Raw genomic sequence first — 1,153,433 nt, 5'->3', positions numbered from 1 at the left:
AGAATCGGAACCGGAAGAAGAATCGGAACCGGATGAAGAAATAGAACCGGTGGGGGAAATAATAAAACGGTTAAGTAAAAGAAAATCCTCAACCAACCGACCAAGGTTAATTATGGTCAATGGTGTTTCCGCCAAGGAAGCAAAATATTGGGAGGATTACCAATTCTTCGATGAATCGGATTCCGACGAGAATTCTGATGATGTTATAGAAATTACCCCAACTGAATTTAAAAATGGCAAAATAAAATAATAAGGGAAAGGGCATAAAAATAGAGAAATCTAATTCCAACCCCGATGAACTTTATATGTATCGTCAACCCCCGAAGTCTTTAAGTTGTAACAATGACCCGGGAACCTCTAAACCACCAGGTTTTTCTTAACCAATGTGGATAACGACGGCTCGTATTAGGGGAACATCATATATCCCTAGAAACTTGGCAAAACGAACCAAAACCAAAGAAGAAGAAACAAGCGAGTCGGAATAAGATAGTTGTATTCGTGTGGTGTAATATAAGTAATATAGTGTACTTATGCTTTATGATATATGTAAAAATTGCTTGTATTAATAAGTATTTTTTTTATGAATCTAACTCTTGTCTATTTTACAGTATAAAAACACAAAATGGATAGACAACCCAATATTTTAAGAGACCTACCCGGAGACATGATTGATGAAATCTTGTCTAGAGTCGGTCAGAATTCTTCGCACAACTATTTAAGGCGAGATCAGTTTGTAAGACATTCGAAGAACGTTCCAAGAATGCCTTGGTTTATAAAAGGCTTTTGTTCGAAAGATGGGGGATATCACATTGGAAAATCCATAAGTTACGATGTGTTTACTTTGACGCATATATTGCGGGGAACCCAAATGCTATTTTACGCAATGGGTTAAGAAATTATTTTGACTCAATATATCCGAATATTGGACTTCGTGATTTAGAAAAAGCAGCTAACATGCAACATAAAGAAGCATGTTATGCTTACAGATTAGTAATGTTCGCTTCTCACCAAAGTGAGAACAAGAACATCGGGCTACAACTATTAAACAAAACGTTCCCACAAGTGACGGAGTCGGTAATTGGGGTAAGAAATGAGGTTTTTAGATTGTTACGGGACTGTTGGACATTACGTAACCCTCGTCCCTTTGACGATGTTACAACAAGCTGTCTTATCAACGGCCATAACGGTTATATTCCACAAGACCAAGGATGGGAAGTAGTCCTAGTAAAACCAGAATGCATGACTTGTTTCTGGACGTATGAATTACGTGTCTTTATTGCCTTTGCTGAACGACTTGTGTACTAGCTAGAATTATCTTCACAACTATCTTGTATCAAAGTTATTGTGTGCTATATTTCATGCTTTATGTAAAATAAGCGGTATTGTAAGTTTGTAAAATATTGTATAAAAGTTTGAACGCGAAATATTATTATAATCAGTTTTTCATATAGAATTGTAGTAGTTGAATTGTATATTAGCTACTAAGTATGAACTTAACGGGTCGGTACTACCCGAATTTAAACTTATAAAACGCTAACATGAAGAAAAAGCTTTTATAAATGAGTTCATATTATGCTACGAAATACTATTAACTACTCTTAATATTCTGTATGATTAACTTGTTCCATTTGACTATTTTCAAGGAAATGGCACCGACTACTTGACACATCGTGAATATGAATGAAGAGGAATTCCGTACTTTTCTAGCTTCAAACATAGCAGCAGTACAGGCTGCGCTGCATACCAACAATAACCTTGGATCTAGCAGTACAGGAAATCGTGTAGGATGCACCTACAAAGAATTCACTGCCTGCAAACCTTTGGAATTTGATGGAACCGAAGGACCGATCGGATTGAAATGGTGGACCGAGAAGGTCGAATCAATGTTTGCCATAAGTAAGTGTACTGAAGAGGACAAAGTGAAGTACGCTACGCATACCTTCACAGGTTCTGCGTTAACATGGTGGAATACCTATCTAGAGCAAGTGGGACAAGACGATGCCTACGCACTACCGTGGTCAGCATTCAAGAACTTGATGAACGAGAAGTACCGTTCCAGAACCGAGGTCAATAAGCTCAAGACAGAACTTAGAGGGTTACGAACCCAAGGATTTGATATTACCACGTACAAAAGACGATTCACAGAATTGTGCCTATTGTGTCCGGGAGCATTCGAAGATGAGGAAGAGAAGATCGACGCGTTTGTGAAAGGATTACCGGAAAGAATCCAAGAAGATATAAGTTCACACGAGCCCGCCTCCATACAACAGGCATGTAGAATGGCTCACAAACTAGTGAACCAGATTGAAGAAAGAATTAAAATTAAAGAACAGACTGCTGAAGAGGCCAATGTGAAGCAAGTCAAAAGAAAGTGGGAGGAAAACGGTGATAAGAATCACCAATACAACAACAACAGCAATTACAACAATAATCGCAACAATTATCCCAACAATCGTAACATCAATCGCAACTACAACAAACGGCCCAACAACAACAACAACAACAACAACAACAACAACAGCAACTACAACAATCATCCCAACAACAATAATAACCGCAACAACAACAATCAGAAGCAGCTATGCCAATGGTGTGAAAAGTATCACTCGGGGTTCTGCACCAAATTTTGCAACAAGTGTAAAAGAAATGGTCATAGCGCGGCGAAGTGTGAGGTCTATGGACCAGGGGTTAATAGAACGAAAGGAACAAATGGTGTCGGAACGCGTAATGGCGGAGCAAGTAGTGTCGGAGCAAGTTATGCCAATGTAGTTTGTTATAAATGTGGAAAACCGGGCCACATTATTAGAAATTGCCCAAACCAGGAGAACACGAATGGACAAGGCCGCGGAAGAGTTTTCAATATTAATGCGGCAGAGGCGCAGGAAGACCCGGAGCTTGTTACGGGTACGTTTCTTATTGACAATAAATCTGCTTACGTTTTATTTGATTCGGGTGCGAATAGAAGCTATATGAGTAGAGATTTTTGTGCTAAATTAAGTTGTCCATTGACGCCTTTGGATAGTAAATTTTTACTCGAATTAGCAAATGGTAAATTAATTTCAGCAGATAATATATGTCGGAATCGAGAAATTAAACTGGTTAGCGAAACATTTAAGATTGATTTGATACCAGTAGAGTTAGGGAGTTTTGATGTGATAATCGGTATAGACTGGTTGAAAGAAGTGAAAGCAGAGATCGTTTGTTACAAAAATGCAATTCGCATGATACGAGAAAAAGGTAAAGCCTTAATGGTGTACGGAGAAAATGGCAACACGAAGCTACATCTTATTAGTAATTTGAAGGCACAAAAACTAATAAGAAAAGGTTGCTATGCTGTTCTAGCACACGTCGAGAAAGTACAAACTGAAAAAAAGAGCATCAATGATGTTCCCATTGCAAAAGAATTTCCCGATGTATTTTCGAAAGAATTACCGGGATTACCCCCACATCGATCCGTTGAATTTCAAATAGATCTTGTACCAGGAGCTGCACCAATAGCTCGTGCTCCTTACAGACTCGCACCCAGCGAGATGAAAGAACTACAAAGCCAATTACAAGAACTTTTAGAGCGTGGTTTCATTCGACCAAGCACATCACCGTGGGGAGCTCCTGTTTTGGTTGTCAAGAAGAAAGATGGTACATTCAGGTTGTGTATTGACTACCGAGAGTTGAACAAACTTACCATCAAGAACCGCTACCCACTACCGAGAATCGATGACTTATTTGATCAACTACAAGGCTCGTCTGTTTATTCAAAGATTGACTTACGTTCCGGGTATCATCAAATGCGGGTGAAACAAGATGATATTCCAAAGACTGCTTTCAGAACACGTTACGGTCATTACGAGTTTATGGTCATGCCGTTTGGTTTAACTAATGCACCAGCTGTGTTCATGGACCTTATGAACCGAGTGTGTGGACCATACCTTGACAAGTTTGTCATTGTTTTCATTGATGACATACTTATTTACTCAAAGAATGACCAAGAACACGGTGAACATTTGAGAAAGGTGTTAGAAGTATTGAGGAAGGAAGAATTGTACGCTAAGTTTTCAAAGTGTGCATTTTGGTTGGAAGAAGTTCAATTCCTCGGTCACATAGTGAACAAAGAAGGTATTAAGGTGGATCCGGCAAAGATAGAAACTGTTGAAAAGTGGGAAACCCCGAAAACTCCGAAACACATACGCCAGTTTTTAGGACTAGCTGGTTACTACAGAAGGTTCATCCAAGACTTTTCTAGAATAGCAAAACCCTTGACTGCATTAACGCATAAAGGGAAGAAATTTGAATGGAATGATGAACAAGAGAAAGCGTTTCAGTTATTGAAGAAAAAGCTAACTACGGCACCTATATTGTCATTGCCTGAAGGGAATGATGATTTTGTGATTTATTGTGATGCATCAAAGCAAGGTCTCGGTTGTGTATTAATGCAACGAACGAAGGTGATTGCTTATGCGTCTAGACAATTGAAGATTCATGAACAAAATTATACGACGCATGATTTGGAATTAGGCGCGGTTGTTTTTGCATTAAAGACTTGGAGGCACTACTTATATGGGGTCAAAAGTATTATATATACCGACCATAAAAGTCTTCAACACATATTTAATCAGAAACAACTGAATATGAGGCAGCGTAGGTGGATTGAATTATTGAATGATTACGACTTTGAGATTCATTGCCACCCGGGGAAGGCAAATGTGGTAGCCGATGCCTTGAGCAGGAAGGACAGAGAACCCATTCGAGTAAAATCTATGAATATAATGATTCATAATAACATTACTACTCAAATAAAGGAGGCACAACAAGGAGTTTTAAAAGAGGGAAATTTAAAGGATGAAATACCCAAATGATCGGAGAAGCATCTTAATATTCGGGAAGACGGAACCCGGTATAGGGCTGAAAGGATTTGGGTATCAAAATTTGGAGATATGAGAGAAATGGTACTTAGAGAAGCTCATAAAACCAGATACTCAATACATCCTGGAACGGGGAAGATGTACAAGGATCTCAAGAAACATTTTTGGTGGCCGGGTATGAAAGCCGATGTTGCTAAATACGTAGGAGAATGTTTGACGTGTTCTAAGGTCAAAGCTGAGCATCCGAAACCATCAGGTCTACTTCAACAACCCGAAATCCCGGAATGAAAATGGGAAAACATTACCATGGATTTCATCACTAAATTGCCAAGGACTGCAAGTGGTTTTGATACTATTTGGGTAATAGTTGATCATCTCACCAAATCAGCACACTTCCTACCAATAAGAGAAGATGACAAGATGGAGAAGTTAGCACGACTGTATTTGAAGGAAGTCGTCTCCAGACATGGAATACCAATCTCTATTATCTCTGATAGGGATGGCAGATTTATTTCAAGATTCTGGCAGACATTACAGCAAGCATTAGGAACTCGTCTAGACATGAGTACTGCCTATCATCCACAAACTGATGGGCAGAGCGAAAGGACGATACAAACGCTTGAAGACATGCTACGAGCATGTGTTATTGATTTCGGAAACAGTTGGGATCGACATCTACCGTTAGCAGAATTTTCCTACAACAACAGCTACCATTCAAGCATTGAGATGGCGCCATTTGAAGCACTTTATGGTAGAAAGTGCAGGTCTCCGATTTGTTGGAGTGAAGTGGGGGATAGACAGATTACGGGTCCAGAGATTATACAAGAAACTACCGAGAAGATCATCCAAATTCAACAACGGTTGAAAACCGCCCAAAGTCGACAAAAGAGCTACGCTGACATTAAAAGAAAAGATATAGAATTTGAAATTGGAGAGATGGTCATGCTTAAGGTTGCACCTTGGAAAGGTGTTGTTCGATTTGGTAAACGAGAGAAATTAAATCCAAGGTATATTGGACCATTCAAGATTATTGATCGTGTCGGACCAGTAGCTTACCGACTTGAGTTACCTCAACAACTCGCGCCTGTACATAACACTTTCCACGTCTCGAATTTGAAGAAATGTTTTGCTAAAGAAGATCTCACTATTCCGTTAGATGAAATCCAAATCAACTAAAAACTTCAATTCATCGAAGAACCCGTCGAAATAATGGATCGTGAGGTTAAAAGACTTAAGCAAAACAAGATACCAATTGTTAAGGTTCGATAGAATGCTCGTAGAGGACCCGAGTTCACCTGGGAGCATGAAGATCAGATGAAGAAGAAATACCCGCATCTATTTCCAGAAGATTCGTCAACACCTTCAACAGCTTAAAATTTCGGGACGAAATTTATTTAACGGGTAGGTACTGTAGTGACCTGAACTTTTCCATGTTTATATATATTAATTGAGATTGATATTTACATGATTAAATGTTTCCAACATGTTAAGCAATCAAACTTGTTAAGACTTGATTAATTGAAATATGTTTCATATAGACAATTGACCACCCAAGTTGACCGGCGATTCACGAACGTTAAAACTTGTAAAAACGACATGACGATATATATATGGATATACATATGGTTAACATGAGATTATGATAAGTAAGTATCTCCATAAGTATATTAACAATGAGTTATATACATATAAACAAGACTACTAACTTAAGGATTTCGAAACGAGACATATATGTAACGATTATCGTTGTAACGACATTTAAATGTATATATATCATATTAAGATATATTAATATATCATAATATCATGATAATATAATAATTTAACATCTCATTAGATATAATAAACAATGGGTTAACAACATTAATTGAGATCGTTAACTTAAAGGTTTCAAAACAACACTTACATGTAACGACTAACGATGACTTAACGACTCAGTTAAAATGTATATACATGTAGTGTATTTAGATGTATTAAAATACTTTTGGAAGAATTCAAGACATATATCAAAACACTCATACTTAACGAAAATGGTTACAGTTACTTTCCCATTCTTTTCTTTCATCAAGAATTCTAGTCGTATTCTTACCCGTATTATACACAGCTTCAAAACGTACTTACTATGGGTATATACCAATAGGAACTAGCATGGGATTCCACTCTTGATTATGTCATGTATGACTAATCAATTTTAACTTCTACCATGAGCTAGTCAACTAACTAGAACTCCTTTTAACCCCACTCACCACTCACCAATTACCACTCATCATTCACTCCATTTCACTTCCAATTCTCTTTCTAATTCTCTCTCAACACACACACACACACTATAATGAACGTATTTTTCCAGTAGTTAATCATCATCTTCATCAAAAATCACTTCAAGAATCAAGCTATAATCATCATAGGAAGAACACTTCAAGAACACTTCAAAAATCCCTTCAAGTTTACTAATTTACTTCCAAGCTTTCTAATCCATTCCAAGTAATCATCTAAGATCAAGAAACCTTTGTTATATACAGTAGGTTATCTTTCTTATTCAAGGTAATATTCATATTCAAACTTTGATTCAATTTCTATAACTATAAACTATCTTAATTCGAGTAAAAATCTTACTTGAACTTGTTTTTGTGTCATGATCCTACTTCAAGAACTTTCAAGCCATCCAAGATCCTTTGAAGCTAGATCATTTCTTGTCACTTCCAGTAGGTTTACCTACTAAACTTGAGGTAGTAATGATGTTCATAACATCATTCGATTCATATATATAAAACTATCTTATTCGAAGGTTTAAACTCGTAATCACTAGAACATAGTTTAGTTAATTCTAAACTTGTTCGCAAACAAAAGTTAATCCTTCTAACTTGACTTTTAAAATTAACTAAACACATGTTCTATATCTATATGATATGCTGACTTAATGATTTAAAACCTGGAAACACGAAAAACACCGTAAAATCGGATTTACGCCGTCGTAGTAACACCGCGGGCTGTTTTGGGTTAGTTAATTAAAAACTATGATAAACTTTGATTTAAAAGTTGTGATTCTGAGAAAATGATTTTTATCATGAACATGAAACTATATCCAAAAATTATGGTTAAACTCAAAGTGGAAGTATGTTTTCTAAAATGGTCATCTAGACGTCGTTCTTTCGACTGAAATGACTACCTTTACAAAAAAACGACTTGTAACTTATTTTTCCGACTATAAACCTATACTTTTTCTGTTTAGATTCATAAAATAGAGTTCAATATGAAACCATAGCAATTTGATTCACTCAAAACGAATTCAAAATGAAGAAGTTATGGGTAAAACAAGATTGGATAATTTTTCTCATTTTAGCTACGTGAAAATTGGTAACAAATCTATTCCAACCATAACTTAATCAACTTGTATTGTATATTATGTAATCTTGAGATACCATAGACACGTATACAATGTTTTGACCTATCATGTCGACACATCTATATATATTTCGGAACAACCATAGACACTCTAAATGTGAATGTTGGAGTTAGCTATACAGGGTTGAGGTTGATTCCAAAATATGTATAGTTTGAGTTGTGATCAATACTGAGATACGTATACACTGGGTCGTGAATTGATTCAAGATAATATTTATCGATTTATTTCTGTATATCTAACTATGGACAACTAGTTGTAGGTTACTAACGAGGACAGCTAACTTAATAAACTTAAAACATCAAAATATATTAAAAGTGTTATAAATATATTTTGAACGTACTTTGATATATATGTATATATTGTTATAGGTTCGTGAATCAACCAGTGGCCAAGTCTTACTTCCCGACGAAGTAAAAATCTGTGAAAGTGAGTTATAGTCCCACCTTTAAAATCTAATATTTTGGGATGAGAATACATGCAGGTTTTATAAATGATTTACAAAATAGACACAAGTACGTGAAACTACATTCTATGGTTGAATTATCAAAATCGAATATGCCCCTTTTTATTAAGTCTGGTAATCTAAGAATTAGGGAACAGACACCCTAATTGACGCGAATCCTAAAGATAGATCAATTGGGCCTAACAAACCCCATCTAAAGTACCGGATGCTTTAGTACTTCGAAATTTATATCATATCCGAAGGGTGTACCGGAATGATGGGGATATTCTTATATATGCATCTTGTTAATGTCGGTTACCAGGTGTTCACCATATGAATGATTTTTATCTCTATGTATGGGATGTGTATTGAGATATGAAATCTTGTGGTCTATTGTTACGATTTGATATATATAGGTTAAACCTATAACTCACCAACAATTTTGTTGACGTTTTAAGCATGTTTATTCTCAGGTGATTATTAAGAGCTTCCGCTGTCGCATACTTAAATAAGGACGAGATTTGGAGTCCATGCTTGTATGATATTGTGTAAAAACTGCATTCAAGAAACTTATTTTGTTGTAACATATTTATATTGTAAACCATTAAGTAATGGTCGTGTGTAAACAGGATATTTTAGATTATCATTATTTGATAATCTACGTAAAGCTTTTTAAACCTTTATTGATGAAATAAAGGTTATGGTTTGTTTTAAAATGAATGCAGTCTTTGAAAAACGTCTCATATAGAGGTCAAAACCTCGCAACGAAATCAATTAATATGGAACGTTTTTAATCATTAAGAACGGGACATTTCAAAAAGGGACCTTTCAAACGCGTTATAGTTTTGTAATAACGTTTTTTGTTGTCTATTTTGTGTGAAAACGAGAAGATCGGACAAAAAGGGACCTTTTAAACGCGTTATAGTTTTGCAACGTTTTTAGTTGTTAATTTTGAGTGAAAACGAGAAAATCGGACCAAAAGGGACCTTTTAAACGCGTTCTAGTTTTGCAACAACGTTTTTCGTTGTTTATTTGGAGTGAAAACGAGAAGATCGGACAAAAAGGGAAGTTTTAAATGCGTTATAGTTTTGCAACAACGTTTTTCATTGTTTATTTTGAGTGAAAACGAGAAGATCGAACAAAAAGGGACCTTTCAAACGCGTTATAGTTTTGCTATAACGTTTTTCGTTGTTTATTTTTTGTGAAAACGAGAAGATAGAACAAAAAGGGACCTTTTAAACGCGTTATAGTTTTGCAACAACGTTTTTCGTTGTTAATTTTGAGTGAAAACGAGAAGATCGGACAAAAAGGGACCTTTTAAACGCGTTATAGTTTTGCAACAACGGTTTTCGTTGTTTATTTTGAGTGAAAACGAGAAGATCGGACAAAAAGGGACCTTTCAAACACGTTATAGTTTTGCAATAACGTTTTTCGTTGTTTATATTGAGTGAAAACGAGAAGATCGGACAAAAAGGGACCTTTTAAACGCGTTATAGTTTTACAACAACGTTTTTTGTTGTTAATTTTGAGTGAAAACGAGAAAATCGGACAAAAAAGGACCTTTTAAACACGTTATAGTTTTGTAACAACGTTTTCGTTGTTTATTTGGAATGAAAACGAGAAGATGGGACAAAAAGTGACCTTTTAAACGCGTTATGTTTTTACAACAACGTTTTTCGCTGTTTATTTTGAGTGAAAACGAGAAGATCGAACAAAAAGGGACCTTTTAAACGCGTTATAGTTTTGCAACAACGTTTTTCGTTGTTTATTTTGAGTGAAAACGAGAAGATCGGACAAAAAGGGACGTTTCAAACGCGTTATAGTCTTGCAAAAACGTTTTTCGTTGTTTATTTTGAGTGAAAACGAGAAGGTCGGACAAAAAGGGACGTTTCAAACGCGTTATAGTTTTGCAACAACGTTTTTCATTGTTTATTTTGAGTGAAAACGAGAAGATCGGACAAAAAGGAACGTTTTAAACGCGTTATAGTTTGGCAACAACGTTTTTCATTGTTTATTTGGAGTGAAAATGAGAAGATCGGACAAAAAGGAACCTTTTAAACGCGTTATAGTTTTGCAACAACGTTTTTCGTTGTTTATTTTGAGTGAAAACGAGAAGATCGGACAAAAAGGGACGTTTTAAACGCTTTATAGTTTTGCAACAACGTTTTTCGTCGCTTATTTTGTGTGAAAATGAGAAGATCGGACAGAAAGGGATCTTTTAAACGCGTTATAGTTTTGCAACAACGTTTTTCGTTGTTTATTTGGAATGAAAACGAGAAGATCGGACAAAAAGGGACCTTTCAAACGCGTTAAAGTTTTGCAATAAGGTTTTTCGTTGTTTATTTTGTGTGAAAACGAGAAGATCGACATAAAGGGACCTTTTAAACGCGTTATAGTTTTGCAACAACGTTTTTCGTTGTTAATTTTGAGTGAAAACGAGAAAATCGGTCAAAATGGGACCTTTTAAACGCGTTATAGTTTTGCAACAACGTTTTTCGTTGTTTATTTGGAGTGAAAATGAGAAGATCGAACAAAAAGGGACCTTTTTAACGCGTTATATTTTTGCAACAACGTTTTTCGTTGTTTATTTTGAGTGAAAACGAGAAAAATCGAACAAAAAAGGACCTTTTAAACACGTTATAGTTTTTCAACAACGTTTTTCGTTGTTTATTTGGAATGAAAACGAGAAGATCGGACAAAAAGGGACCTTTCAAACGCGTTAAAGTTTTGCAATAAGGTTTTTCGTTGTTTATTTTGTGTGAAAACGAGAAGATCAGACATAAAGGGACCTTTTAAACGCGTTATAGTTTTGCAACAACGTTTTTCGTTGTTAATTTTGAGTGAAAACGAGAAAATCGGTCAAAATGGGACCTTTTAAACGCGTTATAGTTTTGCAACAACGTTTTTCGTTGTTTATTTGGAGTGAAAATGAGAAGATCGAACAAAAAGGGACCTTTTTAACGCGTTATATTTTTGCAACAACGTTTTTCGTTGTTTATTTTGAGTGAAAACGAGAAGATCGGACAAAAAGGGACGTTTTAAACGTTTTTCGTTGTTTATTTTGAGTGAAAACGAGAAGATCGGACAAAAAGGGACCTTTTAAACGTGTTATAGTTTTGCAACAAAGTTTTTCGTTGTTAATTTTGAGTGAAAACGAGAAGATCGGACAAAAAGGGACCTTTTAAACGCGTTATAGTTTTGCAACAACGTTTTTCGTTGTTTATTTTGAGTGAAAACGAGAAGATCGGACAAAAAAGGACCTTTCAAACGCGTTATAGTTTTGCAATAACGTTTTTCGTTGTTTATTTTGTGTGAAAACGAGAAGATCGCACAAAAAGGGACTTTTTAAACGCGTTATAGTTTTGCAACAAAGTTTTTCGTTGTTAATTTTGAGTGAAAACGAGAAGATCGGACAAAAAGGGACCTTTTAAACGTGTTATAGTTTTGCAACAACGTTTTTTGTTGTTTATTTTGAGTGAAAACGAGAAGATCGGATAAAAAGGGACCTTTCAAACGCGTTATAGTTTTGCAATGACGTTTTTCGTGGTTTATTTTGTGTGAAAACGAGAAGATCGGACAAAAAGGGACCTTTTTAACGCGTTATATTTTTGCAACAACGTTTTTCGTTGTTTATTTTGAGTGAAAACGAGAAGATCGGACAAAAAGGGACCTTTTAAACGCGTTATAGTCTTGCAACAACGTTTTTCGTTGTTTATTTTTAGTGAAAACGAGAAGATCGGACAAAAAGGGACGTTTTAAACGCGTTATAGTTTTGTAACAACGTTTTTCGTTGTTAATTTTGATTGAAAACGAGAAAATCGGACAAAAAGGGACCTTTTAAACGCGTTCTAGTTTTGCAACAACGTTTTTCGTTGTTTATTTGGAGTGAAAATGAGAAGATCGGACAAAAAGGGACATTTTAAACGCGTTATATTTTTGCAACAACGTTTTCCGTTGTTTATTTTGAGTGAAAACGAGAAGATCGGACAAAAAGGGACCTTCTAAACGCGTTATAGTTTTGCAACAACGTTTTTCGTTGTTTATTTTGAGTGAAAACGAGAAGATCGGATAAAAAGGGAAGTTTTAAACGCATTATAGTTTTGCAACAACGTTTTCGTTATTTATTTTGAGTGAAAACGAGAAGATCGAACAAAAAGGGACCTTTTTAACGCGTTATATTTTTGCAACAACGTTTTTCGTTGTTTATTTTGAGTGAAAACGAGAAGATCGGACAAAAAGGGACCTTTTAAACGCGTTATAGTTTTGCAACAACGTTTTTCGTTGTTTATTTTTAGTGAAAACGAGAAGATCGGACAAAAAGGGACGTTTTAAACGTTTTTCGTTGTTTATTTTGAGTGAAAACGAGAAGATCGGACAAAAAGGGACCTTTTAAACGCGTTATAGTTTTGCAACAAAGTTTTTCGTTGTTAATTTTGAGTGAAAACGAGAAGATCGGACAAAAAGGGACCTTTTAAACGCGTTATAGTTTTGCAACAACGTTTTTCGTTGTTTATTTTGAGTGAAAACGAGAAGATCGGACAAAAAGGGACCTTTCAAACGCGTTATAGTTTTGCAATAACGTTTTTCGTTGTTTATTTTGTGTGAAAACGAGAAGATCGCACAAAAAGGGACCTTTTAAACGTGTTATAGTTTTGCAACAAAGTTTTTCGTTGTTAATTTTGAGTGAAAACGAGAAGATCGGACAAAAAGGGACCTTTTAAACGCGTTATAGTTTTGCAACAACGTTTTTTGTTGTTTATTTTGAGTGAAAAAAAGAAGATCGGATAAAAAGGGACCTTTCAAACGCGTTATAGTTTTGCAATGACGTTTTTCGTTGTTTATTTTGTGTGAAAACGAGAAGATCGGACAAAAAGGGACCTTTTTAACGCGTTATATTTTTGCAACAACGTTTTTCGTTGTTTATTTTGAGTGAAAACGAGAAGATCGGACAAAAAGGGACCTTTTAAACGCGTTATAGTTTTGCAACAACGTTTTTCATTGTTTATTTTGAGTGAAAACGAGAAGATCGAACAAAAAGGGACCTTTCAAATGCGTTATAGTTTTGCAATAACGTTTTTCGTTGTTTATTTTTTGTGAAAACGAGAAGATAGAACAAAAAGGGACCTTTTAAACGCGTTATACTTTTGCAACAACGTTTTTCGTTGTTAATTTTGAGTGAAAACGAGAAAATCGGACAAAAAGGGACCTTTTAAACGCGATATAGTTTTGCAACAACGGTTTTCGTTGTTTATTTTGAGTGAAAACGAGAAGATCGGACAAAAAGGGACCTTTCAAACACGTTATAGTTTTGCAATAACGTTTTTCGTTGTTTATATTGAGTGAAAACGAGAAGATCGGACAAAAAGGGACCTTTTAAACGCGTTATAGTTTTACAACAAGGTTTTTCGTTGTTAATTTTGAGTGAAAACGAGAAAATCGGACAAAAAAGGACCTTTTAAACACGTTATAGTTTTGCAACAACGTTTTCGTTGTTTATTTGGAATGAAAACGAGAAGATGGGACAAAAAGTGACCTTTTAAACGTGTTATGTTTTTACAACAACGTTTTTCGCTGTTTATTTTGAGTGAAAACGAGAAGATCGAACAAAAAGGGACCTTTTAAACGCGTTATAGTTTTGCAACAACGTTTTTCGTTGTTTATTTTGAGTGAAAACGAGAAGATCGGACAAAAAGGGACGTTTCAAACGCGTTATAGTCTTGCAACAACGTTTTTCGTTGTTTATTTTGAGTGAAAACGAGAAGGTCGGACAAAAAGGGACGTTTCAAACGCGTTATAGTTTTGCAACAACGTTTTTCGTTGTTTATTTTGAGTGAAAACGAGAAGATCGGACAAAAAGGGACGTTTTAAACGCGTTATAGTTTGGCAACAACGTTTTTCGTTGTTTATTTGGAGTGAAAATGAGAAGATCGGACAAAAAGGGACCTTTTAAACGCGTTATAGTTTTGCAACAACGTTTTTCGTTGTTTATTTTGAGTGAAAACGAGAAGATCGGACAAAAAGGGACGTTTTAAACGCTTTATAGTTTTGCAACAACGTTTTTCGTTGTTTATTTTGTGTGAAAACGAGAAGATCGGACAGAAAGGGACCTTTTAAACGTGTTATAGTTTTGCAACAACGTTTTTCGTTGTTTATTTTGAGTGAAAACGAGAAGATTGGACAAAAAGGGACCTTTTAAACGCGTTATAGTTTTGCAACAACGTTTTTCGTTGTTAATTTTGAGTGAAAACGAGAAAAATCGAACAAAAAAGGACCTTTTAAACACGTTATAGTTTTTCAACAACGTTTTTCGTTGTTTATTTGGAATGAAAACGAGAAGATCGGACAAAAAGGGACCTTTCAAACGCGTTAAAGTTTTGCAATAAGGTTTTTCGTTGTTTATTTTGTGTGAAAACGAGAAGATCAGACATAAAGGGACCTTTTAAACGCGTTATAGTTTTGCAACAACGTTTTTCGTTGTTAATTTTGAGTGAAAACGAGAAAATCGGACAAAATGGGACCTTTTAAACGCGTTATAGTTCTGCAACAATGTTTTTCGTTGTTTATTTGGAGTGAAAATCAGAAGATCGAGCAAAAAGGGACCTTTTTAACGCGTTATATTTTTGCAACAACGTTTTTCGTTGTTTATTTTGAGTGAAAACGAGAAGATCGGACAAACAGGGACCTTTTAAACGTTTTTCATTGTTTATTTTGAGTGAAAACGAGAAGATCGGACAAAAAGGGACCTTTTAAACGCGTTAAAGTTTTGCAACAAAGTTTTTCGTTGTTAATTTTGAGTGAAAACGAGAAGATCGGACAAAAAGGGACCTTTTAAACGCGTTATAGTTTTGCAACAACGTTTTTCGTTGTTTATTTTGAGTGAAAACGAGAAGATCGGACAAAAAGGGACCTTTCAAACGCGTTATAGTTTTACAATAACGTTTTTCGTTGTTTATTTTGTGTGAAAACGAGAAGATCGCACAAAAAGGGACCTTTTAAACGCGTTATAGTTTTGCAACAAAGTTTTTCGTTGTTAATTTTGAGTGAAAACGAGAAGATCGGACAAAAAGGGACCTTTTAAACGCGTTATAGTTTTGCAACAACGTTTTTTGTTGTTTATTTTGAGTGAAAACGAGAAGATCGGATAAAAAGGGACCTTTCAAACGCGTTATAGTTTTGCAATGACGTTTTTCGTTGTTTATTTTGTGTGAAAACGAGAAGATCGGACAAAAAGGGACCTTTTTAACGCGTTATATTTTTGCAACAACGTTTTTTGTTGTTTATTTTGAGTGAAAACGAGAAGATCGGACAAAAAGGGACCTTTTAAACGCGTTATAGTTTTGCAACAACGTTTTTCGTTGTTTATTTTTAGTGAAAACGAGAAGATCGGACAAAAAGGGACGTTTTAAACGCGTTATAGTTTTGTAACAACGTTTTTCGTTGTTAATTTTGATTGAAAACGAGAAAATCGGACAAAAAGGGACCTTTTAAACGCGTTCTAGTTTTGCAACAATGTTTTTCGTTGTTTGTTTTGAGTGAAAACGAGAAGATCGGATAAAAAGGGACGTTTTAAACGTATTATACTTTTGCAACAACGTTTTCGTTGTTTATTTTGAGTGAAAACGAGAAGATCGAACAAAAAGGGACCTTTTAAACGCGTTATAATTTTGCAACGACGTGTTTCGTTGTTTATTTGGAGTGAAAATGAGAATATCGGACAAAAAGGGACCTTTTAAACGCGTTATATTTTTGAAACAACGTTTTTCGTTGTTAATTTTGAGTGAAAACGAGAAGATCGGACAAAAAGGGACGTTTTAAACGCGTTATAGTTTTGCAACAACGTTTTTCGTTGTTTATTTTGAGTGAAAACGAGAAGATCGGACAAAAAGGGAAGTTTTAAATGCGTTATAGTTTTGCAACAACGTTTTTCATTGTTTATTTTGAGTGAAAACGAGAAGATCGAACAAAAAGGGACCTTTCAAACGCATTATAGTTTTGCAATAACGTTTTTCGTTGTTTATTTTGTGTGAAAACGAGAAGATAGAACAAAAAGGGACCTTTTAAACGCGTTATAGTTTTGCAACAACGTTTTTCGTTGTTAATTTTGAGTGAGAACGAGAAGATCGGACAAAAAGGGACCTTTTAAACGCGTTATAGTTTTGCAACAACGTTTTTCGTTGTTTATTTTAAGTGAAAGCGAGAAGATCGGACAAAAAGGGACCTTTCAAACACGTTATAGTTTTGCAATAACGTTTTTCGATGTTTATATTGTGTGAAAACGAGAAGATCGGATAAAAAGGGACCTTTTAAACTTGTTATAGTTTTGCAACAACGTTTTTCTTAGGTAATTTTGAGTGAAAACGAGAAAATCGGACAAAAAAGGACCTTTTAAACATGTTATAGTTTTACAACAACGTTTTCGTTGTTTATTTGGAATGAAAACGAGAAGATGGGACAAAAAGTGACCTTTTAAACGCGTTATGTTTTTACAACAACGTTTTTCGCTGTTTATTTTGAGTGAAAACGAGAAGATCGAACAAAAATGGACCTTTTAAACGCGTTATAGTTTTGCAACAACGTTTTTCGTTGTTTATTTTAAGTGAAAACGAGAAGATCGGACAAAAAGGGACGTTTCAAACGCGTTATAGTTTTGCAACAACGTTTTTTGTTGTTTATTTTAAGTGAAAACGAGAAGGTTGGACAAAAAGGGACGTTTCAAACGCGTTATAGTTTTGCAACAACGTTTTTCGTTGTTTATTTTGAGTGAAAACGAGAAGATCGGACAAAAAGGGACCTTTTAAACGCGTTATAGTTTTGCAACAACGTTTTTCGTTGTTTATTTGGAGTGAAAATGAGAAGATCGGACAAAAAGGGACATTTTAAACGCGTTATATTTTTGCAACAACGTTTTCCGTTATTTATTTTGAGTGAAAACGAGAAGATCGGACAAAAAGGGACCTTATAAACGCGTTATAGTTTTGCAACAATGTTTTTCGTTGTTTGTTTTGAGTGAAAACGAGAAGATCGGATAAAAAGGGACGTTTTAAACGCATTATACTTTTGCAACAACGTTTTCGTTGTTTATTTTGAGTGAAAACGAGAAGATCGAACAAAAAGGGACCTTTTAAACGCGTTATAATTTTGCAACGACGTGTTTCGTTGTTTATTTGGAGTGAAAATGAGAATATCGGACAAAAAGGGACCTTTTAAACGCGTTATATTTTTGAAACAACGTTTTTCGTTGTTAATTTTGAGTGAAAACGAGAAGATCGGACAAAAAGGGACGTTTTAAACGCGTTATAGTTTTGCAACAACGTTTTTCGTTGTTTATTTTGAGTGAAAACGAGAAGATCGGACAAAAAGGGAAGTTTTAAATGCGTTATAGTTTTGCAACAACGTTTTTCATTGTTTATTTTGAGTGAAAACGAGAAGATCGAACAAAAAGGGACCTTTCAAACGCATTATAGTTTTGCAATAACGTTTTTTGTTGTTTATTTTGTGTGAAAACGAGAAGATAGAACAAAAAGGGACCTTTTAAACGCGTTATAGTTTTGCAACAACGTTTTTCGTTGTTAATTTTGAGTGAGAACGAGAAGATCGGACAAAAAGGGACCTTTTAAACGCGTTATAGTTTTGCAACAACGTTTTTCGTTGTTTATTTTAAGTGAAAGCGAGAAGATCGGACAAAAAGGGACCTTTCAAACACGTTATAGTTTTGCAATAACGTTTTTCGATGTTTATATTGTGTGAAAACGAGAAGATCGGATAAAAAGGGACCTTTTAAACTTGTTATAGTTTTGCAACAACGTTTTTCTTAGGTAATTTTGAGTGAAAACGAGAAAATCGGACAAAAAAGGACCTTTTAAACATGTTATAGTTTTACAACAACGTTTTCGTTGTTTATTTGGAATGAAAACGAGAAGATGGGACAAAAAGTGACCTTTTAAACGCGTTATGTTTTTACAACAACGTTTTTCGCTGTTTATTTTGAGTGAAAACGAGAAGATCGAACAAAAATGGACCTTTTAAACGCGTTATAGTTTTGCAACAACGTTTTTCGTTGTTTATTTTGAGTGAAAACGAGAAGATCGGACAAAAAGGCACGTTTCAAACGCGTTATAGTTTTGCAACAACGTTTTTTGTTGTTTATTTTAAGTGAAAACGAGAAGGTTGGACAAAAAGGGACGTTTCAAACGCGTTATAGTTTTGCAACAACGTTTTTCGTTGTTTATTTTGAGTGAAAACGAGAAGATCGGACAAAAAGGGACCTTTTAAACGCGTTATAGTTTTGCAACAACGTTTTTCGTTGTTTATTTGGAGTGAAAATGAGAAGATCGGACAAAAAGGAACTTTTAAACGCGTTATAGTTTTGCAACAACGTTTTTCGTTGTTTATTTTGAGTGAAAACGAGAAGATCGGACAGAAAGGGACGTTTTAAACGCTTTATAGTTTTGCAACAACGTTTTTCGTTGTTTATTTTGTGTGAAAACGAGAAGATCGGACAGAAAGGGACCTTTTAAACGCGTTATAGTTTTGCAACAACGTTTTTCGTTGTTTATTTTGAGTGAAAACGAGAAGATTGGACAAAAAAGGACCTTTTAAACGCGTTATAGTTTTGCAACAACGTTTTTCGTTGTTTATTTTGAGTGAAAACGAGAAGATCGGACCAAAAGGGACGTTTTAAACGCGTTATAGTTTTGCAACAACGTTTTTCGTTGTTTATTTTGAGTGAAAACGAGAAGATTGGACAAAAAGGGACGTTTTAAACGCGTTATAGTTTTGCAACAACGTTTTTCATTGTTAATTTTGTGTGAAAACGAGAAAATCGAACAAAAAAGGACCTTTTAAACACGTTATAGTTTTTCAACAACGTTTTTCGTTGTTTTTTTGGAATGAAAACGAGAAGATCGGACAAAAAGGCACCTTTCAAACGCGTTAAAGTTTTGCAATAAGGTTTTTCGTTGTTTATTTTGTGTGAAAACGAGAAGATCAGACATAAAGGGACCTTTTAAACGCGTTATAGTTTTGCAACAACGTTTTTAGTTGTTAATTTTGAGTGAAAACGAGAAAATCGGACAAAATGGGACCTTTTAAATGCGTTATAGTTTTGCAACAACGTTTTTCGTTATTTATTTGGAGTGAAAATGAGAAGATCGAACAAAAAGGGACCTTTTTAACGCGTTATATTTTTGCAACAACGTTTTTCGTTATTAATTTTGAGTGAAAACGAGAAAATCGGACAAAAAAGGACCTTTTAAACACGTTATAGTTTTGCAACAACGTTTTCGTTGTTTATTTGGAATGAAAACGAGAAGATGGGACAAACAGTGACCTTTTATACGCGTTATGTTTTTACAACAACGTTTTTCGCTGTTTATTTTGAGTGAAAACGAGAAGATCGAACAAAAAGGGACCTTTTAAACGCGTTATAGTTTTGCAACAACGTTTTTCGTTGTTTATTTTGAGTGAAAAAGAGAAGATCGGACAAAAAGGGACGTTTCAAACGCGTTATAGTTTTGCAACAACGTTTTTCGTTGTTTATTTTGAGTGAAAACGAGAAGGTCGGACAAAAAGGGACGTTTCAAACGCGTTATAGTTTTGCTACAACTTTTTTCGTTGTTTATTTTGAGTGAAAACGAGAAGATTGAACAAAAAGGGACGTTTTAAACGCGTTATAGTTTTGCAACAACGTTTTTCGTTGTTTATTTGGAGTGAAAATGAGAAGATCGGACAAAAAGGGACCTTTTTAACGCGTTATATTTTTGCAACAACGTTTTTCGTTGTTTATTTTGAGTAAAAACGAGAAGATAGAACAAAAAGGGACTTTTCAAACGCTTTATAGTTTTGCAATAAGGTTTTTCGTTGTTTATTTTGTGTGAAAACGAGAAGATAGAACAAAAAGGGACCTTTTAAACGCGTTATAGTTTTGCAACAACGTTTTTCGTTATTAATTTTGAGTGAAAACGAGAAGATCGGACAAAAAGGGACCTTTTAAACGCGTTATAGTTTTGCAACAACGTTTTTCGTTGTTAATTTTGAGTGAAAACGAGAAGATCGGACAAAAAGGGACATTTTAAATGCGTTATAGTTTTGCAACAACGTTTTTCTTTGTTTATTTTGAGTGAAAACGTGAAGATCGGACAAAAAGGGACCTTTCAAACACGTTATAGTTTTGCAATAACGTTTTTCGTTGTTTATTTTGTGTGAAAACGAGAAGATCGGACAAAAAGGGACCTTTTAAACGCGTTATAGTTTTGCAACAACGTTTTTCGTTGTTAATTTTGAGTGAAAACGAGAAAAATTGAACAAAAAAGGACCTTTTAAACACGTTATAGTTTTTCAACAACGTTTTTCGTTGTTTATTTGGAATGAAAACGAGAAGATCGGACAAAAAGGGACCTTTCAAACGCGTTAAAGTTTTGCAATAAGGTTTTTCGTTGTTTATTTTGTGTGAAAACGAGAAGATCAGACATAAAGGGACCTTTTAAACGCGTTATATTTTTGCAACAACGTTTTTCGTTGTTAATTTTGAGTGAAAACGAGAAAATCGGACAAAATGGGACCTTTTAAACACGTTATAGTTTTGCAACAACGTTTTTCGTTGTTTATTTGGAGTGAAAATGAGAAGATCGAACAAAAAGGGACCTTTTTAACGCGTTATATTTTTGCAACAACGTTTTTCGTTGTTTATTTTGAGTGAAAAAGAGAAGATCGGACAAAAAGGGACCTTTTAAACACGTTATAGTTTTGCAACAACGTTTTTCGTTGTTTATTTTTAGTGAAAACGGGAAGATCGGACAAAAAGGGACATTTTAAACGTTTTTCGTTGTTTATTTTGAGTGAAAACGAGAAGATCGGACAAAAAGGGACCTTTTAAACGCGTTATAGTTTTGCAACAAAGTTTTTCGTTGTTAATTTTGAGTGAAAACGAGAAGATCGGACAAAAAGGGACCTTTTAAACGCGTTATAGTTTTGCAACAACGTTTCGTTGTTTATTTTGAGTGAAAACAAGAAGATCGGACAAAAAGGGACCTTTCAAACGCGTTATAGTTTTGCAATAACGTTTTTCGTTGTTTATTTTGTGTGAAAACGAGAAGATCGGACAAAAAGGGACCTTTTAAACGCGTTATAGTTTTGCAACAACGTTTTTCGTTGTTAATTTTTATGTGAAAATGAGAAGATCGGACAAAAAGGGACCTTTCAAACGCGTTATAGTTTTGCAATAACGTTTTTTGTTGTTTATTTTGTGTGAAAACAAGAAGATCGGACAAAAAGGGACGCTTTAAACGCGTTATAGTTTTGCAACAACGTTTTCGTTGTTTATTTTGAGTGAAAACGAGAAGATCGAACAAAAAGGGACCTTTTAAACGCGTTATAGTTTTGCAACGACGTTTTTCGTTGTTTATTTGGAGTGAAAATGTGAAGATCGGACAAAAAGGGACCTTTTAAACGCGTTATATTTTTGCAACAACGTTTTTCGTTGTTAATTTTGAGTGAAAACGAGAAGATCGGACAAAAAGGGTCTTTTTAAACGCGTTATAGTTTTGCAACAACGTTTTTCGTTGTTTATTTTGAGTGAAAACGAGAAGATCGGACAAAAAGGGACCTTTTAAACGCGTTATAGTTTTGCAACAACGTTTTTCGTTGTTAATTTGTGTGAAAACGAGAAAATCGGACAAAAATGGACCTTTTAAACGCGTTCTAGTTTTGCAACAACGTTTTTCGTTGTTTATTTGGAGTGAAAACGAGAAGATCGAAAAAAAGGGACGTTTTAAATGCGTTATAGTTTTGCAACAACGTTTTTCATTGTTTATTTTGAGTGAAAACGAGAAGATCGAACAAAAAGAGACCTTTCAAACGCGTTATAGTTTTGCAATAACGTTTTTCGTTGTTTATTTTTTGTGAAAACGAGAAGATAGAACAAAAAGGGACCTTTTAAACGCATTATAGTTTTGCAACAACGTTTTTCGTTGTTAATTTTGAGTGAAAAATAGAAGATCGGACAAAAAGAGACCTTTTAAACGCGTTATAGTTTTGCAACAACGTTTTTCGTTGTTTATTTTGAGTGAAAACGAGAAGATCGGACAAAAAGGGACCTTTCAAACACGTTATAGTTTTGTAATAACGTTTTTCGTTGTTTATATTAAGTGAAAACGAGAAGATCGGACAAAAAGGGACCTTTTTAACGCGTTATAGTTTTGCAACAACGTTTTTCGTTGTTAATTTTGAGTGAAAACGAGAAAATCGAACAAAAAAGGACCTTTTAAACACGTTATAGTTTTGCAACAACGTTTTCGTTGTTTATTTGGAATGAAAACGAGAAGATGGGACAAAAAGTGACCTTTTAAACGCGTTATGTTTTTACAACAACGTTTTTCGCTATTTATTTTGAGTGAAAATGAGAAGATCGAACAAAAAGGGACCTTTTAAACGCGTTATAGTTTTGCAACAACGTTTTTCGTTGTTTATTTTGAGTGAAAACGTGAAGATCGGACAAAAAGGGACGTTTCAAACGCGTTATAGTTTTGCAACAACGTTTTTCGTTGTTTATTTTGAGTGAAAATGAGAAGATCGAACAAAAAGGGACGTTTCAAACGCGTTATAGTTTTGCAACAAAGTTTTTCGTTATTTATTTTGAGTGAAAACGAGAAGATCGGACAAAAAGGGACGTTTTAAACGCGTTATAGTTTGGCAACAACGTTTTTCGTTGTTTATTTGGAGTGAAAATGAGAAGATCGGACAAAAAGGGACCTTTTAAACGCGTTATAGTTTTGCAACAACGTTTTTCGTTGTTTATTTTGAGTTAAAACGAGAAGATCGGACAAAAAGGGACGTTTTAAACGCTTTATAGTTTTGCAACAACGTTTTTCGTTGTTTATTTTGTGTGAAAACGAAAAGATCGGACAGAAAGGGACCTTTTAAACGCGTTATAGTTTTGCAACAACGTTTTTCGTTGTTTATTTTGAGTGAAAACGAGAAGATTGGACAAAAAGGGACCTTTTAAACGCGTTATAGTTTTGCAACAACGTTTTTCGTTGTTAATTTTGAGTGAAAACGAGAAAAATCGAACAAAAAGGACCTTTTAAACACGTTATAGTTTTTCAACAACGTTTTTCGTTGTTTATTTGGAATGAAAACGAAGAGATCGGACAAAAAGGGACCTTTCAAACGCGTTAAAGTTTTGCAATAAGATTTTTCGTTGTTTATTTTGTGTGAAAACGAGAAGATCAGACATAAAGGGACCTTTTAAACGTGTTATAGTTTTGCAACAACGTTTTTCGTTGTTAATTTTGAGTGAAAACGAGAAAATCGGACAAAATGGGACCTTTTAAACGCGTTATAGTTTTGCAACAACGTTTTTCGTTGTTTATTTTGAGTGAAAACGAGAAGATCGGACAAAAAGGGACCTTTTAAACGCGTTATAGTTTTGCAACAACATTTTTCGTTGTTTATTTTTAGTGTAACGAGAAGATCGGACAAAAAGGGACGTTTTAAACGTTTTTCGTTGTTTATTTTGAGTGAAAACGAGAAGATCGGACAAAAAGGGACCTTTTAAACGCGTTATAGTTTTGCAACAAAGCTTTTCGTTGTTACTTTTGAGTGAAAACGAGAAGATCGGACAAAAAGGGACCTTTTAAACGCGTTATAGTTTTGCAACAACGTTTTTCGTTGTTTATTTTGAGTGAAAACGAGAAGATCGGACAAAAAGTGACCTTTCAAACGCGTTATAGTTTTGCAATAACGTTTTTCGTTGTTTATTTTGTGTGAAAACGAAAAGATCGCACAAAAAGGGACCTTTTAAACGCGTTATAGTTTTGCAACAACGTTTTTCGTTGTTAATTTTTATGTGAAAATGAGAAGATCGGACAAAAAGGGACCTTTCAAACGCGTCATAGTTTTGCAATAATGTTTTTTGTTGTTTATTTTGTGTGAAAACGAGAAGATCGGACAAAAAGGGACGTTTTAAACGCGTTATAGTTTTGCAAGAACGTTTTTCGTTGTTTATTTTGAGTGAAAACGAGAAGATCGAACAAAAAGGGACCTTTTAAACGCGTTGTAGTTTTGCAACAACGTTTTTCGTTGTTAATTTTGAGTGAAAATGAGAAGATCGGACAAAAAGGGACCTTTCAAACGCGTTATAGTTTTGCAATAACGTTTTTTGTTGTTTATTTTGTGTGAAAACAAGAAGATCGGACAAAAAGGGACCTTTTAAACGCGTTATAGTTTTGCAACAACGTTTTTCGTTGTTAATTTTGTGTGAAAACGAGAAAATCGGACAAAAATTGACCTTTTAAACGCGTTCTAGTTTTGCAACAACGTTTTTCGTTGTTTATTTGGAGTGAATACGAGAAGATCGGACAAAAAGGGACGTTTTAAACGCGTAATATTTTGCAACAACGTTTTTCGTTGTTTATTTTGAGTGAAAACGAGAAGATCGAACAAAAAGGGACCTTTCAAACGCGTTATAGTTTTGCAATAACGTTTTTCGTTGTTTATTTTGAGTGAAAACGAGAAAATCGGACAAAAAGAGAAGTTTTAAATGCGTTATAGTTTTGCAACAACGTTTTTCATTGTTTATTTTGAGTGAAAACGAGAAGATCGAACAAAAAGGGACCTTTCAAACGCGTTATAGTTTTGCAATAACGTTTTTCGTTGTTTATTTTTTGTGAAAACGAGAAGATAGAACAAAAAGGGACCTTTTAAACGCGTTATAGTTTTGCAACAACGTTTTTCGTTGTTAATTTTGAGTGAAAACGAGAAGATCGGACAAAAAGGGACCTTTTAAAAGCGTTATAGTTTTGCAGCAACGTTTTTCGTTGTTTATTTTGAATGAAAACGAGAAGATCGGACAAAAAGGGACGTTTTAAACGCTTTATAGTTTTGCAACAACGTTTTTCGTTGTTTATATTGTGTGAAAACGAGAAGATCGGACAGAAAGGGACCTTTTAAACGCGTTATAGTTTTGCAACAACGTTTTTCGTTGTTTATTTTGAGTGAAAACGAGAAGATTGGACAAAAAGGGACCTTTTAAACGCGTTATAGTTTTGCAACAAAGTTTTTCGTTGTTAATTTTGAGTGAAAACGAGAAAAATCGAACAAAAAAGGACCTTTTAAACACGTTATAGTTTTTCAACAACGTTTTTCGTTGTTTATTTGGAATGAAAACGAGAAGATCGAACAAAAAGGGATCTTTCAAACGCGTTAAAGTTTTGCAATAAGGTTTTTCGTTGTTTATTTTGTGTGAAAACGAGAAGATCAGACATAAAGGGACCTTTTAAACGCGTTATAGTTTTGCAACAACGTTTTTCGTTGTTAATTTGGAGTGAAAACGAGAAAATCGGACAAAATGGGACCTTTTAAACGCGTTATAGTTTTGCAACAACGTTTTTCGTTGTTTATTTGGAGTGAAAATGAGAAGATCGAACAAAAAGGGACCTTTTTAACGCGTTATATTTTTGCAACAATGTTTTTCGTTGTTTATTTAGAGTGAAAACGAGAAGATCGGACAAAAAGGGACCTTTTAAACGCGTTATAGTTTTGCAACAACGTTTTTCGTTGTTTATTTTTAGTGAAAACGAGAAGATCGGACAAAAAGGGACGTTTTAAACGTTTTTCGTTGTTTATTTTGAGTGAAAACGAGAAGATCGGACAAAAAGGGACCTTTTAAACGCGTTATAGTTTTGCAACAAAGTTTTTCGTTGTTAATTTTGAGTGAAAACGAGAAGATCGGACAAAAGGGACCTTTTAAACGCGTTATAGTTTTGCAACAACGTTTTTCGTTGTTTATTTTGAGTGAAAACGAGAAGATCGGACAAAAAGGGACCTTTCAAACGCGTAATAGTTTTGCAATAACGTTTTTCGTTGTTTATTTTGTGTGAAAACGAGAAAAATCGAACAAAAAAGGACCTTTTAAACACGTTATAGTTTTTCAACAACGTTTTTCGTTGTTTATTTGAAATGAAAACGAAGAGATCGGACAAAAAGGGACCTTTCAAACGCGTTAAAGTTTTGCAATAAGGTTTTTCATTGTTTATTTTGTGTGAAAACGAGAAGATCAGACATAAAGGGACCTTTTAAACGCGTTATAGTTTTGCAACAAAGTTTTTCGTTGTTAATTTTGAGTGAAAACGAGAAAATCGGACAAAATGGGACCTTTTAAACGCGTTATAGTTTTGCAACAACGTTTTTCGTTGTTTATTTGGAGTGAAAATGAGAAGATCGATCAAAAAGGGACCTTTTTAACGAGTTATATTTTTGCAACAACGTTTTTCGTTGTTTATTTTGAGTGAAAACGAGAAGATCGGACAAAAAGGGACCTTTTAAACGCGTTATAGTTTTGCAACAACGTTTTTCGTTGTTTATTTGGAGTGAAAATGAGAATATCGGACAAAAAGGGACATTTTAAACGCGTTATATTTTTGCAACAACGTTTTCCGTTATTTATTTTGAGTGAAAACGAGAAGATCGGACAAAAAGGGACCTTATAAACGCGTTATAGTTTTGCAACAATGTTTTTCGTTGTTTGTTTTGAGTGAAAACGAGAAGATCGGATAAAAAGGGACGTTTTAAACGCATTATACTTTTGCAACAACGTTTTCGTTGTTTATTTTGAGTGAAAACGAGAAGATCGAACAAAAAGGGACCTTTTAAACGCGTTATAATTTTGCAACGACGTGTTTCGTTGTTTATTTGGAGTGAAAATGAGAATATCGGACAAAAAGGGACCTTTTAAACGCGTTATATTTTTGAAACAACGTTTTTCGTTGTTAATTTTGAGTGAAAACGAGAAGATCGGACAAAAAGGGACGTTTTAAACGCGTTATAGTTTTGCAACAACGTTTTTCGTTGTTTATTTTGAGTGAAAACGAGAAGATCGGACAAAAAGGGAAGTTTTAAATGCGTTATAGTTTTGCAACAACGTTTTTCATTGTTTATTTTGAGTGAAAACGAGAAGATCGAACAAAAAGGGACCTTTCAAACGCATTATAGTTTTGCAATAACGTTTTTCGTTGTTTATTTTGTGTGAAAACGAGAAGATAGAACAAAAAGGGACCTTTTAAACGCGTTATAGTTTTGCAACAACGTTTTTCGTTGTTAATTTTGAGTGAGAACGAGAAGATCGGACAAAAAGGGACCTTTTAAACGCGTTATAGTTTTGCAACAACGTTTTTCGTTGTTTATTTTAAGTGAAAGCGAGAAGATCGGACAAAAAGGGACCTTTCAAACACGTTATAGTTTTGCAATAACGTTTTTCGATGTTTATATTGTGTGAAAACGAGAAGATCGGATAAAAAGGGATCTTTTAAACTTGTTATAGTTTTGCAACAACGTTTTTCTTAGGTAATTTTGAGTGAAAACGAGAAAATCGGACAAAAAAGGACCTTTTAAACATGTTATAGTTTTACAACAACGTTTTCGTTGTTTATTTGGAATGAAAACGAGAAGATGGGACAAAAAGTGACCTTTTAAACGCGTTATAGTTTTGCAACAACGTTTTTCGTTGTTTATTTTGAGTGAAAACGAGAAGATCGGACAAAAAGGCACGTTTCAAACGCGTTATAGTTTTGCAACAACGTTTTTTGTTGTTTATTTTAAGTGAAAACGAGAAGGTTGGACAAAAAGGGACGTTTCAAACGCGTTATAGTTTTGCAACAACGTTTTTCGTTGTTTATTTTGAGTGAAAACGAGAAGATCGGACAAAAAGGGACCTTTTAAACGCGTTATAGTTTTGCAACAACGTTTTTCGTTGTTTATTTGGAGTGAAAATGAGAAGATCGGACAAAAAGGAACTTTTAAACGCGTTATAGTTTTGCAACAACGTTTTTCGTTGTTTATTTTGAGTGAAAACGAGAAGATCGGACAGAAAGGGACGTTTTAAACGCTTTATAGTTTTGCAACAACGTTTTTCGTTGTTTATTTTGTGTGAAAACGAGAAGATCGGACAGAAAGGGACCTTTTAAACGCGTTATAGTTTTGCAACAACGTTTTTCGTTGTTTATTTTGAGTGAAAACGAGAAGATTGGACAAAAAAGGACCTTTTAAACGCGTTATAGTTTTGCAACAACGTTTTTCGTTGTTTATTTTGAGTGAAAACGAGAAGATCGGACCAAAAGGGACGTTTTAAACGCGTTATAGTTTTGCAACAACGTTTTTCGTTGTTTATTTTGAGTGAAAACGAGAAGATTGGACAAAAAGGGACGTTTTAAACGCGTTATAGTTTTGCAACAACGTTTTTCATTGTTAATTTTGTGTGAAAACGAGAAAATCGAACAAAAAAGGACCTTTTAAACACGTTATAGTTTTTCAACAACGTTTTTCGTTGTTTTTTTGGAATGAAAACGAGAAGATCGGACAAAAAGGCACCTTTCAAACGCGTTAAAGTTTTGCAATAAGGTTTTTCGTTGTTTATTTTGTGTGAAAACGAGAAGATCAGACATAAAGGGACCTTTTAAACGCGTTATAGTTTTGCAACAACGTTTTTAGTTGTTAATTTTGAGTGAAAACGAGAAAATCGGACAAAATGGGACCTTTTAAATGCGTTATAGTTTTGCAACAACGTTTTTCGTTATTTATTTGGAGTGAAAATGAGAAGATCGAACAAAAAGGGACCTTTTTAACGCGTTATATTTTTGCAACAACGTTTTTCGTTATTAATTTTGAGTGAAAACGAGAAAATCGGACAAAAAAGGACCTTTTAAACACGTTATAGTTTTGCAACAACGTTTTCGTTGTTTATTTGGAATGAAAACGAGAAGATGGGACAAACAGTGACCTTTTATACGCGTTATGTTTTTACAACAACGTTTTTCGCTGTTTATTTTGAGTGAAAACGAGAAGATCGAACAAAAAGGGACCTTTTAAACGCGTTATAGTTTTGCAACAACGTTTTTCGTTGTTTATTTTGAGTGAAAAAGAGAAGATCGGACAAAAAGGGACGTTTCAAACGCGTTATAGTTTTGCAACAACGTTTTTCGTTGTTTATTTTGAGTGAAAACGAGAAGGTCGGACAAAAAGGGACGTTTCAAACGCGTTATAGTTTTGCTACAACTTTTTTCGTTGTTTATTTTGAGTGAAAACGAGAAGATTGAACAAAAAGGGACGTTTTAAACGCGTTATAGTTTTGCAACAACGTTTTTCGTTGTTTATTTGGAGTGAAAATGAGAAGATCGGACAAAAAGGGACCTTTTTAACGCGTTATATTTTTGCAACAACGTTTTTCGTTGTTTATTTTGAGTAAAAACGAGAAGATAGAACAAAAAGGGACTTTTCAAACGCTTTATAGTTTTGCAATAAGGTTTTTCGTTGTTTATTTTGTGTGAAAACGAGAAGATAGAACAAAAAGGGACCTTTTAAACGCGTTATAGTTTTGCAACAACGTTTTTCGTTATTAATTTTGAGTGAAAACGAGAAGATCGGACAAAAAGGGACCTTTTAAACGCGTTATAGTTTTGCAACAACGTTTTTCGTTGTTAATTTTGAGTGAAAACGAGAAGATCGGACAAAAAGGGACATTTTAAATGCGTTATAGTTTTGCAACAACGTTTTTCTTTGTTTATTTTGAGTGAAAACGTGAAGATCGGACAAAAAGGGACCTTTCAAACACGTTATAGTTTTGCAATAACGTTTTTCGTTGTTTATTTTGTGTGAAAACGAGAAGATCGGACAAAAAGGGACCTTTTAAACGCGTTATAGTTTTGCAACAACGTTTTTCGTTGTTAATTTTGAGTGAAAACGAGAAAAATTGAACAAAAAAGGACCTTTTAAACACGTTATAGTTTTTCAACAACGTTTTTCGTTGTTTATTTGGAATGAAAACGAGAAGATCGGACAAAAAGGGACCTTTCAAACGCGTTAAAGTTTTGCAATAAGGTTTTTCGTTGTTTATTTTGTGTGAAAACGAGAAGATCAGACATAAAGGGACCTTTTAAACGCGTTATATTTTTGCAACAACGTTTTTCGTTGTTAATTTTGAGTGAAAACGAGAAAATCGGACAAAATGGGACCTTTTAAACACGTTATAGTTTTGCAACAACGTTTTTCGTTGTTTATTTGGAGTGAAAATGAGAAGATCGAACAAAAAGGGACCTTTTTAACGCGTTATATTTTTGCAACAACGTTTTTCGTTGTTTATTTTGAGTGAAAAAGAGAAGATCGGACAAAAAGGGACCTTTTAAACACGTTATAGTTTTGCAACAACGTTTTTCGTTGTTTATTTTTAGTGAAAACGGGAAGATCGGACAAAAAGGGACATTTTAAACGTTTTTCGTTGTTTATTTTGAGTGAAAACGAGAAGATCGGACAAAAAGGGACCTTTTAAACGCGTTATAGTTTTGCAACAAAGTTTTTCGTTGTTAATTTTGAGTGAAAACGAGAAGATCGGACAAAAAGGGACCTTTTAAACGCGTTATAGTTTTGCAACAACGTTTTTCGTTGTTAATTTGGAGTGAAAACGAGAAAATCGGACAAAATGGGACCTTTTAAACGCGTTATAGTTTTGCAACAACGTTTTTCGTTGTTTATTTGGAGTGAAAATGAGAAGATCGAACAAAAAGGGACCTTTTTAACGCGTTATATTTTTGCAACAATGTTTTTCGTTGTTTATTTAGAGTGAAAACGAGAAGATCGGACAAAAAGGGACCTTTTAAACGCGTTATAGTTTTGCAACAACGTTTTTCGTTGTTTATTTTTAGTGAAAACGAGAAGATCGGACAAAAAGGGACGTTTTAAACGTTTTTCGTTGTTTATTTTGAGTGAAAACGAGAAGATCGGACAAAAAGGGACCTTTTAAACGCGTTATAGTTTTGCAACAAAGTTTTTCGTTGTTAATTTTGAGTGAAAACGAGAAGATCGGACAAAAGGGACCTTTTAAACGCGTTATAGTTTTGCAACAACGTTTTTCGTTGTTTATTTTGAGTGAAAACGAGAAGATCGGACAAAAAGGGACCTTTCAAACGCGTAATAGTTTTGCAATAACGTTTTTCGTTGTTTATTTTGTGTGAAAACGAGAAAAATCGAACAAAAAAGGACCTTTTAAACACGTTATAGTTTTTCAACAACGTTTTTCGTTGTTTATTTGAAATGAAAACGAAGAGATCGGACAAAAAGGGACCTTTCAAACGCGTTAAAGTTTTGCAATAAGGTTTTTCATTGTTTATTTTGTGTGAAAACGAGAAGATCAGACATAAAGGGACCTTTTAAACGCGTTATAGTTTTGCAACAAAGTTTTTCGTTGTTAATTTTGAGTGAAAACGAGAAAATCGGACAAAATGGGACCTTTTAAACGCGTTATAGTTTTGCAACAACGTTTTTCGTTGTTTATTTGGAGTGAAAATGAGAAGATCGATCAAAAAGGGACCTTTTTAACGAGTTATATTTTTGCAACAACGTTTTTCGTTGTTTATTTTGAGTGAAAACGAGAAGATCGGACAAAAAGGGACCTTTTTAACGCGTTATAGTTTTGCAACAACGTTTTTCGTTGTTTATTTGGAGTGAAAATGAGAATATCGGACAAAAAGGGACATTTTAAACGCGTTATATTTTTGCAACAACGTTTTCCGTTATTTATTTTGAGTGAAAACGAGAAGATCGGACAAAAAGGGACCTTATAAACGCGTTATAGTTTTGCAACAATGTTTTTCGTTGTTTGTTTTGAGTGAAAACGAGAAGATCGGATAAAAAGGGACGTTTTAAACGCATTATACTTTTGCAACAACGTTTTCGTTGTTTATTTTGAGTGAAAACGAGAAGATCGAACAAAAAGGGACCTTTTAAACGCGTTATAATTTTGCAACGACGTGTTTCGTTGTTTATTTGGAGTGAAAATGAGAATATCGGACAAAAAGGGACCTTTTAAACGCGTTATATTTTTGAAACAACGTTTTTCGTTGTTAATTTTGAGTGAAAACGAGAAGATCGGACAAAAAGGGACGTTTTAAACGCGTTATAGTTTTGCAACAACGTTTTTCGTTGTTTATTTTGAGTGAAAACGAGAAGATCGGACAAAAAGGGAAGTTTTAAATGCGTTATAGTTTTGCAACAACGTTTTTCATTGTTTATTTTGAGTGAAAACGAGAAGATCGAACAAAAAGGGACCTTTCAAACGCATTATAGTTTTGCAATAACGTTTTTCGTTGTTTATTTTGTGTGAAAACGAGAAGATAGAACAAAAAGGGACCTTTTAAACGCGTTATAGTTTTGCAACAACGTTTTTCGTTGTTAATTTTGAGTGAGAACGAGAAGATCGGACAAAAAGGGACCTTTTAAACGCGTTATAGTTTTGCAACAACGTTTTTCGTTGTTTATTTTAAGTGAAAGCGAGAAGATCGGACAAAAAGGGACCTTTCAAACACGTTATAGTTTTGCAATAACGTTTTTCGATGTTTATATTGTGTGAAAACGAGAAGATCGGATAAAAAGGGATCTTTTAAACTTGTTATAGTTTTGCAACAACGTTTTTCTTAGGTAATTTTGAGTGAAAACGAGAAAATCGGACAAAAAAGGACCTTTTAAACATGTTATAGTTTTACAACAACGTTTTCGTTGTTTATTTGGAATGAAAACGAGAAGATGGGACAAAAAGTGACCTTTTAAACGCGTTATAGTTTTGCAACAACGTTTTTCGTTGTTTATTTTGAGTGAAAACGAGAAGATCGGACAAAAAGGCACGTTTCAAACGCGTTATAGTTTTGCAACAACGTTTTTTGTTGTTTATTTTAAGTGAAAACGAGAAGGTTGGACAAAAAGGGACGTTTCAAACGCGTTATAGTTTTGCAACAACGTTTTTCGTTGTTTATTTTGAGTGAAAACGAGAAGATCGGACAAAAAGGGACCTTTTAAACGCGTTATAGTTTTGCAACAACGTTTTTCGTTGTTTATTTGGAGTGAAAATGAGAAGATCGGACAAAAAGGAACTTTTAAACGCGTTATAGTTTTGCAACAACGTTTTTCGTTGTTTATTTTGAGTGAAAACGAGAAGATCGGACAGAAAGGGACGTTTTAAACGCTTTATAGTTTTGCAACAACGTTTTTCGTTGTTTATTTTGTGTGAAAACGAGAAGATCGGACAGAAAGGGACCTTTTAAACGCGTTATAGTTTTGCAACAACGTTTTTCGTTGTTTATTTTGAGTGAAAACGAGAAGATTGGACAAAAAAGGACCTTTTAAACGCGTTATAGTTTTGCAACAACGTTTTTCGTTGTTTATTTTGAGTGAAAACGAGAAGATCGGACCAAAAGGGACGTTTTAAACGCGTTATAGTTTTGCAACAACGTTTTTCGTTGTTTATTTTGAGTGAAAACGAGAAGATTGGACAAAAAGGGACGTTTTAAACGCGTTATAGTTTTGCAACAACGTTTTTCATTGTTAATTTTGTGTGAAAACGAGAAAATCGAACAAAAAAGGACCTTTTAAACACGTTATAGTTTTTCAACAACGTTTTTCGTTGTTTTTTTGGAATGAAAACGAGAAGATCGGACAAAAAGGCACCTTTCAAACGCGTTAAAGTTTTGCAATAAGGTTTTTCGTTGTTTATTTTGTGTGAAAACGAGAAGATCAGACATAAAGGGACCTTTTAAACGCGTTATAGTTTTGCAACAACGTTTTTAGTTGTTAATTTTTAGTGAAAACGAGAAAATCGGACAAAATGGGACCTTTTAAATGCGTTATAGTTTTGCAACAACGTTTTTCGTTATTTATTTGGAGTGAAAATGAGAAGATCGAACAAAAAGGGACCTTTTTAACGCGTTATATTTTTGCAACAACGTTTTTCGTTATTAATTTTGAGTGAAAACGAGAAAATCGGACAAAAAAGGACCTTTTAAACACGTTATAGTTTTGCAACAACGTTTTCGTTGTTTATTTGGAATGAAAACGAGAAGATGGGACAAACAGTGACCTTTTATACGCGTTATGTTTTTACAACAACGTTTTTCGCTGTTTATTTTGAGTGAAAACGAGAAGATCGAACAAAAAGGGACCTTTTAAACGCGTTATAGTTTTGCAACAACGTTTTTCGTTGTTTATTTTGAGTGAAAAAGAGAAGATCGGACAAAAAGGGACGTTTCAAACGCGTTATAGTTTTGCAACAACGTTTTTCGTTGTTTATTTTGAGTGAAAACGAGAAGGTCGGACAAAAAGGGACGTTTCAAACGCGTTATAGTTTTGCTACAACTTTTTTCGTTGTTTATTTTGAGTGAAAACGAGAAGATTGAACAAAAAGGGACGTTTTAAACGCGTTATAGTTTTGCAACAACGTTTTTCGTTGTTTATTTGGAGTGAAAATGAGAAGATCGGACAAAAAGGGACCTTTTTAACGCGTTATATTTTTGCAACAACGTTTTTCGTTGTTTATTTTGAGTAAAAACGAGAAGATAGAACAAAAAGGGACTTTTCAAACGCTTTATAGTTTTGCAATAAGGTTTTTCGTTGTTTATTTTGTGTGAAAACGAGAAGATAGAACAAAAAGGGACCTTTTAAACGCGTTATAGTTTTGCAACAACGTTTTTCGTTATTAATTTTGAGTGAAAACGAGAAGATCGGACAAAAAGGGACCTTTTAAACGCGTTATAGTTTTGCAACAACGTTTTTCGTTGTTAATTTTGAGTGAAAACGAGAAGATCGGACAAAAAGGGACATTTTAAATGCGTTATAGTTTTGCAACAACGTTTTTCTTTGTTTATTTTGAGTGAAAACGTGAAGATCGGACAAAAAGGGACCTTTCAAACACGTTATAGTTTTGCAATAACGTTTTTCGTTGTTTATTTTGTGTGAAAACGAGAAGATCGGACAAAAAGGGACCTTTTAAACGCGTTATAGTTTTGCAACAACGTTTTTCGTTGTTAATTTTGAGTGAAAACGAGAAAAATTGAACAAAAAAGGACCTTTTAAACACGTTATAGTTTTTCAACAACGTTTTTCGTTGTTTATTTGGAATGAAAACGAGAAGATCGGACAAAAAGGGACCTTTCAAACGCGTTAAAGTTTTGCAATAAGGTTTTTCGTTGTTTATTTTGTGTGAAAACGAGAAGATCAGACATAAAGGGACCTTTTAAACGCGTTATATTTTTGCAACAACGTTTTTCGTTGTTAATTTTGAGTGAAAACGAGAAAATCGGACAAAATGGGACCTTTTAAACACGTTATAGTTTTGCAACAACGTTTTTCGTTGTTTATTTGGAGTGAAAATGAGAAGATCGAACAAAAAGGGACCTTTTTAACGCGTTATATTTTTGCAACAACGTTTTTCGTTGTTTATTTTGAGTGAAAAAGAGAAGATCGGACAAAAAGGGACCTTTTAAACACGTTATAGTTTTGCAACAACGTTTTTCGTTGTTTATTTTTAGTGAAAACGGGAAGATCGGACAAAAAGGGACATTTTAAACGTTTTTCGTTGTTTATTTTGAGTGAAAACGAGAAGATCGGACAAAAAGGGACCTTTTAAACGCGTTATAGTTTTGCAACAAAGTTTTTCGTTGTTAATTTTGAGTGAAAACGAGAAGATCGGACAAAAAGGGACCTTTTAAACGCGTTATAGTTTTGCAACAACGTTTCGTTGTTTATTTTGAGTGAAAACAAGAAGATCGGACAAAAAGGGACCTTTCAAACGCGTTATAGTTTTGCAATAACGTTTTTCGTTGTTTATTTTGTGTGAAAACGAGAAGATCGGACAAAAAGGGACCTTTTAAACGCGTTATAGTTTTGCAACAACGTTTTTCGTTGTTAATTTTTATGTGAAAATGAGAAGATCGGACAAAAAGGGACCTTTCAAACGCGTTATAGTTTTGCAATAACGTTTTTTGTTGTTTATTTTGTGTGAAAACAAGAAGATCGGACAAAAAGGGACGCTTTAAACGCGTTATAGTTTTGCAACAACGTTTTCGTTGTTTATTTTGAGTGAAAACGAGAAGATCGAACAAAAAGGGACCTTTTAAACGCGTTATAGTTTTGCAACGACGTTTTTCGTTGTTTATTTGGAGTGAAAATGTGAAGATCGGACAAAAAGGGACCTTTTAAACGCGTTATATTTTTGCAACAACGTTTTTCGTTGTTAATTTTGAGTGAAAACGAGAAGATCGGACAAAAAGGGTCTTTTTAAACGCGTTATAGTTTTGCAACAACGTTTTTCGTTGTTTATTTTGAGTGAAAACGAGAAGATCGGACAAAAAGGGACCTTTTAAACGCGTTATAGTTTTGCAACAACGTTTTTCGTTGTTAATTTGTGTGAAAACGAGAAAATCGGACAAAAATGGACCTTTTAAACGCGTTCTAGTTTTGCAACAACGTTTTTCGTTGTTTATTTGGAGTGAAAATGAGAAGATCGAAAAAAAGGGACGTTTTAAATGCGTTATAGTTTTGCAACAACGTTTTTCATTGTTTATTTTGAGTGAAAACGAGAAGATCGAACAAAAAGAGACCTTTCAAACGCGTTATAGTTTTGCAATAACGTTTTTCGTTGTTTATTTTTTGTGAAAACGAGAAGATAGAACAAAAAGGGACCTTTTAAACGCATTATAGTTTTGCAACAACGTTTTTCGTTGTTAATTTTGAGTGAAAACGAGAAGATCGGACAAAAAGAGACCTTTTAAACGCGTTATAGTTTTGCAACAACGTTTTTCGTTGTTTATTTTGAGTGAAAACGAGAAGATCGGACAAAAAGGGACCTTTCAAACACGTTATAGTTTTGTAATAACGTTTTTCGTTGTTTATATTAAGTGAAAACGAGAAGATCGGACAAAAAGGGACCTTTTTAACGCGTTATAGTTTTGCAACAACGTTTTTCGTTGTTAATTTTGAGTGAAAACGAGAAAATCGAACAAAAAAGGACCTTTTAAACACGTTATAGTTTTGCAACAACGTTTTCGTTGTTTATTTGGAATGAAAACGAGAAGATGGGACAAAAAGTGACCTTTTAAACGCGTTATGTTTTTACAACAACGTTTTTCGCTATTTATTTTGAGTGAAAATGAGAAGATCGAACAAAAAGGGACCTTTTAAACGAGTTATAGTTTTGCAACAACGTTTTTCGTTGTTTATTTTGAGTGAAAACGTGAAGATCGGACAAAAAGGGACGTTTCAAACGCGTTATAGTTTTGCAACAACGTTTTTCGTTGTTTATTTTGAGTGAAAATGAGAAGATCGAACAAAAAGGGACGTTTCAAACGCGTTATAGTTTTGCAACAAAGTTTTTCGTTATTTATTTTGAGTGAAAACGAGAAGATCGGACAAAAAGGGACGTTTTAAACGCGTTATAGTTTGGCAACAACGTTTTTCGTTGTTTATTTGGAGTGAAAATGAGAAGATCGGACAAAAAGGGACCTTTTAAACGCGTTATAGTTTTGCAACAACGTTTTTCGTTGTTTATTTTGAGTTAAAACGAGAAGATCGGACAAAAAGGGACGTTTTAAACGCTTTATAGTTTTGCAACAACGTTTTTCGTTGTTTATTTTGTGTGAAAACGAAAAGATCGGACAGAAAGGGACCTTTTAAACGCGTTATAGTTTTGCAACAACGTTTTTCGTTGTTTATTTTGAGTGAAAACGAGAAGATTGGACAAAAAGGGACCTTTTAAACGCGTTATAGTTTTGCAACAACGTTTTTCGTTGTTAATTTTGAGTGAAAACGAGAAAAATCGAACAAAAAGGACCTTTTAAACACGTTATAGTTTTTCAACAACGTTTTTCGTTGTTTATTTGGAATGAAAACGAAGAGATCGGACAAAAAGGGACCTTTCAAACGCGTTAAAGTTTTGCAATAAGGTTTTTCGTTGTTTATTTTGTGTGAAAACGAGAAGATCAGACATAAAGGGACCTTTTAAACGTGTTATAGTTTTGCAACAACGTTTTTCGTTGTTAATTTTGAGTGAAAACGAGAAAATCGGACAAAATGGGACCTTTTAAACGCGTTATAGTTTTGCAACAACGTTTTTCGTTGTTTATTTTGAGTGAAAACGAGAAGATCGGACAAAAAGGGATCTTTTAAACGCGTTATAGTTTTGCAACAACATTTTTCGTTGTTTATTTTTAGTGTAACGAGAAGATCGGACAAAAAGGGACGTTTTAAACGTTTTTCGTTGTTTATTTTGAGTGAAAACGAGAAGATCGGACAAAAAGGGACCTTTTAAACGCGTTATAGTTTTGCAACAAAGCTTTTCGTTGTTACTTTTGAGTGAAAACGAGAAGATCGGACAAAAAGGGACCTTTTAAACGCGTTATAGTTTTGCAACAACGTTTTTCGTTGTTTATTTTGAGTGAAAACGAGAAGATCGGACAAAAAGTGACCTTTCAAACGCGTTATAGTTTTGCAATAACGTTTTTCGTTGTTTATTTTGTGTGAAAACGAAAAGATCGCACAAAAAGGGACCTTTTAAACGCGTTATAGTTTTGCAACAACGTTTTTCGTTGTTAATTTTTATGTGAAAATGAGAAGATCGGACAAAAAGGGACCTTTCAAACGCGTCATAGTTTTGCAATAATGTTTTTTGTTGTTTATTTTGTGTGAAAACGAGAAGATCGGACAAAAAGGGACGTTTTAAACGCGTTATAGTTTTGCAAGAACGTTTTTCGTTGTTTATTTTGAGTGAAAACGAGAAGATCGAACAAAAAGGGACCTTTTAAACGCGTTGTAGTTTTGCAACAACGTTTTTCGTTGTTAATTTTGAGTGAAAATGAGAAGATCGGACAAAAAGGGACCTTTCAAACGCGTTATAGTTTTGCAATAACGTTTTTTGTTGTTTATTTTGTGTGAAAACAAGAAGATCGGACAAAAAGGGACCTTTTAAACGCGTTATAGTTTTGCAACAACGTTTTTCGTTGTTAATTTTGTGTGAAAACGAGAAAATCGGACAAAAATTGACCTTTTAAACGCGTTCTAGTTTTGCAACAACGTTTTTCGTTGTTTATTTGGAGTGAATACGAGAAGATCGGACAAAAAGGGACGTTTTAAACGCGTTATAGTTTTGCAACAACGTTTTTCGTTGTTTATTTTGAGTGAAAACGAGAAGATCGAACAAAAATGGACCTTTCAAACGCGTTATAGTTTTGCAATAACGTTTTTCGTTGTTTATTTTGAGTGAAAACGAGAAAATCGGACAAAAAGAGAAGTTTTAAATGCGTTATAGTTTTGCAACAACGTTTTTCATTGTTTATTTTGAGTGAAAACGAGAAGATCGAACAAAAAGGGACCTTTCAAACGCGTTATAGTTTTGCAATAACGTTTTTCGTTGTTTATTTTTTGTGAAAACGAGAAGATAGAACAAAAAGGGACCTTTTAAACGCGTTATAGTTTTGCAACAACGTTTTTCGTTGTTAATTTTGAGTGAAAACGAGAAGATCGGACAAAAAGGGACCTTTTAAAAGCGTTATAGTTTTGCAGCAACGTTTTTCGTTGTTTATTTTGAATGAAAACGAGAAGATCGGACAAAAAGGGACGTTTTAAACGCTTTATAGTTTTGCAACAACGTTTTTCGTTGTTTATATTGTGTGAAAACGAGAAGATCGGACAGAAAGGGACCTTTTAAACGCGTTATAGTTTTGCAACAACGTTTTTCGTTGTTTATTTTGAGTGAAAACGAGAAGATTGGACAAAAAGGGACCTTTTAAACGCGTTATAGTTTTGCAACAAAGTTTTTCGTTGTTAATTTTGAGTGAAAACGAGAAAAATCGAACAAAAAAGGACCTTTTAAACACGTTATAGTTTTTCAACAACGTTTTTCGTTGTTTATTTGGAATGAAAACGAGAAGATCGGACAAAAAGGGATCTTTCAAACGCGTTAAAGTTTTGCAATAAGGTTTTTCGTTGTTTATTTTGTGTGAAAACGAGAAGATCAGACATAAAGGGACCTTTTAAACGCGTTATAGTTTTGCAACAACGTTTTTCGTTGTTAATTTGGAGTGAAAACGAGAAAATCGGACAAAATGGGACCTTTTAAACGCGTTATAGTTTTGCAACAACGTTTTTCGTTGTTTATTTGGAGTGAAAATGAGAAGATCGAACAAAAAGGGACCTTTTTAACGCGTTATATTTTTGCAACAATGTTTTTCGTTGTTTATTTAGAGTGAAAACGAGAAGATCGGACAAAAAGGGACCTTTTAAACGCGTTATAGTTTTGCAACAACGTTTTTCGTTGTTTATTTTTAGTGAAAACGAGAAGATCGGACAAAAAGGGACGTTTTAAACGTTTTTCGTTGTTTATTTTGAGTGAAAACGAGAAGATCGGACAAAAAGGGACCTTTTAAACGCGTTATAGTTTTGCAACAAAGTTTTTCGTTGTTAATTTTGAGTGAAAACGAGAAGATCGGACAAAAGGGACCTTTTAAACGCGTTATAGTTTTGCAACAACGTTTTTCGTTGTTTATTTTGAGTGAAAACGAGAAGATCGGACAAAAAGGGACCTTTCAAACGCGTAATAGTTTTGCAATAACGTTTTTCGTTGTTTATTTTGTGTGAAAACGAGAAAAATCGAACAAAAAAGGACCTTTTAAACACGTTATAGTTTTTCAACAACGTTTTTCGTTGTTTATTTGGAATGAAAACGAAGAGATCGGACAAAAAGGGACCTTTCAAACGCGTTAAAGTTTTGCAATAAGGTTTTTCATTGTTTATTTTGTGTGAAAACGAGAAGATCAGACATAAAGGGACCTTTTAAACGCGTTATAGTTTTGCAACAAAGTTTTTCGTTGTTAATTTTGAGTGAAAACGAGAAAATCGGACAAAATGGGACCTTTTAAACGCGTTATAGTTTTGCAACAACGTTTTTCGTTGTTTATTTGGAGTGAAAATGAGAAGATCGATCAAAAAGGGACCTTTTTAACGAGTTATATTTTTGCAACAACGTTTTTCGTTGTTTATTTTGAGTGAAAACGAGAAGATCGGACAAAAAGGGACCTTTTAAACGCGTTATAGTTTTGCAACAACGTTTTTCGTTGTTTATTTTTAGTGTAAACGAGAAGATCGGACAAAAAGGGACGTTTTAAACGTTTTTCGTTGTTTATTTTGAGTGAAAACGAGAAGATCGGACAAAAAGGGACCTTTTAAACGCGTTATAGTTTTGCAACAAAGTTTTTCGTTGTTAATTTTGAGTGAAAACGAGAAGATCGTACAAAAAGGGACCTTTTAAACGCGTTATAGTTTTGCAACAACGTTTTTCGTTGTTTATTTTTAGTGAAAACGAGAAGATCAGACAAAAAGGGACGTTTTAAACGTTTTTCGTTGTTTATTTTGAGTGAAAACGAGAAGATCGGACAAAAAGGGACCTTTTAAACGCGTTATAGTTTTGCAACAAAGTTTTTCGTTGTTAATTTTGAGTGAAAACGAGAAGATCGGACAAAAAGGGACCATTTAAACGCGTTATAGTTTTGCAACAACGTTTTTCGTTGTTTATTTGGAATGAAAACGAAGAGATCGGACAAAAAGGGACCTTTCAAACGCGTTAAAGTTTTGCAATAAGGTTTTTCGTTGTTTATTTTGTGTGAAAACGAGAAGAACAGACATAAAGGGACCTTTTAAACGCGTTATAGTTTTGCAACAATTTTTTTCGTTGTTAATTTTGAGTGAAAACGAGAAAATCGGACAAAATGGGACCTTTTAAACGCGTTATAGTTTTGCAACAACGTTTTTCGTTGTTTATTTGGAGTGAAAATGAGAAGATCGAACAAAAAGGGACCTTTTTAACGCGTTATATTTTTGCAACAATGTTTTTCGTTGTTTATTTTGAGTGAAAACGAGAAGATCGGACAAAAAGGGACCTTTTTAACGCGTTATAGTTTTGCAACAACGTTTTTCGTTGTTTATTTTTAGTGTAAACGAGAAGATCGGACAAAAAGGGACGTTTTAAACGTTTTTCGTTATTTATTTTGAGTGAAAACGAGAAGATCGGACAAAAAGGGACCTTTTAAACGCGTTATAGTTTTGCAACAAAGTTTTTCGTTGTTAATTTTGAGTGAAAACGAGAAGATCGGACAAAAAGGGACCTTTTAAACGCGTTATAGTTTTGCAACAACATTTTTCGTTGTTTATTTTGAGTGAAAACGAGAAGATCGGACAAAAAGGGACCTTTCAAACGCGTTATAGTTTTGCAATAACGTTTTTCGTTGTTTATTTTGTGTGAAAACGAAAAGATCGCACAAAAAGGGACCTTTTAAACGCGTTATAGTTTTGCAACAACGTTTTTCGTTGTTAATTTTTATGTGAAAATGAGAAGATCGGACAAAAAGGGACCTTTCAAACGCGTCATAGTTTTGCAATAACGTTTATTGTTGTTTATTTTGTGTGAAAACGAGAAGATCGGACAAAAAGGGACGTTTTAAACGCGTTATAGTTTTGCAACAACGTTTTTCGTTGTTTATTTTGAGTGAAAACGAGAAGATCGAACAAAAAGGGACCTTTTAAACGCGTTGTAGTTTTGCAACAACGTTTTTCGTTGTTAATTTTGAGTGAAAATGAGAAGATCGGACAAAAAGGGACCTTTCAAACGCGTTATAGTTTTGCAATAACGTTTTTTGTTGTTTATTTTGTGTGAAAACGAGAAGATCGGACAAAAAGGGACCTTTTAAACGCGTTATAGTTTTGCAACAACGTTTTTCGTTGTTAATTTTGAGTGAAAACGAGAAAATCGGACAAAAACTGACCTTTTAAACGCGTTCTAGTTTTGCGACAACGTTTTTCGTTGTTTATTTGGAGTGAATACGAGAAGCTCGGACAAAAAGGGACGTTTTAAACGCGTTATAGTCTTGCAACAACGTTTTTCGTAGTTTATTTTGAGTGAAAACGAGAAGATCGAACAAAAAGGGACCTTTCAAACGCGTTATAGTTTTGCAATAACGTTTTTCGTTGTTTATTTTGAGTGAAAACGAGAAAATCGGACAAAAAGTGAAGTTTTAAATGCGTTATAGTTTTGCAACAACGTTTTTCATTGTTTATTTTGAGTGAAAACGAGAAGATCGAACAAAAAGGGACCTTTCAAACGCGTCATAGTTTTGCAATAACGTTTTTCGTAGTTTATTTTTTGTGAAAACGAGAAGATAGAACAAAAAGGGACCTTTTAAACGCGTTATAGTTTTGCAACAACGTTTTTCGTTGTTAATTTTGAGTGAAAACGAGAAGATCGGACAAAAAGGGACCTTTTAAACGCGTTATAGTTTTGCAGCAACGTTTTTCGTTGTTTATTTTGAATGAAAACGAGAAGATCGGAGAAAAAGGGACGTTTTAAACGCTTTATAGTTTTGCAACAACGTTTTTCGTTGTTTATTTTGTGTGAAAACGAGAAGATCGGACAGAAAGGGACCTTTTAAACGCGTTATAGTTTTGCAACAACGTTTTTCGTTGTTTATTTTGAGTGAAAACGAGAAGATTGGACAAAAAGGGACCTTTTAAACGCGTTATAGTTTTGCAACAACGTTTTTCGTTGTTAATTTTGAGTGAAAACGAGAAAATCGGACAAAATGGGACCTTTTAAACGCGTTATAGTTTTGCAACAACGTTTTTCGTTGTTTATTTGGAGTGAAAATGAGAAGATCGAACAAAAAGGGACCTTTTTAACGCGTTATATTTTTGCAACAATGTTTTTCGTTGTTTATTTAGAGTGAAAACGAGAAGATCGGACAAAAAGGGACCTTTTAAACGCGTTATAGTTTTGCAACAACGTTTTTCGTTGTTTATTTATAGTGAAAACGAGAAGATCGGACAAAAAGGGACGTTTTAAACGTTTTTCGTTGTTTATTTTGAGTGAAAACGAGAAGATCGGACAAAAAGGGACCTTTTAAACGCGTTATAGTTTTGCAACAAAGTTTTTCGTTGTTAATTTTGAGTGAAAACGAGAAGATCGGACAAACAGGGACCTTTTAAACGCGTTATAGTTTTGCAACAACGTTTTTCGTTGTTTATTTTGAGTGAAAACGAGAAGATCGGACAAAAAGGGACCTTTCAAACGCGTTATAGTTTTGCAATAACGTTTTTCGTTGTTTATTTTGTGTGAAAACGAGAAGATCGCACAAAAAGAGACCTTTTAAACGCGTTATAGTTTTGCAACAACGTTTTTCGTTGTTAATTTTTATGTGAAAATGAGAAGATCGGACAAAAAGGGACCTTTCAAACGCGTTATAGTTTTGCAATAACGTTTTTTGTTGTTTATTTTGTGTGAAAACGAGAAGATCGGACAAAAAGGGACGTTTTAAACGCGTTGTAGTTTTGCAACAACGTTTTCGTTGTTTATTTTGAGTGAAAACGAGAAGATCGAACAAAAAGGGTCATTTTAAACGCGTTATAGTTTTGCAATGACGTTTTTCGTTATTTATTTGGAGTGAAAATGAGAAGATCGGACAAAAAGGGACCTTTTAAACGCGTTATATTTTTGCAACAACGTTTTTCGTTGTTAATTTTGAGTGAAAACGAGAAGATCGGACAAAAAGGGACGTTTTAAACGCGTTATAGTTTTGCAACAACTTTTTTCGTTGTTTATTTTGAGTGAAAACGAGAAGATCGAACAAAAAGAGACCTTTTAAACGCGTTATAGTTTTGCAACAACGTTTTTCGTTGTTAATTTTGAGTGAACATGAGAAGATCGGACAAAAAGGGACCTTTCAAACGCGTTATAGTTTTGCAATAACGTTTTTTGTTGTTTATTTTGTGTGAAAACGAGAAGATCGGACAAAAAGGGACCTTTTAAACGCGTTATAATTTTGCAACAACGTTTTTCGTTGTTAATTTTGAGTGAAAACGAGAAAATCGGACAAAAAGGGACCTTTTAAACGCATTCTAGTTTTGCAACAACGTTTTTCGTTGTTTATTTTGAGTTAAAACGAGAAGATCGGACAAAAAGGGACCTTTTAAACGCGTTATAGTTTTGCAACAACATTTTTCGTTGTTTATTTTGAGTGAAAACGAGAAGATCGGACAAAAAGGGACCTTTCAAACGCGTTATAGTTTTGCAATAACGTTTTTCGTTGTTTATTTTGTGTGAAAACGAAAAGATCGCACAAAAAGGGACCTTTTAAACGCGTTATAGTTTTGCAACAACGTTTTTCGTTGTTAATTTTTATGTGAAAATGAGAAGATCGGACAAAAAGGGACCTTTCAAACGCGTCATAGTTTTGCAATAACGTTTATTGTTGTTTATTTTGTGTGAAAACGAGAAGATCGGACAAAAAGGGACGTTTTAAACGCGTTATAGTTTTGCAACAACGTTTTTCGTTGTTTATTTTGAGTGAAAACGAGAAGATCGAACAAAAAGGGACCTTTTAAACGCGTTGTAGTTTTGCAACAACGTTTTTCGTTGTTAATTTTGAGTGAAAATGAGAAGATCGGACAAAAAGGGACCTTTCAAACGCGTTATAGTTTTGCAATAACGTTTTTTGTTGTTTATTTTGTGTGAAAACGAGAAGATCGGACAAAAAGGGACCTTTTAAACGCGTTATAGTTTTGCAACAACGTTTTTCGTTGTTAATTTTGAGTGAAAACGAGAAAATCGGACAAAAACTGACCTTTCAAACGCGTTCTAGTTTTGCGACAACGTTTTTCGTTGTTTATTTGGAGTGAATACGAGAAGCTCGGACAAAAAGGGACGTTTTAAACGCGTTATAGTCTTGCAACAACGTTTTTCGTTGTTTATTTTGAGTGAAAACGAGAAGATCGAACAAAAAGGGACCTTTCAAATGCGTTATAGTTTTGCAATAACGTTTTTCGTTGTTTATTTTGAGTGAAAACGAGAAAATCGGACAAAAAGTGAAGTTTTAAATGCGTTATAGTTTTGCAACAACGTTTTTCATTGTTTATTTTGAGTGAAAACGAGAAGATCGAACAAAAAGGGACCTTTCAAACGCGTCATAGTTTTGCAATAACGTTTTTCGTAGTTTATTTTTTGTGAAAACGAGAAGATAGAACAAAAAGGGACCTTTTAAACGCGTTATAGTTTTGCAACAACGTTTTTCGTTGTTAATTTTGAGTGAAAACGAGAAGATCGGACAAAAAGGGACCTTTTAAACGCGTTATAGTTTTGCAGCAACGTTTTTCGTTGTTTATTTTGAATGAAAACGAGAAGATCGGAGAAAAAGGGACGTTTTAAACGCTTTATAGTTTTGCAACAACGTTTTTCGTTGTTTATTTTGTGTGAAAACGAGAAGATCGGACAGAAAGGGACCTTTTAAACGCGTTATAGTTTTGCAACAACGTTTTTCGTTGTTTATTTTGAGTGAAAACGAGAAGATTGGACAAAAAGGGACCTTTTAAACGCGTTATAGTTTTGCAACAACGTTTTTCGTTGTTAATTTTGAGTGAAAACGAGAAAAATCGAACAAAAAAGGACCTTTTAAACACGTTATAATTTTTCAACAACGTTTTTCGTTGTTTATTTGGAATGAAAACGAGAAGATCGGACAAAAAGGGATCTTTCAAACGCGTTAAAGTTTTGCAATAAGGTTTTTCGTTGTTTATTTTGTGTGAAAACGAGAAGATCAGACATAAAGGGACCTTTTAAACGCGTTATAGTTTTGCAACAACGTTTTTCGTTGTTAATTTTGAGTGAAAACGAGAAAATCGGACAAAATGGGACCTTTTAAACGCGTTATAGTTTTGCAACAACGTTTTTCGTTGTTTATTTGGAGTGAAAATGAGAAGATCGAACAAAAAGGGACCTTTTTAACGCGTTATATTTTTGCAACAATGTTTTTCGTTGTTTATTTAGAGTGAAAACGAGAAGACCGGACAAAAAGGGACCTTTTAAACGCGTTATAGTTTTGCAACAACGTTTTTCGTTGTTTATTTATAGTGAAAACGAGAAGATCGGACAAAAAGGGACGTTTTAAACGTTTTTCGTTGTTTATTTTGAGTGAAAACGAGAAGATCGGACAAAAAGGGACCTTTTAAACGCGTTATAGTTTTGCAACAAAGTTTTTCGTTGTTAATTTTGAGTGAAAACGAGAAGATCGGACAAACAGGGACCTTTTAAACGCGTTATAGTTTTGCAACAACGTTTTTCGTTGTTTATTTTGAGTGAAAACGAGAAGATCGGACAAAAAGGGACCTTTCAAACGCGTTATAGTTTTGCAATAACGTTTTTCGTTGTTTATTTTGTGTGAAAACGAGAAGATCGCACAAAAAGAGACCTTTTAAACGCGTTATAGTTTTGCAACAACGTTTTTCGTTGTTAATTTTTATGTGAAAATGAGAAGATCGGACAAAAAGGGACCTTTCAAACGCGTTATAGTTTTGCAATAACGTTTTTTGTTGTTTATTTTGTGTGAAAACGAGAAGATCGGACAAAAAGGGAAGTTTTAAACGCGTTGTAGTTTTGCAACAACGTTTTCGTTGTTTATTTTGAGTGAAAACGAGAAGATCGAACAAAAAGGGTCATTTTAAACGCGTTATAGTTTTGCAATGACGTTTTTCGTTATTTATTTGGAGTGAAAATGAGAAGATCGGACAAAAAGGGACCTTTTAAACGCGTTATATTTTTGCAACAACGTTTTTCGTTGTTAATTTTGAGTGAAAACGAGAAGATCGGACAAAAAGGGACGTTTTAAACGCGTTATAGTTTTGCAACAACTTTTTTCGTTGTTTATTTTGAGTGAAAACGAGAAGATCGAACAAAAAGAGACCTTTTAAACGCGTTATAGTTTTGCAACAACGTTTTTCGTTGTTAATTTTGAGTGAACATGAGAAGATCGGACAAAAAGGGACCTTTCAAACGCGTTATAGTTTTGCAATAACGTTTTTTGTTGTTTATTTTGTGTGAAAACGAGAAGATCGGACAAAAAGGGACCTTTTAAACGCGTTATAATTTTGCAACAACGTTTTTCGTTGTTAATTTTGAGTGAAAACGAGAAAATCGGACAAAAAGGGACCTTTTAAACGCGTTCTAGTTTTGCAACAACGTTTTTCGTTGTTTATTTGGGGTGAAAATGAGAAGATCAAACAAAAAGGGACCTTTTAAACGCGTTATATTTTTGCAACAACGTTTTTCGTTGTTTATTTTGAGTGAAAACGAGAAGTTCGGACAAAATGGGACCTTCTAAACGCGTTATAGTTTTGCAACAATGTTTTTCGTTGTTTATTTTTAGTGAAAACGAGAAGATCGGACAAAAAGGGACGTTTTAAACGCGTTATAGTTTTGCTTCAACGTTTTCGTTGTTTATTTGGAGTGAAAATGAGAAGATCGGACAAAAAGGGACGTTTTAAACGCGTTATAGTTTTGCAACAACGTTTTTCGTTGTTTATTTTGAGTGAAAACGAGAAGATCGGACAAAAAGGGACGTTTTAAATGCGTTATAGTTTTGTAACAACGTTTTCGTTGTTTATTTTGAGTGAAAACGAGAAGATCGAACAAAAAGGGACCTTTCAAACGCGTTATAGTTTTGCAATAACGTTTTTCGTTGTTTATTTTGTGTGAAAACGAGAAGATAGAACAAAAAGGGACCTTTTAAACGCGTTATAGTTTTGCAACAACGTTTTTCGTTGTTAATTTTGAGTGAAAACGAGAAGATCGGACAAAAAGGGAACTTTTAAACGCGTTATAGTTTTGCAACAACGTTTTTAGTTGTTAATTTTGAGTGAAAACGAGAAGATCGGACAAAAAGGGACATTTTAAATGCGTTATAGTTTTGCAACAACGTTTTTCTTTGTTTATTTTGAGTGAAAACATTAAGATCGGACAAAAAGGGACCTTTCAAACACGTTATAGTTTTGCAATAACGTTTTTCGTTGTTTATTTTGTGTGAAAACGAGAAGATCGGACAAAAAGGGACCTTTTAAACGCGTTATAGTTTTGCAACAACGTTTTTCGTTGTTAATTTTGAGTGAAAACGAGAAAATCGAACAAAAAAGGACCTTTTAAACACGTTATAGTTTTTCAACAACGTTTTTCGTTGTTTATTTGGAATGAAAACGAGAAGATAGGACAAAAAGGGACCTTTTAAACGCGTTAAAGTTTTGCAACAACCTTTTTCGTTGTTTGTTTGGAGTGAAAATGAGAAGATCGGACAAAAAGGGACCTTTTTAACGCGTTATATTTTTGCAGCAACGTTTTTCGTTGTTTATTTTGAGTGAAAACGAGAAGATCAGACAAAAAGGGACCTTTTAAACGCGTTATAGTTTTGCAACAACGTTTTTCGTTTTTTTTTTTAGTGAAAACGAGAAGATCGGACAAAAAGGGACCTTTTTAAACGCCTTATAGTTTTGCAACAACGTTTTTCGTTGTTTATTTAGAGTGAAAACGAGAAGATCGGACAAAAAAGGACCTATTAAACGCGTTATAGTTTTGCAACAAAGTTTTTCGTTGTTTATTTTGTGTGAAAACGAGAAGAACAGACATAAAGGGACCTTTTAAACGCGTTATAGTTTTGCAACAATTTTTTTCGTTGTTAATTTTGAGTGAAAACGAGAAAATCGGACAAAATGGGACCTTTTAAACGCGTTATAGTTTTGCAACAACGTTTTTCGTTGTTTATTTGGAGTGAAAATGAGAAGATCGAACAAAAAGGGACCTTTTTAACGCGTTATAGTTTTGCAACAACGTTTTTCGTTGTTTATTTTTAGTGTAAACGAGAAGATCGGACAAAAAGGGACGTTTTAAACGTTTTTCGTTATTTATTTTGAGTGAAAACGAGAAGATCGGACAAAAAGGGACCTTTTAAACGCGTTATAGTTTTGCAACAAAGTTTTTCGTTGTTAATTTTGAGTGAAAACGAGAAGATCGGACAAAAAGGGACCTTTTAAACGCGTTATAGTTTTGCAACAACATTTTTCGTTGTTTATTTTGAGTGAAAACGAGAAGATCGGACAAAAAGGGACCTTTCAAACGCGTTATAGTTTTGCAATAACGTTTTTCGTTGTTTATTTTGTGTGAAAACGAAAAGATCGCACAAAAAGGGACCTTTTAAACGCGTTATAGTTTTGCAACAACGTTTTTCGTTGTTAATTTTTATGTGAAAATGAGAAGATCGGACAAAAAGGGACCTTTCAAACGCGTCATAGTTTTGCAATAACGTTTATTGTTGTTTATTTTGTGTGAAAACGAGAAGATCGGACAAAAAGGGACGTTTTAAACGCGTTATAGTTTTGCAACAACGTTTTTCGTTGTTTATTTTGAGTGAAAACGAGAAGATCGAACAAAAAGGGACCTTTTAAACGCGTTGTAGTTTTGCAACAACGTTTTTCGTTGTTAATTTTGAGTGAAAATGAGAAGATCGGACAAAAAGGGACCTTTCAAACGCGTTATAGTTTTGCAATAACGTTTTTTGTTGTTTATTTTGTGTGAAAACGAGAAGATCGGACAAAAAGGGACCTTTTAAACGCGTTATAGTTTTGCAACAACGTTTTTCGTTGTTAATTTTGAGTGAAAACGAGAAAATCGGACAAAAACTGACCTTTTAAACGCGTTCTAGTTTTGCGACAACGTTTTTCGTTGTTTATTTGGAGTGAATACGAGAAGCTCGGACAAAAAGGGACGTTTTAAACGCGTTATAGTCTTGCAACAACGTTTTTCGTTGTTTATTTTGAGTGAAAACGAGAAGATCGAACAAAAAGGGACCTTTCAAACGCGTTATAGTTTTGCAATAACGTTTTTCGTTGTTTATTTTGAGTGAAAACGAGAAAATCGGACAAAAAGTGAAGTTTTAAATGCGTTATAGTTTTGCAACAACGTTTTTCATTGTTTATTTTGAGTGAAAACGAGAAGATCGAACAAAAAGGGACCTTTCAAACGCGTCATAGTTTTGCAATAACGTTTTTCGTAGTTTATTTTTTGTGAAAACGAGAAGATAGAACAAAAAGGGACCTTTTAAACGCGTTATAGTTTTGCAACAACGTTTTTCGTTGTTAATTTTGAGTGAAAACGAGAAGATCGGACAAAAAGGGACCTTTTAAACGCGTTATAGTTTTGCAGCAACGTTTTTCGTTGTTTATTTTGAATGAAAACGAGAAGATCGGAGAAAAAGGGACGTTTTAAACGCTTTATAGTTTTGCAACAACGTTTTTCGTTGTTTATTTTGTGTGAAAACGAGAAGATCGGACAGAAAGGGACCTTTTAAACGCGTTATAGTTTTGCAACAACGTTTTTCGTTGTTTATTTTGAGTGAAAACGAGAAGATTGGACAAAAAGGGACCTTTTAAACGCGTTATAGTTTTGCAACAACGTTTTTCGTTGTTAATTTTGAGTGAAAACGAGAAAAATCGAACAAAAAAGGACCTTTTAAACACGTTATAATTTTTCAACAACGTTTTTCGTTGTTTATTTGGAATGAAAACGAGAAGATCGGACAAAAAGGGATCTTTCAAACGCGTTAAAGTTTTGCAATAAGGTTTTTCGTTGTTTATTTTGTGTGAAAACGAGAAGATCAGACATAAAGGGACCTTTTAAACGCGTTATAGTTTTGCAACAACGTTTTTCGTTGTTAATTTTGAGTGAAAACGAGAAAATCGGACAAAATGGGACCTTTTAAACGCGTTATAGTTTTGCAACAACGTTTTTCGTTGTTTATTTGGAGTGAAAATGAGAAGATCGAACAAAAAGGGACCTTTTTAACGCGTTATATTTTTGCAACAATGTTTTTCGTTGTTTATTTAGAGTGAAAACGAGAAGATCGGACAAAAAGGGACCTTTTAAACGCGTTATAGTTTTGCAACAACGTTTTTCGTTGTTTATTTATAGTGAAAACGAGAAGATCGGACAAAAAGGGACGTTTTAAACGTTTTTCGTTGTTTATTTTGAGTGAAAACGAGAAGATCGGACAAAAAGGGACCTTTTAAACGCGTTATAGTTTTGCAACAAAGTTTTTCGTTGTTAATTTTGAGTGAAAACGAGAAGATCGGACAAACAGGGACCTTTTAAACGCGTTATAGTTTTGCAACAACGTTTTTCGTTGTTTATTTTGAGTGAAAACGAGAAGATCGGACAAAAAGGGACCTTTCAAACGCGTTATAGTTTTGCAATAACGTTTTTCGTTGTTTATTTTGTGTGAAAACGAGAAGATCGCACAAAAAGAGACCTTTTAAACGCGTTATAGTTTTGCAACAACGTTTTTCGTTGTTAATTTTTATGTGAAAATGAGAAGATCGGACAAAAAGGGACCTTTCAAACGCGTTATAGTTTTGCAATAACGTTTTTTGTTGTTTATTTTGTGTGAAAACGAGAAGATCGGACAAAAAGGGACGTTTTAAACGCGTTGTAGTTTTGCAACAACGTTTTCGTTGTTTATTTTGAGTGAAAACGAGAAGATCGAACAAAAAGGGTCATTTTAAACGCGTTATAGTTTTGCAATGACGTTTTTCGTTATTTATTTGGAGTGAAAATGAGAAGATCGGACAAAAAGGGACCTTTTAAACGCGTTATATTTTTGCAACAACGTTTTTCGTTGTTAATTTTGAGTGAAAACGAGAAGATCGGACAAAAAGGGACGTTTTAAACGCGTTATAGTTTTGCAACAACTTTTTTCGTTGTTTATTTTGAGTGAAAACGAGAAGATCGAACAAAAAGAGACCTTTTAAACGCGTTATAGTTTTGCAACAACGTTTTTCGTTGTTAATTTTGAGTGAACATGAGAAGATCGGACAAAAAGGGACCTTTCAAACGCGTTATAGTTTTGCAATAACGTTTTTTGTTGTTTATTTTGTGTGAAAACGAGAAGATCGGACAAAAAGGGACCTTTTAAACGCGTTATAATTTTGCAACAACGTTTTTCGTTGTTAATTTTGAGTGAAAACGAGAAAATCGGACAAAAAGGGACCTTTTAAACGCATTCTAGTTTTGCAACAACGTTTTTCGTTGTTTATTTTGAGTTAAAACGAGAAGATCGGACAAAAAGGGACCTTTTAAACGCGTTATAGTTTTGCAACAACATTTTTCGTTGTTTATTTTGAGTGAAAACGAGAAGATCGGACAAAAAGGGACCTTTCAAACGCGTTATAGTTTTGCAATAACGTTTTTCGTTGTTTATTTTGTGTGAAAACGAAAAGATCGCACAAAAAGGGACCTTTTAAACGCGTTATAGTTTTGCAACAACGTTTTTCGTTGTTAATTTTTATGTGAAAATGAGAAGATCGGACAAAAAGGGACCTTTCAAACGCGTCATAGTTTTGCAATAACGTTTATTGTTGTTTATTTTGTGTGAAAACGAGAAGATCGGACAAAAAGGGACGTTTTAAACGCGTTATAGTTTTGCAACAACGTTTTTCGTTGTTTATTTTGAGTGAAAACGAGAAGATCGAACAAAAAGGGACCTTTTAAACGCGTTGTAGTTTTGCAACAACGTTTTTCGTTGTTAATTTTGAGTGAAAATGAGAAGATCGGACAAAAAGGGACCTTTCAAACGCGTTATAGTTTTGCAATAACGTTTTTTGTTGTTTATTTTGTGTGAAAACGAGAAGATCGGACAAAAAGGGACCTTTTAAACGCGTTATAGTTTTGCAACAACGTTTTTCGTTGTTAATTTTGAGTGAAAACGAGAAAATCGGACAAAAACTGACCTTTTAAACGCGTTCTAGTTTTGCGACAACGTTTTTCGTTGTTTATTTGGAGTGAATACGAGAAGCTCGGACAAAAAGGGACGTTTTAAACGCGTTATAGTCTTGCAACAACGTTTTTCGTTGTTTATTTTGAGTGAAAACGAGAAGATCGAACAAAAAGGGACCTTTCAAACGCGTTATAGTTTTGCAATAACGTTTTTCGTTGTTTATTTTGAGTGAAAACGAGAAAATCGGACAAAAAGTGAAGTTTTAAATGCGTTATAGTTTTGCAACAACGTTTTTCATTGTTTATTTTGAGTGAAAACGAGAAGATCGAACAAAAAGGGACCTTTCAAACGCGTCATAGTTTTGCAATAACGTTTTTCGTAGTTTATTTTTTGTGAAAACGAGAAGATAGAACAAAAAGGGACCTTTTAAACGCGTTATAGTTTTGCAACAACGTTTTTCGTTGTTAATTTTGAGTGAAAACGAGAAGATCGGACAAAAAGGGACCTTTTAAACGCGTTATAGTTTTGCAGCAACGTTTTTCGTTGTTTATTTTGAATGAAAACGAGAAGATCGGAGAAAAAGGGACGTTTTAAACGCTTTATAGTTTTGCAACAACGTTTTTCGTTGTTTATTTTGTGTGAAAACGAGAAGATCGGACAGAAAGGGACCTTTTAAACGCGTTATAGTTTTGCAACAACGTTTTTCGTTGTTTATTTTGAGTGAAAACGAGAAGATTGGACAAAAAGGGACCTTTTAAACGCGTTATAGTTTTGCAACAAAGTTTTTCGTTGTTAATTTTGAGTGAAAACGAGAAAAATCGAACAAAAAAGGACCTTTTAAACACGTTATAGTTTTTCAACAACGTTTTTCGTTGTTTATTTGGAATGAAAACGAGAAGATCGGACAAAAAGGGATCTTTCAAACGCGTTAAAGTTTTGCAATAAGGTTTTTCGTTGTTTATTTTGTGTGAAAACGAGAAGATCAGACATAAAGGGACCTTTTAAACGCGTTATAGTTTTGCAACAACGTTTTTCGTTGTTAATTTGGAGTGAAAACGAGAAAATCGGACAAAATGGGACCTTTTAAACGCGTTATAGTTTTGCAACAACGTTTTTCGTTGTTTATTTGGAGTGAAAATGAGAAGATCGAACAAAAAGGGACCTTTTTAACGCGTTATATTTTTGCAACAATGTTTTTCGTTGTTTATTTAGAGTGAAAACGAGAAGATCGGACAAAAAGGGACCTTTTAAACGCGTTATAGTTTTGCAACAACGTTTTTCGTTGTTTATTTATAGTGAAAACGAGAAGATCGGACAAAAAGGGACGTTTTAAACGTTTTTCGTTGTTTATTTTGAGTGAAAACGAGAAGATCGGACAAAAAGGGACCTTTTAAACGCGTTATAGTTTTGCAACAAAGTTTTTCGTTGTTAATTTTGAGTGAAAACGAGAAGATCGGACAAACAGGGACCTTTTAAACGCGTTATAGTTTTGCAACAACGTTTTTCGTTGTTTATTTTGAGTGAAAACGAGAAGATCGGACAAAAAGGGACCTTTCAAACGCGTTATAGTTTTGCAATAACGTTTTTCGTTGTTTATTTTGTGTGAAAACGAGAAGATCGCACAAAAAGAGACCTTTTAAACGCGTTATAGTTTTGCAACAACGTTTTTCGTTGTTAATTTTTATGTGAAAATGAGAAGATCGGACAAAAAGGGACCTTTCAAACGCGTTATAGTTTTGCAATAACGTTTTTTGTTGTTTATTTTGTGTGAAAACGAGAAGATCGGACAAAAAGGGAAGTTTTAAACGCGTTGTAGTTTTGCAACAACGTTTTCGTTGTTTATTTTGAGTGAAAACGAGAAGATCGAACAAAAAGGGTCATTTTAAACGCGTTATAGTTTTGCAATGACGTTTTTCGTTATTTATTTGGAGTGAAAATGAGAAGATCGGACAAAAAGGGACCTTTTAAACGCGTTATATTTTTGCAACAACGTTTTTCGTTGTTAATTTTGAGTGAAAACGAGAAGATCGGACAAAAAGGGACGTTTTAAACGCGTTATAGTTTTGCAACAACTTTTTTCGTTGTTTATTTTGAGTGAAAACGAGAAGATCGAACAAAAAGAGACCTTTTAAACGCGTTATAGTTTTGCAACAACGTTTTTCGTTGTTAATTTTGAGTGAACATGAGAAGATCGGACAAAAAGGGACCTTTCAAACGCGTTATAGTTTTGCAATAACGTTTTTTGTTGTTTATTTTGTGTGAAAACGAGAAGATCGGACAAAAAGGGACCTTTTAAACGCGTTATAATTTTGCAACAACGTTTTTCGTTGTTAATTTTGAGTGAAAACGAGAAAATCGGACAAAAAGGGACCTTTTAAACGCGTTCTAGTTTTGCAACAACGTTTTTCGTTGTTTATTTGGGGTGAAAATGAGAAGATCGGACAAAAAGGGACCTTTTAAACGCGTTATATTTTTGCAACAACGTTTTTCGTTGTTTATTTTGAGTGAAAACGAGAAGTTCGGACAAAATGGGACCTTCTAAACGCGTTATAGTTTTGCAACAATGTTTTTCGTTGTTTATTTTTAGTGAAAACGAGAAGATCGGACAAAAAGGGACGTTTTAAACGCGTTATAGTTTTGCTTCAACGTTTTCGTTGTTTATTTGGAGTGAAAATGAGAAGATCGGACAAAAAGGGACGTTTTAAACGCGTTATAGTTTTGCAACAACGTTTTTCGTTGTTTATTTTGAGTGAAAACGAGAAGATCGGACAAAAAGGGACGTTTTAAATGCGTTATAGTTTTGTAACAACGTTTTCGTTGTTTATTTTGAGTGAAAACGAGAAGATCGAACAAAAAGGGACCTTTCAAACGCGTTATAGTTTTGCAATAACGTTTTTCGTTGTTTATTTTGTGTGAAAACGAGAAGATAGAACAAAAAGGGACCTTTTAAACGCGTTATAGTTTTGCAACAACGTTTTTCGTTGTTAATTTTGAGTGAAAACGAGAAGATCGGACAAAAAGGGAACTTTTAAACGCGTTATAGTTTTGCAACAACGTTTTTCGTTGTTTATTTTGAGTTAAAACGAGAAGATCGGACAAAAAGGGACCTTTTAAACGCGTTATAGTTTTGCAACAACATTTTTCGTTGTTTATTTTGAGTGAAAACGAGAAGATCGGACAAAAAGGGACCTTTCAAACGCGTTATAGTTTTGCAATAACGTTTTTCGTTGTTTATTTTGTGTGAAAACGAAAAGATCGCACAAAAAGGGACCTTTTAAACGCGTTATAGTTTTGCAACAACGTTTTTCGTTGTTAATTTTTATGTGAAAATGAGAAGATCGGACAAAAAGGGACCTTTCAAACGCGTCATAGTTTTGCAATAACGTTTATTGTTGTTTATTTTGTGTGAAAACGAGAAGATCGGACAAAAAGGGACGTTTTAAACGCGTTATAGTTTTGCAACAACGTTTTTCGTTGTTTATTTTGAGTGAAAACGAGAAGATCGAACAAAAAGGGACCTTTTAAACGCGTTGTAGTTTTGCAACAACGTTTTTCGTTGTTAATTTTGAGTGAAAATGAGAAGATCGGACAAAAAGGGACCTTTCAAACGCGTTATAGTTTTGCAATAACGTTTTTTGTTGTTTATTTTGTGTGAAAACGAGAAGATCGGACAAAAAGGGACCTTTTAAACGCGTTATAGTTTTGCAACAACGTTTTTCGTTGTTAATTTTGAGTGAAAACGAGAAAATCGGACAAAAACTGACCTTTCAAACGCGTTCTAGTTTTGCGACAACGTTTTTCGTTGTTTATTTGGAGTGAATACGAGAAGCTCGGACAAAAAGGGACGTTTTAAACGCGTTATAGTCTTGCAACAACGTTTTTCGTTGTTTATTTTGAGTGAAAACGAGAAGATCGAACAAAAAGGGACCTTTCAAATGCGTTATAGTTTTGCAATAACGTTTTTCGTTGTTTATTTTGAGTGAAAACGAGAAAATCGGACAAAAAGTGAAGTTTTAAATGCGTTATAGTTTTGCAACAACGTTTTTCATTGTTTATTTTGAGTGAAAACGAGAAGATCGAACAAAAAGGGACCTTTCAAACGCGTCATAGTTTTGCAATAACGTTTTTCGTAGTTTATTTTTTGTGAAAACGAGAAGATAGAACAAAAAGGGACCTTTTAAACGCGTTATAGTTTTGCAACAACGTTTTTCGTTGTTAATTTTGAGTGAAAACGAGAAGATCGGACAAAAAGGGACCTTTTAAACGCGTTATAGTTTTGCAGCAACGTTTTTCGTTGTTTATTTTGAATGAAAACGAGAAGATCGGAGAAAAAGGGACGTTTTAAACGCTTTATAGTTTTGCAACAACGTTTTTCGTTGTTTATTTTGTGTGAAAACGAGAAGATCGGACAGAAAGGGACCTTTTAAACGCGTTATAGTTTTGCAACAACGTTTTTCGTTGTTTATTTTGAGTGAAAACGAGAAGATTGGACAAAAAGGGACCTTTTAAACGCGTTATAGTTTTGCAACAACGTTTTTCGTTGTTAATTTTGAGTGAAAACGAGAAAAATCGAACAAAAAAGGACCTTTTAAACACGTTATAATTTTTCAACAACGTTTTTCGTTGTTTATTTGGAATGAAAACGAGAAGATCGGACAAAAAGGGATCTTTCAAACGCGTTAAAGTTTTGCAATAAGGTTTTTCGTTGTTTATTTTGTGTGAAAACGAGAAGATCAGACATAAAGGGACCTTTTAAACGCGTTATAGTTTTGCAACAACGTTTTTCGTTGTTAATTTTGAGTGAAAACGAGAAAATCGGACAAAATGGGACCTTTTAAACGCGTTATAGTTTTGCAACAACGTTTTTCGTTGTTTATTTGGAGTGAAAATGAGAAGATCGAACAAAAAGGGACCTTTTTAACGCGTTATATTTTTGCAACAATGTTTTTCGTTGTTTATTTAGAGTGAAAACGAGAAGACCGGACAAAAAGGGACCTTTTAAACGCGTTATAGTTTTGCAACAACGTTTTTCGTTGTTTATTTATAGTGAAAACGAGAAGATCGGACAAAAAGGGACGTTTTAAACGTTTTTCGTTGTTTATTTTGAGTGAAAACGAGAAGATCGGACAAAAAGGGACCTTTTAAACGCGTTATAGTTTTGCAACAAAGTTTTTCGTTGTTAATTTTGAGTGAAAACGAGAAGATCGGACAAACAGGGACCTTTTAAACGCGTTATAGTTTTGCAACAACGTTTTTCGTTGTTTATTTTGAGTGAAAACGAGAAGATCGGACAAAAAGGGACCTTTCAAACGCGTTATAGTTTTGCAATAACGTTTTTCGTTGTTTATTTTGTGTGAAAACGAGAAGATCGCACAAAAAGAGACCTTTTAAACGCGTTATAGTTTTGCAACAACGTTTTTCGTTGTTAATTTTTATGTGAAAATGAGAAGATCGGACAAAAAGGGACCTTTCAAACGCGTTATAGTTTTGCAATAACGTTTTTTGTTGTTTATTTTGTGTGAAAACGAGAAGATCGGACAAAAAGGGAAGTTTTAAACGCGTTGTAGTTTTGCAACAACGTTTTCGTTGTTTATTTTGAGTGAAAACGAGAAGATCGAACAAAAAGGGTCATTTTAAACGCGTTATAGTTTTGCAATGACGTTTTTCGTTATTTATTTGGAGTGAAAATGAGAAGATCGGACAAAAAGGGACCTTTTAAACGCGTTATATTTTTGCAACAACGTTTTTCGTTGTTAATTTTGAGTGAAAACGAGAAGATCGGACAAAAAGGGACGTTTTAAACGCGTTATAGTTTTGCAACAACTTTTTTCGTTGTTTATTTTGAGTGAAAACGAGAAGATCGAACAAAAAGAGACCTTTTAAACGCGTTATAGTTTTGCAACAACATTTTTCGTTGTTAATTTTGAGTGAACATGAGAAGATCGGACAAAAAGGGACCTTTCAAACGCGTTATAGTTTTGCAATAACGTTTTTTGTTGTTTATTTTGTGTGAAAACGAGAAGATCGGACAAAAAGGGACCTTTTAAACGCGTTATAATTTTGCAACAACGTTTTTCGTTGTTAATTTTGAGTGAAAACGAGAAAATCGGACAAAAAGGGACCTTTTAAACGCGTTCTAGTTTTGCAACAACGTTTTTCGTTGTTTATTTGGGGTGAAAATGAGAAGATCAAACAAAAAGGGACCTTTTAAACGCGTTATATTTTTGCAACAACGTTTTTCGTTGTTTATTTTGAGTGAAAACGAGAAGTTCGGACAAAATGGGACCTTCTAAACGCGTTATAGTTTTGCAACAATGTTTTTCGTTGTTTATTTTTAGTGAAAACGAGAAGATCGGACAAAAAGGGACGTTTTAAACGCGTTATAGTTTTGCTTCAACGTTTTCGTTGTTTATTTGGAGTGAAAATGAGAAGATCGGACAAAAAGGGACGTTTTAAACGCGTTATAGTTTTGCAACAACGTTTTTCGTTGTTTATTTTGAGTGAAAACGAGAAGATCGGACAAAAAGGGACGTTTTAAATGCGTTATAGTTTTGTAACAACGTTTTCGTTGTTTATTTTGAGTGAAAACGAGAAGATCGAACAAAAAGGGACCTTTCAAACGCGTTATAGTTTTGCAATAACGTTTTTCGTTGTTTATTTTGTGTGAAAACGAGAAGATAGAACAAAAAGGGACCTTTTAAACGCGTTATAGTTTTGCAACAACGTTTTTCGTTGTTAATTTTGAGTGAAAACGAGAAGATCGGACAAAAAGGGAACTTTTAAACGCGTTATAGTTTTGCAACAACGTTTTTAGTTGTTAATTTTGAGTGAAAACGAGAAGATCGGACAAAAAGGGACATTTTAAATGCGTTATAGTTTTGCAACAACGTTTTTCTTTGTTTATTTTGAGTGAAAACATTAAGATCGGACAAAAAGGGACCTTTCAAACACGTTATAGTTTTGCAATAACGTTTTTCGTTGTTTATTTTGTGTGAAAACGAGAAGATCGGACAAAAAGGGACCTTTTAAACGCGTTATAGTTTTGCAACAACGTTTTTCGTTGTTAATTTTGAGTGAAAACGAGAAAATCGAACAAAAAAGGACCTTTTAAACACGTTATAGTTTTTCAACAACGTTTTTCGTTGTTTATTTGGAATGAAAACGAGAAGATAGGACAAAAAGGGACCTTTTAAACGCGTTAAAGTTTTGCAACAACCTTTTTCGTTGTTTGTTTGGAGTGAAAATGAGAAGATCGGACAAAAAGGGACCTTTTTAACGCGTTATATTTTTGCAGCAACGTTTTTCGTTGTTTATTTTGAGTGAAAACGAGAAGATCAGACAAAAAGGGACCTTTTAAACGCGTTATAGTTTTGCAACAACGTTTTTCGTTTTTTTTTTTTAGTGAAAACGAGAAGATCGGACAAAAAGGGACCTTTTTAAACGCCTTATAGTTTTGCAACAACGTTTTTCGTTGTTTATTTAGAGTGAAAACGAGAAGATCGGACAAAAAAGGACCTTTTAAACGCGTTATAGTTTTGCAACAAAGTTTTTCGTTGTTAATTTTGAGTGAAAACGAGAAGATCGGACAAAAAGGGACCTTCTAAACGCGTTATAGTTTTGCAACAACATTTTTCGTTGTTTATTTTGAGTGAAAACGAGAAGATCAGACAAAAAGGGACCTTTCAAACGCGTTATAGTTTTGTAATAACGTTTTTCGTTGTTTATTTTGTGTGAAAACGAGAAGATCGGACAAAAAGTTACCTTTCAAACGCGTTATAGTTTTACAATAACGTTTTTTGTTGTTTATTTTGTGTGAAAACGAGAAGATCGGACAAAAAGGGACCTTCTAAACGCGTTATAGTTTTGTAACAACGTTTTTCGTTGTTAATTTTGAGTGAAAACGAGAAAATCGGACAAAAAGGGACCTTTTAAACGCGTTCAAAACAACGTTTTTCGTTGTTTATTTGGAGTGAAAATGAGAAGATCGGACAAAAAGGGACCTTTTAAACGCGTTATATTTTTGCAACAACGTTTTTCGTTGTTTATTTTAAGTGAAAACGAGAAGATCGGACAAAAAAGGACCTTCTAAACGCGTTATAGTTTTGCAACAATGTTTTTCGTTGTTTATTTTTAGTGAAAACGAGAAGATCGGACAAAAAGGGACGTTTTAAACGCGTTATAGTTTTGCAACAACGTTTTCGTTGTTTATTTTGAGTGAAAACGAGAAGATCAAACAAAAAGGGACCTTTTAAACGCGTTATAGTTTTGCAACGACGTTTTTCGTTGCTTATTTGGAATGAAAATGAAAAGATCGGACAAAAAGGGACCTTTTAAACGCGTTATATTTTTGCAACAACGTTTTTCGTTGTTTATTTTTAGTGAAAACGAGAAGATCGGACAAAAAGGGACGTTTTAAACGTTTTTCGTTGTTTATTTTGAGTGAAAACGAGAAGATCGGACAAAAAGGGACCTTTTAAACGCGTTATAGTTTTGCAACAAAGTTTTTCGTTGTTAATTTTGAGTGAAAACGAGAAGATCGGACAAAAGGGACCTTTTAAACGCGTTATAGTTTTGCAACAACGTTTTTCGTTGTTTATTTTGAGTGAAAACGAGAAGATCGGACAAAAAGGGACCTTTCAAACGCGTAATAGTTTTGCAATAACGTTTTTCGTTGTTTATTTTGTGTGAAAACGAGAAAAATCGAACAAAAAAGGACCTTTTAAACACGTTATAGTTTTTCAACAACGTTTTTCGTTGTTTATTTGGAATGAAAACGAAGAGATCGGACAAAAAGGGACCTTTCAAACGCGTTAAAGTTTTGCAATAAGGTTTTTCATTGTTTATTTTGTGTGAAAACGAGAAGATCAGACATAAAGGGACCTTTTAAACGCGTTATAGTTTTGCAACAAAGTTTTTCGTTGTTAATTTTGAGTGAAAACGAGAAAATCGGACAAAATGGGACCTTTTAAACGCGTTATAGTTTTGCAACAACGTTTTTCGTTGTTTATTTGGAGTGAAAATGAGAAGATCGATCAAAAAGGGACCTTTTTAACGAGTTATATTTTTGCAACAACGTTTTTCGTTGTTTATTTTGAGTGAAAACGAGAAGATCGGACAAAAAGGGACCTTTTAAACGCGTTATAGTTTTGCAACAACGTTTTTCGTTGTTTATTTTTAGTGTAAACGAGAAGATCGGACAAAAAGGGACGTTTTAAACGTTTTTCGTTGTTTATTTTGAGTGAAAACGAGAAGATCGGACAAAAAGGGACCTTTTAAACGCGTTATAGTTTTGCAACAAAGTTTTTCGTTGTTAATTTTGAGTGAAAACGAGAAGATCGTACAAAAAGGGACCTTTTAAACGCGTTATAGTTTTGCAACAACGTTTTTCGTTGTTTATTTTTAGTGAAAACGAGAAGATCGGACAAAAAGGGACGTTTTAAACGTTTTTCGTTGTTTATTTTGAGTGAAAACGAGAAGATCGGACAAAAAGGGACCTTTTAAACGCGTTATAGTTTTGCAACAAAGTTTTTCGTTGTTAATTTTGAGTGAAAACGAGAAGATCGGACAAAAAGGGACCATTTAAACGCGTTATAGTTTTGCAACAACGTTTTTCGTTGTTTATTTGGAATGAAAACGAAGAGATCGGACAAAAAGGGACCTTTCAAACGCGTTAAAGTTTTGCAATAAGGTTTTTCGTTGTTTATTTTGTGTGAAAACGAGAAGAACAGACATAAAGGGACCTTTTAAACGCGTTATAGTTTTGCAACAATTTTTTTCGTTGTTAATTTTGAGTGAAAACGAGAAAATCGGACAAAATGGGACCTTTTAAACGCGTTATAGTTTTGCAACAACGTTTTTCGTTGTTTATTTGGAGTGAAAATGAGAAGATCGAACAAAAAGGGACCTTTTTAACGCGTTATATTTTTGCAACAACGTTTTTCGTTGTTTATTTTGAGTGAAAACGAGAAGATCGGACAAAAAGGGACCTTTTTAACGCGTTATAGTTTTGCAACAACGTTTTTCGTTGTTTATTTTTAGTGTAAACGAGAAGATCGGACAAAAAGGGACGTTTTAAACGTTTTTCGTTATTTATTTTGAGTGAAAACGAGAAGATCGGACAAAAAGGGACCTTTTAAACGCGTTATAGTTTTGCAACAAAGTTTTTCGTTGTTAATTTTGAGTGAAAACGAGAAGATCGGACAAAAAGGGACCTTTTAAACGCGTTATAGTTTTGCAACAACATTTTTCGTTGTTTATTTTGAGTGAAAACGAGAAGATCGGACAAAAAGGGACCTTTCAAACGCGTTATAGTTTTGCAATAACGTTTTTCGTTGTTTATTTTGTGTGAAAACGAAAAGATCGCACAAAAAGGGACCTTTTAAACGCGTTATAGTTTTGCAACAACGTTTTTCGTTGTTAATTTTTATGTGAAAATGAGAAGATCGGACAAAAAGGGACCTTTCAAACGCGTCATAGTTTTGCAATAACGTTTATTGTTGTTTATTTTGTGTGAAAACGAGAAGATCGGACAAAAAGGGACGTTTTAAACGCGTTATAGTTTTGCAACAACGTTTTTCGTTGTTTATTTTGAGTGAAAACGAGAAGATCGAACAAAAAGGGACCTTTTAAACGCGTTGTAGTTTTGCAACAACGTTTTTCGTTGTTAATTTTGAGTGAAAATGAGAAGATCGGACAAAAAGGGACCTTTCAAACGCGTTATAGTTTTGCAATAACGTTTTTTGTTGTTTATTTTGTGTGAAAACGAGAAGATCGGACAAAAAGGGACCTTTTAAACGCGTTATAGTTTTGCAACAACGTTTTTCGTTGTTAATTTTGAGTGAAAACGAGAAAATCGGACAAAAACTGACCTTTTAAACGCGTTCTAGTTTTGCGACAACGTTTTTCGTTGTTTATTTGGAGTGAATACGAGAAGCTCGGACAAAAAGGGACGTTTTAAACGCGTTATAGTCTTGCAACAACGTTTTTCGTTGTTTATTTTGAGTGAAAACGAGAAGATCGAACAAAAAGGGACCTTTCAAACGCGTTATAGTTTTGCAATAACGTTTTTCGTTGTTTATTTTGAGTGAAAACGAGAAAATCGGACAAAAAGTGAAGTTTTAAATGCGTTATAGTTTTGCAACAACGTTTTTCATTGTTTATTTTGAGTGAAAACGAGAAGATCGAACAAAAAGGGACCTTTCAAACGCATCATAGTTTTGCAATAACGTTTTTCGTAGTTTATTTTTTGTGAAAACGAGAAGATAGAACAAAAAGGGACCTTTTAAACGCGTTATAGTTTTGCAACAACGTTTTTCGTTGTTAATTTTGAGTGAAAACGAGAAGATCGGACAAAAAGGGACCTTTTAAACGCGTTATAGTTTTGCAGCAACGTTTTTCGTTGTTTATTTTGAATGAAAACGAGAAGATCGGAGAAAAAGGGACGTTTTAAACGCTTTATAGTTTTGCAACAACGTTTTTCGTTGTTTATTTTGTGTGAAAACGAGAAGATCGGACAGAAAGGGACCTTTTAAACGCGTTATAGTTTTGCAACAACGTTTTTCGTTGTTTATTTTGAGTGAAAACGAGAAGATTGGACAAAAAGGGACCTTTTAAACGCGTTATAGTTTTGCAACAACGTTTTTCGTTGTTAATTTTGAGTGAAAACGAGAAAAATCGAACAAAAAAGGACCTTTTAAACACGTTATAATTTTTCAACAACGTTTTTCGTTGTTTATTTGGAATGAAAACGAGAAGATCGGACAAAAAGGGATCTTTCAAACGCGTTAAAGTTTTGCAATAAGGTTTTTCGTTGTTTATTTTGTGTGAAAACGAGAAGATCAGACATAAAGGGACCTTTTAAACGCGTTATAGTTTTGCAACAACGTTTTTCGTTGTTAATTTTGAGTGAAAACGAGAAAATCGGACAAAATGGGACCTTTTAAACGCGTTATAGTTTTGCAACAACGTTTTTCGTTGTTTATTTGGAGTGAAAATGAGAAGATCGAACAAAAAGGGACCTTTTTAACGCGTTATATTTTTGCAACAATGTTTTTCGTTGTTTATTTAGAGTGAAAACGAGAAGATCGGACAAAAAGGGACCTTTTAAACGCGTTATAGTTTTGCAACAACGTTTTTCGTTGTTTATTTATAGTGAAAACGAGAAGATCGGACAAAAAGGGACGTTTTAAACGTTTTTCGTTGTTTATTTTGAGTGAAAACGAGAAGATCGGACAAAAAGGGACCTTTTAAACGCGTTATAGTTTTGCAACAAAGTTTTTCGTTGTTAATTTTGAGTGAAAACGAGAAGATCGGACAAACAGGGACCTTTTAAACGCGTTATAGTTTTGCAACAACGTTTTTCGTTGTTTATTTTGAGTGAAAACGAGAAGATCGGACAAAAAGGGACCTTTCAAACGCGTTATAGTTTTGCAATAACGTTTTTCGTTGTTTATTTTGTGTGAAAACGAGAAGATCGCACAAAAAGAGACCTTTTAAACGCGTTATAGTTTTGCAACAACGTTTTTCGTTGTTAATTTTTATGTGAAAATGAGAAGATCGGACAAAAAGGGACCTTTCAAACGCGTTATAGTTTTGCAATAACGTTTTTTGTTGTTTATTTTGTGTGAAAACGAGAAGATCGGACAAAAAGGGACGTTTTAAACGCGTTGTAGTTTTGCAACAACGTTTTCGTTGTTTATTTTGAGTGAAAACGAGAAGATCGAACAAAAAGGGTCATTTTAAACGCGTTATAGTTTTGCAATGACGTTTTTCGTTATTTATTTGGAGTGAAAATGAGAAGATCGGACAAAAAGGGACCTTTTAAACGCGTTATATTTTTGCAACAACGTTTTTCGTTGTTAATTTTGAGTGAAAACGAGAAGATCGGACAAAAAGGGACGTTTTAAACGCGTTATAGTTTTGCAACAACTTTTTTCGTTGTTTATTTTGAGTGAAAACGAGAAGATCGAACAAAAAGAGACCTTTTAAACGCGTTATAGTTTTGCAACAACGTTTTTCGTTGTTAATTTTGAGTGAACATGAGAAGATCGGACAAAAAGGGACCTTTCAAACGCGTTATAGTTTTGCAATAACGTTTTTTGTTGTTTATTTTGTGTGAAAACGAGAAGATCGGACAAAAAGGGACCTTTTAAACGCGTTATAATTTTGCAACAACGTTTTTCGTTGTTAATTTTGAGTGAAAACGAGAAAATCGGACAAAAAGGGACCTTTTAAACGCATTCTAGTTTTGCAACAACGTTTTTCGTTGTTTATTTTGAGTTAAAACGAGAAGATCGGACAAAAAGGGACCTTTTAAACGCGTTATAGTTTTGCAACAACATTTTTCGTTGTTTATTTTGAGTGAAAACGAGAAGATCGGACAAAAAGGGACCTTTCAAACGCGTTATAGTTTTGCAATAACGTTTTTCGTTGTTTATTTTGTGTGAAAACGAAAAGATCGCACAAAAAGGGACCTTTTAAACGCGTTATAGTTTTGCAACAACGTTTTTCGTTGTTAATTTTTATGTGAAAATGAGAAGATCGGACAAAAAGGGACCTTTCAAACGCGTCATAGTTTTGCAATAACGTTTATTGTTGTTTATTTTGTGTGAAAACGAGAAGATCGGACAAAAAGGGACGTTTTAAACGCGTTATAGTTTTGCAACAACGTTTTTCGTTGTTTATTTTGAGTGAAAACGAGAAGATCGAACAAAAAGGGACCTTTTAAACGCGTTGTAGTTTTGCAACAACGTTTTTCGTTGTTAATTTTGAGTGAAAATGAGAAGATCGGACAAAAAGGGACCTTTCAAACGCGTTATAGTTTTGCAATAACGTTTTTTGTTGTTTATTTTGTGTGAAAACGAGAAGATCGGACAAAAAGGGACCTTTTAAACGCGTTATAGTTTTGCAACAACGTTTTTCGTTGTTAATTTTGAGTGAAAACGAGAAAATCGGACAAAAACTGACCTTTTAAACGCGTTCTAGTTTTGCGACAACGTTTTTCGTTGTTTATTTGGAGTGAATACGAGAAGCTCGGACAAAAAGGGACGTTTTAAACGCGTTATAGTCTTGCAACAACGTTTTTCGTTGTTTATTTTGAGTGAAAACGAGAAGATCGAACAAAAAGGGACCTTTCAAACGCGTTATAGTTTTGCAATAACGTTTTTCGTTGTTTATTTTGAGTGAAAACGAGAAAATCGGACAAAAAGTGAAGTTTTAAATGCGTTATAGTTTTGCAACAACGTTTTTCATTGTTTATTTTGAGTGAAAACGAGAAGATCGAACAAAAAGGGACCTTTCAAACGCGTCATAGTTTTGCAATAACGTTTTTCGTAGTTTATTTTTTGTGAAAACGAGAAGATAGAACAAAAAGGGACCTTTTAAACGCGTTATAGTTTTGCAACAACGTTTTTCGTTGTTAATTTTGAGTGAAAACGAGAAGATCGGACAAAAAGGGACCTTTTAAACGCGTTATAGTTTTGCAGCAACGTTTTTCGTTGTTTATTTTGAATGAAAACGAGAAGATCGGAGAAAAAGGGACGTTTTAAACGCTTTATAGTTTTGCAACAACGTTTTTCGTTGTTTATTTTGTGTGAAAACGAGAAGATCGGACAGAAAGGGACCTTTTAAACGCGTTATAGTTTTGCAACAACGTTTTTCGTTGTTTATTTTGAGTGAAAACGAGAAGATTGGACAAAAAGGGACCTTTTAAACGCGTTATAGTTTTGCAACAACGTTTTTCGTTGTTAATTTTGAGTGAAAACGAGAAAAATCGAACAAAAAAGGACCTTTTAAACACGTTATAATTTTTCAACAACGTTTTTCGTTGTTTATTTGGAATGAAAACGAGAAGATCGGACAAAAAGGGATCTTTCAAACGCGTTAAAGTTTTGCAATAAGGTTTTTCGTTGTTTATTTTGTGTGAAAACGAGAAGATCAGACATAAAGGGACCTTTTAAACGCGTCATAGTTTTGCAACAACGTTTTTCGTTGTTAATTTTGAGTGAAAACGAGAAAATCGGACAAAATGGGACCTTTTAAACGCGTTATAGTTTTGCAACAACGTTTTTCGTTGTTTATTTGGAGTGAAAATGAGAAGATCGAACAAAAAGGGACCTTTTTAACGCGTTATATTTTTGCAACAATGTTTTTCGTTGTTTATTTAGAGTGAAAACGAGAAGATCGGACAAAAAGGGACCTTTTAAACGCGTTATAGTTTTGCAACAACGTTTTTCGTTGTTTATTTATAGTGAAAACGAGAAGATCGGACAAAAAGGGACGTTTTAAACGTTTTTCGTTGTTTATTTTGAGTGAAAACGAGAAGATCGGACAAAAAGGGACCTTTTAAACGCGTTATAGTTTTGCAACAAAGTTTTTCGTTGTTAATTTTGAGTGAAAACGAGAAGATCGGACAAACAGGGACCTTTTAAACGCGTTATAGTTTTGCAACAACGTTTTTCGTTGTTTATTTTGAGTGAAAACGAGAAGATCGGACAAAAAGGGACCTTTCAAACGCGTTATAGTTTTGCAATAACGTTTTTCGTTGTTTATTTTGTGTGAAAACGAGAAGATCGCACAAAAAGAGACCTTTTAAACGCGTTATAGTTTTGCAACAACGTTTTTCGTTGTTAATTTTTATGTGAAAATGAGAAGATCGGACAAAAAGGGACCTTTCAAACGCGTTATAGTTTTGCAATAACGTTTTTTGTTGTTTATTTTGTGTGAAAACGAGAAGATCGGACAAAAAGGGAAGTTTTAAACGCGTTGTAGTTTTGCAACAACGTTTTCGTTGTTTATTTTGAGTGAAAACGAGAAGATCGAACAAAAAGGGTCATTTTAAACGCGTTATAGTTTTGCAATGACGTTTTTCGTTATTTATTTGGAGTGAAAATGAGAAGATCGGACAAAAAGGGACCTTTTAAACGCGTTATATTTTTGCAACAACGTTTTTCGTTGTTAATTTTGAGTGAAAACGAGAAGATCGGACAAAAAGGGACGTTTTAAACGCGTTATAGTTTTGCAACAACTTTTTTCGTTGTTTATTTTGAGTGAAAACGAGAAGATCGAACAAAAAGAGACCTTTTAAACGCGTTATAGTTTTGCAACAACGTTTTTCGTTGTTAATTTTGAGTGAACATGAGAAGATCGGACAAAAAGGGACCTTTCAAACGCGTTATAGTTTTGCAATAACGTTTTTTGTTGTTTATTTTGTGTGAAAACGAGAAGATCGGACAAAAAGGGACCTTTTAAACGCGTTATAATTTTGCAACAACGTTTTTCGTTGTTAATTTTGAGTGAAAACGAGAAAATCGGACAAAAAGGGACCTTTTAAACGCGTTCTAGTTTTGCAACAACGTTTTTCGTTGTTTATTTGGGGTGAAAATGAGAAGATCGGACAAAAAGGGACCTTTTAAACGCGTTATATTTTTGCAACAACGTTTTTCGTTGTTTATTTTGAGTGAAAACGAGAAGTTCGGACAAAATGGGACCTTCTAAACGCGTTATAGTTTTCAACAATGTTTTTCGTTGTTTATTTTTAGTGAAAACGAGAAGATCGGACAAAAAGGGACGTTTTAAACGCGTTATAGTTTTGCTTCAACGTTTTCGTTGTTTATTTGGAGTGAAAATGAGAAGATCGGACAAAAAGGGACGTTTTAAACGCGTTATAGTTTTGCAACAACGTTTTTCGTTGTTTATTTTGAGTGAAAACGAGAAGATCGGACAAAAAGGGACGTTTTAAATGCGTTATAGTTTTGTAACAACGTTTTCGTTGTTTATTTTGAGTGAAAACGAGAAGATCGAACAAAAAGGGACCTTTCAAACGCGTTATAGTTTTGCAATAACGTTTTTCGTTGTTTATTTTGTGTGAAAACGAGAAGATAGAACAAAAAGGGACCTTTTAAACGCGTTATAGTTTTGCAACAACGTTTTTCGTTGTTAATTTTGAGTGAAAACGAGAAGATCGGACAAAAAGGGAACTTTTAAACGCGTTATAGTTTTGCAACAACGTTTTTAGTTGTTAATTTTGAGTGAAAACGAGAAGATCGGACAAAAAGGGACATTTTAAATGCGTTATAGTTTTGCAACAACGTTTTTCTTTGTTTATTTTGAGTGAAAACATTAAGATCGGACAAAAAGGGACCTTTCAAACACGTTATAGTTTTGCAATAACGTTTTTCGTTGTTTATTTTGTGTGAAAACGAGAAAATCGGACAAAAAGGGACCTTTTAAACGCGTTATAGTTTTGCAACAACGTTTTTCGTTGTTAATTTTGAGTGAAAACGAGAAAATCGAACAAAAAAGGACCTTTTAAACACGTTATAGTTTTTCAACAACGTTTTTCGTTGTTTATTTGGAATGAAAACGAGAAGATAGGACAAAAAGGGACCTTTTAAACGCGTTAAAGTTTTGCAACAACCTTTTTCGTTGTTTGTTTGGAGTGAAAATGAGAAGATCGGACAAAAAGGGACCTTTTTAACGCGTTATATTTTTGCAGCAACGTTTTTCGTTGTTTATTTTGAGTGAAAACGAGAAGATCAGACAAAAAGGGACCTTTTAAACGCGTTATAGTTTTGCAACAACGTTTTTCGTTTTTTTTTTTTAGTGAAAACGAGAAGATCGGACAAAAAGGGACCTTTTTAAACGCCTTATAGTTTTGCAACAATGTTTTTCGTTGTTTATTTAGAGTGAAAACGAGAAGATCGGACAAAAAAGGACCTTTTAAACGCGTTATAGTTTTGCAACAAAGTTTTTCGTTGTTAATTTTGAGTGAAAACGAGAAGATCGGACAAAAAGGGACCTTCTAAACGCGTTATAGTTTTGCAACAACATTTTTCGTTGTTTATTTTGAGTGAAAACGAGAAGATCGGACAAAAAGGGACCTTTCAAACGCGTTATAGTTTTGTAATAACGTTTTTCGTTGTTTATTTTGTGTGAAAACGAGAAGATCGGACAAAAAGTTACCTTTCAAACGCGTTATAGTTTTACAATAACGTTTTTTGTTGTTTATTTTGTGTGAAAACGAGAAGATCGGACAAAAAGGGACCTTCTATACGCGTTATAGTTTTGTAACAACGTTTTTCGTTGTTAATTTTGAGTGAAAACGAGAAAATCGGACAAAAAGGGACCTTTTAAACGCGTTCAAAACAACGTTTTTCGTTGTTTATTTGGAGTGAAAATGAGAAGATCGGACAAAAAGGGACCTTTTAAACGCGTTATATTTTTGCAACAACGTTTTTCGTTGTTTATTTTAAGTGAAAACGAGAAGATCGGACAAAAAAGGACCTTCTAAACGCGTTATAGTTTTGCAACAATGTTTTTCGTTGTTTATTTTTAGTGAAAACGAGAAGATCGGACAAAAAGGGACGTTTTAAACGCGTTATAGTTTTGCAACAACGTTTTTGTTGTTTATTTTGAGTGAAAACGAGAAGATCAAACAAAAAGGGACCTTTTAAACGCGTTATAGTTTTGCAACGACGTTTTTCGTTGCTTATTTGGAATGAAAATGAAAAGATCGGACAAAAAGGGACCTTTTAAACGCGTTATATTTTTGCAACAACGTTTTTCGTTGTTAATTTTGAGTGAAAACGAGAAGATCGGACAAAAAGGGACGTTTTAAACGCGTTATAGTTTTGCAACAACGTTTTTCGTTGTTTATTTTGAGTGAAAACGAGAAGATCGGACAAAAAGGGAAGTTTTAAATGCGTTATTGTTTTGCAACAACGTTTTTCGTTGTTTATTTTGAGTGAAAATGAGAAGATCGAACAAAAAGGGACCTTTCAAACGCGTAATAGTTTTGCAATAACGTTTTTCGTTGTTTATTTTGTATGAAAACGAGAAGATAGAACAAAAGGGACCTTTTAAACGCGTTATAGTTTTGCAACAACGTTTTTCGTTGTTAATTTTGAGTGAAAACGAGAAGATCGGACAAAAAGGGACCTTTTAAATGCGTTATAGTTTTGCAACAACGTTTTTCGTTGTTTATTTTGAGTGAAAACGAGAAGATCGGACAAAAAGGGAAGTTTTAAATGCGTTATAGTTTTGCAACAACGTTTTTCATTATTTATTTTGAGTGAAAACGAGAAGATCGAACAAAAAGAGACCTTTCAAACGCGTTATAGTTTTGCAATAACGTTTTTCGTTGTTTATTTTTTGTGAAAACGAGAAGATAGAACAAAAAGGGACCTTTTAAACGCGCTATAGTTTTGCAACAACGTTTTTCGTTGTTTATTTTGAGTGAAAACGAGAAAATCGGACAAAAAGGGACCTTTTAAACGCGTTCTAGTTTTGTAACAACGTTTTTCGTTGTTTATTTGGAGTGAAAACGAGAAGATCAGACAAAAAGGGACGTTTTAAATGCGTTATAGTTTTGCAACAACGTTTTTCATTGTTTATTTTGAGTGAAAACGAGAAGATCGAACAAAAAGAGACCTTTCAAACGCGTTATAGTTTTGCAATAACGTTTTTCGTTGTTTATTTTTTGTGAAAATGAGAAGATAGAACAAAAAGGGACCTTTTAAACGCATTATAGTTTTGCAACAACGTTTTTCGTTGTTAATTTTGAGTGAAAACGAGAAGATCGGACAAAAAGGGACCTTTTAAACGCGTTATAGTTTTGCAACAACGTTTTTCGTTGTTTATTTTGAGTGAAAACGAGAAGATCGGACAAAAAGGGACCTTTTAAACGCGCTATAGTTTTGCAACAACGTTTTTCGTTGTTAATTTTGAGTGAAAACGAGAAAATCGAACAAAAAAGGACCTTTTAAACACGTTATAGTTTTGCAACAACGTTTTCGTTGTTTTTTGGAATGAAAACGAGAAGATGGGACAAAAAGTGACCTTTTAAACGCGTTATGTTTTTACAACAACGATTTTCGCTATTTATTTTGAGTGAAAATGAGAAGATCGAACAAAAAGGGACCTTTTAAACGCGTTATAGTTTTGCAACAACGTTTTTCGTTGTTTATTTTGAGTGAAAACGAGAAGATCGGACAAAAAGGGACGTTTCAAACGCGTTATAGTTTTGCAACAACGTTTTTCGTTGTTTATTATGAGTGAAAACGAGAAGGTCGGACAAAAAGGGACGTTTCAAACGAGTTATAGTTTTGCAACAACGTTTTTCGTTGTTTATTTTTAGTGAAAACGAGAAGATCGGACAAAAAGGGACCTTTCAAACGCGTCATAGTTTTGCAATAACGTTTTTTGTTGTTTATTTTGTGTGAAAACGAGAAGATCGGACAAAAAGGGACGTTTTAAACGCGTTATAGTTTTGCAACAACGTTTTTCGTTGTTTATTTTGAGTGAAAACGAGAAGATCGAACAAAAAGGGACCTTTTAAACGCGTTGTAGTTTTGCAACAACGTTTTTCGTTGTTAATTTTGAGTGAAAATGAGAAGATCGGACAAAAAGGGACCTTTCAAACGCGTTATAGTTTTGCAATAACGTTTTTTGTTGTTTATTTTGTGTGAAAACGAGAAGATCGGACAAAAAGGGACCTTTTAAACGCGTTATAGTTTTGCAACAACGTTTTTCGTTGTTAATTTTGAGTGAAAACGAGAAAATCGGACAAAAAGGGACCTTTTAAACGCGTTCTAGTTTTGCAACAACGTTTTTCGTTGTTTATTTGGAGTGAATACGAGAAGATCGGACAAAAAGGACGTTTTAAACGCGTTATAGTTTTGCAACAACGTTTTTCGTTGTTTATTTTGAGTGAAAACGAGAAGATCGAACAAAAAGGGACCTTTCAAACGCGTTATAGTTTTGCAATAACGTTTTTCGTTGTTTATTTTGAGTGAAAACGAGAAAATCGGACAAAAAGGGAAGTTTTAAATGCGTTATAGTTTTGCAACAACGTTTTTCATTGTTTATTTTGAGTGAAAACGAGAAGATCGAACAAAAAGGGACCTTTCAAACGCGTTATAGTTTTACAATAACGTTTTTCGTTTCTTATTTTTTGTGAAAACGAGAAGATAGAACAAAAAGGGACCTTTTAAACGCGTTATATTTTTGCAACAACGTTTTTCGTTGTTAATTTTGAGTGAAAACGAGAAGATCGGACAAAAAGGGACCTTTTAAACGCGTTATAGTTTTGCAGCAACGTTTTTCGTTGTTTATTTTGAATGAAAACGAGAAGATCGGACAAAAAGGGACGTTTTATACGCTTTATAGTTTTGCAACAACGTTTTTCGTTGTTTATTTTGTGTGAAAACGAGAAGATCGGACAGAAAGGGACCTTTTAAACGCGTTATAGTTTTGCAACAACGTTTTTCGTTGTTTATTTTGAGTGAAAACGAGAAGATTGGACAAAAAGGGACCTTTTAAACGCGTTATAGTTTTGCAACAACGTTTTTCGTTGTTAATTTTGAGTGAAAACGAGAAAATCGGACAAAATGGGACCTTTTAAACGCGTTATAGTTTTGCAACAACGTTTTTCGTTGTTTATTTGGAGTGAAAATGAGAAGATCGAACAAAAAGGGACCTTTTTAACGCGTTATATTTTTACAACAATGTTTTTCGTTGTTTATTTAGAGTGAAAACGAGAAGATCGGACAAAAAGGGACCTTTTAAACGCGTTATAGTTTTGCAACAACGTTTTTCGTTGTTTATTTATAGTGAAAACGAGAAGATCGGACAAAAAGGGACGTTTTAAACGTTTTTCGTTGTTTATTTTGAGTGAAAACGAGAAGATCGGACAAAAAGGGACCTTTTAAACGCGTTATAGTTTTGCAACAAAGTTTTTCGTTGTTAATTTTGAGTGAAAACGAGAAGATCGGACAAACAGGGACCTTTTAAACGCGTTATAGTTTTGCAACAACGTTTTTCGTTGTTTATTTTGAGTGAAAACGAGAAGATCGGACAAAAAGGGACCTTTCAAACGCGTTATAGTTTTGCAATAACGTTTTTCGTTGTTTATTTTGTGTGAAAACGAGAAGATCGCACAAAAAGAGACCTTTTAAACGCGTTATAGTTTTGCAACAACGTTTTTCGTTGTTAATTTTTATGTGAAAATGAGAAGATCGGACAAAAAGGGACCTTTCAAACGCGTTATAGTTTTGCAATAACGTTTTTTGTTGTTTATTTTGTGTGAAAACGAGAAGATCGGACAAAAAGGGAAGTTTTAAACGCGTTGTAGTTTTGCAACAACGTTTTCGTTGTTTATTTTGAGTGAAAACGAGAAGATCGAACAAAAAGGGTCATTTTAAACGCGTTATAGTTTTGCAATGACGTTTTTCGTTATTTATTTGGAGTGAAAATGAGAAGATCGGACAAAAAGGGACCTTTTAAACGCGTTATATTTTTGCAACAACGTTTTTCGTTGTTAATTTTGAGTGAAAACGAGAAGATCGGACAAAAAGGGACGTTTTAAACGCGTTATAGTTTTGCAACAACTTTTTTCGTTGTTTATTTTGAGTGAAAACGAGAAGATCGAACAAAAAGAGACCTTTTAAACGCGTTATAGTTTTGCAACAACGTTTTTCGTTGTTAATTTTGAGTGAACATGAGAAGATCGGACAAAAAGGGACCTTTCAAACGCGTTATAGTTTTGCAATAACGTTTTTTGTTGTTTATTTTGTGTGAAAACGAGAAGATCGGACAAAAAAGGGACCTTTTAAACGCGTTATAATTTTGCAACAACGTTTTTCGTTGTTAATTTTGAGTGAAAACGAGAAAATCGGACAAAAAGGGACCTTTTAAACGCGTTCTAGTTTTGCAACAACGTTTTTCGTTGTTTATTTGGGGTGAAAATGAGAAGATCGGACAAAAAGGGACCTTTTAAACGCGTTATATTTTTGCAACAACGTTTTTCGTTGTTTATTTTGAGTGAAAACGAGAAGTTCGGACAAAATGGGACCTTCTAAACGCGTTATAGTTTTGCAACAATGTTTTTCGTTGTTTATTTTTAGTGAAAACGAGAAGATCGGACAAAAAGGGACGTTTTAAACGCGTTATAGTTTTGCTTCAACGTTTTCGTTGTTTATTTGGAGTGAAAATGAGAAGATCGGACAAAAAGGGACGTTTTAAAGGCGTTATAGTTTTGCAACAACGTTTTTCGTTGTTTATTTTGAGTGAAAACGAGAAGATCGGACAAAAAAGGACGTTTTAAATGCGTTATAGTTTTGTAACAACGTTTTCGTTGTTTATTTTGAGTGAAAACGAGAAGATCGAACAAAAAGGGACCTTTCAAACGCGTTATAGTTTTGCAATAACGTTTTTCGTTGTTTATTTTGTGTGAAAACGAGAAGATAGAACAAAAAGGGACCTTTTAAACGCGTTATAGTTTTGCAACAACGTTTTTCGTTGTTAATTTTGAGTGAAAACGAGAAGATCGGACAAAAAGGGAACTTTTAAACGCGTTATAGTTTTGCAACAACGTTTTTAGTTGTTAATTTTGAGTGAAAACGAGAAGATCGGACAAAAAGGGACATTTTAAATGCGTTATAGTTTTGCAACAACGTTTTTCTTTGTTTATTTTGAGTGAAAACATTAAGATCGGACAAAAAGGGACCTTTCAAACAAGTTATAGTTTTGCAATAAAGTTTTTCGTTGTTTATTTTGTGTGAAAACGAGAAAATCGGACAAAAAGGGACCTTTTAAACGCGTTATAGTTTTGCAACAACGTTTTTCGTTGTTAATTTTGAGTGAAAACGAGAAAATCGAACAAAAAAGGACCTTTTAAACACGTTATAGTTTTTCAACAACGTTTTTCGTTGTTTATTTGGAATGAAAACGAGAAGATAGGACAAAAAGGGACCTTTTAAACGCGTTAAAGTTTTGCAACAACCTTTTTCGTTGTTTGTTTGGAGTGAAAATGAGAAGATCGGACAAAAAGGGACCTTTTTAACGCGTTATATTTTTGCAGCAACGTTTTTCGTTGTTTATTTTGAGTGAAAACGAGAAGATCAGACAAAAAGGGACCTTTTAAACGCGTTATAGTTTTGCAACAACGTTTTTCGTTTTTTTTTTTTAGTGAAAACGAGAAGATCGGACAAAAAGGGACCTTTTTAAACGCCTTATAGTTTTGCAACAACGTTTTTCGTTGTTTATTTAGAGTGAAAACGAGAAGATCGGACAAAAAAGGACCTTTTAAACGCGTTATAGTTTTGCAACAAAGTTTTTCGTTGTTAATTTTGAGTGAAAACGAGAAGATCGGACAAAAAGGGACCTTCTAAACGCGTTATAGTTTTGCAACAACATTTTTCGTTGTTTATTTTGAGTGAAAACGAGAAGATCGGACAAAAAGGGACCTTTCAAACGCGTTATAGTTTTGTAATAACGTTTTTCGTTGTTTATTTTGTGTGAAAACGAGAAGATCGGACAAAAAGTTACCTTTCAAACGCGTTATAGTTTTACAATAACGTTTTTTGTTGTTTATTTTGTGTGAAAACGAGAAGATCGGACAAAAAGGGACCTTCTAAACGCGTTATAGTTTTGTAACAACGTTTTTCGTTGTTAATTTTGAGTGAAAACGAGAAAATCGGACAAAAAGGGACCTTTTAAACGCGTTCAAAACAACGTTTTTCGTTATTTATTTGGAGTGAAAATGAGAAGATCGGACAAAAAGGGACCTTTTAAACGCGTTATATTTTTGCAACAACGTTTTTCGTTGTTTATTTTAAGTGAAAACGAGAAGATCGGACAAAAAAGGACCTTCTAAACGCGTTATAGTTTTGCAACAATGTTTTTCGTTGTTAATTTTGAGTGAAAACGAGAAGATCGGACAAAAAGGGACGTTTTAAACGCGTTATAGTTTTGCAACAACGTTTTCGTTGTTTATTTTGAGTGAAAACGAGAAGATCAAACAAAAAGGGACCTTTTAAACGCGTTATAGTTTTGCAACGACGTTTTTCGTTGCTTATTTGGAATGAAAATGAAAAGATCGGACAAAAAGGGACCTTTTAAACGCGTTATATTTTTGCAACAACGTTTTTCGTAGTTAATTTTGAGTGAAAACGAGAAGATCGGACAAAAAGGGACGTTTTAAACGCGTTATAGTTTTGCAACAACGTTTTTCGTTGTTTATTTTGAGTGAAAACGAGAAGATCGGACAAAAAGGGAAGTTTTAAATGCGTTATTGTTTTGCAACAACGTTTTTCGTTGTTTATTTTGAGTGAAAATGAGAAGATCGAACAAAAAGGGACCTTTCAAACGCGTAATAGTTTTGCAATAACGTTTTTCGTTGTTTATTTTGTATGAAAACGAGAAGATAGAACAAAAGGGACCTTTTAAACGCGTTATAGTTTTGCAACAACGTTTTTCGTTGTTAATTTTGAGTGAAAACGAGAAGATCGGACAAAAAGGGACCTTTTAAATGCGTTATAGTTTTGCAACAACGTTTTTCGTTGTTTATTTTGAGTGAAAACGAGAAGATCGGACAAAAAGGGAAGTTTTAAATGCGTTATAGTTTTGCAACAACGTTTTTCATTGTTTATTTTGAGTGAAAACGAGAAGATCGAACAAAAAGAGACCTTTCAAACGCGTTATAGTTTTGCAATAACGTTTTTCGTTGTTTATTTTTTGTGAAAACGAGAAGATAGAACAAAAAGGGACCTTTTAAACGCGCTATAGTTTTGCAACAACGTTTTTCGTTGTTTATTTTGAGTGAAAACGAGAAAATCGGACAAAAAGGGACCTTTTAAACGCGTTCTAGTTTTGTAACAACGTTTTTCGTTGTTTATTTGGAGTGAAAACGAGAAGATCAGACAAAAAGGGACGTTTTAAATGCGTTATAGTTTTGCAACAACGTTTTTCATTGTTTATTTTGAGTGAAAACGAGAAGATCGAACAAAAAGAGACCTTTAAAACGCGTTATAGTTTTGCAATAACGTTTTTCGTTGTTTATTTTTTGTGAAAATGAGAAGATAGAACAAAAAGGGACCTTTTAAACGCATTATAGTTTTGCAACAACGTTTTTCGTTGTTAATTTTGAGTGAAAACGAGAAGATCGGACAAAAAGGGACCTTTTAAACGCGTTATAGTTTTGCAACAACGTTTTTCGTTGTTTATTTTGAGTGAAAACGAGAAGATCGGACAAAAAGGGACCTTTTAAACGCGCTATAGTTTTGCAACAACGTTTTTCGTTGTTAATTTTGAGTGAAAACGAGAAAATCGAACAAAAAAGGACCTTTTAAACACGTTATAGTTTTGCAACAACGTTTTCGTTGTTTTTTGGAATGAAAACGAGAAGATGGGACAAAAAGTGACCTTTTAAACGCGTTATGTTTTTACAACAACGATTTTCGCTATTTATTTTGAGTGAAAATGAGAAGATCGAACAAAAAGGGACCTTTTAAACGCGTTATAGTTTTGCAACAACGTTTTTCGTTGTTTATTTTGAGTGAAAACGAGAAGATCGGACAAAAAGGGACGTTTCAAACGCGTTATAGTTTTGCAACAACGTTTTTCGTTGTTTATTATGAGTGAAAACGAGAAGGTCGGACAAAAAGGGACGTTTCAAACGAGTTATAGTTTTGCAACAACGTTTTTCGTTGTTTATTTTTAGTGAAAACGAGAAGATCGGACAAAAAGGGACCTTTCAAACGCGTCATAGTTTTGCAATAACGTTTTTTGTTGTTTATTTTGTGTGAAAACGAGAAGATCGGACAAAAAGGGACGTTTTAAACGCGTTATAGTTTTGCAACAACGTTTTTCGTTGTTTATTTTGAGTGAAAACGAGAAGATCGAACAAAAAGGGACCTTTTAAACGCGTTGTAGTTTTGCAACAACGTTTTTCGTTGTTAATTTTGAGTGAAAATGAGAAGATCGGACAAAAAGGGACCTTTCAAACGCGTTATAGTTTTGCAATAACGTTTTTTGTTGTTTATTTTGTGTGAAAACGAGAAGATCGGACAAAAAGGGACCTTTTAAACGCGTTATAGTTTTGCAACAACGTTTTTCGTTGTTAATTTTGAGTGAAAACGAGAAAATCGGACAAAAAGGGACCTTTTAAACGCGTTCTAGTTTTGCAACAACGTTTTTCGTTGTTTATTTGGAGTGAATACGAGAAGATCGGACAAAAAGGACGTTTTAAACGCGTTATAGTTTTGCAACAACGTTTTTCGTTGTTTATTTTGAGTGAAAACGAGAAGATCGAACAAAAAGGGACCTTTCAAACGCGTTATAGTTTTGCAATAACGTTTTTCGTTGTTTATTTTGAGTGAAAACGAGAAAATCGGACAAAAAGGGAAGTTTTAAATGCGTTATAGTTTTGCAACAACGTTTTTCATTGTTTATTTTGAGTGAAAACGAGAAGATCGAACAAAAAGGGACCTTTCAAACGCGTTATAGTTTTACAATAACGTTTTTCGTTTCTTATTTTTTGTGAAAACGAGAAGATAGAATAAAAAGGGACCTTTTAAACGCGTTATATTTTTGCAACAACGTTTTTCGTTGTTAATTTTGAGTGAAAACGAGAAGATCGGACAAAAAGGGACCTTTTAAACGCGTTATAGTTTTGCAGCAACGTTTTTCGTTGTTTATTTTGAATGAAAACGAGAAGATCGGACAAAAAGGGACGTTTTATACGCTTTATAGTTTTGCAACAACGTTTTTCGTTGTTTATTTTGTGTGAAAACGAGAAGATCGGACAGAAAGGGACCTTTTAAACGCGTTATAGTTTTGCAACAACGTTTTTCGTTGTTTATTTTGAGTGAAAACGAGAAGATTGGACAAAAAGGGACCTTTTAAACGCGTTATAGTTTTGCAACAACGTTTTTCGTTGTTAATTTTGAGTGAAAACGAGAAAAATCGAACAAAAAAGGACCTTTTAAACACGTTATAGTTTTTCAACAACGTTTTTCGTTGTTTATTTGGAATGAAAACGAGAAGATCGGACAAAAAGGGATCTTTCAAACGCGTTAAAGTTTTGTAATAAGGTTTTTCGTTGTTTATTTTGTGTGAAAACGAGAAGATCAGACATAAAGGGACCTTTTAAACGCGTTATAGTTTTGCAACAACGTTTTTCGTTGTTAATTTTGAGTGAAAACGAGAAAATCGGACAAAATGGGACCTTTTAAACGCGTTATAGTTTTGCAACAACGTTTTTCATTGTTTATTTGGAGTGAAAATGAGAAGATCGAACAAAAAGGGACCTTTTTAACGCGTTATATTTTTGCAACAATGTTTTTCGTTGTTTATTTAGAGTGAAAACGAGAAGATCGGACGAAAAGGGACCTTTTAAACGCGTTATAGTTTTGCAACAACGTTTTTCGTTGTTTATTTTTAGTGAAAACGAGAAGATCGGACAAAAAGGGACGTTTTAAACGTTTTTCGTTGTTTATTTTGAGTGAAAACGAGAAGATCGGACAAAAAGGGACCTTTTAAACGCGTTATAGTTTTGCAACAAAGTTTTTCGTTGTTAATTTTGAGTGAAAACGAGAAGATCGGACAAAAAGGGACCTTTCAAACGCGTTATAGTTTTGCAATAACGTTTTTCGTTGTTTATTTTGTGTGAAAACGAGAAGATCGCACAAAAAGGGACCTTTTAAACGCGTTATAGTTTTTCAACAACGTTTTTCGTTGTTAATTTTTATGTGAAAATGAGAAGATCGGACAAAAAGGGACCTTTCAAACGCGTTATAGTTTTGCAATAACGTTTTTTATTGTTTATTTTGTGTGAAAACGAGAAGATCGGACAAAAAGGGACGTTTTAAACGCGTTATAGTTTTGCAACAACGTTTTCGTTGTTTATTTTGAGTGAAAACGAGAAGATCGAACAAAAAGGGACCTTTTAAACGCGTTATAGTTTTGCAACGACGTTTTTCGTTATTTATTTGGAGTGAAAATGAGAAGATCGGACAAAAAGGGACCTTTTAAACGCGTTATATTTTTGCAACAACGTTTTTCGTTGTTAATTTTGAGTGAAAACGAGAAGATCGGACAAAAAGGGACGTTTTAAACGCGTTATAGTTTTGCAACACGTTTTTCGTTGTTTATTTTGAGTGAAAACGAGAAGATCGAACAAAAAGAGACCTTTTAAACGCGTTATAGTTTTGCAACAACGTTTTTCGTTGTTAATTTTGAGTGAAAATGAGAAGATCGGACAAAAAGGGACCTTTCAAACGCGTTATAGTTTTGCAATAACGTTTTTTGTTGTTTATTTTGTGTGAAAACGAGAAGATCGGACAAAAAGGGACCTTTTAAACGCGTTATAATTTTGTAACAACGTTTTTCGTTGTTAATTTTGAGTGAAAACGAGAAAATCGGACAAAAAGGGACCTTTTAAACGCGTTCTAGTTTTGGAGTGAAAATGAGAAGATCGGACAAAAAGGGACCTTTTAAACGCGTTATATTTTTGCAACAACGTTTTTCGTTGTTTATTTTGAGTGAAAACGAGAAGATCGGACAAAATGGGACCTTCTAAACGCGTAATAGTTTTGCAACAATGTTTTTCGTTCTTTATTTTTAGTGAAAACGAGAAGATCGGACAAAAAGGGACGTTTTAAACGCGTTATAGTTTTGCTTCAACGTTTTCGTTGTTTATTTGGAGTGAAAATGAGAAGATCGGACAAAAAGGGACGTTTTAAACGCGTTATAGTTTTGCAACAACGTTTTTCGTTGTTTATTTTGAGTGAAAACGAGAAGATCGGACAAAAAGGGACGTTTTAAATGCGTTATATTTTTGTAACAACGTTTTCGTTGTTTATTTTGAGTGAAAACGAGAAGATCGAACAAAAAGGGACCTTTCAAACGCGTTATAGTTTTGCAATAACGTTTTTCGTTGTTTATTTTGTGTGAAAACGAGAAGATAGAACAAAAAGAGACCATTTAAACGCGTTATAGTTTTGCAACAACGTTTTTCGTTGTTAATTTTGAGTGAAAACGAGAAGATCGGACAAAAAGGGAACTTTTAAACGCGTTATAGTTTTGCAACAACGTTTTTAGTTGTTAATTTTGAGTGAAAACGAGAAGATCGGACAAAAAGGGACATTTTAAATGCGTTATAGTTTTGCAACAACGTTTTTCTTTGTTTATTTTGAGTGAAAACCTGAAGATCGGACAAAAAGGGACCTTTCAAACACGTTATAGTTTTGCAATAACGTTTTTCGTTGTTTATTTTGTGTGAAAACGACAAGATCGGACAAAAAGGGACCTTTTAAACGCGTTATAGTTTTGCAACAACGTTTTTCGTTGTTATTTTTGAGTGAAAACAAGAAAATCGAACAAAAAAGGACCTTTTAAACACGTTATAGTTTTTCAACAACGTTTTTCGTTGTTTATTTGGAATGAAAACGAGAAGATCGGACAAAAAGGGACCTTTTAAACGCGTCAAAGTTTTGCAACAACCTTTTTCGTTGTTTATTTGGAGTGAAAATGAGAAGATCGGACAAAAAGGGACTTTTTTAACGCGTTATATTTTTGCAACAACGTTTTTCGTTGTTTATTTTGAGTGAAAACGAGAAGATCAGACAAAAAGGGACCTTTTAAACGCGTTATAGTTTTGCAACAACGTTTTTCGTTGTTTATTTTGAGTGAAAACGAGAAGATCGAACAAAAAAGGACCTTTCAAACGAGTTATAGCTTTGCAATAACGTTTTTCGTTGTTTATTTTGAGTGAAAACGAGAAAATCGGACAAAAAGGGAAGTTTTAAATGCGTTATAGTTTTGCAACAACGTTTTTCATTGTTTATTTTGAGTGAAAACGAGAAGATCGAACAAAAAGGGACCTTTCAAACGCGTTATAGTTTTGCAATAACGTTTTCCGTTGTTTATTTTTTGTGAAAACGAGAAGATAGAACAAAAAGGGACCTTTTAAACGCGTTATAGTTTTGCAACAACGTTTTTCGTTGTTAATTTTGAGTGAAAACGAGAAGATCGGACAAAAAGGGACCTTTTAAACGCGTTATAGTTTTGCAGCAACGTTTTTCGTTGTTTATTTTGAATGAAAACGAGAAGATCGGACAAAAAGGGACGTTTTAAACGCTTTATAGTTTTGCAACAACGTTTTTCGTTGTTTATTTTGTGTGAAAACGAGAAGATCGGACAGAAAGGGACCTTTTAAACGCGTTATAGTTTTGCAACAACGTTTTTCGTTGTTTATTTTGAGTGAAAACGAGAAGATTGGACAAAAAGGGACCTTTTAAACGCGTTATAGTTTTGCAACAACGTTTTTCGTTGTTAATTTTGAGTGAAAACGAGAAAAATCGAACAAAAAAGGACCTTTTAAACACGTTATAGTTTTTCAACAACGTTTTTCGTTGTTTATTTGGAATGAAAACGAGAAGACCGGACAAAAAGGGATCTTTCAAACGCGTTAAAGTTTTGCAATAAGGTTTTTCGTTGTTTATTTTGTGTGAAAACGAGAAGATCAGACATAAAGGGACCTTTTAAACGCGTTATAGTTTTGCAACAACGTTTTTCGTTGTTAATTTTGAGTGAAAACGAGAAAATCGGACAAAATGGGACCTTTTAAACGCGTTATAGTTTTGCAACAACGTTTTTCGTTGTTTATTTGGAGTGAAAATGAGAAGATCGAACAAAAAGGGACCTTTTTAACGCGTTATATTTTTGCAACAATGTTTTTCGTTGTTTATTTAGAGTGAAAACGAGAAGATCGGACAAAAAAGGACCTTTTAAACGCGTTATAGTTTTGCAACAACGTTTTTCGTTGTTTATTTTTAGTGAAAACGAGAAGATCGGACAAAAAGGGACGTTTTAAACGTTTTTCGTTGTTTATTTTGAGTGAAAACGAGAAGATCGGACAAAAAGGGACCTTTTAAACGCGTTATAGTTTTGCAACAAAGTTTTTCGTTGTTAATTTTGAGTGAAAACGAGAAGATCGGACAAAAAGGGACCTTTTAAACGCGTTATAGTTTTGCAACAACGTTTTTCGTTGTTTATTTTGAGTGAAAACGAGAAGATCGGACAAAAAGGGACCTTTCAAACGCGTTATAGTTTTGCAATAACGTTTTTCGTTGTTTATTTTGTGTGAAAACGAGAAGATCGCACAAAAAGGGACCTTTTAAACGCCTTATAGTTTTGCAACAACGTTTTTCGTTGTTAATTTTTATGTGAAAATGAGAAGATCGGACAAAAAGGAACCTTTCAAACGCGTTATAGTTTTGCAATAACGTTTTTTGTTGTTTATTTTGTGTGAAAACGAGAAGATCGGACAAAAAGGGACGTTTTAAACGCGTTGTAGTTTTGCAACAACGTTTTTCGTTGTTAATTTTGAGTGAAAATGAGAAGATCGGACAAAAAGGGACCTTTCAAACGCGTTATAGTTTTGCAATAACGTTTTTTGTTTTTTATTTTGTGTGAAAACGAGAAGATCGGACAAAAAGGGACCTTTTAAACGCGTTATAGTTTTGCAACAACGTTTTTCGTTGTTAATTTTGAGTGAAAACGAGAAAATCGGACAAATAGGGACCGTTTAAACGCGTTCTAGTTTTGCAACAACGTTTTTCGTTGTTTATTTGGAGTGAATACGAGAAGATCGGACAAAAAGGGACGTTTTAAACGCGTTATAGTTTTGCAACAACGTTTTTCGTTGTTTATTTTGAGTGAAAACGAGAAGATCGAACAAAAAGGGACCTTTCAAACGCGTTATAGTTTTGCAATAACGTTTTTCGTTGTTTATTTTGAGTGAAAACGAGAAAATCGGACAAAAAGGGAAGTTTTAAATGCGTTATAGTTTTGCAACAACGTTTTTCATTGTTTATTTTGAGTGAAAACGAGAAGATCGAACAAAAAGGGACCTTTCAAACGCGTTATAGTTTTGCAATAACGTTTTTCGTTGTTTATTTTTTGTGAAAACGAGAAGATAGAACAAAAAGGGACCTTTTAAACGCGTTATATTTTTGCAACAACGTTTTTCGTTGTTAATTTTGAGTGAAAACGAGAAGATCGGACAAAAAGGGACCTTTTAAACGCGTTATAGTTTTGCAGCAACGTTTTTCGTTGTTTATTTTGAATGAAAACGAGAAGATCGGACAAAAAGGGACGTTTTATACGCTTTATAGTTTTGCAACAACGTTTTTCGTTGTTTATTTTGTGTGAAAACGAGAAGATCGAACAGAAAGGGACCTTTTAAACGCGTTATAGTTTTGCAACAACGTTTTTCGTTGTTTATTTTGAGTGAAAACGAGAAGATCAGACATAAAGGGACCTTTTAAACGCGTTATAGTTTTGCAACAACGTTTTTCGTTGTTAATTTTGAGTGAAAACGAGAAAAATCGAACAAAAAAGGACCTTTTAAACACGTTATAGTTTTGCAACAACGTTTTTCGTTGTTTATTTGGAGTGAAAATGAGAAGATCGAACAAAAAGGGACCTTTTTAACGCGTTATATTTTTGCAACAATGTTTTTCGTTGTTTATTTAGAGTGAAAACGAGAAGATCGGACAAAAAGGGACCTTTTAAACGCGTTATAGTTTTGCAACAACGTTTTTCGTTGTTTATTTTTAGTGAAAACGAGAAGATCGGACAAAAAGGGACGTTTTAAACGTTTTTCGTTGTTTATTTTGAGTGAAAACGAGAAGATCGGACAAAAAGGGACCTTTTAAACGCGTTATAGTTTTGCAACAAAGTTTTTCGTTGTTAATTTTGAGTGAAAACGAGAAGATCGGACAAAAAGGGACCTTTTAAACGCGTTATAGTTTTGCAACATCGTTTTTCGTTGTTTATTTTGAGTGAAAACGAGAAGATCGGACAAAAAGGGACCTTTCAAACGCGTTATAGTTTTGCAATAACGTTTTTCGTTGTTTATTTTGTGTGAAAACGAGAAGATCGCACAAAAAGGGACCTTTTAAACGCGTTATAGTTTTGCAACAACGTTTTTCGTTGTTAATTTTTATGTGAAAACGAGAAGATCGGACAAAAAGGGACCTTTCAAACGCGTTATAGTTTTGCAATAACGTTTTTTGTTGTTTATTTTGTGTGAAAACGAGAAGATCGGACAAAAAGGGACGTTTTAAACGCGTTGTAGTTTTGCAACAACGTTTTTCGTTGTTAATTTTGAGTGAAAATGAGAAGATCGGACAAAAAGGGACCTTTCAAACGCGTTATAGTTTTGCAATAACGTTTTTTGTTGTTTATTTTGTGTGAAAACGAGAAGATCGGACAAAAAGGGACCTTTTAAACGCGTTATAGTTTTGCAACAACGTTTTTCGTTGTTAATTTTGAGTGAAAACGAGAAAATCGGACAAAAAGGGACCTTTTAAACGCGTTCTAGTTTTGCAACAACGTTTTTCGTTGTTTATTTGGAGTGAATACGAGAAGATCGGACAAAAAGGGACGTTTTAAACGCGTTATAGTTTTGCAACAACGTTTTTCGTTGTTTATTTTGAGTGAAAACGAGAAGATCGAACAAAAAGGGACCTTTCAAACGCGTTATAGTTTTGCAATAACGTTTTTCGTTGTTTATTTTGAGTGAAAACGAGAAAATCGGACAAAAAGGGAAGTTTTAAATGCGTTATAGTTTTGCAACAACGTTTTTCATTGTTTATTTTGAGTGAAAACGAGAAGATCGAACAAAAAGGGACCTTTCAAACGCGTTATAGTTTTGCAATAACGTTTTTCGTTGTTTATTTTTTTGTGAAAACGAGAAGATAGAACAAAAAGGGACCTTTTAAACGCGTTATATTTTTGCAACAACGTTTTTCGTTGTTAATTTTGAGTGAAAACGAGAAGATCGGACAAAAAGGGACCTTTTAAACGCGTTATAGTTTTGCAGCAACGTTTTTCGTTGTTTATTTTGAATGAAAACGAGAAGATCGGACAAAAAGGGACGTTTTATACGCTTTATAGTTTTGCAACAACGTTTTTCGTTGTTTATTTTGTGTGAAAACGAGAAGATCGGACAGAAAGGGACCTTTTAAACGCGTTATAGTTTTGCAACAACGTTTTTCGTTGTTTATTTTGAGTGAAAACGAGAAGATTGGACAAAAAGAGACCTTTTAAACGCGTTATAGTTTTGCAACAACGTTTTTCGTTGTTAATTTTGAGTGAAAACGAGAAAAATCGAACAAAAAAGGACCTTTTAAACACGTTATAGTTTTTCAACAACGTTTTTCGTTGTTTATTTGGAATGAAAACGAGAAGATCGGACAAAAAGGGATCTTTCAAACGCGTTAAAGTTTTGTAATAAGGTTTTTCGTTGTTTATTTTGTGTGAAAACGAGAAGATCAGACATAAAGGGACCTTTTAAACGCGTTATAGTTTTGCAACAACGTTTTTCGTTGTTAATTTTGAGTGAAAACGAGAAAATCGGACAAAATGGGACCTTTTAAACGCGTTATAGTTTTGCAACAACGTTTTTCGTTGTTTATTTGGAGTGAAAATGAGAAGATCGAACAAAAAGGGACCTTTTTAACGCGTTATATTTTTGCAACAATGTTTTTCGTTGTTTATTTAGAGTGAAAACGAGAAGATCGGACGAAAAGGGACCTTTTAAACGCGTTATAGTTTTGCAACAACGTTTTTCGTTGTTTATTTTTAGTGAAAACGAGAAGATCGGACAAAAAGGGACGTTTTAAACGTTTTTCGTTGTTTATTTTGAGTGAAAACGAGAAGATCGGACAAAAAGGGACCTTTTAAACGCGTTATAGTTTTGCAATAAAGTTTTTCGTTGTTAATTTTGAGTGAAAACGAGAAGATCAGACAAAAAGGGACCTTTCAAACGCGTTATAGTTTTGCAATAACGTTTTTCGTTGTTTATTTTGTGTGAAAACGAGAAGATCGCACAAAAAGGGACCTTTTAAACGCGTTATAGTTTTGCAACAACGTTTTTCGTTGTTAATTTTTATGTGAAAATGAGAAGATCGGACAAAAAGGGACCTTTCAAACGCGTTATAGTTTTGCAATAGCGTTTTTTGTTGTTTATTTTGTGTGAAAACGAGAAGATCGGACAAAAAGGGACGTTTTAAACGCGTTATAGTTTTGCAACAATGTTTTCGTTGTTTATTTTGAGTGAAAACGAGAAGATCGAACAAAAAGGGACCTTTTAAACGCGTTTTAGTTTTGCAACGACGTTTTTCGTTATTTATTTGGAGTGAAAATGAGAAGATCGGACAAAAAGGGACCTTTTAAACGCGTTATATTTTTGCAACAACGTTTTTCGTTGTTAATTTTGAGTGAAAACGAGAAGATCGGACAAAAAGGGACGTTTTAAACGCGTTATAGTTTTGCAACACGTTTTTCGTTGTTTATTTTGAGTGAAAACGAGAAGATCGAACAAAAAGAGACCTTTTAAACGCGTTATAGTTTTGCAACAACGTTTTTCGTTGTTAATTTTGAGTGAAAATGAGAAGATCGGACAAAAAGGGACCTTTCAAACGCGTTATAGTTTTGCAATAACGTTTTTTGTTGTTTATTTTGTGTGAAAACGAGAAGATCGGACAAAAAGGGACCTTTTAAACGCGTTATAGTTTTGCAACAACGTTTTTCGTTGTTAATTTTGAGTGAAAACGAGAAAATCGGACAAATAGGGACCTTTTAAACGCGTTCTAGTTTTGCAACAACGTTTTTCGTTGTTTATTTGGAGTGAATACGAGAAGATCGGACAAAAAGGGACGTTTTAAACGCGTTATAGTTTTGCAACAACGTTTTTCGTTGTTTATTTTGAGTGAAAACGAGAAGATCGAACAAAAAGGGACCTTTCAAACGCGTTATAGTTTTGCAATAACGTTTTTCGTTGTTTATTTTGAGTGAAAACGAGAAAATCGGACAAAAAGGGAAGTTTTAAATGCGTTATAGTTTTGCAACAACGTTTTTCATTGTTTATTTTGAGTGAAAACGAGAAGATCGAACAAAAAGGGACCTTTCAAACGCGTTATAGTTTTGCAATAACGTTTTTCGTTGTTTATTTTTTGTGAAAACGAGAAGATAGAACAAAAAGGGACCTTTTAAACGCGTTATATTTTTGCAACAACGTTTTTCGTTGTTAATTTTGAGTGAAAACGAGAAGATCGGACAAAAAGGGACCTTTTAAACGCGTTATAGTTTTGCAGCAACGTTTTTCGTTGTTTATTTTGAATGAAAACGAGAAGATCGGACAAAAAGGGACGTTTTATACGCTTTATAGTTTTGCAACAACGTTTTTCGTTGTTTATTTTGTGTGAAAACGAGAAGATCGAACAGAAAGGGACCTTTTAAACGCGTTATAGTTTTGCAACAACGTTTTTCGTTGTTTATTTTGAGTGAAAACGAGAAGATCAGACATAAAGGGACCTTTTAAACGCGTTATAGTTTTGCAACAACGTTTTTCGTTGTTAATTTTGAGTGAAAACGAGAAAAATCGAACAAAAAAGGACCTTTTAAACACGTTATAGTTTTGCAACAACGTTTTTCGTTGTTTATTTGGAGTGAAAATGAGAAGATCGAACAAAAAGGGACCTTTTTAACGCGTTATATTTTTGCAACAATGTTTTTCGTTGTTTATTTAGAGTGAAAACGAGAAGATCGGACAAAAAGGGACCTTTTAAACGCGTTATAGTTTTGCAACAACGTTTTTCGTTGTTTATTTTTAGTGAAAACGAGAAGATCGGACAAAAAGGGACGTTTTAAACGTTTTTCGTTGTTTATTTTGAGTGAAAATGTAACGACCCGCACTTTTTCGATCGTTCTATACTTATAAGATTGATATTTACATAAATTAAACATTACCAACTTGATAAGCAATCCAAATTGTCGAGATTTATATTTCCGAAAAGAGTTTTACACAACGTTCGACCGTCTAGTTTGACCGATGATATCACGAACTATACAATATATGATAATTATACGTTTGTGTATATAAATGTATATATACATATTTAACATGATTAATAAATGTTTTAATATCTCATTTTGTATTAATAACAACAAGTTATATGTGTATTTTGAAACTACTAACTTAAGTTTTCAAAACGATAACTATACGTAACGTTATTTGACATAAATACTTAAGACTTATAATGTTTATACATATATCGTATAAGTAATGTATTTAATCACTTTTAAGAACTTAAATACATAAAATCATATAAGTGTATTCACAAAAGATAGCTATATTTGAATCCTCATTTCATTTTTCACAAAATTTCTATACGTATACCTAGAGTATTTGTACTCGTATCATACCTAGCTCCTATACGTATTTACTAATAGTAAATACACATCAAAATCACCACCTAACCAGCCATTATTCATGCCATGAGGGTAAGGTAATTACTTTTGGAAGCTTATTGACTAATTACATAAGATAACAAACTAAATTTTGTCCATGTCTACCTTAAGAACACGTTTTTAAGGAGCCTCATGTATCATCACTTTGATTCAACTTTCTCTTCCATTTTTCTAGCAAAACACACACTCTTCCATAACCCTAAAACCCCTTAATCATCTCAGCTCACATCTATGAAGATCTAGCTTCAAAAACCATACTAAAACACCATAAGAAAATCATACAAAAACACTTCAAGAAAACCTTCCAAGAACACCAACTTACTTCCAATCTTTCATCCACCTCTAGCACCCTTTTGATTCTAGCTTCTTACTTCTCTTTTACAGCAACTTCATCCAAGGAACTTGAGGTAGAATATATGTTCATAACCTTATTCGATTCATATATATATAGCTATCATATTTTGTGGTATACAAGTTTAACAACAAGAACATAGTTTGAATGTTTTCAAACTTGTTTGCAAACTAAATAGATCCTTCTAACTTAACTTTTAAAATACTTCAAGACCTGTAATATAACTTATGTATATGCTAATTTAACAAGGTAAAACTTGGTTTTTCAAAGTATAAGTATTTTTAGAAAAATGGTCATTAAATGATTTTGTTGTAACGAAAATGATTAACTTCATAAGTTTCACTAAAGTTTGACCTATGCCGTGTGATTTTGAATACAAACTAAGGTATTTACAGTTCATAGTCTTAAAGAGGGACTCGATCCAAGGAGATGGCAAGTTGAATCAACGAAAACGGACTTGTAACGAAGAAACTATGACCGAAACAAAATTGGTTATCCAAGGCTTAAATGACTTCGGGATTCATTGGAAAAATTTACATAAAATCACATACTTCTAAGATAACATGATATTTTATATATATGTACTTATAATTCAATTTTATATGGTTCAGGATCACCCGTAAACAACACGAGAAGATTAATCATAAGATCCCATGATTGTACGCAACACGTCATTTGACAACACCGGTACCATGGGTCAAGATTAATCTCGACCAATACATTTATGATGGGGTTTTACGGGAGTTTTATTTATTTCGTTGGGGGTTGTATTTATTCATTGCGGGTATATTAAACATCTAAAAATGAACCATTAAAAATTGAATTGCTAACCTCGGACTGCTAACTTTCGGACTAAGGAAATATTCAAAGTATTAAAAGTATAACAAGTATATATATATAACGTTTGTTTAAAATGAAAACATATTGATATATTATATATGGATAGGTTCGTGATATCAACCGGAAGACCGAGTCAAATTATTTATATCATCAAGACAAAAGTGAGTATATAGTCCCACTTTTAACTCTAAATATTTCGGGATGAGAATACATGTATTTTATGTTTTACGATATGGACACAAGTAACTGAAAAATATGTTCTACGTTGAGTTGTACCACTGGCATACTTCCCTGTAGCTTGGTAACTAATATTTACAGCGGTATTGTAAACGCGAATCCTGTTGATAGATCTATCGGGCCTGACAACCCCAACCGGACTGGACGACCAGTATTCAACGGTTGCACAGTACTTCGTTTTGTGACTACACTTGGTACGGTGTAGTAAGATTTCATATTAAAGGGAATATGCGACGTGAAAATGTTAAGTATGGTTACCGAGTGCTCAACCACTTAGAATACTTTTATTAAACTGTTTATATACGAAATCTTGTGGTCTATATATATATTGCTGCCGGCACTAAACCTATATCTCACCAACTTTATGTTGACCTTTTAAAACATGTCTATTCTCAGGAGATTACTAAAGCTTCCGCTGCATTATGTTGGATCTAAGCAGGATCTTGCGTACGCATGTTTGTGTCAAAAATAAAACTGCATATCCGAGATGTTGTACTGTAAAATATGCTAGAAACCGTGTTGTTATTATCATTTGTAAAGTTTGTAAGTCGAAGATTATCGCTAAACGATAATCATCTTTTTATTGTCTAAAGCTTGTAACAAAAATAACGGTTGTGGTTTGTAATGTATAATATATGCAGTTTCTTTTAAAAATGTCGCATATAGAGGTCAATACCTCGCAATGAAATCATACGTTATCTAACACGTTCTTATGGTTAAGGACGGGTTATGACATGTGGTATCAGAGCGGTGGTCTTAGCGAACCAGGTTTGCATTAGTGTGTCTAAACCGATAAGTCGTTACGATACATTAGTAAGTCTGGACTTTGACCGGGTTTGATTTTAAAAAAAAAAAAAAAAACCATTGCTTATCACTGTTGGTTAAAAATTCATATGTAAATATTATGTAAGTACTAATGGGTTAGTTGTTGTGTGATAGATGTCGGGCTCGAAACTTATTATCACATTCAGCGACTCCGAATCAGAATCTTCAGATTGTGTTTCAGTCATTAACATATCCGATGACGAAAATGGTATTTTTGGGGAAGACTCACAATTTCCAGATGAACCAACTATAGAAATATCGGAAAGTGAACCCGAGGAGGAAAGTGAACCCGAAGAGGAAAGTGAACCCGAAGAAGAAAGTGAACCCGAGGAAGAAATACTAGAAATTACGAAAGAAAAATTCGATCAAGGAAAGAAACGAAAAGCGAATGAATTAGAAAATTCAAATCCCGAACTTAGTGAGAATGACGTAGCACCAATTCCACTCAACACTACCACCCCTATTCCCGCTACTCCTATTAGTGCTATCCCCGCATCTAGTTCTTCGGCTCCTCAGCCAAAACGTAGGCAGACAGCTAGGATAAGCGTTAGGCCATTCATTGGAACTAAACGCCCTAGAAAATAGACCGAACGATGCACTGCCGTATTAAGCCATGGAATCATATAATGTTTTGTATAATATTATTAGTGTGGTTTGCTTAAAGTTTGATGTAAGATAAGCATATGTAAAATAGCGAAGTATGAAATGCAATAATTTTCCATGGTTAAGTATTATTTAGATTGTAGTAATTGATTCTGTACTAAGCTATTAAGTATGAACATTAACGGGTAGGTACTACCCAAGATATAATTATAAAACGCTAATAAGAAGAAAAGGCTTTTATAATAATACCTGGTTCATATTATTAACAAGCTATAAATGTACTATAAATACATACTACATCTATAATAATCCATGTGAATAATTATTTTCTTTCATTAGGTAATGGCGCGATTGAACCGAATGACGGAACAAGAAGTCGAGAACTTCATCAACCAGCGAGTCAACGATAGAATGCTATGGGTCGAAGCTGCAAGAGCTACTGCAGTTAATCCAAATCCTCGTGTAGGATGCTCCTACAAGACGTTTCAAGCTTGCAAACCTTCATCATTCAGTGGAACGGAAGGACCTATCGGTTTAACCCGATGGATAGAAAAGATGGAGACGGTGTTCAAAATCAGCGGTTGTGATGAAAAAGACATGACCAAGTATGCATCGTGCACTTTACAAGATAGTGCACTCACATGGTGGAAGAATTATGTGAAGGCGGTAGGAGGAGATGTAGCTTATGATACTCCATGGGAAGAATTCAAAGCAATGATAATCACCGAGTATTGTCCAAGGAATGAGGTTATTAAGTTAGAAGATGAGTTACGAAGTTTGAAGGTGGTTGGTACTGAAATCACCAACTACAATCAGCGATTCATGGAATTAGTTTTACTATGTCCTGAATTGGTTCCAACCGAAGCACGGAAGATTGAAATGTACAAAGGTGGTTTGCCCAAAAAGGTCAAGGCAAACGTTACAGCATCGAAACCTAAGACAATTCATGAAGCTATAACCATGGCGAATGAGTTAATGGATCAGGTCATCCTGGATAAGAAAGCATCCAATACTGATGTGAAGGTATCAGGTAACAAAAGAAAGTGGAATGGAAATTATGATCGAGGTAACCAACAACAATCTTTTAAGAAACAAGAAACCATACAAGGTGCAGGTGGTGGTTCAAGCTTTGGTTATAAAGGACAAAGTCCTTTATGCAACCGTTGTCACAAACATCACTTTGGTTACTGTAGTGTGTTGTGCACCAAATGCAATCGACAGGGACATCTTGCTGAAGATTGTAAGGCTCTCGTTACAAATGCAAATGGTAACAAGACTCCTGCCACCAACGCAAATAGAACTGCTTTGGCTAACATTACTTGTTTTGGGTGTGGAAAACAAGGTCATTATAAGAGCCAGTGCCTGAATCAGAATGGCGGACCTGCACGTGGAAGAGCGTTTGTTATTAATGCTAGAGAGGCACGAGAAGACCCGGAACTTGTTACGGGTACGTTTACCATTAATAACTTATCAGCATCTATTTTATTTGATACTGGCGCCGATAGAAGTTACGTGTGTATAAATTTTTACACTAAATTGAATTGTTCATCATTACCTCTAGATGCTAAGTACTTGATTGAGTTAGCTAATGGTAAGCTAATTAAAGCCGATAAAATTTGTCGTGATTGTGAAATAAATCTAGCCGGAGAAACATTTAAAATCGACTTAATACCCGTAGAATTAGGAGGTTTTGATGTAATAGTCGGCATGGACTGGATGTCCAAAATAGGAGCGGAAGTTGTTTGTGCCAAGAAGGCAATTCGTATTCCTGGTAAGGATAAAATACCGGTGATGATTTATGGAGAGAAGGGTAATTCAAAGCTAAAACTCATTAGCTGTTTGAAAGCCAAGAAGTGTTTAGAAAAGGGATGTTACGCTATTTTAGCACATGTTAATAAAGTCGAAAAGAAAGAAAAGTGCATCAACGACGTGCCTGTGGCAAGAGATTTTCCTGAAGTTTTTCCGGAAGAATTGCCGGGATTACCTCCATTTAGATCGGTAGAATTTCAAATAGATTTAGTACCAGGAGCTGCACCAGTGGCTCGTGCTCCATATAGACTTGCACCGTCCGAGTTAAAAGAACTTCAAAGTCAGTTAAAAGAATTACTGGACCGTGGATTCATACGACCGAGTACTTCACCGTGGGGAGCTCCAATTTTGTTTGTTAAGAAGAAAGATGGATCTTTTAGGATGTGTATAGACTATCGTGAATTAAATAAGTTAACTATCAAGAATCGGTATCCACTACCGAGAATTGATGACTTATTTGATCAATTGCAAGGATCATGTATTTATTCAAAAATCGACTTAAGATCGGGCTATCATCAACTACGCGTCAAAGAAGAGGACATTCCGAAAACTGCTTTTCGGACACGTTATGGTCATTACGAATTTTTGGTCATGCCGTTTGGATTGACAAATGCGCCAGCTGTATTCATGGACCTCATGAATCGAGTTTGTAGTCCGTATTTAGATAAGTTTGTTATCGTTTTCATTGATGATATTCTTATCTATTCCAAGAGTGAGCAAGAGCATGAAGAGCATTTAAGGTTGATATTGGAGTTGTTAAGAAAAGAACAGCTATATGCTAAATTTTCTAAGTGTGCTTTTTGGTTGAAAGAAGTGCAATTTCTTGGCCACGTTGTTAATAGCGAAGGAATTCAGGTTGATCCAGCAAAAACTGAAGCTATTGAAAAATGGGAGACTCCTAAGACACCAACACAGATACGCCAATTTTTGGGTTTAGCCGGTTATTATAGAAGGTTTATTCAAGATTTTTCCCGAATAGCTAAGCCGTTGACAGCGTTAACACAAAAAGGGAAGAAATATGAATGGACCTCGGAGCAGGAGAACGCATTTCAAATACTGAAGAAGAAGTTAACTACGGCGCCTATTTTATCGTTACCAGAAGGGAACGATGATTTTGAAATATATTGTGACGCTTCGCGACAAGGTTTTGGTTGTGTTCTTATGCAACGGAAGAAAGTTATTGCATTCGCATCCCGACAATTGAAGATTCACGAGCGAAATTATACGACGCATGATCTAGAATTGGGAGCAGTCGTGTTTGCATTGAAGATGTGGAGACACTACTTGTATGGGGTTAAATTCACTGTGTTTACTGATCATAAAAGCCTTCAACATATTTTTGATCAGAAACAATTGAACATGAGGCAACGTAGGTGGGTCGAGTTAATAAACGACTATGATTGTGAAATTCGTTATCATCCCGGGAAGGCAAACGTGGTGGCTGATGCTTTAAGCAGAAAAGAACGAGAACCAATTCGAGTACGAGCGATGAACATAAAAATTCGCATGAATCTCAACTCACAAATCAAAGAAGTTCAACGAGAAGCACTTACTAAAGAAAATATAGGAAATGAAATAATGAAGAAGTATGAGAAGCAACTCGTTATGCGGGAAGATGGAATTCGATATTTTGCAAATCGTATTTGGGTACCGAAGTTGGGTGGATTAAGGAAGTTGATATTGAACGAGGCACATAAGACAAGATATTCGATACATCCTGGAGTTGGAAAGATGTACCAAGATCTTAAGACGCATTATTGGTGGCCTAATTTAAAGACAGACGTAGCAACATATGTTGGGGAGTGTTTAACTTGTTCCAAAGTCAAAGCAGAACACCAAAAGCCGTCAGGGTTACTTCAACAACCAGAAATCCCAGAATGGAAATGGGATGGTATTACCATGGATTTCATCACGAAGTTACCAAAGACTGCCTGGGGATACGACACCATTTGGGTGATTGTTGATCGTCTCACCAAGTCTGCACATTTCTTGCCTATAAAGGAAACGGATAGAATGGAGAAACTATTACGATTGTATATAAAGGAAGTTGTTTCAAGGCATGGAATACCTATTTCCATTATATCCGATCGTGATAGTAGATTTACCTCAAAGTTTTGGCAATCACTACAGGAGGCACTAGGAACTCGGTTGGATATGAGTACCGCATATCATCCACAAACCGATGGACAGAGTGAGAGAACGATTCAGACTCTCGAAGACATGCTCAGGGCATGTGTGATCGATTTTGGAAACGGATGGGATAAATATCTACCGTTAGCAGAATTCTCGTATAATAATAGTTATCATGCGAGCATTAGAGCTGCGCCATTCGAAGCATTGTATGGAAGGAAGTGTAGATCTCCTATCTGTTGGAATGAAGTAGGAGATCGACATTTAACTGGTCCCGAAATCATACATGAAACTACTGAAAAGATAGTACAAATCAAGGAGAGATTGAAAACAGCCCGTAGTCGCCAAAAGAGCTACGCCGATGTCCGAAGGAAACCATTAGAGTTTCAGATCGGTGACATGGTTATGCTAAAGGTGTCACCTTGGAAAGGTGTAATACGTTTCGGTAAAAGAGGTAAACTGAACCCAAGATATGTAGGCCCGTTCAAGATCATCGAACGCATTGGACCGGTAGCTTATCGACTCGAGTTACCACAACAACTCGCCGGAGTACATAATACCTTTCACGTCTCAAACCTTAAGAAGTGTCTTGCAAAGGAAGACCTCACCATTCCTCTTGAAGAAATCCATGTCGACGAGAAACTACAATTCGTCGAAGAACCAATCGAAATCATGGACCGTGAAGTTAAACAGCTCAAACAGAGCAATATACCGATTGTTAAGGTTCGTTGGAATGCTAGAAGAGGTCCCGAGTTTACTTGGGAACGAGAGGATCAGATGAAGCAAAAGTATCCACACTTGTTTCTCGATGACGCAAAATAGGTACAATTTTAAAATTTCGGGACGAAATTTATTTAACGGGGAGGTAATGTAACGACCCGCACTTTTTCGATCGTTCTATACTTATAAGATTGATATTTACATAAATTAAACATTACCAACTTGATAAGCAATCCAAATTGTCGAGATTTATATTTCCGAAAAGAGTTTTACACAACGTTCGACCGTCTAGTTTGACCGATGATATCACGAACTATACAATATATGATAATTATACGTTTGTGTATATAAATGTATATATACATATTTAACATGATTAATAAATGTTTTAATATCTCATTTTGTATTAATAACAACAAGTTATATGTGTATTTTGAAACTACTAACTTAAGTTTTCAAAACGATAACTATACGTAACGTTATTTGACATAAATACTTAAGACTTATAATGTTTATACATATATCGTATAAGTAATGTATTTAATCACTTTTAAGAACTTAAATACATAAAATCATATAAGTGTATTCACAAAAGATAGCTATATTTGAATCCTCATTTCATTTTTCACAAAATTTCTATACGTATACCTAGAGTATTTGTACTCGTATCATACCTAGCTCCTATACGTATTTACTAATAGTAAATACACATCAAAATCACCACCTAACCAGCCATTATTCATGCCATGAGGGTAAGGTAATTACTTTTGGAAGCTTATTGACTAATTACATAAGATAACAAACTAAATTTTGTCCATGTCTACCTTAAGAACACGTTTTTAAGGAGCCTCATGTATCATCACTTTGATTCAACTTTCTCTTCCATTTTTCTAGCAAAACACACACTCTTCCATAACCCTAAAACCCCTTAATCATCTCAGCTCACATCTATGAAGATCTAGCTTCAAAAACCATACTAAAACACCATAAGAAAATCATACAAAAACACTTCAAGAAAACCTTCCAAGAACACCAACTTACTTCCAATCTTTCATCCACCTCTAGCACCCTTTTGATTCTAGCTTCTTACTTCTCTTTTACAGCAACTTCATCCAAGGAACTTGAGGTAGAATATATGTTCATAACCTTATTCGATTCATATATATATAGCTATCATATTTTGTGGTATACAAGTTTAACAACAAGAACATAGTTTGAATGTTTTCAAACTTGTTTGCAAACTAAATAGATCCTTCTAACTTAACTTTTAAAATACTTCAAGACCTGTAATATAACTTATGTATATGCTAATTTAACAAGGTAAAACTTGGTTTTTCAAAGTATAAGTATTTTTAGAAAAATGGTCATTAAATGATTTTGTTGTAACGAAAATGATTAACTTCATAAGTTTCACTAAAGTTTGACCTATGCCGTGTGATTTTGAATACAAACTAAGGTATTTACAGTTCATAGTCTTAAAGAGGGACTCGATCCAAGGAGATGGCAAGTTGAATCAACGAAAACGGACTTGTAACGAAGAAACTATGACCGAAACAAAATTGGTTATCCAAGGCTTAAATGACTTCGGGATTCATTGGAAAAATTTACATAAAATCACATACTTCTAAGATAACATGATATTTTATATATATGTACTTATAATTCAATTTTATATGGTTCAGGATCACCCGTAAACAACACGAGAAGATTAATCATAAGATCCCATGATTGTACGCAACACGTCATTTGACAACACCGGTACCATGGGTCAAGATTAATCTCGACCAATACATTTATGATGGGGTTTTACGGGAGTTTTATTTATTTCGTTGGGGGTTGTATTTATTCATTGCGGGTATATTAAACATCTAAAAATGAACCATTAAAAATTGAATTGCTAACCTCGGACTGCTAACTTTCGGACTAAGGAAATATTCAAAGTATTAAAAGTATAACAAGTATATATATATAACGTTTGTTTAAAATGAAAACATATTGATATATTATATATGGATAGGTTCGTGATATCAACCGGAAGACCGAGTCAAATTATTTATATCATCAAGACAAAAGTGAGTATATAGTCCCACTTTTAACTCTAAATATTTCGGGATGAGAATACATGTATTTTATGTTTTACGATATGGACACAAGTAACTGAAAAATATGTTCTACGTTGAGTTGTACCACTGGCATACTTCCCTGTAGCTTGGTAACTAATATTTACAGCGGTATTGTAAACGCGAATCCTGTTGATAGATCTATCGGGCCTGACAACCCCAACCGGACTGGACGACCAGTATTCAACGGTTGCACAGTACTTCGTTTTGTGACTACACTTGGTACGGTGTAGTAAGATTTCATATTAAAGGGAATATGCGACGTGAAAATGTTAAGTATGGTTACCGAGTGCTCAACCACTTAGAATACTTTTATTAAACTGTTTATATACGAAATCTTGTGGTCTATATATATATTGCTGCCGGCACTAAACCTATATCTCACCAACTTTATGTTGACCTTTTAAAACATGTCTATTCTCAGGAGATTACTAAAGCTTCCGCTGCATTATGTTGGATCTAAGCAGGATCTTGCGTACGCATGTTTGTGTCAAAAATAAAACTGCATATCCGAGATGTTGTACTGTAAAATATGCTAGAAACCGTGTTGTTATTATCATTTGTAAAGTTTGTAAGTCGAAGATTATCGCTAAACGATAATCATCTTTTTATTGTCTAAAGCTTGTAACAAAAATAACGGTTGTGGTTTGTAATGTATAATATATGCAGTTTCTTTTAAAAATGTCGCATATAGAGGTCAATACCTCGCAATGAAATCATACGTTATCTAACACGTTCTTATGGTTAAGGACGGGTTATGACAGAAAACGAGAACATCGGACAAAAAGGGACCTTTTAAACGCGTTATAGTTTTGCAACAAAGTTTTTCGTTGTTAATTTTGAGTGAAAACGAGAAGATCGGACAAAAAGGGACCTTTTAAACGCGTTATAGTTTTGCAACATCGTTTTTCGTTGTTTATTTTGAGTGAAAACGAGAAGATCGGACAAAAAGGGACCTTTCAAACGCGTTATAGTTTTGCAATAACGTTTTTCGTTGTTTATTTTGTGTGAAAACGAGAAGATCGCACAAAAAGGGACCTTTTAAACGCGTTATAGTTTTGCAACAACGTTTTTCGTTGTTAATTTTTATGTGAAAATGAGAAGATCGGACAAAAAGGGACCTTTCAAACGCGTTATAGTTTTGCAATAACGTTTTTTGTTGTTTATTTTGTGTGAAAACGAGAAGATCGGACAAAAAGGGACGTTTTAAACGCGTTGTAGTTTTGCAACAACGTTTTTCGTTGTTAATTTTGAGTGAAAATGAGAAGATCGGACAAAAAGGGACCTTTCAAACGCGTTATAGTTTTGCAATAACGTTTTTTGTTGTTTATTTTGTGTGAAAACGAGAAGATCGGACAAAAAGGGACCTTTTAAACGCGTTATAGTTTTGCAACAACGTTTTTCGTTGTTAATTTTGAGTGAAAACGAGAAAATCGGACAAAAAGGGACCTTTTAAACGCGTTCTAGTTTTGCAACAACGTTTTTCGTTGTTTATTTGGAGTGAATACGAGAAGATCGGACAAAAAGGGACGTTTTAAACGCGTTATAGTTTTGCAACAACGTTTTTCGTTGTTTATTTTGAGTGAAAACGAGAAGATCGAACAAAAAGGGACCTTTCAAACGCGTTATAGTTTTGCAATAACGTTTTTCTTTGTTTATTTTGAGTGAAAACGAGAAAATCGGACAAAAAGGGAAGTTTTAAATGCGTTATAGTTTTGCAACAACGTTTTTCATTGTTTATTTTGAGTGAAAACGAGAAGATCGAACAAAAAGGGACCTTTCAAACGCGTTATAGTTTTGCAATAACGTTTTTCGTTGTTTATTTTTTTGTGAAAACGAGAAGATAGAACAAAAAGGGACCTTTTAAACGCGTTATATTTTTGCAACAACGTTTTTCGTTGTTAATTTTGAGTGAAAACGAGAAGATCGGACAAAAAGGGATCTTTTAAACGCGTTATAGTTTTGCAGCAACGTTTTTCGTTGTTTATTTTGAATGAAAACGAGAAGATCGGACAAAAAGGGACGTTTTATACGCTTTATAGTTTTGCAACAACGTTTTTCGTTGTTTATTTTGTGTGAAAACGAGAAGATCGGACAGAAAGGGACCTTTTAAATGCGTTATAGTTTTGCAACAACGTTTTTCGTTGTTTATTTTGAGTGAAAACGAGAAGATTGGACAAAAAGAGACCTTTTAAACGCGTTATAGTTTTGCAACAACGTTTTTCGTTGTTAATTTTGAGTGAAAACGAGAAAAATCGAACAAAAAAGGACCTTTTAAACACGTTATAGTTTTTCAACAACGTTTTTCGTTGTTTATTTGGAATGAAAACGAGAAGATCGGACAAAAAGGGATCTTTCAAACGCGTTAAAGTTTTGTAATAAGGTTTTTCGTTGTTTATTTTGTGTGAAAACGAGAAGATCAGACATAAAGGGACCTTTTAAACGCGTTATAGTTTTGCAACAACGTTTTTCGTTGTTAATTTTGAGTGAAAACGAGAAAATCGGACAAAATGGGACCTTTTAAACGCGTAATAGTTTTGCAACAACGTTTTTCGTTGTTTATTTGGAGTGAAAATGAGAAGATCGAACAAAAAGGGACCTTTTTAACGCGTTATATTTTTGCAACAATGTTTTTCGTTGTTTATTTAGAGTGAAAACGAGAAGATCGGACGAAAAGGGACCTTTTAAACGCGTTATAGTTTTGCAACAACGTTTTTCGTTGTTTATTTTTAGTGAAAACGAGAAGATCGGACAAAAAGGGACGTTTTAAACGTTTTTCGTTGTTTATTTTGAGTGAAAACGAGAAGATCGGACAAAAAGGGACCTTTTAAACGCGTTATAGTTTTGCAATAAAGTTTTTCGTTGTTAATTTTGAGTGAAAACGAGAAGATCAGACAAAAAGGGACCTTTCAAACGCGTTATAGTTTTGCAATAACGTTTTTCGTTGTTTATTTTGTGTGAAAACGAGAAGATCGCACAAAAAGGGACCTTTTAAACGCGTTATAGTTTTGCAACAACGTTTTTCGTTGTTAATTTTTATGTGAAAATGAGAAGATCGGACAAAAAGGGACCTTTCAAACGCGTTATAGTTTTGCAATAGCGTTTTTTGTTGTTTATTTTGTGTGAAAACGAGAAGATCGGACAAAAAGGGACGTTTTAAACGCGTTATAGTTTTGCAACAATGTTTTCGTTGTTTATTTTGAGTGAAAACGAGAAGATCGAACAAAAAGGGACCTTTTAAACGCGTTTTAGTTTTGCAACGACGTTTTTCGTTATTTATTTGGAGTGAAAATGAGAAGATCGGACAAAAAGGGACCTTTTAAACGCGTTATATTTTTGCAACAACGTTTTTCGTTGTTAATTTTGAGTGAAAACGAGAAGATCGGACAAAAAGGGACGTTTTAAACGCGTTATAGTTTTGCAACACGTTTTTCATTGTTTATTTTGAGTGAAAACGAGAAGATCGAACAAAAAGAGACCTTTTAAACGCGTTATAGTTTTGCAACAACGTTTTTCGTTGTTAATTTTGAGTGAAAATGAGAAGATCGGACAAAAAGGGACCTTTCAAACGCGTTATAGTTTTGCAATAACGTTTTTTGTTGTTTATTTTGTGTGAAAACGAGAAGATCGGACAAAAAGGGACCTTTTAAACGCGTTATAATTTTGCAACAACGTTTTTCGTTGTTAATTTTGAGTGAAAACGAGAAAATCGGACAAAAAGGGATCTTTTAAACGCGTTCTAGTTTTCCAACAACGTTTTTCGTTGTTTATTTGGGGTGAAAATGAGAAGATCGGACAAAAAGGGACCTTTTAAACGCGTTATATTTTTGCAACAACGTTTTTCGTTGTTTATTTTGAGTGAAAACGAGAAGATCGGACAAAATGGGACCTTCTAAACGCGTTATAGTTTTGCAACAATGTTTTTCGTTGTTTATTTTTAGTGAAAACGAGAAGATCGGACAAAAAGGGACGTTTTAAACGCGTTATAGTTTTGCTTCAACGTTTTCGTTGTTTATTTGGAGTGAAAATGAGAAGATCGGACAAAAAGGGACGTTTTAAACGCGTTATAGTTTTGCAACAACGTTTTTCGTTGTTTATTTTGAGTGAAAACGAGAAGATCGGACAAAAAGGGACGTTTTAAATGCGTTATATTTTTGTAACAACGTTTTCGTTGTTTATTTTGAGTGAAAACGAGAAGATCGAACAAAAAGGGACCTTTCAAACGCGTTATAGTTTTGCAATAACGTTTTTCGTTGTTTATTTTGTGTGAAAACGAGAAGATAGAACAAAAAGAGACCATTTAAACGCGTTATAGTTTTGCAACAACGTTTTTCGTTGTTAATTTTGAGTGAAAACGAGAAGATCGGACAAAAAGGGAACTTTTAAACGCGTTATAGTTTTGCAACACGTTTTTAGTTGTTAATTTTGAGTGAAAACGAGAAGATCGGACAAAAAGGGACATTTTAAATGCGTTATAGTTTTGCAACAACGTTTTTGTTTGTTTATTTTGAGTGAAAACCTGAAGATCGGACAAAAAGGGACCTTTCAAACACGTTATAGTTTTGCAATAACGTTTTTCGTTGTTTATTTTGTGTGAAAACGACAAGATCGGACAAAAAGGGACCTTTTAAACGAGTTATAGTTTTGCAACAACGTTTTTCGTTGTTAATTTTGAGTGAAAACAAGAAAATCGAACAAAAAAGGACCTTTTAAACACGTTATAGTTTTTCAACAACGTTTTTCGTTGTTTATTTGGAATGAAAACGAGAAGATCGGATAAAAAGGGACCTTTTAAACGCGTTAAAGTTTTGCAACAACCTTTTTCGTTGTTTATTTGGAGTGAAAATGAGAAGATCGGACAAAAAGGGACCTTTTTAACGCGTTATATTTTTGCAACAACGTTTTTCGTTGTTTATTTTGAGTGAAAACGAGAAGATCAGACAAAAAGGGACCTTTTAAACGCGTTATAGTTTTGCAACAACGTTTTTCGTTGTTTATTTTGAGTGAAAACGAGAAGATCGAACAAAAAATGACCTTTCAAACGCGTTATAGTTTTGCAATAACGTTTTTCGTTGTTTATTTTGAGTGAAAACGAGAAAATCGGACAAAAAGGGAAGTTTTAAATGCGTTATAGTTTTGCAACAACGTTTTTCATTGTTTATTTTGAGTGAAAACGAGAAGATCGAACAAAAAGGGACCTTTCAAACGCGTTATAGTTTTGCAATAACGTTTTTCGTTGTTTATTTTTTGTGAAAACGAGAAGATAGAACAAAAAGGGACCTTTTAAACGCGTTATAGTTTTGCAACAACGTTTTTCGTTGTTAATTTTGAGTGAAAACGAGAAGATCGGACAAAAAGGGACCTTTTAAACGCGTTATAGTTTTGCAGCAACGCTTTTCGTTGTTTATTTTGAATGAAAACGAGAAGATCGGACAAAAAGGGACGTTTTAAACGCTTTATAGTTTTGCAACAACGTTTTTCGTTGTTTATTTTGTGTGAAAACGAGAAGATCGGACAGAAAGGGACCTTTTAAACGCGTTATAGTTTTGCAACAACGTTTTTCGTTGTTTATTTTGAGTGAAAACGAGAAGATTGGACAAAAAGGGACCTTTTAAACGCGTTATAGTTTTGCAACAACGTTTTTCGTAGTTAATTTTGAGTGAAAACGAGAAAAATCGAACAAAAAAGGACCTTTTAAACACGTTATAGTTTTTCAACAACGTTTTTCGTTGTTTATTTGGAATGAAAACGAGAAGATCGGACAAAAAGGGATCTTTCAAACGCGTTAAAGTTTTGTAATAAGGTTTTTCGTTGTTTATTTTGTGTGAAAACGAGAAGATCAGACATAAAGGGACCTTTTAAACGCGTTATAGTTTTGCAACAACGTTTTTCGTTGTTTATTTGGAGTGAAAATGAGAAGATCGAACAAAAAGGGACCTTTTTAACGCGTTATATTTTTGCAACAATGTTTTTCGTTGTTTATTTAGAGTGAAAACGAGAAGATCGGACAAAAAGGGACCTTTTAAACGCGTTATAGTTTTGCAACAATGTTTTTCGTTGTTTATTTTTAGTGAAAACGAGAAGATAGGACAAAAAGGGACGTTTTAAACGTTTTTCGTTGTTTATTTTGAGTGAAAACGAGAAGATCGGACAAAAAGGGACCTTTTAAACGCGTTATAGTTTTGCAACAAAGTTTTTCGTTGTTAATTTTGAGTGAAAACGAGAAGATCGGACAAAAAGGAACCTTTTAAACGCGTTATAGTTTTGCAACAACGTTTTTCGTTGTTTATTTTGAGTGAAAACGAGAAGATCGGACAAAAAGAGACCTTTCAAACGCGTTATAGTTTTGCAATAACGTTTTTCGTTGTTTATTTTGTGTGAAAACGAAAAGATCGCACAAAAAGGGACCTTTTAAACGCGTTATAGTTTTGCAACAACGTTTTTCGTTGTTAATTTTTATGTGAAAATGAGAAGATCGGACAAAAAGGGACCTTTCAAACGCGTTATAGTTTTGCAATAACGTTTTTTGTTGTTTATTTTGTGTGAAAACGAGAAGATCGGACAAAAAGGGACGTTTTAAACGCGTTATAGTTTTGCAACAACGTTTTCGTTGTTTATTTTGAGTGAAAACGAGAAGATCGAACAAAAAGGGACCTTTTAAACGCGTTATAGTTTTGCAACGACGTTTTTCGTTATTTATTTGGAGTGAAAATGAGAAGATCGGACAAAAGGGACCTTTTAAACGCGTTATATTTTTGCAACAACGTTTTTCGTTGTTAATTTTGAGTGAAAACGAGAAGATCGGACAAAAAGGGACGTTTTAAACGCGTTATGGTTTTGCAACACGTTTTTCGTTGTTTATTTTGAGTGAAAACGAGAAGATCGAACAAAAAGAGACCTTTTAAACGCGTTATAGTTTTGCAACAACGTTTTTCGTTGTTAATTTTGAGTGAAAATGAGAAGATCGGACAAAAAGGGACCTTTCAAACGCGTTATAGTTTTGCAATAACGTTTTTTGTTGTTTATTTTGTGTGAAAACGAGAAGATCGGACAAAAAGGGACCTTTTAAATGCGTTATAATTTTGCAACAACGTTTTTCGTTGTTAATTTTGAGTGAAAACGAGAAAATCGGACAAAAAGGGACCTTTTAAACGCGTTCTAGTTTTGCAACAACGTTTTTCGTTGTTTATTTGGGGTGAAAATGAGAAGATCGGACAAAAAGGGACCTTTTAAACGCGTTATATTTTTGCAACAACGTTTTTCGTTGTTTATTTTGAGTGAAAACGAGAAGATCGGACAAAATGGGACCTTCTAAACGCGTTATAGTTTTGCAACAATGTTTTTCGTTGTTTAGTTTTGGTGAAAACGAGAAGATCGGACAAAAAGGGACGTTTTAAACGCGTTATAGTTTTGCTTCAACGTTTTCGTTGTTTATTTGGAGTGAAAATGAGAAGATCGGACAAAAAGGGACGTTTTAAACGCGTTATAGTTTTGCAACAACGTTTTTCGTTGTTTATTTTGAGTGAAAACGAGAAGATCGGACAAAAAGGGACGTTTTAAATGCGTTATATTTTTGTAACAACGTTTTCGTTGTTTATTTTGAGTGAAAACGAGAAGATCGAACAAAAAGGGACCTTTCAAACGCGTTATAGTTTTGCAATAACGTTTTTCGTTGTTTATTTTGTGTGAAAATGAGAAGATAGAACAAAAAGGGACCTTTTAAACGCGTTATAGTTTTGGAACAACGTTTTTCGTTGTTAATTTTGAGTGAAAACGAGAAGATCGGACAAAAAGGGAACTTTTAAACGCGTTATAGTGTTGCAACAACGTTTTTAGTTGTTAATTTTGAGTGAAAACGAGAAGATCGGACAAAAAGGGACATTTTAAATGCGTTATAGTTTTGCAACAACGTTTTTCTTTGTTTATTTTGAGTGAAAACCTGAAGATCGGACAAAAAGGGACCTTTCAAACACGTTATAGTTTTGCAATAACGTTTTTCGTTGTTTATTTTGTGTGAAAACGACAAGATCGGACAAAAAGGGACCTTTTAAACGCGTTATAGTTTTGCAACAACGTTTTTTGTTATTAATTTTGAGTGAAAACAAGAAAATCGAACAAAAAAGGACCTTTTAAACACGTTATAGTTTTTCAACAACGTTTTTCGTTGTTTATTTGGAATGAAAACGAGAAGATCGGACAAAAAGGGACCTTTTTAACGCGTTATATTTTTGCAACAACGTTTTTCGTTGTTTATTTTGAGTGAAAACGAGAAGATCAGACAAAAAGGGACCTTTTAAACGCGTTATAGTTTTGCAACAACGTTTTTCGTTGTTTTTTTTAGTGAAAACGAGAAGATCGGACAAAAAGGGACCTTTTTAAACGCCTTATAGTTTTGCAACAACGTTTTTCGTTGTTTATTTTGAGTGAAAACGAGAAGATCGGACAAAAAAGGACCTTTTAAACGCGTTATAGTTTTGCAACAAAGTTTTTCGTTGTTAATTTTGAGTGAAAACGAGAAGATCGGACAAAAAGGGACCTTCTAAACGCGTTATAGTTTTGCAACAACATTTTTCGTTGTTTATTTTGAGTGAAAACGAGAAGATCGGACAAAAAGGGACCTTTCAAACGCGTTATAGTTTTGTAATAACGTTTTTCGTTGTTTATTTTGTGTGAAAACGAGAAGATCGAACAAAAAGTTACCTTTCAAACGCGTTATAGTTTTGCAATAACGTTTTTTGTTGTTTATTTTGTGTGAAAACGAGAAGATCGGACAAAAAGGGACCTTTTAAACGCGTTATAGTTTTGTAACAACGTTTTTCGTTGTTAATTTTGAGTGAAAACGAGAAAATCGGACAAAAAGGGACCTTTTAAACGCGTTCTAGTTTTGCAACAACGTTTTTCGTTGTTTATTTGGAGTGAAAATGAGAAGATCGGACAAAAAGGGACCTTTTAAACGCGTTATATTTTTGCAACAACGTTTTTCGTTGTTTATTTTAAGTGAAAACGAGAAGATCGGACAAAAAGGGACCTTCTAAACGCGTTATAGTTTTGCAACAATGTTTTTCGTTGTTTATTTTTAGTGAAAACGAGAAGATCGGACAAAAAGGGACGTTTTAAACGCGTTATAGTTTTGCAACAACGTTTTCGTTGTTTATTTTGAGTGAAAACGACAAGATCGAACAAAAAGGGACCTTTTAAACGCGTTATAGTTTTGCAACGACGTTTTTCGTTGTTTATTTGGAATGAAAATGAGAAGATCGGACAAAAAGGGACCTTTTAAACGCGTTATATTTTTGCAACAACGTTTTTCGTTGTTTATTTTGAGTGAAAACGAGAAGATCGAACAAAAAGAGACCTTTTAAACGCGTTATAATTTTGCAACAACGTTTTTCGTTGTTAATTTTGAGTGAAAATGAGAAGATCGGACAAAAAGGGACCTTTCAAACGCGTTATAGTTTTGCAATAACGTATTTTGTTGTTTATTTTGTGTGAAAACGAGAAGATCGGACAAAAAGGAACCTTTTAAACGCGTTATAATTTTGCAACAACGTTTTTCGTTGTTAATTTTGAGTGAAAACGAGAAAATCGGACAAAAAGGGACCTTTTAAACGCGTTCTAGTTTTGCAACAACGTTTTTCGTTGTTTATTTGGGGTGAAAATGAGAAGATCGGACAAAAAGGGACCTTTTAAACGCGTTATATTTTTGCAACAACGTTTTTCGTTGTTTATTTTGAGTGAAAACGAGAAGATCGGACAAAATGGGACCTTCTAAACGCGTTATAGTTTTGCAACAATGTTTTTCGTTGTTTAGTTTTAGTGAAAACGAGAAGATCGGACAAAAAAGGACGTTTTAAACGCGTTATAGTTTTGCTTCAACGTTTTCGTTGTTTATTTGGAGTGAAAATGAGAAGATCGGACAAAAAGGGACATTTTAAACGCGTTATAGTTTTGCAACATCGTTTTTCGTTGTTTATTTTGAGTGAAAACGAGAAGATCGGACAAAAAAGGACGTTTTAAATGTGTTATATTTTTGTAACAACGTTTTCGTTGTTTATTTTGAGTGAAAACGAGAAGATCGAACAAAAAGGGACCTTTCAAACGTGTTATAGTTTTGCAATAACGTTTTTCGTTGTTTATTTTGTGTGAAAACGAGAAGATAGAACAAAAAGGGACCTTTTAAACGCGTTATAGTTTTGCAACAACGTTTTTCGTTGTTAATTTTGAGTGAAAACGAGAAGATCGGACAAAAAGGGAACTTTTAAACGCGTTATAGTTTTGCAACAACGTTTTTAGTTGTTAATTTTGAGTGAAAACGAGAAGATCGGACAAAAAGGGACATTTTAAATGCGTTATAGTTTTGCAACAACGTTTTTCTTTGTTTATTTTGAGTGAAAACCTGAAGATCGGACAAAAAGGGACCTTTCAAACACGTTATAGTTTTGCAATAACGTTTTTCGTTGTTTATTTTGTGTGAAAACGACAAGATCGGACAAAAATGGACCTTTTAAACGCGTTATAGTTTTGCAACAACGTTTTTTGTTATTAATTTTGAGTGAAAACAAGAAAATCGAACAAAAAAGGACCTTTTAAACACGTTATAGTTTTTCAACAACGTTTTTCGTTGTTTATTTGGAATGAAAACGAGAAGATCGGACAAAAAGGGACCTTTTAAACGCGTTAAAGTTTTGCAACAACCTTTTTCGTTGTTTATTTGGAGTGAAAATGAGAAGATCGGACAAAAAGGGACCTTTTTAACGCGTTATATTTTTGCAACAACGTTTTTCGTTGTTTATTTTGAGTGAAAACGAGAAGATCAGACAAAAAGGGACCTTTTAAACGCGTTATAGTTTTGCAACAACGTTTTTCGTTGTTTTTTTTAGTGAAAACGAAAAGATCGGACAAAAAGGGACCTTTTTAAACGCCTTATAGTTTTGCAACAACGTTTTTCGTTGTTTATTTTGAGTGAAAACGAGAAGATCGGACAAAAAAGGACCTTTTAAACGCGTTATAGTTTTGCAACAAAGTTTTTCGTTGTTAATTTTGAGTGAAAACGAGAAGATCGGACAAAAAGGGACCTTCTAAAAGCGTTATAGTTTTGCAACAACATTTTTCGTTGTTTATTTTAAGTGAAAACGAGAAGATCGGACAAAAAGGGACCTTTCAAACGCGTTATAGTTTTGTAATAACGTTTTTCGTTGTTTATTTTGTGTGAAAACGAGAAGATCGAACAAAAAGTTACCTTTCAAACACGTTATAGTTTTGCAATAACGTTTTTTGTTGTTTATTTTGTGTGAAAACGAGAAGATCGGACAAAAAGGGACCTTTTAAACGCGTTATAGTTTTGTAACAACGTTTTTCGTTGTTAATTTTGAGTGAAAACGAGAAAATCGGACAAAAAGGGACCTTTTAAACGCGTTCTAGTTTTGCAACAACGTTTTTCGTTGTTTATTTGGAGTGAAAATGAGAAGATCGGACAAAAAGGGACCTTTTAAACGCGTTATATTTTTGCAACAACGTTTTTCGTTGTTTATTTTAAGTGAAAACGAGAAGATCGGACAAAAAGGGACCTTCTAAACGCGTTATAGTTTTGCAACAATGTTTTTCGTTGTTTATTTTTAGTGAAAACGAGAAGATCGGACAAAAAGGGACGTTTTAAACGCGTTATAGTTTTGCAACAACGTTTTCGTTGTTTATTTTGAGTGAAAACGACAAGATCGAACAAAAAGGGACCTTTTAAACGCGTTATAGTTTTGCAACGACGTTTTTCGTTGTTTATGTGGAATGAAAATGAGAAGATCGGACAAAAAGGGACCTTTTAAACGCGTTATATTTTTGCAACAACGTTTTTCGTTGTTTATTTTGAGTGAAAACGAGAAGATCGAACAAAAAGAGACCTTTTAAACGCGTTATAGTTTTGCAACAACGTTTTTCGTTGTTAATTTTGAGTGAAAATGAGAAGATCGGACAAAAAGGGACCTTTCAAACGCGTTATAGTTTTGCAATAACGTTTTTTGTTGTTTATTTTGTGTGAAAACGAGAAGATCGGACAAAAAGGAACCTTTTAAACGCGTTATAATTTTGCAACAACGTTTTTCGTTGTTAATTTTGAGTGAAAACGAGAAAATCGGACAAAAAGGGACCTTTTAAACGCGTTATAGTTTTGCAACAACGTTTTTCGTTGTTTATTTGGGGTGAAAATGAGAAGATCGGACAAAAAGGGACCTTTTAAACGCGTTATATTTTTGCAACAACGTTTTTCGTTGTTTATTTTGAGTGAAAACGAGAAGATCGGACAAAATGGGACCTTCTAAACGCGTTATAGTTTTGCAACAATGTTTTTCGTTGTTTAGTTTTAGTGAAAACGAGAAGATCGGACAAAAAAGGACGTTTTAAACGCGTTAAAGTTTTGCTTCAACGTTTTCGTTGTTTATTTGGAGTGAAAATGAGAAGATCGGACAAAAAGGGACGTTTTAAACGCGTTATAGTTTTGCAACAACGTTTTTCGTTGTTTATTTTGAGTGAAAACGAGAAGATCGGACAAAAAGGGACGTTTTAAATGCGTTATAGTTTTGCAACAAGGTTTTTCTTTGTTTATTTTGAGTGAAAACCTGAAGATCGGACAAAAAGGGACCTTTCAAACACGTTATAGTTTTGCAATAACGTTTTTCGTTGTTTATTTTGTGTGAAAACGACAAGATCGGACAAAAAGGGACCTTTTAAACGCGTTATAGTTTTGCAACAACGTTTTTCGTTGTTAATTTTTAGTGAAAACAAGAAAATCGAACAAAAAAGGACCTTTTAAACACGTTATAGTTTTTCAACAACGTTTTTCGTTGTTTATTTGGAATGAAAACGAGAAAATCGGACAAAAAGGGTCCTTTTAAACGCGTTAAAGTTTTGCAACAACCTTTTTCGTTGTTTATTTGGAGTGAAAATGAGAAGATCGGACAAAAAGGGACCTTTTTAACGCGTTATATTTTTGCAACAACGTTTTTCGTTGTTTATTTTGAGTGAAAACGAGAAGATCAGACAAAAAGGGACCTTTTAAACGCGTTATAGTTTTGCAACAACGTTTTTCGTTGTTTTTTTTAGTGAAAACGAGAAGATCGGACAAAAAGGGACCTTTTTAAACGCCTTATAGTTTTGCAACAACGTTTTTCGTTGTTTATTTTGAGTGAAAACGAGAAGATCGGACAAAAAAGGACCTTTTAAACGCGTTATTGTTTTGCAACAAAGTTTTTCGTTGTTAATTTTGAGTGAAAACGAGAAGATCGGACAAAAAGGGACCTTCTAAACGCGTTATAGTTTTGCAACAACATTTTTCGTTGTTTATTTTGAGTGAAAACGAGAAGATCGGACAAAAAGGGACCTTTCAAACGCGTTATAGTTTTGTAATAACGTTTTTCGTTGTTAATTTTGTGTGAAAACGAGAAGATCGGACAAAAAGTTACCTTTCAAACGCGTTATAGTTTTGCAATAACGTTTTTTGTTGTTTATTTTTTGTGAAAACGAGAACATCGGACAAAAAGGGACCTTTTAAACGCGTTATAGTTTTGTAACAACGTTTTTCGTTGTTAATTTTGAGTGAAAACGAGAAAATCGGACAAAAAGGGACCTTCTAAACGCGTTCTAGTTTTGCAACAACGTTTTTCGTTGTTTATTTGGAGTGAAAATGAAAAGATCGGACAAAAAGGGACCTTTTAAACGCGTTATATTTTTGCAACAACGTTTTTCGTTGTTTATTTTAAGTGAAAACGAGAAGATCGGACAAAAAGGGACCTTCTAAACGCGTTATAGTTTTGCAACAATGTTTTTCTTTTGTTTATTTGGAATGAAAATGAGAAGATCGGACAAAAAGGGACCTTTTAAACGCGTTATATTTTTGCAACAACGTTTTTCGTTGTTAATTTTGAGTGAAAACGAGAAGATCGGACAAAAAGGGACGTTTTAAACGCGTTATAGTTTTGCAACAACGTTTTTCGTTGTTTATTTTGAGTGAAAACGAGAAGATCGGACAAAAAGGGAAGTTTTAAATGCGTTATAGTTTTGCAACAACGTTTTTCGTTGTTTATTTTGAGTGAAAATGAGAAGATCGAACAAAAAGGGACCTTTCAAACGCGTAATAGTTTTGCAACAACGTTTTTCGTTGTTTATTTTGAGTGAAAACGACAAGATCGAACAAAAAGGGACCTTTTAAACGCGTTATAGTTTTGCAACGACGTTTTTCTTTTGTTTATTTGGAATGAAAATGAGAAGATCGGACAAAAAGGGACCTTTTAAACGCGTTATATTTTTGCAACAACGTTTTTCGTTGTTAATTTTGAGTGAAAACGAGAAGATCGGACAAAAAGGGACGTTTTAAACGCGTTATAGTTTTGCAACAACGTTTTTCGTTGTTTATTTTGAGTGAAAACGAGAAGATCGGACAAAAAGGGAAGTTTTAAATGCGTTATAGTTTTGCAACAACGTTTTTCGTTGTTTATTTTGAGTGAAAATGAGAAGATCGAACAAAAAGGGACCTTTCAAACGCGTAATAGTTTTGCAACAACGTTTTTCGTTGTTTATTTTGAGTGAAAATGAGAAGATCGAACAAAAAGGGACCTTTCAAACGCGTAATAGTTTTGCAATAACGTTTTTCGTTGTTTATTTTGTATGAAAACGAGAAGATAGAACAAAAAGGGACCTTTTAAACGCGTTATAGTTTTGCAACAACGTTTTTCGTTGTTAATTTTGAGTGAAAACGAGAAAATCGGACAAAAAGGGACCTTTTAAACGCGTTCTAGTTTTGCAACAACGTTTTTCGTTGTTTATTTGGAGTGAAAATGAGAAGATCGGACAAAAAGGGACCTTTTAAACGCGTTATATTTTTGCAACAACGTTTTTCGTTGTTTATTTTAAGTGAAAACGAGAAGATCGGACAAAAAGGGACCTTCTAAACGCGTTATAGTTTTGCAACAATGTTTTTCGTTGTTTATTTTTAGTGAAAACGAGAAGATCGGACAAAAAGGGACGTTTTAAACGCGTTATAGTTTTGCAACAACGTTTTCGTTGTTTATTTTGAGTGAAAACGACAAGATCGAACAAAAAGGGACCTTTTAAACGCGTTATAGTTTTGCAACGACGTTTTTCGTTGTTTATTTGGAATGAAAATGAGAAGATCGGACAAAAAGGGACCTTTTAAACGCGTTATATTTTTGCAACAACGTTTTTCGTTGTTTATTTTGAGTGAAAACGAGAAGATCGAACAAAAAGAGACCTTTTAAACGCGTTATAGTTTTGCAACAACGTTTTTCGTTGTTAATTTTGAGTGAAAATGAGAAGATCGGACAAAAAGGGACCTTTCAAACGCGTTATAGTTTTGCAATAACGTATTTTGTTGTTTATTTTGTGTGAAAACGAGAAGATCGGACAAAAAGGAACCTTTTAAACGCGTTATAATTTTGCAACAACGTTTTTCGTTGTTAATTTTGAGTGAAAACGAGAAAATCGGACAAAAAGGGACCTTTTAAACGCGTTCTAGTTTTGCAACAACGTTTTTCGTTGTTTATTTGGGGTGAAAATGAGAAGATCGGACAAAAAGGGACCTTTTAAACGCGTTATATTTTTGCAACAACGTTTTTCGTTGTTTATTTTGAGTGAAAATGAGAAGATCGGACAAAAAGGGACGTTTTAAACGCGTTATAGTTTTGCAACATCGTTTTTCGTTGTTTATTTTGAGTGAAAACGAGAAGATCGGACAAAAAAGGACGTTTTAAATGCGTTATATTTTTGTAACAACGTTTTCGTTGTTTATTTTGAGTGAAAACGAGAAGATCGAACAAAAAGGGACCTTTCAAACGTGTTATAGTTTTGCAATAACGTTTTTCGTTGTTTATTTTGTGTGAAAACGAGAAGATAGAACAAAAAGGGACCTTTTAAACGCGTTATAGTTTTGCAACAACGTTTTTCGTTGTTAATTTTGAGTGAAAACAAGAAAATCGAACAAAAAAGGACCTTTTAAACACGTTATAGTTTTTCAACAACGTTTTTCGTTGTTTATTTGGAATGAAAACGAGAAAATCGGACAAAAAGGGTCCTTTTAAACGCGTTAAAGTTTTGCAACAACCTTTTTCGTTGTTTATTTGGAGTGAAAATGAGAAGATCGGACAAAAAGGGACCTTTTTAACGCGTTATATTTTTGCAACAACGTTTTTCGTTGTTTATTTTGAGTGAAAACGAGAAGATCAGACAAAAAGGGACCTTTTAAACGCGTTATAGTTTTGCAACAACGTTTTTCGTTGTTTTTTTTAGTGAAAACGAGAAGATCGGACAAAAAGGGACCTTTTTAAACGCCTTATAGTTTTGCAACAACGTTTTTCGTTGTTTATTTTGAGTGAAAACGAGAAGATCGGACAAAAAAGGACCTTTTAAACGCGTTATTGTTTTGCAACAAAGTTTTTCGTTGTTAATTTTGAGTGAAAACGAGAAGATCGGACAAAAAGGGACCTTCTAAAAGCGTTATAGTTTTGCAACAACATTTTTCGTTGTTTATTTTGAGTGAAAACGAGAAGATCGGACAAAAAGGGACCTTTCAAACGCGTTATAGTTTTGTAATAACGTTTTTCGTTGTTTATTTTGTGTGAAAACGAGAAGATCGAACAAAAAGTTACCTTTCAAACGCGTTATAGTTTTGCAATAACGTTTTTTGTTGTTTATTTTGTGTGAAAACGAGAAGATCGGACAAAAATGGACCTTTTAAACGCGTTATAGTTTTGTAACAACGTTTTTCGTTGTTAATTTTGAGTGAAAACGAGAAAATCGGACAAAAAGGGACCTTTTAAACGCGTTCTAGTTTTGCAACAACGTTTTTCGTTGTTTATTTGGGGTGAAAATGAGAAGATCGGACAAAAAGGGACCTTTTAAACGCGTTATATTTTTGCAACAACGTTTTTCGTTGTTTATTTTGAGTGAAAACGAGAAGATCGGACAAAATGGGACCTTCTAAACGCGTTATAGTTTTGCAACAATGTTTTTCGTTGTTTAGTTTTAGTGAAAAGGAGAAGATCGGACAAAAAAGGACGTTTTAAACGCGTTATAGTTTTGCTTCAACGTTTTCGTTGTTTATTTGGAGTGAAAATGAGAAGATCGGACAAAAAGGGACGTTTTAAACGCGTTATAGTTTTGCAACATCGTTTTTCGTTGTTTATTTTGAGTGAAAACGAGAAGATCGGACAAAAAAGGACGTTTTAAATGCGTTATATTTTTGTAACAACGTTTTCATTGTTTATTTTGAGTGAAAACGAGAAGATCGAACAAAAAGGGACCTTTCAAACGTGTTATAGTTTTGCAATAACGTTTTTCGTTGTTTATTTTGTGTGAAAACGAGAAGATAGAACAAAAAGGGACCTTTTAAACGCGTTATAGTTTTGCAACAACGTTTTTCGTTGTTAATTTTGAGTGAAAACGAGAAGATCGGACAAAAAGGGAACTTTTAAACGCGTTATAGTTTTGCAACAACGTTTTTAGTTGTTAATTTTGAGTGAAAACGAGAAGATCGGACAAAAAGGGACATTTTAAATGCGTTATAGTTTTGCAACAACGTTTTTCTTTGTTTATTTTGAGTGAAAACCTGAAGATCGGACAAAAAGGGACCTTTCAAACACGTTATAGTTTTGCAATAACGTTTTTCGTTGTTTATTTTGTGTGAAAACGACAAGATCGGACAAAAAGGGACCTTTTAAACGCGTTATAGTTTTGCAACAACGTTTTTTGTTATTAATTTTGAGTGAAAACAAGAAAATCGAACAAAAAAGGACCTTTTAAACACGTTATAGTTTTTCAACAACGTTTTTCGTTGTTTATTTGGAATGAAAACGAGAAGATCGGACAAAAAGGGACCTTTTAAACGCGTTAAAGTTTTGCAACAACCTTTTTCGTTGTTTATTTGGAGTGAAAATGAGAAGATCGGACAAAAAGGGACTTTTTTAACGCGTTATATTTTTGCAACAACGTTTTTCGTTGTTTATTTTGAGTGAAAACGAGAAGATCAGACAAAAAGGGACCTTTTAAACGCGTTATAGTTTTGCAACAACGTTTTTCGTTGTTTTTTTTAGTGAAAACGAAAAGATCGGACAAAAAGGGACCTTTTTAAACGCCTTATAGTTTTGCAACAACGTTTTTCGTTGTTTATTTTGAGTGAAAACGAGAAGATCGGACAAAAAAGGACCTTTTAAACGCGTTATAGTTTTGCAACAAAGTTTTTCGTTGTTAATTTTGAGTGAAAACGAGAAGATCGGACAAAAAGGGACCTTCTAAACGCGTTATAGTTTTGCAACAACATTTTTCGTTGTTTATTTTAAGTGAAAACGAGAAGATCGGACAAAAAGGGACCTTTCAAACGCGTTATAGTTTTGTAATAACGTTTTTCGTTGTTTATTTTGTGTGAAAACGAGAAGATCGAACAAAAAGTTACCTTTCAAACGCGTTATAGTTTTGCAATAACGTTTTTTGTTGTTTATTTTGTGTGAAAACGAGAAGATCGGACAAAAAGGGACCTTTTAAACGCGTTATAGTTTTGTAACAACGTTTTTCGTTGTTAATTTTGAGTGAAAACGAGAAAATCGGACAAAAAGGGACCTTTTAAACGCGTTCTAGTTTTGCAACAACGTTTTTCGTTGTTTATTTGGAGTGAAAATGAGAAGATCGGACAAAAAGGGACCTTTTAAACGCGTTATATTTTTGCAACAACGTTTTTCGTTGTTTATTTTAAGTGAAAACGAGAAGATCGGACAAAAAGGGACCTTCTAAACGCGTTATAGTTTTGCAACAATGTTTTTCGTTGTTTATTTTTAGTGAAAACGAGAAGATCGGACAAAAAGGGACGTTTTAAACGCGTTATAGTTTTGCAACAACGTTTTCGTTGTTTATTTTGAGTGAAAACGACAAGATCGAACAAAAAGGGACCTTTTAAACGCGTTATAGTTTTGCAACGACGTTTTTCGTTGTTTATTTGGAATGAAAATGAGAAGATCGGACAAAAAGGGACCTTTTAAACGCGTTATATTTTTGCAACAACGTTTTTCGTTGTTTATTTTGAGTGAAAACGAGAAGATCGAACAAAAAGAGACCTTTTAAACGCGTTATAGTTTTGCAACAACGTTTTTCGTTGTTAATTTTGAGTGAAAATGAGAAGATCGGACAAAAAGGGACCTTTCAAACGCGTTATAGTTTTGCAATAACGTTTTTTGTTGTTTATTTTGTGTGAAAACGAGAAGATCGGACAAAAAGGAACCTTTTAAACGCGTTATAATTTTGCAACAACGTTTTTCGTTGTTAATTTTGAGTGAAAACGAGAAAATCGGACAAAAAGGGACCTTTTAAACGCGTTATAGTTTTGCAACAATGTTTTTCGTTGTTTATTTGGGGTGAAAATGAGAAGATCGGACAAAAAGGGACCTTTTAAACGCGTTATATTTTTGCAACAACGTTTTTCGTTGTTTATTTTGAGTGAAAACGAGAAGATCGGACAAAATGGGACCTTCTAAACGCGTTATAGTTTTGCAACAATGTTTTTCGTTGTTTAGTTTTAGTGAAAACGAGAAGATCGGACAAAAAAGGACGTTTTAAACGCGTTAAAGTTTTGCTTCAACGTTTTCGTTGTTTATTTGGAGTGAAAATGAGAAGATCGGACAAAAAGGGACGTTTTAAACGCGTTATAGTTTTGCAACAACGTTTTTCGCTGTTTATTTTGAGTGAAAACGAGAAGATCGGACAAAAAGGGACGTTTTAAATGCGTTATATTTTTGTAACAACGTTTTCGTTGTTTATTTTGAGTGAAAACGAGAAGATCGAACAAAAAGGGACCTTTCAAACGCGTTATAGTTTTGCAATAACGTTTTTCGTTGTTTATTTTGTGTGAAAACGAGAAGATAGAACAAAAAGGGACCTTTTAAACGCGTTATAGTTTTGCAACAACGTTTTTCGTTGTTAATTTTGAGTGAAAACGAGAAGATCGGACAAAAAGGGAACTTTTAAACGCGTTATAGTTTTGCAACAACGTTTTTAGTTGTTAATTTTGAGTGAAAACGAGAAGATCGGACAAAAAGGGACATTTTAAATGCGTTATAGTTTTGCAACAAGGTTTTTCTTTGTTTATTTTGAGTGAAAACCTGAAGATCGGACAAAAAGGGACCTTTCAAACACGTTATAGTTTTGCAATAACGTTTTTCATTGTTTATTTTGTGTGAAAACGACAAGATCGGACAAAAAGGGACCTTTTAAACGCGTTATAGTTTTGCAACAACGTTTTTCGTTGTTAATTTTGAGTGAAAACAAGAAAATCGAACAAAAAAGGACCTTTTAAACACGTTATAGTTTTTCAACAACGTTTTTCGTTGTTTATTTGGAATGAAAACGAGAAAATCGGACAAAAAGGGTCCTTTTAAACGCGTTAAAGTTTTGCAACAACCTTTTTCGTTGTTTATTTGGAGTGAAAATGAGAAGATCGGACAAAAAGGGACCTTTTTAACGCGTTATATTTTTGCAACAACGTTTTTCGTTGTTTATTTTGAGTGAAAACGAGAAGATCAGACAAAAAGGGACCTTTTAAACGCGTTATAGTTTTGCAACAACGTTTTTCGTTGTTTTTTTTAGTGAAAACGAGAAGATCGGACAAAAAGGGACCTTTTTAAACGCCTTATAGTTTTGCAACAACGTTTTTCGTTGTTTATTTTGAGTGAAAACGAGAAGATCGGACAAAAAAGGACCTTTTAAACGCGTTATTGTTTTGCAACAAAGTTTTTCGTTGTTAATTTTGAGTGAAAACGAGAAGATCGGACAAAAAGGGACCTTCTAAACGCGTTATAGTTTTGCAACAACATTTTTCGTTGTTTATTTTGAGTGAAAACGAGAAGATCGGACAAAAAGGGACCTTTCAAACGCGTTATAGTTTTGTAATAACGTTTTTCGTTGTTTATTTTGTGTGAAAACGAGAAGATCGAACAAAAAGTTACCTTTCAAACGCGTTATAGTTTTGCAATAACGTTTTTTGTTGTTTATTTTGTGTGAAAACGAGAAGATCGGACAAAAAGGGACCTTTTAAACGCGTTATAGTTTTGTAACAACGTTTTTCGTTGTTAATTTTGAGTGAAAACGAGAAAATCGGACAAAAAGGGACCTTTTAAACGCGTTCTAGTTTTGCAACAACGTTTTTCGTTGTTTATTTGGGGTGAAAATGAGAAGATCGGACAAAAAGGGACCTTTTAAACGCGTTATATTTTTGCAACAACGTTTTTCGTTGTTTATTTTGAGTGAAAACGAGAAGATCGGACAAAATGGGACCTTCTAAACGCGTTATAGTTTTGCAACAATGTTTTTCGTTGTTTAGTTTTAGTGAAAACGAGAAGATCGGACAAAAAAGGACGTTTTAAACGCGTTATAGTTTTGCTTCAACGTTTTCGTTGTTTATTTGGAGTGAAAATGAGAAGATCGGACAAAAAGGGACGTTTTAAACGCGTTATAGTTTTGCAACATCGTTTTTCGTTGTTTATTTTGAGTGAAAACGAGAAGATCGGACAAAAAGGGACATTTTAAAAGCGTTATAGTTTTGCAACAACGTTTTTCTTTGTTTATTTTGAGTGAAAACCTGAAGATCGGACAAAAAGGGACCTTTCAAACACGTTATAGTTTTGCAATAACGTTTTTCGTTGTTTATTTTGTGTGAAAACGAGAAGATAGAACAAAAAGGGACCTTTTAAACGCGTTATAGTTTTGCAACAACGTTTTTCGTTGTTAATTTTGAGTGAAAACGAGAAGATCGGACAAAAAGGGAACTTTTAAACGCGTTATAGTTTTGCAACAACGTTTTTAGTTGTTAATTTTGAGTGAAAACGAGAAGATCGGACAAAAAGGGACATTTTAAAAGCGTTATAGTTTTGCAACAACGTTTTTCTTTGTTTATTTTGAGTGAAAACCTGAAGATCGGACAAAAAGGGACCTTTCAAACACGTTATAGTTTTGCAATAACGTTTTTCGTTGTTTATTTTGTGTGAAAACGACAAGATCGGACAAAAAGGGACCTTTTAAACGCGTTATAGTTTTGCAACAACGTTTTTTGTTATTAATTTTGAGTGAAAACAAGAAAATCGAACAAAAAAGGACCTTTTAAACACGTTATAGTTTTTCAACAACGTTTTTCGTTGTTTATTTGGAATGAAAACGAGAAGATCGGACAAAAAGGGACCTTTTAAACGCGTTAAAGTTTTGCAACAACCTTTTTCGTTGTTTATTTGGAGTGAAAATGAGAAGATCGGACAAAAAGGGACCTTTTTAACGCGTTATATTTTTGCAACAACGTTTTTCGTTGTTTATTTTGAGTGAAAACGAGAAGATCAGACAAAAAGGGACCTTTTAAACGCGTTATAGTTTTGCAACAACGTTTTTCGTTGTTTTTTTTAGTGAAAACGAAAAGATCGGACAAAAAGGGACCTTTTTAAACGCCTTATAGTCTTGCAACAACGTTTTTCGTTGTTTATTTTGAGTGAAAACGAGAAGATCGGACAAAAAAGGACCTTTTAAACGCGTTATAGTTTTGCAACAAAGTTTTTCGTTGTTAATTTTGAGTGAAAACGAGAAGATCGGACAAAAAGGGACCTTCTAAACGCGTTATAGTTTTGCAACAACATTTTTCGTTGTTTATTTTAAGTGAAAACGAGAAGATCGGACAAAAAGGGACCTTTCAAACGCGTTATAGTTTTGTAATAACGTTTTTCGTTGTTTATTTTGTGTGAAAACGAGAAGATCGAACAAAAAGTTACCTTTCAAACGCGTTATAGTTTTGCAATAACGTTTTTTGTTGTTTATTTTGTGTGAAAACGAGAAGATCGGACAAAAAGGGACCTTTTAAACGCGTTATAGTTTTGTAACAACGTTTTTCGTTGTTAATTTTGAGTGAAAACGAGAAAATCGGACAAAAAGGGACCTTTTAAACGCGTTCTAGTTTTGCAACAACGTTTTTCGTTGTTTATTTGGAGTGAAAATGAGAAGATCGGACAAAAAGGGACCTTTTAAACGCGTTATATTTTTGCAACAACGTTTTTCGTTGTTTATTTTAAGTGAAAACGAGAAGATCGGACAAAAAGGGACCTTCTAAACGCGTTATAGTTTTGCAACAATGTTTTTCGTTGTTTATTTTTAGTGAAAACGAGAAGATCGGACAAAAAGGGACGTTTTAAACGCGTTATAGTTTTGCAACAACGTTTTCGTTGTTTATTTTGAGTGAAAACGACAAGATCGAACAAAAAGGGACCTTTTAAACGCGTTATAGTTTTGCAACGACGTTTTTCGTTGTTTATTTGGAATGAAAATGAGAAGATCGGACAAAAAGGGACCTTTTAAACGCGTTATATTTTTGCAACAACGTTTTTCGTTGTTTATTTTGAGTGAAAACGAGAAGATCGAACAAAAAGAGACCTTTTAAACGCGTTATAGTTTTGCAACAACGTTTTTCGTTGTTAATTTTGAGTGAAAATGAGAAGATCGGACAAAAAGGGACCTTTCAAACGCGTTATAGTTTTGCAATAACGTTTTTTGTTGTTTATTTTGTGTGAAAACGAGAAGATCGGACAAAAAGGAACCTTTTAAACGCGTTATAATTTTGCAACAACGTTTTTCGTTGTTAATTTTGAGTGAAAACGAGAAAATCGGACAAAAAGGGACCTTTTAAACGCGTTATAGTTTTGCAACAACGTTTTTCGTTGTTTATTTGGGGTGAAAATGAGAAGATCGGACAAAAAGGGACCTTTTAAACGCGTTATATTTTTGCAACAACGTTTTTCGTTGTTTATTTTGAGTGAAAACGAGAAGATCGGACAAAATGGGACCTTCTAAACGCGTTATAGTTTTGCAACAATGTTTTTCGTTGTTTAGTTTTAGTGAAAACGAGAAGATCGGACAAAAAAGGACGTTTTAAACGCGTTAAAGTTTTGCTTCAACGTTTTCGTTGTTTATTTGGAGTGAAAATGAGAAGATCGGACAAAAAGGGACGTTTTAAACGCGTTATAGTTTTGCAACAACGTTTTTCGTTGTTTATTTTGAGTGAAAACGAGAAGATCGGACAAAAAGGGAACTTTTAAACGCGTTATAGTTTTGCAACAACGTTTTTAGTTGTTAATTTTGAGTGAAAACGAGAAGATCGGACAAAAAGGGACATTTTAAATGCGTTATAGTTTTGCAACAACGTTTTTCTTTGTTTATTTTGAGTGAAAACCTGAAGATCGGACAAAAAGGGACCTTTCAAACACGTTATAGTTTTGCAATAACGTTTTTCGTTGTTTATTTTGTGTGAAAACGACAAGATCGGACAAAAAGGGACCTTTTAAACGCGTTATAGTTTTGCAACAACGTTTTTTGTTATTAATTTTGAGTGAAAACAAGAAAATCGAACAAAAAAGGACCTTTTAAACACGTTATAGTTTTTCAACAACGTTTTTCGTTGTTTATTTGGAATGAAAACGAGAAGATCGGACAAAAAGGGACCTTTTAAACGCGTTAAAGTTTTGCAACAACCTTTTTCGTTGTTTATTTGGATTGAAAATGAGAAGATCGGACAAAAAGGGACCTTTTTAACGCGTTATATTTTTGCAACAACGTTTTTCGTTGTTTATTTTGAGTGAAAACGAGAAGATCAGACAAAAAGGGACCTTTTAAACGCGTTATAGTTTTGCAACAACGTTTTTCGTTGTTTTTTTTAGTGAAAACGAAAAGATCGGACAAAAAGGGACCTTTTTAAACGCCTTATAGTCTTGCAACAACGTTTTTCGTTGTTTATTTTGAGTGAAAACGAGAAGATCGGACAAAAAAGGACCTTTTAAACGCGTTATAGTTTTGCAACAAAGTTTTTCGTTGTTAATTTTGAGTGAAAACGAGAAGATCGGACAAAAAGGGACCTTCTAAACGCGTTATAGTTTTGCAACAACATTTTTCGTTGTTTATTTTAAGTGAAAACGAGAAGATCGGACAAAAAGGGACCTTTCAAACGCGTTATAGTTTTGTAATAACGTTTTTCGTTGTTTATTTTGTGTGAAAACGAGAAGATCGAACAAAAAGTTACCTTTCAAACGCGTTATAGTTTTGCAATAACGTTTTTTGTTGTTTATTTTGTGTGAAAACGAGAAGATCGGACAAAAAGGGACCTTTTAAACGCGTTATAGTTTTGTAACAACGTTTTTCGTTGTTAATTTTGAGTGAAAACGAGAAAATCGGACAAAAAGGGACCTTTTAAACGCGTTCTAGTTTTGCAACAACGTTTTTCGTTGTTTATTTGGAGTGAAAATGAGAAGATCGGACAAAAAGGGACCTTTTAAACGCGTTATATTTTTGCAACAACGTTTTTCGTTGTTTATTTTAAGTGAAAACGAGAAGATCGGACAAAAAGGGACCTTCTAAACGCGTTATAGTTTTGCAACAATGTTTTTCGTTGTTTATTTTTAGTGAAAACGAGAAGATCGGACAAAAAGGGACGTTTTAAACGCGTTATAGTTTTGCAACAACGTTTTCGTTGTTTATTTTGAGTGAAAACGACAAGATCGAACAAAAAGGGACCTTTTAAACGCGTTATAGTTTTGCAACGACGTTTTTCGTTGTTTATTTGGAATGAAAATGAGAAGATCGGACAAAAAGGGACCTTTTAAACGCGTTATATTTTTGCAACAACGTTTTTCGTTGTTTATTTTGAGTGAAAACGAGAAGATCGAACAAAAAGAGACCTTTTAAACGCGTTATAGTTTTGCAACAACGTTTTTCGTTGTTAATTTTGAGTGAAAATGAGAAGATCGGACAAAAAGGGACCTTTCAAACGCGTTATAGTTTTGCAATAACGTTTTTTGTTGTTTATTTTGTGTGAAAACGAGAAGATCGGACAAAAAGGAACCTTTTAAACGCGTTATAATTTTGCAACAACGTTTTTCGTTGTTAATTTTGAGTGAAAACGAGAAAATCAGACAAAAAGGGACCTTTTAAACGCGTTATAGTTTTGCAACAACGTTTTTCGTTGTTTATTTGGGGTGAAAATGAGAAGATCGGACAAAAAGGGACCTTTTAAACGCGTTATATTTTTGCAACAACGTTTTTCGTTGTTTATTTTGAGTGAAAACGAGAAGATCGGACAAAATGGGACCTTCTAAACGCGTTATAGTTTTGCAACAATGTTTTTCGTTGTTTAGTTTTAGTGAAAACGAGAAGATCGGACAAAAAAGGACGTTTTAAACGCGTTAAAGTTTTGCTTCAACGTTTTCGTTGTTTATTTGGAGTGAAAATGAGAAGATCGGACAAAAAGGGACGTTTTAAACGCGTTATAGTTTTGCAACAACGTTTTTCGCTGTTTATTTTGAGTGAAAACGAGAAGATCGGACAAAAAGGGACGTTTTAAATGCGTTATATTTTTGTAACAACGTTTTCGTTGTTTATTTTGAGTGAAAACGAGAAGATCGAACAAAAAGGGACCTTTCAAACGCGTTATAGTTTTGCAATAACGTTTTTCGTTGTTTATTTTGTGTGAAAACGAGAAGATAGAACAAAAAGGGACCTTTTAAACGCGTTATAGTTTTGCAACAACGTTTTTCGTTGTTAATTTTGAGTGAAAACGAGAAGATCGGACAAAAAGGGAACTTTTAAACGCGTTATAGTTTTGCAACAACGTTTTTAGTTGTTAATTTTGAGTGAAAACGAGAAGATCGGACAAAAAGGGACATTTTAAATGCGTTATAGTTTTGCAACAAGGTTTTTCTTTGTTTATTTTGAGTGAAAACCTGAAGATCGGACAAAAAGGGACCTTTCAAACACGTTATAGTTTTGCAATAACGTTTTTCATTGTTTATTTTGTGTGAAAACGACAAGATCGGACAAAAAGGGACCTTTTAAACGCGTTATAGTTTTGCAACAACGTTTTTCGTTGTTAATTTTGAGTGAAAACAAGAAAATCGAACAAAAAAGGACCTTTTAAACACGTTATAGTTTTTCAACAACGTTTTTCGTTGTTTATTTGGAATGAAAACGAGAAAATCGGACAAAAAGGGTCCTTTTAAACGCGTTAAAGTTTTGCAACAACCTTTTTCGTTGTTTATTTGGAGTGAAAATGAGAAGATCGGACAAAAAGGGACCTTTTTAACGCGTTATATTTTTGCAACAACGTTTTTCGTTGTTTATTTTGAGTGAAAACGAGAAGATCAGACAAAAAGGGACCTTTTAAACGCGTTATAGTTTTGCAACAACGTTTTTCGTTGTTTTTTTTAGTGAAAACGAGAAGATCGGACAAAAAGGGACCTTTTTAAACGCCTTATAGTTTTGCAACAACGTTTTTCGTTGTTTATTTTGAGTGAAAACGAGAAGATCGGACAAAAAAGGACCTTTTAAACGCGTTATTGTTTTGCAACAAAGTTTTTCGTTGTTAATTTTGAGTGAAAACGAGAAGATCGGACAAAAAGGGACCTTCTAAACGCGTTATAGTTTTGCAACAACATTTTTCGTTGTTTATTTTGAGTGAAAACGAGAAGATCGGACAAAAAGGGACCTTTCAAACGCGTTATAGTTTTGTAATAACGTTTTTCGTTGTTTATTTTGTGTGAAAACGAGAAGATCGAACAAAAAGTTACCTTTCAAACGCGTTATAGTTTTGCAATAACGTTTTTTGTTGTTTATTTTGTGTGAAAACGAGAAGATCGGACAAAAAGGGACCTTTTAAACGCGTTATAGTTTTGTAACAACGTTTTTCGTTGTTAATTTTGAGTGAAAACGAGAAAATCGGACAAAAAGGGACCTTTTAAACGCGTTCTAGTTTTGCAACAACGTTTTTCGTTGTTTATTTGGGGTGAAAATGAGAAGATCGGACAAAAAGGGACCTTTTAAACGCGTTATATTTTTGCAACAACGTTTTTCGTTGTTTATTTTGAGTGAAAACGAGAAGATCGGACAAAATGGGACCTTCTAAACGCGTTATAGTTTTGCAACAATGTTTTTCGTTGTTTAGTTTTAGTGAAAACGAGAAGATCAGACAAAAAAGGACGTTTTAAACGCGTTATAGTTTTGCTTCAACGTTTTCGTTGTTTATTTGGAGTGAAAATGAGAAGATCGGACAAAAAGGGACGTTTTAAACGCGTTATAGTTTTGCAACATCGTTTTTCGTTGTTTATTTTGAGTGAAAACGAGAAGATCGGACAAAAAAGGACGTTTTAAATGCGTTATATTTTTGTAACAACGTTTTCGTTGTTTATTTTGAGTGAAAACGAGAAGATCGAACAAAAAGGGACCTTTCAAACGTGTTATAGTTTTGCAATAACGTTTTTCGTTGTTTATTTTGTGTGAAAACGAGAAGATAGAACAAAAAGGGACCTTTTAAACGCGTTATAGTTTTGCAACAACGTTTTTCGTTGTTAATTTTGAGTGAAAACGAGAAGATCGGACAAAAAGGGAACTTTTAAACGCGTTATAGTTTTGCAACAACGTTTTTAGTTGTTAATTTTGAGTGAAAACGAGAAGATCGGACAAAAAGGGACATTTTAAAAGCGTTATAGTTTTGCAACAACGTTTTTCTTTGTTTATTTTGAGTGAAAACCTGAAGATCGGACAAAAAGGGACCTTTCAAACACGTTATAGTTTTGCAATAACGTTTTTCGTTGTTTATTTTGTGTGAAAACGACAAGATCGGACAAAAAGGGACCTTTTAAACGCGTTATAGTTTTGCAACAACGTTTTTTGTTATTAATTTTGAGTGAAAACAAGAAAATCGAACAAAAAAGGACCTTTTAAACACGTTATAGTTTTTCAACAACGTTTTTCGTTGTTTATTTGGAATGAAAACGAGAAGATCGGACAAAAAGGGACCTTTTAAACGCGTTAAAGTTTTGCAACAACCTTTTTCGTTGTTTATTTGGAGTGAAAATGAGAAGATCGGACAAAAAGGGACCTTTTTAACGCGTTATATTTTTGCAACAACGTTTTTCGTTGTTTATTTTGAGTGAAAACGAGAAGATCAGACAAAAAGGGACCTTTTAAACGCGTTATAGTTTTGCAACAACGTTTTTCGTTGTTTTTTTAGTGAAAACGAAAAGATCGGACAAAAAGGGACCTTTTTAAACGCCTTATAGTCTTGCAACAACGTTTTTCGTTGTTTATTTTGAGTGAAAACGAGAAGATCGGACAAAAAAGGACCTTTTAAACGCGTTATAGTTTTGCAACAAAGTTTTTCGTTGTTAATTTTGAGTGAAAACGAGAAGATCGGACAAAAAGGGACCTTCTAAACGCGTTATAGTTTTGCAACAACATTTTTCGTTGTTTATTTTAAGTGAAAACGAGAAGATCGGACAAAAAGGGACCTTTCAAACGCGTTATAGTTTTGTAATAACGTTTTTCGTTGTTTATTTTGTGTGAAAACGAGAAGATCGAACAAAAAGTTACCTTTCAAACGCGTTATAGTTTTGCAATAACGTTTTTTGTTGTTTATTTTGTGTGAAAACGAGAAGATCGGACAAAAAGGGACCTTTTAAACGCGTTATAGTTTTGTAACAACGTTTTTCGTTGTTAATTTTGAGTGAAAACGAGAAAATCGGACAAAAAGGGACCTTTTAAACGCGTTCTAGTTTTGCAACAACGTTTTTCGTTGTTTATTTGGAGTGAAAATGAGAAGATCGGACAAAAAGGGACCTTTTAAACGCGTTATATTTTTGCAACAACGTTTTTCGTTGTTTATTTTAAGTGAAAACGAGAAGATCGGACAAAAAGGGACCTTCTAAACGCGTTATAGTTTTGCAACAATGTTTTTCGTTGTTTATTTTTAGTGAAAACGAGAAGATCGGACAAAAAGGGACGTTTTAAACGCGTTATAGTTTTGCAACAACGTTTTCGTTGTTTATTTTGAGTGAAAACGACAAGATCGAACAAAAAGGGACCTTTTAAACGCGTTATAGTTTTGCAACGACGTTTTTCGTTGTTTATTTGGAATGAAAATGAGAAGATCGGACAAAAAGGGACCTTTTAAACGCGTTATATTTTTGCAACAACGTTTTTCGTTGTTTATTTTGAGTGAAAACGAGAAGATCGAACAAAAAGAGACCTTTTAAACGCGTTATAGTTTTGCAACAACGTTTTTCGTTGTTAATTTTGAGTGAAAATGAGAAGATCGGACAAAAAGGGACCTTTCAAACGCGTTATAGTTTTGCAATAACGTTTTTTGTTGTTTATTTTGTGTGAAAACGAGAAGATCGGACAAAAAGGAACCTTTTAAACGCGTTATAATTTCGCAACAACGTTTTTCGTTGTTAATTTTGAGTGAAAACGAGAAAATCGGACAAAAAGGGACCTTTTAAACGCGTTATAGTTTTGCAACAACGTTTTTCGTTGTTTATTTGGGGTGAAAATGAGAAGATCGGACAAAAAGGGACCTTTTAAACGCGTTATATTTTTGCAACAACGTTTTTCGTTGTTTATTTTGAGTGAAAACGAGAAGATCGGACAAAATGGGACCTTCTAAACGCGTTATAGTTTTGCAACAATGTTTTTCGTTGTTTAGTTTTAGTGAAAACGAGAAGATCGGACAAAAAAGGACGTTTTAAACGCGTTAAAGTTTTGCTTCAACGTTTTCGTTGTTTATTTGGAGTGAAAATGAGAAGATCGGACAAAAAGGGACGTTTTAAACGCGTTATAGTTTTGCAACAACGTTTTTCGTTGTTTATTTTGAGTGAAAACGAGAAGATCGGACAAAAAGGGAACTTTTAAACGCGTTATAGTTTTGCAACAACGTTTTTAGTTGTTAATTTTGAGTGAAAACGAGAAGATCGGACAAAAAGGGACATTTTAAATGCGTTATAGTTTTGCAACAACGTTTTTCTTTGTTTATTTTGAGTGAAAACCTGAAGATCGGACAAAAAGGGACCTTTCAAACACGTTATAGTTTTGCAATAACGTTTTTCGTTGTTTATTTTGTGTGAAAACGACAAGATCGGACAAAAAGGGACCTTTTAAACGCGTTATAGTTTTGCAACAACGTTTTTTGTTATTAATTTTGAGTGAAAACAAGAAAATCGAACAAAAAAGGACCTTTTAAACACGTTATAGTTTTTCAACAACGTTTTTCGTTGTTTATTTGGAATGAAAACGAGAAGATCGGACAAAAAGGGACCTTTTAAACGCGTTAAAGTTTTGCAACAACCTTTTTCGTTGTTTATTTGGATTGAAAATGAGAAGATCGGACAAAAAGGGACCTTTTTAACGCGTTATATTTTTGCAACAACGTTTTTCGTTGTTTATTTTGAGTGAAAACGAGAAGATCAGACAAAAAGGGACCTTTTAAACGCGTTATAGTTTTGCAACAACGTTTTTCGTTGTTTTTTTTAGTGAAAACGAAAAGATCGGACAAAAAGGGACCTTTTTAAACGCCTTATAGTCTTGCAACAACGTTTTTCGTTGTTTATTTTGAGTGAAAACGAGAAGATCGGACAAAAAAGGACCTTTTAAACGCGTTATAGTTTTGCAACAAAGTTTTTCGTTGTTAATTTTGAGTGAAAACGAGAAGATCGGACAAAAAGGGACCTTCTAAACGCGTTATAGTTTTGCAACAACATTTTTCGTTGTTTATTTTAAGTGAAAACGAGAAGATCGGACAAAAAGGGACCTTTCAAACGCGTTATAGTTTTGTAATAACGTTTTTCGTTGTTTATTTTGTGTGAAAACGAGAAGATCGAACAAAAATTTACCTTTCAAACGCGTTATAGTTTTGCAATAACGTTTTTTGTTGTTTATTTTGTGTGAAAACGAGAAGATCGGACAAAAAGGGACCTTTTAAACGCGTTATAGTTTTGTAACAACGTTTTTCGTTGTTAATTTTGAGTGAAAACGAGAAAATCGGACAAAAAGGGACCTTTTAAACGCGTTCTAGTTTTGCAACAACGTTTTTCGTTGTTTATTTGGAGTGAAAATGAGAAGATCGGACAAAAAGGGACCTTTTAAACGCGTTATATTTTTGCAACAACGTTTTTCGTTGTTTATTTTAAGTGAAAACGAGAAGATCGGACAAAAAGGGACCTTCTAAACGCGTTATAGTTTTGCAACAATGTTTTTCGTTGTTTATTTTTAGTGAAAACGAGAAGATCGGACAAAAAGGGACGTTTTAAACGTGTTATAGTTTTGCAACAACGTTTTCGTTGTTTATTTTGAGTGAAAACGACAAGATCGAACAAAAAGGGACCTTTTAAACGCGTTATAGTTTTGCAACGACGTTTTTCGTTGTTTATTTGGAATGAAAATGAGAAGATCGGACAAAAAGGGACCTTTTAAACGCGTTATATTTTTGCAACAACGTTTTTCGTTGTTTATTTTGAGTGAAAACGAGAAGATCGAACAAAAAGAGACCTTTTAAATGCGTTATAGTTTTACAACAACGTTTTTCGTTGTTAATTTTGAGTGAAAATGAGAAGATCGGACAAAAAGGGACCTTTCAAACGCGTTATAGTTTTGCAATAACGTTTTTTGTTGTTTATTTTGTGTGAAAACGAGAAGATCGGACAAAAAGGAACCTTTTAAACGCGTTATAATTTTGCAACAACGTTTTTCGTTGTTAATTTTGAGTGAAAACGAGAAAATCAGACAAAAAGGGACCTTTTAAACGCGTTATAGTTTTGCAACAACGTTTTTCGTTGTTTATTTGGGGTGAAAATGAGAAGATCGGACAAAAAGGGACCTTTTAAACGCGTTATATTTTTGCAACAACGTTTTTCGTTGTTTATTTTGAGTGAAAACGAGAAGATCGGACAAAATGGGACCTTCTAAACGCGTTATAGTTTTGCAACAATGTTTTTCGTTGTTTAGTTTTAGTGAAAACGAGAAGATCGGACAAAAAAGGACGTTTTAAACGCGTTAAAGTTTTGCTTCAACGTTTTCGTTGTTTATTTGGAGTGAAAATGAGAAGATCGGACAAAAAGGGACGTTTTAAACGCGTTATAGTTTTGCAACAACGTTTTTCGTTGTTTATTTTGAGTGAAAACGAGAAGATCGGACAAAAAGGGACGTTTTAAATGCGTTATATTTTTGTAACAACGTTTTCGTTGTTTATTTTGAGTGAAAACGAGAAGATCGAACAAAAAGGGACCTTTCAAACGCGTTATAGTTTTGCAATAACGTTTTTCGTTGTTTATTTTGTGTGAAAACGAGAAGATAGAACAAAAAGGGACCTTTTAAACGCGTTATAGTTTTGCAACAACGTTTTTCGTTGTTAATTTTGAGTGAAAACGAGAAGATCGGACAAAAAGGGAACTTTTAAACGCGTTATAGTTTTGCAACAACGTTTTTAGTTGTTAATTTTGAGTGAAAACGAGAAGATCGGACAAAAAGGGACATTTTAAATGCGTTATAGTTTTGCAACAAGGTTTTTCTTTGTTTATTTTGAGTGAAAACCTGAAGATCGGACAAAAAGGGACCTTTCAAACACGTTATAGTTTTGCAATAACGTTTTTCGTTGTTTATTTTGTGTGAAAACGACAAGATCGGACAAAAAGGGACCTTTTAAACGCGTTATAGTTTTGCAACAACGTTTTTCGTTGTTAATTTTGAGTGAAAACAAGAAAATCGAACAAAAAAGGACCTTTTAAACACGTTATAGTTTTTCAACAACGTTTTTCGTTGTTTATTTGGAATGAAAACGAGAAAATCGGACAAAAAGGGTCCTTTTAAACGCGTTAAAGTTTTGCAACAACCTTTTTCGTTGTTTATTTGGAGTGAAAATGAGAAGATCGGACAAAAAGGGACCTTTTTAACGCGTTATATTTTTGCAACAACGTTTTTCGTTGTTTATTTTGAGTGAAAACGAGAAGATCAGACAAAAAGGGACCTTTTAAACGCGTTATAGTTTTGCAACAACGTTTTTCGTTGTTTTTTTTAGTGAAAACGAGAAGATCGGACAAAAAGGGACCTTTTTAAACGCCTTATAGTTTTGCAACAACGTTTTTCGTTGTTTATTTTGAGTGAAAACGAGAAGATCGGACAAAAAAGGACCTTTTAAACGCGTTATTGTTTTGCAACAAAGTTTTTCGTTGTTAATTTTGAGTGAAAACGAGAAGATCGGACAAAAAGGGACCTTCTAAACGCGTTATAGTTTTGCAACAACATTTTTCGTTGTTTATTTTGAGTGAAAACGAGAAGATCGGACAAAAAGGGACCTTTCAAACGCGTTATAGTTTTGTAATAACGTTTTTCGTTGTTAATTTTGTGTGAAAACGAGAAGATCGGACAAAAAGTTACCTTTCAAACGCGTTATAGTTTTGCAATAACGTTTTTTGTTGTTTATTTTTTGTGAAAACGAGAACATCGGACAAAAAGGGACCTTTTAAACGCGTTATAGTTTTGTAACAACGTTTTTCGTTGTTAATTTTGAGTGAAAACGAGAAAATCGGACAAAAAGGGACCTTCTAAACGCGTTCTAGTTTTGCAACAACGTTTTTCGTTGTTTATTTGGAGTGAAAATGAAAAGATCGGACAAAAAGGGACCTTTTAAACGCGTTATATTTTTGCAACAACGTTTTTCGTTGTTTATTTTAAGTGAAAACGAGAAGATCGGACAAAAAGGGACCTTCTAAACGCGTTATAGTTTTGCAACAATGTTTTTCGTTGTTTATTTTTAGTGAAAACGAGAAGATCGGACAAAAAGGGACGTTTTAAACGCGTTATAGTTTTGCAACAACGTTTTCGTTGTTTATTTTGAGTGAAAACGACAAGATCGAACAAAAAGGGACCTTTTAAACGCGTTATAGTTTTGCAACGACGTTTTTCTTTTGTTTATTTGGAATGAAAATTAGAAGATCGGACAAAAAGGGACCTTTTAAACGCGTTATATTTTTGCAACAACGTTTTTCGTTGTTAATTTTGAGTGAAAACGAGAAGATCGGACAAAAAGGGACGTTTTAAACGCGTTATAGTTTTGCAACAACGTTTTTCGTTGTTTATTTTGAGTGAAAACGAGAAGATCGGACAAAAAGGGAAGTTTTAAATGCGTTATAGTTTTGCAACAACGTTTTTCGTTGTTTATTTTGAGTGAAAATGAGAAGATCGGACAAAAAGGGACCTTTCAAACGCGTAATAGTTTTGCAACAACGTTTTTCGTTGTTTATTTTGAGTGAAAATGAGAAGATCGAACAAAAAGGGACCTTTCAAACGCGTAATAGTTTTGCAATAACGTTTTTCGTTGTTTATTTTGTATGAAAACGAGAAGATAGAACAAAAAGGGACCTTTTAAACGCGTTATAGTTTTGCAACAACGTTTTTCGTTGTTAATTTTGAGTGAAAACGAGAAAATCGGACAAAAAGGGACCTTTTAAACGCGTTCTAGTTTTGCAACAACGTTTTTCGTTGTTTATTTGGAGTGAAAATGAGAAGATCGGACAAAAAGGGACCTTTTAAACGCGTTATATTTTTGCAACAACGTTTTTCGTTGTTTATTTTAAGTGAAAACGAGAAGATCGGACAAAAAGGGACCTTCTAAACGCGTTATAGTTTTGCAACAATGTTTTTCGTTGTTTATTTTTAGTGAAAACGAGAAGATCGGACAAAAAGGGACGTTTTAAACGCGTTATAGTTTTGCAACAACGTTTTCGTTGTTTATTTTGAGTGAAAACGACAAGATCGAACAAAAAGGGACCTTTTAAACGCGTTATAGTTTTGCAACGACGTTTTTCGTTGTTTATTTGGAATGAAAATGAGAAGATCGGACAAAAAGGGACCTTTTAAACGCGTTATATTTTTGCAACAACGTTTTTCGTTGTTTATTTTGAGTGAAAACGAGAAGATCGAACAAAAAGAGACCTTTTAAACGCGTTATAGTTTTGCAACAACGTTTTTCGTTGTTAATTTTGAGTGAAAATGAGAAGATCGGACAAAAAGGGACCTTTCAAACGCGTTATAGTTTTGCAATAACGTATTTTGTTGTTTATTTTGTGTGAAAACGAGAAGATCGGACAAAAAGGAACCTTTTAAACGCGTTATAATTTTGCAACAACGTTTTTCGTTGTTAATTTTGAGTGAAAACGAGAAAATCGGACAAAAAGGGACCTTTTAAACGCGTTCTAGTTTTGCAACAACGTTTTTCGTTGTTTATTTGGGGTGAAAATGAGAAGATCGGACAAAAAGGGACCTTTTAAACGCGTTATATTTTTGCAACAACGTTTTTCGTTGTTTATTTTGAGTGAAAACGAGAAGATCGGACAAAATGGGACCTTCTAAACGCGTTATAGTTTTGCAACAATGTTTTTCGTTGTTTAGTTTTAGTGAAAACGAGAAGATCGGACAAAAAAGGACGTTTTAAACGCGTTATAGTTTTGCTTCAACGTTTTCGTTGTTTATTTGGAGTGAAAATGAGAAGATCGGACAAAAAGGGACGTTTTAAACGCGTTATAGTTTTGCAACATCGTTTTTCGTTGTTTATTTTGAGTGAAAACGAGAAGATCGGACAAAAAAGGACGTTTTAAATGCGTTATATTTTTGTAACAACGTTTTCGTTGTTTATTTTGAGTGAAAACGAGAAGATCGAACAAAAAGGGACCTTTCAAACGTGTTATAGTTTTGCAATAACGTTTTTCGTTGTTTATTTTGTGTGAAAACGAGAAGATAGAACAAAAAGGGACCTTTTAAACGCGTTATAGTTTTGCAACAACGTTTTTCGTTGTTAATTTTGAGTGAAAACGAGAAGATCGGACAAAAAGGGAACTTTTAAACGCGTTATAGTTTTGCAACAACGTTTTTAGTTGTTAATTTTGAGTGAAAACGAGAAGATCGGACAAAAAGGGACATTTTAAATGCGTTATAGTTTTGCAACAACGTTTTTCTTTGTTTATTTTGAGTGAAAACCTGAAGATCGGACAAAAAGGGACCTTTCAAACACGTTATAGTTTTGCAATAACGTTTTTCGTTGTTTATTTTGTGTGAAAACGACAAGATCGGACAAAAAGGGACCTTTTAAACGCGTTATAGTTTTGCAACAACGTTTTTTGTTATTAATTTTGAGTGAAAACAAGAAAATTGAACAAAAAAGGACCTTTTAAACACGTTATAGTTTTTCAACAACGTTTTTCGTTGTTTATTTGGAATGAAAACGAGAAGATCGGACAAAAAGGGACCTTTTAAACGCGTTAAAGTTTTGCAATAACCTTTTTCGTTGTTTATTTGGAGTGAAAATGAGAAGATCGGACAAAAAGGGACCTTTTTAACGCGTTATATTTTTGCAACAACGTTTTTCGTTGTTTATTTTGAGTGAAAACGAGAAGATCAGACAAAAAGGGACCTTTTAAACGCGTTATAGTTTTGCAACAACGTTTTTCGTTGTTTTTTTAGTGAAAACGAAAAGATCGGACAAAAAGGGACCTTTTTAAACGCCTTATAGTTTTGCAACAACGTTTTTCGTTGTTTATTTTGAGTGAAAACGAGAAGATCGGACAAAAAAGGACCTTTTAAACGCGTTATAGTTTTGCAACAAAGTTTTTCGTTGTTAATTTTGAGTGAAAACGAGAAGATCGGACAAAAAGGGACCTTCTAAACGCGTTATAGTTTTGCAACAACATTTTTCGTTGTTTATTTTAAGTGAAAACGAGAAGATCGGACAAAAAGGGACCTTTCAAACGCGTTATAGTTTTGTAATAACGTTTTTCGTTGTTTATTTTGTGTGAAAACGAGAAGATCGAACAAAAAGTTACCTTTCAAACGCGTTATAGTTTTGCAATAACGTTTTTTGTTGTTTATTTTGTGTGAAAACGAGAAGATCGGACAAAAAGGGACCTTTTAAACGCGTTATAGTTTTGTAACAACGTTTTTCGTTGTTAATTTTGAGTGAAAACGAGAAAATCGGACAAAAAGGGACCTTTTAAACGCGTTCTAGTTTTGCAACAACGTTTTTCGTTGTTTATTTGGAGTGAAAATGAGAAGATCGGACAAAAAGGGACCTTTTAAACGCGTTATATTTTTGCAACAACGTTTTTCGTTGTTTATTTTAAGTGAAAACGAGAAGATCGGACAAAAAGGGACCTTCTAAACGCGTTATAGTTTTGCAACAACATTTTTCGTTGTTTATTTTGAGTGAAAACGAGAAGATCGGACAAAAAGGGACCTTTCAAACGCGTTATAGTTTTGTAATAACGTTTTTCGTTGTTAATTTTGTGTGAAAACGAGAAGATCGGACAAAAAGTTACCTTTCAAACGCGTTATAGTTTTGCAATAACGTTTTTTGTTGTTTATTTTTTGTGAAAACGAGAACATCGGACAAAAAGGGACCTTTTAAACGCGTTATAGTTTTGTAACAACGTTTTTCGTTGTTAATTTTGAGTGAAAACGAGAAAATCGGACAAAAAGGGACCTTCTAAACGCGTTCTAGTTTTGCAACAACGTTTTTCGTTGTTTATTTGGAGAGAAAATGAAAAGATCGGACAAAAAGGGACCTTTTAAACGCGTTATATTTTTGCAACAACGTTTTTCGTTGTTTATTTTAAGTGAAAACGAGAAGATCGGACAAAAAGGGACCTTCTAAACGCGTTATAGTTTTGCAACAATGTTTTTCGTTGTTTATTTTTAGTGAAAACGAGAAGATCGGACAAAAAGGGACGTTTTAAACGCGTTATAGTTTTGCAACAACGTTTTCGTTGTTTATTTTGAGTGAAAACGACAAGATCGAACAAAAAGGGACCTTTTAAACGCGTTATAGTTTTGCAACGACGTTTTTCTTTTGTTTATTTGGAATGAAAATGAGAAGATCGGACAAAAAGGGACCTTTTAAACGCGTTATATTTTTGCAACAACGTTTTTCGTTGTTAATTTTGAGTGAAAACGAGAAGATCGGACAAAAAGGGACGTTTTAAACGCGTTATAGTTTTGCAACAACGTTTTTCGTTGTTTATTTTGAGTGAAAACGAGAAGATCGGACAAAAAGGGAAGTTTTAAATGCGTTATAGTTTTGCAACAACGTTTTTCGTTGTTTATTTTGAGTGAAAATGAGAAGATCGAACAAAAAGGGACCTTTCAAACGCGTAATAGTTTTGCAACAACGTTTTTCGTTGTTTATTTTGAGTGAAAATGAGAAGATCGAACAAAAAGGGACCTTTCAAACGCGTAATAGTTTTGCAATAACGTTTTTCGTTGTTTATTTTGTATGAAAACGAGAAGATAGAACAAAAAGGGACCTTTTAAACGCGTTATAGTTTTGCAACAACGTTTTTCGTTGTTAATTTTGAGTGAAAACGAGAAGATCGGACAAAAAGGGACCTTTTAAATGCGTTATAGTTTTGCAACAACGTTTTTCGTTGTCTATTTTGAGTAAAAACGAGAAGATCGGACAAAAAGGGACCTTTTAAACGCGTTATAGTTTTGCAACAACGTTTTTCGTTGTTAATTTTGAGTGAAAACGAGAAAATCGGACAAAAAGGACCTTTTAAACACGTTATAGTTTTGCAACAACGTTTTCGTTGTTTATTTGGAAAGAAAACGAGAAGATCGGACAAAAAAGGGACCTTTCAAACACGTTATAGTTTTGCAATAACGTTTTTCGTTGTTTATTTTGTGTGAAAATGAGAAGATCGGACAAAAAGGGACCTTTTAAACGCGTTATAGTTTTGCAACAACGTTTTTCGTTGTTTATTTTGAGTGAAAACGAGAAGATCGGACAAAAAAGGACCTTTCAAATGCGTTATAGTTTTGCAATAAAGTTTTCGTTGTTTATTTTGGGTGAAAACTAGAAGATCGGACAAAAAGGGACCTTTTAAACGTGTTATAGTTTTGCAACAATGTTTTTCGTTGTTAATTTTGAGTGAAAACGAGAAGATCGGACAAAAAGGGACCTTTCAAACGCGTTAAAGTTTTGTAATAAGGTTTTTCGTTGTTTATTTTGTGTGAAAACGAGAAGATCGGACATAAAGGGACCTTTTAACGCGTTATACTTTTGCAACAACGTTTTTCGTTGTTAATTTTGAGTGAAAACGAGAAAATCGGACAAAAAGGGACCTTTTAAACGCGTTATAGTTTTGTAACAACGTTTTTCGTTGTTTATTTAGAGTGAAAATGAGAAGATCAGGCAAAAAGGGACCTTTTAAACGCGTTATATTTTTGCAACAACGTTTTTCGTTGTTTATTTTGAGTGAAACGAGAAGATCGGAAAAAGGGACCTTTTAAACGCGTTATCGTTTTGCAACAACGTTTTTCGTTTTTTATTTTGAGTGAAAACGAGAAGATCGGACAAAAAGGGACGTTTTAAACGCGTTATAGTTTTGCAACAACGTTTTTCGTTGTTTATTTTGAGTGAAAACGAGAAAATCGGACAAAAAAGGACCTTTTAAAAACGTTATAGTTTTGCAACAACGTTTTTCGTTGTTTATTTTGAGTGAAAACGAGAAGATCGGACAAAAAGGGACCTTTTAAACGCGTTATAGTTTTGCAACAACGTTTTTCGTTGTTTATTTTGAGTGAAAACGAGAAGATCGGACATAAAGGGACCTTTTAAACGCGTTATACTTTTGCAACAACTTTTTTCGTTGTTAATTTTGAGTGAAAACGAGAAAATCGGACAAAAAGGGACCTTTTAAACGCGTTATAGTTTTGCAACAACGTTTTTCGTTGTTTATTTGGAGTGAAAATGAGAAGATCAGGCAAAAAGGGACCTTTTAAACGCGTTATATTTTTGCAACAACGTTTTTCGTTGTTTATTTTGAGTGAAAACGAGAAGATCGGAAAAAGGGACCTTTTAAACGCGTTATAGTTTTGCAACAACGTTTTTCGTTGTTTATTTTGAGTGAAAACGAGAAGATCGGACAAAAAGGGACGTTTTAAACGCGTTATAGTTTTGCAACAACGTTTTTCGTTGTTTATTTTGAGTGAAAACGAGAAGATCGGACAAAAAGGGACCTTTTAAACGCGTTATAGTTTTGCAACAACGTTTTTCGTTGTTTATTTTGAGTGAAACCGAGAAGATTGGACAAAAAGGGACCTTTTAAACGCATTATAGTTTTGCAACAACGTTTTTCGTTGTTTATTTTGAGTGAAAACGAGAAGATCGGACCAAAAGGGACGTTTTAAACACGTTATAGTTTTGCAACAACGTTTTTCGTTGTTTATTTTGAGTGAAAACGAGAAGATCGGACAAAAGGGACGTTTTAAACGCGTTATAGCTTTGCAACAACGTTTTTCATTGTTAATTTTGAGTGAAAACGAGAAGATCGGACAAAAAGGGACGTTTTAAACGCGTTATAGTTTTGCAACAACGTTTTTCGTTGTTTATTTTGAGTGAAAACGAGAAGATCGGACAAAAAGGGACGTTTTAAATGCGTTATATTTTTGCAACAACGTTTTTCGTTGTTTATTTTGAGTGAAAACGAGAAGATCGAACAAAAAGGGACCTTTCAAACGCGTTATAGTTTTGCAATAACATTTTTCGTTGTTTATTTTGTGTGAAAACGAGAAGATAGAACAAAAAGGGACCTTTTAAACGCGTTATAGTTTTGCAATAAAGTTTTGCAATAAGGTTTTTCGTTGTTTATTTTGTGTGAAAACGAGAAGATCAGACATAAAGGGACCTTTTAAACGCGTTATAGTTTTGCAACAACGTTTTTCGTTGTTAATTTTGAGTGAAAACGAGAAAATCGGACAAAAAGTGACCTTTTAAACGCGTTATAGTTTTGCAACAATGTTTTTCGTTGTTTATTTTTAGTGAAAACGAGAAGATCTGACAAAAAAGGACGTTTTAAACGCGTTATAATTTTGCAACAACGTTTTCGTTGTTTATTTTGAGTGAAAACGAGAAGATCGAACAAAAAGGGACCTTTTAAACGCGTTATTGTTTTGCAACGACGTTTTTCGTTGTTTATTTGGAGTGAAAATGAGAAGATCGGACAAAAAGGGACGTTTTAAACGCGTTATATTTTTGCAACAACGTTTTTCGTTGTTAATTTTGAGTGAAAACGAGAAGATCGGACAAAAAGGGACGTTTTAAACGCGTTATAGTTTTGCAACAACGTTTTCGTTGTTTATTTTGAGTGAAAACGAGAAGATCGAACAAAAAGGGACCTTTTAAACGCGTTATAGTTTTGCAACAACGTTTTTCGTTGTTTATTTTGAGTGAAAATGAGAAGATCTTACAAAAAGGGACCTTTCAAACGCGTTATAGTTTTGCAATAACGTTTTTTGTTGTTTATTTTGTGAGAAAACGAGAAGATCGGACAAAAAGGACCTTTTAAACGCGTTATAGTTTTGCAACAACGTTTTTCGTTGTTAATTTTGAGTGAAAACGAGAAAATCGGACAAAAAGGGACCTTTTAAACGCGTTCTAGTTTTGCAACAACGTTTTTCGTTGTTTATTTGGAGTGAAAATGAGAAGATCGAACAAAAAGGGACCTTTTAAACGCGTTATATTTTTGCAACAACGTTTTTCGTTGTTTATTTTGAGTGAAAACGAGAAGATCGGACAACAAGGGACCTTTCAAACGCGTTAAAGTTTTGCAATAAGGTTTTTCGTTTTTTATTTTGTGTGAAAACGAGAAGATCAGACATAAAGGGACCTTTTAAACGCGTTATAGTTTTGCAACAACGTTTTTCGTTGCTAATTTTGAGTGAAAACGAGAAAATCGGACAAAATGGGACCTTTTAAACGCGTTATAGTTTTGCAACAACGTTTTTCGTTGTTTATTTGGTGTGAAAATGAGAAGATCGGACAAAAAAGGACCTTTTTAACGCGTTATATTTTTGCAACATCGTTTTTCGTTGTTTATTTTGTGTGAAAACGAGAAGATCGGACAAAAAGGGACCTTTTAAACGCGTTATAGTTTTGCCACAACGTTTTTCGTTGTTTATTTTGAGTGAAAACGAGAAGATCGGACATAAAGGGACCTTTTAAACGCGTTATACTTTTGCAACAACGTTTTTCGTTGTTAATTTTGAGTGCAAACGAGAAAATCGGACAAAAAGGGACCTTTTAAACGCGTTATAGTTTTGCAACAACGTTTTTCGTTGTTTATTTGGAGTGAAAATGAGAAGATCAGGCAAAAAGGGACCTTTTAAACGCGTTATATTTTTGCAACAACGTTTTTCGTTGTTTATTTTGAGTGAAAACGAGAAGATCGGAAAAAAGGGACCTTTTAAACGCGTTATAGTTTTGCAACAACGTTTTTCGTTGTTTATTTTGAGTGAAAACGAGAAGATCGGACAAAAAGGGACGTTTTAAACGCGTTATAGTTTTGCAACAACGTTTTTCGTTGTTTATTTTGAGTGAAAACGAGAAGATCGGACAAAAAGGGACCTTTTAAACGAGTTATAGTTTTGCAACAACGTTTTTCGTTGTTTATTTTGAGTGAAACCGAGAAGATTGGACAAAAAGGGACCTTTTAAACGCATTATAGTTTTGCAACAACGTTTTTCGTTGTTTATTTTGAGTGAAAACGAGAAGATCGGACCAAAAGGGACGTTTTAAACACGTTATAGTTTTGTAACAACGTTTTTCGTTGTTTATTTTGAGTGAAAACGAGAAGATCGGACAAAAAGGGACGTTTTAAACGCGTTATAGCTTTGCAACAACGTTTTTCATTGTTAATTTTGAGTGAAAACGAGAAGATCGGACAAAAAGGGACGTTTTAAACGCGTTATAGTTTTGCAACAACGTTTTTCGTTGTTTATTTTGAGTGAAAACGAGAAGATCGGACAAAAAGGGACGTTTTAAATGCGTTATAGTTTTGCAACAACGTTTTTCGTTGTTTATTTTGAGTGAAAACGAGAAGATCGAACAAAAAGGGACCTTTCAAACGCGTTATAGTTTTGCAATAACATTTTTCATTGTTTATTTTGTGTGAAAACGAGAAGATAGAAAAAAAGGGACCTTTTAAACGCGTTATAGTTTTGCAACAACGTTTTTCGTTGTTAATTTTGAGTAAAAACGAGAAGATCGGACAAAAAAGGACCTTTTAAACGCGTTATAGATTTGCAACAACGTTTTCGTTGTTTATTTGGAATGAAAACGAGAAGATCGGACAAAAAGGGACCTTTCAAACGCGTTAAAGTTTTGCAATAAGGTTTTTCGTTGTTTATTTTGTGTGAAAACGAGAAGATCAGACATAAAGGGACCTTTTAAACGCGTTATAGTTTTGCAACAACGTTTTTCGTTGTTAATTTTGAGTGAAAACGAGAAAATCGGACAAAAAGTGACCTTTTAAACGCGTTATAATTTTGCAACAATGTTTTTCGTTGTTTATTTTTAGTGAAAACGAGAAGATTGGACAAAAAGGGACGTTTTAAACGCGTTATAGTTTTGCAACAACGTTTTCGTTGTTTATTTTGAGTGAAAACGAGAAGATCGAACAAAAAGGGACCTTTTAAACGCGTTATAGTTTTGCAACGACGTTTTTCGTTGTTTATTTGGAGTGAAAATGAGAAGATCGGACAAAAAGGGACGTTTTAAACGCGTTATATTTTTGCAACAACGTTTTTCGTTGTTAATTTTGAGTGAAAACGAGAAGATCGGACAAAAAGGGACGTTTTAAACGCGTTATAGTTTTGCAACAACGTTTTTCGTTGTTTATTTTGAGTGAAAACGAGAAGATCGAACAAAAAGGGACCTTTTAAACGCGTTATAGTTTTGCAACAACGTTTTTCGTTGTTAATTTTGAGTGAAAATGAGAAGATCGGACAAAAAGGGACCTTTCAAACGCGTTATAGTTTTGCAATAACGTTTTTTGTTTTTTATTTTGTGTGAAAACGAGAAGATCGGACAAAAAAGGACCTTTTAAACGCGTTATAGTTTTGCAACAACGTTTTTCGTTGTTAATTTTGAGTGAAAACGAGAAAATCGGACAAAAAGGGACCTTTTAAACGCGTTCTAGTTTTGCAACAACGTTTTTCGTTGTTTATTTGGAGTGAAAATGAGAAGATCGGACAAAAAGGGTCGGACAAAAAGGGACCTTTTAAACGCGTTATATTTTTGCAACAACGTTTTTCGTTGTTTATTTTGAGTGAAAACGAGAAGATCGGACAACAAGGGACCTTTCAAACGCGTTAAAGTTTTGCAATAAGGTTTTTCGTTGTTTATTTTGTGTGAAAACGAGAAGATCAGACATAAATGGACCTTTTAAACGCGTTATAGTTTTGCAACAACGTTTTTCGTTGCTAATTTTGAGTGAAAACGAGAAAATCGGACAAAATGGGACCTTTTAAACGCGTTATAGTTTTGCAACAACGTTTTTCGTTGTTTATTTGGTGTGAAAATGAGAAGATCGGACAAAAAGGGACCTTTTTAACGCGTTATATTTTTGCAACATCGTTTTTCGTTGTTTATTTTGTGTGAAAACGAGAAGATCGGACAAAAAGGGACCTTTTAAACGCGTTATAGTTTTGCCACAACGTTTTTCGTTGTTTATTTTTAGTGAAAAGAGAAGATCGGACAAAAAGGGACGTTTTAAACGCGTTATAGTTTTGCAACAACGTTTTTCGTTTTTTATTTTGAGTGAAAACGAGAAGATCGGACAAAAAGGGACCTTTTAAACGCGTTATAGTTTTGCAACAAAGTTTTTCGTTGTTAATTTTGAGTGAAAACGAGAAGATCGGACAAAAAGGGACCTTTTAAACGCGTTATAGTTTTGCAACAACATTTTTCATTGTTAATTTTGAGTGAAAAATGAGAAGATCGGACAAAAAGGGACCTTTCAAACGCGTTATAGTTTTGCAATAACGTTTTTTGTTGTTTATTTTGTGTGAAATCGAGAAGATCGGACAAAAAGGGACCTTTTAAACGCGTTATAGTTTTGCAACAACGTTTTTTGTTGTTTATTTGGAGTGAAAATGAGAAGATCGGACAAAAAGGGACCTTTTTAAAGCGTTATATTTTTGCAACAACGTTTTTCGTTGTTTATTTTAAGTGAAAACGAGAAGATCGGACAAAAAGGGACCTTTTAAACGCGTTATAGTTTTGCAACAACGTTTTTCGTTGTTTATTTTTAGTGAAAACGAGAAGATCGGACAAAAAGGGACGTTTTAAACGCGTTATAGTTTTGCAACAACGTTTTTCGTTGTTTATTTTGAGTGAAAACGAGAAGATCGGACAAAAATGGACCTTTCAAACGCGTTATAGTTTTGCAATAAAGTTTTTCGTTTTTTATTTTGTGTGAAAACGGGAAGATCGGACAAAAAGGGACCTTTCAAACGCGTTATAGTTTTGCAATAACGTTTTTTGTTGTTTATTTTGTGTGAAAACGAGAAGATCGGACAAAAAGGGACCTTTTAAATGCGTTATAGTTTTGTGACAACGTTTTTTGTTGTTAATTTTGAGTGAAAACGAGAAAATCGGACAAAAAGGGACCTTTTAAACGCGTTATATTTTTGCAACAACGTTTTTCGTTGTTTATTTTAAGTGAAAACGAGAAGATCGGACAAAAAAGGACCTTCTAAATGCGTTATAGTTTTGCAACAATGTTTTTCGTTGTTTATTTTTAGTGAAAACAGAAGATCGGACAAAAAGGGACGTTTTAAAAACGTTATAGTTTTGCAACAACGTTTTCGTCGTTTATTTTGAGTGAAAACGAGAAGATCGAACAAAAAGGGACCTTTTAAACGCGTTATAGTTTTGCAACGACGTTTTTCGTTGTTTATTTGAAGTGAAAATGAGAAGATCGGACAAAAATGGACCTTTTAAACGCGTTATATTTTTGCAACAACGTTTTTCGTTGTCAATTTTGAGTGAAAACGAGAAGATCGGACAAAAAGGGACGTTTTAAACGCGTTATAGTTTTGCAACAACGTTTTTCGTTGTTTATTTTGAGTGAAAACGAGAAGATCAGACAAAAAGGGAAGTTTTAAATGCGTTATAGTTTTGCAACAACGTTTTTCGTTGTTTATTTTGAGTGAAAATGAGAAGATCGAACAAAAAGGACCTTTCAAACGCGTAATAGTTTTGCAATAACGTTTTTCGTTGTTTATTTTGTATGAAAACGAGAAGATAGAACAAAAAGGGACCTTTTAAACGCGTTATAGTTTTGCAACAACGTTTTTCGTTGTTAATTTTGAGTGAAAACGAGAAGATCGGACAAAAAGGGACTTTTTAAATGCGTTATAGTTTTGCAACAACGTTTTTCGTTGTTAATTTTGAGTGAAAATGAGAAGATCGGACAAAAAGGGACCTTTCAAACGCGTTATAGTTTTGCAATAACGTTTTTTGTTGTTTATTTTGTGTGAAAACGAGAAGATCGGACAAAAAAGGACCTTTTAAACTCGTTATAGTTTTGCAACAACGTTTTTCGTTGTTAATTTTGAGTGAAAACGAGAAAATCGGACAAAAAGGGACCTTTTAAACGCGTTCTAGTTTTGCAACAACGTTTTTCGTTGTTTATTTGGAGTGAAAATGAGAAGATCGGACAAAAAGGGACCTTTTAAACGCGTTATATTTTTGCAACAACGTTTTTCGTTGTTTATTTTGAGTGAAAACGAGAAGATCGGACAACAAGGGACCTTTCAAACGCGTTAAAGTTTTGCAATAAGGTTTTTCGTTGTTTATTTTGTGTGAAAAACAGAAGATCAGACATAAATGGACCTTTTAAACGCGTTATAGTTTTGCAACAACGTTTTTCGTTGCTAATTTTGAGTGAAAACGAGAAAATCGGACAAAATGGGACCTTTTAAACGCGTTATAGTTTTGCAACAACGTTTTTCGTTGTTTATTTGGTGTGAAAATGAGAAGATCGGACAAAAAGGGACCTTTTTAACGCGTTATATTTTTGCAACATCGTTTTTCGTTGTTTATTTTGTGTGAAAACGAGAAGATCGGACAAAAAGGGACCTTTTAAACGCGTTATAGTTTTGCCACAACGTTTTTCGTTGTTTATTTTTAGTGAAAACGAGAAGATCGGACAAAAAGGGACGTTTTAAACGCGTTATAGTTTTGCAACAACGTTTTTCGTTTTTTATTTTGAGTGAAAACGAGAAGATCGGAAAAAAGGGACCTTTTAAACGCGTTATAGTTTTGCAACAAAGTTTTTCGTTGTTAATTTTGAGTGAAAACGAGAAGATCGGACAAAAAGGGACCTTTTAAACGCGTTATAGTTTTGCAACAACGTTTTTCGTTGTTTATTTTGAGTGAAAACGAGAAGATCGGACAAAAAGGGACCTTTCAAACGCGTTATAGTTTTGCAATAACGTTTTTCGTTCTTTATTTTGTGTGAAAACGAGAAGATCGAACAAAAAGGGACATTTTAAACGCGTTATAGTTTTGCAACAACATTTTTCATTGTTAATTTTGAGTGAAAAATGAGAAGATCGGACAAAAAGGGACCTTTCAAACGTGTTATAGTTTTGCAATAACGTTTTTTGTTGTTTATTTTGTGTGAAAACGAGAAGATCGGACAAAAAGGGACCTTTTAAACGCGTTATAGTTTTGCAACAACGTTTTTCGTTGTTTATTTGGAGTGAAAATGAGAAGATCGGACAAAAAGGGACCTTTTTAACGCGTTATATTTTTGTAACAACGTTTTTCGTTGTTTATTTTAAGTGAAAACGAGAAGATCGGACAAAAAGGGACCTTTTAAACGCGTTATTGTTTTGCAACAACGTTTTTCGTTGTTTATTTTTAGAAAACGAGAAGATCGGACAAAAAGGGACGTTTTAAACGCGTTATAGTTTTGCAACAACGTTTTTCGTTGTTTATTTTGAGTGAAAATGAGAAGATCGGACAAAAATGGACATTTCAAACGCGTTATAGTTTTGCAATAAAGTTTTTCGTTTTTTATTTTGTGTGAAAACGGGAAGATCGGACAAAAAGGGACCTTTCAAACGCGTTATAGTTTTGCAATAACGTTTTTTGTTGTTTATTTTGTGTGAAAACGAGAAGATCGGACAAAGAGGGACCTTTTAAATGCGTTATAGTTTTGTGACAACGTTTTTCGTTGTTAATTTTGAGTGAAAACGAGAAAATCGGACAAAAAGGGACCTTTTAAACGCGTTCTAGTTTTGCAACAACGTTTTTCGTTGTTTATTTGGAGTGAAAATGAGAAGATCGGACAAAAAGGGACCTTTTAAACGCGTTATATTTTTGCAACAACGTTTTTCGTTGTTTATTTTAAGTGAAAACGAGAAGATCGGAAAAAAAAGGACCTTCTAAATGCGTTATAGTTTTGCAACAATGTTTTTCGTTGTTTATTTTTAGTGAAAACAGAAGATCGGACAAAAAGGGACGTTTTAAAAGCGTTATAGTTTTGCAACAACGTTTTCGTCGTTTATTTTGAGTGAAAACGAGAAGATCGAACAAAAAGGGACCTTTTAAACGCGTTATAGTTTTGCAACGACGTTTTTCGTTGTTTATTTGAAGTGAAAATGAGAAGATCGGACAAAAAGGGACCTTTTAAACGCGTTATATTTTTGCAACAACGTTTTTCGTTGTCAATTTTGAGTGAAAACGAGAAGATCGGACAAAAAGGGACGTTTTAAACGCGTTATAGTTTTGCAACAACGTTTTTCGTTGTTTATTTTGAGTGAAAACGAGAAGATCAGACAAAAAGGAAGTTTTAAATGCGTTATAGTTTTGCAACAACGTTTTTCGTTGTTTATTTTGAGTGAAAATGAGAAGATCGAACAAAAAGGACCTTTCAAACGCGTAATAGTTTTGCAATAACGTTTTTCGTTGTTTATTTTGTATGAAAACGAGAAGATAGAACAAAAAGGGACCTTTTAAACGCGTTATAGTTTTGCAACAACGTTTTTCGTTGTTAATTTTGAGTGAAAACGAGAAGATCGGACAAAAAGGGACTTTTTAAATGCGTTATAGTTTTGCAACAACGTTTTTCGTTATTTATTTTGAGTAAAAACGAGAAGATCGGACAAAAAGGGACCATTCTAACACATTATAGTTTTGCAATAACGTTTTTCGTTGTTTATTGTGTGTGAAAACGAGAAGATCGGACAAAAAGGGACCTTTTAAACGCGTTATAGTTTTGCAACAACGTTTTTCGTTGTTAATTTTGAGTGAAAACGAAAAAATCGGACAAAAAAGGACCTTTTAAACACGTTATAGTTTTGCAACAACGTTTTCGTTGTTTATTTGGAATGAAAACGAGAAGATCGGACAAAAAAGGGACCTTTCAAACACGTTATAGTTTTGCAATAACGTTTTTCGTTGTTTATTTTGTGTGAAAATGAGAAGATCGGACAAAAAGGGACCTTTTAAACGCGTTATAGTTTTGCAAAAACGTTTTTCGTTGTTTATTTTGAGTGAAAACGAGAAGATCGGACAAAAAGGGACCTTTCAAATGCGTTATAGTTTTGCAATAACGTTTTCGTTGTTAATTTTGAGTGAAAACGAGAAGATCGGACAAAAAGGGACGTTTTAAACGCGTTATAGTTTTGCAACAACGTTTTTCGTTGTTTATTTTGAGTGAAAACGAGAAGATCAGACAAAAAGGGAAGTTTTAAATGCGTTATAGTTTTGCAACAACGTTTTTCGTTGTTTATTTTGAGTGAAAATGAGAAGATCGAACAAAAAGGACCTTTCAAACGCGTAATAGTTTTGCAATAACGTTTTTCGTTGTTTATTTTGTATGAAAACGAGAAGATAGAACAAAAAGGGACCTTTTAAACGCGTTATAGTTTTGCAACAACGTTTTTCGTTGTTAATTTTGAGTGAAAACGAGAAGATCAGACAAAAAGGGACTTTTTAAATGCGTTATAGTTTTGCAACAACGTTTTTCGTTATTTATTTTGAGTAAAAACGAGAAGATCGGACAAAAAGGGACCATTCAAACACATTATAGTTTTGCAATAACGTTTTTCGTTGTTTATTGTGTGTGAAAACGAGAAGATCGGACAAAAAGGGACCTTTTAAACGCGTTATAGTTTTGCAACAACGTTTTTCGTTGTTAATTTTGAGTTACAACGAGTAGATCGGACAAAAAGGGACCTTTCAAACGCGTTAAAGTTTTGTAATAAGGTTTTTCGTTGTTTATTTTGTGTGAAAACGAGAAGATCGGACATAAAGGGACCTTTTAAAAGCGTTATAGTTTTGCAACAACGTTTTTCGTTGTTAATTTTGAGTGAAAACGAGAAAATCGGACAAAAAGGAACCTTTTAAACGCGTTCTAGTTTTGCAACAACGTTTTTCGTTGTTTATTTGGAGTGAAAATGAGAAGATCGGACAAAAAGGGACGTTTTAAACGCGTTATAGTTTTGCAACAACGTTTTTCGTTGTTTATTTTGAGTGAAAACGAGAAGATCGGACAAAAAGGGACCTTTTAAACGCGTTATAGTTTTGCAACAAAGTTTTTCGTTGTTAATTTTGAGTGAAAACGAGAAGATCGGACAAAAAGGGACCTTTTAAACGCGTTATAGTTTTGTAACAACGTTTTTCGTTGTTTATTTTGAGTGAAAACGAGAAGATCGGACAAAAAGGGACATTTTAAAAATGTTATAGTTTTGCAACAACGTTTTTCGCTGTTTATTTTGAGTGAAAACGAGAAGATCGGACAAAAAGGGACCTTTTAAACGCGTTATAGTTTTGCAACAACGTTTTTCGTTGTTAATTTTGAGTGAAAACGAGAAAATCGGACAAAAAGGGACCTTTTAAACGCGTTATAGTTTTGCAACAACGTTTTTCGTTGTTTATTTGGAGTGAAAATGAGAAGATCAGGCAAAAAGGGACCTTTTAAACGCGTTATATTTTTGCAACAACGTTTTTCGTTGTTTATTTTGAGTGAAAACGAGAAGATCGGAAAAAGGGACCTTTTAAATGCGTTATAGTTTTGCAACAACGTTTTTCGTTGTTTATTTTGAGTGAAAACGAGAAGATCGGACAAAAAGGGACGTTTTAAACGCGTTATAGTTTTGCAACAACGTTTTTCGTTGTTTATTTTGAGTGAAAACGAGAAGATCGGACAAAAAGGGACCTTTCAAACGCGTTATAGTTTTGCAATAACGTTTTTCGTTGTTTATTTTGTGTGAAAACGAGAAGATAGAACAAAAAGGGACCTTTTAAACGCATTATAGTTTTGCAACAACGTTTTTTGTTGTTAATTTTGAGTGAAAACGAGAAGATCGGACAAAAAGGGACCTTTTAAACGCGTTATAGTTTTGCAACAACGTTTTTCGTTGTTAATTTTGTGTGAAAACGAGAAGATCGGACAAAAAGGGACCTTTTAAATGCATTATAGTTTTGCAACAACGTTTTTCTTTGTTTATTTTGAGTGAAAACGAGAAGATCGGACAAAAGGGACTTTTCAAACACGTTATAGTTTTGCAATAACGTTTTTCGTTGTTTATTTTGTGTGAAAACGAGAAGATCGGACAAAAAGGGACCTTTTAAACGCGTTATAGTTTTGCAACAACGTTTTTCGTTGTGAATTTTGAGTGAAAACGAGAAAATCGGACAAAAAAGGACCTTTTAAACACGTTATAGTTTTGCAACAACATTTTCGTTGTTTATTTGGAATGAAAACGAGAAGATCGGACAAAAAGGGACCTTTCAAATGCGTTGTGTGAAAATGAGAAGATCAGACATAAGGGGACCTTTTAAACGCGTTATAGTTTTGCAAGAACGTTTTTCGTTGTTAATTTTGAGTGAAAACGAGAAAATCGGACAAAAAGTGACCTTTTAAACGCATTATAGTTTTGCAACAATGTTTTTCGTTGTTTATTTTTAGTGAAAACGAGAAGATCGGACAAAAAGGGACGTTTTAAACGCGTTATAGTTTTGCAACAACGTTTTCATTGTTTATTTTGAGTGAAAACGAGAAGATCGGACAAAAAGGGACCTTTTAAACGCATTATAGTTTTGCAACGACGTTTTTCGTTGTTTATTTGGAGTGAAAATGAGAAGATCGGACAAAAAGGGACGTTTTAAACGCGTTATATTTTTGCAACAACGTTTTTCGTTGTTAATTTTGAGTGAAAACGAGAAGATCGGACAAAAAGGGACGTTTTAAACGCGTTATAGTTTTGTAACAACGTTTTTCGTTGTTTATTTTGAGTGAAAACGAGAAGATCGAACAAAAAGGGACCTTTTAAACGCGTTATAGTTTTGCAACAACGTTTTTCGTTGTTAATTTTGAGTGAAAATGAGAAGATCGGACAAAAAGGGACCTTTCAAACGCGTTATGGTTTTGCAATAACGTTTTTTGTTGTTTATTTTGTGTGAAAACGAGAAGATTGGACAAAAAGGGACCTTTTAAACGCGTTATAGTTTTGCAACAACGTTTTTCGTTGTTAATTTTGAGTGAAAACGAGAAAATCGGACAAAAAGGACCTTTTAAACGCGTTCTAGTTTTGCAACAACGTTTTTCGTTGTTTATTTGGAGTGAAAATGAGAAGATCGGACAAAAAGGGACCTTTTAAACGCGTTATATTTTTGCAACAACGTTTTTCGTTGTTTATTTTGAGTGAAAACGAGAAGATCGGACAAAAAGGGACCTTTCAAACGCGTTAAAGTTTTGCAATAAGGTTTTTCGTTGTTTATTTTGTGTGAAAACGAGAAGATCAAACATAAAGGGACCTTTTAAACGCGTTATAGTTTTGCAACAACGTTTTTCGTTGTTAATTTTGAGTGAAAACGAGAAAATCGGACAAAATGGGACCTTTTAAACGCGTTATAGTTTTGCAATAACGTTTTTCGTTGTTTATTTGGAGTGAAAATGAGAAGATCGGACAAAAAAGGACCTTTTTAACGCGTTATATTTTTGCAACAACGTTTTTCGTTGTTTATTTTGAGTGAAAACGAGAAGATCGGACAAAAAGGGACCTTTTAAACGCGTTATAGTTTTGCAACAACGTTTTTCGTTGTTTATTTTTAGTGAAAACGAGAAGATCGGACAAAAAGGGACGTTTTAAACGCGTTATAGTTTTGCAACAACGTTTTTCGTTGTTTATTTTGAGTGAAAACGAGAAGATCGGACAAAAAGGGATGTTTTAAACGCATTATAGTTTTGCAACAAAGTTTTTCGTTGTTAATTTTGAGTGAAAAAGAGAAGATCGGACAAAAAGGGACCTTTTAAACGCGTTATAGTTTTGCAACAACGTTTTTCGTTGTTTATTTTGAGTGAAAACGAGAAGATCGGACAAAAAGGGACCTTTCAAACGCGTTATAGTTTTGCAATAACGTTTTTCGTTGTTTATTTTGTGTGAAAACGAGAAGATCGGACAAAAAGGGACTTTTTAAACGCGTTATAGTTTTGCAACAACATTTTTCGTTGTTAATTAATGGTGTATCCTATCGTATACACAAATAAAAGGCATAATGGTTGCATAAAAGTAGCATCAAGAAGGCTGGAAACAACAGTTCTGTAGAGTTATCCGTCCAGCGTTCTCCTCTGTACATGCTGCTCCGTCATGCGTAAGCCCTGAAGGCCGCTTAGCGCGTAAGCCCTGGCCGGAGAACGCCACCTTCAGCATAAATTTCGGATCACGAATAACAGAACGTATCATCATTTGACACGTGTCCCCGAGAAATCTGGTGGATCTGACACTATAAATAGACCCCTTGGGTCGTCATTTTACAGGATTCAGATATTCTGACAACTTTGAGAGCTGAGACTCTATTTCTCTTTCTCTCTCTACTTTCTCTCACTAGAAGTCATCCGGCTAGCACTCTTACGCTCTACGGACGACAGATTGATTAAGCCACCCCACAAGTTTTTACACTTGTGAACCGGGTCTGCAGGGATTATTTCCCGAGGGTAAAAATCAATCGGCAACACTCCGCCCTCCTAAAGCTAGATTACTTCTAGTATCTTGTTGGCACACTAAGCCTTACCTCATAAGGAAATAGGTGTTAACAATGGCGCTATCCACTAATGCAAAGAACACACGAAACGGAAAAGGAACAAAAACAACTGAAGCTCCATTTGTACTTGAAGCAGTCAACAATCCATCAACTGATGACATGATAACTGTGGAAGATGTACCCGTTCAGCCACTAGATGGTACAATTGAAGAAACAGTTGCTGAAACTGCAGAAAGACTTAAACATTTGGCAACTAATTCGGATAAAAGGCCAGTAATCGAAGAAGCGACAGCTAAAAGTGCAGAAAGACTTTCAAATTTTGTTACTAATACAGAGCGACGACCATTGATGCAACCACGGCGATGTCCATCATTTATACCTCTTCGGCGGATGGCGGATGGCAGAGACAAGCAAATAATGAAGAGGTAATCTATATCAAAATACAAGTTATCCAGGCTACTCGACAAGCTGGGCAGTCTTATTGATGATTCTGGGGATGATAATGAAATGTCCCGTTCTTATTGATTAAAAACGTTCCATATTAATTGATTTCGTTGCGAGGTTTTGCCCTCTATATGAGACATTTTTCAAAGACTGCATTCATTTTTAAAACAAACCATAACCTTTATTTCATAGATAAAGGTTTTAAAAAGCTTTACGTAGATTATCAGATAATGATAATCTAAAATATCCTGTTTACACACGACCATTACATAATGGTTTACAATACAAATATGTTACAACAAAATAAGTTTCTTGAATGCAGTTTTTACACAATATCATACAAGCATGGACTCCAAATCTCGTCCTTATTTAAGTATGCGACAGCGGAAGCTCTTAATAATCACCTGAGAATAAACATGCTTAAAACGTCAACAAAAATGTTGGTGAGTTATAGGTTTAACCTATATATATCAAATCATAATAATAGACCACAAGATTTCATATTTCAATACACATCCCATACATAGAGATAAAAATCATTCATATGGTGAACACCTGGTAACCGACATTAACAAGATGCATATATAAGAATATCTCCATCATTCCGGGACACCCTTCGGATATGATATAAATTTCGAAGTACTAAAGCATCCGGTACTTTGGATGGGGTTTGTTAGGCCCAATAGATCTATCTTTAGGATTCGCGTCAATTAGGGTGTCTGTTCCCTAATTCTTAGATTACCAGACTTAATAAAAAGGGGCATATTCGATTTCGATAATTCAACCATAGAATGTAGTTTCACGTACTTGTGTCTATTTTGTAAATCATTTATAAAACCTGCATGTATTCTCATCCCAAAAATATTAGATTTTTAAAAGTGGGACTATAACTCACTTTCACAGATTTTTACTTCATCGGGAAGTAAGACTTGGCCACTGGTTGATTCACGAACCTATAACAATATATACATATATATCAAAGTATGTTCAAAATATATTTACAACACTTTTAATATATTTTGATGTTTTAAGTTTATTAAGTCAGCTATCCTCGTTAGTAACCTACAACTAGTTGTCCACAGTTAGATGTACAGAAATAAATCGATAAATATTATCTTGAATCAATCCACGACCCAGTGTATACGTATCTCAGTATTGATCACAACTCAAACTATATATATTTTGGAATCAACCTCAACCCTGTATAGCTAACTCCAACATTCACATATAGAGTGTCTATGGTTGTTCCGAAATATATATAGATGTGTCGACATGATAGGTCGAAACATTGTATACGTGTCTATGGTATCTCAAGATTACATAATATACAATACAAGTTGATTAAGTTATGGTTGGAATAGATTTGTTACCAATTTTCACGTAGCTAAAATGAGAAAAATTATCCAATCTTGTTTTACCCATAACTTCTTCATTTTAAATCCGTTTTGAGTGAATCAAATTGCTATGGTTTCATATTGAACTCTATTTTATGAATCTAAACAGAAAAGTATAGGTTTATAGTCGGAAAAATAAGTTACAAGTCGTTTTTGTAAAGGTAGTCATTTCAGTCGAAAGAACGACGTCTAGATGACCATTTTAGAAAACATACTTCCACTTTGAGTTTAATCATAATTTTTGGATATAGTTTCATGTTCATAATAAAAATCATTTTCTCAGAATAACAACTTTTAAATCAAAGTTTATCATAGTTTTTAATTATCTAACCCAAAACAGCCCGTGGTGTTACTACGACGGCGTAAATCCGGTTTTACGGTGTTTTTCGTGTTTCCAGGTTTTAAATCATTAAGTTAGCATATCATATAGATATAGAACATGTGTTTAGTTGATTTTAAAAGTCAAGTTAGAAGGATTAACTTTTGTTTGCGAACAAGTTTAGAATTAACTAAACTATGTTCTAGTGATTACATGTTTAAACCTTCGAATAAGATAGCTTTATATGTATGAATCGAATGATGTTATGAACATCATTACTACCTTAATTTCCTTGGATAAACCTACTGGAAAAGAGAAAAATGGATCTAGCTTCAATGGATCCTTGGATGGCTCGAAGTTCTTGAAGCAGAATCATGACACGAAAACAAGTTCAAGTAAGATCATCACTTGAAATAAGATTGTTATAGTTATAGAAATTGAACCAAAGTTTGAATATGATTATTACCTTGTATTAGAATGATAACCTACTGTAAGAAACAAAGATTTCTTGAGGTTGGATGATCACCTTACAAGATTGGAAGTGAGCTAGCAAACTTGAAAGTATTCTTGATTTTATGAAACTAGAACTTTTGGAATTTATGAAGAACACTTAGAACTTGAAGATAGAACTTGAGAGAGATCAATTAGATGAAGAAAATTGAAGAATGAAAGTGTTTGTAGGTGTTTTTGGTCGTTGGTGTATGGATTAGATATAAAGGATATGTAATTTTGTTTTCATGTAAATAAGTCATGAATGATTACTCATATTTTTGTAATTTTATGAGATATTTCATGCTAGTTGCCAAATGATGGTTCCCACATGTGTTAGGTGACTCACATGGGCTGCTAAGAGCTGATCATTGGAGTGTATATACCAATAGTACATACATCTAAAAGCTGTGTATTGTACGAGTACGAATACGGGTGCATACGAGTAGAATTGTTGATGAAACTGAACGAGGATGTAATTGTAAGCATTTTTGTTAAGTAGAAGTATTTTGATAAGTGTATTGAAGTCTCTCAAAAGTGTATAAATACATATTAAAACACTACATGTATATACATTTTAACTGAGTCGTTAAGTCATCGTTAGTCGTTACATGTAAGTGTTGTTTTGAAACCTTTAGGTTAACGATCTTGTTAAATGTTGTTAACCCAATGTTTATAATATCAAATGAGATTTTAAATTATTATATTATCATGATATTATCATGTATGAATATCTCTTAATATGATATATATACATTAAATGTCTTTACAACGATAATCGTTACATATATGTCTCGTTTAAAAATCATTAAGTTAGTAGTCTTGTTTTTACATATGTAGTTCATTGTTAATATACTTTATGATATGTTTTCTTATCATAGTATCATGTTAACTATATATATATCCATTTATATGTCATCATATAGTCTTTACAAGTTTTAACGTTCGTGAATCACCGATCAACTTGGGTGGTCAATTGTCTATATGAAACATATTTCAATTAATCAAGTCTTAACAAGTTTGATTGCTTAACATGTTGGAAACATTTAACCATGTAAATATCAATCTCAATTAATATATATAAACATGGAAAAGTTCGGGTCACTACAGTACCTACCCGTTAAATAAATTTCGTCCCGAAATTTTAAGCTGTTGAAGGTGTTGACGAATCTTCTGGAAATAGATGCGGGTATTTCTTCTTCATCTGATCTTCACGCTCCCAGGTGAACTCGGGTCCTCTACGAGCATTCCATCGAACCTTAACAATTGGTATCTTGTTTTGCTTAAGTCTTTTAACCTCACGATCCATTATTTCGATGGGTTCTTCGATGAATTGAAGTTTTTCGTTGATTTGGATTTCATCTAACGGAATAGTGAGATCTTCTTTAGCAAAACATTTCTTTAAATTCGAGACGTGGAAAGTGTTATGTACAGCCGCGAGTTGTTGAGGTAACTCTAGTCGGTAAGCTACTGGTCCGACACGATCAATAATCTTGAATGGTCCAATATACCTTGGATTTAATTTCCCTCGTTTACCAAATCGAACAACGCCTTTCCAAGGTGCAACTTTAAGCATGACCATCTCTCCAATTTCAAATTCTATATCTTTTCTTTTAATGTCAGCGTAGCTCTTTTGTCGACTTTGGGCGGTTTTCAACCGTTGTTGAATTTGGATGATCTTCTCGGTAGTTTCTTGTATAATCTCCGGACCCGTAATCTGTCTATCCCCCACTTCACTCCAACAAATCGGAGACCTGCACTTTCTACCATAAAGTGCTTCAAACGGCGCCATCTCAATGCTTGAATGGTAGCTGTTGTTGTAGGAAAATTCTGCTAACGGTAGATGTCAATCCCAACTGTTTCCGAAATCAATAACACATGCTCGTAGCATGTCTTCAAGCGTTTGTATCGTCCTTTCGCTCTGCCCATCAGTTTGTGGATGATAGGCAGTACTCATGTCTAGACGAGTTCCTAATGCTTGCTGTAATGTCTGCCAGAATCTTGAAATAAATCTGCCATCCCTATCAAAGATAATAGAGATTGGTATTCCATGTCTGGAGACGACTTCCTTCAAATACAGCCGTGCTAACTTCTCCATCTTATCATCTTCTCTTATTGGCAGGAAGTGTGCTGATTTGGTGAGACGATCAACTATTACCCAAATAGTATCAAAACCACTTGCAGTCCTTGGCAATTTAGTGATGAAATCCATGGTAATGTTTTCCCATTTCCATTCTGGGATTTCGGGTTGTTGAAGTAGACCTGATGGTTTTTGATGCTCAGCTTTGACCTTAGAACACGTCAAACATTCTCCTACGTATTTAGCAACATCGGCTTTCATACCCGGCCACCAAAAATGTTTCTTGAGATCCTTGTACATCTTCCCCGTTCCAGGATGTATTGAGTATCTGGTTTTATGAGCTTCTCTAAGTACCATTTCTCTCATATCTCCAAATTTTGGTACCCAAATCCTTTCAGCCCTATACCGGGTTCCGTCTTCCCGAATATTAAGATGCTTCTCCGATCCTTTAGGTATTTCATCCTTTAAATTTCCCTCTTTTAAAACTCCTTGTTGCGCCTCCTTTATTTGAGTAGTAAGGTTATTATGAATCATTATATTCATAGATTTTACTCGAATGGGTTCTCTGTCCTTCCTGCTCAAGGCATCGGCTACCACATTTGCCTTCCCCGGGTGGTAACGAATCTCAAAGTCGTAATCATTCAACAATTCAATCCACCTACGCTGCCTCATATTCAGTTGTTTCTGATTAAATATGTGTTGAAGACTTTTCTGGTCAGTATATATAATACTTTTGACCCCATATAAGTAGTGCCTCCAAGTCTTTAATGCAAAAACAACCGCGCCTAATTCCAAATCATGCGTCGTATAATTTTGTTCGTGAATCTTCAATTGTCTAGACGCATAAGCAATCACCTTCATTCGTTGCATTAATACACAACCGAGACCTTGCTTTGATGCGTCACAATAAATCACAAAATCATCATTCCCTTCAGGCAATGACAATATAGGTGCCGTAGTTAGCTTTTTCTTCAATAATTGAAACGCTTTCTCTTGTTCATCATTCCATTCAAATTTCTTCCCTTTATGCGTTAATGCAGTCAAGGGTTTTGCTATTCTGGAAAAGTCTTGGATGAACCTTCTGTAGTAACCAGCTAGTCCTAAAAACTGGCGTATGTGTTTCGGAGTTTTCGGGGTTTCCCACTTTTTAACAGTTTCTATCTTTGCCGGATCCACCTTAATACCTTCTTTGTTCACTATGTGACCGAGGAATTGAACTTCTTCCAACCAAAATGCACACTTTGAAAACTTAGCGTACAATTCTTCCTTCCTCAATACTTCTAACACCTTTCTCAAATGTTCACCGTGTTCTTGGTCATTCTTTGAGTAAATAAGTATGTCATCAATGAAAACAATGACAAACTTGTCAAGGTATGGTCCACACACTCGGTTCATAAGGTCCATGAACACAGCTGGTGCATTAGTTAAACCAAACGGCATGACCATAAACTCGTAATGACCGTAACGTGTTCTGAAAGCAGTCTTTTGAATATCATCTTCTTTCACCCGCATTTGATGATACCCGGAACGTAAGTCAATCTTTGAATAAACAGACGAGCCTTGTAGTTGATCAAATAAGTCGTCGATTCTCGGTAGTGGGTAGCGGTTCTTGATGGTAAGTTTGTTCAACTCTCGGTAGTCGATACACAACCTGAATGTACCATCTTTCTTCTTGACAAACAAAACAGGAGCTCCCCACGGTGATGTGCTTGGTCGAATGAAACCACGCTCTAAAAGTTCTTGTAATTGGCTTTGCAGTTCTTTCATCTCGCTGGGTGCGAGTCTGTAAGGAGCACGAGCTATTGGTGCAGCTCCTGGTACAAGATCTATTTGAAATTCAACGGATCGATGTGGGGGTAATCCCGGTAATTCTTTCGGAAATACATCGGGAAATTCTTTTGCGATGGGAACATCATTGATGCTCTTTTCTTCAGTTTGTACTTTCTCGACGTGTGCTAGAACAGCATAGCAACCTTTTCTTATTAGTTTTTGTGCCTTCAAATTACTAATAAGATGTAGCTTCGTGTTGCCCTTTTCTCCGTACACCATTAAGGGTTTTCCTTTTTCTCGTATAATGCGAATTGCATTTTTGTAACAAACGATCTCTGCTTTCACTTCTTTCAACCAGTCCATACCGATTATCACATCAAAACTCCTTAACTCTACTGGTATCAAATCAATCTTAAATGTTTCGCTAACCAGTTTAATTTCTCGATTCCGACATATATTATCTGCTGAAATTAATTTACCATTTGCTAATTCGAGTAAAAATTTACTATCCAAAGGCGTCAATGGACAACTTAATTTAGCACAAAAATCTCTACTCATATAGCTTCTATCCGCACCCGAATCAAATAAAACGTAAGCAGATTTATTGTCAATAAGAAACGTACCCGTAACAAGCTCCGGGTCTTCCTGTGCCTCTGCCACATTAATATTGAAAACTCTTCCGTGGCCTTGTCCATTCGTGTTCTCCTGGTTCGGGCAATTTCTAATAATGTGGTCCGGTTTTCCACATTTATAACAAACTACATTGGCATAACTTGCTCCGACACTACTTGCTCCGCCATTACTCGTTCCGACACCATTTGTTCCTTTCGTTCTGTTAACCCCTGGTCCGTAGACATCACACTTCGCCGCGCTATGACCATTTCTTTTACACTTGTTGCAAAATTTGGTGCAGAACCCCGAGTGATACTTTTCACACCTTTGGCATAGCGGCTTCTGATTGTTGTTGTTGTTGCGGTTATTATTGTTGTTAAGATGATTGTTGTGGTTGCTGTTGTTGTTGTTGTTGTTGTTTGGCCGTTTGTTGTAGTTGCGATTGATGTTGCGATTGTTAGGATAGTTGTTGCGATTATTGTTATAATTGCTGTTGTTGTTGTATTGGTGATTCTTATCACCGTTTTCCTCCCACTTTCTTTTGACTTGCTTCACATTGGCCTCTTCAGCAGTCTGTTCTTTAATTCTTTCTTCAATCTGGTTCACTAGTTTGTGAGCCATTCTACATGCCTGTTGTATGGAGGCGGGCTCGTGTGAACTTATATCTTCTTGGATTCTTTCCGGTAATCCTTTCACAAACGCGTCGATCTTCTCTTCCTCATCTTCGAATGCTCCCGGACACAATAGGCACAATTATGTGAATCGTCTTTCGTACGTGGTAATATCAAATCCTTGGGTTCGTAACCCTCTAAGTTCTGTCTTGAGCTTATTGACCTCGGTTCTGGGACGGTACTTCTCGTTCATCAAGTGCTTGAATGCTGACCACGGTAGTGCGTACGCATCGTCTTGTCCCACTTGCTCTAGATAGGTATTCCACCATGTTAACGCAGAACCTGTGAAGGTATGCGTAGCGTACTTCACTTTGTCCTCTTCAGTACACTTACTTATGGCAAACACCGATTCAACCTTCTCGGTCCACCGTTTCAATCCGATCGGTCCTTCGGTTCCATCAAATTCCAAAGGTTTGCAGGCAGTGAATTCTTTGTAGGTGCATCCTACACGATTTCCTGTAATGCTAGATCCAAGGTTATTGTTGGTATGTAGCGCAGCCTGTACTGCGGCTATGTTTGAAGCTAGAAAAGTACGGAATTCCTCTTCATTCATATTCACGGTGTGTCGAGTAGTCGGTGCCATTTCCTTCAAAATAGTTAAATGGAACAAGTTAATCATACAGAATATTAAGAGTAGTTAATAGTATTTCGTAGCATAATATGAACTCATTTATAAAAGCTTTTTCTTCATATTAGCGTTTTATAAGTTTAAATTCGGGTAGTACCTACCCGTTAAGTTCATACTTAGTAGCTAATATACAATTCAACTACTACAATTCTATATGAAAAACTGATTATAATAATATTTCGCGTTCAAACTTTTATACAATATTTTACAAACTTACAATACCGCTTATTTTACATAAAGCATGAAATATAGCACACAATAACTTTGATACAAGATAGTTGTGAAGATAATTCTAGCTAGTACACAAGTCGTTCAGCAAAGGCAATAAAGACACGTAATTCATAAGTCCAGAAACAAGTCATGCATTCTGGTTTTACTAGGACTACTTCCCATCCTTGGTCTTGTGCAACATAACCGTTATGGCCGTTGATAAGACAGCGTGTTGTAACGTCGTCAAAGGGACGAGGGTTACGTAATGTCCAACAGTCCCGTAATAATCTAAAAACCTCATTTCTTACCCCAATTACCGACTTCGTCACTTGTGGAAACGTTTTGTTTAATAGTTGTAGCCCGATGTTCTTGTTCTCACTTTGGTGAGAAGCGAACATTACTAATCCGTAAGCATAACATGCTTCTTTATGTTGCATGTTAGCCGCTTTTTCTAAATCACGAAGTCCAATATTCGGATATATTGAGTCAAAATAATTTCTTAACCCGTTGCGTAAAATAGCATTTGGGTTCCCCGCAATATATGCGTCAAAGTAAACACATCGTAACTTATGGGTTTCCCAATGTGATATCCCCCATCTTTCAAACGAAAGTCTCTTATAAACCAAGACATTCTTGGAACGTTCTTCAAATGTCTTACAAACTGATCTCGCCTTAAATAGTTCTGCCGAAGAATTCTGGCCGACTCTAGACAAGATTTCATCAATCATGTCTCCGGGTAGGTCTCTTAAAATATTGGGTTGTCTATCCATTTTGTGTTTTTAAACTGTAAAATAGACAAGAGTTAGATTCATAAAAAAATACTTATTAATACAAGCAATTTTTACATATATCATAAAGCATAAGAACACTATATTACATATATTACACCACACGAATACAACTATCTTATTCCGACTCGCTCGTTTCTTCTTCTTCGGTTTTGGTTCGTTTTGCCAAGTTTCTAGGGATATATGATGTTCCCCTAATACGAGCCGTCGTTGTCCACATTGGTTTAGAAAAACCTGGTGGTTTAGAGGTTCCCGGGTCATTGTTACAACTTAAGGACTTCGGGCGTTGACGATACATATAAAGTTCATCGGGGTTGGAATTAGATTTCTCTATTTTTATGCCCTTTCCCTTATTATTTTCTTTTGCCTTTTTAAATTCAGTTGGGGTAATTTCTATAACATCATCGGAATTCTCGTCGGAATCCGATTCATCGGAGAATTGGTAATCCTCCCAATATTTTGCTTCCTTGGCGGAAACACCATTGACCATAATTAACCTTGGTCGGTTGGTTGAGGATTTTCTTTTACTTAACCGTTTTATTATTTCCCCCACCGGTTCTATTTCTTCATCCGGTTCCGATTCTTCTTCCGGTTCCGATTCTTCTTCCGGTTCCGACTCTTCTTCCGGTTCCTCTTCGGGAACTTGTGAATCAGTCCACGAATTATTCCAATTTACATTTGACTCTTCATTATTATTAGGTGAGTCAATGGGACTTGTTCTAGAGGTAGACATCTATCACATAATATCAAACGCGTTAAGAGATTAATATATCACATAATATTCACATGTTAAAAATATATAGTTTCCAACAAAATTTGTTAAGCAATCATTTTTCAAATAAACACGGTCAAAGTCCAGACTCACTAATGCATCCTAACAAACTCGATAAGACACACTAATGCAAAATTCTGGTTCTCTAAGACCAACGCTCGGATACCAACTGAAATGTCCCGTTCTTATTGATTAAAAACGTTCCATATTAATTGATTTCGTTGCGAGGTTTTGACCTCTATATGAGACATTTTTCAAAGACTGCATTCATTTTTAAAACAAACCATAACCTTTATTTCATAGATAAAGGTTTTAAAAAGCTTTACGTAGATTATCAGATAATGATAATCTAAAATATCCTGTTTACACACGACCATTACATAATGGTTTACAATACAAATATGTTACAACAAAATAAGTTTCTTGAATGCAGTTTTTACACAATATCATACAAGCATGGACTCCAAATCTCGTCCTTATTTAAGTATGCGACAGCGGAAGCTCTTAATAATCACCTGAGAATAAACATGCTTAAAACGTCAACAAAAATGTTGGTGAGTTATAGGTTTAACCTATATATATCAAATCATAATAATAGACCACAAGATTTCATATTTCAATACACATCCCATACATAGAGATAAAAATCATTCATATGGTGAACACCTGGTAACCGACATTAACAAGATGCATATATAAGAATATCCCCATCATTCCGGGACACCCTTCGGATATGATATAAATTTCGAAGTACTAAAGCATCCGGTACTTTGGATGGGGTTTGTTAGGCCCAATAGATCTATCTTTAGGATTCGCGTCAATTAGGGTGTCTGTTCCCTAATTCTTAGATTACCAGACTTAATAAAAAGGGGCATATTCGATTTTGATAATTCAACCATAGAATGTAGTTTCACGTACTTGTGTCTATTTTGTAAATCATTTATAAAACCTGCATGTATTCTCATCCCAAAAATATTAGATTTTTAAAAGTGGGACTATAACTCACTTTCACAGATTTTTACTTCGTCGGGAAGTAAGACTTGGCCACTGGTTGATTCACGAACCTATAACAATATATACATATATATCAAAGTATGTTCAAAATATATTTACAACACTTTTAATATATTTTGATGTTTTAAGTTTATTAAGTCAGCTATCCTCGTTAGTAACCTACAACTAGTTGTCCACAGTTAGATGTACAGAAATAAATCGATAAATATTATCTTGAATCAATCCACGACCCAGTGTATACGTATCTCAGTATTGATCACAACTCAAACTATATATATTTTGGAATCAACCTCAACCCTGTATAGCTAACTCCAACATTCACATATAGAGTGTCTATGGTTGTTCCGAAATATATATAGATGTGTCGACATGATAGGTCGAAACATTGTATACGTGTCTATGGTATCTCAAGATTACATAATATACAATACAAGTTGATTAAGTTATGGTTGGAATAGATTTATTACCAATTTTCACGTAGCTAAAATGAGAAAAATTATCCAATCTTGTTTTACCCATAACTTCTTCATTTTAAATCCGTTTTGAGTGAATCAAATTGCTATGGTTTCATATTGAACTCTATTTTATGAATCTAAACAGAAAAGTATAGGTTTATAGTCGGAAAAATAAGTTACAAGTCGTTTTTGTAAAGGTAGTCATTTCAGTCGAAAGAACGACGTCTAGATGACCATTTTAGAAAACATACTTCCACTTTGAGTTTAATCATAATTTTTGGATATAGTTTCATGTTCATAATAAAAATCATTTTCTCAGAATAACAACTTTTAAATCAAAGTTTATCATAGTTTTTAATTAACTAACCCAAAACAGCCCGTGGTGTTACTACGACGGCGTAAATCCGGTTTTACGGTGTTTTTCGTGTTTCCAGGTTTTAAATCATTAAGTTAGCATATCATATAGATATAGAACATGTGTTTAGTTGATTTTAAAAGTCAAGTTAGAAGGATTAACTTTTGTTTGCGAACAAGTTTAGAATTAACTAAACTATGTTCTAGTGATTACAAGTTTAAACCTTCGAATAAGATAGCTTTATATGTATGAATCGAATGATGTTATGAACATCATTACTACCTTAATTTCCTTGGATAAACCTACTGGAAAAGAGAAAAATGGATCTAGCTTCAATGGATCCTTGGATGGCTCGAAGTTCTTGAAGCAGAATCATGACACGAAAACAAGTTCAAGTAAGATCATCACTTGAAATAAGATTGTTATAGTTATAGAAATTGAACCAAAGTTTGAATATGATTATTACCTTGTATTAGAATGATAACCTACTGTAAGAAACAAAGATTTCTTGAGGTTGGATGATCACCTTACAAGATTGGAAGTGAGCTAGCAAACTTGAAAGTATTCTTGATTTTATGAAACTAGAACTTTTGGAATTTATGAAGAACACTTAGAACTTGAAGATAGAACTTGAGAGAGATCAATTAGATGAAGAAAATTGAAGAATGAAAGTGTTTGTAGGTGTTTTTGGTCGTTGGTGTATGGATTAGATATAAAGGATATGTAATTTTGTTTTCATGTAAATAAGTCATGAATGATTACTCATATTTTTGTAATTTTATGAGATATTTCATGCTAGTTGCCAAATGATGGTTCCCACATGTGTTAGGTGACTCACATGGGCTGCTAAGAGCTGATCATTGGAGTGTATATACCAATAGTACATACATCTAAAAGCTGTGTATTGTACGAGTACGAATACGGGTGCATACGAGTAGAATTGTTGATGAAACTGAACGAGGATGTAATTGTAAGCATTTTTGTTAAGTAGAAGTATTTTGATAAGTGTATTGAAGTCTCTCAAAAGTGTATAAATACATATTAAAACACTACATGTATATACATTTTAACTGAGTCGTTAAGTCATCGTTAGTCGTTACATGTAAGTGTTGTTTTGAAACCTTTAGGTTAACGATCTTGTTAAATGTTGTTAACCCAATGTTTATAATATCAAATGAGATTTTAAATTATTATATTATCATGATATTATCATGTATGAATATCTCTTAATATGATATATATACATTAAATGTCTTTACAACGATAATCGTTACATATATGTCTCGTTTAAAAATCATTAAGTTAGTAGTCTTGTTTTTACATATGTAGTTCATTGTTAATATACTTTATGATATGTTTTCTTATCATAGTATCATGTTAACTATATATATATCCATTTATATGTCATCATATAGTCTTTACAAGTTTTAACGTTCGTGAATCACCGATCAACTTGGGTGGTCAATTGTCTATATGAAACATATTTCAATTAATCAAGTCTTAACAAGTTTGATTGCTTAACATGTTGGAAACATTTAACCATGTAAATATCAATCTCAATTAATATATATAAACATGGAAAAGTTCGGGTCACTACAGATAACGACCTGAGCTATGATAATAATGACTCTGATGATGAAACTGACAAAGATGAGTTCATGTCAGAGAAGCAGGCAGTGTTGCTTTTGAATGACATTCTTAAGCAGACAGCTCCGGCAAAGTATAAGCAACGTTTAGCGCAGCCCGCCATCCGTGATGTGGCCGTGGACAATTTCTTTGCCCTCATTACTGGAGAGCAAGCCACCAAGCCACCGGCCATGGCAGAATCTACACAGTGTTTCATTGATCGAATTGCTAATTATCCATTGCCCAGAAATCTTGCTATACCAGCAATTGGAGTTTATGATGGCACAACGGATCCGGAAGATTTTCTGACTATGTTTGAAGGTGTTATGAGGTTGCAGCATTGGGAGGATGAAACTGCGTGCCATATGTTTCCTATGGTATTGCAGAAAATGGCACGCGAATGGTTTGCTAGTTTGCCGCCAAGGAGTATTACCAGTTTTCTTGATTTGAGAGCAAAATTTGTGATGCAATACCAAAATCTACGGAGCTGTACTCTGACACATCTTGACGCACACGAGATCACAATGCATCATAACGAAACTTTGAGCAATTTTATGAAGCGTTATACACTTGAAGCACAGAAGATTTCTGATTGTCCAGAATCACAGCTTGTGTCTAGCTTCATTTTCTGTCTGGACTAGCGACGGTTTAGTGCACTTGTTCATGCAGTACGGTATGACTTGCCAAAAACATTGCATCAAGCGTTGGAGGTTGCACAGAGGCATGTTCGAGCTGGTGAGCGTGGGTTGAACAAGTTTGATACTGGCAGTAGTAGCAAGCCGCACAACGGAGGATGGTATTTTGACAGAAATCAGAGAAGGAATGACAATTCAAATGGAGGATGGAGAGGAAACAATCACCCTAATGATTTTCACCACAACAGAAAGCCAATAGAAAGGCACCCGTTGATTATGGCGCTTACCAAAACTCTGAAAGAGATCCTCTTCACTGAACCAATTCGGACCACTTTCAATGCTCCAGCACCTATGGAAGAAAGGGAGGGTCCAAAGAGTGAGTTGTGGTGCGATTTCCATTAGGCATGGGGCCATGATACGGATAATTGCAAATCTTTGATGAGGGAAATCATAGCGAAAATCAAGGTAGGAGAATTGAATCATTTGTTGCCTGGCAAACAGTACAGGAGGAATGATCCTCGCAGGAAATTTGCGTGGCAAAGGAATGATGGTAACAGAGGATGCCGTGGAGAGAACCGAAGAGAGCAGCATGGCAGAAGAGATAATCAGAACCAACCGCAGTACGGAGACTGGGTCACAGAGCGTGAGACAACTCAAGAAGTTATAATTAGGATGGTTTGGATCAACGACAGTTATTATGCAGAAGGAGAATCATCAAATAGCAATTTGGACAGCTGGAGATATGCTCCAATCATCTTTCAGCCAATTCATAATTGGGCGTTGTCCGTTCAGCCAGTGATCATTTTAGCAGAGATAGCCAATAAGTTTGTCAATTGTATCTACACAGATACGGGAAGTGAAGCTGACATCATTTACTGGCATTGCTTGAAGACTTTTTCAAGGCATGTGCAGGACAGAGCTAGGCAAACGAGATTGAAAGTTTCTGTATTAACGGGAGCACCGGTAAATGCCATGGGGCAGATTCGTTTGGAAGTTGTTATGGGCACATTCCCATTGTTAAGAACAGAAACAATTGATTTCACAATCATAGATGGAAATTCTCGGTTTAACGTCCTTTTTGGAAGGACAGCGTTGGCTAAATTCGGAGCAATAACATAGACAGCTCATGCAGAGATCAGGTTCCCAACTCCTAACGGAGTAGCCGCCATACATTCACAGTATGTGGCACCGGCTAGGGAGAGATCCACATTTGTGAACTTACCAAAAGGCAACGTAAACTGGAGAAAGCATGATCGGTTGTTTAGTGATGATGAAGTTCAGGAGTTTTTCATTCCATAATCAAGTGTGTAGGCCGGATAGCGTTGGGCGCTCGGCGTATGAAGAACAAATCTCAGCATGTTATCAAGAACAAAAGTTTACTATCAAGAGCAGTTTTTTAGCATTTTTATGAAGACATTGCCTTTTACAATCATTGTATTCATGCCAAGATACACATGTTTGGCATTTGAAGAACATATTTTCGCATTATATGAAGAGCAACGTTTATCAATTTACTGTGAACCATTGTGGTTATTTTACAGTGCATATGTTAGCAATTGCATACATTAAACATTCATGGCGTACTAATTAGGCTTGATCCACCTAAATTCGTCATCAATCGTTTATGTACTGCACAGTACCGAACAATAAATTTTATATTTTTCTTAAACAAAGTGCTGCCCGTGACAAATGTAAAACATTACATTTATAACCTGCCCACGGAAGGAGTGTATTTTTAAAATACCTCCGATGGCGGAAGCTTTTGTGCCGGCCAGTAAAGGCACAAGGGATTGGCTAGAAAACGTTTAAGTTTTACTAGAACGCACCGAGGCATGATACAAAACTCAGATACTTGTCATGACAAACATTATAAAAAACTTACTTCACAGAACGAAGTTCTATATTTTATGTATGCAGGCAAATAATTAACAATTCTTCCTCATATACTTTATGACGGAAGGCGTAAGACGGAGAGTTTATTGATTTGTAATCATTCTTCTAAAACACTTTCTATTCTTCCTCATATACTTTATGACGGAAAACGTTAAACATAATTTAGACATCATGTTAATTTAGCAAAACTTAATACTATAGGGCGTCTACATATGAATTACCTTATACACTTTTCAAAATGATTTGCTCAATTATACACTGTACAATTGTGTATAGAAATTTTATGCTCAGGTGCATAATCGATTGGTTTTAAAGTGTTAAGCATTAAAATATTTGCAACAAGCATGTAAACACACATAGTCATCACAATAAAGTCAGTATATATATATATATAATGTCAAAATCAGATGGAAAATTATTACAAAACATTGTTTGATATTTTTACAAAGATCAATCAAACTGCACGCTAAGCACATCTTGAGCAGATGAATCTTCTTTGCTGCATACTTCGTCAAAAACGTTTATCTTCAAATTTATCAATTGGTTCTTGGCCTCATCAACTTTTTCTTGAGTACCAGGGGGCATAAGTTTGGCAATAGCAGCAGAAGGGGTTTGGTTGGGAACAAGGCGTTTGAACAGCTTGCCGGTCACATCAGCAATAGCATGGGCGCAGGCAGCATCAACATAATCATTGTAGGGATTCCCTACAAGATTGGATCCAAGCACCTTAGCTATCAGACCTGGTACACCCTTCTTAAGCTCAGCAAAATTGCCCTCGCCTTTCTCCGCCCTCTGGAGAAGCTCAGCAGACTTTTCTCTCTCTGCATTCAGCTGTTTCTCCAGCTCACCAACTTTCACCTGTTCCTCTTCCAATCTCTTCTTCTCAGCATCCCTTTCCCCTTGCAGAATAGCAGCAACATCTTGAGCACTTTTTAGCTCAACTTCTTTAGCCTTTATTATTTTCTGTGCATCACTTAAGGCACGCTCAGCATCAGCAGCTCTTTTGCGAGCATTTGCACCTTCAGTTATGTCCTTACGGGTTAAAGCAAGAATAGACTCTTGATGCTCCTGCAGTTGCAGCACAGAGTCCAGGTGGTTGGTTAGCAGTACATGAGCTGCCATAGTTGATTCCCTGAGTTGCTCAGAACGGAGAGCAGTGAATTGGGGTTTCAGCTCAGGAATAACACAACCCTGTACAACACAAAATTTTTTGAGTAAATTCAGGCAACTCACATCAATAACTTACAAGCATATACATGTAGATGGTCTTATCATTCATACCTGAAGAAGAGTTGCAAATTCTTTATCCTTAGTGGCAGGGTTTGCAATAATGGCCTGCAAAGCCCTCACATGAGCAGGAAGAGTTGGCTCTTGAACATTGGAGGAGGTGACAGCAGGGTTAGTGATATTATGAAGAGGAGAATCATAAGCAGAGTTGCCTTCCGGCCTATATTCATGAAATTCAGATTCATAGAAGGGAGTAAAGTTTGGGTCAGGCATTTTCAGGCCCTTCTCTCCTTCACTTTCAAGATTCCCCTCCGGCCTCCGGTCACCGCCCTCCGTAGCCTTCCCTTGGCTATCATCCGACTCTGCTAAAATTACTAACAAAAACAAATTAGCATTATGAACAAACATAACAGTTATAAGCAAAAACATGTGCATTTTTAAGAAAGAGCAAAATGAACATACTTCTCCTACGTTTCTGCTTATTACCCTCCTCTGTACTCTTCGCCCTTTTAGAGCCTATGCCCTTCTTTCTTGTCTTTTGGGTTGGAGGAGGAGTAGGGTTAGTTTCACCCGTGATGTCAACTGATGCCGATGTTTGCTGATCGGCGGTGGTGGTATCATCCGTTGTCCGCTCAGTGTCTGTATGTTCAGACCCGGATTTGCTGTCTGAGCTGCTCACAGCAATTTCTTTCCCCTTTTCGGCATCAGCAGCAGCTTTAGTTTCAGCTACAATTCTCTCTGCCTCTAGCTCTTCAGCAGTTTTGTCACGAGCAGTGACCTCTACATCATCATCAAGATCAGCGGATAAAAGAGCATAGCGAACCTGCATCACGGAGTTGCCTGCAAAAGTTACACATGAATAGCAATATAAGTACACATGACAAATAGTAGACACAAATCTATATATATATATATATATATATATATATATATATATATATATATATATATATATATAATAGGATGATCATATCACATCCTACCCTGTTTTTTCCGACGAAGTACTGGCACAGAAATGCTCGGCCATTCTTGGCTCACTTTGCACAGCACAAGAATTCCCTCATACCTTTCGTATGATCTGGGTGGAAGACGGAGTCCTTTCAAACTATTTACTATCTGCTGTTCTGCGGGATAAATCTTAACACCCTTTCCTATGCCAGCATCAATAGCACCCCACTCCCGGACAACGGAGTATTCCTCTGGAATAACAGTTTCATCAACAAAGAAAAATGGACTTTTCCAGTCCTTCAAGTTTGAAACTCTATTTAGACCAACAAAATGATTATTTTTCTTACTATCAATAGTAAGCCAGCAATCGCTAATTGTGCGGATTCTAAATAAAGAGATAAAAACATTAATGCGAGGCTTTATATTAATAGCATTGCAATACATTTCAAAAAGTATGATTTTTTGAAGGCCATGGGGATGCATCTGACTAAGACAGGCACCATAATATCTAAGAAGGCGAAGAAGAAAGTTAGTAAGGGGAACACGGAGGTTGCCGTGGGTAATTTGTAAAGCGTATAAAGTAATTTTCCCCTCAGGAGGGTTGTCAGCAGTTTGTCCGATAGTGGGAAGAACAGGGTTGTATTGATTGAGATGGCGAAAGGCAATCTTTAAGCCATCTAAATATTCACTGGTTAATGATGAAGCCATCGTGCTAACTTCTGGAATGTTAGCGGTAGTTGATGAAGAAGGCTTGGCGTGCTCTTGGCCAGTACTCCATGAAGAAGCCATGATAATACAGTAAAAGATATCAACAAGAAGAAAATAGCAGTAAGATGAAGTGTACTGACCTTGGAAGACGGTAAACCTTAAAAAGTTGAATATTGAAGAAGGCGATGAAGATTTGGGGGAGAAATATGTTTTTTAGATCTTAGCAAAAGTAAAAAAGTGATGGTAACAGGGTTATGACGGTTTTTATAGGATTTCATCGATGCAATTTTTATGGCCACGATTAAGACACGTGTATGGGTGAGTTTAAACGAAGGGTACGAAATAGCACTTTTTACAGCTGGAGGCGCGTGGACGATCTCAGCCGTAAAAAATTAATCATAACAGCGTCAGTAAAACTCGTCTGCATTTAATGCCTAAAATGTTTTCCCCGATGCAAGTGGGCAATGAACAGGCTGGTTTGGCATGCGTTTTTCAAAAGTTTAACGACTTAATCATTCTTCAAATGCTTAAGTCATTAAACTGGGGGGACTTAATGGTGTATCCTATCGTATACACACATAAAAGGTATAATGGTTGCATAAAAGTAGCATCAAGATGGCTGGAAACAACAGTTCTGTAGAGTTATCCGTCCAGCGTTCTCCTCTGTACAGGCTGCTCCGTCATGCGTAAGCCGTGAAGGCCGCCTAGCGCGTAAGCCCTGGTCGGAGAACGCCACCTTCAGCATAAATTTCGGATCACGAATAACAGAACGTATCATCATTTGACACGTGTCCCCGAGCAATCTGGTGGATCTGAAACTATAAATAGACCCCTTGGGTCGTCATTTTACAGGATTCAGATATTCTGACAACTTTGAGAGCTGAGACTTCATTTCTCTTTCTCTCTCTACTTTCTCTCACTAGAAGTCATCCGGCTAGCACTCTTACGCTCTACGGATGACAGATTGATTAAGCCACCCCACAAGTTTCTACACTTGTGAACCGGGTCTGCAGGGATTATTTCCCGAGGGTAAAAATCAATCGGCAACACTCCGCCCTCCTAAAGCTAGATTACTTCTAGTATCTTGTTGGCACACTAAGCCTTACCTCATAAGGAAATACATATGACGTCATTTGAACAACCGAACAATGAAAACTCATGATACTGTATTTTGTAGTAAAAATACATATGACGTCATTTGAACAACCGAACAATGCAGGGTTGGCCTCGGATTCACGAACCTCTATCATTTGTGTACTTATTAATATACATAATTGTAATCGAATAAGTTTATATATATATATATATATATATATATATATATATATATATATATATATATATATATATATATATATATATATATATCTAATTTTATTTGTTATATCCTTTTATATATCTTGTAGTTATTTAGGATTTATTCTTCTAAATTTCATTAAAAACATATTCTTTATTTATATAAATCATAGCTTAACTTATATGTTATATATATTTATTTTATATTTATATCATTACAATAATTAATAACTATACTTTTAGTTATCTTGATACCTATATATATATTTATATACACATGTGTTTAGTATTATATTTAAAAATCGATATTGTATAAGTATTTTAAATGTTAGCCTATTTGATATATAGTTATATGGAATATTATCTTAATTATAGTGATTGTAAAAAATATCTTTTATGAAACTAATATTTATTTGTTAAAATGATAGTTTTTATAATAATAATAAGTTATTAATAATAATAATAATAATAATAATAATAATAATAATAATAATAATAATAATAATAATAACTTTATTAATAATGATAATACTAATAATAATAATAATGATATTGTTGATAATGATACTTATGTTAATGATAATATTACTAAAAAGTGATACTAATACTAGTATTAGTGAAAATAATAATAAGTTGTGTTATTTTCGTAGTAACAATAATAATAATAATAATCATATTCGTAATATTAATAAAAATCATACTTTATATTAATAATAATAATAATACTTTTAATTCATAACAATATTACATAACAATAACTAAAATTATAATACTAGTGATCATATCATCAATTTTAACCTAATCATAATTTATAATAACAATATCAATAACAACAACAACAATAATAATAATAATAATAATAATAATAATAATAATAATAATAATAATAATAATAATAATAATAATAATAATAATAATAATAATGAAATTGAAAATTTAAAAGTGTATACCCTCTTTTAAAGCTTTTCCAAAAATATTTGCCCATGACGGGACTCGAACCCGCGACCTCTCGCATGCCCGACACACAATCAAACCACTCGGCTGTACATGTTTATCTGATTTAAAAATGATCCAAATATATAAAAGAACCTGTATAACTCCTGTCTCCTTTATCGTGTTCTTCATCTTTCCACGACCAGGAATTCAATCAAACTCGAAACACTTAAATTCCTAGTTTGGTTTATGACTTGAATTAAGACAGAAATATTCGTTTGTTGCTGAACTGATTAAGCAAAACACATAATTTAAATCAAACAGACTGCACAGCAGTCGTGAACACGAAAGAAGAAAATAAATATGGTTTTTGAGTTCAAGATCATTTTAGACAAACATTATAAAATGAAATAGGTTTCAATTCATTCGTTGAAACTACTGGAATCATGAATTCAACTTAATGCTTCACAGAAAATTCGAATTTGAGTGATGAACACAGATTTGACTTTTTGTACCTAAGTTTTGACTCAAAAATTCCAATTCGATACATCAAATTGAGACCTGAAACTTCTCAAAAAGTTCGGACATATGATTCCTAACTTAACTGCTATAATTGAAGGATTTTCTTGTGCCCGAGAGACATAATAAATTAATGTGGCTTACATGTTGTGATCCAAGTCGGGTCATACCCAATAACAAGCTATCAACACTTTATGTATTTGTTTTGACAATCGGATCATTAAAGCAAATACACGACACTTGAATTTTAGAAATTGGTTTTCTAAAATAAATGCTAGATATAATTATTTGGATAATTATAAGTTACTACATGTTGTATATTATTTATATAGGTTATAAATAATATAAAGTGTATGTAACATATGTGTGTTGCATTTTATTTTATAAAAGGCTTATAAAATAAAATACTTACAACTAAATGCATGTATGTTTTATAAATATGTAATAAAATATAAAATAAATGGAAGGGGTGGGGGCCATTTTTTTGAAGGCTCCTAGGTGCCAACCACCCTTCCTTGATTACTCCATATAATTATGACTAATACACATGCATTGGTGCAACTTTTAACACACTCTTTGACTCTAGCATTTTGAAAATAATACTTGCAATTTCCTCTCCTTTCTCCTCCCCTTTTTGGCCGAAATTTTGGAGCTTCTTCAAGGGATTCTTGGTTGATTTTTGCAAGTAATTAAGTGTCTAAAATCCTAACCAAGTCTTGGGTGTTGATTATTGCTTGTGGGTATCAAAGATTTGAGGCTTCAAGTTAGAAGTTTTCTTCATCTACATCATCTTCTTCATCCTAGTTCTTCACCTCCATTTTGGAGTAGGTATAAACATCTAACTAGCTCTATTTACATTTAAGTGTATTTTCAAGACTAGATCTTTAATGGATTTCAAATTTAAAAGGGTTAAACTTTACATGCATAAACTTGAAATTGCTTCCGCTTTATATATACATATACACACGAATTTATATGTAACAAAATGGGTTTGTGACTTTGTTTATGTATTGAAATCCATCAATGGTATCTAGAGCCAAAGTCTTGTTAATATGCTTCTTGTTTTTGGCTAGTAAACTCACTTTCTTTACAATCTACCAACATGCATGAAAGTAGAATGTAAAAATATTGAGTTTTGGTGGGTGTATGGTGATGGCCGAAATATTTGGTCCCAAAAATGGGTTTGGAATTTCAAGTTTTGGCCATGTTTGATGTTATGTTGTTGTTCACAATCGAGCCTAGGCCATGTGTTTGTTTGGTTGATTGATTTGGTGATTATTCATGGGTGTAATATTCATTCATATGGCTTGTAATTATTTTGTAATTTTGGTTTGTAAAAGTTGTAATTAATCTTGTATTTTGTATGTAATTTGTTCTATTTTGGTTTGTAAAATAGAATAGGTTGTTATTTCATTTTCTAGAAAAATTGTATTAGGATATGATTTTGTAAAATGAAAGTGAAGATTCATGAAGAAGATTACAAGATGAAGTTTTGAAGATTACAAGATTAAGTGGGAGATTTTGGTAAAATCTCTTACTTTGGTTTAACCCCTTAGGTGACATTTGTTTATTGGCTAAACAAATGTCTACCAAAATGGCTCTTGATTGTGAACACTTTGCTATGCATGTTTGTGTATGTTTGTATGTTTGGTTGCTACAAGATCATCACATGATTACACTTGCATAATACATTATAAAATGGTTATAATAAAACATAACAAAATGACACTAATAATTGGTTATTAGACTTGAATAAAATGGTTTATTTAAAAAGGTAATGAAATGGTTAAAACTAGTAATTGGTTACTAAAAGGCACATGAAAATGGGTTTTTCATAAACATACTACACACCAAATGCATGTTGGTGTATAGCACTTTGTTTTCTAAACTAGAATGTAGAAAACCTAAAATCCCTTTACTAATACAAGATAAACAAGTTAAACGCCATCCTTTTGTGGAAACACTTAGACATATTAGGAATCTCATGATGGGATAAAGGTCACCTAACCGTCATGAGTGAACTAATATGAATAAAGTACACTTTGCATGCTTGTGGGATAAAGGTCACCTAACCACTTGTATGTTAAGTCTACATGTCTACACAAGTAGGACGACTTGATTTGGGAATCATGAACTTAGGGTCACCGAAGCATGAGGAACAAATAGGCGTTGATGGGATTAATATGCCATGCAAAAGGATTGCATGATCCCATAACTTAGAAGTTGCAAAAGGATTGCAATTGTCATTATGACTACCTAGCTAAATCAAATGACGGGATAAAGGTCACCTAACCGAAATTTGATTTACCGTTGGATTCTAATATTTAATAAAACAAATTAAAAGGGTATTGTTTATTAAATCCAAATCGATACTTAAAAGAACTTTGTTGAATTTTGTAGATGGCCGCTAATAACAACAACAACATGAACAACGCACCACTTAACTTTAACAACCTATCGTTACGGTCTCTCCTCGAGAAAGACAAACTCAACCATACAAATTTTATGGATTGGTTCCGCAATCTTCGGATTGTCCTCAAACAAGAGGATAAAATGTATGTGCTTGAGGACCCCATTCCCGACCAACCGGATGAGAGTGATGTGGAGGCAATGGCCTCTTACGATAAGTATTGCCACGACTCCCTTCAAGTCTCATGCTTAATGCTTGGGACTATGATACCCGAACTCCAAAAGGATTTCGAGCATCATAGCGCTTACGACATGATAACACAATTGAAGGAGATGTTTCTCCAACAAGCACGTGTTGAGCGTTTCGAAACGGTTCGGGCGCTTCATGCTTGTCGTATGGACGAATCCCAATCGGTTTCATCTTATGTACTTAAGATGAAAAGCCTTATCGATCGTGCTAACCGTCTCAACCTTAACATATCTAATGAGTTAGCCACCGATCTTATCCTTAACTCCCTATCAAAGAGGTTTGATCAATTTGTAATTAATTACAACATGAATGGGATGGATAAGAGCATAGGTGAGCTTCATGGTATGCTTAGGACGGCGGAAACAAGCATGGGTAAAAGAGCTTTACCCGTGTTAGCAATCGATCAAGGTGGGTCTAAAGGTAACACCTCTAAGCCAAAGGTGGCTAAGAGAAAAGGACCCGTCCATCAAGGCAAAGGGAAGGGGAAGATGGTTACCCCAACCATCAACAAGGCCAAGAAGCAAAAGGTAGCCGAGAAGGCAAACCCCAAGGAAGACCCATGTTTCGGTTGCGGTGAGATGGGTCATTGGAAACGAAACTGTCCGGTCTATCTTAAAGAGTTGAAGGACAAGAGGGATGCAGGGCAAACCTCAGGTAATATATATATGGTATATATAGAGCTTAGTATTACTTCTTCTAATACATGGGTATTAGACACGGGATGTGGAACTCATATTTGCAATTCTTTGCAGGGGTTCAAAAGAAGTGATCATAAAGCGGGAACATCAAGTCTCTATATGGGCAATGGTGCAAAGGTGCATGTTAAAGCTCAAGGAGAATTTGTTTTGAAGCTTCCAAGTGGATTGGAGCTTATTTTAGAAAATGTTTTGTATGCACCGGATTTATGTCGAAACATTATTTCTATTTCTCGCTTAAGACAATGTGGTTTCAATGTTAATTTTATTGATAATGATATCCATTTTTCTAAAGATGATATATTCTATTTCAAGGCTACGCCTTCAAATGGAATTTATGAATTGGTTCATGATGATGCATCATCTAATAGCTCAATATACCATACTAGCACCAAGAAACTCAAAAGGGATTTGAGTGATTCCTATTTATGGCATTGTCGCCTTGGACAAATAAACAAGAACCGAATGCATACACTTCAAAGGAATGGACTTTTGAAATCAAATGAAATGGATTCGTTTGATGTATGTGAATCTTGTTTACAAGGCAAGATGACTAAAGCACCTTTCAAAGGCACTCATGAAAGGGCTAAAGATTTATTGGGTTTAATACATTCGGATGTATGTGGACCCTTTAAACCCATAACTAGGAATGGTGAAAGATACTTTGTTACTTTCATTGATGACTTTAGTCGTTTCGGATATGTCTATTTACTAAGACACAAGGACGAAACGTTTAAAGCATTCAAAGAATATCAAAACGAAGTACAAAATCAACTCAATAGGACAATCAAGGTACTTCGTACCGATAGAGGAGGTGAATACCTAAGCGATGCCTTCCAAGATCATCTTAGGAGTTGTGGGATCATCTCACAACTTACTCCACCCGGAACACCCCAACTTAATGGAGTATCCGAAAGGAGGAACCGAACCCTAATGGATATGGTTCGATCTATGATGGCTAGAAGCTCGTTACCTCTATCATTTTGGGGTTATTGTCTAAGCTCCGCGGCTCGTATTTTAAATATGGCCCCAACCAAGAAAGTGGAACGAACTCCTCATGAGATGTGGTTTGGAAAACCTCCTTCTCTTTCATACTTGAAAGTATGGGGATGTGAAGCTTATCCTAAGCGTTATGTAGCAAATAAGCTACATGCTCGATCCACAAAGTGTATCTTCATAGGATATCCCAAAGATGACATGGGATATTACTTCTATGATCCATCCGAGCAAACGGTATTTGTAGCTCGGAAAGCGGAATTCCTTGAAACCAAGTTCCTTATGGAAGGTGATGGTGAAAGAAAAATAGATCTTGTAGAGGTACAAGATCAAGCCGATGATACACAATTGGTTGACACTAGCACTCAACATGAGGATGCTGAAAATGATCAAGTGGATGATCAAGGTACACAAGACGTTCGAAGATCTAGTAGGATTAGTAATCCTCCCGAGAGATATGGGTTTCTCGTGGATGGTTGCTATACGGTTGATTTGGATGAACCGACAAACTACAAAGATGCTTTATCAAGGATAGATAAAGATAAATGGCAGGAAGCCATGAACGCCGAGATGCAATCCATGTATGAAAACCAAGTTTGGGAACTTGTTGAGCAACCTCCTAGCTCTAAGCTAGTTGATTGCAAGTGGATTTTCAAGATGAAAACCGACATACATGGAAACTTGGATACATACAAAGCTAGACTTGTAGCAAAGGGTTTCACTCAAACTCAAGGGGTTGACTATGATGAGACCTTCTCGCCTGTGGCAATGCTAAAGTCTATTAGGATATTATTTGCCATCGCTGCTCATTATGATTACAAAATTTGGCAAATGGATGTCAAAACCGCTTTCCTAAATGGATATCTTGAGGAAGATGTCTATATGGCACAGCCCGAAGGTTTTGTCGATCCGAAAAATCCTAAAAAAGTATGCAAGTTAAAGAAATCAATCTATGGGTTGAAACAAGCATCGAGAATGTGGAATCATCGTTTTAATGAAGAGGCAAAGAAATTTGGCTTTATTAAAAATGGTGATGAAGCTTGTGTATACAAGAAGGCTAGTGGGAGCTCCATAATGTTCCTTGTGCTATATGTGGATGACGTATTATTATTTGGGAATGATATAACCACAATGCAAGAGGTCAAAACTTGGTTAAAAAGTTGCTTCTCCATTAAGGATCTTGGAGAAGCACAATATATATTGGGGATTGGAATCTATAGGAATAGATCCAAGAGATTGATAGGCTTAAGTCAAAGTACATACATTGATAAGGTCTTGAAAAGGTTCAAGATGGAAAACTCTAAGAAAGGTTTGGTACCTATTCAAAGAGGAACCGTTCTCAGTTCATCTCAGTGTCCTACCACGAAAGATGAACAAGAGAGAATGAAGAAAGTCCCATACGCATCTGCTATTGGGTCTATCATGTATGCAATGATATGTACTAGACCGGATGTGTCATGCGCTCTAAGCTTGACAAGTAGATACCAGAATAACCCAGGAAATAGTCATTGGACTGCGGTTAAATGTATATTGAAATACCTTAGAAGGACTAAGGATATGTTTCTAATATATGGGTCTGGTGAGGAGGAACTCGTTGTAAAAGGTTACGTGGACGCGAGTTTCCAAACTGATCGAGATGACTCTCGGTCACAATCCGGTTATGTATTCATGTTAAATGGTGGTGCGGTCTCTTGGAAGAGTGCGAAACAGGAAGTTGTTGCGTTATCCACTACAGAGTCGGAGTACATTGCCGCCTCATTGGCAGCTCAGGAAGCTGCATGGATGAAGAAATTCATCGACGACTTAGGAGTGGTCCCTTCCATTCAGGACCCTCTTGAGATCTTTTGTGACAACGAGGGTGCGATTGCTCAAATCAAGGAACCTCGTGCTCATCAAAAGACTCGTCACATTGAGCGGAGATTCAACTACATTAGGGATGAGGTTGAAAAGGGAAAGATATGTATTCACAAAGTTCACACAGATCAAAATGTTGCGGATCCACTCACGAAGCTTTTACATGGGCCAAAACATGAGGGACATGTTTGTGCATTAGGGCTTCGACATTCTAGTGATTGGAATTGATCTACTTTATGTATTGTAACGGAACGAATTAGTTCAAACTCATTAATATAATTATGGTATTAATTTAAATTATGAGTCATGTTCCAATTTAGCATATTTTATCCATGAATAAATTATTATTCTAAATTCCGTAGTTGATCACATTTGTGGGAACAAGTGTGAGGTCTAGACTATTATGAACTTGGATTGGTTAACATTCAAATGGTGAATGTAGGGCAAGGTTGCAACCAAGGTTCATAGATATTTGTGGGACACAAATATTGGAAGACCCGCTCTCAAGATTACTATATGGAACCTTTGTGGTTGATCACATGTAATCTTGAGTAAAGGAGAATATCATTATATCCTCTGACCTGAGACACATATTGGGTTCAGATATTCACCGAATATTGTGCCTTGATTCTTTCCTTCGCTATTCTGAAACATGGTAGTACATAAGGGAGGTTTCAGGTATGGTACGAAGTGTAATGTCTAGGACGTATGTAGTCAAGATGGAATTTGTCCCTCTTATTCGTTGAGAGTCAGATGTCTAAGGCCTGACAAAGTTAAATCTATAAGAGAGTGATCATTCTATGTCTCTTGGATTTAACATGACATCTAGGGCAAAAGGATATATTGAAAGATTCACCTAAATCATATTCGAAATGGAAACTCGAAAGGGATGATGTTATTGAATGGCACTAAGTCATAACATGTTGGGGGTGATGGACGGTCGTTAGGTGGTATCTGTCACTTGCATTAATTCCTTATGTTTCTCGTGCAAGTGGGAGATTGAAGGATTTTCTTGTGCCCGAGAGACATAATAAATTAATGTGGCTTACATGTTGTGATCCAAGTCGGGTCATACCCAATAACAAGCTATCAACACTTTATGTATTTGTTTTGACAATCGGATCATTAAAGCAAATACACGACACTTGAATTTTAGAAATTGGTTTTCTAAAATAAATGCTAGATATAATTATTTGGATAATTATAAGTTACTACATGTTGTATATTATTTATATAGGTTATAAATAATATAAAGTGTATGTAACATATGTGTGTTGCATTTTATTTTATAAAAGGCTTATAAAATAAAATACTTACAACTAAATGCATGTATGTTTTATAAATATGTAATAAAATATAAAATAAATGGAAGGGGTGGGGGCCATTTGTTTGAAGGCTCCTAGGTGCCAACCACCCTTCCTTGATTACTCCATATAATTATGACTAATACACATGCATTGGTGCAACTTTTAACACACTCTTTGACTCTAGCATTTTGAAAATAATACTTGCAATTTCCTCTCCTTTCTCCTCCCCTTTTTGGCCGAAATTTTGGAGCTTCTTCAAGGGATTCTTGGTTGATTTTTGCAAGTAATTAAGTGTCTAAAATCCTAACCAAGTCTTGGGTGTTGATTATTGCTTGTGGGTATCAAAGATTTGAGGCTTCAAGTTAGAAGTTTTCTTCATCTACATCATCTTCTTCATCCTAGTTCTTCACCTCCATTTTGGAGTAGGTATAAACATCTAACTAGCTCTATTTACATTTAAGTGTATTTTCAAGACTAGATCTTTAATGGATTTCAAATTTAAAAGGGTTAAACTTTACATGCATAAACTTGAAATTGCTTCCGCTTTATATATACATATACACACGAATTTATATGTAACAAAATGGGTTTGTGACTTTGTTTATGTATTGAAATCCATCAATAATAGATTTTGAAGTTTATTTACCAATCAATTTATGAGTAAAAAGTTCACTTACAGAGGTGTCGACTTGTTAAAAGAAAAAAAATGTTTCTGACTCCTGCTTAATTCGCGATATTGGTTGATAATTGATAAATGAAATTGAAGAACTTAAATGATTTAATGTAAAGATTTATGAGAGGATCGAATGGTTCGTTGGGTTGTTGATAATTGACAAAAAATATATCACGAGCAGAATAAGGGGAGGGGGCAGGAACAAAATAATAAATCTGATTGGAGTGGTAGAATTCCCGTAATTTATGCCTTTTATTTTATCCATTTCATATTTAATTAATATTACTAATTAATAATTATATCAATAATAATAATTATCTTTATAATATTAATACAAATTTCCTATTGGTATATAACCGCGTATCTATATGTATCTGTATATATCTACATCCGTATATCGAATTTACATTTGTATCATAATTATTTAAAGAAACATAATAATATAATCATTAATCATTAATATTAATTTTATTAATAAAAAAGAAACTAATAATAATAATAAAATTAACGATAATAATAATATTAATAACAATACTTGTACATCTCTAGTTTCATATATTATATATCTTAATAATACAAATATTAATATTAATATTAACGTTTATAATGCACGTTAGGTTAATAGTATAACTTTTACATTTTTATCATACACCTAATAATAAATATGTACAGAAATCATATGTTATATTTATAGATTAATAATAACTTAATTATTTATGTCTTATTATCTCCAATTAGTATATATACATCCATTTATAATAATATATATATATATATATATATATATATATATATATATATATATATATATATATATATATATATATACATATTTATTTACAAACAATTGTTCGTGAATCGTCGGGAATAGTCATGGTTAAATGCTTGTGTGGAAACAGTTCAAAAATTTTGAGACTCAACATTACAGACTTTGCTTATCGTGTCGAAATCAAATAAGATTCAAGTTTAAATTTGGTCGAAAATTCCCGGTTCATCACAATCGCCAAGCTTGAAAGATTTCATCTTGTTATGTCTTTTCTTGAGACGGCTCGGGAATGGAATGGGTGTTTTTTCAGTAGGTTTAGGTGATGACTCAATGACTACTACCGAACGGGTATTAGTTAGTTTCTTCTCCTTAGAAGAAACTGAAGGTTGGCTATGTGCCACCTTTGAGTCATTTTTAGGACAACCTAGAGAATCGATACGTTGATTTAGCTGGCTTATTTGATTTCCAAGACTACTCAAGTGATTAGTCATGACTAAGTCAGCTGCATCTTGTCTTGCTGTGATCATGTTGATGATACGCAGTAGGACATCGTCTGGACTTATCTCTGGTGTGGATGAGCTAGAATCTTATCAGAGTAGACAACAGAGTCCTCACATTTGGCCTCGTATACCTTGGCCGGATGTGGGTCAGTACAATTCTGGCATAATTGCACTTGAGACACATGTTGCGGGAGTTTCTTTAGCTCTCCAACTTCTTTGGTGAGTTTTTCTATTTGGTCCGAGAGAAATTTGATGGTTTTATTTTCGATAGGATCGGAGGCAGAAAGCGGTGTTGCTGATGAAATGTGCTCTTCAGTGTTCCAATCGTGATGGTGCATAGTCATCTCCTCGATCAATCTCCAGGCCTCGTCAGCAGTCAATTTCATGAAGTTACCTTGAGAAACAGCATCAAGAGTAGACTTGTGGTTCTGATTCAGACCTTTGTAGAAGGTCAAAATCTGATCAGAGCTCTCAAGATGGTGGTTCGGGCATCTTCGAAGCAAGTGTTTGAATCTTTCCCATGCAGTGTAGAGTGATTCATCGCATACTTGTTGAAAGTTTACGATATCATTCCTAAGTCTGATTTATTTTGATGGGAGAAAGTACTTGATTAAGAAAGTTGTTGACATTTCCTCCCATGAGGTGATAGAGTTGGGTTCTAATACCTCGAACCAGGCTTTTGCATGAAGAGTTAAGGAATAGGGGAATAGATATAGACGAACTACATCTTGTTTAACCCCGTTTTGCTTATATGAGTTGGATAAGGAAAGGAATCTATCTAGGTGAGAGTTGGGATCATCAATTGGTAAGCCATGGAACTGGCAATGGTTGTGAATGAGTTGTATGATGCTATGCTTAAGCACAAAAGACGCTCCGTTAACCTCTGGATAGAGTATCGGTCCTCCTCGTCCTTCTAATGAGGGTTTAGTAATGTCAGCGAGAGTGATGCGTGCGGCCATCATCGAACTATCGGCATGTAAGTGTAGATCTCATCGGATGGGTACAATGTATGATATCGGATAGAAGAAAGGATGTGTCGGAAGAATTCTTAGCGGTCTAAGTAGGTTAAACCATCCTAAAGGTTCACTAATAAGGAAGTCCATTTTAAACTTTTTAATTAATCTAAACTAAGCTAGTTTTATCTAACCTAACTACGGTAAACTAGTAACTTCTAACAAAGCTAGTCTAAGTTAAAAGGTTCTCTTAAAAACTAACCAATCTAAACAGGCTCCAAATCGTACTACCGCTCCTCGGCAGCGGCGCCAAAACTTAAATACTCCTATGATATGCTCAAATCGGACAGAAGAAGTTGATTGTTTAATTTATATATATTCTGGGCCTAAATCTATTATTCCTTCCTATGGGTTAGCAAGGGCAAATATGACCTAGCGTCGTTCCTTGAGCGGTCGAATTTGAAACAGAGCTTATTCAGATAATTTAGTAATTAAGATTAGGTTTGTACATAATTTGGTATCCAAGACTAATGGCCAGGTACACCTTGTATGGAGAGGCAGGATCCTTTTGGTCCCAATAAGTTGGCGAATGTTCGGAAAATCCAACAACCAAGTCCAACCGGTTTATACTAGATACCACTTTATCCAGAATATCAAATTGTGTAAAGGCAATAGTTGGTTGATTTGATTTATAATTGTATTTAAAATACTAAAGAAATATGATTAAAATAAGCTAGCTAGCATGCAACAGCTAAGGACAGAGAAGACGTGGTTCACCATGATTTAAGATAACGTAGTGTCGAGATGATTATGAGACACTCCTTATATAGATATACCTTGGTGTGAACACTAGATTCCCTACTAAGCGGTTTCCCGATTAGCATGTCACGAGGAACTAGGCTTTGAAGATTCTGATCGGATGGACTATACTCAACTCCTGACGCTTTATCTTGTTGGAGCATCCCACCTAATTGTTGGTATTGGAATTAATATTAGCTGCCATAGCAGCTGCTATCCCTTCAGAATTTAAACGTTGCATACGAGCTTCGTTGGACTCACGGGGAGGCATGATCTTCAAAACAGAATAACACAGCCGTTAGTACTAAGAATAATACTAGTGTTATAAAGGAATGATCGAACACGAAAAGATTAACCATTAAAATAATAGTCAATGAACACTATGAGTAATAACATGATAGTTATGATAGTTATAGAAATAGCCACCACATGCGTACATACTTTATGATAAAATTCATACAATATACATAGCACCTAAAATACATGAACTATATTACGCATATAATATAATATGCCAAGAGTCACAACATCAGAATAAAAGCATGATAATGATAACCAGATGTTATAAAAGAAATAACCATCCATACATAAATGAAAATATCCCATAACAAAATCCTCTGCAAAACGCCGTGCATCGCCCAAAAATGAATGTATAAAAAGACAATAAGTCTATGAAATAAAGTAATCACTCATGAGCATCACATCACGTCTGCTTGGAGCGGGTGTGATAAGCTGGGCCGGTATGAGGCTCTACAGGAGTCTCATACTTCCTCAACTTTCCTTTCACCTCCTCCAACTCTGTCTTAAGACCACGAACCACGCTCTCAAGAGCCTCGAACTTAGCGTCCACCTCATGGTTACGCTTACGAATCCCAAACTCAAGACCATTCTTGAAGCTAATAAACCCATCTATAGTAGCTTGAATCTCATCAAGTCGCTCCACATGCGGTAAAACACGTATGCAGTCACTTAGCGCATCAATACGAGTTTCCGACATGTATGCCCTGGTCATGTGAGTAACGGTAGCCATGTAGTAGTTAACCGCATCGTTCATGCGAGGCTGCCTAGCACGACGACGGGCGGCAGACGGGGAAACAGGAGCAGGAACGGAACTGTTGCTTGAAGTCGACATCTGCAAACTGCAAAACCACATACCACATACAAAATGGAAATAACATAAGCAATACTTATAATTATTCCACATATGAAATGAAATGCATAATAATGCTATATCAAGAAAGGCGGGCTGTAGACTAGACTCTAATGTACCCTAAAAACTACGGGTTAACCACATTATGACCGCCTAGTTCCCTACAACCAGAGCTCTGATACCAACTGTGATGGCCCTGTCAAGTACCCTTAACAGCTCCGTCACTTGGTCCCATAGCTTGATCAAACTTTAAATGAATTTATTAAACAACATTGCATTCTTTATTCAAAAAGTTTCCCAAAAAGGAAATTTAGTCAAAATAAGTTGTTCTAAACAAACTCAACTTATTAAAATAACCAAAGTTGACATAAAACACTGTCAACCAAATACCCACAATTTAATAATCCAAAAGAGAATGCAAGTTCAATGTTTTATAAAATGTTTAACAAAATCTGCCTCCTCCAGCTCCGTCTTAAGACCAGGAACCACGCTCTCAAGAGCCTCGAACTTAGCGTCTACCTCACAGTTACGCTTATGAATCCCAAATTCAAGACCATTCTTGAAGCTAATAAACCCATCTATAGTAGCTTGAATCTCATCAAGTCGCTCCACATGCGGTAAAACACGCATGCAGTCACTTAGCACATCAATACGAGTCTCCGACGTGTATGCCCTGGTCATGTGAGTAACATTAGCCATGTAGTAGTTAATCGCATCGTTCATGCGAGGCTGCCTAGCACGACGACGGGCGGCAGACGGGGAAACAGGAGCAGGAACGGAACTGTTGCATGAAGTCGACATCTGCAAACTGCAAAACCACATACCACATACAAAATGGAAATAACATAAGCAATACTTATAATTATTCCTCATATGAAATGAAATGAAATGCATAATAATGCTATATCAAGAAAGGCGGGCTGTAGACTAGACTCTAATGTACCCTAAAAACTACGGGTTAACCACATTATGACAGCCTAGTTCCCTACAACCAGAGCTCTGATACCAACTGTGATGGCCCCGTCAAGTAACCTTAACAGCTCCGTCATTTGGTCCCACAGCTTGATCGAACTTTAAATGAATTTATTAAACAACATTGCATTCTTTATTCAAAAAGTTTCCCAAAAAGGAAATTTACTCAAAATAATTAGTTCTAAACAAACTCAACTTATTAAAATAACCAAAGTTGACATAAACAGTGTCAACCAAATACCCACAATTTAATAATCCAAAAGAGAATGCAAGTTCAATGTTTCATAAAATGTTTAACAAAATCTGCCCAAATGCATGCAGGCACTCTAACACAGCGGAAGCCCATATAATCAAGTACCTGTGAAAACATGCAAGTAAACTATCAACAAAAATGTTGAGTGAATTATAAATTTAAATAAACGTATAAACTTTAGACCACAAGATTTAAAAGGTTAGAAAACATAAAGTATTATCCCATTATATATGAGTCACCTGGTAACCACTTAACCATTTCCATACCCTTACCAAACACAATATATACACTGAACATGTGTATCTTTAAATAATAACGAAGTACTAATACATTCCGATTATAAATTGCTAGCGCGACTAGCTCGAAATGGGGCTGTCAAGCCCGATAGTTCTATCCATAGTATTCGCGTTCACCAGTAGAAACCAGTGATTACAGTTACCAGACTAGGGAATATTTCGTTCAACTCCTAATGCATAATTTAGATTTAATTGCCACTTGTGTCTAAACGTAAAATAAAATGCATGTAATCACAGCCCAAAAATACTTTAAATAGTATGAAAAACGGGACTATAACTCACCTTAACGCAAATAAAGTAAAATCAAAGAAACGTGAACAGCACGAAGTAAAGTGATCAAGAAGGATCACAACGCCGTCCTATAAATAAAGCAGGTCGATATAAATAACTAACTTAGGTCAAGTCTTAGTATGATAGCTATAGTACTTGTTGCAAGTAAACATAGAACAACACTCAGTATGTTTCGGTATGATCAGGACATCTTATAACACATACTTTCTAGTTTTAGAAAGTTTCTATTTTTAGCAGGTTTCTATTTTTGGAAATTTCTATTTTTGGAAAGTTTCTATATTTGGAAGTTTCTATTTTAGGAAAGTTTCTATTTTAGGAGAGTTTCCATATTTGGAAAGTTGCTATTTTTGGAAAGTTTATAACTTAGGAAAGTTTCCTTAATTAGAAAATTCAACAAAGCCATCTGAAAGTGAAAGTCAACCGAAAGTCAACTCAAAAGTAAACCTAGGTCAAACTTAGTCAACATTGAATTTTAAAGTGTAAATTATATTAATAATATAAGTTATAATGTTATTTACAGTCATATATGTATAATTATGTCATATCATAAGTTTAATTAAATTAAAATGAATTATTAAAGTTAACATAAGTTTAAATGATATAATTAATATAACATAAGTATTTAATTAAATAATTAAATATTAATCATAACATAAGTATTATTAATTAATAATAAATTTTTAATCATGTCATAAGTATTATTAATTAATAATGAATTATTAATCATATCATAAGTATTTAAGTATAATTATTAAATCATAAGTATTTAAATATTTAATTATAATTAAATAATAACTAAGCCTTATAATAATTAAATAATTAATTAATCCTTGTTACAAGTCTTACTATAATAATCTCATCACATAAGTTTATTACTTATCATAAGTATTTTTCATTAATAATAAAAGTATTATTAATCATAAGTTTAATTAAAAGTTTAATTAAATCATAAGTAATTATTAAATGATATATATATATATATATATATATATATATATATATATATATATATATATATATATATATATATATATATATATATATATATATATATATATATATCATAAGTCTTAAATTAAAATAATTACTTTTATATCATAAGTAAATAATGAAAATAATTATTTATATCATAAGACTTATTTCATAACCATAAATTTTAATTAAAAGTTCATCGGGTCATAACTTGAGCCCCGGGTGTCGGTTTTCGGCGAGTCTTATATATATCCTCACCTAACCAAACCACCTGACACATTAGTGCACTCAAAAACACCCCAAGAACAGCCCCCAAGTCGTGACCAACAGCCATATAATCCATTCAAAAACTTGTTTTAGTCATACTGCGTGATCCGTGGCTCGGATTTCGATGATCCAAACATCAATGTTCATCCAATCATTAATTCTAATACAATAGTACACCCTAGAGACTCCAAAAGTGGTCACAAAGTCGGACCAAACCTGAACACATTCGTTTTTATATTTTAATTCCATGAAAACACCATTTTAATCATAACTTAAGTTCCGGGAATCGAAATAACATGAATCCGGAGTCTAAAATCAATGTCTTGATGAGAGGAACTCATATCAACACTTTAATTTAACAAAAAAAACATCAGTTTAGTTTACTGAAATGATTAATTAGTCCGCTGTCCAATTTTAATCAAACCGAAAACATGCAATAACGAGTGATTCTATGCATACAATCAATAATTCAACAACACACAAGCACTATACTATCATAATAATTATAAAAAATAGAAAAATTAAGTAAAAATCAAAAAGCTAGGGTTAGGGTTTATACCCTAATCAATAATCTAGTGGTATGATCGTATAGAGAAGAACGAGAGGAGCGCGAAGATGATGAAAGCCCTAATTCTTTAGCTTGAAAAATAATATGAAGATGATGATGATTCTTGGTGTTGGGTGACGGCCAAGGGAGAACAAGGATAGGACGAAAAATATTAGAGAGAAAATTGGGTTTGCTAAAATGAAATGTGAAATTGAAATGAAATGTAAAAATAACAAAATCAAGGCATTCCTCCCTACAAGGGGTTCGGACGATTTGGGTGAGGGGTGGGCCCCTTAGTGGGCCACTTTGATGTTTTGATAAATTTCTTTTAGCTCGAACGCCCGATCGAAGCTCGAAACGCGAAAACGCTACTACGCGATTGATTATTCGGAGAGATAACATATACGCGATAAATAAAATATATAAACACTATATATATTCATGTGATATAAAAATATCATATTTAAAATATTTTGGATTTAAAAATTCCCAAAAGTCTGACCGTTGGTTTGAAAACCGAAAAGATTCGCCGGATAGAAATCCACGACACGTAGAAACGTACGTTTTAAAATATGAATACAAATATTCACATAACACATAATAATTAATATATTATTACTAACATAATAATATAGGTCATAGAAATGACGTGACACGAATAACAATTAACGGACGTTAAATAATAAACGGTAAACCAGCTTGAAGATAATCAGAATAATATAAGTCTAGAATCTTTTTGGAAATACCATCCAATGTCTTGGGATCTTCATAACCAACCCCCTCCCCCTATCACCATGAATTTTTTCCAGTCCATTCATAAAGATTGTTTGCTTTGAAAGTTCTGTGTTAATGATAGCCTTTGATTGCTCTGTTCGATAGAGTTTTTCCTTATATCGAACAAGTTGAGCTTTCATTTGAAGAGCGTCTTTATTGAATAGTGAAATTTCTACTTTCTTTTTAATTAGGATTTCTTCCAATTGAACAATTTTTTCTTGTTTAACTTGGAAATCGTGGGTTCATGTTGTTCTTTTAGGTCGGAAAGATATTTTTCTAAGAATTGAACTTTCTTCACAAGACGTTCGGATTTCAAATGATAATCCGTTCATTTAATTTGATCGGAAGAATTAACTTCTTAAGTTCTTCCAACTCAGTGTCCATGGAGCTGAGTTGGGTTCCCAAACGATTCACTTCTGATTGTGAATTAGATGATAAAGAAGATTTAGTCTCATTTTGTTTGATTTTATGTTTTAAAGCGTTGTTTTCAGTTTTCAGACCTTTAACTTCTGTAGTGATCGAGACTAAATTCTTCATCAATGTGTTTTGCATGTTCACAAAATCGTTTGGCATTTCAGTAAATTTTACCTTATCATCATCAGATATTGAGTCAAAGTTCTCCATTGCTTCCTTAGATTTGATAAGCTTGGTCACCTTGCAGACATTGGCATGTTCCTCCTCGGATTCTGAATCATCCGACCAATTGAACCAAGTATCATCAACGAGTTTCAGCTCTCCCCAGTTTCTATAACCTTTGCCATCAACATTTTCTCCTTTGCCATCAATATTTTCTTCTTGTAGTAAGTTGCATCCTTCTTCTTAGGCATTTTTCCTTCACGGGAGAAATGACCAGCTTTGCCACAATTATAGCAGATTGATTCATCCTTCTTGTAATCTTCAGAATGTTGAGGTTTTGAGAAATTAGTTTTCTTGTAGTAGGAGGAAGAAGATGAATTCTTGCATTGGTTTCTTGATCTTCCTTTAAACTTGTACATGTTCAAAGCTTTGGTAAACATAGCAGCCATCTTTACTAGTTCAAAGTGAGAATTATCAACATCCGAAAGGTTAAGCCCTTCAGAATCAGTTGATTCTTCAACAAGAACTTTCTTTGATAAGCTTTTGGAAGTAGTGTAAGATTTTCTCTTCTTCTTAACAATGATGGCAAGTGGATCACCCGGAGAAGACTCTTTCCTTTCATCTTGAAGTTTAGACACGACTGGCTGATAATGCATAAGGACTCCAACTAGCTCATGAATATTCAGCTTATCAATATCCTTGGTAGATCAAATGATGGTTTTCATAAGGAAAATAATCAGAATTGAGCTTTTTGAGAAACTTCATGTTGATCTCAGCATTCATTTTTGTAATCTTGCACCTTTTCAACCCCGCATTTTTGGTCACACATTTTGTGGTGCATATGTCCCCTCCCATTGGACCTATAGAGTGTAGGGACTTCCCTACACTCTATAGGGTTTTTGGGTATCCTTGAGAAGTTCTTTAGGTTCCTACTTAAAATCTTCATAAAGTCCTAGGGCCTTATTCAGCTTAGTGACATCAGACATGTCATAACCTTCTTGTTGTCTTTTGATCTATCTCATATGTCTTTAGTAGTAGTGTTGCTATCAACATTCTCAAAAAACTCATACGGGATGGCTTGTAATGGTGTATCCTATCGTATACACGCATTAAGGCACAATATTTGCATGAAAATAGCATCAGGAACACTGAGAACAATGGTTTTGTGAAACTGTCCGTCAAACATTCTCCGCTGTACTGGCTGCTTCCGTCATACATAAAACCTGAAGGCCACCTAGCACTTAAGCCCTGGACGGAGAGCGTCACATTCAGCGTAAACTTCGGATCACGAGTAACAGAACGTATCAACTTTTGACACGTGTCCCCGAACAATCCGATGGATCTGTCACTATAAATAGACCCATTGGGTCGTCATTTTACACAGTCAGACATCCTGACAATTTGTGAGCAAAGACTTCACCTTTCTCTCTCACATAGTACTTTCTCTCACTAGAAGTCATCCTGCTAACAGCTAAATGCTAAACGGACAACAGATTGATTAAGCCACCCACAGATTTCCAGATCTGTGTGCCGGGTCTGCAGGGATTATTTCCCAAGGGTAAAAATCAATCGGCAACACTCTCCCATCTTTAGCTAGATCACTTCTAGTGTTGTGCTAACACACTAAGCCTTACCTCATAAGGAAATAGGTGTTAACAATGGCGCCATCCGTTATTAAGACGAATCATCTCACCAACACTGATAAAGAAGGCGAGGGTAACGAATTGGTACCCATAGAAGTAGGCATGATACATCCATGGAAAGCTGGACAACGGAGGAAGGCAGAAGTGTTAGAAGATTGGGAAGAGCAATTAATATCATTTCCTTCTATGTTCAACACAAATCCATCTGATGGTCCAGTGGTTATAGAAGCACGAGTTGCTAATTGCTTAATACGCAATATTTATACTGACACAGGAGCTGGAGCAGACATTATGTATGAGCATTGCTTCATACAGCTTCCCAAAGATGTGCAAGAAAAAATGAAAGAAAAATATGTGCCGTTAGCAAGTTTTACAAGTGACCCGTCTTGGTCTGAAGGAAGTATTCTGCTTGAAGTAACCTTGGGCAAGTCACCCTTAAGACGCACAGCCAACATTGAGTTCCTTGTAGTTAAAGCAAATTCACAATACAATATAATTTTGGGAAGAACTGCTTTAATGACGTTTGGGGCTGTAACATCAACTGTGCATGGCATGATTAAGTTTCCAACGCCAGGCAGAATAGCAACATTGTATACAAAATGGCAGAAGTTAATTGAGTGTTCTCAAGTAATAAAAGAAATAATTAAGCCAATAATACATGATGATGGGTCAATTTCGCCAAATCCACAGTTTCCATATCAAAAAATCATAAATGGGCATACGTTATCTACGGCATGTAAAGAAAATTATACAACATCTTGGCAACAAATTTAGACGTTTTTGCATGGCAACCGTCTGATATGACCGGTGTCTCAAGGGAAGTGGCAGAACATATGTTAAATGTGAATCCTAACATGCATCATGTTTGTCAAAAGAAACGAGGCATGGCGCCAGAAAGAAGCAAATTCCTCCGTGATGAGGTACGAAGTTTGGTAGATGCTGGGATCTTGCGAGAGGTAAAATATCAGACATGGGTGGCCAATCCAGTCATGGTTAAGAAGCCGGATAACTCATGACGGATGTATGTGGATTTCACAGATATCAATAAAGCATGCCCAAAGGATAATTATCCCTTACCTGAAATCGGTTGGAAGGTTGAATCATTGGCAGGATATCGATTTAAATATTTCTTAGATGCAGCTATGGGGTATCATCAAATACCTATGGCTTTAAAAGATGAAGACAAAATGGCTTTTCACATGACGGAAGGCATATTCTGTTACATGAAAATGCCTTTTGGACTGAAAAATGCAGGAGCAACATATCAACGACTTATTGATATGGCTTTTAAGGATCAAATTGGGCGAAATCTGGAAGCGTATGTAGATGATATTGTTATAAAAAGTCATACTGAAGAAAAGATGTTACGAGATATACAAGAGACTTTTGCATCTTTGCAAAAAATCAACATGAAATTAAATCCCAAGAAGTGTACGTTTGGTGTGGAGGAAGGAAAAATTTTAGGTCATATAGTTACAGAACGGGGTATTAAAGCTAAAGCTAATCCTAAGAAAATTCAAGCAATTGAAGACATGAAATCGCCGGTCAGCAAGAAAGACGTTCAAAGATTGCATGGGTGTTTACCAGCATTAACAAGATTTCTGTCTAAAGCAGCTGAAAAGTTGCTTCCATTCATGAAGGTGTTAAAAGGCTGTTTAAATAAAAAAGATTTTGTATGGACGGCGGAAGCCAAAAATGCATTCCAAGAGGTCAAGCAGTTGTTGAAAATGTTACCAACATTAACAGCACCAAAAGAAGGGGAGACCTTAATTTTATATTTAGCTATCTCAAAAGAAGCAATTAGTTCTGTCTTAATCGCAGAACGGAACGGTGTGCAAATGCCTATATATTTTGTTAGTAAAGTATTGCAGCTCAGTGAAACGAATTATCTACCACTTCATCGCATGGTTTATGCCCTTGTGCATACTGCACGGCGTTTACGAAGGTATTTTCAAGGTCATCCTATCTTGGTGTTAACAGATCAACCGTTGAAGCAAATACTCTGGCGTCCGGAATCATCTGACCGTCTAGCAAAATGGGCCATTGAGTTGGGGGAATATGAAATCAATTTTGCTCCCCGGAATGCAGTTAAAGGACAAATTTTGGCAGATTTTCTCCTGGAAACAAATGAAAAAGTGGAATACGACAATAAAATGGCACCACAACAGTGTGACGACCCGGAAAATTTCGACAAATTTTAATCCAAACTCTCGATACGATTTAATAATTTTTACTCGATAATCAAAGTTTATAAGGTTAAAGTCTCAAAAATTTTGAACTATTTTCACATATGCATTTTACCCTTCGACCGCTTTCGATGATTCACGAACAATTGTTTGTAAATAAATATATTTATATATATATATATATATATGTATATATATATATATATATATATATATATAATAAATTGAAATAATAAAATACAAAGTTAATTATTAGAACTACATAAGTAAAATAATATACAAAATAGTTAAATTGATATTAGAATGGATATAAACATAATTATATATATATATATATATATATATATATATATATATATATATATATATATATTATCATATTGTAATATATATAATGTGTAGATATTATATATTTAATAAATGTTATTATATAATATATTATGTAATTATTAAATACTAGTACATAACTAATAATAAAAACTGCAAGTTAAAATATAAATGTTATAACAAATATTATTATTACTACCTTTATTATTACTATAAATATTAATACCAATAGTATCATTAATATTAATTAGTATTATTATATATATATATATAATAAATTGAAATAATAAAATACAAAGTTAATTATTAGAACTACATAAGTAAAATAATATACAAAATAGTTAAATTGATATTAGAATGGATATATACATAATTTATATATATATATATATATATATATATATATATATATATATATATATATATATATATATATTATCATATTGTAATATATATAATGTGTAGATATTATATATTTAATAAATGTTATTATATAATATATTATGTAATTATTAAATACTAGTACATAACTAATTATAAAAACTGCAAGTTAAAATATAAATGTTATAACAAATATTATTATTACTACCTTTATTATTACTATAAATATTAATACCAATAGTATCATTAATATTAATTAGTATTATTATTAATATTATTAGTAATATTATTATTATCAATTATTAATTATTAAACCTAATGAAATTATCATTATTGTTATCAGTAATATCATTATATTATTATAATCAGTATTTTTAAATGTATTATTATTATCTTATAAATAATAACATGATTATTATTAATATGATTATTATTAATATTACTAAAATATTTATATTGTTTACAGAAAAGAAAAGAAAGATATGTACGAATCAGTTTCATATTACCATCAACTGTATAGATTTTTGTTTACTATCCCTGAATTGGTTACGAATAGAATTGAATCACAGATAAACAACAAAATCTGTTAGAATCAAAATTAGATATAATCATTCAGTAAGATACAAAGATTGTTAGATATTAATTAGATTGAGAATCAAATTTTGTTGTGTATCAACATCACTTTTATTTTTATATTATTCTATCCGTCCTTCTTATCTGCAATTTGTACCATCGAATTTTCACTTCAGTAAGACAATCGAGTAACTACAAATTTAGTTGAAGGTCTTACTTAGCTTTTATTTCTTTCTGTTCCAGATTGATTCTTCTGGTCGACTACTTCCAATAAGACAATCGACTGCTTACTCAGCTTTTATTATTATTATTATTATTATTATTATTATTATTATTATTATTATTATTATTATTATTATTATTATTATTATTATTATTATTATTATTATTATTATTATTATCATTATTATTAATATCATTATTATTAATATCATTATTATTATTATCATTATCATTATCATTATTATTATTATTATTATTATTATTATAATAATAATTATTAGTATTATTATTACTAATGTAAGTATTATTTAAGTATTATTTATCATTTATTATTATTATTATGATGATTATAGTTACAATATTGATTATTAGTATTATTATTATTAAGTATTATGGATATTATCGTTATTATTATTATTATCATCATTATTATTATTATTATTATTTATTATTATTATTATTAATATTTTTATTAAAATTATCATTATTATTATTTTTATCATTATTATTATTAGTATTAACATTATTATTAATATTTTTATCATTTTTAATATTATTACTATCATTATTATTAGTTTTACCATTATTATTATTACAACTATATTATTATTATCAATATTACTATAAATATTATTATTATTATTACAATAAAAGTAGTTATATAAAAATATACTTAATAAAACTATATTTTATAAATTATTTATTTAAAGTATATAAAATAAATATATTTGAGTTAATAATGAAACACATGAATTACTAAAATAATATTTATATTAATAATAATACATAAATTTATTCGACTTCAATTATATGTGTTAATATATATATATATATATATATATATATATATATATATATATATATATATATATATATATATATATATATATATATATATATATATATATATATAGGTTCGTGAATCTGAGACCAACCCTACACTTGTTCAATGCCGTCGTATGCATATTTTTACTACAAAATATCGTATTGTGAGTTCATTTGATTCCCTTTTACTCTTTATATTTTTGGGATTGAGAATACATGCGCTGCTTTTTACAACTGCTTTATTAAATGCTTTTGAAATATATTTTTGAACTACGAATACATGAAATGCTTTTATAAATGTTTGACGAGATAGACATAAGCAAAACATTTCTCGAATGAATTATTATGCAGACAGAAGTTCTGTGGATTATTATTGAATTATGTGGACATGATAATTGCCACCAATTGATGTAAATATTTTTCCCCTGATTATTATTGCTTGGTAACCTAAGAATTAGAAACGGGTATGGCCCTAATTCACGCGAATCCTAAAGGTAGCTACCGGGTTTAACACCCCCACCCAGAATGTTCACTAGACGGAAGAGCTAGTGGGCGTGGTGTTTAGTACTTCGAAGTTATATATTATATAGACAAGATATTCTGTTTTGGGGATATTATTGAAGAGCATTATATGTTAAGGTCGGTTACCAAGCCAAGCAATGAATGCAAAGTGAATGTTATGTATCGAGATAATAATTTTATACACAGGTTATGTGTATGTTTTTTTGTGCACAAGATATGTGTACGGTTATTAAAAATCACGAGGCAACCTACGGGGGAGAAAAGGATACGAACCTACTCTGCCAAGAATTATGAAAACTAGTTTTGTACATGAGATATGTGTACTGTATTTAAATCTTGTGGTCTATTAAAATGATGAATTTTATTGTTTATGATAAACCTATGAACTCACCAACCTTTTGGTTGACACTTTTAAAACATGTTTATTCTCAGGTCTGAAAGAAATCTTCCGCTGTGCATTTGTTCATTTTTAAAGATATTACATGGAGTCGTTCATGGCATATAGAGGTCAGTACCTCGCAATGGGACCAGCTGTTGAAGGCTTCGTCCAGTGGATTAGGACGGGTCACTACAAACAGCATGTGTGGGAATTATACACTGATGGCGCCTCCAGTGAAGAGGGAACAGGTACAGGGCTGGTTTTAGCAATTCCAGATGGAGAGGAGTATACTTATGCATTGAAATTTTATTTTTATGCGTCCAACAACGAAGCAGAATACGAGGCATTACTCTCCGGCTTACGCATAGCAGCGGAAATGGGCATAACAAATTTACGAGCATATGCTGATTCTCAAATTGTGGTCCAATGGGTTAATGGAACGTTTGATGCACAAGATACATCAATGAGGCAATATGTAAAGTTGGTGGAGACAATTTCAAAGAAATTTGATAACCTTGAAGTCGTGCAAATCCCTCGAAATAAGAATAAAAAGGCTGACGTCTTAAGAAAACTGGCCACTTTAACCTTTGATCATTTGCACAAACGAGTGTTGGTTGAAGAGCTTAAAGAAAAATCAATACATGAAAAACCAATTATGGCAATAGTTGAAGGTACCAAGGAAACTTAGATGACGCCATATTTGAGGTATTTGCATGACGAAAGCCAGAAGAATAAGAGTAACGACACCAATGTATGAAGTGATTAATGGTGTTCTTTATCGAAATCTTACAATGGTCCATTGTTAAGATGTTTAACCAATGATGAAGCATTGAAGGTAGTCAAAGAAATGCATGAAGGAGTTTGTTCTCAACACTCCGGCTTCTGTACTGTGGCATCACGGATTATGAGGCAAGGATATTTTTGGCCTTCCCTTTATATGTTGCAGAGATCATAAAAACATGTGAGAATTGTCAGAGGCATGGTACAGTACAGCGTCTCCCAAAGTATGACTTGATACCAGTGTCATTCGCTTGGCCGTTCTATAAGTGGGCGATAGATATTGTGGGACCATTCAATAGAAGTACTGGCAATGCTAAGTTCTTGGTGGTAGCAATTGATTTTTTTCACAAAATCGGTTGAAGCAAAGGCTTTAGCAAAGATTACAGGAGAAAATGTCAAGAAGTTTGTGTGGCATGATATAGTGTGCCGTTATGGGATTCCAAATGAAATAGTCAGTGACAATGGCAAACAATTTGCAGAGAATCCATTTCGAAGCTGGTGTGAAGAGCTAGGAATAAAGCAAACTTTACATCTGTTACTCATCCTCAAGCGAATGGACAGGTGGAGGTTACCAACAAAGAAATTGTTGCTGGCATTAAAGCACGGTTAGGATTATGTCAAACTGGTTGGGTGGACGAATTGCCAAATGTGCTATGGGCACACCGGACAACTCCAAAGAGGATCACGGGGGAAACACCCTTCAGTCTGGTATATGGTACAGAAGTAGTAATACCAGCTGAAATATGTATCCCAACACAACGCATTATGGCATTTAATGTTGAAGCTAATTCTGAAGCATTAAGGGACCATCACAATTTGTTGGAGGAAAGGCATATGATGGTCGCTATCCGGCAAGCAGATCACAAGCATAAAATGGCAAAATATTATAACAAGAAAGTAAAGCATACCCAATTTGCAGTTGGTGATCTGGTGCTACGGGATAATGAGGCAAGCAGATAAATCAAATTTGGAAAGTTAGCACCAAAATGGGAAGGACCTTATAAGGTCACAAAAGTAAATCAGAACGGATCATACATGCTTGCTGCGCCGTCCGGCGAGCAATACGAAAGAGCTTGGAATGCAATGAATTTAAAGAAATTTTATGCATAGTACTATATGCATGGGCAGCTTGATCACCTGTCAAATGCATGAGATGTAGTCATAAATGTAAAATTTTTTTATAAATATGAATAATAGCAATTATTCTTATGGCAATATTTTTTCATAATTTTTATTCGGCCAAGGATTTTTTTAGCCCAGGTGTCACATATATGTGTGTCATCCCTACCTGCAGAAAGAAAGATAACCTTTCGGTGGTAGAAGTACAATCATACTTAAAATGGTTGTATCGATAGTGAGTCATGTAGAACTCACTAAAACATTGAAGCATTAAAGCGAATCTACAAAAATGTCATGACACAAAAGTTATATACACAAGCTACAAAGCAAAACGGATAACGGATAATAGCGTCCTGCAAGATATTTGAAGGAAAAAATAGTTCACAACTTTTCCTCATGAGTTTCATGACGGAAAGCGTATAATGGAAAATATAAATCCAATGTATGAAAGCATAATGGTTGCAAAGTAACATATTCATATTACATGCATTTTTCTCTCTGAAAGTGTTAAAAGCTTCAGACATTTTACTAGTAATTATAGCAAAAACAATATTAGAAGATATACAAATCATATATAAACATAATATTTCATTCATTTTGTGGGGTGTAATTCAGTACATCATCTATAGTTACATCCGGATGTTTACAAAGATTGTCAAGATCAGAAAATCTCATATTTTCTATTGAAGCACCAGCTGCATCAGCCTCTAAGATAGCATTTTCATTAATCTTTGATGTGATCACCTCAGGCAGAGGATTTGGAAGTTCTGGTAGTTTTCTCTTCATAAAATTGAAAAATTTTAATCGTTCAGCAGATTTCGCAAGGCGGACAAACTCACGGATCCTGTGAGATAATGTCTGGCAGTTAAAAATACGGTTAACAAAGGCAGGAATCCCAGCAATTATACGTCTTTCATTCTCTTCTTTGGCTTTAAGTTGTTCTTTCATAGCATTATTCTCCTTTACCAATTCTTCAATCCGGCTTAAGTGCTGATTTTCTCTGAAAGATAGTTCTTCACTTGTTTACTATACTCTGACCTTTGTGTGTTACAGTGTTCATAATGCCTCTTCATCATATCATAATCTCTCTTTAAAGATGTAGCTACTTGTTCTAGCTTGGTTATTTTCCCTTTTTCAACTGATAGTTCCTTCTTGGTGGTAATTTCATGGCTTTGTAACTCAGATAGGCGTTGAAGATCATTAAATCCAGAAGCAATGTTAAGAATAATACTTTGCGCCTTAACTTTCTTAGCATCTGCATCAGAAAGGCTGATGAAAAATTGGGCAAGTGAAGGACATACCATGGCATTCAAAAAGTTCATAAAGTCCTCGTAAGAGTGTGGTGGTCCCTTTAGAAAGGAGGAAAGTGTATTTGTATCAAGGTTAGGAAGCATAATTTGTCTTTGAGAAGAACTAGTGTCGGTTCTTGTTGAGCGGATGGCGGAGCGTTTTGACCAGTTCTTCTTCTCTTGGCAGAGGGCGGAAGAGTTACTAGTGTAGTGCCTTGGTGGGATGCAGTAGCTGTTGGAGATAAAGGGAAATTGTTATTTATAAATGAGTTCCAATACGATTCACAAGATTTCAATGGTGGCATTGAAGGTATTTCATATGCCCGAGAGACATATTACATTTATGTGGCTAATATGTTATGATCCAAGTCGGGTCATACCCAATAACAAACTTACCTACACCTTATACGTATTTGATCTTAACGATTGGATCATTAAACAAATACGCGACACTTGGATTTTAGAAAATCGGGTTTCTAAAAAAAATTATCACTTGAGATAAATTATTTAGATAATTTATATATGATATGGATTTAGTTATTTATAGGTTTAAATAACTATATTGTGTTATGTTTTATAAATGGTTTATATGAATATGAAAGTAGCATAAATATATATATGGTTTTTTACAAGTTTTATAAAAATTGCTAAATTTTATATAAACACAACAAGAGTGGCAGATTTGGGACTCCAAGAGAGCCCACCCATGCTCACTTTTGTTGCTTTCAACATAGCACAATTACATAGATGCATGCCTCTTGACCAAAGACTTAAGGAACACATGCATACACATTCTCTCAAAAGAAAAACAAACAAGAAAAATCAGCTTACTGCAGCCATTTTCTGTCGTGAGTTTTGAGCAGCAAAAAGGGGTTCATTTCTTATTTTGCAAGCGTCATTAAATCCTAACTAAAGGCTAGGGTGTTGGTGTCAAGTTTGGGGTATAATCTCTTGAGGTTTCATTGTTTTGAGGCTTCATTCATCATCATTCTTGGAGCTTGCTGCTGTCCAGAATATAGGGTGCAAAAGGAGTGGGTTTCAAGCTTCGTTTGTTAACTCATTAAGGTTCTAAAGCCTAACCAAAACAAGGGTGTATTGGTGCATAATTTCTTCAACCTTATCATCCTTTTGTTCTTTAAACTCACCCTCAATTAACTTGAGGAGGTATTACTTTCTTCCTTTTTGTTATATGTATATATATGTAAGCATTTATCTAAGACTTGATATTATCATGAAATTTAACTTAATAGCTTAACATATTAACATGAACTTTACATAATGCTTCCGCTTGTTTTAACTACATTAAATTGGTTTAATGATCAAGTTAACTATAAGAACATGTTGTTTATGAAACTTGTTAAATTCCATCAATGGTATCAGAGCTGAGGTCTATGGATTATGCTTCGTATATTGTCTTTAAACCCACTATATTTGCATTCTAAGTGCATGCATGAAAATGGAATACAAAATTTTTTGGGTTTGGGAGGGTTGTTAAGGTTGGCCGATTTCTAAGGAGTTCCAAAAGGGTTTGGAACTTGCAAATTGGTCATATTTGGTTGTATGTTGTTGTTCAAAATCTAGCCAAGACCTTGTGTTTGAATGGATATTTGTTTGGTTGATTTATTATTTTGATATGGTTGTAATATTCATTCATTTTGGTTTGTAATATTAATTATTCAATTGGTTTGTAATATTATTCATTTAGTCATGGAATTTGTTTTATATTTGGCATGTAAAATAGATTAGGTTGTATTTTCTTTTTTTAGAGAAAAATGTATTAGGATATATTTTGTAAAAATGAAGATACAAGAAGGTGACAATGATGAACACAAGGAAGGATGCAAGATTAAGTAGGAGATCTTGAAATCTCCTACTTTGTGTTATAACACCTTTACCGGTGGCATTTATTTTCGGCTAAACAAATGTCTACCAAAATGGCTTGATTGTGAACATCTTTGTTTTGCATACATGGTTGTTTATTGTGCTTGTATGTTTGGTTGCTACAAGAATATCACATGTTAACAACAAGAAAAATGACAATTTAATTGGTTAAATTAGACATTATTAAAGACATGCAAAACGACAATTTAAATGGTTAAATTGAAATGGCATAAGGACATTAATAAATGTTTATTAAGAACACTATAAGGATCACATATATAAAATGGTTTATATCAAGTAATTGGCTTAATTACAAGACATGAAAATGGTTTTTCATATGTACCATACACTAAATGCATGTTGGTGTATGGCATAAAAGTTTTCTTAAACTAGAAATAATGAAAACTTAATATCCCTTATTAACAAGGCAAACAAGTTAAACGCCATCCTTTTGTGTGACACTTAAAAATATTAGGGAACTCATAATGGGATAAAGGTCACCTAACCGTTATGAGCAAACTAATATGATTAGGGTGAATTTCGCACACTTGTGGGATAAAGGTCACCTAACCACTTGTATGTTAAATTTACACGTTTACATAAGTAGGACGACTTGATTTGGGAATCATGAACTTAGGGTCACCGAAGCATGAGGAACAAATAGGCATTGATGGAATAAATATGCCATGCAAAAGGATTGCAATTGTCATATAATGACTACCTAGTTAAATTAAATGATGGGATAAAGGTCACCTAACCGAAATTTGGTTTACCGTTGGATTCTAAAATTTAATAAATATCAATTGGATTTAAAGGGTATTGATTGTTAAATTAAAATTGATACTTAAACAACTTTGTTAAATTTTGTAGATGGCCGCCAATAACAACAACATTCCAAACGCACCAATCAACTTTAACAACCTATCGTTGAGGTCAATCCTCGAAAAGGAAAAACTCAACCATACAAACTTCATGGATTGGTTTTGCAATCTAAGAATTGTCCTCAAACTTGAGGATAGGGCGTATGTGTTGGAAGACCCCATTCCCGATCAACCGAACGAGGATGATACGGAAGGCATGGCTTATTGGGAGAAATATTGCACCGATTTGGTGCAAGTTTCTTGCCTCATGCTTGGGACTATGATACCAGAACTCCAAAAGGATTTCGAGCATCATGGTGCATATGACATGATCACACAATTGAAGGAGATGTTCCTTCAACAAGCTCATGTCAAGCGCTTCGAAATGGTTCGGGCACTTTATGCATGTCGGATGGACGACTCCCAATCCGTTTCATCTTATGTCCTTAAGATGAAAAGCCTAATTGATCGAGCAAATCGTCTAAACTGCAACGTGTCTAATGAATTAGCCACGGACCTTATCCTTAATTCATTGTCAAAGAGGTTTGACAAATTTGTAATGAATTACAACATGAATGTATGGGATAAGAGCATTGGCGAATTACATGCCATGCTTAAGATGGCCGAAGCGAGCATGGGTAAAAGGGCTTCACCCATGTTTATGATCAATGAAGGCGGGTCCAAAAACAATAACACTTCTAAGCCAAAGACCTAAGAGGAAAGGACCCGCCTACCAAGGCAAGGGCAAGGGAAAGGGGAAGATGGTTACCCCAACCAACAAGAAGCAAAAGGTTGCCGGTAAAGCTAACCTCAAGGAAGATCCGTGCTTTGGTTGCGGTGAAATGGGTCACTGGAAACGCAACTGCCCGGTCTACCTCAAGGAGTTGAAAGAAAAGAGGGATGCAGGACAAACCTCAGGTAATGTATATATGGTATACATTGAGCTTAGTATTACTTCTTCTAATACATGAGTATTAGACACAGGATGTGGAACTCATATTTGCAATTCTTTGCAGGGGTTCATAAGAAGTAATCAAGATGCGGGAACAACAAGTCTCTTCATGGGTAATGGAGCAAGGGTGCAAGTGAAAGCTCAAGGAGACTTTGTTTTGAAGCTTACAAGTGGTTTGGAGCTTATTTTGAAAAATGTTTTGTATGTACCCGATTTATCTCGAAACATTATTTCTGTATCCCGTTTGAAACAATGTGGTTTTAATCTTAATTTCATTAATGATGATATCCATGTTTCTTTAAATAATGTGTTCTATTTCAAGGCTTCGCTTCAAATGGTATTTATGAATTGGTTCATGATGACACATCATACAATAGCTCAATGTTCCATGCAAACACCAAGAAACTCAAAAGGGATTTGAGTGATTCCTACTTATGGCATTGTCGCCTTGGTCACATAAACAAGAATCGAATGCATACACTTCAAAAGAATGGACTTTTGAAATCAAATGAACTGGACTCATTTGATGTATGTGAATCTTTTTTACAAGGCAAAATGACTAAAGCACCTTTCAAAGGGACCTATGAAAGGGCTAAAGACTTATTGGGATTAATACATTCGGATGTATGTGGACCCTTTAAGCCTATGACTAGGAAAGGTGAAAGATACTTCGTTACTTTCATTGATGACTTCAGTCGTTTCGGATATGTCTACTTGTTAAGACACAAGGACGAAACTTTTGAAGCATTCAAAGAATATCAAAACGAAGTACAAAATCAACTAAACAAGACAATCAAGGTACTTCGTACCGATAGAGGAGGTGAATACCTAAGCGATGCTTTCCAAGATCATCTTAGAAGTTGTGGGATTATCTCGCAACTTACTCCACCCGGGACACCACAGCTTAATGGTGTATCCGAAAGGAGGAACCGAACCCTAATGGATATGGTTCGATCTATGATGGCTAGAAGCTCGTTACCTCTATCATTTTGGGGTTATTGTCTATGCTCCGCGGCTCGTATTTTAAATATGGCCCCAACCAAGAAAGTGGAAAGAACTCCTCATGAGATGTGGTTTGGAAAACCTCCATCTCTATCATACTTAAAGGTATGGGGATGTGAAGCTTATCCTAAGCGTTACGTCCCTAATAAGTTGAATGCTCGATCCACGAAGTGTATCTTCATAGGATATCCCAAGGATGATATGGGATATTATTTCTATGATCCATCCGAGCAGAATGTATTTGTTGCTCGGAAGGCTGAATTCCTTGAAACTAAGTTCCTAATGGAAGGTAATAGTGAAAGGAAGATAGATCTTGAAGAGGTTCAAGATCAAGTAGATGATACACAATTGGTTAACACTAGCACTCAACATGAAAATGTTGAGAATGATTGAATGGATGATCAAAGTGTACAAGACATTCACAGATCTGGTAGGATTAGTAATTGAAATGTCCCGTTCTTATTGATTAAAAACGTTCCATATTAATTGATTTCGTTGCGAGGTTTTGACCTCTATATGAAACGTTTTTCAAAGACTGCATTCATTTTTAAAACAAACCATAACCTTTATTTCATAGATAAAGGTTTTAAAAAGCTTTACGTAGATTATCAAATAATGATAATCTAAAATATCCTGTTTACACACGACCATTACATAATGGTTTACAATACAAATATGTTACAACAAAATAAGTTTCTTGAATGCAGTTTTTACACAATATCATACAAGCATGGACTCCAAATCTCGTCCTTATTTAAGTATGCGACAGCGGAAGCTCTTAATAATCACCTGAGAATAAACATGCTTAAAACGTCAACAAAAATGTTGGTGAGTTATAGGTTTAACCTATATATATCAAATCATAATAATAGACCACAAGATTTCATATTTCAATACACATCCCATACATAGAGATAAAAATCATTCATATGGTGAACACCTGGTAACCGACATTAACAAGATGCATATATAAGAATATCCCCATCATTCCGGGACACCCTTCGGATATGATATAAATTTCGAAGTACTAAAGCATCCGGTACTTTGGATGGGGTTTGTTAAGCCCAATAGATCTATCTTTAGGATTCGCGTCAATTAGGGTGTCTGTTCCCTAATTCTTAGATTACCAGACTTAATAAAAAGGGGCATATTCGATTTCGATAATTCAACCATAGAACATAGTTTCATGTACTTGTGTCTATTTTGTAAATCATTTATAAAACCTGCATGTATTCTCATCCCAAAAATATTAGATTTTAAAAGTGGGACTATAACTCACTTTCACAGATTTTTACTTCGTCGGGAAGTAAGACTTGGCCACTGTTGATTCACGAACCTATAACAATATATACATATATATTAAAGTATGTTCAAAATATATTTACAACACTTTTAATATATTTTGATGTTTTAAGTTTATTAAGTCAGCTGTCCTCGTTAGTAACCTATAACTAGTTGTCCACAGTTAGATGTACAGAAATAAATCGATAAATATTATCTTGAATCAATCCACGACCCAGTGTATACGTATCTCAGTATTGATCACAACTCAAACTATATATATTTTGGAATCAACCTCAACCCTGTATAGCTAACTCCAACATTCACATATAGAGTGTCTATGGTTGTTCCGAAATATATATAGATGTGTCGACATGATAGGTCGAAACATTGTATACGTGTCTATGGTATCTCAAGATTACATAATATATACAATACAAGTTGATTAAGTTATGGTTGGAATAGATTTGTTACCAATTTTCACGTAGCTAAAATGAGAAAAATTATCCAATCTTGTTTTACCCATAACTTCTTCATTTTAAATCCGTTTTGAGTGAATCAAATTCCTATGATTTCATATTGAACTCTATTTTATGAATCTAAACAGAAAAAGTATAGGTTTATAGTCGGAAAAATAAGTTACAAGTCGTTTTTGTAAAGGTAGTCATTTCAGTCGAAAGAACGACGTCTAGATGACCATTTTAGAAAACATACTTCCACTTTGAGTTTAACCATAATTTTTGGATATAGTTTCATGTTCATAATAAAAATCATTTTCTTAGAATAACAACTTTTAAATCAAAGTTTATCATAGTTTTTAATTAACTAACCCAAAACAGCCCGCGGTGTTACTACGACGGCGTAAATCCGGTTTTACGGTGTTTTTCGTGTTTCCAGGTTTTAAATCATTAAGTTAGCATATCATATAGATATAGAACATGTGTTTAGTTGATTTTAAAAGTCAAGTTAGAAGGATTAACTTTTGTTTGCGAACAAGTTTAGAATTAACTAAACTATGTTCTAGTGATTACAAGTTTAAACCTTCGAATAAGATAGCTTTATATGTATGAATCGAATGATGTTATGAACATCATTACTACCTTAATTTCCTTGGATAAACCTACTGGAAAAGAGAAAAATGGATCTAGCTTCAATGGATCCTTGGATGGCTCGAAGTTCTTGAAGCAGAATCATGACACGAAAACAAGTTCAAGTAAGATCATCACTTGAAATAAGATTGTTATAGTTATAGAAATTGAACCAAAGTTTGAATATGATTATTACCTTGTATTAGAATGATAACCTACTGTAAGAAACAAAGATTTCTTGAGGTTGGATGATCACCTTACAAGATTGGAAGTGAGCTAGCAAACTTGAAAGTATTCTTGATTTTATGAAACTAGAACTTTTGGAATTTATGAAGAACACTTAGAACTTGAAGATAGAACTTGAGAGAGATCAATTAGATGAAGAAAATTGAAGAATTAAAGTGTTTGTAGGTGTTTTTGGTCGTTGGTGTATGGATTAGATATAAAGGATATGTAATTTTGTTTTCATGTAAATAAGTCATGAATGATTACTCATATTTTTGTAATTTTATGAGATATTTCATGCTAGTTGCCAAATGATGGTTCCCACATGTGTTAGGTGACTCACATGGGCTGCTAAGAGCTGATCATTGGAGTGTATATACCAATAGTACATACATCTAAAAGCTGTGTATTGTACGAGTACGAATACGGGTGCATACGAGTAGAATTGTTGATGAAACTGAACGAGGATGTAATTGTAAGCATTTTTGTTAAGTAGAATTATTTTGATAAGTGTATTGAAGTCTTTCAAAAGTGTATAAATACATATTAAAACACTACATGTATATACATTTTAACTGAGTCGTTAAGTCATCGTTAGTCGTTACATGTAAGTGTTGTTTTGAAACCTTTAGGTTAACGATCTTGTTAAATGTTGTTAACCCAATGTTTATAATATCAAATGAGATTTTAAATTATTATATTATCATGATATTATCATGTATGAATATCTCTTAATATGATATATATACATTAAATGTCTTTACAACGATAATCGTTACATATATGTCTCGTTTAAAAATCATTAAGTTAGTAGTCTTGTTTTTACATATGTAGTTCATTGTTAATATACTTAATGATATGTTTACTTATCATAGTATCATGTTAACTATATATATATCCATATATATGTCATCATATAGTTTTTACAAGTTTTAACGTTCGTGAATCACCGATCAACTTGGGTGGTCAATTGTCTATATGAAACATATTTCAATTAATCAAGTCTTAACAAGTTTGATTGCTTAACATGTTGGAAACATTTAATCATGTAAATATCAATCTCAATTAATATATATAAACATGGAAAAGTTCGGGTCACTACAGTACCTACCCGTTAAATAAATTTCGTCCCGAAATTTTAAGCTGTTGAAGGTGTTGACGAATCTTCTGGAAATAGATGCGGGTATTTCTTCTTCATCTGATCTTCACGCTCCCAGGTGAACTCGGGTCCTCTACGAGCATTCCATCGAACCTTAACAATTGGTATCTTGTTTTGCTTAAGTCTTTTAACCTCACGATCCATTATTTCGACGGGTTCTTCGATGAATTGAAGTTTTTCGTTGATTTGAATTTCATCTAACGGAATAGTGAGATCTTCTTTAGCAAAACATTTCTTCAAATTCGAGACGTGGAAAGTGTTATGTACAGCCGCGAGTTGTTGAGGTAACTCAAGTCGGTAAGCTACTGGTCCGACACGATCAATAATCTTGAATGGTCCAATATACCTTGGATTTAATTTTCCTCGTTTACCAAATCGAACAACGCCTTTCCAAGGTGCAACTTTAAGCATGACCATCTCTCCAATTTCAAATTCTATATCTTTTCTTTTAATGTCAGCGTAGCTCTTTTGTCGACTTTGGGCGGTTTTCAATCGTTGTTGAATTTGGATGATCTTCTCGGTAGTTTCTTGTATAATCTCTGGACCCGTAATCTGTCTATCCCCCACTTCACTCCAACAAATCGGAGACCTGCACTTTCTACCATAAAGTGCTTCAAACGGCGCCATCTCAATGCTTGAATGGTAGCTGTTGTTGTAGGAAAATTCTGCTAACGGTAGATGTCGATCCCAACTGTTTCCGAAATCAATAACACATGCTCGTAGCATGTCTTCAAGCGTTTGTATCGTCCTTTCGCTCTGCCCATCAGTTTGTGGATGATAGGCAGTACTCATGTCTAGACGAGTTCCTAATGCTTGCTGTAATGTCTGCCAGAATCTTGAAATAAATCTGCCATCCCTATCAGAGATAATAGAGATTGCTATTCCATGTCTGGAGACGACTTCCTTCAAATACAGTCGTGCTAACTTCTCCATCTTGTCATCTTCTCTTATTGGTAGGAAGTGTGCTGATTTGGTGAGACGATCAACTATTACCCAAATAGTATCAAAACCACTTACAGTCCTTGGCAATTTAGTGATGAAATCCATGGTAATATTTTCCCATTTCCATTCCGGGATTTCGGGTTGTTGAAGTAGACCTGATGGTTTCTGATGCTCAGCTTTGACCTTAGAACACGTCAAACATTCTCCTACGTATTTAGCAACATCGGCTTTCATACCCGGCCACCAAAAATGTTTCTTGAGATCCTTGTACATCTTCCCCGTTCCAGGATGTATTGAGTATCTGGTTTTATGAGCTTCTCTAAGTACCATTTCTCTCATATCTCCAAATTTTGGTACCCAAATCCTTTCAGCCCTATACCGGGTTCCGTCTTCCCGAATATTAAGATGCTTCTCCGATCCTTTGGGTATTTCATCCTTTAAATTTTCCTCTTTTAAAAATCCTTGTTGCGCCTCCTTTATTTGAGTAGTAATGTTATTATGAATCATTATATTCATAGATTTTACTCGAATGGGTTCTCTGTCCTTCCTGCTCAAGGCATCGGCTACCACATTTGCCTTCCCCGGGTGGTAACGAATCTCAAAGTCGTAATCATTCAATAATTCAATCCACCTACGCTGCCTCATATTCAGTTGTTTCTGATTAAATATGTGTTGAAGACTTTTGTGGTCGGTATATATAATACTTTTGACCCCATATAAGTAGTGCCTCCAAGTCTTTAATGCAAAAACAACTGCGCCTAATTCCAAATCATGCGTCGTATAATTTTGTTCGTGAATCTTCAATTGTCTAGACGCATAAGCAATCACCTTCGTTCGTTGCATTAATACACAACCGAGACCTTGCTTTGATGCATCACAATAAATCACAAAATCATCATTCCCTTCAGGCAATGACAATATAGGTGCCGTAGTTAGCTTTTTCTTCAATAACTGAAATGCTTTCTCTTGTTCATCATTCCATTCAAATTTCTTCCCTTTATGCGTTAATGCAGTCAAGGGTTTTGCTATTCTGGAAAAGTCTTGGATGAACCTTCGGTAGTAACCAGCTAGTCCTAAAAACTGGCGTATGTGTTTCGGAGTTTTCGGGGTTTCCCACTTTTCAACAGTTTCTATCTTTGCCGGATCCACCTTAATACCTTCTTTGTTCACTATGTGACCGAGGAATTGAACTTCTTCCAACCAAAATGCACACTTTGAAAACTTAGCATACAATTCTTCCTTCCTCAATACTTCTAACACCTTTCTCAAATGTTCACCGTGTTCTTGGTCATTCTTTGAGTAAATAAGTATGTCATCAATGAAAACAATGACAAACTTGTCAAGGTATGGTCCACACACTCGGTTCATAAGGTCCATGAACACAGCTGGTGCATTAGTTAAACCAAACGGCATGACCATAAACTCGTAATGACCGTAACGTGTTCTGAAAGCAGTCTTTGGAATATCATCTTCTTTCACCCGCATTTGATGATACCCGGAACGTAAGTCAATCTTTGAATAAACAGACGAGCCTTGTAGTTGATCAAATAAGTCATCGATTCTCGGTAGTGGGTAGCGGTTCTTGATGGTAAGTTTGTTCAACTCTCGGTAGTCGATACACAACCTGAATGTACCATCTTTCTTCTTGACAAACAAAACAGGAGCTCCCCACGGTGATGTGCTTGGTCGAATGAAACCACGCTCTAAAAGTTCTTGTAATTGGCTTTGCAGTTCTTTCATCTCGCTGGGTGCGAGTCTGTAAGGAGCACGAGCTATTGGTGCAGCTCCTGGTACAAGATCTATTTGAAATTCAACGGATCGATGTGGGGGTAATCCCGGTAATTCTTTCGGAAATACATCGGGAAATTCTTTTGCAATGGGAACATCATTGATGCTCTTTTCTTCAGTTTGTACTTTCTCGACGTGTGCTAGAACAGCATAGCAACCTTTTCTTATTAGTTTTTGTGCCTTCAAATTACTAATAAGATGTAGCTTCGTGTTGCCCTTTTCTCCGTACACCATTAAGGGTTTTCCTTTTTCTCGTATAATGCGAATTGCATTTTTGTAACAAACGATCTCCGCTTTCACTTCTTTCAACCAGTCCATACCGATTATCACATCAAAACTCCCTAACTCTACTGGTATCAAATCAATCTTAAATGTTTCGCTAACCAGTTTAATTTCTCGATTCCGACATATATTATCTGCTGAAATTAATTTACCATTTGCTAATTCGAGTAAAAATTTACTATCCAAAGGCGTCAATGGACAACTTAATTTAGCACAAAAATCTCTACTCATATAGCTTCTATCCGCACCCGAATCAAATAAAACGTAAGCAGATTTATTGTCAATAAGAAACGTACCCGTAACAAGCTCCGGGTCTTCCTGTGCCTCTACCGCATTAATATTGAAAACTCTTCCACGGCCTTGTCCATTCGTGTTCTCCTGGTTCGGGCAATTTCTAATAATGTGGCCTGGTTTTCCACATTTATAACAAACTACATTGGCATAACTTGCTCCGACACTACTTGCTCCGCCATTACTCGTTCCGACACCATTTGTTCCTTTCGTTCTATTAACCCCTGGTCCGTAGACCTCACACTTCGCCGCGCTATGACCATTTCTTTTACACTTGTTGCAAAATTTGGTGCAGAACCCCGAGTGATTCTTTTCACACCTTTGGCATAGCTGCTTCTGATTGTTGTTGTTGTTGCGGTTATTATTGTTGTTGGGATGATTGTTGTAGTTGCTGTTGTTGTTGTTGTTGTTGTTGTTGTTGTTGTTGGGCCGTTTGTTGTAGTTGCGATTGATGTTGCGATTGTTGTTGTAATTGCTGTTGTTGTTGTATTGGTGATTCTTATCACCGTTTTCCTCCCACTTTCTTTTGACTTGCTTCACATTGGCCTCTTCAGCAGTCTGTTCTTTAATTCTTTCTTCAATCTGGTTCACTAGTTTGTGAGCCATTCTACATGCCTGTTGTATGGAGGCGGGCTCGTGTGAACTTATATCTTCTTGGATTCTTTCCGGTAATCCTTTCACAAACGCGTCGATCTTCTCTTCCTCATCTTCGAATGCTCCCGGGCACAATAGGCACAATTCTGTGAATCGTCTTTTGTACGTGGTAATATCAAATCCTTGGGTTCGTAACCCTCTAAGTTCTGTCTTGAGCTTATTGACCTCGGTTCTGGGACGGTACTTCTCGTTCATCAAGTGCTTGAATGCTGACGACGGTAGTGCGTACGCATCATCTTGTCCCACTTGCTCTAGATAGGTATTCCACCATGTTAACGCAGAACCTGTGAAGGTATGCGTAGCGTACTTCACTTTGTCCTCTTCAGTACACTTACTTATGGCAAACATCGATTCAACCTTCTCGGTCCACCGTTTCAATCCGATCGGTCCTTCGGTTCCATCAAATTCCAAAGGTTTGCAGGCAGTGAATTCTTTGTAGGTGCATCCTACACGATTTCCTGTACTGCTAGATCCAAGGTTATTGTTGGTATGTAGCGCAGCCTGTACTGCGGCTATGTTTGAAGCTAGAAAAGTACGGAATTCCTCTTCATTCATATTCACGGTGTGTCGAGTAGTCGGTGCCATTTCCTTCAAAATAGTTAAATGGAACAAGTTAATCATACAGAATATTAAGAGTAGTTAATAGTATTTCGTAGCATAATATGAACTCATTTATAAAAGCTTTTTCTTCATATTAGCGTTTTATAAGTTTAAATTCGGGTAGTACCTACCCGTTAAGTTCATACTTAGTAGCTAATATACAATTCAACTACTACAATTCTATATGAAAAACTGATTGTAATAATATTTCGCGTTCAAACTTTTATACAATATTTTACAAACTTACAATACCGCTTATTTTACATAAAGCATGAAATATAGCACACAATAACTTTGATACAAGATAGTTGTGAAGACAATTCTAGCTAGTACACAAGTCGTTCGGCAAAGGCAATAAAGACACGTAATTCATACGTCCAGAAACAAGTCATGCATTCTGGTTTTACTAGGACTACTTCCCATCCTTGGTCTTGTGCAACATAACCGTTATGGCCGTTGATAAGACAGCGTGTTGTAACGTCATCAAAGGGACGAGGGTTACGTAATGTCCAACAGTCCCGTAATAATCTAAAAACCTCATTTCTTACCCCAATTACCGACTCCGTCACTTGTGGAAACGTTTTGTTTAATAGTTGTAGCCCGATGTTCTTGTTCTCACTTTGGTGAGAAGCGAACATTACTAATCCGTAAGCATAACATGCTTCTTTATGTTGCATGTTAGCCGCTTTTTCTAAATCACGAAGTCCAATATTCGGATATATTGAGTCAAAATAATTTCTTAACCCGTTGCGTAAAATAGCATTTGGGTTCCCCGCAATATATGCGTCAAAGTAAACACATCGTAACTTATGGGTTTCCCAATGTGATATCCCCCATCTTTCAAACGAAAGTCTCTTATAAACCAAGACATTCTTGGAACGTTCTTCGAATGTCTTACAAACTGATCTCGCCTTAAATAGTTGTGCCGAAGAATTCTGGCCGACTCTAGACAAGATTTCATCAATCATGTCTCCGGGTAGGTCTCTTAAAATATTGGGTTGTCTATCCATTTTGTGTTTTTTAAACTGTAAAATAGACAAGAGTTAGTTTCATAAAAAAATACTTATTAATACAAGCAATTTTTACATATATCATAAAGCATAAGAACACTATATTACATATATTACACCACACGAATACAACTATCTTATTCCGACTCGCTCGTTTCTTCTTCTTCGGTTTTGGTTCGTTTTGCCAAGTTTCTAGGGATATATGATGTTCCCCTAATACGAGCCGTCGTTGTCCACATTGGTTTAGAAAAACCTGGTGGTTTAGAGGTTCCCGGGTCATTGTTACAACTTAAGGACTTCGGGGGTTGACGATACATATAAAGTTCATCGGGGTTGGAATTAGATTTCTCTATTTTTATGCCCTTTCCCTTATTATTTTCTTTTGCCTTTTTAAATTCAGTTGGGGTAATTTCTATAACATCATCGGAATTCTCGTCGGAATCCGATTCATCGGAGAATTGGTAATCCTCCCAATATTTTGCTTCCTTGGCGGAAACACCATTGACCATAATTAACCTTGGTCGGTTGGTTGAGGATTTTCTTTTACTTAACCGTTTTAATACTTCCCCCACCGGTTCTATTTCTTCATCCGGTTCCGATTCTTCTTCCGGTTCCGACTCTTCTTCCGGTTCCTCTTCGGGAACTTGTGAATCAGTCCACGAATCATTCCAATTTACATTTGACTCTTCATTATTATTAGGTGAGTCAATGGGACTTGTTCTAGAGGTAGACATCTATCACATAATATCAAACGCGTTAAGAGATTAATATATCACATAATATTCACATGTTAAAAATATATAGTTTCCAACAAAATTTGTTAAGCAATCATTTTTCAAGTAAACACGGTCGAAGTCCAGACTCACTAATGCATCCTAACAAACTCGATAAGACACACTAATGCAAAATTCTGGTTCTCTAAGACCAATGCTCGGATACCAACTGAAATGTCCCGTTCTTATTGATTAAAAACGTTCCATATTAATTGATTTCGTTGCGAGGTTTTGACCTCTATATGAGACGTTTTTCAAAGACTGCATTCATTTTTAAAACAAACCATAACCTTTATTTCATAGATAAAGGTTTTAAAAAGCTTTACGTAGATTATCAAATAATGATAATCTAAAATATCCTGTTTACACACGACCATTACATAATGGTTTACAATACAAATATGTTACAACAAAATAAGTTTCTTGAATGCAGTTTTTACACAATATCATACAAGCATGGACTCCAAATCTCGTCCTTATTTAAGTATGCGACAGCGGAAGCTCTTAATAATCACCTGAGAATAAACATGCTTAAAACGTCAACAAAAATGTTGGTGAGTTATAGGTTTAACCTATATATATCAAATCATAATAATAGACCACAAGATTTCATATTTCAATACACATCCCATACATAGAGATAAAAATCATTCATATGGTGAACACCTGGTAACCGACATTAACAAGATGCATATATAAGAATATCCCCATCATTCCGGGACACCCTTTGGATATGATATAAATTTCGAAGTACTAAAGCATCCGGTACTTTGGATGGGGTTTGTTAAGCCCAATAGATCTATCTTTAGGATTCGCGTCAATTAGGGTGTCTGTTCCCTAATTCTTAGATTACAAGACTTAATAAAAAGGGGCATATTCGATTTCGATAATTCAACCATAGAACATAGTTTCATGTACTTGTGTCTATTTTGTAAATCATTTATAAAACCTGCATGTATTCTCATCCCAAAAATATTAGATTTTAAAAGTGGGACTATAACTCACTTTCACAGATTTTTACTTCGTCGGGAAGTAAGACTTGGCCACTGTTGATTCACGAACCTATAACAATATATACATATATATTAAAGTATGTTCAAAATATATTTACAACACTTTTAATATATTTTGATGTTTTAAGTTTATTAAGTCAGCTGTCCTCGTTAGTAACCTATAACTAGTTGTCCACAGTTAGATGTACAGAAATAAATCGATAAATATTATCTTGAATCAATCCACGACCCAGTGTATACGTATCTCAGTATTGATCACAACTCAAACTATATATATTTTGGAATCAACCTCAACCCTGTATAGCTAACTCCAACATTCACATATAGAGTGTCTATGGTTGTTCCGAAATATATATAGATGTGTCGACATGATAGGTCGAAACATTGTATACGTGTCTATGGTATCTCAAGATTACATAATATACAATACAAGTTGATTAAGTTATGGTTGGAATAGATTTGTTACCAATTTTCACGTAGCTAAAATGAGAAAAATTATCCAATCTTGTTTTACCCATAACTTCTTCATTTTAAATCCGTTTTGAGTGAATCAAATTGCTATGATTTCATATTGAACTCTATTTTATGAATCTAAACAGAAAAAGTATAGGTTTATAGTCGGAAAAATAAGTTACAAGTCGTTTTTGTAAAGGTAGTCATTTCAGTCGAAAGAACGACGTCTAGATGACCATTTTAGAAAACATACTTCCACTTTGAGTTTAACCATAATTTTTGGATATAGTTTCATGTTCATAATAAAAATCATTTTCTTAGAATAACAACTTTTAAATCAAAGTTTATCATAGTTTTTAATTAACTAACCCAAAACAGCCCGCGGTGTTACTACGACGGCGTAAATCCGGTTTTACGGTGTTTTTCGTGTTTCCAGGTTTTAAATCATTAAGTTAGCATATCATATAGATATAGAACATGTGTTTAGTTGATTTTAAAAGTCAAGTTAGAAGGATTAACTTTTGTTTGCGAACAAGTTTAGAATTAACTAAACTATGTTCTAGTGATTACAAGTTTAAACCTTCGAATAAGATAGCTTTATATGTATGAATCGAATGATGTTATGAACATCATTACTACCTTAATTTCCTTGGATAAACCTAATGGAAAAGAGAAAAATGGATCTAGCTTCAATGGATCCTTGGATGGCTCGAAGTTCTTGAAGCAGAATCATGACACGAAAACAAGTTCAAGTAAGATCATCACTTGAAATAAGATTGTTATAGTTATAGAAATTGAACCAAAGTTTGAATATGATTATTACCTTGTATTAGAATGATAACCTACTGTAAGAAACAAAGATTTCTTGAGGTTGGATGATCACCTTACAAGATTGGAAGTGAGCTAGCAAACTTGAAAGTATTCTTGATTTTATGAAACTAGAACTTTTGGAATTTATGAAGAACACTTAGAACTTGAAGATAGAACTTGAGAGAGATCAATTAGATGAAGAAAATTGAAGAATTAAAGTGTTTGTAGGTGTTTTTGGTCGTTGGTGTATGGATTAGATATAAAGGATATGTAATTTTGTTTTCATGTAAATAAGTCATGAATGATTACTCATATTTTTGTAATTTTATGAGATATTTCATGCTAGTTGCCAAATGATGGTTCCCACATGTGTTAGGTGACTCACATGGGCTGCTAAGAGCTGATCATTGGAGTGTATATACCAATAGTACATACATCTAAAAGCTGTGTATTGTACGAGTACGAATACGGGTGCATACGAGTAGAATTGTTGATGAAACTGAACGAGGATGTAATTGTAAGCATTTTTGTTAAGTAGAATTATTTTGATAAGTGTATTGAAGTCTTTCAAAAGTGTATAAATACATATTAAAACACTACATGTATATACATTTTAACTGAGTCGTTAAGTCATCGTTAGTTGTTACATGTAAGTGTTGTTTTGAAACCTTTAGGTTAACGATCTTGTTAAATGTTGTTAACCCAATGTTTATAATATCAAATGAGATTTTAAATTATTATATTATCATGATATTATCATGTATAAATATCTCTTAATATGATATATATACATTAAATGTCTTTACAACGATAATCGTTACATATATGTCTCGTTTAAAAATCATTAAGTTAGTAGTCTTGTTTTTACATATGTAGTTCATTGTTAATATACTTAATGATATGTTTACTTATCATAGTATCATGTTAACTATATATATATCCATATATATGTCATCATATAGTTTTTACAAGTTTTAACGTTCGTGAATCACCGATCAACTTGGGTGGTCAATTGTCTATATGAAACATATTTCAATTAATCAAGTCTTAACAAGTTTGATTGCTTAACATGTTGGAAACATTTAATCATGTAAATATCAATCTCAATTAATATATATAAACATGGAAAAGTTCGGGTCACTACAGTAATCCTCCTGAGAGATATGGGTTTCTCATGGACGGTTGCTATGTGGTTGATTTGGATGAACCAACAAACTACCAAGATGCTTTATCAAGGACTGATAAAGATAAATGGCAGGAAGCCATGAACGCTGAAATGCAATCCATGTATGACAACCAAGTTTGGGAACTTGTTGAACAACCTACTGGCTCAAGGCTAGTTGATTGTAAATTGCTTTTCAAAATGAAAACCGACATACATGGAAACTTGGATACATATAAAGCTAGACTTGTAGTAAAAGGTTTCACTCAAACTCAAGGGGTTGACTATGATGAAACTTTTTTGCCTGTGGCAATGCTAAAGTCTATTAGGATATTACTTGCCATTGCTGCTCATTATGATTATGAAATATGGCAAATATATGTCAAGACCGCTTTCCTAAATGGACATCTTGAGGAAGATGTCTATATGGTTCAGCCTGAAGGTTTTGTTGATCCGAAATATCCTAAAAAGGTATGCAAGTTAAAGAAGTCAATCTACGGATTGAAACAAGCATCTAGAATGTGGAATCATCATTTTAATGAGGAGGCCAAGAAATTCGGCTTCATTAAAAAAGGTGATGAAGCTTGTGTATACAAGAAAGCTAGTGGGAGCACAATCATGTTCCTTATACTATATGTGGATGATATATTGTTATTTGAAAATGATATTCCGGCAATGCAACGTGTTAAAACTTGGCTAAGTAAATGCTTCTCCATTAAGGATCTTGGAGAAGCACAATACGTTTTGGGGATTGGGATCTATAGGGATAGATCCAAGAAACTGATAGGTTTGAATCAAAGTACATACATTGAAAAGATCTTGAAAAGGTTCAAGATGGACAACTCTAAGAAAGGTTTGGTACCTATTTGAAACATCCCAACCCGTACTCCGTACGATTGATTTTTTTTTTATATTTAAAATATGATACACATTTACGCGCCAATTAAATATGTAACCCATTCCACACGATTCGTCAAAACATATTACGAGTTTAATGTTTACAAAAAGGCAAAAAGGCCTATTAACGAATGTGATACAAGTTTGACCAACAACAAATGATAGTTTATAACCCAAATGACTCTCGAGCATGGTTTGGGGCTAAACTACCCAAAATGTTCGGCCACTTCAAAAGCTATCCCAAAAGCACCCCCTGTCAACATAAACGGGAGACAACTAATCCAACCATATGCCCTTACCCTTATCCAAGCCGGAACCTATAAAATGGTAAACAACGAGAGGGTAAACAAGGCTTAGTGAGTGCAACAATTATACATACATATATATAACCTACTTACTTGCAAAGACTTACCAAGTCCGCATACATACTAGTTATACAATTAGCATACCCTTCACATGTATAACGCTAAGTACCACGATAACAAGACTAGTATAACAATAGCATGTAACACAACAATACAATATGCTAAACACAAATATAACGATGATGTTCACAACATCCATAGTACTCGAGATCTTAAGGCTAGCCCAACGAATGGTATCGTCAACATCGAACTTAAACCCCATTCGCCTACATTAATGTGGTATCGTCAACACCGAACTTTAAACCCACATATGAGGTATCATCAACATTGAACTTTAAACCCTCATCAACTCACTACAATAGTCGTATGGCATCGTCAACATCGAACTTTAATTCCATCCGTGAGGTATCGTCAATAACGAACTTTAAACCCTCATCACAACACAATATACTCAAGTGTATGGTATCGTCAACAACGAACTTTAAACCCACACCCCACAAGTAAATAAATTATATACATACACATATAATTATTCCACTCACCTTGTCACAAGGATGATGATTTACCACTTCCGAGCTTCAACGCAATGTACCTAAATCATTAAGTGCACATTCAATTTCACAACTAGTGGGATTAACCACAATACTCCCACTTGAGCATTTAATGTCCCAATTTGTATTCAATGACTCCACTACTCACAACCGCCCATAAATTGCCAAGACTCGACTCTAATCACTAAGACTAGTGAATTAAAGTCTATTAACTTCAATTAACACAAAACTTAGGGTAATCCATACCCATTTCATCCCATTAGGTCAACTAGTACATTTTGACCCATTTTAACTCACTTAAACTCACAATCAAGTCAAACGTACCCATTAACCCTTCTTTCATAAATCTTAAAGTGCATTAGTGACTAACAACACCAATTGACACTTACAACCTCAAATCACAAGGCCAAAACCCTAGATTATGGCTATTAGGGTTTAATTACTACAACATAACCCAAACTCACCCATTTTACCCTCAAATGGGTCATACAAATCACTAGTACCCAAAACCCTAGTCATTAACCAATAAAAACTCAAACTTAGAGTTAGAACTTACCGAGACTATCAACGCGTAGCTAGAGACACAAGGAACAACTTTAAATCTCGCTCCTAGGTTTGATTCACAAATCTCCAACTTCAAATCTCAAGATCAAGCTAGGTGGGTTTTGTGTTTTGGGAGAGAAATAGGAAAGAAAATGGAAATGAAAATGAAATAAATGGATGTGTGGTGGAGAGTAAATGCTCCCACCAGATTTACATGTCAAATTACCATTTTGTCCCTCAAAGTCATTTAATTTAAGCTAAAACCGGAATCAGAACTGCAGGACTGTCGCGGCGCGACCTTAATCGTCGCGGCGCGACACATAAAGTGAAAAAATACCCTTCTTAAGCCAACTTCTGATCCCAATTTGCTTGTTATGCCGTGGCGCGGACCCAATTGTCACGGCGCCGCCCAAGACTAGAACTGGACATCTCGGCCAACTTATACACTTTTCGATTTTATTTGATTCGCACACTTAAAACCCGTTTCCTACATTCGCCTAAACTTCAACAATAGTCTCATAAGACTTAACGCTATCATAGCCCATGTATACACTTGTAGGCACACACATTATCAAGTATATATATATATATATATATATATATATATATATATATATATATATATATATATATATACATATCTACTCATATATCTATACAATTACGCATAATCTAGCGAGTTACAACGTACAAATGTGAAGGTATTTCGTATGCCCAAGAGACATATTAAATTAACGTGGCCACTATGTTATGATCCAAGTCGGGTCATACCCAATAACAAGCTTACCAACACTTTATATGTATTTATTTTAACGGTTGGATTGTTAAATGAATACGCGACACTTGAACTTTAGAAAATTGGTTTTCTAAATTATAATCACTTGAGATAAATTATTTGGATAATTTATATATGATGTAGATTTAATTATTTATAGTTTTAAATAATTATGTTGTGTTATATTTTATAAAATGGTTTATAAAATTATTGCAAGTAACAAATACATGTGTATTTTATACAAGTTTTATAAAATTATTACTAGTTTTATAAAATTAAATCTTGTTATAAAATATAAAAGAGTGGGCAGTTTTTTGGGACTCCTAGGAGACAACCCATGCTCATTTTGGAACTTCCAACACATACACAACTTCATAGGTGAAATGTCCCGTTCTTATTGATTAAAAACGTTCCATATTAATTGATTTCGTTGCGAGGTTTTGACCTCTATATGAGACGTTTTTCAAAGACTGCATTCATTTTTAAAACAAACCATAACCTTTATTTCATAAATAAAGGTTTAAAAAGCTTTACGTAGATTATCAAATAATGATAATCTAAAATATCCTGTTTACACACGACCATTACATAATGGTTTACAATACAAATATGTTACATCGAAATCAGTTTCTTGAATGCAGTTTTTACACAATATCATACAAACATGGACTCCAAATCTTGTCCTTATTTTAGTATGCAACAGCGGAAGCTCTTAATATTCACCTGAGAATAAACATGCTTTAAACGTCAACAAAAATATTGGTGAGTTATAGGTTTAACCTATATATATCAAATCGTAACAATAGACCACAAGATTTCATATTTCAATACACATCCCATACATAGAGATAAAAATCATTCATATGGTGAACACCTGGTAACCGACATTAACAAGATGCATATATAAGAATATCCCCATCATTCCGGGACACCCTTCGGATATGATATAAATTTCGAAGTACTAAAGCATCCGGTACTTTGGATGGGGTTTGTTAGGCCCAATAGATCTATCTTTAGGATTCGCGTCAATTAGGGTGTCTATTCCCTAATTCTTAGATTACCAGACTTAATAAAAAGGGGCATATTCGATTTCGATAATTCAACCATAGAATGTAGTTTCACGTACTTGTGTCTATTTTGTAAATCATTTATAAAACCTGCATGTATTCTCATCCCAAAAATATTAGATTTTAAAAGTGGGACTATAACTCACTTTCACAGATTTTTACTTCGTCGGGAAGTAAGACTTGGCCACTGGTTGATTCACGAACCTATAACAATATATACATATATATCAAAGTATGTTCAAAATATATTTACAACACTTTTAATATATTTTGATGTTTTAAGTTTATTAAGTCAGCTGTCCTCGTTAGTAACCTACAACTAGTTGTCCACAGTTAGATGTACAGAAATAAATCGATAAATATTATCTTGAATCAATCCACGACCCAGTGTATACGTATCTCAGTATTGATCACAACTCAAACTATATATATTTTGGAATCAACCTCAACCCTGTATAGCTAACTCCAACATTCACATATAGAGTGTCTATGGTTGTTCCGAAATATATATAGATGTGTCGACATGATAGGTCGAAACATTGTATACGTGTCTATGGTATCTCAAGATTACATAATATATAATACAAGTTGATTAAGTTATGGTTGGAATAGATTTGTTACCAATTTTCACGTAGCTAAAATGAGAAAAATTATCCAATCTTGTTTTACCCATAACTTCTTCATTTTAAATCCGTTTTGAGTGAATCAAATTGCTATGGTTTCATATTGAACTCTATTTTATGAATCTAAACAAAAAAAGTATAGGTTTCTAGTTAGAAAAATAAGTTACAAGTCGTTTTTGTAAAGGTAGTCATTTCAGTCGAAAGAACGACGTCTAGATGACCATTTTAGAAAACATACTTCCACTTTGAGTTTAACCATAATTTTTGGATATAGTTTCATGTTCATAATAAAAATCATTTTCTCAGAATAACAACTTTTAAATCAAAGTTTATCATAGTTTTTAATTAACTAACCCAAAACAGCCCGCGGTGTTACTACGACGGCGTAAATCCGGTTTTACGGTGTTTTTCGTGTTTCCAGGTTTTAAATCATTAAGTTAGCATATCATATAGATATAGAACATGTGTTTAGTTGATTTTAAAAGTCAAGTTAGAAGGATTAACTTTTGTTTGCGAACAAGTTTAGAATTAACTAAACTATGTTCTAGTGATTACAAGTTTAAACCTTCGAATAAGATAGCTTTATATGTATGAATCGAATGATGTTATGAACATCATTACTACCTTAAGTTCCTTGGATAAACCTACTGGAAAAGAAAAAAATGGATCTAGCTTCAATGGATCCTTGGATGGCTCGAAGTTCTTGAAGCAGAATCATGACACGAAAACAAGTTCAAGTAAGATCATCACTTGAAATAAGATTGTTATAGTTATAGAAATTGAACCAAAGTTTGAATATGATTATTACCTTGTATTAGAATGATAACCTACTGTAAGAAATAAAGATTTCTTGAGGTTGGATGATCACCTTACAAGATTGGAAGTGAGCTAGCAAACTTGAAAGTATTCTTGATTTTATGAAACTAGAATTTTTGGAATTTATGAAGAACACTTAGAACTTGATTATAGAACTTGAGAGAGATCAATTAGATGAAGAAAATTGAAGAATGAAAGTTTTTGTAGGTGTTTTTGGTCGTTGGTGTATGGATTAGATATAAAGGATATGTAATTTTGTTTTCATGTAAATAAGTCATGAATGATTACTCATATTTTTGTAATTTTATGAGATATTTCATGCTAGTTGCCAAATGATGGTTCCCACATGTGTTAGGTGACTCACATGGGCTGCTAAGAGCTGATCATTAGAGTGTATATACCAATAGTACATACATCTAAAAGCTGTGTATTGTACGAGTACGAATACGGGTGCATACGAGTAGAATTGTTGATGAAACTGAACGAGGATGTAATTGTAAGCATTTTTGTTAAGTAGAAGTATTTTGATAAGTGTATTGAAGTCTTTCAAAAGTGTATAAATACATATTACAACACTACATGTATATACATTTTAACTGAGTCGTTAAGTCATCGTTAGTCGTTACATGTAAGTGTTGTTTTGAAACCTTTAGGTTAACGATCTTGTTAAATGTTGTTAACCCAATGTTTATAATATCAAATGAGATTTTAAATTATTATATTATCATGATATTATCATGTATGAATATCTCTTAATATGATATATATATACATTATATGTCTTTACAACGATAATCGTTACATATATGTCTCGTTTAAAAATCATTAAGTTAGTAGTCTTGTTTTTACATATGTAGTTCATTGTTAATATACTTAATGATATGTTTACTTATCATAGTATCATGTTAACTATATATATATCCATATATATGTCATCATATAGTTTTTACAAGTTTTAACGTTCGTGAATCACCGGTCAACTTGGGTGGTCAATTGTCTATATGAAACATATTTCAATTAATCAAGTCTTAACAAGTTTGATTGCTTAACATGTTGGAAACATTTAATCATGTAAATATCAATCTCAATTAATATATATAAACATGGAAAAGTTCGGGTCACTACAGTACCTACCCGTTAAATAAATTTCGTCCCGAAATTTTAAGTTGTTGAAGGTGTTGACGAATCTTCTGGAAATAGATGCGGGTATTTCTTCTTCATCTGATCTTCACGCTCCCAAGTGAACTCGGGTCCTCTACGAGCATTCCATCGAACCTTAACAATTGGTATCTTGTTTTGCTTAAGTCTTTTAACCTCACGATCCATTATTTCGACGGGTTCTTCGATGAATTGAAGTTTTTCGTTGATTTGGATTTCATCTAATGGAATAGTGAGATCTTCTTTAGCAAAACATTTCTTTAAATTCGAGACGTGGAAAGTGTTATGTACAGCCGCGAGTTGTTGAGGTAACTCTAGTCGGTAAGCTACTGGTCCGATACGATCAATAATCTTGAATGGTCCAATATACCTTGGATTTAATTTCCCTCGTTTACCAAATCGAACAACGCCTTTCCAAGGTGCAACTTTAAGCATGACCATCTCTCCAATTTCAAATTCTATATCTTTTCTTTTAATGTCAGCGTAGCTCTTTTGTCGACTTTGGGCGGTTTTCAACCGTTGTTGAATTTGGATGATCTTCTCGGTAGTTTCTTGTATAATCTCTGGACCCGTAATCTGTCTATCCCCCACTTCACTCCAACAAATCGGAGACCTGCACTTTCTACCATAAAGTGCTTCAAACGGCGCCATCTCAATGCTTGAATGGTAGCTGTTGTTGTAGGAAAATTCTGCTAACGGTAGATGTCGATCCCAACTGTTTCCGAAATCAATAACACATGCTCGTAGCATGTCTTCAAGCGTTTGTATCGTCCTTTCGCTCTGCCCATCAGTTTGTGGATGATAGGCAGTACTCATGTCTAGACGAGTTCCTAATGCTTGCTGTAATGTCTGCCAGAATCTTGAAATAAATCTGCCATCCCTATCAGAGATAATAGAGATTGGTATTCCATGTCTGGAGACGACTTCCTTCAAATACAGTCGTGCTAACTTCTCCATCTTGTCATCTTCTCTTATTGGTAGGAAGTGTGCTGATTTGGTGAGACGATCAACTATTACCAAAATAGTATCAAAACCACTTGCAGTCCTTGGCAATTTAGTGATGAAATCCATGGTAATGTTTTCCCATTTCCATTACGGGATTTCGGGTTGTTGAAGTAGACCTGATGGTTTCTGATGCTCAGCTTTGACCTTAGAACACGTCAAACATTCTCCTACGTATTTAGCAACATCGGCTTTCATACCCGGCCACCAAAAATGTTTCTTGAGATCCTTGTACATCTTCCCCGTGCCAGGATGTATTGAGTATCTGGTTTTATGAGCTTCTCTAAGTACCATTTCTCTCATATCTCCAAATTTTGGTACCCAAATCCTTTCAGCCCTATACCGGGTTCCGTCTTCCCGAATATTAAGATGCTTCTCCGATCCTTTGGGTATTTCATCCTTTAAATTTCCCTCTTTTAAAACTCCTTGTTGCGCCTCCTTTATTTGAGTAGTAATGTTATTATGAATCATTATATTCATATATTTTACTCGAATGGGTTCTCTGTCCTTCCTGCTCAAGGCATCGGTGTAAAGACCCGTCCTAATCTATCCGGACGAAGTCCATATCGATTATAAACAATTCCCAACAGTTGATTACATCGCGAGGTACTTGACCTCTATTTGATACATTTTACAAACATTGCAATCGTTTTTAAAAGACAAACTTTCATTTACATCGACAGTTGACAGACATGCATACCATTTCATAATATATCCAAATATAATTAACTTAATAATAATCTTGATGAACTCGATGATTCGAATGCAACGTCATTTGAAATATGCCATGAATGACTCCAAGTAATATCTATAAAATTAGCAAATGCACAGCGGAAGATTTCTTTCGTACCTGAGAATAAACATGCTTTCAAGTGTCAACCAAAAGGTTGGTGAGTTCATTAGTTTAACATAAATCATCATTTCATAATTTTAATAGACCACAAGATTTCATATTTCCATTTCTCATAAACATACGTCCCATGCATAGAGACAAAAATATCATTCATATGGATTGAACACCTGGTAACCGACATTCACAATATGCATATAAGAATATCCCCATCATTCCGGGATCCTCCATCGGACATGATATAAATTTCGAAGTACTAAAGCATCCGGTACTTTGGATGGGGCTTGTTGGGCCCGATAGATCTATCTTTAGGATTCGCGTCAATTAGGGTGTCTGTTCCCTAATTCTTAGATTACCAGACTATAAAGGGGCATATTCGGTTTAATAATTCACCCATAGAATGTAGTTTCGATTACTTGTGTCTATTTCGTAAAACAATTATAAAAGCAGCGCATGTATTCTCAGTCCCAAAAATATATATTGCAAAAGCATTTAAAAAGGGGATAATGAAACTCACCTAATGTATTTTGTAGTAAAAATACATATGACTATATTGAACAATGCAGGTTTGGCCTCGAATTCATGAACCTATATCATTTATATTTATATGACATATGACTATAATAATAATAATAATAATAATAATAATAATAATAATAATAATAATAATAATAATAATAATAATAATAATAATAATAATAATAATAATAATAATAATAATAATCACTACCTCAGAGGATAAGCTTTAAGAAAAATAATGTCACCGCAGGACTCGAACCCTCGACCTCTCGCTAAAGGCAAGCACTCCAAACCACTCCTCTGCTCCTTATTTTTCTGACTCAAATTGCAGGCCATATATATTTAACCCGTTTATACTTCATTTCGGCCCAATACTCCAACAAACACGACCCAACAGTTCAAAAGCCCAAATTCAACTAAACCAAGACACTCCGTCCAACAAACAATTCCATAGATAGTTCGGCCAAATGAAACTTCGTGGACTTTGGTGGGAAACTCGAACGATAAAAAAAATAATAATAATAATACGCAAGTACTCCTCATCATCATCCTAAAAACTAGTATCCTCTAATTCATCACATCATTATTTCATGTGCTGTATATATTTTTTTTTTTTATATACTTGTGACCCTCCAATTTATGTATTATAAAAAAAATAAAATGGCTCAACATCTTCAAGTGGTGTTTGTTTATTACAACTTGTCAGTGGAAAAATGCAATAATCGAAGGAAAAAGAAGAGACAACGGATAGTGGGTTGGTAGTCTTATTTCTCATTTTTTTTTTTTTGTATTCTTTAATCAATTTGTAACAATGGTCGACAATAATACCAACTCCAATCAATAACGTCACTTGAAGTAGTTTAAGAGTCACACAAGTTGGTTTATATAATAGACATATAGCAACGAGTTTTTGGTTCCGTATCTCCTTCATTCCTTTTGTTATTCGAGTAAAAAAATAGTAGTAGCTATAATGGTTTTGTTTCTGGGTTTATGTTGATCCGTACAGTGGTGATAAAAGTGGATGTTGTGGAGGTTTGAAGGTGGTTCATGTGGTGATTTAAGATGATGGTTTATCGAGCAAGAAGAAAAAAAATATAGTGATCCAAAAGAGTTTGTTTTTGGTCCAAAAGAGAACAAAAGAGATGGTTGTTTGAACGAGTTTGTAATAGAGTGGAAGGGAAACAAGAAAGAAAGCATAGTTGGTGATTGTCGATGGTACCTGGTGGTGTTTCTTGGCGGCTTAGGGTGATGGGTTGCGGACTGAAACCGTTGTAGTAGTACTCTTGTAAAGAAGTCGTAAATGGTGGTGATTGAGGGTGTTATCCGATAGTGTTATAGGTTGATCAATATATTGGAGTAGCAGCAGACTAGATTAGAAGGTGACGGTTTATTATGAACTAAGAAGGAAATGAGAAGTAAAGAAAGAGAGCAAGATGGGTTAGTTGAAATATGAAGATGACAAATTGTGTGATTGTGTCGACCCATTGTGCTATTCAATCATTTTATTCCAAGCTGGGGTCGACAGAATATAATCAGTAACATGGGATAAAGAAGAAAAAAATTAAACCAGATAGAGATGGTTAACTTAATTTGGATATATCTATTTTAGAATTGGAATCTTAGTACAGAATTGGAGAAAAGAAACAAAACTTGATAAAATTGGATAGTGATATCATACTGAACGTGTACTAGTTTGATGTATATATTTTGAATTCAGCAGATAATAAAGTAGATCAGATGTTGACATTGAACACAATACGATTCTTTATTTGTTTATATATATGAAATTAATACTAAAGAATATTAATATAGATTAATAATAATCATTTATATTTATAATACTAAGGATAATAATAAAAGAATTAATAGTAGTAATGATATCATAATAACACTAGTGATAGAATTAATTATAGCAATAATGATATTAATAACAATAATAATAATAAGAATAATAATCATAACATAACAATTACATTTAATATGTTAACATTTCATATTATTAATTATGTACATTTATGTTATAGATTTAACATATTTGAATATTTAATATCTATATATTTTATATTTGTTACAATATATTAATACTCATTAATAGAAATCATATATAGCTTTATGATAATACCATATATACATATATATATATATTTTTGTTTTAATAGTGACTTAATTATTCTAATTATTATGTTACATTCTTAATTCCACTTGATCAAAGTATACCTTATTAATTCTAAGATGTTTATATATATATATACTTTTATTATATTTATATATTTACATATTTATTTACACGCAATTGTTCGTGAATCGTCGGGCATAGTCAATGATCAAATAAATTCATAAAAACAGTTCAAAATTTCTGAGACTCAATAATATAGACTTTGCTTATCGTGTCGAACCCATATAGGATTCAAGTTTAAATTTGGTCAGAAATTCCCGGGTCATCACAGTACCTACCCGTTAAAGAAATTTCGTCCCGAAATTTGTTTGAGGTCGTCATAGCTAACAATAATTATGTTTTCCTGGTGAATATGAACTGATAAATAAAGTTTTATCATTATTGAATAATACAGATGGAATAATTCAATTATTCGAAGAGCACGAATGAAGTTATCACGAAAGAATGAAATGAAGAAATAGAGTTTCGTCTCAGCTTTTGACATAACCAGGGTTGAATTTAGAAAGTAAGGTGAGTCTTAACTTTTGACGTTGTCAGAATTGAATTCCGGAATTCAAGGGATTAAAGAAAATCTTTAAAATCTATAAGATTTGATTCGTCGGCGAATAAAGAATTTAAGATCTCTATATTTAAATACGGTGATCTGCCTCGATTACTCTGTCTGATATTGCCATTATAAATTAAGCTCTTCCGTTCCATTATTCTCACCATTCTCATACTCTCTACCTTAATTCATACATCCAAAAGATTGTGGAAATGCTTAATCCAGTTCTGATCCTTGTCTTCATCCTTATTATCGCAACAATCATTCTCCTTTTCCAACTTTCACCGGAGAAATCTGCTTTCTTCTACTTCGCACTTGGGATTATAGTGTTTTTAATCCTCCCGTGTCTTTATGTTGCGATAAACATTGATATACACTGTTTGTAATTTCTACGTTGTTGTTGGGTTTTATATCTTCCCTTATATTTTGATGTCCCCATTTCTGTTTCCTATAATCATTGTCATCCACAGTTAATACTCCCTCCTATTTGCTGCGATTTATACTCCAATTTCTATTTCAGAGCTTTGTCTCTTCGTTTCTTCTTCTGGCGATTTGGCATCTCTTGTAATGGTCCAGAATTTCGCAGATATAAGTTTCAGAATGAACATTGTTAATGTTCTAAATAAGAAAGAACGTAATAGCATAATTTGATTTGTCAAATTACCAGATTCACTGTGAATAGAACTATCAAGAATATACTTTCTTGATATGTTCAGAAGTTAAGCAGAATGACAGAGTTATGTGACATGGCACATGATGACGTTATGATTTGTGAATCATCACGTTCCATTAGAAACTCAGCATGACTTACTGTAATATAATCACATTGATCAAGTGTCATTATATTATACTAACTCATGCATCAATTCCCAACATTACTTCAATAACATTCATATTTTAAGCTCGAAAGTTTACAGAATATAGAAACTAACAGTTTCTATATGATGTAATACTGATAGCACGAAGAGATTAATGATTTCAGATAAGAATAGTTATAAAAATATCTCCAGAAATATGGAGGATATTTATAATGAAAAATACGATAATATCTCAGAATTTCTAAGATCAGCGGATGATAGAAACTATTGTCTGCAAGGGTTTAAAGTAAGGAGCAAGATTTTCACTAAAGACTTTAGCAGACATTGAATCATTTGGATTCTTTGAAGTCAAACTTATTCTTTGTGATTTGTCCACGGCTTTCTTCATAGTTTCGCATAATCTGCTTTTCGGTACTAAATTTTCTATTGAGTGTTTCCAATACAATGATACACAGGAAGCACGAAGAGGTATATAATTTCGGACGAGAATATTCATGAAAATATCCTCAGAAATATCGAAGATATTGATGATGATATTTTGAAATTTCTAAGTTCGATGGTTGATAGATAAAGATTTTCCGCAAGATTTTAATATGAGTACAGAGCAAGATATTCGTTGAAGGTTTCATTGAATTCAGAATTATCTGGATTCTTTGAATATATGGTATGGTTCTTGTATTTGTCCTTGGTCTCCTTCGTGGTTAGCTCAATCCGTTTTCCAGTTCCAACCTTTCTGAGTTTTTTTTTTTTTTTTAATACTATTCCTTATCATCAAACTTCCGATGATTAAGGGCGTTTATAGTTGTCTATGGTTTCTGCTGCTTCATTCAACTTTTTTCAACATTCAGATTATTGATTTGTGACTGAGTGCTTTTCAGAATTTCAGAATGAGAGATCATAATTCTAAGCAATAAATGTCATACGTATAACTGTTGATGTAGATATGCTGTGAGTTTTCAAAGTACTGATTGCTGATTCCCGGTAATGGGTATGGCAGTTCTTGTTACAAGATGTGGATGAGTATATGATAGGGTTTCAATGAATGAATATAATGATTTGTCAGAGAGATTTAAGTCAAGAAACAACGAGGTTGCTGGTACGTCTGCTGGTAATATGGTGGAATATAAAAGAATTCTTCAGTATTAAAAGGTTAATCGTATATATCAGGATTTATAGTAAGGTTACTTCGAATGAAAAGTCGAAGTTGAATTGCTGAAGCTGTGACAAAATTGGCTAATTTGGAAAGGAGTTGCAAAGTTATTTTCGGTGATAACAACGCCAAAGGAGCTAGCACAGATATGTGTTAAACGTTTATACAGGTTCTGAGAATTTTTTAGGTGCATAACTATATGCGTAAATCTTTTCTTCTGTAGATGGAGTGCGGTTGATTCATTCTCCCGATTGAGGTGTTTTCAAGAATCATGAAAGGTTTGAACGCTGATTGTAATCGTCAAGATACAAATGAAGTTTAAGATGAAATCAAGTGGCAAACTTGAAGAATTGTTTAGTTTCATATGTTATAGTCAATATTTTAATTCATTTTAATTGTCCAATGTTATTAGTCCACAGGCGATAGTCCACAGTTGACAGTCCAATAATTCATATTTATATATAATTTAATATATAATATTCGAATTAATTAATACGTAGCGTGACCCGTGTACATGTCTCAGACTCGATCACAACTCAAAGTATATATATTATTATAGAATCAACCTCAACCCTGTATAGAGAACTCGCTCATTACTGCATATAGAGTGCCTATGGTGATTCCAAATAATATATATAGATGCGTCGATATGATATGTCAAAATCTTGTATACGTGTCCCGATATTTAAAGTGCGTAAAATAAATAACAGAAATTAAATGACGATAAATAAAGTTCGTAAAGTAATTAACAGAAATTAAATGATGATAAATAAAATTGCGAGAATGTAAATTGCGATAATTAAATTGCGATAATTAAAATGTAATCAGTTAGCTAAGAACAATTAGCTAGGAACAGTTAGCGTGGATTCTTAACAAAATTTCTCATAGTTTATTTGTTTGTTTCTAACAAATTTTATTTTTATCCAATGTTTTCTTCATTATGCCACTTGTCAGATTCTGATAGGTCAAAATCCAAATATGAAATTGAATGAAAATGGTTATTCTGTGATGAACGAATTCGTATAGCTGTGGTTGCAAGTAGGATAGTAAATGACTGTTGAATCAGATTCGAAGAATGTACAGTGTAACTTATTAATGCGAAATCTAAATATTCCTCGGGTATTACCTACCCGTTAAAATATTTTCACCATTAACCGTTTGTACAATAAAAATTTTAATTACAATCTTTATGAAAACATATATACATATATATTTTCTTCAGAAGTAATTATGGATTTAATGAGATAATATGATATTAATCTCATTTGGTTTAACGTCCGAACTAGAATACATAATCTCTAAAACATTAGAGATTACATAATCGCCATGAAGAACGAAGATAATTGATGTAGAACGATACGTAGAACGATGTTTATACACGAGGTATATGATGAGATGTTGAGTCATGGATTGTTGATGGTATTGATGTTGTTGGTGCTGTTGTTGAAGCTGGTACGTTTTGCACCATATGTTCCAAAGCTACAACTCGAACGCGAAGCTCGTTGACTTATTACTCCAGGATGATTGTCGGTCAGAACGAGAGGATGAATAAGGTTCAGAATTGTTGATAGAATATAATCTTGTCGAGTTACCCTGAAAATGAGACTGAAAATGGTGTCTCGAACAGGTTCGCCGGTAAGCGTTTCAGGTTCATTGTCAAGAGGTGAATTCGGTTGGTGGAAGGGATTACCTTCTGCGCGTTTCCATTAATTAAGTCAACTACGATCCCATCAGATGAATTGATAATGGCTGATTGGTTGATTCATGCCGATGACGCTGTTTTCGGAGCTTAGGTGAACATCCATGTAGGAATAGCTGTCGGAATAACTATCGGAATAGCTATCGGAATCTGAGGGACTCGAACTGGTTGCAGGATTCATCTCGTACGATCAGATGAAGGATTTTCGATAAGAAATAGATTATGGGATGTAGATTAGTACCCTGCAATACCTAATTTACATATGCATATATAATACTAAAATCCCATAAGTTACGAAGGAATATACAGAAGTTGTCAGGAAAAGTTACAGTAACAGATACGCTAAGATATGAAGTAGCAGATACGCTAAGATATGAGTTTTATCTATACACTATTCATGCAGTCAATGCAGTAAAATGTGTCTAGACTAAGAATGATAAGTAAGTGATTCTCTAAGAATGATAAGCAGGTAATTTTTGACACAAAATGATAAGCAAAACTTTTGATATGCAGACACGGTCGAAGTCCAGACTCAATAATGCATCCTAACAACTTATCAGTTAGACACACTAATGCAGACATGGTTCGCTAAGACCACCGCTCTGATACCAACTGTAAAGACCCGTCCTAATCTATCCGGACGAAGTCCATATCGATTATAAACAATTCCCAACAGTTGATTACATCGCGAGGTACTTGACCTCTATTTGATACATTTTACAAACATTGCAATCGTTTTTAAAAGACAAACTTTCATTTACATCGACAGTTGACAGACATGCATACCATTTCATAATATATCCAAATATAATTAACTTAATAATAATCTTGATGAACTCGATGATTCGAATGCAACGTCATTTGAAATATGCCATGAATGACTCCAAGTAATATCTATAAAATTAGCAAATGCACAGCGGAAGATTTCTTTCGTACCTGAGAATAAACATGCTTTCAAGTGTCAACCAAAAGGTTGGTGAGTTCATTAGTTTAACATAAATCATCATTTCATAATTTTAATAGACCACAAGATTTCATATTTCCATTTCTCATAAACATACGTCCCATGCATAGAGACAAAAATATCATTCATATGGATTGAACACCTGGTAACCGACATTCACAATATGCATATAAGAATATCCCCATCATTCCGGGATCCTCCATCGGACATGATATAAATTTCGAAGTACTAAAGCATCCGGTACTTTGGATGGGGCTTGTTGGGCCCGATAGATCTATCTTTAGGATTCGCGTCAATTAGGGTGTCTGTTCCCTAATTCTTAGATTACCAGACTATAAAGGGGCATATTCGGTTTAATAATTCACCCATAGAATGTAGTTTCGATTACTTGTGTCTATTTCGTAAAACAATTATAAAAGCAGCGCATGTATTCTCAGTCCCAAAAATATATATTGCAAAAGCATTTAAAAAGGGGATAATGAAACTCACCTAATGTATTTTGTAGTAAAAATACATATGACTATATTGAACAATGCAGGTTTGGCCTCGAATTCATGAACCTATATCATTTATATTTATATGACATATGACTATAATAATAATAATAATAATAATAATAATAATAATAATAATAATAATAATAATAATAATAATAATAATAATAATAATAATAATAATAATAATAATCACTACCTCAGAGGATAAGCTTTAAGAAAAATAATGTCACCGCAGGACTCGAACCCTCGACCTCTCGCTAAAGGCAAGCACTCCAAACCACTCCTCTGCTCCTTATTTTTCTGACTCAAATTGCAGGCCATATATATTTAACCCGTTTATACTTCATTTCGGCCCAATACTCCAACAAACACGACCCAACAGTTCAAAAGCCCAAATTCAACTAAACCAAGACACTCCGTCCAACAAACAATTCCATAGATAGTTCGGCCAAATGAAACTTCGTGGACTTTGGTGGGAAACTCGAACGATAAAAAAAATAATAATAATAATACGCAAGTACTCCTCATCATCATCCTAAAAACTAGTATCCTCTAATTCATCACATCATTATTTCATGTGCTGTATATATTTTTTTTTTTATATACTTGTGACCCTCCAATTTATGTATTATAAAAAAAATAAAATGGCTCAACATCTTCAAGTGGTGTTTGTTTATTACAACTTGTCAGTGGAAAAATGCAATAATCGAAGGAAAAAGAAGAGACAACGGATAGTGGGTTGGTAGTCTTATTTCTCATTTTTTTTTTTTGTATTCTTTAATCAATTTGTAACAATGGTCGACAATAATACCAACTCCAATCAATAACGTCACTTGAAGTAGTTTAAGAGTCACACAAGTTGGTTTATATAATAGACATATAGCAACGAGTTTTTGGTTCCGTATCTCCTTCATTCCTTTTGTTATTCGAGTAAAAAAATAGTAGTAGCTATAATGGTTTTGTTTCTGGGTTTATGTTGATCCGTACAGTGGTGATAAAAGTGGATGTTGTGGAGGTTTGAAGGTGGTTCATGTGGTGATTTAAGATGATGGTTTATCGAGCAAGAAGAAAAAAAATATAGTGATCCAAAAGAGTTTGTTTTTGGTCCAAAAGAGAACAAAAGAGATGGTTGTTTGAACGAGTTTGTAATAGAGTGGAAGGGAAACAAGAAAGAAAGCATAGTTGGTGATTGTCGATGGTACCTGGTGGTGTTTCTTGGCGGCTTAGGGTGATGGGTTGCGGACTGAAACCGTTGTAGTAGTACTCTTGTAAAGAAGTCGTAAATGGTGGTGATTGAGGGTGTTATCCGATAGTGTTATAGGTTGATCAATATATTGGAGTAGCAGCAGACTAGATTAGAAGGTGACGGTTTATTATGAACTAAGAAGGAAATGAGAAGTAAAGAAAGAGAGCAAGATGGGTTAGTTGAAATATGAAGATGACAAATTGTGTGATTGTGTCGACCCATTGTGCTATTCAATCATTTTATTCCAAGCTGGGGTCGACAGAATATAATCAGTAACATGGGATAAAGAAGAAAAAAATTAAACCAGATAGAGATGGTTAACTTAATTTGGATATATCTATTTTAGAATTGGAATCTTAGTACAGAATTGGAGAAAAGAAACAAAACTTGATAAAATTGGATAGTGATATCATACTGAACGTGTACTAGTTTGATGTATATATTTTGAATTCAGCAGATAATAAAGTAGATCAGATGTTGACATTGAACACAATACGATTCTTTATTTGTTTATATATATGAAATTAATACTAAAGAATATTAATATAGATTAATAATAATCATTTATATTTATAATACTAAGGATAATAATAAAAGAATTAATAGTAGTAATGATATCATAATAACACTAGTGATAGAATTAATTATAGCAATAATGATATTAATAACAATAATAATAATAAGAATAATAATCATAACATAACAATTACATTTAATATGTTAACATTTCATATTATTAATTATGTACATTTATGTTATAGATTTAACATATTTGAATATTTAATATCTATATATTTTATATTTGTTACAATATATTAATACTCATTAATAGAAATCATATATAGCTTTATGATAATACCATATATACATATATATATATATTTTTGTTTTAATAGTGACTTAATTATTCTAATTATTATGTTACATTCTTAATTCCACTTGATCAAAGTATACCTTATTAATTCTAAGATGTTTATATATATATATATATACTTTTATTATATTTATATATTTACATATTTATTTACACGCAATTGTTCGTGAATCGTCGGGCATAGTCAATGATCAAATAAATTCATAAAAACAGTTCAAAATTTCTGAGACTCAATAATATAGACTTTGCTTATCGTGTCGAACCCATATAGGATTCAAGTTTAAATTTGGTCAGAAATTCCCGGGTCATCACAATCGGCTACCACATTTGCCTTCCCCGGGTGGTAACGAATCTCAAAGTCGTAATCATTCAATAATTCAATCCACCTACGCTGCCTCATATTCAGTTGTTTCTGATTAAATATGTGTTGAAGACTTTTGTGGTCGGTATATATAATACTTTTGACCCCATATAAGTAGTGCCTCCAAGTCTTTAATGCAAAAACAACCGCGCCTAATTCCAAATCATGCGTCGTATAATTTTGTTCGTGAATCTTCAATTGTCTAGACGCATAAGCAATCACCTTCGTTCGTTGCATTAATACACAACCGAGACCTTGCTTTGATGCATCACAATAAATCACAAAATCATCATTCCCTTCAGGCAATGACAATATAGGTGCCGTAGTTAGCTTTTTCTTCAATAACTGAAACGCTTTCTCTTGTTCATCATTCCATTCAAATTTCTTCCCTTTATGCGTTAATGCAGTCAAGGGTTTTGCTATTCTGGAAAAGTCTTGGATGAACCTTCTGTAGTAACCAGCTAGTCCTAAAAACTGGCGTATGTGTTTCGGAGTTTTCGGGGTTTCCCACTTTTCAACAGTTTCTATCTTTGCCGGATCCACCTTAATACCTTCTTTGTTCACTATGTGACCGAGGAATTGAACTTCTTCCAACCAAAATGCACACTTTGAAAACTTAGCGTACAATTCTTCCTTTCTCAATACTTCTAACACCTTTCTCAAATGTTCACCGTGTTCTTGGTCATTCTTTGAGTAAATAAGTATGTCATCAATGAAAACAATGACAAACTTGTCAAGGTATGGTCCACACACTCGGTTCATAAGGTCCATGAACACAGCTGGTGCATTAGTTAAACCAAACGGCATGACCATAAACTCGTAATGACCATAACGTGTTCTGAAAGCAGTCTTTGGAATATCATCTTCTTTCACCCGCATTTGATGATACCCGGAACGTAAGTCAATCTTTGAATAAACAGACGAGCCTTGTAGTTGATCAAATAAGTCGTCGATTCTCGGTAGTGGGTAGCGGTTCTTGATGGTAAGTTTGTTCAACTCTCGGTAGTCGATACACAATCTGAATGTACCATCTTTCTTCTTGACAAACAAAACAGGAGCTCCCCACGGTGATGTGCTTGGTCGAATGAAACCACGCTCTAAAAGTTCTTGTAATTGGCTTTGCAGTTCTTTCATCTCGCTGGGTGCGAGTCTGTAAGGAGCACGAGCTATTGGTGCAGCTCCTGGTACAAGATCTATTTGAAATTCAACGGATCGATGTGGGGGTAATCCCGGTAATTCTTTCGGAAATACATCGGGAAATTCTTTTGCAATGGGAACATCATTGATGCTCTTTTCTTCAGTTTGTACTTTCTCGACGTGTGCTAGAACAGCATAGCAACCTTTTCTTATTAGTTTTTGTGCCTTCAAATTACTAATAAGATGTAGCTTCGTGTTGCCCTTTTCTCCGTACACCATTAAGGGTTTTCCTTTTTGTCGTATAATGCGAATTGCATTTTTGTAACAAACGATCTCCGCTTTCACTTCTTTCAACCAGTCCATACCGATTATCACATCAAAACTCCCTAACTCTACTGGTATCAAATCAATCTTAAATGTTTCGCTAACCAGTTTAATTTCTCGATTCCGACATATATTATCTGCTGAAATTAATTTACCATTTGCTAATTCGAGTAAAAATTTACTATCCAAAGGCGTCAATGGACAACTTAATTTAGCACAAAAATCTCTACTCATATAGCTTCTATCCGCACCCGAATCAAATAAAACGTAAGCAGATTTATTGTCAATAAGAAACGTACCCGTAACAAGCTCCGGGTCTTCCTGTGCCTCTGCCGCATTAATATTGAAAACTCTTCCATGGCCTTGTCCATTCGTGTTCTCCTGGTTCGGGCAATTTCTAATAATGTGGCCCGGTTTTCCACATTTATAACAAACTACATTGGCATAGCTTGCTCCGACACTACTTGCTCCGCCATTACTCGTTCCGACACCATTTGTTCCTTTCGTTCTATTAACCCCTGGTCCGTAGACCTCACACTTCACCGCGCTATGACCATTTCTTTTACACTTGTTGCAAAATTTGGTGCAGAACCCCGAGTGATACTTTTCACACCTTTGGCATAGCTGCTTCTGATTGTTGTTGTTGTTGCGGTTATTATTATTGTTGGGATGATTATTGTAGTTGCTGTTATTGTTGTTGTTGTTGTTGTTGGGCTGTTTGTTGTAGTTGCGATTGATGTTGCGATTGTTGGGATAATTGTTGCGATTATTGTTGTATTTGCTGTTGTTGTTGTATTGGTGATTCTTATCACCGTTTTCCTCCCACTTTCTTTTGACTTGCTTCACATTGGCCTCTTCAGCAGTCTGTTCTTTAATTCTTTCTTCAATCTGGTTCACGAGTTTGTGAGCCATTCTACATGCCTGTTGTATGGAGGCGGGCTCGTGTGAACTTATATCTTCTTGGATTCTTTCCGGTAATCCTTTCACAAACGCGTCGATCTTCTCTTCCTCATCTTCGAATGCTCCCGGACACAATAGGCACAATTCTATGAATCGTCTTTCGTACGTGGTAATATCAAATCCTTGGGTTCGTAACCCTCTTAGTTCTGTCTTGAGCTTATTGACCTCGGTTCTGGGACGGTACTTCTCGTTCATCAAGTGCTTGAATGCTGACCACGGTAGTGCGTACGCATCGTCTTGTCCCACTTGCTCTAGATAGGTATTCCACCATGTTAACGCAGAACCTGTGAAGGTATGCGTAGCGTACTTTACTTTGTCCTCTTCAGTACACTTACTTATGGCAAACACCGATTCGACCTTCTCGGTCCACCGTTTCAATCCGATCGGTCCTTCGGTTCCATCAAATTCCAAAGGTTTGCAGGCAGTGAATTCTTTGTAGGTGCATCCTACACGATTTCCTGTACTGCTAGATCCAAGGTTATTGTTGGTATGTAGCGCAGCCTGTACTGCGGCTATGTTTGAAGCTAGAAAAGTACGGAATTCCTCTTCATTCATATTTACGGTGTGTCGAGTAGTCGGTGCCATTTCCTTCAAAATAGTTAAATGGAACAAGTTAATCATACAGAATATTAAGAGTAGTTAATAGTATTTCGTAGCATAATATGAACTCATTTATAAAAGCTTTTTCTTCATATTAGCGTTTTATAAGTTTAAATTCGGGTAGTACCTACCCGTTAAGTTCATACTTAGTAGCTAATATACAATTCAACTACTACAATTCTATATGAAAAACTGATTATAATAATATTTCGCGTTCAAACTTTTATACAATATTTTACAAACTTACAATACCGCTTATTTTACATAAAGCATGAAATATAGCACACAATAACTTTGATACAAGATAGTTGTGAAGACAATTCTAGCTAGTACACAAGTCGTTCAGCAAAGGCAATAAAGACACGTAATTCATACGTCCAGAAACAAGTCATGCATTCTGGTTTTACTAGGACTACTTCCCATCCTTGGTCTTGTGCAACATAACCGTTATGGCCGTTGATAAGACAGCGTGTTGTAACGTCATCAAAGGGACGAGGGTTACGTAATGACCAACAGTCTCGTAATAACCTAAAAACCTCATTTCTTACCCCAATTACCGACTCCGTCACTTGTGGGAACGTTTTGTTTAATAGTTGTAGCCCGATGTTCTTGTTCTCACTTTGGTGAGAAGCGAACATTACTAACCCGTAAGCATAACATGCTTCTTTATGTTGCATGTTAGCCGCTTTTTCTAAATCACGAAGTCCTATATTCGGATATACTGAGTCAAAATAATTTCTTAACCCGTTGCGTAAAATAGCATTTGGGTTCCCCGCAATATATGCGTCAAAGTAAACACATCGTAACTTATGGATTTCCCAATGTGATATTCCCCATCTTCCGAACGAAAGCCTTTTATAAACCAAGGCATTCTTGGAACGTTCTTTGAATGTCTTACAACCTGATCTCGCCTTAAATAGTTGTGCCGAAGAATTCTGGCCGACTCTAGACAAGATTTCATCAATCATGTCTCCGGGTAGGTCTCTTAAAATATTGGGTTGTCTATCCATTTTGTGTTTTTAAACTGTAAAATAGACAAGAGTTAGATTCATAAAAAAATACTTATTAATACAAGCAATTTTTACATATATCATAAAGCATAAGAACACTATATTACATATATTACACCACACGAATACAACTATCTTATTCCGACTCGCTCGTTTCTTCTTCTTCGGTTTTGGTTCGTTTTGCCAAGACTAGAACTGGACATCTCGGCCAACTTATACACTTTTCGATTTTATTTGATTCGCACACTTAAAACCCGTTTCCTACATTCGCCTAAACTTCAACAATAGTCTCATAAGACTTAACGCTATCAAAGCCCATGTATACACTTGTAGGCACACACATTATCAAGTATATATATATATATATATACATATCTACTCATATATCTATACAATTACGCATAATCTAGCGAGTTACAACGTACAAATGTGAAGGTATTTCGTATGCCCAAGAGACATATTAAATTAACGTGGCCACTATGTTATGATCCAAGTCGGGTCATACCCAATAACAAGCTTACCAACACTTTATATGTATTTATTTTAACGGTTGGATTGTTAAATGAATACGCGACACTTGAACTTTAGAAAATTGGTTTTCTAAATTATAATCACTTGAGATAAATTATTTGGATAATTTATATATGATGTAGATTTAATTATTTATAGTTTTAAATAATTATGTTGTGTTATATTTTATAAAATGGTTTATAAAATTATTACAAGTAACAAATACATGTGTATTTTATACAAGTTTTATAAAATTATTACTAGTTTTATAAAATTAAATCTTGTTATAAAATATAAAAGAGTGGGCAGTTTTTTGGGACTCCTAGGAGACAACCCATGCTCATTTTGGAACTTCCAACACATACACAACTTCATAGGTGAAATGTCCCGTTCTTATTGATTAAAAACGTTCCATATTAATTGATTTCGTTGCGAGGTTTTGACCTCTATATGAGACGTTTTTCAAAGACTGCATTCATTTTTAAAACAAACCATAACCTTTATTTCATAAATAAAGGTTTAAAAAGCTTTACGTAGATTATCAAATAATGATAATCTAAAATATCCTGTTTACACACGACCATTACATAATGGTTTACAATACAAATATGTTACATCGAAATCAGTTTCTTGAATGCAGTTTTTACACAATATCATACAAACATGGACTCCAAATCTTGTCCTTATTTTAGTATGCAACAGCGGAAGCTCTTAATATTCACCTGAGAATAAACATGCTTTAAACGTCAACAAAAATATTGGTGAGTTATAGGTTTAACCTATATATATCAAATCGTAACAATAGACCACAAGATTTCATATTTCAATACACATCCCATACATAGAGATAAAAATCATTCATATGGTGAACACCTGGTAACCGACATTAACAAGATGCATATATAAGAATATCCCCATCATTCCGGGACACCCTTCGGATATGATATAAATTTCGAAGTACTAAAGCATCCGGTACTTTGGATGGGGTTTGTTAGGCCCAATAGATCTATCTTTAGGATTCGCGTCAATTAGGGTGTCTATTCCCTAATTCTTAGATTACCAGACTTAATAAAAAGGGGCATATTCGATTTCGATAATTCAACCATAGAATGTAGTTTCACGTACTTGTGTCTATTTTGTAAATCATTTATAAAACCTGCATGTATTCTCATCCCAAAAATATTAGATTTTAAAAGTGGGACTATAACTCACTTTCACAGATTTTTACTTCGTCGGGAAGTAAGACTTGGCCACTGGTTGATTCACGAACCTATAACAATATATACATATATATCAAAGTATGTTCAAAATATATTTACAACACTTTTAATATATTTTGATGTTTTAAGTTTATTAAGTCAGCTGTCCTCGTTAGTAACCTACAACTAGTTGTCCACAGTTAGATGTACAGAAATAAATCGATAAATATTATCTTGAATCAATCCACGACCCAGTGTATACGTATCTCAGTATTGATCACAACTCAAACTATATATATTTTGGAATCAACCTCAACCCTGTATAGCTAACTCCAACATTCACATATAGAGTGTCTATGGTTGTTCCGAAATATATATAGATGTGTCGACATGATAGGTCGAAACATTGTATACATGTCTATGGTATCTCAAGATTACATAATATATAATACAAGTTGATTAAGTTATGGTTGGAATAGATTTGTTACCAATTTTCACGTAGCTAAAATGAGAAAAATTATCCAATCTTGTTTTACCCATAACTTCTTCATTTTAAATCCGTTTTGAGTGAATCAAATTGCTATGGTTTCATATTGAACTCTATTTTATGAATCTACACAAAAAAAGTATAGGTTTCTAGTTAGAAAAATAAGTTACAAGTCATTTTTGTAAAGGTAGTCATTTCAGTCGAAAGAACGACGTCTAGATGACCATTTTATAAAACATACTTCCACTTTGAGTTTAACCATAATTTTTGGATATAGTTTCATGTTCATAATAAAAATCATTTTCTCAGAATAACAACTTTTAAATCAAAGTTTATCATAGTTTTTAATTAACTAACCCAAAACAGCCCGCGGTGTTACTACGACGGCGTAAATCCGGTTTTACGGTGTTTTTCGTGTTTCCAGGTTTTAAATCATTAAGTTAGCATATCATATAGATATAGAACATGTGTTTAGTTGATTTTAAAAGTCAAGTTAGAAGGATTAACTTTTGTTTGCGAACAAGTTTAGAATTAACTAAACTATGTTCTAGTGATTACAAGTTTAAACCTTCGAATAAGATAGCTTTATATGTATGAATCGAATGATGTTATGAACATCATTACTACCTTAAGTTCCTTGGATAAACCTACTGGAAAAGAAAAAAATGGATCTAGCTTCAATGGATCCTTGGATGGCTCGAAGTTCTTGAAGCAGAATCATGACACGAAAACAAGTTCAAGTAAGATCATCACTTGAAATAAGATTGTTATAGTTATAGAAATTGAACCAAAGTTTGAATATGATTATTACCTTGTATTAGAATGATAACCTACTGTAAGAAACAAAGATTTCTTGAGGTTGGATGATCACCTTACAAGATTGGAAGTGAGCTAGCAAACTTGAAAGTATTCTTGATTTTATGTAACTAGAACTTGTAGAATATATGAAGAACACTTAGAACTTGAAGATAGAACTTGAGAGAGATCAATTAGATGAAGAAAATTGAAGAATGAAAGTGTTTGTAGGTGTTTTTGGTCGTTGGTGTATGGATTAGATATAAAGGATATGTAATTTTGTTTTCATGTAAATAAGTCATGAATGATTACTCATATTTTTGTAATTTTATGAGATATTTCTTGCTAGTTGCCAAATGATGGTTCCCACATGTGTTAGGTGACTCACATGGGCTGCTAAGAGCTGATCATTGGAGTGTATATACCAATAGTACATACATCTAAAAGCTGTGTATTGTACGAGTACGAATACGGGTGCATACGAGTAGAATTGTTGATGAAACTGAACGAGGATGTAATTGTAAGCATTTTTGTTAAGTAGAAGTATTTTGATAAGTGTATTGAAGTCTTTCAAAAGTGTATAAATACATATTACAACACTACATGTATATACATTTTAACTGAGTCGTTAAGTCATCGTTAGTCGTTACATGTAAGTGTTGTTTTGAAACCTTTAGGTTAACGATCTTGTTAAATGTTGTTAACCCAATGTTTATAATATCAATTGAGATTTTAAATTATTATATTATCATGATATTATCATGTATGAATATCTCTTAATATGATATATATACATTATATGTCTTTACAACGATAATCGTTACATATATGTCTCGTTTAAAAATCATTAAGTTAGTAGTCTTGTTTTTACATATGTAGTTCATTGTTAATATACTTAATGATATGTTTACTTATCATAGTATCATGTTAACTATATATATATCCATATATATGTCATCATATAGTTTTTACAAGTTTTAACGTTCGTGAATCACCGGTCAACTTGGGTGGTCAATTGTCTATATGAAACATATTTCAATTAATCAAGTCTTAACAAGTTTGATTGCTTAACATGTTGGAAACATTTAATCATGTAAATATCAATCTCAATTAATATATATAAACATGGAAAAGTTCGGGTCACTACAATAGGTGCGTGCTATATACTTGTACCTAGGCTTGACCACTTCTTTCAAGTGAGATAATAGATCAAAAGAGCTTGTAAACTGCACAGAATTCTGCTGGAAATGTGCTGAAGGCCGTGGCCTTTTATTGACCAAAGGGAGTTCTAAATTTGGTTTTTACAAGCTCATTTCTAGTGTCATTTAAATCCTAACTAATTACAAAGGTGTTGGGGTTATTGCTTGTGGGTATTACTTGCTTGAGGCTTCAAGTTAGAAGCTCTATAGTTCATCATCTTCATCATCATCTTGCACTTGGAAACAACCCTCAACTAGCTTGAGGAGGTATATATATCTTCTCCTCTTGTTCTTATATGTAAGTATATATTCTAGACTTGATATTAACATGGAATTTAACTTAATGGCTTAACATATAACACGAACTTATCATTTTGCTTCCGCTTGCTTTAACACTACTACGAATTGGTTTTGTAATTATGTTAACTATAAGAACATGTTTTATGAACTTGTTAAATTCCATCAAAATGATTAAGTATGTACCTTTCAATATGTACGGGAAACGGGGTGTTACAACTCTCCCCCACTTGAATCGGAGCGTGTCCTCGCGATCCAAGCCGCATGACAAGAAGGGAGATAAACCAACACAAACTCTTCGGGCTCCCAAGTAAACTCGGAACCTTTACTACGGCGCCATTAAACTTTAAAAGTCCTAACCTCTTTATGTCTCATCCTTTTGACCTTCTCATCAAGTATGGCAATCGGTTCCTCGATATACTCTAACTTATTATTTAGCTCAATCTCGTCTAATGGCACCCAAGACGAATCATCCGCAAGACACTTACGGAGATGAGAAACATGAAATGTATTATGGATCCCCGCAAGCTCTTCGGGTAATTCCAAACAATACGCGACTTCACCAACACGAGCTAAAACCTTGAATGGTCCAATAAACCGAGGAGCTAACTTTCCTCGTTTCCGGAATCGAATAATACCTTTCCATGGCGAAACCTTAAGCATCACCATGTCACCTTCTTGAAATTCGATCGTTCGTCTACGTTTGTCGGCATACGACTTTTGCCTATCTTGAGCCTTTTTCAAATGTTCTCGAATCACATCAATCTTACTATTCGTCTCTAAAACCAAATCGGTACTCCCGATTTCCTTTTATCCCACTTCACCCCAACAAATCAGGGTTCGACATCTACGCCCATAAAGCATCTCATAAGGTGGCATCCCGATACTAGTATGATAACTATTATTGTACGAGAATTCCACTAAAGGTAAGTGCTCATCCCAACTACCACCAAAATAGATAATACACGCCCGTAACATATCCTCCAAAGTTTGATTCGTACGTTCGGTTTGACCGTCCGTTTGAGGATGATACGCCGTGCTCAATTTCAATTGCGTACCCATATCTTCATGAAACTTTTCCCAAAATCGAGATGTAAAACGGGTATCTCGATCCAAAATAATAGATATAGGGACACTGTGTCTTGAGATGACTTCCTTGATAAATAACTTAGCCAAGGTCTCCGACAATATCGCTTCCTTAATGGGAAGAAACAAAGCACTTTTCGTCAATCGATCAACTATAACCCAAATCGAATCAAATTGGGTTCTCACCGTTTTAGGTAACTTTGTGATGAAATCCATGGTAATGTGCTCCCATTTCCATTTCGGGATTTCTAACGGTTGTAACTTACCATACGGCTTTTGGTGCTCGGCCTTAACTTGCAAACACGTGACACATAGCTCAACATACTTCACAACATCACGTTTCATGCCCGGCCACCAATAATCTTTCGTTAAATCAAGATACATTTTCGTTGCACCCGGATGAATGGAATACTTTGACTTATGTGCTTCATCAAGTAGCACTTGTCGATAATCCCCCATCTTCGGCACCCACACTCTTCCTTGAAAAGACAAAGACCCCGCGAGCCCATAGTAATGAACTCCGATTGTCCCACAATTCGCTCCGCATGCTTGTTGTGAATGTAAGCCTCTATTTGAATCATACCAAGTTTCTCAAGAAAATTGTTAGTAATAATCATACGTAACAATCCCAATCGTAACACCGGGTGATGACTCTTTCGACTTAACGCATCCGCGACCACATTCGCCTTGCCCGGATGATAAAGTATCTCACAATCGTAGTCTTTTACCACATCCATCCACCTACATTGACGATAATTCAAATCTCGTTGATTAAAGAGATGTTTCAAACTCTTATGATCCGAATAAATCGTACACTTGACACCATACAAGTAATGGCGCCAAATTTTTAACGCATGCACAACCGCCGCCAACTCAAGATCATGAGTCGGATATCTCGTCTCGTGTTCCTTTAATTGTCGAGAGGCATAAGCGATGACTTTACCTCTTTGCATTAGAACACACCCGAGTCCATTTAACGAGGCATCACAATAAACCGTCATGTCTTCCACCCCTTCCGGCAAAACCAACACCGGAGCTTGACATAACTTCTCTTTTAACAATTGAAAAGCAATTTCTTGCTTGTTCTCCCAAACAAACCTCACGTTCTTCCTCGTCAATTTCGTCAATGAAGAGGCGATCTTAGAAAAGTCTTGGATAAACCGACGATAATAACCGGCCAATCCGAGAAAACTTAGGACCTCCGTAGGCGTAGTCGGTTGTCTCCAACTTTTCACCGTCTCTATCTTCCCCGGATCTACTTGGATACCCTCCTTGTTCACAATATGACCAAGGAATTGAACTTCCCTTAGCCAAAATTCACATTTGGAGAACTTCGCATACAACTTCTCCTTCCGCAATGTATTCAATACTTCACGCAAATGACGTTCTTGTTCGTTCATACTCTTCGAATAAACAAGTATGTCGTCAATGAACACAATTACCGACTTGTCCAACATAGGTTGGCATACTCGGTTCATTAGATCCATGAATGCCGCCGGTGCATTCGTAAGACCAAAAGGCATAACTACAAACTCAAAATGCCCATAACGCGTTCGAAAAGCCGTTTTCTCAATATCTTCCTCACGGACCCGCATTTGGTGATAGCCGGACCATAGGTCGATCTTAGAGAAATACGTCGCACCTTGGAGTTGGTCAAACAAATCGTCAATCCGAGGCAACGGATAACGATTCTTGATTGTCACTTTATTCAACTCCCGGTAATCAATGCACATCCGCATACTACCATCCTTCTTTTTCACGAATAAAACCGGAGCGCCCCATGGCGAAGCACTCGGTCGAATAAAACCCTTCTCAAGCAACTCTTGGGTTTGATTTAACAACTCTTGCATTTCTGTTGGTGCTAAACGATAAGGAGTTTTAGCAATGGGGGTAGCTCCCGGAACCAACTCAATACGAAATTCAACTTGTCTTTCCGCCGGAACACCCGGTAACTCATCCGGAAAAACGTCTTCGAATTCACTAACCACCGGAATTTCACGAATGGGCGGTAACTCGTCACGAGTATCAACAATGTGGGCAAGAAAAGCCATGCCACCACTAACAAGAAAACGACGTGCCCGTGCAAAAGTGCATATCGGCACAAGTCTTCTTCGTTTATCACCGTGAATAATCAACTCTCCCCCACTTGGGGTCTTCACACGTATAAACTTTTCATGGCATGCAATATCGTCTCTATTTCGATCGAGCCAATCTATACCAACAACGATATCAAAATCGCCTAAAGTCATAGGGATAAGATCAATTTTAAAGTTTTCGGCACCGAAGACAATGTCACAATTCTTACACACATAAACCACTAGCACCGTCTTGCCGTCCGCTATTTCGACTTCTACCGGACGACTTAACTTAGCCAACGGTCTATCAAGTTTAGGCACAAATTTTGGGGACACAAACGGCAAATTTGCACCGCTATCAAAAAGAATCCTTGCCGGATTGGAATTAACCAAGAAAGTACCTGAGACAACTTCGTTGGATTGCTTGGCTTCGTCGTTAGTCATCAAATAGTTTCGCCCTCGAGCCGTACCCGCCGCCTTCTCTAGCCTTTTAGCATTATCGTTGTTCAAATCGGGACACTCTGACTTTCGGTGTCCTTCTTTGTTGTAATTAAAACAAGTGAGCTTGGTTGTTAAATTTGGCTTCGGACAATCTCGAGCCATATGTCCACGTACCCCACAATTGTAGCAAGTAGGGAAAAAGTTCCCAAAACCACCGGTAGCGCCCTTCTTCACACTATTGACACTTTCGGAACCCTTTTTGTTCTTGTTCTTTTTATTTGAAAAATTCGAATGACTCGAACCTTCAAACTTTATTTTTGAAAAAGTGAAATTGCTTTTTCTTGGAACCTCCGGTTCAAAACCCCGAGCCAACTCGTATAGCTCTTCAAAAGTCTTAGCCATTCCCTGACTAATCTTACCCTTGAACTCGTCGTTCAAAGTACGGTAGAAATCTTTCATTAACTTGTGATCGTCACCAACATATTCCGGGCAAAAGCGAGTCTTTGCCAAAAAGGTAGATTTGAGAGTAACCAAGTCCATTGAACCTTGTTGCAAATGATGCAACTCGTCCGGGATTCTATCAAGGTCGGAAGAAGTTCGGTATTCTTGGAAGAATTCCTTCTTAAACTCCTCCCATGTCAAGCTCATGCATTGCTCCTCACCGTATAAATTGATTTTATCGTCCCACCACAACTTGCCTTCCTCATGTAGCATGCTAGACCCATATCTCGTCTTCTTCTAGGGAGGACATTCCGCGGTATGGAAAGCTCTCTCGATATCGGAAATCTAACAAGTGCTTTTCAATGGATCCCTCACCCCTTAAACATCGGAGGTTGTGTTTCCTGGAAGTTTTTGTAGTGGAAATCCTGTCTTCCTTCACCTCCTTCACCACGAGGATAAATGTTTCTATCAAGCCACCTCTATTGCGGCTTTCATTCGATCGTTGACCTTTTCGGTCACTTGTCCATCGACCGACTCTTGGAAGACCTTTCGGACATCATCAAGAAAATCCTTCTTTAACTTTTTAAAGATGGCCTCAACCTTGGCCGTGAGTTCAACATCCTCACTTGTACCACCGTTATCATTATCGTGTCCATTTCTCGTCTTCATTCTATAAAACGGAAAAGATTAAACGAAGAACGAAAAGACATAACATGTAAGTATATACATGTACACCACACTACTCCATCTCGCTCGAAAATTGTCGTACATTACTTGTTTGACACGATTTGCACCCGTAACAACGGTAGCTAATCGTTGTTACGCGAGCACGTCGCATTAACTCGCTAGTACAACGTCTGTCTTGTTTGATGATTGCTAAACACAATACAAAACAATTAGCACAAGGTTAGTTCACATAAACCAAGGCACTAACAATTCCCGATTAGACCCAAAGTCCTACAAGTCCCGCATAAAGCGCTCACACAATTGTAGTGACCCGAACTTTTCCATGTTTATATATATTAATTGAGATTGATATTTACATGATTAAATGTTTCCAACATGTTAAGAAATCAAACTTGTTAAGACTTGATTAATTGAAATATGTTTCATATAGACAATTGACCACCCAAGTTGACCGGTGATTCACGAACGTTAAAACTTGTAAAAACTATACGATGACATATATATGGTTATATATATAGTTAACATGTTTTTATTATAAGTATGTATCTCATTAGGTATTTTAACAATGAGTTATATACATAAAAATGAGACTATTAATTTAAGAAACTCGAAAACGATATATATAACGATTATCGTTATAACAACGTCTTACTAGGTACATATGAATCATATTAAGGTATTGATACACTTGGTTAATTATGTTAAATGATAAGTAAATATATTATTAAGTGTATTAACAATGAAATACATATGTAAAAATAAGACTATTAACTTAATGATTTCGAAACGAGACATATATGTAACGATTATCGTTGTAACGACATTTAACTGTATATACATCATACTAAGATATATTATATATCATAATATCATGATAATATAATAATTTAACATCTCATTTGTTATAATAAACAATGGGTTAACAATATTCAACAAGATCGTTAACCTAAAGGTTTCAAAACAACATTTACATATAACGACTAACGATGACTTAACGACTCAGTTAAAATGTATATACATGTAGTGTTTTAATATGTATTCATACACTTTTGAAAGACTTCAAGACACTTATCAAACTACTTCTACTTAACAAAAATGCTTACAATTACATCCTCGTTCAGTTTCATCAACAATTCTACTCGTATGCACCCGTATTCGTACTCGTACAATACACAGCTTTTAGATGTATGTACTATTGGTATATACACTTCAATGATCAGCTCTTAGCAGCCCATGTGAGTCACCTAACACATGTGGGAACCATCATTTGGCAACTAGCATGAAATATCTCATAAAATTACAAAAATATGAGTAATCATTCATGACTTATTTACATGAAAACAAAATTACATATCCTTTATATCTAATCCATACACCAACGACCAAAAACACCTACAAACACTTTCATTCTTCAATTTTCTTCATCTAATTGATCTCTCTCAAGTTCTATCTTCAAGTTCTAAGTGTTCTTCATATATTCTACAAGTTCTAGTTACATAAAAGCAAGAATACTTTCAAGTTTGCTAGCTCACTTCCAATCTTGTAAGGTGATCATCCAACCTCAAGAAATCTTTGTTTCTTACAGTAGGTTATCATTCTAATACAAGGTAATAATCATATTCAAACTTTGGTTCAATTTCTATAACTATAACAATCTTATTTCAAGTGATGATCTTACTTGAACTTGTTTTCGTGTCATGATTCTGCTTCAAGAACTTCGAGCCATCCAAGGATCCGTTGAAGCTAGATCCATTTTTCTCTTTTCCAGTAGGTTTATCCAAGGAACGTAAGGTAGTAATGATGTTCATAACATCATTCGATTCATACATATAAAGCTATCTTATTCGAAGTTTTAAACTTGTAATCACTAGAACATAGTTTAGTTAATTCTAAACTTGTTCGCAAACAAAAGTTAATCCTTCTAACTTGACTTTTAAAATCAACTAAACACATGTTCTATATCTATATGATATGCTAACTTAATGATTTAAAACCTAGAAACACGAAAAACATCGTAAAACCGGATTTACGCCGTCGTAGTAACACCGAGGGCTGTTTTGGGTTAGTTAATTAAAAACTATGATAAACTTTGATTTAAAAGTTGTTATTCTGAGAAAATTATTTTTATTATGAACATGAAACTATATCCAAAAATTATGGTTAAACTCAAAGTGGAAGTATGTTTTCTAAAATGGTCATCTAGACGTCGTTCTTTCGACTGAAATGACTACCTTTACAAAAACGACTTGTAACTTATTTTTCCGACTATAAACCTATACTTTTTTGTTTAGATTCATAAAACAGAGTTCAATATGAAACCATAGCAATTTGATTCACTCAAAACGGATTTAAAATGAAGAAGTTATGGGTAAAACAAGATTGGATAATTTTTCTCATTTTAGCTACGTGAAAATTGGTAACAAATCTATTCCAACCATAACTTAATCAACTTGTATTGTATATTATGTAATCTTGAGATACCATAGACACGTATACAATGTTTCGACCTATCATGTCGACACATCTATATATATTTCGGAACAACCATAGACACTCTATATGTGAATGTTGGAGTTAGCTACACAGGGTTGAGGTTGATTCCAAAATATATATAGTTTGAGTTGTGATCAATACTGAGATACGTATACACTGGGTCGTGGATTGATTCAAGATAATATTTATCGATTTATTTCTGTACATCTAACTGTGGACAACTAGTTGTAGGTTACTAACGAGGACAGCTGACTTAATAAACTTAAAACATCAAAATATATTAAAAGTGTTGTAAATATATTTTGAACATACTTTGATATATATGTATATATTGTTATAGGTTCGTGAATCAACCAGTGGCCAAGTCTTACTTCCCGACGAAGTAAAAATCTGTGAAAGTGAGTTATAGTCCCACTTTTAAAATCTAATATTTTTGGGATTAGAATACATGCAGGTTTTATAAATGATTTACAAAATAGACACAAGTACGTGAAACTACATTCTATGGTTGAATTATCGAAATCGAATATGCCCCTTTTTATTAAGTCTGGTAATCTAAGAATTAGGGAACAGACACCCTAATTGACGCGAATCCTAAAGATAGATCTATTGGGCCTAACAAACCCCATCCAAAGTACCGGATGCTTTAGTACTTCGAAATTTATATCATATCCGAAGGGTGTCCGGGAATGATGGGGATATTCTTATATATGCATCTTGTTAATGTCGGTTACCAGGTGTTCACCATATGAATGATTTTTATCTCTATGTATGGGATGTGTATTGAAATATGAAATCTTGTGGTCTATTGTTACGATTTGATATATATAGGTTAAACCTATAACTCACCAACATTTTTGTTGACGTTTAAAGCATGTTTATTCTCAGGTGAATATTAAGAGCTTCCGCTGTTGCATACTAAAATAAGGACAAGATTTGGAGTCCATGTTTGTATGATATTGTGTAAAAACTGCATTCAAGAAACTGATTTCGATGTAACATAATTGTATTGTAAACCATTATGTAATGGTCGTGTGTAAACAGGATATTTTAGATTATCATTATTTGATAATCTACGTAAAGCTTTTTAAACCTTTATTTATGAAATAAAGGTTATGGTTTGTTTTAAAAATGAATGCAGTCTTTGAAAAACGTCTCATATAGAGGTCAAAACCTCGCAACGAAATCAATTAATATGGAACGTTTTTAATCAATAAGAACGGGACATTTCAGTTGGTATCCGAGCGTTGGTCTTAGAGAACCAGAATTTTTCATTAGTGTGTCTTATCGAGTTTGTTAGGATGCATTAGTGAGTCTGGACTTCGACCGTGTTTTCTTTAAAAATGATTGCTTAACATGTGAATATTATGTGATATATTAATCTCTTAACGCGTTTGATATTATGTGATAGATGTCTACCTCTAGAACACGTCCCATTGACTCACCTAATAATAATGAAGAGTCAAATGTAAATTGGAATGATTCGTGGACTGATTCACAAGTTCCCGAAGAGGAACCGGAAGAAGAGTCGGAACCGGAAGAAGAATCGGAACCGGAAGAAGAATCGGAACCGGATGAAGAAATAGAACCGGTGGGGGAAATAAGAAAACGGTTAAGTAAAAGAAAATCCTCAACCAACCGACCAAGGTTAATTATGGTCAATGGTGTTTCCTCCAAGGAAGCAAAATATTGGGAGGATTACCAATTCTCCGATGAATCGGATTCCGACGAGAATTCCGATGATGTTATAGAAATTACCCCAACTGAATTTAAAAAGGCAAAAGAAAATAATAAGGGAAAGGGCATAAAAATAGAGAAATCTAATTCCAACCCCGATGAACTTTATATGTATCATCAACGCCCGAAGTCCTTAAGTTGTAACAATGACCCGGGAACCTCTAAACCACCAGGTTTTTCTAAACCAATGTGGACAACGACGGCTCGTATTAGGGGAACATCATATATCCCTAGAAACTTGGCAAAACGAACCAAAACCGAAGAAGAAGAAACGAGCGAGTCGGAATAAGATAGTTGTATTCGTGTGGTGTAATATATGTAATATAGTGTTCTTATGCTTTATGATATATGTAAAAATTGCTTGTATTAATAAGTATTTTTTTATGAATCTAACTCTTGTCTATTTTACAGTTTAAAAACACAAAATGGATAGACAACCCAATATTTTAAGAGACCTACCCGGAGACATGATTGATGAAATCTTGTCTAGAGTCGGCCAGAATTCCTCGGCACAACTATTTAATGCGAGATCAGTTTGTAAGACATTCGAAGAACGTTCCAAGAATGTCTTGGTTTATAAGAGACTTTCGTTTGAAAGATGGGGGATATCACATTGGGAAACCCATAAGTTACGATGTGTTTACTTTGATGCATATATTGCGGGGAATCCAAATGCTATTTTACGCAACGGGTTAAGAAATTATTTTGACTTAATATATCCGAATATTGGACTTCGTGATTTAGAAAAAGCGGCTAACATGCAACATAAAGAAGCATGTTATGCTTACGGATTAGTAATGTTCGCTTCTCACCAAAGTGAGAACAAGAACATCGGGCTACAACTATTAAACAAAACGTTTCCACAAGTGACGGAGTCGGTAATTGGGGTAAGAAATGAGGTTTTTAGATTATTACGGGACTGTTGGACATTACGTAACCCTCGTCCCTTTGACGACGTTACAACACGCTGTCTTATCAACGGCCATAACGGTTATGTTGCACAAGACCAAGGATGGGAAGTAGTCCTAGTAAAACCAGAATGCATGACTTGTTTCTGGACGTATGAATTACGTGTCTTTATTGCCTTTGCTGAACGACTTGTGTACTAGCTAGAATTATCTTCACAACTATCTTGTATCAAAGTTATTGTGTACTATATTTCATGCTTTATGTAAAATAAGCGGTATTGTAAGTTTGTAAAATATTGTATAAAAGTTTGAACGCGAAATATTATTATAATCAGTTTTTCATATAGAATTGTAGTAGTTGAATTGTATATTAGCTACTAAGTATGAACTTAACGGGTAGGTACTACCCGAATTTAAACTTATAAAACGCTAATATGAAGAAAAAGCTTTTATAAATGAGTTCATATTATGCTACGAAATACTATTAACTACTCTTAATATTCTGTATGATTAACTTGTTCCATTTAACTATTTTGAAGTAAATGGCACCGACTACTCGACACACCGTGAATATGAATGAAGAGGAATTCCGTACTTTTCTAGCTTCAAACATAGCCGCAGTACAGGCTGCGCTACATACCAACAATAACCTTGGATCTAGCAGTACAGGAAATCGTGTAGGATGCACCTACAAAGAATTCACTGCCTGCAAACCTTTGGAATTTGATGGAACCGAAGGACCGATCGGATTGAAACGGTGGACCGAGAAGGTCGAATCGGTGTTTGCCATAAGTAAGTGTACTAAAGAGGACAAAGTAAAGTACGCTATGCATACCTTCACAGGTTCTGCGTTAACATGGTGGAATACCTATCTAGAGAAAGTGGGACAAGACGATGCGTACGCACTACCGTGGTCAGCATTCAAGCACTTGATGAACGAGAAGTACCGTCCCAGAACCGAGGTCAATAAGCTCAAGACAGAACTTAGAGGGTTACGAACCCAAGGATTTGATATTACCACGTACGAAAGACGATTCACAGAATTGTGCCTATTGTGTCCGGGAGCATTCGAAGATGAGGAAGAGAAGATCGACGCGTTTGTGAAAGGATTACCGGAAAGAATCCAAGAAGATATAAGTTCACACGAGCCCGCCTCCATACAACAGGCATGTAGAATGGCTCACAAACTCGTGAACCAAATTGAAGAAAGAATTAAAGAACAGACTGCTGAAGAGGCCAATGTGAAGTAAGTCAAAAGAAAGTGGGAGGAAAACGGTGATAAGAATCACCAATACAACAACAACAGCAATTACAACAATAATCGCAACAATTATCCCAACAATCGCAACATCAATCGCAACTACAACAAACGGCCCAACAACAACAACAACAGCAACTACAACAATCATCCCAACAACAATAATAACCGCAACAACAACAACAATCAGAAGCAGCTATGCCAAAGGTGTGAAAAGAATCACTCGGGGTTCTGCACCAAATTTTGCAACAAGTGTAAAAGAAATGGTCATAGCGCGGCGAAGTGTGAGGTCTACGGACCAGGGGTTAATAGAACGAAAGGAACAAATGGTGTCAGAACGAGTAATGGCGGAGCAAGTAGTGTCGGAGCAAGTTATGCCAATGTAGTTTGTTATAAATGTGGAAAACCGGGCCACATTATTAGAAATTGCCCGAACCAGGAGAACACGAATGGACAAGGCCGTGGAAGAGTTTTCAATATTAATGCGGCAGAGGCACAGGAAGACCCGGAGCTTGTTACGGGTACGTTTCTTATTGACAATAAATCTGCTTACGTTTTATTTGATTCGGGTGCGGATAGAAGCTATATGAGTAGAGATTTTTGTGCTAAATTAAGTTGTCCATTGACGCCTTTGGATAGTAAATTTTTACTCGAATTAGCAAATGGTAAATTAATTTTAGCAGATAATATATGTCGGAATCGAGAAATTAAACTGGTTAGCGAAACATTTAAGATTGATTTGATACCAGTAGAGTTAGGGAGTTTTGATGTGATAATCGGTATGGACTGGTTGAAAGAAGTGAAAGCGGAGATCGTTTGTTACAAAAATGCAATTCGCATTATACGAGAAAAAGGAAAACCCTTAATGGTGTACGGAGAAAAGGGCAACACGAAGCTACATCTTATTAGTAATTTGAAGGCACAAAAACTAATAAGAAAAGGTTGCTATGCTGTTCTAGCACACGTCGAGAAAGTACAAACTGAAGAAAAGAGCATCAATGATGTTCCCGTCGCAAAAGAATTTCCTGATGTATTTCCGAAAGAATTACCGGGATTACCCCCACATCGATCCGTTGAATTTCAAATAGATCTTGTACCAGGAGCTGCACCAATAGCTCGTGCTCCTTACAGACTCGCACCCAGCGAGATGAAAGAACTACAAAGCCAATTACAAGAACTTTTAGAGCGTGGTTTCATTCGACCAAGCACATCACCGTGGGGAGCTCCTGTTTTGTTTGTCAAGAAGAAAGATGGTACATTCAGGTTGTGTATCGACTACCGAGAGTTGAACAAACTTACCATCAAGAACCGCTACCCACTACCGAGAATCAATGACTTATTTGATCAACTACAAGGCTCGTCTGTTTATTCAAAGATTGACTTACGTTCCGGGTATCATCAAATGCGGGTGAAAGAAGATGATATTCCAAAGACTGCTTTCAGAACACGTTACGGTCATTACGAGTTTATGGTCATGCCGTTTGGTTTAACTAATGCACCAGCTGTGTTCATGGACCTTATGAACCGAGTGTGTGGACCATACCTTGACAAGTTTGTCATTGTTTTCATTGATGACATACTTATTTACTCAAAGAATGACCAAGAACACGGTGAACATTTGAGAAAGGTGTTAGAAGTATTGAGGAAGGAAGAATTGTACGCTAAGTTTTCAAAGTGTGCATTTTGGTTGGAAGAAGTTCAATTCCTCGGTCACATAGTGAACAAAGAAGGTATTAAGGTGGATCCGGCAAAGATAGAAACTGTTGAAAAGTGGGAAACCCCGAAAACTCCGAAACACATACGCCAGTTTTTAGGACTAGCTGGTTACTACAGAAGGTTCATCCAAGACTTTTCCAGAATAGCAAAACCCTTGACTGCATTAACGCATAAAGGGAAGAAATTTGAATGGAATGATGAACAAGAGAAAGCGTTTCAGTTATTGAAGAAAAAGCTAACTACGGCACCTATATTGTCATTGCCTGAAGGGAATGATGATTTTGTGATTTATTGTGATGCATCAAAGCAAGGTCTCGGTTGTGTATTAATGCAACGAACGAAGGTGATTGCTTATGCGTCTAGACAATTGAAGATTCACGAACAAAATTATACGACGCATGATTTGGAATTAGGCGCGGTTGTTTTTGCATTAAAGACTTGGAGGCACTACTTATATGGGGTCAAAAGTATTATATATACCGACCACAAAAGTCTTCAACACATATTTAATCAGAAACAACTGAATATGAGGCAGCGTAGGTGGATTGAATTATTGAATGATTACGACTTTGAGATTCGTTACCACCCGGGGAAGGCAAATGTGGTAGCCGATGCCTTGAGCAGGAAGGACAGAGAACCCATTCGAGTAAAATCTATGAATATAATGATTCATAATAACATTACTACTCAAATAAAGGAGGCGCAACAAGGAGTTTTAAAAGAGGGAAATTTAAAGGATGAAATACCCAAAGGATCGGAGAAGCATCTTAATATTCGGGAAGACGGAACCCGGTATAGGGCTGAAAGGATTTGGGTACCAAAATTTGGAGATATGAGAGAAATGGTACTTAGAGAAGCTCATAAAACCAGATACTCAATACATCCTGGAACGGGGAAGATGTACAAGGATCTCAAGAAACATTTTTGGTGGCCGGGTATGAAAGCCGATGTTGCTAAATACGTAGGAGAATGTTTGACGTGTTCTAAGGTCAAAGCTGAGCATCAGAAACCATCAGGTCTACTTCAACAACCCGAAATCCCGGAATGGAAATGGGAAAACATTACCATGGATTTCATCACTAAATTGCCAAGGACTGCAAGTGGTTTTGATACTATTTGGGTAATAGTTGACCGTCTCACCAAATCAGCACACTTCTTGCCAATAAGAGAAGATGACAAGATGGAGAAGTTAGCACGACTGTATTTGAAGGAAGTCATCTCCAGACATGGAATACCAATCTCTATTATCTCTGATAGGGATGGCAGATTTATTTCAAGATTCTGGCAGACATTACAGCAAGCATTAGGAACTCGTCTAGACATGAGTACTGCCTATCATCCACAAACTGATGGGCAGAGCGAAAGGACGATACAAACGCTTGAAGACATGCTACGAGCATGTGTTATTGATTTCGGAAACAGTTGGGATCGACATCTACCGTTAGCAGAATTTTCCTACAACAACAGCTACCATTCAAACATTGAGATGGCGCCGTTTGAAGCACTTTATGGTAGAAAGTGCAGGTCTCCGATTTGTTGGAGTGAAGTGGGGGATAGACAGATTACGGGTCCGGAGATTATACAAGAAACTACCGAGAAGATCATCCAAATTCAACAACGGTTGAAAACTGCCCAAAGACGACAAAAGAGCTACGCTGACATTAAAAGAAAAGATATAGAATTTGAAATTGGAGAGATGGTCATGCTTAAAGTTGCACCTTGGAAAGGCGTTGTTCGATTTGGTAAACGAGGGAAATTAAATCCAAGGTATATTGGACCATTCAAGATTATTGATCGTATCGGACCAGTAGCTTACCGACTAGAGTTACCTCAACAACTCGCGGCTGTACATAACACTTTCCACGTCTCGAATTTAAAGAAATGTTTTGCTAAAGAAGATCTCACTATTCCGTTAGATGAAATCCAAATCAACGAAAAACTTCAATTCATCGAAGAATCCGTCGAAATAATGGATCGTGAGGTTAAAAGACTTAAGCAAAACAAGATACCAATTGTTTAGGTTTGATGGAATGCTCGTAGAGGACCCGAGTTCACCTGGGAGCGTGAAGATCAGATGAAGAAGAAATACCCGCATCTATTTCCAGAAGATTCGTCAATACCTTCAACAGCTTAAAATTTCGGGACGAAATTTATTTAACGGGTAGGTACTGTAGTGACCCGAACTTTTCCATGTTTATATATATTAATTGAGATTGATATTTACATGATTAAATGTTTCCAACATGTTAAGCAATCAAACTTGTTAAGACTTGATTAATTGAAATATGTTTCATATAGACAATTGACCACCCAAGTTGACCGGTGATTCACGAACGTTAAAACTTGTAAAAACTATACGATGACATATATATGGTTATATATATAGTTAACATGTTTTTATTATAAGTATGTATCTCATTAGGTATTTTAACAATGAGTTATATACATAAAAATGAGACTATTAATTTAAGAAACTCGAAAACGATATATATAACGATTATCGTTATAACAACGTCTTACTAGGTACATATGAATCATATTAAGGTATTGATACACTTGGTTAATTATGTTAAATGATAAGTAAATATATTATTAAGTGTATTAACAATGAAATACATATGTAAAAATAAGACTACTAACTTAATGATTTCTAAACGAGACATATATGTAACGATTATCGTTGTAACGACATTTAACTGTATATACATCATACTAAGATATATTATATATCATAATATCATGATAATATAATAATTTAACATCTCATTTGTTATAATAAATAATGGGTTAACAATATTCAACAAGATCGTTAACCTAAAGGTTTCAAAACAACATTTACATATAATCCATACACCAACGACCAAAAACACCTACAAACACTTTCATTCTTCAATTTTCTTCATCTAATTGATCTCTCTCAAGTTCTATCTTCAAGTTCTAAGTGTTCTTCATATATTCTACAAGTTCTAGTTACATAAAAGCAAGAATACTTTCAAGTTTGCTAGCTCACTTCCAATCTTGTAAGGTGATCATCCAACCTCAAGAAATCTTTGTTTCTTACAGTAGGTTATCATTCTAATACAAGGTAATAATCATATTCAAACGTTGGTTCAATTTCTATAACTATAACAATCTTATTTCAAGTGATGATCTTACTTGAACTTGTTTTCGTGTCATGATTCTGCTTCAAGAACTTCGAGCCATCCAAGGATCCGTTGAATCTAGATCCATTTTTCTCTTTTCCAGTAGGTTTATCCAAGGAACTTAAGGTAGTAATGATGTTCATAACATCATTCGATTCATACATATAAAGCTATCTTATTCGAAGTTTTAAACTTGTAATCACTAGAACATAGTTTAGTTAATTCTAAACTTGTTCGCAAACAAAAGTTAATCCTTCTAACTTGACTTTTAAAATCAACTAAACACATGTTCTATATCTATATGATATGCTAACTTAATGATTTAAAACCTAGAAACACGAAAAACATCGTAAAACCGGATTTACGCCGTCGTAGTAACACCGCGGGCTGTTTTGGGTTAGTTAATTAAAAACTATGATAAACTTTGATTTAAAAGTTGTTATTATGAGAAAATTATTTTTATTATGAACATGAAACTATATCCAAAAATTATGGTTAAACTCAAAGTGGAAGTATGTTTTCTAAAATGGTCATCTAGACGTCGTTCTTTCGACTGAAATGACTACCTTTACAAAAACGACTTGTAACTTATTTTTCCGACTATAAACCTATACTTTTTCTGTTTAGATTCATAAAATAGAGTTCAATATGAAACCATAGCAATTTGATTCACTCAAAACGGATTTAAAATGAAGAAGTTATGGGTAAAACAAGATTGGATAATTTTTCTCATTTTAGCTACGTGAAAATTGGTAACAAATCTATTCCAACCATAACTTAATCAACTTGTATTGTATATTATGTAATCTTGAGATACCATAGACACGTATACAATGTTTCGACCTATCATGTCGACACATCTATATATATTTCGGAACAACCATAGACACTCTATATGTGAATGTTGGAGTTAGCTACACAGGGTTGAGGTTGATTCCAAAATATATATAGTTTGAGTTGTGATCAATACTGAGATACGTATACACTGGGTCGTGGATTGATTCAAGATAATATTTATCGATTTATTTCTGTACATCTAACTGTGGACAACTAGTTGTAGGTTACTAACGAGGACAGCTGACTTAATAAACTTAAAACATCAAAATATATTAAAAGTGTTGTAAATATATTTTGAACATACTTTGATATATATGTATATATTGTTATAGGTTCGTGAATCAACCAGTGGCCAAGTCTTACTTCCCGACGAAGTAAAAATCTGTGAAAGTGAGTTATAGTCCCACTTTTAAAATCTAATATTTTTGGGATGAGAATACATGCAGGTTTTATAAATGATTTACAAAATAGACACAAGTACGTGAAACTACATTCTATGGTTGAATTATCGAAATCGAATATGCCCCTTTTTATTAAGTCTGGTAATCTAAGAATTAGGGAACAGACACCCTAATTGACGCGAATCCTAAAGATAGATCTATTGGGCCTAACAAACCCCATCCAAAGTACCGGATGCTTTAGTACTTCGAAATTTATATCATATCCGAAGGGTGTCCCGGAATGATGGGGATATTCTTATATATGCATCTTGTTAATGTCGGTTACCAGGTGTTCACCATATGAATGATTTTTATCTCTATGTATGGGATGTGTATTGAAATATGAAATCTTGTGGTCTATTGTTACGATTTGATATATATAGGTTAAACCTATAACTCACCAACATTTTTGTTGACGTTTAAAGCATGTTTATTCTCAGGTGAATATTAAGAGCTTCCGCTGTTGCATACTAAAATAAGGACAAGATTTGGAGTCCATGTTTGTATGATATTGTGTAAAAACTGCATTCAAGAAACTGATTTCGATGTAACATAATTGTATTGTAAACCATTATGTAATGGTCGTGTGTAAACAGGATATTTTAGATTATCATTATTTGATAATCTACGTAAAGCTTTTTAAACCTTTATTTATGAAATAAAGGTTATGGTTTGTTTTAAAAATGAATGCAGTCTTTGAAAAACGTCTCATATAGAGGTCAAAACCTCGCAACGAAATCAATTAATATGGAACGTTTTTAATCAATAAGAACGGGACATTTCAACAATAAAGCCCAAGTCTAGGCACCTATCTCAAGTCGCCTAAATTCCTTAGACCATGCTCTGATACCACTTGGAACATCCCAAACCGTACTCCGTACGGTTGATTTTTTTTATATTTAAAATATGATACACATTTACGCTCCAATTAAATATGTAACCCATTCCACACGATTCGTCAAAACATATTACGAGTTTAATGTTTACAAAAAGGCACAAAGGCCTATTAAAGAATGTGATACAAGTTTGACCAACAACAAATGATAGTTTATAACCCAAACGACTCTCGAGCATGGTTTGGGGCTAAACTACCCAAAATCTTCGGCCACTTCAAAAGCTATCCCAAAAGCACCCCCTGTCAACATAAATGGGAGACAACTAATCCAACCGTATGCCCTTACCCTTGTCCAAGCCGGAACCTATAAAATGGTAAACAACGAGAGGGTAAGCAAGGCTTAGTGAGTGCAACAATTATACATACATATATATAACCTACTTACTTGCAAACACTTACCAAGTCCGCATACATACTAGTTACACAATTAGCATACCCTTCACATGTATAATGCTAAGTACCACGATAACAAGACTAGTATAACAATAGCATGTAACACAACAATACAATATGCTAAACACAAATATAACGATGATGTTCACAACATCCATAGTACTCGAGATCTTAAGGCTAGCCCAACGAATGGTATCGTCAACATTGAACTTAAACCCCATTCGCCTACATTAATGTGGTATCGTCAACACCGAACTTTAAACCAACATATGAGGTATCGTCAACATCGAACTTTAAACCCTCATCAACTCACTACAATAGTCGTATGGCATCGTCAACATCGAACTTTAATTCCATCCGTGAGGTATCGTCAACAACGAACTTTAAACCCTCATCACAAGACAATATACTCTAGTGTATGGTATCGTCAACAACGAACTTTATTCCACTCACCTTGTCACAAGGATGATGATTTAGCACTTCCGAGCTTCAACGCAATGTACCTAAATCATTAAGTGCACATTCAATTTCACAACTAGTGGGATTAACCACAATACTCCCACTTGAGCATTTAATGTCCCAATTTGCATTCAATGACTCCACTACTCACAACCGCCCATAAATGGCCAAGACTCGACTCTAATCACTAAGACTAGTGAATTAAAGTCTATTAACTTCAATTACCACAAAACTTAGGGTAATCCATACCCATTTCATCCCATTAGGTCAATTAGTACATTTTGACCCATTTTAACTCACTTAAACTAACAATCAAGTCAAACGTACCCATTAACCCTTCTTTCATAAATCTTAAAGTGCATTAGTGACTAACAACACCAATTGACACTTACAACCTCAAATCACAAGGCCAAACCACTAGATTATGGCTATTAGGGTTTAATTACAACAACATAACCCAAACTCACCCATTTTACCCTCAAATGGGTCATACAAATCACTAGTACCCAAAACCCTAGTCATTAACCAATAAAAACTCAAACTTAGAGTTAGAACTTACCGAGACTATCAACGCGTAGCTAGAGACATAAGGAACAACTTTAAATCTCGCTCCTAGGTTTGATTCACAAATCTCCAACTTCAAATCTCAAGATCAAGCTAGGTGGGTTTTGTGTTTTGGGAGAGAAATAGGAAAGAAAATGGAAATGGAAATGAAATAAATGGGTGTGTGGTGGAGAGTTAATGCTCCCACCAGATTTACATGTCAAATTACCATTTTGTCCCTCAAAGTCATTTAATTTAAGCTAAAACCGGAATCAGAACTGCAGGACTGTCGCGGCGCGACCTTAATCGTCGCGGCGCGACACATAAAAGGAAAATATACCCTTCTTAAGCCAACTTCTGATCCCAATTTGCTTGTTATGCCGCGGCGCGGACCCAATTGTCGCGGCGCGGCCCAAGACTAGAACTGGACATCTCGGCCAACTTATACACTTTTCGATTTTATTTGATTCGCACACTTAAAACCCGCTTCCTACATTCGCCTAAACTTCAACAATAGTCTCATAAGACTTAACGCTATCAAAGCCCATGTATACACTTGTAGGCGCACACATTATCAAGTATATATATATATATATATATATATATATATATATATATATATATATATATATATATATATATATATATATATATACATATCTACTCATATATCTATACAATTACGCATAATCTAACGAGTTACAAAGTACAAATGATTAAGTATGTACCTTTCGATATGTACGGGAAAACGGGGTATTACACTATTCAAAGAGGAACGCTTCTCAGTTCATCTCAGTGCCCTACCATGAAAGATGAACGGGAGAGAATGAAGAAAGTCCCATATGCTTCTGCCATTGGGTCAATCATGTATGCAATGATATGCACTAGACCGGATGTATCATGCGCTCTTAGCCTGACAAGTAGATACCAGAATAACCCAGGAAACAGTCATTGGATTGCTGTCAAAAGTATATTGAAATACCTTAGGAGGACTAATGATATGTTTCTAATATATGGGTCTGGTGAGGAGGAACTCGCAGTAAAAGGTTACGTGGATGCGAGTTTCCAAACTGATCGAGATGATTCTCGATCACAATCTGGTTATGTATTCACATTAAATGGAGGTGCAGTCTCTTGGAAGAGTTCAAAACATGTAACAACCCAACTTTTTCCGTTACTTTAGTTAACTGTCCGTTAGTTAGTTAATGGAACTTACGTGAAATTTTTTTTTTGTATTTAAAGAAATTAAATGCGTATTTGATCCTTAGTGGATTACTTGAATTAATATGTTATATTAATTAGTAAACTTAATTCGGTTGACGATTTAACTAGAAACGACACGATTAAAGTTAATCGCCTAGAAAATTTTTCAGTTAACGGAACTCAGAAAAACGATAGAATAATTATTATTAATAATTATTGAACTTACGAAAGAAATTTAATTTATTATTTAATTAATGAATTAAACACGGTGATTTTGTTTCAACGACTAGTTAATGTTCCGGAGATTCGGTACGGTTAACGGCACTCGAAACGAACCACGCGCGAACGAGCTTTTACACAAAACGAGTCCGAGACCCGAGCCCGAGGACACATGTGAAATGTCCCGTTCTTATTGATTAAAAACGTTCCATATTAATTGATTTCGTTGCGAGGTTTTGACCTCTATATGAGACGTTTTTCAAAGACTGCATTCATTTTAAAACAAACCATAACCTTTATTTCATCAATAAAGGTTTAAAAAGCTTTACGTAGATTATCAAATAATGATAATCTAAAATATCCTGTTTACACACGACCATTACATAATGGTTTACAATACAAATATGTTACAACAAAATAAGTTTCTTGAATGCAGTTTTTACACAATATCATACAAACATGGACTCCAAATCTCGTCCTTATTTAAGTATGCTACAGCGGGAGCTCTTAATAATCACCTGAGAATAAACATGCTTAAAACGTCAATAAAAATGTTGGTGAATTATAGGTTTAACCTATATATATCAAATCATAATAATAGACCACAAGATTTCATATTTCAATACACATCCCATACATAGAGATAAAAATCATTCATATGGTGAACACCTGGTAACCGACATTAACAAGGTGCATATATAAGAATATCCCCATCATTCCGGGACACCCTTCGGATATGATATAAATTTCGAAGTACTAAAGCATCCGGTACTTTGGATGGGGTTTGTTAGGCCCAATAGATCTATCTTTAGGATTCGCGTCAATTAGGGTGTCTGTTCCCTAATTCTTAGATTACCAGACTTAATAAAAAGGGGCATATTCGATTTCGATAATTCAACCATAGAATGTAGTTTCACGTACTTGTGTCTATTTTGTAAATCATTTATAAAACCTGCATGTATTCTCATCCCAAAAATATTAGATTTTAAAAGTGGGACTATAACTCACTTTCACAGATTTTTACTTCGTCGGGAAGTAAGACTTGGCCACTGGTTGATTCACGAACCTATAACAATATATACATATATCAAAGTATGTTCAAAATATATTTACAACACTTTTAATATATTTTGATGTTTTAAGTTTATTAAGTCAGCTGTCCTCGTTAGTAACCTACAACTAGTTGTCCACAGTTAGATATACAGAAATAAATCGATAAATATTATCTTGAATCAATCCACGACCCAGTGTATACGTATCTCAGTATTGATCACAACTCAAACTATATATATTTTGGAATCAACCTCAACCCTGTATAGCTAACTCCAACATTCACATATAGAGTGTCTATGGTTGTTCAGAAATATATATAGATGTGTCGACATGATAGGTCGAAACATTGTATACGTGTCTATGGTATCTCAAGATTACATAATATACAATACAAGTTGATTAAGTTATGGTTGGAATAGATTTGTTACCAATTTTCACGTAGCTAAAATGAGAAAAATTATCCAATCTTATTTTACCCATAACTTCTTCATTTTAAATCCGTTTTGAGTGAATCAAATTGCTATGGTTTCATATTGAACTCTATTTTATGAATCTAAACAGAAAAAGTATAGGTTTATAGTCGTAAAAATAAGTTACAAGTCGTTTTTGTAAAGGTAGTCATTTCAGTCGAAAGAACGACGTCTAGATGACCATTTTAGACAACATACTTCCACTTTGAGTTTAACCATAATTTTTGGATATAGTTTCAGGTTCATAATAAAAATCATTTTCTCAGAATAACAACTTTTAAAACAAAGTTTATCATAGTTTTTAATTAACTAACCCAAAACAGCCCGCGGTGTTACTACGACGGCGTAAATCCGGTTTTACGGTGTTTTTCGTGTCTCCAGGTTTTAAATCATTAAGTTAGCATATCATATAGATATAGAACATGTGTTTAGTTGATTTTAAAAGTCAAGTTAGAAAGATTAACTTTTGTTTGCGAACAAGTTTAGAATTAACTAAACTATGTTCTAGTGATTACAAGTTTAAACCTTCGAATAAGATAGCTTTATATGTATGAATTTAATGATGTTATGAACATCATTACTACCTTAAGTTCCTTGGATAAACCTACTGGAAAAGAGAAAAATGAATTTAGCTTCAACGGATCCTTGGATGGCTCGAAGTTCTTGAAGCAGAATCAAGACACGAAAACAAGTTCAAGTAAGATCATCACTTGAAATAAGATTGTTATAGTTATAGAAATTGAACCAAAGTTTGAATATGATTATTACCTTGTATTAGAATGATAACCTACTGTAAGAAACAAAGATTTCTTGAGGTTGGATGATCACCTTACAAGATTGGAAGTGAGCTAGCAAACTTGAAAGTATTCTTGATTTTATGTAACTAGAACTTGTAGAATATATGAAGAACACTTAGAACTTGAAGATAGAACTTGAGAGAGATCAATTAGATGAAGAAAATTGAAGAATGAAAGTGTTTGTAGGTGTTTTTGGTCGTTGGTGTATGGATTAGATATAAAGGATATGTAATTTTGTTTTCATGTAAATAAGTCATGAATGATTACTCATATTTTTGTAAGTTTATGAGATATTTCATGCTAGTTGCCAAATGATGGTTCCCACATGTGTTAGGTGACTCACATGGGCTGTTAAGAGCTGATCATTGGAGTGTATATACCAATAGTACATACATCTAAAAGCTGTGTATTGTACGAGTACGAATACGGGTGCATACGAGTAGAATTGTTGATGAAACTGAACGAGGATGTAATTGTAAGCATTTTTGTTAAGTAGAAGTATTTTGATAAGTGTATTGAAGTCTTTCAAAAGTGTATAAATACATATTAAAACACTACATGTATATACATTTTAACTGAGTCGTTAAGTCATCGTTAGTCGTTACATGTAAGTGTTGTTTTTAAACCTTTAGGTTAACGATCTTGTTAAATGTTTTTAACCCAATGTTTATAATATCAAATGAGATTTTAAATTATTATATTATCATGATATTATCATGTGTGAATATCTCTTAATATGATATATATACATTTAATGTCTTTACAACGATAATCGTTACATATATGTCTCGTTTAAAAATCATTAAGTTAGTAGTCTTGTTTTTACATATGTAGTTCATTGTTAATATACTTAATGATATGTTTACTTATCATAGTATCATGTTAACTATATATATATCCATATATATGTCATCATATAGTTTTTACAAGTTTTAACGTTCGTGAATCACCGGTCAACTTGGGTGGTCAATTGTCTATATGAAACATATTTCAATTAATCAAGTCTTAACAAGTTTGATTGCTTAACATGTTGGAAACATTTAATCATGTAAATATCAATCTCAATTAATATATATAAACATGGAAAAGTTCGGGTCACTACAGTACCTACCCGTTAAATAAATTTCGTCCCGAAATTTTAAGATGTTGAAGGTGTTGACGAATCTTCTGGAAATAGATGCGGGTATTTCTTCTTCATCTGATCTTCACACTCCCAGGTGAACTCGGGTCCTCTACAAGCATTCCATCGAACCTTAACAATTGGTATCTTGTTTTGCTTAAGTCTTTTAACCTAACGATCCATTATTTCGACGGGTTCTTCGATGAATTGAAGTTTTTCGTTGATTTGGATTTCATCTAACGGAATAGTGAGATCTTCTTTAGCAAGACATTTCTTCAAATTCGAGACGTGGAAAGTGTTATGTACAGCCGCGAGTTGTTGAGGTAACTCAAGTCGGTAAGCTACTGGTCCGACATGATCAATAATCTTGAATGGTCCAATATACCTTGGATTTAATTTCCCTCGTTTACCAAATCGAAAAACGCCTTTCCAAGGTGCAACTTTAAGCATGACCATCTCTCCAATTTCAAATTCTATATCTTTTCTTTTAATGTCAGCGTAGCTCTTTTGTCGACTTTGGGCGGTTTTCAACCGTTGTTGAATTTGGATGATCTTCTCGGTAGTTTCTTGTATAATCTCCGGACCCGTAATCTATCTATCCCCCACTTCACTCTAACAAATCGGAGACCTGCACTTTCTACCATAAAGTGCTTCAAACGGCGCCATCTCAATGCTTGAATGGTAGCTATTGTTGTAGGAAAATTCTGCTAACGGTAGATGTCGATCCCAACTGTTTCTGAAATCAATAACACATGCTCGTAGCATGTCTTCAAGTGTTTGTATTGTCCTTTCGCTCTGCCCATCAGTTTGTGGATGATAGGCAGTACTCATGTCTAGACGAGTTCCTAATGCTTGCTGTAATGTCTGCCAGAATCTTGAAATAAATCTGCCATCCCTATCAGAGATAATAGAGATTGGTATTCCATGTCTGGAGACGACTTCCTTCAAATACAGTCGTGCTAACTTCTCCATCTTGTCATCTTCTCTTATTGGCAGGAAGTGTGCTGATTTGGTGAGACGATCAACTATTACCCAAATAGTATCAAAACCACTTGCAGTCCTTGGCAATTTAGTGATGAAATCCATGGTAATGTTTTCCCATTTCTATTCTAGGATTTCGGGTTGTTGAAGTAGACCTGATGGTTTCTGATGCTCAGCTTTGACCTTAGAACACGTCAAACATTCTCCTACGTATTTAGCAACATCGGCTTTCATACCCGGCCACCAAAAATGTTTCTTGAGATCCTTGTACATCTTCCCCGTTCCATGATGTATTGAGTATCTGGTTTTTTGAGCTTCTCTAAGTACCATTTCTCTCATATCTCCAAATTTTGGTACCCAAATCCTTTCAGCCCTATACCGGGTTTCGTCTTCCCGAATATTAAGATGCTTCTCCGATCCTTTGGGTATTTCATCCTTTAAATTTCCCTCTTTTAAAACTCCTTGTTGTGCCTCCTTTATTTGAGTAGTAATGTTATTATGAATCATTATATTCATAGATTTTACTCGAATGGGTTCTCTGTCCTTCCTACTCAAGGCATCGGCTACCACATTTGCCTTCCCCGGGTGGTAACGAATCTCAAAGTCGTAATCATTCAATAATTCAATCCACCTACGCTGCCTCATATTCAGTTGTTTCTGATTAAATATGTGTTGAAGACTTTTGTGGTCGGTATATATAATACTTTTGACCCCATATAAGTAGTGCCTCCAAGTCTTTAATGCAAAAACAACCGCGCCTAATTCCAAATCATGCGTCGTATAATTTTGTTCGTGAATCTTCAATTGTCTAGACGCATAAGCAATCACCTTCGTTCGTTGCATTAATACACAACCGAGACCTTGCTTTGATGCATCACAATATATCACAAAATCATCATTCCCTTCAGGCAATGACAATATAGGTGCCGTAGTTAGCTTTTTCTTCAATAACTGAAACGCTTTCTCTTGTTCATCATTCCATTCAAATTTCTTCCCTTTATGCGTTAATGCAGTCAAGGGTTTTGCTATTCTGGAAAAGTCTTGGATGAACCTTCTGTAGTAACCAGCTAGTCCTAAAAACTGGCGTATGTGTTTCGGAGTTTTTGGGGTTTCCCACTTTTCAACAGTTTCTATCTTTGCCGGATCCACCGTAATACCTTCTTTGTTCACTATGTGACCGAGGAATTGAACTTCTTCCAACCAAAATGCACACTTTGAAAACTTAGCGTACAATTCTTCCTTCCTCAATACTTCTAACACCTTTCTCAAATGTTCACCGTGTTCTTGGTCATTCTTTGAGTAAATAAGTATGTCATCAATGAAAACAATGACAAACTTGTCAAGGTATGGTCCACACACTCGGTTCATATGGTCCATGAACACAGCTGGTGCATTAGTTAAACCAAACGGCATGACCATAAACTCGTAATGACCGTAACGTGTTCTGAAAGCAGTCTTTGGAATATCATCTTCTTTCACCCGCATTTGATGATACCCGGAACGAAAGTCAATCTTTGAATAAACAGACGAGCCTTGTAGTTGATCAAATAAGTCGTCGATTCTCGGTAGTGGGTAGCGGTTCTTGATGGTAAGTTTGTTCAACTCTCGGTAGTCGATACACAACCTGAATGTACCATCTTTCTTCTTGACAAACAAAACAGGAGCTCCCCACGGTGATGTGCTTGGTCGAATGAACCCACGCTCTAAAAGTTCTTGTAATTGGCTTTACAGTTCTTTCATCTCGCTGGGTGCGAGTCTGTAAGGAGCACGAGCTATTGGTGCAGCTCCTGGTACAAGATCTATTTGAAATTCAACGGATCGATGTGGGGGTAATCCCGGTAATTCTTTCGGAAATACATCGGGAAATTCTTTTGCAATGGGAACATCATTGATGCTCTTTTCTTTAGTTTGTACTTTCTCGACGTGTGCTAGAACAGCATAGCAACCTTTTCTTATTAGTTTTTGTGCCTTCAAATTACTAATAAGATGTAGCTTCGTGTTGCCCTTTTCTCCGTACACCATTAAGGGTTTTCCTTTTTCTCGTATAATGCGAATTGCATTTTTGTAACAAACGATCTCTGCTTTCACTTCTTTCAACCAGTCCATACCGATTATCACATCAAAACTCCCTAACTCTACTGGTATCAAATCAATCTTAAATGTTTCGCTAACCAGTTTAATTTCTCGATTTCGACATATATTATCTGCTGAAATTAATTTACCATTTGCTAATTCGAGTAAAAATTTACTATCCAAAGGCGTAAATGGACAACTTAATTTAGCACAAAAATCTCTACTCATATAGCTTCTATCCGCACCCGAATCAAATAAAACGTAAGCAGATTTATTGTCAATAAGAAACGTACCCGTAACAAGCTCCGGGTCTTCCTGTGCCTCTGCCGCATTAATATTGAAAACTCTTCCGCGGCCTTGTCCATTCGTGTTCTCTTGGTTCGGGCAATTTCTAATAATGTGGCCATATTTTCCACATTTATAACAAACTACATTGGCATAACTTGCTCCGACACTACTTGCTCCGCCATTACTCGTTCCGACACCATTTATTCCTTTCGTTCTATTAACCCCTGGTCCGTAGACCTCACACTTCGCCACGCTATGACCATTTCTTTTACACTTGTTGCAAAATTTGGTGCAGAACCCCGAGTGATACTTTTCACACCTTTGTCATAACTGCTTCTGATTGTTGTTGTTGATGCGGTTATTATTGTTGTTGGGATGATTGTTGTAGTTGCTGCTGTTGTTGTTGTTGTTGTTGTTGTTGTTGTTGTTTTTGTTGTTGGGCCGTTTGTTGTAGTTGCGATTGATGTTGCGATTGCTGGGATAATTGTTGCGATTATTGTTGTAATTGCTTTTGTTGTTGTATTGGTGATTCTTATCACCATTTTCCTCCCACTTTCTTTTGACTTGCTTCACATTGGTCTCTTCAGCAGTCTGTTCTTTAATTCTTTCTTCAATCTGGTTCACTAGTTTGTGAGCCATTCTACATGCCTGTTGTATGGAGGCGGGCTCGTGTGAACTTATATCTTCTTGGATTCTTTCCGGTAATCCTTTCACAAACGCGTCGATCTTCTCTTCCTCATCTTCGAATGCTCCCGGACACAATAGGCACAATTTTGTGAATCGTCTTTCGTACGTGGTAATATCAAATCCTTGGGTTCGTAACCCTCTAAGTTCTGTCTTGAGCTTATTGACCTCGTTTCTGGGACGGTACTTCTCGTTCATCAAGTGCTTGAATGCTGACCACGGTAGTGCGTACGCATCGTCTTGTCCCACTTGCTCTAGATAGGTATTCCACCATGTTAACGCAGAACCTGTGAAGGTATGCGTAGCGTACTTTACTTTGTCCTCTTCAGTACACTTACTTATGGCAAACACCGATTCAACCTTCTCGGTCCACCGTTTCAATCCGATCGGTCCTTCAGTTCCATCAAATTCCAAAGGTTTGCAGGCAGTGAATTCTTTGTAGGTGCATCCTACACGATTTCCTGTACTGCTAGATCCAAGGTTATTGTTGGTATGTAGCGCAGCCTGTACTGCGGCTATGTTTGAAGCTAGAAAAGTACGGAATTCCTCTTCATTCATATTCACGGTGTGTCGAGTAGTCGGTGCCATTTCCTTCAAAATAGTCAAATGGAACAAGTTAATCATACAGAATATTAAGAGTAGTTAATAGTATTTCGTAGCATAATATGAACTCATTTATAAAAGCTTTTTCTTCATATTAGAGTTTTATAAGTTTAAATTCGGGTAGTACCTACCCGTTAAGTTCATACTTAGTAGCTAATATACAATTCAACTACTACAATTCTATATGAAAAACTGATTATAATAATATTTCGCTTTCAAACTTTTACACAATATTTTACAAACTTACAATACCGCTTATTTTACATATAGCATGAAATATAGCACACAATAAATTTGATACAAGATGGTTGTGAAGATAATTCTAGCTAGTACACAAGTCGTTCAGCAAAGGCAATAAAGACACGTAATTCATACGTCCAGAAACAAGTCATGCATTCTGGTTTTACTAGGATTACTTCCCATCCTTGGTCTTGTGGAACATAACCGTTATGGCCGTTGATAAGACATCGTGTTGTAACGTCGTCAAAGGGACGAGGGTTACGTAATGTCCAACAGTCCCGTAACAATCTAAAAACCTCATTTCTTACCCCAATTACTGACTCCGTCACTTGTGGGAACGTTTTATTTAATAGTTGTAGCCCGATGTTCTTGTTCTCACTTTGGTGAGAAGCGAACATTACTAATCCGTAAGCATAACATGCTTCTTTATGTTGCATGTTAGCCGCTTTTTCTAAATCACGAAGTCCAATATTCGGATATATTGAGTCAAAATAATTTCTTAACCCATTGCGTAAAATAGCATTTGGGTTCCCCGCAATATATGCGTCAAAGTAAACACATTGTAACTTATGGATTTCCCAATGTGATATCCCCCCATCTTTCGAACGAAAGCCTTTTATAAACCAAGGCATTCTTGGAACGTTCTTCGAATGTCTTACAAACTGATCTCGCCTTAAATAGTTGTGCCAAAGAATTCTGACCGACTCTAGACAAGATTTCATCAATCATGTCTCCGGGTAGGTCTCTTAAAATATTGGGTTGTCTATCCATTTTGTTTTTTTATACTGTAAAATAGACAAGAGTTAGATTCATAAAAAAAAATACTTATTAATACAAGCAATTTTTACATATATCATAAAGCATAAGCACACTATATTACTTATATTACACCACACGAATACAACTATCTTATTCCGACTCGCTTGTTTCTTCTTCTTCGGTTTTGGTTCGTTTTGCCAAGTTTCTAGGGATATATGATGTTCCCCTAATACGAGCCGTCGTTATCCACATTGGTTTAGAAAAACCTGGTGGTTTAGAGGTTCCCGGGTCATTGTTACAACTTAAGGACTTCGGGGGTTGACGATACATATAAAGTTCATCGGGGTTGGAATTAGATTTCTCTATTTTTATGCCCTTTCCCTTATTATTTTCTTTTGCCTTTTTAAATTCAGTTGGGGTAATTTCTATAACATCATCGGAATTCTCGTCGAAATCTGATTCATCGGAGAATTGGTAATCCTCCCAATATTTTGCTTCCTTGGCGGAAACACCATTGACCATAATTAACCTTGGTCAGTTGGTTGAGGATTTTATTTTACTTAACCATTTTATTATTTCCCCCACCGGTTCTATTTCTTCATCCGGTTCCGATTCTTCTTCCGGTTCCGATTCTTCTTCCGGTTCCGACTCTTCTTCCGGTTCCTCTTCGGGAACTTGTGAATCAGTCCATGAATCATTCCAATTTACATTTGACTCTTCATTATTATTAGGTGAGTCAATGGGACTTGTTCTAGAGGTAGACATCTATCACATAATATCAAACGCGTTAAGAGATTAATATATCACATAATATTCAAATGTTAAAAATATATAGTTTCCAACAAAATTTGTTAAGCAATCATTTTTCAAGTAAACACGGTCGAAGTCCAGACTCACTAATGCATCCTAACAAACTCGAAAAGACACACTAATGCAAAATTTTGGTTCTCTAAGACCAACACTCGGATACCAACTGAAATGTCCCGTTCTTATTGATTAAAAACGTTCCATATTAATTGATTTCGTTGCGAGGTTTTGACCTCTATATGAGACGTTTTTCAAAGACTGCATTCATTTTAAAACAAACCATAACCTTTATTTCATCAATAATGGTTTAAAAAGCTTTACGTAGACTATCAAATAATGATAATCTAAAATATCCTGTTTACACACGACCATTACATAATGGTTTACAATACAAATATGTTACAACAAAATAAGTTTCTTGAATGCAGTTTTTACACAATATCATACAAGCATGGACTCCAAATCTCGTCCTTATTTAAGTATGCGACAGCGGAAGCTCTTAATAATCACCTGAGAATAAACATGCTTAAAACGTCAATAAAAATGTTGGTGAGTTATAGGTTTAACCTATATATATCAAATCATAATAATAGACCACAAGATTTCATATTTCAATACACATCCCATACATAGAGATAAAAATCATTCATATGGTGAACACCTGGTAACCGACATTAACAAGGTGCATATATAAGAATATCCCCATCATTCCGGGACACCCTTCGGATATGATATAAATTTCGAAGTACTAAAGCATCCGGTACTTTGGATGGGGTTTGTTAGGCCCAATAGATCTATCTTTAGGATTCGCATCAATTAGGGTGTCTGTTCCCTAATTCTTAGATTACCAGACTTAATAAAAAGGGGCATATTCGATTTCGATAATTCAACCATAGAATGTAGTTTCACGTACTTGTGTCTATTTTGTAAATCATTTATAAAACCTGCATGTATTCTCATCCCAAAAATATTAGATTTTAAAAGTGGGACTATAACTCACTTTCACAGATTTTTACTTCGTCGGGAAGTAAGACTTGGCCACTGGTTGATTCACGAACCTATAAAAATATATACATATATCAAAGTATGTTCAAAATATATTTACAACACTTTTAATATATTTTGATGTTTTAAGTTTATTAAGTCAGCTGTCCTCGTTAGTAACCTACAACTAGTTGTCCACAGTTAGATATACAGAAATAAATCGATAAATATTATCTTGAATCAATCCACGACCCAGTGTATACGTATCTCAGTATTGATCACAACTCAAACTATATATATTTTGGAATCAACCTCAACCCTGTATAGCTAACTCCAACATTCACATATAGAGTGTCTATGGTTGTTCCGAAATATATATAGATGTGTCGACATGATAGGTCGAAACATTGTATACGTGTCTATGGTATCTCAAGATTACATAATATAAAATACAAGTTGATTAAGTTATGGTTGGAATAGATTTGTTACCAATTTTCACGTAGCTAAAATGAGAAAAATTATCCAATCTTATTTTACCCATAACTTCTTCATTTTAAATCCGTTTTGAGTGAATCAAATTGCTATGGTTTCAAATTGAACTCTATTTTATGAATCTAAACAGAAAAAGTATAGGTTTATAGTCGGAAAAATAAGTTACAAGTCGTTTTTGTAAAGGTAGTCATTTCAGTCGAAAGAACGACGTCTAGATGACCATTTTAGACAACATACTTCCACTTTGAGTTTAACCATAATTTTTGGATATAGTTTCATATTCATAATAAAAATCATTTTCTCAGAATAACAACTTTTAAAACAAAGTTTATCATAGTTTTTAATTAACTAACCCAAAACAGCCCGCGGTGTTACTACGACGGCGTAAATCCAGTTTTACGGTGTTTTTCGTGTCTCCAGGTTTTAAATCATTAAGTTAGCATATCATATAGATATAGAACATGTGTTTAGTTGATTTTAAAAGTCAAGTTAGAAGGATTAACTTTTGTTTGCGAACAAGTTTAGAATTAACTAAACTATGTTCTAGTGATTACAAGTTTAAACCTTCGAATAAGATAGCTTTATATGTATGAATCGAATGATGTTATGAACATCATTACTACCTTAAGTTCCTTGGATAAACCTACTGGAAAAGAGAAAAATGGATTTAGCTTCAACAGATCCTTGGATGGCTCGACGTTCTTGATGCAGAATCATGACACGAAAACAAGTTCAAGTAAGATCATCACTTGAAATAAGATTGTTATAGTTATAGAAATTGAACCAAAGTTTAAATATGATTATTACCTTGTATTAGAATGATAACCTACTATAAGAAACAAAGATTTCTTGAGGTTGGATGATCACCTTACAAGATTGGAAGTGAGCTAGCAAACTTGAAAGTATTCTTGATTTTATGTAACTAGAACTTGTAGAATATATGAAGAACACTTAGAACTTGAAGATAGAACTTGAGAGAGATCAATTAGATGAAGAAAATTGAAGAATGAAAGTGTTTGTAGGTGTTTTTAGTCGTTGGTGTATGGATTAGATATAAAGGATATGTAATTTTGTTTTCATGTAAATAAGTCATGAATGATTAATCATATTTTTGTAAGTTTATGAGATATTTCATGCTAGTTGCCAAATGATGGTTCCCACATGTGTTAGGTGACTCACATGGGCTGCTAAGAGCTGATCATTGGAGTGTATATACCAATAGTACATACATCTAAAAGCTGTGTATTGTACGAGTACGAATACGGGTGCATACGAGTAGAATTGTTGATGAAACTGAACGAGGATGTAATTGTAAGCATTTTTGTTAAGTAGAAGTATTTTGATAAGTGTATTGAAGTCTTTCAAAAGTGTATAAATACATATTAAAACACTACATGTATATACATTTTAACTGAGTCGTTAAGTCATCGTTAGTCGTTACATGTAAGTGTTGTTTTTAAACCTTTAGGTTAACGATCTTGTTAAATGTTGTTAATCCAATGTTTATAATATCAAATGAGATTTTAAATTATTATATTATCATGATATTATCATGTATGAATATCTCTTAATATGATATATATACATTAAATGTCTTTACAACGATAATCGTTACATATTGTCTCGTTTAAAAATCATTAAGTTAGTAGTCTTGTTTTTACATATGTAGTTCATTGTTAATATACTTAATGATATGTTTACTTATCATAGTATCATGTTAACTATATATATATCCATATATATGTCATCATATAGTTTTTACAAGTTTTAACGTTCGTGAATCACCGGTCAACTTGGGTGGTCAATTGTCTATATGAAACATATTTCAATTAATCAAGTCTTAACAAGTTTGATTGCTTAACATGTTGGAAACATTTAATCATGTAAATATCAATCTCAATTAATATATATAAACATGGAAAAGTTCGGGTCACTACAACATGGCCGTGACCTCATACATCATATCCTAAAATATCTCATATTAGTCAAAAGAAGGTGGCCATTATATCTTAAAATATCTTATATTAGTCAAAATAAGGTGGCCATTATATCATAAAATATCTTATATTAGTCAAAAAGAGGAGGCCATTAGTAGGTAATCCCATAATTTTTTTTTTAGACATGTGCATCACCTTTTACATGTAAAACTAGTAATCAGAAAATAAAGAGTCAAATGGTGTATCATATCTCATGAATACTCACCATCATCGATCATCTTTTCTTCAAGAACACCCTCGATGATTGCTTGATCGTTAAATTGATCGCATATCCGTGTTCCTCTCGACGAGCCCTACGTATCTATACCAACAATTGTATGATTAGGGTAAGATCTAAAAACTCTATTTTTCCAGATTTAATTGTTTATCATATGATTTAGATGTTCTATTGCTCAATTGGTTGAGTTTGTACATGTATTTAGTCGTTATATTGTCCGAATTACGAGTTAGGGTTTAATCACGAATTGTATTTCTATGCTACTGATTTTGTGACTTTGTTTTCTATAATTGAAAAGTGTTTATATGGATAGCTATCGAAAAACTACTGATTTTAGGCTTTGGATTCGCTTGATTTCGTTTCCGGATGATCAAGTTATGTCCATTTGAAATTAACGTTGTGTTTTTGTTGTGTAATCAGAAATCTGGTTTTGATAGACCACGAATTGGCTTGTGAAACTTATACCACTGGAAATATAATTTAAAAACACACACTTTAGACTAGGATATCATGTCGTTTGCTCATGTGAAACCCGAGTTATGCTTGAATTAGTGTAAAAGTAGTTTTATACAGCACTTGCATGAAAACGACCTTGTATAATAAGATGTGTTAACTTCTGTGATTAAATCTTTGCATATTTGAAATCTACTCAAAAAGTACTTCATATTTCATGTAGATATCATAGGCTAATTTGATGGAATTTAACAAGTTTCAAAACAACATATTCATGAAGTTTACACAATCATAAAACCAATTTTAAGATAGTTAATACGAGCGAAGCATTAATAGAACAAGTATGTTTGTAAAGCCATTTGTAAAATTCCATGTTAATATCAAGTCATGAACTCATGCTTACATATAAAACAAGTAAAAGAAGAAGTTTATACCTCCTCAATGAGTGAGAAATGAGCTGAATTGGACATCAGAAATGTTGATGAAGATGATGCAAAATGAGCTTCTAACTTGAAGCCTCAAGTGTGTTATACCCCAAGCAATTAACCCAACACTCTTGCCTTTAGTTAGGATTTCTTTGACACTTGAATTAAGCTTGCAAAATAAATTAAAACCCCACCTTTGAGTCCCTAAAGCTCACGTGAAACAGCCACAGCAGAATTCCGTTTTGCAGTTTTTTTTACAAGCATCAAAGTGTAGTTTCACTTGAGAGAATAAGTATTACTTTGGTCCAAGAGTTACACATGCATATATGGACTTGTGTAGTCTTAAAAGTAACAAGAATAAGCATGGGTGTGCCTTCTTGGAGTCCCAAAATCTGCACACATTAGTTTATTTAATAACAAGATTTACAACTTATAAACAAGTTTATAAATACATGAACTTGTTATTAAATACCATGCACTTGTTAATTTATTTACATTTTATAAACCATTTTATAAAATATAACACAACATAATTATTTAAACCTATAAATAATTATATCCATATCATATATAAATTATCCAAATAATTTATCTTAAGTGATTATATTTTAGAAAACCCATTTTCTAAAATCCAAGTGTCGCGTATTTATTTAACGATCCATTCGTTAAAGATTAAATACATATAAGGTGTCGTTAAGCTTGTTATTGGGTATGACCTGACTTGGATCATAACATGTTAGCCACATTAATTTAATATGTCTCTCGGGCATACGAAATACCTTCAATCTCCCACTTGCACGAGAATCATAAGAAATTAATGCAAGTGATGGATACCACCTAACGACCGTCCATCACCCCCAACATGTTATGACTTTGTGCCATTCAATAACATCATCCCTTTCGAGTTCCCATCTCGAATATGAATAGGTGAATCTTTCATTATTTCCTTTCGTCCTATATGTCATGTTAAATCCAAGAGACACAGAGTGATCACTCTCTTCTAGATTTAACTTTATCAGGCCTTAGACATCTGACTCTCAACGAATAAGAGGGACAAATTCCATCTTGACTACATACGTCCTTAATATATACCTTGCATTATACCTGAGCTCCTCCTTATGAACTACCATATTTCAGAATAGCGAAGGAAAGAGTCAAGGCACAATACTTGGTAGATATCTGAATCCAATATGTATCTCAGGTCAGAGGATACAATGATATTCGCCTTTACTCAAGATTACATGTGATCAACCACAAAGGCTCCATTTAGTAAATCTTGAGGGCGGGTCTTCCAATATTTGTATCCCACAAATATCTATGAACCTTGGTTGCAACCTTGCCCCACATTCATCCCGTGAATGTAAACCAATCCAAGTTCATAATAGTCTAAACCTCACACTTGTTCCCACAAATGTGATCGACTACGGAATTTAGAATAATTGCTTATTCATGGATAAAATATGCAAAATAGGAACTTAACTCAAAATAAATTAAACCATAATTATATTAATGAGTTTGAACAATTTCGTTCCGTTACAATACTTAAAACAGATCATGACCAATCACTAGAATATCGAAGCCCTAATGCACAAACATGTCCTGCATGTTTTGATCCATGTAAGAGCTTCATGAGAGGATCCGCTATATTAAGATCTGTGTGAACTTTGCGAATACATATCTTTCCCTTTTCAACTTCATCCCTTATGTAGTTGAATCTCCGCTCAATGTGACGGGTCTTTTGATGAGCACGAGGTTCCTTGATTTGAGCAATCGCACCCTCGTTGTCACAAAAGATCTCAAGAGGGTCCTGAATGGAAGGGACTACCCCTAAGTCGTCGATGAATTTATTCATCCATGCAGCTTCCTGAGCTGCCAATGATGCGGCGATGTACTCCGACTCTGTAGTGGATAGAGCAACAACATCCTGTTTTGAACTCTTCCAAGAGACCGCACCTCCATTTAATGTGAAGACATAACTGGATTGTGATCGAGAATCATCACGATCAGTTTGGAAACTCGCGTCAACGTAACCTTTTACAGCGAGTTCCTCCTCACCAGACCCATATATCAGAAACATATCCTTAGTCCTCCTAAGGTATTCAATATACTTTTAACAGCAATCCAATGACTGTTTCCTGGGTTATTCTGGTATCTACTGGTCAGGCTAAGAGCGCATGACACATCCGGTCTAGTGCATATCATTGCATACATGATTGACCCAATGGCAGAAGCATATGGGACTTTCTTCATTCTCTCCTGTTCATCTTTCGTGGTGGGGCACTGAGATGAACTGAGAAGTGTTCCCTTTTGAATAGGTACCAAACCTTTCTTAGAGTTCTCCATCTTGAACCTTTTCAAGATCTTTTCAATGTATGCACTTTGATTTAAACCTATCAGTTTCTTGGATCTATCCCTGTAGATCCCAATCCCCAAAACGTATTGTGCTTCTCCAAGATCCTTAATGGAGAAGCATTTGCTTAACCAAGTTTTAACACCTTGCATTGCTGGAATATCATTTCCAAATAACAATATATCATCCACATATAGTACAAGGAACATGATAGTGCTCCCACTAGCTTTCTTGTATACACAAGCTTCATCACCATTTTTAATGAAGCCAAATTTCTTGGCCTCCTCATTAAAATGATGATTCCACATTCTAGATGCTTGTTTCAATCCGTAGATTGACTTCTTTAACTTGCATACCTTTTTAGGATATTTCGGATCAACAAAACCCTCAGGCTGAACCATATAGACATCTTCCTCAAGATGTCCGTTTAGGAAGGTGGTCTTGACATCCATCTGCCATATTTCATAATCATAATGAGCAGCAATGTCAAGTAATATCCTAATAGACTTTAGCATCGCCACAGGCGAAAAAGTTTCATCATAGTCAACCCCTTGAGTTTGAGTGAAACCTTTTGCTACAAGTCTAGCTTTATATGTATCCAAGTTTTCATGTATGTCGGTTTTCATTTTGAACAGCCATTTACAATCAACTAGCCTAGAGCCAGGAAGTGGCACAACAAGTTCCCAAACTTGGTTGTCATACATGGATTGCATCTCAGCGTTCATGGCTTCCTGCCATTTATCTTTATCAATCCTTGATAAAGCATCTTGGTAGTTTATTGGTTCATCCAAATCAACCACATAGCAACCATCCATGAGAAACCCATATCTCTCAGGAGGATTGCTAATCCTACCAGATCTGCGAACGTCTTGTGTATTTTGATCATCCATCTGATCACTCTCAACATTTTCATGTTGAGTGCTAGTGTCAGCCAATTGTGTATCATCTACTTGATCTTGAACCTCTTCAAGATCTATCTTCCTTTCACTATTTCCTTCCATTAGGAACTTAGTTTCAAGGAATTCCGCCTTTCGAGCAACAAATACATTTTGCTCGGTTGGATCATAGAAATAGTATCCCATATCATCCTTGGGATATCCTATGAAGATACACTTCGTGGATCGAGCATTCAACTTATTAGGGACGTAACGCTTAGGATAAGCTTCACATCCCCATACCTTTAAGTATGATATAGATGGAGGTTTTCCAAACTACATCTCATGAGGTGTTCGTTCCACTTTCTTGGTTGGGGCCATATTTAAAATACGAGCCGCGGAGCATAGACAATAACCCCAAAATGATAGAGGTAACGAGCTTCTAGCCATCATAGATCGAACCATATCCATTAGGGTTCGGTTCCTCCTTTCGGAAACTCCATTAAGTTGTGGTGTCCCGGGTGGAGTAAGTTGCGAGATAATCCCACAACTTCTAAGATGATCTTGGAAAGCATCGCTTAGGTATTCACCTCCTCTATCGGTACGAAGTACCTTGATTGTCTTATTGAGTTGATTTTGTACTTCGCTTTGATATTCTTTGAATGCTTCAAAAGTTTCGTCCTTATGTCTTAACAAGTAGACATATCCAAAACGACTGAAGTCATCAATGAAAGTAACGAAGTATCTTTCACCATTCCTAGCTATGGGCTTAAAGGGTCCACATACATCCGAATGTATTAATCCCAATAAGTCCTTAGCCCTTTCATAGGTCCCTTTGAAAGGTGCTTTAGTCATTTTGCCTTGTAAACAAGATTCACACACATCAAATGTAGTGACCCGAACTTTTCCATGTTTATATATATTAATTGAGATTGATATTTACATGATTAAATGTTTCCAACATGTTAAGCAATCAAACTTGTTAAGACTTGATTAATTGAAATATGTTTCATATAGACAATTGACCACCCAAGTTGACCGGTGATTCACGAACGTTAAAACTTGTAAAAACTATATGATGACATATATATGGATATATATATAGTTAAAATGATACTATGATAAGTAAACATATCATTAAGTATATTTACAATGAACTACATATGTAAAAACAAGACTACTAACTTAATGATTTTTAAACGAGACATATATGTAACGATTATCGTTGTAAAGACATTTAATGTATATATATCATATTAAGAGATATTCATACATGATAATATCATGATAATATAATAATTTAAAATCTCATTTGATATTATAAACATTGGGTTAACAACATTTAACAAGATCGTTAACCTAAAGGTTTCAAAACAACACTTACATATAACGACTAACGATGACTTAACGACTCAGTTAAAATGTATATACATGTAGTGTTTTAATATGTATTTATACACTTTTGAAAGACTTCAATACACTTATCAAAATACTTCTACTTAACAAAAATGCTTACAATTACATCCTCGTTCAGTTTCATCAACAATTCTACTCGTATGCACCCGTATTCGTACTCGTACAATACACAGCTTTTAGATGTATGTACTATTGGTATATACACTCCAATGATCAGCTCTTAGCAGCCCATGTGAGTCACCTAACACATGTGGGAACCATCATTTGGCAACTAGCAAGAAATATCTCATAAAATTACAAAAATATGAGTAATCATTCATGACTTATTTACATGAAAACAAAATTACATATCCTTTATATCTAATCCATACACCAACGACCAAAAACACCTACAAACACTTTCATTCTTCAATTTTCTTCATCTAATTGATCTCTCTCAAGTTCTATCTTCAAGTTCTAAGTGTTCTTCATATATTCTACAAGTTCTAGTTACATAAAATCAAGAATACTTTCAAGTTTGCTAGCTCACTTCCAATCTTGTAAGGTGATCATCCAACCTCAAGAAATCTTTGTTTCTTACAGTAGGTTATCATTCTAATACAAGGTAATAATCATATTCAAACTTTGGTTCAATTTCTATAACTATAACAATCTTATTTCAAGTGATGATCTTACTTGAACTTGTTTTCGTGTCATGATTCTGCTTCAAGAACTTCGAGCCATCCAAGGATCCGTTGAAGCTAGATCCATTTTTCTCTTTTCCAGTAGGTTTATCCAAGGAACTTAAGGTAGTAATGATGTTCATAACATCATTCGATTCATACATATAAAGCTATCTTATTCGAAGGTTTAAACTTGTAATCACTAGAACATAGTTTAGTTAATTCTAAACTTGTTCGCAAATAAAAGTTAATCCTTCTAACTTGACTTTTAAAATCAACTAAACACATGTTCTATATCTATATGATATGCTAACTTAATGATTTAAAACCTGGAAACACGAAAAACACCGTAAAACCAGATTTACGCCGTCGTAGTAACACCGCGGGCTGTTTTGGGTTAGTTAATTAAAAACTATGATAAACTTTGATTTAAAAGTTGTTATTCTGAGAAAATTATTTTTATTATGAACATGAAACTATATCCAAAAATTATGGTTAAACTCAAAGTGGAAGTATGTTTTCTAAAATGGTCATCTAGACGTCGTTCTTTCGACTGAAATGACTACCTTTACAAAAATGACTTGTAACTTATTTTTCCGACTATAAACCTATACTTTTTCTGTTTAGATTCATAAAATAGAGTTCAATATGAAACCATAGCAATTTGATTCACTCAAAACGGATTTAAAATGAAGAAGTTATGGGTAAAACAAGATTGGATAATTTTTCTCATTTTAGCTACGTGAAAATTGGTAACAAATCTATTCCAACCATAACTTAATCAACTTGTATTGTATATTATGTAATCTTGAGATACCATAGACACGTATACAATGTTTCGACCTATCATGTCGACACATCTATATATATTTCGGAACAACCATAGACACTCTATATGTGAATGTTGGAGTTAGCTATACAGGGTTGAGGTTGATTCCAAAATATATATAGTTTGAGTTGTGATCAATACTGAGATACGTATACACTGGGTCGTGGATTGATTCAAGATAATATTTATCGATTTATTTCTGTACATCTAACTGTGGACAACTAGTTGTAGGTTACTAACGAGGACAGCTGACTTAATAAACTTAAAACATCAAAATATATTAAAAGTTTTGTAAATATATTTTGAACATACTTTGATATATATGTATATATTGTTATAGGTTCGTGAATCAACCAGTGGCCAAGTCTTACTTCCCGACGAAGTAAAAATCTGTGAAAGTGAGTTATAGTCCCACTTTTAAAATCTAATATTTTTGGGATGAGAATACATGCAGGTTTTATAAATGATTTACAAAATAGACACAAGTACGTGAAACTACATTCTATGGTTGAATTATCGAAATCGAATATGCCCTTTTTTATTAAGTCTGGTAATCTAAGAATTAGGGAACAGACACCCTAATTGACGCGAATCCTAAAGATAGATCTATTGGGCCTAACAAACCCCATCCAAAGTACCGGATGCTTTAGTACTTCGAAATTTATATCATATCCGAAGGGTGTCCCGGAATGATGGGGATATTCTTATATATGCATCTTGTTAATGTCGGTTACCAGGTGTTCACCATATGAATGATTTTTATCTCTATGTATGGGATGTGTATTGAAATATGAAATCTTGTGGTCTATTATTATGATTTGATATATATAGGTTAAACCTATAACTCACCAACATTTTTGTTGACGTTTAAAGCATGTTTATTCTCAGGTGAATATTAAGAGCTTCCGCTGTTGCATACTAAAATGAGGACAAGATTTGGAGTCCATGTTTGTATGATATTGTGTAAAAACTGCATTCAAGAAACTGATTTCGATGTAACATATTTGTATTGTAAACCATTATGTAATGGTCGTGTGTAAACAGGATATTTTAGATTATCATTATTTGATAATCTACGTAAAGCTTTTTAAACCTTTATTTATGAAATAAAGGTTATGGTTTGTTTTAAAAATGAATGCAGTCTTTGAAAAACGTCTCATATAGAGGTCAAAACCTCGCAACGAAATCAATTAATATGGAACGTTTTTAATCAATAAGAACGGGACATTTCAGTTGGTATCCGAGCGTTGGTCTTAGAGAACCAGAATTTTGTATTAGTGTGTCTTATCGAGTTTGTTAGGATGCATTAGTGAGTCTGGACTTCGACCGTGTTTACTTGAAAAATGATTGCTTAATAAATTTTGTTGGAAACTATATATTTTTAACATGTGAATATTATGTGATATATTAATCTCTTAACGCGTTTGATATTATGTGATAGATGTCTACCTCTAGAACAAGTCCCATTGACTCACCTAATAATAATGAAGAGTCAAATGTAAATTGGAATGATTCGTGGACTGATTCACAAGTTCCCGAAGAGGAACCGGAAGAAGAGTCGGAACCGGAAGAAGAATCGGAACCGGAAGAAGAATCGGAACCGGATGAAGAAATAGAACCGGTGGGGGAAATAATAAAACGGTTAAGTAAAAGAAAATTCTCAACCAACCGACCAAGGTTAATTATGGTCAATGGTGTTTCCGCCAAGGAAGCAAAATATTGGGAGGATTACCAATTCTCCGATGAATCGGATTCCGACGAGAATTCCGATGATGTTATAGAAATTACCCCAACTGAATTTAAAAAGGCAAAAGAAAATAATAAGGGAAAGTGCATAAAAATAGAGAAATCTAATTCCAACCCCGATGAACTTTATATGTATCGTCAACGCCCGAAGTCCTTAAGTTGTAACAATGACCCGGGAACCTCTAAACCACCAGGTTTTTCTAAACCAATGTGGATCACGACGGCTCGTATTAGGGGAACATCATATATCCCTAGAAACTTGGCAAAACGAACCAAAACCGAAGAAGAAGAAACAAGCGAGTCGGAATAAGATAGTTGTATTCGTGTGGTGTAATATATGTAATATAGTGTGCTTATGCTTTATGATATATGTAAAAATTGCTTGTATTAATAAGTATATTTTTTTTTATGAATCTAACTCTTGTCTATTTTACAGTATAAAAACACAAAATGGATAGACAACCCAATATTTTAAGAGACCTACCCGGAGATATGATTGATGAAATCTTGTCTAGAGTCGGCCAGAATTCTTCGGCACAACTATTTAAGGCGAGATCAGTTTGTAAGACATTCGAAGAACGTTCCAAGAATGTCTTGGTTTATAAGAGACTTTCGTTTGAAAGATGGGGGATATCACATTGGGAAACCCATAAGTTACGATGTGTTTACTTTGACGCATATATTGCGGGGAACCCAAATGCTATTTTACGCAACGGGTTAAGAAATTATTTTGACTCAATATATCCGAATATTGGACTTCGTGATTTAGAAAAAGCGGCTAACATGCAACATAAAGAAGCATGTTATGCTTACGGATTAGTAATGTTCGCTTCTCACCAAAGTGAGAACAAGAACATCGGGCTACAACTATTAAACAAAACGTTTCCACAAGTGACGGAGTCGGTAATTGGGGTAAGAAATGAGGTTTTTAGATTATTACGGGACTGTTGGACATTACGTAACCCTCATCCCTTTGATGACGTTACAACACGCTGTCTTATCAACGGCCATAACGGTTATGTTGCACAAGACCAAGGATGGGAAGTAGTCCTAGTAAAACCAGAATGCATGACTTGTTTCTGGACGTATGAATTACGTGTCTTTATTGCCTTTGCTGAACGACTTGTGTACTAGCTAGAATTGTCTTCACAACTATCTTGTATCAAAGTTATTGTGTGCTATATTTCATGCTTTATGTAAAATAAGCGGTATTGTAAGTTTGTAAAATATTGTATAAAAGTTTGAACGCGAAATGTTATTATAATCAGTTTTTCATATAGAATTGTAGTAGTTGAATTGTATATTAGCTACTAAGTATGAACTTAACGGGTAGGTACTACCCGAATTTAAACTTATAAAACGCTAATATGAAGAAAAAGCTTTTATAAATGAGTTCATATTATGCTACGAAATACTATTAACTACTCTTAATATTCTGTATGATTAACTTGTTCCATTTAACTATTTTGAAGGAAATGGCACCGACTACTCGACACACCGTGAATATGAATGAAGAGGAATTCCGTACTTTTCTAGCTTCAAACATAGCCGCAGTACAGACTGCGCTACATACCAACAATAACCTTGGATCTAGCAGTACAGGAAATCGTGTAGGATGCACCTACAAAGAATTCACTGCCTGCAAACCTTTGGAATTTGATGGAACCGAAGGACCGATCGGATTGAAACGGTGGACCGAGAAGGTCGAATCGGTGTTTGCCATAAGTAAGTGTACTGAAGAGGACAAAGTAAAGTACACTGCGCATACCTTCACAGGTTCTGCGTTAACATGGTGGAATACCTATCTAGAGCAAGTGGGACAAGACGATGCGTACGCACTACCGTGGTCAGCATTCAAGCACTTGATGAACGAGAAGTACCGTCCCAGAACCGAGGTCAATAAGCTCAAGACAGAACTTAGAGGGTTACGAACCCAAGGATTTGATATTACCACGTACGAAAGACGATTCACAGAATTGTGCCTATTGTGTCCGGGAGCATTCGAAGATGAGGAAGAGAAGATCGACGCATTTGTGAAAGGATTACCGGAAAGAATCCAAGAAGATATAAGTTCACACGAGCCCGCCTCCATACAACAGGCATGTAGAATGGCTCACAAACTCGTGAACCAGATTGAAGAAAGAATTAAAGAACAGACTGCTAAAGAGGCCAATGTGAAGCAAGTTAAAAGAAAGTGGGAGGAAAACGGTGATAAGAATCACCAATACAACAACAACAGCAATTACAACAATAATCGCAACAATTATCCCAACAATCGCAACATCAATCGCAACTACAACAAACGGCCCAACAACAACAACAATAATAACAACAGCAACTACAACAATCATCCCAACAACAATAATAACCGCAACAACAACAACAATCAGAAGCAGCTATGCCAAAGGTGTGAAAAGAATCACTCGGGGTTCTGCACCAAATTTTGCAACAAGTGTAAAAGAAATGGTCATAGCGCGGCGAAGTGTGAGGTCTACGGACCAGGGGTTAATAGAACGAAAGGAACAAATGGTGTCGGAACGAGTAATGGCGGAGCAAGTAGTGTCGGAGCAAGTTATGCCAATGTAGTTTGTTATAAATGTGGAAAACCGGGCCACATTATTAGAAATTGCCCGAACCAGGAGAACACGAATGGACAAGGCCGTGGAAGAGTTTTCAATATTAATGCGGCAGAGGCACAGGAAGACCCGGAGCTTGTTACGGGTACGTTTCTTATTGACAATAAATCTGCTTACGTTTTATTTGATTCGGGTGCGGATAGAAGCTATATGAGTAGAGATTTTTGTGCTAAATTAAGTTGTCCATTGACGCCTTTGGATAGTAAATTTTTACTCGAATTAGCAAATGGTAAATTAATTTCAGCAGATAATATATGTCGGAATCGAGAAATTAAACTGGTTAGCGAAACATTTAAGATTGATTTGATACCAGTAGAGTTAGGGAGTTTTGATGTGATAATCGGTATGGACTGGTTGAAAGAAGTGAAAGCAGAGATCGTCTGTTACAAAAATGCAATTCGCATTATACGAGAAAAAGGAAAACCCTTAATGGTGTACGGTGAAAAGGGCAACACGAAGCTACATCTTATTAGTAATTTGAAGGCACAAAAACTAATAAGAAAAGGTTGCTATGCTGTTCTAGCACACGTCGAGAAAGTACAAACTGAAGAAAAGAGCATCAATGATGTTCCCGTCGCAAAAGAATTTCCTGATGTATTTCCGAAAGAATTACCGGGATTACCCCCACATCGATCCGTTGAATTTCAAATAGATCTTGTACCAGGAGCTGCACCAATAGCTCGTGCTCCTTACAGACTCGCACCCAGCGAGATGAAAGAACTACAAAGCCAATTACAAGAACTTTTAGAGCGTGGTTTCATTCGACCAAGCACATCACCGTGGGGAGCTCCTGTTTTGTTTGTCAAGAAGAAAGATGGTACATTCAGGTTGTGTATCGACTACCGAGAGTTGAACAAACTTACCATCAAGAACCGCTACCCACTACCGAGAATCGATGACTTATTTGATCAACTACAAGGCTCGTCTGTTTATTCAAAGATTGACTTACGTTCCGGGTATCATCAAATGCGGGTGAAAGAAGATGATATTCCAAAGACTGCTTTCAGAACACGTTACGGTCATTACGAGTTTATGGTCATGCCGTTTGGTTTAACTAATGCACCAGCTGTGTTCATGGACCTTATGAACCGAGTGTGTGGACCATACCTTGACAAGTTTGTCATTGTTTTCATTGATGACATACTTATTTACTCAAAGAATGACCAAGAACACGGTGAACATTTGAGAAAGGTGTTAGAAGTATTGAGGAAGGAAGAATTGTACGCTAAGTTTTCAAAGTGTGCATTTTGGTTGGAAGAAGTTCAATTCCTCGGTCACATAGTGAACAAAGAAGGTATTAAGGTGGATCCGGCAAAGATAGAAACTGTTGAAAAGTGGGAAACCCCGAAAACTCCGAAACACATACGCCAGTTTTTAGGACTAGCTGGTTACTACAGAAGGTTCATCCAAGACTTTTCCAGAATAGCAAAACCCTTGACTGCATTAACGCATAAAGGGAAGAAATTTGAATGGAATGATGAACAAGAGAAAGCGTTTCAGTTATTGAAGAAAAAGCTAACTACGGCACCTATATTGTCATTGCCTGAAGGGAATGATGATTTTGTGATTTATTGTGATGCATCAAAGCAAGGTCTCGGTTGTGTATTAATGCAACGAACGAAGGTGATTGCTTATGCGTCTAGACAATTGAAGATTCACGAACAAAATTATACGACGCATGATTTGGAATTAGGCGCGGTTGTTTTTGCATTAAAGACTTGGAGGCACTACTTATATGGGGTCAAAAGTATTATATATACCGACCACAAAAGTCTTCAACACATATTTAATCAGAAACAACTGAATATGAGGCAGCGTAGGTGGATTGAATTGTTGAATGATTACGACTTTGAGATTCGTTACCACCCGGGGAAGGCAAATGTGGTAGCCGATGCCTTGAGCAGGAAGGACAGAGAACCCATTCGAGTAAAATCTATGAATATAATGATTCATAATAACCTTACTACTCAAATAAAGGAGGCGCAACAAGGAGTTTTAAAAGAGGGAAATTTAAAGGATGAAATACCCAAGGGATCGGAGAAGCATCTTAATATTCGGGAAGACGGAACCCGGTATAGGGCTGAAAGGATTTGGGTACCAAAATTTGGAGATATGAGAGAAATGGTACTTAGAGAAGCTCATAAAACCAGATACTCAATACATCCTGGAACGGGGAAGATGTACAAGGATCTCAAGAAACATTTTTGGTGGCCGGGTATGAAAGCCGATGTTGCTAAATACGTAGGAGAATGTTTGACGTGTTCTAAGGTCAAAGCTGAGCATCAGAAACCATCAGGTCTACTTCAACAACCCGAAATCCCGGAATGGAAAGGGGAAAACATTACCATGGATTTCATCACTAAATTGCCAAGGACTGCAAGTGGTTTTGATACTATTTGGGTAATAGTTGACCGTCTCACCAAATCAGCACACTTCTTGCCAATAAGAGAAGATGACAAGATGGAGAAGTTAGCACGACTGTATTTGAAGGAAGTCATCTCCAGACATGGAATACCAATCTCTATTATCTCTGATAGGGATGGCAGATTTATTTCAAGATTCTGGCAGACATTACAGCAAGCATTAGGAACTCGTCTAGACATGAGTACTGCCTATCATCCACAAACTGATGGGCAGAGCGAAAGGACGATACAAACGCTTGAAGACATGCTACGAGCATGTGTTATTGATTTCGGAAACAGTTGGGATCGACATCTACCGTTAGCAGAATTTTCCTACAACAACAGCTACCATTCAAGCATTGAGATGGCGCCGTTTGAAGCACTTTATGGTAGAAAGTGCAGGTCTCCGATTTGTTGGAGTGAAGTGGGGGATAGACAGATTACGGGTCCGGAGATTATACAAGAAACTACCGAGAAGATCATCCAAATTCAACAACGGTTGAAAACCGCCCAAAGTCGACAAAAGAGCTACGCTGACATTAAAAGAAAAGATATAGAATTTGAAATTGGAGAGATGGTCATGCTTAAAGTTGCACCTTGGAAAGGCGTTGTTCGATTTGGTAAACGAGGGAAATTAAATCCAAGGTATATTGGACCATTCAAGATTATTGATCGTGTCGGACCAGTAGCTTACCGACTAGAGTTACCTCAACAACTCGCGGCTGTACATAACACTTTCCACGTCTCGAATTTAAAGAAATGTTTTGCTAAAGAAGATCTCACTATTCCGTTAGATGAAATCCAAATCAACGAAAAACTTCAATTCATCGAAGAACCCGTCGAAATAATGGATCGTGAGGTTAAAAGACTTAAGCAAAACAAGATACCAATTGTTAAGGTTTGATGGAATGCTCGTAGAGGACCCGAGTTCCCCTGGGAGCGTGAAGATCAGATGAAGAAGAAATACCCGCATCTATTTCCAGAAGATTCGTCAACACCTTCAACAGCTTAAAATTTCGGGACGAAATTTATTTAACGGGTAGGTACTGTAGTGACCCGAACTTTTCCATGTTTATATATATTAATTGAGATTGATATTTACATGATTAAATGTTTCCAACATGTTAAGCAATCAAACTTGTTAAGACTTGATTAATTGAAATATGTTTCATATAGACAATTGACCACCCAAGTTGACCGGTGATTCACGAACGTTAAAACTTGTAAAAACTATATGATGACATATATATGGATATATATATAGTTAAAATGATACTATGATAAGTAAACATATCATTAAGTATATTTACAATGAACTACATATGTAAAAACAAGACTACTAACTTAATGATTTTTAAACGAGACATATATGTAACGATTATCGTTGTAAAGACATTTAATGTATATATATCATATTAAGAGATATTCATACATGATAATATCATGATAATATAATAATTTAAAATCTCATTTGATATTATAAACATTGGGTTAACAACATTTAACAAGATCGTTAACCTAAAGGTTTCAAAACAACACTTACATATAACGACTAACGATGACTTAACGACTCAGTTAAAATGTATATACATGTAGTGTTTTAATATGTATTTATACACTTTTGAAAGACTTCAATACACTTATCAAAATACTTCTACTTAACAAAAATGCTTACAATTACATCCTCGTTCAGTTTCATCAACAATTCTACTCGTATGCACCCGTATTCGTACTCGTACAATACACAGCTTTTAGATGTATGTACTATTGGTATATACACTCCAATGATCAGCTCTTAGCAGCCCATGTGAGTCACCTAACAGATGTGGGAACCATCATTTGGCAACTAGCAAGAAATATCTCATAAAATTACAAAAATATGAGTAATCATTCATGACTTATTTACATGAAAACAAAATTACATATCCTTTATATCTAATCCATACACCAACGACCAAAAACACCTACAAACACTTTCATTCTTCAATTTTCTTCATCTAATTGATCTCTCTCAAGTTCTATCTTCAAGTTCTAAGTGTTCTTCATATATTCTACAAGTTCTAGTTACATAAAATCAAGAATACTTTCAAGTTTGCTAGCTCACTTCCAATCTTGTAAGGTGATCATCCAACCTCAAGAAATCTTTGTTTCTTACAGTAGGTTATCATTCTAATACAAGGTAATAATCATATTCAAACTTTGGTTCAATTTCTATAACTATAACAATCTTATTTCAAGTGATGATCTTACTTGAACTTGTTTTCGTGTCATGATTCTGCTTCAAGAACTTCGAGCCATCCAAGGATCCGTTGAAGCTAGATCCATTTTTCTCTTTTCCAGTAGGTTTATCCAAGGAACTTAAGGTAGTAATGATGTTCATAACATCATTCGATTCATACATATAAAGCTATCTTATTCGAAGGTTTAAACTTGTAATCACTAGAACATAGTTTAGTTAATTCTAAACTTGTTCGCAAATAAAAGTTAATCCTTCTAACTTGACTTTTAAAATCAACTAAACACATGTTCTATATCTATATGATATGCTAACTTAATGATTTAAAACCTGGAAACACGAAAAACACCGTAAAACCAGATTTACGCCGTCGTAGTAACACCGCGGGCTGTTTTGGGTTAGTTAATTAAAAACTATGATAAACTTTGATTTAAAAGTTGTTATTCTGAGAAAATGATTTTTATTATGAACATGAAACTATATCCAAAAATTATGGTTAAACTCAAAGTGGAAGTATGTTTTCTAAAATGGTCATCTAGACGTCGTTCTTTCGACTGAAATGACTACCTTTACAAAAACGACTTGTAACTTATTTTTCCGACTATAAACCTATACTTTTTCTGTTTAGATTCATAAAATAGAGTTCAATATGAAACCATAGCAATTTGATTCACTCAAAACGGATTTAAAATGAAGAAGTTATGGGTAAAACAAGATTGGATAATTTTTCTCATTTTAGCTACGTGAAAATTGGTAACAAATCTATTCCAACCATAACTTAATCAACTTGTATTGTATATTATGTAATCTTGAGATACCATAGACACGTATACAATGTTTCGACCTATCATGTCGACACATCTATATATATTTCGGAACAACCATAGACACTCTATATGTGAATGTTGGAGTTAGCTATACAGGGTTGAGGTTGATTCCAAAATATATATAGTTTGAGTTGTGATCAATACTGAGATACGTATACACTGGGTCGTGGATTGATTCAAGATAATATTTATCGATTTATTTCTGTACATCTAACTGTGGACAACTAGTTGTAGGTTACTAACGAGGACAGCTGACTTAATAAACTTAAAACATCAAAATATATTAAAAGTTTTGTAAATATATTTTGAACATACTTTGATATATATGTATATATTGTTATAGGTTCGTGAATCAACCAGTGGCCAAGTCTTACTTCCCGACGAAGTAAAAATCTGTGAAAGTGAGTTATAGTCCCACTTTTAAAATCTAATATTTTTGGGATGAGAATACATGCAGGTTTTATAAATGATTTACAAAATAGACACAAGTACGTGAAACTACATTCTATGGTTGAATTATCGAAATCGAATATGCCCTTTTTTATTAAGTCTGGTAATCTAAGAATTAGGGAACAGACACCCTAATTGACGCGAATCCTAAAGATAGATCTATTGGGCCTAACAAACCCCATCCAAAGTACCGGATGCTTTAGTACTTCGAAATTTATATCATATCCGAAGGGTGTCCCGGAATGATGGGGATATTCTTATATATGCATCTTGTTAATGTCGGTTACCAGGTGTTCACCATATGAATGATTTTTATCTCTATGTATGGGATGTGTATTGAAATATGAAATCTTGTGGTCTATTATTATGATTTGATATATATAGGTTAAACCTATAACTCACCAACATTTTTGTTGACGTTTAAAGCATGTTTATTCTCAGGTGAATATTAAGAGCTTCCGCTGTTGCATACTAAAATGAGGACAAGATTTGGAGTCCATGTTTGTATGATATTGTGTAAAAACTGCATTCAAGAAACTGATTTCGATGTAACATATTTGTATTGTAAACCATTATGTAATGGTCGTGTGTAAACAGGATATTTTAGATTATCATTATTTGATAATCTACGTAAAGCTTTTTAAACCTTTATTTATGAAATAAAGGTTATGGTTTGTTTTAAAAATGAATGCAGTCTTTGAAAAACGTCTCATATAGAGGTCAAAACCTCGCAACGAAATCAATTAATATGGAACGTTTTTAATCAATAAGAACGGGACATTTCAGTTGGTATCCGAGCGTTGGTCTTAGAGAACCAGAATTTTGTATTAGTGTGTCTTATCGAGTTTGTTAGGATGCATTAGTGAGTCTGGACTTCGACCGTGTTTACTTGAAAAATGATTGCTTAATAAATTTTGTTGGAAACTATATATTTTTAACATGTGAATATTATGTGATATATTAATCTCTTAACGCGTTTGATATTATGTGATAGATGTCTACCTCTAGAACAAGTCCCATTGACTCACCTAATAATAATGAAGAGTCAAATGTAAATTGGAATGATTCGTGGACTGATTCACAAGTTCCCGAAGAGGAACCGGAAGAAGAGTCGGAACCGGAAGAAGAATCGGAACCGGAAGAAGAATCGGAACCGGATGAAGAAATAGAACCGGTGGGGGAAATAATAAAACGGTTAAGGTAGACTTGATGTTCCCATTTGCTTGCTACTTCTTTTGAACCCCTGCAAAGAATTGCAAATGTGAGTTCCACATCCAGTGTCTAATACCCATGTATTAGAAGAAGTAATACTAAGCTCTATATATACCATATATATGTTACCTGAGGATTGCCCCGCATCCCTCTTTTCCTTCAACTCCTTAAGGTAGACCGGGCAATTGCGTTTCCAGTGACCCATTTCACCACAACCGAAGCACGGGTCTTCCTTGGGGTTTGCTTGTCCGGCAACCTTTTGCTTCTTGTTCTTGTTTTTGGTTGGGGTAACCATCCTCCCCTTTCCCTTGCCTTGATGGGCGGGTCCTTTCCTCTTAGCCGCCTTTGGCTTAGAGGTGTTGTTACCTTTGGACCCACCATCATTGATCATTAGTACGGGTGAAGTCCTCTTACCCATGCTAGTTTCCGCCGTCCTGAGCATGCCATGAAGTTCGCCAATGGTCTTATCCATCCCATTCATATTGTAATTAATTACAAATTGGTCAAACCTCTTTGACAAGGAGTTTAGGATAAGATCGGTGGCTAGCTCATTAGATATGTTGAGGTTAAGACGGTTTGCGCGATCAATGAGGCTTTTCATTTTGAGGACATAAGATGAAACGGATTGGGAGTCATCCATACGACATGCATGAGGCGCTCGAACGGTCTCGAAGCACTCGACACGTGCTTGTTGAAGGAACATCTCCTTCAATTGCGTGATCATGTCGTATGTAGTATGATGCTCGAAATCCTTTTGGAGTTTGGGTATCATAGTCCCAAGCATTAGGCAAGCGACTTGCACCGAATCGGCGCAATACTTATCCCAATAAGCTATGCCTTCCGTATCATCCTCGTCTGGTTGATCGGGAATGGGGTCTTCCAACACATACGCCTTATCCTCAAGTTTGAGGACAATCCTAAGATTGCGGAACCAATCCATAAAGTTCGTATGGTTGAGTTTGTCTTTCTCGAGGAGAGACCTTAACAATAGGTTGTTCAAGTTAATAGGTGCATTTTGCATGTTGTTATTGGCGGCCATCTACAAAATTTAACAAAGTTCATTTATGTATCGATTTTAAATCTAATAAACAATACACTTTTAAATTTTAATTGACTTATTAAATATTAGAATCCAACGGTAAATCAAATTTTGGTTAGGTGACCTTTATCCCGTTATTTGATTTAGCTAGGTAGTCATTTATATGACAATTGCAATCCTTTTGCAACTTCTAAATTATGGGATCATGCAATCCTTTTGCATGGCATATTCATCCCATCAACGCCTATTTGTTCCTCATGCTTCGGTGACCCTAAGTTCATGATTCCCAAATCAAGTCGTCCTACTTGTGTAAACGTGTAAATTTAACATCCAAGTGGTTAGGTGACCTTTATCCCACAAGTGTGCGAAATTTACCTCAATCATATTAGTTTGTTTATAACGGTTAGGTGACCTTTATCCCATTATGAGTTCCCTAATATTTTTAAGTGTCACACAAAAGGATGGCGTTTAACTTGTTTGCTTTGTTGATTAAGGGATTTTAAGTTTTCATTAATTCTAGTTTGAGAAAACATTTATGCCATACACCAACATGCATTTAGTGTATGGTTCATTTGAAATCCATTTTCAAGTCTTGTAATTAAGGCAATTACATGATATAAACCATTTTATATGTGTGAATCTTTTAGTGTTCTTAATAACCATTTATTAATGTCCTTTTGCCATTTCAATTTAACCGATTAAATTGTAGTTTGGTAAATGTCATGTTGTTTATAATTTAACCAATTAAATTTTAGTTTTGCTTGTTGTTAACTTGTGTGATAACTTGTTGTAGTAACATACACAATCCACAATCATACAAGAAATAAAACAACCACGCATGCAAAACAAATGTGTTCACAATCAAGCCAATTTGGTAGACATTTGTTTAGCCGAAAACAAATGTCACCGATAAAGGGTTATATAACGACCCTCATTTTTCCATTCTATATTTTTCCAATATTAAATGCCCAAACAATATAATCAAAACTTAATGATTAAACTTTAATCAACAATTGTTAAGTATTAAGAGTTAGAAAACATATTAATTAACTTTGTGCAATAATTGACAAGTTAATAAAAGATGAAAATAATAAACTGTTAGTCGACACTCACTGCTAATTAAAATTTATGCATTTATGTAATATTATAACTGATAACCTATAAGTAATAAATAAAAATTGACATTTATATAAATAATAAAACAATTGAGAACTAAATATATACAAGTCATGAATTAGTAAAAAGAAAATAATACTTATCATGTAGTAAATGTAAAAAATAATAATAGTAATAATAGTAATAATAATGAGACTAAAGAATCTTAAACAATTACATCCTTATGTTGACTAAAAATTAAAATAATACATATATAAACTAGTACCACCTATTGTTGACTAAAAATTATAAAATAAAATAAAATCATTAATTAGAACATCCTTATGTTGACTAACACTCTAATACTTGCACTATATAAACTCCTAGTTTCTCATTCACAAATCACACCAAAATCCTCTCTCAAAAACAATCTCTCCCTCTCCCTCTCTTGTGGTATTCGGATCTTCAAGCTTGTTCTTCGTGTTCTTCAAGAATCTTCAAGGAGTTCTTCAAGATTTTCAAGGCTTTGATCTTCCATCTTCATCGTGTTCATCTTTTCTTTGTTAATTATCTTGAATCTTCAAAGGTATAACATAAACCCTAAACTATTTACATAAACTTTAATCTTTGTTAATTCATATTCATATTATAAACTTGTTATCCATAAACACACCTAGATTTATATATACATATATACATGTAAAAAAAAATATATATATATTTTTATATATACATATACATATTAAAACCTTAAACCCTAATACTACTTATACTAGTACTTAACATGTATATACTATTACTATTACTAGCACCTATAACCTACTACTTATATTGTAGCACACAAACATTTTGGGATATGTATTAGAGATGTATAGATCTTCGAACTTTCTTGACGAATGGTTTCTACGAGATTCTAGGCAGAGGGTTTGGACTTCCGATTTAAAGGGTCCTATGGCTCAAGCCCCTAGATCTAAATTAGCCATTCGAAGGGAAAGGGGTGATTGGAAGCTTATCTAATACGGCAAGTATCCTAAAATGGAAACACTCATAAAAGTAGAAACTCTCTAGTCATAGAAACTTAGTAAAATAAGAAACTTTCTAAAAATAGAAACTTTATAAAAATAGTAACTTACTAGGAATAGAAACTTAGTAAAACAAACTATACTTAAACACATACTTAAACTTAAACATGGGCAAAACACTTAACTACTCTTAAATGTCAATAGGTTGACTTTCCTGCTCACTCGTTCAACTCTCTATTCTGAGGAATAACTCTCTCTCTACTTACTAAGGTGAATTCATAGCCCCACTCTTTATTGCTAGCAAACTTATTTAATTTATTTTGGGTGAGACACATGCTGCTTTTACTATTTACAATTTAGACACAAGTACCAACTACTAAAACTATGCTATACCCGGCTATGTCCGACTAAGTCCCTACAGTGATATTTTTAAGTGCTGCGGCATGCTTATTTATTGGGGGTAGGCCTATCGGGAGTAACGTCCCCGATACATTTGACTCAGTCTTTGTATTACTTGATAATGAAATTTAAACCGACAAGGACAGACACAACTTGTCATGGGGCAAACTTGAACGTTTAGTCTAAATATCACGCACTGGCATAACTTTTTGATCCTGCGGGAGATCAACCTTACAAATTAAATCTTGTGGTCTAAAACAAACGGTCAAACTTATTTGTTAAACCTATGAACTTCACTCAACCTTTTGGTTGACACTTTAGCATGTTTTGTCTCAGGTGCTGTTTGATTCAAGCTCTTATACTTACTGCTTATGTGATGCTACTTGGACATAGGATCAAGAGATATCGCATTTATTACTTCTGCATGTGAACATTTCCATTATTGTTACTCCTATCATTGTAACTACGTTTCATTTTCCGCTGCGTGCTCAATAAAGTTTGTTTTATCATTTAGTATTGTTCTCGTATATTATAATATGTTGGTTGATTTGATATTAAGTCACATTTCACCCAGGCCCTAACTGGGGGTGTGACAGATTGGTATCAGAGCAAACCAGGCTGTTATAGAGAACCAGGATTGCATTTTTATGTGTGCCTTACTTGTTAGCTAGGGTGCCTTAGCAATCTAGGAAACTATAACCTTTCCTGCCTTGGACTTAAAGCACTTAGGATTGTCGTATAATCTTACCAATTATGCTTTAATAAACTTGACTCAAAGATTCTAATCAAGGTCTCTTTCCTAATGATAGGATGTCAAGCTCAAGCGTTAACAAGTCCAACAAAGCAACTCACAACCCTACCACCGAAGTAGGTGTTGGACACTCTTCAACTTCGAGACCAGTTCGAAGTCCTCTTTATAGTCCTACTTCACCACCACTGAATTATAGCCCGAATACTATTTTAGATTCACATGGGTCTCCTCAATACTACCCAACTCCGAGAACCCAAGATAAGGGAAAACGGCATGAAGAAGTTGGTCCATCAAGGAAGAGAGCCCGATCTCCTTTTTATGATGGTCCTAAGTATGAAATCATGAGATTACGAAACGATACCGAGAGAAACATTGGAGGTCTACTTCGCCACATGGAAAGAGTGGATCGTCGAATGAAGAAACTTATGAAAGAAAACGTCGAGCTAAGAAAGGAGTTGCTGATGCTAAAGTGCGAGGAAGAACGAAACACTCGCTGGGGAAAGCAATCACTTGCTTACCTCAAGGAGGATGTTGATGTCCGAATGAAAATGGAGAAAGGTCGAGTCGACGAACAACTTGCCATAAGAGAGTACAACACTAATGCCTTAAACAGTCGTGTTACCAACCTTTATGACAACTTCGAGTATCTCTATGAGAAACAAAAGTCGAAAAATGAGAAAGTTGAGGAGTTTATGAAGAAGGTTGGAGACGAAATATGAAGACTACTTCAATCTTAATATTTCCTAGTTATTTTTCCTATTTTCCATCTATGTAAAGGCTGTGCCTTAAACAATTTCTATTTCCGAATCGTGTAATAAAGGCTTATTTAATGCCTCGTTCTAATAATATAAAGTGTTTTATTAATATCATGCGATATCAATACTTTAGTTTATTCATACTTGTGATTACTCAAACTTATAACTTGTTAAACTTATCAAACATATGTTCACTTTTATGTAGTGACATCATGGTTCGTCCAGCTGCACCTACCGTTAACAACGTTGTGTTAACTACTGAGCAATTCCAACAGTTACTCGCTGCTGCCCAAGGCAACGCCCAAGCTAATCATGCTAATACTCAACCAAAACCTTGTTCCTACAAGGACTTTACAAACTGTCACCCTCCCGCTTTTAAGGGAAACGAAGAAGCTGTCGAACTAGTTCGTTGGTTCGAAAAGATGGAATCTATTTTCCGTATTTGCAACTGTGGTGATGATGATCGAGTAAAGTATGCCACTAGCTCGTTGGGTAGTAATGCTTTAACTTGGTGGACTGCTTATGCCAAGTCCGTAGGAATTGATAATGCTAATGCAATTCCATGGGACGAACTCAAAAGTATGATGGTCAACAAATTCTGCCCAAGGAGTCAAGTTCAGAAGCTTGAAGCTGAGTTCTGGGATCTCAGGGTCAAGGGTACTGACATTGAGAATTATACCAATCGTTATCTGGAGCTTTCTACTCTATGTCCTGAAATGTTTCCTACTGAAGCTAGAAGAATTGAGCGGTATATTGAAGGTCTTCCCGAGGATGTTCAAGGGAATGTTATTGCTGCTGAGAAGGTTACTTTGGATGCTGTGATTCTCATGGCACAAAATCTCATGTTGGCCAAGAGAAGAAGGGCGTCGGCCAATAAGCAAGTTGAAACCAAGGGTAATGATGGTAAGAGGAAGTTTGAGCCGTCTCAAGGTTCAAATCAGAATGTTAGTAAAAAGCTTATGGATAGTACAAGTACGAATTATAAGGGCACTTATCCTTTTTGTGTTCGTTGTGAAAGGCATCACCCGGGGCAGTGCACTGCCACTTGTTCGTTGTGTAAGAAAGTGGGACACGTAGCTAAGACGTGTAGGACTCCTCCAAAGAATAAATCTATTGTTCCTGCCAAAGCTCCTCCTACTTGTTATACTTGTGGGGAAAAGGGACACATTAGTCCAAATTGCCCTAAGAAGAGAGATAATCCTGCTACTGGAGCCAATACTACTGCTGCAAAGGGTCGTGCATTTGTTATTACTGCTGCTGAAGCCCGAGATGAAGATGAGGTCATCACGGGTACGTATCTCGTCAATAATTGCTACGCAACTATTTTATTCGATACTGGTGCCGACCGAAGTTACGTATCTAATGAATTTTGTACCCTATTTACTGAAAAGCCTCAACCCTTAGAAACTAAACGATTAGTAGAAGTAGCCAATGGAAAGATCATGAAAGTTGATAAAATTTATAAAAACTGCAACCTAATCTTAGCCAGCAAAGAATTTAAGATAGACCTTTTGCCGGTCGAGCTAGGAAGTTTCGATGTCATAGTTGGAATGGATTGGTTACGTCCATTAAGAGCTGCGATCATGTGTTACGATAAAACCGTTCATGTTCCATTAGGAAATGGAGAGACTCTTATTATCCAAGGTGAAAAGAGTGGTTCCAATCTCAATATTATCTCCTGTATTAAAACCCGCAAATACCTTATGAAAGGTTATCCAGCTATTCTAGCCCACGTTAATCTGATTGAATCGAAAGAGAAGCGAATTGAAGATGTACCAGTAGTTAAAGACTTTCCCGATGTGTTTCCCGAAGATCTTCCGGGTATTCCACCTCCTCGACAAGTTGAATTCCAAATTGATTTAACTCCTGGTGCTGCTCCTGTTGCTAAAGCACCATACCGTTTAGCACCTTCCGAAATGAAGGAATTATCCAACCAACTCCAAGAACTATTGGATAAAGGTTTCATTCGTCCAAGCTCGTCCCCTTGGGGAGCTCCTATTCTGTTTGTTAAAAAGAAGGATGGTACATTAAGGATGTGCATTGATTACCGCGAACTTAACAAGCTTACTATCAAGAACCGTTATCCGTTGCCACGTATTGATGATCTATTTGACCAACTTCAAGGGTCAAGTGTTTATTCAAAGATTGATTTAAGATCCGGTTATCACCAACTCAAGGTCAAGGAATCCGATATTCCTAAGACTGCTTTTCGCACTCGTTATGGGCACTATGAATTCTGTGTCATGCCTTTTGGTTTAACTAATGCTCCTGCCGTGTTCATGGACCTCATGAATCGTGTTTGTAAACCGTATCTTGACAAATTTGTCATCGTATTCATTGACGACATCTTGATCTATTCGAAGAATGAGAAAGAGCATGAGCAACATTTGCGCATGATTCTTGAACTCTTACGAAAGGAACAACTTTATGCTAAATTTTCTAAGTGCGAGTTTTGGCTCAAAACCGTACAATTTCTCGGACATGTTGTTGATTGAAACGGAATACATGTCGATCCAGCTAAGATTACTGCTATTCAGAACTGGGAGATACCAAAGACTGCAAAGCATATTCGTCAATTTTTGGGACTTGCCGGTTACTATCGAAGGTTTATAAAAGATTTTTCTCTCATTGCCAAACCTCTTACAAAGCTGACTCAAAAAGGGAAGAAATTTGAGTGGTCCGAAGAACAGGAATCTGCTTTCAAGATTCTGAAGGAGAAGTTGACCACAGCCCCGATTCTTTCTTTACCTGAAGGTACCGACGACTTTTTTGTTTACTGCGATGCCTCAAAGCATGGCTTTGGTTGTGTTTTAATGCAACGAGAGAAGGTTATCGCCTATGCATCTAGACAGTTGAAGAAACATGAAGTAAACTATACCACACATGACCTAGAGTTAGGTGCCGTGGTATTTGCATTAAAGATATGGAGACATTATCTCTATGGTAATCACTTTACGGTGTACACTGACCATAAAAGTCTTCGACACATCTTTGATCAAAAACAGCTGAATATGAGGCAAAGTCGATGGCTCGAGACATTGAACGATTATTATTGTGAGCTGAAATATCATCCTGGCAAGGCGAATGTAGTTGCCGATGCCCTTAGTCGAAAAGACGATATTAAACGTGTTCGTGCTTTAAACCTAAAAATCAAATCGAATCTTATTTCACGAATCTGTGAAGCTCAATTGGAAGCTATTAGACCGACACTTATCGAAGGTGAAGGACCTATTGGTTTTGAGAACCAACTTCAAGTGAAAGCTAATGGTACACGGTACTTTGGCAATAGAATCTGGGTTCCTCGTTTTGGTAATCTTCGCGAACTAGTCTTGGATGAAGCACATAAGACTAGATATTCTATCCATCCCGGTTCCAGTAAGATGTATCACGATGTGAAGGAATTCTACTGGTGGCCTAACATGAAAGCCGATATTGCTACTTATGTTAGTAAGTGTCTCACTTGTTTGAAAGTCAAGGCCGAACATCAAAAGCCTTCTGGTCTGTTGACACAACCCGACATTCCGCAGTGGAAGTGGGAAGGTATCACTATGGACTTCGTTACTAAGTTACCTAAGACTTCGAACGGTAACGATACTATTTGGGTCGTAGTTGATCGTCTTACTAAATCTGCACATTTCATACCGATCAAGGAAACTGACAAGATGGAGAGATTAGCACAGCTTTATATTAAAGAAATCGTCTCACGTCATGGTGTTCCTATCTCGATCATTTCTGATCGCGATAGTCGATTTGTTTCTAGATTTTGGAAAACTTTACAATCTGCTCTTGGAACTCAACTCGACATGAGTACAGCTTATCATCCGCAAACCGATGGTCAAAGTGAACGAACCATTCAAACTATGGAGGATATGCTACGTGCTTGTGCAATCGATTTCGGCAAAGGATGGGATAGACATCTACCTTTGGTTGAATTTTCTTATAATAACAGTTATCACTCCAGCATTAAGGCTGCACCTTTTGAAGCTTTATATGGACGGAAGTGTAGATCCCCTTTGTGTTGGGATGAACTTGAGGACAGACATTTAACTGGTCCTGAAATTATTCACGAAACTACCGAAAAGATCGTTCAAATCAAGCAACGTTTAGAAACTGCCCGTAGCCGACAGAAAAGCTATGCCAATAAGAAACGAAAAGACATCGAATACCAAGTTGGAGATAAAGTCATGTTGAAAGTATCCCCTTGGAAAGGTGTTGTCCGCTTCGGTAAGCGAAGTAAACTCAGTCCACGATATGTTGGACCATTCACAATCACTGAAAGAGTCGGTCCCGTGGCATACCGATTAGAACTGCCAACCGAACTTAGTCAAGTACATGATGTGTTTCATGTCTCAAATCTTAAACGGTGTCTTGCCGATGACACACTCGTTATTCCTCTGGATGATGTCCGCATTGATGAGCAAATGCACTTCGTTGAAGAACCTATAGAAATCATGGAAGGAGAGGTCAAACAAACGCGTAAAAGCAATATACCTATCGTTAAAGTCCGGTGGAATTCGCGTAGAGGCCCCGAATATACCTGGGAACGCAAAGACCATATGAAACGGAAATATCCCCATCTCTTCTCAACTGCTGATGCAAACGAGAAAACTACCTAAAAACTTCGGGACGAAGTTTTCAATAACGGGGAGGTACTATAACGACCCTCATTTTTCCATTCTATATTTTTCCAATATTAAATGCCCAAACAATATAATCAAAACTTAATGATTAAACTTTAATCAACAATTGTTAAGTATTAAGAGTTAGAAAACATATTAATTAACTTTGTGCAATAATTGACAAGTTAATAAAAGATGAAAATAATAAACTGTTAGTCGACACTCACTGCTAATTAAAATTTATGCATTTATGTAATATTATAACTGATAACCTATAAGTAATAAATAAAAATTGACATTTATATAAATAATAAAACAATTGAGAACTAAATATATACAAGTCATGAATTAGTAAAAAGAAAATAATACTTATCATGTAGTAAATGTAAAAAATAATAATAGTAATAATAGTAATAATAATGAGACTAAAGAATCTTAAACAATTACATCCTTATGTTGACTAAAAATTAAAATAATACATATATAAACTAGTACCACCTATTGTTGACTAAAAATTATAAAATAAAATAAAATCATTAATTAGAACATCCTTATGTTGACTAACACTCTAATACTTGCACTATATAAACTCCTAGTTTCTCATTCACAAATCACACCAAAATCCTCTCTCAAAAACAATCTCTCCCTCTCCCTCTCTTGTGGTATTCGGATCTTCAAGCTTGTTCTTCGTGTTCTTCAAGAATCTTCAAGGAGTTCTTCAAGATTTTCAAGGCTTTGATCTTCCATCTTCATCGTGTTCATCTTTTCTTTGTTAATTATCTTGAATCTTCAAAGGTATAACATAAACCCTAAACTATTTACATAAACTTTAATCTTTGTTAATTCATATTCATATTATAAACTTGTTATCCATAAACACACCTAGATTTATATATACATATATACATGTAAAAAAAAATATATATATATTTTTATATATACATATACATATTAAAACCATAAACCCTAATACTACTTATACTAGTACTTAACATGTATATACTATTACTATTACTAGCACCTATAACCTACTACTTATATTGTAGCACACAAACATTTTGGGATATGTATTAGAGATGTATAGATCTTCGAACTTTCTTGACGAATGGTTTCTACGAGATTCTAGGCAGAGGGTTTGGACTTCCGATTTAAAGGGTCCTATGGCTCAAGCCCCTAGATCTAAATTAGCCATTCGAAGGGAAAGGGGTGATTGGAAGCTTATCTAATACGGCAAGTATCCTAAAATGGAAACACTCATAAAAGTAGAAACTCTCTAGTCATAGAAACTTAGTAAAATAAGAAACTTTCTAAAAATAGAAACTTTATAAAAATAGTAACTTACTATGAATAGAAACTTAGTAAAACAAACTATACTTAAACACATACTTAAACTTAAACATGGGCAAAACACTTAACTACTCTTAAATGTCAATAGGTTGACTTTCCTGCTCACTCGTTCAACTCTCTATTCTGAGGAATAACTCTCTCTCTACTTACTAAGGTGAATTCATAGCCCCACTCTTTATTGCTAGCAAACTTATTTAATTTATTTTGGGTGAGACACATGCTGCTTTTACTATTTACAATTTAGACACAAGTACCAACTGCTAAAACTATGCTATACCCGGCTATGTCCGACTAAGTCCCTACAGTGATATTTTTAAGTGCTGCGGCATGCTTATTTATTGGGGGTAGGCCTATCGGGAGTAACGTCCCCGATACATTTGACTCAGTCTTTGTATTACTTGATAATGAAATTTAAACCGACAAGGACAGACACAACTTGTCATGGGGCAAACTTGAACGTTTAGTCTAAATATCACGCACTGGCATAACTTTTTGATCCTGCGGGAGATCAACCTTACAAATTAAATCTTGTGGTCTAAAACAAACGGTCAAACTTATTTGTTAAACCTATGAACTTCACTCAACCTTTTGGTTGACACTTTAGCATGTTTTGTCTCAGGTGCTGTTTGATTCAAGCTCTTATACTTACTGCTTATGTGATGCTACTTGGACATAGGATCAAGAGATATCGCATTTATTACTTCTGCATGTGAACATTTCCATTATTGTTACTCCTATCATTGTAACTACGTTTCATTTTCCGCTGCGTGCTCAATAAAGTTTGTTTTATCATTTAGTATTGTTCTCGTATATTATAATATGTTGGTTGATTTGATATTAAGTCACATTTCACTCAGGCCCTAACTGGGGGTGTGACAGGTTATAACACAAAGTAAGAGGTTTTAACCTCCCACTTAACCTTGCATCCACATGCTTCTTGTGTTCTTCCTTGTGATCTTCATGCATTTTCATCTTGTTACAAAATATATCCTAATACATTTTGTCTAGAAAATGAAAATACAACCTAATCTATTTTACATACCAAATATAAAATAAATTACATACCCAAATGAATGAATATTACAACCAAATGTATGAATTAATTATTACATACCAAATGAATAAATACAAATCATTCAAACACACTTGCATTCAATCAAAAGGTCAAGGCATTGATTGTGAACACTACATACAACAAATATGACCAATTTGCAAGTTCCAAACCCTCTTGGAAACTCTTTCAAATTCGGCCAAACTCACAAACCCACCCAAACCCGAACATTTTTACATTCCATATTCATGCATGTACATGGAATGCAAATATAGTGGGTTTAAGGACAATATAAGAAGCATAATCCATAGACTTCGGCTCTAGATACCATTGATGGAATTTAACAAGTTTCAAAACAACATATTCATGAAGTTTACACAATCATAAAACCAATTTTAAGATAGTTAATACGAGCGGAAGCATTAATAGAACAAGTATGTTTGTAATGCCATTTGTAAAATTCCATGTTAGTATCAAGTCATGAACTCATGCTTATATATAAAACAAGTAAAAGAAGAAGTTTATACCTCCTCAATGAGTGAGAAATGAGCTGAATTGGACAGCAGAAATGTTGATGAAGATGATACAAAATGAGCTTCTAACTTGAAGCCTCAAGTGTGTTATACCCCAAGCAATTAACCCAACACTCTTGCCTTTAGTTAGGATTTCTTTGACACTTGAATTAAGCTTGCAAAATAAATTAAAACCCCACCTTTGAGTCCCTAAAGCTCACGTGAAACAGCCACAGCAGAATTCTGTTTTGCAGTTTTTTTTACAAGCATCAAAGTGTAGTTTCACTTGAGAGAATAAGTATTACTTTGGTCCAAGAGTTACACATGCATATATGAACTTGTGTAGTCTTAAAAGTAACAAGAATAAGCATGGGTGTGCCTTCTTGGAGTCCCAAAATCTGCACACATTAGTTTATTTAATAACAAGATTTACAACTTATAAACAAGTTTATAAATACATGAACTTGTTATTAAATACCATGCACTTATTAATTTATTTACATTTTATAAACCATTTTATAAAATATAACACAACATAATTATTTAAACCTATAAATAATTATATCCTTATCATATATAAATTATCCAAATAATTTATCTCAAGTGATTATATTTTAGAAAACCCATTTTCTAAAATCCAAGTGTCGCGTATTTATTTAACGATCCATTCGTTAAAGATTAAATACATATAAGGTGTCGTTAAGCTTGTTATTGGGTATGACCCGACTTGGATCATAACATGTTAGCCATATTAATTTAATATGTCTCTCGGGCATACGAAATACCTTCATAATTGTATCCAGATCTTTGGATAATCGCGTGCCAATGTGACTAGCGAGACTAGAATCGAATCTGTAAATTGCTCCCTGTTTTATACTCTGAGGATTGTGTTTATTGAATGAGCATGTAAGCTTCTGGAATATGAATTTTAACATGATATGTGACTTATTTTTTTTTATGTCAATCTCTGAAACCTTATACATTGGGCACAATAGAGCCATACTTTATGTAAATTCTGATTGAGCTGAAAAAACCGAATATTCAAATTGCATGAATAAACTGTACAAATTGGCTAAACCAAAATTGCTCGATTTTTGATATGTGTTAGTTTAACTTGTTTCTGAACTATGTCCACTGGTCTTGTATCAATTGCATGTTCCTAACTCCGGTTATAGCCGAAACCAAATCAGTGCGCGGTCAGAAACTGACTTGGTGAACCCCAAATGTACCCCTTCTGATTTCTGACTTTTAATTATTGTATGAGACCCTAGCTGGACTTTTTGGAATTGATTTTAAGTATATTTACGATCTGGAGTTTTCCATGTTTGCATGAATTATGTACCATGAGATAATATGCTAAGTATGCTACGTGTTCATGAATTTTGTGCACAACGATAAACTGAAATTGTGAAAATGATTATTCATGACCTGAAACGTGTTGTTTGACTTAGGTTTGACATGTTGACCCATATTTGACATGAACCAACTGATGTTGACTTTAGTTGACTACTTTGACCAAGTTTGACTTTCGGTTTGACTTCGGTTGACTTTGTTTGACTTGCATGAATTAGTTGACTGTATGTTGACTTCTACTTTGAAACGCGTCGAGTCGAGCAATAAGACAACTTATACTATGAAACCACATTTTTTTAGGACATATTTATTGACCAACCTATATACGTATACTTAGGTTGCATTACTCGGCTATAAACCGTACAAGTAAATTGTCCACTTTTCATTCCGAGCTTTATTCAAGGTGAGTCTACTGTCCCGCTTTTTACACGTTTTTAGGGATGAGAATACACGCTGTTATACTTACATTATCAAATGCTTTTTGTATTGACACGAGTACTATATCTGCATATTGAGTTTGTACACAAAGCCTCTAGCTTAAATACTTTAAATACCATCGGTGTAGGCACAATTTAGATGGCCGGATCCGTTAGGTTGATAACCTCACCCGCTATAAAAACTGTGGTGTATTTACATTGAACATAATACATTCGTATAAGTGTATAACATTTTTATGAGGTAAAGGCGGGTATAGTGGATTCTATACTCGGGTCATTGCTAGTATTCAGGTGCTCATAGATTTTGCAAACGTTTCGCAACTTGGAGTTGTAGTTGTAAAATCTCGTGGTCAAGGAACTTAAACTATTTTCTGATAACTGTTTTTAGATACTATACAACGTTATTTAAAATTGTGGTTTACGAAAAAATGAAATAAAACTTGACATGGTATTGTCTACGAATATTTGAAACTTGACATGGTATTGTCTACAAATGATTGAAACTTGACATGGTAGTGTGAACAAACTTTTGAAATGGGACACAGAGTTGTCTACAAACTTTTAACATTGAACCTTGGTGGTTTTCCACTAATAACCGTTTTCGAAATGTATTTCTTAAACATACTGTATTGTTTACCTAAAACCTGTAGATTCACTCAACATTGTTGTTGATCCATTTTGCGTGTTTTATTCTCAGGTATTAATTGCTTCTGCTGTAGAATATTGCTGTCACGTAGGAGTCAAGCCAAGCACTGGGACCAGAGTTAACATTCCGTTAAAGGGATTTTTGACGGGGTGTTACATTTGGTATTAGAGCTTTGGCTATAGGGAACTAGGATACATTAGTGTGTTTAACCGTAGGACGCATTAGTGAAGTCTAGTCTATAGCCGTGTGTCTTGGACGACTTTTATGCACCGTACTTACACTGTATGTGTCACTATGCTACATGTAGAGCTACACATTACATCACGTACATATACACCTTACACTCATATGATATGGAATTGAACTGAACACCATACTACAAAACACATACGTACACGTGACGCGAGATTTAACTAAATTAAGTTGATTACGCCATCTTGAACTTATGGAGTGATGTCGAATGGAAATGTGAGATAGCGTAATGTAATGACCGGGATTACATTACGGTAACTCATATAGAAGTTCCGACACCGCAAAATAAGGAATTGGGAGCGAGTCAAGTAGGTTACTTGGATAAACAACGTTTAGAACAAACCGTGTAATCTCAAATGCAAGTAGAAACTTACACTATGCGAACTAATTGTTATTATAACTTATAAGTAACTTGTAATCATGACACAACTCTTCACTGCTCGACGCCGTCCGTTCCCACCGACCACTACTTGTCACAACAAAGACACTACTTGGACACACTCGTCATCTTATACCACTACCCAGTACTATTTATCACTGCTAACTACTACTCAACACCGCCTCCCACTACTAGTCGCGACCGATCACTACTTCTCACTGCTTATCATTTTTGATCCACCGACATCTTACTGCAATTATTGCACCGATTATATATAGACTAATCCTATCGCTATCATACTTATTATATTAGATTTTGTCTGGTATATTTCCTAACTTTCCTCCGTAAATTAAGGAAATCTTTTTGCTATATACACGTATTCAAGGAGACGAATATATCATCCAACATTCAATTCCTATCAAACCCTATTCCAAACACATAATATGGATTTCTTATCTGATTCCTCGAACTCCATGGACAGCGTAACCGGAACGAATGAACCTATTAGCCATCATCTTTTCTGGATGAATTAGGGGTGAGTTCGTAGTCGACTTAATCAATGGAGGCGAGAAGAAGGTGATCCCTTCCACCAACCGAATTCACCTATTGGCGAAGAACCTGAACCACTTACCGGCAAACCAGTTCGGAATACTATTTTCACCCTCATTTCCAGAATATCCCGTCATGAATATATAATATCTAGAATTCTAGATCTTATTCATCCACTCGTCCGAACTGCCAATCATCCCGGAATAGTGGAAGAAGTCAACGAGCTTCGCGCTCGAGTAGTGGCTCTGGAGAATATGGTGCAAAATCTAAGAGCATCAGCAGCACCAGCAGCATAACCAGCACCACCAGTACCATCAACATCACCACCAACAGCATCAGCTTCACCAACAACAACATCCGCATCTCACACCTCAACATCACACTTGGTACTTCGGATATCAACATCATACGCCCCATAGATACCAAGGAATATCATTAATTATGAGTTAAGATGTATTGACTCATTCTTCCTTGAAAAAAAAATTATATATGTATACTTTATATAAATATATGGTTTGGAACAATAATAAATCTTTTCGTACTAATCTATTACGTGTGAATCTTAACTAGTATGTGCTACTTGGTTAAATCATATCATTAATATACTATGATGTACATCCTTCGTTAATGACGTAACAATCATTAATCACTGCTTCAACACAATAAACTCCATTTCATAATAAACTAAGTGTATTATTCAAATACATGTTTGATTTTTCACTTCTATTTTCGATGTACTCGAAACTTTCTAGAAAACATTATTCGTGCCTTGTAAATTTCACTAGAACTCCACGAGCATCAATATCATATACCGAGGTATATCAATAAACAATGAACGATGAAGTATTGATTCATAACTTCATTAGCGAAATATTTCGCGACAATTATGAAATCTCTAAGGCTTTGGAGATTATCTTCAACCGTAAATCAAATGAGTTTAATATTATATTAACTCATTAAATCCATGATTACATCTGAAGAATATATACGAATATATATCTTCATAAAGATTGTAATTAAAAACCCTTCTTTAGAAACTGTAAATTGTAAAAATATTTAACGGGTAGGTAAAACCCGAGAAATATTTATATCTCACATTAATATGTTACATTATACATTCTTTAAATTATGATTCAATAATCAGTAACTATAGTAATTACACTCACAAGATATGTGTATCCGTTCACTAAAGAACAACTACTACATATTCTGATTTTCACGTATCGGAATCTAAGTAAAGCTTTAGCACGTGTTATCTTCCTAAAGATCACTACATTCATGAATTATATTCATTTGTATTCCATGATGAATTATCACATCAAACCATCGAAATTATCATTCATTACTTTTGAAATCAACAACGCCTATTCGTCAACCATTAGATCCGTTAACGATTACAATCAGCGTTTAATCATCTAAAAATAAAATCTCTTGAAACCATCTCGGATTGATAACCAACGATTCAGATTCATTAACCTTGAGAATGCTGACGAAGCAGCAAAAGCTATAGATGGTCTTAATGGCCAAAAGTTTGATGATAAAGAATAACGTATTGAAAAAGATCAGATTTGGAACTGAAAAACGGATTGAGCTAACCATGAAGGAGACCAAGGACAAATACAAGGACCAAACCTTATATCCAAAGAATCCAGGTAATTCTGGATCCGATGATATCTTTAGAGAATATCTTGCTCCGAAGTCATGCTGAATTTCTAATGGAAGATGATGATTCACAGACCTTACAATCATCATGAACCTTACATAACTCTTTTATTCTCTTTAACTACTAAACATATCAAGGAAATATATTTCTTGATGATTCAGTCTTTTTCGAATATTCTGGTAATTTGACAAATCAAATCGTGCTATTACCTTTCCTTTCTACCTTGTATATTATGTGAAAGGACCCGTTCATATACATTATAAACGATTCACAATAGTTGATTACATTGCGAGGTATTTGACCTCTATATGATACATTTTACAAACATTGCATTCGTTTTTAAAAGACAATCTTTCTTTACATCAAAAATTGACAGGCATGCATACCATTTCATAATATCCACTATCCAACTATAAATTGATTTAATAATAATTTTTGATGAACTCAATGACTCGAATGTAACGTTCTTCGAAATATGCTATGAAAGACTCCAAGTAATATCTTTAAAATGAGCAAATGCACAGCGGAAGATTTCTTTAACACCTGAGAATAAACATGCTTTAAAGTGTCAACCAAAAGGTTGGTGAGTTCATTAGTTTATCATAATCATTTATTTCCATCATTTTAATAGACCACAAGAATTTCATTTCCAGTTCTCATAAATATACGTCCCATGCATAGAGACAAAAAAATAATCATTCATATGGTGAACACCTGGTAACCGACATTAACTAGATACATATAAGAATATCCCCTATCATTCCGGGATCCTCCTTCGGACATGATATAATTTCGAAGTACTAAAGCATCCGGTACTTTGGATGGGGTTTGTTAGGCCCAATAGATCTATCTTTAGAGTTCGCGTCAATTAGGGTGTCTTTTCCCTAATTCTTAGATTACCAGACTTAATAAAAAGGGCATATTCGGTTTAATAATCCAACCATAGAATGTAGTTTCGATTACTTGTGTCTATTTTGTAAAACAGTTATAAAAGCAGCGCATGTATTCTCAGTCCCAAAAATATATATTGCAAAAGCATTTAAAAAGGGATTAATGAAACTCACACATATAAATATTGTAAAACAGTTATTAAAGCATTTGCATGTATTCTCAGCCCAAAAATGTAAAGAGTAAAAAGGGCAAATGAAACTCACGCATATAAATATTGTAAAACAGTTAATAAAGCATTTGCATGTATTCTCAGCTCAAAAATGTAATGAGTAAAAAGGGAATCAAATGAAACTCACCATACTGTATTTCGTAGTAAAAATACATATAACATCATTGAACAAGTGTAAGGTTGGCCTTGGATTCACGAACCTAAATTATTCATATATATAGTTATGTATTTGTCAATATTTGTCTAATACATTAAGTTAAGTCATAGTGTACCACAACCCTAATGCTCGAGTCTAATATGCAAAGGTCGACAAACTTAGTTTGACTCAAAATGATTTACAAAATTTAAAACTGATTATTATATAATTTTAAATATCGTCGTTTTATATTTTTAAAAATATTTATAAAAGATTTAATAGAGTAAATTATATAATTCATTTATTAATAAATACAATTTTATATTAAAGTATACTTTTATATATCTTAAGTATTAAAATTTATAAAGTGCACTTAGTATCATAAAAATATTATGATAGATTCTATTGAGGTAATTACATAATTTGTATTACACAATTTTTTTTTTATTTGATAAAATAGCATTGATAATAATAATAAGTAACTGTCGTGTTATTTTGTAATAATAATTATTATTATTTTATTAATAAAAATCAATATTTATATTTACTAAAAAATGATATTATGGTAAAATGATAATTATAATTATGATATCTTTAATATTTACGATACTTTTAATAATAATACTAGTAATGATAAAAATAATAAGAACGATAATTTTATCTACATCAATAACTTTAAATTTCATCATGATACTCATACTCATTATTTCCCAATTACATTTGTTGATAGTTCTTAAATCGTCTTTTATATCGCGTTCATTTTAATGATAATAATAGTAATCATAATAATTAAATGTTAGTGTTACTAGTTTTAATTATAATACTAATAATAATAATTGTCATGATAATAATAATACTAATAATCTATTTTAACGATAATAATAATAATAATACTAATTATAACTTTTAATGATAATAAATGAGTAATAATAAAAATAACAATTTCTAAGGATGATACTTTTTACAGATAATGATAATAATAATGATAATAATAATAATAATAATAATAATAATAATAATAATAATAATAATAATAATAATATTTAAATAAAATTTAGAACGACGATAATGACGACGATAATAATAATCATTTTTACACAATTTCAAATGGCTATAACTTCTAATTCGTTCATCGGAACGATTTGACATCTAAAGGAAAAGTTCTTAATTTTTCGCTAGCTTTCCAACGACATGCATATCTTATATCTTATCTCATCCCTAGTATAACAACCTTTAAGATTCAACATAACCTATCTAAGAGCAATATCAAATATACAAGCATGCACAATCCTATTTTCTCGAGCACTAGTCAGGGATACACTATTAGTATATAAAAATTAAATTAGGAGTACTCACTTATCAATATTGAGATTCAATATTGCAGGAAAGGTACGTAAACACAACGGAGACGATAAACACTAGATTGGCCTCATGAGCATACCCAATGATTCATACCCATAACCTCCATAGCTATAACCCATAATTTCCTTAGCCATATCCTACTCATAAAACCCGTTTTGAAAATAGCTTGTTCATGACCTCGTCGTAATATTTTATGTATATCTAATAATAATAATAATACTCCTAACCATAAGATTAATATTAATATTAATCTTAATAATAATAATAATAATAATAATAATAATAATAATATTTATAATTATATAAATATATGTATGTGAGAGAGAAATGGTTCGAGAGAATAAGTGAAATGCATCAACAACCGAAAATCGTTGAACTTTATACAAATTTTGGCCTACCACATCTCATAGATCTTAGACAGCTGGTAACCACTTTTTTTCTTTTCTTTTTTTTTTTTTTTTTTTTGCCGACACTTCTTTTACCAAGTATAAACACATGTTACGTAATGTAATCTGATATATTAAAATATATATTATATTTAATCTTTAGAATTAATTAAATATTATATTATATTTACGTGCGTGGTAAAAATATAATTTTTACAAAAATGACACGGACGTGGTCTCACGACTCATGTACCACTTTCGATTTTTCGGGCGCACTTTCGTACGTTTAGAAAACTAGCCTTTTACGTTACGTGACGTGTACCTTTTACAAAAATTAGACTTACTTATCAATAATTTATCTTTATAAAAATATCACTTATAAAATTTAGCGTTGTGGTCATTTATTTTATAAAATCAAAGTCTCGTTTCTTATCAAAATATTTTATTTTAAATTAAACATTTTGTGACATGTACCTTTATTAATAGGTAGACTTAAATTAATTAAAAACTAACCCACTCAAGATGTAACTTAATCTTTTGAGTGTTTTGGTCATTTCCTTTTATAAATCGACGTCTCGTTATATAACAAAATATATATTTAATCTTATTAGTTTGAATCAAAACGTTTTATGACTAAAATAAAATATATGTACATTTAAAATTTATAAACTTATACATAATACATATGTTTGAAATATTTATTTAATAATATAATATTTCACTTTTCAAAATTAATTATATTTCAAAGACCAATATATATATATATATATAACATTAAAATCGTGTGAATACAAGATATTGTTATATCACCTAACGGTTATGCTCGAAAACTTAATCTGATATAACTTATTTATGCGCCAACCCTTACTTTAATTTCTCAAAGGCTCTAGTTAAAATATCTAATTATAAATCGAATCAATGAACAAGGGTTACTATCTTTTACCTAACTAATATATCTAATATACATAATCACTTTCTATATACGTTGCAAGTTATCAACCAAGTGTTATGAAATTCAACCCTCCACCAACCTTTGACTAATCCTCGATAAGAACACTGTCGTTCTTGCATGCGTATCATTTCACTAAATTTCCGAATACCGTTAAAAATGTAATAGTCTCTTAAATCATAGTGGACCTTACGACGGAGACTCGTGATCATAATTCAATGTATCTGATAATTCAATCATTTGATACCATCTTTTAATCTCGTCGATAAACTTACATCGAACAAATACGTTCGTATAAAGTATTATTAATTCAATACCTTGATAACATTTCTAAATTCATAAAATAGATCTCATAGCTTATATTCATATCAACTAATCCGTTCAATGTTTTATAATATATGTCAATCTAATAAGCACACATGTATATATACATAAATATTTATTTACACATAATTGTTCGTGAATCGTTTGGCATGGTCAAAGGGTATTTAATTAAATGAATATAATTTCAAAACTTTCGAGACTCAATCATTATAGATTTGCTTATTGTGTCGGATATATATAAAGGTTAAAGTTTAAATTTGTTCGGAAATCTCCGGGTCATCACAGTACCTACCCGTTAAAAGAAATTTCGTCCCGAAATTTGATTGAGATCGTCATGGCTAACAGTAAGAGTGTTTTCATGACGTATATGAACTGATAATTAGGGTTTTATCATCATTGATTAATATAGATAAAATGATTTGTTTTTGTGAAGAGCACGAATGAAGCTATCACTTAAGAGTGAAAATGAATAAAAGTAAGTTTGACTTAACCGGTGTCGTAGTCAAGATTGATTTCCTGAATTTAAGGAATTTAGAAGAAATCTTCATATTAAGATTTGATTCTTCGGTAATTAAGGAGATTCAGATCTTCTTTGATTAAACGCGATAATCTGCTTCGATTGCTCTGTCGAAAATTTTCCTATAAATCCACCCTCTCCATTTCCTTACAACTCACACCTTCTATTCTTTCTTCCTCAATTCTTACTTTAAAGTATTCGTTAATATGCTCCATCCCATCCTGATCCTTGATATCCTCTTACCTTGCATATGTGTCATTCTTCTTTTTAATCTGCCACCAGAAGAATCTATTTACTTCTACTATACTCTTGGATTTATAGTGTTTCTAGTTCTCTCATGTCTTTACATTGCTATATGCATCGATATATACGGGTTGTAATTCCCGGGTTGTTGTTAGATTTTACACCTTCCCTTATATTTCGATGTCCCTGCTTCTGTCTTCTATAGTCATCGTCATCCATAGTTAATGCTCTCTTCTATTTGCTGCGGTTTATACCCCGAATTTCTATTTCGGAGCTTTGTCCTTTCGTTTCTTCTTCTTGCGATTAAATAGCTCTCGTAATGGTCCGAAATTCGTATGTATGGATTTCAGAAGGAATATAGTAATTGTTCTAAGAAGGAAAGGGCAATGGTAAATCCTGATTTGTTAAATTACCATAATACCCTGGAAAAGACCGAATCATCAAGAAATAGTTCCTTGATATGTTTAGAGATTAAGTAGAATGTAAGAGTCGTGTAAATGGTACATGATGACGGTATGTTCTGTGAATCCTCACGTCCATTAGAAACTCAGCATGAATTACTGTAATATAATGACGTTGATCAAGTGTCATTATATTATACTAACCCATGCATCAGTTCCCAACACTACTTCAAAAACATTCATATTTGAATTTTTCAGAATTTAGAAACTAACACGGTTTCTTTTATGTTGCAGATATTACGGAGAGATAAATGATCTCATATAAGAATAGTTGTGATAATATTTCCAGAAATATGGAGAATATGTATAATGGAAGATACGAAGATACCTTATAATATTTAAGGTAAGATGATGATGAAGAATATCTGTCTGTGAAGGTTTATAATAAGGAGTAAGGTGTTTGCTAACGAGTTCAGCAGGCACTGAATCATTTGGATCCTTTGAAAGCAGGTTCAGTCCTTGTGATTTATCCACAGCCTCCTTCATACTTTGCTCAATTTGTTTTCCAGTTCCAAATATTCTCTTTTTCTGAGCTTTACCAACTCACTATCTTCTATCATCAAACTTTTGGCCGTTCAGACCATCTACCATTTTTATGTTTCCTCTGCATTTAATGCTATAATATCTAAATCACTGATTATCAATCTGAGGTGTATTCAGAAGAATTGTGTTTTAGATGATTAAACGATGGTGATAATAAGGTGGAATATGAAAGGTTTTCCAGTAATAATGACGAAAGGGCAACGTATTTATCGGAGTTATAATAAGACTGATCCGGCTGAGAAGTCAAAGTTGACTTGTTGGAGCTGTGACAAAATTGGCTAATTTGAAAAGGAATCGAAATGTTGTTTTTGCTAATAAATGCTAAAGAATTTGACGTGGGCACGGGTTAACTATGACTTTGGTTTCGAGAGCTTTTCAGGTACAAATCTTCGGATAATGTGTGGTTGGATCATCATCTCGATTGTTCATTATTTGAAGTGTCTTCCGGAATTTAGAAGGGTTTTAAATGCAGATTGTCATAGTCAATATCCAGATGGTGAAATCTTCCTGAATCTCGAATGATTTTCATATTCCTCTAAGTGTTACGATTAAAAGTGATGTTCTATCACAGTTTTGAAGTCAAAGTATAGCTTTAAAAAAAAATATAAGGATCTAAGAGTGATGATTTCGGTTGTATCTCGAGTTGAATTCTGAAATTCCCAAAATCAGAATATGTAATTAGATTCGAATGAATATGATTGTTTTGATTTCTATAGAAGAATGTATATTGGTATAGTTGATGATTTTCGAATCAGAATTGAAGAACGTAACATATTAATTGTGATTTTATATATCTCTCGGGTATTACCTACCCGTTAAAAATTTTCACAAATAATATTTTGAACAAGAATTTTTTTTTTTTTTTTATAATCTTTATGAAAATATATGTGGGTATATTTTCTTCAAATGTAATACAGATTCAATGAGTTTACATCATACCAAGCTCATTTGATTTTTCGACTTGAATTAGAAAGGAATTTTCTCTAAAACATTAGAGATTACATAATCTTCACGGAGTATTTCACTAATGCAATCAATACTTTAATATTTATTTTTATTGATATTCCTCAGTGAATGATGTTGACGCTGGGATAATTCTTGCGAACTTTGCAATGTACGATTGATGTTTTCTAGGAAGTTTCGAGTGCATCGAAGATGAAAGTGTATAATCAAACATGTTATTGAATGATACACTTGATTTATTATGAAATAAAATTCATTGAGTTGAAGCAGAGATTGTGGTTAACAATGATTAAATTGTTAACGAAGAATGTACATCATAGCATATTAGTAATATGAATTAACCGGATAGTTAAGTTCCATACATAATAGCTTAGTACAGAAAGATTTATTATGGTTAAAATTTTTTTATAAATATATAGCATATACATATAAATTCTTCGGAGGAATTGAGTTAATACTTCATAACTCGTTGATACAATATACTCATTATTAATTCGTAATGGTTTCCCACAGTGATTCTTGAACTGGCGGGGCTTGTGAGGTTGGAGGTGCTGACGATTCTAACAATATTGACAGCACTGACTGTGTTGGTGAGGCTAAGGGTACTGCTGATGCTGTTGGTAAAACAAGTCTAGCTTGTACTTTACGCACCCTTCTTATCAGGGCTTCTACTCTTCCTTTTTATCATTTCTGTCCACTCATCTGATTTATGGTTAAAGCTGAAGTATATAATCCTTATGTCTTTAGAGATTACATAATCACCGCAGAATGTTTCTCCGATGAAGTTATGAATCAATACTTCATCATTTGTTGTTGTTAGTACTCCTTGGTATTTATGGTGCGTGTGACATTGATATCCGAGGTACAGATTGGGATATTGAGGTGTGAGATGTGGATGTGATTGTTGGTGGTGGTAATGACCCTGTTGATGTTAATAATGGTGGTTGATGTTGATGCCGGTGATGTTGCTGGTGCTTTTAGTATTGAGGCTTGTGATGTGGATGTTACTGGCGGTACTGGTTACGATGCTGGTGCTGCTGATGGTGTTTGTAACCTTCGCACCATATTCTCCAAAGCCACTACCCGAGCGCGAAGCTCGTTGACTTCTTTTATTACACCGGGATGGTCAGCAGTTCGGACGAGCGGATAGATATAATTTAGAATTTGGTGTAGTATATAATCGTGACGAGATACTCTGGAGATGAGAGAGAAAATGGTTTCTCGAACAGGTTCGCCGGTAAGTGCCTCAGATTCATCACCAAGAGGGCAATTTGGTGGATGGAAGGGATCACCTTCTTCTTGTCGCCAATGATTGAGGAGGCTGCGAACTGTAACGACCCGCACTTTTTTGATCGTTCTATACTTATAAGATTAATATTTACATAAATTAAACCTTACCAACATGATAAGCAATCCAAATTGTCGAGATTTATATTTTCGAAAAGAGTTTACACAACGTTTGACCGTCTAGTTTGACCGATGATATCACGAACTATATAACATATGATAATTATACGTTTGTGTATATATATGTATATATACATATTTAACATGATCTAAGAATGTTTTAATATCTCATTTTGTATTAATAACAATAAGTTATAAGTATATTTTAAAACTACTAACTTAAGTTTTCAAAACGATAACTATACGTAATGTTTTTCGACGTAAATACTTATAACCTATATTACTTATACATGCATCGTATAGATATGTATTTTATCACTTTTAAAGGGCTTACATACATAAAACAATATAAGTATATTTACAAAAGATAGCTATATTTGAATCCTCGTTCCGTTTCCTCAAAGATTTCTATACGTATACCTAGAGTATATGTACCCGTATCATACGTAGCTTCTAGATGTATTTACTATTGGTATATACCAATAAAAATCTGCTCCTTAGCAGCCTTAAATGATTAAGAAACATGTGGAACCAACCATTTGTCAAGTAGCATGAATTATTTAGCAAGAAAACAAAGTTAGGTATTTTTTTTTCCTTTATAACCTAAAAACGTTTTTATGCATGCACACCATTTCTTCACCCCATTTTCTCATACTTACACTTCCATTTCTCTCTCAAAATACTCTTAACTTCATACTTGATCATCTCCAAGCATTTTCCCCATCATTTAGCTTCAAAAACCTTACTTAATCACCATAAGAAAACCATACAAAAACACTTCAAGAAATCCTTCCAAGAACACAAACTTACTTCCAATCTTTCATCCAATTCCATCACCCTTTTGGTTCTAGCTTTTTACTCCTCTTTTACAGCAACCTTGTCCAAGGAACTTGAGGTAGAATCTATGTTCATAACCTTATTCGATTCATATATATATAGCTATCTTATTTTGTGGTATAAAATTTTAACAACAAGAACATAGTTTAAATGTTTTCAAACTTGTTTGCAAACTAAATAGATCCTTCTAACTTAACTTTTAAAATACTTCAAGACCTGTAATATATCATAAATATATGCTAATTTAACAAGGTATAACTTGGTTTTTCAAAGAACACCTTAAAAACTGAATTTACGACGTCGGAGTGCAACCGGGGGCTGTTTTGGGTTGGATAATTAAAAACCATCTTAAACTTTGAATTGGAGGTTTATTTTCTGGAAAAATGATTTTTACTATGAATATGATAACACATAAAAATTTCATGATTTAACTCAAAGTATAAGTATTTTTAGAAAAATAATCATTTAAGGTTGTTTACATGATGGAAAATGATTAACTTCATAAGTTTCACTAAAGTTTGACCTATGACCTGTGATTTCGATTACAAACTAAGGTATTTACAGTTCATAGTCTTAAAGAGGGACTCGATCCAAGGAAGTGACAAGTTGAATCAACGAAAACGGAGTTGTAACGAAGAAACTATGACCAAAACGAGATCGGATATCTAAGACTTGTTTAACTTCGGGATTAATTGGGAAAAATTAAATAAAATCACATATTTCTAAGATAACATGATATTTTATATACATGTACTTATAATTCAATTTTATATGGTTCAGGATCACCCGCAAACAACACGAGAAGATTAATCATAAGATCCCATGTTTGTACGCAACACGTCATTTGACAACACCGGTACTTTATGTACGCAACACGTCATTTGACAACACCGGTACCGTGGGTCAAGATTAATCTCGACCAATACATATACGATGGGGTTTTATTTATTTCGTTAGGGGGTTTTATTTATTTCATTGCGGGTATATTAAACATCTAAAAATGAACCATTAAAATTGAATTACTAACAACGAACTGCTAACTACGGACTAAGGAATTATTCAAAGTATTAAAAGTATAACAAGTATATATATGTAACGTTTGTTTAAAAAGAAAAGTTATTGATATATTATATATGGATAGGTTCGTGATATCAACCGGAAGACCGAGTCAAAATATATATATCATCAAGACAAGAGTGAGTATATAGTCCCACTTTTAAACTCTAAATATTTCGGGATGAGAATACATGTATTTTATGTTTTACGATATGGACACAAGTAACTGAAAAATATATTTTACGTTGAGTTGTACCACTGGCATACTTCCCTGTAGCTTGGTAACTAATATTTACAGCGGTATTGTAAACGCGAATCCTGTTGGTAGATCTATCGGGCCTGACAACCCCAACCGGACTGGACGACCAGTATTCAACGGTTGCACAGTACTTCGTTTTGTGACTACACTTGGTACGGTGTAGTAAGATTTCATATTAAAGGGAATATGCGACGTGAAAATGTTAAGTATGGTTACCAAGTGCTCAACCACTTAGAATATTTTTATTAAACTGTTTATATACGAAATCTTGTGGTCTATATATATATTGCTGCCGGCATTAAACCTATATCTCACCAACTTTATGTTGACCTTTTTAAAACATGTCTATTCTCAGGTGATTTCTAAAGCTTCCGCTGCATCATGTTGAATCTAAGCAGGATCTTGCGTACGCATATTTGTGTCAAAAATAAGACTGCATATCCAAGAACTTGTGTTGTAAAATATGCTAGAAATCGGGTTGTTATTATCATTTGTAAAGTTTGTAAGTCGAAGATTATCGCTAAACGATAATCATCTTTATTTTGTCCAAAGCTTGTATCAAAAATAAGGATCATGGTTTGTAATGTATAATATATGCAGTTTTTCTTTAAAAAAATGTCGCATATAGAGGTCAATACCTCGCAATGAAATCATACGTTATCTAACACGTTCTTATGGTTAAGGACGGGTTATGACATGTGGTATCAGAGCGGTGGTCTTAACGAACCAGGTTTGCATTAGTGTGTCTAACCGAGAAGTCGTTAGGATACATTAGTAAAGTCTGGACTTTGACCGGGTCTGATTTTAAAAAAAAAAAAAAAAAAAAAAAAACCATTGCTTATCACTGTTGGTTAAAATTTATGTGTAAATATTATGAAAGTACTAATGGGTTAGTTGTTGTGTGATAGATGTCGGGCTCGAAACTTATTATCACATTCAGCGACTCCGAATCAGAACCTTCAGATTGTGTTTCAGTCATTAACATATCCGATGACGAAAGTGGTATTTTTGGGGAAGACTCACAATTTCCGGATGAACCAACTATAGAAATACCGGAAAGTGAACCCGAGGAGGAAAGTGAACCCGAGGAGGAAAGTGAACCCGAGGAGGAAAGTGAACCCGAGGAAGAAATACAGGAAATTACAAAAGACGAGTTCGAACTAGGAAAGAAACGAAAGGCTAATGAATTAGAAAATTCAAATCCCGAGTTTAGTAAGGATGATGTGGCACCAACTCCACTAGACACTACCACCCCTATTCCCGCTATTCCTATTCGTTCTATCCCGGCATCCAGTTCTTTAGTCCCACAGCCAAAATATAGACAGACAGCCAGGATAAGCGTTAAGCGATTCTTTGAACCTAAACGTCCTAGAAAATAGACCAAACGATGCGCTGCCGTATTAAACCATGGGATCATATAATGTTTTGTATAATATTATTAGTGTGGTTTGTTTAATGTTCGATGTAAGATAAGCATATGTAAAATAGTGAAGTGTGAAATGCAATAATTTTCCATGGTTAAGTATTATTTAGATGGTAGTAATTGATTCTGTACTAAGCTATTAAGTATGGACATTAACGGGTAGGTACTACCCTAGATATAATTATAAAACGCTAATAAGAAGAAAAGGCTTTTATAATAATACCTGGTTCATATTATTAATAAGCTATAATGTACTGTAAATATACACTACATCTATAATATTCCATGTGAATAATTATTTTCTTTTCATTCTTATAGAAGAATATGGCGCGATTGAACCGAATGACGGAACAAGAAATCCATGAACTCATCAATCAGCGAGTGAACGACAGAATGTTATGGGTCGAGGCTGCAAGAGGTGCTGCAGTTAACCCAAATCCTCGTGTGGGGTGCACTTACAAAACTTTTCAAGCTTGCAAGCCCTCATCATTCAGTGGAACAGAAGGACCGATCGGTTTAACCCGGTGGATAGAAAAGATGGAGACTGTGTTTAAAATCAGTGGTTGTGTTGAAAAGGACATGACCAAGTATGCATCGTGCACTTTACAAGATAGTGCACTCACGTGGTGGAAAAATTATGTGAAGGCTGTAGGAGGAGATGTAGCTTATGATACTCCGTGGGAAGAATTCAAAACAATGTTAATCAACGAATATTGTCCAAGGAACGAGGTTAGGAAGTTGGAAGATGAGTTACGAAGTCTGAAGGTTATTGGTACTGAAATCACCAACTACAATCAGCGATTCATGGAATTAGTTTTGCTATGTCCTGAATTGGTTCCAACCGAAGAACGGAAGATTGAAATGTACAAAGATGGTTTGCCCAAAAAGGTCAAGGCAAATGTTACAGCATCGAAACCTAAGACAATTCATGAAGCTATAACCATGGCAAACGAGCTAATGGATCAGGTCATCATGGATAAGAAAGTATCCAATACTGATGTGAATGTATCAGGTAACAAAAGAAAGTGGAATGGAAATTATGATCGAGGTAACCAACAACAATCTTTTAAGAAACAAGAAAACACGCAAGGTGCGGGTAGTGGTTTAAGCTTTGGTTATAAAGGACAAAATCCTTTATGCAACCGATGCCACAAACATCACTCTGGTTACTGTAATGTGGTATGCAACAAATGTAATCGAAAGGGTCATCTTGCTGAAGATTGTAGGGCTCTCGTTACAAATACAAATGGTACCAAGACTCCTGCCACCAATGCAAATAGAACTGCTTTGGCTACCATTACTTGTTTTGGGTGTGGAAAACAAGGTCACTATAAGAGCCAGTGCCCGAATCCAGAGAAGAATATCGGACCTGCACGTGGGAGAGCATTTGTTATTAATGCTAGAGAGGCATGTGAAGACCCGGAGCTTGTTACGGGTACATTTACCATTAATAACTTATCCGCATCTATTATATTTGATACTGGTGCTGATAGAAGTTATGTGTGTAGAGACTTTCACGCTAAATTGAATTGTTCATCATTACCTCTAGATGCTAAGTACATGATTGAGTTAGCTAATGGTAAACTAATTAAAGCCGATAAAATTTGCCGTGATTGTAAAATAAATTTAGCCGGAGAAACATTTAAGATTGATTTGATACCCGTAGAATTAGGAAGTTTTGATGTAATAATCGGCATGGACTGGATGTCCAAAATAGGAGCTGAAGTTGTGTGCGCCAAGAAGGCAATTCGCATTCCTCGTAAGGATAAAACGCCAGTAATGATTTATGGAGAGAAGGGTAAATCAAAGCTAAAACTCATTAGTTATTTGAAAGCTCAAAAGTGCTTGAAGAAAGGGTGCTATGCTATCTTAGCACATGTTAATAAAGTCGAAAAGAAAGAAAAAGAGAAGTGCATCAATGACGTGCCTGTGGCAAGAGATTTTCCTGAAGTATTTCCGGAAGAGTTGCCGGGATTACCTCCATTTAGATCTGTAGAATTTCAAATAGATCTTGTACCAGGAGCTGCACCGGTTGCTCGTGCACCATATAGACTTGCACCGTCCGAGTTAAAAGAACTTCAAAGTCAGTTAAAAGAATTACTGGACCGTGGATTCATACGACCGAGTACTTCGCCGTGGGGAGCTCCAATTTTGTTTGTTAAGAAGAAAGATGGATCTTTTAGGATGTGTATAGACTATCGTGAATTAAATAAGTTAACTATCAAGAATCGGTATCCACTACCGAGAATTGATGACTTATTTGATCAATTGCAAGGATCATGTGTTTATTCAAAAATCGACTTAAGATCGGGCTATCATCAACTACGCGTCAAAGAAGAGGACATTCCGAAAACTGCTTTTCGGACACGTTATGGTCATTACGAATTTTTGGTCATGCCGTTTGGATTGACAAATGCGCCAGCTGTATTCATGGACCTCATGAATCGAGTTTGTAGTCCGTATTTAGATAAGTTTGTTATCGTTTTCATTGATGATATTCTTATCTATTCCAAGAGTGAGCAAGAGCATGAAGAGCATTTAAGGTTGATATTGGAGTTGTTAAGAAAAGAACAGCTATATGCTAAATTTTCTAAGTGTGCTTTTTGGTTGAAAGAAGTGCAATTTCTTGGCCATGTTGTTAATAGCGAAGGAATTCAGGTTGATCCAGCAAAAACTGAAGCTATTGAAAAATGGGAGACTCCTAAGACACCAACACAGATACGCCAATTTTTGGGTTTAGCCGGTTATTATAGAAGGTTTATTCAAGATTTTTCCCGAATAGCTAAGCCGTTGACAGCGTTAACGCAAAAAGGGAAGAAATATGAATGGACCTCGGAGCAGGAGAACGCATTTCAAATACTGAAGAAGAAGTTAACTACGGCGCCTATTTTATCGTTACCAGAAGGGAACGATGATTTTGAAATATATTGTGACGCTTCGCGACAAGGTTTTGGTTGCGTTCTTATGCAACGGAAGAAAGTTATTGCATACGCATCCCGACAATTAAAGATTCACGAGCGGAATTATACGACGCATGATCTAGAACTGGGAGCAGTCGTGTTTGCATTGAAGATATGGAGACACTACTTGTATGGGGTTAAATGCACTGTGTTTACTGATCATAAAAGCCTTCAACATATTTTCGATCAAAAACAGCTGAACATGAGGCAACGTAGGTGGGTCGAGCTGATAAACGACTATGATTGTGAAATTCGTTATCATCCCGGGAAGGCGAACGTGGTGGCCGATGCTCTAAGCAGAAAGGAACGAGAACCAATTCGAGTACGAGCGATGAACATAAAAATTCGCATGAATCTCAACTCACAAATCAAAGAAGTTCAACGAGAAGCACTTACTAAAGAAAACATAAGAAATGAAATAATGAAGAAGTATGAGAAGCAACTCGTTATACGGGAAGACGGAATTCGATATTTTGCAAACCATATTTGGGTACCGAAGTTGGGTGGATTAAGGAAGTTGATATTGAATGAGGCACATAAGACAAGATACTCGATACATCCTGGAGTTGGAAAGATGTATCAAGATCTTAAGACGCATTATTGGTGGCCTAATTTAAAGACAGACGTTGCAACATATGTTGGGGAGTGTTTAACTTGTTCCAAAGTCAAAGCAGAACACCAAAAGCCGTCAGGATTACTTCAACAACCAGAAATCCCAGAATGGAAATGGGACGGTATTACCATGGATTTCATCACGAAGTTACCAAAGACTGCCTGGGGATATGACACTATTTGGGTAATTGTTGATCGTCTTACCAAATCTGCACATTTCTTGCCTATAAAGGAAATGGATAGAATGGAGAAATTATTACGATTATATATAAAGGAAATAGTTTCAAGGCATGGAATACCTATTTCCATTATATCTGATCGTGATAGTAGATTTACCTCAAAGTTCTGGCAATCACTACAGGAGGCACTAGGAACTCGTTTGGATATGAGTACCGCATATCATCTGCAAACCGACGGGCAGAGTGAAAGAACAATTCAGACTCTTGAAGACATGCTCAGGGCATGTGTGATCGATTTTGGAAACGGATGGGATAAATATCTACCGTTAGCAGAATTCTCGTATAATAATAGTTTTCATGCGAGCATTGGAGCTGCACCATTCGAAGCATTGTATGGAAGGAAGTGTAGATCTCCTATCTGTTGGAATGAAGTAGGAGATCGACAATTAACGGGTCCCGAGATCATACACGAAACGACTGAGAAGATTGTACAAATCAAGGAGAGATTGAAAACAGCCCGTAGTCGCCAAAAGAGCTACGCCGATGTTCGAAGGAAACCATTAGAGTTTCAGATCGGTGACATGGTTATGTTAAAAGTGTCACCATGGAAAGGTGTAATACATTTCGGCAAAAGGGGTAAACTGAACCCAAGGTACGTAGGCCCGTTCAAGATTATTGAACGCATTGGACCGGTAGCTTATCGACTCGAGTTACCGCAACAACTCGCCGGAGTACATAATACCTTTCACATCTCGAACCTTAAGAAGTGTCTTGCAAAGGAAGATCTCACCATTCCTCTTGAAGAAATCCATGTCGATGAGAAACTACAATTCATCGAAGAACCAATCGAAATCATGGACCGTGAAGTTAAACAGCTCAAGCAGAGCAACATACCGATCGTTAAGGTTCGTTGGAATGCTCGAAGAGGTCCTGAGTTTACTTGGGAACGAGAGGATCAGATGAAACAAAAGTATCCACACTTGTTTCTCGATGACGCAAAATAGGTACAATTTTAAAATTTCGGGACGAAATTTATTTAACGGGGAGGTAATGTAACGACCCGCACTTTTTTGATCGTTCTATACTTATAAGATTAATATTTACATAAATTAAACCTTACCAACATGATAAGCAATCCAAATTGTCGAGATTTATATTTTCGAAAAGAGTTTACACAACGTTTGACCGTCTAGTTTGACCGATGATATCACGAACTATATAACATATGATAATTATACGTTTGTGTATATATATGTATATATACATATTTAACATGATCTAAGAATGTTTTAATATCTCATTTTGTATTAATAACAATAAGTTATAAGTATATTTTAAAACTACTAACTTAAGTTTTCAAAACGATAACTATACGTAATGTTTTTCGACGTAAATACTTATAACCTATATTACTTATACATGCATCGTATAGATATGTATTTTATCACTTTTAAAGGGCTTACATACATAAAACAATATAAGTATATTTACAAAAGATAGCTATATTTGAATCCTCGTTCCGTTTCCTCAAAGATTTCTATACGTATACCTAGAGTATATGTACCCGTATCATACGTAGCTTCTAGATGTATTTACTATTGGTATATACCAATAAAAATCTGCTCCTTAGCAGCCTTAAATGATTAAGAAACATGTGGAACCAACCATTTGTCAAGTAGCATGAATTATTTAGCAAGAAAACAAAGTTAGGTATTTTTTTTTCCTTTATAACCTAAAAACGTTTTTATGCATGCACACCATTTCTTCACCCCATTTTCTCATACTTACACTTCCATTTCTCTCTCAAAATACTCTTAACTTCATACTTGATCATCTCCAAGCATTTTCCCCATCATTTAGCTTCAAAAACCTTACTTAATCACCATAAGAAAACCATACAAAAACACTTCAAGAAATCCTTCCAAGAACACAAACTTACTTCCAATCTTTCATCCAATTCCATCACCCTTTTGGTTCTAGCTTTTTACTCCTCTTTTACAGCAACCTTGTCCAAGGAACTTGAGGTAGAATCTATGTTCATAACCTTATTCGATTCATATATATATAGCTATCTTATTTTGTGGTATAAAATTTTAACAACAAGAACATAGTTTAAATGTTTTCAAACTTGTTTGCAAACTAAATAGATCCTTCTAACTTAACTTTTAAAATACTTCAAGACCTGTAATATATCATAAATATATGCTAATTTAACAAGGTATAACTTGGTTTTTCAAAGAACACCTTAAAAACTGAATTTACGACGTCGGAGTGCAACCGGGGGCTGTTTTGGGTTGGATAATTAAAAACCATCTTAAACTTTGAATTGGAGGTTTATTTTCTGGAAAAATGATTTTTACTATGAATATGATAACACATAAAAATTTCATGATTTAACTCAAAGTATAAGTATTTTTAGAAAAATAATCATTTAAGGTTGTTTACATGATGGAAAATGATTAACTTCATAAGTTTCACTAAAGTTTGACCTATGACCTGTGATTTCGATTACAAACTAAGGTATTTACAGTTCATAGTCTTAAAGAGGGACTCGATCCAAGGAAGTGACAAGTTGAATCAACGAAAACGGAGTTGTAACGAAGAAACTATGACCAAAACGAGATCGGATATCTAAGACTTGTTTAACTTCGGGATTAATTGGGAAAAATTAAATAAAATCACATATTTCTAAGATAACATGATATTTTATATATATGTACTTATAATTCAATTTTATATGGTTCAGGATCACCCGCAAACAACACGAGAAGATTAATCATAAGATCCCATGTTTGTACGCAACACGTCATTTGACAACACCGGTACTTTATGTACGCAACACGTCATTTGACAACACCGGTACCGTGGGTCAAGATTAATCTCGACCAATACATATACGATGGGGTTTTATTTATTTCGTTAGGGGGTTTTATTTATTTCATTGCGGGTATATTAAACATCTAAAAATGAACCATTAAAATTGAATTACTAACAACGAACTGCTAACTACGGACTAAGGAATTATTCAAAGTATTAAAAGTATAACAAGTATATATATGTAACGTTTGTTTAAAAAGAAAAGTTATTGATATATTATATATGGATAGGTTCGTGATATCAACCGGAAGACCGAGTCAAAATATATATATCATCAAGACAAGAGTGAGTATATAGTCCCACTTTTAAACTCTAAATATTTCGGGATGAGAATACATGTATTTTATGTTTTACGATATGGACACAAGTAACTGAAAAATATATTTTACGTTGAGTTGTACCACTGGCATACTTCCCTGTAGCTTGGTAACTAATATTTACAGCGGTATTGTAAACGCGAATCCTGTTGGTAGATCTATCGGGCCTGACAACCCCAACCGGACTGGACGACCAGTATTCAACGGTTGCACAGTACTTCGTTTTGTGACTACACTTGGTACGGTGTAGTAAGATTTCATATTAAAGGGAATATGCGACGTGAAAATGTTAAGTATGGTTACCAAGTGCTCAACCACTTAGAATATTTTTATTAAACTGTTTATATACGAAATCTTGTGGTCTATATATATATTGCTGCCGGCATTAAACCTATATCTCACCAACTTTATGTTGACCTTTTTAAAACATGTCTATTCTCAGGTGATTTCTAAAGCTTCTGCTGCATCATGTTGAATCTAAGCAGGATCTTGCGTACGCATATTTGTGTCAAAAATAAGACTGCATATCCAAGAACTTGTGTTGTAAAATATGCTAGAAATCGGGTTGTTATTATCATTTGTAAAGTTTGTAAGTCGAAGATTATCGCTAAACGATAATCATCTTTATTTTGTCCAAAGCTTGTATCAAAAATAAGGATCATGGTTTGTAATGTATAATATATGCAGTTTTTCTTTAAAAAAATGTCGCATATAGAGGTCAATACCTCGCAATGAAATCATACGTTATCTAACACGTTCTTATGGTTAAGGACGGGTTATGACACGAACCCATCCCCATTTCATCCAGAATAGATGATGGCTGATTGGTTGATCCATTCCGGTCACACTGTTGTCAGAGCTCGAATGAAACTCCATATCGGAAAAGCTGTCGTACTCTGAGGAATTTGAACTGGTTGAGGGATCCATCTCGTATGATCAAAGGAATGAATTTTTGATATGAAATAGATTATAGGAGTTAGGTTTGGTATTCTTCAATACATAGTTTACATATGTATATATATTACCAAAATTCCATAAATTACGGAGGAAAAGATGTCAGTCAAAGTTCACAATAACAGATGTGCCAGGATAAGATTTTGTCTATACACTATTATGCAATAAACGCAAGAAAACGCGTATAGATTTAAGAATGATAAGCAGGTAATTTCCTACAGATGATAAGTAGATGATTTTTAACACGAAATGATAAGCAAAACTTTTGATATGCATACACGGTCGAAGTCCAGACTCACTAATGCATCCTAACGACTTATCAGTTAGACACACTAATGCAGACCTGGTTCGCTAAGACCACCGCTCTGATACCAACTGAAAGGACCCGTTCATATACATTATAAACGATTCACAATAGTTGATTACATTGCGAGGTATTTGACCTCTATATGATACATTTTACAAACATTGCATTCGTTTTTAAAAGACAATCTTTCTTTACATCAAAAATTGACAGGCATGCATACCATTTCATAATATCCACTATCCAACTATAAATTGATTTAATAATAATTTTTGATGAACTCAATGACTCGAATGTAACGTTCTTCGAAATATGCTATGAAAGACTCCAAGTAATATCTTTAAAATGAGCAAATGCACAGCGGAAGATTTCTTTAACACCTGAGAATAAACATGCTTTAAAGTGTCAACCAAAAGGTTGGTGAGTTCATTAGTTTATCATAATCATTTATTTCCATCATTTTAATAGACCACAAGAATTTCATTTCCAGTTCTCATAAATATACGTCCCATGCATAGAGACAAAAAAATAATCATTCATATGGTGAACACCTGGTAACCGACATTAACTAGATACATATAAGAATATCCCCTATCATTCCGGGATCCTCCTTCGGACATGATATAATTTCGAAGTACTAAAGCATCCGGTACTTTGGATGGGGTTTGTTAGGCCCAATAGATCTATCTTTAGAGTTCGCGTCAATTAGGGTGTCTGTTCCCTAATTCTTAGATTACCAGACTTAATAAAAAGGGCATATTCGGTTTAATAATCCAACCATAGAATGTAGTTTCGATTACTTGTGTCTATTTCGTAAAACAGTTATAAAAGCAGCGCATGTATTCTCAGTCCCAAAAATATATATTGCAAAAGCATTTAAAAAGGGATTAATGAAACTCACACATATAAATATTGTAAAACAGTTATTAAAGCATTTGCATGTATTCTCAGCCCAAAAATGTAAAGAGTAAAAAGGGCAAATGAAACTCACGCATATAAATATTGTAAAACAGTTAATAAAGCATTTGCATGTATTCTCAGCTCAAAAATGTAATGAGTAAAAAGGGAATCAAATGAAACTCACCATACAGTATTTCGTAGTAAAAATACATATAACATCATTGAACAAGTGTAAGGTTGGCCTTGGATTCACGAACCTAAATTATTCATATATATAGTTATGTATTTGTCAATATTTGTCTAATACATTAAGTTAAGTCATAGTGTACCACAACCCTAATGATCGAGTCTAATATGCAAAGGTCGACAAACTTAGTTTGACTCAAAATGATTTACAAAATTTAAAAATGATTATTATATAATTTTAAATATCGTCGTTTTATATTTTTAAAAATATTTATAAAAGATTTAATAGAGTAAATTATATAATTCATTTATTAATAAATACAATTTTATATTAAAGTATACTTTTATATATCTTAAGTATTAAAATTTATAAAGTGCACTTAGTATCATAAAAATATTATGATAGATTCTATTGAGGTAATTACATAATTTGTATTACACATTTTTTTTTATTTGATAAAATAGCATTGATAATAATAATAAGTAACTCTCGTGTTATTTTGTAATAATAATTATTATTATTTTATTAATAAAAATCAATATTTATATTTACTAAAAAAATGATATTATGGTAAAATGATAATTATAATTATGATATCTTTAATATTTACGATACTTTTAATAATAATACTAGTAATGATAAAAATAATAAGAACGATAATTTTATCTACATCAATAACTTTAAATTTCATCATGATACTCATACTCATTATTTCCCAATTACATTTTTTGATAGTTCTTAAATCGTCTTTTATATCGCGTTCATTTTAATGATAATAATAGTAATCATAATAATTAAATGTTAGTGTTACTAGTTTTAATTATAATACTAATAATAATAATTGTCATGATAATAATAATACTAATAATCTATTTTAACGATAATAATAATAATAATACTAATTATAACTTTTAATGATAATAAATGAGTAATAATAAAAATAACAATTTCTAAGGATGATACTTTTTACAGATAATGATAATAATAATGATAATAATAATAATAATAATAATAATAATAATAATAATAATAATAATAATAATAATAATAATAATATTTAAATAAAATTTAGAACGACGATAATGACGACGATAATAATAATCATTTTTACACAATTTCAAATGGCTATAACTTCTAATTCGTTCATCGGAACGATTCGACATCTAAAGGAAAAGTTCTTAATTTTTCGCTAGCTTTCCAACGACATGCATATCTTATATCTTATCTCATCCCTAGTATAACAACCTTTAAGATTCAACATAACCTATCTAAGAGCAATATCAAATATACAAGCATGCACAATCCTATTTTCTCGAGCACTAGTCAGGGATACACTATTAGTATATAAAAATTAAATTAGGAGTACTCACTTATCAATATTGAGATTCAATATTGCAGGAAAGGTACGTAAACACAACGGAGACGATAAACACTAGATTGGTCTCATGAGCATACCCAATGATTCATACCCATAACCTCCATAGCTATAACCCATAATTTCCTTTGCCATATCCTACTCATAAAACTCGTTTTGAAAATAGCTTGTTCATGACCTCGTCGTAATATTTTATGTATATCTAATAATAATAATAATACTCCTAACCATAAGATTAATATTAATATTAATCTTAATAATAATAATAATAATAATAATAATATTTATAATTATATAAATATATGTATGTGAGAGAGAAATGGTTCGAGAGAATAAGTGAAATGCATCAACAACCGAAAATCGTTGAACTTTATACAAATTTTGGCCTACCACATCTCATAGATCTTAGACAGCTGGTAACCACTTTTTTTCTTTTTTTTTTTTTTTTTTTTTTTTTTTTTTTTTTTTATGCCGACACTTCTTTTACCAAGTATAAACACATGTTACGTAATGTAATTTGTTATATTAAAATATATATTATATTTAATCTTTAGAATTAATTAAATATTATATTATATTTACGTGCGTGGTAAAAATATAATTTTTACAAAAATGACACGGACGTGGTCTCACGACTCATGTACCACTTTCGATTTTTCGGGCGCACTTTCGTACGTTTAGAAAACTAGCCTTTTACGTTACGTGACGTGTACCTTTTACAAAAATTAGACTTACTTATCAATAATTTATCTTTATAAAAATATCACTTATAAAATTTAGCGTTGTGGTCATTTATTTTATAAAATCAAAGTCTCGTTTCTTATCAAAATATTTTATTTTAAATTAAACGTTTTGTGACATGTACCTTTATTAATAGGTAGACTTAAATTAATTAAAAACTAACCCACTCAAGATGTAACTTAATCTTTTGAGTGTTTTGGTCATTTCCTTTTATAAATCGACGTCTCGTTATATAACAAAATATATATTTAATCTTATTAGTTTGAATCAAAACATTTTATGACTAAAATAAAATATATGTACATTTAAAATTTATAAACTTATACATAATACATATGTTTGAAATATTTATTTAATAATATAATATTTCACTTTTCAAAATTAATTATATTTCAAAGACCAATATATATATATATATATATATATAACATTAAAATCGTGTGAATACAAGATATTGTTATATCACCTAACGGTTATGCTCGAAAACTTAATCTGATATAACTTATTTATGCGCCAACCCTTACTTTAATTTCTCAAAGGCTCTAGTTAAAATATCTAATTATAAATCGAATCAATGAACAAGGGTTACTATCTTTTACCTAACTAATATATCTAATATACATAATCACGTTCTATATACGTTGCAAGTTATCAACCAAGTGTTATGAAATTCAACCCTCCACCAACCTTTGACTAATCCTCGATAAGAACACTGTCGTTCTTGCATGCGTATCATTTCACTAAATTTCCGAATACCGTTAAAAATGTAATAGTCTCTTAAATCATAGTGGACCTTACGACGGAGACTCGTGATCATAATTCAATGTATCTGATAATTCAATCATTTGATACTATCTTTTAATCTAGTCGATAAACTTACATCGAACAAATACGTTCGTATAAAGTATTATTAATTCAATACCTTGATAACATTTCTAAATTCATAAAATAGATCTCATAGCTTATATTCATATCAACTAATCCGTTCAATGTTTTATAATATATGTCAATCTAATAAGCACACATGTATATATACATAAATATTTATTTACACATAATTGTTCGTGAATCGTTTGGCATGGTCAAAGGGTATTTAATTAAATGAATATAATTTCAAAACTTTCGAGACTCAATCATTATAGATTTGCTTATCGTGTCGGATATATATAAAGGTTAAAGTTTAAATTTGTTCGGAAATCTCAGGGTCATCACATTATGATCATTCGAAACTCCATACCTACGAATTCTGGACCATTACTTGCTTGATTTAAAGTCGAGAAGAGAAATCAAGGTGAAAACGGATACTATGACGATGAACAGCGAATGTTTCTGCATCATCATCGGCTATTGATCCGTATTATTTGACCATGTATAGAAGAACAAGTTGAAGATCTTCTTGGATAAAAAGCATGAGTCTTCGAAAAATAGGTCAGAATATAAAATATAGCAAACATGGAAGATCATAAACCATTTATATCAATAAGTATTGAAAAATAGAGGAGTGGTAGAATTAAAAATACTGTCACCCCTAGAGCATTATAGAAGAACAGAGATTCTTCTGGTGGTAGACTAAAAAGAAGAATGACTGTATACACAGTCAAAATAGTAACGAAAATCAAGAGCGGATGAAGCATCTTCACAAAATTTTCGAAAATAGAATCTTGAAAGTAAGAAGATTGAGGTTGAGAAAATAAGGCCGCATAGATGATTAATGTATATCAGAACTTTTTACCATAGCAACGCGTCAGCCGATTAAGATAATCATATTAAATTAAAAAGAAAAGGATTCTAATTTCCTTAATTACCGGGATTCAAATCTCACAGATTTCAAACGATTATATTCAAATCCCTTGAATTTAGGAGAATCAATAGTGATTACATCGAAAAGTCAAGGCGGACAACTATTACTTCAATACATCCATTAGTGACATATTCAGTCGTATTTTTAGACTTAACCGAATCATTTCATTCATATTCTTGATGATAAGAAATTCTATACACTTAACTGGTATTCATTACGAAATCGAACAGACCTTAGAAATCCATCCGTATAGAGATCTCGAAAGATTAAATAATCTTATCATATTATTTGACGAAACAATCGTATATGACCAAATTCTTTTATTAAAAGAATCTATGAAGGCTTATGTCTGGAAAGACAAACTATTCAAGCCAAGTATGAACTTTATTTTTTAAACTTCGTTATAGAATTCAAGTTCACGTTGAAACGTGGATTTCTAATGATACGAAAATATTTTATTTTCATCAATAACTGCCATCATCCAAATTTCGGGACGAAATTTCAATAACGGTGAGGTAATGTAACAACCCAACTTTTTCCGTTACTTTAGTTAACTGTCCGTTAGTTAGTTAATGGAACTTACGTGATTTTTTTTTTGTATTTAAAGAAATTAAATGCGTACTTGATCCTTAGTGGATTACTTGAATTAATATGTTATATTAATTAGTAAACTTAATTCGGTTGATGAATTAAACTAGAAACGACACGATTAAAGTTAATCGCCTAGAAAACTTTTCAGTTAACGGAACTCAGAAAAACGATAGAATAATTATTGTTAATAATTATTGAACTTACGAAAGAAATTTAATTTATTATTTACTTAATGAATTAAACACGGTGATTTTGTTTCAATGACTAGTTAATGTTCCGGAGATTCGGTACGGTTAACGGCACTCGAAACGAACCACGCGCGAACGAGCTTTTACACAAAACGAGTCCGAGACCCGAGCCCGAGGCCACATGGCCGTGACCTCATACATCATATCCTAAAATATCTCATATTAGTCAAAAGAAGGTGGCCATTATATCTTAAAATATCTTATATTAGTCAAAAGAAGGTGGCCATTATATCATAAAATATCTTATATTAGTCAAAAAGAGGAGGCCATTAGTAGGTAATCCCATAATTTTTTTTTTAGACATGTGCATCACCTTTTACATGTAAAACTAGTAATCAGAAAATAAAGAGTTAAATGGTGCATCATATCTCATGAATACTCACCATCATCGATCATCTTTTCTTCAAGAACACCCTCGATGTTTGCTTGATCGTTAAATTGATCGCATATCCGTGTTCCTCTCGACGATCCCTACGTATCTATACCAACAATTGTATGATTAGGGTAAGATCTAAAAACTCTATTTTTCCAGATTTAATTGTTTATCATATGATTTAGATGTTCTATTGCTCAATTGGTCGCGTTTGTACATGTATTTAGTCGTTATATTGTCCGAATTACGAGTTAGGGTTTAATCACGATTTGTATTTCTATGCTAATGATTTTGTGACTTTGTTTTCTATAATTGAAAAGTTTTTATATGGATAGCTATTGAAAAACTATTGATTTTAGGCTTTGGATTCGCTTGATTTCGTTTCCGGATGATCAAGTTATGTCCATTTGAAATTAACGTTGTGTTTTTGTTGTGTAATCAGAAATCTGGGTTTGATAGACCACGAATTGGCTTGTGAAACTTATACCACTGGAAATATAATTTAAAAACACACACTTTAGACTAGGATATCATGTCGTTTGCTCATGTGAAACCCGAGTTATGCTTGAATTAGTGTAAAAGTAGTTTTATACAGCACTTGCATGAAAACGACCTTGTATAATAAGATGTGTTAACTTCTGTGATTAAATCTTTTCATATTTGAAATCTACTCAAAAAGTACTTCATCTTTCATGTAGATATCATAGGCTAATTGTATCTAGATCTTTGGATAATCGCGTGCCAATGTGACTAGCGAGACTAGAATCGAATCTGTAAATTGCTCCCTGTTTTATACTCTGAGGATTGTGTTTATTGAATGAGCATGTAAGCTTCTGGAATATGAATTTTAACATGATATGTGACTTATTTTTAGTTTATGTCAATCTCTGAAACCTTATGCATTGGGCACAATAGAGCCATACTTTATGTAAATTCTGATTGAGCTGAAAAACCTAATATTCAACTTGCATGAATAAATTGTACAAATTGGCTAAACCAAAATTGCTCGATTTTTGATATGTGTTAGTTTAACTTGTTTTTGAACTATTTCCACTGGTATTGTATCAATTGCATGTTCCTAACTCCGGTTATAGCCAAAACCAAATCAGTGCGCGGTCAGAAACTGACTTGGTGAACCCCAAATGTACCCCTTCTGATTTCTGACTTTTAATTATCGTATGAGACCCTAGCCGGACTTTTTGGAATCAATTTTAAGTATATTTACGATCTGGAGTTTTCCATGTTTGCATGAATTATGTTCCATGAGATAATATGCTAAGTATGCTACGTGTTCATGAATTTTGTGCACAACGATAAACTGAAATTGTGAAAATGATTATTCATGACCTGAAACGTGTTGTTTGACTTAGGTTTGACATGTTGACCCATATTTGACATGAACCAACTGATGTTGACTTTAGTTGACTACTTTGACCAAGTTTGACTTTCGGTTTAACTTCGGTTGACTTTGTTTGACTTGCATGAATTAGTTGACTGTATGTTGACTTCTACTTTGAAACGCGTCGAGTCGGGCAATAAGACAACTTATACTATGAAACCACATTTGTTTAGGACATATTTATTGACCAACCTATATACGTATACTTAGGTTGCATTACTCGGCTATAAACCGTACAAGTAAATTGTCCACTTTTCATTCCGAGCTTTATTCAAGGTGAGTCTACAGTCTCGCTTTTTACACGTTTTCAGGGATGACAATACACGCTGTTATACTTACATTATCAAATGGTTTTTGTATTGACACAAGTACTATATCTGCATATTGAGTTTGTACACAAAGCCTCTATCTTGAATACTTTAAATACCATCGGTGTAGGCACAATTTAGATGGACGGATCCGATAGGTTGACAACCTCACCCGCTATAAAAACTGTGGTGCATTTACTTTGAACATAATACATTCGTACAAATGTATAACATTTTTATGAGGTAAAGGCGGGTATAGTGGATTCTATACTCTGGTCATTGCTAGTATTCAGGTGCTCATAGACTATGCAAACGTTTCGCAACTTGGAGTTGTACTTGTAAAATCTCATGGTCAAGGAACTTAAACTATTTTCTGATAACTGTTTTTAGATACTATACAACGTTATTTAAAATTGTGGTTTACGAACAAATGAAATAAAACTTGACATGGTATTGTCTACGAATATTTGAAACTTGACATGGTATTGTCTACAAATGATTGAAACTTGACATGGTAGTGTCAACAAACTTTTGAAATGGGACACAGAGTTGTCTACAAACTTTTAACATTGAACCTTGGTGGTCTTCCACTAATAACCGTTTTCGAAATGTATTTCTTAAACATATTGTATTGTTTACCTAAAACCTGTAGATTCACTCAACATTGTTGTTGATCCATTTTAAGTGTTTTATTCTCAGGTATTAATTGCTTCCGCTGTAGAATATTGCTGTCACGTAGAAGTCAAGCCAAGCACTGGGACCAGAGTTAACATTCCGTTAAAGGGATTTTTGACGGGGTGTTACAAAACAGGATGTTGTTGCTTTATACATTACAGAGTCGGAGTACATCGCTGCCTCATTGGCAGCTCAGGAAGCTGCATGGATGAAGAAATTCATCAACGATTTAGGAGTTGTCCCTTCCATTCAGGACCTTCTTGAGATCTTTTGTGACAACGAGGGTGCGATTGCTCAAATCAAGGAACCTCGTGCTCACCAAAAGACCCGTCACATTGAGCGGAGATTCAACTACATAAGGGATGAAGTTGAAAAGGGAAAGATATGTATTCGCAAAGTTCACACAGATCTTAATATAGCGGATCCTCTCACGAAACTCTTACATGGAGCAAAACATGCAGGACATGTTTGTGCGTTAGGGCTTCGATATTCTAGTGATTGGTCATGATCTGTTTTAAGTATTGTAACGGAACGAAATTGTTCAAACTCATAAATATAATTATGGTATTAATTTATTTTGAGTCAAGTTCCTATTTTGCATATTTTATCCATGAATAAGTAATTATTCTAAATTCCGTAGTCGATTACATTTGTGGGAACAAGTGTGAGGTTTAGACTATTATGAACTTGAATTGGTATACATTCACGGGTTGAATGTGGTGCAAGGTTGCAACCAAGGTTCATAGATATTTGTGGGATACAAATATTGGAAGACCCGCCCTCAAGATTTGCTAAATGGAGCCTTTGTGGTTGATCACATGTAATCTTGAGTAAAGGTGAATATCATTGTATCCTCTGACCTGAGATACATATTGGGTTCGGATATTTACCAAGTATCGTGCCTTGATTCTTTCCTTCGCTATTCTGAAATATGGTAGTTCATAAGGAAGAGCTCAGGTATAATGCAAGGTATATATTTAGGACATATGTAGTCAAGATGGAATTTGTCCCTCTTATTCGTTGAGAGTCAGATGTCTAAGGCCTGATAAAGTTAAATCTAGAAGAGAGTGATCACTCTGTGTCTCTTGGATTAACATGACATCTAGGACAAAAGGAAATAATGAAAAGATTCACCTATTCATATTCGAGATGGGAACTCGAAAGGGATGATGTTATTGAATGGCACAAAGTCATAACATTTTGGGGGTGATGGACGGTCGTTAGGTGGTATCCATCACTTGTATTAATTTCTTATGTTTCTCGTGCAAGTGGGAGATTGAAGGTATTTCATATGCCCGAGAGACATATTAAATTTATGTGGCTAATATGTTATGATCCAAGTCGGGTCATACCCAATAACAAACTTACCTACACCTTATAGGTATTTGATCTTAATGATTGGATCATTAAACAAATACGCGACACTTGGATTTTAGAAAATCGGGTTTCTAAAAAAATTATCACTTGAGATAAATTATTTGGATAATTTATATATGATATGGATTTAGTTATTTATAGGTTTAAATAACTATATTGTGTTATGTTTTATAAATGGTTTATATGAATATGAAAGTAGCATAAATATATATATGGTTTTTTACAAGTTTTATAAAAATTGCTACATTTTATATAAACACAACAAGAGTGGCAGATTTGGGACTCCAAGAGAGCCCACCCATGCTCACTTTTGTTGCTTTCAACATAGCATAATTACATAGATGCATGCCTCTTGACCAAAGACTTAAGGAACACATGCATACACATTCTCTCAAGTGAAAAACAAACAAGAAAAATCACCTTATTGCAGCCATTTTCTGTCATGAGTTTTAAGCAGCAAAAAGGGGTTCATTTCTTATTTTGCAAGCTTGTTTTCAAGTGTCATTAAATCCTAACTAAAGGCTAGGGTGTTGGTGTCAAGTTTGGGGTATAATCTCTTGAGGTTTCATTGTTTTGAGGCTTCATTCATCATCATTCTTGGAGCTTGCTGTTGTCCAGAATATAGGGTGCAAAAGGAGTGGGTTTCAAGCTTAGTTTGTTAACTCATTAAGGTTCTAAAGCCTAACCAAAACAAGGGTGTATTGGTGCACAGTTTCTTCAACCTTATCATCCTTTTGTTCTTTAAACTCACCCTCAATTAACTTGAGGGGGTATTACTTTCTTTCTTCTTGTTATATGTATATATATGTAAGCATTTATCCAAGACTTGATATTATCATGGAATTTAACTTAATAGCTTAACATGTTAACATGAACTTTACATAATGCTTCCGCTTGTTTTAACTACATTAAATTGGTTTAATGATCAAGTTAACTATAAGAACATGTTGTTTATGAAACTTGTTAAATTCCATCAGGCATAATGTATAAAGAGGGGTTTGAATTATAAAAACCACTAGTACTAGGCCTAAAAGAAAACAAATTCAGGTTTTGGTCTAGTATTTTACATAATTTAGTCCTATCATTCTCATTACCCGAGGCACGACATTCTCTAGAAGCAATTCAGTTCATACCTATGTCCGTTTCTTCATCTTCTTCTTCTTCCTCCTCCCTTGCACCACCCTTTTCAGGAATGGGAGTGTTATCAATGGTTTTTTGGGTGGTAAACTTAAGTTGTGAATAAATTGATGATCGCATGGCGGTAAGCGGAGTAATTTCTGCAAAATTTTGAAGTCACGGTGATTAGTTGGGTAAATAAAAAGAAGCATGTTATAAAGCATATGTAGCAAAAATAAGCACTTACTCTTTCTCCCAGCAAGAACGCAGGCAAAACCTTGAGAAATATCCCAATCCTGGCTTACAGATGTCAATGATAACATATTTTCTTCATACTTGACATCGTTAATTTTTTCAGACTTCAACTTTTTGAGCAGAACATTCTCTTTGTTGTTTAACCGTGGAAATGTAATTGATACTGGATGAATGTGTTAACGCCAAACTAGAACAGATGAGTACTCGTTATCAATTAAATCTTCATTTATAAAGATAAAAGAAGCATGCCAATCATGGGCAGGATGATCAAGTACAGGTCTTAGAAATCCATCAATCTTGTTGAAAGTAAACCACCCCTTTTCGTGAGAGGTTATACGTACCAAGGAGCAAAAAATCCGAATAGATGGCACTATATTACTCGCATGGCAATACATTTCAAAAATGAGAATTTTTCGAATAGCTGTTGGTTCGAATTGACCAACAGCAACCCCATAAAACTTAGAGACCTCTAAGAAGAATGGTGTAAACGGTAGTCACAAACAATAATTGAGGAACGTATGACCGTAGACGGCAACCTTGCCCGGAGGGGGTAAGCAGGCCCTAGCATTAATTGCAGGAATTATTGGATCAAAACCAGCTAATCTAGGAAAGTATCGCAGCAGCAGAGACAAATATTTGTCGTTCACTCTACTATGAATAGTTGTAATGTCATGTATTGTCGCATTAAAGCTTTAATGTAACAGGAAGTAAAGAGGGTATTGATGGTAAATGATGAAGACTGTAGAAAAAAGCTGTGCAAGTGAAAAATTGATTAGGGTTTTTGGTGGTTAAAAAGGGAAAAGGTATAACAGATGTGATCCGTGGTGATTTTGGGGGTTTTATTTTCAACCACACACGTGTATGGACACGATTAAAAGGTGAGTACTGTCATAACCCGTCCTTAACCATAAGAACGTGTTAGATAACGTATGATTTCATTGCGAGGTATTGACCTCTATATGCGACATTTTTTTAAAGAAAAACTGCATATATTATACATTACAAACCATGATCCTTATTTTTGATACAAGCTTTGGACAAAATAAAGATGATTATCGTTTAGCGATAATCTTCGACTTACAAACTTTACAAATGATAATAACAACCCGATTTCTAGCATATTTTACAACACAAGTTCTTGGATATGCAGTCTTATTTTTGACACAAATATACGTACGCAAGATCCTGCTTAGATTCAACATGATGCAGCGGAAGCTTCTAATTATCACCTGAGAATAGACATGTTTAAAACGTCAACATAAAGTTGGTGAGATATAGGTTTAATGCCGGCAGCGATATAAATATAGACCACAAGATTTCATATATAAACATTTTAATAAAAATATTCTAAGTGGTTGAGCACTTGGTAACCATACTTAACATTTAATCACGTCGCATATTCCCTTTATTATGAAATCTTACTACACCGTACCAAGTGTAGTCACGAAACGAAGTACTGTGCAACCGTTGAATACTGGTCGTCCAGTCCGGTTGGGGTTGTCAGGCCCGATAGATCTATCAACAGGATTCGCGTTTACAATACCGCTGTAAATATTAGTTACCAAGCTACAGGGAAGTATGCCAGTGGTACAACTCAACGTAGAATATATTTTTCAGTTACTTGTGTCCATAACGTAAAACATAAAATACATGTATTCTCATCCCGAAATATTTAGAGTTTAAAAGTGGGACTATATACTCACTGTTGTCTTGAAGATATATATAATTTGACTTGGTCTCCGGTTGATATCACGAACCTATCCATATATAGTTTATCAATATATTTCTATTTTAAACAATCGTCACATATATATACTTTTTATACTTTTAATAGTTTTAATAATTTCTTAGTCCGTAGTTAGCAGTCCGATGTTAGTAATTCAATTTTAATGGTTCATTTTTAGGTGTTTAATAAACCCCCAATGAAATAAATAAAAACCCCCATCGTATATGTATTGGTCGAGATTAATCTTGACCCATGGTACCGGTGTTGTCAAATGACGTGTTGCGTACATAAAGTACCGGTGTTGTCAAATGACGTGTTGCGTACAATCATGGGATCTTATGATTAATCTTCTCGTATTGTTTACGGGTGATCCTGAACCATATAAAATTAAATTATGAGTACATATATATAAAATATCATGTTATTTTAAAAAGATGTGATTTATTTAATTTTCTCCAATTATTTTAGTAGCCAAACTAGTCTTAGATATCCGATCTCGTTTTGGTCATAGTTTCTTCGTTACAACTCCGTTTTCGTTGATTCAACTTGCCACTTCCTTGGATCGAGTCCCTCTTTAAGACTATGAACTGTAAATACCTTAGTTTGTATTCAAAATCACAGGTCATAGGTCAAACTTTAGTGAAACTTATGAAGTTAATCATTTTCCATCATGTAAACAACCTTAAATGATTATTTTTCTAAAAATACTTATACTTTGAGTTAAATCATGAAATTTTTATGTGTTATCATATTCATAGTAAAAATCATTTTTCCAGAAAATAAACCTCCAATTCAAAGTTTAAGATGGTTTTTAATTATCCAACCCAAAACAGCCCCCGGTTGCACTCCGACGTCATAAAAACAGTTTTTAAGGTGTTCTTTGAAAAACCAAGTTATACCTTGTTAAATTAGCATATTTTTAAGTTATATTACAGGTCTTGAAGTATTTTAAAAGTTAAGTTAGAAGGATCTATTTAGTTTGCGAACAAGTTTGAAATCATTCAAACTATGTTCTAGTTTATAAACTCTTATATATATAGCTATAAATATATGAATTGAAAAAGAGTTGAAGTAGAGTTTTTACCTCAAGTTTAAAATGTAAAGTTGCTGGAAAGAAGTAGTAAAATAAAAGTTGAGAGAGTTCTTGCAAGTGTGTGTGAAAATTGAAAGTAAAATTTGGAAAATGAATGTGTAAAAATGAGTTAGAAATGGTGCTTATTTATAGGCTTGAAAATTTGGTTTTTAGTGAAAATATCTAAGATAAGTTAAAATTTATTATGTCATGAATGACATATTATTCCAATAATTGAAGATTTCTATTGGTATATACCAATAGTAAATACTTCTAGAAGCTGTGTATAGTACCCTAGATATACGTATAGGATTATTGAGGAAACGGAACGAGAATTCAAATATAACTATCTTTTGTAAATATACTTATATTGTTTTATGTATAAAATCCCTTTAAAAATGATTAAATACATTACTTATACGATATATGTATAAACATTATAAATCATCAGTATTTATGTCAAATAACGTTACGTATGGTTATTGTTTTGAAAACTTAAGTTAGTAGTTTCAAAATATACTTATGACTTTTTGTTATTAATACAAAATGAGATATTAAAACATCCTGAGATCATGTTAAATATGTATGTATAATTATCATATATTGTATAGTTCGTGATATCATCGGTCAAACTAGACGGTCAAACGTTGTGTAAAACTCTTTTCAAAAACATAAATCTTAACAATTTGGATTGCTTATCATGTTGGTAAGGTTTAATTTATATAAATATTAATCTTGTAAGTATAGAACGATCGAAAAAGTGCGGGTCATTACAAGTACATCGAAATTCCTTTTTACAGCTAGAGGCGCGTGGGGTATTGTAGCCATGCAAAAAGCAATCATCACAATGTCAGTAAAAATCTATCTGCAATTAATGCCTGTAACGTTTTTCCCAATGCAAATGGCAAATGTGAAGACTAGTTTGTCATGCGTTAGCAGAAGTTTAACAACTTAATCCTTTTTCAAATGCTTAAGTCCTTAAACTGGGGGGACTTAAATGTGTATTCTATCATATACACGCATAAAGGCACAATATTCGCATGAAAATAGCATCAGGAACACTGAGAACAATGGTTTTGTGAAACTATCCATCAAGCGTTCTCCGCTGTACAGGTTGCTTCCGTCATGCATAAAACCTGAAGGCCGCCTAGCGCTTAAGCCCTGGACGGAGAGCGCCACATTCAGCGTAAACTTCGGATCACGAATAACAGAACGTATCAACATCTGACATGTGTCCCCGAACAATCCGGTGGATCTGTCACTATAAATAGACCCCTTGGGTCATCATTTTACACAGTCAGACATCCTGACAATTTGTGAGCAGAGACTTCACCTTTCTCTCTCACATAGTACTTTCTCTCACTAGAAGTCATCCGGCTAACAGCTAAACGCTAAACGGACAACAGATTGATTATGTCACCCCACAGATTTCCAGATCTGTGTGCCGGGTCTGCAGGGATTATTTTCCAAGGGTAAAAATCAATCGGCAACACTCTCCCATCTTTAGCTAGATCACTTCTAGTGTTGTGCTAACACACTAAGCCTTACCTCATAAGGAAATAGGTGTTAACAGCTTGCATGATGACATTTTTGGCCTCAATATCACCCCGAGCTCTCTCACGTTTCTCTCTAAAAAGTTCATAGACTGGTATTGGTAGACTGGTTTCTGGATGAAATTCAGTAACTGGTCTTCTTTCAAAGAAGCCCAAATATACTTTGCCTTTTCACCCTTGTCGTCTATGTACTGAATGATACGACGGAGCCACTGGTTATACTTGCCATCAAACTATACATGAGGTTTGGAATCTGATCCAAAAATCAAAGTATCTTGAGTAGACATCTTGACAAAATCTGAGGTAGACTCGGTAATGATTCGGTAAATCATAAAATCCAAGATTCTTATTCAAAATCTAACAAAATATCAGATTCTAGTTCAATACTGTAGCAGATTCGGGGTCTTTATCTATTTCGGTACTGTAACAAGTTCAATATATCAGATTCTGCAACAGATTCTGATAAAAAGTAACAAGAATCTCACACAGATTTGGTAAGTGCAGGATTTGAAGTCTTAAAATACTTAAACCCTAAAATATATCAAGTATATTTGAGATTCGATTTGATATCTGATTCGGTAATCAAATTCTGTAATTCTTATAAAGAATCACAAACCATATGAAATCTATTGCTTAACACTTGAATTGAATTCGGTAACTGTTGAGTCCCCAAAATAATTAAGGATTTAATTATGACAAAACAGAATTTATTTGCACTAAAATGTTATGTGCAGCCAACACAAGTTTGTTTATGTATAGATAGTAGATATTACTGTGTCGAGTGTTTATTTTGCTGCTTAGTCTACCAGCACAAGATAGATGGTATTCTTCAATCAAGCACAGGATGTATACTCAGCAATTCAAGAATATCAAGTGTCTCAGCAATGAAGAACCAGCACAGCTGGAATGCAGCTTACTACACAAGACAGCTATGCTTCATTACAAACATAGTGGTTTTCTGAGTGGTCTACATCAATTGTACAATTCAATAGAAGTCAAAGAGAAAGTTGAACAGGAAAAGACACGCATCGGCTGCTGATAAGTGACGTTACAAGACCACGTGGGAATGTAGAAGTTTAACGCATGTGCAGACATGTGCTATACTTTGTCAATGCCTAGGGAGCACAACATTCTATTTGTTTAAACGAATAGTGGTGCCATACCAAATTGGGGTGTTCCCGCAAATAGCTACCAAAGAGAAAAGAAGAGAGCACGCTCTCTGATGCAGTTATCCCCACAAGTACAAACATCCTATGTACCAGTGGCCAATAGAACCATTACACGGTTAATAGGACTACTATAAATTGTTGTATCCACTATTGTAACAACTAGTGGTGTGGGTTTGATTATTTAGAGTCCAAAACGTGTAATAGCTTTAAGTTATCCTCATAGCTATAATCTAGGTAAATCTGTATCAACCAACTATCATTCCGCCAAGGATAGTTGTAATTTTTTGTGATTTAATCAATAAAGAATAAACCATTGAAAACTTACATGTAACTCTATTTAATTTACATGCTTGAATACTAAACTGTGTTTAATTGGCAAGTTAATTAAAAGAAATTGTATTCACCCCCCCTAATAATACTCCTGTTGTTAATCAAGGGACCAACAACTGGTATCAGAGCTTCAATCTTGATAATTTAATATCTTGGATCTGAATTCTCTCATGGCTGCATATTCAAATACAGCTTACCTTGAAAATGCTCATCCAATAAACCACCCAAATTTGATGAAGATGAGTATGAAACTTGGAAGGCAAGGTTCATGCTTCACCTGGAGTCTATTGACCCACTCATGTCTGGTATTGTCACAGATGGTCCATTTATCCCAACTGAGACTATTGGTAGTATACCAGCTATTGCTGACACTCCTGCCATTCCTGGCAGAGAGGTTATTCTCACTCCAGCAAAATGGGATGCTGAGGATAAACGTCGTGTTGGACTTGACCCTAAGATCAGAACACTGTTAGTTATTACATTACCTAACCACTTGTTCAAACTGATTAAGGGAAAACTGAATGCTAAGCTTATGTTAGACTATCTAGATGTTACTTATGAAGGTATGGATGAGGTTAGGCAGAACAAGATTATTGCTTTGAAAAGAGAGTATGAAATGTTCTTTGTCTATAAGAATGAGACCCTTAAGCAAATCTTCATTAGGTTTAACTCCTTAGTTGCTGACCTTCTTACTTTGAAAATCACATATACTGATTTTGAACATGTTAACACCTATTTCCTTATGAGGTAAGGCTTAATGTGTTAGCACAATACTAGAAGTGATCTAGCTAAAGGTGGGGGAGTGTTGCCGATTGATTTTTACCCTTGGGAAATAATCCCTGCAGACCCGATACACAGATCTGGAAATCTGTGGGGTGGCTTAATCAATATGTTTTCCGTTTAGCGTTTAACTGTTAGCCGGATGACTTCTAGTGAGAGAAAGTACTATGTGAGAGAGAAAGGTGAAGTCTCTGCTCACAAGTTGTCAGAATGTCTGAATGTGTAAAATGACGACCCAAGGGGTCTATTTATAGTGACAGATCCACCGGATTGTTCGGGGACACGTATCAGATGATGATACGTTCTGTTATTTGTGATCCGAAGTTTACGCTGACTGTGGCGCTCTCCGTCCAGGGCTTAAGCGCTAGGCGGCCTTCAGGGCTTATGCATGACGGGAGTATCCTGCACAGTGGAGAACGCTTGACGGACAGTTTCACAAAACCATTGTTCTCAGTATTCCTGATGCTATTTTCATGCGAATATTGTGCCTTTATGCGTGTATATGATAGGATACACCATTAAGTCCCCCCAGTTTAATGACTTAAGCATTTAAAAAAGGATTAAGTTGTTAAACTTCTGCCAACGCATGCGAAACTAGTCTTCACATTTGCCATTTGCATCGGGAAAAACGTTACAGGCATTAATTGCAGACGAAATTTACTGACGCTGTGATGATTAATTTTAAATGGTTGAGAATCTCCACATGCCTCCAGCTGTAAAAAGTGTTACTTCATACCCTACATTTAAACTTGCCCGTACACGTGTCGCAATCGTGTCCATAAAAATTGCATCGATGAACTCCTATATAAACCGTCATAACACTTTTACCTTCATTTTTTACCTTTGCAAGATCCAAAAAGCACATTTCTTCCCAAATCTTCATCGCTTTCTTCAACCTTCAACTCTTTAAGATTTATCGTCTTCCAAGGTCAGTTACACTTCATCTTACTGCTATTTCTTTCCTGTTGATATCTTTTTACTTTATTATCATGGCTTCTGCACCGAGTACTGGCCAAGAACACGTTGAGGTTTCTTCTCCAGAAACCACTGATCCACCTGAGGTTAGCACAATGGCATCATCATTAACGTCGAGCCATTTGGACGGCTTGAAGATTGCTTTTCGCCATCTTAATCAATACAACCCTGTTCTTCCTACCAACAGGCAAACTGCCAACGATCCTCCTGCTAGAAAAATTTCTTTATATGCTTTACAAATTACTCACAAGAATCTCCGTGTTCCGCTTACTACATTTCTCCTTCACATCCTTAGATACTATAAACCCTGCCTTGGCCAAATACATCCCTATGGTCTTCAAAAAATTATCCTGTTTGAAATGTACTGCAATGCCATCAACATTAAACCTCACCTTAAGGTTTTTATTTCTCTGTTTAGAATTCGTACGATTAGCCAGTGTTGGCTTACTATTGACAATAAACGAAATTCACATTTTTTTGGTGCTAATAAAGTGTCAAACTTAAAAGATTGGAAGAGTCCTTTTTTCTTTGTTGACGAGACAGTAATTCCGGAAGAGTATTCCGTTGTCCGGAAATGGAAGCCATTAGATGCTGGTGTGGGAAAGGGTGTTAAGATAACCAATGCAGAGAGACAAATAGTGGATCGTCTGAAAGATCTCTACCTTCCGCCCAGATCATATGAAAAGTATGAGGGAATTCTTGTGTTGTGCAGAGTAAGCCATGAATGGCCAACTACTTCTGTGCCAGTACTCCGTCAGAAAAACAATGGTAGGATGTGATATGATCATCCTAATGTACATAAATGTCTGTCTACTTTATGTTATTGTTGCTTATATTGCTATTTTTGCCATTGTGTAATTTTTGCAGCAAACACCGAAATGCTTGTTCAGTCAGCTCTGTTATCCCTCGATCTTGAGAATGATGTGGTTATCACTACCCGTGATAAGACACCTGCCGAACTGGAGGTAGAGAGGATTGCAGCTGAGACTGAGGAAGAAAGCAATAATAGCAGTTCTGACAGTGAGTTCGACTCTGAACGGACAACGGAGGACACCACCACTGAGCAGCAAACAACAGGCTCGGTGGACATTACCGGTGAGACGCTCCCCACTCCTCCTCCAGTTAAAAAGACACGCAAGAAGAGCATAAGCTCTAAGAGGGCAAAAAACACTGAGGGAAGCCCAAAGCTGAAACGTAGAAGAAGTATGCCCATTTTCCCCTTTTTTGATACTGCATATATCTTTGCTTATAACTGCTATGTTTGCTAATTTATTTATGTTAGTAATTTTAGCAGATTCTCATGATAACCAAGAAAAAGCTGCTGAAGGTGGTGAGCGGAGGTCGGAGGAGAATCTTGAAAGCCAAGGAGATAAAGTTCTGAAAACTCCTGAGCAGAACTTTACTCTTTTTGATGAAGCTGAATTCCATGAGCAGAGGTCGGAAGATGACACCTCCTATTATTGTCCTCCCCCTAGCACCACCATCCCTCAAGTCACATCATCAAACGTTCAAGAGCCATCAATTCCTGCTCATCTAACCGCCCTGCAGGCGTTTATTAATAATCCTGCTACTAAGTGTGTAGATTTCGCTACACTTCCGCATGTATAAATGAAAAAACAATTTGTATGCACGTGCTTGCACATGAATTATTGATATTGACCATAACATTCTTCTATTACAGGGTTGTGCTCCTCCTGAGCTAAACCCCTACTTTGCTGCTCTCCATTCAGAACAACTTAGGCAATCAACTAATGTTGCTGCTGTGTTACTGATGAGCCATCTGAAAGCCTCTCTGCAACTGCAGACACATTAAGAGTCTATTCTTGAGATAGCCCATTCTAAAAGGGTTGAAGGTACAAATGCTCGCAAAAGAGCTGTTGATGCTGAACGTGCTTTATTTGATGTTCAGAATGTGCTAAAGGCTAAAGAAGTTGAGCTAGAAAGTGCTCAAGATGCTTTGAAAGCTAAAGAAGCTGAGCTAAAGAGTGCTCAATATGTTACTGTGGTTTTGCGAGAGGAGAAAGAAAGAATGGTGGAAGCTGAGAAGAAGAAGGTTGAGGAAGAGAAGCTGAAGGCTAGCGAGCTGGAGAGTCAACTGAATGCCTTTAAATTAGAGCTGAACGCTGAGAAGGAAAAGGCTGCTGAACTACTCCGGAGGGCAGAGGCAGGGGAGGGTAATTTTGCTGAACTGAAGAAAGGGATACCTGGCATAATAGCTAAGGTTCTTGGATCTCAACTTGTTGGGAATCCTTATAATGATTATGTTGATGCCACGATTGCTCATTCCATTTCTGATGTAACTGATAAAATTACCAAGCGCCTTGCCCCAAACCAGCCTCTCCCTCCTGCTATTGCTAACTTGATGCGCCCTGGAACTTTGGAGAGGGTTAATGAGGCAAGAGACAAACTAACAAGCCTTAAGATTAACGTTTTCGATGACGTGTGCAACAGGGAAGAATCGTCCGCTAAGGACATTCTTGATGTTAACTATTCTTAAATTCTGTAACCATTGCTGAACAACGTCTGTAATAAATTTTCTGCTTTCTACGTTACAAATATATGCCACGTTTGTGATGATGCCTGTTTTTATGCTTATTTCGAATATTTTGATATTTTTTGCTAAAATAAATCTGCTACGCACTAAGCATATTCAAAATTTTCCATGTATAATTGCATGCTGCTTAACTTAGTAAGACACACTGAAAAGTGTTTGAGGTAACTCTTTTGTGGATGCTTCGTTTTGTTAACTTCTGCTGAATGAACAACATATCAAATATTGAAAATTCACTTTGCAAACATTATGCCTTCAAACAATTAGTAGGACCTTTGAAGTCCACTATATGCTTTCCGTCATTAAATTAATGAGGAATATGAAGTATTTTTGAAGAGTAGTTATGAATTAGTAACCTGTCCGTCATACGCCTTCCGTCATAAAGTATATGAGGAAGAATTGTGAAATATTTTTGCCTTTATAAAATATAGAAACTTCTTTCGTTCTGTGAAGTAAGTTTTTTTATAATATTTGTCATGACAAGTATCTGGTTTTTGTATTTTGCCTCGGTGCGTTCTAGTAAAATTTTAACGTTTTCTAGCCGATCCCTTGTGCCTTTTTGCTGGCCGGCACAAAAACTTCCGCCATCGGAGGTATAAAAATACTCTCCTTCTGTGGGCAGGATATAAATGCAATGTTTTACATTTGTCACAGACAACACTTTGCATAAGAAAAATATAAAATTTTATTGATCAATACTGTGCAGTACATAAACAATTTATGACGAATTTAGGTGGATCAAGCCTAATTAGTACATCATGAACGTTTAATGTATGCAATTGTTAACATAGGCACTGTAAAATAACCACAATGGTTTACAGTAAATTGATAAACTTTGTTCTTCAGAAAATGCTAACAAACTGGTCTTCACATGCCAAGCGCCCAGCGCTGTCCTGCTTGAAAATTTGATCATGGTATGAAAAATTCCTGAACTTCATCCTCTATGAACAACCGATTACGCCTTCTCTGATTTGTTCTGGCATCTGGAAAATTTGCAAATGTGGAACGTTTCCTAGTTGGTGCCACATACTGTGAATGTATGGCAGCTACTCCATTAGGAGTTGGGAATGTGATTTCTGCATGAGCAGTTGATGAAATTGCTCCAAATTTAGCCAACGCCGTCCTTCCAAAAAGGACATTGAATCGAGAATTGCCATCCAAAATAGTGAAATCGATTGTTTCAGTTCTTAGTAATGGGAATGTTCCCATAACAACCTCCAAACGAATTCGTCCCATGGCGTTTACCGGTCCTCCCGTCAATCCTGAAACCTTCAAACTCGTCCGCCTAGCTCTATCCTGCACATGCCTTGGAAAAGTCTTCAAATAATGCCAATAATTGATATCAGCTTCACTACTAGTATCCGTATAGATACGATTGATGAACTTGTTTGCAATTTCTGCTGAAATGACCACTGGCTGAACGGACAAGGCCCAATTTTGATTTGGTTGAAAAATGATTGGAGCATATCTCCAGCTATCAACATTGTTATCTGACTGCTCACCGTCCTCATAGTGAATACCATTTAACCACACCATTTTGATTACAACATCTGGAGTTGGCTCACGCTCCGTGATCCGGTCTCCATACTGGTTTCTGTTATCCCTTCCGCCTTGCTCTTCCCTTCTTCTGTTCTCACCCCGACGACCTCTTCCACCATCATTCTTCTGCCATCCAAATTTCCTACGAGGATCATTTCTCCTATATTGTTTTCCTGCCAATAAGTGGTTTAACTCTCCTGCTTTGATCTTTGTGATGATTTCTCTCATCAGAGATTTACAGTTATCTGTATCATGACCCCATGCCTCATGAAAGTCACACCATAGTTCATTTTTAGACCCTCTCTTTCCTTCATGGGTGCTGGAGGATTGAAAGTAGTCCGGATTGGCTCAGTGAAAAGAAACTCTTTTGGAGTTTTAGTCAGCGCCATTATCAACGGATGCCTCTCTATTGGCCTTCTGTTGTGATGAAAATCATTGGGATGATTATTGCCTCTTCATCCACTATTGTAATTGTCATTCCTCCTCTGATTTCTATCAAAGTACCGCCCTCCGTTGTGCGGTTTGCTACTGCTGCTTCCATCAAACTTTCTTAGTCCTCGCTCACCAGCTCGAACATGTTTTTGTGCAACTTTCAACGCCTGATGCAGAGTTTTTGGCAAGTCATACCTTAATGTATGAACAAGTACACTAAACCTTCGCTGATCCAAACAGAAAATGAAACCGAACATTAGCTGTGACTCTCGACAATCAGGTATCTTTTGTGCTTCAAGCGTGTATCGCTTCATGAAATTACTCAAGGACTCATTATGATGCATCGTTATCTCATGTGCATCAAGATGAATCAAAGTGCAGCTACGAAGATTTTGATATTGCATAACAAACTTCGCTCGAAGATCCAAGTAACTTGTAATATTCCTTGATGGTAAGCTTGCAAACCATTCCCTTGCCATTTTCTGCAACACCATTGGAAACATATGACAAGCTACCTCGTCATCCCAATGCTGTAACCTCATCGCACCCTCAAACATAGTAAGAAAATCTTCAGGATCCGTTGTACCATCATAAACTCCAATTGCCGGTATGCCAAGATTTCTAGGCAACGGATAGTTAGCAATTCGATCAATCAAACATTGAGTAGATTCTGCCGTAGCTGGTGGCTTTGTAGCTTGCTCTCCAGTAATTAGTAAGAAAAAATTATCCACAGCCACAGCACGGACGGCAGGCTGCGCTAAACGTTGCTTATATTTTGCCGGAGCAATCTGCTTAAGGATATCATTTAAAAGCAACACTGCCTGCTTCTCAGACATGAACTCATCTTTATCATCAATCTCATCATCAGAATCATTATTAATATAGCTCAAGTTATTATCATCCTCAGAGGCATCAATAAGACTGCCCAGTTTGTCAAGTAGTCTGGATAACCTGTACTTTGATATAGATTGCCTTTTCATGATTGCCTTGTCTTTGCCATCCGCCATTCGTCGAGAAGGTATGAATGATGGACATCGCCATGGTTGCATCAATGGTCGCCTCTCTGGATTAGTAACAAGATTTGGAAGCCTTTCTACACTTTTGGTTGTTGTGTCTTCAATTACTGGCCTTTTCTCTGAATTAGTTGCCAAACGCTTAAGCCTTTCTGCAGTTTCAACAACTGTTTCTTCAATCATACCGTCCGGTGGCGGAACAGGTACATCTTCTACAGTTATCATGTCTTCAGTTAATGGATTGTTGACTGCTTCAAGTACATTTATGAATGGAGCTTCAGTTGTTTTTGTTCCTTTTCCATTTCGCGTGTTCTTTGCATTAGTAGATGGCGCCATTGTTAACACCTATTTCCTTATGAGGTAAGGCTTAGTGTGTTAGCACAATACTAGAAGTGATCTAGCTAAAGGTGGGGGAGTGTTGCCGATTGATTTTTACCCTTGGGAAATAATGCCTGCAGACCCGGTACACAGATTTGGAAATCTGTGGGGTGGCTTAATCAATCTGTTGTCCGTTTAGCGTTTAGCTGTTAGCCGGATGACTTCTAGTGAGAGAAAGTACTATGTGAGAGAGAAAGGTGAAGTCTCTGCTCACAAGTTGTCAAAATGTCTGAATGTGTAAAATGACGACCCAAGGGTCTATTTATAGTGACAGATCCACCGGATTGTTCAGGGACACGTGTCATATGATGATACGTTCTGTTATTTGTGATCTGAAGTTTATGCTGAATGTGGCGCTCTCCGTCCAGGGCTTAAGCGCTAGGTGACCTTCAGGGCTTATGCATGACGGGAGCAGCCTGCACAGCGGAGAACGCTTGACGGATAGTTTCACAAAACCATTGTTCTCAGTGTTCCTGATGCTATTTTCATGCGAATATTGTGCCTTTATGCGTGTATATGATAGGATATACCATTAGAACAAGTAAACAAATTCATTGACTCATTGTCTGATAAATGAAAACCAATGACTGACCCTCTAAGAACCACCCAGACTTTAAAGAACTTTAACATGTCTTCCCTCTATGGTACACTTTGGAACCATGAGAAGGCAGAAGCTAAACTTGAACTAAACTTGAAAGAAAACTTTAAGTCTGCCCCCACTACTTCAAAATCTTCTAAAACAGATGATACTGCTCTTATTGCTGTTGCTAAAAAGAAAGCTCAAAAGGCTTTATTGGTTCAAAAGTTGACAGTAGAAGAAGAGTCAGCTGAAGATGAGGTGGATAGTGGTACCGGGTCTGAAGAAAGTAGTGATGATGAAGATGATGTGGAAGGTTTTGCTGAAGGTATGGCTTTGCTGGCTAGGAAGTTCAAAAGGTTTAATAGTAATAGAACCAGCAAGTCATACAAAGGGAGTAAGAAACTAAGTGCTAGGTATAGCAGCAAATTGGTCAAAAGTCCTAAATCTGAGTGTTACAATTGTGGGAAGGTTGGACATTTTTCTACTGAATGCATGTCCAGGAAACCTTCTGTCTCACATTCTAACTCTTTCTCAAAAGTTGACAAGTACAAGAACAAGTACAAAGCTATGAAAGCTCAGATGAAGGAAAGTGCAAAGGCTGATAAGAAGGGAAAGAAGCCAGAAAAGGTTCTAGTTGCTGAGCATCATGATTGGGATGAAACCCGCTCTTCTTCATCTTCTGACAGTGATACTGATGATGATGGTGCTGGTTATGCTTCTGGTAAAAAGCTGTGTTTGATGGCCAAGGAGGTCAATGAGTCTGATGAGGATGATAATGGTAGTACGTTTATGGCTGATATGAGGGAAGCTGATCTAAAAAAGGATTCACCTCAATGAAAATCTGAGATAATGTATAAGGTTGATAATTTTCGAACTTATACTGATGATGAAAAAGCTGAAATGTTTGACTACCTAAGAGTTGATCTATGCAGAGGCAGTAAACGTGAAGAAGTTTTAAAATCTGATAACAAATCTTTAAATGAAAAACTTAAAGGCAAAAACGATGAAATTAAAATCTTGAAAGATGAAATTTCAAAACTTCAAAAACAAAATGTTGCTTTAAAGTCTCTTCACGTTGAGGCAGTAGAGGTCAAGAACTAGCTAAACGATCTCAAAAATATTATTACTTCCTGATGTACATCTGCTCAACGCACAGCAAAATGTGTGAATGAGCAGGTGCATGTCCAAGTTGAAGCATTCTTTGCTGGTGACTATGCTGCTGCTGCTCTTGCAGAAGTTACTTACATGGACCCCATTCTCGAAACTGATCCTGAAGCTGTCTTGTCAAATACTTTTGCCATGATAGTTAAGGGTAAAAAGGTCTTAACAAATAAGTTTATCAGACCTACAGAGACCCCACTACCTTCCATGAAAGAAATCTTGGAGGATGAAGTAAAAACCAAGGAAACCAGTACTTCAATTGATGAAACTACTGATCCCTCAAGCATTTACTACATGACTCTAAAGGAAAGATGCATTAAAAGGGAAATCACTAAAAATAACCAAAGAAAGTCAAAAACAATTGATTCCCCTTCATGTTCAAATTCCACCAATGCTGAGCCAGCTGATGAAAATTGTACTGGTCAACCAGTAGCTGCTGACAAGCCAGCAAAACGCAATACTGGCAAGTCAAAGGCAGCAATCAAGATCCACATGAATCATCCGACATCAGCTGACGGGCCAGTAAATTCCCACACTGGCTCGTCGAACAACAAAGGCAAAGCAGTATACCATGATTATGGTACTGGTTCTAAAAGGAAAGCTGCCCTTAAGGGAAAAGCTAAAGTGAAACAAATAGTGGAATCATGTGCTGAGTCATCTATCACTGAGATAATGACTGTCAAGCTTGACCAGCTCATAGGTACTATATCTGAAAGTAGACCCGATCTTAGTGTACCCATTTACTCAGTGTATGACCAGTCATCGATACCAAATGTGAGAAAATGCTACAAGTGTGGCAGCAAGTTTCACTTAGCCAACCGGTGTACTCTAACCCTAACCCTATCTACTGCTGCCTCTTCAAGCAAACCAGCAGACAGGAAGAGATCATCAAAGATGACCCTTCCAGAACCCATACTTGGATGGGTTCCCAAAAAGAACTAATCTCTTAGTTACTGTACAGGGCATTCAAAATAAGCAAATCTGGTATCTCGATAGTGGTTGTTCGAGACATATGACCAGATGTAAGTCCCTGCTGATAGACTATCAAGAAAAGGATGGTCCAATTGCATCATATGGAGATAATTCATTGTGTTACACAAAGGGTTTTGGTACTTTAACAAGTAGGAATGTTACATTTTCAAATGTAGCATATGTTGTTGGGCTTAAATATAATCTACTCAGTATAAGCCAACTGACAAGCAAAAGTAAGATAGTCCAGTTCAGAAGGAAGATTGGCAATATTTTTGATAAGACAGGGAAGCCACTGTTGACAGCAAAAAGGCATGAGAACATGTATCAAATTGATATGAACACAGCAGTCACAACAACGGATACTTGTTTTTATTCAAAGGCAGCAGACAACCTTAAGTGGTTATGGCACAAGAGACTCTCACATCTCAACTTCAAAGATATTCATAAGTTATCTAGTAAAATTTTGGTGTCTGGGCTACCCACAATGTCTTATGTAAAGGACAGATTGTGTCCTGATTGTGAAAAAAGGAAGCATCACCATGCCTCATTCAAGTCAAAGCAGATTACATCTGTTGAGAAACCATTTCACCTACTTCATATGGATCTTTTTGGTCCTGTTAATATAGCCAGCTGTAGTGGGAAGAAGTATACACTGGTGATTGTTGATGAATATTCCAGATACACTTGGGTATTCTTTTTGAAGCAAAAGAGTGAAGCTGCTGATGAAATCATCAATTTTATCAAAAGAATGGAACTACTAAATGGGCAACTGGTGAAGCAGCTTAGAAGTGATCATGGTACAGAATTCAGAAATGCTACTTTAGAAGAATTTTGTGCTGACAAAGGTATTTCACAGAACTTTTCTGCTGTGAGAACACCTCAACAGAATGGTTTTGCAGAAAGAAGAAACAGAACTCTCATTGAAGCAACAAGATTTATGTTGGCTGAGTCTGGGCTGAAAAATTCATATGGGGCAGAAGCTGTGAACACTGCATGTTTTACCCAGAATAGATCTTTAATAGTGAAAAGACATCAGAAAACTGCCTATGAAGTTCTCAAAGGCAGAAGACCCTCAATTTCATTTCTTCATGTATTTGGCACTCCCTGTTTCATTCTAAACAATAGGGATCAGCTAGGTAAGTTTGATGCTAAGGCTGATAAAGGTATATTTCTTGGATATTCCAACATGTAAAAGGCATATAGGGTTTTCAATAAAAGAAGGGGTTGTTTTGAAGAATCTATTAATGTTACATTTGATGAAACTGCCCCAACTTCATCTTCTGGTCAAGAAGATGGGGAGTTACTGTTTGAAGAGCCAACTCAGCAAGCTCTAGATAATGAAGAAGAACCAGCAGCAAATCCCTTACCAATCCATGTTGCTGGGTTCTCTGATAATGAGATGGAACACTCTGTTCCATCTGTGTCTAAACCAGGTGGACCTACTGGCTCTACTAAGGTTTTACAACTTGAGCATAGGTCTACTGGTTCTGAAGGATCTTAAGCTGGTACTAGTTACATTTATAATGAACAGATGTCTCCCACTGCTGCTCATTCCTCTGAGCCAGCTGATGATCATGATGTTGTGGAAGCTCACCTGTTCATAACACTAGATGGACAAAGGAGCATCTAATTGAATAAGTTATTGGTAATCTGGCAAGTGGTATTAAAACAAGAAGACATGCAACCAGCAACTTTTGTATGCATGTAAACTTTGTGTCTACCATTGAAGCTACATGTCCTGATGAAACAATCAAAGATCTAAGCTGGGCAGGAGCTATGCAAGAAGAGATCTCCCAGTTTGATAGGAATAAGATTTGGACATTGGTACCTCAACCTGATGATGAAACAAAAAAGATCATTGGTACCAAGTGGGTTTTCAAAAACAAGATGGATGAAGATGGACCGTGATCAGAAACAAAGCTAGATTGGTAGCTCAGGGTTTCAAACAGGAAGAAGGATTGGATTATGGAGATACATATGCACCAGTGGCTAGGATGGAAGCTATCAGATTGTTCTTGGCATATGCTGCTAAGATGAACTTTAGGGTATTCCAGATGGATGTTAAATCTGCATTTCTAAATGGGAAGCTGCAAGAAGAAGTTAATGTCAAACAGCCTCCTGGTTTTGCAAACAGTAAATATTCGAACCATGTCTACAAGCTAGACAAAGCTCTTTATGGCCTCAAACATGCACCAAGAGCATGGTATGAGACACTTCATGTGTATCTCACTAGTATAGGTTTTAAAGTTGGAACAATTGATACCACTCTATTCTCAAAAGAGATAGATGGTGATCTCTTGCTGGTACACATATATGTGGATGATATTATTTATGGTTCTAAAAATGAGAAACATTGTCAAGATTTTTCAAAACTTCGTCTAAGACATATGAAATGAGTTTACAAAGAGATCGGCAATACTTTCTTGGGTTGCAGATTAAACAACTTGATGATGGAATTTTTATAAGTCAAGATAAATATATCAAAGATATGTTAAAGAAATTTGGTCTGACCTGTTTAAAAGATATAGGGACCCCAATGGCAGCATCCATTAAAATATATGCTGATCCCAATGGTGAACCAGTCAATATCACTGAATATAGAGGTATGATTGGATCCCTACTTTATTTTACAGCCAGCAGACTAGATACTATGTTTTCCACATGTCTCTGTGCCAAATATCAAGCTAATCCTAAAGAGACACTTGCTAGCAGTAAAAAGGATATTTAGGTATCTGAAAGGTACTGCTAAACGTGGTCTTTGGTATCCCAAAGACCAGGATTTTGAGCTAACTGGGTATTCAGATGCTGACTTTGCAGGGTATAAGATAGACAGGAAAAGTACTACTGGTGGTTGCCAGTTACTGGATGGTAGGCTAGTCAGCTGGACGAGCAAAAAGCAAAATACTGTGTCCACATCTACTGATGAGGCAGAATATGTTTTTGCTGGTAGTTGTAATGTTCAAGTACTATGGATGCAAAGCCAGCTGAAGGACTATGGTGTTCATGTTACAAAAACTCCAATCTACTATGACAACACAAGTACTATTGCTATTACCAACAATCCTATGATGCATTCAAAAACTAAGCACCTTGACGTTCGATATCATTTCATAAGGGATGATGTTCAAAAAGGAGATGTGGAGCTACATTTTATTTCAACAGACCAGCAGTTAGCAGATCTCTTCACAAAGCCCTTAGATGAGAAACGTTTTAACTATCTCATCTCTGAGCTGGGTATGCTTGAACTCTAAAATAAAAGACAACTTTGTTGGTGTGCTGGTTCTACAACATGTAGGACAAACCAGTAAGCTACAACTTTCACTTAATGCCTACATGTCAAATAATCAGTACAACAAGGTCTTTTATATCTTGGTTATTCAATGTTTAAAACGAAATAATAAATAGCTCACAATACTTAAATGATACCTTAAATTTAAAACTCATTTACTCCCAATGATTTAAAAATTAATTTCATACCATATTAAATGTCACAAAGTATTTTTGTATTTATTACAAAATTTATCTTATGGTTTTTAACTTCATTTTGAATTGAAAACTGTTGCATTTAATGCTTAATGGGAGGTATGAGTGTTCAATTCGATTAAACATCATGTCAACAGTCCGTGTCCCCTCAAAAACGTGACAGTCTGTCACATTTGCCCACGCGCCTGCAAATGACAGTTGCCATTTTCTCTCTCCTGCACTTTTCCACCAATCCGAAAGGTTAAATAAGGCTATCCCTTTCACATAATAACCTTCAGTTATTAACTCTTTGATTTACCTTTCTAAAACACACTCTTCTCTTTCTAAATTCACAAATCTTTAAATCTTTCACACATCCATCTTCAACAATTTCATCAATGGTAGACCAAGAACAACAACATCCACAATCACCACCTACAAAAAACCAACCGGAGGAACAATAACCAGAGCAACAATAACCAGAACAACAACCTCCACCGGTCATCGAGGAACAAGTTGTAGAGGGTCTACTGTTCAATCTTCACCCCAACCTGATCAGGGCTGCTAATGCACCAGATCATGCACTGATTCACCTATCAAGAGGTAATGCTGCTCATGCCCTGTCCATTCCCAAATCCAAAGCCAACATGGGCTATGAAATGTTGATCAATTATATACGGCAATCACCTCTGGCTAAAACTATTATAGGTGTACCTTCACGTTTATATCCAGCCTGCTTACCTAGATTTTGGTATACTGCTACCACTGCCACCACTCCACAGAACATTCCATGTATTCGTGACATGGTTACAGAAACCCTAACCTGCTCCATCACAGTTAATGCCATCCGACTAGCCCTTCACCTGCCTGCTGGACCATTTGTTCCTTCACCTGCCAGTGATGAGTTTAGAAGGGAGGTACTGGAAATTATTGGGTCCACTCAACCAGTAGCTCATACGCCTTTGAGAAAGCATATGCCACCTCTATGGTATTATTTCTTTGGGTTGCTGACTCAGTGTATCAGCTAGAAATCAGGGAGTTTTGACCAGTGCTCAGATTTTGAGCTCAAGATTGGTCACGGGTTACTCTTTAATCGTAACATTGATTATGCCGGGGAAATTTACTTGAGGCTAAGGGAGGTGGTGATTGCACCAAAACGAACACATCTAATCCCCTTTCCAAGGTTCTTGAGCCTTGTTTTTGAAAATGAGCTGGGTGAAGCTTACCAGCAGATTGCTGATGAATCATTCGACATGCCTCTAAAACAAGGGGGAATGCCAAAAGATGCTCCTGCAGCTCCATATACTGGTTTGACACCAGGCAAGATGGAGTATCTTGCTACTCGAGGTAGAGTAAACCAAACGACTGCCTCTGGTGTTGCACCAGCTGAGGGGGAGGGACCTCAGCGCAAGCCAGCTGTGAAAAGGAAGAAGCCAGCTACCTCAACTAGTACAGCCACCTTCTCACATACTGGTAAAGCAGTAGTTGTATTAGAATCTAGTGCTCTCTGATCATAAAGAACAGCCCTAGTCTTATATATTGACTACCCACTTCTAGTATTGGAATCCGTTGCTTAACTATTTCTTGGTAACAGGCAAATCCAAACGAGCTAAAGCTGGCTCCAAGCAAACCAAAGGGAAGATTGCCCCAGTCTCAACTGTTGCTTTTAAAAAGAAAGCTGTTATGGAACCTGGTGCGTCTCTAGACCAAATAGCAGAAATATCTAACTTAATTAAAATTATTTTAACTACTGACTTGAAAAATGAAAGTGAAGTTAGAGGCACAACCTTAGCTCCCAAGCTGACTGGTTTTAAAACTAGTGTTAAGAAGAGTAGCAACCCATACTCTTCTATCCAGGCACTTTCACATTTTTCAAAATTATCCTTCAAAAAATATCCTCTACTGACTGTACAACCAGCAGAGAACATAACTTACCCCTAAAGCAGACTTAAGCTGGTTCCTCATCGTGTTGAATTAGCTCAGGCCACTGCACATCCTAAATGTTACTTGGATCATGCTAAGAGTCTCACTCTTACATCATTACTAGCCAGAACTCTTACACTATCTGGGTCAACATGTGTTGCCAATGAGTCAGTAGAGTCACAACTGTACTTACAGACACCTAACTCTGTCTCAATCGAAGGGTTGACGAAATCACCAGTCTGTCCCCAGAGACCAACACCAGATGCAATTATTGAGTCAAATTTATTTGGTTTTACAGTTGTTAACATAAAATGTTCTTTTGTTTCAGTTCTTAGCAGGGTAGATGAACAGGCAGAGGGGGAGCAAGAAAAAGATGTTGTTTCTACGGATGAGCTCTCTGTTTCTACTACTGGTGTTGGTACTACTGATTTGTCTACTGGTGGTGCTGATACTAGTACTGTTGTCTCTACTGCTACTGGCTCTACTGGAGACATTGTGGCTGCTAGTTCCACTGTTCTTACTGTGAATGAGGAGCTAGCTACTGCTGATATTTCTACTACTCCTCCTACTGTCTCTGGTATTGCTACTTCAACCACTAATTCTGAGGTGGTTGATGAGATGATAATGGAACCTCCTCAAGTACTAGAAAAGGTTAATGATAACATTGTTAAGGAGGTTCTTGATGTTGATTCTGCTGCCACTACCACTGTTACTCCTCCAACTGCTTCTACTGAGGAGATTATTACAAGTGATAACCAAGATGACGTGGTGCTTACTGATGAGCTTATCGCAGAAAATGCTACCTATTCTGCACATGTCACTGGCTCTACGGAATCTACTTTGGATGCTGGTACCTCTGCCACTGCAACTACTGATTCTTCTCAAGCTACTGCTTCTGCTGAGAAGAAACCATATGTGTGCCAGGTACCAGATCCTGATGAAGTTGTACCTAACTTCATCTATAGGGGGCATCTATCTCTCCTAGAGTTTACTTGCTGGTAGATCAGCTGACTATTGATCCTCAAAGTGCCTTGGTATCAGCCACCAAATTACCTAGAGAAGAGCTGACTGAACTGTTGTCTCAGCTTGATCGACCAGCAAGTGAAGAGGTATATGAGAGGCTGGCCACTTTACAACAGGTTAATGAGCAGCCATACTACCACTTCTTTAGTATGGCTCCAGCTGCTTCTACATGGCCTGGTACATGGAGGCCTCTCAAGTTCATCAGAGATTCAACTACTGGTAAGTATATCATGCAAAACATACCTGATTCGCCAGTACCTTCTGATTCATCAGCTTCTTCCTCATCATCTTCTTCATCTAATGGTGATGCTAATAAAGGTACTGGTAAGGACGAGCCAGTCATTCATGATAATGTGACTGGCTCCAAAGGCAAACCAGTGGATCTTAATGATGATGCTGATAATGATGCTGACAAGGATACCAGTGGTTCTAAACATTCGGGTGAAGGTAAAAATGATGGTGATCATGGTGATGAGTCAGATTCTGACCTTCCACCTCCACCACCCCATGGAGGTAATCCTATTGTCGCTGCTAGTGATAGCCCCTCAACCTGTAGCTTTGATCCTACTGAGGTGGCTGTCATCTCCACACTAGCTGTTTATCGTACAGTAGCCAGAATCACACCAGATCTACAAAGGACCATCCGCACTACTCTTGTTGATAGAAATACTGAAGCCATACGCAGAGCTGGGGAGGTTACAACTTCATCTATTGAAGCCCATCTCAAACCAGTGTGTGCTTTTGCTGATCTTGCGGTGGAAACCATTGTCAAACACCATGAAGAGGTTGAGGATCTTAAGAGGTGAATCATCTTTCATAATGAGTATGCTGATCATATTGCCCATCTTCAAGCTGATTTAGATGCTGCTAATCACAGAATTCTTTTTCTTAATGAGGAAAATAGGGTATTGGAAGAGAGATTTGATTCACACGAACAGCAAATGGCTACTATGATTCCTGCCTCAGCTTATGTTCAAATGGTGGAGGTAATGCAATGAATGGCTGCTCTTCAAGCTGACGTTAGAGCTGACGTCCAATAAATGGCCATGGGTGTTGCTAGGAATGAAGTTCGAACTTCAAACCTATGCCTCAGACAATATGGGGTGGATCCTGTGGGCATCTATCTCCTGCTGATACTGACTAAAACAGATTTGCTTATTCTGTTCCTGAATCTGATAGTGACCTTGATGCACAAGTCTCCCCAGCTCCTGCTTCTATCCCTGCTGATGACAAAAAGGGGGAGAAGAAATCTAAAAAGTATAGAAATAGAAAACAATCTGAGGGGGAGCATGAGCATGAAAAGGCTCCAAAACAGCAACGGAGGGATGGTGATGATGGTGGTGATGGTACTGGTCAAGGTACTGGCACGAATCCCAACAATGCTCATACTGAAGCAGGTGTTCAGGAAGCTGGTGAATCTCAACCCAGTGTGTCTGCCACATCTGTAGATGATATTGGTTCTGGCAGTAAGCCCAATGATGTGTCTGAACTAGCTATAGCTGAATCATTTACTATCTCTCAAACTATTGAATGAAAAATGAAAAGAAAACTAGAGAGGCATCAGAAGAGATAGCAGGAACTAGATGCTGCTTTCAACACTAAATTTGAGGCATATCGTACTCTGAAACGACACAAAATTGAGCATATACGATCTATCGATCCTAAAAAGCGTGAAATTCATGATGAACTACTCAGCATTGAAGAACATAAAAGGGCTGCTTTAAAAAGAAATGCTAAGTTCATGGTGAAATTTGATAGAAAGAAAGCAAAGTTGTATGCTAAGCTAGCAGACATAATTAAGAAGATGATACCTGAATAGATGAAATATTACTTAGCTTCTACTGAGTCAGGAGGACTTAGAGCTGATGTTTTCATGAAATGGGTAGATGCAATATTAGAAAATAGCCAATCCTCTCGACCAGCATCTTCTGCTCAGCCAGCTACACAACAACAGCCAACAAAAATCATAAACCTTGATGATGATGATGATGATGATATTCAGGGGGAGCACTTAGCAATTGTTCCCTATCTGCCTCCACAAGAACCAGTATCAACACAAGAACCATCAGCTGAACCCATGTCAATCGATAAACAAATGGTAAAATCTGCTCCTAGGGACAACCAACCCCTAATGAAAGGACCCCTATTTGAGGCAGCTGATGAAGATACTGTTGCAGTTGTGCCAGGTGATACTAATCAGTCAGCTAGTACTGAAGACACAGTAAGGAGTGCTGTGATTGAAGACCCAGCCAGTAGTGTGTTGCTGGGTGTATCAAGTACTGAAGACCCAGCCAAGGTGGCTGAGCTGGGTGCTAAACAAGAAACTGATACTGTTAATCCTGCTAATTTCACAATATGGGGAAGAGGAGATAATCTATTTGTTCAATCACCTATCTCTCCCGGGACTCTCACGTATTTTGACAGAACACAGGATGAACGTATTAATTAGTACTCAGTAAGTTCTTCTGGCATAGCAGAATCAATCATGTATCCTCCATCTTCTCCAAAATTTCATGATAAACATACAACTTGGGAAGATGATTCAGTTGTACGAGGTGAGCCAGATCTAAGAAGGATGAATCCAGATGAAAGAGAGGCTTACAGGCTAGAGATCACTGTACCTGAATTGCTTGAGCAAAGATAAGCAGCTATTTTCGAAAGGATACGCCAAATTTGTGATGACCCGAAAATTTCCGACCAAATTTAAACCTAATCTTTATATGATTTCGATACGATAAGCAAAGTTTGTAAAATTGAGTCTCAAAATTTTTGAACTATTTATATAGATTCAGTTAACCTTTGACTAGTCCCGATGATTCACGAACAATTATGTGTAATTAAAAATGTAAAATAATAATAATTACGTATTATTAAAATGAATATATATATGATTCTTATTAATAATTATATGGTAATATATATAAAAAATGTATAAATATTAAATAGTTAACATCTGTTACCATATAATATTAATAAATAAATGTAATTACAAGTTAGAATATGATTGTGATAATATTATGATTAGTTTTATTATTATTGATATCAACATCGATATTATTAATATTATTAGATAAGAATGGAAACATGTAACTTGTTATATCTTCATTATTGTTAGATATTATTAATATTAGAATATATAAGATTTAATATTCATTATGATATAAAATACAATATATAAATATATTACATAATCTATAATATGTAATAGTTATATATTAAGAATATTTGTTATAATAATATTGTTAGTATTTTTAATAATAATATCAATACTAGTATTATTAATATTATTATTTAAAAAATATAATAAAATATATAGATATATATAAAATTTTGATATGAATATGTTATTCATTATTATTAATATCATTATTATCAATAATAAGATTAATAAAACTAATAAGATTATTATTATCATTACTACTAATCATTTTTAAACTAAATAAAAATCATCATTTTTTGTTATTATTAATATCATCATATTATTACTACTCTTATTATTATTATTGTTAATATTATTACTAATTAGATCCATTATTATTATTTTTAGTGTTTGTACTATAATTAATAATATTATTAGAATTATTATTTATAATATAAATTTAATAATTATTAATATTTATTAAAATAATATATAAAATCATAAAACTACAAAATCAGTTTTTATTTCATTATCTGAGTTTGATTTTTTATCTCTGTCTGATTTAATCGACGACTTTAATCAGTAAATTACAACCCTTAATGAATCCGTGATATAGCATAAATCCATTCAATTGTACTCTATTAATTCCAGCTACAAAGTAAAAGAAAGATCAAACAAAAATTCTAATAAATGAAAAAGTTTACCTCTGTTCGTGTCAAATTTTTCCAACAGCTCGAGTCTGTTTTAATTTTCAAAACCTATAATTTCAGTTGTGTTAGGAATCTTTTAAACAAACTATCTGTAAAATTTCATACCCCAATTCCTAATATCAATTACAAATTTTGAAGTCAAAGGTGTTTTTCTAAAAAGTCAAAATATGTGTTCATCTCCAAATTCGTAGTCGTTTTAAGAATTCTGTTGAAATTGAAGACCCATAAAGATTCTAGGCAGGTTTTAAAACACATTTCATTTAGGAATCATGAACTAAAACGTGCTCGAATTCAAAGTTCAATATTTTGTTTTAAAAAAAAAATACGCGACAGCAGGTATCTGTGTTTCTTTTTATTTTTATTTTTTATTTTCGTTTTCAAATAATTCCAAACACTTTAATTAACTCGTTTCTGTTTTATTTATAAATCTTAAAATCAATTACATATCCTGCTGTTGCTATGATAAATGTTTCTGGGTCGGTTTGATTAAAGGGAGAAGAAGAAATTAAACAGGTTTTAAGAAATAAAAAGAGTATTAAATCAGAAAAACGAAACTAGTTGGATGATCATGGGTGTTTATGTAATAGCGTGAGGTTGCGAGTTCGATCCCAACTTGGTGCAGTTTTTTTTAAAGGATTTATAAAGGTAGATTTCATTTTTTTTTTATTATTATCATTATCACAATTATTATTATTATTATAATTATTATTATTATTATTATTATTATTATTATTATTATTATTATTATTATTATTATTATTATTATTATTATTATTATTATTATTTTTATTAATTATTGTTGATAATTTAATTATCATAATTATTAATTTAAGTAGTACGTATTATTATTATTTTGATGTTAGTTACAATTATGATTATTATAATTATTATTAGTATTATAATTAATAAGATTATATTTACAAATATGAATTGCAATATTATTAATGTCATTACTAATATCACAGTTATATTACAAGTATTAAAGACGTATTACCATTAGCATTTTTATAAGTATTATTAATGTTATTATTAATCTTATCATTTAAGTATTATTCTTATTATGATTATGATTATTAATGTTATTATCATTTTTATATCATTTATAAATATTAGTATTGATTAATCTATTATATTTAATATTATTATTATCAATAAACTTTTCATTTAAAAACTATTATTATCATTATTAATAGATTCATTATTAAAACTATCATTAATATTATTAATAGAATCATTAACACTATTATCATTATTATTGTTAACACCTATTTCCTTATGAGGTAAGGCTTAGTGCGTCAACAAGATACTAGAAGTAATCTAGCTTTAGGAGGGCGGAGTGTTGCCGATTGATTTTTACCCTCGGGAAATAATCCCTGCAGACCCGGTTCACAAGTATAGAAACTTGTGGGGTGGCTTAATCAATCTGTCGTCCGTAGAGCGTAAGAGTGCTAGCCGGATGACTTCTAGTGAGAGAAAGTAGAGAGAGAAAGAGAAGTGAAGTCTCAGCTCTCAAAGTTGTCAGAATATCTGAACTGTGTAAAATGACGACCCAAGGGGTCTATTTATAGTGTCAGATCCACCAGATTACTTGGGGACACGTGTCAGATGATGATACGTTCTGTTACTCGTGATCCGAAATTTATGCTGAAGTTGGCGTTCTCCGGCCAGGGCTTACACGCTAGGCGGCCTTCAGGGCTTACGCATGACGGAGCAGCCTGTACAGCGGAGAACGCTGGACGGATAACTCCACAAAACTGTCGTTCTCCGGCCAGGGCTTACACGCTAGGCGGCCTTCAGGGCTTACGCATGACGGAGCAGCCTGTAGACCATTAAGTCCCCCCAGTTTAATGACTTAAGCATTTGAAGAATGATTAAGTCGTTAAACTTTTGAAAATGCATGGCAAACCAGCCTGTTCATTGCCCACTTGCATCGGGGAAAACATTTTAGGCATTAAATGCAGACGAGTTTTACTGACGCTGTTATGATTAATTTTTTACGGCTGAGATCATCCACGCGCCTCCAGCTGTAAAAAGTGTTATTTCGTACCCTTCATTTAAACTCACCCCTACACGTGTCTTAATCGTGGCCATAAAAATTGCATCGATGAAATCCTATAAAAACCGTCATAACCCTGTTACCATCACTTTTTTACTTTTGCCAAGATCTAAAAAGCATATTTCTCCCCCAAATCTTCATCGCCTTCTTCAATCTTCAACTTTTTAAGGTTTACCGTCTTCCAAGGTCAGTACACTTCATCTTACTGCTATTTTCTTCTTGTTGATATCTTTTACTGTTTTATCATGGCTTCTACACGGAGTACTGGCCAAGAGCACGCTAAGCCTTCTTCGTCAAATACCGCTGACATCTCAGAAGTTAGCACGATGGCTTCATCATTGACAAATGAATATTTAGATGGCTTAAAGATTGCCTTCCGCCATCTCAATCAATACAACCCTGTTCTTCCCACCAATAGACAAACTGCTGACAACCCTCCTGAGGGGAAAATTACTTTATACGCCTTACAAATTACCCACGGCAACCTCCGTGTTCCCCTTATTAACTTTCTTCTTCGCCTTCTTAGATATTATAAGGCCTGTCTTAGTCAAATGCATCCCCACGGCCTTCAAAAAATTATCCTTTTTGAAATGTACTGCAATGCTATTAATATAAAGCCTCGCATTAAAGTTTTTATCTCTTTGTTTAGAATTCGCACAATTAGTGATTGCTGGCTTACTATTGATAGTAAGAAAAATAACCATTTTGTTGGTCCAAATAGAGTTTCAAATTTGAAGGACTGGAAAAGTCCATTTTTCTTTGTTGATGAGACCGTTATTCCGGAAGAGTACTACGTTGTCCGGGAATGGGGTGCTATTGATGCTGGTATAGGAAAGGGCGTTAAGATTTCTCCCTCAGCGCAGCGGATAGTAAATAGCTTGAAAGAGCTCCGTCTTCCGCCCAGATCATACGAAAGGTATGAGGGAATTCTTGTGCTGTGCAAAGTGAGTCAAGAATGGCCAAGCAATTCTGTGCCAGTATTTCGTGAGAAAAACCAGGGTAGGATGTGATATGATCATCCTATTATATATATAGATTTGTGTCTATTGTTTGTCATGTTTACTTATATTGCTGTTTATGTGTAATTTTTGCAGCCAACTCCGTGATGCAGATTCGCTCTGCTCTTTTATCCGCTGATCTTGATGATGATGTAGAGGTCACTGCTCGTGACAAAACTGCTAAAGAACTAGAGGCGGAGAGAGTTGCAGCTGAAACTAAAGCTGCTGCTGATGCTGCTGCTGCTGCTGAAAAGACGAAAGAAATTGCTATGAGCAGCTCAATCAGTGAATCCGAGTCTGATCATACAGGCACTGAGCGGACAGCGGATGATACCACCACCGCCGATCAATAAACATCGGGGTCAGTTGACATCACAGGTGAAACTAACCCCACTCCTCCTCCAACCTAAAAGACAAGAAAGAAGAGCATAGGCTCAAAAAGGGCGAAGAGTACAGAGGAGGGCAAAAAGCAGAAACGCAGGAGAAGTATGTCCATTATGTGCTTTCTGGAAAATGCATTGAAATAGCCCGTTATGTTTGTTCATAATGCTAATTTGTTCTTGTTAGTGATTTTAGCAGAGTCGGATGATAGCCAAGGGAAGGCCACGGAGGGCAGTGAACGAAGGTCGGAGGAGATCCTTGAAAGTGAAGGAGAGAAGGGCCTGAAAACGCCTGACCCAAACTTTACTCCATTCGATGAATCTGAGTTTCATGAAGATAGGCTGGAAGGTAACTCTGCTTATTATTCTCCTCCTCCTAATATCACTAACCCAGCTGTAAGAATCCGAAACTAATCATCCGGACGATGTCCATATTGATTACAAATGAGTTACAACAGTTGATAACATCGCGAGGTACTTGACCTCTATATGATACATTTTACAAACGTTGCATTTAAAAGGCAATCTATCATTACATCAAAAATTGATATGTTCGTCTAATATTTCACAATATCCAAATGACCTAATCTGTCGTTTACTTAATAATAGTCTTTAATGATCTTCAATGACTCGAATGCAACGTTCTTGTATCATGGCTTAAATGGTCCCAACTAGTATCCTTAATATGAGCTAATGCACAGCGGAAGACTTAATTCGTACCTGAGAATAACATGCTTTAAAATGTCAACATAAAGTTGGTGAGATATATAGGTTTGATGCTAGCAGCGTTATAACAATCCATGGACCACAAGATTTAAAGTTTATACATAATACACTCCTCGTGTATGAAAAGACGTTGAGCACTTGGTAACCATACTTAACTAAAAGCCACAGCAGCATACTCTTAAATAAACCCTACACCGTACCAAAGTGTAGTAACGAAACGAAGTACTGTGCAACCGTTAAATGCTGGTCGTCCAGCCCGGTTGGGGATGTCAGCCCGATAGATCTATCAACAGGATTCGCGTTTACGCTCCTCACGTAATTAGCAGTTACCAAGTATAAAGAGATATGCCATGGTACAACTCAACGTAGAATTTATTTTTGATCACTTGTGTCCATAACGTAAATCATTTATAAAAACAGCGCATGTATTCTCAGCCCAAAAATATTTAGAGTTTAAAAGGGACTATATACTCACCTAATGTATTTTGTAGTAAAAATACATATAACACCATTTGTAACTTATAAGGTTGGACTTCGATTCACGAACCTAATTAATTATATATATTTATATATTGGTTAACATCTATTTAACAAATAAAGTCAATTTACAGTGTACCTCAATCCTAATGCTCGAGACTAAAATGTAAAAGTTAATAAAAATCGGTTTAACTTAAAATGATTTTCAAAAATTTTATGCATGATTAAATATAGTTAAATATCGTCAAAATTCATTTAGTAAATAATATAACTTATTTATTGTTAAATAAACTTTATTTAAAAAATACCAAAATGATAAATTACTAAATAATAATTTCATTAAAATAATATTTCTAATAAATATATTAATAATAATAATTTAACAGTTTTATTGATCAAATATAATAATTTGATAATTTTTAATAAAAATATTATTTGTTTTAATAATGATAATCATAATCATAATAATAATAATATTAATATTTTCATTAAAAAAAATAATACTTTTGTTAAAAATTATAACTTTTATGTTAATAATAATAAGAATTATAAGTTGACAATAATAATGATCAAATGGTAATTTAATAGTTTTTGGATTAAAATATTAAATGTTTTTAGATAATAATAATCATAATAATATTTTGATAATAATAAATAATAATAATAATCAAATAATAATGACGATTTTAATGACGACGTAAAAATAAAAATATTCATTTTTAAAAATTTGTACAGAAGTTCAATTGGCTATAACTTTAAATCCGTCCGTCGAATCCATTTGACATCTAAATGAAAAGTTTATAGTTTTTCGCCACCTTTCCAAAAACATATAATTCATATATCTTATCTTAACCGCAGGAGTAGCTAATTCAGATTCTATCCTAATGTATATTTTGACAAAAATAAGTAAATAAACATGCTTGATCCTAAATTCTCGAGCACTAGTCAGGGACACACTAAAAGTAAATAAAAATTAAGTTTAGAGTGCTCACGTATCAATATTGCGATTCAATATTGTAGGATAGATATATAAACACTCCGAAGGCGATAAATTTTAGTTTAGCTCACGAGCAAAACCCCCGATCCATATCCATAATCTCCTTAGCTACAACCCATAATTTCCTTAATTCTATCCATCTCTTGAAATTAGTTTTGGAACACTTGGACAGAGCCCCGTCATAGTAATTTTTTGTATAATAATACTAATAATATTACTTTTAATCCCACTATTAGGATAATCATAATCATATTGATTTTGATAATAGAAATCATAATATAATTATGAATATGATTAATAATAGAAATAAATAATATGGAGTAATGTTATCTGTTCTCTGATTGCCTACGGAGTAATATATTTAAATTGTTTAAGGATAAACCGAGTGCACAAAACGTTGGGCTTTTATAGACTCATTCTGGACCCACTAATTTCAAAATTTCAAAGTGATAATAAAAAATAAAAATAAAAAAAAATATATGAACCGCAATTTGCGGCAAACAACATGGACACGTAAAAAAGAAAACAACTTAACCTTACATGTTTAGATTTTTATAATATATTTAATTTATTAAATATTATATTATATTTACATTTATGGTAAAAATATAATTTTTACTAAAATGACACGGTCGTGGTCTCACGACTTATGTACCACTTTCGGTTTTTCGGGCGCACTTTCGTACGTTTAGAAAACTAGCCTTTTACGTTACGTGACGTGTACCTTTATCAATAACTAGACTTAAATTAATTAAAAACTAACCCACTCAAAGTGTAACTTAATCTTTTGAGTGTTGTGGTCATTTACTTGTATAAATCAAAATCTAGTTATTTTCCAAAGTATGTTTTTAAATCGAAAACGTTTGAAATATATTTAGTCGTTTTGTAAAATACACAAATATATATTTAGTAAATACATTTTATTTAACTATTTATTTTTAGTAAAAACACGGACCGTTATCATTTGAAATTTGTCAAAAGGTTCTAGAAGAATTCCGACTTTTAAGAAAACATTAAATCTTTTATTTTATTAAAATGACTCGTTAATAGTTGACAAAAATAGTTTCAAATATTTATAAAATCTTAATATCTTTTACTCTCGCCGATGAATATAGTATTCTTATATCGAAACCTAATATTGTATATCTAATACTTTGTTATCGTTTACTATAAATAATTATATAACACATATACACATAAATGTTCGTGAATCGTCAGGCTTGGTCAAAGGGTAACTGATTATCCAAATATAGATTTCAGACTTTCTAGACTCAACATTAGGGTTTTTGCTTATCGTGTCGAAAACATATAGGGTTTAAGGTTTAAATTTGGTCGGAAATTTCCGGGTCGTTACAGTACCCACCCGTTAAAGAAATTTCGTCCCCGAAATTTGGTAGAGGTTGTCATAAATAACAATAGGAATGTTTTCATGACGAATATGAGGTAATAATAGAGTTTTATCATTATTGGAAGATATGGATAAAACGATTCGATCATGTGAAGCGTACGAGTGAAGCTATCACAAAAGAGTGAAATGGGTAAATATGAAATTGTTTTAACCGATGATGTAGTTATGATTGATTTCTAGAATTTACGGAAAGAAAGTCTTCGTAATAGAATCTAGTTCTGCGGTGATTTAGGAAATCAAAATATTCTTTGATTAATGCAATAATCTGTTCTGATTTCTCTGTCAGATATATTGCTATAAATCCACCCCCTTCGTTTTCCTTATTCTCCACACCTTTTATTCTTTCTTCCTCTACTCATTCTTAATATGCTCCATCCAATCCTGATTATTATTATACTTCTAACCTTCATATCTTTCATTCTTCTTTTTCATTTGCCGCCAGAAGAATCTATTCACTTTTATGATTTCCTTGGAATTATAATGTTTCTTATTCTCCCGTGTCTTTACGTCGCAATACGTATTGATATACACGGTTTGTAGTTTCTGAGTGATTATTGGGTTTTATATCTTCCCTTATACTTCGATGTCCTTGCTTTTGTTTTCTATAATCATTATCATCCACAGTTAATACTCTCTTCCATTTGCTGCGATTTATACTCCAATTTCTATTTCGGAGCTTCATTCTTTTTCTTTTCCTCCTTTTCAACTAAGCATCTTTTGTAATGGTCCGGAATTCGTAGGTATGAAATTTGGAATGAACATAGCTAATGCTCTCAGAAAGGAATGGTAATGACACGATTTTGGTTTGTCAAATTACCAGAATATTCTGGAAAAGATCGAATTATCAAGAAATATTTTCTTGATATTTTTAGAATTTATATAGAATGTAAGAGCCGTGTAACATGTCACATGATGATAGTACTGTGAATCATCACATTCCATTAGAAACTTAACATGACTTACTGTAATATAATGAAGTTGATCAAGTTTCATTATATTATACTAATTCATGCATCAGTTCGCAACACTGCTTCTGAACATTCCTATTTTAAACTCGGGGGTTTCAGAATTTAGAAACTAACACAGTTTCTTTTATATTGTAACGCAGATGTTACGGAGTGATAAATGATTTCAGATAAAGATAGTTGTGAAAATGTCTCCAACAATATGGAGAATATGTATAACGGAAGATATGAAGATATCTTATAATATCTAAGATAAGATGTTGATGAAGAATATCATCTGAAAAAGGTTTAGAATAAGGAGTAGGGTTCTTACTAACGATTTCAGCAGGCACTGAATCGTTTGGATTCTTTGAAGTCGGGTTTAGTTTTCATGATTTGTCCACGGTCTCCTTCATACTTTGCTCAATCCGTTTTTCAGTTTCAACACTTCTCTTTTTTTTTCTGGGTTTTTCCAACATGCTGTACTTCATCGTAAACTTTTGACTATTAAGGTCGTTTATGGTTTTTGCTGCTTCATCAGCATTTCAAGAACTACTTCATAGTCCAGGATGTTTTTCAGAAACTTCACATTCGAAATATATAATTCTTAGGGATAGACGTTTTCGGTATAACTGGGAGAATTTCTACAAGATTTTCAAAATACTGATTGCGGATTTCGCCAAAGAGATAACGAGTTGCTGGTACGTCTGCTGATGATGTTGTGAAATATAAAAGGTTCTCCGGTAATGACGACGAAAGGACAAGGTATAAATATTGAGATTATAATAGGAGTAGTCTCACTGAGAAGTCGAAGTGGAGCTGTGACATAATTAGCTTCCTGAAAAGAAATTGTAGGGTTGTTTTTGCGAATAAATGGCAAAGGATTCAACACGATATGTGTTAAACTATAAATTTGGATTCGAAAGTTTTTCAGGTGCATAAATCTTTCTTCCGTAGACGAGGTGCGGCTGGTTCAACTTCTCGATCGAGGTGTTTTCAAGAATCATGAAAAGATTTGAACGAAGATTATGATTGTCGAGATACAATGAGGTTTAGAATGAAATCAAGTGGCAAACTTGAAGAATTGTTTAGTTTCATATGTTATAATCAACATTTTAATTCATTTAATTGTCCAAAGTTAGCAGTCCAATAGTCCGATTGTCCAATGGTCCAATAATTTCATATATAAATTAAATATATAATATTCGAATTAATTAATACGTATCGTTACCCGTGTACCGGTCTCAGTGTCGATCACAACTCAAAGTATATATATATTTTGGAATCAACTCCGACCCTGTATAGCCAACTCCCACCTTCACATATAGAGTGTCTATGGTTGTTCCGAAATATATATATAGATGGGTCAATATGATAAGTCGAAACCTTGTATACGTGTCCCGTTATATAAAGTGCGTAAAATAAATAAATATATATCATGACCCATTATACAACGTGTTGTCTCAGAATTAATCCGACGTATTGTTGCACATGTGTCCCGACAGTATGTACAGTGTAGAAATTAAAATTGCGAGAATGTAAATTGCGATAAATTAAATGTTAATCAGTTAGCTGGGAACAGTTAGCCGGAACAGTTAGCGTGTAATCCTATCACAATTTCAATTAATTAATTCGTTTGTTTCTAACACTTTTTATTTTTGTCCAATGTTTTCTTCGTTATGCCACTTGTTGGATTCTGATAGGTCAAAATCCAAATATGAAATTTGAATGAAAATGGTTATTCTGAGGTGAGCGGATGCGAATATCGGTGGTTGTAAGTAGGATAATAGATAATCGTTGAATCAGATTCGAAGAATGTACAGTGTAACTTATTAATGTGAATTCTAAATATTCCTCGGGTACTACCCACCCGTTAAAATATTTTCATCATTAACAGTTTGTACAAAAGAATTTTTAATTACAATCTTTATGAAAATATACTTGCATATATATTTTCATCGGATGTAATCATGGATTTAATGAGTCAATAAGATATTAAACTCATTTGATTTATCGTTAATACTAGAATACATAATCTCTAAAACATTAGAGATTACTTAGTCACCATATTGAACGAAGGTAATGGGGTAGAATGGTATATAAATCGAAGATATTCGATGTAGAACGATATGTAGAACAGAAATAAAATGAATAGGGCGATACGTAGTACGGTGATTATACTCAAGGTGTAATTTGTGACGTTGAGATTTATGACGTGGTTGTGGTTTGAGGGTGATAAGGATACCATTGACGTTGATGATAGTGATGCTGTTGATGGTGCTGGTACTGGAGATTGCGATGTTGATGTTACTGGAGGTACTGGTTATGCTGCCGGTGCTGCCGCTGGTGTTTGTAACCTTCGCACCAAGTTCTCCAAAACCATTACTCGAGCACGTAGTTCGTTAACTTCTTATATTATGTCGGGATGATTGACCATTGAAACGAGCGGGTGAGTAAGATTAGAAATATGGGATAGTATATAATTGTGACGAGATACTCAGAAAAGAAAAGAGAAAATGGTTTCTCGAACAGGTTTGTCGGTAAGCGTTTCGGGTTCATTGCCAAAAGGACAATTTGATGAATGGAAAGAATCTTCAATATGAAATGATTTTTGCATGTCGGATAATATTCTAACTATATAGAATATCTATATATATGATACTAAAGATTTCGTAGACTTCATGGGAATTTACAGCATATGTCAGGCAAGTCTAAGATACGCTAAGATATGAATTTATCAGATATGCTAAGATATGAATTTCGTCTATACACTATCGATGCACTAAATGCAGTAAGACGTGTCTAGACTTAAGAATGATAAGCAGGAAATTTTCCTAAGGATGATAAGCAGATAGTTTCCGACTAGAAATGATAAGCAAAACTTTTTGACATGCAGGCACGGTCGAAGTCCAGACTCACTAATGTATCCTAACAATTTACCAGTTAGACACACTAATGCAGACCTGGTTCACTAAGACCAACGCTCTGATACCAACTGTAAGAATCCGAAACTAATCATCCGGACGATGTCCATATTGATTACAAACGAGTTACAACAGTTGATAACATCGCGAGGTACTTGACCTCTATATGATACATTTTACAAACGTTGCATTTAAAAGGCAATCTATCATTACATCAAAAATTGATATGTTCGTCTAATATTTCACAATATCCAAATGACCTAATCTGTCGTTTACTTAATAATAGTCTTTAATGATCTTCAATGACTCGAATGCAACGTTCTTGTATCATGGCTTAAATGGTCCCAACTAGTATCCTTAATATGAGCTAATGCACAGCGGAAGACTTAATTCGTACCTGAGAATAACATGCTTTAAAATGTCAACATAAAGTTGGTGAGATATATAGGTTTGATGCTAGCAGCGTTATAACAATCCATGGACCACAAGATTTAAAGTTTATACATAATACACTCCTCGTGTATGAAAAGACGTTGAGCACTTGGTAACCATACTTAACTAAAAGCCACAGCAGCATACTCTTAAATAAACCCTACACCGTACCAAAGTGTAGTAACGAAACGAAGTACTGTGCAACCGTTAAATGCTGGTCGTCTAGCCCGGTTGGGGATGTCAGCCCGATAGATCTATCAACAGGATTCGCGTTTACGCTCCTCACGTAATTAGCAGTTACCAAGTATAAAGAGATATGCCATGGTACAACTCAACGTAGAATTTATTTTTGATCACTTGTGTCCATAACGTAAATCATTTATAAAAACAGCGCATGTATTCTCAGCCCAAAAATATTTAGAGTTTAAAAGGGACTATATACTCACCTAATGTATTTTGTAGTAAAAATACATATAACACCATTTGTAACTTATAAGGTTGGCCTTCGATTCACGAACCTAATTAATTATATATATTTATATATTGGTTAACATCTATTTAACAAATAAAGTCAATTTACAGTGTACCTCAATCCTAATGCTCGAGACTAAAATGTAAAAGTTAATAAAAATCGGTTTAACTTAAAATGATTTTCAAAAATTTTATGCATGATTAAATATAGTTAAATATCGTCAAAATTCATTTAGTAAATAATATAACTTATTTATTGTTAAATAAACTTTATTTAAAAAATACCAAAATGATAAATTACTAAATAATAATTTCATTAAAATAATATTTCTAATAAATATATTAATAACAATAATTTAACAGTTTTATTGATCAAATATAATAATTTGATAATTTTTAATAAAAATATTATTTGTTTTAATAATGATAATCATAATCATAATAATAATAATATTAATATTTTCATTAAAAAAAATAATACTTTTGTTAAAAATTATAACTTTTATGTTAATAATAATAAGAATTATAAGTTGACAATAATAATGATCAAATGGTAATTTAATAGTTTTTGGATTAAAATATTAAATGTTTTTAGATAATAATAATCATAATAATATTTTGATAATAATAAATAATAATAATAATCAAATAATAATAACGATTTTAACGACGACGTAAAAATAAAAATATTCATTTTTAAAAATTTGTACAGAAGTTCAATTGGCTATAACTTTAAATCCGTCCGTCGAATCCATTTGACATCTAAATGAAAAGTTTATATTTTTTCGCCACCTTTCCAAAAACATATAATTCATATATCTTATCTTAACCGCAGGAGTAGCTAATTCAGATTCTATCCTAATGTATATTTTGACAAAAATAAGTAAATAAACATGCTTGATCTTAAATTCTCGAGCACTAGTCAGGGACACACTAAAAGTAAATAAAAATTAAGTTTAGAGTGCTCACGTATCAATATTGCGATTCAATATTGTAGGATAGATATATAAACACTCCGAAGGCGATAAATTTTAGTTTAGCTCACGAGCAAAACCCCCGATCCATATCCATAATCTCCTTAGCTACAACCCATAATTTCCTTAATTCTATCCATCTCTTGAAATTAGTTTTGGAACACTTGGACAGTGAAATGTCCCGTTCTTATTGATTAAAAACGTTCCATATTAATTGATTTCGTTGCGAGGTTTTGACCTCTATATGAGACGTTTTTCAAAGACTGCATTCATTTTTAAACAAACCATAACCTTTATTTCATCAATAAAGGTTTAAAAAGCTTTACGTAGATTATCAAATAATGATAATCTAAAATATCCTGTTTACACACGACCATTACATAATGGTTTACAATACAAATATGTTACAACAAAATAAGTTTCTTGAATGCAGTTTTTACACAATATCATACAAGCATGGACTCCAAATCTTGTCCTTATTTAAGTATGCGACAGCGGAAGCTCTTAATAATCACCTGAGAATAAACATGCTTAAAACGTCAACAAAAATGTTGGTGAGTTATAGGTTTAACCTATATATATCAAATCGTAACAATAGACCACAAGATTTCATATTTCAATACACATCCCATACATAGAGATAAAAATCATTCATATGGTGAACACCTGGTAACCGACAATAACAAGATGCATATATAAGAATATCCCCATCATTCCGGGACACCCTTCGGATATGATATAAATTTCGAAGTACTAAAGCATCCGGTACTTTGGATGGGGTTTGTTAGGCCCAATAGATCTATCTTTAGGATTCGCGTCAATTAGGGTGTCTGTTCCCTAATTCTTAGATTACCAGACTTAATAAAAAGGGGCATATTCGATTTCGATAATTCAACCATAGAATGTAGTTTCACGTACTTGTGTCTATTTTGTAAATCATTTATAAAACCTGCATGTATTCTCATCCCAAAAATATTAGATTTTAAAAGTGGGACTATAACTCACTTTCACAGATTTTTACTTCGTCGGGAAGTAAGACTTGGCCACTGGTTGATTCACGAACCTATAACAATATATACATATATATCAAAGTATGTTCAAAATATATTTACAACACTTTTAATATATTTTGATGTTTTAAGTTTATTAAGTCAGCTGTCCTCGTTAGTAACCTACAACTAGTTGTCCACAGTTAGATGTACAGAAATAAATCGATAAATATTATCTTGAATCAATCCACGACCCAGTGTATACGTATCTCAGTATTGATCACAACTCAAACTATATATATTTTGGAATCAACCTCAACCCTGTATAGCTAACTCCAACATTCACATATAGAGTGTCTATGGTTGTTCCGAAATATATATAGATGTGTCGACATGATAGGTCGAAACATTGTATACGTGTCTATGGTATCTCAAGATTACATAATATATAATACAAGTTGATTAAGTTATGGTTGGAATAGATTTGTTACCAATTTTCACGTAGCTAAAATGAGAAAAATTATCCAATCTTGTTTTACCCATAACTTCTTCATTTTAAATCCGTTTTGAGTGAATCAAATTGCTATGGTTTCATATTGAACTCTATTTTATGAATCTAAACAAAAAAAGTATAGGTTTCTAGTCGGAAAAATAAGTTACAAGTCGTTTTTGTAAAGGTAGTCATTTCAGTCGAAAGAACGACGTCTAGATGACCATTTTAGAAAACATACTTCCACTTTGAGTTTAACCATAATTTTTGGATATAGTTTCATGTTCATAATAAAAATCATTTTCTCAGAATAACAACTTTTAAATCAAAGTTTATCATAGTTTTTAATTAACTAACCCAAAACAGCCCGCGGTGTTACTACGACGGCGTAAATCCGGTTTTACGGTGTTTTTCGTGAAGGATTTTCTTGTGCCCGAGAGACATAATAAATTAATGTGGCTTACATGTTATGATCCAAGTCGGGTCATACCCAATAACAAGCCGACAACACCTTATGAGTATTTGTTTTAATGAATGGATCTTTAAAATAAATACTAGACACTTAGACTTTAGAAATTGGTTTTCTAAAGATAATATGCTTGAAATAATTATTTGGATAATTATAAATGTAAGTTTTATAATTAAACTTATTTGTGTGTAATGATTTTATAAAGTGGTTATAAAATTAAATATGTATGTACTAGTAACATACATGTGTGTATATATATAATTATAAGTGGCTTATAATTTATATATATAAGTGCAAGTAATATATATATGTGCACTTACATATTATAAATGGTTATAAAATAATGTAATGTACATGTATATTTAAAAGAGTGCAAGTATTAGTTGAATAAACTAGCAACAAATTCAAAATGGGGTTTGAATTCAAATTATGGAAAAGAAAAACAAAAAAAAAAAAAAAAAAAAAAAAAAAGGGGGACAAGGGTGAACGGTTTTGGCAAGCCCAAGACACTCCACCCCATGCTTGTTTTGCTTCCATAAGTTACTTGCTAGGTTCATTGCACTTGTACAACATACACACATAGTTTACTTACATTTTGAACAAAAAAAAACCCTCTCTTCCTACACTACTTGGGCAGCCACTTTTAGGGCAAGAAGAAGGGTTCATCAAGCTTGTTTTTCTTACAATCTTGTGTCTCAAATCCTAACCAAGAAGAAGGGTGTTGGTTGCTAAGGCTTGTGGGTATACAAGGCTTGAGGTTTCAAGTTAGAATCTTGCCATTTTCATCACCATCTTCATCTTTACATAACCTCCTAACTTGGAGTAGGTATATCTCCATGAACTAGCTCTTTTACTTTTGTAAGCATATATTCTTGACTTGATATATTTTGGGATTCAAGTTTAAATGGTTAAACTTTGTAAAGATTAATTTGTTAAAAATGCTTCCGCTTACTTGTTATAAAATCGATTTTGTCACACACACATATAAGGATATGGAAACTTGGTAATCTTTTGAATCCCAACAATGGTATCTAGAGCCAAAGTCATAGAAATATGCTTCTTGTATTTGGCTTGTAAACCCATTTTCTTTACAATCTAGTAACATGCATGAAACTAGAAAGTAAAAATTTTGGGTTTTTGGATGGGGGTTTATTTTGGCCGAATTTAAGGGGTTCCAAATGGGTTTTGGAGCTTCAAGTTTGGCCAAGATTTGTTGTTATTTTGGTTCACAATCATGCCTTGGCCTTGTGGTTGGATTTGTGTGTGATTTGGTTGTGTTTTGATGTTTGTAAATTCATTAATTTGGTTTGTAATAATCTTGTAATTTTTGGTGATGTAATTTATTTTATTTGGTATGTAAAATAGATTATGTTGTAATTTCCTTTTCTAGAAAAAATGTATTAGGTTATATATTTTGTAAAAAGAAAAGTGAAGATTCAAGAAGATTACAAGATGGAGCATAAGGATGCAAGAGTTAGTGGGAGATTTGTTAATCTCCTACTTTGTGATTTTAACCCTTTAGGTAACACTTGTTTTTGGCTAAACAAGTGTTTACCACTTTGGCATGATTGTGGACTCCTTTTGCATGCTTGTATGATTTTGTGTATGTGTTTGGTTGCTACAATATATCATGAAACAAACTTGCAAAAATGACATTATAATTGGTTATAATTAAAAACAACATAAGACACTAATAAATGGTTATTAGGAACTAGATAAAATGAGCATATAAAATGGTTTATATCAAGTAAAATTGGTTATTTTACTAATGACATGAAATGGGTTTTTCATAATGTACCATACATCAAATGCATGTTGGTGTATGAAAAAGGTTTTCTTAAAACTAGAATTTAGGAAGACTTAAAAAAATCCCTTAACTTATAAAACAAGGTAAACAAGTTAAACGCCATCCTATTGTGAAACACTTGAACATAGTAGTGAACTCATAATGGGATAAAGGTCACCTAACCGTTATGAGCAAACTAATATGGTTAAGGTAAGATTCACATGCTTGTGGGATAAAGGTCACCTAACCACTTGTATGTTAATTGTACATGTTTGCACAAGTAGGACAACTTGATTTGGGAATCATGAACTTAGGGTCACCGAAGCATGAGGAACAGATAGGCGTTGATGGGATTAATATGCCATGCAAAAGGATTGCATGATCCCATAACTTAGAAGTTGCAAAAGGATTGCAATTGTCATTATGACTACCTAGCTAAATCAAATGACGGGATAAAGGTCACCTAACCGAAATTTGATTTACCGTTGGATTCTAATATTTAATAAAACAAATTAAAAGGGTATTGTTTATTAAATCCAAATCGATACTTAAAAGAACTTTGTTGAATTTTGTAGATGGCCGCTAATAACAACAACAACATGAACAACGCACCACTTAACTTTAACAACCTATCGTTACGGTCTCTCCTCGAGAAAGACAAACTCAACCATACAAATTTTATGGATTGGTTCCGCAATCTTCGGATTGTCCTCAAACAAGAGGATAAAATGTATGTGCTTGAGGACCCCATTCCCGACCAACCGGATGAGAGTGATGTGGAGGCAATGGCCTCTTACGATAAGTATTGCCACGACTCCCTTCAAGTCTCATGCTTAATGCTTGGGACTATGATACCCGAACTCCAAAAGGATTTCGAGCATCATAGCGCTTACGACATGATAACACAATTGAAGGAGATGTTTCTCCAACAAGCACGTGTTGAGCGTTTCGAAACGGTTCGGGCGCTTCATGCTTGTCGTATGGACGAATCCCAATCGGTTTCATCTTATGTACTTAAGATGAAAAGCCTTATCGATCGTGCTAACCGTCTCAACCTTAACATATCTAATGAGTTAGCCACCGATCTTATCCTTAACTCCCTATCAAAGAGGTTTGATCAATTTGTAATTAATTACAACATGAATGGGATGGATAAGAGCATAGGTGAGCTTCATGGTATGCTTAGGACGGCGGAAACAAGCATGGGTAAAAGAGCTTTACCCGTGTTAGCAATCGATCAAGGTGGGTCTAAAGGTAACACCTCTAAGCCAAAGGTGGCTAAGAGAAAAGGACCCGTCCATCAAGGCAAAGGGAAGGGGAAGATGGTTACCCCAACCATCAACAAGGCCAAGAAACAAAAGGTAGCCGAGAAGGCAAACCCCAAGGAAGACCCATGTTTCGGTTGCGGTGAGATGGGTCATTGGAAACGAAACTGTCCGGTCTATCTTAAAGAGTTGAAGGACAAGAGGGATGCAGGGCAAACCTCAGGTAATATATATATGGTATATATAGAGCTTAGTATTACTTCTTCTAATACATGGGTATTAGACACGGGATGTGGAACTCATATTTGCAATTCTTTGCAGGGGTTCAAAAGAAGTGATCATAAAGCGGGAACATCAAGTCTCTATATGGGCAATGGTGCAAAGGTGCATGTTAAAGCTCAAGGAGAATTTGTTTTGAAGCTTCCAAGTGGATTGGAGCTTATTTTAGAAAATGTTTTGTATGCACCGGATTTATGTCGAAACATTATTTCTATTTCTCGCTTAAGACAATGTGGTTTCAATGTTAATTTTATTGATAATGATATCCATTTTTCTAAAGATGATATATTCTATTTCAAGGCTACGCCTTCAAATGGAATTTATGAATTGGTTCATGATGATGCATCATCTAATAGCTCAATATACCATACTAGCACCAAGAAACTCAAAAGGGATTTGAGTGATTCCTATTTATGGCATTGTCGCCTTGGACATATAAACAAGAACCGAATGCATACACTTCAAAGGAATGGACTTTTGAAATCAAATGAAATGGATTCGTTTGATGTATGTGAATCTTGTTTACAAGGCAAGATGACTAAAGCACCTTTCAAAGGCACTCATGAAAGGGCTAAAGATTTATTGGGTTTAATACATTCGGATGTATGTGGACCCTTTAAACCCATAACTAGGAATGGTGAAAGATACTTTGTTACTTTCATTGATGACTTTAGTCGTTTCGGATATGTCTATTTACTAAGACACAAGGACGAAACGTTTAAAGCATTCAAAGAATATCAAAACGAAGTACAAAATCAACTCAATAGGACAATCAAGGTACTTCGTACCGATAGAGGAGGTGAATACCTAAGCGATGCCTTCCAAGATCATCTTAGGAGTTGTGGGATCATCTCACAACTTACTCCACCCGGAACACCCCAACTTAATGGAGTATCCGAAAGGAGGAACCGAACCCTAATGGATATGGTTCGATCTATGATGGCTAGAAGCTCGTTACCTCTATCATTTTGGGGTTATTGTCTAAGCTCCGCGGCTCGTATTTTAAATATGGCCCCAACCAAGAAAGTGGAACGAACTCCTCATGAGATGTGGTTTGGAAAACCTCCTTCTCTTTCATACTTGAAAGTATGGGGATGTGAAGCTTATCCTAAGCGTTATGTAGCAAATAAGCTACATGCTCGATCCACAAAGTGTATCTTCATAGGATATCCCAAAGATGACATGGGATATTACTTCTATGATCCATCCGAGCAAACGGTATTTGTAGCTCGGAAAGCGGAATTCCTTGAAACCAAGTTCCTTATGGAAGGTGATGGTGAAAGAAAAATAGATCTTGTAGAGGTACAAGATCAAGCCGATGATACACAATTGGTTGACACTAGCACTCAACATGAGGATGCTGAAAATGATCAAGTGGATGATCAAGGTACACAAGACGTTCGAAGATCTAGTAGGATTAGTAATCCTCCCGAGAGATATGAGTTTCTCGTGGATGGTTGCTATACGGTTGATTTGGATGAACCGACAAACTACAAAGATGCTTTATCAAGGATAGATAAAGATAAATGGCAGGAAGCCATGAACGCCGAGATGCAATCCATGTATGAAAACCAAGTTTGGGAACTTGTTGAGCAACCTCCTAGCTCTAAGCTAGTTGATTGCAAGTGGATTTTCAAGATGAAAACCGACATACATGGAAACTTGGATACATACAAAGCTAGACTTGTAGCAAAGGGTTTCACTCAAACTCAAGGGGTTGACTATGATGAGACCTTCTCGCCTGTGGCAATGCTAAAGTCTATTAGGATATTATTTGCCATCGCTGCTCATTATGATTACGAAATTTGGCAAATGGATGTCAAAACCGCTTTCCTAAATGGATATCTTGAGGAAGATGTCTATATGGCACAGCCCGAAGGTTTTGTCGATCCGAAAAATCCTAAAAAAGTATGCAAGTTAAAGAAATCAATCTATGGGTTGAAACAAGCATCGAGAATGTGGAATCATCGTTTTAATGAAGAGGCAAAGAAATTTGGCTTTATTAAAAATGGTGATGAAGCTTGTGTATACAAGAAGGCTAGTGGGAGCTCCATAATGTTCCTTGTGCTATATGTGGATGACGTATTATTATTTGGGAATGATATAACCACAATGCAAGAGGTCAAAACTTGGTTAAAAAGTTGCTTCTCCATTAAGGATCTTGGAGAAGCACAATATATATTGGGGATTGGAATCTATAGGAATAGATCCAAGAGATTGATAGGCTTAAGTCAAAGTACATACATTGATAAGGTCTTGAAAAGGTTCAAGATGGAAAACTCTAAGAAAGGTTTGGTACCTATTCAAAGAGGAACCGTTCTCAGTTCATCTCAGTGTCCTACCACGAAAGATGAACAAGAGAGAATGAAGAAAGTCCCATACGCATCTGCTATTGGGTCTATCATGTATGCAATGATATGTACTAGACCGGATGTGTCATGCGCTCTAAGCTTGACAAGTAGATACCAGAATAACCCAGGAAATAGTCATTGGACTGCGGTTAAATGTATATTGAAATACCTTAGAAGGACTAAGGATATGTTTCTAATATATGGGTCTGGTGAGGAGGAACTCGTTGTAAAAGGTTACGTGGACGCGAGTTTCCAAACTGATCGAGATGACTCTCGGTCACAATCCGGTTATGTATTCATGTTAAATGGTGGTGCGGTCTCTTGGAAGAGTGCGAAACAGGAAGTTGTTGCGTTATCCACTACAGAGTCGGAGTACATTGCCGCCTCATTGGCAGCTCAGGAAGCTGCATGGATGAAGAAATTCATCGACGACTTAGGAGTGGTCCCTTCCATTCAGGACCCTCTTGAGATCTTTTGTGACAACGAGGGTGCGATTGCTCAAATCAAGGAACCTCGTGCTCATCAAAAGACTCGTCACATTGAGCGGAGATTCAACTACATTAGGGATGAGGTTGAAAAGGGAAAGATATGTATTCACAAAGTTCACACAGATCAAAATGTTGCGGATCCACTCACGAAGCTTTTACATGGGCCAAAACATGAGGGACATGTTTGTGCATTAGGGCTTCGACATTCTAGTGATTGGAATTGATCTACTTTATGTATTGTAACGGAACGAATTAGTTCAAACTCATTAATATAATTATGGTATTAATTTAAATTATGAGTCATGTTCCAATTTAGCATATTTTATCCATGAATAAATTATTATTCTAAATTCCGTAGTTGATCACATTTGTGGGAACAAGTGTGAGGTCTAGACTATTATGAACTTGGATTGGTTAACATTCAAATGGTGAATGTAGGGCACGGTTGCAACCAAGGTTCATAGATATTTGTGGGACACAAATATTGGAAGACCCGCTCTCAAGATTACTATATGGAACCTTTGTGGTTGATCACATGTAATCTTGAGTAAAGGAGAATATCATTATATCCTCTGACCTGAGACACATATTGGGTTCAGATATTCACCGAATATTGTGCCTTGATTCTTTCCTTCGCTATTCTGAAACATGGTAGTACATAAGGGAGGTTTCAGGTATGGTACGAAGTGTAATGTCTAGGACGTATGTAGTCAAGATGGAATTTGTCCCTCTTATTCGTTGAGAGTCAGATGTCTAAGGCCTGACAAAGTTAAATCTATAAGAGAGTGATCATTCTATGTCTCTTGGATTTAACATGACATCTAGGGCAAAAGGATATATTGAAAGATTCACCTAAATCATATTCGAAATGGAAACTCGAAAGGGATGATGTTATTGAATGGCACTAAGTCATAACATGTTGGGGGTGATGGACGGTCGTTAGGTGGTATCTGTCACTTGCATTAATTCCTTATGTTTCTCGTGCAAGTGGGAGATTGAAGGATTTTCTTGTGCCCGAGAGACATAATAAATTAATGTGGCTTACATGTTATGATCCAAGTCGGGTCATACCCAATAACAAGCCGACAACACCTTATGAGTATTTGTTTTAATGAATGGATCTTTAAAATAAATACTAGACACTTAGACTTTAGAAATTGGTTTTCTAAAGATAATATGCTTGAAATAATTATTTGGATAATTATAAATGTAAGTTTTATAATTAAACTTATTTGTGTGTAATGATTTTATAAAGTGGTTATAAAATTAAATATGTATGTACTAGTAACATACATGTGTGTATATATATAATTATAAGTGGCTTATAATTTATATATATAAGTGCAAGTAATATATATATGTGCACTTACATATTATAAATGGTTATAAAATAATGTAATGTACATGTATATTTAAAAGAGTGCAAGTATTAGTTGAATAAACTAGCAACAAATTCAAAATGGGGTTTGAATTCAAATTATGGAAAAGAAAAACAAAAAAAAAAAAAAAAAAAAAAAAAAGGGGGACAAGGGTGAACGGTTTTGGCAAGCCCAAGACACTCCACCCCATGCTTGTTTTGCTTCCATAAGTTACTTGCTAGGTTCATTGCACTTGTACAACATACACACATAGTTTACTTACATTTTGAACAAAAAAAAACCCTCTCTTCCTACACTACTTGGGCAGCCACTTTTAGGGCAAGAAGAAGGGTTCATCAAGCTTGTTTTTCTTACAATCTTGTGTCTCAAATCCTAACCAAGAAGAAGGGTGTTGGTTGCTAAGGCTTGTGGGTATACAAGGCTTGAGGTTTCAAGTTAGAATCTTGCCATTTTCATCACCATCTTCATCTTTACATAACCTCCTAACTTGGAGTAGGTATATCTCCATGAACTAGCTCTTTTACTTTTGTAAGCATATATTCTTGACTTGATATATTTTGGGATTCAAGTTTAAATGGTTAAACTTTGTAAAGATTAATTTGTTAAAAATGCTTCCGCTTACTTGTTATAAAATCGATTTTGTCACACACACATATAAGGATATGGAAACTTGGTAATCTTTTGAATCCCAACATTTCGTGTTTCCAGGTTTTAAATCATTAAGTTAGCATATCATATAGATATATAACATGTGTTTAGTTGATTTTAAAAGTCAAGTTAGAAGGATTAACTTTTGTTTGCGAACAAGTTTAGAATTAACTAAACTATGTTCTAGTGATTACAAGTTTAAACCTTCGAATAAGATAGCTTTATATGTATGAATCGAATGATGTTATGAACATCATTACTACCTTAAGTTCCTTGGATGAACCTACTGGAAAAGAGAAAAATGGATCTAGCTTCAATGGATCCTTGGATGGCTCAAAGTTCTTGAAGCAAAATCATGACACGAAAACAAGTTCAAGTAAGATCATCACTTGAAATAAGATTGTTATAGTTATAGAAATTGAACCAAAGTTTGAATATGATTATTACCTTGTATTAGAATGATAACCTACTGTAAGAAACAAAGATTTCTTGAGGTTGGATGATCACCTTACAAGATTGGAAGTGAGCTAGCAAACTTGAAAGTATTCTTGATTTTATGAAACTAGAACTTTTGAAATTTATGAAGAACACTTAGAACTTGAAGATAGAACTTGAGAGAGTTCAATTAGATGAAGAAAATTGAAGAATGAAAGTGTTTGTAGGTGTTTTTGGTCGTTGGTGTATGGATTAGATATAAAGGATATGTAATTTTGTTTTCATGTAAATAAGTCATGAATGATTACTCATATTTTTGTAATCTTATGAGATATTTCATGCTAGTTGCCAAATGATGGTTTCCACATGTGTTAGGTGACTCACATGGGCTGCTAAGAGCTGATCATTGGAGTGTATATACCAATAGTACATACATCTAAAAGCTGTGTATTGTACGATTACGAATACGGGTGCATACGAGTAGAATTGTTGATGAAACTGAACGAGAATGTAATTGTAAGCATTTTTGTTAAGTAGAAGTATTTTGATAAGTGTATTGAAGTCTTTCAAAAGTGTATAAATACATATTAAAACACTACATGTATATACATTTTAACTGAGTCGTTAAGTCATCGTTAGTCGTTACATGTAAGTGTTGTTTTGAAACCTTTAGGTTAACGATCTTGTTAAATGTTGTTAACCCAATGTTTATAATTTCAAAAGAGATTATAAATTATTATATTATCATGATATTATGATGTACGAATATCTCTTAATATGATATATATACATTAAATGTCGTTACAACGATAAACGTTACATATATGTCTCGTTTCAAAATCATTAAGTTAGTAGTCTTGTTTTTACATATGTAGTTCATTGTTAATATAATTAATGATATGTTTACTTATCATAATATCATGTTAACTATATATATAACCATATATATGTCATCATATAGTTTTTTTTTACAAGTTTTAACGTTCGTGAATCACCGGTCAACTTGGGTGGTCAATTGTCTATATGAAACCTATTTCAATTAATCAAGTCTTAACAAGTTTGATTGCTTAACATGTTGGAAACATTTAATCATGTAAACATCAATCTCAATTAATATATATAAACATGGAAAAGTTCGGGTCACTACAGTACCTACCCGTTAAATAAATTTCGTCCCGAAATTTTAAGCTGTTGAAGGTGTTGACGAATCTTCTGGAAATAGATGCGGGTATTTCTTCTTCATCTGATCTTCACGCTCCCAGGTGAACTCGGGTCCTCTACGAGCATTCCATCGAACCTTAACAATTGGTATCTTGTTTTGCTTAAGTCTTTTAACCTCACGATCCATTATTTCGACGGGTTCTTCGATGAATTGGAGTTTTTCGTTGATTTGGATTTCATCTAACGGAATAGTGAGATCTTCTTTAACAAAACATTTCTTCAAATTCGAGACGTGGAAAGTGTTATGTACAGCCGCGAGTTGTTGAGGTAACTCAAGTCGGTAAGCTACTGGTCCGACACGATCAATAATCTTGAATGGTCCAATATACCTTGGATTTAATTTCCCTCGTTTACCAAATCGAACAACGCCTTTCCAAGGTGAAACTTTAAGCATGACCATCTCTCCAATTTCAAATTCTATATTTTTTCTTTTAATGTCAGCGTAGCTCTTTTGTCGACTTTGGGCGGTTTTCAACCGTTGTTGAATTTGGATGATCTTCTCGGTAGTTTCTTGTATAATCTCCGGACCCGTAATCTGTCTATCCCCCACCTCACTCCAACAAATCGGAGACCTGCACTTTCTACCATAAAGTGCTTCAAACGGCGCCATCTCAATGCTTGAATGGTAGCTGTTGTTGTAGGAAAATTCTGCTAACGGTAGATGTCGATCCCAACTGTTTCCGAAATCAATAACACATGCTCGTAGCATGTCTTCAAGCGTTTGTATCGTCCTTTCGCTCTGCCCATCAGTTTGTGGATGATAGGCAGTACTCATGTCTAGACGAGTTCCTAATGCTTGCTGTAATGTCTGCCAGAATCTTGAAATAAATCTGCCATCCCTATCAGAGATAATAGAGATTGGTATTCCATGTCTGGAGACGACTTCCTTCAAATACAGTCGTGCTAACTTCTCCATCTTGTCATCTTCTCTTATTGGTAGGAAGTGTGCTGATTTGGTGAGACGATCAACTATTACCCAAATAGTATCAAAACCACTTGCAGTCCTTGGCAATTTAGTGATGAAATCCATGGTAATGTTTTCCCATTTCCATTCCGGGATTTCGGGTTGTTGAAGTAGACCTGATGGTTTCTGATGCTCAGCTTTGACCTTAGAACACGTCAAACATTCTCCTACGTATTTAGCAACATCGGCTTTCATACCCGGCCACCAAAAATGTTTCTTGAGATCCTTGTACATCTTCCCCGTTCCAGGATGTATTGAGTATCTGGTTTTATGAGCTTCTCTAAGTACCATTTCTCTCATATCTCCAAATTTTGGTACCCAAATCCTTTCAGCCCTATACCGGGTTCCGTCTTCCCGAATATTAAGATGCTTCTCCGATCCTTTGGGTATTTCATCCTTTAAATTTCCCTCTTTTAAAACTCCTTGTTGCGCCTCCTTTATTTGAGTAGTAATGTTATTATGAATCATTATATTCATAGATTTTACTCGAATGGTTTCTCTATCCTTCCTGCTCAAGGCATCGGCTACCACATTTGCCTTCCCCGGGTGGTAACGAATCTCAAAATCGTAATCATTCAATAATTCAATCCACCTACGCTGCCTCATATTCAGTTGTTTCTGATTAAATATGTGTTGAAGACTTTTGTGGTCGGTATATATAATACTTTTGACCCCATATAAGTAGTGCCTCCAAGTCTTTAATGCAAAAACAACCGCGCCTAATTCCAAATCATGCGTCGTATAATTTTGTTCGTGAATCTTCAATTGTCTAGACGCATAAGCAATCACCTTCGTTCGTTGCATTAATACACAACCGAGACCTTGCTTTGATGCGTCACAATAAATCACAAAATCATCATTCCCTTCAGGCAATGACAATATAGGTGCCGTAGTTAGCTTTTTCTTCAATAACTGAAACGCTTTCTCTTGTTCATCATTCCATTCAAATTTCTTCCCTTTATGCGTTAATGCAGTCAAGGGTTTTGCTATTCTGGAAAAGTCTTGGATGAACCTTCTGTAGTAACCAGCTAGTCCTAAAAACTGGCGTATGTGTTTCGGAGTCTTCGGGGTTTCCCACTTTTCAACAGTTTCTATCTTTGCCGGATCCACCTTAATACCTTCTTTGTTCACTATGTGACCGAGGAATTGAACTTCTTCCAACCAAAATGCACACTTTGAAAACTTAGCGTACAATTCTTCCTTCCTCAATACTTCTAACACCTTTCTCAAATGTTCACCGTGTTCTTGGTCATTCTTTGAGTAAATAAGTATGTCATCAATGAAAACAATGACAAACTTGTCAAGGTATGGTCCACACACTCGGTTCATAAGGTCCATGAACACAGCTGGTGCATTAGTTAAACCAAACGGCATGACCATAAACTCGTAATGACCGTAACGTGTTCTGAAAGCAGTCTTTGGAATATCATCTTCTTTCACCCGTATTTGATGATACCCGGAACGTAAGTCAATCTTTGAATAAACAGACGAGCCTTGTAGTTGATCAAATAAGTCGTCGATTCTCGGTAGTGGGTAGCGGTTCTTGATGGTAAGTTTGTTCAACTCTCGGTAGTCGATACACAACCTGAATGTACCATCTTTCTTCTTGACAAACAAAACAGGAGCTCCCCACGGTGATGTGCTTGGTCGAATGAAACCACGCTCTAAAAGTTCTTGTAATTGGCTTTGCAGTTCTTTCATCTCGCTGGGTGCGAGTCTGTAAGGAGCACGAGCTATTGGTGCAGCTCCTGGTACAAGATCTATTTGAAATTCAACGGATCGATGTGGGGGTAATCCCGGTAATTCTTTCGGAAATACATCGGGAAATTCTTTTGCAATGGGAACATCATTGATGCTCTTTTCTTCAGTTTGTACTTTCTCGACGTGTGCTAGAACAGCATAGCAACCTTTTCTTATTAGTTTTTGTGCCTTCAAATTACTAATAAGATGTAGCTTCGTGTTGCCCTTTTCTCCGTACACCATTAAGGGTTTTCCTTTTTCTCGTATAATGCGAATTGCATTTTTGTAACAAACGATCTCCGCTTTCACTTCTTTCAACCAGTCCATACCGATTATCACATCAAAACTCCCTAACTCTACTGGTATCAAATCAATCTTAAATGTTTCGCTAACCAGTTTAATTTCTCGATTCCGACATATATTATCTGCTGAAATTAATTTACCATTTGCTAATTCGAGTAAAAATTTACTATCCAAAGGCGTCAATGGACAACTTAATTTAGCACAAAAATCTCTACTCATATAGCTTCTATCCGCACCCGAATCAAATAAAACGTAAGCAGATTTATTGTCAATAAGAAACGTACCCGTAACAAGCTCCGGGTCTTCCTGTGCCTCTACCGCATTAATATTGAAAACTCTTCCACGGCCTTGTCCATTCGTGTTCTCCTGGTTCGGGCAATTTCTAATAATGTGGCCTGGTTTTCCACATTTATAACAAACTACATTGGCATAACTTGCTCCGACACTACTTGCTCCGCCATTACTCGTTCCGACACCATTTGTTCCTTTCGTTCTATTAACCCCTGGTCCGTAGACCTCACACTTCGCCGCGCTATGACCATTTCTTTTACACTTGTTGCAAAATTTGGTGCAGAACCCCGAGTGATTCTTTTCACACCTTTGGCATAGTTGCTTCTGATTGTTGTTGTTGTTGCGGTTATTATTGTTGTTGGGATGATTGTTGTAGTTGTTGTTGTTGTTGTTGTTGGGCCGTTTGTTGTAGTTGTGATTGATGTTGCGATTGTTGGGATAATTGTTGCGATTATTGTTGTAATTGCTGTTGTTGTTGTATTGGTGATTCTTATCACCGTTTTCCTCCCACTTTCTTTTGACTTGCTTCACATTGGCCTCTTCAGCAGTCTGTTCTTTAATTCTTTCTTCAATCTGGTTCACTAGTTTGTGAGCCATTCTACATGCCTGTTGTATGGAGGCGGGCTCGTGTGAACTTATATCTTCTTGGATTCTTTCCGGTAATCCTTTCACAAACGCGTCGATCTTCTCTTCCTCATCTTCGAATGCTCCCGGACACAATAGGCACAATTCTATGAATCGTCTTTCGTACGTGGTAATATCAAATCCTTGGGTTCGTAACCCTCTAAGTTCTGTCTTGAGCTTATTGACCTCGGTTCTGGGACGGTACTTCTCGTTCATCAAGTGCTTGAATGCTGACCACGGTAGTGCGTACGCATCATCTTGTCCCACTTGCTCTAGATAGGTATTCCACCATGTTAACGCAGAACCTGTGAAGGTATGCGTAGCGTACTTCACTTTGTCCTCTTCAGTACACTTACTTATGGCAAACACCGATTCAATCTTCTCGGTCCACCGTTTCAATCCGATCGGTCCTTCGGTTCCATCAAATTCCAAAGGTTTGCAGGCAGTGAATTCTTTGTAGGTGCATCCTACACGATTTCCTGTACTGCTAGATCCAAGGTTATTGTTGGTATGTAGCGCAGCCTGTACTGCGGCTATGTTTGAAGCTAGAAAAGTACGGAATTCCTCTTCATTCATATTCACGGTGTGTCGAGTAGTCGGTGCCATTTCCTTCAAAATAGTTAAATGGAACAAGTTAATCATACAGAATATTAAGAGTAGTTAATAGTATTTCGTAGCATAATATGAACTCATTTATAAAAGCTTTTTCTTCATATTAGCGTTTTATAAGTTTAAATTCGGGTAGTACCTACCCGTTAAGTTCATACTTAGTAGCTAATATACAATTCAACTACTACAATTCTATATGAAAAACTGATTATAATAACATTTCGCGTTCAAACTTTTATACAATATTTTACAAACTTACAATACCGCTTATTTTACATAAAGCATGAAATATAGCACACAATAACTTTGATACAAGATAGTTGTGAAGACAATTCTAGCTAGTACACAAGTCGTTCAGCAAAGGCAATAAAGACACGTAATTCATACGTCCAGAAACAAGTCATGCATTCTGGTTTTACTAGGACTACTTCCCATCCTTGGTCTTGTGCAACATAACCGTTATGGCCGTTGATAAGACAGCGTGTTGTAACGTCATCAAAGGGACGAGGGTTACGTAATGTCCAACAGTCCCGTAATAATCTAAAAACCTCATTTCTTACCCCAATTACCGACTCCGTCACTTGTGGAAACGTTTTGTTTAATAGTTGTAGCCCGATGTTCTTGTTCTCACTTTGGTGAGAAGCGAACATTACTAATCCGTAAGCATAACATGCTTCTTTATGTTGCATGTTAGCCGCTTTTTCTAAATCACGAAGTCCAATATTCAGATATATTGAGTCAAAATAATTTCTTAACCCGTTGCGTAAAATAGCATTTGGGTTCCCCGCAATATATGCGTCAAAGTAAACACATCGTAACTTATGGGTTTCCCAATGTGATATCCCCCATCTTTCAAACGAAAGTCTCTTATAAACCAAGACATTCTTGGAACGTTCTTCGAATGTCTTACAAACTGATCTCGCCTTAAATAGTTGTGCCGAAGAATTCTGGCCGACTCTAGACAAGATTTCATCAATCATGTCTCCGGGTAGGTCTCTTAAAATATTGGGTTGTCTATCCATTTTGTGTTTTTAAACTGTAAAATAGACAAGAGTTAGATTCATAAAAAAAATACTTATTAATACAAGCAATTTTTACATATATCATAAAGCATAAGAACACTATATTCCATATATTACACCACACGAATACAACTATCTTATTCCGACTCGCTCGTTTCTTCTTCTTCGGTTTTGGTTCGTTTTGCCAAGTTTCTAGGGATATATGATGTTCCCCTAATACGAGCCGTCGTTGTCCACATTGGTTTAGAAAAACCTGGTGGTTTAGAGGTTCCCGGGTCATTGTTACAACTTAAGGACTTCGGGGGTTGACGATACATATAAAGTTCATCGGGGTTGGAATTAGATTTCTCTATTTTTATGCCCTTTCCCTTATTATTTTCTTTTGCCTTTTTAAATTCAGTTGGGGTAATTTCTATAACATCATCGGAATTCTCGTCGGAATCCGATTCATCGGAGAATTGGTAATCCTCCCAATATTTTGCTTCCTTGGCGGAAACACCATTGACCATAATTAACTTTGGTCGGTTGGTTGAGGATTTTCTTTTACTTAACCGTTTTATTATTTCCCCCACCGGTTCTATTTCTTCATCCGGTTCCGATTCTTCTTCCGGTTCCGATTCTTCTTCCGGTTCCGACTCTTCTTCCGGTTCCTCTTCGGGAACTTGTGAATCAGTCCACAAATCATTCCAATTTACATTTGACTCTTCATTATTATTAGGTGAGTCAATGGGACTTGTTCTAGAGGTAGACATCTATCACATAATATCAAACACGTTAAGAGATTAATATATCACATAATATTCATATGTTAAAAATATATAGTTTCCAACAAAAATGTTAAGCAATCATTTTTAAAGAAAACACGGTCGAAGTCCAGACTCACTAATGCATCCTAACAAACTCGATAAGACACACTAATGCAAATTTTCTGGTTCTCTAAGACCAACGCTCTGATACCAACTGAAATGTCCCGTTCTTATTGATTAAAAACGTTCCATATTAATTGATTTCGTTGCGAGGTTTTGACCTCTATATGAGACGTTTTTCAAAGACTGCATTCATTTTTAAACAAACCATAACCTTTATTTCATCAATAAAGGTTTAAAAAGCTTTACGTAGATTATCAAATAATGATAATCTAAAATATCCTGTTTACACACGACCATTACATAATGGTTTACAATACAAATATGTTACAACAAAATAAGTTTCTTGAATGCAGTTTTTACACAATATCATACAAGCATGGACTCCAAATCTTGTCCTTATTTAAGTATGCGACAGCGGAAGCTCTTAATAATCACCTGAGAATAAACATGCTTAAAACGTCAACAAAAATGTTGGTGAGTTATAGGTTTAACCTATATATATCAAATCGTAACAATAGACCACAAGATTTCATATTTCAATACACATCCCATACATAGAGATAAAAATCATTCATATGGTGAACACCTGGTAACCGACAATAACAAGATGCATATATAAGAATATCCCCATCATTCCGGGACACCCTTCGGATATGATATAAATTTCGAAGTACTAAAGCATCCGGTACTTTGGATGGGGTTTGTTAGGCCCAATAGATCTATCTTTAGGATTCGCGTCAATTAGGGTGTCTGTTCCCTAATTCTTAGATTACCAGACTTAATAAAAAGGGGCATATTCGATTTCGATAATTCAACCATAGAATGTAGTTTCACATACTTGTGTCTATTTTGTAAATCATTTATAAAACCTGCATGTATTCTCATCCCAAAAATATTAGATTTTAAAAGTGGGACTATAACTCACTTTCACAGATTTTTACTTCGTCGGGAAGTAAGACTTGGCCACTGGTTGATTCACGAACCTATAACAATATATACATATATATCAAAGTATGTTCAAAATATATTTACAACACTTTTAATATATTTTGATGTTTTAAGTTTATTAAGTCAGCTGTCCTCGTTAGTAACCTACAACTAGTTGTCCACAGTTAGATGTACAGAAATAAATCGATAAATATTATCTTGAATCAATCCACGACCCAGTGTATACGTATCTCAGTATTGATCACAACTCAAACTATATATATTTTGGAATCAACCTCAACCCTGTATAGCTAACTCCAACATTCACATATAGAGTGTCTATGGTTGTTCCGAAATATATATAGATGTGTCGACATGATAGGTCGAAACATTGTATACGTGTCTATGGTATCTCAAGATTACATAATATATAATACAAGTTGATTAAGTTATGGTTGGAATAGATTTGTTACCAATTTTCACGTAGCTAAAATGAGAAAAATTATCCAATCTTGTTTTACCCATAACTTCTTCATTTTAAATCCGTTTTGAGTGAATCAAATTGCTATGGTTTCATATTGAACTCTATTTTATGAATCTAAACAAAAAAAGTATAGGTTTCTAGTCGGAAAAATAAGTTACAAGTCGTTTTTGTAAAGGTAGTCATTTCAGTCGAAAGAACGACGTCTAGATGACCATTTTAGAAAACATACTTCCACTTTGAGTTTAACCATAATTTTTGGATATAGTTTCATGTTCATAATAAAAATCATTTTCTCAGAATAACAACTTTTAAATCAAAGTTTATCATAGTTTTTAATTAACTAACCCAAAACAGCCCGCGGTGTTACTACGACGGCGTAAATCCGGTTTTACGGTGTTTTTCGTGTTTTCAGGTTTTAAATCATTAAGTTAGCATATCATATAGATATAGAACATGTGTTTAGTTGATTTTAAAAGTCAAGTTAGAAGGATTAACTTTTGTTTGCGAACAAGTTTAGAATTAACTAAACTATGTTCTAGTGATTACAAGTTTAAACCTTCGAATAAGATAGCTTTATATGTATGAATCGAATGATGTTATGAACATCATTACTACCTTAAGTTCCTTGGATGAACCTACTGGAAAAGAGAAAAATGGATCTAGCTTCAATGGATCCTTGGATGGCTCAAAGTTCTTGAAGCAAAATCATGACACGAAAACAAGTTCAAGTAAGATCATCACTTGAAATAAGATTGTTATAGTTATAGAAATTGAACCAAAGTTTGAATATGATTATTACCTTGTATTAGAATGATAACCTACTGTAAGAAACAAAGATTTCTTGAGGTTGGATGATCACCTTACAAGATTGGAAGTGAGCTAGCAAACTTGAAAGTATTCTTGATTTTATGAAACTAGAACTTTTGAAATTTATGAAGAACACTTAGAACTTGAAGATAGAACTTGAGAGAGTTCAATTAGATGAAGAAAATTGAAGAATGAAAGTGTTTGTAGGTGTTTTTGGTCGTTGGTGTATGGATTAGATATAAAGGATATGTAATTTTGTTTTCATGTAAATAAGTCATGAATGATTACTCATATTTTTGTAATCTTATGAGATATTTCATGCTAGTTGCCAAATGATGGTTTCCACATGTGTTAGGTGACTCACATGGGCTGCTAAGAGCTGATCATTGGAGTGTATATACCAATAGTACATACATCTAAAAGCTGTGTATTGTACGATTACGAATACGGGTGCATACGAGTAGAATTGTTGATGAAACTGAACGAGAATGTAATTGTAAGCATTTTTGTTAAGTAGAAGTATTTTGATAAGTGTATTGAAGTCTTTCAAAAGTGTATAAATACATATTAAAACACTACATGTATATACATTTTAACTGAGTCGTTAAGTCATCGTTAGTCGTTACATGTAAGTGTTGTTTTGAAACCTTTAGGTTAACGATCTTGTTAAATGTTGTTAACCCAATGTTTATAATTTCAAAAGAGATTATAAATTATTATATTATCATGATATTATGATGTACGAATATCTCTTAATATGATATATATACATTAAATGTCGTTACAACGATAAACGTTACATATATGTCTCGTTTCAAAATCATTAAGTTAGTAGTCTTGTTTTTACATATGTAGTTCATTGTTAATATAATTAATGATATGTTTACTTATCATAATATCATGTTAACTATATATATAACCATATATATGTCATCATATAGTTTTTTTTTACAAGTTTTAACGTTCGTGAATCACCGGTCAACTTGGGTGGTCAATTGTCTATATGAAACCTATTTCAATTAATCAAGTCTTAACAAGTTTGATTGCTTAACATGTTGGAAACATTTAATCATGTAAACATCAATCTCAATTAATATATATAAACATGGAAAAGTTCGGGTCACTACAGACAGAGCCCCGTCATAGTAATTTTTTGTATAATAATACTAATAATATTACTTTTAATCCCACTATTAGGATAATAATAATCATATTGATTTTGATAATAGAAATCATAATATAATTATGAATATGATTAATAATAGAAATAAATAATATGGAGTAATGTTATCTGTTCTCTGATTGCCTACGGAGTAATATATTTAAATTGTTTAAGGATAAACCGAGTGCACAAAACGTTGGGCTTTTATAGACTCATTCTGGACCCACTAATTTCAAAATTTCAAAGTGATAATAAAAAAAAAAATAAAAAAAAAATATATGAACCGCAATTTGCGGCAAACAACATGGACACGTAAAAAAGAAAACAACTTAACCTTACATGTTTAGATTTTTATAATATATTTAATTTATTAAATATTATATTATATTTACATTTATGGTAAAAATATAATTTTTACTAAAATGACACGGTCGTGGTCTCACGACTTATGTACCACTTTCGGTTTTTCGGGCGCACTTTCGTACGTTTAGAAAACTAGCCTTTTACGTTACGTGACGTGTACCTTTATCAATAACTAGACTTAAATTAATTAAAAACTAACCCACTCAAAGTGTAACTTAATCTTTTGAGTGTTGTGGTCATTTACTTGTATAAATCAAAATCTAGTTATTTTCCAAAGTATGTTTTTAAATCGAAAACGTTTGAAATATATTTAGTCGTTTTGTAAAATACACAAATATATATTTAGTAAATACATTTTATTTAACTATTTATTTTTAGTAAAAACACGGACCGTTATCATTTGAAATTTGTCAAAAGGTTCTAGAAGAATTCCGACTTTTAAGAAAACATTAAAACTTTTATTTTATTAAAATGACTCGTTAATAGTTTGACAAAAACAGTTTCAAATATTTATAAAATCTTAATATCTTTTACTCTCGCCGATGAATATAGTATTCTTATATCGAAACCTAATATTGTATATCTAATACTTTGTTATCGTTTACTATAAATAATTATATAACACATATACACATAAATGTTCGTGAATCGTCAGGCTTGGTCAAAGGGTAACTGATTATCCAAATATAGATTTCAGACTTTCTAGACTCAACATTAGGGTTTTTGCTTATCGTGTCAGAAACATATAGGGTTTAAGGTTTAAATTTGGTCGGAAATTTCCGGGTCGTTACACCAGCTATCACATCCTCCAATGAGCAAGAGCCAACTCTTCCTGCTCATGTGAAGGCATTGCAGGCCATCATTGCAAACCCTGCCACTAAGGATAAAGAATTTGCAACTCTTCTTCAGGTATAAATGATAAGACCTGCTGCATGTATACGTTTGTAACCTATTGATGTGAGTTGCCTGAAATTACTCATAAAATTTTTTCTTGTACAGGGTTGTGTTATCCCTGAGCTGAAACCCCAATTCACCGCTCTCCATTCTGATCAACTCAGGGAATCAACTATGGCAGCTCATGTACTGCTAACCAATCATCTGGACTCTGTGCTGCAACTGCAGAAGCATCAAGAGTCTATTCTTGCTATAGCCCGTAAAGACATAGCTGAAGGTGCAAATGCTCGTAAAAGAGCTGCTGATATTGAGCGTGCCTTAAGTGATGCGCAAAAAATAATAAAGGCTAAAGAAGTTGAGCTAAAAAGTGCTCAAGATGCTGCTGTTGTTCTGCAAGGGAAAAGGGATGCTGAGAAGAAAAGAGTTGAAGAGGAGCAGGTGAAAGTGGGTAAGCTGGAGAAGCAGCTGAATGCAGAGAGAGAAAAGTCTGCTGAGCTTAAGAAGGGTATACCAGGTCTGATAGCTAAGGTGCTTGGATCCAGTCTTGTAGGGGATCCCTACAATTATTATGTTGATGCTGCCTGCACCCATGCTATTGCTGATGTGACTGGCAAGCTGTTTAAATGCCTTGCTCCCAACCAGACCCCTTCAGCTGCTATTGCCAAACTTATGCCTCCTGGTACTCAGGAAAAGGTTGATGAGACTAAAGACAAATTGATAAATTTGAAGATAAACGTTTATGATGAAGTATGCAGCAAAGAAGATTCATCTGCTCAAGATTTGCTTAGCGTGCAGTTTGATTGATTTTTGTAAAATTGTTAAACAATGTTTTGTAATAAATTTCCTTCTGACCTTGACAATATATACATACTGACTTTATTGTGATCACTACGTGTGTTTACATGCTTGTTGCAAATATTTTGATGCTTAATGCTTTAAAACCAATCGATTATGCACCTGAGCATAAAATTTCTATACACAATTGTGCAGTGTATAATTGAGCAAATCATTTTGAAAAGTGTATAAGGTAATTCATATGTAGACGCCTTGCAATATTAAGTTTTGCTAAATGAATATGATGTCTGAATTCTGTTACACGCTTTCCGTCATAAAATTAATGAGGAAGAATTATGAAGTGTTTTAGAAGAATGATTACAAATCAATAGACTCTCCGTCTTACGCCTTCCGTCATAAAGTATATGTGGAAGAATTGTTAATTATTTTGCCTTCATACATAAAATATAGAACTTCGTTCTGTGAAGTAAGTTTTTTATAATGTTTGTCATGACAAGTATCTGAGTTTTGTATCATGCCTCGGTGCGTTCTAGTAAAACTTAAACGTTTTCTAGCCGATCCCTTGTGCCTTTACTGGCCGGTACAAAAGCTTCCGCCATCGGAGGTATTTTTTAAAAATACACTCCTTCTGTGGGCAGGTTATAAATGTAATGTTTTACATTTGTCACGGACAGCACTTTGTTTAAGAAAAATATATAATTTATTGTTCGGTACTGTGCAGTACATAAACGATTGATGACGAATTTAGGTGGATCAAGCCTAATTAGTACGCCATGAATGTTTAATGTATGCAATTGCTAACATATGCACTGTAAAATAACCACAATGGTTCACAGTAAATTGATAAATGTTGCTCTTTATATAATGCGAAAATATGTTCTTCAAATGCCAAACATGTGTATTTTGGCATGAATACAATGATTGTAAAAGGCTATGTCTTCATAAAAATGCTAAAAACTGCTTTGATAATAAACTTTCGTTCTTGATAACATGCTGAGATTTGCTTCTTCACACGCCGAGCGCCCAGCGGCATCCGGCCTACACACTTGATTATGGAATGAAAAACTCCTGAACTTCATCATCACTAAACAACCGATCATGCTTTCTCCAGTTTACGTTGCCTTTTGGTAAGTTCACAAATGTGGATCTCTCCCTAGCCGGTGCCACATACTGTGAATGTATGGCGGCTACTCCGTTAGGAGTTGGGAACCTGATCTATGCATGAGTTGTCGATGTTATTGCTCCGAATTTAGCCAACGCTGCCCTTCCAAAAAGGACGTTAAACCGAGAATTTCCATCTATGATTGTGAAATCAATTGTTTCTGTTTTCATCAATGGGAATGTGCCCATAACAACTTCCAAACGAATCTGCCCTATGGCATTTATCGGTACTCCCGTTAATCCAAAAACTTTCAACTTCGTTTGTCTGGCTCTGCTCTGCAAATGCCTTGGAAAAGTCTTCAAGCAATGCCAGTAAATGATGTCAGCTTCACTTCCCGTATCTGTGTAGATACAGTTGACAAACTTATTTGCTATTACTGCTGAAATGATCACTGGTTCGACGGACAACGCCCAATTCTGAATTGGCTGAAAGATAATTGGAGCATATCTTCAGCTGTCCAAATTGCTGTTTGTTGATTCACCTTCTTCATAATGACTGTCATTGATCCAAACCATCCTAATTACAACTTCTGAAGTTGTCTCGCGCTCTGTGATCAGGTCTCCGTACTGCGGTTGGTTCCGATTATCTCTTCCGCCATGATGCTCTCTTCTGTTCTCTCCACGGCGTCCTCTGTTACCATCATTCCTTTGCCACGCAAATTTCCTGCGGGGATCATTCCTCCTGTACTGTTTGCCAGGCAACAAATGATTCAGTTCTCCTGCCTTGATTTTCGATATGATTTCTCTCATCAAAGATTTGCAATTGTCTGTATCATGGCCCCAAGCCTCATGGAAATCACACCACAACTCACTCTTTGGACCCTCCCTTTCCTCCATAGGTGCTGGAGCATTGAAAGTGGTCCGAATTGGTTCAGTGAAAAGGATTTCCTTCGGAGTTTTGGTAAGCGCCATGATCAACGGGTGCCTTTCTATTGGCCTTCTGTTCTGGTGAAAATCATTAGGGTGATTGTTTCCTCTCCATCCTCCATTTGAATTGTCATTCCTTCTCTGATTTCTGTCAAAATACCGTCCTCCGTTGTGCGGCTTGCTACTACTGCCAGTATCAAACTTGTTCAACCCACACTCACCAGCTCGAACATGCCTCTGTGCAACCTCCAACGCTTGATGCAATGTTTTTGGCAAGTCATACCGTAATGCATGAACAAGTGCACTAAACTGTCGCTGGTCCAAACAGAAAATGAAACCAGATACAAGCTGTGATTCTGGACAATCAGGAATCTTCTGTGGTTCAAGTGTATAACGCTTCATAAAATTGCTCAAAGATTCGTTATGATGCATTGTGATCTCGTGTGCATCAAGATGTGTCAGAGTACAGCTCCGTAGATTTTAGTATTGCATCACAAATTTTGCTCTCAAATCAAGAAAACTGGTAATACTCCTTGGCGGCAAACTAGCAAACCATTCGCGTGCCATTTTCTGCAATACCATAGGAAACATATGGCACGCAGTTTCATCCTCCCAATGCTGCAACCTCGTAACACCATCAAACATAGTCAGAAAATCTTCCGGATCCGTTGTGCCATCATAAACTCTAATTGTTGGTATAGTAAGATTTCTGGGCAATGGATAATTAGCAATTCGATCAATGAAACACTGTGTAGATTCTGCCATGGCCGGTGGCTTGGTGGCTTGCTCTCTAGTAATGAGGGCAAAGAAATTGTCCACGGCCACAGTACGGACGGCGGGCTGTGCTAAGCGTTGCTTATATTTTACCGGAGCTGTCTGCTTAAGAATGTCATTCAAAAGCAACACTGCCTCCTTCTCTGACATGAACTCATCTTTGGCAGTTTCATCATCAGAGTCATTATTATCATAGCTCAGGTCGTTATCATCCCCAGAATCATCAATAAGACTGCCCAGCTTGTCGAGTAGCCTGGATAACTTGTATTTTGATATAGATTGCCTTTTCATTATTTGCTTGTCTCTGCCATCCGCCATCCGCCGAAGAGGTATAAATGATGGACATCGCCGTGGTTGCATCAATGGTCGTCGCTCTGTATTAGTAACAAAATTTGAAAGTCTTTCTGTACTTTTAGCTGTCGCTTCTTCGATTACTGGCCTTTTCTCCGAATTAGTTGCCAAATGTTTAAGCCTTTCTGCAGTTTCAGCAACTGTTTCTTCAATCGTACCATCTAGTGGCTGAACGGGTACATCTTCAACAGTTATCATGTCATCAGTTGATGGATTGTTGACTGCTTCAAGTACAAATGGAGCTTCAGTTGTTTTTGTTCCTTTTCCGTTTCGTGTGTTCTTTGCATTAGTGGATGGCACCATTGTTAACACCTATTTCCTTATGAGGTCAACAAGATACTAGAAGATACTAGAAGTGCCGATTGATACTAGAAGTAATCTAGTTTTAGGAGGGCGGAGTGTTGCCAATTGATTTTTACCCTCGGGAAATAATCGCTGCAGACCCGGTTCACAAGTATAGAAACTTGTGGGTTGGCTTAATCAATCTGTCGTCTGTAGAGTGTAAGAGTGCTAGCCGGATGACTTCTAGTGAAAGAAAGTAGAGAGAGAAAGAGAAGTGAAGTCTCAGCTCTCAAAGTTGTCAGAATATCTGAACTGTGTAAAATGACGACCCAAGGGGTCTATTTATAGTGTCAGATCCACCAGATTACTTGGGGACACGTGTCAGATGATGATACGTTCTATTACTCGTGATCCAAAATTTATGCTGAAGGTGGCGTTCTCCGGCCAGGGCTTACACGCTAGGCGGCCTTCAGGGCTTACGCATGACGGAGCAGCCTGTACAGCGGAGAATGCTGGACGGATAACTCCACAAAACTGTTGTTTCCAGCCTTCCTTATGCTACTTTTATGCAACCATTATGCCTTTTATGCGTGTATACGATAGGATACACCATTAATTATTAATACTAGTATTATCATTTTATCACTACTAATATTATATTAGCATTATTATAATTACTATTTTTAACAAACAAATGATATATATATATATATATATATATATATATATATATATATATATATATATATATATATATATATATATATATATATATATATATATATATACATATATATATATTAAAAATATATCTAATACATATAACATAACGAAAATTAATATTTTTATCTAACAAAATGAACACAATAAGCATATATATATATATATATATATATATATATATATATATATATATATATATATATATATATATTAAAAATATATCTAATACATATAACATAACGAAAATTAATATTTTTATCTAACAAAATGAACACAATAAACACACACACATATATATATATATATATATATATATATATATATATATATATATATATATATATATATATATATATAATTGTTCGATTACAACTATGTATATTAATAAATATACAAATGATATAGGTTCGTGAATCCGAGGCCAATCCTGCATTGTTCAGTATCGTCGTATGAATATTTTTACTACAAAATATTGTATTGTGAGTTTCATTTGCTCCCTTTTTAAATGCTTTTGCAATATATATTTTTGGGACTGAGAATACATGTGCTGTTTTATAAATAACTGACAAAATAGACACAAGTAATTGAAACTACATTCTATGGTTGGATTATCGAAATCGAATATGCCCCTTTTCAGCTTGGTAGCCTAAGAATTAGGGAAATGGCCCCTAATTGATGCGAATCCTAAAGATAGATCTATGGACCTTGACATGTCCCATTCTGGTTACGAATGCTTTAGTACTTCGACTATCATGTCCGATGAGAGTCCCGGAATGATGGGGATATTCTATATGCATCATGCTAGTTCGGTTATCAAGCGTTCACCATATGAATGATTTTTATCTCTATGCCGTGCGAAATGCCTGATATGAGATTAAGTTTATGAGAAATGGAAATGAAAATCTTGTGATCTATTATATAATTGCAAATGATTGATTATGATAAACTAATGAACTCACCAACCTTTTGGTTGACACTTTAAAGCATGTTTATTCTCAGGTATTAAAGAAATCTTCCGCTGGGCATTTGCTCATTTTAGAGATATTACTTGGAGTCATTCAATTCATGGCATATTTCAAAAGGCGTTGCATTCAAGTCGTTGAGTTCAATAAAGATTATTATTAAGTAAATGACAGATTAGGTCAATTATAGTTTGGATATTATTAAATGGTACGAATACCTGTCAACTTTCGATGTAATAAAAGGTTGTCTTTTGAAAACGAATGCAATGTTTGTAAAATGTATCATATAGAGGTCAAATACCTCGCGATGAAATCAACTATTGTGAATCATTTATAATGTATATGAACAGGGCATTTCAAACTTAGATTGATGCATCATCTACTTGATCAGCCATTCTATATCACTGCGCTGACCTATGGCATTGAAATTGGTGTGTATCTAAATAAAAGTGGTCAAAGGCTACATACTAATGAAGAAAAAGCTCAATTTCATGAGGCTCGACAACTAGGAATGGATCTAAGGCAATATCGTGATGCCCTTAGAACTGTTGAGGGCAGGAAGATGACTGAAACAGCAAAATCCGTGAACATTACTGCCGATGACTATCTCTTGGGTCTAGAAGTTGAAAGGCAAAGAAGGGAGGATGCTGATGCAGAATTTGCTGAGAGGCTAAGGCTTCAGGAAGAAGAAGCTAAGTTGGCTGCCGATAGAAAGCAAGAGGCTGAGTCCCTCAAATTAGCCAAAGCTATTGTTAAGGAAGAGGATAAAGCTTTTGATGAACTGGAAGTTGCTGAGAAAGCACCTGCTACTGCCCCTATAGAAACTGAACGAACAATAGAGCTATCTAATCACTATTATAGGAGCAAGTATGGTGATGTGCTGACCAGGAGATCAAATTCCAGCAAGATCATCAAAGTGCACAGAGGCACAAAAAGAGCTTTCAGTATCAGCAGGGAAAATAACATTCAAGAGAGGGTAGACTACACTGAATTAAGAACCTTCAGATTCAGTGAATGGATGGAGATATTGGAGTACTTCATTGGTAAGGGTAAAAGTGGTATTAAAGATACACTGAAGCCTGAACTCTAAGAGCTCTTTAACAAAGCAACAAAATTTGGGAATGCACCAGTAGTGAATGTAGAAGAAGTACTTTCTCAAAAGCCTAAAGAAAAAAATCTACTGGTGAAGGCCTACACAGAAGAGATCCCATCATTCTACCCCCTCATGTTCCAGTTTATGACCCTGCTGAGCTACCTATCCTATTTCCTGAAGCCTGGGCTTCCTGGAAAGTGAAAGAAGAAGAGTTATCTGGTGATGAACTAGAAAAAGATAAAGATATAGACAGATAGCCTTCTAGTGCTCAAATTGTATCTTTTGTTACTTCATTATGAAGTTTTGTAATTACTGTATATACTCTGTTGTAGTGAAAATGAAATGAGTAAATCTTCAAAATCATATCAAATTATAAGATATAGATAACTCAGTAAAAGATCCCAAAACAAATTTAAAGAGGGACAAATTTAATTCCTATTTTTCATTAGGTCCCTTAGTGATGGCTTTAGTGTTGGGATTTAACAAGTTTCATGATACTTAAAACCATTTAAGAACCAATTAAAAGCGGAAGCATGTAATTACCATTTTAAATCATGTTAATCTTTAACCAATTAAAGTTAAATCCCAATTAGGATCAAGTTGAGAAATAAGCTTACAAACTACAAGCAAGAATAAGATGTTATACCTATTCCAAGCTAGTTGAAAGTGATGAAGATGATGATGTTGAATGGAGCTTCAAATGGATGAAACCTCAAGTTGTTATACCCCAAGCTTATCACCAACACCTTGTACTTTGGTTAGGATTTATTTACACTTGAATTTAGCTTCCAAAAACCAAATTAAGAACCCCTTTTTCTCCCTAATACCCCACGTTTTTTTCAGCAGAATTGGAGGAGAAGAATGCAGTTTTTTTTTGATTACTTTTGATGTGTATGTGCAAGAGTGTCTTGGAATAATTCAAGTCTTGCATGTTATAGAAGTATGGCCCTTGTAATTGACCAAGAAAAGGGATCTTAGCATGTGTACAAGAGTCCCAATGCCACTTCCATTCAAGTATTATTAATTAAGTTTTATAAAATGGGAGGATTAAATTTTATAAAACTTTTATAATACTTCCATATATATATTTGTTATGTACATTTATATTTTTATAAAACCAAACTTTATAAAATGTATCATAACAAAATCAATTTATTTACCTATAAATAATTTAAACTCTTGTTATATATATAAATTAATCCATAATTTATATATATATATACACATCAAGTAATATTTCAGAAAACCATTTTTCTTGAAGTTCAAGTGTCGCGTATTTGATCAATGAACCAATCGTTAAAATCAAAGACGAATAAGGTGTCGGTAAGTTTGTTATTGGGTATGACCCGACTTGGATCATAATATATTAGCCACATTAATTAAATATGTCTCTCGGGCATACGAAATACCTTCAATCTCCCACTTGCACGAGAAACATAAGAAATTAATGCAAGTGATGGATACAGCCTAACACACCGTCCATCACCCCTAATATGTTATGACTTTGTGCCATTCAATAACATCATCCCTTTCGAGTTCCCATCTCGAATATGATTAGGTGAATCTTTCATTATTTCCTTTCGTCCTAGATGTCATGTTAAATCCAAGAGATACAGAGTAATCACTCTCTTATAGATTTAACTTTTCAGGCCTTAGACATCTGACTCTCAACGAATAAGAGGGACAAATTCCATCTTGACTACATACGTCCTAGATATACACTTTGCAATATACCTGAGTTCTTCCTTATGTACTACCATGTTTCAGAATAGCGAAGGAAGGAATCAAGGCACAGTACTAGGTGAATATCCGAACCCAATATGTATCTCAGGTCAGAGGATACAATGATATTCGCCTTTACTCAAGATTACATGTGATCAACCACAAAGGCTCTATACAGTAATTCTTGAGAGCGGGTCTTCCAATATTTGTGTCCCACAAATATCTATGAACCTTGGTAGCAACCTTGCCCCACATTCACCATTTGAATGTTAACCAATCCAAGTTCATAATAGTCTAGACCTCACACTTGTTCCCATAAATGTGATCAACTACGGAATTTAGAATAATGGTTTATTCATGGATAAAATATGCAAAATTGGAACATGACTCATAAATAAATTAATACCATAATTATATTAATGAGCTTGAACTAATTCGTTCCGTTACAATACATAAATAGATCAATTCCAATCACTAGAATATCGAAGCCCTAATGCACAAACATGTCCCTCATGTTTTGGCCCATGTAAAAGCTTCGTGAGTGGATCCGCAACATTATGATCTGTATGAACTTTGCGAATACATATCTTTCCTTTTTCAACTTCATCCCTTATGTAGTTGAATCTCCGCTCAATGTGACGAGTCTTTTGATGGGCACGAGGTTCCTTGATTTGAGCAATCGCACCCTCGTTGTCACAAAAGATCTCAAGAGGGTCCTGAATGGAAGGGACCACTCCTAAGTCGTCGATGAATTTCTTCATCCATGCAGCTTCTTGAGCTGCCAGTGAGGCGGCAATGTACTCCGACTCTGTAGTGGATAACGCAACAACCTCCTGTTTCGAGCTCTTCCAAGAGACCGCACCACCATTTAACATGAAGACATAACCGGATTGTGATCGAGAGTCATCTCGATCAGTTTGGAAACTCGCGTCCACGTAACCTTTTACAGCGAGTTCCTCCTCACCAGACCCATATATTAGAAACATATCCTTAGTTCTCCTAAGGTATTTCAATATACTTTTAACAGCAATCCAATGACTGTTTCCTGGGTTGTTCTGGTATCTACTTGTCAAGCTTAGAGCGCATGACACATCCGGTCTAGTACATATCATTGCATACATGATAGACCCAATAGCAGATGCGTATGGGACTTTCTTCATTCTCTCTTGTTCATCTTTCGTGGTAGGACACTGAGATGAACTGAGAACGGTTCCCTTTTGAATAGGTACCAAACCTCTCTTAGAGTTTTCCATCTTGAACCTTTTCAAGATTTTATCAATGTATGTACTTTGACTTAAACCTATCAATCTCTTGGATCTATTCCTATAGATCCCTATCCCCAAAATGTATTGTGCATCTCCAAGATCCTTAATGGAGAAGCAACTCTTTAGCCAAGTTTTGACTCCTTGCATTGTGGTAATATCATTCCCAAATAATAATATATCATCCACATATAGTACAAGGAATATGATAGTGCTCCCACTAGCTTTCTTATATACACAAGCTTCATCACCATTTTTAATGAAGCCAAATTTCTCGGCTTCCTCATTAAAACGATGATTCCACATTCTCGATGCTTGTTTCAATCCGTAGATTGACTTCTTTAACTTGCATACACTTTTAGGATATTTTGGATCAACAAAACCTTCAGGCTGGACCATATAGACATCTTCCATAAGATATCCATTTAGGAAAGCGGTTTTGACATCCATTTGCCATATTTCATAGTCGTAGTGAGCAGCAATGGCAAATAATATCCTAATAGACTTTAGCATTGCCACAGGCGAGAAAGTTTCATCATAATCAACCCCTTGAGTTTGAGTGAAACCTTTTGCAACAAGTCTAGCTTTATATGTATCCAAGTTTCCATGTATGTCGGTTTTCTTCTTGAAAAGCCACTTGCAATCAACTAGCTTAAAGCTAGGAGGTTGCTCAACAAGTTCCCAAACTTGGTTTTCATACATGGATTGCATCTCGGCGTTCATGGCTTCCTGCCATTTATCTTTATCAATCCTTGATAAAGCATCTTTGTAGTTTGTCGGTTCATCCAAATCAACCGTATAGCAACCTTCCACGAGAAACCCATATCTCTCGGGAGGATTACTAATCCTACTAGATCTTCGAACGTCTTGTGTACCTTGATCATCTATTTGATCATTTTCAACATCCTCATGTTGAGTACTAGTGTCAACCAATTGTGTATCATCGGCTTGATCTTGTACCTCTACAAGATCTATCTTCCTTTCACCATCACCTTCCATAAGGAACTTGGTTTCAAGGAATTCCGCTTTCCGAGCAACAAATACGGTTTGCTCGGATGGATCATAGAAGTAATATCCCATGTCATCTTTGGGATATCCTATGAAGATACACTTTGTGGATCGAGTATGTAGCTTATTTGCTACATAACGCTTAGGATAAGCTTCACATCCCCATACTTTCAAGTATGAAAGAGAAGGAGGTTTTCCAAACCACATCTCATGAGGAGTTCGTTCCACCTTCTTGGTTGGGGCCATATTTAAAATACGAGCCGCGGAGCTTAGACAATAACCCCAAAATGATAGAGGCAACGAGCTTCTTGCCATCATAGATCGAACCATATCCATTAGGGTTCGGTTCCTCCTTTCGGAAACTCCATTAAGTTGGGGTGTTCCGGGTGGAGTAAGTTGTGAGATAATCCCACAACTCCTAAGATGATCTTGGAAGGCATCGCTTAGGTATTCACCTCCTCTATCGGTACGTAGTACCTTAATTGTCTTATTGAGTTGATTTTGTACTTCGTTTTGATATTCTTTGAATGCTTCAAACGTTTCGTCCTTGTGTCTTAATAAGTAGACATATCCGAAACGACTAAAGTCATCAATGAAAGTAACAAAGTATCTTTCACCTTTCCTAGTCATGGGTTTAAAGGGTCCACATACATCCGAATGTATTAATCCCAATAAATCTTTAGCCCTTTCATAGGTCCCTTTGAAAGGTGCTTTAGTCATCTTGCCTTGCAAACAAGATTCACATACTTCAAACGAATCCATTTCATTTGATTTCAAAAGTCCATTCTTTTGAAGTGTATGTATTCGGTTCTTGTTTATGTGACCAAGGCGACAATGCCATAAGTAGGAATCACTCAAATCCTTTTTGAGTTTCTTGGTGCTTGTATGGTACATTGAGCTACTAGATGATGTGTCATCATGAACCAATTCATAAATTCCATTTGAAGGCGAAGCCTTGAAATAGAATACATTATCTTTAGAAACATGAATATCATCATCAATAAAATTAACAACGTAACCACATTGTTTTAAGCGAGAAATAGAAATAATGTTTCTACACAAATCCGGAGCATACAAAACATTTTCTAAAATAAGTTCCAATCCACTTGGAAGCTTCAAAATAAAATCTCCTTGAGCTTTAACATGCACCTTTGCACCATTGCCCATATAGAGACTTGATGTTCCCGCCTTATGATCACTTCTTTTGAACCCCTGCAAAGAATTGCAAATATGAGTTCCACATCCAGTGTCTAATACCCATGTATTAGAAGAAATAATACTTAGCTCTATATATACCATATATATATTACCTGAGGTTTGCCCTGCATCCCTCTTGTCCTTCAACTCCTTAAGGTAGACCGGACAGTTTCGTTTCCAATGACCCATCTCACCGCAACCGAAACATGGGTCTTCTTTGGGGTTTGCCTTCTCGGCTACCTTTTGCTTCTTAGCCTTGTTGATGGTTGGGGTAACCATCTTCCCTTTCCCTTTGCCTTGATGGGCGGGTCCTTTTCTCTTGGCCACCTTTGGCTTAGAGGTGTTACCTTTTGACCCACCTTGATCGATTGCTAACACGGGTAAAGCCCTTTTACCCATGCTAGTTTCCGCCGTTCTAAGCATACCGTGAAGCTCACCTATGCTCTTATCCATCCCATTCATATTGTAATTAATTACAAATTGATCAAACCTTTTTGATAGGGAGTTAAGGATAAGATCGGTGGCTAACTCATTTGATATGTTTAGGTTAAGACGGTTAGCACGATCGATAAGGCTTTTCATCTTAAGTACATAAGATGAAACCGATTGGGTATCATCTATACGACAAGCATGTAGCGCCCGAACCGTTTCGAAGCGCTCGACACGCGCTTGTTGGAGGAACATCTCCTTCAATTGCGTTATCATGTCGTATGCACTATGATGTTCGAAATCCTTTTGGAGTTCGGGTATCATAGTCCCAAGCATTAAGCATGAGACTTGAAGGGAGTCGTGGCAATACTTATCGTAAGAGGCCATTGCCTCCACATCATTCTCATTCGGTTGATCGGGAATGGGGTCTTCAAGCACATACATTTTATCCTCTTGTTTGAGGACAATCCGAAGATTGCGGAACCAATCCATAAAGTTTGTATGGTTGAGTTTGTCTTTCTCGAGGAGAGACCGCAACGATAGGTTGTTTAGGTTAAGTGGTGCGTTTGGAATGTTGTTGTTGTTATTGGCGGCCATCTACAAAATTAACAAAGTTCGTTTAAGTATCGATTTTAATTTAACATTCAATACCCTTTTAAATTTTAATTGACTTATTAAATATTAGAATCCAACGGTAAATCAAATTTCGGTTAGGTGACCTTTATCCCGTTATTTGATTTAGCTAGGTAGTCATTTTATGACAATTGCAATCCTTTTGCAACTTCTAAGTTATGGGATCATGCAATCCTTTTGCATGGCATATTTATCCCATCAACGCCTATTTGTTCATCATGCTTCGGTGACCCTAAGTTCATGATTCCCAAATCAAGTCGTCCTACTTGTGTAAACATGTAGACTTAACATACAAGTGGTTAGGTGACCTTTATCCCAAATGTATGCGAAGTGTACTTTATTCATATTAGTTCGCTCATGACGGTTAGGTGACCTTTATCCCATCAAGAGTTTCCTAATACGTCTAAGTGTTTCCACAAAAAGGAAGGCGTTTAACTTGTTTGCCTTGTAAGTAAGGGATTTTGAGTTTTCGTTAATTCTAGTTTGAGAAAACTTTTATACCATACACCAACATGCATTTAGTGCATGGTACTTATGAAAAACCATTTTCATGTCTTGTAATTAAGCCAATTACTTAATATAAACCATTTTATATTTATGATCCTTATCATGTCCTTAATAACCGTTTTTTAATTTAACCATTTAAATTGACGTTTTTGCATGTCGTTAATAATGTCAATTTTAACCAATTTAAATTGCCATTTTAGTTTGTTGTTAACTTGTGTGATTAACTTGTAGCATACAAACATACAATCCACATAATCATACAAAACAACCACGCATGCAAAATCATATGTTCACAATCAAGCCATTTTTGGTAGACATTTGTTTAGCCGAAAACAAATGCCACCGGTTAAGGGTAATAACACAAAGTAGGAGGTTTTAACCTCCCACTTAATCTTGCATCCAAATGCTTCTTCAAGTCTTCATCATCTTCATCATTTTACAAAATATATCCTAATACATTTTGTCTAGAAAATGAAAATACAACCTAATCTATTTTACATACCAAATATAAAATAAATTACATAACCAAAATAATAAATATTACAACCAAATGAATAATTATTACATGCCTTTTGAATGAATGATAATACATACCAAATGAATCATAAATCAACCAAACAAACATTCATTCAACCACAAGGTCTTGGCTATGATTGTGAACATCAAAATATCACCAAATATTTACCAAATGGCAAACCCAAAACCATTTTGGAACACCCATAAATTCGGCCAAAAGACCAACCCACCCAAATCCATTAATTTTTGCATTTTATTATCATGCATGTACATAAAATGCAAAGTTATGGTGAGTTCAAAAACCATCTCGAAGCATATTTCAACAACTTCGGCTCTAGATACCATTGTTGGGATTTAACAAGTTTCATGATACTTAAAACCATTTAAGAACCAATTAAAAGCGGAAGCATGTAATTACCATTTTAAATCATGTTAATCTTTAACCAATTAAAGTTAAATCCCAATTAGGATCAAGTTGAGAAATAAGCTTACAAACTACAAGCAAGAATAAGATGTTATACCTATTCCAAGCTAGTTGAAAGTGATGAAGATGATGATGTTGAATGGAGCTTCAAATGGATGAAACCTCAAGTTGTTATACCCCAAGCTTATCACCAACACCTTGTACTTTGGTTAGGATTTATTTACACTTGAATTTAGCTTCCAAAAACCAAATTAAGAACCCCTTTTTCTCCCTAATACCCCACGTTTTTTTCAGCAGAATTGGAGGAGAAGAATGCAGTTTTTTTTTGATTACTTTTGATGTGTATGTGCAAGAGTGTCTTGGAATAATTCAAGTCTTGCATGTTATAGAAGTATGGCCCTTGTAATTGACCAAGAAAAGGGATCTTAGCATGTGTACAAGAGTCCCAATGCCACTTCCATTCAAGTATTATTAATTAAGTTTTATAAAATGGGAGGATTAAATTTTATAAAACTTTTATAATACTTCCATATATATATTTGTTATGTACATTTATATTTTTATAAAACCAAACTTTATAAAATGTATGATAACAAAATCAATTTATTTACCTATAAATAATTTAAACTCTTGTTATATATATAAATTAATCCATAATTTATATATATATATACACATCAAGTAATATTTCAGAAAACCATTTTTCTTGAAGTTCAAGTGTCGCGTATTTGATCAATGAACCAATCGTTAAAATCAAAGACGAATAAGGTGTCGGTAAGTTTGTTATTGGGTATGACCCGACTTGGATCATAATATATTAGCCACATTAATTAAATATGTCTCTCGGGCATACGAAATACCTTCATTTAGTGTTTTCTCTATATGTCATAGATTTTGTCATCATCAAATAGGGGGAGATTGTTGAGTCCCCAAAATAATTAAGGATTTAATTATGACAAAACAGAATTTATTTGCACTAAAATGTTATGTGCAGCTAGCACAAGTTTGTTTATGTATAGACAGCAGATATTGCTGTGTCGAGTGTTTAGTTTGCTGCTTAGTCTACCAGCACAAGATAGACGGTATTCTTCAATCAAGCATAGGATGTATACTCAGCAGTTCAAGAATATCAAGTGTCTCAGCAATGAAGAACCAGCACAGCTGGAATGCAGCTTACTACACAAGACAGCTATGCTCCATTACAAGCATAGTGGTTTCTTGAGTAGTCTATATCAATTGCACTATTCAACAGAAGTCAAAGACAAAGTTGAACAGGAAAGGACACGCGTCGACGGCTGACAAGTGACCTTACAAGACCACGTGGGAATGTAGAAGTTTAACGCATGTGCAGACATGTGCTATACTTTGTCAATGCCTAGGGAACACAACATTCTATTTGTTTAAACGAATTGTGATGACCCGTCCAAATCCATTTGGATGAATACATCATTCATCAATTTCACAGTGAGGTACTGACCTCTACATAATACGTTTTGTAAGCATTGCATTCTTTTGAAAAGGCACACCATAATTGAATATCAATTTCCAAGGTTTTTGACGTTTGATGATTTCTGCATATAGACAATCACCGTAAATAATAGTTTACAGTACGACATCCGTTGATAATGCAGTCAAAATAAGATACATGGTGATGATTTTGTGAATGCAACGTTTTCTCGAATAAAGCATGTATGACTCCATGCACATATCTTGTATCACATATAAGCAAACAGCGGAAGACTTCTAGGAACCTGAGAATAAACATGCTTAAAAGTGTCAACACAAAGGTTGGTGAGTTCATAGTTTTAATGTTGCGCATAATCTGTATGTAAAGGTGGATCACAAGATTTCAGTTGTTTCATCCAGAAACGTTTGTCAAAATATTCTACGAAATTGAGCACCCTGGTAACTAAACTTTAACGTTATAATAAGTACCCCTGTTTTAACATACATGCAACCAACATGTACAATACACGCAATCCAACGTGTATTAAACTCAAATATCATACGTCTGCTTTATAGTTCAGGCTAGGTTTCTATACCTAGAATAGATGGGGATGTCAAGCCCTATGGATACATATACAACTACTCGTGCCCACCAGTTCTTATAATCGACAGTTACTAGTTACCAAAGCTAAGGGATTTTCTGTTCAATCTCGGTGTAGAATTTAGTATGTACTTGTATCCATTGCGTTTAAAATAAAGTGCATGTATTCTCAGCCCAAAAATATAGATTGCAAAAGCAATTAAAAATGGAGCAAATGAAACTCACCTTAGCAGCACATAAGGTCATTCACCGAAATGTGACCGAAACTCGGAATGCAAAATAACCGTAGATCTCAACCTAGAGAACATATGTTGGTCAATACATGTCTAACAAGCTAGGTCGGGTCATAGTGTATCACAATCCTAATGCTCGAGACCGACATGCAAAAGTTAACAAAAGTCATCTCAAATGTCAACCTGACCCAATATGATCTTTAAATCTATACATGTTTATTAACATAATATAAGTCTTGATAATTGAACGAATTTATAGTTTATCATACTCAAAATATTATTTATTTCAGGAGTTATATTATATTTCACATAGTTTTCCAATACTTGTAAAATTAGATTATAGTGTTTATAAAGCTTTAAAACATGACAAGACAGTCAACTTTGACAATTGATCAACAAAACAAAACGTGCCTTATATAGAAATTCATTTACTCGATTAGTAATATATAAAAATCCCATTTATCAATCTCATAGACAAGTTGTTTAAATATTAATTTACATTTTCAAACTCAATTTCAATTAACGTTAACCATAATTTAGTTGACCATATCTTTTAATCCGTTTATCGAAATCACGCGATTTCTAAATGAAAAGTTACTAATTTTTTGCCAGCTTTTCAATAACATGCATATCATATACCTTATATCAGTAGTATATGTATTAAACTCGTGATTCATCGTAAAACTATCTAACGACGAAATTTAGCTTACAAGCATGTATAAACATATATACTCGAGCACTAGACATGGATACACTATTAATATATAAAAGATAAGATATGAATGCTCACGTATCAATATTGTGATTCAATATTGTAGGAAAGTACGTAGACGTAACGGAGATGATAAACACTAGTTTGACTCACGAGCAATACTCCCGAACCATACCCATAACATCCATAACTATAACCCATAATTTCCTTAGCTCTATCCCACTCGAAAAAACATGTTTGAAATAACTTGTACATGACCTCGTCGTAGTATTTTATGTATAATACTAATAATAATATCAATATTAATATTACTAATAATAATAAATAAGATTAATAATAATAATAATAATAATAATAATAATAATAATAATAATAATAATAATAATAATAATAATAATAATAATAATAATATAAGTAATAAATATAATACAGAGTAATATAGAAGTTGTGACAACCCGGAAATTTCCGACCAAATTTAAACTTTAATCTTTATATATTCCCGACACGATAAGCAAAGTTTGTAAGTTGAATATCAAGAATTTTAAACTGTGTTCATACACTCATTTAACCTCAACCAAATTCCAATGATTCACGAACCATTATATGAACGAACATGATTATATATGTATATGTGTATATATTATAACGTGAAAACATTAACAAAGTATTAGACGTATAATACTTTATATAAACGTATTTGTTTCAAAATATATTCGAATAGTTATCAATGGAATTAAAAGATGATATCAAATGATTGAATTATTATATACATTGAATTATAATTACGAGTCTCTGTTAAGAGGTCCACTATGATTTGAGAAATATATTCTTTTCAACGGTATTCGGAATAATTGGTAAAGTGATTTATTAGAAGGAACAAAAGTGTCAATTAACGGGAACTAGACAAGGGTTAGTGGAGATTCCCATTTGATTTTTCAATTTATGCTTTACAATAATTGTTTCGTGACTTTTGATAAGATAAACTATTAAATTGTATATTAATTAACGTGGAAGTAAAATTGTAGAATATAGATAACTTAGAAGATGGATATCGACAAGTTAAGTAAAATGATTTTATATGTTTATCTAAGCTTTAGACATTATATCACGTTGCACCAACAAACGTTAAAAACTTGAAATCTATTAAAAGTATATTTAATCTTACTTTTCTAAAACATTTTTATGATATAACAGCTTCTTCTATTTTAACCTTTTAATAAAATGATTATTTTATATATTTAGTTTTAGAAAAACAAAGTTTATTTGATTTAAATGTATAAAAACATTTCAATTTAAAAAGAACTTTATTAATTAGGACGTTTTATAAGATAATTTGTAAATGACTTTTGAAGAATTTAAATAAAGTTTATATTATAAATTACAAGTAGATAAAGCGTTTCAAAAATGTAAACGTGATTGATATAATATTTTTCTACTATCTAAACGATTCCAAAATAAACTTTAAAAATATAATTCGTTTTGAAAAATTAAATATTGTATTATTACATATTTCAATATGAACAAATATATATTTTAAATAAGGATATATATATATATATATATATATATATATATATATATATATATATAAATATTATACAAGTGACAAAATATAATATTTTAACAGATGATTTAAAATGATACATTTTAATAAACTACGAGACTCTGATTTATAGAAGCAAATGACCACAACGCTCATTTTATAGGTTACATTTATTATAAGGTAAAATTTTTATGAGTAAGGTCAAAGTATTAATTAGTGTACATGTCGCGTAATGTAAAAGGCTAGTTTTCTAAACGTACGAAAGTGCCTCGAAAAACCGAAAGTGATACATGAGTCGAGTGACAACGTCCAAGTCATTTGAGTAAAAATTACATTTTTACCATGAGCAAAAATATAATATAATATATAAGTAATTATATAAATTAAATATAATATATATATATATATATATAATAATAATAATAAAAAGTGTCGGCATCCTTTCAATCGTGCATGTGAGCTGGAAATAGGAGCCATGCGATCACATGGCCTCCCCTCACATTAACCATGCGATCGCATGGTGGCTAGGATCAGAAAACTTGTTTAAAGCTTGCGAGTTCGGGTCAGTTTTACACACACACACATATTCCTCTATATCTCTCTATCTAAGATATATACTCCATATATTATTTAGTTTATTTAAAATTATTATTATTATTATTATCAAGTTATTATTATTATTATTATTAGTATTATTATTAGTATTATACATAAAATACTACGACAAGAGGTATGTGTGAGTTATTTCAAAACACGTTTTGTGAGCGGGATAGGGCTAAGGAAATTATGGGTTATAGCTATGGAGGTGATGGGTAATGTTCATGGGTATGCTCGTGAGGTCAATCTAGTGTTTATCGTCTCCGTTGCGTCTACGTACCTTTCCTGCAATATTGAATCTCAATATTGATACTTGAGTACTCATAATTTAATTTTTACATACTAATAGTGTATCCCTGACTAGTGCTCGAGAATATAGGATTATGCATGCTTGTACTTTTGATATTGTCATTAGATAGGATATGTTGAATCCTGAATTAGTTACGTATGCGGTTGAGATAAGGTATAAGTTATGCATGTCATTGGAAAGCTAGCGAAAAATTAAAAACTTTTCATTTAGATATCGAATGGTTTCGATGAACGGATTTGAAGTTATAGTCAATCGAATTTTTGTATTGTTATTAAAAATGATTATTATTATCGTAGTTATTATCGTCGATCTAGTTTTATCTTATTATTATTATTATTATTATTATTATTATTATTATTATTATTATTATTATTATTATTACCTTTATCAATAAAAGGATTTATCATTACAAATTGTTATTTTTATTATTATTACTATCGTTATTATCGTTAAAGTTATAATTATTATTATTATTATTATTATCTAATTATTATTATTATTATTATTATTATTATTATTATTATTATTATTATTATTATTATTATTATTATTATCATTTTTAATATATATATCATTATTTAAAAATGGTTATTTTTATTGTTATTATTATTATTATATTATCATTAAAATAATTATTAGTATTATCGTTAATAATGTCATAGTAATTATCATTATTAGTATTATTATAATTAAAAACTAATATTAGTCACACCTAATTATTTTGATTACTATTATTATCATTAATATGAAAACGATATAAAAGACGATTAAAAGCTATTAAACGAAACGATTAGGAAATAATGAGTATGAGTATCATGATGAAATTAAAATATTATAAGATATTGATTTAGATAAAATTATCGTTCTTATTATTTTATTAATATTATTATTAAAAGTATCGTTAGTATTAAAACTATCATTTTAACAAAAAATATCATTTTAAATGAAATGTCATTGTTATTATAAAATATCGTTATTATTAACATTTTAAATAAAATTATTATTTTAAATTTAATATTAAAAAGTATCGTAAATATTAAAGTTATTATAATTAGAATTATCATTTTATCATAATATCATTTTTTTAGTGAATATAAATATTGATATTTTTATTAATAGAATAATAATAATTATTATTACAAAATAATATAACTTTTACTTATTATTATTATCAATGTTATTTTATCAAATAAATATGTAATACCAATAATATATATACCTTAATAAAACCTATCATAATATTTTTATGATATTAAATGAACTTTATAAATTTTATTACTTAAAATATATAAAAGTATATTTTTATATGAAATTTTATTTATTAATAAATGAATAATATTATTCACTCTAATAAATCTTTTAAAAATATTTAAAAATATAAAACGACGATATTTAAACTATATAATAATCATGTATAGATTTTGGAAATCATTTTGAGTCAAATTGACTTTTGTTGACTAATGAACTCAATTTTAATTGTGGTCTATTAAAATGATGGAAATAATTGATTATGATAAACTAATGAACTCACTAACCTTTTGGTTGACATTTTAAAGCATGTTTATTCTCAGGTATTAAAGAAATCTTCAGCTGTGCATTTGCTCATTTTAAAGAGATTACTTGGAGTCTTTCATGGCATATTTTGAAGAACGTTGCATTCAAGTCATTGAGTTCATCAAAGATTATTATTAAGTTAATTTATAGTTGGATAGTGGATATTATGAAATGGTATGCATGCCTGTCAATTTTCGATGTAAAGAAAGTTTGTCTTTTAAAAACGAATGCAATGTTTGTAAAATGTATCATATAAAGGTCCAATACCTCGCGACGAAATCAACTATTGTGAATCGTTTATAATGTATATGAACGGGTCCTTTCAGAAGTTGCCTGACCCAGCCTGCCATTCGATCGCATGGGTTCTCAGGCATAAGGCCATGCGATCGCATGGTCCTTCTGTCCAGCTCACACTCGTTTGTTATTTAGTTTGTCGACATAATATTATAATTATATATAATATATATGATTTATATTAATTAATTATATATTATATTATATTCTCGTGCATAGTTGATTTGTAATTTTTGTTCCGATGACTCGTACGTTGCTACTCGACTTATGTCCCGGGTTCGGTTTTTCGAACGTCACTTCGTATGCTTTAATAACTTGCATTCTACATTTCGTGACTCGTACCTTTGTCAAAATATAGACTTACATCATCAATAACTATATTACCTGAATTGTATCTTGTACGTTCGAGTGTTTTGGTCATTTGCTTCTTTAAATTACCTTCTCGTTATTTATTAAAATACATTTAATAATATATTAAGTTTTTATAACAAATCGTTTTAAATCTAAGTTTATATTATATTTTATCACGTTATAAAACATATATATTATCATTCAGAAATGTATAATCGGTACGTTTGAATGTGTTAGTTATTTACGTCTCCAAATCTTCGTATTTAACTTTGTCTAATCATAATCTAATGTCAAACGAATGTGTTCTCGTTGTTTACTAAATAAATTTGAAACCTCATATGTATCCTTATATTAAAAGTTAATAATATTTTTATTAATCTTAAAGTTTTTAAACACGTTTTGCATAACATATTTTATTACTTAGATATTTATCTGAAACAAATAAATATAACGTTATATGTTTAATATTTCGTTAATGTTTCTAAATCATAATGTATTTCATTATTTTCATATCAATTAAGTCATTTAATGTTTTATTAACATTTCTTAATTTATTATACACACACACACACACACACACACACACACACATATATATATATATATATATATATATATATATATATATATATATATACATTTAATGTTCGTGAATCGTCGAGAGTAATCGAAGGGTAACTGAATATATATACCAGTAGTTCAAAAGTTTTGAGATTCAACCTTACAGACTTTTCTTATCGTATCGAAAACATTAATCATTTAAAGATTAAGTTTAAATTTGGTCAGAAATTTCCGGGTCATCACAGTACCTACCCGTTAAAGAAATTTCGTCCCGAAATTTGATCGAGGTCGTCATGGCTAACAATAAGAATGTTTTCATGACGAATATGAGTTGAAAATTAGAGTTTTATTACCATTGAGTAATATAGATAAACATTTCGAATATGTGAAGAGTACGAGTGAAGCTGTCACAAAAGTTTGAGATATAGATTTAACTTTTTACGTAGTCACGGTGGATTTCCGGATTTCAAGGAATTTAAAGATAATCCATGAAATCTATAAATGATTTGATTCTTCGGTAATCAAGGAAATTATGATCCTCTTTGATTAAATGAGGTAATCTGCCTCAATTGCTATGTCTGATATTTCGCTATAAATTGACCTCTTCCGTTCCATTATTTTCTCCACCTCTATACTTTCTTCCTTAATTCATACTTCCAAATGCTTAATCCAGTTCTGATTCTTGATATTTTCTTGGCTATCGTATCCTTCATTCTTCTGTTTCATCTGCCACCGGAGGAATTTATTTTCTTCTACTATTACCTTAGGGTTATAATGTTTTTAATTCTTCTGTGTCTTTACGTTGCAATATGTATTGATATGCTTGGTTTGTAATTTAGGTGTTGTTGTCGGGCTTTATATTTTCCTTTATATTTCGGATTTCCATGCTTTTGTTTCTTCTTTCCGACTTCAAGTCAAGCGAATAATGGTCCAGAATTCGTAGGTATGGAGTTTTGAATGATCATAATATACAAAGTAGAAAGGAAAGGTAATAGCACGATTTGATTTGTCAAATTACCAAAATATCCGAAAAAGACCGAATCATCAAGAAAAATATTTTCTTGATATGTTTATAGGTTAAATAGAATGAAAGAGTTATGTAACATGGTTTATGATGAGGGTATGATCTGTGAACCTTTATCACGTTCCATTAGAAACTCAGCATGACTTACTGTAATATAATCAAGTTGATCAAGTATCATTATATTATACTAACTCATGCTTCAATTTCCAACACTACTTCGAAAACATTCATATTTTAAATTAGAATTTTTCAGAATTTAGAAACTAAAACAGTTTCCTTTATGATATAACACAGATAGTGCGAAGAGATAAATGATTTCAGATAAGAATAGTTATGAAAATATCTTTAGAAATATCGACGATATTTATAATTAAAAATACGATGATATCTTAAAATTTTTAATATCGAAGGATGAATAAGAAGATTTGTCCGTAAAGGTTTAGAGTCAGGAGAAAGGTATTCGTTAAGGACTTCAGCAGATACTGAATCATTTGGATTCTTTGAAGGCAAGTTTAGTCTTTGGGATTTGTCCACAGCCTCCTTCATGGTTTGCTCAATCCGTTTTCCAGTTCCAACTTTTCTGAGCTTTGCCAACTTTTATCATCAAACCTTTGACTGTTAAGGTCGTTTACAGTTTTTGCTGCTTCATTCAGTTTTTTTTTTTTTTTTTAACATTCAGAGTATTGATTCGTAGACTGTGTGCTTTTCAGAATTTCAGAATGGAAGATCATAATTCTAAGAAATAAATGTTATATGTAGACATATAACTGTTGATGTAGAAATGCCGCGTGATTCCAAATAATGATTGCTGATTCCCGGTAATTGGTATGGCAATTCTCGTTACAAGATGCGGATTAGTATATGATAGGGTTTTAATGAACAACTATAATGGTTTTTTGGAGAGACTTAAGCCAATGAGTAATGAAGTTGCTGGTAAGTTTACTGCTAATGTGGTAGAATATAAAAGGTTCCCCGGTAACGACGACGAAAGAGCAAACATGTATATTAAAGTTATAATGAGGCTTATTCGAATGAAAAATCGAAGTTGATTTGCTGGAGGTGTGACAAAACTGGCTACTTGGAAAAGGAATTGCAAAGTTATTTTCGGTAATAATAATGTCAAAGGATCTAGCATAGTTTTGAATTCAAAGTATGGTTTTGTAAGATGTGAAAATCTAATAGTGATATCTTCTGTTAAATCTTGACTCGGATTCTGATCTGTCAAAAATCAGAATGTGTAATCGAATTTGTAAGAAAATGGTGGTTGTGATTCTTATGGAAGAATGTATATCGCTGTGAATGTAGTGAGTATAGTTAATGATTCTTGAATCAAAATTGAATAATGTACAGTGTAACATATTAATTGTGAACTTATATATTTCCAGGGTATTACCTACCCGTTAAAAATTTCACAAGTAATGTTTTGTACAGAAGAATCTTGAAACGACCCGTCCTAATCCATAAGGATGAATACAATAACATATGGATACATTGCGAGGTATTTGACCTCTATATGATAAATTTTACAAACATGGCATTCGTTTTTAAAAGACAAACTTTCTTTACATCGAAAGTTGACAGACATGCATACCATTTCATAATATCCAAACTATAAATGACCTAATCTGCCATTTACTTAATAATAATCTTTATCGAACTCAACGACTTGAATGCAACGTCTTTTGAAATATGTCATGAATGACTCCAAGTAATATCTTTAAAATGAGTAAATGCACAGCGGAAGATTTCTTTCAAACCTGAGAATAAACATGCTTTAAAGTGTTAACCAAAAGGTTGGTGAATTCATTAGTTTATCATAATCTCATATCAGGCATTTCGCACGGCATAGAGATAAAAATCATTCATATGGTGAACGCTTGATAACCGAACTAACAGGATGCATATAGAATATCCCCATCATTCCGGGACTCTCATCGGACATGATAATCGAAGTACTAAAGCATTCATAATGTGACAACCCGGAAAGTTCCGACCAGATTTAAACTTTAATCTTTATATATTCCCGACACGATAAGCAAAGTTTGTAAGTTGAATCTCAAGAATTTTAAACGGTGTTCATACATTCATTTAACCTCGACCAAATTACGACGATTCACGAACTATTATTTAATTGGATATGAATATGTATAGGTATATGTATATATAACAGTTTGAGAATGTTAACAAAATATTAAATGTATAATACTTTAAATGAACGTATTTGTTTCAATATGATTAGCGATGGAATTAGAAGATAATATCAAATGATTGATTTATCAGATACATTGAATTACGATTACGAGTCTCTGTAAGGAGGTCCACTTTGATTTGGAAAACATTTCTTTTAACGGTATTCGGAATAATTGGTAAAGTGATTTTTTAGAAAGAACAAAAGTGTCAATTAACGGGAACTAGACAAGGGTTAGTGGAGATTCCTGTTTGATTTTTAATTTATGCTGTACAATAATTGTCTCGTGACTTTTGATAAGTTAAACTATTAAACTTATATATTAATTAACATGGAAGTAAAATTGTAGAATATAGATAACTTAGAAGATGGATATTGACAAGTTAAATAGATCGACATTTTACATTAAGATAATTACTTACGTTTGATTTTTCCTTTAGACTTAATCCTACGAGTCATGATTAAAATGGAAATTAAAACCTTGAACCCTGATATGATTCATATATGATTTTACTTTCTTAAACGAAAACATCTTTTCGATATAATAGACTTTTATTATTAAAAACGTCTTATGACATAACAACTTCTACTATTATAACTTTTGTAATAAAATGAATTTTGAATATAAAATAATTTGGTTATTAAAATGTTTTATGAACGATTATATATAAATGAACTATATCAGTTTTAAACTTTAAAAATCCAAATGTTACGAAATAGTAATTCTTAACATTTAAAAGATTTCTAAATATATAAGTTTTGAATGACATTAGTTTTGAAAAACTATATTAAGTAAATAGTTCAAATTTATATTCTGAAATGAAAATAAAAATATATATAACTTAGTCATAAAACGTCCTGATTTAAAATAATATATTTTGATAAACAACGAGTCACTGATTTATAGAAGTAAATGACCACGACGCTCAAATTTTATAAGATACATTTTCATAAAGTAAATTTTTGATAAATAAGTCAAATTATTATTAAAGGTACACGTCGCGTAACGTAAAAGGCTAGTTTTCTAAACGTACGAAAGTGCGCTCGAAAAACCGAAAGTGGTACATGAGTCATGAGATCACGTCCGTGTCATTTTAGTAAAAGTTACATTTTTACTACGCACGTAAATATAATATAATATTTAATTAATTCTAAAGATTTAATATTTATATAAATATAAAATATAAAGTATCAACTTTTTCGTTGGTATGCAATAATGTAAATGAGGTGGTTAGGTGGGAGATATCCTTTAAAACGCTCGATATGTGGTTCATTTTTCTCACAAATTCGATCTTTCTTCTTTATATACTCTGTATTATAATTATATTATTATTATTATTATTATTATTATTATTATTATTATTATTATTATTATTATTATTATTATTATTAATATTAATCTTATTATTATTAGTACTAGTATTATTAGGAGCGATATTACTAGTATTGTACATAAAATACTACGACAAGGGGTACGCGTGAGCTATTTCAAAACATGTTTTGGGAGCGGGATAGAGCTAAGGAAATTATAGGTTATAGCTATGGAGATGATGGGTATGGTTCATGGGTATGCTCATGAGGGCAATTTAGTGTTTATCATCTATGTTGCTTCTACGTACCTTTCCTGCAATATTGAATCTCAATATTGATACGTGAGTACTCGTAAATAAATTTTTACATATTAATAGTGTATCCCTGACTAGTGCTCGAGTATTTAGGATTATGCATGCTTGTACTTTAGATATTGCCCTTAGTTAGGTTATGTTGAATCACGAATTAGTTACACCTGCGGTTGAGATAAGGTATAAGATATGCATGTCGTTGAAAAGCTAGCGAAAAATTAAGAACTTTTCCTTTAGATGTCGAATGGTTTCGATGAACGGATTAGAAGTTATAGTCAATTGAATTTTTGATATTATTATTAAAAATGATTATTATTATCGTCGTTACTATCGTCGTTCTAGTTTTTATCAAATTATTATTATTATTATTATTATTATTATTATTATTATTATTATTATTATTATTATTATTATTATTATTATTATTATTATTATTATTATTATTATTATCATTATCATTATTAACATATATATCACTATTTAAAAATGGTTATTGTTATTGTTATTATTATTATTATTATCATTAAAATAGTTAGCAGTATTATTAATAATATCATAGTAATTATCATTATTAGTATTATTGTAATTAAAACTAATATTAGTAACACTTAATTCTTTTTAGTACTATTATTATTAGTATTATGAACACAATATAAAAGACGATTAAAAGCTATTAAACGAAACGATTAGGAAATAATGAGCATGAGTATCATGAAGAAATTAAAATATTATAAGATATTGATATTTTATTAATAGAATAATAATTATTATTACAAAATAATACAACTTTTACTTATTATTATTATAGATATTATTTTATCAAATAAATATGTGATACAAACATATTTTACTACGTGTAATAAAATTACTTTAATAATACCTATCATATTATCTTTATGATATTAAATGAACTTTATAAATTTTATTACTTATGATATATATAAGTATATTTTATATAAAGTTTTATTTATTAATAAATGAATTATATTATTTACTCTAATAAATCTTTTAAAAATATTTAAAAATATAAAACGACGATATTTAAACTATATAATAATCATGTATAAATTTTGGAAATCATTCTAAGTCAAATTAACTTTTGTTGACTTTTGTATTTTTACTAGGAAATACAATAGGTGAGTTTCATTTTCCTTTTTACTGTAGCGACCCCGACAAATCGTCAAGTGACGGCGTCGACTACGTAGGTCCCATTACATGGTCATAAGTCTTTAAGACAACGTTTGACCAAAATATGTCGCATTCATTTCAATGTAAAAGGGTGTTTCAAGTTTACAAAAAGAATTTCGACGGCTAGTTACATTACAATGTTAAACGTACAATTGAAACCTATGCGACACAATTTAAAAGTATCCAAAAAGATGCTCCAAATATGCATGTATACTCGACATCCAAGCAAGTATCAAAAGAGTGCGGAAGCATGTATCACTTAAGCATTCAAAACCTGAGAAAAACATAGAAGAATCTGTCAACGAAAACGTTGGTGAAATCATAGGTTTAGTAAATGAGTATGTAAGTAAAATAAGTTGAACCACAAGTTATAGTATAAGTCGATTTTCCGAATCGTTTGAATTCCATAAGTATTGTTGTTTACCGAGCACCTAATTATCAAAGCTTAACCGTATCATTTACCTCAGCATAAAAGTGTTAGAACATACACCGTACCAGAATATATTTCATTCGCTTAACGGTAGCGAACCGTCCGAATGAGGGTTAGTCAAACCCGTATGGATCCACACAACATAGTCTCGCTTACACCATCTGATGTAATTAATGATAATTGAATTGAGGATTTTCGTTCAAACTCGTCCGTATCCTTGTATTCGTATTCGTGGTCGATGTATAAAAGTATGAAAAGTATATATACATATGAAATGTATATAAGTATGTAACGTATAAGTTTCTCAGCCCATGATTTAAAAATATAAAAGTTGTTGAAAAAGTGGGACTATGATCTCACCTCGAGTGCACGAGTATAAAAGTACTTCACAAGGTAAACGTGTGTATGAAAGTTGCTTAGCCTTGACCTAAACAAGTAAGTTGTATCAATTTACCGGTTACGACACAAGGTCGGGTGAAATGTGCTCAATTAGTCCTATGGCTCGTTACGACTCGATTATGTAGCATGTGAATCAAATTGTCAAGTTTCATGCAAGATACAAGTACAGAAACAAGTTAGGAAGGTTGCATAATCATTTGGTTAAGTTTGACAAAAAGTCAAACTTTGGTCGGTCAAAGTCAACGAAAGTCAACACGTTCGGGTCGGGTCCCGAACTATTTTTCTGAGGTTTTTATTCATATATAAGCATGTTAGAACAAATCTCATGTGAATCGGAGGTCTAGAACGGGCCAAACATTTTTCACATTTGGGACAAGGAGGTCAGAACCTGGCCCCCTTATATGTCGCGCCGCGACAGCAAAGGCCGGGTGCTGGTGCCTGGCCAATCCCAAATGTTCAAGTCTCAATCCAAAACCTTTTTGTGCATAAAACACAAACCGCTAACACTTAGGACTCGCACCTTATATCGTTGGAAAGCTCTTTTGACGTAGAATGCAACTAAACACAATTCATCAATCAAAAAACCTCATTTGTAACAACCGAGTTTTCAAACCAAGTGATCATTCAAGGTCCATTTTCAAAGTTTCAGGTTCTTGAAATGCATTTCATGATTCGGGAATCCAATCCACACATATGATATGCCGTTTCGAAGGTAATTACTCATGCAATACAACTAAACACTTACTAACAACATTTCATGGCATCCAAAGTATCTAAAGTTCATTTCAATTCATCAAACCCTAATCAAAATTTACAAAAATCACAAATCATGTATTTGAAGTTTTCTTAATCAACCTACGCATCAAAACGAAGCTAGTGATACTAGTAACACAATTAAAACATGAACTTTAACAATTTAACAACATTTAATCTTCCAAAATCAAAGATTAAGCAAACCCAATTTCAAGTGTTCAAACTAGTTACTCAAATCAACAAATCGAACAAACAAAACATATATTCATGTTATACACGAGCCATAGACACTAATTAACACTTTTATAATTCAAAAACATCAAGAACACAAAATCTAGTGATTTTAGAAAGTTACCCAAATGAGATGAAATTGGTATCAAGTCGAAGAGGATGAAGAGAGGATTCCAAATATGTAATTTGTTTTGATGTTAGCCTCCAAATCCGAAATTAGATGATGAATCTTGTTTGAGTTCTTGAGAGGAAAAATGGAAGTATGAAAAGAGAGAAAGGGAGAAAATGAGAGGAGGAGGTTGAAGGTTTGACTAGTTGACCTAGTCAAATCTTTGGCCTCTTTGCAAGTTTAGTCCCTCTAGTTCGGGTGCGGGTGCGTGAATTAACCAAACGAATTATTTTGAATTACACGAGAGTACGAGAGATGTTATAATCCAATAACGAAAATATTTTAAGAATGTTAGCTAATGGAGGATACGAATCGAGATACTGAGGATATTATTAAAAAAAAAAAGACGGGCGTTAAAATAATTTAATGGAAAAATGCGGGATGTTACATTACCCAAACCTTAAAAGAAATTTCGTCCCGAAATTTTGTTGGAAGCAATATTCGTGGTTTCTTACTCGAGACCTAGTGTTGTCAATGCTGTGAATAAGTGAAGATACGTCCTCGGACATTCCCACAAATTTTGACAGTCGAGATCTCAGTTTGTATTAAGACTTGGTTTTACGATCCACAATTTCAACCAGTTTCCCATGAAGGGGAGTTTGCCATCAATAGTAAGTTTATCTAGGAGAGTAGCACGTTCCTGTTCCGTAGGACACGTCTCTAAGTTTGTTGCATGGAACGTAGGGTAAACGGAAACTTAATTGAGTCGAAAGTTCTAAACGGTAGGAGCGGTTCCAATACGCCCCGAGGTTTCAAAAGGATTAATATATCGCGATTTTAACTTTCCCTGATTCCCGAAACGGATTACACCTTCCCAAGGTGCGAGTTCTCAATATTACACGGTTACTGGCTTAGGATTCGAGAGGTTTACGTCGAATATCGGTATAGCCCTTTTGGCGACAACGAGTCGTCTTGAGTCCTTCTCGGACTTGTACGATCTCAACTGTTATTTCTTGAATGAGTTCGGATCCGGTGATTTGCTTGCCACATGCTTTGGTCCAACGAATAGGGGTATGGCATTTGCGGTCATATAGGGTTTCGGAAGTGCGGCGTTAATACACGAATGGTTACTGTTGTGTGAGAGGAGACAACTAAAGGCAACAATACATGTTTGTAACATGTCTTTCCAAGATGTGAAACGTACGTTTGTTTGGTCCGTTGGTTGTGGATGATACATGGTACTCATGTTTAAATGTGTCTCTAAGGCTTCTTGTAACACTAGAAGTGAAACGAGTATTGTGATCCGAGATAGTCGACAATGGTACACCGTGTTGGAATAGAATTAAGATATGTTTGAACAAGCTAGTTAGGGTTTGAAAACGTTCGTTGGAACAAGTTCCTTACCGGCTACAGAGAACATTTTTTTTTTTTCAGGGCTATTCACCCTCGTGGTGAATACTAGTAATATATGATGAGTTTCTCTCTCCATTGAGAAAGTATATAAAAGGTTTCCTTATACAAAAGTACAAGCAAAAGGACAGGAGTGGAATGAGAACCTAGAATAGGATGAGCTCACATCCTGAGGTAGCCATATCACGCATCTAGTGGTCAAATGTTGAGACCTGGGGGGAAAACGAGATAGAACACATAGTTGTATAGTTCGGGGTTGAGTAGTAGTTGTCCGTATCAGGAGCATGAGAACGATAAGTCAAAGAGAAAGGAAGTATCCTTGGATTGTGTGTTATCTTTGTAGTGACCCGAACTTTTCCATGTTTATATATATTAATTGAGATTGATATTTACATGATTAAATGTTTCCAACATGTTAAGCAATCAAACTTATTAAGACTTGATTAATTGAAATATGTTTCATATAGACAATTGACCACCCAAGTTGACCGGTGATTCACGAACGTTAAAACTTGTAAAAACTATATGATTACATATATATGGATATATATATATAGTTAACATGATACTATGATAAGTAAACATATCATTAAGTATATTAACAATGAACTACATATGTAAAAACAAGACTACTAACTTAATGATTTTTAAACGAGACATATATGTAACGATTATCGTTGTAAAGACATTTAATGTATATATATCATATTAAGAGATATTCATACATGATAATATCATGATAATATAATAATTTAAAATCTCATTTGATATTATAAACATTGGGTTAACAACATTTAACAAGATCGTTAACCTAAAGGTTTCAAAACAACACTTACATGTAACGACTAACGATGACTTAACGACTCAGTTAAAATGTATATACATGTAGTGTTTTAATATGTATTTATACACTTTTGAAAGACTTCAATACACTTATCAAAATACTTCTACTTAACAAAAATCCTTACAATTACATCCTCGTTAAGTTTCATCAACAATTCTACTCGTATGCACCCGTATTCGTACTCATACAATACACAGCTTTTAGATGTATGTACTATTGGTATATACACTCCAATGATCAGCTCTTAGAAGCCCATGTGAGTCACCTAATACATGTGGGAATCATCATTTGGCAACTAGCATGAAATATCTCATAAAATTACAAAAATATGAGTAATCATTCATGACTTATTTACATGAAAACAAAATTACATATCCTTTATATCTAATCCATACACCAACGACCAAAAACACCTAAAAACACTTTCATTCTTCAATTTTCTTCATCTAATTGATCTCTCTCAAGTTCTATCTTCAAGTTCTAAGTGTTCTTCATATATTCTACAAGTTCTAGTTACATAAAATCAAGAATACTTTCAAGTTTGCTAGCTCACTTCCAATCTTGTAAGGTGATCATCCAACCTCAAGAAATCTTTATTTCTTAGAGTAGGTTATCATTCTAATACAAGGTAATAATCATATTCAAACTTTGGTTCAATTTCTATAACTATAACAATCTTATTTCAAGTGATGATCTTACTTGAACTTGTTTTCGTGTCATGATTCTGCTTCAAGAACTTCGAGCCATCCAAGGATCCGTTGAAGCTAGATCCATTTTTCACTTTTCCAGTAGGTTTATCCAAGGAACTTAAGGTAGTAATGATGTTCATAACATCATTCGATTCATACATATAAAGCTATCTTATTCGAAGGTTTAAACTTGTAATCACTAGAACATAGTTTAGTTAATTTTAAACTTGTTCGCAAACAAATGTTAATCCTTCTAACTTGACTTTTAAAATCAACTAAACACATGATCTATATCTATATGATATGCTAACTTAATGATTTAAAACCTGGAGACACGAAAAACACCGTAAAACCGGATTTACGCCGTCGTAGTAACACCACGGGCTGTTTTGGGTTAGTTAATTAAAAACTATGATAAACTTTGATTTAAAAGTTGTTATTCTGAGAAAATTATTTTTATTATGAACATGAAACTATATCCCAAAATTATGGTTAAACTCAAAGTGGAAGTATGTTTTCTAAAATGGTCATCTAGAGGTCGTTCTTTCGACTGAAATGACTACCTTTACAAAAACGACTTGTAACTTATTTTTCTGACTATAAACCTATACTTTTTCTATTTAGATTCATAAAATAGAGTTCAATATGAAACCATAGCAATTTGATTCACTCAAAACGGATTTAAAATGAAGAAGTTATGGGTAAAACAAGATTGGATAATTTTTCTCATTTTAGCTACGTGAAAATTGGTAACAAATCTATTCCAACCATAACTTAATCAACTTGTTTTGTATATTATGTAATCTTGAGATACCATAGACACGTATACAATGTTTCGACCTATCATGTCGACACATCTATATATATTTCGGAACAACCATAGACACTCTATATGTGAATGTTGGAGTTAGCTATACAGGGTTGAGGTTGATTCCAAAATATATATAGTTTGAGTTGTGATCAATACTGAGATACGTATACACTGGGTCGTGGATTGATTCAAGATAATATTTATCGATTTATTTCTGTACATCTAACTGTGGACAACTAGTTGTAGGTTACTAACGAGGACAGCTGACTTAATAAACTTAAAACATCAAAATATATTAAAAGTGTTGTAAATATATTTTGAACATACTTTGATATATATGTATATATTGTTATAGGTTCGTGAATCAACAGTGGCCAAGTCTTACTTCCCGACGAAGTAAAAATCTGTGAAAGTGAGTTATAGTCCCACTTTTAAAATCTAATATTTTTGGGATGAGAATACATGCAGGTTTTATAAATGATTTACAAAATAGACACAAGTACGTGAAACTACATTCCATGGTTGAATTATCGAAATCGAATATGCCCCTTTTTATTAAGTCTGGTAATCTAAGAATTAGGGAACAGACACCCTAATTGACGCGAATCCTAAAGATAGATCTATTGGGCCTAACAAACCCCATCCAAAGTACCGGATGCTTTAGTACTTCGAAATTTATATCATATCCGAAGGGTGTCCCGGAATGATGGGGATATTCTTATATATGCATCTTGTTATTGTCGGTTACCAGGTGTTCACCATATGAATGATTTTTATCTCTATGTATGGGATGTGTTTTGAAATATGAAATCTTGTGGTCTATTGTTACGATTTGATATATATAGGTTAAACCTATAACTCACCAACATTTTTGTTGACGTTTAAAGCATGTTTATTCTCAGGTGAATATTAAGAGCTTCCGCTGTTGCATACTAAAATAAGGACAAGATTTGGAGTCCATGTTTGTATGATATTGTGTAAAAACTGCATTCAAGAAACTGATTTCGATGTAACATATTTGTATTGTAAACCATTATGTAATGGTCGTGTGTAAACAGGATATTTTAGATTATCATTATTTGATAATCTACGTAAAGCTTTTTAAACCTTTATTTATGAAATAAAGGTTATGGTTTGTTTTAAAAATGAATGCAGTCTTTGAAAAACGTCTCATATAGAGGTCAAAACCTCGCAACGAAATCAATTAATATGGAACGTTTTTAATCAATAAGAACGGGACATTTCAGTTGGTATCCGAGCGTTGGTCTTAGAGAACCAGAATTTTGCATTAGTGTGTCTTATCGAGTTTGTTAGGATGCATTAGTGAGTCTGGACTTCGACCGTGTTTACTTGAAAAATGATTGCTTAACAAATTTTGTTGGAAACTATATATTTTTAACATGTGAATATTATGTGATATATTAATCTCTTAACGCGTTTGATATTATGTGATAGATGTCTACCTCTAGAACAAGTCCCATTGACTCACCTAATAATAATGAAGAGTCAAATGTAAATTGGAATGATTCGTGGACTGATTCACAAGTTCCCGAAGAGGAACTGGAAGAAGAGTCGGAACCGGAAGAAGAATCGAAACCGGAAGAAGAATCGGAACCGGATGAAGAAATAGAACCGGTGGGGAAAATAATAAAACGGTTAAGTAAAAGAAAATCCTCAACCAACCGACCAAGGTTAATTATGGTCAACGGTGTTTCCGCCAAGGAAGTAAAATATTGGGAGGATTACCAATTCTCCGATGAATCGGATTCCGACGAGAATTCCGATGATGTTATAGAAATTACCCCAACTGAATTTAAAAAGGCAAAAGAAAATAATAAGGGAAAGGGCATAAAAATAGAGAAATCTAATTCCAACCCCGATGAACTTTATATGTATCGTCAACCCCCGAAGTCCTTAAGTTGTAACAATGACCCGGGAACCTCTAAACCACCAGGTTTTTCTAAACCAATGTGGAAAACGACGGCTCGTATTAGGGGAACATCATATATCCCTAGAAACTTGGCAAAACGAACCAAAACCGAAGAAGAAGAAACAAGCGAGTCGGAATAAGATAGTTGTATTCGTGTGGTGTAATCTATGTAATATAGTGTGCTTATGCTTTATGATATATGTAAAAATTGCTTGTATTAATAAGTATTTTTTTTTATGAATCTAACTCTTGTCTATTTTACAGTATAAAAACACAAAATGGATAGACAACCCAATATTTTAAGAGACCTACCCGGAGACATGATTGATGAAATCTTGTCTAGAGTCGGTCAGAATTCTTCGGCACAACTATTTAAGGCGAGATCAGTTTGTAAGACATTCGAAGAACGTTCCAAGAATGCCTTGGTTTATAAAAGGCTTTCGTTCGAAAGATGGGGGATATCACATTGGGAAATCCATAAGTTACGATGTGTTTACTTTGACGCATATATTGCGGGGAACCCAAATGCTATTTTACGCAATGGGTTAAGAAATTATTTTGACTCAATATATCCGAATATTGGACTTCGTGATTTAGAAAAAGCGGCTAACATGCAACATAAAGAAGCATGTTATGCTTACGGATTAGTAATGTTCGCTTCTCACCAAAGTGAGAACAAGAACATCTGGCTACAACTATTAAACAAAACGTTCCCACAAGTGACGGAGTCGGTAATTGGGGTAAGAAATGAGGTTTTTAGATTGTTACGGGACTGTTGGACATTACGTAACCCTCGTCCCTTTGACGATGTTACAACACGATGTCTTATCAACGGCCATAACGGTTATGTTCCACAAGACCAAGGATGGGAAGTAATCATAGTAAAACCAGAATGCATGACTTGTTTCTGGACGTATGAATTACGTGTCTTTATTGCCTTTGCTGAACGACTTGTGTACTAGCTAGAATTATCTTCACAACCATCTTGTATCAAATTTATTGTGTGCTATATTTCATACTATATGTAAAATAAGCGGTATTGTAAGTTTGTAAAATATTGTGTAAAAGTTTGAACGCGAAATATTATTATAATCAGTTTTTCATATAGAATTGTAGTAGTTGAATTGTATATTAGCTACTAAGTATGAACTTAACGGGTAGGTACTACCCGAATTTAAACTTATAAAACGCTAATATGAAGAAAAAGCTTTTATAAATGAGTTCATATTATGCTACGAAATACTATTAACTACTCTTAATATTCTGTATGATTAACTTGTTCCATTTGACTATTTTGAAGGAAATGGCACCGACTACTCGACACACCGTGAATATGAATGAAGAGGAATTCCGTACTTTTCTAGCTTCAAACATAGCCGCAGTATAGGCTGCGCTACATACCAACAATAACCTTGGATCTAGCAGTACAGGAAATCGTGTAGGATGCACCTACAAAGAATACACTGCCTGCAAACCTTTGGAATTTGATGGAACCGAAGGACCGATCGGATTGAAACGGTGGACCGAGAAGGTTGAATCGGTGTTTGCCATAAGTAAGTGTACTGAAGAGGACAAAGTGAAGTACGCTACGCATACCTTTACAGGTTCTGCGTTAACATGGTGGAATACCTATCTAGAGCAAGTGGGACAAGATGATGCGTACGCACTACCGTGGTCAGCATTCAAGCACTTGATGAACGAGAAGTACCGTCCCAGAACCGAGGTCAATAAGCTCAAGACAGAACTTAGAGGGTTACGAACCCAAGGATTTGATATTACCACGTACGAAAGACGATTCACAGAATTGTGCCTATTGTGTCCGGGAGCATTCGAAGATGAGGAAGAGAAGATCGACGCGTTTGTGAAAGGATTACCGGAAAGAATCCAAGAAGATATAAGTTCACACGAGCCCGCCTCCATACAACAGGCATGTAGAATGGCTCACAAACTAGTGAACCAGATTGAAGAAAGAATTAAAGAACAGACTGCTGAAGAGGCCAATGTGAAGCAAGTCAAAAGAAAGTGGGAGGAAAACGGTGATAAGAATCACCAATACAACAACAACAGCAATTACAACAATAATCGCAACAATTATCCCAACAATCGCAACATCAATCGCAACTACAACAAACGGCCCAACAATAACAACAACAACAACAGCAACTACAACAATCATCCCAACAACAATAATAACCGCAACAACAACAACAATCAGAAGCAGCTATGCCAAAGGTGTGAAAAGAATCACTCGGGGTTCTGCACCAAATTTTGCAACAAGTGTAAAAGAAATGGTCATAGCGCGGCGAAGTGTGAGGTCTACGGACCAGGGGTTAATAGAACGAAATGAACAAATGGTGTCGGAACGAGTAATGGCGGAGCAAGTAGTGTCGGAGCAAGTTATGCCAATGTAGTTTGTTATAAATGTGGAAAACCAGGCCACATTATTAGAAATTGCCCGAACCAGGAGAACACGAATGGACAAGGCCGTGGAAGAGTTTTCGATATTAATGCGGTAGAGGCACAGGAAGACCCGGAGCTTGTTACGGGTACGTTTCTTATTGACAATAAATCTGCTTACGTTTTATTTGATTCGGGTGCGGATAGAAGCTATATGAGTAGAGATTTTTGTGCTAAATTAAGTTGTCCATTGACGCCTTTGGATAGTAAATTTTTACTCGAATTAGCAAATGGTAAATTAATTTCAGCAGATAATATATGTCGGAATCGAGAAATTAAACTGGTTAGCGAAACATTTAAGATTGATTTGATACCAGTAGAGTTAGGGAGTTTTGATGTGATAATCGGTATGGACTGGTTGAAAGAAGTGAAAGCGGAGATCGTTTGTTACAAAAATGCAATTCGCATTATACGAGAAAAAGGAAAACCCTTAATGGTGTACGGAGAAAAGGGCAACACGAAGCTACATCTTATTAGTAATTTGAAGGCACAAAAACTAATAAGAAAAGGTTGCTATGCTGTTCTAGCACACGTCGAGAAAGTACAAACTGAAGAAAAGAGCATCAATGATGTTCCCATTGCAAAAGAATTTCCCGATGTATTTCCGAAAGAATTACCTGGATTACCCCCACATCGATCCGTTGAATTTCAAATAGATCTTGTACCAGGAGCTGCACCAATAGCTCGTGCTCCTTACAGACTCGCACCCAGCGAGATGAAAGAACTGCAAAGCCAATTACAAGAACTTTTAGAGCGTGGTTTCATTCGACCAAGCACATCACCGTGGGGAGCTCCTGTTTTGTTTGTCAAGAAGAAAGATGGTACATTCAGGTTGTGTATCGACTACCGAGAGTTGAACAAACTTACCATCAAGAACTGCTACCCACTACCGAGAATCGACGACTTATTTGATCAACTACAAGGCTCGTCTGTTTATTCAAAGATTGACTTACGTTCCGGGTATCATCAAATGCGGGTGAAAGAAGATGATATTCCAAAGACTGCTTTCAGAACACGTTACGGTCATTACGAGTTTATGGTCATGCCGTTTGGTTTAACTAATGCACCAGCTGTGTTCATGCACCTTATGAACCGAGTGTGTGGACCATACCTTGACAAGTTTGTCATTGTTTTCATTGATGACATACTTATTTACTCAAAGAATGACCAAGAACATGGTGAACATTTGAGAAAGGTGTTAGAAGTATTGAGGAAGGAAGAATTGTACGCTAAGTTTTCAAAGTGTGCATTTTGGTTGGAAGAAGTTCAATTCCTCGGTCACATAGTGAACAAAGAAGGTATTAAGGTGGATCCGGCAAAGATAGAAACTGTTGAAAAGTGGGAAACCCCGAAAACTCCGAAACACATACGCCAGTTTTTAGGACTAGCTGGTTACTACAGAAGGTTCATCCAAGACTTTTCCTGAATAGCAAAACCCTTGACTGCATTAACGCATAAAGGGAAGAAATTTGAATGGAATGATGAACAAGAGAAAGCGTTTCAGTTATTGAAGAAAAAGCTAACTACGGCACCTATATTGTCATTGCCTGAAGGGAATGATGATTTTGTGATTTATTGTGATGCATCAAAGCAAGGTCTCGGTTGTGTATTAATGCAACGAACGAAGGTGATTGCTTATGCGTCTAGACAATTGAAGATTCACGAACAAAATTATACGATGCATGATTTGGAATTAGGCGCGGTTGTTTTTGCATTAAAGACTTGGAGGCACTACTTATATGGGGTCAAAAGTATTATATATACCGACCACAAAAGTCTTCAACACATATTTAATCAGAAACAACTGAATATGAGGCAGCGTAGGTGGATTGAATTATTGAATGATTACGACTTTGAGATTCGTTACCACCCGGGGAAGGCAAATGTGGTAGCCGATGCCTTGAGCAGGAAGGACAGAGAACCCATTCGAGTAAAATCTATGAATATAATGATTCATAATAACATTACTACTCAAATAAAGGAGGCGCAACAAGGAGTTTTAAAAGAGGGAAATTTAAAGGATGAAATACCCAAAGGATCGGAGAAGCATCTTAATATTCGGGAAGACGGAACCCGGTATAGGGCTGAAAGGATTTGGGTACCAAAATTTGGAGATATGAGAGAAATGGTACTTAGAGAAGCTCATAAAACCAGATACTCAATACATCCTGGAACGGGGAAGATGTACAAGGATCTCAAGAAACATTTTTGGTGGCCGGGTATGAAAGCCGATGTTGCTAAATACGTAGGAGAATGTTTGACGTGTTCTAAGGTCAAAGCTGAGCATCAGAAACCATCAGGTCTACTTCAACAACCCGAAATCCCGGAATGGAAATGGGAAAACATTACCATGGATTTCATCACTAAATTGCCAAGGACTGCAAGTGGTTTTGATACTATTTGGGTAATAGTTGATCGTCTCACCAAATCAGCACACTTCCTACCAATAAGAGAAGATGACAAGATGGAGAAGTTAGCACGACTGTATTTGAAGGAAGTCGTCTCCAGACATGGAATACCAATCTCTATTATCTCTGATAGGGATGGCAGATTTATTTCAAGATTCTGGCAGACATTACAGCAAGCATTAGGAACTCGTCTAGACATGAGTACTGCCTATCATCCACAAACTGATGGGCAGAGCGAAAGGATGATACAAACGCTTGAAGACATGCTACGAGCATGTATTATTGATTTCGGAAACAGTTGGGATCGACATCTACCGTTAGCAGAATTTTCCTACAACAACAGCTACCATTCAAGCATTGAGATGGCGCCGTTTGAAGCACTTTATGGTAGAAAGTGCAGGTCTCCGATTTGTTGGAGTGAAGTGGGGGATAGACAGATTACGGGTCCGGAGATTATACAAGAAACTACCGAGAAGATCATCCAAATTCAACAACGGTTGAAAACCGCCCAAAGTCGACAAAAGAGCTACGCTGACATTAAAAGAAAAGATATAGAATTTGAAATTAGAGAGATGGTCATGCTTAAAGTTGCACCTTGGAAAGGCGTTGTTCGATTTGGTAAACGAGGGAAATTAAATCCAAGGTATATTGGACCATTCAAGATTATTGATCGTGTCGGACCAGTAGCTTACCGACTTGAGTTACCTCAACAACTCGCGGCTGTACATAACACTTTCCACGTCTCGAATTTGAAGAAATGTTTTGCTAAAGAAGATCTCACTATTCCGTTAGATGAAATCCAAATCAACGAAAAACTTCAATTCATCGAAGAACCCGTCGAAATAATGGATCGTGAGGTTAAAAGACTTAAGCAAAACAAGATACCAATTGTTAAGGTTTGATGGAATGCTCGTAGAGGACCCGAGTTCACCTGGGAGTGTGAAGATCAGATGAAGAAGAAATACCCGCATCTATTTCCAGAAGATTCGTCAACACCTTCAACAACTTAAAATTTCGGGACGAAATTTATTTAACGGGTAGGTACTGTAGTGACCCGAACTTTTCCATGTTTATATATATTAATTGAGATTGATATTTACATGATTAAATGTTTCCAACATGTTAAGCAATCAAACTTATTAAGACTTGATTAATTGAAATATGTTTCATATAGACAATTGACCACCCAAGTTGACCGGTGATTCACGAACGTTAAAACTTGTAAAAACTATATGATTACATATATATGGATATATATATATAGTTAACATGATACTATGATAAGTAAACATATCATTAAGTATATTAACAATGAACTACATATGTAAAAACAAGACTACTAACTTAATGATTTTTAAACGAGACATATATGTAACGATTATCGTTGTAAAGACATTTAATGTATATATATCATATTAAGAGATATTCATACATGATAATATCATGATAATATAATAATTTAAAATCTCATTTGATATTATAAACATTGGGTTAACAACATTTAACAAGATCGTTAACCTAAAGGTTTCAAAACAACACTTACATGTAACGACTAACGATGACTTAACGACTCAGTTAAAATGTATATACATGTAGTGTTTTAATATGTATTTATACACTTTTGAAAGACTTCAATACACTTATCAAAATACTTCTACTTAACAAAAATGCTTACAATTACATCCTCGTTAAGTTTCATCAACAATTCTACTCGTATGCACCCGTATTCGTACTCATACAATACACAGCTTTTAGATGTATGTACTATTGGTATATACACTCCAATGATCAGCTCTTAGAAGCCCATGTGAGTCACCTAATACATGTGGGAATCATCATTTGGCAACTAGCATGAAATATCTCATAAAATTACAAAAATATGAGTAATCATTCATGACTTATTTACATGAAAACAAAATTACATATCCTTTATATCTAATCCATACACCAACGACCAAAAACACCTAAAAACACTTTCATTCTTCAATTTTCTTCATCTAATTGATCTCTCTCAAGTTCTATCTTCAAGTTCTAAGTGTTCTTCATATATTCTACAAGTTCTAGTTACATAAAATCAAGAATACTTTCAAGTTTGCTAGCTCACTTCCAATCTTGTAAGGTGATCATCCAACCTCAAGAAATCTTTATTTCTTAGAGTAGGTTATCATTCTAATACAAGGTAATAATCATATTCAAACTTTGGTTCAATTTCTATAACTATAACAATCTTATTTCAAGTGATGATCTTACTTGAACTTGTTTTCGTGTCATGATTCTGCTTCAAGAACTTCGAGCCATCCAAGGATCCGTTGAAGCTAGATCCATTTTTCACTTTTCCAGTAGGTTTATCCAAGGAACTTAAGGTAGTAATGATGTTCATAACATCATTCGATTCATACATATAAAGCTATCTTATTCGAAGGTTTAAACTTGTAATCACTAGAACATAGTTTAGTTAATTTTAAACTTGTTCGCAAACAAATGTTAATCCTTCTAACTTGACTTTTAAAATCAACTAAACACATGATCTATATCTATATGATATGCTAACTTAATGATTTAAAACCTGGAGACACGAAAAACACCGTAAAACCGGATTTACGCCGTCGTAGTAACACCGCGGGCTGTTTTGGGTTAGTTAATTAAAAACTATGATAAACTTTGATTTAAAAGTTGTTATTCTGAGAAAATTATTTTTATTATGAACATGAAACTATATCCCAAAATTATGGTTAAACTCAAAGTGGAAGTATGTTTTCTAAAATGGTCATCTAGAGGTCGTTCTTTCGACTGAAATGACTACCTTTACAAAAACGACTTGTAACTTATTTTTCTGACTATAAACCTATACTTTTTCTATTTAGATTCATAAAATAGAGTTCAATATGAAACCATAGCAATTTGATTCACTCAAAACGGATTTAAAATGAAGAAGTTATGGGTAAAACAAGATTGGATAATTTTTCTCATTTTAGCTACGTGAAAATTGGTAACAAATCTATTCCAACCATAACTTAATCAACTTGTTTTGTATATTATGTAATCTTGAGATACCATAGACACGTATACAATGTTTCGACCTATCATGTCGACACATCTATATATATTTCGGAACAACCATAGACACTCTATATGTGAATGTTGGAGTTAGCTATACAGGGTTGAGGTTGATTCCAAAATATATATAGTTTGAGTTGTGATCAATACTGAGATACGTATACACTGGGTCGTGGATTGATTCAAGATAATATTTATCGATTTATTTCTGTACATCTAACTGTGGACAACTAGTTGTAGGTTACTAACGAGGACAGCTGACTTAATAAACTTAAAACATCAAAATATATTAAAAGTGTTGTAAATATATTTTGAACATACTTTGATATATATGTATATATTGTTATAGGTTCGTGAATCAACCAGTGGCCAAGTCTTACTTCCCGACGAAGTAAAAATCTGTGAAAGTGAGTTATAGTCCCACTTTTAAAATCTAATATTTTTGGGATGAGAATACATGCAGGTTTTATAAATGATTTACAAAATAGACACAAGTACGTGAAACTACATTCTATGGTTGAATTATCGAAATCGAATATGCCCCTTTTTATTAAGTCTGGTAATCTAAGAATTAGGGAACAGACACCCTAATTGACGCGAATCCTAAAGATAGATCTATTGGGCCTAACAAACCCCATCCAAAGTACCGGATGCTTTAGTACTTCGAAATTTATATCATATCCGAAGGGTGTCCCGGAATGTTGGGGATATTCTTATATATGCATCTTGTTATTGTCGGTTACCAGGTGTTCACCATATGAATGATTTTTATCTCTATGTATGGGATGTGTTTTGAAATATGAAATCTTGTGGTCTATTGTTACGATTTGATATATATAGGTTAAACCTATAACTCACCAACATTTTTGTTGACGTTTAAAGCATGTTTATTCTCAGGTGAATATTAAGAGCTTCCGCTGTTGCATACTAAAATAAGGACAAGATTTGGAGTCCATGTTTGTATGATATTGTGTAAAAACTGCATTCAAGAAACTGATTTCGATGTAACATATTTGTATTGTAAACCATTATGTAATGGTCGTGTGTAAACAGGATATTTTAGATTATCATTATTTGATAATCTACGTAAAGCTTTTTAAACCTTTATTTATGAAATAAAGGTTATGGTTTGTTTTAAAAATGAATGCAGTCTTTGAAAAACGTCTCATATAGAGGTCAAAACCTCGCAACGAAATCAATTAATATGGAACGTTTTTAATCAATAAGAACGGGACATTTCAATCTTGGGTCCCAGTAATATCAGACGGTCATAGTGAAATAACAGTGTTATGTAACGTGGTACGTGGTGATGAGAAGATTGATCGGATCCATAATTAAGTATTCCAATCGTTCGTGCAAAAATAACGAATTTCAGTTACGTCGATTTTTGAGTCGAGAGAGTATGCCTTTCGGCGTTCAAGTAGAAATATTTCCATATTTAAGTTCCATCTGGCGCTATACGAATTTAGCTAGTAATGTTGGTGTGAAAAATCACGCTTATGGTCCGGGCACGGAGAGGTTTAAATTTCCAACTTAATGAGTTATCGAGGGTAAAGGACGAGCATCACGAGAAAAAGTCGGAAATGAACTTTCGGTAAGGATCTAAGATCTTACGAACACAAGTCAGAGTTGTGAGGGTTTCTCGATTACGTGTGGCTTCGATTGCGAGATTTATTGTAATACCCTGACCACTAACAACATGGTCTAGAAATTGGACTTTGTTTAACCAAAGTTCACACTTGGAGATTTTGGTATAGAGTTGCTCTTTCCTCAAGAGTTCGAGCGTAAGGCAAAGATGTTGTTCGTTTTTTTCTTTGCTTGAATTGAATAGGTTAGAACATCACATATGAATATGATGACAGATCTGTCTACCCATCAGGTCCATCAGGCCCATGAATACGGAGGAAGCCTTTGTTAAACTGAACGACACTATAAGAAATTCATAACTATCGTAACGAATTTTGAAAACCATTTTGGAGATAACCGGAATGGGGGTCGATTTTGGAATACACACGGAATTCTTATGATTGATCAAGAGGTCATCGGTACGGGAAAGAGAATATCGGTTCTTAACCGAAAATTATTTAGTTCACGATAATCTATACAAAGAAGAAAATAGGTTTTGAATAGGTTTTGAGTCCCATAGTTCTATAGGTGTCAAGTCAAAATTCAAATTCTCCACCCCAAAAAGTTTAACGTAATAGTTTTCCGTCGGTCACCTGCATGGCATAGGTAGTGTCTAGGGGATATGGTGGTGTGCAAAGAGTACGAGTCAAGGCCTTGGTTATAAAACGTCTAACGGTACCCGAATTGAATAAACATGAAATATAAGGTTGTTGAGAAGAAACGTACCCGTGACTAGTTGTCATCTCGGGCTCCCTCGGTGTTAATGTTAAAATTTCGGCCGCGTGCATTGGGGTTGGTCTCCTTCTCTGGGCACGCATTCTTAAAATGACCCAGTTGGCCACATTCGAAACAAACGCCCGACCGGTGTGCATTGGGCGCCTTTTGGGCGACGGGGGCGACGCTCCTACAATCGTTGGCCGTATGACCACTTCCTTGGCACCGGTGGCAAGTTAACTTACCACATTCACCATAATGACGGTTGCGGCATTTGTTGCAAAATGGTTTGCTACATTCGCTATAATGATGTTTGTGGCACTTGTTGCAAGAAGGTAGACTTCCGGCATAGCCTTTCTTGTCGTTGGAGGTGAAAGGCTTCTTGGCGGGGTTGTTGTTGTAGTTGCTCAATTCGGGGGCTTCCCATTTTCTTTTGTTGCCACCCAACTTATCCTCGGCTTTATATGCCGACACCTCAATTTCGTCCACCGTTTCAATCAATTGGCGGGCCATATTCAAAGCCTCTTGGTGATTAGCGGGTTTGGATGACATTACTCCTTGTTTGATGCTCTTAGGAAGACCATCCATGTACAGCTCAACCCTTAGAGACTCGGTACTCACGAGATTTGGGCACATCAAGGCTAGCTCAGAAAATCGTTGATTATAGGCCTTTAGGTCATTCCCGACCGCTTTTAAAGTTCTTAGCTCGTGTTCAAGCTTGCGGGTCTCTTCGCGCGGGAAGTATTCGGTGATCATCTTTCCTCTTAAGTCGACCCAAGAGAGAGCGTGGGCTTCGTGGATACCCACCGATTGTACATACGTATTCCACCATGTGAGAGCGATACCGGCGAAGGTGTGAGTGGAAAATCTGACCTTGTCTTGGTCCCGACAACCGCTTATGCTAAAGACGGCTTCTGTTTGCTCAAACCATCGGGTGAGCACGACCGGTCCCCCGGTTCCATCAAAAGTGTGAGGTTTGCACCCCATGAAGTTCTTATAGGAGCACCCTTCATTTGAATTACCGGCTCCATTGTTGTTGTTGTTGTGATTGTTGTTATTGTTATTGTTGTTGGAAGAGTGACCGGCCATGGCCGCATCCACGGCGGTGGCTATCATTCGTTGTATAGCTTGTTCGGGAGTTTCGGGAGGAGCTCGTCGACGAGCCATTGTTCCTTCAAAACACAAGAATATCGTTGGTTAGTATTCTCAATAATACTAACCGTGATATGGAATAAGGATAGAGAGACAATTTTTGCTTGACTCGCCTTAAATTCTTTATGTCATAACGTCAGAACGTCCATGTGAATCACCGTAATATAATCCCGGAAATTATATTACCCTGATTTACATGTGCATTTAACATTACATCATAAAGTCAAGGTGGCGCGTCAACAAAATTTATCAACGTAAGATCAAGATCGAATACGAGTTAGATATGATGGAAGAGTTCGAGTATAATGCACAAATAGTCAAGTAATTCCTACTCCAGTCTATATGCCGGTTGTAGTCTAGATTCACCTATGTACCCTATGACTCGGGGTGGACACAAATGAACTCTAAATCCCTACAACCAATGCTCTGATACCACTTGTAGCGACCCCGACAAATCGTCAAGTGACGGCGTCAACTACGTAGGTCCCATTACATGGTCATAAGTCTTTAAGACAACGTTTGACCAAAATATGTCGCATTCATTTCAATGTAAAAGGGTGTTTCAAGTTTACAAAAAGAAGTTCGACGGCTAGTTACATTAAAATGTTAAACGTACAATTGAAACCTATGCGACACAATTTAAAAGTAGCCAAAAAGATGCTCCAAATATGCATGTATACTCGACATCCAAGCAAGTATCAAAAGAGTGCGGAAGCATGTATCACTTAAGCATTCAAAACTTGAGAAAAACATAGAAGAATCTGTCAACGAAAATGTTGGTGAAATCATAGGTTTAGTAAATGAGTATGTAAGTAAAATAAGTTGAACCACAAGTTATAGTATAAGTCAATTTTCCGAATCGTTTGAATTCCATAAGTATTGTTGTTTACCGAGCACCCAATTATCAAAGCTTAACCGTATCATTTACCTCAGCATAAAAGTGTTAGAACATACACCGTACCAGAATATATTTCATTCGCTTAACGGTAGCGAACCGTCCGAATGAGGGTTAGTCAAACCCGTATGGATCCACACAACATAGTCTCGCTTACACCATCTGATGTAATTAATGATAATTGAATTGAGGATTTTCGTTCAAACTCGTCCGTATCCTTGTATTCGTATTCGTGTTCGATGTATAAAAGTATGAAAAGTATATATACATATGAAATGTATATAAGTATGTAACGTATAAGTTTCTCAGCCCACGATTTAAAAATATAAAATTTGTTGAAAAAGTGGGACTATGATCTCACCTCGAGTGCACGAGTATAAAAGTACTTCACAAGGTAAACGTGTGTATGAAAGTTGCTTAGCCTTGACCTAAACAAGTAAGTTGTATCAATTTACCGGTTACGACACAAGGTCGGGTGAAATGTGCTCAATTAGTCCTATGGCTCGTTACGACTCGATTATGTAGCATGTGAATCAAATTGTCAAGTCTCATGCAAGATACAAGTACAGAAACAAGTTAGGAAATTTGCATAATCATTTGGTTAAGTTTGACAAAAAGTCAAACTTTGGTCGGTCAAAGTCAACGAAAGTCAACACGTTCGGGTCGGGTCCCGAACTATTTTTCTGAGGTTTTTATTCATATATAAGCATGTTAGAACAAATCTCATGTGAATCGGAGGTCTAGAACGGGCCAAACATTTTTCACATTTGGGACAAGGAGGTCAGAACCTGGCCCCCTTATATGTCGCGCCGCGACAGGAAAGGGCCGCGCCGCGGCAAAGGCCGGGTGCTGGTGCCTGGCCAGTCCCAAATGTTCAAGTCTCAATCCAAAACCTTTTTGTGCATAAAACACAAACCGCTAACACTTAGGACTCGCACCTTATATCGTTGGAAAGCTCTTTTGACGTAGAATGCAACTAATCACAATTCATCAATCAAAAAACCTCATTTGTAACAACCGAGTTTTCAAACCAAGTGATCATTCAAGGTCCATTTTCAAAGTTTCAAGTTCTTGAAATGCATTTCATGATTCGGGAATCCAATCCACACATATGATATGCCGTTTCGAAGGTAATTACTCATGCAATACAACTAAACACTTACTAACAACATTTCATGGCATCCAAAGTATCAAAAGTTCATTTCAAGTTCATCAAACCCTAATCAAAATTTACAAAAATCACAAATCATGTATTTGAAGTTTTCTTAATCAACCTACGCATCAAAACGAAGCTAGTGATACTAGTAACACAATTAAAACATGAACTTTAACAATTTAACAACATTTAATCTTCCAAAATCAAAGATTAAGCAAACCCAATTTCAAGTGTTCAAACTAGTTACTCAAATCAACAAATCGAACAAACAAAACATATATTCATGTTATACACGAGCCATAGACACTAATTAACACTTTTATAATTCAAAAACATCAAGAACACAAAATCTAGTGATTTTAGAAAGTTACCCAAATGAGATGAAATTGGTATCAAGTCGAAGAGGATGAAGAGAGGATTCCAAATATGTAATTTGTTTTGATGTTAGCCTCCAAATCCGAAATTAGATGATGAATCTTGTTTGAGTTCTTGAGAGGAAAAATGGAAGTATGAAAAGAGAGAAAGGGAGAAAATGAGAGGAGGAGGTTGAAGGTTTGACTAGTTGACCTAGTCAAATCTTTGGCCTCTTTGCAAGTTTAGTCCCTCTAGTTCGGGTGCGGGTGCGTGAATTAACCAAACGAATTATTTTGAATTACACGAGAGTACGAGAGATGTTATAATCCAATAACGAAAATATTTTAAGAATGTTAGCTAATGGAGGATACGAATCGAGATACTGAGGATATTATTAAAAAAAAAAGACGGGCGTTAAAATAATTTAATGGAAAAATGCGGGATGTTACATTTACCCTTTATATTTTTGGGCTGAGAATACATGCCCAATTTTTATAAATGTTTTACGAAATAGACACAAGTAATTGAAACTACATTATATGGGTGAATGATCGAAGCCGAATATGTCCCTTTTGCTTGGTAACCTAAGAATTAGTAAACCGATCTACTAATTGACGCGAATCCTAAAGATAGATCTATTGGGCCTAACGAACCCCATCCAAAGTACTGGATGATTTAGTACTTCGAATTTGTTTTTATCATGTCCGAAGGATTTCCCGGAATGATAGGGGATATTCTTATATGCATCTTGTTAATGTCTGTTACCAGGTGTTCACCATATGAATGATTTTTTGTCTCTATGCATGGGACGTATATTTATGAGAACTGAAAATGAAATTCTTGTGGTCTATTAAAATGATGAAAATGAATGATTATGATAAATTAATGAACTCACCAACCTTTTGGTTGACACTTTAAAGCATGTTTATTCTCAGGTATCAAAGAAATCTTCCGCTGTGCATTAGCTCATTTTAAAGATATTACTTGGAATCATTCATGGCATATTTCAAAAGACGTTGCATTCAAGTCATTGAGTTCAGTAAAGATTATGATTAAGTAAATGACAGATTAGATCATTTATAGATAGATGTTATAAAATAGTATGCATGCCTGTCAACTTTCGATGTAATGAAAGTTTGTCTTTTAAAACGAATGCAATGCTTGTAAAATGTATCATATAGAGGTCAAATACCTCGCAATGTAATCAGATGTTATTGTATTCGTTCTTATGGATTAGGACGGGTCTTTACATGTGGTATCAGAGCGGTGGTCTTAGCGAACCAGGTCTTTTATTAGTGTGTCTAACTGATAGTTGTTTAGATGCATTAGTGAGTATGGATTTTGACCGTGTCTGCATGTCAAAAGTTTTGCATATCATTTCTAGTCAGAAATCATCTGCTTATCATCCTTAGAAAATTACTTGCTTATCATTCTAAGTCTAGACATGTCTTACTGCCTCTATTGCATAGACAGTGTATAGATAAATTCATATCTTAGCGTATCTGTTATTGTTACCTTTGCATGACAGCTTCCGTAGATTCCTCCTTAACTTATGGGATTTTAGTATTATATATGCATATGTAAACTATGTATTGCAGGGTACTAATCTATATCCTATAATCTATTTCTTATTGAAAATCCTTCATCTGATCGTACGAGATGAATCCCTCAACTAGTTCGAGTCCCTCAGATTCTGATAGCTATTCCGATAGTTATTCCGACATGGATATTCACCTAAGCTCCGAAAGCAGCGTCACCAGAATGAATCAACCAATCAGCCATCCCCAATTCATCTGATGGGTTCGTAGCCTCCTCAATCATTGGAGACAAGAAGAAGGTGATCCCTTCCATCCACCACATTGCCCTCTTGACGAAGAACCTGAAGCACTTACCGGCGAACCTGTTAGAAATACCATTTTCTCTCTCATTTCCAGAGTATCTCGTCACGATTATATATTACATCAAATTCTAGATTTTATTTATCCGCTCGTCCGAACCGACAATCACCCCGGTATAATAGAAGAAGTCAATGAGCTTCGCGCTCTGGTAATGGCTTTGGAGAATATGGTGCAAAGATTACAAACACCAGCAGCAGCACCAGCAGCATAACCAGTACCACCATCATCAACGCCAACAGTACCATTACCACCTCCAACCACAACCACGTCGTAACCCTCAACTTCACAATCTGTCCCACGAGCATCAACATCATACGCACCATAGATACCAAGGAATACCAACAACAATAACTGACGAAGTATTAATTCATAACTTCATTAGAGAAACATACCGCGGCGATTATGTAATCTCTAAAGTCTTAGAGATTATCTAATCTGGCCCTAACCATAAAGCAGTTAAGCGAACCAAAATGATAGAAGGAATAATAGAAACCCTGACAAAAATGGTGTGTCATTAACAAGCTAAACTTGTTTTACCAACAGCATCAACAGTACCGTTAGCGTCACCAGCATCGTCAGTACAGTCAACATCAGAATCAACAACACCTATAACATTACAAACTCCGTCAGTTCAAGAATCACTGTGGACATCATTACGAATCAATAACGCGTATATTGTATAAACGAGTTATGAAGAATTAACTTATTCCCTCTGAAGAAATTATATGTATATTTTATATATATATATATATTTTGAATTAAAAATAAATCTTTCCGTACTAAGCTATTGTGTGTGAATCTTAACTACTCGGTTAATTCATATTACAAATATGCAATAATGTACGTCCCTCGCCCGTTACTTAACCATCATTAACTACAATCTCTATCTCAATTCAACAAATTCCAATTCCTAATAAATCAAGTATATATTTGATTTTACACTTCATCATTGATGTAACCGAAACTTTTCAGATAACATCATTCATACCTTGCGAAGTTCACAAGAATTCCACGAACACCAACATCATTCACTGAGTAAATATCAATGAAAATGAATAATGAAGTATTGATTCATAATTTCATTTACGTTGAAGTGATAATCTACGAAGATTACGAAATTTCTAAAGTTTTTGGGATTATTCATTTCTAGTACTAGCTGAAAATCAAATGAGCTTAATATGATATTAACTCATTAAATTTGTAATACATCTGAAGAAAATATACACATATATTCCTAGAACTGTAATAAAATTCTCTGTACAAAACATTAATTGTGAATATTTTTAACGGGTAGGTAACACCCGAGAGATATATAAGTTCACAAATAATATGTTACATTCTCCGAATCTGATTCAGCAAATCATCCATTATACTCCCTTCTTTTACAATAATATACATTATTTCATAAAAAATCAAAACAACCATACTCATTCAAGTTCAATTACATATTTTAATTTTAAAATCGCAGAATTCAATTCAAGATATAACCGGTATCATCACTCCTAGATTCCTACATCTATCAAAACCATACGTTGAATTCAAAATTGTGATAGAACATCACTTTTATTCGTAACACTCAGAAGGATATTAGAATCATTCAAGATTCATAACAATTTCATCATTTGGATATTGACAATGACAATCTGCATTTAAAACCCTTCGAAATTCCTAAAGACATTTCAAATAGTGAACAATTGAGATGATGATCCAACCACATGTTACCCACAGTCATGTACTTGAAAAACTCTCGAAACCAAAGTCATAGTTCAACACATATATGTGTCAAATCCTTTGACATTTATTAGCAAAAATGACTTTTCAATTCCTTTCCAAAGTAGTCAGTTTTGTCACAGCTCCAGCAAGTCAACTTCGACTCTTCATTCGACACAACCTTATTGAAATGTCCCGTTCTTATTGATTAAAAACGTTCCATATTAATTGATTTCGTTGCGAGGTTTTGACCTCTATATGAGACGTTTTTCAAAGACTGCATTCATTTTAAAACAAAACATAACCTTTATTTCATCAATAAAGGTTTAAAAAGCTTTACGTAGATTATCAAATAATGATAATCTAAAATATCATGTTTACACACGACCATTACATAATGGTTTACAATACAAATATGTTACAACAAAATAAGTTTCTTGAATGCAGTTTTTACACAATATCATACAAGCATGGACTCCAAATCTCGTCCTTATTTAAGTATGCGACAGCGGAAGCTCTTAATAATCACCTGAGAATAAACATGCTTAAAACGTCAACAAAAATGTTGGTGAGTTATAGGTTTAACCTATATATATCAAATCATAATAATAGACCACAAGATTTCATATTTCAATACACATCCCATACATAGAGATAAAAGTCATTCATATGGTGAACACCTGGTAACCGACATTAACAAGATGCATATATAAGAATATCTCCATCATTCCGGGACACCCTTCGGATATGATATAAATTTCGAAGTACTAAAGCATCCGGTACTTTGGATGGGGTTTGTTAGGCCCAATAGATCTATCTTTAGGATTCGCGTCAATTAGGGTGCCTGTTCCCTAATTCTTAGATTACCAGACTTAATAAAAAGGGGCATATTCGATTTCGATAATTCAACCATAGAATGTAGTTTCACGTACTTGTGTCTATTTTGTAAATCATTTATAAAACCTGCATGTATTCCCATCCCAAAAATATTAGATTTTAAAAGTGGGACTATAACTCACTTTCACAGATTTTTACTTCGTCGAGAAGTAAGACTTGGCCACTGTTGATTCATGAACCTATAACAATATATACATATATATTAAAGTATGTTCAAAATATATTTACAACACTTTTAATATATTTTGATGTTTTAAGTTTATTAAGTCAGCTGTCCTCGTTAGTAACCTACAACTAGTTGTCCACAGTTAGATGTACAGAAATAAATCGATAAATATTATCTTGAATCAATCCACGACCCAGTGTATACGTATCTCAGTATTAATCACAACTCAAACTATATATATTTTGGAATCAACCTCAACCCTGTATAGCTAACTCCAACATTCACATATAGAGTGTCTATGGTTGTTCTGAAATATATATAGATGTGTCGACATGATAGGTCGAAACATTGTATACGTGTCTATGGTATCTCAAGATTACATAATATACAATACAAGTTGATTAAGTTATGGTTGGAATAGATTTGTTACCAATTTTCACGTAGCTAAAATGAGAAAAATTATCCAATCTTGTTTTACCCATAACTTCTTCATTTTAAATCCGTTTTGAGTGAATCAAACTGCTATGGTTTCATATTGAACTCTATTTTATGAATCTAAACAGAAAAAGTATAGGTTTATTGTCAGAAAAATAAGTTACAAGTTGTTTTTGTAAAGGTAGTCATTTCAGTCGAAAGAACGACGTCTAGATGACCATTTTAGAAAACATACTTCCACTTTGAGTTTAACCATAATTTTTGGAAATAGTTTCATGTTCATAATAAAAATCATTTTCTTAGAATAACAACTTTTGAATCAAAGTTTATCATAGTTTTTAATTAACTAACCCAAAACAGCCCGCGGTGTCTCTACGACGGCGTAAATCCGGTTTTACGGTGTTTATCGTGTTTCCAGGTTTTAAATCATTAAGTTAGCATATCATATAGATATAGAACATGTGTTTAGTTAATTTTAAAAGTCAAGTTAGAAGGATTAACTTTTGTTTGCGAACAAATTTAGAATTAACTAAACTATGTTCTAGTGATTACGAGTTTAAACCTTCGAATAAGATAGTTTTATATATATGAATCGAATGATGTTATGAACATCATTACTACCTCAAGTTTAGTAGGTAAACCTACTGGAAGTGACAAGAAATGATCTAGCTTCAAAGGATCTTGGATGGCTTGAAAGTTCTTGAAGTAGGATCATGACACAAAAACAAGTTCAAGTAAGATTTTTACTTGAATTAAGATAGTTTATAGTTATAGAAATTGAATCAAAGTTTGAATATGAATATTACCTTGAATAAGAAAGATAACCTACTGTATATAACAAAGGTTTCTTGATCTTAGATGATTACTTGGAATGGATTAGAAAGCTTGGAAGTAAATTAGTAAACTTGAAGGGATTTTTGAAGTGTTCTTGAAGTGTTCTTCCTATGATGATTATAGCTTGATTCTTGAAGTGATTTTTGATGAAGATGATGATTAACTACTGGAAAAATACGTTCATAATAGTGTGGGTGTGTTGAGAGAGAATTAGAAAGAGAATTGGAAGTGAAATGGAGTGAATGATGAGTGGTAATTGGTGAGTGGTGAGTGGGGTTAAAAGGAGTTCTAGTTAGTTGACTAGCTCATGGTAGAAGTTAAAATTGATTAGTCATACATGAAATAATCAAGAGTGGAATCCCATGCTAGTTCCTATTGGTATATACTCATAGTAAGTACGTTTTGAAGCTGTGTATAATACGGGTAAGAATACGACTAGAATTCTTGATGAAAGAAAAGAATGGGAAAGTAACTGTAACCATTTTCGTTAAGTATGAGTGTTTTGATATATGTCTTGAAGTCTTCAAAAAGTATTTTAATACATCTAAATACACTACATGTATATACATTTTAACTGAGTCGTTAAGTCATCGTTAGTCGTTACATGTAAGTGTTGTTTTGAAACCTTTAAGTTAACGATCTCAATTAATGTTGTTAACCCATTGTTTATTATATCTAATGAGATGTTAAATTATTATATTATCATGATATTATGATATATTAATATATCTTAATATGATATATATACATTTAAATGTCGTTACAACGATAATCGTTACATATATGTCTCGTTTCGAAATCCCTAAGTTAATAGTCTTGTTTATATGTATATAACTCATTGTTAATATACTTATGGAGATACTTACTTATCATAATCTCATGTTAACCATATGTATATCCATATATATATCGTCATGTCATTTTTACAAGTTTTAACGTTCGTGAATCGCCGGTCAACTTGGGTGGTCAATTGTCTATATGAAACATATTTCAATTAATCAAGTCTTAACAAGTTTGATTGCTTAACATGTTGGAAACATTTAATCATGTAAATATCAATCTCAATTAATATATATAAACATGGAAAAGTTCGGGTCACTACAGTACCTACCCGTTAAATAAATTTCGTCCTGAAATTTTAAGCTGTTGAAGGTGTTGACGAATCTTCTGGAAATAGATGCGGGTATTTCTTCTTCATCTGATCTTCACGCTCCCAGGTGAACTCGGGTCCTCTACGAGCATTCCATCGAACCTTAACAATTGGTATCTTGTTTTGCTTAAGTCTTTTAACCTCACGATCCATTATTTCGACGGGTTCTTCGATGAATTGAAGTTTTTTGTTGATTTGGATTTCATCTAACGGAATAGTGAGATCTTCTTTAGCAAAACATTTCTTCAAATTCGAGACGTGGAAAGTGTTATGTACAGCCGCGAGTTGTTGAGGTAACTCAAGTCGGTAAGCTACTGGTCCGACACGATCAATAATCTTGAATGGTCCAATATACCTTGGATTTAATTTCCCTCGTTTACCAAATCGAACAACGCCTTTCCAAGGTGCAACTTTAAGCATGACCATCTCTCCAATTTCAAATTCCATATCTTTTCTTTTAATGTCAGCGTAGCTCTTTTGTCGACTTTGGGCGGTTTTCAACCGTTGTTGAATTTGGATGATCTTCTCGGTAGTTTCTTGTATAATGTCCGGACCCGTAATTTGTCTATCCCCCACTTCACTCCAACAAATCGGAGACCTGCACTTTCTACCATAAAGTGCTTCAAACGGCGCCATCTCAATGCTTGAATGGTAGCTGTTGTTGTAGGAAAATTCTGCTAACGGTAGATGTCGATCCCAACTGTTTCCAAAATCAATAACACATGCTCGTAACATGTCTTCAAGCGTTTGTATCATCCTTTTGCTCTGCCCATCAGTTTGTGGATGATAGGCAGTACTCATGTCTAGACGAGTTCCTAATGCTTGCTGTAATGTCTGCCAGAATCTTGAAATAAATCTACCATCCCTATCAGAGATAATAGAGATTGGTATTCCATGTCTGGAGACGACTTCCTTCAAATACAGTCGTGCTAACTTCTCCATCTTGTCATCTTCTCTTATTGGTATGAAGTGTGCTGATTTGGTGAGACGATCAACTATTACCCAAATAGTATCAAAACCACTTGCAGTCCTTGGCAATTTAGTGATGAAATCCATGGTAATGTTTTCCCATTTCCATTCCGGGATTTCGGGTTGTTGAAGTAGACCTGATGGTTTCTGATGCTCAGCTTTGACCTTAGAACACATCAAACATTCTCCTACGTATTTAGCAACATCGGCTTTCATACCCGGCCACCAAAAATGTTTCTTGAGATCCTTGTACATCTTCCCCATTCCAGGATGTATTGAGTATCTGGTTTTATGAGCTTCTCTAAGTACCATTTCTCTCATATCTCCAAATTTTGGTACCCAAATCCTTTCAGCCCTATACCGGGTTCCGTCTTCCCGAATATTAAGATGCTTCTCCGATCCTTTGGGTATTTCATCCTTTAAATTTCCCTCTTTTAAAACTCCTTGTTGCGCCTCCTTTATTTGAGTAGTAATGTTATTATGAATCATTATATTCATAGATTTTACTCGAATGGGTTCTCTGTCCTTCCTGCTCAAGGCATCGGCTACCACATTTGCCTTCCCCGGGTGGTAACGAATCTCAAAGTCGTAATCATTCAATAATTCAATCCACCTACGCTGCCTCATATTCAGTTGTTTCTGATTAAATATGTGTTGAAGACTTTTGTGGTCGGTATATATAATACTTTTGACCCCATATAAGTAGTGCCTCCAAGTCTTTAATGCAAAAACAACCGCGCCTAATTCCAAATCATGCGTCGTATAATTTTGTTCGTGAATCTTCAATTGTCTAGACGCATAAGCAATCACCTTCGTTCGTTGCATTAATACACAACCGAGACCTTGCTTTGATGCATCACAATAAATCACAAAATCATCATTCCCTTCAGGCAATGACAATATAGGTGCCGTAGTTAGTTTTTTCTTCAATAACTGATACGCTTTCTCTTGTTCATCATTCCATTCAAATTTCTTCCCTTTATGCGTTAATGCAGTCAAGGGTTTTGCTATTCTGGAAAAGTCTTGGATGAACCTTCTGTAGTAACCAGCTAGTCCTAAAAACTGGCGTATGTGTTTTGGAGTTTTCGGGGTTTCCCACTTTTCAACAGTTTCTATCTTTGCCGGATCCACCTTAATACCTTCTTTGTTCACTATGTGACCGAGGAATTGAACTTCTTCCAACCAAAATGCACACTTTGAAAACTTAGCATACAATTCTTCCTTCCTCAATACTTCTAACACCTTTCTCAAATGTTCACCGTGTTCTTGGTCATTCTTTGAGTAAATAAGTATGTCATCAATGAAAACAATGACAAACTTGTCAAGGTATGGTCCACACACTCGGTTCATAAGGTTCATGAACACAACTGGTGCATTAGTTAAACCAAATGGCATGACCATAAACTCGTAATGACCGTAACGTGTTCTGAAAGCAGTCTTTGGAATATCATCTTCTTTCACCCACATTTGATGATACCCGGAACGTAAGTCAATCTTTGAATAAATAGACGAGCCTTGTAGTTGATCAAATAAGTCGTCAATTCTCGGTAGTGGGTAGCGGTTCTTGATGGTAAGTTTGTTCAACTCTCGGTAGTCGATACACAACCTGAATGTACCATCTTTCTTCTTGACAAACAAAACAGGAGCTCCCCACGGTGATGTGCTTGGTCGAATGAAATCACGCTCTAAAAGTTCTTGTAATTGGCTTTGCAGTTCTTTCATCTCGCTGGGTGCGAGTCTGTAAGGAGCACGAGCTATTGGTGCAGCTCCTGGTACAAGATCTATTTGAAATTCAACGGATCGATGTGGGAGTAATCCGGGTAATTCTTTCGGAAATACATCGGGAAATTATTTTGTGACGGGAACATCATTGATGCTCTTTTCTTCAGTTTGTACTTTCTCGATGTGTGCTAGAACAGCATAGCAACCTTTTCTTATTAGTTTTTGTGCCTTCAAATTACTAATAAGATGTAGCTTCGTGTTGCCCTTTTCTCCGTACACCATTAAGGGTTTTCCTTTTTCTCGTATAATGCGAATTGCATTTTTGTAACAAACGATCTCTGCTTTCACTTCTTTCAACCAGTCCATACCGATTATCACATCAAAACTCCCTAACTCTACTGGTATCAAGTCAATCTTAAATGTTTCGCTAACCAGTTTAATTTCTCGATTCCGACATATATTATCTGCTGAAATTAATTTACCATTTGCTAATTCGAGTAAAAATTTACTATCCAAAGGCGTCAATGGACAACTTAATTTAGCACAAAAATCTCTACTCATATAGCTTCTATCCGCACCTGAATCAAATAAAACGTAAGCAAATTTATTGTCAATAAGAAACGTACCCGTAACAAGCTCCGGGTCTTCCTGTGCCTCTGCTGCATTAATATTGAAAACTCTTCCGCGGCCTTGTCCATTCGTGTTCTCCTGGTTCGGACAATTTCTAATAATGTGGCCCGGTTTTCCACATTTATAACAAACTACATTGGCATAACTTGCTCCGACACTACTTGCTCCGCCATTACTCGTTCCGACACTATTTGTTCCTTTCGTTCTATTAACCCCTGGTCCGTAGACCTCACACTTCGCCGCGCTATGACCATTTCTTTTACACTTGTTGCAAAATTTGGTGCAGAACCCCGAGTGATACTTTTCACACCTTTGGCATAGCTGCTTCTGATTGTTGTTGTTGTTGCGGTTATTATTGTTGTTGGGATAATTGTTGTAGTTGCTGTTGTTGTTGTTGTTGTTGTTGTTGTTGTTGTTGTTAGGCCGTTTGTTGTAGTTGCGATTGATGTGCGATTGTTGGGATAATTGTTGCGATTATTGTTGTAATTGCTGTTGTTGTTGTATTGGTGATTCTTATCACCGTTTTCCTCCCACTTTCTTTTGACTTGCTTCACATTGGCCTCTTCAGCAGTCTGTTCTTTAATTCTTTCTTCAATCTGGTTCACTAGTTTGTGAGCCATTCTACATGCCTGTTGTATGGAGGCGGGCTCGTGTGAACTTATATCTTCTTGGATTCTTTTCGGTAATCCTTTCACAAATGCGTCGATCTTCTCTTCCTCATCTTCGAATGCTCCCGGACACAATAGGCACAATTCTGTGAATCGTCTTTCGTACGTGGTAATATCAAATCCTTGGGTTCGTAACCCTCTAAGTTCTGTCTTGAGCTTATTGACCTCGGTTCTGGGACGGTACTTCTCGTTCATCAAGTGCTTGAATGCTGACCACGGTAGTGCGTACGCATCGTCTTGTCCCACTTGCTCTAGATAGGTATTCCACCATGTTAACGCAGAACCTGTGAAGGTATGCGTAGTGTACTTTACTTTGTCCTCTTCAGTACACTTACTTATGGCAAACACCTATTCGACCTTCTCGGTCCACCGTTTCAATCCGATCGGTCCTTCGGTTCCATCAAATTCCAAAGGTTTGCAGGCAGTGAATTCTTTGTAGGTGCATCCTACACGATTTCCTGTACTGCTAGATCCAAGGTTATTGTTGGTATGTAGCGCAGCCTGTACTGCGGCTATGTTTGAAGCTAGAAAAGTACAGAATTCCTCTTCATTCATATTCACGGTGTGTCGAGTAGTCGATGCCATTTCCTTCAAAATAGTCAAATGGAACAAGTTAATCATACAGAATATTAAGAGTAGTTAATAGTATTTCGTAGCATAATATGAACTCATTTATAAAAGCTTTTTCTTCATATTAGCGTTTTATAAATTTAAATTCGGGTAGTACCTACCCGTTAAGTTCATACTTAGTAGCTAATATACAATTCAACTACTACAATTCTATATGAAAAACTGATTATAATAATATTTTGCGTTCAAACTTTTATACAATATTTTACAAACTTACAATACCGCTTATTTTACATAAAGCATGAAATATAGCACACAATAACTTTGATACAAGATAGTTGTGAGGTAATTCTAGCTAGTACACAAGTCGTTCAGCAAAGGCAATAAAGACACGTAATTCATACGTCCAGAAACAAGTCATGCATTCTGGTTTTACTAGGACTACTTCCCATCCTTGGTCTTGTGGAACATAACCGTTATGGCCGTTGATAAGACAGCGTGTTGTAACGTCGTCAAAGGGACGAGGGTTATGTAATGTCCAACAGTCCCGTAACAATCTAAAAACCTCATTTCTTACCCCAATTACCGACTCCGTCACTTGTGGGAACGTTTTGTTTAATAGTTGTAGGCCGATGTTCTTGTTCTCACTTTGGTGAGAAGCGAACATTACTAATCCGTAAGCATAACATGCTTCTTTATGTTGCATGTTAGCCGCTTTTTCTAAATCATGAAGTCCAATATTCGGATATATTGAATCAAAATTATTTCTTAACCCATTGCGTAAAATAGCATTTGGGTTCCCCGCAATATATGCGTCAAAGTAAACACATCGTAACTTATGGATTTCCCAATGTGATATCCCCCATCTTTCGAACGAAAGCCTTTTATAAACCAAGGCATTCTTGGAACGTTCTTCGAATGTCTTACAAACTGATCTCGCCTTAAATAGTTGTGCCGAAGAATTCTGACCGACTCTAGACAAGATTTCATCAATCATGTCTCCGGGTAGGTCTCTTAAAATATTGGGTTGTCTATCCATTTTTTGTTTTTATACTGTAAAATAGACAAGAGTTAGATTCATAAAAAAATACTTATTAATACAAGCAATTTTTACATATATCATAAAGCATAAGCAGACTATATTACTTATATTACACCACACGAATACAACTATCTTATTCCGACTCGCTTGTTTCTTCTTCTTCGGTTTTGGTTCGTTTTGCCAAGTTTCTAGGGATATATGATGTTCCCCTAATACGAGCCGTCGTTATCCACATTGGTTTAGAAAAACCTGGTGGTTTAGAGGTTCCCGGGTCATTGTTACAACTTAAGGACTTCGGGGGTTGACGATACATATAAAGTTCATCGGGGTTGGAATTAGATTTCTCTATTTTTATGCCCTTTCCCTTATTATTTTCTTTTGCCTTTTTAAATTCAGTTGGGGTAATTTCTATAACATCATCGGAATTCTCGTCGGAATCTGATTCATCGGAGAATTGGTAATCCTCCCAATATTTTGCTTCCTTGGCGGAAACACCATTGACCATAATTAACCTTGGTCAGTTGGTTGAGGATTTTCTTTTACTTAACCATTTTATTATTTCCCCCACCGGTTCTATTTCTTCATCCGGTTCCGATTCTTCTTCTGGTTCCGATTCTTCTTCCGGTTCCGATTCTTCTTCTGGTTCCGACTCTTCTTCCGGTTCCTCTTCGGGAACTTGTGAATCAGTCCATGAATCATTCCAATTTACATTTGACTCTTCATTATTATTAGGTGAGTCAATGAGACTTGTTCTAGAGGTAGACATCTATCACATAATATCAAACGCGTTAAGAGATTAATATATCACATAATATTCACATGTTAAAAATATATAGTTTCCAACAAAATTTGTTAAGCAATCATTTTTCAAGTAAACACGGTCGAAGTCCAGACTCACTAATGCATCCTAACAAATTCGATAAGACACACTAATGCAAAATTCTGGTTCTCTAAGACCAACGCTCAGATACCAACTGAAATGTCCCGTTCTTATTGATTAAAAACGTTCCATATTAATTGATTTCGTTGCGAGGTTTTGACCTCTATATGAGACGTTTTTCAAAGACTGCATTCATTTTAAAACAAACCATAACCTTTATTTCATCAATAAAGGTTTAAAAAGCTTTACGTAGATTATCAAATAATGATAATCTAAAATATCCTGTTTACACACGACCATTACATAATGGTTTTCAATACAAATATGTTACAACAAAATAAGTTTCTTGAATGCAGTTTTTACACAATATCATACAAGCATGGACTCCAAATCTCGTCCTTATTTAAGTATGCGACAGCGGAAGCTCTTAATAATCACCTGAGAATAAACATGCTTAAAACGTCAACAAAAATGTTGGTGAGTTATAGGTTTAACCTATATATATCAAATCATAATAATAGACCACAAGATTTCATATTTCAATACACATCCCATACATAGAGATAAAAGTCATTCATATGGTGAACACCTGGTAACCGACATTAACAAGATGCATATATAAGAATATCCCCATCATTCAGGGACACCCTTCGGATATGATATAAATTTTGAAGTACTAAAGCATCCGGTACTTTGAATGGGGTTTGTTAGGCCCAATAGATCTATCTTTAGGATTCGCGTCAATTAGGGTGTCTGTTCCCTAATTCTTAGATTACCAGACTTAATAAAAAGGGGCATATTCGATTTCGATAATTCAACCATAGAATGTAGTTTCACGTACTTGTATCTATTTTGTAAATCATTTATAAAACCTGCATGTATTCTCATCCCAAAAATATTAGATTTTAAAAGTGGGACTATAACTCACTTTCACAGATTTTTACTTCATCGAGAAGTAAGACTTGGCCACTGTTGATTCACGAACATATAAAAATATATACATATATATTAAAGTATGTTCAAAATATATTTACAACACTTTTAATATATTTTGATGTTTTAAGTTTATTAAGTCAGCTGTCCTCGTTAGTAACCTACAACTAGTTGTCCACAGTTAGATGTACAGAAATAAATCGATAAATATTATCTTGAATCAATCCACGACCCAGTGTATACGTATCTCAGTATTGATCACAACTCAAACTATATATATTTTGGAATCAACCTCAACCCTGTATAGCTAACTCCAACATTCACATATAGAGTGTCTATGGTTGTTCCGAAATATATATAGATGTGTCGACATGATAGGTCGAAACATTGTATACGTGTCTATGGTATCTCAAGATTACATAATATACAATACAAGTTGATTAAGTTATGGTTGGAATAGATTTGTTACCAATTTTCACGTAGCTAAAATGAGAAAAATTATCCAATCTTGTTTTACCCATAACTTCTTCATTTTAAATCCGTTTTGAGTGAATCAAATTGCTATGGTTTCATATTGAACTCTATTTTATGAATCTAAACAGAAAAAGTATAGGTTTATTGTCAGAAAAATAAGTTACAAGTCGTTTTTGTAAAGGTAGTCATTTCAGTCGAAAGAACGACGTCTAGATGACCATTTTAGAAAACATACTTCCACTTTGAGTTTAACCATAATTTTTGGATATAGTTTCATGTTCATAATAAAAATCATTTTCTCAGAATAACAACTTTTAAATCAAAGTTTATAATAGTTTTTAATTAACTAACCCAAAACAGCCCGCGGTGTCTCTACGACGGCGTAAATCCGGTTTTACGGTATTTTTTGTGTTTCCAGGTTTTAAATCATTAAGTTAGCATATCATATAGATATAGAACATGTGTTTAGTTAATTTTAAAAGTCAAGTTAGAAGGATTAACTTTTGTTTGCGAACAAATTTAGAATTAACTAAACTATGTTCTAGTGATTACGAGTTTAAACCTTCGAATAAGATAGTTTTATATATATGAATCGAATGATGTTATGAACATCATTACTACCTCAAGTTTAGTAGTTAAACCTACTGGAAGTGATAAGAAATGATCTAGCTTCAAAGGATCTTGGATGGCTTGAAAGTTCTTGAAGTAGGATCATGACACAAAAACAAGTTCAAGTAAGATTTTTACTTGAATTAAGATAGTTTATAGTTATAGAAATTGAATCAAAGTTTGAATATGAATATTACCTTGAATAAGAAAGATAACCTACTGTATATAACAAAGGTTTCTTGATCTTAGATGATTACTTGGAATGGATTAGAAAGCTTGGAAGTAAATTAGTAAACTTGAAGGGATTTTTGAAGTGTTCTTGAAGTGTTCTTCCTATGATGATTATAGCTTGATTCTTGAAGTGATTTTTGATGAAGATGATGATTAACTACTGGAAAAATACGTTCATAATAGTGTGGGTGTGTTGAGAGAGAATTAGAAAGAGAATTGGAAGTGAAATGGAGTGAATGATGAGTGGTAATTGGTGAGTGGTGAGTGGGGTTAAAAGGAGTTCTAGTTAGTTGACTAGCTCATGGTAGAAGTTAAAATTGATTAGTCATACATGACATAATCAAGAGTGGAATCCCATGCTAGTTCCTATTGGTATATACTCATAGTAAGTACGTTTTGAAGCTGTGTATAATACGGGTAAGAATACGACTAGAATTCTTGATGAAAGAAAAGAATGGGAAAGTAAATGTAACCATTTTCGTTAAGTATGAGTGTTTTGATATATGTCTTGAAGTCTTCAAAAAGTATTTTAATACATCTAAATACACTACATGTATATACATTTTAACTGAGTCGTTAAGTCATCGTTAGTCGTTACATGTAAGTGTTGTTTTGAAACCTTTAAGTTAACGATCTCAATTAATGTTGTTAACCCATTGTTTATTATATCTAATGAGATGTTATATTATTATATTATCATGATATTATGATATATTAATATATCTTAATATGATATATATATACATTTAAATGTCGTTACAACGATAATCGTTACATATATGTCTCGTTTCGAAATCCCTAAGTTAGTAGTCTTGTTTATATGTATATAACTCATTGTTAATATACTTATGGAGATACTTACTTATCATAATCTCATGTTAACCATATGTATATCCATATATATATTGTCATGTCATTTTTACAAGTTTTAACGTTCGTGAATCGCCGGTCAACTTGGGTGGTCAATTGTCTATATGAAACATATTTCAATTAATCAAGTCTTAACAAGTTTGATTGCTTAACATGTTGGAAACATTTAATCATGTAAATATCAATCTCAATTAATATATATAAACATGGAAAAGTTCGGGTCACTACACTTATTATAACCCTGATATATATGCGTGCTCTTTTATTGTTACTGGGAACCTTTCATATTCCACCACATTAGCAATAAACTTATTCACAACTTCACTGATCTTGGGCATTCCGAAGAATCATTATATTTATCGAAACCTCATCATTTACTCATTCGCATCTTGTAACGAGAATTGCTATACGAATCATCGGGAATTAGCAATCAGTATTTTGAAATCTCGCAGCATGTCTACACCAACAGTTATATGTGTACATATAACGTCTATCTCCTGGACTTACATACTTGAATGTGAAGTTTCTGAAAAACACCCTGAAGTGCGGAATAGTTCTCGAAATGTTGATGAAGCAGCAAAAACTATAAAACGACCATAACAGTAAAAAGTTTGATGATAATGAATAGTGTGCTGGCAAAGCGCAGAAAAAGAGAAGTTTTGGAACTGGAAAACGGATTGAGCAAAGTATGAAGGAGGCTGTGGACAAATCACAAAGACTGAACCTGCCTTCAAAGAATCCAAATGATTCAGTATCTGCTGAAGTCATTAACAAATACCTTGCTCCTGACTCTAAACCCTTGCGGACAATATTCTTTATCATCCTCTGATATTAGAAATCCTAAGATATCATCATATCTTTCATTATAAATATCCTCCATATTTCTGAAGATATTTTCTTAATTTTTCTTATTTGAAATCATTTACCTCTTCACGCTATCTGTATTACATCATAAAAGAAACTATTTTAGTTTCTAAATTCTGAAACATTCAAGTTTAAAATAGGAATATTTTGAAGTAGTGTTGGAAATGAAGCATGAATTAGTATAATATAATGACACTTGATCAACGTGATTATATTACAGTAAGTCATGCTGAGTTTCAAAATGGAACGTGATGATTCACAGATCATAACATCATCATGTGCCATGTTATACGACTCTTGTATTCTATTTGACCTCTAAAATATCAAGAAAATATTTCTTGATGATTCGGCCTTTTCCAAGGTATTCTGTTAATTTGACAAGTCAAGATCGTGCCATCACAATTTTCTTCCTAGAACATTAACAATGTTCATTCCGAACTTCATATCTGTGAATTCTGGACCATTACAAGCAGTGCTTAATCGCAAGAAGAATAAATGAAAGGACAAAACTCCGAAATAGAAATTGGGGTATAAATTGCAGCAAATAAAAGAGAGCATTAACTGTGAATGACAATGATTATAGAAAACAGAAGCAGAGACTTTGAAATATAAGGGAACATATAAAGCCAACGACAAACCAGAAATTATAAACTATATATATCGATGCATATAGCAATATAAAGACACGGGAGAACTAGAAACACTATAAACCCAAGAATATAGAAGAAGTAAATTGATTTTTCCGGCGGTAGATGAAAAAGAAGAATGATCGATATAAAAGTTAGAAGTATATCGAGAATCAGAACTGGATGGAGCATATTGATGAATACTTTAAAATATGAGTTGAGGGGGAAAAAATAGAAGGTGATGAAACATGACTAGAAACTTAGAAATCAACAGATTTAACTCACACAATAGCAGAATAAGTGAATCAAACCCTGTAGTGAATAGGTTAAGTTTTTTTTTTGGATTAATTTAGTCAAACCACAACTAAATCAAGTGTGATTAGATCAACACCTAGAGCTATTATTCACCAACTGGGTGATTTGGACTGAGAGAGAATCGGAGGAGCCCACCAGATCTGAATGTGTGTAACAAATGAGAGGCTTAACCTAAAATGAAGAACATAAGACTTTATATACCCCTACTGTTGACTCACCCGTACGATTCATTCATCACACGTACGAGATGGCTTCATCAGCCGTACGGGTGATCACTTACTCGTGTCTTCTCATTTAGGTTGTAATTGTGACTTAGCTCAGCATCAATTGTGCGTATGCACCTGTCAGCCGTACTAGTGAGGCTTCACTCGTACGTCTGACTAAGTCTAACATAGTCAAACATCTAAATCTCGTTCCTGCAGTTCCTGTAACCACATACAAAAATGGATAGGATAATAACGAGCAATCATGGTGGCCTGTAAACTGTTGTACCTGCAATGGACGTGGGTAGATGTTTAGGGACTTGCATAAAATGCATCAACAGAAGGTGTGAGTTGTAAGGAAACGAAGGAGATGAATTTATAAGAAAATATCTGACAGAACAATCAAAATGGATGATCGCATTTAAAGCGGATCCTAATTTCCTTAATCAAATCCTATTACGAAGATTTTCTCCAAATCTCTTGAACTTGGAAATCAATCATATCTACGGCAAAAGATATGACGAATCTATACCTACTCATTCCACTCTTTTGGTAATAGCTTCACTCGTACTCTTCACAAAATCAAATGGTTTTATCTATATTACTCATTGATGATAAAACCCTAATCTTCAGCATATATGCATCATGAAACATACTTATTGTCAGCCATGACCATCCCAATCAAATTTTGGGACGAAATTTCTTTAACGGGTAGGTACTGTGACAACCCGGAAAGTTCCGACCAAATTTAAACTTTAATCTTTATATATTCCCGACACGATAAGCAAAGTTTGTAAGTTGAATCTCAAGAATTTTAAACGGTGTTCATACATTCATTTAACCTCGACCAAATTACGACGATTCACGAACTATTATTTAATTGGATATGAATATGTATAGGTATATGTATATATAACAGTTTGAGAATGTTAACAAAATATTAAACGTATAATACTTTAAATGAATGTATTTGTTTCAATATGATTAGCGATGGAATTAGAATATAATATCAAATGATTGATTTATCAGATACATTGAATTACGATTACGAGTCTCTGTAAGGAGGTCCACTTTGATTTGGAAAACATTTCTTTTAACGGTATTCAGAATAATTGGTAAAGTGATTTTTTAGAAAGAACAAAAGTGTCAATTAACAGAAACTAGACAAGGGTTAGTGGAGATTACTATTTGATTTTTAATTTATGCTGTACAATAATTGTCTCGTGACTTTTGATAAGTTAAACTATTAAACTTATATATTAATTAACATGGAAGTAAAATTGTAGAATATAGATAACTTAGAAGATGGATATTGACAAGTTAAATAGATCGACATTTTACATTAAGATAATTCCTTACGTTTGATTTTTCCTTTAGACTTAATCCTACGAGTCATGATTAAAATGGAAATTAAAACCTTGAACCCTGATATGATTCATATATGATTTTACTTTCTTAAACGAAAACGTCTTTTCGATATAATAGACTTTTATTATTAAAAACGTCTTATGACATAACAAATTCTACTATTATAGCTTTTGTAATAAAATGATTTTTGAATATAAAATAATTTGGTTATTAAAATGTTTTATGAACGATTATATATAAATGAACTATATCAATTTTAAACTTTAAAAATCCAAATGTTACGAAATAGTAATTCTTAACATTTAAAAGATTTCTAAATATATAAGTTTTGAATGACATTAGTTTTGAAAAACTATATTAAGTAAATAGTTCAAATTTATATTCTGAAATGAAAATAAAAATATGTATAACTTAGTCACAAAACGTCCTGATTTAAAATAATATATTTTGATAAACAATGAGTCACTGATTTATAGAAGTAAATGACCACGACGCTCAAATTTTATAACATACATTTTCATAAAGTAAATTTTTGATAAATAAGTCAAATTATTATTAAAGGTACACGTCGCGTAACGTAAAAGGCTAGTTTTCTAAACGTACGAAAGTGCGCTTGAAAAACCGAAAGTGGTACATGAGTCGTGAGATCACGTCCGTGTCATTTTAGTAAAAGTTACATTTTTACTACGCACATAAATATAATACAATATTTAATTAATTCTAAAGATTTAATATTTATATAAATATAAAATATAAAGTATCAAATTTTTCGTTGGTATGCAATAATGTAAATGAGGTGGTTAGGTGGGAGATATCCTTTAAAAAGCTCGATATGTGGTTCATTTTTCTCACACATTCGATCTTTCTTCTTTATATACTCTGTTTTATAATTATATTATTATTATTATTATTATTATTATTATTATTATTATTATTATTATTAATATTAATATTATTAATATTAATCTTATTATTATTAGTACTAGTATTATTAGGAGCGATATTACCAGTATTGTACATAAAATACTACGACAAGGGGTACGCGCGAGCTATTTCAAAACATGTTTTGGAGACGGGATAGAGCTAAGAAAATTATGGGTTATAGCTATGGAGATGATGGGTATGGTTCTTGGGTATGCTCATGAGGGCAATTTAGTGTTTATCGTCTCTGTTGCGTCTACGTACCTTTCCTGCAATATTGAATCTCAATATTAATACGTGAGTACTCGTAAATAAATTTTTACATATTAATAGTGTATCCCTGACTAGTGCTTGAGTATTTAGGATTATGCATGCTTGTACTTTTGATATTGCCCTTAGTTAGGTTATGTTGAATCACGAATTAGTTACACCTGCGGTTGAGATAAGGTATAAGATATGCATGTCGTTGGAAAGCTAGCGAAAAATTAAGAACTTTTCCTTTAGATGTCGAATGGTTTCGATGAACGGATTAGAAGTTATAGTCAATTGAATTTTTGATATTATTATTAAAAATGATTATTATTATCGTCGTTACTATCGTCGTTCTAGTTTTTATCAAATTATTATTATTATTATTATTATTATTATTATTATTATTATTATTATTATTATTATTATTATTATTATTATCATTATTAACATATATATCACTATTTAAAAATGGTTATTGTTATTGTTATTATTATTATTATTATTATCATTAAAATAGTTAGTAGTATTATTAATAATATCATAGTAATTATCATTATTAGTATTATTGTAATTAAAACTAATATTAGTAACGCCTAATTCTTTTTAGTACTATTATTATTAGTATTATGAACACAATATAAAAGACGATTAAAAGCTATTAAACGAAACGATTAGGAAATAATGAGTATGAGTATCATGAAGAAATTAAAATATTATAAGATATTGATATTTTATTAATAGAATAATAATTATTATTACAAAATAATACAACTTTTTCTTATTATTATTATAGATATTATTTTATCAAATAAATATGTGATACAAACATATTTTACTACGTGTAATAAAATCACTTTAATAATACCTATCATATTATCTTTATGATATTAAATGAACTTTATAAATTTTATTACTTATGATATATATAAGTATATTTTATATAAAGTTTTATTTATTAATAAATGAATTATATTATTTACTCTAATAAATCTTTTAAAAATATTTAAAAATATAAAACGACGATATTTAAACTATATAATAATCATGTATAAATTTTGGAAATCATTCTAAGTCAAATTGACTTTTGTTGACTTTTGCATTTTAGTCTCGAGCATTAGGATTGTGGTACACTATGACTTGACCTAATTTGTTAGACAAATATTGACCAACACACACACACACACACACACACACACACACACACACACACATATATATATATATATATATATATATATATATATATATATATATATATATATATATATATATATATATATATATATATATATATATATAATTAATTAATTTAGGTTCGTGAATCCGAGGCCAACCTTGCACTTGTTCAATGACGTTATATGTATTTTTACTAGGAAATACAATAGGTGAGTTTCATTTGCCTTTTTACCCTTTATATTTTTGGGCTGAGAATACATGCGCAATTTTTATAAATGTTTTACGAAATAGACACAAGTAATTGAAACTATATTATATGGGTGAATGATCGAAGCTGAATATGCCCCTTTTGCTTGGTAACCTAAGAATTAGTAAACCGATCTACTAATTGACGCGAATCCTAAAGATAGATCTATTGGGCTTAACGAACCCCATCCAAAGTACCGGATACTTTAGTACTTCGAATTCGTTTTTATCATGTCCGAAGGATTTTCCGGAATGATATGGGATATTCTTATATGCATCTTGTTAATGTCGGTTACCAGGTGTTCACCATATGAATGATTTTTTGTCTCTATGCATGGGACGTATATTTATGAGAACTGAAAATGAAATTCTCGTGGTCTATTAAAATGATGAAAATGAATGATTATGATAAACTAATGAACTCACCAACCTTTTGGTTGACACTTTAAAGCATGTTTATTCTCAGGTATCAAAGAAATCTTCCGCTGTGCATTAGCTCATTTTAATATCTCTTGGAATCATTCATGGCATATTTCAAAAGACGTTGCATTCAAGTCATTGAGTTCAGTAAAGATTATGATTAAGTAACTGATAGATTAGATCATTTATAGATAGATGTTATAAAATAGTATGCATGCCTGTCAACTTTCGATGTAATGAAAGTTTGTCTTTTAAAACGAATGCAATGCTTGTAAAATGTATCATATAGAGGTCAAATACCTCGCGATGTAATAAGATGTTATTGTATTCGTTCTTATGGATTAGAACGGGTCTTTACATGTAACCTAAATGGGACGTGTCAAGGTCCATAGATCTATCTTTAAGATTCGCGTCAATTAGGGGCCATTTCCCTAATTCTTAGGCTACCTAGCTAAAAAGGGGCATATTCGATTTCGATAATCCAACCATAGAATGTAGTTTCGATTACTTGTGTCTATTTCGTCAATCATTTATAAAAGCAGTGCATGTATTCTCAGTCCCAAAAATATATATTGCAAAAGCATTTAAAAAGGGAGCAAATGAAACTCACAATACTGTATTTCGTAGTAAAAATACATATGACGTCATTGAACAAGTGCAAGGTTGGCCTCGGATTCACGAACCTATATTAATTATATATATTTATATGTTGGTCAATATCTGTCTAACAATTTAGGTCAGGTCATAGTGTATCACAATCCTAATGCTCGAGATCGACATGCAAAAGATAACAAAAGTCAATTTGACCGAAAATGATTTCCAAAATTTATACATGTTTATTATATAATTTAAATATAGTCGTCTTATATATTTAAATATATTTATTAGATTAAATAATAAAAGTCATTTATTAATTTATATTAAAGTTTTTATATAATAAAATATACTTTTTATATATATTAAATGATAAAATTTATAAAGTTCATTTAATTATCATAAAGATATAATGATAGGTATTATTAATGTAATTATATTAAATGTAGTACAATATCTTTGTATCACATATTTACTTGATAAAATAATATCGATAGTAAAGTTGTATTATTTTGTAATAATAATTATTATTATTCTACTAATAGAAATAACAATATTTATATTTACTAAAAAAGTATATTATGATAAAATGATAATTTTTATTAATAATAATACTAAAATGATAATAATATTGATATTTTATAATAACAATGATATTTCTACTAAAAATAATAATTTTAGTAAAAATGATAGTTTTAATATTTTTAATAATAATAATAGTGATAAAAATAATGAAAATGATATTTTTATCTAAATCAATAACTTACAATATTCTTATTTCATCATGATACTTTTACTCATTATTTTCTAATCGATTCGTTTAATAGTTTTTAATCCTCTTTTATATCGCATTCATAATAATGATAATAATTGAAATCATAATAATTAGATAAATACTAATATTAGTTTTAATGATAATGATACTAATAAGTAAATAATAATGATGATAATGTTAATAAATTTTTTTGATAATAATAACAATATTAATAATAATAACAATAACGATTTTTAAATAATGATACATATATTAATAATGATAATATTAATAATAATAAAAATAATGATAATACTAATTATTAGGTAATAATAATAATAACGACGATAATAACGACGATAGTAATAATAATTATTTTAACAATAATACAAAAATTCAGTTGACTATAACTTCTAATCTGTTCATCGAAACCATTCGAGTTCTAAATGAAAAGTTCTTAATTTTTCGCTAGCTTTCCAACGACATGCATATCATATACCCTATCTCAGTAGAATATGTATCTAATTCAGGATTCAACATAACCTATCTAACGACAATATCAAACGTACAAGCATGCATAATCCTATATACTCGAGTACTACTCAGGGATACACATTTATATATAAAAGTTAAGTTATGAGTGCTCACGTATCAATATTGAGATTCAATATTGCAGGAAAGTACGTAGATATAACGGAGATGATAAATGCTAGTTTGACTTCACGAGCATACCCCTGAACGATACCCATAACCTCCAAAGCAATAATCCATAATTTCCTTAGCCCTATCCTACTCGAAAACCAGTTTTAAAAACTCGTTTTAGATCACTCGAGCAGCACTCCGTCGTAGTATTTTATGTATATTTGTATAATAATAATAATAATAATAATAATAATAATAATAATAATAATAATATTATTAATAATAATAATAAATAATCATATAAATAATACGTAGTATGTGATATGTTTGATCAAATGATAGAAGTGAAATATATAGGAAAATTTCCCACGTGCAAACAACATTCAAGTCTCTTTCAAACTTTGTTTTTTTTTTAAACACGCCACTTAATTCCATGATCCGTGATTTGTTGTTTTTCTTTTTAACCCGTGTTTTCACGAACTGGTATTTTATACTCCGTACCAATAATTAATGATATAAAAAAATCATATAAAAGTTTATATTTTAAGATAACATCAAAATATTTATTTTTGTCATGATAGCAGAGAAACTAGTCGTAAAAAGTGTACCCATGTCTAAAACAATTTATACGTTTGTTTAAAGAAAACTGACCACTCAAAATGAAATATATAAAATTTATAGTTCATATAAATAAAAGATGATTATATTTTTAATACACTTAAAGTTTTTAAAATTAGTTACTAACCCCAGTCCCATTAAAATGTGACGACCCGGGAATTTCTGACCAAATTTAAACTTAATCTTTATATGTTTCCGACACAATAAGCAAAGTCTGTAATGTTGAGTTTCAAAAACTTTGAAATTATATTTCATGTATTTAATTACCCTGCGACTATTCCCAACGATTCACGAACCATTATATTTGAATTGATGTGCATATGTAATTTTATGACATATTAATAATAATTAAAGACGTTAACAAGTATTAGATGTATAATACTTTACATGAACGTATTTGTTCCAATATATGTAATAAATACATAAAAGTGGATATTTAAAACATAAAGTATACATAGTAGTTTGAATATATATAACTATTATTATATGTATTGTTAAAATGAATGAATATTAAGTATACATAACATATATTATAAAACTAGTAAATATTACATAATTAATAAAATGTAATATTAATATATGTAAATATAAGTTAAAATATAGTTATTATGTTAATAAAGTTATTATTACTATTATTATTTTCATTAGTATTTTTATTATTGCTAATTATAATATCAATATTATTAATATAATTAATTATTAATATTAATTAAACATAATAAAAAAAAGTAAATTGTACAATTTGTTAGATATCACAATCTAACTGTGATTAATTTTGTTTCTGCCTGTTACAAATTGCAATCAATCCCAGACAGAATCCAAATTCAGTTAGCTATACATATCACTTTTCATTTATTTTATTATTTTCCCTCTTGTACAATTAATTGATCCTGTGATTATCATTCTACTACAAACAACCAATTAACACTTGATATTAGAAGAGTCATTGAGTTCTTTCATCATCATTCTTAATTAAAGCAAATTCCTCTCTTGTCCGATAACCACCATCTCTTATCCTAGAACCATGATCACCACCATCAACCTCACAAACTACTAACACTCTTAAACTCTTATTGAGAAACTATTGACTAAACCCATTTATTTTGATACTCGACAGATACAACCCAATACCATCGGCCACCTACAACATCAAACCACCACCATCTCCTTCACCTCTCTCTATATCTCTCACTTCTTCGTGAAACATCATGAACCTCCATCATCCTCAACCACGCTACCTTGAACCACCATGTATGTTGTCGTATATATTTCCATTTCAATACTATGATATCGAGATGATTTTACTACTGTTACTCTTCCTGTTCGAACGAAACTTCACACAACCGCCACCCCTTTAAACCTTTAATACGAACACAACTGTTTTTTGTTACCATCAAACTACCACTCAACCACCATGGAATCACCACTCCAACTCGCCACCTTCACCCTTTGATCAACCACCTTTTCTTTTATTTTGATCATCGCCCAAAACAGCACCTTAGGAAGAGATGAGAAAGATGATAACAACGAGTAGAATGATGAGGAGCTTTTATGATACTTATGATTTATTTATACAAAGAATTGTTTCCAAAAACTTTATGCTATAATTATGTTTTATGAAAAGGGATGTGGGGAATATGATATCATGATAATGATATAAGGTATCACAAGGAATACAGTAGTGGTGAACTAATCGATTTGTAATCTGAATCTTAAACGTGGTAGTGGGCTCGTTAAAAATTAAAATGATTAAGTGGGCTGCCATAATTCAATTATTTTACTTGGGCCAAGAAGTCAGTTGGGCTGCTACTACAACCCTACGCTATGTACCTGTCATTGTTGCTGCTACGCGTACGATATACTTAAGTATCATAATGACATAAGAACAATGATGATGATAATGATCGCATGTTTATGTGTTGATGAAGATAATACAAACGTAATAATGATTCTGTGATGAGATGAGGTGATGATTATGGGTTATGATGTTAATGACGAATGATGATAGTATTTGATAACTAATTATGATTCGTGTAATATGAAAACGGAAGAAATGAAATCGATAATGATTATGATGATGAATAATGGTGATGACGAGATGACATGGTGATTATGATAAAGAAGATGATGATTTGATAATAATGGTTTACTATTACTCGATGCTACAGTTCTGGGTATTGAAGAAGAAGATGAATAAGAAAAACGGGTTATATTTATATGAGGGTACTAGATATTCAGAAAGACAGACGTAGAGTGGATGGTTGGATGATTGGTCGGCGAGCGAGAGGTCGTGGGTTCAAGTCCCGTCGTGGGCAGTTAATTTTTTTTAAGCCTATTTTGAGGTAGTTACTTATCATTATTATTTTTATTATTATCATTATTATTATTATTATTATTATTATTATTATTATTATTATTATTATTATTATTATTATTATTATTATTATTATTATTATTATTATTATTAATATTATTTTTATGAATATGATTAGTATTATTATTATTATTGATATTATTAGAATTATTATTATTATCATTATTATTATGAAGATAAGTATTATTATTACTATTAACATTATCATCATATAAGTATTATTATTATCATGACTATTAAAATTATCATTTTTAAAACTATCATTAATATCAGTATTTTTATTATTTATTAATATTACTATTAAAATTAATATTTTTATTATCACTATTATTATTTCTATCATTATTATTAGTATTAATATTATTAACAATATTTTTATCATTTTTAATACTTTTACCATTATTATTACAACTATATTATTATTATTATTATTATTATTATTATTATTATTATTATTATTATTATTATTATTATTATTATTATTATTATTATTATCAATATTACCATTAATATTATTAATATTACAATAAAAGTTAGTTATATAAAAATATACTTAAGAAAACTACATTTTATAAATTATTTATTTAAAGTATATAAACTAAATATATTTAAGTTAATAAAGAAACACATGAATTACTAAAAATAATTGTTATATTAATAATAATACATAAATTTATTTGACTTCAATTATATGTGTTAATATATATATATATATATATATATATATATATATATATATATATATATATATATATATATACACATGATATAGGTTCGTGAATCCGAGGCCAACCCTACATTTGTTAAATGCCATCATATGTACTTTTTACTACAAAATACAGTAGGGTGAGTTCATTTGATTCCCTTTTACTCTTTACATTTTTGGGACTGAGAATACATGCGCTACTTTTACAACTGCTTTATTAAATGCTTTTGAAATACATTTTGAACTGCGAATACATGAAATGCTTTTATAAATGTTTGACGAGATGGACACAAGAAAAACATTCCTCGAATGAATTATTATGCAGACAGAAGTTCTGCGGATTATTATTGAATTATGTGGACATGATAATTGCCACCATTGAATTATGTGGACATGATAATTTCCACCGTTGAATTATGTGGACATGATAATTGTCACCGTTGAATTATGTGGATATGATAATTGCCACCATTGAATTATGTGGACATGATAATTGCCACCAATTGATATGAATGTTATGTATGTATCGAGAGAATGATTTTTATACACAGGTTATGTGTATTAGTTTTTGTGCACGAAATATGTGTACGGTTACTAAGATTTATGAAAAATGATTTCGTACACGAGAAAGGTGTACTGTATTTAAAAGATATCGCATGTACATTACAGGTGGGTATAGGATTCGGGCCCATTTGTAGCATGCAGCATTTAAATCTTGTGGTCTATCAAAATGATGAATTTTATTGTTTTATGATAAACCTATGAACTCACCAACCTTTTGGATGAAACTTTAAAGCATGTTTATTCTCAGGTATGAAAGAAATCTTCTGCTTTGCATTTGCTCGTATTAGAGATATTACTTGGAGTCATTCATGACATATTTCAAAAAGAGGTTGCATTCGAGTCGTCGAGTTCATCAAGATTATTATTAAAGTCAATTATAGTTGGATATATTATGAAATGGTATGCATGCCTGTCAACTTTAGATGAAATGAAAGTTTGTCTTTCAAAAACGAATGCAATGTTTGTAAAATGTATCATATAGAGGTCAATACCTCGCGATGTAACCAAATGTAATGTACTCGTCCTGATGGATTAAGACGGGTCATTTCAGTTGGTATCAGAGCGGTGGTGTTAGCGAACCAGGTCTTGCATTAGGGTGTCTAACTGATAGTTTTTTTAGATGCATTAGTGAGTCTGGACTTCGACCGTGTCTGCATGTCAAAAGTTTTGCTTATCATTTCTAGTCAAAAATCATCTTCTTATCATCCTTAGGAAATTATATGCTTATCATTCTTAGTCTGGACATGTCTTACTGCCTCTATTGCATAGACAGTGTATAGATAAATTCATATCTTAGCGTATCTGTTAGTGTTACCTTTGCCTGACAGCTTTCGTAGATTCCTCCGTAACTTATGGGATTTTAGTATTATATATGCATATGTAAATTATGTATTGCAGGGTACTAATCTACATCCTATAATCTATTTCTTATCGAAAATCCTGTATCTAATCATACGAGATGAATTCCTCAACCAGTTCGAGTCCCTCAGATTTCGATAGCTATTTCGATAGTTATTTCGACAGCTATTCTGACATGGATATTCACCTAAGCTCCGAAAGCGCTGTCACCAGAATGAATCAATCAATTAGCCATCCCCAATTCATCTGATGAGTTCGTATTTGACTTAATCAACGGAAACGAGAAGAAGGCAATTCCTTTCCACCAACCAAATTTCCCTTTTGGCGAAGAACCTGAAGCACTTACCGGCGAATCTATTCGAAACACCAGTTTCACCCTCATTTCCAGGGTATCTCGACACGATTATATTCTATTCACAATTCTAAACCTTATTCATCCACTCGTTCCGACTAATAATCAACCCGGAATAATAGAAGAAGTCAACGAGCTTCGTGCTCGAGTAATCAATTTGGAGAATATGGTGCAAAACGTACCAGCTTCAACAACATCACCAGTATCAACAGTACCACCAGCACCAGTAGTCTCAACATCACATACCTCAACATCACAATCTATACCCCGAGCATAATCTTCATTCTACATGGCGATTATGTAATCTCTAATGTTTTAGAGATTATGTATTCTAGTTCTAACGGTAAATCAAATGAGTTTAATATTATATTGACTCATTAAATCCATGATTACATCTGAAGAAAATATATATGTATATATGTTTTCATAAAGATTGTAATTTAAAATTCTTTCGTACAAACTGTTAATGATGAAAATATTTTAACGGGTAGGTAATACCCTGGGAATATTTACTTTTCACCTTAGTAAGTGAAGCGTCCCATTCATATCGAATATAAACGTCACGTACTCATTGGTGTCATTGCGAGGTATTGACCTCTATATGTGACATTTTTCAAAATCTGCATACGTTTTTATAATACAAACCATAACCTTTATTATAATCGAAGGTTCAAACAGCATAATAATGATTATCGTTTAGTGATAATATTAGTTTTACAAACTTTACATTTGATAATAACAATACGATTTCCAACATATTTCACATTACAAATCTTCCGATATGCAGTTTTATTTTTAACACAAATATGCACACTCCAAATCTTGCTTAAATTCGGCATAATGCAGCGGAAGCTTTTAATTATCACCTGAGAATAAACATGCTTAAAATGTCAACATAAAGTTGGTGAGATATAGGTTTAATGCTAGCAGCGGTATAAATATAGACCACAAGATTTCATATACACAAACGTTTTAATAAAAATATTCTAAGTGGTTGAGCACTTGATAACCATACTTAACATTTAATCAACGTCGCATATTCCCTTTATTATGAAATCTCACTACACCGTACCAAGTATAGTTACCGAAACGAAGTACTGTGCAACCGTTGAATACTGCTCGTCCAGTTCGGTTGGGGTTGTCAGGCCCGATATATCTATCAACAGGATTCGCGTTTACAATATCTCATGTAAATAGTAGTTACCAAGTTACAGGGAAGTATGCCAATGGTACAACTCAACGTAGAATATATATATTTTTTTATCACTTGTGTCCATAACGTAAATCATAAAATGCATGTATTCTCATCCCGAAATATTTAGAGTTTAAAAGTGGGACTATATACTCACTTTTGTCTTGAAGATATACGACTTGGTCTCTGATAGATATCACGAACCTAACCATATATAACATATCAACATGTTTTCTTTTCAAATAATCGTTACATGTATACTTATAATACTTTTAATATCTAATTGTCCGTAGTTAGCAGTCCGAGATTAGTGGTCCACAATTAGTTGTTCAATAAAATAAATAAAGACCCCATCGTATTCGTATTGATCGGAATTAATCTAGACCCATGGTACCATGTTGTCAAATGACGTGTTGCGTACATAAAGTATCGTGTTGTCAAATGACGTGTTGCATACAATCATGAGGTCTTATGATTAATCTTCTCGTGTTGTTTACGGGTGGTCCTGAAATATGTAGAATTAAATCATGAGTAAATATATATGAAATATCATATTAATTAGCAAAGATATGATTAGTTTAGTTTTACTCCAATTAATTTCGTAGCTAAACTAGCTTCGGATACCCAATTTTGTTTTAGCTGTAGTTTCTTCAATATAACTCCGTTTTTTGTTGGTTCAACTTGCCACTTCCTTGGATCGAGTCATTATTTATGAATATGAACTGTAAATACCTTAGTTTGCATTCGAAATCACATGTTATAGGTTAAACTTTGGTGAATCTTATGAAAGTGATCATTTCCGTTGTAAAAACAACATCTAGATGATCATTTTTACAAAAATACTTACACTTTGAGTTACACCATGAGATTTTTATATATTAACATATTCATAAGAAATATCATTTTTCCAGAATATAAAATTCCAATTCAAAGTTTAAGATGGTTTTTAATTATCCAACCCAAAACAGCCCCCGGTTGCACTCCGACGACGTAGATTCAGTTTTAAGGTGTTCTTTGTAAAATCAAGTTGTATCTTGTTAAGTTAGCATATCATTATGATATATTACAGGTCTTGAAGTGTTTTAAAAGTCAAGTTAGAAGGATCTATTTAGTTTGCGAATAAGTTTGAAATCATTCAAACTATGTTCTTGTTGTTATATATATTCGTAGTAAGATAGTCATATATGAATTGAACAAGATGATGAACCAAGGTTATACCTCAAGTATGATGAAGAAAGTTACTGAATAAACAAGATATGAACTTGTTCTTGATGACTTGGAAGATTAAGAAGTGAAATCATGAAAAGAAACAAAGGTTGTAAGTAAGTTTATATCTTGATTTAAGATAAATAACTTACATGAATTGAATCAAAGTTTAAACATAGTTTTACCTTGATTATGAAGCTAAAAGATGGTGAAAATGCTTGGAGATGATCAAGTATGATGTTAGGAGTATTTTGAGAGAGAATTTGGAGTGTAATTATGAGAAAATTGAATGGAAAAATGGGGTGAAATCATAAAAACGAATTTACTTGTTATATAGAAAAAAAAATCCTTAAGTTTGTTTTTTTAGCTCATTAGTCATACAAGTTGATAAATAATGGTTCCACATGTTTTTGACTCTAAGATGGCTGCTAAGAATGAATGATTAAAGGTGTATATACCAACAGTAAATTGAAACAACCCAACCCGTACTCCGTACGATAAATATTATTTTTTTTAAAATATAATACACATTTACGCGCCAATTAAATATGTAACCCATTCCACACGATTCGTCAAAACATACTACAAGTTTAATGTTTACAAAAAGGCACAAAGGCCATTAACGAATGTGATACAAGTTTGACCAACAACAAATGATAGTTTATAATCCAAACGACACTCGAGCATGGTTTGGGGCTAAACTACCCAAAACGTTCGGCCACTTCAAAAGCTATCCCAAAGCATCCCCTGTCAACACAAACGGGAGACAACTAATCCAACCGTATGCCCTTACCCTTGTCCAAGCCGGAACCTATAAAATGGTAAACAACGAGAGGGTAAGCAATGCTTAGTGAGTGCAACAATTATACATACATATATATAACCTATCCATTTGCAATCACAATACCAAATACCTCATACGAACTTGTAACTCAAATAGCATGTCAACATACCCGTAACACTAACAAGTCGTACCTTACCACACCACTTCATTAGCATATACTCAACTCAATATATTTTATATGCTAAACAAACAACAATCTCAATATGGTTAACCAATAACGCTATGGTGCTACCGGCTCGTGGTTCACACCATACGCTCGAGTCATACTCTTTTATAGTGCTACCGGCTCGTGGTTCACACTCGATGCTACCGGCTCGTGGTTCACATCTTAGTTTATAGTGATACCGGCTCGTGGTTCACACTCGATGCTACCTGCTCGTGGTTCACATCTTAGTTTATAGTGCTACCGGCTCGTGGTTCACACTCGATGCTACCAGCTCGTGGTTCACATCTTATCCCACACATGTTATGGCACTACCGGCACGTGGTTTATACCATAACATTCACAAATAAACATGCCATATACATGAACGCATAATTATTCCACTCACCTTGTCACAAGGATGATGATTTAGCACTTCCGAGCTTCAATGCAATGTACCTAAATCATTATGTGCACATTCAATTCCACAACTAGTGGGATTAAGAACAATACTCCCACTTGAGCATTTAATGACCCAAATTGCATTAAATGACTCAACTACTCACAACCGCCCATACAGGGCCAAGACTCGACTTTAATCACTAAGACTAGTGAATTAAAGTCTATTAACTTCAATTAACACAAAACTTAGGGTAATCCATACCCATTTCATCCCATTAGGTCAACTAGTACATTTTGACCCATTTTATCTCACTTAAACTCACAATTAAGTCAAACTTACCCATTAACCCTTCTTTCATAAATCTTAAAGTGCATTAGTGACTAACAACACCAATTGACACTTACAACCTCAAATCACAAGGTCAAAACCCTAGATTGTGGCTATTAGGGTTTAATTACAACAACATAACCCAACCTCACCCATTTTACCCTCAAATGGGTCATACAAATCTCCAGTAACCCAAACCCTAGCCATTTACCAATTAAAACTTAAAACATAAAGTTAGAACTTACCAAGACTATCTTCTTGTAGCTAGTAACAAGGAGAACAACTTTAAATCTCGCTCCTAGGTTTGATTCACAAATCTCCAACTCCAAATCTCAAGATTAAACTAAGTAGGTTTTGTATTTTGGGAGAGAAATAGGAAAGAAAAAGGAAAAGGAAATGAAATAAATGAATATGTGGTGGAGAGTTAATGCTCCCATCAGATCCACAAGTCAATTTACCATTTTGCCCCTTGAAAACCCTTAAAATGAGCTAAATCCGACACCAGTTCAGCAGAACTATCGCGGCGCGACCTTACTCGTCGCGGCGCGACACATAAAGGGAAATTAGACCCTTCTTAAACCAACTTCTGATCCAAATTTTCTTGTTATGCCGCGGCGCGGAAGGCTAGAACTGGACAGCTCGACCAACTTAAACACTTTTCGATTTTATTTAATTTGTTCATTCCAAACTCGCTTCCTATATTCACCTAGCCTTCACAATAGTCTCACAAGACTTAATGCTAACCAAACCCATGATTAAACTTATACTTGCCCACATTATCAAGTATACATACATAATTAAACTTTTTGCCTGGTGTGAAAGCGATATGACTGGTGTTCCACTTCATATTGCGGAACACAGGCTTAATTTGAACCCGGCTCTAAAACCCATAGTGCAAAAGCGAAGGGGCATGGCCCCAGATCGCGTAAAATGGTTGTGTGAAGAAGTAACAAAATTGGTAAGAGCCGGAATTTTGCGTGAAGTCCAATACCAATCCTGGATTGCGAATCCAGTATTGGTGAAAAAACCTGATAGTTCTTGGAGAATGTGTATTGATTACAAAGATTTGAATAAAGCGTGCCCCAAGGATAATTATCCGCTTCCAGAAATTGATTTAAAAGTTGAATCTTTACATGCTTTTCCATATAAATGTTTTCTGGATGCGGCAAGAGGATATCATCAGATTCCTATGGCTCAAGAAGACGCTGATAAAACCGTATTTCATACGGGCAAAGGCATATATTGCTATATAATGATGCCTTTCGGTTTAATCAATGCGGGTGCAACATATCAACGGTTGATTGATACCGCATTTGATAAACAAATAGGGCGTAATCTTGAAGCTTATGTAGATGATTTAGTCATCAAAAGTGCAAAACAAGAGCGAATCATTAAAGATATGCGCGAAACATTTGACAGACAGCGAAAAATAAACATGAAGCTTAATCCGCTAAAATGTAGTTTTGGCGAAACTGAAGGAAAATTTTTGGGATATCTTGTTACAGAGCAAGGTATTCAAGCTAATCCGAAAAAGATCGCGGCTATAGAAAATATGAAAGCGCCAAAACGGTCAAAGAAGTGCAAAGTTTGACGGGAAAACTAGCCGCATTAACGCGCTTCTTGTCTAAAGCTTCCGAAAGGCAGTTGCCATTTTTCAAAACTCTGAAAGGGTGCTTGAAGCAAAAGAATTTTGTTTGCTCCAGCGAGGCAGAATCTGCGTTTCAGGAGATGAAAACATTGTTAAAAACTTTGCCTACACTAACAGCGCCGGTTCATGGCGAAACTCTTTATCTTTATATTTCAGTAGCAAACGAAGCTTTTGGCTCAGTTTTGATTGCGGAAAGGGACAAAATACAAAAGCCAGTGTATTTTGTTAGTAAAGCTCTTACGGGGAGTGAAATAAACTATGCGCCGATTGAAAAGTTTGTGTATGCGCTCATTTTAACAACGAGAAGGCTACGAAGATATTTTTAAGGGCATCCCGTGCATGTATTAACTAATTTACCAATCAGGCAAGTCTTAACAAAGCCAGAGATATCTGGTAGACTCGCATTATGGGCGGTAGAATTAGGTGCTTATCAAATATCTTACCTTTCGCGTAGCGCGGAAAAAGGGCAAGGTATGGCGGATTATCTCGCTGAACTGTCTGGAGAGTTGGAGGTGATTAATGAGCGAACCGCAATAAAACCTGAACACGGTGAAACTTGGGATTTATTTACTGATGGTGCTTCGTGTGCAGAAGGTGCAGGTGCGGGTTTAGTTTTGGCAAGTTCAAGCGGTGAAGAGCATACTTATGTTCTGCGATTTAATTTTGACTTAACAAACAATGAAGCAGAGTATGAGGCATTGCTTGCAGGTTTAAATATTGCACGAAAAATGAATGTTGTTAAGTTGCGTGCATTTACGGATTCGCAGTTAGTAGCGAATCAGTTTAATGGATCTTTTGATGCGCATGATCCCTCTATGCAAAAGTACTTGCAATTGTTGTAAGAAATGGCAATGCGATTTGAGCATTTCGAACTCGCGCAAGTGCCAAGAAGCCAAAACAAAAAGGCGGATGCGTTGAGTAAATTGGCTGCGTTGACGTTCTCGCACTTTCAAAAACAAGTATGGGTTGAGGAATTACCAAGTAAATCAATAGATAGTGACTTAATGGTTGCATCTGTTAAAGAAGAACAGCAAACTTGGATGGATCCAATTTTACAATATATCCGCAGTGATATTCTGCCAGATGATGGTCGCGAAGCCCGTTTAGTAAGAGAGCGAGCACCGATGTATATCATCCAAGATGATATCTTATATCGCAAATCATATTGCGGGCCAATGATGCGTTGTGTCGGTCCAATCGAGGCAGAAATGATTATAGAAGAAGTGCATAATGGTACTTGTGCACTGCATTCAGGCTACAAAACTATCGCAGCAAAAATTATGCGAATGGGATACTTTTGGCCATCCCTATACCGCGATGTAGCAAAAATTGTTAAACGCTGTAAAAGCTGCCAAAGGCATGCTCCGTAGAATCGAATGCCGCGGCATGATATGATTCTTGTTAATTCACCATGGCCGTTTAATAAATGGGCTATTGATATTGTAGGGCCATTTCTTGCAGGTCCTGGAAATGTTAAATTCCTGATTGTCGCGATTGATTACTTTACCAAATGGGTTGAAGCTAAGGCGGTTCGCACTATTACTGGTGTGCAAGTGCGAAATTTTGTATGGGAATACATTGTTTGCCGATTTGGCATTCCGCGAGAATTGGTTAGCGATAATGGTGCTCAAATAGCGAAAGATCCTTTTAAGACATGGTGCACTGATTTAAATATTATACAAAAGTTTACGTCAGTGGCACACCCGCAAGCCAATGGCTGTGTGAAGTAACCAACCGCGATATTGTGAGTGGTATTAAAAAGAGGTTATGCGAAAGGCGAACTGGTTGGGTAGATGAATTACCCAATGTGTTATGGGCACATCGCACTACTTTCAAAAAGAGTACAGGAGAAACACCTTTTAGTTTGGTATATGGTTCTGAGGCAGTAATCCCCGCAGAAATTCTGGTACCAACGCATCGAATTGCTAACTTTGATGGCGAAGCAAATGATGTTGCGTTGAGCGAAAATCTAAATTTCATAGAAGAGCGGAGATTAATGGCTGCTATTAGAGAAGCGAATAATAAGCAGCAAATTGCTAAGTATTATAACAAAAGAGTGTGTGCTTTGTCTTTCGATATAGGTGAATGGATGCTGCGAAACAATGAAGCAAGCAGAGCAGAAAAGCTTGGCAAGTTGGGTCCTAATTGGGAAGGCCCTTATCAAATTGTGGCAATTAATGCCGCAGGCTCATATAAGCTCGCAGATATGGAAGGGCGAGTTTTACCTAATGCGTGGCATGCTGTTTTGTTAAAGCGATATTATGCGTAGTTTTGCGAAAAATATCAAAGATATATGTGCAAAGTGTGACATTGGATTCAAGGCATATGGCTGATATGCTTATTAGGTGTTTTTGTTTTTTATTTTTCTTGCAAGTCTTGATTACGCTTGTAGGAATTTTAAAAATAAGCACTCGTAAAAATATGCGAAAAGCTTATTTGTGAAATACGAATAGTTATGAAATGTTTTAAAGATTGTTTCATAATGATTATAGTATTTCGCAGTGTTTAAATAGCAAAGTGATGAAATTGCCCACTTTTGCATACGAATTATTGCGAAAGGAATTTTATATCCTAAGTGTTTGATTTTGCCAATGCTTAGATGCTTCGCAACGTTAATTAACTGCATAAGGATCGTTTCGGCGGACTTATAAGATTCATAACGTATAAGCATATACGCATACAGATTGTTTCGCAAAAGTACGCATTTATTATGTGCACAATAATATATGTTGGAAATTGCAAAGGACAAGTTTGTGTTATGAATGTTGATAATGAAAGCGCTATAAAAATAGAAGTACTTGCAAAAATATGAAATAGCGAAATTTTATTAATAATGTCGCAGAGGCAGCTGCGTGCTGTTATACAAAGTGCGTACTAATCCTTGGTTAAGTCAAGCTTGATGATGTCATATGCAGTGACATCTTCTTGCTCACTTATTGCGGTTATCTTGGGGAGGGGAATTTCAGCTATGCCCTGCTGAACAACCGCGTATGCTGATTTCGCGTCTTCCAGTGAGCAAAGGCGATCAGCTAATGCAGATGGTAGTGGGTCTGGCAGTGGGCAGCGAATAGCAATCTCATCCATAAATTCAACCCTCTCGCATAGCCTTAATGCGGCGGCAAATGTTGAAAAATTTACACAAACAGGCTTGGAATTGAGAATCTTTCTAGCCAGTTCAGGGAGATGTTGGCGAACCTTGGTGAACTCAAGTTCCGCAGAGGCTTTAGCAGCAAGAGCGCTGTCTCGCTCTGTTGTTAGTTTCGTCACATTCTCTGACAGTGCTTTAATGGTGTCCTGCAGTTGGTTTTCTTTCTCAGTCGCAGTAGCAACCTGTTGTTTCAAGTCATCAATGATGGTTTTTACTGCGGTTAGCTCATGAGAAAGATTAGCACAGCATTTTTCGCTGTCTTCAGCTTTGATCTTCTCAGCATTATACTTTAGTTGTTCAGCTTCAAGAACATTGAAAAATTGTTCTTGACGGCATATAACGTCATATGCTGAATTGAAGCACATGTAAAAATTTTGAACAAAACTATTATGCGCGTCCAGCGCAGAGAGTTTAGAGAACTCACGGCGAAGCTCGCCGGGGATTGCTAACTTCATCTGTTGGCGCTGATCCATAGCAGCAGCAGATGAAGCACAAGTATATCCTGCTAAACCATCAATCCGCACTCCATAAGATTCAGGTGGAGTGCGGAACAGTTCGATGATTTGATCAAGAGTGTTCGGGCTTACAAAGAAAGGATCACCAGAAGAATCGCCTGCAAAATAACATCGTTGGTTAGTTGGTGAAATAAAACTAATGTATATTTTACGTATGCAATAACAATACGCAATATACCAGTTTGCTGGTCCCCTTCGTGTTCCGATATAACTGGATTGTCGTGAGGGGGGTCTCCTGTTGTTTATGTTTTTTGCTTTGCGAAGACGGCGGTGTTTGTAACGGCCGCTTGGTAGAGCTCGGCTTTGTATAGGGAGATTTGGAGGTTAAATCGACGATTGGAATGGGTTGCTTTTCTTTTGATGATGACAATTTAGCTTCCGGGCTTGTTAATAGTTTCGTGATCAAGGTTTTTGGATCAGCCTTCCTATCTAACTCGTAATCTTTATTTTAAATTAAAGAAGAGCTGCAAGTAATGGTTAAAATGATAAAGATTGACTGACGAGTTGAGAAATTTTCTGATACTTTGGAAAATGAGTAGTGAATTTGTGATTTCAGGTCACAATATATATAGGCGACGGGGTTAATTATGTTAATTATCTATTGAGATAATTCAAACGGTAACATTGACTGTTATAACGGTAACAAAGATAATGCGAAATATGTTTCAATGCGAATAGTGGTCAGATCAAACTGCGAATTTTTAGAGTTTATCATGATGCATTTGTTTCGCAATATGTATCATAATAAACTAGGGGGACTTGATCATATACATAGCATTGTATATGTATATTTTATTGGCTGAAGGCCAAAGGAAAAACTACGCGAATTATAATGCAAAGTTGTGGAATGTTCACTGAAAGTAAGTTCAGTGGTTATGTTTTCGCATTAATGCAAGACCGCGGTTTAATCCGCTGAGTTTCCGCGGATAGTTAAATAACTCGCAGACCGCGGATATTTCGATTCCTATAAATAGAGAGCTTGGCCTCTCATTTATAGGTTATTGGTTCTCTGCCATTTTGCCTAAGCCTTTGTAATTTCCACTTGTGATCTTGCCCAAGGGATTTTTACACCGCGCAAAGGTGAATTAAGCTAATTAACAATCAAGACCGGGTCGGGGTGGTTGATCACTTGATAGTTAAAGTGAAAGACGATCATCGGGGCCCAAAATAATCATCAAACATTCTATCCTCCATTACAATCTTATTGCACTCAATCCGTAATTAAGTAACATCATTAATTAAGGATTGATCAAATGAAAACGGTTATTCTGTGGTGTAAAGATTCATATATCGGTGAATGTAAACAGGGTAATAGATGATCATTGAATCAGATTTGAAGAATGTACAGTGTAACTTATTAATGTGAAATCTAAATATTCCTCGGGTATTACCTACCCGTTAAAATATTTTCACCATTAACAGTTTGTACGAAAGAATTTTTAATTACAATCTTTGTGAAAATATACTTACATATATATTTTCTTCAGATGTAATCATGGATTTAATGAGTTAATATGATATTAATCTCATTTGATTTACCGTTAGAACTAGAATACATAATCTCTAAAACATTAGAGATTACATGATCGCCATGAAGAACGAAGATAATTGATGTAGAACGATACGTAGAACGATGATTATACTTGAGGTACAGAATGAGATGTTGAGGCATGTGATGTTGAAACTTAGGTTGTTGGTGGTACTATTGGTACCAGTGATGCTGCTGAAGCTGGTACATTTTGCATCATATTTTTCAAGACTATAACTCGAACGCGAAGCTCGTTGACTTCTGCTATTACTTCCGGATAATAGTCGGTAGGAACAAGCGAATAAATAAGGTTTAGAATCTGAGTTATGATATAGTCGTGGCGAGATACTCTGGAAATGAGAGAAAAAAATGGTGTTTCGAACAGGTTTGTCGGTAAGTACTTCAGGTTCTTCGCCAAAAGGTGAATTCGGTTGGTGGAAAGGATCTCCTTCTTCGCGTCTCCATTGGTTAAGTCGACTACGAACCCATCAGATAAATTGGGGATGGCTGATTGGTTGATTCATTCTAGTGACATTGTCTTCAGAGCTCGAGTGAAAATCCATATCGGAATCTGTGGGAATTGAACTAGTGGTGAGTTCCATTGCGTACGAGTGAATAAAGGGATTTTTCGATATGAAAAGATTTTCAGATATCGGATGATATTCTAATTACATAGAATATCTATGTATAATACAGAAGATTCCGTAGATTACGGAGAGAATTAAGGAAACGTGTCAGACAAGATATAATGTGATGGGATATGAATTTGTCTGTACACCGTCTATGCAATAATTGCAATAAGACGCGTCGAGACTGAAAATGATAAGTAGATATTTTTTTTTTGACTAATGGTGGTAAGAAAACACTTTTAACATGCAGCCCAGGTTCAATTCTAGACTCATTAATATAACCTAACAACTACTAGGTCGAAGTCCAGACTTACTAATGCATCCTAACAACTATCAGTTAGACACACTAATGCAAGACTTAGTTCGCTAAGACCACCGCTCTGATACCACATGAAACGACACGTCCTTATCCACCTGGACGAAGTCATCAACATTTGGTCCCATTGCGATGATCGACTCCAAGTAATGTCCTTAAAATGAGCAAATGCACAGCGGAAGACTTAATTAGTACCTGAGAATAAACATGCTTAAAAGTGTCAACCAAAAGGTTGGTGAGTTCATAGGTTTATCATAATAATCATTTCAATATATTAATAGACCACAAGATTTCATAATCATAAACATAATACACTCGCAAGTGTATGTAAAGCATTCTAAGTGGTTGAGCACTTGGTAACCATACTTAACATAATCAACGTTACATATTCCCTTTATTATGAAATCTCTCTACACTGTACCAAGTGTAGTCACGAAAAGAAGTACTATGCAACCGTTGAATACTGGTCGTCCAGTCCGGTTGGGGTTGTCAGGCCCGATAGATCTATCAACAGGATTCGCGTTTACAATACCCATGTAAATAGTAGTTACCAAGCTACAGGGAAATATGCCTGGTGGTACAACTCAACGTAGAATGTATTTTAAGTACTTGTGTCTATTGTGACAACTCAAAAATTTCCAATCAAATTTAAACTTTATCTTTATATTATTTCGACACGATAAGCAAAGTTTGTTAAGTTAAATCTCAAGAATTTTAAATTGTGTTCATACATTCATTATAACCTCGACCAAATTCAGATGATTCACGAACCGTTATATATAAATAAATATGTATATATATGTATATATATATATATATATTATAACTTGAGAATATTAATAAAGTATTAAACGTATAATACTTTATATGATCGTATTTGTTTCAATATGTTTATCGATGGAATTAGAAGATAATATCAAATTGTTGATTTATCAGATACATTATGATATGATTACGGGTCTATGTTATGAGGTCCACTGTGATTTAAGAAATCTATTCTTTTTGACAACATTCGGAAAATGGTAAAGTGATTTATAAGTAAGAACGTGAAGTGTAAATAACTTAGATGTTGGATATCGACAAGTTAAGTAACTCGACATTTTTCATTAAGATGATTTCATACGTTTATTTAACCTTTGAACTTTATCCCATGCTTCACCAACAAACTGTAATTTAAAAACTTGAAACCTATTATGAATATATATGATTCTACTTTTTTAAAACATTTTATGATATAACGATTTCCATTATTTTAACCTTTAAACAAAATGATTCTTAAAAATATATCTGGTTTTAGAAAACAAAATTATTATATTTATTTGATTTAGTTTCAAACGTACAAAAACATTTTCAGTTTAAAAAGAACTTTATTATTAAAACGTATATAACTTTTATAAATATCTAGAACCACTTTTGACAACTCATTACTTAACCAGTATGATAAAGATAACGATATTTATATTTTATTTTATTAAATATATATAACGATTTAAATTAATATTATATATATTTATACGCGTATTATACGTACATAGTTTTATACTTTTACTATACTTAAACTTTACCTTTACTTTATTTTTTCTTTACTTTAACTTTAATAATTCACTTTAATAATTCATACTTTAATAATTCACTTTAATAATTCATACTTTAATAATTCACTTTAATAATTCATACTTTAATAATTCACTTTAATAATTCATACTTTAATAATTCACTTTAATAATTCAAAAATCTATTATAAATAGAATTCAATAGGTTTCATTATTTCATAGAAACTTGAAAATATTTTTCTCTAAACTCTCTCAATCGATTTACATATATATATTTACTCCATATTATTTCAAGATATTATTAGTATACATAAAATATTACGTCAGAATGCTGTCCGAGTGATTTCGAAATTGTTTTTCGAGTGGGATTGGATTAAGGAAATTATGGGTTATAGCTATGGAGGTGATTGGTATAGTTCATGGGTATGCTCGTGAGGTCAATATAGTGTTTATCATCTTCGTTGCGTCTACGTACCTTTCCTGCAATATTGAATCTCAATATTGATACGTGAGTACTCATAATTTAACTTTTACATACTAATAGTGTATCCCTGACTAGTGCTCGAGTATATAGGATTATGCATGTTTGTACTTTTGATATTGCCTTTAGTTAGGTTATGTTGAATCCTGAATTAGTTATATATGCGACTGAGATAAGGTATAAGATATGCATGTCGTTGGAAAGCTAGCGAAAAATTAAGAACTTTTCATTTAGATATCGAATGATTTCGATGAACGGATTTGAAGTTATAGTCCATCGAATTTTTGTATTATTATTAAAAATGATTATTATTATCGTCGTTATTATCGTCGTTCCAGTTTTATCTTATTATTATTATTATTATCTTTATCAATAAAAGGATTTATCATTAAAAATTGTTATTTTTTTTATTATTACTATCGTTATTATCGTTAAAGTTATAATTAGTATTATTATTATTATCCAATTACTATTATTATTATTATTATTATTATTATTATTATTATTATTATTATTATTATTATTATTGGTATTATTATTATTATTATCATTATTAATATATATATATTTATTTAAAAATGGTTATTGTTATTGTTATTATTATTATTACTATATTATCATTAAGATAATTATTAGTATTATCGTTAATAATGTTATAGTAACTATCATTATTAATATTAGTGTAATTAAAACAAATATTTGTAACACCTAATTATTTTGATTACTATTATTATCATTATTACGAACACGATATAAAAGATGATTAAAAGCTATTAAACGAAACGATTAGGAAATAATGGGTAAGAGTATCATGATGAAATTAAAATATTATAAGATATTGATTTAGATAAAATTATCGTTCTTATTATTTTTATCATTACTATTATTATTAAAATTATCGTTAGTATTAAAACTATCATTTTAACAAAAATTATCATTTTAATAGAAATGTCATTGTTACTATAAATATCATTATCATTATTATTTTAAATAGAATTATTATTTTAAAGATAATATTAAAAATTATCGTAAATATTAAAGTTATCATAATTAGAATTATCGTTTTATCATAATGTCATCTTAGTAATTATAAATATTGATATTTTTATAATAATAATTATTATTACAAAATAATACAACTTTTACTTACTATCATTATAGATATTATTTTATCAAATAAATATTTGATACAAACATATTTTATTACGTGTAATAACTTACTTTAATAATACGTATCATATTATCTTTATAATATTAAATAAACCCTATAAATTTTATTACTTAATATATATAAAAGTATATTTTATTATATAAATATAATATAAAATTTTATTTATTAATAAATAAATTATATTATTTACTCTAATAAATCTTTTAAAAATATTTAAAAATATAAAACGACGATATTTAAACTATATATTAATCATGTATAAATTTTTGGAAATTATTTTGAGTCAAATTTACTTTAGTTGACTTTTGCATATTAGTCTCGAGCATTAGGATTGTGGTACACTATGACTTGACCTAATTTGTTAGACAAATATTGACCAACACATAAATATATATAATTAATTTAGGTTCGTGAATCCGAGGCCAACCTTGCACTTGTTCAATGACGTTATATGTATTTTTACTACGAAATACAGTATGGTGAGTTTCATTTGCCTTTTTACCCTTTATATTTTTGGGACTGAGAATACATGCGCTTTTATAAATGTTTGACGAAATAGACACAAGTAATTGAAACTACATTCTATGGTTGAATTATCGAAATCGAATATTCCCTTTTTTATTAAAGTCTGGTAATCTAAGAATTAGGGAACAGACACCCTAATTGACGCGAATCCTAAAGATAGATCTATTGGGCCTAACAAACCCCATCCAAAGTACCGGATGCTTTAGTACTTCGAAATTATATCATGACCGAAGGAGGATCCCGGAATGATAGGGGATATTCTTATATGTATCTAGTTAATGTCGGTTACCAGGTGTTCACCATATGAATGATTATTTTTTGTCTCTATGCATGGGACGTATATTTATGAGAACTGGAAATGAAATTCTTGTGGTCTATTAAAATGATGGAAATAAATGATTATGATAAACTAATGAACTCACCAACCTTTTGGTTGACACTTTAAAGCATGTTTATTCTCAGGTGCTAAAGAAATCTTCCGCTGTGCATTTGCTCATTTTAAAGATATTACTTGGAGTCTTTCATAGCATATTTCGAAGAACGTTGCATTCGAGTCATTGAGTTCATCAAAGATTATTATTAAATCAATTTATAGTTGGATAGTGGATATTATGAAATGGTATGCATGCCTGTCAATTTTTGATGTAAAGAAAGATTGTCTTTTAAAAACGAATGCAATGTTTGTAAAATGTATCATATATAGGTCAAATACTTCGCAATGTAATCAACTATTGTGAATCGTTTATAATGTATATGAACGGGTCCTTTCAGTTGGTATCAGAGCGGTGGTCTTAGCAAACTAGGTCTGCATTAGTGTGTCTAACTGATAAGTCGTTAGGATGCATTAGTGAGTCTGGACTTCGACCGTATCTGCATGTCAAAAGTTTTGCTTATCATTTCTAGTCGGAAATCATCTGCTTATCATCCATAGGAAATTACCTGCTTATCATTATTAGTCTAGACACGTCTTGCTAAATTAATTGCATGAGTAGTGTATAGACAAACTTCATATCTTAGCGTATCTGCTAAATCATATCTTATCGTATCTGTTACTTTAAACTTTACCTGACATACCCCGCAAATTCCTCCGTAATCTATGAAATCTTTTGATCTCTATATATAGATATCCTATGTAAATAGAATACCACCCGATAGCCGAAAAATCATTTTTATATCGAAAATCCTTTATCCAATCGTACGAAATGGAATTTGTCATCAGTTCAAGTCACTCGGATTCCGAAATGGAATTTCACTCAAGCTCCGAAAGCAGTGTGACCGGAATGGATCAACCAATCAGTCATCACCTATTCTGGATGAATTGGGGATGGGTTCGTAGCCTCCTCAATCATTAGAAACAAGAAGAAAGCGATCCTTTCCATCCACCACATTGCCCTCTTGGCGAAGAACCTGAAGCACTTACCGGCGAACCTATTCGAGACACCATTTTCTCTCTCATTTCCAGGGTATCTCGTCACGATTATATACTACATCAAATTCTAGATTTTATTTATCCGCTCATTCCGACCGACAATCATCCTGGAATAATAGAAGAAGTCAACGAACTTCGCGCTCGGGTAGTGGCTTTGGAGAATATGGTGCAGAGATTACAAACACCAGCAGCAGCACCAGCAACATAACTAGTACCACCATCATCAACGCCAACAGTACCATTACCACCTCCAACCACAACCGCGTTGTAAACCTCAACTTCACAATCTGTCCCACGAGCATCAACGTCATACGCACCATAGATACCAAGGAGTACCAATAACAATAACTGACGAAGTATTAATTCATAACTTCATTGGAGAAACATTCCGCTGCGATTATATAATCTCTAAAGTCTTAGAGATTATCTAATCTAGCCCTAACCATAAATCAGTTAAGCGAACCAAAATGATAGAAAGAAGAGTAGAAACCCTGATAAAAATGGTGTGTGATTAACAAGTTAAACTTGTTTTACCAACAGCATCAACAGTACCGTCAACGTCACCAGCATCGTCAGTACAGTCAACATCAGAATCAACAACACCTATAACATCACAAACTCCGTCAGTTCAAGAATCACTGTGGACATCATTACGAATCAATAACGTGTATATTGTATCAACAAGTTATGAAGAATTAACTCATTCCCTCTGAAGAAATTATATATATATTTTATATATATATATATTTTTTGAAATAAAAAATAAATCTTTCCGTGCTAAGCTATTGTGTGTGAATCTTAACTACTCAGTTAATTCATATTACAAATATGCAATAATGTACGTCCCTCACCCGCGACTTAACCATTGTTAACTACAATCTCTGTCTCAATTCAACAAATTCCAATTCCTAATAAATCAAGTATATATTTGATTTTACACTTCATCATTGATGTAACCGAAACTTTTCAGAGAACATCATTCGTACTTTGCGAAGTTCACAAGAATTTAACGAAAACCAACATCACATCTCAACAAATAACGAAGTATTGATTCATAATTTCAATATTATTGAAGAAATACTTATGTAACCTCTAAACCTTCAAGGAATTATTCAATTCTAGTTCCAACTGTAAATTGAATGAGTTTAATTTAGTATTAACTCATTAAAATCTATGTTACATCTGAGGAGAATATATACATATATATTTTCATAAAGACTGTAATAAAATTCTTATGTACAAAATATTAATTGTGAAAATTTCTTAACGGGTAGGTAATACCCGAGAGATATATATAAATTCACAATTAATATGTTACATTCTTCGAATCAGATTAAGCAAAATATCAATTATACTTCCTACTTTCACAATAATATACATTCTTTCATAGAAATCAAAACAACCATACTCAATCAAACCCAATTACGTATTCTGATTTTAAAATCTCAGAATTCAATTCGAGATATAACCAGTACCATTACTTTTAGATTCCTACATCTTTCAAAGCTATACTTTGACTTAAAAAGTGTGTTAGAACATCAAATGTATACAAACGATTACAATCTATGTTCAAACCCTTCAAAAATCTCTGAAGACACTTCAAATAATGAGCAATCGAGATGATGATCCAACCACATATTACCCACAGTTATGTACTTAAAAAGCTCTCGAAACCAAAGTCATAATTCAACACATATCTTTGTCAGATCTTTTGGCATTTATTAGCAAAAATAACCTTGCAATTCCTTTGCAAAGTAGCAAATTATATCACAGCTCCAGCAAGACAACTTCGATTTTTTCATTCGGAGTAGCCTTATCATAATTTTGATATATGTGATTACCCTTTTGTTACCGGAGAACCTTTCATATTCCACCACATTAGCAATAAACTTACCAACAACTTCACTGATCTTGGGCATTCCGAAGAATCTTTATATTTATCGAAACCTCATCATTTACTCATCTGCCTCTTGTAACGAGAATTGTCATACGAATCATTGGGAGTTAGCAATCAGTATTTTAAAATCTCACAGCATGTTGACGCCAACAATTATACATAACGTCTATTTCCAAGGCTTACATACTTCGAATGTGAAGTTTCTGAAAAACACTCTGAACCGCGAACTAGTTCTCGAAATGCTGATGAAGCAACAAAAACTGTAAACGACCTTAGCAGTAAAAAGTTTGATGATAAAGATTAGTGTATTAACAAAGCTCAGAAATAGAGAAGTTTTGGAACTGGAAAACGGATTGAGCAAAGTATGAAGGAGGCTGTGGACAAATCACAAAGACTGAACCTGCCTTCAAAGAATCCAAATGATTCAGTGTATGCTGAAGTCATTAACGAATACCTTGCTCCTGACACTAAACCCTTACAGACAATTACAGACAATATTCTTCATCATCCTCTGATATTAGAAATTCTAATATATCATCGTATCTTTCATTATAAATATCCTCCATATTTCTGAAGATATTTCCATAACTATTCTTATCTGGAATCATTTATCTCTTTTCGCTATCTATATTACATCAAAAAGGAAACTGTTTAGTTCCTATACTCTGTAAACCTTTGAGTTTAAAATATGAATGTTTTTGAAGTAGTGTTGGAAACTGAAGCATGAGTTAGTATAATATAATGACACTTGATCAACGTGATTATATTACAGTAATTCATGCTGAGTTTCTAAATGGAACGTGATGATTCACAGATCATAACATCATCATGTGCCATGTTATACGACTCTTGTATGAAGAGGAGTAACCGGAGGAGGAAATAGAACCGGTGGGGGAAATAATAAAATGGTTAAGTAAAAGAAAATCCTCAACCAACCGACCAAGGTTAATTATGGTCAATGGTGTTTCCGTCAAGGAAGCAAAATATTGGGAGGATTACCAATTCTCCGATGAATCGGATTCCGATGAGAATTCCGATGATGTTATAGAAATTACCCCAACTTAATTTAAAAAGGCAAAAGAAAATAATAAGGGAAAGGGCATAAAAATAGAGAAATCTAATTCCAACCCCGATGAACTTTATATGTATCGTCAACCCCCGAAGCCCTTAAGTTGTAACAATGACCCGGGAACCTCTAAACCACCAGGTTTTTCTAAACCATTGTGGAAAATGACAGCTCGTATTAGGGGAGCATCATATATCCCTAGAAACTTGGCAAAACGAACCAAAACCAAAGAAGAAGAAACGAGCGAGTCGGAATAAGATAGTTGTATTCGTGTGGTGTAATATATGTAATATAGTGTGCTTATGCTTTATGATATATGTAAAAATTGCTTGTATTAATAAGTATTTTTTTTTATGAATCTAACTCTTGTCTATTTTACAGTATAAAAAAACAAAATTGATAGACAACCCAATATTTTAAGAGACCTACCCGGAGACATGATTGATGAAATCTTGTCTAGAGTCGGTCAGAATTCTTCGGCACAACTATTTACGGCGAAATCAGTTTGTAAGACATTCGAAGAACGTTTCAAGAATGTCTTGGTTTATAAGAGACTTTCGTTTGAAAGATGGGGGATATCATAGTGGGAAACCCCAAAAACTCTGAAGCATATACGTCAATTTTTAGGATTGGCTGGTTACTACAGAAGATTCATCCAAGATTTCTCCAAAATAGCAAAACCCTTGACTGCATTAACGCATAAAGGGAAGAAATTTGAATGGAAGGATGAACAAGAGAAGGTGTTTCAATTATTGAAGAAAAAGCTAACTACGGCACCTATATTGTCATTGCCTGAAGGGAATGATGATTTTGTGATTTATTGTGACGCATCAAAGCAAGGTCTCGGTTGTGTATTAATGCAACGGACGAAGGTGATTGCTTATGCGTCTAGACAATTGAAGATTCACGAGCAAAATTATACGACGCATGATTTGGAATTAGGCGCGGTTATTTTTGCATTAAAGACTTGGAGGCACTACTTATATGGGGTCAAAAGTATTATATATACCGACCACAAAAGTCTTCAACACATATTTAATCAGAAACAACTGAATATGAGGCAGCGTAGGTGGATTGAATTGTTTAATGATTACGACTTTGAGATTCGTTACCACCCGGGGAAGGCAAATGTGGTAGCCGACGCCTTGAGCAGGAAGGACATAGAACCCATTCGAGTAAAATCTATGAATATAATGATTCACAATAACTTTACTACTCAAATAAAGGAGGCGCAACAAGGAGTTTTAAAAGAGGGAAATTTAAAGGATGAAATACCCAAAGGATCGGAGAAGCATCTTAATATTCGGGAAGACGGAACCCGGTATAGGGCTGAAAGGATTTGGGTACCAAAATTTGGAGATATGAGAGAAATGGTACTTAGAGAAGCACATAAAACCAGATACTCAATACATCCTGGAACAGGGAAGATGTACAAGGATCTCAAGAAACATTTTTGGTGGCCGAGTATGAAAGCCGATGTTGCTAAATACGTAGGAGAATGTTTGACGTGTTCTAAGGTCAAAGCTGAACATCAGAAACCATCAGGTCTACTACAACAACCTGAAATCCCGGAATGGAAATGGGAAAACATTACCATGGATTTCATTACTAAATTGCCAAGGACTGCAAGTGGTTATGATACTATTTGGGTAATAGTTGATCGTCTCACCAAGTCAGCACACTTCCTGCCAATAAGAGAAGATGACAAGATGGAGAAGTTAGCACGACTGTATTTGAAGGAAGTCGTCTCTAGACATGGAATACCAATCTCTATTATCTATGATAGGGATGGCAGATTTATTTCAAGATTCTGGCAGACATTACAGCAAGCATTGGGAACTCGTTAGACATGAGTACTGCCTATCATCCACAAACTGATGGGTAGAGCGAAAGGATGATACAAACGCTTGAAGACATGCTACGAGCTTGTGTTATTGATTTCGGAAACAGTTGGGATCGACATCTACCGTTAGCAGAATTTTCCTACAACAACAGCTACCATTCAAGCATTGAGATGGCGCCGTTTGAAGCACTTTATGGTAGAAAGTGCAGGTCTCTGATTTGTTGGAGTGAAGTGGGGGATAGACAGATTACGGGTCCGGAGATAAAACAAGAAACTACCGAGAAAATCATCCAAATTCAACAAAGATTGAAAACCGCCCAGAGTCGACAAAAGAGCTACGCGGACAGTAAAAGAAAAGATATAGAGTTTGAAATTGGAGAAATGGTCATGCTTAAGGTTTCACCTTGGAAAGGCGTTGTTCGATTTGGTAAACGGGGGAAACTAAATCCAAGGTACATTGGACCATTCAAGATTATAGATCGTGTCGGACCAGTAGCTTACCAACTGGAGCTACCTCAACAACTCGCGACTGTACATAACACTTTCCACGTCTCGAATTTGAAGAAATGTTTTGCTAAAGAAGATCTCACTATTCCGTTAGATGAAATCCAAATCAATGAAAAACTTCAATTTATTGAAGAACCCGTCGAAATAATGGATCGTGAGGTTAAGAGACTTAAACAAAACAAGATACCGATTGTTAAGGTTCGATGGAATGCTTGTAGAGGACCCGAGTTCACCTGGGAGCGTGAAGATCAGATGAAGAAGAAATACCCGCATTTATTTCCAGAAGATACATCAACACCTCCAACTGCTTAAAATTTCGGGACGGAATTTATTTAACGGGTAGGTACTGTAGTGACCCGAACTTTTCCATGTTTATATATATATTAAATGAAATTGTTATTTACATGATTAAGTGTTTCCAACATGTTAAGCAATCAAACTTGTTAAGACTTGATTAATTGAAATAGGTTTCATATAGACAATTGACCACCCAAGTTGACCGGTGATTCACGAACGTTAAAACTTGTAAAAACTATACGATGACATATATATGGTTATATATATAGTTAACATGATTTTATTATAAGTATGTATCTCATTAGGTATTTTAACAATGAGTTATATACATAAAAATGAGACTATTAATTTAAGAAACTCGAAAACGATATATATAACGATTATCGTTATAACAACGTCTTACTAGGTACATATTGTGATGACCCGGAAATTTCCGATCAAATTTAAACTTTAATCTTTATAAGTTCCCGACGCGATAAGCAAAATCTGTAATGTTGAGTCTCAAAAGTTTTGAAATCTATATTCATGTAATCAATTACCCTTTGACTGTGCTCGACGATTCACGAACAATTAATTGTAAGTAGATATGTGTGAATATATATATATATATATATATATATATATATATATATATATATATATATATATATATATATATTGAATATATATTTGGTGATTTCGAATTTATTTAGTAAATGACAGTAACACTCACTTACCATCCGATCGATATTAAATAAACTAAATTCAAACTTATGAGAGTATAAAAATTAACGTTAGTCTGTAATTAGGTTAAGTAAAAGCTAGACTTATAAAAAAAATATTTTCACAATATTAATTTGAATATTAACACTCCGTACATACTAAATGAAATTAAAAACAAATATTGGACGAAGCTTTTTGATCAGGTTATAAACATTTAAGGATCGAAACAAACAAGTGAGTTTAATTTAAATATGGTATTCCTCCGAAGATTTTTATTCTCTAGTAATTTACAACATAGCATGAAATCCAGCCTGTGAAATAAATTTAATCAATTATTCTTGACGACTAACTATACAAGAACACGTTTTTGTTGAAATTTATATTATAATGTTATTGTTAAAGTAAGATTAGATACATAAATCATTCACAACACATACATAACGAAACCCACTAACACGAATTTTTGGATTTGCTCTTTCTTTTTTCTTTATCATGGACCTACACAAACAAACGCATCTTTCTCTTTGTGCTTGCATGTTGATAGAATACAAACCCCAAGTAGGGTTACATGAGGCTGCTAACTATTCGTGGATTACTGTATAATCAATAAATCAATTGAATTATTATTATTATTATATATTATCATTATATTTTTTATGATTTATTGTTAGATTACTTGTACATACATACTCATATCTTACAAAATCACAGATTCATCAAACATATCAATTGTGTACTACTACTCCCATCCAGCTTCTACTTCTATTCCTTGCTCGACCAAAACAGGCTACGTTGTAGCCACACACCACCATAGCCAAACACCGTCACCTTAATATCTTCTTAAACCACCTCACGGCCACCATCACAATCGACCATCAAATAGAACCTATATTTATTATGTACTTGCTTGACTCACCATTTAAACCTATTTACATTAAAGGTTGCACTTATGTTTCCTATTCTTCTTGCCAACATCGACCACAAACAGTCACCACAATCGAGCTTCCAAAATCACCGTGAACCACCATGATATTCGCCATCCACAACCACCACAACACCATCTCTCTCCCTCCATTGATTGTAAACATAAATCGTCACCTTCTATTTTCTGTTTTGGATTAACCCCAACGCCACCTTCTTTGAAACCCACTCGACTATCCTCTTCTTTCTCTGTTCGAGAACAAACCCACCAAGGAATCCTTTTTCCTACTGCCCATTTCTGAGCTTGAACCGAATAACTATTGCTACTACATCTGCTACTTGTCTTCGTTATTGTTACAGCCCGTTATTTTTCTGTTTTCTGGATTAACCGAATATCTTAAATCACTCCAATCTCCTCACAAATTGCTGCTATATTTTTGTTACTGCTCGTTTCCTGATTCTGATACAATAAACGATGGGAGATGGATGAGGCAACCGTAAAAAAATAATGATATGTAATCCAACTATTGCATGCCTTTTAATTTATTACTACAACTTGATAGAATAATTAATATTGGAAAATGGTTAGTGGGGTGCCGTATAAATGCTTCTATTTGTCTTTGTGAATGACACCAACCATTATGACAAGGAACCTCACTTTATTAATTATTAGTACATGGTCGACAAAATGAATTGGTATAGGGACGTTATGATAGGTACACATTGTTACTGCAATTGTCTTTGGTCGAGCTTCATGTGGTACCCAAACAGCCACACATATATTTTATTTTGGACAGAGAATTTAATTTCAATTGCAGGCCATTAACTTGTGTTATTGGGCTGTAAGAATGCTTTGGGCCGTGAGCATGTTTGTGTTTTGGGCCGAGAGCTAGATTAAGTTTTTTTTTTGTCGGGCTGCTATAGTTCCTATTGTAACAGCCCATTTGAGGTAGACAATACTCGCTTGCTATTTGAAACGATGATGAGCGATGATGTCTATTATAATGATAATCATGGTGATTAAAATTTATGATACATGATGAAAATATGATTAGATTAGGTGATGATAAAAGCTTGATGATAATGGATGATAATGAGATATGATTATGATGAAAAGTATTGGGTATTGTGAAGAAGAAGAAGAGGAAAAACAGACATAAATGAATGGTTAAGGTTGTTATTGGGTTAGCGGGATATCGCGGCTTCAAATCCGGACTTGGGTATTTTATTTAAAGGGCTACTTCCGTGAGGCTCGTGAATCCGAGGCCAACCCTACACTTGTTAAATGTTGACATATGTATTTTTACTACAAAATACAGTATGGTGAGTTCATTTGATTCCCTTTTACTCTTTACATTTTTGGGGCTGAGAATACATGCAAATGTTTTATTAACTGTTTTACAATAATTAGAAGCGTGAGTTCATTTGCTCCCTTTTTACTCATTACATTTTTGGGCTGAGAATACATGCAAATGCTTTATTAACTGTTTTACAATACTTATATGCGTGAGTTTCATTAATCCCTTTTTAAATGTTTTTGCAATATATATTTTTGGGACTGAGAATACATGCGCTGTTTTTATAACGGTTTTACGAAATAGACACAAGTAATTGAAACTACATTATATGGTTGAATGATCGAAATCGAATATGCCCCTTTTTATTAAGTCTGGTAATCTAAGAATTAGGGAACAGACACCCTAATTGACGCGAACTCTAAAGATAGATCTATCGGGCCCAACAAGCCCCATCCAAAGTACCAGATGCTTTAGTACTTCGAAATTTATATCATGTCCGAAGGAGGATCCCGGAATGATGGGGATATTCTCATATACATATTGTGAATGTCGGTTACCAGGTGTTCAATCCATATGAATGATATTTTTGTCTCTATGCATGGGACGTATGTTTATGAGAAATGGAAATATGAAATCTTGTGGTCTATTAAAATTATGAAATGATTATTTATGCTAAACTAATAAACTCACCAACCTTTTGGTTGACACTTTAAAGCATGTTTATTCTCAGGTACGAAAGAAATCTTCCGCTGTGCATTTGCTCATTCTAGAAATATTACTTGGAGTCATTCATGGTCTATTTCAAAAGATGTTGCATTCGATTCATTGAATTTATCAAGATTATTATTAAGTCAAATATAGTTAGATATATTATGAAATGGTATGCATAATGTCAACTTTCGATGTAATGAAAGATTGTCTTTTAGCGAACCGGGTCTTGCATTAGTGTGTCTAACTGATAGTCGTTAGGATGCATTAGTGAGTCTGGACTTCGACCGTGTCTGCATGTCAAAAGTTTTGCTTATCATTTCGTGTCGAAAATTACCCGCTTATCATTCTTAGAGAATCACTTGCTTATCATCCTTAGTCTAGACACATCTTATTGCATTGATTGCATGATTAGTGTATAGACAAAATTCATATCTTAACATATCTGCTACTTCATATCTTAGCGTATCTGTTACTGTAACTTTGCCTGACAACTTCCGTAGATTCCCCCGTAACTTATGGGATTGTAGTATTATATATGCATATGTAAATTATGTATTACAGGGTACTAATCTACATCCTATAATCTATTTCTTATTGAAAATCCTTCATCTGATCGTACGAGATGAATCCTGCAACCAGTTCGAGTCCCTCAGATTCCAATAGCTATTCCGATAGTTATTCCGATAGCTCTTCCGACATAGATGTTCACCTAAGCTCCGAAAACAGCGTCATCGGCATGAATCAACCAATCAGCCATTATCAATTCATCTGATGGGTTCGTAGTTGACTTAATTAATGGAAACACGCAGGAGGCAATCCCTTCCACCAACCGAATTCACCTCTTGACAATGAACCTGAAGCGTTTACCGGCGAACCTGTTCGAGACACCATTTTTCAGTCTCATTTTCGGGGTAACTTGACAAGATTATATTCTAACCACAATTCTGAACCTTATTCATCCGCTCGTTCCGACCGACAATCATCCTGAAGTAATAAGTCAACGAACTTCGCGCTCGAATAATCAATTCGGAGAATATGGTGCAAAATGTACCAGCTTCAGCAACATCACCGGCACCAACAATACCATCAATAAGAGCACCAATACCATCAACAATCCATGGCTCAATGTCTCATTCGGTACCTCGAATATAATCATCATACTACGTATCGTTCTACACCAATCATTTTCGTTCTTCATGGCGATTATGTAGTCTCTAAAGATTTAGGGATTATTCATTCTAATTCTAAAAAAAATAAAAAAAAATAAAAATTGAGTTTAATATCATATTAACTCATTAAATCCATGATTACATCTGAAGAAAATATATATGTACATATGTTTTCATAAGGATTGTAATTAAAAATTCTTTTGTACAAAGTGTTAATGGTGAAAATATTTTAACGGGTAGGTAATACCCGAGGAATATTCAGATTTCACGTTAATAAGTTACACTGTACATTTTTCCAATCTGTTTCAACAGTCATATACTATCCTACTTACATCCACCGATATACGTATCCGTTCACCAAAGAATAACCATATTCATTCAATTTCATATTTGGATTTTGATTTATCAGAATCCAACAAGTGGCATAATGAAGAAAACATTTGACAAAATAAAATTTGTTAGAAACAAAAAAATTAACTATGAGACATTTTGTTAAGAATCCACGCTAACTGTTCCTAGCTAATTGTTCCTAGCTAACAGATTACATTTTATTTATCGCAATTTAATTATCGCAATTTATATTCTCGCAATTTTATTTATCGCCATTTAATTTCTGTTATTTACTTTACGCACTTTATCATTCGTCATTTAAATTTCTGTTATTTATTTTACGCACTTTAAATATCGGGACACGTATACAAGGTTTTGACATATCATATCGACGCATCTATATATATTATTTGGAATCACCATAGACACTCTATATGCAGTAATGATCGAGTTCTCTATACAGGGTTGAGGTTGATTCTATAATAATATATATACTATGAGTTGTGATCGAGTCTGAGACGTATACGGGTCACGACACGTATTAATTAATTCGAATGTTATATATTAAACTATATATGAATTATTGGGCTGTCAACTGTGAACTATCGACTGTGGACTAATAACATTGGACAATTAAAATGAATTAAAATATTGAGTATAATATATGAAACTAAATGAAAGGACCCGTCCTAATCCATCCGGACGAAGTCATCAACATTTGGTTCCTTTGCGATGATCGACTCCAAGTATTGTCCTTAACATGAGCAAATGCACAGCGGAAGACTTAATTCGTACCTGAGAATAACATGCTTTAAAACGTCAACGTAAAGTTGGTGAGATATAGGTTTGATGCTAGCAGCGTTATAACTATGGATCTCAAAATTTCATATACATACATAATACACTCGCAAGTGTATGGAAAAGTCGTTGAGCACTTGGTAACCATACTTAACATTTAAATCACAGCAGCATATTCTTAAATAAACCCTACACCGTACCAAGTGTAGTAACGAAATGAAGTACTGTGCAACCGTTTAAAACTGGTCGTCCAGCCCGGTTGGGGTTGTCAGGCCCGATAGATCTATCAACAGGATTCGCGTTTACGCTCCTCACGTAAATATTAGCTACCAAGTATAAAGAGATATGCCATGGTACAACTCAACGTAGATTTTATTTTTAATCACTTGTGTCCATAACGTAAATCATTTATAAAAACAGCGCATGTATTCTCAGCCCAAAAATATTTAAAGTTTAAAAGGGAACTATATACTCACCATACTGTATTTTGTAGTAAAAATACATATAACATCATTGATCAAGTATAAGGTTGGCCTCGGATTCACGAACCTATATCATTTGTGTATTATTAATCAAAGTAACATTAATAGTGGTAAAAATAGTAATAATCATAATACTTAATATTACCAAATGAAAATAACAATGTTAAAAAAATTTATTAATGATAATAATAAGGATATCGTAAAAATATTAATTTTATTGTTAATGATAGTTATAATAATGACTTTTAGTAATTACGTAATAATAATACTCCTTATAATATAAATAATAATACTTATAATGGTAATTATAATACTAATTTTAATTATAATATTAGTAATAACAATAATACTACTTATTAATTATAAAATGATATAAGTATAAATTTTAATGAAGATTAAAATAATTTATAGTGTGATAGTAATAAATATTTCCCAATTTAACAATAATAATAGTAATCACAGTAATTTTTAATTATTAATAATAAATAATAACTGATATTTTTATTAGTATTAATATTATTAACTATAATATTAGTTATAAATAACAATTTCTAATAATATCAATAATAATAATAATAATAATAATAATAATAATAATAAGTTGTTAAGTGAATTACCTTTAAAAAAAAAAACTCAAAAATATACAAAAACTGTCCAAGCCGGGACTTGAACCCGAGACCCCTCGCTAAACGACACTCCCTCTAAACCATTGAGCTGCTGCTGTTTATCTGACAAATACCCCTATTGATTTATATTTACCCCGTATTATTATAGTTTCCTTTTTCACCTTCTTCAATTTCCCATCGACCAAGACCAGTTAATCATAACAGAAGCATTAAAATTTAATTAAGATTGATAAATGGAATTGCATCGTTTATTGTAATCGATCCTGGTTGTCAAAAAAAAAAAAAATAAACAGCAACAACATAGTTGCTGCTGCTGCTGTTCGACGGATGAAGGAAAAAAAATATTTTGGCTTTTGATTTTTAAGAACGTTTTAATCCAAACTTTCTAAACGAAAAATCTTTTAAAACATTTCTGTAATCTTTATCAAACCTCGACTTTACTCAATTCATAACACACAATTCGAATTTTCATGAAGAACACTGTTTGACTTTTGTAAACCCAAACTTTGACTTCCAAAATTCGAGAGCGTTATGAGGAATTGGAAGTTTAGGCTTTGCAAATAGTTCGAATGAATCAATTATAACAAATCTGCATTACCGTATTTTGAAAATAATTTATGAAACCGAGTTTTTGATTGTTGAGTCCGTGAACAGGGGTAGAGGCTGCGTCCCTTCCCTTTTCTGTTTAGAATTTGATAAAGTAAAACAGATGAGAGTGATTTTTGACAGTGAGTAACGATGATTAATTTAACGTGTCCAAAACTTGGGTTAAAGTCTTTGATTTATAGCAAAGTGATCGACAGATGTAGTACAGGAAACAAGAAAAATAGCAGAAAAAGATAAAATGTCGATTGTGATGGGCATCTGCTAGATTTAATTGGGATTTTATAAATTATACATAAATAAATATACATATATAATAATAATACAGTTAATATTACACATAAATTACTAGCAAGTAATAATATAATTATTAATAATTAATAATAATAATAATATCAAAATACATAAATTACGATATTAATAATAATATTATAATTATAATGATAACATTGGTTTTGATAATGATACAATAAATTAGATGTATCAAATTTTATATTTATGTATTATACAAGATAATATAGATAACACTGTTATTAATATTAAATACATATACTAATAATAGTAGTGAAAGTAATAATAATATTAGTAAAGGTATCAAATTAAATTTCATATTTATATAATATCTGTAATAATATAACTAATATTGCTATAAATTAGTGATTCTAATTTTTGTATTAATAAAGATAATAAAAGTCATAATAATATTACTATAACTACTATATTTTAACTTATAGATAATGTATTAGTATTAATATTTAATATTTATATATATGTAATATATATGTATCTTTTATGTATAGAATTCATATATACATCTATATACATTTATATATATATATATATATATATATATATATATATATATATACACACACACAAGGGTTCGTGAATCATCAGGACGGTCAAAGGGTAATTGATTACATAATAAAGATTTCAAACTTTCTGGACTCAACATTACAGATTTTGCTTATCGTGACGAAAACATATAAAGATTAAGGTTTAAATTTGGTCGGAAATTTCCGGGTCGTTACAGTACCCACCCGTTAAAGAAATTTCGTCCCCGAAATTTGGTAGAGGTTGTCATAAATAACAATAGGAATGTTTTCATGACGAATATGAGGTAATAATAGAGTTTTATCATTATTGGAAGATATAGATAAAACGATTCGATCATGTGAAGCGCACGAGTGAAGTTGTCACAAAAGAATGAAATGAGTGAATATGGAATTGGTTTAACCAATGACGTGATTAGGATTGATTTCCAGAATTTAAGGGATTTAAAGAAAATCTTATGTATAAGATTTGGTTCTTCGACAATTTCGGAAACAGGATCTGCTTTGATTTAATGCGGTAATCTGTTTCGATTTCTTTGTCGGATATTTTACTATAAATCCACCTTCTTCCTTTCATTACTTCCATACCTCACATCTCCTATTCTTCCTCCTCTAATTCATACCTTAAGGTATTCTTTAAAATGCTTCATCCCGTTCTGATTTTTGGTATACTTCTAACTTTCATATCTTTCATTCTTCTCTTTTATCTACCGCCAGAAGAATCTATTCACTTTTATCCTTTCCTTGGAATTATAATGTTTTTAATACTCCCGTGTCTTTACGTTGCATTACGTATTGATATACACGGTTTGTAACTTCGGGATTGTTATCGGCCTTTGTATTCTTCATTATTCTTCAAAGCCTCATGCTTTCGTTTTCTCCTCCCGACTTCGAGTCAAGCGAGTTTTGGTCCGAAATTTGCAGGTATGAAATTTGAAATGAACATAGCTAATGTTCTCAGAAAGAATTGGAAATGGCACGATTTTATTTTGTCAAATCATCAGAATATCCTGTGAAAGACCGAATCATCAAGAATAATATTTTCTTGATATATTTAGAGATTAGATGGAATGTAAGAGCCGTGTAACATGGCACATGATGATGGTACTGTGAATCATCATATTCCATTAGAAACTTAACATGGCTTACTATAATATAATGAAGTTGATCAAGTTTCATTATACTATACTAATTCATGTATCAGTTCCTAACACTGCTTCAGAACATTCCTATTTTAAACTCGAAAGTTTTAGAACTTAGAAACTAACACAGTTTCCTTGGTATTGTAACGCAGAAATTACGGAAGAATAAATGATCTCATATAGGAATAGTTGTGAAAATATCTCCAGAAATATTGAGGATATTTACAATGAAAGACATAATGATATCGATGGATAACGAGGAAGATTTGTCTGTGAAGGTTTATAATAAGGAATAGGGTTCTTACTAACGATTTTAGCAGGCACTGAATCGTTTGGATTCTTTGAAAGTGGGTTCAGCCCTTGTGATTTATCCACAGCCTCTTTCATATTTTGCTCAATCCGTCTTACGGTTTCAATCCTTCTATTTTCTTAGCTTTACCACCATACCATTCTTTATCATCAATCTTTTGATTGTTAAAGTCGTTTACAGTTTTTGCTGCTTCATCAGCTTTTCAAGAACTACTTCATAGTTTAGGGTGTTTTTCAGAAGCTTCACATTCGAAATATGAAATTCTTAGGGATAAACATTTGCGATATAACTGGGAGAATTTCTACGAGATTTTCAAAATACTGGTTGCGGATTTCACCAGAAAAATAACGAGTTGCTGGTACATCTGCTGATGATGTTGTGAAATATAAAAGGTCCTCCGGTAATGACGGCGAAAGGACAAGATATAAATATCGAGGTTATAATAGGAGTAGTCTCACTGAGAAGTCAAAGTGGAGCTGTGACAAAATTAGCTTTTTTGAAAAGGGATTGTAGGATTGTTTTTGCTAATAAATGGCAAAGGTTTCAACACGGTATGTGTTAAACTATAAATTTAGGTTTCGAGGGTTTTTCGGGTGCATAACTGTATGCATGAATCTTTCTTCCATAGACGAGGTGCAGCTGGTTTAACTTCTCGATCGAGGTGTTTTCAAGAATCATGATAGGTTTGAACGCGGGTTGTAATCATCAAGATACAAATGAGGTTTAAGATGAAATCAAGTGGCAAACTTGAAGATTAGTTTTAGTTTCATATGTTATAATCAATCTTTTAATTCATTTTAATTATCCAAAGTTAGCAGTCCAATAGTCCGATTGTCCAATAGTCCAATGAATTCATATATAAATTAAATATATAATATTCGAATTAATTAATACGTATCGTGACCCGTGTACCGGTCTCAGTGTCGATCACAACTTAAACCATATATATATTTTGGAATCAACTCCAACCCTGTATAGCCAACTCCCACCTTCACGTATAGAGTGTCTGCGGTTGTTCCGAAATATATATATAGATGGGTTGATATGATAAGTCGAAACCTTGCATACGTGTCCCGTTAATTAAAGTGCGTAAAATAAATAAATATATATCATGACCCATTATACAACGTGTTGTCTCAGAATTAATCCGATGTATTGTTGTACATGTGTCCCGACAGTATGTACAGTGCAGAAATTAAAATTGCGAGAATGTAAATTGCGATAAATTAAATGTTAGCCGGGAACAGTTAGCTAGGAACAGTTAGCGTGGATTCCTAACAATATTTTAATTTAATTATTTCGTCTGTTTCTAACAAATTTTATTTTGTCCAATGTTTTCTTCTTTATGCCACTTGTTGGATTTCGATAGGTCAAAATCCGAATATGAAATTTGAATGAAAATGGTTATTCCAGGGTGAGCGGATATGAATATCAGTGGTTGTAAGTAGGATAATAAATGATCGTTGAATCAGATTCGAAGAATGTACAGTGTAACTTGTTAATGTGAATTTTAAATATTCCTTGGGTACTACCCACCCGTTAAAATATTTTCATCATTAACAGTTTGTACGAAAGAATTTTTAATTACAATCTTTATGAAAATATACTTGCATATATATTTTCTTCAGATGTAATTATGGATTTAATGAGTCAATAAGATTTTATACTCATTTGATTTATTGTTAGCACTTGATTATATGATCTCTAAAACTTTAGAGATTACATAATTGCCATGTCGGACGAAGATAAATGAGGTAGAACAATACGTAGAACGAAATTAATCGATGTAGAATGATATGTATAACAAGAAGTATACTTGAAGTACAGATGATGATATTGAAGCGTATGATGTTGATATCCGAGGTACAGATAGTGACGTTGAGATTTATGACGTGATTGTGGTTGGGGTGATAAGAGTATTGTCGGCATTGATGATGGTGGTACAGTTTATGCTGCTGGTGCTGCTGCTGGTGTTTGTAACCTCCGCACCAGATTTTTCCAAAGTTATTACTCGAGCACGTAGTTCGTTAACTTCTTATATTATGTCGAGATGATTGACGATTGAAACGAGCGGGTGAGTAAGATTCAAATATAGGATAATATATAATCGTGATAGGATACTCTAGAAATGAGAGGGTAAATAGTTTCTCGAACAGGTTCGCCGGTAAGTGCTTTCAGGTTCATCGCCAAAAGGGCAATTTGAGAAGAATCTTTGATGTGAAATGATCTTCGAACATAGGATGATATTCTAACTTCATAGAATATCTATATATATATATATATATATATATATATATATATATATATATATATATATATATATATATATATATATATATATATATATATATATATATATATATATATATATAACACTAAAGATTTCGTAGACTACAGAAGAACCTACGGCATTTGTCAGGCAGGTCTATAGATGCGATAAGATATGAATTTTTTTTTTTTTTTTTTTTTGTCTATACACTATCGATGCACTAAATGCAGTAAGACGTGTCTAGACTAAAGAATGATAAGCAGACAATTCCCTAAGGATGATAAGCAGATGGTTTCCGACTAGAAATGATAAGCAAAACTTTTTGGCAGGTAGACACGGTCAAAGTCCAGACTCACTAATGTATCCTAACAACTACCAGTTAGACACACTAATGCAAGGCCTGGTTCGCTATGACCAACGCTCTGATACCAACTGAAAGGACCCGTCCTAATCCATCCGGACGAAGTCATCAACATTTGGTTCCTTTGCGATGATCGACTCCAAGTATTGTCCTTAACATGAGCAAATGCACAGCGGAAGACTTAATTCGTACCTGAGAATAACATGCTTTAAAACGTCAACGTAAAGTTGGTGAGATATAGGTTTGATGCTAGCAGCGTTATAACTATGGATCTCAAAATTTCATATACATACATAATACACTCGCAAGTGTATGAAAAAGTCGTTGAGCACTTGGTAACCATACTTAACATTTAAATCACAGCAGCATATTCTTAAATAAACCCTACACCGTACCAAGTGTAGTAACGAAACGAAGTACTGTGCGACCATTTAAAACTGGTCGTCCAGCCCGGTTGGGGTTGTCAGGCCCGATAGATCTATCAACAGGATTCGCGTTTACGCTCCTCACGTAAATATTAGCTACCAAGTATAAAGAGATATGCCATGGTACAACTCAACGTAGATTTTATTTTTGATCACTTGTGTCCATAACGTAAATCATTTATAAAAACAGCGCATGTATTCTCAGCCCAAAAATATTTAAAGTTTAAAAGGGAACTATATACTCACCATACTGTATTTTGTAGCAAAAATACATATAACATCATTGATCAAGTATAAGGTTGGCCTCGGATTCACGAACCTATATCATTTGTGTATTATTAATCAAAGTAACATTAATAGTGGTAAAAATAGTAATAATCATAATACTTAATATTACCAAATGAAAATAACAATGTTAAAAAAATTTATTAATGATAATAATAAGGATATCGTAAAAATATTAATTTTATTGTTAATGATAGTTATAATAATGACTTTTAGTAATTACGTAATAATAATACTCCTTATAATATAAATAATAATACTTATAATGGTAATTATAATACTAATTTTAATTATAATATTAGTAATAACAATAATACTACTTATTAATTATAAAATGATATAAGTATAAATTTTAATGAAGATTAAAATAATTTATAGTGTGATAGTAATAAATATTTCCCAATTTAACAATAATAATAGTAATCACAGTAATTTTTAATTATTAATAATAAATAATAACTGATATTTTTATTAGTATTAATATTATTAACTATAATATTAGTTATAAATAACAATTTCTAATAATATCAATAATAATAATAATAATAATAATAATAATAATAAGTTGTTAAGTGAATTACCTTTAAAAAAAAAAACTCAAAAATATACAAAAACTGTCCAAGCCGGGACTTGAACCCGAGACCCCTCGCTAAACGACACTCCCTCTAAACCATTGAGCTGCTGCTGTTTATCTGACCAATACCCCTATTGATTTATATTTACCCCGTATTATTATAGTTTCCTTTTTCACCTTCTTCAATTTCCCATCGACCAAGACCAGTTAATCATAACAGAAGCATTAAAATTTAATTAAGATTGATAAATGGAATTGCATCGTTTATTGTAATCGATCCTGGTTGTCAAAAAAAAAAAATAAACAGCAACAACATAGTTGCTGCTGCTGCTGTTCAACGGATGAAGGAAAAAAAATATTTTGGCTTTTGATTTTTAAGAATGTTTTAATCCAAACTTTCTAAACGAAAAATCTTTTAAAACGTTTCTGTAATCTTTATCAAACCTCGACTTTACTCAATTCATAACACACAATTTGAATTTTCATGAAGAACACTGTTTGACTTTTGTAAACCCAAACTTTGACTTCCAAAATTCGAGAGCGTTATGAGGAATTGGAAGTTTAGGCTTTGCAGATAGTTCGAATGAATCAATTCTAACAACTCTGCATTACCGTATTTTGAAAATAATTTATGAAACCGAGTTTTTGATTGTTGAGTCCGTGAACAGGGGTAGAGGCTGCGTCCCTTCCCTTTTCTGTTTAGAATTTGATAAAGTAAAACAGATGAGAGTGATTTTTGACAGTGAGTAACGATGATTAATTGAACGTGCCCAAAACTTGGGTTAAAGTCTTTGATTTATAGCAAAGTGATCGACAGATGTAGTACAGGAAACAAGAAAAATAGCAGAAAAAGATAAAATGTCGATTGTGATGGGCATCTGCTAGATTTAATTGGGATTTTATAAATTATACATAAATAAATATACATATATAATAATAATACAGTTAATATTACACATAAATTACTAGCAAGTAATAATATAATTATTAATAATTAATGATAATAATAATATCAAAATACATAAATTACGATATTAATAATAATATTATAATTATAATGATAACATTGGTTTTGATAATGATACAATAAATTAGATGTATCAAATTTTATATTTATGTATTATACAAGATAATATAGATAACACTGTTATTAATATTAAATACATATACTAATAATAGTAGTGAAAGTAATAATAATATTAGTAAAGGTATCAAATTAAATTTCATATTTATATAATATCTGTAATAGTATAACTAATATTGCTATAAATTAGTGATTCTAATTTTTGTATTAATAAAGATAATAAAAGTCATAATAATATTACTATAACTACTATATTTTAACTTATAGATAATGTATTAGTATTAATATTTAATATTTATATATATGTAATATATATGTATCTTTTATGTATAGAATTCATATATACATCTATATACATATACATATATATATATATATATATATATATATATATATATATATATATATATATATATATATATATATATATATATATATATATATATATATATATATATATATATATATGTATATATATATTTACACACAAGGGTTCGTAAATCATCAGGACGGTCTGTGATGACCCGGAAATTTCCGATCAAATTTAAACTTTAATCTTTATATATAACTGACACGATAAGCAAAATCTGTAATGTTGAGTCTCGAAAGTTTTGAAACTATATTTCTGTAATCAAATATCCTTTGACCATGCCAAACGATTCACGAACAATTATGTGTAAATAAATATATATATATACATATACATATGTCTGATTTTAAATTGAGTTATATTAATGAAACATTGAACGGATTAGTTATTATGAATATAAGATATGAGATTTATTTTATGAACCTGGAAGTACTATCAAGGTATTGAATAGATAATACTTTACATGAATGTATTTGTTCGATGTAAGTTTATCGACGAGATTAAAAGATAATATCAAATGATTGAATTATCAGATACATTGAATTATGATTAAGAATATCTGTTATGAGGTCCACTTTGAATTAGGTAACCCTTATTATTAACCGTATTCGGAAAATGGTAAAGAGAGTTATAAGTAAAGACAAATGTGTCAATTAACGGGAACTAGCCAAATGTTAGTGGAGTTTTCTGTTCGACTTTCTATATAAACGTTAACTAGTTAACCTTCCTATTATTTAGAGTGAAAGTGAAACTTTGGGAATATAGTTATATTATTTAGAAAGTTTAAGGAAAACAAACTAAACGTTGACGCATAAGGAAATTATTTTTTTTTTAAAGTATAAACGTTATAGGATATAATATTATAAACGATCTTCAAATATACTTTGAAATATAATTAAAATCTAAATATTTTATTAATGTATTTCAAACCTATATATTATAAATATATTTTAATTTAGTCAAAAGACGTTTTGGTTTAAGTTAATGTTATTAAATATACTTCGATAACTAACGAGGGTATGAATTATAAAAGTAATTGACCAAAACACTCACAAGATTAAGTTACACTCTGAGTGGGTTAGTTTTTAATTAATTGAAGTCTAGTTATTAATAAAGGTACATGTCACAATATGTTTAATTTAAAATAAAATATTTTGACAAACAACGAGACTTGGATTTATAGAAGGAAATGACCACAACGCTCAACTTTATAAGTTATATTTTTATAAAGGTAATTTATTGTTATATAAGTCTAATTTTTGTAAAAGGTACACGTCACGTAATATAAAGGGCTAGTTTTCTAAACGTACGAAAGTGCGCCCGAAAAACGGAAAGTGGTACATGAGTCGTGAGACCACGACCGTGTCATTTTTGTAAAAATTATATTTTTACCATACTCGTAAATATAATATATTATATAAATAATTATATAGATTAATTAATTAATTAATTATAATAATAAATAAGTGGTGTCGGTAGAGTAAAACAAGTGTGTGTGCTGCTGAGCTACATCATGCGACATCATGATCTTTTCAAATATCTCGCATGATCTTTGCAAATAGAAACGAGGTACTAGTAGTCTATATAAAGCAACTTGTCTCAGTTCATTATATTACACACATATCAAAATCAATATCCCTCTGCAATTATATTTATATTATCAATATTAATATTATTATTATTATTAATCATATTATTATTATTATTAGGATTACTATTATTATTATTACACATAAAATATTACGACGAGGTCATGAGCGGGTCATTTCAAGACAAGTTTTATAAATAGGATAAGGCTAAGGAAATTATGGGTTATGGCTAAGGAGGTTATGGGTATGGATCAGGAGTATAGTTCGTGAGGTCAATTTAGTGTTTGTCATCTCCGTTGCGTCTACGTACCTTTCCTACAATATTGAACCTCAATATTGATACGTGAGCACTCATAACTTAACTTTTATTTATCAATAGTGTATCCCTGACTAGTGCTCGAGAAAATAGAATTATGCATGCTTGTATATTTGATATTGCCCCTAAATAGGTTATGTTGAATCTTAAAGGTTGTTATACTAGGGATGAGATAAGATATAAGATATGCATGTCGTTGGAAAGCTAGCGAAAAACTAAGAACTTTTCCTTTAGGTACCGAATGATTTTGACGGATGGATTAGAAGTTATCGTCAAATGAATTTTTGTATTATTATTAAAAATGATTATTATTATCGTCGTTATAATCGTCGTCATAACTATTATCTAATTATTATTATTATTAATATTATCATTATCTATAAGAAGTAGTATCATTAAAAATTGTTATTTTATTATTATTACTATCGTTAAAGTTATACTACTATTATCATTAAAATTATTATATTTAATATTAAAAATATCATCTTTACAAAAATCATTATTTTAATAGGAGTATCATTATTAATATAGAATTTCATTAGTAATAAGAATTATCATATTGTTATAATACCATTTTCGTAAATATAAATATTGTTATTATTGTTAGTAGAATAATAATAATTATCAATACAAAATAATACAACTTACTTATTATTATTATCAATATTATTTTATCAAACAAAACTGTAATACAAATTATATAAATACCTTAATAAAACCTATCATAACGGTTTATGATATTCAATGAACTTTATAAAGTTTATTATCTAAGATATATAAAAGTATATTTTATTATATAAATTTTAATATAAATTTTATTTATTATTTACTCTATTAAATCTTTTAAAAATATTTAAAAATATAAAACGACGATATTTAAAATATATAATAATCATGTATAAATTTTGGAAATCATTTTGAGTTAATTTGATTTTTGTCGACTTTTACATATTAGTCTCGAGCATTAGGATTGTGGTACACTATGACATAACCTAAATTGTTAGACAAATATTGATCAACATATAAATATATATATAATTAATATAGGTTCGTGAATACGAGGTCAACCCTACACTTGCTCAATGATGTTATATGTATTTTTACTACAAAATACAGTATGGTGAGTTTCATTTGCCTTTTTACCCTTTATATTTTTGGGCTGAGAATACATGCGCAACTTTTATAACTGTTTTACGAAATTGACACAAGTACGTGAAACTATATTTTATGGTTGGATTATCGAAGTCGAATATGCCCCTTTTTATTAAGTCTGGTAATCTAAGAATTAGGGAACAGACACCCTAATTGACGCGAATCCTAAAGATAGATCTATTGGGCCTAACAAACCCCATCCAAAGTACCGGATGCTTTAGTACTTCGAAATTTATATCATGTCCGAAGGAGGATCCCGGAATGATAGGGGATATTCTTATATGTATCTAGTTAATGTCGGTTACCAGGTGTTCACCATATGAATGATTATTTTTATCTCTATGCATGGGACGTATATTTAAGAGAACTGGAAATGAAATTCTTGTGGTCTATAAAAATGATGAAAATAAATGATTATGATAAACTAATGAACTCACCAACCTTTTGGTTGACACTTGAAAGCATGTTTATTCTCAGGTTTGAAAGAGATCTTCCGCTGTGCATTAGCTGATTTTAAAGATATTACTTGGAGTCATTCATGACATATTTCAAAAAACGTTGCATTCCAGTCGTTGAAGTTCATTAAAGATTATATTTAAGTAGATGACAGATTAGGTCATTTATAGTTTGGATACTATGAAATGGTATGCATGCCTGTCAACTTTCGATGTAAATGAAAGCTTTTCTTTTAAAACGAATGCAATGTTTGTAAAATGTATCATATAGAGGTCAAATACCTCGCGATGTAATCATATGTTATTGTATTCGTCCTTATGGATTGGGACGGGTCATCTCATGTGGTATCAGAGCGGTGGTCTTAGCGAACCAGGTCTTGCATTAGTGTGTCTAACTGATAGTTGTTTAGATGCATTAGTGAGTCTGGACTTCGACCGTGTCTGCATGTCAAAAGTTTTGCTTATCATTTAGTCGGAAATCATCTACCTACCATCCTTAGGAAATTACCTGATTATCATTCTTTAGTCTATACGCGTTTTCTTGCATTTATTGCATAATAGTGTATAGACGAAATCTTATCCTGGCATATCTGTTACTGTGAACTTTGACTGACATCTTTCAAAGTTTCTTCCGTAATTTATGGGATTTTGATAATATATATACATATGTAAATTATGTATTGAAGAATATCAAATCTAATTCCTATAATCTATTTCATAACAAAATTCTTTCCCTAATCATACAAGATGGATCCCTCAACCAGTTCGAACTCCTCAGATTTCGATAGCTATGTCGATATGGATTTCCATTCGAGCTCCGAAAACAGTGTGACCGGAATAGATCAACCAATCAGTCATCATCTATTCTGGATGAAATGGGGATGGGTTCGTAGCCTCCTCAATTATTGGAGACAAGAAGAAGGTGATCCTTTCCATCCACCACATTACCCTCTTGGCGATGAAACTGATGCACTTACCGGAGAACCTGTTCGTGAAACCATTTTCTCTCTCATTTCCAGAGTATCTCGTCACGATTATATACTACATCAAATTCTAGATTTTATTTATCCGCTCGTCCCAACCAACAATCATCCCGGTATACTAGCAGAAGTTAACGAACTTCGTGCTCGTGTGACTGCTTTGGAGCTTATGGTGCAAGGATTACAAACACCATCAGCAGCACCAGCAGCATAATCAGTACCGCCAGTAACATCAACATCGCAAGCCTCAATACCCTAAGCACCAGCAGCATCACCGGCATCAACAACACCACCATCAACAACAGGATCATTACCACCACCAACAATCACATATGCATCACACACCTCAATATCCCAATCTATATATATGATATCAACGTCACACGCACCAAAGATACCAAGGAGTACCAACAACAACAAATGATGAAGTATTGATTCATAACTTCATCGGAGAAACATTCTGTGGTGATTATGTAATCTCTAAAGTTTTAGAGATTATCTATCTCAGCCTTAACCAAAAACTAGATGAGTGGACAGAGATGATAGAGAGAAGAACCGAAACCCTAACAAGACTAGTGCGTAAGGTACAAGCTAGACTTGTTTTACCAACAACATCAGCAGTACCAATAGCCTCACCAACACAGTCAAATGCTGTCAACATAGTGAGAATCGTCAACACCTCCAACCTCACATGCTTCGCCAGTTCAAGAATCACTGTGGAAATCATTACGAATTAATAACGAGTATATTATATCAACGAGTTATGAAGTATTAACTCAGTTCCTCCAAAGAATTTATATGTATATCCTATATATATATATATATATATATATAAAAAAAAAAAAAAAAATTTAACCATAATAAATCTTTCTGTACTAAGCTATTATGTATGGAACTCAACTATCCGGTTAATTCATATTACTAATATGCTATGATGTACATTATTCGTTAACAATTTCATCATTGTTAACCACAATCTCTGCTTCAATTCAATGAATTCCGTCTCATAATAAGTCAAGTGTATCATTCAATAACATGTTTGATTTTACACTTTCATCTTCGATGCACTCGAAACTTTCTAGAAAACATCAATCGTACTTTGCGAAGTTCGCAAGAATTCTTCAAGCGTCAACATCCTTCACTGAAGAATATCAATAAGAATAAATATTGAAGTATTGACTACATTAGTGAAATACTCCGCAAAGATTATGAAATCTCTAATGTTTTAGAAAAAAAAAAATTCATTTCTAATTCAATCTGAAAATCAAATGAGCTTAGTATGATTTAAACTCATTGAATCTGTATTACATCTGAAGAAAATATATTCACATATATTTTCATAAGGACTGTAATGAAAATTCTTATTCAAAACATTATTTGTGAATTTTTTTTAACGGGTAGGTAATACCCGAGAGATGTCTAAATTCACAATTAATATGTTACATTCTTTGAATCTGATTCAGCAATCACCAACTGTATTCACTACTCTCTCAACAATATACATTCTTTCGTAAAAATCAAAATAACTATTCTCATCCAAATTTGATTACATATTCTAATTTTGACAAATCAAAAAAAAATCCAAGTCAAGATTTAACAGAAGACATCACTCTTAGAATTCCTACATCTATCAAAGTCATACTTTGAATTCAAAACTGTGACAGAACATCACTTTTATTTGTAACACTCAGAAATAGATGAAATTCATTCGGGAATCAGGACGATTTTATCATTTGGATATTGACTATGACAATCTGCATTTAAAACCCTTCGAAATCCTGGAAGACACTTCAAACATTGAACAATCGAGATGATGATCCAACCACACATTATCCGAAGTCTTGTACCTGAAAAGCTCTCGAAACCAAAGTCGTAGTTTAACACGTACCCTCGTCGAATTCTTTAGCATTTATTAGCAAAAACAACACTTCGATTTCTTTTCAAAGTAGCCAATTTTGTCACAGCTCCTGCAAGTCAATTTCGATTTCTCAGTCGGACTAGTCTTATTATAACCCCGATAGATATGTTGCTCTTTCGTCATTATTACTGGGGAACCTTTCATATTCCACCATATTACCACCAGCGTTTAATCATCTGAAACACGATTCTTCTGAACCCACCTCGGATTGATAACCAGAGATTCAGATATTATAGCATTAAATGCAGAGGAAACATAAAAATGGTAGAAGGTTTAAACGGTCAAAATTTTGATGATAAAAGATAGTGAGTTGGTAAAGCTCAGAAAAAGAAAGGATTTGGTACTGAAAAACGGATTGAGCAAAGTATGAGGGAAGCCGTGGACAAATCATATAGACTGAATCTGCCTTCAAAGGATCTAAATGATTCAGTGCCTGCTGAACTCGTTAGCAAACACCTTACTTCTTATTCTAAACCTTCACAGACAGATATTCTTCATCATCATCATATCTTAAATATTATAAGATATCTTCGTATCTTCCATTATACATATTCTCCATATTTCTGGAAATATCATCACAACTATTCTTATCAAGTATCATTTATCTCTCCGTAATATCTGCAAAATAAAAGAGACTGTGTTAGTTTCTAAATTCTGTAAAATTCGAATATGAATGTTTTTGAAGTAGTGTTGGGAACTGATGCATGAGTTAGTATAATATAATGACACTTGATCAACGTCATTATATTACAGTAATTCATGCTGAGTTTCTAATGGACGTGATGATTCACAGGACATACCGTCATCATGTGTCATTTACACGACTCTTACATTCTATCTAACCTCTAAATATATCAAGAAAATATTTCTTGATGATTCGGCCTTTTTCAGGATATTCTGGTAATTTGACAAATCAAGATATTACCCTTTCAAATTCTAACTTAGAACAATTACTATGTTCATTCTGAAATCCATACCTACGAATTCTGGACCATTACAAGAGCTATTTAATCGCAAGAAGAAGAAACGAAAGGACAAAGCTCCGAAATAGAAACTGGGGTATAAACCGCAGCAAATAGAAGAGAACATTAACTGTGGATGACAATGATTATAGAAGACAGAAGCAGGAACATCGAAGTATAAGGGAAGATATAAAACCCAACAACCACCCGTAAATTATAAACCGTATATGTCAATGCATATAGCAACGTAAAGACACGGGAGAACTAAAAACACTATAAACCCTAGAGTATAGTAAAAGTAAATAGATTCTTCTGTTGGCAGATTAAAAAGAAGAATGACAGATATGAACGTTAAAAGGATATCAAAGATCAGAATGGGATGGAGCATATTAATGAATACTTTAAAGTATGAATTGAGGAAGAAAGAATAGAAGGTGTGAGTTGTAAGGAAACGAAGGGGGTGGATTTATAGATAGAGCAATCAAAGCAGATTATCGCATATAACCAAAGAGGATCCTAATCTCCTTAATTACCGACGAATCAAATCTTATTATGGAGATCTTCTTCTAAATTCCTTAAATTTCGGAAATCAATCTTGACTACGCCACCTGTTAGGTCAAACCTGCATTTATTCATTTTCACTCTTAGGTGATAGCTTCATTCGTGCTCTTCACAAAAACAAATCGTTTTATCTATATCACTCAATTATGATAAAACTCTATTATCGATTCATATTCGTCATGAAAACATTTTATTAGTTAGCCATGACGACCTCGATCAAATTTCGGGACGAAATTTCTTTTAACGGGTAGGTAATGTGATGACCCGGAAATTTCCGATCAAATTTAAACTTTAATCTTTATATATAACTGACACGATAAGCAAAATCTGTAATGTTGAGTCTCGAAAGTTTTGAAACTATATTTCTGTAATCAAATATCCTTTGACCATGCCAAACGATTCACGAACAATTATGTGTAAATAAATATATATATATACATATACATATGTCTGATTTTAAATTGAGTTATATTAATGAAACATTGAACGGATTAGTTATTATGAATATAAGATATGAGATTTATTTTATGAACCTGGAAGTACTATCAAGGTATTGAATAGATAATACTTTACATGAATGTATTTGTTCGATGTAAGTTTATCGACGAGATTAAAAGATAATATCAAATGATTGAATTATCAGATACATTGAATTATGATTAAGAATATCTGTTATGAGGTCCACTTTGAATTAGGTAACCCTTATTATTAACCGTATTCGGAAAATGGTAAAGAGAGTTATAAGTAAAGACAAATGTGTCAATTAACGGGAACTAGCCAAATGTTAGTGGAGTTTTCTGTTCGACTTTCTATATAAACGTTAACTAGTTAACCTTCCTATTATTTAGAGTGAAAGTGAAACTTTGGGAATATAGTTATATTATTTAGAAAGTTTAAGGAAAACAAACTAAACGTTGACGCATAAGGAAATTATTTTTTTTTTAAAGTATAAACGTTATAGGATATAATATTATAAACGATCTTCAAATATACTTTGAAATATAATTAAAATCTAAATATTTTATTAATGTATTTCAAACCTATATATTATAAATATATTTTAATTTAGTCAAAAGACGTTTTGGTTTAAGTTAATGTTATTAAATATACTTCGATAACTAACGAGGGTATGAATTATAAAAGTAATTGACCAAAACACTCACAAGATTAAGTTACACTCTGAGTGGGTTAGTTTTTAATTAATTGAAGTCTAGTTATTAATAAAGGTACATGTCACAATATGTTTAATTTAAAATAAAATATTTTGACAAACAACGAGACTTGGATTTATAGAAGGAAATGACCACAACGCTCAACTTTATAAGTTATATTTTTATAAAGGTAATTTATTGTTATATAAGTCTAATTTTTGTAAAAGGTACACGTCACGTAATATAAAGGGCTAGTTTTCTAAACGTACGAAAGTGCGCCCGAAAAACGGAAAGTGGTACATGAGTCGTGAGACCACGACCGTGTCATTTTTGTAAAAATTATATTTTTACCATACTCGTAAATATAATATATTATATAAATAATTATATAGATTAATTAATTAATTAATTATAATAATAAATAAGTGGTGTCGGTAGAGTAAAACAAGTGTGTGTGCTGCTGAGCTACATCATGCGACATCATGATCTTTTCAAATATCTCGCATGATCTTTGCAAATAGAAACGAGGTACTAGTAGTCTATATAAAGCAACTTGTCTCAGTTCATTATATTACACACATATCAAAATCAATATCCCTCTGCAATTATATTTATATTATCAATATTAATATTATTATTATTATTAATCATATTATTATTATTATTAGGATTACTATTATTATTATTACACATAAAATATTACGACGAGGTCATGAGCGGGTCATTTCAAGACAAGTTTTATAAATAGGATAAGGCTAAGGAAATTATGGGTTATGGCTAAGGAGGTTATGGGTATGGATCAGGAGTATAGTTCGTGAGGTCAATTTAGTGTTTGTCATCTCCGTTGCGTCTACGTACCTTTCCTACAATATTGAACCTCAATATTGATACGTGAGCACTCATAACTTAACTTTTATTTATCAATAGTGTATCCCTGACTAGTGCTCGAGAAAATAGAATTATGCATGCTTGTATATTTGATATTGCCCCTAAATAGGTTATGTTGAATCTTAAAGGTTGTTATACTAGGGATGAGATAAGATATAAGATATGCATGTCGTTGGAAAGCTAGCGAAAAACTAAGAACTTTTCCTTTAGGTACCGAATGATTTTGACGGATGGATTAGAAGTTATCGTCAAATGAATTTTTGTATTATTATTAAAAATGATTATTATTATCGTCGTTATAATCGTCGTCATAACTATTATCTAATTATTATTATTATTAATATTATCATTATCTATAAGAAGTAGTATCATTAAAAATTGTTATTTTATTATTATTACTATCGTTAAAGTTATACTACTATTATCATTAAAATTATTATATTTAATATTAAAAATATCATCTTTACAAAAATCATTATTTTAATAGGAGTATCATTATTAATATAGAATTTCATTAGTAATAAGAATTATCATATTGTTATAATACCATTTTCGTAAATATAAATATTGTTATTATTGTTAGTAGAATAATAATAATTATCAATACAAAATAATACAACTTACTTATTATTATTATCAATATTATTTTATCAAACAAAACTGTAATACAAATTATATAAATACCTTAATAAAACCTATCATAACGGTTTATGATATTCAATGAACTTTATAAAGTTTATTATCTAAGATATATAAAAGTATATTTTATTATATAAATTTTAATATAAATTTTATTTATTATTTACTCTATTAAATCTTTTAAAAATATTTAAAAATATAAAACGACGATATTTAAAATATATAATAATCATGTATAAATTTTGGAAATCATTTTGAGTTAATTTGATTTTTGTCGACTTTTACATATTAGTCTCGAGCATTAGGATTGTGGTACACTATGACATAACCTAAATTGTTAGACAAATATTGATCAACATATAAATATATATATAATTAATATAGGTTCGTGAATACGAGGTCAACCCTACACTTGCTCAATGATGTTATATGTATTTTTACTACAAAATACAGTATGGTGAGTTTCATTTGCCTTTTTACCCTTTATATTTTTGGGCTGAGAATACATGCGCAACTTTTATAACTGTTTTACGAAATTGACACAAGTACGTGAAACTATATTTTATGGTTGGATTATCGAAGTCGAATATGCCCCTTTTTATTAAGTCTGGTAATCTAAGAATTAGGGAACAGACACCCTAATTGACGCGAATCCTAAAGATAGATCTATTGGGCCTAACAAACCCCATCCAAAGTACCGGATGCTTTAGTACTTCGAAATTTATATCATGTCCGAAGGAGGATCCCGGAATGATAGGGGATATTCTTATATGTATCTAGTTAATGTCGGTTACCAGGTGTTCACCATATGAATGATTATTTTTATCTCTATGCATGGGACGTATATTTAAGAGAACTGGAAATGAAATTCTTGTGGTCTATAAAAATGATGAAAATAAATGATTATGATAAACTAATGAACTCACCAACCTTTTGGTTGACACTTGAAAGCATGTTTATTCTCAGGTTTGAAAGAGATCTTCCGCTGTGCATTAGCTGATTTTAAAGATATTACTTGGAGTCATTCATGACATATTTCAAAAAACGTTGCATTCCAGTCGTTGAAGTTCATTAAAGATTATATTTAAGTAGATGACAGATTAGGTCATTTATAGTTTGGATACTATGAAATGGTATGCATGCCTGTCAACTTTCGATGTAAATGAAAGCTTTTCTTTTAAAACGAATGCAATGTTTGTAAAATGTATCATATAGAGGTCAAATACCTCGCGATGTAATCATATGTTATTGTATTCGTCCTTATGGATTGGGACGGGTCATCTCACGGTCAAAGGGTAATTGATTACATAATAAAGATTTCAAACTTTCTGGACTCAACATTACAGATTTTGCTTATCGTGACGAAAACATATAAAGATTAAGGTTTAAATTTGGTCGGAAATTTCCGGGTCGTTACACTAAACAATTCTTCAAGTTGCCACTTGATTTCCTCTTAAACATCATTTGTATCTTCACGATTATATTCTGCGTTCAAACCTTTCATGATTCTTGAAAACACCTCAATCGAGAGGATGAACCAACCGCACCTCATCTACGGAAGAAAAGATTGATGCATATAATCATGCACCTGAAAACACTCAGAACCTGAGTAAACGTTTAACACATATCTGAGCTAATTTCTTTAGTGTTATTATTACCCAAAATAACTTGGTAATTCCCTCCAAAGTAGCAAATTTTGTCACTGCTCCAGCAAGTCAACTTCGACTTTTCATTTGAAACAACCTTATTATAACCTTGATATATATGCATGCTCATTTATTGTTACCGGAGAATCTTTTATTTTCCACCATACTACGATCAGCGTTTAATCATCTAAAAACACAATTCTCCTGAAACCACCTCGGATTGATAACCGATGATTCAGATATCGTAGCATTAAATGCAGAGGAAACAGAAAAATGGTAGATGGTCTAAACGGCCAAAAGTTTGATGATAAAGAAAGGAGTGCTAGGAACGCTCGATAGAAAATTGGAACTGAAAAACAGATTGAGCTAACCACGAAGGAGACCAAGGACAAATACAAGGACTATACCCTATATTCAAAGAATCCATATAATTCTGGATCCGTTGAAATCTTTAGAGAATATCTTGCTCCGAAGTCATGTTAAAATCTTGCGGAAAAATCTTTCTCCAGCAACCATCGAATTTAGAAATTCCAAAATATCATCATCAATATCTTCGATATTTCTGAGGATATTTTCATAAATATTCTCGTCCGAAATTATATACCTCCTCGTGCTTCCTGTGTGTCATTATATTGGAAACATTCAATAGAAAATTTAGTACCGAAAAACAGATTATGCGAAACTAGGAAGAAAGCCGTGGACAAATCACAAAGAATAAGTTTGACTTTAAAGAACCCTGATGATTCTGTTTCTGATGAAGTCTTTAGTGAATATCTTGCTCCTTATTTATTCTAAATCCTTGCGAAAGGATTTTCTTCATCAACATTCGATCTCAGAAATTCTGAAAATATCATCATAAATATCTTTGATATTTCCGAGTATATTTTCATAATAATTCTTATCTGAAATCATTAATCTCTTCGTGCTATCAGTGTTACATCATATAGAAACTGTTAGTTTCTATATTCTGTAAACTTTCGAGTTTAAAATACGAATGTTTTGAAGTAGTGTTGGGAACTGATGCATGAGTTAGTATAATATAATGACACTTGATCAACGTGATTATATTACAGTAAGTCATGCTGAGTTTCTAAATGGGACATGATGATTCACAGATTATAACGTCATCATGTGCCATGTTACACGACTCTTACATTTTATCTGATATATAAACATACCAAGAACATATTTTCTTAATAGTTCTATCTTTCCCGAATATTCTGGTAATTTGACGAATCAAGATCGTGTTATTACCATTTCTTTCTTAAAACATTAACTACGTTCATTTCGAAATTCATATCTATGAATTCTGGACCGTTGCTCGCTTTAATAGAGGTCGAGAGGATAATAAAAAGTCAAAGAAATTCAAAATATTAGAGAAAATATAAAGCCCAATGACAACACCAAAATTACAAACCCTGGATATCAGTACATATAGCAATATAAAGACACGGGAGGATTATAAATACAATAATCCCTAGAGCATAATAGAAATAAACAAATTCTTCAGGTGGGAGTTGGAAAAGAAGAACGATCATTGCGATAGTCAGAATAAGAATAAGGATTAGAACCGGATTAAGCATTATTATAATCCTTTGGATATATGAACTGAGAAAGAAGGTATAGAAGTGGTGGAAACTAATGGAACGGAAAAGGTAAATTTATAATGGAAATATCAGACAGAGTAATCGAGGCAGATCATCGTATTTAATTATAGAGATCTTAATTTTCTTACTCGCCGAAGAATCAAATCTTTTAGATTTTGAAGATTTTCTTTAAATCCCTTGAATTTCGGAATTCAACCAAGATAACGTCGAAAGTTAAGACGCACCTTATTTTCTAAATTCAAACGTTACTACGTCAAAAGTAAGACGAATCTTAAATTTCTCATTTCGCTCTTTTGTAATCACTTCATTCATACGCTTCGAATAATCGAATTGTTTTATCCACACAAAAAAAAACCCAATGATGATAAAAATCTATTTATCAACTCATATTCGTCATGAAAACATTTTTATTATTAGCCATGACCACCTCATTTAAATTTCGGGACGAAATTTCTTTAACGGGTAGGTACTGTGATGACCCGGAAATTTCTGATCAAATTTAAACTTTAATCTTTATATGTTCCCGACACGATAAGCAAAATCTGTAATGTTGAGTCTCAAAAGTTTTGAAATCTATATTCATGTAATCAATTACCCTTTGACTCTGCTCGACGATTCACGAACAATTAATTGTAAGTAGATATGTGTGAATATATATATATATATATATATATATATATATATATATATATATATATATATATATATATATATATATTGAATATATATTTGGTGATTTCGAATTTATTTAGTAAATGACAGTAACACTCACTTACCATCTGATCGATATTAAATAAACTAAATTCAAACTTATGAGAGTATAAAAATTAACATTAGTCTGTAATTAGGTTAAGTAAAAGCTAGACTTATAAAAAAAATATTTTCACATTATTAATTTGAATATTAACATTCCGTACATACTAAATGAAATTAAAAACAAATATTGGACGAAGCTTTTTGATCAGGTTATAAACATTTAAGGATCGAAACAAACAAGTGAGTTTAATTTAAATATGGTATTCCTCCGAAGATTTTTATTCTCTAGTAATTTACAACATAGCACGAAATCCAGCCTGTGAAATAAATTTAATCAATTATTCTTGACGACTAACTATACAAGAACACGTTTTTGTTGAAATTTATATTATAATGTTATTGTTAAAGTAAGATTAGATACATAAATCATTCACAACACATACATAACGAAACCCACTAACACGAATTTTTGGATTTGCTCTTTCTTTTTTCTTTATCATGGACCTACACAAACAAACGCATCTTTCTCTTTGTGCTTGCATGTTGATAGAATACAAACCCCAAGTAGGGTCACATGAGGCTGCTAACTATTCGTGGATTACTGTATAATCAATAAATCAATTGAATTATTATTATTATTATATATTATCATTATATTATTATGATTTATTGTTAGATTACTTGTACATACATACTCATATCTTACAAAATCACAGATTCATCAAACATATCAATTGTGTACTACTACTCCCATCCAGCTTCTACTTCTATTCCTTGCTCGACCAAAACAGGCTACGTTGTAGCCACACACCACCATAGCCAAACACCGTCACCTTAATATCTTCTTAAACCACCTCACGGCCACCATCACAATCGACCATCAAATAGAACCTATATTTATTATGTACTTGCTTGACTCACCATTTAAACCTATTTACATTAAAGGTTGCACTTATGTTTCCTATTCTTCTTGCCAACATCGACCACAAACAGTCACCACAATCGAGCTTCCAAAATCACCGTGAACCACCATGATATCCGCCATCCACAACCACCACAACACCATCTCTCTCCCTCCATTGATTGTAAACATAAATCGTCACCTTCTATTTTCTGTTTTGGATTAACCCCAACACCACCTTCTTTGAAACCCACTCGACTATCCTCTTCTTTCTCTGTTCGAGAACAAACCCACCAACGAATCCTTTTTCCTACTGCACGTTTCTGAGCTTGAACCGGATAACTATTGCTACTACATCTGCTACTTGTCTTCGTTATTGTTACAGCCCGTTATTTTTCTGTTTTCTGGATTAACCGAATATCTTAAATCACTCCAATCTCCTCACAAATTGCTGCTATATTTTTGTTACTGCTCGTTTCCTGATTCTGATACAATAAACGATGGGAGATGGATGAGGCAACCGTAAAAAATAATGATATGTAATCCAACTATTGCATGCCTTTTAATTTATTACTACAACTTGATAGAATAATTAATATTGGAAAATGGTTAGTGGGGTGCCGTATAAATGCTTCTATTTGTCTTTATGAATGACACCAACCATTATGACAAGGAACCTCACTTTATTAATTATTAGTACATGGTCGAAAAAATGAATTGGTATAGGGACGTTATGATAGGTACACGTTGTTACTGCAATTGTCTTTGGTCGAGCTTCATGTGGTACCCAAACAGCCACACATATATTTTATTTTGGGCAGAGAATTTAATTTCAATTGCGGGCCATTAACTTGTGTTATTGGGCTGTAAGAATGCTTTGGGCCGTGAGCATGTTTGTGTTTTGGGCCGAGAGCTAGATTAAGTTTTTTTTTTGTCGGGCTGCTATAGTTCCTATTGAAACAGCCCATTTGAGGTAGACAATACTCGCTTGCTATTTGAAACGATGATGAGCGATGATGTCTATTATAATGATAATCATGGTGATTAAAATTTATGATACATGATGAAAAGATGATTAGATTAGGTGATGATAAAAGCTTGATGATAATGGATGATAATGAGATATGATTATGATGAAAAGTTTTGGGTATTGTGAAGAAGAAGAAGAGGAAAAACAGACATAGATGAATGGTTAAGGTTGTTATTGGGTTTGCGGGATATCGCGGGTTCAAATCCGGACTTGGGTATTTTATTTAAAGGGCTACTTCTGTGAGGTTCGTGAATCCGAGGCCAACCCTACACTTGTTAAATGTTGACATATGTATTTTTACTACAAAATACAGTATGGTGAGTTCATTTGATTCCCTTTTACTCTTTACATTTTTGGGGCTGAGAATACATGCAAATGTTTTATTAACTGTTTTACAATAATTAGAAGCGTGAGTTCATTTGCTCCCTTTTTACTCATTACATTTTTGGGCTGAGAATACATGCAAATGCTTTATTAACTGTTTTACAATACTTATATGCGTGAGTTTCATTAATCCCTTTTTAAATGTTTTTGCAATATATATTTTTGGGACTGAGAATACAAGCGCTGTTTTTATAACGGTTTTACGAAATAGACACAAGTAATTGAAACTACATTATATGGTTGAATGATCGAAATCGAATATGCCCCTTTTTATTAAGTCTGGTAATCTAAGAATTAGGGAACAGACACCCTAATTGACGCGAACTCTAAAGATAGATATATCGGGCCCAACAAGCCCCATCCAAAGTACCGGATGCTTTAGTACTTCAAAATTTATATCATGTCCGAAGGAGGATCCCGGAATGATGGGGATATTCTTATATACATATTGTGAATGTCGGTTACCAGGTGTTCAATCCATATGAATGATATTTTGTCTCTATGCATGGGACGTATGTTTATGAGAAATGGAAATATGAAATCTTGTGGTCTATTAAAATTATGAAATGATTATTTATGCTAAACTAATAAACTCACCAACCTTTTGGTTGACACTTTAAAGCATGTTTATTCTCAGGTACGAAAGAAATCTTCCGCTGTGCATTTGCTCATTCTAGAAATATTACTTGGAGTCATTCATGGTCTATTTCAAAAGATGTTGCATTCGATTCATTGAATTTATCAAGATTATTATTAAGTCAAATATAGTTAGATATATTATGAAATGGTATGCATAATGTCAACTTTCGATGTAATGAAAGATTGTCTTTTAGAAACGAATGCAATGTTTGTAAAATGTATCATATAGAGGTCAAGTACCTCGCGATGTAATCAACTGTTGTGAATCGTTTATAATCAATATGGACTTAGTCCGGATGGATTAGGACGGGTCCTTTCACATATGAATCATATTAAGATATTGATACACTTGGTTAATTATGTTAAATGATAAGTAAATATATTATTAAGTGTATTAACAATGAAATACATATGTAAAAATAAGACTACTAACTTAATGATTTCAAAACGAGACATATATGTAACGATTATCGTTGTAACGGCATTTAACTGTATATATATCATACTAAGATATATTATATATCATAATATCATGATAATATAACAATTTAACATCTAATTTGTTATAATAAACAATGGGTTAACAACATTCAACAAGATCGTTAACCTAAAGGTTTCAAAACAACATTTACATGTAACGACTAACGATGACTTAACGACTCAGTTAAAATGTATATACATGTAGTGTTTTAATATGTATTCATACACTTTTGAAAGACTTCAAGACACTTATCAAAATACTTCTACTTAACTTAAATGCTTACAATTACATCCTCGTTCAGTTTCATCAACAATTCTACTCGTATGCACCCGTATTCGTTCTCGTACAATACACAGCTTTTAGATGTATGTACTATTGGTATATACACTCCAATGATCAGCTCTTAGCAGCCCATGTGAGTCACCTAACACATTTGGGAACCATCATTTGGCAACTAGCATGAAATATCTCATAAAATTACAAAAATATGAGTAATCATTCATGACTTATTTACATGAAAACAAAATTACATATCCTTTATATCTAATCCATACACCAAAGACCAAAAACACCTACAAACACTTTTATTCTTCAATTTTCTTCATCTAATTGATCTCTCTCAAGTTCTATCTTCAAGTTCTAAGTGTTCTTCATAAATTCCAAAAGTTCTAGTTTCATAAAATCAAAAATACTTCCAAGATTGCAAGTTTACTTCCAAGTTTTCTAAATCCATTCCAAGTAATCATCCAAGATCAAGAAACCTTTGTTACTTACAGTAGGTTATCTTTCTAATACAAGGTAATAATCATATTCAAACTTTAATTCAATTTCTATAACTATAACAATCTTATTTCGAGTGGAAATCTTACTTGAAATTGTTTTCGTGTCATGATTCTGCTTCAAGAACTTTCAAGCCATCCAAGGATCCTTTGAAGCTAGATCTATTTTTCTCATTTCCAGTAGGTTTATCCAAGGAACTTGAGGTAGTAATGATGTTCATAACATCATTCGATTCATACATATAAAGCTATCTTATTCGAAGGTTTAAACTTGTAATCACTAGAACATAGTTTAGTTAATTCTAAACTTGTTCGCAAATAAAAGTTAATCCTTCTAACTTGACTTTTAAAATCAACTAAACACATGTTCTATATCTATATGATATGCTAACTTAAAGATTTAAAACCTGGAAACACGAAAAACACCGTAAAACTGGATTTACACCGTCGTAGTAACACCGCGGGCTGTTTTGGGTTAGTTAATTAAAAACTATGATAAACTTTGATTTAAAAGTTGTTATTTTGAGAAAATAATTTTTATTATGAACATGAAACTATACCCAAAAATTATGGTTAAACTCAAAGTGGAAGTATGTTTTCTAAAATGGTCATCTAGACGTCGTTCTTTCGACTGAAATGACTACCTTTACAAAAACGACTTGTAACTTATTTTTCCGACTATAAACCTATACTTTTTCTGTTTAGATTCATAAAATAGAGTTCAATATAAAACCATAGCAATTTGATTCACTCAAAACGGATTTAAAACGAAGAAGTTATGGGTAAAACAAGATTGCATAATTTTTCTCATTTTAGCTACGTGAAAATTGGTAACAAATCTATTCCAACCATAACTTAATCAACTTGTATTGTATATTATGTAATCTTGAGATACCATAGACACGTATACAATGTTTTGACCTATCATGTCGACACATCTATATATATTTTGGAACAACCATAGACACTCTATATGTGAATGTTGGAGTTAGCTATACAGGGTTGAGGTTGATTCCAAAATATATATAGTTTGAGTTGTGATCAATACTGAGATACGTATACACTGGGTCGTGGATTGATTCAAGATAATATTTATCGATTTATTTCTGTACATCTAACTGTGGACAACTAGTTGTAGGTTACTAACGAGGACAGCTGACTTAATAAACTTAAAACATCAAAATATATTAAAAGTGTTGTAAATATATTTTGAACATACTTTGATATATATGTATATATTGTTATAGGTTCGTGAATCAACCAGTGGCCAAGTCTTACTTCCCGACGAAGTAAAAATCTGTGAAAGTGAGTTATAGTCCCACTTTTAAAATCTAATATTTTTGGGATGAGAATACATGCAGGTTTTTTAAATGATTTACAAAATAGACACAAGTACGTGAAACTACATTCTATGGTTGAATTATCGAAATCGAATATGCCCCTTTTTATTAAGTCTGGTAATCTAAGAATTAGGGAACAGACAACCTAATTGACGCGAATCCTAAAGATAGATCTATTGGGCCTAACAAACCCCATCCAAAGTACCGGATGCTTTAGTACTTCGAAATTTATATCATATCCGAAGGGTGTCCCGGAATGATGGGGATATTCTTATATATTCATCTTGTTAATGTCGGTTACCAGGTGTTCACCATATGAATGATTTTTATCTCTATGTATGGGATGTGTATTGAAATATGAAATCTTGTGGTCTATTGTTACGATTTGATATATATAGGTTAAACCTATAACTCACCAACATTTTTGTTGACGTTTAAAGCATGTTTATTCTCAGGTGAATACTAAGAGCTTCCGCTGTTGCATACTAAAATAAGGACAAGATTTGGAGTCCATGTTTGTATGATATTGTGTAAAAACTGCATTCAAGAAACTGATTTCGATGTAACATATTTGTATTGTAAACCATTATGTAATGGTCGTGTGTAAACAGGATATTTTAGATTATCATTATTTGATAATCTACGTAAAGCTTTTTAAACCTTTATTTATGAAATAAAGGTTATGGTTTGTTTTAAAAATGAATGCAGTCTTTGAAAAACGTCTCATATAGAGGTCAAAACCTCGCAACGAAATCAATTAATATGGAACGTTTTTAATCAATAAGAACGGGACATTTCAGTTATTACCTATAATCATCATAAAAACAATTCCTCAAGAACACATCAAGAACACTTTCAAGTTTCCTAATCCATTCCAAGCAATCATCTAAGATCAAGAAACCTTTGTTATTTATAGTAGGTTATCTTTCTAAATCAAGGTAATATTCATATTCAAGCTTTGATTCAATTTCTATAACTATAACTGTGATGACCCGGAAATTTCCGATCAAATTTAAACTTTAATCTTTGTATGTTTCTGACACGATAAGCAAAATCTGTAATGTTGAGTCTTGAAAGTTTTGAAATCTATATTCATGTAATCAATTACCCTTTGACCATGCCTGACGATTCACGAACATTTATGTGTATATAGATATGTATATATAATATATACTTATTAATTGAAAACGTTAAGATATTAGATGTATAATACTTTACATAAACGTGTTTGTTTCAATATTTGTTCAATATAGTTATTGACGGAATTAAAAGATAATATCATATGATTGAATTATCAGATACATTGAATTATGATTACGAGTCTCTGTTACGAGGCCCGCGTTAATTTGAGAAATCGTTTCTTTTTAACGGTATTCGGAATAAATGGTAAAGTGATTTTCAAATGAGAACAAAGAATCACTTATCTAGTGTCAGACATGAGTTAATGGAGAATTGAATTTCATAATACTTGATTGATCTATTTTCAAACGTGCGAAAACGTTTTTCGATATAATAAAACTTATTTATTAAAATGTCTTTTTTTATATAACGTAAGTTGGGATATTGGTTATTAGATATATACATAATTAATATGATATATATTGTAATTTATAAATATTAAAGATTCAATAAGTTATATAATTGATAGTACTATATTTGTAATATTAATATCATTACCATTAATTTCACTATTAGTATCAATATTGGTATCAATAATATTATTATATAAAGTATATATGAAATTTGACATAAGTTATTATATTATCAAAATTATTAATATTATTATTATCAACAATAGTATGATAAGCAGTATTATTAGTATAAATAAACCTACTATTATTATCATTTTATTTTGATTATTATTAGTAAACTTATTAAAGTTATAAATTTTATGATTCTTAATAATACTACTAATAATTATTATCAATACAATTATTATTATTATTGATATTATTATCATTATTATTATTTTTATTATCAATATTATATTTATTTGTATTGTTATTAGATTTTATTATTAATATTATCATTAAGAACTATTATTATTATTATTATTATTAATTATTTTTATCATTAAAATTTTTATATTATTATTTATCATTTATTATACTTGTCTATTAACAATAATAATATTATTATTAGTAATATTATTAACTATATTGGTATTTCTAGTACTTCTATTATTATTAAGCAGTATTATTATTTATTATTACTAATATATCTTGTAATTATTATATAATTTAAAAAAAAATAGAAAAAGGATACCAGTTTGTTACACATAGCCATCGAGACTGTATCTGATTTTGTTTCCTGTCGGATGTTGTTACAAGTCTATTTCAATCACAATAATCATTCAGTATATCTGTACATCCACAATTGAGAGAGAACTAAAACAAATAAATTTAGAAAAACAAGTCGTGCTCTGTTCTTGGTTCAATTTAACAAAAGCTCGATTTCAAGTGAATTCTCAAAATCTAATAATGCAGTGTCGTTAGGAATGATCTAATCAAACTATCTGTAAGTTTTCAATCCTCAATTCTTTCTATTAATCTCTAATTTGAGAGTCAAAGTTTTGGGTTTTAAAAGTCAACTAAGTGTTCTTGAATCAAATTCGAGTTTGTTTTGATATCTCCAGTTAATTTGATGATCCATAAAGATTATAGGAATGATTTGCAACACAATTCATGTTGTAATCATAACCTATAACACTCTTAATCTAAAAATCAATTTTTGAGTTCTTGAGTTCTTCACAGTAATATACACTAACGTAAATTCGAAATAAATTTCAAAAACTAAAAATGCAGAGTTGTTAGGAATCATTTACTTAAACTTCCTGCAAAATCTCAAGTTCCAATTCTTAATAACGAATTCGAATTTGCGAGTCAAAGTTAAATTGTCAAAAGTCAACTATTTTGTTCTTGGAGAAATTAAAGCTTGTTTTGATGTTTTAAGTTCAATTGACGATTTCAATAGTTTTTAGGAAAGATTTGAAACATATTTCATGTTGTAAAGATTGTCCAAAACGAACTCAAAATTGAAAACATTTTTTTTTAAATGAGTTACGAGCTTCAGCAGTAACTTTTTTTTCAGTTTTTTATGAATTTTTTAAATACAAGAACACTTTTATTTTTTTTTGTTTCATGTTGTTTACAAGTCATAAATGAAAACCCGAATGCGTTATTTTGATTTTTTGAAGTTCCATGGTTGAATTGATTTAAGGTAGAAGATGATTCAAGTTGAAATAGATATTAGACATATATATTTGGGTTGCATAATAAATAAGAAAGACATGAATGGCAGAATTGTTAAGGGTGTTAGTGGGTGAGCGAGAGGTCTCGGGTTCAAATCCGGTTCGGGACATATTTTTTTTAGAAAGGCTTTTGAAGGTAGATTTCATTACCAAAAACTATTATTATTATTATTATTATTATTATTATTATTATTATTATTATTATTATTATTATTATTATTATTATTATTATTATTGTTATTGTTACTAAAATTATAATCTTTATCATTATCATTATTACTAATATATGTATTATTACTATTATTATGATTAGGATTATTATTATTATTATTATCAAAATAACACAAGCTATTATTATTATTATTATTATTATTATTATTATTATTATTATTATTATTATTATTATTATTATTATTATTATTATTATTATTATTATTATTATTATTATTATTATTATTATTATTATTATTATTATTAGTATTAGTATTAGTATTAGTATCATTATGTACTTATTAGTATTATTAGAATCATTATTAACATATGTACTATCATTATTATCATTATCATTCTTATTATTAGTATTATCATCATTAATAAAGTTATTATTAGTAGACTATTATTAGTAAAATCATTAATATCAAAACTATCATTTTTAACAAATAGATATTTGGTACATAAAACCTACTTATTATATATACTACAACTATATTAATAATCTATATAACTATATACAAGACATATTAACATTTCTTATATAAATACCGACATACAACAAATTCGATATTTTTAATATAATACTAAATATATACATAGATATATTAATATAACTAAATGTATAGATTCTAATCATTTTAAATATATATACAATAAATATATATAACGTATACTTAAAGATATAATATAAGTATATATTTTTAAATGGAATTTAATATACATTATATAAACTACAAACACATATTAATATATAATTAATAAAGGAAATTATGTGATTTCCATTATATGTTTTAATAGATATACAATTGATATAGGTTCGTGAATCCGAAGCCAACCCTGCATTGTTCAGTTGTTTAATGTCGTTATATGTATTTTTACTACAAAATACATTAGGTGAGTTTCATTACTCCCTTTTTAATTGCTTTTGCATTATATATTTTTGGGCTGAGAATACATGCGCTGTTTTTTATAAATGTTTTACGAAATAGACACAAGTAATCGAAACTACATTCTATGGTTGAATTATTGAAATCGAATATGCCCCTTATTATTAAGTCTGGTAATCTAAGAATTAGGGAACAGACACCCTAATTGACGCGAACTCTAAAGATAGATCTATTGGGCCTAACAAACCCCATCCAATGTACCGGATGCTTTAGTACTTCGAAATTTATATCATGTCCGAAGGAGGATCCCGGAATGATGGGGATATTCTTATATGCATATTGTTAATGTCGGTTACCTGGAGTTCAATCCATATGAATGATATTTTTGTCTCTATGCATGGGACGTATGTTTAGGAGAAATAGAAATATGAAATCTTGTGGTCTATTAAAATTATGAAATGATGATTTATGTTAAACTAATGAACTCACCAACCTTTTGGTTGACACTTTAAAGCATGTTTATTCTCAGGTACGAAAGAAATCTTCCGCTGTGCATTTGCTCATCTTAGAGATATTACTTGGAGTCATTCATGACATATTTCAAAAGACATTGCATTCGAGTCGTTGAGTTCATCAAGATTATTATTAAGTCAATTATAGTAAGATATATTACGAAATGGTATGCATGTTGTCAACTTTCGATGTAATGAAAGATTGTCTTTTCAAAAACGAATGCAATGTTTGTAAAATGTATCATATAGAGGTCAAGTACCTCGCGATGTAATCAACTGTTGTAAATCATTTATAATCGATATGGACTTCGTCCGAATGGATTAGGACGGGTCTCTACAGTTGGTATCAGAGTGGTGGTCTTAGCAAACCAGGTCTGCATTAGTGTGTCTAACTGATAAGTCGTTAGAATGCATTAGTGAGTCTGGACTTTGACCGTGTCTGCATGTCAAAAGTTTTCCTTATCATTTAATGTTGAAAATTATTTGCTTATCATCCTTAAAGTCTAGACACATCTTACTGCCTCTATTGCATAGACAGTGTATAGATAAGTTCATATCTTAGCGTATCTGTTATTGTTACCTTTGCCTGACAGCTTCCGTAGATTCCTCCGTAATTTATGGGATTTTAGTATTATATATGCATATGTAAATTATGTATTGCATGGTACTAATCTACATCCTATAATCCATTTCTTTTCGAAAATCCTTTATCTGATCGTACGAGATGAATCCCTCAAGCAGTTCGAATTCCTCGGATTCCGACAGCTATTCTGATATGGAGTTTCACCTATCAGCGTCACCGAAATGAATCAATCAATCAGTCATCCCCAATTCATCTGATGGGTTCGTAGTCGACTTAATCAATGGAGACGCGAAGAAGGCGATCCCTTCTATCAAACGAATTCACCTCTTGACAATGAACCTGAAGCGTTTACCGGCGAACCTGTTCGAGACACCATTTTCTCTCTCATTTCCAGAGTGTCTCGTCACGATCATATACTATCTCAGATTCTAAACCTCATTCATCCTCTCGTTTGAACTGACAATCATCTTAGTATAATAGAAGAAGTCAACGAGCTTCACGCCCGAGTTGTAGCCTTGGAAAAGATAGTGCAAAATTTACCAGCTTCAGCAACATCACCGGCATCAACAGTACCATCAATAACAGTACCAGTACCATCAACAATCCATGCCTCAACATCTCACTCTGTACCTCAAGTATAATCATCGTTCTACGTATCGTTCTACATCAATTATCTTCGTTCTTCATGGCGATCAAGTAATCTCTAATGATTTGGAGATTATATATTCTTGTTCTAACGGTACATCAAATGAGTTTAATATCATATTAACTCATTAAATCCATGATTACATATGAATAAAATATATATGTATATATGTTTTCATAAAGATTGTAATTAAAAATTCTTTTGTGCAAACTGTTAATGGTGAAAATATTTTAACGGGCAGGTAATACCCGAGGAATATTTAGATTTCACATTAATAAATTACATTGTACATTCTTCAAAACTGATTCAATAGTCATTTACTATCCTACTTACAACCACCGATATACGTATCCGTTCACCACAGAATAACCATATTCATCCAAAATCATATTGGGATTTTGATTTATCAGAATTCAACAAGTGGCATAATGAAGAAAACATTGGACAAAATAAAACTTGTTAGAAACAAACAATTTAATTATGAGAAGAATTTTTTTAAGAATCCACGCTAACTGTTCCTAGCTAACTGGTTACATTTTATTTATTGCAATTAATTATCGCAATTTACATTCTCGCAATTTTATTTATCGTCATTTAATTTATGTTATTTATTTTACGCACTTTATTTATCGTCATTCTGTTATTTACGCATTTTAAATATCGGGACACGTATACAATGTTTTAACATATCATATCGACCCATCTATATATATATATATATAGTTTGAGTTGTGATCGAGTCTGGGACATGTACACGGGTCACGATACATATTAATTAATTCGAATATTATATATTAAATTATATATGAATTATTTGACTGTTAACTGTGGATTATCGACTGTGGACTAATGACATTGAACAATTAAAATGAATTAAAATATTGATTATAATATATGAAACTAAATAATTCTTCAAGTTTGACACTTGATTTCATCTTAAACCTCATTTGTATCTTAACGATTACAATCTGTGTTCAAACCTTGCATGATTCTTGAAAACACCTCAATCGAGAGGATGAACCAACAGTACTTCATCTACGTAACAAGAGATTAATGCATATAGTTATGCACTTGAAAACTCTCGGAACCTGAGTAAATGTTTAACAAGTATCTGTGCTAGCTCCTTTGGCATTGTTATTACAGAAAATAACTTTACAATCCCTCTTCAAAGTAGCCAATTTTGTCAAAGCTTCAGTAAATCAACTTAGACTTTCATTCGAATTAGCCTTATTATAATCTTGATTATATAAGTTACCTTTCGTCATCATTACCGGAGAATCGTTTATATTTCATCCACCTTAGCAGTAAATTTACCAGCAATTTCATTGATCTTTGACCTTTCGAAGAATCATTATGTTCATTGAAACCCTATCATATACTCATCCGTATCTTGTAACGAAAATTGCCATACCAATTACCAGGGTTTAGCAATCAGTATTTTGAAATCTCGCAGCATGTCTACATCAACAGTTATATGTATACATATAACAATCTCGCATGTGCGGGATTGGGTATTGTTGTTGTATATAACAATTATCTCCTAGAATTACGATCTTCAATTCTAAAATTTTGAAAAGCACCCAGCCTACAAATCAATATATTGAACTTTGAAAAAGCTGAATGAAGCAGCAGAAACTGTAGGCAACCGTAAACGACCTTAATCGTCGAAAGTTTGATGATAAAGAATGGAGTATTGGAAACACTCAATAGAAAATTTAGTACCGAAAAGCGGATTATGCGAAACTATGAAAGAAGCCGTGGACAAATCACAAAGAATAAGTTTAACTTCAAAGAATCTAAATGATTCAATGTCTGCTGAAGTCTTTAGCGAATATCTTGCTCCTTACTCTAAACCCTTGCGGACAATAGTCTCCATCATCCTCTGATCTTAGATATTCAAAGATATTATCGTATCTTTCATTATAAATATCCTCAATATTTCTGAAGAAATCTTCATAAATATTCTCGTCCGATATTAATTATCTCTCCACGCTATCTGTGTTATCTCATAAAAGGAAACTGTTTTAGTTTCTATATTCTATAAATCTTTGAATTTAAATTATGAATGTTTTTGAAGTAGTGTTGGGAACTGAAGCTTGAGTTAGTATAATATAATGACATTTGATCAACGTGATTATACTACAGTAATTCATGCTGAGTTTCTAATGGAACGTGATGATTCTCAGTACCATCATCATGTGCCAGGTTACATGACTCTTACATTCTACCCAATCTCCAAGTATATCAAGAACATATATTCTTAATAGTTCTATCTTTTCAGATATTCTAGTAATTTGAAAAATCATGATCGTGCCATTACGATTTTCTTCTAGAACATTAACTATGTTCATTTCAAAATCCATATCTACGAATTCCGGACCATTATTCGCTTGACTTGAAGTCGGGAAGAGGAGACAAAAGTATGGAACTCTTGAATATAAAGAAAATATAAAGCTCGACAACAACACATAAATTACAAACCGTGCATATCAATACGTATTGCCACGTAAAGGCACGGGGAAATTAAAAACACTATAACCCCAAGATAATAGTAGAAGTAAATATAATCCTCCGGTGGTAGATGAAAGAGAAGAATGACAGATATGAAAGTTAAGAGTATATTAAGGATCAGAACTGGATGGAGCATATTGATGAATGCTTTAAAAATATGAATCAGGGGAGAAAGAATGGAAGGTGTGAGCTGTGAAAATAAGGAAACTAAGGGAGTGGATTTATAATAAAATATCCGACAGAGCAATCGAAACAGATTATTGCATTTAATCAAAGAAGATCGGATTTCCTATATCGCCGAAGAACCAAATCTTATTACGAAGATTTTCTTTAAATCTCATGAATTCCGGAAATCAATCATAACTACGTCATCAGTTAAAACGATTCTACATTTACTCATTTCCCTCTCTTGCGATAGCTTCGATTATACTCTTCGCGCAATCATTTTTTTTATCTATATTACTGAATGATGATAAAACTCGATCCATCGACTCATATTCATCATGAAAACATTTTTATAGTTAGCCATGACAACCTCGATCAAATTTCGGGATGAAATTTCTTTAACGGGTAGGTACTGTGATGACCCGGAAATTTCCGATCAAATTTAAACTTTAATCTTTATATGTTTCTGACACGATAAGCAAAATCTGTAATGTTGAGTCTCAAAAGTTTTGAAATCTATATTCATGTAATCAATTACCCTTTGACCATGCCTGACGATTCACGAACATTTATGTGTATATAGATATGTATATATAATATATACTTATTAATTGAAAACGTTAAGATATTAGATGTATAATACTTTACATAAACGTGTTTGTTTCAATATTTGTTCAATATAGTTATTGACGGAATTAAAAGATAATATCATATGATTGAATTATCAGATACATTGAATTATGATTACGAGTCTCTGTTATGAGGCCCAATTTGAGAAATCGTTTCTTTTTAACGGTATTCGGAATAAATGGTAAAGTGATTTTCAAATGAGAACAAAGAATCACTTATCAAGTGTCAGACAGAAGTTAATGGAGAATTGAATTTCATAATACTTGATTGATCTATTTTCAAACGTGCGAAAACGTTTTTCGATATAATAAAACTTGTTTATTAAAATGTCTTTGTTTATATAACGTAAGTTGGGATATTGGTTGTTAGATATATACATAATTAATATGATATATATTGTAATTTATAAATATTAAAGATTCAATAAGTTATATAATTGATAGTACTATATTTGTAATATTAATATCATTACCATTAATTTCACTATTAGTATCAATATTGGTATCAATAATATTATTATATAAAGTATATATGAAATTTGACATAAGTTATTATACTATCAAAATTATTAATATTATTATTATCAACAATATTATGATAAGTAGTATTATTATTAGTATAAATAAACCTATTATTATTATCGTTTTATTTTGATTATTATTAGTAAACTTATTAAAGTTATAAATTTTATGATTCTTAATAATACTACTAATAATTATTATCAATACAATTATTATTATTATTGATATTATTATCATTATTATTATTTTTATCATCAATATTATATTTATTAGTATTGTTATTAGATTTTATTATTAATATTATCATTAAGAACTATTATTATTATTATTATTATTAGAATTATTAATTATTTTTATCATTAAAATTTTTATATTATTATTTATCATTTATTATACTTGTCTATTAACAATAATATTATTATTATTAGTAATATTATTAACTATATTGGTATTTCTAGTACTTCTATTTTTATTAATCAGTATTATTATTTATTATTACTAATATATCTTGTAATTATTATATAATTTAAAAAGAAATAGAAAAAGGATACCAGTTTGTTACACATAGCCATCGAGACTGTATCTGATTTTGTTTCCTGTCGGATGTTGTTACAAGTCTATTTCAATCACAATAATCATTCAGTATATCTATACATCCACAATTGAGAGAGAACTAAAACAAATAAATTTAGAAAAACAAGTCGTGCTCTTTTCTTGGTTCAATTTAACAAAAGCTCGATTTCAAGTGAATTCTCAAAATCTAATAATGCAGTGTCGTTAGGAATGATCTAATTAAACTATCTGTAAGTTTTCAATCCTCAATTCTGTAGTGACCCGAACTTTTCTATGTTTATATATATTAATTGAGATTGATATTTACATGATTAAATGTTTCCAACATGTTAAGCAATCAAACTTGTTAAGACTTGATTAATTGAAATATGTTTCGTATAGACAATTGACCACCCATGTTGACTGGTGATACACGAACGTTAAAACTTGTAAAAACTATATGATGACATATATATGGATATATATATATAGTTAACATGATACTATGATAAGTAAACATATCATTAAGTATATTAACAATGAACTACATATGTAAAAACAAGACTACTAACTTAATGATTTTTAAACGAGACATATATGTAACGATTATCGTTGTAAAGACATTTAATGTATATATATCATATTAAGAGATATTCATACATGATAATATCATGATAATATAATAATTTAAAATCTCATTTGATATTATAAACATTGGGTTAACAACATTTAACAAGATCGTTAACCTAAAGGTTTCAAAACAACACTTACATGTAACGACTAACGATGACTTAACGACTCAGTTAAAATGTATATACATGTAGTGTTTTAATATGTATTTATACACTTTTTAAAGACTTCAATACACTTATCAAAATACTTCTACTTCACAAAAATGCTTACAATTACATCCTCGTTCAGTTTCATCAACAATTCTACTCGTATGCACCCGTATTCGTACTCGTACAATACACAGCTTTTAGATGTATGTACTATTGGTATATACACTCCAATTATCAGCTCTTAGCAGCCCATGTGAGTCACCTAACACATGTGGGAACCATCATTTGGCAACTAGCATGAAATATCTCATAAAATTACAAAAATATGAGTAATCATTCATGACTTATTTACATGAAAACAAAATTACATATCCTTTATATCTAATCCATACACCAACGACCAAAAACACCTACAAACACTTTCATTCTTCAATTTTCTTCATCTAATTGATCTCTCTCAAGTTCTATCTTCAAGTTCTAAGTGTTCTTCATATATTCTACAAGTTCTAGTTACATAAAATCAAGAATACTTTCAAGTTTGCTAGCTCACTTCCAATCTTGTAAGGTGATCATCCAACCTCAAGAAATCTTTGTTTCTTACAGTAGGTTATCATTCTAATACAAGGTAATAATCATATTCAAACTTTGGTTCAATTTCTATAACTATAACAATCTTATTTCAAGTGATGATCTTACTTGAACTTGTTTTCGTGTCATGATTCTGCTTCAAGAACTTCGAGCCATCCAAGGATCCGTTGAAGCTAGATCCATTTTTCTCTTTTCCAGTAGGTTTATCCAAGGAACTTAAGGTAGTAATGATGTTCATAACATCATTCGATTCATACATATAAAGCTATCTTATTCGAAGGTTTAAACTTGTAATCACTAGAACATAGTTTAGTTAATTCTAAACTTGTTCGCAAACAAAAGTTAATACTTCTAACTTGACTTTTAAAATCAACTAAACACATGTTCTATATCTATATGATATGCTAACTTAATGATTTAAAACCCGGAGACACGAAAAACACCGTAAAACCGGATTTACGCCGTCGTAGTAACACCGCGGGCTGTTTTGGGTTAGTTAATTAAAAACTATGATAAACTTTGATTTAAAAGTTGTTATTCTGAGAAAATAAATTTTATTATGAACATGAAACTATATCCAAAAATTATGGTTAAACTCAAAGTGGAAGTATGTTTTCTAAAATGGTCATCTAGACGTCGTTCTTTCGACTGAAATGACTACCTTTACAAAAACGACTTGTAACTTATTTTTCCGACTATAAACCTATACTTTTTCTGTTTAGATTCATAAAATAGAGTTCAATATGAAACCATAGCAATTTGATTCACTCAAAACGGATTTAAAATGAAGAAGTTATGGGTAAAACAAGATTGGATAATTTTTCTCATTTTAGCTACGTGAAAATTGGTAACAAAGCTATTCCAACCATAACTTAATCAACTTGTATTGTATATTATGTAATCTTGAGATACCATAGACACGTATACAATGTTTCGACCTATCATGTCGACACATCTATATATATTTCGGAACAACCATAGACACTCTATATGTGAATGTTGGAGTTAGCTATACAGGGTTGAGGTTGATTCCAAAATATATATAGTTTGAGTTGTGATCAATACTGAGATACGTATACACTGGGTCGTGGATTGATTCAAGATAATATTTATCGATTTATTTCTGTACATCTAACTGTGGACAACTAGTTGTAGGTTACTAACGAGGACAGCTGACTTAATAAACTTAAAACATCAAAATATATTAAAAGTGTTGTAAATATATTTTGAACATACTTTGATATATATGTATATATTGTTATAGGTGTAGTGACCCGAACTTTTCCATGTTTATATATATTAATTGAGATTGATATTTACATGATTAAATGTTTCCAACATGTTAAGCAATCAAAATTGTTAAGACTTGATTAATTGAAATAGGTTTCATATAGACAATTGACCACCCAAGTTGACCGGTGATTCACGAACGTTAAAACTTGTAAAAACTATATGATGACATATATATGATTATATATATAGTTAACATGATATTATGATATGTAAACATATCATTAAGTATATTAACAATGAACTACATATGTAAAAACAAGACTACTAACTTAATGATTTTGAAACGAGACATATATGTAACGATTATCGTTGTAACGACATTTAATGTATATATATCATATTAAGAGATATTCGTACATCATAATATCATGATAATATAATAATTTAAAATCTCTTTTGATATTATAAACATTGGGTTAACAACATTTAACAAGATCGTTAACCTAAAGGTTTCAAAACAACATTTACATGTAACGACTAACGATGACTTAACGACTCAGTTAAAATGTATATACATGTAGTGTTTTAATATGTATTCATACACTTTTGAAAGACTTCAAGACACTTATCAAAATACTTCTACTTAACAAAAATGCTTACAATTACATCCTCGTTCAGTTTCATCAACAATTCTACTCGTATGCACCCGTATTCGTACTCGTACAATACACAGCTTTTAGATGTATATACTATTGGTATATACACTCCAATGATCAGCTCTTAGCAGCCCATGTGAGTCACCTAACACATGTGGGAACCATCATTTGGCAACTAGCATGAAATATCTCATAAAATTACAAAAATATGAGTAATCATTCATGACTTATTTACATGAAAACAAAATTACATATCCTTTATATCTAATCCATACACCAACGACCAAAAACACCTACAAACACTTTCATTCTTCAATTTTCTTCATCTAATTGAACTCTCTCAAGTTCTATCTTCAAGTTCTAAGTGTTCTTCATAAATTCCAAAAGTTCTAGTTTCATAAAATCAAGAATACTTTCAAGTTTGCTAGCTCACTTCCAATCTTGTAAGGTGATCATCCAACCTCAAGAAATCTTTGTTTCTTACAGTAGGTTATCATTCTAATACAAGGTAATAATCATATTCAAACTTTGGTTCAATTTCTATAACTATAACAATCTTATTTCAAGTGATGATCTTACTTGAACTTGTTTTCGTGTCATGATTTTGCTTCAAGAACTTTGAGCCATCCAAGGATCCATTGAAGCTAGATCCATTTTTCTCTTTTCCAGTAGGTTCATCCAAGGAACTTAAGGTAGTAATGATGTTCATAACATCATTCGATTCATACATATAAAGCTATCTTATTCGAAGGTTTAAACTTGTAATCACTAGAACATAGTTTAGTTAATTCTAAACTTGTTCGCAAACAAAAGTTAATCCTTCTAACTTGACTTTTAAAATCAACTAAACACATGTTCTATATCTATATGATATGCTAACTTAATGATTTAAAACCTGGAAACACGAAAAACACCGTAAAACCGGATTTACGCCGTCGTAGTAACACCGCGGGCTGTTTTGGGTTAGTTAATTAAAAACTATGATAAACTTTGATTTAAAAGTTGTTATTCTGAGAAAATGATTTTTATTATGAACATGAAACTATATCCAAAAATTATGGTTAAACTCAAAGTGGAAGTATGTTTTCTAAAATGGTCATCTAGACGTCGTTCTTTCGACTGAAATGACTACCTTTACAAAAATGACTTGTAACTTATTTTTCCGACTAGAAACCTATACTTTTTTTGTTTAGATTCATAAAATAGAGTTCAATATGAAACCATAGCAATTTGATTCACTCAAAACGGATTTAAAATGAAGAAGTTATGGGTAAAACAAGATTGGATAATTTTTCTCATTTTAGCTACGTGAAAATTGGTAACAAATCTATTCCAACCATAACTTAATCAACTTGTATTATATATTATGTAATCTTGAGATACCATAGACACGTATACAATGTTTCGACCTATCATGTCGACACATCTATATATATTTCGGAACAACCATAGACACTCTATATGTGAATGTTGGAGTTAGCTATACAGGGTTGAGGTTGATTCCAAAATATATATAGTTTGAGTTGTGATCAATACTGAGATACGTATACACTGGGTCGTGGATTGATTCAAGATAATATTTATCGATTTATTTCTGTACATCTAACTGTGGACAACTAGTTGTAGGTTACTAACGAGGACAGCTGACTTAATAAACTTAAAACATCAAAATATATTAAAAGTGTTGTAAATATATTTTGAACATACTTTGATATATATGTATATATTGTTATAGGTTCGTGAATCAACCAGTGGTCAAGTCTTACTTCCCGACGAAGTAAAAATCTGTGAAAGTGAGTTATAGTCCCACTTTTAAAATCTAATATTTTTGGGATGAGAATACATGCAGGTTTTATAAATGATTTACAAAATAGACACAAGTACGTGAAACTACATTCTATGGTTGAATTATCGAAATCGAATATGCCCCTTTTTATTAAGTCTGGTAATCTAAGAATTAGGGAACAGACACCCTAATTGACGCGAATCCTAAAGATAGATCTATTGGGCCTAACAAACCCCATCCAAAGTACCGGATGCTTTAGTACTTCGAAATTTATATCATATCCGAAGGGTGTCCCGGAATGATGGGGATATTCTTATATATGCATCTTGTTAATGTCGGTTACCAGGTGTTCACCATATGAATGATTTTTATCTCTATGTATGGGATGTGTATTGAAATATGAAATCTTGTGGTCTATTGTTACGATTTGATATATATAGGTTAAACCTATAACTCACCAACATTTTTGTTGACGTTTAAAGCATGTTTATTCTCAGGTGAATACTAAGAGCTTCCGCTGTCGCATACTTAAATAAGGACGAGATTTGGAGTCCATGCTTGTATGATATTGTGTAAAAACTGCATTCAAGAAACTTATTTTGTTGTAACATATTTGTATTGTAAACCATTATGTAATGGTCGTGTGTAAACAGGATATTTTAGATTATCATTATTTGATAATCTACGTAAAGTTTTTTTAACCTTTATTGATGAAATAAAGGTTATGGTTTGTTTAAAAATGAATGCAGTCTTTGAAAAACGTCTCATTTAGAGGTCAAAACCTCGCAACGAAATCAATTAATATGGAACGTTTTTAATCAATAAGAACGGGACATTTCAGTTGGTATCAGAGCGTTGGTCTTAGAGAACCAGAAAATTTGCATTAGTGTGTCTTATCGAGTTCGTTAGGATGCATTAGTGAGTCTGGACTTCGACCGTGTTTTCTTTAAAAATGATTGCTTAACATTTTTGTTGGAAACTATATATTTTTAACATATGAATATTATGTGATATATTAATCTCTTAACGTGTTTGATATTATGTGATAGATGTCTACCTCTAGAACAAGTCCCATTGACTCACCTAATAATAATGAAGAGTCAAATGTAAATTGGAATGATTCGTGGACTGATTCACAAGTTCCCGAAGAGGAACCGGAAGAAGAGTCGGAACCGGAAGAAGAATCGGAACCGGAAGAAGAATCGGAACCGGAAGAAGAAATAGAACCGGTGGGGGAAATAATAAAACGGTTAAGTAAAAGAGAATCCTCAACCAACCGACCAAGGTTAATTATGGTCAATGGTGTTTCCGCCAAGGAAGCAAAATATTGGGAGGATTACCAATTCTCCGATGAATCGGATTCCGACGAGAATTCCGATGATGTTATAGAAATTACCCCAACTGAATTTAAAAAGGCAAAAGAAAATAATAAGGGAAAGGGCATAAAAATAGAGAAATCTAATTCCAACCCCGATGAACTTTATATGTATCGTCAACCCCCGAAGTCCTTAAGTTGTAACAATGACCCGGGAACCTCTAAACCACCAGGTTTTTCTAAACCAATGTGGATAACGACGGCTCGTATTAGGGGAACATCATATATCCCTAGAAACTTGGCAAAACGAACCAAAACCGAACAAGAAGAAACGAGCGAGTCGGAATAAGATAGTTATATTCGTGTGGTGTAATATATGTAATATAGTGTGCTTATGCTTTATGATATTTGTAAAAATTGCTTGTATTAATAAGTATTTTTTTTTATGAATCTAACTCTTGTCTATTTTACAGTTTAAAAACACAAAATGGATAGACAACCCAATATTTTAAGAGACCTACCCGGAGACATGATTGATGAAATCTTGTCTAGAGTCGGCCAGAATTCTTCGGCACAACTATTTAAGGCGAGATCAGTTTGTAAGACATTCGAAGAACGTTCCAAGAATGTCTTGGTTTATAAGAGACTTTCGTTTGAAAGATGGGGGATATCACATTGGGAAACCCATAAGTTACGATGTGTTTACTTTGACGCATATATTGCGGGGAACCCAAATGCTATTTTACGCAACGGGTTAAGAAATTATTTTGACTCAATATATCCGAATATTGGACTTCGTGATTTAGAAAAAGCGGCTAACATGCAACATAAAGAAGCATGTTATGCTTACGGATTAGTAATGTTCGCTTCTCACCAAAGTGAGAACAAGAACATCGGGCTACAACTATTAAACAAAACGTTTCCACAAGTGACGGAGTCGGTAATTGGGGTAAGAAATGAGGTTTTTAGATTATTACGGGACTGTTGGACATTACGTAACCCTCGTCCCTTTGATGACGTTACAACACGCTGTCTTATCAACGGCCATAACGGTTATGTTGCACAAGACCAAGGATGGGAAGTAGTCCTAGTAAAACCAGAATGCATGACTTGTTTCTGGACGTATGAATTACGTGTCTTTATTGCCTTTGCTGAACGACTTGTGTACTAGCTAGAATTATCTTCACAACTATCTTGTATCAAAGTTATTGTGTGCTATATTTCATGCTTTATGTAAAATAAGCGGTATTGTAAGTTTGTAAAATATTGTATAAAAGTTTGAACGCGAAATATTATTATAATCAGTTTTTCATATAGAATTGTAGTAGTTGAATTGTATATTAGCTACTAAGTATGAACTTAACGGGTAGGTACTACCCGAATTTAAACTTATAAAACGCTAATATGAAGAAAAAGCTTTTATAAATGAGTTCATATTATGCTACGAAATACTATTAACTACTCTTAATATTCTGTATGATTAACTTGTTCCATTTGACTGTTTTGAAGGAAATGGCACCGACTACTCGACACACCGTGAATATGAATGAAGAGGAATTCCGTACTTTTCTAGCTTCAAACATAGCCGCAGTACAGGCTGCGCTACATACCAACAATAACCTTGGATCTAGCAGTACAGGAAATCGTGTAGGATGCACCTACAAAGAATTCACTGCCTGCAAACCTTTGGAATTTGATGGAACCGAAGGACCGATCGGATTGAAACGGTGGACCGAGAAGGTCGAATCGGTGTTTGCCATAAGTAAGTGTACTGAAGAGGACAAAGTGAAGTATGCTACGCATACCTTCACAGGTTCTGCGTTAACATGGTGGAATACCTATCTAGAGCAGGTGGGACAAGACGATGCGTACGCACTACCGTGGTCAGCATTCAAGCACTTGATGAACGAGAAGTACCGTCCCAGAACCGAGGTCAATAAGCTCAAGACAGAACTTAGAGGGTTACGAACCCAAGGATTTGATATTACCACGTATGAAAGACGATTCACAGAATTGTGCCTATTGTGTCCGGGAGCGTTCGAAGATGAGGAAGAGAAGATCGATGCGTTTGTGAAAGGATTACCGGAAAGAATCCAAGAAGATATAAGTTCACACGAGCCAGCCTCCATACAACAGGCATGTAGAATGGCTCACAAACTAGTGAACCAGATTGAAGAAAGAATTAAAGAACAGACTGCTGAAGAGGCCAATGTGAAGCAAGTCAAAAGAAAGTGGGAGGAAAACGGTGATAAGAATCACCAATACAACAACAACAGCAATTACAACAATAATCGCAACAATTATCCCAACAATCGCAACATCAATCGCAACTACAACAAACGGACCAACAACAACAACAACAACAACAACAACAGCAACTACAACAATCATCCCAACAACAATAATAACCGCAACAACAACAACAATCAGAAGCAACTATGCCAAAGGTGTGAAAAGAATCACTCGGGGTTCTGCACCAAATTTTGCAACAAGTGTAAAAGAAATGGTCATAGCGCGGCGAAGTGTGAGGTCTACGGACCAGGGGTTAATAGAACGAAAGGAACAAATGGTGTCGGAACGAGTAATGGCGGAGCAAGTAGTGTCGGAGCAAGTTATGCCAATGTAGTTTGTTATAAATGTGGAAAACCAGGCCACATTATTAGAAATTGCCCGAACCAGGAGAACACGAATGGACAAGGCCGTGGAAGAGTTTTCAATATTAATGCGGTAGAGGCACAGGAAGACCCGGAGCTTGTTACGGGTACGTTTCTTATTGACAATAAATCTGCTTACGTTTTATTTGATTCGGGTGCGGATAGAAGCTATATGAGTAGAGATTTTTGTGCTAAATTAAGTTGTCCATTGACGCCTTTGGATAGTAAATTTTTACTCGAATTAGCAAATGGTAAATTAATTTCAGCAGATAATATATGTCGGAATCGAGAAATTAAACTGGTTAGCGAAACATTTAAGATTGATTTGATACCAGTAGAGTTAGGGAGTTTTGATGTGATAATCGGTATGGACTGGTTGAAAGAAGTGAAAGCAGAGATCGTTTGTTACAAAAATGCAATTCGCATTATACGAGAAAAAGGAAAACCCTTAATGGTGTACGGAGAAAAGGGCAACACGAAGCTACATCTTATTAGTAATTTGAAGGCACAAAAACTAATAAGAAAAGGTTGCTATGCTGTTCTAGCACACGTCGAGAAAGTACAAACTGAAGAAAAGAGCATCAATGATGTTCCCATTGCAAAAGAATTTCCCGATGTATTTCCGAAAGAATTACCGGGATTACCCCCACATCGATCCGTTGAATTTCAAATAGATCTTGTACCAGGAGCTGCACCAATAGCTCGTGCTCCTTACAGACTCGCACCCAGCGAGATGAAAGAACTGCAAAGCCAATTACAAGAACTTTTAGAGCGTGGTTTCATTCGACCAAGCACATCACCGTGGGGAGCTCCTGTTTTGTTTGTCAAGAAGAAAGATGGTACATTCAGGTTGTGTATCGACTACCGAGAGTTGAACAAACTTACCATCAAGAACCGCTACCCACTACCGAGAATCGACGACTTATTTGATCAACTACAAGGCTCGTCTGTTTATTCAAAGATTGACTTACGTTCCGGGTACCATCAAATGCGGGTGAAAGAAGATGATATTCCAAAGACTGCTTTCAGAACACGTTACGGTCATTACGAGTTTATGGTCATGCCGTTTGGTTTAACTAATGCACCAGCTGTGTTCATGGACCTTATGAACCGAGTGTGTGGACCATACCTTGACAAGTTTGTCATTGTTTTCATTGATGACATACTTATTTACTCAAAGAATGACCAAGAACACGGTGAACATTTGAGAAAGGTGTTAGAAGTATTGAGGAAGGAAGAATTGTACGCTAAGTTTTCAAAGTGTGCATTTTGGTTGGAAGAAGTTCAATTCCTCGGTCACATAGTGAACAAAGAAGGTATTAAGGTGGATCCGGCAAAGATAGAAACTGTTGAAAAGTGGGAAACCCCGAAAACTCCGAAACACATACGCCAGTTTTTAGGACTAGCTGGTTACTACAGAAGGTTCATCCAAGACTTTTCCAGAATAGCAAAACCCTTGACTGCATTAACGCATAAAGGGAAGAAATTTGAATGGAATGATGAACAAGAGAAAGCGTTTCAGTTATTGAAGAAAAAGCTAACTACGGCACCTATATTGTCATTGCCTGAAGGGAATGATGATTTTGTGATTTATTGTGACGCATCAAAGCAAGGTCTCGGTTGTGTATTAATGCAACGAACGAAGGTGATTGCTTATGCGTCTAGACAATTGAAGATTCACGAACAAAATTATACGACGCATGATTTGGAATTAGGCGCGGTTGTTTTTGCATTAAAGACTTGGAGGCACTACTTATATGGGGTCAAAAGTATTATATATACCGACCACAAAAGTCTTCAACACATATTTAATCAGAAACAACTGAATATGAGGCAGCGTAGGTGGATTGAATTATTGAATGATTACGATTTTGAGATTCGTTACCACCCGGGGAAGGCAAATGTGGTAGCCGATGCCTTGAGCAGGAAGGATAGAGAACCCATTCGAGTAAAATCTATGAATATAATGATTCATAATAACATTACTACTCAAATAAAGGAGGCGCAATAAGGAGTTTTAAAAGAGGGAAATTTAAAGGATGAAATACCCAAAGGATCGGAGAAGCATCTTAATATTCGGGTAGACGGAACCCGGTATAGGGCTGAAAGGATTTGGGTACCAAAATTTGGAGATATGAGAGAAATGGTACTTAGAGAAGCTCATAAAACCAGATACTCAATACATCCTGGAACGGGGAAGATGTACAAGGATCTCAAGAAACATTTTTGGTGGCCGGGTATGAAAGCCGATGTTGCTAAATATGTAGGAGAATGTTTGACGTGTTCTAAGGTCAAAGCTGAGCATCAGAAACCATCAGGTCTACTTCAACAACCCGAAATCCCGGAATGGAAATGGGAAAACATTACCATGGATTTCATCACTAAATTGCCAAGGACTGCAAGTGGTTTTGATACTATTTGGGTAATAGTTGATCGTCTCACCAAATCAGCACACTTCCTACCAATAAGAGAAGATGACAAGATGGAGAAGTTAGCACGACTGTATTTGAAGGAAGTCGTCTCCAGACATGGAATACCAATCTCTATTATCTCTGATAGGGATGGCAGATTTATTTCAAGATTCTGGCAGACATTACAGCAAGCATTAGGAACTCGTCTAGACATGAGTACTGCCTATCATCCACAAACTGATGGGCAGAGCGAAAGGACGATACAAACGCTTGAAGACATGCTACGAGCATGTGTTATTGATTTCGGAAACAGTTGGGATCGACATCTACCGTTAGCAGAATTTTCCTACAACAACAGCTACCATTCAAGCATTGAGATGGCGCCGTTTGAAGCACTTTATGGTAGAAAGTGCAGGTCTCCAATTTGTTGGAGTGAGGTGGGGGATAGACAGATTACGGGTCCGGAGATTATACAAGAAACTACCGAGAAGATCATCCAAATTCAACAACGGTTGAAAACCGCCCAAAGTCGACAAAAGAGCTACGCTGACATTAAAAGAAAAGATATAGAATTTGAAATTGGAGAGATGGTCATGCTTAAAGTTTCACCTTGGAAAGGCGTTGTTCGATTTGGTAAACGAGGGAAATTAAATCCAAGGTATATTGGACCATTCAAGATTATTGATCGTGTCGGACCAGTAGCTTACCGACTTGAGTTACCTCAACAACTCGTGGCTGTACATAACACTTTCCACGTCTCGAATTTGAAGAAATGTTTTGCTAAAGAAGATCTCACTATTCCGTTAGATGAAATCCAAATCAACGAAAAACTCCAATTCATCGAAGAACCCGTCGAAATAATAGATCGTGAGGTTAAAAGACTTAAGCAAAACAAGATACCAATTGTTAAGGTTCGATGGAATGCTCGTAGAGGACCCGAGTTCACCTGGGAGCGTGAAGATCAGATGAAGAAGAAATACCCGCATCTATTTCCAGAAGATTCGTCAACACCTTCAACAGCTTAAAATTTCGGGACGAAATTTATTTAACGGGTAGGTACTGTAGTGACCCGAACTTTTCCATGTTTATATATATTAATTGAGATTGATATTTACATGATTAAATGTTTCCAACATGTTAAGCAATCAAAATTGTTAAGACTTGATTAATTGAAATAGGTTTCATATAGACAATTGACCACCCAAGTTGACCGGTGATTCACGAACGTTAAAACTTGTAAAAACTATATGATGACATATATATGATTATATATATAGTTAACATGATATTATGATATGTAAACATATCATTAAGTATATTAACAATGAACTACATATGTAAAAACAAGACTACTAACTTAATGATTTTGAAACGAGACATATATGTAACGATTATCGTTGTAACGACATTTAATGTATATATATCATATTAAGAGATATTCGTACATCATAATATCATGATAATATAATAATTTAAAATCTCTTTTGATATTATAAACATTGGGTTAACAACATTTAACAAGATCGTTAACCTAAAGGTTTCAAAACAACATTTACATGTAACGACTAACGATGACTTAACGACTCAGTTAAAATGTATATACATGTAGTGTTTTAATATGTATTCATACACTTTTGAAAGACTTCAAGACACTTATCAAAATACTTCTACTTAACAAAAATGCTTACAATTACATCCTCGTTCAGTTTCATCAACAATTCTACTCGTATGCACCCGTATTCATACTCGTACAATACACAGCTTTTAGATGTATATACTATTGGTATATACACTCCAATGATCAGCTCTTAGCAGCCCATGTGAGTCACCTAACACATGTGGGAACCATCATTTGGCAACTAGCATGAAATATCTCATAAAATTACAAAAATATGAGTAATCATTCATGACTTATTTACATGAAAACAAAATTACATATCCTTTATATCTAATCCATACACCAACGACCAAAAACACCTACAAACACTTTCATTCTTCAATTTTCTTCATCTAATTGAACTCTCTCAAGTTCTATCTTCAAGTTCTAAGTGTTCTTCATAAATTCCAAAAGTTCTAGTTTCATAAAATCAAGAATACTTTCAAGTTTGCTAGCTCACTTCCAATCTTGTAAGGTGATCATCCAACCTCAAGAAATCTTTGTTTCTTACAGTAGGTTATCATTCTAATACAAGGTAATAATCATATTCAAACTTTGGTTCAATTTCTATAACTATAACAATCTTATTTCAAGTGATGATCTTACTTGAACTTGTTTTCGTGTCATGATTTTGCTTCAAGAACTTTGAGCCATCCAAGGATCCATTGAAGCTAGATCCATTTTTCTCTTTTCCAGTAGGTTCATCCAAGGAACTTAAGGTAGTAATGATGTTCATAACATCATTCGATTCATACATATAAAGCTATCTTATTCGAAGGTTTAAACTTGTAATCACTAGAACATAGTTTAGTTAATTCTAAACTTGTTCGCAAACAAAAGTTAATCCTTCTAACTTGACTTTTAAAATCAACTAAACACATGTTCTATATCTATATGATATGCTAACTTAATGATTTAAAACCTGGAAACACGAAAAACACCGTAAAACCGGATTTACGCCGTCGTAGTAACACCGCGGGCTGTTTTGGGTTAGTTAATTAAAAACTATGATAAACTTTGATTTAAAAGTTGTTATTCTGAGAAAATGATTTTTATTATGAACATGAAACTATATCCAAAAATTATGGTTAAACTCAAAGTGGAAGTATGTTTTCTAAAATGGTCATCTAGACGTCGTTCTTTCGACTGAAATGACTACCTTTACAAAAATGACTTGTAACTTATTTTTCCGACTAGAAACCTATACTTTTTTTGTTTAGATTCATAAAATAGAGTTCAATATGAAACCATAGCAATTTGATTCACTCAAAACGGATTTAAAATGAAGAAGTTATGGGTAAAACAAGATTGGATAATTTTTCTCATTTTAGCTACGTGAAAATTGGTAACAAATCTATTCCAACCATAACTTAATCAACTTGTATTATATATTATGTAATCTTGAGATACCATAGACACGTATACAATGTTTCGACCTATCATGTCGACACATCTATATATATTTCGGAACAACCATAGACACTCTATATGTGAATGTTGGAGTTAGCTATACAGGGTTGAGGTTGATTCCAAAATATATATAGTTTGAGTTGTGATCAATACTGAGATACGTATACACTGGGTCGTGGATTGATTCAAGATAATATTTATCGATTTATTTCTGTACATCTAACTGTGGACAACTAGTTGTAGGTTACTAACGAGGACAGCTGACTTAATAAACTTAAAACATCAAAATATATTAAAAGTGTTGTAAATATATTTTGAACATACTTTGATATATATGTATATATTGTTATAGGTTCGTGAATCAACCAGTGGTCAAGTCTTACTTCCCGACGAAGTAAAAATCTGTGAAAGTGAGTTATAGTCCCACTTTTAAAATCTAATATTTTTGGGATGAGAATACATGCAGGTTTTATAAATGATTTACAAAATAGACACAAGTACGTGAAACTACATTCTATGGTTGAATTATCGAAATCGAATATGCCCCTTTTTATTAAGTCTGGTAATCTAAGAATTAGGGAACAGACACCCTAATTGACGCGAATCCTAAAGATAGATCTATTGGGCCTAACAAACCCCATCCAAAGTACCGGATGCTTTAGTACTTCGAAATTTATATCATATCCGAAGGGTGTCCCGGAATGATGGGGATATTCTTATATATGCATCTTGTTAATGTCGGTTACCAGGTGTTCACCATATGAATGATTTTTATCTCTATGTATGGGATGTGTATTGAAATATGAAATCTTGTGGTCTATTGTTACGATTTGATATATATAGGTTAAACCTATAACTCACCAACATTTTTGTTGACGTTTAAAGCATGTTTATTCTCAGGTGAATACTAAGAGCTTCCGCTGTCGCATACTTAAATAAGGACGAGATTTGGAGTCCATGCTTGTATGATATTGTGTAAAAACTGCATTCAAGAAACTTATTTTGTTGTAACATATTTGTATTGTAAACCATTATGTAATGGTCGTGTGTAAACAGGATATTTTAGATTATCATTATTTGATAATCTACGTAAAGTTTTTTTAACCTTTATTGATGAAATAAAGGTTATGGTTTGTTTAAAAATGAATGCAGTCTTTGAAAAACGTCTCATTTAGAGGTCAAAACCTCGCAACGAAATCAATTAATATGGAACGTTTTTAATCAATAAGAACGGGACATTTCAATAGGTTCGTGAATCAACCAGTGGCCAAGTCTTACTTCCCGACGAAGTAAAAATCTGTGAAAGTGAGTTATAGTCCCACTTTTAAAATCTAATATTTTTGGGATGAGAATACATGCAGGTTTTATAAATGATTTACAAAATAGACACAAGTACGTGAAACTACATTCTATGGTAGAATTATCGAAATCGAATATGCCCCTTTTTATTAAGTCTGGTAATCTAAGAATTAGGGAACAGACACCCTAATTGACGCGAATCCTAAAGATAGATCTATTGGGCCTAACAAACCCCATCCAAAGTACCGGATGCTTTAGTACTTCGAAATTTATATCATGTCCGAAGGGTGTCCCGGAATGATGGGGATATTCTTATATATGCATCTTGTTAATGTCGGTTACCAGGTGTTCACCATATGAATGATTTTTATCTCTATGTATGGGATGTGTATTGAAATATGAAATCTTGTGGTCTATTATTATTATGATTTGATATATATATAGGTTAAACCTATAACTCACCAACATTTTTGTTGACGTTTTAAGCATGTTTATTCTCAGGTGATTATTAAGAGCTTCCGCTGTCGCATACTTAAATAAGGACGAGATTTGGAGTCCATGCTTGTATGATATTGTGTAGAAACTGCATTCAAGAAACTTATTTTGTTGTAACATATTTGTATTGTAAACCATTATGTAATGGTCGTGTGTAAACAGGATATTTTAGATTATCATTATTTGATAATCTACGTAAAGCTTTTTAAACCTTTATTGATGAAATAAAGGTTATGGTTTGTTTTAAAATGAATGCAGTCTTTGAAAAACGTCTCATATAGAGGTCAAAACCTCGCAACGAAATCAATTAATATGGAACGTTTTTAATCAATAAGAACGGGACATTTCAAATTCTTTCTATTAATCTCTAATTTGAGAGTCAAAGTTTTGGGTTTTAAAAGTCAACTAAGTGTTCTTGAATCAAATTCGAGTTTGTTTTGATATCTCCAGTTAATTTGATGATCCATAAAGATTATAGGAATGATTTGCAACACAATTCATGTTGTAATCATAACCTATAATGTGAAGACCCGTCCTAATCCATCTGGACGAAGTCCATATCGATTATAAACGATTCATAACAGTTGATTACATCGCGAGGTACTTGACCTCTATATGATACATTTTACAAACATTGCATTCATTTTTGAAAAGACAATCTTTCATTACATCGAAAGTTGACGACGTGCACACCATTTTATAATGTATCTAGTTATAATTGACTTAATAATAATCTTGATGAACTCAACGACTCCAATGCAACGTCTTTTGAAATATGTTATGAATGACTCCAAGTAATATCTTTAAAATGAGCAATTGCACAGCGGAAGACTTCTTTCATACCTGAGAATAAACATGCTTTCAAGTGTCAACCAAAAGGTTGGTGAGTTCATTAGTTTAACATAAATAATCATTTCATAATTTTAATAGACCACAAGATTTTATATTTCCATTCCTCATAAACATACGTCCCATGCATAGAGACAAAAATATCATTCATATGGATTGAACACCTGGTAACCGACATTCACAATATGCATATAAGAATATCTCCATTATTCCGGGATCCTCCTTCGGACATGATATAAATTTCGAATTACTAAATCATCCGGTACTTTGGATGGGGCTTGTTGGGCCCGATAGATCTATCTTTAGAGTTCGCGTCAATTAGGGTGTCTGTTCCCTAATTCTTAGATTACCAGACTTAATAAAAAGGGACATATTCGATTTCGATCATTCAACCATAGAGTGTAGTTTCGATTACTTGTGTCTATTTCGTAAAACAGTTATAAAAGTTTCGCATGTATTCTCAGCCCAAAAACGTAAAGAGTAAAAAGGGAAAATGAAACTCACCTAATGTATTTTGTAGTAAAAATACATATGACGACAATAGACAACTGAACAATGCAGGGTTGACCTCGGATTCACGAACCTATATCATTTGTATATATATTAAAATGTATAATCGTATTCGAACAAGTTTATATATTATAACTTGAATTATATATTATACTTATTTAGTTTTGTGTATATATGTTGAATGTTTAATATCTATATATTTGGTTATATTGATATATCTCTCTGTATATATATGGTTAGTATTATATGAAAATATTCTTAATTCATTATATATAATTATTTGTATATAAATAATGTTATTATAGTTGGTAGGTGATATATAAACTATTAATATGATTATAATATATGTATTAAGTATATTTTAGGTACAAAATATTTATTTGTAACGAAAATGATAGTGTCGATAATAATGACTTACTAATAATAATAATTTTCTTAATATTGATAATACTAATATAAATAACGATATTCTTAAAATTGCTACATATGTTAATAATAATAATAGTAAAACAAAAAAAAATGATATTTATACTAATATTAATGAGAGTAATAATAACTTGTATTGTTTTATAACGATAATAATAATCCTAAACATATTCATAATAATAATAATAGTACTAAAAAGGATATTAATACTAACAATAATAATTTGTATTATTTTGATAATAGTTATAGTAATAATAATCATATTCATAAAAATGATAATAATACTAAAATGGTAAGTTAATAATAACAATAACATTAATAATACATTAATAATAATAATTGTTATAATACATATAATTATGGTCATAATAATAATGAGGATCATACTACCAAATATAACAATAATAATAATAACAACAATAATAATAATAAAAATAATAATAGAAGAATTAAAAGATAAGAGTGTATATACCCTTAGGAGTTTTCTTAAAAAGAATTGCACCGGACCGGACTCGAACCCATGACCACCCGCTCAATCACATACCCAATAAACCGTTCTGCTATGCTCGTTTTTCTGTAATAATAGAAACTTAATATCTATATAACCCGTTGCATTCTAATTCCCCTTCTTCTTCATCTAAAACAATCGACCAGGAACCGACCATCAATATAATAGCTAAATCGTGTTTGTTTCAGAATTCACAATTTAAACAGAATCTATCCAATATATGGAATGTATTGATTAACAGAAAAGAATAATAATGATTTTTATACATCAATAGCAAATTTTAAAAAAAATGAACTCGATATATGATTATGAATTCAAGACTGTTTTAGATAGTGGTTCCTACATGAAATATGTTCTAAATCGTTTCTAAAAACTTTATCACTCAACAATTGAACTGAAAACATTAAAACCCGTTTGAATTTCATGATGAACTACACGATTGCCTTTTTAACATATAAGTTTGACTCGTTAATTTGAATTCAATTCAACGAATTGGATTCTAAAACTTTACAGTTAAATTTACCAGAAGATTTCTAACACTTTGGCATTAGTAGATTTTAAAGATTCATTCATTTTATTTCTATTGCTCATCACTGTCAAAAACGTCACTAATACTAAATCAAATCTTAATTTTTAAAGCGTTTTAGATTATAATTACAACACGAATTATGTTTTAAATCATTCATATAAACTTTCTGAATCATCAATTGATTCAGAAACCTCAAAACGAATTCAAATTTTGCGATGAACAAAATCTTTGACTTTTTAGATTTTAACTTTGACTTCAAAATTAGTAATTAATATGAAAGATTGAAAATTGAGAACTTACAGATATCTTACTTAAATCATTCCTAACAGAGCTGAATTATTACATTTTGAATATTATTTCAAATTTGACGAATTGAATAAATGGTATAAGAACAGGGGCAGTCGACCTTTTCCCTTCATCTTTTCTGTTAGTTTTGAAATATAGAGATAGTTAATTGTGCCAGAATGATAAACGATTTATAATACATATATTAGACTCAAAATTGTTTGAGTTAAAACTAGATTAGGACGTATAATAATTTGCAGACAACAAGTACTCAAATAATGTAGCAGGTGGATAAAGTTTGAAACAGATAGATGTTTGGATTTGGAATCAAATGGTACGAAATTTGGAATTCTATTACAGTAAGAAAGCAATTGTTAACTGATTTGGATATATATGTATGATTTTATATATGTTTTATTAATAATTATAATTATATTATTAATAATCTAAATACTAATAATAATAATAATAATAATAATCCTAATATTAACAATCTATATAAAATAGTACTGATTTCTTGATATATGTATATCTGTATATATATATATATATATATATATATATATATATATATATATATAAACATATCTGTTTTATATATATTTGTATCTATATTATCTATATAATATAATTAGTCTAATTAATTAATAAAATATAATTATAATAATAATACTTTTAATATTATTATTAATAAATGATGTTTACAATAGTAATAATATTATTGATAATAATAATAATATCTATAAGATTTATAACAATAATATTAATAATACATATTTTCAATATATGTAAAATGTTACTACAAAATATGATAATGATAATACAAAATATGATAATGATAATATTAATTTATAATAATACTAATTATTCTTAATAATGATAGTAATATCTAATATAAGTGATATGAAAGATATATCAAGTTACATGTATTCTATTTTTGTATTAGATTTATGATATTAATAATTTTGATATTGATATTAATAATAATAAAAGTAATAATAATATTATACAAATATATTTTCAACTTGTAATTACATTTAATATAATAATGTTACAGTTTATTAGTTATATCATATTTATAAATTATTGTTCGTGAATCGTTGAGACTGGTCAAAGGTCAATTGAATATATGAACATAGTTTCAAGGTTTTCGAGACTCAACATTACAGACTTTGCTTATCGTGTCGGAAACATATAAAGATTAAAGTTTAAATTTGATCGGAAATTCCTGGGTCACTACAGTACCTACCCGTTAAAGAAATTTCGTCCCGAAATTTGAGTGAGGTCGTCGTGGCTAACTATAAAAATGTTTTCATAACGAATATGAGTTGATAAATAGAGTTTTCATCATTACAGAATAATACAGATAAAATGATTCGATTATTCGAAGAGCACGAATGAAACTATCATGAGAGAGGTCCCAACGGGCATCGTCCACCTTCGCCCAAAAACTTGCCCAAATTTTTAGCCGTTAGTAAAATATAAAAAAAAATTCCAATGGCTATCCCAACGGGCACCTTTACACTATATAAACACCAACCATATACTTCATTTTATACACTCAAACATATATTTCTTTTATATTTCCACCTTTCTCAAAAATCAAAATCAAACACTCCCAAACTGCAAAATGTTAACATTTCTCTCAATGATTGTTTCATTCGATGTTCATTACGGAGGTGATTTCTGTAATAAAATGAAGGAATATAAGTGGGGCAACAGTATTTCATTTGAAGATATCGACATTCGTGATGTTGGTTTACAAGACTTGCTATCCTTTCTGAAGGAAAAAGTTCCGTGTGAATTCACGTCTGTATTCTTTTATAAAAACAATTATGATGCGGATTGTAGGGCAAGTTTTCTGTGTACCGATGATCAATGGTACTTTATAAAAGATACCATTGAAGATCGCGGTAAACGCATTTCTTTGTATGCGGTTCTAGAAGATGAAGAGACGTTGGGTTATCGTTACCTCGATGAATCAGCTGAAGCAGCAGTTGAAGCATCAAGAGAAATACCGATGTCTCCAGAGTACCTCACGGATGGTGAAATGACTGGTGAACGCTACTTTGCAGGTGACAATTGACGACGACGAATAGTTTGATTGTAATCTTTTAATTTTTTTTATTGTCGTGATGTTTTAATTTTTAATTATTTTAATTTCAGTGTTGTTGTCGAGTTTTATATCTCCCTTTATGTTTCGGAGCTCTTCGTCTTTTTAATCTCCTCTCTATCTCTAATAAAACGAGTAATGGTCTAGAATCTGTAAGTATGGAGTTTCGAATGAATTTAATGTTATAATCAAGAAAGAACGTAATAGCACGATTTGATTCGTCAAATTACCAGAATCATTGAGAATAGAGCTATCAAGAATATACTTTCTTGATATATTCAGAAGTTAATGAGAATGAAAGAGTTATGTAACATGACACATGAGGGTGGTATGATCTACTGTGAACCATCATGTCCCATTAGAACTCAGCATGACTTACTGTAATATAATCACGTTGATCAAGTGTCATTATATTATAATAACTCATGCATCAGTTCCCAACATTACTTCAATAACATTCATATTTTAAGCTCGAAAGTTTACAGAATATAGAAACTAACAGTTTCTATATGATGTAACACTGATAGCACGAAGAGATAAATGATTTCAGATAGTATTAGTTATAAAAATATATTCAGAAATATCGAGGATATTTATAATGAAAGATATGATAATATCTTTAAATATCTATGATCAGCGGATGATAGAAACTATTGTCTGCAAGGGTTTAGAGTAATGAGCAAGATATTCACTAAAGACTTTAGCAGATATTGAATCATTTGGATTCTTTGAAGTCAAACTTATTCTTGGTGATTTGTCCACTGCTTTCTTCATAGTTTCGCATAATCTGCTTTTCGGTACTAAATTTTCTCTTGAAAGTTTCCAATATAATGATACCCAGGAAGCACAAAGAGGTATATAAATTTCGGACGAGAATATTTATGAAAATATCCTCAGAAATATCGAAGATATTGATGATGGTATTTTGGAATTTCTAAGTTCGATGGAGAAAGATTTTCCGCAAGATTTTAACATGACTTCGAAGCAAGATAATCTCTAAGGATTTCATCGGATTTAGAATTATCTGGATTCTTTGAATATAGGGTATGGTCCTTGTATTTGTCCTTGGTCTCCTTCATGGTTAACTCTATCCGTTTTCCAGTTCCAACGTTTCTGAGCTTTTCCAACATATTATTCTTTATCATCAAACTTCCGACTACTAAGGTCATTTACGGTTGTCTACGATTTCTGCTGCTTCATTCAGCTTTTTCAACATTCAGAGTATTTGATTTGTAGACTGAGTGCTTTTCAGAATGAAAGATCATAATTCTAAGAGAATAATGTCATACATATAACTGTTGATGTAGACAGGCTGTGAGTTTTCAAAGTACTGATTACTGGTTCCCGGTAATTGGTATGACAATTCTCGTTACAAGATGCGGATTAGTATATGATAGGGTTTCAATGAATAAACATAATGATTTATCAGAAAGATTTAAGCCAAAAAGCAACGAGGTTGCTGGTACGTCTGCTGGTAATATGGTGGAATATAAAAAAAATTCTCTGGTATCAAAAGGGTAATTGTATAAATATCAGGATTATAGTAAGACTATTTCGAATGAAAAGTCGAAGTTGACTTGCTGGAGCTGTGACAAAATTGGCTACTTTGAAAAGGGATCGCAAAGTTATTTTTGCTAATAAATGCCAAAGGATCTGACGCGGTTACGTGTTAAACTTTTACTCAGTTGCCGAGAGTTTCTCAGGTGCATAACTTTATGCCTAAATCTTTCCTTCCGTAGATGAAGTGCGGTTGATTCATCCTATCGATTGAGGTGTTTCCAAGAATCATGAAAGGTTTGAATCGCAGATTGTAATCGTCAAGATACAAATGAGGTTTAAGATGAAATCAAGTGGCAACTTGAAGAATTGTTTAGTTTCATATGTTATAATCAATATTTTAATTCATTTTAATTGTCCAATGTTATTAGTCCACAGTCGATAGTCCACAGTTAACAGTCCAATAATTCATATATTGTTTAATATATAATATTCGAATTAATTAATATGTATCGTGACCCGTATTCGTCTCAGACTCGATCACAACTCAAAGTATATATATTATTATAGAATCAATCTCAACCCTGTATAGAGAACTCGATCATTACTGCATATAGAGTGTCTATGGTGATTCCAAATAATATATATAGATGCGTCGATATGATATGTCAAAACCTTGTATACGTGTCCCGATATTTAAAGTGCGTAAAAATAAATAACAGAAATTAAATGACGATAATAAAATTGCGAGAATGTAAATTGTGATAATTAAATTGCGATAACTAAATTGCGATAAAATAAAATGTAATACGGAATTAATAGTTAGCTAGGATCTTGTTAGCGTGGTTTCTTAACAAAATTTCATATTAATAATTAATCTGTTTCTAATCAATTTTTATTGTGTCCATTATTTCTTCATTATGCCACTTGTTAGATTCTGATAGGTCAAAATCCAAATATGAAGTTGAATGAAAATAGTTATTATGCGGTGAATGGATTCGTATATCTGTGGATGTAAATAGGATAGTAAATGAATGTTGAATCAGATTTGAAGAACGTACAATGTAACTTATTAATGTAAAACCTAAATATTCCTCGGGTATTACCTACCCGTTAAAATATTTTCACCATTAGCAGTTTGTACAAAAGAATTTTTAATTACAATCCTTATGAAAATATATATACTTATATATTTTCTTCAGATGTAATCTTGGATTTGATGAATTTATATGATATTAATATCATCTGATTCATCGTTAGAACTGGAATACATAATCTCTAAAACATTAGAGGTTACATAATCGCCAGATAGAACGAAGATAAATGATGTAGAACGATATGTAGAACGTTGATTATACTCGAGGTACATAATGAGATTTTGAGGCGTGTGATGTTGAAACTTGGGTTGTTGGTGATACTGTTGGTGCCGGTGATGTTGCTGAAGCTGGTACGTTTTGTACCATATTCTCCAAATTTATTTTTCGAGTGCGAAGTTTGTTGACTTCTTCTATTATTCCGGGGTGATTGTCGGTCAGAATGAGCGAATGAATAAGGTTTAGAATTTTAGATAAAATATAATCTTGGCGAGATATTAGGGAAATGAAAGAGAAAATAGTATTACAAACAGGTTCGCCGGTAAGTGTTTCAGGTTCATCGCCGAGAGGTAAATTCGGTTGGTGGAATGGAAAGGATCGCTTTCTTCTCATCTCCATTGATTTAGTCGACTACGAAACCATCAGATGAGTTGGGGATGGCTGGCTGGTTGATTCATTCCGGTGACACTGCTTTCGGAGCTCGAGTGAAACTCCATATCGGAATACCTGTCGGACTTCGAGGAATTCGAACTGATTGAGGGATTCATCTCGTACGATCAGATGAAGGATTTTCGATAAGAAATAGATTATAGGATGTAGATTAGTACCCTGTAATACATAATTTACATATGCATATATACAATACTAAAATCTCATAAGTTACGGAGGAGTCTACGGAAACTGTCAGGCAAAGGTAACAATAACAGATACGCTAAGATATGAATTTATCTATACACTGTCTATGCAATAGAGGTAGTAAGACGTGTCTAGACTTTAAGGATGATAAGCAAATAATTTTTCGACACTAATGATAAGCAAAACTTTTGACATGCAGACACGGTCGAAGTCCAGACTCACTAATGCATCCTAACGACTATCAGTTAGACACACTAATGCAAGACCCGGTTTGCTAAGACCACCGCTCTGATACCAACTGTGAAGACCCGTCCTAATCCATCCGGACGAAGTCCATATCGATTATAAACGATTCATAACAGTTGATTACATCGCGAGGTACTTGACCTCTATATGATACATTTTACAAACATTGCATTCATTTTTTGAAAAGACAATCTTTCATTACATCGAAAGTTGACGACGTGCACACCATTTTATAATATATCTAGTTATAATTGACTTAATAATAATCTTGATGAACTCAACGACTCGAATGCAACGTCTTTTGAAATATGTTATGAATGACTCCAAGTAATATCTTTAAAATGAGCAATTGCACAGCGGAAGACTTCTTTCATACCTGAGAATAAACATGCTTTCAAGTGTCAACCAAAAGGTTGGTGAGTTCATTAGTTTAACATAAATAATCATTTCATAATTTTAATAGACCACAAGATTTTATATTTCCATTCCTCATAAACATACGTCCCATGCATAGAGACAAAAATATCATTCATATGGATTGAACACCTGGTAACCGACATTCACAATATGCATATAAGAATATCCCCATCATTCCGGGATCCTCCTTCGGACATGATATAAATTTCGAAGTACTAAAGCATCCGGTACTTTGGATGGGGCTTGTTGGGCCCGATAGATCTATCTTTAGAGTTCGCGTCAATTAGGGTGTCTGTTCCCTAATTCTTAGATTACCAGACTTAATAAAAAGGGGCATATTCGATTTTGATCATTCAACCATAGAGTGTAGTTTCGATTACTTGTGTCTATCATTCAACCTACAACTATATTAATAATCTATATAACTATATACAAGACATATTAACATTTCTTATATAAATACCGACATACAACAAATTTGATATTTTTAATATAATACTAAATATATACATAGATATATTAATATAACTAAATGTATAGATTATAATCATTTTATATATATATACAATAAATATATATAACGTATACTTTAAGATATAATATAAGTATATATTTTTAAATGGAATTTAATATACATTATATAAACTACAAACACATAAATAATATATAATTAATAAAGGAAATTATGTGATTTCCATTATATGTTTTAATAGATATACAGTTGATATAGGTTCGTGAATCCGAGGCCAACCCTGCATTGTTCAGTTGTTTAATGTCGTTATATGTATTTTTACTACAAAATACATTACGTGAGTTTCATTACTCCCTTTTTAATTGCTTTTGCATTATATATTTTTGGGCTGAGAATACATGCGCTGTTTTTTATAAATGTTTTACGAAATAGACACAAGTAATCGAAACAACATTCTATGGTTGAATGATCGAAATCGAATATGCCCCTTATTATTAAGTCTGGTAATCTAAGAATTAGGGAACAGACACCCTAATTGACGCGAACTCTAAAGATAGATCTATCGGGCCCAACAAGCCCCATCCAAAGTACCGGATGCTTTAGTACTTCAAAATTTATATCATGTCCGAAGGAGGATCCCGAAATGAAGGGGTTATTCTTATATGCATATTGTGAATGTCGGTTACCAGGTGTTCAATCCATATGAATGATATTTTTGGCTCTATGCATGGGACGTATGTTTATGAGGAATGGAAATATAAAATCTTGTGGTCTATTAAAATTATGAAATGATTATTTATGTTAAACTAATGAACTCACCAACCTTTTGGTTGACACTTGAAAGCATGTTTATTCTCAGGTATGAAAGAAGTCTTCCGCTGTGCAATTGCTCATTTTAAAGATATTACTTGGAGTCATTCATAACATATTTCAAAAGATGTTGCATTCGAGTCGTTGAGTTCATCAAGATTATTATTAAGTCAATTATAACTAGATATATTATAAAATGGTGTGCATGTCGTCAACTTTCGATGTAATGAAAGATTGTCTTTTCAAAAACGAATGCAATGTTTGTAAAATGTATCATATAGAGGTCAAGTACCTCACGATGTAATCAACTGTTGTGAATCGTTTATAATCGATATGGACTTCGTCCGGATGGATTAGGACGGGTCTCTACAATAACTATCTTAATTCGAGTAATAATCTTACTTGAACTTGTTTTTGTGTCATGATTCTATTTCAAGAACTTCCAAACAATCAAAGATCCTTTGAAGCTCAAGTTATTTTTTCATCATTTTGAAGGTATTTCATATGCCCGAGAGACATAATAAATTAATGTGGCTAATGTGTTATGATCCAAGTCGGGTCATACCCAATAACAAGCTTACTGACACCTTATACGTATTTGATCTTAACGGTTGGATCATTAAATAAATACGCGACACTTGAATTTTAGAAAAAAAAGGTTTCTAAAGAGAAATTACTTGATGAATTTACATATAAATTATGGAATAATTTATATATAGAGGATTTAATTATTTATAGGTTAAATTATAAATTATTTTATGTTACATTTTATAAATTGGTTTTATAAAATATAATGTATACATAAAATAAAAATGTGCAAGTATTATATATAATACTTTTATATAAGTTTATATTTATTTTAAATTTAAATTTATATAATTAAATGGGCATGGGAGGTTGGTGTATTGCATGCAATTTGATTGGCTCTTTTGGAAGAGTCTTTTGCTTCTACATATGCACTTTACCTAACCCATTTAATACTTGCACATTCTACCATCAAAAATAATACTTGCAAAAAACTCTCCTTCCTCCTCCCATTTTTTTGGCCGAATTTTTTTCAAGGAAAAAGAGGGTTCAAAATTTAGTCTTGCAAGTTGATTTCAAGTGTAAAATTCCTAACTAATTAAAGGTGGTGTTGGTGCACAAAAGGCTTGGGGTATTTCACACTTGAGGCTTCAAGTTAGAAGCTCTTTCATCATCATCTTCATCATCTTTGTAGAAACCCTCAACTAGCTTGAGGAGGTAAAAATCTAAACCCACTTTTAGTTTGTAAGTATATTTCATGACATGATCTATTATTGGGATTTAATTTTAATTGGTTAAAGTAAACAAGTTTCAAATCGGGTTACATGCTTCCGCTTTAATATGAATCTTAATATGATTTTAGTGTTTATGAACTTGTTAAATCCCAACAATGGTATCTAGAGCCAAAGTCTTGTTAATATGCTTCTTGTTTTTGGCTAGTAAACTCATTTATTTTACAATCTACCAACATGCATGAAAGTAGAATGTAAAAATCATGAGTTTTGGTGGGTTTGTTGGTTTGGCCGAATTTTTGGACCCCAAAAGTGGGTTTGGGACTTCAAGTTGTAGTGACCCGAACTTTTCCATGTTTATATATATTAATTGAGATTGATATTTACATGATTAAATGTTTCCAACATGTTAAGCAATCAAACTTGTTAAGACTTGATTAATTGAAATATGTTTCATATAAACAATTGACCACCCAAGTTGACCGGTGATTCACGAACGTTAAAACTTGTAAAAACTATATGATGACATATATATGGATATATATATAGTTAACATGATACTATGATAATTAAACATATCATTAAGTATATTAACAATGAACTACATATGTAAAAACAAGACTACTAACTTAATGATTTTTAAACGAGACATATATGTAACGATTATCGTTGTAAAGACATTTAATGTATATATATCATATTAAGAGATATTCATACATGATAATATCATGATAATATAATAATTTAAAATCTCATTTGATATTATAAACATTGGGTTAACAACATTTAACAAGACCGTTAACCTAAAGGTTTAAAAACAACACTTACATGTAACGACTAACGATGACTTAACGACTCAGTTAAAATGTATATACATGTAGTGTTTTAATATGTATTTATACACTTTTGAAAGACTTCAATACACTTATCAAAATACTTCTACTTAACAAAAATGCTTACAATTACATCCTCGTTCAGTTTCATCAACAATTCTACTCGTATGCACCCGTATTCGTACTCGTACAATACACAGCTTTTAGATGTATGTACTATTGGTATATACACTCCAATGATCAGCTCTTAGCAGCCCATGTGAGTCACCTAACACATGTGGGAACCATCATTTGGCAACTAGCATGAAATATCTCATAAAATTACAAAAATATGAGTAATCATTCATGACTTATTTACATGAAAACAAAATTACATATCCTTTATATCTAATCCATACACCAACGACCAAAAACACCTACAAACACTTTCATTCTTCAATTTTCTTCATCTAATTGATCTCTCTCAAGTTCTATCTTCAAGTTCTAAGTGTTCTTCATAAATTCCAAAAGTTCTAGTTTCATAAAATCAAGAATACTTTCAAGTTTGCTAGCTCACTTCCAATCTTGTAAGGTGATCATCCAACCTCAAGAAATCTTTGTTTCTTACAGTAGGTTATCATTCTAATACAAGGTAATAATCATATTCAAACTTTGGTTCAATTTCTATAACTATAACAATCTTATTTCAAGTGATGATCTTACTTGAACTTGTTTTCCTGTCATGATTCTGCTTCAAGAACTTCGAGCCATCCAAGGATCCATTGAAGCTAGATCCATTTTTCTCTTTTCCAGTAGGTTTATCCAAGGAACTTAAGGTAGTAATGATGTTCATAACATCATTCAATTCATACATATAAAGCTATCTTATTCGAAGGTTTAAACTTGTGATCACTAGAACATAGTTTAGTTAATTCTAAACTTGTTCGCAAACAAAAATTAATCCTTCTAACTTGACTTTTAAAATCAACTAAACACATGTTCTATATCTATATGATATGCTAACTTAATGATTTAAAACCTGGAAACACGAAAAACACCGTAAAACCGGATTTACGCCGTCGTAGTAACACCGCGGGCTGTTTTGGGTTAGTTAATTAAAAACTATGATAAACTTTGATTTAAAAGTTGTTATTCTGAGAAAATTATTTTTATTATGAACATGAAACTATATCCAAAAATTATGGTTAAACTCAAAGTGGAAGTATGTTTTCTAAAATGGTCATCTAGACGTCGTTCTTTCGACTGAAATGACTACCTTTACAAAAACGACTTGTAACTTATTTTTCCGACTATAAACCTATACTTTTTCTGTTTAGATTCATAAAATAGAGTTCAATATGAAACCATAGCAATTTGATTCACTCAAAACGGATTTAAAATGAAGAAGTTATGGGTAAAACAAGATTGGATAATTTTTCTCATTTTAGCTACGTGAAAATTGGTAACAAATATATTCCAACCATAACTTAATCAACTTGTATTGTATATTATGTAATCTTGAGATACCATAGACACGTATACAATGTTTCGACCTATCATGTCGACACATCTATATATATTTCGGAACAACCATAGACACTCTATATGTGAATGTTGGAGTTAGCTATACAGGGTTGAGGTTGATTCCAAAATATGTATAGTTTGAGTTGTGATCAATACTGAGATACGTATACACTGGGTCGTGGATTGATTCAAGATAATAATTATCGATTTATTTCTGTACATCTAACTGTGGACAACTAGTTATAGGTTACTAACGAGGACAGCTGACTTAATAAACTTAAAACATCAAAATATATTAAAAGTGTTGTAAATATATTTTGAACATACTTTAATATATATGTATATATTGTTATAGGTTCGTGAATCAACCAGTGGCCAAGTCTTACTTCCCGACGAAGTAAAAATCTGTGAAAGTGAGTTATAGTCCTACTTTTAAAATCTAATATTTTTGGGATGAGAATACATGCAGGTTTTATAAATGATTTACAAAATAGACACAAGTACGTGAAACTACATTCTATGGTTGAATTATCGAAATCGAATATGCCCCTTGTTATTAAGTCTGGTAATCTAAGAATTAGGGAACAGACACCCTAATTGACGCGAATCCTAAAGATAGATCTATTGGGCTTAACAAACCCCATCCAAAGTACCGGATGCTTTAGTACTTCGAAATTTATATCATATCCGAAGGGTGTCCCGGAATGATGGGGATATTCTTATATATGCATCTTGTTAATGTCGGTTACCAGGTGTTCACCATATGAATGATTTTTATCTCTATGTATGGGATGTGTATTGAAATATGAAATCTTGTGGTCTATTATTATGATTTGATATATATAGGTTAAACCTATAACTCACCAACATTTTTGTTGACGTTTTAAGCATGTTTATTCTCAGGTGATTATTAAGAGCTTCCGCTATCGCATACTTAAATAAGGACGAGATTTGGAGTCCATGCTTGTATGATATTGTGTAAAAACTGCATTCAAGAAACTTATTTTGTTGTAACATATTTGTATTGTAAACCATTATGTAATGGTCGTGTGTAAACAGGATATTTTAGATTATCATTATTTGATAATCTACGTAAAGCTTTTTAAACCTTTATTGATGAAATAAAGGTTATGGTTTGTTTTAAAATGAATGCAGTCTTTGAAAAACGTCTCATATAGAGGTCAAAACCTCGCAACGAAATCAATTAATATGGAACGTTTTTAATCAATAAGAACGGGACATTTCAGTTGGTATCAGAGCGTTGGTCTTAGAGAACCAGAATTTTGCATTAGTGTGTCTTATCGAGTTTGTTAGGATGCATTAGTGAGTCAGGACTTCGACCGTGTTTACTTGAAAAATGATTGCTTAACAAATTTTGTTGGAAACTATATATTTTTAACATGTGAATATTATGTGATATATTAATCTCTTAACGCGTTTGATATTATGTGATAGATGTCTACCTCTAGAACAAGTCCCATTGACTCACCTAATAATAATGAAGAGTCAAATGTAAATTGGAATGATTTGTGGACTGATTCACAAGTTCCCGAAGAGGAACCGGAAGAAGAGTCGGAACCGGAAGAAGAATCGGAACCGGAAGAAGAATCGGAACCGGATGAAGAAATAGAACCGGTGGGGGAAATAATAAAACGGTTAAGTAAAAGAAAATCCTCAACCAACCGACCAAGGTTAATTATGGTCAATGGTGTTTCCGCCAAGGAAGCAAAATATTGGGAGGATTACCAATTCTCCGATGAATCGGATTCCGACGAGAATTCCGATGATGTTATAGAAATTACCCCAACTGAATTTAAAAAGGCAAAAGAAAATAATAAGGGAAAGGGCATAAAAATAGAGAAATCTAATTCCAACCCCGATGAACTTTATATGTATCGTCAACGCCCGAAGTCCTTAAGTTGTAACAATGACCCGGGAACCTCTAAACCACCAGGTTTTTCTAAACCAATGTGGACAACGACGGCTCGTATTAGGGGAACATCATATATCCCTAGAAACTTGGCAAAACGAACCAAAACCGAAGAAGAAGAAACGAGCGAGTCAGAATAAGATAGTTGTATTCGTGTGGTGTAATATATGTAATATAGTGTTCTTATGCTTTATGATATATGTAAAAATTGCTTGTATTAATAAGTACTTTTTTATGAATCTAACTCTTGTCTATTTTACAGTTTAAAAACACAAAATGGATAGACAACCCAATATTTTAAGAGACCTACCCGGAGACATGATTGATGAAATCTTGTCTAGAGTCGGCCAGAATTCTTCGGCACAACTATTTAAGGCGAGATCAGTTTGTAAGACATTCGAAGAACGTTCCAAGAATGTCTTGGTTTATAAGAGACTTTCATTTGAAAGATGGGGGATATCACATTGGGAAACCCATAAGTTACGATGTGTTTACTTTGACGCATATATTGCGGGGAACCCAAATGCTATTTTACGCAACGGGTTAAGAAATTATTTTGACTCAATATATCCGAATATTGGACTTCGTGATTTAGAAAAAGCGGCTAACATGCAACATAAAGAAGCATGTTATGCTTACGGATTAGTAATGTTCGCTTCTCACCAAAGTGAGAACAAGAACATCGGGCTACAACTATTAAACAAAACGTTTCCACAAGTGACGGAGTCGGTAATTGGGGTAAGAAATGAGGTTTTTAGATTATTACGGGACTGTTGGACATTACGTAACCCTCATCCCTTTGATGACGTTACAACACGCTGTCTTATCAACGGCCATAACGGTTATGTTGCACAAGACCAAGGATGGGAAGTAGTCCTAGTAAAACCAGAATGCATGACTTGTTTCTGGACGTATGAATTACGTGTCTTTATTGCCTTTGCTGAACGACTTGTGTACTAGCTAGAATTGTCTTCACAACTATCTTGTATCAAAGTTATTGTGTGCTATATTTCATGCTTTATGTAAAATAAGCGGTATTGTAAGTTTGTAAAATATTGTATAAAAGTTTGAACGCGAAATATTATTATAATCAGTTTTTCATATAGAATTGTAGTAGTTGAATTGTATATTAGCTACTAAGTATGAACTTAACGGGTAGGTACTACCCGAATTTAAACTTATAAAACGCTAATATGAAGAAAAAGCTTTTATAAATGAGTTCATATTATGCTACGAAATACTATTAACTACTCTTAATATTCTGTATGATTAACTTGTTCCATTTAACTATTTTGAAGGAAATGGCACCGACTACTCGACACACCGTGAATATGAATGAAGAGGAATTCCGTACTTTTCTAGCTTCAAACATAGCCGCAGTACAGGCTGCGCTACATACCAACAATAACCTTGGATCTAGCAGTACAGGAAATCATGTAGGATGCACTTACAAAGAATTCACTGCCTGCAAACCTTTGGAATTTGATGGAACCGAAGGACCGATCGGATTGAAACGGTGGACCGAGAAGGTTGAATCGGTGTTTGCCATAAGTAAGTGTACTGAAGAGGACAAAGTGAAGTACGCTACGCATACCTTCACAGGTTCTGCGTTAACATGGTGGAATACCTATCTAGAGCAAGTGGGACAAGATGATGCGTACGCACTACCGTGGTCAGCATTCAAGCACTTGATGAACGAGAAGTACCGTCCCAGAACCGAGGTCAATAAGCTCAAGACAGAACTTAGAGGGTTACGAACCCAAGGATTTGATATTACCACGTACGAAAGACGATTCACAGAATTGTGCCTATTGTGTCCGGGAGCATTCGAAGATGAGGAAGAGAAGATCGACGCGTTTGTGAAAGGATTACCGGAAAGAATCCAAGAAGATATAAGTTCACACGAGCCCGCCTCCATACAACAGGCATGTAGAATGGCTCACAAACTCGTGAACCAAATTGAAGAAAGAATTAAAGAACAGACTGCTGAAGAGGCCAATGTGAAACAAGTCAAAAGAAAGTGGGAGGAAAACGGTGATAAGAATCACCAATACAACAACAACAGCAATTACAACAATAATCGCAACAATTATCCCAACAATCGCAACAACAATCGCAACTACAACAAACGGCCCAACAACAACAACAACAACAACAGCAACTACAACAATCATCCCAACAACAATAATAACCGCAACAACAACAACAATCAGAAGCAGCTATGCCAAAGGTGTGAAAAGAATCACTCGGGGTTCTGCACCAAATTTTGCAACAAGTGTAAAAGAAATGGTCATAGCGCGGCGAAGTGTGAGGTCTACGGACCAGGAGTTAATAGAACGAAAGGAACAAATGGTGTCGGAACGAGTAATGGCGGAGCAAGTAGTGTCGGAGCAAGTTATGCCAATGTAGTTTGTTATAAATGTGGAAAACCAGGCCACATTATTAGAAATTGCCCGAACCAGGAGAACACGAATGGACAAGGCCGTGGAAGAGTTTTCAATATTAATGCGGCAGAGGCACAGGAAGACCCGGAGCTTGTTACGGGTACGTTTCTTATTGACAATAAATCTGCTTACGTTTTATTTGATTCGGGTGCGGATAGAAGCTATATGAGTAGAGATTTTTGTGCTAAATTAAGTTGTCCATTGACGCCTTTGGATAGTAAATTTTTACTCGAATTAGCAAATGGTAAATTAATTTCAGCAGATAATATATGTCGGAATCGAGAAATTAAACTGGTTAGCGAAACATTTAAGATTGATTTGATACCAGTAGAGTTAGGGAGTTTTGATGTGATAATCGGTATGGACTGGTTGAAAGAAGTGAAAGCGGAGATCGTTTGTTACAAAAATGTAATTCGCATTATACGAGAAAAAGGAAAACCCTTAATGGTGTACGGAGAAAAGGGCAACACGAAGCTACATCTTATTAGTAATTTGAAGGCACAAAAACTAATAAGAAAAGGTTGCTATGCTGTTCTAGCACACGTCGAGAAAGTACAAACTGAAGAAAAGAGCATCAATGATGTTCCCATTGCAAAAGAATTTCCCGATGTATTTCCGAAAGAATTACCGGGATTACCCCCACATCGATCCGTTGAATTTCAAATAGATCTTGTACCAGGAGCTGCACCAATAGCTCGTGCTCCTTACAGACTCGCACCCAGCGAGATGAAAGAACTACAAAGCCAATTACAAGAACTTTTAGAGCGTGGTTTCATTCGACCAAGCACATCACCGTGGGGAGCTCCTGTTTTGTTTGTTAAGAAGAAAGATGGTACATTCAGGTTGTGTATCGACTACCGAGAGTTGAACAAACTTACCATCAAGAACCGCTACCCACTATCGAGAATCGACGACTTATTTGATCAACTACAAGGCTCGTCTGTTTATTCAAAGATTGACTTACGTTCCGGGTATCATCAAATGCGGGTGAAAGAAGATGATATTCCAAAGACTGCTTTCAGAACACGTTGAAAGGACCCGTCCTAATCCATCCGGACGAAGTCCATATCGATTACAAACGATTCACAACAGTTGATTACATCGCCAGGTAATTGACCTCTAAATGATAAATCTTACAAACATTGCATTCGTTTTTAAAAGACAAACTTTCGTTACATCGACAGTTGACAGGCATGTAAAGCATTTCATAACATATCCAAATATAATTGACTTAATAATAATCTTGATAAACTCAACGACTCGAATGCAACATCTTTTGAAATATGTCATGAATGACTCCGAGTAATATCTCTAATATGAACAAATGTACAGCGGAAGATTTCTTTCGTACCTGAGAATAAACATGCTTTAAAGTGTCAACCAAAAGGTTGGTGAGTTCATTAGTTTATCATAACAATCATTTCAATATTTTAATAGACCACAAGATTTCATATTCCAATTTTTCATAAACATACGTCCCATTCATAGAGACAAAAATATCATTCATATGGATTGAACACCTGGTAACCGACATTCACAATATACATATAAGAATATCCCCATCATTCCGGGATCCTCCTTCGGACATGATATAAATTTCGAAGTACTAAAGCATCCGGTACTTTGGATGGGGCTTGTTGGGCCCGATAGATCTATCTTTAGGATTCGCGTCAATTAGGGTGTCTGTTCCCTAATTCTTAGATTACCAGACTTTAATAAAAAGGGGCATATTCGATTTCGATAATTCAACCATAGAATGTAGTTTCACGTACTTGTGTCTATTTCGTAAAACAGTTATAAAAACAGCGCATGTATTCTCAGTCCCAAAAATATATATTGTGAAAGTATTTAAAAAGGGAATAATGAAACTCACGCATATAAATATTGTAAAACAGTTATTAAAACAGTGCATGTATTCTCAGCCCAAAAATGTAATGAGTAAAAGGGAAATGAAACTCACCATATTGTATTTTGTAGTAAAAATACATATGACGTCAATGAACAAGTGTAGGGTTGACCTCGGATTCACGAACCTATATCAAGTATGTGTATTAACACATATAATAATATTCAAATAAATATATATTTTGATATTAGTAATATACTTGTGATATTAAATTTAATATTAATAATTACTTAAATATATTTATTTTATATATTAAATTATCATAATAATCTATTATGTACTTTATTAAAATATTTTAGATAAGTACTTAGTATTAATATTTTTAAATACTCATAATTTTTAATATGATAACATCTTTAATAAATTCGAGTTATATTAAAACGTAAATGAATAAAAAGTATTTTATTAGTAAAAGTAGTATACTTATTATATATACTTTTATATATTTAAAGTTTGTATCTAATTTATAATATCTATCTTTTTAGTTTAAGATCATAAAAATATAGTTATATTTTATATACGAAATATATTTAAAACTAAAGTTATAGTTAGTAATTTTAATAATAATAATAATGATAAAAAAATAATACTAATAATGATAATCATATTATAATAAAGATAATACTAATAATGATTTTGTTAGTAATAATAATACTAATAATGTTTAATTATAATACTAATAATAATAATAGTAATAATAATAATAATAATAATAATAATAATAATAATAATAATAATAATAAAATAAAATAAAATAAAATAATAATAATATGAATAATAAGTATACTACCTTAAAAATAGCTTCCTAAAAAAGATGTCGCAGCCCAAGCTCCAACCTGCGACCTCCCGCTAAACCCACAACACCCTTAACCATCCCTCCGCTACTGCTTTTCTAATTTAATACCCAACTATATCTATCTATATATCTAATATATCTTTATGTTTTCCTCCATCATAAGCATCATCTATATATCAGTTTCAATTTCTATGGTTTTCTTCTCAGCCCAATCAATAATCCATATGATTTGATATATATGTATATATAATTCTGCATATAATCTGCAAGCCCAATCTTAGGTAATACGTGGCCCAACAAGGCTGCCCACATAAAGTTCCAGCCCAAGCTTCCATTGTAAATTAAAAAAAATGTTTTGCAGTGGCCTAGTTTCGAACCTACAACCTCTCTTTCCCCTTAACCTCTGCTAACCATTGAAGCGCTGATCGGTTTTTTGTATAATCTAGCCCGTTAATTCCTTTAACCTCTATATAACAGATACATTAAAAACCATCAGTTTCATCATCATCGCTTATCATAATTATCATCATCTTCATTTTTATACAGTCTCCACCATCATCGTATCATCATATTATCATCGTCATCCTAGCTTCTAACGTTCATCATCATAGTAATCTCCATCATCGTGATCCAAACATCTATCGTTTAACATAAATATAGTCTATGTAACATTACTCATTTCTTTTCGTTTAACAGTAACTTAAATATATGTTTTCAAATGTAATAATCGTTTATGATCATCATAGTTCCAATTTGCATGTCCACGGGTATATATATAAGAAAACAATGAACGTGTCTGTGGATTTTTGTCAAGTTAACCCACTTGCTATTTCCACTCACTACTAGCGTATTAAATAATATGAAATCTCCTACTTATGAATCTCTATTATATATTACTTGTGTTCCTTGCCTGCCACTTTCTTAACTAACCATTAACTAATTCAAAAGTGGCTATTGTTGTTGTCATAAAAAAAATATAGTTTATTAATGGTGGTGTTTTAAAATAGTGGTGATGTTTGTGTAGTTCAGTTTTATACACGATGGGTAATTAGACAAAAGTTGGATCACTTACATGTGGTTTTGGTTTTGTACAGCAACCGGAAATAATAGTAGAAACCCAACGATGGTGATGACAAGTTCGGTGATCAAGAAAAAAAATATTTAAGGTGATGGTGGTTCGGTGGTGGGTTCCCGGTTATAAGCAGAACGCAACAATGGATAATGGATGGTGGTTTCCGAATGGTTTCATGGTGGCGGACATGGTGATTACGGGGTGAAGGTGGTGTTAGATTGATGATGGAGATGGAGATCACGAGCGATGGGTTTGTGTACGGTTGAAGTGGGTGGGAATTATAGGTGGTTGATGAAGATGATGGTTGATCTTGAGGGAGTGAGGACGGTAATCGAACATATATGTTTTCTATCTCCTATATGAGCATGTTTGATGTATATGTATAATTAACATATAGAATAAATGGGTGTGATGAAAAAACAAAAAGAAAAACAGTGCCTTTAATTAATCATTCACATTCCTATTCTCAGATATAAATATCTATATATAAATCTATGTACTACAGTTTAAAAGTTGTAAAGGCAGACAACCACAGTACTATATTGAATAATTCCATATGTTTACCAAAACTCAACTAACCATATCTATATTAAATGAAGAAAAGAAAGATAACGTGCACTTAATTAAATTAATAAAAAAATAAGCAGCCTCACAATTTGTAATCTAGTTTACCGACAGTTTACACGGACTGTGTATCGTGCGAAATCAGTGACGGATAAAAGTGTTCTGGAAAAATCTCATATTTTTAAATTAACTATATTTATTTATTTTGGTCATTATGTATAAAATTCGATTACTAATTTGTTAAATAAAAATTATATCAACTGTCCCTCTCATTTATGGGTAAAATATAAAAAGTGTTAAAACTAAATAATTAGATCCTAAATATACTTTTAATAAGCCTATAACTTATATGACTCATTTTCGGATCACCTTTTATTTTAAAATCATATAAGTTCGAATTAAACTTCTCTAAATGATAATCGAAACGTCCAACGAGTATTACAATCATTTAATATTTATTTTTAATATACTTTATTTATATATAGTTATGCTTTAAATAATAATTATTATAATATCTTATTTTTATTTTATTTTATATAATTAATTTTAAATACAACATGTTTCAAATTATTTTTCGAATTATTATTTATATATACATACACACATATCTATTTACAATTAATTGTTCGTGAATTGCCGAGAGCAGTCGAAGGTCAATTGAATATAATGAAATAGTTCAACAGTTTTGAGACTCAATATTACCGACTTTGCTTATCGTGTCGGAAACATATAAAGATTAAGTTTAAAATTAGTCGGAAATTCACGGGTCATCACAGTACCTACCCGTTAAAGAAATTTCGTCCCGAAATTTGAGTGAGGTGATCATGGCTAATAATAAAATTGTTTTCATGACGAATATGAGTTGATAAATAGAGTTTTATCATCATTGAGTTTTGTGGATAAAGAAAAAAATTCGATTATTCGAAGAGTACGAATGAAGCTATTCACAAAAGAATGAAATGAGAAACAAAGATTTGTTTTTAACTTTTGACGTAGTCAGGTTTGAATTTAGAAAATAAGGTGCGCCCTAGCTTTTGACGTGGTTAAAGTTGAATTCCGGAATTCAAGGGATTTAAAAGAAAATCTTGGAAATCTATAAGATCTGATTCCTCGGGATTTACGGAAATTAAGATCTCTTTAATTAAATACGGTGATCTACTTTGATTACTCTGTCTGATATTTCTATTATAAATTTACCTTTTCCGTTCCATTTGTTTTAACTACTTCTATACTCAATTCCCAAATTCAAAAGATTTAAGAAAATGATTAACCCTGTTTTGATCCTTGTTCTTATTCTAACTATCGCAATGATCGTTCTTCTTTTCCAACTCCCACCTGAAGAATCTGTTTATTTCTATTATGCTCTAGGGATTATTGTATTCATAATCCTCCCGTGTCTTTATATTGCTATACGCACTGATATCCACAGTTTGTAATTTCGGTGTTGTTGTTGGGCTTTATATTTTCCCTTATATATCGGAGCTTCTTGTTCTTGTTTTATCTTCCCGACTTTAAATCAAGCGAATAACGGTCCAGAATTCGTAGGTATAGAATTTCGAATGAATTTAATGTTCTAAACAAGAAAGAACGTAATAGCACGATTTGATTTGTCAAATTACCAGAATTACTGAGAATAGAACTATCAAGAATATATTTTCTTGATATGTTCAGAAATTAAGCAGAATGAAAGAGTTATGTATCATGACACCTGATGATGTTATAGTCTGTGAATCATCACGTTCCATTAGAAACTCAGCATGACTTACTATAATATAATCACGTTGATCAAATGTCATTATATTATACTAACTCATGCATCAGTTCCCAACATTACTTCAAAAACATTCATATTTTAAGTTCGAAAGTTTATAGAAACTAACAGTTTCTATATGATGTAACACTGATAGCACAAAAAGATAAATGATTTCAGATAAGAATAGTTATGAAGATATCTTCAGAAATATGGAGGATATTTATAAATGGATATACGATGATATCTTGGAATTTCTAATATCGATGGATGATGAAGGAGATTTATCCGTAAGGGTTTAGATTCGGAAGCAAGGTGTTCGCTAAAGATTTCATCCGAAACAGAATCATTTGGATTCTTTGAAGTCAAACTTATTCCTTGTGATTTGTCCACGGCTTCCTTCATAGTTTCGCATGATCCGCTTTTCGGTACTAAATTTTCTATTGAATGTTTCTAATATAATGTTACACAGAAAGCACGAAGAGGTATATAATTTCGGACGAGAATATTTATGAAAATATCCTCAGAAATATCAAAGATATTGATGATGATATTTTGGAATTTCTAAGTTCGACGGTTGATGGAGAAAGATTTTCCGCAAGATTTTAACATGACTTCGGAGCAAGATATTCTCTAAAGATTTCAACGGATCCAGAATTACCTGAATCCTTTGAATATAGGATTTGGTCCTTGTATTTGTCCTTGGTCTCCTTCATGGGTAACTCAATCTGTTTTTCAATACCCAATTTTCTATCGAGCGTTCCTAACACTCCTTTCTTTATCATCAAACTTTTGTCCGTTTAGACCATCTACCATTTTTCTGTTTCCTCTGCATTTAATGCTATGATATCTGAATCATCGGTTATTAATCCGAGGTGGTTTCAGGAGAATTGTGTTTTTAGATGATTAAACGCTGATGGTAATATGATGGAATATGAAAGGTTACCTGGTAACAATAAAAGAGCACGCGTATATATAAACGTTATAATAAGGTTGTTTCGTACGAAAAGTCGAAGTTGACTTGTTGGAGCTGTGACAAAATTTGCTACTTTGGAAAGAGATTACTAAGTTTTTTTTTTTTTTTTTTTTTTTTTTTTTTTTTTTTTTTTTTTGCTAATAAATGTCAAAGGATCTGACGCGGCTAAATGTTAAACTTTTACTCAGTTGCCGAGAGTTTCTCAGGTGCACCACTATATGCATAACTCTTTCCTTCCGTAAATGAAGTGCGGTTGGTTCATCCTCTCGATTGAGGTGTTTTCAAGAATCATGAAAGGTTTGAACGCAGATTGTAATTGTGATGATACGAATGAGGTTTAAAATGAAATCAAGTGGCAAACTTGAAGAATTATTTAGTTTTTTATATTATAATCAATATTTTAATTCATTTTAATTGTCCAATGTTATTAGTCCATAGTTGACAGTCCAATAATTCATATATAATTTAATATATAATATTCGAATTAATTAATACGTACCGTGACCCGTGTACATGTCTCAGACTCGATCACAACTCAAAGTATATATATTATTATAGAATCAACCTCAACCCTGTATAGAGAACTCGATCATTACTGCATATAGAGTGTCTATGGTGATTCCAAATAATATATATAGATGTGTCGATATGATATGTCAAAACTTTGTATACGTGTCCCGATATTTAAAGTGCGTAAAGTAAATACAGAAATTAAATGACGATAAATAAAATGCGTAAAGTAAATAACAGAAATTAAATAACGATAAATAAAATTGCGAGAATTTAAAATTGCGATAAAATAAATTGCGATAAATAAAATGTAATATGGAATTTACAGTTAGCTAGGAACAGTTAGCTAGGATTTTGTTAGCGTGGTTTCTTAACAAAATTTCATATTGTCAATTAGTCGGTTTCTAATCAATTTTTATTGTGTCCATTATTTCTTCATTATGCCACTTGTTGGATTCTGATAGATCAAAATCCAAATATGAAATTGAATTTGAATGAAAATAGTTATTCTTTGGTGAACGGATACGTAAATCGGTGGTTGTAAATAGGATAGTAAATGATCGTTGAATCAATTTCGAAGAATGTACAGTGTAACTTATTAATGTGATATCTAAATACTCCTCGGGTATTACCTACCCGTTAAAATATTTTCACCATTAACAGTTTGTACAAAAGAATTTTTAATTACAATTTTTATGAAAACATATATACGTATATATTTTCTTTAGATGTAATCATGAAGTTAATGAGTTAATGTGATATTGATCTCATTTGATTTATCATTAGAGCAAGAATATATAATTTCTAAAACATTAGAAATTACATAATCGTCATGTCGAACGAAAATAAAATAGATAGAACGATACGTAGAACGATGATTATACTTGAGGTATAGAATGAGATGTCGAAGCTGGTGATGAGGATGTTGTTGTTGGTGGTACTAGTGTTGTTGGTGCTAAGGTTGGTGATGTGACTGGTGTTGGTGATACTGCTGGTGTTTGCAGACTGTGTACCGTGCTCTCTAAAGTTAACACTCGAGCTCGGAGTTCTTTAACTTCTTCTACTAACCCTGGTTGGTTATCAATGTGAGGTAGAGATTGGATATCTTTTCTAGTTCCATTAATGGTAGTCTCAAGACGAAAAATTCTGGCAAAAAGGGTATAAACGGTGTTGCGAACAGGTTCGCCAGTGAGCGGGTCGAGTACTCCAAGGTTAGGTGGTAGATTCGATTCATGATATGGAGTACCTTCTTCCCTTCTCCATAGAGTGAGTATGTCGCGAACCCACCCCCATTTTCTCCAGTAATCACGATAGTTGATTGATTGATGTGCTCCTGTCACGCTGTCTTCGGAGTCGGAGGAATTTGATCGATTCGTAGAAGCCATCTTACGCGATCTCAGGAAAGATTTTTGATATGAAGAATTTAGTGATAGTAATTGATAGTTGGATGGTATTCTCAATGCATAATTTACATAGATATATATAGTACCAGGATCCCTTAAATTACGGAGAAATTTACGGAAGATGTAAGGCAAGGTCTACAGTAACAGATACGCTAAGATATGAATTTTATCTATACACTATTCATGCAATCAATGCAGTAAGATGTGTCTAGACTAAGAATAATGAGCAGGTAATTTCCTAAGGATGATAAGCAGATGATTTCCGACAAAAATGATAAGTAAATCCTTTGACATGCAGACACGGTCGAAGTCCAGACTCACTAATGCATCCTAACGACTTATCAATTAGACACACTAATGCAGACATGGTTCACTAAGACCACCGCTCTGATACCAACTGAAAGGACCCGTCCTAATCCATCCGGACGAAGTCCATATCGATTACAAACGATTCACAACAGTTGATTACATCGCGAGGTAATTGACCTCTAAATGATAAATCTTACAAACATTGCATTCGTTTTTAAAAGACAAACTTTCGTTACATCGACAGTTGACAGGCATGTAAAGCATTTCATAACATATCCAAATATAATTGACTTAATAATAATCTTGATAAACTCAACGACTCGAATGCAACATCTTTTGAAATATGTCATGAATGACTCCGAGTAATATCTCTAATATGAACAAATGTACAGCGGAAGATTTCTTTCGTACCTGAGAATAAACATGCTTTAAAGTGTCAACCAAAAGGTTGGTGAGTTCATTAGTTTATCATAACAATCATTTCAATATTTTAATAGACCACAAGATTTCATATTCCAATTTTTCATAAACATACGTCCCATTCATAGAGACAAAAATATCATTCATATGGATTGAACACCTGGTAACCGACATTCACAATATACATATAAGAATATCCCCATCATTCCGGGATCCTCCTTCGGACATGATATAAATTTCGAAGTACTAAAGCATCCGGTACTTTGGATGGGGCTTGTTGGGCCCGATAGATCTATCTTTAGGATTCGCGTCAATTAGGGTGTCTGTTCCCTAATTCTTAGATTACCAGACTTTAATAAAAAGGGGCATATTCGATTTCGATAATTCAACCATAGAATGTAGTTTCACGTACTTGTGTCTATTTCGTAAAACAGTTATAAAAACAGCGCATGTATTCTCAGTCCCAAAAATATATATTGTGAAAGTATTTAAAAAGGGAATAATGAAACTCACGCATATAAATATTGTAAAACAGTTATTAAAACAGTGCATGTATTCTCAGCCCAAAAATGTAATGAGTAAAAGGGAAATGAAACTCACCATATTGTATTTTGTAGTAAAAATACATATGACGTCAATGAACAAGTGTAGGGTTGACCTCGGATTCACGAACCTATATCAAGTATGTGTATTAACACATATAATAATATTCAAATAAATATATATTTTGATATTAGTAATATACTTGTGATATTAAATTTAATATTAATAATTACTTAAATATATTTATTTTATATATTAAATTATCATAATAATCTATTATGTACTTTATTAAAATATTTTAGATAAGTACTTAGTATTAATATTTTTAAATACTCATAATTTTTAATATGATAACATCTTTAATAAATTCGAGTTATATTAAAACGTAAATGAATAAAAAGTATTTTATTAGTAAAAGTAGTATACTTATTATATATACTTTTATATATTTAAAGTTTGTATCTAATTTATAATATCTATCTTTTTAGTTTAAGATCATAAAAATATAGTTATATTTTATATACGAAATATATTTAAAACTAAAGTTATAGTTAGTAATTTTAATAATAATAATAATGATAAAAAAATAATACTAATAATGATAATCATATTATAATAAAGATAATACTAATAATGATTTTGTTAGTAATAATAATACTAATAATGTTTAATTATAATACTAATAATAATAATAGTAATAATAATAATAATAATAATAATAATAATAATAATAATAATAATAATAATAATAATAATAATAATAAAATAAAATAAAATAATAATAATATGAATAATAAGTATACTACCTTAAAAATAGCTTCCTAAAAAAGATGTCGCAGCCCAAGCTCCAACCCGCGACCTCCCGCTAAACCCACAACACCCTTAACCATCCCTCCGCTACTGCTTTTCTAATTTAATACCCAACTATATCTATCTATATATCTAATATATCTTTATGTTTTCCTCCATCATAAGCATCATCTATATATCAGTTTCAATTTCTATGGTTTTCTTCTCAGCCCAATCAATAATCCATATGATTTGATATATATGTATATATAATTCTGCATATAATCTGCAAGCCCAATCTTAGGTAATACGTGGCCCAACAAGGCTGCCCACATAAAGTTCCAGCCCAAGCTTCCATTGTAAATTAAAAAAAATGTTTTGCAGTGGCCTAGTTTCGAACCTACAACCTCTCTTTCCCCTTAACCTCTGCTAACCATTGAAGCGCTGATCGGTTTTTTGTATAATCTAGCCCGTTAATTCCTTTAACCTCTATATAACAGATACATTAAAAACCATCAGTTTCATCATCATCGCTTATCATAATTATCATCATCTTCATTTTTATACAGTCTCCACCATCATCGTATCATCATATTATCATCGTCATCCTAGCTTCTAACGTTCATCATCATAGTAATCTCCATCATCGTGATCCAAACATCTATCGTTTAACATAAATATAGTCTATGTAACATTACTCATTTCTTTTCGTTTAACAGTAACTTAAATATATGTTTTCAAATGTAATAATCGTTTATGATCATCATAGTTCCAATTTGCATGTCCACGGGTATATATATAAGAAAACAATGAACGTGTCTGTGGATTTTTGTCAAGTTAACCCACTTGCTATTTCCACTCACTACTAGCGTATTAAATAATATGAAATCTCCTACTTATGAATCTCTATTATATATTACTTGTGTTCCTTGCCTGCCACTTTCTTAACTAACCATTAACTAATTCAAAAGTGGCTATTGTTGTTGTCATAAAAAAAATATAGTTTATTAATGGTGGTGTTTTAAAATAGTGGTGATGTTTGTGTAGTTCAGTTTTATACACGATGGGTAATTAGACAAAAGTTGGATCACTTACATGTGGTTTTGGTTTTGTACAGCAACCGAAAATAATAGTAGAAACCCAACGATGGTGATGACAAGTTCGGTGATCAAGAAAAAAAATATTTAAGGTGATGGTGGTTCGGTGGTGGGTTCCCGGTTATAAGCAGAACGCAACAATGGATAATGGATGGTAGTTTCCGAATGGTTTCATGGTGGCGGACATGGTGATTACGGGGTGAAGGTGGTGTTAGATTGATGATGGAGATGGAGATCACGAGCAATGGGTTTGTGTACGGTTGAAGTGGGTGGGAATTATAGGTGGTTGATGAAGATGATGGTTGATCTTGAGGGAGTGAGGACGGTAATCGAACATATATGTTTTCTATCTCCTATATGAGCATGTTTGATGTATATGTATAATTAACATATAGAATAAATGGGTGTGATGAAAAAACAAAAAGAAAAACAGTGCCTTTAATTAATCATTCACATTCCTATTCTCAGATATAAATATCTATATATAAATCTATGTACTACAGTTTAAAAGTTGTAAAGGCAGACAACCACAGTACTATATTGAATAATTCCATATGTTTACCAAAACTCAACTAACCATATCTATATTAAATGAAGAAAAGAAAGATAACGTGCACTTAATTAAATTAATAAAAAAATAAGCAGCCTCACAATTTGTAATCTAGTTTACCGACAGTTTACACGGACTGTGTATCGTGCGAAATCAGTGACGGATAAAAGTGTTCTGGAAAAATCTCATATTTTTAAATTAACTATATTTATTTATTTTGGTCATTATGTATAAAATTCGATTACTAATTTGTTAAATAAAAATTATATCAACTGTCCCTCTCATTTATGGGTAAAATATAAAAAGTGTTAAAACTAAATAATTAGATCCTAAATATACTTTTAATAAGCCTATAACTTATATGACTCATTTTCGGATCACCTTTTATTTTAAAATCATATAAGTTCGAATTAAACTTCTCTAAATGATAATCGAAACGTCCAACGAGTATTACAATCATTTAATATTTATTTTTAATATACTTTATTTATATATAGTTATGCTTTAAATAATAATTATTATAATATCTTATTTTTATTTTATTTTATATAATTAATTTTAAATACAACATGTTTCAAATTATTTTTCGAATTATTATTTATATATACATACACACATATCTATTTACAATTAATTGTTCGTGAATTGCCGAGAGCAGTCGAAGGTCAATTGAATATAATGAAATAGTTCAACAGTTTTGAGACTCAATATTACCGACTTTGCTTATCGTGTCGGAAACATATAAAGATTAAGTTTAAAATTAGTCGGAAATTCACGGGTCATCACACACGTTACGGTCATTACGAGTTTATGGTCATGCCGTTTGGTTTAACTAATGCACCAGCTGTGTTCATGGACCTTATGAACCGAGTGTGTGGACCATACCTTGACAAGTTTGTCATTGTTTTCATTGATGACATACTTATTTACTCAAAGAATGACCAAGAACACGGTGAACATTTAAGAAAGGTGTTAGAAGTATTGAGAAAGGAAGAATTGTACGCTAAGTTTTCAAAGTGTGCATTTTGGTTGGAAGAAGTTCAATTCCTCGGTCACATAGTGAACAAAGAAGGTATTAAGGTGGATCCGGCAAAGATAGAAACTGTTGAAAAGTGGGAAACCCCGAAAACTCCGAAACACATACGCCAGTTTTTAGGACTAGCTGGTTACTACAGAAGGTTCATCCAAGACTTTTCCAGAATAGCAAAACCCTTAACTGCATTAACGCATAAAGGGAAGAAATTTGAATGGAATGATGAACAAGAGAAAGCGTTTCAGTTATTGAAGAAAAAGCTAACTACGGCACCTATATTGTCATTGCCTGAAGGGAATGATGATTTTGTGATTTATTGTGATGCATCAAAGCAAGGTCTCGGTTGTGTATTAATGCAACGAACGAAGGTGATTGCTTATGCGTCTAGACAATTGAAGATTCACGAACAAAATTATACGACGCATGATTTGGAATTAGGCGCGGTTGTTTTTGCATTAAAGACTTGGAGGCACTACTTATATGGGGTCAAAAGTATTATATATACCGACCACAAAAGTCTTCAACACATATTTAATCAGAAACAACTGAATATGAGGCAGCGTAGGTGGATTGAATTATTGAATGATTACGACTTTGAGATTCGTTACCACCCGGGGAAGGCAAATGTGGTAGCCGATGCCTTGAGCAGGAAGGACAAAGAACCCATTCGAGTAAAATCTATGAATATAATGATTCATAATAACATTACTACTCAAATAAAGGAGGCGCAACAAGGAGTTTTAAAAGAGGGAAATTTAAAGGATGAAATACCCAAAGGATCGGAGAAGCATCTTAATATTCAGGAAGACGGAACCCGGTATAGGGCTGAAAGGATTTGGGTACCAAAATTTGGAGATATGAGAGAAATGGTACTTAGAGAAGCTCATAAAACCAGATACTCAATACATCCTGGAACGGGGAAGATGTACAAGGATCTCAAGAAACATTTTTGGTGGCCGGGTATGAAAGCCGATGTTGCTAAATACGTAGGAGAATGTTTGACGTGTTCTAAGGTCAAAGCTGAGCATCAGAAACCATCAGGTCTACTTCAACAACCCGAAATCCCGGAATGGAAATGGGAAAACATTACCATGGATTTCATCACTAAATTGCCAAGGACTGCAAGTGGTTTTGATACTATTTGGGTAATAGTTGACCGTCTCACCAAATCAGCACACTTCTTGCCAATAAGAGAAGATGACAAGATGGAGAAGTTAGCAAGACTGTATTTGAAGGAAGTCATCTCCAGACATGGAATACCAATCTCTATTATCTCTGATAGGGATGGCAGATTTATTTCAAGATTCTGGCAGACATTACAGCAAGCATTAGGAACTCGTCTAGACATGAGTACTGCCTATCATCCACAAACTGATGGGCAGAGCGAAAGGACGATACAAACGCTTGAAGACATGCTACGAGCATGTGTTATTGATTTCGGAAACAGTTGGGATCGACATCTACCGTTAGCAGAATTTTCCTACAACAACAGCTACCATTCAAGCATTTAGATGGCGCCGTTTGAAGCACTTTATGGTAGAAAGTGCAGGTCTCCGATTTGTTGGAGTGAAGTGGGGGATAGACAGATTACGGGTCCGGAGATTATACAAGAAACTACCGAGAAGATCATCCAAATTCAACAACGGTTGAAAACTGCCCAAAGTCGACAAAAGAGCTACGCTGACATTAAAAGAAAAGATATAGAATTTGAAATTGGAGAGATGGTCATGCTTAAAGTTGCACCTTGGAAAGGCGTTGTTCGATTTGGTAAACGAGGGAAATTAAATCCAAGGTATATTGGACCATTCAAGATTATTGATCGTGTCGGACCAGTAGCTTACCGACTTGAGTTACCTCAACAACTCGCGGCTGTACATAACACTTTCCACGTCTCGAATTTGAAGAAATGTTTTGCTAAAGAAGATCTCACTATTCCGTTAGATGAAATCCAAATCAACGACAAACTTCAATTCATCGAAGAACCCGTCGAAATAATGGATCGTGAGGTTAAAATACTTAAGCAAAACAAGATACCAATTGTTAAGGTTCGATGGAATGCTCGTAGAGGACCCGAGTTCACCTGGGAGCGTGAAGATCAGATGAAGAAGAAATACCCGCATCTATTTCCAGAAGATTCATCAACACCTTCAACAGCTTAAAATTTCGGGACGAAATTTATTTAACGGGTAGGTACTGTAGTGACCCGAACTTTTCCATGTTTATATATATTAATTGAGATTGATATTTACATGATTAAATGTTTCCAACATGTTAAGCAATCAAACTTGTTAAGACTTGATTAATTGAAATATGTTTCATATAAACAATTGACCACCCAAGTTGACCGGTGATTCACGAACGTTAAAACTTGTAAAAACTATATGATGACATATATATGGATATATATATAGTTAACATGATACTATGATAATTAAACATATCATTAAGTATATTAACAATGAACTACATATGTAAAAACAAGACTACTAACTTAATGATTTTTAAACGAGACATATATGTAACGATTATCGTTGTAAAGACATTTAATGTATATATATCATATTAAGAGATATTCATACATGATAATATCATGATAATATAATAATTTAAAATCTCATTTGATATTATAAACATTGGGTTAACAACATTTAACAAGACCGTTAACCTAAAGGTTTAAAAACAACACTTACATGTAACGACTAACGATGACTTAACGACTCAGTTAAAATGTATATACATGTAGTGTTTTAATATGTATTTATACACTTTTGAAAGACTTCAATACACTTATCAAAATACTTCTACTTAACAAAAATGCTTACAATTACATCCTCGTTCAGTTTCATCAACAATTCTACTCGTATGCACCCGTATTAGTACTCGTACAATACACAGCTTTTAGATGTATGTACTATTGGTATATACACTCCAATGATCAGCTCTTAGCAGCCCATGTGAGTCACCTAACACATGTGGGAACCATCATTTGGCAACTAGCATGAAATATCTCATAAAATTACAAAAATATGAGTAATCATTCATGACTTATTTACATGAAAACAAAATTACATATCCTTTATATCTAATCCATACACCAACGACCAAAAACACCTACAAACACTTTCATTCTTCAATTTTCTTCATCTAATTGATCTCTCTCAAGTTCTATCTTCAAGTTCTAAGTGTTCTTCATAAATTCCAAAAGTTCTAGTTTCATAAAATCAAGAATACTTTCAAGTTTGCTAGCTCACTTCCAATCTTGTAAGGTGATCATCCAACCTCAAGAAATCTTTGTTTCTTACAGTAGGTTATCATTCTAATACAAGGTAATAATCATATTCAAACTTTGGTTCAATTTCTATAACTATAACAATCTTATTTCAAGTGATGATCTTACTTGAACTTGTTTTCCTGTCATGATTCTGCTTCAAGAACTTCGAGCCATCCAAGGATCCATTGAAGCTAGATCCATTTTTCTCTTTTCCAGTAGGTTTATCCAAGGAACTTAAGGTAGTAATGATGTTCATAACATCATTCAATTCATACATATAAAGCTATCTTATTCGAAGGTTTAAACTTGTGATCACTAGAACATAGTTTAGTTAATTCTAAACTTGTTCGCAAACAAAAATTAATCCTTCTAACTTGACTTTTAAAATCAACTAAACACATGTTCTATATCTATATGATATGCTAACTTAATGATTTAAAACCTGGAAACACGAAAAACACCGTAAAACCGGATTTACGCCGTCGTAGTAACACCGCGGGCTGTTTTGGGTTAGTTAATTAAAAACTATGATAAACTTTGATTTAAAAGTTGTTATTCTGAGAAAATTATTTTTATTATGAACATGAAACTATATCCAAAAATTATGGTTAAACTCAAAGTGGAAGTATGTTTTCTAAAATGGTCATCTAGACGTCGTTCTTTCGACTGAAATGACTACCTTTACAAAAACGACTTGTAACTTATTTTTCCGACTATAAACCTATACTTTTTCTGTTTAGATTCATAAAATAGAGTTCAATATGAAACCATAGCAATTTGATTCACTCAAAACGGATTTAAAATGAAGAAGTTATGGGTAAAACAAGATTGGATAATTTTTCTCATTTTAGCTACGTGAAAATTGGTAACAAATATATTCCAACCATAACTTAATCAACTTGTATTGTATATTATGTAATCTTGAGATACCATAGACACGTATACAATGTTTCGACCTATCATGTCGACACATCTATATATATTTCGGAACAACCATAGACACTCTATATGTGAATGTTGGAGTTAGCTATACAGGGTTGAGGTTGATTCCAAAATATGTATAGTTTGAGTTGTGATCAATACTGAGATACGTATACACTGGGTCGTGGATTGATTCAAGATAATAATTATCGATTTATTTCTGTACATCTAACTGTGGACAACTAGTTATAGGTTACTAACGAGGACAGCTGACTTAATAAACTTAAAACATCAAAATATATTAAAAGTGTTGTAAATATATTTTGAACATACTTTAATATATATGTATATATTGTTATAGGTTCGTGAATCAACCAGTGGCCAAGTCTTACTTCCCGACGAAGTAAAAATCTGTGAAAGTGAGTTATAGTCCCACTTTTAAAATCTAATATTTTTGGGATGAGAATACATGCAGGTTTTATAAATGATTTACAAAATAGACACAAGTACGTGAAACTACATTCTATGGTTGAATTATCGAAATCGAATATGCCCCTTGTTATTAAGTCTGGTAATCTAAGAATTAGGGAACAGACACCCTAATTGACGCGAATCCTAAAGATAGATCTATTGGGCTTAACAAACCCCATCCAAAGTACCGGATGCTTTAGTACTTCGAAATTTATATCATATCCGAAGGGTGTCCCGGAATGATGGGGATATTCTTATATATGCATCTTGTTAATGTCGGTTACCAGGTGTTCACCATATGAATGATTTTTATCTCTATGTATGGGATGTGTATTGAAATATGAAATCTTGTGGTCTATTATTATGATTTGATATATATAGGTTAAACCTATAACTCACCAACATTTTTTTTGACGTTTTAAGCATGTTTATTCTCAGGTGATTATTAAGAGCTTCCGCTATCGCATACTTAAATAAGGACGAGATTTGGAGTCCATGCTTGTATGATATTGTGTAAAAACTGCATTCAAGAAACTTATTTTGTTGTAACATATTTGTATTGTAAACCATTATGTAATGGTCGTGTGTAAACAGGATATTTTAGATTATCATTATCTGATAATCTACGTAAAGCTTTTTAAACCTTTATTGATGAAATAAAGGTTATGGTTTGTTTTAAAATGAATGCAGTCTTTGAAAAACGTCTCATATAGAGGTCAAAACCTCGCAACGAAATCAATTAATATGGAACGTTTTTAATCAATAAGAACGGGACATTTCACAAGTTTGGCCAAGATTTGATGTTATGTTATTGTTCACAATCGAGCCTAGACCGTGTGGTTGTATGTTTGAATGATTTGGTTATTATTCATGGTTGTAATATTCATTCATTTGGTTTGTATTAATTTGTAATAAGTTGTAAGTAATCTTGTAATTTTTCATGTAATTTATTCTATTTGTTTGTAAAAATAGAATAGGTTGTTATTTCATTTTCTAGAAAAATTGTATTAGGATATAATTTTGTAAAAAGAAAATGAAGATTCAAGATGAAGATTACAAGATGGAGCTTTGAAGATTACAAGATTAAGTGGAAGATTTTGTTTAAAAATCTCTTGCTTTCTTTTGTTAACCCTTACCGGTGACATTTGTTTTTTGGCTAAACAAATGCCCACCAAAATGGCTCCCGATTGTGAACATATTTTGTTATGCATGTTTGTGTATGTTTGTATGATTGGTTGCTACAAGATTATCACATGTTAACAACTTGCTTAATACATTATAAATGGTTATAATAAAACATAACATAACGACACTAATAATTGGTTATTAGACCTAAATAAAATGGTTTATTTAAAAAGTATTAAATTGGTTCATAACTAGTAATTGGTTTTACTAAAAGGACATGAAAATGGGCTTTTCAAAATTTACTACACACCAAATGCATGTTGGTGTATAGCATTTTGTTTTCTAAAACTAGAATGTAGAAAACTTAAATCCCTTTAACTAAAACAAGTTAAACGCCATCCTTTTGTGAAAACACTTAGACATATTAAGAAACTCTTGACGGGATAAAGGTCACTTAACCGTCATGAGCGGACTAATATGAATAAGGTAAATTTCGCACACTAGTGGGATAAAGGTCACCTAACCACTTGTTTGTTAAAATTTACATGTCTACACAAGTAGGACGACTTGATTTGGGAATCATGAACTTAGGGTCACCGAAGCATGAGGAACAAATAGGCGTTGATGGGATTAATATGCCATGCAAAAGGATTGCATGATCCCATAACTTAGAAGTTGCAAAAGGATTGCAATTGTCATTATGACTACCTAGCTAAATCAAATGACGGGATAAAGGTCACCTAACCGAAATTTGATTTACCGTTGGATTCTAATATTTAATAAAACAAATTAAAAGGGTATTGTTTATTGAATTTAAAATCGATACTTAAAAGGACTTTGTTGAATTTTGTAGATGGCCGCTAATAACAACAACAACATGCAAAATGCACCACTTAACATGAACAACCTATCATTAAGGTCTCTCTTAGAGAAAGACAAACTCAACCATACAAACTTTATGGATTGGTTCCGCAATCTTCGGATTGTCCTCAAACAAGAGGATAAAGCGTATGTACTTGAGTACCCCATTCCCGATCAACCGAATGAGAATGATGTGGAGGCAATGGCCTCTTACGATAAGTATTGCCACGACTCCCTTCAAGTCTCATGCCTGATGCTTGGGACTATGATTCCCGAACTCCAAAAGGATTTCGAGCATCATAGTGCATACGACATGATAACGCAATTGAAGGAGATGTTCCTTCAACAAGCGCGTATCGAGCGTTTCGAGACCGTTCGGGCGCTACATGCTTGTCGTATGGACGATACCCAATCGGTTTCATCTTATGTGCTTAAGATGAAGAGCCTTATTGATCGTGCTAACCGCCTTAACCTAAACATATCAAATGAGTTAGCCACCGATCTTATCCTTAACTCCCTATCAAAAAGGTTTGATCAATTTGTAATTAATTACAATATGAATGGGATGGATAAGAGCATAGGTGAGCTTCACGGTATGCTTAGAACGGCGGAAACTAGCATGGGTAAAAGGGCTTTACCCGTGTTAGCAATCGTTCAAGGTGGGTCCAAAGGTAACACCTCTAAGCCAAAGGTGGCTAAGAGAAAAGGACCCGCCTATCAAGGCAAAGGGAAGGGGAAGATGGTTACTCCAACCATCAACAAGGCTAAGAAGCAAAAGGTAGCCGAGAAGGCAAACCCCAAAGAAGACCCATGTTTCGGTTGCGGTGAGATGGGTCATTGGAAACGAAACTGTCCGGTCTATCTTAAGGAGTTGAAGGACAAGAGGGATGCGGGGCAAACCTCAGGTAATATATATATGGTATATATTGAGCTTAATATTACTTCTTCTAATACATGGGTATTAGACACGGGATGTGGAACTCATATTTGCAATTCTTTGCAGGGGTTCAAAAGAAGTGATCATAAGGCAGGAACATCAAGTCTCTATATGGGCAATGGTGCAAAGGTGCATGTTAAAGCTCAAGGAGATTTTGTTTTGAAGCTTCCAAGCGGATTGGAACTTATTTTAGAAAATGTTTTGTATGCTCCGGATTTGTGTAGAAATATTATTTCTATTTCTCGCTTAAAACAATGTGGTTACATTGTTAATTTTATTGATGATGATATTCATGTTTCTAAAGATAATGTATTCTATTTCAAGGCTTCGCCTTCAAATGGAATTTATGAATTGGTTCATGATTACGCATCATCGAGCTCTATATACCATACTAGCACCAAGAAACTCAAAAGGGATTTGAGTGATTCCTATTTATGGCATTGTCGCCTTGGTCACATAAACAAGAACCGAATGCATACACTTCAAAAGAATGGACTTTTGAAATCAAATGAAATGGATTCGTTTGATGTATGTGAATCTTGTTTACAAGGCAAGATGACTAAAGCACCTTTCAAAGGGACTTATGAGAGGGCTAAAGATTTATTGGGATTAATACATTCGGATGTATGTGGACCCTTTAAACCCATGACTAGGAATGGTAAAAAATACTTTGTTACTTTCATTGATGACTTTAGTCGTTTCGGATATGTCTACTTATTGAGACATAAGGACGAAACGTTTGAAGCATTCAAAGAATATCAAAACGAAGTACAAAATCAACTCAATAAGACAATTAAGGTACTACGTACCGATAGAGGAGGTGAATACCTAAGCGATGCCTTCCAAGATCATCTTAAGAGTTGTGAGATTATCTCACAACTTACTCCACCCGGAACACCCCAACTTAATGGAGTTTCCGAAAGGAGGAACCGAACCCTAATGGATATGGTTCGATCTATGATGGCAAGAAGCTCGTTGCCTCTATCATTTTGGGGTTATTGTCTAAGCTCCGCGGTTCGTATTTTAAATATGGCCCCAACCAAGAAAGTGGAACGAACTCCTCATGAGATGTGGTTTGGAAAACCTCCTTCTCTTTCATACTTGAAAGTATGGGGATGTGAAGCTTATCCTAAGCGATATGTAGCTAATAAGCTACATGCTCGATCCACAAAGTGTATCTTCATAGGATATCCCAAAGATGACATGGGATATTACTTCTATGATCCATCCGAGCAAATGGTATTTGTTGCTCGGAAAGCGGAATTCCTTGAAACCAAATTCCTTATGGAAGGTAATGGTGAAAGGAAGATAGATCTCGTAGAGGTACAAGATCAAACTGATGATACACAATTGGTTGGCACTAGTACTCAACATGAAGATGTTGAAAATGATCAAGTGGATGATCAAGGTACACAAGACGTTCGAAGATCTAGTAGGATTAGTAATCCTCCCGAGAGATATGGGTTTCTCGTGGATGGTTGCTATACGGTTGATTTGGATGAACCGACAAACTACGAAGAAGCTTTATCAAGGATTGATAAAGATAAATGGCAGGAAGCCATGAACGCCGAGATGCAATCCATGTATGAAAATCAAGTTTGGGAACTTGTTGTGCAACCTCCTAGCTCCAAGATAGTTGATTGCAAATGGCTTTTCAAGAAGAAAACCGACATACATGGAAACTTGGATACATACAAAGCTAGACTTGTAGCAAAAGGTTTCACTCAAACTCAAGGGGTTGATTATGATGAAACTTTCTCGCCTGTGGCAATGCTAAAGTCTATTAGGATATTATTTGCCATTGCTGCTCACTATGACTATGAAATATGGCAAATGGATGTCAAAACCGCTTTTCTGAATGGATATCTTGAGGAAGATGTCTATATGGTACAGCCCGAAGGTTTTGTTGATCCGAAAAATCCTAAGAAGGTATGCAAGTTAAAGAAATCAATCTACGGATTGAAACAAGCATCTAGAATGTGGAATCATCGTTTTAATGAAGAGGCAAAGAAATTTGGCTTCATTAAAAATGGTGATGAAGCTTGTGTATACAAGAAGGCTAGTGGGAGCTCTATAATGTTCCTTGTGCTATATGTGGATGACATATTATTGTTTGGGAATGATATTACCACAATGCAAGAAGCCAAAACTTGGCTAAAGAGTTGCTTCTCCATTAAGGATCTTGGAGAAGCTCAATACATATTGGGGATAGGGATTTATAGGAATAGATCCAAGAGATTGATAGGTTTAAGTCAAAGTACATACATTGATAAAATCTTGAAAAGGTTCAAGATGGAAAACTCTAAGAAAGGTTTGGTACCTATTCAAAGAGGAACCATTCTCAGTTCATCTCAGTGTCCTATCACGAAAGATGAACAAGAAAGAATGAAGAAAGTCCCATACGCATCTGCTATTGGGTCTATCATGTATGCAATGATATGTACTAGACCGGATGTGTCATGCGCTCTAAGCTTGACAAGTAGATACCAGAATAACCCAGGAAACAGTCATTGGATTGCTGTTAAAAGTATATTGAAATACCTTAGGAGAACTAAGGATATGTTTCTAATATATGGGTCTGGTGAGGAGGAACTCGCTGTAAAAGGTTATGTGGATGCGAGTTTCCAAACTGATCGAGATGACTCACGATCACAATCCGGTTATGTCTTCATGTTAAATGGTGGTGCAGTCTCTTGGAAGAGTTCGAAACAGGATGTTGTTGCGTTATCCACTACAGAGTCAGAGTACATTACCGCCTCACTGGCAGCTCAGGAAGCTGCATGGATGAAGAAATTCATCGACGACTTAGGAGTGGTCCCTTCCATTCAGGACCCTCTTGAGATCTTTTGTGACAACGAGGGTGCGATTGCTCAAATCAAGGAACCTCGTGCTCATCAAAAGACTCGTCACATTGAGCGGAGATTCAACTACATCAGGGATGAGGTTGAAAAGGGAAAGATATGTATTCACAAGGTTCACACAGATCATAATGTTGCGGACCCACTCACGAAGCTTTTACATGGGCCAAAACATGAGGGACATGTTTGTGCATTAGGGCTTCGATATTCTAGTGATTGGAAATGATCTATTTTATGTATTGTAACGGAACGAATTAGTTCAAACTCATTAATATAATTGTGGTATTAATTTAATTATGAGTCATGTTCCAATTTTGCATATTTTAATCCATGAATAAACTATTATTCTGAATTCCGTAGTTGATCACATTTGTGGGAACAAGTGTGAGGTCTAGACTATTATGAACTTGGATTGGTTAGCATTCAAATGGAGAATGTGGGGCAAGGTTGCAACCAAGGTTCATAGATATTTGTGGGACACAAATATTGGAAGACCCGCTCTCAAGATTTACTATATGGAGCCTTTGTGGTTGATCACATGTAATCTTGAGTAAAGGAGAATATCATTGTATCCTCTAACCTGAGATACATATTGGGTTCAGATATTCACCGAATATCGTGCCTTGATTCTTTCCTTCACTATTCTGAAAAGGTAGCTCATAAGGGAGGCTTCAGGTATGGTACAAAGTGTAGTGTCTAGGACGTATGTAGCCAAGATGGAATTTGTCCCTCTTATTTTTTGAGAGTCAGATGTCTAAGGCCTGATAAAGTTAAATCTATAAGAGAGTGATCACTCTATGTCTTTTGGATTTAACATGACATCTAGGACAAAAGGATATATATTGAAAGATTCACCTAATCATATTCGAGATGGGAACTCGAAAGGGATGATGTTATTGAATGGCACCAAGTCATAACACATTGGGGGTGATGGACGGTCGTTAGGTGGTATCCGTCACTTACATTAATTCCTTATGTTTCTCGTGCAAGTGGGAGATTAAAGGTATTTCATATGCCCGAGAGACATAATAAATTAATGTGGCTAATGTGTTATGATCCAAGTCGGGTCATACCCAATAACAAGCTTACCGACACCTTATACGTATTTGATCTTAACGGTTGGATCATTAAATAAATACGCGACACTTGAATTTTAGAAAAAAAAGGTTTCTAAAGAGAAATTACTTGATGAATTTACATATAAATTATGGAATAATTTATATATAGAGGATTTAATTATTTATAGGTTAAATTATAAATTATTTTATGTTACATTTTATAAATTGGTTTTATAAAATATAATGTATACATAAAATAAAAATGTGCAAGTATTATATATAATACTTTTATATAAGTTTATATTTTTTTTAAATTTAAATTTATATAATTAAATGGGCATGGGAGGTTGGTGTATTGCATGCAATTTGATTGGCTCTTTTGGAAGAGTCTTTTGCTTCTACATATGCACTTTACCTAACCCATTTAATACTTGCACATTCTACCATCAAAAATAATACTTGCAAAAAACTCTCCTTCCTCCTCCCATTTTTTTGGCCGAATTTTTTTCAAGGAAAAAGAGGGTTCAAAATTTAGTCTTGCAAGTTGATTTCAAGTGTAAAATTCCTAACTAATTAAAGGTGGTGTTGGTGCACAAAAGGCTTGGGGTATTTCACACTTGAGGCTTCAAGTTAGAAGCTCTTTCATCATCATCTTCATCATCTTTGTAGAAACCCTCAACTAGCTTGAGGAGGTAAAAATCTAAACCCACTTTTAGTTTGTAAGTATATTTCATGACATGATCTATTATTGGGATTTAATTTTAATTGGTTAAAGTAAACAAGTTTCAAATCGGGTTACATGCTTCCGCTTTAATATGAATCTTAATATGATTTTAGTGTTTATGAACTTGTTAAATCCCAACACATTTCCAGTAGGTTTACCTACTAAACTTAAGGTAGTAATGATGTTCATAACATCATTCGATTCATATATATAAAAATACCTTATTCGAAGGTTTAAACTTGTAATCACTAGAACATAGTTTACTTAATTCTAAACTTGTTCGCAAACAAATGTTAATCCTTCTAACTTGACTTTTAAAATAAACTAAACACATGTTCTATATCTATATGATAAGCTAACTTAATGATTTAAAACCGGAAAACACGAAAAACACTGTAAAACCGGATATACGCCGTCGTAGTAACACCGTGGGCTGTTTTGGGTTAATTAATTAAAAACTATGATAAACTTTGATTTAAAAGTTGTTCTTCTGGGAAAATTATTTTTCTTATGAACATGAAACTATATCCAAAAATCATGGTTAAACTCAAAGTGGAAGTATGTTTTTCAAAAATGGTCATCTAGACGTCGTTCTTTTGACTGAAATGACTACATTTACAAAAATTACTTGTAACCTATATTTTCGACTATAAACTTATAATTTTTTGTTTAGATTCATAAACTTAACTTAAATATGAAACCATAGCAACTTGAATCACTCAAAACGGATTTAAAACGAAGAAGTTATGGGTAAAACAAGATTGGATAATTTTTCTTGTTGTAGCTACGTGAAAATTGGTAACAAATCTATATTAAACATATCCTAGCTAACTTATATTGTATTATACATATATTCTAATATATTATGTAATCTTGGGATACCATAGACATGAATACAATGTTTTGACATATCATATCGACCCATATATATATATATATATATATATATATATATATATATATATATATATATATATATATATATATATATATATATATATATATATATATATATATATATTTCGGAACAACCATATACACTCTATATGCAGTAATGTTGGAGTTAGCTATATAGGGTTGAGATTGATTTTAAAATATTATATATACTTTGAGTTGTGATCTAGCCTGAGGCTTGTATACAGGAGGTCGTGGATTGATTCGAGATAATATATATTGCTTTATTTTCTGTACATCTAACTGTGGACAACTAGTTGTAGGTTACTAACGAGGACAGCTGAATTAATAAACTTAAACAGCAAAACGTATTAAATATGTTGTAAATATATTTTGAACATACTTTGATATATATGTACATATTTGTTATAGGTTCATGAATCGATCAGTGGCCAAGTCATACTTCCCGACGAAGTAAAAACCTGTGAAAGTGAGTTATAGTCCCACTTTTAAAATCTAATATTTTGGGATGAGAATACATGCAGTTTTATAAATGTTTTACAAAATAGACACAAGTAAATGAAACTACATTCTATGGCTGAATTAGTAAATCGAATATGTGTAGTGACCCGAACTTTTCCATGTTTATATATATTAATTGAGATTGATATTTACATGACTAAATGTTTCCAATGTGTTAAGCAATCAAACTTGTTAAGACTTGATTAAATGAAATAAGTTTCATATAGACAATTGATCACCCAAGTTGACCGGCGATTCACGAACGCTACAAATTTGTAAAAACTACATGTTGTGGTATATATAGACATATAGATATAGTTGACATGAGATTATGATGAGTAAGTATCTCACTAAGTATATTAATAATGTGTGATATACATAAGAAATGAGATTACTAAGTTAAGAAACTCGAAATGATATATATAACGATTATCGTTATGATAACGTCTACTAAATACATATGTATCATATTAAGATATTGATACACTTTATTTAACATGATAAAATGATATTTAAATATATCATTAAGTGTGTTAACAATGAACTACATATGTAAAAACAAGACTACTAACTTAATGATTTCGAAACGAGACATATATGTAACGATTATCGTTGTAACGACATTTAAATGTATATATATATATCATATTAAGATATATTAATATATAATAATATTATGATAATATAATAATTTAATATCTCATTAGATATAATAAACATTGGGTTAACAACATTTAAAAAGATCGTTAACTTAAAGGTTTCAAATCAACAGTTACATGTAACGACTAACGATGACTTAACGACTCAGTTAAAATGTATATACATGTAGTATTTTAATATGTATTCATACACTTTTGAAAGACTTCAAGACACTTATCAAAATACTTCTACTTAACAAAAATGCTTATAATTACATCCTCGTTCAGTTTCATCAACAATTCTACTCGTATGCACATGTATTCGTACTCGTACAATACACAGCTTTTAGATGTATGTACTATGTAGTGACCCGAACTTTTCCATGTTTATATATATATATTAAATGAAATTGTTATTTACATGATTAAGTGTTTCCAACATATTAAGCAATCAAACTTGTTAAGACTTGATTAATTGAAATAAGTTTCATATAGACAATTGACCACCCAAGTTGACCGGTGATTCACGAACGTTAAAACTTGTAAAAACTATATGATGACATATATATGGATATATATATAGTTAACATGATACTATGATAAGTAAACATATCATTAAGTATATTAACAATGAACTACATATGTAAAAACAAGACTACTAACTTAATGATTTTTAAACGAGACATATATGTAACGATTATCGTTGTAAAGACATTTAATGTATATATATCATATTAAGAGATATTCATACATGATAATATCATGATAATATAATAATTTAAAATCTCATTTGATATTATAAACATTGGGTTAACAACATTTAACAAGATCGTTAACCTAAAGGTTTCAAAACAACACTTACATGTAACGACTAACGATGACTTAACGACTCAGTTAAAATGTATATACATGTAGTGTTTTAATATGGATTTATACACTTTTGAAAGACTTCAATACACTTATCAAAATACTTCTACTTAACAAAAATGCTTACAATTACATCCTCGTTCAGTTTCATCAACAATTCTACTCGTATGCACCCGTATTCGTACTCGTACAATACACAGCTTTTAGATGTATGTACTATTGGTATATACACTCCAATGATTAGATCTTAGCAGCCCATGTGAGTCACCTAACACATGTGGGAACCATCATTTGGCAACTAGCATGAAATATCTCATAAAATTACAAAAATATGAGTAATCATTCATGACTTATTTACATGAAAATAAAATTACATATCCTTTATATCTAATCCATATACCAACGACCAAAAACACCTACAAACACTTTCATTCTTCAATTTTCTTCATCTAATTGATCTCTCTCAAGTTCTATCTTCAAGTTCTAAGTGTTCTTCATAAATTCTACAAGTTCTAGTTACATAAAATCAAGAATACTTTCAAGTTTGCTAGCTCACTTCCAATCTTGTAAGGTGATCATTCAACCTCAAGAAATCTTTGTTTCTTACAGTAGGTTATCATTCTAATACAAGGTAATAATCATATTCGAAATTTGGTTCAATTTCTATAACTATAACAATCTTATTTCAAGTGATGATCTTACTTGAACTTGTTTTCGTGTCATGATTCTGCTTCAAGAACTTCAAGCCATCCAAGGATCCGTTGAAGCTTGATCCATTTTTCTCTTTTCCAGTAGGTTTATCCAAGGAACTTAAGGTAGTAATGATGTTCATAACATCATTCGATTCATACATATAAAGCTATCTTATTCGAAGGTTTAAACTTGTAATCACTAGAACATAGTTTAGTTAATTCTAAACTTGTTCGCAAACAAAAGTTAATCCTTCTAACTTGACTTTTAAAATCAACTAAACACATGTTCTATATCTATATGATATGCTAACTTAATGATTTAAAACCTGGAAACACGAAAAACACCGTAAAACCGGATTTACGTCGTCGTAGTAACACCGCGGGCTGTTTTGGGTTAGTTAATTAAAAACTATGATAAACTTTGATTTAAAAGTTGTTCTTCTGGGAAAATAATTTTTCTTATGAACATGAAACTATATCCAAAAATCATGGTTAAACTCAAAGTGGAAGTATGTTTTCTAAAATGGTCATCTAGACGTCGTTCTTTCGACTGAAATGACTACCTTTACAAAAACGACTTGTAACTTATATTTCCAACTATAAACCTATACTTTTTCTGTTTATATTCATAAAATAGAGTTCAATATGAAACCATAGCAATTTGATTCACTCAAAACGGATTTAAAATGAAGAAGTTATGGGTAAAACAAGATTGGATAATTTTTCTTGTTGTAGCAACGTGAAAATTGGTAACAAATCTATATTAATCATATCCTAGCTAATTTATATTGTATTATACATGTATTCTAATATATTATGTAATCTTGGGATACCATAGACACGTATGCAAATGATTTGACATATCATATCGACCTATGTGTATATATTATTTGGAACAACCATAGACACTCTATATGCAGTAATGTGGGAGTTAGCTATACAGGGTTGAGGTTGATTCCAAAAATATATATACTTTGAGTTGTGATCTAGCCTGAGACGTGTATACACTGGGTCGTGGATTGATTCAAGATAATATATATCAATTTTTTTTTCTGTACATCTAACGTTGGACAACTAGTTGTAGGTTACTAACGAGGACAGCTGACTTAATAAACTTAAAACATCAAAATGTATTATAAGTGTTGTAAATATATTTTGAATATACTTTGATATATATGTACATATTTGTTATAGGTTCGTGAATCGACCAGTGGCCAAGTCTTACTTCCCGACGGAGTAAAAATCTGTGAAAGTGAGTTATAGTCCCACTTTTAAAATCTAATATTTTTGGGATGAGAATACATGCAGGTTTTATAAATGATTTACAAAATAGACACAAGTACGTAAAACTACATTCTATGGTTGAATTATCGAAATCGAATATGCCCCTTTTTATTAAGTCTGGTAATCTAAGAATTAGGGAACAGACACCCTAATTGACGCGAATCCTAAAGATAGATCTATTGGGCTTAACAAACCCCATCCAAAGTACCGGATGCTTTAGTACTTTGAAATTTATATCATATCCGAAGGGTGTCCCGGAATGATGGGGATATTCTTATATATGCATCTTGTTAATGTCGGTTACCAGGTGTTCACCATATGAATGATTTTTATCTCTATGTTTGGGATGTATATTGAAATATGAAATCTTGTGGTCTATTGTTACGATTTGATATATATAGGTTAAACCTATACTCACCAACATTTTTGTTGACGTTTAAAGCATGTTTATTCTCAGGTGAATATTAAGAGCTTCCGCTATTGCATACTAAAATAAGGACAAGATTTGGAGTCCATGTTTGTATGATATTATGTAAAAACTGCATTCAAGAAACATATGTCGATGTAATATATTTCTATTGTAAATCATTATGTAATGGTCGTGTGTAAACAGTATATTTTAGATTATCATTATTTGATAATCTACGTAATGCTTTTGAAACCTTTATTGATAAAATAAAGGTTATGGTTGTTTTAAAAATGAATGCAGTCTTTGAAAAACGTCTCATATAGAGGTCAAAACCTCGCAACGAAATCAATTAATATGGAACGTTTATAATCAATATGAACGGGACATTTCAGTTGGTATCCGAGCGTTGGTCTTAGAGAACCAGAATTTTGCATTAGTGTGTCTTATCGAGTTTGTTAGGATGCATTAGTGAGTCTGGACTTCGACCGTGTTTACTTGAAAAATGATTGCTTAGCAAATTTTGTTGGAAACTATATATTTTTAACATGTGAATATTATGTGATATATTAATCTCTTAACGCGTTTGATATTATGTGATAGATGTCTACCTCTAGAACAAGTCCCATTGACTCACCTAATAATAATGAAGAGTCAAATGTAAATTGGAATGATTCGTGGACTGATTCACAAGTTCCCGAAGAGGAACCGGAAGAAGAGTCGGAACCGGAAGAAGAATCGGAACCGGAAGAAGAATCGGAACCGGAAGAAGAAATAGAACCAGTAGGGGAAATAATAAAATGGTTAAGTAGAAGAAAATCCTCAACCAACCGACCAAAGTTAATTATGGTCAATGGTGTTTCCGCCAAGGAAGCAAAGTATTAGGAGGATTACCAATTCTTCGATGAATCGGATCCTGACAAGGATTCCGATGATGTTATAGAAATTACCCCAACACAATTTAATAAGGCAAAAGAGAACAATAAGGGAAAGGGCATAAAAATAGAGAAATTTGATTCCAAACCCGATGAACTTTATATGTATCGTCAACACCCGTATTTCTTAAGTTGTGACAATAACCCGGGAACCTCTAAACCACCAGGTTTTTCTAAACCAATGTGGAAAACGACGGCTCGTATTAGGGGAACATCATATATCCCTAGAAACTTGGCAAAACGAACCAAAACCGAAGAAGAAGAAGAAGAAACGAGCGAGTCGGAATAAGATAGTTGTATTCGTGTGGTGTAATATATGTAATATAGTGTGCTTATGCTTTATGATATATGTAAAAATTGCATGTATTAATAAGTATTTTTTTTATGAATCTAACTCTTGTCTATTTTACAGTATAAAAACACAAAATGGATAGACAACCTAATATTTTAAGAGACCTACCCGGAGACATGATTGATGAAATCTTGTCTAGAGTCGGTCAGAATTCCTCGGCACAACTATTTAAGGCGGGATTAGTTTGTAAGACATTCGAAGAACGTTCCAAGAATGCCTTGGTTTATAAAAAGCTTTTGTTCGAAAGATGGGGGATATCACATTGGAAAATCCATAAGTTACGATGTGTTTACTTTGACACATATATTTTGGGGAACCCAAATGCTATTTTACGCAATGGACTAATGAAACGACCCGACCCAATCCATAGGGACGAATACAATAACATATGATTACATCGCGAGGCATTTGACCTCTATATGATACGTTTTATAAACATTGCATTCTTTTGAAAAGATATACCATAAATGAATATTTAAAATTCAATGTTTTCGACATCTGATGATTTCTACATATAGACAATCACCGTAAATAACAGTTTACAAGAATACTTCCGTTGACAATGCAGTCAAAATAAATACACGGTGATGATTTTGTGAATGCAATGCTTCCTCGAATAAAACATGTATGACTCCATGCACATGGTTTCTCTAACATATATTCAAACAGCAGAAGACTTCTAGGAACCTGAGAATAAACATGCTTTAAATGTCAACATAAAGTTGGTGAGATATAGGTTTAATGCTAGCAGCGTTATAAATATAGAGCACAAGATTTCATATACATAAACGTTTTAATAAAAATATTCTAAGTGGTTGAGCACTTGATAACCATACTTAACATTTAATCAACGTCGCATATTCCCTTTATTATGAAATCTCACTACACTGTACCAAGTGTAGTCACCGAAACGAAGTACTGTGCAACCGTTGAATACTGGTCGTCCACTCCGGTTGGGGTTGTCAGGCCCGATAGATCTATCAACAGGATTCGTGTTTACAATACCACATGTAAATAGTAGTTACCAAGCTACAGGGAAGTATGCCAGTTGTACAACTCAACATAGAATATATTTTTTTATCACTTGTGTCCATAACGTAAATCATAAAATGCATGTATTCTCATCCCAAAATATTTAGAGTTTAAAAGTGGGACTATATACTCACTTTTGCCTTGAAGGTATTTAACTCGACTTGGTCTCCGATAGATATCACGAACCTAACCATATATATATAATATATCAACATATTTTCTTTTCAATTAATCGTTACATATATATATATATATATATATATATATATATATATATATATATATATATATATATATATATATATATATATATATATATATATATATACTTATAATACTTTTAATATTTTCTTAGTCCGTAGTTAGCAGTCCGATGTTAGTGGTCCACAATTAGTTGCTCAATAAAATAAATAAAGACCCCATCGTATTCGTATTGATCAGAATTAATCTCGACCCATGGTACCATGTTGTCAAATGACGTGTTGCGTACATAAAGTACCGTGTTGTCAAATGACGTGTTGCGTACAATCATGAGGTTTTATGATTAATCTTCTCGTGTTGTTTACGGGTGGTCCTGAAATATATAAAATCAAATCATAAGTAATTATATATAAAATATCATATTAATTAGAAAAGATATGATTAATTTACTTTATCTCCAAATATTTTCGTAGCTAAACTAGCTTCGGATACCCAATCTTGTTTTAGTCGTAGTTTCTTCATTACAGCTTCGTTTTTGTTGGTTCAACTTGCCACTTCCTTGGATTGAGTCAAATTTTAAGAATATGAACTGAAAATACCTTAGTTTGTATTCGAAATCACAAGTTATAGGTCAAACTTTGGTAAAACTTATGAAAGTGATCATTTTCCATCATAAAAACAACATTTAATGATCATTTTTCTAAAAATACTTACACTTTGAGTTAAACCATGAAATTTTTATGTGTTAACATATTCATAAGAAATATTATTTTTCCAGAACATGAACTTCCAATTCAAAGTTCAAGATGGTTTTTAATTATCCAACCCAAAACAGCCCCCGGTTGCACTCCGACGACGTAGATTCAGTTTTTAAGGTGTTCTTTGTAAAACCATGTTATATCTTGTTAAGTTAGCATATCATTATGATATATTACAGGTCTTGAAGTGTTTCAAAAGTTAAGTTAGAAGGATCTATTTAGTTTGCAAACAAGTTTGAAATCATTCAAACTATGTTCTTGTTGTTAAAATTTTACAACATAAAATAAGATAGCTATATAATTATGAATCGAACAAGATTATGAACAAGGTTACTACCTCAAGTTACTTGGACAAAGTTACTGTAAGAGATAAGAAAAAATCTTGGAATCAAAGAGTGGTGGAGTTAGATCAAAAGGTTGGAAGTATACTTCTTCAAATGGGTGGTTATTTTGATATGTTCTTGAAAGAGTTTTCTTATGGTGTTTAAGGCTTGTAATTGAAGCTAAATGATGGGGAAAATGCTTGGAGATGATCAAGTATGAAGTTAGGAGTATTTTGAGAGAGAAATGAGGGTGTAGGTATGAGAAAATGGAGTGAAGAAATGGTGTTCATTCATAAAAACGTTTTTAGTTTATAAAGAAAGAAAAGGATTCCTAATTTTGTTTTCTTACTAATAATTCATGCTACTTGACAAATCCTAGTTACCTCATATCTAGGGCAGTAATAATGTTGGTTAGGATGTTGATTTAATGTGTATATACCAATAGTAAATACATATAGAAGCTGGGTATGATACGAGTACATATACCCTAGATATACGTATAGAAATCTTGAGGAAACAGAATGAGAATTCAAATATAGCTATCTTTTGTGAACATACTTATATTGTTTTATGTATTTAAGTCCTTAAAAAGTGATTAAATACATTATATATACGATACATGTATAAGCATTATAGGTTATAAGTATATATATCAAAGAATGTTACGTATAGTTATCGTTTTGAAAACTTAAGTTAGTAGTTTCAAAATATACTTATAACTCATTGTCATTAGTACACAATGAGATGTTAAACCATCCTTAAATCATGTTAAATATATATATAAATACATATATATACACAAACGTATAATTATCGTATGTTATATAGTTCGTGATATCATCGGTCAAATTGGACTGTCAAACGTTGTGTAAAACTCTTTTCAAAAACACAAGTCTTAACAATTTGGATTGCTTATCATGTTGGTAAGGTTTAATTTATGTAAATATTAATCTCATAAGTATAAAACGATTGGAAAAATCCAGGTCGTTACAGTACCTACCCGTTAAATAAATTTCGTCCCGAAATTTGAATGGGATGGTCATGGCTGACAATAAGTATGTTTTCATGATGTATACCAGTTGGAAATTAGAGTTTTATTATCATCAAGTAATATTGATAAAGCAATTTGATTTTTGTGAAGAGTACGAGTGAGGCTATCACCAAAGGGTGAAATGAGTAGGTATAGATTCGTCATATCTTTTGACGTAGATAGGATTGATTTCCAAGTTCAAGAGATTTGGAGTAAAATCTTCATAATGAGATTTGATTCTTCGATAATCAAGGAAATTAGAATCCGCTTTAAATGTGATCATCTATTTTGATTGCTCTGTCGGATCTTTTACTATAAATCCACCTCCCTTCATTTCCTTACAACTCATACCTTCTATTCTTCCTCCCTCAATTCATACTTTAAAATATTTATCAGTATGCTTCATCCAGTACTGATCCTGGATATACTCTTAACTTTCATCTCTGTCATTCTTCTTTTTCATCTACCTCCGGAGGATTTTATTTATTTCTACTATTACCTTGGGGTTATAGTATTGTTAATTCTCCCTTGCCTTTACGTTGCAATACGTATTGATATACACGGTTTGTAATTTATTTGTTATTGTCGAGCTTTATATTTTCTTTTATATTCAACAGTTCCATACTTCTGTTTCCTCTTCCCGACTTCGAGTCAAGCGAATAATGGTCCGGAATTCGTAGGTATGGATTTTGAAATAAACATAGTTAATGTTCTAAGAAGGAAATAGTAATTGAACGATCTTGATTTGGTAAGTTACCAGAATGTCCGAAAAGATAGAATTATCAAGGAGATATGTTCTTAATATGTTTGGAGATTGGGTAGAATGTAAGAGTTGTGTAACATGGCACATGATGACGTTATGATCTGTGAATCATTATGTTCCATTTAGAAACTCAGCATGAATTACTGTAATGTAATCACGTTGATCAAGTGTCATTATATTAAACTAATTCATGCTTCAGTTTTCAACACTACTTCAAAACATTCATATTTTAAACTCGAATTTTTCAGAATTTAGAAACTAACACAGTTTCTTTTATGTTGTAACGCAAATATTGTGAAGAGATAAATGATTTTTGATGAGGATAGTTGGGAATATATCTTCAGGAATATCGGAGATATTTATAATGAAAAATACGATGATATCTTAGAATATCTAAGATCAGGGAATGACGCGGAAAATCTGTCTGTGAAGGTTTAGAATAAGGAGTAAGGTTCTTACTAACGGTTTCAGCAGACACTGAATCATTTGAATCCTTTGAAGGTAGATTTCGTCATTGTGATTTGTCCACGACCTCCTTTATACTTTGCTCAATCCGTTTTCCAGTACCAAATTTTACGTTCGAGCTTTTCCAATCTATTATTTATCAAACTTCTGACCGTAATTGTTGTCTACTGTCTTTACCACTTTATCAGTCTTTTCCAAAACTTAATAGCACTAATTCGTAGACTGGAGCATTTTTCTGAAACTTCACATTTGAAATATGTAATTCTTGGGGATAGACGTTGTATATATATATAACTGCCAAAATAGAAATGCTGCGAGATTTCAAAATACCAATTGTTGATTCCGCCAAAGGGGTAACGAGTTGCTCGTACATCTGCTGATAATGTCGTGGAATATAAAAGGTTCCCTGGTAACAAAAGGGTAATCGTATGTATTACAGGTTATAATAAGGCTACTTCGAATGGAAAGTCGAGGTTGACTTGCTGAAACTGTGACAAAATTTACTATTTTGAAAAGGAATCGCAAAGTTATTTTTGCTAATAAATGCTAAAAGATTTAACGCGGATACGTGTTAAATTATGTCCTTGGTTTCGAGAGCTTTTCAGGTGCAAGACTGCGGGTAATGTGTGGTTGGATCATCATCTCGATTGTCCATTATTTGAAGTGTCTTCAGGAATTTCGAAGGGTTTGATCATAGATTGCAATTGTTAATATACATATGATATTTTAGGACTTTGAATGATACAAATATTTTTCTGGGTTCCAAGAATCGAATGATGTTCTAGCATAGTTTTGAAGTCAAAGTATAGTTTTGAAAGATGAAAGAGTCCTAAGAGTGATGTCTTCTGTTAAGTCTTGACTTGAATTTTGTTTTGTCGTAATAAAATTTGGATGAGAATGGTTGTTTTGATTTCTATGAAAGAATGTATATTATTGTGAATGTAGTGAGTATAGTTGATGATTGTTGAATCAGAGTCGAAGAATATAATCATATTAATTGTGAATTTATATATCTCTCGGGTATTACCTATCCGTTAAAAAAAATTTCACAAGTAATGTTTTGTACCAGAGAATTTTATTACAATCTTTATGAAAATATATGTACATATATATCTTCTTCAGATGTAATCATGAATTTAATAAGTCAATATAATATTAGACTCATTTGATTTTCGGTTTGAGCTAGAATAAGTAATCTCTAAAACGATTAGGAACCACATATTCTTCACAGAATATTAATGAAGTTATGGATCAATACTTCATTATTTATTCTTATATATATTTCCTTAGTGAATCATGCTGATACTCATTGAACTCTTGCTAACTTCGCAAGATATGAATGTTGTTTCCCAGTAAGCTTCGAGTACATTGAAGATGATAGTGTAAAATCAAACATATTATTGAATAATACACTTGGTTTATTATAAAATGAAATTCATTGAATTGAAACAGGGATTGTAGTTAACGATGATTAAGTTGCTGACGAAGGATGTACATCATTGTATATTTGTAGTATGAATTTAAACGAGTAGTATCTACCCTTTTTCAATTCATACTTAATAGCTTAGTACGAAAATATTTATTTTGGTTTCCGAATTCATATATATAAAATATTTATATAAATTCTTCAGAAGAATGAGTTAATACTTCATAACTCGTTGATGCAATATACGCATTATTGATGATGTCCAAGGTGATTCTTGAACTGGTGGAGCTTGTGATGTTAAAGTTGCTGATGATTCTAACGATGTTGACAGCACTGACTGTGTTGGTGAGGCTAAGGGTACTGCTGATGCTGTTGGTAAAACAAGTCTAGCTTGTACCTTACGCATCATTCTTGTCGGGGTTTCTACTCTTCCTTTTATCATTTCTGTCCACTCATCTGATTTATGGTTAAGGCAGAAATAGGTAATCTCTATGTCTTTAGAGATTACATAATTACCATAGAATGTTTCTCCGATGAAGTTATGAATCAATACTTCATCATTTGTTGTTGTTGGTACTTCTTGGTATCTATGGTGTGTGTGACGTTGATATCTGAGGTACGGATGGTGATATTGAGGCGTGTGATGCGGATGTGATTGTTGGTGGTGGTAATGATCCTGTTGATGTTGATGATGGTGATAACGTTGATGCTGGTGATGCTGCTGGTGCTTAGGGTATTGAGGCTTGCGATGTTGATGTTATTGACGGTACTGGTTATGCTGCTGATGCTGCTGATGGTGTTTGTAACCTTCGTACCGTATTCTCCAAAGCCACTACCCGAGTGCGAAGCTCGTTGACTTCTTCTATTACACCGGGGTGATTGTCGGTTCGGACGAGCGGATAAATAAAATCTAGAATTTGATGTAGTATATAATCGTGATGAGATACTCTGGAAATTAGAGAGAAAATGGTTTCTCGAACAGGTTCGCCGGTAAGTGCTTCAGGTTCATCGTCAAGAGGGCAAATTGGTGGATGGAAGGGATCACCTTCTTCTTATCTCCAATGATTGAGGAGGCTACGAACCCATCCCCAATCCATCCAAAATAGATGATGACTGATTGGTTGATCCATTGCGGTCACACTGCTTTCGGAGCTTGAGTGGTATTCCATATCGGAATCCGAGGGACTTCAACTAGTGACGAGTTCCATTTCGTATGATTGAATAAAGGATTTTTTGATATGAAATGATTTTCCAGCTATCGGGTGGTATTCTAATTATATAGAATATCCACATATATATAACAAAATATCTCATATATTACGGAGGGATTTACGGAATATGTCAGACCAAGGTTACAGTAACAGATATGCGTAGATATGAATTAGCAAATACGCTAAGATATGAATTTTATCTATACACCATTCATGCAATGAATGCAGTAAGACGCGTTTAGACTTAAGATGATAAGCAGGTAATTTCCTACATATGATAAGTAGATGATTTTCGACACAAAATGATAAGCAAAATTTTGACATGCAGACACGGTCGAAGTCCAGACTCACTAATGCAACCTAACGACTTATCAGTTAGACACACTAATGCAGACCTAGTTCGCTAAGACCACCGCTCTGATACCACATGAAACGACCCGACCCAATCCATAGGGACAAATACAATAACATATGATTACATCGCGAGGCATTTGACCTCTATATGATACGTTTTATAAACATTGCATTCTTTTGAAAAGATATACCATAAATGAATATTTAAAATTCAATGTTTTCGACATCTGATGATTTCTACATATAGACAATCACCGTAAATAACAGTTTACAAGAATACTTCCGTTGACAATGCAGTCAAAATAAATACACGGTGATGATTTTGTGAATGCAATGCTTCCTCGAATAAAACATGTATGACTCCATGCACATGGTTTCTCTAACATATATTCAAACAGCGGAAGACTTCTAGGAACCTGAGAATAAACATGCTTTAAATGTCAACATAAAGTTGGTGAGATATAGGTTTAATGCTAGCAGCGTTATAAATATAGACCACAAGATTTCATATACATAAACGTTTTAATAAAAATATTCTAAGTGGTTGAGCACTTGATAACCATACTTAACATTTAATCAACGTCGCATATTCCCTTTATTATGAAATCTCACTACACTGTACCAAGTGTAGTCACCGAAATGAAGTACTGTGCAACCGTTGAATACTGGTCGTCCAGTCCGGTTGGGGTTGTCAGGCCCGATAGATCTATCAACAGGATTCGTGTTTACAATACCACATGTAAATAGTAGTTACCAAGCTACAGGGAAGTATGCCAGTGGTACAACTCAACGTAGAATATATTTTTTTATCACTTGTGTCCATAACGTAAATCATAAAATGCATGTATTCTCATCCTGAAATATTTAGAGTTGTGGGACTATAAACTCACTTTTGCCTTGAAGGTATTTAACTCGACTTGGTCTCCGATAGATATCACGAACCTAACCATATATATATATATAATATATCAACATATTTTCTTTTCAATTAATCGTTACATATATATATATATATATATATATATATATATATATATATATATATATATATATATATAGATATATATATATACTTATAATACTTTTAATATTTTCTTAGTCCGTAGTTAGCAGTCCGATGTTAGTGGTCCACAATTAGTTGCTCAATAAAATAAATAAAGACCCCATCGTATTCGTATTGATCAGAATTAATCTCGACCCATGGTACCATGTTGTCAAATGACGTGTTGCGTACATAAAGTACCGTGTTGTCAAATGACGTGTTGCGTACAATCATGAGATTTTATGATTAATCTTCTCGTGTTGTTTACGGGTGGTCCTGAAATATATAAAATCAAATCATAAGTAATTATATATAAAATATCATATTAATTAGAAAATATATGATTAATTTACTTTATCTCCAAATATTTTCGTAGCTAAACTAGCTTCGGATACCCAATCTTGTTTTAGTCGTAGTTTCTTCATTACAACTCCGTTTTTATTGGTTCAACTTGCCACTTCCTTGGATTGAGTAAAATTTTAAGAATATGAACTGAAAATACCTTAGTTTGTATTCGAAATCACAAGTTATAGGTCAAACTTTGGTAAAACTTATGAAAGTGATCATTTTCCATCATAAAAACAACATTTAATGATCATTTTTCTAAAAATACTTACACTTTGAGTTAAACCATGAAATTTTTATGTGTTAACATATTCATAAGAAATATTATTTTTCCAGAACATGAACTTCCAATTCAAAGTTCAAGATGGTTTTTAATTATCCAACCCAAAACAGCCCCCGGTTGCACTCCGACGACGTAGATTCAGTTTTTAAGGTGTTCTTTGTAAAACCAAGTTATATCTTGTTAAGTTAGCATATCATTATGATATATTACAGGTCTTGAAGTGTTTTAAAAGTTAAGTTAGAAGTATCTATTTAGTTTGCAAACAAGTTTGAAATCATTCAAACTATGTTCTTGTTGTTAAAATTTTACAACATAAAATAAGATAGCTATATAATTATGAATCGAACAAGATTATGAACAAGGTTACTACCTCAAGTTACTTGGACAAAGTTACTGTAAGAGATAAGAAAAAATCTTGGAATCAAAGAGTGGTGGAGTTAGATCAAAAGGTTGGAAGTATACTTCTTCAAATGGGTGGTTATTTTGATATGTTCTTGAAAGAGTTTTCTTATGGTGTTTAAGGCTTGTAATTGAAGCTAAATGATGGGGAAAATGCTTGGAGATGATCAAGTATGAAGTTAGGAGTATTTTGAGAGAGAAATGAGGGTGTAGGTATGAGAAAATGGAGTGAAGAAATGGTGTTCATTCATAAAAATGTTTTTAGTTTATAAAGAAAGAAAAGGATTCCTAATTTTGTTTTCTGACAAATCCTAGTTACCTCATATCTAGGGCAGTAATAATGTTGATTAGGATGTTGATTTGATGTGTATATACCAATAGTAAATACATATAGAAGCTGGGTATGATACGAGTACATATACCCTAGATATACGTATAGAAATCTTGAGGAAACAGAATGAGAATTCAAATATAGCTATCTTTTGTGAACATACTTATATTGTTTTATGTATTTAAGTCCTTAAAAAGTGATTAAATACATTATATATACGATACCTGTATAAGCATTATAGGTTATAAGTATATATATCAAAGAATGTTACGTATAGTTATCGTTTTGAAAACTTAAGTTAGTAGTTTCAAAATATACTTATAACTCACTGTCATTAGTACACAATGAGATGTTAAACCATCCTTAGATCATGTTAAATATATATATAAATACATATATATACACAAACGTATAATTATCGTATGTTATATAGTTCGTGATATCATCGGTCAAATTGGACTGTCAAACGTTGTGTAAAACTCTTTTCAAAAACACAAGTCTCAACAATTTGGATTGCTTATCATGTTGGTAAGATTTAATTTATGTAAATATTAATCTCATAAGTATAAAACGATTGGAAAAATCCGGGTCGTTACAGTTAAGAAATTATTTTGACTCAATATATCCGTATATTGGACTTCGTGATTTAGAAAAAGCGGCTAACATGCAACATAAAGAAGCATGTTATGCTTACGGATTAGTAATGTTTGCTTCTCACCAAAGTGAGAACAAGAACATCGGACTACAACTATTAAACAAAACGTTTCCACAAGTGACAGAGTCGGTAATTGGGGTAAGAAATGAGGTTTTTAGATTGTTACGGGACTGTTGGACATTACGTAACCCTCGTCCATTTGACGATGTTACAACACGCTGTCTTATCAACGGCCATAACGGTTATGTTCCACAAGACCAAGGATGGGAAGTAATCCTAGTAAAACCAGAATGCATGACTTGTTTCTGGACGTATGAATTACGTGTCTTTATTGCCTTTGCTGAACGACTTGTGTACTAGCTAGAATTATCTTCACAACCATCTTGTATCAAATTTATTGTGTGCTATATTTCATGCTATATATAAAATAAGCGGTATTGTAAGTTTGTAAAATATTGTGTAAAAGTTTGAACGCGAAATATTATTATAATCAGTTTTTCATATAGAATTGTAGTAGTTGAATTGTATATTAGCTACTAAGTATGAACTTAACGGGTAGGTACTACCTGAATTTAAACTTATAAAACGCTAATATGAAGAAAAAGCTTTTATAAATGAGTTCATATTATGCTACGAAATACTATTAACTACTCTTAATATTCTGTATGATTAACTTGTTCCATTTGACTATTTTGAAGGAAATGGCACCGACTACTCGACACACCGTGAATATGAATGAAGAGGAATTCCGTACTTTTCTAGCTTCAAACATAGCCGCAGTACAGGCTGCGCTACATACCAACAATAACCATAGATCTAGCAGTACAGGAAATCGTGTAGGATGCACCTACAAAGAATTCACTGCCTGCAAACCTTTGGAATTTGATGGAACCGAAGGACCGATCGGATTGAAACGGTGGACTGAGAAGGTCGAATCGGTGTTTACCATAAGTAAGTGTACTGAAGAGGACAAAGTGAAGTATGCTACGCATACCTTCACAGGTTCTGCATTAACATGGTGGAATACCTATCTAGAGCAAGTGGGACAAGATGATGCGTACGCACTACCGTGGTCAGCATTCAAGCACTTGATGAACGAGAAGTACCGTCCCAGAACCGAGGTCAATAAGCTCAAGACAGAACATAGAGGGTTACGAACCCAAGGATTTGATATTACCACGTACGAAAGACGATTCACAGAATTATGCCTATTGTGTCTGGGAGCGTTCGAAGATGAGGAAGAGAAGATCGACGCGTTTGTGAAAGGATTACCGGAAAGAATCCAAGAAGATATAAGTTCACACGAGCCCGCCTCCATACAACAGGCATGTAGAATGGCTCACAAACTAGTGAACCAGATTGAAGAAAGAATTAAAGAACAGACTGCTGAAGAGGCCAATGTGAAGCAAGTCAAAAGAAAGTGGGAGGAAAACGGTGATAAGAATCACCAATACAACAACAACAGCAATTACAACAATAATCGCAACAATTATCCCAACAATCGCAACATCAATCGCAACTACAACAAACGGCCCAACAACAACAACAACAACAATAGCAACTACAACAATCATCCCAACAACAATAATAACCGCAACAACAAAAACAATCAGAAGCAGCTATGCCAAAGGTGTGAAAAGTATCACTCGGGGTTCTGCACCAAATTTTGCAACAAGTGTAAAAGAAATGGTCATAGCGCGGCGAAGTGTGAGGTCTACGAACCAGGGGTTAACAGAACGAAAGGAACAAATGGTGTCGGAACGAGTAATGGCGGAGCAAGTAGTGTCGGAGCAAGTTATGCCAGTGTAGTTTGTTATAAATGTGGAAAATCGGGCCACATTATTAGAAATTGCCCGAACCAAGAGAACACGAATGGACAAGGCCGTGAAAGAGTTTTCAATATTAATGCGGCAGAGGCACAGGAAGACCCGGAGCTTGTTACGGGTACGTTTCTTATTGACAATAAATCTGCTTACATTTTATTTGATTCGGGTGCGGATAGAAGCTATATGAGTAGAGATTTTTGTGCTAAATTAAGTTGTCCATTGACGCCTTTGGATAGTAAATTTTTACTCGAATTAGCAAATGGTAAATTAATTTCAGCAGATAATATATGGCGGAATCGAGAAATTAAACTGGTTAGCGAAATATTTAAGATTGATTTGATACCAGTAGAGTTAGGAAGTTTTGATGTGATAATCGGTATGGACTGGTTGAAAGAAGTGAAAGCAGAGATCGTTTGTTACAAAAATGCAATTCGCATTATACGAGAAAAAGAAAAACCCTTAATGGTGTACGGAGAAAAGGGCAACACGAAGCTACATCTTATTAGTAATTTGAAGGCACAAAAACTAATAAGAAAAGGTTGCTATGCTGTTCTAGCACACGTCGAGAAAGTACAAACTGAAGAAAAGAGCATCAATGATGTTCCCGTCGCAAAAGAATATCCCGATGTATTTCCGAAAGAATTACCGGGATTACCCCACATCGATCCGTTGAATTTCAAATAGATCTTGTACCAGGAGCTGCACCAATAGCTCGTGCTCCTTACAGACTCGCACCCAGCGAGATGAAAGAACTGCAAAGCCAATTACAAGAACTTTTAGAGCGTGGTTTCATTCGACCAAGCACATCACCGTGGGGAGCTCCTGTTTTGTTTGTCAAGAAGAAAGATGGTACATTCAGGTTGTGTATCGACTACCGAGAGTTGAACAAACTTACCATCAAGAACCGCTACCCACTACCAAGAATCGACGACTTATTTGATCAACTACAAGGCTCGTCTGTTTATTCAAAGATTGACATACGTTCCGGGTATCATCAAATGCGGGTGAAAGAAGATGATATTCCAAAGACTGCTTTCAGAACACGTTACGGTCATTACGAGTTTATGGTCATGCCGTTTGGTTTAACTAATGCACCAGCTGTGTTCATGGACCTTATGAACCGAGTGTGTGGACCATACCTTGATAAGTTTGTCATTGTTTTCATTGATGACATACTTATTTACTCAAAGAATGACCAAGAACACGGTGAACATTTGAGAAAGGTGTTAGAAGTATTGAAGAAGGAAGAATTGTACGCTAAGTTTTCAAAGTGTGCATTTTGGTTGGAAGAAGTTCAATTCCTCGGTCACATAGTGAACAAAGAAGGTATTAAGGTGGATCCGGCAAAGATAGAAACTGTTGAAAAGTAGGAAACCCCAAAAACTCCGAAACACATACACCGGTTTTTAGGACTAGCTGGTTAGTACAGAAGGTTCATCCAAGACTTTTCCAGAATAGCAAAACCCTTGACTGCATTAACGCATAAAGGGAAGAAATTTGAATGGAAGGATGAACAAGAGAAAGCGTTTCAGTTATTGAAGAAAAAGCTAACTACGGAACCTATATTGTCATTGCCTGAAGGGAATGATGATTTTGTGATTTACTGTGACGCATCAAAGCAAGGTCTCGGTTGTGTATTAATGCAACGAACGAAGGTGATTGCTTATGCGTCTAGACAATTGAAGATTCACGAACAAAATTATACGACGCATGATTTGGAATTAGGCGAGGTTGTTTTTGCATTAAAGGCTTGGATTCACTACTTATATGGGGTCAAAAGTATTATATATACCGAGCACAAAAGTCTTCAACACATATTTAATCAGAAACAACTGAATATGAGGCAGCGTAGGTGGATTGAATTGTTGAATGATTACGACTTTGAGATTCTTTACCACCCGGGGAAGGCAAATGTGGTAGCCGACGCCTTGAGCAGGAAGAACAGAGAACCCATTCGAGTAAAATCTATGAATATAATGATTCACAATAACCTTACTACTCAAATAAAGGAGGCGCAACAAGGAGTTTTAAAAGAGGGAAATTTAAAGGATGAAATACCCAAAGGATCAGAGAAGCATCTTAATATTCGGGAAGACAGAACCCGGTATAGGGCTGAAAGGATTTGGGTACCAAAATTTGGAGATATGAGAGAAATGGTACTTAGAGAAGCTCATAAAACCAGATACTCAATACATCCTGGAACGGGGAAGATGTACAAGGATCTCAAGAAACATTTTTGGTGGCCGGGTATGAAAGCCGATGTTGCTAAATACGTAGGAGAATGTTTGACGTGTTCTAAGGTCAAAGATGAGCATCAGAAACTATCAGGTCTACTTCAACAACCCGAAATCCCAGAATGGAAATGGGAAAACATTACCATGGATTTCATCACTAAATTGCCAAGGACTGCAAGTGGTTTTGATACTATTTGGGTAATAGTTGATCGTCTCACCAAATCAGCACACTTCCTGCCAATAAGAGAAGATGACAAGATGGAGAAGTTAGCACGACTATATTTGAAGGAAGTCGTCTCCAGACATGGAATACCAATCTCTATTATCTCTGATAGGGATGGCAGATTTATTCCAAGATTCTGGCAGACATTACATCAAGCATTAGGAACTCGTCTAGACATGAGTACTGCCTATCATCCACAAACTGATGGGCAGAGCGAAAGGACAATACAAACACTTGAAGACATGCTACGAGCATGTGTTATTGATTTCGGAAACAGTTGGGATCGACATCTACCGTTAGCAGAATTTTCCTACAACAACAGCTACCATTCAAGCATTGAGATGGCGCCGTTTGAAGCACTTTATGGTAGAAAGTGCAGGTCTCCGATTTGTTGGAGTGAAGTGGGGGATAGACAGATTACGGGTCCGGAGATTATACAAGAAACTACCGAGAAGATCATCCAAATTCAACAACGGTTGAAAACCGCCCAAAGTCGACAAAAGAGCTACGCTGACATTAAAAGAAAAGATATAGAATTTGAAATTGGAGAGATGGTCATGCTTAAAGTTACACCTTGGAAAGGCGTTGTTCGATTTGGTAAACGAGGGAAATTAAATCCAAGGTATATTGGACCATTCAAGATTATTGATCGTGTCGGACCAGTAGCTTACCGACTTGAGTTACCTCAACAACTCGCGGCTGTACATAACACTTTCCACGTCTCGAATTTGAAGAAATTTTTTGCTAGAGAAGATCTCACTATTCTGTTAGATGAAATCCAAATCAACGAAAAACTCCAATTCATCGAAGAACCCGTCGAAATAATGGATCGTGAGGTTAAAAGACTTAAGCAAAACAAGATACCAATTGTTAAGGTTCGATGGAATGCTCGTAAGGACCCGAGTTCACCTGGGAGCGTGAAGATCAGATGAAGAAGAAATACCCGCATTTATTTCCAGAAGATACGTCAACACCTCCAACTGCTTAAAATTTCGGGACGAAATTTATTTAACTGGTAGGTACTGTAGTGACCCAAACTTTTCCATGTTTATATATATATATATATTAAACGAAATTGTTATTTACATGATTAAGTGTTTCCAACATATTAAGCAATCAAACTTGTTAAGACTTGATTAATTGAAATAAGTTTCATATAGACAATTGACCACCCAAGTTGACCGGTGATTCACGAACGTTAAAACTTGTAAAAACTATATGATGACATATATATGGATATATATATATATATATATATATATATATATATATATATATATATATATATATATATATATATATATATATATATATATATATATATATATATATAGTTAACATGATACTATGATAAGTAAACATATCATTAAGTATATTAACAATGAACTACATATGTAAAAACAAGACTACTAACTTAATGATTTTTAAACGAGACATATATGTAACGATTATCGTTGTAAAGACATTTAATGTATATATATCATATTAAGAGATATTCATACATGATAATATCATGATAATATAATAATTTAAAATCTCATTTGATATTATAAACATTGGGTTAACAACATTTAACAAGATCGTTAACCTAAAGGTTTCAAAACAACACTTACATGTAACGACTAACGATGACTTAACGACTCAGTTAAAATGTATATACATGTAGTGTTTTAATATGGATTTATACACTTTTGAAAGACTTCAATACACTTATCAAAATACTTCTACTTAACAAAAATGCTTACAATTACATCCTCGTTCAGTTTCATCAACAATTCTACTCGTATGCACCCGTATTCGTACTCGTACAATACACAGCTTTTAGATGTATGTACTATTGGTATATACACTCCAATGATCAGCTCTTAGCAGCCCATGTGAGTCACCTAACACATGTGGGAACCATCATTCGGCAACTAGCATGAAATATCTCATAAAATTACAAAAATATGAGTAATCATTCATGACTTATTTACATGAAAACAAAATTACATATCCTTTATATCTAATCCATATACCAACGACCAAAAACACCTACAAACACTTTCATTCTTTAATTTTCTTCATCTAATTGATCTCTCTCAAGTTCTATCTTCAAGTTCTAAGTGTTCTTCATAAATTCTACAAGTTCTAGTTACATAAAATCAAGAATACTTTCAAGTTTGCTAGCTCACTTCTAATCTTGTAAGGTGATCATTCAATCTCAAGAAATCTTGGTTTCTTACAGGAGGTTATCATTCTAATACAAGGTAATAATCATATTCAAAATTTGGTTCAATTTCTATAACTATAACAATCTTATTTCAAGTGATGATCTTACTTGAACTTGTTTTCGTGTCATGATTCTGCTTCAAGAACTTCGAGCCATCCAAGGATCCGTTGAAGCTTGATCCATTTTTCTCTTTTCCAGTAGGTTTATCCAAGGAACTTAAGGTAGTAATGATGTTCATAACATCATTCGATTCATACATATAAAGCTATCTTATTCGAAGGTTTAAACTTGTAATCACTAGAACATAGTTTAGTTAATTCTAAACTTGTTCGCAAACATAAGTTAATCCTTCTAACTTGACTTTTAAAATCAACTAAACACATGTTCTATATCTATATGATATTCTAACTTAATGATTTAAAACCTGGAAACACGAAAAACACCGTAAAACCGGATTTTCGTCGTCGTAGTAACACCGCGGGCTGTTTTGGGTTAGTTAATTAAAAACTATGATAAACTTTGATTTAAAAGTTGTTCTTCTGGGAAAATGATTTTTCTTATGAACATGAAACTATATCCAAAAATCATGGTTAAACTCAACGTGGAAGTATGTTTTCTAAAATGGTCATCTAGACGTCGTTCTTTCGACTGAAATGACTACCTTTACAAAAATGACTTGTAACTTATATTTCCAACTATAAACCTATACTTTTTCTGTTTATATTCATAAAATAGAGTTCAATATGAAACCATAGCAATTTGATTCAATCAAAACTGATTTAAAATGAAGAAGTTATGGGTAAAACAAGATTGGATAATTTTTCTTGTTGTAGCAACGTGAAAATTGGTAACAAATCTATATTAATCGTATCATAGCTAACTTATATTGTATTATACATGTATTCTAATATATTATGTAATCTTGGGATACCATAGACACGTATGCAAATGTTTTGACATATCATATCGACCCATGTGTATATATTATTTGGAACAACCATAGACACTCTATATGCAGTAATGTGGGAGTTAGCTATACAGGGTTGAGGTTGATTCCAAAAATATATATACTTTGAGTTGTGATCTAGCCTGAGACGTGTATACACTGGGTCGTAGATTGATTCAAGATAATATATATCAATTTTTTTTCTGTACATCTAACGTTGGACAACTAGTTGTAGGTTACTAACGAGGACAGCTGACTTAATAAACTTAAAACATCAAAATGTATTAAAAGTGTTGTAAATATATTTTTAATATACTTTGATATATATGTACATATTTGTTATAGGTTCGTGAATCGACCAGTGGCCAAGTCTTACTTCCCGACGAAGTAAAAATCTGTGAAAGTGAGTTATAGTCCCACTTTTAAAATCTAATATTTTTGGGATGAGAATACATGCAGGTTTTATAAATAATTTACAAAATAGACACAAGTACGTAAAACTACATTCTATGGTTGAATTATCGAAATCGAATATGCCCCTTTTTATTAAGTCTGGTAATCTAAGAATTAGGGAACAGACACCCTAATTGACGCGAATCCTAAAGATAGATCTATTGGGCCTAACAAACCCCATCCAAAGTACCGGATGCTTTAGTACTTTGAAATTTATATCATATTCGAAGGGTGTCCCGGAATGATGGGGATATTCTTATATATGCATCTTGTTAATGTCGGTTACCAGGTGTTCACCATATGAATGATTTTTATCTCTATGTATGGGATGTATATTGAAATATGAAATCTTGTGGTCTATTGTTACGATTTGATATATATAGGTTAAACCTATAACTCACCAACATTTTTGTTGACGTTTAAAGCATGTTTATTCTCAGGTGAATATTAAGAGCTTCCGCTGTTGCATACTAAAATAAGGACAAGATTTGGAGTCCATGTTTGTATGATATTATGTAAAAACTGCATTCAAGAAACATATGTCGATGCAATATATTTCTATTGTAAACCATTATGTAATGGTCGTGTGTAAACAGTATATTTTAGATTATCATTATTTGAAAATCTACGTAATGCTTATGAAACCTTTATTGATAAAATGAATGCAGTCTTTAAAAAACATCTCATATAGAGGTCAAAACCTCGCAACGAAATCAATTAATATGAAACGTTTATAATCAATATGAACGGGACATTTCATACTATTGGTATATACACTCCAATGATCAGCTCTTAGCAGCCCATGTGAGTCACCTAACACATGTGGGAACCATCATTTGGCAACTAGCATGAAATATCTCATAAAATTACAAAAATATGAGTAATCATTCATGACTTATTTACATGAAAATAAAATTACACATCCTTTATATCTAATCCATATACCAACGACCAAAAACACCTACAAACACTTTCATTCTTCAATTTTCTTCATCTAAGTGATCTCTCTCAAGTTCTATCTTCAAGTTCTAAGTGTTCTTCATAAATTCTATAAGTTCTAGTTTTATAAAATCAAGAATACTTCCAAGTTTGCTAGCTTACTTCCAATCTTCTAAAGTGATCATCCAACTTCAAGAAATCTTTCTTATTTACAGTAAGATATCTTTCTAATACAAGGTAATACTCATATTCAAACTTTGATTCAGTTTCTATAACTATAACAATCTTATTTCGAGTGGAAATCTTACTTGAACTTGTTTTCGTGTCATGATTCTGCTTCAAAAACTTTCAAGCCATCCAAGGATCCTTTGAAGCTAGATCCATTTTTCTCATTTTCAGTAGTTTTATTCAGAAAACTTGAGGTAGTAATGATGTTCATAACATCATTCGATTCATACATATAAAGCTATCTTATTCGAAGGTTTAAACTTGAAATCACTAGAACATAGTTTAGTTAAATCTAAACTTGTTCGCAAACAAAAGTTAATCCTTCTAACTTGACTTTTAAAATCAACTAAACACATGTTCTATATCTATATGATATGTTAACTTAATGATTTAAAACCGGAAAACACGAAAAACACCGTAAACCTGATATACGCCGTTGTAGTAACACCGCGGGCTGTTTTGGGTTAGTTAATTAAAAACTATGATAAATTTTGATTTAAAAGTTGTTCTTCTGGGAAAATGATTTTTCTTATGAACATGAAACTATATCCAAAAATCATGGTTAAACTCAAAGTGGAAGTATGTTTTCCAAAATGGTCATCTAGACGTCGTTCTTTCGACTGACATGACTACCTTTACAAAAATGACTTGTAACCTATAATTCTGACTATCAACTTATACTTTTTCTGTATAGATTCATAAACTTAAGTTCAATATGAAACCATAGCAATTGGATTCACTCAAAACGGATTTAAAACGAAGAAGTTATGGGTAAAACAAGATTGGATATTTTTGATCTTTTTAGCTACGGGAAATGTTTAACAAAACTATACAAATCATATCCTAGCTAACTTATATTGTATTATACATGTATTCTAATATATTATGTAATCTTGGGATACCATAGACACGTATGCAAATGTTTTGACATATCATACCGACCCATGTATATATATTATTTGGAACAACCATTGACACTCTATATGCAGTAATGTTGGAGTTAGCTATACAGGGTTGAGTTGATTCCAAAAATATATATACTTTGAGTTGTGATCTAGCCTGAGACGTGTATACACTAGGTCGTGGATTGATTCAAGATAATATATATCGATTTATTTCTGTACATCTAATTATGGACAACTAGTTGTAGGTTACTAACAAGGACATCTGACTTAATAAACTTAAAATAGTAAAACTTATTAAAAATGTTGTAAATATATTTTGAACATACTTTGATATATATGTACATATTTGTTATAGGTTCGTGAATCGACCAGTGGCCAAGTCTTACTTCCCGACGAAGTAAAAATCTGTGAAAGTGAGTTATAGTCCCACTTTTAAAATCTAATATTTTTGGGATGAGAATACATGCAGGTTTTATAAATGATTTACAAAATAGACACAAGTACGTGAAACTACATTCTATGGTTGAATTATCGAAATCGAATATGCCCCTTTTTATTAAGTCTGGTAATTTAAGAATTTGGGAACAGACACCCTAATTGACGCGAATACTAAAGATAGATCTATTGGGCCTAACAATCCCCATCCAAAGTACCGGATGCTTTAGTACTTCGAAATTTATATCATATCCGAAGGGTGTCCCGGAATGATGGGGATATTCTTATATATGCATCTTGTTAATGTCGGTTACCAGGTGTTCACCATATGAATGATTTTTATCTCTATGTATGGGATGTATATTGAAATATGAAATCTTGTGGTCTATTGTTACGATTTGATATATATAGGTTAAACCGATAAATCACCAACATTTTTGTTGACGTTTAAAGCATGTTTATTCTCAGGTTAATACTAAGAGCTTCCGCTGTTGCATGCTAAAATAAGGACAAGATTTGGAGTCCATGTTTGTACGATATTGTGTAAAAACTGCATTCAAGAAACATATGTCGATGTAATATATTTCTATTGTAAACCATTATGTAATGGTCGTGTGTAAACAGTATATTTTAGATTATCATTATTTGATAATCTACTTAATGCTTTTGAAACCTTTATTGATAAAATAAAGGTTATGGTTGTTTTAAAAATGAATGCAGTCTTTGAAAAACGTCTCATATAGAGGTCAAAACCTCGCAACGAAATCAATTAAAATGGAACGTTTATAATCAATATGAACGGGACATTTTAATATGCCCCTTTTTAGTATGGTAATCTAAGAATTAGGGAACAGACACCCTAATTGACGTGAATCCTAAAGATAGATCTATTGGGCCCAACGAGCCCCATCCAAAGTACCGGATGTTTTAGTACTTCGAATTCATCATGTCCGAAGGGAGTCCCGGAATGTTAGGGGATATTCTATATGCATCTTGTTAAGGTCGGTTATCAGGTGTTCACCTTATGAATGATTTTTATCTCTATGTATGGGATGTATATTGAAATATGAAATCTTGTGGTATATTATTACAATTTGATAAATATATAGGTTAAACCTATAACTCACCAACATTTTTGTTGACGTTTAAAGCATGTTTATTCTCATGTGATTATTAAGAGCTTCCGCTGTTGCATGCTAATTTATGGACAAGATTTGGTGTCAGCATGCTTGTATAATATTGTTTAAAACTGCATTCGAGATTTATTTTGTTGTAACATATTAATATTGTAGTGTGATATTTTTAGATTATCATTTTTGGATAATCTAGGTGGTATCTTTTTAACCTTATCGATAAAATAAAGGTTATGGTTTGTTTTAAAAACGAATGCAGTCTTTGAAAAACGTCTCATATAGAGGTCAAAACCTCGCAACGAAATCAATTAATATGGAACGTTTATAATCGATATGAACGGGACATTTCAGTTGGTATCCGAGCGTTGGTCTTAGAGAACCATAATTTTTGCATTAGCGTGTCTTACCGAGTTTGTTAGGATGCATTAGTGAGTCTGGACTTCGACCGTGTTTTTCTTCAAAAACGATTGCTTAACAGTTTTTTGTTGGTAACTATATATTATTAACATGTAAATATTATGTGATATATTAATCTCTTAACGTGTTTGATATTGGGTGATAGATGTCTACCTCTAATACAAATCCCATCGACTCACCTAATAATAATGAAGAGTCGAATATACTTTGGGAAGATTCACAAATTCCCGAAGAGGAACCGGAAGAGGAGGAACCGGAAGAAGAGGAACCGGAAGAGGAGGAACCGGAAAAGGAAGAACCGGAAGAAGAATAGGTTTCGGAGGAAGAAATATTGATACCTATAGTAAATCGATTAAATAAAAGAAAATCCTCAACCAACGGACCAAAGTCAAAAATGGTCAATGGTGTTTCCGCCAAGGAAGAAAAATATTAGGAAGATTACCAATTTTCCGATGAATCGGATCCTGATGAGGATTCCGATGATGTTATAGAACTTACCTTGACCCAATTTAATAAAGCAGAAGAAAATAATAAGGGAAAAGGTATAAAAATAGAGAAACCTAATTCCAACCACGATGAACTTTATATGTATCGACAACGTCCGTATTTCCTAAAATGTAACAATAACCCGGGAACCTCTAAACCACCGGGTTTTTCTAAACCATTGTGGAAAATGACGGCTCGTATTAGAGGAACACCATATATCCCTAGAAAATTAGGAAAACGAACCAAGTTCGAAGAAGATGAAACCAGTGATTCGGATTAGAGGGTTGTAATCATGTTGTGTATTATATGTATTGTAGTGTGCTTGTACTTTTATGTTCTATGTAAAAATTGCTTGTATTGTTTGTTGATTATGTTTTACGAATCTAATCCTTGTCTATTTTACAGTATAAAAACAAAATGGACGTTAAGGGTAGACAACTGAATATTTTAGAAGACCTACCAGAGGATATGATTGAGGAAATCTTGTCTAGAGTAGGTCAGAATTCATTAGCACATTTAGTTATAGCGAAATTAACTTGTCAAACATTTGAAAGACTTTCTAGAAATGCCTTAGTTTATAAAAGGCTTTCCTTTGATAGGTGGGGTATATCACATTGGGGAGACCGTAAGTTACGCCATGTTTTCTTTAAAGCGTTAAATGCAAGGAACCCAAATGCAATTTTACGCTACGGGTTAAGAACCTATTTTGACTCAACATATCCCAACATAGGATTTTGTGAGTTAGAAAGAGCTTCTAACATGCAACATAAAGAAGCATGTTATACTTACGGGTTAGTGATGTTCGCTTCTTACCAAAGTGAGAAAAAGAATATCGGATTACAACTTTTAAATAAAACATTCCCACAAGTGACGGATTCAGTAGTTGGGGTGAGAAACAAGGTTTTTAGATTATTACGGGGTTGTTGGACATTACAAAACCCTCGTCCTTTTGACGACATTACAACATGCTGCCTAGCCAATGGTCATAACGGTTACTTTCCACAAGACCAAGGATGGGAAGTCATCTTAGTAAAACCAGAATGCATGACTTGTTTCTGGACTTATGAATTACGTGTCTTTATTTCTTTTGCTGAACGACTTACGTATTAACTAGAATTGCCTTTATAGCTACCGAGTAGCAAAGTTATTATGTGCTATATTTCATCCTATATGTATAATAGCGTTATTGTAAGTTTATAAATATTGTATAAAATTTGAACGCGAAATATTATTATAATCAGTTTTTTCATATAGAATTATAGTAGTTGAATTGTATATTAGCTACTAAGTATGAACTTAACGGGTAGGTACTACCCGAATTAAAACTATAAAACGCTAATATGAAGAAAAAGCTTTTATAAATGAGTTCATATTATGCTACGAAATACTATTGACTACTCTTAAAATTCTATATGATTAACTTAATTCTTTGGGCTATTTTTGAAGGAAATGACACCGGCAACTCGTCAGAATTTAAACATGAGTGAGGAAGACTTCCGTGTTTTCCTTGCAGCAAACATAGTCGCAGTACAGGCTGTGATGCAAAATAACAATAACTCTGGATCTAGCAGTGGAACTAATTCCACAAGAAATCGTGTAGGATGCTCCTACAAAGAATTTACTGCCTGCAAACCTTTGGAATTTGATGGAACCGAAGGACTAATTGGATTGAAACGGTGGACCGAGAAGGTCGAATCGGTGTTTGCCATAAGTAAGTGTACTGAAGAGGACAAAGTTAAGTACTCTACGCATACCTTCACAGGTACTGCGTTAACATGGTGGAACACCTATCTTGAACAGGTAGGACAAAATGCTGCTTACGCACTACCGTGGTCGGCATTCAAGCAATTGATGAACTAGCAGTACCGTTCTAGAAACGAAGTCAATAAGCTCAAGGTAGAACTTAGAGAGTTACGAACACAAGGATTCGACATTACCACATATGAACGACGATTCACAGAGTTGTGCCTATTGTGTCCGGGAGCGTTCGAAGATGAAGAAGAGAAGATCGACGCGTTTGTAAAAGTGTTACCAGTAAGGATTCAAGAAGAAGTGAGTTCACACGAGCCCGCTTCCATACAGAATGCAAGTCGAATGGCTCATAAACTCATAAATCAGATTGAGGGGAGAATTAAAGAACAGGCGGCCGAAGAAGCCAACACGAAACAACTCAAGAGGAAGTGGGAGGAAAACGGTGACAAGAGTCACCAGTACAACAACAATAACAATTACAACCACAACCGCAACAACAATCGCAACAATAACAGCAATCCTAACAATAACTACAACAAACGTCCCAACAACAACAACAACTACAACAACTGTTTCAACAACAATAACAATCCCAACAACCTCAATAACAACAAATAACAGAAACAACCATGCTTCAGGTGTGCAGAGTACCATCCGAATGTGTTTTGCACAATAGTTTGCACCAAGTGTAAGAGAAGTGGTCATGGTGCGGCAAAATGTGAGGTTTACGGAACAAAGAACAACAAAAATAAAGAAACAAATAAGGTCAGAACAAATAATACCGACGTAGTTTGTTATAAATGTGGAAAACCGGGCCACATTATTAGAAATTGCCCAAACCAAGGTAATACTAATGGGCAAGGCTGCGGAAGAGTTTTCAATATTAATGCGGCAGAAGCGCAGGAAGACCCGGAGCTTGTTATGGGTACGTTTCTTATTGACAATACATCCGCTTATGTTTTATTTGATTCGAGTGCGGATAGAAGCTATATGAGTAGAGATTTTTGTGCTAAATTAAGTTGTCCACTAACGTGTAGAGACCCATCCTAATCCATCTGGACGAAGTCCATATCGATTATAAACGATTCACAACAGTTGATTACATCGCGAGGTACTTGACCTCTATATGATACATTTTACAAACATTGCATTCGTTTTTGAAAAGACAGTCTTTCATTACATCGAAAGTTGACAGCATGCATACCATTTCATAATATATCTAACTATAATTGACTTAATTATAATAATCTTGATGAACTCAACGACTCGAATGCAACGTCTTTTGAAATATGTCATGAATGACTCCAAGCAATATCTCTAAGATGAACAAATGCACAGCGGAAGATTTCTTTCATACCTGAGAATAAACATGCTTTAAAGTGTCAACCAAAATGTTGGTGAGTTCATTAGTTTATCATAAGCATTCATTTTCATCATTTTAATAGATTACAAGATTTTATATTTTCATAAACATCATTCTCATATCAGGCATTTCGCAAACTGCATAGAGATAAAAATCATTCATATGGATTGAACACCTGGTAACCGACGTTAACTTAATGCATAGAATATCCCCAAAACAGAACCTCTCGTTTGTATAATAATCTCGAAGTACTAAAGCATTCGTACCCCGAATGGGACTTGCCAAGGTCCATAGATCTATCTTTAGAATTCGCGTCAATCAGGGGCCATTTCCCTAAATTCTTAGGTTACCAGACTTGAAGGGCGATATTCGGTTTAATAATCCAACCATATAATGTAGTTTTTGATCACTTGTGTCTATTTTGTAAAACATTTATAAAAGCAGCGCATGTATTCTCAGTCCCAAAAATATATATAAAAAGGGAGTAATGAAACTCACCTAATGTATTTTGTAGTAAAAATACATATGACAACATTAAACAAGTGTAGGGTTGGGCTTCGATTCACGAACCTATATCAAGTGTATATCTTATTAAAACATATAATGGAATTTAAATAAATTTTCATTTATTAATTATTTAATATTTATATTTATTTGTTGTTGTAGTTTATATAGAATTTATACCAGATTTTGTCTATATTATATATATATATATATATATATATATATATATATATATATATATATATATATATATATATATATATATATATATATATATATATATATATATATATATGTTAATATGTTTATTAAATAATTATAAATAATATAAATATATTTTATGTACAAAATCTTTACTGGTTATAATATAGTAATAATAATGATAATGATAATTTTAATAAGAGTGGTAGTTTTAATATCTATGGGAATTTTATTAATAATGATACTTTACATAAATAAAATAATAAAAAAATGATATTACTAATAAAATTGATATTAATAATAATAATAATAATAATAATAATAATAATAATAATAATAATAATAATACATAATAATAATACTAATAGTTATAGCATGATACTAATAGTAATATTTATAAAATGATGATAAATTGTATTATTTTTATAATAATAATAATAATCACAATAATAATAATAATAATAATAATAATGATAATAATAATACTAAATGATAAATTAATAATAATAATAATAATAATATCATTAATAATACTTATAATACTTGTAATTGCGATATTAATAATAATAATTACTATAACACTAATAATAACAATAGTAATAATAATCATGGTAATAACAATAATAATTATAATACTATTAATAATTAGTAATTTTAACGTTAATAAATGATAACAATAATAATAATAACAATATTAATAATAATAAGAATTTTTAAAGATTAAAACTACCTTTTAAGCCTTTTTAAAAAAAAAAAAACTTTCCCGAGCTAGACTCGAACCCGAGACCTCTCGCATACCCGAAACACCTCCTAACCATTAAGCTGCTTGTGTTTTTCTGTTATTATCAGAGTTTTAATTTATTTAACAGCGTTTATATTTCTTTTCTTCTTCTTCAAATATAATCGACTGAAGATTCACCAATACCATAACAGCAACACAAAGGATAAATTTAGGATTTACAATTGGACAGAAACAATAGGCTGATGGATGTCATTGATTAACAGAAACAGAAAAGAAGAAAGAAAAAGAATAGCAGCAGACCACGAAGAGGCTTATGAACTCAATATCTGATTTTTAAATGTAGATCGTTTTAGAAAAAGATTTCTACATGAGATATACTCTATATCATTCTTATAAACTTTCTGGACCTTCAATTTATCCTAAAACATGAAAACGAATTCGAATTTCTCGTTGAACACTTTGTTTGACTTTTGAAATTGAAACTTTGACTATGAAATTAATAATCGATACGATGAATTTGAAGTGACCCGTCCTAATCCATCCGGACGAAGTCCATATCGATTATAAACGATTCACAACAGTTAATTACAACGCGAGGTATTTGACCTCTATATGATACATTTTACAAACATTGCATTCAATTTTAAAAAGACAATCTTTCTTTATAACTAAAATTGACGGCATGCATACCATTTCAGAATATCTCCAACTATAATTGACTTAATAATAATCTTGATGAACTCGATGACTCGAATGCAACGTCTTTTGAAATATGCTATGAATGACTCCAAGTAATGTTTTTAAAATGAGCAAATGCACAGCGGAAGATTTCTTTCGTACCTGAGAATAAACATGCTTTCAAATGTCAACCAAAAGGTTGGTGAGTTCATTAGTTTAACATAAATAATCATTTCCGTCATTTTAATAGACCACAAGATTTCATATTTCCATTTCTCATAAATATACGTCCCATGCATAGAGACAAAAATCATTCATATGGATTGAACACCTGGTAACCGACATTCACAATATACATATAAGAATATCCCCATCATTCCGGGATCCTCCTTCGGACATGATATAAATTTTGAAGTACTAAAGCATCTGGTACTTTGGATGGGGCTTGTTGGGCCCGATAGATCTATCTTTAGGATTTGCGTCAATTAGGGTGTCTGTTCCCTAATTATTAGATTACCAGACTTAATAAAAAGGGGCATATTTGATTTCGATCATTCAACCATATAATGTAGTTTCAATTACTTGTGTCTATTTCGTAAAACAGTTATAAAAACAGCGCATGTATTCTCAGTCCCAAAAATATATATTGCAAAAGCATTTAAAAAGGGATTAATGAAACTCACACATATAAATATTGTAAAACAGTTATTAAAGCATTCGCATGTATTCTCAGGTCAAAAATGTAATGAGTAAAAAAGGAGCAAATGAAACTCACCATACTGTATTTTGTAGTAAAAATACATATTACGACATTGAACAAATGTAGAGTTTGGCCGGATTCATGAACCTATAATAAATATGTATATTAAAACATATAATCGTAATCAAATAAATTATGCATTATTATTAAGTGTTATTTTAGTAATTTGTATGTTTTATTAATACCTAAATTAACTATATTTATTTTATATACATTAGATAACTAGTTAGTACTGATTATGAAATATTAATGTTGTTATGTGATATGTATTAAATATATTCTTATATAGTTAATTATTTAGTAAAATAATATCAATAATAATAATAATTAACAATTTCCATCTTTTTATGATAATAATAATAATAATAATAATAATAATAATAATAATAATAATAATAATAATAATAATAATAATAATAATAATAATAATAATAATAATAATAATAATAATGATACTACTCGGAATCTAAAATGATACTTTTAATAATAATATAAATTTTGGTAAAAAAAAATGATAACAATAATAATAGTAATAATAATAGCTAATATAACTATCAAAATAATAATTTTTTTTTATAAAGATAACAATAATGATATTAATACTTAATAATACACATAATTCTAATAAAAATACTAATAATAATAATAATAAAGATAATTGTGTATACCCTTAAAGCTTTGTCAAAAAAATTTGCTCTAGACGGGATTCGAACCTGCGACCTCTCAAAATCCACAAACACCACACAACCATTCCACCATTTAAATTTTTACTGAATTGTATAGTACCCAATTATCTTAATCCGTTTCTATTTCGGCCCACAGGATGCCAATCAATTGTCTGTCCAATATCACTTCAAGCGCCCAACCGAAAATAATTTATCTAAGCCCAATGACCTAATAGGATCACGGCCCAACCAAGAACAAACCCAACAGCAACTTTTATTGTTAAAAAAAATTTAATGCCGTCCACTAGTTTCGAACCCGCAACCTCTAGTTTAACACACAACTCCTTAACCATCTGTTCTATATATGCTTAACTGTCTTATTTTGATCCTTAATTAATTTAACCCCTCGTTTACTGTCATCCTCAATCTAACCTATTAAACTAATCATCATCATCATCGCATAATATCATTATCATCAAGATTATATAATATCATCTTCCTTTTCTTTTTCTTTTTTTTCTTTTTTTTTTATCTAAGATCAACATTATTATTATAATATCTTCATCTTCAAATCATAATCATCATCATAATGAATCACCATCACCAACTTCACGACATCTTCATCTTCATCATCGATGTCTATCGTAACCCTCATCATCCTGTTCATCATAATTTTATCATCACGAATCATTTACTCATCATCGATCATTATGGTTTTAAATTCCATAATCACCATCATAACAACCAAGTATCATCTAAATCATAATCGTTCACTCGTTACAGCTCATCATCATTTTCGTACTCTTAACGGCATCATCATCATCTACTTATGTTCATAATCAGAATATCATCATCATTCAAATTACTATCCATCATCTTCTTTCCATCTTCATCATTCACTTTCATCGTCATCATCCTTTATTGTATCATCCTCACATCACATCATCATTATTTATTACCGTAATATCACAGTTTCGAACACATGTCACGAAAGTGATTTGGTTTAGGGTGTTGGTTTCAATTGTTAGTGACTTACGAAGAGAGAGAGAAGAAAGAGAGTGCTCGAAGAATATTGTTCTTGTGTTGTTCTTGGACCGACCATCAGCAACAAATAATAGCATCTCATGCTAACATAGATTTGGTGATTAATGATGGGTGGATGTGTATGTGTGTTATTCGAAATAGAAGAGAGGAAAAAGAGAAGAAAAAAATATGTAGTTGGTAGCGACGTATGGGTGTAGTGATTGTGAAGGTGGCGGTTGTGGTGGTGGCCGTAGGTTCGGCGGTGGAGGAGGCCGACGGTGGTGGCGGCTGTGGTGAAGAAGAAAGGGTGGTCATATATGGTGTGTGTGATTGAGCTTATATGTATATTTATTGATATATGTATATGTTAGAATGGATAAGAAGATAAAAAGTTACATGGTGGATATGAATCACATGAAAATAGTAATTACAATAATAAAGAGTTTAGCAGCCGGAGTCCTTGTCTTATTCCTACCGACACTTTTCACGGAGTGTGTCCATTGCTAAACAGTTAACGTATAAAAGTGTTCCTAAAAATCCTAAATTTTTAGATTAAACATATTTAATTATTTCACTCATTACCTGTTTGAAACCTGATCAAAAAGGTTCGAAAATTATTTATTTTCTGTTCCAATTTATATGTACGGAGTACAAAAACTTAGCTCGTAAAGGTAAAAAAAATATTTATCAAAACTATTATCTTTTTAATCAAATTATACACCAACTTTTATTTTAAAACCTCATATATATATGTTAGACCTATTTAAAAATAAATAAACGTCAACCGAAAGTTACAGACATTTACAATTTACGTTCAAAATTAATTATATTTAATATACACTTTGTATATATATAAACAATTTTAAATAACAAAAATTTACTATAAATATATTAATTAATTAAATTAAATATAACAATATATATACATGTAATATACATATATATAAAATAATAGTTTTTTTATTACAATGTATTTTATTGTACATATTTATTTATAACAATAAATGTTATATAATAGTTTATAAATGTTCATATTATTATATATATGATACATATATTTATATATACACGTAGTTATATATATCTACATATTTACAAGTAGTGGTTCGTGAATCATCGGGAATAGTCAAAGGTCAAATGGTTTCATGTAAACCGTTAAAATAAAAAAAATTAGAGATTCAACTTTACAGATTTTGCTTATCGTGTCGAAAACATATAAAGATCAAGTTTAAATTTGGTCGGAAATTCCTGGGTCATCACAGTACCTACCCGTTAAAGAAATTTTGTCCCGAAATTTGAGTGAGGTCGTCATGACTAACAATAAAAATGTTTTCATGACGAATATGAGTCGATAAAATAGAATTTCATTACCATAGAGTAATGTGGATAATATAATTTGATTAATCGAAGCGGGTGAGTGAAGTCATTACAAAAGAGTGAAATGAGAAAGACAAGCTTTATCATAACTTTTGATTAGTCATGGTTGAATTCAGAAAAATAAGTTGCGTCTTAACTTTTGACGTTGTCTTTGTTGAATTCCGGAATTTAAGGGATTTAAAGAAAATCTTCTAAATCTAAAAGATTTGATTCTTCGGCGGATAAGAAAATCAGGGTCTCTCTAATTAAATGCGGAGATCTGCCTGGATTACTGTGTCTGGTATTTTCATTATAAATTAAACTCTTTCGTTCCATTATTCTCACCATTTCTATACTTTCTTTCTTAGTTCAAACATCCAAAAGATTATGAAAATGTTTAATCGAGTTCTAATCCTTGCTATTTTTCTAATTATCATTTCTGTCATCCTTCTTTTCAATCTTCCACCAGAAAAAAATCTATTTACTTTTACTATTACCTTGAGGTGATACTGTTCTTAATTATACCGTGTCTTTATATTGCTATTCGTACTAATATCCACGGTTTGTAACCTCTGCGTTGTTGTTGAGTTTTATATCTTCCCTTATGTTTTGGAGCTCCTTGCCTTTTTATTCTCCTCTCGATTGCTTAGTAAAATGAGTAATGGTCCAGAATTCATAGGTATGGAGTTTCGTATGAACTTAATGTTCCAAGCAAGAAAGAACGTAATAGCACGATTTGATTTGTCAAATTACCAGAATCACTGAGAATAGAACTATTAAGAATATATTTTCTTGATATGTTCAGAAGTTAAGTAGAATGAAAGAGTTTTGTAACATGGCACGTGATGATGTTAGGATCTGTGAATCATCACGTCTCATTAGAAACTCAGCATGACTTACTGTAATATAATCACGTTGATCAAGTGTCATTATATTATACTAACTCATGCATCAGTTCCCAACATTACTTCAATAACATTCATATTTTAAGCTCGAAAGTTTACAGAATATAGAAACTAACAGTTCCTATATGATGTAATACTGATAGCACGAAGAGATTAATAATTTATGATAAGAATAGTTATGAAAATATCTTCAGAAATATGGAGGATATTTATAATGAAGATACGATGATATCTTGGAATTTCTAATATCGATGGATGGTGAAGAAGATTTATCCGTAAAGGTTTAGATTCGGAAGCAAGGTATTCGCTAACAATTTCATCAGAAACAGAATCATTTGGATTCTTTGAAGTCAAACTTATTCTTTGTGATTTGCCCACGGCTTCCTTCATAGTTTTGTATAACCCGCTTTTCGGTACTAAATTCTATATTAAATGTTTCCAATATAATGATACACAGGAAGCACGAAGAGGTATAAAATTTCGGACGAGAATATTTATGAAAATATCCTCAGAAATATCGAAGATATTGATGATGATAATTTGGAATTTCTAAGTTCGATGATTGATGGAGAAGGATTTTCCGCAAGATTTTAACATGACTTCGGAGCAAGATATTCTCTAAAGATTTCAACAGATCCAGAATTACCTGAATCCTTTAAATATAGGGTTTGGTCCTTGTATTTGTCCTTGGTCTCCTTCGTGGTTAGCTCAATCCATTTTCCAGTTCCAACTTTTCTGAGCTTTTCCAACATTCTATTCTTTTTCATCAAACTTCCGATGATTAAGGTCGTTTACAGTTTTTGTTGCTTCATTCAACTTTTCAAAATTCAGAGTATTGGTTCGCAGACTGGGTGCTCTTCAGAATTTCAGAATGGAAGATCATTATTCTAAGAGATAAATGTTATACATATAACTGTTGATGTAGATATGATGTGAGTTTTCAAAATACTGCTTGCCGATTCTTCTACATTTACTGCTACCGTATCTGAATCACTGGTTATCGATCTGAGGTGATTTTAAGAGAATTGTGTTTTTTTTAGATGATTAAACGCTGACGGTAATATGGTGGAATATAAAAGGTTCCCCGGTAACAATAAAGAACATACATATAAATCAAGGTGATAATAAGGTTGTTTCGAACGAAAAGTCGAAGTTGATTTGCTGGAGCTGTGACAAAATTTGCTACTTTGAAAGGAATTACCAAGTTATTTTGGGTAATAATAACACTAAAGGAATTATCACAACTATGTGTTAAACGTTTACTCAGTTTTCGAAAGTTTTTCAGATGCATAACTAAATGCATCAATCTTTTCTCCCGTAGATGAAGTGCGGTTGACTCATCCTATCGATTGAGGTGTTTTCAAGAATCATGAAAGGTTTGAACGCAGATTGTAATTGTGATGATACGAATGGGGTTTAAAATGAAATCAAGTGGCAAACTTGAAGAATTGTTTAGTTTCATATGTTATAATCAATATTTTAATTCATTTTAATTGTCCAGTGTTGGTAGTCCACAGTTGATAGTGAAATGTCCCGTTCTTATTGATTAAAAACGTTCCATATTAATTGATTTCGTTGCGAGGTTTTGACCTCTATATGAGACGTTTTTCAAAGACTGCATTCATTTTAAAACAAACCATAACCTTTATTTCATCAATAAAGGTTTAAAAAGCTTTACGTAGATTATCAAATAATGATAATCTAAAATATCCTGTTTACACACGACCATTACATAATGGTTTACAATACAAATATGTTACAACAAAATAAGTTTCTTGAATGCAGTTTTTACACAATATCATACAAGCATGGACTTCAAATCTCGTCCTTATTTAAGTATGCGACAGCGGAAGCTCTTAATAATCACCTGAGAATAAACATGCTTAAAACGTCAACAAAAATGTTGGTGAGTTATAGGTTTAACCTATATATATCAAATCACAATAATAGCCCACAAGATTTCATATTTCAATACACATCCCATACATAGAGATAAAAATCATTCATATGGTGAACACCTGGTAACCGACATTAACAAGATGCATATATAAGAATATCCCCATCATTCCGGGACACCCTTCGGATATGATATAAATTTTGAAGTACTAAAGCATCCGGTACTTTGGATGGGGCTTGTTGGGCCCAATAGATCTATCTTTAGGATTCGCGTCAATTAGGGTGTCTGTTCCCTAATTCTTAGATTACCAGACTTAATAAAAAAGGGCATATTCGATTTCGATAATTCAACCATAGAATGTAGTTTCACGTACTTGTGTCTATTTTGTAAATCATTTATAAAACCTGCATGTATTCTCATCCCAAAAATATTAGATTTTAAAAGTGGGACTATAACTCACTTTCACAGATTTTTACTTCGTCGGGAAGTAAGACTTGGCCACTGGTTAATTCACGAACCTATAACAATATATACATATATATCAAAGTATGTTCAAAATAAATTTACAACACTTTTAATATATTTTGATGTTTTAAGTTTATTAAGTCAGCTGTCCTCGTTAGTAACCTACAACTAGTTGTCCACAGTTAGATGTACAGAAATAAATTGATAAATATTATCTTGAATCAATCCACGACCCAGTGTATACGTATCTCAGTATTGATCACAACTCAAACTATATATATTTTGGAATCAACCTCAACCCTGTATAGCTAACTCCAACATTCACATATAGAGTGTCTATGGTTGTTCCGAAATATATATAGATGTGTCGACATGATAGGTCGAAACATTGTATACGTGTCTATGGTATCTCAAGATTACATAATATACAATACAAGTTGATTAAGTTATGGTTGGAATAGATTTGTTACCAATTTTTACGTAGCTAAAATGAGAAAAATTATCCAATCTTGTTTTACCCATAACTTCTTCATTTTAAATCTGTTTTGAGTGAATCAAATTGCTATAATATTGAACTCTATTTTATGAATCTAAACAGAAAAAGTATAGGTTTATAGTCGGAAAAATAAGTTACAAGTCATTTTTGTAAAGGTAGTCATTTCAGTCGAAAGAACGACGTCTAGATGACCATTTTAGAAAACATACTTCCACTTTGAGTTTAACCATAATTTTTGGATATAGTTTCATGTTCATAATAAAAATCATTTTCCCAGAATAACAACTTTTAAATCAAAGTTTATCATAGTTTTTAATTAACTAACCCAAAACAGCCCGCGGTGTTACTACGACGGCGTAAATCCGGTTTTACGGTGTTTTTCGTGTTTCCAGGTTTTAAATCATTAAGTTAGCATATCATATAGATATAGAACATTTGTTTAGTTGATTTTAAAAGTCAAGTTAGAAGGATTAACTTTTGTTTGCGAACAAGTTTAGAATTAACTAAACTATGTTCTAGTGATTACAAGTTTAAACCTTCGAATAAGATAGCTTTATATGTATGAATCGAATGATGTTATGAACATCATTACTACCTTAAGTTCCTTGGATAAACCTACTGGAAAAGAGAAAAATGGATCTAGCTTCAACGGATTCTTGGATGGCTCGAAGTTCTTGAAGCAGAATCATGACACGAAAACAAGTTCAAGTAAGATCATCACTTGAAATAAGATTGTTATAGTTATAGAAATTGAACCAAAGTTTGAATATGATTATTACCTTGTATTAGAATGATAACCTACTATAAGAAACAAAGATTTCTTGAGGTTGGATGATCACCTTACAAGATTGGAAGTGAGCTAGCAAACTTGAAAGTATTCTTGATTTTATGTAACTAGAACTTGTAGAATTTATGAAGAACACTTGGAACTTGAAGATAGAACTTGAGAGAGATCAATTAGATGAAGAAAATTGAAGAATGAAAGTGTTTGTAGGTGTTTTTGGTCGTTGGTGTATGGATTAGATATAAAGGATATGTAATTTTGTTTTCATGTAAATAAGTCATGAATGATTACTCATATTTTTGTAATTTTATGAGATATTTCATGCTAGTTGCCAAATGATGATTCCCACATGTGTTAGGTGACTCACATGAGCTGCTAAGAGATGATCATTAGAGTGTATATACCAATAGTACATACATCTAAAAGCTGTGTATTGTACGAGTACGAATACGGGTGCATACGAGTAGAATTGTTGATGAAACTGAACGAGGATGTAATTGTAAGCATTTTTGTTAAGTAGAAGTATTTTGATAAGTGTATTGAAGTCTTTCAAAAGTGTATAAATACATATTAAAACACTACATGTATATACATTTTAACTGAGTCGTTAAGTTATCGTTAGTCGTTACATGTAAGTGTTGTTTTGAAACCTTTAGGTTAACGATCTTGTTAAATGTTGTTAACCCAATGTTTATAATATCAAATGAGATTTTAAATTATTATATTATCATGATATTATCATGTATGAATATCTCTTAATATGATATATATACATTAAATGTCTTTACAACGATAATCGTTACATATATGTCTCGTTTAAAAATCATTAAGTTAGTTGTCTTATTTTTACATATGTAGTTCAAAGTTAATATACTTAATGATATGTTTACTTATCATAGTATCATGTTAACTATATATATATCCATATATATGTCATCATATAGTTTTTACAAGTTTTAACGTTCGTGAATCACCGGTCAACTTGGGTGGTCAATTGTCTATATGAAACATATTTCAATTAATCAAGTCTTAACAAGTTTGATTGCTTAACATGTTGGAAACATTTAATCATGTAAATATCAATCTCAATTAATATATATAAACATGGAAAAGCTCGGGTCACTACAGTACCTACCCGTTAAATAAATTTCGTCCCGAAATTTTAAGCTGTTAAAGGTGTTGACGAATCTTCTGGAAATAGATGCGGGTATTTCTTCTTCATCTGATCTTCACGCTCCCAGGTGAACTCAGGTCCTCTACGAGCATTCCATCGAACCTTAACAATTGGTATCTTGTTTTGCTTAAGTCTTTTAACCTCACGATCCATTATTTCGACGGGTTCTTCGATGAATTGGAGTTTTTCGTTGATTTGGATTTCATCTAACGGAATAGTGAGATCTTCTTTAGCAAAACATTTCTTCAAATTCGAGACGTGGAAAGTGTTATGTACAGTCGCGAGTTGTTGAGGTAACTCAATTCGGTAAGCTACTGGTCCGACACGATCAATAATCTTAAATGGTCCAATATACCTTGGATTTAATTTCCCTCGTTTACCAAATCGAACAACGCCTTTCCAAGGTGCAACTTTAAGCATGACCATCTCTCCAATTTCAAATTCTATATCTTTTCTTTTAATGTCAGCGTAGCTCTTTTGTCGACTTTGGGCGGTTTTCAACCGTTGTTGAATTTGGATGATCTTCTCGGTAGTTTCTTGTATAATCTCCGGACCCGTAATCTATCTATCCCCCACTTCACTCCAACAAATCGGAGACCTGCACTTTCTACCATAAAGTGCTTCAAACGGCGCCATCTCAATGCTTGAATGGTAGCTGTTGTTGTAGGAAAATTCTGCTAACGGTAGATGTCGATCCCAACTGTTTCCGAAATCAATAACACATGCTCGTAGCATGTCTTCAAGCGTTTGTATCATCCTTTCCCTCTGCCCATCAGTTTGTGGATGATAGGCAGTACTCATGTCTAGACGAGTTCCTAATGCTTGCTGTAATGTCTGCCAGAATCTTGAAATAAATCTGCCATCCCTATCAGAGATAATAGAGATTGGTATTCCATGTCTGGAGACGACTTCCTTCAAATACAATCGTGCTAACTTCTCCATCTTGTCATCTTCTCTTATTGGCAGGAAGTGTGCTGATTTGGTGAGACGATCAACTATTACCCAAATAGTATCAAACCCACTTGCAGTCCTTGGCAATTTAGTGATGAAATCCATGGTAATGTTTTCCCATTTCCATTCCGGGATTTCGGGTTGTTGAAGTAGACCTGATGGTTTCTGATGCTCAGCTTTGACCTTAGAACACGTCAAACATTCTCCTACGTATTTAGCAACATCGGCTTTCATACCCGGCCACCAAAAATGTTTCTTGAGATCTTTGTACATCTTCCCTGTTCCAGGATGTATTGAGTATCTGGTTTTATGAGCTTCTCTAAGTACCATTTCTCTCATATCTCCAAATTTTGGTACCCAAATCCTTTCAGCCCTATACCGGGTTCCGTCTTCCCGAATATTAAGATGCTTCTCCGATCCTTTGGGTATTTCATCCTTTAAATTTCCCTCTTTTAAAACTCCTTGTTGCGCCTCCTTTATTTGAGTAGTAAGGTTATTATGAATCATTATATTCATAGATTTTACTCGAATGGGTTCTCTGTCCTTCCTGCTCAAGGCATCGGCTACCACATTTGCCTTCCCCGGGTGGTAACGAATCTCAAAGTCGTAATCATTCAACAATTCAATCCACCTACGCTGCCTCATATTCAGTTGTTTCTGATTAAATATGTGTTGAAGACTTTTGTGGTCGGTATATATAATACTTTTGACCCCATATAAGTAGTGCCTCCAAGTCTTTAATGCAAAAACAACCACGCCTAATTCCAAATCATGCGTCGTATAATTTTGCTCGTGAATCTTCAATTGTCTAGACGCATAAGCAATCACCTTTGTTCGTTGCATTAATACACAACCGAGACCTTGCTTTGATGCGTTACAATAAATCACAAAATCATCATTCCCTTCAGGCAATGACAATATAGGTGCCGTAGTTAGCTTTTTCTTCAATAACTGAAACGCTTTCTCTTGTTCATCCTTCCATTCAAATTTATTCCCTTTATACGTTAATGCAGTCAAGGGTTTTGCTATTCTGGAAAAGTCTTGGATGAACCTTCTGTAGTAACCAGCTAGTCCTAAAAACTGGCGTATGTGTTTCGGAGTTTTTTGGGGTTTCCCACTTTTCAACAGTCTCTATCTTTGCCGGATCCACCTTAATACCTTTTTTGTTCACTATGTGACCGAGGAATTGAACTTCTTCCAACCAAAATGCACACTTTGAAAACTTAGCGTACAATTCTTCCTTCCTCAATACTTCTAACACCTTTCTCAAATGTTCACCGTGTTCTTGGTCATTCTTTGAGTAAATAAGTATGTCATCAATGAAAACAATGACAAACTTGTCAAGGTATGGTCCACACACTCGGTTCATAAGGTCCATGAACACAGCTGGTGCATTAGTTAAACCAAACGGCATGACCATAAACTCGTAATGACCGTAACGTGTTCTGAAAGCAGTCTTTGGAATATCATCTTCTTTCACCCGCATTTGATGATACCCGGAACGTAAGTCAATCTTTGAATAAACAGACGAGCCTTGTAGTTGATCAAATAAGTCATCGATTCTCGGTAGTGGGTAGCGGTTCTTGATGGTAAGTTTGTTCAACTCTCGGTAGTCGATACACAACCTGAATGTACCATCTTTCTTCTTGACAAACAAAACAGGAGCTCCCCACGGTGATGTGCTTGGTCGAATGAAACCACGCTCTAAAAGTTCTTGTAATTGGCTTTGCAGTTCTTTCATCTCGCTGGGTGCAAGTCTGTAAGGAGCACGAGCTATTGGTGCAGCTCCTGGTACAAGATCTATTTGAAATTCAACGGATCGATGTGGGGGTAATCCCGGTAATTCTTTCGGAAATGCTTCGGGAAATTCTTTTGCAATGGGAACATCATTGATGCTCTTTTCTTCAGTTTGTACTTTCTCGACGTGTGCTAGAACAGCATAGCAGCCTTTTCTTATTAGTTTTTGTGCCTTCAAATTACTAATAAGATGTAGCTTCGTGTTGCCCTTTTCTCCGTACACCATTAAGGGTTTTCCTTTTTCTCGTATAATGCGAATTGCATTTTTGTAACAAACAATCTCTGCTTTCACTTCTTTCAACCAGTCCATACCGATTATCACATCAAAACTCCCTAACTCTACTGGTATCAAATCAATCTTAAATGTTTCGCTAACCAGTTTAATTTCTCGATTCCGACATATATTATCTGCTGAAATTAATTTACCATTTGCTAATTCGAGTAAAAATTTACTATCCAAAGGCGTCAATGGACAACTTAATTTAGCACAAAAATCTCTACTCATATAGCTTCTATCCGCACCCGAATCAAATAAAACGTAAGCAGATTTATTGTCAATAAGAAACGTACCCGTAACAAGCTCCGGGTCTTCCTGTGCCTCTGCCGCATTAATATTGAAAACTCTTCCGCAGCCTTGTCCATTCGTGTTCTCCTTGTTTCGGGCAATTTCTAATAATGTGGCCCGGTTTTCCACATTTATAACAAACTACATTAGCATAACTTGCTCCGACACTACTTGCTCCGCCATTACTCATTCCGACACCATTTGTTCCTTTCGTTCTATTAACCCCTGGTCCGTAGACCTCACACTTCGCCGCGCTATGACCATTTCTTTTACACTTGTTGCAAAATTTGGTGCAGAACCCCGAGTGATACTTTTCACACCTTTGGCATAGCTGCTTTTGATTGTTGTTGTTGTTGCGGTTATTATTGTTGTTGGGATGATTGTTGTAGTTGTTGTTGTTGTTGTTGTTGTTGTTGTTGTTGTTGTTGGGTCATTTGTTGTAGTTGCGATTGATGTTGCGATTGTTGGGATAATTGTTGCTATTATTGTTGTAATTGTTGTTGTTGTTGTATTGGTGATTCTTATCACTGTTTTCCTCCCACTTTCTTTTGACTTGCTTCACATTGGCCTCTTCAGCAGTCTGTTCTTTAATTCTTTCTTCAATCTGGTTCACTAGTTTGTGAGCCATTCTACATGCCTGTTGTATGGAGGCGGGCTCGTGTGAACTTATATCTTCTTGTATTCTTTCCGGTAATCCTTTCACAAACGCGTCGATCTTCTCTTCCTCATCTTCGAATGCTCCCGGACACAATAGGCACAATTCTGTGAATCGTCTTTCGTACGTGGTAATATCAAATCCTTGGGTTCGTAACCCTCTAAGTTCTGTCTTGAGCTTATTGACCTCGGTTCTGGGACGGTACTTCTCGTTCATCAAGTGCTTGAATGCTGACCACGGTAGTGCGTACGCATCGTCTTGTCCCACTTGCTCTAGATAGGTATTCCACCATGTTAACGCAGAACCTGTGAAGGTATGCGTAGCGTACTTTACTTTGTCCTCTTCAGTACACTTACTTATGGCAAACACCGATTCGACCTTCTCGGTCCACCGTTTCAATCTGATCGGTCCTTCGGTTCCATCAAATTCCAAAGGTTTGCAGGCAGTAAATTCTTTGTAGGTGCATCCTACACGATTTCCTGTACTGCTAGATCCAAGGTTATTGTTGGTATGTAGCGCAGCCTGTACTGCGGCTATGTTTGAAGCTAGAAAAGTACGGAATTCCTCTTCATTCATATTCACGGTGTGTCGAGTAGTCGGTGCCATTTCCTTCAAAATAGTCAAATGGAACAAGTTAATCATACAGAATATTAAGAGTAGTTAATAGTATTTCGTAGCATAATATGAACTCATTTATAAAAGCTTTTTCTTCATATTAGCGTTTTATAAGTTTAAATTCGGGTAGTACCTACCCGTTAAGTTCATACTTAGTAGCTAATATACAATTCAACTACTACAATTCTATATGAAAAACTGATTATAATAATATTTCGCATTCAAACTTTTATACAATATTTTACAAACTTACAATACCGCTTATTTTACATAAAGTATGAAATATAGCACACAATAACTTTGATACAAGATAGTTGTGAAGATAATTCTAGCTAGTACACAAGTCGTTCAGCAAAGGCAATAAAAACACGTAATTCATACGTCCAGAAACAAGTCATGCATTCTGGTTTTACTAGGACTACTTCCCATCCTTGGTCTTGTGGAACATAACCGTTATGGCCATTGATAAGACAGCGTGTTGTAACGTCGTCAAAGGGACGAGGGTTACGTAATGTCCAACAGTCCCGTAACAATCTAAAAACCTCATTTCTTACCCCAATTACCGACTCCGTCACTTGTGGGAACATTTTGTTTAATAGTTGTAGGCCGATGTTCTTGTTCTCACTTTGGTGAGAAGCGAACATTACTAATCCGTAAGCATAACATGCTTCTTTATGTTGCATGTTAGCCGCTTTTTCTAAATCACGAAGTCCAATATTCGGATATATTGAGTCAAAATAATTTCTTAACCCATTGCGTAAAATAGCATTTGGGTTCCCCGCAATATATGAGTCAAAGTAAACACATCGTAACTTATGGATTTCCCAATGTGATATCCCCCATCTTTCGAACGAAAGCCTTTTATAAACCAAGGCATTCTTGGAACGTTCTTCGAATGTCTTACAAACTGATCTCGCCTTAAATAGTTGTGTCGAAGAATTCTGACCGACTCTAGACAAGATTTCATCAATCATGTCTCCGGGAAGGTCTCTTAAAATATTGGGTTGCCTATCCATTTTGTGTTTTTATACTGTAAAATAGACAAGAGTTAGATTCATAAAAAAAAATACTTATTAATACAAGCAATTTTTACATATATCATAAAGCATAAGCACACTATATTACATATATTACACCACACGAATACAACTATCTTATTCTGACTCGCTTGTTTCTTCTTCTTCGGTTTTGGTTTGGTTTGCCAAGTTTCTAGGGATATATGATGTTCCCCTAATACGAGCCGTCGTTATCCACATTGGTTTAGAAAAACCTGGTGGTTTAGAGGTTCCCGGGTCATTATTACAACTTAAGGACTTCGGGGGTTGACGATACATATAAAGTTCATCGGGGTTGGAATTAGATTTATCTATTTTTTATGCCCTTTCCCTTATTATTTTGTTTTGCCTTTTTAAATTCAGTTGGGGTAATTTCTATAACATCATCGGAATTCTCGTCGGAATCCGATTCATCGGAGAATTGGTAATCCTCCCAATATTTTGCTTCCTTGGCGGAAACATCATTGACCATAATTAACCTTGGTCGGTTGGTTGAGGATTTTCTTTTACTTAACCGTTTTATTATTTCCCCCACCGGTTCTATTTCTTCATCCGGTTCCGATTCTTCTTCCGGTTCCGATTCTTCTTCCGGTTCCGACTCTTCTTCCGGTTCCTCTTCGGGAACTTGTGAATCAGTCCACGAATCATTCCAATTTACATTTGACTCTTCATTATTATTAGGTGAGTCAATGGGACTTGTTCTAGAGGTAGACATCTATCACATAATATCAAACGCGTTAAGAGATTAATATATCACATAATATTCACATGTTAAAAATATATAGTTTCCAACAAAATTTGTTAAGCAATCATTTTTTAAGTAAACACGGTCGAAGTTCAGACTCACTAATGCATCCTAACAAACTCGATAAGACACACTAATGCAAAATTCTGGTTCTCTAAGACCAACGCTCTGATACCAACTGAAATGTCCCGTTCTTATTGATTAAAAACGTTCCATATTAATTGATTTCGTTGCGAGGTTTTGACCTCTATATGAGACGTTTTTCAAAGACTGCATTCATTTTAAAATAAATCATAACCTTTATTTCATCAATAAAGGTTTAAAAAGATTTACGTAGATTATCAAATAATGATAATCTAAAATATCATGTTTACACACGACCATTACATAATGGTTTACAATACAAATATGTTACAACAAAATAAGTTTCTTGAATGCAGTTTTTACGCAATATCATACAAGCATCGACTTCAAATCTCGTCCTTATTTAAGTATGCGACAGCGGAAGCTCTTAATAATCACCTGAGAATAAACATGCTTAAAACGTCAACAAAAATGTTGGTGAGTTATAGGTTTAACCTATATATATCAAATCATAATGATAGCCCACAAGATTTCATATTTCAATACACATCCCATACATAGAGATAAAAATCATTCATATGGTGAACACCTGGTAACCGACATTAACAAGATGCATATATAAGAATATCCCCATCATTCCGGGACACCCTTCGGATATGATATAAATTTCGAAGTACTAAAGCATCCGGTACTTTGGATGGGGCTTGTTGGGCCCAATAGATCTATCTTTAGGATTCGCGTCAATTAGGGTGTCTGTTTGTAGTGACCCGAACTTTTCCATGTTTATATATATTAATTGAGATTGATGTTTACATGATTAAATGTTTCCAACATGTTAAGCAATCAAACTTGTTAAGACTTGATTAATTGAAATAGGTTTCATATAGACAATTGACCACCCAAGTTGACCGGTGATTCACGAACGTTAAAACTTGTAAAAAAACTATATGATGACATATATATGGTTATATATATAGTTAACATGATATTATGATAAGTAAACATATCATTAATTATATTAACAATGAACTACATATGTAAAAACAAGACTACTAACTTAATGATTTTGAAACGAGACATATATGTAACGTTTATCGTTGTAACGACATTTAATGTATATATATCATATTAAGAGATATTCGTACATCATAATATCATGATAATATAATAATTTAAAATCTATTTTGTTATTATAAACATTGGGTTAACAACATTTAACAAGATCGTTAACCTAAAGGTTTCAAAACAACACTTACATGTAACGACTAACGATGACTTAACGACTCAGTTAAAATGTATATACATGTAGTGTTTTAATATGTATTTATACACTTTTGAAAGACTTCAATACACTTATCAAAATACTTCTACTTAACAAAAATGCTTACAATTACATTCTCGTTCAGTTTCATCAACAATTCTACTCGTATGCACCCGTATTCGTACTCGTACAATACACAGCTTTTAGATGTATGTACTATTGGTATATACACTCCAATGATCAGCTCTTAGCAGCCCATGTGAGTCACCTAACACATGTGGGAACCATCATTTGGCAACTAGCATGAAATATCTCATAAGATTACAAAAATATGAGTAATCATTCATGACTTATTTACATGAAAACAAAATTACATATCCTTTATATCTAATCCATACACCAACGACCAAAAACACCTACAAACACTTTCATTCTTCAATTTTCTTCATCTAATTGAACTCTCTCAAGTTCTATCTTCAAGTTCTAAGTGTTCTTCATAAATTCCAAAAGTTCTAGTTTCATAAAATCAAGAATACTTTCAAGTTTGCTAGCTCACTTTCAATCTTGTAAGGTGATCATCCAACCTCAAGAAATCTTTGTTTCTTACAGTAGGTTATCATTCTAATACAAGGTAATAATCATATTCAAACTTTGGTTCAATTTCTATAACTATAACAATCTTATTTCAAGTGATGATCTTACTTGAACTTGTTTTCGTGTCATGATTTTGCTTCAAGAACTTTGAGCCATCCAAGGATCCATTGAAGCTAGATCCATTTTTCTCTTTTCCAGTAGGTTCATCCAAGGAACTTAAGGTAGTAATGATGTTCATAACATCGTTCGATTCATACATATAAAGCTATCTTATTCGAAGGTTTAAACTTGTAATCACTAGAACATAGTTTAGTTAATTCTAAACTTGTTCGCAAATAAAAGTTAATCCTTCTAACTTGACTTTTAAAATCAACTAAACACATGTTCTATATCTATATGATATGCTAACTTAATGATTTAAAACCTGGAAACACGAAAAACACCGTAAAACCGGATTTACGCCGTCGTAGTAACACCGCGGGCTGTTTTGGGTTAGTTAATTAAAAACTATGATAAACTTTGATTTAAAAGTTGTTATTCTGAGAAAATGATTTTTATTATGAACATGAAACTATATCCAAAAATTATGGTTAAACTCAAAGTGGAAGTATGTTTTCTAAAATGGTCATCTAGACGTCGTTCTTTCGACTGAAATGACTACCTTTACAAAAACGACTTGTAACTTATTTTTCCGACTAGAAACCTATATTTTTTTTGTTTAGATTCATAAAATAGAGTTTAATATGAAACCATAGCAATTTGATTCACTCAAAACGGATTTAAAATGAAGAAGTTATGGGTAAAACAAGATTGGATAATTTTTCTCATTTAGCTACGTGAAAATTGGTAACAAATCTATTCCAACCATAACTTAATCAACTTGTATTATATATTATGTAATCTTGAGATACCATAGACACGTATACAATGTTTCGACCTATCATGTCGACACATCTATATATATTTCGGAACAACCATAGACACTCTATATGTGAATGTTGGAGTTAGCTATACAGGGTTGAGGTTGATTCCAAAATATATATAGTTTGAGTTGTGATCAATACTGAGATACGTATACACTGGGTCGTGGATTGATTCAAGATAATATTTATCGATTTATTTCTGTACATCTAACTGTGGACAACTAGTTGTAGGTTACTAATGAGGACATCTGACTTAATAAACTTAAAACATCAAAATATATTAAAAGTGTTGTAAATATATTTTGAACATACTTTGATATATATGTATATATTGTTATAGGTTCGTGAATCAACCAGTGGCCAAGTCTGTAACATCCCGCGTTTTTCCGTTAAATTTATTTTTAACACCGTCTTTTTTCTTTTAAATAATACCTTTCGTTATTTAAATTCATAGTTTCCGTGAGTAACGTTCATTATATTTCCGCTATTTAATTTTGACATCACCCGTTTACTCGAGCGTTTTAAAAATATTCGTTTGGTTAATTCCCGCACCCGACTACAAACATGAGGGACTTAAGTTGACAAGTGGGCAAAGTGGTGACTAGGTCAACTAGTCAACCACTTCACCTCCTCCCCATCTTTCTTTTATTTTCTTTTCCATTTTCTTCTCATACTTCTCCATTTTCTTTCAATCTTTCAAAAAGCAATTCATCATCTAATTTTGATTTAGGAAGCTCACAACAAATCCGACTACATATTCTTGATCCTCGTTTCATCCTCTTCGATTGGATACCAACCTCATCCATTTTGGGTAACTTTCTAAAATCACTAATTTTATGTGTTCTTGAGATTTTTGAGTTATAAAGTTGTTAATTAGTGTCTATGGCTCATTATGATGTTGTGTATGTAAATTGTATGCTTGATTCGTTGTTTTTGGTGTAACTAGTTCAATATGAAAATTACTTGCTAAATCTTTGATTTTGGATGATCAAATGTTGTTGGATTGTTAAAGTGCATGTTTTAAAAGTGTTACTAGTATCATTAGCTTCGGTTTGATGTATAGGTTGATTAAGGAAACTCCAAGAACATGATTAATGATTTTGTGAACTTTGATTAGGGTTTGATAAGCTTTACATGAACTTTTGATGCGTCAAATGCTATGAGATATTGTTGTTAAGTGTTTTGTTGCAATGTGTGTTTGATTACCTTCGAAACGGCATAACATACATGTAAATTGGTTGCCCGAGTCATAAAATGCGTTTTTGGAACTTGAACTTAGATTATGAATGTTTAATTTCGGTTTTTGGTTGTTATAAGTGCAAGTTTGATTGATGATATGTGTTTAGTTGCATTCCTCGTCAAAATACCTTTCCAACGATGTATGATAGGCGTTATAAGTGTTTACGGGTCAAGAGTTGTGTTTGAATTGGTTTTGGCTCGTGCATATTTGTGGAAAACAGAAACAGACCTGTACAGGGGGTGGCGCGGCGCGCCCCTTACCCGCGCGGCGCGCGGAATAGGCTGGACAGATTCTGTCCAACTTGGTCAAATTTCGAATAATGTTTGCTATGCTACGCATCTCCGATTAACATGTAACTTGGCCAACATGCCCATATATGACTTCTAAGCTTAGAAAAATAGTTCGGGACCCGACCCGAACGTGTTGACTTTCGTTGACTTTGACCGACCAAAGTTTGACTTTTTGTCAAACTTAACCAAATGATTATGCAACCTTCCTAACTTGTTTATATACTTGTATCTTGCATGAAACTTGGCAATTTGATTTCACATGCTAAATAATCGAGTCGTAACGAGCCATAGGACTAATTGAACATCTTTGACCGTTTGTGTTTACCGTTATTGATACAACCTATATGTTTAGGTCAAGACTAGCTTTGTCTTTGCACACGTTTACTTTGTGAAGTACATTTATACTCGTGCAATCAAAGGTGAGATCATAGTCCCACTTTTACTCTTTTTGAACTTACATTTGGGATGAGAAAACATAAACGATTCTTTTGAACTAAGTGAACACAAGAACGGGAAAACAAACATTCTACATACGAGTTTAGAACAAAATCCTCAATTCGATTATCATTAGTTACACTTGCCGGGTGTAAGCGAGAACTTATGTTATATGGCCATATGGGTTGACAACCCTCATCCTTGACGGTTCGCTACCGTCTACGGATGAAATATATTTTCGAGAATCAGTGTTTGTTCTAGCACTAAGTGATGGGGTATACAATGGAAGGAATGTTAAGCTTTGATAATTGGGTGCTCGTGAAACAAACTTTTGGAATGTATTACTATTATTTCTTTGATGCAAATCTTGTGGTTCACTTGTACTTACTTACTTAAACCTATGATTTCACCAACGTTTTCGTTGACAGATTTCTATGTTTTTCTCAGGTCTTGCACGATATGTGAAACATGCTTCCGCTTACTATTTGATACTTGCATCCGATGTCGAGTATACATGCATTTCATGGAGCGTCTTTTGACTTTACTTTAAACCGTGTCGCCTAGATTTCATTCGTATTATAACGTTGTAACTTAACTATTGGTTGAACAATTCTTGTAAACTTTGGGAACAATCTTTATTTTGAAATGAAGGCGACATATTTTGGTCAAACGTTATCTTAAAGACTTATAATCAGGTAATGGGACCCACGTAGCCGACGCCGTCACTTGACGATTTGTCGGGGTCGCTACAGTTGGTATCAGAGCCTTGGTTGTAGGGATTTAGAGTTCATTTGTGTCAACCCCGAGTCATAGGGTACATAGGTGAATCTAGACTACAACCGGCATATAGACTGAAGTAGGAATTACTTGACTATTTGTGCATTTATACTCGAACTCTTCTATCATATCTGACTTGTATTCGATCTTGATCTTACGTTGATAAATTTTGTTGATGCGCCACCTTGACTTTATGAAGTAATGTTAAATGCACATGAGAATCAGGGTAATATAATTTCCGGGATTATATTACGGTGATCCACATGGACGTTCCGACATTATGACATAAAGAATTTAAGGCGAGTCAAGGAAAATTTTCTCTATATCTTTATTCCATATCACGGTTAGTATTGTTAAGAATACTAATCAACGATATTCTTGTGTCATGAAGGGACAATGGCTCACCAAGGTCAACACAATACCCCTCTCGAAACTCTAGAACAAGCTCTTCAACGAATGATAACCACCGCCGTGGGTACGGCCGTGGCCGATCACTTTTCCAACCACACCAATCGTGGAGCCGGTGATTCAAGCGAAGGTTGCTCCTACAAGAACTTCATGAAGTACAACCCTCCCACTTTCGATGGAACCGGAGGACCGGTTACTCTCACCCGATGGTTTGAACAAACAGAATCCGTTTTTAGCATAAGCGGTTGTCAGGACCAAGATAAGGTCAAGTTTTCCACCCTCACTCTTACCGGTATCGCTCTCTCATGGTGGAACACGTATGTACAATCAGTGGGTATCGATGAAGCCCTTACACTCTCTTGGACCGAATTAAGAGAAAGAATGATCACCGAATACTTCCCACGCGATGAGACTCGAAGGCTCGAGCAAGGGCTAAGGAATTTAAGAACGGTCGGGAATGACCTCGGGGCTTATAATCAACGGTTTACCGAACTAGTCTCAATGTGTCCAAATCTCATGACTCCCGAATCCCTAAGAGTCGAACTTTACATGGATGGCCTCCCTAAGAGCATTCAACACAAGGTAATGACATCTCAACCCACTAACCTACAAGAGGCTTTAACAATGGCCCGCCAAGCCTTAGAAACGGTGAATGAAATGGAAGCACCGGCACCAATGGTCGAGAACCACCCGAGTAACAACAAAAGAACATGGAAAGCCTCTCAACCAAGCAACCACAACAATAACAACAACCCCGCCAAGAAGCCTTTTATCTCCAACGACAAGAAAGGCTATGCCGGAAGACTACCTTTTTGTAACGAATGCCACAAGCATCACTTTGAAGGATGTGGCAGATTTCGCCACCGGCGCCAAGGACCCGTCGCTCGAAAGATGCCCAATGCACCCAAGACGGGTGTTTGTTTTGAATGTGGCCAACCGGGACATTTTAGGAGTGCGTGCCCAAATAAGAAAATCAACCCCAACGCACGCCGTTGAACTTTCAACATCGACACCTAGGATGCCCGAGACGACGATGGACTAGTCACGGGTACGTTTCTTCACAACAAACCGTATATTTCATACTTATTCGATTCGATTACCGCTAGATGTTTATTAACCAAGTCTTTGACTCGTGCTCTTTACATTCCATTTTTTTTCCCCTAGACACTACTTAGGCAATTTAAGTGACCAACGGAAAATATTGTGTGCCTATAAATTTTATTGGAGGATATACGTTAAAACTTTTGACTTGACACCTATAGAACTAGGGAGCTCGAAACCATTTCGGTAAAAAAAAAAAAAAAAAAAAAAAAAAAAAAAAAAAAAAAAAAAAAAAAAAAAAAAAAAAAAAAAAAAAATGTGTTTCCCCATCACCTTGTATGGATTATCGTGAACTGAGTAATTTTCGGTTGGAAACCGATACCCTCTCCCTCGCATCCATGACCTCATGATTTCTTGCATGAATCCCGTGTGTATTCCAAAACGACCTCCGTTCCGGTTATCATCAATTGGGGGTTAAGGGAGACGATGTCTCCTGAGTCTTTTCCGAACCCGCAACGTTAGTTGTAAATCCCTCTTAGTACCATTCGATTTATCCAAGGCTCGTCCGTATTCATGAACCTCCTAAACCACGTATGCAACTTATCTAGACAAATCTGTTATCACATTTATAGATGACATCTTAACTTGTTCAAGTAAAGAAGGCAAACGAACAACATCATCATCTTACGCTCGAACTTTGAGAAAAGAGCAACTCTATACCAAATTCTCCGGGTGAGAATTTCTGTTAAACGAGGTCAAATTTTCTAGACCATGATGTTAATGGTCAAGGCATTACAATCAATCTCGAAATCAAGCCACACGTGATCATGAAACTCTCTCAACTCAGACTTGTATTCGTAAAATCTTAGAACTCGTCTGTTATCACCGAAGATTCATTTCTGACCTTTCTCGTGTTACCCGACTTTTAAACTCATTGACTCACTAAGGGAAAACTTTAAACCTCTCCGTGTTCGAACCTTGAGCGTGATTCTTCACACCAACATTTCTAGTTAAAATCGTATAGCAACAGATGGAACTCAAACATGGAAATATTTCTACATGAACGCCGAAAGGCATACTCTCTCGAATCAAAAATCAACATAACTAAAATTCGTTATTTTGCACGAAGAATTCGAATACTAAGCTGTGGATCCGATCAATTTTCTCGTCATCTCGTACCACACTACCTACCTCTGTTATTTCACCGTCACCGTCTGATATTACTGGGATTTAAGATAACACACAACCCAACGATACTTCACTCTTCTTTGACTTAACGTCCTTGTGTTTCTGATAATCGGCCAACTATTATTCAACCCCGAACTATACAATTACGTGTACTATCTTGTTTCTCGTCCAGACTTCAATTTTCGACAACTAGAGGCGCGTTATGGCAACCTCGAGATGTAAGCTCATCCTATTCTCAGTCCTCATTTCACTCCTATCTTTATCGCTCGCATTTCCGTTTAAGGAAACTCCTTGTAACATTTCTCCATGGATAGAGAAACTCCTCACATTACATTAGTATTCGCCACGAGGGTGAATAGTCCTAACGAACATTTTTTTTGTGAACCCTAACTGACTTGTTCAGACATATCTTAAGAGATTCTATTCCAACACGGTGTGTCCTTGTCAATTATTCCGTCTCGAAATACTCGTTTCACTTCTAGTTTTACAAGAAACCTTGGAGACCGCTTAGACATGAGTACCGCGTACCACCCACAAACAGACGAACCGAACAAACGAACGATTTACGTCTTCGAAAGACATGTTTCAAACTTGCATGGTCGCTTTTAGTAGACCCCTCTTACAACAGTAGTTACCACTCGTGTGTTCACACGCACTTTCCGAAACCCTATATGACCGCTAATGTCATACCCCTATTCGTTGGACCAAAGCATGTGGCAAACAAAACACCGAATCTTAACTCATCCAAGAAACAACAATTGAGATAATCCAAGTCCGAGAAGGGCTCGAGACGACCCGTAGTCGCCTCAAAAGAGTTATACCAAACTTAGATGAAAACCTCACAAATCCCAGTGTGTAACCGCGTAATATTGAGAAACCGCACCTTGGAAAGGTGTAACTCATTTTGAGAAATCGAGGAAGGTTATATCCGCAATATGGAACCTTTTGAAACCTTGGGGCGTATTGGAGCCGCTTCCTACCATTTAGAACGGCCGACTCAATTAAGTTTCCGTTTACCCTACATTTCGTGTAACAAACTTAGAAACGTGTCCTGCGGAACAGGAACGTGCAATCCTGCTGGATACATCAACTATCGATGACAAACTTCTCTTCATAGGAAAACCAGTTGAAACTGGGGATCGTAAAAACCGAACCTTAATGCAACGTAAAGCCCTGACTATCCAAATTCATGAGAACCCTCAAGAACGTACTTTCACTTATTCATAGCATTGACAACGTAAAGTCTCGAGTAAGAGATATCGACTACTACTTCCAACTAAATTTCGGGACGAAATTTCTTTTGAGTTGTGGATAATGTAACATCCCGCGTTTTTCCGTTAAATTTATTTTTAACACCGTCTTTTTTCTTTTAAATAATACCTTTCGTTATTTAAATTCATAGTTTCCGTGAGTAACGTTCATTATATTTCCGCTATTTAATTTTGACATCACCCGTTTACTCGAGCGTTTTAAAAATATTCGTTTGGTTAATTCCCGCACCCGACTACAAACATGAGGGACTTAAGTTGACAAGTGGGCAAAGTGGTGACTAGGTCAACTAGTCAACCACTTCACCTCCTCCCCATCTTTCTTTTATTTTCTTTTCCATTTTCTTCTCATACTTCTCCATTTTCTTTCAATCTTTCAAAAAGCAATTCATCATCTAATTTTGATTTAGGAAGCTCACAACAAATCCGACTACATATTCTTGATCCTCGTTTCATCCTCTTCGATTGGATACCAACCTCATCCATTTTGGGTAACTTTCTAAAATCACTAATTTTATGTGTTCTTGAGATTTTTGAGTTATAAAGTTGTTAATTAGTGTCTATGGCTCATTATGATGTTGTGTATGTAAATTGTATGCTTGATTCGTTGTTTTTGGTGTAACTAGTTCAATATGAAAATTACTTGCTAAATCTTTGATTTTGGATGATCAAATGTTGTTGGATTGTTAAAGTGCATGTTTTAAAAGTGTTACTAGTATCATTAGCTTCGGTTTGATGTATAGGTTGATTAAGGAAACTCCAAGAACATGATTAATGATTTTGTGAACTTTGATTAGGGTTTGATAAGCTTTACATGAACTTTTGATGCGTCAAATGCTATGAGATATTGTTGTTAAGTGTTTTGTTGCAATGTGTGTTTGATTACCTTCGAAACGGCATAACATACATGTAAATTGGTTGCCCGAGTCATAAAATGCGTTTTTGGAACTTGAACTTAGATTATGAATGTTTAATTTCGGTTTTTGGTTGTTATAAGTGCAAGTTTGATTGATGATATGTGTTTAGTTGCATTCCTCGTCAAAATACCTTTCCAACGATGTATGATAGGCGTTATAAGTGTTTACGGGTCAAGAGTTGTGTTTGAATTGGTTTTGGCTCGTGCATATTTGTGGAAAACAGAAACAGACCTGTACAGGGGGTGGCGCGGCGCGCCCCTTACCCGCGCGGCGCGCGGAATAGGCTGGACAGATTCTGTCCAACTTGGTCAAATTTCGAATAATGTTTGCTATGCTACGCATCTCCGATTAACATGTAACTTGGCCAACATGCCCATATATGACTTCTAAGCTTAGAAAAATAGTTCGGGACCCGACCCGAACGTGTTGACTTTCGTTGACTTTGACCGACCAAAGTTTGACTTTTTGTCAAACTTAACCAAATGATTATGCAACCTTCCTAACTTGTTTATATACTTGTATCTTGCATGAAACTTGGCAATTTGATTTCACATGCTAAATAATCGAGTCGTAACGAGCCATAGGACTAATTGAACATCTTTGACCGTTTGTGTTTACCGTTATTGATACAACCTATATGTTTAGGTCAAGACTAGCTTTGTCTTTGCACACGTTTACTTTGTGAAGTACATTTATACTCGTGCAATCAAAGGTGAGATCATAGTCCCACTTTTACTCTTTTTGAACTTACATTTGGGATGAGAAAACATAAACGATTCTTTTGAACTAAGTGAACACAAGAACGGGAAAACAAACATTCTACATACGAGTTTAGAACAAAATCCTCAATTCGATTATCATTAGTTACACTTGCCGGGTGTAAGCGAGAACTTATGTTATATGGCCATATGGGTTGACAACCCTCATCCTTGACGGTTCGCTACCGTCTACGGATGAAATATATTTTCGAGAATCAGTGTTTGTTCTAGCACTAAGTGATGGGGTATACAATGGAAGGAATGTTAAGCTTTGATAATTGGGTGCTCGTGAAACAAACTTTTGGAATGTATTACTATTATTTCTTTGATGCAAATCTTGTGGTTCACTTGTACTTACTTACTTAAACCTATGATTTCACCAACGTTTTCGTTGACAGATTTCTATGTTTTTCTCAGGTCTTGCACGATATGTGAAACATGCTTCCGCTTACTATTTGATACTTGCATCCGATGTCGAGTATACATGCATTTCATGGAGCGTCTTTTGACTTTACTTTAAACCGTGTCGCCTAGATTTCATTCGTATTATAACGTTGTAACTTAACTATTGGTTGAACAATTCTTGTAAACTTTGGGAACAATCTTTATTTTGAAATGAAGGCGACATATTTTGGTCAAACGTTATCTTAAAGACTTATAATCAGGTAATGGGACCCACGTAGCCGACGCCGTCACTTGACGATTTGTCGGGGTCGCTACAAAGTCTTACTTCCCGACGAAGTAAAAATCTGTGAAAGTGAGTTATAGTCCCACTTTTAAAATCTAATATTTTTGGGATGAGAATACATGCAGGTTTTATAAATGATTTACAAAATAGACACAAGTACGTGAAACTACATTCTATGGTTGAATTATCGAAATCGAATATGCCCCTTTTTATTAAGTCTGGTAATCTAAGAATTAGGGAACAGACACCCTAATTGACGCGAATCCTAAAGATAGATCTATTGGGCCTAACAAACCCCATCCAAAGTACCGGATGCTTTAGTACTTCGAAATTTATATCATATCCGAAGGGTGTTCCGGAATGATGGGGATATTCTTATATATGCATCTTGTTATTGTCGGTTACCAGGTGTTCACCATATGAATGATTTTTTATCTCTATGTATGGGATGTGTATTGAAATATGAAATCTTGTGGTCTATTGTTACGATTTGATATATATAGGTTAAACCTATAACTCACCAACATTTTTGTTGACGTTTTAAGCATGTTTATTCTCAGGTAATTATTAAGAGCTTCCGCTGTCGCATACTTAAATAAGGACAAGATTTGGAGTCCATGCTTGTATGATATTGTGTAAAAACTGCATTCAAGAAACTTATTTTGTTGTAACATATTTGTATTGTAAACCATTATGTAATGGTCGTGTGTAAACAGGATATTTTAGATTATCATTATTTGATAATCTACGTAAAGCTTTTTAAACCTTTATTGATGAAATAAAGGTTATGGTTTGTTTAAAAATGAATGCAGTCTTTGAAAAACGTCTCATATAGAGGTCAAAACCTCGCAACGAAATTAATTAATATGGAACTTTTTAATCAATAAGAACGGGACATTTCAGTTGGTATCCGAGCGTTGGTCTTAGAGAACCAGAAAATTTGCATTAGTGTGTCTTATCGAGTTTGTTAGGATGCATTAGTGAGTCTGGACTTCGACCGTGTTTTCTTTAAAAATGATTGCTTAACATTTTTGTTGGAAACTATATATTTTTAACATATGAATATTATGTGATATATTAATCTCTTAACGTGTTTGATATTATGTGATAGATGTCTACCTCTAGAACAAGTCCCATTGACTCACCTAATAATAATGAAGAGTCAAATGTAAATTGGAATGATTCGTGGACTGATTCACAAGTTCCCGAAGAGGAACCGGAAGAAGAGTCGGAACCGGAAGAAGAATCGGAACCGGAAGAAGAATCGGAACCGGATGAAGAAATAGAACCGGTGGGGGAAATAATAAAACGGTTAAGTAAAAGAAAATCCTCAACCAACCGACCAAAGTTAATTATGGTCAATGGTGTTTCCGCCAAGGAAGCAAAATATTGGGAGGATTACCAATTCTCCGATGAATCGGATTCCGACGAGAATTCCGATGATGTTATAGAAATTACCCCAACTGAATTTAAAAAGGCAAAAGAAAATAATAAGGGAAAGGGCATAAAAATAGAGAAATCTAATTCCAACCCCGATGAACTTTATATGTATCGTCAACCCCCGAAGTCCTTAAGTTGTAACAATGACCCGGGAACCTCTAAACCACCAGGTTTTTCTAAACCAATGTGGACAACGACGGTTCGTATTAGGGGAACATCATATATCCCTAGAAACTTGGCAAAACGAACCAAAACCGAAGAAGAAGAAACAAGCGAGTCGGAATAAGATAGTTGTATTCGTGTGGTGTAATATATGGAATATAGTGTTCTTATGCTTTATGATATATGTAAAAATTGCTTGTATTAATAAGTATTTTTTTTTTATGAATCTAACTCTTGTCTATTTTACAGTTTAAAAACACAAAATGGATAGACAACCCAATATTTTAAGAGACCTACCCGGAGACATGATTGATGAAATCTTGTCTAGAGTCGGCCAGAATTCTTCGGCACAACTATTTAAGGCGAGATCAGTTTGTAAGACATTCGAAGAACGTTCCAAGAATGTCTTGGTTTATAAGAGACTTTCGTTTGAAAGATGGGGGATATCACATTGGGAAACCCATAAGTTACGATGTGTTTACTTTGACGCATATATTGCGGGGAACCCAAATGCTATTTTACGCAACGGGTTAAGAAATTATTTTGACTCAATATATCCGAATATTGGACTTCGTGATTTAGAAAAAGCGGCTAACATGCAACATAAAGAAGCATGTTATGCTTACGGATTAGTAATGTTCGCTTCTCACCAAAGTGAGAACAAGAACATCGGGCTACAACTATTAAACAAAACGTTTCCACAAGTGACGGAGTCGGTAATTGGGGTAAGAAATGAGGTTTTTAGATTATTACGGGATTGTTGGACATTACGTAACCCTCGTCCCTTTGATGACGTTACAACACGCTGTCTTATCAACGGCCATAACGGTTATGTTGCACAAGACCAAGGATGGGAAGTAGTCCTAGTAAAACCAGAATGCATGACTTGTTTCTGGACGTATGAATTACGTGTCTTTATTGCCTTTGCTGAACGACTTGTGTACTAGCTAGAATTGTCTTCACAACTATCTTGTATCAAAGTTATTGTGTGCTATATTTCATGCTTTATGTAAAATAAGCGGTATTGTAAGTTTGTAAAATATTGTATAAAAGTTTGAACGCGAAATATTATTATAATCAGTTTTTCATATAGAATTGTAGTAGTTGAATTGTATATTAGCTACTAAGTATGAACTTAACGGGTAGGTACTACCCGAATTTAAACTTATAAAACGCTAATATGAAGAAAAAGCTTTTATAAATGAGTTCATATTATGCTACGAAATACTATTAACTACTCTTAATATTCTGTACGATTAACTTGTTCCATTTAACTATTTTGAAGGAAATGGCACCGACTACTCGACACACCGTGAATATGAATGAAGAGGAATTCCGTACTTTTCTAGCTTCAAACATAGCCGCAGTACAGGCTGCGCTACATACCAACAATAACCTTGGATCTAGCAGTACAGGAAATCGTGTAGGATGCACCTATAAAGAATTCACTGCCTGCAAACCTTTGGAATTTGATGGAACCGAAGGACCGATCGGATTGAAACGGTGGACCGAGAAGGTTGAATCGGTGTTTGCCATAAGTAAGTGTACTGAAGAGGACAAAGTGAAGTACGCTACGCATACCTTCACAGGTTCTGCGTTAACATGGTGGAATACCTATCTAGAGCAAGTGGGACAAGATGATGCGTACGCACTACCGTGGTCAGCATTCAAGCACTTGATGAACGAGAAGTACCGTCCCAGAACCGAGGTCAATAAGCTCAAGACAGAACTTAGAGGGTTACGAACCCAAGGATTTGATATTACCACGTACGAAAGACGATTCACAGAATTGTGCCTATTGTGTCCGGGAGCATTCGAAGATGAGGAAGAGAAGATCGACGCGTTTGTGAAAGGATTACCGGAAAGAATCCAAGAAGATATAAGTTCACACGAGCCCGCCTCCATACAACAGGCATGTAGAATGGCTCACAAACTAGTGAACCAGATTGAAGAAAGAATTAAAGAACAGACTGCTGAAGAGGCCAATGTGAAGCAAGTCAAAAGAAAGTGGGAGGAAAACGGTGATAAGAATCACCAATACAACAACAACAGCAATTACAACAATAATCGCAACAATTATCCCAACAATCGCAACATCAATCGCAACTACAACAAACGGTCCAACAACAACAACAACAACAACAACAACAACAGCAACTACAACAATCATCCCAACAACAATAATAACCGCAACAACAACAACAATCAGAAGCAACTATGCCAAAGGTGTGAAAAGAATCACTCGGGGTTCTGCACCAAATTTTGCAACAAGTGTAAAAGAAATGGTCATAGCGCGGCGAAGTGTGAGGTCTACGGACCAGGGGTTAATAGAACGAAAGGAACAAATGGTGTCGGAACGAGTAATGGCGGAGCAAGTAGTGTCGGAGCAAGTTATGCCAATGTAGTTTGTTATAAATGTGGAAAACCAGGCCACATTATTAGAAATTGCCCGAACCAGGAGAACACGAATGGACAAGGCCGTGGAAGAGTTTTCAATATTAATGCGGTAGAGGCACAGGAAGACCCGGAGCTTGTTACGGGTACGTTTCTTATTGACAATAAATCTGCTTACGTTTTATTTGATTCGGGTGCGGATAGAAGCTATATGAGTAGAGATTTTTGTGCTAAATTAAGTTGTCCATTGACGCCTTTGGATAGTAAATTTTTACTCGAATTAGCAAATGGTAAATTAATTTCAGCAGATAATATATGTCGGAATCGAGAAATTAAACTGGTTAGCGAAACATTTAAGATTGATTTGATACCAGTAGAGTTAGGGAGTTTTGATGTGATAATCGGTATGGACTGGTTGAAAGAAGTGAAAGCGGAGATCGTTTGTTACAAAAATGCAATTCGCATTATACGAGAAAAAGGAAAACCCTTAATGGTGTACGGAGAAAAGGGCAACACGAAGCTACATCTTATTAGTAATTTGAAGGCACAAAAACTAATAAGAAAAGGTTGCTATGCTGTTCTAGCACACGTCGAGAAAGTACAAACTGAAGAAAAGAGCATCAATGATGTTCCCATTGCAAAAGAATTTCCCGATGTATTTCCGAAAGAATTACCGGGATTACCCCCACATCGATCCGTTGAATTTCAAATAGATCTTGTACCAGGAGCTGCACCAATAGCTCGTGCTCCTTACAGACTCGCACCCAGCGAGATGAAAGAACTGCAAAGCCAATTACAAGAACTTTTAGAGCGTGGTTTCATTCGACCAAGCACATCACCGTGGGGAGCTCCTGTTTTGTTTGTCAAGAAGAAAGATGGTACATTCAGGTTGTGTATCGACTACCGAGAGTTGAACAAACTTACCATCAAGAACCGCTACCCACTACCGAGAATCGACGACTTATTTGATCAACTACAAGGCTCGTCTGTTTATTCAAAGATTGACTTACGTTCCGGGTATCATCAAATGCGGGTGAAAGAAGATGATATTCCAAAGACTGCTTTCAGAACACGTTACGGTCATTACGAGTTTATGGTCATGCCGTTTGGTTTAACTAATGCACCAGCTGTGTTCATGGACCTTATGAACCGAGTGTGTGGACCATACCTTGACAAGTTTGTCATTGTTTTCATTGATTACATACTTATTTACTCAAAGAATGACCAAGAACAGGGTGAACATTTGAGAAAGGTGTTAGAAGTATTGAGGAAGGAAGAATTGTACGCTAAGTTTTCAAAGTGTGCATTTTGGTTGGAAGAAGTTCAATTCCTCGGTCACATAGTGAACAAAGAAGGTATTAAGGTGGATCCGGCAAAGATAGAAACTGTTGAAAAGTGGGAAACCCCGAAAACTCCGAAACACATACGCCAGTTTTTAGGACTAGCTGGTTACTACAGAAGGTTCATCCAAGACTTTTCCAGAATAGTAAAACCCTTGACTGCATTAACGCATAAAGGGAAGAAATTTGAATGGAATGATGAACAAGAGAAAGCGTTTCAGTTATTGAAGAAAAAGCTAACTACGGCACCTATATTGTCATTGCCTGAAGGGAATGATGATTTTGTGATTTATTGTGACGCATCAAAGCAAGGTCTCGGTTGTGTATTAATGCAACGAACGAAGGTGATTGCTTATGCGTCTAGACAATTGAAGATTCACGAACAAAATTATACGACGCATGATTTGGAATTAGGCGCGGTTGTTTTTGCATTAAAGACTTGGAGGCACTACTTATATGGGGTCAAAAGTATTATATATACCGACCACAAAAGTCTTCAACACATATTTAATCAGAAACAACTGAATATGAGGCAGCGTAGGTGGATTGAATTATTGAATGATTACGATTTTGAGATTCGTTACCACCCGGGGAAGGCAAATGTGGTAGCCGATGCCTTGAGCAGGAAGGATAGAGAACCCATTCGAGTAAAATCTATGAATATAATGATTCATAATAACATTACTACTCAAATAAAGGAGGCGCAACAAGGAGTTTTAAAAGAGGGAAATTTAAAGGATGAAATACCCAAAGGATCGGAGAAGCATCTTAATATTCGGGAAGACGGAACCCGGTATAGGGCTGAAAGGATTTGGGTACCAAAATTTGGAGATATGAGAGAAATGGTACTTAGAGAAGCTCATAAAACCAGATACTCAATACATCCTGGAACGGGGAAGATGTACAAGGATCTCAAGAAACATTTTTGGTGGCCGGGTATGAAAGCCGATGTTGCTAAATACGTAGGAGAATGTTTGACGTGTTCTAAGGTCAAAGCTGAGCATCAGAAACCATCAGGTCTACTTCAACAACCCGAAATCCCGGAATGGAAATGGGAAAACATTACCATGGATTTCATCACTAAATTGCCAAGGACTGCAAGTGGTTTTGATACTATTTGGGTAATAGTTGATCGTCTCACCAAATCAGCACACTTCCTACCAATAAGAGAAGATGACAAGATGGAGAAGTTAGCACGACTGTATTTGAAGGAAGTCGTCTCCAGACATGGAATACCAATCTCTATTATCTCTGATAGGGATGGCAGATTTATTTCAAGATTCTGGCAGACATTACAGCAAGCATTAGGAACTCGTCTAGACATGAGTACTGCCTATCATCCACAAACTGATGGGCAGAGCGAAAGGACGATACAAACGCTTGAAGACATGCTACGAGCATGTGTTATTGATTTCGGAAACAGTTGGGATCGACATCTACCGTTAGCAGAATTTTCCTACAACAACAGCTACCATTCAAGCATTGAGATGGTACCGTTTGAAGCACTTTATGGTAGAAAGTGCAGGTCTCCGATTTGTTGGAGTGAGGTGGGGGATAGACAGATTACGGGTCCAGAGATTATACAAGAAACTACCGAGAAGATCATCCAAATTCAACAACGGTTGAAAACCGCCCAAAGTCGACAAAAGAGCTACGCTGACATTAAAAGAAAAGATATAGAATTTGAAATTGGAGAGATGGTCATGCTTAAAGTTTCACCTTGGAAAGGCGTTGTTCGATTTGGTAAACGAGGGAAATTAAATCCAAGGTATATTGGACCATTCAAGATTATTGATCGTGTCGGACCAGTAGCTTACCGACTTGAGTTACCTCAACAACTCGCGGCTGTACATAACACTTTCCACGTCTCGAATTTGAAGAAATGTTTTGCTAAAGAAGATCTCACTATTCCGTTAGATGAAATCCAAATCAACGAAAAACTCCAATTCATCGAAGAACCCGTCGAAATAATGGATCGTGAGGTTAAAAGACTTAAGCAAAACAAGATACCAATTGTTAAGGTTCGATGGAATGCTCGTAGAGGACCCGAGTTCACCTGGGAGCGTGAAGATCAGATGAAGAAGAAATACCCGCATCTATTTCCAGAAGATTCGTCAACACCTTCAACAGCTTAAAATTTCGGGACGAAATTTATTTAACGGGTAGGTACTGTAGTGACCCGAACTTTTCCATGTTTATATATATTAATTGAGATTGATGTTTACATGATTAAATGTTTCCAACATGTTAAGCAATCAAACTTGTTAAGACTTGATTAATTGAAATAGGTTTCATATAGACAATTGACCACCCAAGTTGACCGGTGATTCACGAACGTTAAAACTTGTAAAAAAACTATATGATGACATATATATGGTTATATATATAGTTAACATGATATTATGATAAGTAAACATATCATTAATTATATTAACAATGAACTACATATGTAAAAACAAGACTACTAACTTAATGATTTTGAAACGAGACATATATGTAACGTTTATCGTTGTAACGACATTTAATGTATATATATCATATTAAGAGATATTCGTACATCATAATATCATGATAATATAATAATTTAAAATCTATTTTGTTATTATAAACATTGGGTTAACAACATGTAACAAGATCGTTAACCTAAAGGTTTCAAAACAACACTTACATGTAACGACTAACGATGACTTAACGACTCAGTTAAAATGTATATACATGTAGTGTTTTAATATGTATTTATACACTTTTGAAAGACTTCAATACACTTATCAAAATACTTCTACTTAACAAAAATGCTTACAATTACATTCTCGTTCAGTTTCATCAACAATTCTACTCGTATGCACCCGTATTCGTACTCGTACAATACACAGCTTTTAGATGTATGTACTATTGGTATATACACTCCAATGATCAGCTCTTAGCAGCCCATGTGAGTCACCTAACACATGTGGGAACCATCATTTGGCAACTAGCATGAAATATCTCATAAGATTACAAAAATATGAGTAATCATTCATGACTTATTTACATGAAAACAAAATTACATATCCTTTATATCTAATCCATACACCAACGACCAAAAACACCTACAAACACTTTCATTCTTCAATTTTCTTCATCTAATTGAACTCTCTCAAGTTCTATCTTCAAGTTCTAAGTGTTCTTCATAAATTCCAAAAGTTCTAGTTTCATAAAATCAAGAATACTTTCAAGTTTGCTAGCTCACTTTCAATCTTGTAAGGTGATCATCCAACCTCAAGAAATCTTTGTTTCTTACAGTAGGTTATCATTCTAATACAAGGTAATAATCATATTCAAACTTTGGTTCAATTTCTATAACTATAACAATCTTATTTCAAGTGATGATCTTACTTGAACTTGTTTTCGTGTCATGATTTTGCTTCAAGAACTTTGAGCCATCCAAGGATCCATTGAAGCTAGATCCATTTTTCTCTTTTCCAGTAGGTTCATCCAAGGAACTTAAGGTAGTAATGATGTTCATAACATCGTTCGATTCATACATATAAAGCTATCTTATTCGAAGGTTTAAACTTGTAATCACTAGAACATAGTTTAGTTAATTCTAAACTTGTTCGCAAATAAAAGTTAATCCTTCTAACTTGACTTTTAAAATCAACTAAACACATGTTCTATATCTATATGATATGCTAACTTAATGATTTAAAACCTGGAAACACGAAAAACACCGTAAAACCGGATTTACGCCGTCGTAGTAACACCGCGGGCTGTTTTGGGTTAGTTAATTAAAAACTATGATAAACTTTGATTTAAAAGTTGTTATTCTGAGAAAATGATTTTTATTATGAACATGAAACTATATCCAAAAATTATGGTTAAACTCAAAGTGGAAGTATGTTTTCTAAAATGGTCATCTAGACGTCGTTCTTTCGACTGAAATGACTACCTTTACAAAAACGACTTGTAACTTATTTTTCCGACTAGAAACCTATATTTTTTTTGTTTAGATTCATAAAATATAGTTTAATATGAAACCATAGCAATTTGATTCACTCAAAACGGATTTAAAATGAAGAAGTTATGGGTAAAACAAGATTGGATAATTTTTCTCATTTAGCTACGTGAAAATTGGTAACAAATCTATTCCAACCATAACTTAATCAACTTGTATTATATATTATGTAATCTTGAGATACCATAGACACGTATACAATGTTTCGACCTATCATGTCGACACATCTATATATATTTCGGAACAACCATAGACACTCTATATGTGAATGTTGGAGTTAGCTATACAGGGTTGAGGTTGATTCCAAAATATATATAGTTTGAGTTGTGATCAATACTGAGATACGTATACACTGGGTCGTGGATTGATTCAAGATAATATTTATCGATTTATTTCTGTACATCTAACTGTGGACAACTAGTTGTAGGTTACTAATGAGGACATCTGACTTAATAAACTTAAAACATCAAAATATATTAAAAGTGTTGTAAATATATTTTGAACATACTTTGATATATATGTATATATTGTTATAGGTTCGTGAATCAACCAGTGGCCAAGTCTTACTTCCCGACGAAGTAAAAATCTGTGAAAGTGAGTTATAGTCCCACTTTTAAAATCTAATATTTTTGGGATGAGAATACATGCAGGTTTTATAAATGATTTACAAAATAGACACAAGTACGTGAAACTACATTCTATGGTTGAATTATCGAAATCGAATATGCCCCTTTTTATTAAGTCTGGTAATCTAAGAATTAGGGAACAGACACCCTAATTGACGCGAATCCTAAAGATAGATCTATTGGGCCTAACAAACCCCATCCAAAGTACCGGATGCTTTAGTACTTCGAAATTTATATCATATCCGAAGGGTGTCCCGGAATGATGGGGATATTCTTATATATGCATCTTGTTATTGTCGGTTACCAGGTGTTCACCATATGAATGATTTTTTATCTCTATGTATGGGATGTGTATTGAAATATGAAATCTTGTGGTCTATTGTTACGATTTGATATATATAGGTTAAACCTATAACTCACCAACATTTTTGTTGACGTTTTAAGCATGTTTATTCTCAGGTAATTATTAAGAGCTTCCGCTGTCGCATACTTAAATAAGGACAAGATTTGGAGTCCATGCTTGTATGATATTGTGTAAAAACTGCATTCAAGAAACTTATTTTGTTGTAACATATTTGTATTGTAAACCATTATGTAATGGTCGTGTGTAAACAGGATATTTTAGATTATCATTATTTGATAATCTACGTAAAGCTTTTTAAACCTTTATTGATGAAATAAAGGTTATGGTTTGTTTAAAAATGAATGCAGTCTTTGAAAAACGTCTCATATAGAGGTCAAAACCTCGCAACGAAATTAATTAATATGGAACGTTTTTAATCAATAAGAACGGGACATTTCACTGTTCCCTAATTCTTAGATTACCAGACTTAATAAAAAGGGGCATATTCGATTTCGATAATTCAACCATAGAATGTAGTTTCACGTACTTGTGTCTATTTTGTAAATCATTTATAAAACCTGCATGTATTCTCATCCCAAAAATATTAGATTTTAAAAGTGGGACTATAACTCACTTTCACAGATTTTTACTTCGTCGGGAAGTAAGACTTGGCCACTGGTTAATTCACGAACCTATAACAATATATACATATATATCAAAGTATGTTCAAAATATATTTACAACGCTTTTAATATATTTTGATGTTTTAAGTTTATTAAGTCAGCTGTCCTCGTTAGTAACCTACAACTAGTTGTCCACAGTTAGATGTACATAAATAAATTGATAAATATTATCTTGAATCAATCCACGACCCAGTGTATATATTTTGGAATCAACGTCAACCCTGTATAGCTAACTCCAACATTCACATATAGAGTGTCTATGGTTGTTCCGAAATATATATAGATGTGTCGACATGATAGGTCGAAACATTGTATACGTGTCTATGGTATCTCAAGATTACATAATATACAATACAAGTTGATTAAGTTATGGTTGGAATAGATTTGTTACCAATTTTTACGTAGCTAAAATGAGAAAAATTATCCAATCTTGTTTTACCCATAACTTCTTCATTTTAAATCCGTTTTGAGTGAATCAAATTGCTATGGTTTCATATTGAACTCTATTTTATGAATCTAAACAGAAAAAGTATAGGTTTATAGTCGGAAAAATAAGTTACAAGTCGTTTTTGTAAAGGTAGTCATTTCAGTCGAAAGAACGACGTCTAGATGACCATTTTAGAAAACATACTTCCACTTTGAGTTTAACCATAATTTTTGGATATAGTTTCATGTTCATAATAAAAATCATTTTCCCAGAATAACAACTTTTAAATCAAAGTTTATCATAGTTTTTAATTAACTAACCCAAAACAGCCCGCGGTGTTACTACGACGGCGTAAATCCGGTTTTACGGTGTTTTTCGTGTTTCCAGGTTTTAAATCATTAAGTTAGCATATCATATAGATATAGAACATGTGTTTAGTTGATTTTTAAAGTCAAGTTAGATGGATTAACTTTTGTTTGCGAACAAGTTTAGAATTAACTAAACTATGTTCTAGTGATTACAAGTTTAAACCTTCGAATAAGATAGCTTTATATGTATGAATCGAATGATGTTATGAACATCATTACTACCTTAAGTTCCTTGGATAAACCTACTAGAAAAGAGAAAAATGGATCTAGCTTCAACGGATTCTTGGATGGCTCGAAGTTCTTGAAGCAGAATCATGACACGAAAACAAGTTCAAGTAAGATCATCACTTGAAATAAGATTGTTATAGTTATAGAAATTGAACCAAAGTTTGAATATGATTATTACCTTGTATTAGAATGATAACCTACTGTAAGAAACAAAGATTTCTTGAGGTTGGATGATCACCTTACAAGATTGGAAGTGAGCTAGCAAACTTGAAAGTATTCTTGATTTTATGTAACTAGAACTTGTAGAATTTATGAAGAACACTTGGAACTTGAAGATAGAACTTGAGAGAGATCAATTAGATGAAGAAAATTGAAGAATGAAAGTGTTTGTAGGTGTTTTTAGTCGTTGGTGTATGGATTAGATATAAAGGATATGTAATTTTGTTTTCATGTAAATAAGTCATGAATGATTACTCATATTTTTGTAATTTTATGAGATATTTCATGCTAGTTGCCAAATGATGGTTCCCACATGTGTTAGGTGACTCACATGAGCTGCTAAGAGATGATCATTGGAGTGTATATACCAATAGTACATACATCTAAAAGCTGTGTATTGTACGAGTACGAATACGGGTGCATACGAGTAGAATTGTTGATGAAACTGAACGAGGATGTAATTGTAAGCATTTTTGTTAAGTAGAAGTATTTTGATAAGTGTATTGAAGTCTTTCAAAAGTGTATAAATACATATTAAAACACTACATGTATATACATTTTAACTGAGTCGTTAAGTTATCGTTAGTCGTTACATGTAAGTGTTGTTTTGAAACCTTTAGGTTAACGATCTTGTTAAATGTTGTTAACCCAATGTTTATAATATCAAATGAGATTTTAAATTATTATATTATCATGATATATTATCATGTATGAATATCTCTTAATATGATATATATACATTAAATGTCTTTACAACGATAATCGTTACATATATGTCTCGTTTAAAAATCATTAAGTTAGTTGTCTTATTTTTACATATGTAGTTCATTGTTAATATACTTAATGATATGTTTACTTATCATAGTATCATGTTAACTTTATATATATATCCATATATATGTCATCATATAGTTTTTACAAGTTTTAACGTTCGTGAATCACCGGTCAACTTGGGTGGTCAATTGTCTATATGAAACATATTTCAATTAATCAAGTCTTAACAAGTTTAATTGCTTAACATGTTGGAAACATTTAATCATGTAAATATCAATCTCAATTAATATATATAAACATGGAAAAGCTCGGGTCACTACAGATAGTCCACAGTAACAGTCCAGTAATTCATATATAGTTTAATATATAATATTCGAATTAATTAATAAATATCGTCACCCGTGTACATGTCTCAGACTCGATCACAACTCAAAGTATATATATTATTTGAGAATCAACCTCAACCCTGTATAGAGAAATTGATCATTACTGCATATAGAGTGTCTATGGTGATTTCAAATAATATATATAGATGCGTCGATATGATATGTCAAAACCTTGTATACGTGTCCCGATATTTAAAGTGCGTAAAATAAATAACAGAAATTAAATGACGATAATTAAAGTGCGTAAAGTAAATAACAGAATTTAAATGACGATAAATAAAATTGCAAGAATGTAAATTGCGATAAATAAACTGCGATAAATAAATTGCGATAATTAAATGGTAATACGGAATTAACAGTTAGCTAGGAACAGTTAGCTAGAATTTTGTTAGCGTGGATTCTTAATAGAATTTCATATTGTTAATTAATCTGTTTCTAATCAATTTTTATTGTGTCCATTATTTCTTCATTATGCCACTTGTTGGATTCTGATAGGTCAAAATCCAAATATGTAATTGGAAGAATATGGTTATTCTGTGGTGAACGGATTTGTATATCGGTGGATGTAAGTAGGATAGTATATGACTGTTGAAACAGATTCGAAGAACGTACAATGTAACTCATTAATGTGAAATTTAAATAGTCCTCGGGTATTACCTACCCGTTAAAATATTTTCACCATTAACAGTTTGTACAAGAGAATTTTTAATTACAATCTTTATAAAAACATATATACATATATATTTTCTTCAGATGTATTCATGGATTTAATGAGTTAATATAATATTAAACTCATTTGTTTTTCGGTTGGAATTAGAATAAATAATCTTTAAAACTTTAGAGATTACATATTCGACATGTTGAACGAAGATCATACTCAAAGTACAGATGATGATATTGAAGCATGGATTGTTGATGGTACTGGTGCTGTTATTGATTGTACTGTTGGTGCCGGTGATGTTGCTGAAGCTGGTACATTTTGCACCATATTCTCTGAATTGATTATTCGAGCGCGAAGTTTGTTGACTTATTACTCCAGGATGATTGTCGGTCGGAACGAGCGGATGAATATGGTTCAGAATTGTGGATAGGATATAATCTTGTCAAGTTACCCCGGAAATGAGACTGAAAATGGTGTCTCGAACAGGTTCGCCGGTAAACGCTTCAGGTTCATTGTCAAGAGGTGAATTCGGTTGGTGGAAGGGATTGCCTTTTGCGCGTTTCCATTGATTAAGTCGACTACGAACCCATCAGATGAATTGATAATGGCTGATTGGTTGATTCATGCTGATGACGCTGTTTTCGTAGTTTAGGTGAACATCTATGTCGGAATAGCTGTCGGAATAACTATCAGAATAGCTATCGGAATCTGAGGGACTCGAACTGGTTTAGGGATTCATCCCGTACGACCAGATGAAGGATTTTCAATAAAAAATAGATTATAGGATATAGATTAGTACCCTGCAGTACATAATTTACATATGCATATATAATACTAAAATTCCATAAGTTGCGGAGGAATCTACGGAAGCTGTCAGGCATCGGTAACAATAACAGGTACGCTAAGGTATGAATTAGCAGATATGCTAAGATATAAATTTTTGTCTATACACTAATCATGCAATTAATGCAATAAGATGTGTCTAGACTAAGGAAGATAAGCAAGTGATTCTCTAAGAATGATAAGCAGGAAATTTTCGACACAAAATGATAAGCAAAACTTTTGACATGTAGGCACGGTCAAAGTCCAGACTCACTAATGCATCCTAACGACTTATTAGTTAGACACACTAATGCAGACCCGGTTCACTAAGACCACCGCTCTGATACCAACTGAAGCGACCCGTCCTAATCCATCCAGACGAAGTCCATATCGATTATAAATGATTCACAATAGTTAATTACAACGCGAAGTATTTGACATCTATATGATACATTTTACAAACATTGCATTCAATTTTAAAAAGACAATCTTTCTTTATAACTAAAATTGACGGCATGCATACCATTTCAGAATATCTCCAACTATAATTGACTTAATAATAATCTTGATGAACTCGACGACTCGAATGCAACGTCTTTTGAAATATGCCATGAATGACTCCAAGTAATGTTTTTAAAATGAGCAAATGTACAGCGGGAGATTTCTTTCGTACCTGAGAATAAACATGCTTTCAAATGTCAACCAAAAGGTTGGTGAGTTCCTTAGTTTAACATAAATAATCATTTCCGTCATTTTAATAGACCATAAGATTTCAAATTTCCATTTCTCATAAATATACGTCCCATGCATAGAGACAAAAATCATTCATATGGATTGAACACCTGGTAACCGACATTCACAATATACATATAAGAATATCCCCATCATTCCGGGATCCTCCTTCGGACATGATATAAATTTTGAAGTACTAAAGCATCCGGTACTTTGGATGGGGCTTGTTGGGCCCGATAGATCTATCTTTAGGATTTGCGTCAATTAGGGTGTCTGTTCCCTAATTATTAGATTACCAGACTTAATAAAAAGGGGCATATTTGATTTCGATCATTCAACCATATAATGTAGTTTCAATTACTTGTGTCTATTTCGTAAAACAGTTATAAAAACAGCGCATGTATTCTCAGTCCCAAAAATATATATTGCAAAAGCATTTAAAAAGGGATTAATGAAACTCACACATATAAATATTGTAAAACAGTTATTAAAGCATTCGCATGTATTCTCAGGTCAAAAATGTAATGAGTAAAAAAGGAGCAAATGAAACTCACCATACTGTATTTTGTAGTAAAAATACATATTACGACATTGAACAAATGTAGAGTTTGGTCGGATTCATGAACCTATAATAAATATGTATATTAAAACATATAATCGTAATCAAATAAATTATGCATTATTATTAAGTGTTATTTTAGTAATTTGTATGTTTTATTAATACCTAAATTAACTATATTTATTTTATATACATTAGATAACTAGTTAGTACTGATTATGAAATATTAATGTTGTTATGTGATATGTATTAAATATATTCTTATATAGTTAATTATTTAGTAAAATAATATCAATAATAATAATAATTAACAATTTCCATCTTTTTATGATAATAATAATAATAATAATAATAATAATAATAATAATAATAATAATAATAATAATAATAATAATAATAATAATAATAATAATAATAATAATGATACTACTCGGAATCTAAAATGATACTTTTAATAATAATATAAATTTTGGTAAAAAAAATGATAACAATAATAATAGTAATAATAATAGCTAATATAACTATCAAAATAATAATTTTTTTTTATAAAGATAACAATAATGATATTAATACTTAATAATACACATAATTCTAATAAAAATACTAATAATAATAATAATAAAGATAATTGTGTATACCCTTAAAGCTTTGTCAAAAAAATTTGCTCTAGACGGGATTCGAACCTGCGACCTCTCAAAATCCACAAACACCACACAACCATTCCACCATTTAAATTTTTACTGAATTGTATAGTACCCAATTATCTTAATCCGTTTCTATTTCGGCCCACAGGATGCCAATCAATTGTCTGTCTAATATCACTTCAAGCGCCCAACCGAAAATAATTTATCTAAGCCCAATGACCTAATAGGATCACGGCCCAACCAAGAACAAACCCAACAGCAACTTTTATTGTTAAAAAAAATTTAATGCCGTCCACTAGTTTCGAACCCGCAACCTCTAGTTTAACACACAACTCCTTAACCATCTGTTCTATATATGCTTAACTGTCTTATTTTGATCCTTAATTAATTTAACCCCTCGTTTACTGTCATCCTCAATCTAACCTATTAAACTAATCATCATCATCATCGCATAATATCATTATCATCAAGATTATATAATATCATCTTCCTTTTCTTTTTCTTTTTTTTCTTTTTTTTTATCTAAGATCAACATTATTATTATAATATCTTCATCTTCAAATCATAATCATCATCATAATGAATCACCATCACCAACTTCACGACATCTTCATCTTCATCATCGATGTCTATCGTAACCCTCATCATCCTGTTCATCATAATTTTATCATCACGAATCATTTACTCATCATCGATCATTATGGTTTTAAATTCCATAATCACCATCATAACAACCAAGTATCATCTAAATCATAATCGTTCACTCGTTACAGCTCATCATCATTTTCGTACTCTTAACGGCATCATCATCATCTACTTATGTTCATAATCAGAATATCATCATCATTCAAATTACTATCCATCGTCTTCTTTCCATCTTCATCATTCACTTTCATCGTCATCATCCTTTATTGTATCATCCTCACATCACATCATCATTATTTATTACCGTAATATCACAGTTTCGAACACATGTCACGAAAGTGATTTGGTTTAGGGTGTTGGTTTCAATTGTTAGTGACTTACGAAGAGAGAGAGAAGAAAGAGAGTGCTCGAAGAATATTGTTCTTGTGTTGTTCTTGGACCGACCATCAGCAACAAATAATAGCATCTCATGCTAACATAGATTTGGTGATTAATGATGGGTGGATGTGTATGTGTGTTATTCGAAATAGAAGAGAGGAAAAAGAGAAGAAAAAAATATGTAGTTGGTAGCGACGTATGGGTGTAGTGATTGTGAAGGTGGCGGTTGTGGTGGTGGCCGTAGGTTCGGCGGTGGAGGTGGCCGACGGTGGTGGCGGCTGTGGTGAAGAAGAAAGGGTGGTCATATATGGTGTGTGTGATTGAGCTTATATGTATATTTATTGATATATGTATATGTTAGAATGGATAAGAAGATAAAAAGTTACATGGTGGATATGAATCATATGAAAATAGTAATTACAATAATAAAGAGTTTAGCAGCCGGAGTCCTTGTCTTATTCCTACCGACACTTTTCACGGAGTGTGTCCATTGCTAAACAGTTAACGTATAAAAGTGTTCCTAAATATCCCAAATTTTTAGATTAAACATATTTAATTATTTCACTCATTATCTGTTTGATACCTGATCAAAAAGGTTCGAAAATTATTTATTTTCTGTTCCAATTTATATGTACGGAGTACAAAAACTTAGCTCGTAAAGGTAAAAAAAATATTTATCAAAACTATTATCTTTTTAATCAAATTATACACCAACTTTTATTTTAAAACCTCATATATATATATATATATATATATATATATATATATATATATATATATATATATATATATATATATATATATATATATATATATATATATATATATATATATATATATATATATATATATATATGTTAGACCTATTTAAAAATAAATAAATGTCAACCGAAAGTTACAGACATTTACAATTTACGTTCAAAATTAATTATTTTTAATATACACTTTGTATATATATAAACAATTTTAAATAACAAAAATTTACTATAAATATATTAATTAATTAAATTAAATATAACAATATATATACATGTAATATACATATATATAAAATAATAGTGTTTTTTTTATTACAATGTATTTTATTGTACATATTTATTTATAACAATAAATGTTATATAATAGTTTATAAATGTTCATATTATTATATATATGATACATATATTTATATATACACGTAGTTATATATATCTACATATTTACAAGTAGTGGTTCGTGAATCACCGGGAATAGTCAAAGGTCAAATGGTTTCATGTAAACCGTTAAAATAAAAAAAATTAGAGATTCAACTTTACAGACTTTGCTTTTCGTGTCGAAAACATATAAAGATCAAGTTTAAATTTGGTCGGAAATTCCCGGGTCATCACAGAATTGAAGCTTGAGATTTTATAGAGAGCTTAAGTACAAGATTCCTAACAAAACTTCATTATTACATTTTGAAAAACAATTTGATTTCAAGCTTTTAACAAAATGAAATAAGAACAGAGCAGCGAGCTGCATAATTGTTTTGATTTTTATGTTTCTGCTTCGCAATTGCAGTAATGTAATTATATAATGTGATGATTAATAATTAAAACAGTATTAAGATTCAATTATATTTGTTTTATAGTTATAATTGAGTCGACGGCTAAATATTGATCAGAGATAGATAAAAAAAATAAAAAAAATTAGATGGCGATCGTTAAAAAAATTTGGCTGTTAATGTGATCCTAAAGTCGTGATTTGTACTTGAAAATAATTCATCTACAGATACAGCTAGATAATGATTTGAAATAGAGTACGTATTTATTTATTTTTACATTTAATATATATAATAATAATAATACTAGATAATATTAATTATATCAATAATAATAATAATAATACTATTAATATTAATAATTATAATAACAATAAATAATAATAATAATACTGATAATGATAATGATAATAAAAATTCATAAATAATATTAATTACAATGTAACAAAATTCATGTATTAATTTTATATCTATGTATTATCATTTTAATAATTTTAATAATACTGATATATATACTAATATTAATATTTATATCTTAATGAACATATATTAACTATATTTTAACTTGTATATACATATATTAATATTACTTTTTATTAGTTATGTAATATTATAATATATAATATCATACATTGAATATTTAATATTTATATATATATATATATATATATATATATATATATATATATATATATATATCAATATACATACAATCAATAATTAAGTACTCCAATCATTTGTATGTATATATATCTCTAGATACTTCAACAACTACACATTTAATTATGTTTTAAATATCTAGTAAATAAATGTATTAATTATATATATATTGAACCAATAATCTCAGGGTATAACATTATACATTAAATACTTTGTTAACGTTGACAAATTATATTCGAATTCATTTATTTTCAATATACTCTATATATTTAAAATAACAAGTTTTAGTTGTTTTAAATTATCTTTAATCACAAAATAGTTCATTAATATATCTCATTTAGTATATGTAGTTATTTACATATATAATTATTATATATATATATATATATATATATATATATATATATATATATATATATATATATATATATATATACATTTGTATTTACAATTCAAAAGTTCGTGAATCGTCGGTAATAGTCAAGGTCACTTGATTTCATAAAACAGTTTAAAAATTTCGAGACTTAATATTACAGACTTTGCTTATCGTGTCGGAAACATATAAAGATCAAGTTTAAATTTTGGTCGAAAATTCCCTGGTCGTCACAGTACCTACCCGTTAAAGAAATTTCGTCCCGAAATTTGAGTGAGGTGGTCATGGCTAACAATAAAAATGTTTTCATGACCAATATGAGTTGATAATTAGAGGTTTATCATCATTGAATAATAATGAATAATTCGATTATTCTAAGAATACGAATAAAGCTATCGCAAAAGAGTGAATTGAAGAAAATAAGATGTTCCTTAGATTTTGACGTAAACAGGGTTGAATTTAGGAAAATAAGGTTCGTCTTAACTTTTGACGTTGTCTCAATTGAATTTCGGAATTCAAGGGATTTAAAAGAAAATCTTGAAAATCTATAAGATCTGATTCTTCGGGATTTATGGAAATTAAGATCTCTTTAATTAAATACGGTGATCTGCCCCGATTACTACGTCTGATATTTCCTTTATAAATTTACCTTTTCCGTTCCATTTGTTTTCACCACTTCTATACTCAATTCCCAAATTCAAAAGATTTATGAAAATCCTTAACCCTGTTCTGATCCTTGTTCTTATTGTAACTATCGCAATGATCGTTCTTCTTTTCCAACTCCCACCTGAAGAATCTGTTTATTTCTATTATGCTCTAGGGATTATTGTATTTATAATCCTCCCATGTCTTTATATTGCTATACGTACTGATATCCACGGTTTGTAATTTCAGTGTTGTCATTGGGCTCTATATTTTCTCTTATATTTTGAATCTCTTTGCCTTTTTATTATCCTCTCGACCTCTATTAAAGCGAGCAACGGTCCAGAATTCATAGATATGAATTTTGAAATGAACATAGTTAATGTTCTAAGAAAGAAATGGTAATAACACGATCTTGATTCGTCAAATTACCAGAATATCAGGGAAAGATAGAACTATCAAGAAAATATGTTCTTGATATGTTTATATATCAGATAAAATGTAAGAGTCGTGTAACATGGAACACGATGACGTTATAATCTGTGAATCATCATGTCACATTTAGAAACTCCGCATGACTTACTGTAATATAATCACATTGATCAAGTGTCATTATATTATACTAACTCATGCATCAATTTCCAACACTACTTCAAAATCATTCATAATTCAAACTCAAATTTTAAAGAAATTTAGAAACTAAAGTAGTTTCCTTTATGATGTAATATAGATAGAAGGAAGAGATTAATAATTTCAGATAAGAATATCTATGAAAATATCCTCAGAAATATCGAAGATATTTATGATGATATTTTGGAATTTCTAAGTTCGATGGTTGATGGAGAAAGATTTTTCGCAAAATTTTAACATGAATACGGAGCAAGATATTCGTTGAAGGTTTCATCGGATCTAGAATTACTTGGATTCTTTGAACATATGGTATGTTACTTGTATTTAGCCTTGGTCTCCTTCATGGTTTACTCAATCTGTTTTTCAGTACTAAATTTTCTATCGAGCGTTCCTAACACTCCCTTCTTTATCATCAAACTTTTGGCCATTTAGACCATCTACAATTTTTCTGTTTCCTCTGCATTTAATGCTACGATATCTGAATCATCGGTTATCAATCTGAGGTGGTTTCAGGAGAATTGGGTTTTTAGATGATTAAACGCTGATGGTAATATGGTGGAATATAAATGGTTCTCTTGTAACAATAAAAAAGCATGCATATAAATCAAGGTGATAGTAAGGTTGTTTCGAACGAAAAGTCGAAGTTGACTTGCTGGAGCTGTGACAAAATTATCTAATTTGGAAAAGGGATTGAAAAGTTATTTGCGGTAATAACAACGCCAAAGGAGTTAGCACAGATACGTGTCAAACGTTTGTTCAGGTTCCGAGAGTTTTTCAGATGCATAACTATATGTATTAATCTTTTCTTTCGTAGATGAAGTGCGGTTGATTCATCCTCTCGATTGAGGTGTTTTCAAGAATCATGAAAGGTTTGAACGCAGATTGTAATCGTCAAGATACAAATGAGGTTTAAGATTAAATCAAGTGGCAAACTTGAAGAATTATTAAGTTTCATATGTTATAATCAATATTTTAATTCATTTTAATTGTCCAATGTTGGTAGTCCTCAGTTGATAGTCCACAGTTAGCAATTCAATAATTCATATATAGTTTAATTTATAATATTCAGATTAATTAATACGTATCGTGACCCGCGTACATGTCTCAGACTCGATCACAACTCAAAGTATATATATTATTATAGAATCAACCTCAACCCTGTATAGAGAACTCGATCATTACTGTATATAGAGTGTCTATGGTTATTCCAAATAATATATATATATATATATATATATATATATATATATATATATATATATATATATATATATATATATATATATATATATATATATATATATATATATATATATATATATATATATATATATATATATATATGCGTCGATATGATATGTCAAAACCTTGTATACGTGTCCCGATATTTAAAGTGCGTAAAATAAATACAGAAATTAAATGACAATAAATAAAGTGCGTAAAGTAAATAACAGGAATTAAATGACGATAAATAAAATTGCGAGAATGTAAATTGCGAGAATTAATTTGCGATAAATAAAATGTAATCTGTTGGCTAGGAACAATTAGCTAGGAGCAATTAGCGTGCATTCTTAGCAAAATTTCTCATAGTTAATTTGTTTGTTTCTAACAAATTTTATTTTGTCAAATGTTTTCTTCATTATGCCACTTGTTGGATTCTGATAAGTCAAAATCCAAATATGAAATTTAATGAAAATGGCTATTCTGTGGTGAACGGATTCGTATATCTGTGGTTGTAAGTAGGATAGTAATTGACTGTTGAATCAGATTTGAAAGAATGTACAGTGTACTTATTAATGTGAAATCTAAATATTCCTCGGGTATTACCTACCCGTTAAAATATTTTCACCATTAATAGTTTGTACGAAAGAATTTTTAATTACAATCTTTATGAAAATATATACATATATATTTCTTCAGATGTAATTATGGATTTAATGAGTCAATATGATATTAAACTCATTTGATTTTTGGTTTAAGCTAAAATAAATAATCTCTAAAACTTTTAGAAACCACATATTCTTCGCAGAATATTTCTTCAATGAAGTTATGAATTAATACTTCATTGTTCATTGTTGTTGGTATTCCTTGGTATCCATGGTGCGTATGACGTTGATGTTCGCGTGACAGATTGTGAAGTTGAGGTTTGCGATGCGGTTGTTTTTAGTGGTAGTAATGGTACTGTTGGCGTTGGTGATGGTGATGGTGGTACCAGTTATGCTGCGGGTGCTGCTACTGGTGTTCGTAACCTTTGCACCATATTCTCCAAAGCCACTACCCGAGCGCGAAGCTTATTGACTTCTTCTATTACACCGGGGTGATTGTCGGTTCGGACGAGCAGATAAATATGATCTAGAATTTGGTATAGTATATAATCGTGACGAGATACTCTGGAAATGAGAGAGAAAATGGTGTTTCGGACAGGTTCCCCGGTAAGTGCTTCAGGTTCTTCGCCAAGAGGGCAATGTGGTGGATGAAAAGGATCACCTTCTTCTTGTCTCCAATAATTGAGGAGACTACGAACCCATCCCCAATTTATCCAGAATAGATGATGGCTAATTGGTTTGTCCATTCCGGTCACACTCTTTCGGAGCTTGAGTGGGACTCTATGTCAGAATCCGAGGAATTCGAACTGGTTGAGGGATCCATCTAGTACAATCAAATGAAAGATTTTCGATATGAAATATATTATAGGATGTAGATTAGTACCCTGTAATACATGATTTACATATGCATATATAATACTAAAATCCAATAAGTTACAGAGGAATCTATGGAAGCTGTAAGGAAAAGTCTACAGTAATAGATACGCTAAGATATGAATTTTTTCTATACGCTATCGATGCATTAAATGCAGTAAGACATGTCTAGACTTTAAGGATGATAAGCAGTTGATTTCTGACTAGAAATGATAAGCAAAACTTTTGACATGCAGACACGGTCGAAGTCCAGACTCACTAATGCATCCTAACAACTATCAGTTAGACACACTAATGCAAGACCTGGTTGGCTAAGACCACTGCTCTGATACCAACTGTAGAGACCCGTCCTAATCCATCTGGACGAAGTCCATATCGATTATAAATGATTCACAATAGTTGATTACATCGCGAGGTACTTGACCTCTATATGATACATTTTACAAACATTGCATTCGTTTTTGAAAAGACAATCTTTCATTACATCGAAAGTTGACAGCATGCATACCATTTCATAATATATCTAACTATAATTGACTTAATTATAATAATCTTGATGAACTCAATGACTCGAATGCAACGTCTTTTGAAATATGCCATGAATGACTCCAAGCAATATCTCTAAGATGAACAAATGCACAGTGGAAGATTTCTTTCATACCTGAGAATAAACATGCTTTAAAGTGTCAACCAAAAGGTTGGTGAGTTCATTAGTTTATCATAAGCATTCATTTTCATCATTTTAATAGACCACAAGATTTTACACTTTCATAAACATCATTCTCATATCAGGCATTTCGCAAACTGCATAGAGATAAAAATCATTCATATGAATTGAACACCTGGTAACCGAAGTTAACTTAATGCATAGAATATCCCCAAAACAGAACCTCTCGTCTGTATAATAATCTCAAAGTACTAAAGCATTCGTACCCCGAATGGTACTTGTCAAGGTCCATAGATCTATCTTTAGGATTCGCGTCAATCAGGGGCCATTTCCCTAAATTCTTAGGTTACCAGACTTGAAGGGCGATATTCGGTTTAATAATCCAACCATATAATGTAGTTTTTGATCACTTGTGGCTATTTCGTAAAACATTTATAAAAGCAGCGCATGTATTCTCAGTCCCAAAAATATATATAAAAAGGGAGTAATGAAACTCACCTAATGTATTTTGTAGTAAACATACATATGACGACATTAAACAAGTGTAGGGTTGGGCTTCGATTCACGAACCTATATCAAGTGTATATCTTATTAAAACATATAATGGAATTTACATAAATTTTCATTTATTAATTATTTAATATTTATATTTATTTGTTGTTGTAGTTTATATAGAATTTATACCAGATTTTGTATATATATATATATATATATATATATATATATATATATATATATATATATATATATATATATATATATATGTTTATTAAATAATTATAAATAATATAAATATATTTTATGTACAAAATCTTTACTGGTTATAATATAGTAATAATAATGATAATGATAATTTTAATAAGAGTGGTAGTTTTAATATCTATGGGAATTTTATTAATAATGATACTTTACATAAATATAATAATAAAAAATGATATTACTAATAAAATTGATATTAATAATAATAATACATAATGGTAATACTAATAGTTATAGCATGATACTAATACTAATATTTATAAAATGATGATAAATTGTATTATTTTTATAATAATAATAATAATAATAATAATAATAATAATAATAATAATAATCACAATCATAATAATAATAATGATAATAATAATACTAAATGATAAATTAATAATAATAATAATAATAATATCATTAATAATACTTATAATACTTGTAATTGCGATATTAATAATAATAATTACTATAACACTAATAATAACAATAGTAATAATAATCATGGTAATAACAATAATAATTATAATACTATTAATAATTAGTAATTTTAACATTAATAAATGATAACAATAATAATAATAACAGTATTAATAATAATAAGAATTTTTAAAGATTAAAACTACCTTTTAAGCCTTTTTTTTAAAAAAAACTGTCCCGAGCTAGACTCGAACCCGAGACCTCTCTGAAATGTCCCGTTCTTATTGATTAAAAACGTTCCATATTAATTGATTTCGTTGCGAGGTTTTGACCTCTATATGAGACGTTTTTCAAAGACTGCATTCATTTTTAAACAAACCATAACCTTTATTTCATCAATAAAGGTTTAAAAAGCTTTACGTAGATTATCAAATAATGATAATCTAAAATATCCTGTTTACACACGACCATTACATAATGGTTTACAATACAAATATGTTACAACAAAATAAGTTTCTTGAATGCAGTTTTTACACAATATCATACAAGCATGGACTCCAAATCTTGTCCTTATTTAAGTATGCGACAGCGGAAGCTCTTAATAATCACCTGAGAATAAACATGCTTAAAACGTCAACAAAAATGTTGGTGAGTTATAGGTTTAACCTATATATATCAAATCGTAACAATAGACCACAAGATTACATATTTCAATACACATCCCATACATAGAGATAAAAATCATTCATATGGTGAACACCTGGTAACCGACAATAACAAGATGCATATATAAGAATATCCCCATCATTCCGGGACACCCTTCGGATATGATATAAATTTCGAAGTACTAAAGCATCCGGTACTTTGGATGGGGTTTGTTAGGCCCAATAGATCTATCTTTAGGATTCGCGTCAATTAGGGTGTCTGTTCCCTAATTCTTAGATTACCAGACTTAATAAAAAGGGGCATATTCGATTTCGATAATTCAACCATAGAATGTAGTTTCACGTACTTGTGTCTATTTTGTAAATCATTTATAAAACCTGCATGTATTCTCATCCCAAAAATATTAGATTTTAAAAGTGGGACTATAACTCACTTTCACAGATTTTTACTTCGTCGGGAAGTAAGACTTGGCCACTGGTTGATTCACGAACCTATAACAATATATACATATATATCAAAGTATGTTCAAAATATATTTACAACACTTTTAATATATTTTGATGTTTTAAGTTTATTAAGTCAGCTGTCCTCGTTAGTAACCTACAACTAGTTGTCCACAGTTAGATGTACAGAAATAAATCGATAAATATTATCTTGAATCAATCCACGACCCAGTGTATACGTATCTCAGTATTGATCACAACTCAAACTATATATATTTTGGAATCAACCTCAACCCTGTATAGCTAACTCCAACATTCACATATAGAGTGTCTATGGTTGTTCCGAAATATATATAGATGTGTCGACATGATAGGTCGAAACATTGTATACGTGTCTATGGTATCTCAAGATTACATAATATATAATACAAGTTGATTAAGTTATGGTTGGAATAGATTTGTTACCAATTTTCACGTAGCTAAAATGAGAAAAATTATCCAATCTTGTTTTACCCATAACTTCTTCATTTTAAATACGTTTTGAGTGAATCAAATTGCTATGGTTTCATATTGAACTCTATTTTATGAATCTAAACAAAAAAAGTATAGGTTTCTAGTCGGAAAAATAAGTTACAAGTCGTTTTTGTAAAGGTAGTCATTTCAGTCGAAAGAACGACGTCTAGATGACCATTTTAGAAAACATACTTCCACTTTGAGTTTAACCATAATTTTTGGATATAGTTTCATGTTCATAATAAAAATCATTTTCTCAGAATAACAACTTTTAAATCAAAGTTTATCATAGTTTTTAATTAACTAACCCAAAACAGCCCGCGGTGTTACTACGACGGCGTAAATCCGGTTTTACGGTGTTTTTCGTGTTTCCAGGTTTTAAATCATTAAGTTAGCATATCATATAGATATAGAATATGTGTTTAGTTGATTTTAAAAGTCAAGTTAGAAGGATTAACTTTTGTTTGCGAACAACTTTAGAATTAACTAAACTATGTTCTAGTGATTACAAGTTTAAACCTTCGAATAAGATAGCTTTATATGTATGAATCGAATGATGTTATGAACATCATTACTACCTTAAGTTCCTTGGATGAACCTACTGGAAAAGAGAAAAATGGATCTAGCTTCAATGGATCCTTGGATGGCTCAAAGTTCTTGAAGCAAAATCATGACACGAAAACAAGTTCAAGTAAGATCATCACTTGAAATAAGATTGTTATAGTTATAGAAATTGAACCAAAGTTTGAATATGATTATTACCTTGTATTAGAATGATAACCTACTGTAAGAAACAAAGATTTCTTGAGGTTGAATGATCACCTTACAAGATTGGAAGTGAGCTAGCAAACTTGAAAGTATTCTTGATTTTATGAAACTAGAACTTTTGGAATTTATGAAGAACACTTAGAACTTGAAGATAGAACTTGAGAGAGTTCAATTAGATGAAGAAAATTGAAGAATGAAAGTGTTTGTAGGTGTTTTTGGTCGTTGGTGTATGGATTAGATATAAAGGATATGTAATTTTGTTTTCATGTAAATAAGTCATGAATGATTACTCATATTTTTGTAATCTTATGAGATATTTCATGCTAGTTGCCAAATGATGGTTCCCACATGTGTTAGGTGACTCACATGGGCTGCTAAGAGCTGATCATTGGAGTGTATATACCAATAGTACATACATCTAAAAGCTGTGTATTGTACGAGTACGAATACGGGTGCATACGAGTAGAATTGTTGATGAAACTGAACGAGAATGTAATTGTAAGCATTTTTGTTAAGTAGAAGTATTTTGATAAGTGTATTGAAGTCTTTCAAAAGTGTATAAATACATATTAAAACACTACATGTATATACATTTTAACTGAGTCGTTAAGTCATCGTTAGTCGTTACATGTAAGTGTTGTTTTGAAACCTTTAGGTTAACGATCTTGTTAAATGTTGTTAACCCAATGTTTATAATATCAAAAGAGATTTTAAATTATTATATTATCATGATATTATGATGTACGAATATCTCTTAATATGATATATATACATTAAATGTCGTTACAACGATAAACGTTACATATATGTCTCGTTTCAAAATCATTAAGTTAGTAGTCTTGTTTTTACATATGTAGTTCATTGTTAATATAATTAATGATATGTTTACTTATCATAATATCATGTTAACTATACATATAACCATATATATGTCATCATATAGTTTTTTTACAAGTTTTAACGTTCGTGAATCACCGGTCAACTTGGGTGGTCAATTGTCTATATGAAACCTATTTCAATTAATCAAGTCTTAACAAGTTTGATTGCTTAACATGTTGGAAACATTTAATCATGTAAACATCAATCTCAATTAATATATATAAACATGGAAAAGTTCGGGTCACTACAGTACCTACCCGTTTAATAAATTTCGTCCCGAAATTTTAAGCTGTTGAAGGTGTTGACGAATCTTCTGGAAATAGATGCGGGTATTTCTTCTTCATCTGATCTTCACGCTCCCAGGTTAACTCGGGTCCTCTACGAGCATTCCATCGAACCTTAACAATTGGTATCTTGTTTTGCTTAAGTCTTTTAACCTCACGATCCATTATTTCGACGGGTTCTTCGATGAATTGGAGTTTTTCGTTGATTTGGATTTCATCTAACGGAATAGTGAGATCTTCTTTAGCAAAACATTTCTTCAAATTCGAGACGTGGAAAGTGTTATGTACAGCCGCGAGTTGTTGAGGTAACTCAAGTCGGTAAGCTACTAGTCCGACACGATCAATAATCTTGAATGGTCCAATATACCTTGGATTTAATTTCCCTCGTTTACCAAATCGAACAACGCCTTTCCAAGGTGAAACTTTAAGCATGACCATCTCTCCAATTTCAAATTCTATATCTTTTCTTTTAATGTCAGCGTAGCTCTTTTGTCGACTTTGGGCGGTTTTCAACCGTTGTTGAATTTGGATGATCTTCTCGGTAGTTTCTTGTATAATCTCCGGACCCGTAATCTGTCTATCCCCCACTTCACTCCAACAAATCGGAGACCTGCACTTTCTACCATAAAGTGCTTCAAACGGCGCCATCTCAATGCTTGAATGGTAGCTGTTATTGTAGGAAAATTCTGCTAACGGTAGATGTCGATCCCAACTGTTTCCGAAATCAATAACACATGCTCGTAGCATGTCTTCAAGCGTTTGTATCGTCCTTTCGCTCTGCCCATCTGTTTGTGGATGATAGGCAGTACTCATGTCTAGACGAGTTCCTAATGCTTGCTGTAATGTCTGCCAGAATCTTGAAATAAATCTGCCATCCCTATCAGAGATAATAGAGATTGGTATTCCATGTCTGGAGACGACTTCCTTCAAATACAGTCGTGCTAACTTCTCCATCTTGTCATCTTCTCTTATTGGTAGGAAGTGTGCTGATTTGGTGAGACGATCAACTATTACCCAAATAGTATCAAAACCACTTGCAGTCCTTGGCAATTTAGTGATGAAATCCATGGTAATGTTTTCCCATTTCCATTCCGGGATTTCGGGTTGTTGAAGTAGACCTGATGGTTTCTGATGCTCAGCTTTGACCTTAGAACACGTCAAACATTCTCCTACGTATTTAGCAACATCGGCTTTCATACCCGGCCACCAAAAATGTTTCTTGAGATCCTTGTACATCTTCCCCGTTCCAGGATGTATTGAGTATCTGGTTTTATGAGCTTCTCTAAGTACCATTTCTCTCATATCTCCAAATTTTGGTACCCAAATCCTTTCAGCCCTATACCGGGTTCCGTCTTCCCGAATATTAAGATGCTTCTCCGATCCTTTGGGTATTTCATCCTTTAAATTTCCCTCTTTTAAAACTCCTTGTTGCGCCTCCTTTATTTGAGTAGTAATGTTATTATGAATCATTATATTCATAGATTTTACTCGAATGGGTTCTCTGTCCTTCCTGCTCAAGGCATCGGCTACCACATTTGCCTTCCCCGGGTGGTAACGAATCTCAAAGTCGTAATCATTCAATAATTCAATCCACCTACGCTGCCTCATATTCAGTTGTTTCTGATTAAATATGTGTTGAAGACTTTTGTGGTCGGTATATATAATACTTTTGACCCCATATAAGTAGTGCCTCCAAGTCTTTAATGCAAAAACAACCGCGCCTAATTCCAAATCATGCGTCGTATAATTTTGTTCGTGAATCTTCAATTCTCTAGACGCATAAGCAATCACCTTCGTTCGTTGCATTAATACACAACCGAGACCTTGCTTTGATGCGTCACAATAAATCACAAAATCATCATTCCCTTCAGGTAATGACAATATAGGTGCCGTAGTTAGCTTTTTCTTCAATAACTGAAACGCTTTCTCTTGTTCATCATTCCATTCAAATTTCTTCCCTTTATGCGTTAATGCAGTCAAGGGTTTTGCTATTCTGGAAAAGTCTTGGATGAACCTTCTGTAGTAACCAGCTAGTCCTAAAAACTGGCGTATGTGTTTCGGAGTTTTCGGGGTTTCCCACTTTTCAACAGTTTCTATCTTTGCCGGATCCACCTTAATACCTTCTTTGTTCACTATGTGACCGAGGAATTGAACTTCTTCCAACCAAAATGCACACTTTGAAAACTTAGCGTACAATTTTTCCTTCCTCAATACTTCTAACACCTTTCTCAAATGTTCACCGTGTTCTTGGTCATTCTTTGAGTAAATAAGTATGTCATCAATGAAAACAATGACAAACTTGTCAAGGTATGGTCCACACACTCGGTTCATAAGGTCCATGAACACAGCTGGTGCATTAGTTAAACCAAACGGCATGACCATAAACTCGTAATGACCGTAACGTGTTCTGAAAGCAGTCTTTGGAATATCATCTTCTTTCACCCGCATTTGATGATACCCGGAACGTAAGTCAATCTTTGAATAAACAGACGAGCCTTGTAGTTGATCAAATAAGTCGTCGATTCTCGGTAGTGGGTAGCGGTTCTTGATGGTAAGTTTGTTCAACTCTCGGTAGTCGATACACAACCTGAATGTACCATCTTTCTTCTTGACAAACAAAACAGGAGCTCCCCACGGTGACGTGCTTGGTCGAATGAAACCACGCTCTAAAAGTTCTTGTAATTGGCTTTGTAGTTCTTTCATCTCGCTGGGTGCGAGTCTGTAAGGAGCACGAGCTATTGGTGCAGCTCCTGGTACAAGATCTATTTGAAATTCAACGGATCGATGTGGGGGTAATCCCGGTAATTCTTTCGGAAATACATCGGGAAATTCTTTTGCAATGGGAACATCATTGATGCTCTTTTCTTCAGTTTGTACTTTCTCGACGTGTGCTAGAACAGCATAGCAACCTTTTCTTATTAGTTTTTGTGCCTTCAAATTACTAATAAGATGTAGCTTCGTGTTGCCCTTTTCTCCGTACACCATTAAGGGTTTTCCTTTTTCTCGTATAATGCGAATTGCATTTTTGTAACAAACGATCTCCGCTTTCACTTCTTTCAACCAGTCCATACCGATTATCACATCAAAACTCCCTAACTCTACTGGTATCAAATCAATCTTAAATGTTTCGCTAACCAGTTTAATTTCTCGATTCCGACATATATTATCTGCTGAAATTAATTTACCATTTGCTAATTCGAGTAAAAATTTACTATCCAAAGGCGTCAATGGACAACTTAATTTAGCACAAAAATCTCTACTCATATAGCTTCTATCCGCACCCGAATCAAATAAAACGTAAGCAGATTTATTGTCAATAAGAAACGTACCCGTAACAAGCTCCGGGTCTTCCTGTGCCTCTACCGCATTAATATTGAAAACTCTTCCGCGGCCTTGTCCATTCGTGTTCTCCTGGTTCGGGCAATTTCTAATAATGTGGCCCGGTTTTCCACATTTATAACAAACTACATTGGCATAACTTGCTCCGACACTACTTGCTCCGCCATTACTCGTTCCGACACCATTTGTTCCTTTCGTTCTATTAACCCCTGGTCCGTAGACCTCACACTTCGCCGCGCTATGACCATTTCTTTTACACTTGTTGCAAAATTTGGTGCAGAACCCCGAGTGATTCTTTTCACACCTTTGGCATAGCTGCTTCTGATTGTTGTTGTTGTTGCGGTTATTATTATTGTTGGGATGATTGTTGTAGTTGCTGTTGTTGTTGTTGTTGTTGTTGTTGTTGGGCCGTTTGTTGTAGTTGCGATTGATGTTGCGATTGTTGGGATAATTGTTGCGATTATTGTTGTAATTGCTGTTGTTGTTGTATTGGTGATTCTTATCACCGTTTTCCTCCCACTTTCTTTTGACTTGCTTCACATTGGCCTCTTCAGCAGTCTGTTCTTTAATTCTTTCTTCAATTTGGTTCACGAGTTTGTGAGCCATTCTACATGCCTGTTGTATGGAGGCGGGCTCGTGTGAACTTATATCTTCTTGGATTCTTTCCGGTAATCCTTTCACAAACGCGTCGATCTTCTCTTCCTCATCTTCGAATGCTCCCGGACACAATAGGCACAATTCTGTGAATCGTCTTTCGTACGTGGTAATATCAAATCCTTGGGTTCGTAACCCTCTAAGTTCTGTCTTGAGCTTATTGACCTCGGTTCTGGGACGGTACTTCTCGTTCATCAAGTGCTTGAATGCTGACCACGGTAGTGCGTACGCATCATCTTGTCCCACTTGCTCTAGATAGGTATTCCACCATGTTAACGCAGAACCTGTGAAGGTATGCGTAGCGTACTTCACTTTGTCCTCTTCAGTACACTTACTTATGGCAAACACCGATTCAACCTTCTCGGTCCACCGTTTCAATCCGATCGGTCCTTCGGTTCCATCAAATTCCAAAGGTTTGCAGGCAGTGAATTCTTTGTAGGTGCATCCTACACGATTTCCTGTACTGCTAGATCCAAGGTTATTGTTGGTATGTAGCGCAGCCTGTACTGCGGCTATGTTTGAAGCTAGAAAAGTACGGAATTCCTCTTCATTCATATTCACGGTGTGTCGAGTAGTCGGTGCCATTTCCTTCAAAATAGTTAAATGGAACAAGTTAATCATACAGAATATTAAGAGTAGTTAATAGTATTTCGTAGCATAATATGAACTCATTTATAAAAGCTTTTTCTTCATATTAGCGTTTTATAAGTTTAAATTCGGGTAGTACCTACCCGTTAAGTTCATACTTAGTAGCTAATATACAATTCAACTACTACAATTCTATATGAAAAACTGATTATAATAATATTTCGCGTTCAAACTTTTATACAATATTTTACAAACTTACAATACCGCTTATTTTACATAAAGCATGAAATATAGCACACAATAACTTTGATACAAGATAGTTGTGAAGACAATTCTAGCTAGTACACAAGTCGTTCAGCAAAGGCAATAAAGACACGTAATTCATACGTCCAGAAACAAGTCATGCATTGTGGTTTTACTAGGACTACTTCCCATCCTTGGTCTTGTGCAACATAACCGTTATGGCCGTTGATAAGACAGCGTGTTGTAACGTCATCAAAGGGACGAGGGTTACGTAATGTCCAACAGTCCCGTAATAATCTAAAAACCTCATTTCTTACCCCAATTACCGACTCCGTCACTTGTGGAAACATTTTGTTTAATAGTTGTAGCCCGATGTTCTTGTTCTCACTTTGGTGAGAAGCGAACATTACTAATCCGTAAGCATAACATGCTTCTTTATGTTGCATGTTAGCCGCTTTTTCTAAATCACCAAGTCCAATATTCGGATATATTGAGTCAAAATAATTTCTTAACCCGTTGCGTAAAATAGCATTTGGGTTCCCCGCAATATATGCGTCAAAGTAAACACATCGTAACTTATGGGTTTCCCAATGTGATATCCCCCATCTTTCAAACGAAAGTCTCTTATAAACCAAGACATTCTTGGAACGTTCTTCGAATGTCTTACAAACTGATCTCGCCTTAAATAGTTGTGCCGAAGAATTCTGGCCGACTCTAGACAAGATTTCATCAATCATGTCTCCGGGTAGGTCTCTTAAAATATTGGGTTGTCTATCCATTTTGTGTTTTTAAACTGTAAAATAGACAAGAGTTAGATTCATAAAAAAAAATACTTATTAATACAAGCAATTTTTACATATATCATAAAGCATAAGAACACTATATTCCATATATTATACCACACGAATACAACTATCTTATTCCGACTCGCTCGTTTCTTCTTCTTCGGTTTTGGTTTGTTTTGCCAAGTTTCTAGGGATATATGATGTTCCCCTAATACGAGCCGTCGTTGTCCACATTGGTTTAGAAAAACCTGGTGGTTTAGAGGTTCCCGGGTCATTGTTACAACTTAAGGACTTCGGGGGTTGACGATACATATAAAGTTCATCGGGGTTGGAATTAGATTTCTCTATTTTTATGCCCTTTCCCTTATTATTTTCTTTTGCCTTTTTAAATTCAGTTGGGGTAATTTCTATAACATCATCGGAATTCTCGTCGGAATCCGATTCATCGGAGAATTGGTAATCCTCCCAATATTTTGCTTCCTTGGCGGAAACACCATTGACCATAATTAACTTTGGTCGGTTGGTTGAGGATTTTCTTTTACTTAACCGTTTTATTATTTCCCCCACCGGTTCTATTTCTTCATCCGGTTCCGATTCTTCTTCCGGTTCCGATTCTTCTTCCGGTTCCTCTTCGGGAACTTGTGAATCAGTCCACAAATCATTCCAATTTACATTTGACTCTTCATTATTATTAGGTGAGTCAATGGGACTTGTTCTAGAGGTAGACATTTATCACATAATATCAAACACGTTAAGAGATTAATATATCACATAATATTCATATGTTAAAAATATATAGTTTCCAACAAAAATGTTAAGCAATCATTTTTAAAGAAAATACGGTCAAAGTCCAGACTCACTAATGCATCCTAACAAACTCGATAAGACACACTAATGCAAATTTTCTGGTTCTCTAAGACCAACGCTCGGATACCAACTGAAATGTCCCGTTCTTATTGATTAAAAACGTTCCATATTAATTGATTTCGTTGCGAGGTTTTGACCTCTATATGAGACGTTTTTCAAAGACTGCATTCATTTTTAAACAAACCATAACCTTTATTTCATCAATAAAGGTTTAAAAAGCTTTACGTAGATTATCAAATAATGATAATCTAAAATATCCTGTTTACACACGACCATTACATAATGGTTTACAATACAAATATGTTACAACAAAATAAGTTTCTTGAATGCAGTTTTTACACAATATCATACAAGCATGGACTCCAAATCTTGTCCTTATTTAAGTATGCGACAGCGGAAGCTCTTAATAATCACCTGAGAATAAACATGCTTAAAACGTCAACAAAAATGTTGGTGAGTTATAGGTTTAACCTATATATATCAAATCGTAACAATAGACCACAAGATTACATATTTCAATACACATCCCATACATAGAGATAAAAATCATTCATATGGTGAACACCTGGTAACCGACAATAACAAGATGCATATATAAGAATATCCCCATCATTCCGGGACACCCTTCGGATATGATATAAATTTCGAAGTACTAAAGCATCCGGTACTTTGGATGGGGTTTGTTAGGCCCAATAGATCTATCTTTAGGATTCGCGTCAATTAGGGTGTCTGTTCCCTAATTCTTAGATTACCAGACTTAATAAAAAGGGGCATATTCGATTTCGATAATTCAACCATAGAATGTAGTTTCACGTACTTGTGTCTATTTTGTAAATCATTTATAAAACCTGCATGTATTCTCATCCCAAAAATATTAGATTTTAAAAGTGGGACTATAACTCACTTTCACAGATTTTTACTTCGTCGGGAAGTAAGACTTGGCCACTGGTTGATTCACGAACCTATAACAATATATACATATATATCAAAGTATGTTCAAAATATATTTACAACACTTTTAATATATTTTGATGTTTTAAGTTTATTAAGTCAGCTGTCCTCGTTAGTAACCTACAACTAGTTGTCCACAGTTAGATGTACAGAAATAAATCGATAAATATTATCTTGAATCAATCCACGACCCAGTGTATACGTATCTCAGTATTGATCACAACTCAAACTATATATATTTTGGAATCAACCTCAACCCTGTATAGCTAACTCCAACATTCACATATAGAGTGTCTATGGTTGTTCCGAAATATATATAGATGTGTCGACATGATAGGTCGAAACATTGTATACGTGTCTATGGTATCTCAAGATTACATAATATATAATACAAGTTGATTAAGTTATGGTTGGAATAGATTTGTTACCAATTTTCACGTAGCTAAAATGAGAAAAATTATCCAATCTTGTTTTACCCATAACTTCTTCATTTTAAATACGTTTTGAGTGAATCAAATTGCTATGGTTTCATATTGAACTCTATTTTATGAATCTAAACAAAAAAAGTATAGGTTTCTAGTCGGAAAAATAAGTTACAAGTCGTTTTTGTAAAGGTAGTCATTTCAGTCGAAAGAACGACGTCTAGATGACCATTTTAGAAAACATACTTCCACTTTGAGTTTAACCATAATTTTTGGATATAGTTTCATGTTCATAATAAAAATCATTTTCTCAGAATAACAACTTTTAAATCAAAGTTTATCATAGTTTTTAATTAACTAACCCAAAACAGCCCGCGGTGTTACTACGACGGCGTAAATCCGGTTTTACGGTGTTTTTCGTGTTTCCAGGTTTTAAATCATTAAGTTAGCATATCATATAGATATAGAATATGTGTTTAGTTGATTTTAAAAGTCAAGTTAGAAGGATTAACTTTTGTTTGCGAACAAGTTTAGAATTAACTAAACTATGTTCTAGTGATTACAAGTTTAAACCTTCGAATAAGATAGCTTTATATGTATGAATCGAATGATGTTATGAACATCATTACTACCTTAAGTTCCTTGGATGAACCTACTGGAAAAGAGAAAAATGGATCTAGCTTCAATGGATCCTTGGATGGCTCAAAGTTCTTGAAGCAAAATCATGACACGAAAACAAGTTCAAGTAAGATCATCACTTGAAATAAGATTGTTATAGTTATAGAAATTGAACCAAAGTTTGAATATGATTATTACCTTGTATTAGAATGATAACCTACTGTAAGAAACAAAGATTTCTTGAGGTTGAATGATCACCTTGCAAGATTGGAAGTGAGCTAGCAAACTTGAAAGTATTCTTGATTTTATGAAACTAGAACTTTTGGAATTTATGAAGAACACTTAGAACTTGAAGATAGAACTTGAGAGAGTTCAATTAGATGAAGAAAATTGAAGAATGAAAGTGTTTGTAGGTGTTTTTGGTCGTTGGTGTATGGATTAGATATAAAGGATATGTAATTTTGTTTTCATGTAAATAAGTCATGAATGATTACTCATATTTTTGTAATCTTATGAGATATTTCATGCTAGTTGCCAAATGATGGTTCCCACATGTGTTAGGTGACTCACATGGGCTGCTAAGAGCTGATAATTGGAGTGTATATACCAATAGTACATACATCTAAAAGCTGTGTATTGTACGAGTACGAATACGGGTGCATACGAGTAGAATTGTTGATGAAACTGAACGAGAATGTAATTGTAAGCATTTTTGTTAAGTAGAAGTATTTTGATAAGTGTATTGAAGTCTTTCAAAAGTGTATAAATACATATTAAAACACTACATGTATATACATTTTAACTGAGTCGTTAAGTCATCGTTAGTCGTTACATGTAAGTGTTGTTTTGAAACCTTTAGGTTAACGATCTTGTTAAATGTTGTTAACCCAATGTTTATAATATCAAAAGAGATTTTAAATTATTATATTATCATGATATTATGATGTACGAATATCTCTTAATATGATATATATACATTAAATGTCGTTACAACGATAAACGTTACATATATGTCTCGTTTCAAAATCATTAAGTTAGTAGTCTTGTTTTTACATATGTAGTTCATTGTTAATATAATTAATGATATGTTTACTTATCATAATATCATGTTAACTATACATATAACCATATATATGTCATCATATAGTTTTTTTACAAGTTTTAACGTTCGTGAATCACCGGTCAACTTGGGTGGTCAATTGTCTATATGAAACCTATTTCAATTAATCAAGTCTTAACAAGTTTGATTGCTTAACATGTTGGAAACATTTAATCATGTAAACATCAATCTCAATTAATATATATAAACATGGAAAAGTTCGGGTCACTACACTCTCGCATACCCGAAACACCTCCTAACCATTAAGCTGCTTGTGTTTTTCTGTTATTATCAGAGTTTTAATTTATTTAACAGCATTTATATTTCTTTTCTTCTTCTTCAAATATAATCGACTGAAGATTCACCAATACCATAACAGCAACACAAAGGATAAATTTAGGATTTACAATTGGATAGAAACTATCGGCTGATGGATGTCATTGATTAACAGAGACAGAAAAGAAGAAAGAAAAAGAATAGCAACAGACCACGACGAGGCTTATGAACTTAATATCTGATTTTTAAATGTAGATCGTTTTAGAAAAAGATTTCTACATGAGATATACTCTATATCATTCTTATAAACTTTCTGGACCATCAATTTATCCTAAAACATGAAAACGAATTCGAATTTCTCGTTGAACACTTTGTTTGAATTTTGAAATTGAAACTTTGACTATGAAATTAATAATCGATACGATGAATTGAGGCTTGAGATTTTACAGAGAGCTTGAGTACAAGATTCCTAACAAAACTTCATTATTACATTTTGAAAAACAATTTGATTTCAAGCTTTTGACAAAATGAAATAAGAACAGAGCAGCGAGCTGCATAATTGTTTTAATTTTTATGTTTCTGGTTCGCAATTGTAGTAATGTAATTATATAATGTGACGATTAATAATTAAAACAGTATTAAGATGCGATTATATTTGTTTTATAGTTATAATTGAGTCGACGGCTAAATATTGATCAGAGATAGAAAAAAAATAAAAAAAATTAGATGGTGATGGTTAACAAAATTTGGCTGTTAATGTGATCCTAAAGTCGTGATTTATACTTGAAAATAATTCATCTACAGATACAGCTAGATAATGATTTGAAATAGAGTACGTATTTATTTATTTTTACATTTAATATATATATTAATAATAATAATACTAGTTAATATTAATTATATCAATAATAATAATAATAATACTATTAATATTAATAATTATAATAACAATAAATAATAATAATAATAATAATAATAATAATAATAATAATAATAATAATACTGATAATGATAATGATAATAAAAATTCAAAAATAATATTAATTACAATGTAACAAAATTCATGTATCAATTTTATATCTATGTATTATCATTTTAATAATTTTAATAATACTGATATTAATACTAATATTAATATTTATATCTTAATGAAAGTATATATATTAACTATATTTTAACTTGTATTTACATATATTAATATTACTTTTTATTAGTTATGTAATATCAAAATATATAATATCATACATTGAATATTTAATATTTATATATATATATATATATATATATATATATATATATATATATATATATATATATATATATATATATATATATATATATATATATATATATATATATATATATCAATATACATATAATCAATAATTAAGTACTCCAATCATTTGTATGTATATATATATATCTAGATACTTCAACAACTACACATTTAATTATGTTTTAAATATCTAGTAAATAAATGTATTAATTTTATATATATATTGAACAAATAATCTCAGGGTATAACATTATACATTAAATACTTTATTAACGTTGACAAATTATATTCGAATTCATTTATTTTCAATATACTCTATATATTTAAAATAACAAGTTTTAGTTGTTTTAAATTATCTTTAATCACAAAATAGTTCATTAATATATCTCATTTAGTATATGTAGTTATTTACATATATAATCATTTATATATATACATTTGTATTTACAATTCAAAGGTTCATGAATCGTCGGTAATAGTCAAGGTCACTTGATTTCATAAAACAGTTCAAAAATTTTGAGACTTAATATTATAGACTTTGCTTATCGTGTCAGAAACATATAAAGATCAAGTTTAAATTTTGGTCGAAAATTCCCGGGTCGTCACATGACGCCTTTGGATAATAAATTTTTACTTGAATTAGCAAACGTTAAATTAATTTCAGCAGATAATATATGTCGGGAGATAGAAATTAAACTGGGGGATGAAATGTTTAAAATTGATTTAATACCAGTCGAGTTAGGGAGTTTTATGTAATAATTAGCATGGACTGGTTGAAAAAGGTGAGAGCAGAGGTCGTTTGTTACAAAAATGCGATTCGCATTATGCGTGAAAAAGGAAAACCTTTAATGGTGTACGGAGAAAAGAACAACGCGAAATTTGAAAGGACCCGTCCTAATCCATCCAGACGAAGTCCATATCGATTATAAACGATTCTCAACAGTTGATTACATCACGAGGTACTTGACCTCTATATGATACATTTTACAAACATTGCATTCGTTTTTTTGAAAGATAATCTTTTATTTACATCGAAAGTTGACGGCGTGCATACCATTTTATAATATATTTAACTATAATTGACTTAATAATAATCTTGATGAACTCAACGACTCGAATGCAACGTCTTTTAAAATATGTCATGAATGACTCCAACTAACATCTTTAAAATGAGCAATTTCATAGCGGAAGACTTCTTTCATACCTGAGAATAAACATGCTTTCAAGTGTCAACCAAAAAGTTGGTGAGTTCATTAGTTTAACATAAATAATCATTTACATCATTTTAATAGACCACAAGATTTTCATTTCTTATAAACATACGTCCCATACATAGAGACAAAAGTATCATTCATATGGATTGAACACCTGGTAACCGACATCAACAATATGCATTTAAGAATATCCCCATCATTCCAGGATCCTCCTTTGGACATGATATAAATTTTGAAGTACTAAAGCATCCAGTACTTTGGATGGGGCTTGTTGAGCTCGATAGATCTATCTTTAGGATTCGCGTCAATTAGGATGTCTGTTCCCTAATTCTTAGATTACCAGACTTAATACAAAGGGGCATATTCGATTTCAATCATTCAACCATATGATGTAGTTTTGATTACTTGTGTCTATTTCGTAAAACAGTTATAAAAACAGCGCATGTATTCTCAGCCCAAAAATATAAAGGGTAAAAAGGTAAATGAAACTCACCTAATGTATTTTGTAGTAAAAATACATATAACAACATTAGACAAACTGAACAATGCAGGGTTGGCCTCGGATTCACGAACCTATATCATTTATATATATATATATATATATTAAAATGTATAATCGTATTCAAACAAGTTTATATATTATAACCTGAATTATTTATTATACTTATTTATTTTGTGCATATATTTTAAATGTTTAATATCTATATATTTGGTTATATTAATATATATATATATATATATATATATATATATATATATATATATATATATATATGGTTAGTATTAAATGGAAATATTCTTAATTCGTTATATATAATTATTTATATATATAATGTTATTATAATTGGTAGGTGATATATAAACTATTAATATGATTATAATATATGTATTAAGTATATTTTAGGTACAAAATATTTATTTGTAACGAAAATAATAGTTTTGATAATAATGATTTACTAATAATAATAACTTTCTTAATATTGATAATACTAATATAAATAACGATATTGTTAAAATTGAAAGATATATTAATAATGATAATAGAAAAACGAATAATTATGAAAATGATATTTATACTAATATTAGTGAGAGTAATAATAAATTGTATTGTTTTATAACAATAATAATAATCCTAACCATATTCATAATAATAATAATAATACTAAAAATGGCACAATTACCAATATTTACAAAAATAATAATAAGTTGTATTATTTTGTCACTAATTATAATGTTTATAATGAAAGTTTTATTATGTTCCTAATAATGATAATGATAATAATAATAATAATAATAATAATAATAATAATCCTAATATTTAATAATAATTATAATAATTATAATTGTAATCATAATAATAATTGTTAATAATAATAATAATACATATCATAATAATAACAATCATAATAATAATAATAATAATAATATTAAAGTTTAAGGAATATACCCTCTTCATGGAGTTTTTATAAAAAGAATGCTCCAACCGGAATCGAACCCGAGACCTCTCGGTTGCACAAACACAAGCTAACCATTGTTCCATTTTCAGTTTTTCTGATTAAATCCTAATCTAAAATCATATAACTCGTTTCTGTTCCTCACTTCTTCTTCTTCTTTCTTCACAGACCAATTATCCAATGCACGATTCTAACACAGGTTTTAAAGTTGTACTTATATTAAAAATTGTAACAGAAATATATAGTCAAGATTAATTAATTTAATCAAAATGAAATAATAAAAAAAAATTCATAACAGACCTGCTACACCCGTTAATGAACTTCAAATCAAACTCGAGTTTTTAGATCATTTTGGATCACGACTTCTTCATGAAAAAAGTTCAAAATCATACTTATAAACTTTCTGTACACTCAATTGAATCAAAAACTTTAATACGATTGCAAACTTGGTGATGAACAACACATTAGTTGACTTTTGAGTTTCAAACTTTGACCACAAAATTCTCATCCGATATGAAGAATTGATGGCCGAAAATTTGCAGAAAGATCTCTTTAAACATTCCTAACAACATGGCATTTACACTTTTTAAAATTGATTACAAAATCGATTGATTTGAAAATAATGAAGCAAGAACAGGGCAGAGCCTGTGTTCTTCCTGATTTTAGTTTAAATTCGAATGATTGAAGCTGTAAAAGTGATGTATGTAGTTGTGGATTGATAAGATGGGTTTGTTGTTAATGTCTAATACTGAATTAAGTCAATTATAAAACCCAAATTGCTCGACAATTTTACTATCAGTGTCAGAGAAAATAAATAAAAAAATATAAAGGAAGATAGTGATTGATTCACAGAATTTAGAATTACTCTCTAATGATTTACCACAGATTTGTATGACTAAATAACATAAAAACAAATGCCTACAGTTTGAGAAAGATGGATAACAGATTGCAAGACTTTCTGCAATTATTTATATTTTTAACTTTATTTAAAATACGTATAAATATTTATTTATATACTTATATTTGTATTTAGTATATGTATATGTAATTAATTATGAACTTTACATACAACATTCATATATTTATATTTATATCCATAATTGTATATCTTTTATTTATATGTATAAATTATCTTTATTCTTATTAATAAATGTAAATATAATAATATTACTCTTTAATATTATAAATAATAGAAATACAATTATAATTGTACTAGTAATAATGTTATTACTAATGATAATATTAATTATAAGTTTTATGAATTTTGTAACAATAATATTATTATTAATAATCATACCAATATTATTAATGGTATTTATAATATTATCTACTTATATTTAACACACCTCATACCTATATACTATATATTGAGAATTATTAATTATTAATATAGATTTTTAATATTAATAGAAGTAGTCATAGTATTATTAGTATAACAACTATATCTTTAACTTGTAATTAATAATTATATAATTTATATATATATATATATTAACATATGTTTCAAATTTAATATTTATACATTTTATATATTTTGCAATATAATAATAATTATATATGGCAATCATACCTATAGGTATCTATTCATTTTAATAGTAATATAACAACTTATACATATCATATTTTATATATAACTTTATATTTTTATAATATTGATGATACAAATATTTATTTTAATAACAATATTAATAATAATATTGAATGTAACAATCATAACATTAATATAACATTTATATATTAACTTATAATTACATATAATATACTAACCTTAATTATGCATTACATATGTTATACAAAAATGATATTTGAATATTTATCATATACACATATTATATATACTATAATACAATTATTATTAATAACAATCATATACATATATATATATATATATATATATATATATATATATATATATATACACACAATTTCATTATGCTTAATTACCTTGTGTTTTATTTTACATATACAAACATATATAATCTTATATTTATATTTACATTTTTATTTACAGACAAAAGTTCGTGAATCGTCGGGAATGGTCGAAAGTCAAATGAATATATGAAACAGTTCAAAATCTTTGTGACTTAATATTACAGACTTTGCTTATCGTATCGAAATCATATAAAGATTAAGTTTAAATTTGGTCAGAAATTCCCGGGTCATCACAGTACCTACCCGTTAAAGAAATTTTGTCCCGAAATTTGAGTGAGGTGATCATGGCTAACAATAAAAATGTTTTCATGACAAATATGAGTTGATAAATAGAGTTTTATCATCATTGAATAATATGGATAAAACAATTTGATTATTCGAAGAGCACGAGTGAAGCTATTCACAAAAGAATGAAATGAGAAACAAAGATTTGTTTTTAACTTTTGACGTAGTCAGGTTTGAATTTAGAAAATAAAGCGCGTCTTAACTGTTGACATTGCGTTGGTTGAATTCCGGAATTCAAGGGATCTATAAGATCTGATTCTTCGGGATTTATGGAAATTAAGATCTCTTTAATTAAATACGGTGATCTGCCCCGATTACCACATCTGATATTTTCTTTATAAATTTACCTTTTCCGTTCCATTAATCTTCACTACTTCAATACTCAATTCCTAAATTTAAAAGATCGTGAAATGCTTAATCCAGTTCTGATCCTTGTCCTTATCCTGATTATCGCAACAATCATTCTCCTTTTCCAACTTCCACCAGAGGAATCTGCTTACTTCTACTTTGCCCTTGGGGTTATAGTACTCATAATTCTCCCGTGTCTTTATGTTGCGATAAACATTGATATACAAGGTTTGTAATTTAGGTGTTGTTATCGGGCTTTATATCTTTCCTTATATTTCAATGTCCCTATATCTGTTTTCTATAATCATTGTCATCCACAGTTAATACTCCTTCCTCTTTGCTGCGATTTATACTCCAATTTCTATTTCTTTTGGAGCTTTGTCCCTTCGTTTCTTCTTTTTACGATTGGACACCTCTTGTAATGGTCCAGAATTCGTAAGTATGGAGTTTCGAATGAATATAATGTTCTAAACAAGAAAGAACGTAATAACACGATTTGATTTGTCAAATTACCAGAGTCACTGAGAATAGAACTATCAAGAATATATTTTCTTGATATGTTCAGATGTTAATCAGAATGAAAGAGTTATGTAACATGTCACATGATGCCGTTATAATCTGTGAATCATCATGTTCCATTTAGAAACTCAGCATGACTTACTGTAATATAATCACGCTGATCAAGTGTCATTATATTATACTAACTCATGCATCAATTCCCAACATTACTTCAATAACATTCATATTTTAAGCTCAAAAGTTTACAGAATATAGAAACTAACAGTTTCTATATGATGTAATACTGATAGCACGAAGAGATTTATGATTTCAGATAAGAATAGTTATAAAAATATCTCCAGAAATATGGAGGATATTTATAATGAAAGATACGATAATACCTCGGAATTTCTAAGATCAGCGGACGATAGAAACTATTGTCTGCAAGGGTTTAAATTATGGAGCAAGATTTTCACTAAAGACTTTAGCAGACATTGAATCATTTGGATTCTTTGAAGTCAAACTTATTCTTTGTGATTTGTCCATGACTTTCTTCATAGTTTCGCATAATCTGCTTTTCGGTACTAAATTTTCTATTGAATGTTTCCAATATAATGATACACAGGAAGCACGAAGAGGTATATAATTTCAGACGAGAATATTTATGAAAATATCCTCAGAAACATCGAAGATATTAATGATGATATTTTGGAATTTCTAAGTTCGATGGTTGATGGAGAAAGATTCTCTGCGAGATTTTAACATGACTTCGGAGCAAGATATTCTCTAAAGATTTCAACGGATCCAGAATTATCTGAATTCTTTGAATATAGGGTATGGTCCTTGTATTTGTCCTTGGTCTCCTTCGTGGTTAGCTCTATCCGTTTTCCAGTTCCAACTTTTCTGAGCTTTTCTAGCATACTATTCTTTATCACCAAACTTCCGATGATTAAGGTCATTTACGATTGTCTACGGTTTCTGCTGCTTCATTCAGATTTTTCAATCATTCAGAGTGTTGATTTGTAGACTGAGTTTTAGAATTTCAGAATGAAAGATCATAATTCTAAGAGATAAATGTTATACATATAACTCTTGATGTATATATGCTGTGAGTTTTCAAAGTACTGATTACTGATTCTCGATAACTGGTATGGTAGTTCTCATTACAAGATGCGGATGAGTATATGATAGGGTTTCAATGAATAAATATAATGATTTATCAGAGAGATTTAAGCCAAGAAGCAACAAGGTTGCTGGTACGTCTGCTGGTAATATGATGGAATATAAAAGGTTCTCCAGTAACAATAAAAGAGCACGCATATATATTAAGATTATAATAAAGTTAATCCGAATGAAAATCGAAGTTGAATTGCTGGAGCTGTGACAAAATTGACTAATTTTTGGAAAGGGATTGCAAAGTTATTTTTGGTAATAACAACGCCAAAAGAACTAGCACCGATATGTATTGAATGTTTAATTAGATTCAGATATTTTTCAGGTGCATAACTATATGCATAAATCTTTTCTTCCGTAGATGAAGTGCGGTTGGTTCATCCTCTCGATTGAGGTGTTTTCAGGAATTATGACAGGTTTGAACGTAGATTGTAATCATCGAGATACAATGAGGTTTAAGATGAGATCAAGTGGCAACTTGAAGAATTGTTTAGTTTCATATGTTATAATCAATATTTTAATTCATTTTAATTGTCCAATGTTGATAGTCCACAGTTAGCAGTGTACAAATAATAATTCATATATAAGTTACAATATAATATTCGAATTAATTAATACGTATCGTGACCCGTGTACATGTCTCAGACTCGATCACAACTCAAAGTATATATATTATTGTAGAATCAACCTCAACCCTGTATAGAGAACTCGATCATTACTGCATATAGAGTGTCCATGGTGATTCCAAATAATATATATAGATGCGTCGATATTATATGTCAAAACCTTGTATACGTGTCCCGATATTTAAAGTGCGTAAAATAAATAACAAAAAATAAAAGACGATAATTAAAGTGCGTAAAGTAAATAACAGAAATTAAATGACATTAAATAAAATTGCTAGAATTAAAATTACGATAAAATAAATTGCGATAATTAAATTGCAATAAATAAAATGTGATATAGAATTAACAGTTAGCTAGGAACAGTTAGCTAGGATTTTGTTAGCGTGGATTCTTAACAAAATTTCTCATAGTTAATTTGTTTGTTCCTAACAACTTTTATTTTGTCATGTTTTTCTTCATTATGCCACTTGTTGGATTCTGATAGGTCAAAATCCAATATGAAATTTGAATGAAAATGGTTATTCTGTGGTGAACGGATACATGCATCGGTGGATGTAAATAGGATAGTATATGACTGTTGAAACAGATTCGAAGAATGTACAATGTAACTTATTAATGTGAAATTTAAATACTCCTCGGGTATTACCTACCCGTTAAAATATTTTCACCATTATCAGTTTGTACAAAAGAATTTTTAATTACAATCCTTATGAAAATATACTTACATATATATTTTCTTCAGATGTAATCATAGATTCAATGAATTAATATAATATTAATCTCATTTGATTTACCGTTATAACTAGAATACATAATCTCTAAAACATTAGAGATTACATAATCGCCATGTCGAACGAAAATAAAATAGATAGAACGATACGTAGAACGATGATTATACTCGAGGTACAGAATGAGATGTCGAAGCTGGTGATACGGATGTTGTTGTTGGTAGTATTAATGCTGTTTGTGCTAGGGTTGGTGATGTTACTGGTGTTGGTGATACTGCTGGTGCTTGCAAATTGTGTACCGTGCTCTCTAAAGTTAACACTCGAGCTCGGAGTTCTTTAACTTCTTCTATTAACCCTGGTTGGTTATCAGTGTGAGGTAGAGATCGGATATCTTCTCTAGTTCCGTTAATGGTAGTCTCAATACGAAAAATTCTGGCAAAAAGGGTATAAACAGTGTTGCGAACAGGTTCGCCGGTGAGCGGGTCGAGTACTCCAAGGTTAGGTGGTAGATTCGATTCATGATATGGAGTACCTTCTTCCCTTCTCCATAGGGTGAGTATGTCGCGAACCCACCCCCATTTTCTCCAGTAATCACGATAGTTGATTGATTGATGTGCTCCTGTCACGCTGTCTTCGGAGTCAGAGGAACTTGGTCGATTCGTAGAGGCCATCTTACGCGATCTCGGGAAAGATTTGTGATATGAAGAGTTTAGTGACAGTAATTGATAGTTGGATGGTATTCTCAATGCATAATTTACATAGATATATATAGTACCAGGATCCCTTAAATTAAGGAGAAATTTACGAGAGATATCAGGCAAGGACTACAGTAACAGATACGCCAAGATATGAATTGTCAGATACGCTAAGATATGAATTGTCAGATACGCTAAGATATGAATTTTGTCATTACACTATTCATGCAGTCAATGCAGTAAAACATGTCTAGACTAAAAATAATGAGTAGGTAATTTCCTAAGGATGATAAGCAGATGATTTTCGACAAAAATGATAAGCAAAACTTTTGACATGCAGACACGGTCAAAGTCCAGAATCACTAATGCATCCTAACAACTATCAGTTAGACACACTAATGCAAGACCCGGTTCACTAAGACCACGGCTCTGATACCAACTGAAAGGACCCGTCCTAATCCATCCAGACGAAGTCCATATCGATTATAAACGATTCTCAATAGTTGATTACATCGCGAGGTACTTGACCTCTATATGATACATTTTACAAACATTGCATTCATTTTTTTGAAAGATAATCTTTTATTTACATCGAAAGTTGACGGCGTGCATACCATTTTATAATATATTTAACTATAATTGACTTAATAATAATCTTGATGAACTCAACGACTCGAATGCAACGTCTTTTGAAATATGTCATGAATGACTCCAACTAATATCTTTAAAATGAGCAATTTCACAGCGAAACACTTCTTTCATACCTGAGAATAAACATGCTTTCAAGTGTCAACCAAAAAGTTGGTAAGTTCATTAATTTAACATAAATAATCATTTACATCATTTTAATAGACCACAAGATTTTCATTTCTTATAAACATACGTCCCATACATAGAGACAAAGGTATCATTCATATGGATTGAACACCTGGTAACCGACATTAACAATATGCATTTAAGAATATCCCCATCATTCCGGGATCCTCCTTCGGACATGATATAAATTTCAAAGTACTAAAGCATCCAGTACTTTGGATGGGGCTTGTTGAGCCCGATAGATCTATCTTTAGGATTCGCGTCAATTAGAGTGTCTGTTCCCTAATTCTTAGATTACCAGACTTAATACAAAGGGGCATATTCGATTTCGATCATTCAACCATATAATGTAGTTTTGATTACTTGTGTCTATTTCGTAAAACAGTTATAAAAACAGCGCATGTATTCTCAGCCCAAAAATATAAAGGGTAAAAAGGTAAATGAAACTCACCTAATGTATTTTGTAGTAAAAATACATATAACAACATTAGACAAACTGAACAATGCAGGGTTGGCCTCGGATTCACGAACCTATATCATTTATATATATATATTAAAATGTATAATCGTATTCGAACAAGTTTATATATTATAACCTGAATTATTTATTATACTTATTTATTTTGTGTATATATTTTAAATGTTTAATATCTATATATTTGGTTATATTATTATATATATATATATATATATATATATATATATATATATATATATATATATATATATATATATATATATATATATATATATATATATATATATATATATATATATATATATGGTTAGTATTAAATGGAAATATTCTTAATTCGTTATATATAATTATTTATATATATAATGTTATTATAATTGGTAGGTGATATATAAACTATTAATATGATTATAATATATGTATTAAGTATATTTTAATTACAAAATATTTATTTGTAACGAAAATAATAGTTTTGATAATAATGATTTACTAATAATAATAACTTTCTTAATATTGATAATACTAATATAAATAACGATATTGTTAAAATTGATAGATATATTAATAATGATAATAGTAAAACTAATAATTATGAAAATAATATTTATACTAATATTAGTGAGAGTAATAATAAATTGTATTGTTTTATAACAATAATAATAATCCTAACCATATTCATAATAATAATAATAATACTAAAAATGGCACAATTACCAATATTTACAAAAATAATAATAAGTTGTATTATTTTGTCACTAATTATAATGTTTATAATGAAAGTTATATTTTGTTCCTAATAATGATAATAATAATAATAATAATAATAATAATAATAATAATAATAATAATAATAATAATAATCCTAATATTTAATAATAATTATAATAATTATAATTATAATCATAATCATAATCATAATAATAAATGTTAATAATAATAATAATACATATCATAATAATAACAATCATAATAAAAATAATAATAATAATAATAATAATAATAATAATAATAATAAGAATGCTCCAACCGGAATCGAGTTTAAGGAATATACCCTCTTCATGGAGTTTTTATAAAAAGAATGCTCCAACCGGAATCGAACCCGAGACCTCTCGGTTGCACAAACACACTCTAACCATTGTTCCATTTTTAGTTTTTCTGATTAAATCCTAATCTAAAATCTTATAACTCGTTTCTGTTCCTTACTTCTTCTTCTTCTTTCTTCACAGACCAATTATCCAATGCACGATTCTAACACAGGTTTTAAAGTTGTACTTATATTAAAAATTGTAACAGAAATATATAGTCAAGATTAATTAATTTAATCAAAATGAAATAATAAAAAAAAAATTCATAACAGACCTGCTACACCCGTTAATGAACTTCAAATCAAACTCGAGTTTTTAGATCGTTTTGGATCATGACTTCTTCATGAAAAAAGTTCAAAATCATACTTATAAACTTTCTGTACACTCAATTGAATCAAAAACTTTAATACGGTTGCAAATTTGGTGATGAACACATTAGTTGACTTTTGAGTTTCAAACTTTGACCTCAAAATTCTCATTCGATATGAAGAATTGATGGCTGAAAATTTGCAGAAAGATCTCTTTAAATATTTCTAACAACATGGCATTTACACTTTTTAAAATTGATTACAAAATCGATTGATTTGAAAATAATGAAGCAAGAACAGGGCAAAGCCTGTGTTCTTCCTAATTTTAGTTTAAATTCGAACGATTGAAGCTGTAAAAGTGATGTATGTAGTTGTGGATTGATAAGATGGGTTTGTTGTTAATGTCTAATACTGAATTACGTCAATTATATAACCCAAATTGCTCGACAATTTTACTATCGGTGTCAGAGAAAATAAATAAAAAAATATAAAGGAAGATAGTGATTGATTCACAGAATTTGGAATTACTCTCTAATGATTTACCACAGATTTGTATGACTAAATAACATAAAAACAAATGCCTATAGTTTGAGAAAGATGGATAACAGATTGCAAGACTTTCTGCAATTATTTATATTTTTAACTTTATTTAAAATACGTATAAATATTTATTTATATACTTATATCTGTATTTAGTATATGTATATGTAATTAATTATGAACTTTACATACAACATTCATATATTTGTATTTATTTCCATAATTGTATATCTTTTATTTATATGTATAAATTATCTTTATTCTTATTAATAAATGTAAATATAATAATATTACTCTTTAATATTATAAATAATAGCAATACAATTATAATTGTACTAGTAATAATGTTATTACTAATGATAATATTAATTATAATTTTTATGAATTTTGTAACAATAATATTATTATTAATAATCATACCAATATTATTAATGGTATTTATAATATTATCTACTTATATTTAACACACCTCATACCTATATACTATATATTGAGAATTATTAATTATTAATATAGATTTTTAATATTAATAGAAGTAGTCATAGTAGTATTAGTATAACAACTATATCTTTAACTTGTAATTAATAATTATATAATTTATATATATATATATATATATATATATATATATATATATATATATATATTAACATATGTTTTAAATTTAATATTTATACATTTTATATATTTTACAATATAATAATAATTATATATGGCAATCATACCTATAGGTATCTATTCATTTTAATAGTAATATAACAACTTATACATATCATATTTTATATATAACTTTATATTTTTATAATATTGATGATACAAATATTTATTTTAATAACAATATTAATAATAATATTGAATGTAACAATCATAACATTAATATAACATTTATATATTAACTTATAAATACATATAATATACTAACCTTAATTATGCATTACATATGTTATACAAAAATGATATTTGAATATTTATCATATATACATATTATATATACTATAATACAATTATTATTAATAACAATCATATATATATATATATATATATATATATATATATATATATATATATATATATATATATATATATATATATATATACAATTTCATTATGCTTAATTACCTTGTGTTTTATTTTACATATACAAACGTATATAATCTTATATTTATATTTACATTTTTATTTACAGACAAAAGTTCGTGAATCGTCGGGAATGGTCGAAAGTCAAACGAATATATAAAACAGTTCAAAATCTTTGTGACTCAATATTACAGACTTTGCTTATCGTATCGAAATCATATAAAGATTAAGTTTAAATTTGGTCGGAAATTACCGGGTCATCACAAAATTAAATCTTATTAGTAGTTTGAAGGCGCAAAAACTAATAAGAAAAGGTTGTTACGTCATTCTAGCACACATCAAGGAAGTTAAACCTGAAGAAAAGAAAATCAGTGATGTTTCCGTCGCAAAAGAATTTCCCGATGTATTTCCGAAAGAATTACCGGGATTACCCCCACATCGATCCGTTGAATTTCAAATAGACCTTGTACCAGGAGCTGCACCAATAGCTCGTGCTCCATACAGACTCGCACCCAGCGAAATGAAAGACTTACAAAGTCATTTACAAGAACTTTTAGAGCGTGGTTTCATTCGACCAAGCACATCACCGTGGGGAGCTCCTCTTTTATTTGTCAAGAAGAAGGATGGTACATTTAGGTTGTGTATCGACTACCGAGAGTTGAACAAACTCACCATCAAGAACCGCTACCCACTACCGAGAATCGACGACTTATTTGATCAACTACAAGGCTCGTCGGTTTATTCGAAAATTGATTTACGTTCTGGGTATCATCAAATGCGGGTGAAGGAGGATGATATTCCAAAGACCGCTTTTAGGATGCGCTACGATCATTACGAGTTTATAGTTATTCCATTTGGGTTAACTAACGCACCAGCTGTGTTCATGGACCTCATAAACCGAGTGTGTGGACCATACATTGATAAGTTTGTCATTATTTTCATCGATGACATACTTATTTACTCAAAGAATGACCAAGAGCACGAAGAACAATTGAGAAAAGTGCTAGAGTTGTTAAGGAGAGAAAAACTGTACGCTAAGTTTTCAAAGTGTGCATTTTGGTTGGAAGAAGTTCAATTCCTCGGTCACATAGTGAACAAAGAAGGTATTCAGGTGGATCCAGCAAAGATTGAAAGCATTGAAAAGTGGGAAACCCCGAAAACTCCGAAGCATATACTCCAATTTTTAGGACTAGCTGGTTACTACAGAAAGTTCATCCAAGACTTTTCCAGAATAGCAAAACCCTTAACTGCATTAACACATAAAGGGAAGAAATTTGAATTGAAAGATGAACAAGAGAAAGTGTTTCAATTGTTAAAGAAAAAGTTAACTACATCACCTATATTGTCATTACCTGAAGGGAATGATGATTTTGTGATATATTGTGATGCCTCAAAGCAAGGTCTCGGTTGTGTATTAATGCAACGAACGAAAGTAATTGCTTATGCGTCTAGACAATTAAAGATTCACGAGCAGAATTATACGATGCATGATTTGGAATTAGGCGCGGTTGTTTTTGCATTAAAGACTTGGGGGCACTACTTATATGGGGTCAAAAGTATTATATATACCGATCACAAAAGTCATCAACACATATTTAATCAGAAACAACTGAACATGAGGCAGCACAGATGGATTGAATTGTTGAATGATTACGACTTTGAGATTCATTACCACTCAGGGAAGGCAAATGTGGTAGCCGACGCCTTGAGCAGAAAGGACAGAGAACCCGTTCGAGTAAAAGCTATGAATATAATGATTCACACTAACCTTACTACTCAAATAAAGGAAGCGCAACAAGGAGTTTTAAAAGAGGGAAATTTAAAGGATGAAATACCCAAAGGATCGGAGAAGCATCTTAATATTCGGGAAGACGGAACCCAGTATAGGGCTGAAAGGATTTGGGTACCGAAATTTGGAGATATGAGAGAAATGGTACTTAGAGAAGCTCATAAAACCAGATACTCAATACATCCTGGAACGGGGAAGATGTACAAGGATCTCAAGAAACATTTTTGGTGGCCGGGTATGAAATCCGATGTTGCTAAATACGTAGAAGAATGTTTGACGTGTTCTAAGGTCAAAGCGGAGCTTCAGAAACCATCAGGTCTACTTCAACAACTCGAAATCCCGGAATGAAAATGGGAAAACATTACCATGGATTTCATCACTAAATTGCCAAGGACTACAAGTGGTTTTGATACTATTTGGGTAATAGTTGATCGTCTCACCAAATCAGCACACTTCCTGCCAATAAGAGAAGATGACAAGATGGAGAAGTTAGTATGACTGTATTTGAAGGAAGTCGTCTCCAGACATGGAATACCGATCTCTATTATCTCTGATAGGGATGACAGATTTATTTCAAGATTCTGGCAGACATTACAGCAAGCATTAGGAACTCGTCTAGACATGAGTACTGCCTATCATCCACAAACTGATGGGCAGAGTGAAAGGATGATACAAATGCTTGAAGACATGCTACGAGCATGTGTTATTGATTTCAGAAACAGTTGGGATCGACATCTACCGTTAGCAGAATTTTCCTACAACAACCGCTACCATTCAAGCATTGAGATGGCACCGTTTGAAGAACTTTATGGTAGAAAGTGCAGGTCTCATATTTGTTGGAGTGAAGTGGGGGATAGACAGATTACGGGTCCGGAGATAATACAAGAAACTACCGAGAAGATCATCTAAATTCAACAACGGTTGAAAACCGCCCAAAGTCGACAAAAGAGCTACGCTGACATTAAAAGAAAAGATAAAGAATTTGAAATTGGAGAGATGATCATGCTTAAAGTTGCACCTTGGAAAGGCGTTGTTCGATTTGGTAAATGAGGGAAATTAAATCCAAGGTATATTGGACCATTCAAGATTATTGATCGTGTCAGACCAGTAGCTTACCGACTTGAGTTACCTCAACAACTCGCAGCTATACATAACACTTTTCACGTCTCGAATTTGAAGAAATGTTTTGCTAAAGAAGATCTCACTATTTCGTTAGACGAAATACAAATCAATGAAAAACTTCAATTCATCGAAGAACCCGTCGGAATAATGGATCGTGAGGTTAAAAGACTTAAGCAAAACAAGATACCAATTGTTAAGGTTCGATGGAATGCTCGTAGAGGACCCGAGTTCACCTGGGAATGAGAAGATCAGATAAAGAAGAAATACCCGCACTTATTTCCAGAAGATACGTCAACACCTCCAACTGCTTAAATTTTCAGGACGAAATTTATTTAACGGGTAGGTACTGTAGTGACCCGAACTTTTCCATGTTTATATATATTAAATGAAATTGATATTTACATAATTAAGTGTTTCCAACATGTTAAGCAATCAAACTTGTTAAGACTTGATTATTTGAAATGAGTTTCATGTAGACAATTGACCACCCAAGTTGACCGGCGATTCACGAACGTTAAAACTTGTAAAAATGACATGACGATATATATATGGATATACATATAGTTAACATGAGATTATGATAAGTAAGCATATCCATAAGTATAATAACAATGAGTTATATACATAAAAATGAGACAACTAAGTTAAGAAACTCGAAACGATATATATAACGATTATCGTTATTACAACGTCTTACTAAATACATATGTATCATATTAAGATATTGTTACACTATATTTAACATGATAAAATTATAATTATATATATCATTGAGTATGTTAACAACGAACTACATATGTAAAACAAGACTACTAACTTAAGAATTTTGAAACGAGGCATATATGTAACGATTATCGTTTTAACGACATTTTAATGTATATATATATATATCATATTAAGATATATTCATACATCATAATATCTTGATAATGTAATAATTTAACATCTCATTAGATATAATAAACAATGGGTTAACAACATCAAATGAGATCGTTAACTTAAAGGTTTCAAAACAACACTTACATGTAACGACTAACGATGACTTAACGACTAAGTTAAAATGTATATACCTGTAGTGTATTTAGATGTATTAGTACACTTTTGAAAGACTTGAAGACACATATCAAAGTACTTCTACTTAACAAAAATGCTTACAATTGCATTCTCATTTATTTTCATCAACAATTCTACTCGTATGCAACTGTATTCGTACTCGTATAATACCCAGCTCCTAGACGTATATACTATTGGTATATACACATAATAATTCAGCTCTTAGCAGCCCTAGATAGTCAACAAACATGTGGAACTAAAAATTAGACAACTAGCATGACTTATGAGCAAGGAAACAAAAACAAGAACTCCTTTTAACCCCACACACCTTCACCACTCACCACCTACTCCATTTCACTTCCAATTTTCTTCCCAATTCTCTCTCAAAACACAAACACTCTTCCATGAACGTCTAAGTTACTATTTTTCCAGCAAAAATCATCAAATACAAGCTTTGGTTATTACATATAATCATCATAAAAACAATTACTCAAGAACACATCAAGAACACTTCCAAGTTTCCTAATCCATTCCAAGCAATCATCTAAGATCAAGAAACCTTTGTTATTTACAGTAGTTTATCTTTCTAAATCTAGGTAACATTCATATTCAAGCTTTGATTCAATTTATGTAACTATAACTATCTTAATTAGAGTAATAATCTTACTTGAACTTGTTTTTGTGTCATGATTCTATTTCAAGAACTTCCAAGCCATCAAAGATCCTTTGAAGCTCAAGTTATTTTTTCATCATTTCCAGTAGGTTTACCTACTAAACTTGAGGTAGTAATGATGTTCATAACATCATTCGATTTATATATATAAAACTACCTTATTCGAAGGTTTAAACTTGTAATCACTAGAACATAGTTTAGTTAATTCTAAACTTGTTCGCAAACAAAAGTTAATCCTTCTAACTTGACGTTTAAAATCAACTAAACACATGTTCTATATCTATATGATATGCTAACTTAATGATTTAAAACCGGAAAACACGAAAAACACTGTAAAACCGGATATACGCCGTCGTAGTAACACCGCGGGCTATTTTGGGTTAATTAATTAAAAACTATGATAAACTTTAATTTAAAAGTTGTTCTTCTGGGAAAATGATTTTTCTTATGAACATGGAACTATATCCAAAAATCATGGTTAAACTCAAAGTGGAAGTATGTTTTCCAAAATGGTCATCTAGATGTCGTTCTTTCGACTGAAATGACTACCTTTACAAAAATGACTTGTAACCTGTATTTCCGACTAAAAACATATACTTTTTCTGTTTATATTCATAAACTTAAGTTCAATATGAAACCATAGCAACTTGAAACACTCAAAACGGATTTAAAACGAAGAAGTTATGGGTAAAACAAGATTGGATAATTTTTCTTGTTGTAGCTATGTGAAAATTGGTAACAAATCTATATTAATCATATCCTAGCTAACTTATATTGTATTATACATATATTCTAATATATTATGTAATCTTGGGATACCATAGACACGAATACAATATTTTGACATATCATATCGACCCATCTATATATATATTTCAGAACAACCATAGACACTCTATATGCAGTAATGTTAGAGTTAGCTATAGAGGGTTGAGGTTGATTCCAAAATATTATATATACTTTGAGTTGTGATCTAGCCTGAGGCTTGTATACACGAGGTCGTGGATTGATTCGAGATAATATATATTGCTTTATTTTCTGTACATCTAACTGTGGACAACTAGTTGTAGGTTACTAACGAGGACGACTGACTTAATAAACTTAAACAGCAAAACGTATTAATTATGTTGTAAATATATTTTGAACATACTTTGATATATATGTACATATTTGTTATAAGTTCGTGAATCGACCAGTGGCCAAGTCTTACTTCCCGACGAAGTAAAAATCTGTGAAAGTGAGTTATAGTCCCACTTTTAAAATCTAATATTTTGGGATGAGAATACATGCAGTTTTATAAATGTTTTACAAAATAGACAAAAGTAAATGAAACTACATTCTATGGCGAATTATTAAACAGAATATGCCCCTTTTTAGTCTGGTAATCTAAGAATTAGGGAACAGACACCCTACTTGACGCGAATCTTAAAGATAGATCTATTGGGCCCAACGAGCCCCATCTAAAGTACCGGATGCTTTAGTACTTCGAATTCATCATGTCCGAAGGGAGTCCCGGAATGATAGGGGATATTCTATATACATCTTGTTAAGGTCGGTTACCAGGTGTTCACCATATGAATGATTTTTATCTCTATGTATGGGATGTATATTGAAATATGAAATCTTGTGGTCTATTATTACAATTTGATAAATATATAGGTTAAACATATAACTCACCAACATTTTTGTTGACGTTTAAAGCATGTTTATTCTCAGGTGATTATTAAGAGCTTTCGCTGTTGCATGCTAATATATGGACAAGATTTGGTGTCAGCATGCTTGTATAATATTGTTTAAAACTGCATTCGAGATTTATTTTGTTGTAACATATTAATATTGTAAACCAATATGTATTGGTAGTGTGTAAGTGTGATATTTTTAGATTATCATTTCTGCATAATCTAAGTGGTATTTTTTTAACCTTGTCGATAAAATAAAGGTTATGGTTTTGTTTTAAAAACGAATGCAGTCTTTGAAAAACGTATCATATAGAGGTCAAAACCTCGCAACGAAATCAATTAATATGGAACGTTTATAATCGATATGAACGGGACATTTCAGTTGGTATCCGAGCGTTGGTCTTAGAGAACCAGAATTTTTGCATTAGCTTGTCTTACCTAGTTTGTTAGGATGCATTAGTGAGTCTGGACTTCGACCGTCTTTTTCTTCAAAAACGATTGCTTAACATTTTTTTGTTGGAAACTATATATTATTAACATGTAAATATTATGTAATATATTAATCTCTTAACGTGTTTGATATTGTGTGATAAATGATGCGGGTGAGCTGGGCAATGTAACCAGCAACACAGCCAGCACGAGCTCAAAAGATGTTACACCCGAATCAGGACAAGCAATGGTCGTGTTGCCATCTATTTCGTATCATCTAAGTGTTTTTGGAGCTGGTTCAAGAAGCTCAGGGGTGACCCTACTTCAGTCCTTAAACTGAAGTAGTTATGTTTAAATGAATAAAGTTTTTGATAGTTGAAGGCAAGCCAGCAATTAAGAAGAACCAGCTAGCCGGACCAGCAAATGAGCTTAGTTCAGCCAGTAAAGCTTTAATTCACTCAGCCGGGTAACCAGCAAATCGAACCAGCAAAGTTAATACTTAGGCGAACCAGCTAGTTCAACCAGCTGAAGAATTTTAGTTCAACCAGCATACGAAACTTAGTTCAACCAGCAGGCGACGTTGTTTTCTTTTGAAGGGCCAACTTGCTGATACAATTCAAAGTTTACTTATGCTTTTCAATAAACCGGTCAGGTCATGTGTTTAACACGTGCGTGGATGTTCTAAAAGAATGTTAGCTGTCCAAGGAAGATTCCCATCTATCATTGGATGCTTTTATTATGGGGAGGAGCACTACCAAATGGCAGGCTTTTGCAGATTGTATCCTTTATTCTTATTGGCTAAATTGTAATTATTTGTCCTTTTTGTCTCCATTTCCTTTTTATGTTTTTGTCTTTTCTAGAAAATAGCTGTTAAGCTTCTCCTATAAATAGAGAGCTCTTGTAATTGTAAAAGTTAGTTGATGATTGAATGAAAAGTTTGATAGAGCTTATCTATTTACAAAAATCTCTGTGTCTTTACGAATCTTTGATTCCGGTGGCTAAGAGTGGTTTCTTTATCAGTGTTTGTGGTGTTACTTTATCAAACATTGTGGTGAAATCCAAATCTTCATATCTGATATTATAGTTGTGGTGGAATCTTTATCAGTTGTAATTGAAGACTTGGTGTAGCGACCCCGACAAATCGTCAAGTGACGGCGTCGGCTACGTGGGTCCCATTACCTGATTATAAGTCTTTAAGATAACGTTTGACCAAAATATGTCGCCTTCATTTCAAAATAAAGATTGTTTCAAAGTTTACAAGAATTGTTCAACCAAAAGTTAAGTTACAACGTTATAAGTACGATTGAAATCTAGGCGACACGGTTTAAAGTAAAGTCAAAAGACGCTCCATGAAATGCATGTATACTTGACATCGGATGAAAGTATCAAATAGTAAGCGGAAGCATGTTTCACATATCGTGCATGACCTGAGAAAAACATAGAAATCTGTCAACGAAAACGTTGGTGAAATCATAGGTTTAAGTAAGTGAGTACAAGTGAACCACAAGATTTGCATCAATGAAATAATAGTAATACATTCCAAAAGTTTGTTTCACGAGCACCCAATTATCAAAGCTTAACATTCCATCCATTGTATACCCCATCCATAGTGCTAGAACAAACACTGATTCTCGAAAATATATTTCATCCGTAGACGGTAGCGAACCGTCAAAGATGAGGGTTGTCAACCCATATGGCCATATAACATAAGTTCTCGCTTACACCCGGCAAGTGTAACTAATGATAATCGAATTGAGGATTTTTGTTCTAAACTCGTATGTAGAATGTTTGTTTTCCCGTTCTTGTGTTCACTTAGTTCAAAAGAATCGTTTATGTTTTCTCATCCCAAATATAAGTTCAAAAAGAGTAAAAGTGGGACTATGATCTCACCTTGAGAGCGAGAGTTATAAAAGTACTTCAACAAGTAAATGCGTGCAAAGACAACGCTAGTCTTGACCTAAACATATAGGTTATATCAATAACGGTAAACACAAACGGTCAAAGATGTTCAATTAGTCCTATGGCTCGTTACGACTCGATTATGAAGCATGTGAGTCAAATTGTCAAGTTTCATGCAAGATACAAGTATAGAATCATGTTAGAAAGATTGCATAATTAATTGGTTAAGTTTGACAAAAAGTCAAACTTGGTCAAAGTCAACGAAAAAGTCAACATGTTCGGGTCGGGTCCCGGACTATTTTTCTATGCTAAATATTCATATACAAGTATATTAGAACAAGTTTCATGTGAATCGGAGGTCCGTAGGTCATCAAACATTTCACGTGAAATGGGACGAGGAGGTCAGAATCTGACCAGGTACATCTGCGCGCCGCGCGGGGATGGGGCGCGCCGCGCCACCATCTGTGCAGGTCTGTTTCTGTTTTGCAAAACTATGCACGAGCCAAAATCAATTTTAACACAAAACTTGACCCGCAAACACTTATAACGCCTATCATACATCATTGGAAAGGTATTTTGACGAGGAATGCAACTAAACACATATCATCAATCAAACTTGCACTTAAAACAACCAAAAACCGCAATTAATGTTCCATAATCAATGCATACAAGTCAAAATTGCAATTTAATGATTTGGCAACCAAATTACATGAACGATATGCCGTTTCGAAGGTAATTAAGCATACAACACAACCTAACACTTACAAGTAACATTAACAAGCATTTAATGCATCAAAAATTCAATTTACTTCTATCAAACCCTAACCCAATTTCACAAAATCACTAATCATGTTCTTGGAGTTTCCTTAATCAACCTATACATCAAAACGAAGCTAATGATACTAGTAACACTTTTAAAACATGCACTTTAACAATCTAACAACATTTGGTCATCCAAAATCAAGGATTTAGCAAGTAATTTTCATATTGAACTAGTTACACCAAAAACAACGAATCGAGCATACAAATTACATACACGACATCACAATGAGCCATAGACGCTAATTAACAACTTTATAAGTCAAGAACACGAATTTAAAGAAATCTAGTGTTTTAGAAATGTTACCCAATTGAGATGAAGTTGGTACCAAAACGAAGAGGAAGTTGTAAGGAGCTCAAATATGTAATTTGTTTTGCAAAACACCCGCTGGATCATAAATGGATGATGAATCTTTGTGTTTGGAGTTAGAGAGAAAATGGAGGAAGTAATAAAATGGAGGAGGTGATAATGAAAGGGTGGAAAGGGTTTGACCCTTTGACCTAGTCAAAGGTTTGAACCCTTGGCAAGTTTGGTCCCTCGACTATGAATCGGGTGCGGGAATTAACCGAACGAATTATTTTAAATTTCACGGGAGTACGGGAGATATTAAATTCCGATAACGAGAATATTTAAAATGTTACTTAACAAAGGATACGAATCTAGATACGAAGGGTATTATTTAAAAAGAAAAAGACGGGCGTTAAAATAATTTAACGGAAAAATGCGGGATGTTACATTATCCACACCTCAAAAGAAATTTCGTCCCGAAATTTAGTTGGAAGTAGTAGTCGATATCTCTTACTCGAGACTTTACGTTGTCCATGCAATGAATAAGTGAAAGTACGTCCTTGAGTGTTCTCATGAGTTGGATAGTCAGGGTTTTACGTTGTATTTGGGTTTGGTTTTACGATCCCCGGTTTCAACTGGTTTTCCCTATGAAGAGAAGTTGTCATCGATAGTTGATGTATCTAGCAGGATTGCACGCTCCTGTTCCGCAGGACACGTTTCTAAGTTTGTTACACGAAATGTAGGGTAAACGGAAACTTAATTGAGTCGGGAGTTCTAAACGGTAGGAAGCGGTTCCAATACGCCCCAAGGTTTCAGAAGGTTCAATATTGCGGATATAGTCTTTCTCGATTTCCCAAAATGGATTACACCCTTCCAAGGTGCGGTTTCCCAATATTACGCGGTTACACACTGGGTTTGGTGAGGTTCTCCTCTAAGTTTGGTATAACTCTTCTGGCGACAATGGGTTGTCTCGAGCCCTTCTCGGACTTGAACGATCTCAATTGTTGTTTCTTGATGGAGTTCAGATTTCGGTGGTTGATGCTTTGGTTAAATGAGCAGGGGTATGACATTAGCGGTCATATAGGGTTTCGGAAAGCGCGTGTGAACACACGAGTGGTGACTACTGTTGTAAGAGTGATCTACTAAAGGTGACAATACGAGTTTGTGACATGTCTTTCCAAGACGTAAATCGTTCGTTTGCTCGGTTCGTCGGTTTGTGGGTGGTACGCGGTACTCATGTCTAAGCGGGTCTCCAAGGTTTCTTGTAAAACTAGAAGTGAAACGAGTATTTCGATACGGGATAATTGACAAAGATACACCGTGTTGGAATAGAATCTCTTAAGATATGTTTGAACAAGTCAGTTAGGGTTCGAAAAAAAATGTTCGTTAGGACTATTCACCCTCGTGGCGAATACTAATGTAATATGAGGAGTTTCTCTATCCAATGAGAAATTTTACAAAAAGTTTCCTTATACGGGAGTGCGATCGATAAATATAGAAGTGAAATGAGGACTTAGAATAGGATGAGTTTACATCTCGACGTTGCCATAACGTGCCTCTAGTTGTCAAAAGTTGAAGTCTGAAAGAGAAACGAGGTAGTACACGTAGTTGTATAGTTCGGGGTTGAATAATAGTTGGCCGATTATCAGAATTCACAAGGGCGTTAAGTCAAAGAAGAGTGAAGTATGGTTGGATTGTGTGTTATCTTAAATTCCAGTAATATCAGACGGTAACGGTGAAATAACAGAGGTATGTAGTGTGGTACGTGATGACGAGAATATTGATCGGATCCACAATTTAGTATTTGAATTCTTCGTGCAAAATAACGAATTTCCGTTCCGTTGATTTCGAGTCGAGGGAGTATGCCTTTCGGCGTCCAACTAGAAATATTTCCATATTTGAGTCCCATCTGGTGTTGTACGAATTTAGCTAGAAATGTTGGTGTGAAGAATCACGCTCAAGGTTCGAACACGGAGAGGTTTAAAGTTTTCCCTTAGTGAGTTAACGAGTTTAAAAGTCGGGTAACACGAGAAAAGTCAGAAATGAATCTTTGGTAACAACAGACGAGATCTAAGATTTTTTTTTTTTTTTTTTTTTTTTTTTTTTACGAATACAAGTCCGAGTTGGTAGAGTTTCCTGATTACATGTGGCTTGATTTCGAGATTGATTGTAATGCCTTGACCATTAACATCATGGTCTAGAAAATTGGACTTCGTTCAACAGAAATTCTCACTCGGAGAATTTGGTATAGAGTTGCTCTTTTCTCAAAAGTTCGAGCGTAAGATGGTGATGTTGTTCGTTTTCCTTCTTTACTTAAATAAGTTAAGATGTCATCCATAAATACGATAACAGATTTGTCTAGATAAGTTGCATACGTGGTTTAGGAGGTTCATGAATACGGACGGAGTCCTAAATAAATCAAACGGTACTAAGAGAGATTTACAACTAACGTTGCGAGTTCGGAAGATGGCTTAGGAGACATCGTCTCCCTTAACCCCCAATTGGTGATAACCGGAACGGAGGTCGTTTTGGAATACACACGGAATTCATGCAAGAAATCATGAGGTCATGGATGCGAGGGAGAGGGTATCGGTTTCCAACCGAAAATTACTCAGTTCACAATAATCTATACAAGATGATGGGGAAACATTTTCTTTTTTTTTTTTTTTTTAACGAATAGGTTCCGAGCTCCCTAGTTCTATAGGTGTCAAGTCAAAAGTCTTAACGTATATCCTCCAATAAAATTTATAGGCACACAATATTTTCCGTTGGTCACTTAAATTGCCTAAGTAGTGTCTAGGGGAAAAAGGTGGAATATAAAGAGCACGAGTCAAATCCTTGGTTATAAAACGTCTAACGGTACTCGAATCGAATAAGTATGAAATATACGGTTTGTTGTGAAGAAACGTACCCGTGACTAGTCCATCATCGTCTCGGGCATCCTAGGTGTCGATGTTGTAAGTTCAACGGCGCGCGTTGGTTTTTGCTTTATTCTTTGGGCATTCATTCCTAAAATGACCCGATTGGCCACATGCGTAACAAGTGACCGACTTTTGTGTGTTGGGTCCCTTCCGAGTGACGGGGGTGGCACTTCCACAATGTTTGGCGATGTGACCACTTCCTTGGCGCCGGTGGCGAAACCTGCCACATCCTTCAAAGTGATGCTTGTGGCATTCGTTACAAAAAGGTAGTTTTCCGGCATAGCCTTTCTTGTCGTTGGAGGTGAAAGGCTTCTTGGCGGGGTTGTTGTTATTGTTGTGTTTGCTTGATTGAGAGGCTTCCCATGTTCTTTTATTGCCGCTCGATTGGTTCTCGATCATTGGTGCCGGTGCTTCCATTTCAGTTACCGTTTCTAAAGTTTGGTGGGCCTTTGCTAAAGCCTCTTGTAGGTTAGTGGGTTGGGATGCCATTACCCCGTGTTGAATGCTCTTAGGGAGGCCATCCATGTAAAGTTCGACTCTTAGTGATTCGGGAGTCATGAGATTCGGACACATTGAGACTAGTTCGGTAAACCGTTGATTATAAGCTCCGAGGTCATTCCCGACCGTTTTCAAATTCCTTAGCCCTTGCTCGAGCCTTCGAGTCTCGTCGCGCGGGAAGTATTCGGTGATCATTCTTTCTCTTAATTCGGCCCAAGAGAGTGTAAGGGCTTCATCGATACCCACTGATTGTACGTACTTGTTCCACCACGAGAGAGCAATGCCGGTGAAAGTGAGGGTGGAAAACTTGACCTTATCTTGGTCTCGACAGCCGCTTGTGTTAAAAACGGTCTCCATTTGTTCAAACCATCGGGTGAGAGTAACCGGTCCTCCGGTTCCATCGAAAGTGGGAGGGTTGTACTTCATGAAGTTGTTGTAGGAGTAACCTTCGCTTGAATTACCGGCTCCATGATTGTTGTTGTTAGAAAAGTGATCGGCCACGGCCGTACCCACGGCGGTGGTTATCATTCGTTGAAGAGCTTGTTCAAGAGTTTCGAGAGGAGTGTTGTGTTGACCTTGGTGAGCCATTGTTCCTTCATGACACAAGAATATCGTTGATTAGTATTCTCAATAATACTAATCATGATAGGGAATGATGATGTAGAGAAAATTTTCCTTGACTCGCCTTAAATTCTTTATGTCATAATGTCGGAATGTCCATATGAATCACCGTAATATAATCCCGAAAATTATATTACCCTGATTCTCATGTGCATTTAACATTACTTCATAAAGTCAAGGAGGCGCGTCAACAAAATTTATCAACGTAAGATCAAGATCGAATACGAGTTAGATATGATAGAAAAGTTCGAGTATAAATGCACAAATAGTCAAGTAATTCCTACTTCAGTCTATATGCCGGTTGTAGTCTAGATTCACCTATGTACCCTATGACTCGGGGTGGACACAAATGAACTCTAAATCCCTACAACCAAGGCTCTGATACCACTTGTAGCGACCCCGACAAATCGTCAAGTGACGGCGTCGGCTACGTGGGTCCCATTACCTGATTATAAGTCTTTAAGATAACGTTTGACCAAAATATGTCGCCTTCATTTCAAAATAAAGATTGTTTCAAAGTTTACAAGAATTGTTCAACCAAAAGTTAAGTTACAACGTTATAAGTACGATTGAAATCTAGGCGACACGGTTTAAAGTAAAGTCAAAAGACGCTCCATGAAATGCATGTATACTTGACATCGGATGAAAGTATCAAATAGTAAGCGGAAGCATGTTTCACATATCGTGCATGACCTGAGAAAAACATAGAAATCTGTCAACGAAAACGTTGGTGAAATCATAGGTTTAAGTAAGTGAGTACAAGTGAACTACAAGATTTGCATCAATGAAATAATAGTAATACATTCCAAAAGTTTGTTTCACGAGCACCCAATTATCAAAGCTTAACATTCCATCCATTGTATACCCCATCCATAGTGCTAGAACAAACACTGATTCTCGAAAATATATTTCATCCGTAGACGGTAGCGAACCGTCAAAGATGAGGGTTGTCAACCCATATGGCCATATAACATAAGTTCTCGCTTACACCCGGCAAGTGTAACTAATGATAATCGAATTGAGGATTTTTGTTCTAAACTCGTATGTAGAATGTTTGTTTTCCCGTTCTTGTGTTCACTTAGTTCAAAAGAATCGTTTATGTTTTCTCATCCCAAATATAAGTTCAAAAAGAGTAAAAGTGGGACTATGATCTCACCTTGAGAGCGAGAGTTATAAAAGTACTTCAACAAGTAAATGCGTGCAAATACAACGCTAGTCTTGACCTAAACATATAGGTTATATCAATAACGGTAAACACAAACGGTCAAAGATGTTCAATTAGTCCTATGGCTCGTTACGACTCGATTATGAAGCATGTGAGTCAAATTGTCAAGTTTCATGCAAGATACAAGTATAGAATCATGTTAGAAAGATTGCATAATTAATTGGTTAAGTTTGACAAAAAGTCAAACTTGGTCAAAGTCAACGAAAAAGTCAACATGTTCGGGTCGGGTCCCGGACTATTTTTCTATGCTAAATATTCATATACAAGTATATTAGAACAAGTTTCATGTGAATCGGAGGTCCGTAGGTCATCAAACATTTCACGTGAAATGGGACGAGGAGGTCAGAATCTGACCAGGTACATCTGCGCGCCGCGCGGGGATGGGGCGCGCCGCGCCACCATCTGTGCAGGTCTGTTTCTGTTTTGCAAAACTATGCACGAGCCAAAATCAATTTTAACACAAAACTTGACCCGCAAACACTTATAACGCCTATCATACATCATTGGAAAGGTATTTTGACGAGGAATGCAACTAAACACATATCATCAATCAAACTTGCACTTAAAACAACCAAAAACCGCAATTAATGTTCCATAATCAATGCATACAAGTCAAAATTGCAATTTAATGATTTGGCAACCAAATTACATGAACGATATGCCGTTTCGAAGGTAATTAAGCATACAACACAACCTAACACTTACAAGTAACATTAACAAGCATTTAATGCATCAAAAATTCAATTTACTTCTATCAAACCCTAACCCAATTTCACAAAATCACTAATCATGTTCTTGGAGTTTCCTTAATCAACCTATACATCAAAACGAAGCTAATGATACTAGTAACACTTTTAAAACATACACTTTAACAATCTAACAACATTTGGTCATCCAAAATCAAGGATTTAGCAAGTAATTTTCATATTGAACTAGTTACACCAAAAACAACGAATCGAGCATACAAATTACATACACGACATCACAATGAGCCATAGACGCTAATTAACAACTTTATAAGTCAAGAACACGAATTTAAAGAAATCTAGTGTTTTAGAAATGTTACCCAATTGAGATGAAGTTGGTACCAAAACGAAGAGGAAGTTGTAAGGAGCTCAAATATGTAATTTGTTTTGCAAAACACCCGCTGGATCATAAATGGATGATGAATCTTTGTGTTTGGAGTTAGAGAGAAAATGGAGGAAGTAATAAAATGGAGGAGGTGATAATGAAAGGGTGGAAAGGGTTTGACCCTTTGACCTAGTCAAAGGTTTGAACCCTTGGCAAGTTTGGTCCCTCGACTATGAATCGGGTGCGGGAATTAACCGAACGAATTATTTTAAATTTCACGGGAGTACGGGAGATATTAAATTCCGATAACGAGAATATTTAAAATGTTACTTAACAAAGGATACGAATCTAGATACGAAGGGTATTATTTAAAAAGAAAAAGACGGGCGTTAAAATAATTTAACGGAAAAATGCGGGATGTTACACTTGGAGTGTTTCTAGATCTCTAATTTTGGTGGTATTTTTATCAATTAAGGGTTTAGATTCTCTATCCTTTGTGTTCTTATTTCAGAGTTTTATACTCTGTTTTTTTTTTGTTACTGTTACAAATTGGGTCTTTGTGTTCAGATCTATTGGGTGAAGAAAGCTTGTTCTAAATTACGTTTTTAAAGTCATAATCATGCATCAAAGTGGTATCAGAGCTTAGGTTGTTCAAATCGAAGCTTTCTTATCATTTTTATTATTGTTTCAGTTCATACTCTGTTTTGAAGCTGAAAAGCTTATTTCCAGATCTGATTTGAAATGGCTGAGATTCCTAGAAACATGACTCTTGAAAAAGCTCATAATCTTAGAAGAGATAGAGCTATTGAAACTCTACAACATCAGATGGAAAGAATGGTTAATTTGTTGGAAGATGGTGTGCCAAGAAGAAATAGACCCATATCTGAAAATGGAGATACAACTATTGTGTCTTCTAGTACTGAGTCTGAGGATGGTAGCCAATCTACAGATGGATCTCATGCTTCTTCACAAAGAAGAAGAAGGCATAGGAAAAAAGCTGATGATTTGAAAGATATCAAGATAGATCCACCTGATTTTGAAGGGTCTAATAATCCTGAAGATTACTTTGAATGGGTTCAGGCCATGGATAGAATTATTGAGGTTAAAGGCTATGATGATAAAAAGGCCTTTAAAGTTGCTGTAATCAGATTAAAGAAGTATTCTTCATTGTGGTATGATAATCTAAAAAAAAGAAAGGCAATATGAAGGGAAGAAAACAATCAAAACCTGGTCCAAGTTAAAAGAGTGTATGCAAAAGAGGTTTGTTCCTCAAGCTTACAAGCAAGAGCTGTATATCCAGATGAATACACTCAAGTAAGGCAGCATGAATGTTGTTGATTACATCAGAGAGTTTGAGCTGCTCAAGATTCGTACAAATGTTAAAGAAGCTAAAGAACACACTATAGCAAGATTCGTTGGAGGCTTAAATGCTTCTATTGCTGATCAAGTTGAAATGCAGCCTCTATGGACTTTTGAGAGTGCTTGCAAGCTGACTATTCAAGTAGAGAAACAAGCAAAGAAGAAAATTAATTTTAAGTCTTATTCCAAGCCAGCTGTGCTGCCTATGAAGGGTCAATCATCTATGCTGCCTAGGCATAACGAGGTAGCATCCAAAGTATCTAAAGGCAAAGAGAATATTGTAGCTGGTCCTAATGATGATAGAAGGAAATGCTTCAAGTGCCATGGATTTGGGCATTTTCAAGCTCAATGTCCTAACCAGCGTGCTCTTACACTAAAGGAGATTGAAGATTTGGAAGGGGGTTTTGAAACTGAACCAGCATATGATGAGTCTGATAGTGAAGAGTTTGTTGCTGCTGATATTGGAGAGTTGTTAGTGGTTCGAAGAGTAATGCACTCAGCTGAGACTATTGAAGATAAGAGCCAGCGAGAAAACATCTTTCATTCAAGGTGCACAGTCAAGGGCAAAGTGTGCAGCCTTATTGTTGATAGAGGCAGCTGTGCAAACGCAGCATCTGCTCACATGGTGGAAAAGCTTGAGCTGGTTACAAAGAAGCATCCTCATCCATACAAACTTCAATGGCTTAACCAAGGCAGTGAGATAAAGGTTACTCGCCAAGTTACTGTTCCATTTTCTATTGGTACTGTTTATCAAGATGAGATCACTTGTGATGTTATTCCTATAGATGCTTGTCATTTGCTGCTTGGTAGACCTTGGTTATTTGATAAGTATGTCTATCATAATGGACATCAAAATACTTACTCACTGTATGTGAATGGAAAGAAGGTCACCCTCACTTCTTTAAAGCCTAGTGAAATACCTAGAGCAGACCCTACTGTTAAGAATGATAAAACTTTGTTTATGACTCAAGCTGAAGTTGATACTGAGATAAAGGGTGGTACTGGTGCTTATTTATTCCTGATGGTTGAAAGTGATGAGTTGAACCAGCGTGATGAAATACCAGCTAGGGTAAAGCCATTGTTATCCAAATTTGCTGACGTGTTTCCTACTGAGTTACCTATTGGTTTACCACCAATCAGGGGTATTGAACATCAAATTGATCTTGTACCTGGATCTATTCTTCCTAATAAAGCAGCTTATCGATGTTCCCCTCATGAAGCAAAAGAATTAGAAAAGCAAGTTAATGAGCTGGTTGCCAAGGGGTATGTTAGAACCAGCATGAGTCCTTGTTCAGTACCAGCTTTGCTGGTTCCAAAGAAAGATGGTTCTATGAGAATGTGTGTAGACAGCAGAGCTATTAACAACATCACCATCAAATATAGGTATCCCATACCTAGATTAGATGATATGCTAGATGAGCTGCATGGTTCTTGTGTGTTTTCCAAAGTTGATCTTAGAAGTGGGTATCATCATATTTGAATGAAAGTAGGAGATGAATGGAAGACAGCTTTCAAGATCAAAGGTGGATTATTCGAGTGGTTGGTTATGCCTTTTGGGTTGTCTAATGTGTAGTGACCCGAACTTTTCTATGTTTATATATATTAATTGAGATTGATATTTACATGATTAAATGTTTCCAACATGTTAAGCAATCAAACTTGTTAAGACTTGATTAATTGAAATATGTTTCATATAGACAATTGACCACCCAAGTTGACCGGTGATTCACGAACGTTAAAACTTGTAAAAACTATATGATGACATATATATGAATATATATAGTTAACATGATACTATGATAAGTAAACATATCATTAAGTATATTAACAATGAACTACATATGTAAAACCAAGACTACTAACTTAATGATTTTTAAACGAGACATATATGTAACGATTATCGTTGTAAAGACATTTAATGTATATATATCATATTAAGAGATATTCATACATGATAATATCATGATAATATAATAATTTAAAATCTCATTTGATATTATAAACATTGGGTTAACAACATTTAACAAGATCGTTAACCTAAAGGTTTCAAAACAACACTTACATGTAACCACTAACGATGACTTAACGACTCAGTTAAAATGTATATACATGTAGTGTTTTAATATGTATTTATACACTTTTGAAAGACTTCAATACACTTATCAAAATACTTCTACTTAACAAAAATGCTTACAATTACAACCTCGTTCAGTTTCATCAACAATTCTACTCGTATGCACCCGTATTCGTACTCGTACAATACACAGCTTTTAGATGTATATACTATTGGTATATACACTCCAATGATCAGCTCTTAACAGCCCATGTGAGTCACCTAACACATGTGGGAACCATCATTTGGCAACTAGCATGAAATATTTCATAAAATTACAAAAATATGAGTAATCATTCATGACTTATTTACATGAAAATAAAATTACATATCCTTTATATCTAATCCATACACCAAGGACCAAAAACACCTACAAACACTTTCATTCTTCAATTTTCTTCATCTAATTGATCTCTCTCAGGTTCTATCTTCAAGTTCTAAGTGTTCTTCATATATTCTACAAGTTCTAGTTACATAAAATCAAGAATACTTTCAAGTTTGCTAGCTCACTTCCAATCTTGTAAGGTGATCATCCAACCTCAAGAAATCTTTGTTTCTTACAGTAGGTTATCATTCTAATAAAAGGTAATAATCATATTCAAACTTTGGTTCAATTTCTATAACTATAACAATCTTATTTCAAGTGATGATCTTACTTGAACTTGTTTTCGTGTCATGATTCTGCTTCAAGAACTTCGAGCCATCCAAGGATCCGTTGAAGCTAGATCCATTTTTATCTTTTCCAGTAGGTTTATCCAAGGAACTTAAGGTAGTAATGATTTTCATAACATCATTCAATTCATACATATAAAGCTATCTTATTCGAAGGTTTAAACTTGTAATCACTAGAACATAGTTTAGTTAATTTTAAACTTGTTCGCAAACAAAAGTTAATCCTTCTAACTTGACTTTTAAAATCAACTAAACACATGTTCTATATCTATATGATATGATAACTTAATGATTTAAAACCTGGAAACACGAAAAACACCGTAAAATCAGATTTACGCCGTCGTAGTAACACCGCGGGCTGTTTTGGGTTAGTTAATTAAAAACTATGATAAACTTTGATTTAAAAGTTGTTATTCTGAGAAAATGATTTTTATTATGAACATGAAACTATATCCAAAAATTATGGTTAAACTCAAAGTGGAAGTATGTTTTCTAAAATGGTCATCTAGACGTCGTTCTTTCGACTGAAATGACTACCTTTACAAAAACGACTTGTAACTTATTTTTCTGACTATAAACCTATACTTTTTCTGTTTAGATTCATAAAATAGAGTTCAATATGAAACCATAGCAATTTGATTAACTCAAAACGGATTTAAAATGAAGAAGTTATGGGTAAAACAAGATTGGATAATTTTTCTCATTTTAGCTACGTGAAAATTGGTAACAAATCTATTCCAACCATAACTTAATCAACTTGTATTGTATATTATGTAATCTTGAGATACCATAGACACGTATACAATGTTTCGACCTATCATGTCGACACATCTATATATATTTCGGAACAACCATAGACACTCTATATGTGAATGTTGGAGTTAGCTATACAGGGTTGAGGTTGATTCCAAAATATATATAGTTTGAGTTGTGATCAATACTGAGATACGTATACACTAGGTCGTGGATTGATTCAAGATAATATTTATCGATTTATTTCTGTACATCTAACTGTGGACAACTAGTTGTAGGTTACTAACGAGGACAGCTGACTTAATAAACTTAAAACATCAAAATATATTAAAAGTGTTGTAAATATATTTTGAACATACTTTGATATATATGTATATATTGTTATAGGTTCGTGAATCAACCAGTGGCCAAGTGTTACTTCCCGACGAAGTAAAAATCTGTGAAAGTGAGTTATAGTCCCACTTTTAAAATCTAATATTTTTGGGATGAGAATACATGCAGGTTTTATAAATGATTTACAAAATAGACACAAGTACGTGAAACTACATTCTATGGTTGAATTATCGAAATCGAATATGCCCCTTTTTATTAAGTCTGGTAATCTAAGAATTAGGGAACAGACACCCTAATTGACGCGAATGCTAAAGATTGATCTATTGGGTCTAACAAACCCCATCCAAAGTACCGGATGCTTTAGTACTTCGAAATTTATATCATATCCGAAGGGTGTCCCGGAATGATGGGGATATTCTTATATATGCATCTTGTTAATGTCGGTTACCAGGTGTTCACCTATGAATGATTTTTATCTCTATGTATGGGATGTGTATTGAAATATGAAATCTTGTGGTCTATTATTATGATTTGATATATATAGGTTAAACCTATAACTCACCAACATTTTTGTTGACGTTTTAAGCATGTTTATTCTCAGGTGATTATTAAGAGCTTCCGCTGTCTCATACTTAAATAAGGACGAGATTTGGAGTCCATGCTTGTATGATATTGTGTAAAAACTGCATTCAAGAAACTTATTTTGTTGTAACATATTTGTATTGTAAACCATTATGTAATGGTCGTGTGTAAACAGGATATTTTAGATTATCATTATTTGATAATCTACGTAAAGCTTTTTAAACCTTTATTGATGAAATAAAGGTTATGGTTTGTTTTAAAATGAATGCAGTCTTCGAAAAATGTATCATATAGAGGTCAAAACCTCGCAACGAAATCAATTAATATGGAACGTTTTTAATCAATAAGAACGGGACATTTCAGTTGGTATTAGAGTGTTGGTCTTAGAGAACCAGAATTTTGCATTAGTGTGTCTTATCGAGTTTGTTAGGATGCATTAGTGAGTCTGGACTTCGACCGTGTTTACTTGAAAAATGATTGCTTAACAAATTTTGTTGGAAACTATATATTTTTAACATGTGAATATTATGTAATATATTAATCTCTTAACGCGTTTGATATTATGTGATAGATGTCTACCTCTAGAACAAGTCCCATTGACTCACCTAATAATAATGAAGAGTCAAATGTAAATTGGAATGATTCGTGGACTGATTCACAAGTTCCAGAAGAGGAACCGGAAGAAGAGTCGGAACCGGAAGAAGAATCGGAACCGGATGAAGAAATAGAACCGGTGGGGGAAATAATAAAACGGTTAAGTAAAAGAAAATCCTCAACCAACCGACCAAGGTTAATTATGGTCAATGGTGTTTCCGCCAAGGAAGCAAAATATTGGGAGGATTACCAATTCTCTGATGAATCGAATTCCGACGAGAATTCCGATGATGTTATAGAAATTACCCCAACTGAATTTAAAAAGGCAAAAGAAAATAATAAGGGAAAGGGCATAAAAATAGAGAAATCTAATTCCAACCCCGATGAACTTTATATGTATCGTCAACCCCCGAAGTCCTTAAGTTTTAACAATGACCCGGGAACCTCTAAACCACCAGGTTTTTCTAAACCAATGTGGAAAACGACGGCTCGTATTAGGGGAACATCATATATCCCTAGAAACTTGGCAAAACGAACCAAAACCGAAAAAGAAGAAACAAGCGAGTCGGAATAAGATAGTTGTATTCGTGTGGTGTAATATATGTAATATAGTGTGCTTATGCTTTATGATATATGTAAAAATTGCTTGTATTAATAAGTATTTTTTTTATGAATCTAACTCTTGTCTATTTTACAGTATAAAAACACAAAATGGATAGACAACCCAATATTTTAAGAGACCTACCCAGAGACATGATTGATGAAATCTTGTCTAGAGTCGGTCAGAATTCTTCGGCACAACTATTTAAGGCGAGATCAGTTTGTAAGACATTCGAAGAACGTTCCAAGAATGCCTTGGTTTATAAAAGTCTTTCGTTCGAAAGATGGGGGATATCACATTGGGAAATCCATAAGTTACGATGTGTTTACTTTGACGCATATATTGCGGGGAACCCAAATGCTATTTTACGCAATGGGTTAAGAAATTATTTTGACTCAATATATCCGAATATAGTACTTCGTGATTTAGAAAAAGCGGCTAACATGAAACATAAAGAAGCATGTTATGCTTACGGATTAGTAATGTTCGCTTCTCACCAAAGTGAGAACAAGAACATCGGGTTACAACTACTAAACAAAACGTTCCCACAAGTGACGGAGTCGGTAATTGGGGTAAGAAATGAGGTTTTTAGATTGTTACGGGACTGTTGGACATTACGTAACCCTCGTCCCTTTGACGACGTTACAACACGCTGTCTTATCAATGGCCATAACGGTTATGTTCCACAAGACCAAGGATGCGAAGTAATCCTAGTAAAACCAGAATGCATGACTTGTTTCTGGACGTATGAATTACGTGTCTTTATTGCCTTTGCTGAACGACTTGTGTACTAGCTAGAATTATCTTCACAACCATCTTGTATCAAATTTATTGTGTGGTATATTTCATGCTATATGTAAAATAAGCGGTATTGTAAGTTTGTAAAATATTGTGTAAAAGTTTGAACGCGAAATATTATTATAATCAGTTTTTCATATAGAATTGTAGTAGTTGAATTGTATATTAGCTACTAAGTATGAACTTAATGAAAGGACCCGTTCATATACATTATAAACGATTCACAATAGTTGATTACATTGCGAGGTATTTGACCTCTATATGATACATTTTACAAACATTGCATTCGTTTTTAAAAGACAAACTTTCTTTACATCGAAATTTGACAGGCATGCATACCATTTCATAATATCCACTATCCAACTATAAATTGATTTAATAATAATCTTTGATGAACTCAATGACTCGAATGCAACGTTCTTCAAAATATGCTATGAAAGACTCCAAGTAATATCTTTAAAATGAGCAAATGCACAGCGGAAGATTTCTTTAACACCTGAGAATAAACATGCTTTAAAGTGTCAACCAAAAGGTTGGTGAGTTCATTAGTTTATCATAATCATTTATTTCCATCATTTTAATAGACCACAAGAATTTCATTTTCAGTTCTCATAAATATACGTCCCATGCATAGAGACAAAAATAATCATTCATATGGTGAACACCTGGTAACCGACATTAACTAGATACATATAAGAATATCCCCTATCATTCCGGGATCCTCCTTCGGACATGATATAAATTTCGAAGTACTAAAGCATCCGGTACTTTGGATGGGGTTTGTTAGGCCCAATAGATCTATCTTTAGGATTCGCGTCAATTAGGGTGTCTGTTCCCTAATTCTTAGATTACCAGACTTAATAAAAAGGGGCATATTCGATTTCGATAATTCAACCATAGAATGTAGTTTCACGTACTTGTGTCTATTTCGTAAAACATTTATAAAAGTTGCGCATGTATTCCCAGCCCAAAAATATAAAAGGTAAAAAGGCAAATGAAACTCACCATACTGTATTTCGTAGTAAAAATACATATAACGTCATTGAACAAGTGCAAGGTTGGCCTCGGATTCACGAACCTAAATTAATTATATATATTTATATGTTGGTCAATATTTGTCTAACAAATTAGGTCAAGTCATAGTGTACCACAATCCTAATGCTCGAGACTAATATGCAAAAGTCAACAAAAGTAAATTTGACTCAAAATAATTTCTAAAAATCTATACATGATTAATATATAGTTTAAATATCGTCGTTTTATATTTTTAAATATTTTAAAAAGATTTATTAGAGTAAATAATATAATTTATTTATTAATAAATAAAATTTTATATTAAATTTATATAATCAAATATACTTTTATATATATTAAGTAATAAAATTTATAGGGTTCATTTAATATCATAAAGATAATATGATAGGTATTATTAAAGTAAGTTATTACACGTAGTAAAATATGTTTGTATCACATATTTATTTGATAAAATAATATCTATAATGATAGTAAGTAAAAGTTGTATTATTTTGTAATAATAATTATTATTATAAAAATATCAATATTTATAATTACTAAGATGACATTATGATAAAACGATAATTCTAATTATGATAACTTTAATATTTATGATAATTTTTAATATTATCTTTAAAATAATAATTCTATTTAAAATAATAATAATAATGATATTTTATAGTAACAATGACATTTCTATTAAAATGATAATTTTTGTTAAAATGATAGTTTTAATACTAACGATACTTTTAATAATAATAGTAATGATAAAAATAATAAGAACGATAATTTTATCTAAATTAATATCTTATAATATTTTAATTTCATCATGATACTCTTACTCATTATTTCCTAATCGTTTCGTTTAACAGCTTTTAATCGTCTTTTATATCGTGTTCATAATAATGATAATAATAGTAATCAAAATATTTAGGTGTTACAATTATTTGTTTTAATTGCACTAATATTAATAATGATAGTTACTATAATATTATTAACGCTAATACTAATAATTATCTTAATGATAATATAGTAATAATAATAATAACAATAACAATAACCATTTTTAAATAATGATATATATATATATATATATATTAATAATGATAATAATAATAATAATAATAATAATAATACTAATAATAATAATAATAATAATAATAATAATGATAATGATAATGGGATAATAATAATAATAATACTAATTATAACTTTAACGATAATAACGATAGTAATAAAGAAAACAATTTTTAATGATAAATCCCTTTTATTGATAAAGATAATAATAATGATAATAATAAGATAAAACTAGAACGACGATAAAAACGACGATAATAATAATCATTTTTAATAAAAATATCGAAAATTCAATTGATTATAACTTCTAATCCGTTCATCGAAACCATTCGATATCTAAAGGAAAAGTTCTTAATTTTTCGCTAGCTTTCCAAGGACATGCATATCTTATACCTTATCTCAACCGCAAGTGTAACTAATTCAAGATTCAACCTAACCTGTCTAAGGGCAATATCAAAAGTACAAGCATGCATAATCCTAAATACTCGAGCACTAGTCAAGGATACACTATTAGTATGTAAAAGTTAAATTATGAGTACTCACGTATCAATATTGAGATTTAATATTGCAGGAAAGGTACGTAGACGCAACGGAAATGATAAACACTATATTGACCTCACGAGCATACCCATGAACCATACTCAATCACCTCTATAGCTATAACCCATAATTTCCTTAATCCTATCCTACTCGAAAAACAATTTCGAAATCACTCAGACAACACTCCGTCGTAATATTTTATGTATACTAATAATATCTTGAAATAATACGGAGTAAATATATATATGTAAATCGATTGAGAGAGTTTAGAGAAAAATATTTTCAAGTTTCTATGAAATAATGAAACCTATTGAATTCTATTTATAATAGATTTTTGAATTATTAAAATGAATTATTAAAGTATGAATTATTAAAGTGAATTATTAAAGTATGAATTATTAAAGTGAATTATTAAAGTATGAATTATTAAAGTGAATTATTAAAGTATAAATTATTAAAGTATGAATTATTAAAGTGAATTATTAAAGTTAAAGTAAAGTAAAAATAAAGTAAAGGTAAAGTTTAAGTATAGTAAAAGTATAAAACTATGTACGTATTATACGCGTATAAATATATATAATATTAATTTAAATCGTTATATATATTTAATAAAATAAAATATAAATATCGTTATCTTTATCATACTAGTTAAGTAATGAGTTGTCAAAAGTGGTTCTAGATATTTATAAAAGTTATATACGTTTTAATAATAAAGTTCTTTTTAAACTGAAAACGTTTTTGTACGTTTGAAACTAAATAGATCAATCGAGTCTTTATGAGATTCAATCTTCCACTATCCTTTGTCTAGTTCTCAATGATTGACAATTTGTTCTTATTTATAAATTACTTTACCATTTTCTGAATATTGTTAAAATGGAAAGATTTCTCAAATCAACGTGGGCCTTTCAACAGAGACTTGTAATCATAATTTAATATATCTGATAATTCAATCAGTTGATCTTATCTTCTAATTCCATTGATAAACATTTTGAAACAGATACAATCATATAAAGTATTTAATATAATATTTCATTTACGTTTCAAGTTATAATATATATACACATATACATATATAATCATATTCGTTTAATGGTTCGTGAATCGTTGGAACTTGGTCGAAGTTGAATGAATGTATGAACATAGTTTAAAATTCTTGAAATTTAACTTAACAAATATTGCTTATTGTGTCGGAAATATATAAAGATTAAAGTTTAAATTTGGTTGGAAATTTCCGGGTTGTCACAGTACCTACCCGTTAAAGAAATTTCGTCCCGAAATTTAAGTGGAAAGGTCGTGAATGATAATAAGTATGTTTTCATGATACATACGGGCTGAAAATTAGAGTTTTATCATCAGCGAATAATTTGGATAAACAATCCATTTATATGAAGAGTACGAATGAAGCTAACATAGAAGAGTGAAATGAGTAAGTGTAGATTCATCTTATCATTTGACGTAGATATGATTGATTCCCAGATTTCAAGGGATTTGAAGAAAATCTTCTTAATAAGATTTGACTCTCCGGTAATCAAGGAAATTAGGATCCGCTTTAAATGCGATCGTCCATTTTAATTATTCTGTCGGAGATTTTCTTATAAATTCACCTCCTTCGTTTCCTTACAACTCACACCTTCTGTTGATGCATTTTATGCAAGTCCCTAGACATCTACCCACGTCCATTGCAGGTACAACAGTTTACAGGCCACCATGATTGCTCATTATTATCCTGTGTTTGTATGTGGTTACAGGAACTGCAGGAACGAGATTTAGATGTTTGACTATGTTAGACTTAGTCAGACGTACGAGTGAAGCCTCACTAGTACGGCTGACAGGCTCATACGCACGGTTGATGCTGAACTAATTACAACCTAAATGAGAAGACACGAGTGAGTGATCACCCGTACGGCTGATGAAGCCAACTCGTACGTGTGATGAATGAATCGTATGGGTGAGTCAACAGCAGGGGTATATAAAGTCTTATGTTCTTCATTTTAGGTTAAGCCTCTTATTTGTTACACACACTCAGATCTAGTGAGCTTCTCCGATTCTCTCTCAGTCCAAATCACCCATGTGGTGAATAATAGCTCTAGGTGTTGATCTAATCACACTTGATTTAGTTGTGGTTTGACTAAATTAATCAAAAAAAACTTAACCTATTCACTAGAGGGTTTGATTCACTTATTCTGCCATTGTGTGAGTTAAATCTGTTGATTTCTAAGTTCCTAGTCATGTTTCATCACCTTCTATTCTTTCCCCCTCAACTCATATTTTAAAGTATTCATCAATATGCTCCATCCAGCTCTGATTCTCGATATACTTCTAACTTTCATATCGGTCATTCTTCTTTTTCATCTACCGCCGGAAGAATCTATTTACTTCTACTATACTCTTGGGTTTATAGTGTTTGTAGTTCTCCCGTGTCTTTATATTGCTATATGCATCGATATATGGTTTATAATTTCTGGTTTGTCGTTGAGCTTTATATGTTCCCTTATATTTAAAAGTCTCTGCTTCTGTCTTCTATAATCATTATCATTCACAGTTAATGCTCTCTTTTATTTGCTGCAATTTATACCCCAATTTCTATTTCGGAGTTTTGTCCTTTCGTTTCTTCTTCTTGCGATTAAGCACCGCTTGTAATGGTCCAGAATTCACAGATATGAATTTCGGAATGAACATTGTTAATGTTCTAGGAAGGAAATTGTGATGGCACGATCCTGACTTGTCAAATTACTAGAATACCTTGGAAAAGGCCGAATCATCAAGAAATATTTTTTTGATATTTTAGAGGTTAAATAGAATACAAGAGTCGTATAACATGGCACATGATGATGTTATGATCTGTGAATCATCACGTTCCATTTAGAAACTCAGCATGACTTACTGTAATATAATCACATTGATCAAGTGTCATTATATTATACTAATTCATGCTTCAGTTCTCAACACTACTTCAAAATATTCCTATTTTAAACTTGAATCTTTCAGAATTTAGAAACTAAAATAGTTTCTTTTATGATGTAATACAGATAGCGCGAAGAGGTAAATGATTTCAAATAAGAAGAATTAAGAAAATATCTTCAGAAATATGGAGGATATTTATAATGAAAGATATGATGATATTTTAGAATTTCTAATATCAGAGGATGATGAAGAATATTGTCCGCAGGGGTTTAGAGTCAGGAGCAAGGTATTCGTTAATGACTTCAGCAGGTACTGAATCATTTGGATCCTTTAAAGTCAAGGTTCAGTCTTTGTAATTTGTCCACAGCCTCCTTCCTACTTTGCTCAATCCGTTTTCCAGTTCCAAAACTTCTCTTTTTCTGCGCTTTGCCAGCACACTTCATCATTATCATCCAGCTTTTACCATTTAAAGTCGTTTATAGTTTTTGCTGCTTCATCAGCATTTTTTCCATTTTCGGAGAACCAATTCGTAGTTCGGAGTGTTTTTCAGAAACTTCACATTCAAATTAAGTCCAGAAGATAGACGTTATATATACACATATAACTGTTGGCGCAGACATGCTGCAAGATTTCAAAATACTGATTGCTAATTCCCAATGATTCGTATGGCAATTCTCATTACAAGATGCGAATGAGTAAATGATGGGGTTTCAATGAATAATTATGATGACTTTTTGGAGAGGCTAAAGTCAAAGGGTAATGAAGTTGTTGGTACATCTGCTAATAATATGGTGGAATGTAAAAGGTTCCCTGGTAACGATGGTGTATATCTCAAGGTTATAATAAGGTTAGTCTGACTGAAAATTCGAAGTTGACTTGCTGGAGCTGTGACAAAACTGGCTACTTTGAATAGGAGTCGCAAAGTTATTTTTGCTAATAAATGCCAAAGAATCTGACGCGGATACGTTGTTTAAACTTTTACTTTGGTTTCAAGAGTTTTTCGGGTACATAACTGTGGGTAACATGTGGTTGGATCATCATCTCGATTGCTCATCATTCGAAGTGTCTTCAGAAATTTTCGAAGGGTTTGAACACAGATTGTAATCGTTAACATACATTTGATGTTCTAACACAGTTTTGAAGTCAAAATATAGCTTGTGAAAGATGTAAGGATCTAAGAGTGATGATTTTGGTCATATCTCAAGTTAAATTTTGAGATTTCAAAATCAGAATATGTAATTAAATTTTGAATGAGTATGGTTGTTTTGATTTCTATAAAAGAATGTATATTGTTGTGAAAGTAGGGAGTATAATGGATGATTTGCTGAATCAGATTCGAAGAATGTAACATATTAATTGTGAATTTATATATCTCTCGGGTATTACCTACCCGTTAAAAAAAAAATTCACAATTAATATTTTGTACAAAAGAATTTTATTACAGTCTTTATGAAAATATATATATGTATATTTTCTTCAGATGTAACATAGATTTAATGAGTTAATGTTAAATTAAACTCATTTAATTTACGGTTGAAACTAGAATTGAATAATCCCTAAAGGCTTTAAAAAGTACATAACTTTTACGCAGTATTTCTTTAATGACATTAAAATTATGAATCAATACTTCGTTATTTGTTGATGTATGGTGTTCGGTTCGTGGAATTCTTGTGAATTTCGCAAAGTACGAATGATGTTATCTGAAAAGTTTCGGGTACATTGATGATGAAAGTGTAAAATCAAATATATACTTGATTTATTATGAATTGGAATTTGTTGAATTGCGACAGAGATTGTAGTTAACGCTGGTTAAGTTGCGGCCGAAGGACGTACATTATTGCATATTTGTAATATGAATTAACCGAGTAGTTAAGATTCACACACAATAGCTTAGCACTGAAAGATTTATTTCAATATATATATATATATATATATATATATATATATATATATATATATATATATATATATATATATATATATATATATATATATATATATATATATATACATACATATAATTTCTTCAGAGGAAATGAGTTAATTCTTCATAACTCGTTGATACAATATAAACGTTATTGATTCGTAATGATGTCCACAGTGATTCTTGAACTGACGGAGTTTGTGATGTTATCGGTGTTGTTGATTCGGATGTTGACTGTACTGACGATGCTGGTAACACTAATGGTACTATTGATGTTGTTGGTAAAGCAAGTTTAGCTTGTTAATCACACACCATTTTTGTCAGGGTTTCTACTCTTCCTTCCATCATTTTGGTTCGCTTAACTGATTTATGGTTAGGGCTAGATTAGATAATCTCTAAGACTTTAGAGATTACATAATCGCCGCGGAATGTTTCTCCAATGAAGTTATGAATTAATACTTCGTCAGTTATTGTTGTTGGTACTCCTTGGTATCTATGGTGCGTATGACGTTGATGCTCGTGGGACAGATTGTGAAGTTGAGGTTTACGACGCGGTTGTGGTTGGAGGTGGTAATGGTACTGTTGGTGTTGATGATGGTGGTACTGGTTATGCTGCTGATGCTACTGCTGGTGTTTGTAATCTCTGCACCATATTCTCCAAAGCCACTACCCGAGCGCGAAGCTCGTTGACTTCTTCTATTACACCGGGGTGATTGTCGGTTCGGACGAGCGGATAAATAAAATCTAAAATTTGATGTAATATATAATCGTGACGAGATACTCTGGAAATGAGCGAGAAAATGGTGTTTCGGACAGGTTCGCCGGTAAGTGCTTCAGGTTCTTCATCAAGAGGGCAATGTGGTGGATGGAAGGGATCACCTTCTTCTTGTCTCCAATGATTGAGGAGGCTACGAACCCATCCCCAATTCATCCAGAATAGGTGATGACTGATTGGTTGATCTATTCCAGTCACACTACTTTCGGAGCTTGAATGGGATTCCATTTCGGAATCTGAGTGACTTGAACTGATGACGAATTCCATTTCGTACGATTGGATAAAGGATTTTTTTTTCGATATGAAATGATTTTGGCTAACGGATGGTATTCTAATTACATAGAATATATATATATATATATATATATATATATATATATATATATATATATATATATATATATATATATATATATATATATATATATATATATATATATATATATATATATATATATATATATATATAGATCAAAAGATTTCGTAGATTACGGAGGACTTTGCGGGATATGTCAGGCAAAGTTTAAAGTAACAGATACGATAAGATATGATTTAGCAGATATGCTAAGATATGAATTTTTGTCTATACACTATTCATGCAATCAATACAGCAAGACGTGTCTTAGACTAAAAATGATAAGCAGGTAATTTTCTGAGGATGATAAGTAGTTAATTTTCGACACAAAATGATAAGCAAAACTTTTGACATGCAGATACGGTCGAAGTCCAGACTCACTAATGCATCCTATCGACTTATCAGTTAGACACACTAATGCAGACCTGGTTCGCTAAGACCACCGCTCTGATACCAACTGAAAGGACCCGTTCATATACATTATAAACGATTCACAATAGTTGATTACATTGCGAGGTATTTGACCTCTATATGATACATTTTACAAACATTGCATTCGTTTTTAAAAGACAAACTTTCTTTACATCGAAATTTGACAGGCATGCATACCATTTCATAATATCCACTATCCAACTATAAATTGATTTAATAATAATCTTTGATGAACTCAATGACTCGAATGCAACGTTCTTCAAAATATGCTATGAAAGACTCCAAGTAATATCTTTAAAATGAGCAAATGCACAGCGGAAGATTTCTTTAACACCTGAGAATAAACATGCTTTAAAGTGTCAACCAAAAGGTTGGTGAGTTCATTAGTTTATCATAATCATTTATTTCCATCATTTTAATAGACCACAAGAATTTCATTTTCAGTTCTCATAAATATACGTCCCATGCATAGAGACAAAAATAATCATTCATATGGTGAACACCTGGTAACCGACATTAACTAGATACATATAAGAATATCCCCTATCATTCCGGGATCCTCCTTCGGACATGATATAAATTTCGAAGTACTAAAGCATCCGGTACTTTGGATGGGGTTTGTTAGGCCCAATAGATCTATCTTTAGGATTCGCGTCAATTAGGGTGTCTGTTCCCTAATTCTTAGATTACCAGACTTAATAAAAAGGGGCATATTCGATTTCGATAATTCAACCATAGAATGTAGTTTCACGTACTTGTGTCTATTTCGTAAAACATTTATAAAAGTTGCGCATGTATTCCCAGCCCAAAAATATAAAAGGTAAAAAGGCAAATGAAACTCACCATACTGTATTTCGTAGTAAAAATACATATAACGTCATTGAACAAGTGCAAGGTTGGCCTCGGATTCACGAACCTAAATTAATTATATATATTTATATGTTGGTCAATATTTGTCTAACAAATTAGGTCAAGTCATAGTGTACCACAATCCTAATGCTCGAGACTAATATGCAAAAGTCAACAAAAGTAAATTTGACTCAAAATAATTTCTAAAAATCTATACATGATTAATATATAGTTTAAATATCGTCGTTTTATATTTTTAAATATTTTAAAAAGATTTATTAGAGTAAATAATATAATTTATTTATTAATAAATAAAATTTTATATTAAATTTATATAATCAAATATACTTTTATATATATTAAGTAATAAAATTTATAGGGTTCATTTAATATCATAAAGATAATATGATAGGTATTATTAAAGTAAGTTATTACACGTAGTAAAATATGTTTGTATCACATATTTATTTGATAAAATAATATCTATAATGATAGTAAGTAAAAGTTGTATTATTTTGTAATAATAATTATTATTATAAAAATATCAATATTTATAATTACTAAGATGACATTATGATAAAACGATAATTCTAATTATGATAACTTTAATATTTATGATAATTTTTAATATTATCTTTAAAATAATAATTCTATTTAAAATAATAATAATAATGATATTTTATAGTAACAATGACATTTCTATTAAAATGATAATTTTTGTTAAAATGATAGTTTTAATACTAACGATACTTTTAATAATAATAGTAATGATAAAAATAATAAGAACGATAATTTTATCTAAATTAATATCTTATAATATTTTAATTTCATCATGATACTCTTACTCATTATTTCCTAATCGTTTCGTTTAACAGCTTTTAATCGTCTTTTATATCGTGTTCATAATAATGATAATAATAGTAATCAAAATATTTAGGTGTTACAATTATTTGTTTTAATTGCACTAATATTAATAATGATAGTTACTATAATATTATTAACGATAATACTAATAATTATCTTAATGATAATATAGTAATAATAATAATAACAATAACAATAACCATTTTTAAATAATGATATATATATATATATATATATATATTAATAATGATAATAATAATAATAATAATAATAATAATACTAATAATAATAATAATAATAATAATAATAATGATAATGATAATGGGATAATAATAATAATAATACTAATTATAACTTTAACGATAATAATGATAGTAATAAAGAAAACAATTTTTAATGATAAATCCCTTTTATTGATAAAGATAATAATAATGATAATAATAAGATAAAACTAGAACGACGATAAAAACGACGATAATAATAATCATTTTTAATAAAAATATCGAAAATTCAATTGATTATAACTTCTAATCCGTTCATCGAAACCATTCGATATCTAAAGGAAAAGTTCTTAATTTTTCGCTAGCTTTCCAAGGACATGCATATCTTATACCTTATCTCAACCGCAAGTGTAACTAATTCAAGATTCAACCTAACCTGTCTAAGGGCAATATCAAAAGTACAAGCATGCATAATCCTAAATACTCGAGCACTAGTCAAGGATACACTATTAGTATGTAAAAGTTAAATTATGAGTACTCACGTATCAATATTGAGATTTAATATTGCAGGAAAGGTACGTAGACGCAACGGAAATGATAAACACTATATTGACCTCACGAGCATACCCATGAACCATACTCAATCACCTCTATAGCTATAACCCATAATTTCCTTAATCCTATCCTACTCGAAAAACAATTTCGAAATCACTCAGACAACACTCCGTCGTAATATTTTATGTATACTAATAATATCTTGAAATAATACGGAGTAAATATATATATGTAAATCGATTGAGAGAGTTTAGAGAAAAATATTTTCAAGTTTCTATGAAATAATGAAACCTATTGAATTCTATTTATAATAGATTTTTGAATTATTAAAATGAATTATTAAAGTATGAATTATTAAAGTGAATTATTAAAGTATGAATTATTAAAGTGAATTATTAAAGTATGAATTATTAAAGTGAATTATTAAAGTATAAATTATTAAAGTATGAATTATTAAAGTGAATTATTAAAGTTAAAGTAAAGTAAAAATAAAGTAAAGGTAAAGTTTAAGTATAGTAAAAGTATAAAACTATGTACGTATTATACGCGTATAAATATATATAATATTAATTTAAATCGTTATATATATTTAATAAAATAAAATATAAATATCGTTATCTTTATCATACTAGTTAAGTAATGAGTTGTCAAAAGTGGTTCTAGATATTTATAAAAGTTATATACGTTTTAATAATAAAGTTCTTTTTAAACTGAAAACGTTTTTGTACGTTTGAAACTAAATAGATCAATCGAGTCTTTATGAGATTCAATCTTCCACTATCCTTTGTCTAGTTCTCAATGATTGACAATTTGTTCTTATTTATAAATTACTTTACCATTTTCTGAATATTGTTAAAATGGAAAGATTTCTCAAATCAACGTGGGCCTTTCAACAGAGACTTGTAATCATAATTTAATATATCTGATAATTCAATCAGTTGATCTTATCTTCTAATTCCATTGATAAACATTTTGAAACAGATACAATCATATAAAGTATTTAATATAATATTTCATTTACGTTTCAAGTTATAATATATATACACATATACATATATAATCATATTCGTTTAATGGTTCGTGAATCGTTGGAACTTGGTCGAAGTTGAATGAATGTATGAACATAGTTTAAAATTCTTGAAATTTAACTTAACAAATATTGCTTATTGTGTCGGAAATATATAAAGATTAAAGTTTAAATTTGGTTGGAAATTTTCGGGTTGTCACACTTAACGGGTAGGTACTACCCGAATTTAAACTTATAAAACGCTAATATGAAGAAAAAGCTTTTATAAATGAGTTCATATTATGCTACGAAATACTATTAACTACTCTTAATATTCTGTATGATTAACTTGTTCCATTTGACTATTTTGAAGGAAATGGCACCGACTACTCGACACACCGTGAATATGAATGAAGAGGAATTCCGTACTTTTCTATCTTCAAACATAGCCGCAGTACAGGCTGCGCTACATACCAACAATAACCTTGGATCTAGCAGTACAGGAAATCGTGTAGGATGCACCTACAAAGAATTCACTGCCTGCAAACCTTTGGAATTTGATGGAACCGAAGGACCGATCGGATTGAAACGGTGGACCGAGAAGGTCGAATCGGTGTTTGCCATAAGTAAGTGTACTGAAGAGGACAAAGTGAAGTACGCTACGCATACCTTCACAGGTTCTCCGTTAACATGGTGGAATACCTATCTAGAGCAAGTGGGACAAGACGATGCGTACGCACTACCGTGGTCAGCATTCAAGCACTTGATGAACGAGAAGTACCGTCTCAGAACCGAGGTCAGGGATCTTTATGAAAACATTTGATCTTTTAAAAATTCAATCTAGCTTTTACCCTAGACACGTTTTCCGAATTAACCCTTCACCGGTGTTTGCAAAATATTTTTGTGGGTTGTGTGGGTTTCAGATTTGAAAATTTTAGCTCAACACTTGTGGTTTTGTGTCACCCACTTGCTAACCTTGTATTAGGAAAGCAACACGTCCAGTATACTTGCTCCGTATATTACCTTTCGATAAACTACCGTCCGGTTGTAAAGGAAAGCGTTGAACAAGCAACTGTTAAGGCAATGTCCCCTGACATGCTTTTAATTATGGTCTATAACGTGTCGGACGCAATTACTATCCTTTGTAGGAGCAATAGTAAAGCTCACCCTAGGAATTTTTCGGTCTGGCACAAGGTCCTGTCTTCAACCATGCTATGCAACCACCGTTCTTACGGTTGACACCCGATTTGGTTCAGGTGACCTAATGAATTCCAGGTGAATTCCTAGGATTTTACGTTCAATGGTAATGAACGCATTAAAAATGGGTTTTCAGAAAACAAATCGGTTTATAATTTTGATCAAAATATTTTCTCGTTCAAGCTCGAGTTTAGATATCATTGAATTCCATGAGTTTGAATTCTCAATCTTTAAGGTCAATCTCAAGGATTGAGTAATATCAGTCTTAAAAGCTGATTTTTAATCTTTAAGGAGATTATCCTTTCTGGGGATCTGATTCATTAGTCTTATCAAGCTAATTTGCACGGTGCCCTCCCCATTTTACAAGACAGACCCTCTCATGGTTAGGATAAGTCTGACCACTTGGCGACCCTGTTTGATGCTGAGATCCGTGGATTTCCTGCTGATTTTAGTGATGACTTTTCTAGATTTTTCGTCAACCTACAACTGGTCTGGACGACAACTTCTTGACCTAAATCAAGAAGCGCGTGTCTTTTTCGGAAGACTTTACTTCCTTTTAATGATGGAATTGATTCATCGTGTAGATCCATCTTTTCTTTTCTTTCATCGGGTAAAATAGTTAATTTAGTCCAAAACAAAAGCACCTGCAATAAACTTTACAGAAACATGTGATAGATAGTTTTTAATTGAATAACTTGGCACATTCTCCCCACACTTAGTTTCTTTCTTTGCCTTTTTATTCTCCTTTATTCCATTTTAAATGAATTCAATCGTTTTAGGGTGTTTCTCAATTTATGTCCTTTCCGAGGTAACGATAATTTCGGTATTAACACCTAGTTTTCACCGTTCATAAATATATATAAACATGATTTTAAATTCATTTAGTTTAAAATTTTTCAAATTTTTATAAAATTTAGAAAATAAGCCAAGTATAAACCCGAGAGAATTTATAACCCTTCTCCACACTTGAGATCATGCAATGCCCTCATTTGCATGAAATTAGACTCTAATTATATATTCATGAGGGTGATTAGTGTAGAAAAGTGATTGAAAATACCCAGTTTGTAATTATAAAGCTCGTCGAATGATAGATGGCGCGGCTCATCGTTCATTCCTTCTTGTTTTATCACACATATTTTTTTTCAAAAACGGTTGCTTTTCTGAACTGTTTGCTAATCTTTAAAAATGCGTCTTTTACCCTAATTTATTATGCATGTTTATTAACGAGTTATGCACTAACCCGAACCCCTAATTTAACGTTAAGTGGGGTTAAACTTCCCCACACTTAGCTGACGACATGTGAAGTCGGTAGAATAAGTTCCACGAATTAAAATAGTGAGCCAGTTATTTACATCTCGGGTGGTATAAAATATATTAATGGGTTTAAAGTTTAGACCCACCCGATCGTCACTACTTAATTCTTTTTTAAGTGTAGCTTTTAGTAAATGGATATGTCTCTTTTCTGGTTCTTGGTCAAATGGATCGATATACACCGACATACATATTATAGGGTGGACAATTTCTAACGTTTCCTTCCTTTTATTCTCGACGTCAAAGTTTTCACCTCTATTACCCAATTGGGTGAAATTCGAGGTGTCATTATCTATTACAGCTCGTAGTTCATTTCCGGTGGATGACTCGTCTATTGAGAATATTGGGTTGGAAGGTTGTGGAATGGTGAAGTTCGGTTTGGCCTTGGGGGTAAAATTTTCAACGTTATCGTATTCCCAAGAGTACCAATTTGTTACCCTTACTTCTTCTTTATCCATTGATGGATCGATGATTTTGTCGGTAGAGGCTAATGTGTAGATATGTTGTGAAATTGGTAAGACTGAATAAAAAGTATCATCGGGATAGTTGGTGATTTCGGAGCTCTCGAATTCATCAAAATTCGATGATATGAGATTTTCTTGCACACGACTCCTCAGATCAACAGGTGTGTAGTCTGATAGAGTTTCAGCTTGCCGGTTTACAAACTCTCTCATTTGTTCATTTTGAACATTGAGTTCTTCGAGTTTGATTTTCATATTGTCTAATAAATTTTCAGACACGTAATTTTCCTCGTCTACTGGTTGTTGAGTTTGGATATATTCTTGGGAATAATCCCAATTTGAATTGTATTCTTCATAATCATGCCATTCAGGTTCCGTGGGTGCGTAATTTTTTATAGGAACGTAATAATAACATTCCCATGTTGAGTGATAATCTCCACAGATTTCACAACCAGTTATTGTTTCGTCATTCGTGATCCAAGATTGACCGAACGAATTGTCATCAACACTCGTTTGAGAGTATTGATTTAATTGATTTTGGATATCAAAAAGAGTTTCCATAGCCTTGTTTTCAAAATTTTCCATTTTATTGCGATGGCCAAATTTTAGCTACAATGTGGTGCATTTACTAATTATCCTATTAGTTATAAAAATAGAAAAATTTATATAAGTTGTCCAATTAATAGACTTTTCTGCTTTTGCCCACGTTTCGAATAGCCAAAAGATGCAGCAGGGAGCCAGAACCCTTTAAATCGGAAGCTCACAACTCAGCCACTAACAAATCCAACTATTACTACGAAGCAGAAAATTGTCAACGTCCATTAATTTAACCACTTAAATAATTTTTCTTTCTGTTTGAGATATTAGATAAGAAATAGAGAAAATTTCTAAGTCCTAAAAACTAAAGCGTCGAGAAATAAGAAAGAAAAAGAATGCGCGTCGAAAAATAAAAATAAGAAAATAGCGCGTCGTAACTTAAAAAGGAATTAAAAACTAAGAATTAAAAGTTGCGTCTAAAAATATTAAAGCTTAAAAGAAAAACTATATCCCAAATGGTAATAACTTAAAAAGGTACTAAAATATAAAAACGGCGTCGCAAAATTCTAAAGCACCTAAATCTTAGTCTAAAGAAAAAGCACTTAAGGGATTTTACGGCAAAGCCTAAAAATCTAGAAGTAAAAATAACTATGGCAAAAACTAAGTTTAAAACAAAATATGAGCTAAAAATACAAATATTACGCTAAAACGATTAAAAAGGGACAAAATATAAAAATATACAAAAAGTTGTAAAAAGTACAATTTTTATAAAAATATTATTTTTATATTATTTATTTATTAAAACTATTAATTTTACATATAATAAAACTAATTAAAATTTAAAATACAATTTAATTAAAAAAAACTTAAACTAATTATAATAATTAAACTAATTAGGGTTTATTAATAATAATAATAATAAAATCCGTAATTAATGTGAAATTAGGGTTCTGTCACGTGTGTCAGAGTGTCTCCGCGAGTCGCGGGGTTCCAAAATTCAACTCTGGTACAGTTTTTAATTTGACGTGTTTTTTTTTTTTTTTTATTTTTCTGTTTTAAAATCTAAATATTTATATAATAAAAACTTATATTTAAAAATTAAAATAAAAATAGAACTACTTTATAATTTTATAAATAAAAATCGTAAAACTAGATTTATATATATATTTTATTTATTTATTTTTTTTTTTTAAAATTTGATATAGTTTTTCTAAAAATATATTTAAACAAATATATATTAAAAATATAGCATTTCACCAAGTCCCCGGCAGCGGCGCCAAAAACTTGATGTGGTAGCGGAGTGGTATATAATACTATTAAATTTTACAACGAAACACTATTAAATACGATACAATTTTACACAAGATATTTAATTATTTATTTACAGATGGGATATACCTAAACCTTGCTACAACACTATAGGCAGTGTACCTAATCGTAGAGTAGTATAGTTTTTAGTAAGTCCGGTTCGTTCCACAGGGAGCTGGCTTATTTCACACTATATTTTAATTAACTATATTTGTACAAAAAATATATAATTATATATAATAATATATAAAAGGGGAGTTTACCGTTTAATGACCGGTTTGTCGATTTTATATTTTAAGCGAAGCGTATAGTAAATGACGATATTTAACTAACAATATAAAATAAATAAAAATAATTAAAATGACAATAAATAAAAGTACGAGGAAATATGAAATAAAATATATTATGCTTATTTAAACTTCCGTAACCATGATATTTGACGTTTTGATTTTAATTTATTATCTTGGGTTAATTATCCTTTGTCCTGGATGTATTTGAAACCTATCTGGTTTTTGTCCATAATAGTTCATCGGTCATAATTATAAACTGCTCGGCAAATTTAACCTTATACCCGAAGTCAAATATTCCAACTAACTGGGGATTCGAACTGTAACAAGGTCTTAATACTTTGCTTAATGAATATACCAGGTTATCGACTGTGTGTAAACCAAGGTTTTAATACTGAAAGGACCCGTTCATATACATTATAAACGATTCACAATAGTTGATTACATTGCGAGGTATTTGACCTCTATATGATACATTTTACAAACATTGCATTCGTTTTTAAAAGACAATCTTTCTTTACATCGAAAATTGACATGTATGCATACCATTTCATAATATCCAAACTATAAATGACCTAATCTGTCATTTACTTAATAATAATCTTTAATGAACTTCAACGACTCGAATGCAACGTCTTTTGAAATATGTCATGAATGACTCCAAGTAATATCTTTAAAATGAGCTAATGCACAGCGGAAGATCTCTTTCAAACCTGAGAATAAACATGCTTTCAAGTGTCAACCAAAAGGTTGGTGAGTTCATTAGTTTATCATAATCATTTATTTCCATCATTTTAATAGACCACAAGAATTTCATTTCCAGTTCTCATAAATATACGTCCCATGCATAGAGACAAAAATAATCATTCAAATGGTGAACACCTGGTAACCGACATTAACAATATGCATATAAGAATATCCCCTATCATTCCGGGATCCTCCTTCGGACATGATATAAATTTCGAAGTACTAAAGCATCCGGTACTTTGGATGGGGTTTGTTAGGCCCAATAGATCTATCTTTAGGATTCGCGTCAATTAGGGTGTCTGTTCCCTAATTCTTAGATTACCAGACTTTAATAAAAAGGGGCATATTCAATTTCGATAATTCAACCATAGAATGTAGTTTCAATTACTTGTGTCTATTTCGTCAAACATTTATAAAAGCGCATGTATTCTCAGTCCCAAAAATATAAAGGGTAAAATGACAAATGAAACTCACCATACTGTATTTCGTAGTAAAAATACATATAACGTCATTGAACAAGTGCAAGGTTGGCCTCGGATTCACGAACCTATATTAATTATATATATTCATATGTTGGTCAATATTTGTCTAACAATTTAGGCCAAGTCATAGTGTACCACAATCCTAATGCTCGAGTCTGACTCAACAGTATAGTAACATGTTATATTACCCATGCTCAGTTAAAATTCTAGTAAAAGGTGACGTGTGAAACAACGTAACACAAATGGTTTCATAATTATAAAATAGTATTTTAGTATTTAGAGAAAGTCAACACAAAAAAAATAACTGAAAAGTTAACGGGAAAAGTCAAAGTTCAAGGTCAAAAGTCAAAGGTTAAAGTAAAAACGAGGTCGCATGCAAAAATACAATAACTTATACAAAAGTGATTTTTCGGTCAAACATGACTAAACGGCCACTTCAGCGATTTTTAGAAAAATTATCGGAACTCCGATTTATAAACGGCCAAAGATAAAAGTTACACATTACCAAAAAGATTAAACATAAATTTTACAGAAGTTAACTAAACCTAGACAACTCGTAGTTGCCAACGTAGTTTCGGCGTTTCAAAGTTAATTTTTCAGCTTTAATAAATTTACAAAAGTGACCGAGTAGCCTACTTTGGAGATTTTTAGAAAATTCATCGAAACTCGGATTGACAAACGGTCAAAGCCTGTAAATTCTCGTTACCACAAAGATATAACATGATTTTTGGCAAAAGTAAACACACATCAGGCCGACCATGACAACTGATACAAAACTGACATTTTCAAATAAAAAGTTTCAGCTCTTTTCAAAATTTTAAAATGTGACCAAACAGTCAACTTTGACGATTTTTAGAAAAATCGTCGAGACTCGAATTGACAAATGGCCAGAGTCGTTTGTTAGACCTTTCAGCAAAGAATTCAGTGGTATTTTTGTTTTAATCTGAAACAACGCAGATCAGCGAGAATTTCAGTTTCCGTTTCAACATTTCATCAAAATTTACAAAACTTCTTTTGTCCATAACTTGACAACCGTTCAACGAAACGAGACGTGCTTTATATGAAAATTCATCTACTCGACGAGTAGAATTCAAATAACCACTTTTTATAACCCAGAAAATTAGTTCACTAATTAATATCAGCAATTTTAATTACGAAATTAATTGTTTAATTCATAACTTTCTAACCGTTCATTGAATCCATTCGATATCTAAACGAAAAGTTCTTAATTTTTCGCTAGCTTTCCAATGACATGCATATCTTATATCTTATTTCATCCCTAGTATAACCACCTTTAAGATTCAACATAACTTATCTAAGGGCAATATCAAATATACAAGCATGCACAATCCTATATTCTCGAGCACTAGTCAGGGATACACTATTAGTATGTAAAAAAAAAATTATGAGTACTCACGTATCAATATTGAGATTCAATATTGTAGGAAAGGTACGTAGACGCAACGGAGATGACAAACACTAAATTGACCTCAAGAGCATACCCATGGACCATACCCATCACCTCCATAGCTATAACCCATAATTTCCTTAGGCCTATCATACTCATAAAACTTGTTTTGAAATGACCCGCTCATGACCTCGTCGTAATATTTTATGTATAATACTAATAATATTACTACTAATATTAATACTCCTAACTATAAGATTAATAATAATAATAATAATAATAATATATATAAATATATATACATATAGATTTAGAGAGTAGATAGATAGATGATATAAAAAAATTCGGCCAGAATGATCAACCTTTATAATGTGGCCTCACCAAACCCAGCTCATATGCACTAAAAATTTGTTGCCGACACTTTTTCATTAACATAAAGAACGTGTAGTAATAGGTTTTATATATTAATTAATATATAATATATTTAATCTTTAGAATTAATTAAATATTATATTATATTTACGCTCATGGTAAAAATATAATTTTTACAAAAATGACACGGTCGTGGTCTCACGACTCATGTACCACTTTCGGTTTTTCGGGTGCACTTTCGTACGTTTAGAAAACTAGCCTTTTACGTTACGTGACGTGTACCTTTTACAAAAAATTAGACTTACTCAACAATAAATTACCTTTATAAAAATATAACTTATAAAATTGAGTGTTGTGGTCATTTCCTTTTATAAATTAAAGTCTCGTTGTTTGTCACAATATTTTATTTTAAATTAAACGTTTTATGACATGTACCTTTATTAATAACTAGACTTAAATTAATTAAAAACTAACCCACTTAAAGTGTAACTTAATCTTTTGAGTGTTTTGATCATTTCCTTATATAATTCATAATCTTGTTATTTATCAAAGCCTATTTATTAATATTAGTTTAAAATCAAAACGTTTTGTGACAAATTTAAATTTATAATCTTATACATATTTTTGAAATATTTATCTAATAACATACTAGTTATCCTTTCAAAACTAATTATATAATTTAAGATCATTTACATAATCAAAAATCCTATAACGTTTATGCTTTAAAACTTAATTTGATTTCATTCTTTTATGCGTAAAAGCTTAGTTTAATTTTTTTAACTTTCTAAATAATAAATCAAAATATAACATATCAAATGGGTTTATCTAGTCAACGAATCTTATCCCAATTATTCCTTTTATATGATCAATCGAGTATTATGAAATTCAATTCTCCACTAACTTTTGTCTAACTCCCAATAAGTGATACTTTGTTCTTACTTGTAAATCACTTTACCATTTATTCCGAATACCGTTAAAAGTAAGAGTTTTCTAATTCAAAGTGGGCCTCATAACAGAGACTCAAAATCATAATTCAATGTATCTGATAATTCAATCATTTGATATTATCTCTTAATCTCGTCGATAAACTTACATCGAACAAATACGTTCATATAAAGTATTATTCATTCAATACCTTGATAGCATTTCCAAGTTCATAAAATAGATCTCATAGCTTATTTTCATATTAACTAATCCGTCCAATGTTTTACTAATATATCTCAATTTAATAATCACACATGTATATATACATATATATTTATTTACACATAATTGTTCGTGAATCGTTTGGCATGGTCAAAGGGTAATTGATTATATGAATATAGTTTTCAAAACTTTTGGGACTCAACATTACAGATTTTGCTTATCGTGTCAGATATATATAAAGATTAAAGTTTAAATTTGTTCGAAAATTTCCGGGTCATCACAAATACTTTGTTAACAATTACACCAATTACCCTTGAATGTAATCCACCCCTGTTTTAATGAGTCCATTGACTATTAATCCATCCCCGTGTTCGGTCAAATGAATGATTATTCGTACATATAAATACCCCGCCCATCGTGTCCGATCGATTGTATATGGTTATTTATAGGGACATCCAATTGTAAATCTTTATATTAAAATTAACAAACTATCATTTAGTTAAACAAATATAAAGCCCATTAATAGCCCATAGTCTAATTTCCACAAGTGTCGTTCTTTTGTCCAAACCCCAATTATGGTACAAAGCCCAATTACCCAATTTTAATATTTTAGCCCAACATCATGATTACTTCGGATTAAATAAGCATAATAATAACTTAGCTACGAGACATTAATTTAAAAAGGAGAACATAGCTTACATTGATTATTTATCGCGTAGTAGTACACGGACAGAGCTCCGACTTTAAAAACCCGTAAAATAACCTTTACATAACCCGAACTAATCTAATATAACACTAATCTATATTATATATATATATATATATATATATATATATATATATATATATATATATATATATATATATATATATATATATATGTGTATTATATTTATTTATATTATACTAGGGAGTATTATTATTATTATTATGTTATTTTTACTCGCAGAATTCGTGACCTTTTATAGGAGTTTTGATTTCTGACAGCTCCGCGAGTCGTGGAGTTTTTAGCCTTCAAACTCCGAGAGTCGCGGAGTTTGAAAATCCAGCTCAGGATCATTTGTCTCATAGCTTGTCGACATAATTTTTAAATATATATAATATATAAATAATTTATATAATTATTTAAATATTATATTATATTCTTGTGCATAGTTGACTTGTAATTTTTGGTCCGTTGCGTCGGGCGTTGATAGTTGACTCATGTCCCGGTTCCGGATTTTCGAACGTCCTTGCGTACAATTTAATATCTTGTACTTTGCGTTTTGTAACTTGTACTCTTGTCATTTTTAGACGTTTTTCATCAATAAATTGAACCTTTTGAATTGTATCTTGAACATTTGAGCTTTTTGGACGTTTGTGTCTTCAAATCTTCGTTTTCGCCTTTTGTCTTCGCACTTATTTATTTAAACAATTACAATAAAAATATAATACAATTACATATGAAAACCTATTATTTAGGAGGGATATTGCTATGAAATATATGTTCCTTTTTAGCCTTATCAAACAAATATATAATATATATATTAGTTTAGTTTTATATTAGATTAGTTTGGGTTATGTAAAAGTTATTTTTACGGGTTTTAAAGTCGGAGCTCTGTCCGTGTACCACTACGCGATAAATAATCAATGTAAGCTATGTTCTCCTTTTTAAATTAATGTCTCGTAACTAAGTTGTTATTATGGTTATTTGAACCGAAGTAATCATGATGTTAGGCTAAAATACTAAAATTGGGTAATTGGGTTTTGTACCATAATTGGGGTTTGGACAAAAGAACGACACTTGTGGAAATTAGACTATGGGCTATTAATGGGCTTTATATTTATTTAACTAAATGATAGTTTGTTAATTTTAATATAAAGATTTACAATTGGACGTCCCTATAAATAACCATATACACTCGATCGGACACGATGAGCGGGGTATTTATATGTACGAATAATCGTTCATTTAACCGGACACGGGAATGGATTAATAGTCAATGGAATTATTAAAACAGGGGTGAAATTATGTACAAGGACACTTAGTATAATTGATAACAAAGTATTAAAACCTTAGGTTACACGCAGTTGACATCCTGGTGTAAGTATTAAACAAAGTATTAAACCTTGTTACAGTTTAAGTCCCCAATTAGTTGGAATATTTGACTTCGGGTATAAGGATAATTTGACGAGGACACTCGCACTTTAAATTTATGACCGATGGACTGTTATGGACAAAAACCAGACAGACATATTAAATAATCCAGGACAAAGGACAATTAACCCATGTGCATAAAACTAAAATCAACACGTCAACCATCATGGTTACGGAAGTTTAAATAAGCATAATATATTTTATTTCATATTTCCTCGTACTTTTATTTATTGTCATTTTAATTATTGTTATTTATTTTATATTGTTAGTTAAATATCGTCATTTACTTTACGCTTCGCTTAAAATATAAAATCGACAAACCGGTCATTAAACGGTAAAACCCCCTTTTATATATTATTATATATAATTATATATATTTTGTACAAATATAGTTGTTTAAAAATATAGTGTGCAATAAGCCCGCTCCCTGTGGAACGAACCGGACTTACTAAAAACTATACTACTCTACGATTAGGTACACTGCCTATAGTGTTGTAGCAAGGTTTAGGTATATCCCATTTGTAAATAAATAATTAAAACTTGTGTAATCTGTATCGCTTTTCGTATAAAAAAATATAATACTATTTCGTACCCCCACGCTACCACATCAAGTTTTTGGCGCCGCTGCCGGAGTGGTATATAATACTATTAAATTTTACAATGAAACACTATTAAATACGATATAATTTTACACAAGATATTTATTTATTTATAGAATGGATATACTTAAACCTTGCTACAACACTTATAGGCAGTGTACCTAATCGTACAGTAGTGTAGTTTTTAGTAAGTCCGGTTCGTTCCACAGGGAATCTTTTTTAAACAAAGCTCAACGCTATATTAGTTTACTTTTATAAAAATACAAATATATATATAAGTAATATTATTATTATAAAGGGGGGTTTTTACCGTTTAATGATCGGTTTGTCGATTTTAAAACTTTAGTCGCAGTTAAAACCAAATGTAAAATATTAAAAATAAATACAAGACTTAAATTAAAGCATGAAGTAAATAACGATAAATGAAATTGCGAATAATAAAAGTGCGATAAAATAAACTTGCGATAATTAAAAAGTACGATAATTAAAAGTGCGATTAAATACAATAACAATAAAAATGCGATAATTAGAAGTGCAATTAAATATAAAATAAAGGAAATTAAATATGAAATAAAAGAATTATGCTTATTTAAACTTCCGTAATCATGATGTTTGACGTGTTGATTTTAGTTTTATGCCCATGGGTTAATTGTCCTTTGTCCTGGATTATTTAATATGTTCGTCTGGTTTTTGTCCATAACAGTCCATCAGTCATAAATATAAAGTGCGAGTGTCCTCGTCAAATTATCCTTATACCCGAAGTTAAATATTCCAACTAATTGGGGACTTAAACTGTAACAAGATTTTAATACTTTGTTTAATAATTACACCAGGATGTCGACTGAGTGTAACCCAAGGTTTTAATATTTTGTTATCAATTATACCAAGTGTCCTTTGTACATAATTTCACCCCTGTTTTAATTATTCTAGTGGCTATTAATCCATTTCCGTGTCCGGTTAAATGAACGATTATTCGTACATATAAATACCCCGCCCATCGTGTCCGATTGAGTGTATATGGTAATTTATAGGGACGCCCAATTGTAAATCTTTATATTAACATTAACAAACTATCATTTAGTTAAACAAATATAAAGCCCATTAATAGCTCATAGTCTAATTTCCACAAGTGTCGTTCTTTTGTCCAAACCCCAATTATGGTACAAAGCCCAATTACCCAATTTTAGTAATTAGCCCAACATCATGATTACTTCGTTTTAAATAAGCATAATAATAACTTAAGTACGAGACATTAATTTAAAAAGGAGAACATAGCTTACATTGATTATTTATCGCGTAGTGTTACACGGACATAGCTCCGACTTTAAAATCCGTAAAATAACCTTTACATAACCCGAACTAATCTAATATAACACTAATCTATATTATATATATATATATATATATATATATATATATATATATATATATATATATATATATATATATATATATATATATATATATATATATATATTATATATATTTATTTATATTATACTAGGGAGTCTTATTATTATTATGTTATTTTTACACGCAGAATTCGTGACCTTTTATAGGAGTTTTGATTTCTGACAGCTCCGCGAGTCGTGGAGTTTTTAGCCTTCAAACTCCGCGAGTCGTGGAGTTTGAAAATCCAGCTCAGGATCATTTGTCTCATAGCTTGTCGACATAATTTTTAAATATATATAATATATAAATAATTTATATAATTATTTAAATATTATATTATATTCTTGTGCATAGTTGACTTAATCGTAGACGTCCGGCTTCATGTAAATCAAGATTACATGTCTTCAAAGCCCAAAATGCTTTGTGTTCAATTTCTACTGGAAGATGACATGCTTTTCCATAAACAAGTCTAAAAGGTGTGGTTCCAATTGGAGTTTTGTAGGCTGTTCTAAAAGCCCAGAGTGCATCCTCCAATTTAATGGACCATTCCTTCGGATTTGATCCTACGGTTTTCTCTAGAATACGTTTTAAGGCTCGGTTGGTATTTTCAACTTGTCCACTTGTTTGTGGATGATATGCGGTGGAGATTTTATGAGTTACTCCATATCTTTTAAGAACTTTCTCAAGTTGATTATTACAGAAATGAGTACCCCGATCACTTATTAAAGCTTTCGGTGTTCCAAACCTTGCAAAAAGACGTTTTAAAAAGTTGACTACAACTCGTGCATCGTTAGTTGGGAGAGCTTGTGCTTCCGCCCATTTAGATACATAATCAATGGCTACGAGTATATATAGATTATTATGAGATTTTGGAAATGGACCCATAAAGTCAATACCCCAAATGTCAAATACTTCACATACTTGGATGACATTTTGTGGCATTTCATCACGTTGACTTATTTTTCCGGCCCTTTGACATGCATCACAGGATTTGCAAAGAAGGTGTGCGTCTTTGTAAATTGTAGGCCAATAGAATCCAGCTTCATAAACTTTTCTTGCTGTTAGTTGAGGCCCATAATGCCCTCCTGTTGGTCCTGTGTGACAATGGTTTAATATTTTACTAGCTTCATCTCCAAATACACATCAGCGTATTATTCCATCGGGACAACTTTTAAACAGATGTGGATCTTCCTAAAAATAGTGTTTTATATCACTGAAGAATTTCTTTCGTCTTTGGTACGATAATCCTTTTTCAAGGAATCCACAAACTAAGTAGTTTGCATAGTCTGCAAATCATGGTATTTCTTTATAATCTATCTTCAATAGATATTCATCAGGAAAGTTGTCTTTTATGGTTGATTCATTTAGAACTTCTAAATCGGGATTTTCAAGACGAGAAAGATGATCGGCGGCGAGATTTTATGCTCCCTTTTTGTCTCGGATTTCAATATCAAACTCTTGTAAGAGTAAGATCCAACGGATTAATCTTGGTTTAGCATCTTGTTTTGAAAATAGGTATCTAAGAGCAGAATGGTCGGTATAGACCACCGTTTTTGCTAGAACGAGATATGATCGAAATTTGTCAAAAGCAAAGACAATAGCAAGGAGTTCTTTTTCAGTAGTTGTATAGTTCGTTTGTGCTCCTTGTAACGTCTTACTAGCATAATATATAGGTTGAAATCGTTTTTCAATCCTTTGTCCTAAAACGGCTCCCATTGCAAAATCACTTGCATCGCACATGAGTTCAAATGGTAGATTCCAATTTGGCGTTATCATGATCGGCGCATTAGTGAGTTTCTCTTTAAGAATATTAAAAGATTTGATACACTCATCTGAAAAGATGAATGGCGCATCCTTTTCTAGGAGTTTATTCATAGGAGTGGCAATCTTAGAAAAATCTTTTATGAAACGTCGGTAAAAACCGGCATGCCCTAAAAAACTCCTAACTCCTCTAACATTGGTGGGATGTGGAAGTTTAGCAATTACATCTACTTTAGCTCTATCCACTTCAATTCCTTCTTTTGAAATTTTATGTCCAAGAACGATGCCTTCTTTAACCATGAAATGGCATTTCTCCCAATTAAGAACTAGATTTGATTGTTCGCATCTAATTAGCATTCGTTCCAGATTAGCTAGACATGATTCAAATGTATCACCGAAGACTGAAAAGTCATCCATGAAAACTTCCATGCATTCTTCTATCATGTCGTGAAAATTGCCATCATGCACCTTTGAAAGGTTGCAGGGGCGTTGCAAAGTCCAAATGGCATGCGTTTGTAAGCAAAAGTACCATAAGGGCACGTGAATGTGGTTTTCTCTTGATCCTCGAGTGCTATTGGAATTTGTAAATATCCGGAAAATCCATCTAGAAAACAATAGTAACTATTTTCGGCTAATCTTTCCAACATTTGATCTATGAAAGGTAAGGGAAAGTGATCTTTTCTGGTGGCGTCATTTAATTTTCTATAATCAATACACACACGCCATCCTGTTACAGTTCTAGTAGGAATAAGCTCATTTTTCTCATTTGTAATGACAGTCATGCCACCCTTCTTAGGCACGCATTGAACTGGGCTTACCCATGGACTATCAGAGATTGGATAAATTAAACCTGCATCTAGCAGTTTAATAATCTCTTTCTTAACTACATCTTGCATATTAGGATTTAGTCTTCGTTGGCGTTGCACATACGTTTTATGACCTTCTTCCATAAGGATTTTATGTGTGCAATACGAAGGACTTATTCCTTTAATATCATGAATCTTCCATGCAATGGCTGGTTTATGAGCTTTCAACACAGAAATGAGTTGTGATTTCTCATTTTCAGTAAGAGAAGACGATATTATTACAGGTAATTCAGATTCACCATGTAAATAAGCGTATTCCAAATGGTTTGGAAGTGGCTTTAACTCTAATTTCGGAGGTTCTTCTATCGATGATTTGTATCGATATCTGTCTTCTTCTTTTAGCATTTGAATTTCTTCTGTTGTTGTTTCATATCCATTAGCTATAAGTGTAGCTAACATTTCAGCTTCATCAATTGGTTCATTACCTTCTCCTAAAGAACATTCTCCTGTTCCTTGTAATTCTGGAAATTCTTCTAATAATTCTGCATGTGCATCTATAGTTTGAATATAATAACATGTATCATCTGCATATTGTGGTTGTTGCATTGCTCTATCAACTGAAAAGGTAACACTCTCATCCTCTATACTTAGGGTCAGTTTCTTACCGAACACGTCTATCATTGCTTTAGCCGTGTTTAAGAATGGTCTTCCTAATATGAGAGGAACTTGAGAATCTTCTTCCATGTCCAGAACAACAAAATCTACTGGAAATACTAAAGTACCAACTTTAACTAGCATGTTCTCCATTATCCCTCTAGGATATTTTATTGATCTATCGGCTAGTTGTATGCTTATTCTGGTTGGTTTCAATTCTCCAAGGTCTAGTTTAGCGTATAGTGAATACGCCATTAAATTTATACTAGCACCTAAGTCTGCTAATGCTTCTATTGAATTAAGACTACCCAGAAAATATGGAATTGTGAAACTTCCTGGATCAGATAGTTTTTCTGGTATCTTATTCAACAGCACTGCTGAACAATTAGCATTCATAGTAACAGCCGAGAGTTCTTCCATTTTCTTTCTATTTGAGATTAGATCTTTCAAGAATTTAGCATATCTAGGCATTCCTGAAATCACATCAATGAAAGGAAGATTTACATTTATCTGTTTAAACATATCCAAGAATTTGGATTGCTCGGCTTCAAGTTTTTCTTTCTTCATTTTACTCGGATAAGGAAGTGGTGGTTGATATGGTTTAACATAAGGTTTAGCCTTAGCTGTGTTATCTTCATTAATCTTTTCAACTACCGGTTCTTTTTCCTTATCTTGATCAGGTTGTGGTTATTGTGGAGTAGGAATGGCTTCATCAGAAGTTACAGGTATTTCAGGTGGTTTAAGTGTTGTACCACTTCTTGTGGTAATGGCTTTAGCTGTTTCATTCCGGGGGTTAGCATTTGTATCACTAGGTAGACTTCCCGGTTTTCTTTCACCTATTAACCTTGCTAGGTTACTTACTTCTTGTTCCAGATTTTGAATAGAAGCTTGTTGATTTCTAAATGCTTGAGCATTTTGTTCATTGGTTTGTTTCTGAGATGTGAAAAACTGTGTTTGAGTTTCAACTAGCTTTGTCATCATATCTTCTAAATTCGGCTTTTTATCATCGGTTTGTTGTGGTGGTTTGTTTTGAAAATTCGGTCTTTGCTGATTGTAAGTATTATTGGATACTTGTTGATTGCTAGGACCTTGTTGGTTGTTGTATGGAATATTTCGGTTATAATTCTAGTTTTGATTGTAAATCGGTCTTGGCGGTTGATAATTATTTTGATAATTATTTCCAGGCCTTTGGTTTATGTATGAAATATTCTCTCTTTGTTCCATTGTTAATTCAATACTGAGACAATCTTTTGTCAAATGTGGTCCTCCACACTGCTCACAACTAATTTGTATTGAGTGAATATCCTTAGTCATCTTTTCCATTCGTCTCTCCACAGCATCTATCTTTGCGGAAATGGAATCTAAGTCATGGCTAGAATCGGCTCTAGCTGCTTTAGATGATCTAATGATATCTTTTTCTTGGTGCCACTCATGTGAGTGGGAAGCAGTGTTATCAATAATTTTGTAAGCATCAGTTTCGGTTTTCTTCATAATAGAACCACCAGCTGCTATATCTATGTCTTTCCTTGTAGTGATGTCGCATCCTTGGTAGAATATTTGTACTATTTGACAGGTGTCTAAACCATGTTGCGGACATCCTCTTAACAACTTTCCATATCTTGTCCATGCCTCATATAGAGTTTCATTTGGTTTCTGTGTAAACGTAACAATTTCTGCTTGAAGTGTTACGGCTTTAGATGCAGGAAAGAATTGTTTAAGAAATTTGTCAACTAAAACATCCCATGTATCAATCGCCCCTTCAGGTAACGATTCCAACCAATCTTTGGCTTCTCCCTTTAAAGTCCAGGGAAATAACATGAGATATATCTGTTCATCCTCCACTTCTCGGATTTTAAATAGTGTGCAGATCCTATTAAAGGTACGTAGATGTTCATTTGGATCTTCCTTCGGCGCACCACTAAATTGACATTGATTAGTCACCATGTGTAGAATTTGTCCTTTGATTTCATAATCTGGCGCATTAATGTCTGGATGAGTAATTGCGTGACCTTGGCCAGTGCGTTTAGCTCTCATTCGGTCTTCCATACTTAAAGGTTCCAGATTCTCCATAATTGAATTTGTTGAATCGGTATCACTAGATGATTCTGATTTAATGGTTCGTTCCTCAACAATCTCTGTTTGAATGATTGGTGGCTCCGGAGGAAAGTTTAGTGGTTCAGGATCTACGAACCGTTCCTGAATATTCTCCGGATTCTCAATTGTGAGGTCGGGTTCAAAAAATGGATTATCGGAAATTTGAACTGAAGTACTTGGTCGACTGGATGACGATTCTAAAGAAAAATCAACGGCAGTTATATTTGCTAAATGTCTTGATCTAGTTACAGGTGGTGAACGTACAAAAGGTGGTGAACGTCTTGCTCGGTGCATTCACTGAATATCCTATTAGTTTTAAAAATGAAAGAAAAATTATAATAAGTTATCCAATTAATAGACTTTTCTGATTTTGCCCACGTTTCGAATAGCCAAAAGATGCAGCAGAGGGGCAGGATTCGTTTGGTCTCAATATAATTGAGGACTGTTTGGCTCCAATAACCCGGTCCACGTACAAATCCAACTATTACTACGAACCAGAAAATTTTGATGTCTATTAATTTAACCACTTAAAATAAATTTTCGTAATTTTAAGAAATTTAGATAAGAAGTAGAATAAAAATCTATGTCCTAAAACTAGAATAGCGAGAAATAAGAAAGAAAAAGAGTTCGTCGAAAAAGGTCGAAAAAGAAAAATGGTTGAAAAATAAAAGGTGACGGAAAAATAAAAGAAACTTATAAAACTTAAAAATACTTGACTAACCTAACCTTATTACTACAACTAACTTAAAATTATAATCGCGAATTGAAATTACTAATTGGAATGATAATTGATAAATAGGTAAAAGGTGTCTAAAAATATTAAAGCTTATGGGAAAAACTATATCCCAAATGGAAATAACTTAAAAAGAAACTAAAACTTAAAAAGGTGTCACAAAATTCTAAAGTACCTAAATCTTAATCTAAGAAAAAGCACTTAAGGAATTCTACGGCAAAGCCTAAAAATCTAGGAGTAAAAATAACTATGGCAAAAACTAAGTTTAAAACTAAATATGAGCTAAAAATACAAAAGTTACGCTAAAGCTGAAATGTCCCGTTCTTATTGATTAAAAACGTTCCATATTAATTGATTTCGTTGCGAGGTTTTGACCTCTATATGAGACGTTTTTCAAAGACTGCATTCATTTTTAAAACAAACCATAACCTTTATTTCATAAATAAAGGTTTAGAAAGCTTTACGTAGATTATCAAATAATGATAATCTAAAATATCCTGTTTACACACGACCATTACATAATGGTTTACAATACAAATATGTTACATCGAAATCAGTTTCTTGAATGCAGTTTTTACACAATATCATACAAACATGGACTCCAAATCTTGTCCTTATTTTAGTATGCAACAGCGGAAGCTCTTAATATTCACCTGAGAATAAACATGCTTTAAACGTCAACAAAAATGTTGGTGAGTTATAGGTTTAACCTATATATATCAAATCGTAACAATAGACCACAAGATTTCATATTTCAATACACATCCCATACATAGAGATAAAAATCATTCATATGGTGAACACCTGGTAACCGACAATAACAAGATGCATATATAAGAATATCCCCATCATTCCGGGACACCCTTCGGATATGATATAAATTTCGAAGTACTAAAGCATCCGGTACTTTGGATGGGGTTTGTTAGGCCCAATAGATCTATCTTTAGGATTCGCGTCAATTAGGGTGTCTGTTCCCTAATTCTTAGATTACCAGACTTAATAAAAAGGGGCATATTCGATTTGGATAATTCAACCATAGAATGTAGTTTCACGTACTTGTGTCTATTTTGTAAATCATTTATAAAACCTGCATGTATTCTCATCCCAAAAATATTAGATTTTAAAAGTGGGACTATAACTCACTTTCACAGATTTTTACTTCGTCGGGAAGTAAGACTTGGCCACTGGTTGATTCACGAACCTATAACAATATATACATATATATCAAAGAATGTTCAAAATATATTTACAACACTTTTAATATATTTTGATGTTTTAAGTTTATTAAGTCAGCTGTCCTCGTTAGTAACCTACAACTAGTTGTCCACAGTTAGATGTACAAAAATAAATCGATAAATATTATCTTGAATCAATCCACGACCCAGTGTATACGTATCTCAGTATTGATCACAACTCAAACTATATATATTTTGGAATCAACCTCAACCCTGTATAGCTAACTCCAACATTCACATATAGAGTGTCTATGGTTGTTCCGAAATATATATAGATGTGTCGACATGATAGGTCGAAACATTGTATACGTGTCTATGGTATCTCAAGATTACATAATATACAATATAAGTTGATTAAGTTATGGTTGGAATAGATTTGTTACCAATTTTCACGTAGCTAAAATGAGAAAAATTATCCAATCTTGTTTTACCCATAACTTCTTCATTTTAAATCCGTTTTGAGTGAATCAAATTGCTATGGTTTCATATTGAACTCTATTTTATGAATCTAAACAGAAAAAGTATAGGTTTATAGTCGGAAAAATAAGTTACAAGTCATTTTTGTAAAGGTAGTCATTTCAGTCGAAAGAACGACGTCTAGATGACCATTTTAGAAAACATACTTCCACTTTGAGTTTAACCATAATTTTTGGATATAGTTTCATGTTCATAATAAAAATCATTTTCTCAGAATAACAACTTTTAAATCAAAGTTTATCATAGTTTTTAATTAACTAACCCAAAACAGCCCGCGGTGTTACTACGACGGCGTAAATCCGGTTTTACGGTGTTTTTCGTGTTTCCAGGTTTTAAATCATTAAGTTAGCATATCATATAGATATAGAACATGTGTTTAGTTGATTTTAAAAGTCAAGTTAGAAGGATTAACTTTTGTTTGCGAACAAGTTTAGAATTAACTAAACTATGTTCTAGTGATTACAAGTTTAAACCTTCGAATAAGATAGCTTTATATGTATGAATCGAATGATGTTATGAACATCATTACTACCTTAATTTCCTTGGATAAACCTACTGGAAAAGAGAAAAATGGATCTAGCTTCAATGGATCCTTGGATGGCTCGAAGTTCTTGAAGCAGAATCATGACACGAAAACAAGTTCAAGTAAGATCATCACTTGAAATAAGATTGTTATAGTTATAGAAATTGAACCAAAGTTTGAATATGATTATTACCTTGTATTAGAATGATAACCTACTGTAAGAAACAAAGATTTCTTGAGGTTGGATGATCACCTTACAAGATTGGAAGTGAGCTAGCAAACTTGAAAGTATTCTTGATTTTATGAAACTAGAACTTTTGGAATTTATGAAGAACACTTAGAAGTTGAAGATAGAACTTGAGAGAGATCAATTAGATGAAGAAAATTGAAGAATGAAAGTGTTTGTAGGTGTTTTTGGTCGTTGGTGTATGGATTAGATATAAAGGATATGTAATTTTGTTTTCATGTAAATAAGTCATGAATGATTACTCATATTTTTGTAATTTTATGAGATATTTCATGCTAGTTGCCAAATGATGGTTCCCACATGTGTTAGGTGACTCACATGGGCTGCTAAGAGCTGATCATTGGAGTGTATATACCAATAGTACATACATCTAAAAGCTGTGTATTGTACGAGTACGAATACGGGTGCATACGAGTAGAATTGTTGATGAAACTGAACGAGGATGTAATTGTAAGCATTTTTGTTAAGTAGAAGTATTTTGATAAGTTTCTTGAAGTCTTTCAAAAGTGTATGAATACATATTAAAACACTACATGTATATACATTTTAACTGAGTCGTTAAGTCATCGTTAGTCGTTACATGTAAATATTGTTTTGAAACCTTTAGGTTAACGATCTTGTTGAATGTTGTTAACCCATTGTTTATTATAACAAATGAGATATTAAATTGTTATATTATCATGATATTATGATATATAATATATCTCAGTATGATGTATATACAGTTAAATGTCGTTACAACGATAATCGTTACATATATGTCTCGTTTCGAAATCATTAAGTTAGTAGTCTTATTTTACATATGTATTTCATTGTTAATACACTTAATAATATATTTACTTATAATTTAACATAATTAACCAAGTGTATCAATATCTTAATATGATTCATATGTACCTAGTAAGACGTTGTTATAACGATAATCGTTATATATATCGTTTTCGAGTTTCTTAAATTAATAGTCTCATTTTTATGTATATAACTCATTGTTAAAATACCTAATGAGATACATACTTATAATAAAAACATGTTAACTATATATATAACCATATATATGTCATCGTATAGTTTTTACAAGTTTTAACGTTCGTGAATCACCGGTCAACTTGGGTGGTCAATTGTTTATATGAAACATATTTCAATTAATCAAGTCTTAACAAGTTTGATTGCTTAACATGTTGGAAACATTTAATCATGTAAATATCAATCTCAATTAATATATATAAACATGGAAAAGTTCGGGTCACTACAGTACCTACCCGTTAAATAAATTTCGTCCCGAAATTTTTAAGCTGTTGAAGGTGTTGACGAATCTTCTGGAAATAGATGCGGGTATTTCTTCTTCATCTGATCTTCACGCTCCCAGGTGAACTCGGGTCCTCTACGAGCATTCCATCGAACCTTAACAATTGGTATCTTGTTTTGCTTAAGTCTTTTAACCTCACGATCCATTATTTCGACGGGTTCTTCGATGAATTGAAGTTTTTCATTGATTTGGATTTCATCTAACGGAATAGTGAGATCTTCTTTAGCAAAACATTTCTTCAAATTCGAGATGTGGAAAGTGTTATGTACAGCCGCGAGTTGTTGAGGTAACTCAAGTCTGTAAGCTACTGGTCCGACACGATCAATAATCTTGAATGGTCCAATATACCTTGGATTTAATTTCCCTCGTTTACCAAATCGAACAACGCCTTTCCAAGGTGCAACTTTAAGCATGACCATCTCTCCAATTTCAAATTCTATATCTTTTCTTTTAATGTCAGCGTAGATCTTTTGTCGACTTTGGGCGGTTTTCAACCGTTGTTGAATTTGGATGATCTTCTCGGTAGTTTCTTGTATAATCTCCGGACCCGTAATCTGTCTATCCCCCACTTCACTCCAACAAATCGGAGACCTGTACTTTCTACCATAAAGTGCTTCAAACGGCGCCATCTCAATGCTTGAATGGTAGCTGTTGTTGTAGGAAAATTCTGCTAACGGTAGATGTCGATCCCAACTGTTTCCGAAATCAATAACACATGCTCGTAGCATGTCTTCAAGCGTTTGTATCGTCCTTTCGCTCTGCCCATCAGTTTGTGGATGATAGGCAGTACTCATGTCTAGACGAGTTCCTAATGCTTGCTGTAATGTCTGCCAGAATCTTGAAATAAATCTGCCATCCCTATCAGAGATAATAGAGATTGGTATTCCATGTCTGGAGACGACTTCCTTCAAATACAATCGTGCTAACTTCTCCATCTTGTCATCTTCTCTTATTGGTAGGAAATGTGCTGATTTGGTGAGACGATCAACTATTACCCAAATAGTATCAAAACCACTTGCAGTCCTTGGCAATTTAGTGATGAAATCCATGGTAATGTTTTCCCATTTCCATTCTGGGATTTCGGGTTGTTGAAGTAGACCTGATGGTTTCTGATGCTCAGCTTTGACCTTAGAACACGTCAAACATTCTCCTACGTATTTAGCAACATCGGCTTTCATACCCGGCTACCAAAAATGTTTCTTGAGATCCTTGTACATCTTCCCCGTTCCAGGATGTATTGAGTATCTGGTTTTATGAGCTTCTCTAAGTACCATTTCTCTCATATCTCCAAATTTTGGTACCCAAATCCTTTCAGCCCTATACCGGGTTCCATCTTCCTGAATATTAAGATGCTTCTCCGATCCTTTGGGTATTTCATCCTTTAAATTTTCCTCTTTTAAAACTCCTTGTTGCGCCTCCTTTATTTGAGTAGTAATGTTATTATGAATCATTATATTCATAGATTTTACTCGAATGGGTTCTCTGTCCTTCCTGCTCAAGGCATCGGCTACCACATTTGCCTTCCCCGGGTGGTAACGAATCTCAAAGTCGTAATCATTCAATAATTCAATCCACCTACGCTGCCTCATATTCAGTTGTTTCTGATTAAATATGTGTTGAAGACTTTTGTGGTCGGTATATATAATACTTTTGACCCCATATAAGTAGTGCCTCCAAGTCTTTAATGCAAAAACAACCGCGCCTAATTCCAAATCATGCGTCGTATAATTTTGTTCGTGAATCTTCAATTGTCTAGACGCATAAGCAATCACCTTCGTTCGTTGCATTAATACACAACCGAGACCTTGCTTTGATGCATCACAATAAATCACAAAATCATCATTCCCTTCAGGCAATGACAATATAGGTGCCGTAGTTAGCTTTTTCTTCAATAACTGAAACGCTTTCTCTTGTTCATCATTCCATTCAAATTTCTTCCCTTTATGCGTTAATGCAGTCAAGGGTTTTGCTATTCTGGAAAAGTCTTGGATGAACCTTCTGTAGTAACCAGCTAGTCCTAAAAATTGGCGTATGTGTTTCGGAGTTTTCGGGGTTTCCCACTTTTCAACAGTTTCTATCTTTGCCGGATCCACCTTAATACCTTCTTTGTTCACTATGTGACCGAGGAATTGAACTTCTTCCAACCAAAATGCACACTTTGAAAACTTAGCGTACAATTCTTCTTTCCTCAATACTTCTAACACCTTTCTCAAATGTTCACCGTGTTCTTGGTCATTCTTTGAGTAAATAAGTATGTCATCAATGAAAACAATGACAAACTTGTCAAGGTATGGTCCACACACTCGGTTCATAAGGTCCATGAACACAGCTGGTGCATTAGTTAAACCAAACGGCATGACCATAAACTCGTAATGACCGTAACGTGTTCTGAAAGCAGTCTTTGGAATATCATCTTCTTTCACCCGCATTTGATGGTACCCGGAATGTAAGTCAATCTTTGAATAAACAGACGAGCCTTGTAGTTGATCAAATAAGTCGTCGATTCTCGGTAGTGGGTAGCGGTTCTTGATGGTAAGTTTGTTCAACTCTCGGTAGTCGATACACAACCTGAATGTACCATCTTTCTTCTTGACAAACAAAACAGGAGCTCCCCACGGTGATGTGCTTGGTCGAATGAAACCACGCTCTAAAAGTTCTTGTAATTGGCTTTGCAGTTCTTTCATCTCGCTGGGTGCGAGTCTGTAAGGAGCACGAGCTATTGGTGCAGCTCCTGGTACAAGATCTATTTGAAATTCAACGGATCGATGTGGGGGTAATCCCGGTAATTCTTTCGGAAATACATCGGGAAATTCTTTTGCAATGGGAACATCATTGATGCTCTTTTCTTCAGTTTGTACTTTCTCGACGTGTGCAAGAACAGCATAGCAACCTTTTCTTATTAGTTTTTGTGCCTTCAAATTACTAATAAGATGTAGCTTCGTGTTGCCCTTTTCTCCGTACACCATTAAGGGTTTTCCTTTTTCTCGTATAATGCGAATTGCATTTTTGTAACAAACGATCTCCGCTTTCACTTCTTTCAACCAGTCCATACCGATTATCACATCAAAACTCCCTAACTCTACTGGTATCAAATCAATCTTAAATGTTTCGCTAACCAGTTTAATTTCTCGATTCCGACATATATTATCTGCTGAAATTAATTTACCATTTGCTAATTCGAGTAAAAATTTACTATCCAAAGGCGTCAATGAACAACTTAATTTAGCACAAAAATCTCTACTCATATAGCTTCTATCCGCACCCGAATCAAATAAAACGTAAGCAGATTTATTGTCAATAAGAAACGTACCCGTAACAAGCTCCGGGTCTTCCTGTGCCTCTACCGCATTAATATTGAAAACTCTTCCACGGCCTTGTCCATTCGTGTTCTCCTGGTTCGGGCAATTTCTAATAATGTGGCCTGGTTTTCCACATTTATAACAAACTACATTGGCATAACTTGCTCCGACACTACTTGCTCCGCCATTACTCGTTCCGACACCATTTGTTCCTTTCGTTCTATTAACCCCTGGTCCGTAGACCTCACACTTCGCCGCGCTATGACCATTTCTTTTACACTTGTTGCAAAATTTGGTGCAGAACCCCGAGTGATTCTTTTCACACCTTTGGCATAGCTGCTTCTGATTGTTGTTGTTGTTGTTGTTGCGGTTATTATTGTTGTTGGGATGATTGTTGTAGTTGCTGTTGTTGTTGTTGTTGTTGTTGGGCCGTTTGTTGTTGTTGCGATTGATGTTGCGATTGTTGGGATAATTGTTGCGATTATTGTTGTAATTGCTGTTGTTGTTGTATTGGTGATTCTTATCACCGTTTTCCTCCCACTTTCTTTTGACTTGCTTCACATTGGCCTCTTCAGCAGTCTGTTCTTTAATTCTTTCTTCAATTTGGTTCACGAGTTTGTGAGCCATTCTACATGCCTGTTGTATGGAGGCGGGCTCGTGTGAACTTATATCTTCTTGGATTCTTTCCGGTAATCCTTTCACAAACGCGTCGATCTTCTCTTCCTCATCTTCGAATGCTCCCGGACACAATAGGCACAATTCTGTGAATCGTCTTTCGTACGTGGTAATATCAAATCCTTGGGTTCGTAACCCTCTAAGTTCTGTCTTGAGCTTATTGACCTCGGTTCTGGGACGGTACTTCTCGTTCATCAAGTGCTTGAATGCTGACCACGGTAGTGCGTACGCATCATCTTGTCCCACTTGCTCTAGATAGGTATTCCACCATGTTAACGCAGAACCTGTGAAGGTATGCGTAGCGTACTTCACTTTGTCCTCTTCAGTACACTTACTTATGGCAAACACCGATTCAACCTTCTCGGTCCACCGTTTCAATCCGATCGGTCCTTCGGTTCCATCAAATTCCAAAGGTTTGCAGGCAGTGAATTCTTTGTAGGTGCATCCTACACGATTTCCTGTACTGCTAGATCCAAGGTTATTGTTGGTATGTAGCGCAGCCTGTACTGCGGCTATGTTTGAAGCTAGAAAAGTACGGAATTCCTCTTCATTCATATTCACGGTGTGTCGAGTAGTCGGTGCCATTTCCTTCAAAATAGTCAAATGGAACAAGTTAATCATACAGAATATTAAGAGTAGTTAATAGTATTTCGTAGCATAATATGAACTCATTTATAAAAGCTTTTTCTTCATATTAGCGTTTTATAAGTTTAAATTCGGGTAGTACCTACCCGTTAAGTTCATACTTAGTAGCTAATATACAATTCAACTACTACAATTCTATATGAAAAACTGATTATAATAATATTTCGCGTTCAAACTTTTATACAATATTTTACAAACTTACAATACCGCTTATTTTACATAAAGCATGAAATATAGCACACAATAACTTTGATACAAGATAGTTGTGAAGAAAATTCTAGCTAGTACACAAGTCGTTCAGCAAAGGCAATAAAGACACGTAATTCATACGTCCAGAAACAAGTCATGCATTCTGGTTTTACTAGGACTACTTCCCATCCTTGGTCTTGTGCAACATAACCGTTATGGCCGTTGATAAGACAGCGTGTTGTAACGTCATCAAAGGGACGAGGGTTACGTAATGTCCAACAGTCCCGTAATAATCTAAAAACCTCATTTCTTACCCCAATTACCGACTCCGTCACTTGTGGAAACGTTTTGTTTAATAGTTGTAGCCCGATGTTCTTGTTCTCACTTTGGTGAGAAGCGAACATTACTAATCCGTAAGCATAACATGCTTCTTTATGTTGCATGTTAGCCGCTTTTTCTAAATCACGAAGTCCAATATTCGGATATATTGAGTCAAAATAATTTCTTAACCCGTTGCGTAAAATAGCATTTGGGTTCCCCGCAATATATGCGTCAAAGTAAACACATCGTAACTTATGGGTTTCCCAATGTGATATCCCCCATCTTTCAAACGAAAGTCTCTTATAAACCAAGACATTCTTGGAACGTTCTTCGAATGTCTTACAAACTGATCTCGCCTTAAATAGTTGTGCCGAAGAATTCTGGCCGACTCTAGACAAGATTTCATCAATCATGTCTCCGGGTAGGTCTCTTAAAATATTGGGCTGTCTATCCATTTTGTGTTTTTAAACTGTAAAATAGACAAGAGTTAGATTCATAAAAAAAATACTTAGTAATACAAGCAATTTTTACATATATCATAAAGCATAAGAACACTATATTACATATATTACACCACACGAATACAACTATCTTATTCCGACTCGCTCGTTTCTTCTTCTTCGGTTTTGGTTCGTTTTGCCAAGTTTCTAGGGATATATGATGTTCCCCTAATACGAGCCGTCGTTGTCCACATTGGTTTAGAAAAACCTGGTGGTTTAGAGGTTCCCGGGTCATTGTTACAACTTAAGGACTTCGGGGGTTGACGATACATATAAAGTTCATCGGGGTTGGAATTAGATTTCTCTATTTTTATGCCCTTTCCCTTATTATTTTCTTTTTCCTTTTTAAATTCAGTTGGGGTAATTTCTATAACATCATCGGAATTCTCGTCGGAATCCGATTCATCGGAGAATTGGTAATCCTCCCAATATTTTGCTTCCTTGGCGGAAACACCATTGACCATAATTAACTTTGGTCGATTGGTTGAGGATTTTCTTTTACTTAACCGTTTTATTATTTCCCCCACCGGTTCTATTTCTTCATCCGGTTCCGATTCTTCTTCCGGTTCCGATTCTTCTTCCGGTTCCGACTCTTCTTCCGGTTCCTCTTCGGGAACTTGTGAATCAGTCCACAAATCATTCCAATTTACATTTGACTCTTCATTATTATTAGGTGAGTCAATGGGACTTGTTCTAGAGGTAGACATCTATCACATAATATCAAACACGTTAAGAGATTAATATATCACATAATATTCATATGTTAAAAATATATAGTTTCCAACAAAAATGTTAAGCAATCATTTTTAAAGAAAACACGGTCGAAGTCCAGACTCACTAATGCATCCTAACAAACTCGATAAGACACACTAATGCAAATTTTCTGGTTCTCTAAGACCAACGCTCGGATACCAACTGAAATGTCCCGTTCTTATTGATTAAAAACGTTCCATATTAATTGATTTCGTTGCGAGGTTTTGACCTCTATATGAGACGTTTTTCAAAGACTGCATTCATTTTTAAAACAAACCATAACCTTTATTTCATAAATAAAGGTTTAGAAAGCTTTACGTAGATTATCAAATAATGATAATCTAAAATATCCTGTTTACACACGACCATTACATAATGGTTTACAATACAAATATGTTACATCGAAATCAGTTTCTTGAATGCAGTTTTTACACAATATCATACAAACATGGACTCCAAATCTTGTCCTTATTTTAGTATGCAACAGCGGAAGCTCTTAATATTCACCTGAGAATAAACATGCTTTAAACGTCAACAAAAATGTTGGTGAGTTATAGGTTTAACCTATATATATCAAATCGTAACAATAGACCACAAGATTTCATATTTCAATACACATCCCATACATAGAGATAAAAATCATTCATATGGTGAACACCTGGTAACCGACAATAACAAGATGCATATATAAGAATATCCCCATCATTCCGGGACACCCTTCGGATATGATATAAATTTCGAAGTACTAAAGCATCCGGTACTTTGGATGGGGTTTGTTAGGCCCAATAGATCTATCTTTAGGATTCGCGTCAATTAGGGTGTCTGTTCCCTAATTCTTAGATTACCAGACTTAATAAAAAGGGGCATATTCGATTTGGATAATTCAACCATAGAATGTAGTTTCACGTACTTGTGTCTATTTTGTAAATCATTTATAAAACCTGCATGTATTCTCATCCCAAAAATATTAGATTTTAAAAGTGGGACTATAACTCACTTTCACAGATTTTTACTTCGTCGGGAAGTAAGACTTGGCCACTGGTTGATTCACGAACCTATAACAATATATACATATATATCAAAGAATGTTCAAAATATATTTACAACACTTTTAATATATTTTGATGTTTTAAGTTTATTAAGTCAGCTGTCCTCGTTAGTAACCTACAACTAGTTGTCCACAGTTAGATGTACAAAAATAAATCGATAAATATTATCTTGAATCAATCCACGACCCAGTGTATACGTATCTCAGTATTGATCACAACTCAAACTATATATATTTTGGAATCAACCTCAACCCTGTATAGCTAACTCCAACATTCACATATAGAGTGTCTATGGTTGTTCCGAAATATATATAGATGTGTCGACATGATAGGTCGAAACATTGTATACGTGTCTATGGTATCTCAAGATTACATAATATACAATATAAGTTGATTAAGTTATGGTTGGAATAGATTTGTTACCAATTTTCACGTAGCTAAAATGAGAAAAATTATCCAATCTTGTTTTACCCATAACTTCTTCATTTTAAATCCGTTTTGAGTGAATCAAATTGCTATGGTTTCATATTGAACTCTATTTTATGAATCTAAACAGAAAAAGTATAGGTTTATAGTCGGAAAAATAAGTTACAAGTCATTTTTGTAAAGGTAGTCATTTCAGTCGAAAGAACGACGTCTAGATGACCATTTTAGAAAACATACTTCCACTTTGAGTTTAACCATAATTTTTGGATATAGTTTCATGTTCATAATAAAAATCATTTTCTCAGAATAACAACTTTTAAATCAAAGTTTATCATAGTTTTTAATTAACTAACCCAAAACAGCCCGCGGTGTTACTACGACGGCGTAAATCCGGTTTTACGGTGTTTTTCGTGTTTCCAGGTTTTAAATCATTAAGTTAGCATATCATATAGATATAGAACATGTGTTTAGTTGATTTTAAAAGTCAAGTTAGAAGGATTAACTTTTGTTTGCGAACAAGTTTAGAATTAACTAAACTATGTTCTAGTGATTACAAGTTTAAACCTTCGAATAAGATAGCTTTATATGTATGAATCGAATGATGTTATGAACATCATTACTACCTTAATTTCCTTGGATAAACCTACTGGAAAAGAGAAAAATGGATCTAGCTTCAATGGATCCTTGGATGGCTCGAAGTTCTTGAAGCAGAATCATGACACGAAAACAAGTTCAAGTAAGATCATCACTTGAAATAAGATTGTTATAGTTATAGAAATTGAACCAAAGTTTGAATATGATTATTACCTTGTATTAGAATGATAACCTACTGTAAGAAACAAAGATTTCTTGAGGTTGGATGATCACCTTACAAGATTGGAAGTGAGCTAGCAAACTTGAAAGTATTCTTGATTTTATGAAACTAGAACTTTTGGAATTTATGAAGAACACTTAGAAGTTGAAGATAGAACTTGAGAGAGATCAATTAGATGAAGAAAATTGAAGAATGAAAGTGTTTGTAGGTGTTTTTGGTCGTTGGTGTATGGATTAGATATAAAGGATATGTAATTTTGTTTTCATGTAAATAAGTCATGAATGATTACTCATATTTTTGTAATTTTATGAGATATTTCATGCTAGTTGCCAAATGATGGTTCCCACATGTGTTAGGTGACTCACATGGGCTGCTAAGAGCTGATCATTGGAGTGTATATACCAATAGTACATACATCTAAAAGCTGTGTATTGTACGAGTACGAATACGGGTGCATACGAGTAGAATTGTTGATGAAACTGAACGAGGATGTAATTGTAAGCATTTTTGTTAAGTAGAAGTATTTTGATAAGTTTCTTGAAGTCTTTCAAAAGTGTATGAATACATATTAAAACACTACATGTATATACATTTTAACTGAGTCGTTAAGTCATCGTTAGTCGTTACATGTAAATATTGTTTTGAAACCTTTAGGTTAACGATCTTGTTGAATGTTGTTAACCCATTGTTTATTATAACAAATGAGATATTAAATTGTTATATTATCATGATATTATGATATATAATATATCTCAGTATGATGTATATACAGTTAAATGTCGTTACAACGATAATCGTTACATATATGTCTCGTTTCGAAATCATTAAGTTAGTAGTCTTATTTTACATATGTATTTCATTGTTAATACACTTAATAATATATTTACTTATAATTTAACATAATTAACCAAGTGTATCAATATCTTAATATGATTCATATGTACCTAGTAAGACGTTGTTATAACGATAATCGTTATATATATCGTTTTCGAGTTTCTTAAATTAATAGTCTCATTTTTATGTATATAACTCATTGTTAAAATACCTAATGAGATACATACTTATAATAAAAACATGTTAACTATATATATAACCATATATATGTCATCGTATAGTTTTTACAAGTTTTAACGTTCGTGAATCACCGGTCAACTTGGGTGGTCAATTGTTTATATGAAACATATTTCAATTAATCAAGTCTTAACAAGTTTGATTGCTTAACATGTTGGAAACATTTAATCATGTAAATATCAATCTCAATTAATATATATAAACATGGAAAAGTTCGGGTCACTACAGTAGCAATTAAAAAGGGACAAAATATAAAAATATACAAAAAGTTGTAAAAATTACAATTTTTATAAAAATATTATTTTTATATTATTTATTTATTAAAACTATTAATTTAATATTTTAATTAAACTAATTAAACAAAATAATAATAAAAACTAATAATTAATAATTAATTAAAACCTAATTAGGGTTTTATATTAATAATTATAATATAATCCGTAATTAATGTGAAATTAGGGTTCTGTCAGCGTGTCAGAGCAGCTCCGCGACTTGCGGTATTCAAAGCTTCAAACCCCGCGACTCGCGGGGTTCCAAAATTCAGCTGACAGGTTATTTTAAATTCGACGCATTTTTCTTTATTTTTTTTTTTATTTTTTTTTTCTGTTTTAATAAAAGTATTTATATAATAAAAACTTATATCTAAAAACTAAAATAGAAATATTTTATAATTTTATAAATAAAAATATGAAACCAGTGATTCGGATTAGAGGGTTATAATCATGTTGTGTATTATATGTATTGTAGTGTGCTTGTACTTTTATGTTCTATGTAAAAATTGCTTGTATTGTTTGTTAATTATCTATTACGAATCTAATCCTTGTCTATTTTACAGTATAAAAACAAAATGGACGTTAAGGGTAGACAACCGAATATTTTAGAAGAACTACCAGAGGATATGATTGAGGAAATCTTGTCTAGAGTCGGTCAGAATTCATCAGCACATTTAGTTATGGCGAAATTAACTTGTCAAACATTTGAAAGACTTTCCAGAAATGCCTTAGTTTATAAAAGGCTTTCCTTTGATAGGTGGGGTATATCACATTGGGGAGACCGTAAGTGTTAACACCTATTTCCTTATGAGGTAAGGCTTAGTGTGCCAACAAGATTCTAGAAGTAATCTAGCTTTAGGAGGGCGGAGTGTTGCCGATTGATTTTTACCCTCGGGAAATAATCCCTGCAGACCCGGTTCACAAGTGTAGAAACTTGTGGGGTGGCTTAATCAATCTGTCGTCCGTAGAGTGTAAGAGTGCTAGCCGGATGACTTCTAGTGAGAGAAAGTAGAGAGAGAAATAGAAGTGAAGTCTCAGCTCTCAAAGTTGTCAGAATCTCTCAACCGTGTAAAATGACGACCTAAGGGGTCTATTTATAGTGTCAGATCCACCAGATTGCTTGGGGACACGTGTCAGATGATGATACGTTCTGTTACTTGTGATCCGAAATTGATGCTGAAGGTGGCGTTCTCCGGCCTTCAGGGCTTACGCATGACGGAGCAGCCTGTACAACGGAGAACGCTGGACGGTTAACTCCACAAAACTGTTGTTTCCAGCCTTCCTGATGCTACTTTTATGCAACCGTTATGCCTTTTATGCGTGTATACGATAGGATACACCATTAAGTCCCCCCAGTTTAATGACTTAAGCATTTGAAAACTAATTAAGTTAATACAAGTTAGATAACGTATGATTTCATTGCGAGGTATTGACCTCTATATGCGACATTTTTAAAAGAACAACTGCATTTATTACAAACCATAACTCTTATGTTAATACAAGCTTTAGACAATATAAAGATGATTATCGTTTAGCGATAATCTTAGACTTACAAACTTTACATGTGATGATAACAATACGATTTCTAGCATATTTTACATTACAATTCCTCGGATATGCAGTTTTATTTTTGACACAAATATGCATACTCAAGATCTTGCTTAAATTCAACATGTTGCAGCGGAAGCTTCTAATTATCACCTGAGAATGAACATGCTTAAAACGTCAACATAAAGTTGGTGAGATATAGGTTTAATGCCGGCAGCAATATATAAATATATAGACCACAAGATTTCATATATAAACATTTTAATAAAAATATTCTAAGTGGTTGAGCACTTGGTAACCATACTTAACATTTAATCACGTCGCATATTCCCTTTATTATGAAATCTTACTACACCGTACCAAGTGTAGTCACGAAACGAAGTACTGTGCAACCGTTGAATACTGGTCGTCCAGTCCGGTTGGGGTTGTCAGGCCCGATAGATCTATCAACAGGATTCGCATTTACAATACCGCTGTAAATAGTAGTTACCAAGCTACAGGGAAGTATGCCAGTGGTACAACTCAACGTAGAATATATTTTTCAGTTACTTGTGTCCATATCGTAAAACATAAAATACATGTATTCTCATCCCGAAATATTTAGAGTTTAAAAGTGGGACTATATACTCACTTTTGCCTTGAAGATATATATATTTTGACTTGGTCTCCGGTTGATATCATGAACCTATCCATATATAATTTATCAATATATTTTTATTTTAAACAATCGTCACATATATATACTTATAATACTTTTAATGTCTTCTTAGTCCGTAGTTAGCAATTCAATTTTTAATGGTTCATATTTAGGTGTTTAATAAATAAATAAAACCCCCATCGAAATAAATAAAACCCCCATCGTATTCGTATTGGTCGGGATTAATCTTGACCCACGGTACCGTGTTGTCAAATGACGTGTTGCGTACATAAAGTACCGGTGTTGTCAAATGACGTGTTGCGTACGTACATGAGGTCTTATGATTAATCTTCTCGTGTTGTTTACGGGTGATCCTGAAATATATAAAATTAAATTATGAGTACATATATATAAAATATCATGTTATTTTAGAAAGATGTGATTTATTTAATTTTTCTCCAATTATTTTCGTGGCTAAACTAGTTTTGGATATCCGATCTTGTTTTAGTCATAGTTTCTTCGTTACAACTCCGTTTTCGTTGGTTCAACTTGCCACTTCCTTGGATCGAGTCCTTCTTTAAGAATATGAACTGTAAATACCTTAGTTTGTATTCGAAATCACAGGTCATAGGTCAAACTTTGGTGAAACTTATGAAGTTAATCATTTTCCCTTATGCAAACAACATTAAATGATTATTTTTCTAAAAATACTTATACTTTGAGTTAAATCATGAAATTTTTATGTGTTATCATATTCATAGTAAATATCATTTTTCCAGAAAATAAACCTCCAATTCAAGGTTCAAAATAGTTTTTAATTATCCAACCCAAAACAGCCCCCGGTTGCACTCCGACGTCGTAAATTCAGTTTTTAAGGTGTTCTTTGAAAAACCAAGTTATACCTTGTTAAATTAGCATATATTTATGATATATTACAGGTCTTGAAGTATTTTAAAAGTTAAGTTAGAAGGATCTATTTAGTTTGCAAACAAGTTTGAAATCATTCAAACTATGTTCTTGTTGTTAAAATTGTATACCATAAAATAAGATAGCTATATATATATGAATCGAATAAGGTTATGAACAAAGTTACTACCTCAAGTTACTTGGACAAGATTGCTGTGAAATAGGAGTAAAAACCTAGAACCAAAAGAGTGATGGAATTGGATGAAAGTTTGGAAGCAACTTAAGACATAAACTTGAATTGAAAGTTGTATTTTTGTAGTGTTTTTGTTTGATCTTGTTATGGTGGTGTTTAAGGTGATTCTTGAGAGGATTTTTACTGGAGTTCTTAGAGATACATGAGGCTAGTAAGTGTGTGTGTTTAGCTAGAGAAATGATGTATCAAAAATTGAAAATGGATGCATGTATAAATGATGGTGGTGGCGAGATTTATGATGAACAAAGACAAGATTTTAGGTCGTTTTCTTGTATAATTAGTCATACTAGATAACAAAGTAGTTACCTTATACATAAGGCATGAACAAGGGCTGGTTGGTGATGATTTGATGTGTATATACTAATAGTAAATACGTATAGAAGCTAGGTATGTTACGAGTACATATACTCTAAATATACGTATAGAAATCTTGTGAAAACGGAACGAGGATTCAAATATAGTTATCTTTTGTGAATATACTTATATTGTTTTATGTATTTAAGTCCTTAAAAAGTGATTAAATACATTACATATACGATATATGTATAAACATTATAGGTTATAAGTATTTATATCAAAAAACGTTACTTAAAGTTATCGTTTTGAAAACTTAAGTTAGTAGTTTCAAAATATACTTATAACTTATTGTTATTAATACAAAATGAAATATTAAAACATCCTTAGGTCGTCAATATATACTCATGCTCTTGCTCATGCTCTTGCTCACTCTTGGAATAGATAAGAATATCGTCAATGAAAACGATAACAAACTTATCTAAATACGGACTACAAACTCGATTCATGAGGTCCATGAATACGGCTGGCGCATTCGTTAATCCAAACGGCATGACCAAAAATTCATAATGACCGTAGCGTGTCCGAAAAGCAGTTTTCGGAATGTCCTCTTCTTTGACACGTAATTGATGATAACCCGATCTTAGGTCGATTTTCGAATAAACACATGATCCTTGCAGTTGATCAAATAAGTCATCAATTCTCGGTAGTGGATACCGATTCTTGATAGTTAACTTATTTAATTCACGATAATCTATACACATCCTAAAAGATCCATCTTTCTTTTTAACAAATAGAATCGGAGCTCCCCATGGTGAAGTACTTAGTCGCATGAATCCACGATCCAGTAATTCTTTTAACTGACTCTGAAGTTCTTTTAACTCGGACGGTGCAAGTCTATATGGAGCACGGGCAACTGGTGCAGCTCCTGGTACTAAATCTATTTGAAATTCTACATATCTAAATGGAGGTAATCCCGGCAACTCTTCCGGAAAAACTTCAGGAAAATCTCTTGCCACAGGCACGTCGTTGATGCTCTTCACTTTTTCCTTCGTTTCGACTTTATTAACATATGCTAAGATAGCATAGCACCCTTTCTTCAAGCACTTTTGAGCTTTCAAATAACTAATGAGTTTTAGCTTTGAGTTACCCTTCTCTCCATAAATCATTACTGGCGTTTTATCCTTACGAGGAATGCGAATTGCCTTCTTGGCGCACACAACTTCAGCTCCTATTTTGGACATCCAGTCCATGCCGACTATTACATCAAAACTTCCTAATTCTACGGGTATCAAATCAATTTTAAACGTTTCTCCGGCTAAATTTATTTTACAATCACGACAAATTTTATCGGCTTTAATTAGTTTACCATTAGCTAACTCAATCATGTACTTAGCATCTAGAGGTAATGATGAACAATTCAATTTAGCGTAAAAGTCTCTACTCACGTAACTTCTATCGGAACCAGTATCAAATATAATAGATGCGGATAAGTTATTAATGGTAAACGTACCCGTAACAAGCTCCGGGTCTTCACACGCCTCTCTAGCATTAATAACAAATGCTCTTCCATGTGCAGATCCATTATTCTTCTCTGTATTCGGACACTGGCTCTTATAATGACCTTGTTTTCCACACCCATAACAAGTAATGGTAGCCAAAGAAGTTCTATTTGCATTGGTGGTAGGAGTCTTGATACCATTTGTATTTGTAACGAGAGCCCTACAATCTTCAGCAAGATGACCCTTTCGATTACATTTGTTGCATACCACATTACAGTAACCAGAGTGATGTTTGTGGCATCGGTTACATAAGGTTTTTTGTCCTTTGTAACCAAAGCTTAAACCACTACCCGCACCTTGCGTGATTTCTTGTTTCTTAAAAGATTGTTGTTGGTTACCTCGATCATAATTTCCATTCCACTTTATTTTGTTACCTGATACCTTCACATCAGTATTGGATACTTTCTTATCCATGATGACCTGATCCATTATCTCGTTTGCCATGGTTATAGCTTCATGAATTGTCTTAGGTTTCGATGCTGTAACATTTGCCTTGACCTTTATGGGCAAACCATCTTTGTACATTTCAATCTTCCGTTCTTCGGTTGGAACCAATTCAGGACATAGCAAAACTAATTCCATGAATCGCTGATTGTAGTTGGTGATTTCAGTACCAACAACCTTCAGGCTTCGTAATTCATCTTCCAACTTCCTAACCTCGTTCCTTGGACAATACTCGTTGATTAACATTATTTTGAATTCTTCCCATGGAGTATCATAAGCTACATCTCCTCCTACAGCCTTCACATAATTTTTCCACCACGTGAGTGCACTATCTTGTAAAGTGCACGATGCATACTTGGTCATGTCCTTTTCAACACAACCACTGATTTTAAACACAGTCTCCATCTTTTCTATCCACCGGGTTAAACCGATCAGTCCTTCCGTTCCACTGAATGATGAGGGCTTGCAAGCTTGAAAAGTCTTGTAGGTGCATCCTACACGAGGATTTGGGTTAACTGCAGCAGCTCTTGCAGCCTCGACCCATAACATTCTGTCATTCACTCGCTGGTTGATGAATTCCTCGACTTCTTGTTCCGTCATTCGATTCAATCGCGCCATATTCTTCTATAAGAATGAAAAGAAAATAATTATTCACATGGAATATTATAGATGTAGTGTATATTTACAGTACATTATAGCTTATTAATAATATGAACCAGGTATTATTATAAAAGCCTTTTCTTCTTATTAGCGTTTTATAATTATATCTAGGGTAGTACCTACCTGTTAATGTCCATACTTAATAGCTTAGTACAGAACCAATTACTACCATCTAAATAATACTTAACCATGGAAAATTATTGCATTTCATACTTCACTATTTTACATATGCTTATCTTACATCGAACATTAAGCAAACCACACTAATAATATTATACAAAACATTATATGATCCCATGGTTTAATACGGCAGCGCATCGTTTGGTCTATTTTCTAGGACGTTTAGGTTCAAAGAATCGCTTAACGCTTATCCTGGCTGTCTGCCTATATTTTGGCTGTGGGGCTGAAGAACTGGATGCCGGGATAGAACGAATAGGAATAGCGGGAATAGGGGTGGTAGTGTCTAGTGGAGTTGGTGCCACATCATCCTCACTAAACTCGGGATTTGAATTTTCTAATTCATTAGCCTTTCGTTTCTTTCCTAGTTCGAACTTGTCTTTTGTAATTTCCTGTATTTCTTCCTCGGGTTCACTTTCCTCCTCGGGTTCACTTTCCTCCTCTGGTTCACTTTCCTCCTCGGGTTCACTTTCCGGGTTCTCTATAGTTGGTTCATCCGGAATTTGTGAGTCTTCCCCAAAGATATTATTTTCGTCATCGGATAGGTTAATGACTGGAACACCATCTGAAGATTCTGGTTCGGAGTCGCTGAATGTGATAACAAGTTTTGAGCCCGACATCTATCACACAACAACTAACCCATTAGTACTACATAATATTTACATATAAATTTTAACCAACAATGATAAGCAATGGTTTTTAAAATCAGACCCGGTCAAAGTCCAGACTTACTAATGTATCCTAACGACTTATCGGTTAGACACACTAATGCAAACCTGGTTCGCTAAGACCACCGCTCTGATACCACATGTCATAACCCGTCCTTAACCATAAGAACGAGTTAGATAACGTATGATTTCATTGCGAGGTATTGACCTCTATATGCGACATTTTTAAAAGAACAACTGCATTTATTACAAACCATAACTCTTATGTTAATACAAGCTTTAGACAATATAAAGATGATTATCGTTTAGCGATAATCTTAGACTTACAAACTTTACATGTGATGATAACAATACGATTTCTAGCATATTTTACATTACAATTCCTCGGATATGCAGTTTTATTTTTGACACAAATATGCATACTCAAGATCTTGCTTAAATTCAACATGTTGCAGCGGAAGCTTCTAATTATCACCTGAGAATGAACATGCTTAAAACGTCAACATAAAGTTGGTGAGATATAGGTTTAATGCCGGCAGCAATATATAAATATATAGACCACAAGATTTCATATATAAACATTTTAATAAAAATATTCTAAGTGGTTGAGCACTTGGTAACCATACTTAACATTTAATCACGTCGCATATTCCCTTTATTATGAAATCTTACTACACCGTACCAAGTGTAGTCACGAAACGAAGTACTGTGCAACCGTTGAATACTGGTCGTCCAGTCCAGTTGGGGTTGTCAGGCCCGATAGATCTATCAACAGGATTCGCGTTTACAATACCGCTGTAAATAGTAGTTACCAAGCTACAGGGAAGTATGCCAGTGGTACAACTCAACGTAGAATATATTTTTCAGTTACTTGTGTCCATATCGTAAAACATAAAATACATGTATTCTCATCCCGAAATATTTAGAGTTTAAAAGTGGGACTATATACTCACTTTTGCCTTGAAGATATATATATTTTGACTTGGTCTCCGGTTGATATCACGAACCTATCCATATATAATTTATCAATATATTTTCATTTTAAACAATCGTCACATATATATACTTATAATACTTTTAATGTCTTCTTAGTCCGTAGTTAGCAATTCAATTTTTAATGGTTCATATTTAGGTGTTTAATAAATAAATAAAACCCCCATCGAAATAAATAAAACCCCCATCGTATTCGTATTGGTCGGGATTAATCTTGACCCACAGTACCGTGTTGTCAAATGACGTGTTGCGTACATAAAGTACCGGTGTTGTCAAATGACGTGTTGCGTACGTACATGAGGTCTTATGATTAATCTTCTCGTGTTGTTTACGGGTGATCCTGAAATATATAAAATTAAATTATGAGTACATATATATAAAATATCATGTTATTTTAGAAAGATGTGATTTATTTAATTTTTCTCCAATTATTTTCGTGGCTAAACTAGTTTTGGATATCCGATCTTGTTTTAGTCATAGTTTCTTCGTTACAACTCCGTTTTCGTTGGTTCAACTTGCCACTTCCTTGGATCGAGTCCTTCTTTAAGAATATGAACTGTAAATACCTTAGTTTGTATTCGAAATCACAGGTCATAGGTCAAACTTTGGTGAAACTTATGAAGTTAATCATTTTCCCTTATGCAAACAACATTAAATGATTATTTTTCTAAAAATACTTATACTTTGAGTTAAATCATGAAATTTTTATGTGTTATCATATTCATAGTAAATATCATTTTTCCAGAAAATAAACCTCCAATTCAAGGTTCAAAATATTTTTTAATTATCCAACCCAAAACAGCCCCCGGTTGCACTCCGACGTCGTAAATTCAGTTTTTAAGGTGTTCTTTGAAAAACCAAGTTATACCTTGTTAAATTAGCATATATTTATGATATATTACAGGTCTTGAAGTATTTTAAAAGTTAAGTTAGAAGGATCTATTTAGTTTGCAAACAAGTTTGAAATCATTCAAACTATGTTCTTGTTGTTAAAATTGTATACCATAAAATAAGATAGCTATATATATATGAATCGAATAAGGTTATGAACAAAGTTACTACCTCAAGTTACTTGGACAAGATTGCTGTGAAAGAGGAGTAAAAACCTAGAACCAAAAGAGTGATGGAATTGGATGAAAGTTTGGAAGCAACTTAAGACATAAACTTGAATTGAAAGTTGTATTTTTGTAGTGTTTTTGTTTGATCTTGTTATGGTGGTGTTTAAGGTGATTCTTGAGAGGATTTTTGCTGGAGTTCTTAGAGATACATGAGGCTAGTAAGTGTGTGTGTTTAGCTAGAGAAATGATGTATCAAAAATTGAAAATGGATGCATGTATAAATGATGGTGGTGGCGTGATTTATGATGAACAAAGACAAGATTTTAGGTTGTTTTCTTGTATAATTAGTCATACTAGATAACAAAGTAGTTACCTTATACATAAGGCATGAACAAGGGCTGGTTGGTGGTGATTTGATGTGTATATACTAATAGTAAATACGTATAGAAGCTAGGTATGTTACGAGTACATATACTCTAAATATACGTATAGAAATCTTGTGAAAACGGAACGAGGATTCAAATATAGTTATCTTTTGTGAATATACTTATATTGTTTTATGTATTTAAGTCCTTAAAAAGTGATTAAATACATTACATATACGATATATGTATAAACATTATAGGTTATAAGTATTTATATCAAAAAACGTTACTTAAAGTTATCGTTTTGAAAACTTAAGTTAGTAGTTTCAAAATATACTTATAACTTATTGTTATTAATACAAAATGAAATATTAAAACATCCTTAGATCATGTTAAATATGTATATATACATATATATACACAAACGTATAATTATCATATATTATATAGTTCGTGATATCATCGGTTAAACTAGACGGTCAAACGTTGTGTAAAACTCTTTTCAAAAACATAAGTCTCAACAATATGGATTGCTTATCATGTTGGTAAGGTTTAATTTATGTAAATATTAATCTTATAAGTATAGATCAATTGTAAAAGTCCGGGTCATTACAGTACCTACCCGTTAAATAAATTTCGTCCCAAAATTTTAAAATCGTACCTATTTTGCGTCATCGGGAAACAAATGCGGATATTTTTGTTTCATTTGATCCTCTCGCTCCCAAGTAAACTCGGGACCTCTTCGTGCATTCCAACGAACCTTAAAGATCGGTATATTGCTCTGTTTGAGCCGTTTAATTTCACGATCCATGATTTCGATTGGTTCTTCGATGAATTGTAGTTTCTCGTCGACATGGATTTCTTCAAGAGGAATGGTGAGGTCTTCCTTTGCAAGACACTTCTTAAGGTTTGAGACGTGAAAGGTATTATGTACTCCGGCGAGTTGTTGCGGTAACTCGAGTCGATAAGCTACCGGTCCAATGCGTTCGATGATCTTGAACGGGCCTACATATCTTGGGTTTAGTTTACCCCTTTTTCCAAAGCGTATTACACCTTTCCACGGTGACACCTTTAACATAACCATGTCACCGATATGAAATTCTAATGGTTTCCTTCGGACATCGGCGTAGCTCTTTTGGCGACTACGGGCCGTTCTCAATCTCTCCTTGATTTGTACTATCTTTTCAGTAGTTTCATGTATGATCTCGGGACCAGTTAATTGTCGATCTCCTACTTCATTCCAACAAATAGGAGATCTACACTTCCTTCCGTACAATGCTTCGAATGGCGCAGCTTTAATGCTCGCATGATAACTATTATTATACGAGAATTTTGCTAATGGTAGATATTTATCCCATCCGTTTCCAAAATCGATCACACATGCCCTGAGCATGTCTTCAAGAGTCCGAATTGTTCTTTCACTCTGCCCGTCGGTTTGCGGATGATATGCGGTACTCATATCCAAACGAGTTCCTAGTGCCTCCTGTAGTGATTGCCAGAACTTTGAGGTAAATCTACTATCACGATCAGATATAATGGAAATAGGTATTCCATGCCTTGAAACTATTTCCTTTATATATAATCGTAATAATTTCTCCATTCTATCCATTTCCTTTATAGGCAAGAAATGTGCAGATTTGGTAAGACGATCAACAATTACCCAAATGGTGTCGTATCCCCAGGCAGTCTTTGGTAACTTCGTGATGAAATCCATGGTAATACCATCCCATTTCCATTCTGGGATTTCTGGTTGTTGAAGTAACCCTGACGGCTTCTGGTGTTCTGCTTTGACTTTGGAACAAGTTAAACACTCCCCAACATATGTTGCAACGTCTATCTTTAAATTAGGCCACCAATAATGTGTCTTAAGATCTTGGTACATCTTTCCCACTCCAGGATGTATCGAGTATCTTGTCTTATGTGCCTCGTTTAATATCAACTTCCTTAATCCACCCAACTTCGGTACCCAAATACGATTTGCAAAATATCGAATTCCATCTTCCCGTATAACGAGTTGCTTCTCATACTTCTTCATTATTTCATTTCCTATATTTTCTTTAGTAAGTGCTTCTCGTTGAACTTCTTTGATTTGTGAGTTGAGATTCATGCGAATTTTTATGTTCATTGCTCGTACTCGAATTGGTTCCCGTTCCTTTCTGCTTAGAGCGTCGGCCACTACATTCGCTTTCCCAGGATGATAGCGAATCTCACAATCATAGTCGTTTATCAGCTCGACCCACCTACGTTGCCTCATGTTCAGCTGTTTCTGATCGAAGATATGTTGAAGGCTTTTATGATCGGTAAAGACAGTGCATTTAACCCCATATAAGTAGTGTCTCCATATCTTCAATGCAAACACTACTGCTCCCAGTTCTAAATCATGCGTCGTATAATTCTGCTCATGAATCTTCAATTGTCGGGATGTGTATGCTATAACTTTCTTCCGTTGCATAAGGACGCAACCAAAACCTTGTCGTGAAGCGTCACAATATATTTCAAAATCAACGTTCCCTTCTGGTAACGATAAAATAGGCGCCGTAGTCAACTTCTTTTTCAGTAATTGAAATGCACTCTCTTGCTCAGAAGTCCATTCGTACTTCTTCCCTTTTTGTGTTAACGCTGTTAATGGTTTAGCTATTCGGGAAAAATCTTGAATAAACCTTCTATAATAACCAGCTAAACCCAAAAATTGGCGTATCTGCGTTGGTGTCTTAGGAGTCTCCCATTTTTCAATGGCCTCAATTTTAGCTGGGTCAACCTGAATTCCTTTGCTACTAACAACATGACCAAGAAATTGTACTTCTTTCAACCAAAACGCACACTTAGAAAATTTGGCGTATAATTGTTCTTTTCTTAACAATTCTAATACCAATCTTAAATGCTGCTCATGCTCTTGCTCACTCTTGGAATAGATAAGAATATCGTCAATGAAAACGATAACAAACTTATCTAAATACGGACTACAAACTCGATTCATGAGGTCCATGAATACGGCTGGCGCATTCGTTAATCCAAACGGCATGACCAAAAATTCATAATGACCGTAGCGTGTCCGAAAAGCAGTTTTCGGAATGTCCTCTTCTTTGACACGTAATTGATGATAACCCGATCTTAGGTCGATTTTCGAATAAACACATGATCCTTGCAGTTGATCAAATAAGTTATCAATTCTCGGTAGTGGATACCGATTCTTGATAGTTAACTTATTTAATTCACGATAATCTATACACATCCTAAAAGACCCATCTTTCTTTTTAACAAATAGAATCGGAGCTCCCCACGGTGAAGTACTTGGTCGTATGAATCCACGATCCAGTAATTCTTTTAACTGACTCTGAAGTTCTTTTAACTCGGACGGTGCAAGTCTATATGGAGCACGGGCAACTGGTGCAGCTCCTGGTACTAAATCTATTTGAAATTCTACATATCTAAATGGAGGTAATCCCGGCAACTCTTCCGGAAAAACTTCAGGAAAATCTCTTGCCACAGGCACGTCGTTGATGCTCTTCACTTTTTCCTTCGTTTTGACTTTATTAACATATGCTAAGATAGCATAGCACCCTTTCTTCAAGCACTTTTGAGCTTTCAAATAACTAATGAGTTTTAGCTTTGAGTTACCCTTCTCTCCATAAATCATTACTGGCGTTTTATCCTTACGAGGAATGCGAATTGCCTTCTTGGCGGACACAACTTCAGCTCCTATTTTGGACATCCAGTCCATGCCGACTATTACATCAAAACTTCCTAATTCTACGGGTATCAAATCAATTTTAAACGTTTCTCCGGCTAAATTTATTTTACAATCACGACAAATTTTATCGGCTTTAATTAGTTTACCATTAGCTAACTCAATCATGTACTTAGCATCTAGAGGTAATGATGAACAATTCAATTTAGCGTAAAAGTCTCTACTCACGTAACTTCTATCGGCACCAGTATCAAATATAATAGATGCGGATAAGTTATTAATGGTAAACGTACCCGTAACAAGCTCCGGGTCTTCACACGCCTCTCTAGCATTAATAACAAATGCTCTTCCATGTGCAGATCCATTATTCTTCTCTGTATTCGGACACTGGCTCTTATAATGACCTTGTTTTCCACACCCATAACAAGTAATGGTAGCCAAAGAAGTTCTATTTGCATTGGTGGTAGGAGTCTTGATACCATTTGTATTTGTAACGAGAGCCCTACAATCTTCAGCAAGATGACCCTTTCGATTACATTTGTTGCATACCACATTACAGTAACCAGAGTGATGTTTGTGGCATCGGTTACATAAGGTTTTTTGTCCTTTGTAACCAAAGCTTAAACCACTACCCGCACCTTGCGTGATTTCTTGTTTCTTAAAAGATTGTTGTTGGTTACCTCGATCATAATTTCCATTCCACTTTCTTTTGTTACCTGATACCTTCACATCAGTATTGGATACTTTCTTATCCATGATGACCTGATCCATTATCTCGTTTGCCATGGTTATAGCTTCATGAATTGTCTTAGGTTTCGATGCTGTAACATTTGCCTTGACCTTTATGGGCAAACCATCTTTGTACATTTCAATCTTCCGTTCTTCGGTTGGAACCAATTCAGGACATAGCAAAACTAATTCCATGAATCGCTGATTGTAGTTGGTGATTTCAGTACCAACAACCTTCAGGCTTCGTAATTCATCTTCCAACTTCCTAACCTCGTTCCTTGGACAATACTCGTTGATTAACATTATTTTGAATTCTTCCCATGGAGTATCATAAGCTACATCTCCTCCTACAGCCTTCACATAATTTTTCCACCACGTGAGTGCACTATCTTGTAAAGTGCACGATGCATACTTGGTCATGTCCTTTTCAACACAACCACTGATTTTAAACACAGTCTCCATCTTTTCTATCCACCGGGTTAAACCGATCAGTCCTTCCGTTCCACTGAATGATGAGGGCTTGCAAGCTTGAAAAGTCTTGTAGGTGCATCCTACACGAGGATTTGGGTTAACTGCAGCAGCTCTTGCAGCCTCGACCCATAACATTCTGTCATTCACTCGCTGGTTGATGAATTCCTCGACTTCTTGTTCCGTCATTCGATTCAATCGCGCCATATTCTTCTATAAGAATGAAAAGAAAATAATTATTCACATGGAATATTATAGATGTAGTGTATATTTACAGTACATTATAGCTTATTAATAATATGAACCAGGTATTATTATAAAAGCCTTTTCTTCTTATTAGCGTTTTATAATTATATCTAGGGTAGTACCTACCCGTTAATGTCCATACTTAATAGCTTAGTACAGAACCAATTACTACCATCTAAATAATACTTAACCATGGAAAATTATTGCATTTCATACTTCACTATTTTACATATGCTTATCTTACATCGAACATTAAGCAAACCACACTAATAATATTATACAAAACATTATATGATCCCATGGTTCAATACGGCAGCGCATCGTTTGGTCTATTTTCTAGGACGTTTAGGTTCAAAGAATCGCTTAACGCTTATCCTGGATGTCTGCCTATATTTTGGCTGTGGGGCTGAAGAACTGGATGCCGGGATAGAACGAATAGGAATAGCGAGAATAGGGGTGGTAGTGTCTAGTGGAGTTGGTGCCACATCATCCTCACTAAACTCGGGATTTGAATTTTCTAATTCATTAGCCTTTCGTTTCTTTCCTAGTTCGAACTTGTCTTTTGTAATTTCCTGTATTTCTTCCTCGGGTTCACTTTCCTCCTCGGGTTCACTTTCCTCCTCGGGTTCACTTTCCGGGTTCTCTATAGTTGGTTCATCCGGAATTTGTGAGTCTTCCCCAAAGATATTATTTTCGTCATCGGATAGGTTAATGACTGGAACACCATCTGAAGATTCTGGTTCGGAGTCGCTGAATGTGATAACAAGTTTTGAGCCCGACATCTATCACACAACAACTAACCCATTAGTACTACATAATATTTACATATAAATTTTAACCAACAATGATAAGCAATGGTTTTTAAAATCAGACCCGGTCAAAGTCCAGACTTACTAATGTATCCTAACGACTTATCGGTTAGACACACTAATGCAAACCTGGTTCGCTAAGACCACCGCTCTGATACCACATGTCATAACCCGTCCTTAACCATAAGAACGAGTTAGATAACGTATGATTTCATTGCGAGGTATTGACCTCTATATGCGACATTTTTAAAAGAACAACTGCATTTATTACAAACCATAACTCTTATGTTAATACAAGCTTTAGACAATATAAAGATGATTATCGTTTAGCGATAATCTTAGACTTACAAACTTTACATGTGATGATAACAATACGATTTCTAGCATATTTTACATTACAATTCCTCGGATATGCAGTTTTATTTTTGACACAAATATGCATACTCAAGATCTTGCTTAAATTCAACATGTTGCAGCGGAAGCTTCTAATTATCACCTGAGAATGAACATGCTTAAAACGTCAACATAAAGTTGGTGAGATATAGGTTTAATGCCGGCAGCAATATATAAATATATAGACCACAAGATTTCATATATAAACATTTTAATAAAAATATTCTAAGTGGTTGAGCACTTGGTAACCATACTTAACATTTAATCACGTCGCATATTCCCTTTATTATGAAATCTTACTACACCGTACCAAGTGTAGTCACGAAACGAAGTACTGTGCAACCGTTGAATACTGGTCGTCCAGTCCGGTTGGGGTTGTCAGGCCCGATAGATCTATCAACAGGATTCGCGTTTACAATACCGCTGTAAATAGTAGTTACCAAGCTACAGGGAAGTATGCCAGTGGTACAACTCAACGTAGAATATATTTTTCAGTTACTTGTGTCCATATCGTAAAACATAAAATACATGTATTCTCATCCCGAAATATTTAGAGTTTAAAAGTGGGACTATATACTCACTTTTGCCTTGAAGATATATATATTTTGACTTGGTCTCCGGTTGATATCACGAACCTATCCATATATAATTTATCAATATATTTTCATTTTAAACAATCGTCACATATATATACTTATAATACTTTTAATGTCTTCTTAGTCCGTAGTTAGCAATTCAATTTTTAATGGTTCATATTTAGGTGTTTAATAAATAAATAAAACCCCCATCGAAATAAATAAAACCCCCATCGTATTCGTATTGGTCGGGATTAATCTTGACCCACGGTACCGTGTTGTCAAATGACGTGTTGCGTACATAAAGTACCGGTGTTGTCAAATGACGTGTTGCGTACGTACATGAGGTCTTATGATTAATCTTCTCGTGTTGTTTACGGGTGATCCTGAAATATATAAAATTAAATTATGAGTACATATATATAAAATATCATGTTATTTTAGAAAGATGTGATTTATTTAATTTTTCTCCAATTATTTTCGTGGCTAAACTAGTTTTGGATATCCGATCTTGTTTTAGTCATAGTTTCTTCGTTACAACTCCGTTTTCGTTGGTTCAACTTGCCACTTCCTTGGATCGAGTCCTTCTTTAAGAATATGAACTGTAAATACCTTAGTTTGTATTCGAAATCACAGGTCATAGGTCAAACTTTGGTGAAACTTATGAAGTTAATCATTTTCCCTTATGCAAACAACATTAAATGATTATTTTTCTAAAAATACTTATACTTTGAGTTAAATCATGAAATTTTTATGTGTTATCATATTCATAGTAAATATCATTTTTCCAGAAAATAAACCTCCAATTTAAGGTTCAAAATAGTTTTTAATTATCCAACCCAAAACAGCCCCCGGTTGCACTCCGACGTCGTAAATTCAGTTTTTAAGGTGTTCTTTGAAAAACCAAGTTATACCTTGTTAAATTAGCATATATTTATGATATATTACAGGTCTTGAAGTATTTTAAAAGTTAAGTTAGAAGGATCTATTTAGTTTGCAAACAAGTTTGAAATCATTCAAACTATGTTCTTGTTGTTAAAATTGTATACCATAAAATAAGATAGCTATATATATATGAATCGAATAAGGTTATGAACAAAGTTACTACCTCAAGTTACTTGGACAAGATTGCTGTGAAAGAGGAGTAAAAACCTAGAACCAAAAGAGTGATGGAATTGGATGAAAGTTTGGAAGCAACTTAAGACATAAACTTGAATTGAAAGTTGTATTTTTGTAGTGTTTTTGTTTGATCTTGTTATGGTGGTGTTTAAGGTGATTCTTGAGAGGATTTTTGCTGGAGTTCTTAGAGATACATGAGGCTAGTAAGTGTGTGTGTTTAGCTAGAGAAATGATGTATCAAAAATTGAAAATGGATGCATGTATAAATGATGGTGGTGGCGTGATTTATGATGAACAAAGACAAGATTTTAGGTTGTTTTCTTGTATAATTAGTCATACTAGATAACAAAGTAGTTACCTTATACATAAGGCATGAACAAGGGCTGGTTGGTGGTGATTTGATGTGTATATACTAATAGTAAATACGTATAGAAGCTAGGTATGTTACGAGTACATATACTCTAAATATACGTATAGAAATCTTGTGAAAACGGAACGAGGATTCAAATATAGTTATCTTTTGTGAATATACTTATATTGTTTTATGTATTTAAGTCCTTAAAAAGTGATTAAATACATTACATATACGATATATGTATAAACATTATAGGTTATAAGTATTTATATCAAAAAACGTTACTTAAAGTTATCGTTTTGAAAACTTAAGTTAGTAGTTTCAAAATATACTTATAACTTATTGTTATTAATACAAAATGAAATATTAAAACATCCTTAGATCATGTTAAATATGTATATATATATATATATATATATATACACAAACGTATAATTATCATATATTATATAGTTCGTGATATCATCGGTCAAACTAGACGGTCAAACGTTGTGTAAAACTCTTTTCAAAAACATAAGTCTCAACAATTTGGATTGCTTATCATGTTGGTAAGGTTTAATTTATGTAAATATTAATCTTATAAGTATAGATCAATCGTAAAAGTCCGGGTCATTACAGTATTACCTTATAATCCCATGATCACTCATGTCTGTGGGCGATGTGGGATTTGCCTAGGGTGTTACATTCACCCCCCCTTAGGGACTCATCGTCCTCGATGAGGTTTGCCCCACCACCCCCACCAGCACATGAGTAGCTCTGATACCATTCTGTAACACCCCAGCTTAACATGACCACAATATTGTCTGCTTTGCCCGCAGGCGCACGGCTTTTTCTTGGCGACCACACACGAGAAGCACTTTCCCAGGAGGTCACCCATCCTGGTAGTGCTCTTGCCCGAGCACGCTTAACTGTAGCGTACTCACACATCTGCTCTGCCTGTGGTCCCAAAATGCGTTGTGTCATTTAAACGTGGGTATTACCTTATAATCTCATGATCACTCATATCTGTGGGCGATGTGGGATTTGCCTAGGGTGTTACACCATTCATTCTTTAAATTTTGCTTACTTCTGCCATTTACACCCTTCTTCTTAGAAGTTTGCAAATTTTACGGTGTTGCTGTTGGTCAATTCGAACCAGCATCAATTCGAAAGATCTTGATTTTTGAAATGTATTGTCACGCAAGGGGCATTGAACCATCAATTCGAATATTTTGCCATTTGGTACGTATAGCACGCCATGAAAATGGTTGGTTCACTTTCAATAAAGTTCATGGGTTTCTGAAACCTGCACTTGATCATCCTGGCGACAATTGGTATGCTTCATTTATCTTTATTAATGAAGATGCCATTGATAAACAATACTCAGCTACTCGAGTATGGCGCAAATACTCGCATACCGTATCTGTTACCTTTCCAAAACTCGTCACCAAAGAAAACCTTTTGTTTAAAAGGATTAAAGCTGAAGAAATCCATGACATTAAGTATGGAGAACACATGCTTTCGTTAACATCCATGAGCCAAGATTGGGATATCTCACAAGGCTATGCCTGTGTTCTTGTATAATGACCCGGAATTTTTCGACCAAATTATACTTATGAGATTAATATTTACATAAATTAAACCATACCAACATGATAAGCAATCCAAATTGTTGAGACTTGTGTTTTTGAAAAGAGTTTTACACAACGTTTGACCGTCTAATATGACCGATGATATCACGAACTATATTACATACGATAATTATACGTTTGTGTATATATATGTATTTATATATATTTAACATGATCTAAGGATGGTTTAACATCTCATTGTGTACTAATGACAATGAGTTATAAGTATATTTTGAAACTACTAACTTAAGTTTTCAAAACGATAACTATACGTAACATTCTTTGATATATATACTTATAATCTATAATGCTTATACATGTATCGTATATATAATGTATTTAATCACTTTTTAAGGACTTAAATACATAAAACAATATAAGTATATTCACAAAAGATAGCTATATTTGAATTCTCGTTCCGTTTCCTCAAGATTTCTATACGTATATCTAGGATATATGTACCCGTATCATACCCAGCTTCTATACGTATTTACTATTGGTATATACACATCAAATCAACATCCTAATCAACATTATTACTGCCCTAGATATGAGGTAACTAGGATTTGTCAAGTAGTATGAATTATTAGTAAGAAAACAAAATTAGGAATCCTTTTCTTTCTTTATAAATTAAAAACGTTTTTATAAATGAACACCATTTTTTCACTCCATTTTCTCATACCTATGTTGGGATTTAACAAGTTCATAATATACTTAAACCATTTTAAGAATTAAGAAAGCGGAAGCATGTTAATTACCAATTTTAGACTTGTTAAACTTTAACCAATTAAAGTTAAATCCCAATTAGGATCAAGTTGTGAAACATACTTACAAACTACAAGATAGATAAGAGATTATACCTTCTCCAAGCTATGTAGTTGATGATGAAGATGATGATGAAGAATAGAGCTTCAAATGGATGAAACCTCAAGTAGTTATACCCCAAGCTTTTAATCACCAACACCTTCTATTATTTGGTTAGGATTTTGGACACTTAATGAACATAATTAGCAAGCCAAAACCCTCTCTTCTCACTACTCAAATTCGGCCAGCAGGTTAGGGAGAGGAAGAAGAGAGTTTTCAAAGCTAATCACTTGAATTTGTGAGTCAATTACTTGGTTAATGAGCTCCACATGCACTTAAGAGAATGTGTTGTGTGGAAAGCAACAAAATGAGCATGGGTGGTCTTCCTTGGGCTTGCAAAACCGCCACCACCACACTATATTATACAAGATTTGTTTTTTTAAAAAAAACTTGTAATAAAAAAAAGACCATGCATTTATTTTGTTATTTGCAATTTTTATAAACCAATTTATAAAACATAACACATCTTAATTATTTAAACCTATAAATAATTAGATCCTTTGCAAATATAAATTATCCAAATAATTTATCTCAAGTGATAATATTTTAGAAAACCGATTTTCAAAAGTTCAAGTGTCGCGTATTTATTTAACGATCCAATTGTTAAGATAAATACACATAAAGTGTCGGTGAGCTTGTTATTGGGTATGACCCGACTTGGATCATAACACATTAGCCACATTAATTTAATATGTCTCTCGGGCATACGAAGAACCTTCAATCTCCCACTTGCACGAGAAACATAAGAAATTAATGCAAGTGATGGATACCACCTAACGACCGTCCATCACCCCCAATATGCTATGACTTTGTGCCATTCAATAACATCATCCCTTTCGAGTTCCCACCTCGAATATGAATAGGTGAATCTTTCATTATTTCCTTTCGTCCTAGATGTCATGTTAAATCCAAGAGATACAGAGTGATCACTCTCTTTTAGATTTAACTTTATCAGGCCTTAGACATCTGACTCTCAACGAATAAGAGGGACAAATTCCATCTTGACTACATACGTCCTAAATATGTACCTTGCATTATACCTGAGCTCTTCCTTGTGAGCTACCATATTTCAGAATAGCGAAGGAAAGAATCAAGGCACAATACTTGGTAAATATCTGAACCCAATATGTATCTCAGGTCAGAGGATACAATGATATTCGCCTTTACTCAAGATTACAAGTGATCAACCACAAAGGCTCTATTTAGTAAGTCTTGAGAGCGGGTCTTCCAATATTTGTGTCCCACAAATATCTATGAACCTTGGTTGCAACCTTGCCCCCACATTCATCCCGCGAATGTATACCAATCCAAGTTCATAATAGTCTAAACCTCACACTTGTTCCCACGAATGTGATCGACTATGGAATTTTAGAATAATTACTTATTCATGGATAAAATATGCAAAATAGGAACATGACTCAAAATAAATTAATACCATAATTATATTAATGAGTTTGAACAATTTCGTTCCGTTACAATACTTAAAACAGATCATGACCAATCACTAGAATATCGAAGCCCTAATGCACAAACATGTCCAGTATGTTTTGCTCCATGTAAGAGCTTCGTGAGAGGATCCGCTATATTAAGATCTGTGTGAACTTTGCGAATACATATCTTTCCCTTTTCAACTTCATCCCTTATGTAGTTGAATCTCCGCTCAATGTGACGGGTCTTTTGGTGAGCACGAGGTTCTTTGATTTGAGCAATCGCACCCTCGTTGTCACAAAAGATCTCAAGAGGGTCCTGAATGGAAGGGACTACTCCTAAGTCGTCGATGAATTTTTTCATCCATGCAGCTTCCTGAGCTGCCAATGATGCGGCGATGTACTCCGACTCTGTAGTGGATAAAGCAACAACATCCTGTTTTGAACTCTTCCAAGAGACTGCACCTCCATTTAACGTGAAGACATAACCAGATTGTGATCGAGAATCATCTCGATCAGTTTGGAAACTCGCGTCCACGTAACCTTTTACAGCGAGTTCCTCCTCACCAGACCCATATATTAGAAACATATCCTTAGTCCTCCTAAGGTATTTCAATATACTTTTAACAGCAATCCAATGACTGTTTCCTGGGTTATTCTGGTATCTGCTTGTCAGGCTAAGAGCGCATGACACATCCGGTCTAGTGCATATCATTGCATACATGATTGACCCAATGGCAGACGCATATGGGACTTTCTTCATTCTCTCTTGTTCATCTTTCGTGGTGGGGCACTGAGATGAACTGAGGAGTGTTCCTCTTTGAATGGGTACCAAACCTTTCTTAGAGTTCTCCATCTTGAACCTTTTCAAGATCTTTTCAATGTATGCACTTTGATTCAAACCTATCAGTTTCTTGGATCTATCCCTGTAGATCCCAATCCCCAAAACGTATTGTGCTTCTCTAAGATCCTTAATGGAGAAGCATTTACTTAGCCAAGTTTTAACTCTTTGCATTGCCGGAATATCATTTCCAAATAACAATATATCATCCACATATAGTACAAGGAACATGATAGTGCTCCCACTAGCTTTCTTATATACACAAGCTTCATCACCATTTTTAATGAAGCCAAATTTCACGGCTTCCTCATTAAAACGATGATTCCACATTCTAGATGCTTGTTTCAATCCGTAGATTGACTTCTTTAACTTGCATACCTTTTTAGGATATTTCGGATCAATAAAACCTTCAGGTTGAACCATATAGACATCTTCCACAAGATATCCATTTAGGAAAGCGGTCTTGACATCCATTTGCCATATTTCATAATCATAATGAGCAGCAATGGCAAGTAATATCCTAATAGACTTTAGCATTGCCACAGGCGAAAAAGTTTCATCATAGTCAACCCCTTGAGTTTGAGTGAAACCTTTTGCTACAAGTCTAGCTTTATATGTATCCAAGTTTCCATGTATGTCGGTTTTCATTTTGAAAAGCCATTTACAATCAACTAGCCTTGAGCCAGCAGGTTGTGTAACAAGTTCCCAAACTTGGTTGTCATACATGGATTGCATCTCAGCGTTCATGGCTTCCTGCCATTTATCTTTATCAATCCTTGATAAAGCATCTTGGTAGTTTATTGGTTCATCCAAATCAACCACATTGCAACCATCCATGAGAAACCCATATCTCTCAGGAGGATTACTAATCCTACCAGATCTACGAACGTCTTGTGTATTTTGATCATCCATTTGATCACTCTCAACATTTTCATGTTGAGTGCTAGTGTCAACCAATTGTGTATCATCTACTTGATCTTGAACCTCTTCAAGATCTATCTTCCTTTCACTACTTCCTTCCATTAGGAACTTAGTTTCAAGGAATTCCGCCTTCCGAGCAACAAATACATTCTGCTCGGATGGATCATAGAAATAATATCCCATATTATCCTTGGGATATCCTATGAAGATACACTTCGTGGATCGAGCATTTAACTTATTAGCAACATGGCGCTTAGGATAAGCTCCACGTCCCCATACCTTTAAGTATGATAGAGATGGAGGTTTTCCAAACCACATCTCATGAGGTGTTCGTTCCACTTTCTTGGTTGGGGCCATATTTAAAATACGAGCCGCTGAGCATAGACAATAACCCCAGAATGATAGAGGTAACGAGCTTCTAGCCATCATAGATCGAACCATATCCATTAGGGTTCGGTTCCTCCTTTCGGACACACCATTAAGCTGTGGTGTCCCGGGTGGAGTAAGTTGCGAGATAATCCCACAACTTCTAAGATGATCTTGGAAGGCATCGCTTAGGTATTCACCTCCTCTATCGGTACGCAGTACCTTGATTGTCTTGTTGAGTTGATTTTGTACTTCGTTTTGATATTCTTTGAATGCTTCAAAAGTTTCATCCTTATGCCTTAACAAGTAGACATATCCGAAACGACTGAAGTCATCAATGAATGTAACAAAGTATCTTTCACCATTCCTAGTCATGGGCTTAAAGGGTCCACATACATCCGAATGTATTAATCCCAATAAGTCCTTAGCCCTTTCAAAGGTCCCTTTGAAAGGTGCTTTAGTCATTTTGCCTTGTAAACAAGACTCACATATATCAAACGAGTCTAGTTCATTTGATTTCAAAAGTCCATTCTTTTGAAGTGTATGCATTCGGTTCTTGTTTATGTGACCAAGGCGACAATGCCATAAGTAGGAATCACTCAAATCCCTTTTGAGTTTCTTGGTGCTTGTATGGTACATTGAGCTACTAGATGATGTGTCATCATGAACCAATTCATAAATTCCATTTGAAGGCGAAGCCTTGAAATAGAATACATTATCTAAATAAACATGGATATCATCATTAACAAAATTAAGATTAAAACCACATTGTTTCAAACGGGAAACGGAAATAATGTTTCGACATAAATCGGGTGCATACAAAACATCTTTCAAAATAAGTTCCAAACCACTTGGAAGCTTTAACACAAAGTCTCCTTGAGCCTTCACTTGCACTTTGGCTCCATTACCCATGTAGAGACTTGATGTTCCCGTTTGCTTGCTACTTCCTTTGAACCCCTGCAATGAATTGCAAATGTGAGTTCCACATCCAGTGTCTAATACCCATGTATTAGAAGAAGTAATACTAAGCTCTATATATACCATATATATATTACCTGAGGATTGCCCCGCATCCCTCTTTTCCTTCAACTCCTTAAGGTAGACCGGACAGTTTCGTTTCCAATGACCCATCTCACCGCAACCGAAACATGGGTCTTCCTTGGGGTTTGCCTTTTTCGCAACCTTTTGCTTTTTGTTCTTGTTCTTGGTTGGGGTAACCATCTTTCCCTTTCCCTTGCCTTGATGGGCGGGTCCTTTCTTCTTAGCCGCCTTAGGCTTAGAGGTGTTGTTGCCTTTGGACCCACCATCATTGATCACTAGCACGGGTGAAGCCCTTTTACCCATGCTAGTTTCGGCCGTCCTTAACATGCCATGAAGCTCACCAATGGTCTTATCCATCCCATTCATATTGTAATTAATTACAAATTGGTCAAACCTCTTTGACAAGGAGTTTAGGATAAGATCGGTGGCTAGCTCATTGGATAAGTTGAGATTGAGACGGTTAGCGCGATCAATGAGGCTTTTCATTTTGAGAACATAAGATGAGACGGATTGGGTGTCATCCATACGACATGCATGTAGCGCTCGAACCGTTTCGAAGCGCTCGACACGTGCTTGTTGAAGGAACATCTCCTTCAATTGCGTAATCATGTCATATGCACTATGATGTTCGAAATCCTTCTGGAGTTCGGGTATCATAGTCCCAAGCATTAGGCAAGCGACTTGCACCGAATCGGCGCAATACTTGTCATAATAAGCCATGCCCTCTAGATCTTCCTCATCCGGTTGGTCGGGAATAGGGTCCTCCAACACATACGCTTTATCCTCAAGTTTGAGGACAATCCTAAGATTATGGAACCAATCCATAAAGTTCGTATGGTTGAGTTTGTCTTTCTCGAGGAGAGACCTTAACGATAGGTTATTTAGGTTAAGTGGTGCATTTTGCATGTTGTTGTTGTTATTGGCGGCCATCTACAAAATTCAACAAAGTTCTTTTAAGTATCGATTTTAAATTTAATAAACAATACCCTTTTATTTTTAATTGTTTTATTAAATCTTAGAATCCAACGGTAAATCAAATTTCGGTTAGGTGACCTTTATCCCGTCATTTGATTTAGCTAGGTAGTCATTTATGTGACAATTGCAATCTTTTTGCAACTTCTAAGTTATGGGATCATGCAATCCTTTTGCATGGAATATTTATCCCATCAACGCCTATTTGTTCCTCATGCTTCGGTGACCCTAAGTTCATGATTCCTAAATCAAGTCGTCCTACTTGTGCAAACATGTAAAATTAACATACAAGTGGTTAGGTGACCTTTATCCCACAAGCATGCGAATTTTACCTTAAGCATATTAGTTAGTTCATAATGGTTAGGTGACCTTTATCCCATTATGAGTTCCCTACTATGTTCAAGTGTTCCTACAAAAGGATGGCGTTAAACTTGTTTACCTTGTTTTAGTTAAGGGATTTTAAGTTTTCATTAATTCTAGTTTGAGAAAACTTTTATGCCATACACTAACATGCATTTAGTGTATGGTTCTTATGAAAATCCATTTTCATGTCTATAAACCATTTTATATATATGATCCTAATCATGATCTTAATAACCGTTTATTAATGTCCTTTTAGCCATTTTTAATTCAACCAATTAAATTGTCGTTTTGCATGTCGTTAATTAATGTATAATTTAACCAATTAAATTGCCATTTTGCTTGTTGTTAACTTGTGTGATTAACTTGTAGCATACAAACATACAATCCACAATCATACAATAAACAACCATGCATGCAAAACAAATATGTTCACAATCAAGCCATTTTGGTAGACATTTGTTTAGCCGAAAACAAATGCCACCGGATAAGGGGTAATTACACAAAGTAGGAGATTTTAAATCTCCCACTTAACCTTGCATCCAAATGCTTCTTCATGTGTTCTTCAAGTCTTCATCATTCTTCATCATTTTACAAAATATATCCTAATACATTTTGTCTAAAAAATGAAATTACAACCTAATCTATTTTACATACCAAATATAAAATAAATTACATAACCAAATGAATTATTACATGCCAAATGAATAAATATTATTACAAACCAATTGAATAAATATCAATCAACCATGCATGTAACCAAACACAAGGTCAAGGCTTAGATTGTGAACTTTAACTACATAAGAGATAGGCAATACAGAATCACAAGTGATTGGCAGTACAGAATCACAAGTGATCGGCAGTACAGAATCACAAGTGATTGGCAGTACAGAATCACAAGTGATTGGCAGTACAGAATCACAAGTGATTGGAAACACAGAATCACAAGTGATCTGCAAACACAGAATCACAAGTGATCTGCAACACAGAATCACAAGTGATTGGCAATACAGAATCACAAGTGATTTTGGCCAAAATGACAAAACACCCAAAACCGAAAATTTTACATTCTACTTCATGCATGTTCATAGAATGCAAAATTATAGTGGGTTTAATAACCATCTCGAAGCATATTTCAACAACTTCGGCTCTGATACCATTGTTGGGATTTAACAAGTTCATAATATACTTAAACCATTTTAAGAATTAAGAAAGCGGAAGCATGTTAATTACCAATTTTAGACTTGTTAAACTTTAACCAATTAAAGTTAAATCCCAATTAGGATCAAGTTGTGAAACATACTTACAAACTACAAGATAGATAAGAGATTATACCTTCTCCAAGCTATGTAGTTGATGATGAAGATGATGATGAAGAATAGAGCTTCAAATGGATGAAACCTCAAGTAGTTATACCCCAAGCTTTTAATCACCAACACCTTCTATTATTTGGTTAGGATTTTGGACACTTAATGAACATAATTAGCAAGCCAAAACCCTCTCTTCTCACTACTCAAATTCGGCCAGCAGGTTAGGGAGAGGAAGAAGAGAGTTTTCAAAGCTAATCACTTGAATTTGTGAGTCAATTACTTGGTTAATGAGCTCCACATGCACTTAAGAGAATGTGTTGTGAGGAAAGCAACAAAATGAGCATGGGTGGTCTTCCTTGGGCTTGCAAAACCGCCACCACCACACTATATTATACAAGATTTGTTTTTTAAAAAAAAACTTGTAATAAAAAAAAGACCATGCATTTATTTTGTTATTTGCAATTTTTATAAACCAATTTATAAAACATAACACATCTTAATTATTTAAACCTATAAATAATTAGATCCTTTGCAAATATAAATTATCCAAATAATTTATCTCAAGTGATAATATTTTAGAAAACCGATTTTCAAAAGTTCAAGTGTCGCGTATTTATTTAACGATCCAATTGTTAAGATAAATACACATAAAGTGTCGGTGAGCTTGTTATTGGGTATGACTCGACTTGGATCATAACACATTAGCCACATTAATTTAATATGTCTCTCGGGCATACGAAGAACCTTCAACCTACACCCTCATTTCTCTCTCAAAATACTCCTAACTTCATACTTGATCATCTCCAAGCATTTTCTCCATAATTTAGCTTCAATTACAAGCCTTAAAGACCATAAGAAAACTCTTTCAAGAACATATCAAAATAACCACCCATTTGAAGAAGTTTACTTCCAACCTTTTGATCTAACTCCACCACTCTTTGATTCCAAGATTATTTCTTATCTTTTGCAGTAACTTTGTCCAAGTAACTTGAGGTAGTAACCTTGTTCATAATCTTATTCAATTCATATTCATATAGCTATCTTATTTTGTGGTATAAAATTTTAACAACAAGAACATAGTTTGAATGATTTCAAACTTGTTCGCAAACTAAATATATCCTTCTAACTTGACTTTTAAAACACTTCAAGACCTGTAATATATCATAATGATATGCTAACCTAACTAGATATAACTTGGTTTTACAAAGAACATCTTAAAAACTGAATCTACGTCGTCAGAGTGCAACCGGGGGCTGTTTTGGGTTGGATAATTAAAAACCATCTTGAACTTTGAATTGGAAGTTCATGTTCTGGAAAAATGATATTTCTTATGAATATGTTAACACATAAAAATTTCATGGTTTAACTCAAAGTGTAAGTATTTTTAGAAAAATGATCATTAAATGTTGTTTTTATGATGAAAAATGATCACTTTCATAAGTTTCACCAAAGTTTGACCTATAACCTATGATTTCGAATACAAACTAAGGTATTTTCAGTTCATATTCTTAAAATTTGACTCGATCCAAGGAAGTGGCAAGTTAAACCAACAAAAACGGAGTTGTAATGAAGAAACTACGACTAAAACAAGATTGGGTATCCGAAGCTAGTTTAGCTACGAAAATATTTGGAGAAAAAGTAAATTAATCATATCTTTTCTAATTAATATGATATTTTATATATAATTACTTATGATTTGATTTTATATATTTCAGGACCACCCGTAAACAACACAAGAAGATTAATCATAAGACCTCATGATTGTACGCAACACGTCATTTGACAACACGGTACTTTATGTACGCAACATGTCATTTGACAACATGGTACCATGGGTCGAGATTAATTCTGATCAATACGAATACGATGGGGTCTTTATTTATTTTATTTAATCAACTAATTGTGGACCACTAACATCGGACTGCTAACTACGGACTAAGAAAATATTAAAAGTATTAAAAGTATATATATATGTAACGATTACTTAAAAAGAAAATATGTTGATATATTATATATATGGTTAGGTTTGTGATATCTATCGGAGACCAAGTAGAATTAAATACCTTCAAGGCAAAAGTGAGTTTCATTTGCTCCCTTTTTAATTGCTTTTGCAATATATATTTTTGGGCTGAGAATACATGCGCTGCTTTTATAAATGTTTACAAAATAGACACAAGTACTTAAAAATATATTCTACGTTGAGTTGTACCACTGGCATATTTCCCTGTAGCTTGGTAACTACTATTTACATGGGTATTGTAAACACGAATCCTGTTGATAGATCTATCGGGCCTGACAACCCCAACCGGACTGGACGACCAGTATTCAACGATTGCACAGTACTTTGTTTTGGTGACTACACTTGGTACGGTGTAGTGAGATTTCATAATAAAGGGAATATGCGACGTTGATTAAATGTTAAGTATGGTTACCAAGTGCTCAACCACTTAGAATGCTTTACATACACTTGCGAGTGCATTATGTTTATGATTATGAAATCTTGTGGTCTATTAACATATTGAAATCATTGTTATGATAAACCTATGAACTCACCAACCTTTTGGTTGACACTTTAAAGCATGTTTATTCTCAGGTACGAATTAAGTCTTCTGCTATGCATTTGCTCAATATAAGGACATTACTTGGAGCCGATCATCGCAATGGGACCAAATGTTGATGACTTCGTCCAGGTGGATTAGGACGAGTCCTTTCAGTTGGTATCAGATCGGTGGTCGTAGCGAACCAGGTCTTGCATTAGTGTGTCTAACTAGTAGTTGTTAGGATGCATTAATGAGTCTGGACTTCGACCGTGTCTACATGTCAAAAGTTTTGCTTATCATTTCTAGTCGGAAATCATCTGCTTATCATCCTAAGGAAATTACCTGCTTATCATTCATAAGTCTAGACACGTTTTACTGCATTTACTGCATTGATAGTGTATAGACGAATTCTTATCTTAGCATATCTTTTATTGCGAACTTTGACTGATACCTTTTCAAAGATTCTCCGTAATTTACGGGATTTTGGTATTATATATACATATGTAAATTATGTATTGAAGAGTACCAAATCTAACTCCTATAATCTATTCCATACCAAAAATTCATTTTCCCCATTATACAAGATGGATTCCGCATCTAGTTCGAATTCTTCAGATTCCGACAGTTATGCCGATATGGATTTCCATTCGGGCTCCGAAAGCAGCGTCACTGGAATGGATCAACCAATTTCCCATCATCTATTCTAGATGAATTGGGGATGGGTTCGTAATATACTAAATCACTGGAGACAAGAAGAAGGTGATCCATTCCATCCATCAAATTGCCCTCTTGGCGATGAACCTGAAGCACTTACCGGCGAACCTATTCGAAACACCATTTTCTCTCTCATTTCTAGAGTATCTCGTCACGATTATATACTATTCCATATTACAAATCTTGGTCATTCGCTCGCTCCAACCGCCAATCATCCCGGTGTACTAGCAGAAGTTAACGAACTTCGCGCTCGCGTGACAGCTTTGGAGAACATGGTGCGAAGGTTGCAAACACCAGCAGCAGCACCAGCAGCATAATCAGCACCACCATCAATAACATCGACAATACCATCATCACCACTAACAAACAACATCAGCATCACACGTCTCAACATCATAATCTGTCCCACAAACATCAACATCATACGCACCATAGATACCAAGGAGTACCAACAATAATGAACGATGAAGTATTGATCCATAACTTCCTTGATATTCTGCGAAGAATATGTGGTTTCAAAAAGTTTTAGAGATTTCTTATTCTAGCGCAAACCGAAAAGTAAATGAGATTAATATCATATTAACTCATTAAATTCATGATTTCATCTGAAGAAAATATATATGTATATATGTTTTCATAAAGATTGTAATTAAAAGTTCTTTTGTACAAAATATTAATGGTGAATTTTTTTTTTAACGGGTAGGTAATACCCGAGGAATAATTAGATTTCATCTTAATAAGTTACATTGTACATTCGTCGAAGCTGATTCAACAATCATTTACTATCGTACTTACAACCACCGATATACGTATCCGTTCACCGCAGAATAACCATTTTCATTCAATTTCATATTTGGATTTTGACTTCCCAGAATCCAACAAGTGGCATATGAAGAAAACGTATGACAAAATAAAATCTGTTAGAAACAAACAAATTAACTATGAAAAATTTTGTTAAGAATCCAAGCTAACTGTTCCAGCTAACTGTTCCTAGCTAACTGATTACATTTTATTTATCACAGTTTATTTATCGCAATTTAATTATCACACTTTTATTTATCGTCATTTAATTTCTGTAATTATTTTACGCACTTTAAATATCGGGACACGTATACAATGTTTTGACATATCATATCGACGCATCTATATATATTATTTGGAATCACCATAGACACTCTATATGCAGTAATGATCGAGTTCTCTATACAGGGTTGAGGTTGATTCTACAATAATATATATAGTTTGAGTTGTGATCGAGTCTGAGATGTATACGGGTCATGACACGTATTAATTAATTCGTATATTATATATTAAACTATATATGAATTATTAGATTGTTACTGTGGACTATCGACTGTGGACTAATGACATTGGACAATTAAAATGAATTAAAATATTGATTATAACATATGAAACTAAACATTTCTTCAAGATTGCCACTTGATTTCATCTTAAACCTCATTGTATCTCGACGATTACAATCAGCGTTCAAATCTAGCATGATTCTTAAAAACACATCAATCGAGAGGATAAACCAACCGCACTTCATCTATGGAAGAAAAGATTGATGCATATAGTTATGCACCTGAAAAACCCTCGGAAACTGAGTAAATGTTTGACACGTATCTGTTCTAGTTCCTTTGACATTGTTATTACCGAAGATCGTTTTGCAATCCCTTTCCAAAGTAGCTAATTTTGTCACAGCTCCAGCAAGTCAACTCCGACTTTTCATCCGAAACAACTTTATTATAACCGCGATATATATGCGTACTCTTTATTGTTACTGGGAACCTTTTATATTCCACAATATTACCATCAACGATTAATCATTCTAAAAAACAAAATTCTCCTGAAACTACCTCGGTTTGATAACCGATGACCCAGATCAGTTAACTTTGAAAATGCTGACGAAGCAGCATGTTGTAGATGATCTTAATGGCTAAAAGTTTGATGATAAAGAAAGGAGTGTTAGGAACGCTCGATAGAAAATTTGGTACCGAAAAGTGGATTATGCGAAACTATGAAGAAAGCCGTGGACAAATCACAAAGAATAAGTTTGCCTTCAAAGAATCCAAATGATTCTGTACCTGCTGAAATCGTACCTGCTGAAATTGTTAGCAAACATCTTATTTCTCATTCTAAACCTTCACAGATAAATCTTCTTCATCATCCATTGATATTAGAAATTCTAAGATATTCTCGTATGTTCTATTATAAATATCCTCCATATTTCTGGCGATATTTTCACAATTATTCTTATCTGAGATCATTTATCTCTCTGTAATATCTGCAACATAAAAGAAACTGTGTTAGTTTCTAAATTCTGAAAACTTCGAGTTTAAAATATGAATGTTTAGAAGTAGTGTTGGGAACTGAAGCATGGATTAGTATAATATAATGACACTTGTTCAACGTCATTATATTACAGTAAGTCATGCTGAGTTTCTAATGAAGCATGATGATTCACAGTACCGTCATCATGTGCCATTTACACGACTCTTACATTCTATCTAATCTCTAAACATATCATGATAATATTTTTCTGGATGACTCGGTCTTCTCCAGGGTATTCTGGTAATTTAACAAATCAAAATCGTTCTATTACCATTTTCTTCTTAGAGCATTAGCTATGTTCATTCTAAATTTCATATCTACGAATTCCGGACCATTACTCGCTTGACTCAAAGTCAGGAAGAGAAAACGAAAGCATGAAGCTCCGAAAAATAATGAAGAATATAAACTCCGATAATAAGCCCGAAATTACAAACCGTGTATATCGATGCAGATAGCAATATAGAGATACGGGAGAATTAGAAACACTATAAATACAAGAGAATAGTAGAAGTAAATAGATTCTTCTGGTGGTAGATGAAAAAGAAGAATGACAGAAAAGTTAGGAGTATATCAAGAATCAGGACTGGATGGAGCATATTGATGAATGCTTTAAAGTAAGAATCAAGGGAGAAAGAATAGAAGGTGTGAGTCGTGGAAAATAAGGAAACAAAGGGGTGAATTTATAGTGAAATATCCGACAGAGCAATCGAAACAGATTATTGCATATAATCAAAGAAGATCCTAATTTCCTTAATCACCGAAGAACCAAATCTTATTACATAAGATTCTCTTTAAATCCCTTAAATCCCGGAAATCAATCATAACTACGTCATCGGTTAAGACGAATATATTTTACTCATCTCACTCTTTTACGATAGTCTCATTTATATTCTTCGCATAATCGAATCGTTTTATCTACATTACTCAATGATGATAAAACTCCATTATCACCTTATATTTGTCATGAAAACCTTCTTATTGTTATCCATAACAACCTCTATCAATTTTCGGGGACGAAATTTCTTTAACGGGTAGGTACTGTAATGACCCGGAATTTTCCGACCAAATTATACTTATGAGATTAATATTTACATAAATTAAACCATACCAACATGATAAGTAATCCAAATTGTTGAGACTTGTGTTTTTGAAAAGAGTTTTACACAACGTTTGACCGTCCAATATGACCGATGATATCACGAACTATATTACATACGATAATTATACGTTTGTGTATATATATGTATTTATATATATTTAACATGATCTAAGGATGGTTTAACATCTCATTATGTACTAATGACAATGAGTTATAAGTATATTTTGAAACTACTAACTTAAGTTTTCAAAACGATAACTATACGTAACATTCATTGATATATATATTTATAATCTATAATGCTTATACATGTATCGTATATATAATGTATTTAATCACTTTTTAAGGACTTAAATACATAAAACAATATAAGTATATTCACAAAATATAGCTATATTTGAATTCTCGTTCCGTTTCCTCAAGATTTCTATACGTATATCTAGGGTATATGTACCCGTATCATACCCAGCTTCTATACGTATTTACTATTGGTATATACACATCAAATCAACATCCTAATCAACATTATTACTGCCCTAGATATGAGGTAACTAGGATTTGTCAAGTAGTATGAATTATTAGTAAGAAAACAAAATTAGGAATCCTTTTCTTTCTTTATAAACTAAAAATATTTTTATAAATGAACACCATTTTTTCACTCCATTTTCTCATACCTACACCCTCATTTCTCTCTCAAAATACTCCTAACTTCATACTTGATCATCTCCAAGCATTTTCCCCATCATTTAGCTTCAATTACAAGCCTTAAAGACCATAAGAAAACTCTTTCAAGAACATATCAAAATAACCACCCATTTGAAGAAGTTTACTTTCAACCTTTTGATCTAACTCCACCACTCTTTGATTCCAAGATTATTTCTTATCTTTTGCAGTAACTTTGTCCAAGTAACTTGAGGTAGTAACCTTGTTCATAATCTTATTCAATTCATATTCATATAGCTATCTTATTTTGTGGTATAAAATTTTAACAACAAGAACATAGTTTGAATGATTTCAAACTTGTTCGCAAACTAAATAGATCCTTCTAATTTGACTTTTAAAACACTTCAAGACCTGTAATATATCATAACGATATGCTAACCTAACAAGATATAACTTGGTTTTACAAAGAACATCTTAAAAACTGAATCTACGTCGTCAGAGTGCAACCGGGGGCTGTTTTGGGTTGGATAATTAAAAACCATCTTGAACTTTGAATTGGAAGTTCATGTTATAGAAAAATGATATTTCTTATGAATATGTTAACACATAAAAATTTCATGGTTTAACTCAAAGTGTAAGTATTTTTAGAAAAATGATCATTAAATGTTGTTTTTATGATGAAAAATGATCACTTTTATAAGTTTCACCAAAGTTTGACCTATAACCTATGATTTCGAATACAAACTAAGGTATTTTCAGTTCATATTCTTAAAATTTGACTCGATCCAAGGAAGTGGCAAGTTGAACCAACAAAAACGGAGTTGTAATGAAGAAACTACGACTAAAACAAGATTGGGTATCCGAAGCTAGTTTAGCTACGAAAATATTTGGAGAAAAAGTAAATTAATCATATCTTTTCTAATTAATATGATATTTTATATATAATTACTTATGATTTGATTTTATATATTTTAGGACCACCCGTAAACAACACGAGAAGATTAATCATAAGACCTCATGATTGTACGCAACACGTCATTTGACAACACGGTACTTTATGTACGCAACACATCATTTGACAACATGGTACCATGGGTCGAGATTAATTCTGATCAATACGAATACAATGGGGTCTTTATTTATTTTATTTAAGCAACTAATTGTGGACCACTAACATCGGACTGCTAACTACGGACTAAGAAAATATTAAAAGTATTAAAAGTATATATATATATATGTAACGATTACTTAAAAAGAAAATATGTTGATATATTATATATATGGTTAGGTTCGTGATATCTATCAGAGACCAAGTCGAATTAAATACCTTCAAGGCAAAAGTGAGTTTCATTTGCTCCCTTTTTAATTGCTTTTGCAATATATATTTTTGGGCTGAGAATACATGCGCTGCTTTTATAAATGTTTACAAAATAGACACAAGTACTTAAAAATATATTCTACGTTGAGTTGTACCACTGGCATATTTCCCTGTAGCTTGGTAACTACTATTTACATGGGTACTGTAAACGCGAATCCTGTTGATAGATCTATCGGGCCTGACAACCCCAACCGGACTGGACGACCAGTATTCAACGGTTGCACAGTACTTTGTTTTGGTGACTACACTTGGTACGGTGTAGTGAGATTTCATAATAAAGGGAATATGCGACGTTGATTAAATGTTAAGTATGGTTACCAAGTGCTCAACCACTTAGAATGCTTTACATACACTTGCGAGTGCATTATGTTTATGATTATGAAATCTTGTGGTCTATTAACATATTGAAATGATTGTTATGATAAACCTATGAACTCACCAACCTTTTGGTTGACACTTTAAAGCATGTTTATTCTCAGGTACGAATTAAGTCTTCTGCTGTGCATTTGCTCAATATAAGGACATTACTTGGAGTCGATCATCGCAATGGGACCAAATGTTGATGACTTCATCCAGGTGGATTAGGACGGGTCCTTTCATCTTGCTGGGAAAAAGAGTAAGCATTTACTTTTGCTACATATGCTTAAATAAAATGTTCTTCTTTATTTATCCATTTAATCACTGTAACCTTTTAATTTTTGCAGAAATTACTCCGCTTACCGCCTTGCGATCATCATCGTATTCACAGCTTACCTTTTCCACCGAATAAATTATTGATGATACCCCCAAAATAGATGTAATGAGGGAGGAGGAAAATGAAGAAGAAGAAGACATAGGTATGAATCGAGTTACCTCTAGAGAACGTCGTACCTTAGGTAATGAAAATGACAACACTGAATTATGCAAAATTCCATACCAAAACCTGTACTTGTTTTCTTGCATACCCAGTACTGGTGGATTTTATAATCCAAACCCTTCGTTATACTTTATGCCATCTTTGAAATGTTGTGAAGCATATTGGAACTCTTTTATAAATAACAATTTTCCTTTATCTCCAACAGCTAGTGCAGCACATCAAGATACTACATTAACAACTCTTCCGCCTTCCGCCAGGAGGAGAAGAACTGGTCAAATTCCTCCATCATCCGCTCAACAAGGAGCTGGCCCTAGTTCTTCTCAACAACAAATTACACTTCCCAATCTTGACACAAACATGCTTTCCTCCTTTTTAAAAGGACCACCACACTCGTACGAAGATTTCGTGACTTTTTTGAATGCCATGGTGTGTCCTTCACTAGCCCAATTCTTCAGCAATTTATCTGATGCAGATGAAAAGAAGGTTAAGGCACAAAGTATCATTCTAAACATTGCTTCTGGTTTGAATGACCTTCAACGCCTATCTAACTTGCAAAACAGTGAAGTCACTACAAATAAAGAGCTTTCTGCTGAAAAGGAGAAAGTAGCCAAGACTGAACGAATAGCCACAGAGATAAAGAGGGAATACGAGACAATGAAGAGGCACTATGAAAATTGCAACAGTCACAGGGCGGAGTATAAGGAGCAAGTCAAAGAACTATCTTTCAGAGAAAAGCGGCATTTGAGCAAAATTGATGAACTAGTAAAGGAGAACGAAAAAATGCTTGAGCAAAATAACATGTTGAAAGAGCAGCTTAAATCCAAAGAGGAGAACGAAAGACGAATGATTACTGGCATTCCTGCACTTGTAGAGCGTATCTTTAACTGTCAGGCACTATCTCACAGAATCCATGAGTTTGTCCGCCTTGCCAAATCTGTTGAACGGTTAAAGTTTTTCAATTTTATGAAAAGAAAACTACCAGAACTTCCAAATCCTCTGCCTGAGGTAATTACATCAAAGATTAATGAAAATGCCGAATTAGAAGCTGATGCAGTCGGTGCCTCAATAGAAAATATGAGATTTTCTGATCTTGAAAATCTTTGTAAAAGGCCAGATGCAACAATAGATGATGTATTGAATTATACTCCACAAGATGAATAAAACACTATGTTGCTATACATCTGCTTTTACATAATACTTAATATCGTACTTGGTTATGTATATTAGAAATATATGCTGTAACTTAGTAAGATTGTGGTAATGAACATTGCGCAAGATATGGAGATTGCACTTTGCAATCATTATAGTTATGAATATCAAAATTATATTCTCCGTCATACGCCTTCCGTCATGAAATTCATGAGGAAAAGTTATGAATTAGTTTCGCCTTTATATTTTTTGCTGGACACTAAGATCCGTTTTCCGTTGTGCTCTGCATTTTGTGTATATAAGTTGTGTCATGACATTTTTTGTAGATTCGTTTCATCGCTTCGATGCTTTAGTGAGTTCTACATGTCTCACTGTCGATACAACCATTTTGAGTATGATTGTACTTCTACCACCGAAAGGCTTTCTTTCTTTCTGCGGGTAGGGATGACACACAGCTATGTGACACCTAGGCTAAAAAATCCTTGGCCGGATAAAATTTGTGAAAAATATTGCCATAAGAATAATTGCTATTATTCATATTCTTAAAGAAACTTTTACATTTATATCTCATGCATTTGACAGTTGATCAAGCTGTCCATGCATATAGTGCTACGCATAAAATTTCTTTAAATTCATTGCATTCCAAGCTTTTTCATATTGCTCGCCGGAAGGCGCAGCAAGCATGTATGATCCATTCTGATTTACTTTCGTGACCTTATAAGGTCCTTCCCATTTTGGGGCTAGCTTTCCAAATTTGATTTGCCTGCTTGCCTCATTATCACGTAATACTAAATCACCTATTTCAAACTGCACATGCTGTACTTTCTTGTTATAATATTTTGCCATTTTATGCTTGTGATCTGCTTGCCGGATGGCGGCCATCAACCTTCTTTCCTCCAATAAGTTTAGATTCTCTCTTAACGCCTCAGAATTAGCCTTAACATCAAATGCCATAATGCGTTGCGTTGGCACACATATTTCAGCCGGTATCACTGCCTCTGTTCCATACACCAGACTGAAAGGTGTTTCCCCCGTGCTCCGCTTTGGCGTCGTCCGGTGTGCCCACAATACATTTGGCAGCTCATCCACCCATCCAGTTTGACTCAGACCCAACCTTGCCTTAATGCCAGCAACGATTTCTTTGTTGGTAACCTCTACTTGTCCATTCGCTTGAGGATGAGCAACAGATGTAAAATTTTGCTTTATGCCCAGCCCTTCACACCAACTCCGAAATGGATTTTCTGCAAATTGCTTGCCGTTATCGCTGACTATTTCATTTGGCACCCCATAACGACATACAATATCATGCCAAACAAACTTTTTGACATTTTCTCCTGTGATTTTTGCTAAAGCCTTTGCTTCAACCCATTTTGTGAAAAAATCGATCGCTACCACCAAGAACTTAGCATTACCAGTGCTCCTATTGAATGGCCCCACAATATCAATAGCCCATTTACAGAACGGCCAAGCGGATGACACCGGTATCAAATCATACTTTGGAAGACGCTGAATTGTACCATGCCTCTGACAGTTCTCACATGTTTTTATGATTTCTGCAACATCCCGATAAAGGGAAGGCCAAAAATACCCTTGTCGCATGATCCGTGATGCCACAGTACGGAAACCGGAGTGTTGAGAACAAACTCCTTCATGCATTTCTTTGACTACTTTTATCGCTTCATCATCGGTTAAACATCTTAACAATGGACCATTGTATGACTTTCGATAAAGGACACCACTAACAATCTCATACATCGGTGCAGTCACTCTTATTCTTCTTGCTTCCGCCTTATCAACAGGTAACCAGCCGTCATGCAAATATCTCAAATACGGAGTCATCCAAGTTTCCTTAGCTTCTTCAACTATTGCAATAATTGGTTTTCCATGTATTAATTTCTCCTTAAGTTCTTCAACCAACACTCGTTTGTGCAAATGATCGAAGGTTAAAGTAGCTAACTTGCTCAAGACGTCAGCTTTCTTGTTCTTATTTCGAGGGATTTGCACGACTTCAAGGTTATCAAATTTCTTTGAAATTGCTTCCACCAACTTTACATATTGCCTCATAGATGTATCCCTTGCATCGAACGTTCCATTAACCTGCTGGGTGACAATTTAAGAATCAACATATGCTCGTAAATTTGTTATCCCCATTTCTACCGCTATGCGGAGGCCGGAGAGTAATGCCTCATATTCTGCTTCATTGTTTGAAGCATAAAAACAGAATTTCAATGCATAAGTGTACTCTTCACCGTCTGGACTTGTTAAAACTAGCCCTGCACCTGTTCCCTCTTCACTAGATGCCCCATCAGTGTGTAACTCCCACTCATGCTGTGATGGTTCCACTTTGTTGTCATACTCTACTTTTTCATTTGTCTCCAAGAGGAAATCTGCCAAAATTTGTCCTTTAACTGCATTTCAGGGAGCAAAATTGATTTCATACTCCCCCAACTCGATGGCCCATTTTGCTAAACGGCCAGATGATTCTGGACGCCGGAGTATTTTCTTCAATGGTTGATCTGTTAACACTAAGATGAGATGACCTTGAAAATATCTTCGTAAACGTCGTGCAGTATGCACAAGGGCATAAACCATGCGGTGAAGTGGTGGATAATTTGTTTCACTAAGCTGCAACACCTTGCTAACAAAATATATGGGCATTTGCACGCCGTTCTGTTCTGCGATTAGAACAGAACTTATTGCTTCCTTTGAGACAGCTAAGTATAAAATTAGGGTTTCCCCCTCTTTTGGTGCTGTTAATGTAGGTAATGTTTTTAACAACTGCTTGATTTCTTGGAATGCATTTTCGGCTTCCGCCGTCCACACAAAATCTTTTTTATTTAAACAGCCCTTTAACACCTTCATGAATGGAAGTGACTTTTCAGCTGCTCTGGACAAGAATCTTGTTAATGCTGCTAGACATCCATGTAGCCGCTGAACATCCTTTTTGCTAGTTGGTGACTTCATATCTTTAATTGCTTGAATTTTCTTAGGATTAGCTTTAATTCCACGTTCTGTTACAATATGACCTAAGAATTTTCCTTCTTCCACACCAAACGTGCACTTCTTGGGATTTAATTTCATGTTAATTTTTCGTAGAGATGCAAAAGTTTCCTGTATATCTCGTAACATCTTTTCTTCAGTATGACTTTTGATGACAATGTCATCAACATAGGCTTCTAAGTTTCGCCCAATTTGATCCTTAAATGCCATATCAATAAGTCGTTGATATGTTGCTCCTGCATTCTTCAAACCAAAAGGCATTTTCATGTAACAGAATATGCCTTCCGTCGTGTGAAAAGCCGTTTTGTCTTCATCTTTTAAAGCCATTGGGATTTGATGATATCCCTTAGCAGCATCTAGGAAACATTTGAATCGATATCCTGCCAATGATTCAACCTTCCAATCAATTTCAGGTAAAGGATAATTATCCTTTGGACATGCTTTGTTGATATCCGTGAAATCCACACACATCCGCCATGAATTGTCCAGTTTCCTAACCATAACCGGATTAGCTACCCATGTTTGATATTTGACCTCTCGCAAGATCCCATCATCGACCAAACTTCACACCTCATCACGGAGGAATTTGCTTCTTTCTGGCGCCATGCCACGCTTCTGACAAACGGGATGTATGTTGGGATTCACGTTTAGCCTATGCTCTGCAATTTCCCTTGGAACACCGGTCATATCAGACGGCTGCCATGAAAAACGTCTAGATTTGTTGTCAAAATATTGTATAATTTTTCTTTACATTCGGCGAACAACGTGTGCCCAATTATGATTTTCTGATCTGGAAATTTAAGATTTGGTGAAATTGACCCATCATCGTGTATGATTGGCTTAATTACTGCCTTTGTTACTTGGGAACACTCAATTAACTTCTGCCGTTCTGCATATAACGTTGCTACTCCGCCTGACGTTGGAAACTTCATCATACCATGTACAGTTGACGTTACAGCTCCGAACGTCATTAAAGCAGTTCTTCCCAAAATTATGTTGTACTGTGAATTTGCTTTAACCACCAAGAACTCAATGTTGGTTGTGCGTCTTAGGGGTGACTTACCCAAGGTTACGTCAAGCAAAATACTTCCTTCAGACCAGGACGGCTCACTTGTAAAACTTGCCAACGGCACATATGTTTCCTTCAGTTTTTCTTGTACATCTTGTAGTGACCCGAACTTTTCCATGTTTATATATATTAATTGAGATTGATGTTTACATGATTAAATGTTTCCAACATGTTAAGCAATCAAACTTGTTAAGACTTGATTAATTGAAATAGGTTTCATATAGACAATTGACCACCCAAGTTGACCGGTGATTCACGAACGTTAAAACTTGTAAAAAAAACTATATGATGACATATATATGGTTATATATATAGTTAACATGATATTATGATAAGTAAACATATCATTAATTATATTAACAATGAACTACATATGTAAAAACAAGACTACTAACTTAATGATTTTGAAACGAGACATATATGTAACGTTTATCGTTGTAACGACATTTAATGTATATATATCATATTAAGAGATATTCGTACATCATAATATCATGATAATATAATAATTTAAAATCTCTTTTGATATTATAAACATTGGGTTAACAACATTTAACAAGATCGTTAACCTAAAGGTTTCAAAACAACACTTACATGTAACGACTAACGATGACTTAACGACTCAGTTAAAATGTATATACATGTAGTGTTTTAATATGTATTTATACACTTTTGAAAGACTTCAATACACTTATCAAAATACTTCTACTTAACAAAAATGCTTACAATTACATTCTCGTTCAGTTTCATCAACAATTCTACTCGTATGCACCCGTATTCGTACTCGTACAATACACAGCTTTTAGATGTATGTACTATTGGTATATACACTCCAATGATCAGCTCTTAGCAGCCCATGTGAGTCACCTAACACATGTGGGAACCATCATTTGGCAACTAGCATGAAATATCTCATAAGATTACAAAAATATGAGTAATCATTCATGACTTATTTACATGAAAACAAAATTACATATCCTTTATATATAATCCATACACCAACGACCAAAAACACCTACAAACACTTTCATTCTTCAATTTTCTTCATCTAATTGAACTCTCTCAAGTTCTATCTTCAAGTTCTAAGTGTTCTTCATAAATTCCAAAAGTTCTAGTTTCATAAAATCAAGAATACTTTCAAGTTTGCTAGCTCACTTCCAATCTTGTAAGGTGATCATCCAACCTCAAGAAATCTTTGTTTCTTACAGTAGGTTATCATTCTAATACAAGGTAATAATCATATTCAAACTTTGGTTCAATTTCTATAACTATAACAATCTTATTTCAAGTGATGATCTTACTTGAACTTGTTTTCGTGTCATGATTTTGCTTCAAGAACTTTGAGCCATCCAAGGATCCATTGAAGCTAGATCCATTTTTCTCTTTTTCAGTAGGTTCATCCAAGGAACTTAAGGTAGTAATGATGTTCATAACATCATTCGATTCATACATATAAAGCTATCTTATTCGAAGGTTTAAACTTGTAATCACTAGAACATAGTTTAGTTAATTCTAAACTTGTTCGCAAACAAAAGTTAATCCTTCTAACTTGACTTTTAAAATCAACTAAACACATGTTCTATATCTATATGATATACTAACTTAATGATTTAAAACCTGGAAACACGAAAAACACCGTAAAACCGGATTTACGCCGTCGTAGTAACACCGCGGGCTGTTTTGGGTTAGTTAATTAAAAACTATGATAAACTTTGATTTAAAAGTTGTTATTCTGAGAAAATGATTTTTATTATGAACATGAAACTATATCCAAAAATTATGGTTAAACTCAAAGTGGAAGTATGTTTTCTAAAATGGTCATCTAGACGTCGTTCTTTCGACTGAAATGACTACCTTTACAAAAACGACTTGTAACTTATTTTTCCGACTAGAAACCTATACTTTTTTTGTTTAGATTCATAAAATAGAGTTCAATATGAAACCATAGCAATTTGATTCACTCAAAACGGATTTAAAATGAAGAAGTTATGGGTAAAACAAGATTGGATAATTTTTCTCATTTTAGCTACGTGAAAATTGGTAACAAATCTATTCCAACCATAACTTAATCAACTTGTATTATATATTATGTAATCTTGAGATACCATAGACACGTATACAATGTTTCGACCTATCATGTCGACACATCTATATATATTTCGGAACAACCATAGACACTCTATATGTGAATGTTGGAGTTAGCTATACAGGGTTGAGGTTGATTCCAAAATATATATAGTTTGAGTTGTGATCAATACTGAGATACGTATACACTGGGTCGTGGATTGATTCAAGATAATATTTATCGATTTATTTCTGTACATCTAACTGTGGACAACTAGTTGTAGGTTACTAACGAGGACAGCTGACTTAATAAACTTAAAACATCAAAATATATTAAAAGTGTTGTAAATATATTTTGAACATACTTTGATATATATGTATATATTGTTATAGGTTCGTGAATCAACCAGTGGCTAAGTCTTACTTCCCGACGAAGTAAAAATCTGTGAAAGTGAGTTATAGTCCCACTTTTAAAATCTAATATTTTTGGGATGAGAATACATGCAGGTTTTATAAATGATTTACAAAATAGACACAAGTACGTGAAACTACATTCTATGGTTGAATTATCGAAATCGAATATGCCCCTTTTTATTAAGTCTGGTAATCTAAGAATTAGGGAACAGACACCCTAATTGACGCGAATCCTAAAGATAGATCTATTGGGCCTAACAAACCCCATCCAAAGTACCGGATGCTTTAGTACTTCGAAATTTATATCATATCCGAAGGGTGTCCCGGAATGATGGGGATATTCTTATATATGCATCTTATTATTGTCGGTTACCAGGTGTTCACCATATGAATGATTTTTATCTCTATGTATGGGATGTGTATTGAAATATGAAATCTTGTGGTCTATTGTTACGATTTGATATATATAGGTTAAACCTATAACTCACCAACATTTTTGTTGACGTTTTAAGCATGTTTATTCTCAGGTGATTATTAAGAGCTTCCGCTGTCGCATACTTAAATAAGGACAAGATTTGGAGTCCATGCTTGTATGATATTGTGTAAAAACTGCATTCAAGAAACTTATTTTGTTGTAACATATTTGTATTGTAAACCATTATGTAATGGTCGTGTGTAAACAGGATATTTTAGATTATCATTATTTGATAATCTACGTAAAGCTTTTTAAACCTTTATTGATGAAATAAAGGTTATGGTTTGTTTAAAAATGAATGCAGTCTTTGAAAAACGTCTCATATAGAGGTCAAAACCTCGCAACGAAATCAATTAATATGGAACGTTTTTAATCAATAAGAACGGGACATTTCAGTTGGTATCCGAGCGTTGGTCTTAGAGAACCAGAAAATTTGCATTAGTGTGTCTTATCGAGTTTGTTAGGATGCATTAGTGAGTCTGGACTTCGACCGTGTTTTCTTTAAAAATGATTGCTTAACATTTTTGTTGAAAACTATATATTTTTAACATATGAATATTATGTGATATATTAATCTCTTAACGTGTTTGATATTATGTGATAGATGTCTACCTCTAGAACAAGTCCCATTGACTCACCTAATAATAATGAAGAGTCAAATGTAAATTGGAATGATTTGTGGACTGATTCACAAGTTCCCGAAGAGGAACCGGAAGAAGAGTCGGAACCGGAAGAAGAATCAGAACCGGATGAAGAAATAGAACCGGTGGGGGAAATAATAAAACGGTTAAGTAAAAGAAAATCCTCAACCAACCGACCAAAGTTAATTATGGTCAATGGTGTTTCCGCCAAGGAAGCAAAATATTGGGAGGATTACCAATTCTCCGATGAATCGGATTCCGACGAGAATTCCGATGATGTTATAGAAATTACCCCAACTGAATTTAAAAAGGCAAAAGAAAATAATAAGGGAAAGGGCATAAAAATAGAGAAATCTAATTCCAACCCCGATGAACTTTATATGTATCGTCAACCCCCGAAGTCCTTAAGTTGTAACAATGACCCGGGAACCTCTAAACCACCAGGTTTTTCTAAACCAATGTGGACAACGACGGCTCGTATTAGGGGAACATCATATATCCCTAGAAACTTGGCAAAACGAACCAAAACCGAAGAAGAAGAAACGAGTGAGTCGGAATAAGATAGTTGTATTCGTGTGGTGTAATATATGGAATATAGTGTTCTTATGCTTTATGATATATGTAAAAATTGCTTGTATTAATAAGTATTTTTTTATGAATCTAACTCTTGTCTATTTTACAGTTTAAAAACACAAAATGGATAGACAACCCAATATTTTAAGAGACCTACCCGGAGACATGATTGATGAAATCTTGTCTAGAGTCGGCCAGAATTCTTCGGCACAACTATTTAAGGCGAGATCAGTTTGTAAGACATTCGAAGAACGTTCCAAGAATGTCTTGGTTTATAAGAGACTTTCGTTTGAAAGATGGGGGATATCACATTGGGAAACCCATAAGTTACGATGTGTTTACTTTGACGCATATATTGCGGGGAACCCAAATGCTATTTTACGCAACGGGTTAAGAAATTATTTTGACTCAATATATCCGAATATTGGACTTCGTGATTTAGAAAAAGCGGCTAACATGCAACATAAAGAAGCATGTTATGCTTACGGATTAGTAATGTTCGCTTCTCACCAAAGTGAGAACAAGAACATCGGGCTACAACTATTAAACAAAACGTTTCCACAAGTGACGGAGTCGGTAATTGGGGTAAGAAATGAGGTTTTTAGATTATTACGGGACTGTTGGACATTACGTAACCCTCGTCCCTTTGATGACGTTACAACACGCTGTCTTATCAACGGCCATAACGGTTATGTTGCACAAGACCAAGGATGGGAAGTAGTTCTAGTAAAACCAGAATGCATGACTTGTTTCTGGACGTATGAATTACGTGTCTTTATTGCCTTTGCTGAACGACTTGTGTACTAGCTAGAATTGTCTTCACAACTATCTTGTATCAAAGTTATTGTGTGCTATATTTCATGCTTTATGTAAAATAAGCGGTATTGTAAGTTTGTAAAATATTGTATAAAAGTTTGAACGCGAAATATTATTATAATCAGTTTTTCATATAGAATTGTAGTAGTTGAATTGTATATTAGCTACTAAGTATGAACTTAACGGGTAGGTACTACCCGAATTTAAACTTATAAAACGCTAATATGAAGAAAAAGCTTTTATAAATGAGTTCATATTATGCTACGAAATACTATTAACTACTCTTAATATTCTGTATGATTAACTTGTTCCATTTAACTATTTTGAAGGAAATGGCACCGACTACTCGACACACCGTGAATATGAATGAAGAGGAATTCCGTACTTTTCTAGCTTCAAACATAGCCGCAGTACAGGCTGCGCTACATACCAACAATAACCTTGGATCTAGCAGTACAGGAAATCGTGTAGGATGCACCTACAAAGAATTCACTGCCTGCAAACCTTTGGAATTTGATGGAACCGAAGGACCGATCGGATTGAAACGGTGGACCGAGAAGGTTGAATCGGTGTTTGCCATAAGTAAGTGTACTGAAGAGGACAAAGTGAAGTACGCTACGCATACCTTCACAGGTTCTGCGTTAACATGGTGGAATACCTATCTAGAGCAAGTGGGACAAGATGATGCGTACGCACTACCGTGGTCAGCATTCAAGCACTTGATGAACGAGAAGTACCGTCCCAGAACCGAGGTCAATAAGCTCAAGACAGAACTTAGAGGGTTACGAACCCAAGGATTTGATATTACCACGTACGAAAGACGATTCACAGAATTGTGCCTATTGTGTCCGGGAGCATTCGAAGATGAGGAAGAGAAGATCGACGCGTTTGTGAAAGGATTACCGGAAAGAATCCAAGAAGATATAAGTTCACACGAGCCCGCCTCCATACAACAGGCATGTAGAATGGCTCACAAACTAGTGAACCAGATTGAAGAAAGAATTAAAGAACAGACTGCTGAAGAGGCCAATGTGAAGCAAGTCAAAAGAAAGTGGGAGGAAAACGGTGATAAGAATCACCAATACAACAACAACAGCAATTACAACAATAATCGCAACAATTTTCCCAACAATCGCAACATCAATCGTAACTACAACAAACGGCCCAACAACAACAACAACAACAACAACAACAACAGCAACTACAACAATCATCCCAACAACAATAATAACCGCAACAACAACAACAATCAGAAGCAACTATGCCAAAGGTGTGAAAAGAATCACTCGGGGTTCTGCACTAAATTTTGCAACAAGTGTAAAAGAAATGGTCATAGCGCGGCGAAGTGTGAGGTCTACGGACCAGGGGTTAATAGAACGAAAGGAACAAATGGTGTCGGAATGAGTAATGGCGGAGCAAGTAGTGTCGGAGCAAGTTATGCCAATGTAGTTTGTTATAAATGTGGAAAACCAGGCCACATTATTAGAAATTGCCCGAACCAGGAGAACACGAATGGACAAGGCCGTGGAAGAGTTTTCAATATTAATGCGGTAGAGGCACAGGAAGACCCGGAGCTTGTTACGGGTACGTTTCTTATTGACAATAAATCTGCTTACGTTTTATTTGATTCGGGTGCGGATAGAAGCTATATGAGTAGAGATTTTTGTGCTAAATTAAGTTGTCCATTGACGCCTTTGGATAGTAAATTTTTACTCGAATTAGCAAATGGTAAATTAATTTCAGCAGATAATATATGTCGGAATCGAGAAATTAAACTGGTTAGCGAAACATTTAAGATTGATTTGATACCAGTAGAGTTAGGGAGTTTTGATGTGATAATCGGTATGGACTGGTTGAAAGAAGTGAAAGCGGAGATCGTTTGTTACAAAAATGCAATTCGCATTATACGAGAAAAAGGAAAACCCTTAATGGTGTACATAGAAAAGGGCAACACGAAGCTACATCTTATTAGTAATTTGAAGGCACAAAAACTAATAAGAAAAGGTTGCTATGCTGTTCTAGCACACGTCGAGAAAGTACAAACTGAAGAAAAGAGCATCAATGATGTTCCCATTGCAAAAGAATTTCTCGATGTATTTCCGAAAGAATTACCGGGATTACCCCCACATCGATCCGTTGAATTTCAAATAGATCTTGTACCAGGAGCTGCACCAATAGCTCGTGCTCCTTACAGACTCGCACCCAGCGAGATGAAAGAACTGCAAAGCCAATTACAAGAACTTTTAGAGCGTGGTTTCATTCGACCAAGCACATCACCGTGGGGAGCTCCTGTTTTGTTTGTCAAGAAGAAAGATGGTACATTCAGGTTGTGTATCGACTACCGAGAGTTGAACAAACTTACCATCAAGAACCGCTACCCACTACCGAGAATCGACGACTTATTTGATCAACTACAAGGCTCGTCTGTTTATTCAAAGATTGACTTACGTTCCGGGTATCATCAAATGCGGGTGAAAGAAGATGATATTCCAAAGACTGCTTTCAGAACACGTTACGGTCATTACGAGTTTATGGTCATGCCGTTTGGTTTAACTAATGCACCAGCTGTGTTCATGGACCTTATGAACCGAGTGTGTGGACCATACCTTGACAAGTTTGTCATTGTTTTCATTGATGACATACTTATTTACTCAAAGAATGACCAAGAACACGGTGAACATTTGAGAAAGGTGTTAGAAGTATTGAGGAAGGAAGAATTGTACGCTAAGTTTTCAAAGTGTGCATTTTGGTTGGAAGAAGTTCAATTCCTCGGTCACATAGTGAACAAAGAAGGTATTAAGGTGGATCCGGCAAAGATAGAAACTGTTGAAAAGTGGGAAACCCCGAAAACTCCGAAACACATACGCCAGTTTTTAGGACTAGCTGGTTACTACAGAAGGTTCATCCAAGACTTTTCCAGAATAGCAAAACCCTTGACTGCATTAACGCATAAAGGGAAGAAATTTGAATGGAATGATGAACAAGAGAAAGCGTTTCAGTTATTGAAGAAAAAGCTAACTACGGCACCTATATTGTCATTGCCTGAAGGGAATGATGATTTTGTGATTTATTGTGATGCATCAAAGCAAGGTCTCGGTTGTGTATTAATGCAACGAACGAAGGTGATTGCTTATGCGTCTAGACAATTGAAGATTCACGAACAAAATTATACGACGCATGATTTGGAATTAGGCGCGGTTGTTTTTGCATTAAAGACTTGGAGGCACTACTTATATGGGGTCAAAAGTATTATATATACCGACCACAAAAGTCTTCAACACATATTTAATCAGAAACAACTGAATATGAGGCAGCGTAGGTGGATTGAATTATTGAATGATTACGATTTTGAGATTCGTTACCACCCGGGGAAGGCAAATGTGGTAGCCGATGCCTTGAGCAGGAAGGATAGAGAACCCATTCGAGTAAAATCTATGAATATAATGATTCATAATAACATTACTACTCAAATAAAGGAGGCGCAACAAGGAGTTTTAAAAGAGGGAAATTTAAAGGATGAAATACCCAAAGGATCGGAGAAGCATCTTAATATTCGGGAAGACGGAACCCGGTATAGGGCTGAAAGGATTTGGGTACCAAAATTTGGAGATATGAGAGAAATGGTACTTAGAGAAGCTCATAAAACCAGATACTCAATACATCCTGGAACGGGGAAGATGTACAAGGATCTCAAGAAACATTTTTGGTGGCCGGGTATGAAAGCCGATGTTGCTAAATACGTAGGAGAATGTTTGACGTGTTCTAAGGTCAAAGCTGAGCATCAGAAACCATCAGGTCTACTTCAACAACCCGAAATCCCGGAATGGAAATGGGAAAACATTACCATGGATTTCATCACTAAATTGCCAAGGACTGCAAGTGGTTTTGATACTATTTGGGTAATAGTTGATCGTCTCACCAAATCAGCACACTTCCTACCAATAAGAGAAGATGACAAGATGGAGAAGTTAGCACGACTGTATTTGAAGGAAGTCGTCTCCAGACATGGAATACCAATCTCTATTATCTCTGATAGGGATGGCAGATTTATTTCAAGATTCTGGCAGACATTACAGCAAGCATTAGGAACTCGTCTAGACATGAGTACTGCCTATCATCCACAAACTGATGGGCAGAGCGAAAGGACGATACAAACGCTTGAAGACATGCTACGAGCATGTGTTATTGATTTCGGAAACAGTTGGGATCGACATCTACCGTTAGCAGAATTTTCCTACAACAACAGCTACCATTCAAGCATTGAGATGGCGCCGTTTGAAGCACTTTATGGTAGAAAGTGCAGGTCTCCGATTTGTTGGAGTGAGGTGGGGGATAGACAGATTACGGGTCCGGAGATTATACAAGAAACTACCGAGAAGATCATCCAAATTCAACAACGGTTGAAAACCGCCCAAAGTCGACAAAAGAGCTACGCTGACATTAAAAGAAAAGATATAGAATTTGAAATTGGAGAGATGGTCATGCTTAAAGTTTCACCTTGGAAAGGCGTTGTTCGATTTGGTAAACGAGGGAAATTAAATCCAAGGTATATTGGACCATTCAAGATTATTGATCGTGTCGGACCAGTAGCTTACCGACTTGAGTTACCTCAACAACTCGCGGCTGTACATAACACTTTCCACGTCTCGAATTTGAAGAAATGTTTTGCTAAAGAAGATCTCACTATTCCGTTAGATGAAATCCAAATCAACGAAAAACTCCAATTCATCGAAGAACCCGTCGAAATAATGGATCGTGAGGTTAAAAGACTTAAGCAAAACAAGATACCAATTGTTAAGGTTCGATGGAATGCTCGTAGAGGACCCGAGTTCACCTGGGAGCGTGAAGATCAGATGAAGAAGAAATACCCGCATCTATTTCCAGAAGATTCGTCAACACCTTCAACAGCTTAAAATTTCGGGACGAAATTTATTTAACGGGTAGGTACTGTAGTGACCCGAACTTTTCCATGTTTATATATATTAATTGAGATTGATGTTTACATGATTAAATGTTTCCAACATGTTAAGCAATCAAACTTGTTAAGACTTGATTAATTGAAATAGGTTTCATATAGACAATTGACCACCCAAGTTGACCGGTGATTCACGAACGTTAAAACTTGTAAAAAAAACTATATGATGACATATATATGGTTATATATATAGTTAACATGATATTATGATAAGTAAACATATCATTAATTATATTAACAATGAACTACATATGTAAAAACAAGACTACTAACTTAATGATTTTGAAACGAGACATATATGTAACGTTTATCGTTGTAACGACATTTAATGTATATATATCATATTAAGAGATATTCGTACATCATAATATCATGATAATATAATAATTTAAAATCTCTTTTGATATTATAAACATTGGGTTAACAACATTTAACAAGATCGTTAACCTAAAGGTTTCAAAACAACACTTACATGTAACGACTAACGATGACTTAACGACTCAGTTAAAATGTATATACATGTAGTGTTTTAATATGTATTTATACACTTTTGAAAGACTTCAATACACTTATCAAAATACTTCTACTTAACAAAAATGCTTACAATTACATTCTCGTTCAGTTTCATCAACAATTCTACTCGTATGCACCCGTATTCGTACTCGTACAATACACAGCTTTTAGATGTATGTACTATTGGTATATACACTCCAATGATCAGCTCTTAGCAGCCCATGTGAGTCACCTAACACATGTGGGAACCATCATTTGGCAACTAGCATGAAATATCTCATAAGATTACAAAAATATGAGTAATCATTCATGACTTATTTACATGAAAACAAAATTACATATCCTTTATATATAATCCATACACCAACGACCAAAAACACCTACAAACACTTTCATTCTTCAATTTTCTTCATCTAATTGAACTCTCTCAAGTTCTATCTTCAAGTTCTAAGTGTTCTTCATAAATTCCAAAAGTTCTAGTTTCATAAAATCAAGAATACTTTCAAGTTTGCTAGCTCACTTCCAATCTTGTAAGGTGATCATCCAACCTCAAGAAATCTTTGTTTCTTACAGTAGGTTATCATTCTAATACAAGGTAATAATCATATTCAAACTTTGGTTCAATTTCTATAACTATAACAATCTTATTTCAAGTGATGATCTTACTTGAACTTGTTTTCGTGTCATGATTTTGCTTCAAGAACTTTGAGCCATCCAAGGATCCATTGAAGCTAGATCCATTTTTCTCTTTTTCAGTAGGTTCATCCAAGGAACTTAAGGTAGTAATGATGTTCATAACATCATTCGATTCATACATATAAAGCTATCTTATTCGAAGGTTTAAACTTGTAATCACTAGAACATAGTTTAGTTAATTCTAAACTTGTTCGCAAACAAAAGTTAATCCTTCTAACTTGACTTTTAAAATCAACTAAACACATGTTCTATATCTATATGATATACTAACTTAATGATTTAAAACCTGGAAACACGAAAAACACCGTAAAACCGGATTTACGCCGTCGTAGTAACACCGCGGGCTGTTTTGGGTTAGTTAATTAAAAACTATGATAAACTTTGATTTAAAAGTTGTTATTCTGAGAAAATGATTTTTATTATGAACATGAAACTATATCCAAAAATTATGGTTAAACTCAAAGTGGAAGTATGTTTTCTAAAATGGTCATCTAGACGTCGTTCTTTCGACTGAAATGACTACCTTTACAAAAACGACTTGTAACTTATTTTTCCGACTAGAAACCTATACTTTTTTTGTTTAGATTCATAAAATAGAGTTCAATATGAAACCATAGCAATTTGATTCACTCAAAACGGATTTAAAATGAAGAAGTTATGGGTAAAACAAGATTGGATAATTTTTCTCATTTTAGCTACGTGAAAATTGGTAACAAATCTATTCCAACCATAACTTAATCAACTTGTATTATATATTATGTAATCTTGAGATACCATAGACACGTATACAATGTTTCGACCTATCATGTCGACACATCTATATATATTTCGGAACAACCATAGACACTCTATATGTGAATGTTGGAGTTAGCTATACAGGGTTGAGGTTGATTCCAAAATATATATAGTTTGAGTTGTGATCAATACTGAGATACGTATACACTGGGTCGTGGATTGATTCAAGATAATATTTATCGATTTATTTCTGTACATCTAACTGTGGACAACTAGTTGTAGGTTACTAACGAGGACAGCTGACTTAATAAACTTAAAACATCAAAATATATTAAAAGTGTTGTAAATATATTTTGAACATACTTTGATATATATGTATATATTGTTATAGGTTCGTGAATCAACCAGTGGCTAAGTCTTACTTCCCGACGAAGTAAAAATCTGTGAAAGTGAGTTATAGTCCCACTTTTAAAATCTAATATTTTTGGGATGAGAATACATGCAGGTTTTATAAATGATTTACAAAATAGACACAAGTACGTGAAACTACATTCTATGGTTGAATTATCGAAATCGAATATGCCCCTTTTTATTAAGTCTGGTAATCTAAGAATTAGGGAACAGACACCCTAATTGACGCGAATCCTAAAGATAGATCTATTGGGCCTAACAAACCCCATCCAAAGTACCGGATGCTTTAGTACTTCGAAATTTATATCATATCCGAAGGGTGTCCCGGAATGATGGGGATATTCTTATATATGCATCTTGTTATTGTCGGTTACCAGGTGTTCACCATATGAATGATTTTTATCTCTATGTATGGGATGTGTATTGAAATATGAAATCTTGTGGTCTATTGTTACGATTTGATATATATAGGTTAAACCTATAACTCACCAACATTTTTGTTGACGTTTTAAGCATGTTTATTCTCAGGTGATTATTAAGAGCTTCCGCTGTCGCATACTTAAATAAGGACAAGATTTGGAGTCCATGCTTGTATGATATTGTGTAAAAACTGCATTCAAGAAACTTATTTTGTTGTAACATATTTGTATTGTAAACCATTATGTAATGGTCGTGTGTAAACAGGATATTTTAGATTATCATTGTTTGATAATCTACGTAAAGCTTTTTAAACCTTTATTGATGAAATAAAGGTTATGGTTTGTTTAAAAATGAATGCAGTCTTTGAAAAACGTCTCATATAGAGGTCAAAACCTCGCAACGAAATCAATTAATATGGAACGTTTTTAATCAATAAGAACGGGACATTTCACATCTTTGGGTAGCTGTATGAAGCAATGTTCATACATAATATCTGCTCCAGCTCCTGTGTCAGTGTAAATGTTGCGTATTAAGCAATTAGCAACTCGCGCTTCTATAACTACTGGACCGTCGGATGGATTTGTGTTACACATAGAAGGAAAGGATATTAATTGCTCTTCCCAATCTTCTAATACTTCTGCCTTCCTCTGTTGTTCAGCTTTCCATGGGTGTATCATGCCCACTTCTATGGGTGTGAATTCGTTATCTTCACCGTCTTTATCAGCGTTGGTGAGATGATTCGTCTTAATAATGGATGGCGCCATTGTTAACACCTATTTCCTTATGAGGTAAGGCTTAGTGTGCCAACAAGATTCTAGAAGTAATCTAGCTTTAGGAGGGCAGAGTGTTGTCGATTGATTTTTACCCTCGGGAAATAATCCCTGCAGACCCGGTTCACAAGTGTAGAAACTTATGGGGTGGATTAATCAATCTGTCGTCCGTAGAGCGTAAGAGTGCTAGCCGGATGACTTCTAGTGAGAGAAAGTAGAGAGAGAAAGAGAAGTGAAGTCTCAGCTCTCAAAGTTGTCAGAATCTCTCAACCGTGTAAAATGATGACCCAAGGGGTCTATTTATAGTATCAGATCCCCCAGATTGCTTGGGGACACGTGTCAGATGATGATACATACTGTTACTTATGATCCAAAATTTATGCTGAAGGTGGCGTTCTCCGGCCTTCAGGGCTTACGCATGACGGAGCAGCCTGTACAACGGAGAACGCTGGACGGTTAACTCCACAAAACTGTTGTTTCCAGCCTTCCTGATGCTACTTTTATGCAACCGTTATGTCTTTTATGCGTGTATACGATAGGATACACCATTAGTAAGTTACGCCATGTTTTCTTTAAAGCGTTAAATGCAGGGAACCCAAATGCAATTTTACGCTACAGGTTAAGAACCTATTTTTACTTAACATATCCCAACATAGGATTTCATGAGTTAGAAAGAGCTTCTAACATGCAACATAAAGAAGCATGTTATACTTACGGGTTAGTGATGTTCGCTTCTTACCAAAGTGAGAAAAAGAATATCGGATTACAACTTTTAAATAAAACATTCCCACAAGTGACGGATTCAGTAGTTGGGGTGAGAAACAAGGTTTTTAGATTATTACAGGGTTGTTAGACATTACGAAACCCTCGTCCTTTTGACGACATTACAACATGCTGCCTAGCCAATGGTTATAACGGTTACTTTCCACAAGACCAAGGATGGGAAGTCGTCTTAGTAAAACCAGAATGGATGACTTGTTTCTGGACTTATGAATTACGTGTCTTTATTTCTTTTCCTGAACGACTTACGTATTAACTAGAATTGCCTTTATAGCTGTCGAGTAGCAAAGTTAGTATGTGCAATATTTTATCCTATATGTATAATAGCGTTATTGTAAGTTTGTAAATATTGTATAAAATTTGAACGCGAAATATTATTATAATCAGTTTTTTCATATAGAATTATTGTAGTTGAATTGTATATTAGCTACTAAGTATGAACTTAACGGGTAGGTACTACCCAAATTAAAACTATAAAACGCTAATATGAAGAAAAAGCTTTTATAAATGACTTCATACTATGCTACGAAATACTATTGACTACTCTTAAAATTCTATATGATTAACTTAATTGTTTGGGCTATTTTTGAAGGAAATGGCACCGGCAACTCTTCAGAATTTGAACATGAGTGAGGAAGACTTCCGTGTTTTCCTTGCAGCAAACATAGCCGTAGTACAGGCTGCAATGCAAAATAACAATAACTCTGGATCTAGCAGTGGAACTAATTCCACAAGAAATTGATTTAATACCAGTCGAGTTAGGGAGTTTTGATGTAATAATTGGCATGGACTGGTTGAAAAAGGTGAGAGCAGAGGTCGTTTATTACAAAAATGCAATTCGCATTATGCGTGAAAAAGGAAAACCTTTAATGGTGTACGGAGAAAAGAACAACGCGAAATTAAATCTTATTAGTAGTTTGAAGGCGCAAAAACTAATAAGAAAAGGTTGTTACGTCATTCTAGCACACATCAAGAAAGTTAAACCTGAAGAAAAGAACATCAGTGATGTTCCCGTCGCAAAAGAATTTCCCGATGTATTTCTGAAAGAATTACCGGGATTACCCCCACATCGATCCGTTGAATTTCAAATAGACCTTGTACCAATAGCTGCACCAATAGCTCGTGCTCCATACAGACTCGCACCCAGCGAAATGAAAGAGTTATAAAGTCAGTTACAAGAACTTTTAGAGCGTGGTTTCATTCGACCAAGTACATCACCGTGGGGAGCTCCTGTTTTGTTTGTCAAGAAGATGGATGGTACATTTAAGTTGTGTATCAACTACCGAGAGTTGAACAAACTTACCATCAAGAACCGCTACCCACTACCGAGAATCGACGACTTATTTGATCAACTACAAGGCTCGTCGGTTTATTCGAAAATTGATTTACGTTCTGGGTATCATCAAATGCGGGTGAAGGAGGATGATATTCCAAAGACTATTTTTAGGACGCGTTACGGTCATTACGAGTTTATAGTTATGCCGTTTGGGTTGACTAACGCACCAGCTGTGTTCATGGACCTCATGAACCGAGTGTGTGGACCATACCTTGACAAGTTTGTCATTGTTTTCATCGATGACATACTTATTTACTCAAAGAATGACCAAGAGCACGAAGAACATTTGAGAAAAGTGCTAGAGTTGTTAAGGAGAGAAAAACTGTACGCTAAGTTTTCAAAGTGTGCATTTTGGTTGGAAGAAGTTCAATTCCTCGGTCACATAGTGAACAAAGAAGGTATTCAGGTGGATTCAGCAAAGATTGAAACCGTTGAAAAGTGGGAAACCCCAAAAACTCCGAAGCATATACGCCAATTTTTAGGATTAGCTGGTTACTACAGAAGGTTCATCCAAGACTTTTCCAGAATAGCAAAACCCTTGACTGCATTAATGCATAAAGGGAAGAAATTTGAATGGAAAGATGAACAAGAGAAAGCAATTCAATTGTTAAAGAAAAATTAACTACGACACCTATATTGTCATTACCTGAAGGGAATGATGATTTTGTGATATATTGTGACGCCTCAAAGCAAGGTCTCGGTTGTGTATTAATGAAACAAACGAAAGTAATTGCTTATGCGTCTAGACAATTGAAGATTCACGAGCAGAATTATACGACGCATGATTTGGAATTAGGCGCGGTTGTTTTTGCATTAAAGACTTGGAGGCACTACTTATATGGGCTCAAAAGTATTATATATACCGATCATAAAAGTCTTCAACACATATTTAATCAGAAACAACTGAACATGAGGCAGCGCAGATGGATTGAATTGTTGAATGATTACGACTTTGAGATTCGTTACCACCCGGGGAAGATAAATGTGGTAGCCGACGCCTTGAGTAGAAAGGACAGAGAACCCATTCGAGTAAAATCTATGAATATAATGATTCACACTAACCTTACTACTCAAATAAAGGAAGTGCAACAAGGAGTTTTAAAAGAGGGAAATTTAAAGGATGAAATACCCAAAGGATCAGAGAAGCATCTTAATATTCGGGAAGACGGAATCCGGTATAGGGCTGAAAGGATTTGGGTACAAAAATTTAGAGATATGAGAAATGGTACTTAGAGAAGCTCAAAAAACCAGATACTCAATACATCCTAGAACGGGGAAGATGTACAAGGATCTCAAAAAACATTTTTGGTGGCCGGGTATGAAAGCCGATGTTGCTAAATACGTAGGAGAATGTTTGACGTGTTCTAAGGTCAAAGCGGAGCATCCGAAACCATCAGGTCTACTGTAGTGACCCGAACTTTTCCATGTTTATATATATATTAAATGAAATTGTTATTTACATGATTAAGTGTTTCCAACATGTTAAGCAATCAAACTTGTTAAGACTTGATTAATTGAAATAGGTTTCATATAGACAATTGACCACCCAAGTTGACCGGTGATTCACGAACGTTAAAACTTGTAAAAACTATACGATGACATATATATGGTTATATATATAGTTAACATGATTTTATTATAAGTATGTATCTCATTAGGTATTTTAACAATGAGTTATATACATAAAAATGAGACTATTAATTTAAGAAACTCGAAAACGATATATATAACGATTACCGTTATAACAACGTCTTACTAGTTACATATGAATCATATTAAGATATTGATACACTTGGTTAATTATGTTAAATGATAAGTAAATATATTATTAAGTGTATTAACAATGAAATACATATGTAAAAATAAGACTACTAACTTAATGATTTCGAAACGAGACATATATGTAACGATTATCGTTGTAATGACATTTAACTGTATATATATCATACTAAGATATATTATATATCATAATATCATGATAATATAACAATTTAACATCTCATTTGTTATAATAAATAATGGGTTAACAACATTCAACAAGATCGTTAACCTACAGGTTTCAAAACAACATTTACATGTAACGACTAACGATGACTTAACGACTCAGTTAAAATGTATATACATGTAGTGTTTTAATATGTATTCATACACTTTTGAAAGACTTCAAGCCACTTATCAAAATACTTCTACTTAACAAAAATGCTTACAATTACATCCTCGTTCAGTTTCATCAACAATTCTACACGTATGCACCCGTATTCGTACTCGTACAATACACAGCTTTTAGATGTATGTACTATTGGTATATACACTCCAATGATCAGCTCTTAGTAGCCCATGTGAGTCACCTAACACATGTGGGAACCATCATTTGGCAACTAGCATAAAATATCTCATAAAATTACAAAAATATGAATAATCATTCATGACTTATTTACATGAAAACAAAATTACATATCCTTTATATCTAATCCATACACCAACGACCAAAAACACCTACAAACACTTTCATTCTTCAATTTTCTTCATCTAATTGATCTCTCTCAAGTTCTATCTTCAAGTTCTAAGTGTTCTTCATAAATTCCAAAAGTTCTAGTTTCATAAAATCAAGAATACTTCCAAGATTGCAAGTTTACTTCCAAGTTTTCTAAATCCATTCCTAGTAATCATCCAAGATCAAGAAACTTTTGTTACTTACAGTAGGTTATCTTTCTAATACAAGGTAATAATCATATTCAAACTTTAATTCAATTTCTATAACTATAACAATCTTATTTCGAGTGGAAATCTTACTTGAAATTGTTTTCGTGTCATGATTCTGCTTCAAGAACTTTCAAGCCATCCAAGGATCCTTTGAAGCTAGATCTATTTTTCTCATTTCCAGTAGGTTTATTCAAGGAACTTGAGGTAGTAATGATGTTCATAACATCATTCTATTCATACATATAAAGCTATCTTATTCGAAGGTTTAAACTTGTAATCACTAGAACATAGTTTAGTTAATTCTAAACTTGTTCGCAAATAAAAGTTAATCCTTCTAACTTGACTTTTAAAATCAACTAAACATATTTTCTATATCTATATGATATGCTAACTTAATGATTTAAAACTTGAAAACACGAAAAACACCGTAAAACCGGATTTACGCCGTCGTAATAACACCGCGGGCTGTTTTGGGTTAGTTAATTAAAAACTATGATAAACTTTGATTTAAAAGTTGTTATTTTGGGAAAATGATTTTTATTATGAACATGAAACTATATCCAAAAATTATGGTTAAACTCAAAGTGGAAGTATGTTTTCTAAAATGGTCATCTAGACGTCGTTCTTTCGACTGAAATGACTACCCCTACCAAAACGACTTGTAACTTATTTTTCCGACTATAAACCTATACTTTTTCTGTTTAGATTCATAAAATAGAGTTCAATATGAAACCATAGCAATTTGATTCACACAAAACGGATTTAAAATGAAAAAGTTATGGGTAAAACAAGATTGGATAATTTTTCTCATTTTAGCTACGTGAAAATTGGTAACAAATCTATTCCAACCATAACTTAATCAACTTGTATTGTATATTATGTAATCTTGAGATACCATAGACATGTATACAATGTTTCGACCTATCATGTCGACACATCTATATATATTTCGGAACAACCATAGACACTCTATATGTGAATGTTGGAGTTAGCTATACAGGGTTGAGGTTGATTCCAAAATATATATAGTTTGAGTTATGATCAATACTGAGATACATATACACTGGGTCGTGGATTGATTCAAGATAATATTTATCGATTTATTTCTGTACATCTAACTGTGGACAACTAGTTGTAGGTTACTAACGAGGACAGCTGACTTAATAAACTTAAAACATCAAAATATATTAAAAGTGTTGTAAATATATTTTAAACATACTTTGATATATATATGTATATATTGTTATAGGTTCGTGAATCAACCAGTGGCCAAGTCTTACTTCCCGACGAAGTAAAAATCTGTGAAAATGAGTTATAGTCCCACTTTTAAAATCTAATATTTTTGGGATGAGAATACATGCAGGTTTTATAAATGATTTACAAAATAGACACAAGTACGTGAAACTACATTCTATGGTTGAATTATCGAAATCGAATATGCCCCTTTTTATTAAGTCTGGTAATCTAAGAATTAGGGAACAGACACCCTAATTGACGCGAATCCTAAAGATAGATCTATTGGGCCTAACAAACCCCATCCAAAGTACCGGATGCTTTAGTACTTCGAAATTTATATCATATCTGAAGGGTGTCCCGGAATGATGGGGATATTCTTATATATGCATCTTGTTAATGTTGGTTACCAGGTGTTCACCATATGAATGATTTTTATCTCTATGTATGGGATGTGTATTAAAATATGAAATCTTGTGGTCTATTGTTATGATTTGATATATATAGGTTAAACCTATAACTCACCAACATTTTTGTTGACGTTTAAAGCATGTTTATTCTCAGGTGAATACTAAGAGCTTCCGCTGTTGCATACTAAAATAAGGACAAGATTTGGAGTCCATGTTTGTATGATATTGTGTAAAAACTGCATTCAAGAAACTGATTTCGATGTAAAATATTTGTATTGTAAACCATTATGTAATGGTCGTGTGTAAACAGGATATTTTAGATTATCATTATTTGATAATCTACGTAAAGCTTTTTAAACCTTTATTTATGAAATAAAGGTTATGGTTTGTTTTAAAAATGAATGCAGTCTTTGAAAAAACGTCTCATATAGAGGTCAAAACCTCGCAACGAAATCAATAAATATGGAACGTTTTTAATCAATAAGAACGGGACATTTCAGTTGGTATCCGAGCGTTGGTGTTAGAGAACCAGAATTTTGCATTAGTGTGTCTTATCGAGTTTGTTAGGATGCATTAGTGAGTCTGGACTTCGACCGTGTTTACTTGAAAAATGATTGCTTAACAAATTTTGTTGGAAACTATATATTTTTTAACATGTGAATATTATGTGATATATTAATCTCTTAACGTGTTTGATATTATGTGATAGATGTCTACCTCTAATACAAGTCCCACTGACTCACCTAATAATAATGAAGAGTCAAATGTAATTTGGAATGATTCGTGGACTGATTCACAAGTTCCCGAAGAGGAACCGGAAGAAGAATCAGAACCGGAAGAAGAATCAGAACCGGAAGAAGAATCAGAACTGGAAGAGGAGGAACCGGAGGAGGAAATAGAACCGGTGGGGGAAATAATAAAATGGTTAAGTAAAAGAAAATCCTTAAACAACCGACCAAGGTTAATTATGGTCAATGGTGTTTCCGCCAAGGAAGCAAAATATTGGGAGGATTACCAATTCTCTGATGAATCGGATTCCGACGAGAATTCCGATGATGTTATAGAAATTACCCCAACTGAATTTAAAAAGGCAAAAGAAAATAATAAGGGAAAGGGCATAAAAATAGAGAAATCTAATTCCAACCCCGATGAACTTTATATGTATCGTCAACCCCCGAAGCCCTTAAGTTGTAACAATGACCTGGGAACCTCTAAACCACCAGGTTTTTCTAAACCGTTGTAGAAAACGACAGCTCGTATTAGGGGAACATCATATATCCCTAGAAACTTGGCAAAACGAACCAAAATCGAAGAAAAAGAAACGAGCGAGTCGGAATAAGATAGTTGTATTCGTGTGGTGTAATATATGTAATATAGTGTGCTTATGCTTTATGATATATGTAAAAATTGCTTGTATTAATAAGTATTTTTTTTATGAATCTAACTCTTGTCTATTTTACAGTATAAAAACACAAAATGGATAGACAACCCAATATTTTAAGAGACCTACCCGGAGACATGATTGATGAAATCTTGTCTAGAGTCGGTCAGAATTCTTTGGCACAACTATTTACGGCAAACTCAGTTTGTAAGACATTCGAAGAACGTTCCAAGAATGTATTAGTTTATAAGAGACTTTTGTTTGAAAGATGGGGGATATCACATTAGGAAACCCATAAGTTACGATGTGTTTACTTTGACGCATATATTGCGGGGAACCCAAATGCTATTTTACGCAACGGGTTAAGAAATTATTTTGACTCAATGTATCCGAATATAGGACTTCATGATTTAGAAAAAGCGGCTAACATGCAACATAAAGAAGCATGCTATGCTTACGGGTTAGTAATGTTCGCTTCTCACCAAAGTGAGAAAAAGAACATCTGGCTACAACTATTAAACAAAACGTTCCCACAAGTGACGGAGTCGGTAATTGGGGTAAGAAATGAGGTTTTTAGGTTATTACGAGACTGTTGGTCATTACGTAACCCTCGTCCCTTTGACGACGTTACAACACGCTGTCTTATCAACGGCCATAACGGTTATGTTCCACAAGACCAAGGATGGAAAGTAGTCCTAGTAAAACCAGAATGCATGACTTGTTTCTGGACGTATGAATTACGTGTCTTTATTGCCTTTGCTGAACGACTTGTGTACTAGCTAGAATTATCTTCACAACTATCTTGTATCAAAGTTATTGTGTGCTGTATTTCATGATTTATGTAAAATAAGCGGTATTGTAAGTTTGTAAAATATTGTATAAAAGTTTGAACGCGAAATATTATTATAATCAGTTTTTCATATAGAATTGTAGTAGTTGAATTGTATATTAGCTACTAAGTATGAACTTAACGGGTAGATACTACCCGAATTTAAACTTATAAAATGCTAATATGAAGAAAAAGCTTTTATAAATGAGTTCATATTATGCTACGAAATACTATTAACTACTCTTAATATTCTGTATGATTAACTTGTTCCATTTGACTATTTTGAAGGAAATGGCACCGATTACTAGACACACCGTGAATATGAATGAAGAGGAATTCCGTACTTTTCTAGCTTCAAACATAGCCACAGTACAGGCTGCGCTACATACCAACAATAACCTTGGATCTAGCAGTACAGGAAATCGTGTAGGATTCACCTACAAAGAATTCACTGCCTGCAAACCTTTGGAATTTGATGGAACCAAAGGACCGATCGGATTGAAACGGTGGACCGAGAAGGTCGAATCAGTGTTTGCCATAAGTAAGTGTACTGAAGAGGACAAAGTGAAGTACGCTACGCATACCTTCACAGGTTCTGCATTAACATGGTGGAATACCTATCTAGAGCAAGTGGGACAAGATGATGCTTACGCACTACCGTGGTCAGCATTCAAGCACTTGATGAACGAGAAGTACCGTCCCAGAACCGAGGTCAATAAGCTCAAGACAGAACTTAGAGGGTTACGAACCCAAGGATTTGATATTACCACGTACGAAAGACGATTCACAGAATTGTTCCTATTGTGTCCGGGAGCTTTCGAAGATGAGGAAGAGAAGATCGACGTGTTTGTGAAAGGATTACCGGAAAGAATCCAAGAAGATATAAGTTCACACGAGCCCACCTCCATACAACAGGCATGTAGAATGGCTCACAAACTAGTGAACCAGATTGAGGAAAGAATTAAAGAACAGACGGCTGAAGAGGCCAATGTGAAGCAAGTCAAAAGAAAGTGGGAGGAAAACGGTGATAAGAATCACCAATACAACAACAACAGCAATTACAATAATAATCGTAACAATTATCCCAACAATCGCAACATCAATCGCAACTACAACAAATGGCCCAACAACAACAACAACAACAACAACAACAACAACAACTACAACAATCATCCCAACAACAATAACAACCGCAACAACAACAACAATCAGAAGCAGCTATGCCAAAGGTGTGAAAAGTATCACTCGGGGTTCTGCACCAAATTTTACAACAAGTGTAAAAGAAATGGTCATAGCGCGGTGAAGTGTGAGGTCTACGGACCAGGGGTTAACAGAACGAAAGGAACAAATGGTGTCGGAACGAGTAATGGCAGAGCAAGTAGTGCCGGAGCAAGTTATGCCAATGTAGTTTGTTATAAATGTGGAAAACCGGGCCACATTATTAGAAATTGCCCGAACCAGGAGAACACGAATGGACAAGGCCACGGAAGAGTTTTCAATATTAATGCGGCAGAGGCACAGGAAGACCCGGAGCTTGTTACGGGTACGTTTCTTATTGACAATAAATCTGCTTACGTTTTATTTGATTCGGGTGCGGATAGAAGCTATATGAGTAGAGATTTTTGTGCTAAATTAAGTTGTCCATTGACGCCGTTGGATAGTAAATTTTTACTCGAATTAGCAAACAGTAAATTAATTTCAGCAGATAATATATGCCGGAATCGAGCTATTAAACTGGGTAGTGAAATATTTAAGATTGATTTGATACCAGTAGAGTTAGGGAGTTTTGATGTAATAGTTGGCATGGACTGGCTGAAGAAGGTGAAAGCAGAGATCGTATGTTATAAAAATGCAATTTGCATTGTACGAGAAGAAGGAGAACCCTTAATGGTGTACGGAGAAAAGGGCAACATGAAGCTACATCTTATTAGTAATTTGAAGGCACCAAAACTAATAAGAAAAGGTTGCTATGCTGTTCTAGCACACGTCGAGAAAGTACAAACTGAAGAAAAGAGCATCAATGATGTTCCCGTCGCAAAAGAATTTCCCGATGTATTTCCGAAAGAATTACCGGGACTACCTCCACATCGATCTGTTGAATTTCAAATAGATCTTGTACCAGGAGCTGCACCAATAGCTCGTGCTCCTTATAGACTCGCACCCAGCTAGATGAAAGAACTTCAAAGCCAACTGCAAGAACTATTAGAATGTGGTTTCATTCGACCAAGCACATCACCATGGGGAGCTCCTGTTTTGTTTGTCAAGAAGAAGGATGGTACATTTAGGTTGCGTATTGACTACAGAGAGTTGAACAAACTTACCATCAAAAACCGTTATCCACTGCCGAGAATTGAAGACTTATTTGATCAACTACAAGGCTCGTCGGTTTATTCAAAGATCGATTTACGTTCTGGATATCATCAAATGCGAGTAAAGGAGGATGATATTCCAAAAACTGCTTTTATGATGCGTTATGGTCATTACGAGTTTATGGTTATGCCGTTTGGATTGACTAACGCACCAGCTGTGTTCATGGACCTTATGAACCGAGTGTGTGGGCCATATCTTGACAAGTTTGTCATTGTTTTCATCGATGACATACTTATTTACTCAAAGAATGATCAAGAGCACGAAGAACATTTGAGAAAAGTGCTAGAAGTATTGAGGAAAGAAAAACTGTACGCTAAGTTTTCAAAGTGTGCATTTTGGTTGGAAGAAGTTCAATTCCTCGGTCACATAGTGAACAAAGAAGGTATCCAGGTGGACCCGGCAAAGATTGAAACCGTTGAAAAGTGGGAAACCCCAAAAACTCCGAAGCATATACGTCAAGTTTTAGGATTGGCTGGTTACTACAGAAGATTCATCCAAGATTTCTCCAAAATAGCAAAACCCTTGACTGCATTAATGCATAAAGGGAAGAAATTTGAATGGAAGGATGAACAAGAGAAGGCGTTTCAATTATTGAAGAAAAAGCTAACTACGGCACCTATATTGTCATTGCCTGAAGGGAATGATGATTTTGTGATTTATTGTGACGCATCAAAGCAAGGTCTCAGTTGTGTATTAATGCAACAGACGAAGGTGATTGCTTATGCATCTAGACCATTGAAGATTCATGAGCAAAATTATATGATGCATGATTTGGAATTAGGCGCGGTTGTTTTTGCATTAAAGACTTGGAGGCACCACTTATATGGGGTCAAAAGTATTATATATACCGACCACAAAAGTCTTCAACACATATTTAATCAGAAAGAACTGAATAAGAGGCAGTGTAGGTGGATTGAATTGTTGAATGATTACGACTTTGAGATTCGTTACCACCCGGGGAAGGCAAATGTGGTAGCCGACGCCATGATCAGAAAGGACAGAGAACCCATTCGAGTAAAATCTATGAATATAATGATTCACACTAACCTTACTACTCAAATAAAGGAGGTGCAACAAGGAGTTTTAAAAGAGGGAAATTTAAAGGATGAAATACCCAAAGGATCGGAGAAGCATCTTAATATTCGGGAAGACGGAATCCGGTATAGGGCTGAAAGAATTTGGGTACCAAAATTTGGAGATATGAGAGAAATGGTACTTAGAGAAGCTCATAAAACCAGATACTCAATACATCCTAGAACGTGGAAGATGTACAAGGATCTTAAGAAACATTTTTGGTGGCCAGGTATGAAAGCTGATATTGCTAAATATGTAAGAGAATGTTTGACGTGTTCTAAGGTCAAAGCTGAACATTAGAAACCATCAGGTCTACTACAACAACCTGAAATCCCGGAATAGAAATGGGAAAATATTACCATGGATTTCATTACTAAATTGCCAAGGACTGCAAGTGGTTATGATACTATTTGGATAATAGTTGATCGTCTCACCAAGTCAGCACACTTCCTGCGAATAAGAGAAGATGACAAGATGGAGAAGTTGGCACGACTGTATTTGAAGGAAATCGTCTCCAGACATGGAATACCAATCTCTATTATCTCTGATAGGGATGGCAGATTTATTTCAAGATTCTGGCAGACATTACAGCAAGCATTGGGAACTCGTCTAGACATGAGTACTTCCTATCATCCACAAACTGATGGGCAGAGCGAAAGGACGATACAAACGCTTGAAGACATGCTACGAGCTTGTGTTATTGATTTTGGAAACAGTTGGGATCGACATCTACCGTTAGCAGAATTTTCCTACAACAACAGCTACCATTCAAGCATTGAGATGGCGCCGTTTGAAGCACTTTATGGTAGAAAGTGCAGGTCTCCAATTTGTTGGAGTGAAGTGGGGGATAGACAGATTACGGGTCCGGAGATAATACAAGAAACTACCGAGAAAATCATCCAAATTCAACAAAGATTGAAAACTGCCCAGAGTCGACAAAAGAGCTACGCGGATAGTAAAAGAAAAGATATAGAGTTTGAAATTGGAGAAATGGGCATGCTTAAGGTTTCACCTTGGAAAGGCGTTGTTCGATTTGGTAAACGGGGGAAACTAAATCCAAGGTACATTGGACCATTCAAGATTATAGATCGTGTCGGACCAGTAGCTTACCAACTGGAGCTACCTCAACAACTCGCAGCTGTACATAACACTTTCCATGTCTAAAATTTGAAGAAATGTTTTGCTAAAGAAGATCTCACTATTCCGTTGGACGAAATCCAAATCAATGAAAAACTTCAATTCATTGAAGAACCCGTCGAAATAATGGATCGTGAGGTTAAGAGACTTAAACAAAACAAGATACAGATTGTTAAGGTTCGATGAAATGCTCGTAGAGGACCCGAGTTCACCTGGGAGCGTGAAGATCAGATGAAGAAGAAATACCCGCATTTATTTCTAGAAGATACGTCAACACCTCCAACTGCTTAAAATTTCAGGACGAAATTTATTTAACGGGTAGGTACTGTAGTGTCACACCCCCAGTTAGGGCCTGGGTGAAATGTGACTTAATATCAAATCAACCAACATATTATAATATACGAGAACAATACTAAATGATAAAACAAACTTTATTGAGCACGCAGCGGAAAATGAAACGTAGTTACAATGATAGGAATAACAATAATGGAAATGTTCACATGCAGAAGTAATAAATGCGATATCTCTTGATCCTATGTCCAAGTAGCATCACATAAGCAGTAAGTATAAGAGCTTGAATCAAACAGCACCTGAGACAAAACATGCTAAAGTGTCAACCAAAAGGTTGAGTGAAGTTCATAGGTTTAACAAATAAGTTTGACCGTTTGTTTTAGACCACAAGATTTAATTTGTAAGGTTGATCTCCCGCAGGATCAAAAAGTTATGCCAGTGCGTGATATTTAGACTAAACGTTCAAGTTTGCCCCATGACAAGTTAGTTCTACTTGTCGGTTTAATTTCATTATCAAGCAATACAACGATAACATCAAATGTATCGGGGACGTTACTCCCGATAGGCCTACCCCCAATAACTAAGCATGCCGCAGCACCTAAAAATATCACTGTAGGGACTTAGTCGGACATAGCCGGGTATAGCATAGTTTTAGTTGGTACTTGTGTCTAAATTGTAAATAGTAAAAGCAGCATGTGTCTCACCCCAGTAAGTATAAAAAGTGCTATAGCAATAAGAGTGGGGCTATGAAAGTCACCTTAGTAAGTAGAGAGAGAGTTATTCCTCGGAATAAAGAGTTGAACGAGTGAGCAGGAAAGTCAACCTATTGACATTTAAGAGTAGTTAAGTGTTTTGCCCATGTTTAAGTTTAAGTATGTGTTTAAGTATAGTTTGTTTTACTAAGTTTCTATTCCTAGTAAGTTACTATTTTTATAATGTTTCCATTTTTAGAAAGTTTCTTATTTTACTAAGTTTCTATGACTATAGAGTTTCTACTTTTATGAGTGTTTTTCATTTTAGGATACTTGCCGTATTAGATAAGCTTCCAATCACCCCTTTCCCTTCGAATGGCTAATTTAGATCTAGGGGCTTGAGCCATAGGACCCTTTAAATCGGAAATCCAAACCCTCTGCCTAGAATCTCGTAGAAACCATTCGTCAAGAAAGTTCGAAGATCTATACATCTCTAATACATATCCCAAAATATTTTTGTGCTACAATATAAGTAGTAGGTTATAGGTGCTAGTAATAGTAATAGTGTATACATGTTAAGTACTAGTATAAGTAGTATTAGGGTTTAAGGTTTTAATATGTATATGTATATATAATTCGTATATATACATAAAAATATTTTTTTTACATGTATATATGTATATATAAATCTAGGAGTGTTTATGTATATACTTATGAATAACAAGTTTATAATATGAATATGAATTAACAAAGATTAAAGTTTATGTAAATAGTTTAGGGTTTATGTTATACCTTTGAAGATTCAAGATAATTAACAAAGAAAAGATGAACACGATGAAGATGGAAGATCAAAGCCTTAAAAATCTTGAAGAACTCCTTGAAGATTCTTGAAGAACACGAAGAACAAGCTTGAAGATCCGAATACCACAAGAGAGGGAGAGGGAGAGATTGTTTTTGAGAGAGGATTTTGGTGTGATTTGTGAATGAGAAACTAGGAGTTTATATAGTGCAAGTATTAGAGTGTTAGTCAACATAAGGATGTTCTAATTAATGATTTTATTTTATTTTATAATTTTTAGTCAACAATAGGTGGTACTAGTTTATATATATATTATTTTAATTTTTAGTCAACATAAGGATGTAATTGTTTAAGATTCTTTAGTCTCATTATTATTACTATTATTACTATTATTATTTTTTACATTTACTACATGATAAGTATTATTTTCTTTTTACTAATTCATGACTTGTATATATTTAGTTCTCAATTGTTTTATTATTTATATAAATGTCAATTTTTATTTATTACTTATAGGTTATCAGTTATAATATTACATAAATGCATAAATTTTAATTAGCAGTGAGTGTCGACTAACAGTTTATTATTTTCATCTTTTATTAACTTGTCAATTATTGCACAAAGTTAATTAATATGTTTTCTAACTCTTAATACTTAACAATTGTTGATTAAAGTTTAATCATTAAGTTTTGATTATATTGTTTGTGCATTTAATATTGGAAAAATATAGAATGGAAAAATGAGGGTCGTTATAGTACCTCCCCGTTATTGAAAACTTCGTCCCGAAGTTTTTAGGTAGTTTTCTCGTTTGCATCAGCAGTTGAGAAGAGATGGGGATATTTCCGTTTCATATGGTCTTTGCGTTCCCAGGTATATTCGGGGCCTCTACGCGAATTCCACCGGACTTTAACGATAGGTATATTGCTTTTACGCGTTTGTTTGACCTCTCCTTCCATGATTTCTATAGGTTCTTCAACGAAGTGCATTTGCTCATCAATGCGGACATCATCCAGAGGAATAACGAGTGTGTCATCGGCAAGACACCGTTTAAGATTTGAGACATGAAACACATCATGTACTTGACTAAGTTCGGTTGGCAGTTCTAATCGGTATGCCACGGGACCGACTCTTTCAGTGATTGTGAATGGTCCAACATATCGTGGACTGAGTTTACTTCGCTTACCGAAGCGGACAACACCTTTCCAAGGGGATACTTTCAACATGACTTTATCTCCAACTTGGTATTCGATGTCTTTTCGTTTCTTATTGGCATAGCTTTTCTGTCGGCTACGGGCAGTTTCTAAACGTTGCTTGATTTGAACGATCTTTTCGGTAGTTTCATGAATAATTTCAGGATCAGTTAAATGTCTGTCCTCAAGTTCATCCCAACACAAAGGGGATCTACACTTCCGTCCATATAAAGCTTCAAAAGGTGCAGCCTTAATGCTGGAGTGATAACTGTTATTATAAGAAAATTCAACCAAAGGTAGATGTCTATCCCATCCTTTGTCGAAATCGATTGCACAAGCACGTAGCATATCCTCCATAGTTTGAATGGTTCGTTCACTTTGACCATCGGTTTGTGGATGATAAGCTGTACTCATGTCGAGTTGAGTTCCAAGAGCAGATTGTAAAGTTTTCCAAAATCTAGAAACAAATCGACTATCGCGATCAGAAATGATCGAGATAGGAACACCATGACGTGAGACGATTTCTTTAATATAAAGCTGTGCTAATCTCTCCATCTTGTCGGTTTCCTTGATTGGTATGAAATGTGCAGATTTAGTAAGACGATCAACTACGACCCAAATAGTATCGTTACCGTTCGAAGTCTTAGGTAACTTAGTAACGAAGTCCATAGTGATACCTTCCCACTTCCACTGCGGAATGTCGGGTTGTGTCAACAGACCAGAAGGCTTTTGATGTTCGGCCTTGACTTTCAAACAAGTGAGACACTTACTAACATAAGTAGCAATATCGGCTTTCATGTTAGGCCACCAGTAGAATTCCTTCACATCGTGATACATCTTACTGGAACCGGGATGGATAGAATATCTAGTCTTATGTGCTTCATCCAAGACTAGTTCGCGAAGATTACCAAAACGAGGAACCCAGATTCTATTGCCAAAGTACCGTGTACCATTAGCTTTCACTTGAAGTTGGTTCTCAAAACCAATAGGTCCTTCACCTTCGATAAGTGTCGGTCTAATAGCTTCCAATTGAGCTTCACAGATTCGTGAAATAAGATTCGATTTGATTTTTAGGTTTAAAGCACGAACACGTTTAATATCGTCTTTTCGACTAAGGGCATCGGCAACTACATTCGCCTTGCCAGGATGATATTTCAGCTCACAATAATAATCGTTCAATGTCTCGAGCCATCGACTTTGCCTCATATTCAGCTGTTTTTGATCAAAGATGTGTCGAAGACTTTTATGGTCAGTGTACACCGTAAAGTGATTACCATAAAGATAATGTCTCCATATCTTTAATGCAAATACCACGGCACCTAACTCTAGGTCATGTGTGGTATAGTTTACTTCATGTTTCTTCAACTGTCTAGATGCATAGGCGATAACCTTCTCTCGTTGCATTAAAACACAACCAAAGCCATGCTTTGAGGCATCGCAGTAAACAACAAAGTCGTCGGTACCTTCAGGTAAAGAAAGAATCGGGGCTGTGGTCAACTTCTCCTTCAGAATCTTGAAAGCAGATTCCTGTTCTTCGGACCACTCAAATTTCTTCCCTTTTTGAGTCAGCTTTGTAAGAGGTTTGGCAATGAGAGAAAAATCTTTTATAAACCTTCGATAGTAACCGGCAAGTCCCAAAAATTGACGAATATGCTTTGCAGTCTTTGGTATCTCCCAGTTCTGAATAGCAGTAATCTTAGCTGGATCGACATGTATTCCGTTTCTATCAACAACATGTCCGAGAAATTGTACGGTTTTGAGCCAAAACTCGCACTTAGAAAATTTAGCATAAAGTTGTTCCTTTCGTAAGAGTTCAAGAATCATGCGCAAATGTTGCTCATGCTCTTTCTCATTCTTCGAATAGATCAAGATGTCGTCAATGAATACGATGACAAATTTGTCAAGATACGGTTTACAAACACGATTCATGAGGTCCATGAACACGGCAGGAGCATTAGTTAAACCAAAAGGCATGACACAGAATTCATAGTGCCCATAACGAGTGCGAAAAGCAGTCTTAGGAATATCGGATTCCTTGACCTTGAGTTGGTGATAACCGGATCTTAAATCAATCTTTGAATAAACACTTGACCCTTGAAGTTGGTCAAATAGATCATCAATACGTGGCAACGGATAACGGTTCTTGATAGTAAGCTTGTTAAGTTCGCGGTAATCAATGCACATCCTTAATGTACCATCCTTCTTTTTAACAAACAGAATAGGAGCTCCCCAAGGGGACGAGCTTGGACGAATGAAACCTTTATCCAATAGTTCTTGGAGTTGGTTGGATAATTCCTTCATTTCGGAAGGTGCTAAACGGTATGGTGCTTTAGCAACAGGAGCAGCACCAGGAGTTAAATCAATTTGGAATTCAACTTGTCGAGGAGGTGGAATACCCGGAAGATCTTCGGGAAACACATCGGGAAAGTCTTTAACTACTGGTACATCTTCAATTCGCTTCTCTTTCGATTCAATCAGATTAACGTGGGCTAGAATAGCTGGATAACCTTTCATAAGGTATTTGCGGGTTTTAATACAGGAGATAATATTGAGATTGGAACCACTCTTTTCACCTTGGATAATAAGAGTCTCTCCATTTCCTAATGGAACATGAACGGTTTTATCGTAACACATGATCGCAGCTCTTAATGGACGTAACCAATCCATTCCAACTACGACATCGAAACTTCCTAGCTCGACCGGCAAAAGGTCTATCTTAAATTCTTTGCTGGCTAAGATTAGGTTGCAGTTTTTATAAATTTTATCAACTTTCATGATCTTTCCATTGGCTACTTCTACTAATCGTTTAGTTTCTAAGGGTTGAGGCTTTTCAGTAAATAGGGTACAAAATTCATTAGATACGTAACTTCGGTCGGCACCAGTATCGAATAAAATAGTTGCGTAGCAATTATTGACGAGATACGTACCCGTGATGACCTCATCTTCATCTCGGGCTTCAGCAGCAGTAATAACAAATGCACGACCCTTTGCAGCAGTAGTATTGGCTCCAGTAGCAGGATTATCTCTCTTCTTAGGGCAATTTGGACTAATGTGTCCCTTTTCCCCACAAGTATAACAAGTAGGAGGAGCTTTGGCAGGAACAATAGATTTATTCTTTAGAGGAGTCCTACACTTCTTAGCTACGTGTCCCACTTTCTTACACAACGAACAAGTGGCAGTGCACTGCCCCGGGTGATGCCTTTCACAACGAACACAAAAAGGATAAGTGCCCTTATAATTCGTCCTTGTACTATCCATAAGCTTTTTACTAACATTCTGAGTTGAACCTTGAGACGGCTCAAACTTCCTCTTACCATCATTACCCTTGGTTTCAACTTGCTTATTGGCCGACGCCCTTCTTCTCTTGGCCAACATGAGATTTTGTGCCATGAGAATCACAGCATCCAAAGTAACCTTCTCAGCAGCAATAACATTCCCTTGAACATCCTCGGGAAGACCTTCAATATACCGCTCAATTCTTCTAGCTTCAGTAGGAAACATTTCAGGACATAGAGTAGAAAGCTCCAGATAACGATTGGTATAATTCTCAATGTCAGTACCCTTGACCCTGAGTTCCCAGAACTCAGCTTCAAGCTTCTGAACTTGACTCCTTGGGCAGAATTTGTTGACCATCATACTTTTGAGTTCGTCCCATGGAATTGCATTAGCATTATCAATTCCTACGGACTTGGCATAAGCAGTCCACCAAGTTAAAGCATTACCACCCAACGAGCTAGTGGCATACTTTACTCGATCATCATCACCGCAGTTGCAAATACGGAAAATAGATTCCATCTTTTCGAACCAACGAACTAGTTCGACAGCTTCTTCGTTTCCCTTAAAAGCGGGAGGGTGACAGTTTGTAAAGTCCTTGTAGGAACAAGGTTTTGGTTGAGTATTAGCATGATTAGCTTGGGCGTTGCCTTGGGCAGCAGCGAGTAACTGTTGGAATTGCTCAGTAGTTAACACAACGTTGTTAACGGTAGGTGCAGCTGAACGAACCATGATGTCACTACATAAAAGTGAACATATGTTTGATAAGTTTAACAAGTTATAAGTTTGAGTAATCACAAGTATGAATAAACTAAAGTATTGATATCGCATGATATTAATAAAACACTTTATATTATTAGAACGAGGCATTAAATAAGCCTTTATTACACGATTCGGAAATAGAAATTGTTTAAGGCACAGCCTTTACATAGATGGAAAATAGGAAAAATAACTAGGAAATATTAAGATTGAAGTAGTCTTCATATTTCGTCTCCAACCTTCTTCATAAACTCCTCAACTTTCTCATTTTTCGACTTTTGTTTCTCATAGAGATACTCGAAGTTGTCATAAAGGTTGGTAACACGACTGTTTACGGCATTAGTGTTGTACTCTCTTATGGCAAGTTGTTCGTCGACTCGACCTTTCTCCATTTTCATTCGGACATCAACATCCTCCTTGAGGTAAGCAAGTGATTGCTTTCCCCAGCGAGTGTTGCGTTCTTCCTCGCACTTTAGCATCAGCAACTCCTTTCTTAGCTCGACGTTTTCTTTCATAAGTTTCTTCATTCGACGATCCACTCTTTCCATGTGGCGAAGTAGACCTCCAATGTTTCTCTCGGTATCGTTTCGTAATCTCATGATTTCATACTTAGGACCATCATAAAAAGGAGATCGGGCTCTCTTCCTTGATGGACCAACTTCTTCATGCCGTTTTCCCTTATCTTGGGTTCTCGGAGTTGGGTAGTATTGAGGAGACCCATGTGAATCTAAAATAGTATTCGGGCTATAATTCAGCGGTGGTGAAGCAGGACTATAAAGAGGACTTCGAATTGGTCTCGAAGTTGAAGAGTGTCCAACACCTACTTCGGTGGTAGGGTTGTGAGTTGCTTTGTTGGGCTTGTTAACGCTTGAGCTTGACATCCTATCATTAGGAAAGAGACCTTGATTAGAATCTTTGAGTCAAGTTTATTAAAGCATAATTGTTAAGATTATACGACAATCCTAAGTGCTTTAAGTCCAAGGCAGGAAAGGTTATAGTTTCCTAGATTGCTAAGGCACCCTAGCTAACAAGTAAGGCACACATAAAAATGCAATCCTGGTTCTCTATAACAGCCTGGTTTGCTCTGATACCAATCTGTCACACCCCCAGTTAGGGCCTGGGTGAAATGTGACTTAATATCAAATCAACCAACATATTATAATATACGAGAACAATACTAAATGATAAAACAAACTTTATTGAGCACGCAGCGGAAAATGAAACGTAGTTACAATGATAGGAATAACAATAATGGAAATGTTCACATGCAGAAGTAATAAATGCGATATCTCTTGATCCTATGTCCAAGTAGCATCACATAAGCAGTAAGTATAAGAGCTTGAATCAAACAGCACCTGAGACAAAACATGCTAAAGTGTCAACCAAAAGGTTGAGTGAAGTTCATAGGTTTAACAAATAAGTTTGACCGTTTGTTTTAGACCACAAGATTTAATTTGTAAGGTTGATCTCCCGCAGGATCAAAAAGTTATGCCAGTGCGTGATATTTAGACTAAACGTTCAAGTTTGCCCCATGACAAGTTAGTTCTACTTGTCGGTTTAATTTCATTATCAAGCAATACAACGATAACATCAAATGTATCGGGGACGTTACTCCCGATAGGCCTACCCCCAATAACTAAGCATGCCGCAGCACCTAAAAATATCACTGTAGGGACTTAGTCGGACATAGCCGGGTATAGCATAGTTTTAGTTGGTACTTGTGTCTAAATTGTAAATAGTAAAAGCAGCATGTGTCTCACCCCAGTAAGTATAAAAAGTGCTATAGCAATAAGAGTGGGGCTATGAAAGTCACCTTAGTAAGTAGAGAGAGAGTTATTCCTCGGAATAAAGAGTTGAACGAGTGAGCAGGAAAGTCAACCTATTGACATTTAAGAGTAGTTAAGTGTTTTGCCCATGTTTAAGTTTAAGTATGTGTTTAAGTATAGTTTGTTTTACTAAGTTTCTATTCCTAGTAAGTTACTATTTTTATAATGTTTCCATTTTTAGAAAGTTTCTTATTTTACTAAGTTTCTATGACTATAGAGTTTCTACTTTTATGAGTGTTTTTCATTTTAGGATACTTGCCGTATTAGATAAGCTTCCAATCACCCCTTTCCCTTCGAATGGCTAATTTAGATCTAGGGGCTTGAGCCATAGGACCCTTTAAATCGGAAATCCAAACCCTCTGCCTAGAATCTCGTAGAAACCATTCGTCAAGAAAGTTCGAAGATCTATACATCTCTAATACATATCCCAAAATATTTTTGTGCTACAATATAAGTAGTAGGTTATAGGTGCTAGTAATAGTAATAGTGTATACATGTTAAGTACTAGTATAAGTAGTATTAGGGTTTAAGGTTTTAATATGTATATGTATATATAATTCGTATATATACATAAAAATATTTTTTTTACATGTATATATGTATATATAAATCTAGGAGTGTTTATGTATATACTTATGAATAACAAGTTTATAATATGAATATGAATTAACAAAGATTAAAGTTTATGTAAATAGTTTAGGGTTTATGTTATACCTTTGAAGATTCAAGATAATTAACAAAGAAAAGATGAACACGATGAAGATGGAAGATCAAAGCCTTAAAAATCTTGAAGAACTCCTTGAAGATTCTTGAAGAACACGAAGAACAAGCTTGAAGATCCGAATACCACAAGAGAGGGAGAGGGAGAGATTGTTTTTGAGAGAGGATTTTGGTGTGATTTGTGAATGAGAAACTAGGAGTTTATATAGTGCAAGTATTAGAGTGTTAGTCAACATAAGGATGTTCTAATTAATGATTTTATTTTATTTTATAATTTTTAGTCAACAATAGGTGGTACTAGTTTATATATATATTATTTTAATTTTTAGTCAACATAAGGATGTAATTGTTTAAGATTCTTTAGTCTCATTATTATTACTATTATTACTATTATTATTTTTTACATTTACTACATGATAAGTATTATTTTCTTTTTACTAATTCATGACTTGTATATATTTAGTTCTCAATTGTTTTATTATTTATATAAATGTCAATTTTTATTTATTACTTATAGGTTATCAGTTATAATATTACATAAATGCATAAATTTTAATTAGCAGTGAGTGTCGACTAACAGTTTATTATTTTCATCTTTTATTAACTTGTCAATTATTGCACAAAGTTAATTAATATGTTTTCTAACTCTTAATACTTAACAATTGTTGATTAAAGTTTAATCATTAAGTTTTGATTATATTGTTTGTGCATTTAATATTGGAAAAATATAGAATGGAAAAATGAGGGTCGTTATATGTAGTGACCCGAACTTTTCCATGTTTATATATATATTAAATGAAATTGTTATTTACATGATTAAGTGTTTCCAACATGTTAAGCAATCAAACTTGTTAAGACTTGATTAATTGAAATAGGTTTCATATAGACAATTGACCACCCAAATTGACCGGTGATTCACGAATGTTAAAACTTGTAAAAACTATACGATGACATATATATGGTTATATATATAGTTAACATGATTTTATTATAAGTATGTATCTCATTAGGTATTTTAACAATGAGTTATATACATAAAAATGAGACTATTAATTTAAGAAACTCGAAAACGATATATATAACGATTATCGTTATAACAACGTCTTACTAGGTACATATGAATCATATTAAGATATTGATACACTTGGTTAATTATGTTAAATGATAAGTAAATATATTATTAAGTGTATTAACAATGAAATACATATGTAAAAATAAGACTACTAACTTAATGATTTCGAAACGAGACATATATGTAACGATTATCGTTGTAATGACATTTAACTGTATATATATCATACTAAGATATATTATATATCATAATATCATGATAATATAACAATTTAACATCTCATTTGTTATAATAAATAATGGGTTAACAACATTCAACAAGATCGTTAACCTACAGGTTTCAAAATAACATTTACATGTAACGACTAACGATGACTTAACGACTCAGTTAAAATGTATATACATGTAGTGTTTTAATATGTATTCATACACTTTTGAAAGACTTCAAGACAATTATCAAAATACTTCTACTTAACAAAAATGCTTACAATTACATCCTCGTTCAGTTTCATCAACAATTCTACTCGTATGCACCCGTATTTGTACTCGTACAATACACAGCTTTTAGATGTGTGTACTATTGGTATATACACTCCAATGATCAGCTCTTAGCAGCCCATGTGAGTCACCTAACACATGTGGGAACCATCATTTGGCAACTAGCATAAAATATCTCATAAAATTACAAAAATATGAGTAATCATTCATGACTTATTTACATGAAAACAAAATTACATATCCTTTATATCTAATCCATACACCAACGACCAAAAACACCTACAAACACTTTCATTCTTCAATTTTCTTCATCTAAGTAACCTCTCTCAAGTTCTATCTTCAAGTTCTAAGTGTTCTTCATAAATTCCAAAAGTTCTAGTTTCATAAAATCAAGAATACTTCCAAGATTGCAAGTTTACTTCCAAGTTTTCTAAATCCATTCCAAGTAATCATCCAAGATCAAGAAACCTTTGTTACTTACAGTAGGTTATCTTTCTAATACAAGGTAATAATCATATTCAAACTTTAATTCAATTTCTATAACTATAACAATCTTATTTCGAGTGGAAATCTTACTTGAAATTGTTTTCGTGTCATGATTCTGCTTCAAGAACTTTCAAGCCATCCAAGGATCCTTTAAAGCTAGATCTATTTTTCTCATTTCCAGTAGGTTTATCCAAGGAACTTGAGGTAGTAATGATGTTCATAACATCATTCTATTCATACATATAAAGCTATCTTATTCGAAGGTTTAAACTTGTAATCACTAGAACATAGTTTAGTTAATTCTAAACTTGTTCGCAAATAAAAGTTAATCCTTCTAACTTGACTTTTAAAATCAACTAAACACATGTTCTATATCTATATAATATGCTAACTTAATGATTTAAAACCTGGAAACACGAAAAACACCGTAAAACCGGATTTACGCCGTCGTAGTAACACCGCGGGCTGTTTTGGGTTAGTTAATTAAAAACTATGATAAACTTTGATTTAAAAGTTGTTATTCTGCGAAAATGATTTTTATTATGAACATGAAACTATATCCAAAAATTATGGTTAAACTCAAAGTGGAAGTATGTTTTCTAAAATGGTCATCTAGACGTGGTTCTTTCGACTAAAATGACTACCCTTACAAAAACGACTTGTAACTTATTTTTTCGACTATAAACCTATACTTTTTCTGTTTAGATTCATAAAATAGAGTTCAATATGAAACCATAGCAATTTGATTCACTCAAAACGGATTTAAAATGAAGAAGTTATGGGTAAAACAAGATTGGATAATTTTTCTCATTTTAGCTACGTGAAAATTGGTAACAAATCTATTCCAACCATAACTTAATCAACTTGTATTGTATATTATGTAATCTTGAGATACCATAGACACGTATACAATGTTTCGGCCTATCATGTCTACACATCTATATATATTTCGGAACAACCATAGACACTCTATATGTGAATGTTGGAGTTAGCTATACAGGGTTGAGGTTGATTCCAAAATATATATAGTTTGAGTTGTGATCAATACTGAGATACGTATACACTGGGTCGTGGATTGATTCAAGATAATATTTATCAATTTATTTCTGTACATCTAACTGTGGACAACTAGTTGTAGGTTACTAACGAGGACAGCTGACTTAATAAACTTAAAACATCAAAATATATTAAAAGTTTTGTAAATATATTTTGAACATACTTTGATATATATGTATATATTGTTATAGGTTCGTGAATCAACCAGTGGCCAAGTCTTACTTCCCGATGAAGTAAAAATCTGTGAAAGTGAGTTATAGTCCCACTTTTAAAATCTAATATTTTTGGGATGAGAATACATGCAGGTTTTATAAATGATTTACAAAATAGACACAAGTACGTGAAACTACATTCTATGGTTGAATTATCGAAATCGAATATGCCCCTTTTTATTAAGTCTGGTAATCTAAGAATTAGGGAACAGACACCCTAATTGACGCGAATCTTAAAGATAGATCTATTGGGCCTAACAAACCCCATCTAAAGTACCGGATGCTTTACTACTTCGAAATTTATATCATATCCGAAGGGTGTCCCGAAATGATGGGGATATTCTTATATATGCATCTTGTTAATGTCGGTTACCAGGTGTTCACCATATGAATGATTTTTATCTCTATGTATGGGATGTGTATTGAAATATGAAATCTTGTGGTCTATTGTTATGATTTGATATATATAGGTTAAACCTATAACTCACCAACATTTTTGTTGACGTTTAAAGCATGTTTATTCTCAGGTGAATACTAAGAGCTTCCACTGTTGCATACTAAAACAAGGACAAGATTTGGAGTCCATGTTTGTATGATATTGTGTAAAAACTGCATTCAAGAAACTGATTTCGATGTAACATATTTGTATTGTAAACCATTATGTAATGGTCGTGTGTAAACAGGATATTTTAGATTATCATTATTTGATAATCTACGTAAAGCTTTTTAAACCTTTATTTATGAAATAAAGGTTATGGTTTGTTTTAAAAATAAATGCAGTCTTTGAAAAAATGTCTCATATAGAGGTCAAAACCTCGCAACGAAATCAATTAATATGGAACATTTTTAATCAATAAGAACGGGACATTTCATCTACTTCAACAACCCGAAATCCCGGAATCAAAATGGGAAAACATTACCATGGATTTCATCACCAAATTGCCAAGGACTGCAAGTGGTTTTGATACTATTTGGGTAATAGTTGATCGTCTCACCAAATCAGCACACTTCCTGTCAATAAGAGATGATGACAAGATGGAGAAGTTAGTACGACTGTATTTGAAGGAAGTCATCTCCAGACATGGAATACCAATCTCTATTATCTCTGATAGGGATGACAGATTTATTTCAAGATTCTGGCAGACATTACAGCAAGCATTAGGAACTCGTCTAGACATGAGTACTGCCTATCATCCACAAACTGATGGGCAGAGTAAAAGGACAATACAAACGCTTGAAGACATGCTACGAGCATGTGTTATTGATTTCGGAAACAGTTGGGATCGACATCTACCGTTAGCAGAATTTTCCTACAACAACAGCTACCATTCAAGCATTGAGATGGCACCGTTTGAAGCACTTTATGGTAGAAAGTGCAGGTCTCCGATTTGTTAGAGAGAAGTGGGGGATAAGCAGATTATGGGTCCGGAGATAATACAAGAAAATACCGAGAAGATCATCCAAATTCAACAACGGTTGAAAACCGCCCAAAGTCGACAAAAGAGCTACGCTGACATTAAAAGAAAAGATATAGAATTTGAAATTGGAGAGATGGTCATGCTTAAAGTTGCACCTTGGAAAGGCGTTGTTCGATTTGGTAAACGAGGGAAATTAAATCCAAGGTATATTGGACAATTCAAGATTATTGATCGTGTCGGACCAGCAGCTTACCAACTTGAGTTACCTCAATAACTCGCGGCTATACATAACACTTTTCAGGTCTCGAATTTGAAGAAATGTTTTGCTAAAGAAGATCTCACTATTCCGTTAGACTAAATCCAAATCAACGAAAAACTTCAATTCATCGAAGAACCCGTCGAAATAATGGATCGTGAGGTTAAAAGACTTAAGCAAAACAAGATACCAATTGTTAAGGTTCGATGGGATGCTCGTAGAGGACCCGAGTTCACCTGGGAATGAGAAGATCAGATGAAGAAGAAATACCCGCACTTATTTCCAGAAGATACGTCAACACCTCCAACTGCTTAAAATTTCGGGACAAAATTTATTTAACGGGTAGGTACTGTAGTGACCCGAACTTTTCCATGTTTATATATATTAAATGAAATTGATATTTACATGATTAAGTGTTTCCAACATGTTAAGCAATCAAACTTGTTAAGACTTGATTATTTGAAATGAGTTTCATGTAGACAATTGACCACCCAAGTTGACCGGCGATTCACAAACGTTAATACTTGTAAAAATGACATGACGATATATATATGAATATACATATAGTTAACATGAGATTATGATAAGTAATCATCTCCATAAGTATATTAACAATGAGTTATATACATAAAAATGAGACTACTAAGTAAAGAAACTCGAAACGATATATATAACGATTATCGTTATTACAACGTCTTACTAAATACATATGTATCATATTAAGATATTGGTACACTATATTTAACATGATAAAATTATAATTATATATATCATTGAGTATGTTAACAATGAACTACATATGTAAAACAAGACTACTAACTTAAGAATTTTGAAACGAGGCATATATGTAACGATTATCGTTGTAACAACATTTTAATGTATATATATCATATTAAGATATATTCATACATCATAATATCTTGATAATGTAATAATTTAACATCTCATTAGATATAATAAACAATGGGTTAACAACATTAAATGAGATCGTTAACTTAAAGGTTTCAAAACAACACTTACATGTAACGACTAACGTTGACTTAACGACTCAGTTAAAATGTATATACATGTAGTGTATTGAAAGGACCCATCCTAATCCGGATGGATGAAGTCCGTATCGATTATAAACGATTCACGATAGTTGATTACATCGCGAGGTACTTGACCTCTATATGATACATTTTACAAACATTGCATTCGTTTTTGAAAAGACAATATTTCATTACATCGAAAGTTGACGGCATGCATACCATTTCATAATATATCTAACTATAATTGACTTAATAATAATCTTGATGAACTCAATGACTCGAATGCAAAGTCTTTTGAAATATGTCATGGATGACTTCAAGTAATATCTCTAAAATGAACAAATGCACAGCGGAAGATTTCTTTCGTACCTGAGGATAAACATTCTTTAAAGTGTCAACCAAAAGGTTGGTGAGTTCATTAGTTTAACATAAATAATCATTTCATAATTTTAATAGACCACAAGATTTCATATTTCTATTTCTCATAAACATACGTCCCATGCATAGAGACAAAAATCATTCATATGGATTGAACACCTGGTAACCGACATTCACAATATGCATATAAGAATATCCCCATCATTCCGGGCCTCCTTCGGACATGATATAAATTTCGAAGTACTAAAGCATCCGGTACTTTGGGTGGGGCTTGTTGGGCCCGATAGATCTATCTTTAGAGTTCGCGTCAATTAGGGTGTCTGTTCCCTAATTCTTAGATTACCAGACTATATAAAAAGGGGCATATTCGATTTCAATCATTTAACCATATAATGTAGTTTCAATTACTTGTGTCTATTTCGTAAAACAGTTATAAAAACAACGCATGTATTCTCAGTCCCAAAAATATATATTGCGAAAGCATTTAAAAAGGGAATAATGAAACTCACCATACTGTATTTTGTAGTAAAAATACATATAACGACATTAAACAACTGAACAAAGCAGGGTTGGCCTCGGATTCACGAACCTATATCAATTATGTATATTAACACATATAATTGTAATCAAATAATTTCATTTCTTAATCTTATAATATTTATATATTAGGTGTTGTAGTTATATGAAATTTATTTTAAATCCTTATTAATATATATATACTTTATGTCTATTTTATATCTTAGATTATATATTATCTATATTTATTTTCTGTATATCTATTTAAAGTAATTAATTTTTTTTATACATATGATTATTTATATATATATTTATATATAATTAGTATTTTATCAAAAGAATCAATAATTTGTTATAAAAATATGTTTAATATAATTATATGTGGTGTTAATATAAGTATACTTTTATATACCCAATATTTATTTGTTATCAAAATAAATATAATAATAATAATAATAATAATAATAGTAATAATAATAATAATAATTAATAATAATAATTAATAATAATAATTAATAATAATAATAATAATAATAATAATAATAATAATAATAATAATAATAATAATAATAATAATAATAATAATTAATAATAATAATAATAATAATAATAATAATAATAATAATAATAATAATAATAATAATAATAATAATAATATACCCCGTACCTAATAAAAGAGTGGGGATTACTTTGACTGTCGGCTCAAACAGATCGATAAAGGCAGAAATCAAATACAGAATAGATCACGGTTTATCTAAGCTATGGGTTATTAATCGATCAATCGTTCAATCTACAATCACAGAGGTATAATCAGGTCTCCAATTCATCACCATCGTCGTTCAAAATCATCATCAGTTTACACTGTCATCCTTAATCATCATCCCCCATCAATGAATTATGAAATCGATTCTTCAACTGATCGAGTAAGTAATTCAGTTCATTGATATTCTCTTAATTCCTTCATCTCTCTCTCCCTCTATATATATATATATATATATATATATATATATATATATATATATCTGTATTTTTTTTTTATTATTTGGATTAACCCTAAATAGTAATTCGTGGTGTTCTTGGTGGGTGTTGATTTAGTGTAATAACAATAATGATCTCAATTGTTCCTCATTCGTTCAGAATCAAGGACAAACAGCAATTGTTAATTACAATTTTTGGAGAAAACTGTTATAGTTTGGTTCTTTGCTTCAACAGGTAACTGGAAGTGGTACTTGTATCGAGCAATTGCAATTCGGTTTACAACGATTAGTATTTGTGAGGTTTGGGTGTGATGATGTCTGTTTTGGTCTAAAGAGAACAGAAACCAGCAGTAGGTATCAACATAGGTGGTGTCTTGCTTCAATTAGGAATGGTGATCAGTTTTGTTTTGGAAATGGTGATCAGGTATGGATTTCTTTGTTATAGTTCTTGTTAATAATGATAGATATAGATGATAATGATTATGAATGGCTTGATATTTTGTTCTAATTATAAACAGAAAATGTACCCCAATCGTTGAATTGTTTTCGGTTATGTTGCAGGTTAAACAGAAGTGTAAATGATGACAGCAGTAGCAGGTAGTAAACAGTCAACTGAGTTGGTTTTGGTTTTGGTATTGTTTGAGTAAAAAGTATAGCAATAAGTTGATTTGCAGCAGAATATAATATGTTTAAGTGTGGTTTTGATGGTAGGTTTACAAGAGAGACGATAATGGTGATCGTCCTGTGTTTGTTCTCGGTTGACAATAATAACCAAGCAAGCAATAGTAGCCGTAGATACAAAGGATAATGTTGGGTGATCATAGGTAGTGTGTGAGGTGGTTAGTCTAAGATGATATGGTAAGGTTGCACTGGTAGTGGCAGTTTTCTAGCATCACATAAGATAGAGAGAAATAGATAACTGGAGATGGTTAAATGGATGGTGTTTGATGGCATGATTCACGATGAAGGGTGGTAGTGAGGGTAACCGGTGGTGGAAATGGAGGTTTCTTTTAGCATGTGTACATGTATGTTTTGCATCCCATATATGCAGGCGCATCTGCATACGTATATATACAGAGAATGATTTATAGTTAACATGCAAGTGTTTATATGTATATACATAAGTGAATATAGAGGAATGATGGTGTAGGGATGGTTGTAGTGATGGTTCTTGATCAAGAATCGTAGAGAGAGATGGGGAGATATGGTAGCTGTTCTTAGGGATTGAAGGTGGTGGTTGAGGGTGATGGTGGTTCAAGTGATACGGGTTATGGTGGTGTTAATTGGAGTTTGTTTTCTCCATTATAGGTGTGTATGTATATAGATGTATATAGAATAGAATTATTAATATAAGAAAAAAAATAATCCCTTAATCATAAAAGTGGTGATTGATACTTGTAACAGAAAGTAGAAGCAAGTGACAATGTAGATTGATTTGTTTTTATAAAGAGACAAATAATAGTTGGTGATAGTGGATTGAAATATAGATATGTTGAAAAAGAATCGAAAGATATGCATCATTTACTATTAGTTGGTCCCAATTGGAAAATAAAGAGAAGCAACCATTCGTAAGACATAGAAAATAAAACACAAGTTGCTATCTTCTTTGCATTATATGAATGATTGGATTCTATAAACAATTAAAATACTTCTTTGGTAATAAGGTGGAATTGGGTTAACACAAATTACGGAGTTCTTAAAGTTTGGTTTACTATCCAACTGTTAAGTCAAAATTAAAAGATTAACATAATTAACATTACATTACATCACCCAATATTTTTCTCGAACACTTTATATAAATAAACTCGTTGAAATGGCACAGACCACACTTATTAAAATTTCCTTATATGTAATAGTTAGAAATTATGTATTTTATAATATACATATTATAAGTATGTAAATAATATGTATTATTAAATTTGTTTAGTAAAACTAGTAGTTCTATATATATATTCAAAATATTATATATTTATAATTTCATAATTAATTTAATTGATTAAATTGTATTTTATCATTTCAATTTATTATATAGACTTATATTTATGTATATACATATCTATTTACGACAATCGTTCGTGAATCGTCGGGAAATAGTCAAAGGTCAAATGTATCCATTTAAACAGTTCAAAAGTTTTGAAATTTGATTAAATATACATTGCTTGTCATGTCGAAACAATATAAAGATTAAATTTAAATTTGGTCGAAAATTCCCGGGTCGTCACAGTACCTACCCGTTAAAGAAATTTCGTCCCGAAATTTGAGTGGGGTGGTCATGGCTAACACTAAAAATGTTTTAATGACGAATATGAGTTGATAAATTGAGTTTTATCATCATTGAGAATAATACAGATAAAATAATTCGATTAATCGAAGAGCACGAATGAAACTATCATGAGAGGTCCCAACGGGCATCGTCCACCTTCGTCCAAAAACTTGCCCAAATTTTTAGCCGTTAGTAAAAAAAACTTCAACGGCTATCCCAACGGTCACCTTTACACTATATAAACACCAACCATATACTTCATTTTATACATTCAAACATATATTTCTTTTATATTTCCGTCTTTCTCAAAATCAAAATCAAACATTCGCAAACTGCAAAATGTTAACACTTCCCTCAATGATTGTTTCATTCGATGTTCATTACGGAGGTGATTTCCGTAATCAAATGAAGGAATATAAGTGGGGTGACAGTATTTCGTTTGAAGATATCGACATTGGTGATGTTGGTTTACAAGACTTACTATCCTTTCTGAAGGAAAAATTTCCGTGTGAATTCACGTCTGTGTTCTTTTATAAAGACGATTATGATGCGGATTGTAGGGCAAGTTTTCTGTGTACCGATGATCAATGGTACTTTATAAAAGATACCATTGAAGATCGCGGTAAACGCATTTCTTTGTATGTGGTTCTTGAAGATGAAGAGACGTTGGGTTATCGTTACCTCGATGAATCAGCTGAAGCAGCAGTTGAAGCATCAAGAGAAATACCGATGTCTCCAGAGTACCTCACGGATGGTGAAATGACTGGTGAACGCTACTTTGCAGATGACAATTGATGACGACGAGTAGTTTGATTGTAATCTTTTAAATTTTTAATTGTCGTGATGTTTTAATTTTTAATTATTGTAATTTCAGTGTTGTTGTCGAGTTTTATATCTCCCTTTATGTTTCGGAGCCCTTCGTCTTTTTAATCTCCTCTTGATCTCTAGTAAAACGAGTAATGGTCTAAGATTTGTAAGTATGGAGTTTCGAATGAATTTAATGTTCTAAACGAGAAAGAACGTAATAGCAAGATTTGATTTGTCAAATTACCAGAATCACTGAGAATAGAACTATCAAGAATATACTTTCTCGATATGTTCAGAAGTTAAGCAGAATGATAGAGTTATGTAACATGACATGTGATGACGTTATGATCTGTGAATCATCACGTCCCATTAGAACTCAACATGACTTATTGTAATATAATCATGTTGATCAAGTGTCATTATATTATACTAACTCATGCCTCAGTTCCCAACATTACTTTAATAACATTCATAATTTAAGCTCGAAAGTTTACAGAATATAGAAACTAACAGTTTCTATATGATGTAACACTGCTATTATGAAGAGATTAATGATTTCAGATAAGAATAGTTATAAAAATATCTTCAGAAATATGGAGGATATTTATGATGAAAGATACGATGATATCTTGGAATTTCTAATATCGATGGGTGATGAAGAAGATTTATCCGTAAGGGTTTAGATTCGGAAGCAAGGTATTCACTAAAGGTTTCATCAGAAACAGAATCATTTGGATTCTTTGAAGTCAAAGTTATTCTTTGTGATTTGTCCACGGCTTTCTTCCTAGTTTCGCATAATCTGCTTTACGGTACTAAATTTTCTATTGAATGTTTCCAACATAATGATACACAGGAAGCACGAGGAGATATATAATTTCGGACGAGAATATTTATGAAAATATCCTCAGAAATATCGAAGATATTGATGATGATATTTTGGAATTTCAAAGTTCGATGGTTGATGGAGAAATATTTTCCGCAAGATTTTAACATGACTTCGAAGCAAGATATTCTCTAAAGATTTCATCGGATCCAGAATTACCTGGATTCTTTGAATATAGGGTTTGGTCCTTGTATTTGTCATTGATCTCCTTCATGGTTAGCTCAATCCATTTTCCAGTTCCAACTTTTCTGAGCTTTTCCAACATACTATTCTTTATCATCAAACTTTCAATGATTATGGTCGTTTACGGTTATCTACAGTTTCTGCTGCTTCATTCAGCTTTTTCAACATTCAGAGTATTGATTTGTGACTGAGTGCTTTTCAGAATTTCAGAATGAGAGATCATAATTCTAAGAGATAAATGTCATATATATAACTGTTGATGTAGATATGCTGTGAGTTTTTAAAGTACTGATTGCTGATTCTCGGTAATTGTTATGGCAGTTCTCGTTACAAGATGCGGATGAGTATATGATAGGGTTTCAATGAAGAAATATAATGATTTATCGGAGAGATTTAAACCAAGAAGCAACGAGGTTGTTGGTACATCTGCTAGTAATATGGTAAAATATGGAAGGATCCCCGGTAACAATAAAAGAACATACATAATAATCAAGGTGATAATAAGGTTGTTTCGAACGAAAAGTCGAAGTTGATTTGTTGAAGCTGTGACAAAATTTGCTACTTGGAAAAGAGATCGCAAAGTTATTTTTGCTAATAAATGCCAAAGGATCTGATGCGGCTACGTGTTAAACTTTTACTCAGTTGCCGAGAGTTTCCAGGTGCATAACTAAATGCATAAATCTTTCCCTCCGCGGATGAAGTGCGGTTGGTTCATCCTCTTGATTGAGGTGTTTTCAAGAATCATGAAAGGTTTGAACACAGATTGTAATTGTCAAGATACAATGAGGTTTAAGATGAAATCAAGTGGCAAACTTGAAGAATTGTTTAGTTTCATATGTTATAATCAATATTTTAATTCATTTTTAATTGTCCAATCTTATTAGTCCACAGTCGATAGTCCACAGTTGACAGTTCAATAATTCATATATAGTTTAATATATCATATTTGAATTAATTAATACGTGTCGTGACCCGTATACGTCTCAGACTCAATCACAACTCAAAGTATATATATTATTATAGAATCAACCTCAACCCTGTATAGAGAACTCGATCATTACTGCATATAGAGTGTCTATGGTGATTCCAAATAATATATATAGATGCGTCGATATGATATGTCAAAACCTTGTACACGTGTCCCGATATTTAAGTGCGTAAAATAAATGACAACAATTAAATGACGATAAATAAAGTGCGTAAAGTAAATAACAGAGAAATTAAATGACGATAAATAAAATTACGATAATTAAATTGCGATAAATAAACTGCGATAAATAAAATGTAATCAGTTAGCTAGGAACAGTTAGCTAGGATTTTGTTAGCGTGGATTCTTAACAGAATTTCTCATAATTAATTTGTTTGTTTCTAACAAATTTTATTTTGTCCAATGTTTTCTTCATTATGCCACTTGTTGGATTCTGATAGGTCAAAATTCAAATATGAAATTGAAGGAAAATGGTTATTTTGCTGTAAACGGATACGTATATCTGTGGATGTAAATAGAATAGTAAATGACTTGAATCAGATTCGAAGAATGTACAGTATAACATGTTAATATGAAAGTTAAATATTTCCTTGGGTATGACCTACCCGTTAAAATATTTTCACCATTAACAGTTTGTACAAAAGAATTTTTAATTACAATCTTTATGAACACATATATACATATATATTTTCTTCAGATGCAATCATGGATTTTAATGAGTTAATATGATATTAACACATCTGATTTACCGTTAGAACAAGAATACATAATTTCTAAAACATTAGAGATTACATAATCGCCATGAAGAACGAAAGTAATTGGTGTAGAACGATACGTAGAACGATGATTATACTCGAGGTATAGAATGAGATGTTGAGGCATAGATTGTTGAAACTTGGGTTGTTGGTGGTACTGGTGCCGTTAGTGCTGAGGCTGGTGACGTTACTGGTGTTGGTGATACTGCAGGTGCTTGTAAATTGTGTACCGTGCTCTCTAAAGTTAATACTCAAGCTCGGAGTTCTCTAACTTCTTCTACTAACCCTGGTTGGTTACCAGTGTGAGGTAGAGGTCGGATATCTCCTCTATTTCCGTTAATGTTAGCCTCAAGACGAAAAATTCTTGCAAAAAGGGTATAAACGGTGTTGCGAACGGGTTCGCCGGTGAGCGGGTCAAGTACTCCAAGGTTAGGTGGTCGATTCGGTTCATGATATGGAGTACCTTCTTGTAGCGACCCGACCAAATCCTGTTTGACGGCGCCGTCTACTTAGGTCCCGTTGCGTGGTCATAGGTCTTTAACGTGACATTTGACCAAAGATATGTCGCATTCCTTTCAAAAATAAAGATTGTTTCAAAGTTTACAAGAATTGTTCATCCAAAAGTTACGTTACAAAGTTATAGTTACATGTGAAACCTATGCGACACAGTTTTAAAGAAAGTCAAAAGACGCTCCATGAAATGCATGTATACTCGACATCCAATGCAAGTATCAAATAATGAGCGGAAGCATGTTTCACATAGCGTTCAAAGACCTGAGAAAAACATAGAAATCTGTCAACGAAAACGTTGGTGAAATCATAGGTTTAAGTAAGTAAGTACAAGTGAACCACAAGATTTGCATCAATGAATTAATAGTAATACATTCCAAAAGTTTGTTTCACGAGCACCCAATTATCAATGCTTAACATTCCTTCCATAGAACCCCATCACTTAGTGCTAGAACATACACTGTTTCTCGAAAATATATTTCATTCGTAAACGGTAGCGAACCGTTTGAATGAGGGTTTGTCAAACCCATATGGATCCATACAACATAAGTTCTCGCTTACACCCGGCAAGTGTAACTAATGATAATCGAATTGAGGATTTTGTTCTAAACTCGTATGTAGAATGTTTGTTTTCCTGTACTTGTGTTCACTTAGTAAAGAAATGTTTATGTTTTCTCATCCCAAATGTAAGTTCAAAAAGAGTAAAAGTGGGACTATGATCTCACCTTGAGTGCACGTACGAAAAGTACTTCACAAAATAACGTGTGCGAAGGATAGTGCTAGTCTTGACCTAAACAAATAAGTTGTATCAATTAACCGGTTACGACACAAGGTCGGGTGAAATGTGTTCAATTAGTCCTATGGCTCGTTACGACTCGAAAAGTATAGCATGTGAATCACGTTGTCAAGTTTCATGCAAGAATCAAGTATAAAATAAAGACTAGAACGATTGCATAAGTGTTTAGTTAAGTTTGACTAAAAGTCAAACTTGGTCAAAGTCAAAGTCAACGGGGTCGGGTCGGGTATCCGACAATTTTTCTAAGTTATATAATCATATATGAGCATGTTGGCCAAGTTTCATGTTAATCGGAGGTCCGTAGCATATCAAACATTTTACGTCAAATGACCAAGCAAAACAGCCCATTTTAGTGTATCAGGACGGTGTCCCAAAATCAGGACGGTGTCCCAATATGAAGAGTGAGACGGCGTCCCAAAATCAGGACGGCGTCCCAAATTGAAGAGTGGGACGGCGTCCCAAAAATCAGGACGGCGTCCCAAATGGCTTACAGGTCCTGTTTGCTGAATTACACAAGTGCACGACCCAAACTTCAAATAATCATAACTTATGATCCGCAAACAATTAGAACATGTATTTTATATCACCGGAAAGCTCTTTCGACAAGGAACACAACTAGATACATTAACTAAATCAAATTTATCATTTAAGACAACAATAACCTCGTCGAATGTTGGTTAAACGTCCAAAATCAAAGTTTCAAGTTCATCAAGATGCATTTCAAGTTCCGGGAATACAATTTACATGTATGATATGCCGTTTTGAAGGTAATGAAACATGTAATACAACTAAACACTTATCAATAACATTAAAAAGCATTCAACGCATCAAAAGTTCGTTTTAAAGCTATCAAACCCTAACCAAAAGTTCACAAAATCAATAATCGCGTTTATGAAGTTTCTTTAATCAATCTATACATCAAAATGAAGCTAATGATACTAGTAACACTTTTAAAACATGCACATTAACAATCTAATAACATTTGATCATCCAAAATCAAGGATTTAGCAAGTAATTTTCATAATGAACTAGTTACACCAAAAACAACAAATCGAGCATACAAATTACATACACGACATCACAATGAGCCATAGACACTAATTAACATACTTTTAAGTCAAGAACACAAATTTAAAGAAAACTAGTGTTTTTAGAAAGTTACCCAAACTTGATGATATTGGTATCAAAATGTAGAAGATGAAGAGAGGATCACGAAAATGTAATTTGTTTTGATGTTTGCTTCTCCAATCGGATTTAGATGATGATTTTATGTTTGAGGGTTTTGAGTTCAAAAATGGGAAGTAGAGAGAAAGAGGAGGATGAAGGTGGGAGGTGGAGATGAAATGAATGGATGTGGTAAGTGGGTTGACTAGTTGACCTAGTCAACTAGTTTGCCCATTTGGCAATCTCGGTCCCTCGAGTTTCAAAGCGGATGCGGGAATTAACCCAACGAATATTTTAAAAACGTTCGTGTAACGGATGACGTTATAATTAGATAACGAGAATATTATGAACGTTAGTTAACGAAAGATACAAATTTGAATAACGAAAGATATTATATAAAAAAAAAAGACGGTGTTAAAATAAATTTAACGGAAAATCACGGGATGTTACATTATCCACACCTCAAAAGAAATTTCGTCCCGAAATTTAGTTGGAAGTAGTAGTCGATGTCTCTTACTCGAGACCTAGCGTTGTTCGATCTACGGAGCAGTGAAGATACATCCTTAGGCATTTCCACGAATCTGAATAGTCGGGGTGTTACGTAGTAGTAAGGTTTGGTTTTACGATCCACAAGTTCAGCCGGTTTTCCTATGAAGAGTAGTTTGTCATCAATAGTTGGTGCATCTAGAAGGATTGCAAGTTCCTGTTCCGCAGGACACGTTTCTAAGTTTGTTACACGAAATGTAAGGTAAACGGAAACTTAATTGAGACGGCAGTTCTAAATGGTAGGAAGCGGCTCCAATACGCCCCAAGGTTTCAAAAGGTTCAATATTGCGGATATAACCTTCCTCGATTTCCCAAAATGAATTACACCTTTCCAAGGTGCGGTTTCTCAATACTACGCGGTCACACACTGGGATTTTGCGAGGTTTTCATCTAAGTTTGGTATAACTCTTTTGGCGACTACGGGTCGTCTCGAGCCCTTCTCGGACTTGAATGATCTCAATTGTTGTTTCTTGAACGGGTTAAGATTCGGTGTTTGTTTGCCACATGCGTTGGCCCAACGAATAGGGGTATGACATTTGCGGTCATATAGGATTTCGAAAGTGCGGCGTTGGTACACGAATGGTAACTATCGTAGTATGAGGGATCAACTAAAAGCGACAATGCAAGATCGAAACATGTCTTTCCAAGATGTAAATCGTTCGTTTGCTCGGTTCATCGATTTGTGGGTGGTACGCGGTACTCATGTCTAAGCGGGTTCCCAAGGTTTCTTGCAAAACTAGAAGCGATACGAGTATTGATTCGAGGTAATTGGCAATGGTACACCGTATTGGAAAAAGAATTCCTTAAGTTATGTTTGAACGAGTTAGTTAGGGCTCAAAATGTTCGTTAGGACTATTCACCCTCGTGGTGAATACTAATGTAATATGAAGAGTTTCTCTATCCATCAAATTGTTACAAAGGTTTCCTTATGCGGAAGTGCGAGCGATGAAGGTAGGAGTGAAATGAGGACTTAGATAGGATGAGTTTACATCTCGAGGTTGCCATATTGTGTATCCAGTTGTTAAAAGTTGAAGTTTGAAAGAGAAACGAGATAGTACACGTAGTTGTATAGTTCGGGGTTGAATAGTAGTGGGTCGTTTATCGGAAACACAAGGACGTTAAGTCGAAGAAGAGTGAAGTATCTTTGGATTGTGGGTTACCTCAAGTTCCAGTAACATCAGACGGTAACGGTGGGATAACAGAGGTATTCGAATTCTTCGTGCGAAGTAGTAAATCTCAGTTACATTGATTTTGAGTCGAGAGGGTATGCCTTTCGGCGTTCAAGTAGAAATATCTCCATATTTGGGTTCCATATAGTGCTATACGAATTTAGCTAGTAATGTTGGTGTGAGAAATCACGCTCAAGGTTCGGGCACGGAGGGGTTTAAATTTTCCTTCAATGAGTTAACGAGGTTAGAAGTCGTGTAACACGAGAAAAGTCAGAAATGAATCTTCGGTAATAACCGGCGAGATCTAAGATTTTTACGAATACAAGTCTGAGTGGGGAGAGTTTCCTGATTACGTGCGGCTTGATTTCGAGATTGATTGTAATGCCTTGACCATTAACATCATGGTCTAGAAAAATTGGACTTCGTTCAACAAAAATTCCCACTTGGAGAATTTGGTATGGAGTTGCTCTTTTCTCAACAGTTCGAGCGTAAGACGGTAAAGTTGTTCGTTTTCCTTCTTTACTTGAATAGGTTAAGATATCATCAATAAATACGATAACGGATTTGTCTAGATAAGTTTGCATACGTCGTTTAAGAGGTTCATGAATACGGACGGAGTCCTAAATAAATTGAATGGTGCTAAGAGAGATTTACAACAAATGTTGCGAGTTCGGAAAATGGCTTAGGAGACATCATCTCCCTTAACCCCCAATTGATGATAATCGGAACGGAGATCGTTTTGGAATACACACGGGTTTCACGCAATAATCATGAGGCCATGGATACAAGGAAGAGGGCATAGGTTTTCAACCGAAAATTACTTAGTTCACAATAATCTATGCATAATTTTAGGGAAACAATTTCTCCTTAACGAATAGGTTCCGAGCTCCCTAGTTCTATAGGTGTCAAGTCAAAATTCAAATTATCCACCCGATAAGTTTAACGTATATCCTCCGATAGAAATTCATAGACACACAATATTTTTCGTTGGTCACTTAAATTGCCTAAGTAGTGTCTAGGGGGATAGGTGGAGTGCAAAGAGCACGAGTCAAAGACTTGGTTATAAAACGTCTAGCAGTAATCGAATCGAATAAGTATGAAGTATACGGTTGTTGAGAAGAAACGTACCCGTGACTAGTTGTCATCTCGGGCTTCCTCGGTGTTAATGTTGAAAGCTCGGCCGCGTGTATTGGGGTTTGTCTTCTTCTCCGGGCACGCATTCTTAAAATGACCCGGTTGGCCACATTCGAAACAAACGCCCGTCCGGTGTGCATTGGGCGCCTTTTGGGCGACGGGGGCGACGCTCCTACAATCGTTGGCCGTATGACCACTTCCTTGGCACCGGTGGCAAGTTAACTTACCACATTCACCATAATGACGGTTGCGGCATTTGTTGCAAAATGGTTTGCTACATTCACCATAATGATGTTTGTGGCACTTGTTGCAAGATGGTAGACTTCCGGCATAGCCTTTCTTGTCGTTGGAGGTGAAAGACTTAATGGTGAAGTTGTTGTTGTAGTTGCTCGATGGAGAGGCTTCCCATTTTCTTTTGTTGTTACCCGGTTGGTCCTCGGCCGTAGGTGTCGGCGCTTCAATTTCATTCACCGTTTTTATAGATTGGCGGGCCATCGTTAAAGCCTCTTGTAGGTTGGCGGGTTTGGATGACATTAACCCGTGTTGAACGCTCTTCGGGAGGCCATCCATGTAAAGTTCGACTCTTAGGGATTCGGGAGTCATGAGATTTGGACACATTAAGACTAGTTCGGTAAACCGTTGATTATAAGCTTCGAGGTCATTCCCGACCGTTTTTAAATTCCTTAGACCCTGTTCGAGCCTTCGCGTCTCGTCGCGCGGGAAGTATTCGGTGATCATTCTTTCTCTTAATTCGGTCCAAGAGAGTGTAAGGGCCTCATCGATACCCACTGATTGTACATACGTGTTCCACCATGAGAGAGCAACACCGGTGAAAGTGAGGGTGGAAAACTTGACCTTATCTTGGTCCTGACAACCGCTTATGTTAAAAACGGCTTCCGTTTGTTCGAACCATCGGGTGAGAGCAATCGGTCCCCCGGTTCCATCGAAAGTGGGAGGTTTGTACCCCATGAAGTTTTTGTAGGAGCACCCCTCATTTGAATTATCGGCTCCATGATTGTTGTTGTGGTTGGAGAAGTGATCGGCCACGGCCTCACCCACGGCGGTGGCTATCATTCGTTGAAGGGCTTGTTCTAAAGTTTCGGGAAGGGTATTGTGTTGACCTTGGTGAGCCATTGTTCCTTCATGACACAAGAATATCGTTGATTAGTATTCTTAACAATACTAATCGTGATATGGAAAAATGATGAAGAGAAAATTTTCCTTGATTCGCCTTAAATTCTTTATGTCGTAATGTCGGAACGTTCATATGAGTCACCGTAATATAATCCCGGCAATTATATTACCCTGATTCATATGTGCATTCGACATTATTCTATAAAGTCAAGGTGGCGCGTCAATCAAATTAAACAACGAAAGATTTAGATGAAGCAAGAGTTAGTTATGAGTAGAAACGTTCGAGTATAAATGCACAAATAGTCAAGTAATTCCTACTTCATGTCTATATGCCGGTTGTAGTCTAGATTCACTAATGTACCCTATGACTCGGGGTTGACACCAATGAACTCTAAATCCCTACAACCAATGCTCTGATACCACTTGTAGCGACCTGACCAAATCCTGTTTGACGGCGCCGTCTACTTAGGTCCCGTTGCGTGGTCATAGGTCTTTAACGTGACATTTGACCAAAGATATGTCGCATTCCTTTCAAAAATAAAGATTGTTTCAAAGTTTACAAGAATTGTTCATCCAAAAGTTACGTTACAAAGTTATAGTTACATGTGAAACCTATGCGACACAGTTTTAAAGAAAGTCAAAAGACGCTCCATGAAATGCATGTATACTCGACATCCAATGCAAGTATCAAATAATGAGCGGAAGCATGTTTCACATAGCGTTCAAAGACCTGAGAAAAACATAGAAATCTGTCAACGAAAACGTTGGTGAAATCATAGGTTTAAGTAAGTAAGTACAAGTGAACCACAAGATTTGCATCAATGAATTAATAGTAATACATTCCAAAAGTTTGTTTCACGAGCACCCAATTATCAATGCTTAACATTCCTTCCATAGAACCCCATCACTTAGTGCTAGAACATACACTGTTTCTCGAAAATATATTTCATTCGTAAACGGTAGCGAACCGTTTGAATGAGGGTTTGTCAAACCCATATGGATCCATACAACATAAGTTCTCGCTTACACCCGGCAAGTGTAACTAATGATAATCGAATTGAGGATTTTGTTCTAAACTCGTATGTAGAATGTTTGTTTTCCTGTACTTGTGTTCACTTAGTAAAGAAATGTTTATGTTTTCTCATCCCAAATGTAAGTTCAAAAAGAGTAAAAGTGGGACTATGATCTCACCTTGAGTGCACGTACGAAAAGTACTTCACAAAATAACGTGTGCGAAGGATAGTGCTAGTCTTGACCTAAACAAATAAGTTGTATCAATTAACCGGTTACGACACAAGGTCGGGTGAAATGTGTTCAATTAGTCCTATGGCTCGTTACGACTCGAAAAGTATAGCATGTGAATCACGTTGTCAAGTTTCATGCAAGAATCAAGTATAAAATAAAGACTAGAACGATTGCATAAGTGTTTAGTTAAGTTTGACTAAAAGTCAAACTTGGTCAAAGTCAAAGTCAACGGGGTCGGGTCGGGTATCCGACAATTTTTCTAAGTTATATAATCATATATGAGTATGTTGGCCAAGTTTCATGTTAATCGGAGGTCCGTAGCATATCAAACATTTTACGTCAAATGACCAAGCAAAACAGCCCATTTTAGTGTATCGGGACGGTGTCCCAAAATCAGGACGGTGTCCCAATATGAAGAGTGGGACGGCGTCCCAAAATCAGGATGGCGTCCTAAATTGAAGAGTGGGATGGCGTCCCAAAAATCAGGACGGCGTCCCAAATGGCTTACAGGTCCTGTTTGCTGAATTACACAAGTGCACGACCCAAACTTCAAATAATCATAACTTATGATCCGCAAACAATTAGAACATGTATTTTATATCACCGGAAAGCTATTTCGACAAGGAACACAACTAGATACATTAACTAAATCAAATTTATCATTTAAGACAACAATAACCTCGTCGAATGTTGGTTAAACGTCCAAAATCAAAGTTTCAAGTTCATCAAGATGCATTTCAAGTTCCGGGAATCCAATTTACATGTATGATATGCCGTTTTGAAGGTAATGAAACATGTAATACAACTAAACACTTATCAATAACATTAACAAGCATTCAACGCATCAAAAGTTCATTTTAAAGCTATCAAACCCTAACCAAAAGTTCACAAAATCAATAATCGCGTTTATGAAGTTTCTTTAATCAATCTATACATCAAAATGAAGCTAATGATACTAGTAACACTTTTAAAACATGCACATTAACAATCTAATAACATTTGATCATCCAAAATCAAGGATTTAGCAAGTAATTTTCATAATGAACTAGTTACACCAAAAACAACAAATCGAGCATACAAATTACATACACGACATCACAATGAGCCATAGACACTAATTAACATACTTTTAAGTCAAGAACACAAATTTAAAGAAAACTAGTGTTTTTAGAAAGTTACCCAAACTTGATGATATTGGTATCAAAATGTAGAAGATGAAGAGAGGATCACGAAAATGTAATTTGTTTTGATGTTTGCTTCTCCAATCGGATTTAGATGATGATTTTATGTTTGAGGGTTTTGAGTTCAAAAATGGGAAGTAGAGAGAAAGAGGAGGATGAAGGTGGGAGGTGGAGATGAAATGAATGGATGTGGTAAGTGGGTTGACTAGTTGACCTAGTCAACTAGTTTGCCCATTTGGCAATCTCGGTCCCTCGAGTTTCAAAGCGGGTGCGGGAATTAACCCAACGAATATTTTAAAAACGTTCGTGTAACGGATGACGTTATAATTAGATAACGAGAATATTATGAACGTTAGTTAACGAAAGATACAAATTTGAATAACGAAAGATATTATATAAAAAAAAAGACGGTGTTAAAATAAATTTAACGGAAAATCACGGGATGTTACACTTCTTCCCTTCTCCATAGGGTGAGTATGTCGCGAACCCACCCCATTTTCTCCAGTAATCACGGTAGTTGATTGGTTGGTGTGCTCCTGTCACGCTATCTTCGGAGTCCGATGTACTTGGTTGGTTCGTAGAGGCCATCTTACGCGATTTCAGAAGAAAAAAAATTTGGTATGAAGAGTTTAGTGATAGCAATTGATAGTTGAATGGTTTTCTCAATGCATAATATGCATAGATATATAGTACCAGGTTCCCTTAAATTACGGAGAAATTTACGGAAGATATCAGGCAAGATCTACAGTAACAGATACGCTAAGATATGAATTGTCAGATACGCTAAGATATGAATTTTGTCTATACACTATTTATGCAGTCAATGCAATAAAACGTGTCTAGACTAAGAAAAATGAGCATGTAACTTCCTAAGGATGATAAGCAGATGATTTTCGACAAAAATGATAAGCAAAACTTTTGACATGCAGACACGGTCGAAGTCCAGACTCGCTAATGCATCCTAACGACTTATCAGTTATGCATACTAATGTAGACCTGGTTCGCTAAGACCACCGCTCTGATACCAACTGAAAGGACCCGTCCTAATCCATCCGGATGAAGTCCGTATCAATTATAAATGATTCACAATAGTTGATTACATCGCGAGGTAGTTGACCTCTATATGATACATTTTACAAACATTGCATTCGTTTTTGAAAAGACAATATTTCATTACATCGAAAGTTGACGGCATGCATACCATTTCATAATATATCTAACTATAATTGACTTAATAATAATCTTGATGAACTCAATGACTCAAATGCAACGTCTTTTGAAATATGTCATGAATGACTTCAAGTAATATCTCTAAAATGAACAAATGCACAGCGGAAGATTTCTTTCGTACCTGAGAATAAACATGCTTTAAAGTGTCAACCAAAAGGTTGGTGAGTTCATTAGTTTAACATAAATAATCATTTCATAATGTTAATAGACCACAAGATTTCATATTTCTATTTCTCATAAACATACGTCCCATGCATAGAGACAAAAATCATTCATATGGATTGAACACCTGGTAACCGACATTCACAATATGCATATAAGAATATCCCCATCATTTCGGGATCCTCCTTCAGACATGATATAAATTTCAAAGTACTAAAGCATCCGGTACTTTGGATGGGGCTTGTTGGGCCCGATAGATCTATCTTTAGAGTTCGCGTCAATTAGGGTGTCTGTTCCCTAATTCTTAGATTACCAGACTATATAAAAAGGGGCATATTCGATTTCGATCATTCAACCATATAATGTAGTTTCAATTACTTGTGTCTATTTCGTAAAACAGTTATAAAAACAACGCATGTATTCTCAGTCCCAAAAATATATATTGCGAAAGCATTTAAAAAGGGAATAATGAAACTCACCATACTGTATTTTGTAGTAAAAATACATATAACGGCATTAAACAACTGAACAAAGCAGGGTTGGCCTCGGATTCACGAACCTATATCAATTATGTATATTAACACATATAATTGTAATCAAATAATTTCATTTCTTAATCTTATAATATTTATATATTAGGTGTTGTAGTTATATGAAATTTATTTTAAATCCTTATTCATATATATATACTTTATGTCTATTTTATATCTTAGATTATATATTATCTATATTTATTTTCTGTATTTCTATTTAAAGTAATTAATTTTTTTTATACATATGATTATTTATATATATATTTATATATAATTAGTATTTTATCAAAAGAATCAATAATTTGTTATAAAAATATGTTTAATATAATTATATGTGGTGTTAATATAAGTATACTTTTATATACCCAATATTTATTTGTTATCAAAATAAATATAATAATAATAATAATAATAATAATAATAATAATAATAATAATAGTAGTAATAATAATAATAATAATAATAATAATAATAATTAATAATAATAATTAATAATAATAATAATAATAATAATAATAATAATAATAATAATAATAATAATTAATAATAATAATAATAATAATAATAATAATAATAATAATAATAATAATAATAATAATAATAATAATAATATACCCCGTACCTAATAAAAGAGTGGGGATTGCTTTGACTGTCGGCTCAAACAGATCGATAAAGGCAGAAATCAAATACAGAATAGATCACGGTTTATGGAAGCTATGGGTTATTAATCGATCAATTATTCAATCTACAATCACAGAGGTATAATCAGGTCTCCAATTCATCACCATCGTCGTTCAAAATCATCATCAGTTTACACGGTCATCCTTAATCGTCATCCCCCATCAATGAATTATGAAATCGATTCTTCAACTGATCGAGTAAGTAATTCAGTTCATTGATATTCTCTTAATTCCTTCATCTCTCTCTCCCTCTCTCTCTATATATATATCTGTATTTTTTTTTTATTTGGATTAACCCTAAATAGTAATTCGTGGTGTTCTTGGTGGGTGTTGATTTAGTGTAATAACAATAATGATCTCAATTGTTCCTCATTCGTTCAGAATCAAGGACGAACAGCAATTGTTAATTACAATTTTTGGAGATAACTGTTATAGTTTGGTTCTTTGCTTCAATAGGTAACTGGAAGTCGTACTTGTATCGAGCAATTGCAATTCGGTTTACAACGATTAGTATTTGTGAGGTTTGGGTGTGATGATGTCTGTTTTGGTTTAAAGAGAACAGAAACCAGCAGTAGGTATCAACATAGGTGGTGTCTTGCTTCAATTAGGAATGGTGATCAGTTTTGTTTTGGAAATGGTGATAAGGTATGGATTTCTTTGTTATAGTTCTTGTTAATAATGATAGATATAGATGATAATGATTATGAATGGCTTGATATTTTGTTCTAATTATAAACAGAAAATGTACCCCAATCGTTGAATTGTTTTCGGTTATGTTGCAGGTTAAACAGAAGTGTAAATGATGACAGCAGTAGCAGGTAGTAAACAGTCAACTGAGTTGGTTTTGGTTTTGGTATTGTTTGAGTAAAAAGTATAGCAATAAGTTGATTTGCAGCAGAATATAATATGTTTAAGTGTGGTTTTGATGGTAGGTTTACAAGAGAGACGATAATGGTGATCGTCCTGTGTTTGTTCTCGGTTGACAATAATAACCAAGCAAGCAATAGTAGCCGTAGATACAAAGGATAATGTTGGGTGATCATAGGTAGTGTGTGAGGTGGTTAGTCTAAGATGATATGGTAAGGTTGCACTGGTAGTGGCGGTTTTCTAGCATCACATAAGATAGAGAGAAATAGATAACTGGAGATGGTTAAATGGATGGTGTTTGATGGCATGATTCACGATGAAGGGTGGTAGTGAGGGTAACCGGTGGTGGAAATGGAGGTTTCTTTTAGCATGTGTACATGTATGTTTTGCATCCCATATATGCAGGTGCATCTGCATACGTATATATACAGAGAATGATTTATAGTTAACATGCAAGTGTTTATATGTATATACATAAGTGAATATAGAGGAATGATGGTGTTAGGGATGGTTGCAGTGATGGTTCTTGATCAAGAATCGTAGAGAGAGATGGGGAGATATGGTGGCTGTTCTTAGGGATTGAAGGTGGTGGTTGAGGGTGATGGTGGTTCAAGTGATACGGGTTATGGTGGTGTTAATTGGAGTTTTTTTTCTCCATTATAGGTGTGTATGTATATAGATGTATATAGAATAGAATTATTAATATAAGAAAAAAAATAATCCCTTAATCATAAAAGTGGTGATTGATACTTGTAACAGAAAGTAGAAACAAGTGACAATGTAGATTGATTTGTTTTTATAAAGAGACAAATAATAGTTGGTGATAGTGGATTGAAATATAGATATGTTGAAAAAGAATCGAAAGATATGCATCATTTACTATTAGTTGGTCCCAATTGGAAAATAAAGAGAAGCAACCATTCGTAAGACATAGAAAATAAAACACAAGTTGCTATCTTCTTTGCATTATATGAATGATTGGATTCTATAAACAATTAAAATACTTCTTTGGTAATAAGGTGGAATTGGGTTAACACAAATTACGGAGTTCTTAAAGTTTGGTTTACTATCCAACTGTTAAGTCAAAATTAAAAGATTAACATAATTAACATTACATTACATCACCCAATATTTTTCTCGAAGACTTTATATAAATAAACTCGTTGAAATGGCACAGAACACACTTATTAAAATTTCCTTATATGTAATAGTTAGAAATTATGTATTTTATAATATACATATTATAAGTATGTAAATAATATGTATTATTAAATTTGTTTAGTAAAACTAATAGTTCTATATATATATATATATATTCAAAATATTATATATTTATAATTTCATAATTAATTTAATTGATTAAATTGTATTTTATCATTTCAATTTATTATATAGACTTATATTTATGTATATACATATCTATTTACAACAATCGTTCGTGAATCGTCGGGAAATAGTCAAAGGTCAAATGTATCCATTTAAACAGTTCAAAAGTTTTGAAATTTGATTAAATATACATTGCTTGTCATGTCGAAACAATATAAAGATTAAATTTAAATTTGGTCGGAAATTCCTGGGTCGTCACATGTATTTAGATATATTAGTACACTTTTGAAAGACTTCAAGACATATATCAAAGTACTTCTAATTAACAAAAATGGTTACAATTGCATTCTCATTCATTTTCATCATCAATTCTACTCGTATGCAACCGTATTCGTACTCGTACAAAATCCAGCTCCTAGACGTATATACTATTGGTATATACACATAATAATTCAGCTCTTAGCAGCCCTAGATAGTCAACAAACATGTGGAACCAACAATAGACAACTAGCATGACTTATGAGCAAGGAAACAAAAACAATAACTCCTTTTAACCCCACTCACCTTCACCACTCACCACCTACTCCATTTCACTTCCAATTTTCTTCCCAGTTCTCTCTCAAAACACACACACTCTTCCATGAACGTCTAAGTTACTATTTTTCCAGCAAAAATCATCAAATACATGCTTTGGTTATTACCTATAATCATCATAAAAACAATTACTCAAGAACACATCAAGAACACTTCCAAGTTTCCTAATCCATTCCAAGCAATCATCTAAGATCAAGAAACCTTTGTTATTTATGGTAGGTTATCTTTCTAAATCAACAAGCTTTGATTCAATTTCTATAACTATAACTATCTTAATTCGAGTAATAATCTTACTTGAACTTGTTTTTGTGTCATGATTCTATTTCAAGAACTTCCAAGCCATCAAAGATCCTTTGAAGCTCAAGTTATTATTTCATCATTTCCAGTAGATTTACCTACTAAACTTGAGGTAGTAATGATATTCATAACATCATTCGATTCATATATATAAAACTACCTTATTCGAAGGTTTAAACTTGAAATAACTAGAACATAGTTTAGTTAATTCTAAACTTGTTCGCAAACAAAAGTTAATCCTTCTAACTTGAATTTTAAAATCAACTAAAAACATGTTCTATATCTATATGATATGCTAACTTAATGATTTAAAATCGGAAAACATGAAAAACACTGTAAAATCGGATATACGCCGTCGTAGTAACACCGCGGGCTGTTTTGGGTTAATTAATTAAAAACTATGATAAACTTTGATTTAAAAATTGTTCTTCTGGGAAAATGATTTTTCTTATGAACATGAAACTATATCCAAAAATCATGGTTAAACTCAAAGTGAAAGTATGTTTTCCGAAATGGTCATCTAGACGTCGTTCTTTCGACTGAAATGACTACCTTTACAAAAATGACTTGTAACCTGTATTTCCGACTATAAACTTATACTTTTTCTGTTTAGATTCATAAACTTAATTTCAATATGAAACCATAGCAACTTGAATCACTCAAAACAGATTTAAAATGAAGAAGTTATGGGTAAAACAAGATTGGATAATTTTTCTTGTTGTAGCTACGTGAAAATTGGTAACAAATCTATATTAATCATATCCTAGCTAACTTATATTGTATTATACATGCATTCTAATATATTATGTAATCTTGGGATACTATAGACACAAATACAATGTTTTGACATATCATATCTGTAGTGACCCGAACTTTTCCATGTTTATATATATTAATTGAGATTGATATTTACATGATTAAATGTTTCCAACATGTTAAGCAATCAAACTTGTTAAGACTTGATTAATTGAAATATGTTTCATATAGACAATTGACCACCCAAGTTGATCGGTGATTCACGAACGTTAAAACTTGTAAAAACTATATGATGACATATATATGGATATATATATATAGTTAACATGATACTATGATAAGAAAACATATCATAAAGTGTATTAACAATGAACTACATATGTAAAAACAAGACTACTAACTTAATGATTTTTAAACGAGACATATATGTAACGATTATCGTTGTAAAGACATTTAATGTATATATATCATATTAAGAGATATTCATACATGATAATATCATGATAATATAATAATTTAAAATCTCATTTGATATTATAAACATTGGGTTAACAACATTTAACAAGATCGTTAACCTAAAGGTTTCAAAACAACACTTACATGTAACGACTAACGATGACTTAACGACTCAGTTAAAATGTATATACATGTAGTGTTTTAATATGTATTTATACACTTTTGAAAGACTTCAATACACTTATCAAAATACTTCTACTTAACAAAAATTCTTACAATTACATCCTCGTTCAGTTTCATCAACAATTCTACTCGTATGCACCCGTATTCGTACTCGTACAATACACAGCTTTTAGATGTATGTACTATTGGTATATACACTCCAATGATCAGCTCTTAGCAGCCCATGTGAGTCACCTAACACATGTGGGAACCATCATTTGGCAACTAGCATGAAATATCTCATAAAATTACAAAAATATGAGTAATCATTCATGACTTATTTACATGAAAACAAAATTACATATCCTTTATATCTAATCCATACACCAACGACCAAAAACACCTACAAACACTTTCATTCTTCAATTTTCTTCATCTAATTGATCTCTCTCAAGTTCTATCTTCAAGTTCTAAGTGTTCTTCATAAATTCCAAAAGTTCTAGTTTCATAAAATCAAGAATACTTTCAAGTTTGCTAGCTCACTTCCAATCTTGTAAGGTGATCATCCAACCTCAAGAAATCTTTGTTTCTTACAGTAGGTTATCATTCTAATACAAGGTAATAATCATATTCAAACTTTGGTTCAATTTCTATAACTATAACAATCTTATTTCAAGTGATGATCTTACTTGAACTTGTTTTCGTGTCATGATTCTGCTTCAAGAACTTCGAGCCATCCAAGGATCCATTGAAGCTAGATCCATTTTTCTCTTTTCCAGTAGGTTTATCCAAGGAAATTAAGGTAGTAATGATGTTCATAACATCATTCGATTCATACATATAAAGCTATCTTATTCGAAGGTTTAAACTTGTAATCACTAGAACATAGTTTAGTTAATTCTAAACTTGTTCGCAAATAAAAGTTAATCCTTCTAACTTGACTTTTAAAATCAACTAAACACATATTCTATATCTATATGATATGCTAACTTAATGATTTAAAACCTGGAAACACGAAAAACACCGTAAAACCGGATTTACGCCGTCGTAGTAACACCGCGGGCTGTTTTGGGTTAGTTAATTAAAAACTATGATAAACTTTGATTTAAAAGTTGTTATTCTGAGAAAATGATTTTTATTATGAACATGAAACTATATCCAAAAATTATGGTTAAACTCAAAGTGGAAGTATGTTTTCTAAAATGGTCATCTAGACGTCGTTCTTTCGACTGAAATGACTACCTTTACAAAAACGACTTGTAACTTATTTTTCCGACTATAAACCTATACTTTTTCTGTTTAGATTCATAAAATAGAGTTCAATATGAAACCATAGCAATTTGATTCACTCAAAACGGATTTAAAATGAAGAAGTTATGGGTAAAACAAGATTGGATAATTTTTCTCATTTTAGCTACGTGAAAATTGGTAACAAATCTATTCCAACCATAACTTAATCAACTTGTATTGTATATTATGTAATCTTGAGATACCATAGACACGTATACAATGTTTCGACCTATCATGTCGACACATCTATATATATTTCGGAACAACCATAGACACTCTATATGTGAATGTTGGAGTTAGCTATACAGGGTTGAGGTTGATTCCAAAATATATATAGTTTGAGTTGTGATCAATACTGAGATACGTATACACTGGGTCGTGGATTGATTCAAGATAATATTTATCGATTTATTTCTGTACATCTAACTGTGGACAACTAGTTATAGGTTACTAACGAGGACAGCTGACTTAATAAACTTAAAACATCAAAATATATTAAAAGTGTTGTAAATATATTTTGAACATACTTTAATATATATGTATATATTGTTATAGGTTCGTGAATCAACAGTGGCCAAGTCTTACTTCCCGACGAAGTAAAAATCTGTGAAAGTGAGTTATAGTCCCACTTTTAAAATCTAATATTTTTGGGATGAGAATACATGCAGGTTTTATAAATGATTTACAAAATAGACACAAGTACGTGAAACTACATTCTATGGTTGAATTATCGAAATCGAATATGCCCCTTTTTATTAAGTCTGGTAATCTAAGAATTAGGGAACAGACACCCTAATTGACGCGAATCCTAAAGATAGATCTATTGGGCCTAACAAACCCCATCCAAAGTACCGGATGCTTTAGTACTTCGAAATTTATATCATATCCGAAGGGTGTCCCGGAATGATGGGGATATTCTTATATATGCATCGTGTTAATGTCGGTTACCAGGTGTTCACCATATGAATGATTTTTATCTCTATGTATGGGATGTGTATTGAAATATGAAATCTTGTGGTCTATTATTATGATTTGATATATATAGGTTAAACCTATAACTCACCAACATTTTTGTTGACGTTTTAAGCATGTTTATTCTCAGGTGATTATTAAGAGCTTCCGCTGTCGCATACTTAAATAAGGACGAGATTTGGAGTCCATGCTTGTATGATATTGTGTAAAAACTGCATTCAAGAAACTTATTTTGTTGTAACATATTTGTATTGTAAACCATTATGTAATGGTCGTGTGTAAACAGGATATTTTAGATTATCATTATTTGATAATCTACGTAAAGTTTTTTTTTTTAAACCTTTATTGATGAAATAAAGGTTATGGGTTGTTTTAAAATGAATGCAGTCTTTGAAAAACGTCTCATATAGAGGTCAAAACCTCGCAACGAAATCAATTAATATGGAACGTTTTTAATCAATAAGAACGGGACATTTCAGTTGGTATCCGAGCGTTGGTCTTAGAGAACCAGAAAATTTGCATTAGTGTGCCTTATCGAGTTTGTTAGGATGCATTAGTGAGTCTGGACTTCGACCGTGTTTTCTTTAAAAATGATTGCTTAACATTTTTGTTGGAAACTATATATTTTTAACATATGAATATTATGTGATATATTAATCTCTTAACGTGTTTGATATTATGTGATAGATGTCTACCTCTAGAACAAGTTCCATTGACTCACCTAATAATAATGAAGAGTCAAATGTAAATTGGAATGATTTGTGGACTGATTCACAAGTTCCCGAAGAAGAACCGGAAGAAGAGTCGGAACCGGAAGAAGAATCGGAACCGGAAGAAGAATCGGAACCGGATGAAGAAATAGAACCGGTGGGGGAAATAATAAAACGGTTAAGTAAAAGAAAATCCTCAACCAACCGACCAAAGTTAATTATGGTCAATGGTGTTTCCGCCAAGGAAGCAAAATATTGGGAGGATTACCAATTCTCCGATGAATCGGATTCCGACGAGAATTCCGATGATGTTATAGAAATTACCCCAACTGAATTTAAAAAGGCAAAAGAAAATAATAAGGGAAAGGGCATAAAAATAGAGAAATCTAATTCCAACCCCGATGAACTTTATATGTATCGTCAACCCCCGAAGTCCTTAAGTTGTAACAATGACCCGGGAACCTCTAAACCACCAGGTTTTTCTAAACCAATGTGGACAACGACGGCTCGTATTAGGAGAACATCATATATCCCTAGAAACTTGGCAAAACGAACCAAAACCGAAGAAGAAGAAACGAGCGAGTCGGAATAAGATAGTTGTATTCATGTGGTGTAATATATGTAATATAGTGTTCTTATGCTTTATGATATATGTAAAAATTGCTTGTATTAATAAGTATTTTTTTTATGAATCTAACTCTTGTCTATTTTACAGTTTAAAAACACAAAATGGATAGACAACCCAATATTTTAAGAGACCTACCCGGAGACATGATTGATGAAATCTTGTCTAGAGTCGGCCAGAATTCTTCGGCACAACTATTTAAGGCGAGATCAGTTTGTAAGACATTCGAAGAACGTTCCAAGAATGTCTTGGTTTATAAGAGACTTTCGTTTGAAAGATGGGGGATATCACATTGGGAAACCCATAAGTTACGATGTGTTTACTTTGACGCATATATTGCGGGGAACCCAAATGCTATTTTACGCAACGGGTTAAGAAATTATTTTGACTCAATATATCCGAATATTGGACTTCGTGATTTAGAAAAAGCGGCTAACATGCAACATAAAGAAGCATGTTATGCTTACGGATTAGTAATGTTCGCTTCTCACCAAAGTGAGAACAAGAACATCGGGCTACAACTATTAAACAAAACGTTTCCACAAGTGACGGAGTCGGTAATTGGGGTAAGAAATGAGGTTTTTAGATTATTACGGGACTGTTGGACATTACGTAACCCTCGTCCCTTTGATGACGTTACAACACGCTGTCTTATCAACGGCCATAACGGTTATGTTGCACAAGACCAAGGATGGGAAGTAGTCCTAGTAAAACCAGAATGCATGACTTGTTTCTGGACGTATGAATTACGTGTCTTTATTGCCTTTGCTGAACGACTTGTGTACTAGCTAGAATTGTCTTCACAACTATCTTGTATCAAAGTTATTGTGTGCTATATTTCATGCTTTATGTAAAATAAGCGGTATTGTAAGTTTGTAAAATATTGTATAAAAGTTTGAACGCGAAATATTATTATAATCAGTTTTTCATATAGAATTGTAGTAGTTGAATTGTATATTAGCTACTAAGTATGAACTTAACGGGTAGGTACTACCCGAATTTAAACTTATAAAACGCTAATATGAAGAAAAAGCTTTTATAAATGAGTTCATATTATGCTACGAAATACTATTAACTACTCTTAATATTCTGTATGATTAACTTGTTCCATTTAACTATTTTGAAGGAAATGGCACCGACTACTCGACACACCGTGAATATGAATGAAGAGGAATTCCATACTTTTCTAGCTTCAAACATAGCCGCAGTACAGGCTGCGCTACATACCAACAATAACCTTGGATCTAGCAGTACAGGAAATCGTGTAGGATGCACCTACAAAGAATTCACTGCCTGCAAACCTTTGGAATTTGATGGAACCGAAGGACCGATCGGATTGAAACGGTGGACCGAGAAGGTCGAATCGGTGTTTGCCATAAGTAAATGTACTGAAGAGGATAAAGTGAAGTACGCTACGCATACCTTCACAAGTTCTGCGTTAACATGGTGGAATACCTATCTAGAGCAAGTGGGACAAGACGATGCGTACGCACTACCGTGGTCAGCATTCAAGCACTTGATGAACGAGAAGTACCGTCCCAGAACCGAGGTCAATAAGCTCAAGACAGAACTTAGAGGGTTACGAACCCAAGGATTTGATATTACCACGTACGAAAGACGATTCACAGAATTGTGCCTATTGTGTCCGGGAGCATTCGAAGATGAGGAAGAGAAGATCGACGCGTTTGTGAAAGGATTACCGGAAAGAATCCAAGAAGATATAAGTTCACACGAGCCCGCCTCCATACAACAGGCATGTAGAATGGCTCACAAACTCGTGAACCAGATTGAAGAAAGAATTAAAGAACAGACTGCTGAAGAGGCCAATGTGAAGCAAGTCAAAAGAAAGTGGGAGGAAAATGGTGATAAGAATCACCAATACAACAACAACAGCAATTACAACAATAATCGCAACAATTATCCCAACAATCGCAACATCAATCGCAACTACAACAAACGGCCCAACAACAACAACAACAACAACTACAACAATCATCCCAACAACAATAATAACCGCAACAACAACAACAACAATCAGAAGCAGCTATGCCAAAGGTGTGAAAAGAATCACTCGGGGTTCTGCACCAAATTTTGCAACAAGTGTAAAAGAAATGGTCATAGCGCGGCGAAGTGTGATGTCTACGGACCAGGGGTTAACAGAACGAAAGGAACAAATGGTGTCGGAACGAGTAATGGCGGAGCAAGTAGTGTCGGAGCAAGTTATGCCAATGTAGTTTGTTATAAATGTGGAAAACCGGGCCACATTATTAGAAATTGCCCGAACCAGGAGAACACGAATGGACAAGGCCGCGGAAGAGTTTTCAATATTAATGCGGTAGAGGCACAGGAAGACCCGGAGCTTGTTACGGGTACGTTTCTTATTGACAATAAATCTGCTTACGTTTTATTTGATTCGGGTGCGGATAGAAGCTATATGAGTAGAGATTTTTGTGCTAAATTAAGTTGTCCATTGACGCCTTTGGATAGTAAATTTTTACTCGAATTAGCAAATGGTAAATTAATTTCAGCAGATAATATATGTCGGAATCGAGAAATTAAACTGGTTAGCGAAACATTTAAGATTGATTTGATACCAGTAGAGTTAGGGAGTTTTGATGTGATAATCGGTATGGACTGGTTGAAAGAAGTGAAAGCGGAGATCGTTTGTTACAAAAATGCAATTCGCATTATACGAGAAAAAGGAAAACCCTTAATGGTGTACGGAGAAAAGGGCAACACGAAGCTACATCTTATTAGTAATTTGAAGGCACAAAAACTAATAAGAAAAGGTTGCTATGCTGTTCTAGCACACGTCGAGAAAGTACAAACTGAAGAAAAGAGCATCAATGATGTTCCCATTGCAAAAGAATTTCCCGATGTATTTCCGAAAGAATTACCGGGATTACCCCCACATCGATCCGTTGAATTTCAAATAGATCTTGTACCAGGAGCTGCACCAATAGCTCGTGCTCCTTACAGACTCGCACCCAGCGAGATGAAAGAACTGCAAAGCCAATTACAAGAACTTTTAGAGCGTGGTTTCATTCGACCAAGCACATCACCGTGGGGAGCTCCTGTTTTGTTTGTCAAGAAGAAAGATGGTACATTCAGGTTGTGTATCGACTACCGAGAGTTGAACAAACTTACCATCAAGAACCGCTACCCACTGCCGAGAATCGACGACTTATTTGATCAACTACAAGGCTCGTCTGTTTATTCAAAGATTGACTTACGTTCCGGGTATCATCAAATGCGGGTGAAAGAAGATGATATTCCAAAGACTGCTTTCAGAACACGTTACGGTCATTACGAGTTTATGGTCATGCCGTTTGGTTTAACTAATGCACCAGCTGTGTTCATGGACCTTATGAACCGAGTGTGTGGACCATACCTTGACAAGTTTGTCATTGTTTTCATTGATGACATACTTATTTACTCAAAGAATGACCAAGAACACGGTGAACATTTGAGAAAGGTGTTAGAAGTATTGAGGAAGGAAGAATTGTACGCTAAGTTTTCAAAGTGTGCATTTTGGTTGGAAGAAGTTCAATTCCTCGGTCACATAGTGAACAAAGAAGGTATTAAGGTGGATCCGGCAAAGATAGAAACTGTTGAAAAGTGGGAAACCCCGAAAACTCCGAAACACATACGCCAGTTTTTAGGACTAGCTGGTTACTACAGAAGGTTCATCCAAGACTTTTCCAGAATAGCAAAACCCTTGACTGCATTAACGCATAAAGGGAAGAAATTTGAATGGAATGATGAACAAGAGAAAGCGTTTCAGTTATTGAAGAAAAAGCTAACTACGGCACCTATATTGTCATTGCCTGAAGGGAATGATGATTTTGTGATTTATTGTGATGCATCAAAGCAAGGTCTCGGTTGTGTATTAATGCAACGAACGAAGGTGATTGCTTATGCGTCTAGACAATTGAAGATTCACGAACAAAATTATACGACGCATGATTTGGAATTAGGCGCGGTTGTTTTTGCATTAAAGACTTGGAGGCACTACTTATATGGGGTCAAAAGTATTATATATACCGACCACAAAAGTCTTCAACACATATTTAATCAGAAACAACTGAATATGAGGCAGCGTAGGTGGATTGAATTATTGAATGATTACGACTTTGAGATTCGTTACCACCCGGGGAAGGCAAATGTGGTAGCCGATGCCTTGAGCAGGAAGGACAGAGAACCCATTCGAGTAAAATCTATGAATATAATGATTCATAATAACATTACTACTCAAATAAAGGAGGCGCAACAAGGAGTTTTAAAAGAGGGAAATTTAAAGGATGAAATACCCAAAGGATCGGAGAAGCATCTTAATATTCGGGAAGACGGAACCCGGTATAGGGCTGAAAGGATTTGGGTACCAAAATTTGGAGATATGAGAGAAATGGTACTTAGAGAAGCTCATAAAACCAGATACTCAATACATCCTGGAACGGGGAAGATGTACAAGGATCTCAAGAAACATTTTTGGTGGCCGGGTATGAAAGCCGATGTTGCTAAATACGTAGGAGAATGTTTGACGTGTTCTAAGGTCAAAGCTGAGCATCAGAAACCATCAGGTCTACTTCAACAACCCGAAATCCCGGAATGGAAATGGGAAAACATTACCATGGATTTCATCACTAAATTGCCAAGGACTGCAAGTAGTTTTGATACTATTTGGGTAATAGTTGATCGTCTCACCAAATCAGCACACTTCCTACCAATAAGAGAAGATGACAAGATGGAGAAGTTAGCACGACTGTATTTGAAGGAAGTCGTCTCCAGACATGGAATACCAATCTCTATTATCTCTGATAGGGATGGCAGATTTATTTCAAGATTCTGGCAGACATTACAGCAAGCATTAGGAACTCGTCTAGACATGAGTACTGCCTATCATCCACAAACAGATGGGCAGAGCGAAAGGACGATACAAACGCTTGAAGACATGCTACGAGCATGTGTTATTGATTTCGGAAACAGTTGGGATCGACATCTACCGTTAGCAGAATTTTCCTACAATAACAGCTACCATTCAAGCATTGAGATGGCGCCGTTTGAAGCACTTTATGGTAGAAAGTGCAGGTCTCCGATTTGTTGGAGTGAAGTGGGGGATAGACAGATTACGGGTCCGGAGATTATACAAGAAACTACCGAGAAGATCATCCAAATTCAACAACGGTTGAAAACCGCCCAAAGTCGACAAAAGAGCTATGCTGACATTAAAAGAAAAGATATAGAATTTGAAATTGGAGAGATGGTCATGCTTAAAGTTGCACCTTGGAAAGGCGTTGTTCGATTTGGTAAACGAGGGAAATTAAATCCAAGGTATATTGGACCATTCAAGATTATTGATCGTGTCGGACCAGTAGCTTACCGACTAGAGTTACCTCAACAACTTGCGGCTGTACATAACACTTTCCACGTCTCGAATTTAAAGAAATGTTTTGCTAAAGAAGATCTCACTATTCCGTTAGATGAAATCCAAATCAACGAAAAACTTCAATTCATCGAAGAACCCGTCGAAATAATGGATCGTGAGGTTAAAAGACTTAAGCAAAACAAGATACCAATTGTTAAGGTTCGATGGAATGCTCGTAGAGGACCCGAGTTCACCTGGGAGCGTGAAGATCAGATGAAGAAGAAATACCCGCATCTATTTCCAGAAGATTCGTCAACACCTTCAACAGCTTAAAATTTCGGGACGAAATTTATTTAACGGGTAGGTACTGTAGTGACCCGAACTTTTCCATGTTTATATATATTAATTGAGATTGATATTTACATGATTAAATGTTTCCAACATGTTAAGCAATCAAACTTGTTAAGACTTGATTAATTGAAATATGTTTCATATAGACAATTGACCACCCAAGTTGATCGGTGATTCACGAACGTTAAAACTTGTAAAAACTATATGATGACATATATATGGATATATATATATAGTTAACATGATACTATGATAAGAAAACATATCATAAAGTGTATTAACAATGAACTACATATGTAAAAACAAGACTACTAACTTAATGATTTTTAAACGAGACATATATGTAACGATTATCGTTGTAAAGACATTTAATGTATATATATCATATTAAGAGATATTCATACATGATAATATCATGATAATATAATAATTTAAAATCTCATTTGATATTATAAACATTGGGTTAACAACATTTAACAAGATCGTTAACCTAAAGGTTTCAAAACAACACTTACATGTAACGACTAACGATGACTTAACGACTCAGTTAAAATGTATATACATGTAGTGTTTTAATATGTATTTATACACTTTTGAAAGACTTCAATACACTTATCAAAATACTTCTACTTAACAAAAATTCTTACAATTACATCCTCGTTCAGTTTCATCAACAATTCTACTCGTATGCACCCGTATTCGTACTCGTACAATACACAGCTTTTAGATGTATGTACTATTGGTATATACACTCCAATGATCAGCTCTTAGCAGCCCATGTGAGTCACCTAACACATGTGGGAACCATCATTTGGCAACTAGCATGAAATATCTCATAAAATTACAAAAATATGAGTAATCATTCATGACTTATTTACATGAAAACAAAATTACATATCCTTTATATCTAATCCATACACCAACGACCAAAAACACCTACAAACACTTTCATTCTTCAATTTTCTTCATCTAATTGATCTCTCTCAAGTTCTATCTTCAAGTTCTAAGTGTTCTTCATAAATTCCAAAAGTTCTAGTTTCATAAAATCAAGAATACTTTCAAGTTTGCTAGCTCACTTCCAATCTTGTAAGGTGATCATCCAACCTCAAGAAATCTTTGTTTCTTACAGTAGGTTATCATTCTAATACAAGGTAATAATCATATTCAAACTTTGGTTCAATTTCTATAACTATAACAATCTTATTTCAAGTGATGATCTTACTTGAACTTGTTTTCGTGTCATGATTCTGCTTCAAGAACTTCGAGCCATCCAAGGATCCATTGAAGCTAGATCCATTTTTCTCTTTTCCAGTAGGTTTATCCAAGGAAATTAAGGTAGTAATGATGTTCATAACATCATTCGATTCATACATATAAAGCTATCTTATTCGAAGGTTTAAACTTGTAATCACTAGAACATAGTTTAGTTAATTCTAAACTTGTTCGCAAATAAAAGTTAATCCTTCTAACTTGACTTTTAAAATCAACTAAACACATATTCTATATCTATATGATATGCTAACTTAATGATTTAAAACCTGGAAACACGAAAAACACCGTAAAACCGGATTTACGCCGTCGTAGTAACACCGCGGGCTGTTTTGGGTTAGTTAATTAAAAACTATGATAAACTTTGATTTAAAAGTTGTTATTCTGAGAAAATGATTTTTATTATGAACATGAAACTATATCCAAAAATTATGGTTAAACTCAAAGTGGAAGTATGTTTTCTAAAATGGTCATCTAGACGTCGTTCTTTCGACTGAAATGACTACCTTTACAAAAACGACTTGTAACTTATTTTTCCGACTATAAACCTATACTTTTTCTGTTTAGATTCATAAAATAGAGTTCAATATGAAACCATAGCAATTTGATTCACTCAAAACGGATTTAAAATGAAGAAGTTATGGGTAAAACAAGATTGGATAATTTTTCTCATTTTAGCTACGTGAAAATTGGTAACAAATCTATTCCAACCATAACTTAATCAACTTGTATTGTATATTATGTAATCTTGAGATACCATAGACACGTATACAATGTTTCGACCTATCATGTCGACACATCTATATATATTTCGGAACAACCATAGACACTCTATATGTGAATGTTGGAGTTAGCTATACAGGGTTGAGGTTGATTCCAAAATATATATAGTTTGAGTTGTGATCAATACTGAGATACGTATACACTGGGTCGTGGATTGATTCAAGATAATATTTATCGATTTATTTCTGTACATCTAACTGTGGACAACTAGTTATAGGTTACTAACGAGGACAGCTGACTTAATAAACTTAAAACATCAAAATATATTAAAAGTGTTGTAAATATATTTTGAACATACTTTAATATATATGTATATATTGTTATAGGTTCGTGAATCAACAGTGGCCAAGTCTTACTTCCCGACGAAGTAAAAATCTGTGAAAGTGAGTTATAGTCCCACTTTTAAAATCTAATATTTTTGGGATGAGAATACATGCAGGTTTTATAAATGATTTACAAAATAGACACAAGTACGTGAAACTACATTCTATGGTTGAATTATCGAAATCGAATATGCCCCTTTTTATTAAGTCTGGTAATCTAAGAATTAGGGAACAGACACCCTAATTGACGCGAATCCTAAAGATAGATCTATTGGGCCTAACAAACCCCATCCAAAGTACCGGATGCTTTAGTACTTCGAAATTTATATCATATCCGAAGGGTGTCCCGGAATGATGGGGATATTCTTATATATGCATCGTGTTAATGTCGGTTACCAGGTGTTCACCATATGAATGATTTTTATCTCTATGTATGGGATGTGTATTGAAATATGAAATCTTGTGGTCTATTATTATGATTTGATATATATAGGTTAAACCTATAACTCACCAACATTTTTGTTGACGTTTTAAGCATGTTTATTCTCAGGTGATTATTAAGAGCTTCCGCTGTCGCATACTTAAATAAGGACGAGATTTGGAGTCCATGCTTGTATGATATTGTGTAAAAACTGCATTCAAGAAACTTATTTTGTTGTAACATATTTGTATTGTAAACCATTATGTAATGGTCGTGTGTAAACAGGATATTTTAGATTATCATTATTTGATAATCTACGTAAAGTTTTTTTTTTTTAAACCTTTATTGATGAAATAAAGGTTATGGGTTGTTTTAAAATGAATGCAGTCTTTGAAAAACGTCTCATATAGAGGTCAAAACCTCGCAACGAAATCAATTAATATGGAACGTTTTTAATCAATAAGAACGGGACATTTCAATATCGACCCATCTATATATATATTTCGGAACAACCATAGACACTCTATATGCAGTAATGTTGGAGTTAGCATTACAGGATTGAGGTTGATTCCAAAATATTATATATATACTTTGAGGTGTGATCTAGCCTGAGGCTTGTATACACGAGGTCGTGGATTGATTCAATATAATATATATTGCTTTATTTTCTGTACATCTAACTGTGGACAACTAGTTGTAGGTTACTAACGAGGACAGCTGACTTAATAAACTTAAACAGCAAAACGTATTAAATATGTTGTAAATATATTTTCAACATACTTTGATATATATATGTACATATTTGTTATAGGTTCTTGAATCGACCAGTGACCGAGTCTTACTTCCCGACGAAGTAAAAATCTGTGAAAGTGAGTTATAATCCCACTTTTAAAATCTAATATTTTGGGATGAGAATACATGCAGTTTTATAAATGTTTTACAAAATAGACACAAGTAAATGAAACCACATTCTATGGCTGAATTATTAAACCGAATATGCCCCTTTTTAGTCTGGTAATCTAAGAATTGGGAAACAGACACCCTAATTGACGCGAATCCTAAAGATAGATCTATTGGGCCCAACGAGACCCATCTAAAGTATCGGATGCTTTAGTACTTCCAATTCATCATGTCCAAAGGGAGTCCCGGAATGATAAGGGATATTCTATATGAATCTTGTTAAGGTCGGTTACCAGGTGTTCACCATATGAATGATTTTTATCTCTATGTATGGGATTTATATTGAAATATGAAATCTTGTGGTCTATTATTACAATTTGATAAATATATAGGTTAAACCTATAACTCACCAACATTTTTGTTGACGTTTAAAGCATGTTTATTCTCAGGTGATTATTAAGAGCTTCCGCTGTTGTATGCTAATATATGGACAAGATTTGGTGTCAGCATGCTTGTATAATATTGTTTAAAACTGCATTCGAGATTTATTTTGTTGTAACATATTACTATTGTAAACCAATATGTATTGGTAGTGTGTAAGTGTGATATTTTTAGATTATCATTTCTGGATAATCTAGGTGGTGTCTTTTTAACCTTGTCGATAAAATAAAGGTTATGGTTTGTTTTAAAAACGAATGCAGTCTTTGAAAAATGTCTCATATAAAGATCAAAACCTCGCAACGAAATCAATTAATATGGAACGTTTATAATCGATATGAACGGGACATTTCAGTATGTATATAGTGTATTTATTTGTGTGCTATGGTACGAACCACGGAGCCGGTAGTGCCATAGTATGTGCGATTGTGCTATGATGTGAACCACGGAGCTGGTAGCATCATGGTACGTGTGTTGTAGTGTGAACCACGGAGCCGGTAGCACTATAGCATGAGTCATTAAGGTGTGAATCATGGAGCCGGTAGCACTATCAAATTGTATGACTCGAGTTGTGATGTGAACCACGGAGCCGGTAGCATCAAAGTGTGAACCATGGAGCCGGTAGCACTATAAAATGAGGTGTGAACCACGGAGTCGGTAACACTAAAGTGTGAACCACGAAGCCGGTAGCACTATAAAAGGGTATGACTCAAATGCATAGTGACATTAACTGAAATGTCCCGTTCTTATTGATTAAAAACGTTCCATATTAATTGATTTCGTTGCGAGGTTTTGACCTCTATATGAGACGTTTTTCAAAGACTGCATTCATTTTAAAACAAACCATAACCTTTATTTCATCAATAAAGGTATAAAAAGCTTTACGTAGATTATCAAATAATGATAATCTAAAATATCATGTTTACACACGACCATTACATAATGGTTTACAATACAAATATGTTACAACAAAATAAGTTTCTTGAATGCAGTTTTTACACAATATCATACAAGCATGGACTCCAAATCTCGTCCTTATTTAAGTATGCGACAGCGGAAGCTCTTAATAATCACCTGAGAATAAACATGCTTAAAATGTCAACAAAAATGTTGGTGAGTTATAGGTTTAACCTATATATATCAAATCATAATAATAGACCACAAGATTTCATATTTCAATACACATCCATTACATAGAGATAAAAATCATTCATATGGTGAACACCTGGTAACCGACATTAATAAGATGCATGTATAAGGATATCCCCATCATTCCGGGACACCCTTCGGATATGATATAAATTTCGAAGTATTAAAGCATCCGGTACTTTGGATGGGGTTTGTTAGGCCCAATAGATCTATCTTTAGGATTCACGTCAATTAGGGTGTCTGTTCCCTAATTCTCAGATTACCAGACTTAATAAAAAGGGGCATATTCGATTTCGATAATTCAACCATAGAATGTAGTTTCACGTACTTGTGTTTATTTTGTAAATCATTTATAAAACCTGCATGTATTCTCATCCCAAAAATATTAGATTTTAAAAGTGGGACTATAACTCACTTTCACATATTTTTACTTCGTCGGGAAGTAAGACTTGGCCACTGGTTGATTCACGAACCTATAACAATATATACATATATATCAAAGTATGTTCAAAATATATTTACAACACTTATAATATATTTTGATGTTTTAAGTTTATTAAGTCAGCTGTCCTAGTTAGTAACCTACAACTAGTTGTCCACAGTTAGATGTACAGAAATAAATCGATAAATATTATATTGAATCAATCCACGACCCAGTGTATACATATCTCAGTATTGATCACAACTCAAACTATATATATTTTGGAATCAACCTCAACCCTGTATAGCTAACTCCAACATTCACATATAGAGTGTCTATGGTTGTTCCGAAATATATATAGATGTGTCGACATGATAGGTCGAAACATTGTATACGTGTCTATGGTATCTCAAGATTACATAATATACAATACAAGTTGATTAAGTTATGGTTGGAATAGATTTGTTACGAATTTTCACGTAGCTAAAATGAGAAAAATTATCCAATCTTGTTTTACCCATAACTTCTTCATTTTAAATCCGTTTTGAGTGAATCAAATTGCTATGGTTTCATATTGAACTCTATTTTATGAATATAAACAGAAAAAGTATAGGTTTATAGTCAGAAAAATAAGTTACAAGTTGTTTTTGTAAAGGTAGTCATTTCAGTCGAAAGAACGACGTCTAGATGACCATTTTAGAAAAGATACTTCCACTTTGAGTTTAACCATAATTTTTGGATATAGTTTCATGTTCATAATAAAAATCATTTTCTCAGAATAACAACTTTTAAATCAAAGTTTATCATAGTTTTTTTAATTAACTAACCCAAAACAGCCCGCAGTGTTACTACGACGGCATAAATCCGGTTTTACGGTGTTTTTCGTGTCTCCAGGTTTTAAATCATTAAGTTAGCATATCATATAGATATAGAACATGTGTTTAGTTGATTTTAAAAGTCAAGTTAGAAGGATTAACTTTTGTTTGCGAACAAGTTTAGAATTAACTAAACTATGTTCTAGTGATTACAAGTTTAAACCTTCGAATAAGATAGCTTTATATGTATGAATTGAATGATGTTATGAACATCATTACTACCTTAAGTTCCTTGGATAAACCTACTGGAAAAGAGAAAAATGGATCTAGCTTCAACGGATCCTTGGATGGCTCGAAGTTCTTGAAGCAGAATCATGGCACGAAAACAACTTCAAGTAAGATCATCACTTGAAATAAGATTGTTATAGTTATAGAAATTGAACCAAAGTTTGAATATGATTATTACCTTGTATTATAATGATAACCTACTGTAAGAAACAAAGATTTCTTGAGGTTGGATGATCACCTTACAAGATTGGAAGTGAGCTAGCAAACTTGAAAGTATTCTTGATTTTATGTAACTAGAACTTGTAGAATATATGAAGAACACTTAGAACTTGAAGATAGAACTTGAGAGAGATCAATTAGATGAAGAAAATTGAAGAATGAAAGTGTTTGTAGGTGTTTTTGGTCGTTGGTGTATGGATTAGATATAAAGGATATGTAATTTTGTTTTCATGTAAATAAGTCATGAATGATTACTCATATTTTTGTAATTTTATGAGATATTTCATGCTAGTTGCCAAATGATGGTTCCCACATGTGTTAGGTGACTCACATGGGCTGCTAAGAGCTGATCATTGGAGTGTATATACCAATAGTACATACATCTAAAAGCTGTGTATTGTACGAGTACGAATACGGGTGCATACGAGTAGAATTGTTGATGAAACTGAACGAGGATGTAATTGTAAGCATTTTTGTTAAGTAGAAGTATTTTGATAAGTGTATTGAAGTCTTTCAAAAGTATATAAATACATATTAAAACACTACATGTATATACATTTTAACTGAGTCGTTAAGTCATCGTTAGTCGTTACATATAAGTGTTGTTTTGAAACCTTTAGGTTAACGATCTTGTTAAATGTTGTTAACCCAATGTTTATAATATCAAATGAGATTTTAAATTATTATATTATCATGATATTATCATGTATGAATATCTCTTAATATGATATATATACATTAAATGTCTTTACAACGATAATCGTTACATATATGTCTCGTTTAAAAATCATTAAGATAGTAGTCTTGTTTTTACATATGTAGTTCATTGTTAATATACTTAATGATATGTTTACTTATCATAGTATCATGTTAACTATATATATATCCATATATATGTCATCATATAGTTTTTACAAGTTTTAACGTTCGTGAATCACCGGTCAACTTGGGTGGTCAATTGTCTATATGAAACATATTTCAATTAATCAAGTCTTAACAAGTTTGATTGCTTAACATGTTGGAAACATTTAATCATGTAAATATCAATCTCAATTAATATATATAAACATGGAAAAGTTCGGGTCACTACAGTACCTACCCGTTAAATAAATTTCGTCCCGAAATTTTAAGCTGTTGAAGGTGTTGACGAATCTTCTGGAAATAGATGCGGGTATTTCTTCTTCATCTAATCTTCATGCTCCCAGGTGAACTCGGGTCCTCTACGAGCATTCCATCGAACCTTAACAATTGGTATCTTGTTTTGCTTAAGTCTTTTAACCTCACGATCCATTATTTCGACGGGTTCTTCGATGAATTGAAGTTTTTCGTTGATTTGGGTTTCATCTAACGGAATAGTGAGATCTTCTTTAGCAAAACATTTCTTTAAATTCGGGACGTGGAAAGTGTTATGTACAGCCGCGATTTGTTGAGGTAACTCAAGTCGGTAAGCTACTGGTCCGACACGATCAATAATCTTGAATGGTCCAATATACCTTGGATTTAATTTCCCTCGTTTACCAAATCGAAAAATGCCTTTCCAAGGTGCAACTTTAAGCATGACCATCTCTCCAATTTCAAATTCTATATCTTTTCTTTTAATGTCAGCGTAGCTCTTTTGTCGACTTTGGGCGGTTTTCAACCGTTGTTGAATTTGGATGATCTTCTCGGTAGTTTCTTGTATAATCTCCGGACCCGTAATCTGTCTATCCCCCACTTCACTCCAACAAATTGGAGACCTGCACTTTCTACCATAAAGTGCTTCAAACGGCGCCATCTCAATGCTTGAATGGTAGCTGTTGTTGTAGGAAAATTCTGCTAACGGTAGATGTCGATCCCAACTGTTTCCGAAATCAATAACACATGCTCGTAGCATGTCTTCAAGCGTTTGTATCGTCCTTTCGCTCTGTCCATCAGTTTGTGGATGATAGGCAGTACTCATGTCTAGACGAGTTCCTAATGCTTGCTGTAATGTCTGCCAGAATCTTGAAATAAATCTACCATCCCTATCAGAGATAATAGAGATTGGTATTCCATGTCTGGAGATGACTTCCTTCAAATACAGTCGTGCTAACTTCTCCATCTTGTCATCTTCTCTTATTGGCAGGAAGTGTGCTGATTTGGTGAGACGATCAACTATTACCCAAATAGTATCAAAACCACTTGCAGTCCTTGGCAATTTAGTGATGAAATCCATGGTAATGTTTTCCCATTTTCATTCCGGGATTTCGGGTTGTTGAAGTAGACCTGATGATTTCTGATGCTCAGCTTTGACCTTAGAACACGTCAAACATTCTCCAACGTATTTAACAACATCGGCTTTCATACCCGGCCACCAAAAATGTTTCTTGAGATCCTTGTACATCTTCTCCGTTCCAAGATGTATTGAGTATCTGGTTTTATGAGCTTCTCTAAGTACCATTTCTCTCATATCTCCAAATTTTGGTACCCAAATCCTTTCAGCCCTATACCGGGTTCCGTCTTCCCGAATATTAAGCTGCTTCTCCGATCTTTTGGGTATTTCATCCTTTAAATTTCCCTCTTTTAAAACTCCTTGTTGCGCCTCCTTTATTTGAATAGTAAGGTTATTATGAATCATTATATTCATAGATTTTACCCGAATGGGTTCTCTGTCCTTCCTGCTCAAGGCATCGGCTACCACATTTGCCTTCCCCGGGTGGTAACGAATCTCAAAGTCGTAATCATTCAATAATTCAATCCACCTACGCTGCCTCATATTCAGTTGTTTCTGATTAAATATGTGTTGAAGACTTTTGTGGTCGGTATATATAATACTTTTGACCCCATATAAGTAGTGCCTCCAAGTCTTTAATGCAAAAACAACCGCGCCTAATTCCAAATCATGCGTCGTATAATTTTGTTCGTGAATCTTCAATTGTCTAGACGCATAAGCAATTACCTTCGTTCGTTGCATTAATACACAACCGAGACCTTGCTTTGATGCGTCACAATAAATCACAAAATCATCATTCCCTTCAGGCAATGACAATATAGGTGCCGTAGTTAGCTTTTTCTTCAATAACTAAAACGCTTTCTCTTGTTCATCATTCCATTCAAATTTCTTCCCTTTATGCGTTAATGCAGTTAAGGGTTTTGCTATTCTGGAAAAGTCTTGGATGAACCTTCTGTAGTAACCAGCTAGTCCTAAAAACTGGCGTATGTGTTTTGGAGTTTTCGGGGTTTCCCACTTTTCAACAGTTTCTATCTTTGCCGGATCCACCTTAATACCTTCTTTGTTCACTATGTGACCGAGGAATTAAACTTCTTCCAACCAAAATGCACACTTTGAAAACTTAGCGTACAATTCTTCCTTCCTCAATACTTCTAACACCTTTCTCAAATGTTCACCATGTTCTTGGTCATTCTTTGAGTAAATAAGTATGTCATCAATGAAAACAATGACAAACTTGTCAAGGTATGGTCCACACACTCGGTTCATAAGGTCCATGAACACAGCTGGTGCATTAGTTAAACCAAACGGCATGACCATAAACTCGTAATGACCGTAACGTGTTCTGAAAGCAGTCTTTAGAATATCATCTTCTTTCACCCGCATTTGATGATACCCGGAACGTAAGTCAATCTTTGAATAAACAGACGAGCCTTGTAGTTGATCAAATAAGTCGTCGATTCTCGATAGTGGGTAGCGGTTCTTTATGGTAAGTTTGTTCAACTCTCGGTAGTCGATACACAACCTGAATGTACCATCTTTCTTCTTGACAAACAAAACAGGAGCTCCCCACGGTGATGTGCTTGGTCAAATGAAACCACGCTCTAAAAGTTCTTATAATTGGCTTTGCAGTTCTTTCATCTCGCTGGGTGCGAGTCTGTAAGGAGCACGAGCTATTGGTGCAGCTCCTGGTACAAGATCTATTTGAAATTCAACGGATCGATGTGGAGGTAATCCAGGTAATTCTTTCGGAAATACATCGGGAAATTCTTTTGCAATGGGAACATCATTGATGCTCTTTTCTTCAGTTTGTACTTTCTCGACGTGTGCTAGAACAGCATAGCAACCTTTTCTTATTAGTTTTTGTGCCTTCAAATTACTAATAAGATGTAGCTTCGTGTTGCCCTTTTCTCCGTACACCATTAAGGGTTTTCCTTTTTCTCGTATAATGCGAATTGCATTTTTGTAACAAACGATCTCTGCTTTCACTTCTTTCAACCAGTCCATACCGATTATCACATCAAAACTCCCTAACTCTACTGGTATCAAATCAATCTTAAATGTTTCGCTAACCAGTTTAATTTCTCGATTCCGACATATATTATCTGCTGAAATTAATTTACCATTTACTAATTCGAGTAAAAATTTACTATCCAAAGGATTCAATGGACAACTTAATTTAGCACAAAAATCTCTACTCATATAGCTTCTATCCGCACCCGAATCAAATAAAACGTAAGCAAATTTATTGTCAATAAGAAACGTACCCGTAACAAGCTCCGGGTCTTCCTGTGCCTCTGCCGCATTAATATTGAAAACTCTTCCGCGGCCTTGTCCATTCGTGTTCTCCTGGTTCGGGCAATTTCTAATAATGTGGCCCGGTTTTCCACATTTATAACAAACTACATTGGCATAACTTGCTCCGACATTACTTGCTCCGCCATTACTCGTTTCGACACCATTTGTTCCTTTCGTTCTATTAACCCCTGGTCCGTAGACCTCACACTTCGCCACGCTATGACCATTTCTTTTACACTTGTTGCAAAATTTGGTGCAGAACCCCGAGTGATATTTTTCACACCTTTGGCATAGCTGCTTCTGATTGTTGTTGTTGTTGCGGTTATTATTGTTGTTGGGATGATTGTTGTAGTTGCTGTTGTTGTTGTTGTTGTTATTGTTGTTGGGCCGTTTGTTGTAGTTGCGATTGATGTTGCGATTGTTGGGATAATTGTTGCGATTATTGTTGTAATTGCTGTTGTTGTTGTATTGGTGATTCTTATCACCGTTTTCCTCCCACTTTCTTTTGACTTGCTTCACATTGGCCTCTTCAGCCGTCTGTTCTTTAATTCTTTCCTCAATCTGGTTCACTAGTTTGTGAGCCATTCTACATGCCTGTTGTATGGAGGCGGGCTCGTGTGAACTTATATCTTCTTGGATTCTTTCCGGTAATCCTTTCACAAACGCTTCGATCTTCTCTTCCTCATCTTCGAATGCTCCCGGACACAATAGGCACAATTCTGTGAGTCGTCTTTCGTACGTGGTAATATCAAATCCTTGGGTTCGTAACCCTCTAAGTTCTGTCTTGAGCTTATTGACCTCGGTTCTGGGACGGTATTTCTCGTTCATCAAGTGCTTGAATGCTGACCACGGTAGTGCGTACGCATCGTCTTGTCCCACTTGTTCTAGATAGGTATTCCACCATGTTAACGCAGAACCTGTGAAGGCATGTGTAGCGTACTTCACTTTGTCCTCTTCAGTACACTTACTTATGGCAAACACCGATTCGACCTTCTCGGTCCACCGTTTCAATCCAATCGGTCCTTCGGTTCCATCAAATTCCAAAGGTTTGCAGGCAGTGAATTCTTTGTAGGTGCATCCTACACGATTTCCTGTACTGCTAGATCCAAGGTTATTGTTGGTATGTAGCGCAGCCTGTACTGCGGCTATGTTTGAAGCTAGAAAAGTACGGAATTCCTCTTCATTCATATTCACGGTGTGTCGAGTAGTCGGTGCCATTTCCTTCAAAATAGTCAAATGGAACAAGTTAATCATACAGAATATTAAGAGTAGTTAATAGTATTTCGTAGCATAATATGAACTCATTTATAAAAGCTTTTTCTTCATATTAGCGTTTTATAAGTTTAAATTCGGGTAGTACCTGTAAAGACCCATCCTAATCCTCCCGGACGAAGTCATCAACAGTTGGTCCCATCGCGATGATCGACGCCAAGAAATGTCCTTAACACGAACTAATGCACAGCGGAAGACTTTATTCGTACCTGAGAATAACATGCTTTAAAAAGTCAACATAAAGTTGGTGAGATATATAGATTTGATGCTAGCAGCGTTATAACAATGGACCACAAGATTTCATGTTCATAAACATAATACACTCGCAAGTGTATGAAAAGTATTCCAAGCAGTGGGCACCCGGTAACTAGCCTTAACAAGAGTGTGTACCCCTGAGTTATATAATATGTGCACCGAATCAAGTGCGTTCCGTTAACCTCGAAGTACTAAACACCCGTTCTTCTAGTTTACTAGAACAACATCTGGGTGGGGGTGTAAAACCCGATAGATCTATCTTTAGGATTCGCGCCTACCAGTTCATAAACCAATAGTTAAAGTTACCAAGCTAGGGGATTTTTGATTCAAACCCATGTAGAACGTAATTTTAGTCACTTGTGTCCATAACGTAAATCATTTATAAAAATAGCGAATGTATTCTCAGCCCAAAAATATTTAAAGTTTAAAAGGGGACTATATACTCACCTAATGTATTTTGTAGTAAAAATACATATAACACCATTGATCAATTATAAGGTTGGCCTCGAATTCACGAACCTATTATGTTTATTAATACATGTTATGGTAATCGAACAAATATATATTATTAGTGATTTTATTTGTTATCATGTGTTTTATTAATAACTTAAGTAGGTATATTTATCTTTATATAAATATTTAATATTCATTACTACAGTATAATATGATTAGGTTTTATGTTATAAATATATTTTTAGTATAAAGATATATATATATTTGTTTTAGTATAAAAATAATAACAGTTTTAATAAAGATGATACTTTTAAAATGTTAAGTTAAATAATAATGAGCATAATAGTAAAAATGATACTTTTAATATAAATAATAGTTTTAAATAATAATATGAATGGTTTTATTAATAATAATTTTAATAATAATAATAATGACAATAATAATAATGATAATAATAATAATGATAATGATAATAATAATAAATAATACCTTAAAGAAGTAACTCTAAAAATAATGTCCAGGTCCGGGTTTGAACCCGCGACGTCCCGCTAACTCGATAACATCCTTAACCATTTTTATTATTGTCGTTTATTCGCGTATCATTAACAAATCATTCAACGTCTTTCATATCAATTATCAACTTCCCCACTATAACTTCACACAACCTCATCAATTTTTTTCATATCATGATTATCACAATCATCCTAATTATCTAGTTATTATTACCGAGTCATTCATCATCATTTTATTATCTTATATCATCATCTTTTTATCATCTTATATCATCCATATCATATATCATGTATCATATACCATGTATCATCATCCTAATCATCTTCATAACTATCACCTTCCTGATCGTCTTTATTACTTCTTATTATCACTAACACCTCCCATATTAACTTGATTGACCCTCGGCCTACTAGGAACCCTCGGCCCAACAGAAATCGTTCCCTCAGTTCACGGCCCAATCCAAACAAGTGATCCGCCCCATTATGCTCAACCTCCTCTCGATAGTTTTTAAAAAAAAATGCTCCGTAACATTGTATTATTTTATCTTATTAGTGAGTTTTTGTTTTTAAAAAAAAAATACATATAACTCAAAAAGGCTGCAACAGCCACGCAAATTACTCCCATTAACTAACTAAATTGTTGGCCACTATATAAAATATATCATGCAGTAGTCCTTGAGTTGACTATCGGCTAAAAATAAAATAAAGATAATAGCAATTGCCTTTAATGGAGTTGGAAGGTGATAAAGAAAACTGGAACCGTATAAAAAGTAGCAGCGATGGTATTGCAGCAGATTATGGTTCGTGATTGTTTGAACTAAGATGACGGGTGGTGGGTGATGGATAGGATGGTGATTCGATTCTTATGAAAACAGAATATCGTAGCAGGAAAAAAAATAAAAGGTGATTTGGTCTTAAATGGGTTTTTAAAAGTGATGGGTTTAAGGGTTGTGGAATGGTGTTTGTATGGTGGCGAGCAGAAGAAGAAAAAAAAAATAGGAAAAACAATGGTACGGCGGTGGTGGTTCTAACGGGGTGTTGAAGTCGATCATCAAAAGGTTAGTCGTTCGTGTAATAACAAAAATCAAGAAGGGTTGTGGGTTTAGTGGTGGTGGTTCGGTCAGGTTGCGTAGTCTTGGTTATGGTTTCTTGGTGATCATGAGTTGATTGAATTATAGACGTCATAATAGAAGTAATATGCTTGTGTTAAAGAAGGAAGAGGAGAAATAAATAAATGAAAGTGGGTTTCTCTCTTCTTTAAGAATATGCCTATGGTTATATATATATAAAGATTAAACAGATTAATAATAATAATAAACAATTAGATCACAGATTCAATAGTTTGCATAAACAATCAAACAAATTTCAATTATAAGTCGTAAAGAGAACAGTAACCACAATTTCATTAATTAGATTCACGGCTAAGTAAAAGAAAAGAAGACAAAATAAGTAAATTCCTAATTCACTAAAAATATCTGTTTATATATATGTTTCTTTATATATCTATATTTATATATAAAAGTATTTATATGTTGTATTACTCTTAATAATCATAATAAATTAAATATTAGATACACTAATAATAATAAAAATAATACTAGGATAATGATGATAATCATAATAACATTTTATGATATTATTAATAGTTTTTAATGATGAAAAAAAAAATAATCATACATCTAATAATAATAATAATTATAATAATAATAATTATAATAATAATAATTAGGCAAAACAAATTATGATCAACTTTCATATCTATATATTTATGTTGTTAATAATATTAACATTAATAATAACATAATAATAATAAAAGTAATAATATTATATACACACTTATATCTATTTACAATTAATTGTTCGTGAATCGTCAGGCATGGTCAAAAGGGTAACTAATTATCCAGATATAAATTTCAGACTTTCTAAACTCAACATTAGGGTTTTTGCTTATCGTGTCGGAAACATATAGAGATTAGGGTTTAAATTTGGTCGGAAATTTCCGGGTCGTTACAGTACCCACCCGTTAAAGAAATTTCGTCCCCGAAATTTGGTAGAGGTTGTCATAAATAACAATAGGAATGTTTTCATGACAAATATGAGGTAATAATGGAGTTTTATCATTATAGATAAAACATTTCGATCATGTGAAGCGTACGAGTGAAGCTATCACAAAAGAGAGTGAAATGAGTAATATGATATCATTTTAATCGATGATGTGGTTATGATTGATTTCCGGAATTCACGAGATTTAAAGAAAATCTTTCATAAAAAGATTTGGTTCTTTGACGATTTAGGAAACAGAATCTCCTTTGATTTAATGCAGCAAATCTGTTGTGATTTCTTTGTCGGATATTTCACTTATAAAACTACCCCCTTCGTTCCCTTATCTCCATATCCCGCATCTTCTACTATTTCTCCTTAATTCTTATGTAAAGATATTCTTAATGGAAAAATTTTGATTTGTCATATTACCAAAATAACCAGGAAAATAGAACTATCAAGATGATTTGTTCTTAATACGTTTCGGAATTGGATAGAATGTAAGAGCCGTGTAACATGACACATGATGACGGTACTGTGAATCATCACCTTCCATATTAACTTAACATGACTTACTGTAATATAATGAAGTTGATCAAGTTTCATTATATTATACTAATTCATGCATCAGTTCCCAACATTACTTCAAAACATTCATATTTTAATTTCGAAGGTTTTCAGAATTTAGAAACTAACACAGTTTCTTTTATGTTGTAACGCAGATATTACGGAGTGATAAATGATTTCAGATAAGGATAGTTGTGAAGATATCTCCAACAATATGGAGAATATGTATAACGGAAGATATGAAGATATCTTATAATATCTAATATAAGATGATGATGAAGAATATCGAGTAGGGTTCTTACTAACGGTTTCAGCAGGTATTGACTCGTTGGAATTCTTTGAAAGCAGATTCAGTTCTTGTGGTTTATCCACAGCCTCTTTCATACGTTGCTCAATCCATCAATCCTTTCTATTTTTCCGAGCATTTCCAACATACTTTACTTTATCGTAAACTTTTGACTGTTAAGGTCGTTTACAGTTTTTGCTGCTTCATCAGCATTTCAAGGACTAATCCGTAGTTCAGGGTGTTTTCCAGAAACTTCACATTCGAAATATGAAATTCTTAGGGTAGATGCTGTAGGTATGACGGAAGAAGTTCTGCTAAATTTTCAAAATACCGATTGCAGATTCTGCCGGAGAGATGACGAACTGCTGGTACATCTGATGATGATATCGTGGAATATAAAAGATTCTCCGGTAACGATGGCGAAAGGATGATGTATATATATCGAGGTTATAATAAGTGTAATCTCTCTAGGGAGTCGAAGTGAAGCTGTGACAAAATTAGCTTCTTGAAAAGGAATTGTAGGATTGTTTTTGCTAATAAATGGCAAAAGATTCAACACGGTATGTGTTAAACTATGAATTTGGATTCGAGAGTTTTTCAGGTGCATAACTGTATGCATAAATCTTTCTTCCGTAGACGAGGTGCGGCGGGTTCAACTTCTCGATCGAGGTGTTTTCAAGAATCATGAAAGATTTGAACGCGGATTATAATTATCGAGGTACAAATGAGGTTTAAGATGAAATCAAGTGGCAAGCTTGAAGAATCATTTAGTTTCATATGTTATAATCAATATTTTAATTTAATTCATTTTAATTGTCCAAAGTTAGCAGTCTATTAGTCCGATGGTTCAATGATTCATATATAATTTAATATAAAATATTCGAATTAAATAATACGTATCGTGACCCGTGTACCGGTCTCGGTGTCGATCACAACTCAAAGTATATATATATTTTGGAATCAACTCCGACCCTGTATAGCCAACTCCCACCTTCACATATAGAGTGTCTGCGGTTGTTCCGAAATATATATATAGATGGGTCGATATGATAAATCGAAACCTTGCATACGTGTCCCGTTATTTAAAGTGCGTAAAAGTAAATGACAGAAATTAAATGACGATAAAATTGCGAGAATGTAAATTGCGAGAATGTAAAGTGCGAGAATATAAATTGCGTTAAATTAAATGTTAATCAGTTAGCTGGGAACAGTTAGCCGGAACAGTTAGCGTGGAATCCTTAACAGATTTTTAATTAGTTAAATCGTGTGTTTCTAACAATTTTATTATATCCAATGTTTTCTTCATTGTGCCACTTGTTGGATTCTAATGATTCAAAATCTAAATATGAAATTTTGAATGAAAATGGTTATTCTGTGATGAATGGATACGTATATCGGTGATTGTAGGTAGGATAGTAAATAACCGTTGAATCAGATTCGAAGAATGTACAGTGTAACTTGTTAATGTGCATTTTAAATATTCCTCGGGTACTACCCACCCGTTAAAATATTCTCATCATTAACAGTTTGTACGAAAGAAGTTTTAATTACAATCTTTATGAAAATATACTTGCATATATATTTTCTTCAGATGTAATCATAGATTTAATGCGTCAATAAGATATTAAACTCATTTGATTTATCGCTACTACGAGATTACATAATCTCTAAAACTTTAGAAATTACATAATCGCCATGACGAGCGAAGATGAATGAGGTAGAACGATACGTAAAGCGGAGATAATCGATGTAGAACGATATGTAGAACGAAGATCATACTTGATGTACAGATGGTGATATTGAGGCGTGTGAGGTTGATATCCGAAGTATAGATCGTGATGTTGAAATTTTACGACGCGATTGTGGTTTGGGGGTGATAAGGATATCATTGACGTTGATGATGGTGATGATATTGATAGTGCTGGTACTGAAGATTGCGGTGTTGATGTTACTGGAGGTACTGGTTATGCTGTCGGTGCTGCCGCTGATGTTTGTAACCTTCGCACCAGGTTCTCCAAAGCCGTCACACGAGCGTGTAGTTCGTTAACTTCTGCTAGTACACCGGGATGATTGGCGGTCGAAGCGAGCGGATGAACAAGATTTGCGATATGGGATATTATGTAATCGTGACGAGATTCTCTAGGAATGAGCGAGAAAATGATGTTTTCGAATAGGTTCGTCGGTAAGTGCTTCAGGTTCATCGCCAAGAGGTAATTGGATGGATGGAAAGGATCTTCAATGTGAAATGATTTCCGGATATCGGATGATATTCTAACTATATAGAATATCTATATGTAATACTAAAGATTTCGTAGGCTACAAAGGATGTTACGGCATATATCAGGCAAATCTACAGATACGCCAAGATAGGAATTATCAGATACGTTAAGATATGAAATTCGTCTATACACTATCGATGCACTAAATGCAGTAGAGCGTGTCTAGACTTGAGAATGATAGGCAGGCAATTTTCTAAGGATGATAAGCAGATGATTTTCGACTAAAATGATAAGCAAAACTTTTGACAGGCAGACACGGTCAAAGTCCAGACTCACTAATGTATCCTAACAACTACCAGTTAGACACACTAATGCAAGGCCTGGTTCACTAAGACCAACGCTCTGATACCAACTGTAAAGACCCATCCTAATCCTCCCGGACGAAGTCATCAACAGTTGGTCCCATCGCGATGATCGACGCCAAGAAATGTCCTTAACACGAACTAATGCACAGCGGAAGACTTTATTCGTACCTGAGAATAACATGCTTTAAAAAGTCAACATAAAGTTGGTGAGATATATAGATTTGATGCTAGCAGCGTTATAACAATGGACCACAAGATTTCATGTTCATAAACATAATACACTCGCAAGTGTATGAAAAGTATTCCAAGCAGTGGGCACCCGGTAACTAGCCTTAACAAGAGTGTGTACCCCTGAGTTATATAATATGTGCACCGAATCAAGTGCGTTCCGTTAACCTCGAAGTACTAAACACCCGTTCTTCTAGTTTACTAGAACAACATCTGGGTGGGGGTGTAAAACCCGATAGATCTATCTTTAGGATTCGCGCCTACCAGTTCATAAACCAATAGTTAAAGTTACCAAGCTAGGGGATTTTTGATTCAAACCCATGTAGAACGTAATTTTAGTCACTTGTGTCCATAACGTAAATCATTTATAAAAATAGCGAATGTATTCTCAGCCCAAAAATATTTAAAGTTTAAAAGGGGACTATATACTCACCTAATGTATTTTGTAGTAAAAATACATATAACACCATTGATCAATTATAAGGTTGGCCTCGAATTCACGAACCTATTATGTTTATTAATACATGTTATGGTAATCGAACAAATATATATTATTAGTGATTTTATTTGTTATCATGTGTTTTATTAATAACTTAAGTAGGTATATTTATCTTTATATAAATATTTAATATTCATTACTACAGTATAATATGATTAGGTTTTATGTTATAAATATATTTTTAGTATAAAGATATATATATATATTTGTTTTAGTATAAAAATAATAACAGTTTTAATAAAGATGATACTTTTAAAATGTTAAGTTAAATAATAATGAGCATAATAGTAAAAATGATACTTTTAATATAAATAATAGTTTTAAATAATAATATGAATGGTTTTATTAATAATAATTTTAATAATAATAATAATGACAATAATAATAATGATAATAATAATAATGATAATGATAATAATAATAAATAATACCTTAAAGAAGTAACTCTAAAAATAATGTCCAGGTCCGGGTTTGAACCCGCGACGTCCCGCTAACTCGATAACATCCTTAACCATTTTTATTATTGTCGTTTATTCGCGTATCATTAACAAATCATTCAACGTCTTTCATATCAATTATCAACTTCCCCACTATAACTTCACACAACCTCATCAATTTTTTTCATATCATGATTATCACAATCATCCTAATTATCTAGTTATTATTACCGAGTCATTCATCATCATTTTATTATCTTATATCATCATCTTTTTATCATCTTATATCATCCATATCATATATCATGTATCATATACCATGTATCATCATCCTAATCATCTTCATAACTATCACCTTCCTGATCGTCTTTATTACTTCTTATTATCACTAACACCTCCCATATTAACTTGATTGACCCTCGGCCTACTAGGAACCCTCGGCCCAACAGAAATCGTTCCCTCAGTTCACGGCCCAATCCAAACAAGTGATCCGCCCCATTATGCTCAACCTCCTCTCGATAGTTTTTAAAAAAAAATGCTCCGTAACATTGTATTATTTTATCTTATTAGTGAGTTTTTGTTTTTAAAAAAAAAATACATATAACTCAAAAAGGCTGCAACAGCCACGCAAATTACTCCCATTAACTAACTAAATTGTTGGCCACTATATAAAATATATCATGCAGTAGTCCTTGAGTTGACTATCGGCTAAAAATAAAATAAAGATTATAGCAATTGCCTTTAATGGAGTTGGAAGGTGATAAAGAAAACTGGAACCGTATAAAAAGTAGCAGCGATGGTATTGCAGCAGATTATGGTTCGTGATTGTTTGAACTAAGATGACGGGTGGTGGGTGATGGATAGGATGGTGATTCGATTCTTATGAAAACAGAATATCGTAGCAGGAAAAAAAATAAAAGGTGATTTGGTCTTAAATGGGTTTTTAAAAGTGATGGGTTTAAGGGTTGTGGAATGGTGTTTGTATGGTGGCGAGCAGAAGAAGAAAAAAAAAATAGGAAAAACAATGGTACGGCGGTGGTGGTTCTAACGGGGTGTTGAAGTCGATCATCAAAAGGTTAGTCGTTCGTGTAATAACAAAAATCAAGAAGGGTTGTGGGTTTAGTGGTGGTGGTTCGGTCAGGTTGCGTAGTCTTGGTTATGGTTTCTTGGTGATCATGAGTTGATTGAATTATAGACGTCATAATAGAAGTAATATGCTTGTGTTAAAGAAGGAAGAGGAGAAATAAATAAATGAAAGTGGGTTTCTCTCTTCTTTAAGAATATGCCTATGGTTATATATATATAAAGATTAAACAGATTAATAATAATAATAAACAATTAGATCACAGATTCAATAGTTTGCATAAACAATCAAACAAATTTCAATTATAAGTCGTAAAGAGAACAGTAACCACAATTTCATTAATTAGATTCACGGCTAAGTAAAAGAAAAGAAGACAAAATAAGTAAATTCCTAATTCACTAAAAATATCTGTTTATATATATGTTTCTTTATATATCTATATTTATATATAAAAGTATTTATATGTTGTATTACTCTTAATAATCATAATAAATTAAATATTAGATACACTAATAATAATAAAAATAATACTAGGATAATGATGATAATCATAATAACATTTTATGATATTATTAATAGTTTTTAATGATGAAAAAAAAAATAATCATACATCTAATAATAATAATAATTATAATAATAATAATTATAATAATAATAATTAGGCAAAACAAATTATGATCAACTTTCATATCTATATATTTATGTTGTTAATAATATTAACATTAATAATAACATAATAATAATAAAAGTAATAATATTATATACACACTTATATCTATTTACAATTAATTGTTCGTGAATCGTCAGGCATGGTCAAAAGGGTAACTAATTATCCAGATATAAATTTCAGACTTTCTAAACTCAACATTAGGGTTTTTGCTTATCGTGTCGGAAACATATAGAGATTAGGGTTTAAATTTGGTCGGAAATTTCCGGGTCGTTACAGTACCTACCCGTTAAGTTCATACTTAGTAGCTAATATACAATTCAACTACTACAATTCTATATGAAAAACTGATTATAATAATATTTCGCGTTCAAACTTTTACACAATATTTTACAAACTTACAATACCGCTTATTTTACATATAGCATGAAATATAGCACACAATAAATTTGATACAAGATGGTTGTGAAGATAATTCTAGCTAGTACACAAGTCGTTCAGCAAGGGCAATAAAGACACGTAATTCATACGTCCAGAAACAAGTCATGCATTCTGGTTTTACTAGGATTACTTCCCATCGGTCTTGTGGAACATAACCGTTATGGCCGTTGATAAGACATCGTGTTGTAACGTCGTCAAAGGGACGAGGGTTACGTAATGTCCAACAGTCCCGTAACAATCTAAAAACCTCATTTCTTACCCCAATTACCGACTCCGTCACTTGTGGGAACGTTTTGTTTAATAGTTGTAGCCCGATGTTCTTGTTCTCACTTTGGTGAGAAGCAAACATTACTAATCCGTAAGCATAACATGCTTCTTTATGTTGCATGTTAGCCGCTTTTTCTAAATCACGAAGTCCAATATTCGGATATATTGAGTCAAAATAATTTCTTAACCCATTGCGTGAAATAGCATTTAGGTTCCCCGCAATATATGCGTCAAAGTAAACACATCGTAACTTATGGATTTCCCAATGTGATATCCCCCATCTTTTGAACGAAAGCCTTTTATAAACCAAGGCATTCTTGGAACGTTCTTCGAATGTCTTACAAACTGATCTCGCCTTAAATAGTTGTGCCGAAGAATTCTGACCGACTCTAGACAAGATTTCATCAATCATGTCTCCGGGTAGGTCTCTTAAAATATTGGGTTGTCTATCCATTTTGTGTTTTTATACTGTAAAATAGACAAGAGTTAGATTAATAAAAAAAAATACTTATTAATACAAGCAATTTTTACATATATCATAAAGCATAAGCACACTATATTACATATATTACACCACACGAATACAACTATCTTATTCCGACTCGCTTGTTTCTTCTTCTTCGGTTTTGGTTCGTTTTGCCAAGTTTCTAGGGATATATGATGTTCCCCTAATACGAGCCGTCGTTTTCCACATTGGTTTAGAAAAACCTGGTGGTTTAGAGGTTCCCGGGTTATTGTTACAACTTAAGGACTTCGGGGGTTGACGATACATATAAAGTGCATCGGGGTTGGAATTAGATTTCTCTATTTTTATGCCTTTTCCCTTATTATTTTCTTTTACCTTTTTAAATTCAGTTGGGGTAATTTCTATAACATCATCAGAATTCTCGTCGGAATCCGATTCATCGGAGAATTGGTAATCCTCCCAATATTTTGCTTCCTTGGCGGAAACACCATTGACCATAATTAACCTTGGTTGGTTGGTTGAGGATTTTCTTTTACTTAACCGTTTTATTATTTCCCCCACCGGTTCTATTTCTTCATCCGGTTCCGATTCTTCTTTCGGTTCCGATTCTTCTTCCGGTTCCGACTCTTCTTCCGGTTCCTCTTCGGGAACTTGTGAATCAGTCCACGAATCATTCCAATTTACATTTGACTCTTCATTATTATTAGGTGAGTCAATGGGACTTGTTCTAGAGGTAGACATCTATCACATAATATCAAACGCGTTAAGAGATTAATATATCACATAATATTCACATGTTAAAAATATATAGTTTCCAACAAAATTTGTTAAGCGATCATTTTTCAAGTAAACACGGTCGAAGTCCAGACTCACTAATGCATCCTAACAAACTAGATAAGACACACTAATGCAAAATTCTGGTTCTCTAAGACCAACGCTCGGATACCAACTGAAATGTCCCGTTCTTATTGATTAAAAACGTTCCATATTAATTGATTTCGTTGCGAGGTTTTGACCTCTATATGAGACGTTTTTCAAAGACTGCATTCATTTTAAAACAAACCATAACCTTTATTTCATCAATAAAGGTTTAAAAAGCTTTACGTAGATTATCAAATAATGATAATCTAAAATATCCTGTTTACACACGACAATTACATAATGGTTTACAATACAAATATGTTACAACAAAATAAGTTTCTTGAATGCAGTTTTTACACAATATCATACAAGCATGGACTCTAAATCTCGTCCTTATTTAAGTATGCGACAGCGGAAGCTCTTAATAATCACCTGAGAATAAACATGCTTAAAACGTCAACAAAAATGTTGGTGAGTTATAGGTTTAACCTATATATACCAAATCATAATAATAGACCACAAGATTTCATATTTCAATACACATCCCTTACATAGAGATAAAAATCATTCATATGGTGAACACCTGGTAACCGACATTAACAAGATGCATGTATAAGAATATCCCCATCATTCCGGGACACCCTTCGGATATGATATAAATTTCGAAGTACTAAAGCATCTGGTACTTTGGATGGGGTTTGTTAGGCCCAATAGATCTATCTTTAGGATTCGCGTAAATTAGGGTGTCTGTTCCCTAATTCTCAAATTACCAGACTTAATAAAAAGGGGCATATTCGATTTCGATAATTCAACCATAGAATGTAGTTTCACGTACTTGTGTCTATTTTGTAAATCATTTATAAAACCTGCATGTATTCTCATCCCAAAAATATTAGATTTTAAAAGTGGGACTATAACTCACTTTCACACATTTTTACTTCGTCGGGAAGTAAGACTTGGCCACTGGTTGATTCACGAACCTATAACAATATATACATATATATCAAAGTATGTTCAAAATATATTTACAACACTTTTAATATATTTTGATGTTTTAAGTTTATTAAGTCAGCTGTCCTAGTTAGTAACCTACAACTAGTTGTCCACAGTTAGATGTACAGAAATAAATCAATGAATATTATCTTGAATCAATCCATGACCCAGTGTATACGTATCTCAGTATTGATCACAACTCAAACTATATATATTTTGGAATCAACCTCAACCCTGTATAGCTAACTCCAACATTCACATATAGAGTGTCTATGGTTGTTCCGAAATATATATAGATGTGTCGACATGATAGGTAGAAACATTGTATACGTGTCTATGGTATCTCAAGATTACATAATATACAATAAAAGTTGATTAAGTTATGGTTGGAATAGATTTGTTACCAATTTTCACGTAGCTAAAATGAGAAAAATTATCCAATCTTGTTTTACCCATATCTTCTTCATTTTAAATCCGTTTTGAGTGAATCAAATTGCTATGGTTTCATATTGAACTCTATTTTATGAATATAAACAGAAAAAGTATAGGTTTATAGTCGGAAAAATAAGTTACAAGTTGTTTTTGTAAAGGTAGTCATTTCAGTCGAAAGAACGACGTCTAGATGACCATTTTAGAAAACATACTTCCACTTTGAGTTTAACCATAATTTTTGGATATAGTTTCATGTTCATAATAAAAATCATTTTCTCAGAATAACAACTTTTAAATCAAAGTTTATCATAGTTTTTTTAATTAACTAACCCAAAACAGCCCGCGGTGTTACTACGACGGCGTAAATCCGGTTTTACGGTGTTTTTCGTGTCTCCAGGTTTTAAATTATTAAGTTAGCATATCATATACATATAGAACATGTGTTTAGTTGATTTTAAAAGTCAAGTTAGAAGGATTAACTTTTGTTTGCGAACAAGTCATGAATTAACTAAACTATGTTCTAGTGATTACAAGTTTAAACCTTCGAATAAGATAGCTTTATATGTATGAATCAAATGATGTTATGAACATCATTACTACCTTAAGTTCCTTGGATAAACCTACTGGAAAAGAGAAAAATGGATCTAGCTTCAACGGATCCTTGGATGGCTCGAAGTTCTTGAAGCAGAATCATGACACGAAAACAAGTTCAAGTAAGATCATCACTTGAAATAAGATTGTTATAGTTATAGAAATTGAACCAAAGTTTGAATATTATTATTACCTTGTATTAGAATGATAACCTACTGTAAGAAACAAAGATTTCTTGAGGTTGGATGATCACCTTACAAGATTGGAAGTGAGCTAGCAAACTTGAAAGTATTCTTGATTTTATGTAACTAGAACTTGTAGAATATATGAAGAACACTTAGAACTTGAAGATAGAACTTGAGAGAGATCAATTAGATGAAGAAAATTGAAGAATGAAAGTGTTTTTAGGTGTTTTTGGTCGTTGGTGTATGGATTAGATATAAAAGATATGTAATTTTGTTTTCATGTAAATAAGTCATGAATGATTACTCATATTTTTGTAATTTTATGAGATATTTCATGCTAGTTGCCAAATGATGGTTCCCACATGTGTTAGGTGACTCACATGGGCTGCTAAGAGCTGATCATTGGAGTGTATATACCAATAGTACATACATCTAAAAGCTGTGTATTGTACGAGTACGAATACGGGTGCATACGAGTAGAATTGTTGATGAAACTGAACGAGGAAGTAATTGTAAGAATTTTTGTTAAGTAGAAGTATTTTGATAAGTGTATTGAAGTCTTTCAAAAGTGTATAAATACATATTAAAACACTACATGTATATACATTTTAACTGAGTCGTTAAGTCATCGTTAGTCGTTACATGTAAGTGTTGTTTTGAAACCTTTAGGTTAACGATCTTGTTAAATGTTGTTAACCCAATGTTTATAATATCAAATGAGATTTTAAATTATTATATTATCATGATATTATCATGTATGAATATCTCTTAATATGATATATATACATTAAATGTCTTTACAACGATAATCGTTACATATATGTCTCGTTTAAAAATCATTAAGTTAGTAGTCTTGTTTTTACATATGTAGTTCATTGTTAATATACTTAATGATATGTTTACTTATCATAGTATCATGTTAACTATATATATATATCCATATATATGTCATCATATAGTTTTTACAAGTTTTAACGTTCGTGAATCACCGGTCAACTTGGGTGGTCAATTGTCTATATGAAACATATTTCAATTAATCAAGTCTTAACAAGTTTGATTGCTTAACATGTTGGAAACATTTAATCATGTAAATATCAATCTCAACTAATATATATAAACATGGAAAATTTCGGGTCACTACATTAACCACGGAGCTGGTAGTGTCATAGCATTGCGTATGGTGTGAACCACGGAGCCGGTCGCACCATGACGCGTTTATGGTTAATATGCACTTGATTACGGTGTGTGTAAGTGTATGCAAGTAGGTATATTATATATGTATGTGTATAATTATTGCATTCACTAAGCTTTAGTTTACCCTCTCGTTGTTTATCTTTTTATAGGCTCCGGCGTGGACAAGGGTAAGAGCGTTCGTTTAGATTAGTGATCCCGCTTTGTTTTGATAGGGGACGCTTTTGTGAAATGTCCCGTTCTTATTGATTAAAAACGTTCCATATTAATTGATTTCGTTGCGAGGTTTTGACCTCTATATGAGACGTTTTTCAAAGACTGCATTCATTTTTAAAACAAACCATAACCTTTATTTCATAAATAAAGGTTTAAAAAGCTTTACGTAGATTATCAAATAATGATAATCTAAAATATCCTGTTTACACACGACCATTACATAATGGTTTACAATACAAATATGTTACATCGAATTCAGTTTCTTGAATGCAGTTTTTACACAATATCATACAAACATGGACTCCAAATCTTGTCCTTATTTTAGTATGCAACAGCGGAAGCTCTTAATATTCACCTGAGAATAAACATGCTTTAAACGTCAACAAAAATGTTGGTGAGTTATAGGTTTAACCTATATATATCAAATCGTAACAATAGACCACAAGATTTCATATTTCAATACACATCCCATACATAGAGATAAAAATCATTCATATGGTGAACACCTGGTAACCGACAATAACAAGATGCATATATAAGAATATCCCCATCATTCCGGGACACCCTTCGGATATGATATAAATTTCGAAGTACTAAAGCATCCGGTACTTTGGATGGGGTTTGTTAGGCCCAATAGATCTATCTTTAGGATTCGCGTCAATTAGGGTGTCTGTTCCCTAATTCTTAGATTACCAGACTTAATAAAAAGGGGCATATTCAACTTCGATAATTCAACCATAGAATGTAGTTTCACGTACTTGTGTCTATTTTGTAAATCATTTATAAAACCTGCATGTATTCTCATCCCAAAAATATTAGATTTTAAAAGTGGGACTATAACTCACTTTCACAGATTTTTACTTCGTCGGGAAGTAAGACTTGGCCACTGTTGATTCACGAACCTATAACAATATATACATATATATTAAAGTATGTTCAAAATATATTTACAACACTTTTAATATATTTTGATGTTTTAAGTTTATTAAGTCAGCTGTCCTCGTTAGTAACCTATAACTAGTTGTCCACAGTTAGATGTACAGAAATAAATCGATAAATATTATCTTGAATCAATCCACGACCCAGTGTATACGTATCTCAGTATTGATCACAACTCAAACTATATATATTTTGGAATCAACCTCAACCCTGTATAGCTAACTCCAACATTCACATATAGAGTGTCTATGGTTGTTCCGAAATATATATAGATGTGTCGACATGATAGGTCGAAACATTGTATACGTGTCTATGGTATCTCAAGATTACATAATATACAATACAAGTTGATTAAGTTATGGTTGGAATAGATTTGTTACCAATTTTCACGTAGCTAAAATGAGAAAAATTATCCAATCTTGTTTTACCCATAACTTCTTCATTTTAAATCCGTTTTGAGTGAATCAAATTGCTATGGTTTCATATTGAACTCTATTTTATGAATCTAAACAGAAAAAGTATAGGTTTATAGTCGGAAAAATAAGTTACAAGTCGTTTTTGTAAAGGTAGTCATTTCAGTCGAAAGAACGACGTCTAGATGACCATTTTAGAAAACATACTTCCACTTTGAGTTTAACCATAATTTTTGGATATAGTTTCATGTTCATAATAAAAATCATTTTCTCAGAATAACAACTTTTAAATCAAAGTTTATCATAGTTTTTAATTAACTAACCCAAAACAGCCCGCGGTGTTACTACGACGGCGTAAATCCGGTTTTACGGTGTTTTTCGTGTTTCCAGGTTTTAAGTCATTAAGTTAGCATATCATATAGATATAGAACATGTGTTTAGTTGATTTTAAAAGTCAAGTTAGAAGGATTAACTTTTGTTTGCGAACAAGTTTAGAATTAACTAAACTATGTTCTAGTGATTACAAGTTTAAACCTTCGAATAAGATAGCTTTATATGTATGAATCGAATGATGTTATGAACATCATTACTACCTTAAGTTCCTTGGATGAACCTACTGGAAAAGAGAAAAATGGATCTAGCTTCAATGGATCCTTGGATGGCTCAAAGTTCTTGAAGCAAAATCATGACACGAAAACAAGTTCAAGTAAGATCATCACTTGAAATAAGATTGTTATAGTTATAGAAATTGAACCAAAGTTTGAATATGATTATTACCTTGTATTAGAATGATAACCTACTGTAAGAAACAAAGATTTCTTGAGGTTGGATGATCACCTTACAAGATTGGAAGTGAGCTAGCAAACTTGAAAGTATTCTTGATTTTATGAAACTAGAACTTTTGGAATTTATGAAGAACACTTAGAACTTGAAGATAGAACTTGAGAGAGTTCAATTAGATGAAGAAAATTGAAGAATGAAAGTGTTTGTAGGTGTTTTTGGTCGTTGGTGTATGGATTAGATATAAAGGATATGTAATTTTGTTTTCATGTAAATAAGTCATGAATGATTACTCATATTTTTGTAATCTTATGAGATATTTCATGCTAGTTGCCAAATGATGGTTCCCACATGTGTTAGGTGACTCACATGGGCTGCTAAGAGCTGATCATTGGAGTGTATATACCAATAGTACATACATCTAAAAGCTGTGTATTGTACGAGTACGAATACGGGTGCATACGAGTAGAATTGTTGATGAAACTGAACGAGAATGTAATTGTAAGCATTTTTGTTAAGTAGAAGTATTTTGATAAGTGTATTGAAGTCTTTCAAAAGTGTATAAATACATATTAAAACACTACATGTATATACATTTTAACTGAGTCGTTAAGTCATCGTTAGTCGTTACATGTAAGTGTTGTTTTGAAACCTTTAGGTTAACGATCTTGTTAAATGTTGTTAACCCAATGTTTATAATATCAAAAGAGATTTTAAATTATTATATTATCATGATATTATGATGTACGAATATCTCTTAATATGATATATATACATTAAATGTCGTTACAACGATAAACGTTACATATATGTCTCGTTTCGAAATCATTAAGTTAGTAGTCTTATTTTTACATATGTATTTCATTGTTAATACACTTAATAATATATTTACTTATCATTTAACATAATTAACCAAGTGTATCAATATCTTAATATGATTCATATGTACCTAGTAAGACGTTGTTATAACGATAATCGTTATATATATCGTTTTCGAGTTTCTTAAATTAATAGTCTCATTTTTATGTATATAACTCATTGTTAAAATACCTAATGAGATACATACTTATAATAAAAACATGTTAACTATATATATAACCATATATATGTCATCGTATAGTTTTTACAAGTTTTAACGTTCGTGAATCACCGGTCAACTTGGGTGGTCAATTGTCTATATGAAACATATTTCAATTAATCAAGTCTTAACAAGTTTGATTGCTTAACATGTTGGAAACATTTAATCATGTAAACATCAATCTCAATTAATGTATATAAACATGGAAAAGTTCGGGTCACTACAGTACCTACCCGTTAAATAAATTTCGTCCCGAAATTTTAAGCTGTTGAAGGTGTTGACAAATCTTCTGGAAATAGATGCGGGTATTTCTTCTTCATCTGATCTTCACGCTCCCAGGTGAACTCGGGTCCTCTACGAGCATTCCATCGAACCTTAACAATTGGTATCTTGTTTTGCTTAAGTCTTTTAACCTCACGATCCATTATTTCGACGGGTTCTTCGATGAATTGAAGTTTTTCGTTGATTTGGATTTCATCTAACGGAATAGTGAGATCTTCTTTAGCAAAACATTTCTTTAAATTCGAGACGTGGAAAGTGTTATGTACAGCCGCGAGTTGTTGAGGTAACTCTAGTCGGTAAGCTACTGGTCCGACACGATCAATAATCTTGAATGGTCCAATATACCTTGGATTTAATTTCCCTCGTTTACCAAATCGAACAACGCCTTTCCAAGGTGCAACTTTAAGCATGACCATCTCTCCAATTTCAAATTCTGTATCTTTTCTTTTAATGTCAGCGTAGCTCTTTTGTCGACTTTGGGCGGTTTTCAACCGTTGTTGAATTTGGATGATCTTCTCGGTAGTTTCTTGTATAATCTCCGGACCCGTAATCTGTCTATCCCCCACTTCACTCCAACAAATCGGAGACCTGCACTTTCTACCATAAAGTGCTTCAAACGGCGCCATCTCAATGCTTGAATGGTAGCTGTTGTTGTAGGAAAATTCTGCTAACGGTAGATGTCGATCCCAACTGTTTTCGAAATCAATAACACATGCTCGTAGCATGTCTTCAAGCGTTTGTATCGTCCTCTCGCTCTGCCCATCAGTTTGTGGATGATAGGCAGTACTCATGTCTAGACGAGTTCCTAATGCTTGCTGTAATGTCTGCCAGAATCTTGAAATAAATCTGCCATCCCTATCAGAGATAATAGAGATTGGTATTCCATGTCTGGAGACGACTTCCTTCAAATACAGTCGTGCTAACTTCTCCATCTTGTCATCTTCTCTTATTGGTAGGAAGTGTGCTGATTTGGTGAGACGATCAACTATTACCCAAATAGTATCAAAACCACTTGCAGTCCTTGGCAATTTAGTGATGAAATCCATGGTAATGTTTTCCCATTTCCATTCCGGGATTTCGGGTTGTTGAAGTAGACCTGATGGTTTCTGATGCTCAGCTTTGACCTTAGAACACGTCAAACATTCTCCTACGTATTTAGCAACATCGGCTTTCATACCCGGCCACCAAAAATGTTTCTTGAGATCCTTGTACATCTTCCCCGTTCCAGGATGTATTGAGTATCTGGTTTTATGAGCTTCTCTAAGTACCATTTCTCTCATATCTCCAAATTTTGGTACCCAAATCCTTTCAGCCCTATACCGGGTTCCGTCTTCCCGAATATTAAGATGCTTCTCCGATCCTTTGGGTATTTCATCCTTTAAATTTCCCTCTTTTAAAACTCCTTGTTGCGCCTCCTTTATTTGAGTAGTAATGTTATTATGAATCATTATATTCATAGATTTTACTCGAATGGGTTCTCTGTCCTTCCTGCTCAAGGCATCGGCTACCACATTTGCCTTCCCCGGGTGGTAACGAATCTCAAAGTCGTAATCATTCAATAATTCAATCCACCTACGCTGCCTCATATTCAGTTGTTTCTGATTAAATATGTGTTGAAGACTTTTGTGGTCGGTATATATAATACTTTTGACCCCATATAAGTAGTGCCTCCAAGTCTTTAATGCAAAAACAACCGCGCCTAATTCCAAATCATGCGTCGTATAATTTTGTTCGTGAATCTTCAATTGTCTAGACGCATAAGCAATCACCTTCGTTCGTTGCATTAATACACAACCGAGACCTTGCTTTGATGCATCACAATAAATCACAAAATCATCATTCCCTTCAGGCAATGACAATATAGGTGCCGTAGTTAGCTTTTTCTTCAATAACTGAAACGCTTTCTCTTGTTCATCATTCCATTCAAATTTCTTCCCTTTATGCGTTAATGCAGTCAAGGGTTTTGCTATTCTGGAAAAGTCTTGGATGAACCTTCTGTAGTAACCAGCTAGTCCTAAAAACTGGCGTATGTGTTTCGGAGTTTTCGGGGTTTCCCACTTTTCAACAGTTTCTATCTTTGCCGGATCCACCTTAATACCTTCTTTGTTCACTATGTGACCGAGGAATTGAACTTCTTCCAAGCAAAATGCACACTTTGAAAACTTAGCGTACAATTCTTCCTTCCTCAATACTTCTAATACCTTTCTCAAATGTTCACCGTGTTCTTGGTCATTCTTTGAGTAAATAAGTATGTCATCAATGAAAACAATGACAAACTTGTCAAGGTATGGTCCACACACTCGGTTCATAAGGTCCATGAACACAGCTGGTGCATTAGTTAAACCAAACGGCATGACCATAAACTCGTAATGACCGTAACGTGTTCTGAAAGCAGTCTTTGGAATATCATCTTCTTTCACCCGCATTTGATGATACCCGGAACGTAAGTCAATCTTTGAATAAACAGACGAGCCTTGTAGTTGATCAAATAAGTCGTCGATTCTCGGTAGTGGGTAGCGGTTCTTGATGGTAAGTTTGTTCAACTCTCGGTAGTCGATACACAACCTGAATGTACCATCTTTCTTCTTGACAAACAAAACAGGAGCTCCCCACGGTGATGTGCTTGGTCGAATGAAACCACGCTCTAAAAGTTCTTGTAATTGGCTTTGCAGTTCTTTCATCTCGCTGGGTGCGAGTCTGTAAGGAGCACGAGCTATTGGTGCAGCTCCTGGTATAAGATCTATTTGAAATTCAACGGATCGATGTGGGGGTAATCCCGGTAATTCTTTCGGAAATACATCGGGAAATTCTTTTGCAATGGGAACATCATTGATGCTCTTTTCTTCAGTTTGTACTTTCTCGACGTGTGCTAGAACAGCATAGCAACCTTTTCTTATTAGTTTTTGTGCCTTCAAATTACTAATAAGATGTAGCTTCGTGTTGCCCTTTTCTCCGTACACCATTAAGGGTTTTCCTTTTTCTCGTATAATGCGAATTGCATTTTTGTAACAAACGATCTCCGCTTTCACTTCTTTCAACCAGTCCATACCGATTATCACATCAAAACTCCCTAACTCTACTGGTATCAAATCAATCTTAAATGTTTCGCTAACCAGTTTAATTTCTCGATTCCGACATATATTATCTGCTGAAATTAATTTACCATTTGCTAATTCGAGTAAAAATTTACTATCCAAAGGCGTCAATGGACAACTTAATTTAGCACAAAAATCTCTACTCATATAGCTTCTATCCGCACCCGAATCAAATAAAACGTAAGCAGATTTATTGTCAATAAGAAACGTACCCGTAACAAGCTCCGGGTATTCCTGTGCCTCTACCGCATTAATATTGAAAACTCTTCCACGGCCTTGTCCATTCGTGTTCTCCTGGTTCGGGCAATTTCTAATAATGTGGCCTGGTTTTCCACATTTATAACAAACTACATTGGCATAACTTGCTCCGACACTACTTGCTCCGCCATTACTCGTTCCGACACCATTTGTTCCTTTCGTTCTATTAACCCCTGGTCCGTAGACCTCACACTTCGCCGCGCTATGACCATTTCTTTTACACTTGTTGCAAAATTTGGTGCAGAACCCCGAGTGATTCTTTTCACACCTTTGGCATAGCTGCTTCTGATTGTTGTTGTTGTTGCGGTTATTATTGTTGTTGGAATGATTGTTGTAGTTGCTGTTGTTGTTGTTGTTGTTGTTGGGCCGTTTGTTGTAGTTGCGATTGATATTGCGATTGTTGGGATAATTGTTGCGATTATTGTTGTAATTGCTGTTGTTGTTGTATTGGTGATTCTTATCACCGTTTTCCTCCCACTTTCTTTTGACTTGCTTCACATTGGCCTCTTCAGCAGTCTGTTCTTTAATTCTTTCTTCAATCTGGTTCACTAGTTTGTGAGCCATTCTACATGCCTGTTGTATGGAGGCGGGCTCGTGTGAACTTATATCTTCTTGGATTCTTTCCGGTAATCCTTTCACAAACGCGTCGATCTTCTCTTCCTCATCTTCGAATGCTCCCGGACACAATAGGCACAATTCTGTGAATCGTCTTTCGTACGTGGTAATATCAAATCCTTGGGTTCGTAACCCTCTAAGTTCTGTCTTGAGCTTATTGACCTCGGTTCTGGGACGGTACTTCTCGTTCATCAAGTGCTTGAATGCTGACCACGGTAGTGCGTACGCATCATCTTGTCCCACTTGCTCTAGATAGGTATTCCACCATGTTAACGCAGAACCTGTGAAGGTATGTGTAGCGTACTTCACTTTGTCCTCTTCAGTACACTTACTTATGGCAAACACCGATTCAACCTTCTCGGTCCACCGTTTCAATCCGATCGGTCCTTCGGTTCCATCAAATTCTAAAGGTTTGCAGGCAGTGAATTCTTTGTAGGTGCATCCTACACGATTTCCTGTACTGCTAGATCCAAGGTTATTGTTGGTATGTAGCGCAGCCTGTACTGCGGCTATGTTTGAAGCTAGAAAAGTACGGAATTCCTCTTCATTCATATTCACGGTGTGTCGAGTAGTCGGTGCCATTTCCTTCAAAATAGTTAAATGGAACAAGTTAATCATACAGAATATTAAGAGTAGTTAATAGTATTTTGTCGCATAATATGAACTCATTTATAAAAGCTTTTTCTTCATATTAGCGTTTTATAAGTTTAAATTCGGGTAGTACCTACCCGTTAAGTTCATACTTAGTAGCTAATATACAATTCAACTACTACAATTCTATATGAAAAACTGATTATAATAATATTTCGCGTTCAAACTTTTATACAATATTTTACAAACTTATAATACCGCTTATTTTACATAAAGCATGAAATATAGCACACAATAACTTTGATACAAGATAGTTGTGAAGACAATTCTAGCTAGTACACAAGTCGTTCAGCAAAGGCAATAAAGACACGTAATTCATACGTCCAGAAACAAGTCATGCATTCTGGTTTTACTAGGACTACTTCCCATCCTTGGTCTTGTGCAACATAACCGTTATGGCCGTTGATAAGACAGCGTGTTGTAACGTCATCAAAGGGACGAGGGTTACGTAATGTCCAACAGTCCCGTAATAATCTAAAAACCTCATTTCTTACCCCAATTACCGACTCCGTCACTTGTGGAAACGTTTTGTTTAATAGTTGTAACCCGATGTTCTTGTTCTCACTTTGGTGAGAAGCAAACATTACTAATCCGTAAGCATAACATGCTTCTTTATGTTGCATGTTAGCCGCTTTTTCTAAATCACGAAGTCCAATATTCGGATATATTGAGTCAAAATAATTTCTTAGCCCGTTGCGTAAAATAGCATTTGGGTTCCCCGCAATATATGCGTCAAAGTAAACACATCGTAACTTATGGGTTTCTCAATGTGATATCCCCCATCTTTCAAACGAAAGTCTCTTATAAACCAAGACATTCTTGGAACGTTCTTCGAATGTCTTACAAACTGATCTCGCCTTAAATAGTTGTGCCGAAGAATTCTGGCCGACTCTAGACAAGATTTCATCAATCATGTCTCCGGGTAGGTCTCTTAAAATATTGGGTTGTCTATCCATTTTGTGTTTTTAAACTGTAAAATAGACAAGAGTTAGATTCATAAAAAAAAATACTTATTAATACAAGCAATTTTTACATATATCATAAAGCATAAGCACACTATATTACATATATTACACCACACGAATATAACTATCTTATTCCGACTCGCTTGTTTCTTCTTCTTCGGTTTTGGTTCGTTTTGCCAATTTTCTAGGGATATATGATGTTCCCTTAATACGAGCCGTCGTGATCCACATTGGTTTAGAAAAACCTGGTGGTTTAGAGGTTCCCGGGTCATTGTTACAACTTAAGGACTTCGGGGGTTGACGATACATATAAAGTTCATCGGGGTTGGAATTAGATTTCTCTATTTTTATGCTCTTTCCCTTATTATATTCTTTTGCCTTTTTAAATTCAGTTGGGGTAATTTCTATAACATCATCGGAATTCTCGTCGGAATCCGATTCATCGAAGAATTGGTAATCCTCCCAATATTTTGCTTCCTTGGCGGAAACACCATTGACCATAATTAACTTTGGTCGGTTGGTTGAGGATTTTCTTTTACTTAACCGTTTTATTATTTCCCCCACCGGTTCTATTTCTTCATCCGTTTCCGATTCTTCTTCCGGTTCCGATTCTTCTTCCGGTTCCGACTCTTCTTCCGGTTCCTCTTCGGGAACTTGTGAATCAGTCCACAAATCATTCCAATTTACATTTGACTCTTCATTATTATTAGGTGAGTCAATGGGACTTGTTCTAGAGGTAGACATCTATCACATAATATCAAACACGTTAAGAGATTAATATATCACATAATATTCATATGTTAAAAATATATAGTTTCCAACAAAAATGTTAAGCAATCATTTTTAAAGAAAACACGGTCGAAGTCCAGACTCACTAATGCATCCTAACAAACTCGATAAGACACACTAATGCAAATTTTCTGGTTCTCTAAGACCAACGCTCTGATACCAACTGAAATGTCCCGTTCTTATTGATTAAAAACGTTCCATATTAATTGATTTCGTTGCGAGGTTTTGACCTCTATATGAGACGTTTTTCAAAGACTGCATTCATTTTTAAAACAAACCATAACCTTTATTTCATAAATAAAGGTTTAAAAAGCTTTACGTAGATTATCAAATAATGATAATCTAAAATATCCTGTTTACACACGACCATTACATAATGGTTTACAATACAAATATGTTACATCGAATTCAGTTTCTTGAATGCAGTTTTTACACAATATCATACAAACATGGACTCCAAATCTTGTCCTTATTTTAGTATGCAACAGCGGAAGCTCTTAATATTCACCTGAGAATAAACATGCTTTAAACGTCAACAAAAATGTTGGTGAGTTATAGGTTTAACCTATATATATCAAATCGTAACAATAGACCACAAGATTTCATATTTCAATACACATCCCATACATAGAGATAAAAATCATTCATATGGTGAACACCTGGTAACCGACAATAACAAGATGCATATATAAGAATATCCCCATCATTCCGGGACACCCTTCGGATATGATATAAATTTCGAAGTACTAAAGCATCCGGTACTTTGGATGGGGTTTGTTAGGCCCAATAGATCTATCTTTAGGATTCGCGTCAATTAGGGTGTCTGTTCCCTAATTCTTAGATTACCAGACTTAATAAAAAGGGGCATATTCAACTTCGATAATTCAACCATAGAATGTAGTTTCACGTACTTGTGTCTATTTTGTAAATCATTTATAAAACCTGCATGTATTCTCATCCCAAAAATATTAGATTTTAAAAGTGGGACTATAACTCACTTTCACAGATTTTTACTTCGTCGGGAAGTAAGACTTGGCCACTGTTGATTCACGAACCTATAACAATATATACATATATATTAAAGTATGTTCAAAATATATTTACAACACTTTTAATATATTTTGATGTTTTAAGTTTATTAAGTCAGCTGTCCTCGTTAGTAACCTATAACTAGTTGTCCACAGTTAGATGTACAGAAATAAATCGATAAATATTATCTTGAATCAATCCACGACCCAGTGTATACGTATCTCAGTATTGATCACAACTCAAACTATATATATTTTGGAATCAACCTCAACCCTGTATAGCTAACTCCAACATTCACATATAGAGTGTCTATGGTTGTTCCGAAATATATATAGATGTGTCGACATGATAGGTCGAAACATTGTATACGTGTCTATGGTATCTCAAGATTACATAATATACAATACAAGTTGATTAAGTTATGGTTGGAATAGATTTGTTACCAATTTTCACGTAGCTAAAATGAGAAAAATTATCCAATCTTGTTTTACCCATAACTTCTTCATTTTAAATCCGTTTTGAGTGAATCAAATTGCTATGGTTTCATATTGAACTCTATTTTATGAATCTAAATAGAAAAAGTATAGGTTTATAGTCGGAAAAATAAGTTACAAGTCGTTTTTGTAAAGGTAGTCATTTCAGTCGAAAGAACGACGTCTAGATGACCATTTTAGAAAACATACTTCCACTTTGAGTTTAACCATAATTTTTGGATATAGTTTCATGTTCATAATAAAAATCATTTTCTCAGAATAACAACTTTTAAATCAAAGTTTATCATAGTTTTTAATTAACTAACCCAAAACAGCCCGCGGTGTTACTACGACGGCGTAAATCCGGTTTTACGGTGTTTTTCGTGTTTCCAGGTTTTAAGTCATTAAGTTAGCATATCATATAGATATAGAACATGTGTTTAGTTGATTTTAAAAGTCAAGTTAGAAGGATTAACTTTTGTTTGCGAACAAGTTTAGAATTAACTAAACTATGTTCTAGTGATTACAAGTTTAAACCTTCGAATAAGATAGCTTTATATGTATGAATCGAATGATGTTATGAACATCATTACTACCTTAAGTTCCTTGGATGAACCTACTGGAAAAGAGAAAAATGGATCTAGCTTCAATGGATCCTTGGATGGCTCAAAGTTCTTGAAGCAAAATCATGACACGAAAACAAGTTCAAGTAAGATCATCACTTGAAATAAGATTGTTATAGTTATAGAAATTGAACCAAAGTTTGAATATGATTATTACCTTGTATTAGAATGATAACCTACTGTAAGAAACAAAGATTTCTTGAGGTTGGATGATCACCTTACAAGATTGGAAGTGAGCTAGCAAACTTGAAAGTATTCTTGATTTTATGAAACTAGAACTTTTGGAATTTATGAAGAACACTTAGAACTTGAAGATAGAACTTGAGAGAGTTCAATTAGATGAAGAAAATTGAAGAATGAAAGTGTTTGTAGGTGTTTTTGGTCGTTGGTGTATGGATTAGATATAAAGGATATGTAATTTTGTTTTCATGTAAATAAGTCATGAATGATTACTCATATTTTTGTAATCTTATGAGATATTTCATGCTAGTTGCCAAATGATGGTTCCCACATGTGTTAGGTGACTCACATGGGCTGCTAAGAGCTGATCATTGGAGTGTATATACCAATAGTACATACATCTAAAAGCTGTGTATTGTACAAGTACGAATACGGGTGCATACGAGTAGAATTGTTGATGAAACTGAACGAGAATGTAATTGTAAGCATTTTTGTTAAGTAGAAGTATTTTGATAAGTGTATTGAAGTCTTTCAAAAGTGTATAAATACATATTAAAACACTACATGTATATACATTTTAACTGAGTCGTTAAGTCATCGTTAGTCGTTACATGTAAGTGTTGTTTTGAAACCTTTAGGTTAACGATCTTGTTAAATGTTGTTAACCCAATGTTTATAATATCAAAAGAGATTTTAAATTATTATATTATCATGATATTATGATGTACGAATATCTCTTAATATGATATATATACATTAAATGTCGTTACAACGATAAACGTTACATATATGTCTCGTTTCGAAATCATTAAGTTAGTAGTCTTATTTTTACATATGTATTTCATTGTTAATACACTTAATAATATATTTACTTATCATTTAACATAATTAACCAAGTGTATCAATATCTTAATATGATTCATATGTACCTAGTAAGACGTTGTTATAACGATAATCGTTATATATATCGTTTTCGAGTTTCTTAAATTAATAGTCTCATTTTTATGTATATAACTCATTGTTAAAATACCTAATGAGATACATACTTATAATAAAAACATGTTAACTATATATATAACCATATATATGTCATCGTATAGTTTTTACAAGTTTTAACGTTCGTGAATCACCGGTCAACTTGGGTGGTCAATTGTCTATATGAAACATATTTCAATTAATCAAGTCTTAACAAGTTTGATTGCTTAACATGTTGGAAACATTTAATCATGTAAACATCAATCTCAATTAATGTATATAAACATGGAAAAGTTCGGGTCACTACATTTTGGACATGTTTACCTTTTGAAGTTTTGCCAGTATGTGTGTAGTTTAACCCTAAACACTATGCTCTAGGTGTCGTTTGGGATTTATACTCTTATGGTCGAACTTTTATTTTTATACGAAACTCGTAAAACGGTCGATGTGGGCCCGATGTTGTAAAACTTGGTTTTATGGTGGAAACTTCTTAGTTTTAATTATGTTAACATGCTGTGAAAAGGTTTTCGTTTAGAAGTGTCGGGAAGCGGATTTTCTGCTTGAGTATGTTGGACAGCCAGATCAGAACCTGGCAGTTCATTTGGACGCCGTCCAGATCTTCTGGTCGCCGTTCAAGCCTTCTTTGCTGGACGCCGTCCAGATGTGTTGTTTCTGAAAAGTTTTTTTTAAGGCGTGTTTTTTAGATAATGAATTCGGGTCTTTACAAGTGGTATCAGAGCATTGGTCTAAGGGATTTAGGCGACTTGAGATAGGTGTCTAGACTTAGACTTTATTGTGAATGCGCTTTATGCGGGACTTGTAGGAGACGGGTTGGACCGTGAATTGGTTAGTGCCTAGGTTTAGGTAAACTAACTATGCGCTAATTGTTTTATATTGTGTTTTGCGATCATCAAGCGAGATAGACGTTGTACTAGCAAGTTAATGCGACGTGCTCGCGTAACAATGATTAGCTACCATTGTTACGGGTTCAAATCGTGTCAAACGAGCGATGTACGACGATTGTTGAGCAAGATGGGACGGTGAGGTGTATATGTATATAATTGTGTCTTGTCCTCTCATTTCGTTGTTTAACCTATTTTCGTTTTATAGTATGAAGAGTGAGGATGTTGAGTTCACGGCCAAAGTTGAGGCCATCTTTAAACGTCAAAAAGCGGAGTTTCTCGAAGACGTTAAGAAGATGTTTCTAGATACGATTGACGAGCAACTAGTTAATGTGGTTAAGGAACTAGTTAAGCTTGTTCTGCAAGAAGATAATGTGGGAAGACGGGACTTTTTCTACAAGAATTTCAAGGATTCTCAACCTCCCACCTTTGATGGTGAACGAGACCCTCTTAAGAGTACCCGTTGGATCTCCGATATGGAGGGGGCTTTCCGTACTTGTGAATGCCCTCTCGATAAGAAGACAAGGTACAGGTGTAGTATGTTGTGAGGCAATGCTAAATTATGGTGGGACGCGAAAACCAACTTTATGGTGAAGAACAATGTATGGATTTCACTTGGGAAGAGTTCAAAGCGGAGTTTTTCAACGAGTACTGAACTTCGGCCAATCTTACTAGACTTAAGGACGAGTTGCGTGCCTTGAGTCAAGGGTCGATGGATTTGAACACTCTCAAATCCGTTTTCTTGTCAAAGACCTAACTTTGCCCGGAGTACGTCGGGAATGATAAAATGTTGAAGGAAGATTTCTATCGAACCTTGAACGACAACTATCAAGATAAGATTAGTGTAAACGTGGTGAAAAGTTTTGATGAGTTGTTTGATATGGCCAAAGGTTTTGAGTCGCTCGCTTTGAGAAAGAGTGGCTTTACTTTTAGCAAGAGGAAGTTTGAAGCTACTAGTCATTCGAAGAAGAAAAGTAAGGGTGCGAGTGAGAGTGTTGGTAGTGTGAAGAAGGGTATGTCCGGGGGTTTTGGACCCAAATGCTATAATTGTGGGCGACAAGGACACATGGCTCGTGATTGCACCAAGCCATCTTCTACAACCAAACTCACTTGTTATAATTGTGGTAAGGAAGGGCACCGATGGCCGGAGTGTCCCGATTTGAACACCGATCATGTTAAGAAGTTGGAGAAGGCGGTGGGTGTGATGACCTGGAAATTTCCGATCAAATTTAAACTTTAATCTTTATATGTTTCCGAAACGATAAGAAAAATCCGTAATGTTGAGTCTCGAAAGTTTTGAAATCTATATTCATGTAATCAATTACCCTTGGACCATGCCTGGCGATTCACGAACATTTGTTTGTAAATAAATATGATATATGGGTATAATTATTATATAAATATTATATATATATATATATATATATATATATATATATACATAATATTAAATATTCTATAGATGTAATTAGATATTATAAAAATTATATAATTATTTAATATTACAAAATTGATAATATATAATATTAATATAATTAAATGAAATTACAAGCTAAAATAAAATTATTGTATTAACACTAATATCATTACTACTTTCATTATTATTAACATTTATATCAATATTTTTATTATTATTGATCTAGTATAAATACTATTTAATGGTGTATCCTATCGTATACACACATAAAAGGCATAATGGTTGCATAAAAATAGCATCAGGAAGGCTGGAAACAACAGTTTTGTGGAATTATCCGTCCAGCGTTCTCCGCTGTACAGGCTGCTCCGTCATGCGTAAGCCCTGAAGGCCGCCTAGCGTGTAATCCCTCGCCGGAGAACGGCACTTTCAGCATAAATTTCGGACCACGAATAACAGAACGTATCATCATCTGACACGTGTCCCCGAGCAATCTGGTGGATCTAACACTATAAATAGACCCCTTGGGTCGTCATTTTACAGAGTTCAGACATTCTGACAACTTTGAGAGCTGAGACTGCACCTCTCTCTTTCTCTCTCTACTTTCTCTCACTAGAAGTCATCCGGCTAGCACTTATACGCTCTGCGGACGACAGATTGATTAAGCCACCCCACAAGTTCCTACACTTGTGTACCGGGTCTGCAGGGATTATTTCCCGAGGGTAAAAATCAATCGGCAACACTCCGCCCTCCTAAAAACTAGATCACTTCTGGTCTCTTGTTGACATACTAAGCCTTACCTCACAAGGAAATAGGTGTTAACAATGGCGCCATCCATTATTAAGACGAATCATCTCACCAATACTGATAAAAACGGCGAGGATAACGAATTCATACCCATAGAAGTGGGCATGATACATCCATGGAAAGCTGGACAACGAAGGAAGGCAGAAGTATTAGAAGATTGGGAAGAACAATTAATATCATTTCCTTCTATGTGTAACACAAACCCATCTGATGGTCCAGTAGTTATAGAAGCGTGAGTTGCAAATTGCTTAATACGCAACATTTACACTGACACAGGAGCTGGAGCAGACATTATGTATGAACATTGTTTCATACAGCTACCCAAAGATGTACAAGAGAGAATGAAGGAAACATATGTGTCGTTGGCAAGTTTTACAAGTGAGCCATCGTGGTCTGAGGGAAGTATTTTGCTTGAAGTAACCTTGGGCAAGCCACCCCTAAGACGTACATCCAACATTGAGTTCTTGGTAGTTAAAGCAAATTCACAGTATAACATAATTTTGGGAAGAACTGCTTTAATGACGTTTGGAGCTGTAACATCAACTATACATGGTATGATGAAGTTTCCAACACCAGACGGAGTGGCAACGTTATATGCAGAACAGAAGAAGTCAATTGTGTGTGCCCAAGTAACAAAGGTAGTAATTAAGCCAATCATACACGATGATGGGTCAATTTCACCAAATCTTAAATTTCCAGATCAGAAAATCATAATTGGGCATACGTTGTCCACTGAATGTAGAGAAAAATTATACTATATTTTGACAACAAATTTAGACGTTTTTGCATGGCAGCCGTCTGATATGACCGGTGTTCCAAGGGAAATTGCAGAGCATAGGCTAAATGTGAACCCCAATGTACATCCTGTTTGTCAGAAAAAGCGTGGCATGGCGCCAGAAAGAAGCAAGTTCCTTCGTGATGAGGTACGAAGTTTGGTAGATGCTGGGATCTTGCGAGAGGTCAAATATCAGACATGGGTAGCCAATCCGGTCATGTGTGGATTTCACGGATATCAATAAAGCATGTCCGAAGGACAATTATCCTTTACCTGAAATTGATTCGAAGGTTGAATCATTAGCAGGATATCGATTCAAATGTTTTCTAGATGCAGCTAAGGGATATCATCAAATCCCGATGGCTTTAAAGGATGAAGACAAAACGGCTTTTCACACGACGGAAGGCATATTCTGTTATATGAAAATGCCTTTTGGTTTGAAAAATGCAGGAGCAACATATCAATGACTTATTGATATGGCGTTTAAGGATCAAATTGGGCGAAATTTAGAAGCTTACGTTGATGAGATTGTCATCAAAAGTCATACTGAAGAAAAGATGTTACGAGATATACAGGAAACTTTTGCATCTCTGTGAAAAATTAACATGAAATTAAATCCCAAGAAGTGCACGTTTGGTGTGGAAGAGGGAAAATTCTTAGGTCATATTGTCACAGAACGTGGAATTAAAGCTAATCCTAAGAAAATTCAAACAATTGAAGATATGAAGTCACCAACTAGCAAGAAGGATGTTCAACGGTTACATGGATGTCTAGCAGCATTAACAAGATTCTTGTCCAGAGCAGCTGAAAAGTCACTTCCATTCATGAAGGTATTAAAGGGTTGTCTGAATAAAAAAGATTTTATGTGGATGGCGGAAGCCGAAAATGCATTCCAAGAGATCAAGCAGTTGTTAAAAACATTACCTACGTTAACAGCACCAAAAGAGGGGGAAACCCTAATTTTATACTTAGCTGTCTCAAAGGAAGCAATAAGTTCTGTTCTAATCGCAGAACGGAGCGGCGTGCAAATGCCCATATATTTTGTTAGCAAGGTGTTGCAGCTTAGTGAAACAAATTATCCACCACTTCACCGAATGGTTTATGCCCTTGTGCATACTGCACGACGTCTACGAAGATATTTTCAAGGTCATCCCATCTTAGTGTTGACAGATCAACCATTGAAGCAAATACTCCGGCGCCCAGAATCATCTGGCCGTTTAGCAAAATGGGCCATCGAGTTGGGGGAGTATGAAATCAATTTTGCTCCTTGAAATGCAGTTAAAGGGAAAATTTTGGCAGATTTACTCTAGGAGACAAATGAAAAAGTAGAGTATGACAACAAAATGGCACCATCACAGCATGAGTGGGAGTTATACACTGATGGGGCATCCAGTGAAGAGGGAACAGGTGCAGGGCTAGTTTTAACAAGTCCAGACGGTGAAGAATATACTTATGCACTGAAATTCTGTTTTTATGCTTCAAACAATGAAGCAGAGTATGAGGCGTTACTCTCCGGCCTCCGCATAGCGGTAGAAATGGGCATAACAAATTTAAGAGCGTATGTTGATTCTTAAATTGTTGCCCAGCAGGTTAATGGAACATTCGATGCAAGGGATGCATCCATGAGGCAATATGTAAAGTTGGTGGAAGCAATTTCAAAGAAATTTGATAACCTTGAAGTCGTGCAAATCCCTCGAAATAAGAACAAAAAAGCTGATGTTTTGAGCAAGTTAGCCACGTTAACATTTGATCATTTGCACAAACGAGTGTTGGTTGAAGAACTTAAGGAGAAATCAATACATAGAAAACCAATTATTGCAATAGCTGAAGAAGCTAAGGAAACTTGGATGACTCCGTATTTGAGATATTTGCATGACAGATGGTTACCTGTTGATAAGGCGGAAGCAAGAAGAATAAGAGTGACTGCACCAATGTATGAAATAGTTAGTGGCGTCCTTTATCGAAAATCATACAATGGTCCATTGTTAAGGTGTCTAACCGATGATGAAGCGTTAAAGGTGGTCAAAGAAATGCATGAAGGAGTCTGTTCGCAACATTCCGGTTTTCGTACTGTGGCGTCACGGATCATGCGACAAGGGTATTTTTGGCCTTCACTTTATCGGGATGTTGCAGAAATCATCAAAATATGTGAGAATTGTCAGATGCATGGAACAATTCAGTGTCTTCATTCTGTAAATGGGCTATTGACATTGTGGGGCCATTCAATAGGAGCACTGGTAATGCTAAGTTCTTGGTGGTAGCAATCGATTTTTTCACGAAATGGGTTGAAGCAAAGGCTTTAGCAAAAATCACAGGAGAAAATGTCAAAAAGTTTGTTTGGCATGATATTGTATGTCGTTATGGGGTGCCAAATGAAATAGTCAGCGATAACGGCAAGCAATTTGCAGAAAATCCATTTCGGAGTTGGTGTGGAGAGCTGGGCATAAAGCAAAATTTTACATCTGTTGCTCATCCTCAAGCGAATGGACAAGTAGAGGTTACCAATAAGGAAATCGTTGCTGGCATTAAGGCACGGTTGGGTCTGAGTCAAACTGGATGGGTGGATGAGCTGCCAAATGTATTGTGGGCACACCGAACGATGCCAAAGCGGAGCACGGGGGAAACACCTTTCAGTCTGGTGTATGGAACAGAGGCAGTGATACCAGCTGAAATATGTGAGCCAACGCAACGCATTAGGCATTTGATGTTAAGGCTAATTCTGAGGCGTTAAGAGAGATCTCAACTTGTTGGAGGAAAGAAGGTTGATGGCCGCCATCCGGCAAGCGGATCACAAGCATAAAATGGCAAAATATTATAACAAGAAAGTACAGCATGTGCAGTTTGAAATAGATGATTTAGTATTACGTGATAATGAGGCAAGCAGGCAAATCAAATTTGGAAAGCTAGCCCCAAAATGGGAAGGACCTTATAAGGTCACGAAAGTAAATCAGAACGGATCCTACATGCTTGCTGCGCCTTCCGGCGAGCAATATGAAAGAGCTTGGAATGCAATGAATTTAAAGAAATTTTATGCGTAGCATTATATGCATGGACAACTTGATCAACTGTCAAATGCATGAGATATAGTCATAAATGTAAAAATTTCTTTAAAGAATATGAATAATAGCAATTATTCTTATGGCAATATTTTTCAAATTTTATCCGGCCAAGGATTTTTTTAGCCCAGGTGTCACATAGCTGTGTGTCATCCCTACCCGCAGAAAGAAAGAGAGCCTTTCGGTGGTAGAAGTACAATCATACTCAAAATGGTTGTATCGATAGTGAGACATGTAGAACTCACTAAAACATCGAAGCGATGAAACGAATCTACAAAAAATGTCATGACACATATACACAAAATACAAAACAAAACAGAAAACGGATCATAGTGTCCAGCAAAATATCTAAAGGCGAAAATAATTCATAACTTTTCCTCATGAATTTCATGACGGAAGGCGTATGGCGGAGAATATGTTTTTAATATTCATAACTATAATGATTGCAACGTACAATCTCAGTATCTTGAACATTGTTCATTACAATAATCTTACTAAGTTACATCATATCTTTCTAATATACATAACTAAATGCAATATTAAGCGTTATGTAAAAGCAGATGTATAAAAACATAATGTTTTATTCATTCTGTGGAGTGTAATTCAATACATCATCTATTGTTACATCCGGCCTTTTACACAGATTTTCAAGATCAGAAAACTTTATATTTTCTATTGAGGCACCGGCTTCATCAGCTTCTAAAATAGCATTTTCATTAATTTTTGATGTGATTACCTCAGGAAGAGGATTTGGAAGTTCTGGTAGTTTTTTCTTCATAAAGTTAAAAAAATTTAACCGTTCAGCAGATTTTGCAAGGTGGACAAACTCACGGATTCTGTGAGATAGTGCCTGACAGTTAAAGACACGCTCTACAAGTGCAGGAATGCCAGTTATCATTCATTTTTCGTTCTCCTCTTTGGCTTTAAGCTGTTCCTTGAAAGTGTTATTTTCCTCAACTAATTTTTCTTTCTCCTTCACTAGTTCATCAATTTTGCTCAGATGCCGTGTTTCTCTGAAAGATAGTACTTTAACTTGCTCCTTATATTCTGCCCTCTGTCTGTTTCAATTTTCATAATGCCTCTTCATTGTCTCGTATTCCCTCTTCATCTCTGTGGCTATTCGTTCAGCCTTGGTTACTTTCTCCTTTTCAGCAGATAGCTCCTTATTTGTAGTGACTTCACTGTTCTGCAAATCAGATAGGCATTGAAGGTCATTCAAACCAGAAGCAATGTTCAGAATAATGCTTTGTGCCTTAACTTTCTTGGCATCTGCATCAGATAAGTTGCTAAAAAATTGCGCTAGTGAAGGGCACACCATCGCATTCAGAAAAGTCATGAAAACTTCATACGAATGTGGTGGTCCTTTTAAAAGAGAAGAGAGCATGTTTGTGTCAAGATTGGGAAGCGTAATTTGTTGTTGAGAAGAACTAGGTCCAGCTCCCTGTTGAGCAGATGACGAAGGAATTTGACCAATTCTTCTCCTCTTGGCGGAAGGCAGAAGAGTTGCTAAGATAGTGTCTTGATGTGATGCACTAGCTATTGGAGATAAAGGAAAATTGTTACTTATAAAAGAGTTCCAATATGCTTCACAACATTTCAAAGGTGACATAAAATATAAGGAAGGGTTTGGATTATAAAATCCATCAGTACTGGGTATGTAAGAAAACAAGTACAGGTTTTGGTATGGAATTTTGCATAATTCAGTGTTGTCATTTTCATTACCCGAGGTACGACGTTCTCTAGAGGCAATCCGATTCATACCTATGTCTTCTTCTTCTTCTTCTTCTTCTTCATCTTCCTCCTCCCTCACTTCATCTGTTTTGGGGGTATCATCAATAATTTTCTCAGTGCTAAAAGTAAGCTGTGAATAACATGATGATCGCATAGCGGTAAGCGGAGTAATTTCTGTAAAAAATTAAAGCGTCAGAATGATTAAATGGATAGATACAGAAGAGCATTTTATTTAAGCATATATAGCAAAAGTAAATGCTTACTCTTTTTCCCAGCAAGAATACAAGCATAACCTTGAGAGATATCCCAATCTTGGCTCATGGATGTCAGCGAAAGCATGTGTTCCCCATATTTAATATCATTAATTTGTTCAGCTTTAATCTTCTTAAACAAAAGGTTTTCTTTGGTGATGAATTTTGGAAAGGTAACAGAAATGTTATGCGAATATTTGCGCCATACTCGAGTAGCTGAGTATTGTTTATCAATTACATCTTCATTTATGAAAATAAATGAAGCATACCAGTTATCGCCATGATGATCAACTGCAGGTTTCAGAAACCCATGAACTTTATTGAATGTAAACCAACCATTTTCATGGCGTGCTATGCATACCAGATGACAAAATATTCGAATTGATGGCTCAATTTTCCTAGCGTGACAATACATTTCAAAAATCAAGATCTTTCGAATTGATGCTGGTTCGAATTGACCAACAGCAACACCGAAAAATCTGCAAACTTCTAAGAAGAAGGGTGTAAATGGTAAACGTAAGCAAAATCTGAAGATTGAATGGCCATAAATGGCAACTTTGCCAGGGGGCGGTGAACAGGCTCTGACATTAATTGCAGGAATCACTGGTTCAACACCAGCTAATCTAGGGAAATGTTACAGTAGCTCACTTAAATATCTCACATTTACTCTGCTAGGAATAGCTGCAACATCCTTTATGGCTGCCATTAATGTTCTAATGAAACAGAAAATAAAGAAGGTATTAATGGAAGAAGATGAATACTGTAGAAGGAAGTTGTAAAAGTGAATTATCGGTTAGGGTTTATGATGGTTAAAAGTAAGAAGATATAACAGCTGTAGTTAGTGGTGAATTGGGGGTTTTGTTTTCAGCCACACACGTGTAAGGAGAAGATAAAAAGGTGAGTACATCGAAGAGTTCTTTTACAAGCTAAGAGGCGCGTGCGATATTTTAGCAATCATCATGTTGTCAGTAAAATTCGCCTATCATTTAATGCCTGTGGTGTGATTCCCAATGCGAAAGGAAAAGGTGAAATGTGAAGATTTTGGTTGGCATGCGTTATCAAAAGTTTAACAATTTAATCATTTTTCAAATGCTTAAGTCCTTAAACTGGGGGGACTTAATGGTGTATCCTATCGTATACACACATAAAAGGCATAATGGTTGCATAAAAATAGCATCAGGAAGGCTGAAAACAACAGTTTTGTGGAATTATCCGTCCAGTGTTCTCCGCTGTATAGGCTGCTCCGTCATGCGTAAGCCCTGAAGGCCGCCTAGCGTGTAAGCCCTCGCCGGAGAACGGCACTTTCAGCATAAATTTTGGACCACGAATAACAGAACGTATCATCATCTGACACGTGTCCCCGAGCAATCTGGTGGATCTAACACTATAAATAGACCCCTTGGGTCGTCATTTTACACAGTTCAGACATTCTGACAACTTTGAGAGCTGAGACTTCACCTCTCTCTTTCTCTCTCTACTTTCTCTCACTAGAAGTCATCCGGCTAGCACTTATACGCTCTGCGGATGATAACAAGTTCTTACATTTGTGTACCGGGTCTGCAGGGATTATTTCCCGAGGGTAAAAATCAATCGGCAACACTCCGCCCTCCTAAAAGCTAGATCACTTCTGGTCTGTTGTTGACATACTAAGCTTTACCTCATAAGGAAATAGGTGTTAACACTATTAAAAGAATAATTAAAAGTTATAATGTAGTTGTAATGTAAATATTATTAATATTAGTAGTATTAATATTAATATATTAGTTACTTATCAAAAGTAAGAATTATATATATGTATATATATATATATATATATATATACAAATATATAATTAATAAATATAAATACATAAACATATATTGAATATAGATAATCTATATAAATAAATACAAATACAGATACAAAGATATATAAAATACAGATATAAAGATAAAGATATAATGATAGAAAGATATATACAAATATATACACGTATAGATATATACGTAAACATAAATACAGAAATTTTGGTATTCTGTTTTCCATCGTTTTCCAAAAACTGTAGGAGATTGATCTTTGTTATTTGGTCGTACAAATCAAATTTAATATCTGTAGCAGAAGCCAAAATCAGTTGCGAGTCTAAATCAAATTTTAACGTCTTCTTTTTGTTCATTCTTAAGGGAATAACTTCTGTCGACATACTCTTGCTTTAAAACAATTGAGGTACTCGGTGTTTCGGATAACAGTATTCAAATTATTATTACCATTATCAACTACAATCCTCGAACCCTCAACGATAACCAAGCTGCTGCTACACTCCTTTCTTCTACTTTCTTTCGTTGATAAACAAAACCCTCATCATAACCTTTGATCTAGTGCTCCTGGTCATCCACCTACACGATTTTCTGTTTAATTCACTATCTGGTAAATCGATCACCTTCACCAACCTAAACCCAAAACTCACTTAAAATCTCTGCACCTGTTTTCTATTTTCTGTTCCAACTATCACCCTCACCGTGAGCTAAACCAAACAAAACCATCACATGAATTTGAACCCCACTTGCTATATTTTTTTTTTAAAACCTGCAAATCATCTTCGTTATTTCTGTTTCTGTTGCTTTAACGAAATACACAACCTACAACACTCATTTTAGTGAACACAACTACCATCAACCTTTATATATATATATATATATATACTCTGTATTTTTTTTACATCCTGCCAACTTCGGTTTGGGTGGAACATCCACAAAACAAATTGTTTTTTTGGCTTTATGACTAATATAATATAAACAGCCATACCTTTTTGAGGGTTATGTCGACAATCAAAGGAGGGAGTATTATGGAGTGCATGTTCAAAAAGGTAAGTGGGACTAAGAGAAATATGGCCGACCAGAGTGACTCCTATCACGCCCTTTTCATTTTTTTTTTAAATTATTTTGCAATCTGTGTGACTCCTAGCAAAATTCTGAGCCATCATTTTTTGGACCGAAATTTTTATAGCCTGTTAGGCCGAAGCCCATTACACTTTCGAATTGTTGCTCGATATTACGGTATCTGTATTCAACCCCAAACCACCACCAAGACAACCCTACAGCTATTATCTTATTTTATTTTATTTTTACTGCCACGTTCTCTTATTCCTGATCGAACACCACAAGAACAAACCACGATTGCTATCTCATAATTTTCTGCTTTTGAGTCGCTGATTATGGTGGAGGAAAAGAGAAAAGTGATTGATGGTGTTTTAGTTGGATAATTTAATAAGAACCAAAGGACCCACCAATTATTTTGTCGACATAGTTCATCTGCAAACGTAAACAAAGTTCAACGATTTAATGTTTGGACTATTGTAATTAATTGGACCGAGTTGTATTACTTAGTGGGCCGAAAGCTTCCATATTATTGTTGGGCCAAGAGAACTCTAGTTAGGATTGGGCCGAGAGTAAATTTGGGCTGTGTTCCTAATTTCGTTGAGCCAAGAACCGGCTAATGTAGCTGTTGAAAAGACAATAATATAGTATGATGATACATGGTATTTTCGTGAAGTAATAAGTTATGATGATGAACCTGATGATAACGATTATGATAATGATTATGATAATGATTATGATATTTGATTATGATCAAGACAAGATGATGATTATGTTAAGAAGGTTATAATATTAACGATGATACATGAATAACGATTATTCGAATATGATTATGATAGTAATGATAATGAAATTGGAGTAGCGAATAGGATAGGTGTCGAGATGATGGTTATTAGATTAGGAAGATGATAAACGAACTTGAAAATGAAGTAAAGAAGATGATGATTAAGATCACATATTATGATTATGATCATGGATTACGATTATGATTATGATTTTATGACGATAATCATAATGATATATGATGAGGACGTTAGGTTTGTGATGATGCCTAGCGAATACGGATGATGAAGATCATAGGAAGATGATGGGTACGTTTTTAAGATTGATAATGATGATGATTTAGTTTTTAAGATTAAGTATAAAAAGAAACAGATGGAGCGACGGTTAAGGATGTTAATTGGGTTAGCGGGACGTCTCGGGTTCAAACCCGGACTTGGGCATTTTGTTAAAGGGCTACTTCTTTGAGGTAGTTTATTTATTAATCATTATTATTATTATTATTATTATTATTATTATTATTATTATTATTATTATTATTATTATTATTATTATTATTATTATCATATCATTATTAGGAAAATAAGTATTATTATTATCATTATTATTAATTAAAATTACCATGTTATTAAGATTAACATTATTAGTTAAATTATTATTTTTATCATTATTATCATAATTAGTATTATTATTACTCATTATTAGTAGTAGGTATTATTATTAATATTATTGTTTTCATTATAAAAATAAAATAACTTATTATTATTATTATTATTATTATTATTATTATTATTATTATTATTATTATTATTATTATTAAAGATTATCATTATCATTTATTATTAGCATTATCATTATTAATAAAGTTATTATTATTATTATTAGTAAATCCTTATTTTCAAAACTATTATTTTAACGAATAATAACTATATATAACATATAATGAAAGATATAATATAAGTATACGTTTTTAATGGAATTTAGTATAAATTCTATATAATCACAAAAATATAAATAATATATATTAGTAAACGAAATTATGTGATTTCCATTATATGTTTTAAAAGATAAATAAATAATATAGGTTCGTGAATCCGAGGCCAACCTTACACTTGTTCAATGATGTTATATGTATTTTTACTACAAAATACAGTATGGTGAGTTTCATTTGCTACCTTTTTAAATGCTTTTGCAATATATATTTTTGGGACTGAGAATACATGTGCTTTTATATATGTTTGACGCAATAGACACAAGTACCTTAACTGCATTCTATGATAGAATTATTTGGGATTGGGGTTGATTATTATGACGCGCATTAGCCCCCGGTTTCCGTTAGAGCGTATGAGCTCCCGAGCCGGGTGGATGGTTTATTATTTACGACATTTTGGCACTGGTTGGCCTATATTTTATAAACATGTGTTCAGCCGTGAGGTGTAAAGACCGGCACAGAGGTTCTATATTTTGAAGGCACATGTATTCAGCCGTGGGGTGAAAGACCGGCACAGATGGTTACTATTATATTTTGAATCCTCACCAGGTGTTCTTCATATGAAAGATATTTTTTTGTGCAGTTGGAATGGGACTTCTGTACGCTTTATAATATTTAAAATCTTGTGGTCTATTAAAAATGATGAAAATGAAATGATTACTATAAACTAATGAACTCACCAACCTTTTGGTTGACACTTGAAAGCATGTTTATTCTCAGGTTTGAAAGAAATCTTCCGCTGTGCATTAGCTCATTTTAAGGATATTACTTGGAGTCATTCATGACATATTTCAAAAGACGTTGCATTAGAGTCATTGAAGTTCAATAAAGATTATTATTAAGTAAATGACATATTAGGTCATTTATAGTTGGATATTATGAAATGGTATGCATACCTGTCAACTTTCGATGAAATGAAAGTCTGTCTTTTAAAAACGAATGCAATGTTTGTAAAATGTATCATTTAGAGGTCAAGTACCTCGTGATGTAATCAACTATTATGAATCGTTTAAAATCGATATGGACTTCGTCCAGATGGATTAGGACGGGGCGTTTCAGTTGGCATCAGAGCGGTGGTCTTAGCGAACCAGGTCAACATTAGTGTGTCTAACCGGTAGTTGTTAGGATGCATTAGTGAAGTCTGGACTTCGACCTAGTAGTTGTTAGGTTATATTAATGAGTCTGGACTTGAACCTGGTCCGCATGTCAAAAGTTTTGCTTATCATTCATGTTAAAATTATCTGCTTACCATCTTTAGTCTAGACACATCTTACTGCATTGATTGCATGAATAGTGTATAGACAAAAATTCATATCTTAGCGTATCTGCTAATTCATATCTTAGCGTATCTGTTACTGTAGACTTTATCTTACACATTTCCTTAATTCTTTTCGTAATCCACGGGATCTTTTGTACTATGTATAGGTATTCTATGTAATTAGAATATCATCCAATATCCGAACATCATTTCATATCGAAACATCCTTTATTCAATCGTACGCAATGGAACTTACAAATAGTTCAAGTCCCTCGGATTCTGAAATGTCCCGTTCTTATTGATTAAAAACGTTCCATATTAATTGATTTCGTTGCGAGGTTTTGACCTCTATATGAGACGTTTTTCAAAGACTGCATTCATTTTTAAAACAAACCATAACCTTTATTTCATAAATGAAGGTTTAAAAAGCTTTACGTAGATTATCAAATAATGATAATCTAAAATATCCTGTTTACACACGACCATTACATAATGGTTTACAATACAAATATGTTACATCGAAATCAGTTTCTTGAATGCAGTTTTTACACAATATCATACAAACATGAACTCCAAATCTTGTCCTTATTTTAGTATGCAACAGCGGAAGCTCTTAATATTCACCTGAGAATAAACATGCTGTAAACGTTAACAAAAATGTTGGTGAGTTATAGGTTTAACCTATATATATCAAATCGTAACAATAGACTACAAGATTTCATATTTCAATACACATCCCATACATAGAGATAAAAATCATTCATATGGTGAACACCTGGTAACCGACATTAACAAGATGCATATATATAAGAATATCCCCATCATTCCGGGACACCCTTCGGATATGATATAAATTTCGAAGTACTAAAGCATCCGGTACTTTGGATGGGGTTTGTTAGGCCCAATAGATCTATCTTTAGGATTCGCGTCAATTAGGGTGTCTGTTCCCTAATTCTTAGATTACCAGACTTAATAAAAAGGGGCATATTCGATTTCGATAATTCAACTATAGAATGTAATTTCACGTACTTGTGTCTATTTTGTAAATCATTTATAAAACCTGCATGTATTCTCATCCCAAAAATATTAGATTTTAAAAGTGGGACTATAACTCACTTTCACAGATTTTTACTTCGTCGAGAAGTAAGACTTGGCCACTGTTGATTCACGAACCTATAACAATATATACATATATATTAAAGTATGTTCAAAATATATTTACAACACTTTTAATATATTTTGATGTTTTAAGTTTATTAAGTCAGCTGTCCTCGTTAGTAACCTACAACTAGTTGTCCACAGTTAGATGTACAGAAATAAATCGATAAATATTATCTTGAATCAATCCACGACCCAGTGTATACGTATCTCAGTATTGATCACAACTCAAACTATATATATTTTGGAATCAACCTCAACCCTGTATAGCTAACTCCAACATTCACATATAGAGTGTCTATGGTTGTTCCGAAATATATATAGATGTGTCGACATGATAGGTCGAAACATTGTATACGTGTCTATGGTATCTCAAGATTACATAATATACAATACAAGTTGATTAAGTTATGGTTGGAATAGATTTGTTACCAATTTTCACGTAGCTAAAATGAGAAAAATTATCCAATCTTGTTTTACCTATAACTTCTTCATTTTAAATCCGTTTTGAGTGAATCAAATTGCTATGGTTTCATATTGAACTCTATTTTATGAATATAAACATAAAAAGTATAGGTTTATAGTCGGAAAAATAAGTTACAAGTCGTTTTTGTAAAGGTAGTCATTTCAGTCGAAAAAACGACGTCTAGATGACCATTTTAGAAAACATACTTCCACTTTGAGTTTAACCATAATTTTTGGATATAGTTTCATGTTCATATTAAAAATCATTTTCTCAGAATAACAACTTTTAAATCAAAGTTTATCATAGTTTTTAATTAACTAACCCAAAACAGCCCGCGGTGTTACTACGACGGCGTAAATCCGGTTTTACGGTGTTTTTCGTGTTTCCAGGTTTTAAATCATTAAGTTAGCATATCATATAGATATAGAACATGTGTTTAGTTAATTTTAAAAGTCAAGTTAGAAGGATTAACTTTTGTTTGCGAACAAGTTTAGAATTAACTAAACTATGTTCTAGTGATTACGAGTTTAAACCTTCGAATAAGATAGTTTTATATATATGAATCGAATGATGTTATGAACATCATTACTACCTCAAGTTTAGTAGGTAAACCTACTGGAAGTGACAAGAAATGATCTAGCTTCAAAGGATCTTAGATGGCTTGAAAGTTCTTTGAAGTAGGATCATGATACAAAAACAAGTTCAAGTAAGATTTTTACTCGAATTAAGATAGTTTATAGTTATAGAAATTGAATCAAAGTTTGAATATGAATATTACCTTGAATAAGAAAGATAACCTACTGTATAACAAAGGTTTCTTTATCTTAGATGATTACTTGGAATGGATTAGAAAGCTTGGAAGTAAATTAGTAAACTCGAAGGGATTTTTGAAGTGTTCTTGAAGTGTTCTTCCTATGATTATTATAGCTTGATTTTTGAAGTGATTTTTGATGAAGATGATGATTAACTACTGGAAAAATACGTTCATAATAATGTGTGAGTGTTGAGAGAGAATTAGAAAGAGAATTGGAAGTGAAATGGAGTGAATGATGAGTGGTAATTGGTGAGTGGTGAGTGGGGTTAAAAGGAGTTCTAGTTAGTTTACTAGCTCATGGTAGAAGTTAAAATTGATTAGTCATACATGACATAATCAAGAGTGGAATCACATGCTAGTTCCTATTGGTATATACCTATAGTAAGTTCGTTTTGAAGCTGTGTATAATACGGGTAAGAATACGACTAGAATTCTTGATGAAAGAAAAGAATGGGAAAGTAACTGTAACCATTTTCGTTAAGTATGAGTGTTTTGATATATGTCTTGAAGTCTTCCAAAAGTATTTTAATACATCTAAATAAACTACATGTATATACATTTTAACTGAGTCGTTAAGTCATCGTTAGTCGTTACATGTAAGTGTTGTTTTGAAACCTTTAAGTTAACGATCTCAATTAATGTTGTTAACCCATTGTTTATTATATCTAATGAGATGTTAAATTATTATATTATCATGATATTATGATATATTAATATATCTTAATATGATATATATACATTTAAATGTCGTTACAACGATAATCGTTACATATATGTCTCGTTTCGAAATCCTTAAGTTAGTAGTCTTGTTTATATGTATATGACTCATTGTTAATATACTTATGGAGATACTTACTTATCATAATCTCATGTTAACCATATGTATATCCATATATATATCGTCATGTCATTTTTACAAGTTTTAACGTTCGTGAATCGCCGGTCAACTTGGGTGGTCAATTGTCTATATGAAACATATTTCAATTAATCAAGTCTTAACAAGTTTGATTGCTTAACATGTTGGAAACATTTAATCATGTAAATATCAATCTCAATTAATATATATAAACATGGAAAAGTTCGGGTCACTACAGTACCTACCCGTTAAATAAATTTCGTCCCGAAATTTTAAGCTGTTGAAGGTGTTGACGAATCTTCTGGAAATAGATGCGGGTATTTCTTCTTCATCTGATCTTCACGCTCCCAGGTGAACTCGGGTCCTCTACGAGCATTCCATCGAACCTTAACAATTGGTATCTTGTTTTGCTTAAGTCTTTTAACCTCACGATCCATTATTTCGACGGGTTCTTCGATGAATTGGAGTTTTTCGTTGATTTGGATTTCGTCTAACGGAATAGTGAGATCTTCTTTAGCAAAACATTTCTTCAAATTCGAGACGTGGAAAGTGTTATGTACAGCTGCGAGTTGTTGAGGTAACTCAAGTCGGTAAGCTACTGGTCCGACACGATCAATAATCTTGAATGGTCCAATATACCTTGGATTTAATTTCCCTCGTTTACCAAATCGAACAACGCCTTTCCAAGGTGCAACTTTAAGCATGACCATCTCTCCAATTTCAAAATCTATATCTTTTCTTTTAATGTCAGCGTAGCTCTTTTGTCGACTTTTGGCGGTTTTCAACCGTTGTTGAATTTGGATGATCTTCTCGGTAGTTTCTTGTATAATCTCCGGACCCGTAATCTGTCTATCCCCCACTTCACTCAAACAAATCGGAGACTTGCACTTTCTACCATAAAGTGCTTCAAATGGTGCCATCTCAATGCTTGAATGGTAGCTGTTGTTGTAGGAAAATTCTGCTAACGGTAGATGTCGATCCCAACTGTTTCCGAAATCAATAACACATGCTCGTAGCATGTCTTCAAGCGTTTGTATCGTCCTTTCACTCTGCCCATCAGTTTGTGGATGATAGGCAGTACTCATGTCTAGACGAGTTCCTAATGCTTGCTGTAATGTCTGCCAGAATCTTGAAATAAATCTGCCATCCCTATCAGAGATAATAGAGATTGGTATTCCATGTCTGGAGACGACTTCCTTCAAATACAGTCGTGCTAACTTCTCCATCTTGTCATCTTCTCTTATTGGCAGGAAGTGTGCTGATTTGGTGAGACGATCAACTATTACCCAAATAGTATCAAAACCACTTGCAGTCCTTGGCAATTTAGTGATGAAATCCATGGTAATGTTTTCCCATTTCCATTCTGGGATTTCGGGTTTTTGAAGTAGACCTGATGGTTTCTGATGCTCAGCTTTGACCTTAGAACACGTCAAACATTCTCCTACGTATTTAGCAACATCGGCTTTCATACCCGGCCACCAAAAATGTTTCTTGAGATCCTTGTACATCTTCCCCGTTCCAGGATGTATTGAGTATCTGGTTTTATGAGCTTCTCTAAGTACCATTTCTCTCATATCTCCAAATTTTGGTACCCAAATCCTTTCAGCCCTATACCGGATTCCGTCTTCCCGAATATTAAGATGCTGCTCCGATCCTTTGGGTATTTCATCCTTTAAATTTCCTTCTTTTAAAACTCCTTGTTGCGCCTCCTTTATTTGAGTAGTAAGGTTATTATGAATCATTATATTCATAGATTTTACTCGAATGGGTTCTCTATCCTTCCTGCTCAAGGCATCGGCTACCACATTTGCCTTCCCCGGGTGGTAACGAATCTCAAAGTCGTAATCATTCAACAATTCAATCCACCTACGCTGCCTCATATTCAGTTGTTTCTGATTAAATATGTGTTGAAGACTTTTGTGGTCGGTATATATAATACTTTTGACCCCATATAAGTAGTGCCTCCAAGTCTTTAATGCAAAAACAACCTCGCCTAATTCCAAATCATGCGTCTTATAATTTTGCTCGTGAATCTTCAATTGTCTAGACGCATAAGCAATCACCTTCGTTCGTTGCATTAATACACAACCGAGACCTTGCTTTGATGCGTCACAATAAATCACAAAATCATCATTCCCTTCAGGCAATGACAATATAGGTGCCGTAGTTAGTTTTTTCTTCAATAACTGAAACGCTTTCTCTTGTTCATTCTTCCATTCAAATTTCTTCCCTTTATGTGTTAATGAAGTCAAGGGTTTTGCTATTCTGGAAAAGTCTTGGATGAACCTTCTGTAGTAACCAGCTAGTCCTAAAAACTGGCGTATGTGTTTCGGAGTTTTCGGGGTTTCCCACTTTTCAACAGTTTCTATCTTTGCCGGATCCACCTTAATACCTTTTTTGTTCACTATGTGACCGAGGAATTGTACTTCTTCCAACCAAAATGCACACTTTGAAAATTTAGCGTACAATTCTTCCTTCCTCAATACTTCTAACACCTTTCTCAAATGTTCACCGTGTTCTTGGTCATTCTTTGAGTAAATAAGTATGTCATTAATGAAAACAATGACAAACTTGTCAAGGTATGGTCCACACACTCGGTTCATAAGGTCCATGAACACAGCTGGTGCATTAGTTAAACCAAATGGCATGACCATAAACTCGTAATGACCGTAACGTGTTCTGAAAGCAGTCTTTGGAATATCATCTTCTTTCACCCGCATTTAATGATACCCGGAACGTAAGTCAATCTTTGAATAAACAGACGAGCCTTGTAGTTGATCAAATAAGTCGTCGATTCTCGGTAGTGGGTAGCGGTTCTTGATGGTAAGTTTGTTCAACTCTCGGTAGTCGATACACAACCTGAATGTACCATCTTTCTTCTTGACCAACAAAACAGGAGCTCCCCACGGTGATGTGCTTGGTCGAATGAAACCATGCTCTAAAAGTTCTTGTAATTGGCTTTGCAGTTCTTTCATCTCACTGGGTGCGAGTCTGTAAGGAGCACGAGCTATTGGTGCAGCTCCTGGTACAAGATCTATTTGAAATTCAACGGATCGATGTGGGGGTAATCCCGGTAATTCTTTCGGAAATACATTGGGAAATTCTTTTTCGACGGGAACATCATTGATGCTCTTTTCTTCAGTTTGTACTTTCTCGACGTGTGCTAGAACAGCATAGCAACCTTTTCTTATTAGTTTTTGTGCCTTCAAATTACTAATAAGATGTAGCTTCGTGTTGCCCTTTTCTCCGTACACCATTAAGGGTTTTCCTTTTTCTCGTATAATGCGAATTGCATTTTTGTAACAAACGATCTCTGCTTTCACTTCTTTCAACCAGTCCATACCGATTATCACATCAAAACTCCCCAACTCTACTGGTATCAAGTCAATCTTAAATGTTTCGCTAACCAGTTTAATTTCTCGATTCCGACATATATTATCTGCTGAAATTAATTTACCATTTGCTAATTCGAGTAAAAATTTACTATCTAAAGGCGTCAATGGACAACTTAATTTAGCACAAAAATCTCTACTCATATAGCTTCTATCCGCACCCGAATCAAATAAAACGTAAGCAGATTTATTGTCAATAAGAAACGTACCCGTAACAAGCTCCGGGTCTTCCTGTGCCTCTGCCGCATTAATATTGAAAACTCTTCCGCGGCCTTGTCCATTCGTGTTCTCCTGGTTCGGGTAATTTCTAATAATGTGGCCCGGTTTTCCACATTTATAACAAAATACATTGGCATAACTTGCTCTGACACTACTTGCTCCGCCATTACTCGTTCCGACACCATTTGTTCCTTTCGTTCTATTAATCCCTGGTCCGTAGACCTCACACTTCGCCGCGCTATGACCATTTCTTTTACACTTGTTGCAAAATTTGGTGCAGAACCCCGAGTGATACTTTTCACACCTTTGGCATAGCTGCTTCTGATTGTTGTTGTTGTTGCGGTTATTATTGTTGTTGGGATGATTATTGTAGTTGCTGTTGTTGTTGTTGTTGTTGTTGTTGTTGGGCCATTTGTTGTAGTTGCGATTGATGTTGCGATTGTTGGGATAATTGTTGCGATTATTGTTGTAATTGCTGTTGTTGTTGTATTGGTGATTCTTATCACCGTTTTCCTCCCACTTTCTTTTGACTTGCTTCACATTGGCCTCTTCAGCAGTCTGTTCTTTAATTCTTTCTTCAATCTGGTTCACTAGTTTTTGAGCCATTCTACATGCCTGTTGTATGGAGGCGGGCTCGTGTGAACTTATATCTTCTTGGATTCTTTCCGGTAATCCTTTCACAAACGCGTCGATCTTCTCTTCCTCATCTTCGAATGCTCCCGGACACAATAGGCACAATTCTGTGAATCGTCTTTCGTACGTGGTAATATCAAATCCTTGGGTTCGTAACCCTCTAAGTTCTGTTTTGAGCTTATTGACCTCGGTTCTGGGACAGTACTTCTCGTTCATCAAGTGCTTGAATGCTGACCACGGTAGTGCGTACGCATCGTCTTGTCCCACTTGCTCTAGATAGGTAATCCACCATGTTAACGCAGAACCTGTGAAGGTATGCGTAGCGTACTTCACTTTGTCCTCTTCAGTACACTTACTTATGGAAAACACCGATTCGACCTTCTCGGTCCACCGTTTTAATCCGATCGGTCCTTCGGTTCAATCAAATTCCAAAGGTTTGCAGGCAGTGAATTCTTTGTAGGTGCATCCTACACGATTTCCTGTACTGCTAGATCCAAGGTTATTGTTGGTATGTAGCGCAGCCTGTACTGCGGTTATGTTTGAAGCTAGAAAAGTACGGAATTCCTGTTCATTCATATTCACGATGTGTCGAGTAGTCGGTGCCATTTCCTTCAAAATAGTTAAATGGAACAAGTTAATCATACAGAATATTAAGAGTAGTTAATAGTATTTCGTAGCATAATATGAACTCATTTATAAAAGCTTTTTCTTCATATTAGCGTTTTATAAGTTTAAATTCGGCTAGTACCTACCCGTTAAGTTCATACTTAGTAGCTAATATACAATTCAACTACTACAATTCTATATGAAAAACTGATTATAATAATATTTCGTGTTCAAACTTTTATACAATATTTTACAAACTTACAATACCGCTTATTTTACATAAAGCATGAAATATAGCACACAATAACTTTGATACAAGATAGTTGTGAAGATAATTCTAGCTAGTACACGAGTCGTTCAGCAAAGGCAATAAAGACACGTAATTCATACGTCCAGAAACAAGTCATGCATTCTGGTTTTACTAGGACTACTTCCCATTCTTGGTCTTGTGGAAAATAATCGTTATGGCCGTTGATAAGACAGCGTATTGTAACGTCGTCAAAGGGACGAGGGTTACGTAATGTCCAACAGTCCCGTAACAATCTAAAAACCTGATTTCTTACCCCAATTACCGACTCCGTCACTTGTGGGAACGTTTTGTTTAATAGTTGTAGGCCGATGTTCTTGTTCTCACTTTGGTGAGAAGCGAACATTACTAATCTGTAAGCATAACATGCTTCTTTATGTTGCATGTTAGCCGCTTTTTCTAAATCACGAAGTCCAATATTCGGATATATTGAGTCAAAATAATTTCTTAACCCATTGCGTAAAATAGCATTTGGGTTCCCCGCAATATATGCGTCAAAGTAAACACATCGTAACTTATGGATTTCCCAATGTGATATCCCCCATCTTTCGAACGAAAGTCTTTTATAAACCAAGGCATTCTTGGAACGTTCTTCGAATGTCTTACAAACTGATCTCGCCTTAAATAGTTGTGCCGAAGAATTTTGACCGACTCTAGACAAGATTTCATCAATCATGTCTCCGAGTAGGTCTCTTAAAATATTGGGTTGTCTATCCATTTTGTGTTTTTATACTGTAAAATAGATAAGAGTTAGATTCATAATAAAAATACTTATTAATACAAGCAATTTTTACATATATCATAAAGCATAAGCACACTATATTACATATATTACACCACACGAATACAACTATCTTATTCCGACTCGCTTGTTTCTTCTTCTTCGGTTTTGGTTCGTTTGGCCAAGTTTCTCGGGATATATGATGTTCCCCTAATACGAACCGTAGTTTTCCACATTGGTTTAGAAAAACCTGGTGGTTTAGAGGTTCCCGGGTCATTGTTACAACTTAAGGACTTCGGGGGTTGACGATACATATAAAGTTCATCGGGGTTGGAATTAGATTTCTCTATTTTTATGCCCTTTCCCTTATTATTTTCTTTTGCCTTTTTAAATTCAGTTGGGGTAATTTCTATAACATCATCGGAATTCTCGTCAGAATCCGATTCATCGGAGAATTGGTAATCCTCCCAATATTTTGCTTCCTTAGCGGAAACACCATTGACCATAATTAACCTTGGTCGGTTGGTTGAGGATTTTCTTTTACTTAACCGTTTTATTATTTCCCCCACCGGTTCTATTTCTTCATCCGGTTCCGATTCTTCTTCCGGTTCCGATTCTTCTTCTGGTTCCGACTCTTCTTCCGGTTCCTCTTCGGGAACTTGTGAATCAGTCCACGAATCATTCCAATTTACATTTGACTCTTCATTATTATTAGGTGAGTCAATGGGACTTGTTCTAGAGGTAGACATCTATCACATAATATCAAACGCATTAAGAGATTAATATATCACATAATATTCACATGTTAAAAATATATAGTTTCCAACAAAATTTGTTAAGCAATCATTTTTCAAGTAAACACGGTCGAAGTTCAGACTCACTAATGCATCCTAACAAACTCGATAAGACACACTAATGCAAAATTCTGGTTCTCTAAGACCAACGCTCGGATACCAACTGAAATGTCCCGTTCTTATTGATTAAAAACGTTCCATATTAATTGATTTCGTTGCGAGGTTTTGACCTCTATATGAGACGTTTTTCAAAGACTGCATTCATTTTTAAAACAAACCATAACCTTTATTTCATAAATGAAGGTTTAAAAAGCTTTACATAGATTATCAAATAATGATAATCTAAAATATCCTGTTTAACACGACCATTACATAATGGTTTACAATACAAATATGTTACATCGAAATCAGTTTCTTGAATGCAGTTTTTACACAATATCATACAAACATGAACTCCAAATCTTGTCCTTATTTTAGTATGCAACAGCGAAAGCTCTTAATATTCACCTGAGAATAAACATGCTTTAAACGTCAACAAAAATGTTGGTGAGTTATAGGTTTAACCTATATATATATCAAATCGTAACAATAGACCACAAGATTTCATATTTCAATACACATCCCATACATAGAGATAAAAATCATTCATATGGTGAACACCTGGTAACCGACATTAACAAGACGCATATATATAAGAATATCCCCATCATTCCGGGACACCCTTCGGATATGATATAAATTTCGAAGTACTAAAGCATCCGGTACTTTGGATGGGGTTTGTTAGGCCCAATAGATCTATCTTTAGGATTCGCGTCAATTAGGGTGTCTGTTCCCTAATTCTTAGATTACCAGACTTAATAAAACGGGGCATATTCGATTTCAATAATTCAACCATAGAATGTAGTTTCACGTACTTGTGTCTATTTTGTAAATCATTTATAAAACCTGCATGTATTCTCATCCCAAAAATATTAGATTTTAAAAGTGGGACTATATCTCACTTTCACAGATTTTTACTTCGTCGAGAAGTAAGACTTGGCCACTGTTGATTCACGAACCTATAACAATATATACATATATATTAAAGTATGTTCAAAATATATTTACAACACTTTTAATATATTTTGATGTTTTAAGTTTATTAAGTCAGCTGTCCTCGTTAGTAACCTACAACTAGTTGTCCATAGTTAGATGTACAGAAATAAATCGATAAATATTATCTTGAATCAATCCACGACCTAGTGTATATGTATCTCAGTATTGATCACAACTCAAACTATATATATTTTGGAATCAACCTCAACCCTGTATAGCTAACTCCAACATTCACATACAGAGTGTCTATGGTTGTTCCGAAATATATATAGATGTGTCGACATGATAGGTCGAAACATTGTATACGTGTCTATGGTATCTCAAGATTACATAATATACAATACAAGTAAGTTGATTAAGTTATGGTTGGAATAGATTTGTTACCAATTTTCACGTAGCTAAAATGAGAAAAATTATCCAATCTTGTTTTACCCATAACTTCTTCATTTTAAATCCGTTTTGAGTGAATCAAATTGCTATGGTTTCATATTGAACTCTATTTTATGAATCTAAACAGAAAAAGTATAGGTTTATAGTCGGAAAAATAAGTTACAAGTCGTTTTTGTAAAGGTAGTCATTTCAGTCGAAAGAACGACGTCTAGATGACCATTTTAGAAAACATACTTCCACTTTGAGTTTAACCATAATTTTTGGATATAGTTTCATGTTCATAATAAAAATCATTTTCTCAGAATAACAACTTTTAAATCAAAGTTTATCATAGTTTTTAATTAACTAACCCAAAACAACCCGCGGTGTTACTACGATGGCGTAAATTCAGTTTTACGGTGTTTTTCGTGTTTCCAGGTTTTAAATCATTAAGTTAGCATATCATATAGATATAGAACATGTGTTTAGTTAATTTTAAAAGTCAAGTTAGAAGGATTAACTTTTGTTTGCGAACAAGTTTAGAATTAACTAAACTATGTTCTAGTGATTACGAGTTTAAACCTTCAAATAAGATAGTTTTATATATATGAATCGAATGATGTTATGAACATCATTAATACCTCAAGTTTAGTAGGTAAACCTACTGGAAGTGACAAGAAATGATCTAGCTTCAAAGGATCTTGGATGGCTTGAAAGTTCTTGAAGTAGGATCATGACACAAAAACAAGTTCAAGTAAGATTTTTACTCGAATTAAGATAGTTTATAGTTATAGAAATTGAATCAAAGTTTGAATATGAATATTACCTTGAATAAGAAAGATAACCTACTGTATATAACAAAGGTTTCTTGATCTTAGATGATTACTTGGAATGGATTAGAAAGCTTGGAAGTAAATTAGTAAACTCGAAGGGATTTTTGAAGTGTTCTTGAAGTGTTCTTCCTATGATGATTATAGCTTGATTCTTGAAGTGATTTTTGATGAAGATGATGATTAACTACTGGAAAAATACGTTCATAATAATGTGTGTGTGTTGAGAGAGAATTAGAAAGAGAATTGGAAGTGAAATGGAGTGAATGATGAGTGGTAATTGGTGAGTGGTGAGTGGGGTTAAAAGGAGTTCTAGTTAGTTGACTAGCTCATGGTAGAAGTTAAAATTGATTAGTCATACATGACATAATCAAGAGTGGAATTCCATGCTAGTTACTATTGGTATATACCCATAGTAAGTACGTTTTGAAGCTGTGTATAATACGGGTAAGAATACGACTAGAATTCTTGATGAAAGAAAAGAATGGGAAAGTAGCTGTAACCATTTTCATTAAGTATGAGTGTTTTGATATATGTCTTGAAGTCTTCCAAAAGTATTTTAATACATCTAAATACACTACATGTATATACATTTTAACTGAGTCGTTAAGTCATCGTTAGTCGTTACATGTAAATGTTGTTTTGAAACCTTTAAGTTAACGATCTCAATTAATGTTGTTAACCCATTGTTTATTATATCTAATGAGATGTTAAATTATTATATTATCATGATATTATGATATATTAATATATCTTAATATGATATATATACATTTAAATGTCGTTACAATGATAATCGTTACATATATGTCTCGTTTCGAAATCCTTAAGTTAGTAGTCTTGTTTATATGTATATAACTCATTGTTAATATACTTCAGGAGATACTTACTTATCATAATCTCATGTTAACCATATGTATATCCATATATAAATATCGTCATGTCATTTTTACAAGTTTTAACGTTCGTGAATCGCCGGTCAACTTGGGTGGTCAATTGTCTATATGAAACATATTTCAATTAATCAAGTCTTAACAAGTTTGATTGCTTAACATGTTGGAAACATTTAATCATGTAAATATCAATCTCAATTAATATATATAAACATGGAAAAGTTCGGGTCACTACAGATTCTGACATGGAATCCCACTCCAGCCCCGAAAGCAGCGTCACCAGAATATATCAATCAATCAGCCATCCCCAATTCATCTGATGAATTCGTAGTCGACTTAATCAATGAAGACGAGAAGAAGGCGATCCTTTCAACAACCAAATTTCCCTCTTAGCGATGAACCTGAAGTACATACCGGCGAACCTGTTCATAATACCATTTTCTCTCTCATTTCTAGAGTATCTCGCCAGCATTATATACTATCTCAAATTCAAAACCTTATACATCCGCTCGTACCGACCGACAATTATCCAGGAATAATCGAATAAGTCAACGAGCTTCGCATCTGAGTAACGATTTTGGGGAATATGGTGCAAAACTTACCAGCTTCAGCAACAGCACCAACACCAACAGTACCACCAACAACAACATCCGCATCCCAAGCCTCAATTTCACAATCTGTCCCACGAACATCAACATCATACGCACCATAGATACCAAGGAGTACCAATAGCAATTAACAATGAAGTATTGAACCATAAATTCATTAATATTCTGCGAAGAATATGTGGATCCTAATAATTAACGATGAAGTATTGAACCATAACTTCATTAATATTCTACGAAGAATATGTGGATCCTAATAATGTACGATGAAGTATTGAACCATAACTTCATTAATATTCTGCGAAGAATATGTGGTTCCTAATAGTTTTAGAGATTACTTATTCTAGCTCAAATCGAAAAACAAATGAGTCTAATATTATATTGACTCATTAAATCCATAATTACATCTGAAGAAAATATATATGTATATATATTTTCATAAAGATTGTGATTAAAAATTCTTTCATACAAACTGTTAATGATGAAAATATTTTAACGGGTAGGTAATACCCGAGGAATATTTCAGATTTCACATTAATATGTTACATGGTACATTCTTCAAATCTGATTCAACAGTCATTTCCTATCCTAATTACATCCACAGATATATGAATCCGTTCACCACAGAATAATCATTTCCATTGAAATTTCATACTTGGATTTTGACCTATCAGAATCCAACAAGTGGCATAATGAAGAAAACATTTGACGGAATAAAATTTGTTAGAAACAAACAAATTAACTATGAGAAATTTTGTTAAGAATTCACGCTAACAAAATCCTAGCTACCTATTCCTAGCTAAATGTGGACTAATCAACTGAGGACTACCAACAGTGGACAATTAAAATGAATTAAAATATTGATTATAACATATGAAACTAAACAATACTTCAAGTTTGCCACTTGATTTCACCTTAAACCTCATTTGTATCTTGACGACTCCAATCTGCGTTCGAACATTTCCTAATTATTGAAAACATCTCAATCGAGAGGATGAACCAACCGCACTTCATCTACGAAGGAAAAGATTGATGCATATAGTTATGTACCTGAAAACTCTTGAAAACTGAGTAAACGTTTAAACGCGAGCTGTGCTAATTTCCTTTAGCGTTATTATTACCGAAAATAACTTTTCAATCTCTTTCCAAATTAGCCAATTTTGTCACAGCTCCAGCAAGTCAACTTTGACTTTTTGTTCGAAACAACCTTATTATAACCTTGATATATAAGTTTGCCTTTCGTCATCGTTATCGGGGAACCATTTACACCCCATCACATTATCAGAAAACTTAGCAGCAACTTCATTACTCATTGACTTAAGTCTCTCCGAAGAACCATTATGGTTGTTCATTAAAACCTTACCATATACTCATCCATAGCTTATAACGAGAATTACCATACCAATTACAGGAAATCAGCAATCAGTATTTTAAATCTCACAACATTTTTACATCAATAGTTATATGTATACATATAACATTTATCTCTTAGAATAATGACCTTCCATTCTGAAATTCTGAAAAGCACTCTAACTTACGAATCAGATCTCTGAGTTCTGAAAAATGAATCGAGCAAACATGAAGGAGACCAAGGACAAATACAAGGACCAAACCCTGTATTTAAAGAATCCCGATGATTCTGTTTCTGATGAAATCTTTAGCGAATACCTTACTCCTTAACCGCTCTAAATCATCGTGAAGGAATTTCTTCATCACGTGAATCTAAAATCCTAAGATATTATCGTATCTTTCATTGTAAATATCCTCAATATTTCTGAAGATATCTTCATAAATATTCTCGTCCAATAATAACTATCTCTCTGCGTTATCCGTATTATATCATAAAAGGAAACTGTTTTAGTTTCTATATTCTGCGAACCTTCGAATTTAAAATATGAATGTCTTTGAAGTAGTGTTGGAAACTGATGCATGAGTTAGTATAATATAATGACACTTGATCAACGTGATTATATTACAGTAATTCATGCTGAGTTTCTAATAAAACGTGATGATTCACAGAACATACCGTCATGATGTGCCATTTACACGACTCTTACATTCTACCCAATCTCCAAACATATTAAGAACATATCTTCTTGATAGTTCTATCTTTTCGAAGATTCTGGTAATCTGCCAAATCAAGATCGTGTCATTTTGATTCCTTTCTGAGTACATTAACTATGTTCATTTCAAAATCCATACGAATTCTAGACCATTATTCGCTTGACTCGCGGACGGGAAGAGAAAACGAAAGTATGAAGCTCCAAAATATAATAAAGAATATAAAGCCCGATAACAACCCCGAAATTTCAAACCGTGTATATCAATGCGTATAGCAATGTAAAGACACGGGAGAATTAAAAACGTTATAATCCCAAGGAAATAATAGAAGTGAATAAATTCTTCTGGCGGCAGATGAAAAAAAAGAATGACAGATATGAAAATTAAGAGTATATCAAGAATCAGTACTGAATGGAGCATATTGATGAATGTTTTAAAGTATGAATTGAGGAGAAAGAATAGAAGGTGTGAGTTGTAAGGAAACGACGGGGGTGGATTTATAGTAAAATATCCGACAGAGCAATCAAAACAGATGATCACATTTAAAGCGGATCCTAATTCCCTTGATCACCAAAGAACCAAATCTTATTACGAAGATTTTCTTAAATCCCTTAAATTCCGGAAATCAATCGTGACTACGTCATCGGTTAAAAACGATTCTACATTTACTCATTTCACTCTCTTGCGATAACTTCACTAATACTCTTCGTATAATCAAATTGTTTTATCTATATTACTCAATGATGACAAAACTCTATTATCACCTCATATTCGTCATGAAAACATTTTTATAGTTAACTATGACGACCTCGATCAAATTTCGGGATGAAATTTCTTTAACGGGTAGGTACTGTGATGACCCGGAAATTTCCGATCAAATTTAAACTTTAATCTTTATATGTTTCCGACACGATAAGAAAAATCCGTAATGTTGAGTCTCGAAAGTTTTGAAATCTATATTCATGTAATCAATTACCCTTGGACCATGCCTGGCGATTCACGAACATTTGTTTGTAAATAAATATGATATATGGGTATAATTATTATATGAATATTATATATATATGCATAATATTAAATATTCTATAGATGTAATTAGATATTATAAATATTATATAATTATTAAATATTACAAAATTGATAATATATAATATCAATATAATTAAATGAAATTACAAGTTAAAATAAAATTATTGTATTAACACTAATATCATTACTACTTTCATTATTATTAACATTTATATCAATATTTTTATTATTATTCATATAGTATAAATACTATTATAAGAATAATTAAAAGTTATAATGTAGTTTAATGTAAATATTATTAATATTAGTAGTATTAATATTAATATAATAGTTACTTATCAAAAGTAAGAATTATATATATATATATATATATATATATATATATATATATATATATATATATATATATATATATATATATATATATATATACAAATATATAATTAATAAATATAAATACATAAACATATATTGAATATAGATAATCTATATAAATAAATACAAATACAGATACAAAGATATATAAAATACATATATAAAGTTAAAGATATAATGATAGAAAGATATATACAGATATATACACGTACAGATATATACGTAAACATAAATACAGAAATTTTGGTATTCTGTTTTCCATCGTTTTCCAAAAACTGTAGGAGATTGATCTTTGTTATTTGGTCGTACAAATCAAATTTAATATCTGCAGCAGAAGCCAAAATCAGTTGCGGGTCTAAATCAAATTTTAACGTCTTCTTTTTGTTCATTCTTAAGGGAATAACTTCTGTCGACATACTCTTGCTTTAAAACAATCGAGGTACTCGGTGTTTCGGATAACAGCATTTAAATTATTATTACCATTATCAACTATAATCCTCGAACCCTCAATGATAACCAAGCTGCTGCTACACTCCTTTCTTCTACTTTCTTTCATTGATAAACAAAACCCTCATCATAACCTTTGATCTAGTGCTCCTGGTCATCCACCTACACGATTTTCTGTTTAATTCACTATCTGGTAAATCGATCACCTTCACCAACCTAAACCCAAAACTCACTTAAAATCTCTGCACCTGTTTTCTATTTTCTGTTCCAACTATCACCCTCACTGTGAGCTAAACCAAACAAAACCATCACATGAATTCGAACCCCACTTGCTATATTTTTTTTTTGAAAACCTGCAAATCATCTTCGTTATTTCTGTTTCTGTTGCTTTAACGAAATACACAACCTACAACACTCATTTTAGTGAACACAACTACCATTAACCTTTATATATATATATACTCCATTTTTTTTTACATCCTGCCAACTTCGGTTTGGGTGGAACATCCACAAAACAAATTGTTTTTTTGGCTTTATGACTAATATAATATAAACAGCCATACCTTTTTTGGGTTATGTCGACAATCAAAGGAGGGAGTATTATGGAGTGCATGTTCAAAAAGGTAAGTGGGACTAAGAGAAATATGGCCGACCAGAGTGACTCCTATCACGCCCTTTTCATTTTTTTTTAAATTATTTTGCAATCTGTGTGACTCCTAGCAAAATTCTGAGCCATCATTTTTTGGACCGAAAGTTTTATAGCCTGTTAGGCCGAAGCCCATTACACTTTCGAATTGTTGCTCGATATTACGGTATCTGTATTCAACCCCAAACCACCACCAAGACAACCCTACAGCTATTATCTTATTTTATTTTATTTTATTTTTGCTGTCATGTTCTCTTATTCCTGATCGAACACCACAAGAACAAACCACGATTGCTATCTCATAATTTTCTGCTTTTAAGTCGCTGATTATGGTGGAGGAAAAGAGAAAAGTGATTGATGGTGTTTTAGTTGGATAATTTAATAAGAACCAAAGGACCCACCAATTATTTTGTCAACATAGTTCATCTGCAAACGTAAAGAAAGTTCAACGATTTAATGTTTGGACTTTTGTAATTAATTGGACCGAGTTGTATTACTTAGTGGGCAGAAAGCTTCCATATTGTTGTTGGGCCAAGAGAACTCTAGTTAGGATTGGGTCGAGAGTAAATTTGGGTTGTGTTCCTAATTTCGTTGAGCCAAGAACCGGCTAATGTTGCTGTTGAAAAGACAATAATATAGTATGATGATACATGGTATTTTCGTGAAGTAATAAGTTATGATGATGAACCTGATGATAATGATTATGATAATGATTATGATATTTGATTATGATCAAGACAAGATGATGATTATGTTAAGAAGGTTATAATATTAATGATGATACATGAATAACGATTATTCGAATATGATTATGATAGTAATGATAATGAAATTGGAGTAGCGAATAGGATAGGTGTCGAGATGATGGTTATTAGATTAGGAAGATGATAAACAAACTTGAAAATGAAGTAAAGAAGATGATGATTAAGATCACATATTATGATTATGATCATGGATTACGATTATGATTATGATTTTATGACGATAATTGATAGTGCGCATAGCATTATCTTGCGCATTGCACAAGGATTGCACTAAGTTTTAGCACCTTGTGTTGAAATCCGCAATCCGCACAAGAGTGCATAAATCCGCAATCCACACAAGAGTGCATAAATCCGCACAAGTGTGCTGAAATTCGCACAAGAGTGCAAGAATCCGCACAAGAGTGCAAGAATCCGCACAAGAGTGCAAGAATCCGCACAGGAGTGCAAGAATCCGCGAATATTCTGAATACTATAAATAGGGAGCTTGGCCTCTCATTTATAGGTTGTTGATTCTCTGCCAATTTGCCCAGACCTTTGTGATTTTCACTTGTGACTGTGCCCAAGGAATTTCTACATCGAGGTATGGTGAATTATGCTAATTAACAATCAAGACCGGGTCGGGGTGGTTGATCACTTGATTGAAAAGTGAAAGACGATCATCAGGGCCCAAAACAAACAACAACACCCCAATCCTCCTCATTGCACTCGATCCTAGATCCAATTCCGTGAGGAAGATGGATCTAGGCTCGATCAATAATCATAATGATATATGATGAGGACGTTAGGTTTGTGATGATGCCTAGCGAATACGGATGATGAAGATCATAGGAAGATGATGGTACGGTTTTAAGATTGATAACGATGATGATTGAGTTTTTAAGATTAAGTAGAAAAAGAAACAGATGGAGCGACGGTTAAGGATGTTAATTGGGTTAGCGGGACGTCGCGGGTTCAAACCCGGACTTGGGCATTTTGTTAAAGGGCTACTTCTTTGAGGTAGTTTACTTATTAATCATTATTATTATTATTATTATTATTATTATTATTATTATTATTATTATTATTATTATTATTATTATTATTATTATTATTATTATTATTATTATTATTTTCATTTCATTATTAGGAAAATAAGTATTATTATTATCATTATTATTAATTAAAATTACCATGTTATTAATATTAACATTATTAGTTAAATTATTATTTTTATCATTATTATCATAATTAGTATTATTATTACTCATTATTAGTAGTAGGTATTATTATTAATATTATTGTTTTCATTATAAAAATAAAATAACTTATTATTATTATTATTATTAAAGATTATCATTATCATTTATTATTAGCATTATCATTATTAATAAAGTTATTATTATTATTATTAGTAAATCCTTATTTTCAAAACTATTATTTTAACGAATAATAACTATATATAACATATAATGAAAGATATAATATAAGTATACGTTTTTAATGGAATTTAGTATAAATTCTATATAATCACAAAAATATAAATAATATATATTAGTAAATGAAATTATGTGATTTCCATTATATGTTTTAATAGATAAACAAATAATATAGGTTCGTGAATCCGAGGCCAACCTTACACTTGTTCAATGATGTTATATGTATTTTTACTACAAAATACAGTATGGTGAGTTTCATTTGCTCCCTTTTTAAATGCTTTTGCAATATATATTTTTGGGACTAAGAATACTTGCGCTTTTATAAATGTTTCACGCAATAGACACAAGTACCTTAACTGCATTCTATGATAGAATTATCTGGGATTGGGGTTTATTATTATGACAAGCATTAGCCCCCGATTTCCGTTAGAGCGTATGAGCTCCCGAGCCGGGTGGATCGTTTATTATTTACGACATTTTGGCACCGGTTGGCCTATATTTTATAAACATGTGTTCTGCCGTGAGGTGTAAAGATCGACACAGAGGTTCTATATTTTGAAGGCACATGTATTCAGCCGTGGGGTGAAAGACCGGCACATATGGTTACTATTATATTTTGAATCCTCACCAGGTGTTCTTCATATGAAAGATATTTTTTGTGCAGTTAGAATGGGACTTCTGTACGCTTTATAATATTTAAAATCTTGTGGTCTATTAAAAATGATGAAAATGAAATGATTACTATAAACTAATGAACTCACCAACCTTTTGGTTGACACTTGAAAGCATGTTTATTCTCTGGTTTGAAAGAAATCTTCCGCTGCGCATTAGCTCATTTTAAGGATACTACTTGGAGTCATTCATGACATATTTCAAAAAACGTTGCATTCGAGTCATTGAAGTTCAATAAAGATTATTATTAAGTAAATGACATATTAGGTCATTTATAGTTGGATATTATGAAATGGTATGCATACCTGTCAACTTTCGATGAAATGAAAGTTTGTCTTTTAAAAACGAATGCAATGTTTGTAAAATGTATCATTTAGAGGTCAAGTACCTCGCGATGTAAGCAACTATTATGAATCGTTTAAAATCGATATGGACTTCGTCCAGATGGATTAGGACGGGGCGTTTCAGTGGGTACGGCTAGGGGACGAAACTATTTGATGACCAACGATGAGGCCAAGCAATCCAACGAAGTTGTCTAAGGTACTTTCATGGTTAACTCTAATCCGGCAAGGATCCTATTTGATAGTGGTGCTAATTTGTCGTTTGTTTCTCCAAGATTCGTGCCTAAACTAAATAAGCCGCTAGCTAAGTTGAGTCATCCGGTAGAAGTCGATATAGCGGATGGTAAGATGGTGCTAGGGGTTGATGTGTGTAATGATTGTGATATTGTGTTTGGTTCTGAAATGTTTAAAATTGATCTTATCCCGATGACCTTGGGTGAATTTGATATTGTTGTTGGTATGGATTGGCTCGATCGTTATGGAGCCGATATTGCATGCCATGAAAAATCTATTCGTGTGAAGACCCCAAGTGGGGGAGAGTTAATTATTCATGGCGAGAGACGGAGAAGACTTGTGCCATTATGCACTTATGCACGGGCGCGTCGTTTTCCTATTAGTGGTGGCATGGCTTTTTTTGCTCATGTAGTTGATACTCATGAAGAGCCACCACCCATTCATGAAATTCCGGTGGTTAGTGAATTTGAAGACGTTTTTTCGGGAAAGACAAGTTGAATTTCGCATTGAGTTGGTTCCGGGGGCTACTCCCATTGCTAAAACTCCTTATCGTTTAGCACCAACGGAGATGCATGAGTTGTTAAATCAAATCCAAGAGTTGCTTGAAAAGGGTTTTATTCGACCGAGTGCTTCACCATGGGGCGCTCCGGTTTTATTCGTGAAGAAGAAGGATGGTAGTATGCGAATGTGCATCGATTATCGGAATTTGAATAAAGTGACGATAAAGAATCGTTATCCATTGCCTCGGATTGACGATTTGTTTGGCCAACTCCAAGGTGCAACGTATTTCTCTAAGATTGACCTACGATCCGGCTATCACCAAATGCGAGTCCGTGAGGAAGATATTGAGAAAACGGCTTTTCGAACGTGTTACGGGCATTATGAGTTTGTAGTTATGCCTTTCGGTCTTACGAATGCACCGGTGGCATTCATGGATCTTATGAACAGAGTGTGCCAACATATGTTGGACAAGTCGGTGATTGTGTTCATTGACGACATACTTGTCTATTCGAAGAGTATGAAGGAACATGAACATCATTTGCGTGGTGTGTTGAAGACATTGCTGTAGTGACCCGAACTTTTCCATGTTTATATATATTAATTGAGATTGATATTTACATGATTAAATGTTTCCAACATGTTAAGCAATCAAACTTGTTAAGACTTGATTAATTGAAATATGTTTCATATAGACAATTGACCACCCAAGTTGACCGGTGATTCACGAACGTTAAAACTTGTAAAAACTATATGATGACATATATATGGATATATATATATATAGTTAACATGATACTATGATAAGTAAACATATCATTAAGTATATTAACAATGAACTACATATGTAAAAACAAGACTACTAACTTAATGATTTTTAAACGAGACATATATGTAACGATTATCGTTGTAAAGACATTTAATGTATATATATCATATTAAGAGATATTCATACATGATAATATCATGATAATATAATAATTTAAAATCTCATTTGATATTATAAACATTGGGTTAACAACATTTAACAAGATCGTTAACCTAAAGGTTTCAAAACAACACTTACATGTAACGACTAACGATGACTTAACGACAGTTAAAATGTATATACATGTAGTGTTTTAATATGTATTTATACACTTTTGAAAGACTTCAATACACTTATCAAAATACTTCTACTTAACAAAAATGCTTACAATTACATCCTCGTTCAGTTTCATCAACAATTCTACTCGTATGCACCCGTATTCGTACTCGTACAATACACAGCTTTTAGATGTATGTACTATTGGTATATACACTCCAATTATCAGCTCTTAGCAGCCCATGTGAGTCACCTAACACATGTGGGAACCATCATTTGGCAACTAGCATGAAATATCTCATAAAATTACAAAAATATGAGTAATCATTCATGACTTATTTAAATTACATATCCTTTATATCTAATCCATACACCAACGACCAAAAACACCTACAAACACTTTCATTCTTCAATTTTCTTCATCTAATTGATCTCTCTCAAGTTCTATCTTCAAGTTCTAAGTGTTCTTCATATATTCTACAAGTTCTAGTTACATAAAATCAAGAATACTTTCAAGTTTGCTAGCTCACTTCCAATCTTGTAAGGTGATCATCCAACCTCAAGAAATCTTTGTTTCTTACAGTAGGTTATCATTCTAATACAAGGTAATAATCATATTCAAACTTTGGTTCAATTTCTATAACTATAACAATCTTATTTCAAGTGATGATCTTACTTGAACTTGTTTTCGTGTCATGATTCTGCTTCAAGAACTTCGAGCCATCCAAGGATCCGTTGAAGCTAGATCCATTTTTCACTTTTCCAGTAGGTTTATCCAAGGAACTTAAGGTAGTAATGATGTTCATAACATCATTCAATTCATACATATAAAGCTATCTTATTCGAAGGTTTAAACTTGTAATCACTAGAACATAGTTTAGTTAATTCTAAACTTGTTCGCAAACAAAAGTTAATCCTTCTAAATTGACTTTTAAAATCAACTAAACACATGTTCTATATCTATATGATATGCTAACTTAATGATTTAAAACCTGGAGACACGAAAAACACCGTAAAACCGGATTTACGCCGTCGTAGTAACACCGCGGGCTGTTTTGGGTTAGTTAATTAAAAACTATGATAAACTTTGATTTAAAAGTTGTTATTCTGAAAAAATGATTTTTATTATGAACATGAAACTATATCCAAAAATTATGGTTAAACTCAAAGTGGAAGTATGTTTTCTAAAATGGTCATCTAGACGTCGTTCTTTCGACTGAAATGACTACCTTTACAAAAACGACTTGTAACTTATTTTTCCGACTATAAACCTATACTTTTTCTGTTTAGATTAATAAAATAGAGTTCAATATGAAACCATAGCAATTTGATTCACTCAAAACGGATTTAAAATGAAGAAGTTATGGGTAAAACAAGATTGGATAATTTTTCTCATTTTAGCTACGTGAAAAATGGTAACAAATTTATTCCAACCATAACTTAATCAACTTGTATTGTATATTATGTAATCTTGAGATACCATAGACACGTATACAATGTTTCGACCTATCATGTCGACACATTTATATATATTTCGGAACAACCATAGACACTCTATATGTGAATGTTGGAGTTAGCTATACAGGGTTGAGGTTGATTCCAAAATATATATAGTTTGAGTTGTGATCAATACTGAGATACGTATACACTGGGTCGTGGATTGATTCAAGATAATATTTATCGATTTATTTCTGTACATCTAACTGTGGACAACTAGTTGTAGGTTACTAACGAGGATAGCTGACTTAATAAACTTAAAACATCAAAATATATTAAAAGTGTTGTAAATATATTTTGAACATACTTTGATATATATGTATATATTGTTATAGGTTAGTGAATCAACAGTGGCCAAGTCTTACTTCCCGACGAAGTAAAAATATGTGAAAGTGTGTTATAGTCCCACTTTTAAAATCTAATATTTTTGGGATGAGAATACATGCAGGTTTTATAAATGATTTACAAAATAGACACAAGTACGTGAAACTACATTCTATGGTTGAATTATCGAAATCGAATATGCCCCTTTTTATTAAGTCTGGTAATCTAAGAATTAGGGAACAGACACCCTAATTGACGCGAATCCAAAAGATAGATCTATTGGGCTTAACAAACCCCATCCAAAGTACCAGATGCTTTAGTACTTCGAAATTTATATCATATCCGAAGGGTGTCCCGGAATGATGGGGATATTCTTATATATGCATCTTGTTAATGTCGGTTACCAGGTGTTCACCATATGAATGATTTTTATCTCTATGTATGGGATGTGTATTGAAATATGAAATCTTGTGGTCTATTATTATGATTTGATATATATAGGTTAAACCTATAACTCACCAACATTTTTGTTGACGTTTTAAGCATGTTTATTCTCAGGTGATTATTAAGAGCTTCCGCTGTCGCATACTTAAATAAGGACGAGATTTGGAGTCCATGCTTGTATGATATTGTGTAAAAACTGTAGTGACCCGAACTTTTCCATGTTTATATATATTAATTGAGATTGATGTTTACATGATTAAATGTTTCCAACATGTTAAGCAATCAAACTTGTTAAGACTTGATTAATTGAAATAGGTTTCATATAGACAATTGACCACCCAAGTTGACCGGTGATTCACGAACGTTAAAACTTGTAAAAAAACTATATGATGACATATATATGGTTATATATATAGTTAACATGATATTATGATAAGTAAACATATCATTAATTATATTAACAATGAACTACATATGTAAAAACAAGACTACTAACTTAATGATTTTGAAACGAGACATATATGTAACGTTTATCGTTGTAACGACATTTAATGTATATATATCATATTAAGAGATATTCGTACATCATAATATCATGATAATATAATAATTTAAAATCTCTTTTGATATTATAAACATTGGGTTAACAACATTTAACAAGATCGTTAACCTAAAGGTTTCAAAACAACACTTACATGTAACGACTAACGATGACTTAACGACTCAGTTAAAATGTATATACATGTAGTGTTTTAATATGTATTTATACACTTTTGAAAGACTTCAATACACTTATCAAAATACTTCTAATTAACAAAAATGCTTACAATTACATTCTCGTTCAGTTTCATCAACAATTCTACTCGTATGCACCCGTATTCGTACTCGTACAATACACAGCTTTTAGATGTATGTACTATTGGTATATACACTCCAATGATCAGCTCTTAGCAGCCCATGTGAGTCACCTAACACATGTGGGAACCATCATTTGGCAACTAGCATGAAATATCTCATAAGATTACAAAAATATGAGTAATCATTCATGACTTATTTACATGAAAATAAAATTACATATCCTTTATATCTAATCCATACACCAACGACCAAAAACACCTACAAACACTTTCATTCTTCAATTTTCTTCATCTAATTGAACTCTCTCAAGTTCTATCTTCAAGTTCTAAGTGTTCTTCATAAATTCCAAAAGTTCTAGTTTCATAAAAATCAAGAATACTTTCAAGTTTGCTAGCTCACTTCCAATCTTGTAAGGTGATCATCCAACCTCAAGAAATCTTTGTTTCTTACAGTAGGTTATCATTCTAATACAAGGTAATAATCATATTCAAACTTTGGTTCAATTTCTATAACTATAACAATCTTATTTCAAGTGATGATCTTACTTGAACTTGTTTTCGTGTCATGATTTTGCTTCAAGAACTTTGAGCCATCCAAGGATCCATTGAAGCTAGATCCATTTTTCTCTTTTCCAGTAGGTTCATCCAAGGAACTTAAGGTAGTAATGATGTTCATAACATCATTCGATTCATACATATAAAGCTATCTTATTCGAAGGTTTAAACTTGTAATCACTAGAACATAGTTTAGTTAATTCTAAACTTGTTCGCAAACAAAAGTTAATCCTTCTAACTTGACTTTTAAAATCAACTAAACACATGTTCTATATCTATATGATATGCTAACTTAATGATTTAAAACCTGGAAACACGAAAAACACCGTAAAACCGGATTTACGCCGTCGTAGTAACACCGCGGGCTGTTTTGGGTTAGTTAATTAAAAACTATGATAAACTTTGATTTAAAAGTTGTTATTCTGAGAAAATGATTTTTATTATGAACATGAAACTATATCCAAAAATTATGGTTAAACTCAAAGTGGAAGTATGTTTTCTAAAATGGTCATCTAGACGTCGTTCTTTCGACTGAAATGACTACCTTTACAAAAACGACTTGTAACTTATTTTTCCGACTAGAAACCTATACTTTTTTTGTTTAGATTCATAAAATAGAGTTCAATATGAAACCATAGCAATTTGATTCACTCAAAACGGATTTAAAATGAAGAAGTTATGGGTAAAATAAGATTGGATAATTTTTCTCATTTTAGCTACGTGAAAATTGGTAACAAATCTATTCCAACCATAACTTAATCAACTTGTATTATATATTATGTAATCTTGAGATACCATAGACACGTATACAATGTTTCGACCTATCATGTCGACACATCTATATATATTTCGGAACAACCATAGACACTCTATATGTGAATGTTGGAGTTAGCTATACAGGGTTGAGGTTGATTCCAAAATATATATAGTTTGAGTTGTGATCAATACTGAGATACGTATACACTGGGTCGTGGATTGATTCAAGATAATATTTATCGATTTATTTCTGTACATCTAACTGTGGACAACTAGTTGTAGGTTACTAACGAGGACAGCTGACTTAATAAACTTAAAACATCAAAATATATTAAAAGTGTTGTAAATATATTTTGAACATACTTTGATATATATGTATATATTGTTATAGGTTCGTGAATCAACCAGTGGCCAAGTCTTACTTCCCGACGAAGTAAAAATCTGTGAAAGTGAGTTATAGTCCCACTTTTAAAATCTAATATTTTTGGGATGAGAATACATGCAGGTTTTATAAATGATTTACAAAATAGACACAAGTACGTGAAACTACATTCTATGGTTGAATTATCGAAATCGAATATGCCCCTTTTTATTAAGTCTGGTAATCTAAGAATTAGGGAACAGACACCCTAATTGACGCGAATCCTAAAGATAGATCTATTGGGCCTAACAAACCCCATCCAAAGTACCGGATGCTTTAGTACTTCGAAATTTATATCATATCCGAAGGGTGTCCCGGAATGATGGGGATATTCTTATATATGCATCTTGTTATTGTCGGTTACCAGGTGTTCACCATATGAATGATTTTTATCTCTATGTATGGGATGTGTATTGAAATATGAAATCTTGTGGTCTATTGTTACGATTTGATATATATAGGTTAAACCTATAACTCACCAACATTTTTGTTGACGTTTTAAGCATGTTTATTCTCAGGTGATTATTAAGAGCTTCCGCTGTCGCATACTTAAATAAGGACAAGATTTGGAGTCCATGCTTGTATGATATTGTGTAAAAACTGCATTCAAGAAACTTATTTTGTTGTAACATATTTGTATTGTAAACCATTATGTAATGGTCGTGTGTAAACAGGATATTTTAGATTATCATTATTTGATAATCTACGTAAAGCTTTTTAAACCTTTATTGATGAAATAAAGGTTATGGTTTGTTTAAAAATGAATGCAGTCTTTGAAAAACGTCTCATATAGAGGTCAAAACCTCGCAACGAAATCAATTAATATGGAACGTTTTTAATCAATAAGAACGGGACATTTCAGTTGGTATCCGAGCGTTGGTCTTAGAGAACCAGAAAATTTGCATTAGTGTGTCTTATCGAGTTTGTTAGGATGCATTAGTGAGTCTGGACTTCGACCGTGTTTTCTTTAAAAATGATTGCTTAACATTTTTGTTGGAAACTATATATTTTTAACATATGAATATTATGTGATATATTAATCTCTTAACGTGTTTGATATTATGTGATAGATGTCTACCTCTAGAACAAGTCCCATTGACTCACCTAATAATAATGAAGAGTCAAATGTAAATTGGAATGATTTGTGGACTGATTCACAAGTTCCCGAAGAGGAACCGGAAGAAGAGTCGGAACCGGAAGAAGAATCGGAACCGGAAGAAGAATCGGAACCGGATGAAGAAATAGAACCAGTGGGGGAAATAATAAAACGGTTAAGTAAAAGAAAATCCTCAACCAACCGACCAAAGTTAATTATGGTCAATGGTGTTTCCGCCAAGGAAGCAAAATATTGGGAGGATTACCAATTCTCCGATGAATCGGATTCCGACGAGAATTCCGATGATGTTATAGAAATTACCCCAACTGAATTTAAAAAGGCAAAAGAAAATAATAAGGGAAAGGGCATAAAAATAGAGAAATCTAATTCCAACCCCGATGAACTTTATATGTATCGTCAACCCCCGAAGTTCTTAAGTTGTAACAATGACCCGGGAACCTCTAAACCACCAGGTTTTTCTAAACCAATGTGGACAACGACGGCTCGTATTAGGGGAACATCATATATCCCTAGAAACTTGGCAAAACGAACCAAAACCGAAGAAGAAGAAACGAACGAGTCGGAATAAGATAGTTGTATTCGTGTGGTGTAATATATGGAATATAGTGTTCTTATGCTTTATGATATATGTAAAAATTGCTTGTATTAATAAGTATTTTTTTTATGAATCTAACTCTTGTCTATTTTACAGTTTAAAAACACAAAATGGATAGACAACCCAATATTTTAAGAGACCTACCCGGAGACATGATTGATGAAATCTTGTCTAGAGTCGGCCAGAATTCTTCGGCACAACTATTTAAGGCGAGATCAGTTTGTAAGACATTCGAAGAACGTTCCAAGAATGTCTTAGTTTATAAGAGACTTTCGTTTGAAAGATGGGGGATATCACATTGGGAAACCCATAAGTTACGATGTGTTTACTTTGACGCATATATTGCGGGGAACCCAAATGCTATTTTACGCAACGGGTTAAGAAATTATTTTGACTCAATATATCCGAATATTGGACTTCGTGATTTAGAAAAAGCGGCTAACATGCAACATAAAGAAGCATGTTATGCTTACGGATTAGTAATGTTCGCTTCTCACCAAAGTGAGAACAAGAACATCGGGCTACAACTATTAAACAAAACGTTTCCACAAGTGACGGAGTCGGTAATTGGGGTAAGAAATGAGGTTTTTAGATTATTACGGGACTGTTGGACATTACGTAACCCTCGTCCCTTTGATGACGTTACAACACGCTGTCTTATCAACGGCCATAACGGTTATGTTGCACAAGACCAAGGATGGGAAGTAGTCCTAGTAAAACCAGAATGCATGACTTGTTTCTGGACGTATGAATTACGTGTCTTTATTGCCTTTGCTGAACGACTTGTGTACTAGCTAGAATTGTCTTCACAACTATCTTGTATCAAAGTTATTGTGTGCTATATTTCATGCTTTATGTAAAATAAGCGGTATTGTAAGTTTGTAAAATATTGTATAAAAGTTTGAACGCGAAATATTATTATAATCAGTTTTTCATATGGAATTGTAGTAGTTGAATTGTATATTAGCTACTAAGTATGAACTTAACGGGTAGGTACTACCCGAATTTAAACTTATAAAACGCTAATATGAAGAAAAAGCTTTTATAAATGAGTTCATATTATGCTACGAAATACTATTAACTACTCTTAATATTCTGTATGATTAACTTGTTCCATTTAACTATTTTGAAGGAAATGGCACCGACTACTCGACACACCGTGAATATGAATGAAGAGGAATTCCGTACTTTTCTAGCTTCAAACATAGCCGCAGTACAGGCTGCGCTACATACCAACAATAACCTTGGATCTAGCAGTACAGGAAATCGTGTAGGATGCACCTACAAAGAATTCACTGCCTGCAAACCTTTGGAATTTGATGGAACCGAAGGACCGATCGGATTGAAACGGTGGACCGAGAAGGTTGAATCGGTGTTTGCCATAAGTAAGTGTACTGAAGAGGACAAAGTGAAGTACGCTACGCATACCTTCACAGGTTCTGCGTTAACATGGTGGAATACCTATCTAGAGCAAGTGGGACAAGATGATGCGTACGCACTACCGTGGTCAGCATTCAAGCACTTGATGAACGAGAAGTACCGTCCCAGAACCGAGGTCAATAAGCTCAAGACAGAACTTAGAGGGTTACGAACCCAAGGATTTGATATTACCACGTACGAAAGACGATTCACAGAATTGTGCCTATTGTGTCCGGGAGCATTCGAAGATGAGGAAGAGAAGATCGACGCGTTTGTGAAAGGATTACCGGAAAGAATCCAAGAAGATATAAGTTCACACGAGCCCGCCTCCATACAACAGGCATGTAGAATGGCTCACAAACTAGTGAACCAGATTGAAGAAAGAATTAAAGAACAGACTGCTGAAGAGGCCAATGTGAAGCAAGTCAAAAGAAAGTGGGAGGAAAACGGTGATAAGAATCACCAATACAACAACAACAGCAATTACAACAATAATCGCAACAATTATCCCAACAATCGCAACATCAATCGCAACTACAACAAACGGCCCAACAACAACAACAACAACAACAACAGCAACTACAACAATCATCCCAACAACAATAATAACCGCAACAACAACAACAATCAGAAGCAGCTATGCCAAAGGTGTGAAAAGAATCACTCGGGGTTCTGCACCAAATTTTGCAACAAGTGTAAAAGAAATGGTCATAGCGCGGCGAAGTGTGAGGTCTACGGACCAGGAGTTAATAGAACGAAAGGAACAAATGGTGTCGGAACGAGTAATGGCGGAGCAAGTAGTGTCGGAGCAAGTTATGCCAATGTAGTTTGTTATAAATGTGGAAAACCAGGCCACATTATTAGAAATTGCCCGAACCAGGAGAACACGAATGGACAAGGCCGTGGAAGAGTTTTCAATATTAATGCGGTAGAGGCACAGGAAGACCCGGAGCTTGTTACGGGTACGTTTCTTATTGACAATAAATCTGCTTACGTTTTATTTGATTCGGGTGCGGATAGAAGCTATATGAGTAGAGATTTTTGTGCTAAATTAAGTTGTCCATTGACGCCTTTGGATAGTAAATTTTTACTCGAATTAGCAAATGGTAAATTAATTTCAGCAGATAATATATGTCGGAATCGAGAAATTAAACTGGTTAGCGAAACATTTAAGATTGATTTGATACCAGTAGAGTTAGGGAGTTTTGATGTGATAATCGGTATGGACTGGTTGAAAGAAGTGAAAGCGGAGATCGTTTGTTACAAAAATGCAATTCGCATTATACGAGAAAAAGGAAAACCCTTAATGGTGTACGGAGAAAAGGGCAACACGAAGCTACATCTTATTAGTAATTTGAAGGCACAAAAACTAATAAGAAAAGGTTGCTATGCTGTTCTAGCACACGTCGAGAAAGTACAAACTGAAGAAAAGAGCATCAATGATGTTCCCATTGCAAAAGAATTTCCCGATGTATTTCCGAAAGAATTACCGGGATTACCCCCACATCGATCCGTTGAATTTCAAATAGATCTTGTACCAGGAGCTGCACCAATAGCTCGTGCTCCTTACAGACTCGCACCCAGCGAGATGAAAGAACTGCAAAGCCAATTACAAGAACTTTTAGAGCGTGGTTTCATTCGACCAAGCACATCACCGTGGGGAGCTCCTGTTTTGTTTGTCAAGAAGAAAGATGGTACATTCAGGTTGTGTATCGACTACCGAGAGTTGAACAAACTTACCATCAAGAACCGCTACCCACTACCGAGAATCGACGACTTATTTGATCAACTACAAGGCTCGTCTGTTTATTCAAAGATTGACTTACGTTCCGGGTATCATCAAATGCGGGTGAAAGAAGATGATATTCCAAAGACTGCTTTCAGAACACGTTACGGTCATTACGAGTTTATGGTCATGCCGTTTGGTTTAACTAATGCACCAGCTGTGTTCATGGACCTTATGAACCGAGTGTGTGGACCATACCTTGACAAGTTTGTCATTGTTTTCATTGATGACATACTTATTTACTCAAAGAATGACCAAGAACACGGTGAACATTTGAGAAAGGTGTTAGAAGTATTGAGGAAGGAAGAATTGTACGCTAAGTTTTCAAAGTGTGCATTTTGGTTGGAAGAAGTTCAATTCCTCGGTCACATAGTGAACAAAGAAGGTATTAAGGTGGATCCGGCAAAGATAGAAACTGTTGAAAAGTGGGAAACCCCGAAAACTCCGAAACACATACGCCAGTTTTTAGGACTAGCTGGTTACTACAGAAGGTTCATCCAAGACTTTTCCAGAATAGCAAAACCCTTGACTGCATTAACGCATAAAGGGAAGAAATTTGAATGGAATGATGAACAAGAGAAAGCATTTCAGTTATTGAAGAAAAAGCTAACTACGGCACCTATATTGTCATTGCCTGAAGGGAATGATGATTTTGTGATTTATTGTGATGCATCAAAGCAAGGTCTCGGTTGTGTATTAATGCAACGAACGAAGGTGATTGCTTATGCGTCTAGACAATTGAAGATTCACGAACAAAATTATACGACGCATGATTTGGAATTAGGCGCGGTTGTTTTTGCATTAAAGACTTGGAGGCACTACTTATATGGGGTCAAAAGTATTATATATACCGACCACAAAAGTCTTCAACACATATTTAATCAGAAACAACTGAATATGAGGCAGCGTAGGTGGATTGAATTATTGAATGATTACGACTTTGAGATTCGTTACCACCCGGGGAAGGCAAATGTGGTAGCCGATGCCTTGAGCAGGAAGGACAGAGAACCCATTCGAGTAAAATCTATGAATATAATGATTCATAATAACATTACTACTCAAATAAAGGAGGCGCAACAAGGAGTTTTAAAAGAGGGAAATTTAAAGGATGAAATACCCAAAGGATCGGAGAAGCATCTTAATATTCGGGAAGACGGAACCCGGTATAGGGCTGAAAGGATTTGGGTACCAAAATTTGGAGATATGAGAGAAATGGTACTTAGAGAAGCTCATAAAACCAGATACTCAATACATCCTGGAACGGGGAAGATGTACAAGGATCTCAAGAAACATTTTTGGTGGCCGGGTATGAAAGCCGATGTTGCTAAATACGTAGGAGAATGTTTGACGTGTTCTAAGGTCAAAGCTGAGCATCAGAAACCATCAGGTCTACTTCAACAACCCGAAATCCCGGAATGGAAATGGGAAAACATTACCATGGATTTCATCACTAAATTGCCAAGGACTGCAAGTGGTTTTGATACTATTTGGGTAATAGTTGACCGTCTCACCAAATCAGCACACTTCCTACCAATAAGAGAAGATGACAAGATGGAGAAGTTAGCACGACTGTATTTGAAGGAAGTCATCTCCAGACATGGAATACCAATCTCTATTATCTCTGATAGGGATGGCAGATTTATTTCAAGATTCTGGCAGACATTACAGCAAGCATTAGGAACTCGTCTAGACATGAGTACTGCCTATCATCCACAAACTGATGGGCAGAGTGAAAGGACGATACAAACGCTTGAAGACATGCTACGAGCATGTGTTATTGATTTCGGAAACAGTTGGGATCGACATCTACCGTTAGCAGAATTTTCCTACAACAACAGCTACCATTCAAGCATTGAGATGGCGCCGTTTGAAGCACTTTATGGTAGAAAGTGCAGGTCTCCGATTTGTTGGAGTGAAGTGGGGGATAGACAGATTACGGGTCCGGAGATTATACAAGAAACTACCGAGAAGATCATCCAAATTCAACAACGGTTGAAAACCGCCCAAAGTCGACAAAAGAGCTACGCTGACATTAAAAGAAAAGATATAGAATTTGAAATTGGAGAGATGGTCATGCTTAAAGTTGCACCTTGGAAAGGCGTTGTTCGATTTGGTAAACGAGGGAAATTAAATCCAAGGTATATTGGACCATTCAAGATTATTGATCGTGTCGGACCAGTAGCTTACCGACTAGAGTTACCTCAACAACTCGCGGCTGTACATAACACTTTCCACGTCTCGAATTTGAAGAAATGTTTTGCTAAAGAAGATCTCACTATTCCGTTAGATGAAATCCAAATCAACGAAAAACTTCAATTCATTGAAGAACCCGTCGAAATAATGGATCGTGAGGTTAAAAGACTTAAGCAAAACAAGATACCAATTGTTAAGGTTCGATGGAATGCTCGTAGAGGACCCGAGTTCACCTGGGAGCGTGAAGATCAGATGAAGAAGAAATACCCGCATCTATTTCCAGAAGATTCGTCAACACCTTCAACAGCTTAAAATTTCGGGACGAAATTTATTTAACGGGTAGGTACTGTAGTGACCCGAACTTTTCCATGTTTATATATATTAATTGAGATTGATGTTTACATGATTAAATGTTTCCAACATGTTAAGCAATCAAACTTGTTAAGACTTGATTAATTGAAATAGGTTTCATATAGACAATTGACCACCCAAGTTGACCGGTGATTCACGAACGTTAAAACTTGTAAAAAAACTATATGATGACATATATATGGTTATATATATAGTTAACATGATATTATGATAAGTAAACATATCATTAATTATATTAACAATGAACTACATATGTAAAAACAAGACTACTAACTTAATGATTTTGAAACGAGACATATATGTAACGTTTATCGTTGTAACGACATTTAATGTATATATATCATATTAAGAGATATTCGTACATCATAATATCATGATAATATAATAATTTAAAATCTCTTTTGATATTATAAACATTGGGTTAACAACATTTAACAAGATCGTTAACCTAAAGGTTTCAAAACAACACTTACATGTAACGACTAACGATGACTTAACGACTCAGTTAAAATGTATATACATGTAGTGTTTTAATATGTATTTATACACTTTTGAAAGACTTCAATACACTTATCAAAATACTTCTAATTAACAAAAATGCTTACAATTACATTCTCGTTCAGTTTCATCAACAATTCTACTCGTATGCACCCGTATTCGTACTCGTACAATACACAGCTTTTAGATGTATGTACTATTGGTATATACACTCCAATGATCAGCTCTTAGCAGCCCATGTGAGTCACCTAACACATGTGGGAACCATCATTTGGCAACTAGCATGAAATATCTCATAAGATTACAAAAATATGAGTAATCATTCATGACTTATTTACATGAAAATAAAATTACATATCCTTTATATCTAATCCATACACCAACGACCAAAAACACCTACAAACACTTTCATTCTTCAATTTTCTTCATCTAATTGAACTCTCTCAAGTTCTATCTTCAAGTTCTAAGTGTTCTTCATAAATTCCAAAAGTTCTAGTTTCATAAAAATCAAGAATACTTTCAAGTTTGCTAGCTCACTTCCAATCTTGTAAGGTGATCATCCAACCTCAAGAAATCTTTGTTTCTTACAGTAGGTTATCATTCTAATACAAGGTAATAATCATATTCAAACTTTGGTTCAATTTCTATAACTATAACAATCTTATTTCAAGTGATGATCTTACTTGAACTTGTTTTCGTGTCATGATTTTGCTTCAAGAACTTTGAGCCATCCAAGGATCCATTGAAGCTAGATCCATTTTTCTCTTTTCCAGTAGGTTCATCCAAGGAACTTAAGGTAGTAATGATGTTCATAACATCATTCGATTCATACATATAAAGCTATCTTATTCGAAGGTTTAAACTTGTAATCACTAGAACATAGTTTAGTTAATTCTAAACTTGTTCGCAAACAAAAGTTAATCCTTCTAACTTGACTTTTAAAATCAACTAAACACATGTTCTATATCTATATGATATGCTAACTTAATGATTTAAAACCTGGAAACACGAAAAACACCGTAAAACCGGATTTACGCCGTCGTAGTAACACCGCGGGCTGTTTTGGGTTAGTTAATTAAAAACTATGATAAACTTTGATTTAAAAGTTGTTATTCTGAGAAAATGATTTTTATTATGAACATGAAACTATATCCAAAAATTATGGTTAAACTCAAAGTGGAAGTATGTTTTCTAAAATGGTCATCTAGACGTCGTTCTTTCGACTGAAATGACTACCTTTAGAAAAACGACTTGTAACTTATTTTTCCGACTAGAAACCTATACTTTTTTTGTTTAGATTCATAAAATAGAGTTCAATATGAAACCATAGCAATTTGATTCACTCAAAACGGATTTAAAATGAAGAAGTTATGGGTAAAATAAGATTGGATAATTTTTCTCATTTTAGCTACGTGAAAATTGGTAACAAATCTATTCCAACCATAACTTAATCAACTTGTATTATATATTATGTAATCTTGAGATACCATAGACACGTATACAATGTTTCGACCTATCATGTCGACACATCTATATATATTTCGGAACAACCATAGACACTCTATATGTGAATGTTGGAGTTAGCTATACAGGGTTGAGGTTGATTCCAAAATATATATAGTTTGAGTTGTGATCAATACTGAGATACGTATACACTGGGTCGTGGATTGATTCAAGATAATATTTATCGATTTATTTCTGTACATCTAACTGTGGACAACTAGTTGTAGGTTACTAACGAGGACAGCTGACTTAATAAACTTAAAACATCAAAATATATTAAAAGTGTTGTAAATATATTTTGAACATACTTTGATATATATGTATATATTGTTATAGGTTCGTGAATCAACCAGTGGCCAAGTCTTACTTCCCGACGAAGTAAAAATCTGTGAAAGTGAGTTATAGTCCCACTTTTAAAATCTAATATTTTTGGGATGAGAATACATGCAGGTTTTATAAATGATTTACAAAATAGACACAAGTACGTGAAACTACATTCTATGGTTGAATTATCGAAATCGAATATGCCCCTTTTTATTAAGTCTGGTAATCTAAGAATTAGGGAACAGACACCCTAATTGACGCGAATCCTAAAGATAGATCTATTGGGCCTAACAAACCCCATCCAAAGTACCGGATGCTTTAGTACTTCGAAATTTATATCATATCCGAAGGGTGTCCCGGAATGATGGGGATATTCTTATATATGCATCTTGTTATTGTCGGTTACCAGGTGTTCACCATATGAATGATTTTTATCTCTATGTATGGGATGTGTATTGAAATATGAAATCTTGTGGTCTATTGTTACGATTTGATATATATAGGTTAAACCTATAACTCACCAACATTTTTGTTGACGTTTTAAGCATGTTTATTCTCAGGTGATTATTAAGAGCTTCCGCTGTCGCATACTTAAATAAGGACAAGATTTGGAGTCCATGCTTGTATGATATTGTGTAAAAACTGCATTCAAGAAACTTATTTTGTTGTAACATATTTGTATTGTAAACCATTATGTAATGGTCGTGTGTAAACAGGATATTTTAGATTATCATTATTTGATAATCTACGTAAAGCTTTTTAAACCTTTATTGATGAAATAAAGGTTATGGTTTGTTTAAAAATGAATGCAGTCTTTGAAAAACGTCTCATATAGAGGTCAAAACCTCGCAACGAAATCAATTAATATGGAACGTTTTTAATCAATAAGAACGGGACATTTCAAAAACTGCATTCAAGAAACTTATTTTGTTGTAACATATTTGTATTGTAAACCATTATGTAATGGTTGTGTGTAAACGGGATATTTTAGATTATCATTATTTGATAATCTACGTAAAGCTTTTTAAACCTTTATTGATGAAATAAAGGTTATGGTTTGTTTTAAAATGAATGCAGTCTTTGAAAAACGTCTCATATAGAGGTCAAAACCTCGCAACGAAATCAATTAATATGGAACGTTTTTAATCAATAAGAACGGGACATTTCAGTTGGTATCCGAGCGTTGGTCTTAGAGAACCAGAATTTTACATTAGTGTGTCTTATCGAGTTTGTTAGGATGCATTAGTGAGTCTGGACTTCGACCGTGTTTACTTGAAAAATGATTGCTTAACAAATTTTGTTGGAAACTATATATTTTTAACATGTGAATATTATGTGATATATTAATCTCTTAACGCGTTTGATATTATGTGATAGATGTCTACCTCTAGAACAAGTCCCATTGACTCACCTAATAATAATGAAGAGTCAAATGTAAATTGGAATGATTCGTGGACTGATTCACAAGTTCCCGAAGAGGAACCGGAAGAAGAGTCGGAACCGGAAGAAGAATCGGAACCGGAAGAAGAATCGGAACCGGATGAAGAAATAGAACCGGTGGGGGAAATAATAAAACGGTTAAGTAAAAGAAAATCCTCAACCAACCGACCAAGGTTAATTATGGTCAATGGTGTTTCCGCCAAGGAAGCAAAATATTGGGAGGATTACCAATTCTCCGATGAATCGGATTCCGACGAGAATTCCGATGATGTTATAGAAATTACCCCAACTGAATTTAAAAAGGCAAAAGAAAATAATAAGGGAAAGGGCATAAAAATAGAGAAATCTAATTCCAACCCCGATGAACTTTATATGTATCGTCAACCCCCGAAGTCCTTAAGTTGTAACAATGACCCGGGAACCTCTAAACCACCAGGTTTTTCTAAACCAATGTGGATAACGACGGCTCGTATTAGGGGAACATCATATATCCCTAGAAACTTGGTAAAACGAACCAAAACCGAAGAAGAAGAAACAAGCGAGTCGGAATAAGATAGTTGTATTCGTGTGGTGTAATATATGTAATATAGTGTGCTTATGCTTTATGATATATGTAAAAATTGCTTGTATTAATAAGTATCTTTTTTATGAATCTAACTCTTGTCTATTTTACAGTATAAAAACACAAAATGGATAGACAACCCAATATTTTAAGAGACCTACCCGGAGACATGATTGATGAAATCTTGTCTAGAGTTGGTCAGAATTCTTCGGCACAACTATTTAAGGCGAGATCAGTTTGTAAGACATTCGAAGAACGTTCCAAGAATGCCTTGGTTTATAAAAGGCTTTCGTTCGAAAGATGGGGGATATCACATTGGGAAATCCATAAGTTACGATGTGTTTACTTTGACGCATATATTGCGGGGAACCCAAATGCTATTTTACGCAATGGGTTAAGAAATTATTTTGACTCAATATATCCGAATATTGGACTTCGTGATTTAGAAAAAGCGGCTAACATGCAACATAAAGAAGCATGTTATGCTTACGGATTAGTAATGTTCGCTTCTCACCAAAGTGAGAACAAGAACATCGGGCTACAACTATTAAACAAAACGTTCCCACAAGTGACGGAGTCGGTAATTGGGGTAAGAAATGAGGTTTTTAGATTGTTACGGGACTGTTGGACATTACGTAACCCTCGTCCCTTTGACGACGTTACAACACGCTGTCTTATCAACGGCCATAACGGTTATGTTCCACAAGACCAAGGATGGGAAGTAATCCTAGTAAAACCAGAATGCATGACTTGTTTCTGGACGTATGAATTACATGTCTTTATTGCCTTTGCTGAATGACCTGTGTACTAGCTAGAATTATCTTCACAACCATCTTGTATCAAATTTATTGTGTGCTATATTTCATGCTATATGTAAAATAAGCGGTATTGTAAGTTTGTAAAATATTGTGTAAAAGTTTGAACGCGAAATATTATTATAATCAGTTTTTCATATAGAATTGTAGTAGTTGAATTGTATATTAGCTACTAAGTATGAACTTAACGGGTAGGTACTACCCGAATTTAAACTTATAAAATGCTAATATGAAGAAAAAGCTTTTATAAATGAGTTCATATTATGCTACGAAATACTATTAACTACTCTTAATATTCTGTATGATTAACTTGTTCCATGTGACTATTTTGAAGGAAATGGCACCGACTACTCGACACACCGTGAATATGAATGAAGAGGAATTCCGTACTTTTCTAGCTTCAAACATAGCCGCAGTACAGGCTGCGCTACATACCAACAATAACCTTGGATCTAGCAGTACAGGAAATCGTGTAGGATGCACCTACAAAGAATTCACTGCCTGCAAACCTTTGGAATTTGATGGAAGCGAAGGACCGATCGGATTGCAACGGTGGACCGAGAAGGTCGAATCGGTGTTTGCCATAAGTAAGTGTACTGAAGAGGACAAAGTAAAGTACGCTACGCATACCTTCACAGGTTCTGCGTTAACATGGTGGAATACCTATCTAGAGCAAGTGGGACAAGACAATGCGTACGCACTACCGTGGTCAGCATTCAAGCACTTGATGAACGAGAAGTACCGTCCCAGAACCGAGGTCAATAAGCTCAAGACAGAACTTAGAGGGTTACGAACCCAAGGATTTTATATTACCACGTACGAAAGACGATTCACAGAATTGTGCCTATTGTGTCCGGGAGCATTCGAAGATGAGGAAGAGAAGATCGACGCGTTTGTGAAAGGATTACCGAAAAGAATCCAAGAAGATATAAGTTCACACGAGCCCGCCTCCATACAACAGGCATGTAGAATGGCTCACAAACTAGTGAACCAGATTGAAGAAAGAATTAAAGAACAGACTGCTGAAGAGGCCAATATGAAGCAAGTCAAAAGAAAGTGGGAGGAAAACGGTGATAAGAATCACCAATATAACAACAACAGCAATTACAACAATAATCGCAACAATTATCCCAACAATCGCAACATCAATCGCAACTACAACAAACGGCCCAACAACAACAACAACAACAACAACAGCAACTACAACAATCATCCCAACAACAATAATAACCGCAACAACAACAACAATCAGAAGCAGCTATGCCAAAGGTGTGAAAAGTATCACTCGGGGTTCTGCACCAAATTTTGCAACAAGTGTAAAAGAAATGGTCATAGCGCGGCGAAGTGTGAGGTCTACGGACCAGGGGTTAATAGAACGAAAGGAACAAATGGTGTCGGAACGAGTAATGGTGGAGTAAGTAGTGTCGGAGCAAGTTATGCCAATGTAGTTTGTTATAAATGTGGAAAACCGGGCCACATTATTAGAAATTGCCCGAACCAGGAGAACATGAATGGACAAGGCCGCGGAAGAGTTTTCAATATTAATGCGGCAGAGGCACAGGAAGACCCGGAGCTTGTTACGGGTACGTTTCTTATTGACAATAAATCTGCTTACGTTTTATTTGATTCGGGTGCGGATAGAAGCTATATGAATAGAGATTTTTGTGCTAAATTAAGTTGTCCATTGACTCCTTTGGATAGTAAATTTTTACTCGAATTAGCAAATGGTAAATTAATTTCAGCAGATAATATATGTCGGAATCGAGAAATTAAACTGGTTAGCGAAACATTTAAGATTGACTTGATACCAGTAGAGTTAGGGAGTTTTGATGTGATAATCGGTATGGACTGGTTGAAAGAAGTGAAAGCAGAGATCGTTTGTTACAAAAATGCAATTCGCATTATACGAGAAAAAGGAAAACCCTTAATGGTGTACGGAGAAAAGGGCAACACGAAGCTACATCTTATTAGTAATTTGAAGGCACAAAAACTAATAAGAAAAGGTTGCTATGCTGTTCTAGCACACGTCGAGAAAGTACAAACTGAAGAAAAGAGCATCAATCATGTTCCCGTCGCAAAAGAATTTCCCGATGTATTTTCGAAAGAATTACCGGGATTACCCCCACATCGATCCGTTGAATTTCAAATAGATCTTGTACCAGGAGCTGCACCAATAGCTCGTGCTCCTTACAGACTCGCACCCAGCGAGATGAAAGAACTGCAAAGCCAATTACAAGAACTTTTAGAGCGTGGTTTCATTCGACCAAGCACATCACCGTGGGGAGCTCCTGTTTTGTTTGTCAAGAAGAAAGATGGTACATTCAGGTTGTGTATCGACTACCGAGAGTTGAACAAACTTACCATCAAGAACCGCTACCCACTACCGAGAATCGACGACTTATTTGATCAACTACAAGGCTCGTCTGTTTATTCAAAGATTGACTTACGTTCCGGGTATCATCAAATGCGGGTGAAAGAAGATGATATTCCAAAGACTGCTTTCAGAACACGTTACGGTCATTACGAGTTTATGGTCATGCCGTTTGGTTTAACTAATGCACCAGCTGTGTTCATGGACCTTATGAACCGAGTGTGTGGACCATACCTTGACAAGTTTGTCATTGTTTTCATTGATGACATACTTATTTACTCAAAGAATGACCAAGAACACGGTGAACATTTGAGAAAGGTGTTAGAAGTATTGAGGAAGGAAGAATTGTACGCTAAGTTTTCAAAGTGTGCATTTTGGTTGGAAGAAGTTCAATTCCTCGGTCACATAGTGAACAAAGAAGGTATTAAGGTGGATCCGGCAAAGATAGAAACTGTTGAAAAGTGGGAAACCCCGAAAACTCCGAAACACATACGCCAGTTTTTAGGACTAGCTGGTTACTACAGAAGGTTCATCCAAGACTTTTCCAGAATAGAAAAACCCTTGACTGCATTAACGCATAAAGGGAAGAAATTTGAATGGAATGATGAACAAGAGAAAGCGTTTCAGTTATTGAAGAAAAAGCTAACTACGGCACCTATATTGTCATTGCCTGAAGGGAATGATGATTTTGTGATTTATTGTGACGCATCAAAGCAAGGTCTCGGTTGTGTATTAATGCAACGAACAAAGGTGATTGCTTATGCGTCTAGACAATTAAAGATTCACGAACAAAATTATACGACGCATGATTTGGAATTAGGCGCGGTTGTTTTTGCATTAAAGACTTGGAGGCACTACTTATATGGGGTCAAAAGTATTATATATACCGACCACAAAAGTCTTCAACACATATTTAATCAGAAACAACTGAATATGAGGCAGCGTAGGTGGATTGAATTATTGAATGATTACGACTTTGAGATTCGTTACCACCCGGGGAAGGCAAATGTGGTAGCCGATGCCTTGAGCAGGAAGGACAGAGAACCCATTCGAGTAAAATCTATGAATATAATGATTCATAATAACCTTACTACTCAAATAAAGGAGGCGCAACAAGGAGTTTTAAAAGAGGGAAATTTAAAGGATGAAATACCCAAAGGATCGGAGAAGCATCTTAATATTCGGGAAGACGGAACCCGGTATAGGGCTGAAAGGATTTGGGTACCAAAATTTGGAGATATGAGAGAAATGGTACTTAGAGAAGCTCATAAAACCAGATACTCAATACATCCTGGAACGGGGAAGATGTACAAGGATCTCAAGAAACATTTTTGGTGGCCGGGTATGAAAGCCGATGTTGCTAAATACGTAGGAGAATGTTTGACGTGTTCTAAGGTCAAAGCTGAGCATCAGAAACCATCAGGTCTACTTCAACAACCCGAAATCCCGGAATGGAAATGGGAAAACATTACCATGGATTTCATCACTAAATTGCCAAGGACTGCAAGTGGTTTTGATACTATTTGGGTAATAGTTGATCGTCTCACCAAATCAGCACACTTCCTGCCAATAAGAGAAGATGACAAGATGGAGAAGTTAGCACGACTGTATTTGAAGGAAGTCGTCTCCAGACATGGAATACCAATCTCTATTATCTCTGATAGGGATGGTAGATTTATTTCAAGATTCTGGCAGACATTACAGCAAGCATTAGGAACTCGTCTAGACATGAGTACTGCCTATCATCCACAAACTGATGGGCAGAGCGAAAGGACGATACAAATGCTTGAAGACATGCTACGAGCATGTGTTATCGATTTCGGAAACAGTTGGGATCGACATCTACCGTTAGCAGAATTTTCCTACAACAACAGCTACCATTCAAGCATTGAGATGGCGCCGTTTGAAGCACTTTATGGTAGAAAGTGCAGGTCTCCGATTTGTTGGAGTGAAGTGGGGGATAGACAGATTACGGGTCCGGAGATTATACAAGAAACTACCGAGAAGATCATCCAAATTCAACAACGGTTGAAAACCGCCCAAAGTCGACAAAAGAGCTACGCTGACATTAAAAGAAAAGATATAGAATTTGAAATTGGAGAGATGGTCATGCTTAAAGTTGCACCTTGTAAAGGCGTTGTTCGATTTGGTAAACGAGGGAAATTAAATCCAAGGTATATTGGACCATTCAAGATTATTGATCGTGTCGGACCAGTAGCTTACCGACTTGAGTTACCTCAACAACTCGCGGCTGTACATAACACTTTCCACGTCTCGAATTTGAAGAAATGTTTTTCTAAAGAAGATCTCACTATTCTGTTAGATGAAATCCAAATCAACGAAAAACTTCAATTCATCGAAGAACCAGTCGAAATAATGGATCGTGAGGTTAAAAGACTTTAGCAAAACAAGATACCAATTGTTAAGGTTCGATGGAATGCTCGTAGAGGACCCGAGTTCACCTGGGAGCGTGAAGATCAGATGAAGAAGAAATACCCGCATCTCTTTCTAGAAGATTCGTCAACACCTTCAACTGTTTAAAATTTCGGGACGAAATTTATTTAACGGGTAGGTACTGTAGTGACCCGAACTTTTCCATGTTTATATATATTAATTGAGATTGATATTTACATGATTAAATGTTTCCAACATGTTAAGCAATCAAACTTGTTAAGACTTGATTAATTGAAATATGTTTCATATAGACAATTGACCACCCAAGTTGACCGGTGATTCACGAACGTTAAAACTTGTAAAAACTATATGATGACATATATATGGATATATATATATATATAGTTAACATGATACTATGATAAGTAAACATATCATTAAGTATATTAACAATGAACTACATATGTAAAAACAAGACTACTAACTTAATGATTTTTAAACGAGACATATATGTAACGATTATCGTTGTAAAGACATTTAATGTATATATATCATATTAAGAGATATTCATACATGATAATATCATGATAATATAATAATTTAAAATCTCATTTGATATTATAAACATTGGGTTAACAACATTTAACAAGATCGTTAACCTAAAGGTTTCAAAACAACACTTACATGTAACGACTAACGATGACTTAACGACAGTTAAAATGTATATACATGTAGTGTTTTAATATGTATTTATACACTTTTGAAAGACTTCAATACACTTATCAAAATACTTCTACTTAACAAAAATGCTTACAATTACATCCTCGTTCAGTTTCATCAACAATTCTACTCGTATGCACCCGTATTCGTACTCGTACAATACACAGCTTTTAGATGTATGTACTATTGGTATATACACTCCAATTATCAGCTCTTAGCAGCCCATGTGAGTCACCTAACACATGTGGGAACCATCATTTGGCAACTAGCATGAAATATCTCATAAAATTACAAAAATATGAGTAATCATTCATGACTTATTTACATGAAAACAAAATTACATATCCTTTATATCTAATCCATACACCAACGACCAAAAACACCTACAAACACTTTCATTCTTCAATTTTCTTCATCTAATTGATCTCTCTCAAGTTCTATCTTCAAGTTCTAAGTGTTCTTCATATATTCTACAAGTTCTAGTTACATAAAATCAAGAATACTTTCAAGTTTGCTAGCTCACTTCCAATCTTGTAAGGTGATCATCCAACCTCAAGAAATCTTTGTTTCTTACAGTAGGTTATCATTCTAATACAAGGTAATAATCATATTCAAACTTTGGTTCAATTTCTATAACTATAACAATCTTATTTCAAGTGATGATCTTACTTGAACTTGTTTTCGTGTCATGATTCTGCTTCAAGAACTTCGAGCCATCCAAGGATCCGTTGAAGCTAGATCCATTTTTCACTTTTCCAGTAGGTTTATCCAAGGAACTTAAGGTAGTAATGATGTTCATAACATCATTCAATTCATACATATAAAGCTATCTTATTCGAAGGTTTAAACTTTTAATCACTAGAACATAGTTTAGTTAATTCTAAACTTGTTCGCAAACAAAAGTTAATCCTTCTAAATTGACTTTTAAAATCAACTAAACACATGTTCTATATCTATATGATATGCTAACTTAATGATTTAAAATCTGGAGACACGAAAAACACCGTAAAACCGGATTTACGCCGTCGTAGTAACACCGCGGGCTGTTTTGGGTTAGTTAATTAAAAACTATGATAAACTTTGATTTAAAAGTTGTTATTCTGAAAAAATGATTTTTATTATGAACATGAAACTATATCCAAAAATTATGGTTAAACTCAAAGTGGAAGTATGTTTTCTAAAATGGTCATCTAGACGTCGTTCTTTCGACTGAAATGACTACCTTTACAAAAACGACTTGTAACTTATTTTTCCGACTATAAACCTATACTTTTTATATTTAGATTAATAAAATAGAGTTCAATATGAAACCATAGCAATTTGATTCACTCAAAACTGATTTAAAATGAAGAAGTTATGGGTAAAACAAGATTGGATAATTTTTCTCATTTTAGCTACGTGAAAAATGGTAACAAATTTATTCCAACCATAACTTAATCAACTTGTATTGTATATTATGTAATCTTGAGATACCATAGACACGTATACAATGTTTCGACCTATCATGTCGACACATCTATATATATTTCGGAACAACCATAGACACTCTATATGTGAATGTTGGAGTTAGCTATACAGGGTTGAGGTTGATTCCAAAATATATATAGTTTGAGTTGTGATCAATACTGAGATACGTATACACTGGGTCGTGGATTGATTCAAGATAATATTTATCGATTTATTTCTGTACATCTAACTGTGGACAACTAGTTGTAGGTTACTAACGAGGACAGCTGACTTAATAAACTTAAAACATCAAAATATATTAAAAGTGTTGTAAATATATTTTGAACATACTTTGATATATATGTATATATTGTTATAGGTTCGTGAATCAACAGTGGCCAAGTCTTACTTCCCGACGAAGTAAAAATCTGTGAAAGTGAGTTATAGTCCCACTTTTAAAATCTAATATTTTTGGGATGAGAATACATGCAGGTTTTATAAATGATTTACAAAATAGACACAAGTACGTGAAACTACATTCTATGGTTGAATTATCGAAATCGAATATGCCCCTTTTTATTAAGTCTGGTAATCTAAGAATTAGGGAACAGACACCCTAATTGACGCGAATCCTAAAGATAGATCTATTGGGCTTAACAAACCCCATCCAAAGTACCGGATGCTTTAGTACTTCGAAATTTATATCATATCCGAAGGGTGTCCCGGAATGATGGGGATATTCTTATATATGCATCTTGTTAATGTCGGTTACCAGGTGTTCACCATATGAATGATTTTTATCTCTATGTATGGGATGTGTATTGAAATATGAAATCTTGTGGTCTATTATTATGATTTGATATATATAGGTTAAACCTATAACTCACCAACATTTTTGTTGACGTTTTAAGCATGTTTATTCTCAGGTGATTATTAAGAGCTTCCGCTGTCGCATACTTAAATAAGGACGAGATTTGGAGTCCATGCTTGTATGATATTGTGTAAAAACTGCATTCAAGAAACTTATTTTGTTGTAACATATTTGTATTGTAAACCATTATGTAATGGTTGTGTGTAAACAGGATATTTTAGATTATCATTATTTGATAATCTACGTAAAGCTTTTTAAACCTTTATTGATGAAATAAAGGTTATGGTTTGTTTTAAAATGAATGCAGTCTTTGAAAAACGTCTCATATAGAGGACAAAACCTCGCAACGAAATCAATTAATATGGAACGTTTTTAATCAATAAGAACGGGACATTTCAATTGCGGAAGGAGAAGTTGTATGCAAAATTCTCCAAATGTGAATTTTGGCTAAGGGAAGTTCAATTCCTTTGTCACATTGTGAACAAGGATGGTATTCAAGTAGATCCGGGGAAGATTAAGACGGTGAAGAGTTGGGGACGACCGACTACGCCTACGGAAATCTGAAGTTTTCTCGGATTGGCCGGTTATTATCGTCGGTTGATCCAAGACTTTTCTAAAATCGCTTCTCCATTGACAAAGTTAACGAGAAAGAACGCGAGATTTAATTGGGAAAACGAGCAAGAAATTGCTTTCCAATTGTTAAAAGAGAAGTTATGTCAAGCTCAGGTTTTAGTGTTGCCGGAAGGTGTAGAAGACATGACGGTTTATTGTAATGCTTCTTTAAATTGGATCGGTTGTGTTCTAATGCAACAAGGTAAAGTCATCACGTATGCCTCTCGACAATTAAAGGAACACGAAACGAGATATCCGACTCATGATCTTGAGTTGGCGGCGGTTGTTCATGCATTAAAAATTTGGCGCCATTACTTGTATGGTGTCAAGTGTATGATTTATTCAGATCACAAGAGCTTAAAACATTTTTTTGATCAACGAGATTTGAATTATCGTCAACGTAGATGGATGGATGTGGTAAAAGATTACAATTGTGAAATACTTTATCATCCGGGTAAGGCGAATGTGATCGCGAATGCGTTAAATCGGAAGAGTCAACATCCGGCGATACGAGTAGGATCATTACGCATGATTATTACTAACAATTTTATTGTAAAGCTTGGTGAGACTCAAATTGAAGCTTTTGTTAACAACAAACATGAGGAACGAATCGTGGGCCAAACGGAGTCTATTACCTTAGGTCCGTATGGTTTGTTGCCCTTTCAAGGATGAGTGTGGGTGCCTAGAATGGGAGATTTCCGACGAGTGCTACTTGATGAAGCACATAAGTCAAAGTATTCCATTCATCCGGATGCGACGAAAATGTATCTTGATTTAAAGAAGGAGTATTGATGGCCGGGCATGAAACGTGATGTTGTTAAGTATGTTGAACAATGCGTCACGTGTTTGTAAGTTAAAGCCGAACACCAAAAGCCGTATGGTATGTTACAACCGTTAGAAATTCCAAAATGGAAATGGGAGCACATTACCATGGATTTCATCACAAAGTTACCAAAGACGGCAACAATCCAATTTGACTCGATTTGGGTAATAGTTGATCGGTTGACAAAAAGTGCTTTGTTTCTTCCCATTCGGGAAGCGATATCGTCGGAGACGTTGGCCAAGTTGTTTATCAAGGAGGTGATATCGAGACACGGGGTTCCTATATCTATTATTTCGGATCGAGATACTCGTTTCACATCTCGATTTTGGGAAAAGTTTCATGAAGATATAGGTACACAATTGAAATTGAGCACGACGTATCATCCTCAAACGGATGGTCAAACCGAACGTACGAATCAAACCTTGGAGAATATGTTACGGGCGTGCATTATTGATTTCGGAGGTAGTTGGGATGAGCACTTGCCTTTGGTGGAATTCTCGTACAATAATAGTTATCATACTAGTATCGGGATGCCACCTTATGAGATGCTTTATGGGCGTAGGTGTCGTACCCCGATTTGTTAGGGTGAAGTGGTGTCATACCCCGTCCAAAATCTTCCTGAATGAATACAATAACATCTGGTACCATTGCGATGAACAGACTTCTATATGCCATAAATGACTCCATGTAAATGAGCAAATGCACAGCGGAAGGTTTCTTTCATACCTGAGAATAAACATGCTTTCAAGTGTCAACCAAAAGGTTGGTGAGTTCATAAGTTTATCATAAAAAAATAAAATTCATTATTTTAATAGACCACAAGATTTAAATCCTGCATGGTACAAATGGGCCCGAATCCTATACCCACCTGTAATGTACATGCGATATCTTTTAAATATAGTACACCTCTCTCGTGTACGAAATCATCTTTCATAAATCTTAGTAACCGTACACGTATCTTGTGCACAAAAATAACATACACATAACCTGTGTATAAAAATCATTCTCTCGATACATAACATTCAATGGTGGAAATTATCATGTCCACATAATTCAATGGTGGCAATTATCATGTCCACATAATTCAATGGTGGCAATTATCATGTCCACATAATTCAATGGTGGCAATTATCATGTCCACATAATTCAATAATAATCCGCAGAACTTCTGTCTGCATAATAATTCATTCGAGGAATGTTTTGCTTGTGTCTATCTCGTCAAACATTTATAAAAGCATTTCATGTATTCGCAATTCAAAATATATTTCAAAAGCATTTAATAAAGAAGTTGTAAAAACAGCGCATGTATTCTCAGTCCCAAAAATGTAAAGAGTAAAAGGGAGTAAATGAACTCACCATAGTGTATTTTGTAGTAAAAATACATATGACGACATTGAACAATTGTAGGGTTGACCTCGGATTCACGAACCTATATCATTAATGTATATTAACACATATATTTGTAATCGAACAAATTTATATATATTATATCTTAGTTTATATGTTATATGTATTTAATTTGTATATATTTAAAATGATTAATATTTATACATGTAGATATCTTAATATGTATATTAGTATTTTATCAATAATTTGTTATTTGTAATATTTATATAAATAATGTTAATATGTTTAGTATATAATTATATGTAATATAAGTATAACATTTATTTGTTATAAAAATAATAATAAAAAAATGATAATTAAAATAATAATGATGATTAAAATAGTAATGATAATAATAATGTAAATTACTAATAATAATATTAAAAATAATAATGTTTTTATATAAAAATCATTTCAATAATAATAATAATAATAAAAATAATAATAATAATAATAATAATAATAATAATAATAATAATAATAATAATAATAATAATAATAATAATATACATGATAATAATAATAATATACATAACAAAGTTAATACCGATGGTCTGCTGAGCATTTGAGTTGGACAAGTTGTCACAGTTCGACCCAATCAAGAAACACGGCCCAATTGAAATCATATTAATATGGTGGCCCGTTTAAGGAGGAATCTGACACGGTATAATTCCTTAACCCTAAATCACAGACAGATCAACCTGGTAACCTAATCAAAGCATCCGGAGGTTCACTAATTTATTGAAATAATATCAATCACGATCATAATTGTTTCTATCGATTCTTCAAAGCAGAAATCAAGAATTTCAGTTTTTGGATCTCGATCGTCGACAGTAGCAGTTGCAGATACTCAATTATCCTCAGTAATTGAGTATAGGAAGTTGTAGCAACAATCAAATCAATCAATGAGATCATCGGTTCATCAATAATCAGATAAGTGATCGATTCCTCTATGTTCTATTAATTTCTTAACTTCCTTATGTATATCTTGTACTTTTATATGATCTAACTAAAGCATAAATTAAGGGTGTTCTTGGTGTGTTGTGTTCATTGATGTTGTTATTCGAGCAAATAAACAAAAAGGTTAGTAATAGGTTGTAAGATTTTATTCGAAGTAAAAGTCAAACTATAACAATAGTTAGTTCGAAGAGTGTCTGCAGATTGGTGGTTGTATTTGTCCAGAACAGAATGTATGTAGTTACAGTAATGGTTTAACATGGTAGTTGTGGTGTTGACCTTGTTCCATGGTAGTGGGAGGTGGATATTGGTTGTTCACAATCGGAAGAAGGGTTGAGTTTGATCACTCAATCGAAACAGGAACATCAATGAAACAGCAGCAGGCTTTAATTACATTGATTGATGATTTAGGTTTTCATATGAGATAATAACCGGAAATAGATTTATAGTAGCATTGAATCGAGTATGTTTTGCCTTAAATATAAACCAGTAACAACTAATAGTCATTAATTTGGTTTGGTTTGTTAATGCAGGTTCATCATGGAGCAATAACTTATAGGTTTTTGGTTAAGTGGGTCTCTTGTGGTAGCAACAGCACAGTCTGATGAATTAGAAGCAGAAATAGGTGTAGCAGCAGTTACATGGTTCATGGTGGTTTGTCGAGTGGTTGTCCATTGGTGGTGGTCCTCATTTGGTTAACAAAGCTGCAGTAACAAGATGGCATGGGTGAACAAGAAGTGGGCTGTGGTAGTGGCGGTTTAAGCAGTTTAAGGTAGTTGTGGTCATTCAAACAACAAAAGGAAACAAATATAAGGTGCAGCAGTGGTGATGATTTTGGTGGTATAAGGTGGTTACCTGGTGGTTGTGATGATGCAATAGTGTATACAGTAGCAGCTGCAGTGAAGTACTAAAGGTGGTTTAGCGATTCCTGGGTTGATGATTGTTCACAGTATTAGATAGGCACCCAGGAGACTCTAGCAGCTGTAGTTGTCACAGGAAAAGAAAAGTGGCTGTCAACTATGGTGTTCCAACAAAAGAGGGAATGTGGTTTTGGTCGTGAGTTTGTTATGGTTGAGTGGTGATGCTGTCTTGAACAAGAAGAAGGAGAAAGGCTCAAGTTTGAGTAGTGGTCAATTGTATACATATATATTTATCTCCTAGTTATCATGTAGTAATATATATATTATTAGAATTTAATGGAGAAAAGAACTGATATTAATTTAGTGGGTTTGCAGCCGGTCCCGTCAAGTTTGTTTTGATCGATAATAGCAAAAAGGAAAAGTGAAAGAATCATTTGAATTATTTGTGGAGATATGTTACATATCATGTATATATCATATATGTATGATTCAGTTATAGGGTTGTTGACACTAGACCTATATCACGAGTTGTATTGGAGTGGTTGAATTCGAATGCTAATAGAAAACAGACAGAAGCAAACAAAAACAAAGAAATTAGAATAAAAGGGGATCGTGATTGTTGACTGAATTCCTTGTATGATTGTGATGGAATTCGTTTTATATCTGATTCAAAGATAGAAATCTTCAATTTAGTATAGTTGATAGGCATGGAAAACAAGATCATACGATTTTTATGTATATATATAATTTATATAATTAATATTAATAATTAATAATTATAATTAACAATAATCTAAATCTAAATACAAATAATAACATTAATAATAATAAATAGAGTACTAATAATAATAAGTTACGAAAATAAAAATGCTAATGAATTTGCTAATAACAATTATTAATAATAATATTTCTAGTAATGTTAAATAAAAATGTTATTAATAATAAGAATATTGATAATAATTAATAATAATGATATCTACTAAATAATACAATTTATAATTAAGATATATCATGCTACATATTTCTAATTTCTATATAATAATATTAATACTACATGTATTGATATTAGTAAAGAAATAATGATAATAATATTATAACAAATATATTTTTTAATTTACATTTGTATTTTATATGATAACATATGTTGAATATTTAATATTTATTCATTTTAGTTGTACTTAATTATTCTGTTTTACATTTTTAATTCTGATTAAATAAAGTGTATTTTATCTATGTAAAGTATTATATCTATTCTTATGTTTATATTTATATCTAGATATTTATTTACAAACAATTGTTCGTGAATCGTCGGAACTGGTCGAAGGTCAGTTGAATATATAAAACAGTTCAAAGTTTTTGAGACTCAGCCTAACAGACTTTGCTTATCGTGTCGAAATCATATGACGATTAAGTTTAAATTTGATCGGAAATTTCCGGGTCATCACAGTACCTACCCGTTAAAGAAATTTCGTCCCGAAATTTGAGTGGGATGGTCATGGATAACAATAGAAATGTTTTCATGACAATTATGAGTTGATAGATAAATTTTTATCATCGTTGTGTAATATAGATAAAACAATTCGATTACGCGGAGAGTATAATTGAAGTTATCACGAAATAGTGGAATAAGGAAAATAAGTTTTGTCATAACTTTTGATATACTCATGTTTGAATTTCCGGAATTCAAGGGATTTAAAAGAAATTTTCGAAATCTAAATGATCTGATTCTTCGGGATTTATGGAAATTAAGATCCCTATAATTAAATGCAACGATCCACCTTGATTGCTCGGTCCGGTATTTCTATTATAAATGAACCTCTTCCGTTCCATTACTTTTCACCACTCCTATACTAAATTCCCAAATTCAAATATTGTGAAGATGCTTAATCCAGTTCTAACCATTGTCCTTATCCTTACTATCGCAACAATCATTCTCCTTTTCCAACTTCCACCGGAGGAATCTGTTTTCTTCCACTTCGCCCTTGGGGTTATAGTGTTTTTAATTCTCCCATGTCTTTATGTTGTGATAAACATTGATATACACTGTTTGTAATCTTTGTGTTTGTGATCGGCTGTATATTTCTTGTTATGTTTCGGAGCTCTATGCTCATGTTTTCTCTTCCCGACTTCAATTCAAGCGATTAATGGTCCATAATTTATAGATATAGGGTTTCGAATGATTATAATGTTCTAAGCAGGAAGGAACGTGATAGCACGATTTGAATTTCAAATTTATCAACATCACGGAAGATAAAACCACCAAGAATACATTTTCTTGATATGTTCAGAAGTTAAGTAGAATGAAAGAGTTATATAGCATGACTCATGATGGTGGTATGATCTACTGTGAACCATCATCATGTTTCATTAGAAACTCAACATGACTTATTGTAATATAATCACATTGGCCAAGCGCCATTATATTATACTAACCCATGCTTCAGTTCCTAACACTACTTCAGAATTCATTCATAGTTTATACTTAGAGTTTAAAGAAATTTTCAATATAATGTATTACAGATAGCATGAAGAGGTATATAATTTCGGACGAGAATATTTATGAAAATATCCTCAGAAATATCAAAGATATTTATGATGATATTTTGGAATTTCTAAGTTCGAAGGTTGATGAAGAAAAATTTTCCGCAAGATTTTAACATGACTTTGGAGCACGATATTCTCTAAAGATTTCATCGGATCCAGAATTACCTGGATTCTTTGAATATAGGGTTTGGTCCTTGTATTTGTCCTTGGTCTCCTTCATGATTAGCTCAATCCATTTTTCAATACCAAATTTTATATCGAGCGTTCCCAACACTCCATTCTTTATCATCAAACTCTTGGCTGTTTAGACCATCTACGATTTTGCTGTTTCCTCTGCATTTAATGCAGCCATATCTGAATCGTCGGTTATCAATCTGAGGTGTTTTCTTAAATGTCCCGTTCTTATTGATTAAAAACGTTCCATATTAATTGATTTCGTTGCGAGGTTTTGACCTCTATATGAGACGTTTTTCAAAGAATGCATTCATTTTTAAAACAAACCATAACCTTTATTTCATAGATAAAGGTTTTAAAAAGCTTTACGTAGATTATCAAATAATGATAATCTAAAATATCCTGTTTACACACGACCATTACATAATGGTTTACAATACAAATATGTTACAACAAAATAAGTTTCTTGAATGCAGTTTTTACACAATATCATACAAGCATGGACTCCAAATCTCGTCCTTATTTAAGTAAGCGACAACGAAAGCTCTTAATAATCACCTGAGAATAAACATGCTTAAAATGTCAACAAAAATGTTGGTGAGTTATAGGTTTAACCTATATATATCAAATCATAATAATAAACCACAAGATTTCATATTTCAATACACATCCCATACATAGAGATAAAAATCATTCATATGGTGAAAACCTGGTAACCGACATTAACAAGATGCATATATAAGAATATCCCCATCATTCCGGGACACCCTTCGGATATGATATAAATTTCGAAGTACTAAAGCATCCGGTACTTTGGATGGAGTTTCTTAGGCCCAATAGATCTATCTTTAGGATTCGCGTCAATTAGGGTGTCTGTTCCCTAATTCTTAGATTACCAGACTTAATAAAAAGGGGCATATTCGATTTCGATAATTCAACCATAGAATGTAGTTTCACGTACTTGTGTCTATTTTGTAAATCATTTATAAAACCTGCATGTATTCTCATCCCAAAAATATTAGATTTTAAAAGTGGGACTATAACTCACTTTCACAGATTTTTACTTCGTCGGGAAGTAAGATTTGGCCACTAGTTGATTCACGAACCTATAACAATATATACATATATATCAAAGTTTGTTCAAAATATATTTACAACACTTTTAATATATTTTGATGTTTTAAGTTTATTAAGTTAGCTGTCCTCGTTAGTAACCTACAACTAGTTGTCCACAGTTAGATGTACAGAAATAAATCGATAAATATTATCTTGAATCAATCCATGACCCAGTGTATACGTATCTCAGTATTGATCACAACTCAAACTATATATATTTTGGAATCAACCTCAACCCTGTATAGCTAACTCCAACATTCACATATAGAGTGTCTATGGTTGTTCCGAAATATATATAGATGTGTCGACATGATAGGTCGAAACATTGTATACGTGTCTATGGTATCTCAAGATTACATAATATACAATACAAGTTGATTAAGTTATGGTTGGAATAGATTTGTTACCAATTTTCACGTAGCTAAAATGAGAAAAATTATCCAATCTTGTTTTACCCATAACTTCTTCATTTTAAATCCGTTTTGAGTGAATCAAATTGCTATGGTTTCATATTGAACTCTATTTTATGAATCTAAATAGAAAAAGTATAGGTTTATTGTCGGAAAAATAAGTTACAAGTCGTTTTTGTAAAGGTAGTCATTTCAGTTGAAAGAACGACGTCTAGATGGCCATTTTAGAAAACATACTTCCACTTTGAGTTTAACCATAATTTTTGGATATAGTTTCATGTTCATAATAAAAATCATTTTCTCAGAATAACAACTTTTAAATCAAAGTTTATCATAGTTTTTAATTAACTAACCCAAAACAGCCCGCGGTGTTACTACGACGGCGTAAATCCGGTTTTACGGTGTTTTTCGTGTTTCCAGGTTTTAAATCATTAAGTTAGCATATAATGTAGATATAGAACATGTGTTTAGTTGATTTTAAAAGTCAAGTTAGAAGGATTAACTTTTGTTTGCGAACAAGTTTAGAATTAACTAAACTATGTTCTAGTGATTACAAGTTTAAACCTTCGAATAAGATAGCTTTATATGTATGAATTGAATGATGTTATGAACCTACTAGAAAAGAGAAAAATGGATCTAGCTTCAATGGATCCTTGGATGGCTCGAAGTTCTTGAAGCAGAATCATGACACGAAAACAAGTTCAAGTAAGATCATCACTTGAAATAAGATTATTATAGTTATAGAAATTGAACCAAAGTTTGAATATGATTATTACCTTGTATTAGAATGATAACCTACTGTAAGAAACAAAGATTTCTTGAGGTTGGATGATCACCTTACAAGATTGGAAGTGAGCTAGCAAACTTGAAAGTATTCTTGATTTTATGTAACTAGAACTTGTAGAATTTATGAAGAACACTTAGAACTTGAAGATAGAACTTGAGAGAGATCAATTATATGAAGAAAATTGAAGAATGAAAGTGTTTGTAGGTGTTTTTGGTCGTTGGTGTATGGATTAGATATAAAGGATATGTAATTTTGTTTTCATGTAAATAAGTCATGAATGATTACTCATATTTTTGTAATTTTATGAGATATTTCATGCTAGTTGCCAAATGATGGTTCCCACATGTGTTAGGTGACTCACATGGGATACTAAGAGCTGATCATTGGAGTGTATATACCAATAGTACATACATCTAAAAGCTATGTATTGTACGAGTACGAATACGGGTGCATACGAGTAGAATTGTTGATGAAACTGAACGAGGATGTAATTGTAAGCATTTTTGTTAAGTAGAAGTATTTTGATAAGTGTATTGAAGTCTTTCAAAAGTGTATAAATACATATTAAAACACTACATGTATATACATTTTAACTGAGTCGTTAAGTCATCGTTAGTCGTTACATGTAAGTGTTGTTTTGAAACCTTTAGGTTAACGATCTTGTTAAATGTTGTTAACCCAATGTTTATAATATCAAATAAGATTTTAAATTATTATATTATCATGATATTATCATGTATGAATATCTCTTAATATGATATATATACATTAAATGTCTTTACAACGATAATCGTTACATATATGTCTCGTTTAAAAATCATTAAGTTAGTAGTCTTGTTTTTACATATGTAGTTCATTGTTAATATACTTAATGATATGTTTACGTATCATAGTATCATGTTAACTATATATATATCCATATATATGTCATCATATAGTTTTTACAAGTTTTAACGTTCGTGAATCACCGGTCAACTTGGGTGGTCAATTGTCTATATGAAACATATTTCAATTAATCAAGTCTTAACAAGTTTGATTGCTTAACATGTTGGAAACATTTAATCATGTAAATATCAATCTCAATTAATATATATAAACATGGAAAAGTTCGGGTCACTACAGTACCTACCCGTTAAATAAATTTCGTCCCGAAATTTTAAGCTGTTGAAGGTGTTGACGAATCTTCTGGAAATAGATGCGGGTATTTCTTCTTCATCTGATCTTCAAGCTCCCAGGTGAACTCGGGTCCTCTACGAGCATTCCATCGAACCTTAACAATTGGTATCTTGTTTTGCTTAAGTCTTTTAACCTCACGATCCATTATTTCGACGGGTTCTTCGATGAATTGAAGTTTTTCGTTGATTTGGATTTCATCTAACGGAATAGTGAGATCTTCTTTAGCAAAACATTTCTTCAAATTCGAGACGTGGAAAGTGTTATGTACAGCCGCGAGTTGTTGAGGTAACTCAAGTCGGTAAGCTACTGGTCTGACACGATCAATAATCTTGAATGGTCCAATATACCTTGGATTTAATTTCCCTCGTTTACCAAATCGAACAACGCCTTTCCAAGGTGCAACTTTAAGCATGACCATCTCTCCAATTTCAAATTCTATATCTTTTCTTTTAATGTCAGCGTAGCTCTTTTGTCGACTTTGGGCAGTTTTCAACCGTTGTTGAATTTGGATGATCTTCTCAGTAGTTTCTTGTATAATCTCCAGACCCGTAATCTGTCTATCCCCCACTTCACTCCAACAAATCAGAGACCTGCACTTTCTACCATAAAGTGCTTCAAACGGCGCCATCTCAATGCTTGAATGGTAGCTGTTGTTGTAGGAAAATTCTGCTAACGGTAGATGTCGATCCCAACTGTTTCCGAAATCAATAACACATGCTCGTAGCATGTCTTCAAGCGTTTGTATCGTCCTTTCACTCTGCCCATCAGTTTGTGGATGATAGGCAGTACTCATCTCTAGACGAGTTCCTAATGCTTGCTGTAATGTCTCCCAGAATCTTGAAATAAATCTACCATCCCTATCAAAGATAATAGAGATTGGTATTTCATGTCTGGAGATGACTTCCTTCAAATACAGTCGTGCTAACTTCTCCATCTTGTCATCTTCTCTTATTGGCAGGAAGTGTGCTGATTTGGTGAGACGATCAACTATTACCCAAATAGTATCAAAACCACTTGCAGTCCTTGGCAATTTAGTGATGAAATCCTTGGTAATGTTTTCCCATTTCCATTCCGGGATTTCGGGTTGTTGAAGTAGACCTGATGGTTTCTGATGCTCAGCTTTGACCTTAGAACACGTCAAACATTCTCCTACATATTTAGGAACATCGGCTTTCATACCCGGCCACCAAAAATGTTTCTTGAGATCCTTGTACATCTTCCCCGTTCCAGGATGTATTGAGTATCTGGTTTTATGAGCTTCTCTAAGTACCATTTCTCTCATATCTCCAAATTTTGGTACCCAAATCCTTTCAGCCCTATACCGGGTTCCGTCTTCCCGAATATTAAGATGCTTCTCCGATCCTTTGGGTATTTCATCCTTTAAATTTTCGTCTTTTAAAACTCCTTGTTGCGCCTCCTTTATTTGAGTAGTAAGGTTATTATGAATCATTATATTCATAGATTTTACTCGAATGGGTTCTCTGTCCTTCCTGCTCAAGGCATCGGCTACCACATTTTCCTTCCCCGGGTGGTAACGAATCTCAAAGTTGTAATCATTCAACAATTCAATCCACCAACGCTGCCTCATATTCAGTTGTTTTTGATTAAATATGTGTTGAAGACTTTTGTGGTCGGTATATATAATACTTTTGACCCCATATAAGTAGTGCCTCCAAGTCTTTAATGCAAAAACAACCGCGCCTAATTCCAAATCATGCGTCGTATAATTTTGTTCGTGAATCTTCAATTGTCTAGATGCATAAGCAATCACCTTCGTTCGTTGCATTAATACACAACTGAGACCTTGCTTTGATGCGTCACAATAAATCACAAAATCATCATTCCCTTCAGGCAATGACAATATAGGTGTCGTAGTTAGCTTTTTCTTCAATAACTAAAACGCTTTCTCTTGTTCATCATTCTATTCAAATTTCTTCCCTTTATGCGTTAATACAGTCAAGGGTTTTGCTATTCTGGAAAAGTCTTGGATGAACCTTCTGTAGTAACCAGCTAGTCCTAAAAACTGGCGTATGTGTTTCGGAGTTTTCGGGGTTTCCCACTTTTCAACAGTTTCTATCTTTGCTGGATCCACCTTAATACCTTCTTTGTTCACTATGTGACCGAGGAATTGAACTTCTTCCAACCAAAATGCACAGTTTGAAAACTTAGCGTACAATTCTTCCTTCCTCAATACTTCTAAAACCTTTCTTAAATGTTCACCATGTTCTTGGTCATTCTTTGAGTAAATAAGTATGTCATCAATGAAAACAATGACAAACTTGTCAAGGTATGGTCCACACACTCGGTTCATAAGGTCCATGAACACAGCTGGTGCATTAGTTAAACCAAACGGCATGACCATAAACTCGTAATGACCGTAACGTGTTCTGAAAGCAGTCTTTAGAATATCTTCTTCTTTCACCCGCATTTGATGATACCCGGAACGTAAGTCAATCTTTGAATAAACAGACGAGCCTTGTAGTTGATCAAATAAGTCGTCGATTCTCGGTAGTGGGTAGCGGTTCTTGATGGTAAGTTTGTTCAACTCTCGGTAGTCGATACACAACCTGAATGTACCATCTTTCTTCTTGACAAACAAAACATGAGCTCCCCACGGTGATGTGCTTGGTCGAATGAAACCATGCTCTAAAAGTTCTTGTAATTGGCTTTGCAGTTCTTTCATCTCACTGGGTGCGAGTCTGTAAGGAGCACGAGCTATTGGTGCAGCTCCTGGTACAAGATCTATTTGAAATTCAATGGATCGGGGTAATCCCGGCAATTCTTTCGGAAATACATCGGGAAATTGTTTTGCAATGGGAACATCATTGATGCTCTTTTCTTCAGTTTGTACTTTCTCGACGTGTGCTAGAACAGCATAGCAACCTTTTCTTATTAGTTTTTGTGCCTTCAAATTACTAATAAGATGTAGCTTCGTGTTGCCCTTTTCTCCGTACACCATTAAGGGTTTTCCTTTTTCTCGTATAATGCGAATTGCATTTTTGTAACAAACGATCTCTGATTTCACTTCTTTCAACCAGTCCATACCGATTATCACATCAAAACTCCCTAACTCTACTGGTATCAAATCAATCTTAAATGTTTCGCTAACCAGTTTAATTTCTCGATTCCGACATATATTATCTGCTGAAATTAATTTACCATTTGCTAATTCGAGTAAAAATTTACTATCCAAAGGCGTCAATGGACAACTTAATTTAGCACAAAAATCTCTACTCATATAGCTTCTATCCGCACCCGAATCAAATAAAACGTAAGCAGATTTATTGTCAATAAGAAATGTACCCGTAACAAGCTCTGGGTCTTCTTGTGCCTCTGCTACATTAATATTGAAAACTCTTCCGCGGCCTTATCCATTCGTGTTCTCCTGGTTCGGGCAATTTCTAATAATGTGGCCCGGTTTTCCACATTTATAACAAACTACATTGGCATAACTTGCTCCGACACTACTTGCTCCGCCATTACTCGTTCCGAAACCATTTTTTCCTTTCGTTCTATTAAGCCCTGGTCCGTAGACCTCACACTTCGCCGCGCTATGACCATTTCTTTTACACTTGTTGCAAAATTTGGTGCAGAACCCCGAGTGATACTTTTCACACCTTTGGCATAGCTGCTTCTGATTGTTGTTGTTGTTGCGGTTATTATTGTTGTTGGGATGATTGTTGTAGTTGTTGTTGTTGTTGTTGTTGTTGTTGTTGTTGTTGTTGTTGTTGGGCCGTTTGTTGTAGTTGCGATCGATGTTGCGATTGTTGGGATAATTGTTGCGATTATTGTTGTAATTGCTGTTGTTGTTGTATTGGTGATTCTTATCACCATTTTCCTCCCACTTTCTTTTGACTTGCTTCACATTGGCCTCTTCAGCAGTCTGTTCTTTAATTCTTTCTTCAATCTGGTTCACTAGTTTGTGAGCCATTCTACATGCCTGTTGTATGGAGGCGGGCTCGTGTGAACTTATATCTTCTTGGATTCTTTCCGGTAATCCTTTCACAAACGCGTCGATCTTCTCTTCCTCATCTTCGAATGCTCCCGGACACAATAGGTACAATTCTGTGAATCGTCTTTCGTACGTGGTAATATCAAATCCTTGGGTTCGTAACCCTCTAAGTTCTGTCTTGAGCTTATTGACCTCGGTTCTGGGACGGTACTTCTCGTTCATCAAGTGCTTGAATGCTGACCACGGTAGTGCGTACGCATCGTCTTGTCCCACTTGCTCTAGATAGGTATTCCACCATGTTAACGCAGAACCTGTGAAGGTATGCGTAGCGTACTTCACTTTGTCCTCTTCAGTACACTTACTTATGGCAAACACCGATTCGACCTTCTCAGTCCACCGTTTCAATCCGATCGGTCCTTCGGTTCCATCAAATTCCAAAGGTTTGCAGGCAGTGAATTCTTTGTAGGTGCATCCTACACGATTTCCTGTACTGCTAGATCCAAGGTTATTGTTGGTATGTAGCGCAGCCTGTACTGTGGCTATGTTTGAAGCTAGAAAAGTACGGAATTCCTCTTCATTCATATTCACGGTGTGTCGAGTAATCGGTGCCATTTCCTTCAAAATAGTCAAATGGAACAAGTTAATCATACAGAATATTAAGAGTAGTTAATAGTATTTCGTAGCATAATATGAACTCATTTATAAAAGCTTTTTCTTCATATTAGCATTTTGTAAGTTTAAATTCGGGTAGTATCTACCCGTTAAGTTCATACTTAGTAGCTAATATACAATTCAACTACTACAATTCTATATGAAAAACTGATTATAATAATATTTCGCGTTCAAACTTTTACACAATATTTTACAAACTTACAATACCGCTTATTTTACATATAGCATGAAATATAGCACACAATAAATTTGATACAAGATGGTTGTGAAGATAATTCTAGCTAGTACACAAGTCGTTCAGCAAAGGCAATAAAGACACGTAATTCATACGTCCAGAAACAAGTCATGCATTCTGGTTTTACTAGGATTACTTCCCATCCTTGGTCTTGTGGAACATAACCGTTATGGCCATTGATAAGACAGCATGTTGTAACGTCGTCAAAGGGACGAGGGTTACGTAATGTCCAACAGTCCCGTAACAATCTAAAAACCTCATTTCTTACCCCAATTACCGACTCCGTCACTTGTGGGAACATTTTGTTTAATAGTTGTAGCCCGATGTTCTTGTTCTCACTTTGGTGAGAAGCGAACATTACTAATCCGTAAGCATAACATGCTTCTTTATGTTGCATGTTAGCCGCTTTTTCTAAATCACGAAGTCCAATATTCGGATATATTGAGTCAAAATAATTTCTTAACCCATTGCGTAAAATAGCATTTGGGTTTCCCGCAATAAATGCGTCAAAGTAAACACATCGTAACTTATGGATTTCCCAATGTGATATCCCCCATCTTTTGAACGAAAGCCTTTTATAAACCAAGGCATTCTTGGAACGTTCTTCGAATGTCTTACAAACTGATCTCGCCTTAAATAGTTATGCCGAAGAATTCTGACTCTAGACAAGATTTCATCAATCATGTCTCCGGGTAGGTCTCTTAAAATATTGGGTTGTCTATCCATTTTGTGTTTTTATACTGTAAAACAGACAAGAGTTAGATTCATAAAAAAAATACTTATTAATACAAGCAATTTTTACATATATCATAAAGCATAAGCACACTATATTACATATATTACATCACACGAATACAACTATCTTATTCTGACTCGCTTGTTTCTTCTTCTTCTTCGGTTTTGGTTCGTTTTGCCAAGTTTCTAGGGATATATGATGTTCCCCTAATACGAGCCGTCGTTTTCCACATTGGTTTAGAAAAACCTGGTGGTTTAGAGGTTCCCGGGTCATTGTTACAACTTAAGGACTTCGGGGGTTGACGATACATATAAAGTTCATCGGGGTTGGAATTAGATTTCTCTATTTTTATGCCCTTTCCCTTATTATTTTCTTTTGCCTTTTTAAATTCAGTTGGGGTAATTTCTATAACATCATCGGAATTCTCGTCGGAATCCGATTCATCGGAGAATTGGTAATCCTCCCAATATTTTGCTTCCTTGGCGGAAACACCATTGACCATAATTAACCTTGGTCGGTTGGTTGAGGATTTTCTTTTACTTAACTGTTTTATTATTTCCCCCACCAGTTCTATTTCTTCATCCGGTTCCGATTCTTCTTCCGGTTCCGATTCTTCTTCCGGTTCCGATTCTTCTTCCGGTTCCGACTCTTCTTCTGGTTCCTCTTCGGGGAACTTGTTAATCAGTCCACGAATCATTCCAATTTACATTTGACTCTTCATTATTATTTGGTGAATCAATGGGACTTGTTCTAGAGGTAGACATCTATCACATAATATCAAACGCGTTAAGAGATTAATATATCACATAATATTCACATGTTAAAAATATATAGTTTCCAACAAAATTTGTTAAGCAATCATTTTTCAAGTAAACACGGTCGAATTCTAGACTCACTAATGCATCCTAACAAACTCGATAAGACACACTAATGCAAAATTCTGGTTCTCTAAGACCAACGCTCGGATACCAACTGAAATGTCCCGTTCTTATTGATTAAAAACGTTCCATATTAATTGATTTTGTTGCGAGGTTTTGACCTCTATATGAGACGTTTTTCAAAGACTGCATTCATTTTTAAAACAAACCATAACCTTTATTTCATAGATAAAGGTTTAAAAAGCTTTACGTAGATTATCAAATAATGATAATCTAAAATATCCTGTTTACACACGACCATTACATAATGGTTTACAATACAAATATGTTACAACAAAATAAGTTTCTTGAATGCAGTTTTTACACAATATCATACAAGCATGGACTCCAAATCTCGTCCTTATTTAAGTATGCGATAGCGGAAGCTCTTAATAATCACCTGAGAATAAACATGCTTAAAATGTCAACAAAAATGTTGATGAGTTATAGGTTTAACCTATATATATCAAATCATAATAATAGACCACAAGATTTCATATTTCAATACACATCCCATACATAGAGATAAAAATCATTCATATGGTGAAAACCTGGTAACCGACATTAACAAGATGCATATATAAGAATATCCCCATCATTCCGGGACACCCTTCGGATATGATATAAATTTCGAAGTACTAAAGCATCCGATACTTTGGATGGGGTTTGTTAGGCCCAATAGATCTATCTTTAGGATTCGCGTCAATTAGGGTGTCTGTTCCCTAACTCTTAGATTACCAGACTTAATAAAAAAGGGCATATTCGATTTCGATAATTCAACCATAGAATGTAGTTTCACGTACTTGTGTCTATTTTGTAAATCATTTATAAAACCTGCATGTATTCTCATCCCAAAAATATTAGATTTTAAAAGTGGGACTATAACTCACTTTCACAGATTTTTACTTCGTCGGGAAATAAGACTTGGCCACTGGTTGATTCACGAACCTATAACAATATATACATATATATCAAAGTTTGTTCAAAATATATTTACAACACTTTTAATATATTTTGATGTTTTAAGTTTATTAAGTCAGCTGTCCTCGTTAGTAACCTACAACTAGTTGTCTACAGTTAGATGTACAGAAATAAATCGATAAATATTATCTTGAATCAATCCACGACCCAGTGTATACGTATCTCAGTATTGATCACAACTCAAACTATATATATTTTGGAATCAACCTCAACCCTGTATAGCTAACTCCAACATTCACATATAGAGTGTCTATGGTTGTTCCGAAATATATATAGATGTGTCGACATGATAGGTCGAAACATTGTATACGTGTCTATGGTATCTCAAGATTACATAATATACAATACAAGTTGATTAAGTTATGGTTGGAATAGATTTGTTACCAATTTTCACGTAGCTAAAATGAGAAAAATTATCCAATCTTGTTTTACCCATAACTTCTTCATTTTAAATCCGTTTTGAGTGAATCAAACTGCTATGGTTTCATATTGAACTCTATTTTATGAATCTAAACAGAAAAAGTATAGGTTTATTGTCAGAAAAATAAGTTACAAGTCGTTTTGTAAAGGTAGTCATTTCAGTCGAAAGAACGACGTCTAGATGACCATTTTAGAAAACATACTTCCACTTTGAGTTTAACCATAATTTTTGGATATAGTTTCATGTTCATAATAAAAATCATTTTCTCAGAATAACAACTTTTAAATCAAATTTTATCATAGTTTTTAATTAACTAACCCAAAACAGCCCGCGGTGTTACTACGACGGCGTAAATCCGGTTTTACGGTGTTTTTCGTGTTTCCAGGTTTTAAATCATTAAGTTAGCATATCATATAGATATAGAACATGTGTTTAGTTGATTTTAAAAGTCAAGTTAGAAGGATTAACTTTTGTTTGCGAACAAGTTTAGAATTAACTAAACTATGTTCTAGTGATTACAAGTTTAAACCTTCGAATAAGATAGCTTTATATGTATGAATTGAATGATGTTATGAACATCATTACTACCTTAAGTTCCTTGGATAAACCTACTGGAAAAGGGAAAAATTGATCTAGCTTCAACGGATCCTTGGATGGCTCGAAGTTCTTGAAGCAGAATCATGACACGAAAACAAGTTCAAGTAAGATCATCACTTGAAATAAGATTGTTATAGTTATAGAAATTGAACCAAAGTTTGAATATGATTATTACCTTGTATTAGAATGATAACCTACTATAAGAAACAAAGATTTCTTGAGGTTGGATGATCACCTTACAAGATTGGAAGTGAGCTAGCAAACTTGAAAGTATTCTTGATTTTATGTAACTAGAACTTGTAGAATTTATGAAGAACACTTAGAACTTGAAGATAGAACTTGAGAGAGATCAATTAGATGAAGAAAATTGAAGAATGAAAGTGTTTGTAGGTGTTTTTGGTCGTTGGTGTATGGATTAGATATAAAGGATATGTAATTTTGTTTTCATGTAAATAAGTCATGAATGATTACTCATATTTTTGTAATTTTATGAGATATTTCATGCTAGTTGCCAAATGATGGTTCCCACATGTGTTAGGTGACTCACATGGGCTACTAAGAGCTGATCATTGGAGTGTATATACCAATAGTACATACATCTAAAAGCTATGTATTGTACGAGTAAGAATACGGGTGCATACGAGTAGAATTGTTGATGAAACTCAACGAGGATGTAATTGTAAGCATTTTTGTTAAGTAGAAGTATTTTGATAAGTGTATTGAAGTCTTTCAAAAGTGTATAAATACATATTAAAACACTACATGTATATACATTTTAACTGAGTCGTTAAGTCATCGTTAGTCGTTACATGTAAGTGTTGTTTTGAAACCTTTAGGTTAACGATCTTGTTAAATGTTGTTAACCCAATGTTTATAATATCAAATGAGATTTTAAATTATTATATTATCATGATATTATCATGTATGAATATCTCTTAATATGATATATATACATTAAATGTCTTTACAACGATAATCGTTACATATATGTCTCGTTTAAAAATTATTAAGTTAGTAGTATTGTTTTTACATATGTAGTTCATTGTTAATATACTTAATGATATGTTTAATTATCATAGTATCATGTTAACTATATATATATCCATATATATGTCATCACAAGTTTTAACGTTCGTGAATCACCGGTCAACTTGGGTGGTCAATTGTCTATATGAAACATATTTCAATTAATTAAGTCTTAACAAGTTTGATTGCTTAACATGTTGGAAACATTTAATCATGTAAATATCAATCTCAATTAATATATATAAACATGGAAAAGTTCGGGTCACTACATTTTCAGGAGAATTGTGTTTTTAGATGATTAAACGCTGATGGTAACATGGTGAAATATAAAAGGTTTTCCGGTAACAATTACAATGGCAACGTATATATCAAAGTTATAATAAGGTTGATTCGAACAAAAAGTCGAAGTTGACTTGCTGGAGCTGTGACAAAGTTTACTACTTTGAAAGGAATTGCCAAGTTATTTTGGCTAATAATAACACTAAAGGAATTAGCACAGATACGTGTCAAACGTTTACTCAGGTTCCGAGATTTTTTCAGGTGCATAACTATATGCATAAATCTTTTCTTCCGTAAATGAAGTGCGGTTGATTTATCCTCTCGATTGAGGTGTTTTCAAGAATCATGAAAGGTTTGAACGCAGATTGTAATCGTCAAGATACAAATGAGGTTTAAGATGAGATCAAGTGGCAAACTTGAAGAATTGTTTAGTTTCATATGTTATAATCAATATTTTAATTCATTTCAATTGTCCAATGTTATTAGTCCTCAGTCGATAGTCCACAGTTGACAGCCCAATAATTCATATATAGTTTAATATATAATATTCGAATTAATTAATACATATCGTGACCCGTGTACATGTCTCAGACTCGATCACAACTCAAACTATATATATTATTGTAGAATCAACCTCAACCCAGTATAGAGAACTCGATCATTACTACATATAGAGTGTCTATGGTTATTCCAAATAATATATATAGATGCGTCGATATGATATGTCAAAACCTGGAATACGTGTCCCGATATTTAAAGTGCGTAAAATAAATAACAAAAATTAAATAACGATAAATAAAATTGCGAGAATTAAAATTGCGATAGAAAAAATGCGATAAATAAATTGCGATAAATAAATTGCGATAAATAAAATGTAATACGGAATTAACAGTTAGCTAGGAACAGTTAGCTAGGATTTTGTTAGCGTGAATTCTTAGCAAAATTTCTCATAGTTAATTAGTCTGTTTTTAAAAAAATTTATTTTATCAAATGTTTTCTTCATTATGCCACTTATTGAATTCTGATAAATCAAAATCCAATATGAAATTGGATGAATATGGTTATTCTGTGGTGAACGGATTTGTATATCGGTGGATATAAGTAGGATAGTAAACGACTGTTGAATCAGCTTCGAAGAATGTACAGGGTAACTTATTAATGTGAAATCTGAATATTCCTTTGGTATTACCTACCCGTTAAAATATTTTCACAATTAACACTTTGTACGAAAGAATTTTTAATTACAATATTTATGAAAACATATATACATATATATTTTCTTCAGATGTAATCATGGATTCATTGAGTTAATATGATATTAAACTCATTTGGTTTACCGTTAGAACTAGAATACATAATCTCTAAAATATTTAGAGATTACTTAATCGCCATGAAGAACGAAGATAATTGATGTAGAACGATACGTAGAACGATGATTATACTCGAGGTACAGAATGAGATGTTGAGGCATGGATTGATGATGGTACTGGTGCTGTTTCTGATGGTACTGTTGGTGCCGGTGATATTGCTGAAGCTGGTAAATTTTGCACCATATTCTCCAAATTTATTTTTCGAGCGCGAAGTTTGTTGACTTCTTCTATTATTCCGGGGTGATTGTCGGTTAGAACGAGCGAATGAATAAGGTTTAGAATTTTAGATAGAATATAATCTTGGCGAGATATTCGGGAAATGAGAGAGAAAATAGTATTACGAACAGGTTCGCCGGTAAGTGCTTCAGGTTCATCGCCAAGAGGTAAATTCGGTTGGTGGAAAGGATCGCCTTCTTCGCGTCTCCATTGTTTAAGTCGACTACGAACCCATCAGATGAATTGAGGATGGCTGATTGGTTGATTCATTCTGGTTATATTGCTTTCGGAGTTCGAGTGGAAATCCATATCGGAATAGCTGTCGGAATAACTATCGGAATAACTATCGGAATCTGAGGGACTCGAACTGGTTGAGGGATTCATCTCGTACGATCATATGAAGGATTTTCAATAAGAAATAGATTATAGGATGTAGATTAGTACTCTGCAATACATAATTTACATATGCATATATAACACTAAAATCCCATAAGTTACAGAGGAATCTACGTAATCTGTCAGGCAAAGTCTAAAGTAGCAGATATGCTAAGATATGAATTTTTGTCTATACACTATTCATGCAGCCAATGCAGTAAAACGTGTCTAGACTAAGAATGATAAGCAGGAAGTTTTCTGACGAAAATGATAAGCAAAACTTTTGACATGCAGACACGGTCGAAGTCCAGACTCACTAATGCATCCTAACGACTACTAGTTAGACACACTAATGTAAGACCTGGTTCGCTAAGACCATCGCTCTAATACCACATATCATACCCCGTCCAAAATCTTCCTGAACGAATACAATAACATCTGGTACCATCGCGATGAACAGACTTCTATATGCCATAAATGACTCCATGTAAATGAGCAAATTCACAGCGGAAGGTTTCTTTCATACCTGAGAATAAACATGCTTTCAAGTGTCAATCAAAAGGTTAGTGAGTTCATAAGTTTATCATAGAAAAATAAAATTCATCATTTTGATAGACCACAATATTTAAATCCTGCATGGTATAAATGGGCCCGGATCATATACTCACCTGTAATGTACATGTGATATCTTTTAAATATAGTACACCTTTCTCGTGTACTAAATCATCTTTAATAAATCTTAGTAACCGTACACGTATCTGGTGCACAAAAATAACATACACAACCTGTGTATAAAAATCATTCTCTCGATACATAACATTCAATGGTGGCAATTATCATGTCCACATAATTCAATGGTGGCAATTATCATGTCCACATAATTCAATGGTGGCAATTATCATGTCCACATAATTCAATAATAATCCGCAGAACTTCTGTCTGCATAATAATTCATTCGAGAAATGTTTTGCTTGTGTCTATCTCGTCAAACATTTATAAAAGCATTTCATGTATTCGCAGTTCAAAATATATTTCAAAAGCATTTAATAAAGAAGTTGTAAAAACAGCGCATGTATTCTCAGTCCCAAAAATGTAAAGAGTAAAAGGGAGTAAATGAACTCACCATAGTGTATTTTGTAATAAAAATACATATGACGACATTGAACAATTGTAGGGTTGACCTCGGATTCACGAACCTATATCATTAATGTATATTAACACATATATTTGTAATCAAACAAATTTATATATATTATATCTTAGTTTATAGGTTATATGTATTTAATTTGTAAATATTTAAAATGATTAATATTTATACATGTAGATATCTTAATATGTATATTAGTATTTTATCAATAATTTATTATTTGTAATATTTATATAAATAATGTTAATATGTTTAGTATATAATTATATGTAATATAAGTATAACACTTATTTGTTATAAAAATAATAATAAAAAAATGATAATTAAAATAATAATGATAATTAAAATAGTAATGATAATAATAATGTAAATTACTAATAATAATATTAAAAATAATAATGTTTTTATATAAAAATCATTTCAATAATAATAATAATAATAATAATAATAATAATAATAATAATAATAATAATAATATACATAACAAAGTTAATACCGATAGCCTGCTGAGCATTTGAGTTGGACCAGTTGTTACAGTTCGACCCAATCCAGAAATACGGCCCAATTGAAATCATATTAATATGGTGGCCCATTTAAGGAGGAATCTGACACGGTATAATTCCTTAACCCTAAATCACAGACAGATCAACCTGGTAACCTAATCAAATCATCCAGAGGTTCACTAATTTATTGAAATAATATCAATCACGATCATAATTGTTTCTGTCGATTCTTCACAGCAGAAATCAAGAATTTCAGTTTTTAGATCTCGATCGTCGACAGTAGCAGGTGCAGATACTCAATTATCCTCAGTAATTGAGTATAGGAAGTTGTAGCAACAATCAAATCGATCAACGAGATCATCGGTTCATCAATAATCAGATAAGTGATCGATTCCTCTATATTCTATTAATTTCTTAACTTCCTTATGTATATCTTGTACTTTTATATGATCTAACTAAAGCATCAATTAAGGGTGTTCTAGGTGTGTTGTGTTCTTTGATGTTGTTATTTGAGAAAATAAACAAAAAGGCTGATAATAGGTTGTAAGATTTTATTCGAAGTAAAAGTCTAACTATAACAGTAGTTAGTTCGAAGAGTGTCTGTAGATTGGTGGTTGTATTTGTCCAGAACAGAATGTATGTAGTTACAGTAATGGTTTAACATGGTAGTTGCGGTGTTGACCTTGTTTCATGGTAGTGGGAGGTGGATATTGGTTGTTCACAATCGGAAGAAGGGTTGAGTTTGATTACTCAATCGAAACAGGAACATCAATGAAATAGCAGCAGGCTTTAATTACATTGATTGATGATTTAGGTTTTCATATGAGATAATAACCGGAAATAGATTTATAGTAGCATTGAATCGAGTATGTTTTGCCTTAAATATAAACCAGTAACAACTAATAGTCATTAATTTGGTTTGGTTTGTTGATGCAGGTTCATCATGGAGCAATAACTTATAGGTTTTTGGTTAAGTGGGTCTCTTGTGGTAGCAACAGCACAGTCTGATGAATTAGAAGCAGAAATAGGTGTAGCAGCAGTTACATGGTTCATGGTGGTTTTTCGAGTGGTTGTCCATTGGTGGTGGTCCTCATTTGGTTAACAAAGCTCCAGTAACAAGATGGCATGGGTGAACAAGAAGTGGGCTGTGGTAGTGGCAGTTTAAGTAGTTTAAGGTAGTTGTGGTCATTCAAACAACAAAAGGAAACAAATATAAGGTGCAGCAGTGGTGATGATTTTGGTGGTATAAGGTGGTTACCTGGTGGTTGTGATGATGCAATGGTGTATACAGTAGCAGCTGTAGTGAAGTACTAAAGGTGGTTTGGTGATTCATGGGTTGATGTTTGTTCACAGTATTAGATAGGCACCCAGGAGACTCTAGCAGCTGTAGTTGTCACAGGAAAAGAAAAGTGGCTGTCAACTATGGTGTTCCATGATGATGCTCGATGATGGTGTCGTGAGGGTAACATACTGTTGAAACAAAAGAGGGAATGTGGTTTTGGTCATGAGTTTGTTATGGTTAAGTGGTGATGCTGTCTTGAACAAGAAGAAGGAGAAAGGCTCAAGTTTGAGTAGTGGTCGATTGTATACATATATATTTATCTCCTAGTTATCATGTAGTAATATATATATTATTAGAATTTAATGGAGAAAAGAACTGATATTAATTTAGTGGGTTTGCAGCCGGTCCCGTCAAGTTTGTTTTGATCGATAATAGCAAAAAGGAAAAGTGAAAGAATCATTTGAATTGTTTGTGGAGATATGTTACATATCATGTATATATCATATATGTATGATTCAGTTATAGGGTTGTTGACACTAGACCTGTATCACGAGTTGTATTAGAGTGGTTGAATTCGAATGCTAATAGAAAACAGACAGAAGCAAACAAAAACAAAGAAATTAGAATAAAAAGGGGATCGTGATTGTTGACTGAATTCCTTGTATGATTGTGATGGAATTCGTTTTATATCTGATTCAGAGATAGAAATCTTCAATTTAGTATAGTTGATAGGCATGGAAAACAAGATCATACGATTTTTATGTATATATATAATTTACATAATTAATATTAATAATTAATAATTATAATTAACAATAATCTAAATCTAAATAAAAATAATAACATTAATAATAATAAATAGAGTACTAATAATAATAAGTTACGAAAATAAAAATGCTAATGAATTTGCTAATAACTATTATTAATAATAATATTTCTAGTAATATTAAATAAAAATGTTATTAAGAATAAGAATATTGATAATAATTAATAATAATGATATCTACTAAATAATACAATTTATAATTAAGATATATCATGCTACATATTTCTAATTTCTATATAATAATATTAATACTACATGTATTGATATTAGTAAAGAAATAATGATAATAATATTATAACAAATATATTTTTTAATTTACAATTGAATTTTATACGATAACATATGTTGAATATGTAATATTTATTCATTTTAGTTGTACTTAATTATTCTGTTTTACATTTTTAATTCTAATTAAATAAAGGGTATTTTATCTATGTAAAGTATTATATCTATTCTTATGTTTATATTTATATCTAGATATTTATTTACAAACAATTGTTCGTGAATCGTCGGAACTGGTCGAAGGTCAGTTGAATATATAAAACAGTTCAAAGTTTTTGAGACTCAGCCTAACAGACTTTGCTTATCGTGTCGAAATCATATGAAGATTAAGTTTAAATTTGATCGGAAATTTCCGGGTCGTCACAAGTGGGTCAAAGAGAAATTGGGAGTACCGATTTGGTTTTAGATACGAATAGTAAGATTGATATGATTCGGGCTCATTTGAAAAAGGCTCAAGATAGACAAAAAGCGTATGCCGATAAACGAAGGCGACCGATTGAGTTTTGTTAACACCTATTTCCTTATGAGGTAAGGCTTAGTATGTCAACAAGAGACTAGAAGTGATCTAGATTTAGGAGGGCGGAGTGTTGCCGATTGATTTTTACCCTCGGGAAATAATCCCTGCAGACCCGGTTCACAAGTGTAGAAACTTGTGGGGTGGTTTAATCAATCTGTCGTCCGTAGAGCGTAAGAGTGCTAGCCGGATGACTTCTAGTGAGAGAAAGTAGAGAGAGAAAGAGAGTAGTGAAGTCTCAGCTCTCAAAGTTGTCAGAATGTCTGAACTTGTGTAAAATGACGACCCAAGGGGTCTATTTATAGTGTTAGATCTACCAGATTTGTTTGGGGACACGTGTCAAATGATGATACGTTCTGTTACATGTGCTCCGAAATTTATGCTAAATGCTGCGCTCTCCGGCCAGGGCTTATGCGCTAGGCGGCCTCCAGGGCTTACGCATGACGGAGCAGCCTGTGCAGCGAAGAACGCTGGACGGACAATCTCCACAAAACTGTTGTTTCCAGCCTTCCTGATGCTATTTTTATGCAACTATTATGCCTTTTATGTGTGTATACGATAGGATACACCATTAAGTCTCCCCAGTTTAAGGACTTAAGCATTTGAAAAATGATTAAGTTGTTAAACTTTTGATAACGCATGCCAAACCAGCCTGTTCATTGCCCACTTGCATCGGGGAAAACATTTTAGCCTTTAAATGCAGACGAATTTTACTGACACTGTTATGATTAATTTTTTACGGCTAAGATCATCCACGCGCCTCCAGCTGTAAAAAGTGTTATCTTGCACCCTTCGTTTAAACTCACCCATACACGTGTCTCAATCATGACCATAAAAATTGCACCGATGAACCCTTATAAAAACCGTCATAACCCTGTTACCATCACTTTTTTACCTTTGCCAAGATCCAAAAAGCATATTTCTCCCAAATCTTCATCGCCTTCTTCAATCTTCAACTTTTTAAGGTTTACCGTCTTCCAAGGTCAGTACACTTCATCTTACTGCTATTTTCTTCTTGTTGATATCTGTTACTGTATTATCATGGCTTCTTCACGGAGTACTGGCCAAGAACACGCCAAGCCTTCTTCATCAAATACTGCTGACATTCCAGAAGTTAGCACGATGGCTTCATCATTGACTAGTAAATATTTAGATGGATTAAAGATTGCCTTTCGCCATCTCAATCAATACAACCCTGTTCTTCCCACCATCGGACAAACTGCTGACAACCCTCCTGAGGGGAAAATTACTTTATACGCTTTACAAATTACCCACGGCAACCTCCGTGTTCCCCTTACTAACTTTCTTCTTCGCCTTCTTAGATATTACGGGGCCTGTCTTAGTCAGATACATCCCCATGGTCTTCAAAAAATCATCCTTTTTGAAATGTACTACAATGCTATTAATATAAAGCCTTGCATTAATGTTTTTATCTCTTTGTTTAGAATCCACACGATTAGCGATTGCTGGCTTACTATTGATAGTAAGAAAAATAATCATTTTGTTGGTCTAAATAGAGTTTCAAATTTGAAGGACTGGAAAAGTCCATTTTTCTTTGTTGATGAAACTGTTATTCCGGAAGAATACTCCGTTGTCCGGGAGTGGGGTGCTATTGATGCTGGCATAGGAAAGGGTGTTAAAATTTCTCCCGCAGAACAACGGATAGTAAATAGCTTGAAAGGACTCCATATTCCACCCAGATCATACAAAAGGTATGAGGGAATCCTTGTACTGTGCAAAGTGAGCCAAGAATGGCCAAGCAATTTTGTTCCAGTACTTCGTGAGAAAAAACAGGGTAGGATGTGATATGATCATCCTATTATATATATATATATAGATTTTTGACTACTGTTTGTCATGTGTACTTATATTGCTATTAATATGTAATCTTTGCAGGTAACTCCGTGATGCAGGTCCGCTCTGCTCTTTTATCCCCTGATCTTGATGATCATGTGGAGGTCACTGCTCGTGACAAAACTGTTGAAGAGCTTGAGGCGGAGAAAGTTGCAGCTGAAGCTAAAGCTGCTGCTGATGCTGAAAAGGGGAAAGAAATTGCTGTGAGCAGCTCAGACAGCGAATCCGGGTCTGATCATACAGACACTTAGCGGACAACGGATGATACCACCACCGCCGATCAGCAAACATCGGCATCAGTTGACATTACGGGTCAAACCAACCCTACTCCTCTTCCAATCCAAAAGACAAGAAAGAAGAGCATAGGCTCTAAAAGGGTGAAGAGTACTGAGGAGGGCAAAAAGCAAAAACGTAGGAGAAGTATGTCCATTCTGCTCTCTTTTGAAAATGCACATGTTTTTGCTTATAACTGTTATGTTTGTTCATAATACTAATTTGTTTTTGTTAGTAATTTTAGCAGAGTCGGATGATAGCCAAGGGTAGGCTACGGAGGGCGGTGACCGGAGGCCGGAGAGGAATCTTGAAAGTGAAGGAGATAAGGGCCTGAAAATGCCTGACCCAAACTTTGCCCCCTTCGATGAATCTGAATTTCATGAAGATAGGCCTGAAGGCAACTCTGCTTATGATTCTCCTCTTCCTAATATCACTAATCTTGCTGTCACCTCCTCCAATGTTCAAGAGCCAACTCTTCATGCTCATGTGAGGGCTTTGCAAGCCATCATTGCAAACCCCGCCACTAAAGATAAAGAATTTGCAACTCTTATTCAGGTATGAACGATAAGACCCTCTGCATATATATGCTTGTAATTTATTGATGTGAGTTGTTTGAAATAACTCATAAAATTTTATTGATGTACAGGGTTGTGTTATCCCTGAGCTGAAACCCCAATTCTCTGCTCTTCGTTCTCATCAACTCGGGGAATCAACTATGGCAGCTCATGTACTGCTAACCAACCACCTGGACTCTGTGCTGCAACTGCAGGAAAATCAAGAGTCTATTCTTGCCTTTGCTAGTAAAGACATAGCTGAAAGTGCAAATGCTTGTAAAAGAACTGCTGATGCTGAGCGTGCCTTAAATGATGCGCAGAAAATAATAAAGGCTAAAGAAGTTGAGTTAAAAAGTGCTCAAGATGTTGCTGCTGTTCTGCAAGGGGAAAAGGATGCTGAGCAGGTGAAAGTGGGTGAGCTGGAGAAACAGCTGAGTGCAGAGAGAGAGAAGTCTGTTGAGCTACTCCGGAGGGCGGAGAAAGGCGAGGGCAATTTTTCTGAGCTTAAGAAAGGTGTGCCAGGTCTGATAGCTAAGGTGCTTAGATCCAGTCTTGTAGGGAATCCCAACAATGATTATGTTGATGCTGCCTGCACCTATGCTATTGCTGATGTGACCAGCAAGCTGTTCAAACGCCTTGCTCCCAACCAAACTCCTTCTGCTGCCATTGCCAAACTTATGCCTCCTGGTACTCAAGAAAAAGTTGATGAGGCCAAGAACAAATTGATAAATCTGAAGATAAATGTTTATGATGAAGTATGCAGCAAAGAAGACTCTTCTGCTCAAGATGTGCTTGGCGTGCAGTTTAATTGATCTTTGTAAAAATTTCAAACAATGTTTTGTAATAAATTTCTTACTGACTTTAACATTATATATATATACTGACTTTATTGTGATGACTATGTGTGCTTATATGCTTGTTGCAAATATTTTTATGCTTAACACTTTAAAACCAATCAATTATGCACCTGAGTATAAAATTTCTATACACAATTGTACAGTGTATAATTTAAGCAAATCATTTTGAAAAGTGCATAAGGTAACTCATATGTAAATGCCTTACAGTATCAAGAATACGATGTCTGATTACGCCTTCCATCATAAAATTAATGAGGAAGAATTATGAAGTGTTTTAGAAGAATGACTATAAATCAATAAACTCTCCGTCTTACGCCTTCCGTCATAAAGTATATGAGGAAGAATTGCTAATTATTTTGCCTTCATACATAAAATATATAACTTCGTTCTGTGAAGTAATTTTTTATAATGTTTGTCATGACAAGTATCTGAGTTTTGTATCATGCCTCGGTGCGTTCTAGTAAAACTTAAACGTTTTTTAGCCGATCCCTTGTGCCTTTACTGGCCGGCACAAAAGCTTCCGCCATCGGAGGTATTTAAAAATACGATCCTTCTGTGGGCAGGTTATAAATGTAATATTTTACATTTGTCACGGGCAGCACTTTGTTTAAGAAAAATATAAAATTATTGTTCAGTACTGTGCAGTACATAAACGATTGATGACGACTTTTAGGTGGATCAAGCCTAATTAGTACGTCATGAATGTTTAATGTATGCAATTGCTAATGTATGCACTGCAAAATAACCACAATGGTTCACAATAAGTTTGATAAACGCTGCTTCATCTTATAATTCGAAATGTGTTCTTCAAATGCCAAACAGGCATGAGTACAACGATTGTAAAAGACTGCTTTTATTGAAATGCTAAATGAAACTGCTCTTTATTGAAAAGATAAACACTGTTCTTGATAACTTGTTGACAAATTGCTTCTTCATATGCCGAGCGCCCAGCGCTGTCCGGCCTTCACACTTGCTTACGGAATGAAAAACTCCTGAACTTCTTCCTCGCTGAATAACCTATCACGCCTTCTCTGATTCATTCTGCCTTCTGGCCCATTTGCAAATGATGATCTTTCCCTTGTTGGCTGCACATACTGTGAATGTATGGTTGCGACTCCATTTGGAGTGGGGAATCTGACCTCTGCATGGGCCGTTGATGTTATGGCGCCAAATTTTGCTATCGCTGTCCGCCCAAAAAGGACATTGAATCGAGAATTTCCATCTAGAATAGTAAAGTCAATCTTTTCTGCTCTCAATAGTGGAAATGTGCCCATAACAACTTCCAAACGAATCTGCCCCATGGCATTTATCGGTGCTCCTGTTAGTCCAGAAACTTTCAACCTCGTTTGCCTAGCTCTGCTCTGCACATGCCTTGGAAAAGTTCTCAAACAATGCCAGTAGATGTGTCAGCTTCACTTCCTGTATCCGTGTAGATATAATTGACAAACTTATTTGCTATCTCTGCTGAAATGATCACTGGTTGGACGGATAACGCCCAATTCTGAATTGGCTGAAAGATAATTGGGGCATATCTCCAGCTGTCCAAATTGCTGTTTGATGATTCACCTTCTTCATAATAACCATCGTTAATCCAAACCATCCTGATTACAACTTCTGGAGTTGTCTCACGCTCTATGATCCGTTCTCCGTACTGCGGTTGGTTCCGATTATCTCTTCCGCCATGCTGCTCTCTTCTGTTCTCTCCACGGCGTCCTCTGCTACCATCATTCCTTTGCCACGCAAATTTCCTGCGAGGATCATTCCTCCTGTACTGTTTGCCAGGCAACAAATGATTCAATTCTCCTGCCTTGATTTTTGCTATAATTTCTCTCATCAAAGATTTGCAATTGTCCGTATCATGGCCCCAAGCCTCATGGAAATCACACCACAACTCACTCTTTGGACCATCCCTCTCTTCCATAGGTGCTGGAGCATTGAAAGTGGTCCGAATTGGTTCAGTGAAAAGGATCTCTTTCGGCATTTTAGTAAGCGCCATTATCAACAGGTGCCTTTCGATTGGCCTTCTGTTGTGGTGGAAATCATTAGGGTGATTGTTTCCTCTCCATCCTCCATTTGAATTATCATTCCTTCTCTGGTTTCTGTCAAAATACCGTCCTCCGTTGTGCGGCTTGCTACTGCCACCAGTTTCAAACTTGTTTAACCCACGCTCACCAGCTCGAACATGCCTCTGTGCTACCTCCAACGCCTGATGCAATGTTTTTGGCAAGTCATACCGTAACGCATGAACAAGTGCACTAAACCGTCGCTGGTCCAGACAAAAAATGAAGCCAGATACAAGCTGTGATTCTGGACAATCAGGGATCTTCTGTGCTTCAAGTGTATAACGTTTCATAAAATTGCTCAAAGATTCATTATGATGCATTGTGATCTCGTCTGCATCAAGATGAGTCAGAGTACAGCTCCGAATATTTTGGTATTGCATCACAAATTTTGCTCTCAAATCAAAAAAACTGGTAATACTCCTTGGCGGCAAACCAGCAAACCATTCACGTGCCATTTTCTGCAGTACCATAGGAAACATATGACACGCAGTTTGATCCTCCCAATGCTGCAACCTCATAACGCCTTCAAACATTGTCAAAAAGTCTTCCGGATCCGTTGTGCCATCATAAACTCCAATTGTTGGTATAGCAAGATTTCTGGGCAATGTATAATTAGCAATTTGATCAATGAAACACTGCGTTGATTCTGCCATCGCTGGTGGCTTGGTGGCTTGTTCTCCAGTAATGAGGGCAAAAAAGTTGTCCACAGCCACAGCACGGACGGCGGGCTGCGCTAAGCGTTGCTTGTATTTTGCTGGAGCTGTCTGCTTAAGAATGTCATTTAAAAGCAATACTGCCTACTTTTCTGACATGAACTCATCTTTGTCAATTTCATCATCAGAGTCATTATTATCACAACTCAGGTCATTATCATCCCCAGAATCATCAATAAGACTGCCCAGCTTGTCAAGTAGCCTGGATAACTTGTACTTTGATATAGATTACCTTTTCATTATCTGCTTGTCTTTACCATCCGCCATCCGCCGAAAAGGTATAAATGACGGACATCGCCGTGGTTGCATCAATGGTCGTCGCTCTGGATTAGTAACAAAATTTGGAAGTCTTGCTGCACTTTTAGCTGTCGCTTCTTCGATTACTGGCCTTTTCTCTTAATTAGTTGCCAAATGTTTAAGCCTTTCTGTAGTTTCAGCAACTGTTCTTCAATTGTACCATCTAGTGGTGAAATAGGTACATCTTCAACAGTGACCATGTCGTCAGTTGATGGATTGTTGACTGCTTCAAGTACAAATGGAGCTTCAGCTGCTTTCGTTCCTTTTCCGTTTCGTGTGTTCTTTGCATTAGTAGATGGCGCCATTGTTAACACCTATTTCCTTATGAGGTAAGGCTTAGTATGTCAACAAGAGACTAGAAGTGATCTAGCTTTAGGAGGGCGGAGTGTTGCCGATTGATTTTTATCCTTGGGAAATAATCCTTGCAGACCCGGTTCACAAGTGTAGAAACTTGTGGGCTGGCTTAATCAATCTGTCGTCCGTAGAGCGTAAGAGTGCTAGTCAGATGACTTTTAGTGAGAGAAAGTAGAGAGAGAAAGAGAGAGGTGAAGTCTCAGCTCTCAAAGTTGTCAGAATGTCTGAACTTGTGTAAAATGACGACCTAAGGGGTCTATTTATAGTGTCAGATCTACCAGATTTGTTTGGGGACACGTGTCAAATGATGATACGTTCTGTTACATGTGCTCCGAAATTTATGCTAAATGCGGCGCTCTCTAGCCAGGGCTTATGCGCTAGGCGGCCTCCAGGGCTTACGCATGATGGAGCAGCCTGTGCAGCGGAGAACGCTGGACGGACAATCTCCACAAAACTGTTGTTTCCAGCCTTCCTGATGCTATTTTTAAGCAACTATTATGCCTTTTATGTGTGTATACGATAGGATACACCATTAAGTTTCAAGAAGGTGACATGGTGATGCTTAAAGTTTCGCCATGGAAAGGTGTCATTCGATTTCGAAAATGGGGAAAGTTAGCTCCTCGGTTTATTGGGCCATTTAAAATTTTAGCTCGTGTTGGTGAAGTTACATATCGTTTGGAATTACCCGAAGAGCTTGCGGGGATCCATAATACATTTCATGTTTCCCATCTCCGTAAGTGTCTTGCAGATGATTCATCATGGGTTTCATTAGACGAGATTGAGTTAAACAATAAGTTAGAGTATGTTGAGGAGCCGATTGCTATACTCGATGAAAAGGTGAAAACGTTGAGAAATAGAGAGGTGAGGACTTTTAAGGTTCAATGGCATCGAAGTATAGGTTCCGAGTTTACGTAGGAATCCGAAGAGTTTGTTTTGGTCTATCTTCCTGCTTGTCATGCGGCTTGGATTGCGAGGACGCAATCCGGTTCAAGTGGGGGAGAGTTGTAAGATCCTATTTTTCTCAGGTGTTTGGGACGCCGTCCAAGATTATGGGACGCCGTCCAAATGTAAAGGGCTGGACGCCGTCCAGTTGAACTGGCGGGCCAGCTGTGTTATTTTAGATATTAAATGGGGGTAGTTTGGTCTTTTCACTTGTTGGATGAATCTAAGGCCACAAGATCAGTTCTAGGAGCCTCATTCACTCCACTTTCAACTACCTCCTCCTTCCACTTCAATTCTAGAGAGAGAGTGATTCTTGTGTGAGAAAGCTCAAATCGAGGAAGAAGAAGTTGATTTCGGGCCAAAGCGTGTGTGTTAAAGTTGTTCATCTAATCACTAGCTTCGTTGTGATTGTGTTGGTATGCTCTAATCTTGATTTCCTTATTTTAATTCATTTAAGGGTTAGGGTTTGGGTTAGTGATGAACACAAAACCCATATTTGGTGATTTTGGATGTTCTTAGGTAAGATTGGGTCATGAGGACCCAAGGATGACTAACCTAGGGTTTTGGAAATGTTAAATGGACTTATGAGTCATAATTGATTAGTTAATTACTAGCACACCTAGTTATTAAGCAAATGGGTGTTAATTGGGTTGGTGGATGACCCGAAATGGGTGTGTGACTTTAAGATGGTCAAATGGGTAACAATTGACCTAGTTGGGAAAGATGGGTATGAAATACCGTAATTGTGTTTTGGTTAGTGTTGTTGGACCTTAGTCACTAGCTTTTAGTGATATGTGATGGTTTTGACCTTAAATGGACAGTTTTGTTGAAAATGGGGCATTTAATGCATTTAAGTCATTAAATGCACATGAGAGAATTGTTGGTGATAAGTCCAACTACATTGTATGTTGATTGAGTACTTATTGTATTAGGTACTTTGCCTTGAAGCTTGCGGAGGTATAAAACATTCACCGAAGGCGTTAAGGTGAGTGGAGTAATTATGCATGTATGTATATAGTGTATTTATTTGTGTGCTATGGTACGAACCACGAAGCCGGTATTGCCATAGTATGTGCGAGTGTAAAAGTGTCATGTTTTCATTTTAGTAGTAAAAGTAGTAACCCATTGTTTTCTTTGGGTATCACAAAAAGTGACATTGATACTTCTGGGTTTTGTTTAAAGTGTCATGTTTCACATATACTTCACAACTCAGACTTTCAGATAAGACAACTTGGGACTCTTCAAATGCCAAAGCTCATATGGTGTCTTTTCTACCTTCTTGGTTGGAATCATAGTGAGTGTGCCTGCAGCAGACTCAAATTCATATCCCAAAAAGACTATGATAGAGTAGTCAGACTCATCATTGATCAAAACCATATCATGTAAAGTTCGATCCCTCCACTCAAACACACATTGAGTTGTGGTGTCTAAGGTGGAGTGTATTATGAGACTATCCCACAATTCTTCAGGTGGTCCAGAAACTCTTGACTCATAAATTCACCTCCTTCATCAGAGTGAAGTGATTAAATGGTCTTTCCAAGCTGACTCTTTACATCATTTTGGAAGACTTTTTGAACATTTCAAAAAACTTCATGTTTATATTTCAGCAAGTAAAACATAACCATATCTACTATAACCATCAGTTATTGTAACGAATTAAGTTTCACCATTTAGACATTGTTCCAAAAGGGCCACATACATCAATATGTATAAGTCCTAAAAGATCTTTAGCTCTTCCACCTAATTCGGAGAAAAAATTCTTCGTCATCTTTCCACATAAACATTACTCGCATATATCAAATGACTAATAGTCAGTTGATTCCAAAAATCCATTAGAATGGAGTTCTGAAATGCGTCATTTATATGATAAAGACGACAATGTCATAGATAGGTCTTATTCAAGTATAGCTTGAATCGTTTGGCAGTACAGGTATACAAAAGTCTCATTTGAAATCACACCATGTTTATCAATTTCAAAAATACCATCACGTGGATAGGCATTAAGATAAAAAAATTATCCTTAGAAACTGAAATACCAAAGTGCGTAAATGCAAGTTCAAAACCAACATCTTTCAAATCATATTGCTCATAATACTAGGAGCATAATAACATTGTTCCAACAAAACAATAAGACGACTTGGAAGAGTAAGCTCATAGTGACTAATGGCTTCAACCGAAGCTTGATTCCCATTGCCCACTCACAAATCCAATGTGCCTTTCTTCAGTCTATTACTTCTTCTCATTCCTTTCATATTGTTACATGTGTGAAGGCCATAACCGGTTAACAAAGATCTAGGAATCACTAGACGAAGTATGTAACTGTATATGAAATATACCCGAGTTATCTAATCTTAGCTGCATTGCCTTTTCTCAGCTCAGATTGGTGGATAGGACAAGTTCCTTCTCTAATTTCCAACTTTTCCACAGTGGAAATATTTGGCGTCTTTTGTTGGGCTTCTCTTCTTGGAAGGTGGAATATTTTTTTAACAAATGATTTTTCATTTCCTTCTATAAAGTATTCGACTTATACTTTTTCACCTTTTTATCCTACTTCTCCTACTCATCGAACAACTTCCGATAAGCATTTTGCTGAGCAGCTGAGGCTGTGCAAACAGGAGGATCGGATACGGGTTCTAATTTTGTTCAACTTCCATTTATGCTTGAGAACAGTTCTCAGGTTGCAGTGCCAGTCTAGGAAGTTTGAACATAGAGTTTATCCTTCTCCAGCAAAGAAGGAAGTGTGTTTTGGTTTACGTTTTGATTATTTGACATCTACAACGGATATAAGATTCAATTAGGTATTCTCGATATTGAGCATTAATAAATTAACTACCCAAGTTTTTATAATATTTTAAAAAACAATTAATTTACGAAAGACTAAGATCCACATAGAGGTTCCATAGCCACATCTGTTGATCAGCTAGCAGTTATGGAGTCTACTGATAGGTAGCGGGTACCAATTGCATTACAAGTGCAACTCTTAGATCATTATGGGACCTAGAGATATATGTAGTCCAACAAACCACTATTATCCACTGGCATGTTTGTCCCATCCTTGCCTCGAACTCAGGTCTCACCGTGAATACGATTAAGTCGTCCAATTTGGAAACAGTGGAAATTCACGCTAGTCTCACTGGATCGAAAAATCCACCTCGTGGCTATAATTCAGCCTAGTTGAAATGTCCCGTTCATATTGATTATAAACATTCCATATTAATTGATTTCGTTGCGAGGTTTTGACCTCTATATGAGACGTTTTTCAAAGACTGCATTCATTTTTAAAACAACCATAACCTTTATTTTATTAATAAAGGTTTTAAAAGCATTACGTAGATTATCAAATAATGATAATCTAAAATATGTTGTTTACACATGACCATTACATAATGGTTTACAATAGAAATATATTACATCGACATATGTTTCTTGAATGGAGTTTTTACACAATATCATACAAACATGGAATCCAAATCTTGTCCTTATTTTAGTATGCAACAGGGGAAGCTCTTAGTATTCACCTGAGAATAAACATGCTTTAAACGTCAACAAAAATGTTGGTGAGTTATATATATATATATATATATATATATATATCAAATCGTAACAATAGACCACAAGATTTCATATTTCAATACACATCCCATACATAAAGATAAAAATCATTCATATGGTGAACATCTGGTAACCGACATTAACAAGATGCATATATAAGAATATCCCCATCATTCCGGGACACCCTTTGGATATGATATAAATTTCGAAGTACTAAAGCATCCGGTACTTTGGATGAGGTTTGTTAGGCCCAATAGATCTATCTTTAGGATTTGCGTCAATTCGGGTGTCTGTTCCCTAATTCTTAGATTACCAGACTTAATAAAAAGGGGCATATTCGATTTCGATAATTCAACCATAGAATGTAGTTTCACGTACTTGTGTCTATTTTGTAAATCATTTATAAAACCTGCATGTATTCTCATCCCAAAAATATTAGATTTTAAAAGTGGGACTATAACTAACTTTCACAGATATTTCCTTCCTCAGAAATAAGACTTGGCCACGGATCGATTCACGAACCTATACAAATATGTACATATATATCAAAGTATGATCAAAATATAATTACAACCATTTTTATTATGTTTTAAAGATTTGAGTGTATTAAGTCAGCTGTCCTCGTTAATAACCTACAACTAGTTGTCCACAGTTAGATGTACAGAAATAAATCAATATATATTATGTTGAATCAATCCACGACCCAGTGTATACACGTCTCAGGCTAGATCACAACTCAAAGTATATATATTTTTAGAATCAACCTTAACCCTGTATAGCTAACTCCAACATTACTGCATATAGAGTGTCTATAGTTGTTCCAAATAATATATATACATGGGTCGATATGATATGTCAAAACATTTGCATACGTGTCTATGGTATCCCAAGATTACATAATATATTAGAATACATGTATAATACAATATAAGTTAGCTAGGATATGATTTGTATAGATTTGTTAAACATTTCCCGTAGCTAAAAAGATCAAAAATATCCAATCTTGTTTTACCCATAACTTCTTCATTTTAAATTCGTTTTGAGTGAATCAATTTGCTATGGTTTCATATTGAACTCTAATTTAAGAATCCAAACAGAAAAAGTATAGGTTTATAGTAGGAAATTTAAGTTACATGTCAATTACTAAAGAGGTAGTCATTTCTGTCGAAAGAACGACATCTTGATGACCATTTTGAAAAACATACTTTCACTTTGAGTTTAACCAAGATTTTTGGATATAGTTCCATGTCCATATGAAAAATCATTTTCCGAGAAGAACAACTTTTAAATCAAAGTTTATCATAATTTTTAATTATCCAAACCAAAACAGCCCCCGGTTTCACTACGACGGCGTATATCCGATTTTATGGTGTTCATCATGTTTCCAGGTTTTAAATCATTAAGTTAGCATATCATATAGATATAGAACATGTGTTTAGTTGATTTTAAAATTCAAGTTAGAAGGATTAACTTTTGTTTGCGAACAAGTTTAGAACTAACTAAACTATGTTCTAGTGATTACAAGTTTAAACCTTCGAATAAGATAGCTTTATATGTATGAATTGAATGATGTTATGAACATCATTACTACCTCAAGTTTTGATGCGGGTGAGGTGGGCAATGTAACCAGCAACACAGCCAGCACGAGCTCAAAAGATGTTACACCCGAATCAGGCCAAGCAATGGTCGTGTTGCCATCTATTTCGTACCATCTAAGTGTTTTTGGAGCTGGTTCAAGAAGCTCAGGGGTGACCCTACTTCAGTCCTTAAACTGAAGTAGTTATGTTTTAATGAATAAAGTTTTTGATAGTTGAAGGCAAGCTAGCAATTAAGAAGAACCAGCTAGCCGGACCAGCAAATGAGCTTAGTTCAGCCAGTAAAGCTTTAATTCACTCAGCCGGGTAACCAGCAAATCGAGCCAGCAAAGTTATACTTAGACAAACCAACTAGTCCGACCAGCTGAAGAATTTTAAGTTCAACCAGCACATGAAACTTAGTTCAACCAGCAGGCGATGCTATTTTCTTTCTAAAGGGCCAGCTTGCTGATGCGATTCAAAGTTTACTTAGCATTTCAATAAATCGGCCAGGTCATGTGCTTAACACGTGCACGACTGTTCTAGAAGAATGTTAGCTGTCCAAGGAAGATTCCCATCTATCCTTGGATGCTTTTTATCATGGAAGGAGCACTAACAAATGGCAGGCTTTTACAGATTGTGTCCTTTATTCTTATTGGCTAATTTATAATTGTTTATCCTTTTTTGTCTCCATTTCCTTTTTATGTTTTTTGTCATATCTAGAAAATAGTTGTTAAGCTTCTCCTATAAATAGAGAGCTCTTGTAATTGTAAAAGGCAGTTGATGATTGAATGAAAAGTTTGATAGAGCTTATCTATTTACAAAAATCTCTGTGTCTTTACGAATCTTTGATTCCGGTGGCTAAGAGTGGTTTCTTTATTAGTGTTTGTGGTGTTACTTTATCAAACATTGTGGTGAAATCCAAATCTTCATATCTGATATTATAGTTGTGGTGGAATCTTTATCAACTGTAATTGAAGACTTGGAGTGTTTCTAGATCTCTAATTGTGGTTGTATCTTTATCAATTAAGGGTTTAGATTCTCTATCCTTTGTGTTCTTATTTCAGAGTTTTATACTCTGTTTTGGGCTGTTACTATTACAAATGGGGTCTTTGTGTTCAGATTTGTTAGGTGAAGAAAGCTTGTTCTAAATTGCATTTTTAAAGTCATAATCACGCATCAAAGTGGTATCAGAGCTTAGGTTGTTCAAATCGAAGCTTTCTTATCATTTTTATTGTTGTTTCAGTTCATACTCTGTTTTAGAGCTGTTAAGCTTTATTTCAGATCTGGGTTTCTATTTGTTGCTAAAGGTCTATTTCAGATCTGATATTTGAAATGGCTGATATTCCAAGGAATATGACTCTTGAAGAAGCTCATAATCTTAGAAGAGATAGAGCTATTGAAGCTCTACAACATCAGATGGAAAGAATGGTTAACTTGTTGGAAGATGGTGTTCCAAGAAGAAATAGAATTAGATCTGAAAATGGAGATACAACTATTGTGTCTTCTAGTACTGAATCTGAGGATGGTAGCCAATCTACTGATGGATCTCATGCTTCTTTACAAAGAAGAAGAAGGCATAGGAAAAAGGCTGATGATTTGAAAGATATCAAGATAGATCCACCTGATTTTGAAGGATCCTCTAATCCTGAAGATTACTTTGAATGGGTTCAGGCCATGGATATAATTATGGAGGTTAAAGGATACGATGATAAAAAGGCCTTTAAAGTTGCTGTAATCAGATTAAAGAAGTATGCTTCAATGTGGTATGATAATCTAAAAAAAGAAAGGCAATATGAAGGGAAGAAAATAATCAAAACCTGGTCCAAGTTAAAAGAGTGTATGTAAAAGAGGTTTGTTCCTCAAGCTTACAAGCAAGAGCTGTATATCCAGATGAATACACTCAAGCAAGGCAGCATGAATGTTGTTGATTACATCAGAGAGTTTGAGCTGCTCAAGATTCGTACAAATGTTAAAGAAGCTGAAGAACACACTACAGCAAGATTCGTTGGAGACTTAAATGCTTCTATTGCTAATCAAGTTGAAATGCAGCCTCTATGGACTTTTGAGAGTGCTTGCAAGCTGTCTATTCAAGTAGAGAAACAAGCAAAGAAGAAAATTAATTTTAAGTCTTATTCCAAGTCAGCTGTGCTGCCTATGAAGGGTCAATCATCGATGCTGCCTAGGCATAACGAGGCAGCATCCAAAGTATTTAAAGGCAAAGAGCAGGTTGTAGCTGGTCCTAAAGATGATTGAAGGAAATGCTTCAAGTGCCATGGATTTGGACATTTTCAAGCTCAATGTCCTAACCAGCGTGCTCCTACATTAAAGGAGATTGAAGATTTGGATGGGGGTTTTGAAACTGAACCAGCATATGATGAGTCTGATAGTGAAGAGTTTGTTGCTGCTGATATTGGAGAGTTTTTAGTGGTTCGAAGAGTAATGCACTCATCTGAGACCATTGAAGATAAGAGTCAGCGTGAAAACATCTTTCATTCAAGGTGCACAGTCAAGGGCAAAGTGTGCAGCCTGATTGTTGATGGAGGCAGCTGTGCAAATGCAGCATCTGCTCACATGGTGGAAAAGCTTGAGCTGGTTACAAAGAAGCATCCTCATCCATACAAACTTCAATGGCTTAACCAAGGCATTGAGGTAAAGGTTACTCGCCAAGTTACTGTTCCATTTTCTATTGGTACTGTTTATCAAGATGAGATTAATTGTGATGTTATTCCTATGGATGCTTGTCATTTGCTGCTTGGTAGACCTTGGTTATTTGATAAGTATGTCTATCATAATGGACACCAAAATACTTATTCAATGTATGTGAATGGAAAGAAGATCACCCTCACTTCTTTAAAGCCTAGTGAAATACCTAGAGCTGACCCTACTGTTAAGAATGATAAAACTTTGTTTATGACTCAAGCTAAAGTTGATACTGAGTTAAAGGGTGGTACTGGTGTTTATTTATTGCTGATGGTTGAAAGTGATGAGTTGAACCAGCATGATGAAATACCAGCTAGGGTAAAGCCATTGTTATTTGAATTTTCTGATGTGTTTCCTACTGAGTTACCTACTGGTTTGCCACCAATCAGGGGTATTGAACATCAAATTGATCTTGTACCTGGATCTGTTCTTCCTAACAAAGCAGCTTATCGATGTTCTCCTCATGAAGCAAAAGAATTAGAAAAACAAGTTAATGAGCTGGTTGCCAAGGGGTATGTTAGAACCAGCATGAGTCCTTGTTCAGTACCAGCTTTGCTGGTTCCAAAGAAAGATGGTTCTATGAGAATGTGTGTAGACAGCAGAGCTATTAACAACATCACCATCAAGTATAGGTATCCCATACCTAGATTAGATGATATGTTAGATGAGCTGCTTGGTTCTTATGTATTCTCCAAAGTTGATCTTAGAAGTAGGTATCATCAGATTCGAATGAAAGAAGGAGATGAATGGAAGATAGCTTTCAAGATCAAAGGTGGTTTATTCGAGTGGTTGGTTATGCCTTTTGGGTTGTCTAATGCACCCAGCACATTCATGAGACTTATGAATGAAGTGCTCAGGCCACTTATTGGTCAGTTCGTGGTTGTTTACTTTGATGACATCCTAGTGTACTCGAAAACTAAAGAAGAACACTTGGATCATCTGAGGAAAGTATTTGAGCTGTTAAGGCAGAATCAGTTATATGCAAAGCTGGAGAAGTGTGATTTCTTTGTCAGCAAAGTAGTGTTTCTTGGGTATGTGGTTTCTGAAGAAGGCATTTCAATGGATCCATCTAAGGTGGAAGCAATCAGATCATGGCCTAGTCCTTCTTCCATCACTGAAGTCAGAAGTTTTCATGGTTTAGCTTCATTTTATAGGAGATTTATCAAAGACTTCTCCACAATTGTTGCTCCAATTACTGATTGTTTGAAGAAAGGGGTATTTGAATGGTCCAGTTCTGCACAATCAGCATTTGAATCATTGAAAAAGAAGCTAAGTTCAGCACCTATACTTGCTTTGCCTAATTTTGATATGCTGTTTGAACTTGAATGTGATGCAAGTGGTGTTGGCATTGGAGCTGTGCTAGTGCAAGGAAAAAGACCAGTAGCTTATTTCAGTGAAAAGCTAAATGGGTCAAAGCTGAATTATAGCACTTATGATAAAGAGTTTTATGCCATCATTCAAGCTGTTGATCATTTGTCACATTATTTGAAGCCAAGGCAGTTTGTTCTCTTTTCTGATCATGAAGCATTAAACATTAATGGGCAGCACAAATTAAATCCAAGGCATGCAAAATGGGTTGAATTCTTGCAGATGTACTCCTTTGTGTCTAAACACAAGGCTGGTACCTCTAATGTTGTTGCTGATGCTCTTTCAAGAAGATATTATTTGTTGTCAATTCTGGAAGCTAGAGTTCTTGGATTTTCATTTGTTAAGGAGTTATATGAAGCTGATCCAGACTTTGCTCCTATTTTGAACTGTTCTCCTACTGAGTCCAAAAGAGATTATGTTGAGCAAGATGGTTTTCTATTCAAGGGCAGTAGATTGTGCATCCTAAAAGATTCAATCAGGGAGTTACTGATTAGAGAAGCACATGGAGGTGGTTTAGCTGGTCATTTTGGGATTAACAAGACATTGGAAATCCTAAGTGAACACTTCTACTGGCCATGTATGGATAAAGATGTCAAAGCTGTGATTAATCGCTGTGCTACATGCTTTCAAGCTAAGTCAGCATTTCACAAGGGTTTGTATACTCCTCTTCCTGTTCCCAACCAGCCATGGGAAGATTTGAGCATGGATTTCATTGTTGCATTGCCAAGGACTCAGCGAGGCAAAGATTCTATTATGGTTGTTGTTGACAGGTTTTCAAAGATGGCTCATTTCATAGCCTGCAACAAAACCAATGATGCTACTATTGTTGCTACTTTATTCTTCAAAGAAATTGTTCGTCTTCATGGAGTTCCCAAAACCATTGTGTCTGATCGAGATACAAAGTTCTTAAGCTATTTTTGGAAGACATTATGGAAGCTGCTTGGAACAAAGCTTTTATTCAGCACTTCTCACCATCCCCAAACTGATGGTCAAACTGAAGTTACCAATAGAACTGTGGGAATGCTGCTGAGAGCACTTGTGACGAAAAGTTTGAAGGAGTGGGATTTAAAGCTTGCTCAAGCTGAATTTGCTTTTAACAGAGCACCTAATTACTCCACAGGAAAATCACCATTTGAAATCTGCTACGGTGCAAATCCACTCACACCCATTGATCTGATTCCTTTTGCAATTGAGCCTAAGGCAAGTGTGGATGCAGTAGCAAAGGCCAAAGAAATAAAGAAGCTGTATGAGCAAGTGAGGGCCAAAATTGAGAAGACCAACCAGCAATACTAGGCTAAGGCTAACCAGCACAGAAAGTAGCCCACTTTTATTCCTGGTGATCTTGTTTGGATTCATCTTAGGAAGGAAAGGTTCCCAGCAAAAAGGAAGAACAAGCTGATGCCAAGAGCTGAGGGTCCATTTAAAGTGTTGGAAAAAGTTGGTGATAATGCTTACAAAGTCGAGCTGCCTGGTGATGCTGCTTTGTCTAGCACATTTAATGTGGGTGATTTGATGCCATACTTGGAAGATGACAACCTCAAGAACTTGAGGACAAGTTCATTTTTAGAGGGGGAGGATGATGCGGGTGAGCTGGGCAATGTTACCAGCAACACAGCCAGCACGAGCTCAAAAGATGTTACACCCGAATCAGGCCAAGCAATGGTCGTGTTGCCATCTATTTCGTACCATCTAAGGGTTTTTGGAGCTGGTTCAAGAAGCTCAGGGGTGACCCTACTTCAGTCCTTAAACTGAAGTAGTTATGTTTTAATGAATAAAGTTTTTGATAGTTGAAGGCAAGCCAGCAATTAAGAAGAACCAGCTGAAATGTCCCGTTCTTATTGATTAAAAACGTTCCATATTAATTGATTTCGTTGCGAGGTTTTGACTTCTATATGAGACGTTTTTCAAAGACTGCATTCATTTTTAAAACAAACCATAACCTTTATTTCATAAATAAAGGTTTAAAAAGCTTTAGGTAGATTATCAAATAATGATAATCTAAAATATCCTGTTTACACAAGACCATTACATAATGGCTTACAATACAAATATGTTACATCGAAATCAGTTTCTTGAATGCAGTTTTTACACAATATTATACAAACATGGACTCCAAATCTTGTCCTTATTTTAGTATGCAACAGCGGAAGCTCTTAGTATTCACCTGAGAATAAACATGCTTTAAACGTCAACAAAAATGTTAGTGAGTTATAGGTTTAACCTATATATATCAAATCGTAACAATAGACCACAAGATTTTATATTTCAATACACATCCCATACATAGAGATAAAAATCATTCATATGGTGAACACCTGGTAACCGACATTAACAAGATGCATATATATAAGAATATCCCCATCATTCCGGGACACCCTTTGTGACAACCCGGAAATTTCCAACCAAATTTAAACTTTAATCTTTATATGTTTCCGACACGATAAGCAATATTTGTTAAGTTAAATTTCAAGAATTTTAAACTATGTTCATACATTCATTCAACCTCGACCAAGTTCCAACGATTCACGAACCATTAAACGAATATGATTATATATGTATATGTGTATATATATTATAACTTGAAACGTAAACAAAATATTAGATTAAATACTTTATATGATTGTATCTATTTCAAAATGTTTATCAATGGAATTAGAAGATAAGATCAAATGATTGAATTATCAGATATATTGAATTATGATTACAAGTCTCTGTTGAAAGGCCCACGTTGATTTGAGAAATCTTTTCATTTTAACAATATTCGAAAAATGGTAAAGTGATTTATAAATATGAACAAATTGTCAATCATTGAGAACTAGACAAAGGATAGTGGAAGATTGAATCTCATAAAGACTCGATTGATCTATTTAGTTTCAAACGTACAAAAACATTTTCAGTTTAAAAAGAACTTTATTATTAAAACGTATATAACTTTTATAAATATCTAGAACCACTTTTGACAACTCATTACTTAACTAGTATGATAAAGATAACGATATTTATATTTTATTTTATTAAATATATATAACGATTTAAATTAATATTATATATATTTATACGCGTATTATACGTACATAGTTTTATACTTTTACTGTACTTAAACTTTACCTTTACTTTATTTTTAATTTACTTTAACTTTAATAATTCATACTTTAATAATTCACTTTAATAATTCATACTTTAATAATTCACTTTAATAATTCATACTTTAATAATTCACTTTAATAATTCATACTTTAATAATTCACTTTAATAATTCAAAAATCTATTATAAATAGAATTCAATAGGTTTCATTATTTCATAGAAACTTGAAAATAGTTTTCTCTAAACTCTCTCAATCGATTTACATATATATATTTACTCCGTATTATCTCAAGATATTATTAGTATACATAAAATATTACGACGGAGTGCTGTCCGAGTGATTTCGAAGTTGTTTTTTCGAGTGGGATAGGATTAAGGTAATTATGGGTTATAGCTATGGAGGTGATTGAGTATGGTTCATGGGTATGCTCGTGAGGTCAATATAGTATTTATCATCTCCGTTGCGTTTACCTACCTTTCCTGCAATATTGAATCTCAATATTGATATGTGAGTACTCATAATTTAATTTTTACATACTAATAGTGTATCCCTGACTAGTGCTCGAGTATATAGGATTATGCATGCTTGTACTTTTGATATTGCCATTAGATAGGTTATGTTGATTCCTGAATTAGTTACATATACGATTGAGATAAGGTATAAGATATGCATGTCGTTGGAAAGCTAGCGAAAAATAGTTGAATTTTGGTTTAAGAATCACTTGAATCCAAGTAACGGTTAGAAAGTTATGAAATAAACAAATTGCATAATTAATTTCGTAATTAAAATTGCTGATGATAATTAGTGAACTAATTTTCTGGGTTAAAAAAGTGGTTATTTGGATTCTACTCATCGAGTAGATGAATTTTCATATAAAGCACGTCTCGTTTCGTTGAACGGTTGTCAAGTTATGGACAAAAGTAGCTTTGCAAATTTTGATGAAATGTCGAAACGGGAACTGAAATTCTCGCTGATCTGCGTTGTTTCATGTGACAACCCGGAAATTTCCAACCAAATTTAAACTTTAATCTTTATATGTTTTCGACACAATAAGCAATATTTGTTAAGTTAAATTTCAAGAATTTTAAACTATGTTCATACATTCATTCAACCTCGACCAAGTTCCAACGATTCACGAACCATTAAACGAATATGATTATATATGTATATGTGTATATATATTATAACTTGAAACGTAAACAAAATATTAGATTAAATACTTTATATGATTGTATCTGTTTCAAAATGTTTATCAATGGAATTAGAAGATAAGATCAAATGATTGAATTATCAGATATATTAAATTATGATTACAAGTCTCTGTTGAAAGGCCCATGTTGATTTGAGAAATCTTTCCATTTTAACAATATTCGGAAAATGGTAAAGTAATTTATAAATAAGAACAAATTGTCAATCATTGAGAACTAGACAAAGGATAGTGGAAGATTGAATCTCATAAAGACTCGATTGATCTATTTAGTTTCAAACGTACAAAAACGTTTTCAGTTTAAAAAGAACTTTATTATTAAAACGTATATAACTTTTATAAATATCTAGAACCACTTTTGACAACTCATTACTTAACTAGTATGATAAAGATAACGATATTTATATTTTATTTTATTAAATATAAATAACGATTTAAATTAATATTATATATATTTATACGCGTATAATACGTACATAGTTTTTTACTTTTACTATACTTAAACTTTACCTTTACTTTATTTTTACTTTACTTTAACTTTAATAATTCATACTTTAATAATTTATACTTTAATAATTCACTTTAATAATTCATACTTTAATAATTCACTTTAATAATTCATACTTTAATAATTCACTTTAATAATTAATACTTTAATAATTCACTTTAATAATTCAAAAATCTATTATAAATAGAATTCAATAGGTTTCATTATTTCATAGAAACTTGAAAATATTTTTCTCTAAACTCTCTCAATCGATTTACATATATATATTTACTCCGTATTATTTCAAGATATTATTAGTATACATAAAATATTACGACGGAGTGTTGTCCGAGTGATTTCGAAATTGTTTTTCTAGTAGGATATGATTAAGGAAATTATGGGTTATAGCTATGGAGGTGATTGAGTATGGTTCATGGGTATGCTCGTGAGGTCAATACAGTGTTTATCATTTCCGTTGCGTCTACGTACCTTTCCTGCAATATTGAATCTCAATATTGATACGTGAGTACTCATAATTTAACTTTTACATACTAATAGTGTATCCCTGACTAGTGCTCGAGTATTTAGGATTATGCATGCTTGTACTTTTGATATTGCCCTTAGATAGGTTAGGTTGAATCTTGAATTAGTTACACTTGCGGTTGAGATAAGGTATAAGATATGCATGTCCTTGGAAAGCTAGCGAAAAATTAAGAACTTTTCCTTTAGATATCGAATGGTTTCGATGAACGGATTAGAAGTTATAAGCAATTGAATTTTCGATATTTTTATTAAAAATGATTATTATTATCGTCGTTTTTATCGTCGTTCTAGTTTTATCTTATTATTATCATTATTATTATCTTTATCAATAAAAGGGATTTATTATTAAAAATTGTTTTTTTTATTACTATCGTTATTATCGTTAAAGTTATAATTAGTATTATTATTATTATTATCCAATTATCATTATTATTATTATTATTATTATTATTATTATTATTATTATTATTATTATTATTATTATTATTATTATTAGTATTAGTATTATTATTATTATTATCATTATTAATATATATATATCATTATTTAAAAATGGTTATTGTTATTGTTATTATTATTATTACTATATTATCATTAAGATAATTATTAGTATTATCGTTAATAATATTATAGTAACTATCATTATTAATATTAGTGTAATTAAAACAAATAATTGTAACACCTAAATATTTTGATTACTATTATTATCATTATTATAAACACGATATAAAAGACGATTAAAAGCTATTAAACGAAACGATTAGGAAATAATGAGTAAGCGTATCATGATGAAATTAAAATATTATAAGATATTAATTTAGATAAAATTATCGTTCTTATTATTTTTATCATTACTATTATTATTAAAACTATCATTTTAACAAAAATTATCATTTTAATAGAAATGTCATTGTTACTATAAAATATCATTATTATTATTATTTTAAATAGAATTATTATTTTAAAGATAATATTAAAAATTATCGTAAATATTAAAGTTATCATAATTAGAATTATCGTTTTATCATAATGTCATCTTAGTAATTATAAATATTGATATTTTTATAATAATAATTATTATTACAAAATAATACAACTTTTACTTACTATCATTATAGATATTATTTTATCAAATAAATATGTGATACAAACATATTTTACTACGTGTAATAACTTACTTTAATAATACCTATCATATTATCTTTATGATATTAAATGAACCCTATAAATTTTATTACTTAATATATATAAAATTATATTTTATTACATAAATTTAATATAAAATTTTATTTATTAATAACTAAATTATATTATTTACTCTAATAAATCTTTTAAAAATATTTAAAAATATAAAACGACGATATTTAAACTATATATTAATCATGTATAGATTTTTGGAAATTATTTTGAGTCAAATTTACTTTTGTTGACTTTTGCATATTAGTCTCGAGCATTAGGATTGTGGTACACTATGACTTGATCTAATTTGTTAGACAAATATTGACCAACATATAAATATATATAATTAATTTAGGTTCGTTAATCCGAGGCCAACCTTGCACTTGTTCAATGACGTTATATGTATTTTTACTACGAAATACAGTATGGTGAGTTTCATTTGCCTTTTTACCCTTTATATTTTTGGGCTGAGAATACATGCGCAACTTTTATAAATGTTTTACGAAATAGACACAAGTACGTGAAACTACATTCTATGGTTAAATTATCGAAATCGAATATGCCCCTTTTTATTAAGTCTGGTAATCTAAGAATTAGGGAACAGACACCCTAATTGACGCGAATCCTAAAGATAGATCTATTGGGCCTAACAAACCCCATCCAAAGTACCGGATGCTTTAGTACTTCGAAATTTATATCATGTCCGAAGGAGGATCCCGGAATGATAGGGGATATTCTTATATGTATCTAGTTAATGTCGGTTACCAGGTGTTCACCATATGAATGATTATTTTTGTCTCTATGCATGGGACGTATATTTATGAGAACTAAAAATGAAATTCTTGTGGTCTATTAAAATGATGGAAATAAATGATTATGATAAACTAATGAACTCACCAACCTTTTGGTTGACACTTTAAAGCATGTTTATTCTCAGGTGTTAAAGAAATCTTTCGCTGTGCATTTGCTCATTTTAAAGATATTACTTGGAGTCTTTAATAGCATATTTCGAAGAACGTTGCATTCAAGTCATTGAGTTCATCAAAGATTATTATTAAATCAATTTATAGTTGGATAGTGGATATTATGAAATGGTATGCATGCCTGTCAATTTTCGATGTAAAGAAAGTTTGTCTTTTAAAAACAAATGCAATGTTTGTAAAATGTATCATATAGAGGTCAAATACCTCGCAATGTAATCAACTATTGTGAATCGTTTATAATATATATGAACGGGTCCTTTCAGTTGGTATCAGAGCAGTGGTCTTAGCGAACCAGGTCTGCATTAGTGTGTCTAACTGATAAGTCGATAGGATGCATTAGTGAGTCTGGACTTCGACCGTATCTGCATGTCAAAAGTTTTGCTTATCATTTTGTGTCGAAAATTAACTACTTATCATCCTCAGGAAATTACCTGCTTATCATTTTTAGTCTAAGACACGTCTTGCTGTATTGATTGCATGAATAGTGTATAGACAAAAATTCATATCTTAGCATATCTGCTAAATCATATCTTATTGTATCTGTTACTTTAAACTTTGCCTGACATATCCCGCAAAGTCCTCCGTAATCTACGAAATCTTTTGATCTATATATATATATATATATATTCTATGTAATTAGAATACCATCCGTTAGCCAAAATCATTTCATATCGAAAAAAAAATCCTTTATCCAATCGTACGAAATGGAATTCGTCATCAGTTCAAGTCACTCAGATTCCGAAATGGAATCCCATTCAAGCTCCGAAAGCAGTGTGACCGGAATAGATCAACCAATCAGTCATCACCTATTCTGGATGAATTGGGGATGGGTTCGTAGCCTCCTCAAATCATTGGAGACAAGAAGAAGGTGATCCCTTCCATCCACCACATTGCCCTCTTGATGAAGAACCTGAAGCACTTACCGGCGAACCTGTCCGAAACACCATTTTTTCGCTCATTTCCAGAGTATCTCGTTACGATTATATATTACATCAAATTTTAGATTTTATTTATCCGCTCGTCCGAACCGACAATCACCCCGGTGTAATAGAAGAAGTCAATGAGCTTCGCGCTCGGGTAGTGGCTTTGGAGAATATGGTGCAGAGATTACAAACACCAGCAGCAGCATCAGCAGCATAACCAGTACCACCATCATCAACGCCAACAGTACCATTACCACCTCCAACCACAACCACGTCGTAAACCTCAACTTCACAATCTGTCCCACGAGCATCAACGTCATACGCACCATAGATACCAAGGAGTACCAACAACAATAACTGACGAAGTATTAATTCATAACTTCATTGGAGAAACATTCCGCGGCGATTATGTAATCTCTAAAGTCTTAGAGATTATCTAATCTAGCCCTAACCATAAATCAGCTAAGCGAACCAAAATGATGGAAGGAAGAGTAGAAACCCTGAAAAAAATGGTGTGTGATTAACAAGCTAAACTTGCTTTACCAACAACATCAATAGTACCATCAGCGTTACCAGCATCGTCAGTACAGTCAACATCCGAATCAACAACACCGATAACATCACAAACTCCGTCAGTTCAAGAATCACTGTGGACATCATTACGAATCAATAACGTTTATATTGTATCAACGAGTTATGAAGAATTAACTCATTTCCTCTGAAGAAATTATATGTATATTATATATATATATATATATATATATATATATATATATATATATATATATATATATATATATATATATATATATATATATATATATATATATATATATATATATATATATATTGAAATAAATCTTTCAGTGCTAAGCTATTGTGTGTGAATCTTAACTACTCGGTTAATTCATATTACAAATATGCAATAATGTACGTCCTTCGGCCGCAACTTAACCAGCGTTAACTACAATCTCTGTCGCAATTCAACAAATTCCAATTCATAATAAATCAAGTATATATTTGATTTTACACTTTCATCATCAATGTACCCGAAACTTTTCAGATAACATCATTCGTACTTTGCGAAATTCACAAGAATTCCACGAACCGAACACCATACATCAACAAATAACGAAGTATTGATTCATAATTTCAATGTCATTAAAGAAATACTGCGTAAAAGTTATGTACTTTTTAAAGCCTTTAGGGATTATTCAATTCTAGTTTCAACCGTAAATCAAATGAGTTTAATTTAACATTAACTCATTAAATCTATGTTACATCTGAAGAAAATATACATATATATATATTTTCATAAAGACTGTAATAAAATTCTTTTGTACAAAATATTAATTGTGAAATTTTTTTTTAACGGGTAGGTAATACCCGAGAGATATATAAATTCACAATTAATATGTTACATTCTTCGAATCTGATTCAGCAAATCATCCATTATACTCCCTACTTGTAGAGACCCGTCCTAATCCATCCGGACGAAGTCCATATCGATTACAAACGATTCACAACAGTTCATTATATCGCGAGGTAATTGACCTCTATATGATAAATTTTACAAACATTGCATTCGTTTTTAAAAGACAAACTTTCGTTACATCAACAGTTGACAGGCATGTAAAGCATTTCATAATATATCCAAATATAATTGACTTAATAATAATCTTGATGAACTCAACGACTCGAATGCAACATCTTTTGAAATATGTCATGAATGACTCCAAGTAATATCTCTAATATGAGCAAATGCACAGCGGAAAATTTCTTTCGTACCTGAGAATAAACATGCTTTAAAGTGTCAACCAAAAGGTTGGTGAGTTCATTAGTTTATCATAAAGAATCATTTCATAATTTTAATAGACCACAAGATTTCATACTTCCATTTCTCATAATCATACGTCCCATGCATAGAGACAAAAATATCATTCATATGAATTGAACACCTGGTAACCGACATTCACAATATGCATATAAGAATATCCCCATCATTCCGGGATCCTCCTTCGGACATGATATAAATTTCGAAGTACTAAAGCATCCGGTACTTTGGATGGGGCTTGTTGGGCCCGATAGATCTATCTTTAGAGTTCGCGTCAATTAGGGTGTAGGTTCCCTAATTCTTAGATTACCAGACTTAATAAAAAGGGGCATATTCAGTTTCGATCATTCAACCATAGAACGTAATTTCGATTACTTGTGTCTATTTCGTAAAAAAGTTATAAAAGTTGCGCATGTATTCTCAGCCCAAAAATATAAAGGGTAAAAAGGTAAATGAAACTCACAATACTGTATTTTGTAGTAAAAATACATATGACAACATTGAACAATGCAGGGTTGGCCTCGGATTCACGAACCTATATCAAGTATTAACACATTATAGTATAAATCAATTAAGTTTATATATTTGTTATGTATTAATTATTCTTATAATATATTATGATACTTATTTGATATTTAATTAATGTTATATCAATAATATTAGTTGAAACATAATTTTATGTAATATTAGTATATTTTATGTAATAATATATTTACATATATATCTTTTGTTTTGTAAAATTAATAATTGTAGAAATACCTAAGGATAATAATAATAATATTAATAATAATAATAATTTTTAAAAGTATAAAACTACCTTAGGAGTCAGTTTTAAAAAAATTGCACCAAGCCGGGCTCGAACCCGAGACCTCTCGTTCACTCATGAACACCCTTAACCATTCCTCCATTTCAGTTTTTCTGATTTATAATACAAACCCAAATACTTATCTATTACATGTTTCAACCCACTTCATCTTCTTCACCAAAATCTAAACAATCAAACAACTTCATTCTTAATAGTCAATCATCAAAATGGTTTTAGGACTTCTAAACAAACATGAAACAAAAAATAAAAAAGTGTTCATGATATAAAAAAAATGAGAAAAAAAAACAAAAAAATCCTACTGCTTGCTCGTAGCCAAGAAAAAAAAAATTATTTTCAATTTTGAGTTCGTTTTGGACAATCTTTACAACATGAAACATGTTTCAAATCATTCCTAAAAACTATTGAAATCGCCAATTGAACTTAAAACATCAAAACAAGCTCTAGTTTCTCCAAGAACAAAACAGTTAACTTTTGACAATTTAACTTTGACTCGCAAATTCGAATTCGTTATCAAGAATTGGAACTTGAGATTTTGCAGGAAGTTTAAGTAAATGATTCCTAACAACTCTACATTTTTAGTTTTTGAAATTTGTTTCGAATTCACGTTAGTGTATATCACTGTGAAGAACTCAAGAACTCAAAAATTGATTTTTAGATTAAGAGTGTTATAGGTTATGATTACAACATGAATTGTGTTGTAAATCATTCCTATAATCTTTATGGATCATCAAATTAACTGGAGATATCAAAACAAACTCGAATTTGATTCAAGAACACTTAGTTGACTTTGAAAACCAAAACTTTGACTCTCAAATTAGAAATTAATAGAAAGAATTGAGGATTGAAAACTTACAGATAGTTTAGATAGACGATTCCTAACATGACTGCATTATTACATTTTGAAAATTTGTTCTAAATCAAAATTTGGTGAAAAAGATGAATATACAGAGTGTCGAGCTTATTTTCTGGGTTTTCTTTGTTTTCAACTCAAATTGCAGTTTGCAACTTATATAGAGTGATTAGGTACATGATTTAACAGTTAAATTGATTTCCAATTGATTTGTGAAGTAGACTTGTAACAAACTGGAGACATGAAGTACGTAAATTATTTTCATGTGAAGAAAAAGAAAAAAAATTGATAGTTACTTCTAACATAATGGGATTCCCTATTTTTATTTTTAATAAATATTAATAGTAAATACCCTAATAATATTAATAATAATTCTAATAAAATAACTAAATAATATCATAAAAATGATAATAAATAAAAATAAGAATTCGTTTAAATCATAAATAAATTTTAATCTTAATTATCTTGTACATTATTTTACATTTTCAATTCAAATGATTATTTTGTATTTTATTAATACAACTTAATATGCACTCTTATATTTATACATGTATATATATTTACATATTTATTTACACACAATTGTTCGTGAATCGTCGGAAATAGTCACAGGTTAAATGAATCTATATAAATAGTTCAAACATTTCGAGACTCAACATTACAGGCTTTGCTTATTGTGTTGGAACATATAAAGATTAAGTTTTAATTTGGTCGGAAATTTCCGGGTCGTCACAGTACCTACCCGTTAAAGAAATTTCGTCCCGAAATTTGAGTGGAATGGTCATGGCTGACAATAAGTATGTTTTCATGACGCATCCGAGCTAGAAATTAGAGTTTTATCATCAGTGAGTAATATAGGTAAAAAAAAAATTTGATTACGCGAAGAGTATAATCGAAGCTATCGCAAGAGAGGGAACTGATGACGTAGTTATGATTGATTTCCGGAATTCATGGGATTTAAAGAAAATCTTCGTAATAAGATTTGGTTCTTCGGCGATATAGGAAATCAGATCTTCTTTGATTAAATGCAATAATCTGTTTCGATTGCTCTGTCGGATATTTTACTATAAATCCACTCCCTTCGTTTCCTTATTTTCACAGCTCACACCTTCCATTCTTTCTCCCCTGATTCATATTTTTAAAGCATTCATTAATATGCTCCATCCAGTTCTGATCCTTGATATACTCTTAACTTTCATATCTATCATTCTTCTCTTTCATTTACCACCGGAGGATTATATTTACTTCTACTATTATCTTGGGGTTATAGTGTTTTTAATTTTCCCGTGCCTTTACGTGGCAATACGTATTGATATGCACGGTTTGTAATTTATGTGTTGTTGTCGAGCTTTATATTTTCTTTATATTCAAGAGTTCCATACTTTCGTCTCCTCTTCCCGACTTCAAGTCAAGCGAATAATGGTCCGGAATTCATAGATATGGATTTTGAAATGAACATAGTTAATGTTCTAGAAGGAAATCGTAATGGCACGATCTTGATTTTTCAAATTACTAGAATATCTGAAAAGATAGAACTATTAAGAATATATGTTCTTGATATACTTGGAGATTGGGTAGAATGTAAGAGTCGTGTAACATGGCACATGATGACGTTATGATCTGTGAATCATCACATTCCATTAGAAACTCAGCCTGACTTACTGTAATATAATCACGTTGATCAAGTGTCATTATATTATACTAACTCATGCATCAGTTCCCAACATTACTTCAATAACATTCATATTTCAAGCTCGAAAGTTTACAGAATATAGAAACTAACAGTTTCTATATGATGTAACACTGATAGCACGAAGAGATTAATGATTTCAGATAAGAATTGTTATGAAAATATTCTCGGAAATATCAAAGATATTTATGATAATATTTTCAGAATTTCTGAGATCGAATGTTGATGAAGAAAATCCTTTCGCAATGATTTAGAATAAATAAGGAGCAAGATATTCACTAAAGACTTCATCAGAAACAGAATCATCAGGGTTCTTTATGTACAAGTTTAGTCCTTGTGATTTGCTCAGAGTCTCCTTCATGGTTTGCTCAATTCGTTTTTCAGTACCAAACTTCCTTTTGAGCTTTTCCAACGTATCTTTTTTTTTTTATCAAACTGTTGACTGTTAAAATCATCCATAGTTTTTGTTGCTTCATTCAACTTTTCAAAATTTAGAACATTAATTCACAGACTGGGTGCTTTTCTGAATTTCAGAATGGAAGATCATAGTTCTAAGAGATAAATGTTATATGGATACATATAACTGTTGATGTGGAAACGTTGCGAGACTCAAAATACAAATTTGCTGATTCCCGGTAATTGGTATGACAGTTCTCGTTACAAGATGCGGATGAGTATATGATAGGGTTTCAATGAATAAATATAATGATTTGTCAGAGAGATTTAAGCCAAAAAAACAACGAGGCTGCTGGTACGTCTTCTGGTAATATGGTGGAATATAAAAGAATTCTCCGTTATAAAAAGGGTAATTGTATATATCAGGATTATAGTAAGGCTACTTCGAATGAAAAGTCGAAGTTGACTTGCTGGAGCTGTGACAAAATTGGCTACTTTGAAAAGGGATCGCAAAGTTATTTTTGCTAATAAATGCCAAAGGATCTGATGCGGCTACGTGTTAAACTTTTACTCAGTTGCCGAGAGTTTCTCAGGTGCATAACTATATGTATAAACCTTTCCTTCCGTAGATGAAGTGCGGTTGATTCATCCTATCGATTGAGGTGTTTTCAAGAATCATGAAAGGTTTGAACGCAGATTGTAATCGTCAAGATACAGATGAGGTTTAAGATGAGATCAAGTGGCAAACTTGAAGATATGTTTAGTTTCATATGTTATAATCAATATTTTAATTCATTTTAATTATCCAATGTCGACAGTCCATATTTGATAGTCCACAATTAACAGTCCGATAATACATATATAGCTTAATATATAATATCCGAATTAATTAATACGTATCGGGACCCATGTACATGTCTCAGACTCGATCACAACTCAAAGTATATATATTATTATAGAATCAACCTCAACCCTGTATAGAGAACTCGATCATTACTACATATAGAGTGTCTATGGTGATTCCAAATAATATATATAGATGCATCGATATGATATGTCAAAACCTTGTATACGTGTCCCGATATTTAAAGTGCGTAAAATAAATAACAGAAATTAAATAACGATAACTAAAGTGCGTAAAGTAAATAACAGAAATTAGATGACAATAAATAAAATTGCGGGAATGTAAATTGCGATAATTAAATTGCAATAAATAAAATGCGATAAATAGAATGTAATCAGTTAGCTAGGAACAGTTAGCTGGAACAGTTAGCATGGTTTCTTAATAAAATTCCATATTGTTAATTAGTCTGTTTCTAATCAATTTTTATTGTGTCCATTATTTCTTCATTATGCCACTTGTTGGATTCTGGTAAGTAAAAATCCAAATATGAAATTGAATTTGAATGAAAATGGTTATTCTGTGGTGAACGGATTCGTATATCGATAGATGTAGGTAGGATGGTAATCGACCGTTGAATCAGATTCGAAGACTGTACAATGTAACTTATTAATGTGAAATCTTAAATATTTCTCGGGTATTACCTACCCGTTAAAATATTTTTACCATTAACAGTTTGTACGAAAGAATTTTTAATCACAATCTTTATGAAAATATATTTACATATATATTTCCTTTAGATGTAATTATGGATTTAATGAGTCAATGTGATATTAAACTCATCAGATTTACGATTAGAACTATGATACATAATCTCTAAAACATTAGAGTTTACATAATCGTCATGTCGAACGAAGATAAATGATGTAGAATGATTTGTGGAACGATAATTATACTCGAGGTACAGAATGAGATGTTGAGGCATGGATTGTTGAAACTTAGGTTGTTGGTGGTACTGGTGCCATTGGTGCTAAGGCTGGTGATGTTACTGGTGTTGGTGATACTGTTGATGATTGCAAATTGTATACCGTGCTCTCTAAAGTTAATACTCGAGCTCGGAGTTCTCTAACTTCTTCTACTAACCCGAGTTGTTTATCAATGTGAGGTAGAGGTCGGATATCTTCTCCAGTTCCATTAATGGTAGTTTCAAGACGAAAAATTCTTGCAAATAGGGTATAAACGGTATTGCGAACGGGTTCGCCGGTGAGCGGGTCAAGTACTCCAAGGTTAGGTGGTAGATTTGATTCATGATATGGAGTACCTTCTTCCTTTCTCCATAGGGTGAGTATGTCGCGAACCCATCCCCATTTTCTCCAGTAATCACGGTAGTTGATTGGTTGGTGTGCTCCTGTCACGCTGTCTTCGGAGTCAGGGGAACTTGGTCGATTCGTAGAGGCCATCTTAAATGATCTCAGGAAAGATTTTTGGTATGAAGAGTTTAGTGGCATCAATTGATAGTTAGATGGTATTCTCAATGCATAATTTGCATAGATATATATAGTACCAGGATCCCTTAAATTAAGGAGAAATTTACGAGAGATATCAGGCAAGGTCTACAGTAACAGATACACTAAGATATGAATTGCCAGATACGCTAAGATATGAATTTTGTCTATACACTATTCATGCAGTCAATGCAGTAAAATGTGTCTAGACTAAGAATAGTGAGTAGGTAATTTCCTAAGGATGATAAGCAGATGTTTTTCGATAAAAATGATAAGCAAAACTTTTGACATGCAGACACGGTCGAAGTCCAGACTCACTAATGCATCCTAACGACTATCAGTTAGGCACGCTAATGCAAGACCTGGTTCGCTAAGACCACCGCTCTGATACCAACTGTAGAGACCCGTCCTAATGCATCCGGACGAAGTCCATATCGATTACAAACGATTCACAACAGTTGATTACATCGTGAGGTAATTGACCTCTATATGATAAATTTTACAAACATTGCATTCTTTTTTAAAAGACAAACTTTCGTTACATCGACAGTTGACAGGCATGTAAAGCATTTCATAATATATTCAAATATAATTGACTTAATAATAATCTTGATGAACTCAATGACTCGAATGCATCATCTTTTGAAATATGTCATGAATGACTCCAAGTAATATCTCTAATATGAGCAAATGCACAGCGGAAAATTTCTTTCGTACCTGAGAATAAACATGCTTTAAAGTGTCAACCAAAAGGTTGGTGAGTTCATTAGTTTATCATAAAGAATCATTTCATAATTTTAATAGACCACAAGATTTCATACTTCCATTTCTCATAATCATACGTCCCATGCATAGAGACAAAAATATCATTCATATGAATTGAACCCCTGGTAACCGACATTCACAATATGCATATAAGAATATCCCCATCATTCCGGGATCCTCCTTCGAACATGATATAAATTTCGAAGTACTAAAGCATCCGGTACTTTGGATGGGGCTTGTTGGGCCCGATAGATCTATCTTTAGAGTTCGCGTCAATTAGGGTGTCTGTTCCCTAATTCTTAGATTACCAGACTTAATAAAAAGGGGCATATTCAGTTTCGATCATTTAACCATAGAACGTAATTTCGATTACTTGTGTCTATTTCGTAAAACAGTTATAAAAGTTGCGCATGTATTCTCAGCCCAAAAATATAAAGGGTAAAAAGGTAAATGAAACTCACAATACTGTATTTTGTAGTAAAAATACATATGACGACATTGAACAATGCAGGGTTGGCCTCGGATTCACGAACCTATGTCAAGTATTAACACATTATAGTATAAATCAATTAAGTTTATATATTTGTTATGTATTAATTATTCTTATAATATATTATGATACTTATTTGATATTTAATTAATGTTATATCAATAATATTAGTTGAAACATAATTTTATGTAATATTAGTATATTTTATGTAATAATATATTTACATATATATCTTTTGTTTTGTAAAATTAATAATTGTAGAAATACCTAAGGATAATAATAATAATATTAATAATAATAATAATTTTTAAAAGTATAAAACTACCTTAGGAGTCAGTTTTAAAAAAATTGCACCAAGCCGGGCTCGAACCCGAGACCTCTCGTTCACTCATCAACATCCTTAACCATTCCTCCATTTCAGTTTTTCTGATTTATAATACAAACCCAAATACTTATCTATTACATGTTTCAACCCACTTCATCTTCTTCACCAAAATCTAAACAATCAAACAACTTCATTCTTAATAGTCAATCATCAAAATGGTTTTAGGACTTCTAAACAAACATGAAACAAAAAATAAAAAAGTGTTCATGATATAAAAAAAATGAGAAAAAAAAACAAAAAAATCCTACTGCTTGCTCGTAGCCAAGAAAAAAAAATTTGTTTTCAATTTTGAGTTCGTTTTGGACAATCTTTACAACATGAAACATGTTTCAAATCATTCCTAAAAACTATTGAAATCGTCAATTGAACTTAAAACATCAAAACAAGCTCTAGTTTCTCCAAGAACAAAAAAAAGTTGACTTTTGACAATTTAACTTTGACTCGCAAATTCGAATTCGTTATCAAGAATTGGAACTTGAGATTTTGCAGGAAGTTTAAGTAAATGATTCCTAACAACTCTACATTTTTAGTTTTTGAAATTTGTTTCGAATTCACGTTAGTGTATATCACTGTGAAGAACTCAAGAACTCAAAAATTGATTTTTAGATTAAGAGTGTTATAGGTTATGATTACAACATGAATTGTGTTGTAAATCATTCCTATAATCTTTATGGATCATCAAATTAACTGGAGATATCAAAACAAACTCGAATTTGATTCAAGAACACTTAGTTGACTTTGAAAACCAAAACTTTGACTCTCAAATTAGAAATTAATAGAAAGAATTGAGGATTGAAAACTTACAGATAGTTTAGATAGACGATTCCTAACATGACTGCATTATTACATTTTGAAAATTTGTTCTAAATCAAAATATGGTGAAAAAGATGAATGTACAGTGTGTCGAGCTTATTTTCTGGGTTTTCTTTGTTTTCAACTCAAATTGCAGTTTGTAACTTATATAGAGTGATTAGGTACATGATTTAACAGTTAAATTGATTTCCAATTGATTTGTGAAGTAGACTTGTAACAAACTGGAGACATGAAGTATGTAAATTATTTTCATGTGAAGAAAAAGAAAAAAAATTGATAGTTACTTCTAACATAATGGGATTCCCTATTTTTATTTTTAATAAATATTAATAGTAAATACCATAATAATATTAATAATAATTCTAATAAAATAACTAAATAATATCATAAAAATGATAATAAATAAAAATTAGAATTCGTTTAAATCATAAATAAATTTTAATCTTAATTATCTTGTACATTATTTTACATTTTCAATTCAAATGATTATTTTGTATTTTATTAATACAACTTAATAAGCACTCTTATATTTATACATGTATATATATTTACATATTTATTTACACACAATTGTTCGTGAATCGTCGGAAATAGTCACAGGTTAAATGAATCTATATAAATAGTTCAAACATTTCGAGACTCAACATTACAGGCTTTGCTTATTGTGTTGGAACATATAAAGATTAAGTTTTGATTTGGTCGGAAATTTCCGGGTCGTCACACTACTTTCACCACAATATACATTCTTTTATAGAAATCAAAAAAACCATACTCATTCAAAATTTAATTACATATTCTGATTTTGAAATCTCAAAATTTAACTTGAGATATGACAAATCATCACTCTTAGATCCTTACATCTTTCACAAGCTATATTTTGACTTCAAAACTGTGTTAGAACATCAAATGTATGTTAAGATTACAATCTGTGTTCAAACCCTTCGAAAATTTCTGAAGACACTTCGAATGATGAGCAATCGAGATGATGATCCAACCACATGTTACCCACTGTTATGTACCCGAAAAATTCTTGAAACCAAAGTAAAAGTTTAAACAACATATCCGCGTCAGATTCTTTGGCATTTATTAGCAAAAATAACTTTGCGACTCCTATTCAAAGTAGCCAGTTTTGTCACAGCTCCAGCAAGTCACCTTCGACTTTTCAGTCAGACTAACCTTATTATAACCTTGAGATATACACCATCGTTACCAGGGAACCTTTTACATTCCACCATATTATTAGCAGATGTACCAACAACTTCATTACCCTTTGACTTTAACCTCTCCAAAAAGTCATCATAATTATTCATTGAAACCCCATCATTTACTCATTCACATCTTGTAATGAGAATTGCCATACGAATCATTGAGAATTAGCAATCAGTATTTTGAAATCTTGTAGCATGTCTGCGCCAACAGTTATATGTGTATATATAACGTCTATCTTCTGGACTTAATTTGAATGTGAAGTTTCTGAAAAACACTCCGAACTACGAATTGGTTCTCCGAAAATGGAAAAAATGCTGATGAAGCAGTAAAAACTATAAACGACTTTAAATGGTAAAAGCTGGATGATAATGATGAAGTGTGCTGGCAAAGCGCAGAAAAAGAGAAGTTTTGGAACTGGAAAACGGATTGAGCAAAGTAGGAAGGAGGCTGTGGACAAATTACAAAGACTGAACCTGACTTTAAAGGATCCAAATGATTCAGTACCTGCTGAAGTCATTAACGAATACCTTGCTCCTGACTCTAAACCCCTGCGAACAATATTCTTCATCATCCTCTGATATTAGAAATTCTAAAATATCATCATATCTTTCAAAATAAATATCCTCCATATTTCTGAAGATATTTTCTTAATTTTTCTTATTTGAAATCATTTACCTCTTCGCGCTATCTGTATTACATCATAAAAGAAACTATTTTAGTTTCTAAATTCTGAAAGATTCAAGTTTAAAATAGGAATATTTTGAAGTAGTGTTGAGAACTGAAGCATGAATTAGTATAATATAATGACACTTGATCAATGTGATTATATTACAGTAAGTCATGCTGAGTTTCTAAATGGAACGTGATGATTCACAGATCATAACATCATCATGTGCCATGTTATACGACTCTTGTATTCTATTTAACCTCTAAAATATCAAGAAAATATTTCTTGATGATTCGGCCTTTTCCAAGGTATTCTAGTAATTTGACAAGTCAAGATCGTGCCATCACAATTTCCTTCCTAGAACATTAACAATGTTCATTCCGAAATTCATATCTGTGAATTCTGGACCATTACAAGCGGTGCTTAATCGCAAGAAGAAAAAACGAAAGGACAAAACTCCGAAATAGAAATTGGGGTATAAATTGCAGCAAATAAAAGAGAGCATTAACTGTGAATGATAATGATTATAGAAGACAGAAGCAGAAACTTTGAAATATAAGGGAACATATAAAGCCCAACGACAAACCAGAAATTATAAACCATATATCGATGCATATAGCAATATAAAGACACGGGAGAACTAGAAACACTATAAACCCAAGAGTATAGTAGAAGTAAATAGATTCTTCCGGCGGTAGATGAAAAAGAAGAATGATCGATATGAAAGTTAGAAGTATATCGAGAATCAGAGCTGGATGGAGCATATTGATGAATACTTTAAAATATGAGTTGAGGGGGAAAGAATAGAAGGTGATGAAACATGACTAGGAACTTAGAAATCAACAGATTTAACTCACACAATGGCAGAATAAGTGAATCAAACCCTCTAGTGAATAGGTTAAGTTTTTTTTTTTGATTAATTTAGTCAAACCACAACTAAATCAAGTGTGATTAGATCAACACCTAGAGCTATTATTCACCACATGGGTGATTTGGACTGAGAGAGAATCGGAGGAGCTCACTAGATCTGAGTGTGTGTAACAAATAAGAGGCTTAACCTAAAATGAAGAACCTAAGACTTTATATACCCCTGCTATTGACTCACCCATACGATTCATTCATCACACGTACGAGTTGGCTTCATCAGCCGTACGGGTGATCACTCACTCGTGTCTTCTCATTTAGGTTGTAATTGTGACTTAGCTCAGCATCAACCGTGCGTATGAGCCTGTCAGCCATACTAGTGAGGCTTCACTCGTACGTCTGACTAAGTCTAACATAGTCAGACATCTAAATCTCGTTCCTGCAGTTCCTGTAACCACATACAAACACAGGATAATAATGAGCAATCATGGTGGCCTGTAAACTGTTGTATCTGCAATGGACGTGGGTAGATGTCTAGGGACTTGCATAAAATGCATCAACAGAAGGTGTGAGTTGTAAGGAAACGAAGGAGGTGAATTTATAAGAAAATCTCCGACAGAATAATTAAAATGGACGATCGCATTTAAAGCGGATCCTAATTTCCTTGATTACCGGAGAGTCAAATCTTATTAAGAAGATTTTCTTCAAATCCCTTGAAATCTGGGAATCAATCATATCTACGTCAAATGATAAGATGAATCTACACTTACTCATTTCACTCTTCTATGTTAGCTTCATTCGTACTCTTCATATAAATGGATTGTTTATCCAAATTATTCGCTGATGATAAAACTCTAATTTTCAGCCCGTATGTATCATGAAAACATACTTATTATCATTCACGACCTTTCCACTTAAATTTCGGGACGAAATTTCTTTAACGGGTAGGTACTGTGACAACCCGGAAATTTCTAACCAAATTTAAACTTTAATCTTTATATGTTTCCGACACAATAAGCAATATTTGTTAAGTTAAATTTCAAGAATTTTAAACTATGTTCATACATTCATTCAACCTCGACCAAGTTCCAACGATTCACGAACCATTAAACGAATATGATTATATATGTATATGTGTATATATATTATAACTTGAAACGTAAACAAAATATTAGATTAAATACTTTATATGATTGTATCTGTTTCAAAATGTTTATCAATGGAATTAGAAGATAAGATCAAATGATTGAATTATCAGATATATTAAATTATGATTACAAGTCTCTGTTGAAAGGCCCACGTTGATTTGAGAAATCTTTCCATTTTAACAATATTCGGAAAATGGTAAAGTAATTTATAAATAAGAACAAATTGTCAATCATTGAGAACTAGACAAAGGATAGTGGAAGATTGAATCTCATAAAGACTCGATTGATCTATTTAGTTTCAAACGTACAAAAACGTTTTCAGTTTAAAAAGAACTTTATTATTAAAATGTATATAACTTTTATAAATATCTAGAACCACTTTTGACAACTCATTACTTAACTAGTATGATAAAGATAACGATATTTATATTTTATTTTATTAAATATATATAACGATTTAAATTAATATTATATATATTTATACGCGTATAATACGTACATAGTTTTATACTTTTACTATACTTAAACTTTACCTTTACTTTATTTTTACTTTACTTCAACTTTAATAATTCATACTTTAATAATTTATACTTTAATAATTCACTTTAATAATTCATACTTTAATAATTCACTTTAATAATTCATACTTTAATAATTCACTTTAATAATTCAAAAATCTATTATAAATAGAATTCAATAGGTTTTATTATTTCATAGAAACTTGAAAATATTTTTCTCTAAACTCTCTCAATCGATTTACATATATATATTTACTCCGTATTATTTCAAGATATTATTAGTATACATAAAATATTACGACGGAGTGTTGTCCGAGTGATTTCGAAATTGTTTTTCGAGTAGGATAGGATTAAGGAAATTATGGGTTATAGCTATGGAGGTGAATGAGTATGGTTCATGGGTATGCTCGTGAGGTCAATATAGTGTTTATCATTTTCGTTGCGTCTACGTACCTTTCCTACAATATTGAATCTCAATATTGATACGTGAGTACTCATAATTTAACTTTTACATACTAATAGTGTATCCCTGACTAGTGCTCGAGTATTTAGGATTATGCATGCTTGTACTTTTGATATTGCCCTTAGATAGGTTAGGTTGAATCTTGAATTAGTTACACTTGCGGTTGAGATAAGGTATAAGATATGCATGTCCTTGGAAAGCTAGCGAAAAATTAAGAACTTTTCCTTTAGATATCGAATGGTTTCGATGAACGGATTAGAAGTTATAAGCAATTGAATTTTCGATATTTTTATTAAAAATGATTATTATTATCGTCGTTTTTATCGTCGTTCTAGTTTTATCTTATTATTATCATTATTATTATCTTTATCAATAAAAGGGATTTATCATTAAAAATTGTTTTTTTATTACTATCGTTATTATCGTTAAAGTTATAATTAGTATTATTATTATTATTATTATCCAATTATCATTATTATTATTATTATTATTATTATTAGTATTATTATTATTATTATTATTATCATTATTAATATATATATATCATTATTTAAAAATGGTTATTGTTATTGTTATTATTATTATTACTATATTATCATTAAGATAATTATAATTATTAGTATTATCGTTAATAATATTATAGTAACTATCATTATTAATATTAGTGTAATTAAAACAAATAATTGTAACACCTAAATATTTTGATTACTATTATTATCATTATTATGAACACGATATAAAAGACGATTAAAAGCTATTAAACGAAACGATTAGGAAATAATGAGTAAGAGTATCATGATAAAATTAAAATATTATAAGATATTAATTTAGATAAAATTATCGTTCTTATTATTTTTATCATTACTATTATTATTAAAAGTATCGTTAGTATTAAAACTATCATTTTAACAAAAATTATCATTTTAATAGAAATGTCATTGTTACTATAAAATATCATTATTATTATTATTTTAAATAGAATTATTATTTTAAAGATAATATTAAAAATTATCGTAAATATTAAAGTTATCATAATTAGAATTATCATTTTATCATAATGTCATCTTAGTAATTATAAATATTGATATTTTTATAATAATAATTATTATTACAAAATAATACAACTTTTACTTACTATCATTATAGATATTATTTTATCAAATAAATATGTGATACAAACATATTTTACTACGTGTAATAACTTACTTTAATAATACCTATCATATTATCTTTATGATATTAAATGAACCCTATAAATTTTATTACTTAATATATATAAAAGTATATTTTATTATATAAATTTAATATAAAATTTTATTTATTAATAAATAAATTATATTATTTACTCTAATAAATCTTTTAAAAATATTTAAAAATATAAAACGACGATATTTAAACTATATATTAATCATGTATAGATTTTTGGAAATTATTTTGAGTTAAATTTACTTTTGTTGACTTTTGCATATTAGTCTCGAGCATTAGGATTGTGGTACACTATGACTTGACCTAATTTGTTAGACAAATATTGACCAACATATAAATATATATAATTAATTTAGGTTCGTGAATCCGAGGCCAACCTTGCACTTGTTCAATGACGTTATATGTATTTTTACTACGAAATACAGTATGGTGAGTTTCATTTGCCTTTTGACCCTTTATATTTTTGGGCTGAGAATACATGCGCAAATTTTATAAATGTTTTACAAAATAGACACAAGTACGTGAAACTACATTCTATGGTTGAATTATCGAAATCGAATATGCCCCTTTTTATTAAGTCTGGTAATCTAAGAATTAGGGAAAAGACACCCTAATTGACGCTAATCCTAAAGATAGATCTATTGGGCCTAACAAACCCCATCCAAAGTACCGGATTCTTTAGTACTTCGAAATTTATATCATGTCCGAAGGAGGATCCCGGAATGATAGGGGATATTCTTATATGTATCTAGTTAATGTCGGTTACCAGGTGTTCACCATATGAATGATTATTTTTGTCTCTATGCACGGGACGTATATTTATGAGAACTAAAAATGAAATTCTTGTGGTCTATTAAAATGATGGAAATAAATGATTATGATAAACTAATGAACTCACCAACCTTTTGGTTGACACTTTAAAGCATGTTTATTCTCAAGTATTAAAGAAATCTTCCGCTGTGCATTTGCTCATTTTAAAGATATTACTTGGAGTCTTTCATAGCATATTTCGAAGAACGTTGCATTCAAGTCATTGAGTTCATCAAAGATTATTATTAAATCAATTTATAGTTGGATAGTGGATATTATGAAATGGTATGCATGCCTGTCAATTTTCGATGTAAAGAAAGTTTGTCTTTTAAAAACGAATGCAATGTTTGTAAAATGTATCATATAGAGGTCAAATACCTCGCAATGTAATCAACTATTGTGAATCGTTTATAATGTATATGAACGGGTCCTTTCATTTCATATATAAAAAAAATACCACTGAATTCTTTGCTGTAAGGTCTAACAAACGACTCTGGCCGTTTGTCAATTCGAGTCTCGACGATTTTTCTAAAAATCATCAAAGTTGACGGTTTGGTCACATTTTAAAATTCTAAAAAGAGCTGAAACTTTTTTATTTAAAAATGTCAGTTTTGTATCAGTTGTCATGGTCGGCCTGATATGTGTTTACTCTTGCCAAAAATCATGTTATATCTTTGTGGTAACGAGAATTTGCAGGCTTTGATCGTTTGTCAATACGAGTTTTGAGGAATTTTCTAAAAATCTCCAAAGTAGGCTACTCGGTCACTTTTGTAAATTTATTAAAGCTGAAAAATTAACTTTGAAACGCCGAAAACGCGTTGGCAACTACGAGTTGTCTAGGTTTAGTTTACTTCTGTAATATTTATGCTTAATCTTTTTGGTAATGTGCAAATTTTATCTTTGGCCGTTTATCAATCGGAGTTCCGATAATTTTTCTAAAAATAGCTGAAGTGGCCCGTTTAGTCATGTTTGACCGAAAATCATTTTTGTATAAGTTATTATATATTTGCATGCGACCTCATTTTTACTTTGACCTTTGACTTTTGATTTAACCTTTGACTTTTGACTTTGAACTTTGACTTTTCCTGTTAACTTTTCAGTTAACTTTTTGTGTTGATTTTCTCTAAAAAAAAAAAAAAAACCTAAAATACTATTTTATGATTATGAAACCATTTGTGTTACGTTGTTTCACACGTCACCTTTTACTAGAATCTTAATTGAGCATGAATAATATAACATGTTACTATACTGTAGAGTCAGACTCGAGCTATAGGATAGGATTACACTATGACTTGACCTAAATTGCTATACAAATATTGACCAACATATAAATATATATAATTAATATAGGTTCGTGAATCCGAGGCCAACCTTGCACTTGTTCAATGACGTTATATGTATTTTTACTATGAAATACAATATGGTGAGTTTCATTTGCCTTTTTACCCTTTATATTTTTGGGACTGAGAATACATGCGCTTTTATAAATGTTTGACGAAATAGACACAAGTAATTGAAACTACATTCTATGGTTGAATTATCGAAATCGAATATGTCCCTTTTTATTAAAGTCTGGTAATCTAAGAATTAGGGAACAGACACCCTAATTGACGCGAATCCTAAAGATAGATCTATTGGGCCTAACAAACTCCATCCAAAGTACCGGATGCTTTAGTACTTCGAAATTTATATCATGTCCGAAGGAGGATCCCGGAATGATAGGGGATATTCTTATATGCATATTGTTAATGTCGGTTACCAGGTGTTCACCATATGAATGATTATTTTTGTCTCTATGCATGGGACGTATATTTATGAGAACTGGAAATGAAATTCTTGTGGTCTATTAAAATGATGGAAATAAATGATTATTATAAACTAATGAACTCACTAACCTTTTGGTTGACACTTTAAAGCATGTTTATTCTCAGGTGTTAAAGAAATCTTCCGCTGTGCATTTGCTCATTTTAAAGATATTACCTGGAGTCTTTCATAGCATATTTTGAAGAACGTTGCATTCGAGTCATTGAGCTCATCAAAGATTATTATTAAATCAATTTATAGTTGGATAGTGGATATTATGAAATGGTATGCATGCCTGTCAATTTTCGATGTAAATAAAGATTGTCTTTTAAAAACGAATGCAATGTTTGTAAAATGTATAATATAGGGGTCAAATACCTCGCAATGTAATCAACTATTGTGAATCGTTTATAATGTATATGAATGGGTCCTTTCAGTTGGTATCAGAACGGTGGTCTTAGCGAACCAGGCCTGCATTAGTGTGTCTAACAGATAAGTCGATAGGATGCATTAGTGATTCTGGACTTCGACCGTGTCTGCATGTCAATAGTTTTGCTTATCATTTTGTGTCAAAAATTAACTACTTATCATCCTCAGGAAATTACCTGCTTATCATTTTTAGTCTAAGACACGTCTTGCTGCATTGATTGCATGAATAGTGTATAGACAAAAATTCATATCTTAGCGTATCTGCTAAATCATATCTTATCGTATCTATTACTGTAAACGTTGCCTGATATATCCCGTAAATTCCTCCGGAATTTATGAAATCTTTTGTTCTATATATATGGATATTCTATGTAATTAGAATACCATCCGATAACCGAAAATCATTTCATATCGAAAAAAAATCCTTATTCAATCGTACGAAATGGAATTCATCATTAATTCAAGTTCCTCGGATTTCGAAATGGAATCCCACTCCAGCTCCGAAAGCAGTGTGACCGGAATAGATCAACCAATCAGTCATCACCTATTCTGGATGAATTGGGGATGGGTTCGTAGCCTCCTCAATCATTGGAGACAAGAAGAAGGTGATCCCTTCCATCCACCACATTGCCCTCTTGACGAAGAACCTGAAGCACTTACCGGCGAACCTGTCCGAAACACCATTTTCTCGCTCATTTCCAGAGTATCTCGTCACGATTATATATTACATCAAATTTTAGATTTTATTTATCCACTCGTCCGAACCGACAATCACCCCGGTGTAATAGAAGAAGTCAACGAGCTTCGCGCTCGGGTAGTGGCTTTGGAGAATATGGTGCAGAGATTACAAATACCAGCAGCAGCATCAGCAGCATAACCAGTAACACCATCATCAACACCAATAGTACCATTACCACCCCAACCACAACCACGTCGTAAACCTCAACTTTACACTCTATCCCACGAGCACCAATGTCATACGCCCTGTAGATACCAAGGAATACCAACAACAATAACCGACGAAGTATTAATTCATAACTTCATTGGAGAAACATTCCGCGCAGATTATGTAATCTCTAAAGTCTTAGAGATTATCTAATCTAGCCCTAACCATAAATAAGTTAAGCGAACCAAAATGATAGAAGGAAGAGTAGAAACCCTAACAAAAATGGGGTGTGATTAACAAGCTAAACTTGTTTTACCAACAGCATCAACAGTACCGTCAGCGTCACCAGCATCATCAGTACAGTCAATATCAGAATCAACAACACCTATAAAATCACAAACTCCGTCAGCTCAAGAATCACTATGGACATCATTATGAATCAATAACCCGTATATTGTATCAACGAGTTATGAAGAATTAACTCATTCCCTTTGAAGAAATTATATGTATATTTTATATATTTTGAAATAAAAATAAATCTTTCCGTGCTAAGCTATTGTGTGTGAATCTTAACTACTCGGTTAATTCATATTACAAATATGCAATAATGTACGTCCTTCAGCCGCAACTTGAAATGTCCCGTTCTTATTGATTAAAAACGTTCCATATTAATTGATTTCGTTGCGAGGTTTTGACCTCTATATGAGACGTTTTTCAAAGACTGCATTCATTTTTAAAACAAACCATAACCTTTATTTCATAAATAAAGGTTTAAAAAGCTTTATGTAGATTATCAAATAATGATAATCTAAAATATCCTGTTTACACACGACCATTACATAATGGTTTACAATACAAATATGTTACATCGAAATCAGTTTCTTGAATGCAGTTTTTACACAATATCATACAATCATGGACTCCAAATCTTGTCCTTATTTTAGTATGCAACAGCGGAAGCTCTTAATATTCACCTGAGAATAAACATGCTTTAAACGTCAACAAAAATGTTGGTGAGTTATAGGTTTAACCTATATATATCAAATCATAACAATAGACCACAAGATTTCATATTTCAATACACATCCCATACATAGAGATAAAAATCATTCATATGGTGAACACCTGGTAACCGACAATAACAAGATGCATATATAAGAATATCCCCATCATTCCGGGACACCCTTCGGATATGATATAAATTTCGAAGTACTAAAGCATCCGGTACTTTGGATGGGGTTTGTTAGGCCCAATAGATCTATCTTTAGGATTCGCGTCAATTAGGGTGTCTGTTCCCTAATTCTTAGATTACCAGACTTAATAAAAAGGGGCATATTCGATTTCGATAATTCAACCATAGAATGTAGTTTCACGTACTTGTGTCTATTTTGTAAATCATTTATAAAACCTGCATGTATTCTCATCCCAAAAATATTAGATTTTAAAAGTGGGACTATAACTCACTTTCACAGATTTTTACTTCGTCGGGAAGTAAGACTTGGCCACTGGTTGATTCACGAACCTATAACAATATATACATATATATCAAAGTATGTTCAAAAATATATTTACAACACTTTTAATATATTTTGATGTTTTAAGTTTATTAAGTCAGCTGTCCTCGTTAGTAACCTACAACTAGTTGTCCACAGTTAGATGTACAGAAATAAATCGATAAATATTATCTTGAATCAATCCACGACCCAGTGTATACGTATCTCAGTATTGATCACAACTCAAACTATATATATTTTGGAATCAACCTCAACCCTGTATAGCTAACTCCAACATTCACATATAGAGTGTCTATGGTTGTTCCGAAATATATATAGATGTGTCGACATGATAGGTCGAAACATTGTATACGTGTCTATGGTATCTCAAGATTACATAATATATAATACAAGTTGATTAAGTTATGGTTGGAATAGATTTGTTACCAATTTTCACGTAGCTAAAATGAGAAAAATTATCCAATCTTGTTTTACCCATAACTTCTTCATTTTAAATCCGTTTTGAGTGAATCAAATTGCTATGATTTCATATTGAACTCTATTTTATGAATCTAAACAGAAAAGTATAGGTTTATAGTCGGAAAAATAAGTTACAAGTCATTTTTGTAAAGGTAGTCATTTCAGTCGAAAGAACGACGTCTAGATGACCATTTTAGAAAACATACTTCCACTTTGAGTTTAACCATAATTTTTGGATATAGTTTCATGTTCATAATAAAAATCATTTTCTCAGAATAACAACTTTTAAATCAAAGTTTATCATAGTTTTTAATTAACTAACCCAAAACAGCCCGCGGTGTTACTACGACGGCGTAAATCCGGTTTTACGGTGTTTTTCGTGTTTCCAGGTTTTAAATCATTAAGTTAGCATATCATATAGATATATAACATGTGTTTAGTTGATTTTAAAAGTCAAGTTAGAAGGATTAACTTTTGTTTGCGAACAAGTTTAGAATTAACTAAACTATGTTCTAGTGATTACAAGTTTAAACCTTCGAATAAGATAGCTTTATATGTATGAATCGAATGATGTTATGAACATCATTACTACCTTAAGTTCCTTGGATGAACCTACTGGAAAAGAGAAAAATGGATCTAGCTTCAATGGATCCTTGGATGGCTCAAAGTTCTTGAAGCAAAATCATGACACGAAAACAAGTTCAAGTAAGATCATCACTTGAAATAAGATTGTTATAGTTATAGAAATTGAACCAAAGTTTGAATATGATTATTACCTTGTATTAGAATGATAACCTACTGTAAGAAACAAAGATTTCTTGAGGTTGGATGATCACCTTACAAGATTGGAAGTGAGCTAGCAAACTTGAAAGTATTCTTGATTTTATGAAACTAGAACTTTTGGAATTTATGAAGAACACTTAGAACTTGAAGATAGAACTTGAGAGAGTTCAATTAGATGAAGAAAATTGAAGAATGAGAGTGTTTGTAGGTGTTTTTGGTTGTTGGTGTATGGATTAGATATAAAGGATATGTAATTTTGTTTTCATGTAAATAAGTCATGAATGATTACTCATATTTTTGTAATCTTATGAGATATTTCATGCTAGTTGCCAAATGATGGTTCCCACATGTGTTAGGTGACTCACATAGGCTGCTAAGAGCTGATCATTGGAGTGTATATACCAATAGTACATACATCTAAAAGCTGTGTATTGTACGAGTACGAATACGGGTGCATACGAGTAGAATTGTTGATGAAACTGAACGAGAATGTAATTGTAAGCATTTTTGTTAAGTAGAAGTATTTTGATAAGTGTATTGAAGTCTTTCAAAAGTGTATAAATACATATTAAAACACTACATGTATATACATTTTAACTGAGTCGTTAAGTCATCGTTAGTCGTTACATGTAAGTGATGTTTTGAAACCTTTAGGTTAACGATCTTGTTAAATGTTGTTAACCCAATGTTTATAATAACAAAATAGATTTTAAATTATTATATTATCATGATATTATGATGTACGAATATCTCTTAATATGATATATATACATTAAATGTCGTTACAACGATAAACGTTACATATATGTCTCGTTTCAAAATCATTAAGTTAGTAGTCTTGTTTTTACATATGTAGTTCATTGTTAATATAATTAATGATATGTTTACTTATCATAATATCATGTTAACTATATATATAACCATATATATGTCATCATATAGTTTTTTTACAAGTTTTAACGTTCGTGAATCACCGGTCAACTTGGGTGGTCAATTGTCTATATGAAACCTATTTCAATTAATCAAGTCTTAACAAGTTTGATTGCTTAACATGTTGGAAACATTTAATCATGTAAATATCAATCTCAATTAATATATATAAACATGGAAAAGTTCGGGTCACTACACAACTTAACCAGCGTTAACTACAATCTCTGTCGCAATTCAACAAATTCCAATTCATAATAAATCAAGTATATATTTGATTTTACACTTTCATCATCGATGTACCCGAAACTTTTCAGATAACATCATTCGTACTTTGCGAAATTCACAAGAAATCCACGAACCGAACATCATACATCAACAAATAACGAAGTATTGATTCATAATTTCAATGTCATTAAAGAAATATTGCGTAAAAGTTATGTACTTTTTAAAGCCTTTAGGGATTACTCAATTCTAGTTTCAACCGTAAATCAAATGAGTTTAATTTAACATTAACTCATTAAATTTATGTTACATCTGAAGAAAATATACATATATATATTTTCATAAAGATTGTAATAAAATTCTTTTGTACAAAATATTAATTGTGAATTTTTTTTTAACGGATAGGTAATACCCGAGAGATATATAAATTCACAATTAATATATTACATTCTTCGAATCTGATTCAGCAAATCATCCATTATACTCCCTACTTTCACAACAATATACATTCTTTTATAGAAATCAAAACAACCATACTCATTCAAAATTTAATTACATATTCTGATTTTGAAATCTTAAAATTCAACTTGAGATATGATCAAAATCATCACTCTTAGATCCTTACATCTTTCACAAGCTATATTTTGACTTCAAAACTGTGTCAGAACATCAAATATATGTTAACGATTACAATCTGTGTTCAAACCCTTCGAAAATTTCTGAAGACACTTCGAATGATGAGCAATCGAGATGATGATCCAACCACATGTTACCCATAGTTATGTACCCGAAAAACTCTTGAAACCAAAGTAAAAGTTTAAACAACGTATCCGCGTCAGATTCTTTAGCATTTATTAGCAAAAATAACTTTGCGACTCCTATTCAAAGTAGCCAGTTTTGTCACAGCTCCAGCAAGTCAACTTCGACTTTTCAGTCAGACTAACCTTATTATAACCTTGAGATATACACCATCGTTACCAGAGAACTTTTTACATTCCATCACATTATTAACAGATGTATCAACAACTTCATTACCCTTTGACTTTAGCATCTCCAAAAAGTCATTATAATTATTCATTGAAACCCCATCATTTACTCATTCGCATATTGTAATGAGAATTTCCATACGAATCATTGGGAATTAGCAATCAGTATTTTGAAATCTCGCAGCATGTCTACGCCAACAGTTATATGTGTATATATAACGTCTATCTTCTGGACTTAATTTGAATGTGAAGATTCTGAAAAACACTTCGAACTACGAATTGGTTCTCCGAAAATGGAAAAATACTGATGAAGCAACAAAAAAACTATAAACGATCTTAACAGTAAAAGTTTGATGATAATGAATAGGTGTGCTGGCAAAGCGCAGAAAAAGAGAAGTCTTGGAACTGGAAAACGGATTGAGCAAAGTAGGAAGGAGGCTGTGGACAAATTACAAAGACTGAACCTGACTTCAAAGGATCCAAATAATTCAGTATCTGCTAAAGTCATTAACGAATACCTTGCTCCTTACTCTAAACCCCTGCGGACAATATTCTTCATCATCCTCTGATATTAGAAATTCTAAAATATCATCATATCTTTCATTATAAATATCCTCCATATTTCTGAAGATATTTTCTTAATTTTTCTTATTTGAAATCATTTACCTCTTCGCGCTATCTGTATTACATCATAAAAGAAACTATTTTAGTTTCTAAATTCTGAAACATTCAAGTTTAAAATAGGAATATTTTAAAGTAGTGTTGGGAACTGAAGCATGAATTAGTATAATATAATGACACTTGATCAATGTGATTATATTACAGTAAGTCATGCTGAGTTTCTAAATGGAACGTGATGATTCACAGATCATAACATCATCATGTGCCATGTTATACGACTCTTGTATTCTATTTAACCTCTAAAATATCAAGAAAATATTTCTTGATGATTCGGCCTTTTCCAAGGTATTTTAGTAATTTGACAAGTCAAGATCGTGCCATCACAATTTCCTTCCTAGAACATTAACAATGTTCATTTCAAAATTCATATCTGTGAATTCTGAACCATTACAAGCGGTGCTTAATCGCAAGAAGAAGAAACGAAAGGACAAAACTCCGAAATAGAAATTGGGGTATAAATTGCAGCAAATAAAAGAGAGCATTAACTGTGAATGATAATGATTATAGAAGACAAAAGCAGAGACTTTGAAATATAAGGGAACATATAAAGGCCAACGACAAACCAGAAATTATAAACCATATATATCGATGCATATAGCAATATAAAGACACGGGAGAACTAGGAACACTATAAACCCAAGAGTATAGTAGAAGTAAATAGATTCTTCCGGCGGTAGATGAAAAAAAAAAGAAGAATGACCGATATGAAAGTTAGAAGTATATCGAGAATCAGAACTGGATGGAGCATATTGATGAATACTTTAAAATATGAGTTGAGGGGGAAAGAATAGAAGGTGATGAAACATGACTAGGAACTTAGAAATCAACAGATTTAACTCACACAATGGCAGAATAAGTGAATTAACCCCTCTAGTGACTAGGTTAAGTTTTTTTTTTTTGATTAATTTAGTCAAACCACAACTAAATCAAGTGTGATTAGATCAATACCTAGAGCTATTATTCACCACCTGGGTGATTTGGACTGAGAGAGAATCGAAGGAGCTCACTAGATCTGAGTGTGTGTAACAAATGAGAGGCTTAACCTAAAATGAAGAACATAAGACTTTATATACCCCTACTGTTGACACACACATACGATTCATTCATCACACGTACGAGTTGGCTTCATCAACCGTACGGGTGATCACTCACTCGTGTCTTATCATTTAGGTTGTAATTGTGACTTAGCTCAGCATCAACCATGCGTATGAGCCTGTCAGCAATACTAGTGAGGCTTCACTCGTACGTCTGACTAAGTCTAACATAGTCAAACATCTAAATCTCGTTCCTGCAGTTCCTGTAACCACATACAAACACGGATAGGATAATAACGAGCAATCATGGTGGCCTGTAAACTGTTGTACCTGCAATGGACGTGGGTAGATGTCTAGGGACTTGCATAAAATGCATCAATAGATGGTGTGAGTTGTAAGGAAACGAAGGAGGTGAATTTATAAGAAAATCTCCGACAGAACAATTAAAATGGACGATCGCATTTAAAGCGGATCCTAATTCCCTTGATTATCGGAGAGTCAAATCTTATTAAGAAGATTTTCTTCAAATCCCTTAAAATCTGGGAATCAATCATATCTATGTCAAATGATAAGATGAATCTACAATTACTCATTTCACTCTTCTATGTTACCTTCATTCGTACTCTTCATATAAATGGATTGTTTATCCAAAGTATTCGCTGATGATAAAACTCTAATTTTCAGCCCGTATGCATCATGAAAACATACTTATTATCATTCACGACCTTTCCACTCAAATTTCGGGACGAAATTTCTTTAACGGGTAGGTACTGTGACAACCCGGAAATTTCCAACCAAATTTAAACTTTAATCTTTATATATTTCCGACACGATAAGCAATATTTGTTAAGTTAAATTTCAAGAATTTTAAACTATGTTCATACATTCATTCAACCTCGACCAAGTTCCAACGATTCACGAACCATTAAACGAATATGATTATATATGTATATGTGTATATATATTATAACTTGAAACGTAAACAAAATATTAGATTAAATACTTTATATGATTGTATCTATTTCAAAATGTTTATCAATGGAATTAGAAGATAAGATCAAATGATTGAATTATCAGATATATTGAATTATGATTACAAGTCTCTGTTGAAAGGCCCACGTTGATTTGAGAAATCTTTTCATTTTAACAATATTCGAAAAATGGTAAAGTGATTTATAAATATGAACAAATTGTCAATCATTGAGAACTAGACAAAGGATAGTGGAAGATTGAATCTCATAAAGACTCGATTGATCTATTTAGTTTCAAACGTACAAAAACGCTTTCAGTTTAAAAAGAACTTTATTATTAAAACGTATATAACTTTTATAAATATCTAGAACCACTTTTGACAACTCATTACTTAACTAGTATGATAAAGATAACGATATTTATATTTTATTTTATTAAATATATATAACGATTTAAATTAATATTATATATATTTATACGCGTATTATACGTACATAGTTTTATACTTTTACTATACTTAAACTTTACCTTTACTTTATTTTTACTTTACTTTACCTTTAATAATTCATACTTTAATAATTCACTTTAATAATTCATACTTTAATAATTCACTTTAATAATTCATACTTTAATAATTCACTTTAATAATTCATACTTTAATAATTCACTTTAATAATTCAAAAATCTATTATAAATAGAATTCAATAGGTTTCATTATTTCATAGAAACTTGAAAATAGTTTTCTCTAAACTCTCTCAATCGATTTACATATATATATTTACTCCGTATTATCTCAAGATATTATTAGTATACATAAAATATTACGACGGAGTGCTGTCCGAGTGATTTCGAAGTTGTCTTTTCGAGTGGGATAGGATTAAGGAAATTATGGGTTATAGCTATGGAGGTGATTGAGAATGGTTCATGGGTATGCTCGTGAGGTCAATATAGTGTTTATCATCTCCGTTGTATTTACCTACCTTTCCTGCAATATTGAATCTCAATATTGATATGTGAGTACTCATAATTTAATTTTTACATACTAATAGTGTATCCCTGACTAGTGCTCGAGTATATAGGATTATGCATGCTTGTACTTTTGATATTGCCATTAGATAGGTTATGTTGATTCCTGAATTAGTTACATATACGATTGAGATAAGGTATAAGATATGCATGTCGTTGGAAAGCTAGCAAAAAATAGTTGAATTTTGGTTTAAGAATCACTTGAATCCAAGTAACGGTTAGAAAGTTATGAAATAAACCAATTGCATAATTAATTTCGTAATTAAAATTGCTGATGATAATTAGTGAACTAATTTTCTGGGTTAAAAAAGTGGTTATTTGGATTCTACTCGTCGAGTAGATGAATTTTCATATAAAGCACGTCTCGTTTCGTTGAACGGTTGTCAAGTTATGGACAAAAGAAGTTTTGCAAATTTTGACGAAATGTCGAAACGGGAACTGAAATTCTCGCTGATCTGCGTTGGTTCATATATAAAAAAAAATACCACTGAATTCTTTGCTGTAAGGTCTAACAAACGACTCTGGCCGTTTGTCAATTCGAGTCTCGACGATTTTTCTAAAAATCATCAAAGTTGACGGTTTGGTCACATTTTAAAATTCTAAAAAGAGCTGAAACTTTTTTATTTAAAAATGTCAGTTTTGTATCAGTTGTCATGGTCGGCCTGATATGTGTTTACTCTTGCCAAAAATCATGTTATATCTTTGTGTTAACGAGAATTTGCAGGCTTTGACCGTTTGTCAATACGAGTTTTGAGGAATTTTCTAAAAATCTCCAAAGTAGGCTACTCGGTCACTTTTGTAAATTTATTAAAGCTGAAAAATTAACTTTGAAACGCCGAAAACGCGTTGGCAACTACGAGTTGTCTAGGTTTAGTTTACTTCTGTAATATTTATACTTAATCTTTTTGGTAATGTGTAAATTTTATCTTTGGCCGTTTATCAATCGGAGTTCTGATAATTTTTCTAAAAATAGCTGAAGTGGCCCGTTTACTCATGTTTGACCGAAAATCATTTCTGTATAAGTTATTATATATTTGCATGCGACCTCATTTTTACTTTGACCTTTGACTTTTGATTTAACCTTTGACTTTTGACTTTGAACTTTGACTTTTCCTGTTAACTTTTCAGTTAACTTTTTGTGTTGATTTTCTCTAAAAAAAAAAAAACCTAAAATACTATTTTATGATTATGAAACCATTTGTGTTACGTTGTTTCACACGTCACCTTTTACTAGAATCTTAATTGTGCATTAATAATATAACATGTTACTATACTGTAGAGTCAGACTCGAGCTATAGGATAGGATTACACTATGACCTGACCTAAATTGCTATACAAATATTGACCAACATATACATATATATAATTAATATAGGTTCGTGAATCCGAGGCCAACCTTGCACTTGTTCAATGACGTTATATGTATTTTTACTACGAAATACAGTATGGTGAGTTTCATTTGCCTTTTTACCCTTTATATTTTTGGGACTGAGAATACATGCGCTTTTATAAATGTTTGACGAAATAGACACAAGTAATTGAAACTACATTCTATGGTTGAATTATCGAAATCGAATATGTCCCTTTTTATTAAAGTCTGGTAATCTAAGAATTAGGGAACAGACACCCTAATTGACGCGAATCCTAAAGATAGATCTATTGGGCCTAACAAACTCCATCCAAAGTACCGGATGCCTTAGTACTTCGAAATTTATAGCATGTCCGAAGGAGGATCCCGGAATGATAGGGGATATTCTTATATGCATATTGTTAATGTCGGTTACCAGGTGTTCACCATATGAATGATTATTTTTATCTCTATGCATGGGACGTATATTTATGAGAACTGGAAATGAAATTCTTGTGGTCTATTAAAATGATGGAAATAATTGATTATAATAAACTAATGAACTCACCAACCTTTTGGTTGACACTTTAAAGCATGTTTATTCTCAGGTGTTAAAGAAATCTTCCGCTGTGCATTTGATCATTTTAAAGATATTACTTGGAGTCTTTCATAGCATATTTTGAAGAACGTTGTATTCGAGTCATTGAGTTCATCAAAGATTATTATTAAATCAATTTATAGTTGGATAGTGGATATTATGAAATGGTATGCATGCCTGTCAATTTTTGATGTAAATAAAGATTGTCTTTTAAAAACGAATGCAATGTTTGTAAAATGTATAATATAGAGGTCAAATACCTCGCAATGTAATCAACTATTGTGAAACGTTTATAATGTATATGAACGGGTCCTTTCACCCTTCGGATATGATATAAATTTCGAAGTACTAAAGCATCCGGTACTTTGGATGGGGTTTGTTAGGCCCAATAGATCTATCTTTAGGATTCGCGTCAATTAGGATCTCTGTTCCCTAATTCTTAAATTACTAGACTTAATAAAAAGGGGCATATTCGATTTTGATAATTCAACCATAGAATGTAGTTTCACGTACTTGTGTCTATTTTGTAAATCATTTATAAAACTTGCATGTATTCTCATGCCAAAAATATTAGATTTTTAAAAGTGGGACTATAACTCACTTTCACATATTTTTACTTCGTCGGGTAGTAAGACTTGGCCACTGGTTGATTCACGAACCTATAACAATATATACATATATATCAAAGTATGTTCAAAATATATTTACAACACTTTTAATATATTTTGATGTTTTAAGTTTATTAAGTCAGCTGTCCTCGTTAGTAACCTACAACTAGTTGTCCACAGTTAGATTTACAGAAATAAATCGATAAATATTATCTTAAATTAATCCACGACCCAATGTATACGTATCTCAGTATTGATCACAACTCAAACTATATATATTTTGGAATCAACCTCAACCCTGTATAGCTAACTCCAACATTCACATATAGAGTGTCTATGGTTGTTCCGAAATATATATAGATGTGTCGACATGATAGGTCAAAATATTGTATACGTGTCTATGGTATCTCAAGATTACATAATGTACAATACAAGTTGATTAAGTTATGGTTGGAATAGATTTGTTACCAATTTTCACGTAGCTAAAATGAGAAAAATTATCCAATCTTGTTTTACCCATAACTTCTTCATTTTAAATCCGTTTTGAGTGAATCAAATTGCTATGGTTTCATATTGAACTCTATTTTATGAATCTAAACAGAAAAAGTATAGGTTTATGGTCGGAAAAATAAGTTACAAGTCATTTTTGTAAAGGTAGTCATTTCAGTCGAAAGAACGACGTCTAGATGACCATTTTAGAAAACATACTTCCACTTTGAGTTTAACCATAATTTTTGGATATAGTTTCATGTTCATAATAAAAATCATTTTCCCAGAATAACAACTTTTAAATCAAAGTTTATCATAGTTTTTAATTAACTAACCCAAAACAGCCCGCGGTGTTACTACGACGGCGTAAATCCTGTTTTACGGTGTTTTTCGTGTTTCCAGGTTTTAAATCATTAAGTTTTTAAATCATTAAGTTAGCATATCATATAGATATAGAACATGTGTTTAGTTGATTTTAAAAGTCAAGTTAGAAGGATTAACTTTTATTTGCGAACAAGTTTAGAATTAACTAAACTATGTTCTAGTGATTACAAGTTTAAACCTTCGAATAAGATAGCTATGTATGAATCGAATGATGTTATGAACATCATTACTACCTCAAGTTCCTTGGATAAACCTACTGGAAATGAGAAAAATAGATCTAGCTTCAAAGGATCCTTGGATGGCTTGAAAGTTCTTGAAGCAGAATCATGACACGAAAACAATTTCAAGTAAGATTTCCACTCGAAATAAGATTGTTATAGTTATAGAAATTGAATTAAAGTTTGAATATGATTATTACCTTGTATTAGAAAGATAACCTACTTTAAGTAACAAAGGTTTCTTGATCTTGGATGATTACTTGGAATGGATTTAGAAAACTTGGAAGTAAACTTGCAATCTTGGAAGTATTCTTGATTTTATGAAACTAGAACTTTTGGAATTTATGAAGAACACTTAGAACTTGAAGATAGAACTTGAGAGAGATTAATTAGATGAAGAAAATTGAAGAATGAAAGTATTTGTAGGTGTTTTTGGTCGTTGGTGTATGGATTAGATATAAAGGATATGTAATTTTGTTTTCATGTAACTAAGTCATGAATGATTACTCATATTTTTGTAATTTTATGAGATATTTCATGCTAGTTGCCAAATGATGGTTCCCACATATGTTAGGTGACTCACATGGGCTGCTAAGAGCTGATCATTGGAGTGTATATACCAATAGTACATACATCTAAAAGCTGTGTATTGTACGAGTACGAATACGGGTGCATACGAGTAGAATTGTTGATGAAACTGGACGAGGATGTAATTGTAAGCATTTTGGGTAAGTAGAAGTATTTTGATAAGTGTCTTGAAGTCTTTCAAAAGTGTATGAATACATATTAAAACACTACATGTATATACATTTTAACTGAGTCGTTAAGTCATCGTTAGTCGTTACATGTAAATGTTGTTTTGAAACCTTTAGGTTAACGATCTTGTTGAATGTTGTTAACCCATTGTTTATTATAACAAATGAGATGTTAAATTGTTATATTATCATGATATTATGATATATAATATATCTTAGTATGATATATATACAGTTAAATGCCGTTACAACGATAATCGTTACATATATGTCTCGTTTCGAAATCATTAAGTTAGTAGTCTTATTTTTACATATGTATTTCATTGTTAATACACTTAATAATATATTTACTTATCATTTAACATAATTAACCAAGTGTATCAATATCTTAATATCATTCATATGTACCTAGTAAGACGTTGTTATAACGATAATCGTTATATATATCGTTTTCGAGTTTCTTAAATTAATTGTCTCATTTTTATGTATATAACTCATTGTTAAAATACCTAATGAGATACATACTTATAATAAAATTATGTTAACTATATATATAACCATATATATGTCATCGTGTAGTTTTTACAAGTTTTAACGTTCGTGAATCACCGGTCAACTTGGGTGGTCAATTGTCTATATGAAACCTATTTCAATTAATCAAGTCTTAACAAGTTTGATTGCTTAACATGTTGGAAACACTTAATCATGTAAATAACAATTTCGTTTAATATATATATAAACATGGAAAAGTTCAGGTCACTACCGTACCTACCCGTTAAATAAATTTCGTCCCGAAATTTTAAGCAGTTGGAGGTGTTGACGTATCTTCTGGAAATAAATGCGGGTATTTCTTCTTCATCTGATCTTCACGCTCCCAGGTGAACTCGGGTCCTCTACGAGCATTCCATTGAACCTTAACAATCGGTATCTTGTTTTGTTTAAGTCTCTTAACCTCACGATCCATTATTTCGACGGGTTCTTCAATGAATTGAAGTTTTTCATTGATTTGGATTTCGTCCAACGGAATAGTGAGATCTTCTTTAGCAAAACATTTCTTCAAATTTGAGACGTGGAAAGTGTTATGTACAGCCGCGAGTTGTTGAGGTAGCTCCAGTTGGTAAGCTACTGGTCCGACACGATCTATAATCTTGAATGGTCCAATGTACCTTGGATTTAGTTTCCCCCGTTTACCAAATCGAACAACGCCTTTCCAAGGTGAAACCTTAAGCATGACCATTTCTCCAATTTCAAACTCTATATCTTTTCTTTTACTGTCCGCGTAGCTCTTTTGTCGACTCTGGGCGGTTTTCAATCTTTGTTGAATTTGGATGATTTTCTCGGTAGTTTCTTGTATTATCTCCGGACCCGTAATCTGTCTATCCCCCACTTCACTCCAACAAATCGGAGACCTGCACTTTCTACCATAAAGTGCTTCAAACGGCACCATCTCAATGCTTGAATGGTAGCTGTTGTTGTAGGAAAATTCTGCTAACGGTAGATGTCGATCCCAACTATTTCCGAAATCAATAACACATGCTCGTAGCATATCTTCAAGCGTTTGTATCGTCCTTTCGCTCTGTCCATCAGTTTGTGGATGATAGGCAGTACTCATGTCTAGACGAGTTCCTAATGCTTGCTGTAATGTCTGCCAGAATCTTGAAATAAATCTGCCATCCCTATCAGAGATAATAGAGATTGGTATTCCATGTCTGGAGACGACTTCCTTCAAATACAGTCGTGCTAACTTCTCCATCTTGTCATCTTCTCTTATTGGCAGGAAGTGTGCTGACTTGGTGAGATGATCAACTATTACCCAAATAGTATCATAACCACTTGCAGTCCTTGGCAATTTAGTAATGAAATCCATGGTAATGTTTTCCCATTTCCATTCAGGGATTTCAGGTTGTTGTAGTAGACCTGATGGTTTCTGATGTTCAGCTTTAACCTTAGAACACGTCAAACATTCTCCTACATATTTAGCAATATCGGCTTTCATACCTGGCCACCAAAAATGTTTCTTAAGATCCTTGTACATCTTCCCCATTCCAGGATGTATTGAGTATCTGGTTTTATGAGCTTCTCTAAGTACCATTTCTCTCATATCTCCAAATTTTGGTACCCAAATTCTTTCAGCCCTATACCGGGTTCCATCTTCCCGAATATTAAGATGCTTCTCCGATCCTTTGGGTATTTCATTCCTTTAAATTTCCCTCTTTTAAAACTTCTTGTTGCGCCTCCTTTATTTGAGTAGTAAGGTTAGTGTGAATCATTATATTCATAGATTTTACTCGAATGGGTTCTCTGTCCTTTCTGCTCAAGGCGTCGGCTACCACATTTGCCTTCCCCGGGTGGTAACGAATCTCAAAGTCGTAATCATTCAACAATTCAATCCACCTACGCTACCTCATATTCAGTTGTTCTAATTAAATATGTGTTGAAGACTTTTGTGGTCGGTATATATAATACTTTTGACCCCATATAAGTAGTGCCTCCAAGTCTTTAATGCAAAAACAACCGCGCCTAATTCCAAATCATGCGTCGTATAATTTTGCTCGTGAATCTTCAATTGTCTAGACGCATAAGCAATCACCTTCGTCCGTTGCATTAATACACAACCGAGACCTTGCTTTGATGCGTCACAATAAATAACAAAATCATCATTCCCTTCAGGCAATGACAATATAGGTGCCATATTTAGCTTTTTCTTCAATAATTGAAACGCCTTTTCTTGTTCATCCTTCCATTCAAATTTCTTTCCTTTATGCGTTAATGCAGTCAAGGGTTTTGCTATTTTGGAGAAATCTTGGATGAATCTTCTGTAGTAACCAGCCAATCCTAAAAATTGACGTATATGCTTCAGAGTTTTTGGGGTTTCCCACTTTTCAACGGTTTTGATCTTTGCCGGGTCCACCTGGATACCTTCTTTGTTCACTATGTGACCGAGGAATTGAACTTCTTCCAACCAAAATGCACACTTTGAAAACTTAGCGTACAGTTTTTCTTTCCTCAATACTTCTAGCACTTTTCTCAAATGTTCTTCGTGCTCTTGATCATTCTTTGAGTAAATAAGTATGTCATCAATGAAAACGATGACAAACTTGTCAAGATATGGCCCACACACTCGGTTCATAAGGTCCATGAACACAGCTGGTGCGTTAGTCAATCCAAACGGCATAACCATAAACTCGTAATGACCATAACGCGTCCTAAAAGCAGTTTTTGGAATATCATCCTCCTTTACTCGCATTTGATGATATCCAGAACGTAAATCGATCTTCGAATAAACCGACGAGCCTTGTAGTTGATCAAATAAGTCGTCAATTCTCGGCAGTTGATAACGGTTTTTGATGGTAAGTTTGTTCAACTCTCTGTAGTCAATACACAACCTAAATGTACCATCCTTCTTCTTGACAAACAAAACAGGAGCTCCCCATGGTGATGTGCTTGGTCGAATGAAACCACGTTCTAATAGTTCTTGCAGTTGGCTTTGCAGTTCTTTCATCTCGCTGGGTGCGAGTCTATAAGGAGCACGAGCTATTGGTGCAGCTCCTGGTACAAGATCTATTTGAAATTCAACAGATCGATGTGGAGGTAGTCCTGGTAATTCTTTCGGAAATACATCGGGAAATTCTTTTGTGACGGGAACATCATTGATGCTCTTTTCTTCAGTTTGTACTTTTTTGACGTGTGCTAGAACAGCATAGCAACCTTTTCTTATTAGTTTTTGTGCCTTCAAATTACTAATAAGATGTAGCTTCATGTTGCCCTTTTCTCCGTACACCATTAAGGGTTCTCCTTCTTCTCGTACAATGCGAATTGCATTTTTATAACATACGATCTCTGCTTTCACCTTCTTCAGCCAGTCCATGCCAACTATTACATCAAAACTCCCTAACTCTACTGGTATCAAATCAATCTTAAATATTTCGCTACCTAGTTTAATTTCTCGATTCCGGCATATATTATCTGCTGAAATTAATTTACCGTTTGCTAATTCAAGTAAAAATTTACTATCCAACGGCGTCAATGGACAACTTAATTTAGCACAAAAATCTCTACTCATATAGCTTCTATCCGCACCCGAATCAAATAAAACGTAAGTAGATTTATCGTCAAAAAGAAACGTACCAGTAACAAGCTCCGAGTCTTCCTGTGCCTCTGCCGCATTAATATTGAAAACTCTTCCGCTGCCTTGTCCATTCGTGTTCTCCTGGTTCGGGCAATTTCTAATAATGTGGCCCGGTTTTCCACATTTATAACAAACTACATTGGCATAACTTGCTCCGACACTACTTGCTCCACCATTACTCGTTCCGACACCATTTGTTCCTTTCGTTCTGTTAACCCCTGGTCCGTAGACCTCACACTTCGCTGCGCTATGACCATTTCTTTTACACTTGTTGCAAAATTTGGTGCAGAAGCCCGAGTGATACTTTTCACACCTTTGGCATAGCTGCTTCTGATTGTTGTTGTTGTTGTTGTTGCGGTTGTTATTGTTGTTGGGATGATTGTTGTAGTTGTTGTTGTTGTTGTTGTTGTTGTTGTTGTTGGGCCGTTTGTTGTAGTTGCGATTGATGTTGCGATTGTTGGGATAATTGTTGCGATTATTATTGTAATTGCTGTTGTTGTTGTATTGGTGATTCTTATCACCGTTTTCCTCCCACTTTCTTTTGACTTGCTTCACATTGGCCTCTTCAGTCGTCTGTTCTTTAATTCTTTCCTCAATCTGGTTCACTAGTTTGTGAGCCATTCTACATGCCTGTTGTATGGAGGCGGGCTCGTGTGAACTTATATCTTCTTGGATTCTTTCCGGTAATCCTTTCACAAACGCGTCGATCTTCTCTTCCTCATCTTCGAACGCTCCCGGACACAATAGGCACAATTCTGTGAATCGTCTTTTGTACGTGGTAATATCAAATCCTTGGGTTCGTAACCCTCTAAGTTCTGTCTTGAGCTTATTGACCTCGGTTCTGGGACGGTACTTCTCGTTCATCAAGTGCTTGAATGCTGACCACGGTAGTGCGTATGCATCATCTTGTCCCACTTGCTCTAGATAGGTATTCCACCATGTTAACGCAGAACCTGTGAAGGTATGCGTAGCGTACTTCACTTTGTCCTCTTTAGTACACTTACTTATGGCAAACACTGATTTGACCTTCTCGGTCCACCGTTTCAATCCGATCGGTCCTTCGGTTCCATCAAATTCCAAAGGTTTGCAGGCAGTGAATTCTTTGTAGGTGCATCCTACACGATTTCCTATACTGCTAAATCCAAGGTTATTGTTGGTATGTAGCGCAGCCTGTACTGCGGCTATGTTTGAAGCTAGAAAAGTACGGAATTCCTCTTCATTCATATTCACGGTGTGTCGAGTAGTCGGTGCCATTTCCTTCAAAATAGTCAAATGGAACAAGTTAATCATACAGAATATTAAGAGTAGTTAATAGTATTTCGTAGCATAATATGAACTCATTTATAAAAGCTTTTTCTTTATATTAGCGTTTTATAAGTTTAAATTCGGGTAGTACCTACCCGTTAAGTTCATACTTAGTAGCTAATATACAATTCAACTACTACAATTCTATATGAAAAACTGATTATAATAATATTTCACGTTCAAACTTTTATACATTATTTTACAAACTTACAATACCGCTTATTTTACATAAAGCATGAAATATAGCACACAATAACTTTGATACAAGATAGTTGTGAAGATAATTCTAGCTAGTACACAAGTCGTTCAGCAAAGGCAATAAAGACACGTAATTCATATGTCCAGAAACAAGTCATGCATTCTGGTTTTACTAGGACTACTTCCCATCCTTGTGTAACACCCCAGCTTAACATGACCACAATATTGTCTGCTTTGCCCGAAGGCGCACGGCTTTTTCTTGGCGACCACACACGAGAAGCACTTTCCCAGGAGGTCACCCATCCTGGTAGTGCTCTCGCCCGAGCACGCTTAACCACAACGTACTCGCACTTCTACTCAGCCTGTGATCCCAAAACGCGTTGTGTCATTTAAACGTGAGTATTACCTTATAATCCCATGATCACTCATGTTCGTGGGCGATGTGGGATTTGCCTAGGGTGTTACATTTACCCCCCCTTAGGGACTCATCGTCCTCGATGAGGTTTTCCCCACCACCCCCAACGGCACATGAGTGGCTCTGATACCATTCTGTAACACCCCAGCTTAACATGACCACAATATTGTCCGCTTTGCCCGCAGGCGCACGGCTTTTTCTTGGCGACCACACACGAGAAGTACTTTCCCAGGAGGTCACCCATCCTGGTAGTGCTCTCGCCCGAGCACGCTTAACCACAACGTACTCGCACTTCTACTCAGCCTGTGATCCCAAAACGCGTTGTGTCATTTAAGCGTGAGTATTACCTTATAATCCCATGATCACTCATGTTAGTGGGCGATGTGGGATTTGCCTAGGGTGTTACACCTTGGTCTTGTGGAACATAACCGTTATGGCCGTTGATAAGACAGCATGTTGTAACGTCGTCAAAGGGACGAGGGTTACGTAATGACCAACAGTCTCGTAATAACCTAAAAACCTCATTTCTTACCCCAATTACCGACTCCGTCACTTGTGGGAACGTTTTGTTTAATAGTTGTAGCCCGATGTTCTTTTTCTCACTTTGGTGAGAAGCGAACATTACTAACCCGTAAGCATAGCATGCTTCTTTATGTTGCATGTTAGCCGCTTTTTCTAAATCATGAAGTCCTATATTCGGATACATTGAGTCAAAATAATTTCTTAACCCGTTGCGTAAAATAGCATTTGGGTTCCCCGCAATATATGCGTCAAAGTACACACATCGTAACTTATGGGTTTCCCAATGTGATATCCCCCATCTTTCAAACGAAAGTCTCTTATAAACCAAGACATTCTTGGAACGTTCTTCGAATGTCTTACAAACTGATTTCGCCATAAATAGTTGTGCCGAAGAATTCTGACCGACTCTAAACAAGATTTCATCAATCATGTCTCCGGGTAGGTCTCTTAAAATATTGGGTTGTCTATCCATTTTGTGTTTTTAAACTGTAAAATAGAAAAGAGTTAGATTCATAAAAAAAAATTACTTATTAATACAAGCAATTTTTACATATATCATAAAGCATAAGCACACTATATTACATATGAAATGTCCCGTTCTTATTGATTAAAAACGTTCCATATTAATTGATTTCATTGCGAGGTTTTGATCTCTATATGAGACGTTTTTCAAAGACTGCATTCATTTTTAAAACAAACCATAACCTTTATTTCATAAATAAAGGTTTAAAAAGCTTTACGTAGATTATCAAATAATGATAATCTAAAATATCCTGTTTACACACGACCATTACATAATGGTTTACAATACAAATATGTTACATCGAAATCAGTTTCTTGAATGCAGTTTTTACACAATATCATACAAACATGGACTCCAAATCTTGTCCTTATTTTAGTATGCAATAGCGGAAGCTCTTAATATTCACCTGAGAATAAACATGCTTTAAACGTCAACAAAAATGTTGGTGAGTTATAGGTTTAACCTATATATATCAAATCGTAACAATAGACCACAAGATTTCATATTTCAATACACATCCCATACATAGAGATAAAAATCATTCATATGGTGAACACCTGGTAACCGACATTAACAAGAGGCATATATAAGAATATCCCCATCATTCCGGGACACCCTTCGGATATGATATAAATTTCGAAGTACTAAAGCATCCGGTACTTTGAATAGGGTTTGTTAGGCCCAATAGATCTATCTTTAGGATTCGCGTCAATTAGGGTGTTTGTTCCCTAATTCTTAGATTACCAGACTTAATAAAAAGGGGCATATTCGATTTCGATAATTCAACCATAGAATGTAGTTTCACGTACTTGTGTCTATTTTGTAAATCATTTATAAAACCTGCAAGTATTCTCATCCCAAAAATATTAGATTTTAAAAGTGGGACTATAACTCACTTTCACAGATTTTTACTTCGTCGGGAAGTAAGACTTGGCCACTGTTGATTTACAAACCTATAACAATATATACATATATATTAAAGTATGTTCAAAATATATTTACAACACTTTTAATATATTTTGATGTTTTGAGTTTATTAAGTCAGCTGTCCTCATTAGTAACCTACAACTAGTTGTCCACAGTTAGATGTACAGAAATAAATCGATAAATATTATCTTGAATCAATCCACGACCTAGTGTATACGTATCTCAGTATTGATCACAACTCAAACTATATATATTTTGGAATCAACCTCAACCCTGTATAGTTAACTCCAATATTCACATATAGAGTGTCTATGGTTGTTCCGAAATATATATAGATGTGTCGACATGATGCGTCGAAACATTGTATACGTGTCTATGGTATCTCAAGATTACATAATATACAATACAAGTTGATTAAGTTATGGTTGGAATAGATTTGTTACCAATTTTCACGTAGCTAAAATGAGAAAAATTATCCAATCTTGTTTTACCCATAACTTCTTCATTTTAAATCCGTTTTGAGTGAATCAAATTGCTATGGTTTCATATTGAACTCTATTTTATGAATCTAAATAGAACAAGTATAGGTTTATAGTCGGAAAAATAAGTTACAAGTCATTTTTGTAAAGGTAGTCATTTCAGTCGAAAGAACGACGTCTAGATGACCATTTTAGAAAACATACTTCCACTTTGAGTTTAACCATAATTTTTGGATATAGTTTCATGTTCATAATAAAAATCTTTTTCTCAGAATAAAAACTTTTAAATCAAAGTTTATCATAGTTTTTAATTAATTAACCCAAAACAGCCCGCGGTGTTACTACGACGGCGTAAATCCGGTTTTACGGTGTTTTTCGTGTTTCCAGGTTTTAAATCATTAAGTTAGCATATCATATAGATATAGAACATGTTTTTAGTTAATTTTAAAAGTCAAGTTAGAAGTATTAACTTTTGTTTGCGAACAAGTTTAGAATTAACTAAACTATGTTCTAGTGATTACGAGTTTAAACCTTCGAATAAGATAGTTTTATATATATGAATCGTATGATGTTATGAACATCATTACTACCTCAAGTTTAGTAGGTAAACCTACTGGAAGTGACAAGAAATGATCTAGCTTCAAAGGATCTTGGATGGCTTGAAAGTTCTTGAAGTAGGATCATGACACAAAAACAAGTTCAAGTAAGAATTTTACTCGAATTAAGATAGTTTATTGTTATAGAAATTGAATCAAAGTTTGAATATGAATATTACCTTGAATAAGAAATATAACCTACTGTATATAACAAAGGTTTCTTGATCTTAGATGATTACTTGGAATGGATTACAAAGCTTGGAAGTAAATTAGTAAACTTGAAGGGATTTTTGAAGTGTTCTTGAAGTGTTCTTCCTATGATGATTATAGCTTGATTCTTGAAGTGATTTTTGATGAAGATGATGATTAAATACTGGAAAAATACGTTCATAATAGTGTGTGTGTGTGTTGAGAGAGAATTAGAAAGAGAATTGGAAGTGAAATGGAGTGAATGATGAGTGGTAATTGGTGAGTGGTGAGTGGGGTTAAAAGGAGTTCTAGTTAGTTGACTAGCTCATGGTAGAAGTTAAAATTGATTAGTCATACATGACATAATCAAGAGTGGAATCCCATGCTAGTTCCTATTGGTATATACCCATAGTAAGTACGTTTTGAAGCTGTGTATAATACGTGTAAGAATACGACTAGAATTCTTGATGAAAGAAAAGAATGGGAAAGTAACTGTAAACATTCTCGTTAAGTATGAGTGTTTTGATATATGTCTTGAAGTCTTCCAAAAGTATTTTAATACATCTAAATACACTACATGTATATACATTTTAACTGAGTCGTTAAGCCATCGTTAGTCGTTACATGTAAGTGTTGTTTTGAAACCTTTAAGTTAACGAACTCAATTAATGTTGTTAACCCATTGTTTATTATATCTAATGAGATGTTAAATTATTATATTATCATGATATTATGATATATTAATATATCTTAATATGATATATATACATTTAAATGTCGTTACAACGATAATCGTTACATATATGTCTCGTTTCGAAATCCTTAAGTTAGTAGTCTTGTTTATATGTATATAACTCATTGTTAATATACTTATGGAGATACTTACTTATCATAATCTCATGTTAACTATATGTATATCCATATATATATCGTCATGTCATTTTTACAAGTTTTAACGTTCGTGAATCGCCGGTCAACTTGGGTGGTCAATTGTCTATATGAAACATATTTCAATTAATCAAGTCTTAACAAGTTTGATTGCTTAACATGTTGGAAACATTTAATCATGTAAATATCAATCTCAATTAATATATATAAACATGGAAAAGTTCGGGTCACTACAGTACCTACCCGTTAAATAAATTTCGTCCCGAAATTTTAAGCTGTTGAAGGTGTTGACGAATCTTCTGGAAATAGATGCGGGTATTTCTTCTTCATCTGATCTTCACTCTACCAGGTGAACTCGGGTCCTCTACGAGCATTCCATTGAACCTTAACAATTGGTATCTTGTTTTGCTTAAGTCTTTTAACCTCACGATCCATTATTTCGACGGGTTCTTCGATGGATTGGAGTTTTTCGTTGATTTGGATTTCATCTAACGGAATAGTGAGATCTTCTTTAGCAAAACATTTCTTCAAATTTGAGACGTGGAAAGTGTTATGTACAGTCGCGAGTTGTTGAGGTAACTCAAGTCAGTAAGCTACTGGTCCGACTCGATCAATAATCTTGAATGGTCCAATATACATTGGATTTAATTTCCCTCGTTTACCAAATCGAACAACGCCTTTCCAAGGTGCAACTTTAAGCATGACCATCTCTCCAATTTCAAATTCTATATCTTTTCTTTTAATGTCAGTCTAGCTCTTTTGTCGACTTTGTGCGGTTTTCAACCGTTGTTGAATTTGGATGATCTTCTCGGTAGTTTCTTGTATAATCTCCAGACCCGTAATCTGTCTATCCCCCACTTCACTCCAACAAATCGGAGACCTGCACTTTCTACCATAAAGTGCTTCAAACGGCGCCATCTCAATGCTTGAATGGTAGCTGTTGTTGTAGGAAAATTCTGCTAACGGTAGATGTCGATCCCAACTGTTTCCGAAATCAATAACACATGCTCGTAGCATGTCTTCAAGCGTTTGTATCGTCCTTTCGCTCTGCCCATCAGTTTGTGGATGATAGGTAGTACTCATGTCTAGACGAGTTCCTAATGCTTGCTGTAATGTCTGCCAGAATCTTGAAATAAATCTGCCATCCCTATCAGAGATAATAGAGATTGGTATTCCATGTCTGGAGACGACTTCCTTCAAATACAGTCGTGCTAACTTCTCCATCTTGTCATCTTCTCTTATTGGCAGGAAGTGTGCTGATTTGGTGAGACGATCAACTATTACCCAAATAGTATCAAAACCACTTGCAGTCCTTGGCAATTTAGTGATGAAATCCATGGTAATGTTTTCCCACTTCCATTCTGGGATTTCGGGTTGTTAAAGTAGACCTGATGGTTTCTGATGCTCAGCTTTGACCTTAGAACACGTCAAACATTCTCCTACGTATTTATAAACATCGGCTTTCATACCCGGCCACCAAAAATGTTTCTTGAGATCCTTGTACATCTTCCCCGTTCCAGGATGTATTGAGTATCTGGTTTTATGAGCTTCTCTAAGTACCATTTCTCTCATATCTCCAAATTTTGGTACCCAAATCCTTTCAGCCCTATACCGGGTTCCGTCTTCTCGAATATTAAGATGCTGCTCCGATCCTTTGGGTATTTCATCCTTTAAATTTGCTTCTTTTAAAACTCCTTGTTGCGCCTCCTTTATTTGAGTAGTAAGGTTATTATGAATCATTATATTCATAGATTTTACTCGAATGGGTTCTCTGTCTTTCCTGCTCAAGGCATCGGCTACCACATTTGCCTTCCCCAGGTGGTAACGAATCTCAAAGTCGTAATCATTCAACAATTCAATCCACCTACGCTGCCTCATATTCAGTTGTTTCTGATTAAATATGTGTTGAAGACTTTTGTGGTCGGTATATATAATACTTTTGATCCCATATAAGTAGTGCCTCCAAGTCTTTAATGCAAAAACAACCGCGCCTAATTCCAAATCATGCGTCGTATAATTTTGCTCGTGAATCTTCAATTGTCTAGACGCATAAGCAATCACCTTCGTTCGTTGCATTAATACACAACCGAGACCTTGCTTTGATGCGTCACAATAAATCACAAAATCATCATTCCCTTCAGGCAATGACAATATAGGTGCCGTAGTTAGCTTTTTCTTCAATAACTGAAACGCTTTCTCTTGTTCATCCTTCCATTCAAATTTCTTCCCTTTATGCGTTAATACAGTCAAGGGTTTTGCTATTCTGGAAAAGTCTTGGATGAACCTTCTGTAGTAACCAGCTAGTCCTAAAAACTGGCGTATGTGTTTCGGAGTTTTCGGGGTTTCCCACTTTTCAACAGTTTCTATCTTTGCTGGATCCACCTTAATACCTTTTTTGTTCACTATGTGATCGAGGAATTGAACTTCTTCCAACCAAAATGCACACTTTGAAAATTTAGCGTACAATTCTTCCTTCCTCAATACTTCTAACACCTTTCTCAAATATTCACCGTGTTCTTGGTCATTCTTTGAGTAAATAAGTATGTCATCAATGAAAATAATGACAAACTTGTCAAGGTATGGTCCACACACTCGTTTCATAAGGTCCATGAACACAGCTGGTGCATTAGTTAAACCAAATGGCATGACCATAAACTCGTAATGACCGTAACGTGTTCTGAAAGCAGTCTTTGGAATATCATCTTCTTTCACCCGCATTTGATGATACCCAGAACGTAAGTCAATCTTTGAATAAACAGACGAGCCTTGTAGTTGATCAAATAAGTCATCGATTCTCGGTAGTGGGTAGCGGTTCTTGATGGTAAGTTTGTTCAACTCTCGGTAGTCGATACACAACCTGAATGTACCATTTTTATTCTTGACAAACAAAACAGGAGCTCCCCATGGTGATGTGCTTGGTCGAATGAAACCATGCTCTAAAAGTTCTTGTAATTGGCTTTGTAGTTCTTTTATCTCGCTGGGTGCGAGTCTGTAAGGAGCACGAGCTATTGTTGCAGCTCCTGGTACAAGATTTATTTGAAATTCAACGGATCGAGGTGGGGGTAATCCCGGTAATTCTTTCGGAAGTACATCGGGAAATTCTTTTGCAACGGGAACATCATTGATGCTCTTTTCTTCAGTTTGTACTTTCTCAACGTGTGCTAGAACAGCATAGCAACCTTTTCTTATTAGTTTTTGTGCCTTCAAATTACTAATAAGATGTAGCTTCGTGTTGCCCTTTTCTCCGTACACCATTAAGGGTTTTCCTTTTTCTCGTATAATGCGAATTGCATTTTTGTAACAAACGATCTCTGCTTTCACTTCTTTCAACCAGTCCATACCGATTATCACATCAAAACTCCCTAACTCTACTGGTATCAAGTCAATCTTAAATGTTTCGCTAACCAGTTTAATTTCTCGATTCCGACATATATTATCTGCTGAAATTAATTTACCATTTGCTAATTCGAGTAAAAATTTACTATCCAAAGGCGTCAATGGACAACTTAATTTAGCACAAAAATCTCTACTCATATAGCTTCTATCCGCACCCGAATCAAATAAAACGTAAGCAGATTTATTGTCAATAAGAAACGTACCCGTAACAAGCTCAGGGTCTTCATGTGCCTCTGCCGCATTAATATTGAAAACTCTTCTGCGGCCTTGTCCATTCGTGTTCTCCTGGTTCGGGCAATTTCTAATAATGTGGCCCGGTTTTCCACATTTATAACAAACTACATTGGCATAACTTGCTCCGACACTACTTGCTCTGCCATTACTCGTTCCGAAACCATTTGTTCCTTTCGTTCTATTAACCCCTGGTCCGTAGACCTCACACGTCGCCTCGCTATGACCATTTCTTTTACACTTGTTGCAAAATTTGGTGTAGAACCCCGAGTGATACTTTTCACACCTTTGGCATAGCTGCTTCTGATTGTTGTTGTTGTTGTTGTTGGGCCGTTTGTTGTAGTTGCGATTGATGTTGCGATTGTTGGGATAATTGTTGCGATTATTGTTGTAATTGCTGTTGTTGTTGTATTGGTGATTCTTATCACCGTTTTCCTCCCACTTTCTTTTGACTTGCTTCACATTGGCCTCTTCAGCAGTCTGTTCTTTAATTCTTTCTTCAATCTGGTTCACTAGTTTGTGAGCCATTCTACATGCCTGTTGTATGGAGGCGGGCTCGTGTGAACTTATATCTTCTTGGATTCTTTCTACGTAATACTTTCACAAACGCGTCGATCTTCTCTTCCTCATCTTCGAATGCTCCGGGACACAATAGGCACAATTCTGTGAATCGTCTTTCGTACGTGGTAATATCAAATCCTTGGGTTCGTAACCCTCTAAGTTTTGTCTTGAGCTTATTGACCTCGGTTCTGGGACGGTACTTCTCGTTCATCAAGTGCTTGAATGCTGACCACGGTAGTGCGTACGCATCGTCTTGTCCCACTTGCTCTAGATAGGTATTCCACCATGTTAACGCAGAACCTGTGAAGGTATGCGTAGCGTACTTTACTTTGTCCTCTTTAGTACACTTACTTATGGCAAACACCGATTCGACCTTCTCGGTCCACCGTTTCAATCCGATCGGTCCTTCGGTTCCATCAAATTCCAAAGGTTTGCAGGCAGTGAATTCTTTGTAGGTGCATCCTACAAGATTTCCTGTACTGCTAGATCCAAGGTTATTGTTGGTATGTAGCGCAGCCTGTACTGCGGCTATGTTTGAAGCTAGAAAAGTACGGAATTCCTCTTCATTCATATTCACGGTCTGTCGAGTAGTCGGTGCCATTTCCTTCAAAATAGTCAAATGGAACAAGTTAATCATACAGAATATTAAGAGTAGTTAATAGTATTTCGTAGCATAATATGAACTCATTTATAAAAGCTTTTTCTTCATATTAGCGTTTTATAAGTTTAAATTCGGGTAGTACCTACCCGTTAAGTTCATACTTAGTAGCTAATATACAATTCAACTACTACAATTCTATATGAAAAACTGATTATAATACTATTTCGCGTTCAAACTTTTATACAATATTTTACAAACTTACAATACCGCTTATTTTACATAAAGCATGAAATATAGCACACAATAACGTTGATACAAGATAGTTGTGAAGATAATTCTAGCTAGTACACAAGTCGTTCAGCAAAGGCAATAAAGACACGTAATTCATACGTCCAGAAACAAGTCATGCATTCTGTTTTTACTAGGACTACTTCCCATCCTTGGTCTTGTGGAACATAACCGTTATGGCCGTTGATAAGACAACGTGTTGTAACATCGTCAAAGGGACGAGGGTTACGTAATGTCCAACAGTCCCGTAACAATCTAAAAACCTCATTTCTTACCCCAATTACTGACTCCGTCACTTGTGGGAACGTTTTGTTTAATAGTTGTAGGCCGATGTTCTTGTTCTCACTTTGGTGAGAAGCGAACATTACTAATCCGTAAGTATAACATGCTTCTTTATATTGCATGTTAGCCGCTTTTTCTAAATCACGAAGTCCAATATTCGGATATATTGAGTCAAAATAATTTCTTAACCCATTGCGTAAAATAGCATTTGGGTTCCCCGCAATATATGCGTCAAAGTAAACACATCGTAACTTATGGATTTCCCAATGTGATATCCCCCATCTTTCGAACGAAAGCCTTTTATAAACCAAGGCATTCTTGGAACGTTCTTCGAATGTCTTACAAACTGATTTCGCCTTAAATAGTTGTGCCGAAGAATTCTGACCGACTCTAGACAAGATTTCATCAATCATGTCTCCGGGTAGGTCTCTTAAAATATTGGGTTGTCTATCCATTTTGTGTTTTTATACTGTAAAATAGACAAGAGTTAGATTCATAAAAAAATACTTATTAATACAAGCAATTTTTACATATATCATAAAGCATAAGCACACTATATTACATATATTACACCACACGAATACAACTATCTTATTCAGACTCGCTTGTTTCTTCTTCTTCGGTTTTGGTTCGTTTTGCCAAGTTTCTAGGGATATATGATGTTCCCCTAATACGAGCCGTCGTTTTCCACATTGGTTTAGAAAAACCTGGTGGTTTAGAGGTTCCCGGGTCATTGTTACAACTTAAGGACTTCGGGGGTTGACGGTACATATACAGTTCATCGGGGTTGGAATTAGATTTCTCTATTTTTATGCCCTTTCCCTTATTATTTTCTTTTGCCTTTTTAAATTCAGTTGGGATAATTTCTATAACATCATCGGAATTCTCGTCAGAATCTAATTCATCGGAGAATTGGTAATCCTCCCAATATTTTGCTTCCTTAGCAGAAACACCATTGACCATAATTAACCTTGGTCGGTTGGTTGAGGATTTTCTTTTACTTAACCGTTTTATTATTTCCCCCACCGGTTCTATTTCTTCATCCGGTTCCGATTCTTCTTCCGGTTCCGATTCTTCTTCTGGTTCCGACTCTTCTTCCGGTTCCTCTTAGGGAACTTGTGAATCAGTCCACGAATAATTCCAATTTACATTTGACTCTTCATTATTATTAGGTGAGTCAATGGGACTTGTTCTAGAGGTAGACATCTATCACATAATATATCAAACGCGTTAAGAGATTAATATATCACATAATATTCACATGTTAAAAATATATAGTTTCCAACAAAATTTGTTAAGCAATCATTTTTCAAGTAAACACGGTAAAAGTCCAGACTCACTAATGCATCCTAACAAACTCGATAAGACACACTAATGCAAAATTCTGGTTCTCTAAGACCAACGCTCGGATACCAACTGAAATGTCCCGTTCTTATTGATTAAAAACGGTCCATATTAATTGATTTCGTTGCGAGGTTTTGACCTCTATATGAGACATTTTTCAAAGACTGCATTCATTTTTAAAACAAAACATAACCTTTATTTCATAAATAAAGGTTTAAAAAGCTTTACGTAGATTATCAAATAATGATAATCTAAAATATCCTGTTTACACACGACCATTACATAATGGTTTACAATACAAATATGTTACATCGAAATCAGTTTCTTGAATGCAGTTTTTAAAAAATATCATACAAACATGGACTCTAAATCGTGTCCTTATTTTAGTATGCAACAGCGGAAGCTCTTAATATTCACCTGAGAATAAACATGCTTTAAACGTCAACAAAAATGTTGGTGAGTTATAGGTTTAACCTATATATATCAAATCGTAACAATAGACCACAAGATTTCATATTTCAATACACATCCCATACATAGAGATAAAAATCATTCATATGGTGAACACCTGGTAACCGACATTAACAAGATGCATATATAAGAATATCCCCATCATTCCGGGACACCCTTCGGATATGATATAAATTTCGAAGTACTAAAGCATCTGGTACTTTGGATGGGGTTTGTTAGGCCCAATAGATCTATCTTTAGGATTCGCGTCAATTAGGGTGTCTGTTCCCTAATTCTTAGATTACCAGACTTAATAAAAAGGGGCATATTCGATTTTGATAATTCAACCATAGAATGTAGTTTCACGTACTTGTGTCTATTTTGTAAATCATTTATAAAACCTGCATGTATTCTCATCCCAAAAATATTAGATTTTAAAAGTGGGACTATAACTCACTTTCACAGATTTTTACTTCATCGAGAAGTAAGACTTGGCCACTGTTGATTCACGAACCTATAACAATATATACATATATATTAAAGTATGTTCAAAATATATTTACAACACTTTTAATATATTTTGATGTTTTAAGTTTATTATGTCAGCTGTCCTCGTTAGTAACCTACAACTAGTTGTCCACAGTTAGATGTACGGAAATAAATCGATAAATATTATCTTGAATCAATCCACAACCCAGTGTATACGTATCTCAGTATTGATCACAACTCAAACTATATATATTTTGGAATCAACCTCAACCCTGTATAGCTAACTCCAACATTCACATATAGAGTGTCTATGGTTGTTCCGAAATATATATAGATGTGTCGACATGATAGGTCGAAACATTGTATACGTGTCTATGGTATCTCAAGATTACATAATATACAATACAAGTTGATTAAGTTATGGTTGGAATAGATTTGTTACCAATTTTCACGTAGCTAAAATGAGAAAAATTATCCAATCTTGTTTTACCCATAACTTCTTCATTTTAAATCCGTTTTGAGTGAATCAAATTGCTATGGTTTTATATTGAACTCTATTTTATGAATATAAACAGAAAAAGTATAGGTTTATAGTCGAAAAAATAAGTTACAAGTCGTTTTTGTAAAGGTAGTCATTTCAGTCGAAAGAACGACGTCTAGATGACCATTTTAGAAAACATACTTCCACTTTGAGTTTAACCATAATTTTTGGATATAGTTTCATGTTCATAATAAAAAATTTTTTCTCAGAATAACAACTTTTAAATCAAAGTTTATCATAGTTTTTAATTAACTAACCCAAAACAGCCCGCGGTGTTACTACGACGGCGTAAATCCAGTTTTACGGTGTTTTTCGTGTTTCCAGGTTTTAAATCATTAAGTTAGCATATCATATAGATATAGAACATGTGTTTAGTTAATTTTAAAAGTCAAGTTAGAAGGATTAACTTTTGTTTGCGAACAAGTTTAGAATTAACTAAACTATGTTCTAGTGATTACGAGTTTAAACCTTTGAATAAGATAGTTTTATATATATGAATCGTATGATGTTATGAACATCATTACTACCTCAAGTTTAGTAGGTAAACCTACTGGAAGTGACAAGAAATGATCTAGCTTCAAAGGATCTTAGATGGCTTGAAAGTTCTCGAAGTAGGATCATGACACAAAAAGAAGTTCAAGTAAGATTTTTACTCGAATTAAGATAGTTTATAGTTATAGAAATTGAATCAAAGTTTGAATATGAATATTACCTTGAATAAGAAATATAACCTACTGTATATAACAAAGCTTTCTTGATCTTAGATGATTACTTGGAATGGATTAGAAAGCTTGGAAGTAAATTAGTAAACTTGAAGGGATTTTTGAAGTGTTCTTGAAGTGTTCTTCCTATGATGATTATAGCATGATTCTTGAAGTGATTTTTGATGAAGATGATGATTAACTACTGGAAAAATTCGTTCATAATAGTGTGTGTGTTGAGAGAGAATTAGAAAGAGAATTGGAAGTGAAATGGAGTGAATGATGAGTGGTAATTGGTGAGTGGTGAGTGGCGTTAAAAGGAGTTCTAGTTAGTTGACTACCTCATGGTAGAAGTTAAAATTGATTAGTCATACATGACATAATCAAGAGTGGAATCCCATGCTAGTTCCTATTGGTATATACCCATAGTAAGTACGTTTTGAAGCTGTGTATAATACGGGTAAGAATACGACTAGAATTCTTGATGAAAGAAAAGAATGGGAAAGTAACTGTAACCATTCTCGTTAAGTATGAGTGTTTTGATATATGTCTTGAAGTCTTCCAAAAGTATTTTAATACATCTAAATACACTACATGTATATACATTTTAACTGAGTCGTTAAGTCATCGTTAGTCGTTACATGTAAGTGTTGTTTTGAACCTTTAAGTTAACGATCTCAATTAATGTTGTTAACCCATTGTTTATTATATCTAATGAGATGTTAAATTATTATATTATCATGATATTATGATATATTAATATATCTTAATATGATATATATACATTTAAATGTCGTTACAACGATAATCGTTACATATATGTCTCGTTTCGAAATCCTTAAGTTAGTAGTCTTGTTTATATGTATATAACTCATTGTTAATATACTTATGGAGATACTTACTTATCATAATCTCATGTTAACCATATGTATATCCATATATATATCGTCATGTCATTTTTACAAGTTTTAACGTTTGTGAATCGCCGGTCAACTTGGGTGGTCAATTGTCTTTATGAAACATATTTCAATTAATCAAGTCTTAACAAGTTTGATTGCTTAACATGTTTGAAACATTTAATCATGTAAATATCAATCTCAATTAATATATATAAACATGGAAAAGTTCGGGTCACTACAACATATATTACACCACACGAATACAACTATCTTATTCCGAATCGCTCGTTTCTTCTTCTTCGGCTTTGGTTCGTTTTGCCAATTTTCTAGGGATATATGATGTTCCCCTAATACAAACCGTCGTTTTCCACATTGGTTTAGACAAACCTGGTGGTTTAGAGGTTCCCGGGTCATTGTTACAACTTAAGGACTTCGGGGGTTGACGATACATATAAAGTTCATCGGGGTTGGAATTAGATTTCTCTATTTTTATGCCCTTTCCCTTATTATTTTCTTTTGCCTTTTTAAATTCAGTTGGGGTAATTTCTATAACATCATCGGAATTCTCGTCGGAATCCGATTCATCGGAGAATTGGTAATCCTCCCAATATTTTGCTTCCTTGGCGGAAACACCATTGACCATAATTAACCTTGGTCGGTTGGTTGAGAATTTTCTTTTACTAAACCGTTTTATTATATCCCCCACCGGTTCTATTTCCTCCTCCGGTTCCTCCTCTTCCGGTTCTGATTCTTCTTCCGGTTCCGACTCTTCTTCAGGTTCCTCTTCGGGAACTTGTGAATCAGTCCACGAATCATTCCAATTTACATTTGACTCTTCATTATTATTAGGTGAGTCAATGGGACTTGTTCTAGAGGTAGACATCTATCACATAATATCAAACGCGTTAAGAGATTAATATATCACATAATATTCACATGTTAAAAATATATAGTTTTCAACAAAATTTGTTAAGCAATCATTTTTCAAGTAAACACGGTAGAAGTCCAGACTCACTAATGCATCCTAACAAACTCGATAAGACACACTAATGCAAAATTCTGGTTCTCTAAGACCAACGCTCTGATACCAACTGAAATGTCCCGTTCTTATTGATTAAAAACGTTCCATATTAACTGATTTCGTTGCGAGGTTTTGACCTCTATATGAGACGTTTTTCAAAGACTGCATTTATTTTTAAAACAAACCATAACCTTTATTTCATAAATAAAGGTTTAAAAAGCTTTACGTAGATTATCAAATAATGATAATCTAAAATATCCTATTTACACACGACCATTACATAATGGTTTACAATACAAATATGTTACATCGAAATCAGTTTCTTGAATGCAGTTTTTACACAATATCATACAAACATGGACTACAAATCTTGTCCTTATTTTAGTATGCAACAGCGGAAGCTCTTAGTATTCACCTAAGAATAAACATGCTTTAAACATCAACAAAAATGTTGGTGAGTTATAGGTTTAACCTATATATATCAAATCGTAACAATAGACCACAAGATTTTATATTTCAATACACATCCCATACATAGAGATAAAAATCATTCATATGGTGAACACCTGGTAACCGACATTAACAAGATGCATATATATTAGAATATCCCCATCATTCCGGGACACCCTTCGGATATGATATAAATTTCGAAGTACTAAAGCATCCGGTACTTTGGATGGGGTTTGTTAGGCCCAATAGATCTATCTTTAGGATTCGCGTCAATTAGGGTGTCTGTTCCCTAATTCTTAGATTACCAGACTTAATAAAAAGGGGCATATTCGATTTTGATAAATCAACCATAGAATGTAGTTTCACGTACTTGTGTCTATTTTGTAAATCATTTATAAAACCTGCATGTATTCTCATCCCAAAAATATTAGATTTTTAAAAGTGGGACTATAACTCACTTTCACAGATTTTTACTTCGTCTGGAAGTAAGACTTGGCCACTGGTTGATTCATGAACCTATAACAATATATACATATATATCAAAGTATGTTCAAAATATATTTACAACACTTTTAATATATTTTGATGTTTTAAGTTTATTAAGTCAGCTGTCCTCGTTAGTAACCTACAACTAGTTGTCCACAGTTAGATGTACAGAAATAAATTGATAAATATTATCTTGAATCAATCCACGACCCAGTGTATACGTATCTCAGTATTGATCACAACTCAAACTATATATATTTTGGAATCAACCTCAACCCTGTATAGCTAACTCCAACATTCACATATAGTGTGTCTATGGTTGTTCCGAAATATATATAGATATGTCGACATGATAGGTCGAAACATTGTATACGTGTCTATGGTATCTCAAGATTACATAATGTACAATACAAGTTGATTAAGTTATGGTTGAAATAGATTTGTTACCAATTTTCACGTAGCTAAAATGAGAAAAATTATCCAATCTTGTTTTACCCATAACTTCTTCATTTTAAATCCGTTTTGAGTGAATCAAATTGCTATGGTTTCATATTGAACTCTATTTTATGAATCTAAACAGAAAAAGTATAGGTTTATATTCGGAAAAATAAGTTACAAGTCATTTTTGTAAAGGTAGTCATTTCAGTCGAAAGAACGACGTCTAGATGACCATTTTAGAAAACATACTTCTACTTTGAGTTTAACCATAATTTTTGGATATAGTTTCATGTTCATAATAAAAATCATTTTCCCATAATAACAACTTTTAAATCAAAGTTTGTCATAGTTTTTAATTAACTAACCCAAAACAGCCCGCGGTGTTACTACGACGGCGTAAATCCGGGTTTACAGTGTTTTTCGTGTTTCCAGGTTTTAAATCATTAAGTTATCATATCATATAGATATAGAACATGTGTTTAGTTGATTTTAAAAGTCAAGTTAGAAGGATTAACTTTTATTTGCGAACAAGTTTAGAATTAACTAAACTATGTTCTAGTGATTACAAGTTTAAACCTTCGAATAAGATAGCTTTATATGTATGAATCGAATGATGTTATGAACATCATTACTACCTCAAGTTCCTTGGATAACCCTACTGGAAATGAGAAAAATAGATCTAGCTTCAAAGGATCCTTGGATGGCTTGAAAGTTCTTGAAGCAGAATCATGACACGAAAACAATTTCAAGTAAGATTTCCACTCGAAATAAGATTGTTATAGTTATAGAAATTGAATTAAAGTTTGAATATGATTATTACCTTGTATTAGAAAGATAACCTACTGTAATTAACAAAGGTTTCTTGATCTTGGATGATTACTTGGAATGGATTTAGAAAACTTGGAAGTAAACTTGCAATCTTGGAAGTATTCTTGATTTTATGAAACTAGAACTTTTGGAATTTATGAAGAACACTTAGAACTTGAAGATAGAACTTGAGAGAGATCAATTAGATGAAGAAAATTGAAGAATGAAAGTGTTTGTAGGTGTTTTTGGTCGTTGGTGTATGGATTAGATATAAAGGATATGTAATTTTGTTTTCATGTAAATAAGTCATGAATGATTACTCATATTTTTGTAATTTTATGAGATATTTCATGCTAGTTGCCAAATGATGGTTCCCACATGTGTTAGGTGACTCACATGGGCTGCTAAGAGCTGATCATTGGAGTGTATATACCAATAGTACATATATCTAAAAGCTGTGTATTGTACGAGTACGAATACGGGTGCATACGAGTAGAATTGTTGATGAAACTCAACGAGGATGTAATTGTAAGCATTTTTGTTAAGTTGAAGTATTTTGATAAGTGTCTTCAAGTCTTTCAAAAGTGTATGAATACATATTAAAACACTACATGTATATACATTTTAACTGAGTCGTTAAGTCATCGTTAGTCGTTACATGTAAATGTTGTTTTGAAACCTTTAGGTTAACGATCTTGTTGAATGTTGTTAACCCATTGTTTATTATAACAAATGAGATGTTAAATTGTTATATTATCATGATATTATGATATATAATATATCTTAGTATGATATATATACAGTTAAATGCCGTTACAACGATAATCGATACATATATGTCTCGTTTCGAAATCATTAAGTTAGTAGTCTTATTTTTACATATGTATTTCATTGTTAATACACTTAATAATATATTTACTTATCATTTAACATAATTAACCAAGTGTATCAATATCTTAATATGATTCATATGTACCTAGTAAGACGTTGTTATAACGATAATCGTTATATATATCATTTTTGAGTTTCTTAAATTAATAGTCTCATTTTTATGTATATAAATCATTGTTAAAATACCTAATGAGATACATACTTATAATAAAATCATGTTAACTATATATATAACCATATATATGTCATCGTATAGTTTTTACAAGTTTTAACGTTCGTGAATCACCGGTCAACTTGGGTGGTCAATTGTATATATGAAACCTATTTCAATTAATCAAGTCTTAACAAGTTTGATTGCTTAACATGTTGGAAACACTTAATCATGTAAATAACAATTTCATTTAATATATATATAAACATGGAAAAGTTCGGGTCACTAACCAGCTAGCCGGATGTCACGACCCGGAAAATTTTGACTAATTTTAAACCAAACTCTCGATACGATTTAATATTTTCACACGATAAGCAAAATCTAAAATGTAGAGTCTCTGTTAGGAGGTCCGCTATGAATTAAGAAATCTGTCTTTTTTACGATATTCGGAATAAATGGTAAAGTGATTTACAAGTGAGAACGAAGTATCAATTATCGAGAGTCAGTCAAAAGTTAGTGGAGATTCCTACTTAACTTTCAATGTGTGCTTAACAGTAATTTCTCGTGTATGTTGAATAGTTGATCATTAGAATTAAATATGTAAATGAGGATATAAAATAATTAAGTTGTAATTAAAATAAATTTATATATAGATATATGATTTCTATATCATTATTATTTGTGCATGGTAAGATATGTTAAAATGTATAAAATTTAATATTCAACATAAGTTATTATGTAATGTATATTATATAGTTATGTTACAATAATATGTAATACATATATGTTTAATTTAATTATAAATATAGTTGTATTGTTATTACTTTCAATATTAATATCAATACTAGTGTTATTAATATTATTTTTCTAAATATATATTCTATAGATACAAATTTGATATACATAAATTGTTATAGTATTATTATTACTAATATTATTATTATCATTAATAATATTAGTATTATTATAATTAGTATTATATTTATTAGTAATAATATTATTGTTATAAGTTTTATAATTATTATTATTATTATGATTGATAATAATATTATTATTATTACTATTATATTATTATAAAAAAAATTTATTATTATTATTACAATATCAATAATATTATTATTATTATTGTTATACATATTAGTCAATAATATAATTATTAGTATTATTATAACTAGTATGTTGATATTATTAATAATTTTAATATTAGTATTTTAATAGTAATAATGTTATCAGTATTAAAGCTTATGAATTATAAACAGATATATATAAATACATATAGAGATGTAAAAATACAGAATATATATATAATACATACAGTGATATATGTATATATATTTATACAAATACACTTATATATATGCAAATACATATATAAATAATTACGTATTTGATTCCCTATCATAATCAAACTAATTTCTAATTTGTTTTATAACAAAAAACTGGTACGATTAAATCCCAATTAGTCATATTAATAGACAAAATTGTTAGGGTCGATTTCTATTTTTTTGTTTTGTCCTTCTGTTTGATTTAATGTGATCGTACCAATCAAGCAAACAAACAAACCGCTAATTTAGCAACATTAGCTGTAATTAAATCTATTAATGTCTATATAATACTCTTCCAGTACAAATCGAATGAAAATAATAGAAATCAGAATCCAATTTGAAGAATACGGTTCGCTAACTCTGTTTTCACTTCATTTCTCAAAACAAATGATCTCGTAATCAATTTCAAATTGTGTAAATGCAGTGTTGTTAAGAATTGTTTACTTAATCTTTCTGCAAAATCCTAAACTCCAAATCTTCCTAACGAATCCAAATTTCGAAGTCAAAGTTTAATTCCAAAAAGTCAAAGAATCTGTTCTTCGTCAAATTCGAAATCGTTTTGATGTTTTAAGTGCAATTAAGGTTACAGAAAGCTTCTAGGAGAAATTTACAGCCTATTTCATGTTATAAATTTTGTGTAAAACGTCCTTAAACTATGAAAACGATTTTGAGTTCAGGAAGGAAATAAAACGAGCTGTTTCAGCTTTTTTAATGATTTTTTTTGTTTTCATTAACTGAGTTAACTTATAATCGTTTCTGTATATACCAAAATCATGAAATTAATTAGGAAATTCATTATTGCTTGGGATTGATCCTTAATCGACTTTGAATTAAAAAAAAGGGAAAAGATGAATAAATAAAATACGGGCTTTTATAAAATTCAAATCTGTTATAATCAGATAAGTGAATACAGCTGAATGGTTTGGAGTGGTTGCGGGTTAGCGAATGGTCTTGAGTTCGAGTCCCGTCCTGGGCTTTTATTTTTAGAGGAAGTTTAAAAAGGGTATATTTTCTTATTTCCATTTTCATTATTATTACTATTATTATTATTACTAATATTATTATTATTATTATAAATATTATCACTTACATTATTATTATGAATTTTCATTATAGTTATAGTTACAACTAAAAGTTATTATTATTAACATTATTTTACTAAAATTATCCTTTTAGTAATTCTTAAAAACTATCATTTTTATTATTATCAGTAATATCTGTATTATTATTACTAAAATAATTATAATTATAAAAATAAAGGTTTTAATAACGTTGTTAAGACTATAAGTAGATCAATAAAGATTATATATATAAAAAATATACATATTTAAATTACAAAATTTAACTATATTAATATTTCCATATATAAAATGAAAATATATAAATAAATAATGAAACTTATAAATTATTAATATAACAAATACATTACTAATAATAAATAGGTTTATTCAATTACAAGTATATATTTTAATATATATACGAATGATATAGGTTCGTGAATCCGAGACCAACCATATACTTGTTCAATGATGATATATGTATTTTTACTACAAAATACAGTATGGTGAGTTTCATTTGCTCACTTTTTAATTGCTTTTGCAATATATATTTTTGGGCTGAGAATACATGCGCTGCTTTTATAAATGTTTACGAAATAGACACAAGTACCTAAAAATATATTCTACGTTGAGTTGTACCACTGGCATACTTCCCTGTAGCTTGGTAACTACTATTTACATGTGGTATTGTAAACGCGAATCCTGTTGATAGATCTATCGGGCCTGACAACCCCAACCAGACTGGACGACCAGTATTCAACGATTGCACAGTACTTCGTTTTGTAGGCTACACTTGGTACGATGTAGTGAGATTTCATAATAAAGGGAATATGCGACGTTGATTAAATGTTAAGTATGGTTACCAAGTGCTCAACCACTTAGAATGATTTACATACACTTGCGAGTGTATTATGTTTATAATTATAAAATCTTGTGGTCTATTGAAACTATTGATAACTGTTGTTAGGATAAACCTATGAACTCACCAACCTTTTGGTTGACACTTTAAAGCATGTTTATTCTCAGGTACGAATTAAGTCTTCTGCTGTGCATTTACTCATTTTAAGGACATTACTTGGAGTCTATCATCGCAATGGGACCAGATGTTGATGACTTCGTCCAGCGGGATAAGGACGGGTCTTGACACCAGACCAGCAAATGAGCTTAGTTCAGCCAGTAAAGCTTTAATTCACTCAGCCGGGTAACCAGCAAATTGAGCCAGCAAAGTTATACTTAGACAAACCAGCTAGTCCGACCAGCTGAAGAATTTTAAGTTCAACCAGCACATGAAACTTAGTTCAACCAGCAGGCGATGCTATTTTCTTTCTAAAGGGCCAGCTTGCTGATGCGATTCAAAGTTTACTTAGCATTTCAATAAATCGGTCACGTCCTTATCCGGTGGCTAAGAGTGGTTTCTTTATCAGTGTTTGTGGTGATACTTTCTCAAACATTATGGTGAAATCCAAATCTTCATATCTGATATTATAGTTGTGGTGGAATATTTATCAGCTGTAATTGAAGACTTGGAGTGTTTCTAGATCTCAAATTGTGGTGGTATCTTTATCAATTAAGGGTTTAGATTCTCTATCCTTTGTGTTCTTATTTCAGAGTTTTATACTCTGTTTTGGGCTGTTACTGTTACAAATTGGGTCTTTGTGTTCAGATCTGTTAGGTGAAGAAAGCTTGTTCTAAATTGCGTTTTTAAAGTCATAATCACGCATCAAGTTTTCTGGATAAAACTACTGGAAATGAGAAATATGGATCTAGCTTCAAAGGATCCTTGGATGGCTTGAAAGTTCTTGAAGCAGAATCATGACACGAAAACAGTTCAAGTAAGATTTTCACTCGAAATAAGATTTTTATAGTTGTAGAAATTGAATCAAAGTTTGAATATGAATATTACCTTAAATTAGAAAGATAACCTACTGTAAATAAAAAAGGTTCCTTGATCTTATATGATTACTTGGAATGGATTAGAAAGCTTGGAAGTAGACTTGCAAACTTGGAAGTATTCTTGATTTTTATGAAACTATACTTATGGAATTTATGAAGAACACTTAGAACTTGAAGATGGAACTTGAGAGAGATCAATTAGATGAATAAAATTGAAGAATGAAAGTGTTTGTAGGTGTTTTTGGTCGTTGGTATATGGATTAGATATAAAGAATATGTAATTTTGTTTTCATGTAAATAAGTCATGAATGATTACTAATATTTTTGTAATTTTATGAGATATTTCATGCTAGTTGCCAAATTATGCTTCCCACATGTGTTAGGTGACTCACATGGGCTGCTAAGAGCTGATTATTGGAGTGTATATACCAATAGTACATACATCTAAAAGTTGTGTATTGTATGAGTACGAATACGGGTGCATATGAGTAGAATTGTTGATGAAACTGAACGAGGATGTAATTGTAAGCATTTTTGTTAAGTAGAAGTACTTTGATATGTGTCTTGAAGTCTTTCAAAAGTGTAAGAATACATATCAAAACACAACATGTATATACATTCTAATGTAGTCGTTAAGTCTTCGTTAGTCGTTACATGTAAGTGTTGTTTTGAAACCTTTAAGTTAATGATCTCAATTAATGTTGTTAACCCAATGTTTATTATATCAAATGAGATGTTAAATTATTATGTTATCATGATATTATGATGTATGAATATCTCTTAATATGATATATACATTAAAATATCGTTACAACGATAATCGTTACATATAAGTCTCGTTTCGTAATTCTTGAGTTAGTAGTCTTGTTTTTACATATGTAGTTCATTGTTAACACACTTAATGATATATTTAAATATCATTTTATCATGTTAAATATAGTGTATCAATATCTTAATATGATACATATGTATTTAGTAGACGTTATCATAATGATAATCGTTATATATATCATTTCGAGTTTCTTAACTTAGTAATCTCATTTATTATGTATATCACACATTGTTAATATACTTAGTGAGATACTTACTCATCATAATCTCATGTCAACCATATATATGTCTATATATACCACAACATGTAGTTTTTACAAATTTGTAACGTTCGTGAATCGCCGGTCAACTTGGGTGATCAATTGTCTATATGAAACTTATTTCATTCAATCAAATCTTAACAAGTTTGATTGCTTAACACATTGGAAACATGTAGTCATGTAAATATCAATCTCAATTAATATATATATAAACATAGAAAAGTTCGGGTCACTACAGTACCTACCCGTTAAATATATTTCGTCCCGAAATTTTAAGCTGTTGAAGGTGTTGACGAATCTTCTGGAAATAGATGCGGGTATTTCTTCTTCATCTGATCTTCATGCTCCCAGGTGAACTCGGGTCCTCTACGAGCATTCCATCGAACCTTAACAATTGGTATCTTGTTTTGCTTAAGTCTCTTAACCTCACGATCCATTATTTCGACGGGTTCTTCAACGACTTGAAGTTTTTCATTGATTTGGATTTCGTCCAACGGAATAGTGAAATCTTCTTTAGCAAAACATTTCTTCAAATTTAAGACGTGAAAAGTGTTATGTACAGTCGCGAGTTGTTGAGGTAGCTCCAGTTGGTAAGCTACTGGTCCGACACGATCTATAATCTTGAATGGTCCAATGTACCTTAGATTTAGTTTCCCCCTTTTACCAAATCGAACAATGCCTTTCCAAGGTGAAACCTTAAGCATGACCATTTCTCCAATTTCAAACTCTATATCTTTTCTTTTACTGTCCGCGTAGCTCTTTTGTCGACTCTGGGCGGTTTTCAATCGTTGTTGAATTTGGATGATTTTCTCGGTAGTTTCTTGTATTATCTCCGGACCCGTAATCTGTCTATCCCCCACTTCATTCCAACAAATCGGAGAGCTGCACTTTCTACCATAAAGTGCCTCAAAGGGTGCCATCTCAATACTAGAATGACAACTATTGTTGTAGGAAAATTCTGCTAATGGTAGGTGTCAATCCCAACTGTTTCTGAAATCAATAACACATGCTTGTAGCATGTCTTCAAGCATTTGTATCGTCCTTTCGCTCTGCCCATCAGTTTGTAGATGATAGGCAGTACTCATGTCTAGACGAGTCCCCAATGCTTGTTGCAACGTCTGCCAGAACCTTGAAACAAATCTACCATCCCTATCAGAGATAATAGAGACGGGTATTCCATGTCTGGAGACAACCTCCTTCAAATAAAATCGCGCCAACTTCACCATTTTGTCATCTTCTCTCATTGGTAGGAAGTGTGCTGACTTGGTGAGACGATCAACTATTACCCAAATAGTATCATAACCACTTGCAGTCCTTGGCAATTTAGTAATGAAATCCATGGTAATATTTTCCCATTTCCATTCTGGGATTTCAGGTTGTTGTAGTAGACCTGATGGTTTCTGATGTTCAGCTTTGACCTTAGAACATGTCAAACATTCTCCTACATATTTAGCAATATCGGCTTTCATACCCGGCCACCAAAAGTGTTTCTTGATATCTTTATACATCTTCCCCGCTCCGGGATGTATTGAATATCTGGTTTTATGTGCTTCCTTAAGTACCATTTCTCTCACATCTCCAAACCTTGGTACCCAAATTCTATCAGCCCTATATCGGGTTCCGTCTTCCCGAATATTAAGATGTTTCTCTGATCTTTTGGGTATCTCATTCTTCAACTTTCCTTCTTTTACAACCTCCTGTTGCGCCTCCTTTATTTGAGTAGTAAGGTTAGTACGAATAATTATATTCATAGCTTTTACCCGTATAGGTTCTCTGTCCTTTCTACTCAAAGCGTCAGCTAACACATTCGCATTCCCCGGGTGGTATCGAATCTCAAAATCATAATCATTCAACAGTTCAATCCACCTGCGTTGTCTCATATTCAGTTGCTTCTGATT

Source organism: Rutidosis leptorrhynchoides, chromosome 5 (genome assembly GCF_046630445.1).
Source record: "Rutidosis leptorrhynchoides isolate AG116_Rl617_1_P2 chromosome 5, CSIRO_AGI_Rlap_v1, whole genome shotgun sequence".
NCBI lineage: Eukaryota > Viridiplantae > Streptophyta > Magnoliopsida > Asterales > Asteraceae > Rutidosis > Rutidosis leptorrhynchoides.
Note: the sequence above shows the minus strand (reverse complement) of the source record.